The sequence below is a fragment of the Mercenaria mercenaria genome, chromosome 14, assembly GCF_021730395.1.
Source record: "Mercenaria mercenaria strain notata chromosome 14, MADL_Memer_1, whole genome shotgun sequence".
In the NCBI taxonomy this organism is placed as follows: domain Eukaryota; kingdom Metazoa; phylum Mollusca; class Bivalvia; order Venerida; family Veneridae; genus Mercenaria; species Mercenaria mercenaria.
This window is the reverse complement of record NC_069374.1, coordinates 44,683,227-45,762,515: the sequence shown is the minus strand read 5'-3', so window position 1 is coordinate 45,762,515 and position 1,079,289 is coordinate 44,683,227. Positions and strand designations below refer to the sequence as shown.

General features: G+C 34.9%; 21 protein-coding genes, 1 long non-coding RNA gene, 1 other non-coding gene and 2 pseudogenes across 35 annotated transcripts; 13 read left to right on the top strand and 12 right to left on the bottom strand.

The window, feature by feature from the left end:
- The first annotated feature begins 110,912 nt into the window (after positions 1-110,912).
- Positions 110,913-116,380, top strand: LOC123527468 (uncharacterized). The gene is made up of 8 exons (XM_045306935.2): positions 110,913-111,063; positions 111,369-111,521; positions 112,184-112,263; positions 113,252-113,323; positions 113,575-113,812; positions 114,324-114,484; positions 114,610-114,882; positions 115,997-116,380. The coding sequence occupies exons 1-7, from the start codon at positions 111,015-111,017 to the stop codon at positions 114,784-114,786; spliced, it is 930 nt and encodes a 309-aa protein (XP_045162870.2). The 5' UTR covers positions 110,913-111,014; the 3' UTR covers positions 114,787-114,882; positions 115,997-116,380.
- A 5,921-nt stretch (positions 116,381-122,301) lies between these two features.
- On the top strand, positions 122,302-128,993 carry LOC123527467 (collagen alpha-1(XII) chain-like). Its single transcript, XM_053523407.1, has 8 exons — positions 122,302-122,431; positions 123,524-123,676; positions 124,281-124,360; positions 124,678-124,749; positions 125,264-125,501; positions 125,932-126,092; positions 126,211-126,484; positions 128,829-128,993. Exons 1-8 carry the CDS (start codon positions 122,404-122,406, stop codon positions 128,948-128,950), a joined length of 1,128 nt encoding a protein of 375 aa, XP_053379382.1. The 5' UTR covers positions 122,302-122,403; the 3' UTR covers positions 128,951-128,993.
- Positions 128,994-153,164: 24,171 nt separating this feature from the next.
- LOC128548281 (collagen alpha-1(XIV) chain-like) lies at positions 153,165-154,796 on the top strand. The gene is made up of 3 exons (XM_053522763.1): positions 153,165-153,239; positions 153,358-153,631; positions 154,492-154,796. Exons 1-3 carry the CDS (start codon positions 153,213-153,215, stop codon positions 154,611-154,613), a joined length of 423 nt encoding a protein of 140 aa, XP_053378738.1. The 5' UTR covers positions 153,165-153,212; the 3' UTR covers positions 154,614-154,796.
- Positions 154,797-159,183: 4,387 nt separating this feature from the next.
- LOC128548477 (glyoxylate reductase/hydroxypyruvate reductase-like) lies at positions 159,184-166,881 on the top strand. The gene is made up of 3 exons (XM_053523384.1): positions 159,184-159,771; positions 164,765-164,935; positions 165,574-166,881. The coding sequence occupies exons 1-3, from the start codon at positions 159,567-159,569 to the stop codon at positions 166,167-166,169; spliced, it is 972 nt and encodes a 323-aa protein (XP_053379359.1). The 5' UTR covers positions 159,184-159,566; the 3' UTR covers positions 166,170-166,881.
- A 26,986-nt stretch (positions 166,882-193,867) lies between these two features.
- Positions 193,868-200,848, bottom strand: LOC123527471 (uncharacterized). 2 transcript variants are annotated; one of them, XM_045306938.2, is made up of 7 exons: positions 200,590-200,848; positions 199,075-199,198; positions 198,328-198,462; positions 196,637-196,889; positions 195,589-196,052; positions 194,777-194,916; positions 193,868-194,549 (listed from the first exon to the last, which is right to left on the bottom strand). In XM_045306938.2, the coding sequence occupies exons 2-7, from the start codon at positions 199,178-199,180 to the stop codon at positions 194,037-194,039; spliced, it is 1,611 nt and encodes a 536-aa protein (XP_045162873.2). In that variant the 5' UTR covers positions 199,181-199,198; positions 200,590-200,848; the 3' UTR covers positions 193,868-194,036. The 2 variants fall into 2 exon arrangements, with proteins under 2 accessions (XP_045162873.2, XP_053379358.1); XM_053523383.1 differs by having other exon boundaries at positions 200,673-200,848.
- Positions 200,849-206,619: 5,771 nt separating this feature from the next.
- On the top strand, positions 206,620-206,692 carry Trnav-aac (transfer RNA valine (anticodon AAC)). The gene has a single exon. It is a non-coding gene; the product is annotated as a tRNA-Val (tRNA).
- Positions 206,693-207,419: 727 nt separating this feature from the next.
- Positions 207,420-277,317, top strand: LOC123526841 (uncharacterized). 3 transcript variants are annotated; one of them, XM_053523380.1, is made up of 16 exons: positions 207,420-207,558; positions 222,973-223,942; positions 231,958-233,636; positions 253,177-253,316; positions 254,450-254,590; positions 256,577-256,637; positions 256,976-257,060; positions 257,532-257,637; positions 259,811-259,871; positions 260,146-260,400; positions 261,390-261,453; positions 262,041-262,103; positions 265,192-265,249; positions 265,911-265,966; positions 266,877-266,990; positions 267,712-277,317. In XM_053523380.1, the coding sequence occupies exons 1-16, from the start codon at positions 207,481-207,483 to the stop codon at positions 267,804-267,806; spliced, it is 4,026 nt and encodes a 1,341-aa protein (XP_053379355.1). In that variant the 5' UTR covers positions 207,420-207,480; the 3' UTR covers positions 267,807-277,317. The 3 variants fall into 3 exon arrangements, with proteins under 3 accessions (XP_053379355.1, XP_053379356.1, XP_053379357.1); XM_053523381.1 differs by having other exon boundaries at positions 207,446-207,665; XM_053523382.1 differs by lacking the exon at positions 207,420-207,558 and adding an exon at positions 210,778-211,012.
- A 1,528-nt stretch (positions 277,318-278,845) lies between these two features.
- On the bottom strand, positions 278,846-306,161 carry LOC128548476 (uncharacterized). Its single transcript, XM_053523379.1, has 3 exons — positions 302,514-306,161; positions 294,957-295,160; positions 278,846-289,947 (listed from the first exon to the last, which is right to left on the bottom strand). Exon 1 carries the CDS (start codon positions 305,262-305,264, stop codon positions 302,754-302,756), a length of 2,511 nt encoding a protein of 836 aa, XP_053379354.1. The 5' UTR covers positions 305,265-306,161; the 3' UTR covers positions 278,846-289,947; positions 294,957-295,160; positions 302,514-302,753.
- A 32,035-nt stretch (positions 306,162-338,196) lies between these two features.
- On the top strand, positions 338,197-362,741 carry LOC123527472 (tRNA pseudouridine(38/39) synthase-like). The gene is given in 13 exon segments (XM_053523378.1): positions 338,197-338,331; positions 341,740-341,800; positions 342,896-342,980; positions 343,503-343,608; positions 349,798-349,858; positions 350,133-350,163; positions 350,166-350,386; positions 351,387-351,450; positions 352,058-352,120; positions 353,688-353,745; positions 354,854-354,909; positions 355,816-355,929; positions 357,742-362,741. Coding segments are annotated over 13 exon segments (1,125 nt in total). The 5' UTR covers positions 338,197-338,221; the 3' UTR covers positions 357,837-362,741.
- Positions 362,742-377,333: 14,592 nt separating this feature from the next.
- Positions 377,334-394,386, bottom strand: LOC123538925 (uncharacterized). The gene is made up of 3 exons (XM_053522610.1): positions 392,343-394,386; positions 384,480-384,683; positions 377,334-378,180 (listed from the first exon to the last, which is right to left on the bottom strand). The coding sequence occupies exon 1, from the start codon at positions 394,384-394,386 to the stop codon at positions 392,581-392,583; it is 1,806 nt and encodes a 601-aa protein (XP_053378585.1). The 3' UTR covers positions 377,334-378,180; positions 384,480-384,683; positions 392,343-392,580.
- Positions 394,292-971,728, bottom strand: LOC123527475 (uncharacterized). Of its 10 annotated transcripts, none has more exons than XM_053523375.1 (8): positions 971,659-971,710; positions 961,133-961,174; positions 774,392-774,433; positions 416,532-417,128; positions 412,096-412,254; positions 407,647-408,160; positions 406,693-406,764; positions 394,292-395,235 (listed from the first exon to the last, which is right to left on the bottom strand). In XM_053523375.1, the coding sequence occupies exons 4-8, from the start codon at positions 417,111-417,113 to the stop codon at positions 394,643-394,645; spliced, it is 1,920 nt and encodes a 639-aa protein (XP_053379350.1). In that variant the 5' UTR covers positions 417,114-417,128; positions 774,392-774,433; positions 961,133-961,174; positions 971,659-971,710; the 3' UTR covers positions 394,292-394,642. The 10 variants fall into 10 exon arrangements, with proteins under 10 accessions (XP_053379350.1, XP_053379351.1, XP_053379348.1 ...); XM_053523376.1 differs by lacking the exons at positions 961,133-961,174; positions 971,659-971,710 and adding exons at positions 783,739-783,780; positions 793,452-793,646; XM_053523373.1 differs by lacking the exons at positions 961,133-961,174; positions 971,659-971,710 and adding an exon at positions 793,452-793,646.
- On the top strand, positions 457,204-465,174 carry LOC123561196 (uncharacterized). The gene is made up of 5 exons (XM_053523964.1): positions 457,204-459,724; positions 460,855-460,967; positions 461,149-461,259; positions 461,889-462,010; positions 463,873-465,174. Exon 1 carries the CDS (start codon positions 457,204-457,206, stop codon positions 458,995-458,997), a length of 1,794 nt encoding a protein of 597 aa, XP_053379939.1. The 3' UTR covers positions 458,998-459,724; positions 460,855-460,967; positions 461,149-461,259; positions 461,889-462,010; positions 463,873-465,174.
- Positions 467,957-468,664, top strand: LOC123533474 (putative nuclease HARBI1). The gene has a single exon (XM_053522609.1). The coding sequence runs from the start codon at positions 467,957-467,959 to the stop codon at positions 468,662-468,664; it is 708 nt and encodes a 235-aa protein (XP_053378584.1).
- Positions 505,300-506,304, bottom strand: LOC128548310 (glyoxylate reductase/hydroxypyruvate reductase-like; the record flags this gene model as incomplete). The annotated part of the gene is made up of 1 exon (XM_053522794.1): positions 505,300-506,304. A coding segment is annotated over one exon (627 nt), but the record flags the coding sequence as incomplete, so codon positions are not given.
- LOC123528265 (uncharacterized) lies at positions 563,863-567,424 on the top strand. Its single transcript, XR_008367072.1, has 4 exons — positions 563,863-564,395; positions 564,916-565,059; positions 565,434-565,530; positions 565,977-567,424. It is a non-coding gene; the product is annotated as an uncharacterized LOC123528265 (long non-coding RNA).
- On the top strand, positions 680,349-694,569 carry LOC128548177 (uncharacterized). The gene is made up of 6 exons (XM_053522608.1): positions 680,349-680,418; positions 685,281-685,343; positions 686,555-686,612; positions 688,008-688,063; positions 691,346-691,459; positions 692,319-694,569. The coding sequence occupies exons 1-6, from the start codon at positions 680,349-680,351 to the stop codon at positions 692,411-692,413; spliced, it is 456 nt and encodes a 151-aa protein (XP_053378583.1). The 3' UTR covers positions 692,414-694,569.
- Positions 807,367-808,639, bottom strand: LOC128548176 (glyoxylate reductase/hydroxypyruvate reductase-like; annotated as a pseudogene).
- On the top strand, positions 843,299-884,884 carry LOC123526844 (tRNA pseudouridine(38/39) synthase-like; annotated as a pseudogene).
- On the bottom strand, positions 917,049-951,885 carry LOC123527943 (uncharacterized). Its single transcript, XM_053523366.1, has 5 exons — positions 951,820-951,885; positions 936,527-937,118; positions 933,943-934,101; positions 930,223-931,306; positions 917,049-924,369 (listed from the first exon to the last, which is right to left on the bottom strand). The coding sequence occupies exons 2-5, from the start codon at positions 937,103-937,105 to the stop codon at positions 921,743-921,745; spliced, it is 4,449 nt and encodes a 1,482-aa protein (XP_053379341.1). The 5' UTR covers positions 937,106-937,118; positions 951,820-951,885; the 3' UTR covers positions 917,049-921,742.
- A 7,513-nt stretch (positions 971,729-979,241) lies between the features above and the next one.
- On the top strand, positions 979,242-980,777 carry LOC123527479 (uncharacterized). The gene has a single exon (XM_045306955.2). It carries the CDS (start codon positions 979,242-979,244, stop codon positions 980,355-980,357), a length of 1,116 nt encoding a protein of 371 aa, XP_045162890.2. The 3' UTR covers positions 980,358-980,777.
- Positions 980,778-981,057: 280 nt separating this feature from the next.
- On the bottom strand, positions 981,058-989,757 carry LOC128548475 (glyoxylate reductase/hydroxypyruvate reductase-like). The gene is made up of 3 exons (XM_053523365.1): positions 989,321-989,757; positions 982,401-982,571; positions 981,058-981,671 (listed from the first exon to the last, which is right to left on the bottom strand). Exons 1-3 carry the CDS (start codon positions 989,523-989,525, stop codon positions 981,076-981,078), a joined length of 972 nt encoding a protein of 323 aa, XP_053379340.1. The 5' UTR covers positions 989,526-989,757; the 3' UTR covers positions 981,058-981,075.
- A 3,544-nt stretch (positions 989,758-993,301) lies between these two features.
- LOC123526822 (collagen alpha-1(XII) chain-like) lies at positions 993,302-1,001,464 on the bottom strand. The gene is made up of 8 exons (XM_045306072.2): positions 1,001,251-1,001,464; positions 998,808-998,960; positions 997,958-998,037; positions 997,452-997,523; positions 996,286-996,493; positions 994,486-994,646; positions 994,093-994,366; positions 993,302-993,472 (listed from the first exon to the last, which is right to left on the bottom strand). Exons 1-8 carry the CDS (start codon positions 1,001,276-1,001,278, stop codon positions 993,351-993,353), a joined length of 1,098 nt encoding a protein of 365 aa, XP_045162007.2. The 5' UTR covers positions 1,001,279-1,001,464; the 3' UTR covers positions 993,302-993,350.
- Positions 1,001,465-1,003,173: 1,709 nt separating this feature from the next.
- On the bottom strand, positions 1,003,174-1,031,536 carry LOC123527436 (contactin-3-like). Its single transcript, XM_053523364.1, has 27 exons — positions 1,031,349-1,031,536; positions 1,027,314-1,027,408; positions 1,025,526-1,025,611; positions 1,023,094-1,023,242; positions 1,022,610-1,022,723; positions 1,021,198-1,021,384; positions 1,020,266-1,020,396; positions 1,019,518-1,019,613; positions 1,018,920-1,019,153; positions 1,018,375-1,018,474; positions 1,017,197-1,017,405; positions 1,016,725-1,016,865; positions 1,015,593-1,015,724; positions 1,015,229-1,015,335; positions 1,014,237-1,014,423; positions 1,013,613-1,013,779; positions 1,012,948-1,013,074; positions 1,012,273-1,012,446; positions 1,011,692-1,011,853; positions 1,011,303-1,011,397; positions 1,010,758-1,010,856; positions 1,008,840-1,008,987; positions 1,007,705-1,007,826; positions 1,007,232-1,007,442; positions 1,006,550-1,006,665; positions 1,004,797-1,004,977; positions 1,003,174-1,004,072 (listed from the first exon to the last, which is right to left on the bottom strand). Exons 1-27 carry the CDS (start codon positions 1,031,422-1,031,424, stop codon positions 1,003,918-1,003,920), a joined length of 3,801 nt encoding a protein of 1,266 aa, XP_053379339.1. The 5' UTR covers positions 1,031,425-1,031,536; the 3' UTR covers positions 1,003,174-1,003,917.
- Positions 1,031,537-1,039,132: 7,596 nt separating this feature from the next.
- On the bottom strand, positions 1,039,133-1,041,813 carry LOC123527435 (acetylcholinesterase-like). The gene is made up of 2 exons (XM_045306886.2): positions 1,040,113-1,041,813; positions 1,039,133-1,039,507 (listed from the first exon to the last, which is right to left on the bottom strand). Exons 1-2 carry the CDS (start codon positions 1,041,663-1,041,665, stop codon positions 1,039,228-1,039,230), a joined length of 1,833 nt encoding a protein of 610 aa, XP_045162821.2. The 5' UTR covers positions 1,041,666-1,041,813; the 3' UTR covers positions 1,039,133-1,039,227.
- Positions 1,041,814-1,051,302: 9,489 nt separating this feature from the next.
- LOC123527434 (acetylcholinesterase-like) lies at positions 1,051,303-1,054,323 on the bottom strand. The gene is made up of 2 exons (XM_045306885.2): positions 1,052,650-1,054,323; positions 1,051,303-1,052,002 (listed from the first exon to the last, which is right to left on the bottom strand). The coding sequence occupies exons 1-2, from the start codon at positions 1,054,200-1,054,202 to the stop codon at positions 1,051,723-1,051,725; spliced, it is 1,833 nt and encodes a 610-aa protein (XP_045162820.2). The 5' UTR covers positions 1,054,203-1,054,323; the 3' UTR covers positions 1,051,303-1,051,722.
- Positions 1,054,324-1,079,289: the final 24,966 nt, after the last annotated feature.

Below are 1,079,289 nucleotides of genomic sequence, written 5' to 3'. Positions count from 1 at the left end.
TATTTGATACTGACAATGGGTTCATTGACAAGTCTCATTTCTTGAAGATATATTGGATCATAACATATCTACAAAAAGAATTACATCAAATGTTTCACCTTGGAAAAAATCTGACAGCTGGAATTGTTCACTGTGCAAAAAACACAACAGGGAAAACTGTGGCGTTATTAGTAATGAAAACAAACCAATAGACGTTAGGAGAATAACACTGAGAATTGTGTACACATTGTTCTTGTTTTGTTGTTGTTGTACTTGTTATCATTATTATCATAATTATTACATAGAATAGTTCCTATTTCTCCTACTTCAATATTTAATAGTTGTGTAGATTCGTACATCTTCATGAATCTGTTGAACAGAAACGGACAATTGTATATCAAATGACGCTTTTTATGTCTACCATAAAAACTGCAAGATATCTCCTGTCTTGGCTTAATTAAGAATCAGTCAGAACAAAGTCCACTGCGGTTCATTTTATCAGCTTTTGCAGATTTTATTTAATTTATTTTGTCGTCATGAATCTAGTTTAACACGTGTTTTTGATTACTCAGATGCATTTTGCATTTTAAAAGATAAATTTATGAGACTTAAAATTTTGCACGTGTTTTATAGCAAGGTGGCTGAGCAAATGAACTTAATGAAAATGTATGGGAACAGTTAACATTTTCACGTTGATTAATCAGTAGCAAAGTTGTTGATAAACCATTACGAAAAATCAAATGCATCGGTACTGAAAATAATATTTCATACAAAACTTTTATTAATATCTGCATTTATTCAGTTTTGAATATGTAAAATTTATGTGCAAAGCAAATACGATACATTTGATCAGTAAGCTCAATAACTAAACGAAATAAAATGAAAACAAGCAAAAAAAAAAAAAAAAAAAAAAAAAAAAAAAAAAAAAAAACCCCAAAAAACAACAACAACAAACAAACAAAAAAAAACAAAAAAAAACAAAAAAAAAAACAACACACACACACACACACACACACCAAAAATCTTACTGTTTAGCTTCTTGACAAATCCAACTTAAAATATGAGTTTTTATATCACAGAAGAGTAGAATAACAACTTCTTCACTTTTTCTTAGAATCTCTCACACAATATAAATGTATTTATCTTGGAATTTCCGTAACTGTTCAATCACAACAGAAAGAATCAATTCTGTGTAGGATTACCTTGCGTTTGTCGTCTACCGCCACTCATTTAACATTTCCTACATTTGTCAGTGATTTATACCATTTTTTTTTTTAGTTGAAAGATGGTCCTATAATATGTTGATCTATTAAGGTTAAGAAAAGCAATCTTCAAATGTCTTTAAACAAGTGCGTTTTACGAAGGATAATTTCCAAATTTCTATATGCTCAATAGCTCAAGTAGCTGCGCATTATCAATACATTCTATAAAATTTGCCTCAAAACCATTGGATACATATAAATCCAATCATGCAGAGGAGATATACAAATGCTGCAACACATAAAGCCAATCATAAGTTTCGATGTTTAAACAGTGATTATTTTCAAGATTATTAATTCATTAAAATGAAGCAGTGATCAGTTTCAGAAAGATAGTTATCATGCTATTTTCACCAACGTAGCGTAACTCTTTTACAAGAAAACATATTCACTTCCAGAACCATTAAAACTGTTTCTACTTCATAGAAATGGAAGTTGATTGATGTAATTTGCTTCATACAGTGTATTTCTTTCACAAAAATATGCATCTAATAACAAAAAGAGAAGGCATGTGTGTAAAACAGATATTTAATAGGTATCGGCGACTGCTAAAATAGTTTTGAAAATTGTGTTGCTTCTAAAACACGCCTGTACAAACAGTGTGACTGGCCTTTTAGTTCAGAATCAATGTCTGCACATTTTTTCGTACAATAGGTGAAGAAATGCCATGGTAGTCTGTTCAGATTTGATAAACGACCACATGAAATGACTACACTTCTGAGATTTGTGACAAGTAGCTCAACCAAGAACAAAAAGAAAAATGAAATGTAGAGCACCACCAAACATACATTAGGCATGTCTTGGCGAGTAATCGCATAATTCAAAATATGTTTGTTTTGTATTTATATATTTTAGTATATATAATATAAAGAATCTACAAGACAATATTGTTAAGACAATATCATCGTAATCCTTAATACTGACAATATTTCTAAATACTACAAATAACAATATAATAAAGTATGTCATTGTGAAATCCCTTGGAAGCATAGAAGAACGCAACCAAGGCAAAGAATAGTAGACTCAAGTTCAATGAGTCTGTTCATGTGAGGTTATGAAATATACAACACCCCTTGAGACATCGAACACTTTTCATCATAGAAAAACAGAAGGATCAGCAAATATTAGTACACCAAATACTGGGAGCCATTTACAGACACTTCACGGCACGTAAAGGTTGCTGTTATAATAGTCACATTCGAACAAATGGTATAACTTACATACAAATTTAAATAGTTTTAAAAATAATTCATCGAAAGCATTGAAACAGTCTGAAATTATCACAAACAGTCTTTATAGTTCCAATCATTAATACTCCTTTATGTACAGACATAATATCCCCAGTGATAAATGAATATGCATCATTTCAATCATTTCATAAAAGATAAAAGATTGCCTCCGTGAGGCATTTTCTGTTCTGTAGCGGTTTGAGATATCTATCGTAAGTTTTAACTACGCATTACAGTTTATTCATGCGAACGCTTCATAGGCCATTTCAAAAAGGAACGTTAGTTTTGATACATTATTAAACATTGATTATTAATTTATTAAACATTTATTATTAATTTATTAAACATTTATTATTAATTTATTAAACATTGTACGACTTCTTCAAATAGTCTGACTGGATGGTTTCACACCTATACCAGGAAAGGATAATTTCAGCTTGCAAATGTCAATGCATCATTTATTGGGCAGTATATTGTTAATTTAATAAGCATTTATCTAACCAACATAATTTATTGAGCAGTATATTGTTAACCAAATAACATTCACTGAACAGTAAATTGTTAACCAAATAGCATTTATTGAACAGTATATTGGGAATCAAATTGCATTTATTGAATCAAACATAATTTATTATGTAGTATATTTGAGCAGTATATTGTTAACCAAATGACATTCACTGAACATTATTATTGCGAATCAAACTGCATTTATTGAAACAAACAGAATTTATTGAGCAGTATATTGTTAACCATAGCATTTACTGGACAGTATATTGTGAATTAACTGGACAGTATATTGTGAATCAAACTATTATTATTATTATTTATTTATTTAATATCCTCCACAATGTGAAGATTACATATATAATAAGTACACAAATGTATAACAAGACAAGAAACAGTACAAAATATAAACTTCAAGTCATATCAACGCATATAAATCAAATATATTAATAAACGATCATTCTGCAAACAAATGTAGATATAAATATACACAATATAAAAAGAGTCCGTACAAGAGGATCAAAAATGACTTATACTGACATAAAGCTATACTGAACTAAACCTAAACATGAACACGTATGTGATTTAGGATGCGAGTATTCCAATAAAAGTAGGTAAGAAGCCAACAAAATACTTTCAGATATGCCCGCACAACAAATTTTAACATCATTATGTCTACATGATTGTTTCAGCAAACCTGTAAAATTCTCATTGCAGCTCTATTCTTTATGCTAAAAAATAAATCTAATAAGACATACAGTCATGTATACCCAAAATTTATATATAAAGAGAACTATTGTTCCTTTGATTATCAGAACAGAACAGAACAGAACAGAAATTTTATTTAAGACTTGTACATAGTACATCGTCATACAAATAGTTCATAAATATAAATATATTGTATCACGTGATGATGTGGTTGTTGCAAAAAAACACAAAACATTTTTATACAGTAAAACAAAGTTAAAGGTACAAAGAATAGAGGATGAACAACAGTATCAATTATTTAACAGTGAAAGTCTTACAGACATAGCAGCTTTAACATATTTTGCTAAGTTTTTTATAACAGCATGTTTAGTGTTTGTAAACAATTGTATCATTTTAAACATACTAGGCCTTTGGTAAAAATATCTTTTAATATATTTCTTCCGTAAGTTTTCATAAGACGGGCATTTAAATAAAAAGTGAAACTCGTCCTCTAAATCTATCAAATTACAGTGTAAGCAGTATCTTTCATTTCTAGGTATTCTGTTACGTGAATAACGACCAGTCTGTATTCTAAGAGAATGTGCAGATAACCGTAATCGTGTGTAGTACATTCTAAGATCAAATGGTAATATATCCAATTATGATTCATAAGATAAATCTTGCTTAAAATGTTTGTAATGATCAAGTACTGCACTGTTTGCTACAGCAGCATTCCATTCTTGAGTATAACAATCAATGACACGTTGCTTAAAGATAATTGGAAACAGTTTTACATCTACTATATTAGACTTTAAAAATACATCTGCAAATCCAAATTCACTAAGTAACTTTTTTACATTTGAAACCCAGTTAGTATGGCCATTTTTACAATCTCTTAAACCTTGTTCATACGTTTTTTGCAATATGATATTATCTGAGTGTAATAATTTACACCAGTATTTGATTATTTTTACATATCTTGTTATATATAGAGGATATCTCCCTAGCTCGCCGTAAACACCTAGGCTGCATGTTGAAGTTCTAACATTTAAAATACGTTTACAAAATTTTAGATGAATTCTTTCAATTACTTTCGATTTTGTATAACCCCATATTTCTGACGAGTAGTTTAGTATAGCACCAACAAAAGCATCAAATAGCTGGCATAAAATTCTAGGTTTTAACTTTAACTTATTACATTTTATTAAGAGTACATTTAAGGCTTTTAAGGCTTTCCCTGACAAATGTTCTTGATTCAATGCAAAAGTGCCAGTATAGTTAAACACTGTTCCCAGATAATTAAAGTCATTTACATTTTCAATGTTATGGCCATTGTAGGTCCAACGCTCATTTGATAATACACGTCCTCGCTTTCTAAACACTATGATTTTTGTTTTATCTGAGTTAACCTTAACCGACACATTTATATCATACTTAACTGAGAAGCATACTTGAACTTAATTAAAAAAGCAACTTGTATGTAGCATTACCATTTAACCACTTGCCGAAACAAAACACAAGAGGCCAGAATGCCAAACAAGTTCTTCTCCTATCAATGCTGCGACCTTCATCTTAAATCCTCTAAAACCTTATGCAAGACTTTCGGTAATCAAACAGCATTTATTAAACAGTTGATCAAATCAGTTATTTTTTTGTCAAACAAATTGTCAAGAATTGACACAGATAATTCAATTCTAACGTTCGTTGTCTAGTTACATTTCAAATTAAATACAAACAGTTTTAATTTCAGGTTTAGGTTTGGAAATAAAAGGCAAAAGTAATTAGACGATAGCCGCAAAAAGTCTTGGGACTTTCTGAGATTTGTAAGTGTAATCCACTGCAGAACGACATTATTGTGAAGTGAATAACTTGTTTGAAACATGATTATATTTTGTCAATAACAATTCTTTTATTATGTTATGTTTACGGTAGGTTTACTTTCCGAAAATGACACAATAATGTTTTACACAAGATCCAGAAATTACGTCTGAATGATGCCGGATATGAATAGCCTGTAAATCGCTGTACTTGTCATTCAGTGCTGATTCTTACTAAAATTCATATATTCAATTTTGCTTAAAATCAAAACGGCACCTTACTTATCGAACCAACAAAAAGGTTTTCTAACACGTGTTTCAAATTATTCTGAAGTAGTTCGAAAGTCTGCTAGGGATAAGTGTCTAAAATGTTCCTTACGAGAGTAGAGAATGCACCGCTTGCTGCATGTGTTTGACACAAATGTCTGAAATAAGTATTTTATTCAAATTGAAAGCACTGAGATAATACACCAATTCATATAAAAATTATGGAGTAGAAGCAATTTTACTTGACCTTCACTAGTGACCTTGACCTTTGACCTACAAGCAGATATGCATCATTTCAATCATTCCATAAAATATGAAAGAATGCCTCCGTGAGGCCCTTATTGCTATTTTTTAGTGATTTGTGATATGCCGCGCTATTTAGCAAAGTTTTCTATTACAATTTATTCATGTAGGCGCATTATAAGCCATTTCAGAAAGACGACTTCTTCAAATGGCCTGATTGTGTCACTCCTAAAAGGTTCAATATTCATTTGTCTACCTGCATTTATTGAACTGTATATTGTTAATCAAACTGCATTTGTTGAACAGTATTGTTAATCAAACAAGAATTGACACGGACGCTCAAACAAGTTCTTATGTTCGTTGTCTACTTTCATTTAAAACTAAAGAGATAGGTGTGGGAATAAAAGACAAAAGGTATTAGACGTATAGCCTCAGATTTGATTTCTAAAACTCCATTGTAACATTAAAACAGCAATAACGACAAGCAGGCTTTTGCATGATAATCTAATCTATTGATGAACGACTTCAGGCAAATTGAATAACTTGTTTGAAACATGATATAGTTTGTCAATAACAATTCTGATAGTATTATGTCATAATTATGGAATGTTTACTCTGCTCTCTGTAATTCCGAGAGTGAAACGATAATGTTCCACACAGGATCAAGGAATTACGTTTGAACGGTGCTGTATAACAAGAATGTTTTTTGTTAGATATGAATACTTGTAGATCTCTTCACTTGTCATTCATTTAATCAATTTTGCCTCAAAACAAAAAGGCAGCTTTCTTATCTAACCAACATAAAGGTTTTTGAACACGTGTTTCAAATAATTCAGAAGTATCTCGAAAGTCTGCTAAGAGATAAGTATCTAAAATGTTCGTTACGAGAGTAGAGAATGCACCGCAGGCTGTATGTGTTTGACATACATTTATGATATCAACATTTTTATCTTAATTGCAAGCTAGAATATTAATTATGTAACGTGGGAAAAAAACGATAGAATTACAATGAAAGGCCATTGGTGTCGTAGAATTTTTAAGTGCTAAATTTTTAAGTTGTATATGTATGAACTTTTTTTCTATAAACACAATGCACTCGTTTGAAAATAAGACTGAAATTTCTTTTAAAGTATTTCATAAAATCATAAATATTTGTTACGATCCACTAAAGTGTCATTAAGAAGGTTTCACATTTATTGGCGAATCAGTTGTACATCTACAAAATACCTCTACAATGGCATTAATAAAGACCAAAGATATTATCTGTTGCTGAGAGCTTTTAAAAGAAGCAATTTATGATTTGCTTACCTTTTTCATCAAATTTAATTTTGATATCTTTACAGAATATCGTACACAGAAGTAATTTTGCATCATCGACTCTGATTGCAATAGGCTTTGAAAGCGAACAGCATGGATCCTGACTGCAGATGCACAGGCTGGTCTGGATCTATGCTGGTCGCAATAGCACTATGTTGGTTTTCTCATGGCGCGGCTGAAAAATTTATTTGATGTTATATTCATTTAGAAAGCATGACGTAAATTATGATTTTTTTTTTTTCAAAATAGACCCGCTTATCTTAGAAATAAAAATATGACTAATAATGTAGATAATAGAAGGCTTACTGCCTTCATCAAACTATCCTTCAAGATGTTTTTTAACCCTTTCAGTCCAAATGATTGAAACAATTTCGTCAGATTTCTGAGAAGCTCATATTGTCAAATTAAATTCAGAAGATCTTTAAATTGCTCATTAATAGTTGTAAGGGAAAACTTGCAGGAGAATTTATATCATTAAAATTTCTCATTCAATCAGTTAAAATGTCATCTCCCATTTAGCTCTGTTTATCCTTGGATTTTTTATGCTGTTTCCTTTTGTATCAGAAAATACTTGTTTCTGTGACAACAGTTTATATCAATACAGTGTGGTTCGTGATTTTATGGTGACATTTTGCAGTAGCATTAATCAAACATTTACATTTGTATTTGTTCTATTACATAAATTTCAAAACAGAAAGTGGTGTAACACAGCTCTTATAAAGCCAGTTTCTACATATATATTTAGTAACTGGTTCTATGCAGAATCAATGCACTGAATGGGCACGTAGACAAATGATGCATCTAATAAGCCTATCAATGCTCCTTCGCCAAAACGAACACATTTCGTCTGCAGTTGCAGTTCTAAGAAAATTTCCTGTCTGAACGGAAGTTTCTGACAAACATTTATAATTAAACAAAACCTGCTATATGAATCTTCAAGGCGCACAACAGACCAACAAATAAAATATTTTATTTCTGACTTTCATCTGCAAATGAATTGCTACAAAATGCGCCATGACTAGGTATTGAGTCTAGTACTAACAATAAACATGTATATATTTATGAATACATACGTTAAAAGACATTCACTTATCATATAAAGGTTTTAGTATAGATTAATATAGATTAATAGACGCTTTTGTTAAAGAGTGGTGAGTTTGTGTTACAGTTTTCGTATCTATGAATCTACTTGGTGTATCTATTACAAGTCAAAGAACCGAACGGCTTACAATTAAATCTGATTAGTGCCATTTTGCGTCACACTGTGTATTTCTTTTAGAGGAAAACGCACCTATCTGCGGAAAGAGGAACCATGTGTTTAGTTCTAAAAAATATGCCAATTATGTATTATTCAGATCAAAGGAATTCTCAAAAATTAGTTAAGAAAATCAAATAAACGTGCACATTATGAGCTTCATATAAATATCCATTAGATATGGAATAGTCTTTTATGTAAGACATTAGAAAATATAATAATTTGAGCCGCGCCATGAGAAAACCAACATAGTGGCTTTGCGACCAGTATGGATCCAGACCAGCCTGCGCATCCGCGCAGTCTGGTCAGGATCCATGCTGTTCGCTTTTAAAGCCTATTGGGATTGGAGAAACTATTAGCGAACAGCATGGATCCTGACCAGACTGCGCGGATGCGCAGGCTGGTCTGGATCCATGCTGGTCGCAAAGCCACTATGTTGGTTTTCCCATGGCACGGCTCAAATGGTTAAGTACTGAGACTTGTGAAGCATTTTTTTCGCAGAGATTTGATATAGTATCGCTTAACATAGTATTGGCTTGTATAGAACATTGTCAGCGCTTTATTCAAGAATTTCTTTGTATTTCACAATAAAATGAATATGACGAATGAGAAAAGAGATATTTCTGAGACGGTTGCGACACCAAATCATAAACCTATCGTTTCAACTCATAAGTCTAAACAAACGACTCGTATCTGTTTTGTTTGAAAGAAAAATTAATATATTCTTGGATGTAGCAAAACGTGCTACATGGAGTTAAAACGGGATCCCTTTGTAAAAGCCTTTACAACCTACCGTTATTGAGGCCATACATTTATTTTTTTTCGATTAAAATAGTCACGAAAAGTAATTCTGTTTTCCTCGCATTTCAATAGATAAAAAGTGAGTAGAATTAGATTGACAAAAATGACTGTTTTGAAAGACCAATGAAAATGTCTGAATCTTTCAAATATAAAATCCAAATATCAATTCTATTTCATGTACAGACATCATTAATACGCAGTATGCTTCCATCCACCATGTTAGTCTTTTCATGGAATATTAAGACCGGCTACATGTTGCCCTTATAACCGTTTTTGTCAAGTTCTTTGAATTTCTAATTATAAAATTTCTATTACTCAGGATTTATGTGCATATTAGTTGCATTTAACATACAGGGGAAATTTTTATCAACACATATTGAATGGCCGCTATAAACGTGACACACCTTAGAGATGCAGAAGACTATCTGTCTTTGGTGCCCAAGCAGTATTAAATCATAAGTTAATTCTTAAAGAAATCAATATTTTAACGTGTAATCTTACATTTACTAACAGCGACATCCACGCAACATATTTTAATTGAAAGCAGGCTATTGTATTTATTATGTATTTGTTAATGTATGACAGCGTGGATGGCTTCTTGACTTACTTGTATGAAACAAAAATATATTTGTATGATTTGCCAGTAACAAATCTAGAGGCATTGCATAACTGTAATGGACGGCTTTATTTGGCATCGATTTTCAGATTCTCCGCAATCCCGAAGTGACACGATAACAGTTCCATTAAGGACGGATTATCATGGAATTACGTTTGAATAATGCAGTGTAAAACAATCGTAAATTAGTTTCTTTTCCATATAATGTAATGGCATTAAATGTGAATACTATGCATAATAATTACGGACCTGAACTGGCACTAAAACTGACCAAATTTGACTGTGAAAAAGAAACAGACCCAACTTGAATGTGGCACAACAAAAACCACACTTGAACCATGCTGAAATTAGCCTGAGTTGAATGTCCCTATTACCCGTACATGTAAGGGCATATATGCACGTAAGCCCGTGAATACAACTTGCAAGTTTCCTTTAAAGGACAGAAGTTTATTTATAGTTTATATAGAAAAGTTGGAATAATAAAATAACCACTATTCGGGCATGATTCTGACAATGCTTTAGAAAATACTGTCAAGAGAAATCTAGATGACAGTTTTACATTCTGTTGGGTCATAACAAATGAATAAGATCACAGCAAACATTCCAATACATGACATAATCTCTAAGAAATCTGACAGCAAGAAATGTTGATATAGCTAAAACTCATACCGCTGGAATGTAAGAGACTTTAGGAACTACCTGCGTTCCGCCATGGGTGACAGTTCTAACTTTGCAGTTAAGCGTATTTTGTGATAAAGTGAATTAATCAAAATCCCCACACCATGTCTTCTTCGCTTTAAATAATTCCTTTCCACGATAAGAATTTTCAAACTTATGTAAAAGGTTCACAAACATCTATTTAAAGGTATACTCATACCATACAGAAATATATATATCATACGACCTCAACTTACTAAATTTCACAGCTGTAAAGTCTCAAATTTAAAGTTAAAAAAACAAAAACAAATTTAAACAAAACATATTTACAATCTGAATGGTGCACTCTTCTGATATCGCACGCAATTCGGACAGAAAAAGTTAAAAAAAAAAGGACAGAAAATATTTTCTTTGTTTATTTTATTATTATTTTTGTTTTTGCAAAATGTTTTTGGCACTTCGTGTGGAAGTTTTATTCGTTAGTTAGTTTTGATCCCTACGGAGGTTTTAAATTAGTTCTGCCCTAAAACAAGAATGCAAGTAAGTGGTTTCACAATTTCCTTATTATCAAACCAGTATGCATATTGTTCAGCACATGTTTAAAATTATTCTGATACATTTTGAGCGTCTGCTAGAGATAACCATCGGCAATGGTAGCAAAGTATATAGGAGGCAGTAAACAGTTTTCTGAGCTTCTCGGCCTAGAGTCGCCTACCTAACTTTCAAAACCTCACACAAAAGTCTGTAACCACACACCTGAAATAAAGATATTGCAACATTAACATCACTGTATGTCTATCGTTACAAAGCATCTGCAATACATCTCTAATATCTAGTTTTCTGCTTACAAGACCTGAATTTTGTGCTCTCCCGGTCACGGAAACTGATGATGAAAAAAGCTAAATTTGCCAATTTTTCAATCGCTGCAGAAAATTCTCTGCTAACGATAGCCCCAATTGCTACACTGTTCCATACTCCTGTAACACTGTAAAATCTGAAAATAAGCTGAAATATATGTGCCATCCGTACCGTTTTTTCACTATTCCACTTTTCCTGAGGCCCCTGCTAAAATGACAACCCCACTTTAAGCTACCTCAGAGGAAGCATGTATACGCTCCTGCAAGTCATTACGTCATACTTTCAAGATCAAGGCTACTCAACTGATTTTCTTTATATAAGTGAAACTCAATTCTAGCCGCTGAAACTTCAATTCTAGCAATTATTATTATTTAGAAGGTCAAATATGCACTTCATTCCGTACATTGCCTCTTATTTGTAAATTTCACCCCGGCCAATTCGACACTAACAGCTCAAAACTGTTTACTGCCTCCATAGGTTCTATGTGTCTGTCACAAAAATAAAATAATTAATATATGCAGTATTATGGTATTTTTAAAGCATTTCGCCTATGGTGTAGAACAAAGAAGGACTTACACTTTGCTAATTTAAAAAAGCAAAAATCAGTTAGCTAATAAAATAATTTTAAACGAAACTAAAAGTTGATCCCGCCCGCTTATCTCAGTAGGGAGAGCATTGGTCTACGGATCGCGGGGTCGCGAGTTCGATCCCCGGGCGGGACTAATGTTCTCCGTGACGATTTGATAAAAGACATTGTGTCTGAAATCATTCGTCCTCCACCTCTGATAATTCATGCTGGGAAGTTGGCAATTTCTTGCGGAGAACAGGTTTGTACTGGTACAGAATCCAGGAACACTAGTTAGGTTAACTGCCCGCCGTTACATGACTGAAATACTGTTGAAAAATGGCGTTAAACCTAAAACAAACAAACAAACAAAACTGAAGGTTGAATTGATTTCCCTCAGCCTACTCTACTATATAATTTTTATAAATCTTTCTGTCGCAAATGATTAAACTTACAACTTTATCAGGTTTCTTGGAAGTTCACATTGTCAGATAAATCCTGAAGATTCTTCAACTGCTCATTAATAGCTAAATAACAAGTGTTGCTTGCGGAATAAACACATCGTGCTAATTATCATTTTATCACATGCCATGTCATCTCTCATTTCTAACGTTTTGTATTTTCTAGGATTTCATATTTCTTATAAAAATATTGTTTTTTAGGATTTTTTTACATGTTTAAAGGCTGGTCTGTGAATTCTGTCACATGTTGTGCACATTTTAAAATATTTTCCATATTTAGCTACATAAATTTAAACAAGAGGGCCATGAAGGCCCTGTATCGCTCACCTGACCTATTGACCTAAAGATCATCAAGATCAACATTCTGACCAAGTTTCATTAAGATATGGTCATAAATGTAGCCTCTAAAGTGTTAACTAGCTTTTCCTTTGATTTGACCCGGTGACCAAGTTTTTGCCCCCACATGACCCAGATTTAAACTTGACCTAAAGATCATCAAGATTAACATTCTGATTAAGTTTCATGAAGATACAGTCATAAATCTGGCCTCTAGAGTCTTAACAAGCTTTTCCTTTGATTTGACCTAGTGACCTAGTTTTTAACACACCTGACCCAGATTTAAACTTGACCTATAGATCATCAAGATTAACATTCTGACCAAGTTTCATTAAGATATGGTCATAAATGTGGCCTCTAAAGTGTTAACTAGCTATTCCTTCTATTTGACCCCCGTGACCTAGTTTTTGACCCGACATGACCCAGATTCGAACCTGACCTAAAGACCATCAAGTTTAACATTCTGACTAAGTTTCATGAAGATATAGTCATAAATGTGGCCTCTAGAGTGTTAACAAGCTTTTCCTTGATATGACCTAGTGACCTAGTTTTTGACTCCATCTGACCCAGATTTAAACTTGACCTAAAGATCATCAAGATTAACATTTGGACCAAGTTTCATTAAGATATGGTCATAAATGTGGCCTCTACAGTGTTAATTAGCTTTTCCTTTGATTTGACCTGGTGACCTAGTTTTTGACCCGACATGACCCAGATTCAAAATTGCCCTAAAGATCATCAAGTTAACATTCTGACTAAGTTTCATGCAGATATAGTCATAAATGTGGCCTCTAGAGTGTTAACAAGCTTTTCCTTTGATATGACCTAGTGACCTAGTTTTTGACCCCACCTAACCCTGATTTGAACTTGAGCTATAGATCATCAAGATTAACATTTTGACCAAGTTTCATTAAGGTATGGTCATAAATGTGGCCTCTACAGTGTAAACTAGCTTTTCATTTGATTTGGTTCGGTGACCTAGTTTTTATCCTACATGACCCAGATTCAAACTGGACCTTAAGATCATCAATATTAACAACCTGACCAAGTTTCATGAAGATACAGTCATAAATGCGGCTTCTACAGTGTTAACAAGCTTTTCCTTTGATTTGACATGGTGACCTAGTTTATGAACCCAGATAACCAAATATCGAACTCGTCCAAGATTTTATTAAGGGTAAACATTCTGACCAAGTTTCATTAAGATTGGGCCAAAAATGTGACCTCTAGAGTGTTAACAAGCTTTTTCTTGATTTGACCTGGTGACATAGTTTTTGACCCCAGATGACCCAATATCGAACTCGTCCAAGATTTTATTGAGGGTAACATCCTGACTAAGTTTCATTAAGATTGGGCCAAAATTGTGACCTCTAGAGTGTTAACAAGCTTTTCCTTTGATTTGACCTGATGACCTAGTTTTTGACCCCAGATGACCCAATATCGAACTCGTCCAAGATTTTATTGAGGGTAACATTCTGACCAAGTTTCATTAAGATTGGGCCAAAAATGTGACCTCTAGAGTGTTAACAAGCTTTTCCTTTGATTTGACCTGATGACCTAGTTTTTGATCCCAGATGACCCAATATCGAACTCGTCCAAGATTTTATTGAGGGTAACATTCTGACCAAGTTTCATTAAGATTGGGTCAAAAATGTGACCTCTAGAGTGTTAACAGTCAAATTGTTGACGACGGACGGACGGACGGACGGACGACGGACGACGACGGACGCCGGACACAGGGTGATCACTAAAGCTCACCTTTGAGCACTTCGTGCTCAGGTGAGCTAAAAAGGCAACAAATCTGCACTAAAATCAGTTTAGGGTAAGCGTTCTATGCAGAATCAATGAATATTTTAAGCAAAAAGAAGTATGTTTTATCTAATATTCAAAGTGTCTTTAAATGAAACAGGAAGTGGGGTTTACCAAATGTTCTTAGTACCGAAACAGTTACATGACTCGAAACAATTCAGTTTCTATATATATTGGGTACCAAATTATATGCAGAATCAATCACTTATTCTAGGCACGGAGAAATATGTTGTATATAATATTCCTCATGAAAAACCTTTCTCGACTTCAGCAGTAATTCCAAGCAATTTACCTGTCTGAAAGAAAGTCTCTAAACAAATATCTAATTTCAATATGCTCTATGAATTTTAGTGCGTTGTATTGTTTACACCTTCAGTAAAACCACACGATTTAAGAGGCGATGTCGTTCGAAGAAAGTGTGGATAGATGATCACAAGAGCTCACCCCAAGCACATTTTGCTCGCTGTTGTCATTTCTTTTCTTTTTAAATTTCCGAACTTAGGGTCACTCTCGTTCGTAAATCTTTTTTTCGCCTGAAGAAAAGAAATCTTGAAGTTATAACCATACGCCAGTGAGTTGGTTGGCGAATCGACACAAAATGTTATTATCTTTGCATCAGGAAATATGCACTCGTTCTTAGCGGAGGAATAATGCGCTCCTAAAGTCGCGCAATATTTTCCCATATAAAGCTAATAACCTATAAATATCCATGCAAAACTGACACTTTTTACTTCACATTCACACAATCAGCAATCTCTCAACCGATTTCACGTTACATGGTAGACATCTGACAACAAGAACTGGTTTTGTTTTTTGGAATTGTTGATGGTATAAACTTGTCTACGCTATAAAGTACAAAAATAAACACTCAAAAGAAAGAAGAATTACACCTTGAATCTTTATATATGTGAAATATATTGTGATTACTATTGACCTTCAAGATTGTTTTGGGTTTAAATAGGACGATATTTCGAATGGAGTAGTTTCAGTTGTAGTTTCAAACAAAAGGTAGTGGGTTTTCTCTTATAAATATCAACATTATAATGTTGCAAAGCTCCTTAATGTTACACGATGTTGTCTCAAGATATTATTTTCGCCAATTCACATTAAAAGTAGAATATAAGATTCTTTCACTGGTTATAGGTGCAGATTGGAAATTCTGGCCTCGAGGGTAACTGTTTAGGCGGTAACGAGGTTCCTACCGAGTTACCGCCTAAACAGTTACCCGAGAGCCGGATATTCCCATCTGCACCTATAACCAGTGAAAGAATCTTTTTCTTGCATACCGATATCAAGATATAATAATAAAAATAAAATCAGTCGAACGGCTTTCTTTTTAGAACTATTTCTTATAGCAGCGTATTTAAAAAAAAGCGCGGAAAATCAACGTCCGTAAACAGGAAAGACGTCATGACGTTTCAAAGACAAATAACAATGTTTAGTTCCGGTTTTGTTTTATCAGTTCCAGCGTAACGTTATAAATTTTTGATAAAAAAACGTGTTTTGAATCGAGAAATATACTATCAGGAACAAAGAGGAACTGTCAAGGTATTGGATTTTTATTCCGTTTTTCGAAATAAAATATAAATAACTACATAAATCTTCTACATATATGTAGTTCGTAATACGTCATTTAAAGCACGAGAGTCATCTTACACCCCGGGGTGTAAGATGGACTTTTCTTGCCTACCTAGCGGGGAAAGTATACATTTATCCGAGCACGCGCCGGGGATAGATATTCCTGTCTTTCCCTAGGGAAAAACCTTGTCTAAAATAGCGTGCACTAAGGTGACGTCACATAGTAGTGGTACCATTGTGACGTCATAAACTTTATAAATAATGTCAGGGAATACCCAAACCTATTTGTCCCCACTATTTTGATCTATTTTGAACATGATAGGCAAGAAAAATTATCTAACATGTCTGCCTGTGTAAGACAGCTGTTTTCCCTACCCTCGGGACAGCATGGATAAAAAACCTCGCTAACGCTCGGTTTTCCATTCCACACTGTCCCTCGGGTAGGGAAAACCCCGTCTTACACAGGCAGGCATGTAAGTTCCTAATATTCCAGCACCGGTAAAAATACCGGAAATCCCCATCTGGTATGCAAGAAGATATTTTTTTTTGTGAGCCATCAATGAAAAATAATCCAAGAGCAAACTGGTGAAAAATGCGTTAAATAAAAGTAAAAATATGCACAGGAAAAACATGAAAACTGAAAAATTCTAAAACCAAATATGTTAACATAAAAGAAACGAATATTTTCGTTTTCTTTATTGAAAAAAAAAATACGATAATAAAATTGCATTCTAGCCTCAATTCCAAAGTCCAAAGTGATCCAGGAATTAGGCCTGTTTACCGCAGAAATAAAAATGACTAATAATGTATATATTAAAAATAGAAGACTTTCTGCTTTTCTCGACCTACCCTTCAAGATATAATTTTAACCCTTTCTGTAAAAAGGAATTAAAACAACAATTTCATCAGGTTTCTGAGAAGCTCGTACTGTTAAATAAATCATGGAGATCTTTAAATTGCTCAACAAGAGTTGCTAGAGAAATACCATTATTGTTGGAGCTGTTTGTAATTGGATCAGTTAAATGTCAACACTTATTTAGAATGTTCTGTTTGTCCTTGGCTTTTCATACTGTTTCCTTTTGTACCAGAAAATACATGTTTCTGTGAGAGCAGTTTATATCAATACAGTCTGATTAGCGATTTTATGGTGACATTTTGCAGTATCGTTGACCAAACATTTATATTTGTTAAAGTTCTGTTACATAAATTTCAAAACAGAAAGTGCGGTAATTTAAAAGCAGATCTAATGAAGTCACTTTCTACTGATTCTATGAAGATTCAATGCACTGTATGGGCATGTAGAAAAATGATGCATTTGATAAACCTATCAATACGAACACATTTCGTCTACAGTTGCAGTTCCAAGAAAATTGCCTGTCAGAAACAGAAGTCTGACAAACAGTTAAACAAAACCTACTATATGAATCTCACAACCCGACAAATATATATTTCTTATTTTCATCTGCAAATGAATTGCTACAAAATACATCATTCTGACAAAAGTATTGAGTCTAGTACTAACAATATATGAGGCACACCATGAGAAAACCAACATAGTGCATTTTCGACCAGCATGGATCTAGACCAGTCTGTGCATACGCGAAGTCTAGTCAGGATCCATGCTGTTCGCTAACGGTTTCTCTAATTGCAATAGGCCTTGGATCCATGCCGTTCGCTAACGGTTTCTCTAATTGCAATAAGCTTTGAAAGCGAACAACATGGATCCTGACCAGACTGCGCATATGCACACACTGGTCTGGATCCATGCTGGCCGCAAATGCACTATGATGTTTTTTCTCATGGTGCGGCTATATATTTATGATAGTATAGATTAATAGACGTTTTTGTTAAAGAAGGTAAGTTTGTGTTACAGTTTTCCGTATCTATGCATCTACTTGGTATATCTTTTACAAATAAATATATTATCTTCCAGAACCGTACATACTGTTTCCACTGCTTGCAATTAAACCTGATTGATGGCATTTTGCGTCATACTGTGTATTTCTTTTAGAGGAAAATGCATCTAACAGCGAAAAGATGAACCATGTGTTAAGATCTGTAAAATTATACCAATTCCGTATTATTTACATCAAAGGAATTCTCAGAAAGTAGTTCAGAAATAAAATAAACGTGTACATGTAAGAGCTTCCTATAAATATCCATCATGTATGGAATAAAGTCTTTTATGTAAGACATTAAGAATTATAATTTGTGAAACACTTTGTCTCAAAATGATTTGCAGTACTGAGATTTGTGATGAAACCGCTCAAATCTTAAACGAGGCTGACCCGAGGGTTGGGATTTTCGATCTTCACCGAACACCAATGATGGATTCTATTTCTCACTTACCACAACAGAAACAATGAAAACAAGTACGAAAATATGGAACTATCTAAAACGCGGGAAATTGACGTTCGTAAGCAGAAGTGACGTCATGACATTTCAGTGACGCATAAATAACAAAGTTCCGCTTTAGTTTTTATCGTTTGTAGCGTAACGGTACGTGCTTATTTTAAAGTAACGAATTTTGAATCGAGAAAAACACTATAAGGAACGGAGAGAAAAGATAAAGGTACCTGATTTTTAATTATTTTACATAAATAATATGTATATTCAGTGCATGAAATAGTCCGTCACAGGAGTGTGGGATAACCCATGTGAGATAAGATTTTCCAGCATTTCTAAAATTTGCTTAGAACACAAGAAATGCAGAAAAAGTTCAAAAAAATATTTTTGTGTTTTTATTTATTTTATTATTAATACTTACTTGTGAACTTAGTAAATCATTTTTCTACAAATAATGTCATTTTGTTTATCAGTTTCGAGCAGTTTTTGATAACTTTCTTTTTAGTGAAATTACACATAGAGCTCTATTATTTGTTTTCTAAATTTAATTAGAAAACTGTTTTTTATATTATGATTGAAAGAAAAGGGTAGAATGAATGAAATTTTATTCATTTGATTAAAATGTAGTATAATTATTGCTGACAATCATATACTGGTTCGAGTCGTAAATTCGGCCACTTTTTGCAGTTTTTCATAAATATTTCTTTCGTTTTACATTTGATTTGTACAAAATTTCTACCATATGTGCTTTAATACAAGCAACATTGATTGTTATCATTAATGGCCGTTTACAGCATGGTAAAAGATACAACCGCACTCAAAATAACAGACAGGTTTAGCCTTCATACTTTACCTTCTAGAGGTTGTAAATATTTGGCCACTTTTTAAACATTAAGTTGGATGTATTTTCAACATTTTCTTGGAAATAAATCCATGCTACAGCCAAAATTGTTATTTTTTCAACAAACTGCAAATCAATTTTCAATAGCATACCTCGTGGGAAATATTTGCCAACAGAGATTTAAATAGCGCCTGTCATCCTTCTCGCAACAATATGACGTAGTTCAATTTTTACGTCACTGTTTATCACATATGCTAGCATAAAACTGCTGTTCTTGTCACTTTTCGGGGATGTTTAAACAGGAGAGTAAAGAGAATCTCTCGCTCACGTGCTATTATAACACCTTTTATCTCTGCGCGTTTCATGGCAAAGCATAAACGACTTACGGCCTCAAACGGATAATTCAAAAGGAAATGACGTCCACGTGAAAAAAAACAACGTAGATCTAGACATGGAAATTCAATAATTTTGAGGAACAATATATTCATTTTCTTGGTTTTAACGCGTTTTATGCTAATTAGCGCATGTTCTTTTTCTGTTATAAAGTTTAGATTTGAATTAACCCTTGCCGGGCCTCAGCACAAACGAGCGCGTGCAATGACGTCACGCGACCCGTGAGACAAAATAGTTGCTATTTAGAGTACACAACTTTATCGAAGGACAAGTTTTTTTCTACTCACCTCAACTTGTTGTTTTTTTGCCGACTTTGTTGCTAACACAAGTGCTTTTGATGACACAGATGCATCTTGCTCGAGAAAAAGCTTTCTAGCGGGTGGCCGAATATTTACGACCTGGCCGAATTTACGACTCGAACCAGTAGTTTGTTTATTATGATAAATAAAGTTGATTTTCAAACCACTAGCTTCTTTATTACTGGTAGCTGGTTATACATTGGACTGGTAGATATCAGAGCCAATACACTGAGACCTGGGTATCATACAGAAAAATGAAGTCCATACACTGTGACTGTACAATCATACATACATTGAAAAGGCTTGATGAAATGATTAAAAAATAGACTTTTCCTTAATTATATAATACATTCATGCATCCTTAAAGGTGTTTCAGGTAGCAGGAAAATGCATCTTTTCATGTACCATATTAAAAAATTTTCGACATCGGAATTTTTGGGAATTTTTCCCAAACCCACCCCAGGTTGTCCCCCCCCCCCCCGCCCCCAGCAAAAAAATCCTGGACACGGGCCTGAAAAAATAGAGATTTTTCTATCCGATAAGTGAGAAAAGACTATGACGAATGAGAAGAGATATTTCTGAAACGTTTGCGACAATATATCGTAAAACTGGCATTTTTAAGTCATAATGCTAAAATTTTAAATGTTTCAAAATAAATAGAATACATTCAAGGAAGCAGCATAATCTGCTACTTCGAGGTTTTGAGGCATCTTAAAATGAATCTTTATAGAAGTCTTTACAACAAACCTTTATTACTATGACCACTTTAGGACTCGATAGTGATATATGAAGAAAAATAACAGTCAAGAAAAGTAATTATCTTTTCTTGTATTTCATTTAAATATACATTTTTTGTACTGGTCAAAAACTGGTTGTTTTAAAGGCCTTAATCTTTCACATATAATATCAATTTCATTTCATGTGCAGTCATCATTAACTCGCAATATGCTTTCAACCAGACGTTAATCTATTCATTGAAGATATAGACTGTCTATGTATTGCCCTTATAACTTTTTTGTCAATGTCTTTGAAACACTAGTTATCAAAGTTTCTATTTCACAGGATATGGGTACATATTACTGTATTATACAGATGTTATAAATGACATGACTGTGGGATGTCACACATACCTTAGAGCCGGAAGTGGATTCTTTCTGTCTTGGGTGCCCAAGCAAGTAGCAGTAAATTCTATGTTTATTCTTTATGAAATCATACGTTCACATTACACATATAAATTTTATCCTGTATTCTGACGATATCTATATGCCTTTAAAAACGCAACATATTTTCATCGAAAGCAGGCTACTGTCATTGCAACGTACTTGAAAATGATAGCATGAATGGCTTCTTGAATGACTTGTATTAAACATGATACATTTGTATAATTCGCCAATAACAAATCTCGGGCATTGCATAACTGTAATGGACGGCTTTATTTGCCATCGATTTTCAGATTCTCTGCAATCCCGAAGTGTCACGATAATATTTCAGTCAAGGACGGATTATCATGGAATTACGTTTGAATAATGCAGTGTAAAACGAATGTAAACTAGTTCCTTTCCCGTGTAACAGCATTAAATATGAATAATATTCGTAATGATTATGAACCTAAATTGGCACCAAGAATGAACCAACTTGAATAAGGAAAAGCTGAAAAACTGACTCAATTTGAATGTGGCACAATAATGACCCAACCTGAATCAGGCTTAAATGAGCACGAGTTTCATTTCCTTATTACCCGCACACGCAAGGTCATAACCCTAACCCTAACCCTAAGCCCACCAATACAAATTGCAAGTCTTTAACCTTTAGCATGCTAGATAAATAGTCGTCTGCTGGAAATGTCGTCTGCTAAAATTGTAAAGTTCATTCAATTTGCTCCAAAATTGGAAGAAATATTGTCAGAGTAGCAAACAGCTTGGAACCTGATCAGACGCCGATTTAATCGGCGTCTGATCTGGTTCCATGCTGTTTGCAAAGGCTGTTAAATTCGCCTGCAGCAGGCTAAGGGTTAAAGAACATAAGTTTATTTTATAGTTTTATAATATATTACAGTTGTGAAAATAACCACTATTCGGGCAAGATTCTGACAATCCTTTAGCAAATACTGTCAAGTGAAATCGAGATGACAGTTTTACATTCTGTTGGGAAACAACAAATGTACAAGATCACAGCAAACATTTAAAGATTACATTATCTGGAAGAGATCTGACAGCAAGAAATGTTCATGCAGCTAAAATCTCATACCACTGGAAACTGTCAGGGATACATAACATAAATGTAACGGATATAGGAGAATTACATACAAGAACTATCTGCGTTCCGCCATTAGTGACAGTTCTCACTAACTTTGCAGTTAAGGATATATTCTTGCATAAAACCTTTGTTTTTTGCCGACTTCGGGCATGCACAAACAGGGAAAAAACGTGTACAACAAAGAGATTCTCGTGAGCACGCGCTGTTGGTGAACGTTTTGAATATGCTGTTGCGGGTCCAACGTTAGCAAATTATGGATCCCGAATCAGTTTTGGCCGAAGTCGAAAGGTCCGAGATTTATGAAATCTTTTCATATGAATTTTTATTGAAAATATCATTTTTCAACCTAACTTTACTTTAACTTGTAATAAGTGCTGCCTCTCTTGATACGCGACTGCAATGACGTTCCTTATTATTGTATTATTACGCGTATTTGACTCAAAGTAAGTTTACACGCCGCGATTTAATCCCTGAAAATGATAGGCAAACAACATATACAAAAACACAATTCCGTTTTCCAAATTAATTTGAGTCGAGAAAGTTGACATGCTAACTTTAAATCTTACACTAAAACTTAAAAAAAATGTTTGTGCCTACTTTACACATCTATGCAGTCTACTGATGTAATGATGGTGTGTAATGTAAAGCATAAACATGACGAAGCGTTAAGTTTGAAGGATTTTTCCATAGTTAATGAACATTTGATGAACAGAAGGTATTTATTATGTATTTTTCAATTTATTTGTAGATCTCACCAACCATGTTTGAGTTAATTAATCCAATCTAAGTTGATTATATCGATGTTGGAAAAATTCAAATTGTTGTGTTTATCAAACTTTGATCGCGATGGGGTGGGGTGCAAAGCAAAATTTTCTACGTTATAGGCCTAGAGATTTCATTTTTAACGATATGAAGAATATAGGTCTCGATACCAATTTCTATTAAACGATAATATTTACATTTAAAAAGCGTAAGGTACAGACTATTAATTTAAACCAAGCAGATTTGTGTTCTGTCGGCACCTCACCTGCAAATTGTGTAAAGACAGGATGCCGTATATGCCCTTTTCTCATAATTCCGAGCCTCTAAAGCTAAAGTTCCTACCGATATATCGGAAAAAGGGGGAGTCATACCTATTTTACACATATATAGTAATAAAGAAATTACCACATCAAGAATGTCCGTTCCACATGTATAAAATATGCACTGTTTCTGTAGGCCCTGAAAATGCATAAATAAAACATGTGTCCATAACAACCTGAAACGGCCGACTTCGATCGGCTAATGTCAGCTGAATAGTCTTGTTTTTTTTTCGATATTTATGAGGCACACCATGAGAAAACCAACATAGTGCATTTTCGACCAGCATGGATCTAGACCAGTCTGTGCATACGCGCAGTCTAGTCAGGATCCATGCTGTTCGCTAACGGTTTCTCTAATTGCAATAGGCCTTGGATCCATGCCGTTCGCTAACGGTTTCTCTAATTGCAATAAGCTTTGAAAGCGAACAACATGGATCCTGACCAGACTGCGCATATGCACACACTGGTCTGGATCCATGCTGGCCGCAAATGCACTATGATGTTTTTTCTCATGGTGCGGCTATATATTTATGATAGTATAGATTAATAGACGTTTTTGTTAAAGAAGGTAAGTTTGTGTTACAGTTTTCCGTATCTATGCATCTACTTGGTATATCTTTTACAAATAAATATATTATCTTCCAGAACCGTACATACTGTTTCCACTGCTTGCAATTAAACCTGATTGATGGCATTTTGCGTCATACTGTGTATTTCTTTTAGAGGAAAATGCATCTAACAGCGAAAAGATGAACCATGTGTTAAGATCTGTAAAATTATACCAATTCCGTATTATTTACATCAAAGGAATTCTCAGAAAGTAGTTCAGAAATAAAATAAACGTGTACATGTAAGAGCTTCCTATAAATATCCATCATGTATGGAATAAAGTCTTTTATGTAAGACATTAAGAATTATAATTTGTGAAACACTTTGTCTCAAAATGATTTGCAGTACTGAGATTTGTGATGAAACCGCTCAAATCTTAAACGAGGCTGACCCGAGGGTTGGGATTTTCGATCTTCACCGAACACCAATGATGGATTCTATTTCTCACTTACCACAACAGAAACAATGAAAACAAGTACGAAAATATGGAACTATCTAAAACGCGGGAAATTGACGTTCGTAAGCAGAAGTGACGTCATGACATTTCAGTGACGCATAAATAACAAAGTTCCGCTTTAGTTTTATCGTTTGTAGCGTAACGGTACGTGCTTATTTTAAAGTAACGAATTTTGAATCGAGAAAAACACTATAAGGAACGGAGAGAAAAGATAAAGGTACCTGATTTTTAATTATTTTACATAAATAATATGTATATTCAGTGCATGAAATAGTCCGTCACAGGAGTGTGGGATAACCCATGTGAGATAAGATTTTCCAGCATTTCTAAAATTTGCTTAGAACACAAGAAATGCAGAAAAAGTTCAAAAAAATATTTTTGTGTTTTTATTTATTTTATTATTAATACTTACTTGTGAACTTAGTAAATCATTTTTCTACAAATAATGTCATTTTGTTTATCAGTTTCGAGCAGTTTTTGATAACTTTCTTTTTAGTGAAATTACACATAGAGCTCTATTATTTGTTTTCTAAATTTAATTAGAAAACTGTTTTTTATATTATGATTGAAAGAAAAGGGTAGAATGAATGAAATTTTATTCATTTGATTAAAATGTAGTATAATTATTGCTGACAATCATATACTGGTTCGAGTCGTAAATTCGGCCACTTTTTGCAGTTTTTCATAAATATTTCTTTCGTTTTACATTTGATTTGTACAAAATTTCTACCATATGTGCTTTAATACAAGCAACATTGATTGTTATCATTAATGGCCGTTTACAGCATGGTAAAAGATACAACCGCACTCAAAATAACAGACAGGTTTAGCCTTCATATTTTACCTTCTAGAGGTTGTAAATATTTGGCCACTTTTTAAACATTAAGTTGGATGTATTTTCAACATTTTCTTGGAAATAAATCCATGCTACAGCCAAAATTGTTATTTTTTCAACAAACTGCAAATCAATTTTCAATAGCATACCTCGTGGGAAATATTTGCCAACAGAGATTTAAATAGCGCCTGTCATCCTTCTCGCAACAATATGACGTAGTTCAATTTTTACGTCACTGTTTATCACATATGCTAGCATAAAACTGCTGTTCTTGTCACTTTTCGGGATGTTTAAACAGGAGAGTAAAGAGAATCTCTCGCTCACGTGCTATTATAACACCTTTTATCTCTGCGCGTTTCATGGCAAAGCATAAACGACTTACGGCCTCAAACGGATAATTCAAAAGGAAATGACGTCCACGTGAAAAAAAACAACGTAGATCTAGACATGGAAATTCAATAATTTTGAGGAACAATATATTCATTTTCTTGGTTTTAACGCGTTTTATGCTAATTAGCGCATGTTCTTTTTCTGTTATAAAGTTTAGATTTGAATTAACCCTTGCCGGGCCTCAGCACAAACGAGCGCGTGCAATGACGTCACGCGACCCGTGAGACAAAATAGTTGCTATTTAGAGTACACAACTTTATCGAAGGACAAGTTTTTTTCTATTCACCTCAACTTGTTGTTTTTTGCCGACTTTGTTGCTAACACAAGTGCTTTTGATGACACAGATGCATCTTGCTCGAGAAAAAGCTTTCTAGCGGGTGGCCGAATATTTACGACCTGGCCGAATTTACGACTCGAACCAGTAGTTTGTTTATTATGATAAATAAAGTTGATTTTCAAACCACTAGCTTCTTTATTACTGGTAGCTGGTTATACATTGGACTGGTAGATATCAGAGCCAATACACTGAGACCTGGGTATCATACAGAAAAATGAAGTCCATACACTGTGACTGTACAATCATACATACATTGAAAAGGCTTGATGAAATGATTAAAAAATAGACTTTTCCTTAATTATATAATACATTCATGCATCCTTAAAGGTGTTTCAGGTAGCAGGAAAATGCATCTTTTCATGTACCATATTAAAAAATTTTCGACATCGGAATTTTTGGGAATTTTTCCCAAACCCACCCCAGGTTGCCCCCCCCCCCCCGCCCCCAGCAAAAAAATCCTGGACACGGGCCTGAAAAAATAGAGATTTTTCTATCCGATAAGTGAGAAAAGACTATGACGAATGAGAAGAGATATTTCTGAAACGTTTGCGACAATATATCGTAAAACTGGCATTTTTAAGTCATAATGCTAAAATTTTAAAATGTTTCAAAATAAATAGAATACATTCAAGGAAGCAGCATAATCTGCTACTTCGAGGTTTTGAGGCATCTTAAAATGAATCTTTATAGAAGTCTTTACAACAAACCTTTATTACTATGACCACTTTAGGACTCGATAGTGATATATGAAGAAAAATAACAGTCAAGAAAAGTAATTATCTTTTCTTGTATTTCATTTAAATATACATTTTTTGTACTGGTCAAAAACTGGTTGTTTTAAAGGCCTTAATCTTTCACATATAATATCAATTTTATTTCATGTGCAGTCATCATTAACTCGCACTATGCTTTCAACCAGACGTTAATCTATTCATTGAAGATATAGACTGTCTATGTATTGCCCTTATAACTTTTTTGTCAATGTCTTTGAAACACTAGTTATCAAAGTTTCTATTTCACAGGATATGGGTACATATTACTGTATTATACAGATGTTATAAATGACATGACTGTGGGATGTCACACATACCTTAGAGCCGGAAGTGGATTCTTTCTGTCTTGGGTGCCCAAGCAAGTAGCAGTAAATTCTATGTTTATTCTTTATGAAATCATACGTTCACATTACACATATAAATTTTATCCTGTATTCTGACGATATCTATATGCCTTAAAAACGCAACATATTTTCATCGAAAGCAGGCTACTGTCATTGCAACGTACTTGAAAATGATAGCATGAATGGCTTCTTGAATGACTTGTATTAAACATGATACATTTGTATAATTCGCCAATAACAAATCTCGGGCATTGCATAACTGTAATGGACGGCTTTATTTGCCATCGATTTTCAGATTCTCTGCAATCCCGAAGTGTCACGATAATATTTCAGTCAAGGACGGATTATCATGGAATTACGTTTGAATAATGCAGTGTAAAACGAATGTAAACTAGTTCCTTTCCCGTGTAACAGCATTAAATATGAATAATATTCGTAATGATTATGAACCTAAATTGGCACCAAGAATGAACCAACTTGAATAAGGAAAAGCTGAAAAACTGACTCAATTTGAATGTGGCACAATATGACCCAACCTGAATCAGGCTTAAATGAGCACGAGTTTCATTTCCTTATTACCCGCACACGCAAGGTCATAACCCTAACCCTAACCCTAAGCCCACCAATACAAATTGCAAGTCTTTAACCTTTAGCATGCTAGATAAATAGTCGTCTGCTGGAAATGTCGTCTGCTAAAATTGTAAAGTTCATTCAATTTGCTCCAAAATTGGAAGAAATATTGTCAGAGTAGCAAACAGCTTGGAACCTGATCAGACGCCGATTTAATCGGCGTCTGATCTGGTTCCATGCTGTTTGCAAAGGCTGTTAAAATTCGCCTGCAGCAGGCTAAGGGTTAAAGAACATAAGTTTATTTATAGTTTTATAATATATTACAGTTGTGAAAATAACCACTATTCGGGCAAGATTCTGACAATCCTTTAGCAAATACTGTCAAGTGAAATCGAGATGACAGTTTTACATTCTGTTGGGAAACAACAAATGTACAAGATCACAGCAAACATTTAAAGATTACATTATCTGGAAGAGATCTGACAGCAAGAAATGTTCATGCAGCTAAAATCTCATACCACTGGAAACTGTCAGGGATACATAACATAAATGTAACGGATATAGGAGAATTACATACAAGAACTATCTGCGTTCCGCCATTAGTGACAGTTCTCACTAACTTTGCAGTTAAGGATATATTCTTGCATAAAACCTTTGTTTTTTGCCGATTTCGGGCATGCACAAACAGGGAAAAAACGTGTACAAACAAAGAGATTCTCGTGAGCACGCGCTGTTGGTGAACGTTTTGAATATGCTGTTGCGGGTCCAACGTTAGCAAATTATGGATCCCGAATCAGTTTTGGCCGAAGTCGAAAGGTCCGAGATTTATGAAATCTTTTCATATGAATTTTTATTGAAAATATCATTTTTCAACCTAACTTTACTTTAACTTGTAATAAGTGCTGCCTCTCTTGATACGCGACTGCAATGACGTTCCTTATTATTGTATTATTACGCGTATTTGACTCAAAGTAAGTTTACACGCCGCGATTTAATCCCTGAAAATGATAGGCAAACAACATATACAAAAACACAATTCCGTTTTCCAAATTAATTTGAGTCGAGAAAGTTGACATGCTAACTTTAAATCTTACACTAAAACTTAAAAAAATGTTTGTGCCTACTTTACACATCTATGCAGTCTACTGATGTAATGATGGTGTGTAATGTAAAGCATAAACATGACGAAGCGTTAAGTTTGAAGGATTTTTCCATAGTTAATGAACATTTGATGAACAGAAGGTATTTATTATGTATTTTTCAATTTATTTGTAGATCTCACCAACCATGTTTGAGTTAATTAATCCAATCTAAGTTGATTATATCGATGTTGGAAAAATTCAAATTGTTGTGTTTATCAAACTTTGATCGCGATGGGGTGGGGTGCAAAGCAAAATTTTCTACGTTATAGGCCTAGAGATTTCATTTTTAACGATATGAAGAATATAGGTCTCGATACCAATTTCTATTAAACGATAATATTTACATTTAAAAAGCGTAAGGTACAGACTATTAATTTAAACCAAGCAGATTTGTGTTCTGTCGGCACCTCACCTGCAAATTGTGTAAAGACAGGATGCCGTATATGCCCTTTTCTCATAATTCCGAGCCTCTAAAGCTAAAGTTCCTACCGATATATCGGAAAAAGGGGGAGTCATACCTATTTTACACATATATAGTAATAAAGAAATTACCACATCAAGAATGTCCGTTCCACATGTATAAAATATGCACTGTTTCTGTAGGCCCTGAAAATGCATAAATAAAACATGTGTCCATAACAACCTGAAACGGCCGACTTCGATCGGCTAATGTCAGCTGAATAGTCTTGTTTTTTTTCGATATTTCCAGCACTTTAGTTGTGTTTTATGCAAGAATAGCGATAACACACGTTTGTTTCGTGAAACAACATTTGCAGAATCCCTCGGGCTATGTTGGTGCACCCGCCCTACGGGCTCGTGCACCAACCAATCCCTTGGGATTCTGCAGATGTTGTTACACAAAAAACGTGCATTAACCCTACATTCTGTGACAAAGTGAGTTAATCAAAGTCCCCAAAATATGTCTATTTCGCTTCCAATAATTTACCAACGTTTAAAGAATGTTCAGACATAAGTAAAAGGTACAGTGTCCATATACAGACATAAACATGTATCTGAATGTATGATAGTAACATACAGAAATATCTATCATACGATATTGATTTATTAAATTTCAAAGCTGTAAAGTCTAAATTTAAAGTTAAAAACATATTTACAACGCACGCAATTTGGACAGAACAAGTAAACAAGACAGAAAAGGTTGTCTTATATATATTTGCAAAATGAATGAAAATGATGTTTTCACTTTGTTGGGAAGGTTTATTCGTTTGTTAGTTCTGATCCCTACTGAGGTTGTAAATTAGCTTTGCCTTAAAACTAAAATGCTAGTAAGTGGTTTAGCAATTTTCTTTTTATCAAACCAACATGCATATTGTTCAGCACGTGTTTAAAATTATTCCGCTGCATTCTGAACGTCTGCTGGTGGTATAATCGGGAATTTTCATTGTGATAGTAAAGTATATACGGTCCATGTGTTTGACACAGCAATAAACAATATGAGCAATGTTATAGCTATTTTAAAGCATTTTAACCATGGTACAGCCACATATACTTGGAGTTTGAACCAGCTACGACCCTGCAGTGGTCTAAAATTCGGTCAAATGCAGCAAAGACCATTGAACAACATCATTATATCAAAAATAACAATTTAATCAAAATTAATCCACTTTTTATAAAATTATAGAAATAGATCTATCCACTGATCTCTAATTTCTATAAAACAATTTAATCAAAATTAATCCACATTTTTTTAATCACAGCAACAACCTTTATTCAAAATTAATCCACATTTTTTAAAATCATAGCAATACCCACTGATCTCTAATTTCTATAGAACAGGTGCAGTATCGAGGTCAGCACTTCTACTCTAAAACATAAAAACCTGATTTTCATCGACTTATCCTACTATGTAATATTTTAATAATCCTTTCTGTCACAAATAATCAAACTAACAACTTTATCGTGTTTCTTAGAAACTAACATTGTCAGACAAACTCTGGAGAATATTTAACTGCTCATTAATAGCTATAAGACCAGTGTTGCGGAAGGAAAATATCTTGTTAATTATCGTTTAATCTCATGAAATGCCTTCACTCATTTAGAATGTTCTGTACTTCATTGGGTTTTCACAATCTTTCTGTTTGTATCAGAAAAATTCGTTTTACAAGAGAACGTTTCTATATCTATATAGTCTGGTTTGTGAACTTTGTCACAAGTTGAGCAAACTTTCATTTTTACGCAAGTTTTACTACAACAATTTCTAAAGAGAAAATGCACTAACGCTGCGTTAAAAAGTTATTTTACGGTAACCAGTTATATGCAGAATAACAGAATCAGTAGAAATTCCAAACAAATTTCCTGTCTGAACGAAATTCTCGAACAAATATTGAAACAAAATCTGCTATACGAATCTTCAATGCGCGCAATAATCATTGCCAATGAATGACTGCATCTTGTGCCATTATAAATAAATAAACGGATGAATGCGTAAAAATCTGATTGCTGAAAAAAAAATTATTGAAAGAAATTTTAGGTCCCTAGCTAGACGTTAAAAAATAGTGAAACTGTTACAGAAAATACTAATTATCTGTTCGGTAAAATCTCTCATAAGTTCTTGTGGTTTATGTTCTCACGCCGTTGTTTTGATACCTTGCTGTAACCACAAGTATCAGAAATATAAAAAGAAATACCAAGTTAAAGTATATAAAAGAACAACGGAAAGGCCAAGTTCCCTGGATACAAGACATTACAAGATTAACATTTATCATCGACGATATATGATTAATTCTTCTTCTCTGTTCGAAGCTAGACAAAATATAAAAATACAGTTCTAAGACTTTTTGTTCTAATTTCTTCTAGTATTTTCATATGTATGAAACTGTTGTCACTTGAAGTCACATGTACGTTCCATAACGAAGCATGATGTCAAAAGCAACCATCCTCATGATAAAATTTAATATTGGTCTGATATTTTTGATATGACTTGTCATAGTTAGTGATATTTGGGTATCTAAAGCTTTTAAAGTGTCCTTCACATTTGTAATAGGCGGTTGTATGGTACTTGCTATTTTAGGAAGTAGTATACGATAATGTGTGAGAATTTACGACAGAATTTATGACAAACTAAATGTGTTTGTACAATCAATAACTTTGACAATTATATTAACCGGTTTCCACTTTGATTGTAAATGGTTTAATGTTGTCAAAATAATAAATGAAGTACCGAAGGAACACTATGAAAGAATTGTGTACTCATTAAAAATAGGTATTCATAATTCTTAAGATGAATTACAGTATGAGCCGTGCCATGGGAAAACCAACATAGTGGCTTTGCGACCAGCATGGATCCAGACCAGCCTGCGCATCCGCGCAGTCTGGTCAGGATCCATGCTGTTCGCTAACAGTTTCTCTAAATGCAGTAGGCTTTAAAAGCGAACAGCATGGATCCTGACCAGACTGCGCGGATGCGCAGTCTGGTCTGGATCCATGCTGGTCGCAAAGCCACTATGTTGGTTTTCTCGTGGCACGGCTCATATGTTCCATTCTTACAGCAATTTAGCATCAGTGAAGCAGATTCCTGTGGCTCGTTTAATCATGTGAGCAGTTTTCTAAACATCCTATCTACATTTTACCCAATATATCTTATACAACACGTGCTTTAGATTATTATCATGCAATTCCCAAGTTTGTCAAGAGATAAGTATCAACAATTTCGATTAGAAAAGAATTTACTGTTATGTATGTTTTAACACAAAGGCATTTCATCACATCAGCGTAAAAAGCGGTTAATCGTTTCTGGATGTTAATACAGTTAACTGTTTCTCTCTCACAATTTAGTTAACTGTTTCTTGATAACAATGTAGTTAACTGTTTCTATATGACAATGCAGTGAACTGTTTCTTTATAAAAATACAGTTAACTTCTTCTATATGACAATGTAGTTAACTGCTTTTTACGTCAATAAAGTAAACTGCTTTTTATGTCAATACAGTTAACTGCTTCTTAATGACAATGTAATTAACTATTTCTTTATGATAATGTTGTTAACTGCTTTTATGTCAATACAGTTTACTGCTTCTTTATGTCAATACAGTTACTAACTGTTTCTTTGTGTCACTGTAGTCAATACAGTTAGACAGACCGGACCAGTGCCCGGGCACAATTCACCCTACTTTGCTATATCGTGAAAAAATCTGCCGCAGTTTAGATCATCTGGTTTTGTTGACAGTTCAGGTAGGCCCTTCTTGAAAATTTTATGGGAAGTTGCACATGTGAACAACGTACTGCACATGCGCTGCCTTGCTTCGCACGCGCTACCATCACGGCCAAAATCATCTGCACATTTTTACCAGTACGCGGACAGCCGATAAAACCTCAAAAAGGTGAGTCAAGGTGAGTCAAATTAAACAATTCCTTTTCTAAATAAGTCTTTGAGGATTTGTTTCCTGAAATTGGACAGGCAACAAGTTAAAAAAAGTCGACTGATGCAGGTATTTATAGTAAATTTACCTCAATATATTGGCAAACAAGTTTGTTTTCGTCTGCTTAATATCCGGTTAATCCGGATGTGTTATTATACATGTACATTACCGGAAGAATGAATATACACAATGACATTTACGTTATTTTTGTCATACAACAGATGGTAAGAACATATAAGTGTCCGCGTACTGGTAGCGTCCGTGTACTTGTCTGGGCTGTCTAACTATTCCTTTTCTTTATCTCAATGTAATTAAGTGCTTCCTTATGTCAATGTAGTTAACCGCTTATGTCAATGTAGTTAACCGCTTATGTACCGAGGGGCTGATTCTTGTTATTGATAATGAGCTGTCTGGTTGGGACCGTGAAGGGAACCAAAGTTAAGGAGCAGTCAGCTCTGTTACGTACAGTCAGTCCGTTTTGATGAAATCTAAAAGACAAGAGCCTTATAAAGAGAACCACTGTGCTGAAAGCAGCCGAGTAAAGAAATATTCCCGTTTCAATTCTATAGTTTTTTTATATAACACAGTAGGTAACTCAGCAATTACTCTAAGCAATAAACACTTTCATTTAGAAACGCTGCAGCAGAATTACAAACAATAATTCAAAGACTCAAAGACTTCAAATTCAGCTTCATAATAAATTAAGACGATATAAATTTTCTATACAAGATTACCATATATTTAACGAATAAGCCAAATTACTACATGGAATAAAAAATGAATTCACTTACTGATTTGCTCCACTATCCAAGACGATGTTGTTTCAAATTACATGACATGACATTATAAAGAATGATAACAACAAACTCCAAAAGATGTCAAATCCAATCCTGACGATTCGTAAATTATGCAATAATAGCCGAAAAACAAGTGCCATAGGGGTAATATCTCGTGTGTATAAGTCATTCCATTATATGAAATAGCATCGCTCATTTAGCATTTTCGTTTTTTCCGCTGATTTTCATACATGTTCCATTTTAATGGTATTTATTTCAAAGACATTCCTTATCAACTTGGTATGTGGGTCTGTTCATTTCTGTGTTGAACGAATGATTATTTTTTTATTTTCTTTTTGTTCTTCTAAAGAAAAAATGCCATTCCTTAAACAGTGACGCAATCGAGACGTTCTTGCGAATCTAAAATACTAGATTAAAAATAACTGTAGCCATGCATCGCATACATATGTATTCCAAGAACCGTTCGAATATTTCGTTTAAATCATTACACTAAATTCATTTTCAATAGTTACTTCAAGCAAATGTCCGTATCTACCGAAAGCAATGATAAGTGTCAATCATAAAATATTTCTTCAGAATGTTTTCTTTGCATTAAATCCCTTTTATTACCCATCAACTCAAAGTTTGCAATGAATTAGTTACACTGAATTACACTGAATTACACTGAATATCCCACAAACAGTCTTTTGCAAGTACCGATTCTTAGAAATAGGAAGTATTTGATATTAATGTTTCAGCACAAAGCTTCTATATTAAAAAACATTGATGTTCCGCTTGAAACTATCAAATAGATAGGTCAATATTGTTGTGCTCAATGCATCCGCGAAGCGCGTCTTTTGCAAGAATATATACTAACTTCCAGAATTTTACATACACAATCCATAATAAACAAATGGAAATTGATTGTAAATTTGCGTCAAACTGCGCGCTTCTTTCAAGTAAAAATGTAGCCAACAGCGAAAAGAGGAACCATGTGCACAACTGGAATCTGTGGCGACTGTAACATTCCTGGAAATAACATTAAATTTGTATGTATACAAGCAAAACCATGATGAAAACTTAGAAATATACAAACAATTTGTTCCATGAAAATTAACTGAAATTGAGATAGGGCTTCCTATTACCGTGTCTGTTTAACTGATTTAATCACTTCTTAGATCAGGCTTTGCAAGTAATGTTGAACGGAGTCTAACAGACATTTTTTACATGAGAATACATTGGAGCATAAAACATGCACCAGATCGCAGCAAAGATTTCACTTTATCTTGGAGAAATCTGACAGAAGAAATAATTGGAGTAGCAAAAAATAAATCAAATCACGAGAACCTGAAGCCACAAACCTATAAATATTGTAAAACTTCACCAACAACTGAAAGTGCACTGCAATATGTTTGAGAGTATTTTGTTACAAAGCATTTTGGTCATGCAATGTTTAATGTGATAGGATGTTTAATTTCATTCACATTTTATAGTATTTCTCCCCTAGTATATGGGACCACAAGGTGTCATAATGGTCACACAAGGAGACGTTTTTATTATTATATATTTTGTAGTTATACGACATATAACAGTGTTTTGTTTTATTTAAGCCACAGTTTTTAGTTCCTACCCCGTACGTAATTTGATTGTAAAATATGAAGCTAAGTTTTAACTGTGGGTATTTTTCGTCAGTTATTAATCCTACCATTATTGATTTTGTATTTAAAATACACGCATATATGTATCTCAATCCCCTTGTATATTTTATAGAACAACACGTGCTAAAAAATTATAATGACGCGTTTTGTAACCATGTCTTACTAGAGAGATAAGTGTCAAAAAGAATTAAGAACTTTTGTTAGTTTTAGTTTACAAATGAATCCTCTCTAAAACAAAGTGAGCCACGCCATGAGAAAACTAACATAATGGCTTTGCTGACCAGCATGGATCCAGACCAGCCTGCGCATCCGTGCAGTCTGGTCAGGATCAATGCTGTTCGCTTTTAAAGCTTATTGGAATTGGTGAAACTGTTAGCGAACAGCATGGATCCTGACCAGACTGCGCGGATGCGCAGGCTGGTCTGGATCCATGCTGGTCGCAAAGCCACTATGTTGATTTTCCCATGGCACGGCTCAAGTAATCTATTGCAAAAATTAAAATATCAGCATTACTGTTTTATCCGACTGACTCTTCTGGATATTGTATGATTTTTGATATTACAAAACTTTATCAAATTTCAAAAAGTATTACATTATTCTTAAATCAAGGCCTTGAAATTTATTAATTGTCAAATACCCAAGAGCCTGACCCTAACCTTTAGTCAGCATATTATACACACAATACGTACGTACATTCAATAGGGGAGATTTAATGTTGGCGTAAGTTATCCAAGACTCTATCATCATCACCTGCGATTCATGCTGAAAAGTTCTCATTTACATTCTAGGAACACTGTTTAAGTTAACTGTCTGCCTTTACATAGTTGTACCATTGTTGGAAAAAAGGCATTACACCCGAAACAAAATAATTTTTTAATAATAGCAGAAAAACAGGTATAGCGAGAGAAATGTTTGGTGTATGTCTTCTTCTTTAGAAGTGGCAAAGCATGACTGTTATTGCTATACGTGTGTATAAAAAGAAATAAATTACCAGGTTTCAAAATTTGTTCAGTTCACCAAAGAAATCTTCGTAACGTTCGTAAAAATATATCTGCAGCCTAAACTAACATATAAAAGCTTTTACAAAACACAGAGACTATGTATAAAGTGAAGAAACTAAACAAAACAAAAGTGTTAGTAGTGTTAAAATATAAGAACAGTCTTGTATTATTAAAGGGATGGTATTCAATGTAGCAGGCCTGGTTTAAAAGGACAGTGTCCTTGCTGTTTTCTTGAAACAGTTGTGAGTTCAACTTAACGATAGTGTGATTAATTTCAGTGCGACCTGGAATACGGAGAGAAGGAAATGTCTAGATGTTCGTGTGTAATACGTCACATAAGCAGAGAGAATAATGTCCACAAACCCGTAATATCCAATAGAAAAGTATGAGACAGATTCTTTCGAGTGAATTCCCATTTCAGTTTGTCAAGAATAGCACTCATTGTTCCTGATATCTTAGAGTAGACTATATGTTTACAAATATTCTTGCAACAAAGTCATATTTTCTATGTGAATCATTTGGCGACGCACCAGCTGAAATAACACTATCTATAAACCAATCATACCATTTCAAACAATTATCTGCAAGTGGTACATATGCAAACATATTAATAGTCTGTAATTCTGCATTGATTTTCAGCAAAGCGGATATCCTATAATATTTCCCTGGCCGATAATTAACAAACGGTGTCTAAATGGAGCTCATAAACAAAACCAGTAAAATAGCTTCTGGAAGAGTAATTATTTAGAGTACAGCATTCACCTATATCGTTTCTCTAACCTTACTTTTGATGTCTTGATAATATGATATTTATATGGTTCATTCACAATTTGCCAAGAAAAAGTCATTTTAGAACTTTTTCCTTTCCTCTTCTGAAATAGTGAAAGCTGACCAAACCAAATGTGTCGTGTCAACCATTTCACACATAGACGCCACAGGAAAGTACATCAGCAGGCACGCACGCAAAAACACATATACGCACAACGACAATTAAAAAAAAAAACTGCGGATATTCAAAATGAATTCTAAGAATGCTATAACGATAGACATAAAGACAGACAGAATACTCACAATACTCAAAGACATAAAGCGTATAGTTACTTTTGATGGTCAATGCTGCGTCTTCAACAAAACAACAACAAATAAAGGAAACAAAAAATGTTCAATATGTGTCAAAATAAAATCCAAAGTCAAAATTTTATAATTGCCTAAATTTATTGAATGTGCTGACTGGTTTAAGAAATCAATAACAAAATCTTCGCATTTTCCATTTACAACATAGATGCTGTGCTCTCTGCTACATATGTTATACTGTAGGGATAACGCATGTTTTTTCGTGTTATAACATAACACAAAATGAACATGCGATAACGCTATTCTAGCATAAAAGGCGTAAAAACTGATAAATGAATACAATGTCACTCAACGTCATTAACTTTCCACGAAATGCGCGGGAATGTCTGAGTTGTTTTTTTACGTTGACGTCATTTCGTTTTGAATTATCCGTTTTGGGGCCGAATGACGTTTACGCTTTGCCACGGAACGCGCATATATAAAAAGGTGTTATAACAGCACGCGAGCGCGAGAATCTCTCTGTTAACACACGTTTTCTCTCCTGTTAAAACACCCCTGAAAAGTGACAAGAACAGCAGTTTTATGCTAGAATGTTACTGTATTGTAATGTAATCTTGTCATTTGGTTACAATTCATGCATACTGACAATAATTAACTATGTTTGAAATCAATCTGAAGGTTTATATAATAGACAGTTAATATCTGCTTCCGGAATAAAAGAGGATCTTCCAGTCTGTCCCCCTTTTTTGCCGCTATATGGAGTTTTTACCGGTGAAAATCACAGCAAAAATTGAAGAAACCGCAGACCACACCAACAGAAAATCAAAATTTGTTCGTACGTACGAACAAAATTCCAAATAAAATTTACAAATTCTTGTTCATTTCTCACATTTTTAAATGCAATTTGGAATTTTGTTCGTACGTACGAACAAATCCTGGCTGTTCGTACGTATGAACAATAATCCATATTCCGTATTATTTTTCAGTTCTGACATGCTGTTCAAACAGCTCAAATTTGTTCGTACGTCCGAACAAAATTCCAAAATAGCTTTAAAATTTATTTTTCATTTCTCACTATCATTTGTTCGTACGCATGAACAGCCTGGATTTGTTCGTACGTACGAACAAATGAGAGAACTGAAAAAGAATTTATTCTTAAAAAAATGCAATTTGGAATTTTGTTCGTACGTACGAACAAAATTGTTCATATTATTTTTCAATTCTGGTATTCTGTTCAAACAGCCCAGATTTGTTCGTACGTACGAACAAATCCTGTCCATATTTTTTTTCAATTCTGATATTCTGTTCAAACAGCCCAGATTTGTTCGGACGTACGAACAAAATTCCAAGCTGCTTTAAAAATTCTTTTTCATTTCTCACTATCATTTGTTCGTACGTACGAACAGCCTGGATTTGTTCGTACGTACGAACAAATGAGAGAACTGAAAAAGAATTTATTCTTAAAAAAAAATGCAATTTGGAATTTTGTTCGGACGTACGAACAAATCCTGTCCATATTATTTTTCAATTCGGATATTCTGTTCGAACAAATCCTGTCCATATTATTTTTCAATTCTGATATTCTGTTCGAACAGCCCAGATTTGTTCGGACGTACGAACAAAATTCCAAACTGCTTTAAAAATTCCTTTTCATTTCTCACTATCATTTGTTCGTACGTACGAACAGTCTGGATTTGTTCGTACGTACGAACAAATGAGAGAACAGAAAAAGAATTTATTCTTAAAAAATTGCAATTTGGAATTTTGTTCGTACGTACGAACAAATCCTGTCCATATTTTTTTTCAATTCTGATATTCTGTTCAAACAGCCCAGATTTGTTCGGACGTACGAACAAAATTCCAAACTGCTTTAAAAATTCTTTTTCATTTCTCACTATCATTTGTTCATACGTACGAACAAATGAGAGAACTGAAAAAGAATTTAAATGTACTCTAAAAGATTAGCATGTATAGTATAACATCATACATTTCCCTATTTACTGAACAGTTAATTCTAGATTTCTGGTGGTTCTGCCTTCGAACATCACCATCAAAAACCATTCTCACCCTCAGATAGATGAAATACATTAAACTGGTAACATAAATGTACATCTGCAGGGATAATTACCAAGAAAATGAGGCCAAAATATAACGGGCACCTGCGGCAAGTTATCATCGCGGAATGGCGGATTACCTCCCGTAGCAAAAGTTACTCGGTCTAAAAAATGATAAAATACGTATATGTACGAGCAATTATAACAGTATTTAGCGCACTCTTTACGTTAAACGATAATTTTCCTGCAGATAAATACCAGTTTGATCAGTGTATATGGCGTTTTTGATAGAAAAATCTGGGAATGAATTTTTTCTTCGGTCTTTTTTTTCAAGAATTTCCCGAACATTATATGTTAAACACGCCATATACGTAATCATGTTCTGATCTTTAGACTAAAGAATCGGGCACATGTTCAGTTTGGGAAATGCCGTACTTTTCCAGAATAAGCGCGTTTCTATTGGCTCTATAGTGAGGTCGGATTTCTAGAAAAAGTAAAAAAAAATATCTCCCCTGATTTGCGGTGGCGTGGTGGTTGCTATTGAAATTACTGCATGCCCGCAAGATTCTGATGCCATAACTTTTGACAACATCTCCATGTATACAAACATTCCCTAGATGACATGTATATTCAGGATGATCTCTCCAATTCACAGGGCATATCCATATCGACGGACTCTGCGAAATCTGCTATATCGGCGGTTTCTTTGCGTCGGCACCGGTTATTCTTTGCTATAAACAGTGCCCAGGCTGGTATGGGAAGCGAAAAATGATCATAGGTATGCTGCTAAAAAATAAGTAGAGCAAGGAACATCAGAATGTCTTTTCTATGTTTTGTAGTGTTTACTTTTTAATTATCAGCGGTTTTTCTCGCAAACTCGATGAAATTTGTTGATGGTGTACTGACATGGAACACAAGCCCGACTTTATCCACAGTCTTTAACCAGTTTTTGCTTTGATATCATACATATCAAGCGCACTATTTGTATTCATTTATTAATATTCTTCCAAATAATAAAGACAAATAGGCCGAAATGTAAATGGAATTTTTCAAAATCCCTTACTTTCGGTTTTGTCGGGGCACCGGCGGTCTCTCTGCATACTACCAGTTTTTTATGCACAGGCAGGCTTTCTGCATTACACACAGAGAGGCTCTATGCTAATGACTATCTGGAAACATTATAGCTTAATTAATTTGGTGTGTATATCTGACTTTTTATAACTGCCAACCAGTTTATAGCAAAGAATCGCCGGTGCAGGCGCAAGAAACCGCTGATAAAGCATATTTCGCAAAGAGTCCGCCGATATGGATATGCACCGTGCAATTGTGTATTAAATTTTAGTAACTATTTGAAATTCAATTCAATTTTATGCAACATGTGTGGACAAGACATTTTGATTAACGGTTTACAGCTGATTTCGAGATCAAAATATATAATTATACATAATATACAATCACGAATAAGGACGGTCCGACCAAGTACATAAATATGCCTTTAAGCTTTAAAATGTTCTTAATAGTTGGTTTCAAACAGAAGTAATCTGTTCATAGTTGATTTTACGAATTCAAACAATGAGAGAAAAAAAATCTATTGCCGATTATTAGATTAGATAATATGATAATTATAAAAGATCAAACTGTCAAATTAATCCCCCCTCCCCACGAACCAAATAAGTCATAAATTCAAGCTGACGAATAAGTAATGAATTTTTTTACCTATTCTATTTCAAGTAAAACACTGTATTTTATTTCATTTTATTATTTTTTTTTTATATAATATTATTTTTTTATAAATAACATATCTCTTGAAAATATTTTCTTAGACATGCGAAAAGTATTTCATTTCAGCACTGTATTTTCTGAATTAATATTTTAGAAATAACATCTGCACGGAAAAGATATTGGATTTCAGAAAAGGTCACATGATCAAAACAAGTGTCGGTTTCAGAATCGATCACGTGATCAAACCAAGCGTCTTTGAAAGATTGAAAGCCGGTTTGTTAAATCTGGGGACACTGTCCCCAACACTGCCAACTGCCCCCCAACACTGCCCCAACACTGCCCCCAAAAATCTGAAAAAAGAAAACAACAAATCAAAACCTGACATTTCCTTAATTGCCCAGTATTAAAATGACTGAATTACAAGGTTTGTGGGAAGAAATGACGTGTGTATAATCAATCCATCATATCGCAATGTCATCACTCATACAACATTTTCCTATATTTAGAAGCATTTTCCAACTTTGTCCTTTATATATGAAAAGTTAAATTGTCTGTAAATCTTTGATGCCCTTATAATTATAGATAAAACAATATTTCAAGCAGATGACGTTTTTATAGCGAAACCTGAATGTTTCTTTAATTGACATGAACATGGAATTCCACCTTTTCTATGTTGTCTTTACAATCTACGTTTTACATTAATAATATGATATAATTTTCTAATAGAACTAAATCCGCAATATTCCTTCTGTCTTCGCGCACAATATAGTTCCAGTCTTTCACATATAATTGTGTTTTTCTTTTAGTTGCACTTTGCCACACTATAACATCATTATCGGCCTTACATGCAATGCCAACGAATAGTGTTGAGGTAATGGAGACAAAGAATTTGTAATGATTTATGTTTGAAGACGTTATAGGCTGAACACCACTAAATCCAGCTCTTCTTTATTTCATATAAAATTCACTTACTTCATAACGGTTTTTCGACATTTTCTAGCATATCAGATTTTCAGAGACTTATATATTCCCATAAAGAACTAGATCTCTACTTTACAAAAAGAAAAAGAAAAGGGGGTGTTAACTTTTATATAAGAAAACTACAGTTCGGTAAATACAACCTGCTGAATTTACTACTTTTCGCTTCTTTCAATTTCTCTTTTCGAGACATTAATTCTTACGCCGCCATTTTTACCCAGCATGCGATAGGAACATGCCGATTTCAACAGAATGCAAAGTGATACATACTGAAACACGGTAGGGTAAAAGTAAGCACGTTGCTGTCGAGAAAATGCACTATGAAAGGAAAAAAGATTAGTACTATTTATATTTGGATTACTTGTGACTAGACCAGCGGAGGCTTACATTCTATTTGGTAGTGATCAGCCTATAAGAAAAATGTTTTGTTTGATTTTTCCATGAATTTGCATTCATTCTCAAGGTACACCTATTTTACAATGATTCTGCTTAGTTTTGTTGCAAAATACTGAGAAAATATAAAGAAATGACAATTCATTACAGGTCACCCCCATCCCCCAAAATAGGCGAAATTTAGCCCAGTGCAACCAAAATTTCAATTTATTTTACCTTATTTGTCGAATATTTATTCAAGATCCATTTAATCGTTACGATGTTTGTCCTTTTCATTCAGAAGCATGCTAATATCAATAATATTTAGACAATTGTAGTGCTAAAATGCAAGAAAAGACATTTACTAGGTCCTAAAATGGACCAAAATAGAGAAACCTGGTCGAAAATCCGATCTAAATTCCAAAATCACAAGAAATTTAAGAGTTTTCAGCCGTTTGTCACCGTTTTACATCATAAAGAATAGATAAATGGCACTTTCATTGATTTTCGAGGAGTTTGACAAAATATCATGTATTGCCCCTTATAAACACACAGCAAAATGTTGATTGAGCTAATGCGTAGGTAATATTATTTAAGCTTTTAGTTATTGATTAATGGTTCTTGTTCTTTGTGTATCGACAGATCGGTCTAGCAGTCAGAATATCTTAATAAAAAGTTAAAAATTGAAATTTACGGAATTTTGGCGTCATCCTTTGTTTTCCTTTCAAAGAAAATGGAGCCATGAACAGAAAGAGAAACGAAAAAAATGTTTATATTTGAGACTGAATAACCTAATTTACAAGAAGTCATAATATCCTTGGCTTTTTTTCTCAATACCACAATACGGGGTGTTAGAAACTGTTATTTAAAATTATTGCAAAGACCAGAGGTAACAAATGATTTTTGTTTTACAAGCAATATCAGTCTTAGATTGGTTTTAAGGAGTCTACGAAACTACTAAAATATGTTTTATTCAAATGGAGGGATGAATTAATACATACTAATTAACCATAGCAAAAACAGTTATGTAAGAAGACATAAAAAAATAAAATACTAAAGAAAATTTTACTGGGTAAAGAGATAAAGAGTCCATAGAAAAATCCATGCTTAACATTCGTTATATGGTACAGAAAAGATATGATTTATGATGGTTAGACGGTCGGACAGGCAGAGACCAGTACAGACAGACAGACAGACAGATTGCAAGGCGGAATAAGTTTACTCGCTGAAATGTTGCTTGCGGACACCAGTCAATAATATCTTTTTATATACAAAAAACATATTTAGCATACGCAATTCATTCTGTATTGGTCTCGTGTTTTTGAAGGTATGACCACTGCAGAGGGATGAATATTGATAGGTATTTCTGAACCAGTAATGCGAGGAATAATGCGCTGTCCGTGGCAACCAAGAGTACTATCTTAATATTCAAATAGGGTTCTGATTATACCACTGATCAATGGTATAACATCTGTTATGGTATTAGAACCACCTTTCCATATTAATATTGATATTGTCTATACGCTCCTCCAGTAAGCAATTTGCAATGCTTTGAAACTGTCAAAGATTTCTTCTAGCATTTTAGATATGCAGTACAGCTTTAATCAAACAGGCATTTGGTAAGTCCTTCTTTTCAACCGAAGTGGGCGTCCATATTCTAAACATTTCAAACGGGGGGAAATGAATTCGTAAATATGAACGTCCGCAATAATTGGCATGACTTTGGAAGTCACTTCGATACGCTAAAGATACAATATTATGATGCAATTATAATTGTTTCAAGATTTGACATAGTTTTATTTAGATAATCAATCGTGTGTTTAAGTGTATAGAAAAAAGGGGCTACATTCCTTATTTACCAACCGATATAATGATTTTATGATACGTGTTTTTAAATGTTCTCAATCTATTTTGCAAACCTGTCTAGAGGGTACACATCGGCAATGTTTCATTACTTTATGTTAACTCGAATGCAAGCACACAGTGTCTGCATTTAGCAAGGAATGATATATAGATTTTCTGTGAATCTCAATGCTATAGATTAACAAGAATAAAAATATTTCTGTCTAAATGTGTTGTTAATGTTTGCCCTATTGATGGTTTCAAACTCTCTCCACATTAAAGATGTTCAGTTTACCCATAAGAAGAGCAAACATGGATATTTACTAAACATATCACCACATAAAACAGAGATACCGGGTATGACTTTGAAGATGCAATCTCATTTTGGTTCGACTTATAATGAAGTCAGTTGTTCCTGTTTGGTGTATCTAAAGTTTAATTTCTGAAATTAAAATCAGTAAATCAACGTACCGAAAACAAGTCAAATTGGACTTGATATTTATCAGATATACACTAAAGTTTGAAGCTCTTGGCTGTATAAATATCAGTGTACAAATATATTATTATATAAAGCATGTCTTGTCGGCCAACTTAATTAAAATTTTAACAAAATAATATACAAGTTCTTACATTTGTACATGTACAGCATACGAAGAATGCACTTTGGCATGTCCTAGGCACCATTTTTAAAGCGTATAGTAAATGTTAGAAATTTGACTTTAATTTATTTTGATAAGTCGCTGGGAATTAAAAATGTCAACTTCAAAATTTAACAAATTTTAGAAACAAATATACAGCAACTTGTTTTAATAAGTCCTAGAAATAAAGCGATTGCAACTTGTTTTAACAACACACAGCTACTTGTTTTAACAACTCTTTAAAACAAAAATACATCTACGTGTTACAAAAACTCTGAGACACAAAATACTACATCTTTTTAACGACCTTAAGGAACACTTGTAAGAAGAAATGAAGAACAACATACTATTTTCATCCGTCCTTGAAATTTTACTGTTCATACAATGACAGAGTATCTCCTGAATTATTATAATGGCAGCAGTGTCAGGTTTCTTAGAGTTTGTTCCTCCTTCTTGAGGCAATTAATAAAATCCTAGCAATTCTTTATTTTCTCATTAATAACTGAAAGACAAATATTGTGGGAGGACATTATCGTCTGTAAAATGATAAATTCACAAACGTCTCATCGCTTCGAAGGCATCAGTGGTAGTTCATCTTTCAATTTGGACAGTACCATTAAGTGTTAAAAAGATACTGACTGGATGGCGAACAGTGCAGACCACTGGTCGCAAAGGCAGAGTGTCAGGATACTGGTTATATGACCCAGGGAAGTGCCTACGCATTTAGTATCTTGAACAATGGTTTGGGTCCAATCGCTAAGGTGACTATGTCTTAGACTAGCTGACAAACGATGTAGAATGTCCTTTGTTAAAACGTAAAGCTGGTGAGACCAAATATCTCAGATATAGAATTTTCCTCTGGCTACCTTGCCTAAATGATTCGTGTACCAATGATTCGTAAATGATTTCTATTATGAGCTAGACAATTTCAGGGATCAGGCAAATCACTAAATGTTTCAAACCAACAATTTTCAATCAGCTCAAACCCTTATAGGCTGGAGACTCTATACTTGACTGGTCTTTTTGTTGAAGTTCCCGTCAGACAATGTCTTTGAATCAACAACATACGAGTCCTATCGCATAGATGCTCGGCCTCTGTCTTCTCAACTCTATATGATTGCCCTGACTCCTGGATGCTCAGCGCCTATATGCTATCAACTAGCATTCAACTACCATATAGGTATATCCCTGATGCCTTGGCTGTACTTCGCCAATAATGCTGAACCTTCTATAAGCTGGAACTCTCCTACTATCTCAGTATATTACCAAACTCTGGGTCTCTGTCTCAGCTTCCCGATGCTCAGCCTATATATATGCTATCGTCTATAGCATTCAATTACCTTTAAGGTTAAACTCCTATGCGCTGGCCCTATAGCTCGAAACCTTATCGAAATTCTGCTACTCTTCTTTAGTCTAAGAACTTCCAAAGTCTTCTTTTTAATAATTTATCCGCCCTGACAGGGTGACTGCAATAGTCTCCTTCTCAAGGTACTGGGATAAATTATTAGTTGAATCCTCGATGTGTCTTCTTCAACTGCTGGATACCGAATGTCCTCTATCCATCTATTTATACCCCAGCAGACGTGCTATTTTTAGACGTGCTATTTTTAGAACTTGCCTCTGATTGGTCCAAATTTAAACACAACGTCTTACAACGAATACCTGCTCTATTAACTATCTGGTTCCCTTTTAACCTTTGTATATGATATAATGTGCGAAGCTGGGACCCAGCTATCCACATAATGAACCCAAATCAGCCATAAATGACCCAAATTCTATTATTAACAGCAATTCAACAATAATTATAGCAATGATAGCATGAAAAAGGAGTCAAGCACTATCTGTGCTTATGTGTTACGTTATCAATATATTAAATATACAAATTATTCTGACAATAGCCCCCTTCTCAAGAAAATACTTTTAGTTTTTCAAACACTTAAGGAATAATTTGTGTACAAAACAGAATCTCCTTTTCTTTTTACTATTTCTCGATTTTTACAAATCAGGTATCACTGCTATTATTAACATACATTCACTAATGTACTAATAAAATCAGTATCAAAGATCAAACATCTCTAAAAGACTCAACAAATAGTATATGATCTCAAGAATATCATACAACGTTAATCTCCTGACCTTTTAATTTCCTATCATCATTCTTCATGAATGATGTTCATTTGTTTCTCTGATTGTGAGAGTACTTGTCATCTTTTCTGTCGACATAATAATTGTTTTCACCAAAACCTCCTTTTACATGATAACTCCCGTCAGACCTACGTATAAACCCTTTTCTGAGTTCATTTCTCATGTCATTTTGTCTCCATGACTTCTTATGCTCAGATTTATTTGAGCCATAGACTTTATAACCCTTATCATCTCGTCTGTTATGATCTCTATCATATATATTCTTTCTGTTATGCCAACGTGATCCTCTGTTCGCGTACTTAATAGATGACTTCTCATGATACAGGTTGAATCCTTGATCATCAAAATTGTATGACTCTGGTCTGTCATCAGATTGTCTCCAGTTTCTTTCTGTTCTATGATGATGCTTATATTCTTGCAAACCATGTCTACCGTAACTGCTCTTTGATGTTAGGTCAGTCTTTACATTCTGGCATACATCACATGACCGGCAAAACCTTGTTACTTCATTTGTTATACCAGGCCAGTGAAAACTTGTGCGTATTTCATCCACTGTCTCTTTAGCTGATAAATGTCCCCTGACTTTTGACTTATAAGCTAATGTCATAACACTTCTCCTAAACTGTGTTGGGACTACTATTTGTTTAACAACTCTGCCCTTCTTCTTCTCGAAGATTCTATATAAAACGTTTTCCCTCACTTCATAATGAAACTTGAAACCTCTTTTTGTTTTCAGTTTCGCCTTATCTTTAGCATAAGTCCAAAGTTTCTGTAACGTCTCATCATCTTTCTGAGCAATTTTCATTTGCTCAACATTAAACGTTTGCTCTTTGACTTCGCAAACCTCAGATGAATTCGAAGTTACTATATTTATTGCATGCTGGGTTTCCGTCATCCCAGTTGCAGCAACATCTTCGCCGGATGAAAATTGTCTTTCAGCTCGGGTTTTCCAATTTATATCTGGCCTTTCTAAAACTCCTTTTATATTACCAATTATCAAATCACATATCATGTTCGGCACAACCATTGCCTTAATTTCACCTGTAAAATATGGTGTATCAACCTGTATCTTTGCTGCAGGAACTGTCCTAGAACGTCCATCAATCGCAACCATAAGATACGTCTTATCCAACATTTGATTCTCTGATACGAAATCTTTCTTGACAGCTGCCAGTTCACACCCTGTATCTCTCAAAACTTGAACTTCTTTATCAGCTATATAGCCTTTCTTCAATATCAAGTTCCTTTCACCGTTTGTTGAATCAATGGTACAGGTGCTTGCTATAATCGAAATGGATTTTCCATGTGCTAACATAAGTCGTCCATCTTCTATGCAGTCTTTTAACCGTTCGTCATCTAATGATATTGCTACAACTGAAGCTGCAACTTTTCTTTCATCCGACTGTCTGTTCTTCTGCGCTTGGCCTTCCTTTCTCCAGTCTTTAGGCGTAGACTCTTGCGTTCCATGCCTACTTCTCTGTCTTTCCTCATAGGATCCCCTACTAGCTAAAGCTGCACCGCTTACCTTCCTCTTGGATAGGTCTCTGCATTCTTGTGCTATATGACCTTCCTTATTACATATGAAACATATTGGCTTCTTAAAAGCTGGCTTTTCCCTTTGTGTAGGCTGGGACACTGCCTGAACCTCGGTCGAAGGCTGTGGCTCTTTGCTGCATGACAAATTACTTCTATTCAACCGGTTAGATGTGATAGAGCCACCATGAGCTTCAATATATTGTTCTGCCAACTGTGTAATCTCAGCTCTCGACTTTGCAACTCTTTCCTTTAAGAATAAAGCAAGGTCCTTGGAACAAGTTTGGATGAACTGTTCTCTGATCATAAGGTCTTTCAGCATTTCAAACGTATTATCAACTTCTGCCATCTCCGTCCATCGACTGAAATACCTGTCCAGCCTTGCCATAAACTGAAAAACAGTTTCACCACGCTCTGGCTTGCATTCCCTGAACTTCAATCTAAAACCTTCTTCTGTTAACTGATAACGCTTCAGAACTGCTTTCTTCAATGCCGTATAGTCATTGGCTTGGTCTGGAGGCATGCTTGTGTATACGTCCAGGCCTTTTCCTGTGAGTAATGAGCTGAGGCTTACAGCCCATGTCTCTTCTTTCCATCCTTGGCTTTTTGCAAACCGCTCAAATCGCTCGAGGTATGCATCCATATCATCCTTACTTTCCTCAAACTTCGGTAGCCTTGGCCGCAAGGTTTTACTGCTCAAGTGCTCGGTACCTTTATCAGCCCCTAAAGCTCCGGCTTCAGCCTTTAGTTTTAACATTTCAAACTCCTGCGCTTTCAAAACTCGTTCTTCCTCTTTTAAAGCTCGTTCCTTTTCTAAACGTTCCAACTCGAATAACCTTTTCTTCTCAGCCTGTTCAAGCTCGAACAGTCGTTTCTTCTCAGCCTCTTGAGCCTCAAACCTCCTTCTGTCCTCATCTCGTCTAAGCATACGTTCCTCACGTTCCGTATACTCCTTCTCTTTCCTATCCACAAACTCTATGAGCTCTGAACCTGAGAGACCCATACGTTCACCCATCTCAACCCATTTATCGTAGTTCATCTTTAAGCTTTAGGCTGGAACTAACTCTAAAATTCAACTATATGTGACTCAGACTACCTTCAGTCAAAGCACCTTCTGGTACACCAACAGAACGTTAAAACCACTAGTCTCTGTACCTCCTTGGATATAAATCCCGGACGAGCCCCCAAATTGTCAGGATACTGGTTATATGACCCAGGGAAGTGCCTACGCCTTTAGTATCTTGAACAATGGTTTGGGTCCAATCGCTAAGGTGACTATGTCTTAGACTAGCTGACAAACGATGTAGAATGTCCTTTGTTAAAACGTAAAGCTGGTGAGACCAAATATCTCAGATATAGAATTTTCCTCTGGCTACCTTGCCTAAACGATTCGTGTACCAATGATTCGTAAATGATTTCTATTATGAGCTAGACAATTTCAGGGATCAGGCAAATCACTAAATGTTTCAAACCAACAATTTTCAATCAGCTCAAACCCTTATAGGCTGGAGACTCTATACTTGACTGGTCTTTTTGTTGAAGTTCCCGTCAGACAATGTCTTTGAATCAACAACATACGAGTCCTATCGCATAGATGCTCGGCCTCTGTCTTCTCAACTCTATATGATTGCCCTGACTCCTGGATGCTCAGCGCCTATATGCTATCAACTAGCATTCAACTACCATATAGGTATATCCCTGATGCCTTGGCTGTACTTCGCCAATAATGCTGAACCTTCTATAAGCTGGAACTCTCCTACTACTCAGTATATTACCAAACTCTGGGTCTCTGTCTCAGCTTCCCGATGCTCAGCCTATATATATGCTATCGTCTATAGCATTCAATTACCTTTAAGGTTAAACTCCTATGCGCTGGCCCTATAGCTCGAAACCTTATCGAAATTCTGCTACTCTTCTTTAGTCTAAGAACTTCCAAAGTCTTCTTTTTAATAATTTATCCGCCCTGACAGGGTGACTGCAATAGTCTCCTTCTCAAGGTACTGGGATAAATTATTAGTTGAATCCTCGATGTGTCTTCTTCAACTGCTGGATACCGAATGTCCTCTATCCATCTATTTATACCCCAGCAGACGTGCTTTTTTTAGACGTGCTATTTTTAGAACTTGCCTCTGATTGGTCCAAATTTAAACACAACGTCTTACAACGAGTACCTGCTCTATTAACTATCTGGTTCCCTTTTAACCTTTGTATATGATATAATGTGCGAAGCTGGGACCCAGCTATCCACATAATGAACCCAAATCAGCCATAAATGACCCAAATTCTATTATTAACAGCAATTCAACAATAATTATAGCAATGATAGCATGAAAAAGGAGTCAAGCACTATCTGTGCTTATGTGTTACGTTATCAATATATTAAATATACAAATTATTCTGACACAGAGTCACTTGCCGCTAGCAGGCTAAGGGTTAAGCATTGCTGTTTTCCTGAAAATAAAAGACAGAAAAATCTGTCCGATAATTAGATTTCGTAGAAACCAGTCGTTTAGTTTATGAAATGTTAAAAAGTAGTTATTTCTGTCCAGAAACTTGTTAATACATTCGTGCTTTGTTTATGATAATTTATCTTTCCACAATTATCTATTCCAAGCCTAGCTTCGCAATTATCGATGAACTGAGAAAAATAAACAATATATTGAATTTTCTGTTTTTCATTGTATTAGAATATATTTGATCATACCATATTCACACGATCGCAGCAATCTGACAAAGCTTTAACAATACATGTATATTAGAGAAATCTGACGGCAGGAAAAAAACCCCAAACGAGTCATAGAAAACTGAAGTGTAGTTATCTACGCTACGAAGTATGAACACAACTCTACTGAATGTGGAAAACATAAATCAGAAAATGCCACTGTGTGTATATTATTTTATTTCCATTCTAAAGATTACGGTATACTGTACAGCATATTTGTGATATAACATATGTTATGTATCTACCATAACCTTTTGTATATGCTTTTTATAATTTATTCCAATAAGTCTTCAAATCACAACGGAAATCAGCTTTTATCAAAAGATTAACTTTTAGCTTGTTTGTAGCAAGTGATTCGGTCTTTATGACCAATGCAGACCAACTTGCACGTCCGAGTGGTACTGTCCTAATTGAAAGTGGAAACAGTCGTAGTACAATGTTGTTCCTCAAAATAACATTAAACAAACAACAGACAGCAGGATTATCTTAGACCAACATTTCAAAGTTGCAGACACAACTATTTCAAATGAAACCAAAACATGGGGCCATCAGGCATCGAAATTTTCCTATTTGTAGATTGGATACCTTAATAAAGACATATCTGTGATGTACAGTCTAATAATACACGCCAAAATTTTACAAGTTTCGCAATCTTATGTTTAAGCACTAAAATGACAAAATCATCAAAGTTAAAGATCATCTGGCAGCAGAGAACGCAACAAACGAAATTATAGCTGACGTGTTCTCGAGACAACATCTCTCATATTCTAAAATAACGGATAAAACTGAACTCTTTCACATAAATGAATTAAATATATCCACGATTAAACAGGACCATAAAATATAAGGAAAAAGAAATCTAATATAATAGCAGACTCATTTTGAATGAATATTTCCATAAGGGCAAATTAAATTTCAACACTTCTCACGCCAGTATCACTGGCTTAAGTGTATCTTCTGAAAGCAAAGAGTAGTGGGGGATACCTTTTGAATCATATATCAGGTACAATTAACGCATCATTTCGCGAATTTTGAAAAAATTACGATTTGAAATGCAGTTGCGCGATATGTTATAGGGTAAGACAAAATTTCTTTGAAAATAATGTTACAATAAAAGGGTGAACGTAATGTCTTACATAGAATAATAACAAGTAACATATAAAACTCACTGTTTTGCTCGACAAGTCCAAGGCGATGTTTTATAATCCTTTACATTGCGAATCATGCGCGCAACTCCATCATACTTCCGTGAATCTCCAATAAATTACTAATTAAATACTGGCCATTCCTTAATTGTCCAATAATAGCTAAAAGACAAATATTGCTTTAGTAATATCGCGTGTGTTTAATCATTCCATCACATGAACCACCATCAATCCTTCAGCGATTTCTGTATTTCCACTGAGTTTTATTTTATGTTTAATCCTAGACGTATTATATAGAATGGCGTTTGATAGAAAGTGGCTGCGATTCCTTGCTTAATGGCCTGGTGTAAGGATTTGTTCATGACTGTTTTTCCGTTGGAATAAACATTTTGTTTTTGTTTTATTTTTGCATATTTTGTTGTTTATCTTGAGAGAAAATATCTCAACCGGTGATGTTTACTGAACAGTTGATGCGACCATGCATCGATCCTGTAAGAGAAGAGATATGTTGCATTATATATTCCAATAACAATTCGAGTATTTCGCTGTAACCTTCGCAAGAACTTTTTTCTTTCAAACGTAATTCCAGGCGAATTGTTAAATATCTAGCGAAGGCAATATGTTTTGTGCACGTACTTTTAATGATGTGTAAATTATCAAATATAAGTTTTCCTTGCAATGGTCATCAATTCAAACCATTAAAACATATTAAAACCATTCCCTTTACCGTATACCTTTGAATGAAACTAAACATGACATACAAATCCAAAATCATTTTGCCATTTAGAGAGATAAAGCTTTTTTTATATTTCAAGTACCAAAAAGTAGTGGTTGGATAATAACAAGCAGTGATGTTCCGTTCAACACTATCACGTAGATTATCCTCATATAAATTATATAAGATGTAAGTTTTCGTACTTTATGCTTCAATAAAAACGTATCTTATTCCAATATAATAACCTTCTAAGTCTTCCTCACGCTCCGCAATATACAAATGGAAACTGACTTGTGTTATTTTGCATCATACTGGGAATTTCTTTGCCAAGAGCAAAAACAAAAAAGAGGAACCATGTGTATAACATGAATATTAAATTGGAATTGAAGTTGCTGACAATAACGTTAGTTCTGTATTATACAACTCGGTATTCTAGATATGAAAAGCATGATGAAAACGAAAAACACAATTCAATTATGATCTATGAAAACTAAATGAAAACATTCAGAACATTTAGAATGTGTTTTAGTACGCAGAAATCACAAATTTTAAACTAATATTCTCTGATGTAATTGTTTTAGAAGTTTTCGGCCGGGTTTTGCAGTAAATGTTGAATAGAGACATCTTTACAGGGAGATATATTTGAACATAACACATGCATGCACAAGATCGCAGGAAAGATTTCACATTATCTTGAAAGAAATCCGACAGGGGGAATAATTGCAGTAGCCAAACAGCAAATCACAAGCAAATGAAGATGACACTTTAACCTACACATTTTGGAGAAATACGTCAGAAACTGTCAGTGTACTACAGACCGTATCAGAATATCATTTAGATAAAACAAACCATTAAAGTGTAATGCTTTTCGGTATATGATACAGAGTTTGTGTAAGTTTTAGCTCTTTTTTAAAAAAAAAAGAGTTAATTCTCAGTTTTAGGCTTTTAGTCTTTCCTTCCAATTTAGGACGCTCCCGTAGTAACTATGTCAGTAACATTTTTAACAAGTTTGAAGAGTCTTCTTCATATAATTACCTAATCTGAATTTTTTTATGTTGCAAAATAGTTATCATTAGCTAGTGCATGGGAAAGAAAATGCAAGTTTGAAGTATCTAAAATGTCCTTTTTTGTTACTGTACAGCATATGTTTTAGATTTTTGTGATCCGTTTGGCAAGTATGTCTATAAATAGGTAAAGGAAATATTAATGACGGGAGTTACATGCACTGGCGCCAGATCAGAAAGAAAATGCCTCTGTACATGTTATACCCTACCCCTAGGTATTCTATAAGAACCATGGTCGTGAACGGGAAAATATACTAACCCATTTCAGTCGCGTATTTCATACCTAAAACACGCAGTTCAGTAAATGTGTACTACTGATATTAAACAAGTGGTAATTTATCTTCCGTTATGTACCAGTCACATTACTTCAATACTTCTTATCTTAGAAAAACAACGTGTAGTTTACAGTTTTTTTCAAAGGTACACAAAAAACTTGCTTGAACTTCCCTGGTGAAGTTCCGGTCTAGATTACAGACACACTCTCATTGGCTGATATGAAAATGTATGTCAGTCGTCATTTTACTACACGTGTACGCTAAAATGTTTATATGCAGCATAAATGTGCAAAATGAATTAAATAAACAGAATAGATGTATACCAATGTATGATTTCAAATTCAAAATCATATACAAGATGAATTTCATTCATCATTTCGAGTCTTATCGTAAAACTGTGAATATATTGCAATCTGTTTTTGTTTGTTTACATTTCGCTTAACATGTGCACACTGCCGTGACCTCTAGACCGGATGTTCATTAGGGGAGTTCACGCAAGTTTTTTCTGTGACGTTGACTAAAGCATAAAATATATGGAGCATCTCTGCAATATAGAATATTGAGACAATGTGACTGGTGCACGATGAAAGATAAATTATCGTTTGTTTAATATCAATAGTACACATTTACTGAACTGCGTGTTTTAGGTATGAAATACGCGATTGAAATGGGTTAGTATATTTTCCCGTTCATGACCATAGTTCTTATAGAATACCTAGGGGTAGGGTATAACATGTACAGAGGCATTTTCTTTCTGATCTGGCGCCAGTGGTTACATGTAAGTTAAGAGAGCTAAATTTGACACAATTACAAAAAAATAAAAACTGCATTTAATGTCATGGTGACATATTAGAGTGGTATACTGACTAGACAAGTATGCAGAGAAAATGTAGGCCATTTTATCTTTTAGTCAGTCTAAAATTGGTTTTGCTGTAGCAACACACAGTCTACATATTTACCACAATATTCCAATGTCATATAAATAGATTACTTTTACTGCTAGGAAATAGTCTTCTTTATTTTGAGCATTTACAACTTCACCATTGATATTTCATAGGAGTCTACTACGGTAGTGATCGCTACCCATCCTTATCTTACCTAAACTGTGAAATGAATTTGTAATCTGTTTTGCATATGCGATTTTTATTTTAAAGTTATTGATGGTTTTCATCTGAAAGCGTCATCAGGTGTCTAAGAATATCACATTAACCGTACATTTTAATTCTTGAGATTCCCTAATTATCCAATAATTGCGGAGACAGTAATTATTGTTGCGGGAGGAATATCACGTGTATACCCCCCTGCCATCAAATGAACACGTCATCAGGTTCCTAAGCATATCTCATTAACTATAAATAGATTCTAATCCTTGAGATTTCCTAATTATCCAGTAATTGCAGTAATTGCATAGACACTAACTGTAGTTGCGAGAGGAATATATCGTGTACATCATCCCGTCATCGTGCAATCATGTGACACGCAATCATACATTTAGTATTGACAATAATTCCACTGACTTTCATACGAAAATAGGACTTGGAATGGGATTTGCCTTTCCTTTGCAATGGTTTTTTGTTGTTTTTCCTCATGGTGATTATATGCAGTCCTTAAACCCGGACATAGCTCGTTATCGGAAATTAAATATTACTGAACCGTTTTAAAGCAATTTTATTTGTTCATACCAGATGAGATACCAGGTTTGTGAGAGGAAAGTCAAAATTTGAGAGAAAACACTTGAATATATGGTATCTAACATCAGTTACATCTATAAAAACAAAAAATGTAGTATACATATATTAAGATATTTACATCGTCTGATAAAGGGCTATTTTTTCAAATATCTTTTATTAACTATTACAAAATTACCCATTGCCTATCAGTGTGCCCCTTTCCACGTAATGTTACAGATTATAATCTATATATGAAACTGTCATTTTATAAAAGAAAATTTGCATTTTATTTTGGAACTGCTCAGACACGATTACTCCAACACGTATAGAACTAGATCTAGAACTACCACAATTACATAGGCATATCTAATAGAAAAATAGAGAAAAAAAAACAACTAGTTTACTCTAAAGAAACTCTGTTTATACATCTACATTTATAGGAAATTACAGGATTAATAAACCTAGAAATATTTTCAGCCTAGCTTTGCAAATAATGGTAAACAAACTGACATGTTTAATTTATGACAGAACGTTTCATATACACGAGATTTCACAATGTCTTGGAATGACATGACAACTCTTGGCGTAGAAAATGGCACAGTTTACGTTTATGCAATACAAAGCAACCCCGTTCTAACTTTAATGAAGCTAATTATATATTTACAATATATTACTCAGGTATATCCTTCTACTTTTTAGTAGTTAATTGCCTCGAATGTACTGAAATTTCTAATGCGAAAATCTGTATTTAAATCTCCTTAAGAGCCATTCTATATATAAAACAATTTAAACACAGATAACATTGGAACACGCCTAAAGGTGAAAGCTAATAAAATGAAGCCTCCTGGAACTTTCATTTGTCTTTGTATGTCATAATGAGCATGCGTAACAATTGCAACATTATCTATTTTGCCTCAAAACAAATGTAAATTTCGTGTTTTATCTTGTATTTCCTTTGTATCTCTACAAATGTTTGTGGTGCTGCTTTTTGAAAGTATGTTAAGAGATAAACAGAGACAATACTCCACATGGGACTTTTAAATTGTAGCAAACATAATCATTGGGTAATTTGGCGTTCAACTTGGCGTTCTGCAACGAAATTGTATAAAAAGAATGTGATAACATGACAGAAAAGACAAACATACATTTTGTGCAGTGCAAATCTCAGTCAGTTTTTATAAATTTAGTGTTTGTTTTTTATTTTATATATATATATATATATAAACATAGATGTTGAAGTTACCTACATTAAACATTATAAATGTAGAAAAATTGTTGAAATTAACTTTATATATCAAAGACGTGTCTTCCGTCCAAAATAAAACAAAAACGTCAATTTCAGTATATGATAAATTGAATGACTATGTTTCAAATTCCGAAAAAAAAATTCAATTATTAAGAAGGTTTTTTTAAACGGTTCCTGTGTGATTCTCTTTTTTTGCGACTACATGATTTGACTGTAAGTCAGCATGCTAAATTCCATAGACACTGGCAATACTTGTCTAAATTCTAAAACATTCACTACAGGTCTGCAGTTTAAATGATAAACCAACCATTTATTTATTTTAGTATACATGCTAGCCATAACACATATCAATGAAAAACCCTCCATTGACACTCAATGAACCAACTTGTTTATTCTGAAACATTTAATAGATATAGATTTTTGATATACTCTAAACTTGTATTTTTAAACAAGGAGGCTGTAAAATATCTCTGCTAAGTACATTTAATTATATATATTTACTTGATGTAATGAATCAAATACAATAAAAAAATCCCACTTCTTATACTTGACATATTTAATTAAGTATTTTTTTTATTCATCTAAACTGTGACTAAATATTGTAAATTAAATCCATTCTTATCATTTTGCTATTCCCAAAGTGTGATAGGAAAAACAACCTCCTTACAATCATATAGATTGTAAATTGACTACTTTGTACTCATTCTGCATTTCCTTAAGTGTCAGAGAAGCAAATGATTAGAATAACAGGCTTGGTGTATTCCTAGGAATCTAATGTAATCAAATCTCTACAATTCCTGAAGTATACCACTGTCGAAGACAATTTGAAGGACAATTGTCGTGTGACAAGATTTTCGTGTGTATAAGCCTTCCATCGCATGACATGCCATCACCCATTTAGCTCTATCTATACTTACATTGATTTCCGAAGTCTCACGTTATGTAAGAGAACATTCCAACTAAATTTCCTGTCGCATATTTCTGTGAAGTTCACGAACACGTAATGCAACTTTTTCCTTTTATAGTTTCCTGTCCACGCTCTGATTAGACAATACTATTCTAAAAATTATGCCCGTCTCATTTATCTGTCTGTTATGTTCCTTTTATGGATAATTTATATTTGTGATATTTTCCACTGAATGACCGACTCCATAATGCGCCAATAACGTTTCCTCGTTACCCGCAAGACTTGAAAAAGAACTCGTTCATCATGCACCCATATAAACACTTTTGCACAAGAAAATATATTTTCAAGAACCGTATCTACACTTTCCGCTACAAACGAAAATTGATTGGTGTTATTTCATGTCATGCTTTCGTATTTCTTTCAAAGGAGACTGCACCTAGCAGCGGAAAGAGAAACCGCATGAATCTCATATAGATATTTAATTGACATCGGCGACCACTCAATCATTCCTGAGAAATACGTTGATTTTATATATCAGTGACCTTACTCCCAATATCATCAACAAAAAAGAGTGGATATTTCCTTTTAGAAATTGCTGCTCTGTGTATCAGAACTTGTTTTTTGCCCTTCCCGTAAATAGGAAGCGCAGCTCTCCAGTCTTATCACGCTGTTCTGATGATGGACACTTCCGAATAATATCTAACCTGGGTAAAAAACCAACTGAACAGGCATACTTTATCAAATCTATTTACGTAAATTTCACTCCTTCCATTAATTCACTAATACAAGACCTTTTGTTACTCTGTCATGATAGGAACTGCTAACTATTTCAGACTTAGGTCTTGAAAATGTACACTTTCATCTGTTACTTTCTCTAACTGGTGTAATACCATTATGACTTTGACGTCGCTTTAAGTATAGAAGGCGTTGGTCGAACTGGCTTTGTGAAAGAAGGAAGAGGTTCCAGTGTTTCAGACTAAAACCTATTATGAGATACGAACATTGGTACAGTCGTGCCACACGTTGAACCCGCTTGATAAAACAGTGCTAGACGGAGCCTCACAATTTGTTCTCTTATTTAACAGTTTTAATACGGCACTCATGTAATATCTTCTACATAAATATTACACAATGGTTCGTTACTTTATAAAGGCAGTAGGGCTATTTTTTCCATGTTGTACGCAAATATTTGATATAGAGAGATGGCGCCGGGTTATGCTAAACGAGTTATGAATATTAATAGATATTTCAATACGACAATCACGGACGTTCTTCATAGTAATATTACTTTCTATATTTATCTATTCCCTTAATAATCTCTATCTAAGTAAGTTTTTACAAGTCAGTTTAGGTGAAACAGGTTCCTTCCATACTTTTGAAGGAATGCTATTTTATTTCAATATTTTAGTTAACTAGATAACAAAACCGTAGTTGGACAATTGAAGAAACTAACCCTAGTTTAGGCGAAACGTAAGTTCTTTCAACATCCCATCAATCCATAAAAAGTGGGTACTCTGAGAGTGGCTAGTGGGACAAACTTATTGAGATGTTTGCAAGATATTCTTATTGATAACTAATTGCCAAAATTGTGCAGAATGCAGTAAACCGTTGCAACGCTTTTGAAAGAATGCAGAAAATTTTCATTCTTCTTGCCTTTTCAGCAATATCTATCGTATCTTTTATTTTCACCCACTTTAACATTTTCCAGTGTTAAATATTAATTCTATGCCAAACTTGGTGGAACGTGGAAATGAACGTGTTGAAAAAACTCTCTCAAACTGCGGGTGAGCAACTTTAAAAGGACAGGAACTCCTGGTTAAATCCCGGTTCAAACATTTTGCTCATATAAACCATGTAAGTTTACAAAATCTATAAATGTTTAATATATCGTCTGTTTTTAGTTAACCTGAAATTCTGTGTGCCAGAAAATAGTCTCAATTGCCGTCTGATGACCCGGGAATTACGTTTGAACGGTGCGATAATATCACTAGCATGTTCGTTCTTTATTCCCTTTTTTTATTTCTAGTTACATATCATTAACCTCCGAAACGTGTTCTATCTTTTCTTACCTATATAAAAATGTTCAGAAGTGTTCTACTGTACTATGCAATGTAATGCAACAAAGTGTGAAAGATGCATACCCGTATTAGCAATGTAATTATTCTATGAACTAAGATTTTGCGCATTACTGACTCTGCCTAAATACTGCACCATTCTAGCTACTTTACAGTGATTAAGAAAGTTGGTACATTTCACCATCAAAACACATAAACACGCAGTTACACCTACTTATATAGTCGTATAAAGTTTATGGGTAAATTCAAAACAGGTTTAGTCTGATCCAGAAATTACAGGAATAGAACTCCATGATTAAGGCATATATTGGTGAATAAAATCACACTGACATTTTTACATCAATAGACTTAGGATATGTGGGAACGTAAGACACGCACAAGATGTCAGGAAGCCGTCCATTATATATTACATTATATATCAATATGCTGACTGCGGTGTATTTTTACATGTAACAATGGTACAGAGATCCAGATATAGCCACTTTCAAAGGACGCAGCCCCCAACAGAACGCTATGTTTGGACCCAACAGAATACTATGTTTGGATCCAAAAGAACGGTATGTCTGGACTCAACAGAACGCTATATTTGGGCCCAACAGAACGGTATGTTTGGATCCAAAAGAACGGTATGTATGAACCCAACATAACGGTATGTATGGACCCAACAGAACGGTATGTATGGACCCAAAAGAACACTATGTTTGGATCCAAAAGAACGGTATGTCTGGACTCAACAGAACGGTATGTATGGACCCAACATAACGGCATGTATGAACTCAACAGAACGGTATGTATGGACCCAACAGAACTGTATGTATGGACTCAACAGAACGGTACGTTTGGATGTACATGTAATAGACATGTACACACAAAAATCGTAACAAAGTAAAACCAAAAGACAATGAGGACAAACATGTTAAGATTGGCATAGGAAATAAGATATCATGTTTAAATTCTAGCGAACTCTTTAGTGATTTCCTCTTAACGTTTGGGCAATCTAATGTACGCAACAAGTTTATCGGCTAAGTATCGGAAATGTTCATAACCTAGAATTAATTCATATTTATATCTAAAATAAACATCAGGTTTGTGGCATGGTTAATCACGTCTCTATTATTGTTGGAATGCACAGTGATGGGCAAGGAAATTTGGTAGATAACTACATACATTAAAAACAACTACTAATATACGAAGAGTCCCCTCACAGGTCTTTGCAAAGTTCAAAATGTTTGTACATTTTGGAATAAAATGTATGTATAAAGATATCGTAAAACAGCGTTAAGCGATTTCTAAAGTAAACTTATTTCAAATTAAAATCGGAAAAGAAGTCGACCCATTTATGTCGTTCTTTATTCGACTTAACAATTCCTTTAACATTTAATAACAAGATCAGCCTGCAAGGAAATCATGGTCTGCACTGTTGGCTATTCAGTCAGTAAATTCTCAGTGAACACCCCTTCGAATACTACTGCTGAGAATGAAAGATGGACTAGTCCAGTTTAGAAATTTAGCGGGGTGAATCTGAATATTGTTTCTGTGTACTTTAATGCAGTTAGCAAGCAACACATATATGTAAAATTGATAGTGCTTATTTGAAGTTTGTACTTTTAGTTCCAGTGCCTACATTTTCCGTCATCAGTTGATGCTATTTTTTGTGTTCTTTGACTCTTCATAGCGGAGAATTTTATATAGATATTTAATTGGCATCGACGAAGATCGAGGGATTCCTGAAATTCCACTCAAATTATCCTCAGTACAAAAGACTGACATTTATTTCAGTCCATATGACAATTTCATTAAAGATAGATGCAGACATTAATCAGATTGAATTTGAAATAGGGAGTACAATTCAATTAAGCTCCTTGATCTATTCTTGAGATAAAGCAGTTGCATTCTGATACATTAACAAAACATACTTGGAACTGTTTATTACATCAGACGATATGTTAGAATTGAATACTCGTTCATCCCCGCGGAATTTTAAATAGGTTGCTGTTCGTAATAGAAATTTATTGCTAAATTTTGGTCTGTAACGTGCATCGAACTAATTGTGTTGATGGCATTGCCAATAAGTATGGCTGAAATGTGCACACGCTGTTTCCTATAAATGATACGCAATTCAGAGGTTATAAAGGTTAAAATAAAGCAAAAGTATTATTAGTTAGTGTAGATATTGTATAGACATTCTAACTGCTTCACGTAGGTACTGAATTTTTTTTTATTTGAAAAGTTGCCACTGTCTTTTTTTCAAAATATGTCATTGAAATTACGCTGTATTCATCCGCAAATAGGTTAAGTGGAAACATACTTTAGGAGCGAGGCTTGCACTCATGACCCCTGGTGTTATCGTCATACAGTGTTAATACTGGACAACTACGTCCATTCTCATCAGTTAAACGTAAAGTGGTAATGAAATTCAATAATGTCCATTAGGGTTGTTTATAACTGGAATTTCTGTTTATTACAACAAGAATCAACTTAAAACTTACCCTGCGAAATTCCTATAATGAACTGGACATTACCATCAAGTGTTAAAAGGGGTGCTTATTAAAAAGACACTGACTGAATGGGGAATAGTGGACGGATGTGCAAGCTGATCAACATCTACTCTGGTCGCAAAGGCAGAATCAATCATGTCCAGCATGGTAAGAGTTAAACCTCCCATTTGTGGTAGGCCTAATTGTGCATATTCAATGAAAAGCGCTCATAAAAAAATGAACATGACAATACGCTCTATTTACACCAACAGCTCTACTTTACTGTTTGAGTAAATTGCTTTTTAAAGCTTGATAGATAACACAAATAAAACGACTTTTCAAATGATTTTGCAGGTTATGTAAAATATGTAACATCAGGTCGATGTGTCCCGAGCACATGTCCGTCCTGCTTACTATTTGTCTCCTACACTAAACGTTCAGAAAGATCGCTGAGCAATTATATTATCTATACAAGTTTAACAGGTATTTTTTCAATACTAGATTTCCTTGAAGACCGGAGATATATGCAAGGATATGTCTTTTTTTAATTATCTAAAGTCTTTTTCTTGTACTTTAGTATCCGTATGCGCCATATCCAGATGTCATTCATGGCTGAATGTGGAAATGAGAAAAATATTTATTCCAGGTATTTCATTTTACTAAGACTGTAATACTAGACATTTGTATTAAAAGGTTTAACTATACTAAACTAAATAACTTCAAGGAACAGCTTCAACAGAAGTACCCCTACAGCACTAAACATGTTAACACAATATTAGGTTATGAAAACAAATTTCCTTGAAAACAGCCTGAACATTATATTTGAAAATGGAACTATTACCAACAAATGTGCATCCATTTCAATAAGTGTAATAAAATGTGTAACTATCTTGGCCAATGTGTTCAATACAATTTTACATATATGAATATCAAAATCTTACTTTTTTATCAAAAAGTCCAAATGAATACATCCACTGTACTAGAATTCCTGCAGGAACCTGTATATATTCAAAACATATGTAAAAGAAAAATATTTAAAAAAAACAACTTCCACTACACTTTCCATCATTTAAAAATACAAACTGATTGATGTTAGTTGAAGCATTTTCTGAAAGAAAACGAGTCTTGCAAAAAAAGAAAAGAAAAAAAAGGAGGAACTTTTGTATAAAGCAGACTCTTAATCAGCATCGGCTGCAACACAATCATTCCTGGAAATGAGATGAATTTTGTATTCCACTGAAATTAGTTTCTAGATTCTAATAACAGAATAAAATAATATTTACGTCAGTAATTACAGTGTATGAGACCTTTCAAGTCAGAGACAATGTCTGCTGTCTCCAGAAACATAATTATTTCGCTGTACTTTAAGCAGCGGTATTGTTTAACATACCTGTATATTACAACGAAATATTTCAAGACAGGAAGCCGATGCTCGAAACAAAAAATGATGAGATTTTATATTACCAGGAAGCAGCTTGCTTATTATGTTTCTTTATAAAGACGTGTTGCAGGAGCATTTTAGTAGTAACAAGCGGGTATGTGAATCTCGAAACTAGACAGTGTGAACATTATGACTGTGCGCATGACACGGTATTTTTCCACAGTCAAAAGATATGGAAATCAGGTTTGTTACACAATCGTGATCGGGTTGATATTTTCAAAAATCATACGGAATATCAATATTACTGATTGATAACACAAAAACACACTACATTGTAAATAAGGATACCTTCAATTGCTTTTATCTAAAATGATTTCTATCCTTCTATTTTGTCTCTTTAACAAAAGTATTTCAAACCTCGCTCAAATATTCATTTAATATTTTTCACTCGACATTCATTAATCCTTTGACTGTATTTCTCACTCTGTATCTTGAAGAAAAAAATCCCCAATAGCAATCAGGGCGATAAATTCAGATTTCTTCTTGCATTTCCTCGTATATAAAAGTTGTGGATTACGCCAGACAGATCATGAATATTGATGGCATATACAGGACCAATTGAGCAGGCAATAAAAAGCTGTAACAGTTACCATCAACAATATATGGTTCCTGTTATTAAACTCGGATCAACCTTGGCTTCCGTTTAAGCAGCATAAACTTACATTAGCTCATCTCAATATTGAATAACATTTGAATAAAAATGAGGCTAAATATGTTTTGTGTTTTAATTTAATTTAGTGTTCCAAGTCACACTGACACAATAAATACCATAATTAAGTTTTACTGGATTGTGATCTTGAAGTATAATTGCACTCTTGGCAACTGCCATTGGTAGAAAAGCAAAAGCTAGCCGTATAGCTTCTTCACCTCCTGGTATGGTACGAACTCTTAGCACACTTTGCCAGACATTGAAAATATAAAGTATGATATAAAAATTAAAGGAATGTATGATATTTGAAAGTAATTTCTTTTATTGTCTGTTTCTGTGTTATCTCATGACCGTTCCATTTTATATGGAAATGCGCTAAAATGAAAAATGAAATATCATCTTCAATTTTTTTTGTTTAACGTTGCACAAACACAATTATAGGACATATGGCGACTTTCATTTTTTCTGTGTGCCCTAATGGCACTTCCCTTTTAGATGCATATGTGCTTAAATAAAACAAATGAAATGTTAACTTTTATTTATTTATTTATTTATTTCGTTTAACGTCGCATCGACACAATTATAGGAAATATGGCGACTTTCAAGCTTTGATGGTGGAAGAAGTTCCCGTTGCCCATTACTTGCATTATTTAAGCACGAGCTGGCACCTGGGTAGAACCACCGACCTTCCGTTAGACAGCTTGATGACTTCCTAAGATGGTAATACCATCTATTGTCCCACGACTCAATTCACATAGTGTTGGAAGAGGTGAGCATTGGCTTCCCAATAACAACACGCTCTTGAATATAGGCCCTTTAAGTGAGTCAAAGTGGAACGTAGTCGCACAGCCTTTCAGGACCTTTTCCAGCATTGATTCCATCTATGCAGCATCAACAGAATTAGGTCAATTCAATATTGAATAATCTTTTGAATGAAATCTTAAGATCCCTTACGATGGAGCATCGAGGTCTAATGCGCTATGTTAAGGCCTGTTAAGCTGCACTACGCTCTACTACGATTTCCACGTGATCACGCTCTCTCAAGATTTCACGAAAATCGGGATAATCGTGGAAAAAATTTTGACCGTCAAAAATTTTGTTACGATCCTTACGTGGACATCGTGGCTAAGTGTAAACGCAGCATTACTGGACCGTTTTAAATCAATTTTATTTGTTCATACCAGATGAGATACCAGGTTTTTCAGATGAAAATCAAATTTGAGAGGAAGAACTTGACTATATGGTATCTAACATCAGAACAATCTATAAAAAAATGTAGTATACATATATTAAGATATTCATCGATGTGCTGAGCGTGGCATAATATTATCTACCACACCGTCTGATAAACAGCAAGTATTTTTTCAAATATATACCATTTACTTTTAGAAAAGGTACTAATTTGCTATCAGTGTGCCTCTTTCCACGTAGTTACAGAATTTTATAACATGTTGAACCTCCTTTAATAATCAGCGCAAGACACTGACATTTTAAAAAAGAGAACTTGTATTTTGTTTTGGAAGTACTCAGACACGATTACTTCTACACGATCACATATACACGTTTAGAACTAGATCATCTAGAACTTCCACTATTACAGAGGCATATCTAATGGAAAAATAGAAAAAAGCTAGTTTAATATAAAGAAACTCTGTTTATACATTTATAGGAAATTACAGGATTAATAGTCCTAAATATCTAGAAATAGTTTCAGCCTAGCTTTGCAAATAATGGTAAACACAGTCAAAGTGACAGAATATATTACAACGTTCCACATGTACGAGATTTCACACTGTCTTAGAATTACATGACAATTCTTGGTTTAGAAAATGGCACATTTTACATTTATGCAATAGAAGGCAACCTCGTTCTTACTTAAATGAAGCTAATAATATATTGCACAATACATTTCTCTGGTATACTTGAGGCTTTGAATTCCTTTTACTTTTCGGTAGTTAATTGCCTCGAATGTACTGAAATTTCTATGCGAAAGTCTCTATTTCATTTCCCTTAAAAGCCATACTATATATCAAACAATTTAAACACAAGAACATTTGAACCTGTCTAAAGGTGAAACCTAATAAAATGAAGCCTCCTGACACTTTCATTTCTCGTTGTTTGTCAAAATGAGCATGCGTAACAATTGCAACCTTATCTATTTTGCCTCAAAACAAATGCATCGCCATGTAAATTTCGTGTTTTATCTTGAATTTCATTTGTATCTCTACAAATGTTTGTGGTGCTCCTATTTGAAAGTATGTTAAGAGATAAACAGAGACAATGTTCCACCTGGGACATTTGTAATCTCTCTTGTGAATTGTAACAAACATAATTATGCACTGGGTAACTTGGCGTTCAGCTCGGCGTTCAGCAACGAAGTTGTATCCAAGAATGCGATAACATGGCAGAAAAGACAAAAAAATATAGACACCGGCAATACTCGTTTAAATTCTAAAACATTTACCACAGTACCGCAGTTTAAATGATAAACCAACCATTTATTTATTCTTAGTATACATGCTAGCCATCAATGAAAAAACCCTCCATTGAGACTCAATGAACCAAATGTTTATTCTGAAACATTTAATAGATTTAGATTTTTGATATACTCTGAATTTATATTTGTAAACAAAGAGGCTGTAAAATATCTCTGCTAAGTACTTTTAATTATATATACTTACTTGATGTAATGAATCAAATACAAGTAAAAAAAAGTAAAAAAAGAAGGAAGGAAGAAAATCCACATTTTTTACTTGACAAATTTAATTAAATGCTTTTTTTATCCGTCTAATTACAAATAATAGCAACAACAATTTCACTGTATACCTTAGGATCAATATTATAAATTAAATCCATTCTAATCATTTTGCTTTTCCCCAAGTATGATACAAAGAACAACCTCAATGCATTCCTTACAATCACCTAGATTGTAACTTTACTCTTTTGTACTCATTCTGCATTTCCTTAAGTGTCAGAGAAGCAAATGATTAGAATAACAGGCTCGTTGTATTCCTAGGAATCTAATGTAATCAAATCTCTACAATTCCTGAAGTATACCATTGTCGAAGACAATTTGAAGGACAACTGTCGTGTGTCAAGATTTTCGTGTGTATAAGCCTTCCATCGCATGACATGCCATCACCCATTTAGCTCTATCTATACTTACATTGATTTCCGAAGTCTCACGTTATGTAAGAGAATATTTCAACCACATTTCCCGTCTTAAGTAATACAGCCGCATATTTCTGTGAAGATCACGAACATGTAATGCAACTTTTTCCTTTTAGAGTTTCCTGTCCACGCTCTGATTAGACAATTAATAATATTCTAAAAATCATGCCCGTTTCATTCATCTGTCTGTTCCTTATTATGGATAATTCATATTTGTGATATTTTCCACTGAATGACCGACTTCATAATGCGCCAATGACGTTTCCTCGTTATCTGCAAGTACTGAAATAGGTATAGGTAACGAATTGTGTTTTGTAATGTTCAATACATATAGAAACAGTTTAATCAAAATCCCTATCTGGGATTATCTACGCTTTTCTCGTTCATCATGCACCCATATAAACACTCTTGCACAAGAAAATATATTTTCAAGAACCGTATCTACACTTTCCGCTACAAACGAAAATTGATTGGTGTTATTTCATGTCATGCTTTCGTATTTCTTTCAAAGGAGACTGCACCTAGCAGCGGAAAGAGAAACCGCATGAATCTCATACAGATATTTAATTGACATCGGCGGCCACTCAATCACTCCGGAGAAATACGTTGATTTTATATACCAGTGACCTTATTCCCAATATCATCAACAAAAAAGAGTGGATATTTCCTTTTAGTAGTTGCTGCTCTGTGTATCAGAACTTGTTCTTTGCCCTTCCCGTAAATAGAAAACAATCCGCGCAGCTCTCCAGTCTTATCACGCTGTTCTGATGATGGACACTTCCGAATAATATCTAACCTGGGTAAAAACCAACTGAACAGGCATACTTTATCAAATCTATTTACGTAAATTTCACTCCTTCCAATAATTCACTAATACAAGACCTTTTGTTACTCTGTCATGATAGGAACTGCTAACTATTTCAGACTTAGGTCTTGAAAATATACACTTTCATCTGTTACTTTCTCTAACTGGTGTAATACCATTATGACTTTGACGTCGTTTTAAGTATAGAAGGCGTTGGTCGAACTGGCTTTGTGAAAGAAGGAAGAGGTTCCAGTGTTTCAGACTAAAAGCTATTATGAGATACGAACATTGGTACAGTCGTGCCACACGTTGAACCCGCTTGATAAAACAGTGCTAGACGGAGCCTCACAATTTTTTCTCTTATTTAACAGTTTTAATACGACACTCATGTAATATCTTCTACATAAATATTACACAATGGTTCGTTATTTTATAAAGGCAGTAGGACTATTTTTTCCATGTTGTACGCAAATATTTGATATAGAGAGATGGCGCCGGGTTATGCTAAACGAGTTATGAATATTAATAGATATTTCAATACGACAATCACGGACGTTCTTCATAGTAATATAACTTTCTATATTTATCTATTCCCTTAATCATCTCTATCTAAGTAAGTTGTTACAAGTCAGTTTAGGTGAAACAGGTTCCTTCCATACTTTTGAAGGAATGCTATTTTATTTCGATATTTTAGTTAACTAGATAACAAAACCGTAGTTGGAGAATTGAAGAAACTAACCCTAGTTTAGGCGAAACATAAGTTCTTTCAACATCCCATCAATCCATAAAAAGTGGGTACTCTGAGAGTGGCTAGTGGGACAAACTTATTGAGATGTTTGCAAGATATTCTTATTGATAACCAATTGCCCAAATTGTGCAGAATGCAGTAAACCGTTGCAACGCTTTTGAAAGAATGCAGAAAATTTTCATTCTTCTTGCCTTTTCAGCAATATCTATCATATCTTTTATTTTCACCCACTTTAACATTTTCCAGTGTTAAATATTAATTCTATGCCAAACTTGGTGGAACGTGGAAATGAACATGTTGAAAAAACTCTCTCAAACTGCGGGTGAGCAACTTTAAAAGGACAGGAACTCCTGGTTAAATCCCGGTTCAAACATTTTGCTCATATAAACCATGTAAGTTTATAAAATCTATAAATGTTTAATATATCGTCTGTTTTTAGTCAACCTGAAATTCTGTGTGCCAGAAAATAGTCTCAACTGCCGTCTGATGACCCGGGAATTACGTTTGAACGGTGCGATAATATCACTAGCATGTTCGTTCTTTATTCCCCTTCTTTTATTTCTAGTTACATATCATTAACCTCCGAAACGTGTTCCATCTTTTCTTACCTATATAAAAATGTTCAGAAGTGTTCTACTGTACTATGTAATGTAATGCAACAAAGTGTGAAAGATGCATACCCGTATTAGCAATGTAATTATTCTATGAACTAAGATTTTGCGCATTATTGACTCTGCCTAAATACTGCACCATTCTAGCTACTTTACAGTGATTAAGAAAGTTGGTATATTTCACCATCAAAACACAGAAACACGCAGCTACACCTACTTATATAGTCGTATAAAGTTTATGGGTAAATTCAAAACAGGCTTAGTCTGATCCAGAAATTACAGGAATAGAACTCCATGCTTTAGGCATATATTTGTGAATAAAATCACACTGACATTTTTACATCAATAGACTTAGGATATGTGGGAACGTAAGACACGCACAAGATGTCAGGAAGCCGTCCATTATATATTACATTATATATCAATTTGCTGACTGCGGTGTATTTTTTACATGTAAGAATGGGACAGAGATCCAGATATAGCCACTTTCAAAGGACGCAGCCCCCAACAGAACGCTATGTTTGGACCCAACAGAATACTATGTTTGGATCCAAAAGAACGGTATGTCTGGACTCAACAGAACGCTATATTTGGGCCCAACATAACGGTATGTATGGAATCAACAGAACGGTATGTTTGGATCCAAATGAACGGTATGTATGGACCCAACATAACGGTATGTATGAACCCAACAGAACGGTATGTATGGACCCAACAGAACTGTATGTATGGACCCAACAGAACGGTATGTTTGGATGTACATGTAATAGACATGTTCACACAAAAATCGTAACAAAGTAAAACCAAAAGACAATGAGGACAAACATGTTAAGATTGGAATAGGAAATAAGATATCATGTTTAAATTCTAGCGAACTCTTTAGTGATTTCCTCTTAACGTTTGGGCAATCTAATGTACGCAACAAGTTTATCGGCTAAGTATCGGAAATGTTCATAACCTAGAATTAATTCATATTTATATTTAAAATAAACATCAGGTTTTTGGCATGGTTAATCACGTCTCTGTTATTGTTGGAATGCACAGTGATGGGCAAGGAAATTTGGTAGATAACTACATACATTAAATACAACTACTAATATACGAAGAGTCCCCTCACAGGTCTTTGCAAAGTTCAAAATGTTTGCACATTTTGGAATAAAATGTATGTATAAAGATATCGTAAAACAGCGTTAAGCGATTTCTAAAGTAAACTTATTTCAAATTAAAATCGGAAAAGAAGTCGACCCATTTATGTTGTTCTTTACTCGGCTTAACAATTCCTTTAACATTTAATAACAAGATCAGCCTGCAAGGAAATCATGGTCTGCACTGTTGGCTATTCAGTCAGTAAATTCTCAGTGAACACCCCTTCGAATACTACTGCTGAGAATGAAAGATGGACTAGTCCAGTTTAGAAATTTAGCGGGGTGAATCTGAACATTGTTTCTGTGTACTTTAATGCAGTTAGCAAGCAACACATATATGTATAATTGATAATGCTTACTTGAAGTTTGTATTTTTAGTTCCAGTGCCTACACTTTCCGTCATCAGTTGATGTTATTTTTTTGTGTTCTTTGACAGGAAAATACGTCTCATAGCGGAGAATTTTTTTTACAGACATTTAATTGGCATCGACGAAGATCGAGGGATTCCTGAAATTCCACTCAAATTATCCTCAGTACAAAAGACTGACATTTATTTCAGTCCATATGACAATTTCATTAAAGATAGATGCAGACATTAATCAGATTGAATTTGAAATAGGGAGTACAATTCAATTAAGCTCCTTGATCTATTCTTGAGATAAAGCAGTTGCATTCTGATACATTAACAAAACATGTTTATTACATCAGACGATATGTTAGAATTGAATACTCGTTCATCCCCGCGGAATTTAAAATAGGTTGCTGTTCGTAATAGAAATTCATTGCTAAATTTTGGTCTGTAACGTGCATCGAACTAACTGTGTTGATGACATCGCCAATAAGTCGGCTGGCTGAAATGTGCACACGCTGTATGATACGCAATTCAGAATAAAGGTATTATTAGTCAGTATAGATATTGTATAGACATTCTAACTACTTCATTAAGTTACTGATTTTTTTTCAAAAAGTTGTCATTGTTTTCTTTTTTAAATATGTCATTGAAATTACGCTGTATTCATCCGCAAATAGGTTAAGTGGAAACAAACTTTCGGAGCGAGGCTAGAACTCATGACCCCTGGTGTTATCGTCATACAGTGTTAATACTGGACAACTACGTCCGTTCTCAACAGTTAAAGGTAAAGTGGTAATGGTAATAAAATTTAATAATGTCCACTAGTGTTGTTTATAACTGGAATTTCTGTTTATATTACAACAAGAATCAACTTAACCCTTACCCTACGAAATTCTTATAATAAACATCACCATTAAGTGTTAAAAGGGCAGCTTACCAAAAAGATACTGACTGAATGACGGATGTGCAGGTTGATCAAGATCTACACATGCCGCAAAGGCTGAATCAATCATGTCCAGCATGATAAGAGTTCAACCTTCCATTTGTGGTAATTGTGCATATTCAATGAAAAGCGCTCATAAAAAATGAACATGACAATACGCTCTAATTACACCAACAGCTTCAACAGAAGTACCCCTACAGCACAAAACATGTAAACACAATATTAGGATCTGAAAACAAATTTCTTTGAAAACAGCCTGAACATTATATTTGAAAATGAAACTATTACCAACAAATGTGCATCCATTTCAATAAGTGTAATAAAATGTGTAACTTTATTGGCCAATGTGTTCAATACACTATTACATATATGAATATCAAAATTTTACTTTTTCATCAAAACGTCCAAATGAATACATCCGCTTGTACTAGAATTCCTGCAGGAACCTGTATATTTTCAAAATATATGTAAAAGAAAGACATATAAAAACAACTTCCACTACACTTTCCACCATTTACAAATACAAACTAATTGATGTTATCTGAAGCATTTTCTGAAAGAAAACGCGTCTTGCAAAAAAAGAAAGAAAAAAAATGAGGAACTTTTGTATAAAGCAAACTCTTAATCAGCATCGGCTGCAATCATTCCTGGAAATGAGATGAATTTTGTATTCCACTGAAATTAGTTTTTAGATTCTAATAACAGAATAAGATAGTATTTACGTCAGTAATTACAGTGTATGAGACCTTTCTAGTCAGAGGCAATGTCTGCACTCTCCAGAAACATAATTATTTCGCTGTACTTTAGCAGAAGTATTTTAACATACCTGTATATTACAACGAAATATTTCAAAACAGGAAGCCGATGCTCAAAACAAAAAATGATATTTTATATTACCCGGAAGCAGCTTGCTTATTATGTTTTTTTTTTATAAAGACGTGTTGCAGCAGCATTTTAGTAGTAACAAGCGGGTATGTGAATCTCGAAACTAGACAGTGTGAACATTATGACTGTGCGTATGACACGGTATTTCTCCACAGTCAAAAGATATGGAAATCAGGTTTGTTACACAATCGTGATTGGGTTGATATTTTCATAAAATTATTCCGAATATCAAAATTACTGATTGATGACACAAAAACACACTACATTGTAAATAATGACGGTAATATTTATAATCTAAAGGAGTAGCTCTTTCGAGTTAAAAAGTTAATTTGTATCACTATAATAATTATAACTTTTACCTTCTATTGCTTTTATCTAAACTGATTTCTATCCTTGTATTTTCTCTCTTTAACAAAACTCTTTTAAACCTCGCCCAAATATTCACTTAGTATTTTTCACTCGACATTCATGAATCCTTAGTCAGTATCTAGAAAAGACAAACCAAAGGCAATCACGGTGATAAATTCAGATTTCTTCTTGCATTTCTTCCTATATGAAAACTGTGGATAATGTCAGACAGGTCATGAATATTGATGGCATTGAGCAGGCAATAAAAAGCTGTTACAGTTATTATCAACAATGGGAGCATTCTTAATCTTTCATACGGGTTCCTGCTATTAATCTTGGATCGACCTTGACTTCCGTTTAAGTAGCATAAACTGAGATTAGATCATCTCAGTATTGGATAACATTTGAATAAAAATGGGGCTAAATATGTTTTGTGTTTTAATTAGTGTAACAAGTCACACTGACACGATAAACACCATATTCAAGTTTTACTGGATTTTGATCTTGAAGAATAATTGCACTTCTGGCAACTGCCATGTGTAGAAAAGCAAAATCTCGCTGTATAGCTTCTTCGCCTCCTGGTATGGTACGAACTCGTAGAACACTTTGCCAGACAGGGAAAATATAAAGTATGATATAAAAATTAAAGGAATGTATGATATTTGAAAGTATTTTCTTTTATTGTCTGTTTCTGTATGTGTGATCTCATGACCGTTCCATTGTATATGGAAATGCGCTAAAATGAAAAATGAAATATCATCTTCCATCTTTTTTTCTTTAACGTCGCACAAACACAATTATAGGACATAATTATGGCGACTTTCTTTTTTACAGTGTGCCCTAATGACAGTTCCGTTTTATATGCATATGCGCTTAAATGAAACAAATGAAATGTTAACTTTTATTTATTTCGTTTAACGTCGCATCGAGGACATATGGCGGCTTCCAAGCTTTGATGGTGGAAGAAGATCCCAAATGACCATTACTTGCATTATGTAAGCACGAGCTGGCACCTGGGTAGAACCACCGACCTTCCGTAAACCAGCTTGATGACTACCTCAGATGGTAATGCCATCGTCTATCCACAGACGCTTGGGGTCAGGTGAGCAGCTCTGGCTCGCAATAATCTCTTGCCTTTCCAATATTTTTTTTTGCAAATTACCATACCATAAGTACTGCAAACAACTATCAAAACGATTAAAATAGTATTTGACGGCGTTTTAAAAATGCCACCAAATACCATCAAAGCACTAAATACTACAAGATGACAAACCATTCGCCATTGTTTACATGTAAAACCCTTATTCTTACCTGGTTTATGATCCCAATACGAAACACACACATATAATTCTGGTGTTGATAAATTCAGAAGCGTGTAATCGTTCTATTGCAATGCATGCCGAAATCCCGTTCTGTCCACAACCTTCATATTTCTTCGATAACTTACACCCGTATCGGTACTGTCAACGAAAAAGCATCAACTTTCGACTCTACAAACCGTTCCACAGTCAAGGTCGTCCTGCTTAGAATTTTAACCGGAAAATATGAATGAATTGCGGCCAAAAATTTGACCAATATTGTGATACAACTGTAGCGTGCGGATGCTATTTCATTCAGCTCGATTTAAATTATCAAGTTTATATAAATTTATAAATGCAATAAAGCGCATACTATTTTCCCACGTGTAAACAGAAGGAAATATAAAACAGAGTAAGTTACAAGTTATTTCAAAATTCTGAAATTTCTATCATGCTTAGTCGTGATCAAGGGGTATTTTTTTCTACAGCACTGAATGGTCATAACGTTATCCTCACTGGTCAAGGTGGCAGCGGTAAGACGCATGTTCTAAAATTATTAGCTAAAGAACTTTTATCACGTGAAAAGAATGTCTCGGTTACTTGTAGCACCGGTATTGCAGCAACGCAATATGAAAATGGGCAAACTTTACACAGGTGGTGCGGTATAGGAGAGGGTGGTATTCCCAAGTCTGAACTGAGCCAGTTAATTGTTAACGACGAAAGATATAAGGAAACAAGGGAACGTATAAAATCCTGTAATGTTTTGTTCATTGATGAATGCTCAATGGTCAGCCAGAAAATGTTTGAAACCGTTGATTTTCTGTGTAGATCTGTGCGGGCAAATGATAGGTATTTTGGGGGTATCCAAATTATTCTTTCTGGTGATTTTTATCAGCTCCCTCCAGTACCTGACGACTTGTATGGTGAAACAGGGAAGTACTGTTTTGAGTCAAAATACTTTTTTGATGCTGTTCCTCATATAGTTTGTCTAAAGACAATTTTTCGCCAGGAAGATTCAGATTTAATATGCTGCGTAAATGAAATTGAAAAGGGGACTCCTTCAAATAAAACGCTTGCATACCTGAAGAATTTTGAAAGGGATATAACTGTCACTGAAAAAACTATTCATCTTTTCTCAACAAATTTCAAAACAAAATTATTCAATCACGATAAACTAAAATCAATGCCAGGGCCAGTCAAACTATATTATTCAAAAGATGAAGGTGACTCTTACTACCTAAACAGATTTCAAGCCCCTGCTATTCTAGGTCTTAAAATAGATTGCCCGGTTATGCTTGTTGTCAACCTCAGTGAAAGTCTTGTGAATGGTAGTACTGGCAAAGTCAAGGAACTTACTGATGATCATGTCACCGTACATTTTAACAAATGTGATAAAATTGTAAAGTTAAATCGTCATTTGTTTACAAAAATTGATCCAGTATCAAGGCGTACACTTTCAAAAAGATTACAGTTCCCTCTCGTGTTATCATTTGGTATTACCATCCATAAATCACAAGGTATGACTTTAGAATCAGTTGTTGTAGATTGCGAAAATGCATCTATACCAGGTCAGATAAGTGTTGCACTTGGGCGTGCAATGTCTCCAGAAAACTTGCAGGTTAAAAACTTCAAAGTTTGCTTGGTAACCGAACATTCTCCTCAAGTAAATAAATTTTAGAAAACAGAAACGAAAAAATTGTGTGCTGACTTAAGTTGTTGCAGGGGTGTATACATTCCAATAGAAATTCAGAAAGATCTTTTCACTCCCTTTGATACAGAACTTCAAGACTCTCTGTTAAATGAGGAAAATCATGATGATGATGATGATGATGATAATAATTTTGATGATGGTTCTGATGATGATTACAATGATATTGATAGCGACAAAGAAACAGATTTCACCGAGCACTATGACCAAGAACATAAAGATGATGAAGAAATCCTGTTAAATCAAAGACCCGAACCTTTACCAGATTATGTTGATCATATGGAACTACTCAATAATATTTTTGATGAGTATAGAGGAAGTCCAATGGAAGAATCAATGGCCGAACTGTATCAAGAAATTCTGAAAAATTCCAGACCTTTATTTACATGGCTAGGTAGTCAATTTTTGAAGATAAATAAAATAGCTGATGATAACTTTCCTGATGCCGAACTTTCTCAGCAGAAAAATGTTACCAAATTTTGCTCAGATGTCAATATATTTTTGAAAAGTAATGAATATTTTGGTTTATGTAAAACATTCTATTGCAAATATGGTGACCGTTTCGAAAAAGTTGGTCAATTTTTTTGTACTTCAGTTATGTTTCGCCTTCAAGCTATCATCATTGAAAACAAATCTCAACGTATAACTGTTACCAATGTACAAGAAAGATTGATTCCATCTGATAAATGCGAAGAAGGGAAAGGGAATGTGCGGTACATAGGGGGTTACTGCATTAGTAAATTAAAGTACGGCTATCAAAAAAAAAGTCCAACGATCTCTCTATGACCCGAAGAAAGAATTACGTCTGCAGACTGCTAGGAAAAAAGTTTCCCTCCTTTCACAACTCACAATTCCATACTCCGAGTTGGTAGGTTCAACGAAATTTTCCGAAACACTAAAAGCAACAGCTAGAAAACAGAACATTAGGCAAGGATTAACTAACATAACTGATGCAGCATTTGTCTTTTTTCATTCCCTAAATCAGAAAGTTCGGAAACTGGTAACTTTTCAAAATTTACATAAGTATGGCCAAGAAGTTATTTCGAATATTAAGTCTACCCTTTTGAATGATACCGAAAATTTTCAGGTTTGGTTAGATTTATTTAAAGAAAAAGGTAATGATCTTCAAAATGAGACTGATGACGAAGATGCTGTTGCTGTTACTGTTTCTTACATATCGGAATTGTTCGATGAAATTGTTACAAAATTTGTTAAAGTCTCAGCATCGCATTTTAGAAAAGATTATCTATTGCACATAAAGCGAGAAAAGGGCAAAGCGCACAGGAAAAAGGTAATGGAGAAAAAAGAGGCCAAAAATGTAAAAAGAGTGCCCCTGATTGAAATATATAGTGATAATTCCACTGGAAAATTAGTTACACGCCTGAAATTGAAAGCGGGTGTTTTAGATGATGATCAGTACTTTCATGACAAATATTATTCTAAAAAAGACCTAATTAAGCTGTGTGAGTAGTACGAAATACCGACACTTTCGAAACATAATAAGCAATACATGAATGACCAGTTAGTTAATGTTATTAAACAATGTGATGTGATGTTAACACCACAGGTATTTATTTCGATTGATTCAAATGAAGATGCCTCTGAAAACGTGCCAAATATTTCTATCGGCGATGAACCAATGTTAGAAGTTAGTGAACCGGAAGAAAGTTCTAATAAGAAGGCTAAAGGGAAAGGTAAAGGGAAGAGAAAAGGTAAAAGTTCGACAATATCACAATCCAAGGGCAAGAAAAGTAAGAGACGAAAAGATGATGTTGAAGCGGAGAGTGAGGAGAGTAACTGTTGTTTAATTTGCTTTGAAACATTTGATGACTCACCCAATTGGATTTGTTGCGACAGGTGTAATAAATGGGTACATGGTCATTGCGTTGGCATACAAACAGAGGAACAGTGGGAAAACTACACAGATGAAACAGTTCAGTTTTATTGTCCATTTTGTGAATAATGCCATTGCATACATGTATATCTACTTTTAAACTTAATATAGAACAGTAGGTGCTTTGAAATTTCTATGTATCATTTTCTTTCCATTTTAGCTTGATTTTCGTACGTCTCACACAGTTAAAGTTTTGTCTTTTGTAAACACTTATTCATAATTTATTTTAAGGGTAATCATCTACAGGTCAGCAGAGTAGATACATTAGTCAGTTTTTGTTGCGCGTGTGGACTGGCCGTACCGCACAATTCTCTGGCGTTTACATATTTACTTTGCTGATTTTACTATAATTTTTCAAAGTGTATCATGGGATGTTCTCTTTATATACGCCTCTATAGTGTATTTCTGTACTTGTAACATGTATAAATGTTGAGTTTTGCAAAATATGGGGCTAGACGGATGTAAAGCTTGCATATTTACCACCGCCAACCTAATCTTGTCAATGAATCGTTTGATCAGATTGGTGCAGTTAGAATAAATTGTATTTGTGTATCTTACCGTTGCTTACCTTTGCCAGTGCCTTCGAAAGAAATGTACGTTATATCAAAGGTATTTTGGATGTGTAGAATAATTTCATCCAAATAAAGATTTGATCTGATTAATAAATTACGCTCAAAATGAGCTTTTTCAAATAAAGATTTACTCTAAACTGATTTCATTTGACACGGATGCTCGAATATGTGTGCCACACCTTGCGACAAACTGGCAGGCAGGCAGCAAGGCATGATTCTGCTGGTTGGTTGAATCACTTATTAATGACCGGACGGAAGTAGAGTTTTGCCATTGCAGGTGAGTTGTTTTATCTAATACTGTTTCGTAGTATTTGTGTAACGTAAAAACGTATTAGCGAGTCATGACCCTTTCACGCTTCCATATAGCCAACAATAATTTATTATTATACGAAAGACCTTTTGCAAATGACTGAACTGAAATTTCTAGGTCAGCAAACCTCAAATACAGAAATATATGCATCTGATTCATATATCGACAATTTCTGACAACATCAAAAAGGGCCTTTCCGATATTTTTTCATACATAAAAGCTGACATGTCAAGCTCAATCTCATATATTTTTTAAATCGTGAGAAAGCTCTAAAATGTTACTCCAAATAAGTAAAACAAACTTGACGTTTGTCCATATAACACTGTGGGCCTCATTCATGTCACTGTATGCATATTTTGGACTCTTGGTAAAATAGTATTTCAGATATAGAGAACAAATACTCGGACGGATGGACGGACGGATTGACTGTCTACAATGGCACATCTTATCATCCGCTCCGTTTACAAAACAAGCGCGGGGGCACAAAAATGTCAACACGCATTCTTTTATACATCAAGACCCCTGCGCGTGCACTCTGAATGTAGAGCAATACAAATGTAATTTTCGTTTTCAAGTTTGGCCGATGTACTGCCATTTTCATTACTTCCCAAAAACAAGAGGGCAATGATGGCCCTATATCGCTCACCTGAGCTGAGTTGTTTCCTTGAACAAATTTCCTAGCTAAAGCTTTAGAAATAAAAAAATAGGTGATTGGGTCATGGTATAGATTATTCAAGATTTCTTCTGACATATCTTAAAAAAAATATACAGGTGGCCCAAATGTGACTATAGCTTTAAACACAACAACGTATATCAGTAGGTCAGGGTTAAGAATACAGAAGATGAGTCTTGACATATGTATGTAACATTATACATGTTATCCAAATTTCTTTGCTTTACCTTCAAAAACAAGAAAGTAGGTCAGAAAGTCATGATTAAGACTATTCAAGATGAGTATTGAAATCTGTATCAAAAATTACACATATTGGTACTAAAATACTATGAAAGTAGGCCAGTAGGTAACATTCATGGTCAATGAGTCAGTATTAAGATCTGTGTGTAAAACTGTATATGGCATCCGAATTTCAAGGCTGTATCTTTAAAATGAAGGAAGTTTGTCAGTAGGTCAAGGTCACAGTCAAGTGACCCTTATGACTTGGGGCCATCAAGTAATCATAATTAAACAATCCAGGCAATATGATCAAATAATTTCGGAAGTAATGTTTTCTTTTTAACTCATATACAAATGACGGAGCCTGTTTTCACTCCTTAGGTATAATTTTAACAATCTTCATAGAAGACCAGTAGATGATATCACATGCCAAATATTAAAGTTCTATGTTTTGGGGTTTTGGGCAAAAAAAATTATTCTTAAGTTTTTTCCTTTCGGTTGCCATGGAATTAAATTATTTCAAAAAGTTTTAAAGAGTACAATTCAAGGAACACCCATATGAAGTTTCATAAAAATTGGCCAAGTGGTTTACCGGTATGAGGAGATGTTGTTTAAGGGAAAGTGTGGACGGACAACGGACGGACGCCGGATGGTGAGCGATCACAATAACTCGCCCGAGCATTTTGTGCTCAGGTGAGCTAAAACAGAAATTTGTCTGACGTCATCTTCTTTGCTGTCAAAAACATACATATGCTTTGTGACTACGTATATAAATGTACCCCCTGTCCTACGGATATAAAAGTAGAATTAAAAAAGAAACTATTTTCAGTTTCTACGAAATACTGTTGAAAAACAGCATCAAACCCAAAACAAACAAACAAACAAACAAATTAAAACGAAATCAGTAAACAAGTAAACATGAATCACAATTTGGATACATATTCTAAATCGGTTGTGCATATAAAAGGTAGAAATATGGTCTGTTCACAAGGAAGTTGTCCATGTATAGAAAAATTAACAAGACATAAAAAAAAAACAAAAAAAACAACAACAGGAAAGCAATTGATTCAAGCAGATTTCACAAGCGGTACGGCCAGTCCACACGCGCTTAGATCCCTCTGATGATCAGTTGCTAACATTAATGATAAAATCAGTAAAAGCCTGTCCTATTTAAAAAAAAGGTGTCTAGCGTCCCTTAAATTCCTACATTTTTCAATTTAGCTAAAATTCGTACAAAAATTAATTCAGAAAAATGCCCTACTCCCCACTTCCTAAATTCTTATACATTAATATAAAATTGAAGTTTTGGAACTACTTCATGCTAGATATGTTTGATTGAAGTTTAACTGCTTGCACTGAATAAGAAATAAAACTAGAGCTACTTTTGAGAAAAACGAATGTCTCCCACAACGGCCTAATCATCTAAATAGCAAGTCAGTCTTTATATACTGTTTACTCGCTACAATTCAAGGGCCAGAACTCCAAAATGCCTAGGCCGATTTGGCTCATTATCGAACTTGTCTGAGGTCTTATAGGCAAACACATTTTGTTCAAGTTTGGTGAAGTTCAGATGAGAAATGTTCGACTTAGAGTGCGGACAAGAGTAAAAAGGCTGATTTTTTTTTCGGTAATTCAAGGGCCGTAACTCAAAAATGCCTGAACCGATTCGTCTAGTTATTAAAGTTGGGCGAGGTCACATGGCCAAACACATTTTGTTCAAGTTTGGTGAAGATCGGATGAGAAATGTTTTACATAGAGTGTGGACAAGTGTAAAAAAGGACGATTTTTTCGGTAGGTGGTAACTCCGAAATGCCTGGACCGATTTGACTAGTTATCGAACTTGACCGAGGTCTCATAGTCAAACACATTTTGTTAAAGATTGGTGAAGATCGGATGAGAAATGTTTGATTTAGAGTGCGGACAAGAGTAAAAAGCCCGATTTTTGGTAATTCAAGGGTCATAACTCCAACATGCCTGGAACGATTTAACTAGTTATCGAACTTGGCCGAGATCTTATGGTCAAACACATTTTCTTCAACTTTGGTGAAAATCGGATGAGAAATGTTTGACTTAGAGTGCGGACAAGCTTTGTGACAGACAGACACACACACAGACACACGGACAAATAGAAACACAGACTGGAGTAAATCAATATGTCTCCCATACCACTGTGTGGTGGGAGACATAATTATCTGTAAAAAATCATTTGGAAGCATAGAATGCAACAAAGCAGAATAATGGCAGACTCGGTTTGATGGAGTCTGTACATGCCAAGTATTGAAATGTGCAAAACCTCTAAAACCTCCTAGTTCCAGCATAAGCGGATCTCTATTACACAAATACTGTATGGACTATACAACTAACATGCCTTATGATGAAGTAGTTCCTAAACTAAAATTTAATAAAAAAAAAAAATACAGGAAATTAGGAAGAAAAAAGTAGGGCAGTTTTAGTAATTTTCTTTGTTTTTCTATGAATTATAGTCATATTGAAAACAAAATTGGAATTTTAGGGACGCTTGACAGCCTGCTTTGTGTGACTAATCCAAAGTGTTTAAGTTCTCAAATATTTAAATCAGATAATGGCATTTTAGGATTTGCAGTCTCCTTCTTTGGTTTAATTGCCTTCTTAACATTAAAACAAAGTGGTTCACAGCCTCGATGCTCAGCATTTGAATTTTTTGACATAGCGTTTTGTCCAATGATAACGTTGTTCATACTTTTTACGTACTGAAAGAAAGTTGGATTTGTATTGTTTCCATTTATTATTCCTCGTTGCTGGCAGAATATATTTTCTATTACATCGCTGTTGACACGTGCAGGGACAATTGAGTGTCTGTCGTGTTGAAGGGTATCTTTACAAAGTTTATCAAATCCTACTATACAGGAATTCAAGTCTTCTCTCGTCTGAGCTGACATTAATCTTTTTTCTTTTTCAGCGGCTGTTAATTTGTCTGTTTCTTTAATGTGTTTTTCCCACTGATTGAACCATGCCAGTGCTTCCAACAATTTGTCAAGTCTTGCATCCTCTATGTCAGCTATCGGTCTCCGATCTCGAAATGTTTCGACAATGACGCTAGTGGCCCTAAGAAGGCAAATTGTGTCGTCAAGGATGTATCTATCTGCACCTAGAGACTTTTGGAAGCTTTCCATAAGATTTAACATCTCGCCGTTCATAACATCCTCAGCGAGCTTATTTCTCATTTTTGATTCTTGTGTGAGAAATAAATGGTCGTTAGTCAGCTTCCTGTGGATCGGAAAAGCATTTGTTTCGCGATCCCATCGGAAGGCATTAACCCAGTGTTCCCAGTAAATGTACTGGTTGAAACACAACTGACGAACGTAAGTTTTTCCTTCGCCGCTTTTGAGGATATTGTTTCGGACTCTTTTGATTACATGGGAATAGTCCATAATAAAAATGATGTCAGGGTCATCAGGCGACCAGATGTTTCTTGTAGAAAATTTTTGAGCTGATGGAGACGAGTCTGCGAAAAACATTTTCATAAAATCCCTATTTGTTTGTGCGCCGTCCATAGATACAAATGAAACTTTAAAATCATACATGTTCAAAAATTTAACAGCTTGCCAGAATAAAAAGTGAAGGTTACCGGCTTTTGTTTGTGTAACTGGAAAGCAGGCGAATGGGAACCTAAATCCGTTTAAACCTAGGTATAAAAATTGTAATACGTGTGTTGCCAGTAATCGTTTGTTTTTCCCTGTACAAAGAATATTCAAATGGTCTGCCTCCATACCCATGTCTACAAATCCTACAAGTGTCACCTCGCCGTTTGACTGGGTCATACATAGGTCCTCTTGGATGCTCATTTCGTCTATACAGACACCGCCAATGTGTTTACTATCTGAAGGCTTATATTTCTTTGCTTCTTGCTGCATCCATAGGAAGACATCTTTATTGAACCCTGCCTGTTGATTGACTACACTTTTATACAAACGTAAGGTCTCTCCTGATTGTAAAAGAAGAACATTGCTGTTACGAAGCTGCTCATAATTCTTTCTGCTCCTACACCACAGTGATAGGCAAAGGCTGATTGTTCTTTTGTCCCAGCGCCTTTGTGTTGGATTACGTGCCAAATTCTGTTTTTCATTTACCAGAAAATCTAACATTTCACCATTCGCTTCAGGAATAATCTTTTCCAGAATTTCCCTCATATCTTGATGGTTGTTTGCAGAAAGGTTGACTATGTCATCTGAGTCGGCTATGCTCTCGCTGCACGGATCAAATGCCACACTTTGTTCAGCTGCTTGGATTCTAGGTCTTTTGGATGGACCCTCAGTCTCAGCAGCATTTGTTTGAATGCCATTTTGGCACTTCCTGCACGTAAGCGAATAAGCTGTCAGAGGTATCAACCTTGCGCATGATACTGAGCGGTATGTTTCTATTTTCTCTTCCCCTATGTATTCTAAGATTACCTTCTTGTCATGTTTGACTTGCACGTTTTCTTTCTGTTTACCCTGGCATGTTTTTAATTTGGACACAATGGTACATATGTTGTGAATGGATGACCTGGTATTCTTGAAAGTGTCCTCGATCAAAAGATGCTCTAAATTGATCTTTGAATCACCTACGTACAGTTCCCACTTACCATTTGGGAAAAAAGAAATTTTTTTCATTAAATGGTTCCCATTCACCATGCCACAAAACAGACCATATTCTACCTTTTCAGCACCATTTTTGCAAACAAAAAACGGCCAGGGCACCCACTGGTTTATGACATTAAAATCATATACCATTTCTTCAAATAAACCGTCTTTTTCTTTCAATCCTTTGTACATTGTTGCCTCCTTTTTGTCTTCTGGAAACCACATCTTCTGACTTTTAACATTTGCAAATAATCCTTGAATATATTTTGCAAATGTTAACTTACTGAGGTCTCCACCTGCATTTACATATCTTGAATTTACCATTTTCAAACTTACCTCCTCCTTCTCATCTTCTTCAAAATGCTCTTGCAACCTGTCAACAAGGAACGATTTCTGTATCAGTTATTTTTCATACTTTTTTTTACTTCACAGTGTTGTTCTTAAAAGATTATAAAGTAGATAGTTTAATCAAGTATAAGGATATTTTTACTTTTTTACTACATTGCCTATTGCAATTTTACGTATCAAACACGCTTTATTTAAAAAAAATACTTTTCAAGTACAATGTATGAAGTGTATTTCATTACACGCTTTTCAGTGGACTAACGATATATCAGAATGAAATATATCTGATGTTTTCACAATGAAAGATCTTTCACTGGAAACTATTTAAAATTGGGTATTTTAGCCGAAACATGAAATAAAATGAAAATATGTTTGCTTAAATTTGTATGTTAGATCGAAATATAGTTCATTCATGAACACCATTTACATTTTCACGAAAGACACAGTAGTGCGTATGGTGTTCACTCCATGAAATGTTTTTGATCTTTCATATCCTTTATTTAGTTCTTATTCATATATAAATAAAGTACCCATCTTAAAAAAGTGAATTTTCCAAATATCACAGCTACCTCTGAGGGTTTTTTTTCGCTTTGCACTACTCAATCATGTGCAAACCCCTTAACATAGTCATTAAAATGTAACAATCACCAGATAGTAGGCTAAATTTAACACCATGGGAGTCCCCTCTCGTAATTCTTAAAATATTTGCAACAATCGGTCCATTCTTCGTTTTATTTTAGACAGGTTTGTATGATTTTTACCTAAGAAAATTGTCTTTCAAAAGTTTCAAATTATCCGCGAAGTAACATTTTTCTATGATATCTGGATTTATGACCGAATAAACCAGGTTACACATTACATGTGCAGCACAATCGGCACTAGAAATTGCAGCATAAACAATACCTTATGAATATAAATATGTCATACTACAAGTTTTAATTCAATTACAGTCTGAATCTTATGAAATTCTGATCACTTATGGTCTGGGCACCCACAAGCTATTTAATCGAGTTTGCGTGTTCAATACGACAACAACAACTTTGGTATTTGTTTTCCGTATTTCGCTGTTACACATGTTTTAAAATATACATATCAATAAAAATACTTACCAAGATGTACAAAATTGTGCTTTCCACATCCCTTTTCACTTTATTTTGGCTTCAATTCAGTAAAACTGATTTTTTTTTAGGTATTTGACACCGATGTAACTCATTGCAGACTTGGAGCGGTCTTCTGCGCATGCCCGAAAATGATTATCAATTGTAGCGCACGGCAAAAATATGCATATTTTTGCATGTCCGCATGCATTTAGTGTACAATATGCATAAAATACTGACTAAAGGTTAGGGTTAGTATCGCCATGGTTACAAAATATATACATTTAAGATATTTTCGTTCAAATTTAGTTAATCCGGTATGTACCGGAGTCTGTAATTTATACCGGCGCTCCAAGTCTGCATTGAGTCACAGTCATTTGACACGCAGCTTGAATTTTCTCCGCTTTTTGCGATATCATAGACTGGTTTACATTTTGCGCTACGAAACTGGGTATTCCCCTAATTGAGTCGAAAGTTGATGCTTTTTCGTTGACAGTATCGATACGGGTGTAAGTTATCGAAGAAATATGAAGGTTGTGGACAGAGCGGGATTTCGGCATGCATTGCAATAGAACGATTACACGCTTCTGAATTTATCAACACCAGAATTATATGTGTGTGTTTCGTATTGGGATCATAAACCAGGTAAGAATAAGGGTTTTACATGTAAACAATGGCGAATGGTTTGTCATCTTGTAGTATTTAGTGCTTTGATGGTATTTGGTGGCATTTTTAAAACGCCGTCAAATACTATTTTAATCGTTTTGATAGTTGTTTGCAGTACTTATGGTATGGTAATTTGCAAAAAAAAATATTGGAAAGGCAAGAGATTATTGCGAGCCAGAGCTGCTCACCTGACCCCAAGCGTCTGTGCGTCTATCGTCCCATGACTCAATTTACATAGTGGTGTATATCAGTCGGAAGAGGTGAGCAATGGCTTCCCAATAAAACCTCGCTCATGAATATAGGCCCTTCAAGTGAGTCAAAGCGGATCGTGACCGCACAGCCTTTTAAGACCTTTTCCAGCATTGATTTCGTCTATGCAGCATAAACAGAATTAGGTCATCTCAATATTGAATAATCCTTTGAATGAAATTTTGCTTAATATGTTTTATTTGTTTTAATTTAAATTTTATTTCACATCGAAACAGTAACCAGTATGTGCAAGGTTTAGCGATAGAAATTTTTAAACAATTTCCATACTATATTTTTAATACATATGTAAATCATAATATTTATATCTTCTGGGGAAACGAGCACTTTTTTAACCCGACGAAAGCCACTCCTATTTGACATTGTAAAGAATTATTTGATATTTGATATAAGGGATATTTGAACGTATAAAATTTCGTTATATAAAGTTTTTGTTACGGTGCTATTAAAACGGGAAACGGATAAAAATAAAGCACAGACAAGTCAACATAGCGCAAATAAAGTGGAAAAGAAAATATATTCTTACATAAAAACTACTTTTTTCACTGGATCCGCCCATGTATAAACGGGAGAAAAATCGTGTGCAGACAAGGCAATTCACGTGCTGTTAATACATGATTTTTATTTTTGAATGCTTTGCCAGGGACGTATGTATGTATTTCTGCGCAGACTGATATTTGGCATCTGCATCTTGTTTCTTCCATAATCGCCTCTTCTTGTAGCATTATAGATACAATGTAATCCATAGTATGTTTAGCTGTATCAGTTTCCAACCCCAAACGTACTGCCCCTATCAATGTACGCACTAGCTTCTCTTAGAGTTTACTCCCTTTGCCAAGCGTCTGTTCAATTATTGTAAATAACTGTGAATAAATAAGTATCGCGTGTAACTTGTGCTATTGCCCGTTTTTAGGTATTATATTAATAATTTTTTAGTCCGTTTGTTTTTACCTGATTTTTCGCAGAATTCATATAATATACCTTGAAAGCTAGTCACTAGCTTCGTATTCATCCGTACTCTAATTGTGTTCTTACTCAAAATAATTCGAATGTAAAGTTGTTATTCTTAAAATTGTGTTCCTGTTTATCAAATGTTTAAGTTATATGCAAAATTATGTGTAATGTAACGTTTGTAATAACTAAAAATAAAAATAAGACGCTCGAAAACCTCCAAATCACGCTTTTAGCAGTGTTGTTGTTATGTGTGCCCCGGTTATGGATATTTAAAACATGGTCACCGTTTCCAAGAACAACCGAATGGTAACTAAAAATGTACCGGAATCGTAAAGTCATCACATATTAAAACAATGCATTTAGTCGTCGTGTAATGTTTTTATGCAAGAATAGCGACAATACACGTTTGTTTTGTGTATTAACTCCTGCAGAAGCCCTTGGGATTTGTTTGTGACCTCGACCTTCGGGCATCGCGGCCAAGGGGTCAATATTATTTTCTTAGAATATCTTTTCCCTATCCAAGGAAGCCATACAACTTGCTTGTAGATGGATGGTTGTCAATTTCCAGGTGTGAATTCAAAGCAAACTTAATACTCTCATCTATTCTGTAAAGTTTTAAGATAATTAAGATCGGTGAAATACTATCCAGAATTGGCGTCATATTGATTATCTTAAAACAAAAAGAACACGACAATGTGTTTTAAATAATGCCATTAGCTCCACTTATATCGCCCCAATAAAAACGATTCATGTCTGCTAAGGACAATAGCTGACATTCTCGGATTACATGATTGTGTTAGCTATATCTAAGTTAAACAGAATCCTTTAAAATTGCATTCATCGCTTTATTCAACCAACATCTAAATCAATTTCAATATATCGTATAGTGATATCATCATTGGCACATTAATTTGGTGTCAAAATCCTTGTTTTTCTTTTTTTAGTCGCGTCTTTCAGATTTTTCAAAAAGGTATCGTACGATTATTGGTGGCGATATAAAGGGAAAATAATTTACTGCAACAATTCCAACCTTGATATAATCCGGTCAATTTGTTGTCCGCTAAAGGTTTTTTCCATTCATTATACTAATGTAAATACTGTAAATATCATTGCACTGAGAAATTCAAGGAAAAGATATTTTCAGTTTACCTAAGCTTGACATTTGCACTGAAGAAAATATGAGAACAAAGCAAATGCAGGAGATCACATCAATGTCACACATTTTCTTTGAGAAATCTGACAACAGGAATTGTTGATGTCGCAGAAATAAATATCAAGGGTAATGGAACTGAGTTTGTCTGCGATACATAATACGAACGAAATTGTTTTCGTCAATACAGGATAACTTTACAAAAGCTTTGTTTTTAATGTGTTAAAATCTATGACGAAAAACACATCAATGTTGGTATCATGCATTTAACATTTGAGTTAGCATTTCTGTTAAGCTCAGTCTAAATACAAGAAAAAAACTTTTAGAAAACTATTTTAATATTACATACACATATGTATTTGATATTTTTAAAGTTAAGCATCTAGGTCTGTACACTGATTTGACATACATTGTACTTTCTTAAAACTGTAATACTTTCATGCATTTTGCTTCTAAGAAATGAACTTTTCTATTCTATAAAGGGTAGAAAGGTTTATTTTACATATATTAGGAGAATAATTTGTCATACATATCATGAATACATTGTTGAATAAAGTAAATACAAATCGAATAAAGCTTACTTCTTTCAAAGATTGATCCTGGTGGAGATGTTGATTATTCTGTCTGTCACAAATACTACATGAGCTCCGTAAATTAGATATCATAGAGAAACTGTATTCCAAATCATTGTTATATTTTTACCCGAAAATAGGCGTTGCATAATATGTCCGGTACGTGGTGTAAGTCCTGCAACGCCATCACTTACTTACCTCTTACGTGTTTAAAGCACAACAGTTGTATAATGACATTTTATGCAGAACTATTTTATCTCCATGTCTTATAACTTAACCCATGATTGAGAGCTTGGGTCATGATCTTGTTTCACTTTTGTAGTGGTAATCAACAAGAAATTAACTTTATTAGAATTTTCTCCACATGATATCCCCCAAAACACACAATTTTCTATATCTCAGCTCTGAACAAGTCAGTTGTTGTATAGGTATTGGGTAATCGATTGTATCTAATGGAACTGATGCGGAAGCCGTGCATTTAGTATTACAGACAAAACCACTTTGTGTACTCATCTAAATTTATTTATATTCTTTTGTCATCGAAACAAGTGCATTTTTTCTTCAGTCAAATTAATGACCGCAGCCGTTAGTACAAGCACTTGTTTTGTTTCTAACGATTTTCTTGTATGTATATTAATCTATTAGTTCAAGTTTCAGTACTCAAATGTGCACAACAAATACAGTCCCCCTTTTTTAAATTGATCTGCATCTGAACAAAAACTGCATTATACGCATTTTGTTCACATAAAATCTTTGCAATATGATTCTGATGCCAAACGTATTATACTGAATTCATTTTGTAACGCCTTTCCAAACGGAACTGGTGAAATTAATTATGCATTCATTGGGATCGGTTTTACCTTTTACGTTTTCCGTGTTTACAAAAGCCCTGACATAGATATTGGTTGATGTTTTAGTCCTATTCTGGGTATGAAAGGAAAATGTATGTCAGAGTGAAACAAAAGGAATGATTTGCTTTGTTTGTGATCTTATAGTCATGCTGTGTTATTATGTTACTGAACTCTATAGACGGAATTTACGTAAGTATTAACGTTGTATGTAACGTTTACATTCAGAGGTAAGGTTCGCACGTTGTCGTTACATACGTTGCGTTAAAATCAACAATCACATTAAACAGCTTTACCTTCTGAAATATTATATAATGTATACTGCATAATACAGTCTTACACTGTTTTATTAGACTATGTGTTATGGCATAGATGGGAAGGTCCATACATTAAAGATTCCAGTTAATCGCTGCTCGGTACGGGGACTGGTCGTCATTGCATGATACTGATCACAAATTAATGATTACAGAAATTGTTTTATACGAATGAGGACAATAAAATAAGGTTACTATAAAATTGTCATTTTATCACAGAGACGTAATGCAGCAACTCTGTATAATTAACAGTTTCTAGACAATGAGTCATCTTAACTGTTGCGTGCATGACACGGCATTGTGACACGAATATATAGAAGACAGCAGCTCTCGTGACGTTCATTGCAAAAGTGACATTTGCCACTTGTAGTGACATTTTCACAATTCTGTTTTGAACTTGCAAATGGCGATATTCAGTAAACAACAAAACGCACAGAATATTGAATATATAACAATGTGGATATACCAAAAGCGTCTGTTCAAAAATTGAGAAAATGCGTCAAAGTCTTCACAGAGAGCAAATGACCGGTTTTGTAGAAGAAAACATTTAAATTTGAATAGTTAACTTTAATTTAAATTATTTTCGTTACAGTAAACATTAATCTGAATTTGAATGTTTCGCTTAAAATTCTTTACTACTAGGGCTCGGGTTAAAACATTTAAACAGCAAATTTTTCATTGTTGATCATTCATGTTATATTCACAGTTTGTATGAACACAAAATATCAAGAGACAGGCAAGGCCACTTCTTCAGATTTAACTCGTATTTTCATACAATTATAATTTCATAATATAATATTGACAGGTTGGACAGATTCAGTAGACGAGTAATAACCACATTTATCATAAATTAAAGCTTCGATTTATCATAATTATGAGCTCCTGATAGTAGTCAAATTCATAACCTAACATTGTTCATGGCTTCAGGAAGTGCTCAGAAAAAATAACACTAAAATCTATTGTCCTGTAACTTTGGAATATGATGAGGATAAATAGTAAGGATCTGCTTGAATTTAACTGGTTTAAGCTCCCAAGTGGCCTTTCTGACACTGACTGCTCAAAGGCGGTGACCCACTGTCTTTTTATCCCTGCTGTCTATATGATTTACTGTGTCTAATAAATAGTATGTTTTATATGTATGTATGTCATTTACAACACACATAAACTGCTATAGGAATTTTGTTTTTTTGTATTTTTTCAAAATTAAGTTTTCTCATTTTAATGGCTCAATATTAGCTGAAAGACAAATATTGTGAATAAAATATGTCAGTTGTAATATCATGCCGTCATATATCCTATTACTGAATGCATGTAATCTTTCATATTTTTATATCTCAGACTTTCACAGTCATTTGTATCTTTCTTCTTTTTCTACGATCTCTGCAATAATATATACATGTATCACAATTCTATAGAAACTTCAATTAAGTATGTCGACATGCAACGGCTCACACCATGATTATTATAGTGATCTGTACATGACTTTGTAATAAAATCAATTCTCTTGTTTTGTATCAATGCAAGAACTATCATAAACTTTTGTACTGACCGCCGTTTGCAGTTATAAGTTACCATGCGGATAGAACAGACGTTTAATTTGTATGTGAAGACCTTATCAATCCTGAAAACTTACTGGAATTCGGTAGTCCCTGGAAATATCCTAAATATCAGAGATGACATTTATTTCAATATAACTGACATTCTTATTCAACGCAGACGTCTACATAGCTTAATTATGGAATAACGAATCTATAGGAGAACAAGTGGTTAGTTTGAAAACTTAGAACGGGTTATAAAAATCATTGACTCTGTTCCCGCCATCAGGAATTAGTGAGCCTCGTTCAAAACTTGATGATGGGACAAAGCCATAGTATTCTTTTAAGTGATCTTTTTTTTTTCTTCCCTTAACTTTTATGCTCAGTTGTGTGTGATCTGTTTAGAAGTATAAAAGACCGTTCCTAAAATACATCAGTTTATATACATTTAAATATAATGAAAAAGGCCCAGATATTTGAATATTATAGGGGATAAAATTTTATAAATCGTGAACTATCAACACCTTAAACGGAAATCTGATTTACGTGTACATTGAATTAACTCCAAAACACTTAAAGTTTGTTGTTGTGATAGATAATAAAGTATAATAATATGATCCTTTGAAAGTATGAAATACAATGAAGCAATTTATATAGCAGAATTGGTTTGATTGAGACATTATCTAGACAATGAGACAGTCAAGACAATATTCAGATTGTTTTCTCATTTCCATATATATGGAACTATAGAGGGATGAAGTCGGATGAAGTTGACAAGACAATGCAAAAATATGGAAGTCAATACTAGTCTAAAACAGTTCGTGGGACCGTCTCAAATTTATTGTTCTGACATCTTGCCTGCCTTTAATTCATTTACACATATAAATATAACAACAATAGCATGATGTTCATAATTTTAATTGACTCATGGAACATGAATGATATACTATTTTTATTCTAAGTAAACTACATAACGCAGTATACAATTCAGCAAAAACCTAAAACGATTGCCTTTATTACGGACATATATTAAGGGGCCTCTGTGACCGAGTGTCTTCAATTCACCTGCCCCAACTCCCAACACAGCTACAGGTTCGAAACTTAGCTTGGGGTGCAGAATTCTTTCAGATTACAGAAAGTTGGTGTTTCTACCTACATGCCCGCCCGTGATGAAATAATTCCCAGAGAGGAACGAAGGGTCTTCCGACATCATCAAATGCTGGAAAGTCGCCATCTAGCCAATATCACGTGACAATAAAAGGAAGAATATTCACTTACATTAAATCGATAAAAAATCTTGCTTCTGATTTCATGTTTAAATCAAATTGAAAATAGCCGAATTTTGTTATTATTGTCGCGGTGTTCAGAGATACGGCAAGACAAATTAGTGTCTTTTTAAACAATAAAAATGTTTATTCACTGAATAAAAGAATAATCTTTAAGTAATAACATTTGTAATAAGATCATTTGGAAGCAAAGAATGCAGCCAAGAAGAAGAATAGCAGATTCGGTTTGACTGGGTCTGTTCATGAGAACATGCAACACCTCTCTCCTAGCACCGGCTTAAGTGGAACTCTATTACACATTAGTTGAATGGACTCCATGTTCCGAAAGGACCAGATAATATAACAACACTAAATCCAAGTAGGGGTAGACCTTTTACAAAACCTCATTTTGCAATGACGTCGTTTTTACCATTTGGCATTTCATATTTCCTTTGTGTATCAAAATTTGAAATATGCTTCTCTTGATATATATTACGTCTTTGCAAATCTTCTGTGTTATTTCTTCCGTACTAATTTAAGGTATACGATGAAGAGAGGATATGACAGCGACAAGTGATTTCCCCCAACCTTTCTATTAACAAATTGTAACGCAAGCAATCAGCAATCGGTATTTTGGTTTTGATCGCATGTAGACGGCTTTACGATATTTAACATCCTTTCTTTCCCGTTAACATGAGAATAAAAGACTAGTCATAGCAGATATTTTAACAAAAGAAAACATTCAAGCATGAAACGTGTAAATAGGTAAGGTAAGTTAGATAAATATAACATATTTATCAATAAGCGTTCATTACCTTTGCTTTAATCATACGTTATATGGCCATTATGCCTTTCCCTTGAACGTGCGTGTGTTCACATTTACTCTTCTTTGAAAGCAACCCCTAACAAGAAATATCTTTAAAAATGATTGTCGGCGAATTGTAATAAGGAAAGAAGTTTATGAATTTTTCATCTAACATTCATCTTTAATCTAACATTTTTCAAATTGCAAAACTAAACACCGCACTTTAACAATTTAAATGGTTCTCTTTTAATTTTTCGCAAAGGTTTCGTAGGGTTGCAATTTTGTTTCGTTTATCCTTAGACGAATAATTACAGCAGTAGTTTGATGAAGATTCATGAAGCGGTTCATGAGAAGAGGCCATTAAACGTGTTTATATTTTTAGCTAAATTGGTCCCTATCCCCATTTGTAACAAAATAGCAGGAGACCTTACGATATTGTTACACATCGAGTTTGATAAAAATCCATTACATTTTAGTGGTTAATGCGAAGAAAGGCATATCTACTTTTAGCTATAGCGGTCCCTAATAGGACCCAAGTTCCTATATAAATAAATTTGGAAGAGGACCTTATAATGATGCTCCAGACCAAGTATGACAAAGATCCACCAAGCTGTTCATGAGACGCTGAATAAAGGCATTTCTAGTTTTAGCTCTAGCAGCCCCTAAAAGGGATTAAATGTCCCAGCTGAACAAAGTTGGCTGCGGGCCTAATAAAGATGCTACAAATCAAGTTTGATTAGAATACATGAGAAAAAATCAATTAAAGGACTTTTTTATTTATTATTTTTATTTCTAAAATAGGCCAACTGATCCCGCTTTAACAAATGCATATTCGCTATTCATGAATCTTTGGACAATGACGTCACAGCTATAAAAAAGTGAAGGTCAAGCAAAACATACAATTGTAATTATTTCAATATTTCTGTTTCATAAGCAAAGTTTGACCGTAGTCCTATCACATAGATAAACTGTATGCAGCGTACCTTCATTTCAGTGTAATGAGATTCAGTCATTATATAGCATATATATATAATAAAACAGATTTCAACTAAGTTCAATATTTGCATACCATACTAAAGAAAAATATTCATATATAATAAATCAGTTAAATAATTTATAACAAATATATCAAAGCAAACAAGTACTCATTTTAATATGCAATCTGAATAAGTCACAAAAGCAAGAAACCTTTTCATATACAGACGACAATTGTAACAAGGAAAATCTTTTAAAAAGCACTTCTCTACATAAAAGACTCTTATCACACCCTTATTCATGTGATACGCAGACCGTATTCAGCTCTTTCTTTAATTTGATATATGTTGGTATTTGAACAGGTTTTTATCATATTTATTAAACTTACTTATCATTTTGAGATATATCAATATTATTGCTAAATACACTGAGCCAAAGTTAGCTTTAAAACTGTGAACAGCGTCATTTAGGATAAACGCTTTGTCTACATTTCACTCAGCGTAGCACAATCAACAGAGTGAAAGAAATTGACACTCTCGTCCAATCAGGCAGAGTGTTGCATAAATCTTCCATTTTGATAAATCTTCTATAATGCGTTATCAAGTAGTTTGATTTGCAAACTGAAGTCACGTGGCATAGGTAACGAAAACGAATTTAGACGGCGTCGCCGAAAAACGACATGCTAAAAATCATGACAACTGGGATTTAAGTCCAGTTCAACAGGAAGTCCTATATTAAAATCGCCTTAGTTAACCACCTTAAGACACTTTAACACATCAGTCGAAATGTTGCTGCACCACAAGATGCATAACACAGAATTTAAACATATGAATAAAAGTTCTGATTGTCCTCCTAGTTGATTAACATGTTTTATTGATGTCAGCAGCTAAACTTCATCGCTCAAGTAATTTGCTATGTTAATTGACAATGCTATTTCATGATAAAATCAAAGGCACTATCTGTACAGTATCAATTATAAGAATAGTTTTGCAACTATAATTATCGTTATTGTCTAATATCTAGATTTAACTTTATTGATTGGGTCATTTTGCGCTATTAACACAGAACACGTATATTTTGTTTTATCTTTTATCAAAAGTCCGTCTTTCATTCCAATCGACTAGGAGTTGTTGTATAACTTATTTTGTATTTCTTAAAGCCTGTACTTTGAATGTAATTTGTAGGCAATAACAAAAATACATATGAAGTACGAACACTGCATTGGCTTGCACAAAACAATTCTATGATTACGAGTTTTTTACAGTTATATAGACAATGCTTGACATTTTGATAGATTGGAAAAGCATGAGATCACAGCACGTAAGCACTACATCAGAGAGAATGTGACAGCAGTTATTGTTGATGCTTCAATAACATATATCTTGTGTCCGTCCTGTCTGCAATACAGAGTATGAAAACAAAGCTGACAACTGTAAAGCTTTTAATATTCTTAATCATTGCAGTTTTATTGTTTGTGGTTGATTTACATATTTAATGTAATCCAAAAACATCAATATCAATTCATCATGTTATATGGAAAACTTTTCAAACTGACATCTGAGGCATTCTTAAGGTATTGGACCCCTAAAAGTAATGTTTAAAAAATGGCATTTATTTGGTATATTCTTAACGTTGACCATGTTTCGCACAGTGTTGCAAATTTTAAACAACTTTTACCGTGCCATTTTTTGTAAATTTGTATAATTTATGGTATTTCCTCAAGCTCAAGTAGAGAGACAAATTTCAATGTGATGGTCACTATCTAAAACGTTTGCAGAGAATTCATTACAGCATTAATTTGATAAAAGAAACATCAAACTATTGTTAAACAATTATAAAATACAAAATAAAACTGTAAAATTATTTTTTCTAGGTGCCTCAAGTAACAGATTTAATGAGACAGAATTCTAACTCCAACATCGAAAAATTAAGGTCGAATCTGTGGGTCTGTTTTTAATTTTGCTCACTTCATTCAAAAATAACCTTGGGGCAGAAGTAAAACCTACATGCATTTCTTCCACAATATGTAATCTAAAGAATGAAGGCAAAATAGAGAACTTTTACCGCATGTAACTCAGTATTTTTAAAGATGTCTAACTCTACCCCTCCTGATTCAGAGGTAAATTTACTTTGAACAGCAAAAAATCGCTTATAAAATGAAAATTTTCCACTTTTGTACAATATAGTCTTGAAAGAAGTAAAAACTTACTAGAAAAAAAGGAAAATATGGAAAAAAAATTTTGGTCCCAGTGGGGCTTGAACCTACGCCCCTCTGAAAATTGCAGTCAAAGTAGGTTTATGGTAGGAATTGAATACTCTTCAAAAAGGAGGTACTCTATTACGGGTCCAATACCTTAATAAAAAGTACAGTTACCACTAGAGAGTGTTGTAAGGTTTGTATTTTATCCTGTGTGAGTGCATGTGGAAATTAGAAAAATGAAAGCTTCTTCTTAAAGATTGTATTACCTTTCTAATAGCTCATTTCACAACCTCTCATGGAACACCCTGCTGGTGTTTTTTTTTTTTGGTTGTCCTTTATGCTCTTATAGGTTTAAATGTACATTTATTTTCATTATCCATTATGTCAAATATGAAAAGTAAAATATATGGTGCTGAGTGATTACTTTGAGCTTTCACAAAACATATCCGTGTAGGATTCAACGTAAATGAGGACCTCACACGATATTAAAAGCCTTAGTAATTCGGGCTGCTATGACCTAAGATATATGTCACTGGTTAATTCTTTTCAGCCTTCCCAAAACGCATCGGTATACGAGTCAACGCAGGAACGAAAATCGCATTACAAAGGTGTTTTAATATCGGGCTACTGTTACTTATGTATTTGTCCCTTCCTGCCAGTAAAGGTATACCTTTGAAGGTAAGGTTCAGGTCTACAATTCGAGGAGTTACATTGCCGATTCAGCGTACTTGTTAAGGCAGTGTGACGATATCAAGTCGGAGTAAAACCATATATTTACAGAGCAAATGTTTTCTATACGTTGCAAATAAAAAATAAAAGATATGGTGATGGGTGAATATTTTGAGCTTTCATAAAACTTATCTGTGTAGAACTCAACGTAAATGAGGGCCTCAATCGATATCAAAAGCCTTAGTAATTCGGGCTCAATGTAATCACCCGGCACCATATTTTCTATTTTTCAAATGCAACGTATAGAAAACATTTGCTGTGTAAATATATGGTTTTACTGCGAATGGTTGCCGTCACCCTGTCCTAACCAGTGCATCGAATCGGCAATTGGAATTTAATTTTAGTAATATCCTAACAAAAAAAAAAGGAACAGATTAAATAATTGATATTTTTGAAGTACAGATTACATTGAATTGCGCGGTAATATTATGAACGATAGCCGTATACACAGCAACTGCTAGTACATTAGTATATTCTATGCCTATCAAAGGAAGTAAGGCTTTCAGCCATATATATGTACATTGTATAATTATTTCATCTCTAAATTGTCATTCAATACACTTTATACAATGAATTCAAAGAGAACAAAATACCTTACTCTTTTCTTTCACTGATTTTAATGGATATGTCTATACATCATAAAAGAATTACGACAACAGCTTCATCGTATTTCTAAACATTCTGCGAGAGACTATTAAATAATCCGTACAACTTCTTTTGTTCTCATTAATTACTTAACATGTGACATGGAAACAATCTATTGTGACTAATTTAATTTCTTCATGTCGTGACGAAATATTATCACTCACTTTGTACTTCCTGTTTTTCTAATGACTTTGATTCGTTTCCCGATTGATAAGAATACTACTGCTACAAAATTTATGTGTTCAGACACCATACCTGTACTATACTGTATGTGCTTCCTTGTCTTGTTTGAGATTATCGTTCACCTCACTTTTGCAATGGCGCTGTGCAAAAGATATGGTTTTGCTACTCTTAAAGAAAATGCATTTTCATTTAACTGTAATAAAGCACTATGGTTGACAGTTTGCTACCTGCGCTGTGTGATCTTTTATATTTGATTAAATTGTTGCAGGATCAGAGTACTTAGGTCAAAAAGCCTTATTCTATATCTTTGTGCCAATCAAATCATAAGCCTGACATCACATTCCAAAAAATGAGTAAGCATTTCTCTCGAGAGCTCGTCAATCAAATTATGCAATTACCGGTACAAGTATATGATATCGTTTTTATTAGAAGATATAAAGAAATAGTCACCAAATCCAACTATGATAACAAGCAAGGACAAATTCCACAATGTCATGTGCACAACAGATCCATTGTATATTAATAATGAATCAAAACATAAAAAATCCAAATTCCGTAATGCAGAGTATACAGACAGTAAGGATATAATCATTGCATGACGTCGAAAGACGGATGATAGAATAAGACAATTGGTAGAACGGACATGTGATCGAATACGACAAGTGATAGAATTGACATTTGATAGAAATGGTATTAGTGTCGACTTTCATCGAAAACTTTTTGAAATTACCTGTCCAAAACATCAAAGGTAAAGAATGAGTTATCTAAAGATTGCCGAATAGGTGGAAGAAACTTCTGAAGTTGAATTGTTCTTTTCATCAAATTTTCATTTGGTCAATAGCCCCTGAACTCTGATGGTAGGGATACCGTCAACTCTTTATTTAGAAGTCTGGCAGGACAATCATCTGAAGAAACTGCCGCCCTCTTAAGTCGGGCCATGACCTTCTGTTTCTCTATCTGTTGTCGAGTCCGTGGCTGTGAGTGATCACCCTCAAAACTCTATCGTTAGATCCGGTTATTAAACGTCCCATGCATGCTCTATGTTGACATTTCCAGAAAGTTTCACTTTTGTCCTTCCCATAAGCATAGCCTTCCAAAGTGAATTTTCTGGATCCTATTTAACTTGTAAAATAACTTACATTTTTCTCCATTTCTTTCACTTTCAACTAGCCATGTATTATATCACAAGAGAAATGAATTTAAAAACCTTGCAAAATCGACAGATATTTGCAATGTATTATAGTTCGCAGGCTAATACTGATTTTCGCTATCAGATATCATGTAGAAGGATGCATACCATGCGGCCAAGTAAAATAACAGCTGTCTCAGTATGTATATAAACAACTAGTATATCCTGCAGGAGGATGCATAGGACGCAGCCAAGTAAAATAACAGCTGTCTCAGTATGTATATAAACATTAAGTATATCCTGTAGGAGGATGCACAGAACGCAGCCAAGCAAAATAACAGCTGTCTCAGTATGTATATAAACATTAAGTATATCCTGTAGGAAAATGCATAGGACGCAGCCAAGCAAAATAACAGCTGTCTCAGGATGTATATAAACATTAAGTATATCCTGCAGGAGGATGCATAGGACGCAGCCAAGCAAAATAACAGCTGTCTCAGTATGTATATAAACATTAAATATATCCTGCAGGAGGATGCATAGGGCGCAGCCAAGCAAAATAACAGCTGTCTCAGTATGTATATAAACATTAAATATATCCTGCAGGAGGATGCATAGGGCGCAGCCAAGCAAAATAACAGCTGTCTCAGTATGTATATAAACATTAAGTATATCCTGTAGGAAAATGCATAGGACGCAGCCAAGCAAAATAACAGCTGTCTCAGTATGTATATAAACATTAAATATATCCTGCAGGAGGATGCATAGGACGCAGCCAAGCAAAATAACAGCTGTCTCAGTATGTATATAAACATTAAGTATATCCTGCAGGAGGATGCATAGGACGCAGCCAAGCAAAATAACAGCTGTCTCAGTATGTATATAAACATTAAGTATATCCTGCAGGAGGATGCATAGGACGCAGCCAAGTAAAATAACAGCTGTCTCAGTATGTATATAACATTAAGTATATCCTGCAGGAGGATGCATAGGACGCAGCCAAGTAAAATAAACAACTAGTCTCAGTAATGTATATAAACAAACTAGTATATCCTGGCAGGAGGATGCATAGGACGCAGCCAAGTAAAATAACAGCTGTCTCAGTATGTATATAAACAACTAGTATATCCTGCAGGAGGATGCATAGGACGCAGCCAAGTAAAATAACAGCTGTCTCAGTATGTATATAAACATTAAGTATATCCTGTAGGAGGATGCACAGGACGCAGCCAAGCAAAATAACAGCTGTCTCAGTATGTATATAAACATTAAGTATATCCTGTAGGAAAATGCATAGGACGCAGCCAAGCAAAATAACAGCTGTCTCAGTATGTCTATAAACATCCTGCAGGAGGATGCATAGGACGCAGCCAAGCAAAATAACAGCTGTCTCAGTATGTATATAAACATTAAATATATCCTGCAGGAGGATGCATAGGACGCAGCCAAGGAAAATAACAGCTGTCTCAGTATGTATATAAACATTAAGTATATCCTGTAGGAGGATGCACAGGACGCAGCCAAGCAAAATAACAGCTGTCTCAGTATGTATATAAACGATAAGGATATCCTGTAGGAGGATGCATAGGACGCAGCCAAGTAAAATAACAGCTGTCTCAGTATGTATATAAACATTAAGTATATCCTGTAGGAGGATGCATAGGACGCAGCCAAGCAAGGTAACAGCTGTCTCAGTTGGATTGAGTATGTTTGTGAGAAATAATGAAATGGGCAACACTCTCTGGAGACATACAGCAGACAATCGGGTCAATTTATGCAAATTGTTACTATTATTTCCATATTTTGTAAACTGTGGGGAGATGGAGCCAGATTATCTTAGACAAATATAATATTGAAAGGATATACAGAAGGAATGCAAACATATGGACTTTGCCAATATAGTTTTTTTTTTTGTTTTAACGACGGTTACAAGAGGACACAAAATGTTTGAATTAATAGCTCAAACACTAAACAGCCTAAAAGTTCTTGTGTTGTCGCTCCAGTTCACATGAGATTTGAAGGAAAGAAGACGCAACAAAGGTCTAGTGAAGCATAATAAAATATATATTATACAATGTAATGCTGCCGAATCAATGATTGTTGCCGCCAATTTATGGATCGGATACCTTATTTAGTCTGCATTGTAAAGAACGACATAGGCACAGTTATTATGAAATAATTTGTAGCAAAAGAGTGTTTTAACACTATTTATGCACGGTGGGCAGTTATACGTCGGGCGTAATAATTTTACGTGGGCGCAGCCCGAGTGCAATTATTTGTATGACATATTACCACACGAGTGTATAAATAACGTTAAAACACGGTTTTATTATAAATCATTTCGATTCTAATATGACCTTAATCTAAAACAGCAGATAAAATATAGTAGCGCTATTTCTTGGTCGCAACAAAACATAGACGTCAGCGCACTTTAACGTGACGTCATTCTAGCGTAAAATTGTTTTAACAGAGAAAGGCATATCAGAATAAGTATTTATCAACGTTTATCAATACCCCCACTATAATAATATCAATGATATTTTAAAGATTTGCTGACATATTCTGTAATGAACTATTTCTTGTTTTAATAATGGGATACAAACTTTGATTGTAATATAATTATTATTATGTGATCTCAAATGCATTTCTCAATTATGTAATTTTGTGCAATACTCATACTGAATATTTAATTATAACACGACTTTCTGTGTCATACCTCCAATATCAGGGACCACAATGGAAATAAGTGGAATCATTTCCTCTTTTTTTTGTTTTATCCCTGGTAATTGTGAGTGGCTTTTATTTTATATAGTTTATTTATGTCATGCCATACTTCTAGTCTGATGACGTTCACCAATGAGATATGTCATTTGTTTTAAATTGCCATGTTATGTACACTTGTTCCAAATAAAACTACTACTACTGCATTTTAACCCAGTTATTCGTATATTTGTACATACACTTTTATTTGATTTTTTTTTTTAAATCAAACTACTTTTAACTTCAATCCAACATTCGGACATATACGGTGATTTCGTTCAGTGAATGCAGAAACAATTCTTGGATTTTACCGGAACTCTGAAATTATCCTCTATACAAAAGCTGACATTTAGTTCAGTTTATTGAGTGCATGTGAATTTTTTATTCAAAGCGACATTCTACACGTTAATAAAAATAATTCAAAATTAGAGAACTATTTTTTAAACTACTTAGATGATTCTGAAATATGAATACAAGCAGATCAAGTAATTCCTTTAACATTTAAAAAGAGCAGACGATGCCTTGGATTTGAGAGGATGTGTACCTCTGCGGAAATATGTTTAAGAAAATATTAAAACCTATGGTTTCTTTAAATAATTGTACTAGTGAATAAAGTGGATCGTGAATAAGTGGATCGAATATAAGTAGATTGCAAATAAGTGCATCGCGAATAAGTGGATCACTAATAAGTGGGTCGCGAATAAGTGGATCGCGAATAAGTGGGTCGAATATAAGTGGATCGCGAATAAGTAGATCGTGAATAAGTGGATCGCGAATAAATGGGTCGAAATGTGTGAATATTACTAAGCACTAGTGTAGCAGTACGCATTACATTAGTACTAAAATACACTCATTTGATATTTCCTATTCAATAGTTTATATATATATATTCATTTCAAATCATGTTTAATAATGAAGTAAGCAAACTTCATCGTTTAGAAGTCAAGTTATAAAATAGATTCTATCAAAATTATTTTTAAGGGGGGACACTTTTTACAGTTTGGAATATGCAAATCGCTGAATTAAATATAAGTTGTTTTTATCTTGTGGTAATAGGTATATTGCATTACAAATTGTAAACAAAATGACAGCATCAACTGAAGCTGTGCTAAAAGAAATATATGAATCGTTTGTTTTGATAATTTCAATATCGGATATTCTGTGAAACGGTTATATCTGATCAAATTCCAACTGCCAGAAGGGTTTTACAATGTACTGGGTCCTTTTTTTCTCATTGACATACGTCTGAATAGCTTTTGATGTCTCCTTTGTATCAAGTAGTGATGGGCCGACAATCGGCGACAATCGAATAATCGTCGGCGTTGCATTCATGAGCGCGATCGCCGACTTCACTTTTCCCTGACCGATTAATTACTTGGCACCCCAAACGGATAATTTAGTTGTTTCTAACCTTTTTCTTTCTTGTATTTACGGTTCTTTAGGGCAATTACGCCAAGGGAAACTACTCTATGTAAAAATGGCTTCCTCCAAAGTCTCGAAAGAAATTGAGTTCATCTGTGATCACCCAGATTTTGGAAGATATATGGCTTTTACAAAATTAAGCTTGGAAAAGCATCAACCTAGAATCTTGACATTAGTATGGCAGTATGCATAGCATGCTGTAAGACTTACGCAAGCATATTAGCAAAAGTATTTTCAATTTTTGATTTTTTGGGATTGAAATCATTCCAGTCGTTATTAAGAATTAATAATTCGTTAATACTTTTTTGCTCCATATGATTTTAATTTAATAACATAATATATCACTGATTAAGAGTCTCTGGTGAAATTGAGACGAGTATCTAATTTGAAGTTTACTATCTTCACAAATATTTTACTTTTATGCTGTTAACTTACTTGTGTTTATGAAGGGATACGACAGAAATAGGATATTTGATATCTGTATGATTCATTTCTTAAGTAATGACATAAAACATACACTGTGAGGTGAACTTATAGATATGCAGCTAGAGTAACCGATTATCCGATTATATCCGATTAATCGAATCGGTTGGCTTGTCCGATTATGCCGATTAATCGGTTGGCAAATCTATAAACCGATTTGCCCATCACTAGTATCAAGACAAAATATACAGGAGACAGCCGAGACTGCCTATTCGCATTTCCATATATAGACTGCCTATTCGCATTTCCATATATATGAAAAATGTTTAGTCGGATTATTTTGGATAGTCATGAATATACATAGATTGTCAGGACCAAGAAAGAAATTAATTAAGAGGTGTCCTCAGCTGCCATGAGAACGAATATTGCCAATAAATCGGACAGGCCTATTGATATTTATCACAATACTGACATCGTTCATGTCTTGTACGAGCTTATAGTTTACTTACACTAAGATGAGTGCTCTGTCTTCAATTACTTTAAAATAACTGAAGAATTTGATTTTTTGTTTGCTTATTACATAGACTATATCATATATATGTTCTGCTCAGAAAATTTGCTTTTCTTGTGTTTTCTACTAATAACCTTGAAAAAGATAATGATCTGTCAGTTCTACCGTTCGTTCCATTGAAAAGTTTATTTACTGTAATGATTTCATCACAATAAGTAGTCTCCGAATCAAATAAACAGAAAAAGACACCAAGAGGAAACAACGAGGAGTTTGCAGATAATGCACTTAAACATAAGAAATCGATGCACAGATATCAACATTTATAAAACGGATGTATGGCAATTCATTTTTGTTTAGAAGAAAAGTCCTCCAGATCAAAGCCGTTGCAGTGACTCGCGAGAAAGCTTTACGATTTATATCTTGGTCAATATCATGGAAGAAGACACCACGGGGTATTTCACAACACACTGCCGTCTTGCGTCAAACAGGAAAATAACATTTAGTAAGACAGGAATAGAACTTGTTCTATAGCTACTTGGAACAGATAATAAATCCTCGTCAGAACTGTCAAACACATGTAAAAGGACATAATGCATAAAATAAAGGAACTGATTCAAATTAGACTGTCAGAGTAATGGAATAAAGACATTCCTGACAGTTGAGCTGATGTAACAAATTAAATTAAAGTCGATGCAGTCATCTTATTGATTACCTGTGATGGTAACACTTTTTGCTTTTATTACCTCGTATGACAGTTTACAACTTATAATATCGTTACCTCATTTTATTGCCTAAATTAAACACACACCTCCTGTTAGCACATAGAACATGTAGTTGGTATTTTCAGTCATTTGAACGATATTCTTTTTACTCCACGTTACAATTGTTTGGTAATACTGACTTTAATGACCCTGCTCGATCTTAACATTTTACATTTCTTTGATCCCAATGAGATAAACATAGTAGTTTTAATAGTTAAAATATATAGATATGTTTCATGGAAAACAACTTATTCTCCGCTGAACAGTTCTTAATATTTACTACTTTTACATTATATACACATACATATGAATGTTTCTGTCAAATTAACATTGATTCTCATGTTTGTCTGATAATCGAAAATGCTATCTTGAATTAGAACAGTTGTGAGCATTATATACAGTAGAGTGACTTGTACAACACCTTTCTACCACTCACAAGTGAAAATGTAGGTTCTAAGCTTTGCCTCATACATCATGGAGTATATTCAATATATATGTAATAGAGTTCTACTTATATCGGTGCTTGGGGAGGCGCGGGGGGGGGGGGGGGGGGGGTGCGTGAAGGGAATTGCATATTCCATTACCTCTCACGAACAGACCCAATTCAGTAGCGTCTATTACTTTACTTGGAAGTATATTGATCAGTCATTCTAACACGACCAGAAAATAACCTACATACATGTAGAGCAAACTCTATCTCGGGTTATTCTGCAATAAACCACTCGCGTGCAATGACGTCATCCAATCCAGGTGCGTAGCACGGTCGTAAAAAGTAGTTACCAATTTTCCTAACACTGTTGATACTAGTATGTCGTGTTAGAATCGAAATAATAAGTTCCCAAGTGTAATTTATCGTAGAATAACCCGAGGTTTTCATTCTTATGCGAAGCAATATATCACGAAGCCATCGTGATATATTCTTACGCATAAGAACTCAAAACACGGGTTATTTAAGAAATAATATATCTCATCGGTGATTTGTCGCTGAATAAATCACTGTTTGGAGTTCAGATGCGAAGGAATTATATCATGAGGGCGCAGCCCGAGTGATATAATTCTACGCATCTGAACGACAAACAGAGATTTATTCAAGAGCAAATCACTAAATGAGATATATTATTTCGATTCTAACACGTTACCAAGGACTTTAAAGTACATCCTTGTTGGCATTCATTAAATACTTGCCCATTTTCAATCGGTTTCTTTTCCAGCTCGCCGCTACGCCGTTTCACGCTATGACGTAATAATTGTGACGTCAGAACAATAGGAAAATGAATCGGATCGTGTTAGATTCTACGATAAACCACGATTGGGAACTTATTATTTCTTAAATTACACATACAGCGGCAGATTTTACAAATACTGTACCAGTAGAGGATGAATTTCGCGCCCTGAGTGGCTGTTTGCTATATGTGAAGCGCCTTTGAACGTATTCATCATGCCTATTCTGGCATGTTTTCTTACTTTTATATAAATATATTTTGGCATTGTCCGTCCAGCTGTTCGACCGTCCGAAATTGAAAATGTTTATAATTCAAAACGAATTTAAGCTAGAATCACCAAACCTCATATGATTATTAATTAGCGCATGATACTTGTTCACACATAGTACTATCCTTCTTGACTCAGGAAAAGCAGACATTTTTCTCATGCTTTAAAGAAAATGTAAATGCGTATAATTCTAAAGGTATTTCAGCCAGAATTACAAAAATACTTTTAAGTATTAATTAGCTAATGACTTTTGCTCACGCGTTGAATAAAAAAAAGCAGAGATTTTTCACTTGATTTAAAACAATGAAAATGCTTATATTCGAAAAGTGTTTAGCTAGAATAACAAAACATCACATTATCAATTCGCGCATGATCCTTGCTTACACATAGGATTGCCCCCTTTACACTGTATGTTAAAGCAGAGATTTTGCCCTTGATCTGGTAAAAAAGGGACTCTTGTCTTTATCTAAGTAACCTATCAATGGATCTTTATGAAACTTTACACAAATAAAGATCGCTATATGGCCTAGGTCCACTGCCAATTTCGCCAGGATCTCTTGATTAAGCGTGTTGATGCATGTGTCTCTTTCCTCGGAATGTCTTAAGAGGTTTGCACTTTAACTGTTTTTAAAATTAATACAGTAAATAACTCATTCATTGATCTTCATGAAACTTATAGTTCACTATAAAGCAGAGTTTTTCCCTTGATTTTGTTAAAAAAAGGAACCAACAAACCATTGCATCATATAAGATTCTTTCACTAGTTGGAATAGCTGGCTCGGGGGTAACTGTTTTTGGCGGTAACGAGGCTCGGTCGTGAAACCACTAGAAATCCCAGTATGGGGGATACATACTTACTTAATTTGCTTGTTAATCTTAATCGGAAAAAGGTGTAGATCTTGCGTTTTCAGAAATATTATACAATTAGCATTACTTAAAATTAGATATATACATTGAGCAACACTTAATATACTATAAAAAGCTAAATATTTTAAATGTGATTGAAAGTTGCTTCGTAAAAATGTATTGATGAAAACTGTTTGTGTCAGAATGATTGAAGTACTGTAGTAAAGCAACCTTTATGTGTGTGTGTGTGTGTGTGCGTGTGCGCGTGTGCGCGTATGCGTGTGCGTGTGCGTGTGCGTGTGCGTGTTCTGAGAGTGAGTTAATAAATATGCGTTGTCACTTTTAACCTGTACATAACTAGTGTGCATCTTATCTTTTTAACGAGAGTTATAAATAGAATAATAAATAAAATGATAAAGATATTCACCTTTAAACGCTTATTTCAGTAAACATTTCAAAAACTTATTCAGTGTTCTTATATAATTTCTGGTCCTTTTGGAACATGGATTCTGTTCAATGGATGTATGATCGAGTTCCGCTTAAGCCGGTGCTTGGGTGTTTGAAAGGTGTTGCTCATCTCGTTTTCTTCCATGAACAGACTCAATAAAACCGAGTCGGCTATTATTTCACTTGGCTGCATGGATTATTTTACAGATCTTATTCTTCTCCAAGATACACTACTGTATCACTTAAAATGGTTATACAAAAGCATTTATCTCCCTTGTTCTGATTTTCAGCGGCAAACTAACTCTACATTGAAGTTTGTTAACCCTAGTTTTGACAATCTACCCAGCCAATAAAATAAAAATCAATTTGTTTACTAAAAGTACATCAAAACTGTAACACGTTATACATGTACAACCTCTGGTTTAAATCTTCAGTTAAATCCCCAGATAATTTTACATCTTATAATCTTGGTCACGCTGTCTACAAAATGAATGCATAAGTACAAGTATATACAGTACAGTATTAAAGAGAAAATAACAGAAAAAAATTTTCCTACAACTTTTCTTGGTCTACTTTTTCTGTCAGCATAAGTTATTAACTCAAACTTTTTTTCTTTTTGTTTTAATTTGCTTTGTTTTTACTTTGTGCTTTTATACGTGCCCCCGTCTTTTAAAGTTTGAAAAATAAAGGTTAAAAAAATACATTGCAGTTTGAGTGCTAAGAAATAAACCACATAAGATATAAATAAATTTGAATTACTCTCTTTAAATCATTTAATGTCAACTAGTCCATTTAGGTCAAAAGGCCATGGAGTAATCTTTAGACTTCTAAATACAGAGATAAAAACTGCAATGTGTCTCTATAATAATCTCTTTTCTTGATCTGTTATAAGACAGATATAGTTAATTTTAACGTCACTCTATGTTGACGGAATCAAGAAAAATGTTTATAATTTCATTGCTAGCTCTAGGTATGTCTTATTTTTTCTCTATCGTTGTTTACCACTTGATTAATTTCAGATTGTTCTTGTGTGGTAACTTTAAGGTGAAAGACTAGGATGCACACTTGGACTTAACTGCTTTGATATATGTTGCCTGTTTCTACGACAAAATGTAATAGGAACAAAAAATCGATCGGAAACCTACGAGAATTGAGTTATAAATTGTCATTTTAAAAAGCGAAATAGTGTTTTATTTTTTGGTTTTGTTTTCAAAACCTACACAGTATTTTACATGAGAGAACTTACAGTATAAATAAGGCATTTTTATATTACAGGCGTATTAGCGGGAATATCTGATGGCCAGCCAGTAAGCAATTGCACCGATCTTGATACCAACGCCTGCATACTGTTCCATAAAGCAAAACCTAACTTGTGCTCGATCCAAACTTACTCAGCTGACTCATGCAAGAGATTCTGTGGCAACTGTCGTAAGTTTGTAAGCGTTAATTGAGCTACAACTCTCTGACAATCTCCCTCAGTTCGGAAAAGGTACATGTATATCTTGAGATGCAGATCTTGAAAGATGATTTACAAATTACCTATTAATAGTACATACGGTATCACTAAATCAATTCATCAGGAAACTATAAAGAAGCTTCCTGAAAAGCGGTGATTCTTCACAGGTGCACACGCTACTCTGTCCCAAAATTCCCTTCCGCGAGGTGCCATAAATAATGCCCGGAAGACAGCTGAAGTTTTCTCCCCTACGAAAAACTTGGGGAGTGACGTTAAACTCAACAAAACATTATTAAATCATTTCATACTAGTTTACAATTCAGCATGCACATATTTTGCACATATTTTCTTTTTTGTTTGGTTTAACATTACATCACAAGCAAGTATTCGAACACACAGCGGTAAGGGCTTTGAAGTCAACTATATTAACTACTCGGTAACGGAGGCCCCTTAGCGTACTCAATGACTTAGTTGTTATAAAACTTTTGTAACAACATTGACAGTTTTTAAAACGGACCTTAAATTAATATGACATTTAATATATTCACGTTTCAATATTGTTAACAACGTGAAATCACATTAGTTTTGAGACGTATGTATAAATTCTAACAGATGTATGTACATTTCTATTCAGCTCTACAATGTTATATGTGTCCAACACCTGTTCTTGATCCTAACGACTGTAATACGACAACATCTTGTGCCACTGGAGAGGTTTGTATATCAATATTTGCAATTATAAGATATTATACAGAGGATTTTTGTTTGTTCCGGTGTAAGATTGACTTTATTTTACCGAGTGAACAGCTTATGTAATATTAAATGATGGTGTCCATGAGTGTACAAATGTAGTGTATTTCGATCTAACGTACAAAACAATCACATTTTCTTTTTATTTTATGATTTTCAATGGGCATATACCTATTTTACCCGAACAAAGTCACATAGATTGCGTCATGAAATGAAGTCATGATATCTGATATCTATGTTGAAAAATGTCAAATGACTTTTCCAGATCTGTTTTATGTTGGAATGTACGTCTTTATGTTCGTGTAGGTATTTATATGATTATACATCTCTATTTGTATTGCTTTTGTCTTTTCATTGATATATTCCAATATTTCAGTGTAAATATGCTTTTAATTTCCGCTTAAAGACGTATTACACTTCTTTTTTTCCGAGGGGAAAACTCTTTTCTGTTTTCCCAGTTGTCAGTATAATAGCGGTCTGATCGGAGATCAGCCCGCCTTCTAAACGTTCAATATAGTAACATTTTCAAAAGTTTTTATATATATATCTAGTAAAAAGCATCCAGTTTCAATGACTTGTAAGATATTGTTTCAAATACGAGTATGTACAAAGAACTTTTAAATGGATCTAAAACATTTAATACTATGGAAAAGACAGAAAACAGGAACTTAAAGGAAATCTCATGTGGCTTTAAATGATCGTGATGTAACTATCACGTGTTGCGATTATAGAAGAAATGGTTTATAATATACGTTAGAGTTTGTGCAGTTAGCGCATCGGGAATTAAAGTTCAATAATGTGTTTTCATATGAAAGACTATTTAAACATACTTAATTCTAACTACAATATGGATAATATCAGTCTATAAGCAGTCCATAAGAACCATTGATAATTGAATGAAATATTACTGTACAAGCTTATTAGGTATGTACATGTATTAATTTATCTATAGAAATGTTTGACAAAACATTTGATGGCACCAGATGGACACCACGAGTACATCATGACGTGTGGATCTGCGGATGTAAGATTATCATTTTGTTTCATCTGTAAATCATAGAACCGTTTTTGTATTCCTAAGCACACTAAACAGATATTCCAGCGCTACAGAATATATTTCAATTCAGGAACATCGGTTGATCAGTCTAAATACAAGCTGATTATTTAAACTATATAAGTTTTATTTATTAATAAGATAAGGTATTTTAATTTTAAGCCTATAACTACATCTAAACGAATAGGGTTGTAACACACTCTGTTGTATGACTATGATAGATTTGTCAAGGAACTTCACTAGGATTTCAAAGTAGTGTTATCGGCAAACGAGCGATGGCTGATGAACCTGATAACAATTCACATCAACGATATGAACGGGACATATTAATATCTTGTTGCGATACTGATTTCTGCAACATGCCGACGACGGCAACAACATATATCCCAACTCCGCCCGCATCTAGCATGCCGACGACGCCAACAACATATCTAACTCCGCCCGGATCTCTCCCTAATGGTATGTACTTTAATAATACTAGCTAACCTATACGGAGTAATCTAAGTAAGTTGTTTTATATTCTCCCTGACACTTCATTGACAGTGTCCAATTTCATAAAAATAAGAACATTTTCTATATTATATTTAGAATGTTCTAAATTTAGAATACGAGCAACGTAACGTAAACGTCAGATTCAAGTCATTTATTTATGAACATCTGATATTTTTGTCTTTGAAGGAATGGGTTATGTATCGCTTAGATTTAAAGGTATATGAAAGTAACTCTAAAATTATAGTCAAACTTACTTACTTGCCTTATTTGGAATTGTTAAACCAGTCAATTTATATTTCAACATAGTTAAATAGGTTTTGAGATTGTGAGTATTGCTTTATATATATTCAGTTTGGTTTGTTTTATATATAATACGCTGACTGTAATAAAATCTTGAAATCTTGAATATCACCTCGCATTCAGAAAGTGTTCAAATGTTTCACTCAGAAAACATGTTAAATGTGCTATTTTGTTAAAGGTTGTAATCGTGACATTGTGTTTGTTTTGGATTCCTCCGGCAGCGTTGGTTCCTCGAACTTCGGGCGTGTCCTTAACTTCGTGAAGGATATCGTGCGCCAACTTAATATTGGACCAACAAAGGCACAAGTCGCCATGGCTACATTCAGCTCTCAAACAACTGTAAATTAAATTTTGTTTCAAATGATTTATGTTCTTAATACCGATTGTATGAGTTTTCCCTTACAAAAGCATTACACCTAAAGAATAAGTTTCAGTGTAACTTTTAGGAGCATTGTACATTTCAGGTAAACTGGTATCTGAACAGACATACGTCTAAACAGGACTTGTTAACTGCAGTGGGCAATGTCTCATACCATTCGGGCGGAACACAAACAAGCAATGCGCTGAAAACTATACGCGAAAAAGTATTCACTCAGGCGCATGGGGACAGGCAATTGGCTAAGAATTTGTCATTGTTCTAACTGATGGCAGGTCAAACAATAGACTTGAAACAATCAAAGAGGCCCAGACACTACATTTGATCAGCGACGACGTCATAAGTATTGGCATTGGATCAGGTACTTTAATACGTATCACTTTAATGAGGAACGAAAGCTTAAATTATCTCCTAAAAACATATAAGTTCACAATCACCGCAAAGGGTAACCGTTTTTGTATCTTATATCAAATCCAGATGTATAACTGTCTTATATCAGTTCAAAAGATTGAATTACCTTCTATCAAATCAAAAGACATTTATATCAAGTCAAAGATACATGTTTATAAAAATCAGAGACGTACATTGTATGTTTTTATATTGTCAGTAATTTACATAAACCTTTACACTGCATCTATCTAGCATCGATGTCATAACCAATTTAGCCTATAGTTTTCCTGTCAAAATCCCAAGATCCTGAGAAAAAGACTATGCAAAATCACAATTTTAAAGGATTACGATCAATAGAATAATTGAATCTCCGGATAGTTTTCATTTGATTCATTTTTTTTCTGGTTGGAAATATTAAAATTGTTCTACTTATTCGGAATGTTCATGTTTTTTAACACCGATAACTTAAAGAAGCATAGTTTCTTGGTGACCTGATATAAAGTGTTTACTGTAGATTCAGATGAAAATACCCGGTTCAAAGTTAGCTGTTCTCTGTTGACAATTATTTACCAGGCATACTAGGACCGTACTTTAAAAATAATGGAATAAATAAAACAGTAACACGTTTGAACAAATTGCAAGAAAAAGATCATGAAATTAGCCGCTCCATGCGAACCAGTATAGTACATTTGCCACGAGAATAGAGTTAGAACAGCCTGCGCATCAGTGCAGTCTTGTCAGGATCTAAACTGTTCGCTTTCAAACCCTATTGTAATTGGAGAAACCGTTAGCGAACAGTATGGTTCCTGACTGGATTTGCAGGCTGGCCTGGATCCTTGCTAGTCGCAAATGCACTATGTTAGTTTTCTCATGGTGCGGCTCAATTAATTTAACCCTCCTGATTGATATTTAATTCCGTGCATGCTGATGTGTTGAGATAAATAACGTATAATGAAGCTATGGAAAATTGCTAAACCGAAACGACCTTTCATGGGTAAGCACTTGACAACTAACTTGCAAAAAGGTTGTAGAAGGTGACATAAAATTCCATAACTGAAGATGTTTTTGTATTTTTGTATGTTCAGGTATCGATATGAAGGAGATTCAAACCATTGCCACAGACAATCATCACGTGTTCGACCTGCATAGCTACAGCGCCTTGCATACCATATCCAGTGACCTGATGCGGATCATTTGTAATGCTTGAAATGGTGTTACTCTGATAACCGACCGTACTACACGATAGAAAAATATTATATTACTTATACTCTTTATCTTAAAAATGTGAATGATAAAAATTTTCAAAGTTCCAATTTCATATGATCCGATGCTATATAACCAAATACTTTTGCAGTTTGAAAGTCGTTTTTTTTGTGTTTAACATCAGTCTATGCGGTGCAGGTGCTAGTTTCCTTACAGGGTTTTGCCATTTAAAATTGAAATTTAAATAAATGATAATTGGAAAGTTATACGAATGACTCCTTTATTATCCTGCAAAGTTTTATTGAAAACTATCAGACCGTTTCAGAGATATTTAATTTTGTATAAGTTGTAGTCATATAGGCTATGTAAAGTACATGCAGTCATGAAAAGGGAAAACAAATCTGAAACAGGAGCGAAGATGAAAGTACATTATTAATTAGAAATTCCTGCAAGGGAAATCTGCAGGTTCAGATATAACTGTTCACATGTTGCAAAGTGAATTTACGAATAGTATGGTTCCAAGTCCTTAAAAACAGGTTCGTTCTGACAGTACCATCAAAGTAAATGGTGTTTATTTTTGCATGTCAACGGGTAGAACTCGTGCTATTCTCGCCTAGCACTTGGGTTTATGAAGGTACTTTCCCGATGGGTGCCTATCTCACTGACACTAGCCTAGAATGAAAATGTCACTGTACATGTTATACCCTATCCCTAGTTATTCTTATTTCATATTGCATAGATACTCCACATAATGTATGTTTTCATCAACGTTACAGAAAAAAACGCGTGAAATTCTCTTATGAACATCCGGTCTACAGTCATGTGTGCAGCAGTTTGCACATGTTAGGCGAAATGTAAAAATTAAAAACAGAATGCAAAATATTCAAAGTTTATACAAAAAAACTAAAAATGATAAAAATTCAACTCAAAATGATTTTGAATTTGAAGTCATACATTGGTATACATCTGTACTGTTTAATTAATTAACATTACACATTTACGCTTCATATACACATTATGGCGTGCACTTGTTATTAAACGACGAATAGCATACAGGTTCACATCAGCTAATCAGAATAGTTTTGTAATCTAGAACGCAAATTTACAAGGGAAGTTTTTTTTTCTGCAGATTTGATGAAACTATAAACTATGCACCGTTTCTCTAAGATTAAAGATATTAAAGAAATGTGACGGTACACAATGGAAGATAAATTACCATTTGTTCAACATCCATAGTACACATTTAACTGCGCATTTGACGATTGCAATGGGTTATTCAAAACCATGGTCTTATACTTTGGTAGGGTAAAACATGTACAGAGGCATTTTCTGTTTGGCCGGAGCCAGTGGCCAACCCCCACTTAGGAATGAAATGGGCGATAGGGACAAATGTGCTAAAAACGCTGAAAAAAGTTCACTATTGTGGAAAGTTAAACATAGGCAATAAATTGCAAAAAGAGCTTAAAGTGGTAATAAAGTTTTGTATTCCATCATCTTTGACTCAAGGGGTACTACTGTTCAAACTCCTACAACGTCAGGAAACTCAGACTCTAGAAAGTTTACAGAGACAAAGTACTGAAAGTTGTTAGTAGAAAATGCAAAAACAATGCGTCTGAGGACTGGTCGTCATGGTCTTTGTTTTGTCAATGACAACGTCGTGGCTCACAGAAGTGCCGCCGTTCAAAAGTTTCGAGAAGTTAAAAATAATTTAAATCAATCAGTCCGCTTATTTACCAACCCTTCGTCCTTGGGGCCTTTTCCTTTTTGCAAGACTGTAAAAACTGCTGACAGGGCGCAAAAAGCATCAAATATAGCATTTGGGAGTTCAGGTCATACCAAGAGGAGACTTCTTTGCATCGTTTACTCTTTGATTTCTCGAGTGCGGATGTGCATGGATGTCAAGGGCAAGTACTTTGAATGGATAATCAAGATTTAAATGTGTACCATATGCACGAGTGTCATAACTTTTAGAATAGCACTCAAAATGAATTCTGTCTAAAAGAAGTATATCACGCGAAATGTTTTCAAGTAAAGCGCTGGAAACACGCCTTGAAGTTGTACATGGACGTGATAACGTCGAATTCCGCTTCACGCTATCTATTATTCTTCAGAACGTTTTTTGAATTCAAAAATGTACTATCAGAAACAGAAGAGGAAAAATGAAGTTTATTTTATTTCATCGCACGAATGTTTTACGTAAGACGTTATTCAAAGCAAGAAAACCACATACACCTCGGGGGCGTTAATCAGGGTGTTCCAGCCCCTTTACTGAAGCATATAAGATTGATTTGAAGTGAATACTTTAATGCCTTCGGTCATCAATACTATAGTAATAAGATCTACATATATATTCCTTTGTGTTGCGGTGCATATTTACTATAAAACAAAAATATTATTGATCAAATAGATTGAAATGCAATATAAGTCTAACGTAATTCATATTGTGCGGTCATGTCTTTTTGCCCATTTTGCTCTCTGAAAAAGATTCTACTGAGTACCTATCTCGGCATTACAAATCAAACTGCCAGTTTTTTTTTATTTGAAAATATCCGTATCAAGTAACCTTTCCCCCAACTATATTCCAAATAACATTAGTTACCATCATTTCGCATAACATTTCAATATGGCTACATAAAATAAGCAAAATTTTGATTTTTATTCAGAGCGAAAGACTAATGAAAATATTTCAGCAAAGTAAAAAATGCACAGAATGACATCCACTACCTTTCGGAGACTATAGGTTTGCTCGATGTCCGCCTCCGCCCTTTTAATGTTTTTATGTAAATCATTATGCTCCTCCCCCCCCCCCCCTCTAAAATATGCTCCGCCCTTACTTTTGTTTTTCAATTCATCTTTCATTGTAGTAAAAAAAATGCAGTACTGCAACCAACGCGCAACATCCAACCCCACCACACCGCTAAAAAAAACACAAAAAAAACAACAACAAAAAAAACAACGCTCCATCGTTTTCTTTTTTAATTTGTTTTTCATGATGTAAAATATAAATAACTTCAACTTGCGACACTGGCTTTAAAAGACTGGTTTGGTGCAGGCCTTCCTTTTCCACGTTATCTTGATCGCCTTGCAAGCTTTCTGTCCATCTCATTACTTCACGCCATCAGACATAGGCTGTAATCGAACCCGTTTAGGTCCCTCGAAATGAAATGGGGACCCAAAAGCGTCTGGGCGATTTTGTCATTGAAAAAAGGACTTTGTCCGACTCCAGTCAGAGTTCAATTCAGGGCATAGGAATCCCTCATCAATGTCTCTCAAATGTAGTTTTGCGGGACAAACAAGTCCATTTTGTGTACTTAGTTAATCTTCAAAACGTATAACTAGCAAAAATGTACCTCAGTATTTTTCACCTTATTAATAGGCACCTCTGTTCCAGCGAGTGAGTAGTCTTCATTATCTTCATTATCATTATCTTCATTAATATGCATACCTCAGTATGTTAGTCAAAATGCAAGACCACTAGATCTACTTTTTTATTTATCACTTTTATTGGATTACACTATCTATATATGTACGGGATACTGATTTCCAACTTTCAGTTCAATATCTCCATTATAACGTTTTTCCTCCGGTATTACACAGTTATGATATAAACCAGTGTGTATGCGTGTGTGCGTGTGTGTGCGTGCGTGTGCGTGTATCACGTTAAACCTGTACATATCTAGCGTGCATCTTATCTTTTTAACGAGAGTTATAATCAAACGTAAATAAAATGATAACAAAAAATATTCACATTTAAACGCTTATTCCGATAAACATTTCAAAAAATTATTCATAGTTGTTATATATTTTTGAGTCCTTTGGGATCAATGAGTCCGTTCCTTTAAAATGATAATACAAAAGCATTTACCTCCCTTGATCTGATTTTCACTACATTAAAGGTAGCAGGGTACACTTAGATTATTATTATTAAAACGGAATGGGGGCCCATCCAGCTCGTTTTTTCACAAAACAGCGAAAATGTTCCCCGAGTATCAATGAACAAGCACAGAACCCTTCCGTGATTTTCCGCGAAAAGATGTCTCATTGATTCATACAAAGCTACCAGCAGTTAGTTTTACAACTGACATCAGAATTTTACATGTATCGGCTGTATAAATATTCTAAAGAAGTTATAATCATTATCTCTCACCTTAATTTACAGACATCCAAAATCACGAAGTTCAATTTATTACAAATATTGACGGGGGCCAAAATTGTACCCTGCTGCCTTAAGATTTTTCAGTTGATGAACAAAAGAGGGTTTTACTAATTCTGAAGTTTTATATGTCTTTTGCAAATTGAACCAAATAAAAATGTTTTCAATAGCATGACAAGAAGTTTGTATGAGAGAGTCTAAACTTGCCCACCCCTAATACGCAAAGTTTTGCCAAAATTTACAAATTATCGCTACGAGACAAAGAACGTACAATACATCCATTTTTACAATTTTCTGACATGATTTAACGTATTTTGTCATTAGGAATGATATAAGGGCAATTCTGCACCATTTTGCGAAAATAAAATGTCCCACCTCCTATTTTCCTATTTAATGGGGTCCCCACCGTCCAAACATCCCCCTGGTTGACGAAATGCATAGCTGGTGGGCCAAATATGCGCTGTGTGGGTTAATAATGATAAAAATGATGTTTTTACTGTACCAAAACCCTGTTACTTGAGCTAGAATTTAAAAAAAGTCGTATGCGTGTATATTAACTTTTATGTTTTTATGTCTCCACCGTAACACTTTTGAGCTGCTGTGCCTTCAGGTAGCGTTTTATGTCCCCAGAAAGTTTGAATATTGAAGAAGAGGTTCTTAACTATGTGAAACCGCACAAATTTAAGAGCTCTTTCAAAATTTAATTTTGGCAGATTTCCCTTAGGGTACACCTAGGTTCGAAAATTTTGGGCCCGGACAGTCTTACATGTAGCGAGTCGCAATATTGCACTTCCCTTATGAGCAGAATCAGAGTGGCCATTTCATAAATTGCGTGCATGTTTTGTGCTTTTAGTTAGTGGCAAGATCAGGATTCTCATACAAGAATAAAGAAAATTATCAAAACGAAAAGGGGGGGGGGGGGGGGGGCATCCATCATTTTGTTTTTCACAAAATAGTGAAAATGTTCCTGAGTATCAATGAACAAGCACAGAACCCTTCCGTGATTTGATTTTTTCCGCGAAAAGATGTCTCATTGATTCATACAAAGCTACCAGCAGTTAGTTTTACAACTGACATCAGAATTTTACATGTATCGGCTGTATTTTCTAAAGAATTTATAATCACTGTTGTGTATATATATATATATATATATATATATATATATAAAAAATGTAAAAGTTTGTACCGGATCAAGTATATTATAAAGAAAAAATAAACAACATTACATGAGTAACATTATATTTGCCTACCGGTTTCGTTTATACTCATCAGGGCAAAAAAAAAAAAAAAAAAAAAAAAAAAAAAAAAAAAAAAAAAAAAAAAAAAAAAAAATGATGAGTATAAACGAAACCGGTAGGCAAATATAATGTTACTCATGTAATGTTGTTTATTTTTTCTTTATATATATATATATATATATATATATATATATGTAAACTGCCTGAAGATATGTGTATTGAAAGCGCTTGCAGTGAAGAATTAAAATAATTGTAAAACACAGAAGTCTGCTGCTGTTTATTCCTTACAATTTGAACTTTTATTTATATATATGATTTTTTTTACTGCAATTTCATCGTCCTTATTGGGAAACTGTCTGTTACAATGTATTTTAACAGTTGCATTTTACAATCACTGAATATTTCGCTCGTTGAAAATCCGGACCCATGCAAGTGATTTGCGTTTTACATGATTTAAAATCATAGCGTCCGCTGAAATAGTTCTAGCATTAAACGCTAAATCACCACGTTTTTGTATGTTTACTAAAAATGATAACTATTATATTGATCAGGTAAGTTTGTAAAGAAACAGAATGTCAGATACAGGATATTATGTGTATCAATTTGAATAAAATGTATGAACTTGTCAAAAGTGAGAAGATCCCGTCTTTTCAAGTTTGAAAAATAAAGAATATTTTTAAAAATACGTTGCAGTTGGAGTGGGAACAAATAAGCCTTATAAAATGTAAATAAATTTGAATCACTTATCTCATCAAATCGTTTAAAGTAAACTGATCTATTTCATTTAAATATTCTACAGAGATAAAAACTTCTATTGTCTCTATAATAATCTCTTTTCTCGACCTATTTTAGATAAAGTTAATCTTAATGTCACCATATGTTGACGAAATAAGGAAAAATGTTTCCAATTTCATTACTGGCTTTAGGTATGTCTTATTTTTTCTCTATCACTGCTAACCACATGTTTAACTCAGGACTTTTCTAAGGTGAACGACTCCATTTGGACTTAGCTGGTTTGATACCTGATGAATATTTCTTCTCCTGGACAGTTATGGCGTTTATCTTGATGTTGTGTCTTCTCTATGTTATAATCGCTTTATACAGACTCTTTGTGTTCGAGCTATTGTTCTGCCTTTAGATTATTTTGCATGTGTTAGGGATTCGCGTTTCGTCGGTGACTTTTAATACACAATAGAAATTTGACTTTCTGTTAAAGATTAGTTATATTTTAAGAGGTGATTGTTATACAAATTCTTGATGAGCTGAGCGACATGTACCCTCATGTTGCATACCTCGGACTGCAAGATCATTTTAAAAACATATGTCATACGAAATCATGAGTAATTGTTACACGGACATTTTTGAAGAAGAATAGCTAATAATCTAAATACTATTACACCATTTTGATTCATTCCCTTATCTTGTTCATAGTAGAAATATATGGCCTGTCTATTGGCATAGATTCTACTTGCATTATCGCATTGAACTTGTAATAATTTCACTTTAAGGTACAGAATGATGTAAATGCTCTCATGACGTTTTTTTAAAATCATAGTTAAGAAACTTTTAGAAAGAAAATAAAACTTAAGTATTTGAAAATGATTTTTAAGTTAAATTACAGCATATTTTGAAAATATGAATAACAACAACATTTAAAGCTGACGCGAGACAGGAAAAGGAAATGCGTGTGTGATACCTGTAGAAATGTGATATTTTAACTAATGAAAGAAGCTACACAATCCATTTTTTTTTCAAATTGCACTTATAAAAAGCATATACAAAATGAGTCAACTGACAGTGTTTGATATATTTTTCAGGTTTATGATAGATAAGTTCGGATTAAAGGACTTCGAATTTTCTACAACACCATATGTAATAGGAACATAATATTCGGAAAACCTACGAGAATTTATAAATTGTCATTTTAAACGACGAACTAAATCTTTTTTTTCAAAACCTAACCAGCATCTTGCATCAGCGTACTTGCAGTGTAATTTAAGCACTTTTTTATATTACAGGCGTATTAGTGGGAATATCTGATGGCCAGCTAGTTAGCAACTGCACGGATCTTGATACCAACGCCTGCATTCTGTTCCATAAAGCAAAACCTAACTTGTGCTCAATCCAAACCTACTCAGCTGACTCATGCAAGAGATTCTGTGGCAATTGTCGTAAGTTTGTTATCGTTAAATGAGACAATCTCTCTCAATTCTGAAAAGTTGTATCTTGAGAGCATACGGATCTTGAAAAGTTACACATGCGTAATTCGTAAGTGTATGGCCTTTTTAAGATTAACAAGCTACTTGTATAGTAAATATCACTGGTTCTACACAGCTGCACCCAACCCCTCTTCCACGAGGTGCCTGGAGCACAGCTAAGTTCTTTTCCCTGCGAAAAGCTAAAGAAGTGACGTTAAACTATTTTCAGTGCGGGTATCGATTTGCTATAATACCTGCACATATTTTCTTTCTGTTTTGTTGGGTTTGACATTACATTCCAAACGAGGTTTCAAACTCACAGTGGTACGGGAATAATGATTTGAAGTCAACTACAATAACCTCTCGGTCACGGACCCCCACCCCCTTAGCATGTATACATACAGTCAATGACTTGCAGTTGTATAACTTTTGTGGAAAAATACTTGAAGGGTGTAAAACGGACCTTATATAATATGAGGTTTATTATATTCATGTTTCAGTATTGCTAACAAAATGAAATCGTATTAATTTTGAGACGTATGTATAAATTTTAACAGATGTATGCATTTCCCTTAAGCTCTACAATGTTATGCGTGCCCAACACCTGTTCTGGATCCTAACGACTGTAATACGACAACATCTTGTGGCACTGGAGAGGTTTGTATATCAATGTTTGCAATTAAAATATTATACATATAGAGGATGTTTATTTGTTTCGGTGTTTACAAAATAACTTTATTTCATTTAGTAAACAAATACTTTTTACCATACATGTGAGTTTTTGCAGTTAAGCGCTGTAGCAATTCAAATTCTTTTCATACGAAAGACTATTTAAACATACTTATTTTTAACTGGAATAAAGATTACGACTATTTATTGTATATTTGTAAATACTAGTAGTCCATAACAACCATTAATAATTGAATAAAATATTACAGTACAAGCCTATTTAGTCTGTATTAACTTATCCATAGAAATGTTTGACAAAACATCTGATGGCACCAGATGGGCACCACGAGTACATCATGATGTGTGGAACTGCGGATGTAAGATTATCAGTTTGTTTTTAGGGGCGGGTTTTCTCACTACCTGAGTTATAAGTGTACATCTGTCATAGAACCGTTTCTAAATTCCTAAGCACACCAAGCAGGTACTCCTGTGCTACAGAATATAGTTCAATTCATCGGTTGATCAGTCTGCCTACAAGCTGATCATATAGATTAAATAAGTTTAATAAAGGTAAGGTAGTCCGGCTCATGGTTACATAACTAATAGCATTCCAACTAAACAGTTATATCACATGAGTTCCTGATATAAAATTATTTCATACCGGGACGTAACTCAGCTCACTAATGTAATGTCAGTGATCGAATGAAATAATTCTCGGAAGAGTTTTTGGAGAATCCCGTCTCCATAAAAGCTAGCAAGTTGCCATATGACCTAGAATTGTGTCGGTACGATCTTAATACAAAACTTAGATTAATTATTAACATTTCTCTTTACTGCTGAAATCATTCTTAATTTCAAGCTGTAATACGTTCTGTTGTATGAATATGATAGATTTGTCAAGGAACTTCACTAGGATTTCAAAGTAGTATTTTTGGCAAAAGAGCATTGGTTGATGAACCTGATAACAATTCACATCAACGATATGAACGGGACATATTAATATCATGTTGCGATACTGATTTCTGCAACATGCCGACGGTGGCAACAACATTTCTTCCAACTCCGCCCGCACCTAGCATGCCGACGACGGCAACAACATATCTAACTCCGCTCGGACCTCTTTCTCATGGTATGTACTTTAATAAATACTAGCTAACCTGCTGAGTAATCTAAGGAAGTTGTCTTCCGTTCTCCACGAGAAATAAGAACATTTTCTATATTTAGAATGTTCTAAATTTAGAATACAAGACCGGTACTAGCAACGTAACGTAAACGTCAGACCCAAGTCATTTATTTATGAACATCTGATATTTTTGCCTTTGATGAGTTTATGTAGCGCTGAGATTTTAAGGTTGAAACAGCTATATAAGAATTATGTTCTCTAAAATTATATTTTAACTTATTACTATTTGGCATTGTTAAACCAGCTGCAGTCAACTTATATTTCAACGTAGTTAAATAGTTTTTATGAGTACTAGTATTGCTTTCTATATGCTCAATTTGGTTTGTTTTCAAATATTTCCCTAAGAAAACGTGTTAAATGTGCTATTTTGTTAAAGGTTGTAATCGTGACATTGTGTTTGTTTTGGATGCCTCCGGCAGCGTTGGTTCCTCGAACTTTCGACGTGCCCTTAACTTCGTGAAGGACATTGTACGCCAACTTGATATTGGACCAGCAAAGGCACAAGTCGCCATGGCTACATTCAGCACTCAAACAGATGTAAATTCAATTTTGTTTCAAATATTTTGTGTGTATAATTTTTTATGTTCTTTATTGATATCGAACACATGAGTGTTCCGTTTCAGAATTTGATTTTGAGGAGCATTGTACATTTCAGATACACTGGTATCTGAACAGACATATGTCCAAACAGGATTTGTTGGCTGCAGTGGGCAATGTCCCCTACCATTCGGGCAGTACACATACAGGCGATGCGCTGAAAGCTATACGCGAACAAGTGTTCACTCAGTCACATGGGGACCGGCAATTGGCTAAGAATGTTGTCATTGTTCTAACTGATGGCAAGTCGAACAATAGACTTGAAACAATCAAAGAGGCCCAGACGCTACATTTGATCAGCGACGACGTCATCAGTATTGGTGTTGGAGCAGGTACTTTAATACGTATCACTTTAATGAGAAACGAAGGATTAAAATATGCTGAAAACAAGTATCATTACGATTTTATCTTCACAATCACAGCAAAGAGTTAAAGTTTTTGTATCTTATATCAGATATAACTGTCATAAGATATACTTATCTTCTATCAAATTCAAAGACACTTTTACATCAAGTCAAAGATATCCTATATCAAAATCAGAGATATACAATGTTATATGTTTTTATGTTGTCAATAACTTACATAAACCTTTACAGTGCATCTATCTAGCATTAATGTCATAACCATTTTAGCCTATATTTTTCCCGTCAAAATCCCCAAATTCTGAGAAAAAGACTATGCAAAACCCCATATGTTTTACAAAACTACGATCAATACAATAATTAAATTTCTGGGTCGTTTTCATTTGATTTCTTTTCATTTTGGTTGGTTATACTAAATTTGTTCTACATATTCGGCATTTTTATGTTTTATGGTAACCGGATACAAGGTGTTTATTGTAGATTCAGATGAGAATATCCGGTTCAGAGTAGCTGTTTTTTCCGTAACTAGACTCTGCTGATTATCATTTTTCTTGCATACTAGTACCGTATTTAAACAAGAGGACCATGATGGTCCTGAATCGCTCACCTGTTCCCACATGACCCAGTTTTGAACTGAGTATGACGTTGTTTTTTTTTATTATTTGACATAGTGACCTAGTTTTTGAGCTCATGTGACCCAGTTTTGAACCTGACCTAGATATCATCAAGATAAAAATTCTGACCAATTTTCATGAAGATCCATTGAAAAATATGGCCTCTAGAGAGGTCACAAGGTTTTTTATTATTTGACCTACTGACCTAGTTATTGACTGCACATGACCCAGTTTCGAATTTGACCTAGATATCATCAAGGTGAACATTCTGACCAATTTTCATGAAGATCCATTTGAAAATATGGCCTCTAGAGAGGTTACAAGGATTTTCTATTTCTAGACCTACTGACCAAGTTTTTGACCGCAGTTGACCCAGTTTCAAACTTGACCTAGATATCATCAAGATAAACATTCAGACCAACTTTCATACAGATCCCATGAAAAATATGGCCTCTAGAGAGGTCACAAGGTTTTTTATATTATTTGACCTAATGACCTAGTTATTGACCGCACATGACCCAATTTCAAACTTGACCTAGATATCATCAAGGCGAACATTCTGACCAATTTTCATGAAGATCCATTTGAAAGAATGGCCTCTAGAGAGGTCACAAGGTTTTTCTATTTTTAGAACTACTGACCTAGATTTTGACCACAGTTGACCCAGTTTCGAACTTGATCTAGATATCAACAAGATGAACATTCAGACCAACTTTCATACAGATCCCATGAAAAATACAGCCTCTAGAGAGGTCACAAGGTTTTCTTATTATTTGACCTACTGACCTAGTTATTGACCGCACGTGTCCCAGTTTCGAACCTGACCTAGATATCATCAAGTTGAACATTCTGACCAATTTTCATGAAGATCCATTCAAAAGTATGGTCTCTAGAGAGGTCACAAGGTTTTTCTATTTTTAGACCTACTGACCTAGTTTTTGACCGCACGTAATCCAGTTTCAAACTCGACCTAGATATCATCAAGGTGAACATCCAGACCAATTTTCATACAGATACCATGAAAAATATGGCCTCTAGAGAGGTCACAAGGTTTTTCTATTATTTGACCTGCTGACCTAGTTTTTGACGGCACGTGACCCAGTTTCAAACTTGACCTAGATATCATCAAGTTAAAGATTCTGACCAATTTTCATGAAGATCTTCTGAAAAATATGGCCTCTAGAGAGGTCACAAGGTTTTTCTATTTTTAAACCTACTGACCTAGTTTTTGACCGCACATGACCCAGTTTCGAACTTGACCTAGATATCATCAAGGTGAACATTCTGACAAATTTTCATAAAGACCCCATGAAAAATGTGACCTCTAGAGTGGTCACAAGCAAAAGTTTACGGACGGACGGACTGACGGACGGACGCACGGACGACGGACGACGGACGCTGCGCGATCACAAAAGCTCACCTTGTCACTTTGTGACAGGTGAGCTAAAAATAATATAATAAGTAAAACAGTAACACGTTTAAACAAAATGCAAGAAAAAAATGAAATAATTTAAGCCTCCTGATTGATATTTACTTCCGTACTTGCTGATAATTGGACATAAATAACGTATAAAGAATATATGGAAAAATACTTAACTGAAATGATCTATCATGGGTAAGCACATGACAAATGCGAAAAGGTTTTAGAAGGTAACATAAAACTCGATCACTGAGAAAATTTCTTACTTTTGTACGTTCAGGTATTGATATGAAGGAGATTCAAACCATAGCCACAGACAATCATCACGTGTTCGACTTGCAAAGCTACAGTGCCTTGCATACTATATCCAGTGACCTGATGCGGATTATTTGTAATGCTTGAAATGATGTTAGTCTGAAAACCGACCGTACTACATGATAGAAAATGCTTCTTTATCATTAGAATGTGAATGGTGAATATTTCCGCATTTCCCACTTCAGATGATTCTGTGTTTATAACTTAACGATCTCTCACCCTAGGTATCAAGTAAGTTAGGACTTCCGTGGTGAGAGGTGCAGTAAGTGGAAGGACCAAACTCCCAGAACGCTAGAATTTCCGGACACATGAATAGCGACGTAAAGTTCAAGTCATTTTATTAATACCCAAGTGGTAGGAGGTTAAAGGAATGGTCTCCGTCCGTCCGTCCGTCCGTGCCCGCGAAATGATGGTTAAGTGACTGCATAACGGTACTTTCTCTTTGATGTCATTCATTCCGTTCTGTTTATGTGACTATTTTTCTTTTTATGTGACTGTTAGAACAATAGAGAGAACAATGGGGGTGTCACATAAAGACCGTTTCGTTAGAACGTCCGTCCGTCTGTCCGTAACACTTTCGTGTCCGCTCCTTATCTCATACAATCCTCGAAGGATTTTCATGAAACTTGGGTCAAATGATCACCTCATCTAGACGATGTGCAGAACTTATGAGTCAGCCTCGTCGGCTCAAGGTCAAGGTCAAGGTTACAACTCAAGGTCAAAGGTTTGAACCTTCCATTTTGTGTCCGCTCTATATCTCCTAAACCCCTTGAAGGAATTTTATAAAACTTGGGTCAAATGATCGCCTCATCAAGATGATATGCAGAGCTAACGAGTCAGCCTTGTCGGCTCAAGGTCAAAGGTTTGAGCCTTCCATTTTGTGTCCGCTCTATATCTCCTAAACCCCTTGAAGGAATTTTATAAAACTTGGGTCAAATTATAACCTCATCAAGATGATGTGCAGAACTTATTAGTCAGCCATGCCGGCTCAAGGTCAAGGTCACAACTCAAGGTCAAAGTTTTGAGCATTCCATTTTGTGTCTGCTCTATATCTCCTAAACCCCTTGAAGGATTCATATAAAACTTGGGTCATATGATCACCTTATCAAGACGATATGCAGAACTTATGAGTCAGCCATGCCGGCTCAAGGTCAAAGTCACAACTCAAGGTCAAAGTTTTGAGCATTCCATTTTGTGTCCGCTCTATATCTCCTAAACCCCTTGAAGGATTCATATAAAACTTGGGTCATAAGATCACCTTATTAAGACAATATGCAGAACTTATGAGTCAGCCATGCCGGCTCAAGGTCAAGGTCACAACGTAGGGTCAAATGTTTGAACCTTCAATTTTGTGTCCGCTTTGTATCTCCTAAACCCCTTGAATGAACTTTATAAAACTTGGGTCAAATGGTTACCTCATCAAGGCGATGTGCAGAACTCATGAGTCAGCCATGCCGGCTCAAGGTCAAGGTCACAACTAAGGGTCAAAAGCTTGAGCCTTCCATTTTGTGTCCGCTCTATATCTCCTAAACCCCTTGAAGGATTTTCATTAAACTTGGGTCAAATGATCACCTCATCAAGGCGAAGTGCAGAACTTTTAAGTCAGCCATGCCAGCTCAAGGTCAAGGTCACAACTGAAGGTCAAAGGTTTGAGCCTTCCATTTCGTGTCCGCCCTGTATCTTCTTATCCCCATGAAGGATTCGTATGAAACTTGGGTCAAATGATCACCTCATCAACTCATGAGTCTGCTATGCCAGCTTAAGGTCAAGGTCAAAACTCAATGTCAAAGGTTTTAGCCATCCATTTCGTGTCCGCTCTATATCTCCTAAACCTCTTGAAGGATTTTCATGAAGCTTGGGTCAAATGATCACCTCACCAAAACGATGTGCAGAACTTATAAATCAGTCATGCTGGCTCAAGGTTAAGATCACAACTTAGGGTCAAAGGTTTGAGCCTTCCATTTTGTGTCCACTCTGTACCTCCTAAACTCCTTGAAGGATTTTCATCAAACTTTGGTCAAATGATCACCTCATCAAGAACTCATGAGTCAGCCATGTTAACGTCACAACTCAAGGTCAAAGGCTTGAGCTCTGTATCTCTTAAACCCATTGAAGTATTATCAATTATGAATTGTCAAATTGTCACCTCATCAAGACATTGTGCAGAATTCATGAGTGAGCCATGTCAGTTCAAGGTCAAAGTCACAGCTAAAGGTCAAAGGTTTACCCTTCCACTATCCGTAAGAGTGGCGGGGGATTTAGCTGTTTTTCAGACTGCCTTGTTCAATTTACATCCAAATCGAAATGTCTTAGTCTATATAGAATTTATCGGTATACCAATTGTCTATATGATTTAATATAAAAACTAGTAATTTAAAACAAACACAACGTTTGTCAATTCAACATATCTAAAGTCAAGTTGAAAACAATTTAATTTTTTAATTTTCCGGCTCTTTGTTCAGTGACTCCGTCAGGATTTTTGCCAATACTTCTGAGCACGGGAAACTTCCATTGCACAAGCTTCACCGAACTCTGAAATGTGTGAATAACTACGGCAGTAAAGGGTATACTTATCTAACTGTATGATATGGTACTTTCTTCATAACACTAATAGAACACTATGTATCACAATTGTCTTTGAATCAATAAACTAGTATATAAATGTTTGGATAAAAAGCTCTGTTAAGGATCACTCACCGTAGGTATCCAGTAACGTAGGACTTTTCTAGTGAGAGGTGCAATAAATGGAAGGATAAAAATCCCAGAACGCTAGAACTTCCGTCACAATCAATTTACTTACATGAAAAATAGCCGCCAAGTTCCAGTCCAGATAATATTTAAGCCGTCTCTTAGAGAATCTAAATACGTTTCTAACCCGACTTCTGATAAATGTACCCTGTCTCCCCGATGCAAAATCAATTTGTGTGTCTAATGCTCGACCAAGAGATCTTGTTGTTAAGGCTTTACAACCATAACCATAAACCCGTCGACGCTAATTTCCCATTGCAACATTTACTTTATATCAGCCGCCCAGATTTCGACGCTGTAATATGTCTTACCAGATAACCGTTGTATCAGGGAACACTCATACAAATACTCTATTTCTTTGGTAATAAATCTTTTAAGTTTATATAAACCCGAGTACGTGAATCGTTCCCACCTAGATGGAGTACAATTGCTTTCGGCGGAGTACAGGATAGTTACATAGTGGAAACCCTGCCACCTCATTGCCCGAATAATGAGCCACCTAACCGTCTTGTCACCAAGGAGTCACAAGTTCTCCCGACCCCTATGCTTGGCCCGTTCACTTGCCCAATGTATAATAGGATATCCATTACAATGCAAAACCATCATTATATTTTATTTGAATAAACTGATACCAAACCTACAGACGGCTGGCATTAGATCTACACGTACTTAAACGTTTTATAGTATCCATTGATATTCCGTTTAAAGTAAGTTGTGTCGCTCTACCTATGCGGAAGCTATGCGACCAGAAGTGACAATTTACAAAATCATACACGCGGACTGCCTTGGACAATACATATGAAAATTGTGCTACATTAAGTGGCTTGCCATTTTTATGAATGAACATAAAACTTCGAATTTCAGGACGAACCATAAGATAACTTTGAGCGTACACACTGTTCACAAGTCCGAATCAGTCTCGCAATCGGTATGGCAATCGTAACACAGCTGGTGGGCCAGTTTCACTAGTTTTTGAGAACCTTATAGGTTTTTTTTTTACGATTGAATTATTAGTTAAGAACGACACTTCTGTATCTTGCAATGGCCTCATTGGCTGCGTCACAGCTGTTAAAACTAACTCGCTAACTCGAAAAACCCCAAAAATAAGCTAAAATAAACGCTGCCTTGAAGAAGAGTAGCCTCAAATTCATTAAAACACGACTGGTAATAGTGAGTACACGCTTTTAAGCCGAGACAACGTAAAATGTGTTCTAATATAAGAATTATGTCTAAGCCTACGACAACCCTCAAATAACATTTTAACGATGAATAATACTTCAGGGTCTTACCAATTATTTATCTTATAAAATAGCCGATGCCGGATATATAAGTACTTATGGTAGATGATGAATGGCCCCTGTCGGAAAAATATGTAATAAAAAGTATCTCTTGTTGCATTGCCGGTCAGTTATTGGAGAAACCATTCATTGACCAATATGATCTAAAGGCTGTGAGTGCTTTTCATAAGTATTCGATGTGTTTTTTGCTAGATTGTGTTCTAAAAAGTTTGAAACCCTGGTTCAAAGATACTCCATAGTTGGGAAGATATTAGTTCTGGCACAGACTTCGGTTCCGGTGCGAGCCTTCGAAATGTGTCTTCAGACGAGACAAAGCGTCACAAATTAATTATGCGACCTGCGACATGGGTCACCTTAACAGCAATATTAAAATTCAAACAAAGCATTGTTGCCTCGCGCACTAAAATCATTACATGTTCCGATTTTGAAGAAAGTGTATTAAGGATATATACAGCAGCCTAGTTATTACAGTGAAACATGATTCTTTTATTACGCAACTCTGTTACCCAGATGTACAGTGCAACAATTACAGAAAAAAGTTTTGATATAGTGATGTCCTTGGTAATACCGCAGGGCCGTAGGATCAGTAGGGGCCAGGGAGTGGGGGTGGCCATCCCCTCAATAATTTGACCGACTATGGTAATTACCTTAGCAATGTTTTGACCTCAAGTAAATTTTAGCTGATTTCCAATATGTGTGCCCCAACCACCACCCCTCCCCAATCTGAAAACGGAAGTATGCCATGCCAATGGCCATTCTGCACAACAACACTTTCGAAACAACAAAAGAAACATACACTGGCAGCAGCATCTGAATATAATTGATCATCCTCGTTTGAAACCCAAAGGCGATCATGAAATACGGATATCCCATAGTATTTATGAAAAAATTGTAACCACATGTTTAAGTCAGCCTTAATGGCTTTGCTTAGCCGAAGATGGTGAAATAACTTTGTAAGTCCGCATGTAGCGTTTATTAAACGTCGACAAAATGGCCGACCCGGGAAATAACTTTGGTCTCTTGAATGTAACCTTTCTTTAGACAAAGTCAATTTTGCTTTTTTCACTATTAACTCGATTTTGTCACTGGGCATGCGCACTACCATTCTGTCCGAGTCAAGTTCGAGACCAAGGAAGCAAGAACTGTAACCAGTCCTACCGATTATTTCGTCGGCAATAGGCACCCTCATTTCCTCAAGGAAAGCAACGATTTTTTTCACAATCAGTGGAGATGACGTCAGAATAATTTTTATGTTTAATATATTGATAATGTTACACATAAGCACAGATAGTGCTTGACTCCCTTTTCATGTTGTCATTGCTATAATTATTGTTGAATTGCTGTAAACAATAGAATTTGGGTCATTTGTGGCTGATTTGGGTTCATTATGTGGATAGCTGGATCCCAGCATCACACATTATGTCATATATAAAAGTTAAAGGGAACCAGATATTTGATAGAGCAAGTACTCGTTGTAAAACCCTATGTTTCAATTTGGACCAGTCAGAAACAAGTTCTACAAAAAGCACGTCTGCTAGGGTAAAATAGGTAGATGGATGACAGAGAGGGTATTCGGTATCCAGCGGTAGAAGAAGACACATCGAGGATTCAACTAATAATTTATCCCAGTACCTTGATAAGGAGGTTATTGCAACTACCCTATCAGGGCGGATAAATTATTAAAAAAGAAGACTTTAGAAGTTCATAGACTAAAGAAGAGTAGCAAAATTTCAATAAGGTTTCAAGCTATAGGGCCAGCGCATAGGAGTTTTACCTTAGAGGTAATTGAATGCTATAGACGATAGCAAATATAGGCTGAGTATCGAAAAGCTGAGACAGGGACCTAGAGTTTAATAAGCTACTGAGATAGTAGGTGATTTCCAGCTTATAGACGGTTCAGCATTATTGGAGAAGTACAGCCAATGCATCGGGAATATACCAAGGATAGTATATAGGCGCTGAACAGGCAATTTGTTCGTATAATGATAAGTTCTCGATACGATGTATTAAATTAAGATTGTGCAATATTTCAAACAATATAATACTAAAACGATATCTAGTTCATTGTTGTTTTCATGCACATTTAGTTTATACATTTCACTACAAATACATATAGAAATATCAACAATTTGTCCCATGGCTCTCTATCAGCGAGTTATAAAGACATCAAACTAAACTGGTAGAAATCATTCTTTGATTCTTATAAATATATTCCGTTACCTGGGTTTGTCTTAACAGGATACAAATTAGAGTTCATATTAAAATATTTAAAAAAAAGAAGAAAAAAAAAGAAAAAAAAAACACACAAAAAATACAAGTTATTTCCAATATGTTCAGGGGCCGTACTCATAACGCATCTTAATTAATATGTTTAACTTAAGATTTTTATGGTGTTGTGATAAGACTAACACGGGTCCTAATACATCTTAAACTTAAGAAACGTAAGAAATAGCTGAGTAGAGTCAATCTTTCTTCTTAAAGATTGTCACATTGCACCCTTACTTAACCTTTCAGAAATTTCTTAAATCAGAAAACAAGACGGCTTCATATGTATATTAAACCGTTGCCTGCCAAATAACGCCACTTCAAACATAACTGTGAACATTATATTTTGTCTGAAATTAATGTTCTTCTTGTTTTCTCCCACGATGAAAGCTATTTATAGAAACTCAGCCAAGGGAAATAGCTTGTTTCAAATGTCAAAGTTGTGTATAGAAACATTTCTTTGCTATATTTGTTTAAACTATCAATACTTCGTTGCCTAAAAAGGTGACGGAGTTTTAAAATATATGTTGTTCGTATACAATCACTGTAGATACATGCTTATCAATATCAAAATGGTATGTAACTTTTTTTCGTGATATGCATAGCTTCTACCGAGGGGTTAAAACTAAGTACGGCACGTCGTTCAATTCTAAATTGTAATAGATGTCTATCAAAAATAATTTTAGTAACGCTCAGTACCGTTTTTGTAAAAGCATTGCTGAAGTTTTCAATTGCTTTTGTACAGCCCTTTGAACTCTGTGTCTGATCAAAATATTCAAACTGAAACAAAATGTAGACTATAGATAACATGACCGAATTAAGGATTATTCAAGCATGACTTTCACAGCTTTGCACTACCAATAGTAAGTATACTCGTATTTTTATTTCTTACGAAATGAAAATGGAATACACATGTTTCAGTTTTGATTCACATGCGGTTTTGACGGTACCGTCCGGTTACGCATTTGCTTGTCCCCACAGCTCTGAGTAAGTCTATCTAGTTACCATTCGCTGGCAAAGGGACAACCCATATTGTCTCGCAAGATAAATTTGTACAAACTTTGGGCAGTTTGGTAGAGATACACAACAAGTCAGGTTTATTTTCTGAACATCCCACACAAAAATATTTTACATTTTCTTGAAGCTCACTTGGCCGGCTGATGCCGGAACATTTGTTTAGAAATCGGAGGACGTCTGTTTGTTACAAGAATTGCATGAATTTTGTTCATGCAACTAAAGAAGCCGGGAAGTGCCGGGGGGGGGGGGGGGGGGGGGGGGGGGGATTAAATGAAGTAGCCATATGTCCTCAAGACCGGTAGGTGTAAACGCACTCCTTTACTTTTTTTAACATGATCATAGAAAAGCACTTAAAAACACAAATTACCACCTTTTCATACTATTTCAAGCCCTCGACGCAAAACATTTGTATCTTTCAAGAGCACTTGACTTATTAAAATCATTATGACAAGCGATTAACTTCCTACATGTATTTGGGGAGTGCGACCTATTATTTTGATCGCCCAACTTGTAAGCTCAGAACATAAGAACATATCTCGAGCACTTAAGATAACATGCCGTGCGTCAGAGATGAAGTGTCAAGCAGGTTTATGACAAACAATTAGGGTTAGAAATTTTTGGCTAAATCAGCGCTAGCTGTAATGGGCACTCACCAGCAGTTTACAGCGCTTTCCTCTAAACGACATATAAATATCCCTTCGAAACATTTGATGAACATTTATGTAACTTTACATACTTTAATGTACTACACAATTATTCAACAACGTCTCGAGCACTAAACACATTAACTGAAGACATCTCAAATACTCAAAAATGAGTTTTAGTGCCAGAATTACTATCTTAAGCACAACATCTTATCTCGAGTGCATCATGAATGATAACATACCATCTCGAGTGCTCAGTTTGATATCTTACGGCTCACAAGACATACCATGTTAAAAATATCTATCACTTTGATCGCTCAACATAGTATTATGAGTGCTCAGGTTATTATTTCAACAGCTTGATATCATTTTAAGCAAACAGCAGTTTATTACGAGTGCATGATATGTCTTATACGCTCGAGTAACTCTGTGGAGCACATAACATCTGAAGACATCTTTTCTTCAGCACTCGACATCCTTTACTGGCCAACATTTCATCTCAGTTGTTTGAATTTAACTATAAAGATCTTGAGTGTTTGCAATATAATAACTGAACCTTGTGCATCTATATTGTGTTGATGCATATCCGACGCGGTAGCTTTTTCATCTGTCATGATTTGGATTCTTTCGCCAGTGTTCGCACTGACAATTAGCTTGTTTGCCAAAAATATATCAAAGTGCAGCAACACGCCAGGGCGACATACACCGAGAGTATGGCGTCGTTCGGATTGGGAGTAAGCAACGTTTAAACTAAGTGAGTATATCTGTTTGTAATACATGTGATGTCGTCAATTCTCGCACTGATAATCAGGAAGTTGTTCAGTCATGTACTACTAGAAATTTTGGCGAACAGCAACTGAAATTCATAAACTTATGAAAGAGATACCACAATAATGTTCGTTAATCTGTGTCGTCCAAATGATCCAGATTGCTTAAAGACAGCGAAGGCGGAGAGAGAATACAAAAAAGGTAATTCAACGTTAACGTTAACGTATGACGTCTTGGATTGCAGACTAAATACTCATGTTTAAGATACTTGGCATAAGTGTTAATACTTTTCGAAGTATTCTATCCAAACAACTTATCATAATTAAGGTATTTTTCATTAAAATAAATAAAGAAACTTTAAAGAATAAATTAATGCAAACTTAATTAAAGCATCTCGGTCAAGATACGACGTCGCTGTATGTTCAAAATCACGCCAAACTTGCAGTGCAGTAAGACTATGAATCTTGATTGTATATTCATTAGTACGTTTCATTGAAGTGTACAAAAGTTAGCGGCAAAGTTTACATTACTTTTAAACAACCCTTGTAGAACTTAGATTCTTGCGGATGAGTAATTGATGTGTAAAATAAATAAATGCTTGAATCGATTTTCCTAGCTCCATGTAGACGGCCGGTGTAATGAAGTATTTCGACCCCCATAGAATAATGAACCCCCCCGGTCATTATTCTATAGAAAAAGTGACCCCCGGTCATAGTATTATGACCTCTAGATCATAGTACTATGACTCCCCCACGTGAAGTAAACTGAACCTCACGAAGAATATTGACTCCCATAAAAAAAATCGACCCCCGGTCATTTGGTCAAATTTAGTGATAACTCATGTATCTAAGGCCTAATTGCAGCATTTTATGCCCCCACCCGGAGGAGGGCATATATATATATAGATTTGCCCTTGTCCGTCCGTCTGTCCTTCCGTTTCACCATTAGCCCCAGATACCATCACTTGACACAGAAATCAGAGCATTCCGCAACGGGAAAAGGGATTCTATTTCTAGACGCTGTATCTTGGTGTATACATTTTTTTCAGGAAAATAACAATTCACAATACGTTCACAAAACACACCAGTGTCAATAATTCCTGCAAATTTCGGTATGAAGTAATTCTTCAGAAGAAAACTGCACAAGAAACTGCTAGCATAGAACTTAGTATTAATAGAAGTTGCAATACTTAGCAGTGGCAGTAAAGTACGGTAGCGGCAACAATAGAAAGTAGTACTACTACTTGTAGTAGTAGTAGTAGTATTAGTAGTGGCAGTGGTAGTGGCAGTTGCAGTAGCAGCAGCAGCAGCAGCAGCAGAGGAATAAGTGACAGCAACAACAGCAGCAGGAGAAGAAGAGGTAGATGTACAAGACGTATTAGTTGAAGCAGGTATATTAGTATCAGTAGTAGCAGTTGTAGTAGTAGTAGTAGAAGAAGTAGTAGTAGTAGTAGAAGAAGAAGAAGAAGTACATGTAGTAATATCATTAGAAGTAGCGGCACCAGTAGTAGTAGTACAATCAAAATGTTAACTATTGGCAATGGAGGGTATTAGAGTTGTAGATCTAGTAAAATTGTCCGTTAGGTTTGGTGGGGATCACTTTTTAATAGATATTATCGTCGAAAGTCTTTTTAGGAGCCGGTGTTTTACACGGAAAGAGTAACTTTTTTAAATAGAATAATGTTCGGGAATCGATATTGTATGAGAGTTCTAATGTAGTAATTTCGGCAGTGAGTATTTTACATGGAAGGAGTCACTTTTTCTATAGAATAATAACCGGGGTCGTTATTCTATGAGATTCGAAGGGAGTCATCTTTAGGGAGTCAGTATTTTACTTGGAGGGGTCAGTTTTTCTATAGAATAATGACCGGGGATCGTTATTCTATAGAGTTTTCAAAGGGAGTCAGTTTTTTATAAGGGTAGTCAATATTTTACAGGAAAGGAGTCACATTTTCTATAGAATAATGACCGGGGGTCGTTATTCTATGGGGGTCGAAATACTTCATTACACCTGGTCTAAAATCTTAAGAAAGTCAGACGAAATAGATACGGCCATTCATCCATCTAGATTCAGCTTATATTTGCTGTAACAGTAGACAACTATGAGACATTTTTTCTTACCACCAGTGTTTTGTTTGGTCACATGCTTTAAAATATACATGTGTTTTAGGCCATTCATTTGCAGATTAAACGGTACAGCTAGCGCAACATACATGTATGCATTCTCGGCCATTTTTGCCTCAAAATTTAATGTCCTGAAACCGGAGGTTTATCATAGAAAAAACGGAATCGGCTCAAAATCCCAAATTGTGAAATGCTTATAGTATACATGTATGCAATACATCCGCTCTACATAGACACTTTTGCTACATATGATTATCATAATTTAAGGCGCAAATGGTGCACTAGGTATGATTCTATGTTCTTAATTTCCCTCGAAACTTTATACTGTAATAATATCCGGAAGATCAATGACATATTTTAAAAATATAGAGGTGCAGGCGGAAATGGGCAGTTAAGAGGATATCTTTTCGACCTCCGAACAAGCACCATGTACTTCAAAGTGTGCAGTCTGACGTGTTATCCACTAAATTTTAGTTCACTTTCTTAGTTCCTATTCCTCTTTAAAGTTGTTGTAAGAGAAGGTTTTGTACAATCAATGAAATATATCTGGCAGTGAACCCTCCCCCTACTAAGTTATAGACCCTTTTGACTTACTAAAAGTCTAATTCTAAACGAGTTTATGTCATGGTGAGTTCATTGCTTAAGTAAGAAGTCTTTTTTTCCAAGCTTGTTACTAATAATAAGGAGTAACTTAAATTGACGAAAAGACTGATAGTTATGTTAGAGGGAGGACAATGCAAGTTACAGAAGACGCTTAAATTCCAGAAGCTTCCTTGATTTTTTCCAACTGTAATCCCAAATTTAAAAATTTATAGTTGGGCGAGTTGGGGCTCAATCTCACAATCCCTGGTTTCGTCGTCAGACACTGTAACAAATCTAATTTTCTGTTGCAACTGTTTCTTACAGTCTTGTTTTCCTTTTTAGTGACATCACTATATCTATGTTAAAAACTGACAAATAGTTCTATGAAGTTTTCCAATTTCTGTTACATTTTATTACATCATGATAGTGTAGGTATTTATATACATATTTAGGCCTATCTTTTTGATGAATTTTAGAATATTCATAATTCATATTCTTTCTCATTCTAGATAAGTCCGTAACAGTGCCACTTCCATTCCATTTTCAAGTGAAAATTTCGATTTTATTTCATTGATGCATTCAAGTATTTTATTAAAAAACATAACTTAAATAAGCTTAATTTATTTTTCATAAAAACTTATGTGAAGTACAATTATGTTGTGGACTATGCTACACTGCTAAAACATGTTTATTTGATTTTTAATCGCGAACATGGAAAGAAAAGTGCCATGCTCTGCTCACAGTGTTAACACTTGATATAAGTGCAAAGAAAACTAAGACAAGCAAAATACACTGAAATCATTGCAAGTGCCTGTTCTGGATCCTTATGACTGTAATTCGACAACATCTTGTAGCGCGGGAGAGGTCTGGATATCAATGTTTCCAATTATAGAATTTAGTATAGAGGATTTTTGATTGACTTATGCAATATTAGATAATGCTGTTCATGACTAAAGTATATTTCGAATATAATAGAATAACATTGCATGGGAAAAAACAGCATAAAATACATTGATATAGAATTAAATGTGTACTTGTGAATGTTACTTTTCTAAATGTAGATACCGAGTCTGACATGAAGAATTCAAATGTTCTCATATAATTTTTCTGCTTGAAAGTTGCAGGTATTGTTATCTAAAAAAGATATAAGATCATGTCCATTTCCCAATATTTTATTTCAACAAGACTTATAACTACAAAATTTCACAGGCTCTGATGCCTGCGGACAGTGGGAATGGACATTTATTGCAATAGGATTGTATCTTTCGGTCAATCTACAGCCAATCATTAAAGCGTATTCACTGAGTTACCAGGGTAACCTGACCCTACTTTGGATTATTTGGCAAATCACAGACTTCGGGTGGAACAGAAACAGACCTTCATGACCTTAGCAGGCGGCATTCCTTATCTTACGTAACCTCAGCAATTAAAGCGGACTGTTAATTCAAAATACGATAAGATGACATCTGTTATATCTATGTCACATGTATGTCCCTAATAAAGGTGTCAGATTATACTGGCTAAGATTATCATTAAGCCTGCAGAAGTGGGATTAACATAATTTATAAGTCTGTAAAAGGCGATAAGAATCTGACATGTAGACTGAATAAGATACGTATCCGAGCGACAGGCAAGCTGTTCGCGTACCTCCTTTGTTTAATAATTCTGCATCTTATTTTCTTTCTTTTACTATTATTTTTATTTTTTTTATACAAAAATAAGCTTCAAGTTTCAAAGTTATTAAAATCATCATATTCATTTATTTCTAAAAATAGTTTCAAAATCAATCGGTAACTCTTTAAATTTATCAATCAAACATAAAATTTATTTACAACAATTTACACTAAAAATGCCGCATGGCATAATGTTAAATATATATCTACCTTTAAAGTTCTAGTAATAATGAATACTCAACAGTAATGATTATCAAGGAACTGTTCATGTCTAAAGACCCTTGAAATATAAGGTACGTAACTGTGAGACGTAATGTCTGGCCTGAGAAATCTCTCTAGAACTAAATGATTACTCTTGTGTAAATCACAGTCAAAAAGTCAAATGTGCGTTTAATATTCGAATACTGCTACAAGCCATCAGCAATAACTGTCAAGAAACTTGAAATGTCTGTAAAGGTGAGTGGGAGGGAATAAACAAATAATCAAAAAACATGTACTTGTTATGCTGTCAAATATTCAAACTCGAGTGAAGAATTATCAGTTATTGCACAATAACAATCACGTATAATTATAGTGCACTGAAAACATGAGAAAATCGTGAATTAAAAACAGAAAACGCGGTAAAATAACTACAAATACCAGGAACTGGAGACAAAAATAGTTAGCAGACGATGAGAAACTTGAATAATTTAATGTACATCTTTATGTTCGTGTAGGTATTTATATATACATCTTTTCTTTTATTGATTTGTTTTTCATCGATATATTCAAGTATTTCACTGTAATTATGCTTTTCCTTTTATTCAAAATCCCGGGGTTTAAAAGTAAAATACTTCTTTTTTTCTGATAAGTAAACTCTTTTTCCCCCCAGTTACCAGTATCATAGCGGTCGGAGAGCCATCCAGATTTAGTAACATTTTGAAACGTTATATACATAGTAAATAGCATTAGGTTTTAATAATTTGTAAGGTGTAATTTCAAATATGTAGAATTTACATAGAGTTTTAAAAGGGTCTCAAACATTTAACATTGAGATTGAGGAAAAGACAGAAAACAGCTCGCAAAAGGAATTTGAAGGACAACTTATTCCGCCGCCCGTACGTTCATGAGATCATTTGGCTTTAAAACGAACGCGATGTACTTCAATCACGTGTTGCGATTATAAAAGAAAATGATATATACTATATATTTGCGTTTGTGCAGATAGCGCTGTTACAACTTGTTTTGTATATAACATATCTAACTCCGCTCGGACCTCTTCCTCATGGTATGTACTTTAATAATACTAGCTAACCTGCTGAGTAATCTAAGGAAGTTGTCTTCCGTTCTCCCTGTCAGTGTCCAATTTCATGAGAATAGAACATTTTCTATATTTAGAATGTTCTAAATTTAGAATACAAGGCCGGTAATAGCAAGGTAACGTAACGATCCAAGTAAGTTACAAGGAAATTCATTGATGCAAGCATCAAAGACGCCGCCAAGTGTTGTGTCTGAAGTACATTTATTGCAATATGAGAAATCACCTAATCATTACTTTATTAGTCTGACTGGCTACAAGTTATCAACATTAGCACATAAAACAATATATTTTATAAACTGTTTAAAACATGAAGAATAAACATGATAGAAAAGTTTTACCATGCAATACAAATTCTCTACCTGCAATGACATTAACATTGCGAGTAGGTGGTCCCTTTACATACAAAATTAAAGTAATTATTTCACTAACTAAGGTCATCTCCTGTGAAAAGTTCTTATATGCAGGAGCGTGTGTATGAAGTTTCACAGAAATGCAGTTTGTTGGGAAATGATGAAATGTTGAAATTATTTCAAAGTTGTGGTTCACAGAAACCATTATTTTATTATCATGTAATGTAATGTAATGAGTGTTTTCTATTTACTGAAGTTTTAAGGACCTTAGTCACCTACATTATAGATTTCAGAATGCAGATTATACACAGCAATTTACTCCTTTCCCTTGCCAAAAACAACCAAAAATTTTGTCCAAGAAAAGAATGATATAACATAAATAATCTCTATATTGCCTCTATTCACAAAGCATGAATTTTTCTTATATACTTTTGAATATCATAGAAAAAAAGAAGCAAGTAACAAGATATAATAAAACCAGAGCAACTGACTAGTCATATAAGATCAATGAACATATAAATTCAACAAGGAATTCTACTTTAAAGTCACTGATGCTTTGATAAGTTATGGTCCCATGGCTTTTGATATTCCGATCTAACCTCATTTAAAGAAGTATTAACTTGTCACTGACAAATTCAGCCAAATGCTCTTTGGCCTATTGCACACCTTAGTTGACAGTGTATATCTGTAAACAATGAGTAGATCTATATGACACATAAGCAAAAAAAAAAAAAGAAAGAAAAAAACAAAACAAATAGAAGTAGGAATTTGCAAAAGTGTGCGCATTCTGAAATTACATCACTGTACCTATCAACAAAGAAAAAAAAGACAAAAAGGTTAAAAATAAGTTAACAGCGGCACTTCCTTCGTTCATTTCAACATATCTATGCTTATTGATTCCTTTATTTACTCTGTAAATACGTTTTTTTTCCAAGGAATTTTTATGCAGGGAAATTGTAATTTTCCATATTTTTTTTTTTTTTAATATTCTCTTCGAAGTTGTAAAATACACGAACGCTCCCTTGTCCAGGCGATTCACGCGTTACAGTATGGTATATCTGCGGTGTGTTCTATTTATAGAAAATTAGATAGGTAAGTAGGTCATGCTAAGAATAGAAATAGAAAACTTGACTTACAGCGTAACCTCCCTTATCAATAAATCGGATCAACATTTTTGACGAAATTGTAAATAAAAAAAATATGTTCTGCTCTACAAATAAGGAGAGGAAATACAGATAGCATGGTTTTAAATCACAAAATAAGTTGCATTACATACATTTTTTATGTTTTCTTTTTGCCATTTTTTGTTTATTCACTAAAATGTATTGTGCAATATCGTTGATCCTTTTACAAACTATTCACTGTGTTCAGTTTATCTCTCCGAAACTATTCATTACCGTCTTTACAGGGTCCGAAATAAAAGTGTATCCCATATACTCGACACAGGGCGGCGTCGAATAAATGAGGTTATGTAGCGCTGAGTTTTTAAGGTTGAAACATCTATGAAAAAATTATGTTCTCTAAAATTATATTTTAACTTACTAGTATTTGGTATTGTTAACCAGCTGCAGTCAGCTTATATTTCAACGTAGTTAAGTAGTTTTTGATAGTATGAGTATTGCTTTCTCTATGTTCCATTTGGTATATTATGGAAGCGTCCTGGTGCCAGCAGAGAGATTTAAATTTGTCTTACGTACGACTTACTATCTCCTACATAGGAGTTAGTATCTCCTACGTAGGACTTAATATCTCCTACGTAGGACTTAGTATCTCCTACGTAGGACATAGTATCTCCTACGTAATACTTAATATCTCCTACGTAGGACATAGTATCTCCTACGTAGGACTTAGTATCTCCTACGTAGGACTTAATATCTCCTACGTAGGACTTAGTATCTCCTACGTAGGACATAGTATCTCCTACGTAGTACTTAATATCTCCTACGTAGGACATAGTATCTCCTACGTAGGACTTAGTGTCTCCTACGTAGGACATAGTATCTCCTACGTAGGAGATATTAAGTACTACGTAGGAGTTATTATCTCCTACGTAGGACTTAGTATCTCCTACGTAGTACTTAATATCTCCTACGTAGGACATAGTTTCTCCTACGTAGGACTTAGTATCTCCTACGTAGGACATAGTATCTCCTACGTAGGACTTAGTAACTCATACGTAAGGGTTCTTATTTTGGGGCGCTACAGCGTTCTGTGGTCCTACTCGCGTTTCTGGTACATGTGTTAATTGAACATTGCTGGTTGACTTTTTAATTGCGTGCTGATAAATGGCATTTATTGCAATATTTGATTTATTTTCTGCTTGACATGATTATCAATGTTCTATAACATTTCGTTGGTTTCAACTAGTCAATTATTCTTTTATCTAGTCACTCTGATCAAACAAAGTTGTAAATGTTATTTCGCATGAAATTAGCTCTTATATTAAAAAAAAAATAGCCTCTACTGTGAAGAGCGATAAAGGGGAATAAATCATGTTTACCAAGTTACTCGTTCTTAATTTCTTCTCTCTAGGCATACACTTAACAAAACAAAGGATAACCAGATTTAAAGACTGAAACCTACAAATTCCGTGATATTCGGTAATTAAAAGATTTTACTGTCAAAAAATGCTTCACTTTATTTAAATACTATTCTATTCTTCCTCTTTTTCACAACATATACATTATACAGAAGATACACACACCATGTAAAAGAAAGCAAAACCGTCGGACCACAAGTTGATTTGACATTAGTTTTTCGGAACACTATAGATTCGCATCAGTCGTTAGAGTCATTAAATGTAAATCACTTTCCTCTCTGATTTCCACTTTCTGAAAAAAAAAATTAATACCTCTTACCTCTGACTCTAACGACTGGACAAATGCGATCTGAGCTAGGCAGTTTTCATCCCAGCTATAATAATTACCATCTCATTAGAGATCATTGCAAATGTGTTCATGATGTAACATAACCCTTGATTGACTCCAGTGCCCTGGATCATAGAATATCCTTTATTACCTTCACAGTCTGTATAATGAAGAGCTTGCCAATGAGTACCTTTTATTACCAGATGAATGGGAGAGGTGTTAATGAACTCTATACCTTAATAAACTTCATAAATGTATCATCTTTAATATGCAAATAAAGTAGAAATGAGTGTTTGAAACAAAAAAGTATCAATAGTTTATTATCATGTTAAATCATGCTTTAGATGCAGTTACAGTAATTTCCTGTAACTAGTTTATGCTTGACCTGAATGTAGAAAAAGACAATTGAGCCGTGCCATGAGAAAACCAACATAGTGGCTTTGTGACCAACATGGATCCAGACCAGCCTGTGCATCCGCACAGTCTGGTCAGGATCCATGCTGTTCACTAATGGTCTCTCTAATTGCAATAGGCTTTAAAAGCGAACACCGTGGATCCTGACCAGACTGCGCGGATGCTCAGGCTGGTCTGGATCCATGCTGGTCGCAAAGTCACTATGTTGGTTTTCTCATGGCGCAGCTCAAATGATGATAACACCTAATAAATATTGATTATTAAAGGCACTGTCCTTGAGATCATACGACAACAGAAAAAAAAAGAAATTTTAGGTACCAGTATCAAGTAATTAATGCTAATACCGCTTAAGAAAGCTTTGAATAAATTACTGACAGATTATATGTTATTGAAACACATGAGAACTAGTTGTCTTAACTATCTTTTACACTGGAAATTGAAAAGCGTTTGTAACGTTTTACTGAGGTAAACTGCCTAATTATTAAATATCTACATTCAAGGGTCATTGTATACATATTCCTCCGTGGTGTATATTGTTAAAGACAGCACGAAAATTTTCATTGCCGTGGCGGCCCGGGTTCGGTTCCTAGCTCTGGCATCTTTTTTCCTTGATTGAGTAGATTAAGGATAGTTTAGAAATAAAAACTCGAATTTTAATGTCCATAGTATGTATGACCGAACTTCAGTTTTAAAGAAAGACCATTTTTAGCCAAAATTTGTAGGTCAGTGCCTTTATTGAGAGAAAGTTTTTAATCAAATCACACAATCGGTCAAAACAATAACTTGCGGTAATTATATTTAGTAACTTTCATGATATACTTTAATCATACTTTTGAACTCTCTACATAATTTCAAGAGAGGCCTCCATAGCCGAATGGTAAAGGTTCGAAACCTCACATGACATGTTTCAATTCTTCATGCTCATATACTGCCCAGTTGGCTTATGGAATGTCGGCGGTTGTAACCTGATGTCTGCCCATGCCTGGAGCAATGCCTAGAAGTGCACCTTGTTGGTAGCGCAGTGTGACTATACCCAAACTATATAGTCCCCCCAAAAATACAAAAAAAAAACAAAAAAAAACAAAAAAAAAACAAGAAACAACAACAACAAAATAAAATGTTCAAAAATATCTATTAAAACAAATTTATTGACTACTTCATCTGTCAAATTCAGAACTTGGTCAAATGTGTCTTTAATTCATACTTACGAAGTTTGTGTGAGACATTGAAAGAAGGGAGATGTTTAATTATTTACAAATATGTAATCTACCGGTATCAGATAATCAGATAATCCTTACTAAATAATAGTACACGCGTGTATATTGTTCCACTGCGCATGCTTGAGAGTCTTTTAGTCAGTGACATACGTACGAGTTACTATCTCCTACGTAGGAGATACTAAGTACTACGTAGGATATATTAACTCCTACGTAGGAGATACTAAGTCCTACGTAGGAGATAATATGTCCTACGTAGGAGATACTAAGTCCTACGTAGGAGATACTAACTCCTACGTAGTACTTAATAAGTCCTACGTAGGAGATACTATGTCCTACGTAGGAGATATTAAGTACTACGTAGGAGATACTATGTCCTACGTAGGAGATAGGAGATACTATGTCCTACGTAGGAGATATTATGTCCTACGTAGGAGATAGTAAGTCCTACGTAGGAGATACTATATCCTACGTAGGAGATATTAAGTCCTACGTTGGAGATACTAACTCCTACGTAGGAGATTCTAACTCCTACGTAGGAGATAGTAAGTCGTACGTATGACAAATTTAAATCTCTCAGCTGGCACCAGGACGCTTACATAGTATATATATATATATATATATTATATCTGTCAGCAAAAATTCTTACCTGTAACTTTTTATATTTATAAGTTGCCTTTTTACATTTTTAATGAAAATTTTATCATTAAACTAATTCTTACTTTTTTATGCGATTCTTTACTGCACTTTCATCGCCCTTATTGGGAAACTGTCTGTTACAATGTATTTTAACAGTTGCATTTTACAATCACTGAATATTTCGCTTGTTGAAATTCATGGATATTATAAAGAACTTAACAACATATCTAAATTCACAAGTATTGAATGTTCCAAATCCGGACCCTGGCAAGTGATTTGCGTTTTACATTATCTAAAATCATAGCGTCCGCTGAAATAGTTCTAGCATTAAACGCTAAATCACCTCCACGTTTTTGTATGTTTACTAAAAACGATAACTATGATATTGATCAGGTCAGTTTGTAAAGAAACAGAATGTCAGATACAGGATATTATGTGTATCAATTTGAATAAAATGTATGAACTTGTCAAAAGTTTGAAGAGCCCGTCTTTTCAAGTTTGAAAAATAAAGAATATTTTTGAAAATACGTTGCAGTTGGAGTGCGAACAAATAAGCCTAATAAAATGTAAATAAATTTGAATCACTTATCTCATCAAATCGTTTAAAGTAAACTTTTTTATTTAAATATTCTACAGAGATAAAAACTGCTGTTGTCTCTATAATAATCTCTTTTCTCGACCTATTTTAGACAGATAAAGTTAATTTTAAAGTCACCATCTGTTGACGGAATAAGGAAAAATGTTTCCAATTTCATTACTGGCTCTAGGTATGTCTTATTTTTTCTCTACCGCTGCTTACCACATGTTTAATTCAGGACTTTTCTAAGGTGAAAGACTCCATTTGGACTTAGCTGGTTTGATACCTGTTGAATATTTCTTCTCCGGGACAGTTATGGCGTTTATCTTGATGTTGTGTCTTCTCTATGTTATAATCGCTTTATACAGATTTTTTGTGTTCGAAGCTATGGTTCTGCATTTAGCTTATTTTGCAGTGTTAGTGATTCGCGTTTCGCGGTGACTTTTAAATACACAATAGAAATGTGACTTTCTGTTAAAGATTACTTTTATTTTAAGAGGTGATTATTATACAGATTCTTGATGAGCTGAGCGACATGTACCATCATGTTGCATACCTCGGACTGCAAGATCATTTTAAAAACATATTCATACGAAATCTATGATTAATTGTTTACAACGGACATTTTTGAAGAAAGAATAGCTAATAATCTAAATACTATTACACAATTGTTGATTCATTCCCTTATCTTGTTCATAGAAAATATAGGGCCTGTTTTTTTCATGCATAGATCTACTTCTATTATCGCATGAACTTGTAATAATTTCACTTTAAGGACAGAATGATGTAAATGCTCTCATGACGTTTTTTTTTTAAAATCATAGTTAATGAAACTTTTAGAAAAGAAAATAACACTTAAGTATTTGAAAATGATTTTAAGTTAAATACAGCATATTTTGAAAATATGATAACACAACATTTAAAGCTGACGCGAGACAGGAAAAGGAAATGCGTGTGTGATACCTGTAGAAATGTGATTTTTAACTAATTGAAAGAAGCTACACAATCCATTTTTTTTTCAAATTGCCTATAAAAAGCATATACAAAATGAGGTTCCAACTGACAGTGTTTGATAATTTTTCAGGTTTAGATAGATAGTTCGATTAAAGGACTTCGAATTTCTACAACACCATATGTAATAGGAACAAATATTCGGAAACCTACGAGAATTTATAAATTGTCATTTTAAACGACGAACTAAATCTTTTTTTCAAAACCTAACCCAAAAAAAGCATCCTTGCATCACGACTGCATGTATTTAAGCACGTTTTTATTTACAGCGTATAGTGATATCTGATGCCAGCTAGTTTAGCAACTGCACGGATCGATACACAGCCTGCATTTCTGGTCCATAAAGCAAAACCTAACTTGTGCTCAATCCAAACCTACTCTCTGACTCATTGCAAGAATTCTGTGGCAATTTAGTCGTAAGTTGTTTATCGTTAAATGAGACAATCTCTCTCAATTCTGAAATGTTGTATCTTGAGAGCATACGGACTTGAAAAGTTACACATCGTAAATTCGTAAGTGTATGGCCTTTTAAGATTATCAAGCTACTTGTATAGTAATTACACACTGGTTCTACACAGCTGCCAACCCCACCCCCTCTTCCACGAGTGCCTGGAGCACAGCCTAAGTTCTGGGGGGTTTGTTGTTTTTTTTTTTTTTTTTTGGGGGGGTTTTTTTTTTTTTTTTTTTTTTCTTTCCCTGCGAAAAGCTAAAGAAGTGGACCCGTTAACCTATTTCAGATGCGGGAATCGATTTGCTATAATACCTGGCCACATATTTTCTTTCTGTTTTGTTTGGTTTGAACATTACATTCCAAACGAGTTTCAAACTCACAGTGTACGGAATTATGAAATTTTGAAGTCCAACTACAATAACTATCGGCCATGGACCCCACCCCCTTTAGTCACGTATACATACAGCAAGACTTGCAGTGAATCCTTTTGTGGAAAAATACTTTGAAGGGTGTAAAACCGACCTTATATAATATGAGGTATATTATATTTCAATGTTCAGTATTGCTAAACAAAATAAATCGTCTTAAATGTTGAGACGTAATGGTTAAATTTAACAGATGTATGCATTTTCCCTAAGCGCTACAATGTTATCGTGCCCAACACCTGTTCTGGATCCTAACGACTGTATTACGACAACATCGTGTGGAACTGGAGAGTTGTTATCAATGTGCAATTAAAATATTTTACTAAGAGGAATGTTTATTTGTTTCGGTGTTTACAAAATAACTTTATTTCATTTAGTAAACTAATACTTTTTACCATACATGAGAGTTTTTTGCAGTTAAGCGCTGGAGCAAGTCAAATTCTTTTCATAACGAAGACTATTTAAACATACTTAGTTTTAACTGGATAAAGATAACGACTATTATTGAATATTTGTAAATACGATTAGCCATAACAACCATCAAATTGAATATAATGGACAGTACAAGCCCATTTAGTCGTATTAACTATCCATAGAATTGTTTGACAAAACATCTGATGGCAAACCAATGGCACCACGATACATCCATGATGTGTGGAACTGCGGATGTAAGAATTATCAGTTTTTTGTTTTTTAGGGCGGTTTTCTCACTACCTGAGTTATAATGTACATCTTCATAGAACGTTTCTAAATTCCTAAGCACACCAAGCAGGTACTCCTGTGCACAGATATATATTCATGTCATCCGGTTATCAGTCAGCCTACAAGCTGAATTCATATAGATTAAATAATTTAATAAAGGTAAGGTAGTCCGGCCATGGTGACATACTAATAGCATTTCCAACTTAACAGTATATCACATGAGTTCCTGGATATAAAATTATTCATACCGGGACGTAACTCAGCTCACTAATGTAATGTCAGTGATCGCATGAAATAATGCTCGGAAGAGTTTTTGGAGAATCCCGTCTCCATAAAAGCTAGCCAAGTTGCCATATGACCTAAATTGTGTCCGGTAAGCTATCTAATACAAAACTTAGATAATTTATTTAACATTTCTCTGTACTGCTGAATCATTCTTAATTTCAAGCTGTAATACGTTCTGTTGTATAAATATGATAGATTTGTCAAGGAACTTCAACTAGGATTTCAAAGTAGTAAATTTTGGCAAAAGAGCATTGGTTGATGAACTGAGAACAATCACATCAACGAATGGAACGGGACATATTTAAATATCATGGGCGAGACGGAGTTTCTGCAACATGCCGACGGTGGCAACAACATTCTTCCAACTCCGCCCGCCACCGAGCATGCCTAAGACGCAAACAACATATCTAACTCGCTCGGACCTCCTTCTCATGGTATGTACTTTAATAAATACTAGCTAACCTGCTGAGTAATCAAAGGAAGTTGTCTTCCGTTCTTTCACGAGAAATAAGAACTTTTCTATATTTAGAATGTTCCAAATTTAAATACTTAGACCGTACAGCCACGTAAAACGTAAACGTCAGACCAAGTCCTTTATTTAGATCATCTATATTTTTGCCCTTTGATGAGTTTTAGTAGCGCTGAGATGTAAGTGATCAGCTATATAAGAATTATGTCTCTAAAATTATAGTTTAACTTATTATAATTGGCATTGTTATACCATCTGCAAGTCCACTTATATTTCCAACGTAGTTAAATAGTGTTTTGATAGTATGAGTACTAGATTGCTTTCTATATGCCCAATTTGGTTTGTTTTCAAATATGCCCTAAGAACACCTGTAAATTACGATTTTGTTAAAGGTTGTATTCGGACATTGTGTTTGTTTTGGAGGCCCCGGCAGCGTTGGTTTCCTCGAACCTTTCGACGTCCCTTAATTTGTGAAGGACATTGTACGCCAACTTGATAGTGGACCAGCAAAGGCACAAGTCGCCATGGCTACATTCAGCACTCAAACAGATGTAAATTCAAGTTTGTTTCAAATATTTTGTGTGTATAATTTTTTATGTTCTTTATTGATATCGAATACATGGGTGTTCCGTTTCAGAATTTGATTTTGAGGAGCATTTTACATTTCAGATACACTGGTATCTGAACAGACATATGTCCAAACAGGATTTGTTGGCTGCAGTGGGCAATGTCCCCTACCATTCGGGCAGTACACATACAGGCGATGCGCTGAAAGCTATACGCGAACAAGTGTTCACTCAGTCACATGGGGACCGGCAATTGGCTAAGAATGTTGTCATTGTTCTAACTGATGGCAAGTCGAACAATAGACTTGAAACAATCAAAGAGGCCCAGACGCTACATTTGATCAGCGATGACGTCATCAGTATTGGTGTTGGAGCAGGTACTTTAATATGTATCACTTTAATGAGAAACGAAGGATTAAAATATGCTGAAAACAAGTATCATTACGATTTTATCTTCACAATCACAGCAAAGAGTTAACGTTTTTGTATCTTATATCAGATATAACTGTCATAAGATATACCTATCTTCTATCAAATTCAAAGACACTTTTCCATCAAGTCAAAGATATCCTATATCAAAATCAGAGATGTACAATGTTATATGTTTATATGTTGTCAATAACTTACATAAACCTTTACAGTGCATCTATCTAGCATTAATGTCATAACCATTTTGGCCTATATTTTTCCCGTCAAAATCTCCAAATTCTTAGAAAAAGACTATGCAAAACTCCATATGTTTTACAAAACTACGATCAATACAATAATTAAATTTCTGGGTTGTTTTCATTTGATTTCTTTTCATTTTGGTTGGTTATACTAAATTTGTTCTACATATTCGGCATTTTTATGTTTTATGGTGACCGGATACAATGTGTTTATTGTAGATTCAGATGAGAATATCCGGTTTAGAGGTAGCTGGTGTGTCCGTAACTAGACTTTGTTGATTACCATTTTTCTTGCATACTAGTACCGTATTTAAAAAATAATATAATAAGTAAAACAGTAACACGTTTAAACAAAATGCAAGAAAAAAAATGAAATAATTTAAGCCTCCTGATTGATATTTACTTCCGTACTTGCTGGTTATTGGACATAAATAACGTATAAGGAATATATGGAAAAATACTTAACTGAAACGATCTATCACGGGTAAGCACATGACAAATGCGAAAAGGTTTTAGAAGGTAACATAAAACTCGATCACTGAGAAAAATTCTTATTTTTGTACATTCAGGTATTGATATGAAGGAGATTCAAACCATTGCCACGGACAATCACCACGTGTTCGACTTGCAAAGCTACAGCGCCTTGCATACCATATCCAGTGACCTGATGCGGATTATTTGTAATGCTTGAAATGATGTTAGTCTGAAAACCGACCGTACTACATGATAGAAAACGCTTCTTTATCATTAGAATGTGAATGGTGACTATTTCCGCATTTCCCACTTCAGATGATTCGTTGCTACAAAACCACACATTTTTGTCATTTGAAAGTCAAACTTTTGTGTATAACACCAGTTTATGCGATACAGGTGCTGGTTTCCTTATAGGTCTTTGCCATCTAAATTGAAAATTAGATTAAAGATAACTGACAAGTTACATGAATGACTCCTTTACAATCCTGCAAAGCTTTATTTAAAACTATCCTACCGTTTCGGTATCATATACACTAAGCAAAATGCATGCGCATAAATTAAAGTATGTTATTCTTGCAACGCATTTACCCAATGAACTGCATACTTCATATGGAAAGTCTGCAGTATCAGAAAACAAGAGGATCATGATGACCCTGGATCGCTCACCTGAGTAATATGAACTTAGTCTACGTGTTTCAAATGTAAAACTGACGCTAAAATGTAAGAAAGTAGGTTAGTATGTTACATTCATGGTCACTGAAAGTCAGTTTTAAGATCCGTGTACAAAACAGTATATGTCATTCAAATTTGAAGGCTGTATCTTACGAAACAAGAAAGTAGGTCAGTAGGTCAAGGTCACAGTAAACAGATCCTTTTTTACTTGGATTCATCAGATAATTATAATTAAAGAGTCTAGGAAATATGATCAGATAATTTTTGAAGTATTTTTTCCTATTTAACACATATAAAAACTAAATGACCCTCGGTCGGGGCCTCTTTTCACCAAAGGGGCATAATTTGAACAATCTTGGTAGAGGACCATAAGGCAATGTTACATACCAAATATCAAAAGCCGAGGCCTTAAACTTTCAGTCAAGAGGATTATTAATTGTTTTCCTATGTAAGTCTATGTAAAACTTGGGATCCCAAGGGCATGGCCTCTTTTTACCCCTGGGCAAAATTTGAACAAACTTGGTAGAGGACCACCAGGTTATGAACATACCAAATATCAAAAGACATAGAGGATATTTGTTTGTTTTGAGTGAATATGGAATATATCTCACTGAGAAGTGAGAAAATTTCAAATATTTTCACGAGCGCGTAGCGCGAGTGAAAATGTGAAAATTTTCTCACTTCGAGGTGAGATATAGAGCTATTCAATATTCACGAAAAACAAAACAAATTTTCTTTTTATTTTATGCTCAATTACGTTGAGATGTGCATTTTGCAACTGTTTTAATCTCAGCGCGGGAAACAGACGCGCGTAAACAGACATGACGTCAGACGTGCTGTGACGTCATAAAGACGCATGCAACATAAAGTTCCATTTTGTTTTATCTTTTGCTGCATAACGGTTTGAAATTCTTTTTAAGTAAAATAATTTGAATCGAGAAATATACTATAAAGAACAAAGTGCGACTACAGTTTTCATCCTGTTTTAAGCAAATAATTTAAAATTCATACACAGTGTAATGAGGGGGCGGAGCTATATCTCTCACAGTGTGAAAATATAGATTTCATATTTTCACAGTATGAGTGATGAGATATGAAAATATTTAACTGATATAATACAGTATTTCATTAGTTAGCATAAAATAATAGGCCTTCTTGCAGTTTCAGAAAAGAAGATTTTAAAATATTTTCCTATATTTGTCTATGTAAAACTTTGGACACCCGGAGCGGGCCCTCCTTTTGCCCCAGAGACATAATTTGACCAATCTTGGCAGGACCCTACAAGGCAATGCTACATACCAATTATCAAAGGCCTAAGTCTTTTAGTGTCGGACAAGAAGACTTTTTAAGATTTTTCCTATATAAATCTATATGAGCCTTGGGACCCCTGGGGCGGGGCCTCTTTTCACCCCAGAGGCATAATTTGAACAATCTTTATAGAGGATTATTAGATGTTATCACACGCTAAATATTGAGGCTCTACGTCTTGTGGTTTCGGACAAAAAGATTTTCAAGGGTTTACCTGTGTAAGTATATGTAAGCCATGTGGCCCCAAGGGCGTAGTCAAATTTAACCCTAGGGGTAAAATTTGAAGAGTCTTGGTAGAAGACCTTGAGATGATGCTACATTTCAAATATAAAAGCCCTATGACCTGTGATCAAGAAGATTTTTTAAACCTTTCCCTTTCGGTTGCCGTGGCAACTAGTTCTGCATGGAATTCAATTCTTTGTTCAATTTTGAAAGGGGAGCTTCCACGGATCATTCCTGTGAGGTTTGGTGTAATTCTGCGCAGTGGTGTCCAAGAAGATTTTTTTATATAAAATGTTGCTAGCGGGTCAGTTTTAAAAATGATCAGGCAGTCCTTAAAGACAGGCTTGTCCTGGTGGGCCCGAAACAGCATTAACGTCAAAAAAACACGGTGTCCGAGATAGCGTCTTTTATTTGCGTGTCTCAACGCGGGAACTCATGAGATTCCCGCAAAGCACTTTGGTTTATGAAAGGTTTTTGCCCGACCGTTGCCTACCTCACATGTTAACCGAGGAACAAAAAGGCCAATAGAGTCATACGTGCTAAAGATACGCTGAAAATGTTTTCAAATGCGAAAAGATAACAGTTGTCCAGAAATTGCAAAAAGAACTAAAAGTGGTCATAAGGTGTTTTACTCCATCTTCTTTAACTCAAAGGGTATTTTTGCACAAATTTCTACACCGCCAGGAAAGTCAGTCACTGGAAAGTTTTATAGAGACGAAGTTTTGAAAGCTGTAAATAGTAAATACAAAAAAAAGCTTCCAAGGCCTGGTCTTTGCGGTCTCCGGCTGATGTATGACAACACTGTTGCTCACAAAGGTCTTGTCTTCGCGGTCTCCGGCTGATGTATGGTAACACTGTGGCTCACTAAAGTTTCTGAGAGATAAAAAAGTGGTACAAATCAGTCATATCTCTTGTCCACCAGATATGCATATTGAACTTACATTTTTCCGATAATCGGTAGTATCGGTTTTTTGAAACACTAAATAAAGAATCATAAATTCGATTTATTTGAAAAAATAATATCTTTTTAATTGTTTGCTTCGGCGGCCAAAAGCTGTTTTAGTTTCCTCTAAATAATGATATAACTTCAGAAACTGTAAGTTTATTATTTCACTTACCCTTTGAACCTTTTAAACGACCACCGTTGTTTTCCATTGTAGTCAATATTAAAAGATTTATTTCGGGCAAAATTTACTCCTGCGGACGTATGTGGAAGTCAAGGGAAATACTTTAGGGGATAATCTAAATTTTAAGTCTGTACACAGACTGTGAATCATATTCTAGCATGATTGGCATTATGTCTAGAATGGTCCTCATAATAAAGTCTCTCCAATAGAAGTAAATGATGCGTAATGTCTTTAAATAAAGCGTTGGAAACACGTCTTGAAGTTCTGCAAGGTCGCGACAACGTCGAGTTCCGCTTCAGAGGGTAAAATTATATATCATTCGTAAAATTCAAAATTCAGAAATATACTTTTAGAAACAAATGAGGAAATATAAAAGGTTTTTGATTTTAATCAGAATTATGTAAACGAAAATCTTAATGCACGAATTTACTACTAACATAAATGTAGTCCGTTAGACGTCATTCATGATCACAGCACGAAAGTCATCTTGCACTCCGACTCTTTCAAGTACTGTCTGACATCTTCTGAAAAATAGTCAATTCAAGTTTTTCACTTTCCTAAAGCAGTGTAAAAGCCTCAACGTACACGAGCATCGTACTTGGCTCATTAGAATGCTTTTTAGCTCATTATAGTGTGAGACTTGACAAGGGTGAATTTTATTAACCGAACAAAATTGATAGAATACACATTTTAAGAGTATATGAGACAAAACACACGTGATATTTCAAACGTATTCGAACTGAAGAGAAAAAAAAACTGTAAAGATTTCTTTAACATTGAATATTTTCCATCTTCCATATTAGGTAGGAAAATCGAACCAAATCCGTTTCCCCTTTATGAGAACATTCCATTATCAAAGTGAGCATATTATTTGTTCAACTCTATATTTTCGCTTTAATAAATATTAACACATTTGTTTTCATACTGGTGTATAGAAGATAATAAAATCAAGTCCGCTATGCTATTAAGTCATACATTGTGGCTGAAATACTAGTTATAATTAAGCAACTCTCTTTAACAATTCGATTAGCAGGCCTATACAGCTGGTCTTTTTATCACATATTTTGCGAAGTGGGTGTGTACAGTACGTTACGGCTTGTGAATATCCAATAGTAAAGCTTTTTTTTCTCTCCAGACAAAATCAATCGATTGCAGCTCACGCAAGGTCACCTTGAGTGCGGTTTTCAATGTGATAACACCTTGAAACGTCATTGTGGTAGTTTATGTGTAGGTTGAGGTTGAACAAGGGCTTGATCATTGCAAATAACATCCTGAAAAGAAATTTAAAACATTCTTAAACTTAAACCGGTATAAACTTACAAAACGCATAAATAAACCACTGTAAAAATAACGTAACGATTGTAAGTTCAAGGTAGGCTAAAAATGCGTTTTGATTTTATTTTTAGAATTTATATAATAGAATTACTAGTACATGGTCATGCAATTAGAACATGTTCTCTAATGTGGACCGTGCAAGAATTTACATGGTTGTAATCAATAACAATAAAGAGAAACAATGTGTGTATATATCTTTTACAGATTCGGAAAATGCTTTTTGCCGATTGATCCACTGTGCTTAAAGAGAGTTCACTAATATCGATCGATTAATTTAGCAATACGGAAGGAATCTTTCACCAGTTAGTTTCAAGAGACGGTGGTTTTAGTCACGTCTTAGAAATTCGTGTGGTATATTTCATCACGGTCATCAGGAGTGGAACTATATAATAGATATTAATTTACACTATCGATATTAACGTTTAAAGGAAAACATACTTGACGTTCACGCCTATGTGAATAAAAAATATTTTTATTCTCTGGATATTTTTTTTTTCGAAATTAACATGTGTATTCAAAGAAAAGTGTTCGTTACACGGAGGGTTCCGCAACCCGGAATCGAACTTCTGGAAGGGGCTGGATGTAAGGTTGAATTCTGGGACAGCGATGAGGCGATTCCAAGGGAAGAGCTTATACGGGGGATATCCGGTGCCCACGCTCTGTTCTGTATGTTGACGGACACGATTGATGGCGAGGTGTTGGATGCTGCAGGTATGCACCAGACTTAGTTTAATATGTCGTCGATTGGGTATGCGGGAGTTTACCAGACCTTATTATTTAATTAATTTTGATTAAAAAGCAAGAAAATAATTAGTATGATTTTTGTATATCATTTCATTTCTATATATTATAAGATCTTAATAACATATCTGCATTTATCATGGCAGATCCTGGTTTGTAAGGAACGACGTAATTAAATTTAATACTATAGAAATGATTTCGACGAGCCATGAGACAAGTGGTTTTCAGCTATCAGGTAACTAAGTTAAAAAATCTCGTACCCCATCTGATCCCTAGTTGCCGATCATCATCTCTCAAATCAAATACGAAGGAAAACTATTTATAATGGGTGTATTTATCCGTATGATGATTTTTAATGCATTCATGAAGATAGAAAAAGTAGTTTCTCTATTTGTTCTAATGAAAAATAAAAGTAAGACAAATAACGTAATGAAGAAATAGGGGTACACCTCGAATTGGGCCTGTCTTTTTGTTTTATATACAGTTGAGAATTTGATGTCTTAAAATTTTTCAAGGAATGGGTCTGTCTCCTTTTACAAGTTCAATTTAGAGTGTATGAAATTTATCAACCATTCATGTGTATAACTCCCAGAGTACTAACCGTTCAACTATGTTTAACCCTTACCCTGCTATATTTCTATAATGGACAGGTCTTTCATTCAATTTGGACAACATATTTTATCTTGGGTTTTTTCTTCAGATGTTGAAAATCCCCATCAAATATCCATTTTTATGTAAAATATTAGTTACACTGCTTGCCGAGCCTGGTATGGATTTTCGAGGCAGCGTATATCCCGTATCCTGACGATTTTATCTTGACGACTACCTTTTACATCTTCGCTGTTATTGACTAAATTACAGAGCAGACTGGAATCCTGGAATCTTCTCTGGTCTATGGCGTACCATTTGGGTCGAAAGTTTCCAGGTACAACAGGTAGTAATAAAATTATACCTGCGGGTATAAAAATTATACCCACGGGTATAAATTGGAATTGTACCCGCGGGTGTAAAATTATACCCGCGGGTATAAAAATATACCTGCAGGTACAAAAATATACCCGCGGGTATATAAATATACCTGCGGGTACAAAAATATACCTGCGGGTATAATTTTACACCCGCGGGTACAATTTTTATACCCGTAGGTATAATTTTTATACCCGCGGGTATAAAAATTGTACCCGCAAGTATATTTTTGTACCCGCAGGTATATTTTTATACCTGCGAAAATAATTTTACACCCGCGGGTACAATTTTATACCCGTAGGTATAATTTTATACCCGTAGGTATAATTTTTATACCCGCGGGTATAAAAATTGTACCCGCAGGTATATTTTTGTACCCGCAGGTATATTTTTATACCTGCGGGTATAATTTTACACCCGCGGGTACAATTTTATACCCGTAGGTATAATTTTATACCCGCGGGTATAATTTTTATACCCGCGGGTACAATTTTATACCCGTAGGTATAATTTTATACCCGCAGGTATAAAAATTGTACCCGCGGGTATAATTTTACACCCGCAGGTAACCTAACCCTATAAAATTATACCTACGGGTATAAAAATTGTACCCACGGGTGTAAAATTATACCCGCAGGTATAAAAATATACCTGCGGGTACAAAAATATACCTGCGGGTACAATTTTTATACCCGCGGGTATAAAAATTATACCTACGGGTATAAAATTGTACCCGCGGGTGTAAAATTATACCCGCAGGTATATTTTTGTACCCGCAGGTATATTTTTATACCCGCGGGTATAATTTTATACCCGCGGGTATATTTTTGTACCCGCAGGTATATTTTTATACCCGCGGGTATAAAAATTGTACCCGCGGGTATAATTTTACACCCGCGGGTACAATTCCAATTTATACCCGTAGGTATAATTTTTATACCCGCAGGTATAAATTTATACCTGCAGGTATAATTTTATTACTACCTGTTGTACCTGGAAACTTTCGACCCAAATGGTACGCCATACGGGTATAAAATTGTACCCGCGGGTATAAAAATTGTACCCACGGGTGTAAAATTATACCCGCAGGTATAAAAATATACCTGCGGGTACAAAAATATACCTGCGGGTACAATTTTTATACCCGCGGGTATAAAAATTATACCTACGGGTATAAAATTGTACCCGCGGGTGTAAAATTATACCCGCAGGTATATTTTTGTACCCGCAGGTATATTTTTATACCCGCGGGTATAATTTTATACCCGCGGGTATATTTTTGTACCCGCAGGTATATTTTTATACCCGCGGGTATAAAAATTGTACCCGCGGGTATAATTTTACACCCGCGGGTACAATTCCAATTTATACCCGTAGGTATAATTTTTATACCCGCAGGTATAAATTTATACCTGCAGGTATAATTTTATTACTACCTGTTGTACCTGGAAACTTTCGACCCAAATGGTACGCCATACGGGTATAAAATTGTACCCGCGGGTATAAAAATTGTACCCACGGGTGTAAAATTATACCCGCAGGTATAAAAATATACCTGCGGGTACAAAAATATACCTGCGGGTACAATTTTTATACCCGCGGGTATAAAAATTATACCTACGGGTATAAAATTGTACCCGCGGGTGTAAAATTATACCCGCAGGTATATTTTTGTACCCGCAGGTATATTTTTATACCCGCGGGTATAATTTTATACCCGCGGGTATATTTTTGTACCCGCAGGTATATTTTTATACCCGCGGGTATAAAAATTGTACCCGCGGGTATAATTTTACACCCGCGGGTACAATTCCAATTTATACCCGTAGGTATAATTTTTATACCCGCAGGTATAAATTTATACCTGCAGGTATAATTTTATTACTACCTGTTGTACCTGGAAACTTTCGACCCAAATGGTACGCCATACTGGTCATCATGCTTTGATTATAGTTGAATGAGTGGATTAACACCAGCCATAAAGTGTAAAATTAATTGTATTTTGACTGAATCACAAAACACAGAAGCTCATTTAAACAGGTTATGAACTTTGATGTTCCATCCTTTCGAAAAATAATCAGATTACACGATGTCAGAAATGTCTTAAAATTTCGGCTTTCGTTAGATAGGAGATCAAAGCATTGTACATACTGGGGCGGGGGGCGGATTGTCTTGAAATTTATTGTTTCTGTCAGGTCCGAGATCAGCAATGCCCTTTTTCTGTTGCGAGTGTTGAACTAGTAAATGTCTTTTTTCGGTTGTTTTCACAACAGTGTAACCATTTCCTTGCAAAATTTCTATGTTCATTGTGAATTTAATGACTAGATATGAACAATGCAGACTATCATTATCAGACTGCACAGATGTGCATGTAGACACATACACACAATTTCAAAACAATCATACATTTTGTAATGACTATTGGGCAAATATACATTAAACTATAATAACATAGGGAACAGAACTGAAACACATTCTTTTAAGGTCACTTATTATAGCAGGGACGATCAGACTTTTAAGAAATACACATATAACTAATAACCGTGTTACAAATTAAAATAGACTGTAATAGTGGGCATGAAATATTTTGATTTTGATCTAAAAATAGGAATACTTTTACAGATTTACCGACAGTCAAGTAATATGTATTCAGCAATAAAATAGATTCCTTTCCCTAAAAATTTCCAAGTATCATAAATCATTGAAAAAGTCTTTTATTTCTTTTGATTATCAAAAGCATCTATCAAAGTTCTATTATTCTATTTCACTGCTTTGTGTTGATTAAAAATAACAAATATCCGAGGTTTTACTTCCCCTAAATTCTGAATGTTTAGTACAGCTAATTTATTTGTGAATTCCATTATGAAAAGTCCGTCATCCAGCTATTATAAGAACACTGTCTAGTATATAAAGCGTGCTTAGTTTATTGGTCGGCGGACACATCGTCTGCTCGTCAACACTAATCCTCTACATTCAATTAAAGCGCGCAGTGAAGCGTGGTGATTTCAGTTGTTCTATATATGTGCTGCCATTTGAGAACTATTTTCTTTTGTCTTTCGAAATTCGTATAGGTATTATTGTGGTTCACTGGACGGAATTGTCTTTGACAAAAAAAAACACTGAATCTCGGAAAGCTGGAGCTTATAATCTGACTTAATTCAATTACGCTAAGGATGCGGCAGCCATTTTGTTTTTAATCAAAATTCATATCTGAAATGTAATAGCATGATATGAAATATATCCTGTCTCTACGTCACGTCTCTTGACCAATAGAAATGCAAGAATCTTGTAGGAGGAAAGATAAATTGTATATATAGAGCTACATTCATAATTAAATGTTTAACTTTAATGGTAGTACACATTCATACTGTGTGTAGCTATACTTGACTGTATTCATTGTGTCCTATTTTAAATCTAATGTATAGTATTGGTAATACATATAAACTTTGTTAATTTCGTGTTTATAAAAACTGTAACTTGTAACTATCGGAATCTTCAAATACGGAGGTTTGGTCTAGCATACGTTTGAAATGTCGATCAATAGGAAATATTTAAATCCTGTACCCGTATGATTAATTAAGATGATTGAAAAATGCTATTATTAAATAAAACTATTAGTATTACTTAACGTTGAATCGTGATTGCGTTTGCAGTAAATTTCAAGTAAGAGGGATACAAGACAAGAAGAAGTATCTTGTGTCTATATATAGTTTTGTTGAATGAAAGAGGACCATTGTTAACAACTCTATCGTTCAAATAGTTCAATACAATACATAGGCGATAGTTTTATGTATCTGTTTTTGAGTATTCCCTTTTTGTTCAGTGTCATAATTCATGCTCAGGTGACTTCATATGACAGCGTGGTGTTCTTCCCGTTCCAAATAACGAGATGTCGTTAGTATTGGAGAACAAACTTTTTCAGTATTTCAAACCTGTGAGAGAAACATACATGTTAACGAATGTATAATAGTAAACGACTGTTTTCATTTATTTTCAGGACCAAATTTACAGGTTGTAGGCACGATGTCTGTAGGATATGAACACATTGATCTAGAAGCATGTCGTGCACGAGATGTTCGTGTTTGTAACACTCCGAACGTGTCCACAGACAGTGTGGCTGAGTTAACAGTGGCACTGCTGTTGCTCACTGCTCGACGATTACTGGAAGGTAGGTGTCTGTGCTTCGTTGATTGGCTTATGCATTTTATTTTATTGTTGGCTTTAACGTCGCACCGAGACAGTTATATGTCATATAGTGATTTTTTAGCTTTGATGGTGGAGGAAGACCGCAGATGCCCTTCTGTGTATTATTTCATCAAGGGCAGGTACCTGGGTAGAATTGTCAACCTTCTGTTAAGTCAGCGACCTTAACCACTCGGCCACGGCAGCCCCTGTAGTGTTCTTGGATTCATTACTAATACTTAGTACCGACTTGAATGCAGCAAGTAAGGTTAGGTAGGTCCCTACTGAACCTCTTTCAAACAACACTTCTGAATTTTCTCTTTGTAATTTATCCCTTTACTTGGTCCTTATGTTTAAATTTGATGCTTTTTGCTCGGTTTCTATGTTAGAACGATATGCTCCAAGAATTAACAGAGTGCTAGGTTTGTAATAGTCCCTGCGTATCATAAATGTAAATAAGATATCTTCTTTTGGACAAGGGCGTGTGATTGTCAGGTATTCTATAAAAATGATAAATTTCGTCTTAGGAGTTAAAGCATTAATTTGCAAACTAATGTTTAATGTAAATGTAAAATATTTTAATTCTCTGTTGTAAACTAAATTTTCCTTCCATGTGTTTGTCAGGGGTTCAAGCCGTTAAAGATGGACAATGGGGGAAATGGAAGCCTATGTGGTTGTGTGGTATGGAGCTGCCGCAGAAAACAGTTGGAATACTAGGACTCGGACGCATAGGGTATGGCGTTGCTAGGCGACTGAAGCCATTCGGAGTCAAAAACATTGTGTACCACGACGTTTGCAGGGTAGGTTACGCAGACGATATCGGGGCTAGTTTCGTAGAATTCGATAAACTCTTGGCTGAATCAGATGTTATTTGCATTTGTTGTAATCTTACACCACAGACAAAACATAGATTCAATAAATCTGCTTTCAAAAAGATGAAAAGCCACGCCATATTGGTAAACAGCGGAAGAGGCGGGGTGATAAAACACGATGATCTGTTAGAAGCATTAACTTCCGGAGAAATTGCTGCGGCCGGATTGGACGTTACTGAACCAGAACCACTTCCGGCGGATCACCCGCTTGTACATCAACCGAATTGTATTGTTCTTCCGCACATGGGAAGTAACACTTGGGACTCTAGGAATAGTATGTCGGAAACAACCGCAAATAATATATTATCAGTATTTAATGACCAAACTGCCACTGGTTTGGTGCAGTAGAAATTGATTTTGAACTGTTTTTACTTCCATGGTATTTTTGTAGTTAATATAAAAAATACTGTTGTTTCTAAAACAAATACTAGATTCATTTCCAGTAGAACTGTTTCTAATAATTATATTAGATTCGTCAATTTAAGAAAATGGACCCGTAATTAATTTCGACGAATTTCGGTGTGAAACCAGAAAAATGCCGTAGCCGTATTAGAAGATTACGTTATCTGCCGGTTGTTATTTCGGGTTCACTACCTTAACATGCATTCACTGATGTGTTATTCATAATTAAGAATTGCCAATCAATTAATGAAATACGTCGAATACGATTGTTTTACACAAAACTATTATAGCTGGTAGATTTGCCAGCTGTCAGCGAAAAAGTGTAGAATTTTGCTATATTTAAAACATCATGCTGGTATAGGGCTTAAATGTATTCATGTAATATATAATTCCCACACCAAACTGTCATCCATATGTTTCAGAGACTATAAATGTTTTACTTTATGTCTATGATAGACCATATGAAGTTTCATAAAATTGCATTGTCAGATGGAAAAGTATTCTGTATACAAAAATCGTGAAAGTAAAGTACATTGCAACAAATCAAAAGGAAGATAATTTTTGAATTAATTCAAGTTGTGGCTATGTTATTTATGCTATTTACTTCCTCCTTGTAAATTATTATTACATGAAGTGAAACTAAATTATCTTTAGTGAAGTCATCGTTATTTTCTCAATGTTCTAAATATGACTAAAAGGCCATGATTGTCCCATATCGCTCATCTCAATGACATTGCTGCTCAGTAATTACAAGTAGAAATTCAAGGTGCGAGTCTCATATCAAATAAATCACACTCAAACAACGAGATATCAATTCACAAACCTAATTTGATTATAGCGTACGTGTGATGTAATATAAGATTAAGATCCCGTTAAGCTACTTGGCAATAATTTCTCACTAAAAAATTAATCATCTGCCTTAACCAAACGTCTGCAAATTTCACATTCTCATCTGGGATCATCCTGACGTTGACTGCAAGCAAAACGTCCGTGTTCAGAATACATGTCGAAAACCGCCTGTTTCTACATACTTACGGTACGTTAGAAATATCTGTTGGCACTAAAATGTTTAAGTGTACTGCTGTTCACCTTAATGTCACATTTCAAAACGCTGAGTGTCATTTGAAAGTACGTGTGCCAAGCTACAACAAGATTCATTTCATTTGTATTTCTGAAAGAGGTTGGGCACTTGGGTGGGGCTTCATAGCTAAGTGATTGCAAGTTTATTTTGTTTTTTAAGGAGTGGTAAAAATAAATGTGCAAGAGTGTAAACGTGGTAAGTTATGTCACATCCTCAGCAATCAAGAGCATGTAGGTCTGACTAACTAATCACTCAGTACGCATTCTTGAAATGAAAGAGACCTTATTGATACACACATTTTCTTAATTAATATGATTAAAACCGATGAAAACGCTATGATGCCAGTAGGGCAAAAATAATAATCTCGTGGCCAGTTTGAAATACCTGTACCAACTGTACTATCAAGATGGCGGACAAATGGTTCGTATTTTTGAACCACATACACCACCAAATCCAAGATAGCGGACTTTTAACGGTATGTTTTTTTTTTCAGGCGTATTAAGTTGACAGACATTAGCTCGCTTTTTAGCTCACCTGAGTGCTCAATTTGAGCTTTTATGATCGCTCTGTGTCCGTCGTTCGTCGTAGTCCGTCGTCAGTCGTCCGTCGTCAACAATTTATTATTTTACACCAGACTCTGTAAAGGTAGTACTAAACAGTATCATTTTACACTGACGTGGTGAACCCTAAAATGAATCTATAGAAAAAAAATGTATTAAGCCCTATACCCTTGTTATCCAATGTTTTCATTTTGAAATAGATTTACAAAATAAAATAATTAAGAAATAATGCACGTTAATAATAAATGGATACTTGATTTTATATCAAGTTAATATTAAACCCCATTGTTTAAAAATGAATAGAAATTAAATCTGATTGTTAAGTGAATCGTTCGAAATTGATTGGGGTACGGCTCCCTATTGTTAGATAATCGTCTGCTACATAGAATATCGATTTTTCAAAAATTGACTCCACAAAAAAATGGCGGTTTATATAGATAAAGAAGGAAACTGAACGGCTATAGAGACGGGGTTCACTATTAAACATGATGAGGCATTCTGTGTAAATGATATGACTGATTGTAAAATAAATAGCACCGGAGTTAACAATGGCATTTTTCTAAATCAACTGCACTATAGACAAACTGGTCTGATATTAACATTAGTCAAATTTGTCCGAAATATGACGAGGGTGCTGGAGAAAGGAAGATAATAGACCTTATACAGTGTTAGTAATCATAGACGATATTGTTTGACTAATGACCCGATCATGTGCATTTCCAATAATCAACTAAGCCACCAGAAATTTTTCGTCAGAGACATTGTGTTCAAGACTGATTTTAAAGACAAGCCATAATTATTTAAGGTAGAACGCGACACTTTGCGAACTTTCGAGTAACGTCTTGAAATTTTGCCTGTGTAAAATTGACCATATTTCAAACAAGATGCAGTTTATTTTATACCAATAGAGCCGACCAGTTTTTGTACACGAGACATCAAAGTTGACCATCAAAGCCCGTTTTTGAAACTGACGTTGCCGCGTATCCTTGGCAACTGCTACGGGTACTGCAACGGCACCAGCCAACAAATTTTCTTAAATTATACATTATTCGACGGGAATTAGTTTTTCCTTTATGATGATGTAAAAGTCATTGTTTTACACCGACAAATATTTGAAAAATGGAAAGAAAATCGCCGTTTTTGACTAAAAATTGACGTTCAGTTTCGCAGCATTTTTCGGCTTTAAATCAGCATATTACAAAATCCCTGAATTAAATTTTTGATTTTTTTTTTCAATAAACGGTGTTTAAAATGTATACCGAATCCAAATGACAAATAAAACTGGGGGGTCACCGACTTAGGTTTTTCGGTACATGTGATTTTATTTCCCCCACCCCCATGCGTAAATTTTGTACCATAATTCGACGTCTGCAGATACGTTTGAGACATCATGATTTGGCCATTGTGTTTAGCTTATCAGCTGCACCATTTAGTGTTTTACTGGTTCTTAAAGACCTTTATACAAAACAAAAACAAACATTTTGTTTCATGGCAAGACGTTTATATATTAACAATGATGAAAACGTATTAAAAAGTGAAATCTTAGTACATTTCAATATGTTATATAACGTGCCACTGGTGCAAAAAAAAAAATCCGAAGCGTTTGGTATCTTTAAATGCGTCAAGTGGACACAATTTGCTATAAGTAAGGAGGAATGCGTCTAAATTCAGAAGTTATTGGGTTCCGTTTCGACATTTTGTTTAATTTAAAATCCAGCATATTCCTCATATAATGCGTATTTTACATTTTTGATATTACTGTAACTTTTTTTCTCCGCAAACCTTAGACGTCCATTTTTGATGAACCGTGATTTCTCGTCCGTCGGACTGTTTTCGTAAATCGTTCTGTTCAGTCAACAAATATCTGCATTCAAAATGGTATATAATTTGTGGTGATCACTTAACCTTATTAGACCCGATATAAAGTTACGTCAGAGCGACAAATATGACGTTGAGTTTTGAATAAAAAATATGCTTTAATCTTGTCTAATGTAAAGCCAAACAATATAACTTGACTAAAAAGTAATATGATGATGAAAACTTTATTTAATTGCAATGAGTATTTGTTTCAGTAAATCTTCATTTGAAGATAAACTCTACTTTTAGATCAAAATAGCCTTTAAAACTCGGTTACCGTTGGCGAAATTATTACGCTGAATTATATATTACTTTACCCTACCCTAGATACAAATACGTAATTAAACGGGTTCTCTTGTGATGTCTTGTGATCAATTTTTAACCTATTTTAAGAAGAATTTAGTCAACAGAGTCCTTTACAACTTTGCAAGAATTTCTTGAATTTCCTCTTAAGTTCATGATTATACATAATTGATACACACATTGCAAACATTTACAACAATAATAAGAAAAAATAAAAGCCCTAATATCGTTGGAATAAACATCACAAATTTATTTAACTTTATTATAAATTTTACGTTTTGAAAATATTTCGATTGTTTTGAGAGTAGTTAGACACCCCGATTTCAAATAAAGTTCAGCCACGGGGAAACATAATTTATATTCATTGTACGGAGGCTGTTGTTCTGAAAAGGGTAATTTATTAAGAACGCTAGATAGAAACACTATCCTTTACAAAGAGGTTTTAGCTCTCCAGAGATGTGTTTAAAGAAAGGTTATCTTTGCATTCATAGACACATAATAGAAACATATTCCATATATAATATTTTTCCTAATATTAGAGACCTATCAGACATAACAAGTACGAGTACATACTCTGCTAAAAATGATAAATATTCCATAAAATAAAAAAATAAGGAAACTGTTTGTTTTAGGTTTTACACACAACATGTTCTCCGTCCACATATTGACATCCAATCTGACCATGAGAGACATTTTCTTAAAATATATTTCATGAACAAAGGTATTGACTTCATCGATGTACCTAGTATATTTCGGGATAAACGTGTCATTGATTCTGTGCCTAAATATTTCAGAAACTCCGAAGTTCCTATTATCTGTTATAAATATAAAACACCTGTAAGAAATGTTATTTTCAATTACAATAAAATTGTTTCCGACTTAGATGTTCAAACAAATACTCCTTCTTACTGCGAATGTAAAAACTCAAAATTTTGCTATTCAGATGCAGGTCATGTTATCACTGGTAATTTTGATATTATTAAAGACAAACGTATTCGTAATTTATTTTTTAAAGGACCTAAATATAGAATTTCTTCAACTATTGATTTTAATGCTTGTCGTGGTCACATTGCAGAATCCATTGAAACCTTTTGTGTTAAATGGTGTCGTCGTGAGAACGCTGATCCCAATGCATTAACGTCTTGGAAACGAAATATTTTTAACATTGTTGATTCTCGAATAAAATTTTATCAAACTAATGTACACCTACTTCCACCAAAACCCAAGTTTACTTTAAGACATTTGAAAAAGGAAATCCAAGAATTTCATTCTAAGTATGTCTTAGTTCCAGCAGACAAGGCGGCCAACAATATTATCATCATTTGACGCCTGCATTATTTTAATGTTTTACAAAACGAACTAAATAGCACTAAAACTTATACATTGAGTCCTTCTGTTGAAAACAAATTGGTTACTGATCACATCACTGAAGTTTCTAATTTAAAAGTTCGTATAGACGATCAACAAATTAAACTACCGACCATGTACTGGATTCCTAAATTGCATAAACAACCATATAAAGCTCGCTTTATCGCTAATTCAAGCTCTTGTACAACTACAAATATTTCAAAACTATTAACATCATGTCTAACTGCTGTGAAAGCCCACGTGGAAAGATACTGCGATAAAGTATACGAAAACTCTGGTAAACACTTATTTTGGTCGATTAAAATTCTGGCGAATCCTGGATAAGCTGAAAATTAATAATTACAAGGTATCTACAGTCAGTACATACGATTTTTCTACTTTGTATACCACTTTACCACATAACTTAATAAATGACAAATTAACTGCCCTTATTCAAAAGACTTTTGCCAGAGAGAATGCTACATTTATCGCTTGCAATTTTGATAAAGCTTTTTTACTAGCAATATTATTAAACATCATACTATGTGGACCTGTGACGAAGTTTGTAAAGCCCTTTCCTTTTTATTGAACAACATTTACATCAAGTTTGGGAATGCAGTTTTTAGACAAGTTGTTGGTATTCCCATGGGAACAAATTGTGCACCCCTTGTCGCAGATTTGTTTTTATATTGTTATGAAAGAGACTTTATGTTGAGCCTTTCTCCAGATACGCAAGCAGATATTATAACTGCATTTAATAATACATCACGCTATCTGGATGATATTCTTAATATGGATAATCCGTTTTTTGGTCATTTGGTGGGTACTATTTATCCTAGGGAGCTTCAGTTAATTAAAAGTAACAATTCGGATACTGATGCTTCATTTTCAGATTTACATCTCTCTATTTATGACAATATTATACATACCAAAATTTATGACAAGAGGGATGATTTTAATTTTAGTATTGTAAATTTTCCCCATTTGGATGGGGATGTACCTCAGGCTACATCTTATGGGTTTATATTTCTCAATTAATTCGGTTTGCCAGAGCGTGTAGTCATGTCAAGCATTTCAATGAACGTAATCAATATATTACAAGTAAAACTTCTTCAGCAAGGCTACCGTTATTACAAATTGCGTAAATATTTTACTAAATTTTATTATCGTAATTCTGATTTAGTTTTAAAATTCAATAGTAATTTAAAGACACTTCTGCGAGAAGGTATTTCTAAGCCCGTTTTTTATGGGGATGTGGTTTACAAACTTCGTAAGATCTTGGGTCATGGTAATTTTCCAAATGTATTTGAAAAGATTATCAAACGTTTTATTAAAAGAGGTTACGACCCAACTGTTTTGAGACATACCGCATGTTTAGTGTTCAACCCGTTTACAGTTGGACACTACGCTTCCCTCTTTGATTGCGTCTGACGGAAGAGGGGGAGGACTCTATGATGAGCAGTTTTTAAATCCTACCAGGCCTGAACTGTTTTGATATCTGTCTTCTGGCCTGTTTCGTCGGGCCCTTAAGGGTGTTTCTCTTGTTGTTCTGTCTTCTGAAAAGGCATTGAGTACATACGTTTTTGGTTCTTAATGTTTGCTTTTTATATATTTATACACGAGCATTTTTGTGTTTTACATGCCATGCCTTTTTGTTTCCATTACGTGTGTTAGAGATTCACCTGGAGGGGATTACTTTTATTTACACTGTCCCATGTCTTTGGAACATGGTGGGGGTAAGAGTGAGGTTGGGTGCGCACCATAAACCGGTTTAAGCTCCCCAGTGGTTTTTTTGCCACTGACCGTTCCAAGGCGGTGCCCCACTGTGTTCCTTTGTTTGTTCGTTTTGTCCTTGTGTGTTGACTTTGTGTGCGCGCGTGTGTGTATGCTTATTGTTCGTCTTGTCCTTATGTGTTGGCTTTGAGTGTGTGTGTGTGTGTTGTTCGTTTTGTCCTGATGTGTAAGCTTTGAGTGTGTGTGTGTGTGTGTGGTGCACGCGTTTGCGTGCTGGGGGGTTCGTTTTGAGGAGGCTGCGCTTTTGGTGCGTGGCATTCCCTGTTTGATATTTTTCTTTGTTTTTAGCGCTGTTTCTGTTACGATAGGCGGTTAACCTAACCAGTGTTCCTCAACAAGTAACTTTCAACTTCACCACATAAATGAATGATTTCGGACAAATACCTTCTACCAAATTGTCATGCCCTACCCAGGAATCGGAAAAGCGATTCATAGAACTGAGCTAAGCGGATGAGGTAAAAGAAAGAAACACAGAAAACAGTGGTTGTGATAGAAACTCGCTGTAACTCATCAGCGGTTAAACATGTATAATTCTATGTTGTAATTATCTATATGAGCGACTCAAGAATCGTAACATTGTACATAGGACCGACGGCTCAAACTTCCTGGTCTTGGTTTCGTATTTACGAGGTACTAGGATTTGTACCAGTATATGTATATGTGTAAGATTTTATAATTTATTTATTTTTATTTTAATAAGCGTCTGAGATTTCAACATTCAGAATGTAACAATTTTCAAACAATTTAGCAGTTCACTCATCAGAATTTTATAAAGCTACGCTTATGCGTTAATGTAACTTTAGGATGGTATTCAAAGCGATACTTCTTATTTAGCCGTGCCATGGGAAAACTAACATAGTGCATTTACGACCAGCATATATGACATTGGGATGTGCGGGCGTGCGTGCGTGTGTGCTTATTGAGGAAAAGGGATAATATCAAGAAAAACTTTACTCTCGTGGAGGGCAAACTTAAAACTATATGAAACTACTGTACAATTCTGATCTATGATATTTTACAATAATTATGCTTTAACATTTGTTTCAAATGTGAAATCTCCGAACTATCTACACAATTGCATATGTATGAATTCTTCATTTTAGCAGTGTATTACAACGGAAAACTTGTTAATTTGGTACTTTGAATAAGAAAAAGATTTTTAAAAATCATTATTATATAGAAAATATATTAAAAGCGATTTTCAAAATGACTGAATTATGATGTCTCGAACGTATCTGCAGACGTCGAATTATGGTACAAAATTTACGCATGGGGGTGGTGGAAATAAAATCACATGCACCGAAAAATCTAAGTCGGTGACCCCCCAGTTTTATTTGTCATTTGGACTTGGTATACATTTTAAACACCGTTTATTAAATAAAATCAAAAATTTAATTCAGGGCTTTTGTAATATGCTGATTTAAAGCCAAAAAATGCTGCGAAACTGAACGTCAATTTTTAGTCAAAAACGGCGATTTTCTTTCCATTTTTCAAATATTTGTCGGTGTAAAACAATGATTTTTACATCACCATAAAGGAAAAACCAATTCCCGTCGAATAATGTATAATTTAAGAAAATTTGTTGACTGGTGCCGTTGCAGTACCCGTAAAAGTTGCCAAGGATACGCGGCAACGTCAGTTTCAAAAACGGGCTTTGATGGTCAACTTTGACGTCTCGTGTACAAAAACTGGTCGGCTCTATTGGTATAAAATAAACTGTATCTTGTTTGAAATATGGTCAACTTTACACATGCAAAATTTCAAGACGTTACTCGAAAGTTCGCAAAGTGTCGCGTTCTACCTTAAGAGGGAAATATCTTGCACTCTTCATTTCTCCCTGTCTGCTATAAATATTGCCTAAAACTGACACACCTGTGATAACTTGAGTACAAAAGGGGAAAATAATTTATCACTATTTAAGACCATTTTTTAGGTTTTAAATTCCCTCTAGTGAGGATGGGAAATTATTCTTTTAAACATGAAACTACATGTATCAATATTACGTACGAAACAGCAGGTAAAGGAACACTATTCCAGATAGAGTTATGACTTTTGGTCCCTACGCTTGCTCTTGCCCTCAACCAATTAGTCAATTAACATAAGTTCCCTTCAGTTGAATAAATAAAGTGTCTTAAAATGTTTCAGAACGGAAGGATGAGGGATGGATGGACAGACGGACTGTCTCTCCGTCCGTAATCCCTTCTTCCGTTCGTTTCGAAACAATTCAAGGCAATATATACCTTCAAATAACTGAAAAATAAAGTTAACATGACACATTGGTAACAAGGGTACGGTACTATACATCTATAATATTAAAGTCAGTCACAATTATGACATTGTTAAAACCTATGGATACACACTTTATTGTCAAAGGGTTACTTTTCACGGCGAATTGTTGGTGAAGTCTCCGCCTCGAATGAATGGAAAGACTTTCCAGTTAAGCTTACGACAGTTGTTACATTTACTTCTCTAACATGTATTCTAGGTCGAAACGTTACCAGTTGTGAGTAAATTAGAAGCACTGAACGCTAGTCGTGATAATAGCCATGACCCGTTTTAACCAAAAGCATCGGTATCGCTTTTCTCTTCCTGTGATATATCTAAAGGCATTAACAAAAATATACAAAAAGACGGTATTCTTTTAGATTTTACAAAGGCGTTTGATAAGGTCAGTTATCAACACTCCATACAGCAGCTGGATCACGGGTATTATTAATTCTTGTATCGCCAATTTCCTATGTTGTCACACACAACAATTAGTCACTGATGCTGCTAGTTCAGCCTCCCGTGTCTCATCCGGTGTCCCACATGACATTATTCTTGACCTTGACGCTATTCTTTCCTTAAGGATAACATGGTATAATAGCCATATTTCATATCTTGCAAGTTTATGGTAATATTTTAATGAAATTTGGTCACTTTAAAGACATTCAAAATTAAAAACGTTTCACCGAGAGATTTTTCAAATTTCATCATTTTTGGGGGAGATAATCGGTATTGAAGTTAACATTGATGCCTATGGGAAATATATAATTTCTTTGATTATGAGAATCTGAACTTGAGTTTCGAGAAAATTTTGCGGTAGAAAGTTGCGTTATATGATTCTGATACAAATATCAAAAAGAAATCTAAAATTCACCGTGGGGAAAAGGAGAAAACTATTTTTTTCTAGTTTTCAGGGGAGATAACTCATGAAAAACTAAAATTATCAGGGGAGGTAATCTAAAGGAAATTTTTGAGAACTTCTGTCACTATATAACTTGTCAATATGCATCTTATTTCTATCGTTTGACATTTTCAAAGCTTACATTATCAAGTTGTATGTACGCTTTTGGAGAAATTGAGGCCTATTATGGGTAGTCATCCTTAACGTAAATAAACGACCATCAACGACCTGCCTTCGAGCGTCAGTTCAACAGTCCGCCTTTTCACAAATGATAGTCTAATGTACAGACAAATCAGAAACCAAGAAGACGTCAGACAACTCGATTTTGTTTGTATGCAAGACTTCGAACGTGAGTGGTGAGTGGCTCACAAATGTGAAGTTATCCACATAACAAACTAGCGAAATCCACTTGACCACATACACCATCCATGGCATCCGGCTGAAACCTACAGACGACGTTAAATAACTGAGGGTCACCAGTACATCCGATCTCTCTTAGAAAACCCATACAAATAACATTAGAAAAATGGCACTCATCAGCAGGAACATCTGCCGAAATCCAGTGCCATTGCCATCACAACAGCCTACAAGACATATGTCCGTCACACGGTGGACTACGCTTCCTATGGTCCCTTATGATGACCGCAACTTCAGCCGTTTGGTGATGATTCAACGAAGAGCTAGAAAGTACATCGAAAACGACTTAAACCGAACATGCTAAGTTCCAAATATGCTCCATGAACTCGAGTCGGCCACATTTCAGCACAGACGCAACATGTCAGAATATCCATCTGTACAAAAATTGGCTAAATCTTGTTGATATGTTTCCAAATCCTCCTATACGGCAATCAAGATCAGTCAGAATCCAAAACCTACAGCCACTTTCCTTCTACAGTTGTTCTTTGGAGCCAATTGTCTCGAAATGCCGTAAATCAGTCTACGCTTATACAGAGATTTGTATGTGACTTCTTTCCGCTGCAAGTAAGATATAACACTCTTCAGTAATAAGATACAAACCGTAAAAGGCGCCTACGGAGAAGAATTCCTTAAGACATGTCTTTCATTCTACTCTTTTCCATAATATTATGTTAATGCCTATGCTACTTTGACAGTGTAAAATTCCTATGTAAAACTGAAATTGTCGTAACAACACGAGAAATGCACGGGGATGTCAAGAGAAACTAATAATAATGAAAAAAAATGTATCTCCAAGTAAATTATAAAGTATCAATGACACTCAAAAGCATGTCCCAACAGTGTACTAGAAGAAAATGCATAGAAATTTTCGGTGCAAGTATTTGATACCGTAAGTCTCTCATATTTATACAATGTATATATTAATCAAGCAAGGACATGTCAGTGTAAATGAGCTGAGCGTTAGTTTTCTAAGAAATCGTCGTAAAACTGTGTTACACAAATCACACATGCATCGCTTCTTTACAAAAATATGTCCGCCATGTTTTCTTCAGTGAATGAAATAAAAGTAGTTTTTTACCTTGGATTTCCTCATTGTATAGTACGATTCACTTTCTAACTAAATAAAGCATCACTTTTTCATAACATCCCACCGTCCGATCTTTCCGATCACTCACAATTATAAAATAAATCCAACGTGTCATCAAAATTATCACTTTACACGGCTTCATGGACATCACGACCTACTAACATTAAATTTGTAATCATGAGCCAACCAAACAAATGATGAAAGATTGGGACTTTTTCAAAGAAATATTTTATTTTCTGATATTCTAACCTTTAAACAATCGAATAGTATGCACAGAAATAACGAGGAATTTATGCAATATAGCTTTCAGTTTAAAATTTGTAATCATGAGCCAACCAAACAAATGATGAAAGATTGGGACTTTTTCAAAGAAATATTTTATTTTCTGATATTCTAACCTTTAAACAATCGAATAGTATGCACAGAAATAACGAGGAATTTATGCAATATAGCTTTCAGTTTAAATTTTGGACCTATCTTTTTCCAGCCCAACAACAGACACGTATATGTCACAAACCCGGCTTGTCCTCGAGTAAAATGTCAAAGGTTACTAGAACATAAATACAATAAATAAACAATCGCTTACAATGTTTTTGTAAGTCCTGTAAGATGGAACGGCTCATGTTTATACATTCATATATATTCCGTATCGGGAACATTGACAATCACAGTTCGATTTTTTTCTCACTGAAACATGAAAACAGTAATTTTTATTCCTTTGTTTACATTTCAAACATGACGATTCACATATACGTTCAAGAACGTAAATTTCGTGCTTTCCGACCCACATGATGTGTAAACTTTTGTTATTAAAAAGTATTGTGTATTCGGCAAACCATTTGTAATTTCTGACCGTAAATATCATTTTGAGTATCATTTATGTTCACGAAATTTAATTGAATATTGAAGTTTTATACTTGCAAAAGAAAAAAAAACAACAAACAAACAAAAAACGTGATGGTCATTGTCGCTGGCTTCGAATTCCCCGCCCATTACCGACGTGGGATGGAACCCTCACTTGATGTGTAAAACTTTTCACGTAAGGAAGCCATCTAGCTGAGGTTAGTGTCTCGATCTAGGTACTAGTCTAAGCCCCAAAACATGTCTGGAGGGGCACTTGGAGTCTTTCCCCACCAACAAAACCTGGGAAAAGTTCATTGTGTCGTTTCGGTGTTACTCTCATCATACAAAATAAAAATTGTCACCGTTTTGGTTTGTTTGTTTGTTTGTTTATATTTTTATATAAATGAATATGTAAAAGTGCATTTGTTTGTTTCAGTGTAATGTGAAAATATATAATTACCATTATATATCAACAGTGAACGTCACATGCATTATATTTTCACGAGGGTTAATGCTTTGATCTCACATGTAAAACAAACATATTCCTCATGTATAAAAGGTAAAAGTAAAGGTCTTGTTTATTAGAGTGCCACTTTTATTGAAAGGGTCAGCCACTTTGGCTTATGAGACACCGTTATTGTGCTTTCCAATTACCTCCCAACTTCTACCACTATGCCATGCGCCATGCGGATGGAAGTCGGTAACCATTCATTCAGCTCGCAGCTCAAGAGCCGGCTTTATCGGATCGAATCCTATGGTCCGAGAGCTCACGGACTTTTATTGCAACAATTGAGGCCAAAAGAAGTTTATACATTTTTGAAAACAATATTTCATATCCTGCATGAAAACCCATTTCTTAAGTGTCAAAGCCGTGCCTATCTATATTTTGTTCACTTATGTTTGTGATAGGGGAGGTAAAACTCACTTGTAAAAATATTAGGGGGTAGGGTAAAGTTTTCGCCTACTAGTTTTTTCACTGATTAATTACAGTAACTATTTGATTGTCAGTAAATGTATATATGTCCAACAATGACAGCAATAAGAAATTCATCAAAAAGGACTGAAGGGCAAACTGGATATTCAAGGTCAAAGGTCAGATTTATGTAAAAATCACAAAAATTGGCATATTTGAAATTCATTTTTATTCTTAATAAATAGTTTGCAATCATAAGTCACTCATCTTTATTTATGTAATGTGTGTATATCAGCCAAAATTAGAAATGCAAATTTTATTGCAAAAAGTCAAGGTCAACCCTGATAATTGAAGGTCAAAGTTCATTTTAATGCAAAAATGTGAAAATTATTACCTTAACTTTTTCTAATCTGTTTAATATTTTTTCACTTTGTTAGTCAGTGAAGTTAATTCGTTTTAATGTCTGTATGTCAGGCAAAGTCAGCAGTGCAAATGTAACCCTAAAATGCCAAGAGTAAAGCTAATATCAAGGGTCAAAGGTCAAATTTGTGTGAAAAATCGCATGAATAGCTTCCTGTTTGTAAAACAACAGATATGTATTAATCATTATAAGTAATTGCTCGTGATTTATTTAAATGTATATATGTCTCACAATATCAGTAATACAGATATCGTCTAAAATCAGACAAGTTCAAATGTAATATTAAGGGTCAAAGGTCATTTTCAAGTAAAAGAATGAAAAAATAGCTCTTTAACTTTTCTCTTTTTAACAATATCTTGTCGATATCAGTCAATGATATCAGTTCTTTTTAATGTATAAATGTATAAATATAATTTCAAAACATTCAAGTTCAATCATAATATGAAAGGTCAAAGGTCAAAAAGTGAGTAAAATGTTGCAAAAATATCACCTATTTGTATATATTTTTATTGTTTAAAAGTATTTGTTTTGTCATTTCAGTAACTGATCGTTGTTCATTTTACAGTATATATGTCAGACGATGTCATAAAGGAGACAATAAGTCAAGGTCAAACTTGGTATTAAGGGCAGGGGTCATTTTTTGTGTAAAAGATCAAAATGTAGCATACTTACTCATTACTTCGTTAAAAAATAGCTTGTTGTTATTATTCACTGTTAGAAATTTATTTTAATGTATACATGCCAAGCAAGGTCAGCAATGTAGGTTTTATCCTAATAAGTCAAAGCCAGCCCTTTTTATCCAAGGTCAAAGGTCAAATTTGTGTGAAAATTCACAAAAATAGCATTTTTGCAATGATTTTTCTTTATTGTTTTAGGGTATTTTTGTCAACACTAGTAACTGATCATTATTCATTTTCAAGTATATATATTAGGTGATATCATTCTTCCTTAATTATGAAAAATCAGTCATTGTCAAACCTGACATTAAAGGTCAAAGGAGAGGGTCTTCAAGAAACTTGCCATTATGAAAAAATGGCTTGAACAAGATGGAGAGCAAATGAAAAAATCCTACGGCAAGTCTACACAGGCACCGTTCGGCCCATAGCAGAGTACGCATACACCTCATGGGTAACTGCTTCCAAAACCAGTACAGATAAACTGGACGAGGTTCAAAATTCAGGCCTGAAGATAATTCTCGGAGCAATGAAAACAACTCCAATAAAAGAATTGTAAAAGACATCCAACTTTGAGCCATTAGAGACAAGACGAGAGTACAAAGCTCTTGTGCAGGCATAGAAGGCAAAGAGACTTCCTTCACACCCACTCCTTTCAAAGCTCGAGAGCAGAACTGAAAAAACATACTGAAACGACAGAATCTCAACGATATCGTCAAAGAACTGCAGAAATGAAAAACAGAAGCACTGGACACAGAGGCAGAGCCGCTTGTGCCCGATGAATGGGTTCCTAGACAATGTGCTCCAAAGATCAGATTGGAGATACCAGGAGTAGAAGAAAAGGGAGAACAACATCAGGCCCACCAACAATCTTTTACGCTAGAAATGATCAATGACCGCTATCCAGCACACTCTTGGATCCAAGCATATACCGATGGATCAGCGGAAAAAGCAGTTCAGAATGCTGGAAGTGGTGCATACATCAAATTTTCTCTCACTCTCTCATCCAGTCGGCAAGAGATTCTCAGACTTTAGAGCCGAGACGCAAGCCCCCACTTCGGCCACACCCCAACTGTATGAGCGAGGAGAAGATGGACAAAATATTGTTTTCCTGACAGACTCCAAGTGAGCTCTTCAGACTCTCAGCAGGTCCATCAGACATCTTAACGAGACAGCTGCTGGAAATGTAGGCATAGCCGGAGATGAAGCTGCGGACAAACTTGCAAAGGAAGCAACCAAGGAAATACAGTTCCAAACCTCCAACTTCATACAGAGAATCTCAGATTCTGCAGAAAAACAGATTTTCGTAAGAATAGAAGAACATAAATGATGGAGGCTACCTGCCAAATCATGACAGTCTGCACAAGCTAATCAGGCACAGCCAAACAACTATCCTCCGTCAGCGCACTTGACACTGTGGCCTGAGAAAACATATGAAGAAGCGGGGTGATGCAAAGACACCAAAATGCCAGTGCGAATCAAAGGAACAAATACCATTCCACATCCTGCAGAGCGGTTTCTATCTGGAAGAAGTACGCCAGGCTGTTTAGCCCATAGACATCCAAAATGAGACCAAGCTGTGGGGAGATGCCAGCGACATGCAGAAGCGGTGAAATTCACTGCCGCATCTAGTGGCAAAGCAATGCCTATCTATATTTTGTTCTGGAATTTTGATGTAGGCACCACTTGCAGCATTATGAACTGCTTTTTCCACTGTTCCATCGGTATATGCTTGGATCCAAGAGTGTGCTGGATAGCGGTCATCGATCATTTCTAGCGTAAAAGATTGTTGGTGGGCCTGATGTTGTTTTCCCTTTTCTTCTACTCCTGGTACCTCCAGTCTGATCTTTGGAGCGCATTGTCTAGGAACCCATTCATCGGGTACAAGCCTCTGTGTCTAGTGCTGCTGCCTTTCCTTTCTGCAGTTTTTTGACGATATCGTTGAGACTCTGTCGTTTCAGTATGTTCTTAGTTCTGCTCTGGAGTTTTGAGTGGAGTGGGCATGATGGTAGTCTCTTTGCTTTCTTTGCCTGCACAAGGGCTTTGTACTCTCGTCTTATCTCTAATGGCTCAAGGTTGGCTGTCTTTTCCATTTTTTCTATTGGAGTTGTTTTCATTGCTTTGAGAATTATCCTCAGACCTGAATTTTGAACCTTGTCCAGTTTATCTGTACTGGTTTTGGAAGAAGTTACTCATGAGGTGGATTCGTACTATGCTATGGGCCGTACGGTGCCTGTGTAGACTTAACGTAGGATCTATTCATTTGCTCCCCAACTTGTTAAAACCTTTTTTTCATAATGGCGAGTTTCTTGAAGACCCTCTCCTTTGACCTTTAGTGTCAGGTTTGACCTTGACTAATTTTTCATAATCAAGGAAGAATGATATCATCTGTTATATATACTTGAAAATGAATAATGATCAGTTACTAGTGTTGACAAAAATACCCTAAAACAATAAAGAAAAATCATTGCAAAATGCTGTTTTTTTTGCGAATTTTCACACAAATTTGACCTTTGACCTTGGATAAAAAGGGCTGGCTTTGACTTATTAGGATAAAATCTACATTGCTGACCTTGGTTGACATGTATACATTAAAACAAATTGTTAAAGTGAATAATAACAACAAGCTATTTTTTAACAAAGTAATGAGTAAGTATGCTACATTTTGATCTTTTACACAAAAATGACCCCTGATCTTTAATACCAGGTTTGACCTTGACATATTTTCTCTTCCATGACATTGTCTGACATATATACAGTAAAATGAACAACGATCAGTTACTGAAATGACAAAATAAATACTTTTAAACAATAAAAATATATTACAAATAGGTGATATTATTGCAACATTTTACTCACTTTTTGACTTTTGACCTTTCATATTATGATTGAACTTGAATGTTTTGAAATTATATGTGCAAACCAGACATGGCCTAACATTCATACATTAAAATAAACTGATACCATTGACTAATATCGACAAGATATTGTTAACAAAGAGAAAAGTTAAAGAGCTATGTTTTTTTCATTCTTTATTGAAAATGACCTTTGACCCTTAATATTACATTTGAACTTGTCTGATTTTAGACGATATCTTTATTACTGACATTGTGAGACATATATACATTTAAATAAATCACGAGCAATTACTTATAATGATTAATACATATCTGTTATTTTTCAAACAGGAAGCTATTCATGCGATTTTTCACACAAATTTGACCTTTGACCCTTGATATTAGCTTTACTCTTGGCATTTTTAGGGTTACATAGGCACTGCTGTCTTTGCCTGACATACAAACATCAAAACGAATTAACTTCAGTGACTAATAATGTGAAAACATACTAAACAGAATAGAAAAAGTTAAGGTAATAATTTTCACATTTTTGCATTAAAATGAACTTTGACCTTCAATTATCAGGGGTGACCTTGACTTTTTGCAATAAAATTTGCATTTCTAATTTTGGCTGATATACACACATTACATAAATAAAGATGAGTGACTTATGATAACAAACTATTTTTCAAGAATAAAAATGAATTTCAAATATGCCAATTTTTGTGATTTTTACATAAATCTGACCTTTGACCTTGAATATCCAGTTTGCCCTTCAGTCCTTTTTGATGAATTTCTTATTTCTGTCATTGTTAGACATATATACATTTACTGACAATCAAATAGTTACTGTAATTAATCAATGAAAAAACTGGTAGACATTAACTTTACCCTACCCCCTAATATTTTTACAAGTGAGTTTTACCTCCCCTATCACAAACATAAGTGAACAAAATATAGATAGGCACGGCTTTGACACTTAAGAAATGGGTTTTCATGCAGGATATGAAATATTGTTTTCAAAAATGTATAAACTTCTTTTGGCCTCAATTGTTGCAATAAAAGTCCGTGAGCTCTCGGACCACTATGACAAACACCCCCATTTATATGTATATGAGTATGTACTCGTGAAATTATATGTTAAGACTAAATAGTATGTATTCACAGTGCAAATCATCCATGCTAATTAATACGTACGATATGTTTGCTTTCTTGCTGTCTACATGTCTGAAATGATCTATTCTATTTTTATCGTAGAGTTCTAGTTTAATTTTCACCTTAAATTAAAGCTAACGTGTTCAATATAATTTTAAACTTTGAAGTTTAGTAGGTTGTAGCATTCTCTAGATCAAGGGTATTTTTATTACCTTCTGTAGTCAGTTATTTATTATAAAAATGCTTTTTTAACCAAAGTGGAAAATATCAAGTACTAAATGCAGCTTTCTGAAAGGTCAGTAAGAATTCTCGATGTCATTTGTCAGACATACCGTGTAAATAAATAATATTATTACATGATTAATACTGATATTTCTTTTGTTGCACTTTGCGGACTTATGATAAAGTTATATACAATGTATATCTGTCTGAGCAGTACAATCTCTGTAAATGCACACAACGTAAGCGCTCGGGCCCTTCCGCACACCATACCTATAGTTCGGACTTCTTTAATGTGTAAAGGCAAGTGCACAAAAATGCCAAATTTCGCCAACACATGGTAAATTGTAATGTGTTTTTTTAGAAAAGAAATAAATGGAAATAGAAAAATAGCTCTCAGCTCATTTACACGGATAGTTCAGCTTTATTATGTATGTTATAGTTTTTACGCAGTTATGCAAGCTGACATAGAATACTGTCACCGAAAATTGTGACATGAACATACTGATCACTTTTCCAACTTTAGTCTTTAAATTTAAGTAAGAGTTCAGCACTTCATGGTTTTAATGTATTGTCAAATTGGAAAAAAAAAATGTTTTACAGTAACTTCGAAATTCCTCAGAAATCATATCATGTACCCAACCCACCTAATTCATAATTTCAAAATAGCATAGTTCTTAACCTTTAGCCTGCTGGTGGCAATTGATTCTGCCTTTGCGACCAGTGTAGACCATGATCAGCCTGCACATCCGTGCAGTCTGATCATGGTCTGCACTGTTCGCTATTCAGTCAATAAATTTTCAGTGAAAACCCCTTCAAATAATAAATGGTATTACCCAAATTGAATGATGGACCAGTCCATTCTAGAAATTTAGCAGGGTAAGGGTTAACTTGTTGTTCTTATTGTATTAATCTATGTTAGGAATGAAAATTAATATATTTACATTTACTGGGAGTGACAGTGTAAACGTCTTTTTTATTCTAACTACATTTTGAAATATATCTAAAATAGTGTACATGTAACATATTACCCACAGAAAACTGGAAAATATGTTCCATAAACTATGTACTGCTTCGTTTTTCATGGATCATTATTTCAAATTTCATTGCAAGTTTACTGTGGACAAAAATGAAGGTAAAGTAGATTTTACACAACCCAGATAATTTTGTATTTATTAAAGCAGTGGTTAATTATCATGGATATGCTCCTCAGTGACACTTCCTCTTTGCAATCTATCATTGCATGAAGCAAAACTAATTTATTTTCAATAAATAGGGAAAGTGGAAAACCAAAAGTCGCATAACACTACATAAACGAAAATGTTGCAAGTCGTGATGGGCATGATTGACCTTTATTCCTTATCTTAATAACATTGCTCTTAATGACCAGTAAAAGGTCAAGGTAAATGGCCCAGGGGCCAAAATTGAGAACACTACACACAAAACTCTAAATATAAACATTTGATGTAATATATGATTTACCGTCCATTAAGCTACATGAAAACTATTGCTCAATAACCAATCAATAATCTGGCCTGACAAAAAAAACCCTACAAATATCACATTCTCATCTGGGACCATCTAAGCGTTGATTGCAAACAAACATTTGAATTCTGAAATCGGGTTAAAAACCGGTACTTCCTATATATACGTATGTATATATTTATGTATAAGAAAGCTCCGTTCCTTGGCACTATGTTTGGGGTAAAGCTACTCACTCATTCAATGTCACATTTCAAAAGGCCTGGTGTTGTTGGAAAGTGCATATGCTAAGCTACAAGAACTTACCTTTCACTTTGAAATTTACTAATCACAAGGCTCAGGAGAAGCGTGTGTGGGTATAGAAATAATCAAGCACGGACAACATTTAACCGAAGAGCATTGACAACTGAAGGTACAGTTCTTTATACTGTTTGATCAAGTGAGTACATTTTAGAATTATTGGCATTGGTTAAAAATGGATGTGAAAAGTGTAAATATAGTAAAATATGTCACTTTTTGGCCGGTATTAATTCTCCGGGATTGAGGGTACGCACACATTGTATGTACACTGGTATACCTATATTAAACCTCGTTAGTCGTTATATTGTACAATCAATACGCGCTACCTCCAGTAACGTTTACATGGATGACGAACACATATCTCTGATCAAGTAATCAGACCGTACGCACACTTAAACTTGAAAGAGATCTTATTGATATATTTTCTATGATTATAACCGCCGAAAACATGATGATGTTTTCTATGTAAATGATATGATTGATTGTAAAAGAAATAGCACCGGAGTAAACAATGGCATATTTGCTAAATCAATGGCACTAAACAATAGACAAACTGGTTGATTTCAACATAAATCAAACTTGACTGATATATTAAGGTTATAAATAATTTTTGAAAGACGAGATTGCTGGAGAAAAAAGATCATAGACTATATACATGGTTTAATATGAGTTTTTTATTAATCAATGGCAATACCGCTTGACTGATGACCAATAATCAAACTAAACTACCAGAAAACTATCGCCAGAGACATTGTGTCCAAAACTGATCTGATAAAACACCATAACCATACACGAAGGAATTATAGGTCTTGCGCTCTTCATTTTCCCCCTGTCTACTGAAAATATTACCTTAAACAGACACAAACGTGATAGATTAAATACAAAAGGGGAGATTATTATATCATATTTAAGACCGAATTATAGGTATTACGCTTTAAATTCCCTTCAATGGATGGGAAGTTATTCCTTTAAATATAGAAATACCAAACATTAAAGCAGCATGTTAAGGAACACTATTCCGGATAGAGTAATGACTCTTCGCTTCCTGTTGCGACATTCAATCAGTGTATAAGTTAACTTTAAATTCCCTTCAGTTGAATAAATATAGAGTCTTAAAATGTTTCAGAACGAACGGAGAGATAGGTTATGGGTGGACGGCCATTCCGCCCATACACCCTCCTTCCGTTTGTTTCGAAACATTTAAAGACAAGATATTTATTCGAGTAACTGGAAAACTGATAACTGACACATTGACTACTAGGACATCAAGAGAAAACCATCTCTTTAGTTGGGTACAATTTTCTTGGATGGAGATGAAACTACATAATAATTATATTCAAAAACAGTCATAATTATTACACTTTGCAAACATGAAATGTTCATCGTTAGAAGGTGTCTTGTTTAGTGGTAGTTGCCGTCGAAAGTCCCCATCCGGAATGGACAGAACGACTTATGTCAAGTCGAGCCTACAGTAGGTTTCAGGTGTATTGACCTCCCCGGCATCAATTCTAGGTCGAAAGTGTACCAATTTTAACTAAATCACCAAGCACTAGACACTAGTCGGGATATCAGCCACGGCCTGTTTTAACTGAAATTATTGATATATCTTTTTTCGTTCCCGTGATCTAGCTAAAGTTGGCGACAAAAATATACAGATGACCGCTATTCTTCTAGACTGTAATAAGACATTTGATAAGGTAAGTCATCAACTCTTCCTACAGCTGCTGGGTCACGAAGGAGTCAGTGGCAGTATTAATACTTATTCTTGGATCGCAATTTCCTGCGTTGTCGCGCACAACAAGTAGTCCTTGATGGTGACAGATCAAAAGTCTCTGTCTCATTTGGTGTGCTAGAGGGCAGTGTTCTTGACAGTCTCTTTTTATTTTCTTACGTTAAACTGCGACTGGCCTTCGAGAGTCACATCAAAAGTCAGCCTTTTCGCGAATGATTGAGTAATGTACAGACAAATAAGGTGCCAGGAAGACGTCAGACAACTCGAACTTGATTATTTGTAAGACTGGGAACGTGCATATCCTGTCTACCACATACACTATCAATGGTACCCGGCTGAAACCTACAGAAGGCACTTAATATCTCAAGGTCTTCATCCGATCTCTCTTAGAAAACCCATATAAATAACATGATCAAGATAGTCTACTCAACTTATCCGAAGGAATATCCACCCAAGACCTCTTAGTGCCAACGCAGCCTAAGACATATGTCCATCAGACGTTAGTATGCTTTGACTGTGTGGTCAAACTACTATGCTTACCACGCTGTATAAGCAGCTTGGTGATCATTCACCGAAGAGCAGCAATGTTCGTCAAAAACGACTACCAATGAACAGGCTCAGTTTCAAATATGCTCCATGAACTCCGGTGGGCCACATTTAAGCACAGACGCAACATGTCAGAATAACCATGCTGTTCAATATTAGGCACAGTCTTGTTGATATTATTGCACATCCTCCTCTACGGCAATCAGAATCATCCAGAACCCACAATCAGTAGTACAGCAGCTTCTTTCCTATGTAACCGCCTGCCTCAATATGCCTTAAATCAGTGTGCGCTGGCGGACTTAATGCAGTTCTACGAAGCATCAACACATTCTTAACAGCAGACTTTAAGTTTTTAAACAGTATACAGGTGTAAAAAGGTGTCCCTTATTGCCCCTTATAGCACAGTACAATATCTTGTAATAATCAAATTGCAACATACTCTTTTAGGGTGTGGCGATTACTGAAAACATGGAAAATGATAATGAAGGCTCTATTGCTAGAAAAGACGGTCTACTTCGCATCAGTATCAGTCTATCTTAAGGCGATGTATTTGACTAATTCTTTCTCTTACTACTTTGTTTGATTTCGTTTCAGCTGGAAGAAATATATCCGTTAGTACAAACAAAGAAACTGTCGCAATAATCAACAGTATTCCGATTGATCCAAAAGCTTTTGACACTTTACGATCATCAGAAGAACTGTTCAGTCTCCGATGGTAAGAAGCTGTAGATCTTCGATATATAGTCTTTTAACTAGCTCCTTTACAATGTCACTACATGCCTTAAGAGTTTCTTCCTTTGCGTCAATTTTACAAGGACAATATTACGGTGGCACTTCATCAATTCCACAATCAGGGATACCTGAAATTTTGTTTGATTCAGAGACATTAGTCGTATTTGACATGAATTCAACCATGCAACCTGTTTTAGCATAATGTGTTACGTTTGATGAACTTGACCTGTTAATAGTGTAGGAAATGAACCAGCATATCATGCTTATTTTGGGGGTCAACTGGTCTACGTCTGTAAACAGTAACTTTTATATACCAAAATGTTTGTCAGGGTCTGCAAAATACGAAACAAAATTTCATTTCAATCAAAATGGTCGGATAATCCAGAAATTCAAGATGGCGTCCAAGATGGCCGCCAAAATATGAGGAAAGTAGTCAAATATACGTGTTGTAACTGGTTATTTATTTGTCTAATTATTGTAAATGAATTTGTTTTAAATGTGTGTATATCGAACATCACTTGACAATCGTATCCATACATATAAAAAATATTCAAGGTCAAGGTCAATTTCAAGGTCAAAGGTCACCTTTATGTCAAAAATATTATTAAAAACGTGTAATATCTGCAATTTAATCCTCTTTTTTCGATTTTTCGCCCTATAAAAACTTTTGATTGAAAGAAAACAATAATGTCAATATTAAACATCAATAAGGTTGTCCACTGCTGGTAGGGGGATACAGATATGGTAAATTCGAAGTGGTATCCACCAACCTGCGAGGTCACGAAAATCAACATGTACGTTAATTAGATATGTTTACTTTACGTCACAGCCACAGACAACAGTTACTACAGTGCATTTACAAATTAAACTGAAATATGTCGAGGTTGTATACCTAGAATATTTCGAAATACTGGTCATAAAACATACATTTAAGATTTTAATTATTAGCTAGAAGGTTACACGCCACTAAATTTGTATTAGGGGTACATGATGATAAATTTTACACGTGACTATTTTAGTTAGCAAATTGACATAAACTAACTAAGAACTCATCTTATTACCATTATTCTTTTCAACATTTTAATTTTCAAATTTAGTGGAGAATCAATGAAATGTTGATTATCAGCCCGAAAATAGCTTATTGCATTTCGAAAAATTTACCCGGTATCTATTGTAGAGTAAAAACATTTGATATGTGTATTACAATTCATGTACATAAAATAGAAACAAAACATCACATACTAAATTCTGTATTGTGTTGGTAAATTTGAACTAAACGATAGAAAGAAATTTAAAATCACTAACTTATTCTCACTTTTAATGTTTTGCAACTTTACAACATTTCAACATTTCAGAAGTGTTAAACGATGCTTTATGTACATATCATTAAGGATAATGTGACAGCCACGTCATTCATTATATTCTCGTTTTGACAAAATTTTAATGCTAGAGTTAGGTTGTAGCTGGATATACATTGTATGACATAAATACATTATACAATGGATATGCAGAATGTTTTATTACTTAAATTTCACTATAAAACAAGTAAATAAGTAAATATTGCGTTACGTGACTGCCGCATTATCCTTAATAAACTGTAGCTGATTACATAAAATTATCATGAAACTGTGAACAAGTATGTATTTACCAACACATTAAATATTAGAATTTATTGTAGTACATGTCCAAACACACTTTATAAGGTACTGAATTACCTAATTAGGTCTCTGATTATACATTTTTTTGGTTCTGACCTTGTATACCTAGTCTACATCTGAGCTTTGGTCCTCAAATTTAACTAAAAGCATTCATCGCGTTTCTTTCTTAACAAACGCACTTTCCGATTAGCAGTTACTGTAGAGCACATCATTTGCTGTCTTACAAAATGAAAACATAAAATTTATAATAAATACTAAGATGGTGCTACTCAAGAGCTTCTTATTAAACAATTGGTATAAATGTGGTTATTTTTTGCTACAGACATGTGGTCCGTCATCTAGGATATCTCCATAGAAACTAAAATGTGTGCATTACTAATACATTTTTTGTAAACAGCATACTTCAGTCTACATTTTAGTGTAAATTTTCTCCAATTTAGCATGGAAGCTTTCGCATAAAAAAGAAAATACCCAGATCACAGTCGCATATTTTCCCAAAAATTAAGTTTGACCTTGAATTTGACCTTGACCTTGGAACTATAACTAATATCTTTATACATCAAAATAAAGGGCATATAGTGACAATGTACAGAAAAGAAGATTGGTACTTCTATCTTTTAATCTGTGAGAGATATCAATGAAAGATATATATTAAAGCCTTGTCTCAAAACTGGCGGCCATCTTGGACGCCATCTTGGATTTCTGGAGACTCCGACCATTTTGGCCAAAATGAATTTCAGATTAATATACTACAATCCTTGACGGATATGTTGGTGTATAAAAGTCACTGTTTACTGACGTAGACTGGTTGGGTCCAACTAACCGGTCTTCGTTTCCTACACTATAATGGTATAGTTTAGGATATCATAATCACTTCGTTTTTTATACAACGTGCAACCGCTTGAAACGTTAGAGTAAGAAAATGAATTACAAAGTGAGTTATAGTAACATTAGTATGTCAATTATATTTGCTCCCAGTGGAGTCTCGGTCACATCAAATCCTGCCAAGAAATAATTACAACCAAGATATACATTGCACACGTCCGGAAAACGTTTATTACAATCCTCAACATATATGCTTTCTTGAAATCTATCCGATTTATTTCTTTGGATTACGGCGCATTTTCCATCATTGTGGTCTCCTGGGGGAATCATATGCCAGTTTGTTTTCTTGGCAAATGAATACCATTTCCGTATTATGCAGATGTGGCCGGAAAACGCCAAACCCAAACATACAGTTAAGGTTCTTATAGTTGATCTCTTTAAGGTATTTTCTTACATCACAAGCAGGCAATGCATCATTGACTGCAGAAAACTCAGTCATACTACAACTTTCCATAGCTTGAGGACATGACAGCTTTTGGTCAACAGTTCTGTTGTGTATCTTGTTTGATCTGCCGCATGTCATGATGCTTATTGCAGTTGTGTTAGCCGGTATATTATATAGTTTAATAGTTTCGCAACTATTGGCAGACAAAATAGTGTCGAAAATTTGATAAATTACGCTTGTTTGAAAAAAAATACTACTGCATATAGATGTACGTAGATTTTGTATTCCATGTTGTTTGGAATGTTTATATTCTCTTTGCTGTGGGGTTTTTCTTTAGGATTCAAACGTAATATCTCTGGACTGTTTCCATATCGTTTCGAATAGCCTTTAACATTGTGATTACTCTCCCACGCGTCCGTCGAATATTACAATACATTTCCATACTCAACGCTGGTAAAGGAACGTATAACATAGTAAGAACAATATAGATATGCGTTGCATATTTCACAAAAACATGAACAAGAAAGGTTAAATACAGTCTCAGAAAATCAAACCTATAAATCAACAAGATTTTTAAATCATAGTGTGAAACAACAAGCAAAATGATAAAAGTCAACCTCCGCGCAGGAATATTGTCAAACAAGATACTGTACCAATAAGGGGAGGTAACACTGTGTTGGAGTTTAGCTTAAATAAGTCTAATCACGGGAGGTAGTAACATGAGTAACATCCCACGAGTAGCAACGGAACAGATGTAAAACCTCACTCAGTCGAATTTATAGACAGCCACCAGACTGCTGTTACATCAATAATTCAAATCTTCAAGATGATCCTTTAGAAGCACAACACTCGACCAGGAATATTAAAATCAGATTATGACCATTCATAAGTAAGATACTGAAAAACAGTATCCTCATATGTGTATCCAGAATTGTAAGGATGTAGAATTATATCTAGTGAAACATTTGAGCCGTGCCATGGGCAAACCAACATAGTGGGTTTGCGACCAGCACGGATCAAGACCAGCCTGCGCATCCGCGCAGTCTGGTCAGGATCCATGATGTTCGCTAAAAGTTTCTCTAATTGCAGTAAGCTTTAAAGGCTGGTCTGGATCCATGCTGGTCGCAAAGCTACTATGTTGGTTTTCTCATGGCATGGCTCATTTTAATTTTCAAGGAATTTGATAAGTATTAAATAAAATAGATTATCATATAAGAGTCTTTTATTTCCATCTTCAAGTACATGTTTCAGACTAAAACAAAGGCAGAGCTATATTATATGACGGGAAAATGATTTAGCCTACATCAACATCTACGTGAGCTTCATAATCTATGTCTTAGTTTTAGTTTCATTTAATGTAATTTGAGACAGTTACGATCATTCTTTGTGTTCCATAAAAATGTCAAATTTTAAGTAATTTTAGAATGAAGGTCTCCACTTTTCAGGTAAATCAAAGTAAACTCTTGACGTTTCTGCCTGTTGTTTTACGAAGTCCATATCACTCCTTGTTACATTGTCCGTAAGCGAGGTCCACACCGTTAGCGAATAACTGCGTGATTGTTTTAACAACCATTCGAATTCGTTCCACGAATCAACAAGTTGTTCTGCTCGCACCGGAAATGTGACCGGCTGCTTTAATACCTTACAAATGTTGTGCATTTCTTGAACCATCGCCATTGAATACTTGAGTTTATAGTCAGTTCCTTTAGCCACAGTCGTCCAGCCAAGAGACAGCGTTGCTTCAGGGAACTCTTTGATAGCATCTAGAAAATCAGTTGCAGGAATCCTTGTCTCCCTAGCTTTCGGACCTTTGAGAATGTCAGCGTTTAACCAAATCGGGCCTTTTATTTTATTCCGTTTCTTACTTGCTATTTTGAGAGCTGGTCTCACAGCATCCAATGTTTTGAAGTCAAACTTCATTCCCTTGTCAACCTTTTGAAAAAGAAAGAAAAACTATAAATGTTATAAGTTGGTGAGGCAAACGTTAATTTGATGTACAGTTTTAATAATCTTTCATTTAAGAATAAAAAACATTGGTCCAAATATAAACTGCAATATTTACAATAATCTTTCCTTCTGAAAATTCTCGCACACATTATACCCGGCGATATCGTTTTTATAACGTTTTCTGTCGCTGCACTGTTCAAAATGTAACTAACCTTTATAATTTCGTCTAACCATTGTTCAAATGTGATATTATTGAAATCGCCTATGTCATGTGCCATGATGGGTATGTTTGTCTGATTAGGTGTGTCTTGATCAAGTAGCATTATATCACCTTCTATCATCATAACATCACCTAAAATTTCAAAATACGCATAGTGTAAACTTAACGTTGTGTTTGTCATACATTATATCAACACGACATGCTTGTCAAACTTCGACATCCTTGTCAAACTAACCTATCTTACGGGAAAATTATTATGAAGCCGCCGTCAGTGTCCTAGAGTTTTGGATCGCGAGTTCTTGTAATTCACAAAACAGAAAAATATAGTCTTGACACAAAATCATTTATTTATTTTGTTAGGTTTAACGTCGCACCGACACAGTTTTTGGTCATATGGAGACTTTCTAGCTTTGATGGCGAAGAAAGACCCAAGGCTCCTTGCATTTTGTAATCACGGGCGGGTACCTGGGTAGAACCGCCGGCCTTCCTTAAGCCAGCTGGATGCCTTCTAGTAGGCAAAAATAGTTGTAATACTTCAAAACTAGTTATCTCCGCGTCTGCTCAAGAGGCGGTGTCCATTAATTAAAATGACATAGGCAAAAGTTTACTACTATTCAAAACCCCCTAATAAGGAATAGAGTTTTTTTAAAATCGCAACGACACGCTCTTTTTGTGCTTTCTAGTTAACAAAGACCCAAGGTGTCTCTCTGGGAATACTCTGAGGCACAATCGGGCACGTGCGTATAACCTCGAATACCCTGCATGTAACCTGGAAAAACTTTTCACACATGAAAAAATATTTACCACTTGTAGCTTTATCCAGTTGGTCCCAAGTGTCAGTATTGTGACTCCAAACTATTTTACCGGCGTCTCGCGGATTAATATCAAAGTAGAGCAAAGGACTTCCAGCAGTTGACGCAAGGTGTCGAAATTCAGTACGTACTACGTCTTCTATATTGTAGACAACTTTGTTCTTATCTATGTCATTTCTAACAGTAAGTATATCATAAACTGTATCATTGTTAATAGGCGAATTTGCTGATATGATAAGCACTAAATGTTCATTTTTAGACAACAGCCATCTAACATTTTCCCACGAAAAAGGAAGATTTCCAACATCAACTTCAACGAATGAGTTTGATTTAACTTGATTATACAATAAGTCAACATATTCAACAGTTCCTCTGCCGATCCCAGTGTCACAACAATCCGCAGTCAGATCAAAATTTATCATGATGTCATTTTTACCACCTTCGTCTGACAAGAACCTGAAAAGGAAAGTTAGTCATATAAAAACCGTTTATTTTGAGGTTTATTATTTCGTACAAACTTCAATTCGATTATCAAACGTTAGACAATACTGTTTCATAAACTATTTAATCGGTCTATAACGCATTAAAATCTGTAAGAAGTTCCTTTAGAAGCAAGGGACACTTCCAAGCAAAATAAAAGCTGTCTAGGTTTGATAGAGTACTAGTATGTTAATGGCAGGAAATGAAACGCACAACACACATCGCGTCCCTTAACACTGGTTAAAGTTTCCGGAAATCTGTCACAGTAAAACTGAATGGACTTCATGATAACAAAGAATCAGAAAATATAACAATACTGAATCCATGTATGGGGAGTCATCAATCTGCACACTAGGTTACTATATTGAGCGTGACCTAAATATACAATGGAATACCGCTTACAAAAAATAGCGTGCAATCTGTTTTATAGTCAGTGTACGTGAAATTCGTGCAAAAGATAATAGGCTTTATGGATTTTAGGTGTGTATTACTGAGATAATAAGTTCTCAGGATTTTCCTATGCTCTTGAAAATAGTACTCGTACATAATGTAAAACTTACTGTGACCAGTTAAATGTTCTTGAAAACACTGGCAGAGTGATAATCACGGGATTGTTGAATTCACGATCACGTGTTTCCTGAATGATCTCTTTAGCATTTGTTACAGTTTCAATACTTGTTTCCAGCTTGATCTTCATCCCTGTCTCTGTGGATTTAAGACTTTGGAGAATGTGAGTCAGAGTTAGTTCCTCACCACGGTTGTAGAGTGCACTACCAACTTTTACTACTTCAATGTCAAGCAGTTGAACTCCTTCTGCAAATCAGAAAAATAGGCAAAATCGAGAAACAATGCAGTATTTGATAAAAAGTACACTTCATATTAAGTTATAAGAATTATGAATATAACTCGGGTAGAGGTTTACCAAGAATTACAGGGGGCTGTCCGATACTGGCAAAACATGCCTTTTATTGCTCTCTGTATTTCTGTCAATCAGAATTAGATATAAAATTTTGTTTTAGAAGTATCGTGTATTGAATCAAATATTAAACATGGATTTTTAGTATTTTTCTTAAGTAAAATGTGTACATGCCCTTTTTATTTCTACATAGAAAATTTGGCCGCTGTAGATTATTGGCCGAAGGAATATTCTTCCGAAAATGATACCAAATATATTTAGATGTTATATAAAAGAGTAAATTCTGTATAGAAATATCATGCCCGGTTCATTCATATCGAATAGACCTGTTATATTAAAGTGCTCAAAGCTAAGTCTTAATAGACAGCGTGAGTGCACTGAGTGATGTATAGCCGTTGGCTTTACTACTATCGTATCGCTGGTAAAGCCTGTTAGCTTGACTGATGAAACCACGATCTTGACTATTTTATCACGTATAAGTAATGGCACTATTTTATGCAACGCAAGATCTTAGATGTTGATTATAGTACTAAGCACCGATTTTCAGAAGTACACGCGGGTAAACGCACCTCCAACAGCCGCCTGTAAGGGCAACGGTGGTTCTTGTTTGCAGGATGTCTCTTCAAACGTATGATACTTGATTGTTTTTGTAGCCAAACTGGAAGTGTTGGTCTCTCAGTGCAGACTTTATGATTGTGTGTGCGGATTTTTTTTATATTTATTTGGAAGTAGTCGTATATTCAGATTTTATACATAGCTGACTGCATTGTGCATATATACACTATATGCAAAAGAGGCTTATTACATAGGCAATGTGCACAAACACTCTATCATTTTTATAACTAGAATTTTGTGACAAAATTTACCCGCAGCTTTTATTGACCCTCAATTTTAAGATATGTTTCATTCAAGTTGATACTGGGTTAGGTTTTATCAAAATCATATAGTTAGCAGATTTCAAATAGGCGCACAACTTGCTTTAAATATGTGATCGGTGTCTAATCAAAGTTTAAAGACTGTATCTATAGGTAAATATTTTGTCAAAAAACCCATACTTTAGAAGTATACAAATCCGATAACATTGACGTTTAGTGGAAATAAACTGTATTGTAAAACATTGTGATTATACACTACACCTTTGAGTATCAAAAGACTCAAAACGCAATCTTTATTTGCAAATAGTCCTGATAATATACGGGTTAAAACACATCTTATATCGGAAATGAAACTAATAGTTAGGTGTACTTTATCGCGGTTTGACTGTAGCATGTGAATATCAATTCAGGACCATACAGTATTCTATCACAGAAACACCAACTATTGTTGAATTTGAACCTTTAAGAGCTTTGGTTATATCTGCCTGGTCCGTGGCGTTCGGGAACCACTTGATATCTAGGCCATCAGTCACACCATACACCTGGAGAAGACTCGGTAGCTTAGGTGGTACTTGTTGATGTCCCTGATTCGATTCTGCAACATACAGTCCATAAAATAAACAAACGTGTTTGTAAACATGGGCGGATCCAAACGGAAGGATAAGAAGCATTTTATAGAAACATTTCGATGACAAAATACAATACATATCGTAGCCCTGACCAACCTATAAACCGGGCCAGTCTATCTTATAAGTACAACAACACGGTTGAACCATTTGAACGAGTTGTAGTTAGCAATATTATATATATATATACTATATATTGCAAAAATGTGCTTAGTTTTTTTCTGTTTTTAAAACGAGAGTTGTTGACTGTTCAGTTTAATATCTAAGAAATCTTTCGAACTAAAGAAATAGTTCCAAACTAATATAAAGACTTGTTCTGTATAATATGTCAAAAGTGTAAGAATAAGGTACTAATATAATTATGTTTCCAAAACAAATATGTTAAACCCGATAAATTTATGCACACGAGCACACCCACACGCACACACATACACACGCTCACACGTTGGCGCGTCTGAATTCTGTATTTGCACTGTTCTCTCATTTACCTAGAGGAGTCGCAAATATTGGTTACCGGTGGCGACTATGAGTAAAGTTTACAAACAAACAAACAAACAAACTAACTAACAAACAAACATTACCTTTATCTTTTTGACTGGCAAGTACGATGACAGCTATTAACAGTCCGAGAATGACCAGGACACAAAGCACAGCCAGTATGATCAAGCGTCTGTTTATCTGGGCCATTCTTTAGTCAAGCTGATACTGAAACAAGAGTTCAAGTCTTTGATTAATTATTTATTATTTAACAGAGGTCTGTCCAGTGTTCTTGTATTCCCTAACGCTCCTAAAGCGCGTTCCAGTAACTTCCTAGCATACGTTTAAGGTCAGTGACGTGTTGGATGACCTCCTATCAGGACGTTCACCTTTGACCTGGCAGTCAGATCTGTGCACACTTATGTACCAGACATTCAGTGGGCTCGATTCATATAACACCGAGCAGTCCGGATAACGTGAGCGGTACACAGAAATGCGTCTTTGTGTTCTGATCAGGCTGTTCATTGATTTCATCATATGCGCGCAACAAGCCCGATTGACACCAGTACAAATCGGGTGAGCGAAACAGGAGAACACAATCGAGCCCACGATTTTTCACAGGTTTAATAAGGTCCTTGCAATTTCTTTTTTGACATTTTTGCCGTGAGTCAACAGCTTGTAGAAAGAAAACTAAATGGTCAGCAGACTTGAAACGATAGGCATGTTCAAGTATGGTGAAAACTTTATATTAAAATCATCATAGTTTATATATGGGCCGACGTATACCACTGTTGTAACTAAGCAACCTCGTCTTACCTGCCATAAGATTCCAGCATTTTCATTGGTTGAAAGGTGGTCACGTTGTGACCCCGTATAGTTCTGTAGAGGGTCAGAAATTGTCATGTCGTTCTGAGGTTAAAAGTAAGTGGTCGATAAAACATATCAGCTATAGGGTTTATTAATGGCCTTCCATGGAAATATGTGGGGTCAATATGGTAAATATTAGGACTCGGCTAACGTCTCGCCCCCAACCCTATCCGCATTTATCAAACTGACCCCACATATTTCCTTGGAGAGTCGCTTACAAACCTAGTAATTAATATGTCAAGCATTCTGATTTCAAACATTGGCTTGACGTCTGTATCTCATACAAATCACAGTAGTATAAGATACATTTAATTCAAAGCTGTTAGCGCAAATACATAGTAGAGCTACTGAAAGTATTACATTTTATGCAAATATTAAGTTGTTTGCTAAATAATTGAGCTGCGCCATGGGAAAACCACATAGTGGCTTTGCGACCAGCATCCGCGCAGTCTGGTCTTGATCCATGCTGTTCGCTAACAGTTTCTCTAATTGCAATAGGATTTGATAGCGAACAGCATGGGTCCTGACCAGACTGCGCGGATGTGCAGGCTGTTCTACATCCATGCCGGTCGCAAAGCCACTATGTTGGTTTTCCTATGGCGTGGCTCAATCCATCTTCACACCATATATACACTGTAATTATGAAAGTTTACATTTTATATTGTTGTCTGTCCCAAACATTTTGTGTACATGTATATCATGGTTGCCAGAGAAACCATATGCACAGTTCAAAGAAAAAATAAAGCTATTACCTTTCTTTCGAAGAAAAGGGAAAACAATATCCTTGTTTTTTATATATCCGCCATATAAGCAAGTTTTGCACATTAAAACTTACCAGTTCTCCATATATTGTCTGTCTTTGTTTTTGCCTAAATCACTTTAGAAAGACTTTAATGTTTAATCAAATGGTAGAAAAAAAAATCTTGACAGTTAATATTTCATTAACAAGTCATATGAACATTGGCGCTAAAGATAAATGTGTTGGCGGTCGATTATGATACGGCATGTTTACTGTCGGTTTTTAACAAGATAAGGTAACTACCTGCCCAGGGGCGTAGCAAGCATTTTGGACAGTTCGTGGTGGTGGCGGGGGTTCAGAAAAGTAAAATCAATCTTGGACGCATTTTTTATTTTTTTATGAATAATACCACATACTTTCAATACATGTTATATTCTCGAGTCCTGTTTTGATAGCTTGTGCTGAAATTCATTATGAATGAAAATACATGTTTATACATGTATATATGGTATTCAAATGGTATGTATGATTAATTAAAACATGTGTTACATATTGTAATTCATATTCTGTTTTAATTATTTCCAACATGCAGTAGGCTTGAAACAAGAGGATGTAATTTCGTCAATCCAGATTTGTCTTTTCGTTGATGTTTAAGTTTAGCGCCATTTAGTAACAGTAATTCGGGTATGTATCGGCGGGCATATTAATTGTATCTTCGCCATTACTAACCAGTCATGTTCTCAGCAAGTAAATGTCAACTTCTCCACATAAATCAGACAATGTCTTTTATCAAATAGTTACAAATAACATACGTTTTGTCATGGAATCGCACTCGAACCGTAGAGTTAAACGGACGACATTTCTTTTCATAATTTATATGAGCCGCACCATGAGAAAACCAACATAGTGCGTCTGCGACCAGCATGGATCCAGACCAGCCTGCGCATCCGTGCAGTCTGGTCACTGGATTCATGCTGTTCGCTTTCAAAGTCTATTGCAATTAGAGAAACCATTAGCGAAAAGCATGGATCCTGACCAGACTGCGCGGATGCGCAGGCTGGTCTGGATCCATGCTGGTCGCAAACGCACTATGTCGGTTTTCTCATGGCGCGGCTCATATTCTGGTTTATTGTTGGGATGCTACTGTATTGGTTTATTTTTTATTTTCGCTGAAGATTATTGATTTATAATTATAGTCTCTATTCACTTTATACATAAATTGTCATCATTGGGGACTTTAGAGAGTTGGTTATCTACATACATTTACACGTCTTTGACAAACGAACAGACCCAGGTTACAAAGGTAACAGACATCATAGCTCATAATGTATCCTAATGTATGCTTTGTCCATGTCTCTGTATTAAATACACCTCTAAATTGACGCTGATTAGTACCAACTGGCATTGGTTGAGTACCTGGTATTATCAATAGCTATTGTCAAATGTCCGAAAGAAAAGTTAAATATTGTAACACTGCATTCCCAAGCTAGTTTACACATACAAAAAAAAATTGGAAACATGACTGTGTGTTATTTAAACATGATTCATTTCACATACTTAATACGTTTTAACTATTAAAATTTTCTATTTCACTGTACATGTATCATATAAAGTTACAGTTATAAATAAAGTGCGAAATTACACATGACATGTGTCAATTTAAAACTCTTAGGTAACACTAAATCTGTCCAAAATTAAATTAATCTTGTTTCAATACTTTTACTCCAGTTTAACCATACACCATAGTATCAGGACTCTAAAATGTATTTCAAAAATTTAAGCTGGGGCCGTATTCATAAAGCATCTTAAGTATAAGTATAAGAAATTGATTATTTACTTAAGTATTACTTAAGAAATTGATTTTACTTAAGTATATTTGTTATTCATAAAACAACTTAATAAGTAATTCTTGGCTTTTATTGTGGACGAAAACATTAAAAAACAACATTAATTTCAGACAGATACAACACGCACAATTATGTTTAAAGTGCTTTTATCTGAAAAACAACACTTTAATCGTACTCACGATGCCATTATTTTTTTTTTCTGACTTAAGTCATTTCTTACGTATCTTAAGTTTAAGCTGTTTTATGAATAAGACTTAAGTTTTTTACTTAGACTTGAGCTGAAATCACCACAAACTTAAGTAAAATCTTCAACTTAAGTCAAAACATATACTTAAGATGCTTTATGAATACGGCCACTGGACTCATTGTATGGTATCTATGTTTTCATCTCCCCAAATTACTGAATATTTTAATATATTATTTAAACGTCATTAGGGTTACAAAAACACAACAACAACAATCAAGCATATTTAAGTTTAAATGATGATCAAAAGTCAAGTTTGGTCACTAAGTAGTATAAACCTCTGTCTAAATCAGTTTTTGAACGTTTCGCATCCTTAAGAATTTCCTTCGCAGTTTTGTGTTTTAAAGATCTTACCCGCAGTTTTCTAGAGAACACATCAATAGCGAAAAGCAGCTTCTAGAAAGAGTATTCTATCATTTTCTTTAGATAAATTATTACCCTTGCTAAGCAGATCGATATCCCACATTTCATTTATACGACTCACACGAACTTGTGCCCTCTTGATTTGATGATGAACTTTTTTCTGAAGAGAGTAAGAGTCCTGCTTCTCCAACCAGTCTTTGATAAACTGAAAACTGACTTCACCATGGCATACTATGAGATGGTGGGTTTTTCGCATAGTAATATTTCTTTTATATATCCTCTTTTTCTATTGCATCCATAATAAAGATCCATGCTGTTCGCTAACAGTTTCTCCAATTCCAACAGGCTTTGAAAGCGAACAGCATGGATCCTGGCCAGACTGCGCGGATGCGCAGGCTGGTCTGGATCCATGCTGGTCGCAAACCCACTATGTTGGTTTTCCCATGACACACGGCTCATATATATATTTGCCCGCTTTATTAGCCGTGTTGTCTTGACTTCTTCACATCGGCTCAAAAACACAAAAATACCTTAATTATTTGTCAAGTTTTCGTGTTTTCGTCTCACCAACACGAAAACACGAAAATACTTTCCAGCCAGCTCTTAAAACGTAGAGTTAGAGAAGCCAGTGGCAGAGGATTTGAGAAGCATTTCAATATCATTTTAAGAATACGAAGTGTATACGTATAACATACCCGGATCAAGAAATATTTCAATATTCGGGGACGGGGATACCAGTTAAGAATGAATGCGGCATCAACGAGCCGAGTGATGGTAGGTATGAAAGGAGGTAACCCCTCCTGTTAAGTCCGCCTGGAAATGTTTGAACTAATAGTTTAAAATGATGGCCCCTGCTGCAATTTTTTTTTAGTCTAAATTTTGTCCTGACAGTGGGGTCACAGGGTCTTTCCCTGGTAATTTTTATATATATATATAGGTATGAAATTGAGGCCCTTGTTGCATTTTTAGAAGAAAAAATGAGGCACGGGAGGGGTTTATGCCCTCCTTTTTGTGGAGTCCGAGGGTATCACCACGGAAAGTATGAAATTGTGGCCTCTTGTGCATTTTTCAAAATAGTTGGGTGCAACGTTGATGAGTACAGGTCATTTCTCAGCCGGCCGACTGGGGGCGGGGCTGCGGTCATGGGTCCGCAAGGCCCGGCCCTGGATCCGAGCCTGTATAATTAGAAAAATAATTACGTTCACGCGAGGACCTCAGTGGAATTTAACTTTTTCAAATGAGTCCCCTTGCTAAGTAAGGGTCTTGATTTTTTTTATTCTGATAAAGTATGACAGAGCACAAGCTTATCATAAATATTTCTTCGCTGGGTACACATACAATGAGATAATTTTAATTCTGCATTGTCGTCATGTCAGTTATCAGTTTTATCGAATATTTATCCTGCAATATTATAACAATTGTCTAATTTCTATCTTTGTATCGGGAAATATGCACGAGTTCTTCAGCGGAAATATTGCGCGACTTTAGGATATTCCACCGCTGAAGAACGAGCGCATATTTCCCGGTGCAAATATAATAACCTTTTTATTACATACGCATCTACACGTATAAATATATAATGTAAATATCATAAATTTATTCAATAGCATGAATAAAATTGACAATACTGAACTAAAAAGGAAAAAAAAAATAGTGCAACAAAACACACTGATTTACGTCACGCACCCGATATGAAATTCAGGCGTCAATGTATGGAAAAATATTGACGTTTCCGGTACAAGTGTAACTTAACGGGGAAAAGAAATGAGTATGTAATTATTATAGGTTATTAGCTTTGTATCGGGAAATATGCACGAGTTCTTTAGCGGAAATACTGCGCGACATTAGGAGCGCAATATTCTTCCGCTTAAGAACGAGTGCATATTTTTCGATGCAAAGATAATAACCTTTTTATTACATACGCATCTACAAGTATAAATATAATGTTCCTATTACGAATTAGTTCAATAGCCTGAATAGGATTGACAATACTGAACTAAATAGAAAAAAGTGCAACAACACAAACTAAATTACGTCACGCACCCGATATGAAAGTCAGCCGTCAGTGTATGGAAAAATATTGACGTTTCCGGTACAAGTGTAACTTAACGGGGAAAAGAAATGAGTATGTAATTAAAACACTAATATACTACTCTAAATAGCCACTTGTAAATAGTTATTAACTTGAAATTCAGTTTTAAATACGCTATTTAAATAGAAATGACATATGAGTCGCGCCATGAGAAAACCAACATAGTGGGTTTGAGACCAGGCTGGTCAGGATCCGTGCTGTTCGCTAAAAGTCCAAGTCAATACGCTTTAAAAGCGAACAGCATGGATGCGCAGGCTGGTCTGGATCAATGCTGGTCGCAAAGCCACTAGGTTTGATTTCTCATGACACGGCTCAATTATTAGATTTCATAATCAAATTCAGCTAAGACTGAAAAACTTGAAAGTTTGAATTTTTCGCGATATCCTTTTTTTCTTGAAAGTTTATACGATTTTCATGATATAGAAAAACAACAACAACATTTTTTCAAGCTTGCACGGTTTCGCAAAAAGTTTTATTATTTCATCGCACAATCGTGAACTTTAAGCAGATAGTGTTCGCGAAAATTTGTAAAGTTTTCATGAAAATTTAAAAACCTTTCATGAAAAGAAACCATGCTTGTTTTCGTGAAAAATGAATTATCTTGAAAAAAAAAATGTTCTTTATCTTTCTGTATAGATCTATCTAGATCTATGGTAATCTTGAAAATCTTACAAACTTTCAAGAAAAAAGTATAGATATAGATCTATCATATTTTCACGAAAACTTAGGTTCTACAGGAAGACTTTACGCGGAAATCATCTGCTTTTAATTAAAAGTGTACTGGGTACAGTACTGATGATAAACTCGAACAGATGAAGTCGACCACCTTCAAATTATTCAGTTGCAATTGTTTTTTATATATTATATAATTGAACATGCCGTCTAATAGCAACCACTTAAAACACCAACTGGTGTAAACAAAAACAAAATTGGTAAATATTCTGCATAGATCTAAATAAATGACTTACATTTTGTCTGTTAATTTTAAAAACATATTAGATCTATAGATAATCTATCCAAAAATGATGTTTTTTGCGCATGCTCACTGTTGACAGTCAACACATGAAGGCCTGACATTGGGTCACTTTTCATTACTTGATCCGGAATGACTGTTGCAGCATTTTTCGGATGGAGATTTAAGAACAAAAATGACAAAGAAGATGTCTACCAGTATGCAGAAATTTTCGCGAAACTTTCTTCTTTCACGGAAACAGTAGTTGTCTTTATGCCTCGATAACAATATAATATTCTCACGAATTCACGAAAGTTTTATTCAATTTTTCGAGAAGTTTTTTTTTTTCTCGAAATCTCATAAATCATGAAAGTCGTATGTAGAATATACCGCCATAAACCATACAGTTGTGATAATTAGTACAATCTATGATGCTAAGGGAATAAACTATGTTAATACTAAAATAGTTTCTTCAAACAAGTTTTGTCCCTTTAAATAAAAGCAAATAGGATTTTATATTATATTAATGTTCCACATTTTCAACTGATCTCGTGGTGTAGTGGTTATCACATCCGCTTAACACGCGGAAGGTCCTGAGTTCAATCCTCAGCGGGATCAGAATTTTTTTCATTTATTTTTCTTCTTTTTTTTTTTGGATGATGCACAGCGGATGATACTGTTTACAAGTATGGAGTCAATGCTAGTCATTGTCTGAAACAATGAAGTTTTGCTGCACTGTGTCTGTGTGCGATGAGGGTCTGGAGGACCTAAAATTAGACCGCAACCAAACTTATCATAATAGTCCCAAAATATTCATTTTCGCTGAAAAAAAACGACTTGCGACAGTACTGTAGGTATCTTTTACAAAAAAATGATCTAACTGTGGGAAGGATGCCCCCGCCCTCCCATTTGCCACCTCAACGCGCTTAACTTTAAAGTGGATACTGGCAATTGTTTTTTCGTCTGACATGGATCCAGTGACCCCTATTTCTTATAATTCAGTAAATAAAAATCACGTATTTTTAACGCACTTCCCCTAAATGTCCCCCTTGATTTAATGATGGAAAACACGTGTCTTTGGGAAATGTAAACATTTTCAAACCGAAAGTAGAATTATTCAGCGCTATTAAAATCATTATTGATGAAAATAAACTTTAAGTTAATTTTCAAAGTCGAAAAGAATAATCAAACATTATTATCTGCATTTCTTAACCGAAGTTAAAATAACTGAATTAACAAATTATTTATTTTCCTTATTTGGGTTCAATTGAAACTACCCACTTGTACCCCGAATGAGCAGCATCCGAGACGTAACCACTATTTACTAAGGGGTATTTATCCTGCCTACCCTACTCGAGAACGACAGATGTCGCACACTTGATTAATGGACTTGACTGAAAACAAATATGGCTGCACCCGGAGTACACGAATTACCACACGGGAAGAGAAAGGCACCCTTAGAACTTGACAGCCTTTCGCGAGAGGTTAGTTGTTAATTAGAACAGATGTAAAATACATTTATGGATATATGGTTGCTTTTGGGCGCACAAATATGAGAAGGAAACAGAGAAAACCGGGAAAATCTATCGGGGTATGGTGAATTTTTATCGCATGCTATGTTGAAAATGGGAAAATGTATAGTTATGCCTGCATGACATTTCTCGCTGTGTTATCCGTTAAATTAGATGATTGTTGGATGAGATATGTTGCATGATATATATTTGCTTTGTTTTTTATTAAGATATTTAAACGTAATAGCTTTGGATAAAAATATTTAAACACCATTACGTTAATTGGTGTTAATTGGATAACGGTGAAGTCGGGAGTAATCCGACTAAATTACTATATACCGTAAGAAACTTGTTAACTAGTCTTTCCAATAAGTTAACTGATTTATTGTCAATTAAGGGACACTTATAATTGTTTTTAGATGAAATGTGACTTTATAAAAGTGTATAAATTAAACTATACAAATTAATTATATGCTGAACATATTCTTATAACATGAAAATTTTGTTTCAGTTAATGAAATTAATGATTTTTTTTATTTAAAAAAAATCAAACCTAAAAGAACAATGAATCAGAAACTTGTATAAATTTAAAAGTCTAAGGCATTATTTTGTTAAAGCATTCCTTGTACAAAGGCTGTTTTCCACGAAGCTGGGATCCTGTTTCAGAACAGCATGTATTTTCATCATGATTAAGTACTAAGTAGTGATTTCCTGTGTAGCAGGGTTGAGTTAAGTGGTTTATTAAAACTGTATGTTACTTTGTACATGTGTACCCCTATCTGGCGTTCAGGATGGAAATTGTAACTTGATACCAACTTCATCAACATCTTGATACAAGCTTAGCTGAATTGTAAATACTGGCATAGCATAGAGGATGTAGCCTGATGTTTCAGGGTAATTGTATCCTGGTACACGATAAAAGTGCCTGTCAAAAAGTCTATTTTGGTTGATTAAATATTAGTCAGTTGAGAAAATACTAGAATCCAATTAAATAACTCTACATTACATCTTTTTATGGAATAGTATCTTTTAGATATTTCCTGGAATTAACCCCCAATTTTTTTCTCATTCAACATCTCTCTCAAAGACTCCCTTTTATCTCTCAGCATCACGTCTCTCTGTACAGACTTTTACATACTATTTCTCAAGTTTTCACACTCTATACATGTCCCTTCATTTCTCTCTCCATCTTTCAATCCCTATCCATTCATCCTTCATTTCTCATAATTAAATGATATTTTAATAGTACTACATGTATATACATACAGGTACCATTGAAGTTCCATAATTACTAGTTGACTTTTCTTCTATACAAAAGAAAGCAGTTGTACCTGTATAAATTTCAACTTCATAAAAACTGAATTTAGTCTTTAGACAAATATACAATTGTAAACGCTTAAATAACGCAATCAAATCAGGCTTATTATATATAAATTTTTGTTATTATAAGTGCGCAATATGCCCCATTATTTCATATTTAAACTTCATGCATGCATCCGGTGTACATGGTTTTGGTGACATTTTCCAGTTATTTCCTTGTCATAAATTCTTGATATGTACACAAATTAACTACCATGTATTATAGGTAGGTAAATTAATTACGCTTTAAAATTAAGGTAGACTGTGTATTACGAGGTAGAACATCGTCAGATTTGAAGTATCGTGCAGTTACAACAATGTACCTCGGTGTGAACATGTCTTTTGTTTTAGGATACATAACAAATGTCATCGGTTAAACTCATGTAGAAATAGGGTAATGTCATGATCAGATGTTTTATTGTGTTTTTGAGTGTGTGCCGGATATATGTCATCCCGTTAGGAACACTTTTAGGCCGTAGCAATATCATTGATAGGTTCTCATTATACATTGGAAGTAAATTTATTTAACATTTTGTTTTCTGAACTTGTTTGCAGTTTTTTCTTACGTTCTTTGTGATATGTAGAGTTGATCTGATATTAATACAATATTTCTATGGCTATTGTTATTAGCCTGACAGAGACAGATAGGAAAGATACGAGTTTTAATACATGACTGTAGGTTTTCCTCAAAAGCCGAAAAGTTCAGTTTCAGGAGGCTGACTTAAACTTTTTTATTTTAATTGAAGGTTACTTAGCCTTTAATGGACCTGTCCATCATTCGGTTTGGGCAGTAACACTTATTATTCAAAATGGTACTGTTCACTAAAAGTTTACTGACTGAATAGCGAACACAGTATTCCAAGAAATGCCCAAATAGGGGTTTTTCACCCCCAGAATGGTACTTTGCATTTCCAGTTTTGGAGAAAGCTGTCTCTTAGTGAGGGGGTGCAAGAGTGCAAGAAAAACTCAGTTTCACACCCAACTTTAAATGCAAGTGATCCGTACAGGCACTGGTTGCAAAGTCAACATATCTAATGCCACCAGCCGGCTATAGGTCAATGGATTTTATGTCACTTTTACAGCCTGCTATTACCGCAGAGCACACACCTGCTGACTCAACCCCCCCTCATCCTTCACCTCCCAACTCAGACACAACCCCATCCCTAACATACTTACAATTACATAACTGTGCCAGTCCTCCAACAGATATACTTCATTTTTTTAAAAAAGTAGAAATTTAAGACCCAGGAATTGGAGATACGAATACAGAGATCTTTTGAACTCACCAGAGAAAATTGCATGTTGAAAAATCACATAATGAAAATCGTTTTTGTCTTATTTTAAAGCTTATAAATTGTCTTTTGTTTTAGATGGTATGGTTAGGAATGCACTAAGCCTGACATGTCTGATTTCAAAATGTGAAAAAAGGGGGAATTTTTGTCTAAAATAAGAGAAAAAACAAACTTTTTGGAGAGGGTAGTGGGAATAGAAAAGAACAAAACAGCCGCAAAAACAACTTTGAACAGTCTGTTTTAAGTTTTTTTATATCTTTATACTCTGTTGAAGTCTTGAAGATAAAATATGTGCTGTAATATCAGTTTATTTTCCTTCTCAACAAAATAAAGATAAGAATTTGATCAAACTTCTAACATCGAGGTACATGTACCAGTGTTAGCTTATAAATTAGGAAACCCAAGTCAAGACCTTTGTTGATAAGGAGCACGTCAACCGGTGGTAGAATGGTACCCATCTGGACATATTCCCAGAGTTCACAATGATAATATGTGGGGTACGCTGATAATGGATCCCATATAAGGCAAAAACAGAACATTTTACAATGTTTTCCGTAGTGCAAGGTTATGAAAAGATTGGTTTTTCTTTCAAATTGATATTGTTTATATTTTGTTTGTTTGGAATCCTGTTAGACGTTTTTTTTGTGAAATAAGAAACAAAACAGACTGACAACACCACTGTAATATAAATATTTGATCATAATTTTGGATGCTGGTAAACAATGGATCTTAGTATAAAGGGTGAAGCTTTTGGAAAAGAAGATGGAATTTTCAAAGTGAGTTGTTTTTATTTTTGTTTCATATGGCTCTGGGTTTAGGGATGAATGTGGTCTATTTTTGTCAGCATTCACTGTATATTGCATCAGCTGTGTTAGGACAAATTCTTATTTAATGGTTACTGTGCTTAATATTTATATTTGGTTAAATTGGTCTTAAATCTTCTGTTTTAATATTTTTTTGACTTGGAACTTTACTTTTTGTAATTTTTTTAACACCAATTTTTTTTTAACCTTTGATTTGGCATTTCACAGTTTGATGTATCTTGGGATTCCTCCGGGTCTGCGAGTGGACCTGGCTTTGCTACCTATAATCCTGGCCTGGACCACAGCTAACGCAGTTTTTTTTTTTTTTTTTTTTTTTTGTTTGATTGGATTTAACATCGCACCGACACATGGTAAGTCATATGTGTTGGTGCGACGTTAAATCCAACCAAAAAAACCCCCAAAAAAACTGCGTCAGCTGTGGTACAGTTGGTAATGATTAAGTGGTTGTGGGTTCAGTACCTTGGTGAAGCAGTACGTGTTTTAGTCATAATTTTTCGGAAGACTGTTTTAATGTATTCTACCTCTTGATTCATGTCTAAGTTACTTTTGGAGAATAAGATACTCGGGTTGGGAATTTGTCTTAGTTTATACAATAATGGAGAATAATTACTGACGGGGAATCTGTCTGGATTACTTGTGGAGAATAAATTACTGGTGGAGAAACTGAGTTACATGTACTTCTCAAGAAAAAGATAATGATGGGGAACCAGCTGTCTTCATTACTTGTGGGGATTAAGTAACTGGTGGGGAAGCTGTTTGAGTTACTAATGGAGATAAAGTTATTGGTGGGGAAACTGTCTGTGTGACTTGTGGAGAATATGTTACTGGTGGAGAAGTTCAGTTTAGTTACTAATGGAGATAAAGTTAACGGTGGGGAAACTGTCTGTGTGAGAATATGTTACTGGTGGGGAAGCTGTTTAGTTACTAGAGAATAAGATACTGGTGGAGAAGAAAGCTGTTTGAGTTACTTTTAGAGAATAAGTCACTGAATCCAGGCTAGATTCATTTAAACTAGTTTGTTTCATTAACTTAAATATTGTTGAAAAGCTGTTCTATTTTAGATGAGTTCTAGTTTTCAGTTCTTCATAATAACAGAAATTTATAAAAACAACTTTTTTAGGCTGTGCAAATAATTTGTTCAAAGCCCTGATGAGCCATTCTATTATTGATTTTTCATCATTAATCAACAAAAAGTTAGTTTAGGTTCGCTGCTTTGCAATCGCCTTAGCTGATATTTAAATGAGATTTCGTATATTATTTAGACAGTTAATTTAGTAATAGTCGATATTTTAATTTGATTATCTAATTAGAAATTAATAATAAAAACAGATTGTTTATCTTATCATAACAAAATCAAGGCATTAATGTGCGCTTATCATTGAAATATGTTAGAAGTTCAGTGTACTTTGAGACCAATTTAGCGCATCAGTAATTTGCCCGAGGCAGGTTGATCCATCACCGGCTGTCAGCAGTATGACTGGATATAACGGTTTTACTGTGTCGTACCCCAATACACAGAGACATCACCAGGGTTGTTTTAATATAATACGATAAACATTATCATATCAAAATGCCTGACACATTTTCTTCATTGTTTGGTGTTACAGCTGACAAGCCTGCAAAAGTTTGAGGGAAGTACCCGTTAACCCTAATTGTTACAGTTTAATGTGACAAGCTTTGAACAGCAGTTCAGGTGAAGTCAAACGATATCCTTAGAAAGTCTATCTTTATTATAGGTTCACATAAAAATACACCTTTTGAAGCAGTTCCTACACCCAAAAGTAAACATTTTTAAAAATTGGATTATCTCCCTTTTATATAATATTGGTTGCACAACATAATGGATTGATGACAGTTAGTCATAAGACAGACAAGAAGATAGAAAGTTTCCTTTTTGTGTAGATAAATGAAATAAACATAATTCTTTCAGGTTGAAATATATTCAAATTAAAGGAAAACCAGCTCAAAGGGAGGTAATTGCAAAAATTAATGAAAAATTATACTTTCCTGGCAGAAATGCATGTCTATGCAACCAGTCATTGTTATCAACCAAAAAACTGAAGCCTTATTTCAGACAGTCTGAAAGTTTCTTGCACTACAGAAAAAGAAGATTGATTTTTTTGTCAGTAGACATTCAGATTCTCTTTTTAAAAAAATACTGCAATCGGAAGGATGTGGATGTGTAAGTGCAGTATAAACTCTGTAGAAATGCACCAGTGTGGTTTGCAAAAATATCTTTACATTTAAGGCAGAAATTTTTTTTCTAAGCAACTAGACCAACTTCTTTGGAAATGACTCTCCATTAAACAACAGTCTAGGCAACTGTATTTCAGTTTTCCCAATGTTGTTCCTTATCAAAGCTTTCACTGTAACTCAGTGTTGGTTCATTAACCTTCCCCTCAGCTGGCCGCAAGTGATTCTGCCTTTGTAACCAGTGCAGACCAAGATCAGCCTGCACATCTGTGCAGTCTGATCTTGTTCTGCGCTGTTGATTACTCAGTCAGTATCTTTTTTTGGTAAACACCCCTTTTAACAGTTAATGGTACTGTCCAAATTGAAAGATGGACAAGTTCATTATATAAAGCAGGGTAAGTGTTAATGCGTATACACTGAATGACAATTACATCTGTTACAGTCCACCCAGAAACGAAAATGTGAATAAAATCTAGCATACTTTGTAACATATGTTAGGGCTATGTGTTTTGGTACTGCTGTAAGTTTAGTGTTTTAGTATGTGAGGTTTACTGCAGCCATAGTTTCTCTCTTGATGACAGTAATATAGTGGTTGCTGTCCTCTGTTTCTTGTTGATGGCAGTCATAATAATATTATAGTGGTTGCTTTCCTGTTTTTTCTTCATGGCAGTTTAAGTAATGGGACTCATTTGAATTTTTAATATTGTCAGTAGTTGGACTGAGACAATCATGGTAGATATGAACTGATTTTATGTCAAATTACCTCCCTTTATTTCAAATAAAATGGGTAGATCTGAGACCCTAACTAATGAAGATACTGATCTGAAATTTCAGTTATGCCATCAGGTAGACTTAGACAATCAGTGTAGATACATATTGACTGAATTTATGACAGATTACCTCCCTTTATTTTTATTGTAAAGAATGTAACTTAGTAGCTTCTAATGAGATTGGTTTGAACATTATTTATGTCTTCCAAGGTAAGAGATAGTCATGTTAGATAACTCTTGATTGAAGGTTTATCAGTATGAATACTTTTCTACTAATATTGTTGTAAAGGCTTGTACTCAGCATCTTCTTCATGCGTATACCAATACATGATTCCCTCCCCTGATTTTAATAAAAAATGGATTTATCTCAGTAAGTACTTATAGGATTCATTTGAAATTTCATTATTGTCATTAGTTGGACTGAGATAATCATGGTAGATAACTATGGACTGATTTTATGTCAAATTACCTCCCTTTGTTTCAAATTTAAATGGGTGTGTCTCGGTAACCAATGAAGATATTGATTTGAAATTTCATTTATGCCATCAGATGGACTTAGACAATCAGGGAAGATAACTTTTGACTGAATTTATGACAAATTACCACCCTTTATTTTATGTAAATGAATATACCTCAGCAGCATCTAATTAGATTGGTTTTAAATGTTATTCATGTCTTCCAGGGTAAGGAATGGTTATGCTAGTACAAAAATGCAGCATTTGAGCCTACATGTAGGGCCTTCAAACTTGGTACGGAGGTTGGCCCTGACTAGTATGTGATCCATAGGTCAAAAGGGACTGTTACACATTAAAACAAGAAAATATTCATCCTGATGATATTTAATATGTGTGCCTATGTGATCTGTGTCAAAACTTGATCTTTTCATTAAGAGCAATGGTACTCAGGTGAGCGATATAAGGCCATCATGGCCATCTTTTCTATTAATGACAGTAATATAGTGGTTGCTGTCCAGTTTTCTCTCTTCATGACTGTAATGTAGCTGTTAGTGTCTTAAAGATGTTCTGTCTAACTGCCAGGGAAATAGTGGTTGCTGTCCTATTGTTCTCAGTCTTTATGCCTGTAATATAGTGGTTAAAGTGTCCTAATGATATTTTCTCTAAACGCCAGTGATATAGTGGTTGCTGCACTATTGTTCTCTCTTTATGTCTGTAATAAGTGGTTAATTTATTAGTGTCCTTATAAAACTCTTTCTTAATGCCAGTGATTTAGTGGTTGCTGTCCTATGTTCTCTCTTTATGACAGTAATGTAGTGGTTAAAGTGTCCTAATGATATATGTAGTGGCAGTGATAGTGGTTGCTGTTCTAATATTGTTCTCTCTTTATGCCTGTAATATAGTGGTTAAAGTGTCCTAATGATATTCTCTCTAAGTGCCAGTGATAGTGGTTGCTGTCCTATGTTCTTTATGACAGTAATATAATGGTTAAAGTGTCAGATATTCTCTCTGATATAGTGGTTGCTGTCCTATGTTCTCTCTTTATGACAGCTAGTAATATAGTGGTTAAAGTGTTCTAATGATGATTCTCTCTAAGTGCCAGTGATATAGGGATTGCTGTCCTATGTTCTCTCTTTATGACAGTAATATAGTGGTTAAATATGACAGTAATATAGTGGTTAAAGTGTCCTCATGATATTCTCTCTAAAGTGCCAGTGATATAGTGGTTGCTGTCCTGTGTTGCAGCTTAAAATAAGCAGTTATGATAGATTTAGTTTAAATCCTGATTTTTTCTGTGGCTTAGGACCTTGCTATTATTGGTCACAAGTCAGTTTTCAGTCTCCTTCAGTTGCAATCAGGACTACTTTATTCTCGCCTCTTCCCTAATAAATACACCCCTGAGTCACCGCTATTTATTCATCACTAAAACAATCATTTTCTTACATTAAATAATTCATTTCAAAGGTGAATGTTTACTATATACCAGCAAGATGCTAGTGTTATGATTGCTTAAAGATGGATAATTATTCTAAGTAATGAAAATTAAAAAGGAAATGCCTGGGTATAACTTAATGCCCCACTCCTTACTAAGTGCATTGTCCCTTTTGACACATATAATTGATTAAAATTACAGTCATTTGAACTTGTAAGATTAAAAACTAAAACAATCAAAAATGAAAAGTAAAAACATATTCATTGAAAAAACGTAATGTATACTAAAAACAGGTCTTTATAATGAATTTAAATGGTGTTGCTTGCAGGGTATGATGAGGTTGTAAGATATTACTGGGTACATTGTTTTATTCATTAGGGTAACATAAAGATATGATCTTTTCATCCACCCTGAATTATATTATTCATTTCTCTTTGCTTAAAGCATAACTAGTTTGACTATCTCCATTTCCTACCCTTTCAACTTTTGAACAATTCATTTTATTATCTCCTTGGGGCATTATGTTTTAACATTAAAATGAATTAGAAAGAGACATTTGAGCCGTGCCATGGGAAAACCAACATAGTGGGTATATGACCAGCATGGATCCAGACCAGCCTGCACATCCGCGCAGTCTGGTCAGGATCCATGCTGTTCGCTTTTAAAGCCTATTGGAATTGGAGACACTATTAGCGAACAGCATGGATCCTGACCAGACTGCGCGGATGCTGGTCGCATACCCACTATGTTGGTTTTCTCATGGCACGGCTCATTTATATTATTTATTTCAAGAGGGTATTATCATTGAATATCACTGAATAATAATTACCAGCACTAAGAAATAAAATGTTTTTCTTAAACATGTTAAACTTTGCTTGTTTAGCCTTACTTCAGAAAGTGTACTACTAGTTATTTACTAATATCCTGCCGGGTCATTTACAAGTCCAAGACTGGATGAATCAAGAGGTCCTGGAGGTTTGATCCGTGAGCAAAATCAGGTCATTATCTATGAGGATTTTATAGATGGCGATGTGTCTTGCAGTCATTCTTTCTCCACCTTTGATTGATATTATGGGGAAAACAGGATAGCAGCTGTATGGCTTGGGCACCAGGACTACTGATTGAGTTAATTTAAATGCACTTCCTTCCATAATTCAGAAATAGTGTTGAAAAGTGAAACTACATGTATAAGGCAGCATAAGACACATTTAAGACTTAATTAATAGTAGTTGTTACAGTTTCTTCCATGCTGCTGAGCGCGACTTTTCCGCATTTTGACTGTCTTACCCTTGCAGTTTTGTTCATGAAATGCCATCATCATGTGACCATAGCCATAATTATGTATGTAAGTGCTAGGGACAACTTGCCTGCTTCTTGGATTTATTTTTGAACATGTAAGCCTGCAGTATTCCTGGTACCTGAGTTTTTAAAATAAATTTATCAGCGGAGTATTTAATCTTGCAGTCTTACGAAATTTACTAGAGTTAAGTTTTAAAATAGTATAAAGTACTGCCGAATAATGATCAATATTATATTTATAATTTGAATTAATGAGGAAGAAATTTCTAACATTAACGACATTTAGTGTTGTGTATTTTTTCACATGTACATTCAGACCATCATTAACTTGGGACAGTGTCAGCAACAGTAACTGTAGGGTAAATTTAAACACTCAGACTATGAATAAATTATAAGGGTATGTATTCTGGATGATGGATCGGGTATAATAAAAGTTGTGCTAATGTGGCGTCACGCTATTGTTTTAATGGATGGCACAGTGAATATAATTACCAGCATGTGTTAACATATTGCGCTTGGATAGCGAAAAAACAGAGAATTTTTTTTGTGTACAGGCAAAGCTGCTTATATCATTGTTTTAGATCACTGGCTCTGAATCGTAACTTTAAGTATTAATATATGCCGGTCTTGATTATTTATATCTGTTGGCTAAAAGCAGGTTCCAACATCCTTACACGTACTATCTTTAGCCTGCAAAATTTCTAAAATGGACTGGTCCATCATTCAATTTGGGTTAAGCACCGCTATTCAAAGGGTTTTTCATTGAAAATATACTGACGTGCATGCTGATCTTGCCAGGTCTGTGTTCCGTCTCAGTCTAATAAGTCAAACTGTTTGGCTACTGTGTGAAGAAAAGTCACTTATAATTTTTATTATTATTAGTATCAAATACATATATTATTGTAATACATGTAAAAACATCTACAACTTCACTTTATTATGCATCCAAGTGACAGATCTTTACCAAACTTGGTCTGTGACGTACATTCGGTTTGTAATCAGATGGAATTTTCTCAAATTTAGTCAAATTCTTCCTTCTTCAAAAATTGGCCATGCATACGGAGTCAAAACAAACAAAACATGCTTAACAGCTTCTTCTCAAAGAGTTGGTCAGTAGTTTCTACAGAATGGACTTGATTAAAAATATGACTGCAGGTTTTGTCCTATTACCAAACTACGGGTTGCTACAGCTTTAAACATAAAAGTCTTTAAATTTTGAACATCTAGGGAAATGCTTTCTGGATTTTCAGAATGTTTTGCCAGTACTGACAGTGAGGACATTCATGAAAGAACAAAATTTAATGGTCATGTTTCCCAGTGCTGAGGGTGTAGTACAGAGGTTAGGAGCTATAATTATATTAAAAGTTAACAAAAATTGAAACATTTTACTTCCTCTCATGAACTGCTTAATTGTTTGTTCATCAGAAGTCATGCTTTATTACAGAAATATGCAAAATGTTCTGGTCAGGTTTGCTCAATCTGACTAAAGTACATCTCCTATTACGCTACGCATAGGATCTGAGAACGACCTATTCATAGCCTGGTTCTGACGACCCTTTCGCTAGCCAATCAGAGCTTAACTTACAAAATTTTGCAAATCTACCTGTAGCCTTGACTTTTGATATTTACAATTCTTATGTCATAATGTGTCAGATAGCCGGTTAGCTCAGTCGGTAGGCCACTTGCTTTGTAAGCGAGGGGTCCCGTGTTCGAGCCCTGGAATGACTGCACATTTTTCTTACTCTTTGACATTCGAACAAGTCACCTGATTGGTTAAAATAAAAATAGCAATACTGGAAATCCAAAATATACAGAACACGTATGTGAATGGGTCGTTCTCAGATCTTCGTTTAAAAGATCAAGTACTTAAGTCAGATTGAGGTTTGCTCAGATGGGTTAGAATTGTTTCAAACTTACATTGTAGGTGAGATTGTTTAGGGCCAACACATCACATAGTCAGATATTTAAAGAAAATAGAGCAATTTCTTCATATTTCACTGTAAATTAAAATGGCCTTAAATATTACACTCTATTTCATAACATTTTCAATATAAATTGAAGTTGAGCCATTTTTTGTATTTCCGTGTTCACTATAGCCATTATTTTGTTGAGAGCAAATGGTAAAAAAGGAATTATCCTTAATCTTATTACAATTTAAACTCTGGGGATTCTCTTCCTTTTTTACCAATTAAATATAGCAATGCTTTCTAAAAGGATGGATTTTCTCAGTGAATTCCATTAAACTGGAGCTTCAAATTGTTCACTACCCAGGGTTACCATGGTAACAGTTTTATTTAGTTACAGTTGGTATGGATTTTTGCATCATTTAAGCTTCCCCAGATTTCAGGATAAAAGCAATGAAAAAGTCACAGGCGTCCATTTGCTGTAACAAGCCTCACTCAATATCCTGTATCTGAATTCAGTCTTCCACCCCATTATTCTGTTTAAAGAAAATCCTCCAAGAATCTTGGAATCGTTGCCACGGCAATGGAGAAAAATATTGAGATATTGATCCAGAAGTCTGTACTCAGGGTTTGCATTTTCCTGGTATTTGCTAATTTAGCTTTGAGATGGGATTTAGGCAAAGTATTGATCCCACATACCCGCAGATACTTAGCGAGTCCAAGTGCTTCGGAATTACCAGAATTACCATAAAACGAGGACAAAATTATTTCTAGAAAAATAATCAACCAATAATGATTGATCGAAAAGTTTTCTTCACATTAAATGTGAATTTTGTTGTCAATCATTCTCGCGGCTTTTTTCCCTCACAAACAATTGAATTATAAAGTGACGTTGTCCGAGAATTTGATTTTTGCAGGGTATTTAACTTTAAGCCTTAATGATGGGAATTTTAAATCACTTTAATTTTTTCAAAACAATTTTGTTTTCTGACTTTGATTAAATATAGAATTATGAGAATACATATTAAAGCTCCATATGACACAATGATTTTATAAGTGTTACAGATTAATTTGTTTATAATCTGAAAAGATCATTTTCATGATTACTCTGTCTGAAAACTGCTTCTTTCAAATTTATAAATGACTGTACAAAAATATGCCTATCAAAGGGAGGTAATCCAAAATGTCAGATTCAATAAAACTAATTCCTGTATTCTGTGTTCAATAGTATCGGTTACTTTCACTTGGTCTATATAAAAAAATGGACAAATGACAAGAGATCATTCCTGTATTTTGTGTCGGACAGTGTTCTATGTCAAGAGATCAGGTCTTACAGTCATCTGGCTTCTTATCGATTGAGTCAAAGTTCAGTGCAGTCCTGACCTGACTCTGACCAATGGTTTGACTGTATTCATGGACACGTGGCTAAGTAACAAACATTTCTGTTTTTTTTGTTGTTGTTTTTTTTTGAAGGAAAGTAAAGCTGACAGATTAAAACTATTGCAATTTTTAATGCACATTTTTCATGATTTCCACATTTTGCGTGTCACATTCACAAATATTGGAGCCGTGCATGGGAAAACCAACATTATTTGGGTTTGCGACCAGCATGAAATTCCATGACACAGCTGGCATCGGCAGTTACTGGTCAGGCTCCATGCTGTTTCCTTTTTTCATAAGCCTATTGGAATGGAGAATATTAGCGAACAGCATGGATCCTGACCAGACTGCGCGGATGCGCAGGCTGGTCTGGATCCATGCTGGTCGCAAAGCCACTATGTTGGTTTTCCCATGGCACGGCTCAAATGTACTTTGGGGGAATTTAGCAATTTAACATGCAAACAGGACATGTTGTCTTTGTTAAAATATAATTGTTGTTAGTTTTTCCCATTATTGAAATGAATTGCCTTTCCTGTTACACACAGTGTTTTACATGAAAGTTACAATAAATGTTTAACATACAGTGTCATGGTGTAATGGACGAATTGAGCTATTTACATGTATAAGAATGTTCAAGCTTTCTGCATGACTTTTTATCCTGTAGTTTTTCCATAAATCTGGAAACAGTTTTTTTTCCCATCAATCTGGAAACTGAGAATTTTAATATAATATGACCTTGTATTCCATCGATCTTGAAATTATTTGAAATGTGGTAGTGGCCATTTTATTTTCTAATAAGTGCATCTAAAAATTCTCTATTAAGCTGTACGTGATATTCTGAGCTGTGCCATGAGAAAACCAACGTAGTGGCTTTGCGACCAGCTTGGATCCAGACCAGCCTGCACATCCACGCAGTCTGGTCAGGATCCATGCTGTTTGCTTTCAAAGCCTATTGCAATTAGAGAAACCATTAGTGAACAGCATGAATCCTGACCAGACTGCGCAGATGCACAAGGTGGTCTGGATCCATGCTGGTCGCAAAGCCACTATGTTGGTTTTCTCATGGCGCGGCTCATATGTATTTCATATTGTGGCAATGAAGTTTTTCCAGATTTAATAGCTGAAGCATTTTGCAGAATGAGAGCATGGAATATACATGTTAGCTTTAGAGCAGGGTAAAACTGTCCTGTGTTGTGGTCTCACGGTGACTGAGATTACCTGAAAAATTGCTTGCATCTTGTACTCCTTAAAAAGAGGGCTGACACACAAGTTCTAAAACACATATTTATATATCAGCAATAATGTGATGAAAAAATACAGATTTTGATTAATATTAATTAACTAATTTTCAGATGTTTCAAACAAAAAATGCAAAAGAGGAGATAGAAAGAAATTTTTTAATGAACTGAAAAATAATGAATAAATATCGAAGGTAGGACTTGTAGGTCGGCCCTCACTGACTTGTATCCCGGGTATAGTTTGTATACAGATATGGAATGTGGTCATGAATTAATTGAGAATGCGGGATGTATTTTATCGACAAGATGCCAGAGTTACAATAGTGGTCATTAAATTCTGAATGTGTCGCCACGCATTGTTGCTCTGTATCTTTGAGAGTTTTTTTCAAAACCGTATTTGACCAAATAATGCACTGCATTGCTTATTATATGTTTTTAAAGTGCACTATTATCAATTAGGAAGAATACGGTTTGGTTTATGGGTGGTGTAAAGAATGCTTGTAAAAATGTATGTTTCTATTTTGTCTTATTATATGAATGAAATAAAAAGATTCTTATACTTTATCCATGGTGATTTGTGTTTCTATCATTTTGTTTAAACCCATCAAACTTTATTTTATAAATTTTCCTCCAGTTTTCAAATTAAAATGAAACTTGAATTGATTATTGTTATGTGTTAAAAAAAGAATTCAAATTTTAGCAGTCACCCAGAAGATTGCGTTTATTAAAAATCACACTTTGAATATAATCAGTTACCTTATATGGAAGTCTTTACCCTTAAGAGAGCTTTACATAAAAACATCAGTGATTGCTTCGAAATTGATTAGAGTTTAATGGTTTGATGGCGAATGTTTTATACCCGATTAATGCATGCTTTTTACCCAGTTACGACTTTTGGTTTAATGTTACCACAATGCCTACTCTATTATGGTGCTCTTGTGCTTTTTACAGTGATATTTTAATGAAAACGGTAAAGTAAGATTAGAAAATTCTTTTAGTTTGAGATTTTCGTAGTGAAACATGTTCAACTGAGATAAGAAATTAATTTTTTTTTTATAAAATAAACATTTAAGTGCATAATTATTTATGTGCAAATTATCAGTCTTCTTTTAGCATGCATTTTGATTGATTTCTAATGAGGCAATTTTTTTCATTAAATGTTTATGATTTAATTAATAAAATCTTATTACAAAGGATTCTTATTAGAAATTATTAAACAAAAATCCTCTGGTTTTACTCAGGAGCCATTTCCAGTAAAATCTTCCAGGAAAAATAATGTCCTTGTAAAGGAATCCAGTATGGATACCGGTGATAATTCTGATACAGATCTTAAAATGGACACAGATGAGAAAACTTACACTGAGGACAATAACAATGATGTAACAGATCTAGATATAGAAACTAAGATTGGAAAGGTTGTAGATGGCAAGGGAGGTAACTTACCAGCTGTCTCAATCATGGGTGGAATTGATCAAAGTGAGGAAGAATCGGACATCATTGAAGAGAACTCTGAGAATATGAAAACCGCAATAAATGATTCAGATGTGGAAAATGACTTCCAGAATAGGGGTCTTCTTGAAAAGTTGATAATTAATTCACCTGGAATTGAGGATAATGAAAAACTTGAAGTTCCAAAATGTACACTTGTGTCTGTTATCAATGAGACGGGAAGCAGTGAAAAGGTTCCAAGTGTCCAAGAATCTGTAGATTTCAGTCTTCCAGCTAACAAAGAAGATCTATGTGTGCCAGATGCTTTAAATATCAAACTTCCAGTTATATCTGAAATTCTTGACAGTGCAGCAGTATCTGGTCTAAGTAATTCTTCCCAGGACAGTCGAACGACCACGCCAAGTAATAGTCTTGTAACTCCAGTAACTGTTGAGAAACCGAAAGCTCCTTATAAGGGAACCATGGTGCCATGTGGCAGCCTAAAGGACTATTTAGATTCTTTACCAACTTTTAACAGGAAGTGCATGCTGCGGAAAGGGAGGGAGGTACATAAGATTTACGTTGATATGACTAAAGGAGAGACCTTTCTCGATGACCAGTTTGCTTATACAGAATTCGGAAGAATGGTTTTGACAAATGGTAGTATACGAGCTGGGCGAGCTAAGAATGCGAAGCAAATTGTGGTTGCCAGGGAGACACTGTATTGTAGTGGTACTGCAGCATGTAAAAGAGCTTGTGGGGGTTACGGAATTTGTCTTCCAGGTGAGATATATTTTTCATTTCATTTGAAGGGGCTTAGGCCATAATTAAAAGATTGTTTGTTTGCAGTGACACTACCCAAAGTTTTTTTTTTGTGTGGGTAGGTAGGTAAGGGTTTCTTTTGTATATAATCGTATATGGAAAAATGACTTACTGGCTAGAAAAAAACATTGGTCGTATTGATTTTCACAGGTAGGTCTGTGTCATCGCAAACAAATTTTGTCGGCAAGTAATTCTGCCTTTGTACTGCACTGTTTGCTATTCAGTTAGTTAATTTTCAGTGAACACCCCTTTGAATAAGAAATGGTATTGCCCCAACTGAATGATGGACCACTCCATTTTAGAAATTTAGCAGGGTAAAAGGTTAACAAAACAGCAGCTACAAGCGCGAAGTTATAAAGCTGAAATTATCTGACATTCTTCGAAATAAAGTATTTTGTATTATTGAAAGTGGAAAAGTTAAATATATCCAATTTTTTATATATATATACAGGATATGAAAAAAAAACTCGGCAGTTGAAGTTCATCAAGAAAATGCCACCATTATATAAACCTATAAAAACTGGAAGGAAATAGGGTGAATTTATGATACAAAGACTAATAAATAAAACAATACAGAGATTCATTTAAATATTTAACATGGGTAAAACTTGCCTGCGGCTAAAATTTAATGATAAAACAATGCTGTCACTTGAATTTGGTGTAAACAAGTCATGTTTTTTGTTAATGCTTTATTAACCGTATATGCTGAAGTTAAGCTATGATAAGGAAAATTATGTTAAAGCAGCTTTGTCATAAGTAAAGTTCTTTAACTCTTAGCTAATGAACTTGTCCATCTTTCAGTTTGGCCAGTACCATTAACTGTTAAAAGGGGGGCATACCAAAAAGATACTGACTGAATGGCAACGGTGCAGTGTAGATCATGATCAGACTGCACTAGTTGCAAAGGCAGAATCAATCGTCCAGCATGGTAATTTTAAGGGTTAACATCTGTTGAGCTGTTTAAAGTTACTTAAGTATATAATCTGATGCCCCTTATTTCATGTTAAAAGAATCCTTTATCAACATTTTTAGCTTGACTATTCGAAGGATAAATAGAGCTATCCTACTCACCACGGCGTCGGCGTCACACCTTGGTTCAGTTTTTCGTACCAGTCCACATTTTAACAAAGTCTTTTGAGATAAAGCTTTGAAACTTTCAACACTTGTTTACCATCACCATGTCCTGGGTTATAGGCAAGAGTATATAACTCCATCAAGGATTTTGGCTGAATTATGGCCCCTTTTGACTTAGAAATCTTGGTTAAGTTTTTCGTACCAGTTCATATTTTGACAAAGTCTTTTGAGATAAAGCTTTGAAACTTTCAGCTCTTGTTTTCCATCACCATGTCCTGGGTTATAGGCAAGAGTATATAACTCCATCAAGGATTTTGGCTAAATTATGACCCCTTTTGACTTTGAAATCTTGGTTAAGTTTTTCGTACCACAGTTCATATTTTGTGTAAAGTGTTTGACATATAGCTTTGAAACTTTTATCACTTGTTCAGTATTAGTCTCTATCTGTAGGCAAGAGTACATAACTCTGTCATCTATTTTGGCTGAATTATGGCCCTTTTTGGACTTAGAAATTGGTTCTGTTTTTGTACAAGTCCACGTTTTGTCAAAATTATTTGACATATGGCTTTTAAACTTTGAACACTTATGTTTTTAATCATGATTTCCATCTGTAGGCAAGAGTGCATAATTCTGAAAACTATTTTGACTGAATCATGTCCGTTTTTGGACTTGGAAATCAGTTAAACTTTTCATACCATTTCATATTTTGATTAAACTGTTTGACTTTGAAACTTTGAACACTTCATTACCATCATGGTCACACATTGCCATTTAGTGCAAGACAAAATCCACAAATACAGGAACATGGTTTGACTTATCTAGTTAATTTTTGTTTCTTTTGTCTGAAAATCTGTGGTAATATTTTGACCCCATTCATCAATCAGTTCTTCGAATAGTCGAGCGCGCTGTCATCCAACAGCTCTTGTTCTTTAAACATCTTATGAAAAAATTTATGGATTTTCACCAAACTTCGTTCGACTAATCCCGGCATGGTTGTTTCTTTCAAGCTTAAAATTTTTCAAATGGTTCCATTTGATGGAATTTTGACCACCACGGCTGAAAATAGATAAATCTTTAAATAACCTCCTCATGAACCACTTAATGGATGTTCATCAAACTTGAATAAAAGCATCCTTGCATAATAGCCTTACACAAGTTTGCCGGAAGGATTTTTATGCCCCGAAAGGAGGCATATTAGATTTCAACTGTCCGTCCGTTCTTTTGTTCGTTCGTTAGTTCGTTCGTCACAACGTTAACTTTTTGCATGAAGGCACTTTACTCGCGAACCACTGCACCCAGGACCTTCAAACTTCACATGCTGATAGTACTTATTGAGTACATGACCCCTACTGACTTTGGGGTCAACAGGTCAAAGGTCAAGGTCACCAGGTCAAAGGTCAAGGCGCTGCGAGGGTGGGGGTGTGCATTTGTCACCATTAGTGACAGCTCTTGTTATTTAACTAGTATCAGTTGTTTATCTCATTAAGATGATTTACAGAACACACATCCCATGTCATCAGGTCAAAGGTTAAGGCCTCACTGGGAGGTCAAAATTCAAACAGATTTATTTGCAGACATGCAAATTTATTTTCAGATAACAACAGTTACACAAAAATATTCACAAACATTGTAATACAATAAGAACCTTAAAGTTGATTGATCCAGGTTTTAGGATCCAAGGTCAAGGTCACATGTAGTGGCCACATGTCAAGTACATTCACATGACTGTGTGCTTTAAGTCTTGAAAACTGCTGGAAGGCTTTTCATGAAACTAGTATCAATTGTATAACTTTTAGAAATAATTTGCAAATCATACCATGCATTTGGGTCAAAGGACAATGTCACACTCGGAGGCCAGAGGTCATATTTTGTTATTTCAGACTTGTTTTTCATTTTGGTCTTCTAAACTATAGTGCATTAAAAGTGCACACTTTCTGGACAGTGGTTCTCTTGTTTTTAGCAAAGAGCTATAAAAAACAAATAGATCGGCAACTTGAAAGGCATATAGAGCAAATCTCGTAAACATCTTGTGGCAACTGAATGAGATCTTGTAGTAAGCATCCGTTAATTTGATCACAATTGATCAAGTCAGCAAACGCTTTGAAATAAGATGACTTTCTATCAGATCTTTTTTATATAATGATAATGGTGCTTTTTAGCTCACCAGAGCACAAAGTGCTCAGGGTGAGCTATTGTGATTGCTCACCATCCGGCATCTGTCCGTCCATCCGTCGTCCGTATGTCTGCCCGTCCGTCCGTCCACACTTTCCTTTAAACAACATCTCCTAAACCAACAGGCCAACTTTGATGAAACTTCACAGGGATGTTTCTTGGATGGTCTTCTTTAAAAATATTGTTCAAAGAATTGAATTCCATGCAAAACTCTGGTTGCCATGACAACAGAAAGAAAAAACTTTAAAAATCTTCTTCTCAAAAACCAGAAGACCTAGAGCTTAGATATTTGGTGTGAAGCATTGCCTAGTGGACCTCTACCAGATTTGTTCAAATCATGACCCTGGGGTCAAAATTGACCCCGCCCCAGGGCTCACTTGATTTTACATAGGAAAATCTTAAAAAATCTTCTTCTCAAAAACCAGAAGCCCTAGAGCTTAGATATTTGACATGTAGCATTGCCTAGAGGACCTCTACTAAAATTGTTCAAATAATGACCCCGGGGTCAAAATTGACCCCGCCCCAGGGGTCATTTGATTTTACATAGGAAAATCTTCAAAAATTTTCTAAAAATAAACAGAAGGCCTAGAGCTTAGATATTTGACATGTAGCATTGCCTAGAGGACCTCTACTAAAATTGTTCAAATCATGACCCCGGGGTCAAAATTGACCCAGCCCCAGGGGTCACTTGATTTTACATAGGAAAATCTTCAAAATTTTTCTAAAAATAAACCAGAAGGCCTAGATCTTAGATATTTGACATGTAGCATTGCCTAGTAGACTTCTACAATTTTTTTTTTTCAAATCTGGACCCCCCAGGGTCAAATTTACCCAGCCCCAGGGGTTACTTGATTGTATATAGGGAAATCTTCATAAATTTGCTAAAAATAAACCAGAAGGCCTAGATCTTAGATATTTGATATGTTACATTGCCTAGGTAGACTTCTACAAACTTTGTTCCATTCATGACCCACGGGGTAAACTTGGCCCTGCCCCAGGGGTTACTTGATTGTACATCAGAAAATCTTCCAAAAAAATTCTAAAAATCATCAGTTTGACATTTGAAACATGTAGCTCATATTACTCTGGTGAGCGATCCAGGGTCATCATGACCCTCTTGTTTAATGTTAGTATTTTCCACACAGGGAAGGAATGAGTTTGTGACGCAAGATTATCTCCAGTTGCCATTTTGTGTATTTTATAAGTTCTTTGTTTTAAGTTAAGTAGAATAGAAAAAATATTTACTATAATAACTAAAAAGGTGTAATGATATCTTAGTAAAATACAGCAAAAAGGATACCAATTGTGGTTACTTAAGATAAGAAGTATATACTGCCTCTCAATAAAGGATGTGAAAAGTTGTGGTCCCTTTTCTCAAGTGGACCCTTAATTTAATCCTTGACAAGATCTCTTTGTCTATCATCAATAACTTCCTGCAGATTTAAAGTGTCTTCTTCCCCTTTAAGTTATATTAGTGAGCAGTAAAATTAATGGGATTCTGGGAGTTGATGTAGGGAGTAGTTACTTGTAAAAGCACTATAATATATTAAATAATGTATAAAATCTCCTTACTGTAATAGTCATGCACTGAAAATTTATTGTTATGTATAAGGAACTAAGCTGTACTTTGTACATGTGCGTAGCGACGCAAAAGCACAGAATTTAGTCTGAGTTTCAAGACTTAGACCAGCACATCTGTTTTATTTTTGCAACTTCAGATGTCACAAAAACGCAGGAATTTGCATGTATATTTATGTCTCCCCCAGCAGACATATTGTTTTTGCCCTGTCCGTCCGTCCGTCCGTACGTCACACTTTATTTCCGAGCAATAACTGGAGAACCATTTGACCTAGAACCTTCAAACTTCATAAGGTTGTAGGGCTGCTGGATTAGACGACCCCTATTGATTTTGGGGTCACTCCGTCAAAGGTCAAGGTCACAGGGGCCTGAACATTGAAAACCATTTCCGATCAATAACTAGAGAACCACTTGACCCAGAATGTTGAAACTTCATAGGATGATTGGTCATGAAGAGTAGATGACCCCTATTGATTTTGGGGTCACTCCGTCAAAGGTCAAGGTCACAGGGGCCTGAACATTGAAAACCATTTCCAATCAATAACTAGAGAACCACCTGACCCAGAATGTTGAAACTTGATAGGATGATTGGTCATAAAAAGTAGACGACCCTTATTGTTTTTGGGGTGACTCCGTCAAAGGTCAAGGTCACAGGGGCCTGAACATTGAAAACCATTGCTGATCAATAACTAGAGAACCACTTGACCCAGAATGTTGAAACTTCATAGGATGATTGTACATGCAAAGTAGATGACCCCTATCGATTTTGGGGTCACTCCATTAAAGGTCAAGGTCACAGGGGCCTGAACATTGAAAACCATTTCCGGTCAGTAACTTGAGAACCACTTGACCCAGAATGTTGAAACTTAATAGGATGATTGGTCATAAAGAGTAGATGACCCCTAACGATTTTGGGGTCACTCTGTGAAAGGTCAAGGTCACAGGGGCCCGAACATTGAAAACCATTTCCGGTCAGTAACTTGAGAACCACTTGACCCAGAATGATGAAACTTCGTAGGATGATTGGTCATGCAGAGTAGATGAACCCTAACGATTTTAGGGTCACTCTGTTAAAGGTCAAGGCCACAGGGGCCTGAACATGGAAAACCATTTCCAGTCAATAACTTGAGAACCTCTCGACCCAGAATGTTGAAACTTCATAGGATGATTGTTCATGCAGAGTAAATAACCCTTATTGTTTTTGGGGTCACTCCGTTAAAGGTCAAGGTCAAGGTCACAGGGGCCTGAACATTGATAACCAGTTCCGATCAATAACTTGAGAACCACTTGACCCAGAATGTTGAAACTTAATAGGATGATTGAACATGCAGAGTAGATGACCCCTATTGATTTTGGGGTCAGCCTAATAAAGGTCAAGGTCACAGTGGCCTGTTCATGTAAAATCATTTTTTGGAAATAACTTGAGAACCACTTGACCTACAATGTTGAAACTTAATAGGATGATTGGACATGCAGAGTAGATGACCCCTATTTATTTTGATGTCACTTGATCAAAGAACAAGGTCACAGGAGCCTGAACAGTGACTTGAGAACCACTAGGCCACTAGTGTTGAAATTTAGCAGGATGACTGGACATGCCAAGTAGATGATCCCTATTGCAGCCAACCATCAGTGTCTCTTTGACTTTCGCTCCTGACCCCTATTGACTTCGTGCCTATAGGACTTTGCATTGGGGGAGACATGCGCTTTTTTACAAAAGCATTTTCTAGTAGAAAATCAGTCCCTGAAGCATGCCTCCAAACCACCTTTGCTTTAAAAATACTAGTACTGTCACCTTCAGTATCAGTTCAAACCTAGCTACCCATCTCTTTTTATAATACCAGCCCCACTTGCTTAGTTCGATAGGGAGAGTGCAGATCTATAACTCTCAGTGTCCTCAGAGTACATTCCTTGGAGGAGGGGTATATGTTGTCTGAGATGATTTGATAAAAGACATTGTTTCTGTAGAAATTTGTACTTTACCTCTGATTCATATGGAGAACAGGTTAATTAGATCTAAGAATCTAGGAACACTGACTAGGACAATTGCCGCGTCCTTTACATAACTGAAATACTGTTGTAAAACATGGCTAAACCTAAATTGAAACAAACTCTTATAATACGTATACAGTATCAGCTTTACCTTATACTTAGCCCGCCCGCTTAGCTCAATAGGTAAGAGCGTTTGTCTACGGATCTTGGGGTCACGAGTTCGATCCTCGGGCGGGGCGTATGTTCTCTGTGACTATCTGATAAAGGACATTGTGTCTGATATCATTAGTCCTCCACCTCTGATTCATGTGGGGAAGTTGGCAGTTACTTGCGGAGAACAGGTTTGTACTGGACCAGGTACAGAATCCAGGAACACTGGTTAGGTTAACTGCTCGCCGTTACATGACTGAAATACTGTTGAAAAACGGCATTAAACCCAAAACAAACAAACAAAACAAATTACCTTATACTTACTTTATAATGTTGATAGTTCTAAAGACGTTGCTATCTTTTCTTAGATGTAAATGTGATGTGCATCTTAAGGCAATTGTTCCTACAGATATTTACTCTATTTCTTCTTGTACCATTGTTTAGTTATGGCACTACATTGATTCACCTTAAGCTCGAGCAATGTATGTGGTCCCAGATGGTTTTCCTTACTGTATATACTTGCGTATTAGGCATATGGCTTATAAGACAGGGTCCCGAGTTTGCGCCAAAATTATAAAAATATTTCCTAAGACTCTCTTATAAGACGGGTTAAGTTTTTATTGAAATTTGTGGGAACAAGACTCATCAGAAATTACTAGGCCAGATTTTATTGAAGAATGACTTCATCATTATTTGATTTTATATGTTTGGATCACTTTAAACCCCGGATAAATACTGAGCCTCTTGCTCCTTGAGTGATTTGTATATTTCCTGTATAGCTTACACAATGAACTGAGATGCATTTGATTCGTTAACCACTCTGTGATATTAAATTGCAGCACAATATTCCATGATTGTCTCGATTATAAAATTTATGAATTTAATTTAAAGATACTTCCGGAATAGTACATATTATATTACATTTGACTTTTTGCAATCTATTATAACTGATTGAATCTTTGCTTTTAGAAACAACATATCAAGTTGTGGTAACAAACTTTACATTTCAGGCTGTGATAAGACAAAAATGCGTGGTCATCGCTGCTCATATCGCATCAAACTTACACAGAGGCTTGGATTTGTGAATTTTTGGTTTGTTGAGGAGCTTGGAAGCCATGATCAACTAAATGGTAAAGATTGTGACTTCAAGGTCAACTCACAGCTTGCTGCAAATGCCGCATCAACGGGAAACAAAGATAATGCTGTTATGGATCTCTCCTCCGGCTTCAAGTTTCGCGCCGCTAACATTCCACGTACACCAAAAAAATTAGCCCCTAAGTCGACCACGCCCTCCCCAGACAGATCTCACAGTCAGCTGAATGGAGGAGCAAATCAGTCTGTCTCAGATAACAGTAACAGTGACATTCACACTAACTATCATTATGTGCTTGGCACAATGCCAACTTCTTCACCGTCGAGGGATTCTCCCTCAAAGACTTTGTCCTGCGTAGACAGTGATTCTAGTCAGTCTTCTAGTCAACAGCATAGTGCCATAAATATACACACAGATACTTCTTCCATTCAGCCGAGTAACTTGGCAGCGGTCACTGTTACCGGGGCAACCTCCATACAACAGGATGTTGCATCTCAGTTATTTCAAGCAAATTTTATCAATTATATGTCTACTATGACAAATTTAGGGATTGGTGCTGCCTTGCAAGGTGCTATTAACCCACTTCTAGTCAATATAAAACAAGAACCTCAAGATAATCTTCAAGGTCAACTTGCAGTTAACCAAGGTCAAGTTGCAATTAGTCAGGGTCAAGGCCAACTAGCTGTTGGGTACCCGGGCATAGTGACCTTGCCATCTCAAATACAGCTTTCTACTAGTCAAATAACAGACCCTAGTCAGAGTTTGAAAAGTCATAGTCCTTCACCTTCAAGAGGTCAAGGACACAGTCCATCACCCTCAAGAGGTCAAGGATACAGAGATAGGTCACCACTTGTACGGGAGCAAGGTCAGAGTTCAAGTGTGCAAAAAGGACTTGAAATTGAAGCAAAAATTAAGAATGAATCTAGTCGCAAAATGCAAGCCCAGCAGGAAGTACTCGGACAGGTACATAATCGCATCATGGAGCGTGCAAAATGCAGAAAGAGTGCACACACAATGCGAGTACCACAGAAAAGTGACTGTCAAATACTGGATTTTAGTAAAAGAAGTCCAGAAAACGACAGCAAGCAGGTGTTGTTAGAGAATCTCAACATTCCAAATGTGCCATCATCATCATCATCATCATCATCATCATCACTTGTTGGAGGTGTTCCACAAAACAGCCATATTTCTAGTGTAGCATTTCAGCGCTTCCAAACATTGAATCGTGTGTTGCAGAGTGACGCATTTCAAGCGGCTAAAAATCAGCTTGAAAAGAAGAAAACTCTTGTAAAGAATGGTGATAGTCAGGATGACACTTCTAGTCCACTAAATTTAATCGTGAAGCCGCCCAAACCAGAAAACAGTAATCTTAGTAATGAGAGTCACCAACAGTATTTTCGTCTTGCTGAAGAGTGGAAAAAAGGGGAACAACTCCCCACCAGTTGGATTAAAGGGGAACAACTCGTTTCAGAATGGACCAAAGGGGAACAATTGAATGAAAAAGAATTGAATGGGGAACAGCTTTTAAATGGTCACAGTGACATTCTGGATTGTAAAGCCATCCTTGAGACTGACAAACTTACAGATAATGAAAAGGTAATGTATAGTAAAATGTTATGTATCTATTGTTTATTGTTTGTTACATGTACATAATATATATATAGTACACTTGATCCATAATTATGACTTATCATTATTATGAATGTTATATTTCATTGTTGGGGTTTAGTTTGGTAAGTGAATACTTAAATCCTGGCATTTTCTTCAGTTTACAATGAAGGTGGCTGAATGTTGGTTTCCTATGTTCACTGTTCATCCCATTCTCATCCATCAGATGTTCGTCAAAATCCCGAGACGAACCTCTGATTTATTTCTGTCGTTTATTTGGTGAGCATGCGCACTCGTAATTACTACCGGGAGAAGTTTCAGCCAATCAATGTTCGCCACTATTTGGCACGCCGAATTGAAATTTCAAACTATATGTAAGCAAGGTAGTTGCTAACGATGGATAAAGACGATATTCCATGATTGCGATTAATAAAGATTTATTTCTGTTATTTGATGTTAAGAAATTTACCTGAAGAAATAATAATATTCCTCGTAAGTCGGCATCGATATGAAAGGACGCGGTCACGCTTTTCACGGACGATTTTGATTGGTTCGCTACATTTTGTCGCGAAACGACGCTGATTGGCTGAAACGTTTTACCTGTAATGTAAGCAAACCACAAATATCGGCGAAATGTGCCAGAGGTTCATCCGGGGAACCACGGTAGACCTCTGGTATGCGTTCATCCGGGGAACCACGGTAGACCTCTGGTATGCGTTCATCCGGGGAACCACGGTAGACCTCTGGTATGCGAGAATGTGTTCATCCTTAAGGACAGTTATAACAAGGTGCAAGCAATCTGTATGTTTGAGTTCTTTGATATGCTTATGTGCAATTTTGATGATCCATTTTCGTCATGTTTCTAGCAGAACTTTACTTCCTGCTAACATAATACTAACAAAAAGTGATCATATGACATTGGAGTCTCTCTTCAAAGAAAGAGTGACCTGTACATCTGTTTCACTCAGGTTGATCATTTCAGTTAGACCAGTTTTGGATCAATAACTTGAGAGAAATTTGGCCTGTGCCTGCTGACCAACAGTTGATGGTTGCTTGTAGTCAGAAGGTGACCTTACTGTTTAGGAGTCAGTATATAAAAGGTCAAGGTGATAATGATCTTAAGATAGATTATTGATATGAGAAGACTTGGATCTACAGCAGTCAAAATCCATAGTGCGTTATCCTGATTTATGGTTTTAGGGTCATAAGGTCAAAGATCAAGGCGGCAAAATACTTTAAGCAGAAAGTTACCTATCAGATTTCCCTTTAAAGTATTTGGGAGGGTGGGACATATTTGTATTATAAACGGCTCTTGTTTCTTATTTTGTGTTGTTAAAACAAAGTGTGTTGCTTGTCTATATTCAGTTAACTTTGGCATTACACTGGAAGGTACAAAATTGATTTATTCATTTTACTCAGCCAGTCTGTCATTCAATCTGTCAGTCAAAAGAATGTCTGTACAGTTATCTAAAACTATATACCAGTATACTGTATATGAAACTTACAAGACAGTATCAGTAAGCATAATTCTAAGTTATGTTTTCTAATCGAATGATTTTTGCATTTAAAAATTTGTTGCTTTGTTTGTTTGTCCCATTTTTTTATGAAGAGAAGGTAATGTTGTTTTGATCCTGTCTGTTGCGGAGTCTGTCTACTTTGGTTTGTGTACAACAAGTGCTTTGGCCTATACTAAAACTTCATTTGCTGATTGTGTATGGTTGCTAAATGACCCCTTTAGCTTTTATGGTCAACAGGTCAAAGGTCAAGGTCAAATTGACATATAGACTGAAAATGGTTTTCAATCGATAACTGGAGACTGGCCTAGGATTATCAGATTTCATAAGATGATTACCTTTAATCAGTAGATAAGTCCTGTTGGTTTTAAATCCAGTATATCAAAGGTCAAGGCCACAGTAACTTCAAAACTGAAGATGGTTTCTGATCAATAGGCAGAGAATGCTTTGGCTTAGGATAGTCAGATTTCATTAGAAGATTACCTATGGTTAGTAGATGATCACTATAGATTTTAGGGTCAGTAGGTTAAAGGTCAAGGTCACATTGATGTTGAGACATGGGGCAACTTATGTATTTTATTATTATCTGTTGTTGTAATTTAAGTAAACTATGTACAATTTTATTCTCTTTTAAATTGTTGCTAGTTAGCTCAGTCAACTTCCAATCATTATCTGGCAAGTCATACATAATTTTCTCTGATGATTATCTGAAGTACTATTGGTACAGGCTGATCTTGGTCTGCACTGTTTGCAAAGGCAAAGTCACTAGTTGGCAGCAGGCTAAAGGTTAAATGGCATTACATTTAGTGCCTCACTGTACATTGTCCTCAACATCTCTAGAACATATTATCAAGTATTACAACATTCATTCCTTTTGTATTACCTCCCTTTATGGCTATGACAGTTCATGTACTGGTTTATGTGCAACATTGAAAGTAATGCTTTTTATGCCCCCAGCATCTACTAATGCGGGAGGCATATAGTGATTTTCCTGTCCGTTTGTCCGTCCGTACAAGGTTAACCAAATGGGACCGTTTCATCTAGCATCAATACCCTTAACTAGAATGACTTGATACTAATGCAGATGTAACCTGTGACCATTCCTAATCTTCAGACATCACCTGACCTCAGTTTGACCTTGACCTTGAAGTTGATCTCGTTTTGGACTTAGGTTGCTTTGTATCAACAAGGATGCCACCGGGGGCATCAAGCGTTTATTGAACGCAGCTCCTTGTCTAACCATGTCAGTTACGCATATTTTCAGTTTTCTGTTGTTGTTTTTTCTCCTAAAAATGAAAGGTATAGGTTAAAAAGATGTTTTAACAACCATCAATATTTTTTTCTATTTAGTAAGCTTAATATTGTTATTTACTATATAAATTAAAAAATATCAAAAATAAAATGCAGTTGTATGCGGTTAACGCTACAGTGCTTTATGGTAGTAAACAATCATAATAATTATTATAATTAGGTATTAATTATTTCCTGTAAACAGACTGAAAATGTTTGAGTTGGGTTGGTAGACAAGATTGTCACAGTTAAATTTTACCCTTTCTTTGTGGGATATTTAAGGTTATAATCTGTCATTATGTGACATACAGTTTGTGATTGATGCCCGAATGTTTTCGTTCGTTAACATCGTAATGGGTATAAAAACCGTTTAATTACCACTATATATAAACGTAATACAAGGTACATTTTATCCAAGGTACATATAAGGTATAAATAAACGTTTGCGTTTCTCTTCAGGCCACAAAATATTACCTTTAGTTTTTACTGCACTTCCTTTTCCATGTTTAGAGACTTTCTTTATTATGTAAATCCATGGCTATTAAATTTTGCAAACTGTTTATGTTGCATTACGACATAGGTGTCATGGTAGTTTTAAGTATTTATTATACTTTCATATTTTGCAGAGGGGAGGGGAATGAGTCAAGGTTACTATATCAAGTGGTGTTTATTCTTACATTCTCTAGGTTCACAGCAGCTGCTGCTGTATTTGGGTTACCAGTAAAGACTGATATTTTCAGTGGCATGTTATATTATACGGTTTCTGGAAAGTCCTGTGGTCTCACATAAAAGTCCAGTTGTAGACAGATTTAAACTCACATTTTCCACAAGTCATGACTTTGTGTTAGAATGTAACTTGTTATTTTCAGAGTGTTATTTTCTTGTTATTCAGATAGAGGTATGTCCAAGCTTGTAGGTTTATACTAAGTAAGGTATAACCATTGTAATACAGTTAAGCAGTAAGTGAAGGGGCCTCCATGGCCGAGTGGTTAAGGAAAGTCGCCATATGACCTATCATGTGTCGGTGCGACGTTAAATCCAACAAAAAAAAAAAAAATAAAATAATAATAATAAGTGAAGAGAGCCTGGCATTCTTTAAGTGAAACGAGCCTGGCATTCTTTAAGTGAAGAGAGCCCGGCATTCTTTAAGAGAAGAGATCCCGGCATTCTTTAAGTGAAGAGAGCCTGGCATTCTTTAAGTGAAGAGAGTCAAGGCATTCTTCAAATATGACTTTATTGTATAAGGTCTTTCGCGAAATATGTAGCAGAAGTATATTTTTATGGGGAGATTGCAAATTTAGTTCACCCACCTGGACCCTCTCAAGAGGATGGGTAAGCAGGTTTACAAGGATTCTTTCACTAAGTAAACATGTAAGCATGAATTTAAAAAAAGAAAGGTCCTAGTTGAAACCGTGCAAACCATGATCAGTCTGCACTGGTCGCAAAGGCAGAATCACTTGCCGCCATCAGGCTAAAGGTTATAACCCAGAATACAATAGATTCCCAGTAACATTTATGCTACTCCTATATAACTACCAGACATTATTTAAGGGTTTCAAGATAAATGTTGTTGTGCCATATCATCTCCTGTTAACCAGATATGCTGAACTTATGATAATAGTTTGAAGATCCTTTTTACAGACTGTTGTCTGATATTTTTTCCTGTTTCTTTAAAACTTTGATGAGAAAGTTTGTTTTTCATATGGTTTGTGTCTCTTTCAGGCACTAAATAGGAAAAGGGCACGAAAAAAATGGTAGTCACAGTAATGGCAGAATCAAATCCTGACATTAGTTTTTTTTTTGTTTTTTTTTTGCTCTGTAGGGCTATTTTCCTTACTTTCTTAATTTTTCATTTTTTTGCTGAAATCACGTGACAGATCTATGCTTGAATGTAGGTAGCAGTTCCATAATGAAATAATAACATGACAGAGTTTGTCATGGATACTTACATCATACACCACCTCTACAATTTGTAGTCTCTTTGTTTATCTGATTTTGTAGTTTGTATCTTTGGTTGAAAATATTTTTCTTGCATCAAACATGACCCACACTTTTCATTTGATTTTTATTCAGCACTGACAATATTGTTCAAGAAATGCCTTGTTACAGACATTTAAAATGGGTCATAGTGTGTGCTTTCCCATGCAAAGTTCTTGAACACATTGTTTCCTCATCAATTGTTAAGCACTTCACCAACCATGGTATCCTGTATGACCTACAGCATGGATTTAGGGAAAAAAGGTCATGCGTTACTCAGTTAGTAATGTTAGTAAATGATCTGGTCACCTCAGTCTACAATAAGAAACAAGTAGATCTTATACTTCTAGATTTTAGTAAGGCTTTCGACAAGGTTAGCCATGAGAAAGTCCTACTAAAGATGCATGAATATGGAGTCAGAGGTAACACACTAAGATGGGTCAAAGGCTTCTTAGATAATAGGATCCAATCAGTAGTCCTAAATGGCACTACCTCTGATGCCATCCCAGTATCATCAGGTGTCCCGCAGGGGTCTGTACTTGGTCTCCTGCTCTTCCAAGCTTACATAAATGACCTCCCACAAAACATCAGTTCCAAAGTCTGTCTGTTTGCAGATGACACGGCAATATATCTAACATTGTCATCTGCAGACCAATCTGTCACTCTCCAAAATGACCTAAAACTTCTAGAAAAGTGGGAGTTGGAGTGGGATATGGAGTTCAACCCCTCCAAGTGTCAAGTGATCCACGCCACTAGAAGGAAACATCCTATCCCTACCTAGTATTACCTACATGGAGTCCAACTTGAATCGGTCAGCTCCGCTAAATACCTAGGCGTGGATATCTCAAATGACCTATCATGGGACAATCACATAGATAGGTCAACCAAAAAAGCTAACCAAACACTAGGGTTCTTACGAAGAAACATTAAGGTCAAATCCCAACCCATTAAGACCATTGCTTACCAGACTCTAGTCCGCCCTCAGCTTGAATATGCCTCCGAGGTATGGTCGCCCCACACCCAAACCCAGATAGACCAAATTGAAAGCGTCCAAAGGGAGCCGCCCGTTGGATCAAGACTGACTACGGCCGTACTTCTAGTGTAACAGATATGCTACACTCCCTAAACCTTGGATTTAAGGAGTATAGATTCTAGGTTATCACTCTTCTATAAGATTCATCATGATCTGGTTGTTATCCCAATCATAGATTACCTTACCCCAATGACCCGATGTGTCCGCTATGGCCGTTCCCTAAGTTATAGGTTAATTACTGCAACCACTGACTATTACAAGTTTTCTTATTTTCCGAGAACGGTGTACCATTGGAACCAACTTCCCCCCCAGTGTCGCCCACCTCCCTACCCTAGAGCAGTTCAGTGCCGCAGTTTGCAGCCTTGAAAATGTCTCGCCCTAGTTATCCTTCTAACTCAAGTTTTAACCTTTTATTTCACCAAAGTTATTTTTGTGCCCCCCCATGAGTGGTGGGGGCATATAGATTTGCTCTTGTCCGTGCGTCCGTCCGTCCGTCCGAAGTTCGTGACGCGCCTAGCTTGAAAAGTATTTGATATAAATTGATGAAACCTTGCATGAGTCTTTATCATGATATGAACTTGCGCACCTCCTATTTTTCGTCTGGCTCCACCCCCTATTTTCAGAGTTATGGCCCCTGAAATAGTCAAAAATGCACATTTTGACCTTGTGACACGCCTAGCTCAAAAAGTATTTGATATAGATTCATGAAACCTTGCATGAGTCTTAATCATGATATGAACTTGCGCACCTCCTATTTTTCATCTGGCTCCGCCCTCTATTTTCAGTGTTATGGCCCCTGAAATAGTCAAAAATGCACATTTTCACCTTGTGACATGCCTAGCTCAAAAAGTATTTGATATAGATTCATGAAACCTTGCATGAGTCTTAATCATGATATGAACTTGTGCACCTCCTATTTTTCATCTGGCTCTACCCCCTATTTTCAGAGTTATGGCCCCTGAAATAGTCAAAAATACACATTTTCACCTTGTGACACGCCTAGCTCAAAAAGTATTTGATATAGATTCATGAAACCTTGCATGAGTCTTAATCATGATATGAACATGCGCACCTCCTATTTTTCATTTGGGTCTGCTCCCAATTTCAGAGTTATGGCCCCTGAAGTAGTCAAAAATGCACATTTTCACCTTGTGACATGCCTAGCTCAAAAAGTATTTGATATAGATTCATGAAACCTTGCATGAGTCTTAATCATGATATGAACTTGTGCACCTCCTATTTTTCATTTTGGTCCGCCCCCTATTTTTAGAGTTATGGCCCCTGAAATAGTCAAAAATGTACATTTTCACCTTGTGACACACCTAGCTCAAAAAGTATTTAATATAAATGGTTGAAAACTCGCATAAGTCTTTATCATGATATAAACTTGCACACCTCTAATTTTTTGTCTGGCTCCACCCCTTATTTTTAAAGTTATGGCCCCTGAAATAGTAAAAAAATGCACTTTTTCACCTAATTATATATCTAGCTGAAAAAGTATTTGATGTAAATTCAGGAAACCTTGCTGGAGTCTTTATCGTGATGTGACCTTGCACACTTAGCATTCTTCTTGAGAACCTTAGCTCTTATTACAGAGTTATGGCCCTTGAAATAGCCAAAATAGTGGATTTTTTGTTTGTGATGTTCATAGCTCAAAAAGTATAGCGCCTAGAATAATGAATCCTTTTCATAAAATGTTTGTTGAGGCTATACGCCATTAAGACTGCAAACATTTGAATTATTGCCACTTATTTGTGACAAATGTACCAGTGGGGGGCACACCCTGTGTCCTACAGACACATTCTAGTTTTAGTTTCTTCCACTCTAAATTTTTATCACTATATATTCTTTCTCTTTATGATTTTGACGCGCAAAACGTCTACGTCCCCGCAAGGGGTTCGACGGTTATGGAAGATAGATAGATAGATAGTGCTGCAGCCATTGGAAATACTGCAGCCATTGGAAATACGCCAATTTTATAGAGAATAAAGAAAAACAGCTTTTTAGTGTGTTGTAACCTTCAACACAGATAATATGAAATTTAGTAGCATTTACCCTGAAAAATGAGGATTGTTACTTTTACAAGAATGTCATTCTCACAGATCACACTGAGGAAGAATTTGGCATGTTATCGTGCTGGGCAATTATGCATTTTATTAACAAAGTATGTTGATTTGGACCGTAATCTGCTGATAGTGACATTACTTTACAATGTTTCTTCTGTCTAATCAGTTGTCAGAGCTTAAATCACGCAGAATCTTTTACAGGAGCATTTGTAATAGTGTATGCATATCTGGATTGACCAAAAATTTCGGATGATTTTTATAGCACTTAATATTACAGAAATATTTCAGTTTTAAAAAGGCAGTAGTAAAGATAAAGTCATTGAATAGCCCTTAATTAATTCTTACACTCATTTTGGAACAAAACGGTCAAGGACTCAGAAGCTATTAAAGTTGAAATGAAAGTGATGAGAGCAGCTCGGCAACACAGGGGTCTGGCTTAGTCCTAAATATACAGGTAGAGCACACACAGTAATTAACAGATCATATATAAATCAGTATATCATCTGTAAATTTATATATCAACATATCTTTTAATCAATATATTAGTAAGTAAAATTGTTTTTAAAAAAATTCACAGTCAAATCCGCACCGTAAAACGCACATCCGGGGTTTATTTTTATTTTCACCAGCACATTCGTGAAGATAATTTCAACTTTGAGTGCTGCGAATTTTGTTTTTGGAGACATATTTTCAAAGAACTATACAAGTGAAGGACTTCAGGATTATAATATACCCCAGAAAATGGAAAAATAAGTCGACAATTCTTTTCTCTGTCTCTTAATTCACCGGAAGCATTTTGATGTTGACTGGTACTTTTCCATCATTTATTTTAACAAGCGCCGTGATTGATGCTGACAAAGAGATGCTATTCATTACTAAGAAGCTGCTGAAGAAACTGAATGACGATGTTGTAAACCAGTCAATCGTGACCTTCACCTCGGAAAAGAAAGAAGAAATTGACATTATTTATTGAATAAGTTATATTTTGACAAATTTATAGCATTTGAAACTGTTAAACATGCGTATGTGGTTTAATACAGATATGCTAATGCAGTTTATTTTATAAACGCATCATGACAAACATTTTTTTTTATCATAAAATGAAAATTTTCAGTTTTTGTTCCGTCTCCATCGTTGAAGTCTTTGCGGAAATGATTTGCATTAGAAAATAATGGTTAAGAAGTGACCGATATATTGATTAAAACATGTGTTGATATATGAATTTACAGGTGATATATTGATTCATATATGATCTGTTAATTACTGTGTGTGCTCTACCTGATATAAGACCTGACATAACTCATATCACGTTATAAGTTCATTTTAATTGATATTTTACATTTTTTATTTTCCATGTTATGTCAGGTCTTAACGTTGAACTGAAATAACTTATAGCACAAAAATTGCTTCAGATCTGAGTTTTGATCTGAAGGTTTTTTAACGACTTTCTGGCAAAAATGACTGAAAGCGTCATTTCGTGGATAATAATGGATTGTAAATCATTTTAAACCTTGCGGAATTGAAGCAAAGGTATTTTTGTTCCATCTAGGTACAAAGTTTACCGACTTTAAAATGTTTTAGATAATTGAATTTATGCTACACTTTCTTTCATACTTAGCATTTTTCTTTTCAAGAGACTTAACGGAAAAGGACTTGATATTAAAAATGTAAATTCAGAAAATTGAATGTTGAACGTCAAATGACAACTTTTTCACGTCTAATTATTTGGACTAGGGTCCGGCTCATACCTAGGTCCAGGCCGTACCCTATAAGTTTTTTTATAGGGTAGGGCCTGGACCTAGGCATGAGCCGAGCCTCTATGCTCAGAAGCTAGGTTGACATCTATGACAAATAAAAGTTATGTGAAAAAAATCCTGGGAAAAGTCGTTTCCCTTTCTGCTTCTTTATTAGTGCGACATAATTATCATGAACACAACTTTAAATCATTGAAAAGTTTAGCATTGGCTATGTTAGCTGATTTCAAATCAACCCATTGGTAAGGCATTGGAGTTGTTGCCTACCTTTTAAGCAGGAATGTCATCATATCAACTGAACCAAACACAAAATAAGGAGATGTATATCAATTAGTGTTTAGATATTACATTTGATGAACTGCCTGAAAACATGGCAGGACCAAAAGTATATTGTCTTTATTTGTTGGATTATAGACAAATATCTTCTATGATCTTTTTATGTCTCCCCCATGTTCTTGCAGGTGTCCGTCCATCCATCATTCTGTCTGTCACACTCCATTTCAGATCAATAACTGGAGAATGATTTGACTTAGAACATTCAAACTTCATAGGATGGCAGGGCATATGGAGTAGACGACCACTAATGTTTTTGGGTCACTCCATCAAAGGTCATAGGGGCCTGAATATTGAAAACCATTTCCGATCAATAATTAGGGAACCGCTTGACCCAGAATGTTGAAACTTCATAAGAGAGTGGACATGCAGAGTAGACGACCGTTATTAATTTTGGGGTCACTCTGCTTAAGGTTAAGGTCACGGGCCAGAACATGGAAAACCATTTCCGATTAATAACTTGAGAACAACTTGACCCGGAATGTTGAAACTTCATCTATAGGATGATTGGACATGCAGAGTAGATGACCCCTATTGATTTTCTGTTCACTCTATTAAAGGTCAGGGTTACGTGGGCCAGAGCATGGAAATCAATTTCTGATCAGTAACTTGAGAACTTTTGGCCTAGAACCTTCAAACTTCATAGGGTATTATGACTTACAGAGTAGATGATTTTTATCTTTTTTGGGGTCACTCCATGAAAGGTCAAGGTCGCAGGGGCCATATCCTCATCACACTTCATTTAAGGTCAATAACTGGAGAACCGTTGACCTAGAACATTCAAACTTCATGGGGTGATAGGGCTTACAGAGTGGATGACCCCTATTATTTGTTGGCTACTAGATCAAAGGTCAAGGTCACAGGGCAGGGGCCATGCCTTCGTCACACTTCATTTTAGGTCAATAACTGGAGAACCATTTAACACGGACCATTTAAACTTCATAGGGTGATAGGGCTTACTGAGTAGATGACCCCTATTATTTGTTGGCTACTAGAAGGTCACAGGGGCTTTAACATGGAGAACTATTTGACCCATAATATTTTAAACTTCACAGGATGATTAGACATGTAAGGTAGTTGACCCCTATTGATTTTTAGGTCACTTGATCAAAGTTCAAGGTCAGAAGAACCAAAACATTGAAAATGTTTTCTGATCAATATCTTGTGAACCATTAGACACAAAACCTTGAAACATCATAAGATGATAGGACTTACAGAGTAGATGAGCCTGATTGTTTTTGGGGTCACTTCGATAAAGGTCAGTGTTACAGGGGCCTGAACATAGAAAACTTTTTTCAATCAATAACTTGAGAACCACTTTACCCAGAATGTTGAAACTTCATAGGATGATTGGACATGCAGATTAGATGACCTCTAGTGATTTGGGGTACTCTGCTAAAGGTCAAGGTCACGGCAGACGTAAACCTTTCCAGCCTTAACGAGACCACACCAGAAAGTTGAACTTTGTATGATGATGTCATGCGTGTAGATGATCTCATTTGCAGCCAACCAGCTATGTGTCTTTGACTTTTGCACCTGTCCCCTATTGACTCAGCTATGCATTGGGGTAGACATGCAATTTTCTACAAAAGCAACTCTTCTAGTTAAGTTTCTATCAAAATGTGCAATTAACACATGAAAAGTTCCCCATTTGAAAGACCAAGGCCATCTTCCCAATTGCCAGAATGACGATTTGATTTAAAAATAATCTGGCACAAATGACCATTATTATAAAGAGACATGAGGCACATTCTTTTTGATCATAAGGGGTTTTCACTGACAAATACTGACTAGTAAAATAGTACTGTTCAACCTACTTACTGCCTAAGTTATAAAAATGTGTGATTTAGTAGGACAGGAACCAGTGTAGCACAGAAGTTGGTTCCCAACACCAGTTACAAGACTAATAACAGCATTTAGAGACCATACCATAGCTCTTCGCATTCTTCGATTTTTCAAAAAAAGTGGTTTTTACAAGAGCACCGGTTACGATTAAAAATGTAAACAACGGACTCTGTCTATAAATTATTTTAATGAATGAATGATCATTGATCTTAGTCATTATATTGATTGGCAGTGAATGCTAATGACTCCTTGTGTTGCAGAAAGGTATTAAGTTTGTAACTGTAATTTCCTATCAATTGATATCCTCTCGAAACTGGTAAAGTAATTGCTTATATTTGGACAAAGCCCACTGTCTTTGCAATTCGCCAGCTGCTAAAAAGGCAAATATATAAGATTCAGTGTAAGTTATATTTCACTGGTACTACCAGTTATTAAGTTCATACTCTAAAAAACACGTCAGAGAAATTTGGGCAGTTTTGACCGATTAAAACGTTTACAGCATTAGATTACTAGTATATTTTTTCTTTACATGAAAATTGCCGTTAGGTAACAAAGCAAATACGCTGATAATCCGGAGTACGCCGATTATGTGTTATTGTCACAAAACCGTTCCAGTTCACGTAATGTAATCGGTGCACTTAAACTGCCTTTGCTATAGCAACTGCTGTTATAGGGAAGTGGTAGAGTGTCTGCTTCAGGTGTGAGAGGTCCTGGGTTCGAGTCCCAGTTACAGCTTAACAATTTTCATTCTGCTACAGCATCTTTTTGCTGTTAAAGGACTGTTCCAGTTGTTCTGTATTTTTAGCACACAGTATCATGGATCATTATTTAGAAATCCAGATCACAGCTGAATGTTACATCAAATGCACCCAAGAAGAAAATATTTGCTATATTCTCCAGGTTCAAGAAGGGTTACATTTCCTTGATCACAAAATTTTCTTTTACATGAAAATATTAAATGCTCATAACTCTACATTTCTGGTTAGAATATTGTCAATATCCATTTTTGAGAAATATATGGACATTTGTCTTCATTTCAAAGCTTTTTAACTTCATGCCTATGATTTGAAAAACTTAGGTACTATCTCTGCAGCATTGACTGATAACCAGTGGTTTGTTTGTCATTGTGTGGTATTTATTATACAAGCATGATTTACAAACTGATGGGTATGAAAACCTTTGAAAACAGTAGCTACATAACCGAAGGTATTTAAAGAGATAAATATTGAGTCATGAACAAATATGCACTTGTAACAGCAAGATATAGAACAGTTTCTAAAGTGCAATAGAAAAGAGTTGAGAGGCGTAAAAATTAGTTACTCTCACCAAAGAAGTGGCTTATTTATGTATGTTCTCTCAAGAATAGTATTTTGAAAGTAAATAGTGGTAAATAGCGTATTTTAGATTTATTTTGAAGGTAGGTGAAACAACAGCAGTGTTCATTCCAGACTTTTTTAAACTCATTGATTTTTGAAAAAAAAGATGAGTATTGTCAAACACTTGAGGGTTGTCGGGTGGGGGGCGTTGCCTGGTTAAGTTTAAAGTTTTGGGTCAGCTTTTCTCCTAAACTATCAAATATATGCTTTGAACTTGGAATACTTTCACCATCATAAGCTGACCCTGTATAGCAAGAAAATAATCGTTTGTTTTTGCCTGATTTATGGCCCCTTTTGTACTTAGAAATATCAGATTTCTTGGTTAAGTTTATTTTTAGGTCAACTTTTTCCTCTTCGCTGCTTGATAACTTGAAATTTTTTACCATGAATAAAATGTCTCAAGAACTCTACTTTCTGGTTAATTTTGTCAATTATGCCCTTTTGTTGAGAAATCATTGTACTTTTTGTTTCAGGTCAAAGCTTTTTAAACTTCATGCCTATTGTTTAAAAACTTGACTTTTCACCATCATCTGCGTAAGCATGACTGATAACCATCTGGTTTTTGCATTTATGGCTTTTATTAACAAGCATATACAGATTTCTTGGTATAACTTTTGTAGGAAACGTGCTACATAACCGAAAGTATGTTTAAAAGTGACAACACTTGTCACAACAAATAATGACCTGTAACAGCAACATAAACCAGTTTCTAAATGCAATAAATATTGTTGAGACTTAAAAATTATTACTTCCTTGGCTTGATTTATTATGTTCTTCAAGAATAGTTTTAAACGTAAAATATTGCTTTAAATGCAACAGTATTTCAACTTAATTGGAAAGGTAGTAGAAACAAACATTCATCCAGACTTTTTTGCAAAATGTGGCTCCTTTTGGATTGAAAATCTGGAGGACAATTTAAAAAAAAAAACAAAGGAGCCCCGCAAAGTTAATGGGGCAAAGTTCTTGCAAATGAAAAAAAAGGGCAGAATGATTTTATAAAGGCATTACACTTTTCTTACATGGAGTTACACAACTTTTGCTGTTCTTAAAACATAATTACAAGTCATAATATTTTTATCGTTGCCAAAACCTAACTACGGAAAGTCTGACAGCCATTTACTACAGAATGAATGTTTGTCGCCTGATCCTAGCTTAGTGGGTATGCTAGTGGGTGATTTAGCGGTCTCGGACATGTCATCTTTCTTTGGAAATTTGTTCTCTGTCGTCTGCTGTTTTTGGATATTTAGAGAAAAAAGTAAAATTGGATTTTTTTTCTCCGAATCACGACTGTATTCTGTCCACCATTGCATAGCAACATTGAAAGCTGTCTGTTGTTAGGCATAGCGTGTTACGTCATTGGAAGAGTCGTATTCGATTCACAATTTCTGGAAGTCGGCTCATACGGCTAATCAGATTAAATATATTGTTTTGTGAAAAAGTGTGCGCCCATTGGGCGCAATAGGGCAAACATTTATGGGCCGAAACAGGGGGGGTGGGGGGGGGGGGTTAAAATATGTGCTAATGGCCCCATAGTGTGGCCTAAAATGAAGACTGCAACAGCAACCATATATCCATGTACTAATACACACAATAATATAATATTGTCTGATACTGTGAAATAAGTATAGTTTGTGGATATGAAATTTAATTTTCGTAGTTAAAAATTGGTCAAAATGGCTGTTCATATGGCAATAGTTGGTGGATTTCAACTTTTGCAAATAAAAAAACCCCAAACATTTTGTTTGATTGTTTGTCTCCATCTGAAATCCATGAAAATTTAAACCCCCACAAAGACTTACCCCCACAAGTTATATTGATTTCACAGTAGCTGGTGCGATTGATTTTCAGCTCACCTGAATTTGTTCAGGGTGAGCTATTAGTATAGGTGGATGGTCAACAGTTTAACAAAACATCTTCGCTGAAACTATCAGCAGGGATCATCCTACAAGGCGATTTGAGCGATATCCTCGCTGTAAAGTCGCCAACTTCGCCTGATTATTACCTTCGGGCGAAATCCGCATTGCCGAGTTTTCAGTGTTGTAATCTGTTAACTTAAAGTTGTAAAACTTGATGCTATATTATTCTAGATCAGCTTTGCAAATTCACGTGCACTTAAATATTTCCATGAGCTGATAACAATTTTACACGCTTTAAAAATTTCGCCTGATACTGAAATCATGTAACTAGCGTCAACTTCTAGCGTTAACATCCCACCAGTTGTAGTTAATCAATAATATTGTAAGCCACCGCAATTTTGAAAATTTTCAATCGGCGGTAAAAAGCCGATAAACTTTTGGAGTTTTTCGACGTGTAAAATTCAGATAAAAATTCAAGAGCGACTTTTTCATAGCTCAGTTTGTACTTTATTTAGAAATTCATGGCAATAATAATGCAATATTCAATTTCCTTAAATAATTACTGTTTATAAGTTTAATAGCAAGACCCATAGAAAGTGGATATATAGGCGGGAAAATGAATACTATACCAAATCTAATTCTTCTCCTTAAATTTCTCGATTTCTCCTTAAATTCTGTGGAGAAAACTTCTCCCTACAATTTTGACCTAGGATGATCCCTGATTGGTCAGTAGCATCCTGGCATTGACCTCTTGTCAAGTATTTTTAATTGGTTAACCTTTGACCCTTCTAGTGGCTGTCAGAGCTAAAATTAGGAAAACCTTTTAAGTTCAAATAACTTCTCATGTACCAGTTGATTGATCTTAATCAAACTTGGTCTGTGCATGATTATAAAGTCTTCTCACAATTTCATTCAAATGGGGGCAGTCAGCTCCTTCTAGGGGCTGCTCAGGGCTAAAGATAAAATACCTTTTAACAATTTCTTCTCTTGAACTGCTAAATAGATCTTCATCAAACTTGGTGTGTAGTATCATAATAAGCTCCTAAGTTTGTTCAAATAGGGGTCGTCGGCCCTTTTAGTGGCCACTAGAGCTGAAAACAGAAATACTTAAAATGTCTTCTTCCCCTGAACTCGAATTGAACTAGGTCAAACTTGGTTGTAATCATAATCCCAAGTTTGTTCAAATACCTTTAAATTACTTCTTCTCATGAACTGCTTGGTGGATCTTCATCAAACTTTGATTGTGTAGTTCACTCCAAATTTTATACGATTGGGGATACTTGGTCCCTTTCAGGGGCCATTAGAGCTAAAATAAGAATTTCCTTTAAATGACTTAATGAACTGATTGATGGATTCTCATCAGACGTGCTCTGTAACATCATTTCTAGGTCCTCTGACTGTCAGTTCTGTTCAAGTGGGGAAAGTTGAGCTGCTAGGGCTAAAAATGTAATTGAACAACTTCTTATTACCCATAACTGCTTGATGAATCATCATTATGTCTCCCACCACACAGTGGTGTGGGAAACATATTGATTTACTCCAGTCTGTGTGTGTGTGTGTGTGTGTCTGTGTGTCACAAAGCTTGTCTGCACTCCAAGTCGAACACTACTCATCCTATCTTCACCAAACTTCAACAAAATGTGTCTGCCAATAAGTGCTAGGCCAAGTTCGATAATTGGCCAAATTGGCCTAGGCACTTTAGAATAATGGCCCTTGATTTACCAAAAACACTTAGATTTCTTGCGCAGTTTTACCCCTAAACCGGTGCCAATACTACTAGTAGAATAGGCGTCCTTTTGGTGTCAGGAAAGCGCATGCACATGTTAGGGCTGTCATCGATAGAAACAATATCAATGTATCAACGATATTTTTTTGTCGATCGATTATCGATTCCCATTTTCAAAAATCTATATTTTACAGAGAGGAAAAACTATCCAGATAAACACTCAGACTCTCAAAAACTATTAAGTTCACAAAGTTGTAAATTTGGATAAATGCAAAAGAGAAGTGAAGGCAAAATAAAAATGAAAGATTTTATTAATTTTTATTTATTTATTTTATCATAAATGACAAATACAACACAATCAAACTAATATGAAAGTGCAATAAAACTAAAATAGCTTACAGGAAGGTATACAGTATGCATACGAACAAATAGATTGTAATCCTAACTTAATATCTTATCATGTACATCGATTTTGTTACTGATATATCGGTATGTCGTATGCTAAGACCCAATCAATGACAGCCCTAACATGTGCATTAAGTAAACGTATATAAAAGACTTGACTTGCTATTAGGCATGGGATGATTGTTATGCCTCAAAAGCATCTCTGGTTATACTTGGTTTGGCCCTCTCCCAAAATTGTTCATTGGTGGTGTTCAGCCATTTTAGATTTGAAAATATTAAAAAGTCTTTAAATGGTCTCTTCTGATGAACAGCTGCTGGCCTGTAGTGTCATTGTAAGGTCCCTTTCCAAAGTTTTTTCAAATCGGGGCACCTTGCCTCTTTTAGGGCCATTAGAGCTTAAAATGAGAATAACTATAAGTGATTCTTCATGAACAGCTGTAGACTCTGCACAAACTTGGTATGAAGTATCATTTTATGGTTCTGATTGTCCCTTTGGAACCAGAGCTAAACCACGAAAAGAAACCAGCACAACTTTGTGGCAGAAGTTTGTTTTATGGTTGCGCAATTTTGCAGCCACTGCAAATAAAGAAAAAAAACCTTTTAAAATTATCTTCAATGCATACTTAAAGGATAGTAAGAAGCAAGTCAGGTGTTCATATTCCTTTCAGATGGGTGATAAGGCCATTGGGCTTTGATTCAAGGAATGATGATTCGTTGCAACTTTATTTGATTGCGTTAGTAACTTTCATAGACAGCGGTTGATATTAATTTATCAGAAGTAACAAAGATTTCGTTTGTGTGTTATAGGCAATGCTTAACGTATGTAAAAGTTCTTTGATCTTCTTTTGGAAGCTGAGTCTTTAGATTGGCAAAAGTTTTTATTTTCATGGCTATGCAGAAACCAATCTGTAGAAATACAGTGAGCACCAATATGTCTCACGGCTACAGCATCCTGGCATTTCAAATACATGTATTTACTAATATTTGGATGGTGTAATCCAGGATAACTCGATAATTTGCCTATCCACGCTCAACGAGAATCTGAATTTTACGTAAAAAAACTTTGGTCTTTTTCGTATATCATGACGTAATTTTAAAATAAAAACCAAAAGTAATATGAAAAGTAGGCAAAAAACAAAAATGCATTTTCAGGAAGTTACAGTAGCATACGAAAAAAAATTGTTAAACTAACTTTTTAATCGATATATCGATGTATCATCGATTTTTTCTTCTATATCGGTATCTCGATATGCCCAAGACCCAATCAATGACAGCCCAGCCAAAGGCATTAAGTAACATATATAAAGACTGACTTACTATTTAGATGATTAGGGAGTTGGGAGACATGCGCTTTTTTTCAAAAGCAAACTCGGTTTACTTGGTTTTTGGGCCCTCCCCAAAATTGTTCATTGGGGTTCAGCCATTTTTGATTTGAAAATATTTAAAAAATCTTAAATGATCTCTTCTGATGAACACTCTGGCCTGTATGCATTGTAAGTCCCTTTTTCCCAAAATTTTTTTTAAAATCGGGGCACCCTTTCCTCTTTTAGCGCCATTAGAGCTTAAAAAAAGAAAATAAATTTAAATATTTCTTTCCATGAACAGCTTGATAATCGCATCAAACGGGGATGAAGTATCATTGTTTGGTTCATTGGTCCCTTTTGGGCACCAAGCAAAACCAAAAAAAAAAAAACCCACAACAACTTTGTGGGTGAAGTTTTTTTTTTTATGGGTTTCGCAATTTTTTGGCACCACTGCAAAATATAGAAAAAAAACCTTTTAATAATTTTTTTCAATGCATTACTTAAAGGATAGTAAGAAGCAAGGTCAGGTGGTCAGATCCTCTTCAGATGGGTGACTAAGGCCCATTTGGGCCTCTTGTTCAAGAATGAATGATTCGTTTCAACTTTATTTGATTGGTTAAAGTAACCTTTCATAGACAGCGGTTGATATTAATTTATCAGAAGTAAACAAAGATTTCTGTTTTGTGTGTTATAGGCAATCTTGCTTAACTGTATGGTAAAAAGTTCTCTCTGGATTCTTTTCTTTTGGAAGCTGAGTCCTATGAGAGTTGGCAAAAGTTTTTTTTTTACATGGCATATGCAGAAACAATCTGTAGAAATACAGTGAGCACCAATAGCTCTAGCACCGGGGCTCACAAGCAGTCCCTGGGCATTTTCAACGTACATGTATTTACTATATATTTGGATTGGTGTAAATCCAGGATAACTCGATAATTTTGCTTATCCCCACTTGACTTCGAGAGATCTGTATTTTACTGTACAAAGTAGTTATATATATTTGGTACTAAATTTTGAAAAAAATCATTTTCATGAACACATTTTTTGATCAGGAGTTGATGTGTCGGGTTCGTCAATTGGAGTCGCACGTGAAGCAACTGCAGAACATCGTCATCAGAAAGGATGTGTCAACTTCTCAACCAGTCGCCGGACGAAGGAAATCAAAACCTCTGCGAGAAATTGATTTCAATAAGTAAGATTTGTATTCAGATAATGCATGACGGTATTCTTCTAGTTTTCTTCTCATGAAATGGAATCATGTCCAGAGCTCCAGATAAGCTTTTGGCGGAATTGTGTATTTACCCATTACTTTTTGTCTGAATTGGGTATTGGAAATCTGAATTGGGTATTGGAAATCTGAATTGGTAAAAAATAATATTATTACCAAGGCTTTTCAAAAGTAATTGGGTATTTGTTTAAACCAATTGGGTATTTCACCAATCTCACACTAACAACAGTTACTGAGTGTTGTTTTTCTTGTGGCTAAATTGTACAGGATGAAACATGCATTTATCATTAACCAGGTTTGGCTACTTTTCTACATGCCTGTAAGGAAGGTAAAAATGGTCCTGTCCCCTATTGACTTTTTGCCTATATGACACAGACTATAAAGTAAAATTTAAAATGCTGCGAGTATTTGATGAAGTGTTTATTAAAAATTGTGTCATCCTGCAGGACAAGGTGCTAAGAATTTACACAGTCATACACTGTTGTAGTTTGTACTTTTCCTGCTATTTGTTACAAAAAAGCCTATTGTACTTTATTAGGCCTACTCAAAATGCATCTTAATTTCTAAGTCTGGTGAAAACACACCAATGCAGTACATACCTGAAACGTGTAGGGCAAATTTGACTATTGAGGGTCTGGCTAATGCGATCGTATTGTGGTACTCGCTGTAATGGAATGAAACATTATCTAGAGTTTTAGACAAGAAATCAGCTTTTGGTTTTGATAGCTCAAATGTCCAGACTTTACTGTTGCTCCGTTTTCATTGAAATTTGGGTCAAAAATGGTAACTTGTCCTGCAGGATGGTTATTTCACTTACTGAGAACCAATGTCTGTATCTAAGAGTTAAGTGGATTGGACTAGACTACAATGTTATAAGTCAGACTGTCCAAAACAAGTTTAATCATTGTCTCAAGCATCTGATGTTTGTTTTGTGGATACCAGGATAAATTGACCAATGACAAGCTTCTAATTTCAGGCTGGTCTCCAGACTTTCTTAACCATGGAACTAGGACCATAGCATCATTATATAGAGCCATATGTTTTTCTTTTGAGCTGCAAACATGTAATGAATGAAAACAAATATGCAAATATTTCAGGTACAACACGCGTCATGTTGCATTGAAGGTGATGTATCTAGGGTATGGTTACCAAGGTTACGCAAGTCAAGAAGATTCTGACAAAACAATTGAACATGCCTTGTTTGAAGCCTTGAAGAAGACTAGACTGATTGAGTCCAGGTAAAAAATCTGTGCATTATATTGCGTTTTTGCATCTTTGTGGATAGAAGGAAAGACATGCTTTTTATACGCCTGTCTCTGAAAGAGGGGGACATATTGTGTGAACACCCATGGTGGCGGGCGGCCAGCATCCAAAAACATGTCTGCTTTTTAAATCAAAGAGTTTTCATCAGATCAAACTTGGTGACAATGTTTATGGGCATAATATCTTGGCCAAGTTCGATATCCAGCAAAATCTGCACAGGCACTCTTGAGTTATGGCTCTTGAATTACTCAAAATCTGCAAATTTAGCCTTGCCCGCTATTGAAAGCTACACACAGTTTTCATCCGAACTTCACCAAACTTGATGACAATGTTTATATGCATAATGACATGGCCAAGTTCGATAACCAGCAAAATCTCCACAGGCACTCTTGAGTTATGGCCCTTTAATTACTCTAAAATCTGCAAATTTATCCTTGTCCACCCTTTTAGTCAAACAGTTTTCATCCGATCTTCACCAAACTTGTTGACAATATTTATGGGCATAATATCTTGGCCAAGATCGATAACCAGCAAAATCTCCCCAGGCACTCTTGAGTTATGGCCCTCGAATTACTCAAAATCTGCAAATGTAGCCTTGCCCCTTAAGTCAAACAGTTTTCATCCGATCATCAAACTTGCTGACAATGTTTATTGGCAAAATACCTTGGCCAAGTTCGATAACCAGCCACTCCTGAATTATGGCCCCTGAATAAGGCCAAATTCGATGACAGGCGTATCATAACAGTGTGCCACTCTTTTTAGGTTTAAGACATGTTTGATAAGTCGATAATTTCGGAAAAAAACTATTCTTATATCAGTTGTGGAACTGGGAAGTTGTAACCACAAAGGGGTCTGGACTCATTGCCAACACCTTAAGAGCTGGCCCACTGCATCCCCTATTAGAGAAACCTTTCAGTAACTGTTACCCATTTTTACTGCTTGTACTTTCCATGACAACTCTATTTTATTCGTACTTGACAAATATTTAACATTTGTACAGTCAACTTCATGTCTGAAGGAAGTCTGGTAATTTGTTAGGGTAGCTGATAAACAATTTTCAGGTAGTACTTGATTGTGATTTCTTCAATATCTAGCACTTTGACCCACATCACGAAATTAGTAATAAAGCTCGCATTTCTATCCATCACTAGTATTAGTACCAGTTTACAAAACTTCTTAACCATTCATATAATTTACACAGCTGCATTCATGACTGGATAATTCCCATTCTAAGACTCAGAGATTTTTTATTAATTTCAAACCTTACTGAATTACAAAGTACTGTTAAAACTTCTGAGTACCATCCGTTTATGGTATGGTGTATGTATTTTCTTTTGAAGGATTTGGTTTTCTTAACTCAAGCCTGCTGAATTTCTTAAATGGACTGGTCCATCATTCAGGTTTGGCAAAACCATTATTCGAAAAGGATGTTCACAGAAATTTACTGACTAAATAGCAAACAGTGCAGATCAGATTGCAATGATAGGCATGTTGCAAAGGCAGAATCACTTGCCGCCATTGAGAAGGCTAACGCTTAATTCTGGTATCGTATAAGCCGTGCTGTAACTTCTGTTGCACTTGAGTTATAAGTTACCCTTATGTTTTAAAAACAGCATGTAGACATGCAGTGAATTTGTTTAACAAAAGAAAAAGTGTGTTTTCGTCCAATATCATGCAGAGGAGAATCTTTGGTTATATAGTTCAGGAGCAAGATTCTATAGCACCTAAATCATGTTTCTGTTTATTTATCGCGCAAGACAGTACTAAGACAATAACACAAAATTAAAATAAATCCATTATATAAAATTTACTGTATTTAAATTATTACACACGTTTTTATAACTTACTCAGGGACAGTGTATGTTATAGTTGTGCTGGTAGAACAGATAGAGGTGTGAGAGTTTTTAGTCTAGGTTAGTATTTTTGTTTATAATAACCCATGGTTTTATTTCTGTTTTAAGGGAGACGTCGTGTTACCACCGATGTGGACGCACAGATAAAGGTGTCAGTGCCTTCAGTCAGGTATGGTTTTATAAAACTTTCAACTAGTGAGAAATTTCTTTCTTCTATGTCATATTCTTTAATTAATAGAAGAAATAAATTAAAACAAAATGCTTTTCTTTTGAGCACAATTTTATTACAGTAGCTTATGAATTTTGGCATTCAGTCAAATTGTAACACGCAAGTCAAGCACCAGCAAAAACACAGGAATATCCTATCTGGCATGCAAAAAAAGTTTTTCTTATGAATGTTATATTTGATATTAATCAGTATATGATATCTACATGTTCTAATCAGCTATTGAAAGACATACCTAAATAGGGAAGAAGAAAGTTACTATAAGTATTTTGTAATTGCAGGTGATTTCACTGGATCTTCGAACCAATCTACTCTCAGGTGTAGGGGTGAAGGTCAGAGAGGGTGGAACAGCTGCTGAAAGACCAGGTACACACCAGTCAAATTGTAACAAATGCTTCCTTTGTATGAAATTTTGAGTGCTTTTTTCTGAGGACAGTTTGACATATTTTGGCAGTGCCACAACTTACACTTCTTCAGCTTGTCTGATGAATATTAATTTATGTGATAGTAACCTCATAATCTCTATCATTCTGTCCCTTGACTTCTTTTGATCAGTCTGATTTTCCTTAATATTGGAAGATTTTTTTACAAGGGGTATCAAAAAATAAAATAGTAGTATTAACTTCCTTTTCTGTAGCACAAAAAAACACTATAAATATGTTTAATGTAAAGTTATAAATAAATTTTCATAACAACGAAAGATCAAGCTTTCATTTTCTGAAATAAATGAAAAAATAACAAAGGGTGCATTTAAAAGAAAACACATTTGTAAATGCAAATTACTTCGAACCACCCATGACATAACGAACAAGTAAACATGACAATTTTCTGTTCTAGGGGACAAGACCACTGAGATTCAATACTGTCACATTCTCAACAAAAATCTACCTCCAGAAATCCGAGCACTAGCTTGGGCACCTGTCGATCCAGAATTTAGCTCCAGGTAAGTCACAGTCCAGTCAGATTGCTGTTGTAAATTTGATGTGACTATTTCATTGCTATAAATAGAGCTCTCATTGTTTATGGAGGTACTGATGTATGGTTGACATGGATAAGGCATTGATATATCAATCAAAAATCTCGAAATATTGATACTTAAAAACATTGTTGACACTGGGGAAAAAGAAATGTTTTATCTTAAAATTATAACAAAGTTGTAAAGAGGGGTATACTGGGTTCAGGTTGTCTGTCTGTCTGTCTGTTCGTTTAATTGTACCCCCTGACAACAAAGTTGTAAAGTGGGGTATACTGGTTTCAGGTTGTCAGTCTGTCTGTCTGTCCATCTGTAGACACAGTCTTGTGTGCACCATCTCTCCTCATCCCCTTGACACAATTTAATGAAACTTCACACAAGTGTTCAGTAACAACAGTAGTTGTGCATGGGGCATGTTAGGTTCTTTCAGAAAAAACATTGCAGAGTTACGAGACTTTGTGTTTTGTTACTATACTATATTCATAGACACAATCTTGTGCGCACCATCTCTCTTCATCCCCTTGACACAATTTAATGAAACTTCACACAAGTGATCAGTAACAACAGTAGTTGTGCATGGGGCATGATAGGTTCTTTCAGAAAAAACATTGCAGAGTTACGAGACTTTGTGTTTTGTTACTATACTATATTCATAGACACAATCTTGTGCGCACCATCTCTCCTCATCCCCTTGACACAGTTAAATGAAACTTCACTTAAGTGATCAGTAACAACAGTAGTTGTGCATGGGGCATGTTAGGTTCTTTCAGAAAAAATATTTGTAGAGTTACTGGACTTTGTTTTTTGTTAACATACTATGTACATACAGTCTGCATATGTAATCTTGTGCTCGCCTAATCTTCCGAACCCTTGCACACAATTTAATGAAACTTCACACAAGTGATCATTAACAACAGTAGTTGTGCATGGGGCATGTTAGGTTCTTTCAGAAAAAACATTGCAGAGTTACGAGACTTTGTGTTTTGTTACTATACTATATTCATAGACACAATCTTGTGCGCACCATCTCTCCTCATCCCCTTGACACAGTTAAATGAAACTTCACTTAAGTGATCAATAACAACAGTAGTTGTGCATGGGGCATGTTAGGTTCTTTCAGAAAAAATATTTGCAGAGTTACGGGACTTCGTTTTTTGTTAACATACTATGTACATACAGTCTGCATATGCAATCTTGTGCGCGCCTAATCTTCCGAACCCTTGCACACAATTTAATGAAACTTCATACAAGTGATTAGTACCAACCCTAATTGTGCATGGGACATGTTACATTCTTTTAGATAAATATTCTGCATAGTTATGGGACTTTGTTTTTTTTGTTACTATACTGTATACATACAGTCTATATACATACAGTCCACATAATTATGCAATCTTGTGTGCGTCAAATTGCAGTGTACTGTGTCAGTGCATGTGGGGGGTACATTCATCACCTTCAGTGATAGCTCCACTTATGCAGATTTATGTTTACAACTGTTTCAAATTTCCAAGTAGCTGTGTTCCAAGATATTATTGGAGAGTGAAAACCTCTGTATTTGTCAGTTGATTTCATAGTTTAATAAATCCACAAAATTTAATCCAAACAAAAATACCTTGATTTCCCCTTTCTTTTCAGTTTATGTTTTGAAATCCATAAAACTATATTTTATCGAGAAAGCCATTTACATCGAAACCACAAAATGTCATTCCCAAGAAATTAAAAAGATTTCTAATATTTTCCAGTCTATAGTATTTTGTATAGGGAGCCTCCGTGGCCGAGTGGTTAAGGTCTCTGACTTAAAATCACTTGCCCCTCATCGATGTGGGTTCGAGCCTCACTCGGGGTGTTGAATTCTTCATGTGAGGAAGCCATCCAGCTGGCTTACGGAAGGTCGATGGTTCTACCCAGGTGCCCGCTCGTGATGAAATAATGCACGGAGGGGCACCTGGGGTCTTCCTCCACCATTAAAGCTGGAAAGTCGCCCTATGACCTATCATGTGACGTTAAATCCAACCAAAAAAAAAAAAAAAGTATTTGGTATAAAAACATATCAAGCAACTTCAAATCTGGTAAACGTCTTCCAACTTTCAAACAGTTTATCCAATGATTTGTTATTTGAAGTGTTAATTCTTTTCCTTTCTAGATTCAGTTGTAAGAAGAGGACATACAAGTATTTCTTCCCGAAGGGCAGTTTGAATATTGAGGTTTGTATGAATTTTGTGACTTAGAAAATTAGAAAATGGTGAAATTGGTATTTAAGTGCGACCTAACGAAATAAACACCTTTTAGAAGACTGAAATGTTTTTTGAACAGATGCTGAGGCTCTATAGAGTATTTTTATATGGGAAAGAAAGCATCTGCTCGTTTGGGAGAGTATTGGCTCTTTTTCAGTCTCATAAACAGAGGTTTTACTGTTGTTTTCCATCCTGCAAAAAATGCTAAATTTTTTCATTACTTTTATGTATCTGCCCTTTGTAGATAATGGACCAAGCAGCAAAGAAATTGATAGGGGAACACGACTTTAGGAACTTGTGCAAACAGGACATAGCAGGTGGTGTGACAAACTTCGTACGTAAAATTTTGAGTGCGGAGATCAAGGTTCTGGATGAGACAGATCAAGGTGGCTACACGATGTGTGAACTGACGATAGTTGGCACAGCTTTTTTGTATCATCAGATACGATGTATAGTTTCTGTACTCTTCCTAGTTGGAAAAGAACAAGAATCACCCGAGGTATGTTAAATTTGTACGTTTGATCAGTACAGCCATATTCAGTAAAACCTGTACAATTGTCATAATGATCATTCTTAGAAATGCTAAAATTGCATTATAGGTAGTTTTTATCACAGGTTGAAACAGATTGCCTGAGATTTGTTTAGAGAAACTTCAAAATTGTTGTTTGATCTAAAGAAAATTTGTTTGAAAGCCGTTTTCAGAATTCATGAAAAAAGCATTTACTGTCTACTGCAAAGCATATACAGTCAAGAATTCTTGCGGGTACTACTCCCTGAATTCCATTATTTTTCTTTCATTTGGAGAGTAGATTATTTTGTTCATTGTAACAAGCACACTTTCTCTTTCAGAGATTCCTAGCAGAAAGTGTGTACCCTTAAAGTACTTTAGCAATATTATTATAGAAATAAATTCTTACATTTGATGCTAAACAGTAACTGACAATTCAAAACATCAGTTATATATTTTTGTACAAGGGAAACTACTCTGTAGGACACCCACAGAGAAAGCAAAAATTCTGCAGTGATCAGTATGTAAACACAAAACTGCCAGTGGCAGTTTGCGAGTTCAGTACTCTGACATGGGGAATAATCTGCATGGCAGTTTAGCAGCAGACAATATGTCTCATTTAATTAGTCCTTCACTTCTGATTCATGTGGAGAAGTTGTCATTTACTCCTGCTTAATCCATGAACACAGATTAAGTTTACTGATCGCCATTTCAGTTGGAAAAGGGTTATGAACTTACACAAAACAAACAAACAGATTTTAAGACCAATTTCGTGTGAGCTGAGCAAGTTATTTGGACCATGACAATGAACAGCTAAATGTGTAACATGGAATCCCCAATAGTCCAAGGGAAATAATCAGGACTTATAAAAGTACACAAATACAATGAGTTATCTATAAAAATAAAAAAAATCCCTTAAATTCAGCTCTTCTATACCACACTTAAGGGAAGTTTGAATGGTATTATATTTGTATTTTCAGGTAATAGATGAATTGCTCAATGTTGAAAAGAACCCTAAAAAACCTCAGTTCAATATGTCCTCAGGTAAGCAGAGTTACAAATAAGATTCATTGACTATCCTTAATTGCTGTATGTTAATATTTGGCATAATTTCCAAGGAACCAGAATCAAGAAGCTTGCAAAAGATTTTTAGACATGCTAGCCCAAAATTAACTTTAACTGAGCAGGATGAGTACGTCACCAAGATCTTTTCATTGATTTTATTAACTTATTCAGTGGTAGTCTTTGTGTGCTGTGTAACGACTGTAAAATGTCTCTGTCATACTTGGACTCAGTGTTGTTATATTTTCTGGTCTTTTGGGATCATGGAGAACATTTAGTTTTACCTATGATAAAATTCTGCTTAAGTTGGTGCTAGGGGAGAGGGGGGCATGAGGGGTGTTGCACATTTCATTACCTCCCTTGAACAGACTCAGTTGAACGGAGTCTGCTATTACCTCCCTTGAACAGACTCAGTTGAACGGAGTCTGCTATTATGTAGCTTTGTTGTTTTCTGTGCTTCCAAATGATCTTTTTTTCACAGATTTTATTATTGTTATGGTAACAACTGATGTATTGTGTCTAGCAGCTTTGTCACAAATTTTCAGATTGAGTTTATTTTCATATTTCAGATATTCCATTATGTCTGTATGATGCCAACTTTGGTGATGAATTTGAGTGGATACATGAAGCATGTAAGTACGGTGTTAAGTTAAACTGTGTCCAGTGTTTACTTTGATTAATTTATTGAACAAGTAACTTCATCTAGGATATAAGAAAAGAGGGGATTTATGAACCTGTGCTGTATGTTATCCTTATTATCAGTAGAAAATGAACTTTCTTTTAACCTTTACTGGTAGCAAGTGATTCTGCCTTTGCAAACAGAGCAGACCAAGATCAGCCTGCACTGTTTGCTACTGTCAGTAAATTTTCTGTAAACACCCCTTTGAATAATAAGTGACGCTGCGTAAATTGAATGATGGACCAGTCCATTTTAAAAATTTAGCAGGATAAAGGTTAAACATAAACATTCAGTTGTTTTTTAGCTCACCTGTCACAAAGTGACAAGGTGAGCTTTTGTGATCGCGCGGTGTCCGTCGTCCGTCCGTGCGTCCGTAAACTTTTGCTTGTGACCACTCTAGAGGTCACATTTTTCATGGGATCTTTATGAAAATTGGTCAGAATGTTCATCTTGATGATATCTAGGTCAAGTTCGAAACTGGGTCACGTGCCATCAAAAACTAGGTCAGTAGGTCTAAAAATAGAAAAACCTTGTGACCTCTCTAGAGGCCATATATTACACAAGATCTTCATGAAAATTGGTCAGAGTATTCATCTTGATGATATCTAGGTCAAGTTCGAAACTGGGTCACGTGCGGTCAAAAACTAGGTCAGTAGGTCTAAAAATAGAAAAACCTTGTGACCTCTCTAGAGGCCATATATTTCACAAGATCTTCATGAAAATTGGTCAGAACGTTCACCTTGATGATATCTAGGTCAAGTTCGAAACTGGGTCACGTGCCTTCAAAAACTAGGTCAGTAGGTCAAATAATAGAAAAACCTTGTGACCTCTCTAAAGGCCATATTTTTCATGGGATCTGTATGAAAGTTGGTCTGAATGTTCATCTTGATGATATCTAGGTCAGTTTCGAAACTGGGTCACGTGCGGTCAAAAACTAGGTCAGTAGGTCTAAAAATAGAAAAACCTTGTGACCTCTCTAAAGGCCATATGTTTCATGAGATCTTCATGAAAATTAGTCAGAGTGTTCACCTTGATGATATCTAGGTAAAATTCGAAAATGGGTCACGTGCCATCAAAAACTAGGTCAGTAGGTCAAATAATAGAAAAACCTTGTGACCTCTCTAGAGGCCATATTTTTCATGGGATCTGTATGAAAGTTGGTCTGAGTGTTCATCTTGATGATATCTAGGTCAAGTTTGAAAGTGGGTCACGTGCCATCAAAAACTAGGTCAGTAGGTCAGATAATAGAAAAACCTTGTGACCTCTCTAAAGGCCATATTTTTCATGGGATCTGTATGAAAATTGGTCTGAATGTTCATCTTGATGATATCTAGGTCAAGTTCGAAACAGGGTCATGTGCGGTCAAAAACTAGGTCAATAGATCTAAAAATAGAAAAACCTTGTGACCTCTCTAGAGGCCATACTTATGAATGGATCTCCATAAAAATTGGTCAGAATGTTCACCTTGATGATATCTAAATCAAGTTTGAAACTGGGTCACGTGCCTTAAAAAACTAGGTCAGTAGGTTAAATAATAAAAAGACCTTGTGACCTCTCTAGAGGCCATATTTTTCAATGGATCTTCATGAAAATTGATCTGAATGTTCACCTTGATGAAATCTAGGTCAGTTTCGAAACTGGGTCACGTGCGGTCAAAAACTAGGCCAGTAGTTATAAAAATAGAAAAACCTTGTGACCTCTCTAGAGGCCATATTTTTCATGAGATCTTCATGAAAATTAGTGAGAATGTTCACCTTGATGATATCTAGGTAAAGTTCAAAACAGGGTCACGTACCTTCGAAAACTAGGTCAATAGGTCAAATAATAGAAAAACCTTGTGACCTCTCTAGAGACCATATTTTTCAATGGATCTTCATGAAAATTGGTCAGAATTTTTATCTTGATAATATCTAGATCAAGTTCAAAACTGGGTCACATGAGCTCAAAAACTAGGTCACTATGTCAAATAATAGAAAAAAACAACGTCATACTCAAAACTGGGTCATGTGGGAAGAGGTGAGCGATTCAGGACCATCATGGTCCTCTTGTTTATGTAATGTACCGAAATGTTAGATTTTTTGCCCCTACACATAAAGGGAGAAAACTGCTAATTACTGTCATTTTACCAGTACTCAGTATTTTCCCTTTATTGATTTTGTCATTAGAGCAACAGATGAATTGCACAGTTGCATAAATATTCAGTTGAATTTTCAAAATACACAATAGAATTATCTTTTAAAGCATATCAAAGCTGGTGTAGAACCAAATTATACCCAAGTCTCACCCTGATGCATGCGTATTATCATAAATGGCCCAAAAAATTTAAAGGGTTCACTTGTAGTCATGGACAGTCTGAAAATATTCAAATTTATTGATCTTCATCAAGAACTCTGGAAAAAAAATGCGTTTATATCCACTATGATGTCAGAACATGGAAGAAAGAAAAATCATGAAGATTTTAAGCAAACGTGTTATTACCAGCTACTGCCATAGTAGTAGTGGTCTCGTTGTCCTCGGTTCAGTAGTATTTTGAATGAGAATTTACTGAGATTTACAGAGCATCTTTTGCAGGAAAAATGTAGATGGAGTTTGCACACTCTTGCAGTCATATCAATAAGAATTTTAACTAAATGTTATAGATTAGGTTGATGAAACAGGAAGTGCCTGCTGGTATTCATTTATGAGATACAGTTTAGTAGAACCTTGGTTACGCTATGTTCAGTGCTTGCTGTTATTCATTTATTATGTATATTTCAGTAGAGCCTTGGTTTTACCTTTGTTCAGTTTATGTTCCAATTTCATTATGTTATGTTAAATTTTAAAGAGAAGCGGCAAAATGGAAATAATTTGAAAGGAAATACAGCATTTGATTACCAAAATAGATCTGGTGTGCACCAATAGGGGTCATAAATGTGTTTTGGAAGAATTACTAAAAAGGGAAGTGGGGACTATTTGAAAAGTATACTTGAAATTAGTCTTGGATGTAATGTATGGGTGTAAAGTTACAGTTAATATGCTAAGACATGTTGAATATTTTACAGACTGGCATGAGGATAATATCAAGACATTACAGCAGCTTTGGGCAGAGCATTCTATCAAGTGAGTTTGTAATATGACAACAATATAACTATTTCTGTGTTGAAAATCAATTTACAAGGCATGTAAAATGAGTTTCCTTGAAATGTATAATTATGCATTTACAATAATTGTGGTAGGTAGTCAAAAAGTAAGGTAAACACAGTTTTGCTAACACGACCAACCTATGTCCTGAAAATGGCTGTAAAATGTAGTTTAGAATTTCTGTTACGATTTTACTAATTTTCACCACTTAAAAAACAAATAACTATGTTTTGATGGTCAAGATTCTTGACAAGTTGATTTGCCACAGGTTTCATTCATAGTGATTCTCTTAACACGATTTCGATTTGTGAAGTGGTCTCGAATGAAAGGTACTTACTTTCGGGAAGTTGTTTTCTGTATCGTCTTTATTTCTGAAAATCAGTTGTGTTTTCCCAGTTTGCATTAAAATATAGATTTTGTTATTTTGGAAATAGTATTTTATTCTAAGAGCACAACTTCACTTGAAGGGGCATGCTGGTAACGATAGTAGAAAGGACTAATTCAGAAAAAAATATTAGCTTATGTAGAGACTCCAAACTGTAAAGGTATTAATGTAAAGATGGAGTATTTTTGAAATTGTTATGCTAAAGATAATTTATGTGTATACTTTTTCAAGTATGTTCTCTTTGAAATATTGTAGGGCCACAATGCTGAAGAAAATGTTGGAAGATCTAGACAAAGCTAAGGTTGAAACAGGTGAGGGAAATGTATGTTATTTTCTGTAGGGTATTAAATGATTAAAAATTTCAAAGTACATTGTACACTGTAAATAGTTGAAGCTAGAAAGTTTCATTTCTTTACCATCAGACTGCTTATGTTTACTGGCAAAATGTGTTTGTAAGTTTATTTATATTGATAAATCGCCACCATTAATCCAAATAAGCGACTCCTGTTGAAGACTGTTACTATTGTTAGTAGGAGGATAATGAAAGATCTCTAAAGTCTTTCAAGGATTTTCATGATACTTGAGTCAAACGATCACCTCATCAAGACCATGTGTAGAAATCATGATTCAGCCATGTTGGCACAATGTCACAATTCGAGGTCAACAGTTTGTGTTTTCTCCTAAACCCTTTGAATGATTTTCATGATACTTGGGTCAAATTATCACCTCATTAAGACAGAACTCACAAGCCATGTTCACTCAAGATCAAGGTCACAATTCAGGCCAAATGTTTGAACCTTCCATTTTGTACGCTATTATCTCCTTAATCCCTTGAAGAATTTTCAGATTTCTTGATGTAGACATTACATGGACTATAAACTATAATTAACAACATCAGTGTTTCCACCCAATGCCAAACCTTTTCACTATCCAGAACAGTAATGGGGATAAAGCTGTCTTTAAGACTGCCTTGTTAATGCAGCAAGCACTTTTAACTGTGTCTTTTGTACTGTTAGGGTCAAACGACAACTTCAATCTTGGATCTGAACTGCATTTGAGACACAGTAGGTTGAAAACTGCATATTGTGGCACAACATTAGAATGTTTAGCATTCAGAAAAAAATCCTCTTTAGTTGTGATATTTGAAAAATGAGATGTTTGTGTAAATAATTTACATGTATGGTGCAATGCTTTTTGCATTATCAAAGTTTCTGTTTATAGAGTGTGATATAGCACCATGGTCTGACTTGAGTCCACCAGTTCTGCACCAGGCAGATTGGATATTCCCAGATAAAAGTAGAGTATATAGACCCCTACTGGAACGGGAAAAGGGAGGTAAGTCCGTCATAATCTATATACTTGTACTGCAGCTTGGATGATACTTTTCAGTTATATTTGCATATTTATGAATATTCATCAGCAGTATGCCTAAAATATATTACTTTGAAATTACAAGTTTTAAATTTTTTAAAGCATGAAAAAGGCAGCCTGATTATGATAAGGCAGAATAAAATGGATGCTTAAAATACTTGATCTATGGTTTTGAAAAATTAACTGTTTGTATGTTTTGGATTTAACACGTTTTTCAACAGTAAGTCATGTAACGGCGGGCAGTTAACCTAACCAGTGTTTCTGGATTCTGTACCAGTACAAACCTGTTCTCCGCAAGTAACTGCCAACTTCCCCACATGAATCAGAGGTAGAGGACTAATGATTTTAGACACAATGTCGTTTATCAAATAGTCACGGAGAACATACGCCCCACCCGAGGATCAAACTCACGACCCCGCGATCTGTAGACCAACGCTCAACCTACTGAGCTAAGCGGGCGGGTGATAAAAAAAACCCAATAAGTTGTTGTTAAACTTTTGTGAATGAATATAAACAGAGTGGTTAGATGTTTTTAAATCATATCTAATGAAAACATGTTAACACTAGTTTGTTGTTGTGAAATCCAGGTATATTATGTACAGGCTTATAGACTATCTTCATTTGAATAACGAAATCTAAAAAATTATTGAGATCCATACAGACAAATTATAATTTCTACCAACAGCATTTACAGTGGAAGAAAAAATCGAGAATTTTGCGAAGAAACGTAAACTGAACCCTGATAGCGAGAAAGATTCTACCGACAAAGAAGGGGAATGATGGAAGTTTTTTTCTAGGGAAGTACCATCAGCAACAGTACTGCAGCGTGTTTGGTTTCTCTCCGCTCGAGTCGAGTTACCTGAGTGTATTGGCTGAGAAGATATCTTGGGGGACAACTGTAAACAAGATTGTAAAAGGTCCAAAAATGGAAATAAATGAGAAATTGTCAAAGCTGACAGACATTAAAAGCAATAAACTGCCATCATTGAAACAGCTAAAGAAATAAACTGCCATCATTGACAAAAGTTGCACGAGATTGTGTATTTTGTCTAGTCTTTGGTTTACTGGCGCACAAAGGTGTGCCAGGCACACATGGCCAGAAGCAGGCAGTATCATTAGAACACTTATCCAACATTGAATCTACACATTTGGCTCAGATAAAATTTCCATCATTGACATAATTCTATATTCAAATGCTAGTTTTTACTGTCTGGAGTCGAGGTGATTTAAATAATGCATGTGGAAAAACCAGAGGTGTGCTTGTAATTTTTCCATTTAGATAATTTTTTTAAATTGAGTGCCATCTGTAGTTTTCAGCTATTGATGGGCTTCCATTATATACTGCATTACTTTTTCTTTATTCGAGATCGAAGCTTATTTATATATTAAATTTATATTTCACTGACCTCTCTCTTACCTACTTAAGAACTGAATAATATATAACAAAGTTTTAAAAATGAGACCAGTCATAACTTTATTTAACTATTGGTCAGGTTTAGGATTTTGTTCTGAAACAACCAATCAGAAGTTAGATTTTGTTGACTGGTTTTCAAACTTGGCTTTATAACTGTGGAACCAGGAATCAGTCAGATGCTAGATTTTGTAGACTGGTCTTCAAACTTGGCTTTATAAATATGGAACCAGGAATCAGTCAGATGCTAGATTTTGTAGACTGGTCTTCAAACTTGGCTTTATAACTGTGGAACCAGGAATCAGTCAGATGCTAGATTTTTAGACTGGTCTTCAAACTTGGCTTTATAACTGTGGAACCAGGAATCAGTCAGATGCTAGATTTTGTGGACTGGTCTTCAAACTTGGCTTTATAAATATGGAACCAGGAATCAGTCAGATGCTAGATTTTTAGACTGGTCTTCAAACTTGCTTTATAACTCACTGTCAGTGTAGTAACCGTTAGATTGCTTTTATATTATCATTAGATGACAGATATTTAACTAGTAACCCTTAAGAAGTGGGTAATCAACAAGAATATTTCCTAAGGCAATGAGAACAGTATTTCTGAGAGAATATTAGGTGTCAGATGTAGATATAAAATAATAAGATATATTTTGTATAAATATGTATAGATATGTATAAAAGTGTGTGCTTATATTTTGATATGGGCGAGCAATATTGTCTCATGTTGTTTTCCTTAAAATATTCTCGAAGTAAATAATGCAGTTTATATATTAATCTAGTCAGTGGTATTTTGTTAAAGTGCTATTGTTTTTAATTCTTCTGATGTAATTATTTACCATTAATAATGACTTTTTGTTGCCATTTAGATAAAGGTGTAATTTTGGTTAAATATTTAGTTTTAAATCTAAATCTTTTGAATTTCTTGCAGCATTTTCAAAGATAATGAAGATATGATTTTTTTTTCCAAACAATTCATTTTTTTTGAGCCAGGAAGTATGTTTAAGTGTAAAAATAAAGTTTTAGATTACTTATGCCCCACTGTCCTTTCTGACATTTGTTGCAAAGTTGACTTCACTTGATACTTTTTTTCTTAACTGCATGGTAATACATTCCAAGCTTCCATCACTTATATATGTTAGAGGGTAATAATTTTGAATTTATTTTGACAAATGTAAGTGTTAAATTTATTTTGACACTTGTAAGAGGATGGTAGTTTATGGTAGTTTTGTATTTATTTTGACACATAAGCTGTAAGATGTTGATATTTTTCTTCTGTTATACTGTGAGATTGTGATAGTTCTGGATTTGTTTTTGACATACACAGCTGCAGGAGGGAGGGTGATAGTTAAGCACGTGTTTCTACACGCGGCAGAGAGAGGGTGATATTTTTGGATTTATTTCAACACATATAGCTGTAGGAGGGTGAAAGTTTGGGACTTAATTTTGACAGTAAAGCTACAAGAGGGTGATAGTTTTCATTGCAATAATTTTGACTGTAAATAAAGAGAAGATATAATATTGTACAGGAGAGTAACCACAAAAAAATTCACAGTCGTATTTATTGATTAAGATACTCAGAAATGCTCCATGTTGGTGCAAGTTCCTTTATGTGTCAAATTATAATAAATTGTCAGCATTTTATTATTGTAATCATTTAGTATCAGATATTATTAGGTGTATATATATTTGTTGAACTGTTGTCTCTTAATGAGTGCTTATCTGATGAAACACAGATTTCCATAGATTGAAGTAACAAAAATTCCGTGAAAAAAATGTACTAAGACTGTATACTCATTATATGCAGTGATGTCAACCATTAGCCTGCTGGCGGCAATTGATTATGATTTTGCAACCAATGCAGACCAAAATCAACTTGTATAGGCAGGTTGTTCTGCACTGTTCGCTATTCAATCAGTATATTCTCAGTAAACACCTCTGAATGAAAAATGGCACTGTCTAAATTGAATGATGGACCAGTCCATTTTAGAAATTTTGCAGAGTATAGGTTAAAGACTTAAAATGCACTTTTATGTAACATTTTGATATTTGTTTATAATTTGATAACTTAATAAAAAATGGATTACAGATTGTTTTCAAAGTGCATCTTCCATTAATAATTAGAATGGGGAGATAATTTATATAAAAGTTTGTATGTCGAGTTATGTATAAATAGGGGTGTATACGTGAACTAATCAATACACATTCAGTACAGTCAAACCTGCAAATAACTACCTGTTGACAGAGAACACTAAATACAAGTTTCTTATTTGCAGTGTACTTAACCTGTTAATAAAGACAACAAAAAATTCTTTGTTTCATATTAAGTCAATTCTGATCCATTCTCAAATATTGTTTCTAGACATTCACTCAGTCATAGACCTACTTTCGGCAAGGCATCAATACATTTGCTTCAAGAAAATGAAAAGAAAAAGTGAAGTTGAATAGTATGCAGTTAATGCATGTCCACTGAGACCGGGTACACTCATATTTTAAGTAAACATCCTGAAGACAAGCAAGTATAGGCATGAAAAATGTCTGGTTTTATTAATAAAAGAATTCCCCAACTTTGGCCCCACAGTTGAGGAGCAAATACGCAAAAATGGAAAAAAATATGATCTGTTTATTTGGGACTTTCTTTGACTACAACATGGAAGCATATTTTTGACCAAATTGCTGCTATATTGCTTTTGACACTTTCATGCCTGGTTTTTATGTTTGGGTTTGACTGTATTTGAATCATTATAGAAAATAGAGAGAACATTTATGTCTTATTGACTAACTTACATTTATTTTGATATGGTGCTGTTATATATTGTAAGTACATCTTGTGCCAAATATTTTAGAGAGATTTTAGCATTATTTGACGACCTCGGACTTCCCTAAGTCACTGTTCAGATATAGTTTATTGTTTTAAGCATTCTATAGAAGGTATTTATAGTAATACAATACAGGTATAGTAAAATATTGATAGTGTGAGTTCTTAATGGGATGAGTAAAATGCTTGAGATATCGAGGGCTTTGAGCGATCCAGTCACAGAATGGCTCAGGACCACATGAACAACTGGTATGAGCATATATGCTGGAGTAATTCATGCAAAAGTGACATTGATGCTGATGGCAGCTGGATGCTCAAGTCTTTGGTGTCCATGTGAGCATGGATGCTCAAGTCTTTGGTGTGCATGTGAGCATGGATGCTTAAGTCTTTGGTGTGCATGTGAGCATGGGTGCTAGAGTTATTGATGTTCAAGTGTGCATTGATGCTCGGGGGAGACGTATTTCACTGTACATTATTGGATTTTTTTGTACGATAGAATAAATTGTCGATTAAGACTGTGTGAAATATAGTTGAGATTTGTAATTGGTATTTTTACGTTTCCATCTTCGTGATCTTCCATACTCCTCGTATTTGATAGCATTATATGTACAGTTTGAGCATAGACATCTTTTATCTTCCTTGTTTGATTGGTCATGATTTTTGAATATGGTATATGAGCCAGTGCATGATAAAATCTAATTGTCAATAATTATGCCAATGTGTCAGAAAATGGCATCAAGAGTAAATGTCATTACACGGATGTAGTGTAAAGACAGTACAGTTGGTTAATGATTAATTCTCAAGTGTGTTACTTTTAAATTTGCTTGTTATATATCGGTCTTGTTTCTTTAAAGGACTGAAACTTGAAAACTATGCCAAAATTATGTGGGTTTCTTTCAATGCACTGGCTCAATTTCTATGTAAACTGTTATGACTCCGTTGTTATAGAGATGAATAAATGTATGTGCTGTACTGTTTTAGTTTGACTGTTGTTAACAGTGTTTTCATATGTTTATCGGCAAGCTATCCATGTAAGTTCCAGTAATAACAGTTCTGAACTAGTGAAAAACATCCATTTTGATTATTTCTGAACAATGTAAATATAAAGATGGTTAGTCTTATTTGAGCAACATTTTATGACATTTTTCAGTATTCGTATATCTTTTACGAGATTTATTTCAACTACCTGAAACAAAAATCAAGTTTTAAAACAGCATGTAGCTTCAGAATTCATCTATTTTCAGTTTATGTTGGTTGCGCAACTGAGATAGTCAAAGGGAGGTAATAATAATTTTATAAACTTGCATTTCTAATTAATGTTGGCAAAGCAAGTACGTTTCGATGCAAATCTTTGACAACTGTAATTCTATAGTGCTTATACCATTCCTTAGGTAAAATACGTTTATTGAATTTGTACTTGTGCTAAAACAACGCTATCTTGGTTGGGCAACAAGTTCAGGAAAATCAAATTTCAAAAGTACTTCCATTGAAAATCTAACATGTATGAAAACTTATGTGAACACAAATAAGTGCAAATGATCAGTTGGTTAAGTTTTGAACAAATCCATCTGTTGACCAAAATCTCATTAACCATCATTAATGTGCTAAATGACATTTTGAATCTTTTTGAAAAAAAAGATTGTTCATGAATTTAATAGTTTATTTGAGGCATTTATGTAAAGCTTACTTAGGAAACTTAATTGCTGTTCTATTTCATACACTTACACTTGTGAATTTTGATGTACATGTAAATAACTATTGCTGTTGAAAAGGAATAGACTTTTCTTTTAGTTTTATGGGTACCTTAAACTTAAAAAGTCCTTAAAATATCTTTATGAAGGGTTCATTTTACTTGCCAGAAATTTAAAATCTTGTTTTGAAGACAGAAATGCATTGTGCTGCATGTATGTGCTGGTATATGTCACTGTAATATGTTTTTTGTTTTCGCTTGGTCCAAGGGTAATTCTATTGTAATATATAATTATATTGTATGAGTTGTACAGTCATAGGTAAAAGTGTGTCCAAGTAGAATACATTGTTAAGATATGAGGAACTATGATTAGCTAATTAAGATAGTGGATCCATAACATCAGTCTGCAATTTCCCTTTCATTCCTTATTCTTCCTAGGGGGCCTCCGTGGCCGAGTGGTTAAGGTCGCTGACTTCAAATCACTTGCCCCTCATCGATGTGGGTTCGAGCCTCACTCAGGGCGTTGAATTCTTCATGTGAGGAAGCCATCCAGCTGGCTTACCGACGGTCGGTGGTTCTACCCAGGTGCCCGCTCGTGATGAAATAATGCACGGAGGGGCACCTGGGGTCTTCCTCCACCATCAAAGCTGGAAAGTCGCCATATGACCTATAATTGTGTCGGTGCGACGTTAAACCCAACAAAATAAATAAAATAAATTATTCTTCCTATGTTATTTCTACTCGCCTTCCTGGTATGGAGAACCAATCGGTTATCATCAAAGAATGTGGACATAGGGAAGAAGAACATGTAATATCATAGAAATTGCAAAATACTGTTATAGATCCACTACTTTAGTGTCCTGTTTTCAGCTAACCTGAGCAATGCTCAGGTGAGTTTTTGTGATTGCTCGATGTCCGGCATCCGTCGTCTGTCAACATTTAGCTTGTGTATGTGATAGCGGCTATATTTTTCAGCTAATCTTCATGAATTTAAGTCAGAAGGATTACCTTGATGAAATCTAGGGCAAGTAAGAAACTTGGTCATCTAGGGTCAAAAACTAGGTCACTAGGTCAAATAAAAACAACATTGTGTATGGAATAGAGACTGTATTTTTCAATTAAACTTCATGAAATTAGGTCAGAATGATTGCCTTGATAAAATCTAGGCCAGGTTTGAAAATGAGCTATCTTGGTTCAAAAATAAGGTCACTAGGTCAAATCAAAGAAAAACATTGTGTATCTGAGTGAGGCTGTATTTTTCAATTGATCTTCATGAAATATGGTCAGATTGGTTACCTTGATAAAGTCTAGGCCATGCTCGAAAATGGTTCATCTGGTGTTAAAAACTAGGTCATTAGGTCAAATCAAAGAAAAACCTTTTGCATGTGATAGAGGCAGTATTTTTCAGTTGATCTTCATGAATGTTGGTCAGAATGATTGCCTTGATGAAATCTAGGCCAAGTTTGAAAATGGGTTATCTGGGGTAAAAATCTAGGTCACTAGGTCAAATCAAAGAGAGACTTTGTGTATGCAATAGAGGCTGTATTTTTCAATTGATCCTCATGAATATTGGTCAGAATGATTGCCTTGATAAAATCTAGGTTAAGTTCAAATATTAGTCATCTGGGGTCAAAAACTAGGTCATTAGGTCAAATCAAAGAAAAACCTTGTGTATGCAATAGCGGCTGTATTTTTCAATTGATCTTTATGAATTTTGGTCACAATGATTGCCCTGATAAAATTTAGGTCAAGTTCAACTGTAAATTGACAGCCTGGGGAAACCTGTTTTCCGACCGCAACGCCACCTATATTACACTCAAAATATATGGGTGTGTGATAAAGAATGATAACTTCTGAAAGAAATAATCCATTGCTAAAAGACCTATCAAAATCATATACTTACGAAGGTTTCTGCACATTCCTGGGCCATAGACAATGACAAGTTTGTACCGCCCATAGCTTTTCCAGGATGTTGTAACAACTTTTAAATATATCATAATAAACTTAAATGTGTGTCATAGCTATCAAGTTGTGAAGTGATATATTAATGCAGACCTAGTGATCTACAAAATTTTGCTGAATTTTCGGCAGCATTCCCTCGTTTTTGTTTCAGGCAAGCACAAACATGATCACATGTTAATTAGGCTATTTTTAAATAATCGATAATCAGAAGTGACATGGAAACTCCTTTAGATTTCCCCAGGCATTGATAATATCAGAAACTCGGTGAATGCCAGCTGACACTAATTAGCGAAAATTAAGTGGGATCTTTAATGCATAGCTTCTAACAAAGCACAAATATTATCAACGGCTTTCCAGTATAGGTTACAAGTTGCAACACTGTTAAACATTTATCCATTTTATAAATTGAGATTGAAATAATAGGCTGTTAATTGAGAAAAAGTCTATAAATTTTGGCTTAAAAGACTGCTGTTGTGTTAGTATACAAATGTCTTGTAGTCAAAACTCAATACAAATGTAATTTGTTGGATTTGTTTTTTGAGACACAACATCTGCTAAAATCATAGTAGACATACCAGTGAAAGTGACCATACCTTTTATAATTATATACAGTGCTTGTGAAGTAAGAGTAAAAGGATTTTATCGATAATGTGTGTTCAGTGTTGTTGAAGTATTTAACTGGGTAAAATCAAAATGTTGTGTATCATCCGTACTTTGGTATATAATTTTTCAACTGTTGAGATCTTAATTTACACATGCATTTTACATTATGCGCAATCACATTTTGAACAGGAAAATTTGAATCTTTAGCTCAAAGTAGTTACTTACTATCCAAATCTACACCACGAGAAACAATCGCCATAACTCTTATTTGAATATTGGACAGAGTTATGCCCCTTTTTATACCTCCCTTCAAAGAAGGTGAGGTATATTGTTTTGCAGATGTTAGTCGGTATGTCAGTAGGTCAGTAGACAAATTCGTTTCTGTATGTAACGCAAGAACACTTTGGCCTAGGATCATGAAAGTTAATAGGGAGGTTGGCAATGACTAGCATATGAGCCTTATAGATTTTGAGGTCAGTTGCTTGAAAGTCAAGGTAACAGTGACCGGGAACAGTTTCCGGATGATAACTCAAGAACGCTTAGCCTAGAACCATGAAAGTTGATAGAGAGGTTGGTCATGACCATAAGAAGACCCGTACTGATTTTGAGGTCAGTAGGTCAGAGGTCAAGGTCACAGTGACCTGGATCAGATAAACGGTTTCCGGATGGTACTTAAGAACGCTTAGGCCTAAGATCCTGAAAGTTAATATGGAGGTTAGCCATGACCAGCAGATGACCCCTATTGATCTTGAGGCCAGTAGGTCAAAGGTCAAGGACACAGTGACGCGGAACAATTAAACAGGTCCCGGGCTATAACTTGAGAACGATTGGGCCTAGGATCATGAAACTTAATAGGGATGTTGATCATCACCAGTGGAAGACCCCTATTGATTTTGAGGTCAAAGGTCAAGGACACAGTAACCCGGAACACTTAAACGGTTTCTGGATGATAACTCCAGAACACTTGGGCCTAGGATTTTTAAAGTTGATAGTCGTCATGACCAGCAGATGACGCCTATTGATTTTGAGGTCAGTATGGCAAAGGTCTAGATCACATTGACCCAGAACCAGTATAAATTTTTTGTGCCAAATAACTGGAAAATAATTTGATCTAAGATCAGATTTGATACAGAGTTTACTTATGATTGGTAAATGACCCAAATTTATTGATTTGAGGTCAGTACATCAAATATGCAGTGCACAGTGACCAAAAAGTTTCTGTTCCGTGTGCAATTATTGAATGCATCAGTAGGGCATTTTGTGTTCTACAAGCTCTTGTAAACTTTGATTTTTTTTTTGTTATTAAGTTTTTACTGGCAAAGATCCAATTTATAGCCAAGTACCGAGAAAAAGCAAGGGCTTTCATCAGACAGGTCTTGTTTGGTAATTGTATGGGACATTCCACTTATACTAATGTAACTTAATATATACTTCACTTATAGTCCTGCCAAGGAAACTATGAAATGATTTTTATGTGGAATAAACTTACTTTTCAAATACTGACTCATTGAATAACTAGTCCGTCATGCATTTTTTTGTCACATGCAAGTTGCACATACACCCATTTACAAATTATTGAAATAAGCTTACTTTATACATGAACTTACTTTACAAACACTCTGACAATGTGTTCTTTTAAGTCTATATAGATGTACGTGTATTTAAGTATGGTAAAATATTTGTATATGTTGTTTTGTATGTGAATGAAAATAGTTTGTTTTAAAAAGGTTTTATCTTCCGGAAATGGTAAATTTAAGTATTTGTTACAAGTATATGAAGAATAAATCTATGATCTAAAGTTTGAATATTGTTACATTTTTATTAGCTTGCTTGAGCCAAAGGCTCAGGGTGAGCTATTGTGATCACTCACCGTCCGTCCGTAAACTTTTACTTTAAACAATATCTCCTCATAAACAGCTAGGCCAATTTCATCCAAACTTCACAGGAATGTTCCTTCAAGTTGAGTAAAGCTCTTCAAAAATTGTGCAAAGAATTGAATTCCATGCAGAACTCTGGTTGCCATGGCATACGAAAGGATAAGCTTAAAAAATCTTATTCTCAAAAACCAGAGCCCTAGAGCTTAGATATTTGGTGTGAAGCCTTCCCTAGTGGACCTCTACCAATTTTCTTCAAATTATGACCCTTGGGTTTGAATTGACCCCGCCCAAGGGGTCATAATTATGATTTTACATAGGAAAATCTTAAAAAATCTTCTTCTCAAAAACCAGAAGCCCTAGAGCTTAGCTATTTGGCATGTAGCATTGCCTTATAGACCTCTACTGAAGTTGTTCAAATCATGACCCTGGGGTCAAAATTGACCCCACCCCAGGGATCACTTGATTCTACATAGCCTAGATCTTAGATATTTGATATGTAACATTGCCTAGTAGACTTCTACAAACTTTGTTCAAATCATGACCCCCGGGATAAAATTGACCCCGCCCCAGCGTTAACTTAGAAAATATCAGATCTATTGGATATGTTTTATGTTTAGGTAAACTTTTCTCCTAAACTGTCCAAGCTATTGCTTTGAAACTTGCAACAGTTGTTCACCATCATAAGCTGACCCTGTACAGGAATAAATATAACTCCATCCTGCGTTTTGCAAGAATTATGGTCCTTTTTGGACTTAGAAAGTTATGGTTAGGACAATATTTCTTTTATTCAGAGACAAAACACTCAGATGAGCATTTTTGCACCCGTAATGTGGTGCTCTTGTTTTTAATTTTCAAGTTACATCAGTTGATTGCACTTGTATATATGTTGTTTTTTGTGACTGAAGATTTGAACATATTTTTCAAAATGTTGTGTTGTATTGCACTTATGGGCGTACCATTACCACCACAACGTCTGTTCAAATATGAAACAACGGAATAAAGCAACCCTATCCAGACGTGCAATACATGTATGAAGAGCAAGCAAAGCAATTTCTTTACTCCGTTTCTAAGTACATGTACCTCAGTTTAAGAATGGGACCGAAACCAGTTCAGACTAGATCTACTTATCTATATGAAATGTTGAAGTCAGTAAAACTGGAATGATCAATAACTCGCTCATCCCCCTGCTTAGCTCAATAGGAAGAGCGCAGATCTAAGGATCTCGAGGTCGTGAGTTCGAGCCCTGGGCTTATGTTCTCTGGACAATTTGATATAAGACATTGTGTCTAAAATTATTCGTCCTCCAGATCTGATTCATATAGGGAAATTGGCTGTTGCTTGCGGTACTGGTACAGAATCCATGAACACTGGTTAGGTTAACTGCCCGCTGTTACATAACTGAAATACTGTTGAAAAACGGCGCTTAACCCAAAACAAACAATAACACACTCAAATATAACTTTAATAGTTACTTTTTAATTCAACACATTCTCAATAGTACAATACTTCATGTATATTATTAACATAGAACTATAATCAGTAAAATATGTTTTGCACATATTTTGGTATGTTCATACATTGAAAATATTAAAAACATTTGAAAACGAGATAATATGAGCATATGAAAAGACAAAATTATTGTTCCTGGATCATGAAAACCCGGCTCATGCAACATTACACTGGATATGTATAGGCAAATCCATGTTTCCTGGGTCATGAAAACACATTGTATAGGCAAAAGTATGGTTCCTGGTTGCAAACCCAGTAGATGAAACATCAAACTGAAGATGTGTAGACCTTATTATTGTTTCTGGCTCATGAAAACACGATATCAAACATGAAAGATGTATAGGGACAATTATAGTTTCCGGCTCATAAAAACACTGTTCATGAAACATTAAACTGAAGCTGTAGTGGCAAAATCATGGTTCCTGACTCATACAATTACAATTCATGAAATAGTTAATTAAATTGTGTAATTTAATATTTTGTTCAAAGTATATTTGATTTTGTTCACCTTATCAATATAGCTCAAAAACACCCATATAAAATGCAAAAACTAGCTGGGAGGGAGACATACATATATGTACACAGAACTTAGTAGCTAAATTGTGAACAGGGCCCATATTCATAAAGAATCTTAGATAGAAATATATCTTAGAAGTCATCATTTTCTAAGTATTTCTCATTTTTGACTTAAAATGTGTCTTAGAAACATTTTTGCCTAAGAATTGTTCTAAGAACGAAATCTGGCTTAGAAATTATCTTAAGTAGGTGATTTTTCTCTTAAAATTTAAGACGGGTAGCCACTTATCTTAACTTTTAAGAATTATCTTAGAAAAGTAAAAATAAAATGGACGCCAATGACCGCAGTTAACAGTTTTTCATGAATTGCATCTTTACTGTATAGACTTTATTAAGCTTAATTTAACTTGTGACGGGCTTTCCGCGTCATAGGTAGCACCTAATTTCATATTAAATGTAGACATAGAAATGAAACTAAGAAAAACATTTTCTTATACTTTTTTCGCTAAGATTTTTCTAAGTCGCTTTATGAATAAGAACTTAAGAATTTCTCTTAGCTAAGTCTAAAAAAATAAGATAAGAAATATTTTAGATTGATTTGGTTGATTCTAAGATTCTTTATGAATAGGAGCCCAGGTCTTTAGATTAACCAGCTTTCAAAGACAACAACACAAATACATGTACTGTTTTCAAAATTATAAATTGTATTAAAGTTATCCAGTGTCTAAGTGTATCTCTTAAGTACTAAAGACATAACTGTGACACAAAGTTTTATAGTAATCATTTCAATAAACATAAGTTCAATAGTACAGAGTTTACAACCAAATATAAAACTTCATAATGTTTATATACATATTTTTAAGGTAGCCAATTAAAATGATTAACTTGCAAGAAAGCAGCAACAACATACTTGTAGATGTTCATCAATACCTGGGTAGAGTTTAAAGTCAGAACCACACAATCATAGGTCGTAAGACAAATTCTCTGCTTTTGATGGGGAAGACCCAAAGTGCTACTCCAGGCACTATTTTAGGCATGTACTGGTGCCCAAGTAAAACCATCAACATCTCGTAAGCAAGCTAGATTGCTTCATTGGTTTCGAACACAAAGCAGTAAAAGGTGGGTAAGTTAGTGACCTAACAGCTTGTCCATGGAGGTCCCATTCATTTTGTTATCATAAGACCATTTACCATACTGTACAATAAAAACATATTATAGTTATGCAACATGTTATATACAAAATACGTACAAGCAAATTACAAGTATACGGAATGTAATAAAACAGCAACAGTCAAAATTGTTATATAAATGACTAAATACTTTCCCACATCAGAATAAAGAAGCACATTTATGGTTTATGGAAATAAAATCAACAATCTTTTAACAAATAAGTAGCTGACAAAGGGTATTTAGATTAACCTAATATCTACTAATCAATTGCTGAAAACAGTAAGAAATGGAAAAGTAGAGGAGTATATCATATCAGCTGAATACATAATTATGGTATGTATTTTTGCATCAGATAAAAAAAAACATCTTAAGGCCATAAAAAACAAGAGCTGTCGGAGGACAGCAACGCTGGACTATTCAACAGCCTTGTCAGTGACAAGTGTGTGAAGTTTAAATCCATTCCAATTAGTGGATACTGAGATATCAGAGTTATGGAACCTGTGCAATGTAGGTCAGTTCATCACAGTGAATAAGTGTGTGAAGTTTCAATCCATTCCCACAAGTGGTTACTGAGTTACCAGCTTACATACAAAACCTTAACCAAAAATTTCTAAGTAGAAAAAGGGGCATAATTTTGTAAAAAAGCAAAATAGAGTTATGGAACCTGTGCAATGTAAGTCAGTTCATCACAGTGAATAAGTGTGTGAAGTTTCAATCCATTCTCACAAGTGGTTACTGAGTTACCAGCTTACATACAAAACCTTAACCAAAAATTTCTAAGTAGAAAAAGGGGCATAATTTTGTAAAAAAGCAAAGCAGAGTTATGGAACCTGTGCAATGTAAGTCAGTTTGTCACAGTGAATAAGTGTGTGAAGTTTCAATCCATTCCCACAAGTGGTTACTGAGATACCAGCTTACATACAAAACCTTAACCAAAATCGGGTCGCAGACACGGACGCCGACGCCGACGCATGGGCGAGTCCAATAGCTCACTATTCTATGAATAGTCGAGCTAAAAATTATGCTTAAATTCCTTTACATACGAAATGGGTGTTGCTTTTGAGAAAAGCGCATGTCTCCCACAGCTACCTAATCACCTAAATAATAAGTCAGTCCTTATACACTGTTTACACACTACAAATATTCCTTTGAAGAGTAAAAAGGCTGATTTCGGGTAATTCAATGGCCATAATTCTGAAGTGGCAATGTTATTGAACTAAGCCGAGGACTTCTGGTCAAAAATATTGGTTCAAGTTTGGTGAAGATCGGATGAGAACTGCTCGACTTGGAGCTTAGACAAGAGTAAACAGGCTGATTTTCAGTAATTCAAGGGCCATAATTGCAAAGTGCCTGGGTTGATTTCGCTGGTTATCGAACTTGGCTGAGGACTTATTTTTTTAAGTTTGGTGAAGAATGGATGAGAATAGTTCAGCGCAAACAAGAGTGAAAAGGCCAATTTTCGGTAATTTAAGTGCCATAATACCAAAATGCATGTGTCGATTAGGCTAGTTCAAACCTGGGTAAGGACTTAGAGTCAAACACATTTGGTCATGTTTCGTGAAAATTTGATGAGAACTATTTTGATTCGGAGCTTGGACAATAGTAAAAATGCTGATTTTTGGTAATCAAGAGCCTTAATTCCGAAGTGCCTGGGCCGATTTGGTTCGCTATCAAACTTGTCTTGAGGACTTCTGGTCAAACATATTTTCTTCATGTTTAGTGAAATTAGGGTGAGAACTCCGACTTAGAGTCAAAACAAGATTGTGACAGACAGATGCACACAAACACCGACAGGTGTAAATCAATATGTCTGCCACCACACTACTGTGACACAACATTAGAATTTCTTTAAACTTTGTAGATTGAAAGATAATTATCTAAATTATCTAAACAAACAAAAATATGCAATAAGATTAATATGTCACTGGAATGGAAAAAGAGTTATCCATCTTTGAAAACAACATTGGGAAATAAAGGGCAGATAACTCATTTTCAATACCAGTGAATTCTAGCGTACGCCTTGAAAGCTGTGAAAAGATCCTTCGGAAGCAGAGAACGCAACTAAGCTTCAATTTGATTAAAACGATTATAATGGCCAAGTTCTTTAGTATGACTTAATTTGTATTATTTTTTTTAATTCTATATTCTATTTCTATATAATGTAAAACATGAGACATTTCTAGAATGTGAATGTCAAAGGAAATTGATTGTTTGTACTATGTAATCTTTAAACTTCACTTGTATGGTAAAACAAAACAAGAGGGCCATGAAAGCCCTATATCGCTCACCAGAGTTTATCAGGCCTACTGACCCTAAATGACCAAGTTTCGAATTTGACCTAAAGATCATCAAGATAAACCTTCTAACCAAGTTTCATATAGATTGGGTCACATATGATGCTATTAGAGTGTTCACAAACTTTTCCTTTGATTTGACAATGTGACCTAGTTTTTGACTCTATTACCTACATTAACACTGGACCTAGAGATCATCAAGACAAACATTCTGACCAAGTTTCATAAAGATTTGGTAACAAATGTGGCCTTTAGAGTGTTCACAAGCTTTTCCTTTGATCTGGCTTACTGACCTACTTTCTGATCCAACATGACCAAGATTCAAATCTGACCTAGAGTTCATCAAGTCAAACATTCTGACAAACTTTCATAAAGATTGAGTTACAACAGTGGCCTCTAGAGTGTCAAAAAGCTTTTCATTTGATCTGGCCTACTGATGACGTAGCTTTTAACCCAGATTCAAACTAGACCCAAAGATGATTAAGACAAACATTCTGACCAAGTATCATAAAGATTGAGTCAAAATTGTGGCCTCTAGAGTGTTTACAAGCTTTTTTAAAAAATTTACCAGGTGACCTAGTTTTTGACCCCAAATGACCCAGATTCAAACCTCACCTAGAAATCATCAAGACAATCATTCTGACCAAGTTTCATAAATATTGGGTCACAACTGTGGCCCCTAGAAAGTCAAAAAACTTTTCATTTGATCTGGCCCAAATGACCCAGATTCAGACTTGACCTAGAAATCACAAAGACAAAACATTCTGACCAACCATCATAAAGATTGTGTGAAAATTGTGGTCTCTATAGTATTCACAAGGTTTTCCTTTGATTTGACCTATGGACTAGTTTTTGACCCCACATGACTTAGATTCAGACTTGACCTAGAAATCATCAAGATAATCATTCTGACCAAGTTTCATAGATATTGTGTCATAACTTTGGTCACTAAAGTGTTTACAAGATTTTCTTTTGATATGACCTACTGACATATTTCTTTTTTATCCCACGTAACCCTGTCGAACATGATCATCAAGACTAACATTCTGCCCAAATATCATAAAGATTGAGTCAAAACTGTGGCCTCTAGAGTGTTCACAAGGATTCCCTCTGATTCGACCGGGTGACCTAGTCTTTGACCTCACATGACCCAGATTGAAACTTGGCCTAGAAGTTATCAATACAACAATTCTGAGCAAATTTCATAAATAATGGGTCACAACTGTGGCCTCTAGAGTGTTTACAAGCTTTTCCTTTGATCTGGCCTTCTGACCTAGTTTTTACCCCCATAACCCAGTTTCGAACTTGACCTGGAGATCATCAAGATAAACATTCAGACTGTGTTTCATAAAGACTGGCTCACAAATATATCCTCTAGAGTGTTCACAAGGCAAATGTTGACGGACGACATATGACAAAATTTGCATATCTGACCAAATGTTCGTATGAAATATACCAAGACAGCAAGTGTACATGTACATCGCTGTTACGAATCAGTGTGCTACAATAATAATGCAAATCTCTATAACCTGACTATAAGTACCGCACAGTATTATGGCGTTTTTATTTTTAGCAACATGTAAAGAATTATAAACAATCAATACTTAGCAATCTCTTCTAAAACAAAAAATATTGGAAGTAAGATCAATAACTGGCTTGATGGCACAGTAGACTTGGTAGATATACATAATTTATTACGTAGTGATAGATTTTAATGGTTCAAACTTTGCATCCGTCATTTTCTTTATTTTGTATTTAATTTATATTATATATAACTTTGTGCAAGTTTGTTTTTCTTTGGCTTCTAATTTATTTACAAAAGCCTAAAACATTAGATCATATTAAAGGTGAAGCATATTTAAACATGTTTACATGTTAACAGTGACCTATATAAATTAGTGAACAAGTTAGTACTAGATTAACAAACTTGTCCGGTCATCATTGAATCGTATTGAAAAAAATAAACAAGAGGGCCATGATGGCCCTATATCGCTCACCTGTTATCATTGCACTTGAGGACAAGAAGGTCCTCAGAAAAAATATCTAAGTCCACAAAGGACAGGAACAACAAAGAGAAGAAATTTAACCAAAAAGAAAAAAAATTCTTACAAGGTACAGATATGTCAAAATACACCTAAAAATTGGAGGTACCATCCATGTTGTACCACAGAAAAGTGGTCTCGGTTTTTCCCTACGGCCAATAATAAAAAAGTTACTAAAAATAAGCTATTTATAGTAACGTAAAAGGGAAGTAATTAAAAAAAAATTATTGTAAATGAACAAAAGAAGGATCTGCCAAATAAACCTGTTGACATAAATGAAATTTCAGATCAGTATCTTCATTAGTTACGGAGATATACCCATTCTAATTTGAAATAAAGGGAGGTAATTTGATATAAAATCAGTCCATAGTTATCTACCCTCATTGGCTCAGTCCAACTAATGACAATAATGAAATTTCAAATAAGTCCTATAAGTACTTACTGATATAAATCCATTTTGATTACTATCAGGGGAGGTAATCAGATATAAAATAACTCTGGAACCTACGATTGGATCTGATTTGTCATGGAATCCAAGATTCATTGTTGTTGAAGATATTTTGGAAGTTTGTATCAAATAAAACCATAAATGAAGTATCTATATGGCTGCAAAAGCCAAAACAGCCAATTTTAGACCTTTAAGGGGCCATAACTCTGGAACCCATGATGGAATCTGGCCAGTTCAAGAAAGGAACCAAGATCTTGTGGTAATACAAGTTGTATGCAAGTTTGGTTAAAATCAAATCATAAATGAAGCTGCTATTGTGCAGACAAGGTCAAAACAGCAAATTTTCGCCCTTTCAGGGGCCATAACTCTGGAACCCATTAAGGGATCTGGCCGGTTTAAAAAAGGAACCGAGATCTTATGGTGACACAAGTTTTGTGCAAGTTTGATTAAATTCAAATCATAAATGAAGCTGCTATTGTGCAGACAAGGTCAAAATAGCTAATTCTGGCCCTTTCAGGGGCCATAACTCTGGAACCCATAATGGAATTTCACCAGTTCAGGAAAGGAACCAAGATCTTATAGTGATACAAGTTGTGTGCAAGTTTGGTTAAAATAAAATCATAAATGAAGCTGCTATTGTGCAGACAAGGTTAAAATAGCTAATTTTGGCCCTTTCAGGGGCCATAACTCTGGAACCCATAATGGGATCTGGCTGGTTCAAAAAAGGAACCAAGATCTTATGGTGACACAAGTTTTGTGTAAGTTTTTTTGATTAAGTTCAAATCATAAATGAAGCTGCTATTGTGCAGACAAGGTCAAAATAGCTAATTTTGGCCCTTTCAGGGGCCATAACTCTGGAACCCATAATGGGATCTAGCCAGTTCAAGAAAGGAACCGAGATCTCATGGTGATACAAGTTGTGTGCAAGTTTGGTTAAAATAAAATCATAAATGAAACCACTATCGTGCAGACACGAAATTGTTGACGCACGGACGGACGGACTGACGACGGACGAAGGGTGATCACAAAAGCTCACCTTGTCACTATGTGACAGGTGAGCTAAAAATTAATACTTTTTATATGGGTTTGGGAATCAAACTCCCAACGATAAAGTATAAGACGGATACCAACACCGCTCGGTCAACGAGGAATTTACTATTTGCAGCGTAAACGTTGTGTATTGAATTAAATTTTAGCTATTGTTTTGTTTGTTCATGTTTCAAAGTGCCTTATTACTGTGCGATACCTTAGACATCCACAAACACGCTACATACATGTATAGGCAATCTACTTGTATTTAAATCAAACAATATTTATTTATGTACAAAAAAATGTGTGAAAAGTATTTAAATCGCAATAAAGAAATAAAAAGCTAAAAACCTAACTGATAAATGGAAGGCCAAAAACATATTTATACACTTCTGATAGCACAATTTCTTATCAAAACCTCAAGTTGTGCCATGAATCAAAACAAGATCATAATACAACAAAAGTGTTTTCCCTGAGTATTAAAAGAAAGTATTAGGAAACATTAAAAGGCATAACAAATAGACAGTATACCAGTTTATCAAAGGATACTCTTGTCTGAGTATGTACAAAATAAAATATGTAAATGATATTCTATGTACAGTATAATACTAAATCTGACTTCTCTGGGTACTATTAGTCCTGATCGTGAACACAATTTAGGCAGTACATAAATTGATGAAGCGGTGGAAAAACTACTTTTTTACACCTAGGTCATTTCGTCTAAATTTGATAATGTCAGTATAAGACCTCTGGAGTTTGAACAGTTGACACACGACGTCGGATACAGGTTGTTTATGATAATAAGCTCGCATTGTGCACTTGGTTCTGACGTGAACTTAAATATGCGTCACATGTTAAAATTGTCTGAAACAAGAGGACCATGATGGTCCTGAATCGCTCACCTCTTCCCACATGACCCAGTTTTGAGTATGATGTCATTATTTGACATAGTGACCTAGTTTTTGAGCTCATGTGACCCAGTTTTGAACTTGACCTAGATATTATCAAGATAAAAATTCTGACCAATTTTCATAAAGATCCATTGAAAAATATGGTCACTACAGAGGTCACAAGGTTTTTCTATTATTTGACCTATTGACCTAGTTTTCGAAGGTACGTGACCCTGTTTTGAACTTTACCTAGATATCATCAAGGTGAACATTCTCACTAATTTTCATGAAGATCTCATGAAAAATATGGCCTCTAGAGAGGTCACAAGGTTTTTCTATTTTTATACCTACTGGCCTAGTTTTTGACCGCATGTGACCCAGTTTCGAAACTGACCTAGATATCATCAAGGTGAACATTCAGATCAATTTTCATGAAGATCCATTGAAAAATATGGCCTCTAGAGAGGTCAAAAGATTTTAATAATTTTAGACCTATTGACCTAGTTTTTGACCGCAGTTGACCCAGTTTCAAACTTGACCTAGATATCATCAAGATGAACATTCAGACCAACTTTCATACAGATCCCATGAAAAATATGGCCTCTAGAGAGGTCACAAGGTTTTTTTATTATTTGACCTACTGACCTAGTTTTTTAAGGCACGTGACCCAGTTTCAAACTTGACCTAGATATCATCAAGGTGAACATTCTGACCAATTTTAATGGAAATCCATTCACAAGTATGGCCTCTAGAGAGGTCACAAGGTTTTTCTATTTTTAGACCTAATGACCTAGTTTTTGTCCGCACATGACCCTGTTTCGAACTTGACCTAGATATCATCAAGATGAACATTCATACCAATTTTCATACAGATCCCATGAAAAATATGGCCTTTAGAGAGGTCACAAGGTTTTTCTATTATTTGACCTACTGACCTAGTTTTTGATGGCACGTGATCCACTTTCGACCTTGACCTAGATATCATCAAGATGAACATTCAGACCAACTTTCATACAGATCCCATGAAAAATATGGCCTCTAGAGAGGTCACAAGGTTTTTCTATTATTTGACCTACTGACCTAGTTTTTGAAGACACGTGACCCACTTTCGAACTTGACCTAGATATCATCAAGGTGAACATTCTGACCAATTTTCATGAAGATCTCATGAAATATATGGCCTCTAGAGAGGTCACAAGGTTTTTCTATTTTTAGACCTACTGACCTAGTTTTTGACCGCACGTGACCCAGTTTCAAACTTGACCTAGATATCATCAAGATGAACATTCAGACCAACTTTCATACAGATCCCATGAAAAATATGGCCTTTAGAGAGGTCACAAGGTTTTTCTATTATTTGACCTACTGACCTAGTTTTTGATGGCACGTGACCCAGTTTCGAACTTGACCTAGATATCATCAAGGTGAACGTTCTGACCAATTTTCATGAAGATCTTGTGAAATATATGGCCTCTAGAGAGGTCACAAGGTTTTTCTACTTTTAGACCTACTGACCTAGTTTTTGACCGTATGTGACCCAGTTTCGAAGATGACCTAGATATCATCAAGATGAACATTCTGACCAACTTTCATACAGATCCCATGAAAAATATGGCCTTTATAGAGGTCACAAGGTTTTTCTATTATTTGACCTACTGACCTAGTTTTTGATGGCACGTGACCCAGTTTCAAACTTGACCTAGATATCATCAAGGTGAATGTTCTGACCAATTTTCATGAAGATCTTGTGAAATATATGGCCTCTAGAGAGGTCACAAGGTTTTTCTATTTTTAGCCCTACTGACCTAGTTTTTGATGGCAAGTGACCCAGTTTCCAACTTGATCTAGATATCATCAAGGTGAACATTCTGACCAATTTTCATGAAGATCTTGTGAAATATATGGCCTCTAGAGAGGTCACAAGGTTATCTATTTTTAGACCTACTGACCTAGTTTTTGAAGGCACGTGACCCAGTTTCGAACTTGACCTAGATATCATCAAGGTGAACATTCTGACCAACTTTCATAAAGATCCAATGAAAAATGTGACCTCTAGAGTGGTCACAAGCAAAAGTTTACGGACGCACGCACGCACGCACGCACGGACAACAGACGACGGACACCGCGCGATCACAAAAGCTCACCTTGTCACTTTGTGACAGGTGAGCTAAAAATCTGACTGCTTCCACCCTTGGCTCAAATTTAAAATCATAAACATTTCTTTTTGGATGTCACTGATCACTACAGGTGATTTTACATGTACTGGTTTTTAAATCTCAAGTTCTTATATAATATAGAATTTCTCTGCAAGCCTATCACTTTTGAATAAGATAATTATCGTTGTACTGAAAAGTCTTCTTTTGAACATTACACAGTATGGCAATGGAGCTGGTCTCCAAGCTCAATTATTTCTCAGTGAAGTTGGGATCCAGTTTGTTATATACATCTGATTGTCTATATAGATATAGGTTAGTACTTTCATAAAGGTGTGATACAGTTCAAAAGTCAAATTGAGCCAACTGTCTGTATAAACTGAATTACTGTTACGTTGAACAAGGATCCATGTACTAATTTACGATCGCTGCCGCCTGAGACAGATCATTGTAGTAAACCTTGCTCTTTAGTACAGCAGAATCTCCATACTAATCGCAACCTGTGGTCTGAAAAGAAATCAGCAAAACATTTCGTGAGTATATAACATTTGTAGTTTAAGTACTGGTATTGAAGTTGTTTCCGGACACAAGTATTTTTCTGGACCTTTTGCTGTATACTCATGACTTAACGAAGTGCAATATGTTAACCCTGTGTTTTAAACAACAAATACTGTCATTTAAACCATTTTTTTTATAACACTGTACTAGTTTAGTGAAGGTTACTAGACAGTGAAGGTTGTTAAACACTGGGTTAACACATTGCACTTCTTTAAAAACACTCTTTTGATTGTATGCTGTTTGAAAATGAACAGTGTTGGAGTATTAACTTGAATACTTGAACGACAAAACCAATTTATAAGCATCTGCAAAATTGAGCTTAAACGGTAACAGTGAAAATATCGACTTTTAACAATTATTTTTCCTATCAAATAGTGACAGATTGATTAAATACTTATACATATCATATTATTACACATAATCTTAATGTCAAGGAATGTACTTCTTACTAATTATATTAATACATGAAATGATATGTGATAATCTGAAAATTGTGTCCCTTACTTACAAAGTATCTTGCGCATATTATCTGCAATGTTCATGTTCAGTGATTTATAGCAGAGTAATGGCTCTTTATTTGGTAAATTTTATGATATTTTTGAAATTTCTCAAAACACACAACTGGGCAAATTTCCTCAAAACCTTACATGAATTATCATTGGCAAGTCTGGGTAATATCTACGACATACCTGCCCTTCATTGATTTTCAGTGGAGTTATGACCCTTGATTTGATATGATTTAGCTTGTCTGGGCACAAGTACGCTTTGAACACACTAATTAACATGTGAGGTTTGGTGAAATTCAGCCTAACTGTATACAACAAGAAGTGTAAACACTAAATCAACGACCAGTATCTGCAGAAAATCAATGAAGGAAAGATATACATGTCGTAGACATCTATATCCAGCCACTAATAATTCAGGTAAGAATTGGTGGAACCATGGCGAATGGTTTATTTTGAGAAATTACCTAAGTATCATAAAATTTGACAAATAAAAAGCCATTATTCTGCTGAAAATCACTGAGCCTGAACATGCCAATAATGTGCATATGGTTCGGACAATATCCATCCAATCATATCAGAGGAGTGTCAGAACATCATAAGATTTGACAAATCAAGAGTCATAAATCTGCTGAAAAACACAGAAGCAGTATGCATGTCAAGCAGGCTTGGCAATGATCAAATTTGTAAAGTTTTGTGTAATATTTCTCCAGGTGGTATAACAGCAGATACCCAGACAAGCTAAATTATAACACATCAAAGGCAATAATTCCAAAGAAAATAAGTGAACCAGAACATGCCACCTGTAACGTTTGGTGGAAATCTTCCCACTAATATGAGCAGTGGCCATAATAAATATTCTTGTGCATCAAGGGCCATAACTCCACCGAAAAAACATAAAACTGGAAAATGCAGATGATATTCTAACCTGATTATACTAAAGGAACCAGCGTGGGAGCCATCTGGTCTAGTCGCGTAATGGCTGCCAGGTATCTGAACACTAATTGTTCACTTGGTACGGCAACAGAGTCTAAATTGAGGCTAGTTTCTGTTTAAATTTCATTGTGGATACATGTATTTTTGACATTTTGGTAGGAAAAATGGGAGAGCAGGACTGGTTGTATTTGGTGAAGTCAAGCTCAATTTTAGTATGAGTAGTACTTCCAGGTCACAGCAGTGTGATTTTGATGTCAGTTTACAGTAAGCAAATGTGACCAGAGAAATCTCTCTTAGAAGATACATGACCCCTACTTTTCTCTTCATTTTATATCAGATTCACACTGGATAACCGGCTATCCTGACGCCCGCTGGAAATGTAACCCAGCTGGAAATGTAACCCAGCTGTAAATCAGTAGGTAAAGTTTTTCATTTATTTCTATTAAAACGAAGCCAATTCTTGCAAATCAACTTGACAGTTTTGTCAAGGAATGAACATGGCTTACATTTACCATTTCTGGGCCAAATTCGATCCTTATGTTTTGAGATATTCGCTAACAATTTCTTCAGTTTGAAAAATCGAGCTAAAATCCAAAGTTTTGCGCCAATTGTTTTGTTTATGAACAACCTGTGACAATTTTTATCATCTGGTTTAACAGATGTGTCCTTTCGGAACACCTGTGTGAAGTTTCCGGGTTTTACGTTATTCCTGAAAAAGTATATTAGCCGTTAAATAGGCATGGTCGGGAAAAAAAGACTGTCGAAAACGGCCGCTAGTGCTGTCGTTGAACTCGGATGTTAACATTTATAGACTATCCATTAACTCCGATGATTTTGAATACTTTTGTATGTAAAAAGTATTACTGGCAGTGATTTGACGGAAACGTAATTATTTTTAAAAATGGCACTTTCATTTCAAGAGACTTTAGGACTATATTCCTTCACACCCGGGCTGAATTTTAACCTAGTTCACGCGTTCTTGCCATTTTTCCGCCATGCGAAAGCCAACCATATATTTTTTGCAGTTACACCGAAGCAATATAGTACATATTGCCATTCTGCCAGCTTTTGATGGTGGAGGAAAACCACTACAGGTGCCTCCGGGCTACTACAGAAAGTAATTTCACCTCAGGTTTTGCAAGTGCAAACGATTGCTTCTGGTCGTCAGTCCTTTGAATTACGTTTGAAGAATTCAGTATCATTAATGAATCTCAAATGCCCGTTCTTGTTATGAAAAGTGTTCTTAGTGTGGTGCTAGATAGGTGTATAATCTTATTTGCTCATACATAATTATTTAATTGCTCCTAATGCAATTCTGCTATTTTGTTTTATTCATAAATACCTTTTTAACAAATACCAGTTTATTCATGGTCTAAGTCTGCAAGTTGTTGATGTTTCGGGGCAAACGATTGGAAACTATTGTTTCAAATCTAAATAAGCAGAACTTTGCAAAATCTCACATGACTGTTAATCAGTTATTTCTTAACATGGCAGCCACATTAGCTTTAATCAACATATAACAAGGTAGATCACATGAGTTATCCCCCTTTTGTGCACTTTACACATTTGCTCTTTCTGTCTTACACTGTTATTTTGTTCAACGCTAGGTATTGTACATTAGTACATGTATGATTCATAAACAATATAACATTGTATTGATTTTGAAATTATATATCATGTATTATGCGAAAACAAGAAATAAACCCATTATATCATTGCCTAGCAAATGTAAACCAGCTATTTCATCCAGAATATGTTTTTATTGAAGAAAAGTAATGAAAAGGACATATTAAAACAAGTGAAATTACCCTGCAATACACAGTCAGCTATCAAATAAAACCGCATGAAAATAAAAGTTCTACTATACGACACAATATATTTGAAATTTTGTCTATGCATGTAGAAATTGCCAGTCTGACACAAAATACTTATATATAGCTCTGTGTTAAAGATTTTTTTGTTATAATGACTTTGGAGGTGGTCATTAATGAATGGGTCTCACTAATACTTGTATAATTGGTAACACATGTTTGAAGTTTAAAAATCAATACTTAAAAATCAGTCATTGCATGTAGAATCAGAGCCCGGACAAGACACTGCAGACGGACGAAAGGAACAAAGCAGGTTTTAGACCCTAAACCAAAAGGACAATGATAATGAAATCAACCAGAATTACTCGACATGGCAATAAGGACCATACATACATAAGTATATACAAACTGTTTACTGACTACAAGTATACAAATTTTACACAAATGGAAGACGAAAGAAATCGCAAAAACACAGACTTAACAGATACAAAATATACATAAAGAAGAGACACTACGGGGCATATAACATGTCTACAAGACAGTTTTTTTTTACTTTTATACAGCTGTATTCTCGATAGCCGACAGCTGACTTCAACGACTGCCTATTTCAAATACAGCGGCCGTTTTCGACAGTCTTTTTTTCTCGGCCATGCCTATTTAACGGCTAATATACTTTTTCAGGAATAACGTAGAACCCGGAAACTTCACACAGGTGTTTCGAAAAGACACATCTGTTAAACCAGATGATAAAAGTTTTCACAGGTTGTTCATAAACAAAACAATTGGCGCAAAACTTTGGATTTTTGCTCGATTTTTCAAACTGAAGAAATTGTTAGCGAATATCTCAAAACATAACGATTGTTTTTGGCCCAGAAATGGTAAATGTAAGCCATGGTCATTCCTTGACAAACCTGTCAAGTTGATTTGCAAGAATTGGCTTCGTTTTAATAGAAATAAATGAAAAACTTTACCTACCGATTTACAGCTGGGTTACATTTCCAGCTGGCGTCAGGATTGCCGGTTATCCAGTGTGAGATTTATCATAACTCTTTAAAATTAGGTAAGGATTTGTTCTCTGAAATGGGTCTAGCTATAATTGGTAGCTTTTTGAAAACAGGTCAGTTTTATATAGAATATATAGGGACAACTATTTAGGCTTTTGTGACCTTCTACATGTAACAAGGATTGGTAATGATCGCACTGACAGTGAGATTTCATGTAAATCTACCAAGCGGTTTCAAATATATTGAGTGGACAAACATTCTGACAGACGGACGGACGGAATAAAAGATGGATGGATAGTATTTAGCAATGTCATTAATTATCAAAAATACAAGATTCCTTATATAGATCACTGTTTTCATAGTAAAACAAAATGTGCTATATGAATGGTCTGTCTTATTACGCATGCTTAATTGGGTAATAAGTCAACATAGTAAAATAAAATTGTGAAAGATAATTTTTTAAGACACAAACCTTACAACACTAAGTCTTATTGAAAGTTTTGACAGTAAATAGTCAAAACTATTAGCCCTCGCACTTTCAGACCTTTGGCTAATGAGTAACTACTGACCTGCCACCCATTCAATAAGGGTATTTATAATATTATCATGCGTCAACATTTCCTCAATCACTCATTTTTCCTCATTCTACCTTAGCACTTAGAATTTAAGTAATTATGCTATAAAATTTTATCTATAACCATTACCGTCTTTCCTGTGCACCATGAAGACACAGCCAGAATCACACAACCCACATCTCCTGTGACGACTGTCCACACAACTGCTCTTCAAAAGAGTATAACGAGCATCATAGAGCTAATTAAAGTCGTCTCATCCGCTGTCATACGACTAAACAGTTCCTGTAACTCTGTCATCATTGTCTCTTTTGATTGGTCAATTCCACAGCAATCCTGTGAATAAAGGTGAGCCTGGATATTGTGTAAAGTTAGATAACATGGACAAAGTAAGACTGGAAACTGTAACAATATATATAATGGATAAAGTATAATGAAGCCTAGAAAAGGGCTATAAAATATACAAGATTTGGAATGGGTGATAGATAAAGTAGATCTGAAAATTGGTAATAATAGATAGCATGGATAAAGTAGGCCTAGAAATGGGTAATAATATTGGTAATAATAAAGAAACATGGATAAAGTAGGTCTGGAAATGAGTAATAACTGATAGCATGGATACATTAGCAACAACAGATAGCATGGATAAAGTAGCAACAACAGATAGCATGGTAATGTAGGTCTTAAAACAGGTAATAATAGATAGCATGGATAAATTAGCAACAACAGATAGCATAGATAAAGTAGCAACAACAGTTATCGCATAGTACGGCAATTTTCCTTTGATCTTTGCAGCATGTTATACATAGTAACACACATTATTACTACAAAACTGTGCTGATATCTTACAAAACTGTTGCGATATATATCAACACGGAAATCTCTATGGAGTTTCATAAGAAAAAAAGTGTTCCGATATATATCAGCACAGTAAAACTGTTCCGATATATATCGGAACACTTTTTCTCTATTGAGGTCCTATCAAGGGAGTATAATTTTTTCCTTTCAAAGAAAAGATGATTTTAGCTCCAATTTACAGTTCACAGAGAAAGAATTGTCACAAACACCTACATTTATAAAGTAAAAGAATAAATAAACTAGAATATTTCAAAAACTTGATAGTTATTGCCAAATTCAGAAATATATGAAATTCTGAGATTTCTCAAATGTTTCTTTTTCTTTGATTTTTTTTTACAAACAAAACAAGTTTTACAATATGTCTGGTCAATGACATGCAAAGATTTAAAACCAATGCAGAAATTTGTTGGGTACTTTTAACTGGGGAACACATTTTCTAAAACAGAAGTTTTAGTGTTTCAGTCAGCGAGGCGCAGAAAGGGAATCAAAATAGTAAAAATAATAATAAACAAATTTAAATGAAAATAATATATAAATTTTAATGATAAACTATGCGATAAAACAGTTATAATATGTAGTGCTCGTGTGTTACCAGGATATATCAGAGCTAGGGGTACATCTCGTTATTTTTCTCTTCACATATCTGTCTCGGCCTACCGGCCTCGACGATATGTGCAGAGAAAAATACCATCGATGTTAGGGGTGACTATTGAGGCCAATTTTGACTATTGCAATACTATTGATATTGCTTAAAAACTATTGCGATACTATTCTATTGCAGGTTACTATTGCGATACTATTGCAATAGTTATCGGCCATCATATTTTATACAGTAAAGCTACCAACTGGCATTGTTACACAGTATAAGAGACGGCACTGTTTATAATTGCTGTTAACACACATTGAGATGTTTGTGTAACTGAAACGGACAGAAATAATTCTAACATTAAATATTTCTTGCCTTCCTTGGCTTCGGAAAAATAAGTAAACCAATAAACCTATGCAAGGTATACTCAAACGAATCGGCCATTTTGTTGCGAATGTCAACATGTTTAATAACCCAAAGCATCAAAAAAGACGAAAATTAACGGATCGGATTAAGGTGTACCAGCACTAAATGAAGGGCCCTACCGAACAGTTTGCTGTATAATACAAGTATATAGCCTTCTTTCTCCATGTCCATAGTACATTTTCTCATCTAAAATTAACAGGTTATTTAAATATATTTAATCAAAGTTTCTAAGAAACTAAATTTATTAATTATCTCACAGACTTCTCAGTCCTTTATGGTAGTTTAATTCCGTGAGGGTAATTATTGTAATGGAGACGTTAAGCTGGCTCTGTTTCTTGGTTTATAAATTATAAATTATTTCTGTATTTACAAAAATTTCAAAACTATCGAAACTATCGATTGTTGAAGGAACTATCGGCGATTGTTATTGGATCGTGACTTTTCCATCGATGCATGCTATCGGGACACTTAGTATCGCAATGCATCGATAGTTCGATGTATCGTTACACCCCTAATCGATGTACCCCTAGCTCTGATATATCCTGGTAACACACTCTCACACATACTATAACTATTACATAGCATGGTAATGTAGGTCTGGAAATGGGTAATAATCAATAGCATGGGTAAATTAGCAAGAACAGATAGCATGGTAATGTAGGTCTGGAAATTGGTAATAACAGATAGCATGAATAAAGTAGCAACAACAGATAGCATAGATAAAGTAGCAACAACAGATAGCATGGGTAAATTAGCAAGAACAGATAGCATGGTAATGTAGGTCTGGAAATGGGTAATAATAGACAGCATGGATAAATTAGCAAGAACAGATAGCATGGTAATGTAAGTCTGGAAATGGGTAATAATCAATAGCATGGATAAATTAGCAAGAACAGATAGCATGGTAATGTAGGTCTGGAAATTGGTAATAATAGATAGCATGGGTAAATTAGCAAGAACAGATAGCATGGTAATGTTGGTCTGGAAATTGGTAATAATAGATAGCATGGATAAAGTAGCAACAACAGAAAGCATGGTAATGTAGGTCTGGAAATGGGTAATAATAGATAGCATGGATAAAGTAGCAACAACAGAAAGCATGGTAATGTAGGTCTGGAAATTGGTAATAAAAGATAGCATGGATGAATTAGCAACAACAGACAGCATGGTAATGTAAGTCTGGAAATGGGTAATAACAGATAGCATGGATAAAGAAGCAACAACAGATATCATGGTAATGTAAGTCTGGAAATGGGTAATATCAGATAGCATGGATAAAGTAGCAACAACAGATATCATGGTAATGTAGGTTTGGAAATGGGTAATAACAGATAGCATTGATAAATTAGCAACAACAGATGGCATGGATAAAGTAGCAACAACAGATAGCATGGTAATGTAGGTCTGGAAATGGGTAATAATAGACAGCATGGATAAATTAGCAACAACAGATAGCATGGTAATGTAGGTCTGGAAATGGGTAATAATAGACAGCATGGATAAATTAGCAACAACAGACAGCATGGTAATGTAAGTCTGGAAATGGGTAATAACAGATAGCATGGATAAAGTAGAAACAACAGATATCATGGTAATGTAAGTTTGGAAATGGGTAATAACAGATAGCATGGATAAATTAGCAACAACAGATGGCATGGATAAAGTAGCAACAACAGATAGCATGGTAATGTAGGTCTGGAAATGGGTAATAATAGACAGCATGGATAAATTAGGCCTGGAAACAGGTAATGATAGATAATTATGGATAAAGTAGCAACAATAAATAGCATGGATTAAGTATGTCACTCTGGAAATGTGTAATATTAAGATAGTATCGATAAAGTAGCCTCGAAATAGAATAAAAACAGATAGCATGGTAAAGTAGAAAAATAGAAAATAAATTTCAAATATATAATTATGCCTTTAAGTAATAGCTGTATGTACTTGCACACAAAACTTTAACCAGGATTTTCTAAGTCCAAAAAGGGCATAATTTGGCCAAAATGTAGGTCAAAGTTTTGGGACTTGATGCTATCAGTTAGTTTTATAACCCCGAAGACACATGTGAAATTTCAAGTCAATATCTGCATTAATTTGAGATAGTAACTTGCATGTAAAACTTTAACACAATTTGTCCAAAATAAATGTCAGAGTTATGGGAATTGACCCTGAGTGAAGTTGGTAATTGATCTAGAAAAATAAAGAGAAAAGTTTCAAATCTATATGCCTTTTAGTAATAGCTGTGTATATTTGCACGCAAAACTTTAACCTGGAGAGGGCATAATTTGGCAAATATGCAGGTCAGAGATATGAGACTTGATGCTATCTACTCATTTTATAACCCAAAAGACACATATGAAGTTTAAATTCAACATCTGCATTAGTTTTGGTGATAGTAACTTGCATCATCAGTTAACTTTTAACGTGGATTTTCTTTGTCCAGAAAGGGTATTATTTGCTCAAAATAAATGTCAGAGTTCTGGAACTTGACCCAGTGAGGTGGGTAATTGACCCCTAGAAAAAGAAAATTAAGTTTCAAAGCTATATTTTAATTGATAGCTGTATGTTCTTGCATGCAAAACTTTAACCAAGGTGTGATGCCGGCGCCGACGCCAGGGTGAGTAGAATAGCTGGACTATTCTTCAAACAGTCGAGCTAAAAATGATGGGGCTGGGGCCGGAGGGCGGAGCCAGAAGGATTGCATTTTATTTTATTGCAGTCTGCATCAACACCTGCCTTTATTCCAAGTTTCCAAGTTTCAAGTAGGGGCCTCCGTGGCCGAGTGGTTAAGGTCACTGACTTCCAATCACTTGCCCCTCATCGATGTGGGTTCGAGCCTCACTCGATGCGTTGAATTCTTCATGTGAGGAAGCCATCTAGCTGGCATACGGAAGGCCGGTGGTTCTACCCAGGTGCCTGCTCGTTTTGAAATAATGCACGGAGGGGCACCTGGGGTCTTCCTCCACCATTAAAGCTGGAAAGTCACCATATGACCTATCATCTGTCGGTTCAACGTTAAATCCAACAAAAAAAGGAAAACTAGAAATGTATCCATGGGACACAAATGCCCCCGCTACATGACAAAGGACACAGATCAACTAACTCATTTCTCTTCGTAATAACTGTAGGTAAAATATTTTCGGAGCTACGTGTGACAAAACATTAAAAACACAATTTTTTCCTAGGTCAGGGGCCATAACTCCTACAATACTGACTGAATCTGGACACAAAACCCCAGGTGCACAACTGCACATGCTGACCAACATTCCTGTAAACTTTGGTGACCCTAGGTCAAATACTTTTGGAGCTTGTAACGCATGGCACAACATTAAAATGACCAATTTTTAAGGATAACATGGTGTAATAGCCATATTTCATATCTTGTGACTGGATGGTAATATTTAAATGAAATTTAGTCACTTTAAAGACATATAAAATTAAAAATGTTTCACCGAGAGTTTTCGAATTTTATCATTTTTGGGGGGAGATAATCGGTATTGAAGTTAACATTGATGCCTATGGGAAACATATAATTTCTTTGATTATGAGAATCTGAGCTTGAGTTTCGAGAAACTTTTGCGGTAGAAAGCTGCATTTTATGATTCTGATACAAATATCAAAAAGAAATCTGTCACTATATGATTTGTCAATATGCACCTTTTTTCTATCGTTTGACATTTTCAAAGCTTACATTTACAAGTTGAGTTGTATGTATGCTTTTGGTGAAATTGAGGCCTATTACGGGTAGTCATCCTTAACAAAATCAGGGGCTGTAACTCCTACACGCCTGAATGATTCCGGACGCGAAACCCCAGGTGCACAACTGCACATGCTGACCAAATGATTCCTGTAAGCTTTGGTGACTCTAGGTCAAATACTTTTGGAGCTACACCTGACACAACATTAAAATGACCAATTTCAACTAAGTCAGGGGCCATAACTCTTACACGACTGAATGAATCTGGACGCAAAACCCCAGGTGCACAACTGAACATGCTGACAAACATTCCTGTAAACATTGGTGACTCTAGGTCAAATAATTTTGAAGCTACGCGCGACACAACATTAAAATGTCCAATTTTCAACAAAGCCAGGGGCTGTAACTCCTACACGACTCAATGAACCTAGATGCGAAACCCCAGATGCACAACTACACATGATGACCAACATTCCTGTAAAGGTTGGTGACTCTACGTCAAATACTTTTGGAGCTAGGCGCAACACAACACTAAAATGACCAATTTTTACAAAGTCAGGGGCCATAACTCATACAGGACTGAATGAATCCGGATGCGAAACCCCATGTGCACAACTACACATACTGACCAACATTCCTGTAAAGTTTTGTGACTACAGTACATCAAATACTTTTGGAGCTAGACGTGACACAACATTCTCCGAAGGATGGACAGACGGAGGACAGACGGACGGACGAACAAGGGCAAACGCTCCCATCCCTCCACCCCCTAAAGTGGGATTTTTCGAATTTTATCATTTTTTGGGGGAGATAATCGGTACTGAAGTTAACATTGATGCCTATGGGAAACATATAATATATTTGATTATGAGAATCTGAGCTTGAGTTTCGAGAAACTTTTGCGGTAGAAAGCTGCATTTTATGATTCTGATACAAATATCAAAAAGAAATCTGTCACTATATGATCTGTCAATATGCACCTTTTTTCTATCGTTTGACATTTTCAAAGCTTACATTTACAAGGTGAAATTGAGGCCTATTACGGGTAGTCATCCTTAACAAAATCAGGGGCTGTAACTCCTACACGACTGAATGATTCCGGACGCGAAACCCCAGGGGCACAACTGCACATGCTGACCAACATTCCTGTAAGCTTTGGTGACTCTAGGTCAAATACTTTTGGAGCTACACCTGACACAACATTAAATGACCAATTTCAACTAAGTCAGGTGCCATAACTCCTACACGACTGAATGAATCTGGACGCAAAACCCCAGGTGCACAACTGAACATGCTGACCAACATTCCTGTAAACATTGGTGACTCTAGGTCAAATACTTTTGAAGCTACGCGCGACACAACATTAAAATGTCCAATTTTCAACAAAGTCAGGGGCTGTAACTCCTACACGACTCAATGAATCTGGATGCGAAACCCCAGATGCACAACTACACATGATGACCAACATTCCTGTAAAGGTTGGTGACTCTATGTCAAATACTTTTGGAGCTAGGCGCGACACAACACTAAAATGACCAATTTTTACAAAGTCAGGGGCCATAACTCATACAGGACTGAATGAATCCGGATGCGAAACCCCAAGTGCACAACTACACATACAGACCAACATTCCTGTAAAGTTTTGTGACTACAGTACATCAAATACTTTTGGAGCTAGACGTGACACAACATTCTCCGAAGGACGGACAGACGGAGGACAGACGGACGGATGAACAAGGGCAAATCTATATGCCCCCCACCCTTCACCCCCTAAAGTGGGGGCATAAAAATGTTTTAAGTAAATATCTTGATTTAACAGTTATAAGGTTTGAAGTCTATACCTAAAATGGCGAAAAAGTTTTGCTTCTGACACTAATCATGACGGACGGACGGACGGATGGAAAAACGCACACGTCATTAGTCAAGCAATATATATAGACTTTGATTACATACTGACAGGTGTTGGGTCTTTTTTATGTACTGTATAGACTTGTGGTGGCTTACGGCTTTCATGGCCAAAATCCAAATAAACAATAAAACAAAACGTGTTTCAATTCTGTAAAACTTTATCAAAAATAGTAAATTTATTATTTACTTTGATAAAACAAATAAAATAACTTACTTGTGTTATAAATCCATGCAGATATGAGAACGCCCATCCTCTTCATGATCTATGCACAACTATTTTAACTCCTTTTCCTAGAATTGATTTTCAAGTCTATTTCACTCGCAAGCGTGGCTATTTTTAAATCTGTACATACATGTCATATGTAATGTCAATGTGTTATGTTTTATGTTGCATATATTCAATGAGTAATGTTTATAAAATATTTACACTATCAGTCCAAGTTCCCTGGTTAACTTAATCTACTCGACTTCCAGCTTCAGTTGTTTGAAACTCAAACAGGTACTTGTTGTCGTACCGATTGATTCCATCAAACGTGACCACGAAATTCTCCGATGTTTTTATATATTTTTTAACGTCTGCAAATTCTGTTTCCGGTGTTATATTACAATCTCGCATTATTACTGTCACTGAGTGTGGAAGTTTCTCTACTACCTTAACTAGATTACGTAATGATGAACCAGACATTGTTACCTTCTCCAAGTAAACAAGCTGTATATTCACCATTTCCGGTGACAGAGACAGTGACCTTTCACCTAGGTTGATACTCCCCAACCTAACTTCTTTCACTGGAACTAACAATGGTAATGTCTGCAGCAATGTTTCAATGTCACCGGAAGATTTTAGAGAACTACAACTAAATCTGTGTAGTTTACTGGCTGCTGGCAGCTCTCTCAGCAATGACGTGGACAGACCGGGTTTAGATAAATGTCCTACATGACATTCCTCTAACGACGATACATTCACTTTTAATTGTGACACAGGTATACCGCCCAATGCTAACGTCCTTAGATCTGAATGCTGGGAAAAGTCCAAATTCATTCCTCCGCAGGAAATATCGTGTGTGACACAGTGTAAGTTGAACAAACTAATCTCCGCCATTGATTTTCTGTTTATAATATAATTCAGAAACTCCTTCAGCACATCGTGCTCCATCTTGAAACAATCGATATTAATTGCTCGTAACTGAGAAATATTCTGAAATGTTTTAGACAGTTCACTGGAACAAGAACTAAGTTTGGCTATAAAGTTATTACCTTGCCATGTAGCTGATAGAACAGTTACACATTCCAACGACTTGTTTGTCAACAACCGAATAATTTCCGCTTCCTTAGTACATTCCCCAGTGTAGAATATTTTCTTGACACCGTGCAGGTCATCAAGTTCACACTGATCGATAAGTTCACGTAAACAACGAATGCCTTCTATTCTGATACTTAATGACATAATATTACTTTTATTGTGTATCACCAGATGTTTTAAATTCAAGAAGTGATTTTCTTGTTGACATTTTTTATCGATGATAAAATCCTGAAAACAAAGAGAAGTGTTGTCCGTGTTTTCTTTCAAACAAGAAATGTACATGTTTTGTATGTCTATCAGAGGATTAACGTACCTGTAATCGTAACCTGCCATAGATCTGTATGTTCTCGTTATTTGATCTTCACTGATTACAGACATTAATTCGCGTGATATTGAAGACATGATTTCTGCATTCATTCCACTGATAAAAATAAACACTGTCGACATATCAAGAATATTTTGTACACTGCTGAATTTTTCGACATCAATTTCACTTTGGCAGCAAATGTACAGTGCACAGAAATATTCCTGTACTGTTTTGTGGGAAAACGAAACTTTATAACTTTCACTGGTTAATTTCACTTCCTTACTTTGTGTTAATATTCCTGAGAGAAGACATAACTTCAAATCGTCTTTGTTTAAATATCTTTCAGTGACTGACTGACTAAATACTAGCGTGCTTTCACGTTGTTTACTGAATAATGTTTCAAACGCCAATTGTCCTAACGCTTTTAGAAGCGCGTAATATTTCTTACAATTTACGTGTTTACTCCAGAATTGTGGGATATCACTCTGGGATGATTCGCTCGTTATTTCTAGTTCTGGGTATATGCTAACTGTTCTTGAGAGCAGGAGTTCAATAATGTTTGTATATAGTTCACTCTTTGACTTTCCTAGAGGAAGATCGTCACACCATAAACAAATGAGATACATCAAAAGGAGGGGAACGGATTCCAGATTCTCAAGTTTCTTCTCGTTTATTTCTGTACTAAAGGCTTTTGCCAAGCGTTTTGCATCAGAAACATCTAGCTTTTTTATTTTTGAAATTGCCCTTTCCTTCAACACTTGTGCTGACTGCGAGGTTAGTTTTACTAACTCTACTTTCTTATCTATTTGACTGGTTTTAAGATTAATGACACTTAATTTCCAAGGCCTCGTCGTTGTCAGGATTGTGCACTTTTCACGTGCATTACGATGAGGGATTGTTTTTGGTACTTTTACACATTTTTCTCCAGGATGGGTCCACTCGTCGAGTGCATCTAAGATTACTAAACATCTTTCACGATGTAGGATCTCCTGTAGGGAACTTACTGTCATAGTGCATGAGAGAGATAAATTTTGCACAATTTGATTTACTATCAAATTATCAATACTGCAACCCTCAGAAGAATCCCGTAACAACACCAGAAATAAAAAGTCGAATTCGCGCATTACATCTATTGCATCTTCTGGGAAATATTTTTCAAATTCCTTTTCTGGACGATGAGCCTGGCACCACGTTACAGCAAGGTATTTCGAAAATGCAGTTTTCCCCAAACCGGCTTCAGCAATTAAATATATTTCACGACTCCATTTGTTTCCCGACTTGAACATGTCTGACAATTTGACTGGAGTTTTAATCTCTCCCCCTTCCGAAAACAAGTTCTGCACTTCAATGGAATTCATTTGTGGCAAAACGTAAAAATCTACCAGTGGAGTGTCGTGCTCTTCAAACAGCGGTGAAAGTGGTATAGAACTGTGCGTGTCTTTGTAGAATGTTACCAAATCGTCTCTCAGGTCTGAAATATAAAGAAGAAAATGTCAAATACTGTATTGCAATCCTTAGAGGAAGTTGCATTTCATTAAAATTACAATTTTGCACAGTACACAGGCACGTGTCCAGGTGGGGGGGCGCCCCCCCCCCCCCCCCCCCCCCCAGCTGGCTGGCTAGTTACGATTTTTATTACTATGGGCCCCTCAATTAACAAATTTATACACCAGCGCAACTGGCTTGATTTGACAGCAATACACAGGCTAAAGAGCCATAAAACGGTGTCCAGTAGTGGAAATTAGCCCCAGGCATGTCACAGGTAAAAGTTTATCTGTGCATGCTTCATTGATCGCTTGATCGGTACTTGATTGGGTAGTGGAGAAACTATTATGTTTTTTACTCTTTGGAAGTGTTATAAAATGATCATTACATTGTTGGTTTTGTTAAGTAAATCTTAAAATGAATCTGAAAATTGAAACATTATGATGGTTGTATTTTGTTTTTACATTAAGGCACATTCCCCAAATTTATTAAATTGATAGATATTTATCCTATCTTTTTATTTTACAACAATTATGAATCTGAAACTACTGTATCAATTTTACTCTTTTGGGTCCAATAACCTTACTTAAAAACTCTCATAGTTTTAAAAGTAGTTTCTCAGTAAATCTTACAAACGCATCTAAAACTCGTTACTTATGAGGGGTTTTATACATAAAAATATCATTTAATATGTGCTGTGATGTTATAGTTTGTACAGTCAAAGAAGTATAAAATACACATCTATTTATTTTTATAGATCTTTGGTACAGTTGAGTTCATTGTCATTTGAAATCTGTGATATAAATAGTAATTGTCATAATACTTCGTTTGTTTTGTTGGAAATCTAAAAACATTTTGCCATTTGCAAATAGGATACCCTTAATAATTAGACTAGCCACTAGACTGATAATTACGATATTTCTATGATTTTTTTTCTTTTTTATGTTCATAGAGACAAAAGCCAGTCTATTCTAGAGTTTTTCTAAGAGGACTGATGTTAAAATTGTAATATTGGACATAGTATATAGACTGGCTCAGTTCACTACATGAAATCATAAAAATGTGAAAAAAAAATCATCATAGTCTAGGAGATAGTCTACTTAATAATCATCTTAAAACTTCAACATTTTTTTCAACTGGGTATCATACAGAAAAATAATTCCATACACTGTGACTGTACAATCATACATACATTGAAAAGGCTTGATGAAATGATTAAAAAGTATAATACATTCGTGCATCCTTAAAGGTGTTTCAGGTAGCAGGAAAATGCATCTATTCATGTGCCATATTAAAAAAAAAACCCACCCCAGGTTGGGCCCCCACCAGCAAACAAATCCTGCACACGGGCCTGGTACATCGTTCTCCTATTTACGGTAATAGTTTAATACTCATGCGCGGATCCAGAGTGGGGGAGCGGGGGTCCGGACACCCTCTGGAAAATCCTTAAAAAAGGAAAGAAGAGAAGAAGGAAAGAAAATGTGTTTTTTGAAAAAGGCAATATCAGGACCAAATTCAAAGTATATACGGCTGCTGCTTGTTACGACCCCGACATAATTCATATTTATATTACTTATCTAAAACAAACTAGGAATTCCCCAAATTTAACTGTTAGCACATAAAACTGTGAAAATAAGGGGTATATTGTATATAAAATTGCAGTAGAAAGGTGTTCTTAAATGCTCCTTAAACGCCCCAGAATGCAGATAATGAAGCGCTAAACTTCAAAATGTTTCCGAGCAGACGGTGGTGGATGGGATGGGACCCCCTCTGAGAAAATAAGCTGGATCCGCGCATGATACTATTGCGGACGGGTAAAATGAATACCAGTGCTACTATCACTACTTATACAACTACCACTGCTACCTCTATTAATACTACCAGTGTTATTGTTACCACTTCATCTGTACCTGTTGCCACTACCGCTGTAACTGTTACCGCAACGACTGTTACTGTAACTGCTACCACTGTTAATCTCACCACTACCACTGTTTTGTTACCACTTCATTTGTTAAGTACTGTTTAAGCTGCCGCTGCCGCTATAACTGTAAACAATAACACTATTTCTACTACAACTGTTACCACTTCACTGTTACAACTACCACTGTTATTGTTACTACAACCACTGCCACTGTTGCCACAGACACTGTTACTGTTACCACTACTCCTGTTTCTACTACTGTGACTGTTACTATTAAAACTGAAAATTGTAACCATTGCCACTGTTACTGTTACCATAACCACTGTTACTATTTCCACAACTACTGTTACCACTTCCACTGTTACAGCTACCACTGTTACTACTACCACTGCAACTGCTGCTACAACCACTGATACCGTTACAACTACTACTACTGAAATTATAACAACCACTTCCACTGAAACGTTTACCAATACCACTGTTACTGTTACCACCTCTTCTGTTCCCTCAAACAATGTTACTTTAACCAATAAAATTGTTGCCATTACCATTCTTATTGTTACTACTACCAATGTAACTGTAACCAGTATGGCTGCTACTATTATCACTACCACTGTTGCCACAACGGCTGTTATTGTAACCAATACCACTGTTACTGTGACCACTGCCGCTGTAACTGTTACCACTTCCTATGTTACCACTACCGCTGTTATTGTTACTGTTGTCTCACTGCTACGACAGTTCTGTACCACTACCACTGTTACTGTTGCCAGGAATACTCTTACTGTTACCACTGCCACTGTTTATATTGCCACGACTACTGTTACCAATACAACAGTTACTGTTGCCACGACTACTGTTATTGTTTCCACGACCACAGTTACTGCTGTCACGACTACTGTTGCAACGACTACAGTTATTGTAACCACTTCCAATGTTACTGTTACTACCACTACCACTGAAAATGTACCCACTACCGCTGATACCGAGTCCAATACTACTATCACTCTTACCACTGCATTTGTTCTGTTATATATATATATGAAGGAATGCTAGGAATAATGTCTCTTAACTATTGTGTATTTAATAATTTCTTTGAAATTGATCACAAATAAATAGATAAATAAAGTTAATCATTCGATCGATTTCACATAGGCCTATAAGTGATTTTCAAGAAATTTATATATATAACTAAAAATTGTCAAAGGGAACATCCACCCAGAAGAAAATGTAGCCACACAGATAGTTCGAAATGAATAAAAACAACGGCCGGATCGTGGGAACAGGGGGTGGGGGGGGGGGGGGGGGAATGGGGCCGGACCCCTATTTTCGACAGCTAGTCCATTTTAGCTGATTTTCAATGTGTGCACCACTCCCCTCCCCCAATCTGAAATGCTTCCAACGGTCCTGTGTTAAAATAAACACTTTTATTTTAGTTTCTAAATTGTATCCATTTCGTGATGTAGCAGCCGACATATCAATGACACTGATTAGCCCCAAGTCAAGACCCTGTATTTTCGTATTCGTGACCGTTAAACCGTGAAACAGCATTTCTCTAAATTTATACTTGCCTTAAAGTACAAATTTACTCCTTTCAAGCCATTTGAATAAATTTGTTTTTATTTGACTCTAAACTGTAGACCGACAGCGTCAAATGAAATATACAGCTTGTTTATAAATAGCATCGATTGGTATGTGTCAAAATCTATGGAAGGCCGGGCCAGACTTAGACTGCGGAGTTCGATTTATGCATACACGCGACGTTAGATTGTAACATTATTTTATCTCTACGTGTAGCAAAATTTCGTCTCAGTCGTATGACTTTAAAGATGTACAGTATACGCAGATGTTCGATCGCTTGACAGTAGGACAATATGGTAGACTCCTGTTCTAAAATAGTGGGATTTATGACTACGACTCCAGTGGTTATGAGTTTGATCCCCGGGTTGGACAACTAAAAATACTAGAATTTAAATACTTTTAAAAGAAACTTTACATCTGGTATTTCCTAAAGTTGATCCTCCATGAAAGACCAGGGTAAGCATTGAATATTGATATATTATCTCAACAATTTTTAATGTTAATCTGCGATCTGAACATTTTCGAAAGTTGACCTGCAATCTTAATATTTTCGAAGATCTTTGGTCTTAGATAATTTGACTATTTACTGCGATCAGAACATATTTGATATCTGATTTACGCTGTGGACATTTTCAATGAACCAATACTTTTTCTTATTGCAAATTCAGTGCAGACCGGTTCTATATTGAATGATGATCTATATTTGACCAAATGGCGAAATTGTACAGATCGCAAGTCCACATTTAAAAATATCCAAAATCGTTGACTAACAATCTTGAAACACTGCCATTGCGTATCACCATTTAAAGCTGATAATGATAATTTGTTTATACTGCGAACATGAAATACATAATTTGCTTTAAGACTTATTTTCGATAGTTGTTTACTTATATTATTGTCAAAGGTTTGAAAATTGGTTAACATACAAACTTAAGATAACTGGAGATTTTGTTTCTCGATTGTTATGCCGAAAACGTAACAAACGTTATATCATAAATCTTATCGTAAATTCAGTTCCCCTCTCGGCTTCCTTACAATAACTACTTCGTTAAAAGACTATACTTTTTTTAAGCATTGTGCGAGAATATTTGTTTCAGAGTCAATGGTCAGTTTCTTTTGTAAAAAATAATAAAAATGAAAATAAAACCCTTTATTATTTATAAATAAAGCAATACTACATGTACATTGACATTGAATATATTCGTGATACAACACAACAGATATTTTCTGCAACATGAACTGTTTTCTTTATTGTTGGTTTGTAAACAATCGATTTTGTTTTCATTTTACTTCAAATTCTCATCGAGCATTTTTCAATTTTTGTATATATATATATAATACCAGAAAACTGCGAGCCGATTGCCCAATCCCTAATTCCTACTTACATATTTTTTTCATCCTTCTCCCTAATCTAATTTGATTATTTGTTTTTAGAGGGAGAGGGAGTGGTAGTCATCATAATAATGCAATCAGAAAGGAGTCTCCACACACACACTCACTGACTTTACTTTTCAGTGTTATTATATTTTCTGGTCCTTCGGGGTCATTGATTTAAACTCATTCAGATTTGAAGATTGAATACTGCTTAAGCCGGTGCTAAGGGGCGTGGGCAGTGTTGCACTTTCCATTACTGCTCATGAACATGACACAATCAAACCGAGTCTGCAATTTTCACTGTTTGCTTTGTACTCGGTGCTTTCGAGGGATCAACTTTCCAGATTATATTTCCTGATTTATACTATGCGTTTTCACTGGTATAAATGAAAAAAAAATGTACATAATACAGATCAAAAACTGAATATTCAGATAAACTAAACTCTGCAGAATCGCGTGAATGAAAAACACTTTCATATGCATAAGATATATCTAAAACATTCTGGGTGCTTACTTATATGATCTTATAATGCTTCTATACAAATCCTACTATTACAGCTAAATATAAAACTAAGACGTGTCAGAATATCTATGCATGCTTTTCTCTAACACTGTAAACAACCTGGATGTTTTATGTAGTAATTTAAAATAACTCTATAAAGAAAACTCTTTGGAACTGAATGCTCCACTTGCGCAGGTCTTTCCTACATGAGGTCGATATCATATCGACAATGATATCGTCATTTCTTTTCAAAATGCCCGGCGGTTACGATTTTGAAAATTTTTTATCGCAGACATTAAAGTTTCACAATGAAAGTGAAAACAGACAGATTTTTCTGACACAGAATACAAACATGTAAGGAATTACCGCAACTTTTATAAATGTTTATTCATAGAAATTATGGTGTCATAATTGTTCTCGTACTTTAGTATATATAGGAAAAGTACTGGAAATAGCATACATGTAGACCGGGAAAGTACATGTATATTACCAAGTAAATATTACCTGAAAGATATATGCAGTATATTAATCAATTGAAAACAGTACTCAGATATCGTTAGACAGCATGAAACCTCAGAAAAGTAAACATTACTTTCATTTATACACATTTTGGTCAAAAGACACCAAAACATATTACCAAGACTGTTTAAATAAGTACGCCCACGGGCAGAATACCAGCTGTCAAGTGTGACCTTGATCTTAGACCTTAGAGCTGGTTCTTGCGCATGACACTCCGTCTCATAATGGTGAATATTCATGCCAAGTTGAATGAAAATCCCACCATGCAGGAAGAAGAAATGCTCTGGACAAACTTAAATTTGACCTTTGACCTGTAAATGTGACATTGACCGTAGGCATATGGACCTGGTTCATGCGCATGACACTCCGTCTCATAATTGTGAACATTCATGCCAAGATACACGAACATCCCAACTTGCATGAAGAAGAAATGAACTGAACAAACTTCAGTTTGACTTTTCACCTCCAAATGTGACCTTGACTTTTGAGATAAAAACATAACGTTTGTTAATGACACGCCTTCTCATTGAGGTTAACCTGCATGCCAAAAAAAAAAAAAGAAAAAAAAAGAAAGAAAAAAAAGATTTGTCCTTTCATGTCAAAGTTACTGTAAGTGTATTAATATTAGCGGAGTACTAATTTTCGCGCTATTAGCGGGATCGGGCATGCATGTCTAGCGCTAATATTAAACTGAAATGAAATTCTCTCCTAAAAAAGTAACATTTATCGTCTTGAAAATACCGTTATTACAATACAACAGAACACAGAGAAATACATTTTTATTGTGTAAATATGACAATAACTGCATTCCTGTTATTCTGCGGAAAGTTTTTGAAAAAAAAAAATTAAACCTGTTTCAACATAACTGCAAAAGTCAGCTACTTTTGTAGATTAAGTTGCATTTTTTTTAAATCTTCGCCATTGTCCGTAAACATCGTATATAACACCTGTCACAATAACATTTTTTTCTGCTTTGAAAACCAAGTGTTAATTTGAAAACAAACAATACACCATCCTGCACTGTATACATGTACAAACTGTAAACAAAAAAAAATGTAGATACATGTAATAACATTTATCTGATACTAATAAGAATTTTTTCCACATTAAGAGAAGAAACAAAAAAGAAAACAGATCGACATGCATAATATATATAATTATTGCTTTTATTTAAAAAAAGTTAATACATATGCAAATTTTATTAAGTAATATTTTGACCTCATGTAGGAAATTAGTGTTTTCAGATACCGCCAGTTGGCTATTTTAGCGCTGTTGATACTGCGCTAATACATGTACGCGCTAATAAGTCGAAACTAGTCAATTTAAGGCGTTTGCGCTAAAATTTAGCTGCGCTTATATAAGTACACTTAAGTATACTTTGGACAAAATCGAACGCACGCACGCACGCACATACACCTAACCGCCAAAAGTGGCGACTAGGTCGAGCTTTTCGCAATCGGAATCGGCAAAAAGTAAGCGTCCATGAAAAAAAAACTGAAAAAAAACTTGATTTAAGTTGACAAAGGTCACACAAATTTCGTCCTCGTCGATTTGACTAGAAAATGTAAGATGTACAATTAGAACCATATCGTATCCACTATGAACGATACCGAGTAACATGTATTGTTATTGAAAACATTTAATGAAACTCTTTAATTATATTATTACAAAATGAGGCCGATATCTAAGTGGGTTAGAACTTGTATAGAAATTTTTTAACATGTCGAAATTTGCAGGTTCTCAATCTGCAAGGAATCCATACAGAAACATAAAATAGTACATGTATTCTTACCAAAATTAGATACGAATATAATTTAAGATAATTTTTCACGGTACTGTATATATACGATATATTCATATCGTGCTATGATTCTTTATGAATTGTGAAATCTTAACGGCCAAAATCATGTCATGACAGAAATGATAATAACGTATGTGATGAATTTATTTTAGAGAAGTTCTTGCTGATCAGAAAACAAATATTCTTTTCAATACTAGAAGATGCTGTAGACGTAAGCGATATGCTTGAACCTGGTGGTGCTGCGATATGCTTGAACCTGGTGGTGCTGCGATATGCTTGAACCTGGTGGTGCTGCGATATGCTTGAACCTGGTGGTGCTGCCCAAATTGGCGCACAAAGAAGACCTCCTGATACAAGAGTACCAACATAGTGGCTTTGCGACCAGCATGGTTCCAGACTAGCCTGCGCATCTGCGCAGTCTGGTCAGGATCCATGCTGTTCGCTTTCAAAGCCTAACGGAATTAGACCAACAGTTAGCGAACAGCATGGATCCAGACTAGTCTGCGCAGATCTGCTGGTCGCAATTGCACTATGTTGGTTTTCTCATGGCACGGCTCATTTGGCTTAAACATGTAATAAAAATGTATCCAGGTCGCTGCATAAGAAATCAACCTGAAACTCGGCTGGACCTTTTAGTTTGTTTTCGTGTCTAGCCGTATTTATATATGCCATCTGTTAGTTTTCCCATGGCGCGGCTCAAATGTTATCTGTGTCACTGGTACTTATCGCAAACAAGAACCAACCCTACGGCCTTGATAAGATGACTGCCTTTTCTTAGTATTAATGTTATGCAGCACACAACTTAGACTTACACAGTCTGTTGAGATTAAACATTTCCCATTTTATTTTATTTTTTTTAAAAATATATATCAAATTTTCTGTAGCTCCCTTTTACTGTGGCTTATCTCAACAGACTTATAAAATGCGATTTCGGCTTACATAACCTCGATGAGGATTCATCAGTGTCCTAACAGTACAAAGATTTATTGCCCAATGAACAAGTCAGTGTTATGCCATTACCACTGACCACAAGGTAATAAATGAGGCATAAAACTCCAGCCAGATGTTGAGCTGAGAGAAAATAAACTCTGCTGCTCCATAAACAAGATACAAGTTTTATGTGAGTATTAAACTAGATTGTGTTTCCTTTAAGAAATGTGCAAAAATGGAGAATAAAATGTATAGGTAATTCATATATAAGTTGCAATTTTATTAACAAGATCAACATGAAAGTGTATTTACATATTTCCTATCATTGTTTCTGAAACATTATTATGGAATTTGACTGCCTAAGATAGTAAGGTAACAAAAATGGAATTTAAAACACCGACCAAACCGGTATCAAGAATTCAGTTGACACCTACAAGTAAGAAAACACTGTGTATCATGTGTGGGAAAATAATTAAAGATCCATCGGACAGACTGCGACTATTCCATAAAACAGGGAAAACTTCTCACTGCTTACTAATTGAAAAGCTTCTTTGTGTTGAAATAAGTGACACATACAGTTTTGCTGACCATGCTTGCAAATGTTGTATGCGAAAGGTAGTTTCTGCAGAGAACAAGTTAATTAAAATGAAAGAATTATTCATGCAAACACAGTCAAATTTAAAAGAATCTCATGGAACTGTATCACAAGTTTTCCATAAAGTGGCCTGAATGCTGGCTGTTTTGTTGCTGATGACATTTGACCACTGAAATAAAAAAAAATCATTAGCAAGACTTAAACATTTGGTGGTTGTACATTTTTATGTATGTTATTTGATCGAGGATAAATTACATATCTATTGTACATTATTCGTCTGTCTGTAATGTGTTTTAACATATTTTATGAATCTCATGAAATGTCGTTAAAACATGATCATTTATAACCTAATTAATTATTGACCAAGTTATTTTAACCGATTAATTTTCCTTTATTTCTGTCAAAAATTGAGCTTAATTTCATAAAAAATATTACTTATCAATACTGTAGAAATGATTATTTTTGATAGGAAATATTTTACCCGAATTGCAGAATGTGACCGAGGCGATAGCAATATTGCACTCCTCTAGTGAATATCACATCATATCCAGTGGCTCAAGAGTCAATAACTGTTTTATTATATGGGTTCAGGCTTATGAATAAATAAATATTTGTTGCAACATATTAAAAGCAGCATACAGATCGTTCAACAAAAAATTTTTTTTTAGATATCTTGAAATAAAAGCTAAATTTCTTAAGAAGGCTTTAAAACTTAATTACTGACAAACTATGTTACGGAAACGCATGAGAATTTGCTGCTTTTACTACTTTTTGCGATGAAAATCGAAAAGCGTGTGCTTTTAAACTGTCTCCATTATAAATATCTATATTTCGAAGTCATTATTCACTACTTCAGTTATAGCGCTATTGGTTACGACGACAGGAAAATTTATTTATTGCCACGGCGGTCCGGGGTTCGATTCCCGACGCGGTCATCTTTTTTTTTCTTGATTTGGAACTTTTAAAATATTTTAGAAACAAAAATTCATATTCTAGTATTCATAATATGACCAAGCTTCAATTTGAAAGAAAAATTATTTTTAGCCAAGTCTGGAGGCATGCTGCTTTAATGTTTGAAAGTAACAATAGATCTAACTGTATGAAAACTTATGAAAATTTAAATGAAGACATGAATCATTGTGTATACAGTTTTATTGTAACAAGAGCTACAAGTCAGTCTATTTTTAGAAAGTTATGTTTATTGGGAAAAAACCCACTAGCCATTAAACATGAAATATGTTTTGAAAGATGATGAACGATTTCCGTCAAAGAAATTTGGATATAATAAAATAAAATATTTGTGAATATTATATATAATTGAGCCGTGCCATAGGAAAACCAACATAGTGGGTTTGCGACCGCATGGATCCAGACCAGCCTGCGCATCCGCACAGTCTGGTCAGGATCCATGCTGTTCGCTAACAGTTTCTCCAAATTCATTAGGCTTTAAAAGCGGGGGGGGGGGGGGGGGTAATGGAATGAACATTAATAATTGACAAGGTGCCATTTTTAACAGACAATTAATAATTATACCAAGTACTTCTTAAAATATTTCATCTGCATCCTATATTTTTTACTGTGAGGCAATAGATTCACAGTAGGTTTTGTGTTAACTTAACCACTGATGTTGCGAAATGTTCTTGGTACAAAATATCTGGTACAAATATTTCTACATTGAAAAATTACTATTATACATTATATTAATTCAGTTACATTGTTCTCTTAAAACATCTCGATTTACATCAGGAAAAATAAGCATTATAAGAATGTTTATGCTTTGTGTATGTTAATACTTTGCATGTTCCCCGACCGGAAGTACCATTTTCATCATTATTTAAAAACCGACCCCACGAATACTTTGAGCGTTTGGAAAAATAGACAGTATAACTTTACTAACTTGAAAAATGTAGCTTATTACATTTTTTTAATCAGTGCAAGAAAAATGAAACTAGAATATATTTTTAAAGGTTTTCACATTTTTATCTCGTCTTGTAAAGATTGAAAAAAAAGTTTTTTTGAATATTAAAGGTGAGGTAAGTGTATGAAAATTCTGTGGATATTTGCATTTTTCATATATTTTTGTATAAAATGGTAGGGTTTATGCTACTTCCATATTTTGATATTTGTTTTACATTTACATCAGTTGAATAATTATTGTACAAATGGTTTATAAAAATGTAAGAAGAAATGTTTAGTTTCTTTCAAAATATAAAAAATTAGGAATTTGTGTGTATTGACTTGTTTTTTTTTGTTTTAAATTCAAAAAAAAAAATTTAAACCAAATTATGTGCAGTATTATGTCAGATATCGCAGTAATATGAATACTTTTCTCTTTACTTTTCTATTTGGGAAAAACACGCCCTTTATAATTCATTGTTTTACTTAAAAAAAAATTATTAAAATGATATGATTTAAAAATTATATACTTACTTTTCTTATGAATGGCTTCATCATTAAAACTGAACAAGTAGATTTTTTCTTTGCAAGTTCGATACAATATTTCTATAATGTCCCAAATGCTCTCAATGCTGGTAAAATGCTGTACTGTCCCTTCGACCCATCCAAAGGGGGACCTGATGGTTAGGGGTTTTTGAATCAGGAGATAGAAGAGGCCTTTTTTCCCCTCGGACAGAAGATTTTTCTCCTGCGCTTCTTTAAAGAACAAGGGGTGCCCCACAACAATGCAACTTTTTTCAGGCAGAATTTTTACTATCCCGTTGGACTTTGCCAAAAAATGGTGCAATTTCGAATTTTATGATTTCCGCTGCCATTTGGGGGGAACAAAAAAAACCCTTTTCCAAAAAATACCCTTCTCTACTTTTTTCTGTTTTTCACGAATATTGTATATCCTAGGTTGTAGTCCATTGCTATTGCTTCTTCCATTTACATACAAATCTTCATAAAAAATTTTTAAATCAACCAAAAACCCATTTTAAATTTTATCATTAAATAGGCTTAATTTTGCTATGATCAAAAAAAACAATTTGACAATAAATTTTAGTTGAATGTTTTCTGAAGTTGCCAACTACATGTACATGTCTATTATATTAGAATTATTGTGGTCGTTTTCAAGCCAATTTTACTTTTTGTTACTTAGCCCGGGTGCCAGCAGTTTTCATTTTTGTATCTAAACAGAAATAATTGATGTAATACATTGCACCATCCCGTTGCAGGACCACAAAAGTCTAATTAAAAAAGAATCTGCAATCAGATTGAAATTACAGGGACTATAGTAAAAAATAATTTTTTGTGTTTATAGCAGATTTTAAAATCTATCCTCTTATAAAATTAATAAAAAGTCTTAGAAGGTATATTTAATAAAAGTTTTTAAAAAAAATTCACAAAATGATTGAAGGTTCTTTAAAAAAAATTTAAATGTTTTTTTCTTTCAAATTTTTAAAACTCTTCCCTCATTTTTTTTTCAAGGATTAAAAAAAAATCATAAACAGTTAAATTGATACCTTTTTTATAAATACTTTTTCTATATTTTCAAAATTTAAATTTTATTTTTATACATTACTGGGATATTTTTCAATTAGTGAAAAATTGATCCCTCTCTGGTTATTTCCCCAAACATAAAGCAAAACCCCTGTTTATGAACCCTTGGGGGATCGGGGCCCAAAAGGTTTTCATTAAACAAAAGGTCTACAATGAAATTTTTAAAAGTAGTGATTATTGGGGTATGAAATTTGTCCGGTCGGATCGCTTTTTTCCAGTCGTTAGGCAGAGGCTAGGATATTGTAAATTTTTGGAAGTGGTTTCAGAGGGATTTTATGCCAAGTGTTTTTCAGGTAATGACCCAACACTGATGCCCGTTTTAACAACCTATCTCCATACTTATAAAAAACTATCCGGTGTACATGTACTTAATAAATACCTGAACCCCTGTAATAAAATGTCCTCACTTATACATAATACCTATTACACATGTAAGCATCAATAACTTTACTAGAACAATGTAAGAAAAATCAAGTACAGGTGTTTGCAAAAAAAATCGTTCTATTTTTTTATTTATTTTAGGGTTTTAATCTTAAAATGTTATTTTTTCCTTAAAAAAAATGATTTTGTCACTTTTCGCTGGAATTTATATATTAAAAATTCCGTTAAAATGATGACATTAATTTACGGAAATTTAAACATTTTATTTTTCCCAAAAAAAATTACCCCGGCGAGATAAAATAGAAAAACACTTGATAGGAACAAATACAAACCAGTTTCGCTGTAATAAGTTTAAATAAAAACATTGGTTTATCATGGGCTGAAACGTTTGGGTATTTTTTAAAAAAATTAATGGAAATTTTGCCTTCTAAAGTGGCTAAAGCAATTATAGTGTCGAAGTCCTTGGAATCAAAATTAAAAATAGATTTTTTTTTACTTTTTTTTTTTTCATTTAAAATGTTGAAAGCAAAGCCCCGGGGTTTGGGTAGCGGAAAGGGTCCCCAAAATGTGTTTTACACTTAGTTAACACTTGTCTAAATGTACATATATAAAACCGTTGTGTAGGTATTGATAACCCTATACAGGTAGGTATTGGTTTTATCGTGCCCCACGTGGATATCGAGCTAGTGGACAATAAGCAATTCATATCGAACTCTCCTCGTATACTGAAAACAAAACAAAAATACACTTCCTAAAATCTAATACTAATAAACTTTGATAATGTGGCAGTTGAGTCCAATAAGTACAGGGGTATTCAATGACAATCCGTCATAGATCTATTGTAAAGCAAGTATTGGATTTACCTGTATTGGAAATTAAACAGTGTCGATTGTACATGTATTTAGGTCAACTGCCACATTATCAAAGTTTATTAGTACACGAGCATTTTAGTTTGAGTCGATGAAGATGCATTTTCAAAATAATTTACTGAATAATCTTATTAAGTTTGATTTTGCAAAAGTCTTCACAAAGTGGTAATCATAATTACTTTGACGAGTATTAAATGTATGGAAGTATAAAATATATAGAAGAGTCAAATATTGTCTAGTGTAAAGTAATAAAAACTGTAACTGTATCATCTTTATTAAGATGGTTATCTGTTTGTAAAAATCATTTGCTTCATACCTAAAGAGGAAAATGTTTGTTTGTTTGGACGCCCCATTGTTTCAAGTAAATTGTTAAAATTGAAAATATGGAAGCTGATATTATCTCCGTTATGAAATGATTTGCAAATCATATCATGGATTCAATTCTATGATTTGTTTTCTTTTTTCCTGTAGCTGGATGCCATGTAAGTTATTTTATTTGGGATCAGGAAGTCCATCCAATATGTCTCTGCTTCTAAATGCAAATGTTTGGGCGGGAGTGTTATTGGATGTTATAAATGTCTCAAGAACAAACACGATCCAGTCGATTTATCTATTTCCAAAGGATGCTTGATACATTTTTTTTTTATTTGCATCCATGTTTATGCTGAATTTTATTCTAGTTTTATATTAAATCTCATAATTTGTGCCTAATCGCATTCCTGTTGGACAATTTAATTGTACCGATCGATGTTCATATTTATAGGAGTCCTTTGAAAACCATTTAAATATATCATCCAAGACACCAAGCTTGAGCTGTTCTTTGCTTTATGCCTGCATTTCAACGACCAACCAATAGCAGTTCTATGCTGGCAATTTTCAACGAAGAGCATTCCAGATGTCTCTTCACTTATTGGCTAGATTTATAATCTTACATATCGTCAAACGCAAGCTTCATCAGGTAATACTACATGAATCTAAAATGAAAGAGCATGTTCCTGGAAACTGTATAAAATTGTGCAGTTTGGTACTGCGATACCTGGTTATTTCTGGAACAGATTTGCATAGGTGTTGTGATGTATCAAGAAAGGTGACGGTGATGCTGGGAGTCTATAATTTATTAAGCTTGATTTATTTGCTGTAAGAGTTATTCTATATCGATATTCGAATTGTTCCAAAGCAATAGCAATATTTAAATTGCTAATAAATGAGCTGATTACTCCATTTGAATACATTGATAACAGAACATTACCTTTTCATGACAATTTATGGTAAAATGTGCCTTAATTGTTTCCTTAAGAGTTCGTTTAATGTTTTCAATTATTGCTGCTATACTTATATATTTACTTACGTATAGGTATCAATATTGTTTACATTTACATGTATTTTTTTCATTATAACACATTTAAAGTAGTACATGTGACGTCCGTCACATTTTTACCGTCGTCTGTTTCCCGCTATTGTAGCGTAACGTAACGTATGACGTTGTTTATTATTATTGTTATTCTCTGAAGAAGGCATGTAGCTGAAACGTTTGAACTAGAGAATTATAGTAAATTTTGAAACTGACAGCGTGTTTGGCCTTTATCTAGATAATGCAAATGCAATAATGCAGCGTACTGTAAGTTATCATTGGATCAGATACAAATTTTCCTACAATTTATTTTTCAATTATATACCGCATCTTGACATACAGCTATACAGACATACGACTGAAGAATATTAAAAGTATTAGAGGAATGGATACCAGAATTTCCTTGACGATCTATTGTTCAAGGGGCATGCGTAAAAGACGACAACAGAAGTGCACTGTAAATATCAGCGTTCAACTTGACTGAAAATTTGTCTTCATCTACATGAAACAAATGCAGTTGCATAACTAATTTCTGTCATGCCAAAGTGTTACATTTGAAATTAAACGACCGGCAATCTTTATGTATTGCTAAAGAAAGCGTTACCAGAGAGGTTGTGAGTGTACTTGTTGTTCATTTGTACTGGTAAAACCTAGACTGGGACATTGCAAAATTTAATCAATTGCGCTAGTGTAAATATAATTTAATCCTTGTAAAACATTCTTTGCTATAAAGGTGGTTGCTATTCGTGATAATAAAAAAAATCTCAATAAGTATAGGAGTATTAATCTTTGTAAAATAGCCAAAATAACCACCCACGTTGAATTGTAATTCGCCTTTGATAACAATACAATTATGTATAGATTATCACGTAGACAACCCTAAAATAAGTTTTCGAATTTATTTGAATGTTCTTTGTGAATTTTATGTGTTGCTTTTAAAAGATGATATTTATAGAAAATACGTGTTTGTAAAAGTTTGTTTTCAATACAATGGTGAATCTGGAAAAAATGTATATTTCTATGTATTTATATGTTATATGTTCGCGGAAAATCAGACTTCTTTTCCGAATGTATGTTTCAATATGTTTAAATAAATGTATATGTAACGTGTGTAAGGAAATACAAGCTGTCAGATGTAGCAAAAAAAACAAAAAACAATTGCAAAGTTTGAAAATTTTGCAAGCTTAAAATGATCGTAGAACAGTTTAACTGTAAACAATGCAAAATGCTTAAAAAGGGTAAAAATTCCTGTGAGATTAGATGTGTTTATTCAAATCTAATCGGTCCTTGAAACACCCGATTCACGAGTTCATTGAAATACTTTGCTTGCTAGTCATACATGGATGTCTTGCGTGATCATCATATGTTGTGTTTGACATGTGTCACATATTTGCCTTCATCTTGCTGTTCAAAGTTTAGTTATTGTTTACTTTAGCAATCTTGAGTTTTACACAAATCAATACACAAAATATCAGAGCTACTTAGTGGGATCTTATATATTCATTTAATCAGGAGCTGGTAAATGTGATGTATTAAGTTCAAGAAATATGTATATTCAGTTTTTGCAGAATAATTAAAACTCATGTACCAGTCCAGAGTAACTGTTTTAAGGACAACACTCCGTGCATCCATCTATTCCTATCTATCCAAACAGGTAAATAATCTAAAAAATCAAGTAAATGCTTTCGGGAAAATTGTTCAAACGAAGGCCTATTTTAGCGAGATTCTCTTACTGTTAAGCATTGTTTAAGACAGCTGATATTATGAAATGCTCAAAACCGACCCACCAAGACTTAGGAAAGTCCAAGTGTGCCACTCTTGATTAACTATTGAACGGAATGGCACTTTGGGTCTTCCTCCAACGTCAAAGCTGGAAAATGTGTCGATGGGAAGTTAAACCCAAAAAAATAAATGATTTTTAAACAACATTTAGAAACACTAAATGGGTCCTTCAGGTAGCTTTTAAAACTATTTTCTTCAATGTAATCTGCTCTGCGACCCCTGTTTTCAGTGGAGCGAACCTTTTAGACGGACTTGGATAGATCCTGTACAAAGGCGCTTATAACAATTTTAGTGGAGATATTTCAACCAGTTTATGAGAAGTGATTGCCTAATCCTCTTTGTTGTTATATATAGGGCATTTATTATCTCAGTTTTAGCAGAGTCATATCAGTTATACAGGTATAAGACAGGTCAATCCAGTGAAAACTACTTTGTCAAACGTTCATGAAAATAAATTCATTTAATAAATCAAGCTCTTACCACTATGACCTTAGCAACAATACCTCATATTTAAAGGTCTAAAGCTGTGTTATTTGTACAACTCGTTCAGCTATATAAACCATACTTACATTGAGCTTTTAAAAATTACAGCTTATCAATTAATGTAATAGATGGTAAAATCCTAAAATGGAGAACATATTTTTTCACCTAATTCCGTTAACGATTTTTGTGATAAGATATGTGATTAACTAGGACCAAGTTCTCTGTAATGTGCTTTTGCAACAAAGGAGCTTCATGGTATTTAATTCATGTATCCAAAAACTTTCTTTACATAAACGATTCCTCATTGACAATGTCAAATGGTACAAAGATCGTCAATTGTATGTGATGGGTCATTGAAATGCGAAGACAAATGAGAAGCTTTTAAATATCATACGTTTCTATACATTTTGATTTCTCTGCCCAACATATTGTTTCTGACACATTAGATATGCGCCGCGCCATGAGAAAACCAACATAGTGGTTTTGCGACCAGCATGGATCCAGACCAGCCTGCGCGGATCCAGACCAGCCTTCGCATCTGCGCAGTCTGGTCAGGATCCATGCTGTTCGCTTTCAAAGTCTATTGCACTTAGAAAAATTGTTAGCGAAAAACATGGATCCTAACCAGACTGCGCAGATGCGAAAACTGGTCTGGATCCGCACAGTCTGGTATGGAACCATGCTGGTTGCAAAGCCACTGTGTTATTGTTGTTTTTTTTTTTCGTTTTTTTTTTTTTGTTTTGTTTTTTTTTTCTCGTGGAGCGGCTCATATATCTTTTATGTTCTGCGAACGCTTGAACGCAACAATTAGCTTGCATAAATGCAAATTTTTGACACTTTTTGTGTTCGATGATTTTGGCAAGTCCCAGTAGTTATATAATATACCACATATGTTGGCAATGATGGATTGTAACACAGAGTAAACGGAATCACAACGCTTTCATGTTTTTTACTCTGGTTTAGCGCATCTGTTTGTGACATTGTGGAAACTTTGTTGAACAAAGTATAACGTACTGTTGTACGTCAGGACTCTCCTATATCTACTCTTACAACTTTCCAAGACAATTTGTTAAATGCTTTTCCTCAGTGTATTAATATGTGATCTTGTTTACTTGTATCGAGTCCAGAGTCATGATCCTTTCATTTTGTGCAAAATTTAAATATAATGCCCAGTACAAATCACGGCAATCGAAGAACATCATTTTACGATTTTCAAGTGAACTGCCTTAATTTATAGTAACTGATTTTCTTTATCATGAAGTTACCTTTTCTGTTGCTGTCTCTTGCTTTTATTGTGTGTTACGTGCGTGCATGAGTGCATGCGTGCGTATATGTAGATGTTTTGGTATTGTTTGTGTCATTGCGTAAATTGTAGTCTGGGGAGGATTTGTTTTGTTTTTTTCAGCCAGTCGTTCGTATTCGGGTATTCATTCTTGTCTCCATCTTTCCTCTACACCTTCAATCCTTTCTACCCCATCCCCATTTTTTTTTATTTTGCATATAAATCATGTACTTGGTATTTGAGTTTTGAAGCAATCCGTCTGCTATATATTTCCTGTACATTTTCTATTCATGAGAGGCTTATATTGTAAAGTATATTGTAAAGTAAATCTTCGGCTATGTTTGCTGTACCTTGTGCTTCTGGGAAATCTACTCTGACATTTCAATTTTTACTTGCATCATGTTTTATACCGACTTTATTGGTAAACATTGCTAAACGCACATAACTAAACTTGAATTGAAAGCGTTCAATTGGAAATACATGGACTAGATAAAAGAAAAGAATACAGTACTAAAATGTCATACGTTTCACTCGCCGAGTATTTACTTTAATTTGTTTCTTTATCTTTTCAAATAAAAACCGTGATATTAACTGAACCCATATAAATTTTGCATGTGGCGTGACACTCGATAACGTCTAGTGACACTAAAATGTTAAACTAGTTTATATCTTATCAGAAACTATGTCAATAAGCGGACCAAAAAAGACCTGTCATTTGCAAAATGAAGTAGTGATTCATACAAAGTGCGCGTAATAGGAACTCAAAATTGAGACATGTTAAACGAAATGTCGACAGAGAAATTCTAAATTACTCGACTTGCCTCAATTTGCGCAAAAGGACTTCGGACACTTTCTATATGAATTTGCCTACTCCAAGAGTGAAAAATAAACCACTGAGAAATAAGTATTTAATTACATATACCATCAAAATACATATTTGAGATTATTTCTTAAAGTCAAATTTTTCAATATTTGTTTCATAAAATGGTAATTTTTGCTCTAAATAGAATTACGTACCCTGTTATATACATATAAAAGCTATTTTGTTTTAAACAACATTGTTCCCCCCCGTGCATCAAAACCATATTTGGCCAGCATATGTAGATATTAATTATACACATTTTCTGTGACTATTGTGTTGATGCAAGGGGTGGAGCAGTACTTTTAAACAAAAAATATAACTACAGGGTGTTCCCAAATGTAAAGTAACCAATACTTTTTATATTCATTTTTAATAATTTGATAGTCACATATTTTTACATCTATTCGTAACTCAAATACTATACAAATGTTTGAAAGGGCACATATAGGCATGTTATACATGTATAGTAGTGAGAGAAGCAAATACAAAATGTACTGTGAATTCATTATTATTCGTTGGGTTAAATTTTCATTGGCTTCTCCTGGTTGTTTGTTGCAGTAGATTGCCAAATGTGTGCTGTCAAATACTAGCAACACACCAGGTAATCTTCTGCGTGTCCTCCTCGCAACGCGCACGCCACTAAAGATGAAGATGTAATTTGTTTTCCATTTTGTTTTTATTATTTTTTGTATTTTTTTATGTATTTTTCATTTCTTTATTTCTTCATCTTCTTCTGTGCATTTATATTTATTTCTTTTAGACACATACTAAATGTCACACGCATTCATTACTTCATGTTCTTCCTTCTGTGAAAACTGAATTGAAGATTGTCCTTTGCGGCGGACTAGGCCTAAACACAACAAAAAAAGAGGCAATATGTGCACAGCAGTTAATCTGATCCTGACTATAGTCTATCCAACAGAAATAACGCTTGACATGGATATGCCTGTCATGCATAGGTCAAGAACAGTAGCTTCTTGGCAGGTCATATTGGTGATGGTTTCACATTCAGTGTGATGCCACGAAAGTGATGTGTCGAGTCGCTTTCCATGCATATGGCATATACAAATACGGCTAGACGCGAAAACGAACTATACGGTCCAGCCGAGTTTCAGGTGGAATTTTTATGCAGAGACCTGCTTTTACTTTAGCCCTGCAGATGACACATTTCGAATATGTTTTGCCCACAAACTCAGCCCTGAATAGACAACATTATCTATAGATGGGTTGTTGTCAGACTTACTCCGATTTAACTTTTTTTCCGATCCAGCTTCCTTAGGCAAGCCTCGGAAAGAACTGTCATTTCGGATACATTTTTTATTACATGTTTAAGCGAAATGAGCCGTGCCATGAGAAAAACAATATAGTGGCTTTGCAACCAGCATGGATCCAGACCAGCCTGAGCATCTGCGCAGTCTGGTCAGGATCCATGCTGTTCGTTTTCAAAGTCTATTGGAATTAGACGAACCGTTAGCGAACAGCATGGATCCTGACTAGACTGCGCAGATGCACAGGCTGGTCTGGATTCATGCTGGTCGCAAAGCCACTATATTGTTTTTCTCATGGCACGGCTCATTTCGCTTAAACATGTAATAAAAATGTATCCGAAATGACAGTTCTTTCCGAGGCTTGCCTAAGGAAGCTGGATCGGAAAAAAGTTAAATCGGAGTAAGTCTGACAACAACCCATCCAGAGATAATGTTGTCTGTTCAGGGTTGAGTTTGTGGGCAAAACATATTCGAAATGTGTCATCTGTAGGGCTAAAGTAGAAGCAGGTCTCTACATAAAAATTCCAACTGAAACTCGCAATTGCGGTATGTTGGTTTTCTCATGGCGCGGCTCAAATATTATCTGTGCCACTGGTACTTATCCCAAGCAAACCCACCCTACGGCCTTGATAAGGTTACTGCCTTTTCTTAGTATTAATGTTATACAGCACACAAATATCTGCCATCACTTATAACAGAGCTATACAGACATGTACATGTACTTAAATAACTACCTGAACCACTGTAACTGACCGGTCACTTATACATGTATACCTATTCACACATGTAATGCATCAATAACTTTACATTACGAACAGTGTATAGATAAATCATGTACAGGTTGTTTGCAAAAATATCGTTCTCTTTTTTATTTATTTATAGGATTTTAATCTTAAAATGTCATTTTTTCCTTAAATAAGCAAATTTTGTCACCTTTTTCGACTGGAATTCATATATTTAAAACTTCCGTAAAGTGATGACATTATATTTTTACGGAAATTAAACATTTTATTTTTTCAAGAAAATATATCCTGGCCCACATAAAATAAGAAAAACATCTTGATAGGAACAGATACAAATCAGTTTCTGCTGTAATAAATTAACTAATACATTGGTTTATCATTGACTTGAAACAATTTGGGTATTGTTCAAATACTTAATGAAAAATTTGCATTTAAAATGTAGGCTAGAAGCATACGATAGTGTCCGAAGTCCTTTGAGAGCCGCAACTGCTGTCATAGTCAAACATTATTATTGATAAACACATCACTTGGAAGTCATTTCATTAACATATGCATAGTTTTACAAATCCATTATGGTACCAAGCAAATAAGGCCTTGAACATATACTACCACAAATTGCTGATTGCGCATGTGTATCAGGAACGAAATAAAACGATGGTGAGAAGTTGGATGTACGATGTGAAAAAGTTAAAACTACGATGTTGGAAAGTCTAAAGAACGAAACCACATGGTGAAAAGTCGAAAGTAAAGTGATAATAGTTCGACAAAGTCACTACAATTTTACCAATGTGGTTTTGTTGCTGACGTTTCATCAACGTTGTTTCGATATTTCACCATCGTAATATCGCTCTGTTGTTGTCGTAAGTCCGCAATATACGGCGATGGCTTTAACATGACACTCCACTGATAAGTAGTGATGGGCCGACAGTCGGCGACAATCGAATAATCGTCGGCGTTGTATGCATGAGCGCGATCGCCGACTTCACTTTTCCCTGACCGATTAATTACTTGGCACCCTAAACGGATAATTTAGTTGTTTCTGACCTTTTTCTTTCTGGTTTTTACGGTTCTTTGGAACAATCACGCCAAGGGAAACTACTCTACGTAAAAATGGCTTCCTCCAAGTCTCGAAAGAAACTGCGATTACCTGTGATCACCCAGATTTTGGAAGGTATATGGCTTTTGCAGAATCAAGCCGGGAGAAAACTAATATGAAATAAGGCAAAGCCTCAAAGCGAGATCAAAGAAATCGGATTTAGCTAAAAATATTATGCATCATTTATTTGTCATAAAGAAACTATTCACTAGTCACAAGAATTCGGGAGAACCTATTCACTTGAAAAATTCTACATTTAGTGTCACCATACCTGTAACAGTGAATATCATACGTTGCAAAATTTATGGGAAGCCTGTGTTACGGTGACGTCATTACCGCGTTCCCGTTTCTTTCTGCTTATTAATGACATTTTTTCCATTTTCTGGCCGATGCTTGATCCTTTAAATGAAAACAATATTTTTTTCAAACAATTGGAAATCATTCTTTCATTATTGTTGAGTGATGAATATTTTTTAGCAATTGAATGAAGTTCTGTATTCACTCCGGAAAGAAGTACTTCCTGTGAGCACCTATCCGCTAGGGTGCGCTTTTTAAAAACTTCCGACGAAACTTTTCAAATCCATCACAAAGTGTGCTTGTATACTTGCGTTACCGTAAAGCTCGATTCTCGAGCAGGCCCTTCGGGCATGCTCTTCGAGCTCGCTAATATGAAATAAGGTAAAGCCTCAAAGCGAGCTCAAAGAAATCGGATTTAGCTAAAAATATTATGCATCATTTATTTGTCACAAAGAAACTATTCCCTACTCACAAGAATTCAGGAGAACCCATTCACTTGAAAAAGTCTACAATTAGTGGCACCATACCTGTAACAGTGAATATCATACGTTGCAAAAATTATGGGAAGCCGGTGTCACGGTGACGTCATTACCGCGTTCCCGTTTCTTTCTGCTTATTAATGATATTTTTTCCCATTTTCTGGCCGATGCTTGATCTTTTAAATGAAAATAATATTTTTTTCAAACAACTGGAAAGCATTCTTTCATTATTGTTGAGTGATTAATATTTTTTAGCAATTGAATGAAGTTCTGTATTCACTCCGGAAAGAAGTACTTCTTGTGAGCACCTATCCGTTAGGGTGCGCTTTCTAAGAACTTCCGACGAAACTTTTCAATCCATCACCAAGTGTGGAAGTATACTTGCGTTACCGTAAAGCTCGATTCTCGAGCAGGCCCTTCGGGCCTGCTCTTCGAGCTCGCTATCAACCTAAATTCTTGATATACTAATTTAGTATGGCGGTAGAATGCCGAAAAACTTAGGCAAGCATATTAGCCAAGTTATTTCCAGTTTTTGATTTTGTGGGATTGAACAGTTGAAATCATTCCAGTTGTTAACTAAGAATTAGATCTAATAAATCGTCATGCAAACAACTGTTAACCCCTGTAAATAAACCAGTCATACCCAAGGTCAACATATCTCAGGAAGGTGTAGAAAAGCTCCTTAAAAGTCTGGATCCAAGTAAAGCCTCTGGCCCAGATGAACTGCCACCTAGGTTATTGAAGGAACTGTACTTAGAAATAGCCCCTGTCCTTACCTACTTATTCCAAATCTCAATACTGGTATTGTCCCCAATGACTGGAAGCATGCAGTCATTGCCCCTGCATATAAAAAAGGCCTCAAATTACCGCCCCATATCCCTCACATGTATTGCCTCTAAGTTAATGGAACACATTCTTGTTTCCAACATCATGTCCTTCTATGATCAGTTTAACATTCTCAGTCCCTACCAACATGGTTTCAGGTCAAAACACAGCTGTGAAACCCAGCTAATAAGTTTTTCCCAAGAAGTCAGTGACAGCTTAGAACAAGGTCAACAAACAGATATCATAGTCATGGACTTCAGCAAAGCTTTCGATAAGGTAGATCATCACAAACTAGTCATCAAGTTACAAAGACTAGGTGTCAATCCACAGGTCACTTTTTGGGTCAAGTCCTTCCTCCAGGGTCGCACTCAGCAGGTTGTCGTCGAAGGTCACAATTCAGACAATCTCCCCGTCCTCTCTGGTGTCCCACAAGGCTCGGTCCTTGGACCTTGCCTCTTCCTCTCGTACATAAATGATCTGCCTGAAAGTGTTAAAGGCAAGGTGAGGCTGTTCGCAGATGATACAATAGTCTATGTTACGGTCAAATCAAACAGTGATGCCCAAGCCCTACAGCAAGACCTTTTCAGTCTCGAAACCTGGGAGTCTGATTGGTCCATGGAATTCAATCCAGATAAGTGCGAAGTCCTAAGAATCAGTCGCAAAAGAAACCCTGTAATATTCCCTTATAAGCTGCATGACATCGAGTTAAAATCGGCTGATTCTGCCAAATATTTAGGCGTAACCATTAGTAAAGACCTATCATGGACCAATCATATCAATAATATAACATCAAAAGCAAAAAATTCCCTAAGATTCCTCAAACGTAATGTCAAAACCCCAAATAAAAGAGTCAAAGAGGTTGCATATAAAACCTATGTTAGACCCCAGTTAGAGTACTGTTCCACCATATGGCATCCATGGCAAAAATACCTAACCCATAAAATTGAGCAAGTTCAAAGATCTGCAGCAAGATATGTCTATAACGACTACAATTACACCATTAGTGTCTCCAAAATGATAAATGAACTAAACTGGCAAACCCTAGAACAACGCCGTAAGATCAGCTCAGTTACTATGTTATACAAGATCCAACAACACCTTGTTTTTGTTGACCACAGTCACCTTAGACCTACCAGAAACTTGAACTACTTGATACCGTATTCAAAGACACATTATCATGCAAACTCCTTTTTTTCCCAGAAGCATACGTCTGTGGAACAGTCTCCCCGTGTCTTTGCAAGCTAGTCCCAACTTAGAAGTATTTGTTGGGCAGCTACCACCCTTCTATCAGTTCTAATGCAACTTCCTGCTTTTACTTTTTAACCTGACCTGTAAAATAGTTCTTTTACTTTTTCTTTGAGATGCACATAATCTCTATATTCTTATTCTTTTTAACAGCTATCCCTGACAAAGCGCCTGCTAGTTATAATCGATAACGATTGTTAAGCAGTATAACATAGACATCGACATCGTTAATATTTTTTTTTGCTCCAAATAATTTTAATTTAATAACACAATATCACTAGATAATTTAAGTCCCTGTTGAAACTAAGACGAGTACCTGATTTGAAGTTTACTATCTACACAAATATTTTACTTTTATGCTGTTAACTTGCCCGTTTTTATGGATACAATAGAAATAGAACATTTGATATCTGTGTGGTTTATTTCTTAAGTAATGACATAAAACATACACTGTGAGGTGAACTGATAGATATGCAACTAGACTAACTGATTATCCGATTATATATATCCGATTAATTGAATCGGTTGGCTTGTCCGATTATGCCGATTAATCGATTGGCAAATCTAATCGATTTGCCCATCACTACTGATAAGTCACATTGTACTGCTGTTTATTTTTAGACTTTATATTGTTTGTAAACCTGCGTTGTGACAATTATTAATGTTAAAAAAGGATTTAAACGATGTTGTGTTGTCCAGTTTCAGCCATACGATCACCCATTCATGTTAACCGTTGCCTTTAGGAGAAACTTACATAGCCGTGAATATTTTACCATCATGCGTATTTGTCATGAACTATTTTTACTATGAATTTATGTTAGATGTTATGTAACAAATGAAGTTACGGCATAGCCAAGATAAAGGGTACCCCTGATGTTGCACATATGATGAATTTTAAACTCAATCAAAATTTCATATCTTATCATGTGATTTCAAGGTACATGTACATCCTTTGAGCACAAGAATCTATCAGGGTTTTCTTCAGTTATGCGAAATAAAAAAGTTACGGATGCTCAAGGAACCACACCTCTTAGGGCCTACAGACTCTACATGCCAAAGCATAACATACCTAGATAACACAGAAAAAGTTATTCATGGTGTTGAAAATAAGTTAAATAGTTGCATTAAGATGTTTTCAATATTGCTTTATGGAATATAAAGTTGATTTTATGAATTTCATAATATATCCAGAGCTGGATATCGAAGTACCATCAAATGAGACAATATGCACTGCCTTCCAATTTACATTCTGAACAGAAAACTAAGAAGAGTATGGCAAGCTTCCTTGAAACCTATTAAGAAATATGTATATAAATTGAACTAAAGGTTTCAGATAATAACTTTAAACACTTTTCTGATACAGAACCCAATACAAATTGATATCAAGGCCTACGGACTCTACATCCATGTATGTAACTAGTAAAATAGTTGCTGCAGTATAATATTTCATTGTCAGTTTCCAGAATTAGTGGTATTTTCTGACAGTCTTATAATTCTTAGATCATTTAAGAGCATTATTAACTAACAATTTTATTTTATTTCTTTTTTTTTTTTGCATTTTGATTATTTAAACTTTGTAATGACACAAGTGAACAAACTGTTTCATCATAAGAAGAACATGAACAAATCATTGAAATGTGTCAGTGTACCTCACTTTTGGTTTTAACAGGAAGATTAATCACATTCTAATATGACTAACAATGCTTTAATCATCACAACGATATTATGTTGACGTCTCGTCAATGTGATATTTAGCGCCGTGTACCCATCAAGAAATAGCACTTTCAAATGTCATGAAATATTTAATTTAATAATATGTTTTAAGCAAAATGTCACATTGCACAAATGTGTTGATTAATTTACAAACATACTTAGTTATTCGCTTTGCTGAATAATTCACAATAATTTTCATCCGAATTGAACTCTACCGCAAGACTTATTACCATTTCCGGTCCTGGCGTGTATAAACAAACACCTACTTTTGGCGCCATGCTTGCACGAAGAAACAGTCCCATTATGATTATATTTGATATAATTTTTACAATAAAGAAATTATTAGAATCGAAATAATTTATAGCAAAACAGTGCTTTATCAATATCACTATTTATGCACTCGGGCGGTTATACGTCGTCCGAAATAATTTCACTTGGGCTGTGCCCTCGTAAAATTAATATGTTTGACCTATAACCGCCCATCTTGTATAAATAGTGATAAAGCACTGTTTTGCTATAAATATTTCTTAAATAAAACATGTTTAAACCTAGAAAAGAAGTTCTTGAATTCAAATATAGAATGGTTGCATATTTAAAATATAGACTAATATAGGGCTACGGACTCTACACAATATGTTTCATCCCTTCTTCAGTCAACAGTACACAAAATTATGCAAAAAATTGCTTTCTTCAGCTATTTGGTTCCTTGTTACAGGTCTCATGTTTGATATGTTTGTTTCTTTACATTGTCTGGAAATAGACTGATAAATGTAACAGAAACGGGACTTGTTATGGAAGTGTAGAGTCCGTAGGCCCCTTGTATAACATTTTAACTTCTATTTATTATCAATATATAAATACTTTGTTAATACAATTTTTGTTATAAGTCTGATACAGTGTATCCTTAACCGTACTTCATGATACTAAACAAACATCAATATGCATTAGATCTGTAAGATAAGTGTTGGAAATTGGCAAAAATGTAATTAATTTATTACAATTATCTTTTTTCCCATTATACTGTTTACTATCAACATCTTAGATGTTTGAAAGAATGGAGCTCTTTTGTTATATCATAAATGAGACAAAATATTAGTATTAGATATGATTATTGCATAAAAAATTCTGAATTAGTTGCATGAATATGGTGGGGCTACGGACTCTACAGGGCTACGGACAACCATTTTTTGTTCAAAACTTTTTTCTGCTTCTTCTCTGAAGAAATGTCTTTTCTGTAGTTAGTATGTGGGATAACCCGAAAATAATCAAAGGTTCATTTTTATATTGCTCTTGTTTTTGTGCAAGTGGTACACTGTTGAAAATGGGGCTACGGACTCTACATAAAAATGTCAAGATTCAGCTATCATTTTTCAGAAAATAATGTAGTGCAAATCAATATCTTGCTTTTAGATGCTGGCAAATGTTTTTCTTTTTCATGATTATAATGATTACATCTGCCAGTTAAAGAATAACTTTGGTATTCCCTTTGTAGAAATAGAGCAAGTAAAAACCATCATTGCATAACGAAGTGATGGATTTAGTTACTTACAAATATCTTGAATATTTTCGGACCAATTACAAATCTGTAAAAAATATGTCTTACCTGAATGTCAGTTGAAGTTTCAAAACTTGAAATAAAAACTGTAACAAACTAAAATAGTAATTAAATAAATGGTCAAAAAGTAATGAATTTTTCGTGCAACAGCATAACGACTAAAAATGACCCATTTTTCGACTCTCCAACCCTTGTAAATAAAAAATACTGAACAAAAGTATGATAAACCATACATCACCAGAAAGCCCTTATAAATATCTTTTTAAAAAAGAATAAGATGATATTGTATTCCTTAAATGTTGTCAGAAATCAACATATAACACAGGGGAATATGAAAGTGCCCATTTATCTTGGCTTTGCCGTTAATTTAAAACACACGGCAGAACATTTGTTGGTGTCATTTGATCAGTAAGATATTATAAAAGATTTTCTAAAGTGCAAAAGCTTAGGTGTGTAAAAATTAGTTACACTTGCACACGTAAAACTGCCTTCTTTATGTTTGTTCTCTCAAGAATAGTACTTTAAATAGTGGCGGTAAATAGAGTACATGTATAAGGGATATAGATTAATTTTGAAGGAAGGTGAAACAACAACAACTATATATCCACTTACAAATACACACAATAATATATCTGATACTGTGAAATAATTTTATTTTGTGGATATGAAATTGTGTAGTTAGGGCTGGGATGGGGAGGGTGGAGGGTGTACCGTGTTGGAGATGAAGGGAGAATGTAGAACAAGGATGATTACACAAAGGGACTGCTACGCTCTTTAATCATAATGATGAAAACATTTTTTTGTTCAGATTTTATTTTGTGGTTTGAATTTCGCAAAGAAACATTTTCACGTGCACATTTTTTTCACTCAGGAGTTGATGTGTCGGGTTCGTCAATTGGAGTCGCACGTGATGCAACTGCAGAATATCGTCATCAGAAAAGATGTGTCAACTTCTCAACCAGTCGCCGGACGAAGGAAATCAAAACCGCTGCGGGAAATTGATTTCAATAAGTAAGATTTGTATTCAGATAATGCATGACGGTATTCTTTTAATTTTCTTCTCATGAATGGAATCATGTCCAATGCTCCTGATAAGCTTTTGTAGGTATTGGGTATTTTCCCATCACTTTGTCTGAATTGGATATTTAAAATCTGAATCAGGTAAAACTAATATTATAAACAAGGCTTTTTTTAAAAAGTAATTGGGTATTTGTTTAAACCAATTGGGTATTTCACCAATCTCGCACTAACAACAGTTACTGAGTGTTGTTTTTCTTGTGGCTACCTGTAAATTTTACAGGATGAAACATGCATTTTTCAATAACCGGGATTGACTATTTTTCTACATGCCTGTAAGGAAGGTAAAATGTGTATTTAATTTATAGTTCTTATATGTTTAATTTTAATCAATGATATTTTTCTGGGAAACTTTTGTTACATCATATTTTCGGCACATCTCGAACGATGTATTCTCTGCAATATGTGCCCTCCTGTAAGATGTTGGCCAGTATCGATGGCACTTTATTATCACAAACAGATAAACTGTCTTTGCTGAACAACAAAATACCCTTTTATTTTGTTTGTTTATGCTGCAACAATGCTGTCTGTGAAGTGGTCAGTTTAACGACGTGCTTCTTTTGTTTACAGTGTCAACCCTGATGAGACTGAATGGTCCTGCTTTTTATGATAAATGGATAACTGTTTTGCCATAGTTTAACCAGTCGGTCATCTAGCGTTAAAGTTTTGTACCCATTCTATAATATGTAAAATGAGATATGCAAGTGATTTTTAATGAATGGGGTATTAAGGACTCTAACTGCATTTCAGTATGCACACTATATAAATGCAGTTGGGTTTTCTGCAACTTTGCAAAACTGCGTAAATATGCAAAAAGCAGCTTATCTGAAGCTCTGTGTGTCTCCCACCCACTGGGGGAGACTGTTTATTCTGCATCGTCTGTCCTTCCGTTCGTAACACTTCTTTTTGATCAATAACTAGAACCTTTAGACTTAACAGGGTGGCAGGGCTTATGCAGTAAACGACTACTATTGTTCTTGGGATCACTTCATCAAAGATCAAGGTCACAGGGGTCTGAACATGGAAAACCATTTCCGATCAAATTAACTTTAGAACCATTTGAAACTTAATAGGATGATTAGATATGCAGAGTACCGTATATGACTCCTATTAATTTTGGGGTCACACTGTTAAAGGTCAAGGTCACTGGGGCCTGAACATGAAAACCATTTCGGATCATTAACTTGAGAACCACTTGACCCAGAATGTTGAAATTTCATAATATGGTTGGTCATGCAGAGTAGATGATCCCTAATGATTTTGGGGTCATTCTGCTAAAGGTCAAGGTTACAGTGGACAGAACATGAAAATTCATTTCCAGTCAATTACTTGAGAACCATTTGGCATAGAACCTTCAGACTTCAAAGGGTGTCAGGGCTTATGGAGTAGATGACCCCTATTGTTTTGGGGCCACTCCATCAAAGGTCCAGATCACAGTGGTCTGAACATTGAAATTAATTTCCAATCAATAACTTGAGAACAACTTGACCCAGAATGTTGAAACTTCATAGGATGAGTGGACATGCAGAGTAGATGACCCCTATTGATTTTGGGGGTCACGCTATTTAAGGTCAAGGTCACAGTGGACAGAACATTGAAATCCATTTCCGGTCAATAACTTGAGAAGCATTTGACTTAGAACATTCAAAATTCGAAGGGTGGCAGGGCTTAAAAGGAAAGCTTAGAAGGAATTATGGAGCAGACCCATAATTGGAGTCACTCCATCAAAGGTCAAGGACACAGGGCGCTAAAACATATTAAAATCAGTAACTTTAGAACGGCTTGACCCAGAATGTTGAAACTTATTATGACGATTGGACATGCAGAGTAGGTGACCCATACTGATTTTGGGGTCACCATATCAAAGTTCAAAGCCAAAGGGGCTTGAACATGATAAACTATTTACAATTCATAACTTAAGAACTGCTAGGCACCAATGTTGAAACTTAGTGGGCTGATTGGACATGCCAAGTAGGTGATCCCTATTGCAGCCAACCATCAGTGTCTCTGTGACTTTCTCTCCTGTCCCCTATTGACTTCTTGCCTATATGACTACACAGACTATAAAGTAAAATTTAAAATGCTGTGAGTATTTGATGAAGTGTTATTAAAAATTGTGTCATCCTGCGGGACAAGTTTCACATACCCTGTTGCAGTTTGTACTTTCCTTGCTATTTGCTACAAAAAATGCCTATTGTACTTTATTAGGTCTACTCAAAATGCATCTTAATTTCTAAGTTTGGTGAAAACACACTAAAGCAGTACATACCTGAAACGTGTAGGGCAAATTTGACTATTGAGGGTCTAGCTAATGCGATCGTATTGTGGTACTCGCTGTAATGGAATGAAACATTATTTAGAGTGTTAGACAAGAAATCAGCTTTTGGTTTTGATAGCTCAAATGTCCAGACTTTACTGTTGCTCCATTTTCATTGAAATTTGGGTCAAAAATCTTAACTTGTCCTGCAGGATGGTTATTTCACTTACTGAGAACCAATGTCTGTATCTAAGAGTTAAAGAGTGGATTGGACTAGACTACAATATTATCAGTCAGACTGTCCAAAACAAGTTTAATCATTGTCTCAAGCATCTGATGGTTGTTAAGTGGATACCAGGATAAATTGACCAATGACAAGCTTCTAATTTCAGGCTGGTCTCCAGACTTTCTTAACCATGGAACTAGGACCATTGCATCATTATATAGAGCCATATGTTTTTCTTTTGAGCTGCAAACATGTAATGAATGAAAACAAATATGCAAATATTTCAGGTACAACACGCGTCATGTTGCATTGAAGGTGATGTATCTAGGGTATGGTTACCAAGGTTACGCAAGTCAAGAAGATTCTGACAAAACAATTGAACATGCCTTGTTTGAAGCCTTGAAGAAGACTAGGCTGATTGAGTCCAGGTAAAAAATCTGTGCATTATATTGCGTTTTTGCATCTTTGTGGATAGAATGAAAGACATGCTTTTTGTACGCCGGTCTCTGAAAGAGCGGGACTTATTATGTGAACACCCATGGTGACGGGCGGCCGGCATCCAAAGAGTTTTCATCGGATCAAACTTGGTGACAATATTTATGGGCATAATATCTTTAACTCAAAATCTGCAAATTTAGCCTTGCCCACTATTGAAAGCTACACACAGTTTTCATCCGAACTTCACCAAACTTGATAACAATGTTTATATGCATAATGACATGGCCAAGTTCGATAACCAGCAAAATCTCCCCAGGCACTCTTGGTTTATGGCCCTTTAATTACTCTAAAATCTGCAAATTTATCCTTATCCGCCCTTTTAGTCAAACAGTTTTCATCCGATCTTCACCAAACTTGTTGACAATATTTATGGGCATAATATCTTGCCCAAGTTCGATAAACAGCAAAATCTCCCCAGGCACTCTTGAGTTATGGCCCTTTAATTATTCTAAAATCTGCAAATTTATCCTTATCCGCCCTTTTAGTCAAACAGTTTTCATCCGATCTTCACCAAACTTGTTGGCAATATTTATGGGCATAATATCTTGCCCAAGTTCGATAACCAGCAAAATCTGCCCAGGCACTCTTGAGTTATGGCCCTTAAATTACTCTAAAATCTGCAAATTTATCCTTATCCGCCCTTTTAGTCAAACAGTTTTCATCCGATCTTCACCAAACTTGTTGACAATATTTATGGGCATAATATCTTGCCCAAGTTCGATAAACAGCAAAATCTCCCCAGGCACTCTTGAGTTATGGCCCTTTAATTACTCTAAAATCTGCAAATTTATCCTTATCCGCCCTTTTAGTCAAACAGTTTTCATCCGATCTTCACCAAACTTGTTGACGATATTTATGGGCATAATATCTTGCCCAAGTTCGATAACCCGCAAAATCTCCCCAGGCACTCTTGAGTTATGGCCCTTTAATTACTCTAAAATCTGCAAATTTATCCTTATCCGCCCTTTTAGTCAAACAGTTTTCATCCGATCTTCACCAAACGTGTTGACAATATTTATGGGCATAATATCTTGCCCAAGTTCGATAACCAGCATAATCACCCCAGGCACTCTTGAGTTATGGCCCTTTAATTACTCTAAAATCTGCAAATTTATCCTTATCCACCCTTTTAGTCAAACAGTTTTCATCCGATCTTCACCAAACTTGTTGACAATATTTATGGGCATAATATCTTGGCCAAGTTCGATAACCAGCAAAATCTCCTCAGGCACTCTTGAGTTATAGCCCTTTAATTACTCTAAAATATGCAAATTTATCCTTATCCACCCTTTTAGTCAAACAGTTTTCATCCGATCTTCACCAAACTTGTTGACAATATTTATGGGCATAATATCTTGGCCAAGATCGATAACCAGCAAAATCTGCCAAGGCACTCTTGAGTTATGGCCCTCGAATTACTCAAAATCTGCAAATGTAGCCTTGCCCGCTCTCTTAAGTCAAACAGTTTTCATCCGATCTTCATCATACTTGTTGACAGTGTTTATTACCACAGGCAGTCTTGGATTATGGTCCTTGAATTGCTTGAAATATTGTGAATTCAGCCTTGTCTGCTCTCTAAGTCAAACAATTTTCATCTGATCTTTCACAAACTTGCAGATAATGTTTGTTGCCCTAATATCTCAGCCAAGTTCGATAACCAGCGAAATTGATCCAGGCACTCTTGGATTATGGCCCTTGAATCACTCGAAATATGCTACGAATTTATCCTTGTCTGCTCCCTGAGTCGAACAATTTTCATCCACTCGTCACCAAACTTACTGACAATGTTTATTGGCAAAATATCTTGGCCAAGTTCGATAAGCAGTCACTCCTGAATTACGGCCCCTGAATAAGGCCAAATTCAATGACAGGCGTATTATGACAGTCTGCCACTCTTGTTAGGTTTTAGACATGTTTAATTTTTAAGTCGATAATTTCGGAAAAGATACCTACTCTTATATCAGTTGTAGAACTGGGAAGTTGTAACCACAAAAGGGTCTGGACTCAAACACTCTAGGGTCAGTTGCCAACACCTTAAGAGCTGGACCACTGCATCCCCAATTAGAGAAACCTTTCAGTAACTGTTACCCATTTTTACTGTTTGTACTTTCCATGACAACTCTATTTTATTCGTACTTGACAAATATTTATCATTTGTACAGTTCAGCTTCATGTCTGAAGGAAGTCTGGTAATTTGTCAGTGTAGCTGATAAACAATTTTTAGATAGAACTTGATTGAGATTTCTTCAATATCTAGCACTATGACCCACATTAAGAAATTAGTGAAAAAGCTCGCATTTCTATCCATCACTATTAGTACCAGTTCACAAACTTCTAAACCATTCATAATAAATTACACAGCTGCATTCATGATCGGATAATTCCCATTCTAAGACTCAGAGATTTTTATTGATTTCAAACCTTACTGAATCACGAAGTACTGTTAAAACTTCTGAGTACCATCCGTTTATGGTATGGTGTATGTATTTTCTTTTGAAGGATTTGGTTTTCTTAACTCAGGCCTGCTGAATTTTTTAAATGGACTGGTCCATCATTCAATTTTGGCAATACCATTTAATATTCGAAAGGATGTTCACAGAAATTTACTGACTAAATAGCAAACAGTGCAGATCATGATCAGACTGCAATGATAGGCAAGTTGCAAAGGCAGAATCACTTGCCACCAGTGAGCAGGCTAACGCTTAATTCTGGTATCATATAAGCCGCGCTGTAACTTCTGTTGCTCTGAGTTATAAGTTACCCTTATATTTGAAAAACAGCATGTAGACATGCAATGAATTTGTTTTAACAAAAAAAAAGTGTGTTTTCGTCAAATATCATGCAGATGAGAATCTTCGGTAATATAGTTCAGGAGCAAGATTCTATAGCACCTACTGTGAATCATTTTTATTCGCATAGGACGAATTTTCGCGTATTTCGCGATAGGACTGATGTGCGAATTTAAGACCTCACTATTATTATTATTAATTTTATTTTTTCATTTCTAAATTTGAAAACGCGCAAATTAAAGCCGGCGCGAAACAGTCCTTTTTCACATTTGCGCGGAATTTCATGCCAGCGAATTTAAATGATTTCACAGTAAATCATGTTTCTGTTTATTTATCGCGCAAGACAGTACTAAGACAATAACACAAAATTAAAATGAATCCATTATATAAAATTTACTGTATTTTAATTATTACATACGTTTTTATAACTTACTCAGGGACAGTATATGTTTATAGTTGTGCTGGTAGAACAGATAGAGGTGTAAGAGTTTTCAGTCTAGGTTAGTTTTTTTGTTTGTAATAACCTTTGTTTTTTATTTCTGTTTTAAGGGAGACGTCGTGTTACCACCGGTGTGGACGCACAGACAAAGGTGTCAGTGCCTTCAGTCAGGTATGGTTTTATAAGTAATTCTTTTTGGAAATATGCATAGATTTTAACTACTCAGAAGGGTATGTAAATTCATGTTATTTCTTGTACGTTTTAGTGCAAAAAAAAGGCTACTTTGCGCGAATAAAAATTAATGGTATGTAAATTCATTGAATTTCATGGGCATGATATTTTCTGGGTATATAAATTAATGTATTTTGATGTTTGAACATAAAAGGAATGGGAATTTTACCGGTTCATTTACACTGAATTTTGTGGATTTGCTCAACAACAAAACCCACAAAATTTAGGCCCCCCATTAAAAAATTATGTTTTCACAGTAAAAAAGTAAATGTGCTATATGAACCATATATTTGAGCCATGGTCAGTCCAGAAAGCAGTTCCTTCTGGATGGATGGGGGAGAAGTGGGGTTTGTTAGAAACATTTGCTACAATGAGAAATGCTGCAAATATTTAGGAGAAAATCAATAAATGACACCACTTTCACTTTCAAACTATCTTCTTTAAATTTTGTTGACCACTCTGTCTGACAGCTTTTGCAGGACAGACTGTGAAACATGCATCAAATGCATGTTAATTCATAAAACTTAATCCATTTGTAGCGAAAATTGAAAAATATCAAACTATGGTTCATGTGCAAAACTAAATGACTTTTGTCTATGGTTTAAGCATATAAGAATCTTTCACAGGCTGAAGTTGCAGATTGAAATATCTGGCTTGAGGATAACTTTTTAGACGGAACGGAGGCTTTGCAGAGTTCTGCAAAATAGCTACCAGAGAGCAATATATTTCCATCCGCACCTTCAACTAGTGATAGATTTCTTTCTTCCATGTCATATTCTTTAATTAATAGAAGAAATAAAGTCTTTTGAGCACTATTTAATTATAGTAGCTTATGAATTTTCGCATTCATTCATAAATTGTAACACGCAAGTCAAGCACCAGCAAAAACACAGGAATATCTTATCTGGCATGCAAAAAAAGTTTTTCTTATGAATGTTATATTTGATATATGAAATGTACATGTTCTAATCAGCTATTGAAAGACATACCTAAATAGAGAAGAAGAAAGGTACTATAAGTATTTTGTAATTGCAGGTGATTTCACTGGATCTTCGAACCAATCTACTCTCAGGTGTAGGGGTGAAGGTCAGAGAGGGTGGAACAGCTGCTGAAAGACCAGGTACACCAGTTGTTAACATAGTCAAATTGTAACAAATGTTTCCTTTGTATGCTAAATAATGGGTTAATCTTGTTGGCATGAAATTTTGAGTGTTTTTTTTCTGAGGAAAATTTGACATATTTTGGCAGTGCCACAACTTACATTTCTTCAACTTGTCTATGAATATTGATTTATGTGATAGTAACCTCATAATCTCTATCATTCTGTCGAGCCCTTGACTTCTTTTGATCAGTCTGATTTTCCTTAATATTGGAAGATTTTTTTACAAGGGGTATCAAAAAATAAAATAGTATTAACTTCCTTTTCTGTAGCACAAAAAAACACACTATAAATATGTTTAATGTAAAGTTATAAATAAATTTTCATATCAACGAAAGATCATGCTTTCATTTTCTGAAATGTATGAAAAAATAACTAAGGGTGCATTTAAAAGAAAATACATTTATAAATGCAAATTACTTCGTAACAAACAAACCGCCCATGACTTAACAAACAACTAAACATAACAATTTTCTGTTTTAGGGGACAAGACCACTGAGATTCAATACTGTCACATTCTCAACAAAAATCTACCTCCAGAAATCCGAGCACTAGCTTGGGCACCTGTCGATCCAGAATTTAGCTCCAGGTAAGTCACAGTCCAGTCAGATTGCTGTTGTAAATTTGATGTGACTATTTCATTGCTATAAATAGAGCTCTCATTGTTTATGGAGGTACTGATGTATGGCTGACATGGATAAAGCATTGATATATCAATCAAAAATCTCGAAATATTGATACTTAAAAACATTGTTGACACTGGGGAAAAAGAAATGTTTTATCTTAAAATTATAACAAAGTTGTAAAGTGGGGTATACTGGGTTCAGGTTGTCTGTCTGTCTGTCTGTCTGTCTGTTTGTTTAATTGTACCCCCTGACAACAAAGTTGTAAAGTGGGGTATACTGGTTTCAGGTTGTCTGTCTGTCTGTCTGTCTGTCCATCTGTAGACACAATCTTGTGTGCACCATCTCTCCTCATCCCCTTGACACAATTTAATGAAACTTCACACAAGTGATCAGTAACAACAGTAGTTGTGCATGGGGCATGTTAGGTTCTTTCAGAAAAAACATTGCAGAGTTACGAGACTTTGTGTTTTGTTACTATACTATATTCATAGACACAATCTTGTGCGCACCATCTCTCTTCATCCCCTTGACACAATTTAATGAAACTTCACACAAGTGATCAGTAACAACAGTAGTTGTGCATGGGGCATGATAGGTTCTTTCAGAAAAAACATTGCAGAGTTACGAGACTTTGTGTTTTGTTACTATACTATATTCATAGACACAATCTTGTGCGCACCATCTCTCCTCATCCCATTGACACAGTTAAATGAAACTTCACTTAAGTGATCAGTAACAACAGTAGTTCGTCACCTCAACGCAACAAAGTCGTAACTCAGTTTCTGTAAACTTTTCAGTACAGACAAAAAACATCTTATTTTAAAGAAAAATGATAATTACTAAGTAACGTTTTGAAATTTATTTTGCAACAGAAAAATAAATAAAGCAAGTACTTCAGTATAATTGAAACATAATTCAGGAATGCAATTTTGTGAATATTTTGAGTTACGACCTTGTTGCACTAAAACTGTGTATAATTTATGATATTTTTTTGTGCAACAAGGTCGTAAGTCATTACATTTCATTAGATGTTTAGATATTTTAACGTCAATAAAACATATTTAACAAAAATATCTGCAAAATATCCTGGTGACTTACACATCAGAAATAATTGTATTAAAAAAAGCCACTTTATTATAATAATAAAATATCTATATTCAAATTCTTTCAAAATTACACTTTTGTGTTTCAAAATCTTTAATAAAATTACATAACATTATAATTATGCACATCTTCAGAGAATTTTTTTTAAATAAATCAAACTTTCTTTAGATAAAACATTTTGTTTGTTTTTTCAAACAGGTATTGAAATATCTTTGCCCAATACAGGTATGCACAAGGTAAGACAGGTAATAAAAACTTTTTAAGTCTAGCAATAATTATTATTCAGTTATTGGGGTTATTAAGTTTCTTACTTGTCATGACAAATTTGATAAAACTTGAATGTTTTCAAAAACAATCTATATCATGAATTAATAATTCAAAATTGTAACAATATACTGAACTGTACATTTACTGAGGTTTACATCTGATAAACCAAGACCTGTAATGCATACAAAAAACAGAATTTTGGTTAGAAATTCCATTACTTTTCCTCATGTGAAAGGAACAAGTAAAATGTATGGTGCATACTTGGAATGATGTTTTTTCTACATAAAGTAACCAAGTCCACATACTTCTGCCATGGAATTTTTATGAATTCTGAACGCAACTGCTAAAGTTGTAAACTGCAAGGATTTTAGGTGTTGGAATTTCCCTCAAACGTAAATTCTGAACAAACTCACATAATGTGTCTCACCTGAATTGATAACAGTTGACATGCTTTTAAAATCAAAGAAATCCGTCTAAGATATTTCTTTAACAATGTATGGGTGTTTAATGTGTGCCATGTGCACAGTAGCAGACCACTCTGGAGTGGAGTAAATTGGTTTTCTATCAGAGGTAGCTCTTTCTATGGTGTAATGAATTGAGTCCCCTTCACTCTGAGTACCAGTATGCCCATTTCCTAAGTATTTATGGGTATGGGTATTTACTTTTTCCCTCCTACACTTACCAAAACGATCAACATAACTTTTCCCCTCATTTTTACGGGGTTTTTTTTTTTTGCAATGTTTCTTTTCCAATTATCGGGATTTCTTGTTCTTTTTCGGTCCTTACTTGGTTTTTCATTCCCTTACGAAAATGAAATATGGAAACAAGCTGTCAATGATCTGGTAACAGTCTGTCAAAAAAAGGTAACTGGAAATAATCCGACTCCTACAGGGAAACAAACTTCCAAGAAGAAAAGTCAAGCTGAAAATAACATGGACACTATTTCCATATTATTTCCAGTTTCTGGGAATAACCTGCAAACTATATGACAATAAAATGGCTCATAACAATCAGCATGTAAACACACTGACAATATTGTCAGCTTGTTTCCAGTGTCTGGAAGAAATCTGGCAGGAAAATGGCAAGAAACATAATTTCTATAATCAAACTGATATGGCAACACACTGGAATTGTAAACAAGAGCTGTTGGAGGACAGCAATGCCTCAACAGCCTTGTCATTTGAATGAAGACGAAAGTCGGAAAAGGGGAATAATCTTGTAAAAATGCAAAACAGGATTATGGACCTGCACAGTGCATATCAGCTTATGAAGTGGACAAGTGTGTGAAGTTTCAATCCATTTCTATTAGTGAGTACTGAGATACCAGCTTACATACAAAAACTTAAGCAAAAAAATGCTATGTGGAAAAAGGGGCATAATTTTTTGAAAAAAAAAGTTATGGAACCTGCCTAGTGCATGTCAGATCATGACAGTGAACAAGCGTGTAATTAGTTTCAATTCATTCCCATAAGTGAGTACTGAGATACCAGCTTACATACAAAACCTTAACCTTCTAAGTTGAAAAAAGGCCATAATTTTTTATCAAAATGTAGGTCATTAATTTGGTCTTGGTAGATCTATGTCTTTAAAAAATAATCCCGTAAAAACAGACATTCATGAAATAATAAAAGATCACTGAATATCAAACATTTCTGAGTGAAATATCCGCTTAAAATATTGTGGACGAACTTTTCATCAAATGGTGTTAATTATTATTTCAAAGTCAGGATAAAGTCGCTACCATCTGAATAGCAATGAACTGCCTTCAGTTCATCTTTCAGTGCGTGTATACTGGCATTAGGCACAAAGATCTACTGACTGGGTTAAAAGATCTTTCTTTGAATTTAAAGTTTGGTCATATTATTAAGATTTTTATACGATTTTGTGTTCGTAAACCATCTAAAATGCCAAATAAAGAAGAAAAATAGGGGGCGGGGAAGGTGACCGCGTCGGGAGTGGAAACCGGGCCGCCGCGGCAATGTATAATACCGATTGCGCCATGGAAGAGTATATATACATGCTTATTTAAATTTAGATATTTATAATTAGAACAATTTACCTTGAGTAAAGCATACTAAACGAAATAAGTTTTGTAAAGTTAGTAAAAACAAATCATTCGCATGTCAATAATCTGTCAATCAGTAATCAAGTTTCAAATCTAAAATTCTTTAAAAATAGATCTACACTCCATATCTATTCTGAAATTTGTAAACAAAACGAATTAATTAAACCATTCTAATGTTTAATTATGTATTTAGATCTAGATTGGTAGAAGTAGATCTATACACTAAAACACATTTTATGACATTCGGTACTTTCATCTTATACTAAAATGTTTTTACCAGGAGAACTAAGAGTCAGAGTAGGGTACATGATTGATTTAGGCTGTAAGTACATGTTTATTTGTAGAAATTCTAGAATACGTGACAATACCTGCTTGGGAATGTGTATTTGTGTGCAGATTCCGATTTTGTTGTCAACATATGAGTTTTCACTCCATCGTTCTTTTCAACGCCCGGATCAAAAATGTCTTAGTATTGAGGATCATTAGCGTTCGTCATTTTGAATTTCGTGGCATGTAAACATTCCATTCGGATACTTATTATGGACTGCGAATCTATTTTTTAAATAGAGCGCGAAGACAATGTTATGCAGAAGTGTACATGACTGAATTACGAACATGGGGTGTTTCAATTTGTATACAACTTCAACTGAAGTTTCTAATAAAAAAAAAAAAAGCAATAACACTAATGTAGACCTAGTGAATGCTTAACCCCCCTTAGCCTTTAATTTTTATTGTCTTTTTTTTTTTGAAAAATTAGCTTTTTTCGTTTTTTGGTTTTTTAAATAAATTTTAAAGTTTACTCAAGTGAGTAATTGAGTATGTCACGCTACGCGCCTGGTAGTATTTCAAAAGCTTCTATAGAATATATATTATATATATTCTGCAGGCAAAAATTGTATGACCAAAATTTCTATGACATCATGATAACGATTACATCATAGATAAGTGATGTCATAATACAAAAGTCATGACTATAATACATGTATTTAATACCAGGCTCATAAGCAATCTATATTTAGACAACTATTTATAAACATAATTTGAGTTACAACCTTTTTGCATAAAACAAAGTGCTTACTATTATAGATTATTTTTGTGCAATAAGGTCGTAACTTGAGATACTACCTTTTTGCGCTGAAAGAATATATAATATTTGAGATACGACAATTTGACAAATATCTTTTTTTCCTATGTTTATCAGGTATTTAATTTTGATATTTTGACACAATATGTATTTATACCTAAAAACACCAAATAAGCTAAAAAGTGATTTTTGCAAAAAAACTGAGTTACGACTTTGTTGCGTTGAGGTGACGAGTTGTGCATGGGGCATGTTAGGTTCTTTCAGAAAAAATATTTGCAGAGTTACTGGACTTTGTTTTTTGTTAACATACTATGTACATACAGTCTGCATATGCAATCTTGTGCTCGCCTAATCTTCCGAACCCTTGCACACAATTTAATGAAACTTCACACAAGGGATCAGTAACAACAGTAGTTGTGCATGGGGCATGTTAGGTTCTTTCAGAAAAAACATTGCAGAGTTACGAGACTTTGTGTTTTGTTACTATACTATATTCATAGACACAATCTTGTGCGCACCATCTCTCCTCATCCCCTTGACACAGTTAAATGAAACTTCACTTAAGTGATCAATAACAACAGTAGTTGTGCATGGGGCATGTAAGGTTCTTTCAGAAAAAATATTTGCAGAGTTACGGGACTTCGTTTTTTGTTAACATACTATGTACATACAGTCTGCATATGCAATCTTGTGCGCGCCTAATCTTCCGAACCCTTGCACACAATTTAATGAAACTTCATACAAGTGATTAGTACCAACCCTAGTTGTGCATGGGACATGCTACGTTCTTTTAGATAAATATTCTGCATAGTTATGGGACTTTGTTTTTTTGTTACTATACTGTATACATACAGTCTATATACATACAGTCCACATAATTATGCAATCTTGTGTGCGTCAAATTGCAGTATACTGTGTCAGTGCATGTGGGGGGTACATTCATCACCTTCAGTGATAGCTCTACTTATGCAGATTTATGTTTACAACTGTTTCAAATTTCCAAGTAGCTGTGTTCCAAGATATTATTGGTGAGTGAAAACCTCTGTATTTGTCAGTTGATTTCATAGTTTAATAAATCCACAAAATTTAATCTAAACAAAAATACCTTGATTTCCCCTTTCTTTTCAGTTTATGTTTTGAAATCCATAAAACTATATTTTATCGAGAAAGCCATTTACATCGAAACCACAAAATGTCATTCCCAAGAAATTAAAAAGATTTCTAATATTTTCCAGTCTATAGTATTTTGTATAGGGGGCCTCCGTGGCCGAGTGGTTAAGGTCTCTGACTTAAAATCACTTGCCCCTCATCGATGTGGGTTCGAGCCTCACTCGGGGTGTTGAATTTTTCATGTGAGGAAGCCATCCAGCTGGCTTACGGAAGGTCGATGGTTCTACCCAGGTGCCCGCTCGTGATGAAATAATGCACCGAGGGGCACCTGGGGTCTTCCTCCACCATTAAAGCTGGAAAGTCGCCATATGACCTATCATGTGACGTTAAATCCAACCAAAAAAAAAAAGTATTTGGTATAAAAACATATCAAGCAACTTCAAATCTGGTAAACGTCTTCCAACTTTCAAACAGTTTATCCAATGATTTGTTATTTGAAGTGTTAATTCTTTTCCTTTCCAGATTCAGTTGTAAGAAGAGGACATACAAGTATTTCTTCCTGAGGGGCAGTTTGAATATTGAGGTTTGTATGAATTTTGTGACTTAGAAAATTAGAAAATGGTGAAATTGGTATTTAAGTGCGACCTAACGAAATAAACACCTTTTAGAAGACTGATATGTTTTTTGAACAGATGCTGAGGCTCTATAGAGTATTTTTATACGGGAAAGAAAGCATCTGCTCGTTTGGGAGAGTATTGGCTCTTTTTCAGTCTCATAAACAGAGGTTTTACTGTTGTTTTCCATCCTGCAAAAAATGCTAAATTTTTTCATTACTTTTATGTATCTGCCCTTTGTAGATAATGGACCAAGCAGCAAAGAAATTGATAGGGAACACGACTTTAGGAACTTGTGCAAACAGGACATAGCAGGTGGTGTGACAAACTTCGTACGTAAAATTTTGAGTGCGGAGATCAAGGTTCTGGATGAGACAGATCAAGGTGGCTACACGATGTGTGAACTGACGATAGTTGGCACAGCTTTTTTGTATCATCAGATACGATGTATAGTTTCTGTACTCTTCCTAGTTGGAAAAGAACAAGAGTCACCCGAGGTATGTTAAATTTGTACGTTTGATCAGTACAGCCATATTCAGTAAAACCTGTACAATTGTCATAATGATCATTCTTAGAAATGCTAAAATTGCATTATAGGTAGTTTTTATCACAGGTTGAAACAGATTGCCTGAGATTTGTTTAGAGAAACTTCAAAATTATTGTTTGATCTAAAGAAAATTTGTTTGAAAGCCGTTTTCAGAATTCATGAAAAAAGCATTTACTGTCTACCGCAAAGCATATACAGTCAAGAATTCTTGCGGGTACTACTCCCTGAATTCCATTATTTTTCTTTCATTTGGAGAGTAGATTATTTTGTTCATTGTAACAAGCACACTTTCTCTTCCAGAGATTCCTAGCAGAAAGTGTGTACCCTTAAAGTACTTTAGCAATATTATTATAGAAATAAATTCTTACATTTGATGCTAAACAGTAACTGGCAATTCAAAACATCAGTTATACATTTTTGTACAAGGGAAACTACTCTGTAGGACACCCACAGAGAAAGCAAAAATTCTGCAGTGATCAGGTTGGCTCAGTATGTAAACACAAAACTGCCAGTGGCAGTTTGCGAGTTCAGTACTCTGACATGGGGAATAATCTGCATGGCAGTTAAGCAGGAGACACTATGTCTCATTTAATTAGTCCTTCACTTCTGATTCATGTGGAGAAGTTGTCATTTACTCCTGCTTAATCCATGTACACAGATTAAGTTTACTGATCGCCATTTCTGTTGGAAAAGGGTTATGAACTTACACAAAACAAACAAACAGATTTTAAGACCAATTTCGTGTGAGCTGAGCAAGTTATTTGGACCATGACAATGAACAGCTAAATGTGTAACATGGAATCCCCAATAGTCCAAGGGAAATAATCAGGACTTATAAAAGTACACAAATACAATGAGTTATCTATAAAAATAAAAAAAAAATCCTTAAATTCAGCTCTTCTATACCACACTTAAGGGAAGTTTGAATGGTATTATATTTGTATTTTCAGGTAATAGATGAATTGCTCAATGTTGAAAAGAACCCTAAAAAACCTCAGTTCAATATGTCCTCAGGTAAGCAGAGTTACTAATAAGATTCATTGACTATCCTTAATTGCTGTATGTTAATATTTGGCATAATTTCCAAGAAACCAGAATCAAGAAGCTTGCAAAAGATTTTTAGACATGCTAGCCCAAAATTAACTTTAACTGAGCTTAGCGCTAAATTTGATGGCTGGATGAGTACGTCACCAAGATCTTTTCATTGATTTTATTAACTTATTCAGTAGTAGTCTTTGTGTGCTGTGTAGCGACTGTAAAATGTCTCTGCCATACTTGGATTCAGTGTTGTTATATTTTCTGGTCTTTTGGGATCATGGAGAACATTTAGTTTTACCTATGATAAAATTCTGCTTAAGTTGGTGCTAGGGGAGAAGGGGGGCATGAGGGGTGTTGCACATTTCATTACCTCCCTTGAACAGACTCAGTTGAACGGAGTCTGCTATTACCTCCTTTGAACAGACTCAGTTGAACGGAGTCTGCTATTATGTAGCTTGGTTGTTTTCTGTGCTTCCAAATGATCTTTTTTCACAGATTTTATTATTGTTATGGTAACAACTGATGTATTGTGTCTAGCAGCTTTGTCACAAATTTTCAGATTGAGTTTATTTTCATATTTCAGATATTCCATTATGTCTGTATGATGCCAACTTTGGTGATGAATTTGAGTGGATACATGAAGCATGTAAGTACAGTGTTAAATTAAACTGTGTCCAGTGTTTACTTTGATACATTATTTGAACAAGTAACTTCATCTAGGATATAAGAAAAGAGAGGATTTATGAATTTGTGCTGTATGTTATCCTAAGTATCAGTAGAAAATGAACTTTCTTTTAACCTTTACCCAGCTAGTAACAAGTGATTCTGCCTTTGCAAACAGAGCAGACCAAGATCAGCCTGCACTGTTTGCTACTGTCAGTAAATTTTCTGTAAACACCCTTTTGAATAATAAGTGACACTGCCTAAATTGAATGATGGACCAGTCCATTTCAAAAAATTAGCAGGATAAAGGTTAAACATAAACAGTCAGGTTATTTTTTTATCGTATTACACTCTGTAATGTACTGAAATGTTAGATTTTTGCCCCTGCAGATTAAGGGAGAAAACTGCTAATTACTGTCATTGTACCAGTACTCAGTATTTCCCTTTATTGATTTTGTCATGTTCTTATTGGTCATACAGCAACAGAATGAATTGAATAGTTGCATAAATATTCAGTTGAATTATTTTTAAAGCATATCAAAACTGGTGTAGAACCAAATTATACCCAAGTCTCACCCTGATGCATGCATATTTATTATCAAATGGCCCAAAGAATTTAAAGGGTTCACTTGTAGTCATGGACAGTCTGAAAATACTCAAATTCATTGATCTTCATCAAGAACGCTGAAAAAAAAATGCGTTTATATCCACTATGATGTCAGAACATGGAAGAAAGAAAAAGCAGGAAGATTTTAAGCAAACATGTTATTACCAGCTACTACCATAGTAGTAGTGGTCTCTGTTGTCCTCGGTTCAGGAATTTTTTGAATGAGAATTTATTGAGATTTACAGAGTATTTTTTGCAGGAAGAATGTTGATGGAGTTTGCACACTCTTGCAGTCATATTAATAAGAATTTTAGCTAAATGTTACAGATTAGGTTGATGAAACAGGAATTGCTTGCTGGTACTCATTTATGAGATACAGTTTAGTAGAACCTTGGTTTTGCTATGTTCGGTGCTTGCTGTTACTCATTTATTATGCACATTTCTGTAGAGCCTTGGTTTTACCTTTGTTCAGTTTATGTTCCAGTTTCATTATGTTAAAAGTTGTACATTGAAATAGAGCTGGAAGGTAATGGTTTGCACAGACCTTGAAAAGTCCTGAATTTTGAAAGTTGTCCTTAAATATCACTTGGTCATTACTGTTTAGTATTAAAGTGTGAAAAAGTATTTGAAGTTTGAGCAAAAAGATGTTTGAATCTCCAGAAACACCTTGGAAATTATTTTGTGAGCAATTTTCTGTTGGGAAAAATAAATTTTAGAAAGAAGCAGAAAAAATGGAGATAATCTGAAAGAAAATGCAGCATTTGGTTACCAAAATAGATCTGGTATGCACCAGAAGGGGTCATAAATGTGTTTCAGAAAAACATCTCTGAATAGGGGAAGGGGGTAATATTTGAAAGTATACTTGAATTTAGTCTTGGATGTAATGTATGAATGTTATGTTATGTTACAGTTAATATGCTGAGACATGTTGAATATTTTACAGACTGGCATGAGGATAATATCAAGACATTACAGCAGCTTTGGGCAGAGCATTCTATCAAGTGAGTTTGTAATATGACAACAATATAACTATTTCTGTGTTGAAAATCAATTTACGAGGCGTGTAAAATGAGTTTCCTGGAAAGGTATAATTATACTAGGGCTGTGAATCGTCAGACAAGTGGCGATCCGATCTGATCCGCGAGTCAAGGCTGACGATTCACAGATCGAACCATGGATCACCAGCAACAACTTATAATGATACAAAAATGCAAGCCTGTTATATAAGTACAGTTTTCTTTAGGAAATCTAAACTTTGCAGTTCTCATAGTGCTCAGTTTAATAGTTTTGACTTATGTTTAATGTTTTGCCCATTAATTAAAGTCAGGTTTCGCGGGTGGACTTTTGTAATGTTTGGCCGTTCTTGCAGATGAACGATATGAAGTCAGTCATTAAAATCACAATATTAAGTAACAGTTTTGCATTTTTGATAAGAAAATTCTATTTGTTGGAAAGAAATTTCGTATTTAACATTTTATTGAATTGAATTGAATTACTTCAATGATAAATGTTTATTCACTGTTTGACAGATTTCATATTAATTTTAGTTCGAATATAAGATCGATGCAAACTCTACCTAAGACATTTGTTTACATCCGGTTTTGAATCTGACAACGTGTAATCGTCTGCAGGTGTAAAATATAGCTTCGCATTTCTGTTATGAATTTACTAATTTTTACCACTGAAAAACCAAGTAACTATGGTTTGATGGTCAGATTCTTGACAAGTCGATTTGCCACAGGTTTCATTTACAGTGATTCTCTTAACATGATTCCATTTAGTGAAGTGGTCTTGAATGAAAGGTACTTACTTTGGAGAAGTTGTTTTCTGTATCATCTTTATTTCTGGAAGTCAGTTGTGTTCTCCCAGTTTGCATTAAAATATAGATTTTGTTATTTTGGAAATAGTATTTTATTCTAAGAGCACAACATCACTTGAAGGGGTATGCTGGTAATGATAGTAGAAGGAACTAATTCAGAAAAAAAGTATTAGCTTATTAAAGGTTCTCATTCAGTAAAGATATTAAAGATGAAGTATTTTTGAAATTGTTTTGCTAAAGATAATTTATATGTAGACTTTTTCAAGTATGTTCACTTTGAAATATTGTAGGGCCACAATGCTGAAGAAAATGTTGGAAGATCTAGACAAAGCTAAGGTTGAAACAGGTGAGGGAAATGTATGTTATTTTCTGCAGGGTATTAAATGATTAAAAATTTTAAAGTACACTGTAAATAGTTAAAGCTAGAAAGTTTCATTTCTTTACCATCAGACTGCTTTTGTTTTCTGGCAAAATGTGTTTGTAAATTTATTTATATTGATAAATCGCCACTATTAATCCAAATAAGCGACTCCTGTAGAAGACTGTTACTATTGTTAGTAGGAGGATAATGAAAGATCTCTAAAGTCTTTCAAGGATTTTCATGATACTTGAGTCAAACGATCACCTCACCAAGACCATGTGTAGAACTCTTGATTCAGCCATGTTGGCACAAGGTCACAACTCGAGGTCAACAGTTTGTGTTTTCTCCTAAACCCTTTGAATGATTTTCATGATACTTGGGTCAAATTATCACCACATTAAGACAATGTGCAGAACTCAAAAGCCATGTCCACTCAAGGTCAAGGTCACAATTCAGGCCAAAGGTTTCCATTTTGTGTACGCTATATATCTCCTTAATCCCTTGGAGAATTTTCAAATTTCTTGATTTAGACATTACATGGACTATAAAATATAATTAACAACATCAGTGTTTCCACCCAATGCCAAACCTTTTCACTATCTAGAACAGTAATGGGGATAAAGCTGTCTTTAAGACTGCCTTGTTAATGCAGCAAGCACTTTTAACTGTGTCTTTTGTACTATTAGGGTCAAACGACAACTTCAGTCTTGGATCTGAACTGCATTTGAGACACAGTAGGTTGAAAACTGCATATTGTGGCACAACATTAGAATGTTTAGCATTCAGAAAAAAATCCTCTTTAGTTGTGATATTTGAAAGTTGAGATGTTTGTGTAAATAATTTACATGTATGGTGCAATGCTTTTTGCATTATCAAAGTTTCTGTTTATAGAGTGTGATATAGCACCATGGTCTGACTTGAGTCCACCAGTTCTGCACCAGGCAGATTGGATATTCCCAGATAAAAGTAGAGTATATAGACCTCTAATGGAACGGGAAAAGGGAGGTAAGTTCATCATAATCTATATGACAAGGTGAGCTTTTGTGATCGCGCAGCATCCATCGTCCGTGCGTCCGTCCGTAAACTTTCGCTTGTGACCACTCTAGAGGACACATTTTTCATGAGATCTTTATGAAAATTGGTCAGAATGTTCACCTTGATGATATCTAGGTCAAGTTCGAAACTGGGTCACGTGCGATCAAAAACTAGGTCAGTAGGTCTAAAAATAGAAAAACTTTGTGACCTCTCTAGAGGCCATATATTTCACGAGATCTTCATGAAAATTAGTCAGAATGTTCACCTTGATGATATCTAGGTCAAGAACGAAAGTGGGTCACATGCCATCAAAAACTAGGTCAATAGGTCAAATAATAGAAAAACCTTGTGACCTCTCTAGATGCCATATTTTTCATGGGATCTGCATGAAAGTTGGTCTGAATGTTTATATTGATGATATCTAGGTCAGCTTTGAAAGTGGGTTACGTGCCATCAAAAACTGGGTCAGTAGGTCAAATAATAGAGAAACCATGTGACCTCTCTAAAGGCCATATTTTTTAAGGGATCTGTATGAAAGTTGGTCTGAATGTTTATCCTGATGGTATCTAGGTCAAGTTCGAAACAGGGTCATGTGCGGTCAAAAACTAGGTCAGTAGGTCTAAGAAAAACCTTGTGACCTCTCTAGAGGCCATACTTGTGAATGGATCTCCATAAAATTGGTCAGAATGTTCATATTGATGATATCTAGGTCAAATTTGAAAGTGAGTCACGTGCCATCAAAAAGTAGGTCAGTAGGTCGAATAATGAAAAAACGTTGTGACCTCTCAAGAGGCCATATTTTTCATGGGATCTGTATGAAAGTTGGTCTGAATGTTTATCTTGATGATATCTAGATCAAATTTGAAACTGGGTCAACTTCGGTCAAAAACTAGGCCAGTGGGTATAAAATAGAAAAACCTCGTGACCTCTCTAGAGGCCATATTTTTCATGAGATCTTCATGAAAGTTAGTGAGAATGTTTACCTTGATGATATCTAGGTAAACTTCAAAACAGGGTCACATACCTTTGAAAACTAGGTCAATAGGTCAAATAATAGAAAACCTTGTGACCTCTCTAGAGGCCATATTTTTCAATAGATCTTCATGGAAATTGGTCAGAATTTTTGTCTTGATAATATCTAGATCAAGTTCAAAACTGGGTCACATGAGCTCAAAAACTAGGTCACTTTGTCAAATAATAGAAAAAAAATGACGTCGTACTCAAAACTGGTTTATGTGGGAACAGGTGAGCGATTCAGGACCATCATAGTCCTCTTGTTAAAGCATGAAAAAGGCTGCCTGATTATTACGAGGCAGATTAAAATGAATGCTTAAAATACTTGATCTATGGTTTTGAAAAAAAAAACAAATTGTTTTTTTGTTTCGGATTTAACGTCATTTTTCAACAGTACGGTACAGTTTAAATGTTTTATGATATTTACTGGATGTTAGCAGAAATGAAAAGGTAATACGAAAATTTTGAGATTTTATTCTTTTTCATTAATTTTGTTGACGAAGTATGCATTATCTCTTGTATTCCTCTGTTTCACAAAAGCAGATATGAAAAGGAAGGCAGAACATGGATTTATTAATGTTGTTGACAGGATGCAGTATCTTCTAGCTCTTGTTTTCCTATCCACCTGTATCATATAGGTAACACTAGTTTGTTTTGTTGTGAAATCCAGGTATATTATCTTCAAGCTTATAAGGCTATCTTCATTTAAATAAGAAGTGTAAACAATTATTGAGATCCATACAGACAAATTATAATTTCTACCTACAGCATTTACAGTGGAGGAAAAAATCGAGAATTTTGCGAAGAAACGTAAACTGAACCCTGACAGCGAGAAAGATTCTACTGACAAGGAAGGGGAATGATGGAAGGTTTTTCCTAGGAAAGTACCATCAGCAGCAGTACTGCAGCGTGTTTGGTTTCTCTCCGCTGGAGTCGAATTACCTGAGCGTATTGGCTGAGAAGATATCTTGGGGGACAACTGTAAACAAGATTGTAAAAGGTCCAAAAATGGAAATAAATGAGAAATTGTCAAAGCTGACAAACATCTAAAGCAATAAACTGCCATCTTTGAAACAGCTAAAGAAATAAACTGCCATCATTGACATAAGTTGCACGAGATTGTGTATTTTGTCTAGTCTTTGGTTTACTGGAACACAAAGGTGTGCCAAGCACACATGGCCAGAAGCAGGCAGTATCATTGGGACACTTATCCAACATTGAATCTACACATTTGGCTCAGATAGAATTTCCGTCATTGACATAATTCTATATTCAAATGCTAGTTTTTTCTGTCTGGAATCCAGGTGCTTTAAATAATGCATGTGGTAAACCAGAGGTGTGCTTGTAATTTTTCAATTTAGATGATTTTTTTTTTAATTTGAGTGCCATCTGCAGTTTTCAGCCATTGATGGGCTTCCATTATATACTGCATTACATTTTTTATTGAAGATTGAAGCTTATTTATATATTAAACTTATATTTCACTGACCTCTCTCTTACCTACTTAAGAACTAAATAATATATAAGAAAGTTTTAAAAATGAGACCAGTCTTATAAGTTTATTTGGTCAGTTTTAGGATTTTGTTCTGAAACAACCAATCAGAAGTTAGATTTTGTAGACTGGTCTTCAAACTTGCTTTATAACTGTGGAACAAGGAATCAGTCAGATGCTAGATTTTGTAGACTGGTCTTCAAACTTGCTTTATAACTGTGGAACTAGGAATCAGTTAGATGCTAGATTTTGTAGACTGGTCTTCAAACTTGGCGTTATAACTGTGGAACCAGGAATCAGTCAGATGCTAGATTTTGTAGACTGGTCTTCAAATATGGCTTTATAACTGTGGAACTAGGAATCAGTCAGATGCTAGATTTTCAAACTTGCTTTATAAGTGTGGAACCAGGAATCGGTCAGATGCTAGATTTTGTAGACTGGTCTTCAAACTTTGCCTTATAAATGTGGTACCAGGAATCAGTCAGATGCTAGATTTTGTAGACTGGCCTTCAAACTTGGCTTTATAAATGTGGAACCAGAAATCAGTCAGATGCTAGATTTTGTAGACTGGTCTTCAAACTTGGCTTTATAACTCACTGTCAGTGTAGTTAAACTTAGATTGCTTTTATATTATCATTAGATGACCGATATTTAACTAGAAACCCTTGAGAAGTGGGTAATCAACAAGAATATTTCTGAGAGAATATTAGGTGTCAGATGTAGATATAAAATAATAAGATATATTTTGTATAAATATGTATAGATTTGTATAAAGGATTGTGCTTATATTTTGATATGGGCGAGCAATATTGTCTCGTGTTGCTTTCCTTTAAATATTCTCGAAGTAAATAATGCAGTTTATATATAAATCTAGTCAGTGGTATTTTGTAAAAGTGCTATTGTTTTTAATTCTTCCGATGTTATTATTTACCATTGATAATGACTTTTTGTTGCCATTTAAATAAAGATGTAATTTTGGTTAAATATTTAGTTTTAAATCTAAATCTTTTAAATTTCTTGCAGCATTTTCAAAGATAATGAAGATATGATTTTTTTTGCCGGACAACACAATTTTTTTTTGAGCCAGGAAGTATGTTTAAGTGTAAAATAAAGTTTTAGATTATTTATGCCCCACTCTCCTTGCTGACATTTCTTACAAAGTTTACTTCAGTTGATACTTTTTTTCTTAACTGTATGGTAATACATTCCAAGCTCCCATCACTTATATATGTTAGAGGGTAATAATTTTGAATTTATTTTGACACATGTAAGTGTAAGATTTATTTTGACACTTGTAAGGAGGGCGGTAGATTATGGTAGTTTTGCATTTATTTTGACATGTAAGATGTTGAAATTATTCTTCTGTTGTGCTATGAGATTGTGATAGTTCTGGATTTGTTTTTGACATACGCAGCTGTGGGAGGGAGGGTGATAGTTAAGCACATATTTCTACACGTGGCAGAGAGAGGGTGATATTTTTGGATTTATTTCAACATATACAGCTGTAAGAGGGTGAAAGTTTGGGACTTAATTTTGACAGTAAAGCTACAAGAGGGTGATAGTTTTCATTGCAATAGTTTTGACTGTAAATAAAGAGAAGATATAATATTGTACAGAAGAGTACCGCAAAAAAATTCATAGTCGTATTTATTGATTAAGATACTCAGAAATGCTCCATGTTGGTGCAAGTTCCTTTATGTGTCAAATTATAATAAATTGTCAGCATTTTATTATTGTAATCATTTAGTATCAGATATTATTAGGTGTATATATATTTGTTAAACTGTTGCCTCTTAATGAGTGCTTATCTGATGAAACGCAGATTTCCATAGATTGAAATAACAAAAATTCCGTGAACCATTAGCCTGCTGGCGGCAATTGATTGTGATTTTGCAACCAGTGCAGACCAAGATCAACTTGCATAGCGGATTGTTCTGCACTGTTCACTATTCAGTCAGTAAATTCTCGGTAAACACTTCTTTGAATAAAATATGGCACTGCCCAAATTGAATGATTGACCAGTCCATTTTAGAAATTTTGCAGAGTATAGGTTAAAGACTTAAAATGCACTTTTATAAGACATTTTGATATTTGTTTATAATTTGATAACTTAAAAAAAAAAATGGATTACAGCTTTTTTTTGAAGTGCATCTTCCATTAATTATTAGAATGGGGAGGTAATTTATGTAAAAGTTTGTATGTCGGGTTATGTATAAATAGGGGTGTATACGTGAACTAATCCATTCACATTCAGTACAGTCAAACCTGTGAATAACTACCTGTTGACAGAGAACACTTAATACAAGTTTCTTATTTGCAGTGTACTTAACCTGTTAATAAAGACCACAAGAAATTCTTTGTTTCATATTAAGTCAATTCTGATCCATTGTCAAATATTTTTTCTGGACTTTCACTCAGTCATAGACCTACTTTCGGCAAGGCATCAATACATTTGCTTCAAGAAAATGAGAAGAAAAAGTGAAATTGAATAGTATGCAGTTAATGCATGTCCACTGAGACCGGGTACACTCATATTTTAAGTAAACATCCTGAAGACAAGCAAGTATAAGCATGAAAAATGTCTGGTTTTATTAATAAAAGAATTCCCCAACTTTGGCCCCACAGTTGAGGAACAAATACGTAAAAATGGAAAAAAAATAGGATCTGTTTATTTGGGACTTTCTTTGACTACAACATGGAAGCATATTTTTGACCAAATTGCTGCTGTATTGCTTTTGACACTTTCATGCCTGGTTTTTATGTTCGGGTTTGACTGTATTTGAATCATTATAGAAAATAGAGAGAACATGTATGTCTTATTGATTAACTTACATTTATTTTGATATGGTGCTGTTATATATTGTAAGTACATCTTGTGCCAAATATTTTAGAGAGATTTTAGCATTATTTGACGACCTCGGACTTCCCTAAGTCACTGTTCAGATATAGTTTATTGTTTTAAGCATTCTATAGAAGGTATTTATAGTAATACAATACAGGTATAGTGAAATATTGATAGAGTGAGTTCTTAATGGGATGAATAATATGCTTGAGATATCGAGGGCTTTGAGCGATCCAATCACAGAATGGCTCAGGACCACATGAATAACTGGTATGAGCTTATATGCTTGAGTAATTCATGCACAAGTGACATTGATGCTGATGGCAGCATAGATGCTTAAGTCTTTGGTGTTCGTGTGAGCATGGATGCTTGAGTCATTGATGTTCATATGAGCATGGGTGCTTGAGTTATTGATGTTCAAGTGTGCATTGATGCACGAGGGAGACGTATTTCACTGTACATAATTGGATTTTTTTGTACGATAGAATAAATTGTCGATTAAGACTGTGTGAAATATAGTTGAGATTTGTAATTTGTATTTTTACGTTTCCATCTTCCGTGATCTTCCATACTCCTCGTATTTGATAGCATTATATGTACAGTTTGAGCATAGACATCTTTTATCTTCCTTGTTTGATTGGTCATGATTTTTTAATATGGTATATGAGCCAGTGCATGATAAAATCTAATTGTCAATTATGCCAAGGTGTCAGAAAATGGCATCAAGACAATTCAAGAGTAAATGTCATTACACCTATGTAGTGTAAAGACAGTACAGTTGGTTAATGATTAATCCTCAAGTGTGTTACTTCTAAGTTTGTTTGTTATATATCAGTCTTGTTGCTTTAAAGAACTGAAACTTGAAAATTATGCCAAAATTATGTGTGTGTATTTTTCGATGCACTGGCTCAATTTCTATGTAAACTGTTATGACTCTGTTGTTATAGAGATGAATACATGTATGTGCTGTACTATTTTAGTTTGAATGTTGTTAACAGTGTTTTCATATGTTTATCGGCAAGCTATCCATGAAGTTCCAGAAATAACAGTTCTGAACTAGCGAAAAACATCCATTTTAATTATTTCTGAACAATGTAAATATAAAGATGGTTAGTCTCATTTGAGCAACATTTTATGACATTTTTCAGTATTCGTATATCTTTTACGAGATTTATTTCAACTACCTGAAACAAAAATCAAGTTTTAAAACAGCGTGTAACTTCAGAATTCATCTATTTTCAATTTATGTTGGTTGCGCAACCGAGATAGTCAAAGGGAGGTAATAATAATTCTGTAAACTTGCATTTCTAATTAATGTTGGCAAAGCAAGTACATTTCGATGCAAATCTTTGACAACTGTAATTCTATAGTGCTTATACCATTCCTTAGGTAAAATACGTTTATTGAATTTGTACTTATGATAAAACAACGCTTGGTTGGGCAATTAGTTTAGGAAAATCAGATTTCAAAAGTACATCCATTGAAAATCTAACATATATGAAAAATTATGAGAACACAAATAAGTGCAAATGATCAGTTGGTCAAGTTTTGAACAAATCCATCTGTTGACCAAAATCTCATTAACCATCATTAATGTGCTAAATGACATTTTGAATCTTTTTGAAAAAAAAAGATTGTTCATCAATTTAATAGTTTATTTGAGGCATTTATGTAAAGCTTACTTAGGAAACTTAAATGCCGTTCTATTTCATACACTTACACTTGTGAATTTTGATGTACATGTAAATAACTATTGCTGTTGAAAAGGACTGAGACTTTTCTTTAGTTTTATGGCTACCTACAAATGTAAACGTAAAAAGTCCTTAAAATATCTTTATGAAGGGTTCATTTTACTTGCCAGAATTTAAAATCTCAGAAATGCATTATGCTGTATGTATGTGCTGGTACAAAAAAAATGTATATGTCACTGTAATATGTTTTTTGTTTTTGCTTGGTCCAAGGGTAATTCTATTGTAATATATAATTATATTGTACGAGTTGTACAGTCAAAGGTAAAAGTGTGTCCAAGTGTATAATAGAATACATTGTTAAGATATGAGTAATTATGATTAGATAATTAAGATAGTGGACCCATAACATCAGTCAGCAATTCCCTTTCATTCCTTATTCTTCCTATGTTATTTCCGCTTGCTTCCTGGTACGGATAACCATGCGGTTTTATTAATTACATTTATCATCAAAGATTGTGGAAATAGGGAAGAAGAACATGTAATATCCTAGAAATTGCAAAATACTGTTATAGATCCACTACTTTAGTGTCCTGTTCTAAGCTAACCTGAGCAATGCTCAGGTGAGTTTTTGTGATTGCTCGATGTCCGGCATCCGTCGTCTGTCAACATTTAGCTTGTGTATGTGATAGTGGCTATATTTTTCAGCTAATCTTCATGAAATTCAGTCAGAATGATTACCTTGATGAAATCTAGGGCAAGTAAGAAAATGGGTCATCTAGGGTCAAAAACTAGGTGACTTGGTCAAATAAAAAAACAACCTTGTGTATGGGATAGAGACTGTATTTTTCAATTGATCTTCATGAAATTAGGTCAGAATGATTGCCTTGATGAAATCTAGGCCAAGTTTGAAAATGAGCTATCTTGGTTCAGAAACAAGGTCACTAGGTCAAATCAAAGAAAAACATTGTGTATGTGAGTGAGGCTGTATTTTTCTACTGATCTTCATGAAATATGGTCAGATTGGTTACCTTGATAAAGTCTAGGCCATGCTCGAAAATGGGTCATCTGGTTTCAAAAACTAGGTCATTAGGTCAAATCAAAGAAAAACCTTGTGTATGTGATAGAGGCAGTATTTTTCAATTGATCTTCATGAATATTGGTCAGAATGATTTCCTTGATAAAATCTAGGCCAAGTTTGAAAATGGGTCATCTGGGGATAAAAATCTAGGTCACTAGGTCAAATCAAAGAGAAACTTTGTGTATGCGATAGAGGCTGTATTTTTCAATTGATCCTCATGAGTATTGGTCAGAATGATTGCATTGATAAAATCTAGGTTAAGTTCAAATATTGGTTATCTAGGGTCAAAAACTAGGTCACTAGGTCAAATCAAAGAAAAACCTTGTGTATGCGATAGCGGCTGTATTTTTCAATTGATCTTTATGAATTTTGGTCACAATGATTGCCCTGATAAAATTTAGGTCAAGTTCAACTGCAAATTGACAGCCTGGGGAAACCTGTTTTCCGACCGCAGTGCCACCTATATTACACTCGAAATATACGGGTGTGTGATAAAGAATGATAACTTCTGAAAGAAATAATCCATTGCTGAAAGACAGATCAAAATTGTGTACTTTCGAAGGTTTCTGCACATTTCCGGGCCATAGACAATAACCAATTTGTACCCATAGCTTTTCCAGGATGTTGTAACAATTTTTAAATATATCAGAATAAACTTAAATGTGCGTCATAGCTATCAAGTTGTAAAGTGATATATTAATGCAGACCTAGTGATATACAAAATTTGCTGAATTTTCGGCAGCATTCCCTCGTTTTTGTTTAAGGCAAGCACAAATATGATCACAAGTTAATTAGGCTATTTTTAAATAATCGATAATCAGAAGTGACATGGAAACTCCTTTAGATTTCCCCAGGCGTTGATGATATCAGAAACTCGATGAATGCCAATTGACACTAATTAGCGCAAATTAAGTGGGATCTTTAATGCATAGCTTCTGACAAAGCACAAATATTATCAACGGCTTTCCAGTATAGGTTACAAGTTGCAACACTGTTAAACATTGATCAATTTTCTATAAATTGAGATTGAAATAATAGGCTGTTAATTGAGAAAAAGTCTATAAATTTTGGCTTAAAAGACTGCTGTTGTGTTAGTATACAAATGTCTTGTAGTCAAAACTCAATACAAATGCAATTTGTTGGATTTGTTTTTAGCTTACATGTCACAAAGTGACAATGTGAGCTTTTGTGATCACGCAGCGTCCGTCGTCCGTGCGTGCGTCCGTGTGTGCGTAAACTTTTGCTTGTGACCACTCTAGAGGTCACATTTTTCATGGGATCTTTATGAAAGTTGGTCAGAATGTTTATCTTGATGATATCTAGGAAAAGTTCGAAACTGGGTCAACTGCAATCAAAAAATAGGTCAGTAGGTCAAATAATAAAAAAAACATTGTGACCTCTCTAGAGGCCAGATTTTTCATGGGATCTGTATGAACGTTGGTCAGAATGTTCATCTTGATGATATCTAGGTCAAGTTTGAAACTGGGTCAACTGCGTTCAAAAAGTAGGTCAGTAGGTCAAATAATATAAAAACCTTGTGACCTCTCTAGAGGCCATATTTTTCATGGGATCTTCATGAAAGTTATTCAGAATGTTCATCTTGATGATATCTAGGTCAAGTTTGAAACTGGGTTACGTGCGATCAAAAAAAAGGTCAGTAGGTCAAATAATAAAAAAACTTTGTGACCTCTCTAGAGGCCATATTTTTCATGGGATCTGTATGAAAATTAGTCAGAATGTTCACCTTGATAATATCTAGGTCAAGTTTGAAACTGGGTCAACTGCGGTCAAAAACTAGGTCAGTAGGTCTAAAAATATAAAAACATTGTGACCTCTCTAGAGGCCATACTTGTGAATGGATCTTCATGAAAATTGGTCAGAATGTTCACCTTGATGATATCTAGGTCAAGTTCGAAACTGGGTCACATGCCATCAATAACTAGGTCAGTAGGTCAAATAACAAAAAAACATTGTGACCTCTCTAGAGGCCATATTTTTCATGGGATCTGTATGAAAATTGGTCAGAATTTTTATCTTGATGATATCTAGGTCAAGTTCGAAACTTGTTCAACTGCGGTCAAAAACTAGGTCAGTTGGTCTAAAAATAGAAAAACCTTGTGACCTCACTAGAGGCCATACTTTTCAATGGATCTTGAAGAAAGTAAGTCAGAATGTTCACCTTGATGATATCTAGGTCTTGTTCGAAACTTGGTCACGTGTTTTTAATAACTAGGTCAGTAGGTCAAATAACAAAAAGCCTTGTGACCTCTCTAGAGGCCATATTTTTCATGGGAACTATATGAAAATTGGTCTGAATGTTAATCTTGATGATATCTAGGTCAGGTTTGAAACTGGGTCAACTGCGGTCAAAATCTAGGTCAGTAGGTCTAAAAATAGAAAAACCTTGTGACCTCTCTAGAGGCCATCCTTTTGAATGGATCTTCATGAAAATTGGTCAGAATGTTCACCTTGATGATATCTAGGTCTGTTTCAGAACTGGGTCACGTGCCTTCAATAACTAGGTCAGTAGGTCAAATAATAAAAAATCTTGTGACCTCTCTAGAGGCCATATTTTTTAGTGGATCTTCAAGAAAATTGGTTAGAATTTTTATCTTGATGATATCTAGATCAGATTCAACGCTGGGTCACATGAGCTCAAAAACTAGGACACAATGTCAAATAATAGAAAAAAACGACAACATACTCGGTTTAAAACTGGGTCATGTGGGGACAGGTGAGCGATTCAGGACCATCATGGTCCTATTGTTTGAGACACAATATCTGCTAAAATCATAGTAGACATACTAGTGAAAGTGACCATACCTTTTATAATTATATACAGTGCTTATGAAATAAGAGTAAAAGGATTTTATCGATAACGTGTGTTCATTGTTGTTGTAGTATAATTTAACTGGGTAAAATCAAAATGTTGTGTATCATCCGTACTTTGGTATTAAGTTTTTCAACTGTTGAGATCTTAATTTACACATGCATTTTACATTATGCGCAATCACCTTTTGAACATGAAAATTTGAAATTTTAGCTCGAAATAGTTGCATACTGTCAAAATCTACACCACAAGAAACAGTTCCCATAACTCTTATTTGAATATTGGACACAGTTATGCCCCTTTTTATACCTCCCTTCAAAGAAGGTGAGGTATATTGTTTTGCAGATGTTATTCGGTATGTCAGTAGGTCAGTAGACAAATTCGTTTCTGTATGTAACGCAAGAACATTTGGCCTAGGATCATGAAAGGTAATAGGGAGGGTGGCAAAGACTAGGATTTGACCCCTATAGATTTTGAGGTCAGTTGCTTGAAAGTCAAGGTCACAGTGACCCGGAACAGTTTCCGGATGATAACTCAAGAACGCTTGGGCCTAGAACATTGAAAATTGACAGAGAGGTTGGTCATGATCATAAGATGACTCATTCTGATTTTAAGGTCAGTAGGTCAAAGGTCAAGGTCACAGTGACCTGGATCAGATAAACAGTTTCCTGATGGTACTTAAGAACGCTTAGGCCTAAGATCCTGAAAGTTAATAGGGAGGTTGGCCATGACCAGCAGATGACCTGTATTGATTTTGAGGCCAGTAGGTCAAAGGTCAAGGACACAGTGACGCGGAACAATTAAACAGGTCCCGAGCTATAACTTGAGAACGCTTGGGCATAGGATCACGAAACTTAATAGGGATGTTGATCATCACCGGTAGAAGACCCCTATTGATTTTCAGGTCAAAGGTCAAGGACACAGTAACCCGGAACAGTTAAACGGTTTCTGGATGATAACTCCAGAGCACTTTGGCCTAGGATTTTTAAAGTTGATAGGAAGGTTTGTCATGACCAGCAGATGACGACTATTGATTTTGAGGTCAGTAGGGCAAAGGTCCAGATCACATTGACCCAGAACAGTATAACTTTTTTGTGCCAGATAACTGGAGAATACTTTGATCTAAGATCACATTTGATACAGAGCTTACTTATGATTGGTAAATGTCCAAAATTTATTGATTTGAGGTCAGTACATCAAATATGCAGTGCACAGTGACCAAACAATTTCTGTTCCTTATGCAATTATTGAATGCATCAGTGGGGCATTTTGTGTTCTACAAGCTCTTGTTAACTTTGACTTTTTTGTTATTAAGTTTTTACTGGTAAAGATCCAATTTATAGCCAAGTACCGAGAAAAAGCATGGGTTGTCATCAGACAGGTCTTGTTTTGTAATTGTATGGGACATTCCACTTATACTAATGTAACTTAATATATACTTCACTTATAGTCCTGCCAAGGAAACTATGAAATGATTTTTATGTGGAATAAACTTACTTTTCAAATACTGACTCATTGAATAACTAGTCCGTCATGCATTTTTTTGTCACATGCAAGTTACACATACACCCATTTACAAATTATTGAAATAAGCTTACTTTATACATGAACTTACTTTACAAACACTCTGACAATGTGTTCTTTTAAGTCTATATAGATGTACGTGTATTTAAGTATGGTAAAATATTTGTATATGTTGTTTTGTATGTGAATGAAAATAGTTTGTTTTAAAAAGGTTTTATCTTCCGGAAATGGTAAATTTAAGTATTTGTTACAAGTATATGAAGAATAAATCTATGATCTAAAGTTTGAATATTGTTACATTTTTATTAGCTTGCTTGAGCCAAAGGCTCAGGGTGAGCTATTGTGATCACTCACCGTCCGTCCGTAAACTTTTACTTTAAACAATATCTCCTCATAAACAGCTAGGCCAATTTCATCCAAACTGCACAGGAATGTTCGTTCAAGTTGAGTAAAGCTCTTCAAAAATTGTTCAAAGAATTAATTTCCATGCAGAACTCTGGTTGCCATGGGATACGAAAGGAAAAACTTAAAAAATCTTATTCTCAAAAACCAGAAGCCCTAGAGCTTAGATATTTGGTGTGAAGCATTCCCTAGTGGACCCTTACCAATTTTTTTCAAATCATGACCCTTGGATTAGAATTGACCCCGCCCGAGGGGTCATATGATTTTACATAGGAAAATCTTAAAAAATCTTCTTCTCAAAATCCAGAAGCCCTAGAGCTTAGCTATTTGACGTGTAGCATTGCCTTGTAGACCTCTTCTGAAGTTGTTCAAATCATGACCCTGGGGTCAAAAATGACCCCGCCCCAGGGATCACTTAATTCTACATAGCCTAGATCTTAGATATTTGATATGTAACATTGCCTAGTAGACTTCTACAAACTTTGTACAAATCATGACCCCCGGGTTAATATTGACCCCGCCCCAGCGTTAACTTGGAAAATATCAGATTTATTGGTTATGTTTTATATTTAGGTAAACTTCTGTCCTAAACTGTCAAAGCTGTTGCTTTGAAACTTGCAACAGTTGTTCACCATCATAAGCTGACCCTGTACAGGAATAAACATAACTCCATCCTGCTTTTTGCAAGAATTATGGCCCTTTTTGGACTTAGAAAGTTACGGCTAGGACAAGATTTCTTTTATACAGAGACAAAAAACTCAGATGAGCATTTTGCACCCATAATGCGGTGCTTTTTTTTTTAATTTTCAAGTTACATCAGTTGATTGCTCTTGTATATATGTTGTTTGTTTTTTTGTGACTGAAAATTTGAACATATTGTTCAAAATGTTGCGTGTTGTTGTATTGCACTGATGGGCGTACCATTACCACCACAACGTCTGTTCAAATATGAAACAACGGAATACAGCAACCCTATCCAGATGTGCAATATATGTATGAAGAGCAAGCAAAGCCATTTCTTTACTCCGTTTCTAAGTACATATACCTCAGTTCAAGAATGGGATCAAAACCAGTTCAGACTACTTACCTATATGAAACGTTAAAAGTCAGTAAAACTGGAATGATCAATCTCACTCATTCCCCTGCTTAGCTCAATAGGAAGAGCGCAGATCTATTGATCTCGAGGTCGTGAGTTAGAGCCCTGGGCTTTAGACATTGTGTCTTAAAATTATTCGTCCTCCAGATCTGATTCATATGGGGAAGTTGGCAGTTACTTGCGGTACTGGTACAGAATCCAGGAACACTGGTTAGGTTAAGTGCCCGCTGTTACATAACTGAAATACTGTTGCAAAATGGCGCTTAACCTAAAACAAACAATAACACACTCAAATATAACTTTCATAGTTACTTTTTAATTCAACACAATCTCAATAGTACAATACTTCATTTATATTATTAACATAGAATTATAATCAGTAAAATATGTTTTGCACATATTTTGGTATGTTCATACATTGAAAATATTAAAAAACATTTGTAAAACAAGATATGAGCATATGAAAAGGCAAAATTATTGTTCCTGGATCATGAGAACACGGCTCATGCAACATTAAACTGGATATGTTTAGGCAAATCCATGTTTCCTGCGTCATGAAAACACATTGTATAGGCAAAATTATGGTTCCTGGTTGCTCATGCATACCCAGTAGATGAAACATTAAACTGAAGATGTGTAGGCCTTATTATGGTTTTTGGCACATGAAAACGTGATATCAAACATGAAAGATGTATAGGGCAAAATTATGCTCATGCAAACCTAGTAGATGAAACATCAAACTGAAGATGTGTAGGCCTTATTATGGTTTCTGGCTCATGAAAACGTGATATCAAACATGAAAGATGTATAGGGACTATTATGGTTTCCGGCTCATAAAAACACTGTTCATGAAACATTAAACTGAAGCTGTAGGGGCAATATCATGGTTCCTGACTCATACAATTACAATTCATGAAATAGTTAACTAAATTATGCAATATAATATTTTGTTCAAACTATATCTGATTTTGTTCACCTTATCAATATAGCTCCAAAACACCCATATAAAATGCAAAAACTAGCTGGGAGGAAGACATATGTACACAGCATTTAGTAGCTAAATTGTGAACATATCTTCAGGTTAACCAGCTTTCAAAGACAACAACACAAATACATGTATTATTTTCCAAATTATAACTGGAAAGCAATATTTCTCTGATATTTTGAAGTTACTCTGTGTCTAAGTGTACATGTATCTCTTAAATACTAAAGACATAACTGTAACACAAAGTTTTATGGTAGACATTTCAGTAAACATGAGTTACATATTAAAAACAACAGTTTAAACACTACTGCCCTCTCAAATTCAAAAGTACAGAGTTTACAACCAAATTTAAAACTTCATAATGTTTATATACATATTTTTAAGGTTGCCAATTGAAATGATCAACTTGCAAGAAGGCAGCAACAACATAATTGTAGATGTTCATCAATATTTGTGTAGAGTTTAAAGTAAGAACTACACAATCATAGGTCGTAAGACAAATTCTCTGCTTTTGAAGGGGAGACCCAAAGTGCTACTTCAGGCACTATTTTAGGCATGTACTGGTGCCCAAGTAGAACCATCAACCTCTCGTAAGCAAGCTAGATTGCTTCATTGGTTTCGAACCCAAAGCGGTAAGAGGTAGGTCACTCAAAGTCAGCGACCTATCAACTTATCCATGGAGGTCTCATTAATTTTGTTATAATAAATACCATTTACCATACTGTACACTAAAACATATTACAGTTATTCAACATGTTATATGCAAAATACGTAAAAGCAAATTATGAAAAGTATACGGAACGTAATAAAACACCCAACAGTCAAAATTGTTATGTAAATGACTAAATACTTCTCCACATCAGAATAAAAAAATATCAGTAATTATTTAAGGAGGTAGGTTACCTTCATATTTGTATGTGCGCATGTCCAACCGGAAGCTAATGTGACGATTTACGACGACGTTTACGACAAACTAAATGTGTTTGTATATTCATTCTTCTGAAAACAAATCATGAACTTGTCTTCGATCTGATGCTTTATGGTTTAATAATGCAGAAATAATGAATACATTGCCGCAGAAACGCTTCAAAACAATGTTGCCTTAAAACGACGTCATTGACGTCATGACGTTACGTGTCAGTTACCGCGCAAAATTAATAGCCTTTTTCTTGAAAGTACGTAATTCTGTACATTTTCTTTATTTTAACTATTTTCAAATAACCATTATTTGCTGAAATATTTTTTATGAGTCTTTTGCTCTGAATAATAATCAATATTTTGCTTCTTTTATGCAGTTATATTGAAATGTTATGCGGAATGTAAGAAAATGGATGATGGCAACCAATGTTATTTGGAATATAGTTGGGTGAAAGGTTACTTGTTACGGCCATTTTCAAATAAAAAAGTCTAGCAGTTTGATTTGTAATACCTATTTTTCAGGTTCCATTGATAATTTGTTACTTACATACTGAAACTAAGATCTAAAATTGTTCAAATATCAGTAGAAAATTGTGGTTTCTTGAATTGAATTGATGTTACCATGGAAACGAAGCCCGTGACCTATGTATCTAAATGTAAAATCCAAAAGCGTTGACACTGGTCTATTTAAGAAACACAGCTTCGGCTTTTTATTTTCATTTCAACACTATCCATGAGAATAATAGCAGCACGCTGAAAGGTTTTTCCATGAAAAATGACAGACGAGGGGTACTGCTGTACGTATTCTAAGCTGTGAAATTTGTTTGAATAAATGCAAATAACACGAAAATGTAACCTACGTTAGAAATAATATGTTTTAAAGCTACATCAACTAGAAAGATAATCTTATTCAATATTTTTTTAAAGAAATTACGACAAACAGCAGGATATAAGCTATTTTAAACATCTCTGTTGCCATGGTTACTTTAAAATTTAAGAAAAATAGGGTACCATGTAAAGTGCTTGGTATTTTGCTAATAATATTACCCAAATATTTCATGTTGGTCATAAACAGAATGGCACTGAAGCCGTCGAAAACTCCTATTTTTATACATAGTTGTTTAAAAATGAGAGAAAATGCGTTACCATGGAAACACGAGCCCCGCGACATATACATTTTAAGCTTATATTAGAAAGATAACGTGCATACCAGTAAAATTGTCAATTATGCAGACCTCTACGGATATCAATGAAACTAAAATACACTGAAAAGTGTTAAATATCCGTATTTTCCTTCTTCTTTCAATATGAAAATACCTTTGGAGGGTCATGCTCTTCAAACCTGGATAAAAATTGAACTTGAAGGGACAGAGACAAACGAAATTGAGATTGTAGCAGTTAAAACTTCATATTACACGAAATACAAAAACCTGCTGCGATTCAACTAATTTGAATTTACCCTTGTAACAAGGTATCCTACCTCCTTAACATATAAGTATCAGACTGGAGGCTTTAAGATTAAGCTTATCTCTACTAATCTATTGGTGAAAACAGTAAATAATGGAAAAGTAGAATACATAATTATTGTATGTATTTTTGAATCAGATAAAAAAAAACATCTGAAGGCCATATGCTAAAATTCCTTTACATACGAAATGGGTGTTGCTTTTGAGAAAAGCGCATGTCTCCCAAAACTAACTAATCACCTAAATATTAAGTCAGTCCTTATACATTGTTTACACACTACAAATATTCCGTTGAAGAGTAGAAAGGCTGATTTCATGTAATTCAAGGGCCATAATTCTGAAGTGGTGATGTAGCTACTTATTGAACCAAGCCGAGGAATTATGGTAAAAAATATTTGGTTCAAGTTTGGTGAAGATCGGAGGAGAACTGCTTGACTTGGAGCTAAGACAAGAGTGAACAGGCCGATTTTCAGTAATTCAAGGGCCATTAAATTCCGAAGTGCCCCGGCTGATTTCGCTGGTTATCGAACTTGGCTGAGGACTTACTTTTTTCAAGTTTGGTGAAGAATGGATGAGAATAGTTCAACTTCGGGCGCAGACAAGGGTGAAAAGGCCAATTTTTGGTAATGCAAGTGCCATAATTCCGAAATGCATGAGTCGATTCGGCTAGTTATCAAACCTGGGTAAGGACTTTTAGTCAAACAGTCATTTGGTCATGTTTGGTGAAAAATTGATGAGAACTATTTTGATTCAGAGCTTGGAAATAGTAAAAATGCTGATTTTTGGTAATCAAGCGCCATAATTTTGAAGTGCCTGGGCCGATTTGGTTCGCTATCAAACTTGGCTGAGGACTTATGGTCAAACATATTTTCTTCAAGTTTAGTAAAATTAGGGTGAGAACTCTTCGACTAGAGTCAAAGCAAGATTGTGACAGACAGACGCATACAAACACACACAGGTGTAAATCAATATGTCTCCCGCCACACTCTTGTGACACAACATTAGAATTTCTTCAAACTTTGTAGATCAAAAGATAATTATCTAAGAAACAAAAATATGCAATAAGATTAATATGTCACCGGAATGGAAAAAGAATTATCTGCCCTTGAAAACAACACTGGGAAATAAAGGGCAGATAACTCATTTTCAATACCAGTGAATTCTGGCGTATGCCTTGAAAGCTGTGAAAAGATCCTTTGGAAGCAGAGAATGCAACTAAGCTTCAATTTGATTAAACGATTATAATGTCCAAGTTCTTTAGTATGACTTAATTTTGTATTATTTTTTTTTTACTTCTACATTCTATTTCTACATAATGTAAAACATGAGACATTTCTAGAATGTGAATGTCAAAGGAAATTGATTGTTTGTACTATGTAACCTTTAAACTTCATCTGAACGGCAAAACAAAACAAGAGGGCCATGAAAGCCCTATGTCGCTCACCAGAGTTTATCAGACCTACTGACCCTAAATGACCAAGTTTCGAATTTGACTTAAAGATCATCAAGATAAACCTTTTAACCAAGTTTCATATACATTGAGTCACATATGATGCTATTAGAGTGTTCACAAACTGTTCCTTTGATTTGACAATGTGACCTAGTTTTTGACTCTATTACCTACATTAACACTGGACCTAGAGATCATCAAGACAAACATTCTGACCAAGTTTCATAAAGATTTGGTAAAACTGTGGCCTTTAGAGTGTTCACAAGCTTTTCCTTTGATCTGGCCTACTGACCTACTTTCTAATCCTACATGACCAAGATTCAAATCTGACCTAGAGATCAACAAGTCAAACATTCTGACAAACTCTCATAAAGATTGAGTTACAACTGTGGCCTCTAGAGTGTCAAAAAGCTTTTCATTTGATCTGGCCTACTGACGTAGCTTTTAACCCAGATTCAAACTAGACCTAAAGATGATCAAGACAAACATTCTGACCAAGTATCATAAAAACGTAGTCAAAATTGTGGCCTCTAGAGCGTTCACAATCTTTTCTTTTGATTTTACCAGGTGACCTAGTTTTTGACCCCAAATGACCCAGATTCAAACCTGACCTAGAAGTCATCAAGACAATCATTCTGACCAAGTTTCATAAATATTGGGTCACATCTGTGGCCTCTGGACTGTTCACAAGTTTTTCCTTTGATCTGGCCTATTGACCTAGTTTTTGACCCTACATGACTGTTTCAAACTTGACCTAGAAATTACAAAGACAAAACATTCTGACCAAGCATCATAAAGATTGAGTCAAAATTGTGGTCTCTAAAGTATTCACAAGGTTTTCCTTTGATTTGACCGATGAACTAGTCTTTGACCCCACATGACCTAGATTCAGACTTGACCTAGAAATCATCAAGATTAATCATTCTGACCAAGTTTCATAGATATTGGGTCATAACTTTGGTCATTAAAGTGTTTACAAGATTTTCCTTTGATATGGCCTACTGACCTAGTTTTTAATCCCACATAACTCTGTCGAACATGATCATCAAGACTAACATAAATATCATAAAGATTGAGTCAAAATTGTGTTCTCTAGAGTGTTCACAAGAACTTCCTTTGATTCGACTGGGTGACCTAGTCTTTGACCTCACATGACCCACATTCAAACTTGGCCTAGAAGTTATCAATACAACGATTCTAAGCAAGTTTCATAAATATTGGGTCACAACTGTGGCCTCTAGAGTGTTTACAAGCTTTTCCTTTGATCTGGCCTTCTGACCTTGTTTTTTATCCCCATAACCCAGTTTCAATCTTGACCTAGAGAGCATCAAGATAAACATTCAGACTGTGTTTCATAAAGATTGGCTCACAAATATATCCTCTAGAGTGTTCACAAGGCAAATGTTGACGGACGACACATGACGGCCGACGGCAGACGCCGGACAAGGACCAGTCACAACAGCTCACCTTGAGCACTTTGTGCTCTAGTTAGATAAGAAAAAGTTTACAAGATCTTAAGAATAACAAAGTCTTTCGCAAAATTTGCATATAATGACCAAAATGTTCATACGAAACATATCAAGACAGCAAGTGTACATCGCAGTTGCAAATCAATGTGCTACAATAATAATGCAAATCTCTATAACCTGACTATATTATTAAGTACCGCACAGTATTATGGCGTTTTTATTTTTAGCAACATGTAAAGAATTATAAACAATCAATACTTAGCAATCTCTCTTAAAACAAAAAATATTGGAAGTAAGATCAATAGCTGGCTTGATGGCACAGTAGACTGAGTGGATATACATAATTTTAATACGTAGTGATAGGTTTTAATGGTTCAAACCTTGCATTCGTCATTTTCTTTATTTTGTATTTAATTTATATTATATATAACTTTGTGTAAGTTTGTTTTTCTTTGGCTTCTAATTTATTTACGAAAGCCTAAAAACATTAGATCATATTAAAGGTGAAGCATATTTAAACATGATTACATGTTTATGTGTTAACAGTGACCTATATAAATTAGTGAACAAGTTAGTACTAGATTAACAAACTTGTCCTGTCTTCATTGAATCGTATTGAAAAAAAAAATTATTACTTTTTATACGGGTTCGGGAATCAAACTCCCAACGATAAAGTATAAGACGAATACCAACACCGCTCGGTCAACGAGGAATTTACTATTTGCAGCATAAACATTGTGTATTGAATTAAATTTTAGCTATTGTTTTGTTTGTTCACGTTTCAAAGTGCCTTATTACTGTGCGATACCTTAGACATCCACAAACATGCTATATACATGTATAGGCAATCTACTTGTATTTAAATCAAACAATATTTATTTATGTACAAAAAAAATGTGTGAAAAGTATTTAAATCGCAATAAAGAAATAAAAAGCTAAAAACCTAACTGATAAATACCAGGTGGAAGGACAAAAACATATTTATACACTTCTGACAGCACAATTTCTTATCAAAACCTCAGTTGTGCCATGAATCAAAACAAGATCATAATACAACAAAAGTGTATTCCCTGACTATTATAATGAAGTATAATGAAACAATAAAAGGCATAACAAATAGACAGTATACCAGTTTATCAAAGGATACTTGTCTGTGTATGTACAAAATAAAATATGTAAATGATATTCTATGTACAGTATATACTAAACCTGACTTCTCTGGGTACTATTAGTCCTGGTCGTGAACACAATTTAGGCAGTATATAAATTGACGAAGCGGCGGAAAAAACTACTTTTTTACACCTAGATCATTTCGTCTAAATTTGATAATGTCAGTATAAGACCTCTGGAGTTTTAACAGTTGACACATGACGTCGGATACAGGTTGTTTGTGATAATAAGCTCGCACTGTGCACTTGGTTCTGACGTGAGCTTAAATATGCCTCACATGTTAACATTGTCTTAAAAAATCTGACTGCTTCCACCCTTGGCTCAAATTTAAAATCATAAAAATTTCTTTTTGGATGTCACTAATCACTACAGGCGATTTTACATGTACTGGTTTTTAAATCTCAAGTTCTTAAATATTATAGAGTTTCTCTGCAAGTCTATCACTTTTGAATAAGATTATTATGGTTGTACTGAAAAGCCTTCTTTTGAACATTACACAGTATGGCAATGGAGCTGGTCTCCAAGCTCAGTTATTTCTCAGTGAAGTTGGGATCCAGTTTGTGGTAACAGCTGATTGCCTAGATAGGTTAGTACATTCATAAAGGTGTGATACAGTACTAAAGTCAAAATGAACCAACTGTCTGTATAAACTGAATTACTGTTAAGTTGAACAGAGATCCATGTACTAATTTACAATCGCTGCCGCCTGGGACAGTTTCAGTAGAAAAGGGATCATTGTAGTAAACCTTGCTCTTTAGTACAGCAGAATCTCGGTACTAATCGCAACCTGTGGTCTGAAAAGAAAACATCAAAAAATTTCGTAAGTATATAACATTTGTAGTTTAACCCTTAGACTGCTAAATTTCTAAAATGGACTGGTCCATCATTCAATATGGGCAATACCATTTATTATTTGAAGGGATGTTCACTGAAAATTTACTGACTGAATAGCGAACAGTGCAGACCATGATCAGCCTGCACGGATGTGCAGGATGATTTTGGTCTGCACTGGTCGCAAAGGCAGAATCACTCGCCGCCAGCAGGCTAAAGGTTAAGTACTGGTTTCCCAGTTGTTTCCGGACCCAAGTATTTTTCCGGACCGTTTACATTTCGTGCTGTATAGACTTAACGAAGTGCAATATGTTAACCCAGTGTTTTAAACAACAATCACTGTCGTTTAAACCATTTTTTCATAACACTGTACTGGTTTAAATGGCAGTGAAGGTTGTTAAACACTGGGTTAACATACTGCACTTTTTAAAAAACACTCTTTTGATTGTATGCTGTTTGAAAACGAACAGCGCTTGGAGTATTAACACTTTAACGACAAACGTAAACTCTCTTCATGCAAAATTGTTACTTAAAGCATACAAAGAAAGCATCTGCAAAACTGGCAACAGGTAACAGTGAAAATATCGACTTTTAACAAGCAAATTCGATGAATTGGTATCTCCCGCCGAAAGGGCTTGAAGTGAGGAATGGCAAAAAAATATTTCTGGCAAAAAGTTGAGGATGTTACTAAGAAGCAAATAATTTCATTAGTCGAAATCATTTTAACAGAAAATGAATGGTGTGTTTTGTGGGGCAGCGGTTTGGGCAGTGGTGGAGACCGGGTTAGGGTACAAAATTTCACCTGTTGATTATAAATACTGATGGAAAATTAAAAATGAAAAAAAAAAAACTGGGTGGGGAATGGTGACGCATGATCGGGTGGTGTGCAAGACCGAGAGGAGAGTGAGGTGGGGGAATGGTACGATTCTGCATGCTAATAAAATGAGAAACAATATAATAAAAAGGATTTTTTTGGGGGAGTGGGGGGGGGGGGGGGGGGAGAGGGGGGGGGTGTGTGACAAAAGCAAGGTGGTGACCAGGTGTGGGTACAAAACTTCACATGTTTATACTAAATGTTCATGGAAAAGAATGGAAAAAGTTCAATGAAATTCCACCAATGGGTTGGTTTGTTATGTACAAATCTGTAGATTTTTAAACAATTAAAGGGCAATAACTCTAAGGAAAACTGACCAATTGGATAAAAAAATGACTGGCATCATCAAAGTATGTTGGTTCATATTTATTTCTAGTTTCATGAAATTCTACCAGCTTGTTACTGAGAAATGGCTGCAGATGTAGATTTTTCATTAAATCAAGAGCAATAACTCTAAGGGAAATAGACCAATCTGATAAAAAATTTGACGGGCATGAAATTCTACCTGATAGTTACTGAGAAATGGCAGCGGATGGACATTTTTCATTAAATCAAGGGCAATAACTCTAAGGGAAACTGACCAATCCGAAACAAACCTTGACGGGCATCATCGCAGTATGTTGGTTCATGTTTATTTCAAGTTTCATGAAATTCTACATGTTAGTTGCTGAGAAATGGCAATGGACAGACGGACAACGCCATTTCAATACCCCCCTCCCGATTTCATCGGCGGGGGATAACAATTATTTTTCCTATCAAATAGTAACAGATTGAGTATATACTTATACATATTATATCATTACACAAAATCTTTCCAATTATTGTCAAAGAATGTACTTCTTATTAATTATATTAATACACGAAATGATATGTGATAATCTGAAATTTGTGTCTCTTATTTGAAAGTAATAATTATACATTTTATAGGTCTTAAAATTGTAAAGCAGAATTTTCTACTATGTTTATAAATATTTACCTTAGACAAATACTGAGCAAAAAAGTGTTCATCAGGAAATTAATATATTTTATCTTCATAACAAAACACTCCTCTGATATGATTGGGCAGATATTGTCCAAACCTTACAGAAGAGATCAGTACCAAATCTTATGCATATTATCGGCATGTTCAGGTTCAGTGATTTATAGCAGAGTAATGGCTTTATTTGGTAAATTTTATGATACTTTTGAAATTTCACAAAGTACATCACTGGGCAAATTTTGTTAAAACCTTACATGAGTTATCATTACACACCAGGGATATAAATTAGCAGGGGCCCAGTAGCCCATGGCCCCTGGATTTTGGGCTGGGCCCCTAAATTGTGGCAGAAAATGCCCATATACCTAATGTTAAACATTTATTTTTGACAGTCTGGGCCCCTAAATAGAAAAAGCTAGTTTATATCCCTGCACACTAATTAACTTGTAAGGTTTGGTGAAATTCAGCCTAACTGTATACAACAAGAGTGTGTAAACACTAAATCAACGACCAGTATCTGCAGAAAATCAATAAAGGAAAGGCAGACATGTCGTAGACATCTATATCCAGCCACTTATAATTCAGGTAAGATTTAGTGGAAACCTGCCGAATGGTGTACTTTGAGAAATTACAAAAGTATCATAAAATTTGACAAATAAAAAGCCATTACTCTATTGAAAATCACTGAGCCTGAACATGCCGATAATGTGCATAAAATTTTGACAATATCCACCCAATCATATCAGAGGAGTGTCAAAACATCATAAGATTTGACAAATCAAGAGTCATAAATCTGCTGAAAAACAGGGAAGCAGTATGCATGTCAAGCAGGCTTGGCAATGATCAAATTTGTAAAGTTTTGTGTAATATTTCTCCAGGTTGTATAGCAGCAGATGCCCAGACAAGCTAAATTATAATAAATCAAAGACAATAACTCCAAAGAAAACAAGAGCTCCGCCAAGCGGGGCAATATACGCCCGAAGGATTACATCATAGGATGGGAGCAAAATTTAAAGAACTTGACTGTTGTAGCCCAAAGGAGTGGAATAACAAGAGAGCCATGATGGCCCTATATCGCTCACCTGAGTACCACTTGCTTTAACCAAAAACAAAAAGAAAAAATTCTTACAAGGTACAGATATGTCAAAATACACCTAAAAATTGGAGGTACCATCCATGTTGTACCACAGAAAAGTGGTCTCAGTTTTTCCCTGCGGCCAATAATAAAAAAGTTACTAAATAAGCTATTTATAGTAACATAAAAGGGAAGTAATAAAAAAATATTGTAAGCGAACAAAAGAAGGATCTGCCAAATAAAAACAAGAGCACTGCAATGCAACGCAAATGCAGAGCAATATTCACATAAAACAAAGTCATATGACCTTTGACACCTAAGTGTGACCTTGACATTGAATTTTGCCATCCGAAACAGGCGCTCTGCACATCCTTTCAATGAGTGAACATTTGTGCCAGGTTTCTCTGAATTCCATCAAGGGGTTCAAAAGTTACAGAGCGGAAGGGAAATTGCTAACCAACACACAGACAGACAGACGGACACAGAGTCGATAACATAATACGTCCTTGCGGTTGTATAAAACAGAATCGAGATCTTATGGTGATACAAGTTGTGTGCAACTTTGGTTAAAATCAAATCATAAATGAAGCTGCTATTGTGCAGACAAGGTCAAAATAGCCAGTTTTGGCCCTTTCAGGTGCCATAACTCTGGAACCCATTATGGGATCTGGCCGGTTCAAGAACGGAACCAAGATCTTTTGGAGACACAAGTTTTGTGAAAGGTTGATTAAATTCAAATCATAAATGAAGCTGCTATTGTGCAGACAATGTCAAAATAGCTTATTCCGGCCCTATCAGGGGCCATAACTCTGGAACCCATTATGGGATCTGGCCGGTTCAAAAAACGAACCAAGATCTTATCGTGACACAAGTTTTGTGCAAGTTTGGTTAAAATTAAATCATAAATAAAGCTGCTATTGTGCAGACAAGGTCAAAATAGCTAATTTTGGGCCTTTGAGGGGCCATAACTCTGGAACCCATCATGGAATCTGGCCAGTTCTAGAAAGAAACCAAGATCTTATGGCGATACAAGTTGTGTGCAAGTTTGGTAAAAATCAAATCATAAATAAAGCTGCTATTGTGCAGACAAGGTCAAAATAGCTAATTTTGGCCCTTTCAGGGGCCATAACTCTGGAACCCATAATGGGATCTGGCCAGTTCAAGAAAGGAACCGAGATCTTATGGTAATACCAGTTGTGTGCAAGTTTGGTTAAAATAAGATCATAAATGAAACCATTATCGTGCAGACAAGAAATTGTTGACAGACGGACGGACGGACGCATGGACTGACGACGGACGACAAACATAGGGTGATCACAAAAGCTCACCTTGTCACTATGTGACAGGTGAGCTAACAAAAGGAAAACTTCAAAAAACAAATATAAGTCCACAAAAAAATATTCAAAGTCCACAAAAAAAAATCCTTATCAGGTATAGGTATGTAAAAATACACCTAAAAATTAGAGGGCTGGTACCATCCATGTTGTACTACAGAAAAGTGGTCTCGGTTTTTCCCTACGGCCAATAATAAAAAAAGTTTCAAAATAAGCTATTCATAGTAACATAAAAGGGAAGTAATCAAAAAAAAAATTATTGTAAGTGAACAAAAAAGAGATCTGCCAAATAAAAACAAGAGTATGCAATGCAGAGCAATATACACAAAGCAAAGTCATATATGACCTTTGACCCTTAAGTGTGACCTTGACCTTGAAGCAAGTCATCCGGAACATGCGCTCTGCACATCGTCTCAGTGTGGTGAACATTTCTGCCAAGTTTCTTTGAAATCCTTTCAGCAGTTCAAGAGTTACAGAGCGGACTCGAAACAAACTGATATGACTTTTGACCCCTAATTGTGACCTTGACCTTGAAGCGAGTCGTCCGGAACATGCGCTCTGCATGTTGCTTTGGTGTGGTGAACATTTGTGTCAAGTTTCTTTGAAATCCTTCAAGGGGTTCAAGAGTTACAGAGTGGACACGAAACAAACTGATATGACCTTTGACTCCTAAGTGTGACCTTGACCTTGAAGCGAGACATCCAAAATATGCGTCTCCGTGTGGTGAACATGTGTGTCAAGTTTCCTTGAAATCTTTCAAGGGATTCAAGAGTTACAGAGCGGACACGAAGTTGCTAACGGACAGACGGACACAAGCATCATAACATAATACGTCCCTTCGGGCGTATAATAAGTGAACCAGAACATGCCACCTGTAACGTTTGGTGGAAATCCTCCCACTAATATGAGAAGTGGCCAAAATATATATTCTTGTGCATCAAGGGCCATAACTCCATCGAAAAAAACCCATAAAACTGGAAAATGCAGATGATATTCTGGCCTAACTATACTAAAGGAACCAGCGTGGGAGCCATCTGGTCTAGTCGCGTAATGGCTGCTAGGTATTTGATAACTAATTTTTCACTTGGCATGGCAACAGAGGTCTAAATTGAGGCTAGTTTCTATTTAAATGGATGTATTTATGACATTTTGGTAGGAAAAATGGGAGAGCAGGTTGTATTTGGTGAAGTCAAGCTCAATTTTAGTATGAGTAGTACTTCCGGGTCACAGCAGTGTGATTTTGATGTCAGTTTACAGTAAGCAAATGTGACCAGAGAAATCTCTCTTAGAAGATACATGACCCCTACTTTTCTCTTCATTTTGTATCAGTTTTATCGTAACTCTTTAAAATGAGGTTAGGATTTGTTCTCTGAAATAGGTCTAGCTATGTTTGGTAGCTTTTTGAAACAGGTCAGTTTTATATAGAATACATAGGGAAAACTATTTAGGCTATTGTGACCTTCTACATGTAACAAGGATTGGTAATGATCACACTGACAGTGAGATTTCATGTAAATCTACCAAGCAGTTTCAAACATATCGAGTGGACAAACATTCTGACAGACGGACGGACGGAATAAAAGATGGATGGATAGTATTAAGCAATGTCATTAATTATCAAAATACAAGATTCCTTACATAGATCACTGTTTCCAGTATAGTAAAACAAAATATGCTATATAAATGGCCTGTCTTATTACGCATGCTTAATTGGGTAATAAGTCAACATAGTAAAATAAAACTGTGAAAGATAATTTTTTAAGACACAAAACTTACAACACTAAGTCTTATTGAAAGTTTTGACAGTAAATAGTCAAAACTATTAGCCCTCGCACTTTCAGACCTTTGGCTACTGAGTAACTACTGACCTGCCACCCATTCAATAAGGGTATTTATAATATTATCACGCGTCAACATTTCCTCAATCACTCATTGTTCCTCATTCAACCTTAGCACTTAGAATTTAAGTAATTATGCTATAAAATTTTATCTATAACCATTACCGTCTTTCCTGTGCACCATGAAGCCACAGCCAGAATCACACAACCCACATCTCCTGTGACGACTGTCCACACAACTGCTCTTCAAAAGAGTATAACGAGCATCATAGAGCTAATTAAAGTCGTCTCATCTGCTGTCATACGACTAAACAGTTCCTGTAACTCTGTCAGCATTGTCTCTTTTGATTGGTCAATTCCACAGCAATCCTGTGAATAAAGGTGAGCCTGGATATTGTGTAAAGTTAGATAACATGGACAAAGTAAGACTGGAAACTGTAACAATAAATATAATGGATAAAGTATAATGAAGCCTAGAAAAGGGCTAAAAATATACAAGATTGGGAATGGGTGATAGATAAAGTAGGTCTGAAAATTGGTAATAATAGGTAGCATGGATAAAGTAGGCCTAGAAATGGGTAATAATATTAATATTGGTAATAATAAAGAAACATGGATAAAGTAGGTCTGGAAATGAGTAATAACTGATAGCATGGATACATTAGCAACAACAGATAGCATGGATAAAGTAGCAACAACAGATAGCATGGAAATGTAGGTCTTAAAACAGGTAATAATAGATAGCATGGATAAATTAGCAACAACAGATAGCATAGATAAAGTAGCAACAACAGATTGCATGGTAATGTAGGTCTGGAAATGGGTAATAATCAATAGCATGGGTAAATTAGCAAGAACAGATAGCATGGTAATGTAAGTCTGGAAATTGGTAATAATAGATAGCATGAATAAAGTAGCAACAACAGATAGCATAGATAAAGTAGCAACAACAGATAGCATGGTAATGTAGGTCTGGAAATGGGTAATAATAGACAGCATGGATAAATTAGCAAGAACAGATAGCATGGTAATGTAAGTCTGGAAATGGGTTATAATCAACAGCATGGATAAATTAGCAAGAACAGATAGCATGGTAATATAGGTCTGGAAATTGGTAATAATAGATAGCATGGGTAAATTAGCAAGAACAGATAGCATGGTAATGTTGGTCTGGAAATTGGTAATAATAGATAGCATGGATAAAGAAGCAACAACAGAAAGCATGGTAATGTAGGTCTGGAAATGGGTAATAATAGATAGCATGGATAAAGTAGCAACAACAGAAAGCATGGTAATGTAGGTCTGGAAATTGGTAATAAAAGATAGCATGGATGAATTAGCAACATCAGACAGCATGGTAGTGTAAGTCTGGAAATGGGTAATAACAGATAGCATGGATAAAGTAGCAACAACAGATATCATGGTAATGTAGGTTTGGAAACGGGTAATAACAGATAGCATTGATAAATTAGTAACAACAGATGGCATGGATAAAGTAGCAACAACAGATAGCATGGTAATGTAGGTCAGGAAATGGGTAATAATAGACAGCATGGATAAATTAGCAACAACAGACAGCATGGTAATGTAAGTCTGGAAATGGGTATAATAACAGATAGCATGGATAAAGTAGCAACAACAGATATCATGGTAATGTAAGTATGGAAATGGGTAATAACAGATAGCATGGATAAATTAGCAACAACAGACAGCATGGTAATGTAAGTCTGGAAATGGGTAATATCAGATAGCATGGATAAAGTAGCAACAACAGATATCATGGTAATGTAGGTTTGGAAACGGGTAATAACAGATAGCATTGATAAATTAGCAACAACAGATGACATGGATAAAGTAGCAACAACAGATAGCATGGTAATGTAGGTCTGGAAATGGGTAATAATAGACAGCATGGATAAATTAGGCCTGGAAACAGGTAATAATAGATAGTATGGATAAAGTAGCAACAATAGATAGCATGGATTAAGTATGTCACTCTGGAAATGTGTAATAATAAGATAGTATCGATAAAGTAGCCTCGAAATAGAACAAAACAGATAGCATGGTAAAGTAGAAAAATAGAAAATAAATTTCAAATATATCTTTAATTATTCCTTTAAGTAACAGCTGTATGTACTTGTACACAAAACTTTAACCAGGATTTTCTAAGCCCAAAAAGGGCATAATTTGGCCAAAATGTAGGTCAAAGTTTTGGGACTTGATGCTATCAGTTAGTTTTATAACCCCGAAGACACATGTAAAATTTCAAGTCAATATCTGCATTAATTTGAGATAGTAACTTGCATGTAAAACTTTAACACAATTTGTCCAAAATAAATGTCAGAGTTATGGGAATTGACCCTGAGTGAAGTTGGTAATTGATCTAGAAAAATAAAGAGAAAAGTTTCAAATCTATATGCCTTTTAGTAATAGCTGTGTATATTTGCACGCAAAACTTTAACCTGGAGAGGGCATAATTTGGCAAATATGCAGGTCAGAGATGTGACGGTCACACATTAAACCGGAATCCACCTAAAAACCGGAATACAGCGGAATACACTTTACATAACCGGAATACACCTGTATTTTTTAAGTTAAAGGTATTTTTGAAGGGTTTTTGATATAATTCAATCATATATATCACAAATAATTAACATACGAAAGGAAAATAAAATACGTTTACGCAAAATGATTTTATACGAGAATGAAGTTCGGCGACCGCGCGGGAAATTTCCATAACCGAAATACACCCGTATTTTATTAATAAATGGTATTTTTGTAGGGTTTATTGCAGAAATCATTCGTGTATAATATAAATAATAAGTTTACAAAAGGAAAATAAAATACTTTAACACAAAACGATTTTATATGAGATTTGGATTTGGCGAGCTCACGGGAAGTTTCCATAAGATAAATGCACTCGTCCTTTTTTAAAAAATAAATAGTATTCTCTTAAATAAACACTTTTTATAATTTTTTGTAAGTTGTAGAACCATGTTCAATCAGATTAAATATGAATGAATATTTGAGAGAAGTTTATTAAAAGTTAATTCTGTATACGAGATTATAACTTTACGATCTTACGGAAATGTTTTACGCTTACGTCGCTATGACTAGATACCGGAATGTTGATTATTAAAATTTATTTAATTGTTTCTTCAAATAATAAGAAAACAATTTAAGACAAAAAATATCAATATTCGATTTTAAATGAATCATAAACAAAATACGGGTCCCGACATAAACCGCGCGGATTGGAAAGGGCTTAACATGATCGGAAAGGGCATGTCACATGTTTATTATTGAAACTTATTTAATTGTTTCTTCTTATTTCATTTAACAAATAAAAAAGAAAATAAACTATGAATGATAAAATAGCATTTTTTGATTTTTAAATGAATTATAGACAAAATACGAGTGGCATAAACCGCGCTGATCGGAAAGGACATAACAATGTTTTAATCTTTTATTTTTAACATGATCGGAAAGGGCATGTCACATGTTTATAATTGGAAATTACTTAATTGTTTCTTCATATTTCGCATTTCGTTTAACAATTAAAAAAGAAAATTAATTAAGAAAAAATATCAATATTCAATATTTAAATGAATTATACACAAAACACATGTCAGTGCATAAACCGCGCTGATCGGAAAGAACTGGCCGTATGTTTATTATTGGAACTAATTGAATTATTTCTTCATGTTTAATTTGATAATTTAAGAAGAAAATAAATTACAAAAAATCAGTTTTCAAAAGAATTATATTATGTTTAATATATAAATATAAAAACGTTTACTGCGCTTATTTCTAAAGCACAACTAAGATCCTATGAATATATGCAGCGTAACAAACACGTGCCTCTGATTAGTCCTGATAGAGTTTGATTGGATTATCACACCTATTGATTATATCAATTAATCAGTATATTTGTAAGCACACATATGCGACATGTGACAAATAATGTCTGACAAGGTAAGTGCAGTTAAATATGATAAGCTTTTGTTTAATTTCATACTTGTCGTTATAATTGCAAATTGAAAAATTGAAGAAAAACAGGTACATTCAGTATATTTTTTTATTTTTCATGTACTTTAACGTGTCAATACTAATTCAATGTTTTGCTAAAACAGCGATGTATTGTAGATTTAAACATTTTCATTCCTCCTTCCTTCTCTCCAGGATGCACTAAGTCTCGATCATAATGTCTCGGGTATCCTAGTCGTTTTCTTGTATCAACATAGTCTTCCTTTAAATACTTTTTCAGTGTTTCATTTACAGAATTCCTTATATTTTTTAAATCAGTTTTATTAATTCCAGTCCATTCCGGAAATTTAGGAAAAGTGTTTTTACGTCGTAACTTTATCAAAATTCAGAAATTACATCGTGAAAAACGTCAACAAAATTATTATTTGGATTGACTGGAATTTACCCGGGAATCGTAAAGATACAAAACATCATGCCGGTAACTTTCCATTCGACGAGCACGTGCGACCTATCGTAATATCTAATTTACATCGCTCGACGTTACTTTTGTTAATCAACACGTACAAAAAACACGCGTAGTGTATTCATTTTTTAATATTATCGCTTCAAGTTTTCAGCACCGCTTAAGAAGTAATACAGTTTGAATTCTGTAACGATTTTAATAAGATATCGACAGCAATGTAGGGAAAATTCTATAAAAACGGTCGAATTTTCACATAATTATTTGTAAAACTTCGAACAGCGCGATCTTAATTACTTATTTCTTTCTAAAAGTAAATAAATGGTATATACTATGGCCATAAAATTCAGACTTTTGAACAGAAAGTACAAAGAACAGAATAAAAAAATCTTAAATAATGAAAAAGCGGCAGCAATTTAAATAAATGAACGTAAATAGAAATGTGGTTTTAAATAAAGCAATACGATGTCGTTGCGGATTTAAATGCATCTTTGTACATGTATATTTTTGTAAATTAATTATTTATTTTAGATATAATTGATTTCTATCATAAACCCTAAAAATACGATTTATTTAAAAAATACGGGTGTACATTAGAGAATTTTAGGGCATGGAAATTCATTTACGAATACGCAAATTTCCAGTGCCGTCGCCGATTTTCAATCATATACAAAACGTAATGCGCAAAAGTATTTTAATTTCATTTTGAAAATTAATTATTTATGATATATATTTTTGAATTCAGTCATAAACCACTTCAAAAATAGCATTTGTTGAAGAAATACGGTTGTATTTCGGTTATGGTAATTTCCCGCGCGGTCGCCGAATTTCAATCTCTTATAAAATCGTTTTGCGTGAACGTATTGTATTTTCCTTTGGTATGTTGATTATTTATGATACATATGATTGAATTATATCAGAGAACCTTCAAAAATACCTTTAATTAAAAAATACAGGTGTATTCCGGTTATAGAAAGTGTATTCCGGTGTATTCCGGTTTTTAGGTGGATTCCGGTTTAATGTGTGACCCAGATGTGAGACTTGATGCTATCTACTCATTTTATAACCCAAAAGACACATATGAAGTTTCAATTCAATATCTGCATTAGTTTTGGTGATAGTAACTTGCATCATCAGTTCACTTTTAACGTGGATTTTCTTTGTCCAGAAAGGGTATTATTTGCTCAAAATAAATGTCAGAGTTCTGGAACTTGACCCAGTGAGGTGGGTAATTGACCCCTAGAAAAAGAAAAATAAGTTTCAAAGCTATATTTCAATTGATAGCTGTATGTTCTTGCATGTAAAACTTTAACCAAGGTGTGATGCCGGCGCCGACGCCAGGGTGAGTAGAATAGCTGGACTATTCTTCAAACAGTCGAGCTAAAAATGATAGGGCTGGGGCCGGAGGGCGGAGCCAGAAGGATTGCATTTTATTTTATTGCAGTCTGCATCAACACCTGCCTTTATTCCAAGTTTCAAGTAGGGCCTCCGTGACCGTGTGGTTAATGCCGTTGACTTCCAATCACTTGCCCCTCATCGATGTGGGTTCGAGCCTCACTCGATGCGTTGAATTCCTCATGTGAGGAAGCCATCTAGCTGGCTTACGGAAGGCCGGTGGTTCTACCCAGGTGCCTGCTCGGGTGAAATAATGCACGGAGGGGCACCTGGGGTCTTCCTCCACCATTAAAGCTGGAAAGTCACCATATGACCTATCATCTGTCGGTTCAACGTTAAATCCAACAAAAAAAGGAAAACTAGAAGTGTATCCACGGGACACAAATGCCCCTGCTACATGACAAAGGACACAGATCATCTAACTCATTTCTCTTCGTAATAACTGTAGGTAAAATATTTTCGGAGCTACGTGTGACAAAACATTAAAATGACAATTTTTTCCTAGGTCAGGGGCCATAACTCCTACAATACTGACTGAATCTGTACACAAAACCCCAGGTGCACAACTGCACATGCTGACCAACATTCCTGTAAACTTTGGTGACCCTAGGTCAAATACTTTTGGAGCTTGTAACGCATGGCACAACATTAAAATGACCAATTTTTAAGGATAACATGGTGTAATAGCCATATTTCATATCTTGTAACTGGATGGTAATATTTAAATGAAATTTAGTCACTTTAAAGACATATAAAATTAAAAATGTTTCACCGAGAGATTTTTCGAATTTTATCATTTTTTGGGGGAGATAATCGGTATTGAAGTTAACATTGATGCCTATGGGAAACATATAATTTCTTTGATTATGAGAATCTGAGCTTGAGTTTCGAGAAACTTTTGGGGTAGAAAGCTGCATTTTATGATTATGATACAAATATCAAAAAGAAATCTGTCACAATATGATTTGTCAATATGCACCTTTTTTCTATCGTTTGACATTTTCAAAGCTTACATTTACAAGTTGAGTTGTATGTACGCTTTTGGTGAAATTGAGGCCTATTACGGGTAGTCATCCTTAACAAAATCAGGGGCTGTAACTCTTACACGACTGAATGATTTCGGACGCGAAACCTCAGGTGCACAACTGCACATGCTGACCAACATTCCTGTAAGCTTTGGTGACTCTAGGTCAAATACTTTTGGAGCTATACCTGACACAACATTAAAATGATCAATTTCAACTAAGTCAGGGGCCATAACTCCTACACGACTGAATGAATCTGGACGGAAAACCCCAGGTGCACAACTAAACATGCTGACCAACATTCCTGTAAACATTGGTGACTCTAGGTCAAATACTTTTGGAGCTACGCGCGACACAACATTAAAATGTCCAATTTTCAACAAAGTCAGGGGCTGTAACTCCTACATGACTCAAAGAATCTGGATGCGAAACCCCAGATGCACAACTACACATGGTGACCAACATTCCTGTAAAGGTTGGTGACTCTACGTTAAATACTTTTGGAGCTAGGCGCGACACAACACTAAAATGACCAATTTTTACAAAGTCAGGGGCCATAACTCCTACAGGACTGAATGAATCCGGATGCGAAACCCCAAGTGCACAACTACACATACTGACCAACATTCCTGTAAAGTTTTGTGACTACAGTACATCAAATACTTTTGGAGCTAGACGTGACACAACATTCTCCGAAGGATGGACAGACGGAGGACAGACGGACGGACGAACAAGGTCAAATCTATATGCCCCCACCCTCCACCTAAGGTGGGGGCATAAAAATGTTTTAAGTAAATACCTTGATTTAACAGTTATAAATAAATGCTCTATATTAAGGTTTGAAGTCAATACCTCAAATGGCTAAAAAGTTTTGCTTCTGACACTAATCATGACGGACGGGCGGACGGATGGAAAAACGCACACGTCATTAGTCAATCAATATATATAGACTTTGATTACATACTGACAGGTGTTGGGTCTTTTTTATGTACTGTATAGACTTGTGGTGGCTTACGGATTAGAATTATGAAACCTCTTTCACTAACTTTCATGGCCAAAATCCAAATAAACAATAAAACAAAACGTGTTTCAATTCTGTAAAACTTTATCAAAAATAGTAAATTTATTATTTACTTTGATAAAACAAATAAAATAACTTACTTGTGTTATAAATCCATGCAGATATGAGAACGCCCATCCTCTTCATGATCTATGCACAACTATTTTAACTCCTTTTCCTAGAATTGATTTTCGTGTCTATTTCACTCGCAAGCACGGCTATTTTTAACTCTGTACATACATGTCATGTCATGTCAATGTGTTATGTTTTATGTTACATATATTCAATGAGTAATGTTTATAAAATATTTAAACTATCAGTTCAAGTTCCCTGGTTAACTTAATGTACTCGACTTCCAGCTTCAGTTGTTTGAAACAAAAACACGTACTTGTACATGCCGTACTGAGTGATTCCATCAAACGTGACCACGAAATTCTCCGATGTTTTTATATATTTTTTAACGTCTGCAAATTCTGTTTCCGGTGTTATATTACAAGCTAGCATTTCTACTGTCACTGAGTGTAGAAGTTTCTCTACTACCTTAACTAGATTACGTAATGATGAACCAGACATTGTTACCTTAGACAAGAAAACAAGCTGTAGATTCACCATTTCCGGTGAAAGGGACAGTGACCTTTCACCTACGTTGATATCCACCAACCAAACTTCTTTCACTGGAACTAACAATGGTAATGTCTGCAACAATGTTTCAATGTCACCGGAAGATTTTAGAGCATTACACCTAAATGTGTGTAGTTTACTGGCTGCTGGCAGCTCTCTCAGCAATAACGTGAACAGACCGAGTTTAGATAAATATCCAACAGCACATTCCTCTAACGACGATACATTCACTTTTAATTGTGACACAGGTATATCGCTCAATCCTAACGTCCTTAGATCTGAATGCTGGGAAAAGTCCAAATTCATTTCTCCGCAGGAAATATCGTGTGTGACACAGTGTAATCTGTACAATCTAATCTCCGCCATTGATTTTCTGTTTATAATATAATTCACAAACTCCTTCAGCACATCGTGCTCCATCTTGAAAGAATTGATATAAATTGCTCGTAACTGAGAAATATTCTGAAATGTTTTAGACAGTTCACTGGAACAAGAACTACGTTTGACTATAAAGTATTTACCTTGCCATGTACTTGATACAACAGTTACACATTCCAACGACTTGTTTGTCAACAACCGAATAATTTCCGCTTCCTTAGTACATTCTCCTCGGTAGTATATTTTCTTGACACTGTGCAGGTCATCAAGTTCACACTGATCGATAAGTTCACGTAAACAACGAATGCCTTCTATTTTGATACTTAATGACATAATATTACTTTTATTGTGTATCACCAGCTGTTTTAAATTCAAGAAGTGATTTTCTTGTTGACATTCTTTATCGATGATAAAATCCTGGAAACAAAGAGAAGTGTTGTCCGTGTTTTCTTTCAAACAAGAAATGTACATGTTTTGTATGTCTTTCAGAGGATTAACGTACCTGGAATCGTAGTATGTCATTGATCTGTATGTTCTCGTTATTTGATCTTCACTGATTACAGACATTAATTCGCGTGATATCGAAGACATGATTTCTGCATTCATTCCACTGATAAAAATAAACACTGTCGACATATCAAGAATATTTTGTACACTCTTGAATCTATGTAACACAAATTTTTCGACATCAATTTCACTTTGGCAGCAAATGTACAGTGCACAGAAATATTCCTGTACTGTTTTGTGGGAAAACGAAACTTTATAACTTTCACTGGTTAATTTCACTTCCTTACTTTTTGTTAATATTCCTGAGAGAAGACATAGATCTAACTTCAAATCGTCTTTGTTTAAAAACCTTTCAGTGACTGACTGACTAAATACTAGCGTGCTTTCACGTTGTTTACTGAATAATGTTTCAAATGCCAATTGTCCTAAAGCTTTTAGAAGCGCGTAATATTTCTTACAATGTACGTGTTTACTCCAGAATTGTGGGATATCACTCTGGGATGATTCGCTCGTTATTTCTAGTCCTAGGTGTAATTTTCTAACTGTTCTTGAGAGCAGGAGTTCAATAATGTTTGTATATAGTTCACTCTTTGACTTTCCTAGAGGAAGATCGTCACACCATAAACAAATGAGATACATCAAAAGGAGGGGAACGGATTCCAGATTCTCAAGTTTCTTCTCGTTTATTTCTGTACTAAAGGCTTTTGCCAAGCGTTTTGCATCAGAAACATTTAGCTTTTTTATTTTTGAAATTGCCCTTTCCTTCAACACTTGTGCTGACTGCGAGGTTAGTTTTACTAACTCTACTTTCTTATCTATTTGACTGGTTTTAAGGTTAATGACACTTAATTTCCAAGGTCTCGTCGTTGTCAGGATTGTGCACTTTTCATGTGCATTACGATGAGGGATTGTTTTTGGTAGGTACTTTTACACATTTTTCTCCAGGATGGGTCCACTCGTCGAGTGCATCTAAGATTACTAAACATCTTTCACGATGTAGGATCTCCTGTAGGGAACTTACTGTCATAGTGCATGAGAGAGATAAATTTTGCACAATTTGATTTACTATCAAATTATCAATACTGCAACCCTCAGAAGAATCCCGTAAAAACACCAGAAATAAAAAGTCGAATTCGCGCATTACATCTATTGCATCTTCTGGGAAATATTTTTCAAATTCCTTTTCTGGACGATGAGCCTGGCACCACGTTACAGCAAGGTATTTCGAAAATGCAGTTTTCCCCAAACCGGCTTCAGCAATTAAATATATTTCACGACTCCATTTGTTTCCCGACTTGAACATGTCGGACAATTTGACTGGAGTTTTGATCTCTCTCCCTTCCGGAAACAAGTTCTGCACTTCAATGGAATTCATTTGTGGCAAAACGTAAAAATCTACCAGGGGAGTGTCGTGCTCTTCAAACAGCGGTGAAAGTGGTATAGAACTGTGCGTGTCTTTGTAGAATGTTACCAAATCGTCTCTCAGGTCTGAAATATAAAGAAGAAAATGTCAAATACTGTATTGCAATCCTTAGAGGAAGTTGCATTTCATTAAAATTACAATTTTGCACAGTAGATCGTTCTCCTATTTACGGTAATAGTTTAATACTCATGCGCGGATCCAGAGTGGGGGAGCGGGGGTCCGGACACCCTCTGGGAAATCCTTAAAAAAGGAAAGAAGGGAAGAAGGAAAGAAAATGTGTTTTTTGAAAAAGGCAATATCAGGACCAAATTCAAAGTATATACGGCTGCTGCTTGTTACGACCCCGACATAATTCATATTTATATTACTTATCTAAAACAAACTAGGAATTCCCAAAATTTAACTGTTAGCACATAAAACTGTGAAAATAAGGGGTATATTGTATATAAAATTGCAGTAGAAAGGTGTTCTTAAATGCTCCTTAAACGCCCCAGAATGCAGATAATGAAGCGCTAAACTTCAAAATGTTTCCGAGCGGAGGGTGGTGGATGAGATGGGACCCCCTCCGAGAAAATAAGCTGGATCCGCGCATGATACTATTGCGGACAGGTAAAATGAATACCAGTGCTACTATCACTACTTATACAACTACCACTGCTACCGCTATTACTACTACCAGTGTTATTGTTACCACTTCATCTGTACCTGTTGCCACTACCGCTGTAACTGTTACCGCAACGACTGTTACTGTAACTGCTACCACTGTTAATCTCACCATTACCACTGTTTTGTTACCACTTCATTTGTTAAGTACTGATGAAGCTGCCGCTGCCGCTATAACTGTAAACAATAACACTATTACTACTACCACTGTTACCACTTCACTGTTACAACTACCACTGTTATTGTTACCACAACCACTGCCACTGTTGCCACAATCATTGATACTTTTACCATTACTGTTACTGAAAACTGTAACCACTACCACTGTTACTGTCACCACTGCCACTGTTATTTTTATCATAACCACCGTTACTGTTTCTACAACCACTGTTACAGCTACCACTGTTACTACTACCACTGCAATTGCTGCTACAACCACTGATACTGTTACAGCAACTACTACTGAAATTATAACAACCACTTCCACTGAAACGTTTACCAATACCACTGTTACTGTTACCACCTCTTCTGTTCCCTCAAACAATGATACTTTAACCAATAAAACTGTTGCCATTACCATTCTTTTTGTTACTACTACCAATGTAACTGTAACCAGTATGGCTGCTACTTTTATCACTACCACTGTTGCCACAACGGCTGTTATTGTAACCAATATCACTGTAGCTATTATTACTGTGACCACTGCCGCTGGAACTGTTACCACTTCCTATGTTACCACTACCACTGTTATTGTTGCCAGGAATACGCTTACTGTTACCACTGCCACTGTTTATGTTGCCACGACTACTGTTACTGTTACCAGTACAACAGTTACTGTTGTCACGACTACTGTTATTGTTACTACGACTACAGTTGCAACGCCTACAGTTATTGTAACCACTTCCAATGTTACTGTTACTATTACATTACCACTGAAAATGTACCCACTACCGCTGATACCGAGTCCAATACTACTATCACTCTTACCACTACCATTTACATACATATATGAAGGAATGCTAGGAATAATGTCTCTAAACTATTGTGTATTTAATTTTTTTGAAACTGATCACAAATAAATAGATAAATAAAGTTAATCATTCGATCGGTTTCACATACTGGTTGGGAAGCATTTTCCGGACAGGAAGACACATGTAATATCCGCTTTATTTCGTTGTAATTCATGTAATTGTTTCATCTAGATCATTTAGATGTTTGTTTTTCATGTCTACAACAAACCACTATTTTATAAGGCTGTATAATGTTTGGGTTTTTGATGATAACTCACCTGCGTTTAAAAAACAACTTTCTGTCTTAACGGGACATGAAGATAGCATTGCGCATGCGCAGTAGTTCACACATGCCGAGGTATCAGGTGGGGAAGAAATAATCAAACTACATAATGATTGTCTGCTGATAACATGTTCTACTTTTAATTTCACGCTAAAAGTTACGTAAGATGCAGGGCTGTCGATTTTTGCACTAATTTTATTCTATATCTATTGGAATTATCAAAATTTCGTATAAGACGAAATTCGAGTTTTTTATAGTCAACCTCGGTTTGCTTCCGTAGCTGCTATTGAACGTCGGGTTATATTTCTGTGCAATTTTGAAGAGATGAATGATAAAGAAATGTGTAGAAATAGTTTAATTACCTATTTTGATATCAAATTAACAACAAAACACCGTCAAAATATTTGTCCGGATACTGGTTTACCTGACGGGAAAAATTACTTATTTTAGTGACCCCATTTGAGGCCCCATAGAACCCATATTTTACGTCACAACGCGATGCTGATTACAACATCGGATGTGGAAGGAGCTGAAGTTTGTGCAATGTGGGCTTCATTTATGACAAATATTCTTTTTAGGGAATAATGGAGCCGAAATATGAAAATGTGTCCGGAAAATGGTTCCCAACCAGTAGGCCTATAAGTGATTTTCAAGAAATTTATATATATAACTAAAAATTGTCAAAGGGAACATCCACCCAGAAGAAAATGTAGCCACGCAGATAGTTTGAAATGAATAAAAACGGCAGGATCGTGGGAACGGGGGGGGGGGGGGGGGGGGGGAAGGGGCCGGGCCCTTATTTTCGACAGCTTGTCCATTTTAGCTGATTTTCAATGTGTGCACCACTCCCCTCCCCCAATCTGAAAATGCTTCCAACGGTCCTGAGTTAAAATAAACACTTTTGTTTGAGTTTCTAAATTGTATCCATTTCGTCATGTAGCAGCCGACATATCAATGACACTGATTAGCCCCAAGTCAAGACCCTGTATTTTCGTATTCGTGACCGTTAAACCGTGAAACAGCATTTCTCTAAATTTATACTTGCCTTAAAGTACAAATTTACTCCTTTCAAGCCATTTAAATAAATTTGTTTTTAATTGACTCTAAACTGTAGACCGTCAGCGTCAAATGAAATATTGAAATAATGAAAAACAGCTTGTTTATAAATAGCATCGATTGGTATGTGTCAAAATCTATGGAAGGCCGGGCCAGACTTAGACTGCGGAGTTCGATTTATGCATACACGCGACGTTAGATTGTACTCTATGTGTAGCAAAATTTCGTCTCAGTCGTATGACTTTAAAGATGTACAGTATAAGCAGATGTTCGATAGTTTGACAGTAGGACAATATGGTAGACTCCTGTTCTAAAATAGTGGGATTTATGACTACGACTCCAGTGGTTATGAGTTTGATCCCCGGGTTGGACAACTAAAAATACTAGAATTTATATTAAATACTTTTAAAAGAAACTTTACATCTGGTATTTCCTAAAGTTGATCCTCCATGAAAGACCAGGGTAAGCATTGAATATTGATATATTATCTCAACAATTTTTAATGTTAATCTGCGATCTGAACATTTTCGAAAGTTGACCTGCAATCTTAATATTTTCGAAGATCTTTGGTCTCAGATAATTTGACTATTTACTGCGATCAGAACATATTTGATATCTGATTTACGCTGTGGACATTTTCAATGAACCAATACTTTTTCTTATTGCAAATTCAGTGCAGACCGGTTCTATATTGAATGATGATCTATATTTGACCAAATGGCGAAATTGTACAGATCGCAAGTCCACATTTAAAAATATCCAAAATCGTTGACTAACAATCTTGAAACACTGCCATTGCGTATCACCATTTAAAGCTGATAATGATAATTTGTTTATACTGCGAACATGAAATACATAATTTGCTTTAAGACTTATTTTCGATAGTTGTTTACTTATATTATTGTCAAAGGTTTGAAAATTGGTTAACATACAAACTTAAGATAACTGGAGATTTTGTTTCTCGATTGTTATGCCGAAAACGTAACAAACGTTATATCATAAATCTTATCGTAAATTCAGTTCCCCTCTCGGCTTCCTTACAATAACTACTTCGTTAAAAGACTATACTCTTTTAAGCATTGTGCGAGAATATTTGTTTCAGAGTCAATGATCAGTTTCTTTTGTAAAAAATAATAAAAATGAAAATAAAACCCTTTATTATTTATAAATAAAGCAATACTACATGTACATTGACATTGAATATAATCGTGATACAACACAACAGATATTTTCTGCAACATGAACTGTTTTCTTTATTGTTGGTTTGTAAACAATCGATTTTGTTTTCATTTTACTTCAAATTCTCATCGAGCATTTTTCAATTTTTGTATATATATATATATATATATATATATATAATACCGGAAAACTGCGAGCCGATTGCCCAATCCCTAATTCCTACTTACATATTTTTTTCATCCTTCTCCCTAATCTAATTTGATTATTTGTTTTTAGAGGGAGAGGGAGTGGTAGTCATCATAATAATGCAATCAGAAAGGAGTCTCCACACACACACTCACTGACTTTACTTTTCAGTGTTATTATATTTTCTGGTCCTTCGGGGTCATTGATTTAAACTCATTCAGATTTGAAGATTGAATACTGCTTAAGCCGGTGCTAAGGGGCGTGGGCAGTGTTGCACTTTCCATTACTGCTCATGAACATGACACAGTCAAACCGAGTCTGCAATTTTCACTGTTCGCTTTGTACTCGGTGCTTTCGAGGGATCAACTTTCCAGATTATATTTCCTGATTTATACTATGCGTTTCACTGGTATAAATGAAAAAAAATATGTACATAATACAGATCAAAAACTGAATATTCAGATAAACTAAACTCTGCAGAATCGCGTGAATGAAAAACACTTTCATATGCATAAGATATATCTAAAACATTCTGGGTGCTTACTTATATGATCTTATAATGCTTCTATACAAATCCTACTATTACAGCTAAATATAAAACTAAGACGTGTCAAAATAACAACCTGGATGTTTTATGTAGTAATTTAAAATAACTCTATAAAGAAAACTCTTTGGAACTGAATGCTCCACTTGCGCAGGTCTTTCCTACATGAGGTCGATATCCGACTTACATATCGACAATGATATCGTCATTTCTTTTCAAAATGCCCGGCGGTTACGATTTTGACAAAATTTTATCGCAGACATTAAAGTTTCACAATGAAAGTGAAAACAGACAGATTTTTCTGACACAGAATACATACATGTAAGGAATTACCGCAACTTTTATAAATGTTTATTCATAGAAATTATGGTGTCATAATTGTTCTCGTACTTTAGTATATATAGGAAAAGTACTGGAAATAGCATACATGTAGACCGGGAAAGTACATGTATATTACCAAGTAAATATTACCTGAAAGATATATACAGTATATTAATCAATTGAAAACAGTACTCAGATATCGTTAGACAGCATGAAACCTCAGAAAAGTAAACATTACTTTCATTTATACACATTTTGGTCAAAAGACACCAAAACATATTACCAAGACTGTTTAAACAAGTACGCCCACGGGCAGAATACCAGCTGTCAAGGGTGACCTTGATCTTAGACCTTAGAGCTGGTTCTTGCGCATGACACTCCGTCTCATAATGGTGAATATTCATGCCAAGTTGAATGAAATTCCCACCATGCATGAAGAAGAAATGCTCTGGACAAACTTAAATTTGACCTTTGACCTGTAAATGTGACATTGACCGTAGGCATATGGACCTGGTTCATGCGCATGACACTCCGTCTCATAATTGTGAACATTCATGCCAAGATACACGAAAATCCCAACTTGCATGAAGAAGAAATGAACTGAACAAACTTCAGTTTGACTTTTCACCTCCAAATGTGACCTTGACTTTTGAGATAAAAACATAACGTTTGTTAATGACACGCCTTCTCATTGAGGTTAACCTGCATGCCAAAAATTTAAAGAAAAAAAAAAAAAGAAAGAAAAAAAAGATTTGTCCTTTCATGTCAAAGTTACTGTAAGTGTATTAATATTAGCGCAGTACTAATTTTCGCGCTATTAGCGGGATCGGGCATGCGCTAATTCATGTCTAGCGCTAATATTAGACTGAAATGAAAAGCTCTCCTAAAAAAGTAACATTTATCGTCTTGAAAATACCGTTATTACAATACAACAGAACACAGAGAAATACATTTTTATTGTGTAAATATGACAATAACTGCAGTCCTGTTATTCTGCAGAAAGTTTTGGAAAAAAAAAATAATTAAACCTGTTTCAACATAACGGCAAAAGTCAGCTACTTTTGTAGATTAAGTTGCATTTTTTTTAAAATCTTCGCCATTGTCCGTAAACATCGTATATAACACCTGTCACCATAACATTTTTTCTGCTTTGAAAACCAAGTGTTAATTTGAAAACAAACAATACACCATTCTGCACTGTATACATGTACAAAGTGTAAACAAAAAAAATGTAGATACATGTAATAACATTTATCTGATACTAATAAGAAATTTTTCCAAATTAAGAGAAGAAAGAAAAAGAAAACAGATCGACATGCATAATATATATAATTATTGCTTTTATTTAAAAAAAGTTAATACATATGCAAATTTTATTAAGTAATATTTTGACCTCATGTAGGAAATTAGTGTTTTCAGATACCGCCAGTTGGCTATTTTAGCGCTGTTGATACTGCGCTAATACATGTACGCGCTAATAAGTCGAAACTAGTCAATTTAAGGCGTTTGCGCTAAAATTTAGCTGCGCTTATATAAGTACACTTAAGTACATTTTGGAAAAAATCGAACGCACGCACGCACGCACATACACCTAACCGCCAAAATTGGCGACTAGGTCGAGCTCTTCGCAAGCGGAATCGGCAAAAAGTAAGCGTCCATGAAAAAAAAAACTGAAAAAAAAAACTTGATTTAAGTTGACAAAGGTCACACAAATTTCGTCCTCGTCGATTTGACTAGAAAATGTAAGACGTACAATTAGAACCATATCGTATCCACTATGAACGATACCGAGTAACATGTATTGTTATTGAAAACATTTAATGAAACTCTTTAATTATATTATTACAAAATGAGGCCGATATCTAAGTGGGTTAGAACTTGTATAGAAATTTTTTAACATGTCGAAATTTGCAGGTTCTCAATCTGCAAGGAATCCATACAGAAATATAAAATAGTACATGTATTCTTACCAAAATTAGATACGAATATAATTTTAAGATAATTTTTCACGGCACTGTATATATACGATATATTCATATCGTGCTATGATTCTTTATGAATTGTGAAATCTTAACGGCCAAAATCATGTCATGACAGAAATGATAATAACGTATGTGATGAATTTATTTCAGAGAAGTTCTTGCAGATCAGAAAACAAATATTCTTTTCAATACTAGAAGATGCTGTAGACGTAAGCGATATGCTTGAACCGGGTGGTGCCGCGATATGCTTGAACCTGGTGGTGCTGCGATATGCTTGAACCTGGTGGTGCTGCGATATGCTTGAACCTGGTGGTGCTGCCAAAATTGGCGCACAAAGAAGACCTCCTGATACAAGAGTACCAACATAGTGGCTTTGCGACCAGCATGGTTCCAGACTAGCCTGCGCATCTGCGCAGTCTGGTCAGGATCCATGCTGTTCGCTTTCAAAGCCTAACGGAATTAGACCAACAGTTAGCGAACAGCATGGATCCAGACTAGTCTGCGCAGATGCGCAGGCTGGTCTGGATCCATGCTGGTCGCAATTGCACTATGTTGGTTTTCTCATGGCACGGCTCATTTGGCTTAAACATGTAATAAAAATGTATCCAGGTCGCTGCATAAGAAATCAACCTGAAACTCGGCTGGACCTTTTAGTTTGTTTTCGTGTCTAGCCGTATTTATATAAGCCATCTGTTAGTTTTCCTATGGCGCGGCTCAAATGTTATCTGTGTCACTGGTACTTATCCCAAACAAGAACCAACCCTACGGCCTTGATAAGATGACTGCCTTTTCTTAGTATTAATGTTATGCAGCACACAACTATCTGCCATCACTTATAACAGAACTATACAGACATGTACATGTACTTAAATAACTACCTGAACCACTGTAATAAAACTGTCCGGTCACTTATACATGAATACCTATTCACACATGTAATGCATCAATAACTTTACATTACGAACAATGTATAGATAAATCAAGTACAGGTTGTTTGCAAAAATATCGTTCTATTTTTTATTTATTTATAGGATTTTAATCTTAAAATGTTATTTTTTTCCTTAAATAAAATGATTTTGTCACTTTATTCGACTGGAATTCATATATTTAAAACTTCCGTAAAGTGATGACATTATATTTTTACGGAAATTAAACATTTTATTTTTCCAAGAAAATATACCCTGGCGTAGATAAAATAAGAAAAACATCTTGATAGGAACAAATACAAACCAGTTTCTGCTGTAATAAGTTAACTAACACATTGGTTTATCATTGACTCGAAACGATTTGGGTATTGTTTAAATACTTAATGGAAATTTTGCCTTCTAAATGTAGGCTAGAAGCATATGATAGTGTCCGAAGTCCTTGGAATCCAAATTAAATATAGATTTTTTTCACTTCTTTTTTTTTCACTTTTAAAATGTTGAAAGCAAAGCTCCGGTTGGCTAGCGGAAGGATCGACTGAACATGACCCTCTATAGCTTGTCTTCAGATCCATTGCAACATTAACATGCCATTGAGATGATTTCAATCAGATTAAGAAAACCTCATCTTACAACCTAGGGTGTAAAATGACTAATGTTCTTAATTTGTGAATGAATGCGAAAACCGATACGCTACTATAATAAAACAGTTCTTAAAAGATCATTTATTTAATTTCTTGTATCAACTAAAGAATACAGTATCCAAAAAGAATCTACGACTATTTGCAGATAAGTACAAATTGAAAAATCTGACTTTCGAGTAACTGTTTAGAACAGTAGTAGTAACCCTCCAGGCAGAAATTTCCACCTGCACCTAAAACCAGTAAAAGTTCCTGTAATATTCGGAGAAACAAAAAAATATCAACTTTTGTAAAATCAGATTGCCTCAACTGTGTTATATCAGTAGTAAGCAGTTAGCCAGCGAACATTTCCATATTGCTTCTCGGGCTTCTTTCGTAGTTTGTTTGCAATTTTAGGAAAAGAGAGTCATGATGGCCAAAATTCAGTAGATCGCTCTGCAAGAAAATTGTCTGTGAAATAATTTCGAAATAATGACGGTGTTTTCAGACAAGAAAATTTTAAAAGTTTCAACTAAATGGAACGGACAGGTAATATGTAAGTTTGTGTAATGGAGGCAGGGAGGTGGGATGGAAGGTGGGGTAAGAGGTCGTATATACTGAGAAATAATATCAAACAGTTCAACAAATCTTTGTAACATTAATATAACTATTAGGCGCCATTGCGAACGTAAACGTAACCTGGGGGTAATATAAGAAGTAAAAATTGACTTAGGTATTGTTTACATCTGCAAGATAGCGCAACATAAGCACCTACACAAAAATAAAATATTTTGTCACATTAACCAAAATGCACCAGGCGGAAAGGAGTGCCCGCCAAGAAGTACCTGTTGCGCCCACACTAAGTTTGCGATGTTGTATTTTATTAGTCTATATGAACCTAAAATGACAATACACTCGTACATGTTGGTTTAGAATTTATTGCATTGCATTATTAAAGTTTTGATGTGTTAGATTTTAAAACGAACCTTACAAAGAAGGTAAATGAAAATTTGATATCAATGCGTATTGTATCACTTCAATGATAATGCATTCCATAAGCCGGATGACGGAAGTAAACATAGTTGCACCCACCCAAAACCCGATACGGCATGTGAATCAAATTGCTCGCAAATATTGCTCGATAGCAGAATGTGACATTGCCGCTAATGCCAAACAATGTTTTGTTTGGTCACCTGACCGTTCCTATATTGAGCATTGATATTGTGTTTTCATTGTGAAAACTCTAAACACATGTATTTGTTTGTTTTCGCCCAAACCATTTATACAAAATCTTTTAGCTTATATTCTATCAATTTCTCTTCAGTTACTGCTTAAGTTAGTTCTGCACGTTTGGTAAACTGGAAGTGATGGCGTAAAATATTTTAAAACCAGCTTGAAATGTATGGATCATTTTAATCATGGTTAAATATCTCGAAAACTACCGCACGGATATATACATGAATTTCACCAATTACAGATCATATGTTTATTTACAACTGTGAGAAGTTTTATAAAAATCTACATTATAGAGAAAGCATCCTATGTGAGGCCCCATTTTTTTCACATCAGTTTTGCAAAAAATCAAGCACACGACCCTATCTTTTTTATTTGCTGAATTTCTTAGTATATTTTTATCCAAATGTGCAAAACTACCTTAATGTTTGTAATTATTACAAGAATATATGAATTGCCAGTCCATACTTGATGCTATATTACCGGTCTATTTTCAACACAAACTTTTTCAGGGCATCAGTTTTGACAATTTACCAGCAGGACACTTAAGGCTCGTCTACACTATTCAAGAAAACTTGCACAAGATATAAACCACAGCAACTTGTATAGTGTAGACAGTACATTGTGTCCCCCATTAGTGTCTTTTTGAGTGGCAGTTTCCAGATAATTTTCGGCTACAAGATCTTGTAGTGTTTAGAACTCATCCTATTTTTCTTGCATGGTAGTGCTGTCAAATGCTCTGATAAAGGGTTTTTGATGAAGAGCACCTGCCCAGTGTGGTATTTTGTTTACATTTTTTCATTAAATGTGTATTGAGATCTAATAAAATCATCATTGAATGTTTGGCTTTGATGATTTAACAATAAACATGGCAGTGTGGACAGCAGAAAAAAATGATGTTTTAATTGAATGAAATGCTCAAAAGCCAAGTTTATATAATTCAATAATAAAATTATATCTAGTACTCCAGTGGCAGAGTAACATCAGCAAGTTCGGTGTTCTCAAAAAGTATTTTTACATTATCAATGATGTTTCTCACAAGGTTGCATATTAACAAAATATGACTGTTTTATCATATTTCCTGACATGATTAATATCTTTTAAGTAGCTTTGTTCTTCAACTGGATATGTATCACTTCAACTAGAGTTTTTGCTCAATCAATGTTTTCACCAATGATTCATTTTTTAAAATTTACAAATATTTGACCTTTATAAACACTTTGTACAGGTATCATTTCGGCCATCTTTCTTATTTACCTGTCATGATTTCCCTCCATTTAAAATTAATGTGTCTTCCAAGTTCAAGAAATATTGCAAAGCACTAATTGCTTGTACAAGATATAAATTATCTAGTGATTTATGGGCCCTACAAGATTTTCTAGAATAGTGTAGACGAGCCTTTACAGGTGGTGTGTATACTTAATAACCTCACACAACTGGCTAAGAAGCTACAATTTAATGGCAGAAAAGTTTCTCATTTGCAGGATGTAAAAGGAGTTATCATAATATTAATACTGATTACCTGTTTTCCGTTTAAGATACGCATCTTCCGCTGCTGATAAATGTGGAGTTAATCCAGTACTTGTCTCTGCGCCTTCAAAAAAGAAAGGATATCTGATAAACATGCTTGTGTAATTAAACGTCAGTGAAATCATACCCGAATAAGTTGTAACATAATAATACACGTAGTTGCTTAGATGTTTGCGTCAGTATCTTTTTACAGCTGAATGTAATGCCCCTTGGCTTCCTTAATGGGGTTGTTTTGTCATAACAGAGATATAACAGATGTATTCGAACTAACAAACTATGTATAAGACTATAGTTCCATAGTTCATTTTTCTGAGCTAAAGACAAAAACTTCAAAGCGATATAAATATGAACATCATGTAATGAAACACTAGAATGGCTTGGCAAATAATCAAAACTATTGACATTTGGTCATACGGACATCGAGCAATAGTTTTGACTGCAAACCGGTATGCAATTTAAAACGTAAATGTAATATGATGTTGTTGTTTTTGCTTGCTTGAATTTCAGATAAAAAAGTGATGTCAGTAAATAAATTTCCAAGCCTGCTTCGTTGCAAAAATAACTTTTGCGGGGTTTCAATCTTTTAGTCTTACCCAAGCTTTAACATGCTTACGTTGAGTAGTTTTGAAAGGCTGTATCTACTGTTTGCAAATATCAAGTACATTTCGTAGATTTTTTTCTACGGACAGACTTTATTTCAAATTTAAAATGAATCTTCTTCAATATGTTACTTTGTGATTTACAACAATCCTAATGATAGATCGCCTTGTCCATTTTTGTATGTGTTGGACAGGAGGTAGGTGCATATTAACATATAAATAAATTTCATCACAAAATAGTTTAATTTTCTTAATTTTTCACTTCAGTACATATATTTTATCACGTAATTTAGGCTTATAACTGTCAACAGCTGTCATTCAAATGAAAATAACAAAACATTTTTAACCTTTTCGTGCTCCTTCCAATTCAGACAATGACACTTTTGTGCATTCTTGAACACTTTTCTTTGCTTCTTCTAATTCAGACAAGGCATCCTTTGTAATTTTTTTGACATCCTGTGCAGCCCCTTTCCTTGCCTGTTCTAATTCAGACATGGCAGCTTTCGTTCTTTCATTAACGTCCTGTTCAGCTCCCTTCTTTGCTTGTTCTATATCTGACAAGGCACTCACTTTCTCCACTATAAAGTTGAGTGTAGCTCTAATTTCAGTCTTTTCAATCTCGCACAGTCTCTCTGCTTTCCTTTTCCCTAATTCAGACAAAGCAGCTTTTGTTTTATCCCTTATGTTCAGTTCCGCTACTCTATTTGCTTCTTCTAATTTAGTCTTTGCAGCTACAATTCTTTCGTCAATTTCGCGTAGTCCCTCTGCTGTCATTTCCTTTAGTTCAGACAAGGCCTCTTTCCGATTTTGTACAAGTCTTGTTTCATCCTTCAGGCTTATATTGATCTGATGATTTTTCAGCTGCAATTATTAAGGGTAAGACAGAAATTTTACCAGTTTTCACATTAAACAAACCGACCAAGTGCTTGAAGATGTCCTTCGAATGTTCATGTAAAAAATGGAAAAAATGAGCGTTTTCCGAATAATCGTTTTATGTCTGTTTTTGTTCATGAAAAAAATATACAGTGCAACCTCTGTAGAGCAACACCCTTTAGAAGATACAAATACTGACTGTTATGTAGAGGTTATTGTTCTGTAGAGGTGAATTTGATAGTATATTTCAGGTTATAAAAATTATGATGATGTTTTTAAAGAGAACTTTTACTTAAGAGAGGGCCGCTCTGGAGAGGTTTTACTGTAGTGTATAAAAATGAAAAAATAGAACAGCTATCGAATTTTGGACGTGATTTGATCGTATGAATAGAACCCAAAGTCTATCAAAAATAAAATGCGCCCTACATTCCATATGTACAGTTACATGCTTTCCTGCAATAGACTAATTTCGAAACGAATCTTGTGTATTTCGATGGCTTGAACAATAGCACATTGCATAGCGTCACATTTAAAAAAGTGTTTTGCTTCTAAAAATATCAATGTATAATAACAAGAGCTCGTCGAACACGAAATGCCCCTCTTGATGCATTCAGTAATTGCACAAGGAACAGAAATTATATGCTCACTGTAAACAAAAGTTCTACCATTCTGGTTTAATCTGACCTTGACCTTTAACCTATTAACCTAACAAGAGATTGCAGATTGATCTTGGCGCCATCCACTTAGCCATTTTTGAATGTTCCAAATTTCAAGACTAGCTCAAGGTCAAAATCAAGGTCAAATTTCATTTAGATATAAAACAATGTGTATGTGGTCCAAAATTGAAAGCGGTGGCTTGAGAAATGGGAAAGCAGGTCACTAGATCAATTTCAAGGTAAAGTTCATTTCGGTAGACAGAACTATGCGTGTGCTTCAAATTTGGAGGCTCTAGCTTGACAAATGTGAAAGTAGGTCACTAGGTCAAAATCAAGGTCAAATTCCATTTCGGAACACAAAACTATGCAAGTGGTCCAAAATTTGAAGCCTGTACCTTCAGAAATGTGAAAGTAGGTCACTAGGTTAATCTCAAGATCAAAGTTCATTTCAGTACACAAAACTATGCTTGTGGTTCAAATTTGAAGGCTGTAGCTTGAGAAATGTGAAAGTAGGTCACTAGGTCAAAATCAAGGTCAAATTTTGTTTTGGAACAAAAAACTATGCATGTGGTCCAAATTTGAAGCCTGTACCTTCAAAAATGTGAAAGTAGGTCACTAGGTCAATAACAAGGTCAAAGTTTTTTTCAGTACACAAACCTATGCATGTGATCCAAATTTGAAGGCTGTAGGTACAGAAATGTGAAAGTAAGTCACTAGGTCAAGATCAAGGTCAACTCATGTCAAGGTTCATCTTGCCACTCAAAACTATAAATGTGGTCCAAATTTGAATGTTGTAAGTTATGGACATGAAGATTCTAAGTTTTTCCCTGTATAAGTCTATATGAACCATATGACCTCTGGGGCGGGGCCATATTTGACCCGAGAGGGATAACTTGAACAAACTTGGTAGAGAACCACTAAATGATGCTACATTACAAATTACCAAAGCCATAGTCTTTGTGGTTTGGACAAGAAGATTTTCAAAGTTTTTCCCTATATAAGTATATGTAAACCATGTGACCCCCAGGGCACAGCCATATTTGACCCTAGGGTAATAATTTGAATAATCTTAGTAGAAGACCACTAGATGATGTCATATACAAAATATCAAAGCCCTAGGCCCTGTTGTTTTGGACAAGAGGTTTTTCAAAGTTTTTTCCTATATAAGCCTATATAAATCATGTGACCCTAGGGGTGGGGCCATATTTGACCCCAGGGAAATAATCTGAACAATCTTGGTAGAGGACCACTAGATTTTGCTACATACCAAATATCAAAGCCCTAGGCCCTATGGTTTTGGACAAGAAGATCAGAAACCATTTAACTGTTCCTGGCCAATGTAACCTTGACCTTTGACCTAATGACCTCAAAATCAATAGTGGTCATCTGCTGGTCATGGCCAACCAAACTATCAATTTTCCTGACACTAGGCCCAAGCGTTCTTGAGTTATTGCCTGGAAACCATTTTACTGTTCCTGGTCACTGTGACCTTGACCTTTGACATACTGACCTCAAAATCAATAGGAGTCATCTGTTGGTCATTACCAACCTCCTTATCAACTTTCATGATCCTAGGCCCAAGCGTTCTTGAGTTATAATCCGGAAACCGTTTTAATATTCAGGGTCACTGTGACCTTTACCTTTAACATACTGACCTCAAAATCAATAGGGGTCATCTGCTGGTCATTACCAACCTCCCTATCAACTTTCATGATCCTAGGCCCAAGTGTTCTTGAGTTATCATCCGGAAACCGTTTTACTATTCAGGGTCACTGTGACCTTGACCTTTGTCATACTTTATTTATTTATTTTGTTGGGTTGAACGTCGCGCCGACACAATTTTAGGTCATATGGCGACTTTCCAGCTTTACTGATGGAGGAAGACCCCAGGTGCCCCTCCGTGCATTATTTCATCACGTGCGGGCACCTGGGTAGAACCACCGACCTTCCGTAAGCCAGCTGGATAGCTTCCTCACATGAAGAATTCAACGCCCCGAGTGAGGCTCGAACCCACATCGATGAGGGGCAAGTGATTTGAAGTCAGCGACCTTAACCACTCGGCCACGGAGGCCCCCCTTTGTAATACAGACCTCAAAATCAATAGGGGTCATCTGCTGGTGATGTCCAACCTCCCTATCAGCTTTCATGATCCTAGGCCCAAGCGTTCTTGAGTTATCATCCGGAAACGGATTGGTCTACATTCCGACCGACCGACAGACCGACCGACCGACCGACATCTGCAAAACAATATTCCCCTCCTTTTTCAAAGGGGGCATAATTAATACATGAATCGAATACATTTTTCTGATGCTAGACCTCAACATATTTTATGCTAACTCCCCTGTTCTGCCTGTAAATCACAAAACCTTTACAGTGTCATACACTTCAATTCGCCTTCAACACATTGATTCCAAATGAATATACCTACATGTTAAGTAATTGATATAAGTATGTCAACTTGAGCGAAGACATTTAAATATGGGTCTGACCCAGTACAGGAGGCCACCGGACCGGTGCGCCTTTCGACTTCAACTTTTGAAACAGTCATCAAGGAAGTTGTAGATATAGTGTGTGTGTTCGGGTTTAGCGTGTTTCCAACACACCACTAGGGTCCGGAACACCAAAGATATTTTAAAAATGTATGCAAAATTGTACGAAACAAGGAGATGAAATGCGGATTCACTGTTTCCAGCCAATTCTTAAAGTAACACAAAATTTGTGCAAAGAAAGTTTATCGTTGGCCAAGCATTACTAAAATGGACCATCAGTGTGAAGAAAGTAAAGTATGTGACATTTTGTAATGTACATAGCATAGTTATTCAATAGCATTACTCATGGAAATATATGTAAGTGGGGTATATTACAGAAATCACTTGCCACAAAATCTGATAAATAATACTTTGTTAAGCGCAGTCTCCGTCGAGGCATTAAAAACATTTCTCTGTTGCAACGCCTTTCCTGCAAGTACATTGACTTTTTGAAAAAGGATACGAACGTTATCCCACATGCACGTATGACACGAGACTATTTTCTTTTTCAAAGCCGTTGTTTGCCACTATATGTTGGGTATACCTAAATCTGACTATGAAAATGCATTCAAAAATCGATAAACGACTAAATCATTGTACAAAGAAGCAAATGGAAAACTTAGGTATGAAATAAAAACATTGACAATTTTATCAACACTACGTTTTTTTTATCAAATAACAATACATATTAAACAGTCCCTCGTATATCTCAAAATGATTAAAACATTCTGAATAATACCTGTAACAGTTTATCAACAGCTTGTTTTGATCCATTGTAGTTTAGTAGACATTTTGCATCTTGAAGGACTGTCATGAATGTATCTAGATAATAGCCTAAAACTGGTTCATCAAGTTCGAGTTTTGAACTATGCATAATTGCATTACGAATGTCTCTTGCCTGGAAAAGTATAAATATAAAAATAAATACGTTTAGAAAACGTGCAAACAGAGCACAATATGTTTAAACAAGGCGACTGCAGAAATTCTCCTTACATAAAGTGCAGATACAATCTCTACAAGCATATCTATATATAATAACAAGAGCTCCGTCAAGCGGGCAATATACACCGAAAAGGCTATATCAGTGGAGGACGGAAGCAAAATGTAAAGAAACACAAAATTAAAGGATTAACTTTGTTTTTGCTGGGAGGTGCGTGTGTACAGTGTGGGGTGTATTTATGTGTACGTAAGATTTTAAAAGGCAAGAAACTTTATAATTTTCTGGGTAGGAGTGTTGGCTTATGGAGGGGGTGTAATGTAGACTGCTGCAGTCTGTACATTGTCTCATCACTGTAATTCTAAATTCCAAGTTTCAACTCAATACCTTTAATAAATTTATGTTATGCTCTGGACAAGAAATGTAATGGGCACATTTGACCTTGGTGTGACCTTGACTTTTGACTTAACACTCTGTACATCGCCTCATCACCACTTTCATATAGATATATCCAAACTTTGGAGTCAAGACCATGAATCATGGTTAACAAAGTATGCCCTGAACACTAAGTATAATAGACAGACTTATTCTTTGAGTTCCGTTTGTGACCTTGACCTTAGACCTACAGACACGATAATGTTCTCTGCACATTGCTTTATAACTACCTACCTACCTACAAGTTTAAAGTTATTACATGTACCTTTAATGGTTAAAAAGTTATGCTCCTGACACAAAATATGACGGACAGTTTTGATATTTGAGCTCAACTTGTAACTTTGACATATGACCTACAGAGCTGGTTTTATTGCTCTACTCATCGGTTTATCGCCATTAATCTATATCCCAAGTTTATTTTTTTTATTATTGTGCCCCCCCCCCCCCCATGAGTGGTTGAGTGGTGGGAGCATATAAATTTGCTCTTGTCCGTGCATCTGTCCGTGCGTCCGTGCATCCGTCCGAAGTTCGTTACACGCCTAGCTCAAAAAACACTTGATATAATTAATGAAACCTTGCATGAGTCTTTATCATGATATGAACTTGCGCACCTTCTATTTTTGGTCTGGCTTTACCCCCTAATTTTAGAGTTATGGCCCCTGAAATAGTCAAAAATGCACATTTTCACCTTGTGACATGCCTAGCTAAAAGTATTTGATTTAGATCATGAAACCTTCCATGAGTCTTAATCATGATATGAACTTGCGCATCTCTCATTTTTCATCTGGGCCAGCCCCCTATTTCTAGAGTTATGGCCCCTGAAATAGTCAAAATTGCACATTTTCACCTTGTGACACGCCTAGCTCAAAAAGTATTTGATATAAATTGATGAAACCTTGCGTGAGTCTTTATCATGATATGAACTTGCGCACCTTCTATTTTTCATCTCAGTCTGCCCCCTATTTCTAGAGTTATTGGCCCTGAAATAGTCAAAAATGCACATTTTCACCTAATTGTGTGCCTCACGCAGAAAGTATTTAATATAAATTCATGAAACCTTGCTCGAGTCTTTATCATAATGTGTCCTTGCAATGTCGGCATTCTTCTTGAGAATATTATCGTTTATGACAGGGTTATGGCCCTTAAAATAGCCAAAATAGTGGATTTTTTGTTTGTGATGCTCATAGCGCATTTCAAAAGTTTTTTTAGGCTATACCCCATTAAGATTGCAAACATTTGAATGATTTCCCCTTATTTGTGACAAATGTACCAGTGGGGGCACACCCTGTGTCCTAAAGACACATTCTAGTTTTTTTTTAATTTAACGTCGCACCGACACATGATAGAATATGTTGACTTTCCAGCTTTAATAGTAGAGGAAGACCCCAGGAGCCCCTCTATGCATTATTTCATCACGAGCGGGCACCTCAGGGTAGAACCACCGACCTTCCGTAAGCCAGCTGGATGGCTTCCTTACATGGTTATACCTTCAGTGGTTATGAATAAGAATTATGATGGACGGACGAAAGAAGAACTCACGCGCCACCACATTATACGTCCTATGTTTCTTAAATGGGCGTATAATAAACAAAGTTGTGGTAGAAACTCGATAGACTTATATAAAGTGCAGACAGGAATACGGTATGCTTTAACAAAGTGATGACAGAAACTCAAGATGTTTGAAAAAAAAGTGCAGACAGAAACTCTGTCTGCTAAATAATAAACAAAATAATGGCAGAAGAGTGGTAAGTTTAAACAAATTGCAGAAAGAACATCGGTAAGCTTAAACAAATTTATCTTAGAAACTCGCTGTGTTTAAATAAAGTACTACAGATACCCGATATGCTTCAACAAAGTAGAAAGACGCTATTTTTAAATACCTTGAATACAGAAACATAGTATGTTTAAACAATCAGATGCCAGAAAATCGCTGTGCGTAATTAATGTGAATACAGAAACTCGGTATGCTAAAAAGTAGTGGTGCTTAAATAAGTAAAGACAGTTCCTAAACTCGATATCCCTGAGCAAAGTCCACAAGTAACTCTTTGCCAGGTAGAGATAAGTTAAAAAAACACCTAAAAATTAGATATAACTTGCGTGTTGTACCACAGGAAAGTGGTCTCAATTTTTCCCTATAGCCTGTAATAAAAGTTACAACATAAGCTATTTATAGTAAAAACAAAGGGAAGTAACTCTAAAAACAAGTGTGACTTATGGTGGTGAATACTAGTGCCAAGTTACATCACAATCCCTCCATGCATGAAGAAGAAATGCTCCGGACGAAGTCATTCTTGAATTTGACTTTTGTCCTTTAAGTGTGACCATGACCTTAGACCTAGGGACATGGTTCTTGCGCGTGACATTCTGTCTCATGGTGGTGAACATTTTTGCCAAGTAATATTAAAATCCCTTTAAGGTAGTTCTGCACGTTTGGGTCGAAATTTTTTCTACAATGTTTGATTAAAGGTTGATTTTTCGAAACTTCACAATATCCCTAGAAAATTAAGCAAATAAAAAGGATAGGGTCGTGTGCTTGATTTTTTGCTAGACTGACTTGAAAATTTTGGATCTCTTGCAATTTTTCATTAGGTGATTCTATGGGAAAAAAGCAATTTTCATAACCTGTTTTGCATGACAAAGTTATAGATCGGACAAAAAATGACCTTTTTTCACCAAGTGTGTGACCTTCATAAAGCTAGGGTTCTGGGTGTTGCACATGACACGTCATCTCATCATACGGAACATTTATGCCAAGTAATATTGTAATCCCTTGATGGATGACAGAGTAATTGACCGGACAGGACAAAAACCATGTTGACCTTTGACCTCCAATTGTGACCTTGACCTTTGAGCCAGGGGTCCGGTTCTTGACACGGTTCTTGACACGTCGTCCCATCATGGGAAACATTTATGCCACGAAATATCGTAATCCCTTCATTGGTGAAAGAGTTATTGACCGGACAGGGAAAATACCCTATTGACCTTTGATCTCCAGCTGCGACCTTGACCTTTAAGCTAGGGGTCCGAGTTATCACGGGAAATATTTGGGTCAAGTAATATCAAAATCCCTTCATGAATGACAGAGTTATGAACCGGACACGAAACAGACCCTGTTCATGCCATGTAAACATTTGACTGCAAAGCGTGACATTGACCTTTGAGCTAGAAGTCTGAAACTGTGCAAGACACATCGTCTTATTATGAAGTATATTTGTGCCAAGTAATATTAAAGTCCCTTTATGAATGACAGAGTTATGGACCGGACTGGAAAAAAGCCCTGTTGACCTTTGACCTCCAATTGTGACCTTGACCTTTGAGCTAGGGTTCCATGTCTTGTGCATGACACGTAGTCTAATCATAGAGAAAATTTGTGCATGAATTATGGATCGGACACAAAATTACGGACGGACGGAAAAACTTATGGAATGACGAAATGACGGACGGAAAAGTGCATTCTTATAATCCCCGAAACTGGTTTTTAACCAGTAGAGACTAATAAAATGATGGCAGAAACCATATGCTTAAAAATGTTCAAACAGAATCTCGAAATGCTGAAATAAAGTCCAGTTAGAATTGGAGTATTAGAATATGTCTTTGAAACATGTAGTCACGTCATGACCGGCGATACTTTTAAAATTCTTCAAGTTCTGAAAACATTGATAAACTGTTCAGAAATATGTTCTCCGAAATGGGGACAATTATTGCAGTTGATGACAATTTAAGATAATAGAAAATTATCAGATAAATTCATTGTAGATGATGACCGATTAATAACTATACCAAGACTGGAATATTTAACTTACCCTGTTAAAAGGGCACGTTATTTTTGAAGACATGTCATTGCACGCCAGCCAGTTGTTCTGTATCGTTGTGTTATTGATAAGAATGCTAAGGAGTCCGGCAGCATCTGTTGTGCATGCTGATGAACCCGACCCTGTTGTTGTTTGGAAACATTTTCCGAAGCTCCATCCGAGAGGATCTGAACACCACGTACTTGGATCTGTGTTCTTCCACAGCGGATCTCTCGAGGAATGGTCAAGTACGATTTCATCATATAATTTACTGCATATTTTTTTCTTACATTTTCTACGATCCTTTGGTTTACTACCAAAGCAGTTATATGGGATATTTTCTGTGCATGTGTTTCTGTTACAGGCGTTCTTCTTTTTCGCGTGTTCAGGCAAAAGATTTTGAGACGTACACTGATTGCACTGACGCACCGATCCTGTCGGCAAGCCATTTATTATTTTTTGTAAGGATTGGTTACGACAAAGCTGCACTTTATCTCCAACAAAGTCTTGAAGTCCTTCCTGTAAGTACTCCAAACCCTTTGCACCGCGGACCCAATTTTTATACAGATCCTTTTCCATGTCTTCCGAGGCCATTGCATGTTTGGAAATCTAGAAAATATACAACATTGTTTGGGAAACATTTATCAAGTAAATGAATAATTTAGGTCTACTTTACAATCATTTAATATATGGGCAAATTTCTTTTACTAATATTGCAGTATACACCATTCCATTTGTTCAAAGGCATATGTCTTCCATTTTTTGTTGCAACCTAAAAAGCGTGAATCGCTCATCTCACCTAAGTCGTCTGGTGATCATTAGTATAAGGAACTTTCAGACTGAATCCATTAAACACTGAAAATGAAGTTCGCACTGCCATCACCTCCCATTTACATATAAATACAAGTGTTCATATTTGGTTCAAGTCCTAGGGTACCTAATTCTCAATTATTCTGCAATCGTTAGGATCGTGGTTATCAAATGCAATAAGTTTCGTTTGAGTGGCCTTTACTAAACTGTGGAAGATATTTGATCCAGTTCGATATATCAAGTGTACAAATATTTTATCTAAGGCCAATGGTGCAAAACTCTCAAGTGCGTGGACTGACTCTGAAATAACATTTAACGCATACCTACACTTCATTGAGATCCTGTGTGAAATCCATTAAAATTTATGCCAGAAAATGTTTCAATAGACAAATACAGCAACAGACCTACATTTAAGTACATTTGTACCCCTTTGTGATTAGTTATACTGCATTGCTAAACATTCAAATATATATAAGAATTATGGAAATATAAAACACAACTAAGTAAAATAATAGAAAATTCGATTCGATGGTCTGTTCATAAGGGGTAATGAACTGCGCATCACTTATCTACTCACGGCCAAAAGTACCACCTTAAACAGATTTTTAAAGTAAACTTGATTTCACTACATGGCCACAAGCAATGAAATAATGACACTACTAATCCCAAGTACAGGGAGACTTTTTCCAGCTGCTAGATGACACTTAAAGATCGCTTTGGAACAAAGTACAAAGTTCTGCATTAAATAGTAGCAAAATCGATGTGACTTGGAATATACATAAGAGGTTATGAAGATTGCAACACGCTCACACTCATTAAAATCGGTTTAAGTAGCGGAATTCTACCTAAGTACGATTAATTGACTTCAATAATCACATTCATAGAACAAGAGGGTCACTGACCTAAAGCGCGCACCTGTGTACAAGGCCTCAAGGGTGTTTGTATAACGAAATGATACAAGTAAAGTTTCTTCTATGTTAGCCTATATTATATATATGTCGCACACATTTTTACCTAGATCATTATTTAAACAATTACAGTTGACAGTACAACTCTGATATCATACGCAAAATATCAAGGCTCTAGCTATTATTTATTCATAGAAGAAGATTTTCAAAGTTTCTTATTTTAAGCCTATAGTAAGTACATGTCACACACTGAGCGGCATGGTAATTTTAACCTTAAGGCAATAATTATGTCAGTTATGGTATAGAGTCAAATTCTTATATCACATGCCAAATATTAAAGCTCAAGAGAAAGTGTGATAACTGAAAACTGTTTTCAACCAAACAGATCCATATGTTCAATGAAATTGGACTTTGGAGCAACTTTGAAAGAAGGCTACCCAGAGATAATTTGAGTAAAGTTTCATCAAAATCCACGAAGCGGTTTTAGAGAAGATGTTGACGACGTATATCTTGACGGACGGACACACGGACGCATGGACGACGGACAATACATGATCACAACACCCCACTTAATGCTCAGGTGAGCTAATTGAAGTGACTTAGAGAAATTTGTGCTTAAAGTCACCCTTGCAATTTATAAAAGCAAAATGGTATTAAGGGGACGCATACTTTGAAATTAGAAAAAAGTGGGTGGGGTATGATAAAATTTACCTGCAAAAAGTACAAGGTTTTGGTACATGAAATGGATACTTTTTCAACTGTTATAAGTACACAAAGGATTGCTTACTAAAATAACAAGAGGACCATGATGGTCCTGAATCGCTCACCTCTTCCCACATGACCCAGTTTTGAGTATGACGTCGTTTTTTCTATTATTTGACATAGTGACCTAGTTTTTGAGCTCATGTGACCTAGTTTTGAACTTGACCTAGATATTATCAAGATAAAAATTCTGAACAATTTTCATGAAGATCCATTGAAAAATATGGTCTCTAGAGAGGTCACAAGGTTTTTTCTATTATTTGATCTATTGACCTAGTTCTCGAAGTTACGTGACCCTGTTTTGAACTTTACCTAGATATCATCAAGATAAACATTCTCACTAACTTTCATGAAGATCTCTTGAAAAATATGGCCTCTAGAGAGGTCACAAGGTTTTTCTATTTGTATACCTACTGGCCTAGTTTTTTGAGCGAACGTGACCCAGTTTCGAAACTGACCTAGATATCATCAAGGTGAACATTCCGATCAATTTTCATGAAGATCCATTGAAAAATATGGCCTCTAGAGAGGTCAAAAGATTTTTCTAATTTTAAACCTACTGACCTAGTTTTTGACCGCAGTTGACCCAGTTTCAAACTTGACCTAGATATCATCAAGATGAACATTAATACCAACTTTCATACAGATCCCATGAAAGATATGGCCTCTAGAGGTCACAAGTTTTGTTTATTATTTGACCTACTGACCTAGTTTTTTACAGCACGTGACCCAGTTTCAAACTTGACCTAGATACCATCAAGGTGAACATTCTGACCAATTTTCATGAAGATCCATTCAAGGGTATGGCCTCTAGAGAGGTCACAAGGTTTTTCTATTTCAAGACCTACTGACCTAGTTTTTGATCGCAGTTGACCCAGTTTCAAACTTGACCTTTATATCATCAAGAACAACATTCAGACCAACTTTCATACAGATCCCATGGAAAATATGGCCTTTAGAGAGGTCACAACTTTTTTTCATTATTTGACCTACTGACCTACTTTTTGAGGCACGTGACCCACTTTCGAAATAGAACTAGATGTCGTCAAGATGAACATTCTGACCAATATTTATGGAGATCCATTCACAAGTATGGCCTCTAGAGAGGTCAGAAGGTTTTTCTATTTTTAGACCTCCTGACCTAGTTTTTGATCGCACATGACCCTGTTTCGAACTTGACCTAGAAATCATCAAAATGAACATTCAGTCCAACTTTCATGAAGATCCCATGAAAAATATGACCTTTAGGGAGGTCACAAAGTTTTTCTATTATTTGACCTACTGACCTAGTTTTTGACGGCACGTAACCCATTTTCGAACTTGATCTAGATATCATCAAGATGAACATACGGTCCAACTTTCATACAGATCCCATGAAAAATATGGCCTCCAGAGAGGTCACAAGGTTTTTCTATTATTTGACCTATTGACCTAGTTTTTGATGGCACGTGACCCAGTTTCGAACTTGACCTAGATTTAATCAAGGTGAACATTCTGACCAATTTTCATGAAGATCTTGTGAAATATATGGCCTCAAGAGAGGTCACAATGTTTTTCTATTTTTAGACCTACTGACCTAGTTTTTGAGGCACGTGACCCATTTTCGAGCTTGGTCTAGATATCATCAAGATGAACACTTAGGCCAACTTTCATACAGATCCAATGCAAAATATGGCCTCTAGAGAGGTCACAAAGTTTTTCTATTATTTGACCTACTGACCTAGTTTTTAACGGCACGTGACCCAGTTTCGAACTTGACCTAGATATCATCAAGGTGAACATTCTGACCAATTTTCTTGAAGATCTCCTGAAATATATGGCCTCAAGAGAGGATACAATGTTTTTTCTATTTTTAGACCTACTGACCTAGTTTTTGACGGCACGTGACCCATTTTCAAATTTTTCCTAGATATCATCAAGATGAACATTCAGACCAACTTTCATACAGATCCCATGAAAAGTATGACCTTTAGAGAGGTCACAAGGTTTTTCTATTTTTTGACCTACTGACCTAGTTTTTGTCGGCACGTAGCCTTGTTTCGAACTTGACCTAGATATCATCAAGTTGAACATTCTGACCAATTTTCATGAAGATCTTTTGAAATATATAGCCTCTAGAGAGGTCACAATGTTTTTCTATTTTGAGACCTACTGACCTAGTTTTTGAAGGCAAGTGACCCAGTTTCGAACTTGACCTAGATATCATCAAGGTGAACATTCTGACCAATTTTCATGAAGACTTTTTGAAATGTTTGGCCTCTAGCGAGGTCACATTGTTTTTTCGTTTTTTAGACCTACTGACCTAGTTTTTGAAGGCACGTGACCCAATTTCGAACTTGACCTAGATATTATCAAGATGAACATTCTGACCAACTTTCATAAAGAGTCCACAAAAAGTGTGACCAGTAGAGTGGTCACAAGCAAAAGTTTACGGACGGACGGACGGACGTTCTAACGAAACGGTCTTTATGTGACTCCCCCATTGTTCTCTCTATTGTTCTAACAGTCACATAAAAAGAAAAATAGTCACATAAACAGAACGGAATGAATGACATCAAAGAGAAAGTACCGTTATGCAGTCACTTAACCATCATTTCGCGGGCACGGACGCACGCACGCACGGACGACGGACGACGGACGCCGCGCGATCACAAAAGCTCACCTTGGTGAGCTAAAAATGAGAAAAACTGAAACAAGAAAGTTATTGTTGAATTACATAAGACTTATTGTGTACATTCAAAGTCAACAATTAATACTTTTTATGCGAAAATATTAGTGCTTCACCTTGTCCAAACATTTATCAATCTCCTACAGATTCTAATTTAAAGAAAAAAAGTGAAATAAGTTAACTGTTAAGTCCGAAAGTAAGTTTTCGTGAGCTGTTTTCAAAGGCCCTTTCGGCAAAATTGTCCATTTTGTACTCAAATCTCGTATAATAAACAACAATTGAATTTAAAAGGTCCGAAGTTAATTGGACGGATTTAACAAAAAGAGAATATCTATGATAATACAGTCAATAAGTTTCGATTTCAAGATATTTATGAAACGTTGTTCTTTCTCTTCTCTGAAACTGTCACTGTTTGTGGCTATTATATTTGCAACTGGCACACATATATATATTTTATATACATGTTGATCAGATTATACATATCGGACGCACTACCGGTAATCGTCTTTTTGTGTCTATTCATCCCTTGTATACAGAACAATAGAGATGCGAAACAACTGGACTAATTTCACGGTTTGTCTTTTGTTATAAAATACACGCCGAAATCGTGGTAATTTTACCGAAATGTTTATAATTTTTGAGATTTAGAGTCCGTTGATAAAAGCAAATATCATTTTGAAAATAACTCTCAATTGACGATCACTTTTAATTATTTCTAAGGTTGATGAGAAATGTGTTCGTCGCTGGAAACAAGAAAAAGACAAACTTGGGTGTCTCCCTGAAATCGTAAGAAGAATTTCAACAGCTTTAAAATTGCAAGTGAAAAATCAAAACTATTGTATAGGCCCATGAAATGCCCATTTAGAAAATGTCTCATATACAGAATTCTCGGATCTCATACTGAGAATTTGTAATAGTGAAATAATATTTCTGGTTAAAATTGCATTTATTTTGTGCTCAGAAATAAGTGGGGCACCTGAGTCTCGTATGTATAGGTTTTTCGTAATGTTTCGTTGAACGATATGCTAACAAACGTATTGATATTGTTACCAGATTTAAATCATACATATTGTTTTATCAATTGAATTCTTATCTACGGTATATGACAAATCAAATCAACACATTTTAAACCTAAAATCGGCGATTTATTTTTTATCATATTTTGGTAATCTATTTTTGAATGTTACAGTAAGAATTGATTCGGGAAAAAAAAAACAAAACAAAACTAATTCCTTCTAAGTCACATCTATATAAATATATAACGATCATCTTGTAAAATTTTGGTTGCAATGTCTCTTTTAAATATTGGTCATATTAAATTCCACTTTCTGTTGAGTGAATACGGCAAATAAGAAAACACTGGCCATACCCAATGGCCCGGTAGGTCCATATAGTGTACCATTCGATGAGTGAAATAGGGGGGTCGCAATGGGGTTTGATCATGCATTCGAAAGTAAAGACATATGCTAACCTTTGTGACAAGTATTATTTTTGGCATTTTCAACAAAGCATTTTTTCATCCTCGGGTGTAGTAATATGTAATCCGCAGAACGCGTTTAGCCAGAAGGTCGCCTGAATCACGAAAGAATAATGTTAACGTTAGAGATTATTTCTAAGGTCACAGAGCTTGATTGCCAGCCTGTAATGACAACAGCTTTCGAGTTCAGTTGATCCGTTACGTGTGACTCAAGAGAAGGAACAATAAAAAGAAGTCAGCACACTTAGTACGTGTACGATGCAGTCAGTGATTTCCCGTTGACCTAGTGCGGTTACGGTATTCATTTTATTTCATTTTATACTTTTTCCTCATGAGTTAGGTTCACAGACCCGTTAAATTTTGTCTTTCATTTTCTCTTTACTACAATTGTATGAAGACAAAACGAGTTAGTAAAATTTAATCTAGTTCTAACATGTTCACTAAAATAGTATATCACAATTGACAAGTATTTATGTCTTTTACACTCTAGCTTTCATATGATCTATTGTTTTTTAAGCTTCTCTGTGATATTTTTAACCTGTACAAGCTAGTTGTTTAACTTTTATAACAATCTTACACTTTACTTTAATAAAAGCATTGCCCGGCCTGACAATAAAAACATTGCCAGCCCATAATTTAGGATGAATTGATTTACATATACTACCAATTTGATACAAAAATAAGAAATAAAACAATCAATTAGAAACCAGAGAAAAACAAACTTAAGTAATTCTGGAAACTATAATTTGGCCAACCATTATGTTTAATGTGAATATATGAAACAGTGGCGGCATTTTGCATTTCGGTGATAATTTTTTTAAAAATTACAATTCACAATGTGCGGGTTAGTCGCTTAAATAATTAGAGAGAAATATATCTGATAGCTTTCAGCTTTAAACTACACTCTGTGTACATAATTGTTCTTTTGTCTTTACAATGCCTCCATATACCGGGAATAAAGATAGGACACCCATATATATTTTATTGAATATGTGCATGGCTTGCTTACAATCTTGTTTAAAATTCATTCCCTTTTATGATATATTTATACATGTAAATTTGATTCAAGGTACACCCTTTGTGTTCTTAAATCATATCGCAGGTATATTTCGGACATTATCAGTTGTGTGTCTTTGTTATATTAACAAATACTAGTAGTGAATAAAATAAGGTTGCGGGCATTATTTGGCCCCACCTGGCTCCTTGACCCCTTCTAAAAAATTCAACACCGACCAATTCAAATTTAAAAATTCCAAAACCAACCAGTCTTTAAGAGAAACAGAGTTTCTATCTTAAAATACTAACTCAATGTATTTGTACCCTGAAAATCTTTAATGAACGTAAGGTTGAAGGGTCAACCCGATCTTATTTAACCTGTAACCCTTAACCAGCCCAGACAAATACCGGACAATTAAACAAACCACAGGTTTAAACCCAATTAAAAGTTTTAAATACATATGATATAGATGAGTTTACAAAATAAAATATATTGTTTGAAAGAAAGAAGATTTACTGATAATATAAACCCCCATTATGTTACAACAAAAAACGGGAAAAGAATGATAATGGCTACCTGTTCATCTTGTGGAAGAATGAAATCAAAGTTTGTTAAAAGTACTATCAAAGCAGGTAATTTAGATATCCATAAAACAGTGTTACCTTTATTACCTAAAAAAGGGTTAACACTTCCAGGATATAACTATTGTGGACCAGGAAATGCTTTAGATAATGGACCTCCTATCAACGAACTGGACGCAGTATGTAAGACCCACGACTTTTGCTATGACAGCGGTGTAAAAAAGAGTATATGCGACAAAAAAATCCTTTCCAACTTAAATAACACTAAATCAAAAACATTTGGAGAAAAGATTACAAAACATTTAGTTGTAAAACCCGCAATCAAAACGAAATACAAACTTGGTCTCGGACAAAAACGAAAGTCAAAAAACGGGAAAAGTGGGTATACTCTACCCCCGAAATAAATTGGAGTGATGAATTAGCAGAAGAATTACACAAACCAATTAAAAGAAAATTTAGGAAACGAAGAGTGATTGTCAATGATATTGATTATACTTGGTCTGCCGATTTAGTTGATATACAAGCTTTTTCAAAATATAATAAAGGAGTAAAGTACTTGTTAACCGTTATTGATATATTCAGTAAATATGCTTGGGTTATTCCATTAAAGAATAAAACCGGAGAATCTGTTACTGAAGCATTTGAAAAAATAATTTTAGAAGGACGATTACCAGTAAATTTATGGGTGGATGAAGGAAAAAAATTTTATAATAAAAAGTTTGAATCATTTTTGAATAAATATAAAATTAACATGTACCATACATTTAATGAAGGTAAGGCTGTAGTAATCGAAAGATTTAATAGAAGTTTAAAAAGAATAATGTGGAAATATTTTACAGCAAATAATACTTATCCTTATTTAGATAATTTGCAGGAAATGGTTGATAAATATAACAAAACAAAACATTCTAGTATAAAAATGACACCAACCAAAGCCAGTAAAAACGTAAATAAAGGTACTGTTTACTTTAACTTATATGGTAATTTAAAGATACCAAAGAGTAAAGCAAAATTTAAAATTGGTGATCGTGTTCGCTTAAGCAAACTGAAAAGACATTTTGGAAAAGGATATACACCAAACTGGACAGAGGAGATATTTATAATTCATGGAATTAATAATACAAATCCCAGAACATACACTATAAAAGATTTAAATGATGAAATAATTCAGGGTTCATTTTACGAACAAGAACTTTTACCTACTACACAAGAAGTTTTTAGAATAGAAAAAGTTATCAGACGAGACTATAAGAAAAAACAAACTTTAGTAAAATGGAAAGGTTACAATGAAAAATTTAATAGTTGGGTTCCATTTAGTGAATTGGAAGAAATTTAAATTGAAAAATATATTATATAAATGAGTAATAAAAATTTAATTTCTAATAATGGAATAGGAACAATAGATCAATTAATTATTCACCTAACTAAACTAGCTGCTGCTTACAGAAAAAGTTATAAATTTTGTGGGAGAGTAAGTACTGGGTTATATATTACAACAAATATCTTTAGTTGTTCAGCTGCATTAGCACTTGTTCCAGCTATTCCTATATTTGTAGCAGCTGTTGGTGTTGTTCCATCAGTAATTACCATATTTATTAATAGACTAAAACTTAACGACAAGAAAGCTATTTTAAAATTACATCACCACAAAATAAAACAACTAATAACAAAAGCACGGATTGCGGCTTTAGCTGTTCATAATCCTAATGATCCTAGAAAAGAAGAAGAGAAAAAAGTTATTCAAAATATTTTTTCAATACTGTTAGAAATGCAGAAAGAAAATAACTATTTAATGCCCTTTGAAAGATATATGAAGGAATTTAAACTTAACGGATATAAAAGTAAAAAAGAAGAAGAGTAGTATTAAATTTTACGTGTGTATTTTAAAGATTTTTTTCTATAAGTATATTATATATAGATGGTTAATAGAAAGGTAGATAGAATGATTATGCCAAAATTATCTAGCACTTTAGGAGAAATAATGAACCCAGACAAAAATTCATATAAAAAAGTTCTTAAAAGAAGCAATGTTATTAAATCAAAACTTAATCAAATAGTTAGCGATGAATATAAAAATCATGTCATTGATAAATTACAAAATGTTATAGATCCTTATCTATTAGAAAGGAATTTATTTGAATGGGAATGTGGTTGTCTATTAACTGAAGAAGAAAATACTGAAAGGTTATGTGATTGTCCCAGACCAAATAATTATCGAAACAATCCTATAAAAGTTATTGTAACCGATTGTGATACTAATGAAGAAAAAACATATAAAAGCACTTACAAAGCATCCAAAGAATTTGGTATTAATGCTGGGTTAATAAAAATGTGTTGTGAAGGGACAAACCGAGTAAAATGTGGAATATCAAACGTTAATGGAAAAAGATATAAATTTAAATATTTTATATCTTCTTAAACTTTATTTATTTTATTATTTTTTTAATCCTTTTTTTGCTTGAAGATTTATTTTCTAAATATAATATATAGATGGAAATTGAGAGATCACAAAATCAATATTATAAGAAATTTGAAATTAAAGTTACATATAGACAAGATCCAAAGAATCAATTATATTTAACTATAAACGACTCTTATGAAATACTTAAATCTGAACTTAAAGCTTTAAAAGGTATAAAAATAAACGTTGTTTTAAAAATAACTTTTGCAAAAATGGATAAAACTGATACAATATATAAATCAGCCTTTTTTCAATCAAAAGCTTTAGAAATTATTAACACAAACGAAATAAAAAAACACTTTACATCAAGCCTTTGATGAAATAATAAATAGAATTGGTAACTGGATTTCAGAAGGAAGTGGTTGGAGAATAGAGTCAGTTGATGCTTATTATATAAATAGATATAAATATACACCACTGGCTGCTTCAAGTTATTTAGAATTACCAAAACCATTACAAAATTCAATGAAAGGATTGATAAATATAAAGAATGATGATAATGAATGTTTTAGATGGTGTCATTTAGCTTACAAATTTCCTGTTGAAAAAAATCCTCAAAAAATTTCAAAATATAAAAAACATATAAACGATCTTAATTATAAAGGAATAAAGTTTCCTGTTACATTAAATCAAATACCTAAAATAGAAGTTTTAAATGAAATATCATTTAATATATTTGGTTATGAAGAACCTACGGGAATTTATCCATTGTACATATCAAAATATCAATACGAAGAACACTGTGATATGTTATTAATTAATAATAACGAAATAACACAACAACAACATTATGTTTGGATAAAAGACTTTAATAGATTAATGTTTAAAAAAACAAAATGTAAAAATAAAAAACATTTTTGCAAATCATGCTTACAAAATTTTTCACAAGAAAGAATATTAAAAGAACATGTTGAAAATTGTTTAGCTATTAATGGTACCCAAGGTGTTAAAATGCCACCAGAAGGTAGTAAAGTAGAACTTAAAAACTACCACAAACAATTAAAAGTACCCTTTGTTATTTATGCTGATTTTGAAGCAATAACTAAAAAAGTTTCAAGTGCCCAGCCAAATCCAGAATCTTCATTTACCGAAGAATATCAAAAACATATAGACTGCGGCTATGGTTATAAAGTTGTTTGTTGTTATGACGACAAATATACTAAACCAACTCAGATTTACAGAGGTCCTAATGCAGTTTATAAATTTATTGAAAAAATGCTCGAGGAAGAGGAATATTGTAAAGAAATATTTAATGAAAACTTTAAGAAAGATTTGAAAATGTCTAAAAAAGATGAAGCTTTATTTAAAAAGCAAACATCTTGCCATATCTGTGGAAAAGAATATAAGAAAAATGAAACACCAGTAAGAGACCATTGTCATATAACTGGAAAATTTAGAGGAAGCGCCCACTCAGAGTGTAATATTAATTTTAGACTAACGCATAAAATTCCTGTTGTTTTTCATAATTTAAGAGGTTATGACAGCCATTTTATTATGCAGCAAATAGGAAAATTCAAAAAAGAAATTAACGTCATTCCAAACAATATGGAAAAATACATGGCGTTTATGATTTCTGATTTAATTTTTATTGACAGTTTCCAATTTATGTCGCAGTCATTGGATAACTTAGTAAAAAACATCCCAGATTTTAAATATTTATCCCAAGAATTTCCTAAAAATAAACTTAATTTATTAAAAACAAAAGGTGTTTATCCATATGATTACATGGATTCATTCAAAAAATTCAAAGAAACTAAATTACCACCAAAAGAAGAATTTTATTCAGTGTTAAATGAAACTAATATTTCTGATAATGAATACGAACATGCTAAAAATATCTGGAAAAAATTTAAAATAAAAACAATGGGAGATTACCATGATCTCTACCTAAAAACTGACGTACTGCTTCTAGCAGACGTATTTGAAAATTTTAGAAGGTTGTGTTTATCATATTATAAATTAGATCCGTGCCATTATTTTAGTAGTCCTGGGTTAGCCTGGGATGCAATGCTTAAAATGACCGGAATTCAGTTAGATTTAATAACTGATATCGATATGTATTTATTTATTGAAAAGGGCCTTAGAGGTGGAATTAGCTATATTTCGAACAGATATAGCAAAGCAAATAATAAATATATGAAAGATTACAATCCAAAAGAAAAAAGTAAATACATTATGTATCTCGACGCCAACAACCTTTACGGCTGGGCCATGTCGCGACCTTTGCCCTCTGGGAACTTTAAATTCATATCCGAAAAACAATATAAGAAATTAATTACAAAAGGTAAAACTAATTTTATAATTGAATGTGATTTGGAATATCCAAAAGAATTACATTCTGCTCACAGCGATTATCCTTTAGCTCCAGAAAAAATTAAAATACCAGATGAATGGTTATCTAATTACAGTAAAAATATTAAAGAAAAATTTGAAATAGGAAAAAGCAATGTAAAGAAGTTGGTTCCGACTTTGAAGAAAAAGAAGAATTATGTAGTTCATTATAGAAATCTTGAACTGTATACACAACTCGGTTTAAAAGTAACCAAAATACATAGAGTATTAACTTTTGATGAAAGTCCCTGGTTAAAAGAATATATTGACTTTAATACACAGAAAAGATCTGAAGCAAAAAATTCATTTGAAAAGGACTTTTTTAAGTTGATGAACAACTCTGTATTCGGTAAGACTATGGAAATATTAATATTAAGCTGACCCATGATGAAAACCTTTTATTGAAGTATATAGCAAAACCTTCATTTGTTAGTTCAACGATGTTTAACAAGAATTTATTTGGTATTCATAGAATAAAAGAAAGTTTATTATTAAATAGACCTTGTTACGTTGGAATGTGCATTTTAGATTTATCAAAATATTTAATGTATGATTTCCATTATAATTACATCAAAGAAAAGTACGAGGATTCAGCAAAGTTATTATTTACTGATACAGATTCATTATGTTATGAAATTAAAACTAAAGACGTGTATAAAAACTTTTATAAAGATAAAGAATTATTTGATAATAGTGATTACGAAAGTAATTCAAAATTTTACTTCGGTAATAATAAACAAGAGGACCATGATGGTCCTGAATCGCTCACCTCTTCCCACATGACCCAGTTTTGAGTATGACGTCGTTTTTTCTATTATTTGACATAGTGACCTAGTTTTTGAGCTCATGTGACCCAGTTTTGAACTTGACCTAGATATTATCAAGATAAAAATTCTGACCAATTTTCATGAAGATCCATTGAAAAATATGGTCTCTAGAGAGGTCACAAGGTTTTTCTATTATTTGACCTATTGGCCTAGTTTTCGAAGATACGTGACCCTGTTTTGAACTTTACCTAGATATCATCAAGGTGAACATTCTAACTAATTTTCATGAAGATCTCATGAAAAATATGGCCTCTAGAGGTCGCAAGGTTTTTCTATTTTTGTACCTACTGGCCTAGTTTTTGACCACACGTGACCCAGTTTCGAAACTGACCTAGATATCATCAAGGTGAACATTCTCACCAATTTTCATGAAGATCCATTGAAAAATATGGCCTCTAGAGAGGTCAAAAGATTTTTCTAATTTTAGACCTACTGACCTAGTTTTTGACCGCAGTTGACCCAGTTTCAAACTTGACCTAGATATCATCAAAATGAACATTTAGACCAACTTTCATACAGATCCCATGAAAAGTATGGTCTCTAGAGAGGTCACAACGTTTTTTCATTATTTGACCTACTGACATAGTTTTTTACGGCAGGTGACCCAGTTTCAAAATTGACCTAGATATCATCAAGGTGAACATTCTGACCAATTTTCATGAAGATCCATTCAAGGATATGGCCTCTAGAGAGGTCACAAGGTTTTTCTATTTCAAGACCTACTGACCTAGTTTTTGATCGCAGTTGACCCAGTTTCAAACTTGACCTATATATCATCAAGGTAAACATTCAGACCAACTTTCATACAGATCCCATGAAAAATATGGCCTCTAGAGAGGTCACAACGTTTTTTCATTATTTGACCTACTGACCTACTTTTAGATGGCACGTGACCCACTTTCGAACTTGACCTAGATATCATCAAGATGAACATTCTGACCAATTTTTATGGAGATCCATTCACAAGTATGGCCTCTAGAGAGGTCACAAGGTTTTTCTATTTTTAGACCTACTGACCTAGTTTTTGACCACACATGACCCTGTTTCGAACTTGACCTAGATATCATCAAGATGAACATTCAGACCAACTTTCATACAGATCCCATGAAAAATATGGCCTTTAGAGAGGTCACAAGGTTTTTCTATTATTTGACCTACTGACCTAGTTTTTGATGGCACGTGACCCACTTTCGAACTTGACCTAGATATCATCAAGATGAACATTCAGACCAACTTTCATACAGGTGCCATGAAAAATATGGCCTCTAGAGAGGTCACAAGGTTTTTCTATTATTTGACCTACTGACCTAGTTTTTGAAGGCACATGACCCATTTTCAAACTGGACCTAGATATCATCAAGGTGAACATCCTGACCAATTTTCATGAAGATCTCATGAAATATATGGCCTCTAGAGAGGTCACAAGGTTTTTCTATTTTTAGACCTACTGACCTAGTTTTTGACCGCACTTGACCCAGTTTTGAACTTAACCTAGATATCATCAAGATGAACATTCAGACCAACTTTCATACAGATCCCATGAAAAATATGGCCGTTAGAGAGGTCACAAGGTTTTCCTATTATTTGACCTACTGACCTAGTTTTTGAAGATACGTGACCCAGTTTCGAACTTGGCCTAGATATCATCAAGGTGAACGTTCTGACCAATTTTCATGAAGATCTTGTGAAATATATGGCCTCTAGAGAGGTCACAAGGTTTTTCTATTTTTAGACCTACTGACCTAGTTTTTGAAGGCACGTGACCCAGTTTCGAACTTGACCTAGATATCATCAAGATGAACATTCTTACCAACTTTCATAAAGATCCCATGAAAAATGTGACCTCTAGAGTGGTCACAAGCAAAAGTTTACGCACGCACGCACGGACGGACGGACTGACGGACGGACGACGGACGACGGACGCTGCGCGATCACAAAAGCTCACCTTGTCACTTTGTGACAGGTGAGCTAAAAAGTAATAGGAAAATTTAAAGATGAAGCTGCCGGCATTCCAATAGTTGAGTTTGTTGGATTACGTAGTAAAATGTATTCATATTTATTAGAAAATTCATGTGGGCATAAAGCTCAGATTAATATTAAAAAATGTAAAGGAATAAAAAAGAGTGTTGTCAAGAAGACAATAGTTCATAAAGATTACAAAGATACTTTGTTTAACTCAACACAAAGTATGCATAAATTTAAAGTTATAAGATCGAAAAAGCATAATGTTTCTAGTTATGTTATAAATAAAACGTCGTTATCATGTTATGACGATAAAAGATTTATTCTTAAGGATGGGATTACTACCCAAGCCTACAAATAAAAAAAAGATTTATACATCATTACGATGTAATTTTATAAGCATCTTCATGATGTGATTTTAGAAAGAACATAGTTTCTTATTTTTTAAAACATCTTTATGATGTGATTTTAGAAAGAACATAGTTTCTTATTTTTTAAAACATCTTTATGATGTGATTTTTTTATTTTTTAAGCATCTTTATGATTTAATTTTAATTTTAGAAAGAACATAGTTTCTTATTTTTAAAACATCTTTATGATGTGATTTTTTATAATTGTTTTAGGAGAAACATAAGTTTCTACTTAAATAATAGAACCATAAATTGTTAATTAAATGCTTTTAACGATTAAAGAATTAATATAAATAACATCATTCATGTTAAATTTATTAGCATAATTAATAGAAATAGATTCATTTTTTCTCTTTGTGTTTGCATTGTAACTTTGAAGAATTATGTTTTCTTTATTTTTTAGTTGTAATTTAGTTTCTCCTTTATCTAATTTAATTGCATCAATAAGAATAATTAAAATACAATTAAAATTAATTGTTACATTATAACCATTTTGAACTAAACCAGGACTAGCATTATCAACTTTCCATTGAAATAATCCACTATCAGTATCTTGTGTTGCAGAAGTTAAAAACAATGGAGGTTTTCTTATTATTTGTTGTCGTATTTTACTTACTTTTTCATTTATATTATTAAATATTCCCATTATATTAAAAACGAATTAATTAATCCAAAAGGGTATTTTCATGTCGTACATGTTCATCCAACAGATAGAATCTTACATAACTCTTCAGGCTGATAACAAACCTTACACTTGAATATGATGAATCGTCATAAGGATGAATGTTAAACATTGTTCCTTTCGTTAGATTAATTTTAATTTTTTCTTATAAGTAACTACATCGTCCTTGATCTCGGACATTATATCCACAATATTATTGGGAAAATCACGGTCAAAAATACCATACTGCCACCACCAGAAAACAAGACGTGATGATGGGGGAGCCACCAAGAATATATAATTGATTTCTATTATATAAATTCCTTCTTGTTCCACTAAAAACGCACCTTTTTTCCGCGGCGCGCCTGGTAAGGCTACGACATATTCTTGGTTTGTTTTTATAAAATCTTTATAATCTACAACTTTGCTAGATATTAAAACAAACATAGCAAAAATGTTGTTGGTTTTCTCAAGTCCTCTTTCGGCACCGCCAAAATCATATTCTGAATATACCCAGTTACTATGACGATCAAAATATTTTGTCATTATTACCATTATTACGGTATCGGTTATTTTAAAATCATCGGAATATCCAAAAAGAAATACTTCACGTCTTACTGTTTCTAGTTCTTCTTTCATTGTTTTATATTTATTTTCATGTTCAAGAATTACTCCAGCTAAATCATCAAGTCGTTTTGTTGTAGCAACTTCAAAAGCAGTTAGATTGTCAACAGTATTCTTTGTTTTAGCTAATTGTGTTTCTTGTTTTAAGAAAGCATTTTTTACTTTTGTAATTTCTTGGGTATTAGCAATAATTGATTCTCCTTGTTTAACTGATATTTCAACTACAGGGTCCAGATCATTTATTATTTTTTTAATTTTATCATTAAATTAATTAATATCTTTTTGTAATATTTCTGTAAGTGTACTTAATTCCGCGTACTTTAAATTATGACGTGTGTCAACAGTACTAATCAAGATCCGGAGTTGTTTCTTAAAATTTTCTAGCCGATCATTAATTATATTAATTGCTTCTCCTTGTTTAACTGATTTTTCAACTACAAGGTCCAGTTCATTTTTATGTTCTTCAACTTTAGCATTAAATTCATTAATATCTTCTTGTAATTTTTTTGTAATATTACTTAAGTCTGCATACTTTAAATTGTGATGGTTGTCAACAGTACTAATCCAAATTCGAATTTGTGTTTTAAACTCATCTATTTTAGAATTAAGCTCTTCTTTAAGGTTATCTAATGTTGTGTCGTGATCATCACCTCTTTGTGAAGCTGCCTTTTCCAGTTCAGATTTATATTCTGCAAGTTTATTTGAAATTAATTCTAATAAATCTTTATGCTTATTTTCAGTTTCAGTATTTAGCTTATTTATTTCTGTTCTGATTTCTAACTGATACATATTTTGTAACTTTTTCTCAGCTTCAATAATCTTGTCTTTTAGTTCTTCATGTTTAATCATACTATCTTTTAATTCTTGAACTTGAGTGTATAACTTTTCAAAATTTGTTTTAAATACTTCTTTTATGTTTTCGTCTGTCAAATCAGATTTCTCTTCAAGTTCTTTAATAGAATCAACCATAGCTTTCATTTCTTTTTCAATTTTATCTTGTAATTCAACTATTAATAACGAATTCTTTTTAAAATCTTTTGTTAATTCTTCAATATTCTTTACTTCTGCTTCTAGTGTTTGTTTTATACTTTTAACATCTTCAAGATCATAGTCATCTATTACACTTTGAACTTTTTTAAACACAAATCTTCTTGAAACTGCATCGTTGGGTTTATCTGGATCTCCTAGATTGATTATTCATTACCTCCCATATCTAATGCTCTATTCATTGGTTTATCAAGTTCCTTATTTCTGTGAAGATATGATTCCGATTCTTTTTTAAGTTTTTTTGAATTGTTTTTTTAGTAGCATAATCACTTAATCAATATCACAATTTAACTTTACTTATACTGTCAGTTTATTAATTTGTTTTACATCATTAAAAACTCCCATCTATATTTTACCAGTAAAGTTTTTTCTTAAAAACTTCCTTGGTTTGTCAATATATAAGAAATCATATTTTTGATTTGTTGCATTAGCAAAAGAGTTAGGGTTAATATTTTGTTCATTACAAATCATATCATTTTCTCGTTTACTTGGACTTTCAAATAAAATATAATGTGAACAGTTAATTCGAATATCATTTGGTGTTTTATAGTAAGACTGACTTAAATAAATAACACAACAGTTTTTGTGGCGTCCTTGAATGAAGTATTTTGTTATTTCATTCTGAACCTTTTTATCTTCACATACAAAATCATCAAATATTACTACTTTTTGTTTTTCTGATTCAAGATTCTCACAAGGTTCAATTTGGCTGGGATCAGCTGAATACTCAAGTATTTCATTTGGATTTATTTTATTTTTTTCTGCAATTCCATTTAAAAGTTTAATTAAATCCTGATATTTAGATTGTTCTAGGTTTTTAGCATACAAGTATAATTTATCATAATATATAAGAGGTTTTCGAAGTATATGCATTAGTGTATTTGTTTTTCCAGATCCAGAAGACCCACATATTAACATTCTAAAACATGAATCCGGCATAAAAGGATAATGTTGTTTAAAGTTATTGGATTTATTAGTTTTTGTATCATAATTTGGAATTTCCATTTATATATAAATTAAAGAATAATATTACATTATCTTACATTATCTTACATTATTATATAAATGCAATCAAAACTTAATGAAATGAGAATAAGAAAAAACTTAGTCGGGCAAAAGATGAGGGCTCTTAGAGAAGAAATAATGAGAGAAAAAAATTAGAAAAGCTACAAATCGGGACATGTATACTGAAATTTATAAACCAATTACTGAAGGAATAGAAAGTCAAAAAGAAAAATTATCAAGTCAGTTAAAAGCATTACCTGGAATTAAGGAACAGTTAGCGTTATTAGGTGATGAAATGAAAGACATACAAACATATCAAGGTTTACCACGGCTATTCCAAGAACCGCTACCATCATTACAGGACTCCTCTGAACGTGTTAAAAATCTTGAAAACATATTGGCAGATTATGAAAATCAAATAAGAGAAGAACAAGCAAAAGAAGATACTGAAGAAGAAACTACTAAAGAAGAAGAATTGGGAGCAAGACCAAAAGAATTTACAGTTGATCTTCATAAAGACATTAATTTATAACTTTTAGATAAAGAAAAATATAACACACCACAAGAAGTGTTTGACTTTTTTCACAGTAAATCTAAAGACCCCAATAAAAAAATGACTAAAGAAGAAGTAGAGAATATCATAGAAGAGGCAACGGGGGATATAAAAATTTTCAATGCTCAGGCGGTGTCAAAAAGAAACATAAAAAATCCCACAGAGGAAGACAAAAAGGAGGCAACAGTTTTAAGACAAAAAGTAAATAATCTCAAAAAATATAGAGGTGTGCTCAATGATATTCTAAAACAAGGAAAATATACGGGACAAGGAATAAGATATCATAATTCATATAAAGTTTCACCAAATGGACATTATGGTAATTTAATTATTGATCTTAATAAACTTTATAGTCAAAACAAATTAATTGCTAAGGATAGAATAACTGGAAAAGAAGTAATTAACACTAAGGTAGATAATGATTTGATTGATCTTATTAATAAAAGATATAATAATAATAAAAAACATTCAATTCATGCTAGAAAAATATTTAAAGAATTAACAGAAAAATCAGGATTACCTATCAATAAAAGATCTATGAAATTTAAAAAAGTAATTAGGGGACAGGGTTATGATGTTTGTCCATGTAATCCAGAAGAATTGGTTAATGACTTGGAGTTAATTTGTGGTTCGATTGATGCAGGAAATAATAATGAAGAACTAAAAAATGAAGGTATTAGGGTAGTAGATCAATTATTAAAAATGAATTCACTCTTACCAGAACAACATGAAATGTTATATAAAAAATATTTTTCTTGAATATATAAATGGAACAAAAAATAGTTTTAAGTTCTGAAACAGTTAAAGATGATAATAAAAATACTCCGAGTGATTTTACAATCAGATTTGGTCGTTCTTTAATTTTAGATAAAAATAAAACTTATGCTGTTGGTTTGGATAGTATTAACACTATGACTTATTCTTGGCATAACATTAGTGATGAATATGATAATAAAAGAATTCGTTATAATAATGGTAAGGATTGGAAAGATATTATATTTACAAATGGTTCTTACAGTTACACTGATATTAATAATTACATAAGGGAAACTTTAATAAGTAATGATGATTATGAATTTGATAAATCAGATATTGCTCCAATAAGTCTGGAATTTGATTTCAGTAGTTTTAAGATTTTGATTTCAATTAAAGATAATTTTATGTTGGATTTAAGAATGTCAAATTTTCATACATTGCTTGGATTTGAGAAAAAAGCATTGAGAAATACTGAATGGGGAACTACAACGCCAAATATAACTAACTCTGTGGGTACAATTTATATTCATTGTGATCTTATTGATAATTCACTTGTTGATGGTAATTTCAGTGATATTATCTATGCTTTAAGTACTGCAGATTTAACAAGAGCTTATCCGTTTACAAAAGAACCACAAAGAGTTGGATATTCTGAAATTAATAAAAATATTATAAATTCAATAAGAATATATATTACAGATATATTTGGTAGAATAATTAATTTTAATGAGGTTGAAACAAGTTTTACATTAATATTAAAAGAAATTAATTAAAATTTAGTTTTATATAATGTACAAGAAAGTTTATGATAAAAATAAAGGAATATTTATTTATGTTGATGCTCACACGGGAAAAGAAATCATACACGGCACAGGTATCTTTGACACTTTAACGAAATTGTTTTCAAGTGGAGTTGCATCTTCAATTAGCACAGCTGGAAAAAAAAGCTCTGGAAACAGCAGGAAAAGCCGCGCTAGAAAGTGGAACAAAAAAGGTTGGAATGGAAGTTGGAAATTTAGCTGCTAATAAAATTGTTGAAAAATTTAAAAAGAAACCTGCTCCGGCAGTTGGTAATTTAATTGCCAAGGAATTACAAGAAAAGAATAACAGTAAAAATAATAAGAAGGAGGATATTAATATGAGAATAAATAGAATATTGTCAGGATCTGGGACTTTAGCTCGACAAAAACGTATAAACAGATTAATTTATAAAAAATAAAATAATATATAATATATACATGTTTAGAACAAAACAATATTGTGAAAGGTACGAACTAACTCCTATTCAATAAGATACAGCCTTAATATCTGTCTTGGGAAATAATGTTAAGCAACAAAAAAACGGATATCACTTTACAATTAATGATAGAAGCTCATATTTTGATTGGTTTAATGGTTATTTTGAAGTAAGTTTTAAAGTAAATAAGCTTGCTAATGGTAATAATTATGGTGCTGATGGAGATGATAATCAAATTGCTCTAATTAATAATGCAGCTTCATTAATTGATCAGTTAGTGGTTAAACAAAATGGAAAAAATGTTTATGATTGTAACAATTTATATAAGGTAGTAAATGTAAAGAATCTGGTTGAATTGTCTAAAGATTATGCAGACTCAACTGGAACAAATGAATTTATCTCTTTAGATACTTCTGCTGTTGCTGAGAGTAGGGATAATCAAGCTGGATATAATAAAGGTTTTGCCACTAGGAAGTTATTGATCCAAGGTGGTAATGAGATAATGTTAAAATTCCATTAAATAATTATTCATTTTTTCAGGGTTTAGAAACTAATATATTACCTCCAAGTCAAATTCAAATAACACTGCAGCTGACAGATGATGATGAATTAATTTTTAGAGCTAATGCTGCTAATGCTGGTAGAGTAATTGTAACAAAATTAATTCTATGGGTTCCGCGTTTAATTTTTAATGAATTTGGACTAATCTAATTTCTGAAAGATTTACAAAAGCAAGATGGTCATACCTTCGTGAAATGGTAACACAATCAACTGATACACAACAAAGTAATATAACCTTTAGAATAACAGCTGGTATAACAAAACCACAACATGTATTTGTTTATTTACAACGACCTGATAAAAGTAATTCACAGGAACATAATCCACATTTGTTAGATACATTTAAAATTAATGCAGCAAATGAAAATTGCACTTTGGGCTCTTGTCGTCTTGAAGTTGGTAATGGTGTTTTTATCCAGAAACAGAATACACAAGTATATCAAGAATATATGACGATGTAATTGATTATTATTATAAACAAAATAATAAGACTACTGGAAGTCTGCTAAATAGATCAAACTTTTTTAGTTTATTTGGATTTGTTCATTTTAACTTGGAATATAAAAAGGAAGTAATAACAGAAGATCCTAAGCATATTACATTAACAGCTAAATTAAATATTCCACCAGCAGCTAATATTCGTGTTTACGCAATTGTATTATATGACGAAACAGTTGAAATTAATACTATCGGAAATGAACATGTTATTGTTTAAATAAAATAAATTTTAAATATATAATGGTATCAAATTATATTGAATATAAAGTTAACCTTACAGATGGACAAAAGAAAAATTTAGCACAAGCTTATAATAATAAAACTCCATATAATTTTAGATTAAAACATGAACAATTACGTGGAAACTTTTTTTACTTTTAACAAAAACACAAATTAATCAGATTAAAAAGTCTATTAGAAATAATAAGGGATTAGAAATAACAATTTCAAAAAAAACAAATGTCAAGCCAAGGTCAAAATGGTGGATTTTTAGGAGCTTTGGCTGGTTTGTTAGGAAAAACAATTCTTCCAATGGCAGCAAAAATAGCTCCAAAAATATTAGCCCCTCTAGGCATCGGAGCCCTCTCTGGGTGGCCAGTACCGGTGTTAGTAAGTTACTTGGGAATGGTATGATTTCGGTAGCTAATGATAAGAGAAATATGATATCACCATATCTTACACCTAATCAAAAAAAGCAACTAGTAGGATCTGGGGTGATTAAATTAACACAAAAACAGAGACAAAATGGCGGCTTTTTGGGTATGCTTGCTGCTAGTCTAGGAATACCTTTGATTACATCTTTGTTAAGTGGGAAAGGATTACAGATTGATTCCCAACGGTGGTCGTACAGACGAATTCCTATAGTAAAAAAAAAATGAAATTTATAAACAAACCAATTTCTAACTTTGAAATTGAACAATGGGTTAAAAAATTAAAAATTAAAAATTTTAGGGGTGTATTTAGTAGAAATAATTTACCAAGAGTGAAACTCTCGGAGACCACAGGTTAACCAAAATCAAAGTTGAATAATGAATGTGGAATTATAAATTTGGACGACTCTGTTGGACCTGGAACACATTGGGTTTGTTACTTAAATACTTTGTACTTTGATCCATTTGGACTTCCTCCGCCGAAGGAGGTAACTGAATATATACCCGGAGTTAAGTATAACAACATACAATATCAAGACAAAACAAGTACGCTCTGTGGTTACTATTGTTTATTTTTCCTAAAAATGATACAAGATGGTATAAATATTTATGATTTATTGTATAAAACACTGAGAGTAAACAATGTAAAACATAATGAACAAACAATAAAATATTATTTCAATAATAAAAGTTAATTGTTCCAATATAAGACTATCAACTCTCATTATTATGATGTTCAATCAAGCGTGTGCTTATGCCATAAGCATACGGTTTAGTGATTCTTGCAATATGAAATTATTATGTTCAGTCATGCGTGTGCTTATGGCATAAGCATACGGTTTAGTGATTCTGGCAATATGAAATTATTATGTTCAGTCATGCGTGTGCTTATGGCATAAGCATACGGTTTAGTGATTCTGACAATATGAAATTGTTATGTTCAGTCATGCGTGTGCTTATGGCATAAGCATATGGTTTAGTGATTTTTACAGCTAACGCACAGTTAAAGCAACTATTGGAAAACTAGTGTGATCTCAAGGTGTCGTCTGCTACTTGGATACATGTAAATCAATACAAACGCTGTACTGTATTCGTTGGGCTTGTTTGTATTGGTTTACCATTTTAATTCTTGGAATACTTTTTTAATGGTTGTGAAATTTTTGGAAATATAATCAATGGATAAAGCACATTTTAAAATGTTGTTATGGTCGTTTGCAAATTCGTAAAAACGAATCAAAAAGTCGCAGTGCGACAGTGTATACTTAAAACCGTGTTTTTCTAGTGTATTTATAAATCCTTTTTTTATCTTTTTTTGATAATATTTTCAATTGTTTTAAGACGTGTCCTTTGTGGCATGAGTTCAAAATTATGTTTTTCTTGTGTGAGTTTATTAAACTGTCAAGTGCTTTCAGTTGCCCAATACATTCGTCTTCGGTTGATTCTTCTTTTGGCGTATATCCTTGGGTTAGTCTTCTTTCTTTCGAATATGATTGTTGAAGGACTGTTTTTATTTTATTGTATTTTAGTGCTGTTGTTTCGGGTGATTTTGTTGTTTTTTTCGGTGTGCTCTGTTTAGATTCATCATTTTGTTTTTGGAGTTTTGTTAGTTGTTTTTGTAAATTCAATATATTTTGTTTTAATCTATTGTTCTCTTTTTGAAGTTTTTTATATTCCTGTCGATATTTACTTAAGTCCCAGGCAAGTTTGGAGAATTCTGGAACTAGTCCTCCAATAATTTGCTGTTGTTGTTGCTGTTCTGGTTGTTGTTGCTGTTGCAGTTGTTGCTGTGGTTGTTGTTGTAGTTGTTGTTGCTGTTGTTGTTGTTGTAGTTCCAAGTATTCGTCACTTTTTAAAAGAATTTCATGATGTTGTTTCATTTCTTCTATTTTGGTTACAGATATAGTTTTACCATTGTTTTTCTTTATTTAAGAAAGAAGTTTGTCGATATATTCGAAAGTCTTAAAAGGAAAGTTTCTATAATCCTTCTCTGTTATAATATCCTTTTCTTTCGATGCAACAACACCTTCCAAATACTCAGTGTACGGAAGCAAATGTTGGTAAATATCCCTGAAAATAGAAAAAATAAATAGATTGTTTGCAGGGTTCATACGTGTCAGGGAAATGACAGGGAATTGTTAGGGAATTTTACAAAATGCCAGGGGAAATGTCAGGGATTTTTATCTCAAAGAATGTGTACGAACTATGGTTTACTCCAATTTCAAAATATTCAAGCATTGAACACAAATATTTTTCTAAAGTTAGTTAAAAATAGCAAAATAAAACTTACATTTTAATCGTTTTGAATTTTCCTTCCTTCTGTTTTGGGTTTAACGTCGTTTTTCAACAGTATTTCAATCGTTGTTTGTGTTGTGTTATATGACAACAGCTTGCTTCTGCGCAGCTTTTTTTACTAACAAAGAATGTTCTAGCAAAGAAAGTTCCAGTGTGTCGTCTGATATGATATTGCTGTAGTGTTCTTATAAGTCCTTTCTTTAATTATTTAACTTTATAAAACATATCCCTTGTCATAACTATTCAAAATAGCATTCTATTCCTTTATCTAAGTTGATAAATGTCCGATGTGTAATACAACACTATATTGAAAAGAATAATCTAGCATATCGATTGTCACTTCGTGCGGTAAACTCTCTCGATTGGATAAATTTGTATGGGGATTTAGAAACTGTCTTATTTACAGTTATTTACTACGTTTTATGAATGAATAAACGTAGTAAAAATCTAATGCGTTGTGTTTTACCAATAAGGACATTACTTTTGAAAATTGTTTCTCGGTGTTTTAAATGAATTTAAACTTGTGGGTTTTTTTAATTGTGTGGTACATTTTCAGGGTACAAATACATTGAGTTAGTATTTTAAGATAGAAACTCTGTTTCTCTTAAAGACTGGTTGGTTTTGGAATTTTTAAATTTGAATTGGTTGGTGTTGAATTTTTTAGAAGGGGTCAAGGAGCCAGGTGGGGCCAAATAATGCCCGAAACCTTATTTTATTCACTATTAATACTCGCATACCAGAGGTATTCTTAAGTAAACTAAAAAAGTAGTATTATGTCAAACACTTCAATTATAGACTGAACATATATATGAGCCAAATCAGGTTTGTTTAATGGGCATTAATTCCTACACTCTGCTTCAAAGGAATTTATGTCTTCGCTACTTGCAACATGAATAATATCAAGATAAACATGATTATAATACTAGACCTTCGACTCGGTAACATGACTTAAGTTTAAAAAAATATGATATGTAAATTCTTTTTTCTTTCTCTTGCTCATAAACTTTAAATATTAGCACTGAAATATTTGCACTGTATATCAAGCGTATATGGTTAGATTTACTTGTGAGTTACCAAATTTTCGATATCAAATCTTTTACATTATTGAAATCTCCTAGCTAAACAGTAATATTTATCCATGTAAACCCATTGTCATTATAGTTTATTTATGTTATATGTAAAGAATTTTTCTACCAATCTGACAACAAAATGCAAGCAATCTAAAATATTGTAATGTTTTACTGAAATCTGTTTACTGAATATACAATTCAAAGTTACGACAATAAACACTTACATTATAAGATAAGATGACAGATTATCAGTATCTGTCTTTCTTTATATCTTAACATAAATCAAAATCCTTAAAACAGACTGAACTGGGTATAATGGCAGAAAAGATACAAGAATGGAACGATGAATTATACTGAAGACTGTTCATGGCTACTGGTTTATTTTCATGGTCACTAAAATCATTTCAGATACATTTAAATATACTGTTATACAGTCCTCTTTCAATTCTCATCAGTTGTTTAGCGCAAACATGATGTGAACTAAATTTTAGTAAACACTTGTGTTTCATCTGCACACCAGCGTACTTACTTTAACACAAGGCGTTCCATCATCACACACTAGCGTTCCAGTTTGAAACAGGTGTGCAGTAAACAGTCACATGCGTTTAACAATTGCACATTATGGGAACACCACCGTTTTATAAATGAACACATTTGAAACGCGTCACGTGTAACCATTTTTTACAGTGTAGGCTGGTTGTGACTTTACTCTGGATTTGAAATAATGAACACTACTTAATGAAAAGTCCGTCTACAAATTTTAAACTGAACTGTCAAATGTTTGATACTTGTTGATCTTTAATCATTTGATGAATGTCTATTTGTATGGGATGGATTTTAATAACTCATCACGACATAATAACCTACATTTTATCCCAAAATCATTAAGATATTAAAGCTTTACTTCAGAAATGACAGGTTGACAATTTAAGATTTTTATAAATTTTACTTTTTATTTTGTCAGTATATTTTCATTGCATTTGGAAAGTTTTAGAAATAGAGCTAATTAAATGTACACTGTAATACTAAGTGTGGTTTAAACTTCAAACTTAAGCTAAAATACACCATGGACTGTTCAGATCCAGTGTAAAGTAAACAAGACCACCCGCTCTCATCGGATATAGTTCCTCCAGGAGTTGCATTCGGAGCCTTCAGGAGTTGCATTCGTATAAATCTCTCATGGTGAAATGAAAGCTATACACGAAATACATGTAGGCTGTAGCTCTTTCCCGCATATAGCTCATTTCTCAATTTGCAGTATAGAACAAGTACAGATATCGAGAGCGACTTGAAGTATAGAATAGCCCTGATCCGCATTCTACTTTCAGTAATGTGTATAAAGTTGGCCCTTTGACTGACTATCGGCAGTTACATTTATATAGTGATCAAACGAATGGTGAGGAGCGACATTGCGACATCCGATTTTACAAAGCTAAGCAATATAATATTCAAAGCTGGAATATCGAGATCGAATATTCTACATTTGATATTTTAAAGCAATAAAGGAGCTAAAATGCAGAGATCGGTTACCCTTTTAAGTTAGGGGTCATACTCAATTTTCCTAAAGATAGCATTTACAGAGATCAAGAGACCGGTTAGAAAGATCGTAAATATATTATCGCGCGTACTCGGTCACTTTACAGTCCTTTAAAAGAAGGTGTATTTTTCCAAAAAAAAAAAAAAAAAAAAAACATAAAATCGATTTTTCCTTTCCTTCGTAATACAAAATCGATATTTCTTCTAATTTAAGACTACATAATAATAATGATTTATTTCAAATTTTATGACTGTACAGCAACGACCAGTTTATGTAATGTTATTTCTTAAGGACCGAAACACTATCACATTTTGCTAATCAGTTATTCGTGGGCTTAGCGTGAAACCTTCGTTAACTATAGAAATAATGAACACGATACAATAGCTTCGCGTTCAGCCCTCGACTTCTAAACCATTTTTTTTTTTTGGTCTTAGTAGCAATTCCTTCATTTCGTCATGGGTTATAATTATACAGTTGAACTAGAATCGTCACTTACACATAATCAACATTTCTTTCGAATTTAGTGACCCTTTCAAATAGTTCGGAAGATGAATGCCTCTAATAGTATGATCAAGTAAGTATTTAGACTAGCTGTCTGACCAGATATAATCCTAATCATTAAAACCCAAGTAAATACGGTAACACATGTTGTCAGTTACCATTCACTTTAAAGTTGGGTGACTTATCAATCAAATGGTACTCATTATCTACGTTGTTTCTCTTTGTTGCTCATTTGTACGCACGGACGAAAAAGAGCTAAGATTAAAGGGCGCGGGGGATACAATGATATGTGCTCTGACACATATTTATATTAATTGTACTCTTACATTACTGTTATGCCAGTTTCTTCCGTGAACATGGAGACATATTTGGGGTTACATATGCTTGTTTGTATACAGCTCCTCATTATGGGGAGGATGGGGAAGCCTTTTTATGAAAACGTGCCCGAATATAGCTACATGTACATCTGAAGGGAGCCATATAGGGTGTGGTATAGCTCGCTTGGGAGGGGCGACTTGGCAATGCGTAGTTGTCTAATCATTAGCCTGCCGTCGGCAAATGATTCTGCCTTTGTGACCAGTGCACACCAGGATCAGCCTGCACATACATGCAGTCTGATCATGGTCTGCACTGTTCTCTAGTAATAAATGGTACTGTCCAATTTGTACGATAGACCAGTCCGTTATAGAAATTTAGAAAGCTAAAGGTTAAAGGCGTACCTGTTGTACTAGGTATTTTGAATGTGTCAGGAACATTGCATGCATGTAGATTTACCAAACTAATTGTGAACACAAACGCATGCATATTATTCAAAACAATGATATGCTTGCTGCACCATGCAAACCATGCAAACCATGCAAAACTTAAACATATTACACTTATCAACGTTAAAAATTGAAGATTGAAGAAAAATGAATTACTTTCATTTTGATACTAATTCACTAATGGAGGCGTTCACGCTTAAACAAGGTAAGTTTGTTTAATGATACCTTACAATAACGCACCATTAGATTTCTAGGCAATATTGTTAAAATCAAAATTTTGACTCTCTGTCATTTAGCATCCATTTCATAAAAGTTATGGTCATATAAATCTGTAAATGTTAGTAAAACGTATTTTCAATTATTCAATGTCTCGCTGTATGGTTAAGTGTGGCGCATTATAATTTCTAGTGTGCACAATATGTTGGTTTAAACATATTTATTAGCGAAATACATTGTTTACAATTGTATACAATTAAACAAATACAAAAATACGCTAAGGATAGGATCGAAAGCCAATGGCTTATATAGACCTTTTCCTGTAGTAAACAGTTACACATTCAGGGTAGTATATAAAATTATCAATGTCAATTTTGCATAAATGACATGAAGTACAATTATTAGTTAAGGATGAAGAAAAGTGAAAATAATAAGAGAGTGATATACAAAGACTTGACGAGAATGGGCAGGTGGTTGATATAAAGTATTATTCAAAGCGTTTGGAAGACTCGATGAACTTATAGACTAATTTAAATATTGTAGTGTTCATATCATCTGTTAGGTAGGGATTGCCAAAGAGTAATAAATCAGTAGTGATATCAATATGCGAATCAACTGAATTTAAGCCCTCCAGTAGAATATTTCTCTCATCAATGTAGAACGGACATGAGAACAGATAATGAAAATTTGTTTCCTCACTTCCGCATTGGCATTGTGGTGAATTCACAATATTCCTAACAAACAGATGCGCGTTCAATGCGCTACATTCGGTACGCAAACGGGTATGTAGAATTTGAATATTTCTTGGTCCGAGTAAAAAGTATGAGGGGATTTTTGGTGGCTGATATATATTACTTAAAAGGTTCTTGAATATATACAGGGACGGGGCATTTCTTAATTCGTCAGATAATAAGTTCCAGGCTCTAATGGTAGACGGAAAGAAAGAGTTATAATACAATGTAGTTTTACTTGCTATGGTGGGAATGCAGTCTGGATTGCGTAAGTTATATCTGGGTTCACTCATTCTTTTAGGGATAAGCGAGTTTAAGTAGTCAGGGACCAGGGAATGCTGAATCTTGTAGAACAATATTAATTTATGAATGTAACGACTATTTTCGAGAGTTTGCCAGCCTGTTTCAAAATAAAGCTTTTCAAGTGAAACTAATCTGGTTGTACCTGTCACTATTCTTGCGGCTTCAGTCTGAATTTTATCTAATTCTTGTTTTTCATATAAATAGCAGTTGTCAAATACAACATCGCTGTATTCAATAAGAGGTCTTATGAAAGAAAAGTAAATTGTTTCTAATGATTTTCTATCCAGTTTAAATTTGAGTGACCTCATGATGTTAACTCTACCCCATGCCTTGTCCAAGATATAACTAAAATGTGAGTGCCATGTACAATCATTAGAAAGAAACAGTCCTAAATGTTTATGTTCAGATACTTCAGCAATTTGTTGATCTTTCATGACTATCGGCGGATGAACTGGTTTGTTATTTTTCCGAGATATAATCATAGAATTTGTCTTTTTGGCATTAAAAGTAACCAACCACGTTTTGGCCCACAATTCAATTTTCTGTAAATCGCTATTAAGAATATTTCCTGCTTGAGTAGGATTGTTGACTAGTATCGAAAGGCTGGTATCATCAGCAAAAAGTCTTATATTTGCTTGAATATCGCGAACAATGTCATTAATATAAATTAAGAATAGAATTGGACCTAAAATAGAACCCTGAGGAACTCCCGCTTCTATTTTCACCGACCTTGATGATTTACTATTAAGTTGCACTTGCTGATGTCTATTCGACAAATAATTTTCAAACCAGGAAAGAACTTTATTTGTCAGTCCAATAGCTTTGAGTTTCAGAAGTAGTCCTTTGTGCCATACTTTATCAAAGGCTTTGCTGATATCACAGAATACAACGCGTAGTTCTTTACCAGAGTCAATAGCTTCGCAAAATTTATGATATAAATATGTCAACTGGTTTGTTGTCGAATCGCGAGGTAAGAATCCAGACTGGTACTCTGTAAGAATATCATTATCAAGTAGATGGTTAAAAACGTGTTTATACATAACTCGTTCAAAAACTTTACTCAAAGTACAAAGAAGGGAAATAGGTCTATAATTTGAAACAAGCGATGGGTCATCCGTTTTATAAACAGGACATACATTAGCTAATTTCCACTGAGTGGGAAAAATACCTTCCTCGAGAGACTTATTGAAAATGCAGCTTAAAGGAACACTTAATTGAACAGCTCCTTCCCTTAAAATACGGTTATTTATAAGGTCAGGGCCATTGGCTTTTCCAAGTGGTAACGACTGTAGAATTGGAATAATTTCATCAGGTTCAAAATGTATATTAGATAGTTGTGTTCTAACATTATAGTGAGGTGGTTGGGGATCAACTTGAGGGTCAGCGTTAAGTTTTGTTTGAGCAACAAAAAAGTCATTGAATGCATTGGCCTTTTCAGCATCATCATACAATGCATCTGAATTAACTTGTAAGGGTGGTATGGAATTAGTATAGCTTGGTGACATAAATGATTTAATGACTAACCTATGATTTATTACCATGATTGCACAATATGTTGTCAAAAACCATTTCCAAATACTTCATAATGTCAAATATAATTTAAAAACGATTTTAAATGTTTATCATCAAATTTGTCTTTTTGCAATGAAGTTGAGCATTCGAACCAGGTTTTATGTTTTGATGATTTAGGCAAGAACATTTTCAAAATGACTCTTAAATAAGGCTGCGTAAAACAAGTAACATATCCTTCGACCCCACAGAAATTGTTAGAGTAAGATCTCCGTCTAGCGGTTTTGGAGGAAATTTTGTATTCAAGTTTCTACAGTTTGTATCGCAACCAGAAGTTTCACTGAATGGATTTCTCTGTACAATTTTTGTAACACGAAAACACTCCTATATTACAGTCAGGTCTCAATGTAAAATGAGTCGTTTGAATCGTGATCGTCAGATACCTGTAACCGGTCTCATGACTCATTCATAAGTTATTTAAATATTATTTTGCAATTTAAGTTTGCATTGTTCGTAAGTATGGACCTGGCACTAATTAATTTTCGCCAATATTTTCGGACGTTTTCGTCAATTTACGCAATATGTGTATTCTGAATATCTGTATTACTAAAGTAACAGGTACAGTTAACCGATGTCACGGTGGCGTAGTGGTAAGTTGTTTGACTTCCACGCATGTTACCACGGGTTCGAAATCACATTAGATATTTTTTTATTTAATGTAATGTTATCGATGCCTGTTTTATTTTTACATTACTGCATACATATTATATGTTATGAATTTTAGTTGTTTCTCTTCTACCATTTATTTTCTGGATACGCTGATGACAAATACTTTATATATTTTTATATAAGATACTTCTAACACTATTTAAATCCACCTTGTCTACAACGGTTAAATATGATAACATTCAGTTATTTGTAGACCATAAAAACACGATACGTTTGATTCGATAGGTGCTTAGTTTGTATATAAAACTTTTAAAAAATGATGCGGTTAGACCTAGGACTAGAACACACAATCTACAGATTGGAAGTTAAACGCTTTGTCCGCACAGCTACCTGCACATGTGACATTACGTTAATAAGGAGTTATATATATGTTATAGTTATATCGCCATTCATGTTCAGACACCGAGAATTAATTTACGGAAATAAACGGAATATTCATGAGTGCCAGGTCAATACTTACGGACAATATCAAATACACACATTTCATTAGTCATGAACATGATGATGTGATGCGGAGTTTTTATCCAGTCATAACGATTGTTCCTTAAAACATCTTTATACCTCTGTTTTACTCATGATGCTCGTGAATATACAGATTGGCATTAATCAAGTTGATTTCATTATATAGTTGTATAGCGCAAGTTGAGGCACTGTACGGCATATGTATTTATTCATTACAGTTCTTCTCAGTTAAAACCGGCAGAAAAAGCCTAGCATGATCGCCGGATAAAACTTCGAACCCTTGACTGCACAGATAACTTTATTGATGGATATGCGTAAAACAGGACAGGTACATGTACAGTGTTTTGTTGCATGTCAATTGGTCCAATGGAACTTTTGTAAACTACCAATATCTTAAATGGTCATAATGCCTTTGTTCAAATGTTTCTGACCCATTTTTATTTTGTTGTGAACATAAAATGTATCATTCTCTTGTTAAATAGCTTTTCAGTTACTGTTTTGGATGAACACATAAGTAAATAAAACTAGCAAATCGCCTTAAATAAGAATGATTAAAGTGAATACTATATTGCTTCACACGTGCCAATTGAAAAATAGTCACTCCATTACAATTATTCATTTATTTCATAGGCTTAGCAGTAAGATATTTAAAGCAATAGTCATCTAAACACTTTAAAACAGTAAATGCAGCGCAGTGAAAAACATTGAAACTTCCGTGTTTAGGTTTCAGATGAATCCAAAATCATTATTTAGGAGGATTATATTTAAACAGAATATATAACATGTACTTATTTGTATACTAGTCATTTACATCTCGTGAACAATAATAAGTAGTGAAGTGAATTAGTATTTACCTAAATATGCCGTGTTATATTCCAGTGCTCATTTCGATCAAATTTATTTTTGGGTAAACACGTAACATTTACGCATGAGTTGATGTTTTACTGCGCATGTCAATATCAAAATGCAAATGGTATTATAGGGAAAATAAAAAAAAAATAACCACGCGTGTATTTAGATCTTTAAACATTTTAGATATCTATGTCAAGGGTACATAACATTCCAATGAGCGATATCCGATAACCGTATGCTAGTACAAGGGACTACACTGTAGGACAAATCACATATTAAAGTAATCAAGTTGTCTCCCGTAGTCGTAGCTATATTCATTTTTAGTCAATAATGATGCAAGGGTGCAAGAGATTGCGGGAAGGGGGATCCCATCCTGCAACATTGTGGTACTTTAAACCCTAAATTATTCATTCTGTTGAATTGTAAGAGAAGTAGATTTCAGTCAAGTGTTATGCGTTCTTTTTTTTTGGCAAGAAGAATAGGAGTTGTTTTTGTTTAACTGTATTGAGAACCTTAATTACAGCCTTGATACCTCTGTTCTTCTGTACAGTTTATTATCTAAACATCGGTGGCAATACTGTTCTTTCTTATAAATGTAGAAAAAAGTGTTATGCAATGGCATATACTTACTAATCTTGTACTCATAAAAGCAATCCAAAAGCAAATAATATGGCATTCGGAGCATTGGAACTTTTTTTTCAAAACTTTGATCTTGAGCCAGATATTATTTCAGTAATATAGGAGTCAGAATTTGTAACAACATTAAAATTTTAATTTAGCAGTCTCGTATTTATGTTAGACGATATATTTCTTTATTTCCTCCATTGACGAAGAGCATATGAATCATACAATACAAACAAATAAGAAAACAATATATACAAAATATATGTACATGAGAACAACAAATCGAGGGCTTGGTGCAAAACTATTGTAAGAGCATATAAATAAAGAACAAGATACAATAGTTTTGCGCCAAGCCCTCGAAATGCATTTGAGATATAATTTCCATTACATGCTGAAAAAGATCTATATATAACAATTTGGTCAGCAAAATTAAGTTTCTTATTCACTTAGATTATGAAATTGAGCATACATGAATGGAAAGAAAAAACATCTTGTAGAATGGAGAAGACATGTAAGTATTAAACTACTAGAACGATATTGATATATAAATCTATTTTGATGTAAACAACTTGAGCGATCAATCTCAGCTGAAAATATAACACACCATATCAAAAGCCTTAATCGAAACGAAACCATTAAGACTTTTACGATGTGCAAATACCTTGGCGATATTATTATTATTGTTTATTTTGCTGATCTATTATGAATTCAAGTAGGCAATTGCTGAACTCACATAGACATATTTTACAACCAGTTCATCAGATGTGCACACTTTACAAAAGCTTTAAAGCTCTACACCCTGGCCTCGTCGCTCAAACAAAATGATGAGAAGCCATGAAACATTTCAATTATTTGTAAGTCAGGAGAAATTGTACATAGTGTTTGAAAGTTTTTTATACCCAAGCTTTTAGACAGTGTAACCCATAACAAGGATCTCTTCGCTTCATTTGAATGACAAAACAACAAAATATGTTTACTCAGGTCATTCGTTACTTGCTTACACTTCGTGCAATGCGTTTGATATTTTCTAGTAAAAAAGTTGACCAAATAACAATAATTTCCTTTTGTCTTATCAAATTGGCAATTGGATGAATTCCAATACAACCCAGGGCAATATCTGTCCTAGTACTTGTTGGTATTGACTGTATGCGTTTAATACACTGGTTACGGAGTTTTCTTAGGGGCAGTAACTGTGTATCAGTAACGCTAGTCCACAGCTGGCTTCCATATAAGGCTTTGGGCAGCACAACTGTCATGTATACTTTTTTGCATGTTAGGGGATGGATACCATTTCTATAAATACCGCAATCTACGATGCTAAAAATGTTTTACGTAATTTGTCGCAACTTAATGCTATATTTTCTTTTAAATCAAGAGTTTTATAACATAGGACACCTAAATGAAGGTAGCTTTCCATTTCGAGTATTGTTTCATCCCCTAATTAATTAAGCTTTCTGTTTTACGATTAACCGAATGGAACGTCAAAAAAATAATAACAACTCAATGGCGGTATAATATTAATTGTCCAGTTTAATAAAGTGTTATTAATGTATTATTAAGCTTATAAACAATGATATAAATAGGAAATGTAACACGCTTGATCAGTAGCAGTGGCTTAAGCGAAATAATAATACTACGCAGTGACATTGAGCAGACACAATGATTCCAAAGTACTAATTTAACACAAAACCATTGTTATCATCAAACACACGCTATTTTAGCCATTTACGTAACGTCATTTAAACGTTTTGACGCTAAATTCGATTTTGGACGTCACAAGATCGTATAAAATAAAGCTATAACACCCCCCCCACCACCACCAACACCATCACCAGAAAGAAAAGAAAGAAAGCTGATTGGAACATGCTATTGAAGCTCTTAGTGCATTTATCTTTCAATGCACCATTTGTACGTCCATTATATATTTCAAATCGCAAAATTGAAATAAACCATAAAATATTATCAGTGTGACAGCTTTGGCATATGAGAATTAAATTTATATACACAGCTATGTTGATCAGGAAGGAGAACCAAATGCATCTAATTATAGATCTACGCATGCGTAAATACCGTCACGAGCAAATCTTACAGATGGCGGGAGTTAGAGGAAGGTAACTACTGATGCAAAATAAAACGCAGACTGATGCATTCAATTTATAAATCGAAATAATCTTGCCTGTGAGAAAAGGCTAAAACTTGTCGAAGCTTTTTTTCCAGTATCTCCGTTTTTCTCTATTTTTATTTATAAGTGGTCTCATGTGTTCGGGATAAATACATTTTCAACAACTAAATCATAAAAATGAATGTACAACCATATGAAAAACAATGAAAAAATAGAAAAACAAGCAGATTTTTACATTTACATGTACAATTTTGTCTGTATACAGGTCATATTTGCCGACAAGGAATATGATACAGTATAATGCATCATCACATACATACAAAATACATCCATTTTACAAAATTGTTTTGTTTATAAATTGTGCAACTCTATAACTAAATACCAAAACATGTTGATATTACCTAAGTAATTATGTTGCATATCATAGTGAAAATGATTTACAAAATAAGCTATTTGCATAAAAATATAATTTATACACGAAGCAGAACTGGGTTAGAGGCTTACATGCCACCCACCAAAAGTTTAGTTTTCACAAAAAATGTTATACAATAAAAAAACAAAACAATAGCAACAACAACATCAACAACGGGTTAGCGGGCTTCCACACCATACACCACACACACCATTTTTAAAGTCTTATTTGATATGCTCGCTTGGTTCACAATTCCAGGAAACATACAGAACTTCAAGAATGATAACTTGTAAGCAGATATTAGTAGAATTGAGACCTTAATTCAAGTGTCGTTTCTTCCATAGGTCAGTTATACCATTGTATACACAGTTCTCATAATCTTGGACAGTACATGAAGGAGAATAGCAGGATACTTTCCATACTAAAAGATACCTGTATTATCAGACACTGAGCGTATGCAGTGTATTGTTTTCTTTTTCATCTTTCACCTTTAACGTATACCTTTGTCTGTCTATTTTGCTGTCCTCAACATAGAAAAACAACTGCTTATTTAGTTTTGTTTCCTTGTTTCTAGGTTGATGGATTACAAAAGTATTTATCTAAATACAAATACAAATATTTTGCATTGTGAATTTCGCATTCTGAAAGAATTACATACATATGTGCTTTGGTATTGACGTGGCTACCCGCGTCGCCCTGTTTACCTTTACTATGGGACGTTTTTAAGTAGTTCCTTTGTGTTCGACAGTTGAAATCTGACTTTAAGAAGCTGACATCACGCATACAAAATTTAGACTTATGTTGCTGACTACAGCCGTCGGTAAATTCATGTACAAACTTTAAATCGTACTTCAACTGGTCTTTCAGGTAAGATTCAATCAAAAGTTATGCGAATATGGTGCATTGTATCTCTGAAATGAGTACTGCTTTCAAAAATTACAAAAGCATAAGTTCTTTTACAATGTTTGGTACATACATTGAGCTTGATTCAGTATTTTCTGTTTCATGGCGGTATAATACACTTACATGTATAGATACTTCATTTCGTGAAAAAAGTCAAATTGAACCTTACCCTGAAGTTCACACTTGAAGTCTTCCGAGTAATCATGTACCATGATAACATGTCCTTCCGGTAAATTGTCCAGTACTATAGTTGGAAATTGAAAAGTGAGTTTCTGATGTAATCCCACATTTCTTTCTTTGTGGAAGTAAATTTTAAAAACTGTTGCTTTTTAATATCTCTTCCGTGTCTGTCATTCTTACCTGTAAATACATACTCATACTTGTTCCAGGTTACAATAATGTAATTTTACTTACACCGTATGTTGTACAATTACGTTTTAATCAGGACATTCTAAACATTTTTCATCATTAATTACTACAGGCAGGCACAGTCTTTCTTCAGTAATATCAGACAAAGTTTCCCATAAAACATGATCATCTTTTAGATCTGGGGCCGTATTTCAGTAGCATCTAAGATTTGGAAATAATCTTAAGTTCATATAATTTCCTTAAGTTTTGATTATTTTTCCTTAAATCTAAGATTTTTTTTTAAGTGTGATTTCAGAAATTTTTTATCTTAAGTAAAATCTTAAGATATGTATTTTTTGTCCTTAAATCTAAGGAAGCACCTCACCTTCCTTATCTTTCTAAGAAAATTCTTAGTTCACAAATATCAGTAAAAAGACAGGCTATATTTGCTGTATTTTCTGCATTTTAATATCTTATATTGGATTTTTCAGGAAGACAGGTGAGCCATTGTATTGTTAGTAACCCGGTAAATTACGGCGCTGTCGTTTATTAGATGCAGTTCGTTAGAAGAAAGACAACTCGGTTGGGATTGTACGAACGCTCACGGAAGTAATAAAGAACAACTGTACAATAAGTTGTGAAAAATATAAGCATGCAAAAAATCAATTTACACGAAGACGAGATCAAGCAAATGAGGAAAGGCTAATGAATATTAAACAACTTTTCTACAATGAATTGAACAAGGCAAAGAAAAATCATATGAATGAGCTTGTGAAAAAACTAAACCCTAAGGTTCCAGGAGTCTTTTGGAAGGTAATAAACAATGTCAGAAAAAGTGAAAGTAAAATCACAGTTCAACCAATACTGAGAGAAGACCAGACACTAGCAGTGACAGATCAAAAAATTTTGTTGGAAATGATAAAAAAGTATGGAAAAGAAGAACTGGATGTTAAATCATTAAATCCAAGATGGTACCAGGATGTAGAAAATGATGTTAAAAAGATTGAAAAATTAGAATTCAAAAAACTGTCATCAAAAAAACTACATGGAAAACTGTGAAAGTGAGAACATTGACATTTCTACTGCAGAAGTTGAAATGGCTGTAAAGGAAACTGTAACAAACAGTGCCCCTAGTCCAGAGGAAAAAGTGTTTGGAATTATGCCACAAAGAGGAGGTGATGCTGTTATTGAGGGCTTAAAGTATATCTTTCAAAAATGTTGGTCAAGTAGAATTTTACCAAATGGTTTCAGGATGGATCCGAAAGTTATGGTCCCCAAGCCCGGTAAATCAGATTATAATTCTGCAAAATCATACAGACCTATTACACTGGAGAGTGTAATAGGTAAAGTTATGGAAAGAATAGTTAAAAATAGACTAACTTGGAAATTAGAAGTTGAAGGTGGAATTTCCAAACATCAGTATGCATACAGAAAAAAACAAATCATGTACACAAGCAGTTCTTAGAGTGGTAAACTCGCTACAGGCAGCCAACAATTCAGGTCTGACAACAATTTTGGTAGTAATGGACTATGAATCATGCTTTGAAAGAATCTGGAGGGCAGGATTACTAAGAAAAGCTGCAGCAAATGGCATTAATGGAAGACTCTGGATGTACTTGAGAAGCTACCTGAATGACAGACATTATTACATCAAAGTAAACAATATGAAATCAGAAACAATGACATCTACTGTTGGAATTCCTCAAGGATCTGTACTAAGCCCTACACTGTGTAACCTGTATACCAGTGATTCCATGGAAGCTGTTACAGGTAGGCATACAGAATATGCTGATGATGCAGGTCTCTGGAACAGTGACCATAGTGTTGAAACAGCAGTACTCAAAACTAACCTAGACTTAGAAAAAATAACAAGATGGTGTGATCAGTGGAATATGAGAATTGCTCCAGAAAAGACTGAAGTCCTTGTTTTTGGAAAGAATAGAGATAACCTTGATCAGACAAATACACACATTTTCCTGAAAAACAAAGAAATCACTGTTAGTAAAAGTAAAAAGGTTTTAGGGATAATCATTGATGATAACCTTAAATTTGAGCAACATATCAAGGAGAAAACAGCTGCTGGTTTTGGCGCTTTAAAAAGTATAGACATGTTTGTAACGCAAAACTCTGGATGTACTCAGTCTACCTATATGAAACTATATAAATCCCTTGTCCAGCCAGTTTTTACCTATAGGGTGGCAGTGATTCCTACAGCTTCAAGTGACTACAATAAATGCTTCGGATCAATTCCGAGAAGTGCCATGGTAAAGGCGTCAGGTTGCCTGTCTAGTACAAGTACAGAGGCACTAGAGATCCTCATAAACTGTATACCATTGGACCTGCAGATAAAATTGATACAGGCACAAGAGGTCATCAGAATTGCAGAAAAGAGAGAGACAGACCCTTTAAAGGAGGAATTTAACAATTGGCTATCTGACACTAATAGTTACAAAGGGAAACCAACTACCTTCCAACTGCTCATGACAATATTTAATGAACTGAGGGGCACTTTGAAGCTTGAAAATATAGAAAGAGAATTTGAATATAGCAGAGAACATTATGGTTTGTCAAGAAGAAGGGAACATGTGCATACAGATAATTTCAAAGTAGACAAAGATATGCAAGTAGACAATATCAGAGAGATAATAGATTCTTGTGATGACAACACGGTTTTAGCATTTACAGATGGTTCAGCACTTGGCAACCCAGGTCCCACTGGAGCGGGCGCTGCAGTTTACTTGGAAGGCTACTCTTCTATACCCATCCTGCTCAACAGGGGAGTAAGCAAAAATAGTAACAACTACTCAGGGGAAATAGTGGGAATAGAGATAGCACTGGAATTTCTGGCTGATATAAATACAATCACTGGTAGAAAGATCCATATATTTACAGACTGCCAAGCTGCAATCATGTCTGCTTTTTGCAAGGAAATCCCCACCAACAAAATTGAGGCCATCTCAAACATCAAGAAATATTTAGCTGCAATTGAAGAGAGACAAAATCATACAGAGGTTCACTGGATTCCTGGACACAAAAATTTGACTGGAAATGAGCTGGCTGACAAACAAGCAAAATTGGCTGCAACAGAAATGAGCATGGCAGAAACAGAAGAGAAAGGGATGTTAGATGCTAGAGAAGCTGTGACTGCTATGAAAAGTAAGGCTGTTAAAAAATGGAACAACAAATACTTATTATCAGATAAAACAGATACCATACAAGAAATTTTCAGCAGGGCAGGATCAAGGAACTGTACAGGAGAAGAAGACAGAAAGAAAAAACTTTTCAATATTAAACCAACTGCTGTGTGGTCACAGTAAATTAAGAAATCATTGGTCTAAAATTGATAAGGACTTATCCAAGTATTGTGAACAATGCCAAATTCCAGAAACAGTTGATCACTACATTTTCAAATGTTTAAGATTCTCTTCACAAAGAGATACACTTGAAAGGACAGTTGAGGACATACTATACAGGAATAGCATAGACTGCAGCACCATTTCCATGTCTACACTGGCAGGAGAAATAGAGGATGTGACAGTCACTGCAAAAGAAGAACTTGTCAAAGCTTTTGCAGCATTTATAGAATCATCAGGCAGATTTTATTAAATGACATTGAAACAACTTCCCTCAAATTTAATACAATATTTTCATATTAATAAAGTAGCAAAAGTGAAAAAGCACATTGTGTAAGCAACCTGTGATGACAACGATAATGCACATAGTGGTCAACGCTACAACAAAAGCGGAAACGATCTACACACACACAAACTGTATATTTATACTTTTAATGAATTTTTCTCAATTATGAATGGATAATTTGGATAAAACACAACCACTAAACTCGAAAATGGTCGTCCATATGCACTGGAAACAGATTATTGTGATATAAAGGACTGTCTTTTTTTCAACTTCGTGATGCAATTCGGATAGGTACCCAATGTCGGATTCCCTGAGAATGCCTCATTACCACAGAGTTATTGCGTTGAACAGTCGTCCTTGATCATTAGTCGATGGATAGTGGGTCACAAGAAATGGATATAAACGGTATGTAGATATAATGTTTATTGATTCATGTAATTCAGCACTATATAAAATCATTACTTAATTTTTGAGATTGTTTATTACGCAGTCTTTTTTTTTGTTGATTTTCATTTGTAGATACCTAATATAGCTCTACTATCTATTGTTTTTTATAACATCACTCTGTGATGAACTGTTATTAAAGTTACTGATGTTACATTTGACACTATAGTTTGATACATGTGTTAACGAAAGTATGTAAACAGGTTAAAAGTGGAATTATGGGCATTTTTTCAAGTCAAAATTCAGCTGAAATAGATGTGTGTGTAAAAATGGTGGATGGAATTATAGCTTTTAACCCAATATACCAAACTCTTCCTGTTACCTGTACGAAATAATAAATTTCCAAATTCATTTTTTGTATGACTTTTCTTATTTTGACTGGGGCAGTCTTTTTAAGAATTGTCAAACTGCATGCAGGAGTTGTTTCCTTTCAACTGGAGAAATCTCTACCTATAGGTAAGGGAGATCACTGCGTAGAAGATGGAAGAAAAGAACTATTATTTTATTAGTCTGATTTCTTTATTTCTAAAGCATCAACTTCAAACACTTATGCGGCATTATTGTAAATTTAACACATTTAAATGCACAGCAACCGAAAATTGCTTTTATACAACATTCACCAAAAACACACTATGTGCAGTAAGATGCGCATAATGCCACTAATACAGAATGAATTTAAGAAATAATTTATAGCAAAAAGAGTGCTTTATCAATATTTATGCACGATGGGTGGTTATAAGCTGGGTGTAATAATTTCACGAGGGCGCATCCCAAGTGAAATTATTTGAACGACGTATTATCACCCAAGTGTATAAATACTGTTAAAGCACACTTTTGCTATAAATTATTTCAATTCTTATATGCCCTTAATCTCAAACAATAGATAAATTATAGAATCGCTTTTTCTTGATCGCAATAAGAACTTTGACGTAATCGCATGTTAACGTGACGTCATTCCAGCACGAGTGTTTTAACAGAGACAAGCGTATTAGAATTTGAGTTAAAATTCATTTTCAGACTTAGTTGGTTCTTTCTGCAAATGATAACATTATTATAAAGAATTAATAAAAATATCATTATTCTTTTTTCAGACTGAATCTGGTAAAATAACCAGGTGACCAACATGACCAAGTGACTGCCAAGCTTTGAAAATGCCTCTTTTGTAAATGCAGCAATTGACGTTCAAGTAACAGGATAACACCTGGTATATATGTAATTTCTTTTTTTTTAAGGTATTTTATAAATAATGGATTATGATACTAAGAACAAGCAATTTATCTATTTACAATTTTAAGGTTAACCTGAGAAATTGTTGAAAGATGAATGATATGATGTCTTTTTTTCTTTTTTTTTAAATTGCAATGATGAGTCTTGAACTATTTCAGACTGCCGTATGTCTTAGTTCAAAGAAGCAGAAGAATGGTTTAATTTGTAAATGCTAATGATGTAAAAACTACACTCAAGAGACAGACCTGGTGACAGTATTGCAGGTTCAGGTAATAAAATCATATTCACTGTAAATATTTAAAGATGCATTGTGCACCAATGATTTCATTATATATGTAGAGAGTAATATGTGCTGTGTGTCTGTTTTGTTTAGAGTAAGAACTTTATAAAAATTATTACCCATCTTATTTTAATTGTAACCATGATAATGATATAGTACGGACAGGCCTATTGGGTAAGGTGCTGGCCACTGAATCAAGCTTTTTTGGTTTATGCACCACTAGGGTCTCTACTACGCCTTCTCATATGACACCATTAATGGTTTTTACAGGATGTATATTTGAGAGATACTAATTTACATGAGACAAATGTTCAATATTGAGACCCTTCATGACTGGTTAACTTGTAAAATATTTTGGTATGTGTCCAATTATATGAGCCGCGCCATGAGAAAATCAACACAGTGGCTTTACAGTCTGGTCAGGATTCATGCTGTTCGCTTTCAAAGCCTATTGCAATTAGAGAAACTGTTAGCGAACAGCATGGATCCTGACCAGACTGAGCGGTGGTCATAAAGCCACTGTTTTGATTTTCTCATGGCAAGGCTCAATTATATTATATCGATCCATGTGAAATCTATGATTTGTTTTTTATGATGATATAAAATTTATGATTGTAGGAAGTTGTTCATACAGTTCAATATAAACCTCTTGAGGGAATCAGTTGAGGAGACTAACCGTCCAGTGTGTTGGTTTATAACATGTTTAAACACAGATAATAATGAGATATTGGTACACTCAGGTAAATGTTTACACTTGTAATTCACTGCGGGGAATCACATGATCAAAATAATCTCTAAACCAAAATAAATTTAGAAATAATATGGGATAATATTGAAGAATCTTTTGCTAAAAATCTAAAATATAGCCTATCATATGCCAACACACATGTATCCTAAAACTACAACGATTTCAATCACAATCACCTTCTGATTATCTGGAACACTTCAAGAAACTGATACTTATTATTTTCCTTAGTGTTTGTAATGACAGGATATCTATCATTATCGTCAACTACATGATAATTTAACAATTTTCATTAGTCACATGATAGGCTATGTTTAAATTTCATATCTTATCATGACAGGAAATTTTATTCATGTTCTTCAAAATATAACTTTGGTTTAGAGATTATTTTGATCATGTGATTCCCCACAGTGTAATTTATCATAATAAATTCCAAAAAGAAAAATTCTAATATGCTTGTCTCTGTTAAAACACTCTTACGCTAGAATGACGTCACGTTAACGTGCGGTGACGTCAAAGTTTTTGTTGCGACCAAGAAAGAGCGCTTCTATATTTTATCTAGTGTTTGAGATTTAGGGCATATTAGAATCGGAATAATTTATAGCACAAGCATGCTTTAACACTATTTATACACTCGGGTGGTAATACGTCGTTCAAATAATTTCACTCGGGATGCGCCCTCGTGAAATTATTACGCCAGAAGTATAACCACCCAACGTGCATAAATATTGTTAAACCACTCTTTTGCTATAAATTATTTCTTAAATCACTGCATAGGTCAATTAATGTTTGTAATGTCAATGAGAGGCTTGTGTAGTTGATTTCAAAGAACTTCAAGTCCAACTGTCAAGTATGTATTGAACTTTACACATGCAGTTATAAATGATGCATTACCCAACAGTAATTGACTCACACTGTTATTGTTTTAGCCCGACTACAGAAGAAAAAGTAGAGCTATTGCACTCGCCTCGGCGTTGTCAGCGCCGTTGGTTAAAGTTGAGAAGGTGTATATTGTTTTGCAGATGTTGGTCAGTGTGTCAGTATTTATACCAATTGATAACATTTCCCTAATATTTGCCTAATTTAATATTTATTCCACTCACAATGTCCTTGTGTGACCTTATACAAATGTTGTTAATGAATTTCAGATTTTTCAAAAAGCATGGCCGCCAGAGGGCATGGGCATGGTCATTTTGCTTCTGTGATTTTTTAAATAACATATGCCAAAATCACTTAATGGATTTTGATGAAACTTTACAGAAATTTTACCCTAGGTAATCATCATATGAAGTTTGACGCGTGTATGCCTAAAGGTTCTGCATTGATCAATAGTAAATTCTAACATGGCTCGATTTTATTTACAGTCAAAAAAGAAGGAAATAAAGTTCTGTATATTCTGTGATAAACAACAGTTGACGCGCAGACTGGTAAGGAAGCATTATGACGTCAAATTGCCACATGATGTCCGATACATTACTTCTCCGGTAAATTAGTTCCAGCAAAATATTTATTTAAATACGTCAGTCATGGTCAGTGAGCATGTCAGAATGAAAACAATCAAGGCCTTGTTGTGATTTATCTTTAATTTACCACAGTTCATCGTTATGCTTCAGTATTTGACCACTCAGGCTAGCGCCCTCTTGGTTCAATTCCTACGCATCTGAACTCTGACCGTGGTATATTAGACGATAAACCACTCGAAGGCCTTGATTATTTGTTAATTAAACATTCTGACAGATTGAATGACAGGCAGCCCAACTAATATGCCTCCCCATTGGGTGGCCAGAAAAAGATATTAAGGCACTTCATAAGTAGGTGTGATTTCAGTTTGACAGTATAATTTATTTATGTCTTCAGAATCAACGTGGAAACTGTTGGTGAGATGTGTACATCATTCAGCTTTGGAATCCTGGAACTCATGAAGTGCAATGTTCAAATAGCACTCAGTTCAATGTTTGAAGAACGTTCAATGGTATTTCTGTTTTGCTTGAACAGAACAGTACCGACTCCCATTACAGTTGTAGAATTAAGTGACGTGGAAGGCACTGTAGCTCAGCCTAATTATTAATTGTACAAGAATGTAGCCTGTACATATACATGTTGTATCAAGAGGAAGTGAAATTATTTATATGCATGTCCAGAAGTGACTAGCTGTGTACATGGATGTCTTTGTAGAAAACTCATTATTGTTAAGTTTTAAACCTTTGCTTTAGTTGCTATAAAATTTTATTGTAAAACTGATGAAATAATCAGCATCTTTTAATATTCTTAAGGATCACTTATTCATATGATGGATTATTTCTATTGCAATGTACTGCTAACTCACATTGTTGTCACTGTTATGATATGTCACTTAAGGTATTTCTGCACGTTTGAAAAACCGGAAGTGATTGCATAACGTCACTTATCTGGAAAACGTAGAATAATGCCCTGATTCGGCGTACGGAAACAAAAATCAGTTTATGAATTAAGGACAACCTGTGAATAAATATATTAAAATGGCACTGTTACTATCTTTCTAAAGTTAAAATATGATATTAAAACATCTTACACGTTAAATAATCTAAAATAATGTCTTAAAATTAGCTTGAAATAGGCAGTTCACTTTAATCATAGCCAAATATCTCAAAAATAAGCACATGGACCTATACATTATTATTTCGTCGTATTATAGGCCATATGTCTGTTTATGACTCTGAGAAGTTTCATTAAAATCTACATTGCAGAAATATTTCTATTTGCGAAAATGTTTTGAAAATTGCGTTTTTCCCATAGACTCCCATTATGAAAACTTGCGTTAGGTCGAAATTTTTCAAATCAGTCTAGCAAAAAATCAAGCACACAACCCTATCTTTCTTATTTTCTGAATTTTCTTAGAATATTCCGAAATTTTGAAAAATCAGAGTTTAATCAAATTCTACATTGTAGAAAAAATTTCCGGTCCTGAAGTGCAGAACTACCTTAACAGAATGCGATGCCATGTATTTATGATTTACTTCACATTTTTGTATTTCATCAATAAAACATTATTATCATTATAAATTTATAATATATAAATTGAGAGGAATAAATATGTTAGGAAACAGTAAAGATTTTGCTTACTAATTGTAATACATAGATTTTCCCTGTTTTCCTTGTATATAGGTACCAGTAATTGTACTGTGAACACAAAAATGGACAAAAATGTATGAGTCACCAGGCTAAATTGTAAGTTAAGACCACTTGAATACCACACCTGTTCGGACGAAAAATACCACAAACCAAAATGAAGGTCAGAGTTATGGGACTTGGTGCCATCAATTTGTTTTATAACCCCGAAGACACGTGAAATTTCAAATCAATATCTGCATTAGTTTTGGAGATAGTAGCTTGCATGTAAAAACTTTAACCAGATTTTTCTAAGTCCAAAAGGGGGCACAATTTGCTCAAAATACATGTCAGAGTTCTGGAACTTGACCCAGTGAGGTTGGTAATTGACCTAGAAAAAATAAGTTTCAAAGCTATATGCCTTTAAATGATAGCTGTATGTACTTGCATGCAAAAACTTAACCCAGGTGTTTGATGCCGACACCGAGCCAGGGTAAGTAGAATAGCTAGACTATTCTTCAAATAGTCTATCTAATAAAATGGAATGTCTAAACACAGACAGAAATGGCAAGCTGCATGATACTTGTCAGCATGATACATGTCAAACAGCATAAACAGGTATCAACATTTGATCACTGATAAAACTATTAAAAATTGTTACTTTATTCATGATATATGAGCTGCGCAATGAGAAAACCAACATAATGGCATTGCGACCAACAGCCTGCCCATCCCGGCAGTCTGGTCAGGATCCATGCTGTTCGCTAACAGATTCTCTAATTGCAATAGGCAGAAAATGGCGCCAAAAAAGGTAGTAGCATAGAAAAATGGCGCAAAAAAAAGGTAGTAGCATAATGGCGGAGAGAAATAGTTCTTTGTTTTTTTTGCTCTGTAGAGTTATTTGCCTTAGTTTCTTTGCATTTTATTTGCTTAAATCACATGACAGATCTATGCTTGACATGTAAGGTCACTATGTTGGTTTTCCCATGGCACAGCTCATATCATACTTTAGACTGTCTGTCAAAAGTTTCAACAAATGTTGACTTCACTTCAATTTTCCATAGATAGTGTCGGCTGCACAGAAAGATGTACATACAAAACTATAATACTTAATAAATAGTCCAAACGTTGAATGAAAATGGAGTTAGCCTTGTAATTCTCCTGTTCTCTGCATACAAAACTATAGGAATTCCCTTTAAAGACTATTTAAAAAATACATGAAATAAGTCTATTTAATTGTAGTTTTTCACTTTATTAGTCTCATTTATGTACAATACAATTGGCAAAAAACAGAAATAAAATACAGCTCTGTACATAGCCATACTCAGAATAGAACTAGAGCTGCTTTTGAGAAAAGGGTATGTGTCCCACAACTGCCTAATCATCTAGATAGTAAGTCAGTATATATACATGTATATTGGTTACTTAGAGCACATAAAAGACCCCAAAAGGACACCTATACTACTAGAGCGTATGTGCATTTTTTGTCACTAAAAGTACCCCTATACTACTTATACAAGGCAGTCTGAAAGACAGCTAAATCCCCCGCCACTGCTATGGATAGTGAAAGGGTAAAACCTTTGATTTTAGCTGTGACCTTGACCTTGAACTGACACGGCTGACTCATGAATTCTGCACAACGTCTTGATGAGGTGATCATTTGACCAAAGTTTCATGAAAATCCTTCAAGGGGTTTAGGAGATACAGAGCTGAAACCTTTGACCTTCAGTTGTGACCTTGACCTTGAGTTGACATGGCTGACTCATGAGTTCTTGATGAGGTGATCATTTGACCAAAGTTTGATGAAAATCCTTCAAGGGGTTAAGGAGATACAGAGTGGACACCAAATGGAAGGCTCAAACCTTTGACCCTTAGTTGTGACCTTGACCTTGAGCTGGCATGGTTGACTCATAATTTCTGCACATCGTCTTGATGAGGTAATCATTTGACCCATGTTTTATAAAATTTCTTCAAGGGGTTTAGGAGATATAGAGTGGACACGAAATGGAAGGCTCAAACCTGAGTATCCAAAAATACTGTTTACAATGTTAGTGTGTTCAAAACAATTACCTTGTTTCTTCTAAATAGGAAAGTACATGTGCTTAACATTCTATAGCTTTTGAACATAAAGGGCATATTATATCACAGTCAGGTATATTTTCATAATGCCCATAACCTAATCAGTCTATTTAACAATACCGTCTTAAAGAATACATCTACGACAAATACATAGTTACATTTGATTTTAACTTTAGAAAATTAACCATTATTAAAAACCTTTCTGTGGGTTTTTATATATGCCAAAAAGGAAAGTTTAAACTAGCCGAGAGAATTTTCATAAACTCTGCATGATCATAGAGCATCATATTATAAACAAATATATTTAAAAAAAAAAAAAAAAAAAAAAAAAAGGAGGGTCCCAGTGCTACTTTTTGAGTTATCTCCATCTGAAGGTGGGATATGTTATAAAGTCAATAGGAAAGCCTCCACTTAGTAACTTATTATTAACGTTAAAGTTCTATGTGAAAGTTTTGCTGCATTTTACAGCCTGCAACCCACCTGCCTAACAAGTTTAATGAACATAAGCATATCTAAAAATGGTTTTGGAAAATAGGGATAACCTTTTTTTTTTGGGAGGTGGTGGTGGGGGGGGGGGGGGGGGGGGGCGTAATCATTGTGGGAGAATTATACTGACCACTATCAAGTTTGAGGGTATTTTTTTTTTTTTGCAAAATTTTCTTTGGAAAAAATGTTTGAATATTTTTATGATGTTGTATCTTGACCTTAAGTCTGGTACACAGATCATTTCTTGAATGAAAAATTTTTTACATAATGTTAGATGTATTTCTTAGGTATGGCAGCGAGACCAAATATGTTGGACAACCTGACAGACCTTGAAATCATCCAGAGATACAGGTTTGACCGTAGAGGTATAGAGTACCTTGAGGACCTGTTGCGACCATACCTTCAGCCAAGAACAGCCAGACATCAAAGTCTCTCTGTGAGAGAGAAGATTTTAATTGCTTTGAGATATTTTGCAACTGGGGGTGTGCACTTGAATGATGGGGATATCCACCATGTTTCTCAATCAACCGTTTCAAAAGCTGTGAACGAGGTGGTAACAGCTCTATGTACACCTGCTTTAATTCAGCAGTTTGTTTCCTTCCCAACACAAGTGGCAGACCTTGACAAGCAGGCCCAACAATTTTACGGAACAGCAAGGTTTCCGAAGGTTGTTGGAGTAATTGACGGGACCCACATTAAGATACTGGCTCCATCAGAGGAGGAGGATATATTTGTGAACCGGAAGGGCTATCACAGCATAAATGTGCAGGTGGTGTTTGATGCCTTTGACAGGATCGAGGATATTGTTGCACGTTGGCCTGGTTCTACACATGACAGCAGGATACTTCACAACAGTGGGCTGAGACAGCTTTTTGAAAAAGGCATTGTCCATGGTGGTTATCATCTGTTGGGGGACAGTGGCTACCCGTGCCGTAGATGGCTGCTGACCCCCTACCTCAACCCTCAACCTGGGGCACAGAGTGCTTACAACAGGTAAATATATCAACTTCAATCTTGCATAACATACCCTAGTGTTACAACTAGTATAATTTCGACTTTGCAATGATTTCTCTGTTAAGTTAAAAATCTTTATGTAGTAGTAAGTTCAAAAATTCATACAGAGGATTTCGAAATCAGTCAAACCAGTAACAGGAAAACTAAAAGTAGTTTATGATTAAAATATATGAGACTGTACAATTACAAGTTTGAAAGCATAAAATAAAATAACTATACAGCATTCAAACTTGTTTTTGCATGTATAGAATAATCAAATCTTTCGCATGTTTTATCATCTGGTAAACAATAGATCAGCATTAACTCAAGCGGTTCGATATGTCAATCTTTGTGCTACTTGCAATACACTAAAGTTGAAGCACAAACCTGTGAGAGAACACTTTTATGTGAAATAGCACCCTGACGTCCTGTCAATGGCTACCAAGTTTAACAAATTTAACAACTTTTATCCTCAAGTTACAACAAACATGTTACAATCAGAATAGACCATGCCAATTTCAGGCTAATTGTCTGATTTATCAGGATTCAGTAGCCCAATGCTAAGATATTTAATAATCTGTGCTTACACTCCTGGATCAATTCCTACACATCTAAACTGAGCTGTTGTACCTGTTGAAACTTAAACCAATAACGAAGTGATTATTTCATACGTATACGAAAAATGAACCATGTTAAGGTTTCGATGGAGGCCTTGAGAAATAAAAATCAAACAACACTAAATCATAGAAAGAAAGAGTTGTTTGACATGAAAATTGAACAGCATGTAAAACATGTATATTACTTTACGAAACAAGTGTCAGTATACTGATATAAACATTGAATTCCGGAAAAGGGCTGCCTAAAGGGGCTCCACTTCCGGACAGTTAAACGCCTTTAAAAACTCACCATTTTCAAAGAACAGTTACACATGTTCGTTTTGATGCATTTGCAATAGCGTGCGAGTGGTGAAATTTCGCATAACAAGGTGGAACACAGTTTTCAGCAATTGTTTATCTTTATTTCTTTACAAATGGCATTCATTTTCAAAGGGAGACAACTGTTCCCGATTATTTTAAGTACAAATGGCATTCATTTTCAAAGGGAAACAACTTTTTCCGATTATTTTAAGTAATCTCTGAGAAAAAGTTGTCTCCCTTTGAAAACGAATGCCATTTGTAAAGAAAAAAAGATAAACAATTGCTGAAAACTATGTTCCACCTTGTTACGTGAAATTTCACCACTCGCACGCTATTGCAAATGCATCAAAACAAACATGTGTAACAGTTCTTTGAAAATGGTGAGTTTTTAAAGGCGTTTAACTGTCCGGAAGTGGAGCCCCTTTAGGCAGCCCTTTTCCGGAATTCAATGTTTATATCAGTATACTGACACTTGTTTCGTAAAGTAATATACATGTTTTACATGCTGTTCAATTTTCATGTCAAACAACTCTTTCTTTCTATGATTTAGTGTTGTTTGATTTTTGTTTCTCAAGGCCTCCATCGAAACCTTAAATCAAAACGAGAAGGCTTAATTAGTGTTTTAATGTGCACTGAAATTTTAAGAATACATGTAATTATAGATTTCATCCATAGTAATTCCCTATTTCATCTACTGATTATTAGAAACTAATTATTATAAGCCAAAAATATGTTTAGCAGATCTTGCAAGTCTAGATCTCAATAATACAAATTGTTTATATGCCGCATGTTTAATTTAATTGGGCTATGCCAAAGTGATATAGATCCGAACACGTATAATCTCTTCTCATTTGGTTTCAAATATTAAAACATGGGTCTGAAATGTATTACTTCTTATTATAACACGATCCGATTCATTTTCCTATTTTAAAAACAAAGAAGGCAGAAAACAGTGAATTATTATACAACAAATCACTGTTCTGACGTCACAATTATTTTGTCATTGCGTCAAATGGCATAGCGGCGCGCTAAAAAAGAAAAGGATAGAAAACGGGCAAATATTTAATGAATGACGTCAAGGTTGTACTTAAAAATCCTTGGTAACGTGTTAGAATCGAAATAATATATCTCATTTAGTGATTTGCTCTTGAATAAATCATTGACGTTCAGATGCTTATTATTATGTCACTCCAGCTGCAACCTCGTGATATAATTCCTTCGCATCTGAACTCCAAACAATGATTTATTCAACGACAAATCACTGGATGAGATATATTATTTCTTAAATAAAAATGCAACATATGATTATAAAAATATACTATATAACAGAGCCCACAAAATCACAAGAAGTAAAGTTGAGAGAGGAATTGGGCAACTGAAGAGAAGGTTTGGGATATTGCATGGAGAAATTAGAATGAAACCAGAGAAAGCCTGCAGGTTGAGTAGTTAACTTTTTTCCCTTTTAAAACACTATTGTTCAAAGTTTAGTTACATCGGTCTTTCAATCTGTGTCATGAACATCATTCGGAAGTTTTAAGAAATATTGAGTTATGCTAGTAACCGAACACTGTATGATAGCCAAGGGTATCACTATTTCAAGACTTGATTTATTTGAAACCGAAAGCAAAAATAATGGGCCATAACTCATAGAGAATTGTTCACACGACATGCATGTAAATTTTTTTGTTGCATCTAAATCTAGATTAAAGATGAATTATTAACTGCCTTTCATTTCATATCCTAAATGAATTAATAGTGAAAAAAGGTATATATTATTCAGAGTTATCACTGCATGCGCAGTACTGCACAACATTTGCAAGCAGAGAGACATTCCATTGCCTGATGTGGACAATGATGACCAAGATGACCAGCCACAAAATGCAATTGACCCAAATGCTCCACAAGTGGGACTGAGATATAGAGATTACATTGCAAACACTTATTTTTGAACAATTAGGTAAACATCTATCAAATAATATTTCTGTTAGACATAAGGATAATGATGTTGAACAATTGTTTAAGTTTGAATCAGATCCATTCAGTAATAACAGAGATAGAGTGAAAGTGCATAAAACTTTAAGCTGAAATTCTAAGTAAAAAGGGGAATAATTCATGACAAATTGTGCCAGAGTTATGCATTTTGTGTCATATGATGTGGGTGATGATGCTGAACAACTATTTTAAGTTTTGTCCAAAATCGACTTTTTTGCACTCTTTTGCTTTTTGAAATAAGCTAGAAGCTTCCACATGTTGTTTACATAAACAGGTAATTAGAGATTCGTTCACTTATTTAATATTAGGATCTTCCTTAACAAAATTTAAATAGATACTTGATTGTGTTGCTGTTAAGATGTGTTTTGGATTTTCTGTGTATGTTTTCGGACCAATGCGTTCTCTTATAACCTTTCTTTTATTATTGAGAGGTTTATTGTTTTGACCCAGTATTCAGCTATTTTATTACGGACACCTTCGCTCAATTTGTCTTTACTTGTTTTGCGCGCGTATGGTACATTTACAGTTTCGCCACTGATTATCTTTTAATTAAGTTTCAAACCTTTTTCACCAGTCCCCTGTTTAAATTGGAATTATAAGCTAGGGCACTTTGTAGTTTAATAGTTTCAATACTGTTGCCTACTAAACATGAGACGACTCCCTGACTTTTTGTTCTGCATTCCGTTGAGAATACATAATGAAGCTTGTACGTCAGACAAAACAGCATCTGCGAGTTTATTTCACCTTCTCCTTTTATTACTTCTTTCAAATTCAAGGCACCGTCTTGTTTTTAAGGAGTTAGGGCTGTTTGCCGGTAGTATAGCAGATATATTTTCAGATCTTTTCTCAGGTGTATACTATCTTATAGTATATTTTACGCATTTCACTATCTTGTTCTTTTGCATTCTGTTTTGAAATGGCTTAGTGGTTTTTATGCTGCCTTCTGTTTCAGTGGATGGTTTGTCCGGACTTTTCTTACTCTTTCCTTTGTTAGTTGTCTGATGTGTTCTTTCTTTTGCTGAATTTTGTTTAGTTTCTTTGGATACTTTATGTATTTCTTATTCATTGGTGTCTTTCTCTCTGACTGAGGCAAAGAGCTTCTATGTTTATTGACAGCTTGTCTATTTTTTTTTCTTTTTATTTTTATACCACTGTATTTTTTTGCCGGGGAAAGATCTGTAGGAGGATCACCTGAAAATTAATTGCACGTGTTTATGCGTTTATGCATTTTCACCACGTTTCTCCATCCCAAAATTAGGTACGAGATAGATCAAAACTTGGACGTATACACGTATTTGAACGTCAGGCGAAAATTATGTATTTTTAGCATACAACTATGATGTTTTATATAATTTTTTATCATCTTTTACAACAATAGGAAATTATGACTTTGTACATTTGTTTAGAGGTAAACTCGTTTCAGGGATCAGAGCGCAAAAAAAACAACATTATTTTTGTTCAGGTATAATACCCTTTAAATAAATATGAAAAAAATACGTCTGAAAATTTCTAGTTGTTTTAAATGTCAAATCGATTTTATACTTCCTTCTACAGTTTATCTGTTTGTAATATGTACTCAAACAATGTACACATGTTTATTAAGAAGTAAACAGATTAAAACAAGATAAACGTGTTCTAGCTGTATCGGAGGCGTTGAACTACGATGAACTACCGTTGTTTACATGAAATGAAGCAAACAACGTCTCTGACGTGATTATAACGTCGTATTTACGTGCTAAATTCGGAACACGTCGGTGCAAAAATTAACAAAGGATTTCTACGAATAAATAATTGCTGTGTCATATAAAATTGCTTGAATAATTTGTCCCAAGCAATTTAAAGGTGCACAGATGAAAACTATTCAGTTAAACAAGTGATATTTTATACAAGCACGGCTAAACACAAGTGAGAACAGCACAGAATATTACAAGCCTTAGTGATATCGGCGCACTGCAACACAACTTTGTATTGCTCTGTTGCAAAGAAAATAAAGCTTCTGTATTAAAACTATGAACTAAACTAAACTTTTAGGGGAGCTGCAGCCAAATCGATTAAGAAGTTTAGCCTGGATGATTTCAGTTACGGCTAGTTTCTCCGTCATTTACAAAATTACAATCATCAGTTTACGGCCATAACTTTGAAAGGGATATACTCATAAGCCTGTCCTGGTCTTTCTCGTTTGCCTTTTGACAAATCAAATGTATTTCCGTTAAGCTTATTTTATGTTCTTTACAACGACACCCTTTGCGTTAAAATACACATATGCGTTTGTGGGCCACATCATGTTGAATATAGCAAATTATGGCTCTGGTGCGTTTTCTGAATAGGAGAGATAGGTATTTACATATATGCATTTGCATTCAGTTTGTTGTTTATTATGTTTATAGAACTAAGGTTTTAGAATAAATAATAACTGTGTAATATAATTATTGCTTAAATATCTTTCCCTAGATCCTTAAATGTGCAGAGCTGTAAAAATATAATGAAACGTGATATTTTATAAAAGCACGGTTCAACGTTAGTAAGAACAGCAGAGGATAGTACCCGCCTTAGTTATATCGGTGCACTACAACACCTTGTAGCTCTGTTGCAAGGAAAATAAAGCTTCTGTATCTAGATTCTCAACAAAACTAAAGGGCTGGATGACGATTTCTATTTAAACTAATTCCTCCATCATTTACAAAATTACAAATTAAAAGTATCTCCGTATACTCTTTCTAACGACACCTTTTACTTTCGAATGCACATTTGCATTTTAAATATAGCAAATTATGGTCAGTCTGCGTCTTCTGAATAGGAGAGATTGGTACTTACATAATTATAATGCATTTGCATTCAATCTGGCCGTTCAATGTTATTTCCATTACTTGTCTTTTCTGATCACGCTGCTAATTCAATGAAATTGTCATTTCTGAACATTTCGAATCACGCAGTGCATTCAATGTTATTATCATTTCTGGTCCTTTCGGATCACGCAGTTCTTTCAATATTACCATCATTACTGGTCCTTTCGGATTACACAGTCCATTCAATGTTATTATAATAACTGGTCCTTCTCAGGTCATGCAGAGCGTTTAATATGGTTAACATTACTAGTCCTTCCGGACCACACAGTCCATTCAATAATATTTTAATTACTGGTTCTCTTGCGGATCACACAGTCTATCAAACGATATACCAGAAGGACTTGCAAGGGGGTTTGTCGGGTTTTGTACATTACAATTCAGGAAAGACTCAACCAAACCGAGTCTGCTATTATTTAACTGGGATTTGTGTATGTTTCTAAATAATCTCCTTACTAGTATAATAATACTTGATCAGACTAATTCCTGTTCCAAATGCAAATATCAGCCGAATTTACTTTTTGCAGATATATATAAGTTCCATTAACTAAATATACTGTTTTATTCCTTGATGTTATTAATGATTACCAAGTCAATATAGAAACAAAGACTTTTGTTGAAGTCGTCATTAGCAGACGACATGCATTGTCTTTATAGACAAAAGCTATTTAATCGGTATTGACAACTCCTCGTTTTTAGTAAAACAATATAGGCCAGGTTCTTTACTTAATGGAAATCCGTAGACAAATCAATAATTTGTGACATGCAAATTGATTTGAAACATAATGCATGCAAGCAAGCTTTTGTACCTAGTGAGGGAGCTTCATAACCAGTTGTCTTATCAGGACAAATTTAATGCTTTATCATACTTAGAGGGATTTTTACTGAAAGTGCTATGTTTTCATTTACGTTTCAAGTTAACCGACATATATTATGATGTAGGGGCATGTTACATGTATTATATCGGATTCTGCTTATCAAATGTATTTCGGTTTTCATATAACATGTCATGTTAATGGACAAGTAGAAGGACATTGTAGTGAACAAATATATATTAACTATATATTTCGAATACACACACAATTCAAAGAGAGTGTGGTCTATAAAAAGCAATTGAGTTTTAAGAATTTAATAATTTAAGCCATCGTAATGTATCACGTTTTTGACGCTGCTTTGTTTGCAAATAGCTGCGGTGACGTGAAACTATATGATATACCGGCTAACACTACTGCAATAAACATCACAGCATGCAGCGGAATTAAAAAGATACAGAACAGAATTGTTGATCAAGCACTATCATGGTCTCAAGCTGTGGAGAGTTGCAAAACGATGAAACTGGGTGCCGTTAGCGATACATTACCTAACTGGGTCAGTGGAACTGACATAAGAAAAAATTTAGAAGATATAATCTACAAAAACCTAAACTACACGTTTTGGTTTGGTATATTTCGGACGCATCTACATGTACGGAAGTGGTATTTTTTCCGAGGCGCGTGCAAAGAATACACGTACACAAATCCCTCAGGTGATCCTAACAATGGACAATGTGCTGTAATCCGGAGTGAATTGAAACATTTCATGAAAGCATACATGTTGATGATTGTAATGAACGTTATCCATATGTGTGCAACAGGTACCATGGTTGTAACTATTTCTTGGCACATAAAGTGTTTGATGTAATAAAGTCCCCATTAGGAGCAAATAGAATTGACATGCCGAATGTTTCACTTAATGTGCACAAAGCGGAGTGTTATGACAGCACGTTTTGTAATTCGTTTTCTTATTCTGATGATTCAAGCGGTTGTACATTGTATGCAAGACGCAAAGGATATGCCGCTCTGAACTATACCGTGGATATGTCAAGTTCGTCAAATGTAACGCATTACGCGAAATCAGGCTGCGTTGTATAATTTATGACAGATACGACTCATATCTCTGAGTCAAACGAAGTTCTAAATCTTCCTGATTGTGGAGTTGACGAAGTGCCGCCGACATACACATGTATTGTCCTTGTAAGAGCTATGCGCCCGACGAAAATGTCACGGTGACTCGTGATATTGTAAATGAGATAGTTAGAAACTTGACCGTAGATCGAAAATATACAAGTTCCTATTAGAGAAGATTGAACAGTTCTACTGATGATCGTAAAGTGTCAAAAGCGTTTGGAACACTAGGAATACTTTTAGTTATTGGGACGCTTTCTTTGTTTGTGTTAGCGGATATATTCCTTCCCACAAAAATGAAGTCAAACAAAAGTAAAAAAGTAGTACGAAACGGTACTGCGTCAAGTAATATTAACGAGGTAAAACTATTTTTCAAACAAATGGGGTAGAATGGTAAAGAGCTAACGGATGTCAGACGGACAAAGCACCATCGCAATAGCATGTAATCTATATTTTCTTGCGACAGCACTTCCATTATTTCTTTCTTTCGGATGAAAGGGGTATATCCAGTCTTGCATGTTTACGCACAAATAAATAAGTTTCCGACGCCTAAACCTGGAGAGTCGTCGACAATAAAGCCCACTCAAACTCTCTATTAATTATCCTAATTGTAAACTGGTATAATTGTCAGTGATTAACAAGTCTTTCCCATATGTCTATTTACGTCATTTAACGTAAGTGTTTAATATTGTTATATTACATACTATACTACATGCAGCCACAGGAAAACACTGCAGAAACTACAAGGCAGAGACTGAAGCACTCATGAAGGCCGTCTCAATGGTTGAAGACTCGGCAGAAGAAAGCTCCTCAGTCGTCTTTTTCACAGATGCACTGTCTGTCATGGAAGCTTTGATCAAGAATAAAGCTCCGCAACTAGCCAGAAGAATGCAGAGCCTGAGTATAACCTGCAAAGAAGCACTTCAGTGGATTCCATCCCATTGTGGACTTGCAGGCAATGAAGAGGCAGACAAACTGGCTAAGCTAGGAGCTCAGTCAGAACAACCAACAGAACCTGTGAGTTACAAGGAGAAAGTCACCATCATCAAGGCACTAACGAGACCAAGGATGGTTGAAGACGCTTTTCATCTCCTTGATCGGTTTGAGCAAGTGATGATGGTCAGGCTCCGCTCAGGGCACAACAAGCTCAATGCTCACATGTACAAGAAATACAGACTGACATCATCGCCAACTTGTCCATGTGGTGAAGAAGATCAGACTGCGGAGCATATACTTCAGAGATGTAAAAAGCACGACCAGAAGCGAGCTGCGACTTGGCCGATAGATACCTCAATCCACCAGAAACTGTATGGAGGCATTGAGGATCTTAGGCAAACCACAAGTTTCATCGAGGCTACTGGTCTGAAAGAGTAGATGCGAACGACAAGAAGAAGAAGTTATATTGTTTAACCATGTATTCATTTTACAAAATAAAGTCTGGTGTTTGTGCCCAATGTCTGTATAATATTTTATGACGTACTAATTAAAAAAAAATGGTTTCTACTTTAAATGAAATGAACTGAAACCTGAAATCCTAAAAGAGGAGTCTTTCTAAAAGTAGACGTAATTTAAAAAGATCAAGGCAAATAAATGATCAGTATTTCTTCAATATCTCTTACAGGAAGGAAACAAAAGTAATACTAGTTTGTTTTTCAATAGTAGTAATGTTAGCCTTTTGATATGATTTACAAATACTAATAATCATAGAAAAATAATTCACGAAGTAAAGACAGTCGAGGAAGCATTTCAGCACTCATTCTATTGCACCAAAGTGTTAATTCCCATGTGCGGAAGAACAATACAGTTCGGTTATGAACAAGAGGGTGATCCGCCGGAAGTGGTTCTGGTTCAGTAACGTCTAGTCCCGCCGCAGCAATTTCACCAGAAATCAATGCCCCGAGTAGATCATCGTGTTGTATTACCCCGCCTCTTCCGCCATTCACCAATAGGGCGTTCTTTTTCATCATTTTGAAAGCAGACTTGTTGAATTTGTGCCTTGTTTGTGGCGTAAGATTACATCCAATACAAATTACATCTGATTCAATCAAGAGCTTATCAAATTTTACGAAACTAGCCCCGAAGTCATCTGCGTAACATACTCTGCAAATGTCGTGTTACAAAAGTGTTTTAACTTCGAATGGCTTCAGTCGCCTAGCAATGCCACATCCGATGCGCCCGAGTCCTAGTATTCCAATTGTTTTATTGGGCAGCTCCATATGTCATAGAGTGTGTTGTATTCATCACCTTTGCTTAATAATTAATATATAACTATTTTTTATAAGAATTTGGTTTGTTTAGTTAGAGCTAAATAGAAAGATTTTAGTCTTTATACTTAGTCGAAAACACCTTATACAGTTCCGTTAGTTAATATAGTAGTTGTAGTCAGTAGTCCAAAATAGTCGTATTTACGTAGAATTTACTACCTTTAGACCTTTAATCTCAAATTTATGTTCGATTAATCTTCTACTTAACATTCATTTGCATGAATCAATAACCAATCACAACCACACCGCCATATTCAAAGTGTTAACAAGTCATAGCCATTTTGTGCACAAATATTTCCCCATCTATTGTCTATATACATTCATATATATACAGGTAATTGTCTGTTTCAATTTATAAACATGTATTTATTGTAATTATCGATTGTGTGCATTCATCAATTGTTCCAATACTCGTAATTATAGTTTTCCATTGGTACAATCGAATGTTTATGTTATAGTTGCAAGATAGTATCTGTCGTCAAATACATTATCAAACGAACCCCAGACTTGAGTTGTTATTACTAAATCTACCGGCTGGCGAAGTCGGCGACACATACAAAACAACGATATAGGTTTCCACTTCCACCTCTTACCATCTTCGACAGCTTTCAATATCGTGTGAGGTCCTCATTTACGTTGAGTCCTATGTGGCTTAATCACCCAGGACAATATCTTTTAGTTTTCATATGCAACATATAGAAAACATTTGCACTGTAAATATATGATTTTACGCCGTGTTGATACCGTAACCCTGCCCTAACCAGTGCACCGAATCGGGCATATAACCCCTCAAATTGTAAATCAGAACATTAACTTCAAAGTATACCTTCAATATTAGGGAGGGACCAAAACATAAGCCATTGTAGCCCGATATTGAAACAAACTTGTAATGCGATTTTCGTTCCTGCCTTGACTCGTATACCGACGCGCTTTAGGAAGGCTGAAAAGAATTGACCACTGACATACATCTCAAGTCATAACCAGTGCACCGAATCGGCCGTGTAACCTCTCAAATTGTAGATCAGACCATTAACTTCAAAGGTATACCTTCAATATTAGGGAGGGACAAACACATAAGCCATTGTAGCCCGATATTAAAACACACTTGTAATGCGATTTTCGTTCCTGCCTTGACTCGTATACCGATGCGCTTTGGGAAGGCTGAAAAGAACTGACAACTGACATATATCTAAGGTCATAGCAGCAGCCCGAATTACTAAGGCGTTCAGTATCTTGTGAGGAGATCATTTACGCTGAGTCCGATGCGAATAAGATTTGTGAAAGCTCTAAGTAATCACCCAGCACCATATCTTTTAGTTATCATAGGCAACGTATAGAAAACATTTGCTCTGTAAATATATGATTTTACGTCGAGTTGATACCGTCACCCTGCCCTAAACAGTGCACCGAATCGGCCATGTAACCCCTTAAATTCTAGACCAGAACATTAACTTCAGAGGTATACCTTCGATATTAGGGAGGAACAAACACATAAGCCACTGTATCCTAATATTAAAACACACTTGTAATGCGATTTTTGTTCCTGCCTTGACTCGTATACCGATGAACTTTGGGAAGGCTAAAAAGAACAGACCACTGACACATTTTCCTGGTCATAGCAGCAGCCCGAATTACTAAACCTTTCAGTATCGTGTGAGGAGTTCATTTACGTTGAGTCCGATGCGGATAAGATTTGTGAAAGCTCTAAGTAATCACCCAGCACCATATCTTTTAGTTTTCATATGCAACGTAGAGAAAACATTAGCTCTGCAAATATATGATTTTACGCTGAGTTGATACCGTCACCCTGCCTTAACCAGTGCACCGAATCGGCCATCCCCTCAAATTCTAGACCAGAACATTAACTTCAAAGGTATACCTTCAATATTAGGGAGGGTCAAACACATACGCCACTGTAGCCCGATATTAAAACACACTTGTAATGCGATTTTCGTTCCTGCCTTAACTCGTATACCGATCCGCTTTGGGGAAGGCTGAAAAGAACTGTCCACTGACATATATCTCAGGTCATAGCAGCAGCCCGAATTACTAAAGCTTGAAGCCTCGTGTGAGGTGATCATTTACGTTGAGTCCTATGCTGATAAGCTTTGTGAAAGATCTAAGTAATCACCCAGCAACATATATTTTAGTTTTCATATGCAACGTATAGAAAACATTTGCTCTGTAAATATATTATGTTACCCCGAACTGATACCGTCACTCTGCCCAAACCAGTGCACCGAATCAGACATGTGACCCTTCAAACTGTAGACCAGAACATAAACTTTAAAGGTATACCTTCAATATTAGGGAGGAACGAACACAAAGGCCACTGTATCCCGATATTAAAACACAATTGTAATGCGATTTACGTTCCTGCCTTGGCTCGTATACCGATGCGCTTTGGGAAGGCTGAGAAGAACTGACCACTGGCATATATCTCAGGTCATAGTAGCAGCCCGAATTACTACGGCTATCAGCATCTTGTGAGGTGCTCATTTACGTTGAGTCCAATGCGGCAAGCTTTGTGAAAGCTCTAAGTAATAACCCAGCGCCATATCTTTTAGTTTTCATATGCAAAGTTTAGGAAACCTTTGCTCTGTAAATATATGATTATACCCGAATTGATACCGTCACCCTGCCCTAACCAGAGCACCGAATCGGCCATGTAACCTCTCAAATTGTCAAATTGTAGATCAGAACATTATCTTCAAAAGGTATACCTTCAATATTAGGGAGGGACAAAACAAAGGCCACTGTATCCCGATATTAAAACACACTTGTAATGCGATTTTCTTTCCTGCCTTGTCACGTATACCGATGCGCTTTGTGAAGGCTGAAAAGAACTGGCCACTGGCATATATCTCAGTCATACCAGCAGCCCGAATTACTAATTCTATCTGACATCGGTAAGGTGCACATTTACGTTGAGTCCTATCGGATAAGCTTTGTGAAAGCTCTAAGTAATCCACCCTAGCACCATATCTTATTAGTTTTCTTATGCAACGTATAGAAAACATTTTCTCTGTCAATATATGATTTTACCCCGAATGATACCGTCACCCGGGCCTACCATCGAATCGGCCATGTAACCTCTGAAATTGTCAAATTGTAGATCAGAACATTATCTTCAAAAGGTATACCTTCAATATTAGGGAGGGACAAACACAAAGGCCACTGTATCCATATATTAAAACACAATTGTAATGCGATTTTCGTTCCTGCCTTGAGTCGTATACCGATGCGCTTTTGGAAGGCTGAAAAGATCTGACCACTGACATATATCTCAGGTGACAGCAGCAGCCCGAATTACTAAGGCTTTCAGTATCGTGTGAGGTGCTCATTTACGTTAAGTCCTATGCGAATTTGCCTTTGTGAAATCTCTAAGTAAACACCCAGCACCATATCTTTTAGTTTTCCTATGCAACGTATAGAAAACATTTTTTCAGTAAATATATATATTCACCCCAAATTGATACCGTCACCCTGCCAACCAGTGCACCGAATAGGCCATGTAACCTCTCAAATTGTAGATCGGAACGTTATCTTCAAAGGTATACCTTCGATATTAGGGAGGGAAAAACACAAAAGCCACTGTATCCCGACATTAAAACACAATTGCAATGCGATTTTCGTTCCTGCCTTGACACGTATACCGATGCGCTTTGTGAAGGCTGAAAGAACTGACCACTGGCATATATCTCAGGTCATAGTAGCAGCCCAAATTTACTACGGCTATCAGCATCGTGTGAGGTGATCATTTACGTTGAGTCCTATGCGGGCAAGCTTTGTGAAAGCTCTAAGTAATACCCAGCCCATAATCTTTTAGTTTTCATATGCAAAGTTTAGAAAACTTTGCCTGTAAATATATGATTATAACCCGAATTGATACCGTCACCCTGCCCTAACCAGAGCACCAAATCGGCCATGTAACCTTTCAAATTGTCAAATTGTAGATCAGAACATTATCTTCAAAAGGTATACCTTCAATATTAGGGAGGGACAAACACAAAAGGCCACTGTATCCCGATATTAAAACACAATTGTAATGCGATTTTCGTTCCTGCCTTGAGTCGTATACCGATGCGCTTTTGGAAGGCTGAAAAGAACTGACCACTGACATATATCTCAGGTGACAGCAGCAGCCCGAATTACTAAGGCTTTCAGTATCGTGTGAGGTGCTCATTTGCGTTAAGTCCTATGCGAATTTCCTTTGTGAAATCTCTAAGTAAACACCCAGCACCATATCTTTTAGTTTTCCTATGCAACGTATAGAAAACATTTTTTCAGTAAATATATGATTTCACCCCAAATTGATACCGTCACCCTGTCCTAACCAGTGCACCGAATAGGCCATGTAACCTCTCAAATTGTAGATCGGAACGTTATCTTCAAAGGTATACCTTCGATATTAGGGAGGGAAAAACACAAAAGCCACTGTATCCCGACATTAAAACACAATTGAAATGCGATTTTCGTTCCTGCCTTGACACGTATACCGATGCGCTTTGTGAAGGCTGAGAAGAACTGACCACTGGCATATATCTCAGGTCATAGTAGCAGCCCGAATTACTACGGCTATCAGCATCTTGTGAGGTGCTCATTTACGTTGAGTCCAATGCGGGCAAGCTTTGTGAAAGCTCTAAGTAATAACCCAGCGCCATATCTTTTAGTTTTCATATGCAAAGTTTAGGAAACCTTTGCTCTGTAAATATATGATTATAACCCGAATTGATACCGTCACCCTGCCCTAACCAGAGCACCAAATCGGCCATGTAACCTCTCAAATTGTCAAATTGTAGATCAGAACATTATCTTCAAAAGGTATACCTTCAATATTAGGGAGGGACAAACACAAAGGCCACTGTATCCCGATATTAAAACACACTTGTAATGCGATTTTCTTTCCTGCCTTGTCACGTATACCGATGCGCTTTGTGAAGGCTGAAAAGAACTGGCCACTGGCATATATCTCAGGTCATAGCAGAAGCCCGAATTACTACAGCTATCAGCATCGTGTAAGGTGCTCATTTACTTTGAGTCCTACTCGGACAAGCTTTGTGAAAGCTCTAAGTAATAACCCAGCACCATACCTATTAGTTTTCTTATGCAACTTATAGAAAACATTTTTTTAGTAAATATATGATTTTACCCCGAATCGATACCGTCACCCTGGCCTAGCCAGTGCACCGAATTGGCCATGTAACCTCTCAAATTGTAGATCAGGACGTTATCTCTAAAGGTATACCTTCAATATTAGGGAGGGACAAGCACAAAGGCCACTGTATCACGATATTAAAACACTCTTGTAATGGGATTTTCGTTCCTGCCTTGACTCGTATAACGATGCGCTTTGGGAAGGCTGAAAAGAACTGTCCACTGACATATATCTCAGGTCATAGCAGCAGCCCGAATTACTAAAGCTTGAAACCTCGTGTGAGGTGATCATTTACGTTGAGTCCTATGTGGATAAGCTTTGTGAAAGATCTAAGTAATCACCCAGCAACATATATTTTAGTTTTCATATGCAACGTATAGAAAACATTTGCCATGTAAATATATTATATTACCCCGAACTGATACCGTCACTCTGCCCAAACCAGTGCACCGAATCAGACATGTGACCCTTCAAACTGTAGACCAGAACATAAACTTTAAAGGTATACCTTCCATATTAGGGAGGAACGAACACAAAGGCCACTGTATCCCGATATTAAAACACAATTGTAATGCGATTTACGTTCCTGCCTTGACTCGTATACCGATGCGCTTTGGGAAGGCTGAAAAGAACTGACCACTGACATATATCTCAGGTGACAGCAGAAGCCCGAATAACTAAGGCTTTCAGTATCGTGTGAGGTGATCATTTACGTTGAGTCCTATGCGAATAAACTTCGTGAAAGCTCTAAGAAATCACCCAGCACCATAACTTTTAGTTTTCATATGCAACGTATAGAAAACATTTGCCATGTAAATATATGATTTCACCCCAAATTGATACCGTCACCCTGCCCTAACCAGTGCACCGAATCGGCCATGTAACCTCTCAAATTCTAGATCAGGACATTAACTTCAAAGGTATACATCCAATATTTGTGAGGGACAAACACATAAGCCACTGTATTACGATATTAAAACACACTTGTAAGGCGATTTTCGTTCCTGCCTTGACTCGTATACCAATGCACTTTGGGAAGGCTGAAAAGAACTGACCACTGACATATATCTCAGGCCATAACAGCAGCCCGAATTACTACGGCTTTCAGCATCCTGTGAGGTGCTCATTTACGTTGAGTCTGATGCGGATAAGCTTTGTGAATGCTCTAATTAATAACCCTGCATCATATCTTTTAGTTTTCATATGCAACGTATAGAAAACATTCGCTCTGTAAATAAATGATTTTACCCCGAATTGATACCGTCACCCTGCCCTAACCAGTGCACCGAATCGGCCATGTATCCCCTCAAATTGTAGATCAGAACATTACCTTCAAAGGTATGCCTTCAATATTAGGGAATGACAAAACATAAGCCACTGTAGTCCTATAATTAAACACACTTGTAAGGCGATTTTCGTTCATGCCTTGACTCGTATACCTATGCGCTATGGGAAGGCTGAAAAGAACTGACCACTGACATATATCTCAGGTTTCAGCAGCAGCCCAAATTACTAAGGCTTTCAGTATCATGTGAGGTGCTCATTTACGTTGAGTCCTATGCGGATAAGCTTTGTGAAAGCTCTAAGTAATAACCCAGCACTATATATTTAATTTTATATGCAACGTATAGAAAACATTTGCTGTGTAAATATATAATTTCACCCCGAATTGATACCGTAACCCTGCCCCAACCAGTGCACCGAATCGGCCATGTAACCCCTCAAATTGTAGATCTGGTCATTAACGTCAAAGGTATACCTTCAATATTTGTGAGTGACAAACACATAAGCCATTGTATTACGATATTAAAACACACTTGTAATGCGATGTTCGTTCCTGCCTTCACTCGTATACCGATGCACTTTGGGAAGGCTGAAAAGAATTGACCACTGAGATATATCTCATGTCATAGCAGCAGCCCGAATTACAAAGGTTTTCAGTATCGTGTGATGTGCTCATTTACGTTGAGTCCTATGAGGATAATCTTTACGAAAGCTCTAAGTAATCACCAAGCAGTATATCTTTTAGTTTTCATATGCAACGTATAGAAAACATTTGCTCTGTAAATATATGATTTCAACCCGAATTGATACCGTCACCATGCCCTAACCAGTGCACCGTATCGGCCATTTAACCCTCAAATTGTAGATCAGAACATTAACTTCAAATATATATCTTCAATATTAGGGAGGGACATACACATAAGACACTGTAGGGCGATATTAAAACACACTTGTAATGCGATTTTCGTTCCTGCCTTTACTCGTTTACCGATACGTGTTGGGAAGGCTGAAAAGAACTGACCACTGACATATATCTCAGGTCATAGCAGCAGCCCGAATTACTAAGGCTTTCAGTATCGTGTGAGGTGCTCATTTACGTTGAGTCCTATGAGGATAATCTTTACGAAACCTCTAAGTAATCACTAAGCACTATATCTTTTAGTTTTCATATGCAACGTATAGAAAACATTTGCACTGTAAATATATGATTTTACCCCGAAATGATACCGTCACTCTGTCCTAACCAGTGCACCGAATTTGCCATCTAACCCCTCAAATAGTAGAACCGAACATTGACTTTAACGGTATACCTTCAATATTAGAGAGAAACAAACACATAAGCCACTGTAGCCCGATATTAAAACACACTTGTAATACGATTTTCGTTCCTGCCTTGAGTCTTATACCAATGCGCTTTGGGAAGGCTGAAAAGAAATGACCACTGACATATATCTCAGGTAATAGCAGCAGCCCGAATTACTAAGGCTTTCAGTATCGTGTGAGGTGCTCATTTACGTTGAGTCCTATGCGGATAAGCTTTTTGAAAGCTCTATGTAATCACCCAGCACCATATCCTTACGTTTTCACATGCAACGTATAGAAAAAACTTGTTCTGTAAATATATTCTATCCCGAATTGATACCGTCACCCTGCCCTAACCAGTGCACCGAATCGGCCATGTAACTCCTCAAACTGTAGATGAGAACAATAACTTCAAATGTATTCCTTCAATATTAGGGAGGGACAAACACATAAGACACTGTAGCGTGATATTGAAACACACTTGTTATGCGATTTTCGTTTCTGCCTTGACTCGTATACCGATGCGCTTTGGGAAGGCTGAAAATAACTGACCACTGACATATATCTCAGGTCATAGCAGCAGCCCGAATTACTACGGCTTTCAGTATCGTGTGAGGTGCTCATTTACGTTGAGTCCTATGCGGATAAGCTTTGTGAAATTTCTAAGTAAAAACCCAGCACCATATCTTTTAGTTTTCATACGCATCGTATAGAAAACACTTGCTCTGTCATTATATGATTTTACCCCGAAATGATACTGTCACCCTGCCCTAACCAGTGCACCGAATCGGCCATGTAACCCCTCAAATTGTAGACCAGAGCATTAACTTCAAGGATATACCTTCGATATTAGGGAGTGACAAACAGATAAGCCACTGTAACCCGATATTAAAACACACTTGTAATTCGATTTTTGTTCCTGCCTTGACTCGTATACCGATGCGCTTTGGGAAAGCTGAAAAGAAATGACCATTGTCATATATATCATGTAAGAGCAGCAGCCCGAATTACTAAGGCTTTCAGTATCGTGTGAGGTGCTCATTTACGTTGAGTCCTATCCGGATAAGCTTTTTGAAAGCTCTATGTAATCACCCAGCACCATATATTTTTGTTTTCAAATGCAACATATAGAAAACACTTGCTCTGTAAATATATTTTATCCCAAATTGATACCGTCACCCTGCCCTAACCAGTGCACCGAATCGGCCATATAACCCCTCAAATTGTAGATCAGAACAATAACTTCAAATGTATTCCTTCAGTATTAGGGAGGGACAAACAAATAAGACACTGTAGCCCGATATTAAAACACACTTGTAATGCGATTTTCGTTCCTGCCTTGACTCGTATACCGATGCGCTTTGGAAAGGCTGAAAAGAACTGACCACTGACATATATCTCAGGTCATAGCAGCAGCCCGAATTACTAAGACTTTCAGTATCGTGTGAGGTGCTCATTTACGTTGAGTCCTATGCGGATAAGCTTTGTGAAATCTCTAAGTAAAAACCCAGCACCATATCTTTTAGTTTTCATATGCAACGTATAGAAAACACTTGCTCTGTCAATATATGATTTTACCCCGAAATGATACCGTCACCCTGGCCTAACCAGTGCACCGAATCGGCCATGTAACCCCTCAAATTGTAGACCAGAGCATTAACTTTAAAGGTATACGTTCAATTTTAGGAAGATGCAAACACATAAGCCACTGCAACCCGATATTAAAACACACTTGTAATGCGATTTTCGTTTCTGCCTTGACTCGTATACCAATGCGCTTTGGGAAGGCTGAAAAGAATTGACCACTGAGATATATCTCATGTCATAGCAGCAGGCCGAATTACTAAGGTTTTCAGTATCGTGTGAGACGCTCATTTACGTTGAGTCCTATGCGGATAAGCTTTGTGAAATCTCTAAGTAATAACCCAGCACCATATCTTTTAGTTTTCATATGCAACGTATAGAAAACATTTGCTCTGTCAATATATGATTTTACCCCGAAATGATACCGTCACCCTGGCCTAACCAGTGCACCGAATCGGCCATGTAACCCCTCAAATTCTAGATTTGAACATTATCTTCAAAGGTACACCTTCAATATGATGGGGGAACAAGCACATAAGCAGCTGTATCCCGATATAAGAACATACTTGTAATGCGATTTTCGTTCCTGCCTTGACTCGTATACCGATGCGCTTTGGGAAGGCTGAAAAGAACTGCCCACTGACATATTTCTCAGGTCATAGCAGCAGCCCGAATTACTAAGGCTTTCAGTATCGTGTGAGGTGCTCATTTACGTTTAGTCCTATGCGGATAAGCTTTGCGAAAGCTCTAAGTAATCACCCAGCCCCATATCTTTTAGTTTTCATATGCAACGTATAGTAAACATTTGCTCTGTAAATATATGATTTTACCCCAAATTGATACCGTCACCCTGCCATAACCAGTGCACCGAATCGGCCATGTAATCCCTTAAATTGTAGATCAGAACACTAACTTCCAATGTATTCCTTCAATATTAGGGAGGGACAAACACATAAGACACTGTAGCCCGATATTGAAACACACTTGTAATGCGATTTTCGTTTCTGCCTTGACTCGTATACCGATGAGCTTTGGGAAGGCTGAAAAGAACTGACCACTGACATATATCTCAGGTCATAGCAGCAGCCCGAACTACTAAGGCTTTCAGTATCGTGTGAGGTGCTCATTTACGTTGAGTCCTATGCGGATAAGCTTTGTTAAAGCTCTAAGTAATCACCCAGCACCATATCTTTTAGTTTTCATATGCAACGTATAGAAACCCTGCCCTAACCAGTGTATGTAACCAAATATATCTACAAATATAATGATTCTTTATATTATTCGGTATAGCTGAATGTAATGTACAGAATGTATTGTGCAGAAATCATCATAAGATACCGATAGTGATATGTTACAAAAGAGATAGGTAAATGTTTAACAATTTTTTTTTCTGTAATATATCCGGCCAATTTAATAGTTACAATAAATTTGAAAATCCCACAAGGCTGCGCTCATTCCAGAGGGAAGAAAATAAAAAAAACAACAACATTTTTTTGTGAAATTCTAGGGTTCTAGGGAACTAATGAGATATATTTAGCTCTTCATTATTTGACATTTTCAGTTTGCCGTTTCCGTTTTTTTTTTTTTTTTTTTTTTGTATGATAAAAACGAGTAAAACTCCGTTTTCAGGACACTAAATCTTGAGGCAAAAAAGGCTCAAAAATGCCCAAATTGTGCGACCTGCACTGTATCATCTGTTTACTTTTTCCGCAGATTTGAGCTGAATCTGGATGGCTGGCTGGCTGGCTGGAATGATGGATGGATGACAGTTTCCGTTTCGTCTGACTGCCGTTACCTCAGGTAAGATTTTAGACACGGTCGTCTACACAGAGCTAGGAATATATTTATATTACACTATAGTAACTCGTACGCAGTTATCCTTAGTTCCTTAAACATTGTAAATAACCAGTTTGATATCAATGCCATTAAAGTACGTCTATATATTTTTAATAGTTAAAAAACGTATCCGGGCCAAATGCGAAACTAACTGACTCCTGCCACTTAAGATTTTATGGTACAAGATCACAGTTATTTGCTCTTGGTTGACCACAATACGAAAGTGGTTACGCGGAAAATAGTTTCTATGTTTGATGGTGAATATTGGTGAATTGTGGAGTGAAAGACCTGCAATAAATGGCATGATTTAATAAGGAAGATATGAAATGGTAGGTACATGTACAATTTGACAGAATGAGAATGTCAGAATATGCATAACATGACTTTTTGATAGGGCCAGTTTTGCTTGTTTGCGGCCATCTAGAGAGTATTCTTTATACGCATGTGATTTAGTTCAAAATGGTGGAAAAAAAGAGCCGGCCAGCCCGGTTTACTGTGGTTGGAATTTTTTCTCTTGAATAGTTCTTTTGAGTTCAGATTGGGGCTGGAATGCATGCAAAATTGCAACAGTGTCCAGAGCCTATATAGAACATATAGTAGAAATAACTGTGGTCTTAGGCCTGATATAATGGAAAATGTCAGAAAGTAAATTGTCAATATTTTTGTTATTTTTCAATCTACAGGAATGGGTGGTAGGCATAGAAATTTCGTAAATATTTAGATTAATCATTACATTTGCTGAAATTGCTTCAGTTTGAGTTAAAAGTATACATGCACTTGAAAAATGTGAAAAAATCCTACGTTCAGTTTACATATATCTGGATTTTGTCACGAATGTGGAATAGTAGGTCAATGTACAATTTGACAAAATGAGAATGTCAGAATATGCATAACATGACTTTTTGATAGGGCCTGTTTTGCCTGTTTGCGGCCATCTAGAGAGTAGTCTTCATACGCATGTGATTTGGTTCAAAATGGTGGAAAAAAGAGCAGGTCAGCCCAATGTTTACTGTGACTGGAATTTTTATGTTCAGGTATTTTTATGGGGGTTGGAATGCATACAAAATTGCCCGGAGTGTCCAGAACCTATATTCAACATACAGTAGAAATAACTGTGGTCATAGGCCTTATTCATCCACAACGACATATATACATTCACAATGTCATTTATTCATCCACAGTGTCATGTATATGCATGTACACATTTACAAAGTCACGAATACATCCACTATGTCATTCAGTTATCCACAATGTCGTGTATACATTCACTATGTCATGCATACAGCCACACTGAAAACTATGATACAACTCACATATACATATGTAATGAAAATAACCATGGTCCGTCTAGTCCGGAAACGGCGCGGGACTTACGTATTCTATCGTCATTCCTTTATGGGTTATCATAAAAGTCTGATAGCAAATTGTTTCTCCGAGTTCGTCCAGAATTATAGCTTATCTCTGTAGTTTTCAGTGCAAGTTTAATATAATTAGGTGATTGTTTTTGTTTTCTTTTGTATGTAAAGTTCCGTATGCTGCTTTATAACACAATACAATAAAAAATACAACGTCTGAGTATAGTAAGTATAATCTGAAGGGTATAAAATTGAAGAGGGGATCCTCAAACCTCTTATGAATCATTCAAGAAGGTAGTACAAATAACGAAGTACGTTGAATTCAATGAAATCTTGCAACATACATCTTGAAGTGCATTTTGGTAGTCATTACCAAACGTTGGCTGAATTTTGGTAGTGAATGAAAAATTGTAATGCGACCATTAGTTTGTGCCGTAACAGCGCCTCGATCGGAATCCGAATCTGCGGGCTTATATGTAAATGCATGGTTTTATAATAAACAAGCAGATCCTTTGGAAACATGGCATGCAACAAATCAAGATAAAAAACAAACATGATTTGGTTGAGTCTGTTTGTGATGGGCAAGTAATAAGTATACGGTTTATCTCTATTAATAAATTTATGACTGAATACCGAATCATTTTATTTCTAAAATATTGCAAGCATAAATCTAGTAGCTAAAATCTGGTTTTAAGATTTTATTTACTTGTCCTTAAAGATAATGTACAAAGATGCCAAACCCATATCCACCATTAATCATGTCATATTATAAATTCGTACAAAAATGGTGACTGTTCTGTTGGTTGCAGTTCTCAACAAACAAATGGATTACTACAACACAATCTGCACATATTTTACTATTTTGGTAGCACTGAAACGGACAAGTTCTACAACAGGTCAACCAGATAACACAACACCAGCACACAAATACCCATCTACAGTCCACTCTCAGCAACAGTGTGTCTGCACGCAGCACAACGATTTGCCAATATACGAGCGCCCCAGCATTCACTCCATCCCGATCGGAAACGTACCATGGGGATTGCAAACTGTATTTAATTTACCAGCAGCAGTACCACACCGCTGCGTTTCTACCAGTTCTGCATTATCACCAGGTATTAACGTCAAATAAGACACAATGGTTTAAAAAGTTGCATACGTGTAACTAAATAATTGAAACCTTTTACTTTCGGAATGTTGTCGCAAAGTGAAGGGTATTGGAAGTGACACAAGAGCATTCAGGTTTATACATGAGTACGCCATTACCATTTTCTTTGAAAAACTATGAAGATAGTATGTTCATACGTTCTAAGGCAATCTCCGCGCAGGAATATTGTCAAACAAACATCACTGCCTCCAAACAAATCACATGACGATAGTGCAATCATGTGATTCTAACATGGCGAAACGTTAACTACTGAGATGAAAACTTTGTACAACATAAAATGATGAAAATAAAATTCAGCTGACTTTATACGTGGTGGCAGTGTCCACTGTACCGGTAAAGAAGTTGGTGTTTAGTTGTTTGGTAGACATTCGCGAAATTCTATGGCGTTTTGAGATATATCAATCTTCAAATAGCCCCAGCGTTAAAAAAATATAGGTAAACGAGGTCCAGTTCTCAAATGGTCAACGAAAGAACAATGTATTTTGTCAGTATTTTGTGACAATTTTTTCTTATGAAAACGTGCTGAATTTAGATATTTACAATTCTTTAGTTATAACAACGACTGCACGACCATCCCAATGCAACAAACTTGCCCTTTTCACTGACATTGCATACAAGAAAAACGTTGGTATACACAGCTCCTTGAAATGTCCAGGCAACGTGAACCACGACGCTGATGCCGCTGTGATGGCCTTTTGTTCCGCACCAGATCCGGCTTTATGGTTGAGAGGGATCAAAGTAAGTTGATAATTAGCCGCGCCATGAGAAAACAAACATAGTGGCTTTGCGACCAGCATGGATCCAGACCAGCCTGCGCTGGTTTTCAATCACATAAAATATTTGATAATTTTATAATTTCTTACATGAATGCTTTGTAACAGACCAGATTTATATCATTATAATAAGAAGACGTGGTAAAAAGTAGTATTTTTGTCAAATTTTGACGGTCACAAACCAATTTATTTGGCAATTAAAGCTTTATATAGAACAAGAAGTGTTTTCCTTACAAATGAGCCCTGTGACCTATCACTATTTTCAGCTTTCATATTGTATTGTTTTACCATTTTTGTGTTTCTATTTTTGTCAAATCTGCTTTAATCTTTAGATAAGAGCTCCTTTAAGCATCTCACAGAAAGTTAGGAGAAATTTTTCTAAGGAGATTAGATATTGTTCATACCTTTGACAGTTTTGCATTTGAAAAAATAGAGCCTACATTGATTTGAAAACTAAAGATGATATATACTTCTTACAAGTTTTTAATTCATTTGTACAACTCATGAAATAAGAAAAATCTATGAAGAAATCTGTACTGTCAGATGTGTTTTTAATAAAACTCTTATTACACATACGCATTATATATTAGGCAGATGTGTTTATCGTTAATGCCATGTATAATACGTAGTCAACCTACCAACATGCAGCCGGTATCTTACTCACATGTAATCAACAGGTTATACATGTGAGTATTTTTAATCTTTCTACAACTACATAGAAACAAGTATGTCCATGGGTAGAATGACGAGCCAGCTAACTGTCAAGTGTGACCTTGACCTTGGATCTTTGGACCTGGTTCTTGCGCATGACATTCCGTCTCATAATGGTGAACACTTATGCCAAGTTACATCAAAATCCCACCATGCCTGAAGAAGAAATGCTCTGGACAAACTTTAATTTGACCTTTGACCTCCAACAGTGACATTGACCTTTGTGATACGATCATTGAGTTTTCGCATGAAACGCCTTTTCGTTGAGTTAAACATTCATGCCAAATATAAACAAGATTGGTCCATGCATGTCAAAATTATAGTCCGGACAAAATCGGACGGACGCACGCATACACCGAAAGTGGCGACTATATCGAACTCACCGCAAGCGGGCTCGACTAAAATGGCAGTAACTTTATTTTGTGAAATACAGACATAGTAAGCTTTGAAATAAACACAAAACGCTTGCGACAGGACCCCGGTACTGGCGCTAAATCAAAAATGAATGATGAAACTGTTGCTCCTGCCAAATTGCATCTAGTTTATTCATTTCCGTCGGGGTCTAATGTTTGCAACTTTAAGAATTCCCCCTAGTCCATTTATTTGAAAAAACAGATAGGTTTATCTGTAGTCTTGGCTTGGTTTGTGATGTTCTGAATCACACGAGCCAAATTAACTGAAAAACAATATCCCAGTTGAGAAAGTGAATCCGTAATCTCTGCGGGTTTTTGAACATGGACATACGGACATCACACACTTGTGTACTGTTCCCGTTTTCTTAATACATATTTCTTTTGTTACTATTACTTTTTGCTTGCGTTAGGGTCTTAAGTTATAAAACGGTGTTTAGAGACGATTGTCGTCTTGTCCTTGCCCATTTCAAGATTTTGCTCAGAAGCACTCGAGGGTTTAGACAGGTCTTCGAAATAAGCCTGATGAAACAGCTGTACGTCTTGCCAAGATCTAGCAAGATATTTACTGTAATAAAGTGTTGTATTTTCTATCTGTCACAGACTGCCACGCAGAATTGTACAGGTGGTCTACATATAACAGAGGTTACCACGTCCAACAAACCTTTATAGTATCACGTGGTAGAGTGGCCATAGATACCACATAGCTACACAAAAATGAGTAGTTTGTTTTCAAATGTGTATACTTCAAACTGATAATAGTGTTTGTATAACCCAAGAGAGTATCATAACATGTAGCAGCTCATTTATTATAAACATACATTGGTATAAAGCGTCTACAAGTTGTTTTATTTCGAATGCGTCCTGTGTATGAACAGAGAGATCTTCAATATATCTTCTGTTGTTGTTGTTTTTTTTTTTGGTGTTTTTTTTAAATATTTAAAAGATATATCCACTCACACATCATAAAAAAAGAAAATATTTGCAGCTTTATCAACGATATTATAATGCAGGCAAGCATGAGCATTTTGTACAGAACTTATCAATGAATTTTGTCTTTTGTAATCATATCGCCGTTTATCCTACATCCGAGAGTAGAACTGCATACTGAAAAATCACGTTTTCTTTGTCTGTGATTTTCATAATTTGAAATAGTCTGAATAGTTTCTGTAATCATGCGCCATTTTGTGTAGCTTCCTGTCTCGCTTCCAGAATGAGGCTTGCTATTTCCGGTACACCGACCATGTACTTTGCCTCTGCAAATATCGTAGGACCATCTTGTCGCATAACTTTTTGCATCTCTATCCATCACCTTGAATAAAAATTCAGAGTCACAGATTCAGGTTGACGGGAATGCTTGAATCGTCAATAATATTCAGTTATAGATTTTGTGAAATTAACATCGATTCACCTAGAGTTTACCTGAGAAATTAATTAAGGTGAAGAAGGTGTAATGAGTGGGATTTTCAAAAACAAGTTACATCCTTGATAGCATACGTAGATAACAGCAAAAGTTGATCTTCACCCGATGTACAATTATTGAAAAGATCAAATGCACACTTTTACGCAAATGACGTCGAAAATTCACCTTTAAGCCTAGTCGGAAATAGTTGTGACGTTGCCGTTTTCCTGGCGATTAATTTAGTCTCGGGGCAGTTATTTTATTTAAAAAGTATTTTTGTTCCATTTTATATAATGTGCTAGTCGAAACCTACACGGTGATGTAATTTTCAAATACATACTCCCGCTATTCGCTGAAGAAATGCTTATTTTATGCAAAAATCATGCCGAAATCTTTCTATGAAATTATTATTTTCGTGCTGAATGACTAAGTAGTGTTCAAAAACTGGTCCATAGATTTTTTTAAAGAACTAATATTATCTTATAAATTTATTTTACTGTAAAATGAGCAAATAAAAATCAGGGGTCACCGACTTCGTTTTCGCAGTATTGTCATAAATTTTACCCTACCCCCATTTTCTCGTGCATTTTTTAAACATAAAAAATCATAAGAAAATCATTAGATAAATCAATGAAATACACGTCTACTAGATAAATGTTAGCCCGCAGCGACACTGACTTGTTAAGTGATAAGTTTGAGGCTGACTCTTTCCGATTAATTAAGTTGTAACCATAAATCTTAGCATGTGTTGTTCCAAAATCTGACCTCTACGGAAATGACGTTTCTTGTATAAATTGGGAGCATGCATTTACCGGTCCATAGATTTTTTTTTTTAAATTTACACAATTATTTTAAAGGCATTTCTCAGCAAAATAACGAAAAAAAAAAAGTCCTTGACTACCGACTTCGTTTTCGAGCTACGAAGTCGCAAAAAATGATAAAGTCTCAAATGGCGCTATGGGCGGCGTTTGGTGTTGCGCATTTTCCCGCTTTTTTCTGACGTTACGCAAACGTCTTATTACTAAAACTGTGTATGCTGTTTGCAAATAAATATTTAGCCATTCCGTTTTAACAAACCTAATATTTTCTAAAACATACTTTCATTCTTGTATTTCCAAATCATTATATTTCATAGTTGTCGATATCACGTGAACATATGTGTTAATTTTCAAGTTACCTACTTAGATTGTACAATTGCGAGACAAAACACAATTAAGCCAGTGTATATATACGTACATATACAAATATTCGGTCGGAAATAATCTGAATTTTCATTGTATTCCGTGGTGAAAAGAAAGCCGTACATTTTTTTTCGCATGAAATGTTAGGACATATTTCAAGTAGTGTTTTAAGTATAATATATGGTGCAACTGGTGGTAAATTTCTTTGCATAGAGAATGTAACAATATGAAATATATATTTTTATGTGTCCTATCCAAGTTATGTTTGGTCGGGGCAATTAGTGTTCCCCTCGCCCATCCGTCCGTCAGTCCGTCCGAAATAGTGTCTGACATATCTAAGAAAGTATAGACCCAGAGTAATCAAACCTTACAGGATTGTTATCAGTATTACCATTTGAGTATATAATGTTTTAATTTGATCTCACACAGTCAGACCGGTGTTATGGCCCAGAGTAATCAAACCTCACAGGATTGTTATCAGTATTACCATTTGAGTATATAATGTTTTAATTTGATCTCACACAGTCAGACCGGTGTTATGGCCCTTGACGTAGTCGAAAATATACATAAAATTGTGTCGCATGCATCTCATTAAGTGCTTCAAGATTTTTGTTACATTTATTTTAAAAAATGATAGGGACATGAAACCATGTAGGAATAATATGCAGCATGCAAAGTTGTAACACATTCGGGACTGAGCGACCGCCAATTTACTTGCTTTTGCTATAATTTATCTTTTGGAACTACTGCATCTAAACAAACCTGCTACAGAGATGTTGTCAGTAACAAATGTTGAGCAAGTAGATACCGTTAGGAAGTTTGGAAACAATAACAGTTAAATTGTCGGTAAATCATTTCTACCTACAATACGAAACAAAACACAAACCTCAACTTTTAAAGGTTTTCATAATTTTTCATTTTTATTATGACAATGCGCTTGATAACTGCTATGGCTGTATGTTATACAGCAATGATATAAAATGTCTGATTGATAAATAAAATTTACACACATCAGCAGTCTTCAAAATATATAAGAATTTTGCCTTTCATAATTCTCAAGCCTGTACCCATTATCATATAGAAGAGACATTTAAGTATGTTTTCCGACTGCTTGCGAACCCGTCGCGAATCTTCGTTTTTTCCCCGGAAGAATGCTCCGAAACGAGGCCATAATTTATGAATAGATGCAAACGCCAACGATAATGTTTACAAACATAGGGAATTCAACATTTTTTAACTCACAAAAACTTCATGAAAATCATTCTTATAATACAGGTAATAAACAGCTACACTACAAGTTTTCGGGGGGACAATTTAGGCCCTTCCGGAAAAAATGTTTTCAAAACTTCATACGCAAATGTATTCAGTTAATCTTTTTTCAGCATAGTATTAAGAATATAGATCTTCTATATGACACTGTCAATTTGAAACTAAAAATCTTGTATATCTCATATTTTTCATGCAAATCAAGTATAACTACCATCAAGAAAATACAAAAAATAAAGTTATTTTGTGCAAGTGGTGCGTCTTTAAACGGGATATTCGTTTGAATGAATTTTAAAATCACGTGATCCCCGATTACGGAAAAGCGATAAACACGAAAGTAGGACAAAAAGCCACCCATGTCAGCCAAAGAAAATATAAAAATGTCGTTTTTCTGCACATGTTTGACTTCAAACGAATTTTGCACGGCTTTTGTAATGTTTAGTAGTATATTTCAAAATGTGTAGCTTTTTTAAAGATTTATTTTTTTATTGGTCTTTATTTGGTACCTTTAACCACCAAGATTATCCAGTCGAGAATGAAAAAAAAAACAAAAAAAAAAAACGTCCGGTGTATCGCCCTCCCGCATCGCTCGGTGCCATTTTGTTTCTTAATAGAACGTAATGACGCGACGTTGCGAAGCGTAACGTTTGGCGTTCCGCCAGACGTCGCTGAATTACACCTTCTTCACCTTAAAGCAAAATGTCTAAAGTATTACCCACTGAATATATCTGCAAATGTCTGCATGGACGTTATTCGTAGACAAACAAACGGATGTATATTAAAAAATTGCTGCCCTACGTATAGACAATATATTAATCAATTTAAATAAGCTTTTACAACAGTTCGTCTTTTTCAATACAATAATTAAAAAATTCAGAGATAGTATGAATAACGTTTGTAGTTCATAAGCTGATTTTGTAAATACTCTTTTTGCAATGTTGTCTCACTATAAAAATTGTAACGCTAGAAATTCATAACTGTAAGACTAAAAGAGATAACGACCTGTGTTACAGTATGGTAAAAATTAACAATCTTTATAAGTATGAAATCAAATACTGCTTTGAGTTTCAAACTTTGATGACAAACATACCAAACTGAAAGACATTCTCTCCACTCGTGAGCAATGAACTTCGTAGGTTAACGACCTGTAAGATGTTAAAACCGTAAAGATGTTTACTGATAGTGTAGAATTGTAATTCAAAAACAATGTTGTCTTTTTATTTTCAAAGGGGTCGGAATAGGTAGTATAGATCTTTAACAATAAATAATCTGTCAAGGAATGTTTGTTCCCCGTGATTTGCGTCCCAGGTTTTGTATGTAAGGATGTTACGGAATGTGTGAATGTCACGGCTCTGCGCAGCTTAAATGCAATTTAACCGTCTGTCCTAGTCTAGTCTGAAGTTGACATTCAGGTCAAATGGACAGGACAGAAAGTTCATTTAAAATAGTTTCTTACGTTTGAAACAATAATAAATCTTAAAACATTAACACAAGATGAACTGTTTACTCAAGGATTCGACATAACCTAAACGCCCTGATATATGGATACTGGTCATGGCTGTCCAATGAAAATTGCAGGTCGCTCATATCATTAAAAAGTTAAGTACATGCAAAAAGTCGATCAACAATCGCAGCGGCTACAGTTCAACATACAGGATTTCTAGGACAATGATTAAAGTCTGCACACATCATAACCCTCTTAATCTCATTTTACTTTTGCCAGGCACAAAAGGTAATCATTCGCCTTTATGGCTACAAAACAATGCAGTCGGATTATTCAACTGTTTTCTAAAATATGCTAAAAGCTCTTGTTTTGAAATTCGCCTTTAGACCTTGGATCAAAGTAATACTTGCCCACCTGTAAGTCCGCTCCTACAGCCTCAGCAAGGTCGGTTTTGTTTATCACCAACATATCACTCTGTGTTATACCGGGTCCGCATTTCCGTGGTACTTTATCGCCACCTTTAAAATAAACCATTCCGGAAATTTATCATATAAGGCAGCTTATTTAAATGGATGAAATAAACAGAAACAAAATAGGTAAAATTTATTTACAACTTTATAACAAGATTGAAAGACCTTATCAGAATCAGATGAAAAAGAAATAAGTGTTTCTCAAAAAAAAATTTTATTTCTCTTTGCATCAACGCAATTACGACATCAAAAATAACATGCAAAATGACGACCAGAGAAACCATATACAATGTACTGTGTACACGACAACGTGACACATCTTAATACATGTATTGGCATACTTTATACATTTCCATAAAATGAAAGTGACAGTATACTCTTTTAAAATGTCACATCTTTAAACATTAAATAAAATGGAAAAATTTTTTTTTAATCAATCCACTATGATACAGCTAAACTATAATCTTCTGGTGGCAAGTGATCCTGCCATTGCGACCAGTACAGATCATGATCAGGCTGCACGTTCGTTATTCAGTCAGTCAATATTCAGCGAACACCCTTTCGGATGATAGACGGTATTGCCCAAAATGAATGATGGACTAGTCCATTTTAGAAACTTAGCAGGCTAAAGGCTAACTTCGCCAGGCCAGCTTAGCTCAGTAGGTAAGAGCGTCGGTCTACAGATCGCGGGGTCGCGAGTTCGATCTTCGGACGGGGCGCATGTTCTCCGTGGCTATTTGATAAACGACATTGTGTCTGAAATCATTAGTCTCCCACCTCTGATTCATGTGGGGAAGTTGGCAGTTACTTGCCGAGAACAGGTTTGTACTGGTACAGAATCCAGGAACACCGGTTAGGTTAACTACCCGTCGTTGCATGACTGAAATACTGTTGAAAAACGGCGTTAAACCCAAGACAAACAAATCGCCAGGCAGTTTTCCAGCAACATCGATGACGTATATTATGTAATCAGCCAGCTCTCGACTGAAATTAGCTGCTAGATTATCTCCTCCAGATTCTGTGATCACGAGATCTGGATGGAACTCTTGTGTCAACTCTTTCACCTCTTCTAGATTTAGCGAAAAATCCTAAAAAAGAAACAAATTCATTGTGTAGTAATTTAAATCAATATGAAAAAGCGCCAATCAATTCTAACTTATAAATGCCAAATTCTTCATGCTAAATGCCAAATATGTTACACTAAATGTTTAATACAAAGAGCTGATCGCCAATTATTTTATGCTAAATGTCAATGACCACAAGCCATTCAGCAAGTATCCTATCCCTTCATCAGGTGTTAATTACGTCATGAAAGTCTTTGCGGACAGGTTTACCTTTTTCCCTCTAACAAAATAGAAAAGTATTTTGCAATGTTGTTGTTTAACTTCTAATAAAAGTGTTGTGTTAGATATACAACCTGTTATATCTACTGACTTTCTGTCACAAATACAGAATATACTAGTATTTTATTCAACGAATACAAAACCCTGTATTTATAACTCCCATCGGATACAGAAAAAATCTTTCAGCAATGGCGTAATAAAGGCGTCTCGCTGTTCCATGAGTCAAAATGTTGATCGTTTCAAACGAGTTTTCACTTTAATTTTCTTTATCTAAAATTATAGGCCTCGCAAAACCAACTCGAGCCGTATACAATATTGCAGACGAAAGTATTGTTATGATAACCCATTATATTTCTCAATTATTTACAGAGGAAGGTCCAACAGTGCCAGATAAAATAACACATGTCTTTAAAGTTGTAAATCCAGTGCAAATGCAAGCCAGCTTTTGCCATTTAATCTTGTTTTAGAATGGAAATAATCTTAATTAGTTTAATTACTGTACACCAGTCCTTGCCCAGTGTTTACAAAACATTTTTCGGTCTCAGTTGAGTTTGAGTTTGAAATATTAAAATCAATTAGGTTAAATTCCAACTGAGACTGAACATCAATACTGAATAGTAGTTTGAAAATAGTTATTAGCTGAAAATTCAATTTCTGCAAATGTTTTGTATACAGGGGGCCAGATATGGACGGATAGCTCAGTGGTTTGCACACTGGCCTTCCAATCCTGAGGTCGGGGTTCGATCCCCGGCAGCTACTCTGGAATTTTCAGAAACGCTTTTCAGTGTTTCCCACCCAGCTAGAGGTGTACTGGTCAGGAACCCAGGCAATCCTTGCGTGTATCAGTGCTATACACTGGGCACGTTAAAGAACCAGGCTGTCTGTTCGCAACGAGCTAGGCTAAGTTAGCCGGACAAGCCTGTATCTGATTTCTGATCTCTCTGTGGGGGCTTTGTCTCACTCTGTCCCTCTGGTCAGATCGCTCTGTGTCTGTACTAGTAGAGGATGATTTCGCGCCCTGTGTGGCTGCAGTTACTGTAAAGCGCCTTTGAACGTGTTTATCATGAAAAGGGCGCTATATAAATCTGGTATAATAATAATAATAATAATATGACTTTCCAGTTCTCTTTCCTCGAATGACCTACCTCGCGGATGACTGCGTGAGGACAACCGCCCGTTTCCACTGCGCGCATGCGCTCTTCTGGCAAAGCTTTGTTTCTCACCTTGTCTTTCTCTTTTGCCTTGCGACAAATCAAATGTATTTCCGTTAAGCTTATTTTATGTTCTTTCCAACGACACCCTTTGCATTAAAATACACATATGCGTTTGTGAGCAACATCATGTTGAATATAGCAAATATGGCTCTGGTGCGTTTTCTGAATAGGAAAGTAAGTGTTTACATATATGCATTTGCATTCAATTTGTTGTTTATTATGTTTATAGAACTAAGGTTTTCTACGAATAAATAATAACTGTGTAATATAGATATAGCTTAAATATCTTTCCCTAGATCCTTAAATATGCAGAGCTGTAAAAATATAATGAAACATGTGATATTTTGTATAAGCACAGTTCAACGTAAGAAAGAGCAGCAGAGGATGGGATAGTACACGCCTTATAGTTATATCGATGCGATACAAACAAGTGTTTGTTTCTCTGTTGCAAAGAAAATATAGTTTCTGTATTAAGACTCTTAACTAAACTAAAGGGCTGGAAGACGATTTCCATTTTAACTAATTCCTCCATCATTTACAAAATTACAAATCGGAAGTATCTCCGTATACTCTTTCTAACGACACCTTTTACTTTAGAATGCACACTTTAAAATTTTAAATATAGCAAATTGTGGTCAGTGTGCGTTTTCTGAATAGGAGAGATCGGTGCTTACATAATTATATGCATTTGTATTCAATCTAATATTTATTAAGTTATTAAACTACGTATTTCTACAAATAAATCATTTTTGAGTATTATAAAAAGGCCTTATGGATCTTTGCGGATCAGGCACTTGCCGGTTCTTCCGAATCACTCAGTCCATTCATGTTATCATAATTATCGGACCTTTCGGATAATACATTTCGTTCAATATTATTATCCAAAAAACAAATGTACTGGTCCTTTCAGATCATACAGTCCGTTCAATGAAATTATTATTTCTGGTCCTTTGCTACCACGCTGTCCATTCAATGTCATTATAATCATTGGACCTATCAGATCATGCTGTTCATTCATTGTTATCATTATTACTGATCCTTTTGGATCATGCACGTCATTTGATGTTATAATCACTTCTGGTCTTTTCGAATCTCGCAGTTCATTTTAATTTATTTTCATTACTGGTCCTCTGGAATCACGCACTCTATCTAATGTGAACATAATTAAGGGTTCTTTCGAATCATACAGGTCATTTATAGGTATTTATAATTACTGATCTTTTTGGATCATTTTGTCCGTTTAATGTTATTTTCATTACTTGTCTTTTCTGACCACGCTGCTAATTCAATGAAATTGTCATTACTGAACCTTTCGAATCACGCAGTGCATTCAATGTTATTATCGTTACTGGTCGGTCCGTTCGGATCACGCGGTTCTTTCAATATTACCATTATAACTGGTCCTTTCGGACCACGCGGTTCTTTCAATATTACCATCATTACTGGTCCTTTCGGATCACGCGGTTCTTTCAATATTACCATCATTACAGATCCTTTCGGATTACGCAGTCCATTCAATGTTATTATAATAACTGGTCCTTCTCAGATCATGCAGAGCATTCAATGTGGTTACCATTACTGGTCCTTTCGGATTACGCAGTCCATTCAATGTTATTATAATAACTGGTCCTTCTCAGATCATGCAGAGCATTCAATGTGGTTACCATTACTGGTCCTTCCGAACCACACAGTCCATCAATAATATTTTAATTACTGGTTCTCTTGCGGATCACGCAGTCTATTGAACGATATACCAGAAGGACTTGCAAGGGGGTTTGTCGGGTTTTGTTCATTACAATTCAGGAAAGACTCAACCAAACCGAGTCTGCTATTATTTAACTGGGATTTGTCTACGTTTCTAAATAATCTCCTTACTAGTATAATAATACTTGATCAGACCAATTCCTGTTCCAAATGCAAATATCAGCTTTTTGCAGATATATATAAGTTCCATTAACTAAATATATTGTTTTATTTCTTGATGTTATTAATGATTACCAAGTCAATAAAGAAACAAAGACTCTTGTTGAAGTCGTCATTAGCAGACGACATGCATTGTCTTTATAGACAAAAGCTATTTAATCGGTATTGACAACTCATCGTTTTTAGTAAAACAATATAGACCAGGTTCTTTACTTAATGGAAATCCGTAGACAAATCAATAATTTGTGACATGCAAATTGATTTGAAACATAATACATGCAAGCAAGCTTTTGTACCTAATGAGGGAGCTTCATAACCAGTTGTCTTATCAGGACAAATTTAATGTTTTAACATACTTAGAGGGATTTTTACTGAAAGTGCTATGTTTTCATTTACGTTTCAAGCTTTTGGAACACTCGGAATACTTGTAATAATTGGGACACTTTCTTTGCTTGTGTTAGCGGATATATTCCTTCCGTTAAAAACGAAGTCAAACAAAAATAAGAAAAAGTAGTACAAAACGCTACTGCATTAAGTCAAACTAACGAGGTAGACCTATTTTTTCAAGCAAATTGAGGTAGAATGGTCAAGAACTAACGGATGTCAGACGGACAAAGCACCATCGCAATAGTAGAGAATCTATACTTTTATGCGACAGAACTTTCATAATTTCATTCTTTGGGATGCGAGGGATATATCCAGTCGTTCATAGTATATGCACAATTAAATCTGTTTCCAATGCCTAAACCTGGGGAGTCGTCGACAATAAATCACATTTATACTCTCTATTAATTAGCCTAAGTGTAAATTGGTATAATTGTCAATGATTAATATTTTTTCTATATGACTATTTACGTCATTTATCACAATTGTTTAATATCGTTATATTGTTTAACCATATATTCATTTTACAAATTAAAGCCTGGCGTTTGTTCCCAGTGTCTATATATTATTTTATGATCTAGTAATTCAAAAATGGTTTCTACTTTAAATGAAATGAGCTGAAACCTAAAATCCTAAATAGTAAGTCTTTCTGAAAGTAGACGTAATTTATAAAGATATAGGCAAATAAATGTTCAGTATTTCTTCAATATCTCCATACTGGTAACGAAATTAATACTAGTATTTCAATAGTAGTAATATTAGCCTTTTGATATGATTTACAAAAACTAATAATTATAGAAAAAACACAGAAGTATCTACAGACAGTTGAGGAGAAGTTTCAGCACTCATTCTACTGCACCAAACCCACTGCATTTTGATTATCAAGTACTGCTAAAATGTTCTTTGCTGTTGTTTCCGACATACTGTTTCTAGAGTCCCAAGTGTTACTTCCCATGTGCGGAAGAACAATACAGTTCGGTTGACAAACAAGCGGGTGATCCGCCGGAAGTGGTTCTGGTTCAGTAACGTCCAGTCCCGCCGCAGCAATTTCACCAGAAATCAATGCCTCGAGTAGATCATCGTGTTGTATCACTCCGCCTCTTCCGCTATTCACCAATATGGCGTGCCTTTTCATCTTTTTGAAAGCAGATTTGTTGAATTTGTGCTTTGTTTGTGGCGTAAGATTACAGCAAATACAAATAACATCTGATTCAATCAAGAGCTTATCAAATTCTACGAAACTGGCCCCGAAGTCGTCTGCGTAACCTACTCTGCAAACGTCGTGGTACAAAATTGTTTTGACTCCGAATGGCTTCAGTCGCCTAGCAACGCCAAACCCAATCCGCCCGAGTCCAAGTATCCCAACTGTTTTCTGTGCCAGCTCCATACCACACAACCACATAGGCTTCCACTTCCCCCATTGGCCATCTTTAACAGCATGGACCCCTAATATAATATGAATAAAAAGTTTCGTAAGAAGACAAAATCATTGTACATATTATGTTCATCCTTTTTCATACGTGTATAAAAGAATTGCCATTTTGTAAAATTTACATTTAGAAGCATTATACCTGGCAGACTATGATTATATTTTATAGCAATCACAACTAGGGAAACGGACGGCAAAACTGAGTGTATTGAAAACACGAAAAAGCATTTTTGGTAGTCTTTCAGTAGATCTACATACGAAGATAATAAAGTTGTAAAGCAATTGAGCAAGGGCGTATGCAAAGCTAAACCCTTATGAAAACATTAAAAAGGACTATCAGTGTAGACAAAAACTGCAAAATACAAGAGATACAGGTAAGAAAAACTAAACTGTTTAATGTACATTTTTTATTATTCAACGATACAATATTGGATACGTTTAGATAAGTTTTACATGCCATATGAAACAGATTAAGATTTTGAGCTGTGCAACGCTTAAAACTCCGCCATGTTGTGACGTCATGTTTCCGAAAAATGGAGAGTAAGTTTCGCTCCGTGTCGCTAGCCGGACGTGTCTCTACTCTAGTGTTTGCAAGACAAATCTAGTTAAAAACAGTAAACACTAAACAATTTCTGATGGGAAAGTGTTGCTTTAATTTAAAAGAAAATTTTGTGTTCAACAGTGTATTTCAAGTTAAATTTTAATGCTTAGAAACACAATGTTTATGCATACAAAGATCTGTTTATGCATCATATGCATAATACTATTTGATAAAGCTAAATGGTAATTTATTAACTTTAGTAACTTCATTCATTCCTATGTTACACATTGTATGGATAATTAAATTTTTTGTCAAGTATTATATATGAAATTCTAGTCAATTATTGTTTCATTTTGTTTTTGAGTAACAATTAACTAGTCTAAGCCATATCTGATTAACATTTGTAATTTCTTCATACATGTGTTGTGTTTATCCGAACTGTAATACATTTGTGAAGTTAAATGAGGTGTTGTTTATTTAAAGCATGGACAATTGTCAATACTGTAGTCACAAAACATGGGACTCAATCATATTTGGCTGTGACTTAACATTTTTGCGAGGTCTGAGTCCCACGGACTTTCAGAAAAAGCGAACACTGCTAGCCGGCAGGGCATAGGCATTTGATTAAACTTTGTCTCCAAAATGTCGATTTGCAAGTACTGCAGTCAAACATGTGTTAAAAACCACCTTCGAATAACGTCCATCCTGCGAATAAAGACCAGAAGGGAAAAAAACAGTGCAATGTTCATTTATGGTTGATAACAACGATAACATGACTCTATTCACCCAGGTATTTGAATATACGAAATGTTTTTTTAACAATATCAACATAATAATATATCAGACGTTCCGTTACAAGGTTAAACAATATAATTTTTTAACCTAGAAACAGTATAGCTAAAAAAAATAAAAATGATAATGAAGAATAATACAAATACGATTTGATTTTGAAAAAGTGCATAACCCAGTAGGATAATATTTCAATAATAAGCAACTACCCTTCGATTCTTATTCATATATTGTGCATATAAATTATTGTTCTAATTTGATTCATAGCATCTTGCCGGATTCAGATGAAACTTTCCATCAGCGATTAGCATCAGGCCTAACTGTGCATATTCTGTGCACGTTCCGCTCCGGGTTATTTTTCTTGAAATAAGTTTGTTCCGACTTCCTCTACAACCTCAAAGCATGGGTTTATAACTGCTATTTAATATGTAGCCAATTTCTTGTGGTGATTGATTGCGGGGGCGTGGGGGGTACATTGCACTGCAAAGGTCACACATGGAACTGAACCTTAAAAGTGGTTTCCGCCTAATAACATGAGAACCACTCAATCCAGAAAATGTAAGCGTGACAGCATGATTGGGCGTATAAAGTAGATATCTCCTATTGTTCTGGGGAACAATAGTTCACAGACCTAGGTCACAGAGGCCTGAACTTTGAAAACGGTTCCGTTCAATAACTTGAGAACAACTAAACCTAGATCCTTCAAACTTAAAAATTTGATTGGGCTTATAAAGTTGAGGACCACTGTTGCTTTTGGAAGACCAAGACCCTTAAAACTTGATCGCATTATGGGCTTAATTAAGAAAGTTGAAGTTGCCCCTATTGTTCTTGTTGTAAGTAAGACTAAGGTCAAGATCTCAGGAGCCTGAACCTTGACAACCAGTGACTTGAGAGACACTTGACTCAGAATCTTCAAGCATTATTAGGCTTGCGAAGTTGAAAACCCCTAATCTTGGTGCTTTATACGGAGTGCACGTACACTAATTTCGCATAAAGTTTCAATTTGTATATGCGGATGAAATAGAGTTGTAGTAATAAACAAGTCTGACCAAATCTCATACAATACGACCCTCAAAAACAATGGTACTGGGAACACTTTATAGGGCAAATAAGGGACCATAACTTCAAACTGACGTAGACAATTTTGTTAGTTAATAAATTATTTGACCGAGATATTATATCTGCACATTCTGACAAATTTTGATGAAGATCGGATTAAGGATTCGGTAGCAGTTCTGGGTAATATCGGGAACCTGCTTTTTCCTCAGAAAATGAAATAATACCTGTTTCCTTAGTTTGATTAAAGTGCTTTTCTGCAATGAAAACATTACTGTGTTTTATACCTTTTGAACTGCAATAAGAGGTGAAGCGCTGCCAAATCGTTAATTATTAAGGGCAGAATGATGGTATTAATCTGGACAAAAATGACATTTTACCCAGTAAATAGTCAGAACCGCACATGATATTACAAGCCTTAGTAATATTGGGCCACTTTGACCCTTGTGTTTTAACAGTTGCAATAACTATTTACGTAACTTGTGAATTGCAATAAGATGTAGTGGGCAGTCGAATTATTTCAGATACAATTTGGACCAAAAATGAAAAGTTACATAAGACAAATAACCTCACACGATATTATACACATTACTAATGTTGTGTCACTACGACTTAAATGTCTGTTCGTTAATTTCAATGAAATAATGACTGTATATTTTGACTGTGAACTGCATTCAGAAGATTCGTTCAGTATTTAAATCACGATGATGGTCTCAGTTTGGAAACACAGTGAAGTTGGACACGATTTTACAAGCCTTAGTGATATCGGGCTACGGTCACTAAAGTGTTTTTGCTCAGTTAGAAACTTTAGTAATACACTGCAGTTGGGCCTTGTGTTCTCTTCTCAATTGCATTAAAAACAAAACCGTGTATTTAGATTGTGAACTGCAATAAGAGTTGCTGCGCTGCTAATTTCTTTCGGTAGTTATCTTATATCCCAGTCACACATACGGCGGTATAACTACGTCTAGCCACGGATAGAAACGGTGTAATCCGTATCGATCCGTACCTGAGCCGTACCTTAAAGTAGTGTAATAGCTGGAAATCTGATAACCGAACTTTCATGTATCCGGATATCATTCACTTTACGAACCAGTACTCACCATGTGTAAAATACAGATTTTACTCCAGTTTCCTTTAATGTATGTTTAATACTGACATAACACTTTGATTTCATTAGAGAATCTTTGCTTGTTATAAATCACTTTTGTTAATATTTCGATTTCCAGCATTCCTGCATGATGTATTTACAAGTTGAATATGTCCGCCATTTTTGTTATGAATGTTTGCGCATGAATTTTGGTAATTTTGCAGGGAATGCTTAAATGACTGATTTATATTGCCATAGAATACTGTTTTGTTAACTTTGATTGTTTTAAAAGTAAATCTTTTTCGGAAGCAAATATGTAATTAGCAAACTTCAGGAATATTCTGGAACGCTCCGTGTAACTATCTGTCTGCTTTGAACGCGCAATGCTGGAAAATGCTGGAACGCTATATTTTCGTCTCTATTTTGGTTTATCGGAGACAATTATATCAGTTCCCCTTTTTAAATCAATTCTTTGTATCTGCCCGTACCTTTTAATTCCTTTATAGCATCACAGTTTACGTTAATTCCATATTATTTAATGTTTACTGTGACTTGACCTGATTACACTGACAGCGCGCTTTTTGTGTCAAGGATTTTGATTGGTCCCCAGCATTCCAGCATCCCTTCCAGCATTGCGTCACTTATAAAAGGACGCACGTTCCAGCAATCTGGGTCAGTTGCAACAATAACAATAATATTGATCTACTTTTAAAGTTCGATCTTCAACAACTTTCAAAAATGCAGTCAAGCTCTGAAGCTTTAGGTACAAGCGGTTTACCAAATTTCCTTTACTATACTATCGCTATATTCTAGAATTGTGAATTATATCGTAGATCTCTATATTATAAAATATGGTTTTAGTAGAACTTTGATAAAAACTAAATGGCTGAAAGTAGTTCTTTGCAACTGGTCCATTGCTGTGTCTGCCTTTAATCTCCTACGTGTTTATCATTTTTATTGTAAGAAGCATATTTTGTCGTTAATATATTGAATACGTTATCGTTAAATTAAATAACATATAAAACTCTGAACTTCATTACTGTTATCATTTAAAGTGTATTTATAGGATCAGTTCCTCCACCATAGCCCGATCCATATCTACAACAAACCATTTTATAGAAATGGTTTCTTCGTAATCCGTGCTCTTAGTCACAAACAACTTTCTCACCACTGGCTCAACTTTCGCACTCAGCTTTCTCCACCAAAACTGATCATCTGAAACAACGTAGATCTTCCACTCGACAAGACTGACACAGCAATGATGCGATTTACTCAGCGAATATGATAAGAGTGATTAAGAGTGCAGATTAAATATTCCTAGTCCATCCTGTATACATATTTGTCAGAAACACAAAAGCCTGGGTGCTTACAATTTTTGGTGTCAGAAGCGCGGTCTGTAAGTGCCTAATAAAACAGACCGAGTGATCGAACTGAAACACCTAGATCTGCATGTATTTATAAGCTTTATTCATTCATATATTTCTATGCAATAAATAAACAAATACATAGGCAAAAAGATTGTCAACTTATTTTTTCAATAAACATATCAAAATGGCTACACCTGACCCTGAGATTTCATTTGATCGGCCTGATGCACGTGATATTTCATCCGAAACGCAGACGATAGACGCAACTGATAATTCAGAAATGTTAATCAATTTCAACAATGATGAAAGTACTGGATCTAGACATGATATCTCACAAAATAACACAAACTCTGCTCCGCAACATAATGATGCGATGAGACACATGCGAAATGATTGTCATAATCCAACACCGCGAACATTCCGTGTTCCCGACAGAATGAATTACATCAATGAGAACAGGACCCCTCTGTATGAACCTGCATATCATTTTGATTCAGATCGTGGGGACAATTTATACCACAGTCCCCTACGTGCTACACCCCAGCATACAATGATTAAACCCGACACGTATGACGGATCGAATAGTTTTGAACAGTATGTATCTCATTTCGAAGACTGTTCCGAGCTGTCTCTATGGGACAATAGAACGAAAGTTTTAATGCTTGCTACAAGTTTACGCGGTCCGGCAAGAAATTTTTACATGAGTCTAACAGAGCATGAACGACGTGATTATCGGCTTTTGTCCGTCCGTCTGTCTGAGCGCTTCGGTAGCAGCAGTAAACATCAATGTTTATGGTTAAGCAAGTTAGAAAATAGGCGTCGTCTAAAGGGGGAGAGCATTGCATCACTGGCAGATGATCTCCGGCAGCTCTCCCAAAAGGCTTATTCGGATCTTGATCATCATTCACAAGAAAAACTAGCATTGAATCAGCTATACAAACTAGTTTCTATTGAAATGAAATGTAGGTGCATGGATCACAACTGCTCTACTATCTACGATGCTGTAGCGGTAATCGAGCGTTACGAGTCCATTCTCGGGACTCCTGTGTCAAATGTTCGAGCTTGCGATTCGCGCAATACGACTTCAGACATTGAATTGTCCCTCAAACGCATCGAGTCTAGACTTGATAAAATAGAATCATCACGAAATGTTCACAGATCCGCGTCGCAACCGAGAAGTGTTAAAACATGTTTTGGTTGTAATTCAACCGATCACATGTGGGCATCATGTCCGAATAATCTCAATGTCAGGCATAACCACACAAACAGAAATAGGCAAAATGCATTCGGACATCCCCAGCAACATAATGTACATCACAATATTCAAAGAAATACTGATGTGCGACATTTCAGCAACAATACCACTGATATTAAGGCAAACTCCTCTCCTGCACCGAGGCAGGAAAACTAATTTGCGCTGACTCTGAAGGTCAAGGGTCAGCGACAATGTCAACAAATAGGCCTACATTACAAAATACACAACACGAAGTTCACTCAGCTCGTTCAGGTTCGAATTTCAATAAATATGACAATGGTTTTTATGTAACATGTCAAGTAGGGTCTGCATCAATAAATTTTCTAATAGACTGTGGTGCAACTACTTAACTACTTTCTGAGAAAACGTTACGTGAAATCGGAACTGAACGCACTTTTCAACTTCGTCCTATGTCTAAGGTTCTTAAGACCATAAATGGGGACTCCATGGCTGTTACAGGAAGTGCTGATCTCCTGATTGAAATGGCCAATGAACGTTTTGATCTATCTTTTGTCGTCTGCAGCATGGAAACAGACGGTATTTTAGGTGAAGATTTTTTGCGCCAACATGTTGATAGCATTAATTACAGAAAGTCTTGCCTTGTAATAGGTCAGAATTTTGTCCCACTTTGGACAGGTGGTCAAGCTAATCAGATTTGTAGAGTTGAACTTCAAGAGACCGTGAAACTTCCGTCCCATACTCGCAAGATGGTCTCTATTAAAATACCACAAAAAGAACACTTGACGCAGCAGGGTTTTGTAGAGCCTTCAATTGAACTCATGGCAAAAAGTGAAGTTTGCATCATGGGCGGCATTGTTGATGTGACCTCTAAAAATCTCATAATGAATGTAATGAACTATGGTCAGTCTGATATAACATTATATAAGAAAACTACTTTAGGTACATGTGAGTCTTACTTTGAACCAGAAATTCAACAGGAGAGAATTGCCTCAGTACTAGAACCTACAGAAAACACTCCTTTCCCTGACCACCTTTTAGATCTCCTTGAACGTAGCTCTACGCATCTAACTGAACTCGAAAAACAAAGTCTTGCTCAACTACTGCATAAATATCAGGGCGTCTTTTCAAAAAATGCTGAGGACATAGGTCGCACTGATATTGTTCAACATGCTATCGACACTAAAGATGCTCACCCTATTCGTCAACCTCCCAGGCGTTTGCCCCTCGGTAAGCGTCAAATCGAAAAAGATGAAGTTAATAAAATGCTAAAAAGAGGTATCATTGAGCCTTCTAAAAGTGCTTGGGCATCACCTGTAGTATTAGTTACTAAAAAGGACGGCACCCCTAGATTTTGTTTAGATTATAGAAAATTAAATGATCTCACAGTAAAGGATGCCTACCCTCTTCCCCGTGTGGACGACTGCATTGACGCACTGTCTGGGTCTAAGTATTTCAGTTCTCTAGACCTGAACAGTGGCTACTGGCAAGTTGGTATGAGAGAAGAAGATAAAGAGAAAACAGCATTTGCTACAACTATGGGTTTATATCAATTTTCAGTAATGAGTTTTGGTCTCGCTAATGCGCCATCGACATTTGAAAGACTGATGGAAAATGTTCTCCGTGGCCTACAATGGATTGAATGTCTTTTATATATGGACGACATCATTGTGCCATGTACAACAGTAACTGAGGGCCTTGAACGCCTAGAACATATTTTCGAACGCTTACAGCACGCCTGTCTGACATGTAAACCATCAAAATGCATCTTCTTTCAAAAGCAAGTTAAATTCTTAGGACATTTAGTTTAGATCCTGAAAAAATCAAAGCGGTTCGCGACTGGCCCATACCCCACAATGCAAAAACAACAAAATCTTTTCTCGGACTTTGTTCGTATTACAGACGTTTTGTACATGGCTATGCCAAAATAGCTCGCCCATTGCACAAGCTTTGTGAGAAAAGTAACAAATTTCTATGGACAGAAGATTGCGCAAATGCCTTTGATCAACTTAAACAAGCTTTGACGTCAGCCCCAATACTAGGTTATCCAAGACCAGACGCGAAATTCATACTTGACACGGATGCGAGCCATTTTGCTACTGGAGCAGTACTCTCGCAATTGCAAGACAATAGAGAAGTTGTTATCGCATACTACAGTAAAAGCTTAAATCAACATGAGAAAAGCTATTGTGTAACACGAAAAGAACTCCTGGCGGTCGTCCATGCACTCAAGGCATTTCACCATTATTTGTATGGGCAACCCATCTTATTGAGAACTGATAATGCTGCGGTCTCATGGATGAGGAACCTTAAACAGCCTTCTGGTCAAGTCGCAAGATGGCTTGAAGTACTGGGCACATATGACTTAAATGTGACCCATCGCCCAGGCACCCAACATCGAAATGCAGATGCCCTCTCTAGATCACCTTGCACAAAATGTACTAAGCAACAAAATGCAAGTGATAATGTGACCAATGAAATTAATGTAGACAATGAATCAGACGATACACATTTGCAGCAACATAATTGCGATTCAGACCCTTCTGCCCTCTTGCCCTCTTCTGACAATCCGGATTCACATGTTGCACGGGCATCAACACGAAGTCAGACTGATTCTTTTTCTGTTTTTAAACACACATCTTTTGTAATTCCAAACTGGTCTTCTAAAGAAATTAGAGATCAGCAGCTTGGTGATTCCTCTATTCATTTCATCATTAATGCACTAGAGATTTCAGACAACAGACCCACTTGGCAACAAGTTGCTGGTACAAACAATACTACTAAAGTACTGTGGCGTATGTGGGACCGGCTATCACTACATGATGGTTGTCTGTTTCGCACCTGGTATGATGACAGTGATCATCACTATTGCCAACTGGTGGTACCTATACAGCGAAGAGCTGACGTGCTTCATTGCATGCATGATATTCCTTCGTCAGCCCACTTAGGCTTGGATAAGACACTAGAGAAAATCAGACAAACCTTTTACTGGCCTGGTATTAAGGGTGATGTTGAAAAGTTCTGCATGAAATGCCACATGTGCGCAGCACGTAAACCCTCTAAACCCCCTAAATCACCTATGGGTCTGACGCAAGTACTTGAACCACAGGAAAAGTGTGCACTGGACATATTTGGTCCCCTTCCAAAGACTGACCGACAGAATGTTTATATTTTAGTTATATGTGACTGTTTCACACGTTGGACAGAGGCCATACCCTTGCCAAATCAGCTCTCCGAAACGATAGCGAAAGCATTTGTTAATGAATATGTCTGCAGATTTGGTGTACCCATGCAAATCCACACAGATCAAGGTACAAACTTTGTCTCTAATTTAATTGAAGCCATCTGTAAGCAGCTGCAAATACATCACACCCGATCTACGCCCTTCCACCCGCAAGCGAATGGAAATGTAGAGCGCTTCAATAGATCACTTAAAACTATGCTGAGCATGTATTGCAACACAAACCAGCGTGCATGGGACCAGTACTTACCACAGGTTATGATGGCCTATCGGTCTTCAGTTCATGCCAGCACAGGTCAAACTCCAAATAAAATGGTGTTTGGGAGAGAGAATGTCCTTCCTCTGCAAGCCTATATAGGTTTACCCCCACAAAGTAGTACAACTGACACACCAGAAACCTATGTAGAACACCTCCAACAGCAGCTAGAAAGTGTTCATGAAATTGCACGAAAAACCCTTCACACCAAAAGCCAGTATCGCAAGCGGCATTATGACCTGTATGCCAAGAAGCGAGCTTTCAACCCAGGAGATCCCGTATGGTTGCATGACACATCTAGACGCCATGGTGTTTGCAGTAAGTTGTCCGCACAATGGAAAGGTCCCTACATAGTTACGAAGAAAATAGATGACCTAGTATACCTAGTCAAACGTTCACAAAGTGTTCCAGCAAAAGCAATACATATAGACAGACTTACTTTGTACAAATGCTCACATATACCTGAATGGCTGATTTCTATTAGAAAGGCATTGTCCAATGCACTTCAGTAATACTTCCCCAGGTTCACTACCCATAACAGTTCCAGTCATCAGTACCTATACTTATATGAGTTAACAAAGTCAACATTCAACAAGAAAATCTGCCCCCCCCCCCCACCCACCACACACCTAGATAATTATTTTGCCATCACAATTATAATTCAAATAAACTCAACCGGCTGAGATGTGCATATAAAAAAAACAACTGCTGTCTGATTCAATTCAAAAATATTTCTTGTGTAGAAGTGATATCAGTGAGACAGTGGTCTCCACCAAAGCGTGCACGTATATATACTTTTTTTTTTTGAGCGCTCAACCTGAGTAATGAAGGAGGACTGATCACCCACCTGCGATTTGCTCAGTATTTGTGTTTAATTTTACATCCGGATATAGTATCCAACTTGATATAGATGTGAAGTCAACAAGAATATTTTTTTGTGAATTGTGAATCGACTGGTAGACACAGCAAGAGTTGCACTAAATCAGCCAATAAAGTTCCGAATATGTTAGGATAAGTCGATGTGATGTAATTTGCTGAATTGTGAAATTATTCAAGATGATATTTACTTGATAACTAAACTAAAGTATATTGTACATTCCAGTTGGTAAATCATCGGGCAGTGCAACGTTCCCTTGTGACAAGTGTCCGTCAGTATTTAATAACCAGAGGGATCTTTCAAATCATAACATCAAGGCAAACCATACTTCTGCCAGAGTTGTCTGTGCATGGTGTGTGGAACAGAAGGTACGTGAATTTCGTCATCCGCAAGATCTTAAACGGCATGTACGGGATCACCACACGATCATATATCAGGATTTTCCTGAAAGAGCACTGTCCCTGGAGAACTGTTTCTTCTTTGCCAGGAATCCCGAGTCATTTATACAGACTTACCATAAGCAGCCAAATTACGACTCCGAAGAGGCCAAGTTTGCTCGTGAAGCCATCACCAGATGGTCAACTGGGCGTGTCCCCGGAATTACAGGCTGGCGAGAGGGCTGGCGGACAGCAAGGTCAAAGGCTGCCAACCCTAAGAAGGCAAACAAAAGACAGCATGGTCCAATGTTTACTCTTAAGCAAATTAACATGTCTAATCAAGATACAGTGGTCATTTTTCTAAACACCAATAACGAAGTCATCAAGGCACAGATACAAGATGCCGGTTTAAGGGATCCAGCCGTCACAACACCCCTCATCCACAAAATGATGTCGCTGGATCCCAGCTTCACTCCACCGACAGGTCCCTGGAGGTTTCATCCAGATTCAACTTCAGTCAAGTCAGAACTAGCAACTATCCTTGGGATTGACGTTAAATTTCTAACTTCTGTGTGGTTGAAGACTGATGTCCCAGCCAAAGTAGCAAAAACAACATCTCAACCAGTGACCTGCACCAGTGCGATAACTACAACACTAACAGCAACCTGTACCGATAGAACAACAACAACAACAACTTCTTCAGCAGTGACCAGCACCCTTGTAAACACAACAACAACAACAACAACAACATCTCAGACAGCGACCCGCACCAATACATCAACGACAGCAACAACAACAACTTCTTCAGCAGTGACCAGCACCAACGCAATACCAACAACTACTACAGCAACAACACTTCTCACAACAAACACCGTCACGACAGCACCAGTGTTAACAACGACAATCTTCTCGCCAAAACAAGCTGACTACGAAGATGATCTAGACTCACTTCACACACCGACACCTATCTCTTTTGGTACTGACTGTCCACAAAGCTCACCAGATCACCACTCAAATGTATCATCACCAAGGCCTCCACCACTTTTTAACTCAGCACCAACACCATCATATGAGCCAACGACACCAATCATGAAGCAAGCAGCATCAGCATCAACACCATCATTCAGACCAACAACAACCACCCAGAATACAACAGCACCAACACCACCATACCAACCAACGACCATCATGAATCCGACACCACCAGCACCAGCAACATCATTTAGACTAACAACTACCACCCAGAATCCAGCAGCACCAGCACATTTGTATGAACCAACAACCCCCACACAGAATCCAGCAGCAGCACCGATATATAGACCAACACCAATACACATCACTCCATCTGTATTAGCAAAAGCACTTCTGATGAGCGGCAGTATGCCAATTCTTCCACCCGGAAGAAGAGAGTGGAGCGCTGTACCAGAAGGAAGCATTTCAATTACACCTACTCTCTTTTGGCCACCAAATGACTGGACCTACTTCACACATGACCAGAAAGCTTTGGCAGTTGAATTTGCGGCAATGTCCCTGGAATACCAAAACAACATTAACTTCAAACATCTGGACCGAACCACACTACTTTTTAAATACAATTACTTAGTCTTACCTGGAACCAAACTGCACCACACTGGACCAACAACAAAAATGCTAGAATACAACTATGAGGTCATCAAGAACATCGCTGTAGGAAAAGATACCAGCTCAACAGAAAATCAGATAGCAATAATCCCGTCATTCTCACCAACTCCACCTTCCACTCTTCTTCAAAGTATGAAACACATTCCACTAAGATTAACCATCGAGGGGCGACCACAAACATCATCCTGAAAGCCAGGACCACATCTTAACACATCTGAGGAATCTACACCCTGGAATACATAATACTGATTAATATATATATATACATACATACATTGGTAATTTTTCATTAACGTAATGAACTGTAAACTATTTTCCGCGCAAGGACTGTGGATTATTTTTAAGTATTATAACTGGTGAACTTATTACCACATTAAGAACTCTGAACTGTTTGGAGTATTACAAACTGTGAAGGACCATGAACTATTCAAGTACTATGGACATTCTTTTTAAGTATAATAGTGAATCTATTACAAACTGTGAAGGACCATGAACTATTCAAGTACTATGGACATTCTGTTTAGGTATAATAGTGAATTTATCACAACTGTTTTAAGTATTACAGACCGTGAAGTGACCATGAACTATTCAAGTACTATGGACATTCTGTTTAGGTATAATAGTGAATTTATCACAACTGTTTTAAGTATTACAGACCGTGAAGTGACCATGAACTATTCAAGTACTATGGACAGTCTGTTTAGGTATAATAGTGAATTTATCACAACTGTTTTAAGTATTACAGACCGTGAAGTGACCATGAACTATTTAAGTACTATGGACTGTGAAATAATCATGAACTTTTAAAATATTATACGCGAAGCATTCATGGACTTTCTTTAGTATAATGAACAATGAAGTGATCATTAACTTTTACGTACTGCAAACAGCGAAGTTATCACAAACTTTCAAAGTATTACATGTGAAATGTTCATGAACTATTTGCGCATTATGAACTATGAAGTGCTGATGAACTATTTAAATATGACGTATCTTTGAATGAGGAGCGTTAAGTAAAAGCATTATGAACAGTGAAGTTTTAAGTATAATGCTATGAACTGTGAAGTATTAGAAGGTATTTCTGTATGAACTGTGAAAAGACTTAAAGATGCACCATTATGAACTATGAAGTGTAGAAGAAATGTACTTAGTTATGAACTGTGAAATGGTTCAGTTAAAATTTTGATAGAGAATCTAACGGAGATGTTTCATATTAAAACTGTACCAAAGATTATATTTTAATTATCAATAATGTGCATTATTTATAAATTGATTATTAACTGTGCATGTTCATAATCATATAATTGCTCATTGATGTTTATTGTATGGTGTCAACTTCAGGAGAAGTTCACATATTAAGGTGGGGAGAGTGTAATAGCTGGAAATCTGATAACCGAACTTTCATGTATCCGGATATCATTAACTTTACGAACCAGTGCTCACCATGTGTAAAATACAGATTTTACTCCAGTTTCCTTTAATGTATGTTTAATACTGACATAACACTTTGATTTCATCAGAGAATCTTTGCTTGTTATAAATCACTTTTGTTAATATTTCGATTTCCAGCATTCCTGCATGATGTATTTACAAGTTGAATATGTCCGCCATTTTTGTTATGAATGTTTGCGCATGAATTTTGGTAATTTTGCAGGGAATGCTTAAATGACTGATTTATATTGCCATAGAATACTGTTTTGTTAACTTTGATTGTTTTAAAAGTAAATCTTTTTCGGAAGCAAATATGTTATTAGCAAACTTCAGGAATATTCTGGAACGCTCCGTGTAACTATTTGTCTGCTTTGAACGCGCAATGCTGGAAAATGCTGGAACGCTATATTTTCGTCTCTATTTTGGTTTATCGGAGACAATTATATCAGTTCCCCTTTTTAAATCAATTCTTTGTATCTGCCCTTACCTTTTAATCCCTTTATAGCAGCACAGTTTACGTTAATTCCATATTATTTAATGTTTACTGTGACTTGACCTGATTACACTGACAGCGCGCTTTTTGTGTCAAGGATTTTGATTGGTCCCCAGCATTCCAGCATCCCTTCCAGCATTGCGTCACTTATAAAAGGACGCACGTTCCAGCAATCTGGGTCAGTTGCAACAATAACAATAACATTGATCTACTTTTAAAGTTCGATCTTCAACAACTTTCAAAAATGCAGTCAAGCTCTGAAGCTTTAGGTACAAGCGGTTTACCAAATTTCCTTTACTATACTATCGCTATATTCTAGAATTGTGAATTATATCGTAGATCTCTATATTATAAAATATGGTTTTAGTAGAACTTTGATAAAAACTAAATGGCTGAAAGTAGTTCTTTGCAACTGGTCCATTGCTGTGTCTGCCTTTAATCTCCTACGTGTTTATCATTTTTATTGTAAGAAGCATATTTTGTCGTTAATATATTGAATACGTTATCGTTAAATTAAATAACATATAAAACTCTGAACTTCATTACTGTTATCATTTAAAGTGTATTTATAGGATCAGTTCCTCCACCATAGCCCGATTCATATCTACAACAAACCATTTTATAGAAATGGTTTCTTCGTAATCCGTGCTCTTAGTCACAAACAACTTTCTCACCACTGGCTCAACTTTCGCACTCAGCTTTCTCCACCAAAACTGATCATCTGAAACAACGTAGATCTTCCACTCGACAAGACTGACACAGCAATGATGCGATTTACTCAGCGAATATGATAAGAGTGATTAAGAGTGCAGATTAAATATTCCTAGTCCATCCTGTATACATATTTGTCAGAAACACAAAAGCCAGGGTGCTTACAGTAGTAACCCGTATCAATCCGTACGGTTCAGGTACGGATAGGTACGAATTACTACGTTTCTATCCGTAGGTAAACGTAGCTATCCGCGCCGTATGTGTGACTGTGGTATTAAGATGTTCGTCTAAAATAATAGAACTTAACACTGGGCAAATTGATAACCGCGTACCATATTACAAGCCTAAGTAATATCGGGCAACTGTACCTAAAGTGTTTTCACTAAATAAAAATGAAAAAGTATCTGGATTTTGAAGCTTGTGAACTGCAAATGGAGGTTCTGCGCTACCGACTTCTTTAAGGTTTAGCAGTATATCACAAAACAACATTTTTTTTTAGTAAATGAACAACATCTTGACAAACAACTTATCTGTCCAATACATGTTTTACTGTTCTGTCGGATACTTAAAATGTTCTTAATGAGTTGTCCCCCTTTAAATAAGAATGACAAAGAAATAAATGTAAACAATTGTCAAAAACCATGTTTTACCTGGTTGTGTAAAGTTTAAACACTCGCACGATGTTGCAAATGCATCAAAACGAAAACATGTTATAGCTTTTATAAAATGGTGAGTTTTTAAAGCCGCTGAACTGTCCAGAAGTGTTGCCCCTTCATGCAGTCCCTTTCCGGAATTCAACATATATATAAGTAAATTGGCAATGGTTTTGTAGAATAATATAAATGTTTTGTAGGCTGTTCAATTTTCATGTAAAACAATGCGTTCTTTTTATGATTTGATCACGTTCGAACTTTTTTCTCCGAAACATGGATCTATACCTTAAGTAACTAAGGGAAGATGACGGTGACTATTTGGACGAAACATGAAACTTTACAGCGGACAAACTGAGAAGCAGATACGACATAACAAGCCTTTAAAATATCGTACAACTGTGCCTAAAATGTATTTTGCTCAGTTGCAATGAAAGAGTAACTGTTTATTGTTCTTGTTAACTGTAATAATGGAAGCTGCTGCGTTGCCGAATACATTCAATAATAAGGGCAGGATGACAGTCTCAATTTTAACGATTATTACAATTTTATACCGGGCTAAGTTCTAACTGCACAGGGTACAACAAATTATACCGTATTTTCCGGACAATAGGCCGCGGCCTATACGTTAAAAAAGTGAAATTTTCAGGGGTGCAGCCTATACGTCGAAGCCGCCTATACGTCATTTTATTTTTTTCTAAATGGGCCTTTCATATGGCCTATAAATAATGTACATATTATACCTCGGTATGGGAAATAGATTTTAACACGAAATCAATATGTTTTATGTTCATAATTCAAAGAATTCCCATCTTTGTAAAATCTCCATGATTTCAGCGTGTATTTGAAAACAAAAGACAAACTGTGAAATTAACCCAGTTGTTTCGCATCTTTATTGTTCTGTAGACAAATGACGAACGGACGCAAACAGACGATTTCCGGTACTGCTTCAAATATGTGTAGTCTGATTACAATGTTTATAAAAATTGTTATGCAGAAATTTTAAATAAACAACGGATTTTCATCTTGGCATATTATATATAAATTAAACAATTTTCTGTTTCTCGTCGATGTAGCCATATTCTGCTTATCCGATCTAATTAAGTTAAGTGTACAGAATGGACAATTTTGTCTAGAGGGCCTTTGAAATACAACCGACTTCAATGACTATTTATCGGAACAGCTAGTCTTTATACAACATTGTCAAATTCGCCGCTTTGCGGAGTATAGGCCGCGGCCAATATGCCGGAGCGGCCTTTACCGTCAATTTTATTTCTGACATAGTTAAAACATACGCAGTGGCAGTGGCCTATTGTCCGAAAATACGGTAAGTAATAATGGGTAAATTTGACTAAAATTCTTTTGTTTAATTATGTCTCCCACAACACAGTGGTGTGGGAGACATATTGATTTACTCCAGTCTGTGTGTGTGTGTGTGTCTGTGTCTGTGTGTCTGTCACAAAGCTTGTCCGCACTCTAAGTCAAACAATTCTCATCCGATTTCAAAACTTAAACAAAATGTGTCTGACAATAAGACCTCAGCCAAGTTTGATAACTAGCTAAATCGGTCCGTGCGTATTGGAGTTATGGCCCTTGGATTACCAAAAATCGGCCTTTTTACTCTTGTCCGCACTCTAAGTCAAATATTTCTCATCCGATCTCCACCAAAAATGAACAAAATGTGTTTGACTATGAGACCTCGGCCAAGTTTAATAACTAGTTAAATCTCCATTCGGGCAAGGTATTGAATTTAACACCGGATAAAGTCAGAACCGCATACGATATTACACGCCTTAGTAATATTGTATAATGGTCAAAATCTGTAAAATAATTGCAAATTATAAGGGTTGTAAAATGGTCAAAATCTGGACCAAAATTGAAATATATCAACAAACAAAGTTACAAACACTATATTACAAACCCTATCTTTATCTGTAAACTGCGACAAAAGTCTTTTTCGCTCCAATGCAATGGAATGGTATCTGTTCTGCTTGCTTGTTATCTGATTAATGTGCTATTTTCCAAAGAAGAATTACTATGTATTAAATGTTTGTACATTTATGTACTGCAATAAGAGGTTCAGAGCTGCCGAAATCGTTAAGTAGTTAAGAAAGGATGCAGATCTTAATTTTGACAAAAACTGAAATTTTATTCCGGGCAAACTGAGAACGGCACAAGATATCACAAAGTTTTAACCCTAGTGATATCGGGCCACTGTGACTGGGGTGCTTTTCCCTGAATTGAAAAATCAATTATGTATTCAGCTTGTAAACTATTGCAATGAAACTATTTATTGTACTTATTGACTGCAAATAAAGTTGAAGTTATTAGTAATGTCGGTCCACTATGACTTTAGTGTTTTTCAGTCAATTGCAATGAAGAAAAGAAACTGTTCATTGTGCTTGTGAACCGTAATAAGAAGTGCCGTCGTTCAGTACTTAACGCAGGGTGAATGTGAGAGGTGTTGCGCTGCTGAATTCGTTCAGTAGTTAGGACTGGTTGCCGGTCTCAATTTGGACAAAGTTTGAAATTTTACAACGGACAAAGAGAGAACCGCAATTGATATTATGAGCCTAAGTTATACTGCTTCGCTGTAATCCAAATGTTCGTTAGTAAGTTGCAATCAAACAAAAACAGATTACAGATTATTAATGAAATGTACTGTAATAAAAGGTTCAGCGCTGCCGAATACTTTTAATAATAAGGACAGTTCTTAGGGCTGGGTGACGGTTTCAATTTGGACAAAAATCAAAATAAAACACCGGAAAAGTGAGAACCGCACATGAAATTATATATTGTGCCTGTGAATTGTAACTTGAGGAGCTGCGCAGCCGAATATTAATTAGTTTGAGAAAGATGACGGTCTCAAGTTGGACAAAGAATTAAATTGAATACAGGACAAAGTCAGAACCATCTATATTAAAAGCATTTAAAAGTGTTATCGGACTACTTTGAGTAAAGTGTTCTTTTCTAAATTGCGATGAAAAAGAAACTTCTTTTTGTGCTCCTGGACTACAATATGAGGAGCTGCGCTGGTAAATTCGTTGGATTGTTCGAGTTGAATGACGGTGTCATATTTTGCTCCGGACAAAGTGAGCACTGTAGACGATATTAAAAACCTGATTTATACTGGTTTGTGACTGATGTGTTTTAAGTCAATTGCAATAAAAAATAACTGTTTATTAAGCTGATGAGCTTAAATAAGTTCTAATGTGTTCTAGAATATGCTCAATAATTAAGGCAGGATGACGGTCAAAATTTCGACAAATATTGAAATTAAAACTGCACACTCATGTATTACACAATTTAGTAATACTTGGCTAGTGTGAGTAAAGCGACCTTTTTCAATGAAACAAAAATTGTGTATTAAACTTGTGTATTGCAATAACAGGTTCGGTACTGCCGAACTCGTGAAGTAGTTAGGGCAGGATGAAGTGAATATGGCTCACGAATTTACAAACCCTAGTGATATTGTACCGCAATGACTAAAGTTTTTCCCCGAATTGCATTGACAAAATGGTTATGTATTAAGCTTGTAAACTATACCTGAAGATTTACTCCATAGCATTGAAACAATAACTGTTCATTTAGCTCTAGAAATACAATAACGGGTGCTGTGTTGTCGAATTCAATATTTAGGGCAGGATAGCGGCCTCAAAAATTGAAATTTTACACCGGACATAGTAAGGACCTCATTCGATTTTACAAGTCTTAGTAATTTCGGGCTTCTGAGACTTAAGTAGTTTTTTCAATTGCAAGGATATAATAAATGCGTATTTAGCCTGTGAAGTGGTGATCGTTCAGTAGTTACGTTATAGTGACGGTTTGAATTTGGACAAAAGTAATATTTTACATAGGGCTTAGTAAAAAAATACCATATTGCAATTCCTTTTATAATATCTGGCCGCTTTGATTAAGTGTTTTTCTTGCAGTAGCAGTGAAAAGATAACCTAGTATAGAAACCTGACATGAACTGTTTGGAGCGTTTGTTTTTATGAATTATCATAAACATGTATTGCATTAACGGCAGGAATATTTTGGTGGATTATGTATTTGAGACAGAATAGAGCTCCTCTCCTTATAAGACACACTTAGGAGCAACGTACTTTTAATCCCAAAAACGCTCCCCACTCCATGTAGATCTTTATACGGTGAGTATAATACTCAGTTCGCACAAAGCTTCGTTATATAAATATGAAAAAAGTCGGAATAATAAACGAGAGTGACTAACACCACGCCCGTCAAAACAATGGTACTGAAAACAATTAATAGGACAAATTATGTTTGTACACATTCTGACCAAGTTTGAGGAAGATCGGATAAAGGCTTTTAACTCATAGTTAGGGAGCGTACAATGCTAATTTAGCCACATTTAGCAATTAAAAGGCCAGGACATCAGAATCTCTATCATTAACAGTCTCCGGATTTAGTTTGAAAATCCGGAATTTTCGCAAACTCAGCTACCTTTGTCTTTGAATTTTCTTTGAGATTTTGACACTAAGCGATAGTTCAGGCCTCACAGATCGATATTGACTGTTTCCGTCTGTATATATTAAAAATGAATTCATGGGTAGTTTAATTAATTAAAAATAAATATTGTGAAATTTTGACAGAATTACTAAATGAATTTGATTCAAACCTAAAACAGTTGTTCAACAACATCACCAATATCATATAGCACAAATGCCATAACTCTTGCTCCAATAGTTCATAAATAATGCTCCCGTTTTACTGAGAATTTCAGGTTAAACTTTTGATTCATTATCACTCTATCCTAGTTATTACTAAATGGATTTTATTCAGACTTAAAATAAACGTTTGATACAATTCATCTGTACATGTACCTCTCTTATTATTTAATAACTTTTGACACAGACTCAAGCTACTGTGCAGTATTCATCCACTATTTTAGTCATTAAACACTAAAGTGACAGTTCCAGTTTTTTAAGATTTGCCCATTTTTACTATCCTCCATCGACAAAGTCGAGCGCGATTTTTCATGTGACAGCTCTTGTTTTACGTTGTTAAAGCCTCTTTTCAACTTAAAATTTGTCAAACTTATGGTTCCTGGATAGTAACTCATGAAAGGTTTGACAGATTTAAATGATTTTGGTACACAAGTATAACATCATAAAATACAGGTAATTTTCGACTTTGAATACAAACCACCAGTTTTTCGTTTATAATTGTAATTATAGCCCCTTTCCAACTTAAAATTTGCCAAACTCATGACTGCCGGACAATAAATCACGAAAGGCTTGAGGTGGCGTGGGCAGTGTTGCATTTTCCATTACTGCTCATGAATAGACTCAATCAAACCGAGTCTGCAATTTCCACCTTTTGCTTTGTTTTCGGTGTTTCCGAGGGATCTACTTTTCAGATTTTATTTTATTGATATATTTAGATAAATTTTGGTACACAAGTGTAACATCATAAAATACGGGTCAAGTTCGATTTAAATTGCACCTTCTTGTTGCCATGTCTTTCTCATGGTTGCCATTCTTCTTTGGCAAGACCATGTAGTGGAAGTATTCGTCACTCATGTGACACTTCTAGTTTTACCTCACTCGTTTGTCATATGGCTTTGATACTTAACCACTTGGTAACCATGTAGGCAAGACTACATAAATAGCATATGGGCTTTAACTCAGTTGTGGCCCATTTTTTGACAGAGAAATTAGTTCAGATTCCCATACCATTCTAGATTTTGTCTAAACTGTTTAATATATGGCTTTTAAACTTTGAACACTTGCCTATCATCATGGTCACATATTGCCATAAAGCGCAAAATCCACACAAAAAATAATGCAAGTACAATTTTTGTCTTATCTATTCTTTTTCTATTGTCTGAAAAACTCTTGTATTAATATGACCTCGAACTTCCATCTATTCTTGGAGTAGTTGAGCGCACCTTCAACAGACAGCTCTTGTTACTCTTTTTATATTTTCTTGATATCCTATGTCATCATTTATTTGCAATTTCTTTACTCAGTATCTCGGTTTCCGGGCATTTAAATTTCTCAGTATGTCAGTATCTCCGTTTAAGAATCGAACCGAATCCAGTTCAAACACTACATGTCTACTTGTATGAAAAGTTCATGTCATTAAAACTTTAATGATCAATAACTCACTCAAATATAATTTTCATAGTTATTTTTTCATTCAACACATTCTTATCAGTATAATACTTCATTTATAGTACTATCTTGGAATTATAATCAGTAAAATATGTTTTACATATATTTTGGTAGAATGTTTATACACATATTTTGATACCAAGTTCATACATTTAAAATTATATTAAAAACATTTGAAAACAAGATAAATATAAACACATAAGGCAAAGTCAAGGTTTCTGGATCATGAAAACACGATTCATGAAACATTAAACTTAATAAATATGCATTAACAAAATCATGGTTCCTGGCGGCTCATGAAAACACCATTTATAAAACATTAAACTAAAAATGTATAAGGACAATTATGGTTTCCGGCTCACGAAGACACGGTTCAAGAAACATTTAACTGAAGCTGTATAGGCAAAATCATGGTTCCTGGCTAATTATAATACAGTTCAGGAAACAATAAGCTTAATATATTATGTTTAATATTCTATACAAGTATATTTAGATTTTGGTCACCTTTTCAGTACAATCCTTATATTAAATGGCAAGCCTACTTTTTGTCCGTTTAGCTTTGACTTTTTCTGAGTAAGAAATGATCCTGCTTCTTCATTCAGAAATGGTCACAATGCACACGTGATCAAATGATGAGAAATTTATTTCATTACATGCTTTCGAATGAAGAAGTAATTAAAGTAGTTTAGACAGGCTTGTACTGTGGAAAGATATTTAGAAATCTATCTAATGGAACAAAACCTATATTCCTCAGCGGATGTTTCTTTGATGTGTTTTAATAATTGTTTGACCATATGCGTTTACCATATATTTAAAATGGAATTTAATTTTTCTATTCCCTTTGAAATACTTGGACTAAATATCAAACACTAAGCAGCATGCAATTTCTGACAAAATCATAAAAAAATGATTTATAATACTCCGTAATAAAGTATGATTATGTACCAAATATATATGTACACACAAAAGGTAGAAACTACAGCTTTCAGTTCAACCTGTTTTAATAGACAACAAAGCAGATACATGTATTATTTGCAAATTACAGTTCTAATTACAAAATTAGAAAGTAATAGTTCTTTGATAGCGTTCTGTGTTTAAGTGTGTCTCTAAAAAACTAAAGACATAACTGTTAAAAAGTTTATACATGAAATAAAATGTCAGGTTCTTTCACTGAAGACAAACGTATCAATGTACATAAACAATAGCTAACAAAGCTTCTTGCTCAAATTTAATAGTATAGAGTTTACAACCGAATACAAGTCTTTATAATGTTTAAATTCATATTTTTGATGTTGCCAATAAAATATGTTCAAGGTATGTTGAAATGATTTACATGCCAGAACGCAGCAACAACATATAGATGTTCATCAATTTTTTGGTTGAGTTCAACGTCACACCGATACAATCATACGTCATATGACGACTTTCCAGCTTTTAATACGGAAAACCAAAGGTGACAAGTGACCCTCTGGGCACTATTTCATACATTGACTGCTACCTGGGTAGAATCACCGACCTTCCGTAGGAAAGGTGGATGAGTTCATCGGTTTCGAACACAGAGCGTTAAGTGGCACATGGCTAGAAGTCACCGACCTATCAACATGTCCCTTGAGGTCCAATTATTGATCATAAGGACCATTTGATACATAGTATACCAACATTAAAACATGAAAGAAATTTGTTATATGCAAAATATGTAAAATTTTCAATCATTGCATAACTATCTAAAATATTGCATGGTCAGTTATACAACACGTTTAAACAAGTAGAAACTAAGCCCTTTAAAACAATAAGCCTTAGGTAAAACGATTAAATATTTTATAATGTCGAGATCAAAGAAAATTGCTAAAATTTGCACAATGTGCTCTCTAAGCATCATTTGTAAGACAAAACAAAAACATATTTTAGTTTTAACCATTAATAAATCTCAAGTTTTTGGAAAATTTCATATATGACCACAATGTTGAAATGAAACATCAAGACAGCAAGTATACATGGAAGTTACGATTCAGTGTGCTACAATAATAGTGAAAATCTTTACTGCCTGTCTATTCAAACACATGATTGTATAGACTAATGTTCATTAAAATGAACAATATTTGTTTATGTACGAAACAAAATGTGTGAAATTTATTTAAATCTTAGTAAAGAAATAAAACTAAAACTCTAATTAGTAGAATGATGTGAAATCATTTATACTCAATGGGGGACAAATTTTCGTGGATTTTGTGGTTGAGTCAGTCAACGAAATTTAATCCCAACAAACAGGCCAAATTCCCATTTGTTTTATGTTTAAAAGTTAAAATCTACGATTTCATATCCCCACGAAATTGCCGTTTTGACCCAAAAAACACGAAATTTTATGTCCTAGAAATTAAGTGATATACCGGGTAGAAGGACAAAACATCTACACTTCTGATAGCACAATTTCTTATCAAAACCTCAAGTTGTGCTGTAAATAAAAACAACATATAATAATACCATAAAAGTGTATTACCTGAGGATTATAAAATATTAGGCATCAATGAAATGCGTAACAAAGAGACAGTATACCAATAAACAAAGTTATTGTCTTTGTATGTACAATGTTCGTGAAAATGAAAGTTTTATGTGTTATACGTGAAGTATATGATATAAGTAGTTCATTGATGCCAATAGTCACAATTCTAAGGTCAAATTAAGGTCAAGAAGTTAGGTCAAAGGTCATTAAGTGCAGTTTTTACTAATTTCACTTATATAGCATCATATCTTCGCCATTTTGATGAAATAAGTGAGCAAAAATGGTAGTTAATTGAAACCAATGTATTTAACTATGAAAATAAATCGCTATATGCAAATTAACACATTTGCATATTAACTAATATTAATGAAAATGACAAAATCGAACAAAATTGCGATACAAATTGGCATGTATATACAGCTGTACAATATTTATTGTTTTATATATAATTTTTATGATTTGAAAAACTGAAAGGTAACAAAGGATATGTGTGACACTCATTTCTTGATAAACGCAACTGTTTATATCGCCATCAAAAGTGTTTTATGTGTAGATACTGCTAGAAGTAGGTGGGTTGAGTTGACTTCTGGCCTACAGTTATCTTTAGCATAATTGTGTAGTTTTTTTTCACAAAAGCAAGGCAATTCTTTTGTATTAGGTACATATCTGCCGGCTATTTCAAACTGTGAACCTATGTCACACAGCCAGTATGGCTGCCATTTTTTCAGGTAAGTATATTCAAAAGTATGCATATATATGAGCGTTTACATAAGTTTTAATGTAATTTATTGCAATATTAAGATTGATAAATACAACTAATAATGAGACCATACGCCATGTACTAGTAGGCAACCTCAGATAACCAAAATGGCGATCATTTTTTTCAAAATGGCTGCCAAATGTCAATATGTTAAGGTTTCTTTGCACACATTATAGAGTTTACATAGTTGTTTTGTGTAGTTTAACACAGTATTGTGATTAAAAAACATTACTATTTTAAATTAGGTTGATACCATCTCAGACAACCAATAAGACAGACACTTTTCACAATGACCGTCAAGAAGTCAGTATGTTCAGTTTTTTTAATATCTACTGGAGAATGTACAAAAGGTTTTATGTAAGTTTTTGAAGTATTTTGACGGATAATTAAACAATTTACTATTTAAAACATATATTGGGTTTACAGCCAGGGTAGCCTAACTTGATTGGTATCAATAGTATACTTGGTATAACGACTGGGCACTAAACGTATCTAGTGGTATAGAGAAGGCAAATATGTATCTTTGGCATATCGGCAGGCAAGCTTGGCTTTTCATACATGCCACTATGACTATTTTTAGGATACAGACAGGTAAACTGTGTAGAAGTGATATATAGTCAGGCCATTTTTGGTATCATTTGTTTACAGACACGCCATCCGAGCTAAATATTGATGCCACTATCGGTATCGAGGGTATACAGACATGCCACTCTGGGTATCCTGTGTATGCAGACTGGCCCTACTTGCTAAACATACAGACATCTAGGGAAAATCTGGCTATACATATAGACAACAATAGGTAGTCTTGATACAGAGACAGATAAAATGGGTATCTTAGTTATACAGGAAAATTATCCTGGGTATACATACATGTATATTCCACTATAGGTATCTTAGTTATACAATCATTCACTCTGTGTGTTTTGTGCATACATGTATAGCCACCCTGGCCATACATACAGTCCACTTTGGGTACCTTGGCAATGAATACAGGTCATGGGTATACAGAAAGGCCTATCTGGGTATCCTGTGTATACAGACAGGTCATATTGGCTACACATGTATACATACTGACAAATACTGGTATACTGAATACACAGACAGGCAATTCTGGGTATTCTGGACATACGGAAGGGCAAACCGAGTTTCCTTGCAACTCTGGATATTCTGGGTATACAGGCATGTCATCCTGGCTTTACAGTTGTATATAAAGGCTACTAAGGGTATCTTCGATTTACATACACACCATTCTTGGTATCTTGGGTATATAGACACGCCATCACGGCTATACATTCAGGTCACCTTGGATGGCATTGGTATACAGACAGGTTACCTATGTATCCACGGTATAAAAACCATACCAGTCTGTGTAGCCTGGATATACAAACATGTCATCGTGGCCATATATACTGGCCATTATGGATATCCCGGTTTTCCATAATAAGCCTTTCTGGGTAAAAAAACTGGGCATACAGACAGACCATCGTTGCTATATACTAGGTTAGTATATGTGTTGAGTATGCCTGGTATATAGATAGGTCACCTGAGTGCATCCTAGGTAGGCCACCTTAAGTATCCTGGATATACAAAAATCCTGACCGTTTACAAAGGCAGGTCTATCTGGGCATCCTTGGTATACTGTCAGGTCTTCTTGGCTATAAATACAAACCACTATTTGCTCCTAGGTACTGCTATTTGTAAACTTCTACACATAAAGACCACTCTGGGTATACTGGGTATATAGGTCTTCCTGGCTATATATACAGAAAACTATGGGTATCCTAGGTGTACAAACAGGCCTTTCGTGGTAGCCATTGTATACATACAGGATATCTGGGCTATATCTGTATGCCAATATGGATATCCTTGATATACATAAAAACCGGCAATGAATCCAAAGTAGACAGGTCACTCTGGGTACGTAACATGGATAAACATACAGGTCAGGTTAGTGATACATACAAATACACTTTGAGTGGCTGCGGCATAAAAAGGCAACTGTCGGTACCTTAGGTATAGATGCAGGACATTTTGGGTATCTGGGTTATACAGACTGACAACATGTGTATCCTGTTTATACAGACAGACCATCATAGCTATACATATATGCCAGTTATATACATACTAATTACGCTTCACAACTTTGCATCGATAGCGTAAAATAATGGACCTAAGTTTGCATGCATACAAAGGATACCACGGGTGACATGTATGACTGTATTCCTATAATACCCAACGTAACATATCATATACTAATGTGGATTGCAAGACGAAATGTGGCAGATAAATGTGCAACTGCTACCGATCCAACCAGGTTTATATGTTTGAATGTGCATGCGAGGCTATTTATATACCAACTGTAGAAATGTACATGGCAACAAGGACAATAAAGTTGTGACATTTTTAAAACAAAGTCCTATGGTATTGTGTATAAAGAAAAGACTATGAGCAAGATTGAATTATGTAAACTACGTTGTGCAGTATTTGTATAAGTGTTAAATACTAATAATGTATATTCTTAATGTATGGAATATTTACAAGCTTTACTTGGACATTTATAAAACTGATAAGATTCTTATCAATGGTTAAGAACAGATATATGTGTACTAAATGAACGTTTTAAATGCATATTTGATACATTTCAATTAATACTCATGAGTATGCAAATGAGCTGAAAAGCTCTTAATTAATATTTATGAAAAACATTTTTCCAAAATCGAAATATGTTACTGTCTCAAAATATGGTTTATATTTGAGAAATGTAAATATTGTCAGTTTTTTTTAATATTTGTTTTTTCATAATTAATATACCCCACCCACTTTTGACAGTAATTACTCTTGCAAACAATAAATAATGATACAAACAGATATATATTTATTTAAAGTAATGTTTCAAATGTAATATTGCTTAATTTTGTCCATTTATAAACACAAATAGTGAAGATTATATCTTTGTATTATTTAATAATAACATTTTTAACGAATTATCTGCCCGTTTTTCAAGTTTTCATGAATATTCATAAGTATGTACATGAGAAAATATTTGATTAAGTGTTTGCAAATGAAGGTACAAAGCCTTCGCTTCATTTTGATACCATTGTTGTTATTCTACACCAATAAATGACCAAGATACAAGGTATTTTATGTGACACACATGAAAATATGCACCGAATGACCTTTGACCTCGTTTATTTCACTATAAAGGGCATCTCAAGCGTGTCTACCGGGCAAGTCTTTCTTGTGGCACCTAGTAGATAACATTTAACATGGTAGTCGTCCATCTTCAGAGAATGCCTACGCAAGTCACAATTTTGAAAATTCTAGGTATACTATAAAGGCCAAATTCATAATTAAATGTAAAATGTGCCCATCCATAATTTCCTTGGGTACATTGTTGATATCTAACTTTTCAACCCATTTGACACAGTTTTTACTAAAGATAATTGATTTTATATAAAAAAAATATCTGGAAGCAAATTTTAGAAAATGGAAATTATGTTTTTAGTTTGTTCGTCAAAGCTTTCAATAAAGGTTAAATGAATGCAATAAATTTCACAAGTTAATGATGATTAAGTGCTGTGATAGCCTACAGTGAGATAGAATGCCAAAAATGAAGTTTCTTGATTTCCAGATTAATGAATAATTAATTGCATTATCAAATCTGTTGAATCATTAATTGCATTGTCAAATCTGTAAAAGTTAAAAACTATAAATTCAGTTATATATGCCTATATTTCTGTCGTCTAAACAAATGGTTATATAGAAAATAATCAAATGTAATCATGATTACTTGAGTGCAAGTAATGTAATGTAATCAGTTACTGACACAAATTTAGAGTAATCAAATATAATTGTAATTAGAAAATATCAAAGTAATTATAATGTAATCAATTACTGACACATGTAATCAGCCCCAAGCCTGAATATGAAATCATCCGACAAAATCTGATACCATGCAGCTCAATGTGAAGCCGTTTAACACAACATGAGTACATGCAGTGTAAAATGAAATTATTTATTACAACTTGACACCGTCTAATGCATATTGAAACAGTTTGTGTAATTAAGAGCGGTGTATAAAAACTTGACGCCATGCAGTCCAATGTGAAACCGTTTAACGCAACATGAGTTCGTGCAGTGTAAAATGAAACGATTCATCAAAGCTTGGCGCCGTCTAATGTATACTGAAATAGTGTTGTGTGATTGAGAGCAGCGTATCAAAATTTGAAGCCATGTCCGAGCAGTGGGGCACCGGTTCCCATCCAGAAGTCAACCGATCGGGGTTCCCGAGGCGACTGCCTTGTGGGATGGACAACGGGACAAGCGATTCCGGTTTAAAGTTTAATAAATCATTTCATTACACTGCATGTTTCAAAATACGATGCGTTGAATGCAAATATATTGGACGGGATAGAGTGTTAGACTAGACGACGTTTAAATGCACTGCACTAACTCAATTCTTTATAAATGGATTGTATATTTACTAATTTTGGCGGTTAACGCCGCCCTTAGGTCATGTACAAAATACCCAACATGTTGTTATTACAGTTTTTATGTACTTTGCATTTGTGACCTAGTTTTTAATGCTAGATATATCAGTTTCGATCTGACATTTTTTTTTTCAAAAGAACATGTGCCGACCAGGATTTATGTAGACCAAGTTGAAAATGTTCCTTGAACAATGTTTCAATGTTTATTTTACATTGGTCTTACCCAGTGACCATATTGTTAACAAAATATGACCCAAACATGAATAAGTTTGATAATGTCAATATAAGACCTCTGGAACGTTAACAGTTCAATTGCTGACATCACACGATGTCTGATACAGGTTGATCTGACTGCTTTCACACTAGGTTCTGATTTAAAATCATAGATATTTCATTATAGATGTCATTACAATATAATCACTACAGGTGATTCTACATGTACCGGTATTTAAATTTCAACTTCTTAAATAATACAGAATTTCAATGCGAGGCTAATAATTCTAAATAAGTTTAATATTGTTGTGCTGAAAAGCCATCTTTTAAAAATTACAAAGTATGTCAACGGAGGTTGCCTCCAGGCTCCGTTATTTCTCCAGTTTGTTATATACAGCTGATTGTCTAAAAAGTGGCTTACTTGATAATTTTTTAGAGGACCTTACAATGATACAGACCAGGCATGTTGAAGATCTGCATGGAGACATTTAATATATATTTTTTAATTAACACAACAAATTTCATTTACATCTGAATGGCAATGACAAGCTCTCAGTCCAGATGTTTATACTTAATTCAACATAATGTATATATTCCATGTAAAATACACTGATATTATGTAATCAGCACAGTTTTCAAACAAAATTTTGACCTTATTGTAGAATAAAATTCTGAAAAGCTATAAAAGCTTCTCTGAATGTATTATCTCTTTTATTACAAGAACTGCTCATAAGATAGCGCGCTCGACTTTCCTTATTTCTCAGCTTTTGACTCTTAATTAGAGCTTTGCCAGTAACTATTTAAAAAAAATTCTAAATTAAAAAGGAGCATAACTCTGTCAAAAATTCAAATCCGAGTTATGGGAATTGTTTCTTCTGGTGTAGACTTTGATAGTAAATAAGTATTTTAAGTTTCAAATCATTTGCTTGATAGTAACAGAGATATTCAAATTATCAAAAATTTATCAAAAAAAAAATCTAAGTTAAAAAGCGGCATTACTCTGTCAAAATTCAAATCGAAGTATTGATTGTTCTATTTGAATCGCCTAAAAATTGGTTTTGAAAGAAACATGGCCGCTAAATAGAGTCAAATACGACGGTCGGGAGACAATTTCCGTGGCCCCTGACCTGACCGCAGATGGGAGGTGACCGCTGAATAAAGTGATAAAATAGAGGAAAATACGTCGAAGGCGTCATAAAATGACCGCTGAACGGAGGTGACCGTTAGTACAGGTTAGACTGTAAATAAGTGTTTAAAGTTTCAACTCAATAGCTTTGATAGTAACAGAGATATTTGATTTTATCAAAAAACTTTAACCCACGGCGACTCCGACGCCGACGTTTGGGTGAGTGCAATAGCTCTACTTTTTTTTGCCTGATATAGTTGCTAAACTCACAATCTATCCTTGCATACAATTTATTTCTATTTAAGGCAAAGAGAGGCAACATTTCTTTCAATTACAAATAATACGTTGTTTTTCACAAAGAAGTGTATGTCTCCAGCCACTTACTATGCATCAATTGTAAAATGCAAGAAATAAAGGGCCATACTCAAGGGAAAAATCAGTTAGCGGTTACATTCCATCGAAATAGGCAACCAGGCTTGGTAGGGATGACTCTTGTGATGTTTGGTGCAATTTCAATCACTAGGATTGGAGAAGAAGCACAGACCGTCATCTCGCTTGAAAGTAATTTAATCGGACTATAACGTGCACAACTACGCTTTGAAAACACTTATTATTTATTTGTGAGGTTTAGTGCTATTCTGCCTAACTATATACAACAAGTGTCAACACTTAATGAAGGCCAATAACTCTGCTGAAAAATTAATAAACCGGAACATGCCGATGATAATTATTACCAGACTTGCTACTGATAATTCATGTAACGTTTGATGGAATATGCCGTATGGTGTAAGAGAAACAGCAAACAAATATATAATAAAATTGGTGAAATAAAGAGCCATAACTCTGCTAAAAATCAATGAACCTGAACATGCCGATAATATGCAAAAAGTAGTACCGATCATTTCTGTAAGGTTATGACGAAATCCGTCCTATTATATCAGAGAAGTGGCTAAAACAAAATAAAATTTGACAAACCAAGAGTCATAACTCTGCTGTAAAACACAGATTAAACCTGATCATATCCATGATATGTGCAACAGGCTAGGCAATTTTCTTTGAATATTGTAAAGTTTAGTATAATACCTCCTGATGGTATCGGAGTAGTTTCCTTGACAACAAAATGAAGGAAATAGGGTCATAACTCCACAGGAAATCACTGAACCAGAACATGCAGCCTGTAACGTTTGGTTGAAATCCTCCAAATGATATAAAAAGCGGACAAAATATATAGTTTGGTGAATAAAGGCCCAGTAAAATGCAGTAGATATGCCAAGAAGGATTGGCAATGATCGCTCTGGAGAAGTTCCGTGTAAATCTACACAGTGAAATAAGGGGAGTTGAGGGGACAAACTTTGTGACAGAGACGGACAGACAGACAAATGGACAGATATAATTAAACTATATCATTAGCAAAACTACAAGATTCCTTGTATAGATCACTGGCTCTATAGTAAAACAAAATGTGCTCCATGACTTGTCTACCTTTACGCATGTTTAATTGGCTGATAAGCCAACATAGTAAAATAAAACTGTGAAAATTATTTTTTAAGACACAAAACTTACAACACTAAGTGAAAAGTCACAACTGTTACACCTCGGACTTTCGGACCTTTGGCTATAGTTTTGACTATTGATCTGCAAGCCATTCAATAAGTGCATAATATTATCAAGGGTCAACTTTTCCTCAATTACTCATTGTTCTTCATCCTATCTTATCTATCTTAATTTTAGGTAATTATGTGATAACATTTTATTTATAGCCAGACCTTCAGAGACAGAATTGCACAACAGCGGCGATACCGAAGAACATCTCGTATAACGACTGTCCACACAACTGCTCTTCACAAGAGTATAACTAGTTGATTATAGAGCAGGACAATTAAAGTTGTCTCATCTGCTGTCATACGACACAACAGTTCCTGTAACTTTATCGACATTGTCTTTTTTGATTGATCAGCTCAGCAGCCATCCAGAGAAAACAGGTGGGCCTCGAAAGTAGTAAAAAAATATATACAGATAAAGTAAGATAAAGTAAGCCTTGAAATGTGTAAAGTTAGATACAGTGGAGATCGCGATAAATTTCCGTGCGTTCTCTTTTGCTAATGCCGGAGACACGCATCTCCAACGGTACATTTTTCACGATCGGTTAACCTTGTATCCAATCGAAATTCATCAAAATGAGAAACGTGTCCAATCGGAAGACTTCTTCAGGAGGCCGACTGCAATGTATTTTCAAGAACGTCGTGCAGACGCTTATCTGGTACCTAGCTCCCTGGCTAAGGTAACATCACATTTTAATTTGACTCCTTGTACACTGGTGAGCATAGTATATAATTAATCTATCAACTAATAAATCAGGCGAACATGTTAGACAAATATCGAGTTTCCCGTTGACCCACCCATTTGACATGTTTCAATCAAATGTTGATTCCAACTCGCCTAAGCGAGATTTCCTATTTCTGTATACCATAACTAAAAAAGGTCTTATAAATACTGACGAGTACATGATAGTAATACTCATGATCATCGTCAAGGCCTTCGACTAAGGATTTTAAGAAAAGATTAGAAAAGAAAATTAAAATGTACAACAAACAATGGCCATTATATTTTGTCAAAAATGTTTGCCATATAATAGTAGCCTTATTCATTTGGCTAATCGGGACGGCTTATATTATGATCTGATATTTTTCAGTTGTCATCCCTGTAAGCCTTATCCGTATCTGCATTTTACAGTTAGGAAAACGAAGACATTAAAAAATCCAAAAAATGTCATAACATACTGGTGTTGACGGTGGAGGACGTGTTTTGTGTACAAGAATTTTAGTTTTACCTGTTTTATTTTGGTTTTATTGTGTTTTAGTGAACAGCAAACGACTTTTTACTTTTACCTGATAAATCTACTGAAGACTGGAGTCCATACGAATGGAACAAGAATTGTGTAAACGATAAAAAGTCAAAGTTGTAATTGTTCAAACAATAGGCCGCCATATTGGATTTTGACTGAACTTTTGTGAATTTTGTCATAATTACCCTTCCCAGTGCCCGTTCATCCTGCCTCTGGCTGCTGTTTATGTGGCTCATTGTATTTAACTACAGTTCTGCGATTTATATGATACGAAATTGTGTGGGTGGGAGGCGTCAACTTACGAAGCAAAGTGCTCGACATATTAAAATCGAACGCCAGACAGTGTTTAGTTGTCAATCAATAACGTTTTACCTGCTTTTAATCACAAGAAATGTTATTGAATTTTTTATTCTTAAAGTGAGAAGATTGATAATGAACTATTTTTAATGTACTGGAATAGTAGACGGCGGCTGATTTTTTATTTTTATACCTTGCTTTTATCACTCTTTATTGTTGTTGAACTGTACATGCATTATCTGCCGGAACATGGCTGAACTAGTGTCAAAGCGTTTCCCTGGACACCGAGTAGATGTCTGTGAAACTAGTCCTTATGTCTTGAATATAAATAAAAGTTTAGTAAAGAAACTGCGAGCCGAATTGAACATCAAAGATGGAGGTATCGTTATTGAACTAGATGCGGCCTGATTCGAACTTCATATAGCGCAGTGTTACGGTAATATTCGGCAGATTCCAATTCTAGAAAGGCAGTTATAACAGAAAAAACAGACTCTAAGGGTTTAAATCTGGTAGAATATACTATAAGGGTCCAAGTTTAGGCACTACAATGTGGTTATACTATAAATCTACATACTACCAGGAGCTTTGTGAACGGGAGGGGAGGTGGAGTGGGGGGAGGGGGGGGGGACACACTTTCTGAAAAATGACCTGAAAGATATACAGAATCTCCTTGAACATGCAAAGTCTGAATGTGGGTACAGTATTGAACATATTAACAAGTTATTAGAGGCTCAGATAGTGAAGGCTTTAGACTGTGAGGGTTGCGCCGAGGCGGTATCACATGAGAGCTGCCCAGATTGCGGTCGAACATGTAAAAGTAAGAGCACATACTGTACTTACGATAAACACTTGATTCACTATACATGTGAAAAATTGAGCAACGAAAAGATTTTGAGGAATGAAATGAAAAGTGGGAAATCTGATGAGTATAAATGTAAACGTTGTAGTAATACTTTTGCGGCCATCGAAGTTCCGCCTCGGAGGGTCGGTATTTTAGCGCAGGACATTTTGAATGAAGAGGTTCTTGATATATGTCCGTACTGCAATAAGAATATTCTTGAAAATAGTGAATAATGTGATAGTTGTCAAGCAGAGTGTACATCGCGAGATTCCACACAAGTTATTTGCTATACATGCAAGGCAAATGGACAGCAGGCTGAATTATCTTCAGGGTTGGCTGCCAATGATTTACGTGACAATCAATCTAATTTTTTACCCTTTGTTGTTCCATTCCTTCAGACTTCAACAGTAAAGTTCTTTAAATTTTTCTCCCATCCTCTGATTAACACTCCGGGCGAATATTGCCCGCTTGGCTGTACTCTTCTTTCTAGTTTGTTTTATATTGATGTACAGAATATGGTTTTCTTGCTCTTGTTCCGTTTATGTTTATGAACATAAAATAATATATTACACTGTTTTTTGATCGCATAAAATCACATAGCATTATCAGGAGACGCATTTTCATTGAATTAAAAAAGTATGAAATACCATTTATCATTTAAGGAGGTAGGTTACCTTAATAGTTGTATGTGCGCATGCCCAACCGGAAGCTAACGTGACGATTTACGACGACGTTACCACAAACTAAATGTGTTTGTATATCCATCCTTCTAGAAAAAAAATGAAACTGTCTCCGATGTGATGCTTCATGGTTTAAGAATGCAAAAATGATGAATAAATTGCCACAGAAACGCTTCAAAACATGTTGCTTTAAAACGACGTCATTGACGTCATGACGTTACGTGTCAGTTACCGCGAAAAATTTATAGCTTTTATTTTGAAAAGTACGTAATTCTGTGTATTTTCTTTATTTGAACTATTTTCAGACAGCCATTATTTGCTGAAATATTCTTTATGAGTATTTCGCTTTGAATAATGATTAATATTTTGCTTTTTTATGTAGTTATATTAAAATGTTATGCGGAATGTAAGAAAATGGATGATGGTAACTGTTATTATTTGGAATAAAGCTGGATGAAAGGTTACAGTTTACAGCCATTTTCAAATAAAAATAAGGCAGTTTCATTTGAAATACCTATTTTTCGATTTCCGTTGATAATTTTGTTACATATATATACTAAAGCTAAGCTCTAAACTTGTTCAAATTTCAGAAGGAAATTATGGTTTCTTGAATTAAATTGATGTTTCCACGGAAACGAAGCCCGTGACCTATCTATCTAAATGTAAAATTCAAAAGCGTTGACATTGGTCTAGCTACGGAACACAGCTTCGGCTTTTTATTTTCATTTCAACAATATCCATAAGAATTAAAGAAGCACGCAGAACGATTTTTCCATAAGAAATGTCAAACGAATGTACTGCTGTAAGTATTTTAAGCTATGAAATTTGTTTAATAAAATGCAAATAATACGAAAATATTACTTACGCTAGAAATAAAATGTTTTAAAACTAAATTTACAAGAAAGATAATTTTATTTAATACTTTTATAAGAAAATTACGACAACAAGCACGATATCAGCTATTTTAAACATCTCTGTTGCCATGGTTACTTTAAACATTAAGAAAAATAGGGTACCATGTAAAGTGCTTGGTATTTTGCTAATAATATTACCACCAATATCCCATGTTGGTCATTAACAGAATGGCACCGAAGCCGTCGAAAAAAAGCCGTTTCCATACATAATTGTTTAAAAATGAGAGAAAATGCGTTACCATGGAAACACGAGCCTCGCGGCATATACATTTAAAGCTTAAATTAGAAAGCTAACGCGCACATTAGTAAAAATATCAATTATGTCGACTTCTACGGATAACAATGAAACCAAAATACACCAACAAGTATTAAATATCCGTAATTTCTTCTTCTTTCAATACAAAATACCTTTTGATCGACATACCTTTCAAACCTGGATGAAATTATTACTTGAAGGGACAACGATAAACGAAATTGAGATTGTAGCAGTTAAAACATTACATTACACGAAATTAAAACATTGCTGCAGTTCAACTAATTTGAATTTACCCTGGTAACAAGGTAACCTACCTCCTTAATGCAGCTGAACTTCCATTTTGTCTTCTATTTCCAAACATGCTTTATTTTGTTTTATTTATGTATATATATGCACCATGTTAAAAAATGTTGAAATATGAAGTAAATGAATTGAATAAAGATATATGATTTGAGTACCCCTTTTTCTAGCCCAATCATTGTAGTCGTGTTAGACAGCCATAAAGCATTTCCTTGTATTTGGATTCTTTGGTGGTATTATGCATGGCCTATTGTTATTAATGAATTGGTACCCTAGTAATCTGACTTTAACATACCCACCTCCATACTTAATCTATAGTGATTTTAAGTTCCATTATGTTCCTGATAAAATGGTTGAAAAAGCTTTCTAAATAGATGTTATGCATAAATACATATTGCTATGTATAAATACATATTGTTATGTATAGATATTTTTTTCATTTTTTCCCTTAGGCAAAACATTGTTTACTGACCTTGTTTTAAAACATTATTCAGTATTTACTATAACATTCTCCTTTAAGGGGACGCATATTGCTACATTCACAGTTCATACAGAAATGAGGAAGGGGTGCATATTCAAGAAATCGATGGTGGGAAGATAAAAAACATATTCCTAAACCGATATAATACTGATGGTCACCTGTAATATTCAGTACTGGATAAGGATTTGGTACTATGAATGTAATGGGAAAACAGAGGTCTTTGTGAAAGTACATTCAACACAAAATATTAAGCTTTTGTATAAGGAAAAAAAACAGGTTTTTTACAATAACAATGTTACAAATAATGTTGAAGGGATGAAATTTTCTTTCTAACACACCAGGTTTGCTTAAACATGTATAAATTTAACGCCACGTCATTTCAGCTCGGGATGGACGCCATATTTCTCACTGATAAAAAATGTAAACAAAAAAAACATCAGAGTGGGATTAGCATTGCAAGGGCATAACATGACATTCTACACAATGAGTACCTTAGAACAGATATCTAAGATGCTACACAGGTCAGGCGGGTTAAATGCATAATGTCGATCACTTGAAATTCATCTTGAAAAAGTTGTAAATTTTTGTTTATTTACATGGTTTTTAATTTTCCCACGACTTCTCGGCGATCACTGCAAAAGTATTACTGCGCTGGACGAAAGGTAACTCTAATAAACAACGGGAGACAACTTAGGTGTCAGCACGTGTATGATTTTTAAAAAAACATGTCGATGATTATAATTTCTTATCAAATAATGAATCCTATTCAGATATTCGTCTTTAATATTAGAAAATTATTAATTTCTTTGGACATTTATCAAAAAATATTACTTACAGTGGACTACTTTGCGCATCAAACTGGTTTCCGCTTCAGTTGTGAGGCACTTCCGTTATACTTTTTGACAACAATAACAAAACACAAAATAAATCAATTAAGTCACTTATAAACCGACTGCTACTTACATCAGTGTAAGTATAGTTGTTGTTACAATATTATACTTGTTCATTACGTTATGAGATAAAGTTTATCTTGAACTGTATAATCCATTAATTACGTTTAGATGATATTGCATTTACAACTTCTCTGACCCCGTTTTTTTACGTGAATGACAGCATCCTCGTGTAACTCGTGCAAACAGAGTTATGAAAAGTATGGTGGAGAATTCAAGGACAAATTATAAATGACATTGAAGTGAGGATAACTGTATACTGGTCCAGTTTTGATCATTGACATTCCTGCTGTGTATTAGTAAGTTTTGTGAACAAGATTAGAATGTTACTTTTGCACATATACACATTGATTGGACCTCTCAACCAAATTTCATACCTTATTTTAGGGATTTTTAAGACAATACATTTTCAAAAGTTTGTTGAATGTGTTTTGATATTTAAGTGCATTGTAGTTCATGAATATCAAGTTGAAAATTAATAATGGCAACATTTCTAGGCCCTTATTGTAAGCCACTCGACTTCTGTAACGATTAATGTTTAATGTATTAAGGGGAATATACTCTTTTAGTTTTGGAATGTGGCATTCCTTGACCACCGTATCTTTTCTTATGCACTACTTTGTAAACAAACTAAATAATGTGTTTAGCTTACATATACAAAATGAAAAGCAAGACAGTGAACTTATTTCACTTTGTTTCTTGAAATTAGAATCTGTTACAGTAGGAGATTGATAAATGTTTGGACAAGGTGAAGCACTATTATTTTCGCACAAAAAAGTATTAATTGTTGACTTTGAATGTACACAATATGTCTTATGTAATTCAACAATAACTTTCTTGTTTCAGTTTTTATCATTTTTATTTTAGTGAGCAATCCTTTTTGTACTTATAACAGTTGAAACAGTATCCATTTTATTTACCAAAACCTTGTAGTTTTTTTGCAGGTAAATTGTATCATAACTCACCCACCTTTTTCTAATTTCAAAGTATGCGTCTCCTTAATCTAGAAAATTCTATCAGTAATGTATCAATTATTTATAAACAGTGTATGTCAGTTATTTTTAGAAAAGACGGTCCGGAAAGTTCTTTTTATTCTTATTGTTACCTGAAAATTCTGGAACCTTCATTGATACAATATAACAATATATAGTCAGATGTTTTAGATAAAGAACAAAACCTAAGAACTTAAGAACCTTAGAAGCTAATCTGTAGATTTTGATGAAACTTTCCTGTATTTCTTAAAAACATATTGTTGCAAGTTTGGATATTTAATATTTGGAAATATTATTTGAAGGATTTATGTTAAAAATTTCTAGATTTAAAAAGTTATCTTTGAAGAGAGGAATTGTAAATTTTGGATATTACTTTTGGACTGTGTGAAACATTGTGGAATTTATTGTGACTGGGTTTAAATTGACCTGGACAGGGTATGGACTATTTTCAACTCATTAGATTGGATTTACAGCTTTTTTCTCATTTTCAAAGGTCTTTGGATTTTTTCTAACATTCATGAATAAAATTTTGTTATTGTTATAGTTGCTGGTTTGTCTTTCTGTTACTTTTATTTACTGTGACAAGAAATTGTTACCATCTGACCTAACAGAAATTAGGGGCTCGTCCGGGATCAACCATTGCTACATTTTTGAATCTGATAGTTTGAATGAAGTATCTTGAAACTTTTCAGCTACATTTTACAGATTATGTTGTATTGGAAAACTTCTTTGACATTTTTTGGTACATTATATATACCAGAAGCTATCAAAATGTAATTTGATTTTGATAAGTTTGTAGCTGAGCCATCCCAGGAGATGTTCAAGTTAGCTAAGAAATCTTCTTTACTTATGCTTGCCAAGCATTATAAAAAGTCTGAAGTAAAATCTTCCATGCTTAGACAAGAAATTAATAATATTATTGTCCAGTATTTCATGGAGGAAGACATTTTTGATTCATCTGCTGAGTCACTCATTGTTGAAACTCAGTCAGATTTAAGATCAAAAGAAATGCAATTATAGATGGAATTTCAGTTAGAAGAGAAAAAGTTAGAAAGGGAGAGGGAGAGAGAAAGGGGTAGAAAGAGGGAAAGAGAAAGGGAAGAAAGAGAGAGAGAGAGGAAAGAATACGGTTAGTAGAGAAAACGTTAGAAATGGAGAGGGAAGAAAAAAAGAGGGAGAGAGAAAGAGAAGAAAAACGATTGCAATGTAATTTGAAATGAAAAAGTTAGAATTGGCAAGTAGAAGTGCAGAACCTCCAAGTCCTTCTCACTTTGGTGTCACCAAACACATTAAGTTAGTTCCACCTTTTCAAGTAAAACAAGTTGATAAATATTCCATGCATGTTGAGAAAAATTTAAAAAGTGTGTTGGCACCGAGATCAAAACTTTCATGGATAAAAAACAGGTTGAAAATTTAGAAGAGGCTTCTAGATTGGCTGATAATTATACTTTAACTCATGACATTTCCTTCAACGAACCAAATTATTTGAACAATAAACCATATTTTCCACAAAATAATTCTAGGTTCTCGTCTGGTAACAATTCTAATACAGAAAGTTCTCAAAAGTCAAAATGTTCAGGTAATACACCTGCTGGAAATTCAGGTTATAAATCTGCTGAAAAACCCTTGTCTCTACCTACTTGCAGTTATTGCAGAAAATCTGGACACATAATCTCTCAATGTTTTGCTTTTAAGAGGTAGCAGGGAAGATATGATGCAAGACCTACTGGCCTTACCTCTCTTAAGTTTACACCCCAGCCTTGTTCTGATATTAAAATTATTACAGGGGTCAAGGACATCAAGTCTGATTCTATTATGGAGGTTTATGAGCCATTCATATCGGATTGTTCTATATCACTTATCGGTGATTCTACTCAGTCTACTCCTATTAAAATCCTAAAGGAATCTGAAGTTTCTCAATCTCTTATTCGTGCAGATGTACTTATTCAAGGGATGGAGTGTGGTTTTGTTTCTGTACTCATCCATAATGTTTATTTAACCTCAGTTTTGGTTACTGGCCCTGTGACTGTATGTGTTAGACCTGACTTACCTTTCAAAGGTGCCCATTTATTGTTAGGAAATGACCTAACTGGAGAAAAGGTTGTTGTAAATCCACTTGTAACTGACACACCTTGTTTGGATCAAAAACCTGATCCAGTTGAGTAGGAAATTCCTGATCTTTACCCTTCTTGTGCAGTTACACATTCTATGGCTAAGAAAGCCATTGAGAGTGATCTTGTGTCAGACATTGATTTATCTGATACTTTTATCAATGAAACATTTAATTCTGAGACAGATAATGCTGTTTCTTCAAATCTGTCTGTTCAACAAACAGACTCTAACAACTTCTCTGATAATTCTCTTTTTAATGACCAAGGTCATAACGCGCTGTCAAGGTCACAGCTTATTCAGAAACAGAACAATGATCCTGAAATTTCGATATTATTTCAAAAGGCTGTTAGTGAAGAAGAAGCTTCACTGGTCCCTTTCTGCTATTTTGTTAAACATGGGATTTGATGAGAAAATGGCGGCCACCAGATGTCCCTGCTGACGATGAATAGACAGTTAATTACCAGATTGTGGTCCCAAAATTTTAACGTCAGGAAATTCTTTCTCTGGCTCATGAAACGCCCATGTCAGGTCATTGCGGTGTAAGTAAAACATACCAAAAGATCTCGAATCATTTGTATTGGCCTAATTTGAAATATGATGTGTCTCAGTTGTGTAGGTCTTGTCATGCATGTCAAATGGTAGATAAACCCAATCAAAAATACCTAAGGCATATCTTTAGCCAATACCCGCATTTGATGAACCTTTCAGTAGAATAACAGTAGACTGTGTTGGTTCCTTGCCTAAAACCAAATCAGGGAACAAGTACCTTTTGACAATTATGTGTCCTTCAACAAGATTTCCTGAAGCAATTCCTTTAAGAAACATTAAAGTTAAATACATTGTGAAGGCTTTAACTAAATTTTTCACATTTATTGGTCTACCAAAATCTTTACAGTCTGACCAAGGTTCTAATAATATGTCTAACATATTTCAACAAGTATTACATAGCTTAGGCATAGAACAATACAAATCTACAGCCTTTCACCTAGAAAGTCAAGGTGCTTAGAATGATTTCATCAAACCTTGAAAAATATTATTAGAACTTATTGTTTTGATACAGAAAAAGACTGGGATGAAGGTATTCATTTTTTGTTATTTGTGGTCAGAGATGCTGTACAAGAATCACTTGGCTTTAGTCCATTTGTGTTCGGTCACACTGTACGTGGACATTTAAAATTACTTAAAGAAAAATTTCTTTCAGAAGATGACAGTTCTTTAAATTTGCTTCAATATGTTTCTGGCTTCAGAACTAAATTGGCAAAAGCTTGTGAATTGGCACGTTCAAATTCGCAATCTGCTCAAAACAAAATGAAATCAAGGTATGATCAATGTGTTGAAGAAAGCACTTTTAAACCAGGTGATAGAGTTTTGGCACTTCTACCTATCCCTGGTAAACCATTACAAGCTAGATATTATGGTCCTTATTCTGTTGATAGGAAGTCAAGTGATCTCAATTACATCATTAACACTTCTGGGAGGCGCAAGCAAAAGCAGCTTTGTCTTATAAATATGTTAACAGAATACATTGATAGAGATAACTCTGTCCCACATCCTATTAGTATTAGTGTACCTGTTTGTGCGAAAATTGATAATTCAACTGAATTTGAACAAAATAACAGCACTGTCCATGGTCAAACAAAACTTCAAAATTCAGACATTCTTCAACACCTGGATAAAAACTTTCATATTTGGAAGCGCAACACACAGAACAGCTGAAACAACTTATCCATAAATATGAGCATTTATTTCCGGATGTACCTTCTAGAACTGACAAACTTTTTCATGACATTGAACTTACAGATTCGATTAAACAACATCCATATAGAATGAACCCAACTAAACAGAATCACTTAAATGAAGAAATTCAATATTTGTTGGAAAATGATTTAATTGAAGTCAGTAACAGTGAATGGAGTTCTCCATGTATTCTTGTTTCCAAATCTGATAAATCTAATCGCCTATGTACAGATTACTGGAAAGTTAACAGTGTCACAAAAACAGATTCATTTCCAATACCTAGAATTGATGACTGTATAGATAAAATTGGACAGGCAAAATATGTAACAAAATTTGATTTGTTCAAAGGATTTCGGCAAGTTTCTCTCACAGAAAAATCTAAACAAGTAACAGCCTTGGTTACACCATTTGGATTGTTTCATTACAAAGTCATGCCATTCGGTATGAAACATATCTCCTGTTACATTTCAACTACTTGTAAATTCAATCATTTCTGGACTTATAGGATGTGATTGATACATTGACGATGTCATCAATCACCACGACACTTGGGAAAGTCATCTACAGACAATCAGGGATTTCTTCATTAAAGTCAGTGAAGCAAAGTTGACAATCAATCTATCAAAAAGTGAATTTTGTAAAGCTTGTGTTACTTTTTAGGTCATGTTGAGGGACAGGGTCAAGTAAAACCTTTTGATGCTAAGGTTGAATCAATCTCTGATTTTCCAGTTCCATCCATTAAAAGACAACTTATGCGTTTTCTCGGTATGGCTGGATATTACAGAAAATTTTGTCCAAATTTTTCTTCTATTGATAAAACTTTAACCAATTTACTATTTAAAAAGTCAACATTTTTCTGGAATGATAAATGTCAAAAATCATTTGAAAATTTGAAGGCCATACTCAAGAGTGAACCAGTTCTTTTTGCACCATATTTTGACAAACCTTTTAAGTTAGCAGTAGATGCTAGTGATATTGATGCTGGAGGGATATTGCTACAAAAAGATAACTTTGAGATTAATCATCCTGTTTGTTATTTCTCAAAGAAGATTAATAAACATCAGAGGAATTACTCTACTATTGAAAAAGAGTGTCTAGATCTTTTTTATATATTCAGCACTTTGATGTGTATTTAAATGCGGCCACATATCCTATTGTTGTCTTTAGTGACCACAATCCCCTAATTTTTATTAACAAAATAAAAAACAAAAATCAGAGATTGCTTAGATGGAGTCTTTTACTGTATAACTTAGATATTCAGCACATCAAGGGCAAAGAAAATCTTATAGCAGATGCCCTATCCAGGATTTGAACCAAGGGTTCTATATGACATTGTTATAAAGGATGTTATTTATTATATGTGCTATAACTGTAAAAATGTTATATTAATTATATGTGTTATAATTGTAAAAATGATATATTTAGTACATGTGTGATAAATGAAAAACTGAAATATTTCTTTTACATGCATAATGTATGTTTCATTTGTATGAAACGTTGTAAAATTCAAAGAAAGGTTTATCAAACTTTCTTTTTCTTTAGGTGGGGAAGTGTCATGTCTATATATATATTTTTTCATTTTTTCCCTTAGGCAAAACATTGTTTACTGACCTTGTTTTAAGACATTATTTAGTATTTACTATAACATTCTCCTTTAATCTAGAAAATTCTATCAGTAATGTATCAATTATTGGTAAACAGTGTATGTCAGTTGTTTTTAGAAAAGACGGTCCGGAAAGTTCTTTTTATTCTTATTGTTACCTGAAAATTCTGGAACCTTCCATGATACGATATATAGTCAGATGTTAGATAAAGAACAAAACCTAAGAACTTAAGAACCTTAGAAGCTAAACTGTAGATTGTGATGAAACGTTCCTGTATTTCTTAAAAACACACTATTACCAGTTTGGATATTTAATATTTGGAAGGATTATTTGAAGGATTTATGTTAAAAATTTCTAGATTTAAAAAGTTATCTTTGAAGAGAGGAATTGTAAGTTTTGGATATTACTTTTGGACTGTGTGAAACATTGTGGAATTTATTGTGACTGGACTTAATTTTGACTTGGACAGGATTTGGACTATTTTAACTCATTAGATTGGATTTACGGCTTTTGGTCATTTTCAAAGGTATTTGGATTTTTACTAAAATTCATTAATAAAATTTTGTTATTGTTATAGTTGCTGGTTTGTCTTTCTGTTACTTCTATTTACTGTGAAGAAATTGTTACCCTCTGACGTAACAATATACTGAACAGCAAAAGATACTATCAAGATGTGTAACTTTGTTATTTTTAAATAAAAAATGATGTGTTTTCTTCATACAACTTGAATGTGTTCACTTTTTCAATCTAAAAAAAAACAAAAACAATAAACCATGAAGTCAGTAGTCCCACAATAACCATTTTGCACGTGTGCGAGTAATTAACGAGTTTCTTTGTAAAATTATATTGTCATTTGAAACTGTTGATCCTCTCAATAAAGTGCCAAATTTAAAAAAAAAACAACATTGTTATCAAGTGCGCGATTGGAATATTAAAATGCAACAGATGCTCAAAAGATACAATTAAAATTTTGTACAAAACTACTTCAAAGTCGATCCATTTTTAAATTTAACATGTAAAGTTCTTCAGTTGTAATGTGGTGTGAGATGATAAGTCAAATTCATGAATTTATTTTTTTTTTCATTAAAAAAATCCCATTTATACAGATGGATAGTTTTTGCGGTTCAGCATTGTAAGAAAACCTCTACCTGCACATGATAAGTTTGGGCCATAAAGGGGGTAATAATACACATTTAATTCAATATAAACTGTCTACGATTTTCAAAATTTAAACCTTTGACAAAAGATAAAGAAATTTTCTGACATGTCTCTGTTTGATATCCAGTTAAACGAAAAAAGCTCTGCATATCTGGTGAAAAACAACAGTTGAACGGCACTGATTAACTCATTAAGGATGCAGATCGTATTTATGCGTTCATTTTAACTCTTATGGAGTACCGCATGTCGTATTTGTACGTCAAGAGATAACAGGCGGGTATGCCGAGAATCGCATAAATGCGCTATCCGGCTGATAGTACTGCATGCCGCGTGACGTGATTTTACGTTTGTAAGAGTACAAACAACTGGATTGCTGTCAAAGTCAAACAATGACAATATTTTACTCAAAAGATTTATAAAACCCGGAAGCAATCGAAACAATCAAAATATTTATTATTTAAGCATGTAATTTTAATATACTCATGACTAAATATCGGAATTAGAAAGTTATTTCTAGGTATTGCCTGTTTTATCTTCTTATTCTATTATGCTGCAGAATCTTTCTTTTTTATTCAGTATTTTTATTTTTATTAAATAAAGGATTTTTTTTTCTCTCATAATGTCATGTGCTTTAAAGTTTAGCAATAGATGATAATTGAATAAATATAAAATAATCAAATAATGGCTGTTTAATCTTTCTTGAATATTGAAGTTTTCCATATTCATGTTACTTCAGTTGGCCTGTAAAACAGTTTTGCAAATCAAAGTAATAGTAAATTTTAAATGATTGAATATATCATAAATTGTAGTATCAGTTGTGAATGCGTTGGTGCGTTGGGTTTTACGGTGAATCGACACAAAATGGTCATATATCGCAGAGGTATCAGTATCAGTTGTGAAAATTTCAGTTTTGTTCATCTTTTATAAACAGATTTTGTCGCTATTATTGATCAAAGGATGCCTAGATATTATCGATTATTGATTATCAGTGAAAATCCACAGGCCTACAAAGCAGGTAAATTGATAAGTGGCTCAGGAATGAATCGGAAAATTGATACCAGTAATTAAGCAGCGATAAGGCTGCATGTATTAATGAGTTAAGAGAACATGATATCAAATTGCCACATGAAGTTTATTACAATAGTCCTTATTACAGCATAATATTTGATAGAATATGTCAATAAGCATGTCAACATTTTGTGATATATCATCTAATTTACCACAGTTCATCGTTCAGGTGCTTCAGTATTCAACCACTTAGACTTACATCCTTGTGGTTTCGTTCAACGCATCCGAACTGTTAACTGGGGTAAATTAGACGATAAACCACTTGAATGGCTTGATTATTTGTTAAATTATAATAGGACATAACAAGAAATTAATGTATTTCATGTTCATTTCTGGAAATGTAACAGCTACATTTTAAGTAAAGGCATTCATGAGCCATAAAAATTCTGTCTGGCTTTTGATTTAATTTGAAAAAATAAAAACAACTATGAATTAAGATTAAATGCATAATCACTACTTGATATTATTCTGTTAAAGCAGTAAAGGGAAGTAATCAAGAAAGATAGGTTAAAGTATATTTTTCACTAAGTTTATTAACAACTGCATCAAAAAACACACACAAAAGAAAGAACAATTGTTGAAAAAGGAATGGCACAATTAAGTCATAGTAAAAAAAAATGAGGCAGACGCATTATAAGCAAAGCATTATGGTCCTTTATTTATAAGTCAGTATGTTGAAAGTCGCTCGAATATCAAGCCCCAGGCACCAATTATGACACATTACCCAAAGAAATACCACCATTAATTACATTTCAATAAACCTTGTGACCTAGATTCCAAGAAGATTAACTTCTGAAATTAATTTGAAAATGTGGCATCTTGAGTTTCAAAATGGCTCTTGTAATATTAAACCTTGTAAACATATTTAACCCTCATCATGCTGGACATGACTGATTCTGCCTTTTCTATCTCTTCAGTCTGATCATGATCTGCACTCTTCGCAATGCAGTTAGTATTTTTTGGAAAACACCCCTTTAAACAGTTAATAATACTATTTAAATTGAAAGATTGACAAGTTAATTATAGTAATTTAGCATTATAAGGATTTATGCCTTCACATTTATATGAAGGGCATAATCATAGTTTTGCTGCTATCTGTGTGATCGCATGTCCAGAAATCTGGTATCCACACTAAGTATCTTAAAACAATGCTTGGGGTTTCATTAAAATTTGTTGAAAATGTCTTCTATATCACTTGTGATAAGCTGTTTACAACAGTGAAGGGGATCAAATATGAAATAAACATCTGCCAAAATAATCACTGTATAAGTAGACTACAATGATTCTCACTGCATTAAAACAAAATCATACTTATTTACAAAATTTAATTTTTGTACATGCTTACGAGAACTCATTTAGTCAACAGAACTAGAGTCAGATGTCTAAATTGCTCAAACAAAATTTAGCTTTTTTTTTACTTCTGACCCATGATAGTACAAATCCATACAGCAAAATCTAAATAAGCTGGTCAACATCATTTAAATAGTTATATGCAGATTTTACAGTTTCTGACTATAATTGTCTACTGAAAGACCAAAATATGTCTTTCCAGACTCTAAAAGTGTGGTTTCAAAGCAATACAACAAGAGGGTCATTGACCCTTAAGCGCTCACTTGTGTACAAGGCTTCAAGTGTGATTGTATAAGTATAGAGTTAAGGTTCTCCTAAGTTAGCCTATATCATTTACATGTCGCACACACTATTGACTCTTTGGCAATAATTTGAACAATTTCGGTAGACGTTACAAATCTGATATCGAACGCCAATATCAAGACTCTAGCTAAGTTTCTAATATAAACGCCTATAATAGTCCATTGCTCAGGCGAGCTAAAATGTATATGGAAACTACTTTTATTCAAACTAATTAAGACTTTTATGAAAGTTTTATGTATCAGCATTTTAGAATACATTCGTATCAATGTCTTAAATCTTCATTATATCAAGGAAAGGCCTTGTCATACAATGTAGACAAGGCAGCCCGAAAGACATCTACATTCCCTACCACTGTTATGGATAGTAAAAGGGTTTATTGTATTGGGTGGAACCGTTAAACATTTGAGTTGTGACATTGACCTTAAGTTGGCAATGGTGAGTTTTGAATTCTGCATATTGTTTGATAAGGGGAATAGTACAGTCAAGTCGTATTAAAATCCTTAAAATCTGCCTGGTCCTTAATTAAATGTACATAGAAATTCATCTAACTGGAAAAAGAGTGTTGGAATGACTGATAATAGTTAATACAGTAGGGTCATCATGAAACCCTCATACATAATCTGTCTATGTTTTAACCCAATTAACATTATGACTTGAGTCCTTGTTAAACAGTGTTTTTTCCTAGCCAATTTGGGGCCGAAATTTGGCCCCAATCCCAATGGCAAATAGTGTGTTTTTCCCCATTCAAAGCGAAATTCCCAAAGTTATATTTATTTTCTATTTTTGTTTTCAAACCAATCAAGACGGAAGTCTTAAACATTTGAAAAAAGACAGTTTGATAAATTTATGCATAGTGATAAATTATGGTCATTTCTCTTCTTAAATGTGACATTTTAATAGAAGTTATAACAATTCCAAATTTGGGCATTTTCTCAAATTGTAAAGGCCCAGCCCCATTCCAAAATAGGTGGGAAAAACACTGTAATATTTCACCATGTGACCTAGCTTTGATCAGAAATGAAACAGCACCAATTTTACTTAAAGAGTTCAAACATTCTGAAACAATTTCATCAGACAAGTAGATACATTTGTACAGTAAACACTAGTGTTTTTCGAATACATCTAAAAATCTATGACCTATTCCATTTCAGACCTTCTGCACTTTGAAATAAAACAAACAATCTGACGAAGATAGCAAATAAAGACTTTGAGTGTTTCATTTTTTTAACAGTTTTTGATACCAGATACAGTAAAGATTAAACCAAGTGTCTTGAGTATGGTCAAGCAACATTTTCCACTAAAGTTTATTTTTAAATTTATAAAACTATCAAATTCAAACCCATTGTCACAGAAACAATAACGAATAATACCCTTTTGAACAAAATACTGAACACTGGACTGCAGACCATACAATAATGATTCACTAGTACTGCGTTGCTGCTCCCTCATTCAAACAACTTCTGGCAAAACTTTATGGACACTACCTATACATTCTCAATAGGATTCATATCTGGTGTAGAGGCAGGGGTTGTGATAGTTTGGACATTATTTTCCTCTAGACATTCTGTTGTTTCCTTACTTCTGTGCTTGCTGTCATTGGCCTAGAATAAGTAAAAACCTGAATATGCTTCTTTTACATTTTTTTTCCATTTACACACTAAAATTGTGAATAGGTCAGGTGGGTCAAATTTGAAAATTGTGAACAGATCCAATATTCGGTACCACCTGAATAAGGAAAAAAACGCGCGAATTTACAGAGATGCCTTAAAATACATCTAAAATTTGAAAGTAACATAACTGTGCTGTACCTCAGAAAAGTGGACCGAGTTTGTCCCTACTCCCTACGGTCAATTGTAAAAAAGGTTACAATATAAGTTATTTATAGTAACAATTAAGGGAGGTTAATCTTTAAAAAAAAATCCCACCCCCCAAATTGTAAGTCCACAAAAACATCCTTACCAGGTAGAAATAGGTCAAAATACACCTCGAAATTGAATATAACATGCATATTGTACTACAGGAAAGTGGTCTCGATTTTTCCCTACGACTAGTAATGGAAAAGTTACAATATAAGCATTTATATTTAAACAAAGGGAAATAATTCTAAAGAAGGGACCTGTGCATGACACACTGTCTCATGATGCTGTACAATTGTGCCATCAACATTCTTCCATGCATGAAGAAGAAATGTTCCGGAGAAAGTTTTCTTGTATCCTTTGACCTCGTGTATTACCTTGACCTTGACCTTAGACCTAGGGACTTGGTTCTTTCACATGACACTCCGTTTCGTGGAGGTGAACATTTGTGTCAAGTTATATCAAAATCCTTCCATGCATGAAGAGGAAATGCTCCAGATAAAGATTTCATTCTTGTATCCTTTGACCTCTAAGTATGATCTTGATCTTAGACCTAGGGATCTGGTTCTTGCGCATGACACTCTGTTTTATAATGGCCAACAATTGTGCCAGGTTTGATTAAAATCCCTCCATGCATAAAGAAAATATTCTCCGGACAAAGTCTGTGGACGAAGCCCGCCCAACCGCCTGCCCGGCTAAAAGCCCGCCCGCTCGGAGCGTTCCTATAATACGTCCCGTTTTTCATACGTTTTTAACTAAACATCAAAATCCCTCCATGTATGAAAAAGATATGCTTCAGACAAAGTTATTCTTGAATTTGATATTTGACCTCTATGTGTGACCTTGACCTTGGAACTAGGGACCTGGTTCTTGCGCGTGACACGCCGTCACATGATGGTGAACAATTATGCCAGGTTTGATTAAAATCCCTTTATGCATAAAGATTATACTCCGGACAAAGTCTGTGGACGACGCCCGCCCAACCGCCTGCCCGGCTAAAAGCCCTACCGCTCGGGGCGTTCCTATAATACGTCCCGTTTTTCATACGTTTTTAACTAAAATTGTCAGAGTTAAAAAGGGGCATAACACCATCAAAATTCAATCAGAGTTATGGGGATTGTTTCTCCTGGTGCAAACCTTAATAGAAAACAACTGTTTTAAGTTTCAGGTCAATAGCTTTGATAGTAAAATAGATATTTGACTTTATCAAAAGCTTTAACCAAAAATTCTAAGTCAAAGAGGGGCATACCTCAATCAAAATTCAAATCAGAGTAATGGGGATTATTTCTCCTGATGCAGACTTTAATAGTTAACAACTATTTGAAGTTTCAAAAATCAATAGCTTTGATAGTAACAGAGATATTTGACTTTATAAAAAACTTTAACCAATAGCGACGCCGACGCCGTGGCTACTGCAATAGCTCTACTTTTTCTTTCAAAATCAAAAGTCGAGCTAAAAATGGCGATTTCCGGTATAAGCCACCAATAATTTTTCGTTTCCAGTATCCCGACTTCAGGTAAGTTGCTGATAAGTAGTTGAGTACATTGGTGTAATTATACTTTAGATTTATCTTAATTTTATGTTTTACTTTATTAAACATTTATTTTTGCACTAATGTTAGAGCCTTTCTCAGCAGAGATTTTATTTACATAGTGTTGTCTAACTTGTTGAAAATAGGGTAAGTGCGAGGTTGACATGCCCTAAACGCGTTTAAACCACCAGTTTCCTTTATATGGGTTACTGACCGTTCCAAGGCGGTGTCCCTTTTTTCAACTGGTTTTAATCAGTCTTGTATTGTCTCTTGCTTATGTTTTCTTGTTTGTTGCAAGCGTTGTCTTGTTTGTTGTAATCATTTTATCCCCGCTCCACCTCCCTCCCTTTTGCCCTCTCCTTTTCCTTGCATTTACGCTACTTTTTTCATCTCCTCCCCTTTATTTTAGTAAGTGTTTGTGGCTCCTCTTTGTTTTTGGTAGCCGAATCGCAAGACGGTCCTTGATTGATTTTTTCCTACTTGTGTGGGTGCGTTTGTAAGCGTGTGAATCTATAACGGTGCCCTACTGTTTTCTTATGAGTTGCTTGTTCGTTTTTGAGTTTATCGTCGTTGTGTGTTTATGTTTGGTATCTGAGTGTCTGCGCTATTGTGGTTTACGTTGTAGTGCGACTATTTTTAGAGAACATGGCATTTCCTTGTATATTCGTCCTTGTTCAACTTTTCCCTTCGGATTCCTCCCCTACCCCCCGACCACATTTCGCCCCTTGCCATTTCCTTCCCCTTTATCAATATTTAGCTTATATTAATATGTACTTGTTGGATGTTTGAAGCAACCCGTCTAAAATATTTTTCCATTACAGCTTCTTTTTGTTGTGAGCCTACTATGTAAATGCGTGGATCTGTGGCTGTGGTTGTGGTGCTCTGTGCTTCCGAGAAATCTACCCTTACCTTTTATCTTTTCTTGTTTGTACTAAGCGTGTCTTTCCTTCTTACTCCCCTATTGCCCACTTCTTCCTTTACCCTTGCAATTACGCTCTCATTTTTTTTTGCTGCCCGAATCCTAAGATGGTACACTTTCTGTCTTTTCCTATTTGTGTAGGTGCATTTGTATGCTTGTGAGTAAAAAACGGTGCCCTACTGTTTTAATGGGTTGCTTGTTCGTTTTGCTATGTTATTTAGTTGGGTGTGGTTGTGTGTCCATCTTTGGTACATGTGTGTTTGCGATATTGTGGTTACGTTGTAGTTTGATTGTTATTAAGGAACGTAGTTTTCCCTTTAGTTATGCATCCTTGTTTAACTTTCCTTCCCCACCCCGCCCCGGCCCATTCTTTTCCCCTCCTTCTATATTTTGCATTTAACATAAATAAATATGTACTTGTTGGATGTTTGAAGCAACTCGTCTGAAATATTTTTCAATTACATCTTCTTTTTGTTGTGTGGCATACTTTGCGGATGCGTGGCTCTGGTGCTGTGTGTCTAGTTCTCTGTGCTTCCGAGAAGTCTAACCTTACATTTTATCTTTTTATTGCTTTCAACTAGTTTTATATCCCCGAAGACACATGTGAAGATTCAATGCAATATCTGAATTAGTTTTGGAGATAGAAACTTGTATGTGAAACTTTAAGCAGGATTTTCTAGGTCCAAAAGGGGGAATAATTTGCCCAAAATGCATGTAAGAGCTTTGGGTAAAGACCAAATTAGATTTCAAATCTATATGCATTTCAGTAAAATCTGTATGTTCTAGCACACAAACCTTTAACCAGAATTTTCCGAAAGAGGGCATAGTTTTGCCAAAATACAAGTCAGAGTTATGGGACTTGATGCTATCAACTAGTTTGATAACCCTGAAAACACATGTGAAGTTTCAATTCAATATCTGCATTTGTTTCGGAGATGAAGAGGGGACATGATTTGCTAAAAATATGTATCAGAGTTATGGAACTTGACCAATGAGGTTTGTCATTGATGTAGAAAAAGAAAAAAATAAGTTTCAAAGATATATTGTTTTAAACGATAGCCAAATGTACTTGCATGCAAAACTTTAACCAAGATCTGAAGTCGACGCCGACGCCAGTTTGAGTAATATAGCTAGACTATACGAATAATTTCGAATAGTTAAGCTAAAACTGATGTGGGCGGGGCGAGGCCTGAGCCAGAGAAGTTGCAATGTAGTTTGTTGCAGACTACAGCAACAACTGCCTATATTCAAAACTTCAAGTCAATATATTTAACAGTTATTAATAAATGCTAAAAACATAATGTAGCATGTATAAATTTCACCTTGCTAGAGCCTTTGAGCTTTTGACTTTTTCCCTACCACCGTAATCATCTCATCACATCAATCTTACATAAATATTATCAAGTTTGATGTTAATACCTTGAACGATAAATATGGTATGCTCTCGACATGAACAAATTACAGACACACTTGATATTTTTACCTTAAATTATGACATTGACCTTGTGACCCTATTTATGTACAGTATAAATTGTCTATACGCTACCTACGTAAAAGTCAATGCTTGGAGTCGATTCCTTTTGTGGGTATTCAGTTATGCTTCAGATATGAAATTTAATGTTTATGCTCAATTTGCGACCTTGATCTTTGACCTAACGAACCAGGTGAAGCGCTTTACACATCGTCACATTGCCATCTACCTATTTGCAATGTTTAAACTCAATAGATTTAATGGCTAAAAAGTAATACAACGGACATGACTAATGACGGACAGACGGACCCATGCGCCATCCCATAATACATAACAAACTTATGAAAGGGGAATACTTTTTTTAACAAAGTAGCTAACAGTTAGTTACGTAAATTGTCATGATGTCATTTTAAATAGTTAATAAGTTATGCTACAGACATGAAATATGACGGACAAATTTCACCTCTGAGCTAAATTATTGACCTTTACATTTGACCTACAGGTCCGGTTAAAAAGTTTTGCACATCATCTTTTTCTAACCTACCTAGGCTACATGCCAAGTTTGAAGTCAATGTCTTTTATGGTTATTTAGTTATGCATCTGGAAACAAAATATGACGAACATTTGTGACCTTTTACCTCAATTTGAGAGCCCGTTCAAATGCTATGCACAGCGTTCCATCGCCATCTACATATGTTTTAAGTTAGAAGTCGATACATTAAATGGTTATAAAGTTATGCTCCGGACAAGAATTATGACGGACGGACGGACAGGTGGAAAACGTACGCGCCATCCCATATACCGATAGATATTTTTTTAAAGAGAACTTTTTATTACAATTTACATACTGACAGATGGCGAGTTTTTTTATAAATATACTTGTTGCTTGTGAAGGCGTATGTATTAACAAATTCTCTTCTAAAAAGAGTCAAATTAAACATAACAGGTTTAAATTAAATCAAACTGTTGAAAACAGGAAATTAAATTTTAGTGTAATAAAAACAAACGAATTACTGTAGAATCTGGTAAATAAGCGTATACGCTTATAATAATTTTTGTGACACTTTTATGCTCCTATTTTTGACATGCGCTTATACTTAAGCCAAATAATATGTGCTTATTTTTAATATGCGCTTATAGACAAGACATATGCGTTTATTTTTGATATATTTGGGAAATTGACAGTGCTTACCTCGGCTTATCGATTTGGTGATTAGGATGAGCCGTTTTGCTGCACTCATTTCGTTGTTGACGTAGAGCGATAAATTGATATGCATGTGTCGATTCTGTAACTCCTCGAGTTTCTGTTTCATAGTACCGAAAACGGATACATCAAGTGGCTGAAGCAAGGAAGTACACCCGGGTGGAATTAATGCCATAATTGTATTTAATCGTAGCGTCGCTTTCTTGACGACATCCGTTTTTAACATGTCGGTTTGTATAGGTGGTTCAACCAAAATAGCGTCTCCGCTCCATCTACCCAGGCATTTTGCTGGAAGCGAACAACTACACGCCTGTCATAAGAATCCTTCTCTTTCTGTGGAATACGCAACCCCTTCCTTCTGAACACGACCATATGTTTTATTCTTGAGACACCATCGGCGAAGATCGCAACATAAAAAAAATACATAAAAATGAAAAAGTAGCAAATCCTGCGATTTAAATGCATTATTCAAGAATATTACATATGCGAAAGGGCTTGGTTCACTAATGTACGTAAATGGCACCGAATTTAGCCATATTATACATTACTTATTCTACATTGATACAATGCTGTTCGTAACAAGTAAACACAATGCTTCATATATAAGTAATAAACTTTGAAAAATAATGTGTTGTTGTGTTTATATATTACTCCAAACATGCCCCACTTTCCAAAAAAATGTGAATTTTCCATGAAATTTGAGACTTTATTTATGATTTTCGCCTTGGCGGCATCCTTTACCAGTCTTAATATTTTAACCACTACTTCGTACATGAAAAACCAACAAAAAGTGCAAATATCATCGCTGGTGAGCAATGCCGCCATATTCAAAAACGAAAAAAACGTCCGTCTCAGAGACACATTTTTATCCGAAATTACACAAGCCTCGATTTCGGTAAAATGACGTTGAAGTTGACGTCACTTAGTTAGATATTTGTTTTCATTAATTTGTTGTCCAAGCAACAGCCATTAGAGCTAGTGTTAAAATCAATAATATCGGACGAAGATTTTTAAGTTTAAACGTTTTAACATTTAGTGAAATATCACAAACCTAATGAGTGAATTAGCGAATTGTTTCCCTTTGAAATCAACACGCCATTATCGGTGGATATATGTCTGAAACTGTGTCAGAGAATACATGCAGTTATCTATTGCTCTGAATATACGCGGATATTTAAAGTGCATGGCGGATTTAATAATTATTATGGTAAGTGTTAATTTTCATTATAAATTTATTCGTAATTGGAGGCAAAACAAAATGGACAGACCGCTTCGTTTGTTGACTTATCGAAGATACAACTAGCAGTGTTGACATTTCGATTCCACTGTCTGCTGTCAAATAGATCTACTTTTAATATCTTTCCTGTGTATTTGTAAGTTTTCATGATGGCAGAATATACTTGTAGCCAAGACAGTAGGGCATCTACTGTGTTAAGTAGGCCTAAATTCTGTATGAAACTTTCTATCTATAATTTGTAAAGAGGTAAATGAACTGATGAACAGGAATGGGCTATTCCAGAAAATATCCCCCCCCCCCGCACTGTGGAAGCAGTTTTTTCGGAGAAAATTCCCCCCCCCCCCCCTCCTGAAAACATTTTACCCCCCTCTCCCCCTTCCACACCCCGGTTACCTGAAAATACCCCTCCCCTTCCTCCCAATAGGATCCCTCCAAATACCCTCCCCCCCCCTCCCCTCCTTTTGGGTTATTTCAGAAGATATCCCCCCTCCCCCTTCCACACCCCGGTTACCTCAAATACCCCCCTCCCCTTCCTCCCAATAGGATCCCTCCAAATACCACCCCCCCCTCCCCTCCTCTCAGGTTGTACCAAAAAAACTGCTTCCACAGGGAGGGGGTGGATATTTTCTGGAATAGCCCAATATTACAAGATATTGTACATTGTTTAAACTGTCACAGATGTGAACAATTTAATAATTACATGGTCATTATGCACAGTGGAATCTATGAAAATTGAAAATTATAGTACAATAACACAGGAAAAGTGGTGTTTTAAATTGTCACTTTTTGTTGTAATTATAGCAACTAAAATAGACCTCCTGAAAATTTCTTAAAAATTCTACATGCAAATTACAATAAAAACTACTTTTTACATTCTCACTACTGCCATTACTGGTAGACCGCATGCTGGTAGGCTACTAAATAAATGAGAAATTCTTTTTTTATATTTTTCAGGATAACCTCCAGCAGTAAGAAATATAAGGGCTCACTGCAGTTTTGAGTGCTCAACAAGTATTGACCCCATACTATGCTCAGCAAGTAGGGCCCTTGTATTTCTGTGAATCCTCATGCAGGTATAAGATTTTGAAGTTAGTTTTTACGTTCATATCAGTGTCAGTATCCTCAAATGGACTTTTTCAATATCAATTTTAACTATGAAATTCCATATATCACTAAATTAAATTCCATAGTCTTCAAACAAATCATGACTCTATGAATAAAAGCTTCAGGCCTGCAGTGCACATTTTACATTGGAATTATAGTGACACCTTTGCAGAAATTGTGTCAAGTAAAATTATCTAAAGGAAGTTATGTTTTGTTAAGACTTGATATTACTAATTTCTATGGGGTTTTATTTCACTGAACTTTCTGTAAATCCCTGAAATTGGGTTGAAAATACTGCATTGCTTTATAATAAAGATGCTATATCATAAGCACTGTGAATTGGAATTCAATTAAATTTTGATAAATACAAGTTAATGTTAAGCAATATCTATAAGAAAGGATGAACTGTTTGGTCAGTGTTGATTCACTCCATTTTTGATGAGAATTTAATACATTTCTTATAAACTGTTCTTGTTTTTGTATGAAAAGTACAGTACTGCTGTTGGAAGAGGAGCAAACAGTGTGGTATCTATGGTCCACCATCACTTCAAGCATCATGGTTATGGAAAAAAGAATGTTTCATTTACATATGGACAATTATAGTGGACAAAATAAGAAAAGTGTTGTAATAAGGTAAGAATTCCCAATAAATAAAGAAATATTTATTAAGCACACAGAATTTGATGTTGAAATATTTAATTTTACAGTGTGTTCATACACTTCAGTTTGGAAAGTCACTAGTTTCCAGTTTATATATATAATGTGCATAATTTTATCTAAATGAAAAATAATATCTCCACTGATAAACATTGAATTACAATTTGAATATTGCATACTTACACAACATACTGTATTAAGACTTAGGTGTGTATGTAAGAAAATAAACTGTGTAACTGGCATTTATTTGTTTTAATAAAGTGATGCTATGTTATATTCTAAGGACTCACTATTGCTACTTAGAAGTTTTTGTTTAAGAATTCATTGTTTAAATATACCCGTTATTTTAGCTATGGAATGTGGCTCGTTATGATGGGTCTACATGATGACTTGGAGTACAACCTGATTGAGGCCCGGCATACAGAATTCAGTCCTGAACATGTTTAGGTATATTTGGCTTGAGCCTCTTTAATCAATTATGTTTTTATTAATAATCAAGTATTGATAAAACTTGCTGCAGAGATCATGTCTGTAAAGAGGCCGCTTACATTAAAATACCACAGTTTCTGTTTATTTTTGTGTTGTTAAAGAGTGTCTAGCTCACTGCAAGCAAGTTAATCAGAAATAACATAATTCTAATAAAGTAACTGTTTTTTCTTAACCAGGTTAAAGAACTATTTGTTAAAATGAGATCAAAATCATGGCCTTTACTTTATGTAGAATATGTGCGATGGTTGATTTTTTTCATGAAAAGAAGTTATTACTGTAATAAAATTCTAAAATGTTATTTAATGTAATTATGTGTGGGATGTCTTTTGGAATGCTGTTGTTCAGGATTGATGAAAAGGTTATGCGTTCTTTGTCTTTAATGTTTGATACATTTATCATTACAGAATGTCTTCTGCATGACCTGGTTAAGATAGTATTCTTGAAGGATTATAACTTCAACACAGAGACGGAGATTAATATTTTTAGGCAGGGGGTTGGCATGACAGGCAAATTCACCAACCATATTACCATTCCTGAGCTGGATGCCAGTCGACAGTGGTACCTGTATAATGAAATAGCGCCCCTTTGCAGCAACAGCAATGTATGCTCAAAACCAGCAGTGTCAAAGCCATTAAAATTGATAATTCAAGTCATTTAAAACGAAGAATGAATTGAAAAAGTGTTTAACATTTAAAGTAATACAGACAAAGAGCTCTGAAATTTTGATTAATTTGAAAGTGTTTTTGATTTTTTGAAGATGTACTAGACCCAAATTCCATATATTTGAAAAAGAACAAATGATACATATAGTTTACGTAAACATTGAATTAACAACTTTATGGTGTCAACAGTACTATGCATTTGTTAAATATTGACTCACTATATACATGTAAGGCTGAACACAGTATAAATGTGAAATTCCTCTAAAATACGGGAAGATTTTTCAACAATAATTGTAACATATATGGTAGTAATGTTACTAATGTACTTTTTCATTACGACAGTTGGATTATATAGATCTACGAATATTTTCTGCTGTATTCAAACTGCATGTAATCATTTCTGTCGACAGTATCATGTTTATTTTCCCTTTTCATGAACAATTAATTTAACCTGTCTTGAAAGCACAATATATGTATAATTTGTAAAACATAAATTGGGTTATTGTGGAAACAATTTAGTTTTTGTATGCCTTATTATATATTATTGCCGTTAGTATTATCTAACTCTTTTAATATGATCAAGACATTTAATAAGGCATTTTTCTTAAACTATTACTGTGTGTTAAATGAGATTATGTAGTATTATGTTTACGGAATTAACTGCGTAACCATGGAAACATTTTTCTGTTGTTCTATATTATGTCTTGAAAAAAACATTGTTTGAAGAACACTTTTCAGTGGTGCATTTTTTTTTATTTTTACATGTAATGGTAAATGCTGAAAGTGTTGTACAATAACTTAGCAAAAACGTCATTGTTGTCTCATTGAAGCATATACTGCAACTCTATTGTAACCATAGCAACAGAAATATATTGTATTATTTATGAATAATGATCTTCACAAACAAATTACATATGTATTTTTTCTTAAAGAATGACCTAAATTTGTTTTATTCCATAAAAAACAGACATAGCAAATATTCTCATTTTTATCTCCGTTTCCATGGCAACCATATAATTTTTTGCCTCAAATTATAGGCTTTGCTTAGGGTTATATCTTAGCATATCTGAATGTTAATTATACGTTCTGATGTAATTGTTATAAGAGATTTTCGTGTTTCCATAAAGAAAATCAATCGGTTGCCATGGCAACAGCACAATTTCAAATGAATTAAAATATGAGATTTTGCATTCTGAGTTGTTGATCATTCATTATAATAATATTTCAACAACATTTGATGTTGTGCCATTTTAACCTATAAGTGAACCAAGCCCTTTGCAACTTGAAACAAATTTATATAACAAAATGTGCAACCCGTTACAGGACTCGAACCTACGACCTTCTGCTTGCAAGTCAGATGCTCTACCGACTGAGCTAAGCAGACAATCGATATCAAAGTCAAATTATATACAAAGTAATGACAGGACAGGGATTCAATCTATATAGAAAAATGGCAGACAGAAATGTGTGTAAGCATAGGTACCTGTAAAGTACATTGTCTTTTATCAAGACCTGAACCAGTACCTCGAACCCATACAGTTTCGTCTCCTTTATTTGCATACGTCTTCCCAGCCAGGAATGCAAACGGTAACGGAGACTGGACCCTGTTGCAGATATCAGCCACTTTGAATTGACCAACGTCGCCATCCTGTTCGCCCTTAAGAGCTTGCTTTCTCACAAGTCTATGGAAGCTAATAATCTTCGAACGTTTATTTGAAGTGCTGCTTTCATGACAATTTGTCTGGATCTATAGGACACCTTGAATCTTTGAAACCAATAAACCAAGCGTTTGTGAAACGGAAAGATTTGGTAGGATAAAGTTCAGCACATAACTGCTCTGATCTTGTGCGAAACCACCAGTGTTTTTCACGCAGTTCTTTAGTCCTTTTTCTCCATTAAAAAATCAGAACGGCGTTCTACCACTACCATTTTTTCTAGTTCCTTTCGGCGACTCAAGAATCTTGGACTCCGATTTCGCCATTCTCATTAATGTTTTAGTGTTTAGATTATATTCCTTGCATGTGCAGTATTGATTTCCACATTTTTTATAAAAGTCAACAATTTCTAATTTCTTTTCCCTAGAATAGGATTTCCGTTTAAGAGGCGTTTTATCCATATTGTTTTAACTGATTTACACAAAATGACAAACTTTAATGACAACGCAAACAACTTTTCTGGTATTCAAACTTTTATTTTCACTTACTTAGAGCATTTACTATTCAAAAAGCATGTATATCGTAAATGATTAACGTTTCACATGACAGTAGACTTTATAATCTTTTACCACCCCCGGCTATCTAACAGGTAATAACACTTGTCACCTGTATTTCATGATAAACAATTATCACGGTATAATACCTATAATTACGAGTTTTTTTGCATACTAGTATGCTGTTTGATTACCAATAATTGGATATGCGCCTACTTTCGAGACAAAATTATGGTAAGGGAATGATATACGCTTATTATCCCATACGGAATAACGGTAAGGCCGCATGCGCTTATTTTTTATATGCGCTTATATTCGAATATGCGCTTATTTACCAGATTCTACAGTAACTCACTTGTGTAATATATCCGGCTGACATAAGTCCATGAACATAAGCACCTCTATCCTCTTCATCTAGGAAAAAATATCTAACTCTTTTCGTGTCTATTTCAAGCGTTATATGTCATATGTCACTGTGTTATGTTTTATGTTTATGGAATATTTACACAATCAGCCCAAGGCCACGCGTTAACTTAATGAATTCGGCTTCCGTTGTGTCCGTAAAAAGCAATACATAGCTTACGTTAACTTGTTGAAATCTCTCCGACAATAAATAACTTCCGATTTGATTTGATTTGATTTGGTCTGACTTCTGTCTTCAACTGTTTGAAACTCAAATGCATACTGTTTGAACTGAGTGTTTCCATCAAGCGTGACTGCGAAATTCTCTGATGTTTTTATATATTTTTTCAGGTCTGCAAATTTTCTTTTAGGTTTTATATTACAAACCTGCAATCTTACTGTCACTGACTGTTCTCGAAGTTTCTCTACGTCCTTAACTAAATTATGTAACGATAAACAAGACATTTTTACACTCTCCAACCAAACAAGCTGTATATTTACCAGTTCGGGTGACAGAGACAGTGACCTTTCACCAAGGCGGATACCATACAAATAAATTTCTTTCACTGGACCTAATAATGGTAATGTCTGCAGCAATGTTTCAATGTCATCTTAAGATTTTAAATAACTACAACTAAATGTGTGTAGTTTGCTGGCTGCTGGCAGTTCTCTCAGGAATGACGTCACCAGACCGGGCTTAGGTAAACGTCCTACATTGCATTCCTCTAACGATGATACATTCACTTTTAATTGTGACACAGATATAGTGGCCAATGCTAACTTCCTTAGATCCGAATGCTGGGAAAAGTCCAAATTCATTTCACTGCAGGAAATATCGTGTGTGACACAGTGTATGTTGACCAATCTAATCTCCGCCATTGATTTTCTATTAATAATATAATTCACAAACTCCTTCAGCACATCGTACTCCATCTTGAAATAATTAATATGAATTGCTCGTAACTCAGAAATGTTCTGAAATGTTTTAGCTAGTTCACTGGAACAATAACTAAGTTCCCCATTAAAGTAAATACCTTGCCATGTACTTGATATAATAGTTACACATTCCAGCGACTTGTTTGTCAACAACCGAATGATTTCCGCTTCCTTACATTCTCCTTTGTAGTAAATTTTCTTGACGCTGTACAAGTCATCAAGTTCGTACTGATCAATAAGTTCACGTAAACTATGAACACCTGTTTTGATTAATATTGTCTGTATATTGCTTTTATTACTTTTCCCCAGCCATTTTAAGTCCAAGAAGTGATTTTCTTTTTGATAGTCACGGTCGATGATAACATCCTCGAAACAAAGAGAAGTATTATCCGTGTTTTCTTTCAAACAAGAAATGTACATGTTTTGTATGTCTTTCAGAGGATTAACGTACGTCTTATCGTAAAGTGACATAGATCTGTATGTTCTCGTTATTTGATCCTGATTGACCACTGACATTAACTGGCGTGATATTAAAGACATGCTTTCAGTATTCATTCCACTAATAAAAACAAACACTTTCGATATATCCAGTATCTTTTGTAAACTGTTGACATTTTGTTGGACAATATTTTTGATATCACTTTCATTTTGGCAGCTAATATGCAGTGCACAGAAATATTCATGTATAGTTTTGTGTGAAAACGAAACTTTAGAACTTTGTCTGGTTACTTTTTCTTGTACTGTATTTTGTGATAATATTCCTGATCGAAGACTTAAATCTAAATAACTTTGGTTTAGAAAGTTTTCAGTAACTGACTTGGGAAAAACCAGCGTGCTTTCACGTTTTTCATCGAATAAAGTTTCAAAAGCTAATTGTCCTAAAGCTTTTAGGAGTTTGAAGTCTTTCAAACAACGTACATGTTCACTGAGAAAGTGTGGAATATTAGTTTCAGATGATGCACTCGTTGTTTCTAGTTCCGGGTACTTGCTAACTGTTCTTGATAGCAGGAGTTCAATTATGTTTGTATATAGCTCACTCTTTGTCCGTCCTAGAGGAAGATCATCACACCATAAACAAACGAGATACATCAAAAGAAGGGGGACGGATTCCAGATTCTCAAGTTGTTTCTCCTTTATTTCTGTATTCAAGGATTCTGCAAAGGCTTTCGCTTCAGAAACATCTAGATCTTTTATTTTTGATATTGCCCTTTCCTTTAACGTCTGTGCAGAATTTGAGGTTAGTTTTACTAATTCTACTTTCTTATCTATTTGACTAGTCTTAAGTTTAAGGACACTTAATTTCCAAGGTCTCGTCGTTGTCAGGACTGTGCATTTTTTACGTGCATTACGATGAGGGATTGTTTCTGGTACTTTCACGCATTTCTTCTCGGGATGGGTCCATTCATCTAGTCCGTCTAGGATTACTAAACATCTTTCACGATGCAGGATCTCATAAAGAGAATCTATTGTCATAGTGCAAGAGATAGACAAATGTCGCATAATTTGATTTACAATTAAATCATCTATGCTGCAATCCTCAGAAGAATCTCGTAATAACACCAGAAATAAAAAGTCAAATTCACGCATGGCATTTATTGCATCTTCTGGGAAATAATGCCTAAATTTCTCTTCCGGACGATGAGCTTGGCACCACGTGACAGCCAGATATTTTGAAAATGCCGTTTTCCCCAATCCAGCATCGGCGATTAGATATATTTCACGACAGTATTTGCTTCCCGACTTGAACATGTCCGACAACTTGACTGGAGTATTACTTTCCTCCTCACCTGAAAACATCTTCTGAACTTCAATGGAATTAATTTGTGGCAAAACATAAAAATCTACCAATGGTGTGTCGTGCTCCTCAAATAGCGGTACAAGTGGAATAGAACTGTGCCTGTCTTTGTAGAATGTTACTAAATCGTCTCTCAGGTCTGAAATATAGAGAAGCGAATGTCAAATATTGTAATTCTTACAGAAAGTAACATTGTACAAAATTTTTTAACTTTGTACAGTGCAACATTCTTTTATCTAAGGTAGTAGTTTTATACTATTGTGGACACACGCATTAGTATTAGCACACTAGTATGTGCTCACGTAAGGACACGTAATGAAATATACCACCGTTACTGTTACAACTGCCGATGCTGTCACTGATACAATTACAACTACTTCTATTATCGTTACCACTACAAACTGCTGACACTGTTACTCTTTCTTTACCGCTGGTTGTTATCACTGCCTCTGTAACTGTTACCACTACCACTGTTATTTTTACCACTTCCACTGTTACTGTTACCATTACCATATGTACTGATACCACTGCCAGTGTTATTGTTTTCACTGCTACTGTAACTGTTACCTTTGCTGCTGTTACTGTTACCACGGTTAACCCATTCTGCCCGCGCGACGCATTAAAGCGTCGGCCGATTGTTATCTGTATACAGCGTGCTGCTTCTAGGCGGTGTTTTTATCTACATCAGGAAACCGCACGCTTTCAGTCGTCACATTTCATTGGTCTTAAATAAACTCTTTTAGTTCTTTCTAACAATTTGGACCTATCAAATGTTTTGATGCATAACATTTTTAAAACATTTATAAAAATGGATGTTGTGAAAAAAATGAATGCTTTCGCTGAAGAAAGCTGTAAAAGCTGGCGTCGTTCAAGATATAATTCGTGATTTCTTTAAACCCTAAAATTACTGATGATTCTTTATATGATCGAAAAGAATAAGTAAAATGATGAATAAATAAATAAATAAATAAATAAACACTAACAAAGATTCTCTGAGCGATGACAATTGAAATAACGCAACCCAAAAATATAAACTTTGTCGTTCGTCGCTACACGGCAAATAATTCCATCTGCGGGATCTTCAGATCTGTCAAAACTTAGCAGAGATAACAATAAGAACCCAACTATGCAGCTAGAAAAGGCGTTGAGGATATTCTTTATAAGTACGGATCTAAAAATTCGAGTGTGGAAAAAAATGTAAATAACTGGATATCGTTATAAAGATACACTTCAATAAAGACAGACGTTCATACTTACCGCACAAAAAAAAATGTGTACGCATCATACCGAAATGCAAAACAAAATCTCATAAAATTATTTTACATTTTCATTCCGCATAGTTTCATCGTGACGATGCACACAACACATCCTGGACAAAATTGGTAGAATTGTGGATTATATCATAATGAAAAGAAAAGAACTAAAATATTTTCTTTTACATGTAAGATTAAGCTAACTTCCACTCCTGCACATGAGACCTTTCATCTTAACTTACGCGATATGACAATGCTCATGTGTGTATGAAAAAATAAAATCATCTTCGTGGGTATATGGTTATTTATTTATTTATCTATTTATTTATTTGGTGTTAATCTTGATCTAAAAATAACTGTTAATAATAACTCAATCATTTTGACACTTTAGAAACTCTACAAAATTGTTTCAAAACTCATATTTTCGTATATGGAAATTAGTCCAAAATAATCCCATTTTCAAACTTATGGTTTCTGTCTAAGATAATTGAAATATTCACTTATTTTCATTTTATTACATCTTCATATTTAATACATACATTATTCTTTATGAGAAATAACTTTATTTTGATGCGTTCTGATTGCCTGTAACATTGCATATAACTGAGTAAAATCAGTTTTAGAAAATGACAATAATATTTATTTTAAAATTATTTTTTAGAATTGTTCTTATTTGTTGTTTAGATCAGTGCATGATAAAATTTAAAATTTTATAAATGTTGTCTAGCTGAAACAAAATCTGATGAGAGATTATGGTCATTTGTTTTGTGTCTTTAATGCAACAGACTGGTGAAATGATTGTACTACACAGCTGCATGAAATTAGCTTTGTTGTGTAGCTACTTTTATTTACTTACAATACAGAGAGTGCAAATTCCATACTAATCAACACATATCTGATGTCATATGTCACTAATTAATAACAATATCCTAAGCAAAAAACTGCAAGATCAATGTTATCTCTCTTTAAACATCTCTATGTATTCAGGCCTAGATTGGCTTATCAACCTCCTATGTGGCTGAAAGATAAATATCAGCAGAGTAAAGTAGAGATAACGCTTTAGGGTAGAATGAGTTAGGGTTACCACTAACACTGTAACTGTTACCAGTGCTCAATTTATTGTTAACAGTGTCACTATTCCAGTTAACTATACCGCTTTACTACTGCCTCTATTACCATTCCCACTACCGCCGTAAAACTCTTATACACTTGTTATTCCTATTACCTATTTTATGGTGACCACTACAGCTGCAATTTTTACTACTGACGCAGTTACCGTTACTGTTACACTAGTCTAGTCTTATCCCGCCCGCTGAGCTCAATAGGAAGAGCACAGATTTACGGATCTCGGGGTCGCGAGTTCAAGTCCTGGGCGAGGCATATGTTTTCCGTGACAATTTGATGAAAGATACTGTGTCTGGAACCATTTGTTCTCCACCTCTGATTCATGTGGAAAAGTTGGTAGTGACTGTTACCACTACCACCTAACTACTGCCAATACCTCTGTTAATGTTACTGCTACAGCTGTTAATGTAACAACTACCAATTTACTGTACCACTACCACTGTCTTTGTGGAACAACTACCAATTTACTGTTATCACCACCACTGTTGCTGTGACCACTACAGCTGTCATTTTAGCTATTACCACAGCCAATGTTTTTGTTACCACTACCAATGTTAAAGGAATCACAGCCAAACGTACTGTAACCATTTCCACTGTTATTATAACCACTGTTACCACTACCAATATACAGTAACTATTACCAGTTTACTGTTACCACTGCTACTGTTACTGTTTCAATTAGAGCTGTATCTGTTAACATTGCCACTGTTACAGTGACAACTACAAATCTTACTGTTACCAATACCAGTGAACTGTTACCATTACCATTGGTGCTGTAACCACTACTATTTTACAGTAACCACAATCATAGCTACTGTTATCACTGCCGCTGTATCTAAAACCACTTCCACTGTTACTGTAATCACTTCCACCGTTGCTATAACCACTACCACTGTTACTGTAATCACTACACCTTTATTGTTACCACTACCACTATTAGCACTGCCACTATAACTGTTTCATTACCGCTCTATATGTTACCTCTGCCGCTGTTCGTTGTGCCAGTATCACTGTTTCTGTGACCACTACCACTGAATCTGTTACTGCTACCACTGTTACTATTATCACTACTTATTTACTACTACCACTACCTCTGTCATGGTTACCATTACCACCTCCACTGTTACCACAATCAATTTACTGTTACCACTTCAACTGTTAATGTTATCACTCACAATAAACTGCTACCACTACCACAATTAATGTTACTTCTATCGCTGTTATTTTACCTCTACCACTGTAACTGTATCCATTTACATTTTACTGTTACCACAACCACTGTTATTGTTATCGCTCTCAATTAACTGCCACTACTACCACTGTTACTGTTACCACTACCACTGTTATTGTATCCACCTTCAATTTATTGTTACCACTACCACTGTCACTGTTACCACTACCACTGTTATTGGAACCATTACCGTTTAACTGTTATCACTACCACTGTAACCGTATCCACTATCACTTTACTGTTACCACTACCACTGTTACTGTACCATTACCACTTTTATTGTAACCACTACCAATTTACTGTTACCACTACCACTTTTACTTTGGTAACTACCAATTTACTGTTAACATTTTCACTGTAACTTTGATCGCTACAGCTGGCATTATAGCTACAACCTCAGTCACTGTCACTATTGACTTTTCCACTGTTGCTGTTATCACAGTCGTTGTTGCTGTAACGACTATCACTTTTACTACTTCCACTATTACTGTTAACACTGTCACTGTAACCATAACCAAGTTACTGTTTCCTCTTCCACTGTTACTGTGTCCACTACTGCTGAATCTTTTACCTCTGCCGCTGTTACCTAAACCACTACCAGTCTTACTATAACCATAACTTGTTACCACTACCACTGCTGCTGTTACTGAAACCATTACAAATTTACTGTAACCAATTTCACTGCTACTGATATCATATACGCTTTTACTATAAACACAACAACTCGTACCACTATCACTGTTACTGTAACCACTTCCACTGTTATTATAACCAATACCACTGTTAATATAACCTCTACCTACCAGTATGATGTTATCATTACTATGGTAACCTTAACCACTACAAATTTACTGTTACCACTGCAGCTTTTACTTTTTCAAGTACCGATGAATCTGTCACCTCAGAAGTTGTTGCTTTTACCACTACTTATGTTGCTCTAACGTCTACCAATCTATTGTCACCACTGTAACTGCAACTGTAACCACTATCACTGCCGCTGTTACGAAAACCACTAGCAATGTTACCACCACCACTGTTACTTGTACTATTACCACTGTCACTATGACCACTTCTACTGTTACTACTTATAACCACTACCACTTACTTTTACTACTACTACTACTGCTACTACTAATATAACTATTAATATTAATACTACTACTGCTGCTGCTGCTGCTGCTGCTGCTGCTACTGATAGTGCTGCTGCTGCTGCTGTCCTGCTGCTGCTACTACTACTACTTCTAACTACTACTACTATTGCTGCTACTACTACCACTACTACTACTACTACTACTACAACTATTATTATTACTACTACTGCTGTTACTATTACTACTACTACTACTACTACTACTACTATTACTACTTCTTCTTCATCTTTCACTTTTACCAATTATGAATGGTTCTGTTACCACCCCGCTGTTAAATGCAATATAATCACTGCCACTGTTTATTGTTAGAGGGACGGGTTTGGAGAGAGAGTAGGGGTTATAAGTAATTTAAATAAACTTTTCAAAGGGAACACACACCCCGAAGAGAACGTCGCAACGCAAAATCAGACTTTAAATCAGATGTTTTCTAGTTTTGATCTACGATTGCAGACCCAGGTAAACATTGAATTTTGATGAAGCATCTGAACAATTTTCATTTCAAACTGAAATATTTTTGCTAATCTTCGATTTGAACATCTTTAGATGTGTTCACCTGGGCCTTTGATCTGCAATTATATTTAATGTTGCTCTGCGATCGGCCTGAGATCTGAAAATTTTTGATGATCTATGGCCTTAGATATTTTGACTACTGGTCTGCGATCAAGACATACTTGAATGCTGATTTACGACATTTTAAATAGACTAAGACATTTTGTTTTATTGTAAATGCAATGCAGACCGGGTCTTTACTGAAAGTTGATCTATATTTGATCAAATTTCGAAGATGTTCAGATCACAAGTTAGCATCTAAAAATGTTCAAATCGTGGATCAACACTTAGCACTGCTATTTTATATCGCCATTATAGACTAATAATGACAACTTGTAAGTAATGTGAACATGAAATAGATTTATTTTTAAGTCTTATTTCGAAAATTGTTTCCTTATATAATTGTCAAAGGTTTGAATATTGTTTAACATGCCAACTGAAAATCACTGAAGGATTTTCCTCGACTGTCACGCCGACTAACGGTATATCATAAATCTTTTCGTAACTTCAGTTCCCCTCTCGGCTTCCTTCCCAGTGGGCATTCGACGTCGTAACGACGTTGATACGACGTAGGATACGGACGTCGATTCGACGTTGTGTTTTGGTTGAAAATGTAAGATTTTAGACGTCGAAACCGCGACGTCGAAACAACGTCGACACCCGACGTCGATTCAACGTCGGGTTTACGTGTAAACAACCTATTTTTCATAACGGTTTTCTTCTAGAAGCTATAATTAAGCGTCGATATCGAATTTTTTTTAAATCAGGACTTTTATGTGAAACTTCCTTTGATTCCAATTTCTCTAGTGATAACTTTGTTGGATTTAGAAAGTATAATTGTTGACTCGTTTCTCGTTGTTTACAACCGGAAATGAATATAGCACGTGGGTTATAGTAAAGAAAGTTTTTTTTCATATTTTTAAAGTTTCTGTGATTCATTTAAGTTTAATTCATGATAAAAATGAGTTTAAAAATATCTAATTTAAAAAAGATGAAAAAGTACAACCCAGCAGGCATGCGACGTCGAAACGACGTCGGTTCTAAGTTGTTATAAGGTCGCGACGTCGACAACCAAAATACAACGTCTTCCCGACGTCGAAAGTGCGACATCGGTACGACGTCAGGTTTCGACGTTGTATCGACGTTGAATTTTGGTCGAAATTGTAATTGTTGCAAGTCGACCTGGTTAACGTTTTACAATAAAATTTAGTCATTTTCTTAATTAATAAATTAATCGGAAATGGATAAAAGATGCATCGCAATTTCTCCTGGAACTGCATTCACTAGTTTACCTCCCTTGATAAAGTATGAGTCACCGCTAGGAGACGATTATTCTGAAATAAACATTATACTTTTTTTCAGAAAAATCGTCTCCTAGCGGTGACTCCTTCCTCGGGAAGACATTGTATTTTGGTTATCGACGTCGCGACCTAATAACAACTTAGAACCGACGTCGTTTCGATGTCGCATGCCCGCTGGGTTACAATATCTCATTCATTAAAAGACTGAACACTTCTATCTTTGTTTACACTGAGCATCCGAATATTGCTGCATCCAGGTACTATTCACATGTGTGTGTCCTGTGCGTGAATAATTCATTCAGCGTCAACGGGCAGTTATTTTACTTTCTTTTTTCTTACAAATTTTGCAATACTACATTGACATTGAGCCCAGCCGCTTAACTGAAGAGGTAGATCGTCGGTCTACGGATCACGGGGTCTTTAGTTCGATCCTCGGGCGGGGCGTATGTTCTCAGTGATTATTTGATAAACGACATTGTGCCTGAAATCATTAGTCCTCCACCTCTGAATCATGTGGGGAAGTTGGCAGTTACATGCGGAGAAGAGATATGAACTGATACAGAATCCACTGGTTAGGTTAACTGCCCACCGTTACGTGACTGAAATACTGTTAAAAACGGTGTTAAACCCACAACTAACAAACAAACAAACAAACAGATATTGACACTGAATATACTCGTGACAACACAACACGTAAATTCTTAAACATCAACTGTTTTCTTTGTTGTAAATCATCGAGTTTTTACGTATAATTCTGCTTTAAATTCCCATCGAGTCTTCATTTTTGCGACAAAAATATTTACACAAGTTGGCCCTGAGTGTATCGCTCACCTGACCTATCGACCTAGAGATCAGATCATCACGATTAACAATCTGACCAAGTTTCATTAAGATATGGTCAAAGATGTGGTCTCTAAAGTGTTAACAAGCTGATCGTTTTATTCGACATAGTGACCTAGTTTCTGACCCCATAAGTGTTAATAAGCTTTTCCTTTGATTTTTTAAATATGTCTCCCTAGTTTTTGTCCAAACTTGACTTGGGGCATGGACAAGGCTATCAATATAGCGGCTAGAATTTCCGACTCACCTTGCCTAAATGATGTTATGAGGCAGATGATTCTGATATATTCTCATTATATTGATATACTTTTTTGAACTTTTATATTTGAAATTTTCATAAGTGTGAAAGGCCTACTTTTCATTCTTCTTCTTTTTATGCTTCTGAAATTTGTTTGCCTCAGTGTGGCTACGGCGCTGATGTCATTTTTGTAGTATAATTACTGCCTCTTTTACTGTTAGAGGGAAGATATTAGAAAGGAGTAAGGGGTGATATATATAAAATTTGTCAAGGGGAACATAAACAGGGAAGAAAATGTAACGACCCAAACAGTTCGAAAGTAATAAAATAAAAAAGACAGCAAATAAAAAAAAACACTTTAAGTCCAGTCAATCTGTAGCAAAATGACCTTTGACATTCAACTTATTGTTTTTGTTTTGTATCCATTTAGTAATGTAGCAGCCGACAAACCAATGTCACTGATTAGCCCCAAGTCAAGACCCTGTATTTCTAACTCGTCACCGTTAAACAGCGAAACGGCGATAGATCAGACGTAGAAATGCTTTTCCCTAAATATACATACCTTAAAATACAAATTTACTCTTTTCATGTCATCTGAATAAATTTGTTTTTATGTTGACTCTAAACCGCAGACGGACAGCGTCAATTGAAATAATCAAATGTTTATAAAAAGCATCGATTGTCATGTGTCAAAATCGATGGACAATCATGCACACATGCGTATAACATTTTTCGTCTCTACGCAGTGTAGCACGATTTCATCTCAAGCGTATATGTTCGATCGCTTGACACTAGGACAATTTGCTAGACTCCTGTTCTAAATTGGCGGGATTTAAGTTCACCATTCAAAGAGCAGACTTGTAGAGCACTAACAAGCCGGACTACGAAACCATTGGTAATGATTTCGATCCCTGGGTCGGACAACTAAAATTACCTGAATTTATATTAAATATTTCTAAATGCGACTTTAAATCTGGTCTTTTCTAACGGCGATCTGGCATGACAGATCAAGGGTTAGCATTGAATGTTGATATATTATCTCGACAATTCTTAATGTTGATCTCCGATATGAACATTTTCAGAAGTTGGTCTGCAATCTGAATATTTTCGATGATATATGGCCCTAGATATTTTGACTATTTACCTGCGATCAGAACATATTTGAATGCTAATTTACGCTGTGGACATTTTCGAATGAACCAGTATTTTTCTATTTGTAAATTCAATGCAGACTGGGCCTATATTGAATGTTGATCTATATATTCGATCAAATGGCTGAGATGTTCAGATCGCAAGTCTACATTTAAAAAATGTTCAGATTGTAGATTAATACTCAACACTGCCATTGCATATCACCATCAAAGCTTGGTGATAGTTTGTTTACACTACGAACATGAAATAAAATTATTTGTTTTAAGTCATATTTTCAAAATAGCTTTGTAATTGTAAAATGTTTAAAAATTGGTTAACATACCAACTTTAAATCCTTTTAGTTTTTTCCTCGATTGTTATGCCAACAACTTAAAAAACGGGTAAATGTTATCGTAAATTCAGTTACCCTCCTGGCTTCCTTACAATAACTACTTTATTAAAAGACTAAACACTTTTGTGCATTGTGCGTGAATAGTTTATTCAGAGTGAAGTGTCAGTTTGCATTTTTGTTTTGTTTTTTTTTTAAGAAAAAACTTTATAAAATTAATTTTGCAATGTTACATTGACTTTGACATTGGTATTGAATATACTCGAGATACAACACAACAGTTATTTGTTCAACATCATTTGTTCTCTTTGCTGTTTGTTTGTAAACGATCGATTTTTGTTACGTATCATTTCACGTGAAATCCTCACCGATCGAGCATTTTTAAATTTTTGTGTATATAAAACACTAAACAATTGCGAGCCGTCTGCCCAATCCCTAATTCCTACTGATATATCTTTTTCACCATTCACCAAAAACTTTTGATTACTTGTTTAATAAAGCGGGAGAGGGAGTGGTAGTAATATCCAAATGTTGCAGTCAGAAAGGTGTCTCCATCTACAAACTCACTGACTTCCTTGATTTATAGTATGCGTTTCTCTGGTATAAAAGAAACAAGAACACCGCCTTGCAGGTGCAGACATTCATCTGATGTTTTTGTCTCAGTATAACAGAAATATTGACCTATCCATGATTTTCTAAGTACCAAAGAATCCATATTTTTTTTGCAAAAAGCAGGATGGAGTTATGTTTCTTGCTGTACAGAGTCAACCTTTGATGGTGAACGAGTGTTACAAGTTTTAAAGCAATAGCGTTTATAGTTCAGAAGAAAAGTTGGCATAAACATGAAACGTAACTAACAAATCTGATACGGTCTAAGTTCAAAAGGGGCCATAATTCTTGCAAAAAGCAGGATGGAGTTATGTTTCTTGCTGTACAGAGTCAGCTTTCAACGGTAAATAAGTGTTGCAAGTCTTAAAGCAATAGCTTTGATACTTTAGAAGAATAATTGATCTAAACATAAAACTTAACCTGGCAACGCTGACGCCGACGCTGACATCGATTTTCAGCAACTCAGATGAGCTAATACTGTGTATAATACAGGCCATTAAATAAATGAAATATTCAGATAAACTAAAATCTGCTGAGTTGTGTGAATGAAATGTATACGTATGCATAATATATATCTAAAAAAATTCTGGGTGCTTGCTTATTTGCACTTTGCTTCTATCTGAAATACATTTCCCACATTTATAACAAAAGTAAAGAACAAACCAAAAGGGCCAAGATACCCCTAGGTCGCTTACCTGAGAAACACACCATAACGGAGTAAAAAAAATGACCTTGTGATTTCATATAAACAAATATTCTGAACAATTGTTACTAAGATTGGACCAAACATCTTGAGTTTAAAAAAAGCATGTTCTTTGATTTTACCTAGAGGCCTAGTTTTTGCCCCAGATTACTCACATTTGTCTAGTTGCCCAGTTTTTAACCCAATATGACCTTGATTTGTGCTTGTCTAAGATTCCAAAAAACAAACATTCTGACAAAGTTTCAGGAAGAATAAAGCAGAAAAGTTACCTCTGGCATGTATTCAAGCTTTTCCCCTGATTTGACCTAGTGACCTTGTTTTTGAACCAAAGTGACTCACGTTCGAAATCATCCAAGACTTTATGATAAAAAACATTCTGACCAAGTTTTATGAAAACAATGTGGCCACAAGAGTGAAAGCAAGATTGTACTTTAATTTGTCTGGTGACCTTATTTTTAACCCCACGTGACCTAGATTAAAACTTTTTTTGATATTTCACAAAGACAAACATTCTGACAAAGTTTCATGCACTTAAAATTAGAAATGCAGCCCGTATTGCATACACAAGTTTATTTCTTTTTTTAACAGGTGACCTAGCTTTTGACCCCAGATAACCCTGATTCGAAATTGGGCCAAAGATCATCAATATAAACATTTGACCAAATTTCGTAAAGATATAGTCATAAACGTGGCCTCTTATGTGTTATCAAGCTTTTCCTTTGACTTGACCGGTTGACCTAGTTTTTCATCCAAGATGAACAAGATTCAAACCTGACCTAGAGGTCATCAAGACCAAAACTGTGACCAAAATTAATTAAGATTCAGTGAAAAATGCAGTTCCTATTGCATGCACATTTTTTTTCTTTGATTTGAACTTGCGAATTTGTTTTGGACCATAGATAACTAATATTCAAACAGCCATTCTGACTGAATATCCAACGTAAAATGCAGCCCCTGTTGCGTACAAAGGTTTTTTTTTATTTGATCATGTGACCTAGTTTTTGACCCAGAGAACCCATATTCGAACTTTCTCTAGAATACATCCAAACATTCGGATAAAATTTTGATAAGATCCGGTGTACAATGCAGTCCATGTTGCTTACACAGGATCAACGAGGATCAATTGAAAAATACAGTCTCTATCGCATACACAATATTTTAGTATTATTTGTTCTAGTGACTTAGAGGTCATCCAGACAAACACTGCGATCTATTTCATGAAGATTGAGTGTAAATGCAGTTACAAAGATTTTCTTTGATTTGACCTTGTGACCTATCTTTGAACCCAGATGATCCATATTCGAACTTCATCAAAGTAAACATTATGACCAAATTTTACAATTGTTCAGTGTAAAACGTAGCCCCTATTGCGTACACAAAGTTTTCATTCGATTGACCGGGTGACTTAGTTTTTGATTCTAAATGACTAATATTCAAACTAAACCTCGATTGGATCCAGACAAACATTCTGTTCAAATTTCATGAAGATCCGGTGTAAAATGCAGTCCCCATTGCATACACAAGGTTTTTCTTTCATTTAATCTAATAACGTAGTTTTTGATTCCACATGACCAATATTCGAACTTGACCTGTAATTGATTAAGGCAATCATTCTGACAAAATTTTATGAAAATCAATTGAAAAAATGTCTCTATCACATATACAAGGCTTTTCTTTGATTTAACCTAGTGACCTAGTTATTAAACCAAAATGACCTATATTCAAACATGTTCTAGATATTATCAAAGCAACCATTCTGACTAAATTTCATGAAGATCAGTTGAAAAATACAGACTTCATCGTATACACAAGGTTTTTTATTTGACATAGTGACATAGTTCTTTCACCTCAAATTACCCATATTGGTAATTGACATGTATTTTATCAAGGCAAACATTGTGATTAAATTTTAGGAGAGTATAGTGTAAAATGCAGCCCCTATTGTAGAGATGGTACCTACCCAAATAAATCAAAGGGGGCAACTCTGAATTGATCAATAAACTGAAGCCAACATTAAACATTGATCAAAAGTGAAAGAAAAATCAGATAGGTCCTTTTTCAAACAACTTATCAGGCAGACAAAATATGACCTACATTTGTTTAAATCCCTTTGTATTCAATACTCAATATGCACGCTTTTCTCATGACTTACATTGACAGTTATTTTGTAAGTTGTAGTGAGGCCCTGATAGAAAGTTTAGTAATGCATGAAGATTATATAGAATAATGCATACATTCCTTTGAAGAAAATTAATGACATTAAGAAACGTTATTAAGTTATGATCTTTTAGCCAAAGTTGTTTATTTATTGTTCTCAATGGTGATACATTGGTTTACACAACATTTATATATCAAAATGTAAAATGTATATATCCAACAATGAGAAATAACAAAAAAAGTTAAATTGGTAACACAAAAATTCATTGTCGTCAAATATAATTACAATGTTTTAAGGTAGTGGTTGTAATTACTACATGTTAAGGTAGCTGACAGGTAATGACTCTATTCAATGTATTTTAAGCAATTCTCAGTTTAAACATTCTCTGGAGGGAACTAGCATGATCATTTGCTTTCCTTGAAAAACGAATAAATGCTGAAAAAGCATATGAAGATTACTCTATTTGATGATTTTCGTTACAGGTAATAGTTAAACAAACTAAAAGGTGTTTTATTTATTGTTAAAAACAAAGTAATCACATAATTTCAGATATCAACATTAATTTTAAACATATACTGTTTACACAACTTGAAAAAAGGTTTTTGTTGGGGCCTCTCATTTACAAATATATCAACAATTATCACCTGAATTGAGTGCATTCATGAGTGGAAAATATTGATGGTAAAATGGTGTAGGGGTTTGTTTACAATATAAATTCTTTAATAACTTCTTTAAGGTACATTTTTGGTATGGTCTTGGTAAGCTTATAATAAAGGGCATGTCATTCTCTTTCACTCAGAATTTTTTCAAGCGTTTTAGACTCTTGGCTAGTCTTGGAATTTGACTTTATTAAAAGACAAAAGGAAGTTCAGTATAGGCTCTTTCAAAATGTTGAAAGTAGAGTAAACTTACCTTATACTGTATTGAATTTATTTAGCTGTGGGAGCTTTTGATATAGACTATAATTGGGGAAGTCCTAAAATCTTTGAAAAACGGTCAATACAAGAGTTGTCCATTTTGCTTCAGATATTTTGAGAAGGTCATTTTTTGAATATCAAATATTTCTATTTTTGACATGGAGAAGACGAAAACCATAAATATATTTAGGAAATTGGTGCACTTAGCTATCATTTCACTCTGAAAAAAAACCTATAAAGATAAATTTGATTTTTTTAGGTACCATCTCTACCTATTGCACACACAAGTCTTTTCCTTCATTTAACCTAGTAACCTATATTTTGACCATTTTAACTTGACCGAAATTTTATTTAGATAAACATTCTGATCATATTTCATGAAGATCAAGTGTACAATGCTGTCCTTATTACATACATTGTTTTTCATTGACTTGACCAAGATTTTGATAATTCATATTCGAACTTGATATAGATTTAGGGCTACAATTCTGACCAAACTTCATCATTGAAAACAAAAAAAAAGAAACAGTCTGTGTAACATATGCAAGGTTTTTCTTTCATTTGACCTAGTGACCTAGTTTTCGATCCAAGATGACCTATATTCAAACATGTTCTATATTTAATAAAAGCAACCATTCTGACTAAATTTCATGAAGATCAGTTGAAAAATACAGCCTACATTGCATACATATGTTCACAGATAAAAGCCAGATAGACGGCAGACTCTGGGCTTCTCCTGGGCAACTCAAGGTCAAAGGTTTGAGTCTTCTATTTTGTGTCCGCTCTTTATCTCCTAAACCCCTTGAAGGATTTCCATCAAACTTGGATCAAATGATCACCTCGTCAAGACGATGTGCAGAACCCATGAGTCAGCCATGCCAGATCAAGGTCACAACTCAAGGTCAAAGGTTTGAGCCTTCCATTTTGTGTCCGCTCAATATCTCCTTAACCCCTTGAAAGATTTTCATCAAACTTGGGTCAAATGATCACCTCATCAAGGCGATGTGCAAAACTCATGAGTCAGCCATGCCGGCTGAAGGTCAAGGTCAGAACTCAGGTCAAAGGTTTTAGTCTTCCATTTCGTGTCTGCTCTATATCTCCTAAACCCCCTTCAAGGAATTTTATAAAACATGGGTCAAATGATCACCTTATCAAATTGATGTGCAGAACTTACGATTCAGCCAAGCTGGCTCAAGGTCAAGGTCACAACTTAGGGTCAAAGGTTTGAGCCTTCCATTTTGTGTCCACTCTGTATCTCCTAAACCCTTAAAGGATTTTCATCAAACTTGGGTTAAATGATCATCTCATCAAGAGCTCATGAGTCAACCATGTCAACTCAAGGTCAAGGTCACAACTCAAGGTCAAAGGTTTGAGCTCTGTTACTTTTATATATATGAATATAGCATAAAGCCAAGCCCTTTGCTATTCAAAATCTAATGTTGAAAATTCAGTAATTATCCGCTATACGGTGTAAAGCGTATAACTGCAGGACATTTATCCTAGTCGTTACACACCAAGAAGACATGAATACTTCGTAATTTTTTAAATGGTATTGATTCAATTAATCTTGTTTTGTAACAGCTTACATTAATTAGGCGAAATTATCCAATGCAAGGTCATTACAAATCTGAAGATATTTGTTCTTAATATTTTCGTATTTTTGTTAGACGACATTTTCATGTATGTTTGCCAAAAATAACCTGGCAAACAATATTAAATGTTAAGAAGGTTTCAGACGATGAAAGTAACTTTCATTTAAATAGTTAGCCATGTATTAATACGCTTTTGTAATCATTACGAATAACATTTAGAACATATATGAGTTTAAATATATTTAAAACTGGAAATCATATGTATATGCATATTACATTATTATATCAGACTTTTATAGCGCATTTTCTTGATAAACACGTTCAAAGACGCTTAATTTTATAACGTAGCACCAAGACAACCTCTGCATGCATCTAATTCATCCTTTGCTAGTACAGAACAAAGCGGTCTGACCAGAGGAACAGAGCGAGACAAAGCCACGAGAACAGAGAGAAGTCGATCTTTTTACTAGGCAGTCTGGTTCTTAAACAAGACCAGTGCATACCACCGATAAACGGTTAGCAGTATTTCCTGGGAAGAACCAGTACAGAAAATTGCGTAGGGAGTCCTTTTCACGCCAAGTAGGACCTGTTGCAAAATAATTGCGCCTACATTATGTTCGCGAGAGTGTATTCTTCGTCATGTAAACCTAAAATTAATATGCAGCCGTGTATATTGGTTTAGAATTTCTTTGTTTGCATTAAGATTTGATGTATTAGTTTTAAAAAGAACTTTACAAAGAAAGAAAGGGGAATTTTATATCAATACGTGTTTATTCATTCCATTGATGATGAATTTCATAAGCCGAATAGCAGAAGTAAATATACTTGCATGGCATGTGGTCAAATTGCGCATGCGCAAATATTGCTCGAGAGCAAAATGTTACATTGCCTCGAAAGCCAAACAATTTTCTGGTCCCCGACCGACCCTATATTGAGCATTGAAATTGTGTTTCATGGTAAAAACTAAAACAAAATATCGCTGATTACCTGTTTTCCGTCTAAGATACGAATCTTCTTTCCGATTTTGGACAAGTTTTGTTTCATCTATCTGGCTTATATTGAACTGTTGGTTTTTCAACTGTAAATATTAAAAGATAGAAAAATAAACCCTTTACTATTAGTTTTTACATTAGACTAACCGGCCAATGCTAAAACATGTCCTACAGATGATCATACTGAAAAATAATTTGAATAAGCGTTTCCCAATTTATCGCTTGATATTTGTCCTTGTTCATCTACAAAATATGGTGTATAAAATCGACAGCTGTCGGAGGATAGCAACGCTCGACTATTCAACAGCCTCGTCAAATGAATGAATACAAAACTACAAAAAGGGGCATAATTTTGTACCAGTGTGAAACTGGGTTATGGAACATACACATTGCTTATCAGCTGATGACAGTGGACAAGTGTACGAGTGTAGTGGGTGAAGTTTCAATCCATTCCCAGTAGAGGGTACTGAGATACCAGCTTTCATATGAACCCTTAAACAAAACCTGCTCAGTCGAAATTTAAATGACATACTTTTGTAAAAAATGCTATGAAACATGTGCAATGTCAGTGTATAACATCAGATAACTGTGTGGAGTTTCAATCCATTCCCATGTGGTAACTGATAAAAAACATAAACAAATCGGATCTCTGACGCCGACTCCAACGCTGACGCACGTGGGAGTCCAATAGCATTACCTATTCTTTGAATAGTTGAGCTGATATACATTACAATAGATCCCTAATGTGGGACGTGATTTGATCGTATAAGTAGAACTCAATATATTAAAAAAAATGTACCCTACATGCGTATAATTATATTTGTTTAACTTGGCTTTAATAGACTAATTTCGATACTTTCTCGTATACTTCGATGTCCTTTACTAAAGCACATTGCAAATTAAACAGTCACATTTAAAATAGAATGATTGAATGTGCGGTAAGTGATAAGTGAATCATACAATTTTCTGATGCTATAGTTCGTCATATTTATGAATCAATTACCCCCTTACTCCCCTGTAATGCAACATTTACTTCTATTCCTCTTCGTCAAATTGATCAACAAATGCATATGTAAACATGTGCGATAGCTTTCTGAAATCTTACAGAATACACATGTAGTATTTGATATTAATGAGGGCAAAGACATTTAACTATGGGTGATATCCGATACCAGTAGCCACCGAATCATGGTGCCCTTAAATTTTAACGTTAGAAACTATCATCAAGGAAGTTGATGAAGTGTGTATGTTCAGGTATTAAAAATAGGACAAAAAACTTGCGATGAAACCTGGATTCCCTTTTTCTAGTAAAAGTAAATTTCTAAACGTAGGTAACGAAATTTTGTCGTTGACCAAACATTATCCAAATGTTTGGCCTGTTGTTTAATAGTAACACGTTTGACTGTCAGTCCAGATGTCTTGGGTTCAAATCCAGGTCTAGGCGCTGGAAATTTCTGAGACACTCAGTAGTGTCTAGGCTTGTTCTGGTTCTTCCCAGGAAAGACGGCTTCGCGTGTATCGGTGCTACACATGGGGCACATTAAAGAACCAGACTGTCTATTCGCAAAGTACTAGGCTTAGTTAACCAGACAATCCTGTATCTGAATAATTTCTTCCTATCTGTTCTGTGGGCTTTATCTCACTCTGTCCTTCTTTTCAGATCACTGTGTCTGTACTTGTAAAAGATAAAATTCCCGCCCTGTGTGGATGCGTTTATGTAAATCGCATTTGAACTGCACGGAATTACGTGCCAAAGCTGATTAAAATACTAAGTTAAGCAAAGTCCAAGCTCTGGCATTAAGAACATTTTCTGTTTCAACGACCTTCCTGCAAGCAGGCTGAGTTTGCTTTGAAAGCGGAAACGACGAATGCACCTTATTCGTCATACCTGGCATGCGACATATTTTTCGTTTATACATGTATATCACAAGCAGTTGGAATTGTTGTTTACCACTGTATGATGGTTATGCATATTTATCTGAATATGAAAATGCATTCAAAAATCGAAAAAAGTACCAAAGAAATCTGAAAAACAAAAGGAATACTTCGAAGGTATGAAATGAAAACAGTGGCAATTGTATCAATATTGCGTTTTTTTTATCAGATATCATTATTTATGAAACAACCCTCGTATATCTCAGCTTGATTAAAACAGTCCAATTATTACCTGTAATAGCTTCTCAACAGCTTTTTTCGATCCATTGCAGTTAAGTAGACATTTTGCATCTTGAAGGACTGTTATGAATGTATTTAAATAGTAGCCTAAAGTTGGTTCATCAAGTTCGAGTTTTGAAATATGTAAAATTGCATTACGGATATCTCTCGCCTGGAAATGTACAAAGATAACAAGAGGGGCATGAAGGCCCTGTATCGCTCACCTGACCTATTAACCTAAAGAACATCAAGATTAACATTCGGACCAAGTTTCATTAAATATGGTCATAAATGTGACTTCTAGATTATTAACAAACTTTACTTTTGATTTGACCTGATGACCTAGTATTTTACTCCACCTGACCAAGATTGGGACTAACCTTATGATCATTAAGATTAACAATCCGTCCAACTTTCATAAAGATATATTTATATATTTGTTTGGTCTCTAGAGTGTTCACTACCCTTTCTTTTGATATGACCTAGTGACCTAGTCTTTCATTCCACATTACCCAGATTCCAACCTAGCATAAACCTCATCAAAGTTTATGTTCATAAGTTTCATGAAGACACAGTCATAAACTGGATCTCTCGATTGTTAACAAGCTTTACTATTGATTTGACATGGTAACCTAGTTTTTGACCCCACATAAAACAGATTCAAAATTGACATAAAAGTCATCAAAACAAACATCATGACAATTTCCACGAGTTTCAAACTCAAAATTAGGTATCTAGTGTGCTAACAAGCCTTACATTTGATTTGACCTGGTGACCTAGTATTTGACCTCATCTGACCCAAATTTTAACTTATCCTAACGAGCTTCAAGATTAGCATTTTCATTAAGCTATGGTCATAATTAATTAATGTGGTCTCTAGAATGTTAACTAGCTTTTCCTTTGACTAGAAGTGATAACCTAGTTTTTTGACATCACATAACCCGATTCAAACTTGACCTTAAAATCATCAAGGTTAATATTCTGATTAAGTTTCCCGAAGATACGGTCAATAATGTGGCTTAAATTGTGTTAACTAGCCTTTCCTTTGATGTGGCCTGGTGACCTAGTTTTTATCTTACTTGGTCCAGATTTTAACTTGACCTAAAAACATCAAGATTAATATTCTGACCAAGTTTCATGAAGTTACAGTCAGAAATATCTAGAGTGTTAGCAAGCTTTTCCTTGACGTTTTAATCCTGACATATATTTGAACTTGAGATCATCAAGAGTAACATTCTGACAAAGTTTCATAGAAATGTTATCATACAATGTAATTGTGGCATGTAGACTGTTAACATGCTTTACATTTTATTTAACCTCGTTACCTAATTTTTGTCCCCACCTAATCCAGATTTCAACTTGAACTAAAGATTATCATTATTAGAACTTTGACCAAGTTTCATTAAGATATGGCCATGAATATAGCCCATAGAGTTTAAACTAGTTCTGATCTAGTGACCAGAAATCATTAAGATTTTCAGTCTGACCAAGTTTAATGAAGATACAGTCATAAAAGTGGCCACTAAAGTGTAAACAAGCTTTTCCTTTGATTTGACCTAGTGATCTAGTTTTTGACCACTGATGACCTAGTATCGAACTATTCCTATTTTTACTGAGGGTAACATTCTGAACAAGTTTTATTGAGACTGGGACAAAACTGTGACCAACAGAGAATTAATAGTGAAACTGTTGACGACGAAGAAAGAACGGACGACAGACTACGACGGACGACGGATACAGGGCGACCACAAAAGCTCACCTTGAACACTTCGTGCTCAGGTGAGCTGAAAAACAATACGTTAAGACAAGTGCAAACAGAAATATAATGTGTTTAAACAAGGAGATGACACAAATTTTATCTTCTTAGATAAAGTGCAGATTTATTTCTACATGCATAGTTAAATATTATAACAGAGCTCAGTTTAGTTGGGCAATATGAGCCAAATATATATATTACAAGAAAACGGATTAAAAATTTAAAGAAAATGAAATATGTAAGGTTTCTTCTGGGTGTGAGTATGTACTGACAGAATACTAAAGGACAAGAAACTTAGTGATTTTTAGGGAGGAGGGGCAGGTGTAATGTAAACTGTTTCGGTCTGCACATCGTCCCATCACCACTTTCCTACATCGAAGTTTAAAGTTAACCTCTTATTGTTACTAAGTTAAGTTCTGAACACTAAATATGACTGACATATTTGATATTTGTGCTCAGTTTGTAACTATGACCTTAGACCTAAAGATTTGATAATGTTTTATGAACATTGCCTTATCACTACCTACTTCCATGCCAAGTCAGTACCTTGAACGCTTAAGACGTTATGCTCAAGACACGAAATACGACGAAGAAGTTAGGCCGGGGATCGGGTGGGAGCTCTTGACCTTGACATTTGACCTACAAAGGTATTTCAATAACTTTGCTCATTTTCTTTCTACCATCTACATATAAGCCAAAGAAAAATTAATTACCTTAAACGGTTATAAAGTTATGCTCCTGAAACAAACTATGACCAACGAAAGGACGGACGGGCTCACGCGCCACCGCATATAACGAGCAGGTGATGACTGAAACTCTATGTTTAAACAAAGTGACCACAGAAACTGGATATGCCTGAATAAATTGATGGCAGAAACTCGATTTGTTTAAATATAATGATGGCAGAAACGCGATATGCTTAGACACGTGAAATCAGAATGCTGAATACATGCCATCATCAACGATGCTTTGACTAAAATTCTTCACGGGAAAAAATTATATGTAGTTCAAATATTTGGATCATCTCAAATAAGGAATATGTGCCCCGAAATGAGTAAAATTATTGCAGTTAATGAAATGTTAAGTTAACTTAACAGAAAATTTTCGATACGTATTAAACTTACCCTGTTAAAAGGGCACGTTGTTTTTGAAGACATGTCATTGCACGCTAGCCAGGCGTTCTGTAGCGTTATGTTATTGATAAGAATGCTAAGGAGTCCGGCAGCATCAGTTGTGCTAGCTGAAATACCAGGGCCTGATGTTGTTTGGAAACATTTTCCATAGCTCCACCCAAGCGGATCTGAACACCACGTACTTGGGTCTGTATTCTTCCAAAGCGGATCTCTCGAGGAATGTTCAAGTATAATTTTATCATATAATTGACTGCATATTCCATTCGGGCATTTTCTACGACCATTTGGTTTACTACCAAAGCAGTTATTTGGGGATGTTTCTAGGCACGTGCTTCTATTACAGGCTTTCTTCTTTTTCGCGTGTTCAGGCAAAAGATTTTCAGCCGTACATTCATTGCATTGATGTGCAGATTCTGTGGGCAAGACATCTGTTATATTTTGCAAGGATTGGTTACGACACTGTTGCACTTTATCTCCAACAAAGTCTTGAAGTCCTTCTTGTAAGTACTCTAAACCTTTGGCACCACGGACCCAATTTTTATACAGGTCCTTGTCAAAGTCTTCATCGGCCATTACATGTTTGGAAATCTAGGAAATAAATAACATTGTTTGGTAAACCATTTATCAAGTTAATGAATACTTTATACTAACTCTGAAACATCACTTTATGGACACATTAATTTTACTATCTAGAAGATTCTCTTGTAGAAAAGCGCAAGTCTCCTCCAACACATAGTGGTAATAGTCAAGAAGTCGATAAGGGACAGGAACGAAAGTCAAAGAGGTTGATTAATGGCTGCAATAGGGATCACCCACTTAGCAAATTCAATAATCCCACTAAGTTTCAACATTCTGAGCCTAGTTGGTCTCAAGGTATGAATAGAAAACGGCTTTGCATGTTCAGGGCTCTACGACCTTGACCTTTGGCCGAGTAACAAAAATTCAAAAAGGGTCATCTACTTTGCTTACCCAATCATACTATAAAGTTTCAATATTCTTGGTCAAGAGCTTTTCAAGTACTGTTGTTGTTCGGAAAATATTTTCATGTTGAGGCCACTGTGACCTTAAGGCCTAAATCTTTGCAGTGGACCGAGGGATTTCTGTCTTCACCAGCACATTTGGGTGCTTATGACTATCACAGTATGGTTCCTATAAACAAGAGTCTTTATTTATTGGAGAGTCAATCTTCGTTACAAGTGTATCATTTAGTGAGAAGGGAAACAGTGTAATTTAATTAATTTAATTAATAAATATTGATAGCTTTTAAAGTTATACCTATTTTTCGGGCTTTTATATGTAAAGAAAAATATTTGTTCTTCAAACACAATAATGAAATAAGAAGAAACTTACTTTCACAATAATAGAATAATGAGAAACTTACTTTAGGAAATAATACTTTAGGAAATAAGGTAGATTTTATTTTTTTTCAAATTCCTTCAGGAGAATTGTGATATTTCAGAAAAATACGACTTTAACTCATCTAAAGCTTGCAGAATACTGTAAACAACATTTGTCCAGAACTGAAAACCAAATGTGCATTTCAGTGTTACAAAGTAAAGCATGAAAAAAGTACACATTTGACAACCTACTGAAATTAAAAGAACGGTGATTGCATGAATATGAGAAAATCTTTTTCCAGTTCTTTTTGTAAGTATTCTATATAACTATAATGGAAGGATCAATGTTTAGCAATGTGTCCTTAATGTTTTTCATAATTATTACTTGTAGGATATCGGAAAATATTGTTTGTTAACACAAAGAACTAATTGAGTTTTCACTAATTATAGTTACTATTATTATTATAATTATTATTATTATTATTATTATAATTATTATCATCATCATCATCATCATTATTGTAACCATGTAACCTTGATCTTTAAATTGTTTAATAGTTCTTAGGTGACTGAACGAAAATGGATTTCCATGTTATTCTGCATGTCCGATCATCATTGAACTTTCAACATTCTGGGTCAAATGGTTTGCAATTTACTAATGGGAAATGGTTTTTCTTGTTCAGGCACTAGTGACAAGACCTTTAAAATGTAACCACAAAATAAACTATGCATGTCTCTGGTCCAAGTGGTCCTAAAGTTACTGACATGAAATAGTTTTTTTAATATTTAGGTCCCTGTGACACTGACCTTTGATGGAGTAACCCTAAGCAAGAGATCACAGAGTGATCTTAGCGCCCACCACTGAACCATTTTTGAATGTTCCAAATTTCAAGACTATAGATCAAGGTCAAAATCAAGGTGAAAGTTCATTTTGGTACACAAAACTATGCATGTGGTCCATGCATGTTGTATAAATTTGAAGCTGTAGCTAAAGAAATGTGAATGTAGGATCAATTTCGAGATTTCTGTACACAAAACTATGCATATGCTTCAAATTTGAAGGCTGTAGCTTGAGAATGTTGGTATTAAATAAAAATCAAGGTCAAATTTCAATTCAGAACACAAAACTATGCAATTGGTCCAAATTTGAAGCCTGTAGCTTGTTGAAAAATGTGAAAATATGTCACTAGGTCAATCTAAAGGTCAAAGTTCATTTTGGTACACAAAACTATGCATGTGTTCCAAATATGACGGCTGTAGCTTAAGAATTGTGAAAGTAGGTCACTAGGTAAAAATTAAAGTCAAATTTCAGTTTGGAACACAGAATTATACATGTTGTCCAAATTTGAAGCCTGTACCTAAAAACGTGAAAGTAGGTCACTAGGTCAATGTCAAGGTCAAAGTTTATTTCTGTACACAAGCCTATGCATGTGGTCCAAATTTGAAGGCTGTAGCTTGAGAAATGTGAAAGTAGGTCACAGGTCAAAATCAAGACCAAATTTCATTTGGAACACAAAACTATGCATGTGGTCCACATAAAATGTAAAAGTAGGTCATTAGGTCAATGTCAAGGTCAAAAATTTTTCGATACGAAAACCTATGCAAGTGGTCCAAATTTGAAGGATTTGGCTACAGAAACGTGAAAGTAGGTCACTAGGTCAAGATCAAGGTCAACTCATGTCAAGGTTCATCTAGCAAATCAAAGCTATACATAAGGTCCAAGTTTGAATGTTGTAGGTTATGACAAGAAGATTTTTAAAGTTTTTCCCTATATAAGTCTATATAATTAAACCATGTGACCCACGGGGCGGGGCCATATTTGACCCTATCATCTTGGTAGATGACCGCTAGATGATGCTACATACCAAATATCAGAGTCGTAGGCTTTGTGGTTTTGTATATTATTAAGAAGATTTTCAAAATTGTTCCCTATATAAATCTATGTTAATTATGAAAATAAACAAAAGGCCATAACTCAATAAAAAATTGTTAAACCAGTCTGATTTTCAGGAGAACACAACTAGGGTACTAATACATCATTCTGACAAAGTTTGGTCAAAATCCACCCAGTAGTTTCTGAGGAGATGAGATAACGAGAAATTGTTAACGGACGGAAGGACAGACGGAAGCTTAAGGACGACGGACCACGGACGAAGAATGATTTGAATAGTCCACCATCTTATGATGTTGGGCTATAAATGATTCATTTACTGCTAAGTAAAGTCATCCTTTGAAGTTTAAACGTTCTTGATCAAAAAGTGACTGACCAGAAATGGAAAGTGATCCCAAAATCAGTAGGTGTCATTTACTCTGCATAATCCAATATGTCCATCCTTTAAAGTTTCAACATTCTTGGTCAAGTGATTCTCAAGTTATTGAATCGAAATGGTTTTCCATGTTCAGGCATTTGTGAGCTTGACCTTTAAAAATGACACAAAAACCAGTAACCAGTAAGTGTCGTCTACTCCATATTAAAGCCCTGTCACTCTTATGAAGTTTGAAGGTTTCAGATCAAATGAGTTTCCAGTTATTGATCGGAAATGAAGTGTGACGGACGGACGGCCAGAGCAAAAACAATATGTCTTTCCTAATGCTAGTGTTCATATTTGGTCCAAATCCTGGAGTACCTAATTCAAAATAATTCTGCAATGCTTAGGCTTACCCTTAAATACGCCACGTATAAATACATGTCATGGCTATCTTACGTAAGAAGTTTCATTTGAATGACTTATACAACGCTGCGAAAATCATTTCATCCTTTTCGAAAAATCCGTAAAACACTCCTTTGGAATCATAGCATGCAACTAATTTAAATAATCGCAAACTCGGTTTGATTGAGAATGTTAACGACAGGTTATTGAATGTGCAGCACTCTAACATCCACTGGTATCGGTTTAAGTAGTGAAATTCTACTAAAGGGAAATCAATTGGACACCAATGATCACATCCATAAAAGTGATTTAAAGATGTTTAAGTCACCCTTGCACTTTATTAAAGCGATACCAAACGAACTGTAAACACAACTGACCACATTTATTTGAAAATAGATGTTAGTCGTTGAAACTTTTGTCCATACCAAAATTGTTAGCTCGACCTAACGAAATATGGAGAACTGTCCTACTCGACCCAGAGTCGGCGTCGGTAAAACCTCGTCCTCAGTTTGGGTAAAGTTTTGATGCACTTTCATTTTATCTCTGTAATTTCGTGATGGATTTGTTGTAAACTAATTTTTTTTTTATTCTTCATCATCACCTTCATTATATGGCACAAGAGCCATAACTCACTCTTGCATCAATATTTCATGGATTACCATCCCTTTTCAGAAAACTTAGGTTAAAGTTTTGATGCACTTTTGCTATTTCTCAGTTATTACTGAATGGATCTGATTTAAACTTAAAATGTTTGTTCCACCTTTTTACCCCCATCATATGACACAAGGTCTATGACTCTTGTACTAGTTCTTGATTTATGCCCCTAACCCCTTTCAGTAATGTAAGCTGAATGTCTTCCTCACATGAAAAATTCCACATCGCCGGCGGGGTTTTGAGCCCGACTAAATAGCAGATTTGAAGTCAGCGACTAAGCTAAGATGGCCCCACTCAAGTTAAGATTTCAGTCTTACAGTTTTCATAGGTATAGGTATTTTCATCATTTTATTGAACATTATGCTAGAACCTATAAAAATTATTATACAATTTTGAATCATACAGATTGTTGCACTACTTAAATTATAACTTTCAATATATTATATTATCACAAATTCAAATCTTTACATTTCAAATCCAAAATCATCAAGTTTTTATGACTTTTAGGTAGCCTATAAATGATATAAACTTACAATAAAAGACACAATGTTAGTAGAAAACTTGCTTAACTGTAAACAATAGTTTAAAGTTTGAAACTTAAGATGATTTCCTGAATTAAAATTTGATTTGATTTTGTGAATGTTAAATACATTACTATATAACAATGTCATATTATCTGTTGATTTTTCGTATATTTTGTAACAAGAGTCATATTTCTTTCTTTAAATTTGTCTCCGACATTTTGTATCAGTACAAATAATACTGGTTAAGTTGCAAATAATAAAGTAAATTGGCAACTTATACTTGGAAGTGTAAAATTATATATTTGGAAACATGTTTCATGAACCAATATCAGAAGATAAAATCTATGAGAACCAGACCCAAGCAAAGTAATAGCAGCCTGGGTTTGTGCGTGGTAAAGACGCGTTGTTGGATTTTGACTTTTTGTTATTATTAGTAAAAATAAGTGTCATTTAAATAGTACACAAGTTATAAATTGTATCAATAAGAAATCAAAGAATCACTTGTGCTGCTTAAATGGACTCATATAAAAATGGATATGCAAAAATGTCCTTAAATCAAATAAACGTCATGTAAAATATAATAAAAAAGGGTACAAAAGAACCTATTTTAGTAAAATAACTTTATTTATGCATGTTTATTCATGTTGAATGACAAACTGTAATCTTGAAAAGATACAACTTGAATAAATCAATTTTCCAAAAGTGGCCCTTGTTTAAGTTAAATCGTCGCGTAAGATACAATATGTGTAAGATGTTCATCTCATTCATTGCTTTTCAATAGGTACTGTCTTTTTCACAAATCGTAACAAAGCAAACGTTAGCTACACGTATAAATGAAGATTTTGAACTTTTAAATGTAACTGAGATCGAAAAACCTGTACTTGATCAAACATGTTTCTACAAAATATCTATCATTATATTGAATTTATTGTTAATGCATTTTATGTAAATTATAACTATGGAGTATAATCTATATCATTATCTTTGTTTTAGTATATAAACTATAAACATTTAATATAGATCACACTTGTTTCTAAAATGATGAACTAAGACAACATTGAATAAACAAAATGTTTATTTGTTTCATTAATAAATATCTCGTTTATCGTATTAATATAAAGGTGATAATGATGTTATCTTTAGCAAAAGTATATTCGTGTAATATAACAAAGAATATCCCTATAAATAAACAGTTTACACAATAATCTGCTTCCGGAATAAAAAGTTTATCTTCCGGTCTGTCCCTCTTTTTTGCCGCTATATGGAGCTTTTACCGGTGAAAATCACAGCAAAAATTGAAGAATTCGCAGACCACAGCAACAGAAAATCAAAATGTGTTTGTACGAACGGACAAAATTCCAAACCAAATTTAAAAATTCTTGTTCATTTCTCACATTTTTAAATGCAATTTGGAATTTTTATATTCCGTATTATTTTTCAGTTCTGACATTCTGTTCAAACAGCTCAGATTTGTTCGTACGTTTACACAATTATATTATAGAAAAAATAAAGTTTTTGAATATACACTCAGAAGCGACGTCCGTTTTAAAAGTAGCACAACTGGTAGTGGACCATTTCGCCTTGTACATGCTAGAAACAGATAAGCTCGCATGGAAAACCCATTTTCCGCTTTTCCTCGAAATAAAGGTCTTGCATAGCGATGAATTCCTCCGAGTACTGCCTCATTCTGACTCAGAGTATAGATTGTTATAGTTTTATTACTTCAGAGGAATTTCGTCGAGTCACTTCTCAAAATTACTTGACGAAATTTACAGGTAACACTATAATGATTTCCGGTATTTCTTTGCAACTTCACGCGACTACGAGTCTGTAATAACCGTTATGGGCCTGCTTTTTTGCATTAGCCGCTGGCGTATCGGGGTAAGCCGGTCACATGACCGGCGAATGCCTATAGGATGAGCGAATCGAGCAATCCAGTTACGAACAAATGTGGCGTCTAATGCTGTGACAGCTGTCTGTAGTTACAGAGTTAATAGGTGATACAAGATTTAGCTTACCAAAAATTTCTTTCTAGCGCATATTCAATATTCTTTTAAAGGGTCCTGTTACAGATGTTAAATAAAACAATTATGAAAAAAGTGTTTTGTTAGTTTACGTGCGTTCCTATCTTTTTTAAGTATTTAAATTTATTTTACACAAACATTTTTTTCAATTATAATAATAATCACTCTGTAAAATTCCGTTACGAGGGGTTTTCAGCCAAATTCGTCTACACCTCGGCGCATCTCGCCGCATTTTGTGAACCGGCGCAATTGGCGTACACCGGAGGCGCAAACGAGAGAAATGAATCAGAGGTGGAGAACTAATGATTTTAGACAAAATGTCGTTTATCAAATAGTCACGGAGAACATACGCCCTGCCCGAGGATCGAACTTACGACCCCACGATCCGTAGACCAACGCTCTACCTACTGAGCTAAGCGGGTGGGCTTGATATTGAAATAATGTCTTACTTTGTGAACTAAATTTAGAAATAAAGTTATGTGAAATGCACTAAATTAAGCATAATTCATGATTAGATAAGCTGTAAAATAGCACCCGCTAAAAAGTAAATTGTTAAGTGTCATGATATTTAAATACTTTCTGACTATACTCTTTAAACAAGAAATAAATTATGTAAAATGGACAAAATTTAAGAATAATAGTAAACTGAACAAACTTTGAAATAACTGGCGTTAAAGATTAGTGATTTGTTAAATATCATGTTAAAATAAGTTTTAACAGTGCAAATTAAATTCAGACACACATTTATGTAAACTGAACTTAACTAAGAACGATACAAAACAAGATAAACTTAAGCCGGTGCTAGGGGGGCGTGAGCAGTGTTGCATTTTCCATTACTGCTCATGAACAGACTCAATAAAACCGAGTCTGCAATTTTCACTGTTTGCTTTGTTCTCGGTGCTTTCGAGGGATCTATTTTCCAGATTTTATTTACTTTACAACAGCGGGTGTTAAGTGCTGTGTGGCGGCAGTAAAAAGTCGCCCCGACTTCATCTCAGTGTTGTTATATTTTCTGGTCCATCGGGATCATTGATTTCAACTCATTTAGATTTGAAAATTGAATACTGCTTAAGCCGGTGCTAGGGGGCGTGAGCAGTGTTGCATTTTCCATTACTGCTCATGAACAGACTCAATAAAACCGAGTCTGCAATTTTCACTGTTTGCTTTGTTCTCGGTGCTTTCAAGGGATCTATTTTCCAGATTTTATTTACTTCACAACAGCGGTGTTAAGTGCTGTGTGGCGGCCGTAAAAAGTCGCCCCGACTTCATCTCAGTGTTGTTATATTTTCTGGTCCTTCGGGATCATTGATTTCAACTCATTTAGATTTGAAAATTGAATACTGCTTAAGCCGGTGCTAGGGGGCGTGAGCAGTGTTGCATTTTCTATTACTGCTCATGAACAGACTCAATAAAACCGAGTCTGCAATTTTCATTGTTTGCTTTGTTCTCGTGCTTTCGAGGGATCTATTTTCCAGATTTTATTTACTTCACAACAGCGGGAGTTAAGTGCTGTGTGGCGGCCGTAAAAAGTCGCCCCGACTTCATCTCAGTGTTGTTATATTTTCTGGTCCATCGGGATCATTGATTTCAAATCATTTAGATTTGAAAATTGAATACTGCTTAAGCCGGTGCTAGGGGGCGTGAGCAGTGTTGCATTTTCCATTACTGCTCATGAACAGACTCAATAAAACCGAGTCTGCAATTTTCACTGTTTGCTTTGTTCTCGGTGCTTTTGAGGGATCTATTTTCCAGACTTTATTTAAGACAATGTTAAAAAATAGTTATTTATTTATTGGAAATTATGGGAAAATGAATAATTTTCACTCTTTTATTTTTATTCATTTGGAAGGAAAAAAAGTTATAAATGTTATAAGTGAACAGAAAAAGCTGGTCTATTTTAATTCAAAATAGAAAGATATTATCATAATTATTCATACATTGGTTTTTTTCGCGTATCACTACGTAAAATATAGTTATCTTGCTCCATGTAATCTGAAATCTGTCATCGAAAGTACTCGAAGAACAAATTAAATTTGTATAGGTAATAATTATTTATTGGTTTCGAAGTCATTCGAAGGAATTCTGTCAAGTGACTCGGGAACAAAAGAATTCAATACAGGTTTGTATTCCGCTAATTGGATTTCATCTCGAGTCACTCGGATGATTTCCTTCGTGTTACTTCGCATAATTCCTTAGTAAGACAGTGAAATTCCTAGACGGAAACTGACCGACTCGAAGAAATTTCGAGTCGGAGCCTAGGTACTCGTTTTGGCCATTCTCCGGGGAACAAATAGTCTAAGAATGGGTTTGCCGCGTAAGCTGATATGTATCTAAGATCAGAAAGGACTTTATATGATCGATTTTGTTTCAGAGCCTTGGTACTCGTTTTGGCCATCCTCCGAGGACCGAATAGTATGGGTTTGCCGCGTAAGCTGATATGTATCTAAGATCAGAAAGGACTTTATGATCAATTTTGTTATAGGACCACTACACATTCCTACATGTCAAGTATCTAAGCTCAGGGCATTATGTTTTTTTAAGATTTTCCTATATTTATAAGACACTGTTAAATAAGTGAACACCAGGACGTGGCAAATTTTGATTCACATGATTATGATTTGAATATACATGTATAGGACCACTACTCAATTCTTCCTGCCAAATATCTAAGCTCAGTGGATTACATTTTTAGTAAGACAGAAGGATTTAGCATTTTTCTGTAATTAAGAGACAAATATAGACAACTATAAACTTGGTTGCACCACGCAGTATCTAGATGCAAGCCATTACGGTTCTAGAAAGGAAAGAATCTAGAATATTTTCCTATATAAATCTCTTTTAATTGATTGAATTACAGGGCGAGTTAACTTTTGACCACAGGTGATTTATTTAACAAATGTGGTAGATAACTAAAACACAATGCTGCATACCAAATATCTTAACTTTCCGAAGTGCATATTAAGACAAGGACATTTGTAGTTTTAATTCTAATGGCATCCTCAGGCCGGGTCAGTTTTACCCCAGAGGCATGATTTACATAAATTTATTGGAGGACAAATACACACTGTTTCATGCCAAATACTAAAGTACAGGCCATTGAAGTTTAAGAACAGAACAGAACAGATAGTTTAATATGACTTGTACAAAGTACATCGTCGACAATACATACATAGCATATTTATAATTCAAACCATCTCATGATCAATGACTAGTTAATGTATTTGACAAGTTATATGCCAGTAGCAATAAACAAAAGAAAAGAACAATTTAGGATGAACAGTATGTAACTAATTTGCAATAGTATTCAAAATAGAACTTTACAAACTTTATGCGAAAAAAAATGATACTAAATAGTCAAATTATGCATAACAATGTACCATTTTACCAAAAGATTATACTTTATGCGTAAAAATCACTTTTGCCTTTATATATATTTTTATATCTCATCACTCAGACTGTGAAAATATTAAATCTATATTTGAGAGATATAGCTCCGCCCCTTTTTATATTGTGTATGAATTTTAAATTATTTGTTTAAAACAGGATGAAAATTGTAGTCGCACTTTGTTCTTTGTAGTATATTTCTCGATTCAAAATATTTTACTTAATGAGAATTTCATAACGTTTTGATATTTATAGTATAGATCTATTTTTTACATAATGTGAATTTCATAACTTTTTGATATTTATAGTAAAGATCTATTTCACGATTCAAATTATTTTACTTAATGAGAATTTCAGAACGTTATAACGCAGCAAAAATAAAATTAAATGTAATATGATATTAATAAATTCTTTATATAAAGAGGGTAAAACTCAACAAGTTTCATACATAACATATAAATGTTATTTTCAATTGGACCTTCTAACAAAAACAAATTATGTACACAAATAAATAAACATGTCACAGTCATTCCATAAAGCAGACTTGTAAATGAAGGTAAAACATTTTACAATAGTGAATATTTATACTGTATTAGTGAAAACTAAGTTTTTGAAATTACTGTGCCTGCATATTTAATTTATTAGGTACGAGTAAGTTTTCACATATTTCTACAGCCATAAAAGAAAATGAACGTTTAAGAAAATTAATTTAGGTGATTAGTTAAAAAGCATTTTAAACAATGAACAGACAAACCGGTAGCAACGCAAGAAAACCACAATAACAAATGTGATAAATGCATGTCTGATTCTTTCCATATTTTTTCTCTATCCAAAGAAGTAATTAACATACTGAATTACTACTTTGAAACATGATTATATGAGTATAACTCATCATATTTTTTCCAACTTAAATGACACTGTCACGTCGAAACAATAATCGTTGAACAATGTTAAAATAGCAGCAAAATCAAATAATGCAAATCACGATGATTCGCTCACATTTCATGGTAAATGGCAGTTATCTAAATATCTGTTTCAAATTGCACTTTTGAAGGCAACATAAGAAATACTTATTGGAAAAAAAACGTTTACCATTTGATTCAGTTAGATAGTTAGATAGTTCGAGAGTGGGATTACTCATCCTAACACACTTTTGAAAGGATGAATAAGAATGCACTTTTCTGGTATTTTTATCCAACATCGGGGATACTATAAACATAGATTATACGTAGATTTTAACAAAATCAATCGAATGTGTTTGATGATTATCATAGAGTAGATAATTACGTTTCTAAAATGTATTACTGTACATGTACGTTGTATTAATTGTTTATTTTTTGATCAAATTATATACTTGGTAAATAAATTCAATACGTTTATGTCTTTTCGATTTTATAAGAGACTATGGGAACGTAAATTGAGTAACACCATAATTTTAATGGTATTGAATTATTTCATTAGAAGTTCATTAGGATATTATAGTTGTCGATACGTGGGGCCTCCGTGACTAAGTGGTTAATGCCGCTGACTTCAAATCACTTGTCCCTCATTAATATTGGTTCGAGTCTCACTGGAAGCGTTGAATTCTTAATGTGAGGAAGCCATCCGGCTGGATAACGGAAGGTCGGTTGTTCTAACCAGATAAAATAATGCACGGAGGGGCACCTGGCGTCTTCCTCCACTATCAAAGCTGGAAAGTCGCCATATGACCTATATTTGTGTCGGTGCGACGTAAAACCAAATCAAACAAAGATATTTGTCGATACAATTATTGTCTACACTGTAGTGAAATGCAGTTTAAATTACATATATATATACACGGTCGTTAGATATAACAAAAATCGATTGTGAAATAAAAACATAATTGATTATGACACGCTCTTATGTTACTCGCTTTGTTAGTGAACTAAATATAAAAGTTCAGGTTTTTTTATTTATTTATTTTTGTTGGGTACACATTCGAATCGACACAATTCAACTGAGTACAAGCTTAATAGCATATGTATTAAGTATTTCCAGTAAAGTTCGCTGCAGAGAGATTGTACTGAAAATAAAAGTTCCCTCACACAAACGTAGAACGGAAAAATTGTAAAAGCAATGAATCTTTTTTGCAAGATCGGTCTGGTCTTTGTTTATCTTCACCGGGTAGAGTTTTGGCTGTCTGTACAAAAAGAAACAATTTTTTAGAAAAGGTTGAAATGATTAGTAAATAAAGTATTTACTCTTTCACATCTGGCTTTTTAGACATTTAGACAGAAATCGTTTTGCTGTAGCTTCCAAAACAAGAAAGTAGGTCGGTAGGTCAGGGTAATTTATTTATTTACTAGTATTCATTTGGGTTGTATGGCGCACCACATCTCATTTACCTCGAAATAGAAACATGAGGTATTGAATCAAAATTTGCATACCTGCTGGAATCACTGAGTTACTGCAAAACCATGTGTTAAGACCCTATTAGTCGCCTATTACGATCAAGCAAGGATAAGGCAGTGGTTCTTTTCATACACAGATCATCCCAGAACCACATGGGGCAGGGCAGGGTAAAGAATATAAAAGATGAGCATTGAAATCTGTATCAAAAGGTAAACATGTTGTGACTGGTCCAAATTTCAATGCTGTAACTTCAAAAACAAAGACGGAGGTCATAGTTCAAGATTAAGGCTACTCAAGATGAGTGTCGAAAGCTTATAAAACATATACATAAGGTCCAAATTTAGGTCAGTAGCTCATGATAAAGACAATTCAAGATGAGGATTTAAATCTATATCACACATTATACAGGTGGTCTAAATATCTTTGCTGTAGCTTCAAAAATAAGAAAATAGGTCATTGGTCAAGGGGTAAGAATATTATAGACGAGTATTGAAACCTGCATCAAAAGTTATGGTTTCCAAATTTCTATGCTGTACCTTCAAAAACAAGGAAGTAGGTCAGTATGTCGTGATAAAGACTAATCAATATGAAAATATAAATTTGTAAAAAAAATATGGATGTTGTCAAAATTTCTATACTGTAAGTTTAAAAACGAAAAAGTAGGTAAGTATGTCAGTAGACCCCAGGGTCATGATTTGAACTTGAAGGTAACACTAGACAATACTAAATAGATATTAGGTCTGGGCCTTATATTTCTGCACAAGATGATTTTTTAACTATTTTTCCTTTATAAGTCAATATAAAAACAGCACACCCCATGCGTGACATACATTGATCCCATTGTCATGATTTGAACAATATTGGTAGAGAACCACTATAGCATACCATTAGCTCTGCGCATTATATTTAAGACAAGATTTTTAAAAAAAAGTTGTTCTTCCCTTTACAAGTCTATTTAAACCATGTGCCCTCGCATCCATATCCCCGCGTGGCGGGGCCACTTTTAGTTCCAGTGGGACAATTTGAACAATCTTGATAAAAGGCTTCTCGATGCTTCCGAGGGATCTACTTTTCAGATTTTATTTTCTATTACATGCTTAATTCTAAATATCAAAGCCATTGGCCATGTGGTTTTGTACAAGAAGATTTTCGAATGTCTTGTCTATATAAGTCTATATACACCGTGCGACTCCCAAGGCGGTCCACATTTGGCCCTGAGGGATAATTTGAACCGTCCCTGTAGAGGATTACTAGATGATGCTACATACAAAATATCAAAGCCCTACGCCCTCTTTTTTTGGCCAAGAAGATTTTCAAAGTTTTCTCTATATAAGTCTATATAAACCATATGACCCCCATGTTTGAGTCATAATTGACCCTAAGGAGATAATTTAAACAACCCCTTTGTAGAGGATCACTAGATGATGCTACATACCAAATACCAAAACCCTATGACCTGTGGGTTTGGACAAGAAGACTTTTTAAAAATGCTTTCGGTTGCCATGGCAACCAGAGTTCTGTATGGAATTCAAGTTTTTAAACGTCTGTACGAGGGGCGTTAAATATGTAATGTTACTCCGTATGTAGTTCCGTAACCGCTTATCATTTTTAGATCCGGTTTATAAAATAAACAATTAATACAATGTAAAGCAATTTATCGGGAACAAAATGCTATATAAATTATAACAATCGGCATGTTCAAAGTAAAAATATAATCATTTTAGTGAGGTGTGCTCAGGTATACTGGATCATAATTATAATTTAGGCTTTTCCTGGGCATCTAGAGTCTGAGAAAAATAGAATAATTTGTAAAATCACAATATTCTATCATTTTTCTACGAGGTACAGCAATTTGTGATGAGTTTGCTTTTGTTTTAAACTATTTATTGTATTTCTAATTTTACAACACAACTAAAAAATCTAAACTCGAGGCTGATTCCATCTAGAACAGGTGTTAAGAGCGATTAATCAAAGTTGTAAGAACTAGTTTCGCAATCGAGAATTAAGATACTAGTATCAACTTAAGATACAAGATTTTTTTAAACGATGATTATCACGCCTGACAAAATTGCAGAGGCTTATTGTACTCACCTTATCATTTTTCGAGTAAAAATGTGCACACACAATTTTAAACTGTTATAAACTTTTTAATTTTAGTTTTCATATGTTTTTGTGAAGATCATGATTTGTTTTATCTGTTTAAACTGAAAATTGAACTACAGTTCTAGTTGTTGAATAGTATAATCAAGGATTTGCATATTACAATCTCAATATTTTGGACATAAAATTGCCTAGTATTCCCGAGTATACCTCACTGAAATGATTATATTTTTACTTCGAATCTACCGATTTTCATAATTTATACAGCATTGTGTTGCCAATAAATTGCTGTATAATATGCCGGAAACCGCATCTAAAAATAATAAGCGGTTATGGAACTACATACGGAGTAACATTACATATTGAACGCCCCTCGTATGAAAAGACCATCCAAGAAACATCCCTTTAAAGTTAAGACAAAATTGACCTAGTGGTTTAGGAGAAGATGTTGTTTAAATGACGGATGGATGGACGGCGTACGGTGAGCGATTACAATAGCTCAACATAAGCACTTTGTGCTCATGTGAGATAAAACGTCAGCAGCAATTTGTTCTTTATAAATAATGCATGTACAAATGTATTTATTACATAGTTTCAGTACGAGTGGTGTCTCGAATAGTTGCCGTACGACCCGGGTCTCAAATAGCTTAAGTACGACCGGGGTCTCAAATATTTTCAGTACGACCGCGGTCAGAAATAGTTTCATAGGTTGCTCTACGCAAATGCATGTTGATTCCTATCGTAATTCCCAAACGGACATTACATTATTTTTCCTTCATTCATGATATAGATTTAAAGAGAAACGACCAACAAAGTACGCCAACCCTAACCCCGCACACTCCGAAAAAGAAGAATAATTATATTATATTGTGTATAAACACACTTGCAAACTCGTTTTACCGTACACAAAAAGCTCTTTTGGCCTTTAAGTTAGTTCTGCACGTTTGAAAAACCGGCAGTGATGGCGTAACGTCATTTATCCGGGAAAAGTAGAATAAAGCCTGGATTCGGTGTATGGAAGTGAAAATCAATTTATGAATTAATCGAAACCTGTGAGTAAGGTTGTTATAATGGCACTGTTGCCATATTTCTTAAGTGAAAATATGATATTAAAATATATGGCACGGAAAATGTCCAAATAATGCTTTAAAATTAACATGAAATGTCCGGTTCCCTTTAAACATGGTCACATATCTCAAAAATAAGCACACGGACCTATACATTTTATTTCACCAATTTATAGGCAAATTATTTATTTACAACTGTGATAAGTTTTTTTTTATCAAAATCTACATTGTAGAGAAAATTCTGTTCGCGAAAATGTTATGAAAATTATGATTTGCCCGTACACTCCCATTATGAAATATTGCGTGAGGTCCAATTTTTCCAAACCAGCCTAGCAAAAAATCAAGCATACGACCCTATTTTTTATTTGCTGAATTTTCTAGGTATATTCTGAAGTTTTGAAAATTTGGAGTTTAATCAAATTCTACATTATAGAAAAAATTTCGATCCATACGTGCAGAACGACCTTAACTAGTTTAAGGTCAAGCGTGTAACAAAGTACAAAACAATACAGAAAATGTAATTGTTATAATTATACTGTGTGACGAAAAAGTATTATAGGTTTAACACTTCGATATCAGATTTTCAATGTGCGTATTTGAAATTACGAGATTTATTTTTGAAAATTTACTATTAGTAAATATACGTCGAATCTTTCAAACTGGGTTGCTGATTTAAAAAAACGGTTTATTTTTTAGACAGTTTAAGATTTAGTTTGTATTTACCCTTTAAAGAAACTTCCCCAAAATTAATTTTTATTTTTTTCATTCCGTCAAGCGTCCGCTTTTTTAGTTCAAAATGTCTTTTTAAATAAAGTTACAAACTGTTTTTTTTTTAAAAAAAAGGAAATAATGAACATGATCGAAAACGTATATCTTTCGGAGTTATCAGTTAAATTTTCACCTTTATTTTGCTAAATATATAAAATACAAATTAAAAAAAAAGAAGTAAACTTAAGTTTCTGTTTATTTAGCCCTTTATCAATCCGTAATTCCAAACACAAAAAACAAAAATTGGAAATGTAGACTTACGTTTTGGGGGGAAATGAGTTTAAATTTCTTGGAATAGTTCCGGTCGACAAAACATTATATTTATAGGTTTTCTGAAAAATATTTAGTTACAACGATATTTGGGTTTCAATTTAATTTTTGGTACTGGATGTATTAAACGATTATCCTTGGGGAATGGGCTTGTTATGTTGTATGACGTTAGCATTTAAAAAGTTTTAATTACCACTTTACTTTTGACTGTTTATATTGTGAGAAATATGCAGGTGCGAAACGGTTTTGTTTGGGGGGCGTAAAGTATTTGTAGTAGAGTAATACCCTTTCCCGAAATAGTCAAAAAGCTGCAAACATGCGCGAACATGCTGCGAACTTCCCGCGAAATCCCTATTCACGGGAGTATTCGGGGAATATTCGCTGCTACCCGTCATCCCGCGATGGTTTGATACTTTTGGGGCGGGTATTCGCGGAGCCAATGATCGCGCCATGTTCGCGAGAAAAAACTTGGAAGATTAAGAATTTGCCCCCGTTGTAAAAGTGCTAAAATTTTTCCCATTAAAAACCAAATTTTAATTAAAGATTGGTCATATAAATGGTAATTTTGCGCAGCTGGTCAGGATCCATGCTGTTCGTTTTTTAAACCCTTTTGAATTAGGAAAATTTTGGCGAACAGCGGACCCTGACCAACTGAGGGGTGCGAGGCTGGTCTGGACCCTGCTGGTCGCAAAGCACTTCGTTTGTTTCCTTGGGCACGGTATATATAACTTTGAAAGATTACGTTGCTGTTGTAATGTAGTTATCGCGATTGCGTTAATTCATAATAATTTTCATTTCCGTACGCCGAACCCAGTTTTTTCTAGTTACCCGTAAAAATGACTTTTGGGGGGGTAAAAATTTTTAATGAATTTTTTTGTTATGTCGATATTTTTTAGTTTTCATTATGTTATGTCGATAATATGTCCGTGACCTAGTTTTTCCAAAATGTAATCAAATGTCTACATTTTCCCATACCTGACTTTTTAAACACTGCTTCTATATTTATTTCAATCACTATATTTTTCCTTTCCTTTTTATTGTTTTTTAGTTTACAAAAATACTAAGGTTTTTAAATTTTTCCAAAGAAACGCATGGACAGTACCGGAATTAGTTTTGAATGTTTACAGGTTTTAAAACATAAACAAATATATAAAATTGTCGCGTATTGGTGAAAAATATTTATAAAAAACCCTACATCTAAAATTTAAAATCCATAGAAATTTTTTTGACTGAATAAATTAAGTTTTTAAAAAACTAGCAAATCGCTTTGATTAAGAATTAAAAACTTTTTAAATACTGCTTCACACGAATTACCAAATGAAATATAGTCACTTCTTCATTATGTTTTTATTTCATAGGGTTGCGTAAATATTTGTGTAATAGTCATCTTTAGAACATTTATTAACATTATCAAAAATGCAGTGTAAATGACTTTAAAAAATAAACATTAAAATTCAGTTTGGGTTTTCAGAGATACAAGAATATTTAAAGAAGGCTTTAACTAAAAATTATTCTTGTTTGAATACTATTCTAACCGATCCGATTTCTTTTCCTATTAAACAAAGAAGGCTGGAAACAGAAAATTATTAAAAAAAAATTCATGTTTGACGTACGACTATTACTCATGCGTAAAGCGGCGCGCTGGAAAAAACCCGTTTGAAAACGGGGCAAATATTTAATGATCCCCGCAAGGGGTGTTACAAAAAGTCCTTGAAAAGTTTAGAATCAAAATAAATATCTCATTTAGTGATTTGCTCTTGATAAACATGTTTGTGTTCGATGGTAGCTTATTTCATTGGGCTGCGCCCTCGTGTTTTATTCCTTGCATCTGAACCCCAAACAGTGATTTATCACGCAAATCCCCGATGAGATTTTATTTTTCAGTACTTTATTGGGGTAAACAAGTAGTGAAATTAATTAGTAATTACCTAAATATTCTGAGTTATATTCCAGTACTCATTTGGGTTATATTCCAGGGCTCATTTCGGTTAAAGCCGTGCAAATTTTAATCAAGTTTATTTTGGGGGGAAAACACGAATATAACTTCATTTTTAAAAAGAGTAGTGTTTTACTGCGATGCAAATATCAAAATGAAAAATGGTTTTATAGGGAAAACAAAAAAAAACAACAACAAAAAAAAAACATGCGATATTCTGATTTTTAAAATTTTTAAATTTTCTAGTAAAGGGTAATAAAATACCGTAACCGGGGGAAAGTAAAAGGATCAGCGTTGGTACGTTGTTGGCGAACATCGGACATTTTTCAGTTTGGGTTTCACTTCAGTTTCATGAAATTAATTTTAGAAATACGGTTGTTTTCTTCTTATATCAAAAGAAAGGGAAAATTAGAAAAAAATTTTAAATTAACATAGAATCTAGAAAAAACCCCAAAAACGCCAGTAAGATATAACGATTTCCCATTATTTAAGGTTTTTGGTAAATTCATAAATTATTTTTCGGAAAAAAGCAGACTCGGGACGTGACGTTAACTTATTTGACTCTTTGCAGTTTTTGTTTTTCATTTCCTCCTGTAAAAAACGAAAGCAAAAAACAGACCCAAACTTAAAACGGAGATTTAAGTCTTTCTTCGACAGAATTTTTTTAAATTCTGTTTTTTTTTAACATTGCTGCTTTCATAATTTTCATTTTGACAAAAAGTACAAAAATCTGCTTTTAAATTTTGAAAGTTTTGTGTATTTTGACTTTGAAAATGGCGTTTAATAATTATATTTTAATCTAGCCGCGATGTAAGTGCAAAAAATGCAAAAAAAAAAAAAAAAATAAATAAATAAAATAAAAAAAAATAAAAAATAAAATGCGAATTGTTACGTGCGGAAATTTTTAAAGTAAAAATTTATGTTTTTGTTTAAAAAAACAGCGATACTTTTGGGAAAGTCATCAATTGTCGGGAAAATTGAATGCATAAGCCCTACGTTAAATATGAATTTAACAATGAAATTGAAAAATCTACCCGAGATGTCCAGCCCGTGAAATTAATGTAAGTCGCGTTACGTTGAAAACAAAATTTATGTATAAGTTTTAAAAATTGTATAGAACACCCAAAAAAATTTCACTGTCTGATAAATAATTTGATTAAAATTGATATTATTGTACTCTATATAAAATTTTTCCTTAAATATCAAAAAGAAGACTTATGAAAATGTGCCCAACCATCCAAGAATCCCTGTAACGTTTTTTTCGGCTTTTAAAAACGACAAAAACGTGTTGCGTAAGGTAGGGAAAACAATGGAAAAACGTTACACTTAGGAAAATTCCATTTTTTTTTAAAAATTTGTCTCCCGCGGTCGTAGCTATAGTTTTTGTTGTTTTTTTTGCCATAATGTTTAAAGGGACCCAAATATTCGAGGGGGACTTCCCATCCTGCAACTTTGGGGCCCTTTTTTAAGCCCCAATTCGCATTCTGCTGATTTTTTTAGAGAAGTAAATTTCAGCGCAAGGTTTTGGGTTGTTTTTTACTAGAAGAAGAGTTTTTTTTTGTCTATTTTTGGGTTTATGGCCTTAGCCCTAAAACATTGATTAATCCCAACTATTTATGACGTTTAAATTTTTTGTTCTTTTTTGTGTGTAAAAAAGTGTTATGAAATGGTATACGTCTATCTTGTAATTTAAAAGCAATTCAAAACCCCAAAACCATGGCTTTAAAAGTACCTTTTTTTTAAATTTTTGACGTGGTTAAAATATTTTCGTAATTTGGTAGCCAAAAAATTTTCTTTTGTTGAAGTATTTTTTTTCAAAAACCGGGCCCCCATCCTTTTTATAAATGGCCCCCCTTTTAAAAAAAAATTATTTTGAAAACGTTACAAAATTAAATTTTAAAGCGTCTCTTTTTAAAGTTAGAGAAAAAATATGCTAGCTTTTTTGTTTTCGTTTGTTGATGGAAACGAAGATACAATGAAAACTTAATGCGGCTTAATTTTTAATTATTATTTTAAATCATTTTTTATCAAGTGTTTTTAGGCATATGATTTTGATGAAATTTAAAAAAGTAGCACACTTGATGTGCAGTGGCGATGTAATTTTTTAATCGGAGCAGTGACTTAACAGCACAATGATTCCAAAGTAATGATTTAACAAAAAACCTTGTTATCATCAAACGGGTTTGGGAAACATACTATTAAAGCGCTATGTGCATTTGCCTACAATGTATTTTTTGTACGTCCTTTAAACATTTTCAAATCACAAAAATTTAAAATAAAAATATGAATTGTAAGTGTAGCAGTTTTGGGCGTGTGAAAATTTTTAAATTTATTTTTTATTTAGATTAAAACCATTGCCTTTAAAACTGAAAAACTTTACCTAAATTTTTTAAAAATTTTAAATTACATCGCGCATCGAAATAAAAACTACATGTATAAATATCTCTCGTTTGTACATGTATCTTGATTCCTTTACGGGTATTAGCTATTTTGCATAGGAATGGGAACCAAAATTTGATCTAATTTTGACTCGCATGCGTAAATACCGCCGAGCAGACGGAGGTAACTATGTTCAAATAAAAAACGCGATTGGCATTAAATTTTAAAACGCATTTTAAACAACGCGCAACAAAAACAAGGTTTTTACCCGTTCACGCCCCCAACGACAATTACCAAAACAAGGTCTTTTGTCCTATAAAAAATGTAAAATATTCATGAAATGGAGAAATGTAGTATGAGGGTTAGTATTTCCACGTCCACACCAGAAAAATTTTATACATGGCCATTAAAGACAGGGTTCAAAAAACTGCTTTTTAGTTAAAAATGTTTTTTTCTAATTATCTTTACCGTTTCTGCCCTTTTTTCTTTTTACCTGTAAAAAAAAAAGTTCCCTGTCCAGGTTATAAAATAGTTATCACCCAAATTTTGTTCCATCACTTAATCTTACTTACACTACAATTTGTACAATCACGATTAAAACGGATATTAAAAAAATTTTTTTTTTCATAACATTCAAAACATTTTTCGTCTTTTAATTAAAAGGCGGGGCCAACTTTTTCTTCAGAAATATCAGACAAAGTTTAAATTTTAAACATAATTCTCTTTAGATTGTTTTTTTTCCCAAAATCGCTTGAGCCTCTTTCCTTTTTTTTTTTAAAAAAGCTTTTTTGTTTACACAAGAGGTAATTTTATTTTTTCTTTTGCAGGTTTAAGTATTTGGGGTTTTAGACACTAAAGATTTGTTGACATGCTTAAATGTTTGCGCCAGGTGATTTTGTCAATAGCTTTAAAAAAGGTTTGCAATGTTTGAATTTAAAGTATTTACTTTTTCCTTTTGTTTTTAGCGAAAAAAATCTCTTTGCGTAGTTTCCCTAAAATAAAAATGGGAAAGGGTAGATTTCTGGGAAAATTTCAGAACACCAAAACGCCCCCCCCAGAGCCAGCTTTTCAAAGGGCCCCAAACAAAAGAAGTTGTAAAAAAGGGAAAAATTTTACAGAGGGGTTGCTTAAAAATTTTAGCAATACTATTAATTTTGCCAAAAGGGGGTGGGGAGGGAGGGTTACGGGTTAATGGGGGGGGGGTAAAAGAATTGAAGGGGAAAGTAGATATACATGAATTAAAAGGGGATGCTAATCCTTAATCGCAGTTCCGTCAACATAAAACAAATTTAGCGAAGAAATCTTTACCCAGATAAATCCCAAACAACCCAACAAAATAACATAAAAAAAAACAAACAAATTGAGATACAAGAACACGGTGGTCACCGTAAAGTCTCACAAGCACAAAAAAGCAGGTAAAAAGCGTCGTGTACTGCCTAAGGACTCTGGCAGCCAAAATATAGAGAAAACAAGGAAAAAGGTCAGGTTAAAAAAGATAAAAGAGGAGTACTAAAATTTTTTTCAACATATACAGGGTGGTTATATTGCATACTGTACCTTAAAAAAAAATTTAGGAGGTCTTTTTAAGACTACCCCAAATGAGGTTGAAATCTTATGATATTTAAGAAAGGGGTACAATTTTTTGCTGCATACAAAAACAGACAATAGGTCGTGGCCTGTAAAGAAAATTAAAGCGGGGATTTAAATCTTATCAAACTTTTTAATGGGGTTTAAATTTTCCCTTTGATTGACGGTGACCTTTTTTTGCCCCCACAGGGCCCCCCAGATTAAAACTTGCCCCTAGAAATCATAAAGCTAATTTTCTAAGTTCATAAAAATTAAATCACAACTGGGGCCTCTAGAGTTTTCCCAAAAACTTTTTACTGCCCTGTTTTGACCCAAACAAAACCCCAGATTCAAATCTGAATAGAGATCTTTGACTAATTTTTCGACCCGTGTCTAAGGATTAAGAAAAAAATATGGTCTCTGAGTGTTAACAAGCTTTTCCCTGATCTGACCTCAGCCCTATTTTTGGGACTCAACATTCACTGATTAAAATTTGACCTGAGATCCAATCTAACATCCTGATAAAGTTTATAAAGAAGCATCCTAATATGGTCTCCAGGGTGCAAAAAACTATTTTTTTTGTTTTTGGTGAAAATGACCTGTTTTTAACTCCACAAACCTGTTTTTTCACTTGTCTGAGATCAAAAACAAACATTTTGAAAAGTTTCGTAAAGATTAGGTCACAAGTGGTCTCTGTTGTTCACAAGTTTTCCTTTGATTGACCTCTGATCTGGTTTTGACCCCACAAAATCCTGTTTATACTTGCCCTAGGATCATTAAGACAAATTTTGACCTTGTTTCATAAAGGGGTCCAAATTGGTCTCTATGTGTTAAAAAGCTTTCCCTTTTGATCGACCTACTTTAGTTTTGGATCCAAGAACCATTTTCGAACCTGACCTAGAGATCATTTAAAAATAAATTCTGACCCAGGCCTAAAGATTAGTAAAAAATGGGGTCCTAGGTGTTCAGAATTTTCCTTTGATTGACCTACTGACCTTTTTTTTAATCCCAAAAAACCTTTTTTCCCCCCCCCCAAATTTGCCCCTGAGATTTCAAGAAAACATTTGCCAAGTTTCTTTAAAGTTTGGGCCCAAAACATGTAGTCGCTAGAGTGTTCCATGCGTTCCCACTGATCTAACCTTGCCCTAGTTTTAAACCCCCCAATGACCCATTTTCAAACTGAATCATCAAGACTAACGTTGCCCAAGCTTCATAAAGAGTGGGAAAAAACTTTTGGGTCTCTAGAGTGTTCAATGCTTTTTTCCATGTTAACCCTTGACCTATTTTTTTGCCCCCAATGACCCAGTTTAAAATAAAATCATCAAGCCTAATTTTTTGACCAAGTTTTAAAATTGGGTCAAAAATGCGGTCCTGATTGTTACAAAGCAAATTTTTAAAGTTTAAAGGACGATGCACGACGCAGTTGCGGGCGCGGACAAGACCTTTCACTTTTTCTCTGGTAAGCTTAAAACAATACTTTTTGGGTCTGGGCTAAACGCTGTCGTTGTTTTCAGAATTCACAGATTCTTTTGGGAATTTGTTTCAATGAAAAGAAAAACCTGGTAAGTTATTGCGTTTTTTTTGGCCCAAAAAAAATGGCACCGGTTCGTACGTTTAGGTTTTTGAAAAAATTTTGCTAAAACCCTTTTAAAAGTTATCGATTTTTTTCTAAGATTGTTTTATTAAAAGAATTCTGATATGCGAAGTACAAAAATTAAACAACACTTTTAAACCTAAAATCAGCGATTTATTTTTTTCTATTTTTGGGAAATATTTTTTGAGTTTTGGAGAATGGGTTTTGGGAAAAAAGGTTTAGTGCAGTCTTGCTTCAAAGTAAAATACTTTTAAAATTTAGAAGCAAATGTATTCTAAAACATGTTTAAATTTTTAGATTTGATTAGGCGAATGTCAAAATACATTTTTTTTAAAAAATATTCTCTTTGGGTTTTTTGCCTTTTTTCTAAAAGAAAAACATTTTTAGCCGTGTTGGTAGGTTTTTCCTTCAACTGTCAATTTCAACCCCGCGTTTGTTTTCAAATTAAAAAAGAAAGCAATTTTTTTAGTGTTTTTAATGCTTGTAAAGTCTGTTTATCCTAATTCTAAAAAAATTATATTATAATATATATTTATTTTTTATATATATATATAGTTTTTAGTCTATTATTTACAGCATTTGAAATTTTCATATAAACCCAAACAATTGGAAATGACCCTTCTAAAAAGAACTACAAGACAATATCGATTTTTGATTAAAAATACCATTTAACTTTCAAATTTTAATAAGGTTATTTTTTAAAAACAGTGTACAATTCCATGCCTTTGGATAAAATTTAAAAGGGATCAAAAAAGGTTTTGAAAGGTTGGCAGTGACCCAAAAAAGTACTTGGTACATGGCAAATTTTTGGGAGTACATGAATGTAAGAAGTTTGTGCTGACAGAGTGGTACATAAATGTCGAATTTGAGTAAATGACCGAGTGGTCACGAGTTCGGATGTTGGGGATTGGGGCCCGGGGAAGTACAGAGTGACGGATGTCGGTATTGACCAAGTGAGTACATGACCCGGTTTAGTACTGAGTGTCCCTATGTCCGTATGTAACAGAATAAGTACATGAATGTACGAAAGTTTAATAATGACCAAGTAAGTTTGAATGTGCGAATGTTGTTAACTGACTAAGTACATGGGGTAAAATGTAAAATGCCCAGTAAGTACTCAAAACATGTATTTTTGTTTGGTTGATGATAAAAGTGAGAATGTTGAGTAACTGAACAAGTAAATACATGAATGTATGAATGTTTCGTAACAGACAAGTACTTTCATGTAGGGTGTTGCGTAGGTGTGTTTTGTACATGAACGACGGATGCTTGTAAGTGATCGAGTGGTTCATGATGTACGGTTGAGTAATTTACTTTGGATACTGAGTGTATCAAATGGTTAAACGAAGTATATATTTTTTTGTTTAATTTAATTTTATGATAACACTATAATCTGCTTTCCTTCCAAAATAAGCCATTTCCATGTATAATAAAATATTACTACCGTGCCCAAATTTAAAAGAAAACAGATTGGACCAAAAAATCGTACAAAAAGTTAGGGGATCATCCTTTACTTTTTTTTATTAGTAGCATCGAATCTATTTCATGTATCAAAAATTTTGTTATCCACATCATGGGAATTTTTCCAGAAAAAAAAACCGTCTCGCGACCTGATTGCATTTACTCTATTAACTTTTTTAAATATTTAATTTAAAACTTTTGGGAAAATCTGTTAACAAAGCAACAAAAAACCATGGAGTTGTCTAAAAAAACTTTCTAAAACGTTTAAAATAAAAAATGATATTGTCGTTGGTGTACAAAAAGTACTCCAAGAGAAAAAGTTGTAAAAAAATAAGTTTCTTTCCGTTAAAACAGAAAAGGGAGAACAGATTTTTAAATACCCCAGAAAAGGATTTTTTTAGGTTTTAAACAGTTAATACAGCTGTACTAATTAAAAACAACAATGATTCTAAAAATTTTGAAAAATCATAAGGACGCAGATGCATTTATGGTTCATTTTAATCTTATCGAGTACCGATGTGTATTTATCGTCAAAAAATAAAGGGTGTATGCGAGGATCGCATAAATGCGCTATTGCCTGTAGTCTGTATGCCCCCGGGGAGTGATTTTCGTTTTTAAGAGTACTTAAAGATTGGACTATGTCAAAGTTAAAAAATGAAATGTTTTACATTAAAGATTTATGAAACCGGAAGCGATCGAAACAAACAAAATATTTATTTTTAAGCATGTATTTTCTATATATCACTAAAAAACAAAATACAAGTTATTTTCTAGGTAATGCCCGTTTTTTTTCTCATTCTATTATATGCAGAGTCTTTTTTTTGTTCAGTATTTTTTTAATTTATTAAAATAAAGCATAATTCTGTCTTTTTTAATGTCTTTGCTTTTTAAAATTTAGCAATAAATGTTTTGAAAAAATATAAAATAAGGCTGTTTTTTTTTGTCAATCTTTCTTGAATATTGCAGTTTTCCCTATTCCTGTTAATTCGGTAGGTCTGTGATACAAATTTTTCAAAATTTAAAATAATAGTAAAAAAAAAAATTATTAATAGATCATAGATTTGTATCGATGTCAATTTTTGTTTTATTTATTTTATAAACGATGTTTATTCTAATATTTATCAAAGGTTTCCTGTTTTTTGTTATTTATTACGTAAAAAAACCACAGGCATAAAAAGCAGATAAATTTTAAGTGGTCGGAATGTATCGGAAAAATTTTGCCGGTATTTTAAACGGGGATGTGGCTGCAGGATTTTAAAGAGTTAAAGTTTTTCTCAAAAGGTTTAAAACTTGTTAATTCGGACATGACTATGCTAATATTTTTTTAAAAACAACAAATTATTCTAAATTTTAAAATTTTTAAAAAAAGGGTTTTGGCTAATCTTTCAATTTGGGTGGTTAAACAAGTATTTTAGTTTTTCAGCTCGTTTGACTACTAAAATTCTGATATAACACATTCACCCTTGGTTAGCTGTTGCCCTTTCCCGGTTATAACAGGAAGTAAGCAATACATGCTTTCATTTTTTAAATGCACCAACACAGAACGGCAGACCCGCTCATGCTCAGGTGTATTAGTTAAAAACCCCCGTTTTATCTTCAAGGGGGTACGCCAATCTAAATTTAGCTAAGATGAAAATTTAAAAGTCTATGTATAACAATGAATGGGTCATTTTTTTTTCCCGATGGGGTGAATTGAACTTACCCCATCTGTTTATTTTTTCATTGTTCTCTGCGGGTTAATAACAAAAAAGAATACCTACAAAAACCCTACTGCGCTCGTGCACAGGTTCTACCATCTGAGCACGTGAAAGGAATGTTAGTAAGTTTAAACTGTAAAGTTTATTTTATCCCTGTTTTTGTCCCTTCGTAGACCTGACACTCAAGGGTATTCCCTATATTTTCCCCCAAAAATTAAATTCCGGTGTTGAGTTTGGAAATTTTAAAAAATATTGCGTATATATTTCTTTATAATTATCATAATGTCACATGTGCAAATAGCTGTCCCCACAAAAGTTTAACTGCTGAACGCATTTTTTGGGCAATCCGGGTTTTCCTTTTCCCCCAAAAAATTTTTCGGGAGAAATTTTGCCTTTCTTTCTGATAAAAATTTGGTTTATAAACGTTATGTTAATTAAAACTTTTTAAAAGTATCTTACATAAAAAAAAAAATTTTTCACCAGCGTTTCCCGAAAATGACCTAGACCTACAGGAAAAAAACAGATTTTGTGTAAATGTTACACAGAATTTTAAGGTAAAAAATAACATCAATAACAAAATTTCATTGAATTTAAAAAAAAAAAAAGGTCTTAGGGTTTTTAAAATCGTGGGATCGTGCTTTGCGTCGATAATACCCCTATGCCAGGTTTCCCTTGGTTATTTATATTGGTTATTTCGGATAATTATTTGTAAAATAAAAGGAACCCCCGAAAATATGGTGAAGAAAAATGGTCCGGTCAAAACTTACGGAAAAAAGAATTTTCAAATGTTTCTTTTTTTTTTAAAATTGTTATTTTGACGTTTTTTAAAATTTCGATCGTGGTTTTAATCTAAGATACATTCACGGCTTAGTTTAACAAGGAGGAGTAGTGAAGAAGATAATCATTTTTAATTTTTTTGTTAGATGATTTGATGGTGTGAGTGATGACATCCACGACCCCGGGGAAATCGTACACGAGCCCCAAACTAAATTAATTTAAAAATTTGTTTTTAACCAATTTGGGGGGGGTTGGGGGTTAAAATAAAAAGTTTTATTGGAATTGGAATTTCTTTTTTTTTTTTTGTTTTTTTTTTTTTTTTAAAATTGGGTTTTTTTTTGGTGGGGGGGGGCTTTTTTTTTTTTTGGTTTGGGTGGTGTTTTTGTTCTTTTTGGGTTGGGGTTATTTGGGTTTGGGGTAATGGGGTCGGTGTTTGCCAGGGGGTTTTTTTTTTTTTTGGTTGTAACCTTTTGGGGGGGTTTTTTTTTTGGGTTTTTTTTGTTTTGTTGGGGTTGTTTTTTTTTTTTGGGTTTTGGTTTTTGGTGGTTTTTGGTTTTTTTTGGGGGGTTTTGGTTTGTTTTTTTTTAAAAAAATACAATAATTTTTTTATTTTAAAAAATTTTTTCCCCAAACCAAAAAGGGTAAAGAAAAAATTTGAAAATTTTTTTAATTGTTGGATTTTTGTGTTTTTTTTTCTGCAAAAAAATTAAGAAGGGGGGGGGCCCCCAAATGGGTTTTAAGGACTTTTTTTGTAACTTGTGAATTTTTCCCCCACAATTTGTTTTTTGTGGTTTTTTTTTGGGTTTGGTTTGTTTTGTTTTGTGAGGTGATTAAGTTTTCATTTGTTGTTTTGTTTGTTGTTGGTTTTTGGGGTTTTTTTTTTTGTTTTTTTTAAAATCCTGGGTTTCAAAAAATTGTGTGAAAAAAAGGAGGGGGGTGGGGGGGTGTTCCCCTTTTTGTCCCTTTTATTTTGGGGGTTGTTGTGTTGTTTTAAAAAAAATTTTTGTTGGTTTTTTGGGGTGTTTTGTTTTAATTTTTTTTTTTTCCTGTTTTTCTTCTTTTTTTTTTGTGTTTTTGTTTGTTTTTTTTGTTAAAAAAATGGGATTCTTTTGTTTGTTTTTTTGTTGTTTTGTATGGTTTTAAAATTGGGGGCCTTGTATTTTTGTTTGTATTTGTGTGAAAAAATTTGGGTGCCGAGTTTTTGTTTTTGGGTTTTTTAAAGTTTTTTTTTTTAGAAGTAAAAGTATGATTTTTTTATTTTATAGAGTGTTTTTAAAAATTTTTTATTTTAAAACAAGATTTTTGTTTTGGTTTTGTTTAAAGTTTAAAAGGGGGGAATGTTACCGTGGCTTTTTTTTAAATTACTGTTTTTATGGCAATTCATTAAAAAGCCAGATGGGGGAAATGTGCTTTATTTTTCCCTTTGGGTTTTTGAAAATTCAAAAAAGGAAAATTAAATTGTTATTAAAATTACCGAAAAAGGTTTCCAAAAAACCAGTGTAAAAGGGGGCGCGGGGGGGTTGGGGCCAAAGCCCTGTTTTAAAATGGGTTTTTAACAAAGTTTTTGGATTTTCTGGTGGCCGGGTTGTTGAAGTTGGTTTTTTAATTTTTGTTTTATTGAAGTTTCAAAAACCAAACAAAAATTTACTTAAAAATAAATTAAAGAAATTATTTTTTTATCTTGTTTTAAACAAAATTAAATTTAAAATTTAAATTTGGGGAGAAAAAAGGGAAAAAGGAAAAAAAAGCAGAAAACAAAATTTTTTTAAAAAAATTTTAAAAAAAAAAAAAAAAAAAAAAAGGGAAAAAAAAGGGGGAAAAAATTTTAAAAAAAGAAAAAAAAAACTTTTTAAAAAAAAAAAAAAAAAAAAAAAAAAAGAGGGGAATAAAAAAAAATTTTTTAAAAAAAAAAGAAAAAATGAAAAAATTAAAGGGGAAAAGGGCCAAAAAGAAAGAAAAAAAGAAAAAAAAACCCCAAAGGGGGAAAAAAAAAAAAAAAAGAGGAAAAAAAAAAAAAAAATTTTTTTTAAAAAAAAAAGGGGAAAAAAAAGAAACCCATTTCAATTATTTTTTATTTTGATATTTATTTAAAAAAAAAATTAATGTATTTTTTTTTAATTTTAGCAAAAAAAAATAATAAAAATAAAAAAAAAAATATGGGGTTTTTTAATCTTTGTTTTAAAAATTTAAATTATATTTAAATTTAAATTTTTAAAAAAATAATTATTTATATTTTTGGTATTTAATAAGAATTTTTTAAGCTTAAATTTTTTTAATTTTTTAAATTTAACCTTGGGGAAAATTAAAAAATTAAAAAAAAAAAAAAAAGTGGAAAAAAATAAAAATAAAAATTTTTTTTGGGAAATTGACAACTTTTAAAATTTTTAATATTTGTATTGAAAAATTTTTTTAAAGGGAAAAAGGGCCAAAAAATTAAAAATATTGGAGATATTTTAATTTACACCCATATATGGTGATGTTTTGTTTGACTGGGGTGTCACATGTTCGACTTTGTACCTCAATAAAGTTTATGTTTTGTTTGCGTTAGCAATTATAAATCATTTCACTTAAGTCGTATAAGATACCTTTGATCATACAGATAAGACAACTTTTACTCGTTCAAATCAGAACTTGATATACAACGTAATTCTACTGAACATTTAAAGTACAGGGAGAAGTGTAGTGTAAATACCTTCTTAGATATTTGTAAATATATGTGGAGCATTCATTATTTCTGCAGCAGTCCAGGACTTTTCGATAAACATAATTTAACCGCATAATTAAAACCATGTATCATTGTGTAAAGTTATAATCTTAAGAAACGTAGTTCATGCATTATCGTCCTTGGGAGTTCATACATTATCGTCCTTTTGCAAAATTGAATATGTAAAGTGATACCAAAACAAGAGACCAGTTCATCACAAAATATAGTTGCCTTCCAGAAAACATTTGTTAGTGTTATATCCTCCCATTTTACAGCGGGGATTTCTTCTGGGTTTACGTTTCAAACCCAGGTATATATAACGGCACCTTACGGAATTAATAGAATTGCTTTCAAGCATACCAGGTACATAGCTGGCAACCTAGTTGTAACCATCGAACTTCTGCAGACCAGCTGCTTTTCAATTTGATGATGTGAATATATTTCATGTTATCCTATTCGAATGAAGCAGACACATTCCATGCTCTCGTCGATGTCAATACAAAAGTCATTCTTCAGGAAGGTTTCACTACTCTATGTAGAGCATACTTTGAGAAAAAAATGCGAAATAAATTCTTATGCATTTAAGTGCATGTTTTTCATTATGTCAAGGGCTATTACTCTGTCTTGCAGAGTGAAATAAAACACATACAAAAACAACAGCTCATGTGCATAAATTCAAATGGTAAATAATATTCTTACATAGTTACATGACTCTAGGTGAAAATATATTTAAATATATGCAACACAAACTTTTAGGGAGTTTATGTATGCTTTTCACTATGTGAGATATCAAAACGCTCTTAAACAAATGCATTTTGAGGTATATGTGACACAAACTCGTAATACCTTTAATTTGACTTAATCAAAGGGAATAGTTCTACTGTTAGACCAACATATACCCCGCAAAAAAAATCCAGAGGCACAAACAAGCTCCGCGTGGGATTATTGTAAAAATATCCATGTATTTAAGCAAATCGCGTGAAGACGGTAAAACAGTGTGATCCTTATATGTCGACATGCTTAGCATCAGAAATGCTTGAAATAATCTACAGTCAAATTGACATTTATGCCAAAACATTTAAAAATATAAAAAAACATCAAATTTAATGTATCTATATTTTGCTGTATGCGATTCGACAAACACTGTCTACACTAAAAATAATATCATTGTTTAAATTTTAGCAGGTGCACATCACAACACCAGAGACCACTGGATTAAATGTAAATTTTATTTATTGTATCTTTGTGAAATAATTAACATAAGCTCCGCAATGGGAGTAGCCAGGATGCAAGCCAGGGGCATTCGGCTGAATAGGAAAGCGTTTTAGCCCTCTTTCATTGGGAAATCGAAATTCCAATCATTATTAATACTGATTAAATATTTGGCGTAAATTATAAAATGAAGTCCTTGCGTTTCCCTTTATCGCATTGCCGCCCGGTGTTAGAGGTTATTTCTTAATATCACCATTAATGGCGTTTTCGTGAAGGCAAAACATGTCAACGAAAATTGCTTTGAAATTGCGGGGTAAAAATAAAAAAGAATTATTCGAATTATGTAGGAAGAATTATAACAATGAAGTTTTCCGGAAATCAAACGCCAAGTGACAACTCGATAATTGGTAAATATTGTGATATTATTATTCCATGTATTGATATTACAAATTACTTTTTTTAGGTATCAGTAGTTCATTTATTGACAGCAATATCCTAATTCTCTCTCTAGACCATCCCTATCTTTATATATTGCAAATAATTAAAATGTACTTGTTAGATTTTTGAAGCAATACGTCTGCTATATCTTTCCACTACAATTTCTCTTTATATAGCGTTTATATTTTGTTTCTTGCTATGTTTGATTTGCTGTGTGCTTCAGAAAATATCTGCCCTTACCCTTTAATTTCAATTGTTTCATATTATATATCGACTATATTGGTATGTACAATCCTAAACGAATGTTTGCACAAAACTTGTATATTTACTAAAAGCGTTCAAGAGGCAATAAATAATAAAATAAGTTACAAAGCTTTTGAAATACCAGTCAGTTTGATTGTCAAGTAGTAGTGAAAAAAATTTTTTGAAGTAGCATGATACTCAATAAATGTTGAATAACACTAAAACAGTTTTATATATCTTATCTTAAACTATAAGTAAGCGCACAAAGTAAAGACCTGTCATCTACAATACAAAAATACTGATTCTGTCACGTGCGCGTTCTTTAATAATTCAATGTTACATTTAAGTAACTCGAAACTTCTAGATTGGTTACTGAAAATGTCGAGTTTGTTGTTAAAGAAGTTTCCTAAATAAAGAGCACTATAGATTTTAATATAATACTAATACTAATACTAATACAAATTATGTGTATTATCAATCCGAATGATCCAAAGCGGCACCAAAAACCCATCTCTTCGGGCAAGCACAAGTTGAGAACTAGATCTTACATTTTGAAGCCTGACACATGTGGTGTTGTAATTTCAAGTGTTCGCAGTTTAATAAGTAGAAACCAATTAACAGTGGTATTTCAAACAAGAAATATCTTTAAAAATGATGGTCGGCGAAATAAGGAAAGAAGTTTATGAATGTTTCATCTAACATTCATCTTTCATCTAACATTTTTCAAATTGCAAAACTAAACACCGCACTTTAACAATTTAAATGGTTCTCTTTTAGTTTTTCGCAAAGGTTTCGTAGGGTTGTAATTTTGTTTTGTTTATCCTTAGACGAATAATTACAGCAGTAGTTTGATGAAGATTCATGAAGCGGTTCATCAGAAGAGGTCATTAAACGTGTTTATAGTTTAGCTAAATTGGTCCCTATCCCCATTTGTAACAAAATAGCAGGAGACCTTACGATATTGTTACACATCGAGTTTGATAAAAATCCATTACATTTTAGTGGTGAATGCGAAGAAAGGCATATCTACTTTTAGCTATAGTGGTCCCTAATAGGGCCCAAGTTCCTATATAAATAAATTTGGAAGAAGACCTTATAATGATGCTCCAGACCAAGTATGACAAAGATCCACCAAGCTGTTCGTGAGACGCTGTATAAATGTGAAGGTCAAGTAAAACGTACAATTGTAATTATTTCAATATTTCTGTTTCATAAGCAAAGTTTGACCGTAGTCATATCACATAGATAAACTGTATGCAGCGTACCTTCATTTCAGTGTAATGAGATTCAGTCATTATATAGCATATATATAATAAAACAGATTTCAACTGAGTTCAATTTTTGCATACCATACTAAAGAAACATATTCATATATAATAAATCAGTTAAAGAATTTATAACAAATATATCAAAGCAAACAAGTACTCATTTTAATATGCAATCTGAATAAGTCACAAAAGCAAGAAACCTTTTCATATACAGACGACAATTGTAACAAGGAAAATCGTTTAAAAAGCACTTCTCTACATAAAAGACTCTTATCACACCCTTATTCATGTGATACGCAGACCGTATTCAGCTCTTCCTTTAATTTGATATATGTTGGTTTCTGAACAGGTTTTTATCATATTTATTAAACTTACTTATCATTTTGAGATATATCAATATTCTTGCTAAATATACTGAGCCAAAGTTAGCTTTAAAACTGTGAACAGCGTCGTTTATGATAAACGCTTTGTCTACATTTCACTCAGCGTAGCACAATCAACAGAGTGAAAGAAATTTACACTCTCGTCCAATCAGGAAGAGTGTTGTATAAATCTTCCATTTTGATAAATAATCTATAATGCGTTATCAAGTAGTTAGATTTGCAAACTGAAGTCACGTGGCATACGTAACGAAAACGAATTTAGACGGCGCTCGCTGAAAAACAGACTGAGATCAGTATGTATTGAAAAGTCATTCAATTATATAACTGTTGCAGTAAGTATTTTAAAATCGACTGATAACAGACATAAAACAGGTTTCTATTTTTCGGCGAACGCCGTCTAAGAACGAATTCGTTACCTATGCCACGTGACTTCAGTTTGCAAATCAAACTACTTGATAACGCATTATAGAAAATTTATCAAAATGGAAGATTTATACAACACTCTGCCTGATTGGACGAGAGTGTCAATTTCTTTCACTCTGTTGATTGTGCTACGCTGAGTGAAATGTAGACAAAGCGTTATCCTAAACAACGCTGTTCACAGTTTTTAAGCTAACTTTGGCTCAGTATATTTAGCAAGAATATTGCTATATCTCAAAATGATGAGTAAGTTTTATAAATATGATAAAAACCTGTTCAAATACCAACATATATAAAATTAAAGAAAGAGCTGAATACGGTCTGCGTATCACATGAATAAGGGTGTGATAAGAGTCTTTTATGTAGAGAGGTGTTTTTTTTTAAAAAATTCCTTGTTACAATTGTCGTCTGTATATGAAAAGGTTTCTTGCTTTTGTGACTTATTCAGATTGCATATTAAAATGAGTACTTGTTATAAATTATTTAACTGATTTATCATATATGAATATTTTTCTTTAGTATGGTATGCAAATATTGAACTCAGTTGAAATCTGTTTTATTGTGTATATGCTATATAATGACTGAATCTCATTACACTGAAATGAAGGTACGCTGCATACAGTTTATCTATGTGATATGACTACGGTCAAACTTTGCTTATGAAACAGAAATATTGAAATAATTACAATTGTATGTTTTGCTTGACCTTCACTTTTTTTATAGGTGTGACGTCATTGTCCAAAGATTCATGAATAGCGATTATGCATTTGTTAAAGCGGGATCATCAGTTGGCCTATTTTAGAAATAAATAAAAATAATAAATAAAAAAATCTTTTAATTGATTTTTTCTCATGTATTCTAATCAAACTTGATTTGTAGCATCTTTATAAGGCCCGCAGCAAACTTTGTTCAGCTGGGACATTTGACCCCTTTCATGGGCTGCTAGAGCTAAAACTAGAAATGCCTTTATACAGCGTCTCACGAACAGCTTGGTGGATCTTTGTCATACTTGGTCTGGAGCATCATTATATGGTCCTCTTCCAAATTTATTTATATAGGAACTTGGGCCCTATTATGGACCACTATAGCTAAAAGTAGATATGCCTTTCTTCGCATTCACCACTAAAATGTAATGGATTTTTATCAAACTCGATGTGTAACAATATCGTAAGGTCTCCTGCTATTTTGTTACAAATGGGAATAGGGACGAATTTAGCTTAAATTATAAACACGTTTAATGACCTCTTCTCATGAACCGCTTCATGAATCTTCATCAAACTGCTGCTGTAATTGTTCATCTAAGGATAAACGAAACAAAATTACAACCCTACGAAACCTTTGCGAAAAATTAAAAGAGAACTATTTAAATTGTTAAAGTGCGGTGTTTAGTTTTGCAATTTGAAAAATGTTAGATGAAAGATGAATGTTAGATGAAAAATTCATAAACTTCTTTCCTTATTACAATTCGCCGACTATCATTTTTAGAAATATTTGTTGTTTAATATTCATATCAATGCACCATATTATTCAGTCATTTTTGGATATGAAGATAGAGTAATTTATTTGGCAGTGGATCCGGCTACCTAGACCAAATGTTCAGGCTACTTAGACCAAAGGTCTACGAAGCTGGTTCTGGACTAGACAAACACACCCAGTCTGGTAATATTTTGCAGTTCTTGACATAAAGTAGATCGGACTGATTATATAATGTATATGAATATTTCATGTTAAAGTTGTCAATAAATTTAAGGGGTGTAAATCATTTATTGGAAACTGCTAGGCCTGCCTTAATAAAGGTCAGTGCAATTACGTTGAGATAACCTCCGTACTATGATAGTTGTCCGCTGTCCACTAACGTGCTCGTCATAATTTGTACAAGTCTAATAAGGGTATTAAAGAGCTAGCTGTCATCTAATCTTGCTATAAAAGACGAAAGCGTAATGAGCAACTGCATCAGGTACTTAACACCATGCGGTGTGTCTTAAATCAATATCGTCACAGCCTCTTGCAATAAAACGTTTTTGTTAACGGCTTTTTTAAAGCAACAATAGATGTCTTCTTTAAGGTGCAAACATTACAATAAAAATGATATTTGTTCAGTTATAAGTCTTCATTCAATTCTGTAATGACGAAATTTACGTGTATGTTTGTTGCTTTCGAGGGATCTATTTTCCAGACTTTATTTACTTCACAACAGCAGGTGTTAAGTGTTGTGTGGCGGCCGTAAAAAGTCGCCCCGACTTAATCTCAGTGTTGTTATATTTTCTGGTCCTTCGGGATCATTGATTTCAACTCATTTAGATTTAAAAATTGAATACTGCTTAAGCCGGTGCTAGGGGGCGTGAGCAGTGTTGCATTTTCCATTACTGCTCATGAACAGACTCAATAAAACCGAGTCTGCAATTTTCACTGTTTGCTTTGTTCTCGACGCTTTCGATGGATCTATTTTCCAGATTTTATTTACATAGCCAATTTCGCCACATATGATTCTCATATGAAAGGATTATATTAATCATACCGTTATACGATCATATGCTTTTCATATGTAATATTTCATATGATTTTCATATGAAGGTTTTCATATGCTACTCATATGGAAGAATTAATATAATGGAAATCATACGAAATATTGTCCATATGAGAACCATATGTTTTTGTTATGAAAACCTACATAGGCCTACATATTTTATTGTATTATGAAAACAAAATGCCGGAGACAATGACGGTCTGTAAAACATACTCCTTAGGGAAATGTTCAGAACTAGAGCTACATGTGATTTTGCGCGTTTCGGCCTTTTTTAGATGGAATGGCCTACCACCAAAATTATGAAAATGACTGATAAATCAATGTTCAAAAATATATGCAGCGCGGGTCATAAATCATGAGGGTGGAGTTTGGGGATCTCCATTATAAAGATTTTGTAATTTTAACTTCAATGTAATGAGTTTAAGATGCGATTCTCAGCCCCTTTAAATGTTAAAACGTTATTTTTCGGACAAGCAGTAAAATGTACAAACAGACAAAGCGGTTGGTGCTTGGGCTTTGGCAAATTGATCAGAGGAATCAGACATTAGGGGATTACAACATTTTTAAGGCGCAAATCGTGCACTTTGATGAGTTCTCGGTATAACTCTATGTTCTGTTTTCCTTGAAATTTGATACTGTAACAAAAACAAAAATCTGACGAGTTTGCGACCTCCATCCCCATTCCCTCACCCCCCCCCCCGCCCCCCACACACACACATCGCCGAAGTTGCAGGCTACGCTATGTACTGCTAAAAGATCTTCTTTTGCATCTAATCACTACAGAATAGTTCACATTTTGAGAATATTACCGGCCTTTGATCTATGACCTCGACCCCTAACTGACCGGGTTCGAACCCGACTGAACCTGTTTTCTTTAGGGACTGGCTTGCCTTTTGCAATAATGTATCATTTATTAAAATCAGACATCAGGTTATAAACATATGACTCCTCTGACAAGGCTCACCCCTCTGTTCTCTAATATAATTATAAAGAATGCATATTTTCACGAATTGATACATTTTAACACGGCCCCACGACGAAACTGTCGGCGGTAAAAATATACAAATTATATATCTCTTAACACAATGTATTAGATTTAATCATAAAAGTTATTTCATAAACATATCTTCTTATCGGAACATTCTACAATTATTTAAAGTTAATGAAATACAGCGTTTATCCAAAATTATGTACAGACGGACGAACATTTGTTGTTTGTTCTTGTCACAAACTTTCAGATTTTGTCATTTTCTATCAAAAGTATTTACTCCTTGCGTGTATTAGTGCTATACACTGGGCACGTTAACGAACCAGGCTGTCTATTCGCAACGAGCTAAGCTAAGTTAGCCGGATAAGCCTGTATCTGATTTCTGATCTCTCTGTTGTGGGGGCTTTGTCTCACTCTTTCCCTCTGGTCAGATCGCTCTGTGTCTGTACTAGTAGAGGATGAATTATGCGCCCTGCAAATGTGGCTGCATTTGACTTATGTAAAGCGCCTTTGAACGTGAAATTGATCATGAAAAGGGCGCTATATAAATCGGGTATAATAATAATAATTTACTTTCAGTTATTTACCCAAAATAAATATTTTATACGCAGTTTTTCCTTATTTTACGGCTAATATTTTAAATCAAAAAGGTTAAAGTTCATGCAGGAAATGTTCCCGGCGTGTCCGTCGAAAACGAAAATTGTTTTTCATATTCGTTTAAACAATATTTCCAACTACTTACTTATTAAAAGAATTTCAGTTTTATAACGTATTCCTAACGGTTTTGATAATAAAACGAAATTTTCGAAAATATGCGACCAGAATTAGCGTTAATAATTGGTCCCTATCGCCAGTCTACAGATCGCACAGACAGACAAAACTTACTGAAATTATTTGTTTTTAATAGAAATAATTTATATACAACAAAGCGTGTTACTTCAGAGCCTTAGTTGATGTAATTTTTTTTTTAAAAACAATACGGTGTATTGTCGTGCATTCTTTGATTTTTGATATGGCACCCATATTCGAGCCCGTACGACTCTTATGTTCGGGTTTGAGCCTTTATGAAATAGTTCGTGAATAGTTCTACAAATGCATGTAATATTTATTAATACATCTGTATTACTTTTGTCGTAAAATCTGATTGAAAGTGACCAATTTTGAAAGCAAAAGATTAACAACATTTGATCTAAATAACCTCGACATGCGATATTTGAGCGATAGACTGTCGTATGTCGTTGCTCGTTGTCGTTTGTCGCGTTGAATGTCTTGTGTCGGGGTTAAGCATTTTATGTCGACAGTCGACAATTACACGACATGATATAATGTCGAGTGTCGTTGTACATTGCCGTATCGAATTTAATGAAACAGTCCAATATTTTTCATAGCGTCAGTACTATCTAGATCTAGATTTGTAAAGAGAATTAAGACAAGCATAATACACTTAAACCGTTATAAAATGGAATCTTTAAAAACCGCAGACTCATCCAATTTTGAGACATTGTCGCAATTGAAAAACATCCATGTTAACTCATGAAGTTGTACAGCTATTAGACATTTACGGATTAAGTCTACGTGGACTGTGGACACCTAAGGCGATAGATTTTTCAAGGGGACCGGCTCAACATAGTTTAATTACATTATGCGCGATATGAAAAAGAGTTTATAACGGCAATAGGGTTTGAGTTATTATATCATCACTATGCGGTAGGTGATATAAATTTGGATGCCTGTTTTTAGCTCGACTTTTCGAAGAAAAAGTAGAGCTATTGCACTCGCTCCGGCATCGGCTTCGGCGTCTCCGTTGGGTAAAATTTTTTGATAAACTCAAATATCTCTGTTACTGTCAAAGCTATTGACTTGAAACTTAAAATACTTATTTACTATCAAAGTCTACACAAGGAAGAACAATCCCCATAACTCTGATTGAATTTTTACATAATTATGCCCCTTTTTAATTTAGCATTTTTGGTTAAAGTTTTTGATAAAGGCAAATATCTTTGTTACTATCGAAGCTATTGGCTTGACACTTAAAATAGTTATTTACCATCAAAGGCTTCACCAGGAGAAACTATCCGCATAACTCTGATTTAATTTTGATAGAATTATGCCCCTTTTTAACTTAGAATTATTGGTTAAAGTTTGTGATAAAGTCAAATATCTCTGTTACTAACAAAGCTATTGACTTGAAACTTAAAATAGTTATTTACTATCGAAATCTACACCAAGAAAAGCAATCCCCATACCTCTGTTCGGATTTTGACAGAATTATGCCCCTTTTTAATTAAATATACTAAATTGAACAAATATATATGTCATTACAGAATAACTGTAGAACATTCAATCGCAGAATTGAAGTGTTACAAGAGCGTAAGCTCTGTATGGAGGCACTCACGACAACGACTTTCAAGAACCGTACATGTCTGTGCATCCCTTGTGTGTAGAAGAAAACATGTCGGATTGATTGTATAAACTGATAACTGTCAACAAGAAATGAATTTCATTTCATTCATGTTTATGCCATCATACAATATAAATGGGAAGATGTTTTTATTTTGATTATTTTCCTATCTTCTGTTCATTTATCTAGTAAAAAAGCTGTCCATCTCTTCGTCCATCCACTACTGACAAATTAAAACAATTAAGTTATACAAATACAAAGTATTTAATGCTAATACAGAAATAACAAGTGCTCCGCCAAGCGGGGCAATATACGCCTGAAGGATTATATCAGGGGATGGGAGCAAAATTTAAAGAACTTTACTGTTGAAGCCCAAACGAAAAGGACAACAAAAGGAAGAAATTCCCCGAAAAACTCTAAGTCCATTAAAATCATTACCAGGTACAGATATGTCACAATACACCTTAACTTTGCAGGTACCATCCATGTTGTACCACAAAAAAGTGGTATCGTTTCTTTTTCCCTACGGCCAGTAATAAAAATGTTATAAAATAACCTATTTATGGTAATATAAAAGGGAAGTAATTCAATAAAAAAAATATTGTAAGTGAACAAAAAATGGATATGCCAAATAAAACCAAGAGCACCGCAATGCAAAGCAACATAAACAAAAAACAAAGTCATGTGACCTTTGACCCCTAAGTGTGACCTTGACCTTGAAGCGAGCCATGCGCTCTGCACGTCGTCTCAATGTGGTAAACATTTGTGCCAAGTTTCTTTAAAATCCTTCAAGCAGTTCAACAGTTACACATCGCACTCGAAACAAAGTTATATGACCTTTGACCCCTTAGTGTGACCTTGACCTTGTATCTAGCCATCCAAAACATGCGCTCTGCACGTCGACTCGATGTGGTGGACATTTGTGCAATGTTTCTTTAAAATCCCTCATACAGATCAAAAGTTACGGAGCGGATACGAAACACAGTCATATGACCTTGACCCCTAAGTGTGACCTTGGCCTTAAAGCAAGCCACCTGATAAGGCGCTCTGCACGTCCTCTTGATGTGGATAACATTTGTTTCAAGTTTGTTTAAAATCCTTCAAATTGTTAACAGACAGACGGACAGACAGACAAACAGACAGACAGCCAGCCAGATGAACACCTGTGGTATCCCAAAATACCTCCCTTTGGGCGTATAATAACAACAAAAGAATGGAGACGCAAGATATTACGTTTTCTACAGTTTTCACAATGTTTTACCTGCTGACCTACATTTTGATCCCAACTGACCCAGTTTAGATTTTTTCATGTTGGACGACGACGACGATGGAATACGGATACATTGCGATCAGACTAGCTCATCTTTCAAACTTTGTCGCAGATGCGCAACTTATAATATTGAAGAACATTTCAGGAAAGTGTTATGACGCTAGATCAAATACTTTTGCGATATGTATAACAAAACATTTCTCTGGCGAACAAACGGACGGACAGACAAATCCAAATATTATCCTGTGCAGTGACATATTAAGCCAGATCTTACCATCATTATAGGAATGTTTTCCTACCAAACATAAATCAAAATTATCACGTTGAGACGGTCCCCTTGAAAAATCGATCGTCTTAGGTGTTCACAGTCCACGTAGACTTAATCTAATAGGCCGCTACCCCGCGTGAAAAGTGAACGACCTTAAAGGCAGTCCGACTGTTAATTTGCACTTACCGTTACCATGATTGCATGCTTAATTCAATCTTTAGGAAGGCATAGGACATAAATCTGGTAAATTAAAGATAAGTAACTCAATAGGATTAGATACGAAACAGAGATTTATCAGGTTTCCATGTAATTGTATTAAATATTTTGTTAACTTATGTAGCAATTATTCTCATTAGAAAACCACTTTAAACGTAAACAAATTTCCGCATTGAACTTTAAAGAAATTAACTTTTATGTGATAGCTGTTCTTTAAGAAAGGTTCACATATACTGCCACACTGTGAAAAGAACAACACGAACGGATATGAGTAAGTTTGAAAATACAGCACTAATTGCAAACAGAATACAAATGTCAAAATATTTATCATATGACGACCGACTACAACGTAAGTTACAAAGAAAAAAAAAACACGTTTGGTAACATAGGCTTATTAAAAAGTTCAGTTTGTTATCTAGCAATGACAGCGGTTTGGTGTACATACAGTGTCTTTAATAAAAGTTGTGACACATAAAAACCTATTTTTTTACCATGTATAGATGTACATTAAAATATACTATTTTCCGAACACCGCATCCGGTACAGGTACGGCACTGAAACTAAACATCGGATGGAAACCGAGTTGTTCCGAATTGAGCGTTTGTTTACAAATGGATGACATACACGCGAAATTACATCCATAACAACTGACACATTACTGACAAGAAAGGCAAATGGCAGGTCAGCTCAAAGGCTACGCACAGACTGAATCAAGGGCAGTCATGATAGATCTATGCGATACCATACTGATCCGGTAAAGTCAGAAAAGGCAGAGCAGGAAGCGCCGCGGATGAAGTTGTCAACTTTTTTTTAAAAAAGACTTTTAGCTGTTTAGCCTATGTTTAGAAGAATGTTTCATTATGTAAAATCTACAAGGGCACGTCAAGATAAAGTAATGTGGTGGTGGAAATTGTGTCTTTCGGTTTAACAACCTTTCAAGATGTGCGTATCCAGGTGACATTATTTTAGTTGCTGGCCCAATGAAAATGATGGGTACAGATAATGTTGTTTTTACGCTCTTTGCACAGTAACGATTAACTAATCTAATGGAACTTAGCAATGTGTCCTCACTACCTGGCTGCTGGACAAACCAGGAATATCTTCATCCACTTTTGATCAAGATGTTGATATGAGCGGACGTTCCACAGACTGAGGCAAAAACTGGTGACCACCAACTCTCAGCCTTTTGCAAATTATAGTATGAAGTAATTATCATAGTGCAGTGCAACCTAGCAGAATCTGCCTGTCATGTCAAGCTTAACACTGAATGAATGAAAAAAATAAGTTTCTCATTTATACTAGATACGTGAGCTCTATTGTGATGAAAACTTAACACTTATTTGAATCACTCCCATGTCCACTTCATGGAAAAAACCAATACTGGTCGCAGTGGTGTCGTATGTGAGAAGGCATGGTCGTGACCCTACAGTCAGGTGCTCAAACTCACAACCTCTGGATTGAAGTTTTGAGGTCATAAAGTTGTGTGTGGTTTATATAGGCACAAGCTAAAATGCTGACGCGCTGTGCTGAAAATATACACAAAGAAGGAAAATGCTGACGATATGTATATAGAGGCGATTAAGAAAATGCTGACGATATAGAAATAGAAGGTTTTTAGGAAACACTGACAACAAAGAATTATTATTATTGTTGTCTTTCAATAATTAATAAAACAGTATTAATTGGAAATGATTTGTAAAATAGCGCAAAATTGACATAATTTTGACAGAAATACGTTGGGTTGATTTTATATATCTCAAATATTCATTAAAAAGAAAGTATTTGAGTGTTTAATGTATTTAATTCGTTAAAGATAAGAAATTAATAAAAGCATTTATAAATTCAAGTTGTATTAGTATTAATAATGTGAAATAATAATGAAATTGTAATTAATCTACTTTATAATTAAGCACCGATGTTTTTTTATTTTAAATTATGCGTGCATTACATTAGTCAGACGTTATATAAATTACTTGCAAAGGTAAACTGCGTATATATTATTTATATAAAAGAGTATTTAACTTATTTAAATGAAATACAATCTCTGGATCTAAAGTTTCTTTTTTAGCATTATTAATCATAGACAACAATTAAGTGAGCGAGGCAATCATACGGACAAGTAATGCGCTTCATATTTTAAAAATGGTAAAATAAGAATACACCATAATTATTTGTTTGTTTCATACAAAAATTATAATTATCTTCTATACAAGGGAATGAAACGAAAAATGTTTGTGGTTTATTGTTAGAAAGCGCACCATTTTTAATCTTCCCCGTCCGTTTTCACACAATGATTAAATCATTTTCTTTGTTCCCACCTTTTTATAAAATGGTTATCCTGTAATTATGATATCCTTTAATCTGCTACTGACAGTCACAGTTATTTAAGTTAATCAAAAATGTATACAAAAAAAATTCAAACGTTTATTGGCATAAATATCGGCAAAACTTTGCCTTTGGCCATTTACATAAAATATATACACACGGAATAAAGCAAAGACAGTATACATATAAAAGTTACAAAACATACAAACAACAAGAGAATATAGGCAACGAAACATACAAATCTTGACAAACATGTAGGTTCACGAAATAATAGATATAAACTTATCAAAATTATTACGAAACAGTTAAAGATTTCAGAGTATTTTCACGCAGAGTAGTTGCGTCCCTAACAAAGATTGCAAGTTTGTTCAGTAGCTTAGTTTTACAAGAAGATAACAGGGCTACAAGTTTATCTAAAGACGGCCATGAAATATTTCCTAAGTGTTTCCTACGTAATTCAAAATATTAAGGACAGCACAATAAGAAATGGTATTCAGACTCAATGCAGTTATAATAAGATAACACATTTTACAAAGCCGATTATTTATACATGTGTTATTGATCATTCGAGTTCAACCGTTAAATTGTAATGAATGAGTAATTACACGAAAGAGTAATTATCAATTTCAATTTTCAATTTTCGATTTATTGCACAAAGCATGTAAATACAATGCCTATAGCAAATACAAACATAATATAATATTGAGTACATATATAATTATTTTCAGAAGAGATAATAAACTAATAAGTCAAACAATTTGTCACAATTTTATCACAAAACTTATATAATATAGTATTTTCACTTTAATATCAAACAATTAAACCTGTGTTCAGGGGTATATACACCCTATATATACCTATACTGTAAATCAAATAAATTATGAGTTTCTCCCTTCCATTGCCAGGTAAATGAATTTTGCTAAATCATTTAAGATTTTACTAGAAGTTGAAGAAATAAGACTTTCGGATTTGTTAGTGTTTGGCCAATGACAAACATATGGTTTTAAACAATTTCACTATAAAATGGACAAACAAGTAGAAAATGATATTTACTTTCAATTTTACTCATATTGCAAAAAGTGCATATTCTATCTTCTCTTAATACGTCTTCATACCTTTCTGTTTCAATAAGGAGTTTATGTGATGAAGTTTGAAATTTACACAGTGCATTTCTATATTTACCTTCAGAAACAACCCTTAAATAATTTCTCTAATTCAAAGTCATGTTAAAACAATGCATACGCCCGCATTCTACCGGAGATATTTATATCAGAATACCAGTTTTGTTTTTAACTCTTTGCTTAATAATTTCATATGGGATATCTATAAAATCTTGATCAATCCACACTTGAGAGAATCCATGAGAATCTAAAAATGTTTAAGTTGATACGCTCAATTAGTGTTATTATAATTTCTGTTTAAATCCGCATCTTGCCTAAGTAAGAAATATGCCTGTTTTACTAGTGAAGTGTTATTTTGGCTTAATATTTTCATCCAATATCGCAGCATTATCATCTTTCTTAGTACTTCAAATGGAAACCGTCCTGTTTCACCATACAGTGCCGACAAGTTTGTTGACTTCTTAACGCCAAGTATACTTCTTATAAATTTTGTGTGTATTAATCCTACCTCTTTTGCTGTATGAAAACCCCATATTTCAGCTCCAAAATTTAAAACTGATGCAACTATGATGTCAAATAGCTTAAATTTCTGTGACACAGGTAATTCTATATTTCTGAATACTTTCAATAAATTGTACAATGCAAATGATGCATGCTGAGCAATACTTTTCTGGGTTCTGGACCAGTAACCATTTCTAAACAGGGTGATTCCCAAGTATTTAAATTAATTCACTATCTCTTTTTTTGAATTATATATGTAAAAATCAAATGTTGTATGTCGCCCTTTCTAGAATATCATTGCTTTGGTATTCATTGTATTTATTTTAAGACCCCAAGCATTACAAAACATTTCAACATCTGTAAGCATGAGTTGTAGCGTTTCTGGTGACTTCGCAAAAAGTGCTTGGTCATCAGCATATAACAGAAGGAAAAAAAAACTTTATTTCATTATAAGTGAATATATCATCTAGATCAGAATTAATATTATCTGAGATATCGTTCACGAATAGCATGAAGAGTAGAGGAGAACTCGGATCTCCATGTTTTAAGCCTATTTCGGACGCGAAGAATTTGGAATATTCTAAATTATACCGGACACATGATTTTACCATGACATACATTGACTTAATTACTTGAACTAGTTTGCTACTAATATTTTCATTTATGAGTTTCTGTCAAAGAAATTTATCAACTCTTCTAGAACATTGCTGATAATCAATAAAAATGCAGTATACCTTTGGCCAGAGGCGAGCACTTTTGATATATCAGAATGAAGAATAAAAATACAGTCGACAATAGATTTACCCTTTTGGAAACCAAACTGGTTATTAGGTATTTTCTCATATACCTATTTCGTTAATCTGTTCAATAAAAGTTGCGAATATATTTTAGCAAGAACATTAATTAATGTGACTCCTCTGTAGCTAGCTACTTGCATCGTTTGGATCTCCCTTTTTAAAGATTGGCGATATGATACCTTGACCCCATGTACGAGGATAATCTCCCGTTGAAAAAATACGATTGTATAAATGCAATAGTAATGGGGATATAATTTCAAAAGAACTTTTAATTATTTCTGCTGAGATGTCATCAATGCCAGGACTTTTATTGTTTTTCTGTGAAAAGATTGCCGCTCTAATTTCTTGCTCAGAAAAATCCTCATCTAGATCTATATTTGTAACATTTGGCATATCTTCATATGTATGCGTATCATCATTTCGTGATTCCCCAGATAAAGTTTTAAAATGCTGCAATATATCATTTATTAAGAGTAAATCAGGTTTACTTCCTGTTTCCTTTTACATGTAAGGACTTTTTAATATTTTTCCAAAACATGCGTAGGTTTGATGCCGCCATATCATTTATATGTTCCCCTCTTCCCTTTTGTATTTTCTTTTCAAATTTTTCTTCGTTCTGTTTTAATTTGTACGAGATGAAATAAAATTTTCTAGCGAAAGTGCGTCCTTATTTCTACTAAAACTATTACGCGCGCGTTTAAATTGGCGTTTAGTCGAACCATTTTTTATTCGGCCTTTTCTGTCCGTTGCTTTGGCTATTTTTACTATAACTGGTTTTACCGAAAATCTCATTTGCCACTGAATACAATAGTTTCGAAAATCCGGTAACTATATCGGTAGTTAACTGTTGTAGTTGCTCATTATTATTCATGAGTTTGTTTTTATAATCAAAAACTTTATCACTATCCCAAATCTGCATTCTTTCCTTATTTACCGGTGTATTAGCGTATGATATGTCAGAATGGGATTTTTTTTTGTTTTTCTTGGCAAAGTAAACGATATAGGGACATGAAATTTAATCAATTAAAAGGGCATTCCTAAGTGTTCACAATTAACACCTTTCCAACAGCGAGATCTATTTATCAAACGTGTGATAGCCTGTCTGGCACTATATATTCAATATGTCAGCATTTTCCAATAGCCCTATACATTTAACTTGCCAGCATTTTCCTTCTTTATGTATATCGTCAGCAAAACGCGTCAGCAAATTAGACCCTCAGTCTCACAAAATTTTGCTGGTGCTCACTTAAATGGAATCGACTGCATATATCATTTCTTTGACTGTCTGTTTCGATCTGCTGTAAATATGTATTGCTTTACATGGTACGCACAATTGATGATGTTTTTACATAGTGTGCGGCCTGGCAGGGGTGGCGAAATCTGATTTTGACTTGCTTATCCGTTTTTGCCAATAGCTATTTTTTACTTGTCCGTATGATAGTTATAAATATAGTAAATTTTGGTCAAATTTCTCTTGTCCGTACAAGCTTTGGGACAACCTGGGCAATACAGACAGTTGAATTTGCCACCCCATTCTGGTAACAGTGGTTACAACGTGTCTGCATGTGTATTGTGGCATAAGACGGTAAGTATGGAGTATTTCTATAACTATATTGTGGAGTAAGTAAGTATGAAGTGTGACTGCAGTTGTGTTGTAGAGCAAGTATATTAAAGATTTATTAAAGTAGATCTATGGTAATTATCATGAATACATTGTCATTGATTAAGTACGAAGTCCGTTCACAATTGTGTCATGGAGTACTTTTGAAGTACAGCCACATTTATATCATAGAATAAGTATGAGGTATGTCTATACAGTATGTTGTATTGTGAAGTATAAAGTATGTCCACAGATATGTGGCGGAGTAAGTATGAAGTATATCTACAGATGTATGGTGGAATACGTATGAAGTATGTCTACAGATGTATCATGGAGTAAGTATGAAGTTTATTTACAGATGTATGGTGGGATAAGTATGAAATTTCTATACAGATCATGTGTCATGGAGTAAGTATGAAGTATGTCTACAGATGTATGGTGGGATAAGTATGAAGTTTGACTATAGTCGTATTGTGTAGTATTTATAAAGTATGGTAACAGAACTTTGTGTCATGGAGTAAGTGACAGTATGAAATATGTCTATGTAGCTATCTAGTTGGGTATGCAAGAGGTATGCCAGCAGTAGTATTTTGGAGTAAGTATCAAGTACCTCCACAGTTTTATACTTCAAGAGTAAGTATGAAGTAATTCCATGGCTGCGTCATGGAGTAAGTATAAGTATGAAGTGCATCTACAGTTGTGTCATTGAGTAAGTATACAGTACATTCACAACAGTGTCATGGATTTAGTATAGAGTGTTTTTTTACAGTTGTAATTTGTTGACCAAGTATGAAAAGTTATAATGACTGTTTAAAGTTGTATTATGTATAATATGGAATAAGTATGAATTATGTCCTCAGTTGTATTGTGTATCAAACATTAAATTTGTCTACACATTATGTTATGAATATTTTATACTCGCTAAAAAAGACTTGCATTCTAACCCTGACATGCACATTTATAGTACATATAAGCTGTGGCGGTTTTACTAAATTTAGCTTTTTGGTGGGCATTAGTATCATGTATAAATTTGTTACAGATGATAAATTTTGCAGATGACCACATCATGTACTGTTAATTCCTGATTCATCAATGCCATGATTGAACAGCAATTCACTAGTAAACGTTTCACTATATATGGAAACAAGCAAGTTCTCAGTCTTTTAAATTTCTTCTGAAAAGTAAATTTCGATCTTAAAATTGTATGATACCGTTTAGTATTTTCCTTTTTGGGACGGCTACCAATTAGATAATCTTAAAAAGTCACATATATTTTGACCTTATAGTCTTGGCTTCATTAACCATTAACAGTATTTTGAGAAGAAAATGGATATAATTACGCAAAATTTTAATAGCCTTAGGAGTTAATATCAGGGTCTGAACACAGACTAATGTTTACTTATCTGTTTTAGATAAATTGTTCTTCAACAAACAATAATTACATTTTGATTTTGACATAGCTTTACTGTTTAACCTTGTTAGATTTTGTACGCCACTATAAACACACTTATTATTTTAAGAATCCTTGTTAAAGAGATTTGAAACGATTTTTTTACAGTGTAATAGTAAGATGATATAGATATACTTTGACCTTCAAAAATGACCTTTGGGCGAGTTCATTAACTAAGGTAGATCTGGTTTTCGGATAATGTCGGCTGATGATTTACCTAAGAAATAGGTATGTAATGTAAGCACTTAACCGAGTTGCAATCAAAGACTGCTCAGCGTATTGGAAAGTGCGGTTGCCCTTGATACATGACATGCACACAACCTGTGGGTTCGAACCCCAACAGAAATTCTTTTTATTGTATTATGAATCAGAATTCAAAACGTACGTAACAATTTATTGCCTGGACTTCAATATTTACTGTTTTGAATTATTTTTCTTCATTTTTCCCATTCGTGCCCGTCCGCTTAGCGCAGTAGGGAGAGCGTTTGTCTACGGATCGCGGGGTCGCGAGCTTAATCCTCGGGTGGGGTGTATGTTCTCCGTGACGACTTGATAAAAGACATTGTATCTGAAATCATTCGTCCTCCACCTCTGATAATTCATGTGGGGAAATTGGCAGTTTCTTCCGGAGAACATTTTTTTACAGGTATAAAATCCTCGAACACTGGCTAGGTTAACTGCCCGCCGTTACATGACTCAAATACTGTTGATAAACGGCGTTTAATTAAACCCAAAACAAATAAATCAGTTTTCACAATTCGTTTTCTGTTACTTTTTCTCTCTCTAAAAATCCATTTCATATCAGAAAAAAGTCTTATTTCTTATCACGTAATTCAAATAAACAAGGTTATATAATCCTCAGATCCGCTGGTAGTGTCTGTTTTTGAATCGTTCATTGAATTATCAAGGTTAAAAACGACTTTCGTGGGAAAAAAAGTTGGACATAGTTATCAAAAAAAAATATGTGTTACTTTTCCGGGATTCGAACCCACACCTACACCTAATACATTGTATGCGACGTCCTCTCTAACTTATTGCGCCAACGTGACAAGTTTAGTACGTCCGATTGGTCTGGTGCCTTTTATGTATAAAATATGTATTCAGTAATCTATAGCACCCCTTTACTTGGATTAGTTTAATATTAAAAGTACATTTACGCCCGAATGCACAACGTATATCTATATCTATATATATACAGTCTGATTTATTACTATACACCACAGTCATTGGGTTATAATTACATGTATTGTCTAAATATATCATATCGGGTCATTTTTTGGTTAATCTTGAGAAATATGCACATGTTGTGCTGCAGAAATGTTGCTTAACTTTTTTAGTGCAGCATTACTATGCAAAAAGAACAGAAACAAAACATATTGTGCAATCAATGATTCAGTTTTCATCAAACAATTTTATTTCTCCAAAGAAACAGTATACTAAATCTTCAAAGATCATTAAGTTGCATTTCAATACTATTTTCAAAATAATGTATTTTCTGTTGTGAATAAGAAGTTGTTGAGAATATTTTTGTGATTGCTTCTTCTATTTACTAAGGCTCCCATGTTAACATGTTTAAATGAGTCCTTGTCATGATTGACTGGTAAATATTTACAAAATTTCTATCCGGTTAAACAAAACGATCATCATTAGAACAACCATGTCTTTCTGATTGAAACACGTTTTCTGTCTATTAAAGATACTAGATTCGTCTTTTGCATTAAATAGGGAGTCGCCGTTTTGCCCACTTGTTCGGTTCAAAAATTGATTAATTTAAAGAATAGATTGCTCCATTTTGGAATACATTTGCATCAAACAGTGCAATTCTTAGTGCGAAAATGTCAAGATAGCTTGTAAAATTGCGAGAATATTACAAAAAATGAATTTGTGATATTTTTTCTCGTTTATAATTTGAAAAAAAAAACAACGCATTTACGATGTGGGCCCCTGTTATAGATAGGGAATGCCATCCAAAATTGTGACTAAAGGAAGTAATTGAAGGCAATTTAAACAAAATCATATTGTGTTTAAAAGGTGTAAACATAAATTTACAAATTTCTGTAAATGTGGGAGCCTTGCTATTTACTGAATAGAGAAAATGTTCCTGAATTATTTTCTTTTAGCTCACCTGGGCCAATGGCTCAAGATGAGCTTTTGTGTCCGCTCAATGTCTGTTGTGCGTTGTGTTTCAATAATGTCTTAAAATCTTTCTTAAAACCGCTGGGCAGATTTACACCAAACTTCACAGGAATGATCCTTTCAGGCAAGAACATTTTTAAAGTTTTTCCCTTGACCATTGACCTCAAAACCAATAAGTGCCATCGACCTCCTTATCAACCTTCATGATCCTAGGCACAAGTGTTCTTGAGTTATCATCGGGAAACCGTTTAAATGATCTGGGTCACTGTGACCTTGACCTTTGACCAACTAATCTCAGAATCAATAGGGATCATCTGCTGGTTATGACCAACTATCATATCAACTTTCATGATCTTATGCCTAAGCGTTCTTTAGTTATCTGCTGGACATGACCAACCTCCCTATCAACTTTCATGATCCTAGGCCCAAGTGTTCTTGAGTTATCATCGGGAAACTGTTTAAATGATCTGGGTCAGAGTAGTATAAGAAATGCCGCTTCTGGGCCACTTTTTTCAATTTTAATTAGCCACCCTCTTTTTAAAAATCCAAGGTCGACCAATTAAAAACAAAAAATAAACAAGTTTTCATAGTACTATATGAAAACCTATAGTAAATTATGATTAAACACCTCTGCCAAATTTTTGCCAAAATCCTGCCACGAAGGCAGCAATGTGACAGCCGCTGCCAACTTGGCAAACATTTGGCAGAACGTTGGCAAAGTTATTTAATGTACTTAAATTTGATAAAACACAAATTCAACCAATCAAAAGCCTGCCATTTTTCTGCCACGAAAACAGCAATATGACAGTCACTGCCACAATGGCAAAACTTTGGCAGATTATTTTAATTGATAAAATGTAAAGGTATTTAAACTTATACTAAAAAGTAACTTATAATTGTTTGTTCATTATTTCTTTGATTATTAACTTTTAGTATTTTATACAGTAAATTATACAACGGTACTTTGTCTTGTAACATTTTAATGGAAAATAAACAATAATAACCACAGAGTATACTTGTTTTGTTTTGATATTGTATGATTAAAATTTAAATACATATAATATAGATATGAGTTTACAAAATAAAATATATTGTTTGAAAGGAAGAAGATTTAATGATAATATAAATCCTCATTATGTTACAGCAAAAAACGGGAAAAGAATGTTAATGGGTACCTGTTCATCTTGTGGAAGAATGAAATCAAAATTTGTTAAAAGTACTATCACAGCAGGTAATTTAGACATCCATAAAGCAATGTTACCTTTATTACCTTAAAAAGGTTTAACACTTTTAGGATATAACTATTGTGGTCCAGGAAATCCTTTAGATAATGGACCTCCTGTCAACAAACTGGATGCAGTATGCAAGACCCATGACTTTTGCTATAACAGCGGTGTGAAAAAAGTGCATGTGATATGTGACAAACAAATGCTTTCCAACTTAAATAACACTAAATCAAAAACATTTGGAGAAAAGATTGCAAACCATTTAGTTGTAAAACCTGCAATTAAAACGAAATCTAAACTTGGTCTGGGACATAAGTCAAAAACGGGAGAAGGGGGTAGAGTATACCCCCGAAATCACATGGAGTGATGAATTAGCAGAAGAATTACACAAAGAAATTAAACGAAAATTTAGGAAACGAAGAGTGATTGTCCATGACATTGATGATACTTGGTCAGCTGATTTAGTTGATATGCAAGCCTTTTCAAAATATAATAAAGGTGTAAAAAGCCAGTAAAAACTTAAAAAAAGGTACTGTTTACTTTAACTTATATGGTAATTTAAAGATACCAAAGAGTAAAGCAAAATTTAAAATTGGTGATCGAATTTGCTTAAGCAAACTTAAAAGACATTTTGAAAAAGGATATACACCAAACTGGACAGAGGAGATATTTATAATTCATGGAATTAATAATACAAATCCCAGAACGTACACTATTAAAAATTTAAATGATGAAATAATTCAGGGTTCATTTTATGAACAAGAACTTTTACCCACTACACAAGACGAGTCTATAAGAAAAAACAAGCTTTAGTAAAATGAAAAGGTTACGATGAAAAATTTAATAGTTGGGTTCCGTTTAGTGAATTGGAAGATATTTAAATTGAAAATATATTATATAAATGAGTAATAAAAATCTAATTTCTAATAATGGAATAGAAACAATAGATCTATTAATTATTCACTTAACTAAACTAGCTGCTGCTTACAGGAAAAGCTATAAGTTTTGTGGAAGAGTAAATACAGGATTACAGATTACAGCAGGTATCTTTGGTTGCTCAGCTGCATTAGCACTTGTTCCAGCTATTCCTATATTTGTAGCAGTTGCTGGTGCTGTTCCATCAATAATTACTATATTTATTAATAGACTAAATGTTGAAGACAAAAAGCTATTTTAAAATTGCATCACCACAAAATAAAACAACTTATTACAAAGAGGAAAAGAAAATAAAGAAGAGAAAAAAAGTTATTCAGGATATTTTTACAATACTGTTAGAAATGCAGAAAGAAAGAAATTATTCAATGCCTTTTGAAACATACATGAATGAATTTAAACTTAACGGATATAAAAGTAAAAAAGAAGAAAAGTTATATTAAAGATTTTTTCTATAAGTATTTTATATAAATGAGAAAAATTATATCAGTTGAAGGTAAGAATATAATCCTAATTTTAATATAATTCCAGAACCAATTCATGAATGGCAAAATGTTATGGACCCAAGCGGAAATTCATATAATCTTTTTGAACTTGCTGCTCAAGAACCTTCCAAATATTTATTTCCTTTTCAGCTTACATTTTTAAACAGTCATATAAAAATGTTATCTTCTGCCAAACAGTTTAATGGTGTTTCTGTTTTTTGAACGTTGTTATTTAACTAACAGTAACGTTTTTACAAAACAACATCACGACAACGGTGTTATAATTGACCCCGAGTGGGCAGTATACAATCTTTTCTTAACTAATCATAATATAAAAACATACGGAAAAAACCCAATTGATGGATTTGTTTATCTTAAAACCGACCCAGAAATATGTCTTAAAAGACTTCAAAGAAGAAACAGAACGGAAAAAAATAGAGTTGGTTTAGATTATTTAGAAAAACTACACAAATTACACGAAGAATGGTTAAACAGAATGTCTCAAGAAGGTATTAAAATTTTAACAGTTGATAACAATTTAGAAAAAATAACTTTAAAATCTTATTAAAAAGATATAGATAATATTACATATTTTTAAATGTTCTTTAGGTGCATTTTTAAAGAATATAAAAAAGTACTAAAAAGAAGAAACGTTATTAAATCAAAACTTGATCAAAACGTTAGCGATGAATATAAAAATCATGTCATTGATAAATTACAAAATGTTATAGATCCTTATCTATTACATAATTAGAAAGGAATTTATTTGAATGGGACTGTGGTTGTTCAATGTTAGAAGAGGAAAATACCGAAAGGCTATGTGATTGTCCTAAACCGAATAATCACCGAAATAATTAGTTATTGCAACCGATTGTGATACTAATGAAGAAAAAATATATATAGGCACTTACGCAACATTTTAAGACCTTGATATTAATTCAGGATTAATAAAAATGTGCTGTGAAGGGAAAAACAGAGTAAAAAGTGGAACATAAAAAACTAACGGAAAAAGATATGAATTTAAATATTTTATTTCTTCTTAAACTTTATTTTTTAACCCTTTTTTGCATAACGATTTTTTTTCTAAATATAATAAATAGATGGAAATTGAGAGATCAAAAAATCAATATATTAAGAAATTTAAAATTAAGATTGAATATAGACAAGATCCAAAAAAATCAATTATATTTAACTATAAACGACTGTTATGAAATACTTAAATCTGAACTTAAAGCTTTAAAAGGGATAAAAATAAACGTTGTTTTAAACATAACTTTTGTAATAATGAATGCAACAGATACAATATATAATTCAACCTTTTTTCAATCAAAGGCTTTAATTATTATTAATACAAATGAAATAACAACACTTTACGTGAAGTCTTTGATGAAGTAATAAATAGAATTGGCAACTGGATTTCAGAAGGAAGTGGCTGGAGAATAGAATCAGTTGATGCTCATTATATAAATAGATATAAGTATAGTCCATTGGCTGCTTCAAGTTATTTAGAATTACCAAAACCATTACAAAATTCAATGAAAGGATTAATAAATATAAAGAATGATGATAACGAATGTTTTAGATGGTGTCATTTAGCTTATAAATTTCCTGTAACAAAACACTCTGAAAGAGTTTCAAATTATAAAAAAAAACATATAGATAAACTTAATTATAAAGGAATAAAGTTTCCTGTTTCATTAACTCAAATACCTAAAATTGAAACTCAAAATGAAATATCATATAATATATTTATCCATTATACATATCAAAATATCAATACGAAGAACACTGTGACATGTTGTTAATTAATAATAACGAAATAACACAGCGACAACATTATGTTCAAATAAAAGACTTTAATAGATGAATGTTTGATAAAACAAAATAATCAACATAAACAACATTTCTGTAAAACATGCTTACAATGTTTTACTCAAAAAAGAATATTAAATGAACATATTCCAAATTGTTTAGCTATTAATGTTGTTCAAGCTGTAAAAATGCCAAAAGAGGGAAGTAAAGTACAATTTAAAAATTATCATAAGGGTTTAGCAGTACCGTTTGTAATTTATGCTGATTTTGAATCAATAACTAAGAAAGTTTTAACTGCTTTACCATTACCTGAATCTTCATTTACTGAACCATATCAAAATCATATAGATTGTGGTTACGGTTATAAAGTTGTTTGTTGTTATGACGATAAATACACTAAACCAACACAAGTTTATAGAGGCCCTAATGCAGTTTATAAGTTTATTGAAAAAAATGCTTGAGGAAGAGGAATATTGTAAAGAAATATTTAAAGAGCACTTCAACAACGAATTAAAAATGTCTAAAAAGATGAAAATGAATTTAAAAAACAAAAGTGTTGCCATATCTGTGAAAAAGAATATAAGGAAAATGAAAATGGACCAAAGGTCCGTGACCACTGTCATATAACAGGAAAATTCAGAGGAAGTGCGCACTCAGAATGTAATATTATTTTTAGACTAACACACAAAATTCCTGTTATTTTTCATAATTTAAGAGGTTATGACGGTCATTTTATTATGCAACAAATAGGAAAATTCAAAAAAGAAATTAATGTTATTCCTAACAATATGGAAAGATATATGGCATTTATGATTTCCGACTTGGTCTTTATTGATTCATTCCAATTTATGTCTCAACCACTGGATAACTTAGTAACAAATATTCCAGAATTTAAATACACTTTAACTGAATTTAATTGTGAAAGTGTTGAATTATTAAAAACAAAAGGTGTTTATCCATATGATTACATGGATTCATTTAAAAAATTCAAAGAAACAAAATTACCTTCTAAAAAAGAGTTTTGTTCAATTTTAAATGAAACACACATATGTAATGAAGAATCTGAACATGCTAAAAATGTTTGGAATAAATTTAAAATTAAAGCAATGGGAGAATATCATGATCTATATTTAAAAACTGACGTATTACTTTTAGCTGATACATTCGAAAATTTTAGAAAACTATGTTTAGAGTACTACAAATTAGACCCTTGTCATTATTTTAGTAGTCCTGGTTTAGCTTGGGATGCAATGTTAAAATGACTTGAATTCAATTAGATTTAATAACTGATATTGATATGTATCTTTTTATTGAAAAGGGACTGCGAGGAGGAATAAGTTATATTTCAAACAGATACAGTAAAGCAAGCAATAAATATATGAAAGATTATGATCCTAAATTAGAATCTAAATACATTATGTACCTCGACGCCAATAATCTTTACGGTTGGGCCATGTGTCAACCTTTGCCCTCTGGAAACTTCAAATTTATATCCGAAAAACAATTCAAGAAATTAATTGCAAAAGGTAAAACTAACTTTATAGTTGAATGTGATCTTGAATATCCAAAAGAATTACATGCTGTTCACAGCGATTATCCTTTGGCTCCTCCAAAAATCAAAATACCAGACGAATGGCTTTCAAATTATAGTAAGGCTATTAAAAAAGAATTTGAAATAGGGAAAAAATAATGTAAAAAAATTAGTTCCAACTTTAATGAAAAAACAAAATTATGTGGTTCATAATAAAAATCTTGAACTATATACACAATTAGGGTTAAAAGTAACAAACATACACAAAATATTAACTTTTGACGAAAATCCTTGGTTAAAATACTCAAAAAAGATCTAAAGCAAAACATTCATCTGAAAAAGACTTTATTAAGTTGATGAACAAATCTGTATTCGTTAAGACGATGGAGAATTTACGCAAGAGGGTTAATATTAAATTAACTCATGTTGAAAACCTTTTATTGAAGTATATAGCAAAACCTTCATTTGTTAGTTCAACGATGTTTAACAAGAATTTATTTGATATTCATAGAATAAAAGAAAGTTTGTTATTAAACAGACCTTGTTATGTTGGAATGTGCATTCTAGATTTATCAAAATATTTAATGTATGATTTTCATTATAATTACATTAAAGAAAAGTATAATAACTCAGCAAAGCTTTTATTCACTGACACTGATTCATTATGTTATGAAATAAAAACCAAAATTGCATATAAGGATTTTTATAAGGACAAAGATTTGTTTGAATCTTGTGATTACGATAGTAATTCAAAATTTTATTTCGACAATAATAAAAAAGTAATTGGAAAATTTAAAGATGAAGCTCCCGGCATTCCCATTGTTGAAACTGTCGGATCAAGAAGTAAAATATATTCATATTTATTAGAAAACGAAGTTAACGTTAAAAAATGTAAAGGAATTAAAACACATGTTGTTAAGAAAACAATAGTTCATAAAAATTACAAAGATATTTTGTTTAATTCAACCCAAAGTAATCACACCTTTAAAGTTATTCGTTCTGATAAGCATAATCTTTCCAGTTATGTTATAAATAAAACATCTTTATCATTTTATGACGATAAAAGATATATTCTTGATAATGGTATTAATACATTAGCTTTTTTTTAAATTATAGAACCATAAATTGCTAACTGAATATTTGTAACGTTTAAAGAATTAATATAAATAACATCGTTCATTTTAAATTCATTAGCATAATTAATAGAAATAGATTCGTTTTTTCTGTTATTTTTTGCATTGTAACTTTGAAGAATTTTATTTTCTTTGTTTTTTAGTTGTAATTTAGCTTCTCCTTTATCTAATTTAATTGCATCAACAAGAATAATTAAAATGCAATTAAAATTAATTCTTACATTATTACCATTTTGAACTAAACCAGGACTAGCATTTACAACTTTCCATTGAAATAATCCACTATCGGTATCTTGGGTAAAACATGTTAAAAACAAAGGAGGTTTTCTTATTAATTGTCTTTCTATTTTACTTACGTTTTCGTTTATATTATTGAATATTCCCATTATATAAAAAACAAATGGAAATTTATCAATTAACTGAATTAACCAGATAGAATCTTATATAACTTTCTGGTTCTATAGTAAATTCCGTGTCTCTGTCTATATCTGGCCGAATTTCAAAATGTGTTCCTCCGCTTAAATTAACCTCAACTCTTTTCTTAAAAACCAGTGTTGTATATTTTAACCCCAGGTCTTATAGGCTCACGTCCGCTTGTGAGACAGCCCCACCATCCAAAACTAAACGAAAATATATTATATATAAGACTATATAAGACTATATATTACAGATGTATTTGGTAGAATAATTAATTTTAATGGGGTTGAAACAAGTTTTACACTAATATTAAAAGAAATATGAAATTATAAGTTTTAGTTTTATATAATGTACAAGAAAGTTTATGACAAAAATAAAGGAATATTTATTTATTTTGATGCTCACACGGGAGAAGAAAAGAATAACAGTAAAAATAATGAGGAGGATATTGATATGAGAATAAATAAAATATTGTCAGGATCTGGAGCTTCAGCTCAGCATAAACGTATTAACAGATTAATTTATAAAAAATAAAATAATATATAATATATACATGTTTAGAACAAAACAATATTGTGAAAGATACGAAGTAACTCCTATTCAATTAGATACAGCTTTAATATCTGTCTTGGGAAATAATGTTAAGCAACAAAATAAAAACGGATATCACTTTACAATTAATGATAGAAGCTCATATTTTGATTGGTTTAATGGTTATTTTGAAGTAAGTTTTAAAGTAAATAAGCTTGCTAATGGTAATAATTATGCTGATGGAGATCAAATTGCTCTAATTAATAATGCAGCTTCATTAATTGATCAATTAGTGGTTAAACAAAATGGAAAAAATTGTATATGATTGTAATAATTTATACAAAGTAATAAATGTAAAAGATTTAATTGAACTATCTGATGATCATGTTAAATCCACTGGAACAAATGAATTTATCTTTTTAGATACTTCTGCTGTTGCTGAGAGTAAGGAAGGTCAAGTCGGATATAATAAAGGTTTTGCAATTAGAAAGAAAGAAATCCAAGGTGGTAAAGAAATAAATGCTAAGATTCCGTTAAATAATTATTCATTTTTTTCAGGGTTTAGAAACTAATATTTACCTCCAAGTCAAATTCAAATAACACTGCAGCTGACGGATGATGATGAATTAATTTTTAGAGCTAATGCTGCTGATGCTGGTAGAGTAATTGTAACAAAATTAATTATATGGGTTCCACGTTTGATTTTTAATGAATTTGGACTTAATCTAATTGCTGAAAGATTTACAAAAGCAATATGGTCATACCTTCGGGAAATGGTGACACAATCGACAGATACACAACAAAATAATATAACCTTTAGAATAACAGCTGGTATAACAAAACCACAACATGTATTTGTTTATTCACAACGACCTGACAAAAGTAATTCACAAGAACATAACCCACATTTATTAGATACATTTAAAGTTAATGCAGCAAATAATAATTGCACTTTGAGCTTCTGTCGTCTTGAAGTTGGTAATGGTGTTTTTTATCCAGAAACAGAACACACAAGTATATCAAGAATATATGATGATGTAATTAATTATTATTATAAACAAAACAATAAGACTACTGGAAGTCTTCTAAATAGAACAAACTTTTCTAAGTTATTTGGATTTGTTCATTTTAACTTAGAATATAAAAAGGAAGTAATAACAGAAGATCCTAAGCATATTACATTAACAGCTAAATTAAATATTCCACCAGCAGCTAATATTCGTGTTTACGCAATTGTATTGTATGAAGAAACAGTTAAAATAAATACTATTGGAAATGAACTTGTTATTGTTTAAATAAAATTAAATTAAAATAAAGTAAAAAATAAAATAAATATAAAGTATATAATGTCATCAAATTATATTGAATATAAAATTAACCTTACAGATGGCCAGAAAAAATTAGCACAAACTTATAATAATAAAATTCCATATACTTTTAGATTAAAACATGAACAATTACGTGGAAACTTCCCTTTACTTTTAACAAAAACACAAATTAATCATATTGAAAGTCTATTAGAAATAATAAGGGATTAGAAATTACAATTTCCAAAAAAAGAACAAATGTCCAGTCAAGGTCAAAATGGTGGATTTTTAGGAGCTTTGGCTGGTTTGTTAGGCCGGACAGTAGATCTACTTCCGGTAGCTGCAAAATTAGCTCCAAAAATATTAGTGTCGTTAGGGGTTGGTGCCCTTTCTGGTCTTGCTAGTACTGGTGTTAGTAAAATACTTGGAAATGGTATGATTTCGGTAGCTAATGATAAGAGAAATATAATATCACCATATCTTACACCTAATCAAAGAAAGCCACTAGTAGGATATTGAATGATTAAATTAACACAAAAACAGAGACAAAATGGCGGCTTTCTGGGTATGCTGGTTGCTAGTCTAGGGATACCTTTGATTACATCTTTGTTAAGTGGTAAGGGACATGGTCAGGGTATACAGATTGACTCTCAAAAAAGTCCTTACAGACGAATTCCTATAGTAAAAAAAAATTAAAAAACAAGAGCTGTCTCCATAGGATGACATATGCCCCCGATGGCACTTTGAATGAGTAGTTATGGCCGATGTTAGAGTTTAGGACCTTTGACCTACGGAGCTGGGTCTTGCGCGCGACACGTCGTCTTACTGTGTCACACATTCATGCGTAGTTATTTTAAAATCCATGCATGAATGACAAAGATATGGACCGGACACGCCCATCAATGCACTATCATGAAAAATGACCTTTAACGTCTAAGTGTGACCTTGACCTTTGAGCTACGGACCTGGGTCTTGCGCGCGACACGTCGTCTTACTGTGGTACACATTCATGCCAAGTTATTTGAAAATCCATCCATGGTTGACAAAGATATGGACCGGACACGCCCATCAATGCACTATCCTTTAATGTCTAAGTGTGACCTTGACCTTTGAGCTACGGACCTGGGTCTTGCGCGCGACACGTCGTCTTACTGTGGTACACATTCATGCCAAGTTATTTGAAAATCCATCCATCGATGACAAAGATATGGACCGGACACGCCCATCAATGCACTATCGTTTAATGTCTAAGTGTGACCTTGACCTTTGAGCTACGGACCTGGGTCTTGCGCGCGACACGTCGTCTTACTGTGGTACACATTCATGTCAAGTTATTTGAAAATCCATCCATCGATGACAAAGATATGGACCGGACACGCCCATCAATGCACTCTCCTTTAATGTCTAAGTGTGACCTTGACCTTTGAGCTACGGACCTGGGTCTTGCGCGCGACACGTCGTCTTACTGTGGTACACATTCATATCAAGTTATTTGAAAATCCATCCATCGATGACAAAGATATGGACCGGCACGAAAATTGCGGACAGACTGACAGACCGACAGACTGACAGACGGACAGACGGTTCAAAAACTATATGCCTCCCTTCGGGGGCATAAAAAACAAACCAATTTCTAACTTTGAAATTGAACAATGGGTTAAACAACTCGATATTAAAACCTTTAGGGGTGTATTTAGTAGAAATAATTTACCAAAACAAAAGCAAAGGACGAGTGCGGAATTATAAATTTGGACGACTCTGTGCCTGGAACACATTGTGTTTGTTACTTTAATACTTTGTACTTTGATCCATTTGGACTTCCTCCGCCGAAATAAGTTATTAAATATATACCCGGAGTCAAGTATACCAACATACAATATCAAGACAAAACAGGTATACTCTGTGGTTATTATTGTTTGTTTTTCATTAAAATGTTACAAGACAAAGTACCGTTGTATAATTTACTGTATAAAATACTAAAAGTTAATAATCAAAGAAATAATGAACAAACAGTTATAAGTTACTTTTCAGTATAAGTTTAAAGACCAGAGGCTTTGCCTCCGGGGATCGTAGACCCACCTTTACATTTTATCAATTAAAATAATCTGCCAAATTTCTGCCAAAGTTTTGCCATTGTGGCAGTGACTGTCACATTGCTTTTTTCGTGGCAGAAAAATGGCAGGCTTTTGATTGGTTGAACTTGTGTTTTATCAAATTTAAGTACATTAAATAACTTTGCCAACGTTTATTTTTTGTTTTTAATTGGTCGGTCTTGGATTTTTAAAAAGAGGGTGGCTAATTAAAATTGAAAAAGTGGTCCAGAAGCGACATTTCTTATACTACTGGTCACTGTGACCTTGACCTTTGACCAACTGATCTCAGAATCAATAGGGGTCATCTGCTGGTTATGACCAACTATCATAATTTCATTTAACCCTGTTTCTTTTCAACCTAAGAAATTCAGTTATTAAAGATTGTGTGCTTGATTTATTGTACGACCGATTTGGCATTAATTTCTTTTTAAAGTGCCACTTAAAAAGGTTCGAAAATTTCCAATGGTATGGTAATCAGTAGATTGAGCCAACTTCTCAAGAAAAAATGGTGTAATATCTTTGATATTGATAATGCCATATTTATAGCTGGGTTTATATGACGTGTAATGATACATATTTACAATGGTTACAAACTAGAATTTCTCATAGAATATTAGGTACCAATGTTATGTTATTCGAAACAAACAAGACTATAACCGAATATTGTACATTTTGTAAACGTGAAAAGGAAACTCTATTTCATTTATTTTGGAAATGTGGTCATGTAAAACACTTGATCACAGAAATTGAAAAACTTTCCAAGACTTATGATGATAAGTTGAATGGGTAGAATAACAATTTTTTTTGTAATCAGTAATGAAGAATCGAACAGTAATATTTATATCAAATTGTTAAATTGTTATTAATCTATCAAAGTTATTTTGTCTATTTTATCAACTCTGTTTTAAATCTTCTTTTGTCAAAATGATTCATTCTGTTTAAATTTTATAGTAAGTAGTGACACCAATGATTTATGGTATTGAAAAAGCCATAGAGCTTGTATGTAATATATGAATTGAATTTTTCGGAATAAAAGTATACCCCAGAAAAAAAAAGATTGTCAGTTTTCAGTTAAAACATAAGTGTGTTTGTTGCTTTGTTTTGAGCTATACACCGTTTTTCAAAGAGTATTCCAGTTATAGTCAAGTCAAGTCAATACTTTTATTCAGAGTCACAGTTTACATGGTGTAAATACATGTGAACAAATAAATACACATAACTGATAAAGTTCATACGGGAGTGGTAATTTCTGAAGGGGAAGTGATCAAATCAAGAAGACACTTTAAATAGAAAAAATTGATACTATACGATGAAAAATATCAATAACATAATGTCAGATTTAAATAACAAGTAGAAATAAGAGACAAAAGCAAAAATAGAAGTTGAAAAATAAAACAACAAAAAACAAACATTGCTTTCAAATTATATGGCACGTTATTTTTGTTGTGTAATATAGAAGTAGCTAGGTTTGCATATACTCTGTTTTGATTGGACGAGTTCGCAGGGCGCGCGAAGATCACGGAATCCACGTGTACAGTTTATGAATGGAGGCTACTATCGAGAGTTTATCTTAAATTGTAATAACAAAATAAGTCCGAAAGTACATTTTCCTTATGCTGATATCAAAATGGATTAAGATTTCGGAATGCGTGGACTTACACGAAGGTACTTTATTTTCTTTCTTGACTGAAATACAAACGAACAAGAATTCGTAATGCATGGACTTACACTGGTTTGTTAAATCTTATTAAATCATTTGGTACATAGTAAACACTGTTTAAGAAAGGTGTGTATACAGATAGGAAATTACTTAAATTCTCGCAATACATGTTTAACAAATAAGCATAAATTATGAATAATTGTTTCATTTTTGCACGTCATCAGTTCTTTGTATTTCAGGATATTTGGTCTATGGGAAAATCTATGAGGAATATATTTATTCCTAAGAGCTGTAAAGAAAGGACAAATTAAGAGGTAATGCATTTCATCCCCAATATCGTTAAGTGGGCACCGTGGGCACTTTCTCTCCTCATGTGCAACGTGAGATTGTCGCCAGCGCCCGGTTTCAACCGGAAGTCGATGGTTTCCTGTTCTGAAATGCAGGAGACTTAGTCGGAGCGAGCAAGGCAACGACAACAAATAGCTTTCCATCTGAAGGTTATCTTTAAATAGGCTATAGCCTGTACCTTTTGATGATCCAGTTAGGGAAGTTGACCACTGCTGGTTAAATTGGTCTGTTAGAACCCTTTTAACCAAAATATCAATACCTTTACAATTTAATGTCGCCTGATTAAGCCAGTAACAGGAATAGCCAGTATTGTCTAGAATGCTCTTAATACAAGATGACCATTTAAAAGCGTGTACAGACTGTATCATGTTCTGATAACAAATATAAACAATTTTAGAATGCTTGGATAAGATTATTTTATTCCAAAACTTTATCATTCTAGCTTTAATGATAATTTCAATTGGGTATCGCCCAAATTCTGCATACAGCATATACCTAGGGGTACTGCTCCTACATTTTCCTATTTTACGTAAAAAAGTACAATGGACATTTTCTATCATGTCTAGATTACTATAGCCCCACACTTCGCATCCGTAAGTTAGTATTGGTAAGATGGTGTGATCAAACAGCTTTAACTGAAGATCCACGGGAAGATCTAGATTATTTATTCTTGAAAAAAGTGCAAACATTGCCTTATTTGCTTGTGAAACAATATTCTTTTGGCATTGTAAGAAACTACCCGATGATGCGAACAGCACTCCTAGATATTTATATGTTTTTACGACATCAACCACTTGTTCACCTAACAGAAAATTATAATTCTGTGGCTTATTAGTTCCGAAAACAATAATTTTGGACTTTGTAAAATTTATATTGAGCTTCCAAGCGCGGCAATACGAAGCAAAATCATTTAGGCTGTTTTGGAAATCTTTTTCGTTATCGCTAATAACAATAGTATCATCTGCGTAAAGTAAAACCAGTAGTTGTAGAAATACGACTGCGTTGTCAATTTCAGCATTTAAATTTATTCCTGCATTTTTCGTGGATAAAAAATCTTCTAAATCATTTAAATACAATGAAAACATAACTGGAGACAAATTCTCGCCCTGTCGAACCCCGCAATGACTTTCAAATAGATCAGAGTTCTGTCCATTTGCCGAGACACAAGACTTAATATTTTGGTACATGTTGGTTATAACATTGAATATTTTACCACGTATCCCACTTTTAAAAATTTTACTCCATAAACCTGATCTCCAAACTAGATCAAAGGCGGAAGAAAAATCAATAAAACAACAAAATAACTTTTTCTTACTTGATCTTAACTTCTCTATTAAACAATTTAGTGTAAATATATGGTCTATCGTAGAGTAATCAGCTCTAAAACCAGCCTGATTTTCATGTAACAAAGTGTTATCATTCAAAAATAGTTTAATTCTGTCATCTAGTATCGAAGTAAAAAGTTTACCTAAACAGCTTAAAATAGTTATGGGCCTATAGTTACTGGGTGATAGTGGGCTACCTTTGTTTTTGAATATAGGTTGAATAGAACCGATTAGCCATATATCGGGTAAGATACCTGTGTCAAGGATTTTGTTAAATAACAAACAGTAAATGGGAAGCATCAATTCGGTCGTACTTTTTAAGTATTCGTTCGATATTTTGTCAAAGGACGACGTCGCTTTATTTCTCTTACATTTTGAAATCATTTTTCTGATTTCGTCCGCTGTAATTGGTCTATTTAGCGAATCTAAATTATGTATGTTTGGAACAAACGAGTCATCATAAGGTTCATTAAAATTTTCGTGCCGGGTTTCATTTACCGTTTTATAATAGTCATAAAAAGACTCGATGTTAGGCATTGTTTCTGTTTTCTTTTTATTAATACTATTAAGAAGACGCCAGTAATCTCGCGGTCTATGTGAGCTCATGTTGCGTAACTTTTTCTCATGACTATGATTATGCTTACTCAGGTAGGTATTGATTGTTTGTTTATACGCTCGGCTGGTCGCATTTAGTCTGTGTTTATTTAACATCGACCTATTTAACTGATAATCTTTTCTCGCCCTGTTATATTTATTCCTTGCGCGTTTGCAGTGCGGCCCAAACCATGGTTTGTTAGATTTATTTTTACTAAAATGTTTCGCATTGGAAAAAGTGCAATCCGCTGAGGTTAGAAAAAGACGAGATATATTTTCGGTAGCTTGATTAATAAGTAATTTAGAATTTTCAGTATTATCATTCCGTAACATTGTGTCTATTTCATCTAAAAGTGACGTATTTAAATTATTAAAAAAATCGTTTTGTTTTCTGTTATCCCATTTCGGAGGGCGAATTGAATTCGGTGTGTCACAAGCTGTTTTCTCTTTTGTTGCGTTAGCCTGAGTACAATTCATACTCAAACAAATCTCTAAAAGACAGTGACCATCTGAGAATATTGGATCTGTTTCTAAAACCTTAAAGTCCTCAATCATGGGCAGAACCGGAAGTGACGAAATAGAATAATCAATAACCGATAGATTACGGAATGTAAATGCCCCATCGCGATCAGAGCCTATTCTTCCGTTATGGATGAATAAATTGTTATATCTGCATATGTCTAACAACTTATGTCCAAGCCTATCAACTTTGGTACACATGGATGACCTATCAAGTCGGATATTAAAATCGCTTAGTAATCGATATTGGTTAAAAACATTTTCATCTAAATCAAAATGGTTAATTAAAAAATAATCAAACTCTGCATAGTCAGGTAGCGAGCCCGTATGCCCATTTGTGTCACCTAATAATAAGACGTTCTGAAATTCTATACATTTGCTTGCAATATCATTTTCAAACAGAAAATATTCATCCTCATTTAAAAAACGCGACTGCTCAGGCGGTACATACATAGCCCCTATTACAAAATGTAACTCATCTGTTTTAATCTTGAGCCAGTAAATGTAGTCACTGTCACTTGACAGTATTTCAATATTATCTAAAAGAGAATTTTTAACGAAAAACCCTATTCCGCCAGATTTCCTTATCACATTTTTTGTCCTTGGTTTTGAAAAAAAAGTATAATTAGGAATGTCAATAATATCATACATATCTAGTTTTGTCTCTACCATGCATAAAATAGAATACTGAGAGATCATATCAAGGAATTCTGGAATGTTAAGCCTGGCTTTAAGGCCGCACACATTCAGCGAGCCTATCTTAAGTTTTTCATTACCTGCTGGGCTACAGTTATTTGATACAGAATTTACCATGGATAAATTACAAGTTAAAACGTTTTCATGACTGAGTGTGGCACTTTCAAAGTTAGTGGAAGTATTTTCACAAGCTTCATTTGACTTACGATTTTCACAGTTGCTGATGAATGCATTTTCACAGTTTTTGTTTAAATCCAAATTGACAAATAATTCCTCATTTCCAGTTTTGACTGTTTTAGATCCAAGAGTTAAAGAATTAATTCCACTTTTATATTTTTCAGAAAGATGAATACAAAACAGTTGGTTGGAGGAACACGGCAAGTTTACACATTTGTCACAGAAGTAGGTCACGTTCCCCACGTGATCCTAGGCTTTGTTGTCGATGTTTGAATCTTCATTGTCAGAGGGTTCCAGAGGTACAGATTGCTGGATGGGTGGGTGGACTCCAAGTAAATAGCCAGGAGCAGTGTTAATTTCTACGGGAACCTGAGAAGGTTCCCCTAAGGTTACCGGTTCGTCATCTGAAGATTCAGAAGATTCGGACATCTGAATATTAGTGTTTTCTGGCTGACGGGAGGGTGGCGCACTCTGCTCATCCCTGGTTAATGGAGAAGAGATTCGAGTTGAACGTTGATAACTCTCCTCCACCCGGGCCCTGACATTGGAATTACGCGAACCACGTAGAATGGCGTGCCAGCCGGGAAATAAGTCGCGTTTCACAGTCCCATTTACAAGTATAGCAGCCGGGAACACGAATCTGGCGTTGCGGAAACCATGTTGATCTCTGGCTCTTTTGAACTCAGGCCAAAGTTCCTTGCGCGCTTCCCTTATCTCCAGCGGATAGTCATGAGAAATTCCAAATTTGGAGCCTTTCAAGACTCTGACGTTAGACATGATAGTTTCAATATCGCGCAAATCACAGAATGTTACAAGAATAGCTCTGCTACGTGGGCTACCATTACCAAACCCACGTGCAACTTTCCTTTTTCCAATACGATAGGCGTCGGCGATGGCAACACTGTCAAGACCAAATTTGTCCTTCAGGAATTCAGAGACCATATCACGACATCTCTCATCGATATTCGACTCGGGGAAACCGTTAAATATGAGATTGCTCCGTAAGAGCCTGGTTTCTAAGTCCAACGACTTGTATTCTAATAGCCTAATACGGGCCTCACTGACTTCATTCCCTGCGTGTTGTGCATACGAAAAATTGTTCAACATTTCAAGTTTTTGATTACACTGGCCAAAGTCAAGCATCATTTCAAACATAGCAGACATTTTATTGTCCATATCCATATCGGCAAATTGTGATTTGGAAGGAAAACGATGTGTTGAAGATGGCGACTGACCTGCCGACGTGGCACCTGTAGAGTGTCGTTTCCGTTTCTTTTCTCTAACGACGGACGTAAACCCTTCATCTAAAGCAGCATATCTACCTTTATAGTCAGATGTCATATTTCCAGAACTTTGAATGACAAATATATGTCCAAAAACGTTCTAAAACACTTAAAATTGTAAATATTTCTGACGCGTGTGAAAACGTGTCAACCATTACCACGTCCCGTAACTCTCTATATAATTACGGAAAGTTAACCTAACAGGTGTTCTCCGCAAGTACTTGTCGGTCAAAAGCTATACACAGCTTATGTTTATAATGCTATTTTATCTACCGACAATGAATAAATATTGACTTGACTTTACTTGCCAACTTCCCCACATAAATCAGAGGTGGAGGACAATGATTTCAGGTACAATGCATTTTATCAGATCGTCACAAAGAACACACACCTCGCCCGGCAATCGAACTCACGACCCCGCGATACCTAGATCGGCGATCTCCCTATTGAGCGGGCGGAACAAATAAATAGCTCTGGATTTTAAAAGTTGTTTCATTGTCGCAGCTAGATACACTGAATGACCAATATTACTGCACAGGACAAATACTAGTTGTTTTTTTCTGTCACTGATAAACGCACCATCGGCTGTAGAAGCTATTTATTACGAAAATGATACTGATGTTTTAAAACTAATTCATTACGTAATCACATGTCGTATTTAAAAGATATTATAAGATTCTTTCACTGGTTGTAGGTGCAGATGGGAATATCCGGCCTCGAGGGTAACTGTGTAGGCGGTAACGAGGCTCCATGCCGAGTTACCGCCTAAACAGTTACCCGAGAGCCGGGTATTTCCATTTGCACCAGTGACAGAATCTTTTTCTTGCATACCGATTTCAAGAAATAATAATTAAAATAAAATCAATCGAACGGCTTTCTCTTAAGAACTATTTTTTATAGCAGTGTATTCAACAAAGCGCGGGAAACCAACGCCAGTAAACAGGAAAGACGTCATAACGTTTCAAAACAATGAACAATGTTTAGGTTCCGGTTTTCTTTTATCAGTTGCAGCATAACGTTATGGATTTTTGATAAAATAACGTGATTTGATTCGAGAAATATACTATCAGGAACCAATAGGAACTATTAATTACAGCATGAGAGTCATCTTACACCCCCCGGGGTGTAAGATGGATTTTTCTCACTTATCGGACAGAAAAATCTCTATTTTTAGAAGTGCTGGAAAATCTTATCTCACATGGGTTATCCCACACTCCTGTGACGGACTACCTCATGCACTGAATACACATATTATTCTTGTAAAATAATTAAAAATCAGGTATTTCTCGATTCAAAATTCATTACTTTATAATAAGAACATACCGTTACGCTACAAAAACTAAAGCGGAACTTTGTTATTGTGCGTCACTGAAATGTTACGACGTCACTTCTGCTTACGGACGTCAATTTCCCGCGTCACTAAAATAGTTTCATATTTTTATGCTTGTTTTATTGTTTCTGTTGTGGTAAGTGAGAAATCATCATTGGTGTTCAGTGAAGATCGGAAACCCCAACCCTCGAGCGGACCGCTCAAGTCTTAAACTCGGCTCAGCCTCGTTTAAGACTTGAGCGTTGCGCCCTCGGGTTCGGATTTTCTGATCTTAACCGAAGACCAATGATGGATTCTCTATTTCCAGCACCGGTAAAACTACCGGAAACCCTCGTCTGGTATGCAAGAAAAATGTAGCTGTTCTGGTTTTATTTTAATTGTTACTGTGTTCTGTACCGATATAATATATTTGAGCCGCGACCTGAGAAAATCAACATAGTGAGTTTTCGACCAGCATTGATCAAGACCAGCCTGCGCATCCGCATCCGCGCATTCTGGTCAGGATCCATGCTGTTCCCTTTCAAAGCCTATATCAATTAGAGAAACTGTTAGCGAACAGCATCGACCCTGACCAGACTGCGCGGAAGCGCAGGCTGGTCTGTATCCATGCTGGTCGCAAACCCACTATGTTTGTTTTCCCATGGCACGGCTCATTTTATGATACCATTAAAGTTGAATATTTCATGTTGAGATATCGCTTTGTCTGTCTGTCTATTTTACCTTCTGCCACATTTTCCATGCCTTAAGTAAAAAATCTAATGGTACAGCTGACATTTCATTGAAACTTAAAATGCATCTATATATGTTGCTGAGATGAAGTGCATCATATAAGAACCTGACGTATATTTTGCAGTATTCAAATCATTTTCATTTGAGCCAATATTTTTGTTCAAAAATACTAAGAACATCTCTGAAAATGTAACTTATATGAGATAGAGAGCAGTATAGAAGGACAGTAACTATGTTGAATGCATTTAAAATATCTCCCTTTTGTACTTAATTATTCCCGGTCCAATGCGTATTTAAAAAAATGCCAGGAAGTTGAAAATCATGATGTACATTGTATAGCAAGGAGAGAAGTAAATTTCATGAGCATCTTTACTCAGTTAAGGACATTTCACAATAGTTTCCTTTTTATCCTCTGCCAAAAGCGGAATCATATGGTTTTTGCGTTGCCCATCCAGATGTCCATCTGGGTGCTTATAATGCGGAGTGTATTTAAACTTGAATCTTCACATTTTACAGTTAAAATTTGCAGACATATCACGTATTATCCACCGACTCGGTAAATGGAGAGTTGTTGCCCTTGATTTGTTCAATAAACATGAAAATGCTTAAATTGCAAATAGTCACAAGAAGTCATATAATGATAATTTAGCATAGTGCAACTAGACTTTTGAGGATCCATGATGTGTGCAGGTAGGGACGTCGCTGAATTAGAATCAATTGCCTCTTCCCGACGTCGGTTCGAGCTTCACTCGGGGCGTTAAATAACTCATGCTAGGAAGTCATCGAGCTTAAGCTTACTGCGGTTCTACCAGGTACCCGCCCAAAATGAAATATTGCACAGAGGTAAAACTGGGATCTTCCTCAACATTCAAAGCTGAAAAGTCGCCATATGACCTAAAATTGTGTCGCGCGGCGTTAAACCCAACAAAAAATGATGCCTGTGCTAAGTTGGGAGTCACGATTTCTAGGTTCTTTCTGGGGTACGCCCCTTCGGAAAGAGATTAATATATCTCAAGTGGTGCAACCCGACGTACATGTATATGAGGTAGCCTTCTATTTTGTCACAGTATCATCTTTGAAGACTGAACATTTTAATCCAAGCTCAAAGGAAAATGAAAGATATACTATTTAACCTCTATCACTGGAGAAATTCCCCAGGTTCTGCAGCCAAAAAGCATAGAAAACTTAATAAATAGAAATTTACTCTTCCATAAACAACAGTTTGACCCACATGATTGTAAGAACATAATAAGTAAATATATTCAGCAGTGTGTCCTCAGCATAATATCAGCTGAATATTTTAACAAGAGCTGTCTCCATAGGATGACACATGCCCCCGATGGCACTTTGAATGAATATATAGTTATGGCCGATGTTAGAGTTTAGGACCTTTGACCTATGGAACTGGGTCTTGCGCGCGACACGTCGTCTTACTGTGTCACACATTCATGCGTAGTTATTTTAAAATCCATGCATGAATGACAAAGATATGGACCGGACACGCCTATCAATGCACTATCATGAAAAATGACCTTTAACGTCTAAGTGTGACCTTGACCTTTGAGCTACGGACCTTGGTCGTGCGTGCGACATGTCGTCTTACTGTGGTACACATTCATGCCAAGTTATTTGAAAATCCATCCATGGATGACAAAGATATGGACCGGACACGCCCATCAATGCACTATCCTTTAATGTCTAAGTGTGACCTTGACCTTTGAGCTACGGACCTGGGTCTTGAGCGCGACACGTCGTCTTACTGTGGTACACATTCAAGCAAAGTTATTTGAAAATCCATCCATGGATGACAAAGATATGGACCGGACACGCCCATCAATGCACTATCCTTTAATGTCTAAGTGTGACCTTGACCTTTGAGCTACGGACCTGGGTCTTGCGTGCGACACGTCGTCTGACTGTGGTACACATTTATGCCAAGTTATTTGAAAATCCATCCATCGATGACAAAGATATGGACCGGACACGCCCATCAATGCACTATCCTTTAATGTCTAAGTGTGACCTTGACCTTTGAGCTACGGACCTGGGTCTTGCGCGCGACACGTCGTCTTACTGTGGTACACATTCATGCCAAGTTATTTGAAAATCCATCCATCGATGACAAAGATATGGACCGGACACGAAAATTGCGGACAGACTGACAGACCGACAGACAGACTGACAGACCGACAGACGGTTCAAAAACTATATGCCTCCCTTCGGGGGCATAAAAATGGATTCGGCTTCCATTAAAGGGATTAGATGTTACAAAACTTGCACATTTGTTACTGTGATAATTTTGACCTTTTAATAGATGAAGAATATTTTTGTGTGAGAATAGAAGCGGTATGTGTGCGACCTTTGCAAAATAGGCATCGATTTATCAGATTTTAACGGCAGTTTTTAACTCTGCACATAGCTGCAAAGCCCTAATATTCCACCGAAGTTTTAGTTGAAATTAGCAGAAGATGGTATTAAAGTACTTTAGTGATTTAAAATCTTTATACAATCAAGTTATAGTTCACATTTCAAGACGTCTGAAAAATCTTTTCACGTAACAGTAACTGTTATCATAGTTACTATTTCGTTTCAATGATGCAGTGGTATAAATTTACATATTGTTACAAATGCTATTGCTAGTAGCTGCTGCCCTGTGCACATGCGGTTTTAAAACATATCTCAGGTTGAAATTAAAATATTTCTTATACAGAAAGAGTTAAATGAAGTAACTTCTTAACAGAAAATAAATATTATACCATATCAAATTGAAGAAACAATATGTGCAATATACTATACATGCATTTTATGATGTGTTTTGAATATTGTATTAAAATTTTCTAGTTTGTAAATTTCTTAATCATTCAGATTTGGTCAGTTTTAAGGGGCAAAAACACACTGTAAAATATGTTATTATCATTGATTTTAACTGGTTTGCAGGCGCTTTCTGCCTTGAAAAGGAAACTTATTGGAAACGATTTTTTCCTTTTTCCAGATGTTCTCTCTGATAGGTGTTTACCTTTTTCATAAATGTTGTACATAATAAAGCAAAGAGAACCGAGAAAGAGAAATTCAAATCAAACTACAAATGTATTTGCAGATCATGCTTTTTATTTCAAAAGGAAAGAAGGTTTAAAAGAAAATTTATTTTTAAAATATAATAATGACTTTAAAACAGATCATTGATAGGCAGATATAGTTTTCAGTTGTTTCATAAAACACCCAAATCATTGTTTTTGTTACCAGAACGTCAGTTTTTACCTGTCCCTTGGGAGCGGTTTCACTTCATCCAACATTATACATGAATTCTGTTTTGTAGGACTTCAGGTGTTAGTTATATTCTTAAAAATCTTTTTTCATTACGTTATAAATTTTAGCAATTAAAACATGAATTATTATACAGAATCAATCATCTGTACAACATCTTATTTTAATAAATCATTCAAACTAAAAAGCAGAATACATAATATATAAAAGGTATAAATAACACCATTAATCCACTATGTATCAATTATTCATTAGGTATTCATCCTAGTTTAATATTTTTACCAAAGTGCTCCCCTTAATCTACAGACCAAGAGGTTGTTTATAAACATGTGTGAATGGCAATAAATATCCAAAAACCACCAGGCCATGTAACACGATCATTTTAGCTGTAATAGTTTGACCTCCGATAAAGGTCGATCTCCAGGATTCAGGAGAGCTCAATCCGCATTTGCACAGACCGTATGTTTTGAGTAGAAAAGGGACATAATTATACAAAATTTGGATAGCCTCAGGAGTTATCTCCTATGAAGAAAGCATACGGTTTGAACACAGATTATGGCCTTTAGTGCATTGTCTTATCTGTAAAGTATCGGTAGGGTACTCATATCACTTTAGTGGGGTCAGGGTGCTCTCTGCCTGGGAAATTCTGAAATATGTCTCTGATGGTTTCTGGTTGCGTTTTGGGTCTAAAGTTTGAAAAGATATCATTTTAAAATAGGTGGTGCAACTTTGACAAACATATGCCACTTCTCAACCAACTTTGGTGTGGGGTTTGGTGGCTCGGTCCGGGCCACGATCCGGGCCTGTTAAACAACATGATGCTCAACAGTGCGATGCTCGACACACACACAATACGATGGGTGACACTACGACGCGACATCGTAACATCAATGTCGCGCGTCGTGTCGCACTGTCGTGTGTCATGTCATACCGTCATGCTTCGTGTCGCATCTCGATAACAAGAGCACAGCAATGCGCAGCAATATACGCCCGAAGGTATGATCGTTTACCCCTAAGTGTGGCCTTGACCGTAAAGTGAGCGGTCAAAAACATGCGCTCTGCACGTCGTCTTCATGTGGTGAACATTTGTGCCAAGTTTCTTTACGATCCTTCAAGCAGTTGAAATGTTACAGAGCGGAAATGAAATAAAAAAAGTCATACGACCTTCTACCCTAATTGTGACATTGCCCTTGAAGCGAAACGTAACAAAACATGCGCTGTACGTGTCGTCTTGATGTTGTAAATATTTGTTCTAAGTTTCTTTAAAATCAAGCAGTTCAAGCGTCCACGAAACAAAGTCATATGACCTTTGACCCCTAAGTGTGACCTTTACCTTGGTGCAAGCCATCCTAAACCGTGCTCTGCACGTCATCTTGATATGGTTGACATGTTTGTCAAGTTCCTTCAAAATCCTTCAAGAGGCTCAAGACTTACATGAGTGTACATGAAATTACTATCGGAAGGACGGACAGACGGACGGACGGACCCCGAGGTCATAACATAATACGCCCCTTTAGGCGTATAATAAACGAGTGGATTCTATCAAAATATATAATTCTTTTTCTTTGTTGGAGGTTTAAAGTCATAGGGCGACTATACAGCTTCCGTAGCTGAGAAACATCCTATGTGTCCCTCTGTACATTATTTCAGGTACGAACGGGCAGTTTGATTTTTCTCTTTTAGTTTCTGAAAATTTTCTGTCTTAGTCTCATTCCCTTGCCCTCATTATCCTCCTTTTTGCGCAACCCCACCCCAACTCATAAACCCTTTCCGTCTTCAAAAATTGTAAAAATGTAAATACATTTTCAATTGTTTTAGTATTTTTGTCTTAGATTACCGTGCCATCATTCAACCCATTTCCCATTCATATTCAACCCCGGAAAACATACATCGCCATTTCCAAATCGTACTTAGTAAGTAGAAACTTCAAAATACTTTTGTTCTAAAACACTTGCCCTATTACAAAATACTTTCATAGATATTTTTTTTGCGTGACTGTTCAAGCAAGGTGTGGAACTTAGGAGCGCGATATAGGGCCACCGAGGCCCTATTGTTTCTATTCGTAAGAACACTTATTATTAAGATAATTTTTGTACAACATAAACACGTTAATACTTCTTCCCTCGAAAAAGTATTCAAGAATCGAATTATTTTTATTTATTTTCGAGGATTAACGTTAATTACGTAAACTACCATTTTGAAATATACACACAAGGAATTGTTTATTATATGTCATAGAGTAAAATATAAAGTGCGACATTTAGCGTCGACGTTGGATATTTAACGGTTGGCAAACTTTTGCGACATTTAACGTTAAAGGTGCGGCTTTAGTGGCAGATGATTTTGCGATATTTAAGCGGTGGTTGCGACACTTAATGTCAACCTTGCGACATTTAACGGTGGTTGTGACATTTATCGGCGGAGAGAGATTCAGTACAGTATAAAGTTTTGGAGTGTATGATTAAAAGTGAATGAACAATTTTATACTAGTTATACCATCCCATATCAGGCTTCCGTCTAAAATCTATAGCTAGTTGTTACACCGCCCTGGGGCGCTCCGTCGTCAAACTCGTATAATGTATTTATTTAAAATTTATCCCATTTGAAAGCGGATGCATTTGTGTACATTTATACCGAAAACCGTCACAATCTGAAATGAAATTGAAATTTGAGAGGAAAGTAGCGAGCCACGTTAATTAGATATGTTATGACAGCTATAGGTAAAGTTAAACAAGAATGCCCTCATTTCGTATGATAACATTCAAAAAGATGAAGGTCATTGGAAGGGAAATGTATACAATTTAGTAGGCCGATGTACCATGCTAATAACAAAATACTACATGACAAATATATAATGCTAAATGCGATTCCCTAATGCTAAAAGCTAGGTAATTGAGACAAACTGCTACAAATCAAATGCTATGTGCCATGCACAGTGTGACTTACATGTAATGCTAAATGCTAATACGAAGTAGCTAATTCTTATTGTCACATCCTAAATGCTTATCGTCAAATTCTTTAATTTCGTGAATAGAAACTCTTTTTTCTCTTATAACGAATGTAACTTTTGGTTATTTGAAAAAATCTTTAATGTTCTACAAGTCTGATTTGAAGCAATCGCATGTACTTTCGGCAATGGGAACATGAACAAAATAATTTAACCTAAAACGTTTAAGAAAGTGATTTTAAACGAAACAAAGTTATGCAATGAAGGCAAGCTACAAGCTACAACTGTCACATGAGTGACGAATAATGTCCCACAGTACGACCTTGTCACAAAAGTATGGCAGAATTCAAATTGGAAAGGGGCTATAACTGAGTCAAAAAGTTGTGGTTTGTAGCCAAATTGAAACTTGACCTGTATTGTATAATGTTACAACTGTGTGACACAGTTATTAAAATCTGTCCAGCCTTTCCTGATTTATTGTAATAGAAACAATGAGATTGACAATTTTGAGTTTTAAGGGGTTGCAACCACGTTTTTCTAGCCGAAGTCGAACTTTATATGTATGTTATGATGTTACACATTTTTCGCAAAATTTTATTTAAATTTGTCAAGTTTTTCTTGAGTTATTGCCCCGAAACTATGAAAACCAACAGTCCGGCCGACCGACCGACCAACAGACAAGCTAGCTACTAAACACAGACAGTCCTAAATACTGACAATATGTTCAGTTCTTTATTTGAATCTAATCTGTAATATAAAGATTTGGCAATATCATTTAGTGTTCCAATGAACAGTAAGCATTTATTATCTGACAATTCTGCTTTCGTTTAAGAATTATTTATTTGTATATAAAAAGAAAATATGAATAATGAAATTCTCTTGACTCGAAAGAAATCGCGTAACTGATTTGAAATCGGCTAATATGGAAAACCTGTGCCCATTGCTAATTAGCAAATGTTAAAACAAATTTCAAATGCTAAATGCCAATTACTTGGTACTAAATGACAAATGCTTTATACTAGATATACTAACTGCTTTATGCCATTACTTAATGCTAAATGCCAAATGCTAAATGTAAGGCTAAGTCTTACGCTACATTGACCAAACTTAAAATTTCGAAAGCCACATCAATGGAATTTATTTCAAGAAAACAAAAAGTTGAGCAGGATGTTTCATATGGTCCGGTGCCGCATACCTGGCCTGTCCATAACCAAAGCGTCTGTGAATACATCGTCATACATTCATACAAATAGAAAATAATACGATGTAGTCACGTAATTAAGTAAGTAAATCGACATGAACATATGCCCATGTGTATATGAGTCTAATTGATGGAATTGCAGCAAATGTTACCTTAGTTATGTCTGCATATTCCTGTTGATTTCTTCAGTGCCACCACAATTGAAATGAACAATCCAATTCCATTATTCATTTGTTTAAGAAATTAGTTCAGGTGTTTATGAATATAAAAAACAAATAGACAAACAACAACAAAAAATGAGACTTTCCTCGCATTAACACAGTTTATAGCTGAAAACAAGTTTATCAAGTTATATAATTAAACTTGTTACTTTTTCTGCTAAAATAGTTCTAGTTATGAAAACGTTTCTTCTGCTTTACAATAAGCACATTTAAACTGAAGATTACCGGGTATACACAAACGTTATCTATCATTTGATCCGTTACCATGTGCAATATACTATTTAAAGATCCACTTTAACCTAGCGGCCTACTAATTCATTCCGATCAGCTATACTTCAACATATCAGTTTGACAATTTAGGCCATCCCTGAATAAATGTTGTTTCACAAACTATTCTGCTAGCCTAATCAGTCACTCACTTTTAAGTCTTTTTACACGGTAGAAACAAAGTGTGTTCTAAACTAATGAATAACTGTGTATACATTCACAATCAGTTAGCACCTAAATACTTTAATTGCTACTTTTAAATGCAAATCATGAATAGTTACCACCATGGAGATACAAAATAATAAAGTTATTCTTTGACGCGTCTTTAAGGTGATCAATCGCATTTTATAACATTTTCAATTTTCATTACATTTTCTGTTAGAGATATTTTGTGGAACAAAAATACCAACTACTTCTGGAAATGTATATTTTATTACGATGTAAGAAATTTTGAATTTACCTCCCATTAACTATAAAAGTATTTAAAAACTTGCCTAATTCCTTTAATATCTTTATTATTTCAAGTTTCACATTTGCATTTAATAATTACTAGGCAAGTACTTCTGTGAGTGAAAATGTTGTATGGAAATTTTTGTGTTTGCGTGCATACAGTAGCAGGCCGAAAGTATCTTGCAGAAGTATACGAGTACTGAAAACAAAACAAAAATACACTTCCTAAAATCTAATACACGAGCATTTTAGTTTGAATCGATGAAGATGCATTTTCAAAATAATTTACTAAATAATCTTATCAAGTTTGATTTTGCAAAAGTCTTCACAAAGTGGTAATCATAATTACTTTGACGAGTATTAAATGTATGGAAGTATAAAATATATAGAAGAGTCAAATATTGTCTAGTGTAAAGTAATAAAAACAATGTAACTGTATCATCTTTATTAAGATGGTTATCTGTTTGTAAAAATCATTTGCTTCATACCTAAACAGGAAAATGTTTGTTTGTTTAGACGCCCCATTGTTTCAAGTAAATTGTTAAAATTGAAAATATGGAAGCTGATATTATCTCTTTTATGAAATGATTTGCAAATCATATCATGGATTCATTTCTATGATTTGTTTTCTTTTTTTCCTGTAGCTGGATGCCATGTAAGTTATTTTATTTGGGATCAGGAAGTCCATCCAGTATGTCTCTGCTTCTAAATGCAAATGTTTGGGCGGGGATGTTATTGGATGTTATATATGTCTCATGAACAAACACGATCCAGTCGAATCCGGCGATTTATCTGTTTCCAAAGGATACTTGATACATTTTTTTTATTTGCATCCATAGATATTTTACTAAAATATAATTATTGTGGTTTGTAATAATATGAAAACTTTAAGTTACTGTATAAAACTCATATAGGTGTTGGGTTGTTCAACATACCATAATGTGCAACAGAAAATAATACGATGAAATTAAGTCAAATGTTTATGCTGAATATTATTCTAGTTTTATAATAAATCTCATAATTTTTGCCTAATCGCATTCATGTTGGACAATTTAATTGTACTGATCGATTTTCATATTTATGGAAGTCCCTTGAAAACTATTTAAATATATCATCCAAGACACCAAGCTTGAGCTGTTGTTTGCTTTATGCCTGCATTTCAACGACCAACCAATAGCAGTTCTATGCTGGCAATTTTCAACGAAGTGCATTCCAGATGTCTCTTCAGTTATTGGCTAGATTTATAATCTTACATATCGTCAAATGCAAGCTTCATCAGGTAATACTACATGAATCTAAAATGAAAGAGCATGTTCCTGGAAACTGTATAAAATTGTGCAGTTTGGTACTGCGATACCTGGTTATTTCTGGAACAGATTTGCATAGGTGTTGTGATGTATCAAGAAAGGTGACGGTGATGTTGGGAGTCTAAAATTCATTAAGCTTGATTCATTTGCTGTAAGAGTTATTCTATACCGATATTCGAATTGTTCCAAAGCAACAGCAATATTTAAATTCCTATTAAATGAGCTGATTACTCCATTTGAATACACTGATAACAGAACATTACCTTTTCATGACAATTTATGGTAAAATGTGCCTTAATTGTTTCCTTAAGAGCTCGTTTAATATGTTTTCAATTATTGCTGCTATACTTATATATTTACTTACGTATAGGTATCAATATTATTTACATTTACATGTATTTTTTTTTTTCATTATAACACATTTAAAGTAGTACATGTGACGTCCGTCACATTTTTACCGTCGTCTGTTTCCCGCTATTGTAGCGTAACGTAATGTATGACGTTGTTTATTATTATTGTTATTCTCTGAAGAAGGCATGTAGCTGAAACGTTTGAACTAGAGAATTATAGTAAATTTTGAAACTGACAGTGTGTTTGGCCTTTATCTAGATAATGCAATGCAATAATGCAGCGTACTATAAGTTATCATTGGATCAGATACAAATTTTCCTACAATTTATTTTTCAATTATATACCGCATCTTGACATACAGCTATACAGACATACGACTGAAGAATATTAAAAGTATTAGAGGAATGGATACCAGAATTTCCTTGACGATCTATTGTTCAAGGGGAATGCGTAAAAGACGACAACAGAAGTGCACTGTAAATATCAGCGTTCGACTTGACTGAAAATTTGTCTTCATCTACATGAAACAAATGCAGTTGCATAACTAATTTCTGTCATGCCAAAGTGTTACATTTGAACTTAAACGACCGGCAATCTTTATGTATTGCTAAAGAAAGCGTTACCAGAGAGGTTGTGAGTGTACTTGTTGTTCATTTGTACTGGTAAAACCTAGACTGGGACATTGCAAAATTTAATCAATTGCGCTAGTGTAAATATAATTTAATCCTTGTAAAACATTCTTTGCTATAAAGGTGGTTGCTATTCATGATAATAAAAAAAATCTCAATAAGTATAGGAGTATTAATCTTTGTAAAATAGCCAAAATAACCACCCACGTTGAATTGTAATTCTCCTTTGATAACAATACAATTATGTATAGATTATCACGTAGACAACCCTAAAATAAGTTTTCTAATTTATTTGAATGTTCTTTGTGAATTTTATGTGTTGCTTTTAAAAGATGATATTTATAGAAAATACGTGTTTGTAAAAGTTTGTTTTCAATACAATGGTGAATCTGGAAAAAATGTATATTTCTATGTATTTATATGTTATATGTTCGCGGAAAATCAGACTTCTTTTCCGAATGTATGTTTCAATATGTTTAAATAAATGTATATGTAACGTGTGTAAGGAAATACAAGCTGTCAAATGTAGCAAAAAAAACAACAACAAAAAACTTTGCTTGCTAGTCATATATGGATGTCTTGCGTGATCATCACATGTTGTGTTTGACATGTGTCACATAATTTGCCTTCATCTTGCTGTTCAAAGTTTAGTTATTGTTTACTTTAGCAATCTTGAGTTTTACACAAATCAATACACAAAATATCAGAGCTACTTAGTGGGATCTTATATATTCATTTAATCAGGAGCTGGTAAATGTGATGTATTAAGTTCAAGAAATATGTATATTCAGTTTTTGCAGAATAATTAAAACTCATGTACCAGTCCAGAGTAACTGTTTTAAGGACAACACTCCGTGCATCCATCTATTCCTATCTATCCAAACAGGTAAATAATTTAAAAAATCAAGTAAATGCTTTCGGGAAAATTGTTCAAACGAAGGCATATTTTAGCGAGATTCTCTTACTGTTAAGCATTGTTTAAGACAGCTGATATTATGAAATGCTCAAAACCGACCCACCAAGACTTAGGAAAGTCCAATTGTGCCCACTCTTGATTAACTATTGAACGGAATGGCACTTTGGGTCTTCCTCCAACGTCAAAGCTGGAAAATGTGTCGATGGGAAGTTAAACCCAAAAAAATAAATGATTTTTAAACAACATTTAGAAACACTAAATGGGTCCTTCAGGTAGCTTTTAAAACTATTTTCTTCAATGTAATCTGCTCTGCGACCCCTGTTTTCAGTGGAGCGAACCTTTTAGACGGACTTGGATAGATCCTGTACAAAGGCGCTAATAACAATTTTGATGGAGATATTTCAACCAGTTTATGAGAAGTGATTGCCTAATCCTCTTTGTTGTTATATATAGGGCATTTATTATCTCAGTTTTAGCAGAGTCATATCAGTTATACAGGTATAAGACAGGTCAATCCAGTGAAAAAACTACTTTGTCAAACGTTCATGAAAATAAATTCATTTAATAAATCAAGCTCTTACCACTATGACCTTAGCAACAATACCTCATATTTAAAGGTCTAAAGCTAAGTTATTTGTACAACTCGTTCAGCTGTATAAACCATACTTACATTGAGCTTTTAAAAATTACAGCTTATCAATTAATGTAATAGATGGTAAAATCCTAAAATGGAGAACATATTTTTTAACCTAATTCCGTTAACGATTTTTGTGATAAGATATGTGATTAACTAGGACAAAGTTCTCTGTAATGTGATTTTGCAACAAAGGAGCTTCATGGTATTTAATTCATGTATCCAAAAACTTTCTTTACATAAACGATTCCTCATTGACAATGTCAAATGGTACAAAGATCGTCAATTGTATGTGATGGGTCATTGAAATGCGAAGACAAATGAGAAGCTTTCAAATATCATACGTTTCTATACATTTTGATTTCTCTGCCCAACATATTGTTTCTGACACATTAGATATGCGCCGCGCCATGAGAAAACCAACATAGTGGTTTTGCGACCAGCATGGATCCAGACCAGCCTGCGCGGATCCAGACCAGCCTTCGCATCTGCGCAGTCTGGTCAGGATCCATGCTGTTCGCTTTCAAAGTCTATTGCACTTAGAAAAATTGTTAGCGAAAAACATGAATCCTAACCAGACTGCGCAGATGCGAAAACTGCTCTGGATCCGCACAGTCTGGTCTGGATCCATGCTGGTTGCAAAGCCACTGTGTTGTTTTTTTTTTTCGTTTTTTTTTTTTTTTTTTTTTTCTGCTCGTGGAGCGGCTCATATATTTTTTATGTTCTGCGAACGCTTGAACGCAACAATTAACTTGCATAAATGCAAATTTTTGACACTTTTTGTGTTCGATGATTTTGGCAAGTCCCAGTAGTTATATAATATACCACATATGTTGGCAATGATGGATTGTAACACAGAGTAAACGAATCGCAACGCTTTCGTGTTTTTAACTCTGGTTTAGCGCATCTGTTTGTGACATTGTGGAAACTTTGTTGAACAAAGTATAACGTACTGTTGTACGTCAGAACTCTCCTATATCTACTCTTACAACTTTCCAAGACAATTTGTTAAATGCTTTTCCTCAGTGTATTAATACGTGATCTTGTTTACTTGTATCGAGTCCAGAGTCATGATCCTTTCATTTTGTGCAAAATTTAAATATAATGCCCAGTGTTCTGGGACTTGGATCAACTCAGTGACTAAACGAGAGATGCGCCTTTACTCTTTTATTTCTTTTACTCATCAATTTGCGCAAAATTTGAGAGCCGCAACTGCTGTCATAGTCAAACACTATTATTGATAAACACATCACTTGGAAGTCATTTCATTAACATATGCATACAAATCCATTATGATACCAAGCAAATAAGGCCTTGAACATATACTACCACAAATTGCTGATTGCGCATGTGTATCAGGAACGAAATAAAACGATGGTGAGAAGTCAGATGTACGATGGGAAAAAGTTAAAACTACGATGTTGGAAAGTCTAAAGAACGAAACCACATGATGAAAAGTCGAAAGTAAAGTGATAATAGTTCGACAAAGTCACTACAATTTTACCAATGTGGTTTTGTTGCTGACGTTTCATCAACGTGGTTTCGATATTTCACCATCGTAATATCGCTCTGTTGTTGTCGTAAGTCCGCAATATACGGCGATGGCTTTAACATGACACTCGACTGATAAGTCACATTGTACTGCTGTTTATTTTTAGACTTTATATTGTTAGTAAACCTGCGTTGTGACAATTATTAATGTTAAAAAAGGATTTAAACGATGTTGTGTTGTCCAGTTTCAGCCATACGATCACCCATTCATGTTAACCGTTGCCTTTAGGAGAAACTTACATAGCCGTGAATATTTTACCATCATGCGTATTTGTCATGAACTATTTTTACTATAAATTTATGTTAGATATTATGTAACAAATGAAGTTAATTTAAAACACACGGCAGAACATTTGTTGGTGTCATTTGATCAGTAAGATATAAAAGATTTTCTAAAGTGCAAAAGCTTAGGTGTGTAAAAATTAGTTACACTTGCACACGTAAAACTGCCTTCTTTATGTTTGTTCTCTCAAGAATAGTACTTTAAATAGTGGCGGCAAATAGAGTATAAGGGATTTAGATTAATTTTGAAGGAAGGTGAAACAACAACAACTATATATCCACTTACAAATACACACAATAATATATCTGATACTGTGAAATAATTTTATTTTGTGGATATGAAATTTTGTAGTTAGGGCTGGGATGGGGAGGGTGGGGGGTGGCGGGGAGATGAAGGGGAATGTAGAACAAGGATTATTACACAAAGGGACTGCTACGCTCCTTAATCATAATGATGAAAACATTTTTTTTGTTCAAATTTTATTTTGTGGTTTGAATTTTGCAAAGAAACATTTTCACGTGCACATTTTTTTTCATTCAGGAGTTGATGTGTCGGGTTCGTCAATTGGAGTCACACGTGAAGCAACAGCAGAATATCGTCATCAGAAAAGATGTGTCAACTTCTCAACCAGTCGCCGGACGAAGAAAATCAAAACCTCTGCGGGAAATTGATTTCAATAAGTAAGATTTGTATTCAGATAATACAGTGAGGGTATTCTTCTAGTTGTGTTCTCATAGAAAGCAATAATGACTGTCGCCTGAGTCTTTTAGAACTTAAGTTTGTATTAAAAGTCCAGTAAAATCGTGAATAAATACTTCCGAAAAATGGGAAAAGCACAAAATTTTAACAAAACTACTTTTTAAAAAGAAAAAACAAAACAAAACGAGCATGCATGAGACCCACTCCAAAAATCAAGTATGGCCGAAAATTCCATGATGGCCATCATACATGTATATGATTTTAGGAAATACCTAATATTACCTATAATACTTAGTTAAAAAGTTCGAGCATTACTTTAATTAATGATAATCATCTGTTTAAATAAATTCAAACATTTTTTGTTATTCAAATACTATACTTATAACAAAAGTGAAAAAAGTTGTCTCCCCTCGATATAAATTAGCGATTATGATACGCAGAAAAAAATCAGAATTCATGTATGTGTGCCAGAATTACATAAACAATGCGACATGATACCACACTTGGTCACATTATACTGACATCGAGCTGACCAGTCCTGATGCTTAGAAAGCTACTAGTACCATTTTATACGTCTTTGGTATCACACGGCTAGGGTTCGAACTTCATAGTTTCATTTCATTAGCATATAATATGTGTACAGTCACTAATTTAGAAGCAGTATCTATCAATTCTACGAGGGCGCTCAAAATTCGAAGAAATGTACAGTAATGTGCAGTTATAACTATATTCTTGTTGCGAATCGATCGGACTATAAGAACATTGCGTTAAATTGATATACATGTAAGTGAACTTTAACTTTAAAACAAACTTTAAAATTTTGTCAATGTGAGTATTTGACAAAGTCTTTAGATCTAAATAGAAATTATGTCATCCTGCAGGACAAGATGCTTAGAATTTACTCATACCCTGCTGCAGTTTGCATTTTTCCTGCTCTGCTACAAAAAAGTCTATTATACTTGATTAAACCTACTTGTAACGCATCTTAATTGATTTCTAATTCTGGTGAAAACACACAAAAGATGTACATTCTTGAAACTTTTAGGGAAAGTTTTGACTATGATAATAATTGACAGTCGAGCTGATTGTATCGTATTGTGGTACCTGCAGTAATGGAATGAGACATAGTGTAGAGTTTTAGACAAGAAATCAGCTTGTGTGTGTGTTTTTATTTTTTTATTTATTTATTTTTTTGATAGCTCAAATGCACTGTTGCTCCATTTTCATTAAAATTGATGCATATTACATTTTTGGTCAAAATCGTAACTTGTCATGCAGGATGGGTGTTTCACTTACCGAGAACCGTAGTATGTGTGTATCTAAGAGTGGATTGGAATAGACTACAATGTTGTAAGTCCGAAACAAGTTTATTCATTGTATGGTTTGAGGTTATGAGTCTGAAGTTTGAGACCATTCTCAAGCATCTGATTGGTTGTTTCTGAACATCAGTTTGAAATTGACCAGTGCCAAGTTTGTATTTTCAGACTGGTCTCCAGATTGTCTTAACCATGGAACCACGACCATTGCATCATTATAGAGAGCCATATGATTTTTATATGAGCTGCAAATATGTAAAGAATGAAAAATATTGGACATATTTCAGGTACAACACGCTTCATGTTGCATTGAAGCTGATGGATCTAGGGCATGGTTACCAATGTTACGCAAATCAATAAGATGCCGACAAAACAATTGAATTTACCTTGTTTGAAGCCTTGAAAAAGACTAGACTAATCCAGGTAAAAAATCTGTGCACTTTATTATGTTTTTGTGACTATGTGGATAGAATGGAAGACGTGCTTTTTAATCCCCCGCCACGAGTGGTGGGGTCATAGGATTGACATCTGTCCGTCCTTCCGTCCGTCCTTCCGTCCGTCCGTCTGTCCATAACACTTTCTAGTCCGCTCCATATCTCCTAAACCCCTTGACGGATTTTCATGAAACTTAAATCCAATAATCACCTCATCAAGACGATGTGCACATAAGTCAGCCTTGTTAGCTCAAAATCAAAGTCACAACTCAAGGTCAAATAGTTTAGCCTTCCATTTTGTGTCGGACTCCGCTCTATACCGCCTAAACCCTTTGAAGAATTTGATAAAACTTAGGTCAAATGATCACCTCATCAGGACAATATGCAGAATCCATGAGTCAGCCATGCCGGCTTAAGGTCAATGTCACAACTTAGGGTCAAAGGTTTTAGCCTTCCATTTTGTGTCCGATCTGTATCGCCTAAAACCTTTAAAGGATTTACATCAGACTTGGTTATGTGGTCATCTCATCAAGGCGATGTGCAGAACTTATGAGTCAGCTATGTTAACTAAAAGTCATGTTCACAACTCGGGGTCAAAGGTTTGAGCCTTCCGTTTTTGTCTGCTCTGTTTCTCCTAATCCTCTTGAAGGATTCATATGAAACCTAGGTCAAATAATCACCTATCCGAGACGATGCGCAGAACGTACAAGTCAGCCATGTCGGTCCAAGGTCAATGTCACAACTCAAGGTCAAATGTTTTAGCCTTCCATTTCGTGTCCGCTTTATATCCCCTAAACTTCTTAAAGAAATTTTATAATTTTTTGGCCAAATGATCACCTCATCAAGACAATGTGCAGAACATATTGGCCACGGCGGCTCAAGGTCAAGGCCACAACTCAAGTTTTAAGCCTTCCATTTTGTGTCCACTCTGTGTCTCCCAAACGCCTTGAAGATTTACATCAAGTATGGGTCAAATGATCAGCTCATCAAGAACTAATGAGTCAGCCATTTCAACTCAAGGTCAAGATCACAACAGTTCAAAGGTTTGAGCTCTGTTTCTCCTAAACCCCTAGAAGCATTTTCATGAAACTTGGGTCAAATTATCACCTCATCAAGACTATGAGCAAAATTTATGAGTCAGCCATGTTAGTTCAAGGTTAAGGTCACAGCTCTAGGTCAAAGATTTACCCTTTCACTATCCATAACTGTTTTACAGACTGCCTTATTAGTTTGATCAAGATTTTCAAGTCACTTTCCTGGAAAAAAGTCCTATTTTGATATCAGTTGTGGAAGGGAAGTTCTAACCACAAAATGGTCTCGACTCATGCATTCTAGGATAAGCTGCCAATAACTTCAGAGCTGTACTACTGCATCCTTGTTAGAAAAACTTTTCAGTATCTGTTACCCATTTTTGCTGTTTGTACTTTCCATGACAACTATATTTTATATAAGATTTAATAAGAGTTAAGGTGGTTAAGTGGTTTGCACACTAGCCTTCCAATCCTGAGGTAGGGGGTTCGATCCCCGGCAGCCTTTCGAGAATTTTCAGAAACGCTTTTCAGTGTTTCCCACCCAACTAGAGGTGTACTTAGACTGGGTACGTTAAAGTTTTTAGGCTGTCTATTCGCAACGAGTAAGGCTAAATTAGCCGGACAAGCCTGTATCTGATTTCTGATCTCTAGCTGTCGTGTGGACTTTGTCTGACTCTGTCTGACTCTGTCCCTCTGGTCAGATCGCCCTGTATCGGATGAATTATGCGCCCTGTGTGGCTGCATTTGAACTATGTAAAGCGCCTTTGAACGTGAAATTGATCACGGAAAGGGCGCTATATTATATAACTCCGGTATAATGATAATGATAATGATAATAATAATAATAATAATAAGATCTGCTTTATGAAAAATATTTTATCAGGTCTGAAGGAAGTCTGATGATTTGTTAAACAATTTTGAATGAACTAAATTGTGGTTTCCTTAATATCTAGCGCTATGACCCGTATCATTAATTGAGTGAAAAAGCTCGCATTTCTATCCATTGCTATTAGTACCAGTTCACAAATATCTGAATCACTCATATAAATGACACAGCTGCATTCATGATTAGATAATTCCTCCTTTAAGACTCAGAGATTTTATTGATTTCAAACCTTATATGAATCATTAAAGAAATCACAAAGTACTGTTAAAACTTCTGAATAACATTCACTTATGGTATAGTGTATTATTTCCTTTCGAAAGATTTGGTTTCATAACTCTTAGCCTGCAAAATTTATGAAACGGACTTGCCCATCATTTAGTTTGGGAATACAATAAATTTAATATTTTGGTGTTCACAAAAAATTTACTGGCTGAATAGCAACCAGTGCAGACCATGATCAGACTGCACATGCAATAATTTGTTTAACAAAACGTCTGTGTGTTTCCATCAAATACCATGCAAAGAATCTTTGCCAATGTAGTTCAGAAGCAAGACGCTTTAAATAGCACCTAAATCTTCTTTATAAGACAAAATCACCTGTCATATAGTGACAGGGTGAGCTGTTGTGATAACCCTTCGCCCGTCATCCGTCCACAATTTCCGTGTGAACATGACAGAGATCACATTTTTATTTGACTTTATACATACTTGCACTCAACTTGTATGGGCATACTAAAGTTTAGAACTGAGTTTCGGAGTAAGGTTATTCTGAAAGATTAATCTTTTGCCGAAAAGGCGGCCAATCATTGATAAGGAAATATTGTTTTGAAAAAAAATACGGACCTAGAAGCAATGTAGGTGTCAAACTGTTCATATCTACCTTTATCATGGCTCATTGTCACAGGAGCAAAATTTTGTTTTTCAAAATAGATTTTTTGTATTTTTTTCCCTAAGAAAACATTATAATTGTAGTAAATGTAAGTGCATATGGCTCATGGACCCATACTGTATCTTAGGTACGTTACTGCCACTTGTGCTATTATGTAGCTTGGTTGTGTTCTGTGCTTCCAAATGATCTTTTTTCACAGATTTTATTATTGTTATGGTAATAACTGATGTATTGTGTCTAGCAGCTTTGTCACAGATTTTCAGATTGAGTTTATTTTCATATTTCAGATATTCCATTATGTCTGTATGATGCCAACTTTGGTGATGAATTTGAGTGGATACATGAAGCATGTAAGTACGGTGTTAAGTTAAACTGTGTCCAGTGTTTACTTTGATTAATTGATTGAACAAGTAACTTCATCTAGGATATAAGAAAAGAGGAGATTTATGAACTTGTGCTGTATGTTATCCTAATTATCAGTAGAAAATGAACTTTCTTTTAACCTTAACCAGCTAGTAGCAAGTGATTCTGCCTTTGCAAACAGAGCAGACCAAGATCAGCCTGCACTGTTTGCTACTGTCAGGAAATTTTCTGTAAATACCCCTTTGAACAATAAGTGGCACTGCCCAAATTGAATGATGGACCAGTCCATTTTAAAAATTTAGCAGGATAAAGGTTTTAAAAAAACATAAATAATCGGGTTTTGTTTTATCGTATTGCACCTTGTAATGTACTGAAATGTTAGATTTTTGCCCCTAAAGATAAAGGGAGAAAACTGCTAATTACTGTCATTGTACCAGTACTGAGTATTTTCCCTTTATTGATTTTGTCATGTTCTTATAGGTCATTGAGCAACAGATGAATTGGATATTTGCATAAATATTCAGTTGAATTTTCAAAATACACAATAGATTTTTTTTTGAAGCATATCAAAACTGGTGTAGAACCAAATTATACCAAAGTCTCACCCTGATGCATGCGTATTTATTATCATAAATGGCCCAAAGAATTTAAAGGGTTCACTTGTAGTCATGGTCAGTCTGAAAATATTCAAATTTATTGATCTTCATCAAGAACGCTGAAAAAAAGCGTCTATTTGCACTATGATGTCAGAACATGGAAGAAAGAAAAAATCACAAAGATTTTAAGCAAACATGTTATTGCCAGCTACTACCATAGTAGTAGTGGTCTCTGTTGTCCTCGGTTCAGGAGTATTTTGAATGAGAATTTATTGAGATTTACAGAGTATTTTTTGCAGGAAGAATGTTGATGGAGTTTGCACACTCTTGCAATCGTATCAATAAGAATTTTAACTAAATGTTATAGATTAGGTTGATGAAACAGGAAGTGCTTGCTGGTACTCACTTATGAGAAACGCAGTTTACTAGAACCTTGGTTTCGCTATGTTCGGTGCTTGCTGTTATTAATTTATTATGCACATTTCAGTAGAGCCTTGGTTTTATCTTTGTTCAGTTTATGTTCCAATTTCAGTATGTTAAAAGTTGTAGTTGTAGGGGGGAATATTTGAAAAGTATGCTGAGACATGTTGAATATTTTACAGACTGGCATGAGGATAATATCAAGACATTACAGCAGCTTTGGGCAGAGCATTCCATCAAGTGAGTTTGTAATATATCAACAATATAACTATTTCTATGTTGAAAATCAGTTTACAAGGCATGTAAAATGAGTTTCCTGGAAAGGTATAATTATACTAGGGCTGTGGATCGTCAGACAAGTGGCGATCCAATCCGATCCACGAGTCAAGACTGACGATTCACAGATCGAACCACGGATCACCAGCAACAACTTATAATGATAGAAAAATGCAAGCCTGTTATATAAGTACAGTTTTCTTTTGGAAATCTAAACTTTGCAGTTCTCATAGTGCTCAGTTTAATAGTTTTGACTCGTGTTTAATGTTTAGCCCATTAGGGGGCCTCCGGGGCCGAGTGGTTAAGGTCGCTGACTTCAAATCACTTGCCCCTCATCGATGTGGGTTCGAGCCTCACTCGGGGCGTTGAATTCTTCATGTGAGGAAGCCATCCAGCTGTCTTACGGAAGGTCGGTGGTTCTTCCCAGGTGCCCGCTCGTGATGAAATAATGCACGGAGGGGCACCTGGGGTCTTCCTCCACCATCAAAGCTGGAAAGTCGCCATATGACCTAAATTGTGTCGGTGCGAGTTAAACCCAGCAAAATAAAATAAATAAAATGTTTTGCCCATTAATTAAATTCAGGTTTCGCGGGTGGACTTTTGTAATGTTCGGCCATTCTTGCAGATGAACGATATGAAGTCGGTCATTAAAATCACAATATTAAGTAACAGTTTTGCATTTTTGATAAGAAAATTCTATTTGTTGGAAAAAAATTTCGTATTTAACATTTTATTGAATTGAATTGAATTACTTCAATGATAAATGTTTATTCACTGTTTGACAGATTTCATATTTTAGTTCGAATATAAGACCGATGCTAACTCTACCTAAGACATTTGTTTACATACGGTTTTGAATCTGACAACGCGTAATCGTCTGCAGGTGTACAATATAGCTTCGCATTTCTGTTATGATTTTACTAATTTTTACCACTAAAAAAACCAAGTAACTATGGTTTGATGGTCAGATTCTTGACAAGTCGATTTGCCACAGGTTTCATTCACAGTGATTCTCTTAACATGATTCCATTTGGTGAAGTCTTGAATGAAAGGTACTTACTTTGGAGAAGTTGTTTTCTGTATCGTCTTTATTTCTGGAAGTCAGTTGTGTTCTCCCAGTTTGCATTAAAATATAGATTTTGTTATTTTGGAAATAGTATTTTATTCTAAGAGCACAACATCACTTGAAGGGGCATGTTGGTAATGATAGTAGAAGGAGCTAATTCAGAAAAAAAGTATTAGCTTATTAATGGTCCTCATTCAGTAAAGGTATTAAAGATGGAGTATTTTTGAAATTGTTATGCTAAAGATAATTTATGTGTAGACTTTTTCAAGTATGTTCACTTTGAAATATTGTAGGGCTACAATGCTGAAGAAAATGTTGGAAGATCTAGACAAAGCTAAGGTTGAAACAGGTGAGGGAAATGTATGTTATTTTCTGCAGGGTATTAAATGATTAAAAATTTTAAAGTACACTGTAAATAGTTAAAGCTAGAAAGTTTCATTTCTTTACCATCAGACTGCTTATGTTTACTGGCAATATGTGTTTGTAAATTTATTTATATTGATAAATCGCCACCGTTAATCCAAACAAGCAAATTCGATGAATTGGTATCCCCCGCCGAAAGGGTTTGTGGTGAGGAATGGCAAAAAAATATATCCGGCAAAAAGTTAAGGATGTTAATAAGAAGCAAATAATTTCATTAGTCAAAATCAATTTAACAGAAAACAAATGTTTAATTAAAGAGTACATAATAAATGTATGATACTTTGATCCTGACTAAAGAATTTATTTTGAATGGGATATGCTTACTGTAATAAGCTTAGCTTTTAAAATTAAATGCAGTTAATTGAAATATGAGCTTGAAGTTTAATTGGAACGGAATATTGTCTTTGAGTGGTTTGGCACCAGGTGTTGTTGTTTAACATGTACATTTGAACTTAAAAAAACAGATGTCCTTATGAGAACACTGGTAAGATATCTTGAACATGACTGAGGGTAAGGCTTGTGCAGTCACAACTTAACATGTTGAAGGTTTGAACATTTAAAAAAAAAAAAAAAAAGGAATGGAAATATATATATGTATATATATTTATTTTTTAAGGGTGTGGGGGTGCGGGGGAATGGGAGAGGAAACAAAATTTCACATGTTGATTATAAATATTGATGGAAAATTAAAAATGAAAAAACAAGAGGGTCATGATGACCCTGGATCGCTCACCAGAGTAATATGAGCTACATGTTTCTAATGTCAAACTGATGATTTTTAGAAATTTTTTGGACAATCATGTAACCCCTGGGGCGGGGCCAATTTTACCCCGGGGGTCATGATTTGAACAAAGTTTGTAGAAGTCTACTAGGAAATGTTACATATCAAATATCTAAGATCTAGGCCTTTTGGTTTATTTTTAGCAAATTTATGAAGATTTCCCTATGTACAATCAAGTAACCCCTGGGGCTCGGTCAATTTGACCCTGGGGGGTCAAGATTTGAACCAATTTTGTAGAGGTCCACTAGGCAATGCTATATGTCAAATATCTAAGCTCTAGGCCTTCTGGTTTATTTTCAGAAAATTTTGAAGTTTTTTCTATGTACAATCAAGTAACCCCATGGGGCGGGGTCAATTTGACCCCGGGGGTCATGATTTGAACAAAGTTTGTAGAAGTCTACTAGGCAATGCTACATGTCAAATATCTAAGATCTAGGCCTTCTATTTTATTTTTAGAGATTTTTTGAAGATTTTCCTATGTAAAATCAAGTGACCCCTGGGCGGGGTCAATTTTGACCCAGGGGTCGTGATTGAACAAATTTTGTAGAGGTCCACTAGGCAATGCTACATGTGAAATATCTAAGCTGTAGGCCTTCTGGTTTATTTTAAGAAAATTTTTAATAATTTTCCTAAGTAAAATAAAATGACCCCTGGAGCGGGGTCAATTTTGTCCCCAGGGGTCATGTTTGAACAAATTTTGTAGAGGTCCACTAGGCAATGCTACATGTGAAATATCTAAGCTCTAGGCCTTCTGGTTTATTTTTAGAAAATTTTTGAAGATTTTCCTATGTAAAATCAAGTGACCCCTGGGGCAGGGTCAATTGTAAACCTGGGGTCATGATTTGAACAAATTTTGTAGAGGTCTACTAGGCAATGCTACATGTGAAATATCTAAGCTCTAGGCCTTCTGGTTTATTTTTAGAAACATTTTGAAGATTTTCCTATGTAAAATCAAGTGACCCATTGGGCGGGGTCAATTTTGACCCCGGGGTGATGATTTGAAAAACTTTAGTAGAGGTCCACTAGGCAATGCTACAAGTCAAATATCTAAGCTCTAAGGCTTCTGGTTTTTGAGAAGAAGATTTTATAAGATTTTCCTATGTAAAATCAAGTGACCCATGGGGCGGGGTCAATTTTGACCCAGGGGTCACCCCGGTGACCAAGGCAAGTGGGCGACCAGGTGTGGGTGCGCAACTTCACATGTTTATAATAAATGTTCACAGAAAAGAATGAAAGAAATTTAATGAAATTCTGCCAAATGGCAAGTTTCTTATGTACAAATATGTGGATTTTTAGACAATTAAAGGGCAATAACTCTGCAGTTACAAAAGAAATCCATACGAAATTGTGTGTGCACAACCACATTATAGTGCTCTAAATTCTGTTAAAGTTTCATAGTTCAAGGTCAAATATATCAAAAGTTATGATGCAGAAATTGCCATATTTATAGTACCCTATATAGTTAACACTAGAAACTTCTAAGGGCCATAACTCTGGTGTTACTTGGGCAATCTGACTGAAACTTGACGGGCCGCAAGAACTCATAGTGGTGAATACGTATATGAAGTTTTAAATAAATATTCCCAACCATTTCCTAGATATGGCTCCGGACGGACGGACGGAAGGACGGATGGACGGACGGAAAGACGGACGGAAGGACGGACGGACGGACGGACAACGCCTAAACTATATCCCTCCGACTTTCGTCGGGGGATAATAAGCGACTCCTCTAGAAGACTGTTACTATTGTTAGTAGGAGGATAATGAAAGATCTTCTAAACCCTTTCAAGGATTTTCATGATACTTGAGTCAAACGATTACCTCATCAAGACCGTATGTAGAACATGTTGGCTCAAGATCACAACTCGAGGTCAAAGGTTTGTGTTTTCTCCTAAACCCCTTAAATGATTTTCATGATACTTGGCTCATTAAGACAATGTGCAGAACTCACAAGCCATGTTCACTCAAGGTCAAGGTCACAACTCATGCCGAAGGTTTGAGCCTTCCATTGTGTATGCTATGTATCTCCTTAATCCCTTGAAGAATTTTCAAATTCTTTGATATAGACATACATGGACTATAAAATAGAATTAACAACATCAGTGTTCCCACCCAATGCCAAACCTTTACACTATCTAGAACAGTAATGGGGATATAGCTGTCTTTAAGACTGCCTTGTTAATGCAGCAAGCACTTTTAACTGTGTCTTTTGTACTGTTAGGCTCAAACCACAACTTCAATCTTGGATCTCAACTGCATTTGAGACACAGTAAGTTGAAAACTGCATATTGTGACACAACATTAGAATGTTTAGCGTTCAGAAAAAAGATCATCTTTAGTTGCGATATTTGAAAGTTGAGATGTTAGTGTAAATAATTTACATGTATGGAGCAACTCTTTTTGTATTATCAAAGTTTCTGTTTATAGAGTGTGATATAGCACCATGGTCTGACTTGAGTCCCCCAGTTCTGCACCAGGCAGATTGGATTTTCCCAGATAAAAGTAGAGTATATAGACCCCTAATGGAACGGGAAAAGGGAGGTAAGTCCGTCATAATCTATATACTTTTACTGCAGCTTGGATGATACTTTTCAGTTATATTTGCGTATTTATGAATATTTATCAGCAGTATGCCTAAAATATATTACTTTGAAATTACAAATTTTGAATTTTTTAAAGCATGAAAAAGGCTGCCTGATTATGATAAGGCAGAATAAAATGGATGCTTAAAATACTTGATCTATGGTTTTGAAAAATAAACTGTTTGCTTGTTTGTATGTTTTGGATTTAACACGTTTTTCAACAGTAAGTCATGTAACGGCGGTCAGTTAACCTAACCAGTGTTCCTGGATTCTGTACCAGTACAAACCTGTTCTCCGCAAGTAACTGCCAACTTCCCCACATGAATCAGAGGTAGAGGACTAATGATTTCAGACACAATGTTGTTTATCAAATAGTCACGGAGAACATTTGGCCCACCCGAGGATCGAACTCACGACCCCGTGATCCATAGACCAACATTCTACCTGAGCTAAGCGGGCGGGTAAAAAAACAACAACAACAAAAAAAGAACAAAGCAAAAATAAGCTGTTGTTAAACCTTTGTGAAAAAATAAAGTTTTCATTAATTTTGTTCACATATAAAGTTTGCATTATCTCTTGTTTTCCTCTGTTTCATAAAAGCAGATATGAAAAGGCAGAACATGGATTTATTAATTTTGTTGACAGGATGCAGTATCTTCTAGCTCTTGTTTTCCTATCCACCTGTATCATGTAGGTAACACTAGTTTGTTTTGTTATGAAATCCAGGTATACTATCTTCAAGCTTATATCTTCATTTAAAAAAGAAGTGTAAAAAGTTATTGAGATCCATACAGACAAATTATAATTTCTACTTACAGCATTTACAGTGGAAGAAAAAATCGAGAACTTTGCAAAGAAACGTAAACTGAACCCTGACAGCGAGAAAGATTCTACTGACAAGGAAGGGGAATGATGGAAGGTTTTTCCTAGGGAAGTACCATCAGCAACAGTACTGCAGCGTGTTTGGTTTCTCTCCGCTGGAGTCGAGTTACCTGAGCGTATTGGCTGAGAAGATATCATGGGGGACAACTGTAAACAAGATTGTAAAAGGTTAAAAACTGCCATTATTGACAAAGTTGCACAATATTTTGTGTTTTGTCTAGTCTTTTGTTTACTGGAGCACAAAGGTGTGCCAAGCACACATGGTCAGAAGCAGGCAGTATCATTGGAACACTTATCCAACATTAAATCTACACATTTGGCTCAGATAGAATTTCCATTATTGACATAATTCTATATTCAAATGCTAGTTTTTACTGTCTGGAGTCGAGGTGATTTAAATAATGCATGTGGTAAACCAGAGGTGTGCTTGTAGTTTTCAATTTAGATATTTGTTTTATTAATTGAGTGCCATCCGTAGTTTTCAGCCATTGATGGGCTTCCATTATGTACTGCATTCAACTTTTGTGTAGGTCATTGCCATGTTATTGGAGACTGATGCTTACTTATATATTAAAAAATTTCACGGACCTCTCTCTTACATAAGAACTAAATAATATATGACAGAGTTTTGAAAATGAGTTTTGAGACCAGTCTTATAAGTTTATTTAACTATTGGTCAGTTTTAGGATGTTATTCTGAAACAACCAATCAGAAGTTAGATTTTGTAGACTGGTTTTCAAACTTGGCTTTATTACTGTGGAACCAGGAAGCAGCCTTATGCTAGATTATGTAGACTTGTCTTCAAACTTGGCTTTATTACTGTAGAACAAGGAAGAATTCTTATGCTAGATTAAGTAGACTGGTCTTCAAACTTGCTTTATTACTGTGGAACCAGGAAGCAGTCTTATGCTAGATTTTGTAGACTGGTCTTCAAACTTGCTTTATTACTGTAGAACAAGGAAGCAGTCTTATGCTAGATTATGTAGACTGGTCTTCAAATTTGCTTTATTACTGTGGAACCGGGAAGCAGTCTTATGCTAGATTTTGTAGACTGGTCTTCAGACTTGCTTTATAACTGTGGAACCGGGAAGCAGTCTTATGCTAGATTTTGTAGACTGGTCTTCAGACTTGCTTTATTACTGTGGAACCGGGAAGCAGTCTTATGCTAGATTTTGTAGACTGGTCTTCAAACTTGCTTTATTACTGTGGAACCGGGAAGCAGTCTTATGCTAGATTTTGTAGACTGGTCTTCAGACCTGCTTTATAACTGTGGAACCAGGAAGCAGTCTTATCACACATTAATACTGTACAAAATGTTGCTGTTGCTTGATCATTTTTGGAATTCAGCAAGTTTCGTCATGATAATAAATTCATTTTGATCTGCCTTATTTTTAATGGAAAAAATGGAAAATACACAAATGTTCTAGATCATTCTATAAAAAACGTATTTTATAATGTTATTATTTTATCACATATCTTGCTGTCAGTGTAGTTAACCTTAGATTGCTTTTATATTATCATTAGATGACATATATTTAACTAGTAACCCTTAATTAGTGGGTAATCGACAAGAATATTTCCTAAGGCAATGAGAACAGTATTTCTGAGAGAATATTAGGTGTCAGATGTAGATATAAAATAATAAGATATATTTTGTATAAATATGTATAGATATGTATAAAGGATTGTGCTTATATTTTGATATGGGCGAGCAATATTGTCTCATGTTGTTTTCCTTTAAATATTCTCGAAGTAAATAATGCAGTTTATATATTAATCTAGTCAGTGGTATTTTGTAAAAGTGCTATTGTTTTTAATTCTTCCGATGTAATTATTTACCATTAATAATGACTTTTTGTTGCCATTTAGATAAAGGTGTAATTTTGGTTAAATATTAAGTTTTAAATCTAAATCTTTTGAATTTCTTGCAGCATTTTCAAAGATAATGAAAATATGATTTTTTCTGAACAATACATTTTTTTGGAGCCAGGAAGTATGTTTAAGTGTAAAAATAAAGTTTTAGATTATTTGTGCCCCACTGTCCTTGCTGAATTTTGTTACAAAGTTTACTTCAGTTGATACTTTTTTTCTTAACTGTATGGTAATACATTCCAAGCTTCCATCACTTATATATGTAAGAGGGTAGCAATTTTGAATTTATTTTGACACATGTAAGTGTAAGATTTATTTTGACACTTGTAAGTGTAAGATTTATTTTGACACTTGTAAGTGTAAGATTTATTTTGACACATGTAAGTGTAAAATTTATTTTGACACTTGTAAGAGGATGGTAGTTTTGCATTTATTTTGACACATAAGCTGTAAGATGTTGATATTTTTCTTCTGTTATGCTGTGAGATTGTGATAGTTCTGGATTTGTTTTTGACATACACAGCTGTGGGAGGGAGGGTGATAATAGTTAAGCACATATTTCTACACGTGGCAGAGAGAGGGTGATATTTTTGGATTTATTTCAACACATATAGCTGTAAGAGGATGAAAGTTTGGGACTTAATTTTGACAGTAAAGCTACAAGAGGGTGATAGTTTTCATTGCAATAATTTTGACTGTAAATAAATAGAAGATATAATATTGTACAGGAGAGTACCGCAAAAAAATTCACAGTCGTATTTATTGATTAAGATACTCAGAAATGCTCCATGTTGGTGCAAGTTCCTTTATGTGTCAAATTATAATAAATTGTCAGCATTTTATTATTGTAATCATTTAGTATCAGATATTATTAGGTGTATATATAATTGTTGAACTGTTGTCTCTTAATGAGTGCTTATCTGATGAAACGCAGATTTCCATAGTTTGAAGTAACAAAATTCCGTGAAAAAAATGTACTAAAACTGTATATTCATTATATGCAGTGATGTCAACCATTGGCGCCTGCTGGCGGCAATTGATTATGATTTTGCAGCCAATGCAGACCAAGATCAACTTGCATAGCGGATTGTTCTGCACTGTTCGCTATTCAGTCAGTAAATTCTCGGTAAACACTTCTTTGAATAAAAAATGGCACTGCCCAAATTGAATGATGGATCAGTCCATTTTAGAAATTTTGCAGAGTATAGGTTAAAGACTTAAAATGCACTTTTATGTTGCATTTTGATATTTGTTTATAATTTGATAACTTAATAAAAAATAGATTACAGCTTTTTTTCGAAATGCATCTTCCATTAATTATTAGAATGGGGAGATAATTTATGTAAAAGTTTGTATGTCGAGTTATGTATAAATAGGGGTGTATACGTGAACTAATCCATTCACATTCAGTACAGTCAAACCTGTGAATAACTACCTGTTGACGGAGAACACTAAATACAAGTTTCTTATTTGCAGTGTACTTAACCTGTTAATAAAGACAACAAGAAATTCTTTGTTTCATATTAAGTCAATTCTGTTCCATTCTCAGATATTGTTTCTAGACTTTTACTCAGTCATAGACCTACTTTCGGCAAGGCATCAGTACATTTGCTTCAAGAAAATAAGAAGAAAAAGTGAAATTGAATAGTATGCAGTTAATGCATGTCCACTGAGACCGGGTACACTCATATTTTAAGTAAACATCCTGAAGACAAGCAAGTATAGGCATGAAAAATGTCTGGTTTTATTAATAAAAGAATTCCCCAACTTTGGCCCCACAGTTGAGGAGCAAATACGTAAAAATGGAAAAAAATAGGATCTGTTTATTTGGGACTTTGACTACAACATGGAAGCATATTTTTGACCAAATTGCTGCTATATTGCTTTTGACACTTTCATGCCTGGTTTTTGTACCTCCCGACAACAAAGTTGTAATGGGGGGTATACTGGTTTCAGGATGTCTGTCTGTCCGTCTGTCCGTAGACGCAATCTTGTGCGCACCATCTCTCCTTATCCCCTTGACAGAATTTAATGAAACTTCACACAAGTGATCAGTACCAACAGTAGTTGTGCATGGGGCATGTTAGGTTCTTTTAGAAAAAAAAATTGCAGAGTTATGGGACTTTGTTTTTTTGTTACTATACTATATACATAGACACAATCTTGTGCGCACCATCTCTCCTCATCCCCTTGACACAATTTAATGAAACTTCACACAAGTGATCAGTACCAACAGTAGTTGTGCATGGGGTGTGTTAGGTTCTTTTAGAAAAAAAAATTGCAGAGTTATGGGACTTTGTTTTTTTGTTACTATACTATATACATAGACACAATCTTGTGCGCACCATCTCTCTTCATCCCCTTGACACAATTTAATGAAACTTCACACAAGTGATCAGTAACAACAGTAGTTGTGCATGGGGTATGTTAGCTTCTTTCAGAAAAAAAATTTGCAGGGTACAGTCTGCATATGCAATCTTGTGCGTGACTAATCTATCAAACCCTTACACACAATTTAATGAAACTTCACACAAGTGATTTGTACCAACCCTAGTTGTGCATGGTGCATGTTACATTCTTTTAGATAAATGTTCTGCATAGTTATGGGACTTTGTTTTTAGTTACTATACTGTATACATACAGTCTATATACATACAGTCCACAAATTATGCAATCTTGTGTGCGTCAAATTGCAATGTACTGTGTCAGTGCATGCGGGGGGTACATCCATCACCTTTAGTGATAGCTCTAGTTATGTTCGGGTTTGACTGTATTTGAATCATTATAGAAAATAGAGAGAACATGTATGTCTTATTGATTAACTTACATTTATTTTGATATGGTGCTGTTATATATTGTAAGTACATCTTGTGCCAAATATTTTAGAGAGATTTTAGCATTAATTGACGACCTCGGACTTCCCTAAGTCACTGTTCAGATATAGTTTACTGTTTTAAGCATTCTATAGAAGGTATTTATAGTAATACAATACAGGTATAGTGAAATATTGATAGAGTGAGTTCTTAATTGGATGAATAAAATTCTTGAGATATCGAGGGCTTTGAGCGATCCAATCACAGAATGGCTCAGGACCACATGAATAACTGGTATGAGCTTATATGCTTGAGAAATTCATGCACAAGTGACATCGATGCTGATGGCAGCTGTATGGTCACGTCTTTGGTGTTCATGTGGGCATGGATGCTCAAGTCTTTAGTGTGCATGTGAGCATGGATGCTTGAGTCATTGATGTTCATATGAGCATGGGTGCTTGAGTTATTGATGTTCAAGTGTGCATTGATGCACGGGGGAGACGTATTTCACTGTGCATAATTGGATTTTTTGTACGATAGAATAAATTGTCGATTAAGACTGTGTGAAATATAGTTGAGATTTGTAATTGGTATTTTTACGTTTCCATCTTCCGTGATCTTCCATACTCCTCGTATTTGATAGCATTATATGTACAGTTTGAGCATAGACATCTTTTATCTTCCTTGTTTGATTGGTCATGATTTTTGAATATGGTATATGAGCCAGTGCATGATAAAATCTAATTGTCAATTATGCCAAGGTGTCAGAAAATGGCATCAAGACAATTCAAGAGTAAATGTCATTATACCTATGTAGTGTAAAGACAGTACAGTTGGTTAATGATTAATCCTCATGTGTGTTACTTCTAAGTTTGCATGTTATATATCAGTCTTGTTGCTTTAAAGAACTGAAACTTGAAAATTATGCCAAAATTATGTGTGTGTATTTTTCGATGCACTGGCTCAATTTCTATGTAAACTGTTATGACTCTGTTGTTATAGAGATGAATACATGTATGTGCTGTACTATTTTAGTTTGAATGTTGTTAACAGTGTTTTCATATGTTTATCGGCAAGCTATCCATGAAGTTCCAGAAATAACAGTTCTGAACTAGCGGAAAACATCCATTTTAATTATTTCTGAACAATGTAGCAACATTTTATGACATTTTTCAGTATTTGTATATCTTTTACGAGATTTATTTCAACTACCTGAAACAAAAATCAAGTTTTAAAACAGCGTGTAGCTTCAGAATTCATCTATTTTCAATTTATGTTGGTTGCGCTACCGAGATAGTCAAAGGGAGGTAATTATAATTCTGTAAACTTGCATTTCTAATTAATGTTGGCAAAGCAAGTACGTTTCGATGCAAATCTTTGACAACTGTAATTCTATAGTGCTTATACCATTCCTTAGGTAAAATACGTTTATTGAATTTGTACTTATGCTAAAACAACGCTATCTTGGTTGGGCAATTAGTTTAGGAAAATCAGATTTCAAAAGTACTTCCATTGAAAATCTAACATGTATGAAAACTTATGTGAACACAAATAAGTGCAAATGATCAGTTGGTTAAGTTTTGAACAAATCCATCTGTTGACCAAAATCTCATTAACCATCATTAATGTGCTAAATGACATTTTGAATCTTTTTGAAAAAAAAAGATTGTTCATGAATTTAATAGTTTATTTGAGGCATTTATGTAAAGCTTACTTAGGAAACTTAATTGCTGTTTTATTTTATACACTTACACTTGTGAATTTTGATGTACATGTAACTTACTGTTGCTGTTGAAAAGGATTAAGACTTTTCTTTTGGTTTTATGGCTATCTACAAATGTAAACTTAAAAAGACCTTAAAATATCTTTATGAAGGTTTCATTTGCTTGCCAGAATTTAAAATCTTGTTTTGAAGACAGAAATGCATTGATGGTAAAAATGCATTTTTTAAAAACACGCTGAAATGTTACAAAATGCGTTTTATGATCGTCACCTATGCTCAATACATGGTAAAATGCTAAAATATATTGGCTAAACTTAACCATGGGCGTAGGAGAATGGGGTGTGTGGAGGTCCGAACCCCAAGTGTCTGTGTGTTTTTGTGATTGCTCGATGTCCGGCATCCGTCGTCTGTCAACATTTAGCTTGTGTATGTGATAGCGGCTATATTTTTCAGCTAATCTTCATGAAATTCAGTCAGAATGATTACCTTGATGAAGTCTAGGGCAAGTTAGAAAATGGGACATCTAGGGTCAAAAACTAGGTCACTAGGTCAAATAAAAAAAACCCTTGTGTATGCGATAGAGACTGTATTTTTCAATTTATCTTCATGAAATTAGGTCAGAATGATTGCCTTGATGAAATCTAGGCTAAGTTTGAAAATGAGCTATCTTGGTTCAAAAACAAGGTCACTAGGTCAAATCAAAGAAAACCATTGTGCATGTGAGTGAGGCTGTATTTTTCTACTGATCTTCATGAAATATGGTCAGATTGGTTACCTTGATAAAGTCTAGGCCATGCTCGAAAATGAGTCATCTGGTTTCAAAAACTAGGTCATTAGGTCAAATCAAAGAAAAACCTTGTGTATGTGATAGAGGCAGTATTTTTCAATTGATCCTCATGAATATTGGTCAGAATGATTTCTTTGATAAAATCTAGGCCAAGTTTGAAAATGGGTCATCTGGGGATAAAAATCTAGGTCACTAGGTCAAATCAAAGAGAAACTTTGTGTATGCGATAGAGGCTGTATTTTTCAATTGATCCTCATGAATATTGGTCAGAATGATTGCATTGATAAAATCTAGGTTAAGTTCAAATATTGGTCATCTAGGGTCAAAAACTAGGTCACTAGGTTAAATCAAAGAAAAACCTTGTGTATGCGATAGCGGCTGTATTTTTCAATTGATCTTTATGAATTTTGGTCACAATGATTGCCCTGATAAAATTTAGGTCAAGTTCAACTGCAAATTGACAGCCTGGGGAAACTTGTTTTCCGACCGCAGCGCCACCTATATTACACCAGAAATATACGGGTGTGTGATAAAGAAATAATCCATTGCTAAAAGACAGATCGAAATTGTGTACTTTCGAAGGTTTCTGCACATTTCCGTGTCATAGACAATAACCAATTTGTACCCATAGCTTTTCCAGGATGTTGTAACAAATTTTAAATATATCAGAATAAACTTAAATGTGCGTCATAGCTATCAAGTTGTAAAGTTGTAAAAATATTAATGCAGACCTAGTGATATACAAAATTTGCTGAATTTTCGGCAGCATTCCCTCGTTTTTGTTTCAGGCAAGCACAAATATGATCACATGTTAATTAGGCTATTTTTAAATAATCGATAATCAGAAGTGACATGGAAACTCCTTTAGATTTCCCCAGGCGTTGATAATATCAGAAACTCGATGAATGCCAACTGACACTAATTAGTGCAAATTAAGTGGGATCTTTAATGCATAGCTTCTGACAAAGCACAAATATTATCAACGGCTTTCCAGTATAGGTTACAAGTTGCAACACTGTTAAACATTTATCCATTTTCTATAAATTGAGATTGAAATAATAGGCTGTTAATTGAGAAAAAGTCTATAAATTTTGGCTTAAAAGACTGCTGTTGTGTTAGTATACAAATGTCTTGTAGTCAAAACTCAATACAAATGTAATTTGTTGGATTTGTTTTTTGAGACACAATATCTGCTAAAATCATAGTAGACATACCAGTGAAAGTGACCATACCTTTTATAATTATATACAGTGCTTATGAAATAAGAGTAAAAGGATTTTATCGATAATGTATGTTCATTGTTGTTGTAGTATAATTTAACTGGGTAAAATCAAAATGTTGTGTATCATCCGTACTTTGGTATAAAGTTTTTCAACTGTTGAGATCTTAATTTACACATGCATTTTACATTATGCGCAATCACCTTTTAAACATGAAAATTTTAATTTTTAGCTCGAAATAGTTACATACTATCAAAATCTACACCACGAGAAACAATCCCCATGACCTTTATTTGAATATTGGACAGAGTTATGCCCCTTTTTATACCTCCCTTCAAAGAAGGTGAGGTATATTGTTTTGCAGATGTTATTCGGTATGTCAGTAGGTCAGTAGACAAATTCGTTTCTGTATGTAACGCAAGAACTCTTTGGCCTAGGATCATGAAAGTTAATAGGGAGGTTGGCAATGACTAGCATATGACCCCTATAGATTTTGAGGTCAGTTGCTTGAAAGTCAATGTCACAGTGACCCGGAACAGTTTCCGGATGATAACTCAAGAACGCTTGGGCCTAGAACCATGAAAATTGACAGAGAGGTTGGTCATGACCATAAGATGACTCGTTCTGATTTTAAGGTCAGTAGGTCAAAGGTCAAGGTCACAGTGACCTGGATCAGATAAACAGTTTCCTGATGGTACTTAAGAACGCTTAGGCCTAAGATTCTGAAAGTTAATAGGGAGGTTGGCCATGACCAGCAGATGACCCCTATTGATTTTGAGGCCAGTAGGTCAAAGGTCAAGGACACAGTGACGCGGAACAATTAAACAGGTCTCGAGCTATAACTTGAGAACGCTTGGGCATAGGATCACGAAACTTAATAGGGATGTTGATCATCACCGGTAGAAGACCCCTATTGATTTTCAGGTCAAAGGTCAAGGACACAGTAACCCGGAACAGTTAAACGGTTTCTGGATGATAACTCCAGAGCACTTTGGCATAGGATTTTTAAAGTTGATAGGAAGGTTCGTCATGACCAGCAGATGACGCCTATTGATTTTGAGGTCAATAGGGCAAAGGTCCAGGTCACATTGATCCAGAACAGTATAACTTTTTTGTGCCAGATAACTGGAGAATACTTTGATCTAAGATCACATTTGATACAGAGTTTACTTATGATTGGTAAATGGCCCAAATTTATTGATTTGAGGTCAGTACATCAAATATGCAGTGCACAGTGACCAAAAAATTTCTGTTCCTTGTGCAATTATTGAATGCATCAGTGGGACATTTTGTGTTCTACAAGCTCTTGTTAACTTTGAATTTTTTTTGTTATTAAGTTTTTACTGGCAAAGATCCAATTTATAGCCAAGTACCGAGAAAAAGCATGGGTTGTCATCAGACAGGTCTTGTTTTGTAATTGTATGGGACATTCCACTTATACTAATGTAACTTAATATATACTTCACTTATAGTCCTGCCAAGGAAACTATGAAATGATTTTTATGTGGAATAAACTTACTTTTCAAATACTGACTCATTGAATAACTAGCCCGTCATGCATTTTTTTGTCACATGCAAGTTACACATACACCCATTTACAAATTATTGAAATAAGCTTACTTTATACATGAACTTACTTTACAAACACTCTGACAATGTGTTCTTTTAAGTCTATATAGATGTACGTGTATTTAAGTATGGTAAAATATTTGTATATGTTGTTTTGTATGTGAATGAAAATAGTTTGTTTTAAAAAGGATTTATCTTCCGGAAATGGTAAATTTAAGTATTTGTTACAAGTATATGAAGAATAAATCTATGATCTAAAGTTTGAATATTGTTACATTTTTATTAGCTTGCTTGAGCCAAAGGCTCAGGGTGAGCTATTGTGATCACTCACCGTCCGTCCGTAAACTTTTACTTTAAACAATATCTCCTCATAAACAGCTAGGCCAATTTCATCCAAACTTCACAGGAATGTTCGTTCAAGTCGAGTAAAGCTCTTCAAAAAGTGTTCAAAGAATTGATTTCCATGCAGAACTCTGGTTGCCATGGGATACGAAAGGAAAAACTTGAAAAATCTTATTCTCAAAAACCAGAAGCCCTAGAGCTTAGATATTTGGTGTGAAGCATTCCCTAGTGGACCCTTACCAATTTTTTTTCAAATCATGACCCTTGGGTTAGAATTGACCCCGCCCGAGGGGTCACTTGATTTTACATAGGAAAATCTTAAAAAATCTTCTTCTCAAAAACCAGAAGCCCTAGAGCTTAGCTATTTGACGTGTAGCATTGCCTTGTAGACCTCTTCTGAAGTTGTTCAAATCATGACCCTGGGGTCAAAATTGACCCCGCCCAAGGGATCACTTAATTCTACATAGCCTAGATCTTAGATATTTGATATGTAACATTGCCTAGTAGACTTCTACAAACTTTGTACAAATCATGACCCCCGGGTTAAAATTGACCCCGCCCAGCGTTAACTTGGAAAATATCAGATTTATTGGTTATGTTTTATGTTTAGGTAAACTTCTCTCCTAAACTGTCAAAGCTGTTGCTTTGAAACTTGCAACAGTTGTTCACCATCATAAGCTGACCCTGTACAGGAATAAACATAACTCCATCCTGCTTTTTGCAAGAATTATGGCCCTTTTTGGACTTAGAAAGTTACGGCTAGGACAAGATTTCTTTTATACAGAGACAAAAAACTCAGATGAGCATTTTGCACCCATAATGCGGTGCTTTTTTTAAAAAAATTTTAAGTTACATCAGTTGATTGCTCTTGTATATATGTTGTTTTTTTTGTGACTGAAGATTTGAACATATTTTTCAGAATGTTGCGTGTTGTTGTATTGCACTGATGGGCGTACTATTACCACCACAACGTCTGTTCAAATATGAAACAACGGAATAGAGCAACCCTATCCAGATGTGCAATACATGTATGAAGAGCAAGCAAAGCAATTTCTTTACTCCGTTTCTAGGTACATGTACCTCAGTTCAAGAATGGGATCAAAACCAGTTCAGACTACTTATCTATATGAAACGTTAAAAGTCAGTAAAACTGGAATGATCAATAACTCACTCATCCCCCTGCTTAGCTCAATAGGAAGAGCGCAGATCTATGGATCTCGAGGTCGTGAGTTAGAGCCCTCGGCTTTAGACATTGTGTCTTAAAATTATTCGTCCTCCAGATCTGATTCATATGGGGAAGTTGGCAGTTACTTGCGGTACTGGTACAGAATCCAGAAACACGGGTTAGGTTAAGTTCCCGCTGTTACATAACTGAAATACTGTTGAAAAATGGCGCTTAACCTAAAACAAACAATAACACACTCAAATATAACTTTCATAGTTACTTTTTAATTCAACACATTCTCAAAAGTACAATACTTCATTTATATTATTAACATAGAATTATAATCAGTAAAATATGTTTTGCACATATTTTGGTATGTTCATACATTGAAAATATTAAAAAACATTTGTAAAACAAGATATGAGCATATGAAAAGGCAAAATTATTGTTCCTGGATCATGAAAACACGGCTCATGCAACATTAAACTGGATATGTTTAGGCAAATCCATGTTTCCTGCGTCATGAAAACACATTGTATAGGCAAAATTATGGTTCCTGGTTGCTCAAGCATACCCAGTAGATGAAACATTAAACTGAAGATGTGTAGGCCTTATTATGGTTTTTGGCACATGAAAACGTGATATCAAACATGAAAGATGTATAGGGCAAAATTATGCTCATGCAAACCCAGTAGATGAAACATCAAACTGAAGATGTGTAGGCCTTATTATGGTTTCTGGCTCATGGAAACGTGATATCAAACATGAAAGATGTATAGGGACTACTCTGTTTCCGGCTCATAAAAACACTGTTCATGAAACATCAAACTGAAGCTGTAGGGGCAGTATCATGGTTCCTGACTCATACAATTGCAATTCATGAAATAGTTAACTAAATTATGCAATATAATATTTTGTTCAAACTATATCTGATTTTGTTCACCTTATCAATATAGCTCCAAAACACCCATATAAAATGCAAAAACTAGCTGGGAGGAAGACGTATGTACAGAGCATTTAGTAGCTAAATTGTGAACAGATCTTCAGGTTAACCAGCTTTCAAAGACAACAACACAAATACATGTATTATTTTCCAAATTATAACTGGAAAGCAATATTTCTCTGATATTTTGAAGTTACTCTGTGTCTAAGTGTATCTCTTAAATACTAAAGACATAACTGTAACACAAAGTTTTATGGTAGACATTTCAATAAACATGAGTTACATATTGAAAACAACAGTTTAAACACTACTGCCCTCTCAAATTCAAAAGTACAGAGTTTACAACCAAATTTAAAACTTCATAATGTTTATATACATATTTTTAAGGTTGCCAGTTGAAATGATCAACTTGCAAGAAGGCAGCAACAACATAATTGTAGATGTTCTTCAATATTTGTGTAGAGTTTAAAGTAAGAACTACACAATCATAGGTCGTAAGCCAAATTCTCAGCTTTTGATGAGGCAGACCCAAAGTGCTACACCAGGCACTATTTTAGGCATGTACTGGTGCCTAAGTAGAACCATCAACCTCTCGTAAGCAGGCTAGATTGCTTCATTGGTTTCGAACCCAAAGCAGTAAGGGATAGGTCACTCAAAGTCAGCGACCTATCAACTTATCCATGGAGGTCTCATTAATTTTGTTATAATAATACCATTTTCCACACTGTACATTAAAACATATTACAGTTATGCAACATGTTATATGCAAAATACGTACAAACAAATGAAAAGTATACGGAACGTAATAAAACACCAACAGTCAAAATTGTTATGTAAATGACTAAATACTTCTCCACAACAGAATAAAGAAGCACATTTATGGTTTATAGAAATGAAAAAAAAATATCAACAATTATTTAACATATAAGTAGCAGACTGGAGGTATTTAGATTAAGCTTATCTCTACTAATCTATTGGTGAAAACAGTAAATAATGGAAAAGTAGAGGAGTATATCATATCCGCAGAATACATAATTATTGTATTATTTTTTGCATCAGATAAAAAACCATTTTAAGGGCATATGCTAGAATTCCTTTACATATGAAATGGGTGTTGCTTTTGAGAAAAGCGCATGTCTCCCACAACTACCTAATCACCTAAATAATAAGTCAGTCCTTATACACTGTTTACACACTACAAATATTCCTTTGAAGAGTAAAAAGGCTGATTTCGGGTAATTCAAGGGCCATAATTCTGAAGTGGTGATGTGGCTAGTTATTGAGGTAAGCCGAGGACTTATTTTCATTTCATTTATTTGGGTTTTACGGCGCACCAACACAGTATAGGTTATATGGCGCCAAACAGGACTACAAATTTTGGTTCCACATCTCATTTACATCGAAATAAAAACATGAGGTATGGAATCAAAATTTGCATACCTGCTGGAATCACAGAGTTACTGCAAAACCAAGTGTGAAGACCCTATTAGTCGCCTCTTATGATCATGCAAGGGTAAGGCAGTGGACTTATGGTCAAAACTATATGGTTCAAGTTTGGTGAAGATAGGATGAGAACTGCTCGACTTGGAGCTTAAACAGGAGTAAACAGGCCGATTTTCAGTAATACAAGGGCCATAATTCCGAAGTGCCCGGGTTGATTTCGCTGGTTATCGAACTTGGCTGAGGACTTTTTTTTCAAGTTTGGTGAAGAATGGATGAGAATAGTTCAGCTTCGAGCGCGCAGACAAGGGTGAAAAGGCCAATTTTCAGTAATTCAGGTGCCATAATTCCGAAATGCATGTGTCGATTCGGCTAGTTATCAAACCTGGGTAAGGACTTATAGTCACACATTTGGTCATGTTTCGTGAAAATTTGATGAGAACTATCTTGATTCGGAACTTAAACAATAGTAAAAATGCTGATTTTTGGTAATCAAGGGCCATAATTCCGAAGTGCCTGGGCCAATTTGGTTCGCTATCAAACTTGTCTGAGGACTTCTGGTCAAACATATTTTCTTCAAGTTTAGTGAAATTAGGGTGAGAACTGTTCGACTTAGAGTCAGAACAAGATTGTGACAGACAGATGCACACAAACACTGACAGGTGTAAATCAAGATGTCTTCCACCACACTACTGTGACACAACATTAGAATTTCTTCAAACTTTATATACTAAAAGATAATTATCTAAGAAACAAAAATATGCAATAAGATTAATATGTCACCGGAATGGAAAAAGAGTTATTTGCCCTTGAAAACAACATTGGGAAATAAAGGGCAGATAACTCATTTTCAATACCAGTGAATTCTAGCGTACGCCTTGAAAGCTGTGAAAAGATCCTTTGGAAGCAGAGAATGCAACTAAGCTTCAATTTGGTTAAAACAATTATGATGGCCAAGTTCTTTAGTATGACTTAATTTTGTATTATTTTTTTTTTTTTACTTCTACATTCTATTTCTATATAATGTAAAACATGAGACATTATTAGAATGTGAATGTCAAAGGAAATTGATTGTTTGTACTATGTAATCTTTTAAACTTCATTTGAATGGCAAAACAAAACAAGAGGGCCATGAAAGCCCTATATCACTCACCAGAGTTTATCAGGCCTACTGACCCTAAATGACCAAGTTTCGAATTTGACCTAAAGATCATCAAGATAAACATTCTAACCAAGTTTCATATAGATTGAGTCACATCTGATGCTTTTAGAGTGTTCACAAACTTTTCCTTTGATTTGACAATGTGACCTAGTTTTTGACTAAATTACCTTACATTAACATTGGACCTAGAGATCATCAAGACAAACATTCTGACCAAGTTTCATAAAGATTTGGTAACAAATGTGGCCTTTAGAGTGTTCACAAGCTTTTCCTTTGATCTGGCCTACTGACCTACTTTCTGATCCAACATGACCAAGATTCAAATCTGACCTAGAGATCATCAAGTCAAACATTGACCTAGAAATCATTAAGGCAATCATTCTGACCAAGTTTCATAAATATTGGGTCACAACTGTGGCCTCTGGACTGTTCACAAGTTTTCCTTTGATCTGGCCTATTGACCTAGTTTTTGAGCCTACATGACTCTGTTTCAAACTTTACCTAGAAATCACAAAGACAAAACATTCTGACCAAGCATCATAAAGATTGAGTCAAAATTGTGGTCTCTAAAGTATTCACGAGGTTTTCCTTTGATTTGACGATGGACTAGTCTTTGACCCCACATGACCTAGATTCAGACTTGACCTAGAAATCATCAAGATAATCATTCTGACCAAGTTTCATAGATATTGGGCCATAACTTTGGTCACTAAAGTGTTTACAAGATTTTCTTTTGATATGGCCTACTGACCTAGTTTTTAATCCCACATAACCCTGTCGAACATTGTCATCAAGACTAACATTCTGCCCAAATATCATAAAGATTGAGTCAAAATTGTGGCCTCTAGAGTGTTCACAAGAATTTCCTTCGATTCGACCGGGTGACCTAGTCTTTGACCTCACATGACCCAGATTCAAACTTGGCCTTGAAGTTATCAATACAACCATTCTGAGCAAGTTTCATAAATATTGGGTCACAACTGTGGCCTCTAGAGTTTTTACAAGCTTTTCCTTTGATCTGGCCTTCTGACCTAGTTTTTTACCCCCATAACCCAGTTTCGAACTTGACCTAGAGATCATCAAGATAAACATTCAGACTGTGTTTCATAAAGATTGGCTCACAAATATATCCTCTAGAGTGTTCACAAGGCAAATGTTGACGGACGACTCATGACGGCCGACGGCGGACAAGGAGCGGTCACAATTGCTCACCTTGAGCACTTTGTGCTCTAGTGAGCTAAGAAAAAGTTTACAAGATCTTAAGAATAACAAAGTCTTTCGCAAAATTTGCATATATGACCAAAATGTTCATATGAAACATATCAAGACAGCAGTTACGAATCACTGTGCCACAATAATAATGCAAATCTCTATAACCTGACTATAAGTACCGCACAGTATTATGGCGTTTTTATTTTTAGCAACATGTAAAGAATTATAAACAATCCGTACTTAGCAATCTCTTTTAAAACAAAAAAATAGTGGAAGTAAGATCAATAGCTGGCTTGATGACACAGTAGACTGAGTGGATATACATAATTTATTACGTAGTGATAGGTTTTAATGGTTCAAACCCTGCATCCGTCATTTTCTTTATTCTGTATTTAATTTATATTATATATAACTTTGTGTAAGTTTGTTTTTCTTTGGCTTCTAATTTATTTACGAAAGCCTAAAAACATTAGATCATATTAAAGGTGAAGCATATTTAAACATGATTACATGTTTACGTGTTAACAGTGCCCTATATAAATTAGTGAACAAGTTAGTACTAGATTAACAAACTTGTCCTGTCTTCGTTGAATCGTATTGAAAAAAAAATAATAATACGGGTTCGGGAATCAAACTCCCAACGATAAAGTATAAGACGAATACCAACACCGCTCGGTCAACGAGGAATTTACTATTTGCAGCGTAAACGTTGTGTATTGAATTAAATTTTAGCTATTGTTTTGTTTGTTCACGTTTCAAAGTGCCTTATTACTGTGCGATACCTTAGACATCCGCAAACATGCTATATACATGTATGGCAATCTACTTGTATTTAAATCAAACAATATTTATTTATGTACAAAAAAATGTGTGAAAAGTATTTAAATCGTAATAAAGAAATAAAAAGCTAAAAACCTAACTGACAAGGCAGTCTGAAAGACAGCTAAATCCCCCGCCACTGCTATGGATAGTGAAAGGGTAAAACCTTTGATTTTAGCTGTGACCTTGACCTTGAACTGACATGGCTGACTCATGAATTCTGCACAACGTCTTGATGAGGTGATCATTTGACCAAAGTTTCATGAAAATCCTTCAAGGGGTTTAGGAGATACAGAGCTGAAACCTTTGACCTTCAGTTGTGACCTTGACCTTGAGTTGACATGGCTGACTCATGAGTTCTTGATGAGGTGATCATTTGACCCAAGTTTGATGAAAATCCTTCAAGGGGTTAAGGAGATACAGAGCAGACACCAAATGGAAGGCTCAAACCTTCGACCCTTAGTTGTAACCTTGACCTTGAGCTGGCATGGTTGACTCATAATTTCTGCACATCGTTCTGATGAGGTAATCATTTGACCCAAGTTTTATAAAATTCCTTCAAGGGGTTTAGGAGATATAAAGCGGACACGAAATGGAAGGCTCAAACCTTTGACCTTCAGTTGTGACCTTGACCTTGAGCAGACATGGCTGACTCATGGGTTCTGCACATCATCTTGATGAGGTGATTGTTTGACCCAAGTTTGATGAAAATCCTTAAAGGGGTTTAGGAGATATAGAGCGGACACAAAATGGAAGGTTCAAACCTTTGACCCTAAGTTGTGACCTTGACCTTGAGCCGGCATGACTTACTCATGGGTTCTGCACATCGTCTTGATGAGGTGATCATTTGACCCAAGTTTTATAAAATTCCTTCAAGGGGTTTAAGAGATATAGAGCGGACACAAAATGGAAGGCTCAAACCTTTGACCTTGAGTTGTGACCTTGACCTTGAGCCGGCATGGCTGACTCATGGGTTCTGCACATCGTCTTGATGAGGTGATCATTTGACCCAAGTTTTATAAAATTCCTTCAAGGGGTTTAGGAGATATAGAGCGGACACAAAATGGCAGGCTCAAACCTTTGACCTTGAGTTGTGACCTTGACCTTGAACCGACAAGGCTGACTCATGGGTTCTGCACATCGTCTTGATGAGGTGATCATTTGACCCAAGTTTCATGAAAATCCTTCAAGGGGTTTAGGAGATATGGACCGGACACGATTTTGTTACGGACGGAAGCACGGAAGGACGGACGGAAGGACGGACGGAAAGACGGACGGACGCAGACCATTCCTATAATTCCTCCGCCACGGCGGGGGATTAATAAATACCAGGTGGAAGGACAAAAACATATTTATACACTTCTGAGCACAATTTCTTATCAAAACTTCAAGTTGTGCCATGAATCAAAACAAGATCATAATACGACAAAAGTGTATTCCCTGAGTATTATAACGAAGTATTAGGAAACAATAAAGGGCATAACAAAAAGACAGTATACTGTATACCAGTTTATCAAAGGATACTTGTCTGTGTATGTACAAAATAAAATATGTAAATAGTATTCTATGTACTAAATCTGACTTCTCTGGGTACTATTAATCCTGGTCGTGAACACACTTTAGGCAGTACATAAAATGATGAAGCGGTGGAAAAACTACTTTTTTACATCTAGATCATTTCGTCTAAATTTGATAATGTCAGTATAAGACCTCTGGAGTTTTAACAGTTGATACACGACGTCGGATACACGGGCTGCTTGTGATAATAAGCTTGCATTGTGCACTTGGTTCTGACGCGAGCTTAAATATGCGTCACATGTTAACATTGTCTGGAAAAATCTGACTGCTTCCACCCTTGGCTCAAATTTAAAATCATAAACATTTCTTTTTGGATGTCACTAATCACTACAGGTGATTTTACATGCACTGGTTTTTAAATCTCAAGTTCTTAAATAATATAGAACTTTCCTGCAAGCCTACCGCTTTTGAATAAGATAATTATCGCTGTACTGAAAAGTCTTCTTTTGAACATTACACAGTATGGCAATGGAGCTGGTCTCCAAGCTCAGTTATTTCTCAGTGAAGTTGGGATCCAGTTTGTTATATACAGCTGATTGTCCATAGATATAGGTTAGTACTTTCATAAAGGTGTGATACAGTTCTAAAGTCAAAGTGAGCCAACTGTCTGTATATACTGAATTACTGTTAAGTTGAACAGAGATCTATGTACTAATTTACAATCGCTGCCGCCTGGGACAGTTTCAGTAGAAAAGGGATCATTGTAGTAAACCTTGCTCTTTAGTACAGCAGAATCTCCATACTAATCGCAACCTGTGGTCTGAAAAGAAATCATCAAAACATTTCGTAAGTATATAACATTTGTAGTTTAAGTACTGGTATTGAAGTTTTTTCCGGTCAAAAGTCTTTTTCTAGACCTTTTGCTGTATACACATGACTTAACGAAGTGCAATATGTTAACCCAGTGTTTTAAACAACAATCACTGTCGTTTAAACCATTTTTTCATAACACTGTACTGGTTTAAATGGCAGTGAAGGTTGTTAAACACTGGGTTAACATACTGCACTTCTTTAAAAACACTCTTTTTGATTGTATGCTGTTTGAAAATGAACAGTGCTTGGAGTACTAACACTTTAACGACAAACGTAAACTCTCTTCATGTAAAATGGTTACTGTAAGCATACAAAGAAAGCATCTGCAAAATTGAGCTTAAACGGTAACAGTGAAAATATCAACTTTAACAATTATATTTCCTATCAAACAGTGACAGATTGATTATATACTTATACATATTATATTATTACACATAATCTTTCCAATTAATGTCAAGGAATGTACTTCTTACTAATTATATTAATACATGAAATGATATGTGATAATCTGAAAATTGTGTCCCTTACTTGAAAAGTATTTTGTGCATATTATCTGCAATGTTCATGTTCAGTGATTTATAGCTGAGTAATGGCTCTTTATTTGGTAAATTTTATGATATTTTTGAAATTTCTCAAAATACACAACTGGGCAAATTTCCTCAAAACCGTACATGAATTATCATTGGCAAGTCTGGGTAATATCTACGACATACCTGCCCTTCATTGATTTTCAGTGGAGTTATGACCTTTGATTTGTTATGATTTAGCTTGTCCGGGCACAAGTACGCTTTGAACACACTAATTAACATGTGAGGTTTGGTGAAATTCAGCCTAACTGTATACAACAAGAAGTGTAAACACTAAATCAACGACCAGTATCTGCAGAAAATCAATGAAGGAAAGGTATACATGTCATAGACATCTATATCCAGCCACTAATAATTCAGGTAAGATTTGGTGGAAACATGGCGAATGGTGTATTTTGAGAAATTACCTAAGTATCATAAATTTGACAAATAAAGAGCCATTACTCTGCTGAAAATCACTGAGCCTGAACATGCCAATAATGTGCATAAGGTCTGGACAATATTCACCCAGTCATATCAGAGGAGTGTCAAAACATCATACGATTTGACAAATCAAGAGTCATAAATCTGCTGAAAAACACAGAAGCAGTATGCATGTCAAGCAGGCTTGGCAATGATCAAGTTTGTAAAGTTTTGTGTAATATTTCTCCAGGTGGTATAGCAGCAGATGCCCAGACAAGCTAAATTATAACAAATCAAAGGCAATAACTCCAAAGAAAATAAGTGAACCAGAACATGCCACCTGTAACATTTGGTGGAAATCCTCCCACTAATATGAGAAGTGGCCAAAATATATATTCGTGTGCATCAAATGCCATAACTCCACCGAAAACAAGAGCTGTCCGTAAGACAGCCAAGCTCGACTATTCGAAATATTGTCCCAGAAGCAGGAAAATATTACCAAAAAAGGTTAAATATCAAAAGAGTTATAAGTTCAAAAGGGGACATAATTTGACCAAAATGCATATCAGTTATAGGACTTGCTGCTATCAACTAGTATTATAACCTCGAAGACACATGTGAAGTTTCAATTCAATATCTGCATTAGTTTTGGAAATAGAAACTTGCATGTAAAACTTTATTAAACCAGAATTTCCTAAGTCCCAAAAGGGGAAAATTTTGCTCCAAATACATGTCAGAGTTATGGGACTTGATCCAGTGAGGTTGGTAATTGATCTAGAAAAAGAAAACATAAGTTTCAAATTTATATGCCTTTTAGTAATAGCTGTATGTACTTGCACGCAAAACTTTAACCAGAATTTTCTAAGTCCAAAAGGGGGCATAATTTGGCCAAAATGAAGGTCAGAGTTGTGAGACATGCTGCTATCGACTAGTTTTATAACCCCGAAGACACATGTGAAGTTTCAATTCAATATTTGCATTAGTTTTGGAGATAGTAACTTGCATGTAAAACTTTAACCAGAATTTTCTAAGTCCAAAAGGGGGCATAATTTGCTCAAAATACATGTCAGAGTTTTGGGACTTGACCCAGTGAGGTTGGTAATTGATCTAGAAAAAGAAAAAATAAGTTTCAAAACTATATGCCTTTTAGAAATAGCTGTATGTACTTGCACGCAAAACTTTAACCAGAATTTTCTAAGTCCAAAAGGGGGCATAATTTGGCCAAAAAAAAGGTCAGAGCTATGGGACTTGCTGCTATCAACTAGTTTTATAACCCCGAAGACACATGTGAAGTTTCAATTCAATATCTGCATTAGTTTTGGAGATAGTAACTTGCATGTAAAACTTTAACCAGAATTTTCTAAGTCCAAAAGGGGGCATAATTTGCTAAAAATACATGTCAGAGTTATGGGACTTGACCCAGAGAGGTTGGTAATTGACCTAGAAGAAGAAAAAATAACTTTCAAAGCTATATGCCTTTAACTAATGGCTGTATGTACTTGCATGCAAAAACTTAACCAAGGTGTGACGCCGACGCCGACGCCAGGGTGAGTAGAATAGCTAGACTATTCTTCGAATAGTCGAGCTAAAACATAAAACTGGAAAATGCAGATGATATTCTGGCCTAACTATACTAAAGGAACCAGCGTGGGAGCCATCTGGTCTAGTTGCGTAATGGCTGCCAGGTATTTGAACACTAATTTTTCACTTGGCATGGCAACAGAGGTTTAAATTGAGGCTAGTAGTTTCTGTTTAAATTCCATTGTGGATGTATTTTTGACATTTTGGTAGGAAAAATGGGAGAGCAGGACTGGTTGTATTTGTTGAAGTCAAGCTCAATTTTAGTATGAGTAGTACTTCAAGGTCACAGTAGTATGATTTTGATGTCAGTATACAGTAAGCAAATGTGACCAGAGAAATCTCTTTTAGAAGATACATGACCCCTAATTTTCTCTTCATTTTATATCAGTTTTATCATAACTCTTTAAAATGAGGTAAGGATTTGTTCTCTGAAATGGGTCTAGCTATGTTTGGTAGCTCTTTGAAACAGGTCAGTTTTATATAGAATATATAGGGAAAACGATTTAGGCTATTGGGACCTTCTACATGTAACAAGGATTGGTAATGATCACACTGGCAGTGAGATTTTATGTAAATCTACCAAGCGGTTTCAAATATATTGAGTGGACAAACATTCTGACAGACGGACGGACGGAATAAAAGGTGGATGGATAGTATTAAGCAATGTCATTAATTATCAAAAATACAATATATAGATCACTGTTTTCATAGTAAAACAAAATGTGCTATATGAATGGTCTATCTTATAACGCATGCTTAATTGGGTAATAAGTCAACATAGTAAAATAAAACTGTGAAAGATCATTTTTAAGACACAAAACTTACAACACTAAGTCTTATTGAAAGTTTTGACAGTAAATAGACAAAACTATTAGCCCTCGCACTTTCAGACCTTTGGCTACTGAGTAACTACTGACCTGCAACCCATTCAATAAGGGTATTTACCTACCGGCTTCTTTGTTCCGATGAGGTCTATAAACACCTTATAGACCGCTTATGAGGTCTATATAAGAATTTCAGACCTGCCCTATTTCTAGTGACAACACAAACATCTCAAGTGCCTGTAGCGGAATTGAACCCGAGTCACTCCGATGCTTGTCAAATGCTCTAACCACTGAGCTAAATTGTCGACACGATTACGTTCTTGTCAGAGATTAAATTTAAAAATATGCGTAAGCGACCCAAACAATGCAGTAGAATCATGAGAAATCCGTGAATGACATTTAAGGTGAACGCATGATTGTCTCCGTAAATATAGTACCAAATGTTTTAAAAAAAAAACAACAAGAAACTGAAAAAATTCTGAGCAGTTTTACATATCTTGAAAATTGATCTAAACATAACATTACTGTAAAGTTTTAACGTTCAATGTCTGAAAAGAAAGAGAAAAACTGCACAAATTTCCTCCATGTTAATTAATAGTCTGCTAAAGAAAATTGTGACGATTTTCTGTACAATTAACATGGAACATAAGTAACGAAGTTTTATTTTTTATTTTATTTTATTTTATTTTGTTTCGATAACCCAGTAAAATTATCGTGATACATTCCGAGCATGTCTGAAATAAGACTGACAGGGTAATTGGTGGGAAACTGGTTAAAGTACATTTCTTGTTTTCTGAAAAATGTTCTAATTTTGCTGAATGTCATTAATTCATATTGAACTAACAGTTGACATTTTTATGCCTTTAGATATAATTAGATATTTTGCACTGTATAAGGTTTCATTGATCTATATTTGTTTTGACATCCACAAGTATATGACAACTTCTTCACGTGGAGAACCAAAACTGCATTTAACTTTATAACGTGTACTCAAATTGTTGCCATGTTCATCAAAACAGATGCCTCTAACAAAAAACCTCTTAATTAGTTGTACTTATTACTTTCATTATCAAGAAAACTGATTTTTTGTATCTTCTCAATGGTGTCCGCGTAATTTTTAGCACATTTTGTTGTGTCTTCTTGCCAAATCAGGGTATATTATGATACGCAATTTATGTGATAATGTAATGATAAATCTATATCAATACTTTTTCTATACGGCAATGTATATTTAAGTTTCAAATTAAAGAGCTAAATAAAGTTAATTCATTTTTAAATAATTATGAAACAAAAACAACATAAAATACTACTCGCGTAAAATTCTGACTAACTGAATAGACGCACTCTGATGATTTCAGAGACTATTTCCCAAATGTGCACGGAAATGTCATGTCCTAATTGCTGACATATATTTACAGGTTCGTAGCAAGTTGGGCAGTTTGCTATTTTAATAGTATGAAATAAATTGTGACACATGTTGTCTTGTTCTTTCTTCTATTTTTATCATACATGTATACACGTTACAAACGTTCTTCAAATACGGAACCAATCTGGACTATGTAAAACAAAAAAGCATGTAGGTAAGTCAGTTATTATTCTCGGAATATGTCTGCATTGTGTTTATAGACCTGTGAGGAGATTTGAAAACCTCGCTCGCTTCGCTCGCTCGGTTCACAAATCCCTCACAGGTCTATAAACACAATGAAGACATATTCCTCGAACAATAACTAGATTACTTATAATATTATCACGCGTCAACATTTCCTCAATCACTCATTTTTCCTCATTCAACCTTAGCACTTTGAATTTAAGTAATTATGCTATAAAATTTTATCTATAACCATTACCGTCTTTCCTGTGCACCATGAAGCCACGGCCAGAATCACACAACCCACATCTCCTGTGACGACTGTCCACACAACTGCTCTTCAAAAGAGTATAACGAGCATCATAGAGCTAATTAAAGTCGTCTCATCTGCTGTCATACGACTAAACAGTTCCTGTAACTCTGTCAGCATTGTCTCTTTTGATCGGTCAATTCAACAGCAATCCTGTGAATAAAGGTGAGTCTGGATATTGTGTAAAGTTAGATAACATGGACAAAGTAAGACTTAAAACACTAACAATATATATAATGGATAAAGTATAATGAAGCCTAGAAAAGGGCAAGATTGGGAATGGGTGATAGATAAAGTAGGTCTGAAAATTGGTAATAAAAGATAGCATGAATAAAGTAGGCCTAGAAATGGGTAATAATATTGGTAATAATAAAGAAACATGGATAAAGTAAGTCTGGAAATGAGTAATAACTGATAGCATGGATACATTAGCAACAACATATAGCATGAATAAACAAGTGAATGAAGTATTGCCATGCAATACAAAGTCCCCTACTGGAAGGCACCTAATTTTCTCTACTGCACTATAACATAATGAACTGATATCTGTGAATCATGATGTATAAACAATATTGTACTATATATACTGTATAATTATATAGTACAATATTGTTTATACATCATTACAGGGTTCATAATACAATATGTTATAACAACACACTTGGATTAAAATGTGCATATATAAAAACCCGCAGTTGTTTTTATATTGAAATGTTTTTGCCGATTATAAAAAAATTATCATATAAGTTATTTATAGTAGATCTACCAACAAAGGGAAATTAATCTTAAAAAAAATAAAAATCTGTATAATATAAGTCCACAAGAAACTCTTTACCAGGTAGAGATAGGTCAAAATACACCTAAATATTGGATGTAGCATGCATGTTGTACCACAGAAAAGTGATCTCGATTTTTCTCTACGGCCAATAATAAAAAAGTTACAATAGAATCTATTTATAGTAAAACAAAGGGACGTAATTCTCAAAACAAGGGTGCCTCATGGTGGTGAACATCTGGTCCAAGTTATACCAAAATCCCTCAATGCATGAAGAAGAAATGCTCCGGACAAAGTCATTCTTGAATGTGACCTTTGACCTCAAAATATGACCTTGACCTTAGACCTAGGGACCTGGTTCTAGCGCATGACAATCCGTCTTATGTTGGTAAACATTTGTGCCAAGTTACATCAAAATCCCTCCATGCATGAAGAAGAAATGCTCCAGACAAAGTAATTCTTCTGTCTGACCTTTGGTCTCTAGTGTGACCTTGACATTAGACCCTGGGCTTGGGTTTTGCGCATAACATGTTGTCTCATCCAGGGGAATATTTGTGCCAACTGATATCTAAATCCTGTTTTGCATGACAAAGTTATAGACTGGACAGGAAAAAAATCCTACTGACCTTTGATCTCAAAGTGTGACCTTGACCTTTAAGCCTGGGTGTTGCGCATGACATGTCATCTCATCATGGGGAACATTTATGCCAAGCAATATTGTAATCCTTTGATGGATGACAGAGTTCTGGATCGGACAGGAAAAAAAACATATTGGCCTTTGACCTTAGATTGTGACCTTGACCTTTGAGCTAAGGGCCCGGGATTTGCACCTGACACGTCGTCTCATCATGGGGAACATTTGTGCCAAGTAATATTAAAATCACTTGATGAATGTCAGAGTTATGGACCGGACACAAAACAGACCCTGTTCATGCTATGTTAACATTTGACTGCTAAGTATGACCTTGACCTTTGAGCTAGGGGTTTGAAAGTTGTCTATGACACATTGTCCTATTATGAGGTACATTTGTGCTAAGTAATATTAAAATCCCTTCATGGACGGCAGAGTTATGGACCGGACACGAAAAAAGCCCTGTTGATCTTTGACCTCCAATTGTGACTTTGAAATTTAAACCAGGGGTCTAGGTTTTGCGCATGACACGTCGTCTCATCATGGGGAACATTTGTGCCAAGTAATATTAAAATCCCTTCATGGATGGGAGAGTTATGGACCGGACAGGAAAAAAGCCCTGTTGACCTTTGACCTCCAATTGTGACCTTGACCTTTGAGCTATGGGTCCTGGTTTTGCGCATGACACGTCGTCTCATCATGTGAAACATTTGTGCCAAGTAATATTAAAATCCCTTCATGGATGGGAGAGTTATGGACCGGACAGGAAAAAAGCCCTGTTGACCTTTGACCTCCAACTGTGACCTTGACCTTTGAGCCAGGGGTCCGGGTATTGTGCATGACACATCGTCTCATCATGGAGAACATTTGTGCCAAGTAATATTAAAATCCCTTCATGGATGGGAGAGTTATGGACCGGACACGAAATTGCGGACGGACAGACAGACGGACGGACAGACGGACGGATGGATGGAATGACGGAAAAGCGCATTCCTATAGTCCCCAAAACTGGTTTTCAACCAGTAGGGGACTAATAAGCAACAACTGATAGCATGGATAAAGTAGCAACAACAGATAGCATGGTAATGTAGGTCTTAAAACAGGTAATAATAGATAGCATGTATAAATTAGCAACAACAGACAGCATAGATAAAGTAGCAACAACAGATAGCATGGTAATGTAGGTCTGGAAATGGGTAATAATCAATAGCATGGATAAATTAGCAAGAACAGATAGCATGGTAATGTAGGTCTGGAAATTGGTAATAATTAAATAGATAGCACGGATAAAGTAGCAACAACAGATAGCATGGTAATGTAGGTCTGGAAATGGGTAATAACAGATAGCATGGATAAATTAGCAACAACAGACAGCATGGTAATGTAAATCTGGAAATGGGTAATAACAGATAGCATGGATAAAGTAGCAACAACAGATATCATGGTAATGTATGTTTGGAAATGGGTAATAACAGATAGCATTGATAAATTAGCAACAACAGATGGCATGGATAAAGTAGCCACAACAGACAGCATGGTAATGAAAGTCTGGAAATGGGTAATAACAGATAGCATGGATAAAGTAGCAACAACAGATATCATGGTAATGTAGGTTTGAAAATGGGTAATAACAGATAGCATGGATAAATTAGCAACAACAGATGGCATGGATAAAGTAGCAACAACAGATAGCATGGTAATGTAGGTCTGGCAAGGAATTTTTTTTAAAAAAAAGCACTTCTCTACATAAAAGACTCTTATCACACCCTTATTCATGTGATACGCAGACCGTATTCAGCTCTTTCTTTAATTTGATATATGTTAGTATTTGAACAGGTTTTTATCATATTTATTAAACTTACTTATCATTTTGAGATATATCAATATTCTTGCTAAATATACTGAGCCAAAGCTTTAGAACTCTGAACAGCGTCGTTTAGGATAAACGCTTTGTCTACATTTCACTCAGCGTAGCACAATCAACAGAGTGAAAGAAATTGACGCTCTCGTCCAATCAGGCAGATTGTTGCATAAATCTTCCATTTTGATAAATTATCTATATTGCGCTATCAAGTAGTTTGATTTGCAAACTGAAGTCACGTGGCATAGGTAACGAATTAGTTCTTAGACGGCGTTCGCCGAAAATTAGAAATCTGTTTTATGTCTGTTATCAGTCACTTTTAAAACACTTACTGCAATAGTTATATAATTGAATGACTTTTCAATACATAATGATCTCAGTCTGTTTTTTGAAATACCCCTGTTAATTGGTCTCTACTTAATATGAAATTAGGCGCTGCCTATCTGACGGGAAAACCTAGTGATACGGATTCTTTCTTTTTTTCTGCATTAAATTGTTCTTTCTGATATTTTCTGTTTGGCTTTCAGTTTTGACAGTAAGCCTGATGGTTTTGCTATTGTTATAAAAATAAGAAGGGGAAATGTTTTAAAAAGTTTTGTTTAAATGATTATAGATCACTCTAATCATTTCTTCAAATATATCAAGACTAGACAGACAATGGAAAATAGTGTTCATGAGTTAAAGATAATACTAAAGTGATATTTGGGTGCACCGAATCTAGTCCCAAAATGCACCATTAGTTGTACTGATGATAAAATAGAGAAAAGTGGAAACTTCACATGTCGCTCAACACGACAAAAACGAAACTGTTGCATAAACCCGGACAGATAACGGGGGATTTTTGACCTGTCACTTTTTTATTTCTGCAAATTGTTATCATTTATTGGTATCAAAATAATGCTTTTGCTGAAAACTTTACATAATTCAAATTTATATCTAGTAAGCAATTTTTAACTCATACGAAGTGAGCGCCAGAAAGGGGTATGTAAAATGGGGGCTGTACGAACATTGATAAATTCGAACACTTTGTCATTTACAAAATTTTCCTCATAGTATTATATATGGTGCAACAGTCATTCAAAAGTGACCCAATATCAGGCCTTCATGTGTTGTCAGTGAGCATGCTTAAAACACACTCTTCCTCAGTAGTTTTGGATAAATATTTTATTATATACAGATAAATGCAAGTCATTTATTTATACATAATATTACCAATTTTGTTTCTGTTTACAACGATCATGCCTTTGCTATCAATTTGTTTCTCTAATATAAATTTCTGAATCCGGAAATGCACATATTCTTTTCAGTTCATTTGTTACAAACAAATAGTTTCTAAAAACGACAAAACAATCCAAAAAATAAAACACAACAATTTACACATTATGCCTGCGTAACATCACATTCAATATCATCTTGTTCTGATATTCTTTTGTAGTATAGATACCGGAACTTACATAATCCTGTTATTCTAAACACGGACTATTTTAATTCTTTTAAATGCCATTATTGTCAAATGACACTCTTTTAGGACAAATTGTGTTCCACTAATACAGCTATGGTAAAACTCGTGTATGTGAGAATGACAAACAACCATTTACATGTGAAATTCTTATTTCAAATTCATTGTAAAAAGTTCTTGACCAGAATTTTATATATAACACAAACACTCGAAGATCTTGGTCGAAATTCAATTTAATTTACCTAACTGCTAACAGTCTGGGACCTTTTTTTTGAATATGATTAAAGTTAATTTCTTAGCTTGATAGTGATCGTAGTGAGCCTCTCAAGTTTATAGCCAACATTTTTTTCCAAGTGTAACTTTACTAAAACTCTAGTCAATGAATTGACTTTTAGAAAGTAGTTGCAATGTATGTGAAAGATTGTGGAAGGGAGGGGAGATGAGCAATATCGATATATGCTCTTCCATGCCTTCGAATATTTTGTTCAAAATTTACAGACAGAACATTGGTTAACTATAATTATTATTGATTTGTGTTCCAGTAATTGAAAAAAGTGTGATAAATATAAAGAAAAAAATTAAATTGGGCCTAAGCTAAAAAAAAAAAAACAACATTCAAGCGCCTTACGAGATTCGAACTCGGACCTCGCACATGGAATATATGTGCGCTAACCACTGGACCACAGTGACTTGTTACATAAATATGTGATAAAATTATGTATATAAATAAATTTTGTTAGGACAGCGTGTCTATATTCGTTTTACATTGACATTTTTGAAATTATTGGCTTTTCTACATTCAAAGAAATAAATAAACAATGGTTTTGTTATTCAAACAGTGCAGTAATGTAGCTTACATCATAATTCATTATTGGAAACAAAAAGCGGGACGCTTGAATCATCCATAAACTCGTTCATGAAGAAACTCGAATAACACCGACTTCTATTGATACCGCGAATTTTCAACTGGATAGAATACTTTGTTTTAATAATGCGGCGCCCGATCGTTCATAAGAAATTTTATTTTATCAAATGTCGTCCCGAAAATTATTTATTGCGCAAGCACGGCAGCAGGTCCGGTAGAATTATGGGAGAACAACAACAACAAAACCGGTAAAGGTATAGAACATATTCCCAAGTTGAACGGTATACAGGTTTACTTTGACATATATACACGTACACATTATCTATAGACGGAAAAACCTTCGGTTTTCCCGTATAAAACTGCGAACACTTGAAATTACAACACCACATGTGTCAGGCTTCAAAATATAAGATCTAGTTCTCAACTTGGTCTTGCCCGAAGAGCTGGGGTTTTTTTTGTGCCGCTTTAGATCATTCGGATTGATAATACACATAATATGTATTAGTATTAGTATTAGTATTAAAATCTATAGTGCTCTTTATTTAGAAAACTTCTTTAACAACAAACTCGACATTTTCAGTAACCAATCTAGAAGTTTCGAGTTACTTAAATGTAACATTGGGTTATTAAAGAACTCGCACGTGACAGAATCAGTATTTTGTATTGTAGATGACAGGTCTTTATTTTGTGCGCTTACTGACATAGTTTAAGATAAGATATATAAAACTGTTTAAGTGTTATTCAACATTTATTGAGTATCATGCTACTTCAAAATTTTATTATCACTACTACTTGACAATCAAACTGACTGGCATTTCAAATGCTTTGTAATTTATATTATTATTTATTGCCTCTTGAAAGCTTTTAGTAAATATACAAGTTTTGTGGGATTGTACATACCAATATAGTCGATATATAATATGATTACAATTGAAAACTAAAGGGTAAGGGCAGATTTTTCTGAAGCACACAGCCAATCAAACATAGCAAGAAACAAAATATAAACGCTATATAAAGAGAAATTGTAGTGGAAAGATATAGCAGACGTATTGCTTCAAAAATCCAACAAGTACATTTTAATTATTTGCAACATACAAAAATAGGGATGGGCTAAAGAGAGAATTAGGATGTTGGTGTCCATAAATGAACTATTGATATCTAAAAAAAGTAATTTGTAATATCAATACATGGAATAATAATATCACAATATTAAGCAATTATCGAGTTGTCACTTGGCTTTTGATTTCCGGAAAACTTCATTGTTATAATTCTTCCTACATAATTCGTATAATTTTTTTTTATTTTTACACCGCAAGTTCAAAGCAATTTTCGTTGACATGTTTTGCCTTTTTAACGATGTACACGAAATCGCCATTAATGGTGATATTATTAGTTACACTGCTTGTTGGTGACAGGATACGGGATATACGCTGTTGAGGAATATGGATTTTCGAGACAGCGTATATCCCGTATCCTGTCACCAACAAGCAGTGTAACGATTTTATCTTGGCGACTACCTTTTATATGCTATACTGATTGGCACAATCTTTATATTAATTTATATTAATAAAGCTACTTACAGTGCAGACTGAAATCCTGAAATCTTCCCTGGTCTTCATGCTTTGATTATAGTTGATTAACACCAGCCATAAAATGAAAAATGAACTGTATTTTGACAGAATCAGAAAACACAGAAGCTCATTTATACAGGTTATGAACTGGTTTTGAAAAACTTTTACGTTCCATCCTTTCGAAAAATCATCAGATTTTAGACAATGTCAGAAATGTCTTAAACTTCCGCTTTAGTCCCGTTTCCTGTTAATTCCTTTATCTTGCAGGTAGATTAAATGTTCCTACAACAAACTGCTGTCTTACAAATATGTTAATTCCTTTGCTTTACGATGATTTTACTAAAAACAACATTTCAACCTGTCAACGGTCAAGGTCAATCGCGGCCGTACCATACAGAGTTACTGTTCTTCTATATAATTTCCACTCACTTCACGAACCTTAATTAGGTAGGAAAATTAAGTGCGGTAAGAAAACACTATTTTTTTTTTATCTCGGAAATGATATCTATAGTTTGGGCTTATAATCTGACTTGTTTTAATTACCCTAGCGATGCGGCAGCCATTTTGTTTTTAATCAAAATTCATATCTGTAATGTACTAGCAGGATATGGAATATATCCTGTCTCCACGTAACGTCTTTTGACCAATAGAAATGCAAGAATCTTGTAGGAGGCGAGATAATAAGAAATAACCTCTAACACCGGGCGACAATGCGATAACGGGAAACGCAAGGCTTTCATTTCATAATTTACGCAAAATATTTAATCATTATTAATAATTATTGTAATTTCGATTTCCCAATGAAAGAGGGCTAAAACGCTTTCCTATTCAGCCGAAGGCCCCTGGCTTGAATCCTGGCTACTCCCATTGCGGTGTGTCCTTTGGCAAGGCACTTTATCACAACTGTCTTAGTCGACCCAGCTGTAAATGGGTACCAGCAAATTGCTTGGGGTAAGGTATAATTGGTTTTAATTGTTCTTAATATAAGGTCGCTAAAAGCTCTACAGAGCTTATGTTAATTATTTCACAAAGAGACAATAAATAAAATTTACATTTAATCCAATGGTCTCTGGTGTTGTGATGTGCACCTGCTAAAATTTAAACAATGATATTACTTTTAGTGTAGACAGTGTTTGTCGAATCGCATACTGCAAAATATAGATACATTAAATTTGAAGTTTTTTTTATATTTTTAAATGTTGTGGCATAAATGTCAATTTGACTGTAGATTATTTCAAGCATTTCTGATGCTAAGCATGTCGACATATAAGGATCACACTGTTTTACCATCTTCATGCTTAAATACAGGGATATTTTTACAATAATCCCACGCGGAGCTTGTTTGTGCCTCTGGATTTTTTTTTTGTGGGGTATATGTTGGTCTAACAGAAGAAATATTCCCTTTGATTAAGTCAAATTAAAGGTATTACGAGTTTGTGTCACATATATCTCAAAATGTATTTGTTTAAGAGTGTTATGATATATCACATAGTGAAAAGTACACATAAACTTCCTAAAAGTTTGTGTTGCATATATTTAAATATATTTTCACCTAGAGTCATGTAACTATGTAAGAATATTATTTACCATTTGAATTTATGCACATGAGCTGTTGTTTTTGTATGTGCTTTTTTTCACTCTGCAAGATAGAGTAATAGCCCTTGACATAATGAAAAACATGCACTTAAATGCATAAGAATTTGTATCGCATTTTTCTCAAAATATGCTCTACATAGAGTAGTGAAACCTTCCTGAAGAATGACTTTTGCATTTACACCGACGAGAGCATGGAATATGTCTGCTTCATTCGAATAGGATAACATGGAATATATTCACATCCTCAAATTGAAAGGCAGCTGGTCTGCAGAAGTTTGATGGTTACAACTAGGTTGCCAGCTATGTACCTGGTATGTTTGAAAGCAATTATATTAATTCCGTAAGGTGCCGTTATATATACCTGGGTTTGAAACGTAAACCCAAACGAAAACCCCGCTGTAAAATGGGAGGATATAACACTTACAATTGTTTTCTGGAAGGTAACTATATTTTTTGATGAACTATTCTCTTGTTTTGGTATCACTTAAATAGATAAGCTGCATATGTATAATCAACTCGAATGTATACATGTGATTGTCGGCGTGATTGCATAGGTGACAATTTCTAATTGTTAACGACGGATTACGTAGTGTTTGGAATAACTCCGATTGTTTTCTCACGTACTAATTACCAGGCAGTTTTAAAGAACTTTTTTAGAAGAAGTGATAATTAGGAATGAATGTCCGAGTAATTTTAAGATGCTGTCGATGCCAGTCTTAGTAACATGATTATTTTTCTGCAAAACCGATGATGTTACTGAAGAAGCATTTATTAATATGTTGATCATAGACATACCGTATTTTCCCGTATAAAGGCCCCCGGGGGCGTTACATTTTCGAAAGAGAGGGCGTTTATTTGAGGTAAAAAAATAAAAAAATAAATCTTTTACAAAACTTAAAAACATCGTTCAAACTAGCTGTAAAGTGTTTCTGTGTTGTTTAATCCCCCCAAAACGTAATTATTTGGCATCCAATTTAAAGCAGTGTGTCTTTTATGCATTTAAATACGGTACCTCATGTATTCCAAGTCTGGCTTTTTGACACGCTCGCGACACTACACATTACGTCATGACCCAAACAGCTGTGTACTCCGATAACATTTTCCTTAGACTTAGTACATGCGGGTAGCTAATAGCGCAATACACAATGTCAATGGTTTGACACGCTGCTGTGCCTACTTTTGAATTAAAAGTTCTTAAAACTGCCGAAGAAAAGGGTATATCGTTAACACATTGCTGCAAGTTTGTTTAAGGTCGGCAGGAAGCGTGTGCGTGAGTGGTGTAAAAACAAATCAAAAATTTATTTACCGTTTAATTTTCTGTTTGATGATTGGATACGTACCGTACTTGGTACAAATGTTTTGGACTTACGGTACATGGACTGTTTAAAAGTGTGTTTAATTTTTAATACATTGGACTTTAGTACTGTAAATTATTTATTATATGGACTTATAAAAATGAGGTAGGTGATTTTTCTCCCGTTCTTGACTTTTTTTCCCCTCCAAAATGGGTGGGGGGGCCTTAATTCGGGAAAATACGGTACTGTGCATTCTTAATGTATTTTAGACCGAATGTTTTAACTTTAATAAGTATTAAAATAAAAGCAGTAATTGTTCATGTATTTTCTTTTCACTGTATGTCTATATACGTTTCCATTTTGAAATAAAAAGGTAAAGATAAAATTATCACCAGGAATTTTGTCTAACTTGATATTTTTACAAGGGGAATTTTGTCCACCTTGATCAGTTGATAATTTCACATGGGGATTTTGTCCAGGAAGATCAGAAACAGCAGGGATGGGGCGGGTGGGAGGGGGTGGGTGTTGTGCAGGGGTGTTTTGTCTTACTTAATTTTTGACTACATTTTACCTATTTTACCTTTCCTTTTGATAAAATAGGTGAAAATATTACAGAATTTTGTCTAACTTGATATTTATACAAGGGATTTTGTCCTGATATTGATAATTTCAATGGGATTTTGTCCAGAGATAGAGCGATGCGTGGGTGTTGTGCAGGGGTGATTTTGTCTTACATTAATTTTTGACTACATTTTACCTATTTTACCTTTACCTTTTCATCGCACCTTAACAATATTTGGGTGAAGAATTGTGATTACAAAATGTCTGTCGGTCTACACTTAATTTGACAGTACAATAGAGGCCTGTGTTTTGACGAAACATTTAAGTCTGTCCGTCAGTCTAGTCAGTAGTTGGGACTGCAACTTTTTCAGCTTTGGGAGTCCCAGGACTGCAACTTGAAATTGGTAGTGAGAACCCTGACTTTATATATTCAATCTTGCAAAAGGACGATAATGTATGAACTACATTTCTTAAGATTATAACTCTACATACTGATACATGGTTTTAATTATGCTCTTAAATTATGTTTATTGAAATGTCCTGGACTGCTGCAGAAATAATGAATGCTCCACTATCTAAGAAGGTATTTACACTACACTTCTCCCTGTACTGATTTGAACGAGTAAAAGTTGTCTTATCTGTAAGATGGATAAAAGATATACATAAATAATTATAATGTAATAATGTAATATTTTAAAGTTAACTTTAAACCTAGTAATCCATCAATGCATTTTATACAGTAAGATTTAAAACCGGCAGTGAGGATTTCATTTTTATTATTACATGACTGTATTCTATTGCTTCTCTGATTGGCTGAAAACGGTTCGAAAAGTAATGAGTACATATCATATCAATTTATCTTGGGTTATAAATAGTACGAAAATAAAAATAGATGGAAGTACATGCTTGGAAAACCAATATCAACCTGATTTGGTCTAAATTTTATCCTTATTTCTTTATTAAAGATACATTTGTAATAACAAGACTGACTATACTTCGGCTCGGTGAATATAACTTTTCGGGTTGACAAATCCCGATATCAACCTATGAAAAAATCGACAATTGTATAATGTCAAACAGTTCTATGCAATTAGTCCTGCTGAAAATTCATAATCACCTTCAACTTTTACCCTGCTATATTTTTAAATGGACTGGTCTATCAATCAGTTCGGGCAGTACCAGTTATTTTTCGAAAGGAGTTCACTGCAAATTTACTGATTGAATAGTGGACAGTGCAAACCATAATTAGCAGGCTAATCTTAGTCTGCATTGGTTGTACTTGCACCCAGTAGTCTAAAGTTTAAAGATTTTAAATTTCAAATTTGACACATATAAAAAGATAATTTAAAATTATAATGTTATTTTTAAGATAAATTATTCGTTTGGTTTTGGGGAAAGCATTCAATCTATATACGAAGAATGTAAACAAGACGACATACTGTGCATTTTTAGTCAACCTTCGTTGCCATCCAGAATATCCACATTTTCATTGTCTAATTGTTGACCCCAGTTTTATATCATTTTGTGTACATCTGTTTGACCCAGACCCACCACCGCGCCCCTCTTACACTGTGTATTTTTGTTTTAAATAACCATCATTTTCGGTAGTATTTATTTTAATAGATCGAATCTGTAGTTTTCTGTTATTTGTATACTTTCTGTGGTACAATTTTTTTATTACGAGATATAAGCATCTTTCCCCAAACACCTGTGCTTTTTTATGAAATTGTTACGCCATAAATAACAGTATATTTAAATAGAATATGCGCACGGTAACATTCACAAATTGTTAACGTATGTGATTTAACAAGTAATCTTAAACAGTGAAATGCTTGTTTTAAAGTAGGAAACGCTAGAGTTTTCTTAAACTATTCTGCTGATAGAAATAGTAAATTCATACATTTGCGCATTTATATATATAAAATACATGTGTTTAATTATAAACTTGTCCAGATAAAACTAAACAGCTCGGCGACACTTCAAACTTTTTCGACTACATGAATACTTGAAGACATTTATGGAACATATTCCCAACGGACTGGGGATTTTGGAATTATGGCGGCATACAAGAAGAACGAGAGTTGACAAACATAGCAAAGGTAACTTCCGTTGCATTTGCATTGTATATCAATAAAATTAACATTTACATGTTGATATCATGTTGCAATAGTGTAGAAATAGTATAGTAAAATGTCTTATTGCGAAAGTGTATTTTAGTGATAAATTATATGAACTATTTATCACGCTCCATGTTCGAGTCCTATGACAAAAATGTGTTTTGTACGTTTATATTTCAGGAGCATTTCTTTAACATACCCCGTCATTAAAATGGGAGGGGGCATAAAGTGATATCACTGTCCGCGTGTGCATGCGTGCGTGTTTGTGCGTGCCTGCGTGCGTGCGTGTGTGTGTGCACACAATTTTGTACGGCTGCATTGTTTGATTTTAAAATAAATGGCAATGAAAAAAAATGACGTGTCGCGTGCAAGTCCAGATCAACAAACTAAAGAGCAAACGAGGTGAAATACTTGAATCATCTTTCATGCTAGCTAAATAACTTATGATTAACTTTACGCATGCATCGATATTTAAATAACTTGTCACAAATAATCATTGTGAGATGGACATGTTGACATCATAGTTATTTACATCATAGTTATTTCAAACGATAAGTACCAGTTGAACGACGATGTTTGTTGTTGTTGTTGTTGTCGAACGTATGCTTATATCATTTTGCAGAAAAAAGTAAATGTCTTTACAAGTATCCAACAAGCTTCAACAAATTTCATTTAACAGTTTTTTTCATTATCAGTGTTGTGCCATTTTATGAGTTCTTTGGGAATTTTTTCATATTATTAAATCATTACAAAAAGTTCTAATTGATTGATACTTGTTATTGTATTTACAATTATTTCAATATTTCCAAATTTCCAATTCTGTTTCATATAAATATAATCCTTAAATACCTACTGCGATATGAAAGCCAAAATATTGCTCTGGGTTGTTTTGTTTTTTTCATTATATAAAGTTTGAATATCAGAGAGCCCTTTTTCAACATTTTAAATCAATAATTTGTTAAGACCTGAGATATAGTATTGTGTTTATCCAGTATGTGTAGGTTACTAACCGAGTAGGAGGTGTTCATGAAATGAAAATACCCGCGCTCGTGCGAATCGTGACACCGCGTAGCGCTCGAGGTGTTACCGCAAGAGCGCGGGTATTTTTATTTCATGAACACCGAACTAAGAGGTAAGTAACTGACTTACACAACGTCATTTTAACTTCTTAGTTTTTATTTATTTATTTATTTATTTATTTATTTGTTTATAAGTCTTTCCTTCTCCCAGTCAGAAAATAAATTATTTTCGGAATTACTTCAGCAGGTAAATGGAAAAACGTAAAATGATATTAAAAAGTTTATGAAAGTTCTGCTAATTCGCCAATGTAAACTGTTTGTTGGGAGTTTTTTTTTATCTTTTAATGCACAACTTCACACTTCGGTTGCATGTTTATAAAACATTTTTCATGATAAACTTAGTTTCGGGCTCTGCATGTACGATTTCGTCGTGGTCGTGGATGTCATCATCATCATCAGCATCAACATCATCTAACAATAATAATTAAAATGATTATCTTCTTCATCTACTCCTCCTTGTTAAGTACTGAGCCGTGAATGTATCTTGTAGATTAAAACACGACGATCGTAATTTAAACGTCAAAATATACAATATTTAAAAAAAAGTATACATTTGAAAATTCTACTTTCCGTAAGTATTGACCTGGCACTCATTTTTCTTCACCAGTATTTTCGGGGGGTTCCATTATTTTACGAAATATATGTATCCTGAAATAACCAATATAAATAACCAATGGCACGGTGGCATAGTGGTAGTTATCTGACTGCTAAGCACGATACCACGAGTTCAAAACACCTCAGACCATTTTTTTCTTAATTCAATGTAATGTTGTTATTGATGTTACTTTTACCTTTAAAATATCTGTGTAACATATTACACAAAATCTGATTGTTTTCTCTTGTAGGTCTAGTATCCATTTTCAGGAAACGCTGGTGAAAAATATTTTTTTTTATGTAAGATACTTTTAAAAATGTATTAATTAACATAACGTTTATAAACCATAAGGTTTGATCAGATAAGTATGGCAATATTTCTACCGATAAAATTTGGGGGAAAATGGTCAATACGCTGGAGTTGAACCAAAAAATGCAGTTCAGCAGTTAAACGTTTTGTAGGCACAGCTATTTGCACATGTGACATTATGATAATTATAAAGAAATATATACGCAATATTTATATCGCTATTTAACTTCAGACACCGGGAATTAATTTACGGAAAATATACGGAATATTCTTGAGTGTCAGGTCAGTACGAAGGGAAATAACATGGCATAAAATAAACATTACAGTTTAAACTTATCTAACATTCCTTTCACGTGCTCAGGTATGGTATGATACCTGTGCACGAGCGCAGGTATGGTTTGTAGGTATTCTTTTTTGTTATTAACCCGCAGAGAACAAGAGAACAATAGAACAGATGTGTAAGTTCAATTCATCCCCATCGGGTAAAAAATGATCCCATTCATTTGTTATACATAGACATTTATATTATTCTTTTTAGGATGTAGGATCAATCAGTATTTTACAAGCATTAATATCACTAACAAATTGCTTTCATTTTTAATTGAAAACGACGCGAGGTTGAAACTTGACAGTTGAAGGAGAACTCTAGCCAACACTGGCTAAAAATGTGTCTTCTATTAGTAAAAAGTGCAAAAAAAAATCAACAGAGAATCACTTTTTAGACATTTGCCTAATCAAATCTAAATTTACATATATATAGATATACTTATTTACTTCTAAAGTTTAAAGTATTGTTTACATTGAAGCAAGATCTGCACTAACACCATTTTTCCCGAAACCATTCTTACTGTAACTCAAAAATATGTTACCAAAATATGACAAAAATAAATCGCTGATTTTAGGTTTAAAATGTGTTGGTTTGAATTTGTGATCTATCGCATATCAGAATTCATTTAATAAAACAATCTGTATGACTCAAATCTGATAACTATTTAGATAGGTTTGTTAGCATATTGTTCAATAAAACAAGATGAAAAACCTAAACGTACGAGACTCGGGTGTCCCATTTTTTTTGGCACAAAAACGCAATAATCTTACCAGGAATTTCATTTCATTGTAACAAATTCTCAGTATGAGATCTGTGAATTCTGAAAACGAGACGACAGCGTTTAGCCCATGATTCCAAAGTATTGTTTTAGCTTACCAGAGAACAAAGTGTGACAGGTCATTGTCCGGCGTCCGTCAACGTGCGTCGTGCATCGTCCGTTAACATTAAAATTTGCTTTGTGAACAATCTAGAGACCGCATTTTTGACCCAATCTTTATAAAACTTGGTCAAAATATTAGTCTTGATGATTTCTAGGTTTTAAACTGGGTCATGTGGGGTCAAAAACTAGGTCAGTAGGTTAGATCAGTGGAAAAGCATGTGAACACTCTAGAGACCAAATGTTTGACCCACTCTTTATGAAGCTTGGTCAGACTGTTAGTCTTGATGATTTCTAGGTTTGAAACTGGGTCATGTGGGGTTAAAAACTAGGTCAGTAGGTTAGATCAGTGGGAACGCATGTGAACACTCTAGCGACCACATGTTTGACCCAATCTTTATGAAACTTGGTCAGAATGTTTGTCTTGATGATCTCTAGGTCAGATTTGAAACTGAGTTATGTGGGATTAAAAACTAGGTCAGTAGGTCAGATCAAAGGAAAGGTTCGTGAACACTCTAGAGACCCCATTTTTTACCTAATCTTTATGGCACTGGGTCAGAATGTTATTCTTAATGATCTCTAGGTCAGGTTCGAAACTGGGTTCTGTGGAGTCAAAACCTAGATGAGTAGGTCAGATCAAAGGCAAAGCTTTTGAACACTCTAGAGACCACATTTGTGATCCAATCTTTATGAAACATGGTCAGAATATTAGTCTTAATGATCTCTAGGTCAAGTATGAAACAGGATTATGTGGGATCAAAACCTAGATCAGTAGGTCAGATCAATGGAAAAGCTTGTGAACAATCTAGAGACCACATTTGTGACCTAATCTTTACGAAACTTTGTCAAAATGTTTGTTTTGATGATCTCTAGGACAAGTGAAAAACAGGGTTATGTGGAGTTAAAAACTAGGTCAGTACACCAGATCAAAGAAATAGTTTTTGCACACTCTGGAGACCATATTAGTGATGCTTTCTTTATGAAACTTGATCAGGATGTTAGTATTGATGATTTCAAGGTCAAATTTGAATCTGGGTAATGTTGAGTCAAAACTAGGTCAGCAGGTCAGATCAGTGGAAAAGCTCGTGAACACTTTAGAGACCATATTTTTTACTTAATCCTTATGACACTGGGTCAGAATATTAGTCTAAATGATCTCTAGTTCAGATTTGAATCTGGGTTATGTTGGATCAAAAACTAGGTCAGTAGAAAAGTTTGTGAACACTCTAGAGGCCACAGTTGTGATTCAATATTTATGTAACTTAGAAAGTTTAGCTTGATGATTTCTAGGTCAAGTTTTAATCTGGGCCATGTGGGGTCAAAAACTAGGTCACCTGGTCAAATCAAAGGAGACTTAGACCACATGTAAAACGTTTGATATAGATTTAAATCTCCAGCTTATTGTCTTTATCATGGCCTACAGACCTATTGTCTTGTTTTTGTATGTACAGCAAAGAAAGTTGTACCACTTGCTTATATATCATAAGATTTCAACACTCAGTTTGAGTAGTCTTAAATATGACCTCCTACTTTGTTTTTTAAGGTACAGTACTGCAATATAGACCACCACGTGTATATATGTTGATAAAGATTTCAGTACTCCTCTTTTATCTTCTTTAACCTGACCTTTTTTCTTGTTTTCTCTATATTTTGGCTGCCAGAATCCTTAGGCAGTACACGACGCTTTGTACCTGCTTATTTTTGTGCTTGTGAGACTTCAGCGGTGACCTACCGTGTTCTTGTATCTCAATTTGTTTGTTTTTTCATGTTATTTAGTTGGGGTTGGTTGTGTATTTATCTGTGGTAATGATTGTCTTCGCTATTTTGTTTTATGTTGACGTGTAACTGCGATTAAGGGATGTAGCATTCCCCTTGTATATTCATGTATGATCTACTTTCCCGTTCAACTTCTTCACTCCCTCCCCATTTTACCCTGTACCACTCCCTCCCCATCCCCTTTGGCATAAATTAATATGTACTTGCTAGAATTTTGAAGCAACCCGTCTGTAATATTTTTCCCTTACAACTTCTTTTTGTTGTGGGCCTACTTTGAAAATGCGTGGCTCTGAGTCTGTGGTTTTGGTGTTCTGAATTTCCGAGAAATCTACCCTTACCCATTATATTTTAGGAAGCTACAGCAAAGAGATTTATTTCTGTCTAAAATCATAAGTGAAAAAGTAAATACTTTAATTCTAAACACTGCAATCTTTTCTAAAAACTGTTCGTACAAAATCTACCTGGCGACGCTCTTTGAGTTGTCTAAAACCATACTACATTAAACCTGCTAAAAGAAAAGATAGAATTACCTCTTTTGTAAACAACAGAAGCTTTTTTAAAAAAGAAAGGAAAAGAGTGCATCAAGTCGATTTTTGACAAAACAACAAATCTTAAAGAGAATTATGTTTTATGTGAAACTTTGTCTGATATTACTGAAGAAAGAGTGTGCCCGCCTGTATTAATTAATGACGAAAAATGTTCAGAATGTTATCATGTTTTGAATGTCCTGTTTTAATCGTGATTGTACAAATTGTAGTGTAAGTAAGATTAAGTTGATGGAACAAGAATTGGATGATAGTACTAGTTTTATAACCTGGGACAGGTATGACTTTGTTTTTACAGGTAAAAGAAACGGACAGAAACGGTAAAGATAATTATGAAAAAGAAACAGTTTTTAAGCTAAAAAGCAGTTGTTAGAACTACTCTGTCTTGAATGGCCATGTATAAAATTGTTCTGGTGTGAGACGTGGAAATAGCTAACCCTCATAGCTATCATTCTCCTATTTACAGTGAGTAGTATTTTACATTTTTGAGTAGGACATAGAGACCTTGTTTTGGTATATTGTCGTGTGTGGCGTGGAAGCGGCTAACTCTTGTTCTTGTTGCTGCTGTTGTTAACTTGCGATTGATAAATTTAATGCATCAATCTGCGTTTTATTTTGAATCAGTAGTTACCTCCGTCTGCTCGTGTCGGTATTTACGCATGCGTAGATCTATAATTAGATGCATTTGGTTCCCGTTCCTGTGCAACATAGCTACATACCCGGTAAAGGAATCAAGAGTACATGTACACAGCGGAGAGATATTTATACATGTAGTTTTATTTCGATGTTAGCGATGTAATTATACTTTTAAAACTATTTAGGTAATGTTATTCATGTTTTTCAATAGGCTATAGTGGTTTTTATCTAAATAAGGATAAATTTAATTCTCATACGTCAAAGCTGCTACAAAAATAATATTTTACTGTTTATTTAAATTTTTGTGATTTGAAATATATAATGGACGTACAAAAGATACATTGTAAGGCAAATGCACTGAGCGCTTTAATAGTATGTTCCAACCAGTTTTTCTTTCTTACTATGGGGAGGGCTGGGTTATGGGTATATTGTATACGATCTTGTGCTGTCCAAAATCGTAATTTAGCATCAAAACGTTTAAATGACATTAGTTAAATGGGCAAAATAGCGTGCGTTTGATGATAACAATGGTTTTGTGTTAAATCATTACTTTGGAATCATTGTGTCTGCTCAATGTCACTGCTCAGTATTAAAATTTCACATACGCCACTGCTACTGATCAAGTGTGCTACTTTTCAAATTTACATCATTATTCATATGCCTAATAACACATTGATAACAACTGATTAAACTAGACAATTAAAAATTATACCGTCATTAAGTTGTCATTGTATCTTTCGTTCCATTCAATCAATCGTAAAACAAAAAGCTATGCATATTTCTTCGTCTAACTTAAAACGAGACTGCTTTTATTTTAATTTTGTTACGTTTTCAAAATAATTTTCTAAAGGGCGGACCATTTGATAATTAAGGGATGGGGCACAGGGATTTTTGAAAAAAAATACTTCAACATAAAAGAAAAGTTCTGGCTACCAAATTACTGTAAAATATTTGAATCCACGTCAAATTTAAAAAAAAAGTACTTTGAAAGCCATGTTTTCGGCTTTTGAATTGCTTTTATAATTACAAGATTAGTACGTATATGCCATTGCATAACACTTTTATACATCATCAAGAAAGAACAATATATTAAACTGTACATAAATAGTTGGGAGATTAATCGAATGTGTTAGGGCTGTAAGGTTCTCAACAAAGATAGACAAAAACAACTCTTTCTTCTAGTAAAAAACGCAAAGCACTTGCTGACTGAAATTTACTTCTCTTAAAACTTAGCAGAATTTAGGGTTTAAAGTGCCACAATGTTGCTGGATGAGATGCCCCCTCCCGCAATCTTTTGCATCCTTACAACATTAGTGGCAAAAACAACAACAAAAAGCTATAGCTACGGCCGCGGCAGAGGTGTTCAGATACAATTGTAATACATATACATTATTTAGTTTTCAAACCTAACGTCGACGTTACATTAATTTCACGGCTGTGACATCTCGGCTAGATTTTGCAATTTTCATGTGTTAAATTTAATTCAACGTAAGACTTATGCATATCAATTTGCAGACAATTGTATGTACTTTCAGACTGTAGTCGCTGTTTTGTAAACAAATACATACTTCTTTAAATATTTCAGCACGTAACAACTTCGCAATTTTATTTTATTTATTTTTTTTTTGTATTTTTTGACACGTGTGACATCGCGGTTAGATTAAAATATACATATATTAAACGCCATTATCAAAGTCAAAATACGACAAAAACTTACAAATTCAAAAGTAGATTTATGTACTTTTTGTCAAAATTAATATTATAGAAAGCATACAATAGTTAAAGAAAATACAGAAATTTTAACAAATCCTGTCGAAGAAAAACATTAAATCTTACGTATTAAGTTGGATCTGTGTTTTGCTTCCTGTTTGTTACAGGAAGTATTGAATAGCAAAAGACTGCAATTACGTCAAATACAGTTAACGTCACGTCACCGAGTCTGCTTCTTTTGACGGAAAAAATAATTTTATTAATTTACCAAGCCGTTAAATAATGCACACTGGTGAATTCTGTTGCATCTTACATGGCGTTTTTATGTTGTTTTCTATGATTCTATGTTGAATTAAATTTTTTACTAATTGTCCCTTTCTTGTGATATAAGAAGATAAACAACCGTATTTCTAAAATTAATTTCATGAAACATTGAAGTGAACGAAACTGAAAAATGTCCGATGTCCGCCAACAACGTACGCAACGACTGTAGTCCCTTGTACTTGCCTACGGTTATTGGATATGTTATGTACCCTTGGCATAGATTATTTAAAATGTTTAAAGATCTGAATATACACATGGTTGTTTTTTTTTAATTTTCCCTTTAATTCCATTTACATTTTGATATTGGCATGCGCAGTAAAACATCTACTCATGTAAAAATGAAGTTATACCAAAATAAACTTGATCAAAATTAGCACTGGAATTTAACCGAAATGAGCACTGGAATATAACCCAAATGAATACTGGAATATAACACAGAATATTTAGGTAATTACTAATTAATTTCACTACTTGTTTACGTGATATAAGTAACTAGTATACAATCAAGTAATACAGTGCAACCTCTCTACAGCAACACTCTTTGGGAGACGCAGATATTGACCTCTGTTGAGAGGTTGTTGCTCTATAGAGGTTAAATTAATAGTAAATTTCAGCTTTGGAAAATTTTGATGATGCTGTTGTGGAGAGGTTTTTGCTGTAGAAAGGGCCGCTCTGTAGAGGTTGCACTGTAGATTATATTTAGTTAAAAACCTTCTTTATATGATTTTTGTATCTTCTGAAACCTAAACACTGAAGTTTCAATGTTTTATTTTATGTCATTTATCACTGCATTTACTTTGATGATGTTAAAGTAAATGTTTCTAAAGATGACTATTACATCAAATATCTTACTGCTAAGCCTATGAAATTAATACATAATTGTAATGAAGTGACTATATTTCATTTGGTAGATTCGTGTGAAGCAGTATACTATATTCAGTTTAATTCTTAATCAAAGCGATTTGCTAGTTTTAAAGACTTTATTCAGTCAAAACAGTTCTATGGATATATTAAATTTCAGATGTAGGCTTTATATTATAAGATATCTTTTCACCAATACGCTGACACGTGTCATATTTTTGTTTATGTTTTAATCCTGTAAATCATTCATATCTAATTCCGTGTACTGTCCATGCCGTTACTTTGGTAAGGTGTAAAGCCTTAGTATGTTAGTAGAACTAAAAATCAGATAAAAGGAATGGAAACTATATTAGTGATTAAAATATAGAAGCAGTCTTGAAAATGTCAGGAAATGGAAGATATTGTAGACATTTGCTTACATTTAGGTATATACATGTATCTAGGTCACGGACATATTATGGACATAACATAATGTAAAACTAGATAAAATATGCGGCATAACAAACAAATTCATTAAATTTGTATCCCCGCCCACTGGCACCAGATCAGAAAGAAAATGCCTCCGTACTTGTTATACCCTACCCCTAGGTATTCTATAAGAACCATGGACATGAACGGGAAAGTTCACTAACCCGTTTCAATCATACATTTCTCAACTTAAACGCGCAGGTCGGTGAATGGGTACCTAGTATATTGAACAGGTGATAATTTATCTTCCATCGTGCACCAGTCACATTGTCTCAATATTCCATATTGCTGAGGTATCAACATAATTTTATGCTTTCGTCAACGTTACAGAAAAACTTGCTTGAACTTCCCTAATGAACATCCGGTCTAGAGGTCACGACAGTGCGCAGATGTTTGGCGAAACGTAAACAAACAAAAACCGATTTTTAAAAAAAATCACAATTTTACACTAAAACTCGAAATGATGAATGAAATTCATGTTGTATATGATCTTTAATTTGAAACCGTACATTGGTCTGCATCTGTTCTGTATATTTTATTCTTTTAGCACATTTTGCTGCATTTTCACATTTTAGCGGACACGTAGTAAAATGACGATTGACATACATTTTTACAACAGCCAATCAAAATTGTTTTGTAATCTAGAACGGAACTTCACCAGGGAAGTTCAAGCAAGTTTTTGTGTAATGTTGAAATTACTATAAACTACGCGTTGTTTTTCTAAGATAAGATGTATTGAAAAAATGTGACCGGTACACAATGGAAGATAAATTACCACTTGTTTGATATCCATAGTACACATTTACCCCACTGTGTATTTTAGGTATGAAATGCGCGATTGAAACGGGTTAGTATATTTCCCCGTTCACGACCATGGTTCTTATAGAATACCTAGGGGTAGGGTATAGCACGAACGGATGCATTTTCTTTCTGATCTGGTGCCAGTGTCCCAGCCGAAATGCTGGCGTAACGTCATTTATACGGATAACGTAGAATAAAACTTGGATTCGGCCTACGGAAATGAAAATTATTTTATGAATTAACGGCAATCGGTGAGTAACTACATTACAACAGCAACGTTATTCCCTTTCTAAAGTTATGATATGAGCCGTGCCATAGGAAAACCAACATAGTGGCTCTGCGACCAGCATGGATCCAGACCAGCCTGCGCATCCATGCAGTCTGGTCAGGATCCATGCTGTTCGCCAACAGTTTCTCTAATTCTAATAGGCTTTAAAAGCGAACAGCATGGATCCTGACCAGACTGCGCATATTACGCATTTATATGACCATATCTTTAATTAAATTGGTTTTAATGGAAAATTATGAGCACTTTGACAACGGCCGCGTCAAATTTCTTAATATTCCAAGTTCTTCTTGGGAACATATCGCGATCATTGGTCTTCCTGCGAATATCCCGCAAACTAGTATCAAACCAATCGCAGCATGATCGCGGTAGCAGCGAATATTCCTCAGCGAATAGGTATGTTCGCGGCAAGTTCGTAGCATGTTCGCGGCATGTTCTCAGCTTTTTCGTAAGGGTAGTTCCTCTACTACAAATACTTTACGCCTCCTCCAACACAAAATCCTGTGTCCGTACCTGCATATTTCTTCACAATATAAACAGTCAATAGTGGTATATTAAAACGTTTATAAATGCTAACGATCAATACTATCATAACAAGCCTCATTCCACAAGGTTAATCGTTCAATACTATCCAGTTCCTATAAATAGTTAACTGTGAAACCAAATATGGTTGTCCTATTTTTTTTTTCAGAATACCTATAAATAATAATGTTTTGTGCGACCGGGTAACTATAGATATACGTTGTGCATTCGGGCGTAAATGTACTTTTAATATTGAATTAATCCAAATAAAGGGGTGCTATAGTTTACTGAATACATATTTTATACATAAAAGGCACCAACCAGTCCTAACGTACTAAACTTGTCACGTTGGCGCAGTAGGTTAGAGAGAACGTCGCATACAATGTATTAGGTATAGGTGTGGGATCGAATCCCGGAAAAGTAAGACTATTTATTTTTGATAGCTATGCCCAACTGTTTTCACGGAAGTCATTTTTAACGTTGATGATTCAATGAACGATTCAAAAACAGACACTGCCACCGAATCTGAGGATTAACCTTGTTTATTTGTAAATTGAAATAATACTTTTTTCTGATATGAAATGAATTTTTAAAGAAAAAAGTAACAGAAAACGAATGGGAAAACTGATTTGTTTGTTTTGGGTTTAACGCCGTTTTTCAGCAGTATTTTAGTCATGTAACGGCGGGCAGTTAACCTAGCCAGTATTCCAGGATTCTATACCAGTAAAAACCTGTTCTCCGCAAGTAACTGCCAACTTCCCCACATGAATTATCAGAGGTGGAGGACGAATGATTTCAGACACAATGTATTTCATCAAATCGTCACGGAGAACATACACCCGACCACGCGATCCGTAGACAAACGATCTCCCTACAGAGCAAAGCGGGCGGGGACGAATGGGAAAAAAAGAAGAAAAATAATTCAAAACAGTAAATATTGAAGTCCAGGCAATAAAATATGTTACGTACTTTTTGAATTCTAATTCATACAATAAAAAGAAATTCTGTTGCGGTTCGAACCCACAGGTAGTGTGCATGCCACGTATCAGGGGCAATCGCACTTACCAATACACTGAGCAGTTTTTGACCGCAACTAGGTTCATTTCTTACATTCACATTGCATACCTATTTCTTACGTAAATCATCAGCCGACATTATCCGAAAACCAGATCCACCTTAGTAAATGAACTCGCCCAAAGGTCATTTTTGAAGGTCAAAGTATATCTATACAGTAATCGAACGATAATTTGATATTTGTAAACAAACGCAGTCGACCTTATTATTTACCAGTTTAGGTAAATCACGCATAGTCGATATTGATTAGTTTCTCAAACTGAGACTTGATGAACGAAGTACTGTATTAGCGCAATGGGTTACGCCGCTAGGTATGACACCCAAGGTCTGGAGTTCGACACTGGGTTTGAAGTATACTTTTTACCTTTTTCAGCATAGATTCAATACCGGTTTTTCAACTGGCTTTAAAAATAATTCGGTAATACAGGATACACGGGTTCTTTGTGAACGTCCAATTTTTACCGATGGAATGTAAGTACATTACCCCAACATTATACACTAACATACCATTCCATAGGTCGAAATAACGAACATTGAAAAAAGCTTCTGATGAGCGATTCAATTATTCTGAAATTCTGAAACGGAGAAAACTGACGATTCGGCAACAGATACAGCGGACGAGCCAGGAATGAAATGAATATTACTAATTAAAATTTCATAGATATTAAAACAATTTAAAACAAAAGAGAAAAAAAATAGAAAAAAAGAAATAAACGTAATGAGATAAAAAGAAAAAAAGAGAAGACAAACTGAAAATTAAACTGAAATAAAACAAACATAAAGCAGGGCTACATAAAACTTTTCCTTAGAAAATAAGCCTCTTGCGAGTTTCGAACTCCTGCGCTATTTTCGCACTGCATTTGAAAACCGACAGCTTAGCCACCGGAGTTATTTTGCAAATCAAGTAAATATTGATTTCTATTTGGCAAGTATCGTACGAATTCCTATCTAATTTAACGTGACATCTGACCAACCTAAATTATCTGTCTTAGACTCGCCTGACATTTTCGCGCCATTTTTATTATCGTCCGCCAACTGTACTATGCCCCAACGATAACTTGATATTTACAAACATGACTATAAATAGATTAAAATGGAACATAGGGAATTCAACATTTTTCTAACATGTTACAATCTAAATATTTCTAGATTTTGTACCAATTGCAAATTAGCTCAGTGGTAAAGCATACAGTCTATGTTAAACAGATATTTTGCCGTGTGGGTTCGAAACTCAGCATTGACATTATTTTTTTTTTCTCATAAACATTTAGATTCCTTCATGAACTATGTGACAACACAACAGAGAAGTATCTTATGCCGATATGACAGATCAGAAAAGTTTACCATTATACCAAAGGTGATATTGACTAAATACATGCATTTAAGCCATGCAAATAATAAACATACTGTTGTTTTATATAAAGGCATACATATAAATACAAACCATCAAAGAAAGAAACAAAAATACGAGAATAAAAATGAAAACGAAAAGAAAAAAGACAAAAAATGAAAAAAATCCCTCACGGAGATTCGAACCCTCAAAATGATTTGCTTATAATATTCAAAAGTTATAGGCGGCTTACCCGACTGAGCTATGTTTCTATATAATAATAGTAGATTTAAGATGAAAGAAATACTAATATTTATTTAGAAGGTAATGTGTAAGCATTGTGGATTGTTATTTCATCGGTTATAACAATTATATTTACTGTATTGTTTTGTACTTTGTTACACGCTTTACCTTATACTAGTTACGGTCGTTCCGCACGTTTTGGATCGAAATATTTTCTACAATGTAGAATTTGATTAAACTCCAATTTTTCAAAACTTCAGAATATATCTAGAAAATTCAGCAAATAAAAATATAGGGTAGTGTGCTTGATTTTTTGCTAGGCTGGTTTCAAAAAATAGAACCTCACGCAATATTTCATAATGGGAGTGTACGGAAAAATCATAATTTTCATAACATTTTCGCGAACAGAATTTTCTCTACAATGAAGATTTTGATACAAAAAAAAACAACTTATCACAGTTGTAAATAAATAATTGGCCTATAAATTGGTGAAATAAAATGTATAGGCCCATGTGCTTATTTTTGAGATATTTGACCATGTTTAAAGGGAACCGGACATTTCAAGTTAATTTTAAAGCATTATTTGGACTTTTTACGTGCCATATATTTTAATATCATATTTCCACTTAAGAAATATGGCAACAGTGCCGTTATAACAAATTTACTCACAGGACGATTAATTCATCAATTGATTTTCATTTCCATACACCGAATCCAGGCTTTATTCTACTTTTCCCGGATAAATGATGTTACGCCAACACTGCCGGTTTTTCAAACGTGCAGATCTAACTTAAAGGCCAAAAGAGCTTTTTGTGTACAGTAAAACGAGTTTGCAAGTGTGTTTATACACCATATAGGGCAGATTATTCTTCTTTTTCGGAGTGTGCGGGGTCAGGGTTGGCGAACTTTGTTGGTCATTTCTCTTTAAATCTATATCATGAATGAAGGAAAAATAATGTAATGTCCATTTGGAAATACGATGTTAGGAAATTACGATAGGAATCAACATGCATTTGCGTAAAGCAACCTATGAAACTATTTCTGACTGCGGTCGTACTGAAAATATTTGAGACCCCGGTCGTACTGAAGCTATTTGAGACCCCGGTCGTACGGCAACTATTCGAGACACCATACGTACTGAAACTATGTAATAAATACATTTGTACCTGTATTATTTATAAAGAACAAAATTGCTGCTGACTTTTTTTAGCTCACATGAGCACAAAGTGCTTAGGTTGAGCTATTGTAATCGCTCACCGTCCGCCGCCCATCCATTCGTCATTGAAACAACATCTTCTCCTAAACCACTAGGTCAATTTTGTCTAAACTTTAAAGGGATGTTTCTTGGATGGTCTTTTTATACGATCGACGTTCAATATGTAATGTTACTCCGTATGTAGTTCCATAACGGCTTATTATTTTTAGATGCGGTTTTCGGCATATTATACAGCAATTTATTGGCAACACAATACTATATAAATTATAAAAATCGTTGGATTCAAAGTAAAAATATAATCATTTCAGTGAGGTATACTCGGGTATACTAGGCAATTTTATGTACAAATTATTGAGATTGTAATATGCAAATCCTTGATTATACTATTCAACAACTAGAACTATCACTGCGAAAAATATGTGCATATACGGGAGTATACGGTCCCGTATATGTCTAATATACGAATATCATATAAGAGGTATCTTTCCTGAAAGTATGATCAAATCCTACGCCTTAAACATACGTTTGGACCTTGACAATCCCTAACTTTGAATACTGACATAAACTGTTGAAACCTATTTATGCTAAGTATGAATGAACGGATCCGTGTGAGAAAAAACATGAATGTCCAATTAAAGAATACGGGATTCCCGTATATGGAATGTTCCATATACGGGAAAAATGTTTCCGTATACGCCCGTTTATTAAAGTACTGTGAAATCATTTAAATTCGCTGGCATGAAATTTCGCGCAAACGTGAAAAAGGACTGTTTCGCGCGGGCTTTAATTCGCGCATTTTCAATTTATAAATGAAAAAATAAATCAAAAAATAATAATAGCGCGGTCTTAAATTCGCGCATCGGTTCTAGCGCGAAATACGCGAAAATTTGTCCTACTTACAGTATACGGAATGCGTACACTCCCGTATACGGAACCATTCCGCAGTGTATAATTCAATTTTCAGTTTAAACAGATAAAACAAATCATGATCTTCACAAAGACATATGAAAACTAAACTTAAAAAAGTTTATAACAGTTTAAAATTGTGTGTACAATTTAACTCGAAAAATGATAAGGTGAGTACAATAAGCCTCTGCAATTTTGTCAGGCGCGGTAATCATCGTTTAAAAAACTCTTGTATCTTAAGTTGATACTAGTATCTTAATTCTCGATTGCGAAACTAGTTCTTACAATTTTGATTAATCGCCCTCAACTCCCATTCTAGATTGTATCAGCCTCGAGTTTAGATTTTTAGTTGTGTTGTAAAATTAGAAATGCAATAAAAGTTTAAAACAAATGCAAACTCATCACAAATTGCTGTACCTCGTAGAAAAATGATAGAATATTGTGATTTTACAAGTTATTCTATTTTTCTTAGACTCTAGATGCCCTGGAAAAGCCTAAATTATAATTATGATCCAGTATACCTGAGCACACCTAACTAAAATGATTAAATTTTTAATTTGAACATGCCGATTGATAAAGCATTTTGTTCCCGATAAATTGCTTAACAATGTGCCGAAAACCGCATCTAAACTACATACGGAGTAACATTACATATTGAACGCCCCTCGTACAGACGTTTAAAAACTTGAATTCCATATAGAACTCTGGTTGCCATGGCAACCGAAAGGATTTTTAAAAAAGTCTTCTTGTCCAAAACCACAGGTCATAAGGCTTTGGTATTTGGTATGTAGCATCATCTAGTGGTCCTCTACAAAGGGGTTGTTTAAATTACCCACTTAGGGTCAATTATGACTCAAATCTGGGGGTCATCTGGTTTATATAAACTTATATATGGAAAACTTTGAAAATCTTCTTGGCCAAAACGACATCTCGTAGGGCTTTGATATTTTGTATGTAGCATCATCTAGTAGTCCTTTACCGGAACGGTTCAAATTATCCCCCAGGGCCAAATGTGGCCCGCCTTGGCAGTCGCACGGTTTATATAGACTTATATAGACAAGACATTTGAAAATCTCCTTATACAAAACCACATGGCCAATGGCTTTGATATTTAGAATTAAGCATGTAATAGTAGCCTTTTACCAAAGTGTCCCACTGGGATTAAAAGCGGCCCGCCACGCGGGGATGGGGATGCGGGGGCACATTGTTTAAATAGACCTGTAAAGGGAAGAAAAACTTTTTTCAAAAATCTTGTCTTAAACTATAATGCGCAGAGCTATAATGGTTATCTACCAATATTGTTCAAATCATGACAATGGGATCAATGTATGCCACGCATGGGTGTCCTTGTTTTATATTGACTTATATACTTCACAACAGCGGGTGTTAAGTGCTGTGTGGCGGCCGTAAAAAGTCGCCCCGACTTCATCTCAGTGTTGTTATATTTTCTGGTCCTTCGGAATCATTGATTTCAACTCATTTAGATTTGAAGATTGAATACTGCTTAAGCCCGTGCTAGGGGGCGTGGGCAGTGTTGCATTTTCCATTACTGCCCACGAACAGACTCAATAAAACCGAGTCTGCAATTTTCACTGTTTGCTTTGTTCTCGATGCTTCCGAGGGATCTAATTTCCAGATTTTATAAAGGAAAAATAGTTAAAAATCTTCTTGTGCAGAAATGTAAGGCCCAGACCTAATATCTATTTAGCATTGTCAAGTTCAAATCATGACCCTGGGGTCTACTGTCATACTTACCTACTTTTTCGTTTTTAAACTTACAGTATAGACATTTTGACAACATCCATATTTTTTTTACAAATTTATATAATTATATATTCATTTTGATTAGTCTTTATCATGACATACTGACCTACTTCCTGGTTTTAGAAGGTACAGCATAGAAATTTGGAAACCATAACTTTTGATACAGATTTCAATACTCTTCTATAATATTCTTACCCATTGACCAATTACCTTCTTTCTTATTTTTGAAGCTACAGCAAAGATATTTAGACCACCTGTATAATGTTTGATATAGATTTAAATCCTCATCTTGAATTGTCTTTATCGTGACCTACTGACCTACTATCTTGTTTTACTTTAATTAGAGCAAAGAAATTTGAACCTTATGTATATGCTTTATAAGATTTCAACACTCATCTTGAGTAGTCTTAATCTTGACCTACTGACCTCCGTCTTTGTTTTTGAAGGCACAGCATTGAAATTTGGACCAGTCACAACATGTATACCTTTTGATACAGATTTCAATGCTCATCTTTTATATTCTTTACCCTGTCCTGCCCCATGTGGTTCTGGGACGATCCGTGTATGAAAAGAACCACTGCCTTACCCTTGTATTATCGTAATAGGCGATTTATAGGGCTTAACACATGGTTTTGCAGTAATTCTGTGACTCCAGCAGGTATGCAGATTTTGATTCCATACCTCGTGTTTCTATTTCGATGTAAATGAGATGTGGTGCGCCATGAAACGCAAATAAATACTAGTAAATAAATAAATTACCCTGACCTACCGACCTACTTTCTTGTTTTGGAAGCTAGAGCAAAGAGATTTCTGTCTAAAAAAAGCCATAATTGAAAGAGTAAATACTTTATTTCTAAACATTTCAACCTTTTCTAAAAAGTTGTTTCTTTTTGTACAAACAGCCAAAACTCTACCCGGTGACGATAAACATAGACCAGACCGATCTTGCAAAAAAGATTCATTGCTTTTACATTTTTTCCGTTCTACATTTGTGTGAGAGAACTTTTATTTTCAGTACAATCTCTCTGCAGTGAACTTTACTGGAAATACTTAATACATATATTGTTGCTATTAAGCTTGTACACAGTTGAATTGTGTCGATGCGAATTTGTAACCAACAAAAATGTGAGCTTGAAATACATTAATTTCTAACACAAATAAGGATAGAAAAACACCTGTCACTGCAGTCGTTTTTATCTAATATGGCATGTTCTTCGCCCACTGTTTAAGTATTTCTAAAATTAAATGAAATTGAAGAAATGGGGAATATCCCACTTAATGTCATAGGGATTTCAGGTGTTACATGTTACTATGAATACTAAGTGGTATCAGTATAAATATATATAAAAGCATAAATGTCAGTAAGAAATCTATTTCATTTAACATGTTGACATAAATACCCCATCAATAAAAAAAAGTATTTAAATCTACAACAAAAAATCAGCTGCTGAGCTGTCTCCCTCCATCCAAATAAAACAACATATACGTTAACTGGTACCGGTTTTTGACTATGCATCAATTATATATTGAGAAACTGCTATTAAGGCATTATAGAAAAAGTCATTAAAATTCAAAAAAGAATAGCCCGACTTATATTGATAGCATTTTATTTAATTTCCACACATCATCCAGTACTCCCTTCTGTGGAATTAAATAGCTTACCTTCCAAAACAGGATTAAATACAATTTTGGTGTTTTGGTTTTAAATGAAAAGCGTTAAACAAGTTTGCATCATTTTACATTTGCGACACAAACGAAATACTATAGCCTTCTTTTTAATACGAAGGGTGATCTATATCACCTAAATTAATTCTCTTCAACGTTCGTTTTCTTTTATGGCTGTAGAAATATATGAAATGAAAACTTACCTAGTATTTCATAAGTTAGCATAATATATATATATCAATGGCCTGTACTTTAGTATTTGGCATGGAACAGTGTGTATTTGTCCTCCAACAAATTTATGTAAATCATGCCTCTTGGGTAAACCTGACCCGGCCTGAGGATGCCATTAGTATAAAAAATACAAATGTCCTTGTCTGAATATGCACTACGGAAAGTTAAGATATTTGGTATGCAGCATTTCTAGAACCGTAATGGCTTGCATCTAGATACTGCGTCGTGCAACCAAGTTTATAGCGGTCTATATTTGTCTTTTAGTTACAAAAAGAAACCTCTAAATCCTTCTGTCTAACTAAAAATGTAATCCACTGAGCTTAGATGTTTGGCAGGAAGCATTGAGTAGTGGTCCTACACATGTATATTCAAATCATTAAAATTTGCCACGTCCTGGACCCAGTTGTTCGAAACTTTAACCGGCTGTTAAACTAACTGCCTGTTAAATTTTGATTCGAAATATTAGTCTTGGCAGGAAACATTCGTATGGAGTTTTTATTTTACTGTAAAGACTTTTAAGTGGTCATAATATTTAACTCATATATTTCTTATTCTAAATCCTCTAAGATGTTGAAATATAACTCTAGAAATTAATCAGCCGTTAGCTTAATCGCCTGCTAAAGTTTCGAACAACTGGGCCCTGGTGTTCACTTATTTAACATTGCCTTGTAAATATAGTAAAACTTAAAAAAACATAATGCCCTGAGCTTAGATACTTGACATGTAGGGGTGTGTAGTGGTCCTATAACAAGTTTGATCATATGAAGTCCTTTCTGTTCTTAAATACATATCAGCTCACGCGGCGGCAAACCCATTCTATTCGATCCTCGGAGGACTGCCAAAACGAGTACCAAGGCCCCGACTCAAATTTTCTTTGAGTCAGTCTGTCAGTTTCCGTCTAGAAATTTCACTGTCTTACTGAGAAAGTATGCGAAGTAACACAAAGAAAATCCTCAGAATGACTCTAGATGAAATCCAATTAGCGGAATACAAACCTGTATTGGATTCTTTTGTTCCCGAGTCACTTGACGGAATTCCTTCGAGTGACTTCGAAACCAATAAATAATTATTACCTATACAAATTTAATTTGGTCTTCCAGTACTTTCGATGACAGATTTCAGATTACATGGAGCAAGATAACTATATTCTACGTAGTGATACGCGAAAGATGTAATTTATGAATAATTACGGTAATATCTTTCTATTTTGAGTCAAAATAAACCAGCTTGTTTTGATTACTTATAACATTTATGACTTTTTTCCTTCCAAATGTAAAGAAAGAATGAAAATTAATCATTTTCCCATAGTTTTTAGTAAATAGATCACTATACTTTAACACTGTTTTAAAGTTTATCTTGTTTTATATTGTTCTTAAGTTCAATTTACATAAACGTGTGTCTGAATTTAATTTGCACCAGTCTGTTAAAAAGTATTTCAATATGATATTTAAGAAATCACTATTCTTTAACGCCAGTTATTTCAAAGTTTGTTTAGTTTAGTATTATTCTTAAATTTTGTCCATTTTACATAATTTATTTCTTGTTTAAAGAGTATAGTCAGAAAGTATTTAAATATCATGATACTTAACAATTAACTTTTTAGCAGGTGTTAATTTACAGTTTATCTAATCATGAATTATGCTTAATTTAGTGCATTTCACATAACTTTTTTTTTCTAAATTTAGTTCACAAAGTAAGACATTATTTCAATATCAAAATTTAACAAATCACTTTTCTTTAACAGCGGTCATTTGAAAAGTTTATTTAACATACATGATTAAGGATTTAACCCATATTACATTAATATGCTGTTTAATCTGGTTCGTATTGTCAGAAACTGTTTCAATATAAAAATTCACACACAGAGAAAAACATCACAAAATTTCAAACAGTAAAAGGAACAAGCTAATTAAATAAATATTCCATCAAGGTTAAAGTGCAAACTGCCTCGATTTTTCCTGAAATCATATCACGTTACTTAAAATGACCGATTAGTTGGTGGAACTTGTTTTGCAAAGCGGTGTACGGCGTTTTACGCCGATTTCAACTTCCGGAACCGGCGAAGCCACTTTATTTCTCTCGTTTGCGCCTCCGGTGTACGCCGATTGCGCCGGTTCACAAAATGCGGCGAGATGCGCCGAGGTGTAGACACATTTGGCTAAAAACCCCTCGTAACGGAATTTTACAGAATGATTATTATTATAATTGAAAAAAAAATGTTTGTGTAAAATAACAGATAGGAACGCACGTAAACTAACAAAACACTTTTTTCATAATTGTTTTATTTAACATCTGTAACAGAACCCTTTAAAAGAATATTTAATATATTTAGAAGGAACCTTTTGGTTAGCTAAATCTTGCATCACCTATTAATTCTGTAACTAAAGACAGCTGTCACAGCATTAGCCGCCACATTTGTTCATAACTGGATTGCTCGATTTGCTCATCCTAGATGCTTTCGCCGGTCATTTGACCGGCTTACCCCGATATGCCAGCGGCGAATGCAAATCAAGCAGGCCCGTAACGATTATTACAGAATCGGAGTCTCGTGGAGTTGCCATGAAATACCGGAAATCATTATAGTGTTACCTGTAAATTTTGTCAAGTAATTTTACGAAGTGACTCGACGAAATTCCACTGAATAAAACTCTAACAATCTGTACTCTGAGTCAGAATGAGGCAGTACTTCGAGGAGTTCATCGCTGTGCAAGACTTTTACTTCGAGGAAAAGCGGAAAATGGGTTTTCCACGCAAGCTTATCTGTATCTAGCATGTACACGGCGGAGTGGTCCACTGTTAGTTGTGCTACTTTTAGAAGGGATGTCGCTTCTGAGTGAATATTCAAAAACTTTATTTTTCTATAATATAATTGTGTAAACGTACGAACAAATCTGAGCTGTTTGAACCGAATGTCAGAACTGAAAAATAATACGGAATATAAAAATTCCAAATTGCATTTTAAAAATATGAGAAATGAACAAGAATTTGTAAATTTCATTTGGAATTTTGTCCGTACGTACGAACAAATTTTGATTTTCTATTGCTGTGGTCTGCGAACTGTGATTTTCACCGGTAAAAACTCCATATAGCGGCAAAAAAGAGGGACAGACCGGAAGATAAACTTTTTTATTCCGGAAGCAGATTATTGTGTAAACTGTTTATTTATAGGGATATTTTTTGTTATATTACACGAATATACTTTTGCTAAAGATAACATCATTATCCCCTTTATATTAATAAGATAAACGAGATATTTATTAATGAAACAAATAAACATTTTGTTTATTCAATGTTGTCTTCGTTCATCATTTTAGAAACAAGTGTGATCTATATTAAATGTTTATAGTTCGTATACTAAAACAAAGATAAAGATATAGATTATACTCCATAGTTATAATTTACATAAAAATCATTAACAATAAATTCAATATAATGATAGATATTTTGTAGAAACATGTTTGATCAAGTACACGTTTTTCGATCTCAGTTACATTTAAAAGTTCAAAATCTTCATATATACGTGTAGAAAACGTTTGCTTTGTTACGATTTGTGAAAAAAAACAGTACCTATTGAAAAGCAATGAATGAGATAAACATCTTACACATATTGTATCTTACGCGACGATTTAATTTAAACAAGGGCCACTTTTGGAATATTGATTTATTCAAGTTGTATCTTTTCAAGATAACAGTTTATCATTCAACATGAATAAACATGCATGAATAAAGTTATTTTACTAAAATCACTCCGGGAGAACTACGTTCCAACGTAAGTCATGTCTCAACGATATCATGTGACATATCTCAACGACTTCTGGTTACGGTATCGCTCAATATGACACGGCTTATTTTATTTTCATATATAGCAATTACTTTTATGATATTTACTTATGTCTTGACTTGAACATGTATTCAGATTCTAAAAGTAATCGCATAAATTTATCAAAACATTTAAATTTTAAAAACAGTTGTCTGTTATTTAGAAAATAGAAGCATTTTGCTATTTTCCAGAATAAAACAAATATACTACATTTTTTCAACAGCAATACGTACTGACAGTCAATGATCGATTAAAGGCATTGCCAGTTATAGTCTTAGAAATATATTACTGTAACTGCTTTACCATAAACAGGCAATATTTGTTTAATATCATGTTCCTCATTCTAACCGATGATGCTACTAACTCTAAACACGACATAGGTAAGCGTTACTGACACTCATCGAAGTCTTGCGGCTAAACATTACTTATATTCGAGTGAAATGTACCAGCAAGTCTGTGACTGAAAATCAGATTTTGTTCAAAGTATGTACATATGTACTAGTATTTTATATCCGTTTCTTTTATTATCATTTGACGGTTTCCCCAAGACATCTTACTAGCAATATATACGGGGTAGCGCGGAGTTAACCTATACTATTGCATGCGCACACCTTAATTATTAGTTTGTAAAAAGATTCTTTTGAAGCACAGGACGCAACTAAGAAACCTGAAGTGAGCATGTAATCGTAGGTTATTAGATTTGTATCTAGATATACGCACACGTTCTGCAGCGAAAATAAAGAAATATTGCGCGACTTTATGAAGAATAAATGCTTATTTATCGATGCAAATCTAAAAATCTTTCTATAATTACCACGTGTGTATTATTCATTATATCAATGATAAAAAAGGTTCTTTAACCCAAGTGGAACTGAAAATGTCCTAGTTAAAAAACTTAAAAACGTGACGACATCCATGAAACTGACGTCACAATTGACGACATGTACCCGAAATAAAACTAAAACGTCAATATTTATAGGTTATTGACTTTGTATGTGGATAAAATGCACTTGTTCTGCAGCAGTAATATTGCGCGACTTTAGGAGCGCAATATTATATGCGAAAGAACGAGTGCATATATCCACATACAAAATTGATAACGTTTTTATTGCATACCTACTATCAAGTAATTACTTTATGTCTAAATTTTCATTCTGGTACGAAAAACAAGAAAAATACTGGAAGAAAAATCTAATAAACAAATCAAGCTGACGCGCATATATATTTTCCGCAAGTTGAAACGTCAAATTGATGTCGCAACGTGCGCGTGGACGTCATGGACATCACGCGATTCTTTCCATTTAAAAGTTTAGAAAACATTACTCTCCGATATGAAAGCGTTGTCCGCAATATGTGCAGTTTAATATATGTGAGATTTGATGCCTTTGAGTAATACTGGCCCTGCCAAGGTGATAATAGCCCGAGGGCCATTGTCACTAAAAGACACCGTTCTCCCATCTATTTACCTGTTTATTACACGTGTACCTATAATCTTGTAAGAAAAGTTTAAAGTGCGTTTTTCATTTGTTCAAGCGTTTACTGGGGTTTTTCAGTTTCTATACCATTTGGATAAGAGGCTACATGTATAAAATCAAATGCCTTGATAGTTGTACTTTCTTACATAAAGCATAATTTAGGGTTGAAAAGAAAATCATTTCATGAAGAATTGCTACGAAGTTAATATACTACTGGGTTGTGCTTTCTTGCCATAATGGCACGTCTAGTGTTATAATCGCCCGAGGGCTTTATTCCGAGAACCATTATGAAACTGGGTGTGCCATTGCGGCTAGAAGGCACAACCAGCCGTTTATTGACTATTTTATCATATACGTTCACTTCATATTTATCTTGGTATTTTCATTTTGTATATTTTCCAAACACCTAAAAGAATTATTTGTTTCGCTTTTTTATCAACACTGCCATCAATATTTGACAATCGATCTGATTCCGCGACCTTTCAATCGCCATAAATAAGGTTGCTTCAAGACGTCAACATCAGAACGCGCTGACGTTCTGGTTACCCGGGGCCGTTATGGTTATTGCGCCAGAGGCGCACTGCGCCATTATGGATACATAAACAGAAGCCGTAATGACCGTTTTAAACGGCTTTTTGTTACTATTTATAGTAACGTATATAATAAGGAAAAATATTGCACGATCACAGTCCATTAAAACTCAATTGAAATAATTTTCGATACGAAATAAGGAAATAGAGAATCTGTCATTGGTCTTCGGTTAAGATCAGAAAATCCCAACCCGAGGGCGCATCGCTCAAGTCTTAAACGAGGCTGTGCCGAGTTTAAGACTTGAGCGGTGCGCCCGAGGGTTGGGATTTCCGATCTTCACCGAACACCAATGATGGATTCTATTTCTCACTTACCACAACAGAAATAATAAAAACAAGCATGAAAATATGAAACTATTTAAAACGCGGTAAATTGACGTCCGTTAGCAGAAGTGACGTCATGACATTTCAGTGACGCACAATAACAAAGTTCTGCTTTAGTTTTGTCGTTTGTAGCGTAACGGTACGTTTTTATCATAAAGTAATGAATTTTGAATCGAGAAATACACTATAAGGAACGGAGAGAAAAGATAAAGGTACCTGATTTTTAATTAATTTACATAAATAAAATGTACATGTATATTCAGTGCATGAAGTAGTCCGTCACAGGAGTGTGGGATAACCCATGTGAGATAAGATTTTCCAGCATTTCTAAAAATAGAGATTTTTCTGTCCAATAAGTGAGAAAAATATTTCTTGCACACCGGACTGGCCTTTCCGTCCACTTTACCAATTCCTGCAAAACCCATCTGGCACCCCATGCGATGGCTCTCGTGCTGGTTATGACAACTTGTGCTGCTTTGATATTATATGGTATTGTATTTGTGAACTTAGACAATATCATGTACCTTGAGACTTTCTCTTCGTCTATTTACATGTAGTATTTTTGTCGGTCTAAAATACGTTATTTTACGGAAAGAACTTACCGTTACGCTTTAAACGATAAAACTAAAGTGGAACTTTGTTATTGTGCTTAAATTTCCGTTGTTATTTGTAAAATACGGCATGCAACAAAAGTGATCTGTCAGAATGAAATGCTAATTTTTCAACGATATGCAAGAAAAAATTCAGTTATGTGTTTACGATCTCGACAGAAATATCCGTCCTGAGGGCACTTGCGCCTTATATGGGTACGAGTTATGATGTCTCAGGTTCCTAATACATTTGCACGGCATGATAATAAATATTATATGCGGACAAAATGAGCAATACGCCTGCACATGGTGTCGAAAACATTTGTTACGAAATAGCTAATTTATGTGGAAAGTTCTTGAAGTAATGCTTTACGATCCTGATTATCTATACAGTATTGATTACCGACAGACGCATGTACGTACTTTCTAATAAGTGTAATTTACTATAAGTTCAAATGGTAATTATGATGCTGAGACTTTGCAACACTGTATGTGAGACGTTGTCACATAATGTATGTTATCGTTGCGGCCTTGCAACAAGTGTATTTGTAACTAGTTTGTTGTATCTTGCAAAATGCTGCAAATAGCCAATATATCTTCTACACATCAAACTTATCTTTTCAGTTATGAAAACGTAAAATATATGCTTAATTACACATAATAAGTGAATCAACAAGGTCATTCGAAGCGATACCGTGGCTTCGTCGTTGAGGTATATCACATGATATCGATGAGACTTGACTTACGTTGGAACGTAGTTCTCCTGGAGTGAAAATAGGTTCTTTTGTACCTTTTTTATTATATTTTACATGAAGTTTTTTTGATTTAAGGACATTTTTGCATATCCATTTTTGTATGAGTCCATTTAAGCAACACAGTGATTCTTTGATTTCTTATAGATACAATTTATAACTTGTGTACTATTTAAATTTAAATGACATTTATTTTTATTAAAAATAACATAAAGTCAAAATCCAACAACGCGTCTTTACCACGCACAAACCCAGGCTGCTATTACTTTGCTTGGTTCTGGTTCTCCTAGATTTTATCTTCTGATATTGGTTCATGAAACATGTTTCCAAATATATAATTTTACACTTCCAAATATAAGTTGCCAATTTACTTTATTATTTCCAACTTAGCCAGTATTATTTGTACTGATACAAAATGTCGGAGACAAATTTAAAGAAAGAAATATGTCTCTTGTTACAAAATATACGAAAAATCAACAGATAATATGACATTGTTATAGAGTAATGTATTTAACATTCACAAAATCAAATTTTAATTCAGGAAATCATCTTAAGTTTCAAACTTTAAACTATTGTTTACAGTTAAGCAAGATTTTTACTAACATTGTGTCTTTTATTGTAAGTTTATATCATTTATAGGCTACCTAAAAGTCATAAAAACTTGATGATTTTAGATTTGAAATGTAAAGATTTGAATTTGTGATAATATAATATATTGAAAGTTATAATTTAAGTAGTGCAACAATCTGTATGATTCAAATTGTATAATAATTTTTATAGGTTCTAGCATAATGTTCAATAAAATGATGAAAATACCTATACCTATGAAAACTGTAAGACTGAAATCTTAACTTGAGTGGGGCCTTCTTAGCTTAGTCGCTGACTTCAAATCTGTTATTTAGTCGGGCTCAAAACCCCGCCGGCGATGTGGAATTTTTCATGTGAGGAAGACATTCAGCTTACATTACTGAAAGGGGTTAGGGGCATAAATCAAGAACTAGTACAAGAGTCATAGACCTTGTGTCATATGATGGGGGTAAAAAGGTGGAACAAACATTTTAAGTTTAAATCAGATCCATTCAGTAATAACTGAGAAATAGTAAAAGTGCATCAAAACTTTAACCTAAGTTTTCTGAAAAGGGATGGTAATCCATGAAATATTGGTGCAAGAGTGAGTTATAGCTCTTGTGTCATATAATGTGGGTGATGATGAAGAATAAAAAAAGATTAAGTTTACAACAAATCCATCACGAAATTACAGAGATAAAATGAAAGTGCATCAAAACTTTACCCAAACTGAGGACGAGGTTTTACCGACGCCGACTCTGGGTCGAGTAGGACAGTTCTCCTTATTTCGTTAGGTCGAGCTAACAATTTTGGTATGGACAAAGGTTTCAACAACGGACATCTATTTTCAAATAAATGTGGTCAGTTGTGTTTACCGCTTTAATAAAGTGCAAGGGTGACTTAAACATCTCTAAATCACTTTTATGGATGTGATCATTGGTGTCCAATTGATTTCCCTTTAGTAGAATTTCACTACTTAAACCGATACCAGTGGATGTTATAGTGTTGCAAATTCAATAACCTCTCGTTAACATTCTCAAACAAACCGAGTTTGCGATTATTTAAATTAGTTGCATGCTATGATTCCAAAGGAGTGTTTTACGGATTTTTCGAAAAGGATGAAATGATTTTCGCAGCGTTGTATAAGTCATTCAAATGAAACTTCTTACGTAAGATAGCCATGACATGTATTTATACGTGGCGTATTTAAGGGTAAGCCTAAGCATTGCAGAATTATTTTGAATTAGGTACTCCGGGATTTGGACCAAATATGAATACTAGCATTAGGATAGACATATTGTTTTTGCTCTGGCCGTCCGTCCGTCCCACTTCATTTCCGATCAATAACTGGAAACTCATTTGATCTGAAACCTTCAAACTTCATAAGAGTGACAGGGCTTTAATATGGAGTAGACGACACTTACTGGTTACTGGTTTTGGGGTCATTTTTAAGGGTCAAGCTCACAAATGTCTGAACATGGAAAACCATTTCGATTCAATAGAGAGTTTGAGATTTCAAACTTCGCCTTCCCCTTACACGTCTCTCATATATATTTTGGGTAAAGCATCACCGATATGCGTGTATTTTATTTATATCTCACGTTGCTACTAAAGTTTTCCATGTAATATCACGTAAGCCTAAGACTTCTCCTTATTACTATGCGAAATAAAAAACTTAGTTTCAGGATTTCTGCTTATTAAGTTATTTGATTATCCATATATATAATTAGACTAAATTTGATGCGAAACACTATCAATAGATATAAGAATAATGAAGTTTTTTATGGCTAATGATTTTAACTAAATACACTGAATTGAACCTGGAAGTATGAAGTTATCAACTGATTTTGAGAAACTTTGATATTTAGTTCCAACTTTAACTTCTACGGCATATTTGTGTCCCCACGCGGTATCGATTATAATAGATGGGCCTTTTTGTCGTATGAAGTGAGGTTTTGAATGTCCGAAGATGTGATATCACGAAAGTCGAAACTTCATTCTTTTAACATCTACTCTGTCCACATCAAAGACTGAAATCTGGATGGAGGCACATGGCATGACAGTCATTTTACTTGAAAAATAAATAATTACGCGCGATTATCATTTGGTGGAACATTTTATTTTCACATCCAAATAAAATCAATCTGTTTCTGTCGGACACTTAATTCGACAATTGCGTTTTAATCATAAACATAAAATGGTACTAGTAAGACGAAAATTCTTCTAAAGTATCAAACAATTTCAGATATATGATATCATGATGAGAGACGTTTCCTGTTAGCCGTATGGGATAACTCCATTCTTTAAATGCACGGAACCAGAGCCTGGCAGAGGGACATTGTGGGTTAATTCCCCCTTTGTTTCTTACATTTTACAAAGAGAGTAGGTCTTGAAACTCGGTGAGACCCTACCCTATCCCTACCCGTTCCGCCCACCCATCCCTGGAATGGTAGACCCCCTCTTTAATGTTGGTGTCCCTCTAACCAACATTCCTGGATCCGCAGATGCTTAACTTATAAAATAGTATATTAAAATCATATTATGCTGTCTGAGAGTTTGGCATTACATGTATACAGAGTCATATAGAATGTCATTATCACTTAGATACGATCATTATAGGTTATTAACTTTGTATGTAGATATATGCTCGAGTTCTGCAGCGGTAATATTGCGCGAGTTTAGGAGCGCAATATTGTCTGCGAAAGAACGAGTTATTAACAATTAACAAATCAAACTGATGCGCATTAATATTTTCCGCGAAAATGACGTCAACTTGTTGTCGCAACGTGCGCGTGGACGCCATGGACGTCACTCGATTCTTTCCATTACAACGTTAAGAAACCATTCCACTTCCTATATTAGTCCAACTCATGACGTAATTATTTCTTTCATTTCATTTCAGTCTGATAAATTACTATATGCCAGTATCTAATAGGTCAGATTAATGAAAGTGTAAAAGTAAACAAAATGTTGCATAAATTACAAATTAAACAAACACACAATAGCAACAAAAAATCTAAAGAAACGAGATCCGCAATGGATGCACCGTCAGGGGAGGTAACTAGAGTCACGGATTGGGACTAGTCCGATATGAAAGCGTTCAACGTCATTATATGGAAAAATATTGCACGATCGCTGTCCATTGAAACCGAATGGAAAATAATTTTAGGTATGTAATAATCATTTTTATTTCCTCTCATGTATGATTTACAGTCGTGCATTGTATACTGACTATACTGACATAAGTTTATATAAAACCTAAATGTTTGGAGCAACACTAACGGATTTTTACATTGTTCACATTGTTTTATCGTCTGATTTTTTTTTTGTAATCGCTCTTATATCCAAGCGATGATAATATTAATTGAAATGTTTTTTATTTTATTTTATTTTTTTTTCATTCCTAAAGCCGCTTGTAAAATCCCTGCCCTTTCGGACAATTGGTATCAAAATGCACGAAAAGAAACGATCATAATTACGGATAAATTGAATGGGCGGATTAAAAGAAGTAAGGTTTATTCTAATGTTTGAAATCTCAAGGAATTTTAATCGAACTTCAACTTTATACGTTAACTTCGCAAGAGACGTTGAAGGGGAAGGCGAAGGTTGAAATCTCAAACTCTCTATTAACTTGAGAATCACTTGACCAAGAATGTTGAAACTTTAAAGGATGGACATATTGGATATGCAGAGTAAATGACCCCTACTGATTTTGGGATCACTTTCCATTTCTGGTCAGTCACTATTTGATCAAGAACGTTTAAACTTCAAAGGATGACTTTACTTAGCAGTAAATGAATCATTTATAGCCCATCATCAGATGGTGGGCTATTCAAATCACTCTTCGTCCGTGGTCCGTCGTCCTTAAGCTTCCGTCTGTCCTTCCGTCCGTTAACAATTTCTCGTTATCTCATCTCCTCAGAAACTACTGGGTGGATTTTGACCAAACTTTGTCAGAATGATGTATTAGTACCCTAGTTGTGTTCCCCTGAAAATCAGATTGGTTTAACAATTTTTTATTGAGTTATGGCCTTTTGTTTATTTTCATAATTAACATAGATTTATATAGGGAAACATTTTGAAAATCTTCTTAATAATATACAAAACCACAAAGCCTACGACTTTGATATTCGGTATGTAGCATTATCTAGCGGTCATCTACCAAGACTGTCCAAATTATTTCCCTAGGGTCAAATATGGCCACGCTCCGTGGGTCACATGGTTTAATTATATAGACTTATATAGGGAAAAACTTTAAAAATCTTCTTGTCATAACCTACAACATTCAAACTTGGACCTTATGTATAGCTTTGATTTGCTAGATGAACCTTGACATGAGTTGACCTTGATCTTGACCTAGTGACCTACTTTCACATTTTTCAACAAGCTACAGGCTTCAAATTTGGACCAATTGCATAGTTTTGTGTTCTGAATTGAAATTTGACCTTGATTTTTATCTATTACCAACATTTCTCAAGCTACAGCCTTCAAAATTGAAGCATATGCATAGTTTTGTGTACAGAAATTAACTTTTACCTCGATCCTACATTCACATTTCTTTAGCTACAGCTTCAAATTTGTACAACATGCATGGACCACATGCATAGTTTTGTGTACCAAAATGAACTTTCACCTTGATTTTGACCTTGATCTATAGTCTTGAAATTTGGTTCAGTAGTGGGCGCTAAGATCACTCTGTGATCTCTTGCTTAGTGTTACTCCATCAAAGGTCAGTGTCACAGGGACCTAAATATTAAAAAACTATTTCATGTCAGTAACTTTAGGACCACTTGGACCAGAGACATGCATAGTTTATTTTGTGGTTACATTTTAAAGGTCTTGTCACAAGTGCCTGAACAAGGAAAACAATTTCCCATCAATAACTTGCAAACCATTTGACCCACAATGTTGAAACTTCAACGATGATCGGACATGCAGAATAACATGGAAATCCATTTTCGTTCAGTCACCTAAGAACTATTAAACAATTTAAAGATCAAGGTTACATGGTTCATCCTTAGCTATAATGATGATGATGATGATGATGATAATGATAATAATAATAATAATAATAATAATAATAACTATAATTAGTGAAAACTCAATTAGTTCTTTGAGTTAAGAAACAATATTTTCCGATATACTAATAATTATGAAAACTAATTAAGGTCACATTGCTAAACATTGATCCTTCCATTATAGTTATATAGAATACTTACAAAAAGAATTGGAAAAAGATTTTCTCATATTCATGCAATCACCGTTCTTTTAATTTCAGTGAGTTGCCAAATGTGTACTTTTTTCATGCTTTACTTTGTAACACTGAAATGCACATTTGGTTTTCAATTCTGGACAAATGTTATTTACAGTATTCTGCAAGCTTTAGATGAGTGAAAGTCGTATTTTTCTGAAATATCACAATTCTCCAGAAAGAATTTGAAAAAATAAAATCTTCCTTATTTCCTAAAGTATTATTTCCTAAAGTAAGTTTCTCATTATTCTATTATTGTGAAAGTAAGTTTCTTATTATTTCATTATTGTGTTTGATGAACAAAATTTAATATTTTTCTTTACATATAAATGCCAAAAAAATAGGTATAACTTTAAAAGTTATCAATATTTATTAATTAAATTAATTAAATTACACTGTTTCCCTTCTCACTAAATGATACATTTGTAACGAAGATTGACTCTCCAATAAATAAGGACCCTTGTTTATAGGACCCATACTGTGATAGTCATAAGCACCCAACTGTGCTGGTGAAGACAGAAATCCCTTGGCCCACTGCAAAGATCTAGGCCTTAAGGTCACAGTGGCCTCAACATGGAAACTATTTTCCGAACAACAACTTGAAAAGCTCTTGACCAAGAATATTGAAACTTTATAGTATGATTGGGTAAGCAAAGTAGATGACCCCTTTTGAATTTTTGTTACTCGGCCAAAGGTCAATGTCGTAGAGCTCTGAGCATGCAAAGCCGTTTTCAATTCATACCTTGAGACGAACTAGGCTCAGAATGTTGAAACTTAGTGGGATTATTGAATTTGCTAAGTGGGTGATCCCTATTGCAGCCATTAATCAACCTCTTTGACTTTCGTTCCTGTCCCTTATCGACTTCTTGACTATTACCACTATGTGTTGGAGGAGACTTGCGCTTTTCTACAAGAGCATCTTCTAGATAGTAAAATTAATGTGTCCATAAAGTGATGTTTCAGAGTTAGTATAAAGTATTCATTAACTTGATAAATGGTTTACCAAACAATGTTATTTATTTCCTAGATTTCCAAACATGTAATGGCCGATGAAGACTTTGACAAGGACCTGTATAAAAATTGGGTCCGTGGTGCCAAAGGTTTAGAGTACTTACAAGAAGGACTTCAAAATTTTGTTGGAGATAAAGTGCAACAGTGTCGTAACCAATCCTTGCAAAATATAACAGATGCCTTGCCGACAGGATCTGCACATCAATGCAATGAATGTACGACTGAAAATCTTTTGCCTGAACACGCGAAAAAGAAGAAAGCCTGTAATAGAAGCACGTGCCTAGAAACATCCCCAAATAACTGCTTTGGTAGTAAACCAAATGGTCGTAGAAAATGCCCGAATGGAATATGCAGTCAATTATATGATAAAATTATACTTGAACATTCCTCGAGAGCTCCGCTTTGGAAGAATACAGATCCAAGTACGTGGTATTCAGATCCGCTTGGGTGGAGCTATGGAAAATGTTTCCAAACAACATCAGGCCCTGGTATGTCAGCTAGCACAACCGATGCTGCCGGACTCCTAAGCATTCTTATCAATAACCTAACGATACATGACGAATGGCTGGCGTGCAATGACATGTCTTCAAAAACAACGTGCCCTTTTAACAGGGTAAGTTTAACACGTATCGAAAATTTTCTATTAAGTTAACTTAACATTTCATTCACTGCAATAATTTTACTCATTTCGGGACACATATTCCTTATTTGAGATGATCCAAATATTTGAACTACATATATTTTTTTCCCGTGAAGAATTTTAGTCAAAGCATCGTTGATGATGGCATGTATTCAGCATTCTGATTTCACATGTCTAAGCATATTGCGTTTCTGCCATCATTATATTTAAACAAATCGAGTTTCTGCCATCAATTTATTCAGGCATATCCAGTTTCTGTGGTCACTTTGTTTAAACATAGAGTTTCAGTCTTCACCTGCTCGTTATATGCGGTGGCGCGTGAGCCCGTCCGTCCTTTCGTTGGTCATAGTTTGTTTCAGGAGCATAACTTTATAACCGTTTAAGGTAATTAATTTTTCTTTGGCTTATATGTAGATGGTAGAAAGAAAATGAGCATAGTTATTGAAATACCTTTGTAGGTCAAATGTCAAGGTCAAGAGCTTCCACCCGATCCCCGGCCTAACTTCTTCGTCGTATTTCGTGTCTTGAGCATAACGTCTTAAGCGTTCAAGGTACTGACTTGGCATGAAAGTAGGTAGTGATAAGGCAATGTTCATAAAACATTATCAAATCTTTAGGTCTAAAGTCATAGTTACAAACTGAGCACAAATATCAAATATGTCAGTCATATTTAGTGTTCAGAACTTAACTTAGTAACAACAAGGTGTTGACTTTAAACGTCGGATGTAGGAAAGTGGTGATGGGACGATGTGCGGACCGAAACAGTTTACATTACACCTGCCCCTCCTCCCTAAAAATCACCTAGATTTTTGTCCTTTAGTATTCTGTCACTACCTACTCACACCCAGAAGAATCCTTACATATTTCATTTTCTTTAAATTTTTAATCCGTTTTCTTGTAATATATATATTTGGCTCATATTGCCCAACTAAACTGAGCTCTGTTATAATATTTAACTATGCATGTAGAAATCAATCTGCACTTTATCTAAGAAGATCGAATTTGTGTCATCTCCTTGTTTAAACACATTATATTTCTGTTTGCACTTGTCTTAACGTATTGTTTTTCAGCTCACCTGAGCACGAAGTGTTCAAGGTGAGCTTTTGTGGTCGCCCTGTATCCGTCGTCCGTCGTAGTCTGTCGTCCGTTCTTTCTTCGTCGTCAACAGGTTCACTATTAATTCTCTATTGGTCACAGTTTTGTCCCGGTCTCAATAAAACTTGTTCAAAATGTTACCCTCAGTAAAAATAGGAATAGTTCGATACTAGGTCAGCAGTGGTCAAAAACTAGATCACTAGGTCAAATCAAAGGAAAAGCTTGTTTACACTTTAGTGGCCACTTTAATGACTGTATCTTCATTAAACTTGGTCAGACTGAAAATCTTTATGATTTCTGGTCACTAGATCAAATCAAAGGAAAACCTAGTTTAAACTCTATGGGCTATATTCATGGCCATATCTTAATGAAACTTGGTCAAAGTTCTAATAATGATAATCTTTAGTTCAAGTTGAAACCTGGATTAGGTGGGGACAAAAATTAGGTAACGAGGTTACATCAAATGTAAAGCATGTTAACAGTCTACATGCCACAATTACATTGTATGATAACATTTCTATGAAACTTTGTCAGAATGTTACTCTTGATGATCTCAAGTTCAAATATGTCAGGATTAAAACGTCAAGGAAAAGCTTGCTAACACTCTAGATATTTCTGACTGTAACTTCATGAAACTTGGTCAGAATATTAATCTTGATGTTTTTAGGTCAAGTTAAAATCTGGACCAAGTAAGATAAAAACTAGGTCACCAGGCCACATCAAAGGGAAGGCTAGTTAACACAATTTAAGCCACATTATTGATCTTATCTTCGGGGAACTTAATCAGAATATTAACCTTGATGATTTTAAGGTCAAGTTTGAATCGGGTTATGTGATGTCAAAAAACTAGGTTATCACTTCTAGTCAAAAGGAAAGCTAGTTAACATTCTAGAGACCACATTAATTAATTATGACCATAGCTTAATGAAAATGCTAATCTTGAAGCTCGTTAGGATAAGTTAAAATTTGGGTCAGATGAGGTCAAATACTAGGTCACCAGGTCAAATCAAATGTAAGGCTTGTTAGCACACTAGATACCTAATTTTGAGAGTGAAACTCGTGGAAATTGTCATAATGTTTGTTTAGATGACTTTTATGTCAATTTTGAATCTGTTTTATGTGGGGTCAAAAACTAGGTTACCATGTCAAATCAATAGTAAAGCTTGTTAACAATCGAGAGATCCAGTCTATGACTTCATGAAACTTATGAATATTAACTTTGATGAGGATTATGCTAGGTTGGAATCTGGGTAATGTGGAATGAAAGACTAGGTCACTAGGTCATATCAAAAGAAAGGGTAGTGAAAACTCTAGAGACCAAAAAAATATATAAATATATCTTTAAGAAAGTTGGACGGATTATTAATCTTAATGATCATAAGGTGAGTCCCAATCTTGGTCAGGTGGGGTAAAAAACTAGGTCATCAGGTCAAATCAAAAGTAAAGCTTGTTAATAATCTAGAAGTCACATTTATGACCATATTTAATGAAACTTCGTCCGAATTTTAATCTTGATGTTCTTTAGGTTAATAGGTCAGGTGAGCGATACAGGTCCTTCATGCCCCTCTTGTTATCTTTGTACATTTCCAGGCGAGAGACATTCGTAATGCAATTTTACATAGTTCAAAACTCGAACTTGATGAACCGACTTTAGGATACTATTTAAATACATTCATAACAGTCCTTCAAGATGCAAAATGTCTACTTAACTGCAATGGATCGAAACAAATTATTTTACTTAATGAGAATTTCATAATGTTTTGATATTTATAGTATAGATCTATTTCTCGATTCAAATTATTTTACTTAATGAGAATTTCATAACGTTTTGATATTTATAGTATAGATCTATTTCTCGATTCAAATTATTTTACTTAATGAGAATTTCAGAACGTTATAACGCAGCAAAAATAAAATTAAATGTAATATGATATTAATAAATTCTTTATACAAAGAGGGTAAAACTCAGTAAGTTTCATACATAACATACAAATGTTATTTTCAATGGGACCCTCTAACAAAAACAAATTATGTACACATGTAAATAAACATATCACAGTCAATCCACAAAGCAGACTTGTAAATGAAGGTAAACATTTTACCATAGTGAATATTTATACTGTGTTAGTGAAAACTAAGTTTTTGAACTTACTGTGCTTGCATATTTAATTTATTAGGTAAGTTTTCACATATCTCTACTGCCATAAAAGAAAACGAACGTTTAAGAAAAATAATTTTGGTTATGTAAAATGACTGTGACATGTCTAGTTATATGAGTATATAATTTGTTTTTGTTAGAGGGTCCCATTGAAAATAACAATTGTATGTTAGGTATGGAACTTGTTTTTTGCTCTTTATTTTTTCAACTTAGCAATTTTTGGTTCAGTTTTTGTATGTGAGCTTTATGTCAGTACCCACTGATGGGAACGGATTAAAACTTCAAACACTTGTTCAATGTGATTATTTAGCATGCAATGCACATGTTTCATTACTCTACATTTTTACAAAACTATTTCCCTTTTTTCGACTTAGCAATTTTTGGTTAAGATTTTTTTTGTAAGTTGGTATCTTAGTACCAACAAATGAGAATGGATCGAAACTACTGTGATATGTCGACTTCCACTTTACAAGTCTATGCAAAGAAAAATCAAGTTTGCCCAGTGTCATCAACTTCGACTGAATGATTTCATGGGAGATGTCGTTTGAATGAAGGACAGGGGGACAGACGACAGTGATCACAACAGTTCACCCCTCGGACTTCGTGCTCAGGTAATACTAAAACTAAAAAGCATTTCAAACAATGAACCGGTAGCAACTCAAGAAAACCACAATAACAAATGTGATAAATGCATGTCTGATTCTTTCCATATTTTTTCTCTATCCAAAGAAGTAATTAACATACTGAATTACTACTTTGAAACATGATTATATGAGTATAACTCATAAAAAAATTTTTAAGCTTAAATGACACTGTCACGTCAAGGAAATAATCGTTGAACAATGTTAAAATAGCAGCAAAATCAAATAATGCAAATCACAATGATTCGCTCACATTTCATGGTAAATGGCAGTTATCTAAATATCTGTTTCAAATTGCACTTTTTAAGGCAACATAAGAAATACTTATTGGAACAAAAACGTTTACAATTTGACTCTGTTAAGATAGTTCGAGAGTGGGATTACTCATCCTAACACACTTTTGAAAGGATGAATAAGACCGCACTTTTCTGGTATTTTATCCAACATCGGGGATACTATAAACATAGATTATACGCAGATTTTAACAAAATCAATCGAATGTGTTTGATGATTATCATAGAGTAGATAATTACGTTTCTAAAAATGTATTACTGTACATGTACGTTGTATTAATTGTTTATTTTTTGTTCAAATTATATACTTGGTAAATGAATTCAATACGTTTATGTCTTTTTTGACTTTATAAGAGAGTATGGGGACGTAAATTGAGTAACACCATAATTATAATGGCATTGAATTATTTCATTAGAAGTTCATTATGATATCATATTTGTCGATACGTGGGGCCTCCGTGGCCAAGTGGTTAATGCCACTGACTTCAAAACACTTGCCCCTCATTGATTATTGGTTCGAGTCTCACTGTCGGCGTTCAATTCTTCATGTGAGGAAGCCATCCGGCTGGCTTACGGAAGGTCTGTGGTTCTAACCAGGTGCCCGTTCGTGATAAAATAATGCACGGAGGGGCACCTGGCGTCTTCCTCCACCATCAAAGCTAGAAAGCGCCTTATGACGTATATTTGTGTCGGTGCGACGTAAAACCAAACCAAATAAAAAAGACATTTGTCGATACAATTATTGTCTAACTGAAGTGAAATGCAGTTTAAATTACAAATATATCTACACTCTGGTTAGGTATAACAAAATCGATTGTGAAATAAAAACGTAATTAATTATGATACGCTTTTAGGTTACTCGATTCGTTATTGAACTAAATATGGAAGTTCAGGTTTTATATATTTTTCATTTATTTATTATTGTTGTGGGTACAAATTCGAATCGACACAATTCAACTGAGTACAAGCTTCTGAAATGAATTCCATGGAAATGTTAAATGACCTATATGACCGCATCGTATATCTATTAACTGAGGTAATTAATGAATAACATGTTTCGAAAAAGGGTCATAATTGCTTTAGTTAAAATGATGTGTGTCATGAATATGAATAATGTATTGTTATTCGCTACTTTCTGTCATTGATTTGTGTTATATTTGTAATATGTTGAATATCTGCTAAAATGATAGAAAGTATTACTTGTTCCATTATTTTTGCACAGCCCTTTACGACTTTGACGTTTTAAGTTCAAGCATTGAAAATTGTGTTTTTCTGACAAATTATCTGCCTTGAAAACTGCTATATCTGTTTAAACATAAAATTTAATGTACTTTGGAACTCGTATGAAAATAAACAGCTTTCTATTCAAAATTTATTTGAATACAGCAGATCAACGTTTTCATATCAAACCAGTAAGTTTAGACAGATCCAGTAGACAAGTCTTGAGAAAACACCCCTTTATGCGGGCGGATATGTTATTTAACTCTTAATAGCAACAACCATATATATTAAGTATTTCCAGTAAAGTTCGCTGCAGAGAGATTGTACTGAAAATAATAGTTGCGCCACACAAATGTAGAACGGAAAAATTGTAAAAGCAATGAATCTTTTTTGCAAGATCGGTCTGGTCTATGTTTATCGTCACCGGGTAGATGTTTGGCTGTTTGTACAAAAAGAAACAAATTTTTAGAAAATGTTGAAATGTTTAGAAACAAATTATTTACTCTTTCACTTCTGGCTTTTTTAGACATAAATCTCTATGCTGTAGCTTCCAAAACAAGAAAGTACTTCGGAAGGTCAGGGTAATTTATTTATTTACTAGTATTTATTTGGGTTTTATGGCGCACCACATCTCATTTATATCGAAATAGAAACATGAGGTATGGAATCAAAATTTGCATACCTGCTGGAATCACAGAGTTACCGCAAAACCAAGTATTAAGACTCTATTAGTCGCCTCTTACGATCATGCAAGGGTAAGGCTGTGGTTTTTTTCTTACACAGATCGTCCCAGAACCACATGGGACAGGTCAGGGTAAAGAATATAATAGATGAACATTGAAATCTGTATCAAAAGGTAAACATTTTGTGCTTGGTCCAAATTGCAATGCTGTACCTTCAAAAACAAAGACGTAGGTCAGTAGGTCATGATTAAGACTACTCAAGATGAGTGTTGAAAGCTTATAAAACATATACATAAGGTCCAAATTTCTTTGCTCTAATTCACAAAACAGGATAGTTGGTCAGAAGACTATTCAAGATGAGGATTTAAATCTATATCAAACATTATACAGGTGGTCTAAATATCTTTGCTGTAGCTTCAAAAATAAGAAAGTAGGTCATTGGTCAAGGGGTAAGAATATTATAGACGAGTATTGAAATCTGCATCAAAAGTTATAAATGTTTTCCAAATTTCTATGCTGTACCTTCAAAAACAAGAAAGTAGGTCAGTAGGTCATGATAAAGACTAATCAATATGAATATATAAGTTTGTAAAAAATATATGGATGTTGTCAAATTTTCTATACTGTAAGTTTAAAAACGAAAAAGTAGGTAAGTATGTCAGTAGACCCCAGGGTCATGATTTGAACTTGAAAGTAACACTAGACAATACTAAATATCAGATATCTTAGGTCTGGGGCTTACATTTCTGCACAAGAATTTTTTTTAACTATTTTCCTTTATAAGTCAATAAAAAAACAACGACACCCCAAGCGAGGCATACATTGATCCCATGGTCATGATTTGAACAATATTGGTAGAGAACCACTATAGCATACCATTAGCTCTGCGCATTATAGTTTAAGACAAGATTTTTAAAAAAGTTTTTCTTCCCTTTACAAGTCTATTTAAACCATGTGTCCTCGCATCCACATCCCCGCCTGGCGGGGCCACTTTTAATCCCAGTGGGACAATTTCAACAATCTTGGTATAAGACAACTATTACATGCTTAATTCTAAATACCAAAGCCATTGGCCACGTGGTTTTGTACAAGGAGATTTTCAAACGTCTTGTCTATATAAGTCTATATAAACCGTGCGACCCCCAGGGCGGGCCACATTTGGCCCTGGGGGATAATTTGAACCGTCCCGATAGAGGACTACTAAATGATGCTACATACAAAATATCAAAGCCCTAGACCCTTTGGTTTTGGACAAGAAGTTTTTTGAAGTTCTTCCTATATGACGTTGCGTACGTTGTTGGCGAACATCGGAAATTTTTCAGTTTCGTTCACTTCAATGTTTCATGAAATTCGTTTTAGAAATACGGTTGTTTATCTTCTTATATCACAAGAAAGGCAAAACAATCTCCCTGTTAGTAAATATGATCGCATTTACGTTTAACAATTAGTAAAAATTTAATTCGACATAGAATCATAGAAAATAACACTAAAACGTCATGTAAGATGTAACAGAATTCACAAATGCGCATTATTTAACGGCTTGGTAAATTCATAAAATTATTTTTTTCCGTCAAATAAGAAGACTCGGTGACGTGACTTTAACTATATTTGACGTCATTGCAGTCATTTGCTGTTCAATACTTCCTGTAACAAACAGGAAGCAAAAGACAGATCCAACTTAAAACGTAAGATTTAATGTCTTCCCTCGACAGGATTTGTTAAAATTTCTGTATTTTCTTTAACTATTGTATGCTTTCTATAATATTTATTTTGACAAAAAGTACATAAATTCTACTTTTGAATTAGTAAGTTTTTGTCGTATATTGACTTTGATAATGGCGTTTAATATATGTATACTTTAATCTAGCCGCGATGTCACACGTGTCAAAAAATGCAAAAAATAAAATTACGAAGTTGTTAGGTGCCGAAATATTTAAAGAAATATGTATTTGTTTTCAAAACAGCGACTACAGTCTGAAAGTACATACAATTGTCTGCAAATTGATATGCATAAGTGTTACGTTGAATATGAATTAAATTTAACACATGAAAATTGCAAAATCTAGCCGAGATGTCACAGCCGTGAAATTAATGTAACGTCGACGTTACGTTTGAAAACTAAATAATGTATATGTATTACAATTGTATCTGAACACCGCAATATAATTCACTGTCTGATAAATAATTATATTGAATAAATATTATATAGTACATCTATATCAAATATTTCCTTAAATATCGAAACGACATGATTTATGAAAACTGTAGTCCAACCACCTCAAATAATCCCTTTAACGTCTAAACGGCTAAAAACGACGATAACGTCAGTTACGCTAATGTACGCCAACAATGAGCGTAACGTCTCATATGTAACCCGCCAGGGTTGGACCATACTTGGCCCTAGGGATATAATTTGAACAATCTTGGTAGAGGACTATTAGATAACGCTACATACAAAATATCAAAGCCCAATCCCCTGTTGTTTTGGCCAAGACATTTTTCAAAGTTTTCCCTATATAAGTCTATATAAACCATATGACCCCCAGGTTTGAGTCATAATTGACCCTAAGGAGATAATGTAAACAACCCCATTGTAGAGGTCCACTAGATGATGCTACATACCAAATACTAAAGCCCTATGACCTGTGGTGTTTTTTTTAATCCTTTCGGTTGCCATGGCGACCAGAGTTCTGTATGGAATTCAAGTTTTTAAACGACTGTATAAAAAGACCATCCAAGAAACATCCCTTTAAAGTTTAGACAAAATTGACCTAGCGGTTGAGGAGATGATGTTGTTTAAATGACGGATGGATGGACGGCGGACGGCGGACGGTGAGCGATTACAATAGCTCAACCGAAGCACTTTGTGCTCAGGTGAGCTAAAAAGTCAGCAGCAATTTGTTCTTTATAAATTTGTTATAACGGCACTGTTGCTATATTTCTTAAGTGAAAATATGGTATTAAAACATATGGCACGTAAAAAGTCCAAATAATGCCTTAAAATTAACATGAAATGTCCGGTTCCCTTTAATCATGGTCAAATATCTCAAAAATAAGCACACGGACCTATACATCTTATTTCACCAATTTATAGGCCAATTGTTTATTTACAACTGTGATAAGCTTTAACAAAATCTACATTGTAGAGAAAATTCTGTTCACGAAAATGTTATGAAAATTATGATTTGCCCGTACACTCCCATTATGAAATATTGCGTGAGGTCCAATTTTTCCAAACCAGCCTAGCAAAAAATCAAGCACATGACCCTACTTTTTATTTGCTGAATTTTCTATGTATATTCTGAAGTTTTGAAAAATTGGAGTTTAATCAAATTCTACATTATAGAAGAAAGTTCGATCCATACGTGCAGAACGACCTTAACTAGTATAAGGTCAAGCGTGTAACAAAGTACAAAACAATACAGAAAATATAATTGTTATGATTATACTGTGTCACGCAAAAGTAACATAGGTTAACACTTCGATATCAGATTTTCAATGTGCGTATTTGAAATTACGAGATTTATTTTTGAAAATTTACTATTAGTAATTATACGTCGAATCTTTCAAACTGGGTTGCTGATTTAAAAACGCAGTTTATTTTTCTCATACAGATTAAGATATATTTTGTATTTACCCTTGCAAGAAATCTCGCCCGAATTAATATTTATTCAATTTCATTCACGTCAAGCGTCCGCTTTTATTTAGATTCTATATGTCTTTTTTAAATAAAGTTCACAAACTATATTTTAAGCAAAGGTAATAATGAACATGATCAAAACGTATATCATTCGGAGTTAACAGTTGAATTTCACTTTTTATTTTGCTGAATATATATTAATACAAATTAAAAAAGAAGAAGTAAACTTACATGTTTTCTGTTTACTTTAGTCCATTATCAATCCAGAGAATTCTAAAACACAGAAACACAGAAAATTAGGAAATGTAGACTATACCGCTTTGGGCGGAAATGACGTTTCAATTTCGTTGGCAATAGTTACCCGGTCGCACAAAACATTACTATTTATAGGTTTTCTGAAAACAATATTTTAGGACAACGATATTTGGTTTCACAGTTAACTATTTATAGGTACTGGATAGTATTGAACGATTATCCTTGTGGAATGAGGCTTGTTATGGTTGTATTGATCGTTAGCATTTATAAACGTTTTAATATACCACTTTAATATTGACTATTTATATTGTGAAGAAATATGCAGGTGCGGACACAGGATTTTGTGTTGGAGGAGGCGTAAAGTATTTGTAGTAGAGTAACTACCCTTACGAAACAGTCAAAAAGCTGAGAACATGCCGCGAACATGCTGCGAACTTGCCGCGAACATACCTATTCGCAGGAAGTATTCGCGGAATATTCGCTGCTACCGCGATCATGCCGCGATTGGTTTGATACTAGTTCGCGGGATATTCGCAGGAAGACCAATGATCGCGCCATGTTCGCAAGAAGAACTTGGAAGATTAAGAAATTTGACGCGGCCGTTGTCAAAGTGCTCATAATCTTTCATTAACACCAATTCAATTAAAGATATGGTCATATAAATGCGTAATATGCGCAGTCTGGTCAGGTTCCATGCTGTTCGCTTTCAAAGCCTATTGGAATTAGAGAACAGCATGGATCCTGACCAGACTGTGTGGATGCGCAGGCTGGTCTGGATCCATGCTGGTCGCAAAGCCACTATGTTGGTTTTCCTATGGGCACGGCTCATGTCATAACTTTAGAAAGATAGTAACGTTGCTGTTGTAATGTAGTTACTCACCGATTGCCGTTAATTCATAAAATAATTTTCATTTCCGTACGCCGAATCCAAGTTTTATTCTACGTTATCCGTATAAATGACGTTACGCCAGCACTTCGGCGGGGATACAAATTTAATGAATTTGTTTGTTATGCCGCATATTTTATCTAGTTTTACATTATGTTATGTCGATAACATGTCCGTGACCTAGATATATACCTAAATGTAATCAAATGTCTACAGTATCTTCCATTACCTGACGTTTCAACACTGCTTCTATATTTTAATCACTAATATAGTTTCCATTCCTTTTATCTGATTTTTAGTTCTACTAACATACTACGGTTTTACACTCGCGAAAGTATCCAGACCAAAGTAACGGCATGGACAGTACACGGAATTAGATATGAATGATTTACCGGATTAAAACATAACAAAATATGACAATTGTCAGCGTATTAGTGAAAATATATCTTATATAAAACCTATATCTGAAATTAAATTTATCCATAGAAGTGTTTTGACTGAATAAAGTCTTTAAAACTAGCAAATCGCTTTGATTAAGAATTAAACTGAATATAGTATACTGCTTCACACGAAGCTATCAAATGAAATATAGTCACTTCATTACAATTATGTATTAATTTCATAGGCTTAGCAGTAAGATATTTGAAGTAATAGTCATTTTTAGAAACATTTACTTTAACATCATCAAAGTAAATGCAGCGATAAATGACATAAAATAAAACATTGAAACTTCAGTGTTTAGGTTTCAGAAGATACAAGAATCATTATACAGAAGGTTTTTAACTAAATATAATCTATTACTTGATTGTATACTAGTTACTTATATCACGTAAACAAGTATTGAAATTAATTAGTTATTACCTAAAAATTCAGTGTTATATTCCAGTATTCATTTTGGGTAATATTCCAGTGCTCATTTCGGTTAAATTCCAGTGCTAATTTTGATCAAGTTTATTTTGGGTAAACACGAAATATAACTTCATTTTTACATGAGTAGATGTTTTACTGCGCATGCCAATATCAAAATGTAAATGGTATTATAGGGAAAATTAAAAAAAAAAGCAATCATGGTATATTCAGATCTTTAAACATTTTAAATAATCTATGCCAAGAGTACATAACATACCCGATAACCGTAGGCAAGTACAAGAGACTACAGTCGTTGCGTACGTTGTTGGCGTTCATTTTAGAAATACGGTTGTTTATCTTCTTATATCACAAGAAAGGGACAATTAGTAAAAAATTTAATTCAACATAGAATCATAGAAAACAACACAAAAACGCCATGTAAGCTGTAACAGAATTCACCAGTGTACATTATTTAACGGCTTGGTAAATTCATAAAATTATTTTTTCCGTCAAATAAGCAGACTCGGTGACGTGACGTTAACTATATTTGACGTCATTGCAGTCTTTTGCTATTCAATACCTCCTGTAACAAACAGGAAGCAAAAAACAGATCCAACTTAAAACGTGAGATTTAATGTCTTTCTTCGACAGGATTTGTTAAAATTTCTGTATTTTCATTAACTATTGTATGCTTTCTATAATATTCATTTTGACAAAAAGTACATAAATCTGCTTTTGAATTTGTAAGTTTTTGTCGTATTTTGACTTTGATAATGGCGTTTAATATATGTATATTTTAATCTAACCGCGATGTCACACGTGTCAAAAAATGCAAAAAAAAAAATAAATAAATAAAATAAAATTGCGAAGTTGTTACGTGCTGAAATATTTAAAGAAGTATGTATTTGTATACAAAACAGCGACTATAGTCTGAAAGTATATACAATAAGTCTTACGTTGAACTAAATTTAACACATGAAATTGCAAAATCTAGCCGAGATGTCACAGCCGTGAAATTAATGTAACATCGACGTTAGGTTTGAAAACTAAATAATGTATATGTATTACAATTGTATCTGAACACCTCTGCCGCGGCCGTAGCTATAGCTTTTTGTTGTTGTTTTTGCCACTAATGATGTAAGGATGCAAAAGATTGCGAGAGGGGGCATCCCATCCTGCAACATTGTGGCACTTTAAGCCCTCAATTCTGCATTCTGCTGAGTTTTAAGAGAGGTAAATTTCAGTCAGCAAGTGCTTTGCGTTTTTTACTAGAAGAAAGAGTTGTTTTTGTCTATCTTTGTTGAGAACTTTACAGCCCTAACTCCCAACTATTTATGTACAGTTTAATATATTCTTCTTTCTTGATGATGTATAAAAGTGTTATGCAATGGCATAATCTTGTAATTATAAAAGAAATTCAAAAACCGGAAACATGACTTTCAAAGTTTTGGATTTTTTTCTTTTTTTAAAAAATTGGACGTGGATACAAATATTTTACAGTAATTTGGCAGCCAGAACTTTTCTTTTATGTTGAAGTATTTTTTTCAAAAATCTCTGTGCCCCCATCCCTTAATTATCAAAATTTAATGGTCCGCCCTTTAGAAAATGTTTTTGAAAACGTAACAAAATCAAAATAAAAGCAGTCTCGTTTTTAAGTTAGACGAAGAAATATACATAGCTTTTTGTTTTACGATTGATTGAATGGAACGAAAGATACAATGACAACTTAATGACGGCATAATTTTTAAGTGTCTAGTTTAATTAGTTGTTATCAATGTGTTATTAGGCATATGAATAAGAAACACACTTGATCAGTACCAGTGGCGTATGTGAAAATTTCATACTGAGCTGTGACATTGAGCAGACACAATGATTTAAAAATAATGATTTAACACAAAACCATTGTTATCAACAAACTGGTTGGAACATACTATTAAAGCGCTATGTGCATTTGCCTTACAATGTATCTTTTGTACGTCCATTTTATACATTTCAAATCACAAAAATTTAAATAAATAGTAAAGTATTGTAAGTGTAGCAGCTTTGACGTGTGAGAATTAAATTTATCCTTATTTAGATAAAAACCACTATAGCCTATTTAAACCATGAATAACATTACCTAAATAGTTTTAGAAGTATAACAACATCTCTGACCTCGAAATAAAACTATAAATATCTCTCCGCTGTGTACATGTACTCTTGATTCCTTTACCGGGTATGTAGCTATGTTGCACAGGAACGGGAACCAAATGCATCTAATTATAGATCTACGCATGCGTAAATACCGACACGAGCAGACGGAGGTACATGTAACTACTGATTCAAAATAAAACACAGATTACTGCATTAAATTTATAAATTGAAATAAGCTTATCCGTGAAAACTTGTCTCAGTTTTTTTCCCATTATCTCCTTGGTTCTCAAATTTTATTGATAAGTGGTCTCGTGTGTTCCCGATCAATACTTTTTTCAACAACTTACTCCTGAAATGAATGTACAATCATATGAAAAACGAAGAGAAATAGAAACACAAGCAGATTTTTACTTTTACATGTACAACTTTGTCTGTATATAGGTCATATTTATCGACAACGAATATGATACTAGTACAGTATAATGCATCATCACACACATACAAAATACACACATTCTGCAAAATTGTTTTGTTTATAAAGTGTGCAACTCTATAAATTAATATCAAAACATGTTGATATTCCCTAAATACTGACTTTAGCATAATTATGTTGCATATCATAGTGAAAATAATTTACACACTAAGCTATTTGCACAAGAATGAAACTTACACATGAAGCAGAACTTGGTTAGAGGCTTACATGCCACGCGCCAAAAAGCTTAGGTTTTGCAAAAATACGTTTTACAAATTAAAAAAATCACAAAAAGAATTGCAACAGCAACAACAAGAGTTAGCCGCTTCCACGCCACACACGACAATATACCAAAACAAGAGGTCCTATGTCCAAAAATTGTAAATTACTACTCACTGTAAATAGGAAAAAGATAGCTATGAGGGTTAGCTGTTTCAACGTCTCACACCAGAACATTTTTTATACATGGTCATTCAAGACAGAGTAGTTCTAACAACTTTTTTTTGTATTTTAAAAACTTTTTTTTTATATCTTTACCGTTTCTGTCCATTTCTTTTATCTGTTAAAACATAGTCCTACCTGTTCTAGGTTACATTATACAAAACCAGTACTATCATCCAATTCTTGTGCTATCAACTTAATCTTACTTACACTTCATTTTGTACAATCACGGTTGAAAAAGGACATTCTGAACATGTTTCATAATTAATTGATACAGGCGGGCAACCTATTTCTTCAGCAATATCAGTCAGTTTCACATAAAACATAATTCTGTTTAAAATTTGTTGTTTCGTCAAAAATCGACTTACAGCACTCTTTTGCTTTTTACAAAAATAAATAAAATAAATAAGCTAGCAGCTTGTATGTGATGTTTATACAATAGGTAATTATATTTTTTATTTTTGCAGGTTTGATGTAGTATGGTTTTAGAAAATCAAAGAGTTTTTGACATATGCTAATCAATGTTTAGCGTCGCTAGGTAGATTTTGTACAAAAAGGTTTTAGAAAAAGGTTGCAGTGTTTAGAAATATGGTATTTACTTTTTCATTTATGATTTTTAGACAGATATCTCTTTGCTGTAGCTTCTAAAATATAATAGGTAATAGTAGATTTCTCGGAAACACAGAACACCAAAACCACAGCCTCGGAGCACTGGCACCAGACCAGAAAGAAAATGCCTCTGTACATGCTATACCCTACCCCTAGGAATTCTAAAAGAACAATGGTCATGGACGGGAAAGTGCACTTATCCAATTCAATCGTACATTTCTCATATAAAACGCGCAGTTCGGTGAATGGGTACCTAGTATATTGAACAAGCGATAATTTATCTTCCATCGTGCACCAATTACATTATCTCAATATTCCATATTGCAGAGGAGCTCCACATATTTATGCCTTCTTCAACGCTACAGTAAAGAACTTGCGTGAACTCCCTTAATGAACATCAGTATTAGAGGTCACGGCAGTGTGCACATGTTAGACGAAATGTAAACAAACAAAAACAGAATGCAAATTATTTACAGTTTTACGATAAAACTCGAAATGATGAATGAAATTCATCTTGGATATGATTTTGAATTTGAAATTATACATCGGTACACATCTGTTCTGTTTATTTAATTCATTTTACACATTTATGCTGCATATACACATTTTACCGTACACGTGTTGTAAAATGACGACTGACATACATTTTCACATCAGCCAGACAGAATGATTTTGTAATCTACACCGGAACTTCATCAGGGAAGTTCAAGCAAGGTTTTTGTGTAACGATGAAAAAACTATAAACTACGCAAAATAAGCGGCATTATTTTTCTAAGATAAAAAGTATTGAAGGAATGTTTAATATCCATAGAATACATTTACCAAACTGCATGCTTTAGGCATGAAATGCGCGACTGAAATGGGTTAGTATATTTTCCCGTTCATGAACATGGTTCCTAAAGAACATCTAGGGGTAGAGTATAACATGTACAGAGGCATTTTCGTTCTGGTCTGGTGCCAGTGCCTCAGAGCCAAGCACTTTTTAAGTAGGCCCACGACAAAAAAGACGTTTTAATGGAAAAATATTACAGACGGGTTGCTTCAAAATTCTAGCAAGTACATATTAATTTATGCCAAATATAGATAGAGGTGGAGGATGGGGAGGGAGTGGTAAAGGGTAAAATGGGGAGGGGGAGGAAGTTGAAGGTGAAAGTAGAACAAGGATGCATATACAAAGGGGATGCAACATTCCTTAATCACAGAACCATGTCAACATAAAACAAAACAGCGAAAACAATCATGTACCACAGATAAATACACAACCAACCCCAGCTAAATAACATGAAAAACAAACAAATTGAAATACAAGAACACGGTAGGTCACCGCTGTTATCTAACAATCACAAAAAATAAGCAGGTAAAAACCATCGTGTACTGCCTTAGGATTCTGGCAGCCAAAATATGGAGAAAACAAAAAGAAGGTCAGGTTAAAGAATATAAAAGAGGAGTATTGAAATCTGTATCAAAAGATATACATGTGGTGGTCTATATTGCAGTGCTGTATCTTAAATTAAAACAAAGTAGGAGGTCATTATTAAGACTACTCAAAATGAGTGTTGAAATCTTATAAGATATATACAAGTGGTCCAAATGTCTTTGCTGTAAATTCAAAAATAAAATATGTGGTGGTCTGTATTGCAGTGCTGTACCTTCAACAAAAATATCAACAACAAAATGTAGGCGGTCATTATTAAGACTACTTAAATATGAGTGTTGAATTCTTATAAGATATATACAAGTAGTTCAAATTGCTTTGCTGTAAATTCAGAAATAAGATAATAGGTCAGTAAGTCACGATAAAGACTATTCAAAACAAGGATTTAAATCTATATCAAACATTATACATGCGGTCTAAGTCTCTTTGATGGAGCTTCAAAAATAAGAAAGTAGGTCAGTAAGTCAGGGGATTAGTGGATAAAATATTAAAAATGAGTATTGAAAATTGTATCAAAAGCTATAAACGTTGTCCAAATTTCTATATGTTGTACCTTAAAAACAAGAAAGTAGGACAGTTGACCACTAGACAATACTAAATACTTGATATCTTAAGTCTAGGCCTTTTATTTCTGCACAAAAAAGATTTTTAACCATTTATCCTTTGTAAGTCAGTTCAAAGCAAGAACACCCCGGGGACACATATTGATCCCAAGGTCATGTTTTGAACAATACCTTTTAAACCAAGTCACCCTCCTCTCCCGGGGGCGGGTCCTGTTTTAACCCCAGGGAGATAATTTAAACAATCTTGGTAAAAGACTACCATTAAATGCTACGTTCCAAATATTAAAGCCATTGGTCAAGTAGTTTTGTTCAAGAATATCTACATGATTCTATATAAACCATATGACCCCAAGGGCGAGGCCACATTTGGCACTAATGAGAATGTAAACCGTCTTGACAGTAGACCATAAGATGATGCAACATTCAAAATATCAATGTACTTGACCGTTTGGTTTCAAAATGAGTTTCAAAGTTCTACCATAAACCATGTCAACCCTAGGGTTAAGAAATTTTTGACCCTAAGGGTACAATTTGATTTTGGTAGAGGACCGCTAGATGATGCTACATACTAAATAGACCATACGGTTTTGAAGAAGAAGATTTTCAAAATTTTCCCTATATATGTAATCCGAAAGAGTAACCATACTTGGCCCAATGGGTATAATTTTAACAATCTTAATAGAGGACTACTAAATGGTGCTACCTACAAAATGTCAAAGCTCTACGCCCTGATGTTTTGGACAAAAGGAATTTTAAAGTGTTCACTGTATAGGTCTATATAAACCATTGGGTCGTGTTTGACCCTAGGGAGATAAGTTAAACAATCTTGGTAGTGGACAACTAGATGATGCTATCTACCAAAATGCCAAAGCCCTCTGACCTGTGGTTTTTGACAAAGCATAGCAACTAGAGTTTTGTATAAAATTCAATGTTTTGACTCGTTTTTAAGATGACCATCTCAGAAACATCCCCTTTAAAGTTTCAACAAATTGACCAATTGATTTAGAAGAAGATGTTGGACGGACGGAGGGCGGGCGGTGAGCGATTACAATTACACCTTGTGCTCAGGTGAGATAAAACGGCAGCAGCAACTTGTTCTTTATAGACAATGCATTTACAAATGTATTTATTTCATAGTTTCAGTACGAGTGGTGTCTTGAATATTTTCGGTACGACCGGATTCTCAAATAGTTTCAGAACGACTAGGGTCTCGAATAGCTTCAATATAGCTTCAGTACGACCGGGGTCTCGAATAGTTTCAGTACGACCGAGGTCTCAAATATTTGCAGTATGGCCGTGGTCAGAATAGTTTCATAGGTGGCTCTACGCAGATGCATATTGATTCCTATCGTAATTCTAACACGGGCATTACATTATTTTGTCTTCATTCATAATATAGATTAAAAGAGAAACGACCACCAATGCATGCCAACCCAGACCCCACACACACCGAAAAGAACAAAATACAGAACATACAGGATATAATAGTTATAATGACATGTGTCACGCAGAGATACTATAGATCTAGGTTTAACATTTTGATATCAGATATGCAAAATGCGTATTTAAAATTAATATATATTTTTTTTTTTTAATTTACTTTTAGTAATTATACTTGGGTTGCTGATTTATAAAGGCAGTTTATTTTTCTCATAAAGATAAAGGTATATTTTGTATTAACCCTTGCAAGAAATATGGCCCAAATTAATATTTATTCAATTTCATGAAGATCTTACGTCACAAGTTTCCACTTTTCATTAAACATTATGCATATGTCTTTTCAAATAAAGTTCCCCTACTATATATTTTAAGTAAAGGTAAAAATGAACATGATCAGAACGTATTTATATAATCATTCAGAGTTAATTGTTCACTTTTTTTTTGCTTAAAGAAAGAAAACGTATAAATACAAATTAACAAAAGGAGTAAACTTACATGCTTTCTGTTTACTTTAGTCCATTATCAATCCGGAGAATTCTAAAACACAGAAACACAGAAAATATATTAATGAATGTATGTTATATCGCCTTGGGCGGAAATGACGTTTCAATATCGTTGACAATAGTTACCATGTTGTACGAAAACATTACTATTTATAGATTTTCGGAAAATAAATATTTTAGGACAACGGTATTATTTGGTTTCACAGTTAATTATTTATAGATATTGGAAAAACACTGATAGATATTATTGAATGATTTTGTTATTATATTTAAATGTGATTAACCTTGTGGAACGAGGCTTGTCATGACTGTACTTAATAAACATTTTAGTATACCACTTTACTATTGATTGTTTATACTGGGAAGAAATATGCATGCACATGTGTTTCAAAGCAATTCCTCTCGCTTTGTCCTTTAACTCCATTATTTCCTTTTCTCCTGGATCAAACTTGTAATGATATTAATATTTTGATAACTTTTATATGATTAGAAATACTTGGTGACAGGTACTTGAAGCAATCCGGCCACCATATCTTTATACTACAGTTTCAATAAATACGGATATGTCCGTGCGTTGAGGTACGGTGCGGATAGGATTAGTCTGTGGGAGTATAACTACGGGGCAGTACGTCTTAGTACGGGGAAAACGGTGAGAAACAGGAAACAAACAAAACAATACAGGACGCGAATAAGTACGGACAGGCACGACGTACTACGTTGAATTACGTTTTACTGCGCCTTGCAACTTGCCCAACGCACGGACGGGTTTGCGGTAAACTACGTTGAACTATGCTTAAGTACGTGCAGCCTCGGATAACTACGCTCAGCTGCGGCGAGATACATAACAGCACGGATAACTACGTTTAAGTACGTTTAACTACGAATATGTTTCAGCCAAGTTGGACTAAAGTCACACACAAATGGCTACGGTTCGCTCAAACTTTTGTGCATGTTCAAAAGTTGGAGAAACTTGCAAGTTTGGAATAAGTTTGAATACGTTTTGACCACGTTTTGGTACGGATTAGTACGAATGACTACTCTGAGGTACGGCTCGGGTACGGATCGATACGGATTACTACGTTCCTATCCGCGCCGTATGTGTGACTGGGGTATTACATAATTTGGTCACTTTGCGATGTGTGAATCTTGCTGTTTGTTATTGGATCTTTCAAAAAATTTAATTCTACCTTTTATATTTATATAAATCTCATAAATTTTGTGATTTTATTTTTTCTTCTTTCCTTCTTATCCAGAATTTCTGTTTGTTTATCGTGTGTTTATTCCTACTTGTTGCGTGTTTTCCAGTGAAGTATTTAGAGCGACTTACCCACACGTCGTTGTGTAACATTAAATAATAAAAAAATACTTCTGATATATTTATCTATATGCTGCATATTCGATGTTCTTTTATTGTATTTTTCATCATATTCTGTTGATAATCGTTGTTTTCATAATAATTTTAAGATTAAAATTTCGTCTACAATTTTTGATAAGTGTTACGCGGTTTATAAAAATCAGAACACATCACCTGATTATCAACTGAGCGCACACGTATAGGTATCGTTAAGGTGTGACGTTTTGAAAAAAAAAAAAAAAAAAAAAAAAAACAATAACAAAAGTTAATGCGTATCAAAAGTTCCTTCTTGCGCACATCAATATAAATATATGACGATCATCTTGTAGAATTTTGGTTGCAATGTCTGTTTAAAATATAGGTGATCAGTGCGAAGAACCCCAGAATCTGACATAAGGACAAGACCATTCTACCTTATAGATATTGCATATCCCCCGTTTAAGTGCTTACATTGTTTAATCCAACAAAAAAGTAAATCCGTTCCCACTTTCAGTTAAGTAAATATGGCAATTAAAAAACATTGGCATTACACATTGGCCCGGTCAGTCCATGTAGTGTTCCATTCGATGAGTGAAATTGTTGCGCACAATTAGATGGTCGCAATGGGGTTCGACCATGCATTCGAAGGTACATGTAACGACGTATGTTAACCATTGTGACAGATACGGTTATTGGCATGTTTCATTAAAACCATTTTTCCATCCCCGGGTTTAATAACATGTAATCCGCAGAGCGCGTTAAGCCAGAAGGTCGCCTGAATCACGAAAGAATAGATTATTTCTAAGGTCAAGGAGTTTGATGGCCAGCCTGTAATGACAATAGCTTTAGAGGTCAGTTGCTCAGTTAAGTTTGACTCAAGAGAAGGAACAATGAAAAGAAGTCAGTACACTTAGTACGTGTACGATGCAATCAGTGATTTCCCGTTGGCCTAGGGCGGATACGGTATTCATTTTATACTTTACGCCATGAGTTAGATTCAAAGACCAGTTAAATTTTGTCATTTTTTTTCTTTACTAGCATTTAATGAAGACAAAACGAGTTAGTAAGATTTAATCTAGGTCTAACATGTTCACTACAATACAATACAATACAATGCAATGCAATGCAATGCAATGCAATGCAATGCAAATGCAAATGCAATGCAATGCAGTGCAATACAATATAATACAATACAATACATTATTCTATACCTATTTTATCTATCCAATCGCGAACGTTCATTTGCAACACGTGACCGTACATTATATTACGGTATTTGGATGCACGTGCCTACAAAAATCCTGTATTTTCTGTATTTGGACGCACGCGCGTACAAAAATCCTGTATTTTCTGTATTTAGACGCACGCGCGTACAAAAATTCCTGTATTTTCTGTATTTGGACGGTTCAACGGCCAATGTTAAACATACGATAAAGCCCGAAACGCGTGAAAATGTTCCGAATGTAAATCGGATGAGGTAGGCTCCAGGTACAGAATTTGATTTTGAGTCTGGATATCTTGATTTAATTTGAGATTTTTGTTGTTGTTTTTTTGTTTACAACACACAAAAACGAATCAAGGGATAGCAATGCTATCTGATTTAGATATTGAAACGTTTGTTAATGATCAAAAACTTAAAAAATACAATAAAAAAGATCATCAGATGTTTGAAAAGTCGCTAAAAGATTCCGTTCCGGACGAAACATAGAAATTAGTATCAGCCCTGACAGTCTAAATAGCTACATCAGCAGTTTTCATTTAACGGTTAAGAAACAAAATGGAGAAGATTATGAATGACAACGGACGGGCGGTCAGCATCCAAAACATGTCTGCTCTATAATTCACTTTTCGTCGGATCTTCACCAAACTTGCTGACAATGTTTGTAGGCATATCTCAGCCAAGTATTATTACCATCCAAATCGCCAAATGGCTGTTGTCATATACTATTTTTAATGATGATACGCAGAAAAAATACATTCAATGAATTACGCATATTACGTATGAAATGAAATAAATATAGAATAAAAAGGTTATTTAAGGTCTAACATTGTTCTGTATAATATATATTTGCACTCATACCAAGCTGGGAAAAACTAGAAAAGGCAGGAATACAATATTCAGTGAAACATTTTTAATTCAAACTATTATTATGATAAGATAAAGTAGATATAGAATAAAAAGGTTATTTAACATTGTACTGTACAATACGAGATATATTAGGACTCGTACCCAGCTCAGAAAACCATATTGAACTCGCCTAGCGGCTCGTCCAATATGGTTTTCTCAGCTGGTTACTCGTCCAAATATATCACCGTATTGTACAGAACAATGTTAAATAACCTAATAATATAATACAATACAATACAATATAATACAATACATCTTTATTTCGTCAAGGTTACATAACAGTTACTACAGACAATGTAAAAATATAACAGATTGAACACATGTGGTAACAAAAATATTGTGACAAGAAGTAAATTTCACTGTATTGCAATAACATGAATTTTATTTTAATTGTAAACAACAAGGAAACAAGTATTTAATTTTTCTATCCTAAGACGTTTGTTTGAATTTTGGGACAGCGATACCAATTTTTCGCCACAATTGACACGTATTTATGTCTTAATAACTCTAACTTTCATATGATCTATTGCTTTTTTTAAGCTTTCCTGAGATATTTTTGACCTGTACAAGCTAGTTTTATAACAATTTACACCTAACTTTAATAAAAACTTGCCCGGCCAGACAATTAAAGCATTGCCAGGCCATAATTTAAGGATTAATTGATTTATAGATACAGTACATCTTCTCCAGAGCGGCCCTCTCTTAAGCAGAAATCTCTTCATAACAACATCATCACAATTTCCTTAAGCTGAAATCTACTATAAATTTTACCTCTTTGAAACAACAACCTCTACATAACACTCAATAATTGTATCTTTCAAAGGGTGTTGCTCTACAATGGTTACGCTGTACTACAAATTTTATACAAAATAAGAAATAAAACAATAAATCAGGTAAACAAATTACACAGAATATGTAATGCAAACTGAAAAAGATTTAACTCCCGACAAAAAGATATAATACAAATACAGTAACCGCTCGGCCGACGAGGAATCGCTGAGTATTGACTTAATTTTATGTTATTGCGTTTTTTTCACTTCTAAAGGCCATAATACTGTGCGCTACCTATAGTTCGGTTTTGCGGTGAGCGATGTTTGTGTGCTTTTAAAAATGGAACAGTCCATATCTAAGGTAGTGGTTTTCGGTTCTTTAGTGGTACTTACCTAAATAGGGCAAAATAAATCACGCTGGCTTCCCTAATCGGTACTAGACGAGCATATGAATTGACCAATCAAACTACATGGCATTGCGCACTTTTGGTTTGCCGCGTCTCGTTCTATATTTATCATGTTTTTTTACAAAATAATTCGTTGTAACGGTTTATAAAAGTTCATGAGAAAAACTGCAAAAGTTCGAGTGTTCCCGTAATTCTGGAAACTATGAATTTGTCAACCATTATGGTTAATGTAAATATATGAAACAGTGGCGGCACTTTACCTTCCGGTGATAAATTACTTTAAAAATTACAATTCACACTTCATGGGTTAGTCGCTTTAATAATTAGAGTGAAACAGATCTGATAACTTTCAGCTTTAAACTACACACTGTGTAGATAATTGTTCCTTTGTCTTTACAATGTCTATATATATTGAGAATACAGCGAGGAAACCCGTTTATATTTTTACTGAATATGTGCATGACTTGCTTGCAATCTTGTTTAAGATTCATTCCGTTTTGTTATGTTCATACATGTAACAAAGTCTAAATTTGATTCAAATTACACCCTTTGTGTTCTAAAATCATATCGCAGGTAAATTTCTGACATTATCAGATTTGTGTCTTTGTTGTATTAACAAATACTCGCATACCAGAGGTATTCTTAAATATACTTAAGAAGTAGTATCATGTCAAATACGTAAATGGTAGACTAAACAGATATATGAACCAATTCAGGTTTGTTAAATGGGCATTAATTCATTCAGTTTACTTCAAACTGATTTATGTATTCGCTACTTGCAACATAAATAATATCAATATTAACATGTTTATAATACTAGATCTTCTGCTTTAAATAATAGCACTGTATTTTTTGTACTGTATATCAAGCGTGTATGGTTAGATTCAAATGTGAGTTACCAAATTATCGATTACATTATAGAAATCCCCTTGCTAAACGGCAATATTCATCTATGTAAACCCACTGTCATTATTTAAATAGTTTATTTATGTTATATGTAAAGAATATTTTTCTACCAATCTGACAACAAAATGCAAACAATCTGAAATATTGTAATGTTTTACTGAAATCCGTTTACTGAATATTCAATTCAAAGTTACGACAATAAACACTTACATTATAAGATAAGATGACAAATTATCAGTATCTGTCTGTCTTTATATCTTAACATAAATCAAAATCCTTAAAACGGACAGAACCTTCGGTCTCGGTCACAAGCAATCCCGCAGACTTCCGCAGATGTTAATACACAAAAAACGTGTATCATACCTACATTTGAGACAACATAAAAACAAATAAATGATTTATTTCAAATTTGATGACTGTACAGCAACGACCAGTTTATGTAACGTTAATTTTGTAAGGACCGAAACACTATCGCATTTTCCTAATCAGTTATTCGCGGGCTAAGCGTGACACTTTTGTAACTATATAAATAATGAACAGGTTACAATAGCTTCGCGTTCAGTGTTCTAAACAGTTTTCGTTTTGGTCTTAGTAGCAATTTCTTCTTTTCCTCATGTGTTAAAATTATACAGTTGAACTAAAGTCGTCACTTACACCTAATCAACATTTCTTTCATATAGTTTGGAAGATGAATGACTCTAATAGTATGATAAAGTAAGTATTTAGACTAGCTGTCTGACCAGATATAATCATTAAAACCCAAGTAAATACGGTAACACATGTTGTCAGTTACCATTCACTTTAAAGTTGGGTGATTATCAATCAAATGCTATTCATTATCTACGTACACTTCCTTTCTTGCTCATTTGTACGCGCAGACGAAAAAGAGCTAAGACTAAAGGGCGCGGGGGATAAAATGATATGTGCTCTGACACATACTTATATTAATTGTACTCTTACATTACTGTTATGCCAGTTTCTTCCGTGAACATAGAGACATATTTTGGGTTACATATGCTGGTGTTTGTATATAGCTCCTCATTATGGGGAGGCTGGGGAAGCCTTGTTTTGAAAACGTGCCCGAATATAGCTACATGTATATCCGAAGGGAGCCATATTGGATGTGATATAACTCGCTTGGGAGAGGCAGCTTGGCAATGCGTAGTTGTTTAATCTTTAGACTGCCGTCAGCAAATGATCCTGCCTTTGTGACCAGTGCACACCAGGATCAGCCTGCACATCCGTGTAGTCTGATCATGGTCTGCACTGTTCACTATTCAGCCAGTTCATTTTCAGTGAACACCCCTTTAAGTAATAAATGGCACTGTCCAGTTTGTACGATAGACCAGTTATAGAAATTTAGCAGGCTAAAGGTTAAAGGCGTGCCTGTTGTACTAGATATTTTGAATGTTTATAAGAATTGTGTTGGAAGATAATGTCATAAGAAAATTTTGATTTATTGTTTAAAACTCACCAGCGACAACCATGTGTTTATTTAGAGATTTTCTCTGCTCATGTCCCCAGACCTCCACCTTGATCTTCCGGAATAATAAATCCTACCCAGCTTGAGCAACGCCAATTTTACTAACGCTACATCCATGAAACTTGTATCAAGTCATATCATCGATGTTTAAAACATTACACAATAAATTATAGCTTACACGTAACGTTTCATATTACTGTCCACACAGAGGTATTTGTTCTTTATGAAACGCATATACTCATAATTGTTTGTCATTGTGATCTTGTTCTTTATGTGTTTGTTGTAATTGCACGCCGCTGATAGAAAAATACCCTCAGTATAATATTTTTAGGAAAAATGTTCTTGCTCAAGCATGTTTAGATATTCAGTCCCTTTTTAATCACATTAATGTTACTTCCTTTTACAGGGGAAACTGGTCAGCTTAACTTAAATTCTATTGCGAAGTATTAGTCATTATCCTCGTTAGTGTTTAACATACAAGTATGTTTAAACAATGTAAAAATATATCCGGTTGCTCAGACATGCAATTATGCAATTGTATCAATCGACACAAACATTATGTCAGGACTTAGCTAAAGACGGGTATTTCGTTTCTCGGGACTAAATTATTCCTTTCAGGTCTCTGTTCTTACAGTTTTAACTGTACAATTAAGTTTTACTTGCTTAACACTTAAGACTCACCAATGCTTACCCTCTAGATACATAGATTTGTTTTTAATTGATGTCAATCAGAATAGAATTAATGCTACACTTAATGTCTGAATATTTTGTATATATCAGGAACATTACATGCATGTAGATCTACCAAATTTATTGCTAACATAAACGCATGCATATTTTTCAAAACAATGATATGCTTGCTGCACCATGCAAAACTTAAACATATTACACTTATCGAAGTTAAAGATCGAAGATTGAAGAAAAACAGATTACTTTCATTTTGATACTAAATTACTAATACAGAGGCGTTCATTTTAATACAAGGTAAGTCTGTTTACTGATACCTTATAAAAATAACGCTCCATTAGATATTTAGGCAATATCGATAAAATCAAACTTTTACGCTGTGTCATTAGCATCCATTTCACGAAAGATATGGTCGTATAAATATGTAAATGTTAGTTAAACGTATTTTTCAATTATTCAATGTTTCGCTTTATGGTTAGGAGTGGCGCATTATAGTTTCTAGTGTGTACGTAATGTTGTCAAAACCATTTCCAAATACCCAATAATGCCAAATATAATTTAAAAACTATTTTAAATGTTTATCATTAATTTTATTTTTGCAATGAAGTTAAGCATTCGAACCAAGTTTTATGTCTTGATGTTTTAGGCAAGAAGATTTTCAAAATGATTCTTAAATTAGGCTATGTAAAACAAGTAACCAATGCTCTGACCCCTCAGAAATTGGTAGAGTAAGATCTCCGTCTTGCGGTTTTGGAGGAAATTTTGCAATTAAATTGCTACAGTTTGTATGGCAACCAGAAGTTTCATTGAATGGATTTCTTTTCACAATTTTTGTAGAAGACCATTGATTGGACAAAAAAATTGTGGAAGAATGGACGACAACATCTAACGATTCTAAAAGCTCAACACGAGCTTAGGTGAGCTAAAACTGTATTCGGTAGAAATGGCACTTCACAGAAACTAACTACACGAAAACAATCCTATATTACATTCAGGTCTCAGTGTAAAATGCGACGTATGAATCGTGATCGTCAGATACCCATTTCCGGTCTCATGTCTCATTTCGTCACACATAGATTATTTAATTATTATTTCGCAATTTTAGTGTGTATCAAATACAGACATTTCATGAGTCATGATCATGATGATTTGATGCGTATTTTTGTTTATTCAGTTAAAACGATCTTACCTTAAAACATAGTTATACCTTTTTTACGCATGATGCTCGTGAATATAAAGATTGGCTTAATTAAGTTAAATTCATTGTATAGTTGTATAGTGCAAGTTGAGACCCTGTTCGGCATATTTATTTATTCATTACAGTTCTTCTCGATTAAAACCGGTAGAAAAAGTCTAGCATGATCGCCGGATAAAACTACGAACCCTTGACTGCATAAATTATTTTATTAGTGGATATGCGTAAAGTAGGACAGGTACAGTGCTTTGTTGCATATCATTTGGTCCAATGGAACTTTTGTAAACTACCAATATCTTAACGGGTCATAATGCCTTTGTTCAAACGTGGCTGTCGCATTTATATTTTGTTATGAACATAAACTATATCATTCTCTTGTTAACCCATTGTTCAGTTCCTGTTTTGACTGAACAATTAAGTTAATAAAACTATCAAATCGCCTTAAATAAGCATGATTAATATAAACATACTACAATGTACATTGTTTCAAACGAGGCTGCCAAATGAAATATAGTCACTCCATTACAATTATTCATTTATTTCATAGGCTTTTAGCAACAAGATATTTGAAGCAATAGTCATCTAAACACTTTAAAAAAGTAAATGCAATCCGTAAAAAATACACAAAAAACAAACAACAAAACATTGAAACGTACGTGTTTCGGTTTCAGATACCACAATCATTATTTAGTAGGTTTGCTTTCTAAAAAGAATGCATAACATATACTTATTTAATGTATATTTGTTATTTACATCTCGTGAACATTTATAAGTAGTGAAGTTAATTAGCATTTACCTAAATATGCCATGTTATATTCCAGTGTTCATTCTGATTAAGATTATTTTGGGTAAACACAAAATATCACTTCCTTTACGCATGAGTTGATGTTTTACTGCGCATGTCAATATTAAAATGTCAATGGTATTATAGGGAAAATAGAAAATTAACCACGTTTAAACATTTTAAATAATCTATGTCAAGGGCACATAACATTCCAATGAGAGATATCCGATAACCGAATGCCAGTACAAGGGACTACACTGTAGGACAAGTCACATATTAAATTAATCAAGTTGTCTGCCTTGGTATTTTTGTTGTTGTTGTTTGTTTTTTGTCAATAATGATGCAATGGAATAGGTTGTTGGAAAGGGGTATCCAATCCTACAACATTATGGTACTTTTACAAGAAGAATACGAGTCGTTCTGTTTAACTGTATTGAGAACCTTACAGCCTTAATACTTTAAATCAAATACAAAGTTCTCCTGTACAGTTTATTATCTAAACATCGGTGGTGGCAATGTTGTTCTTTCTTATAAATGTAGAAAAAAGGTGTTATGCAATGGCATATACTTATTAATCTTGAAATCATAAAAGCAATTCAAAAGCAAATAATATGACATTCGGGGCATTTGAACTTGCTTGATCTGGAGCCAGATATTATTTCAGAAATATAGGAGTCAGAATTAATTTATGTTAAAGCACTTTTCCCACATCAAATGATCCATCATTTAGATGAAAAAAAAAACAGTCTCGTATTTATGTTACACGATGAAATATTCTGTTTTACTTTTTTTTGAATGAAATGACAAGAAACAATAACAACTCAATAACAGTATAATATTATTTGTCTAGTTTGAGAAGTTGTTATTAATGTATTATTAAGCATATAAACAAATTATATAAATAGGAAAAGTAACACGCTTGATCAGTAGCAGTGGCGTAAGCGAAATTTTGAAACTGCGCAGTGACATTGATCAGACACAATGATTCAAAAGTACTGATTTAACGCAAAACCATAGTTATCGTCAGATGATAACTATGGTTTTGCGTTAAATCAGTACTTTTGAATCTTTGTGTCTGATCAATTTCACTGCGCAGTTTCAAAGTTTCGCTTACGCCAATGCTACTGATCAAGCGTGTTACTTTTCCTATTTAGTTATCACCAAACGACGCAAGCTATTTTGCCCATTTACGTATCGTCATGTTAAAGCGTTGACGCTTAATTCGATTTTGGACGTCAAATTATTAACTTTTACACATAATAATTATTTATATAATCTTGAATGATAGTAAAAAGTGCAAAAAATATTGTTTTTAATTTTTGTTACATATATAAATTTGTAACATTTGTTCTGACAGATTCTACTAGTTTTTTTTTCTTTATTGTTTGTTGCAGCATTATTATCATTTTAGTCCTATTTAGGCGCTTTGTATCATGAGTCTCTGAAGTAATGTAAACTGTCATACAACTTCCCCACAATATTTGGATCGAGAACAAATTACTTTTGATTTACTCTCTCTCTCTAGTCAAATTGTCACTGAAATCAAACATTCAATATCTGGATTGGTCACATTGAGTTGGCTAAAATACTGATTATGTTTTAGTTTAAACAAAAAAAAATTTCTTCTTTTATTCATGATCTCCCCACTCTGGTTCTCAAAGAAAAGGGAAAATTGTTTTATACTGACAGATCACATTATGTAACTTTCATATTAATATGTATTTTTTATTGATATAGATTTCAGTCTAATATTAAGGCTTCAATAACAGATGGTTTATTTTCCTATCGGTGTCGTCTGTTGTTTACATTCACCAATGATAGAGAGCTAATACAGAACAATATGTGATTTGATTTTATGATAATCTTAGTTAAAACCAATTTTTAATGTTATTTATTATTCATCAAGATTTTTTTCTGAATTATTATTTGTTTAATGTAACTAATGTCATAGCTCTCATGCAGTATAGTCAATCTAATTAAATGTCAACACTATTAAGATATACTAGTAATCTAATTTGGTGTGAAAACAGTTTACTGCATATTTTAAATGTTTCTGTAATTCAGTCAACATAGTTCTAGTATATGTCTGTATCCATTTAAGTTCTTAAACAGAAAAAATAATGTGTAAAACAATATTCAACCATCATATAACATTTATTAGGTCTATATAAATAACACCATTTCTCTGAATGTTTGTCCGAATCATAAAACCACAAACCTGGGTTTTATCAGGCCATTCTAAAAATTACACAGGAGCTGATAAGAGAATGTGCTATACAGGTCATATTTGCCGACAAGGAAAATAATACAGTATAATGCATCATCACATACATAGAAAATACATATATTTTACAAAATGTTTTGTATATAAAATGTGCAACTCTATAACTAATTATCAGAATATCAAAACATGTTGACATTCCCTAAGTACTGACATAAGCATAATTATGCTGCATATCATAGTGTAAATAATTTACAAAATAAGATATTTGCACAAGAATGAAATTTTTACACGAAGCAGAACTGGGTTGAGGCTTACATGCCACAACGATTAGGTTTCACAAAAATATATTTTACAAATAAAAAACAACAACAATAGCAACAACAACATCAATAACTAGTTAGCGGCTTCCACGACAAACAACACAATATACCAAAACAAGAGGTCCTTATGTTCTACCCCTAAATCGTAATTTACTACAACTAGCTGTAATTACGAGAATACTAACACACCATAATATAACAGGAAATCTCTGTGTAAACTTAAATTTTTAAAAACTTGTAATCCATTTATATATACGACCGTTCAAGACAGAATAGTTCTAACAACACTTTGTGTTCTAAAACAGAGATTTTAGAACCTGTCGTTAATCGTCAAGCATGTATAACAGGTGTAGTAGTAGTAGTAGTCGGTTTATTTATCCTCGCCACCGGAGAAACTCCATCTGGGCGAGCATTCAACACATATTGTTCTAATACGCAGAATTATTATCGTCTGAAGTTACGTCTCACATCATTATCTTCTGTAATTATCGTCTCAGGTTGCTGTAGTCTCATGTCATCTCACGGCATAAACATTGGTTGCTCCGGCTTTTGATGACGTCATTATGTCAACTGTATTTATATCTTCTAACTTAGGTGATGTACTCCGTCTTCTGTTTTCTAACGTTATTATATTGACTCTTCATTTCGGACTTCTAAAGTTGTTATGATGACCCAATTTCCACCGTCTTTCTAACTTATAGTGTAGAGCTGCACCTTCTGATTGCCCATGTTATGTTGCCTCGCCGCTGTTTACTTCTATAACGCGTTGACCGAAGTGCCTCCATGCCGTCGTAGACGCCTCTGCTGTCATTTCATTCCGCTCACGTTGACCCTGGCGATCGTCTATATGTCCCGCCATCTTCCCTTTGTGTGCCACTACCGAGGACCCGGAATGTTGGCGTCTGTCCTCGTCTATGAGCCAGCTGAAGACCAAGAAACCTATGCCATATCCTCAGAGAGGGGCGCGGATCAGGGTACATGAACGCCCGTCGAGCTTCACGTCGTAGGTCCATGGTGTAAACGACGCCGCCACGTCACATCAGGTCCATGCCAGTACACCCGTCCTCACACTCCCACATCCAGGCCGTTTCTAACAATATACTGGAGTACGACTGTTGATGTCTGGTAGCTGAATGTAGAGTCAACAGTGATGTCTCGGTGGCATGTAGTCACTTCAGCTGCTGGTTCCTTCTTTAAGGCCACTACCGCCGATATCAGTCATGTGTCGCTAACTAGGTCATGTGACAATATACAGACAATGTACATGTTGACCCAGTAAGCGACATATGTTCCCTCACCACGACGTGAACGTCTCGGTGGTCCAGGAGAAGTATAACAGGTGTAAAATGGCCACTGCTATTTAAATTCCGATGCAGCGTTTAAGGTATTAGGCCCATAATAGAGTACCTTCTTTTTGAAGATTATTCAATTCTCACCATAAACCTACCTTGACTGCAATTTTCAGGGGAGCGTAGGTTCAAACCCCACTGGGACCAAATTTTTTCCCCTTATTTTCCTTTGTTTCTAGTAAGTTTTCACTTCTTTCAAAATTTGTTAATGATTTCTTGCATACAAATAGGAAAAAATCATTTGATAAGCAATTTCTTGCTGTTCAAAGTGAATTTACCTCTGCAACAGAAGGGGTAGAGTTAGTCATCTGAAAAAATACTGAGTTACATACGGTAAAAGTTCTTTATTTTGCCTTCAATCTTTAGATTACATATTGTGGAAGAAATGTAGGTTGGTTTTACTTCTGCCCCAAGGTTATTTTTGAATGAAGCGAGCAAAATTCAAAACAGACTCACAGCATTCGACCTTAATTTTTCAATGTTGGAGTTAGAGTTCTGTCACATTAAACCTGTAAAAAAGATTGTATTGACAGGTTTCTTTCATAAAAAATAATGGTAAAATGAATCCTCTGTAAACGTTTTAGATAAAAGCCGTCACTTTGAAATTTGTCCCCACTTGAGCTTGAGGAAATACCATTAATTATACAAAATTTATAAAAAACGGCACGGTAAAAGTTTTTCAAAATTTGCAACACAATGTAAAACACGGTCAACTGTAAGAATATACCAAGCAAATGCCATTTCTTAAACATTACTATTAGGGGCCTAATACCTTAAACATAATAGGCCTGTCAAACTGCAAATATGTTACGCTAACAATTGTCATAGACCTTATGAATGAAATAACATGGTATTGAATAAAGAGCATCATTTGCACTGTGCAATCAAACTACGAGACAAAATTCATTGAAATATTCAAGACAACGAGAGCAAAATAGCAGGCATTGTATTGTTAAAAAATACAATTAAAGTACAATTGAATAATCTTATAGATAAAATTTTATAGATTTTTTTTTTATATTAGAAGGTCTATATAACTAGATTTTAAAGTCTTATTTGATAAGCTCACTTGGTTTACAATACTAAGAACCATAAGACCTTCAAGAATGATAACTTGTAAACAGATATCTGTAGAACTGTAACCTTAATTCAAGTGTCGTTTCTCCAATAGGTCAGTTATATCGTTGTATACACAGTTGTCATATTCTTGGTCAGTACATGAGGGAACGTAGCAGGATACTTTCCATACATAATACCTGGATTACCGGACACTGAGCGTATGCAGTGTAATTTTGTGTTTTCCTTTATATCTTCACCTTTAACGCGTACCTTTGTCTGCCTATTTTGCTGTCCTCAACATAGAAAAACAACTGCGTTTTTAGTTTTGTATTCTCGCTCCTAGGTTGATGGATTACGAATGTATTTATCTAAATACAAATACAAATATTTTACGTTGTGAATGTCGCATTCTCTAAGAATTACATACATATGTGCCTTGGTTTTGACACGGCTACCCGCGGCGACCTGTTCACCTTTACCATGGAACGTTTCAAAGAAGTTCCTTTGTGTTGGACAGATAAAATCTGACTCTGAGAAGCTGACATAACGCATACACAATTTAAACTAATGTTGCTGACTACAGTCACCTGTAAATTCATGTACAAACTTTAAACCGTACTTCAACTAGTTTTTCTGATAAGGTTCAATCAAAAGTTTGCGAACAAGGTACATTGTATCTCTGTCATGAGTATTGGTTTTTTTTAAATACAAAAACATAAGTTCTTTTAAAATGTTTGGTACATACGCTGAGCCTGATTCAGTAGTTTCTATTTCATGGCGTTATAATACAGTTACATGTATAGATACTTCATTTCGTGAAAAAATAATCAGATTGAATCTCGTCCTGAAATACACACTTGTAGTCCTCCGAGTAAACATGTACCATGACAACATGCCCGTCCGGTAATTTATCTACAATACTATAGGTCCTCCGAGTAAACATGCACCATGACAACATGCCCTTCCGGTAATTTATCTACAATACTATAGGTCCTCCGAGTAAACATGTACCATGACAACATGCCCTTCCGGTAATTTATCTACAATGCTATAGGTCCTCCGAGTAAACATGTACCATGACAACATGCCCTTCCGGTAATTTATCTACAATGCTATAGGTCCTCCGAGTAAACATGTACCATGACAACATGCCCTTCCGGTAATTTATCTACAATACTATAGCTGGAAATTGAAAAGTGAGTTTTTGATATATTCCTACATTTCTTTCATTTTAGAAGTAACATTTTAAAACTGTTGCTTTTTAATATCTTTACCGTTTCTGTTTTACTTACCTGTAAATACATAATGAGGTAGATAAAGACCAAACACGCTGTCAATTTCAAAATTTACTGTAGTTTCAACGTTTCAGATACATGCCTTTTTCAGGGAATAATAATAACAATAAACATACTCATATTTGTTCCAGGTTACAAAACTAGTACTATCATCCAAATATTTGTGCCATCAACCTAATTTTACTTGCATCATATATGTTGTACATACAATCACGTTTTAAACAGGACATTCTAAACATCTTTTATCATTAATTAAAAGAGGCGGGCTAAGTCTTTCTTCAGTAATATCATAAAAAATTTCCATAAATCACCTTTAAGATTTGGTCTTTTAGAGTTGTCTGCACTCTTTTGCTTTTTTGTAATAAGCGTGTTGTTTACATAAACAGATAATTATATATTTTTAATGCAGCATGGTTTTAGATATTCAAAGAGTCGTTGAACTATTTCAGTATCATGATTTTCCTTCACAAAATGTAGATAGATATACCTAATTCTCGATATTCCGTGGTTTCTCGTTCATTCCCTGGCTCTCAAAATTACACTTGTGCTGCTGCCGTGCGGGCATATGCAAGTTTCCCAGAAAAGTAAACAAATATTTGTGAGCATCCAAAAATGCGCAATAAACAGGTTAGTATAGCTTAAAAATATGGAAATGTTGAAAATAACTTTTCAGTGCTAATGAAAAAGATGGTGGCATACTTGCTGTGTTTTGGATTTTCTCTGTATGCTTTTAAAACAATGAGTTTTCTAATAAACTTTCTTTTATTATTGAGAGGTTTTAGACCCAGTATTTTGATATTTCATTACGGGCGCATTCGCATAATTTGTCTTTTCTTGTCTTACCCGCGTATGTAGGTTTACAGCTTCGCCACTGATTATGTTTCTTTTTGTTAAGTTTCAAACCTTTGTTCACCAGTCGCCTGTTTAAACTGGAATGATTAGCTAGGACACTTTGTAGTTTATTAGTTTCAAGACTGTTCCTACTAAACTTGAGACAACTTTCTGAGTTTTTGTTCTGCATTCTGTTGATACACATTTGAGAATACATAACGAAGTATGTACGTCAGACAAAACAGCATCTGCGAACTTTTCTCGTTTTTGTTTTTCACCTTCACCCTTTTTTACTTTTTCAAATTCAAGGCGCCGTCTTGTTTTAAGGCGGTAGTGTTGTTTGTCGGTATTAACATCCCAGTTACACACAACCATCGGTGATTGATCGGGTTTTTTTTAGGAATGAACCGATGACAACGTATTTAACATCGATATCACCGTTTGGTCACCTGTTTTCCACCTATCAACTGCTATTGGGAAAAGATAAGTTATATCGGCGAAAAAATACCATTTGGAATTTTTAAACATGTTTAAAATTCTCGATCGGTGAAATTATTTTACAAATTGCCGATTGACAACCTGTCTACAACCGATATCACCGATGAGCCACCGATAGGCAACCGATCAACAAATACTTACCACCGATAAAAGAAAGATGAAAATCAAAATGCGACATTTCGTCGGTTTTGATCGGTGGTTAATAGGGATTCAATCTGTGATCAATCGATTGCCGCCATCGTGTCATCGGTGGGTTTAATTTGTAAGTGGCCAATCGGTATTCATACGTACTCATCGGCTGTTGATCGGTTGCCGGACGCTTTTGATCGGTGACCAGTCATATTTTGTGAGTGGTTAATCGGTGGCTAGTAGGAGACAGGGCGGCGTTCGATTGGTGATGTAGGGTGTTGCCCGGTATTATATAGGCCGTCGCCAGTAGTATTGGGGATAGGGATGACCTCTTCGCTGTATGATTGTACTATAGCCTCGCAGACTTCTGGGATAAAGAGGGAAATTGTTGTCCTAGCCACCATGAAATCATAAGAGAGGGAAGAGTATGAATCCCCTGCTGCTAGGTGCCGTAGTGTTACCGCCAGCTTCAATCCGGGATCTAGGGCTTTTCTCCAGTGGGTGTCCGACTTCTGAAGTCTGGGCGCGAGGCGTTGCAGAAGCTCGTCGAACATTTCCGGTGTCATCCTCATATAGTTCTTGAAGGAGCTGGTGTCCCCTTCCCGCAACTCTACAAGAATGGTGCTATACTGTCCAAATTGAAGCATTCTCTCCTGGGTTAACCAGGGCCTGGTCCACCATCTCCTTTGTCTCCTTCGGCGGCGTCTATGAACAGCTATGGGCTGCTGAACGAGTTGAATAGCATGTCTGACATTGAGAATTGCCTGCTGCTGCAACATGACACCAAATTGCTGGATGGGTCTGCCATTCTCCATGATGTTATTCGGTCAAGTCACTTAAACTTGTTGTTTTAATAAAAGAACCGACAGCAACCTATATCAAGAGATTTGCAAGCTATTAATTACCGATATCGCCGATCGTACAAAGATAACCACATATGAATCACCGGCCATATCAGATGGAAAGTGTTTAAACACTGATGACTAGCTATCAAACACCGATTAATCAGCGGTACGACCGATTTAGGTCAGATTAGCTCCGATTTACAAACGATAAAAACCGATAGTATTTTAGCATTTTTATCGATGAAAACATTCTTATCACCGATCCAACACCGTTTGAGTAGCTTTCGGCCTACTACCAGCAACACATGAAACGTTTTTTAACAGATTGGACAGTTGTCCATCACCGATGGCCGATTACACAGAAAACCAGAACTAAACTCACGCATGACAACCGATCAAAACAGCGAGTAAAATGACCGATTGGGGACCGACCTTGTGTGTAACTGGGCCATAAAGCAGATATAATTTCAGATCTTTTCTCAAGTGTATAATCTGTAATAGTGTATTTCACACATTTCAGACCCCTGCTCTTTTGCATTCCGTTTTTAAATGGCTAAGTGGCTGTTATGCTGCCTGTTTCAGTGCACGCTTTTGTCCGAATTTTTCTTACTCTTTCTATTGTTAACTGGCTGATATATTCTTTCTTTTTGGTGAAGTTTGACTGGTTTCTCTAGATACTTTATGTATTTTTTATTTGTTGGTGTCTTTCTCTCAGACTTAATTACACATGTTTATGCATTTTCACCACGTATCTCCATCCCAAAAAAGTGCGAGATAGATCAGAACTTTAGCGTATGTACGCATTTGAACATCAGGCAAAAATTGTGTATTTTTTAAAAATATAACTTTGATGTTTTATCGTAAATTTTATCATGTTTTAAACCAAAAGGAAAATATTACTTTGCACGTTTGTTTAAAAGTAAACACGTTTCAGGGATCAGAGCACAAAAAACATTATTATTTGTTCATACCCTTTGAATAAATATGTAAAAATACGACGTCTGAAAATTTCTAATTATTTCAAATGTCAAATCGATTTTATACTCTCTTAAAATTGTTTGAATCCTTTTCCTCTACCTCCTTAAAGGTGCACAGATGTAAACATTTCAGTTAAATAAGTGATATTTTATTTTATCACGGCTGAACACAAGTGAGAATAGCGCAGGATATTGCAAGCCTTAGTAATATTGGCGCACTGCAACACATCTGTGTTGCTCTGTTGCAAAGAAAATAAAGCTGTATTAAAACTATGACTTGAACTAAACTTTGAGGGGAGCTGCAGCCAGATCGATTAAGAAGTTTAGCCTGGATGACGATTTAAGTTAAGGCTAGATTCTCCGTCATTTACAAAATTACAATCATCAATTTACGGCCATGATTATGAAACGGATATACTCATAAGCCTGTCCTGGTCTTTCTCTTTTGCCTTGGGACAAATCAAATGCTTATTTTATGTTCTTTACAACGACACCCTTTGCATTAAAATACACATATACATTTGTGAGTAACATCATGTTGAATATAGCAAATTATGGCTCTGGTGCGTTTTCTGAATAGGAGAGGTAGGTGTTTACATATAGGCATTTGCATTCAATTTATTGTTTATTATGTTTATAGAACTATGGTTTTCTAGTATAAATCATTACTGTGTAATATAAATATTGCTTAAATATCTTTCCCTAGATCCTTAAATGCACAATGCTGTAAAAATATAATGAAACAAGTGCGATTTTATATTAGCATGGTTTCAACGTAAGTAAGAACAGCAGAGGATACTACACGCCTTAGTTATATAGCTGCACTACAACACATTGTAGCTCTGATGCAAGGAAAATAAAGCTTCTGCATTTAGATTCTGAACTAAACTAAAGGGCTGGGTGACGATTTCTATTTAAACTAATTCCTCCATCATTTACAAAATTACAAATCAAAAGTATCTCCGTATACTCTTTCTAAAGACACCTTTTACTTTAGAATGCACACTTGCATTTTAAATATAGCAAATTATGGTCAGTCTGCGTTTTCTGAATATGAGAGATTGGTGCTTACATAATTATATGCATTTGCATTCAATCTGTCCGTTCAATGTTATTTTCATTACTTGTCTTTTCTGATCACGCTACTAATTCAATGAAATTGTCATTTCTGAACCTTTCGAATCAAACAGTGCATTCAATGTTATTATCATTACTGGTCCTTTCGGATCACGCGGCTCTTTCAATATTACCATCATTACTGGTCGTAATGTCCTTTCGGATCACGCAGTCCATTCAATGTTATTATAATAACTGGTCCTTCTCAGATCATGCAGAGCATTCAATGTGGTTACCATTACTGGTCCTTCCGGATCACGCAGTCCATTCAATGTTATTATAATAACTGGTCCTTCTCAGATCATGCAGAGCATTCAGTGTGGTTGACATTACTGGTCCTTTCGGATCACGCAGTCCATTCAATGTTATTATAATAACTGGTCCTTCTCAGATCATGCAGAGCATTCAATGTGGTTACTTACCATTACTGGACCTTTCGGATTACGCAGTCCATTCAGTGTTATTATAATAACTGGTCCTTCTCAGATCATGCAGAGCATTCAATGTGGTTACCATTACTGGTCCTTTCGGATCACGCAGTCCATTCAATGTTATTATAATAACTGGTCCTTCTCAGATCATGCAGAGCATTCAATGTGGTTACCATTACTGGTCCTTTCGGATCACGCAGTCCATTCAATGTTATTATAATAACTGGTCCTTCTCAGATCATGCAGAGCATTCAGTGTGGTTACCATTACTGGTCCTTCCGGACCACACAGTCCCTTCGGTAATGTTTTAATTACTGGTTCTCTTGCGGATCACGCAGTCTATTGAACGATATAACAGAAGGACTTGCAAGGGGGTTTGTCGGGTTTTGTTCATAACAATTCAGGAAAGACTCAACCAAACCGAGTCTGTTGTTATTTAACTGGGATTTGTCTAAGTTTCTAAATAATCTCCTTACTAGTATGATAATACTTGATCAGACCAATTCCTGTTCCAAATGCAAATATCAGCTTTTTGCAGATATATACAAGTTCCATTAACTAAATATATTGTTTTATTTCTTGATGTTATTAATGATTACCAAGTCAATATAGAAACAAAGACTCTTGTTGAAGTCGTCATTAGCAGACGACATGCATTGTCTTTATAGACAAAAGCTATTTAATCGGTATTGACAACTCATCGTTTTTAGTAAAACAATATAGACCAGGTTCTTTACTTAATGGAAATCCGTAGACAAATCAATAATTTGTGACATACAAATTGATTTGAAACATAATACATGCAAGCAAGCTTTTGTACCTAGTGAGGGAGTTCCATAACCAGTTGACTTATCAGGACAAATTTAATGTTTAACATACTTAGAGGGATTTTTACTGAAAGGGCTATGTTTTCATTTACGTTTCAAGTTAACCCATATAAATTATGATGTAGGGACTATTACATGTATTATATCGGATTCTGCTTATCAAATGTATTTCGGTTATCATATAACATGTCATGTTAATGGACAAGCAGAAGGACATTATAGTGAAAAAAAAAATATTAACTATATATTTCGAATACACGCACAATTCAAAGAGAGTGTGGTCATACAAAACAAGATGAAGCAATTGAGTTTTAAGAATCTAATAATTCAAGCCATCGTAATGTATCACGCTTTTGACGCTGCTTTGTTTGCAAATAGCTGCGGTGACGTGAAACTGTATGATATACCGGCTAACACTACTGCAATAAACATCACGGCATGCAGCGGAACTAAAAAGATACAGAACAGAATTGTTGATCAAGCGCTATCATGGTCTCAAGCTGTGGAGAGTTGCAAAACGATGAAACTGGGTGCCGTTAGCGATACATTGCCTAACTGGGTCAGTGGAACTGACATAAGAAAATATTTAGAAGATATAAACTACAAAAACCTAAACTACACGTTTTGGTTTGGTATATTTCGGCCGCATCTACATGTACGGAAGTGGTATTCTTTCCGAGGCGCGTGCAAAGAATACACGTACACAAATCCCTCAGGTGATCCTAACAATGGACAATGTGCTGTAATCCGGAGAAATGAATTGGAAACATTTCATGAAAGCATACATGTTGAGGATTGTAATGAACATTATCCATATGTGTGCAACAGGTACCATGGTTGTAACTTTATTCTTGGCATATAAAGGGTTTGATGTAATAGAGTCTCCATTAGGAGAAAATAAAGTTGACATGCCGAATGTTTCACTTAATGTGTGCAAGTCGGAGTGTTATGACCACTGGCACCAGATCAGAACGAAAATGCCCCCGTACGTGTTATACCCTACCCCTAGGTATTCTATAAGAACCGTGGTCGTGAACGGGAAAATATACTAACCCATTTCAATCGCGTATTTCATACCTAAAACACGTAGTTCAGTAAATGTGTACTATTGAGACCTTCGATGTGTAGTTATAGTCCTTGATTTGATAAACATCTTACGAATTTAGATTTTTTTACACTTTCATCGTTTTAAAGGACATGTCCTTTAAAGTTCCAAAGTATATTCTTATAGATTTTGAAATATTAGATATCACGTGAAATGTTTATTATTTATTGATTCACAAAACATCTCCGCCACGTGACATATTAATCTGAGAGCGTTCTTTGAATAAATGGCATTGATGACCGAAGGTATTAATGTATATCCCATCAAAGCCATCTTATTTGCTTCAGTAACTTTTATGGTCCGCTCTAATTAGGAGACACTCTCGAACTTACGGTCTTGATTACCCAGGTGACCTATGTTTTATAGTTACGCAATGATTTCCGGTATATCACTTAAAACAGCAACAGCGACCCCAAAGTATGTAGATGTCATTTAAGGCGGAGAAAAATATATATAACAACTATTTGAAGTTGTGGAAAAAATACATATAATGAAAAAATATGAATTTTTTAAATATAAGGAACAAGTTTTATATTTGTATGATGTCTGGAAGACTGGAAATGCTTGTTCTGTTCTGACGAACATAAGAATTAAGCAGGCTTTTCAGGTAACATATGATTAATCAACATACTTGTCTTTAATCAAAGTATACTGTATAATAAATTACTTGACTGAAATTATCTTTATAATGGTAAAATAATTCGTAATATGATGATAATTTTATGTAGGTTTTCTTATTGTTGAGACTTCTTTTGCCATACGTAAAGAGCGCATGCGCAATAAAATCAAAACATCCGCGGATTAGCCTAGCAACCAATAACTTGTGTAAAAACCTCTATACCACTTTTTTCAATAGTAGTAATAATAGCATTTTGATATGATTTACAACACTATTAATCATAGAAAAAAATCAGCGTTTCAGCACTCATTCTACTGCACTAAACCCATTGCATTTTGGTTATTAAATACTGCTAAAATGTTCTTTGCTATTGTTTCCGACATACTAGTACTGTTTCTAGAGTCCCAAGTGTTACTCCCCATGTGCGGAAGAACAATACAGTTCGGTTGATGAACAAGCGGATGATCCTCCGGAAGTGGTTCTGGTTCAGTAAGGTCTAGTTCCGCTGCAGCAATTTCACCAATTGCCTCGAGTTGATTATCGAGTTGTAACACTCCACCTCTTCCGCTGTTCACCAATATGGCGTTCTTTTTCATCATGTTGAAAGCAGATTAGTTGCATTTGTGCCTTGATTGCGGCGTAAGATTACAGCACTTACAAATAACATCTGATTCAAAAAAGAGCTTATCAAATTCTACGAAATTAGCACCAATGTCGTCTGCGTAACCTACTCTACAAATGTCGTAGTACAAAATTGTTTTAACTCTGAATGGCTTCAGTCGCCTAGCAATGCCACATCCGATGCGCCCGAGTACTAGTATTCCGACTGTTTTCTGCGGTAGCTCCATACAAAACAACGACATAGGCTTCCACTTCCCCCTCTGACCATCTTTGACAGCTTTCAATATCGTGTGAGGTCCTCATTTACGTTGAGTCATATGCGGATAAGATTTGTGAAAGCACTAAGAAATCACCCAGCACCATAACTTTTAGTTTTCATATGCAAAGTATAGAAAACATTTGCTCTGTAAATATATCATTATCCCCGTCACCCTGTCCTAACCAGTGCACCGAATTGGCCATGTAACCCTTCAAATTGTAGATCAGAACATTAACTTCAAAGGTATACCTTCAATATTAGGGAGCGACAAACACATAAGCCACTGTAGTCCGACATTAAAATACACTTGTAATGCGATTTTCGTTCCTGCCTTGACTCGTATACCGATGCGCTTTGGGAAGGCTGAAAAGAACTGACAACTGATATATATCTCAGGTCATAGCAGCAGCCCGAATTACTAAGGCTTTCAGTATCGTGTGAGGTGCTTATTTACGTTGAGTCCTATGCAGAGAAGCTTTGTGACAGCTCTAAGTAATCACCCAGCACCATATCTTTTAGTTTTCATATGAAACGTATAGAAACCATTTGCTCTGTAAATATATGATTTTACCCCAAATTGATACCGTCACCCTGCCCTAACCAGTGCACCGAATTGGCCATGTAACCACACAAATTGTAGATCGGAACATTATCTTCAAAGGTATACCTTCAATATTAGGGAGCGAGAAATACATTAGCCACTGTAGCCCGATATTAAAACACACTTGTAATGCGATGATTTTCGTTCCTGCTTTGACTCGTATACCGATGCGCTTTGGGAAGGATGAAAAGAACTGACCACTGACATATATCACAGGTCATAGCAGCAGCCCGAATTACTAAGGCTTTCAGTATCGTGTGAGGTGCTCATTTACGTTACGTCCTATGCGGATAAGCTTTGTGAAAGCTCTAAGTAATCACCCATCACCATATCGTTTAGTTTTCATATGCAACGTATAGAAAACATTTGTTCTGTAAATATATGATTTTACCCCGAATTGATACCGTCACCCTGCCCTAACCAGTGCACTGAATCGGCCAAGTAACCACTCCAATTGTAGATCAGAACATTAACTTCAAAGGTAAACCTTCAATATTAGGGAGCGAGAAAGATATAAGCCACTGTAGCCCGATATTAAAACACACTTGTAATGCGATTTTCTTTCCTGTCTTGACTCGTATACTGATGCGCTTTGGGAAGGCTGTAAAGAAGTGACCACTGACATATATCTCAGGTCATCGCAGCAGCCCGAATTACTAAGGCTTTCAGTATTGTGTGAGGTGCTCATCTACGTTGAGTCTTATGCGGATAAGCTTTGTGAAAGCTCTAAGTAATCACCCAGCACAATATCTTTTAGTTTTCATATGCAACGTATAGAAACCATTTGCTCTGTAAATATATGATTTTACCCCAAATTGATACCGTCACCCTGCCCTAACCATTGCACCGAATCGGCCATGTAACCACTCAAATTGTAGATCGTAACATTATCTTCAAAGGTATACCTTCAATATTAGGGAGCGACAAACACATAAGCCGCTGTAGCCCGATATTAAAACATACTTGTAATGCGATGATTTTCGTTCCTGCCTTGACTCGTATACCGATGCGCTTTGGGAAGGCTGAAAAGAACTGGCCACTGATATATATATCAGGTCATAGCAGCAGCCCGAATTACTAAGGCTTTCAGTAAGGTGTGAGGTGCTCATTTACGTTGAGTCCTATGCGAATAAGCTTTGTGACAGCTCTAAGTAATCACCCAGCACCATATCTTTTAGATTTCATATGCAACGTATAGAAACCATTTGCTCTGTAAATATATGATTTTACCCCAAATTGATACCGTCACCCTGCCCTAATCAGTGCACCGAATTGGCCATGTAACCACTCAAATTGTAGATCGGAAAATTATTTTCAAAGGTATACCTTCAATATTAGGGAGCGAGAAACACACTAGCCACTGTAGCCCGATATTAAAACACACTTGTAATGCGATGATTTTCGTTCCTGCCTTAACTCGTATACCGATGCGCATTGGGAAGGCTGAAAAGATCTGACCACTGACATATATCACAGGTCATAGCAGCAGCCCGAATTACTAAGGCTTTCAGTATCGTGTGAGGTGCTCATTTACGTTGAGTCTTATGCGGATAATCTTTGTGACAGCTCTAAGTAATCACCCAGCACCATATCTTTTAGTTTTCATATGCAACATATAGAAAACATATGCTCTGTAAATATATGATTTTACTCCGAATTGATACCGTCACCCTGCCCTAACCAGTGCACCAAATTGGCCATGTAACCACTCAAATTGTAGATCAGAAAAGTTTCTTTAAAGGTATACCTTCAAATTTAGGGAGCGAGAAAAACATTAGCCACTGTAGCCCGATATTAAAACAAACTTGTAATGCGATGATTTTCGTTCCTGCCTTGACTCGAATACCGATGAGCTTTGGAAAGGCTGAACAAAACTGACCACTGACATATATCTCAGGTCATAGCAGCAGCCTGAATTACTAAGGCTTTCAGTATCGTGTGAGGTGCCCATTTACGTTGAGTCCTATGCGGATAAGCTTTGTGAAAGCTCTAAGTAATCACCCAGCACAATATCTTTTACTTTTCATATGCAACGTATAGAAACCATTTGCTCTGTAAATATATGATTTTACCCTGAATTGATACCGTCACCCTGTCCTAACCAGTGCACCGAATTGGCCATGTAACCACTCAAATTGTAGATCGGAACATTATTTTCAAAGGTATACGTTCAATATTAGGGAGCGAGAAACACATTAGCCACTGCAGACTGATATTAAAACACACTTGTAATGCGATGATTTTCGTTCCTGCCTTGACTCGTATACCGATGCGCTTTGGGAAGGCTGAAAAGAACTGACCACTGACATATATCACAGGTCATAGCAGCAGCCCGAATTACTAAGGCTTTCAGTATCGTGTGAGGTGCTCATTTACGTTGAGTCTTATGCGGATAATCTTTGTGACAGCTCTAAGTAATCACCCAGCACCATATCTTTTAGTTTTCATATACAACATATAGAAAATATATGTTCTGTAAATATATGATTTTACCACGAATTGATACCGTCACCCTGCCCTAACCAGTGCCCCGAATCGGCCATGTAACCCCTCAAATTGTAGATGAGAACATTAACTTCAAATGTATACCTTCAATATTAGGAAGCAACAAACACATAAGCCACGGTAGCCCGCTTTGGAAAGGCTGCAAAGAACTGACCACTGACATATATCTCAGGTCATAGCAGCAGCCCGAATTACTAAGGCTTTCAGTATCGTGTGAGGTGCTCATTTACGTTGAGTCCTATGCGGATAAGCTTTGTGAAAACACTAAGTAATCACCCAGCACCATATCGTTTAGTTTTCATATGCAACGTATAGAAACCATTTGCTCGGTAAATATATGATTTTACCCTGAATTGATACCGTCACCCTGCCCTAACCAGTGCACCAAATTGTCATGTGGACGGATAGCTCAGTGGTTTGCACACTGGCCTTCCAATCCTGAGGTCGGGGGTTCGATCCCCGGCAGCTACTAGGGAATTTTCAGAAACGCTTTTCAGTGTTTCCCACCAAGCTAGAGGTGTACTGGTCAGGAACCCAGGCAATCCTTGCGTGTATCAGTGCTATATACTGGGCACGTTAAAGAACCAGGCTGTCTATTCGCAACGAGCTAGGCTAAGTTAGCCGGACAAGCCTGTATCTGATTTCTGATCTCTCTGTGGGGGCTTTGTCTCACTCTGTCCCTCTGGTCAGATCGCTCTGTGTCTGTACTAGTAGAGGATGATTTCGCGCCCTGTGTGGCTGCAGTTGCTGTAAAGAACCTTTGAACGTGTTTATCATGAAAAGGGCGCTATATAAATCTGGTATAATATATAATATGATATATGTAACCACTCAAATTGTAGATCAGAACATTATCTTCAAAGGTATACCTTCAATATTAGGGAGCGAGAAACACATGTAGCCACTGTAGCCCGATATTAAAACACACTTGTAATGCGATGATTTTCGTTCCTGCCTTGACTCGTATACCGATGCGCTTTGGAAAGGCTGAAAAGAACTGACCACTGACATATATCTCAGGTTATAGCAGTAGCCCGAATTACTAAGGCTTTCAGTATAGTGTGAGGCGCTCATGTACGTTGAGTACTATGCGGATAAGCTTTGTTAAAGCTCTAAGTAATCACCCAGCATCATATCTTTTAGTCTTCAAATGCAACGTATAGAAAACATTTGCTCTGTAAACATATGATTTTACCCCGAATTGTTACCGTCACCTTGCCCTAACCAGTGCACCGAATTGGCCATGTAACCCCTGAAATTGTAGATCGGAACATTATCTTTAAATGTTTACCTTCAATATTAGGGAGCAACAAACACATAAGACACTGTAGCCCGATATTAGAACACACTTGTAATGCGATTTTCGTTCCTGCCTTGACTCGTATACCGATGCGCTTTGGGGAGGCTGAAAAGAACTGACCACTGACATTTATATCAGGTCATAGCAGTAGCCCGAATTACTAAGGCTTTCAGTATAGTGTGAGGCGCTCATTTACGTTGAGTACTATGCGGATAAGCTTTGTTAAAGCTCTAAGTAATCACCCAGCATCATATCTTTTAGTCTTCAAATGCAACGTATAGAAAACATTTGCTCTGTAAACATATGATTTTACCCCGAATTGTTACCGTCACCTTGCCCTAACCAGTGCACCGAATTGGCCATGTAACCCCTGAAATTGTAGATCGGAACATTAACTGCAAAGGTGTACCTTTAATATTAGGGAGGAACAAACACATAAGCCATTGTAGCCCGATATTAAAACACTCTTGTAATGCGATTTTCGTTCCTGCCTTGACTCGTATACCGATGCGCTTTGGAAAGGCTGAAAAGAACTGACTACTGACATATATATCAGGTCATAATAGCAGCCCGAATTACTAAGGCTTTCAGTATCGTGTGAGGTGCTCATTTACATTGAGTCCTATGCGGATAAGCTTTGTGAAAGCTCTAAGTAATCACCCAGGACCATATCTTTTAGTTTTCAAATGCAACGTATAGAAAACCTTTGTTCTGTAAATATATGATTTTATCCCGAATTTTTACCGTCACCCCGCCCTAACCAGTGCACAGAATCGGCCATGTAACCACTAAAATTGTAGATCGGAACATTAACTTCAAAGGTATGCATTTGATATTAGGGAGGGACAAACACATAAGCCACGGTAGCACGATATTAAAACACACTTGTAATGCGATTTTCTTTCCTGCCTTGACTTGTATACCGATGCGCTTTGGGAAGGCTGAAAAGAACTGACTACTGACATATATCTCAGGTCATAGCAGCAGTCCGAATTACTAAGGCTTTCAGTATCGTGTGAGGTGCTCATTTACGTTGAGTCCTATGCGGATAAGGTATGTGAAAGCTCTAAGTAACCACCCAGCACCATATCTTTTAGTTTTCATGTGCAACGTATAGAAACAATTTGCTCTGTAAATATATGATTTTACCCTGAATTGATACCGTCACCCTGCCCTAACCAGTGCACCGAATTGGCCATGTAACCACGTAAATTGTAGATCGGAACATTATCTTCAAAGGTATACCTTCAATATTAGGGAGCGAGAAACACATTAGCCACTGTAGCCCGATATTAAAACAAACCTGTAATGCGATGATTTTCGTTCCTGCCTTGACTCGTATACCGATGCGTTTTGGGAAGGCTGAAAAGAACTGACCACTGACATATATCACAGGTCATAACAGCAGCCCGAATTACTAAGGCTTTCAGGATCATGTGAGGTGCTCATTTACGTTGAGTCCTATGCGGATAAGCTTTTTCAAAGCTCTAAGTAATCACCCAGCACAATATCTTTTACTTTTCATATGCAACGTATAGAAACCATTTGCTCTGTAAATATATGATTTTACCCTGAATTGATACCGTCACCCTGTCCTAACCAGTGCACCGAATTGGCCATGTAACCACTCAAATTGTAGATCGGAACATTATTTTCAAAGGTATACGTTCAATATTAGGGAGCGAGAAACACATTAGCCACTGTAGCCCGATATTAAAACACACTTGTAATGCGATGATTTTCGTTCCTGCCTTGACTCGTATACCGATGCGCTTTGGGAAGGCTGAAAAGAACTGTCCACTGACATATATCACAGGTCATAGCAGCAGCCCGAATTACTAAGGCTTTCAGTATCGTGTGAGGTGCTCATTTACGTTGAGTCTTATGCGGATAATCTTTGTGACAGCTCTAAGTAATCACCCAGCACCATATCTTTTAGTTTTCATATACAACATATAGAAAATGTATGTTCTGTAAATATATGATTCTACCACGAATTGATACCGTCACCCTGCCCTAACCAGTGCCCCGAATCGGCCATGTAACCCCTCCAATTGTAGATGAGAACATTAGCTTCAAATGTATACCTTCAATATTAGGAAGCGACAAACACATAAGCCACGGTAGCCCGCTTTGGAAAGGCTGAAAAGAACTGACCACTGACATATATCTCAGGTCATAGCAGCAGCCCGAATTACTAAGGCTTTCAGTATCGTGTGAGGTGCTCATTTACGTTGAGTCCTATGCGGATAAGCTTTGTGAAAACACTAAGTAATCACCCAGCACCATATCGTTTAGTTTTCATATGCAACGTATAGAAACCATTTGCTCGGTAAATATATGATTTTACCCTGAATTGATACCGTCACCCTGCCCTAACCAGTGCACCAAATTGTCATGTGGACGGATAGCTCAGTGGTTTGCACACTGGCCTTCCAATCCTGAGGTCGGGGGTTCGATCCCCGGCAGCTACTCGGGAATTTTCAGAAACGCTTTTCAGTGTTTCCCACCAAGCTAGAGGTGTACTGGTCAGGAACCCAGGCAATCCTTGCGTGTATCAGTGCTATATACTGGGCACGTTAAAGAACCAGGCTGTCTATTCGCAACGAGCTAGGCTAAGTTAGCCGGACAAGCCTGTATCTGATTTCTGATCTCTCTGTGGGGGCTTTGTCTCACTCTGTCCCTCTGGTCAGATCGCTCTGTGTCTGTACTAGTAGAGGATGATTTCGCGCCCTGTGTGGCTGCAGTTGCTGTAAAGAACCTTTGAACGTGTTTATCATGAAAAGGGCGCTATATAAATCTGGTATAATATATAATATGATATATGTAACCACTCAAATTGTAGATCAGAACATTATCTTCAAAGGTATACCTTCAATATTAGGGAGCGAGAAACACATGTAGCCACTGTAGCCCGATATTAAAACAAACTTGTAATGCGATGATTTTCGTTCCTGCCTTGACTCGTATACCGATGCGCTTTGGGGAGGCTGAAAAGAACTGACCACTGACATTTATATCAGGTCATAGCAGTAGCCCGAATTACTAAGGCTTTCAGTATCGTGTGAGGTGCTCATTTACATTGAGTCCTATGCGGATAAGCTTTGTGAAAGCTCTAAGTAATCACCCAGGACCATATCTTTTAGTTTTCAAATGCAACGTATAGAAAACCTTTGCTCTGTAAATATATGATTTTACCCCGAATTTTTACCGTCACCCCGCCCTAACCAGTGCACCGAATCGGCCATGTAACCACTAAAATTGTAGATCGGAACATTAACTTCAAAGGTATGCATTTGATATTAGGGAGGGACAAACACATAAGCCACGGTAGCCCGATATTAAAACACACTTGTAATGCGATTTTCTTTCCTGCCTTGACTCGTATACCGATGCGCTTTGGGAAGGCTGAAAAGAACTGACTACTGACATATATCTCAGGTCATAGCAGCAGTCCGAATTACTAAGGCTTTCAGTATCGTGTGAGGTGCTCATTTACGTTGAGTCCTATGCGGATAAGGTATGTGAAAGCTCTAAGTAACCACCCAGCACCATATCTTTTAGTTTTCATGTGCAACGTATAGAAACCATTTGCTCTGTAAATATATGATTTTACCCTGAATTGATACCGTCACCCTGCCCTAACCAGTGCACCGAATTGGCCATGTAACCACGTAAATTGTAGATCGGAACATTATCTTCAAAGGTATACCTTCAATATTAGGGAGCGAGAAACACATTAGCCACTGTAGCCCGATATTAAAACAAACCTGTAATGCGATGATTTTCGTTCCTGCCTTGACTCGTATACCGACGCGTTTTGGGAAGGCTGAAAAGAACTGACCACTGACATATATCACAGGTCATAGCAGCAACCCGAATTACTAAGGCTTTCAGTATCGTGTGAGGTGCTCATTTACGTTGAGTCCTATGCGGATAAGCTTTTTGAAAGCTCTAAGTAATCACCCAGCACCATATATTTTAGTTTTCATATGCAACGTATAGAAAACATTTGCTCTGTAAATATATGATTTTATCCCGAATTGATACCGTCACCCTGCCCTAACCAGTGCACCGAATCGGCCAGGTAACCACTCAAATTGTAGTTCAGAACATTAACTTCAAAGGTATACCTTCACTATTAGTGAGCGAGAAAGACATAAGCCACTGTAGCCCGATATTAAAACACACTTGTAATGCGATGATTTTCTTTCCTGCCTTGACTCGTATACCGATGCGCTTTTGGAAGGCTGAAAAGAACTGACCACTGACATATATCACAGGTCATAGCAGCAGCCCGAATTACTGAGGCTTTCAGTATCGTGTGAGGTGCTCATTTACGTTGAGTCCTATGCGGATAAGCTTTGTGACAGCTCTAAGTAATCACCCAGCACCATATCTTTTAGTTTTCATATGCAACGTATAGAAAACATTTGCTCTGTAAATATATGATTTTACCCCGAATTGATACCGTCACCCTGCCCTAACCAGTGCACCGAATCGGCCATGTAACATCTCAAATTGTAGATCAGAACATTAACTTCAAAGGTATACCTTCAATATTAGGGAGCGACAAACACATAAGCCACTGTAGCCCGATATTAAAACACACTTGTAATACGATGATTTTCTTTCCTGCCTTGACTTGTATACCGATGCGCTTTGGAAAGGCTGAAAAGAACTGACCACTGACATATATCTCAGGTCATAGCAGCAGCCCGAATTACTAAGGCTTTCAGTATTGTGTGAGGTGCTCATTTACGTTGAGTCCTATGCGGATAAGCTTTGTGAAAGCTCTAAGTAATCACCCAGCACCATATCTTTTAGTTTTCATATGCAACGTATAGAAAACGTATGCTCTGTAAATATATGATTTTACCCCGAATTGATACCATCACCCTGCCCTAACCAGTGCACCGAATCGGCCATGTGACCACTCAAATTGTAGATCAGAACATTATCTTTAAATGTGTACCTTCAATATTAGTGAGCGACAAACACATTAGACACTGTAGCCCGATATTAAAACAAACTTGTAATGTGATTTTCGTTCCTGCCTTGACTCGTATACCGATGCGCTTTGGGGAGGCTAAAAAGAACTGACCACTGACATATATATCAGGTCATAGCAGCAGCCCGAATTACTAAGGCTTTCAGTATAGTGTGAGGCACTCATTTACGTTGAGTACTATGCGGATAAGCTTTGTGAAAGCTCTAAGTAATCACCCAGCACCATATCTTTTAGTTTTCATATGCAACGTATAGAAAACCTTTGCTCTGTAAATATATGATTTTACCCCGAATTGTTACCGTCACCCTGCCCTAACCAGTGCACCGAATCGGCCATGTATCCCCTAAAATTGTAGATCAGAACATTAACTTCAAAGGTATACATTTAACATTAGGGAAGGACAAACACATAAGCCACTGTAGCCCGATATTAAAACACTCTTGTAATGCGATTTTCTTTCCTGCCTTGACTCGTATACCGATGCGCTTTGGGAAGGCTGAAAAGAACTGACCACTGACATATATCACAGGTCATAGCAGCAGCCCGAATTACTAAGGCTTTCAGTATCGTGTGAGGTGCTCATTTACTTTGAGTCCTATGCGGGTAATGGTATGTGAAAGCTCTAAGTAATCACCCAGCACCATATCTTTTAGTTTTCATATGCAACGTATAGAAACGATTTGCTCTGTAAATACAGTGTAACTTCCGAAAACCGGACCTTCTGAAAACCGGAAACCTTTGAAAACCGCACGAAACTCAAGGTCCCGTTTTTTTCTGTTCTTATTTCCATATATTTTTAACCTCTGAAAAGCGGAACTTCCGAATTCTGAAAACCGGACGATTTTTGAAGCACCGTTTATATTTTAACACTAAAATTGACTTCTGAAAACCGAGCAGCAAAATATTTGCTGGATTAAAAGTGTCACCTGATCATCCAGAAACTCTGTCAACATGTTCGTTTGTTTATTAGCGGTGCGCGTTTATTTTGACACTTTGACACGCTATATAATCACAATGATCATTTGATGCAAAAGTAAGGAAGTACTTAGCGATTATCTTCATTTGTATTCAGTTTATGAAAACGTGATGAATTAAATATCTTATGTGTTTAAAACTTTCTTAATATTTGAATGAAAGAAAGATAGATGATTTAAATGATTTAGTTACACCGATTAAACTATGCATTATCAACATTACTTAAAATTTAATGTTGACGAACTCGGGACTCCAAAGATGGTAAAATGTAAGTGGAAAATGTTTGCGTAAATGCCATTATTAAAGTTTTGTTGTTTCTTTTTATATTTGTTATTTATGTATTTATTATCCTTAATGTTTGTAATAATTTAATTAATTAATCAATTAATTAATTAATATGAAATTGTAAAATTAAAAAGGATAAAAATCTCCTTCATCCTACGTGTAAGAAAACATAACTCTTGTGCACCACGTCCACTTTGCCTACAAACTTTCAAACTTCTGAATTCCGGAAACTTCCAAAAACCGAACTTTAAGGCTGGTCCGGAGGTCGTTCGGTTTTCTGAAGTTACACTGTATATGATTTTACCCCGAATTGATACCGTCACCCTGTCCTAACCAGTGCACCGAATCGGCCATACATGTAACCCCTTAAATTGTAGATCAGAACAAATGTATACCTTCAATATTAGGGAGCGACAAACACATAAGCCACTGTAGTCCGATATTAAAACACACTTGTAATGCGATTTTCGTTCCTGCCTTGACTCGTATACCGATGCGCTTTGGGAAGGCTGAAAAGAACTGACCACTGACATATATCTCGGGTCATAGCAGCAGCACGAATTACTAAGGCTTTCAGCATGTGAGCTACAAATATAATGATTCTTTATATTTTTCGGTATAGCTGAATGTAATGTACAGAATGTATTGTGCAGAAATCATCGTAAGATAGCGATAGTGATATGTTACATAAGAGATATGTAAAAGAAAGTCTATAATATGTCCGGCCAATTTAATAGTTACAATAAATTTGAAAATCCCACAAGACTGCGCTGATTCCAGTGGGAAATGGAACTGGTGAGATATATTTAGCTCTTGATTATTTTATATTTTCTGTTTTGCCATTTCCGTTGATTTTTTTTTTTTTGTTTGATAAAAACGAGTAAAACTAAGGTTTCAGGACACTAAATCTTGAGGCAAAAAAGGCTCAAAAATGATCCCCTTGTGCGACCTGCACTGTATCATCTGCAAGTGACTGGCCTAATACATATGTACATGTATATTGTTAAAGCATGTGGCCAGACGAAAATAATGAGAAGAAAAGTGTCTCATGACTGTTTACTTTTTCCGCAAATTTGAGCTGAATCTGAATGGCTGGCTGGCTGGCTGGCTGGCTGGATTGATAAATGGATGACAGTTTCCGTTTTATCTGTCTGCCGTTACCTCAGGTAAGATTTTAGACCCGGTCGTCTACACAGAGCTAGGAAACTCGATTCAAGCATATATTTATATTACACTGTAGTAACTCGTACGAAGTTATCCTTAATTCCCTAAACATTGTAAATAACCAGTTTGATACCAATGCCATTAAAGTACGTCTAGATATTTTAATATATATTACACGGAAAATAGTTCCTCTGTTTGATGGTGAATATTTGTAAATTTTTGAGTGAAAGACCTGCAATAAATGGTATGGTTTAATAGAGAAGATATGAAATAGTAGGTACATGTACAATTTGACAGAATGAGAAAGTCAGAATATGCATAACATGACTTTTTGATAGGGCCAGTTTTACCTGTTTGCGGCCATCTAGAGGGTATTCTTCATACGCATGTGATTTGGTTCTAAATGGTGGAAAAATGAGCCGGTCTGCCCAATGTTTACTGTGGTTGGATTTTTTTTCTCTTGAATACTTCTGTTGTGTTCAGATATTTTATAGGGGTTGGAATGCATGCAAAATTGCAACAGTGTCCAGAGCCTATATAGAACATATAGTAAAAGTAACTGTGGTCTTAGGCCTTATGTAATGGAAAATGTCAGAAAGTAAATTGTCAATATTTTTGTTATTTTTCAATCTACAGTGAATGGCTGGTAGGCATAGAAATTTGGTAAATATTTAGATTAATCATTACATTTGCTGAAATTGCTTCAGTTTGAGTTAAAAGTATACATGCACTTGAAAAATGTAAAAAAAAATCCTACTTTCAGTTTACATATTTCTGGATTTTGTCACGAATATGAAATAGTAGGTCGATGTACAACTTGACAAAATGAGAATGTCAGGATATGCATAACATGACTTTTTGATATGGCCTGTTTTGCCTGTTTGCGGCCATCTAGAGAGTATTCTTCATACGCATGTGATTTGGATCAAAATGGTGGAAAAAAGAGCCGGTCAGCCCAATGTTTACTGTGGCTGGAATTTTTTCTCTTGAATAGTTCTGTTGAATTCAAGTATTTTTATGGGGTTGGAATGCATACATATTGTAACAGTGTCCAGAACCTATATTCAACATATAGTAAAAATAACTGTGGTCATAGGCCTTATTCATCCACAATGACATATATACATCCACTATGTCATTCATTCATCCACAATGTCGTGTATACATTCACTACGTCATGCATACAGCCACACTGAAAACAATTGTACAACTCACATACATATGTAATGAAAATAACCATGTTCCGACTTGTCCGGAAGCCGCGCTGGTCTTGTGTTTACTATCGTCATTCCTTTATAGGTTGTCATTTAGTCTGATAGCAAATTGTTTCTCCGAGTTCGTCCAAAATTATAGCTTATCTCTGTAGTTTTCAGTGCAAGGTTAATTTAATTAGGTGAGTGGTTTTGTTTTCATTTGTATGTAAAGTTCCATATGCTGCTTTATAACACAATACAATAAAAAATACAACGTCTGAGTATAGTTAGTATAGTCTGAAGGGTATAAAATTGAAGAGGGGATCCTCAAACCTCTTATGAATAATTCAAGAAGGTAGTACAACTAACGAAGTACGCTGAATTCAATGAAATCTTGCAACATACGTCTTGAAGTGCATTTTGGTAGTCATTACCAAACGTTGGCTGAATTTTGGTAGTCAATGAAAAATTGTAATGCGACCATTAGTTTGTGCCGTAACAGCGCCCCGATCGAAATTCGAATCTGCAGGCTTATATGTAAATGCATCATGGTTTAATAATAAACAAGCAGATCCTTTGGAAACATGGAATGCAACAAATCAAGATAAAAAACACATGATTTGGTTGAGTCTGTTGTGATGGGCAAGTAATAAGTATATGGTTTATCTCTATTAATAAATTGATGACTGAATACCGAATCATTTTATTTCTAAAATATTGCAAGCATAAATCTAGTAGCTAAAATCTGGTTTTAAGATTTTATCTATTCGTCCTTAAAGATAATGTAAAAAGATGCCAACACAATCTGTAAATATCTTACAATTCTGGTAGCACTGAAACGGACAAGTTCTACAACAGGTCAACTAGATAACACAACACCGGCACACAAATACCCATCTACAGTCCACTCTCAGCAACAGTGTGTCTGCACGATTTGCCAATGTACGAGCGCCCCAACACTCACTCCATCCCGATCGGAAACGTACCATGGGAATTGCAAACTGTTTACCAGCAACAGTACCACACCGCTGCCTTTCTACCAGTTCTGCATTATCACCAGGTTTTAACGTCAAATTAGACACAACGGTTTAAAAGGTTACATACGTGTAACTAAATAACTGCAAAATGTACACGGTTTATTTCTTTGACATAAATGAAAGTTTTTCTCTCTTTTTGTTTACAGAATTAGCACAATAAGACCACAGTTAGGGTTAAAATAAAGAATTCAAAATGAAGTCTAATGCAGTGCGTGCCATTATTCATCTTTTTAAATGATCAAAGACGTTTACTGCAGTATGTTAGGTTATTTCATAGCGAATACAGTGCACAAGTATACTAGTAATATTATCTAATTTACTTATGTAGAACTACTGATTGGGACTTTTTACAGAATTAACAAAATTATCACAATAACGGCAATTATATACAAGATAACTTAATTGTTTTGTGAATATGGGCCCAGAGTTCTATAGAGTACGAACCCTTAATTCGGTTAGATGGATTTATTTAAGCATTAACCAGTACTGTAAACAGTGCGTGAGAGAATAGTTAACATGCATGTTTGAATTGTTTTTGCTATCCATTAAACAATGTTCTATTTTCTTATCATTTCGACAGGTTGGTTACGTAATTAACGATTCAAACACCAATGTAAATCTATGTCCAAATTTCGTCACCGAGAAGGAAGACAAACGTATGTACCGTTTCTTTAATAATTGTATGGTCCAAAGTTCGATTGTACAGATCAAAGATCGATTATTGTATGATCCAAAGTTTGATTGTATGGTCAGATTATATGGTTTAAAGTTTGATTGTATGGTCACATTGTATGGTCCAAGTTCGATTGTATTGTCAGATTGTATGGTCCCAAGTTCGATTGTTTGGTCCAAAGTTCGACTTACGTCACAGATAAAATCAACATCTGACTAAGAAAATGCGTCTTAAAAGCTATTTGAAACCTTTTACTTTCGGAATGTTATGGATTATATTGTAAGTGACACAAGAGCATTCAGGTTGATACATGTGTACACCATTACCATTTTCATGGCAAAACTATGAAGATAGTATGTTCATACGTTCTTAGGCAATCTCCGCGCAGGAATATTGTCAAACAAACATCACTGCCTCCAAACAAATCACATGACGATAGTACAACCATGTAATTCTAACATGGTGAAACGTCAACTACTGGGATGAAAACTTTGTACAACATAAAATGATGAAAATAAAATTCAGCTGACTTTATACGTGGTGGCAGTGTCCTGTGTACCGGTAAGGAAGTTGAAGTTTGGTAGACATTCGCGAAAATCTATGGCTTTTTTTAGATATATCAATCTTCAAACAGCCGCAGCGTTAAAAATGTAGGTACACGAGGTCCAGTACTTAAATGGTCAACGAAAGATTTGTCAGTATGTTGTGACAAAAGTTTTTTGTGAAAACGTGCCTGAATTTAGATATTTACAATTCTTTAGTTATAACAACGACTGCACGACCATCCCAATGCAACAAACTTGCACTTTTCACTGACATTACTTACAAGAAAAACGTTGGTATACAAAGCTCCTTGAAATGTCCAGGCAACGTGAACCACGACGCTGATGCTGCTGTGATGGCCTTTTGTTCCGCACCAGATCCGGCTTTATGGTTGAGAGGGATCAAAGTAAGTTGATAATGAGCCGCGCCATGAGAAAACAAACATAGTGGCTTTGCGACCAGCATGGATCCAGACCAGCCTGCGCTGGTTTTCAACCACATAAAAGAATTGATAATTTTATAATTTCTTAAATGAATGCTTTGTAACAGACCAGATTTATATCATTATAATAAGAAGAAGACGTGGTAAAAAGTAGTATTTTTGTCAAATTTTGACGGTCACAAACCAATTTATTTGGCAATTAAAACTTTATATAGAACAAAAACTGTTTTCCTTACATAGGAGCCCTGTGACCTATCACTATTTTCAGCTTTCATATTGTATTGTTTTACCATTTTTATGTTTCTATTTTTGTCAGATCTGCTTTAATCTTTAGATAAGAGATCCTGTAAGCATCTCACAGAAAGTTAGGAGAAAATTTTCTAAGGAGATTAGAAATTGTTCATACCTTTGACAGTTTTGCATTTGAAAAAAAATAGAGCCTGCATTGATTTGAAAACTAACGATGATCTATACTTCTTACAAGTTTTTTATTCATTTGTACAACTAATGAAATGAGAAAAATCTATGAAGAAACTGTACTGTCAGATGTGTTTTTAATAAAAATCTGATTACACATACGCATTATATATTAAGCAGATACCTTTAACGTGAATGCCATGTACAATACGTAGGTAACGGAGAACTGCAATCAGTTAGCGCAGTACATACCTGTAGCTGTGTTTGACCACCAGTCAACATACCAACAGGCAGCCGGTATCTTACTCGCATGTTATCTACAGGTTATACATGTGAGTATTTTTAATCTTTCTACAGCTACATAGAAACAAGTATGTCCATGGGCAGAATGTCGAGCCCGCCAGCTGTCAAGTGTGACATTGACCTTGGATCTTTGGACTGGTTCTTGCGCATGACATTCCGTCTCATAATGGTGAACATTTATGCCAAATTACATCAAAATCCCACCATACATGAAGAAGAAATGCTCCGGACAATCTTCAATTTGACCTTTGACCTCCAATAGTGACACTGACCTCTGTGATAGGATCATTGAGTTTTCGCATGACACGCCTTTTCATTGAGTTAAACATTCATGCCAAATATAAACACGATTGGTCCATGCATGTCAAAGTTATAGTCCGGACGAAATCGGACGGACGCAAGCATATACACCGAAAGTGGCGACTATATCGAACTCACCGCAAGCGGGCCCGACACTTAATTTTGTGAAATACATACGTAGTAACCTAGGTAATAAACACAAACGCTTGCGACAGGACCCCGGTACTGGCGCTAAATCAAACATTAATGATCAAACAGCTGCTCCTGCCAAATTGCTTAAGTTTATTCATTTTCGTCGGGGTCTTATTTTTGCAACTTTAAGAATTCCCCCTAGTCCATTTATTTGGGAAAAAAAAGGTTTATCTGTAGTCTTGGCTTGGTTTGTGATGTTCTGAATCACACGAGCCAAATTAACTGAAAAACAATATCCCGGTTGAGAAATTGAATTCGCAACCTCTGCGGACTTTGAACATGGACATACGGACAACACACCCTTGTGTACTGCTCCCGTTTTCTTAATACATATTTCTTTTGCTACTTTTACTTTTAGCTTGCGTTAGGGTCTTAAGTTATAAAACGATTTGTCGTCTTGCCCTTGCCATTTCAAGATTTTGCTCAGAAACACTCGAGGTTTTAGACAGGTCTTCGGAATAAGCCTGATGAAACAGCTGTATGTCTTGCCAAGATGTAGCAAGATATTTACTGTAGTATAGTGTTGTATTTTCTATCCGTCACAGACTGGCTCGCAGAATTGTACAGGTGGTCTACATATAATAGAGGTTACCACATCCGACAAACCTACAAGTTTAGAGTATCACGTGGTAGAGTGGCCATAGATACAACATAGCTACACAAAAATGAGTAGTTTGTTTTCAAATGTGTATATTTCAAACTGATAATAGTGTTTGTATAACCCAAGAGAGTATCATATTATGTAGCAGCACATTTATTATAAACATACATTGATATAAAGCGTCTACAAGTTGTTTTTAATTCCGAATGCGTCCTGTGTATGAATAGAGATCTTCAATATAATCTGGGTTTTTTGTTTTGTTTTTTGTTGTTGTTTTTTTAAATATTAAAAAGATATATAAAAGAAAATATTTGCAGTTTTATCAACGATATCGTTATGCAGGCAAGCATGTGCATATTGTACAAAACTTAATCAATGAATTTTGTCTTTTGTAATCATATCGCCGTTTATCCTACATCCGAGGGTAGAACTGCATACTGAAAAATCACGTTTTCTATGTCCGTGATTTTCATAATTTGAAGTAGTCTGAACAGTTTCTGTAATCATGCGCCATTTTGTGTAGCTTCCTGTCTCGCTTCTAGAACGAGGCTTGCTATTTCCGGTACACCGACCATGTGCTTTGCGTGTGCAAATATCATAGGAACATCTTGTCGCATAAATTTTGCATCTCTATCCATCACCTTGAATAAAAATTCAGAGTCACAGATTCAGGTTCACGGGAATGCTTGAATCGTCAATAATATTCAGTTATAGATTTTGTGAAATTAACATCGATTCACCTAGAGTTTACCTGAGAAATTAATTAAAGCAAAATGTCTAAAGTATTACCCACTGAATATAATTATCTGCAAATGTCTGCATGGACGTTATTCGTAGACATACAAACAGATGTATATTCAAAAATTGCTGCGCTACGTATAGACAATATATTAATCAATTTAAATAAGCTTTTACAATAGTCCGTCTTTTTCAATACAATAATTAAAAATTTCAGAGATAGTTTGAATAACGTTTGTAATTCATAAGCTGATTTTGTAAATACTCTTTTTGCAATGTTGTCTCACTATAAAAATTGTAACGCTAGAAATTTATAACTGTAAGACTAAAAGAGATAACGACCTGTGTTACAGTATGGTAAAAAATAACAATCTTTATAAGTATGAAATAAAATAATGCTTTGAGTTTCAAACTTTGATGACAAAGATACCAAAGACATTCTCTCCACTCGTGAGCAAGTAGCTTCGTAGGTTAACGACCTATAAGATGTTAAAACCTTAAAGATGTTTACTGATAGTGTACAACTGTAATTCAAAAGCAATGTTGTCTTTTTATTTTCAAAGGGGTCCGGGAATAGATAGTATAGATCTTTAACAATAAATAATCTGTCACAGAATGTTTTTTCCCCGAGATTTGCGTCCCAGTTTTTGTATGTCAGGATGTTACGGCTCTGTGCAGCTTAAATGCAATTTAACCGTCTGTCCTAGTCTAGTCTGAATTTGACATTCAGGTCAAATGGACAGGACAAAAAGTTCATTTAAAATAGTTTCTTACGTTTTAAACAATAATAAAGTGTGTGAAGTTGGCGAGAAGTTCGACATTCGACATTGAACATTGGATAAGAGAACAACATTGAATATTTGAAGCGTGAAGTTGGCAATAAGTTAAACTTTCGACATTGAACATTCGACTCAGAACGACATTGGGGATTGGAACTGAAAAGGACATTAGACATTCAATTTCAAAAAGACATTAGACATTCGATACCAGAAGGACATTGGACATTCAATTTAAGAACAACATTGGACATTCAATTTAAGAACGACATTGGACGTTCAATAAAGGAACGACATTGGACATTCATTTACAGAACGACATTGGACATTCGATTATAGAACGACATTGGACATTCGAATCCAGAACAACATTGGACATTTGATACCAGAACGACATTGGACATTCAATTTCAGAACAACATTGGACATTCGATACCAGAACGACATTGGACATTCGATTTCAGAACGACATTGTACATTCGTTTTCAGAACGACATTCGACATTCAATTTCAGAACAACATTGGACATTCGATACCAGAACGACATTGGACATTCTATTTCAGAACGACATTCGACATTCGATACCAGAACGACATTGGACATTCTATTTCAGAACGACATTGGACATTTGATACCAGAACGACATTGGACATTTGATACCAGAACGACTTTGGACATTCGATACCAGAACGACATTCGACATTCGATACCAGAACGACACTGGACATTCAATTTAAGAACGACATTGGACGTTCAATAAAGGAACGACATTGGACATTCATTTACAGAACGACATTGGACATTCGATTATAGAACGACATTGGACATTCGAATCCAGAACAACATTGGACATTTGATACCAGAACGACATTGGACATTCGATTTCAGAACAACATTGGACATTCGATACCAGAACGACATTGGACATTCGATTTCAGAACGACATTGTACATTCGTTTTCAGAACGACATTCGACATTCAATTTCAGAACAACATTGGACATTCGATACCAGAACGACATTGGACATTCTATTTCAGAACGACATTGGACATTCGATACCAGAACGACATTGGACATTCTATTTCAGAACGACATTGGACATTTGATACCAGAACGACATTGGACATTTGATACCAGAACGACTTTGGACATTCGATACCAGAACGACATTGGACATTCGATTTCAGAATGACATTGGACATTTGATACCACAACGACATTGGACATTCAATTTCAGAACGACATTGGACATTCGATACCAGAACGACATTGGACATTCGATACCAGAACGACATTGGACATTCGAATCAAGAACGACATTGGACATTCGATACCAGAACGACATTGGACATTCAATTTCAAAACGACATTGGACATTCGATACCAGAATGACATTGGACATTCGATTTCAGAACGACATTGGACATTCGATATCAGAACGACATTGGACATTCGATACCAGAACGACATTGGACATACGATTTCAGAACAACATTGGACATTCGATACCAGAACGACATTGGACATTCGATATCAGAACGACATTGGACATTCGATTTCAGAATGTCCAATGTCGTTCTGGTATCGAATGTCCAATGTCGTTCTGGTATCGAATGTCCAATGTCGTTCTGAAATCGAATGTCCTATGTCGTTCTGGTATCAAATGTCCAATGTCGTTCTGAAATCGAATGTTCAATGTCGTTCTGGTATGGAATGTCCAATGTTGTTCTAAAAATGAATGTCCAATGTCGTTCTGAAATCGAATGTCCAATGTCGTTCTGGTATCGAATGTCCAGTGTCGTTCTGAAATGGAATGTCCAATGTCGTTCTGAAAGCGAATGTCCAATGTCGTTCTGGTATCAAATGTCCAATGTCGTTCTAAACTCGAATGTCCAAAGTCGTTCTTGATTCGAATGTCCAATGTCGTTCTGAAATCGAATGTCCAATGTCGTTCTGGTATCGAATGTCCAATGTCGTTCTGAAATCGAATGTCCAGTGTCGTTCTGGTATCGAATGTCCAATGTCGTTCTGGATTCAAATGTCCAATGTCGTTCTTGATTTGAATGTCTAATGTCGTTCTAAAATTGAATGTTCAATGTCTTTCCAAAATCGAATGTCCAATGTCGTCCTAGTATCGAATGTCCAATGTCGTTCTTGTATCGAATGTCCAATGTCGTTCTTAAATTGAATGTCCAACGTCCTTCTGGTATCGAATGTCCAATGTCATTTTGAAATTGAATGTCCAATGTCTTTTTCAGTTCCAATGTCCAATGTCGTTCTGAGATCGAATGTTCAATGTCGAAAGTTTAACTTATTGCCAACTTCACGCTTCAAATGTTCAATGTTGTTCTCATATCCAATGTTCAATGTCGAATGTCAAACTTCTCGCCAACTTCACACACTTACAATAATAAATCTTAAAACATTAAGACAAGATGAACAGATGGTTTCAAGTTACATACAACGTGTCAAAATAAGACTGTTTACTTAAAGATTCGACATAACCTTAACGCCCTGATACTAGTATATGGATACTGGTCATGGCTGTCCAATGAAGTTGTAGGTCGCTCATATCATTAAAAAGTTGATAAATACATGAAAAACGTCGATCAACAATCGCTACAGTTCAATATACAGGATTTCTAGGACAATGATTAATGTCTGCACACATCATACCCCTCTTAATCTCATTTTACTTTTGCCAGGCACAAAAGGTAATCATTCGCCTTTATGGCTACAAAAAAATGCAGTCGGATTATTCAGCTGTTTTCTAAAATATGCTAAAAGCTCTCGTTTTGAAATTCGCCTTTAGACCTTGAATCAAATTAATACTTGCCCACCTGTAAGTCCGCTCCTACAGCCTCAGCAAGGTCGGTTTTGTTTGTCACCAACATATCACTCTGTGTTATACCGGGTCCGCCTTTCCGTGGTACTTTATCGCCACCTTTAAAATAAACCATTCCGGAAATTTATCATATAAGGCAGCTGCTTAAAATGGATGAAATAAACAGAAACAAAATAGGTAAAATTTATTGATAACTTTATAACAAGATTGAAATACCTTATCAGAATCAGATGAAAAAGAAATATTAAGTGTATCTCAAAAAAACATATTTCATTTCTCTTTGCATCAACGCAATGACGACATCAAAAATAACATGCAAAATGACGACCAGAGAAACCATATACAATGTACTGTGTACGCGACAACGTGATACTTCTTAATACATGTATTGGCATACTTTATACATTTCCATAAAATGAAACTCACAGTACACTCTTTTGAAATGTCACATCTTTAAACATTAAATAAAATGGCAAAAATAAATATTTTAATCAATCAACTATGTTACAGCTAACCTATAATCTGCTGGTGGCAACTGATTCTGCCATTGCGACCAGTACAGATGATGATCAGGCTGCACGTTCGTTATTCAGTCAGTCAATATTCAGCAACATCTGAATAAATCTGATGTCATGCAATAAAACAATTATTGAATGTCTTATCGGCCAATAGTCAGAACTTTTGACCACAAGCCATTCAGCAAGTATCCTATCCCTTCATCAGGTGTTAATTACGTCATGAAAGTCTTTGCGGAGAGGTTTACCTTTTTTCCTCTAACAAAATAGAAAAGTCTTTTGCAATGTTGTTGTTTAACTTCTAATAAAAGTGTTGTGTTACGAATACAACCTGTTATATCTACTGGCTTTCTGTCACAAATACAGTATATATTTCATTCAACGAATACAAAACCCTGTATTTAACTCCCATCGGATACGGAAAAAAATCTTTTAGCAATTGCGTAATAAAGGCGTCTCGCTGTTCCATGAGTCAAAATGTTGACCGTTTCAAACGAGTTATTACTTTTTATTTATCTAAAATTATAGGTATCGCAAAACCAACTCGAGCCGTATACAATATTGCAGACGAAAGTATTGTTATGATAACCCCATTATATTTCACAATTATTTACAGAGGAAGGTCCAACAATGCCAGATAAAATAACACATGTCTTTAAAGTTGTAAATCCAGTACAAATCATATGCAAGCCAGCTTTTGCCATTTAATTTTGTTTTAGAATGGAAATAATCTTAATTAGTTTAATTACTGTACACCAGTCCTTGGCCAGTGTTTACAAATCATTTTTCGGTCTCAGCTGAGTTTGAGTTTGAAATTTTAAAATCAATTTTACTAAATTTTTAAGGTTTAAATTCCAACTGAGACTGAACATCAATACTGAGTAGTAGTTTGAAAATAGTTATTAGCTGAAAATTTAATTTCTGCAAATGTTTTGTGTACAGGGAGCCTGATATGACTTTTCAGTTCTCTTTCCTCGAATGACCTACCTCGCGGATGGCTGCGTGAGGACAACCGCCCGTTTCCACTGCGCGCATGCGCTCTTCTGGCAAAGCTTTGTTTCTCACTAGAAATTCCTAATCTTCTCTGGAATGTAGACAAACATGTCCTATATTCTGCACAGTCATTAAAATTACTTTCACGGGTGTGGTTAGTTCTATCCTAAACCCAATGAACCGTGTCTACCTTGGTGCTCGCACAATACCATCATACGGATGTCACCGGAAGAAGCATATCTTTGTCTTTGCGGTTTGATGACAGGAGTTCAGTCTTGCGTAAATCATCAACTTTATCATTGTTATGCTGGAAACGATATGTTATGTAAAGTAATAATGGATTCTAATATTTTAAAGCGATTGAGTTTCTTGAAAATATTCATATGTATATCGACAATTAATCAAACCCACACTGGATATACAGACGGGATGGTTCTTTGGTGTTTCGTCTGTGAGGAGTATACACTAAGAAGCCATTTACAAAAGGGAGAATAAACTTACCTTGTGAATATATCATTGGTAACCACACAGACACTGTGCATATCTCGAAGATGTTTACAAAGGGCCAGAACCAGGACTGTTTTTTCCAGACCCTTCAGGACCACCGATACCAACCGTGTATGTCCTCTGAAAAGAAAGAGATGTACCAAAGCCGTTTTAGTATAGTAGTGGCTGGATAGTTTAAATCTGTCACGTGATGTAGAATAATTGATACTGCGTCAGCCACGCAGCAGAACGGCGATGTACGTAGAGCTTTTGACATTAGAAATCAATATGACTGAACCTCTTTTTTCCTAACCCTGTACATTTTATGTAATATGTATGAAAGAATATGTGTATTATAGTTTTTTACGGTATATAACAGTTCTAGCATTATTATGACAGTGATATTTAGAATATGTACTAACAACTGATACTTTACATCTGTCACCTTATTGGCATATACATTGTATATATCTATATTTGCAAGCATGCTCAAGGACCTATGGTCCAATGCATATATTGATAAACTCTATAATTAATAAACTCTATAATTAATAAACTCTATAATTAATAAACTCTATAATTAATAAACCCTATATAATTGGAGTAAGATTAATCAGTTTATCCTTTTAAACAAATGCTACTTTCCGAAAATGTGCATCTCTATGTAAACATATCGCATAATGTTTACCGCCTTTTAACTTTTCTCTTTTTTACAAGTCGGGGCAATTTAATTTTACAAGTGTGTGTGTGTGTGGGGGGGGGGGGGGGGGGGGGGGATTGTCACATCAATAAAGGTTTGGACTCCACCGCCCCCACCCCCACCCGCCAAAAATCGAAGGTCATACTGGGGTTCAGGTCATTTAATTACCTGTTTCCAGTCAGATCTGAAGACAGATCTGTCGTGTGTTGTGTATTTGCCCGGGTTATCAAGGACTCCATGTGTGTGTCCGTGTTCGTGTGTATGTCCACTCTCTGTGTCCAGGACCGTTTGTTTTGATCGTACCTGCTGAAATACAAACACGATAATATCACTGAATGACTTGGTTAGTATTTGACAGAAAAGTTGGTAAGATAGCTGCTGCGGTTTGTACCAAAGAGCTAAAAAATAAATAGATCGTGTATTTAATACTTCTTTGTTTGTATTAACACTTTTGCGCAATTCGAATGATTTCTTTCTTGTGGATTTGTATGTATCTTGAAATTATACATTGCTTATCAGCATCTACTGTTTAATCCACCATATCTGCAAAAATATTTAATCGCAAATTTTGGCTTTGTTTTAGTTTTTAATCCAGATACAGCGTACACAGTGACACCTACAACATAATTAAGCTTTCCAGGAGAAGTTGTATAAAGAAAGTTTCCTGGAAATGCCAGTACTGGTTGTGGTCTTGACCCCAGTGGGACTCGAACCCACAAGCTCTGGTTTGAACGGACGACACTTTATTAATAGCAGAATGCTTCGAAAACATGCTTGCTGGTATATCTTTAAAGTTTATACTAATACACTAACAAATAAAGCAATAAAATGAAATAGTGGAACTTTTCTTTGTCTAAATATCTGAAATCATCATTTGAAAATACCCTATCAGAATAGCTTTATGACCGTAAATTAAAACAATATCTTTACACCTCCTATTTCATCGTTACAACTGTTAGAGTTCTAGTTTTTTAATTGGGAGAAAACTAAGCAAACCATGGACTAGTTCAAACATTTTGAATGACTATACTAAGTTTTAATTGCGATTAATCATCTATACCACATACATCAACGCCGCCAAGATACACTATTTTTATATGCAGGCCTAAAAGCTGATATGCTACATTTATAGAAACTGTACCCTATTGTACATTAAATGAATAGCCATGTTTTTTCTAGTTACTGTAGCTTGGTGAACGGGCGACTTTAAAGACCCACCACGACATACTGACCTACCAGTCTGCCAGCCAGTCATAATCGCTAGACGATTATTCGTCAGTATACAGTTAAAGTTGAAGTACTTTTTCATTCTAAAACATTTTATGAAAGTCATTATTATAATACTGGTAATAAACAGCTATTCTACAATTATTCAGATGGACAATTTAGGCCCTTCCTGGATAAATGTGTTTTCACAACTTCATCTGCAAACTTATTCAGTCAATCTCTTTTCAGTTTACATGTCACGAGTTTCAAAAATGTAGATGAATAACTATATCTTATACTGTAGAAACAAAATGTGATTGAACTTAAACTAAATACACTGATTTCTGTACATATTGCTACAGTTATTCAATAAGATGTAAAGACTTTACACACATTGTCTTGGCCTAATATATGTCACTAAATTCTTGTCTATCTCATTGTTTATGCAAATCTTGCATAATTACCATCATGGAAATACCCTTCCCCCCCCCCCCCCCCCCCCCCCAAAAAAAAAAAACAGAAAAAAAACAACACTTATTTTGTGGTGCGTCTTTAAACTTAGCAGCTACCACGGCGCTTCGGCCTTCCATACTGGTTAACCGTCACATTTTTTTAATTTTGTTGGGTTTAATGTCGCACCGACACAATTTAGGTCATATGGCGACATTCCAGCTTTGATGGTGGAGGAAGACCCCAGGTGCCCCTCCGTGCATTATTTCATCACGAGCGGGCACCTGGGTAGAACCACCGACCTTCCGTAAGCCAGCTGGATGGCTTCCTCACATGAAGAATTCGACGCCCCGAGTGAGGCTCGAACCCACATCGGTTAACCGTCACAATATATATATATATATATATATATATATATATATATATATATATATATATATATATATATTTATAATGCATAAAACCACATTTTCAATTTTTCACACATTTCAGATGAATAATGGATTCACTAAACTTGTATAAATGTGCAGTTATCTAAATATCCGTGTTCATGCTTATCTCCATTATGTGTTAATATAGTGCATACACACGTGAAAATAAATGTATACAAATTTAAATATTCTTAGACTCACATGTATAAACATAAATGAAAAGTTTGTTAAACCGTGTTAAACTTAAACGTCTTAAATCCAGAAATGTTATTTAGATAAACCAAGGTTATTGATGCGTCTAAAAGAATATTATTGTCCGTAGGTATTGACCTGGCACTTATGAATATTCCGTATGTTTTCGTAAATTAATTTTCGGTGTCCGAACCTATAACTATTTAAAAGTCAATAATATACCATGATGTATCATATCCGTACCTCTAGACAAGCCTGTTAGAGGTTTTCTAGGGGTACGGACCTCCTTTTTCTAGACATTTATGGTTATTTACATCTTGAATTTTGTTGAAAATGAAATAACAAATACGACTTAACCAGGGTTCACTTAAAAATTGGATCTAAATGGTTTACAGGTACCAGCGTTCACCTGATTGTTCACCTCTTTTTTCAAACCCTAAATAACCGAGGCACTCCAAATGAAGGGCGCCAAATGAATACACTGTTCCATGCCAATTAATTAGTTTATTGTAAAACAAACTGCTGATAACAGATTAATGAGAAAATCTAACCCTTAAATAAAATATATTTGAAATTGAACGGAAAAAATTATGAATCGATTCATTTTATTATTTACTAGTAACAAGATATAATGATAATCTGCACGGAACTGACTGTTTAACAAGTTAAAGCATAGCAAAAGTTCCTTCTAGGGCACATCTATATACATTTATAATGATCATCTTGTAAAATTTGGTTTGCAATGTCTGTTTAAAATATTGGTCATCAGTGTGCGGAACCCTAGAATCGGACACAAGGACAAGACTATTCTACCATATTGACATTCCGTATCCCCCGTTTAATCAGGGAGTCAATGGCGCAGTGGTTAGCAGTTTGGACTACGCCAGCGTTCCGCGTTCGATTACAGGACCCAGATCGATTCCCGGTTGCAGCTGATATCTCGACTAGTGTTCAGTACTGGGTGATTTACTTTAATTTGGTACTGTTTCCAGCAGTATCGGTGTAGACTGGATACTAGGGAGGTAAATGACGCCTGTAGTGAGCTCGGCTGGAAATAATGAGGACTTTCGTCAAGAAGAAACTTTACTTACTTTTAAGCGCACCTGGGGGCGTTACATTTTGCACCAAGAGTGCGTTTATTTCTGTTCCAAAATACAAAAAAAAACAAAAACACTAAATTAAAGAAAAAAAACTATGTTGTTTTATACTGCCTAAAAATGTCAAATAGGTATATATCCTTTCGGCTACCATTGCAGACTAATACGTACCATAAAAACGGCGGTCGCTATTACCGCTATCATACACCGACTGACTACCGCAGACGCCTGAAACGTACCATCAAAACGAGGGTCCAGATTACCGACATCGTACAGCGTAGGACTACCGGAATTTTTTAATTTTTCTTTGTATCTGTGGGGAATTTGAATGCTTTTTATTTATTGCAGAATTTAATCTGAAGTGTTAACTTTCATTTATGTTATTAACAAAACGGTATAGAATCAGTTAAACTAATAAGTTAAATCATTCATATGACATACTAAATAATATTACGCAACAAATTACAGGTCTCCATAAAATTTAAAAACAAAACCAAACGTCTCGTGCGCAATAATGTTCTAAAATCATTGTTATCGCAATTTGTTGATAAGAAAATCCTTTTCAGACAATTAAGGGATCATTACTCTCCAAAAATACCCATTAGTTTTGATGGTTGCTCGTCGCGGTAATTACCGAACTCAGTTTTTAAAACTTAATTAATTACTCATTTCTACGCTACGGTATTTAAAGCTATTTTACTACGTCTGCATTATGCGGCTCCGGCATTCTAGAAGTCTGAAAACCACGGGTCTGCCACTGATGCGTTTTGTAGACTTTTCACCAGTTACTTTCACTGTGGCACTACGGTAGTTCTGAACTTTTTTCCATGAAATACAAAATTTCACTGTGGTAATCAGAAATAGTGTACATTTATACACTACGGCAGTAACATGGAACATACATATATACACTGTGGTAATTCTCTACAGAACGCTTCATCGTTTTTACGCCGCAACGGTAATACATATGCACACATCGCTTCTTCCAATTGCATACTAGACGTGTGTAAATTTATCCACTATGGAAGTATTGTACTTTTCAAATTTAAAACTCAAACCTTAGGTAAGAATGCATTTAAATTATCCCAAAGTACACAATGGTAATTTTGACTTTGAGCTCCATGCATTATGCATTATAATGCATGGATACTCTGGAATGCTTTATAAATGGTACAGTATTCAGTATTTCACATGTGCCTTTGTATACTCGTTATATTAATTTATAGTCCGGGTCCGTAATGTAGGAGATACATTCGTGCACTTGTAATCTCTGAATCCTCTCACTGACGGAGGGTCGCAGGTTCGAGCTGTGCTACCGACTAGAATTTTTTTATGTGAGAAAGTAGGCAGTTGCTTACGGACTTTGGCGTCTAGTACTGGTCTTTCCCAGGAACGATGGTTAGTTGAACTGGCTGCCTGATATAACTGGAATAATGTTGAAAATGGCCGTACATTCAAACAAAAACAGACTCTAAAATTATCTGTTTCCAAAACCGTACATGAATGTGCTTTCGGTGAAATGAGATCTTACAATTCTTCATTATATGATTAAACAATTGATACCTTAATTTGGACTTTAAAGAAAAGTATCAACGGAATACAGCTCGCAACTGGGATACTCTCTAATTTAGATATAATGCTATTAATAAATTCAGTTATTTTAAAATCTGTTTGAAAGTCAGTAAGGCATAACAAACTTAGAAAAATACACTTTTAGCTACTATTATAAGTTTTACCACGAAGTGTCATTCGACATTTTTGAGTTTTGTTTTGGCACTTGCATCGTATACACCACAAAGACAGATTATGAATATGAATAAATTTAAATGAACGTTCATAACGTATAGTTGACGCGTTTACATGGTCCGATCCGCTGACATAACTGGTAGGTGACTAAAAGTAAAATGCAACAAAAACATTTTTATAACAGAAAATATAAGATAAAATAATAAAATTAACAGCTTAACTGAATGAAAACACTACAGTACAGGCAATCTCCTATGAACGGGTATGAGTAAGAAGAATCATATATCAAATGCTACACAACCTGAACAACGTATTTTGGAATAAATTTCATGATAGACAGTCTACTTATAGTCCGATCCGGAGAAACGGGTAGGAGACTAAAAGTAAAACATTAAAAGCAAACAAAAACATTTGACAGAAAATAAAAAAAATATATTTAAACGAAAGCAAGTTGTAAAAGCTATAACAGATGAGGATCATTCATTACTTACAAATCATCGCAAAAGGTAACATAGAGCGTATGTAATGTTACACAAAAAGTTCACTGAAAGTCATGAAATAATTATTGTTTTTTGTTGAATTTGTACTGTAGTCCGTTTAAACTGAGTAAGAATGAAACAATTTTGCCAACAACTTACGACAATAACCGTTAATCTATATATACATGTATTTTTTGAATAGCCGTCTAAAGGCAAGGGGGTGGGTCGGGGGGGGGGGGGGGGGGGGGGGGGGGGTTAGGGTAATTAGCATTGTTAATGACGCATAGAAAGATAAAATGTCCAAAATTCACTGTGATAAACATGTCATCGGTAGAACTGTTTAATAAGTTAGTTATGTGTCTATATTTAATATGCCCGGTTGTATGATTATTATTTCTATACCATATTACAATGTATCAAAATTCACAAGAAGCAAAACTTTATGAAACATGTTTTTCTTGAATTTCAAAACTTTAACTCTAAACACCTTTTCCCTTGAGACAGCTCATATTAGAAAAGTATATTGCATGTGAAAATTAATTATCAAAAGATGAATCAATCAAACTTTCTCATTCGTACTAAAAACATGACGTACGTATACACACGACACATAGTAAAAATGTGTACACCATATAATGTTGTCTATAATCTTAGACACTGTCTGTTTCTTTCTCCAGTTTGTGCTTAGTGTCCGCTAGTCGGATAGTCATTTCTTTTTCGTCGATTTCCAAAATAATTTTGTTGGCATTTTACGGGGTGTTTCTATTTTAATATGTACCTTCCTGGGTGATTTTTTGCAACCGTTATGTAGCTAAATTGAAGGAAGGGATTTTTTTATTAAAATGTAGTAATAATGAGCAATAATAAAACGTATCAAATTATAACATTTAGTGATTTGCAATGGTTATATATACTAAAATCGATTTTCTGGAGTTTCCAGTTTTGCTCTTGTTGCCATAAGTTTTACGGACATTTTCGGATTGGAGGTCTGTATGGACTTTTCTTTAGTTAGCCAATCCCAGTTCTGGACGCATGATACGAAAGAAAGCATTCCCTGAAAGTATTATTTAAAAGATCACGGGGATTAACCATGAAAACAGATGACAAATATTTTATGTAAGCAAGACATTTTGATTTTCAACTACAATTATTGCACAACTTCTCTGCAACTGGCTTTTGTACTTAAGGGTGGATTTCTCGAAACATTTTATCCTGTACTAAGAAGATTAACCTGTTAAGAGCAGTCGTATGTATAATGCAATAACAGACTTTTCCTCTTCTGACATGCTTAAATATTTCGAGAAATTTGACCCAGAGCGATAATTTGAGTACATTTTTGGATTTGAGCAACTTGTTGACTCAGACCCAATTTATATACATGGAGTAAAAGAAAGTACGTTCACGTAACATAGCAATGACTCAATAATACCATGAAATCTTTAGAACTACTCATTAGATCAATATAACTTTTGAATAAGAAGAGTATTGTTATACCTGTGTAAATTGTCTTTACACTGCTTACAACCAAATGATGACGTTGGTGTTCGGAGACCACCGGCGGTCTTTAGTTTCTTCGTACTGCAAAACTGACAAGCATTTGTTCGCCCCGACATTGAGATAATTTCATGTGAGTCTGCAAACTCTCGGTCAATGGTATCAACTACCCGCGTTTGTTTGGGTTTCATAATTCCTGAACGGTAACCTTCCATACTCTAGCTACCATGTTTCCATCTTTGATTTGACGTGTCTTATGCTGTCCTTTGTTCATTGTACTAACCGAAACTAGGAATTATAATGTATTACATGTATTACATTATTCCTGCCGAAACATCCTTCTGTCGGACTAATTTCTGTGGTTTCAAATCATATGGCAAGAATTTTCGCCCTTATTAAAAGACCCACAAAGATGGGTTGAGCTGGCAAGGAACGCCTGTGCCAAAGGGATGAGTCTAGAAGCACTATACGGTTCAACCAGATGTTCAACAACCTTCCTCGTTAGTTCTACTTCTTTTTTCCCCCTCTAAATAAACTTTAAACTTCCAAAGATATGCAGAAACTGCATCTGCTAAAACGAATATTTTAAAGCCTCTCTTTAATACATACTATTAACTAAATGTTTATCTATTTATCTTTTTATACTGCATCACTCCTCTTTACGAGTATTACGTGCAGCTGCGCGCCTGTACAGGAATTTTAAAAGTAGAATGGACAGGAGAATAAAAGTATAAAAGTAATACTCGATGTGTATTGCAAGCATGAATACAGTTGATAGTGTTAAAAACCAGAAGGACTTACAGATAAAAGCAGTTTAAAGAAACAGGTCTATCCTGTTAAGCATTGTGTGCAAGTTTGGTTACACCCTGCCTAAACTGGTTCAGGGTTGGGGCTTGCACAAGTTGTACTGGAAGGGAATTCCAAAGCACTATGGTGCCTGGAAAAATGAGTACTTATAGTAATTACAGGGAGTGAGGATCTAGGTATAGGAGTGGGGATGCATATGTCTTGTTAGACGGGATTGGGGAGGGGTAGGGGCTGACATAGGGAGGAAGTGGTACAGCAATCAAACAACTCTGCAAATAATTACCATAGTATAGACGTTTTCAGGAAGAATGAATTTCAATGTAGTACCGCAGTGTAGTTTTACTCGTCCTGTTACTAAGAACTATAGTAGACTTTTGTGAGAAACTTGAATTTTAAGGCAGCGCTATAGTGTAGTTATACATATTAAATGAAATTAAGTGCACTTCCACAGTGCTGAGAAAGTTACCCTGCGAAAGGATTATACTAGTAATCAAAACTTATCCTGTAGGCATTATTCATCCCCCCGATTACCACAGTAGTTTAATGCAGGGCATGCGGAACCAAAGAGAGTGCCGCAGCGTATTAATACATATTCACACAAAATAGCATGTACTGCCGCAGTGATGCAGCGGCCGTTTAAATATGTGACTTTTAATAAATAACATTAACTGTTTGTTTTATCTGCATATAAATACCATAGTAGACTATTGCAGGAAACAAGAAACTATAAGTTGTGCCACAGTGTAGTTATACCAATAACCACACAATGGACATAACTACCATAGTGTAGCAACCGTTTTACATAAAAATAACCGCAGCATAAAAATGTAGTATATTTTTGTTAATTCCTTCTATTTTCAATTGCGAAAATATACAATTTTTACCCAAATACTGCATTATACGCTATGGAAATGAGCACCCCCATTTTTCTGGTACGTATTAGTCGTCTGCGGTAGCCCGTCTGCAAAACAGTAGCGGTAATGGAGAACCCCAAAAATATAGTCTGCATTTGGCGTCTCAGGTAGTGCGTCGGTGTACGATAGCGGTAGTCGAAAGGATATGTAGACAAGCTTACTGTCGCTGAGTAGCTGCTTTTTAATTTTTGACTTTTGCAGCCGCCGCAGTTTGACCGTCACAATATAAAACAAACTGTATACGTCGGATTAGTTCGACTAGTATTTATGCTAACATAACTTATTAAATACAGCAGTAAGAATACACAGGCTATACACATTTGACCCGGTCAAACCAATTCCACATGTTGCGTGAATTTGTTACATATAATTAGAGGGTCGCAGTGGGATTTGTTTTCACATATCGCGGACCACGTATTCGAAGGAAACGACAATATTTATTTTGTTGTTAACATGTAAATTTTCTGATATATGTCTGTCTGTTTGTACACATGTAATGCTCTTCAAGAATGGGGGAAATAAAAGAATCAATTAATCATCCTATGTTATCCGTGGAACGCGTTCAGTCAGAGTCGCCTCAATTAGGAAATAATATGTTTAACGTCAGAGAATATTTCTAAGGTCACGGAGTTTGATTGGTCAGCTCATAATGACAACCGATTTCGGGGTTACTTGCTCAGTCAAGTGTGACTTACCGGCCCTATGTATTCCTTCTCAAGAGAAGGAACAATAAGAACAGATTAGGTGAAAGAAACTGTTCGTAAAAATGTCCCTTGAATCTCGTAATGGCTACCAAAACGTGTGGAAAACATAAATACCCTATGGGTTAATCATTATTTAAAAATAGTTTTGTTTTTTTTGCGACATGTTTTATCTGTTTTGCTTGTTTAATCTTTAATGTTCAAATCCTCGTGATTTATTTGGTTTTCCTCGGTTATTTACGTTGAAAGAAAATGTAATCAGTCGGGTGAACATTGGCATCTGTAAACCATTTAGAGTATAAGGTGAATACTGATAAAGTCTTATTTGTTAATTCATTTTCAACAAAATTTGAAATGTAATACCGACCCTTAATCTCTAGAAAAACAGAGGTCCACATTCCTTTCTTAAACATGTCATTGCATATTGTAGTTATGTTCCTATTTGGTAGACTGTTTATTATTTTTCTTTCTTCTTTTATGATAATGGCCTCGTTCAATACTGATACATTTTGGCCATGTGTGTGTGTGTGTGTGGGGTTGGGGGGGGAAGGGTAAAAATATGAAAGACTATCAGGTTTCCCAAGCTACTCAGTCCACCTAGTAAACGCCCTGACAGTTGGTGATAACAAAGTGCAAAAGCCTAACACCTTACAGCCCTAAGTGTAAGACATGTACATACATAAGCTGTTGTGCAGGAAAAGAGAAATATCAGTAGGATTAAAAACAGGATAAAAAAACAAGTATATATAATATTTATGGTTGGAACATCGATGCAGCCAGTGCTGATTTGAATCCGAAGATTGTTTCAGCATTGACTACAAGAGAATGAGTAGGCTATTTGTAGTAGTCAGCTGTGGTAGAAGGTATCTGTAGAGCTAAGTGATGGTAATGTCTAGATTGTCTAGTAATTGGAGCGAGATATTGTTTCAGATCAACATCAACATGATTATGAACCATTTTATAAAATAAAACCAACCTACTATACTTCTTTCTGGATTGGACGGAATGAACACCCAAGTTTAAGGTGATTAATGTGGTTCCAAGAACCTCATTGTCAACGTGTGCTCAGTTTGTTTAAAAAAACGAAATTATATTGACTGACGGAGGTCAGGGACGGCCTGGAAGGGGTGCTGATCCCCAAGTGTCTGTGTAGTCCTAGTGCCTGCGTACGCTCTGGTACGGTCTACAGGTCAATAGCCTGAACCCGGTACACAGCAAGAGTGATTTCCCTTGACGCGGGCAGCATGAAAGCACAGGAGAAGACAAGTGTACATCACATTTATAAAGGTTTTTGAGTGGTCTGGGGTAAAGTAACGCCTCATTATAGACAAGGGATCCAGCTGTCTAAATGTTACGTTAAAATACCAGCTGATACTCCCTCACACTGCTTATATATAAGCATCTCCCGGGTATGTTGAAATGCCTTTAAATGATTTCCTCTCATGAACTGCTTAATGGATCTTCATCAACTTTGTCTGGAGCATCATGGTATAGTTCACTCCAAAATGTATACGGTTGGGGATACATGAGGTAAAATCAGAAATTCCTTTAAATGACTTATTAGCTCGACTATACGAAGTATAAGGAGAGCTATCCTACTAGACCCTGTGTCGGCGTCTTTCTGCGTCCCCACCTTGGTTAAAGTTTTTTAACACTTTCTCTTTTTTTCCAACTTATCTCTGTAATTACTTGATGGATTTGATTCAAACTTGAAATACTTATTCCTCATCATCATCCACATCATCTGACATAAGGGCCATAACTCTGGCGCTAATATTTTATGAATTATCTGCCCTTTTCACTTAGATTTCCAGGTTAAAGTTTTGATGCACACTCACTCTATCTCTGTTATTACTGAATGGATTTGATTCAAACTTAAAATAGTTGTCAACATCAACACACACATCATATGACACAAGGTGTATAACTCTGGCACCATTTTTTCATGAATTATTCCCCCGTTTTGCTTAGAATTCAATTTCAGTTTTTTTGGTGCACTTCCACTCTACCACTGTTATTATTGAATGGATTTGATTCAAACTTAAAATAGTTGTCAACATCAACACACACATCATATGACACAAGGTGTATAACTCTGGCACCATTTTTTCATGAATTATTCCCCCGTTTTGCTTAGAATTCAATTTCAGTTTTTTTGGTGCACTTCCACTCTACCACTGTTATTATTGAATGGATTTGATTCAAACTTAAAATAGTTGTCAACATCAACACACACATCATATGACACAAGTTGCATAACTCTGGCACCATTTTTTCATGAATTATTCCCCCGTTTTGCTTAGAATTTCAGTTTTTTTGGTGCACTTCCACTCTACCTCTGTTATTATTGAATGGATTTGATTCAGACTTAAAATAGTTGTTAGCATCATCACCCACATCATATGACACAAGGTGTATAACTCTGGCACAATTTTTCATGAATTATTCCCCTTTTTGCTTAGATTTTCAGGTTAAAGTTTTATAAATGCACTTCCACTCTATCTCTGTTATTACTGAATGGATCTGATTCAAACTTAAAACAGTTGTTAACATCATTATCCTTATCATATGACACAAGGTGCATAACTCTGGCACAATTTTTCATGAATTATTCCCCCGTTTTGCTTAGATTTTCAGGTTAAAGTTTTATAAATGCACTTCCACTCTATCTCTGTTATTACTGAATGGATCTGATTCAAACTTAAACAGTTGTTAACATCATTATCCTTATCATATGACACAAGGTGCATGAATTATTCCCCCTTTTTACTTAGAATTTTAGGTTAAAGTTTTGATGCACTTTCTCTCTATTTCTGTTATTACTGAATGGATTTGATTCAAACTTAAAATCGTTGTTCAACATCATCACCGACACCATATGATGCAAGGTGCATAACTCTAGCACCAATGTTTAATGAATTATGCCACTTGAAAGCAAAAAATTCCCAATTCAAAGCAAAAAAATCCAAGAAAAATTGATCCGTTTTACCGAGAAAAACAGCAAATATGTCTTTACTCCCGCAAACTTGATATGTAAAAAGTCGCCCGCTATCTTGAAATTTGAAAAAATACATCGGTATGAAAATAACCGATAATTTAGCGATAAAGTTATAAAAACTTCTCGAGTTTACAATGAATCAATTATAAATGCAATGCCCTAGTTATGTTTTCATAAATAATTTGTCAAAATGTTTTTACAAGGCCGAAATTTGAGTTGAAAGTGCCTGGCCGCAAGCGACACTTTACTCCGAAATTTCGAGTTGAAATTTAGACACACAAACGTTCGTTCAGCTTAAATGATATTATTTATTTTGCATTAAGGGGTTGTATTTGTCTGGCATTGAATTAAGAGAATTAAAAGGAAGAGAATTAAGTTTAAATTACCAAACTTTTCGAGTTATGTTGGAAAAACCACTGACAGCGACGCTCGCGGGCACCTGTTATAACTCAGAATTCGGATAACATCTTTTCGGATACGAACGTTCAAGCATACTTTATCCTGTTATGTGTGATGGCGTTTTAGCATTTAATTTTCATTTTGAAGTTTAATGGTGAAATGTTATGCAATCATCGCCTTCTGTAGCACAGTGAAATATTCTGGTGACTTCTGTCAGCAGATAAAAATTGCTGGGAAAAAATGTTGAAAAATGATTGACTCAACTTCTTCCAGTTTTTTTACAGTCATTAAAACATTCAACTTTATATATTTGTGTAAGATGACTTTCTCTTCGAATTATTATAGTGGAGCTTATGTAACCGGGTTGAATTTATTACATTTATATTTATTAACTTTCGGTTAATACTTAATCATGTTCCTTTCCGATTAATCCCTGCTTGTCGTCGCTCTACTTTTACTTTCGGTTTTGTAGTTATTTTGGGAGTGTGTATAATCCGGCCATCCCCGGCCATCCGGATAGATTTTGACGGAAAATCCGGCCACTCCTATTTATTTCTTCATATAACAATAATTTATACATCATTGTAAAGCTGACGTGATGCAGTTTAAGAATATGTAAAGAAGTTAATAATCCGACCTTAAACGAATTTAAAATATTATTTTGAAATTTAGTTTTCTTTTTTACTGTAATCAAAATAGAATTCAGAAAGTGATAAAATACGGCCATCCCTACATTTTTTCTAATTACGTTATATTTTGCAATGAAATATATGTATTTTGAAAGCTGACATTATGCAGATTACAAATATGTAATGATTTAGAGCATCCGACTGCAAATGACTTGTTAATACCGATTTGAAAATAGCTGATTTTTTCCCGTTGTTACCATCACTTTCCGTAAGTCGGAAAACACGGCCATCCTTGTTATTTTCCTCATAACTTTAAATTTGACAATTATCTATTCATGATTTGAAAGATTAAATTCTGTAGTTTATAAATATGTAAAGATATGATATATCATATCTCTAATGCCTTTGTAATACTCATTTAATTTTTTCACAAATGAGTTGGAATGGCAGTATCAATTTCTCACGGTTATGCATAGCCCTATTTTACAACTGCGATTATCAATATATAACTTTCAAACATATGAACCATCTTATATTTTCTTAAGCAGTTTACCAACATTTTAAGACTTGTCTGCAGGCCCACTGATGTGTGGCAGTGAATATTGTTCATTGTGCGTCAGTTTAATCGCACGACTTTGTTAAACTAAACTGCGGGCTGTAGGCAATTATAATTTAATGTTTCTGATATGTGTACCTTATGGATTCCTTTGATATTATAAATAGCACTGGATAGTTTTCTATGAGAACTGGCAATTTACCAATAGTTGCATGAATTATGCAGTTCCATTATGTTTTATAAATTAAATAAATATTTGAAAAATACATTACTTTTTTAACAAGTACAAGTACAGGTAACATCTGCGGCATAACATGGTGCATAATTCAATTATTTAATCACTAATTAAAAAAAGAAGAACTTATTTTAAATCCGATCATTTCATTATACGTAGCTATTATTATGTGACTGGAACAGTATTATGATGTATCATGATTGGGTGATAATCCAATCAACTAAACACGTGCCGACAGCCGCTCTGATGAACGGTGATTAATAAACACCTAATCAAGGGTGCTAACAAGTTTATAGGATTTGGGTATTTCATATCAGAAAAATTAATCAGTTTAACAAATATTAAGAACGGTTTCTTTGATATATCATTGTCAATGTGTTCTATGCTTAACTTTTTTTAATTGGTCAATCAGAAAAATATGCGTTTTATCAGTTATTAGATTTTCACCACTTATTACAAAATAAATTAATATTTTAAATAAGACACTTACCGAAAAATACTGTGCCACTTCATATATGTAGTCCTTGACCATGAACTCTTGTGTTTTATCTCCCGGATACACAAACACGGAATAAGTCTCTGGCCACAAGTACTCACTCATATACTTGATCTGGCTATGTCCTATCACGAGAGCCATAATAACGTTTATTCAGCACAAGCACAACAGCACAAACACAACAGCACAAACACAACACAATTCTTTATGAACAATTTTTTTCACGCAATTAATATCAAGGAAATTAACACTAGCACAATAGATTATATCCAACAAAATATTCGAAATCACAATTTATGGCAATAAGCAAAGTTATAGAAGATACATGTATGGAATGAGATACAGGAACAGAATTTACAGATTTATATATAAAATATTACCTGATTGTAACAAGTTTTTCTTGTTCACAAACAAAGTTTTTCACGACGATACCTTTTGATCTTTATTAACAACTGCTTCCATTTTAAAGCATGTTGTTTGATATATTGATAGTCAGTATGTTAAAGACAGATAATTATACAGAGATAATTGCCGGTATTTCCAAACATCATGTGATAATACTGTATAAGACACAATTAAAAGAGCTTAGATCTATAACAATTATTGTAATGATACTTTTACAGAACACTGTTATTTAAAATGATGTTCAAACAGTTTAACTGCGAGTAAAATTACGTTAATTATATACGGTGATTATTGTATTACCTTGATTCTTCTTAGTCTTCTATATATTATTTACATTTTATTTTGTTCTACCTATTATTTACAATACTTCTCACTTTGTTTCTCCTATTATAAAGAACTACAGCACTTCAAATTTTCAATAAATGAAAACACTAGAACAGATTGTTTTTTTTAACAGAACAGAACTTTATTTATAATAATATGACTTAAACATAAGACGTTCCTTGCCATCGTAGCTATATACAGCATGCAGTAATAATGCTGGCGAAAAAAACATATATCTTTGAACAAGTATATCTTCTGTTGAAATTAGTCGATTTCCACAAACTTAACACTTTTAGAAACTTCGTAACATACTCTTTCATGTGCCATCAAAATAAATAAGGTTTATAAAGAATTAGAAGTTTATAAAGTATGGCCGTATTTTTGTTTTTTTGTACTGCGGACTAGAGTCAGTTGTAATATTTATAAAAGTTTGACGTCGCACAACTTAATTAATATTTGCAATACTAACATTCAAATGCACATATGTAAAGTAAAGAAGGTATTCTTTCAAATGATGTTACATTTATTGCGATATATATCTTATTTGGAGAAATAAATAGGACGGCCGTAGTTTTCATTCTAAAAAAATGAAAGCGTATGGCTAGAAAATGAGTCGATATTGTATGTAATTCTCCGTACTAACTCAGCATAAAAAATTATTTTAAGTTTTATATCTAGCAAGTACATAACCTAAGCTTTCATTTGATACCAATTTTATTAAATTTGATCAAGAAATAAAGAAATAAATGGGTACTGCAGCATGGCCGGATTTTTCAATAAATTCTTTACTGGATAGAAAGGACGGCCGGATTTTACACTGTGCCGTTATTTTTAGTTCCCGCGCTTTGGTCATGTGATTAGTCATATGGTAGTTTTATACCTGTTGTACGTCATTCTTTTGCTATAACTGACAGAGGTCAGACATGTTTTATAGAGAGTAGTGAAAGGTTCGTGTCTTGAGTTTTCTAAACTCGGCTTGCAGTGTGAGGTGTAGCATTTTATCCTTTTTGTAAAGTAGATACAGGTAATTTGTAATGACTGGAATGCTTTGTTTATGGTCTCGTATTTATAATTTCGGCTTCGAAACATATTTCCATTGTTTTGAAAATGGCGGTCGATTATCTATTCTTCTGTCATTGCACATAACCCAGCATGTATTTAATATGTTACGTTTGTTCGCAGTAACCGGAGCACAGACAGAGAGACGTGGTGTGTGTCATGTATTGTTACAGAAAAGGTTTGATCCCATCAGATCAGTAAGTGTTTAAAATGTCCATTGATGTGTATATTTTTAAACTCATATTGATCAGCTGTTTTTAACCAGGTTTTCAACGAAAACCTGAGTTATTAGATTCGGGTATGTCGTTGGTCGGGCGGGCGGATGGGCGGGCGGCGGCGGCGGCGGCGGCGTCAAACTGGTGTTTCCGGTCAATAACTTTTGTTTCGGTAAAGATATTTGAATAAAACTTGGTATGTATGTAGCTTGTATCAAGACAAAGGCTGGGATTGATTTTTGGGTTTCTGGGGTCAAGGTCAAGGTCACTGTTACTTAAAATAGAAAAAAGGTTTCCGGTCAATAACTTAACTTAGGAATGAACTATCATGATGAAACTTGGTGTATAGAAAACTTGTATAAAGTTGTAGCTTGGGATTGATTTTGGGTTTTCTGGGATCAAGGTCAAGGTCATTGTTACTAAAAATAGGGTTAGGGTTAGGGTTGTGCTTTAAACTGGTGCACTGTGATTCAGTATACTTTTTTATTCTTATGTTGTAGCTTGGGATTGGTTTTGGGGTTTCTGGGATCAAGGTCAAGGTCATTGTTACTAAAAATAGGGTTAGGGTTAGGGTTGTGCTTTAAACTGGTGCACTGTGATTCAGTATACTTTTTTATTCTTATGTTGTAGCTTGGGATTGATTTTGGGGTTTCTGGGATCAAGGTCAAGGTCATTGTTACTAAAAATAGCGTTAGGGTTAGGGTTAGGGTTGTGCTTTAAAGTTAGGGTTAGGGTTAGGGTTAGGGTAAGGGTTGTGCTTTAAAGTGGTGCACTGTGATTCAGTATACTTTTTTATTCTTGTGAAAAGTGTTGAAAACCTGGTTTTGCCACGTTTCTTGTATCTACATGTATATTTTAAGGTTTCAGACCACTACACTGTGCATTTAATATGTTTTACTGTTTTATGAAATATATGTAATACTTGAATGAATAGATTTTAATGTAATTGACTAAGGACAGAATTATTAATAGGTTTGATGAATTACCGTATTTGTTCTAATTAATTACCGTATTTGTTAAGGTATTTGGTAATTGTATTAGGATATGTTTGGTATGTTTATTTTCAGACCTGAAAGGTTTTGGTATCTGTCCATAAGAGGGAATTGTATTTAGAAGAGTGCTGGTATTAACTGTTATCAACTCGTATTAAATACAATAAAGTATAACAGATCGAACAAGTCTTCTTGGATGTGTTTGGCCATAGTATATAGTCACAGATCCCAAGATTACAAATGGAGCCCACAGTGATAAACCAGTGAGGATACCAGTGATACACTATGACAATGGCAGTGACACACAAATACTTCGGGGATATTCTGTGAGTTAAAACATTATTGTCAGTGCTGAGTAAAAAAAAAAAAAGAAAGTGTTTACATACAACACGGTTCTTCAAGAAATCTGTTGAACTCCAGTGAACTTCAACACTAGTGTTTTGAGGGTCTTCATCTTCTAGATTGGTGCTTTTTTATAGAACAACAGTGACAGAGTGACAGTGATTTTACAAGTTCAACTCAATACTATGGTTGTAGATCTACAGTGGTACCTTATGTTTTTACACTTAAATATATGACTTGTGTATTTTATTTTTTGAAACTTACCTTTAGAGGTCATCTACTGAGGACAGTATTTCTTTGGCTGGAGGAGAAGACATTTAGTGTGTGTGTGTGTGTTTCAAGTAAAGACATTCAACAAGTGTTTGTGAATAGTATAGTGGTCACAGTTTACAGTATTTAAAGCCATATATACCAGGTTTGGTGAGTCATTTTATATTGAACACTTTAGTCGCTCGAGCAGAATTGTCTGGAAAATTACAAGTTATCTTGTTTTAGAAGTTATACGGTAAAGTTCTGCCAGAGTGAATTCAGTGTCAGAACCAGAATGATATTGTAAAAGTATGTGAGAAATTTCACTGCACAATTGATTTTTGGTGTTAGTAGGGATTTAATCAGTTGCATGATTCATTAATTCTTCTTTCTATTTCCTGAAAATCTCTTATTTTAACCTCATAACTTATAAAGACCGTTATTTTTAAAGCAAACAAAAAATTATTAAAATAACATATTGACCAGTGACAAAATACATTCCAGTCTTCAAGTAAGGTAGACACATATTTTCATAAATACGGTAGTATAGTTCTGTGATTTTGACAGATTGAAGGTGTCGCTTGGTTCTAGAGTTTTGTTGATTGATTGGTTTTTTGTGGTTTAGTCCTTGAACATCCTTAGGCTTAGCCTATATATATTTAATAGTATATTTAAGGTACTAATTCTTTATTTTAGAAGTAAGAATTTTAGAAATGCATGTATTATTTCAGCAATATTGATACTTTTGTATCGGTCAATATTATTATGCTAGGATAGCTAACAAGATTTTTTACAGCAAAACAAGAACTGGACAGGTAGAAAAGTAAAGACGCAGAAACACAGATTACAACATCCAGATATTACAGTTTACAGATTATAGTCAAGTCACAGCTAACTATTACAGTCAAGTCACCGGTATTTTTCAGGTACACAACAGAAAATTGTTTGACCAGCAGCTTAGCAGACATCATATAGAGAATTTCATCATTGAAATTATTTATGAGGGTGATTGAAATCTATATTTCATTCATCACTGTTAGAAAATATTGTGATTTTTGTCCGTGATTGTAATCATTTTTTGTCTGTCAGGGTGTTTGAAATGAAATATTTCTGACATCATTACAAAATAATTGTGACCTTTGTCCGTTATTGTGATCAAGCTTTGTTTGTACTTGAAAAAGAAGCCTCAAGCTTCATAAAAGGAAATGCACAGAATTGAAATTGTAAGAAGCCTCAAGCTTCATAGAGTGTGTTGAGCTTTGTTCAGTTATAACATAAAGAAGTCTCAAACTTCACAGATAGAAAGCCTCAAGCTTTATACATATTAACGTAAAAAAGTTGAAGAAAAGCCTCAAGCTTGTAAACTTTGTGAAAGTAAAAGAAGTTTAATAGTGAAAGTTGAATTACAGCCTAGGAAAACAATTAAGGCTAGCAGACACTTTGAAACCAAACTGTGAAATAATTAAGGTACCCAGACACCTGAAATTTAAATTTGAAATAGTTAAGGTATATAGACACCTTAAGTAACAAGTGAAAGTATAATTCAGGTACACGGATATCTGAATGATAGTTTTGAATACTTAAGGTATGTGGACACCAATAAAGACACTTGAAATAAATTAAGGTATTTGTACACAAATGACACTTAATTAAGCTTATGGAAGTGAAAAAATTCAGCAAATTGAAAAGAAATACAGACTGTAGTTAGTTGAATTGTGAATTGCAACATACAGAGTGAAATATAAGCAAACTGCTGAAAGTGAACCAAGAGAATTGTCAACTTGAAATAGTGTAAAGTAATTGAATTTGAAAGTGAAATTTTGTCGACAAGTTGAATTTGAAAGTGAATTTTTGTAGAAAAGTTGAAAGTGAAAGTTAAGTTTACGTCAACGTAGTTGAATACGGATTGAATTGGATTTGAAAGAAATACATAAAGAGATTAGAAGTAATTTGTGAATCAGGAAGAAAATTGTGATCAGTGCTAAATAAATAATAATTTTAGCACTGGGAACTGCTTACACAATAAAAAGTTTTGCATAGCAATACAATAATTATTCATTATTGAAATTGTATTGAAATGAGCACATTGAAGATACACACAGGAATTTGTGAAATTGAATGAAACTTGTGATTAGTGCTAATTAGTGAAATATTTAGCACTAAAGACTGCTTACACAAATTGAATCGACATAAAAAAGTGATTGAATTCATATTGAAATAAAAGTGAAGCACATTTGAAATACATTCAGTAAAACATGATGTATTGAAATTTGGAATGGAACAGAATAGAACCGACAAGAATAATTTTGAAAAAATATTCAATTGAAATTGAACTTTAAGAAAAAGTCGACTACGAATTACATAGTCAGAAGAAGTCGAACGCTAGACAGAAAGGTGAATCGCAAACTTAACAGAATTTGAAAGAGAAGTTCGGATAAGAATAAGGGTGGACCCAAAACACTTGAGTTGAACTGAAGTCCTGATAAAAGTATATCTATATACTAAGTAGAGCGAAAGAAGATAAAGACACTTGTGAGTTAATCAGAGTTTAAAACGAGACAGACACAACATAGTTATACAAACTTGTGACGATAATAAGAAGATAGATAGACTTTGTAAATTCAAAGACAGAACACAGGAGAAATAGTGTTTGAATTTACTGTCAGAATAATTGAATTAGTGTTTTCATATACAAGTGAAAGATTTCGGAGGTATCAGAACAAGACAATAAGTTGCTTGCAGCCTTTAAAGCTCTACACAATCCACCAGTAATAGATACACCAGATGATTTAGTGTCTTACATGAAACATTTTCATGAAGAAGATACTGGGACAGGAACTGTCAAAGAGGAGAAAGAAACTACATCTACAGATGATAAAGGAGCAATTTCTAAATTCATCAACTTAAAGAACCAGTTCCCACGTATTTCATTGTTTTACGGAGAAAGTGGAAAAGGAGAAGTCACATATCGACATGGAAATATGAGGTTGAATGTTTAATTGAGGAGAAAAGCTACAATGAAGAATAAATATTACTAGGTATACTACGGTCAGTGAAACGAGAAGCGGCAAATATCTTAAGAAGGTTGGGTCAGAAATCTAATCTTCACGACATTCTATGCAAGTTTCACAGCACCTTTGGCGACATTGAAACAAAAGAATCAATCTTAAAGAAACTGTATGCAAGAACAATCTGAGTCATTCTTAAGCTATTCATCCAGACTTGAAGAACTATTTGCACAAGCATGTGAAATTGATGCTGTAACAGCAGGGCAAGAACAAATTCTGAAAAATGTGCTCTGTCAAGGACTGAAACAGCCGTTAAAACAGATGGCAAATTACAAATTTGAAACTATTACAGACTATGATAGATTTAAAATGGAAGTACGCAAAATGGAGAGTGAATTAAAACCAACAGAGAAGAAAACTGAAGGCCACTCCATGAATCAAAAGCAAGATAAATCTGAATGGAGCGAGGTTAAAGAATTATTACTGAAAATGGGAAAAAGTTAGAATTAGAAAAATTATGATTGCCGTTACGTTCTGTAAAAGATCGAACGGTTTAATTTTCTTTCAAACAAAATTAATTTCATATAAAGTTGGAAGTATTTTGATTAAAGACACATTAATAAAACTGTGAACAACAAAATTGACAGAGGTGACACGCTAATTGCTGGTAATTACTGGTTATTATTTGATCATAACAAAAAGACCTTTTCACACCTTTTGTTATTGTTTGAACTGAGAAGCTCATGTCATTTTGAAAGATACCATTCTGAAATATTGAATCAGCTGTTAGTTATTTCTTCAAAATAGTTAATTAAAAAAAGGTAAAACAACAATTATTCTAACATGCTTGCCTGTGTTTCCTAAAGAAAAATGTATCCAAGTCCTGTGATTTTGTCTCAGAATAGACCACCCTTAAAAGTGATAAATCAGTATTAGTAATAAAGTTCATATTACATTACTATAATGGTCTTGTATTCTGTTATTATTCTGTTCGAAAATATCATATGATATATCGAGTATCGATCATTTTGTATCGATACAAATATCGTATCGATCATTTTGACCGATACGCACCCCTACCAGGTATGTCCGCAGATGTTGAACAGTGGACTAGTGAATGTGATAGATGTTTGAGAAGAAAAAGTCCGACAAATAAAAGAGCACCACTCGTCAATGTAGTAACAACATACCCGCTTGAACTTGTGTGTATGGACTTTTTAACTTTAGAGCCATCAAAAGGAGGAATAGGAAACATTCTTGTAATTACAGATCACGTCACAAAATTTGCACTTTGCCATCTTAAGTGTATGCCTATAACTGTACTAAGCATGAGACAACTAAAGTGTCGCCGTTTGAACTGATGTTCGGTAGACGTCCGAAATTACCAGTAGATTTATTGTTTGAAACGCCAGTTACACAGTCGACAAGTCAAACAACACAATCTTACATAGAAGATCTAAAACAAAGAATGAAAACAACACAAGAGATTGTAAAGAGAGTAACAGAAAAGGCAAGAATAAAAATGAAAACGGGGTACGATAAAAAGGCAAAGGCTGTGAAAATTAATGTTAGTGACAAAGTATTAGTAAAGATATTAGCCTATGACGGTAAACACAAAATTGCAGACAAATTTGAAAAAGACTCTTATACGGTGATAAGTCAGCCAAATAAAGACATTCCAGTGTTTGAAGTAAGGTCTCCAGATGGTAGTGTGAAGAAATTACACAGAAATCACCTTTTTCCTTTAGGGTTCATTGACAGTGAAACAGGAAAGGAAAAAGATGCAATTGATATAGACAAGGAAAAACCTGTTCCAAAGCCCAGAAAGACATTGGAAAAGTTAGAAACAGAGAAAGGTGCAAATTCTAACAAAGAGGACAAAGTGATAGATATAAATAATAGTGACGTCACTGAGAAAGATAGAATTGATCAGATTGATGAAGATAGTGATGATAGTTCAGGATACGGATATGTAGAACTTACATATACTTCCGCGGACGCCCGAACTCCTGATGTTGAGGATTCTGATAAAGAACAGATTACATTAGTAAAGGAAATAGAAGATGAAGTTGTCTTAGATCACGATATTGAAGGCATAGATGATACTCCAGATGATAGAAGTCACACAGACAACCTATCTGAGTCAGAAGATGAAACAACTTCAAAAGATGTAATAGAGACACCAGTAGAGATAGAATGGAGACAAGAGGAGATAAACACAAACACAGGAACAAAAGAGATAGAAAATATCCAAGGAACAGGAGAGATTGAAGAGAGCAAAGGTGCTTAAGGTCAACATAAAACAAGGAAGAAACAAATAGGAAAGCCAGTACCAGAGATCAGGAAATCCATTAGACAGACTAAAAAACCTGAATGGCAGAGAGATTACCATCTATATCAACTTACCAACAGACCAGTCGATAGCAGACTCGAAGCTTTGGATAAGCTGATTAACTCTGGAATTTTAGATACATTAAATTCAGACATTACACATAGGATTTTAGAAGCTGTGATGAAGTAAAGATAACATGGAATATAAAGAATAAGACGAAAGACAGTTTTTAAAGTTTTAATATGTAAATATTACCTGAAAGAGAAGTCATTCATATACATGTACTTCAAGAAGGAAGTTAAATGTTATAACAAGTGAAATTTGATATCAACTACAGATGAATGCTGTGTTTAACTTGAAATGAAACACAATAGTATATGTATAAATTCTGAGTTATAGAAAGAAGCAAAAATCAGCTGTAGAATTTAGTATAAAAAGAAAAATATGAGGTATATTACTTCATATACAATAACTTGGTGAGCTAACAAGGAAGGAGCAATTTAATAAAACTTAGGTGAGCTTCATTAACTTCTTGATAGCTAAAATATCTGTGTTATTATAGTGTAATATTTTTATCATATTTTTAGGTTATTATATGCTTGTTTTTATTACAAATTGTGGGGACGCAATTTTCAGAGAGGGCGACAACAGTTGTTTATTGAGTAATTTTTTTCGTTGTATATAGAAATCAATTTCAGTTGCAGAAAATGGACCTGGAGTGGAAATATTTTTGTTTGTTTTGGTTTGTGACATACAAATTAAGATATTGATAAGTTATACTTAGTTTATACTTAGTATAATAATCTAGTTAGAATTAGATTATGAACTTTAGTTTATTTAAGTATTAATACTTAAAGTATTAATGATGAACGTTTTGCAGATGTTAGATAAATAACGGGACGTCATTTTCCGGACCGAGGGAGTGTGTAACCGGGTTGAATTTATTACATTTATATTTATTAACTCTCGGTTAATACTTAATCATGTTCCTTTCCGATTAATCCCTGCTTGTCGTCTCTCTACTTTTACTTTCGGTTTTGTAGTTATTTTTAGTTCCCGCGCTTTGGTCATGTGATTAGTCATGTGGTAGTTTTATACCTGTTGTACGTCATTCTTTTGCTATAACTGACAGAGGACAGACATGTTTTATAGAGAGTAGTGAAACTGAAAGGTTAGTGTCTTGAGTTTTCTAAACTCGGCTTGCAGTGTGAGGTGTAGCATTTTATCCTTTTTGTAAAGTAAATACAGGTAATTTGTAATGACTGGAATGCTTTGTTTATGGTCTCGTATTTATAATTTCGGCTTCGAAACATATTTCCATTGTTTTGAAAATGGCGGTCGATTATCTATTCTTCTGTCATTGCACATAACCCAGCATGTATTTAATATGTTACGTTTGTTCGCAGTAACCGGAGCACAGACAGAGAGACGTGGTGTGTGTCATGTATTGTTACAGAAAGGGTTTGATCCCATCAGATCAGTAAGTGTTTAAAATGTCCATTGATGTGTATATTTAAACTCATATTGATCAGCTGTTTTATCTACATGTATATTTTAAGGTTTCAGACCACTATACTGTGCATTTAATATGTTTTACTGTTTTATGAAATATATGTAATACTTGAATGAATAGATTTTAATGTAATTGACTAAGGACAGAATTATTGATAGGTTTGATGAATTACCGTATTTGTTCTAATTAATTACCATATTTGTTAAGGTATTTGGTAATTGTATTAGGATATGTTTGGTATGTTTATTTTCAGACCTGAAAGGTTTTGGTATCTGTCCGTAAGAGGGAATTGTATTTAGAAGAGTGCTGGTATTAACTGTTATCAACTGGTATTAAATACAATAAAGTATAACAGATCGAACAAGTCTTCTTGGATGTGTTTGGCCATAGTATATAGTCACAGATCCCAAGATTACACTTAATTCTGTGATTGTTTTTAAAAATCTGTTATAGGACAATCTGATCCATCATTTCTTAATCCCCCGCTGTGTCGGAGGGATTATAGGAATGATCTGCGTCCGTCTGTCCGTCTTTCCGTCCGTAACAAAATCGTGTCCGGTCCATATCTCCTAAACCCCTTGAAGGATTTTCATGAAACTTGGGTCAAATGATCACCTCATCAAGACAATGTGCAGAACCCATGAGTCAGCCTTGTCGGTTCAAGGTCAAGGTCACAACTCAAGGTCAAATGTTTAAGCCTGCCATTTTGTGTCCGCTCTATATCTCCTAAACCCCTTGAAGGAATTTTATAAAACTTGGGTCAAATAATCACCTCATCAAGACGATGTGCAGAACCCATGTGTCAGCCATGCCGGCTCAAGGTCAAGGTCACAACTTGGGGTCAAAATTTTGAGCCTTTCATTTTGTGTCCGCTCTATATCTCCTAAACCCCTTGAAGGATTTTCATCAAACTTGGAACAAACGATCACCTCATCAGAACGATGTGCAGAAATTATGAGTCAACCGTGCCAGCTCAAGGTCAAGGTCACAACTAAGGGTCGAAAGTTTGAACCTTCCATTTGGTGTCCACTCTGTATCTCCTTAACCCCTTGAAGGATTTTCATCAAACTTGGGTCAAATGATCACCTCATCAAGAACTCATGAGTCAGCCATGTCAACTCAAGGTCAAGGTCACAACTGAAGGTCAAAGGTTTCAGCTCTGTATCTTCTAAACCCCTTGAAGGATTTTCATGAAACTTTGGTCAAATGATCACCTCATCAAGACCTTGTGCAGAATTCATGAGTCAGCCATGTCAGTTCAAGGTCAAGGTCACAGCTAAAATCAAAGGTTTACCCTTTCACTATCCATAGCAGTGGCGGGGGATTTAGCTATCTTTCAGACTGCCTTGTTATCCCCCGACGAAAGTCGGAGGGATATAGTTTTGGCGTTGTCCGTCCGTCCGTCCGTCCTTCCGTCCGTCTTTCCGTCCGGAGCCATATCTAGAAAATGGTTGGGAATATTTATTTGAAACTTCATATAAATGTTCACCACTATGAGTTCTTGCGGCCCGTCAAGTTTCAGTCAGATTGCCCAAGTAACACCAGAGTTATGGCCCTTAGAAATTTGTAGCGTTAACTATATAGGGTACTATAAATGTGGCAATTTCTGCATCATAATTTTTTATATATTTGACCTAGAACTATGAAACTTAAAAATAATTTAGATCACCATAATGTAGTTGTGTACACACAATTTCATTCGGATTTATTTGTAAATTAAGAGTTATTGCCCTTTAATTGTATAAAAATCCACATATTTGTACATAACAAACTTACCATTTGGTAGAATTTCATTAAATTTCTTTCATTTTTTTCCATGAATTTATTGTAAACATGTGAAGTTGTGTACCCACACCTGTCACCCCCTTACCTTGATTACATCCCTCCCTATCCCCCGACCCCACCCCCACCCCAACGTCCCCGCCCCCCCCAAAAAAAATTCCTTATTTAAATTTTTTTAAACAAACTTCATATACATGTTCACCACTATGAGGTTATGGGGCCCATCAAGTTTCAGACAGATTGCTCAAGTAATGCCAGAGTTATGGCCCTTAGAAGTTTCCAGTGTTAACTATATAGGGTACTATAGATCTATAGATATGGCAATTTCTGCATCATAACTTTTGATATATTTGAATTTGAACTATGAAACTTTAACAAAATTTAGAGCACTATAATGTGGTTGTGAACACACAATTTTGAACGGGTTTCTTTTGTAACTTTAGAGTTATTGCCCTTTAATTTTCTAAAAATCCACATATTTGTACATAACAAATTTACCATTAGGCAGAATTTCATTAAATTTCTTTCATTCTTTTCTGTGAACATTTATTATAAACATGTGAAGTTGTGCACCCACACCTGGTCACCCACTTGCCTTGGTCACACACCCTCCCCCTCCCAACCCCGCCCACCCCCCTCCAAAAATGATAATTTTTTTCTTCATTTCTTAGATTTTTTTCAAACCTTCCATGATTATTTATCAACGCAAGTTGTACCATTCCCCCACCTCACTCCTCCACCCAGTCATGCCCACCATTGATCATGCATCCTCTGCCCCCCCCCCCCCCCCACCCCAACTTCACCCTTTTACCTTTTTTTTTAATTTTTAATTTTCCATCAATATTTATAATCAACATGTGAAATTTTGTTTCCTCTCCAGTTCCCCCGCACCCCCACCCCCTACAAAAATAAATATATTAAGTTGTGACTGCACAAACCTTGTCCTCAGCCATGTTCAAGATATCTTACCCGTGTTCTCTTAAGAACATCTGTTCTTTTAAGTTGTACATGTTAAACAGCAACACCTGGTGCCAAACCACTCAAAGACAATATTTCGTTCCAGTTAAACTTCAAGCTCACATTTCAATTAACTGCATTTAATTTTAAAAGCTAAGCTTACTACAGTAAGCATATCCCATTCAAAATAAATTCTTTAGTCAGGATCAAAGTATCATACATTTATTATGTACTCTTTTATTTTGTTTTCTGTTAAATAGATTTTGACTAATGAAATTGTTTGTTTCTTATTAACATCCTTAACTTTTTGCCGGATATATTTTCTTGCCATTCCTCACCACAAACCCTTTCGACGGGGGATACCAATTCATCGAATTTACTTGTTTTTTATTTAATTCTAAAAGCTTAATTATTAATCATTATCAAAAACTTGTAAGTGTTAGTTTGACGAAGAACCTATGTGTGGCTGCACAAAGTCGACTTAGCCAAGAGTCACTGGTCAGTCCGATGAGAATATGTATCCACAAAGTCATCAGTCGCTTTCACCAGCACATTACTTACCAGGGTTGACTTGTTGACTGTTTCAAGAATATGAAAGTCTGTGAAATTGATCTGTAGATCTTATCACACTGAGTTACAGTTAATTAAACATAAAAATCAGTAATTGTGTTCATTTTGGCTTTAACAAGAATGGATATTGAAATTTGTACTATTTCCCAATTTGACAAAAATGCCGCGAAAATTCCCAATCCCAGGGGTATGGGTCATGTTCCCAAAATGGTGAGAAAAAACCCTGTTTTTGCTTCTAAAGGATATACTTATATAGTATTTTGATACATTTTATCTTTACCTCTCTTATTACTTTAAGTTGACATTTTTGACATAGACTCAGGCTATAGATGCAATATATTGATCCACAATTGGAGTCATTAAACACTCCAGTGACAGTTCTAGTTTCCTCAGATGTGCCCTGTTTCACTATCCAGCATCGAAATAGTCGAGCGCGCTGTCTCCAGTGACAGCTCTTGTTTTAATGAACTGCTTGATTGATTCTCATCAAACATGCTCTGTAACATCATTTCTAGGCCCTCTCTCAGTTCTGTTCAAGAGGGAAAGGTTGGGCTGCAGGGGCTAAAAATGTAATTGAACAACTTCTCATTAACTGCTTGATGGATCATCATTGTACTTGGTTTGGCCATCACTTAAAATTGTTCATTGGTGGTGTTTAGGCCTTTTAGATTTGAAAATATAAAATAATAAAATCTGGAAAATAGATCCCTCGAAAGCACCGAGAACAAAGCAAACAGTGGAAATTGCAGACTCGGTTTGATTGAGTCTGTTCATGAGCAGTAATGGAAAGTGCAACACTGCCCACACCCCCTAGCACCGGCTTAAGCAGTATTCAAGTTTTTAAATGACCTTTTCTGATGAACAGCTGTTTTTATGCCCCCGAAGGGAGGCATATAGTTTTTGAACCGTCTGTCTGTCGGTCTGTCCGCAATTTTCGTGTCCGGTCCATATCTTTGTCATCGATGGATGGATTTTCAAATAACTTGGCATGAATGTGTACCACAGTAAGACGACGTGTCACGCGCAAGACCCAGGTCCGTAGCTCAAAGGTCAAGGTCACACTTAGACGTTAAAGGATAGTGCATTGAGGGGCGTGTCCGGTCCATATCTTTGTCATCGATGGATGGATTTTCAAATAACTTGGCATGAATGTGTACCACAGTAAGACGACATGTCGCGCGCAAGACCCACGTCCATAGCTCAAAGGTCAAGGTCACACTTAGACATTAAAGGATAGTGCATTGAGGGGCGTGTCCGGTCCATATCTTTGTCATCGATGGATGGATTTTCAAATAACTTGGCATGAATGTGCACCACAGTAAGACGACGTGTCGCGCGCAAGACCCACGTCCATAGCTCAAAGGTCAAGGTCACACTTAGACATTAAAGGATAGTGCATTGATGGGCGTGTCCGGTCCATATCATTGTTATCGATGGATGGATTTTCAAATAACCTGGCATGAATGTGTACCACAGTAAGAATACGTGTCGCGCGCAAGACCCAGGTCCGTAGCTCAAAGGTCAAGGTCACACTTAGACATTAAAGGATAGTGCATTGAGGGGCGTGTCCGGTCCATATCTTTGTCATCGATGGATGGATTTTCAAATAACTTGGCATGAATGTGTACCACAGTAAGACGACGTGTCGCGCGCAAGACCCACGTCCATAGCTCAAAGGTCAAGGTCACACTTAGACATTAAAGGATAGTGCATTGATGGGCGTGTCCGGTCCATATCTTTGTCATCGATGGATGGATGTTCAAATAACTTGGCATGAATGTGTACCACAGTATGACGACGTGTCGCGCGCAAGACCCAGGTCCATAGCTCAAAGGACAAGGTCAAACTTAGACATTAAATGATAGTGCATTGATGGGCGTGTCCGGTCCATATCTTTGTCACCGATGGATGGATTTTCAAATAACCTGGCATGAATATGTACCACAGTAAGACGACGTGTCGCGCGCAAGACCCAGGTCCGTAGCTCAAAGGTCAAGGTCACACTTAGACATTAAAGGATAGTGCATTGAGGGGCGTGTCCGGTCCATATCTTTGTCATCGATGGATGGATTTTCAAATAAATTTGCATGAATGTGTACCACAGTAAGACGACGTGTCGCGCGCAAGACCCAGGTCCGTAGCTCAAAGGTCAAGGTCACACTTAGACGTTAAAGGATAGTGCATTGATGGGCGTGTCCGGCCCATATCTTTGTCATCGATGGATGGATTTTCAAATAACTTTGCATGAATGTGTACCACAGTAAGACGACGTGTCGTGCGCAAGACCCAGGTTCGTAGCTCAAAGGTCAAGGTCACACTTAGACGTTAAAGGATAGGGCATTGATGGGCGTGTCCGGTCCATATCTTTGTCATCGGTGGATGGATTTTCAAATAACTTGGCATGAATGTGTACCACAGTAAGACGACGTGTCACACGCAAAACCCAGGTCCGTAGCTCAAAGGTCAAGGTCACACTTAGACGTTAAAGGTCATTTTTCATGATAGTGCATTGATGGGCATGTCCGGTCCATATCTTTGTCATTCATGCATGGATTTTAAAATAACTATGCATGAATGTGTGACACAGTAAGACGACGTGTCGCGCGCAAGATCCAGCTCCGTAGGTCAAAGGTCCTAAACTCTAACATCGGCCATAACTATTCATTCAAAGTGCCATCGGGGGCATGTGTCATCCTATGGAGACAGCTCTTGTTTTCATCAGAATTGGCTTGTAGTTTCATTGTAAGGTCCCTTTCCAAAGATAGTTCAAATCAAGGCACTTTGCCTTTTTTTGTTGGATTTAACGTCAGACCGACACATGATGGGTCATATGGTGACTTTCCAGCTTTAATGGTGGAGGAGGACCCCAGGTGCCCTTCCGCAATCCAGCGGCCATTAGAGCTTCTAAAGAATAAAATAACTATTAAGTGACTTCTTCTCATGAACAACTTGATAAATCTGCATCAAACTTGGTCATTGTAATGGTTCTGATTGGTCTCTTTTGGACACCAGTCATCAGAGCTAAAACCACGGGAAAAAGTCAACAACTTTGTGGAAGTTTGCTTTTTATGGTTACACAATTTTGGGGCATCATTGCAAGATATAGAAAAAAAACAAAAAACTTTCAATAACTTCTTTCAATGCACTACTTAAAGGATGGTTAGAAGCAATGTCAGGTGGTCAGAATCCTCTTTAGATGGGAGTTTAAGGCCCATTTGGGCCTCTTGTTCAAGAATGAATGATTAGATTCAGGTTTATTATGATTGGTTAAAGTAACCTTATATAGATAGGGGTTGATAAATATTTATCAGAAGTAGACAAAGATTTTCGTTCTGTGTGTGATGGACAATCTTACTTAACTGTATAGTAAAAAGTTCTCTCTGGATTCTTTTCTTGCGGAAGCTGAGTCCTATGAGAGTTGGCAACAGCTGCTTTCTTACATGGTATATGCAGAAACAATCTGTAGAAATGCAGTGTAACATAGCTAACGTGAGCACCAGTAGCTCTAGCACCGGGGCTCACAAACAGTTCCTTGTCATTTTCATTGCACATGTATGTTACTATATTTGGACTGGTGTAAATCCAGGATAACTTGATAATTTTGCTTATCCCATGTGACTAACTGTATTTTACTGTACAAAGTTGTTATATATATTTTGTATTAAATTTTGCAAAAAATCATTTTCATGTGCACATTTTTTATCAGGAGTTGATGTGTCGGGTTCGTCAGTTGGAGTCGCACGTGAAGCAACTGCAGAATATCGTCATCAGAAAAGATGTGTCAACTTCTCAACCAGTCGCCGGACGAAGGAAATCAAAACCTCTGCGGGAAATTGATTTCAATAAGTAAGATTTGTATTCAGATAATGCATGACGGTATTCTTTTAATTTTTTTCTCATGAAATGGAATCATGTCCAGAGCTCTGGATAAGCTTTGGTGGAATTGGGTATTTAGCCATTACTTTTTGTTTGCATTGGGTATTGGAAATCTGAATCAGGTAAAACTAATATTATTACCAAGGCTGAGTGTTGCTTTTCTTGTGGCTACATGTACATTGTACAGGATGAAACATGCATTTATCAATAACCAGGTTTGACTATTTTTCTACATGTCTGTAAGGAAGGTAAAAATGTGTATTTAATTTATAGTTCTTATATGTTTAATTTTAATCAATGATATTTTTCTGGGAAACTTTTGTTACATCATATTTTCGGCACATCTCGAACGATGTATTCTCTGCAATATGTGCCCTCCTGTAAGATGTCGGCCAGTATCGATGGCACTTTATTATCACAAACAGATAAACTGTCTTTGCTGAACAACAAAATACCCTTTTGTTTTGTTTGTTTATGCTGCAACAATGCTGTCTGTGAAGTGATCAGTTTATCGCGTGCTTCTTTTGTTTACAGAGTGTCAACACTGATCAGACTGGATGGTCCTCTGCTTTTTCTGATAAATGGATAACAGTCACAGTGGACAGAACATGAAAATTCATTTCCAGTCAATTACTTGAGAACCATTTGGCATAGAACCTTCAGACTTCAAAGGGTGTCAGGGCTTATGAAGTAGATGACCCCTATTGTTTTGGGGCCACTCCATCAAAGGTCCAGATCACAGGGGTCTGAACATTGAAATTAATTTCCAATCAATAACTTGAGAACAACTTGACCCAGAATGTTGAAACTTCATAGGATGAGTGGACATGCAGAGTAGATGACCCCTATTGATTTTGGTGGTCACGCTCATTAAGGTCAAGGTCACAGTGGACAGAACATTGAAATCCATTTCCGGTCAATAACTTGAGAAGCATTTGACTTAGAACATTCAAACTTCGAAGGGTGGCAGGGCTTAAAAGGAAAGCTTAAAAGGAATTGTGGAGCAGATGACCCATAATTGGAGTCACTCCATCAAAGGTCAAGGACACAGGGCGCTAAACATAGTAAAATCAGTAACTTTAGAACGGCTTGACCCAGAATGATGAAACTTATTATGACGATTGGACATGCAGAGTAGGTGACCCATACTGATTTTGGGGTCACCATATCAAAGTTCGAAGCCAAAGGGGCTTGAACATGATAAACTATTTACAATTCATAACTTAAGAACTGCTAGGCACCAATGTTGAAACTTAGTGGGCTGATTGGACATGCCAAGTAGGTGATCCCTATTGCAGCCAACCATCAGTGTCTCTGTGACTTTCTCTCCTGTCCCCTATTGACTTCTTGCCTGTATGACTACACAGACTATAAAGTAAAATTTAAAATGCTGTGAGTATTTGATGAAGTGTTTATTAAAAATTGTGTCATCCTGCAGGACAAGTTTCACATACCCTGTTGCAGTTTGTACTTTCCTTGCTATTTGCTACAAAAAATGCCTATTGTACTTTATTAGGTATTAAGTTTGGTGAAAACACACTAAAGCAGTACATACCTGAAACGTGTAGGGCAAATTTGACTATTGAGGGTCTACTAATGCGATCGTATTGTGGTACTCGCTGTAATGGAATGAAACATTATTTAGAGTTTTAGACAAGAAATCAGCTTTTGGTTTTGATAGCTCAAGCATCTGATGGTTGTTAAGTGGATACCAGGATAAATTGACCAATGACAAGCTTCTAATTTCAGGCTGGTCTCCAGACTTTCTTAACCGTGGAACTAGGACCATTGCATCATTATATAGCAAACATGTAATGAATGAAAACAAATATGCATATATTTCAGGTACAACACACGTCATGTTGCATTGAAGGTGATGTATCTAGGGTATGGTTACCAAGGTTACGCAAGTCAAGAAGATTCTGACAAAACAGTTGAACATGCCTTTTTTGAAGCCTTGAAAAAGACTAGACTGATTGAGTCCAGGTAAAAAATCTGTGCCTTTTATTACGTTTTTGCATCTTTGTGGATAGAATGAAAGACATGCTTTTTATACACCTGTCTCTGAAAGAGCGGGACATATTTAGCTCACCTGTCACGAAGTGACAAGGTGTGCTTTTGTGATCGCGCGCCGTCCGTCGTCCATGCGTCCGTCCGTAAACTTTTCCTTGTGACATCTCTAGAGGTCACAGTTTTCATGGGATCTTTATGAAAGTTGGTAAGAATGTTCACCTTGGTAAATTCTAGGTCAAGTTTGAAACTGGGTCACGTGCCATCAAAAACTAGGTCAGTAGGTCTAAAAATAGAAAAACCTTGTGACCTCTCTAGAGGCCATATTTTTCACAAGATCTTCATGAAAATCGGTCAGAATATTCACCTTGATGATATCTAGGTCAAATTCGAAACTGGGTCAAGTGCAGTCAAAAACTAGGTCAGTAGGTCTAAAAATACAAAAACATTATGACCTCTCTAGAGGCCATATATTTCAAAAGATCTTCATGAAAATTGGTCAGAACGTTCACCTTGATGATATGTAGGTTAAGTTCGAAACTGGGTTACGTGCCATCAAAAACTAGGTCAGTAGGTCAAATAATAGAAAAACCTTGTGACCTCTCTAAAGGCCATATTTTTCATGGGATCTGTATGAAAGTTGGTCTGAATGTTCATCTTGATGATATCTAGGTCAAGTTTGAAAGTGGGTTACGTGCCATCAAAAACTAGATCAGCAGGTCAAATAATATAAAAACCTTGTGACCTCTCTAGAGGCCGTATTTTTCAATGAATCTTCATGAAAGTTGGTCTGAATGTTCATCTTGATGATATCTAGGTTATGTTTGAAACAGGATCATGTGCGGTCAAAAACTAGGTCAGTAGGTCTAAAAATAGAAAAACCTTGTGACCTCTCTAGAGGCCATACTTGTGAATGGATCTCCATAAAAATTGGTCAGAATGTTCATCTTGATGATATATAGGTCAACTTCGAAAGTAGGTCATGTGCCATCAAAAAGTAGGTCAGTAGGTCAAATAATGTAAAAACGTTGTGACCTCTCTAGAGGCCATATTTTTCATGGGATCTGTATGAAAGTTGGTTTGAATGTTTATCTTGATGATATCTAGGTCAAATTTGAAACTGGGTCAACTGCGATCAAAAACTAGGTCAGTAGGTCTTGAAATAGAAAACCTTGTGACCTCTCTAGAGGCCATACCCTTGAATGGATCTTCATGAAAATTGGTCAGAATGTTTACCTTGATGATATCTAGGTCAGGTTTGAAACTGGGTCACGTGCCTTAAAAAACTAGGTCAATAGGTCAAATAATAGAAAAACCTTGTGCCCTCTCTAGAGACCATATTTTTCAATGGATCTTCATGAAAATTGGTCAGAATTTTTATCTTGATAATATCTAGGTCAAGTTCAAAACTGGGTCACATGAGCTCAAAAACTAGGTCACTATGTCAAATAATAGAAAAAACGACGTCATACCCAAAACTGGATCATGTGGGAAGAGGTGAGCGATTCAGGACCATCATGGTCCTCTTGTATGTGAACACCCATGGTGGCGGGCGGCCGTTATCCAAAAATATGTCCGCTCTTTAAATCAAAGAGTTTTCATCGGATCAAACTTGGTGACAATGTTTATGGGCATAATATCTTGGCCAGGCACTCTTGAGTTATGACCCTTTAATTACTCTAAAATCTGCAAATTTATCCTTGTCCACCCTTTTAGTCAAACAGTTTTCATCCGATCTTCACCAAACTTGTTGACAATATTTATGGGCATAATAGCCCTGTTGCCGGTAATATGGCGCACTTAAGAATTAACTTAACTCTGTTACACAAAATATGCAAACAGTAATTTTTATACATCTCTTACAACAAAGAACATCTTTTATTTCATATGTCTGCACATTTGCAAAGAAAAATGCCTCCAGTCTTTTTTGTAAAAACGTCTGGGAACACACCACCCTCCGGCCTGCATCTATGTTTACTTTGCCGGTAATATGGCGCATATGACACCACTGTGTGAAGTAATCATCTGATTTTGCTATTGACGCGTGTACGGGTATTTTAAGTTTCCACATGCAATAGTGGGACCCCGTTATGCAGTGATGATTCAATTGAATTAACATGTATACATATCGAGTATTGTGTATAATATGTAAAAATTACATCTAACTTCTGGAATAGAAAACAGTGAAAATTATAATTATTTTCCCACAATATGTCTAGGCCTATTGCTTTTATACGCGGTTCAAAAACAACCAGTGAGAGTATTGATAGAAGTTTGACATGTATGACGTGGAAACATTTCGTCATTTGTTGTGTACATGCATAAATATGGCCGATATCGGAGAAAGGTACTGGATTTCTGCAGTTTAAATGACCGATAGTGCAACAAATACTTACGAAGGAATATTGTTTTATAGTTAATATCTTTTCTAAAATTGTTATACACGTTGTGCAAGGTTAGTTGATTTTTTTCATGACTTCTCGCCTGCGCTGTTAGACTTGTTTACATAGCTGAGCGTGTTTTTGTTCAACAGGTGCGTTGAAAACGACAACGTCGCGTGTATTTTACATGTATTTTTAACGGCGACGTCATTTGCGCCATTTTACCGGCCAAGTTTGGTAACCAGCAAAATCTCCCCAGGCACTCTTGAGTTATGGCCCTGGAATTACTCAAAATCTGCAAATGTAGCCTTGCCCGCCCTATTAAGTCAAACAGTTTTCATCCGATCTTCATCATACTTGTTGACAGTATTTATTACCACAGGCAGTCTTGGATTATGGCTCTTGAATTACTTGAAATATTGTAAATTTAGCCTTGTCTGCTCTCTAAGTCAAACAATTTTCATCTGATCTTTCACAAACTTGTAGATAATGTTTGTTGGCATAATATCTCGGCCAAGTTCGATAACCAGCGAAATCAACCTAAGCACTCTTGGATTATGGCCCTTGAATCACTCGAAATATACTGCGAATTTAACCTTGTCCGCACCCTGAGTCGAACAATTTTCATCCACTTGTCACCAAACTTACTGACAATGTTTATTGGCAAAATATCTTGGCCAAATTCGATAACCAGCCACTCCTGAATTATGGCCCCTGAATAAGGCCAAATTCGATGACAGGCATATTATGACAGTCTGCCACTCTTGTTAGGTTATAGACATGTTTAATTTTTAAGTCTATAATTTCGGAAAAAAAACCTACTCTTATATCAGTTGTGGAACTGGGAAGTTGTAACCACAAAAGGGTCTGGACTCAAACACTCTAGGATCAGTTGCCAACACCTTAAGAGCTGGACCACTGCACCACTAATTAGAGAAACCCTTCCGTAACTGTTACCCATTTTTACTGCTTGTACTTTCCATGACAACTCTATTTTATTCGTACCCGCCCGCTTAGCTCAGTAAGTAGAGCGTTAGTTTATGGATCGCGGGGTCATGAGTTCTATCCCGGGGCGGGGCGTATGTTCTCCTTGACTATTTGATAAATGACATTGTGTCTGAAATCATTAGTCCCCCACCTCTGATTCATATTGGGAAGTTGGCAGTTACTTGCAGAGAACAGGTTTGTACTGGTACAGAATCCAGGAAAACTGGTTATGATAACTGCCCGCCGTTACATGACTGAAAAAATACTGTTGATAAACGGCGTTAAACCCAAAACAAACAAACAAACAAACTATTTTATTCGTACTTGACAAATATTTATCATTTGTACAGTTCAACTTCTAAACCATTCATATAATTTACACAGCTGCATTCATGATTGGATAATTCCCACTCTAAGAGCTGGACCACTGCACCACTAATTAGAGAAACGCTTCGGTAACTGTTACCCATTTTTACTGCTTGTACTTTCCATGACAACTCTATTTTATTCGTACCCGCCCGCTTAGCTCAGTAAGTAGAGCGTTAGTTTATGGATCGCGGGGTCATGAGTTCTATCCCGGGGCGGGGCGTATGTTCTCCTTGACTATTTGATAAATGACATTGTGTCTGAAATCATTAGTCCCCCACCTCTGATTCATATTGGGAAGTTCGCAGTTACTTGCAGAGAACAGGTTTGTACTGGTACAGAATCCAGGAAAACTGGTTATGATAACTGCCCGCCGTTACATGACTGAAAAAATACTGTTGATAAACGGCGTTAAACCCAAAACAAACAAACAAACAAACTATTTTATTCATACTTGACAAATATTTATCATTTGTACAGTTCAACTTCTAAACCATTCATATAATTTACACAGCCGCATTCATGATTGGATAATTCCCACTCTAAGACTCAGAGATTTTTATTGATTTCAAACCTTATTGAATCATTAAAGAAAATCGCAAAGTACTGTTAAAACTTCTGAGTATGTTTATGGTATGGTGGATGTATTTTTTTTGAAGGATTTGGTTTCATAACTCTAAGCCTGCTGAATTTCTGAAATGGACTGGTCCATCATTCAGTTTTGGCAAAACCATTTAATATTCGAAAGGATGTTTACAGAAATTTACCGACTAAATAGCAAACAGTACAGATCATGATCAGACTGCAATGATAGGCATGTTGCAAAGGCAGAATCACCTGCCGCCAGTGAGCAGGCTAACGCTTAATTCTGGTATCGTATAAGCCGTGCTGTAACTTTTGTTGCACATGAGTTATAAGTTACCCTTATATTTGAAAAACAGCATGTAGACATGCAATGACTTTTTTAACAAAAAAAGTGTGTTTTCGGCAAATATCATGCAGAGGAGAATCTTTGGTAATGTGTTATTGGTCTAGGTTAGTATTTTTGTTTGTAATAACCTGTGTTGTTATTTCTGTTTTAAGGGAGACGTCATGTTACCACCGGTGTGGACGCACAGATAAAGGTGTCAGTGCCTTCAGTCAGGTATGGTTTTATAAATAATTCTTTTTGGAAATATTGCCTAGATTTTAACTACTCAGAATAGTATGTAAATTCATGTTATTTCTTCTTTGTACATGAAATTTCATGGTTTTAGCGCAAAAAAGGCTATTTTGTGCATATATAAATTAATGGTATGTAAATTCATTGAATTTCATGGGTATGACATTTTCTGGGTATATAAATTAATGTATTTTGATGTTTGAACATATAATAAAAGAAATGGAAATTTTACCAGTTCATTTGGACTGAATTTTGTTGATTTGCTCAACAACAAAACCCACAAAATTTAGTGCCCCCATTAAAAATTATGTTTTCATAGTAAAACGTAAATGTGCTATATGAACCATATATTTGAGTCATGGTCAGTCCAGAAAGCAGTTCCTTCCGGAAGGATTGGGGAGAAGTGGGGTTTGTTAGAAACATGTGCTACAATGAGTAATGCTGCAAATATTTAGGAGAAAATCAATAAATGACACCACTTTCAGTTTCAAACTATCTTCTTTAAATTTTGTTGACCACTCGGTCTGACAGCTTTTGCAGGACAAACTGTAAAACATCCATCAAATGCATGTTAATTCATTAAACTTAATCCATTTTATAGTGAAAATTGAAAAGTATCAAACTATGATTCTGGTGCAAAACTAAATGACATTTATTTATGGTGTAAGCATATAAGAATCTTTCACAGACTGAAGTTGCAGATTTAAATATCTGGCTTGAGGGTAACTTTTTAGACGGAAAGGAGGCCCTGCAGAGTTCTGCAAAATAGCTACCCGAGAGCCAGATAATTCCATACACACCTTCAACTAATGATATATTTCTTTCTTCCATGTCATATTCTTTAATTAATAGAAGAAATAAAATAAAACAAAATGCTTTTCTTTTGAGCACTATTTTATTACAGTAGCTTATGAATTTTCACATTTAGTCATAATTAGTAACACAAAAGTCAAGCGCCAGCAAAAATATATTAATCAGTATACGATATGTACATGTTCTAATCAGCTATTGAAAGACACACCTAAATAGGGAAGAAGATAGTTACTATAAGTATTTTGTAATTGCAGGTGATTTCACTGGATCTTTGGACCAATCTACTCTCTGGTGTAGGGTGAAGGTCAGAGAAGGTGGAACAGCTGCTGAAAGACCAGGTACATCAGTTGTTAACATAGTCAAATTGTAACAAATGCTTCCTTTGTATGCTGAATAATGGGTTAATCTTGTTGGCATGAAATTTGGAGTGCTTTTGATGCCCCCAAAGGGAGGCATATAGTTTTTGAACCGTCTGTCTCTCTGTCGGTCTGTCCGCAATTTTCGTGTCTGGTTCATATCTTTGTCATGCATGGATGGATTTTCAAATAACTTGGCATGAATGTGTACCACAGTAGGACGATGTGTCGCGCGCAAGACCCAGATCTGTAGCTCAAAGGTCAAGGTCACACTTGGACGTTAAAGGTCATATTTCATGATAGTGCATTGATGGGCGTGTCTGGTCCATATCTTTGTCATTCATGCATGGATTTTAAAATTATTGGGCATGAATGTGTACCACAGTAAGGCGAAATGTCACGGGCAAGACCCTGGTCTGGAGCTTAAAGGTCAAGGTCACACTTAGACGTTAAAGGTTATATTTCTTGATAGTGCATTGGCGTGTCCGGTCCATATCTTTGTCATTCATGCATGAATTTAAAATAACTACGCATCAATGTGTGGCACAGTAAGACGAAGTGTCGCGCGCAAGACCCAGGTCCGTAGGTCAAAGGTCCTAAACTCTAACATTGGTCATATCTATTCATTCAAAGTGCCATAGGGGGCATGTGTCATCCTATGGAGACAGCTTTTGTTTTTATGACAATTTGACATATTTTGGCAGTGCCACAACTTATACTTCTTCAACTTGTCTGATGAATATTCATTTATATGATAGTTACCTCATAATCTCTATCATTGTGTTGAGCCCTTGACTTCTTTTGATCAGTCTGATTTTCCTGAATATTGGAAGATTCTTTTACAAGGGGTATCAAAAAAAATAATAGTATTAACTTCCTTTTCTGTAGCACAAAAACCCACTATAAATATGATTAATGTAAAGTTATAAATAAATTTTCATATCAACGAAAGATCATGCTTTCATTTTCTGAAATGTATGAAAACATAACAAAGGGTGCATTTAAAAGAAAATACATTTGTAAATGCAAATTACTTCGTAACAAACAAGTCACCATGGCTTAACAAACAAATAAACATAACAATTTTCTGTGTTAGGGGACAAGACCACTGAGATTCAATACTGTCACATTCTCAACAAAAATCTACCTCCAGAAATCCGAGCACTAGCTTGGGCACCTGTCGATCCAGAATTAAGCTCCAGGTAAGTCACAGTCCAATCACATTGTTGTTGTAAATTTGAGGTGACTATTTCATTGCTATAAATAGAGCTGTCATTGTTTATCGAGGTACTGATGTATGGCTGACATGTATAATGCATTGATATGTCAGTCAAAAACCTTGAAGTATTGATACTCAAAAACATTGTTGACACTGGGGAAAAAGAAATGTTTTATCTTAAAATTATAGCTGTAAGTCAATATATCCCTTAAAATTTTTATGGAGAGAAAACTATTTCACATGTTTGTAGTCTTGGTGTTTCATTCGGTACTTCTGTTATTGGAAACATGTACGAATGTGAGCCATAGATCACATGGTATGAGTGTGCTTAAGAGCCAGATCACTCGTTCACTTATTTATGTTTGAATATGACTGTCCGTACGAGGTTAAACAAATGGGACTGTTTCGTCTGGCATCAATACCCCTAACTAGAATAACTTGATACTAATGCAGATGTAACCTGTGGCCATTCCACATCTTCAGACATCACCTGACCACACTTTGACCTTGACCTCGTTTTGGACTTGGGATTCTTTCAACATTTGCATGGGCCATCTCTTTGTAAACCAAATGGGACCGTTCCGTCTAGCATCAATACCCCTTACTAGAATGACTTGATACTAATGCAGATGTAACCTGTGATCATTCCCCATCTTCAAACATCACCTGACCTCAGTTTGACCTTGACCTCATTTTGGACTTAGGTTGCTTTGTATGGGCCATCTCTTGGTTAACCAAATGGGACTGTTTCCTCTAGCATCAATACCCCTTACTAGAACGACTTGATACTAATGCAGATGTAACCTGTGGCCATCAAACATCACTTGACCGCTTTTTGGACTTAGGTTGCTTTGTATCGACAAGGATGCCACCGGGGGCATCAAGCGTTTATTGAACGCAGCTTCTTGTTGACCTTATATTTTAGCCAAAAATATTCATGAAATTATTGAATAGAGTGCTCTTTTCTGTAGATTTTTTGTAACACATTTTATTTTGTGATGAGAAAGGTCACCATACTTGTGTTGTTACAAACTTGTGCTTCATATCTTGTTTAATTTCAGTAGCTAATACAGGTTTATGTTTACAACTGTTCCAAATTTCCAAGTAGGTGTGTTCCAAGATATTATTGGAGAATGAAAACCCCTTTGAATACTGGGTATTTGTCAGTGGATTTCATAGTTTAATAAATCCACAGAATTTAATCCAAACTAAAAAACCTTGATTTCCCCTTTCTTTTCAGTTTATGTTTTGAAATCCATAAAACTATATTTTATCGAGAAAGCCATTTATATCGAAACCATAAAATGTCTTTCCCAAGAAATTAAAAAGATTTCTAATATTTTCCAGTCTATAGTATTTTGTATAAAAAATCTACATCAAATCTGGTAAACGTCTCCAACTTTCAAACAGTTTATCCAATGATTTGTTATTTGAAGTGTTAATTCTTTTCCTTTCCTGATTCAGTTGTAAGAAGAGGACATACAAGTATTTCCTCCCAAGGGACAGTTTGAATATTGAGGTTTGTATTAATTTTGTAACTAAGAAAATTAGAAAATGGTGAAATTGGTATTTAAGTGCGACTTAACGAAATAAACACCTCTTAGAAGACTGAAATGTTTTTTAACAGATGCTGAGGCTCTATAGAGCATTTTTATACGGGAAAGAAAGCATCTGCTCCTTTGGGAGAGTATTGGCTCTTTTTCAGTGTCATAAACAGAGGTTTTACTGTTGTTTTCCATCCTGCAAAAAATGCTAAACTTTTCCATTACTTTTATGTATCTGCCCTTTGTAGATAATGGACCAAGCAGCAAAGAAATTGATAGGGGAACACGACTTTAGGAACTTGTGCAAACAGGACATAGCAGGTGGTGTGACAAACTTCGTACGTAAAATTTTGAGTGCCGAGATCAAGGTTCTGGATGAGACAGATCAAGGTGGCTACACGATGTGTGAACTGTCGATAGTTGGCACAGTTTTTTTTTTGTATCATCAGATATGATGTATAGTTTCTGTACTCTTCCTAGTTGGAAAAGAACAAGAATCACCCGAGGTATGTTAAATTTGTATGTTTGATCAGTACAGCCATATTCAGTGAAACCTGTACAATTGCCATGATCATTCTTAGAAATGCTAAAATTGCATTATATGTAGTTTTTATCATAGGTTGAAACAGATTGCCTGAGATTTGTTTAGAGAAACTTTCAAATTATTGTTTGATCTAAAGAAAATTTGTTTGAAAGCAGTTTTCAGAATTCATGAAAAAAGCATTTACAGTCTACCCCTTACCATATTCGGTCAAGAATTCTTGCGGGTACTACTTCCTGAATTCCATTATTTTTCTTTCGTTTGGAGAGTAGATTATTTTGTTCATTGTAACAAGCACACTTTCTCTTTCAGAAACTCCTAGCAGAAAGTATGTACCCTTAAAGTACTTTGGCAACATTATTATAGAAATAAATTATCACATTTGATTCTAAACAGCAACTGACTATTCAAAACATCAGATATACTTTTTGTCAAGGGAAACTACTCTGCACAAGGGTAACTACTCTGTAGGACACCCAGTCTTGAACATTTCAATAACTTACCAAACCTGCTAAAAACTTGCCTTACATTTCATGCAGGCAGGCAACCTTTTTGAAGCCCAATGAAGCCCACTGTACATGTTCAAGGTAAATTGGAAAATAAAACAAATGCTCCTTTAGGTCAGTTGTTGATCCTTTGCACAGATTTGAAATCATTTTGCTGGATTCAGAACAAAAAAAAAGCCAAACCAGATGGCTGTGATAAAAGGACTCCGGTTTAGTAAGGAAAATTTAGAAAAAAAAGGATGTGAATTCCACAATACTCCAAGTAATGATGTTGCAGACATAGAATAAAAGAACATTGGAATAATTGTGTCACAATTTTATACTATTAAAGTAAAAATTACTACAGACAAAGCAAAAATTCTGCCTTGTTTAGGTTGGCTCAGTAGGTAAACACAAAACAGCCACTGGCAGTTTGTGAATTCAGTACTCTGACATGGGGAATAATCTGCATGGCAGTTAAGCAGGAGACAATATATTTCATTTAATTAGTCCTCCACTTCTGATACATGCAGAGAAGTTGTCATTTACTTCTACATAATCCATGTACACAGATTAAGTTTACTGATTGCCATTTCTGTTGGAAAGTTTTATTATGAATTTACACAAAACAAACAAACAGATTTTAAGACCAACATCATGTGAGTTATTTGTAACCTGACAATGAACAGCTTAACTTTGTAACTTGGAATCCTTAGTATAGTCCAAGGGAAATAACTTAAAAAGTACACATAGACAAATACTATTGAGTTATCTATAAAAGTGTAAAACAACCTTAAATTCAGCTCTTTTACACCACAATTTGAAGAAGTGTGAATTGTATTATACTTATATTTTCAGGTAATAGATGAATTGCTCAATGCTGAAAAGAACCCTAAAAAACCTCAGTTCAATATGTCAGAAATATGATTAGCAGACTATATCCTGAATTGCTGTATATGTATATTAATATATGGCATGATTTCCAGCAAACCAGTCTACAAGGCTTGCAAATTGTAAAGATTTTTAGAAATGCTAGCCCATAATTAACTTTAACTGGGCTTAGCGCTAAATTTTATGGCTGGATGAGTACGTCACCATGATTTTTTCATAGATTTTATTAACTTATTCAGTGGTAGCCATTGTGTGTCGTGTTGCGACTGTAAAAAGTCTCTGTCATACTTGGACTCAGTGTTGTTATATTTTCTGGTCTTTTGGGATCATTGAGAACATTTAGTTTTATCTATGATAAAATTCTGCTGAAGCTTGTGCAAGAGGTGGGGATGGGGGAGGCATAAGGGGTGTTGCAGATTTCATTACGTCTCTTGAACAGACTCGGTTAAACGGAGTCTGCTATTGTGTAGCTTGGTTGTGTTATGTGCTTCCAAATGATCTTTTTTTCACAGATTTTATTATTGTTATGGTAACAACTGATGTATTGTGTCCAGCAGTTTTGTCACAAATTTTCAGATTGAGTTTATTTTCGTATTTTAGATATTCCATTATGTCTGTATGATGCCAACTTTGGTGATGAATTTGAGTATTTACATGAAGCATGTAAGTTTGGTGTTAAATTAAACTGTGTCCAGTGTTTACTTACATTAATTGAACAAGTACTTTCATCTAGGATATAAGAAAAGAGGGGATTTATGAACTTGTGCTGTATGTTATCCTAATTATCAGTAGAAAATGAACTTTCTTTAAACCTTTACCCAGCTGGTACATGTAGCAAGTGATTCTGCCTTTGCAAACAGAGCAGACCAAGATTAGCCTGCTACTGTCAGTAAATTTTCTGTAAACATCCCTTTGAATAATAAGTAGCACTGCCGAAATTGAATGATGGACCAGTCCATTTTAAAAATTTAGCAGGATAAAGGTTAATCATAAACAGTCAGGATTTTTTATCGTATTGCACCTTGTTATGTACTGAAATGATTTTGCCCCAACAGATAAAGGGAGAAAACTGCTAATTACTGTCATTGTACCAGTACTCAGTATTTTCCTTTTATTGATTTTGTCATGTTATTATTGGTCATTGAGCAACAGATGAATTGCAAAGTTGCATAAATATTCAGTTGAATTTTCAAAATACACGATAGAATTTTTTTAAAGCATATCAAAACTGGTGTAGAACCAAATTATACCCAAGTCTCACCCAGATGCATGCGTATTTATTGTCATAAATGGCCCAAAGAATTTAAAGGGTTCACTTGTAGTCATGGACAGTCTGAAAATATTCAAATTTATTGATCTTCATCAAGAACGCTTAAAAAAATGCATTTATATCCACTATGATATCAGAACATGGAAGAAAGAAAAATCAGGAAGATTTTAAGCAAACATGTTATTACCAGCTACTACCATAGTAGTAGTGGTTTCTGTTGTCCTCGGTTCTGTAGTATTTTGAATGAGAATTTATTGAGATTTACAGAGTATTTTTTGCAGGAAGAATGTTGATGGAGTTTGCACACTCTTGCAGTCATATCAATAAGAATTTTAACTATACTAGTATTTTATAGATTAGGTTGATGAAACAGTAAGTGCTTTCTGGTACTCATTTATGAGATACAGCTTAGTAGAACCTTGGTTACACTATGTTCGGTGTTTGCTGGTACTCCTTTATGAGATACAGTTTAGTAGAACATTGGTTTCGCTATGTTCGATGCTTGCTGTTATTCATTTATTATGCACATTTCAGTAGAGCCTTGGTTTTACCTTTGTTCAGTTTATGTTCCAGTTTCATTATGTTAAAAGTTGTAAATGGAAATAGAGCTGGGAGGTAATGGTTTGCACACACCTTGAAATGTCCTGAATTTTGAAAGTTGTCCTTAAATATTACTTGGTCATTATTGTTCAATATGAAAGTGTGAAAACGTGTTTTAAGGTTGAGCAAAAAGATGTTTGAATCTCCAGAAACACTTTGGAAATTACTTTGTGAGCAATTTTCTGTTGGGAGAAATAAATTATAGAAAGAAGCAGAAAAAATGGAGATAATCTGAAAGAAAATGCAGCATTTGATTACCAAAATAGATATGGTATGCACCAGAAGGGGTCATAAATGTGTTTCAGAAAAAAAATCTCTGAATAGGGGAAGGGGGGGAATATTGCTTGAATTTAGTCTTGAATGTAATGTTACAGTTAATATGCTGAGACATGAATATTTTATAGATTGGCATGAGGATAACATCGAGACATTACAGCAGCTTTGGGCAGAGCATTCTCTCAAGTGAGTTTGTAATATGACAACAATATAACTATTTCTGTGTTGAAAATCAATTTTCAAGGCATGTAAAATGAGTTTCCTTGAAAGGTATAATTATACATTAGGAATAAACGTGATTAGTCAAAAAATAACTTCCTACTTTAACGATACGCATGCAAGGTTAACGCAGTTTTGCTAACCCGACCAACCTATGTCCTGAAAATGCTGTAAAATATAGTTTCGCATTTCTGTTACGATTTTACTAATTTTAACCACTTAAAAACCGAGTAACCATGCTTTGATGGTCAGATTCTTGACAAGTCGATTTGCCACAGGTTTCAGGAGATCATTCACAGTGATTCTCTAAACGGGATTTCGTTGGTGAAGTGGTCTCCAATGAAAGGTACTTACCTTGGGGAATTTGTTTTCCATATCATCTTTATTTCTGGAAGTCAGTTGTGTTCTCCCAGTTTGCATTAAAATATAGATTTTGTTATTTTGGAAAAAGTATTTTATTCTAAGAGCACAACATCACTTGAAGGGGCATGCTGGTAGCGATAGTAGAAGGGACTAATTCAGAAAAAAATATGAGCTTATGTATGGACTTCAAACTGTAAAGGTATTAATTTAAAGTTGGAGTATTTCTATGCCCCCGAAGGGAGGCATATAGTTTTTGAACCGTCTGTCGGTCTGTCCGCAATTTTCGTGTCCGGTCCATATCTTTGTCTTCCATATCTTTGTCATCCATGGATGAATTTTCAAATAATCTTGCAAGAATGTGTACCGCAGTAAGACGACGTGTCGTGTGCAAGACCCAGGTTCATAGCTCAAAGGTCAAGGTCACAATTAGACGTTAAAGGTCATTTTTCATGATAGTGCATTGATGGGCGTGTCCGGTCCATATCTTTGTCATCCATGGATGGATTTTCAAGTAAATACGCATAAATATGTGGCACAGTAAGACGACGTGTCGCGCGCAAGACCCAGGTCTGTAGCTCAAAGGTCAAGGTCACACTTAGACGTTAAAGGTCATATTTCATGATAGTGCATTGATGGGCGTGTCCGGTCCATATCTTTGTCATTCATGCATGGATTTTAAAATTATTGGGCATGAATGTGTACCACAGTAAGACGACGTGTCGCGCGCAAGACTCAGGTCCGTAGCTCAAAAGTCAAGGCAATGTGGGCAATGATGGGCGTGTCCGGTCCATATCTTTGTCATTCATGCATAGATTTAAAATAACTATGCATGAATGTGTGGCACAGTAAGACAACGTGTCGCGCACAAGACCCAGGTTCGTAGGTCAAAGGTCCTAAACTCTAACATCGGTCATACCTATTCATTCAAAGTGCCATCGGAGGCATGTGTCATCCTATGGAGACAGCTCTTGTTTAAATTGTTATGCTAAAGATAATTTATGTGTAGAACTTTTTCAATGTTCACTTTGAAATATTGTAGGGCCACAATGCTGAAGAAAATGTTGGAAGATCTAGACAAAGCTAAGGTTGAAACAGGTGAGGGAAATGTATGTTATTTTCTGCAGGGTATTAAATGATTAAAAATTACACTGTAAATAGTTAAAGCTAAAAAGTTTCATTTCTTTACCATCAGACTGCTTATGTTTACTGGCAAAATGTGTTTGTAAATTTATTTATATTGGTAAATCGCCACCATTAATCCAAGCGACTCCTGTAGAAGACTGTTACTATTGTTAGTAGGAGGATAATGAAAGATCTCTAAAGTCTTTCAAGGATTTTCATGTTACTTGAGTCAAACGATCACCTCATCAAGACCATGTGTAGAACTCATGATACAGCCATGTTGGCTCAAGGTCACAACTCGAGGTCAAAGGTTTGTGTTTTCTCCTTTTCTCCTAAACCCCTTAAATGGTTTTCTTGATACTTTGGTCAAATTATCACCGCATTCAGACAATGTGCGGAACTCACAAGCCATGTTCACTCAAGGTCAAGGTCACAATTCAGGCCAAAGGTTTGAGCCTTCCATTTTATACACTATGTATCTCCTTTATCCCTTGAAGAATTTTCAAATTTCTTGATGTAGACATACATGGACTATAAAATATAATTAACAACATCAGTGTTTCCACCCAATGCCAAACCTTTTCACTATCTAGAACAGTTATGGGATATAGCTGTCTTTAAGACTGCCTTGTTAATGCAGCAAACACTTTTAACTGTGTCTTATGTACTGTTAGGGTCAAACGACATCTTAAATCGTGGATCTGAACTGCATTTGAGACACAGAAGGTTGAAAACTGCATATTGTGACACAACATCAGAATGTTTAGTGTTCAGAAAAAAAAAACATCACCTTTAGTTGCGGTATTTGAAAGTTGAGATGTTAGTGTAAATAATTTACATGTATGGTGCAATGCTTTTTGCATTATCAAAGTTTCTGTTTGTAGAGTGTGATATAGCACCATGGTCTGACTTGAGTCCCCCAGTTCTGCACCAGGCAGATTGGATTTTTCCAGATAAAAGTAGAGTATATAGACCCCTAATGGAACGGGAAAAGGGAGGTAAGTCTGTCATAATGTATATACTTGTACTGCAGCTTTAATGATACTTTTTATCCCCCGCCGATGAAATCGGGAGGGGGGTATTGAAATGGCGCTGTCCGTCCGTCAGTCAGTCCGTCCGTCCGTCCGCAGCCACTTCTCAGTAACTACTTGGTAGAATTTCATGAAACTTGAAATAAACATGAACCAATATACTGCGATGATGCCCGTCAAGTTTTTTTTTTTGATTGGTCAATTTCCCTCAGAGTTATTGCCCTTGATTTAATATAAAATGTCTGTCTGTAGCCATTTCTCAGTAACTAACAGGTAGAATTTCATCGAATTTGATATAGACATGAACCAAGATACTGCGCTGATGCCCGTCAATTTTTGTTTTTGATAGGTCAATTTCTCTCAGAGTTATTGCCCTTGATTTAATGAAAAATGTCCGTCTGCAGCCATTTCTCAGTAACTAGCAGGTAGAATTTCATCAAACTTGAAATAGACATGAACCAAGATACTGCGACGATGCCCTTCAAGTTTTTTCGATTGGTCAATTTTCCATATAGTTATTGCCCTTTAATTGTTTAAAAATCCACAGATCTGTACGTAACAAACCAACCGATTGGAAGAATTTCATTAAACTTCTTTCATTCTTTTCCATGAACATTTATCATAAACATGTGATGTTGTGTACCTACACCTGGTCACCACCTTACCTTGGTCACCCCCTCCCCCTCACCCCCCCCCCAATTTGTTTTTTTTCATTTTTCGTTTTCTATCAATATTTATAATCAACATGTAAACTGTTGTGTCCTCACCCCCCCCCCACCCCCCTACCGAAACAAACCATTCATTTTCTTTTAATTTGATTTTGACTAATGAAATTATTTGCTTCTTGGTAACATTCTTAACTTTTTGCTGGATATATTTTTTTGCCGATCCTCAACTCTGACCCTTTCGGCGGGGGATTCCAATTCATCAAATTTGCTTGTTAGTTACATTTGCATATTTATGAATATTTATCAGCAGTACGCCTAAAATATATTACTTTGAAATTACAAGTTTTGAATTTTTAAAAGCATGAAAAAGGCTGCCTGATTATTACGAGGCAGATTAAAATGGATGCTTAAAATACTTGATCTATGGTTTTGAAAATTAAACTGTTTGCTTGTTTGTATATTTTGGATTGAACACGTTTTTCAACAGTAAGTCATGTAACGGCGGGCAGTTAACCTAACCAGTGTTCCTGGATTCTGTACCAGTACAAACCTGTTCTCCACAAGTAACTGCCAACTTCCCCACATGAATCAGAGGTAGAGGATTTCAGACACAATGTCGTTTATCAAATAGTCACGGAGAACATTCGGCCTGCCCGAGGATCGAACTCACGACCCCGCGATTCGTAGACCAACATTCTACCTGAGCTAAGCGGGCAGGTAAAAAAACAACAACAACAAAAAAAAAAGATCAAAAATAAGCTGTTGTTAAACGTTTGTGAATAAATAAAGTTTTCGTTAATTGTGTTCACATATAAAGTTTGCATTATCTCTTGTTTTCCTCTATTTCATAAAAGCAGATATGAAAAGTCAGAACATGGATTTATTAATTGTGTTGACGGGATGCTGTATCTTCTAGCTCTTGTTTTCCTATCCACCTGTATCATATAGGTAACACTAGTTTGTTTTGTTATGAAATCCACGTATATTATCTTTAAGCTTATATCTTCATTTAAATAAGAAGTGTGAAAATTTATTGAGATTCATACAGACAAATTATAATTTCTACTTACAGCATTTACAGCGGAAGAAAAAATCGAGAATTTTGCAAAGAAACGTAAACTGAACCCTGACAGCGAAAAAGATTCTACCGACAAGGAAGGGGAATGAATGAAGGTTTTTCCTAGGGGAGTACTATCAGCAACAGTACTGCAGCGTGTTTGGTTTCTCTCCGCTCGAGTCGAGTTAACTGAGCGTATTGGCTGAGAAGATATCTTGGGGGACAACTGTAAATAAGATTGTAAAAGATCACAAAATGGAAATAAATGAGAAATTGTCAAAGCTGACAAACATCTAAAGCAATAAACTGCTATCATTGACAAAGTTGCACGAGATTTTGTATTTTGTGTAGTCTTTGGTTAACTCAAGCACAGAGATGTGCCAAGCACACATGACCAGAAGCAGGCAGTATCATTTGGGCAACATTGAATCTACACATTTGGTAGAATTTCCGTCTTTGACATAATTCTATATTTAAATGCTAGTTTTTTACTGTCTGGAGTCAAGGTGCGTTAAATAATGCATGTGGAAAAACCAGAGGTGTGCTTGTAATTTTTCAATTTAGATGATTTTTTTAAATTGAGTGCCATCTGTAGTTTTCAGCCATTGATGGTCTTCCATTAGATACTGCATTACATTTTTAGCTTATCTGATTTTTTTGAAAAAAAATTATGAGTTATTGTCATCACTTGAGCGGTTGTCGGCGTCGGTGTTGCCTGGTTAAGTTTTATGTTTAGGTCAGTTTTTCTCCTAAACTAGCAAAGTTATTGCTTTGAAACTTGGAATACTTGTTCACCATCATAAGCTGACCCTTTATAGAAAAAAAAACTCCATCTTGCTTTTTGCAAGAATTATTGCCCCTTTTGGACTTAGAAAATCAGATTTCTTGGTTAAGTTTCAAGTTTAGGTCAGCTTTTATCCTAGGCTAAACTATCAAAGCTATTGCTTTAAAACTTGCAACACTTGTTCACCATCATAAGCTGACCCTGTACAGCAAGAAACATAACTCCATCCTGCTTTTTGCAAGATTTATGGCCCCTTTTGGACTTAGAAAATATCAGATTTCTTGGTTAAGTTTTATGTTTAGGTCAACTTTTTCTCTTACTCTATCAAAGCTATTGCTTTGAAACTTGCAACACTTGTTCACCATCATAAGCTGACCCTGTACAGCAAGCAACATAACTCCATCCTGCTTTTTGCAAGATTTATGGCCCCTTTTGGACTTAGAAAATATCAGATTTCTTGGTTGAGTTTTATGTTTAGGTCAACTTTTTCTCTTAAACTATCAGAGCTATTGCTTTGAAACTTGCAACACTTGTTCACCATCATAAGCTGACCCTGTACAGCAAGCAATATAACTCTATCCTGCTTCTTGCAATAATTATTGCCCCATTGGACTAAGAAAATATCAGATTTCTTGGTTAAATTTTATGTTTAGGTCAACTTTTTCTCTTAAATTATCAAAGCTATTGCTTTGAAACTTGCAACACTTGTTCACCATCATAAGCTGACCCTGGACAGCAAGCAACTTAACTCCATCCTGCTTTTTGCAAGATTTATGGCCCCTTTTGGACTTAGAAAATCATTTTCTTGGTTAAGTATTATGTTTAAGTCAACTTTTCTCATATATATTTAAACTTGCAACAGTTTTTCACCATCATAAGTGGACACTGTACATCAAGAAACATAACTCTATCCTGCTTTTTGCAAGAATGATGGCCTTTTTAAGACTTAGAAAATCATGGGTAGGACAATATTTCTATTATACAAAAAAAAAATCAGATGAGCGTCAGCACCCGCAAGGCGGTGCTCTTGTTTTTATTTGAGATTGAAGCTTATTTATATATTAAATATATATTTCACTGACCTCTCTCTTACCTACTTAAGAACTGAATAATACATAACAAAGTTTTAAAAATGAAACTAGTCATAACTTTATTTAACTATTGGTCAGTTTTAGGATTTTGTTCTGAAACAACCAGTCAGAAGTTAGATTTTGTAGACTGGTTTTCAAACTTGGCTTTATAACTGTTGAACCAGGAATCAGTCAGATGCTATATTTTGTAGACTGGTTTTCAAACTTGGCTTTATAACTATGGAACCAGGAATCAGTCAGATACTATATTTTGTAGACTGGTTTTCAAACTTGGCTTTATAACTATGGAACCAGGAATCAGTCAGAGGCTATATTTTGTAGACTGGTTTTCAAACTTGGCTTTATAACTATTGAACCAGGAATCAGTTAGAGGCTATATTTTGTAGACTAGTTTTCAAACTTGGCTTTATAACTATGGAACCAGGAATCAGTCAGATGCTAGATTTTTAGACTGGTCTTCAAGCTTGGCTTTATAACTCAGTCAGTGTAGTTAACCTTAGATTGCTTTTATATTATCATTAGATGACAGATATTTAACTAGTAACCCTTAAGAAGTGGGTAATCGACAAGAATATTTCCTAAGACAATGAGAACGGTATTTCTGAGACAATATTAGGTGTCAGATGTAGGTATAAGATAATAAGATATATTTTGTATAAATATGTATAGATATGTATAAAGGATCATGCTTATATTTTGATATGGGCAAGCAATATTGTCTCATGTTGGTTTCCTTTAAATATTCTCGAAGTAAATAATGCAGTTTACATATAAATCTAGTCAGTGGTATTATGTAAAAGTGCTAGTGTTTTTAATTCTTTCGATGTTATTATTTACCATTGATAATGACTTTTTGTTGCCATTTAGATAAAGGTGAAATTTTGGTTAAATATTTAGTTTTAAATCTAAATCTTTTTAATTTCTTGCAGCATTTTCAAAGATAATGAAGATATGATTTTATTTTAATTTTCCGAACAATACATTTTGTTGAGTTAGGAAGTATCTTTAAGTGTAGAAATAGAGTTTTGAATTATTTGTGCACCACTTTCCTTGCTGACTTTTGTTACAAAGTTGACTTCAGTTGATTCTTTTTTCTTAACTGTATGGTAAGACATTCCAAGCTTCCATCACTTATATATGTTAGAGGGTAATAATTTTGAATTTATTTTGACGCATGTGAGTGTAAGATTTATTTTGACACTTGTAAGAGGGCGGTAGATTATGGTAGTTTTGCAATTATTTTGACACATAAGTTGTAAGATGTTGATATTTTTCTTCTGTAGTGCTGTGAGATTGTAATAATTCTGGATTTGTTTTTGACATACACAGCTGTGGGAGGGAGGGTGATAGTTAAGCACGTATTTCTACACGTGGCAGTGAAAGGGTGATATTTTTGGATTTATTTCAACACATATAGCTGAAAGAGGGTGAAAGTTTGGGACTTAATTTTGACAGTAAAGCTACATGAGGGTGATAATTTTCATTGCAATAATTTTGACTGTAAATAAATAAAAGATATAATGTTGTACAGGTGAGTACGGAAAAAAAATCACAGTCGTATTTATTGATTAAGATACTCAGAAATGTGCCATGTTGGTGCAAGTTCCTTTATGTGTCAAATTATAATAAATTTTCAGCATTTTATTATTGTAATCATTTAGTATCAGATATTATTAGGTGTATATGTATTTGTTGAACTGTTGTCTCTTAATAAGTGCTTATCTGATGAAACGCAGATTTCCATAGATTGGAGTAACAAAAATTCCATGAAAAAAATGTACTAAAACTGTATATTCATTATATACAGTGATCTTAACCATTAGCCTGTTGGCTGCAATTGATTATGATTTTGCAACCAATGCAGACCAAGATCAACTTGCATAGCAGATTGTTCTGCACTGTTCGCTATTCAGTCAGTAAATTATCGGTAAACACTTCTTTGAATAAAAAATGGCACTGCCCAAATTGAATTATGGATCAGTCCATTTTAGAAATTTTGCAGAGTATAGGTTAAAGACTTAAAATGCACTTTTATATAGCATTTTGATATTTGTTTATAATTTAATATCTTAATAAAAAATAGATTACAGCTTTTTTTCGAAATGCATCTTCCATTAATTATTAGAATGGGGAGATAATTTATGTAAAAGTTTGTATGTCGAGCTATGTATAAATAGGGGTGTATACGTGAACTAATCCATTCACATTCAGTACAGTCAAACCTGCGAATAACTACCTGTTGACAGAGAACACTAAATACAAGTTTCTTATTTGCAGTGTACTTAACCTGTTAATAAAGACAACAAGAAATTCTTTGTTTCATATTAAGTCAATTCTGATCCATTCTCAAATATTGTTTCTAGACTTTTACTCAGTCATAGACTTACTTTCGGCAAGGCATCAGTACATTTGCTTCAAGAAAATGAAAAGAAAAGTGAAATTGAATAGTATGCAGTTAATGCATGTCCACTGAGACCGGGTCCACTCATATTTTAAGTAAACATCCTGAAGACAAGCAAATATAGACACGAAAATGTCTTCTTTTATTTAAAACGAATTCCCCAAATTTGGCCCCACAGTTGAGGAGCAAATACGTAAAAATGGGAAAAAAATAGGATCTATTTATTTTGGACTTCCTTTGACTACAACATGGAAGCATATTTTGACCAAATTGCTTCTATATTAATTTTGACACTTTCATGCATGGTTTTTATGTTTGGGTTTGACTGTATTTGAATCATTATAGAAAATAGAGAGAACATGTATGTCTTATTGATTAACTTACATTTATTTTGATATGGTGCTGTTATATATTGTAAGTACATCTTATTCCAAATATTTTAGAGAGATTATAGCATTATTTGACGACCTCGGACTTCCCTTAGTCACTGTTCAGATATAGTTTGTTTTAAACATTCAGTAGAAGGTATTTATAGAAATACAATACAGGATAGTGAAATAGTGAAATATTGATAGTGTGAGTTCTTAATGGGATGAATAAAATGCTTGAGATATCCAGGGCTTTGAGCGATCCAATCACAGAATGACTCAGGACCACATGAATTACTGGTATGAGCATATATGCTGGAGTAATTCATACACAAGTGACATTGATGCTGATGGCAGCATGGATGCTTAAGTCTTTGTTGATCATGTGAGCATGAATGCTCAAGTCTTTGGTGTTCATGTGAGCATGGATGCTTGAGTCATTGATGTTCATATGAGCATGGGTGCTTGATTTATTGATGTTCAAGTGTGCATTGATGCTCAGGGGAGACATGTTTCACTGTACATAATTGGATGTTTTTTTGTACGATAGAATAAATTGTCGATTAAGACTGTGTGAAATATAGTTGAGATTTGTAATTGGTATTTTTACGTTTCCATCTTCCGTGATCTTCCATACTCCTCGTATTTGATAGCATTATATGTACAGTTTGAGCATAGACATCTTTTATCTTCCTTGTTTGATTGGTCATGATTTTTGAATATGGTATATGAGCCAGTGCATGACAAAATCTAATTGTCAGTTATGCCAAGGTGTCAGAAAATGCCATCAAGAGTAAATATCATTACACCGATGTCATGTAAAGACAGTACAGTTGGTTAATGATTAATCCTCAAGTGTGTTACTTCTAAATTTGCTTGTTTTATATCAGTCTTGTTTCTTTAAAGAACTGAAACTTGAAAATTATGCCAAAATTATGTGTTTTTTTTCCATGCACTGGCTCAATTTCTATGTAAACTGCTATGACTCCGTTGTTATAGAGATGAATACATGTATGTGCTGTACTATTTTAGTTTGAATATTGTTAACAGTGTTTTGATATGTTTATCGGCAAGCTATCCATGTAAGTTCCAGAAATAACAGTTCTGAACTAGTAAAAAACATCCATTTTAGTTATTTCTGAACAATGTAAATATAAAGGTGGTCTGTCAAATTTGAGCAACATTTTATGACATTTTTCAGTATTCATATATCTGTTAGAGATTTATTTCAACTATCTGAAACAAAAGTCAAGTTTTAAAACAGCGTGTAGCTTCAGAATTCATCTGTTTTCAATTTATGTTGGTTGCGCAACCGAGATAGTCAAAGGGAGGTAATAATAATTTTATAAACTTGCATTTCTAATTAATGTTGGCAAAGCAAGAGTACGTTTCGATGCAAATCTTTGACAACTGTAATTCTATAGTGCTTATACCATTCCTTAGGTAAAATATGTTTATTGAATTTGTACTTATGCTAAAACAACGCTATCTTGGTTGGGCTACAAGTTTAGGAAAATCAAATTTCAAAAGTACTTGAAAAGTTATGTGAACACAAATAAGTGCAAATGATCAGTTGGTTAAGTTTTGAACATATCCATTTGTTGACCAAAATCTCATTAACCATCATTAATGTGCAAAATGACATTTTGAATCTTTTTGAAAAAAAAGATTGTTTATGAATTTAATAGTTTAATTGAGGCATTTATGTAAAGCTTACTTAGGAAACTTGATTGCTGTTCTATTTCATACACCTACACTTTTGAATTTTGATGTACATGTAACTTACTGATGCTGTTGAAAAGAAATAAGACTTTTCTTTTAGATTTATGGCTATCTACAAATGTAAACTTATAAAGTCCTTAAAATATCTTTATAAAGGTTTCATTTACTTGCCAGAATTTAAAATCTTGTTTTGAAGACAGAAATGCATTGTGCTGCATTTATGTGCTGGTATAAGTCACTATAATATGTTTTTTGTTTTTGCTTGGTCCAAGGGTAATTCTATCGTAATATATAATTATATTGTATGAGTTGTACAGTCATAGGTAAAAGTGTGTCCAAGTAGAATACATTGTTAAGATATGAGGAACTATGATTAGCTAATTAAGATAGTGGACCCATAACATCAGTCAGCAATTCCCTTTTATTCCGTATTCTTCCTATGTTATTTCGGCTCGCCTTCCTGGTACGGAGAACCATGCGGTTTTATTAATTACATTTATCTTTAAAGAATGTGGAAATAGGAAAGAAGAACATGACGATTGTAATATCCTAGAAATTGCAAAATACTGTTATAGATCCACTACTTTAGTGTCCTTTTTTTTTAGCTCACCTGAGCAATTGTGATTGCTCGATGTTCGGCGTCTGTCGTCTGTCAACATTTAGCTTGTGTATGCGATAGAGGCTGTATTTTTCAGCGGATCTTCATGAAATTCAGTCAGAATGATAACCTTGATGAAATCTAGGGCTAGTTTGAAAATGGCTCATCTTGGGTCAAAAACTAGGTCACTAGGTCAAATCAAAGAGAAACCTTGTGTATGCGATAGAGGCTGTATTTTTCAATTGACATTCGTGAATATTGGTCAAAATGATTGCCTTGATGAAATCTAGGCCGAGTTTGAAAATTGGTCATCTGGGGTCAAAAACTAGGTCACTAGGTCAAATCAAAGAGAAACCTTTTGTATGTGATAGAGGCTGTATTTTTCAATTGATCTTTTAATTAATATTGGTTAGAATGATTGCCTTGATGAAATCTAGGGCAAGTTTGAAAATGGGTCCTCTGGGGTCAAAAACCAGGTCACTTGGTCAAATCAAAGAGAGACATTGTGTATGCGATAGAGGCTGTATTTTTCAATTGATCTTCATGAATATTGTCAGAATGATTGCCTTGATGGAATCTAGGTCAAGTTTGAAAATGGGTCATCTGGGATCAAAAACTAGGTCACTAGGTCAAAGAAAAACCTTCTTTATGTGATAGAAACTGTATTTTTCAATTGATCTTCATAAATATTGGTCAGAATGATTGCCTTAAGAAAATCTAGGCCAAGTTTAAATATGGGTCATCTGGGTTCCAAAACTAGGTCACTAGGTCAAATCAAAGAAAAACCTTGTGTATGCAATAGGGGCTGTCTTTTTCAATTGATCTTTATGAATTTTGGTCAGAATTATTGCCTTGATAAAATTTAGGTCAAGTTCGAATATGGTTCATCTGGGGTCAAAAACTAGGTCACTAGGACAAATCAAAGAAAAATGTTTCATATGTGATAGAGGCTGTATTTTTCAATTGAGGTGCATGAATTTGGTCAAAATGATTGCCTTGATCAAATCTAGGTCAAGTTCGAATGTAAGTTACCTTGGCTCAAAAACTAGGTCACTAGGTCAAATGGAAGAAAATACTTGTTTACACATTTTTGGTCCAATCTTAATGAAAATTGGTCAGAATATTTGTTTCCATAAAATCACTAGGTCAAACATGTTTACACTGTTATGGTGTGTTTCTCAGGTGAGCGACTTCTTATTTAGAACGTTAACCTGCAGTATAGGTTACAAGTAGCCTGGGAATCCAATCTTAACAATTTCTAACTTTTTTCTACTTGCAAATTGACAGCCTTGGGAAACTTGTTTTCCGACCACAGCGCCACCTATATTACACCCGAAATATACAGGGGTGTGATAAAGACTGATTACTTCTGAAAGAAATAATCCATTGCTAAAAGACAGATCAAAATCGTGTACTTACGAAGGTTTCCGAACATTTCTGGGCCATAGACAATAACCAGTTTGTACCGTCCATAGCTTTTCCAGCATGTTGTAACAACTTTTAAATATATCAGATTAAACTTAAATGAGCGTCATAGCTATCAAGTTGTAAAATTATATACTAATGCAGACCTAGTGATCTACGACATTTGCTGAATTTTCGGCAGCATTGCCTCGTTTTCGTTTCAGGCAAGCACAAATATGATCACATGTTAATTAGGCTATTTATAATCGATAATCAGTAGTGACATGGAAACTCCTTCAGATTCCCCCAGGCGTTGGTAATATCAGAAACTCGATGAATGCCAATTGACACTAATTAGCGCACATTAAGTGGGATCTTTATTGCATAACTTCTGACAAAGCACAAATATTATCAACAGCTTCCAAGTATAGGTTACAAGTTGCAACCAACACTGTTAAACATTTACCCATTTTATAAATTGAGATTGAAATGAATAGGCTGTTAATTGAGAAGAATTCCTTAAATTTTGGCTTAAAAGACTGCTGTTGTGATAGAATACAAATATCTTGTAGTCAAAACTCAATAAGTTGTTGGGGTGTTTTTAGACACAATATCTGCAAAAATCATAGTAGACATACCAGTGAAAGTGACCATACCTTTTATTATTATGTCTCCCCCCCCCCCCCCTATCCCCACCTCTGGGGGAGACATATTGTTTTTGCCCTGTCCGTATGTCACACTTCATTTCCGAGCAATAACTGGAGAACCATTTGACCTAGAACCTTCAAACTTCTAAGGTTGGTATGGCTTATGGAGGAGACGACCCCTATTGTTTTTGGGATCACTCCGTCAAAGGTCAAGGTAACAGGGGCCTGAAAATGGAAAAACATTTCCGATCAATAACTTAAGAACAACTTGACCCAGAATATTGAAACTTCATAGGATGATTGGTCATGCACAGTAGATGACCCCTATTGATTTTGGGGTCACTCCGTCGAAGGTCATGGTCACAGGGGCCTGAACATGGAAAACAATTTCCGATCAATAACTTGAGAACGACTTGACCCAGAATGTTGAAACTTCAAGGGATGATTGGTCATGCGGAGTAGATAACTCCTTTTGATTTTGGGGTCACTCCGTCGAAGGTCATGGTCACAGGGGCCTGAACATGGAAAACAATTTCCGGTCAATAACTTGAGAACGACTTGACTCAGAATGTTGAAACTTCATAGGATCATTGGTCATGCACAGTAGATGACCCCTATTGATTTTGAGGTCACTCCGTCGAAGGTCATGGTCACAGGGGCCTGAACATTGAAAACCATTTCCGATCAATACCTTGAGAACGACTTGACCCAGAATGTTGAAACTTCAAGGGATGATTGGTCATGCGCAGTAGATAACCCCTTTTGATTTTGGGGTCACTCCGTCGAAGGTCATGGTCACAGGGGCCTGAACATGGAAAACAATTTCCGGTCAATAACTTGAGAACGACTTGACCCAGAATGTTGAAACTTCATAGGATCATTGGTCATGCACAGTAGATGACCCCTATTGATTTTGGGGTCACCCCGTCGAAGGTCATGGTCACAGGGGCCTGAACATTGAAAACCATTTCCGGTCAATAACTTGAGAACCACTTGATCCAGAATGTTGAAACTTAAGGTATTGGACCCCTAATAGTAATGTTTTAAAACTGGCATTTGCTTGGAATATTCTTAAAGTTGACCATGTTTCGCACTGTGTTGCAAATTTTAAACAACTTTTATCGTGCCGTTTTTTGTAAATTTTGTATAATTCATGGAATTTCCTCAAGCTCAAATAGAGACAAATTTCAATGTTATGGCCACTATCAAAAATGTTTGCAGAGAATTCATTACAGCATTAATTTTGATGAAAAAAAGATCAAACTATTGTTAAACAATTATAAAACACAAATAAAACTGTAAATATCATTTTTTTCTAGGGTGCCTCAAGTAAACAGATTTAATGAGACATAATTCTAACTCCAACATTGAAAAATTAAAGTCGATTCCTGTAGGTCTGTTTTGAATTTTGCTCACTTCATTCAAAAATAACCTTGGGTCAGAAGTAAAACCTACCTGCATTTCTTCCACAATATGTAATTTAAAGAATGAAGGCAAAATAGAGAACTGTTACCGCAGGTAACTCAGTATTTTTAAAGATGTCTAACTCTATCCCTTCTGATTCAAAGGTAAATTCACTTTGAACAGCAAGAAATCGCTTATAAAATGAAAATTTTCCACTTTTGTACAAAATATCCATAATAAGTGTTAAAAGAAGTAAAAACGTACTAGAAATAAAGGAAAATATGGGAAAAAAAATTGGGTCCCAGTGGGGCTTGAACCTACGCACCCCTGAAAATTGCAGTCAAAGTAGGTTTATGGTAGGAATTGAATACTCTTCAAAAAGGAGGTACTCTATTACGTGTCCAATACCTTAATAGGATGATTTGTCATGCAGAGTAGATGACCCCTATCGATTTTGGGGTCATTCTGTTAAAGGTCAAGGTCACAGGGGCCTGAACATCGAAAACTGTTTCCGATCAATAACTTGAGGACCTCTCGACCCAGAATGTTGAAACTTTATAGGATGATTGTTCCTGCAGAGTAAATGACCCCTATTTGTTTTTGGGGTTACTCCATTAAAGGTCAAGGTCACAGGGGCCTGAACAATGATAACAGTTTCCGATCAATAACTTAAGAACCTCTTGACCCAGAATGTTGAAACTTCATAGGATTATTGAACATGCATAGTAGATGATCCTCATCGATTTTGGGGTCACTCTGTTAAAGGTCAAGGTCACAGGAGCCTGAACATGGAAAACAATTTCCGATCAATAACTTGAGAACCACTTGACCCAGAATGTTGAAACTTCATAAGATGATTGAACATGCAGAGTAGATGACCCCTATTGATTTTTGGGTCAGTCTGTTAAAGGTAAACGTCACAGGGGCCTGGTCATGTAAAAGCATTTCCGGAAAATAACTTGAGAAGCACTTGATCTAGAATGTTGAAACATAATAGGATGAGTGAACATGCAGAGTAGATGACCCCTATTAATTTTGGGGTCACTTGATCACTTAGGCCAAGGTCAAAGGAGCCTGAACAGTGACTTGAGAACCACTAGGCCAAGAGTGTTGAAATTTAGCGGGATGACTGGACATGCCAAGTAGATGATCCCTATTGCAGCCAACCATCAGTGTCTCTTTGACTTTCGCTCCTGACCCCTATTGACTTCTTGCCTATAGGACTTTGCATTGGGGGAGACATGCGCTTTTTAACAAATGCAATTTCTAGTTATATACAGTGCTTATAAAATAAGAGTAAAAGGATTTTATCGATAATGTGTGTTCAGTGTTGTTGAAGTATAATTTAACTGGGTAAAATCAAAATGTTGTGTATCGTCCGTACTTTGGTATAAAGTTTTTCAACTGTTGAGATCTTAATTTACATGTATTTTACATTTTGCGCAATCACTTTTTGAACAGGAAAATTCGAAATTTTTAGCTCGAAATAGTTATATACTATCAAAGTCTACACCAGGAGAAACAATCCCCATAACTCTTATTTGAATATTGGACACTAGTTATGCCCCTTTTTATGCCCCCCCCCCCTTCTTTCCGTATGTAACGCAAGAACACTTTGGCCTATGATCATGAAAGTTAATAAGGAGGTTGGCAATGACTAGCAAATGACCCCTATAGATTTTGAGGTCAGTTGCTTGAAAGTCAAGGTCACAGTGACCCGGAACAGTTTCCGGATAATAACTCAAGAATGCTTGTGCCCAGAATCATGAAACTTGATTGAGAGGTTGGTCATGACCATAAGATGACTGAATTTGAGGTCAGTAGGTCAAAGGTCAAGGTCACAGTGACCCGGAACGGATAAACGGTTTCCGGATGATACTTAAGAACGCTTAGGCCTCAGGTCCTGAAAGTTAATAGGGAGGTTGGCCATGACCAGCAGATGACTCCTATTGATTTTGAGGCCAGTAGGTCAAAGGACAAGGACACAGTGACGCGGAACAATTAAACAGGTCCCGGGCTATAACTTGAGAATGCTTGGGGTTTGGATCACGAAACTTAATAGGGATGTTGATCATCACCAGTAAAAGACCCCTATTGATTTTGAGGTCAAAGGTCAAGGACACAATAACCCGGAATAGTTAAACAGTTTCTGGATGATAACTCCAGGACACTTTGGCTTAGGATTTGTAAAGTTGATAGGAAGGTTCATCATGACCAGCAGATGATGCCTGTTGATTTTGAGGGCAGTAGGTCAAAGGTCCAGATCACATTGACCCAGAAGAGTATAACTTTTTTTTGCCAAGTAACTGGAGAATACTTTGATCTAAGATCACATTTGATACAGAGTTTACTTATGATTGGTAAATGACAAAAAATAATTGATTTGAGGTCAGTACGTCAAATATCCAGTGCACAGTGACCAAACAATTTATGTTCCTTGTGCAATTATTGAATGCATCAAAGGGAGCATTCCATGTTCCACGAGCTCTTGTTAACTTTGAATTTTTTTGTTAATATAAAGTCTTTACTGGCAAAGATCAAATTTATAGCCAGGTACCGAGAAAAAGCAAGGACTGTCATCAGACAGCTCTTGTTTGGTAATTGTATGGGACATTCCACTCGTACTAATGTAACTTAATATATACTTCACACATAGCCCTGCCAAGGAGACTATTGATTTTTATGTTGAATAAACTTACTTTTCAAATACTGACTCATTGTATAACTAGTCTGTCATGCAATTTTTTTTTGTCACATGCAAGTTACACATACACTCATTTACAAATTATTTAATTAAGCTTACTTTATACATGAACTTACCTTACTAACACTCTGACAATGTGTTCCTTTAAGTCTATATAGATGTACGTGTATTTAAGTATGGTAAAATATGTGTATATGTTGTTTTGTATGTGAATGAAAATAGTTTGTTTTAAAAAGGTTTTATCTTTCGGAAATGGTAAATTTAAGTATTTGTTACAAGTATATGAAGAATAAATCTATGATCTAAAATTTGAATATTGTTACATTTTTATTAGCTCACTTAAGCCAAAGGCTCAGGGATCGCTCGCCGTCCGTCGTCCGTCCGTAAACTTTTACTTTAAACAATATCTCCTCATAAACCGCTAGGCCAATTTCATCCATATTTCACAGGAATGTTCCTTCAAGTTGGGTGAAGCTCTAAAAAAATTGTTCAAAGAATTGAATTCCATGCAGAACTCTGGTTGCCATGGCATACGAAAGGAAAATTTTAAAAATTTTCTCCTCAAAAACCAGAAGCCCTAGAGCTTAAATATTTGGTGTGAAGCATTCTCTAGTGGACCTCTACCAATTTTCTTCAAATCATGACCCCGGGGTCAAAATTGACCCCGCCCGAGGGGTCATATGATTTTACGTAGGAAAATCTTCAAAAATCTTCTCAAAAACCAGAAGCCCTAGAGCTTAGCTATTTGACATGTAGCATTGCCTAGTAGACCTCTACTAAAGTTGTTCAAATCATGACCCTGGGGTCAAAATTGACCCCGCTCCAGGGATCACTTGATTCTACATAGCCTAGATCTTAGATATTTGATATGTAACATTGCCTAGTAGACTTCTACAAACTTTGTTCAAATCATGACCCCCGGGGAAAAATTTACCCCGCCACAGAGGTAACTTAGAAAATATCAGATTCATTGGTTAAGTTTTATGTTTAGGTAAACTTTTCTCCTAAACTGTCAAAGCTATTGCTTTGAAACTTGCAACAGTTGTTCACCATCATAAGCTGACCCTGTACAGGAATAAACATAACTCCATCCTGCTTTTTGCGATAATTATGGCCCTTTTTGGACTTAGAAAATCATGGGTAGGACAATATTTCTTTTATACAGAGACAAAAAACTCAGATGAGCGTCTGCACCCGCAAGGCGGTGCTCTTGTTTTCAATTTTCAAGTTACATCAATTGGTTGCACTTGTATATATGTTGTTTTTTTTGTGACTGAAGATTTGAACATATTTTCCAAAATGTTGGGCATTGTTGTATTGCACTGATGGGCGTACCATTACCAACACAACGTCTGTTCAAATATGAAACAACGGAATAAAGCAACCCTATCGAGACGTGCAATACATGTATGAAGAGCAAGCAAAGCAATTTCTTTACTCCGTTTCTAAGTACATATACCTCAGTTTAAGAATGGGACCGAAACCAGTTCAGACTACTTATCTATATGAAACGTTAAAGTCAGTAAAACTGGAATGATCAATAACTCACTCACCCCCCTGCTTAGCTCAATAGGAAGAGCGCAGATCTGTGGATCTCGAGGTCGTGAGTTCGAGCCCTGGGCTTTAGACATTGGGTCTAAAATTATTCGTCCTCCAGATCTGATTCATATGGGACGATTGGCAGTTACTTGCGGTACTGGTACAGAATCCAGGAACACTGGTAAGGTTAACTGCTCGCTGTTACATAACTGAGATACTGTTGAAAAACGGCGCTTAACCCAAAACAAACAACACACTCAAATATAACTTTCATAGTTACAGTTTAATTCAACACATTCTCAATAGTACAATACTTCATTTATATTATTAACATAGAATTATAATCAGTAAAATATGTTTTGCACAAAAACATTTGAAAACAAGATAATATGAGCATATGAGAAGGCAAAATTATTGTATACAATGCGTTTTCATGATCATGAAAACACGGCTCATGCAACATTACACTGGATATGTATAGGCAAATCCATGTTTCCTGGATCATGAAAACGCATTGTATAGGCAAAATTATGGTTCCTGGTGGCTCATTCAAACCCAGTAGATGAAAAATTAAACTGAAGATGTGTAGGTCTTATTATGGTTTCTGGCTCATGAAAACACGATATCAAACATGAAAGATGTATAGGGACAATTATGGTTGTTTCCGGCTCAAAAACATGGTTTATGAAACATTAAACTGAAGCTGTAGAGGCAAAATCATGGTTCCCGACTCATAAAATTACAATTTATGAAATAGTTAATTAAATTATGTATTTTAATATTTTGTTCAAAGTATATTTGATTTTGTTCACCTTATCAATATAGCTCAAAAACACCCATATAAAAAGCAAAACTAGCTGGGAGGGAGACATACATATATGTACACAGAAATTAGTAGCTAAATTGTGAACAGGTCTTCAGATTAACCAGCTTTCAAAGACAACAACACAAATACATGTACTATTTTCCAAATTATAAATGGAAAGTAATATTTCTCTGATATTTTGATGGTATTGTATTAAAAGTTATCCAGTGTCTAAGTGTATCTCTTAAGTACTAAAGACATAACTGTGACACAAAGTTTTATAGTAATCATTTCAATAAATATAAGTTACATATTGAAAACAACAGTTTAAACACTACTGCCCTCTCAAATTCAATAGTACAAAGTTTACTACCAAATTTAAAACTTCATAATGTTGATATACATATTTTTAAGGTTGCAAACTGATCAACTTGCAAGAAGGCAGCAACAACATAATTGTAGATGTTCATCAATATTTGGGTAGAGTTTAACGTCAGAACAACACAATCATAGGTCGTAAGACGACTTCTCAGCTTTTGATGGGGTAGACCCAAAGTGCTACTCCAGGCACTATTTTAGGCATGTACTTGTGCCTAAGTAGAACCATCAACATCTCGTAAGCAAGCTAGATTGTTTCACTGGTTTCAAACCCAAAGCAGTAAGGGGTAGGTCACTCAAAGTCAGCGGCCTATCAGCTTATCCATGGAGGTCCCATTAATTTTGTTATAATAAATACCATTTACAATACTGTACATTAAAACATATTACAGTTATGCAACATGTTATATACAAAATACGTACAAGCAAATGAAAAGTATACGGAACGTAATAAAACACCAACAGTCAAAATTGTTATGTAAATGACTAAATACTTCTCCACATCAGAATAAAGAAGCACATTTATAGTTTATGGAAATATAAAAAATATCAATAATTATTTAACATATAAGTAGCAGACTGGAGGTATTTAGATTAAGCTTATATCTACTAATCTATTGGTGAAAACAGTAAATAATGGGAAAGGAAAGGAGTATATCATATCAGCAGAATACATAATAATTGTCTTTTTTTTGCATCAGATAAAAAAAACTATCTTAAGGGCGTATGCTAGAATTCCTTTACATACGAACTGGGTGTTGCTTTTGAGAAAAGCGCATATCTCCCACAACTACCTAATCACCTAAATAATATCAGTCCTTATACACTGTTTACACACTACAAATATTCCTTTGAAGAGTAAAAAGGCTGATTTCGGGTAATTCAAGAGCCATAATTCTGAAGTGGTGATGTGGCTAGTTATTGAAATAAGCCGAGGACTTATGGTCAAAAATATTTGTTTCAAGTTTGGTGAAGATCGGATGAGAACTGCTCGACTTGGAGCTTAGACAAGAGTAAACAGGCCGATTTTCAGTAATTCAAGGGCGATAATTCCGAAGTGCCCGGGTTGATTTCGCTGGTTATCGAACTTGGCTGAAGACTTATTTTTTTCAAGTTTGGTGAAGAATGGATGAGAATAGTTCAACTTCGAGCGCAGACAAGGTTGAAAAGGCCAATTTTCGGTAATTCAAGTGCCATAATTCCGAAATGCATGGGTCGATTCGGCTAGTTATCAAACCTGGGTAAGGACTTACAGTCAAACACATTTGTTCATTTTTCGTGAAAATTTGATGAGAACTATTTTGATTCGGAGCTTGGACAATGGTAAAAATGCTGATTTTTGGTAATCATGGGCCATAATTCCGAAGTGCCTTGGCCGAATTGGTCCGCTATCGAACTTGGCTGAGGACTTATGGTTAATCATATTTTCTTCAAGTTTAGTGAAATTAGGGTGAGAACTCTTCGACTTAGAGTCAAAACAAGATTGTGACAGACAGACGCACACAAACACACACGCACTGACAGGTGTAAATCAATATGTCTCCCACCACACTACTGTGACACAACATTAAAATGTCTTCAAACTTTGTAGACTGAAAGATAATTATCTAAGAAACAAAAATATGCAATAAGATAAATATGTCACCGGAATGGAAAATGAGTTATCTGCCCTTGAAAACAACATCGGGAAATAAAGGGCAGATAACACTTTTTCAATACCAGTGAATTCTAGCGTACACCTTGAAAGCTGTGAAAAGATGCTTTGGAAGCAGAGAACGCAACTAAAATTCAATTTGATTAAAACGATTATAATGGCCAAGTTCTTTAGTATGACTTGTTTCTGTATCATTTATTTTACTTCTACATTCTATTTCTATATAATGAAAAACATGAGACATTTCTAGAATGTGAATGTCAAAGGAAATTGATTGTCTGTACTATGTAATCTTTAAACTTCATTTGAACGGCAAAACAAAACAAGAGGGCCATGAAAGCCCTATATCGCTCACCCGAGTTTATCAGGCCTACTGACCCTAATTGACCAAGTTTCGAATTTGACCTAAAGATCATCAAGATAAACATTCTAACCAAGTTTCATATAGATTGAGTCACATCTGATGCTTTTAGAGTGTTCACAAACTTTTCCTTTGATTTGACAATGTGACCTAGATTTTGACTCTAAATTACCTTCATTAACACTGGACCTAGAGATCATCAAGACGAACATTCTGACCATGTTTCATAAAGATTTGGTAACAAATGTGGCCTTTAGAGTGTTCACAAGCTTTTCCTTTGATCTGGCCTACTGACCTACTTTCTGATCCAACATGACCAAGATTCAAATCTGACCTAGAGATCATCAAGTCAAACATTCTGACAAACTCTCATAAAGATTGAGTTACAACTGTGGCCTCTAGAGTGTCAAAAGGCTTTTCATTTGATCTTGCTTACTGACGTAGCTTTTAACCCAGATTCAAACTAGACCTACATATGATCGAGACAAACATTCTGACCAAGTATCATAAAGATTGAGTCAAAATTGTGGCCTCTAGAGCATTCACAAGCTTTTCTTTTGATTTTACCAGGTGACCTAGTTTTTGACCCCAAATGACCCAGATTCAAACCTGACCTAGAACTCATCAAGACAATCATTCTGACCAAGTTTCATAAATATTGGGTCACAACTGTGGCCTCTGTACTGTTCACAAGCCTTTCCTTTCATCTGGCCTATTGACCTAGTTTTTGACCCTACATGACTGTTTAAAACTTGACCTAGAGATCACAAAGACAAAACATTCTGACCAAGCATCATAAATATTGAGTCAAAATTGTGGTCTCTAAAGTATTCACAAGGTTTTCCTTTGATTTGACCGATGGCCTAGTTTTTGAACCCACATGACCTAGATTCAGACTTGACCTAGAAGTCATCAAGATAATCCTTCTGACCAAGTTTCATAGATATTGGGTCATAACTTTGGTCACTAAAGTGTTTACAAGATTTTCTTTTGATATGGCCTACTGACCTAGTTTTTAATCTCACATGACCCTGTCAAACATGACCTAGAGATCATCAAGACTAACATTCTGCTCAAATATCATAAAGATTGAGTCAAAATTGTGGCCTCTAGAGTGTTCACAAGAATTTCCTTTGATTCAACCGGGTGACCTAGTCTTTGACCTAGATTCAAACTTGGCCTAGAAGTTATCAATACAATCATTCTGAGCAAGTTTCATAAATACTGGGTCACAACTGTGGCCTCTAGAGTGTTTACAAGCTTTTCCTTTGATCTGGCCTACTGACCTAGTTTTTTACCCCCATAACCCAGTTTCGAACTTGACCTAGATATCATCAAGATAAACATTCAGACTGTGTTTCATAAAGATTGGGTCACAAATATATCCTCTAGAGTGTTCACAAGGCAAATGTTGACGGACGACGCATGACGGACGCCGGCGGACGCCGGACAAGGACCGGTCACAATAGCTCACCTTGAGCACTTTGTGTTCTAGTGAGCTAAGAAAAAGTTTACAAGATCTTGAGAATAACAAAGTCTTTTTCAAAATTTGCATATATGACCAAACTGTTCATACGAAACATATCAAGACAGCAGTACATAACATTGTGCTACAATAATAAGGCATATCTTTATAACCTGACTATAAGTACCGCACAGTATTATGGCATTTTTATTTTTAGCAACATGTTAAGAATTATAAACAATCAGTACTTAGCAATCTCTTAAAACAAAAAAATATTTGAAGTAAGATCAATAGCTGGCTTGATGGCACAGTAGATTGAGTGGATATACATAATTTATTATAATCATTTTGTAGTCATAGGTTTTGATGGTTCAAAACTTGCATCCATCATTTTCTTTATTTTGTATTTAATTTATATTATATATAACTTTGTGTAAGTTTGTTTTTCTTTGGCTTCTAATTTATTTACGAAAGCCTAAAAACATTAGATCATATTAAAGGTGAAGCATATTTAAACATGATTACATGTGTACGTGTTAACAGTGACCTATATAAATTGGTGAACAAGTTAGTACTAGATTAACAAACTTGTCCTGTCTTCATTGAATCGTATTGAAAAAAAATCAAAATACTTTTTATACGGGTTCGGGAATCAAACTCCCAACGATAAAGTATAAGACGGATACCAACACGTTTCAAAGTGCCTTATTACTGTGCGATACCTATATCCACAAACATGCTATATACATGTATAGTCAATCTACTTGTATTTAAATCAAACAATATTTATTTATGTACAAAAAAAATGTGTGAAAAGTACTTAAATCTCAATAAAGAAATAAAAAGCTAAAAACCTAATTGATAAATACCAGGTGGAAGGACAAAAACATATTTACACACTTCTGACAGCACAATTTCTTATCAAAACCTCAGTTGTGCCATGAATGAAGACAAGATCATGATACAACAAAAGTGTATTCCCTGAGTATTATAACAAAGTATTAGGAAACAATAAAGGGCATAACAAATAGACCGTATACCAGTTTATCAAAGGATACTTGTCTGTGTATGTACAAAATAAAATATGTAAATGATATTCTATGTACAGTATAATACTAAATCTGACTTCTCTGGGTACTATTAGTCTTGGTCGTGAACACACTTTAGGCAGTACATAAATTGATGAAGCGGTGGAAAAACTAATTGTTTACACCTAGATCATTTCGTCTAAATTTGATAATGTCAGTATAAGACCTCTGGAGTTTAACAGTTGACACACGACGTCGGATACAGGTTGTTTGTGATAATAAGCTCGCATTGTGCAATTGGTTCTGACGTGAGCTTAAATAATTGCGTCACATGTTAACATTGTCTGAAAAAATCTGACTGCTTCCACCCTTGGCTCAAATTTAAAATCATAAACATTTCTTTTTGGATGTCACTAATTACTACAGGTGATTTTACATGTACTGGTTTTTAAATCTCAAGTTCTTAAATAATATAGAATTTCTCTGCAAGCCTATCACTTTTGAATAAGATAATTATCGTTGTACTGAAAAGCCTTCTTCTGAACACTACACAGTATGGCAATGGAGCTGGTCTCCAATCTCAGTTATTTCTCAGTGAAGTTGGGATCCAGTTTGTTATATACAGCTGATTGTCTAGATAGGTTAGTACTTTCATAAAGGTGTGATACAGTTTTAAAGTCAATTAAAGTTAATCAACTGTCTGTATAAACTGAATTACTGTTAAGTTAAACAGAGATCCATGAACGCCTGGGACTGTTTTAATAGAAAAAGGATCATTGTAGTAAGCCTTGCTCTTTAGTACAGCAGAATCTCTATACTAATCGCAACCTGTGGTCTGAAAAGAAAACATCAAAACATTTCGTAAGTATATAACATTTGTAGTTTAAGTACTGCTTTCCTAGTTGTTTCCGGACCCAAGTATTTTTCTGGACCTTTCACATTTCGTGCTGTATAGACTTAACGAAGTGCAATATGTTAACCCAGTGTTTAAACAACAATCACTGTCATTTAAACCATTTCTTTTCATAACACTGTACTGGTTTAAAAGAAAGTAAAGGTTGTTAAACACTGGGTCAACATATTGCATTTCTTTAAATCTCTTTTGATTGTATGCTGTTTGAAAACGAAAACCGCTTGGAGTATTAACACTTAAACGACAAATGTAAACTCTCTTCATGCAAAATTGTTACTTTAAGCATACAAAGAACAGAAGAAAGCATCTGAAAAATTAAGCTTAAAGGGTAACAGTGAAAATATCGACATTTCACAATTATTTTTCCTATCAAATAGTAACATATCGATTATATACTTATATATATTATATTATTACACATAATCTTTCCAATTATTGTCAAAGAATGTATTTCTTACTAATTATATTACACGAAATGATATGTGATAATCTGAAAATTGTGTCTCTTATTTGAAAGTAATAATACATTTTATAGGTCTTAAGTTGTAAGGTAGAATGTTCTATTATGTTTATAAATATTACCAAATTAGACAAATACTGGGCAAAATAGTGTTTATCAGGAAATAAATGGGGCATTCCATGAGAAAACAGGTTTTGTCACAGGCATTTTATCTACACCCCTCTTTATTTTTATGATGCATGGGTGCTTCGGAATTTCCGTTGCCATGACAACAGAAACAATATTTATTTGAAAAATATGGTAGAATTTGAGTTGTCTTAGATGACAGAATTACAACGTATTAGTTTCTAGTTTCTGGAACAACATAAGAAAAACAACGATTTTCCAGTATTTTAAACTACTAATTATGCAATAATTATATCATGTCACTAATACAGGTTTTCTCAAGGAACGGCCCAAATATATTTTATATTCATAACAAAACACTCCTCTGATATGATTGGGCAGATTTTGTCCAAACTTTACAGAAGAGATCAGTACCAAATCTTATGCATATTATCGGCAGGTTCAGGTTCAATGATTTTCAGCAGAGTAATGGCTCTTTATTTGTCAATTTTATGATATTTTTGTAATTTCTCAAGATACACCATTGGGCAGATTTCTTCCAAACCTTACATGAATTATCAATGGCAAGTCTGGTTATAAATATCTACGACGTACCTTCCCTTCATAGATTTTCTCTGGAGTTATGGCCCTTGATTTTGTAACGTTTTAGTGCCATGTACTGGCATCCACACGGACAGACACACAAAAATCCAGTCGGTGAAAAGCTAGCTCATCACCAAAGGTGATTTATTGCGCCTATATACTGTCATCTTACTCCAATGACAATTGACAGGTTTACAAATTTGCATATTAATGGAATCACTTCCCTTTATGCATTCAGTAATCGTTACAGTTTGTTATATCTTAGCTTGTCGGGCACAACTACGCTTTGAACACACTAATTAACTTGTGAGGTTTGGTTAAATTAAGGCTAACTGTATACAACAAGAAGTGTAAACACTAATTCAAAAACCAGTATCTGCAGAAAATCAATGAAGGGAAGGTATGTCGTAGATATTTATACCCAGACTTGCCACTGATAATTCATGTAAGATTTGGTGGAAATCTGCCGAGTGGTGTATTTTGAGAAATTACAACAAGACGGCCATGATGGCCCTATATCGCTCACCTGAGTACCATTGCTCTTAATGATAAGATCAAGCTTTGACATAGATCACATAGGCATACACTTTAAATATCATCAGGATAAATATTTTCTTGTAACAGTCCCTTTTGACCTATGTGTCACATACTAGTCGGGCCAATCTGATTCTCCATACCAAGTTTGAGGGTCCTAGGCTGAAATGCTGCATTTTTGTACTAGCATGACTATTCCTTGCCCTGGAAACTTAAATAACATTTAAAACCAATCTCATTAGATGCTGCGGAGGTATATTCATTTACATAAAATAAAGGGAGATAATTTGTCATAAATTCAGTCAAAAGTTATCTACCCTGATTGTCCGAGTCCATCTGATGGCATAAGTGACATTTTCAATCAGTATCTTCATTGGTTACTGAAATATATCCATTTTAATTTGAAACAAAGGGAGGTAATTTTACATAAAATCAGTCCATAGTTATCTACTCTGATTGTCTCAGTCCAACTAATGACAATAATGAAAATTTCAAATGAGTCCTATAAATACTTACTGAGATAAATCCATTTTTATTCAAATCAGGGGAGGTAATCATTCATTGATATATGCATGTAGAAGATACAGAGTACAAGCCTTTACAACAATACATTACAAAAGTAAGTAAAAGTAGAAATTTCTTACCATGGAAGACATAAATAACGTTTCAAACCAATCTCATTAGAAGCTGCTAGGTATATTCATTTACATAAAAAATAAAGGGAGGTAATTTGTCATAAATTCAGTCAATATATATCTTCACTGATTGTTCAAGTCCATCTGATGGCATTAATGAAATTTCAGATCAGTATCTTCATTAGTTACGGAGATATACACATTTTAATTTGAAATAAAGGGAGGTAATTTGACATAAAATCAGTCCATAGTTATCTACCCTGATATTCTGAGTCCAACTAATGACAATAATGAAATTTCAGATGAGTCCTATAAGGGCTTACTGATAAAAATCCATTTTGATTAAAATCAGGGAAGGTAATCATATATAAAATAACTCCAGAACCTATGATTGGATCTGACAGATTCATCATAGAATCGTAAATTTATTGTTGTTGAAGATATTTTGCAAGTTTGTATCAAATCAAACCATAAATGAAGTCTCTATATGGCTGCAAAAGCAACTCTGGAACCCATGATGGGATCTGGCCAGTTTTCGAAAGGAACCAAGATATTATACCAATACAAGTTGTATGCAAGTTTGATTTAAGTTGATTGCAAAACGTGGTCCCTATCATGTTCAGAAGCCAAAAATGGCAACTTTTGGCCCTTTAAGGGACCATAACTCTTGAACCCGTGATGGGATCTCGCCAGTTTTCGAAAGGCACAGAGATATTATGCCAATACAAGTTGAGTGCAAGTGTGATTAAAATCAAATACAAAATGTGGTCTCTATATCGTGTACACAAGGAAACTGTGGACGGACGGACGGAGGGACGACGTACGAAGGTGATCACAAAAGTTCACCCTGTCACTATGTGACAGGTGAGTTAAAAATATCATAATATTTGACAAATAAAGAGCCATTACTCTGCTGAAAATCACTGAGCCTGAACATGCCGATAATATGCATAAGGTTTGGACAAATCAAGAGTCATAAATCTGCTGAAAAACACAGAAGCGGTATGCATGTCAAGCAAGCTTGGCAATGACTAAGTTTGTAAAGTTTGGTGTAATTCCTCCTGGTGGTATCGCAGCAGTTGCCCAGACAAGCTAAAATATAACAAATCAAGGGCCATAACTCCAAAGAAAATCAATGAACCAGAACATGCCACCAGTAACGTTTGGTGAAAACCCTCCCAATAATATGAGACGTTGGCACAATATATATTATTGTGTATCAAGGGCCATAACTCCACTGAAAAAAACATAAAACTGGAGAATGCAGACAATATTCTAAATGTAACAAGGATTGGCAATGATCACACTGACAGTGAAGTTTCGTGTAAATCTACCCAGTGGTTTCAGAGGTATTGAGTGGACAAACTTTCTGACAGACAGATGGAAAAAAGATGGATGGATAGTATTAAGCAATATTATAAATTATCGAAACTACAAGATTCCTTCTATAGATCACCGTTTCTATAGTAAACAAAATGTGCTATATGAATGGTCTATCTTAACGCATGCTTAATTAGGTAATAAGTAAACATAGTAAAATAAAACTGTGAAAGATCGTTTTTTTTCAGACACAAAACTTACAACACTAAGTCTTATTAAAAGTTATGACAGTTAATAGTCAAAACTATTAGACCTCACACTTTCAGACCTTTGGCTACAGTTTTGACTATCGACTTGCAACCCATTCAGTAAGTGTATTTAAAATAATATTACAAAGGGTCAACATTTCCTCACTCACTCATTGTTCCTCATTCAATCTTATCACTTAGAATTTAAGTATAATTATGTTATTAAATTTTATCTCTAACCATACCTTCTTGCGGATGCACCACGGAGACAGAATCGCACAACTATGGCGATATCAAAGCACATCTCCTCTGACGACTGTCCACACAACTGCTCTTCACAAGAGTATAACTGTATCATTGAGCAGGACAATTAAAGTTGTCTCTTTTGCTGTCATACGACCTAACAGTTCCTGTAACTCTATCAACACAGTTTTGATTGGTCAACTCAGCAGCAATCCAGTGAATATAGGTGTGCCTGGAAATGAGTAACAATAGACAATATAGATAAAGTAAGCCTGTAAATGGGTTATGTTAGAAAACATGGACAAAGTAATGGGTACAATATGTAACACTGATAAGTAAGCCTGGAAATAGTTAACAAAGGACAACATGGATAAAGTAAGCCTTGAAATAGGCTAAAATACATAAGATTGACAACGTAAGCCTGGATATGGGTATTAATACATCGATAAAGTAGCCTGGAAATAGGTAACAAAGGATATCACAGATAAAGTAGCCTGCAAATGGATATTAATACATAGCATGGTAAAGTAGCCTGGAAATATGTAACAAAAGATAGCATCGATATAGTAGTCTGCAAATGGGTATTAATACATAGCATGGATAAAGTAGGCCTGCAAAAATAGGTACATTGTAACAATATATAGAATGAATAAAGTAGGCCTGCAAATGGGTAACAATAGACAGCATGGATGAAGTTGCCTCTAAATGGTTAACATTAGATAGCATGGATGAAGTGGGTAATAGATAGCATGAATGATGTGGCAACAATATAGCATAAATAAGTGGCTAGGCCTGGAAATGTGTAACAATTAAGTAATATGGATAACGAAACAGGTATCAGAATTTTTTCCCGAAACAACTTAACCTGCACCATGCACAACTACTGCCCCTGCAAAAAATTGAGACCATCAGTTCATGAAATAATTCTTGAACTGGAATTCATGAATCAATAACTAAGTTCATGAACAATCCCATGAACAGCAAATAGCTGCACCATAAATTTTGGTTCATGAACAATTGATGAACTGATCAGAAACCAAAGTTCATCATTTGTTCATGAACCAAAGTTCATAAATGATATACTTTGGTTCATGAATATTCTCATGAACAGCAAATGGCCACTGGGGTTCATGAACATTTGATGAACTCCCCTGTGAGAAAGGTTCATGATCTTTTCATGAATTTATTCATGAACAAGTCAAGGTAACCTGGTAAGATTGTAACGCTATGAAACCCGAGAGATCTGCATATAATGGAATTCTTTGAACAATATCGGTAGAACTTGACCTAAGACAAATTCCTGTAGATTAAAATGTTGCCCAGTTAGTGGCCACTGACTGTTCTTTTAGTCTCTGCTGAGTCACTGTCACAATCACATTTTCCACCCTCGACAAATGACATGTTGAGTAAAACAGTGAACTAGAGTGAGATTGGGAGCATATTAAGAAGTAAACAGTTGCTGTATAATAAAATAAAACTTAAATTAAACAATGCATATTTTTTTTAAACTCAAGATTTAAATTCAGATACTAGCTTTGCTTCAGGGTCGTGAAAACTTGTGACATTTTAAACGGATTTTATATTTTTTAAAATGAACGATTGATGACAACACGGTAATTACTTATTTGATATTCAGTATACTCATGTTCCTTTTAAACCATTCCTAACTGTAGTATGATAAATATTTCCTTCTTATTTGCTGCACAAACTTCTCAAAAATTGCTGAATCACATGTGCAAAAAAATTCCCAGCATGCAACAAAATAATGGAAACTGATCATGTGACATCATGAATTTATTGTTCATGAACAGTTCATGAACTTATTCATATATTGTAAAAAGTAAACCTAAGTTTTAAGTTTCATAAATGAACAGTTCAGAAACTTACAATTGGGTTCAAGAACTGGTACTGAACTAGAAAAAGGTTTTGAATTTTAGTACTTTTAATGAACCTGTGTTCATGAACAATTTTTGTTCTTAAGGTTTTAGTCTAGACCAACAGTAACTGTTCAGGAACTTGTAAAGCTCTATAAGTTCTTGAACTTTTGCAATTTTTGAACCAATGTTCAAGAACCATCATTGTTTTAGAACCAAATTCTAAGAACTGTTATGCAGGTTCAAGAACAGTTTTTTAAGTTCTTCTGAAGTTCTTGAATGTTAAAGAACTTAATACTAGTTCTACAACAGTTTTACAGGGCATTATCCTGAAGTTCCTGAATCGCAATTTCAGTAATTATCTGAATTTCATTTTCAAGTTCATGAATTTCTTAAATTATTTAATGGATTTTCTGAAATGTTTTTGAACAGCATTTACAAGTTCATGAAATGAAAGTAATATTCTTGAACTTGAGAGTTCATGAATTTAAGTTAGTGAACTTTGCCTTGTAGATCATGAACTTTTGTGATAATTCATGAATAAATTCATGAACTTCATGAACCTATTTCACAGGGGTGATCACTTGTGCGAAGTTTCATTAAATTGGGTGCATTCGGTCAGGAGACAGAGCGCGCACAAGACTGCATATGCAGACTCAGTCTATGCATTAAGTATAGCAACAAAAACAAAGTCCCTTAGCTCTGCAATGTTTCTTCTGAAAGAACCTTACATGCACTATGCACAACTATAGTACTGTTGTTACTGATCACTTGTTTGATTTAGTTTCATTTAATTGTTTTGTCATGGGGATGAGGAGAGTTTGAGCACACAAGACTGTGTCTACAGACAGACAGACAGACAGACGGACATACGGACGGACAACTTGAAACCAGCATACCCCTGAATAGAGAACTGTTTGTTCAGATAACAACCCAGAAATCACTAAGTAGTAAAGGTAGGCATTTTTTTAATATGGTATAACATATGATATGCTAGAATTACCAGCCTTACACTTATGCACTGGGTGTTGATGTTCAGGTGTGATAAAATACTAAATTAAGAATTAGCAAATATAATTTACTGGATTCTATCTACTTTTCAATAATTTCAAACCCCTCACGGAGATGTTGAGGTATGGCACATCAAACTTCAAAGAATATCTATAGACTAGCTGATGTGTCAGAAGAGTGTTTTAAGACTGAACCAATCGTTTTGTTTACAGACATTTTAAGGTTGGATTGATTTGCAGCAATTCAAAACGTTCTCATGACTGACAGTTTATTTCATCTGCTCATTTTAATCAGTCTTTTAAAATTTATCAGTGTAATTTAAAGGAAGTACAGGGCAGGCTAGTGGTTCGGCGTCCGGCGGCCTCTAGAGTGTTAACAAGTTTTTCTTTTGATTTGAACTGGTGACCAATATATTAGAACTTGACCTCAAGACCATCAAGATTAATATTCTGACCAAGTTTAAGGAAGATACAGTCATAAATGTGGCCTCTAGATTCTAACAAGCTTTACGTTTGATTTGATCTGGTGACCTAGTTTTTGACTCAACCTAACCAAGATAAAAATCTGACCTTGACATCATTAAGAATAACTTTCTAGCCAAGTTTCATGGCCGTACATGTGGTCTTAAGAGTGTTAAGTAGCTTTTAATTTAAATTGATGACCTTGTTTTTAACCCCACATAACCCAGATTCCAACTTGACCTTAGAAAGATCATCAATATTAACAATTAGGTTCAGGAACATATATAGTCATAAATGTAACATCTAGTGTGTTTACAAGCTAATTTAACCTTAAAAACATAAATGCGTGTTCTTAACATACCAATGTACAATCCAGATAAATGACATGCCATAATTATATAAATTATTTTGTTTATTTTACTTCCTGTTTCTCTTAAAATGGAAATCCTCATAATAGTTCAACATTTTTATTCACACCTTCTCAAGGCAAGTTGTTTAATGTAGGCAGTACTGTAACTGAAAATACAAACTTCAAGAAGGAACTATATATCTATATTAAATATATGTCTAGTTAACTGCATCGAAACACAAGGACTGAAAAAAGTATTAAAATATCATTTACTGAAAAAGAGTTATTTGAGCTGAAAAAAAATGATCCCGAATGAAATATTTGGAAAATATGGAGACAACTCCGCAAAGACTTTATGATATGCTTAGGTGACTATTGACCTAGAACCTCAAGCAAACTATGCACTTTTTACCTCTAATCATGAAAACAGCATGCATACTTGCCACATGGATTAGCAACCTGAATACAAATTTAAGCTATGTAAAGATCAAATGATTGATTTCCTAGGGGAAAGTAGGACATCTTTTTGTGACAAACAGATGATTTTTTTAAAAAGTCAAAACCCACAGAATTTCACAAGGTGAAATGTTGAAAAGGCTACTGCTGGAAAGAGAACAATCTCAACTACCCATGTACATATACGTCAAAGTATGAGAAAAATATCTAGAAATATGAGAAAATCGAAGAAATCAATTTAAAGACAGTTACATGCATAACTGTGTCATCATACATGGCATTTATCATAGGCCCAATTCGTTTCACTCAACCCGGAGCACGCCGGTCACGTGGGCCGCTAGAAAAAATAATCACGCCGGTTTATTAATAAACGAACATTTCGGCGTATTTCCAATTAATTATGATTTCCTCTTGTGGCCTGTTCTACATAACTTAGCAAGTAGTTCTTGCAGTATGTTTTGCCGCTTTGCCTATCTCGCAAGACCGGCACACTTTGGCGTACGCCGGATAGACACTTGAAATGCCGGCAAGCCAAATGAACGCCTAGCCGGTTGCACGTGGCAAAACGGCGTACACCGCAAAAGTGAAACGAATTGGTCAATATTAATAAAAAGGTTACTTTTCCTTTGCACTGATATAACATGGGCAGGATTAGGATTAAGAAACAGTGTTCACTCAACAATTCCGCTAGATAAACTGATTGTTTCCCTTGTGTAAAGAAGGCTTAGGGTAAGTCTCTATTTAATGACAGCTTGCTCAACTATTTGTAGAGAATCTCTGAAACCATCTGATCCAGTCTGGTGAAGATCAGATGACTTAGAGAACGGACAACGCTAAAAAAGCAGTTTTTCGAGAAATTCAGAGGCTACAGTATAATCCAATAGTGCCTAGGACAATTTGTCTAGTTATAGAACTTGGTCAAGATATTTTGCCCACAAACATTACCAGCATTTGGAGAAGATCGGATGAAAAACTGTTTGACTGAGAGACCGGACAAGGCTTAATTTTCTGTTTTTTGAGTAAGTCAAGGGCCTTAAACCAAGAGTGCCTGGAGCAATTTGGCTGGTAATCGATCTTGGCCGAGATATTATGCTCATAAACATTGTCAGTAAGTTTATTCCAAAGATCCAATGAAAATTGTTTCATTAACGAGAGCAGTCAAGTATCTCCAGGGTCATAATCCATGCATGCCATGCCATGGCAAATTGGGCTTGTTATCGAACTTCGTTGCGATAATAATTATAATGCCCACTAACATTGTCAGCTGAGCAGGTTTCTCCTTTTGGTGAAGATTCGATAAAAACTGTTCTACTTAAAGAGCAGACATGCTTTGGATGCCACCCGCCCGTCGGTCGTCCGCCACTTGTGTTCACATTATATGTCCGCTCTTTCAGAGATGGGCATATAACAATACCTGTCTGTAAGTCAGCTAATGCTTGACTATTCGAATCCATATTGTCCCAGTCTCAAGCAAGAAATTTTTTCCTTAATGTTAAAATATCTATAGAGTTTCAATCCAGTATCTGCATTAGTTTTGGAGATAGTAACTTGCATGCAAAACGTGTTTACCAGAAATCTTAATTTCAATAGGGGACATTATTTGACCAAAATGCATGTCAGAGTAATGGGACTTGATGCAATCAACTAGTTTTATTACACCGAAAGCACATGTGAAGTTTCAATTTAATATCTGCATTGGTTCTGCTATAGTAATTGCAAACCAAACTGTAACCAGAATTTTCTAAGTCAAAAAGCGGGCATAATTTGCCCATAATACATGTCAGAGTTGTGGGACTTGACCCATTGTGGTTGGTAATTGATCTAGAAAAAGAAGTTTCAATTCAATATCTGCATTAGTTTTGGAGATGTTATATACTTGCATGTAAAACTTTAACCATAATTTTCTAAGTCCAAAAGGGGGTATAATTTCCCCCAAATACATGTCAGAGTTATAGGACTTGACCCAGTATCAAGCTGGTATTTGATCTAGAAAAAAAAGTTTCAAACCTTTTAGTAATAGCTGTATGTACTTGCACGCAAAACTATATAACCAGGATTTTCTAATTTTAAAAGGGGGCATAATTTTGCCAAAATGCAGGTCAGAGTTATGGGAATTGATGCTATCAACTCGTTTTATGACCCTAAAGAACATAAAAATGAATTTCAAATATATATGTCTTTTAGTAATAGCTGTATGCACTTGCACACAAAACTTTAACCATAGTCCAAACGGGGGCATAATTTGCCCAAAATACATGTCAGAGTTATAGGACTTGACCCAGTGAAGTTGGTATTTGATCCAGAAAAAAAAGTAAGTTTCAAATCTATGATGCCTTTTAGTAATAGCTATATGTACTTGCATGCAAAACTTTAACCTTTAGACTTGATGTTATCAGCTAGTTTTATAAACTTGAAGACACATGCGAAGTTTCAATTCAATGCCTGCATTAGTTTTGGAGATAGTAAATTTTACTTGCACATGTTGCATGTAAAACATTAACCAGGATTTTCTTAATCCAAAAGAGGGCATAATTTGCTCAAAATACATGTCAGAGGTATGGAACTTGACCAAGTGAGGTTGGCAATTGACCTAGAAAAAGAACAAACAAGAGGGCCAAGATGGCCCTAGGTCGCTCACCTGAGAAACACACCATAACACACCAGTGTAAACATGTTTGACCGAGTGATTTCATGGAAAAAAAAATATTCTGACCAATTATCATTTAAATTGGAGCAAAAATCTTAAGTATTACAATAATAAACAAGTATTTTTTATTTGACCTAGTAACCTAGTTTTTGACCCAGATGACCCATATTCGAACTTGACCTGGATTTCATCATGGCTATCATTCTGACCAAATTTCATGAAGATCAATTGACAAATACAGCCTCTATCGCATATACAAGGTTTTTCTTTAATTTGACCTAGTGACCTAGTTTTTGACCCCAGACTACTAGTGTTTCATAATCGGATCCAAAGTGCTATCGATTATCAAATCGAATCGGAAGGATACAATCGATTGATTATTAATCGAAACACTCCTTTATATTATACATGGTAATTTTAAATTGGTTTCACCACCGTCTACACTCAAAAACAGTAATGACAATATATTGTTCTTTAATTTATTTCAGTTGAAATGTATACAAAATGTACATGTAATGACAATAATAACATTCAAAACAACAAGAATCAATATTTGTCTGTAAAATTGTATTGTCACACGTTTCAAACTAACAATTTTCTCCAACCTTGGTGTATTGATGTTATTTCCTCAGGATAATAATTAAAATGGAAATATAAAATAAAATACATTGGTCACAATTCTTGAAAATAGCCAAAATCAACAAAATATCTAAAAAAAAAACATCTTTAAGAGGAGATTTTTCCAAAACAAAAATAGTGATTTTGTGATCTTTATTTCATACTTTTATTTCCTATTTCTATTAAGTGTTTGTACACACATACAAAACAAAAAATATTTACAGTAATATAAACAAACAAACAAAGAGAGAGAGAAAAAAAAAAGAAAAACACACTAGCTGTTGGCACATATTATCTCCAGGAATTATATTTCTGCTTGTAAAAACCAACGAGACCACTATATCTTTTTTAAATCACACCACGAGTGACCTACAGAGATATCGAAAGAATAGTGCATCACATCAGCAGTTCATTCATGTCAAAGATCAAAGCTGTATTCTGTTTGAAGTTTAAGAATTTTGATTGACAGGTAGAAGTGGTTACAACTGGGTGTGATGTAACACTGTGTATTGCAAATATTAGAATCTTATGAATTTCTTGACTTTCTTTCGCCAGTTAGGGTTATTGGATTAATAGGATGTTTTAACTTTCATAAATTTTTAGGGTAAGAAAATTTTGTTTGTGTAATAGTTTGACACGTTTATTTGACTTGTGAAATATCAGTGTAGTTTTATCCTCGTGGCAGATTGAAAAGATTATGCAGTGAAAAAAGATTGAAACTGAAATTAATATTTGTTTGTATAATTATTTGAGAAATTATGATTGTAATAAATTCACGATTGTTACATATACGCAATTGACAGAATGATAGCATATTACGATCAGTCAAACTACCTTTTGTGACGTGTGTCAAATCCATTTGAACAAGAATATAATTATATTTTCCCACGATTTTTCTCACTTTCTTGTTAATAAACAATTGCTTCACATACTATCCGAACTTACAGAAACAGAAAATTATCCAAGTTCCCGGTATTTAAATACAAACGAGTGCTCTTCCTTGACCAACAAATTTGGTAAAATGGCGGAACAACTCCCGTCGTCGGAATCGGGTCCTGAATGCGTGTAGCCCTATTCAGCAAGTTTAGTAAGTTAATACATGGAAAATAGATCAATTATTACCCGACAATCGATTGCATCTCACACAATCGATTGTCACCGACCTGGAAAAATTAACGACGATTATTCGATTGGCCTATTTGATTGTCGGCGACAATCAGGAAATCACTACGAGACTACCCATATTCGCACCTGACCTAGACTTCATCAAGGCAATTATTGATTTTATTCTGATTAAATTTTATGAAAATCCAGTGTAAAATGCAGCCCCTATTGCATACACAAGGATTTTCCTTGACTTGACCTAGTGACCTAGTTTTTGAACCCAGATGACCCATATTCAAACTTGACCTACATTTAATCAAGGCTATCATTCTGCAGCCTCTATCGCATACAGAGGTTTTTCTTTGATTTTAGCTGGTGACCTACTTTTTGACCCCAGATGCCCCATATTCTAATTCTATCTAGATGTTATCAAGGCAATTTCAGGAAGATCAACTGAAAAATACAGCCTTTATTGCATACAAAAGGTTTTCCTTCGATTTGACCTAGTGACCTACTTTTTCATCCCATATGACTTATATTTGCATGTTACCTAGATTTCATCAATGCAATCATTCTGACCAAATTTCATGAAGATAAACTGAACAAGAGCTGTCAGTGGACAGCGCGCTCGACTATTCTCAGTGATTGATAGTATAATATAAGCTATGAGTAAAACTTTAACATTACAATAAGCATATTCTAAGTCGAAAAGGGGCCATAATTCAGTCAAAATGCTTGATAAAGTTGCCTCCTCCTTTTTACAGACTGGGGTCATGATGGTAAACATGTAGTATGCAAAATATCAAAGCAATATCTCAATGGACTTTGAAAATATTTGGGGTGGTACGCAAACTTTAACATTTATTCTTAGTCGAAAAGGGGCCATAATTCAGTCAAAATGCTTGACAGAGTTGCCTCCTCCTTTTTACAGACTGGGGTCATGATGGTAAACAAGTATGCCAAATGTGAAAGCAATATCTCAATGGACTTTGAAAATATTTGGGGTGGTACACAAACTTTAACATTTGTGTGACGCTCACGCTAACGCTAACGCTCACGGCGACGCCGGGGCGAGTAGGATAGCTCCCCTATTCTTCGAATAGTCGAGCTAAAAATACAGCCTCTATCATAATTCCAAGGTTTTTCTTTGATTTGACCTAGTTTTTGACTCCAGATGACCCATTTTCAAACTCGGCCTAAATTTTATTTAGGTTATCATTCTGACTTAATTTCAGGAAAATCAATTGAAAAATACAGCCTCTATGGCATACACAAGGTTTTCCTTTGATTTGACCTAGTGACCTAGTTTTTGACCCAAGATGACCCATGTTCGAACTCTGCCTAAATTTTATCAAAGTAATCATTCTGACCATAATTCATGAAGATTAATTGAAAAATACAGCCTCTATCACATACACAAGGTTTTTCTTTGATTTAACCTAGTGACCTAGTGTTTGACCCCAGATGACCCGTTTTCAAACTCGGCCTAGATTTCATCAAGGTAATCATTCTGACCAAATTTCATAAAGATCAGTTGAAAAATACAGCCTCTATCGCATACAGAAGCTAAATGTTGACAGACAGACGACAGACAGACAAACGACGGACGCCGGACATCGAGCGATTACACAAACTCACCTGAGCATTACTCAGGTCAGCTAAAAATAAGTTTTAAATCTTTATGCCTTTAAATGATAGCTGAATGTACTTGCATGCAAATCATAAACTTTAACCAAGGTGTGATGCCAGGGTGAGTAGAATAGCTAAATGATGGGGGCGACACCGGGTGTGACGGGTTGCAATGTCGTTTATTGCAGTCTGCATCAACAACTGCCTTTATTCCAAGTTTCAAGACAATGCCTTTAACAGTTATAAATAAATGCTCTAGATATAATATATAATATGATGTGTAAATTTCACCTTGCTCTGAGCGTGAGCTTTTGACTTTTGACCTACCTCCCTGGTTCATGCTCTCTGTATATCATCTCATCACATCCTACCTACATATCAAGTTTGATGTCAATACCTTGAATGATTAATAAGCTATATTCCAGACATAAATAAAACAGACACATTTGATATTAGAGTTAAAATTGTGACCTTGACATTTGACCTACATACCCGATATGTTCTCTTTAAACATTGTCTATACACCATCTTCCTACAAGTTTGAAGTCAATTCCTTTCATGGTTATTTAGCTATGCTCTAAACATAAAATATGATGGCCAATTTTGACCTTTTAGCACAATTTGAGACCTTGACCTTTGACCTACAACACCAGTTGAAGAACTTTGCACATTGCCACATTGCCATCTACCTGTATGTCATGTTTAAAGTCAATAACTTTAATAGATTTAAAGTAATGCACTGGACAGGAATAATGACAGACAGACAGACGCACGCGTTCACGCACCATCACATAATGCATAAAGGGCTTATAGATAGGGGCAAATATTTTTGGCAAAGTATTTTAGTAACAACTAGTGTTATGTAACTTGTCTTCAGGTCGTCTTGAACGGTTAATGGGTTATGCTCCCGACATGAAATTGGCCTATGATGGACAGATTTGACCTCTGAGCTCAATTTGTGACCTTGACCTTTGACCTACAGATCCGGTTCATAAGCTATACACATGACATCTTATCGTCACCTGCCTACCTACATGCCAATTTGAAGTCAACATCTTTCATTGTTATTCAGTTATGCATCTGGACACAAAATATAATGAACATAATATTCTAATTGTGATCTTTCAGCACATTTTGTGACCTTGACCTTTGACCTACAGAGCCCTTTCAAACGCTCAGCACATCGTCACATCGCCATCTACCTATGTATTAAGTTTGAAGTCAATACCTCAAATGACTAAAGGGTTATGCTTCTGACACTAATCATGACGGACGGACGGACAGGTGGAAAAACGCACGCGCAATTTTTTTTAAGAGATGTCTTCATTATATACTAATAGGTGTTGGGTCTTTATTATATAGCTCTACAGACTTGTGGTGGATTATGGATTAGAATTTTAAACAAATTCTTTTCTCAAATTATGAAACCTCTTTCACTGTTTCACTGTTTAACTGTTTCACGGCCAGAATCCTAATAAACATAACGTGTTTCAATTGTATGTAACTTTATCAAAAATAGTGAATTTATTATTTAGTAGATTATAATAAATAAAAATAAAATAACTTATTTGTGTAATAAATCCATTTAGATATGAGAATGTCCATCCTTTCCATCTATGCACTAACTACTTTAACTCCTTTTCAGTACATCTGTAAATTAGAATTGATTTCCGTGTCTATTTCACTCGCGAGCGTGGCTATTTTTAACTCTGTACATACATGTCATGGATTCATATGTCAATGTGTTATGTTTTTTGTTACATATATTCAATGAGTAATGTTTATAAAATATTTACACTATCAGTCCAAGTTCAATGGTTAACTTAATGTACTCGACTTCCAGCTTCAGTTGTTTGAAACACAAACTCGTACCAGTCGTACCGATCGATTCCATCAAACGTGACCACGAAATTCTCCGATGTTTTTATATATTTTTTAACGTCTGCAAACTCTGTTTCCGGTGTTATATTACAATCTAGCATTCTTACTGTCACTGAGTGTGGAAGTTTCTCTACTACCTTAACTAGATTACGTAATGATGAACCAGACATTGTTACCTTATACAAGTAAACATCTTGTATATTCACCATTTCCGGTGACAGAGACAGTGACCTTTCACCTAGGTTGATAAACCCCAACTTAACTTCTTTCACTGGAACTAACAATGGTAATGTCTGCAGCAATGTTTCAATGTCAACGGAAGATTTTAGACCACCACACCTAAAACTGTGTAGTTTACTTGCTGCTGTCAGCTCTCTCAGGAATGACGTGGACAGACCGGGTTTAGATAAATATCCTACATTACAATCCTCTAACGACGATACATTCACTTTTAATTGCGACACAGGTATATAGCTCAATCCTAACGTCCTTAGATCTGAATGCTGGGAAAAGTCCAAATTCATTTCTCCGCAGGAAATATCGTGTGTGACACAGTGTAAGTTCTGCAATCTAATATCCGCCATTGATTTTCTGTTTATAATATAATTCAGAAACTCCTTCAGCACATCGTGCTCCATCTTGAAACAATCGATATCAATTGCTCGTAACTGAGAAATATTCTGTAATGTTTTAGACAGTTCACTGGAACAAGAACTAAGTTTGGGTATAAAGTTATTACCTTGCCATGTACTTGAGTAAACAGTTACACATTCCAACGACTTGTTTGTCAACAACCGAATAATTTCCGCTTCCTTACAGTCCCCTACGTAGTAAATTTTCTTGACGCTGTGCAGGTCATCAAGTTCACACTGATCGATAAGTTCACGTAAACAACGAATGCCTTCTATCCTTAATGATATAATAGTTCTTTTATTGTGTATCACCAGCTGTTTTAAATTCAAAAAGTGATTTTGTTGTTGACATTCTTTATCGATGATAAAATCCTGGAAGCAAAGAGAAGTGTTGTCCGTGTTTTCTTTCAAACAAGAAATGTACATGTTTTGTATGTCTTCCAGAGGATCAGCGTACCTGTAATCGCAACGTGCCATAGATCTGTATGTTCTCGTTATTTGATCTTCACTGATTACAGACATTAATTCGCGTGATATTGAAGACATGATTTTTGCTTCCATTCCGCTGATGAAAATAAACACTGTCGACATATCAAGAATATTTTGTACACTGTTGAATCTATGTAACACAAATTTTTCGACATCAATTTCACTTTGGCAGCAAATGTTCTGTGCACAGAAATATTCCTGTACTGTTTTGTGGGAAAACGAAACTTTATAACTTTCACTGGTTAATTTTACTTCCTTACTTTGTGTTAATATTCCTGAGAGAAGACATAACTTCAAATCGTCTTTGTTTAAATACTTCACAGTGACTGACTGATTAAATACTAGCGTGCTTCCACGTTGTTTACTGAATAATGTTTCAAATGCCAGTTGTCCTAAAGCTTTCAGAAGCGCGTAATATTTCTTACAATGTACGTGTTCACTCCAGAATTGTAGGATATCACTCTGGGATGATTCGCTCGTTATTTCTAGTTCCGGGTACTTGTTAACTGTTCTTGACAGCAGGAGTTCAATAATGTTTGTATATAGTTCACCCTTTGACTTTCCTAGAGGAAGATCGTCACACCATAAACAAATGAGATACATCAAAAGGAGGGGAACGGATTCCAGATTATCGAGTTGCTTCTCCTTGATTTTTGTACTCAAAGCCTTTGCCAAGCGTTTGGCTTCAGCAACATTTAGATTTTTTATTTTTGAAATTGCCCTTTCCTTCAACGTTTGTGCTGTTCGTGAGGTTAGTTTTTCTAACTCTACTTTCTTATCTATCTGACTAGTCTTAAGATTAATGGCACTTAATTTCCAAGGTCTTGTCGTTGTCAGGACTGTACACTTTTCCCGTGCATTACGATGAGGTATAGTTTTTGGTAGTTTTACACATTTTTTCCCAGGATGGATCCACTCATCGTGTCCGTCAAGAATTACTAAACATCTTTCACGATGTAGGATCTCATGTAGGGAACTTATTGTCATAGTGCATGAGAGTGATAAATTTTGCACAATTTGATTTACTATCAAATCATCAATACTGCAACCCTCAGAAGAATCCCGTAACAACACCAGAAATAGAAAGTCGAATTCTCGCATTGCATCTATTGCATCTTCTGAGAAATATTTTTCAAATTTCTTTTCTGGACGATGAGCCTGGCACCACGTTACAGCAAGGTATTTTGAAAATGCAGTTTTCCCAAAACCGGCGTCAGCAATTAAATATATTTCACGACTCCGTTTGTTTCCCGACTTGAACATGTCCGACAACTTGACTGGAGTTTTAATTTCTCCCACTACCGAAAACATGCTCTGCACTTCAATGGAATTCATTTGTGGCAAAACGTAAAAATCTACCAATGGAGTGTCGTGCTCCTCAAACAGCGGTGAAAGTGGTATAGAACTGTGCGTGTCTCTGTAGAATATTACCAAATCGTCTCTCAGGTCTGAAATATAAAGAAGAAAATGTCAAATACTGTATTGCAATCCTTAGAGGAAGTTACATTGCATTAAAATTATAAATTTGCACAGTACAACGTTCTCCTATTTACGGTAATAGTTTTATACTATTGCCGACATGTAAAAGAAATACCAATGCTACTATCACTACTTATACAACTACCACTGCTACCGCTATTACTACTACCAGTGTTATTGTTACCACTTCATCTGTACCTGTTGCCACTACCGCTGTAACTGTTACCGCAACCACTGTTACTGTAACTGCTACCACTGTTAATCTCACCATTACCATTGTATTGTTACCACTTCATCTGTTAAGTACTGTTGAAGCTGCCGCTGTCGCTATAACTGTAAACAATAACACTATTACTACTACCACTGTTACCACTTCACTGTTACAACTACCATCTTTATTGTTACCACAACCACTGCCACTGTTGCCACAATCACTGATACTGTTACCATTACTGTGACTGTTACTACTAACTGAAAATTGTAACCACTACCACTGTTACTGTCACCACTGCCACTGTTATTTTTATCATAACCACCGTTACTGTTTCTACAACCACTGTTACCACTTCCACTGTTACAGCTACCACTGTTACTACTACCACTGCAATTGCTGCTACAACCACTGATACTGTTACAGCAACTACTTCCACTGAAACGTTTACCAATACCACTGTTACTGTTACCACATCTTCTGTTCCCTCAAACAATAATACTTTAACCAATAAAATTGTTGCCATTACCATTCTTTTTGTTACTACTACCAATGTAACTGTAACCAGTATGGCTGCTACTATTATCACTACCACTGTTGCCACAACGGCTGTTATTGTAACCAATACCACTGTTACTGTGACCACTGCCGCTGTAACTGTTACCACTTCCTATGTTACCACTACCGCTGTTATTGTTACTGTTGTCTCACTGCTACGACAGTTCTGTACCACTACCACTGTTACTGTTGCCAGGAATACTCTTACTGTTACCACTGCCACTGTTTATGTTGCCACGACTACTGTTACCAGTACAACAGTTACTGTTGCCACGACTACTGTTATTGTTACCACGACCACAGTTACTGCTGTCACGACTACTGTTGCAACGACTACAGTTATTGTAACCACTTCCAATGTTACTGTTACTACCACTACCACTGAAAATGTACCCACTACCGCTGATACCGAGTCCAATACTACTATCACTCTTACCACTGCATTTGTTCTGTTATATATATATGAAGGAATGCTAGGAATAATGTCTCTTAACTATTGTGTAGTATATATATAATTTCTTTGAAATTGATCACAAATAAATAGATAAATAAAGACAATCATTCGATCGATTTCACATAGGCCTATAAGTGATTTTCAAGAAATTTATATATATAACTAAAAATTTGTCAAAGGGAACATCCACCCAGAAGAAAATGTAGCCATACAGATAGTTCGAAATGAATAAAAACAACGGCAGGATCGTGGGAACAGGGGGAGGGGGTGGGGGGAGGGGAAGGGGGCCAGGCCCCTATTTTCGACAGCTAGTCCATTTTAGCTGATTTTCAATGTGTGCACCACTCCCCTCCCCCAATCTGAAATGCTTCCAACGGTCCTGTGTTAAAATAAACACTTTTGTTTTAGTTTCTAAATTGTATCCATTTCGTGATGTAGCAGCCGACATATCAATGACACTGATTAGCCCCAAGTCAAGACCCTGTATTCTCGTATTCGTGACCGTTAAACCGTGAAACAGCATTTGTCTAAATTTATACTTGCCTTAAAGTACAAATTTACTCCTTTCAAGCCATTTGAATAAATTTGTTTTTATTTGACTCTAAACTGTAGACCGACAGCGTCAAATGAAATATACAGCTTGTTTATAAATAGCATCGATTGGTATGTGTCAAAATCTATGGAAGGCCGGGCCAGACTCAGACTGCAGAGTTCGATTTATGCATACACGCGACGTTAGATTGTAACATTATTTTATCTCTACGTGTAGCAAAATTTCGTCTCAGTCGTATGACTTTAAAGATGTACAGTATATGCATATGTTCGATCGCTTGACAGTAGGACAATATGGTAGACTCCTGTTCTAAAATAGTGGGATTTATGACTACGACTTCAGTGGTTATGAGTTTGATCCCCGGGTTGGACAACTAAAAATACTAGAATTTAAAAATACTTTTAAAAGAAACTTTACATCTGGTCTTTTCTAAAGTTGATCCTCCATGAAAGACCAGGGTAAGCATTAAATGTTGATATATTACATCGACAATTATTAATGTTGATCTGCGATCTCAACATTTTCGAAAGTTGGTCTGCAATGCGATATATGACCATTTTGTGTCGACTCGCCGTAAAACCCAACTCACTCACTGGTCTGCAATCTGAATATTTTCGATGATCTATGGCCTTAGATGTTTTGACTATTTACCTGCGATCAGAACATGTTTGAATGCTGATTAACGCTGTGGATATTTCAGAATGAACAAATACTTTTTCTTTTTGCAAATTCAAAGCAGACCTGGTCTATATTGAATGTTGATCTATGGCAAAGATGTCCAGGTCTACATTTTTAAATGTTCAGATCGTAGATTAACACTCAACACTGTCATTGCATATCACCACTAAAGGCTGATGTTAATGATAATTTGTTTATAACACGAACATGAAATACATTAATTTGCTTTAATTCCTATTTTCGAAAATTGTTATATAATTGTAAAAGGTTTTAAATGGGTTAAAGAGAATTCCTATAGTTTTTTTCCTTTCATAGATTTTTTTTTAATTCACATATATGATAGGAAAATTTGTGCTGAAAACAATGAACAAATAAAAACAATAGGTCACCAGGCTTGTTTTTGTGAAAAATTGTTTTGAACACACCCACTGTTGCTGAAACTGCCAGCGATTTTTCAACATTTTCATAATTTTCTGCTTTTTTATAAATACCAACCAAAATATACATCCAGGCAGCACAATACGGTTTTTTCTTTTTACAGATTTTATTATATACTTATTTGATATCATAGTCATATTTGTAATACTCTATCCTTACAATAATGGGTACAAATGAAAAAAATATTGTTCCATATTTACTTTTGTGAACTTTTTTCAATGAAAAATACCCATAGTGAAGAATATTTTTTTTAAATTTTGAAAAAACTCTTTCATAGAATTTTTTCTTTTTCTTCTTGTGTATAGATAATTGTATTGTGAGCATAAAACTGGCTAAAATGTAAGGGTCACCAGGCTAAATTTCATGTTAAGACTGCTAGAATACAACACCTGTTCGGACGGAAATGGCGCGAACCTGGCCAAATTGATTACATGTATGTCTGCTAAAAGTTAAAAAAAAAAGTTTTGAAAATTCTTAATTCTTTCTATAATTGAATACTAAATACTCTGAAAGGTGATATTGTCTTATCAGTACTAAGTCAATTATCTTACATTATATGAACAACACTGTCTTTGTACTAAAATGCGATGTGAAAACACAACCACAAAAATAGCAAGATACCTGTCAGGCATGTTACTTGTCAATACAACATAAACCAGTATCAACATTTGATTACTGATATAACTTATCAAAAATGTTATTTCATTCAAAATTCCTCATATTTAAGATTGTCTGTAACATGTTTCAACAAATGTTGACTTCAGTTCAGTTTTCCATAGAAAGTGTCGGCTGCGCAGAAAGATGCGCATAAAAACTATAGGAAGTCCCTTTAAAATACCAACTTAAGATCATTTTAAGACAAACGGTATAATCTTATCGTAAATTTAGCTCCCCTCCCGGCTTCTTTACAATAACTACTTCATTAAAAGATTAAACACTTTTGTGCAATGTGCATGAATAATCTATTCAGAGTCAAGGATCAGTTTCTTTTGTAAAAAAAAAAAAAAAAAAAAAAAAAAAATTTACAAATTTTGCAATACTACATTGACATTAAACATACTCGTGATACAACGCAACAGTTATTTTCTTCAACATCAACTGTTCTCTGTGCTGTTAGTTTGTAAACGATCGATTTTTAAAAACTCTTCCATATCATTTTACTTAAAATTCTAATCGAGCATTTTTAAATTTTTGTATATATAAAACACTGGAAAACTGCGAGCCGACCGCCAAATCCCTAATTACATATCTTTTTCACCCTTCACCAAATTCTTTTGATTATTTGTTTAAGTTCAGAGGGAGAGGGTGTCTCCATTCACACACTCACTGATTCCTTGATTTATATTATGCGTTTCTCTGGTATAAATGAAACAAGAGCACCGCCCTGCGGGTGCAGACTCTCATCTGAATTTTGTGTCTCAGTATAACAGAAATATTGGCCTACCCATGATTTTCTAAGTCCAAAAGGGGCTATAATTCTTGCAAAAAGCAGGATAGAGTTATGTTTCTAGCTGTACAGAGTCAGCTTTTGATGGTGAACAAGTGTTGCAAGTTTTGAAGCAACAGCTTTGATAGTTTAGGAGAAAAGCTGACCTAAACACTAAAAGACTGAACCAGGCAACGCCGACGCCGACGCCGATTTTCAAAAAAACTCAGATGTCAGATAACCCAATATTTAAACTTGACCTAAAATTCATCTAGAGAAACATTTTGATCAAATTTCATGAATATCCAATGTAAAATGCATTCCCCATTGCTTACACAAGGTATTTCTTTGATTTATCCAAGTGACATAGTTTTCATCTGAGATGATCTATATTTAAATTTCACCTAGATTTGATCAAGGCAATCACTCAGACCAAATTTCATTAAGATCTATTGAAAAATACAGTCTCTATCGCATACACAACGTTTTTCTTTGATTTGACCTAGTGACCTAGGTTTTTAACCCATATGACCCATATTCGAACTTTACCTTGATTCGATCATTATAACTAAATTTTATGAATATTCGGTGTACAACACAGCCCCTATTGCGTACACACAATTTTTCTTTAATTTGACCGGGTGACTTAGTTTTTTACTCTAAATGACTCATATTCAAACTTGACCTAGATTCCATTTTATCTCTCTACAACTGGACAGTCTGGTTTTTTATGTGTCCGGTGCATATCATTGATAAACGCGAAGTAGTCTTTCCTGGGAAGAACCGGATTGAAAATTGCGTAGGTGGTGTTTTTTTCAGGCCAAGTAGGACCTCTTAAAATGAGCATTTGCTCCTATGCAAAGTTTGCGAATGTGTATTTTTGGTCAAGTAAACCTAAAATAAAAATGCACTCGTGCATATTGGTTTATAATTTATTTCTTTGCATCCGTATTATATTAAAATAAAGAAACATTACAAAGACAGAAAGGGAACTTTAATATCAATACGTCTTTAATCATTTCATAAGCCGAATGGCGGAAGTAAACGTACTTACTGTCTTGCATGGAATGTAATCAAATTGCGCATGCGCAAATATTGCTCAAAGGCAGAACGTTACATTGTCTCCAAGGCAATTTTCTGGTTAACCGACAGACGTTATACTGAGCATAGAAGTTGTGTTTTCATGGTGAAAACTCAAAACAATTGAAAATCAATTTGTCTGTTTTAAGTCATAAATACTAAAATCAGTTCAGACAAAGCATATTTTGATGCTGTATGACCGGACTAGTTTCAACATTTACTTTAGCTGAATATTAATTTTGACTTTTGACCAGCAAGCCATACATAATATCGAAAGTGTTGTGTTGGAAGGTGGGTGTTGTGTATTTTATAACTTTTCACACTATTTGCTTAGTATAGTTACAGTTTAACAGCGGAAGGATTTCTCAAAAAGTGAGCATGTTTGTATTGTAAAAAGATTAATTACAATACCATTGCTTATTACCTGTTTTCCGTCTAAGATAGGCATCTTGAACCGCTGCTGATAGATGTGGAGTTAATCCAGCACTTGTCGCCGCACCATTGACCGTAGTTTCAGTCTTTTCTATATCAGACACAGCAGTTTTAATTCTGTTATCAACACTTCTGTTGAAAATAGATAGAGCAGTTGCAGTTTTGTCGTCAATTTTGTGCAGTCCGTCTGCTGTCCTTTCCTCTAATTCAGATACAGAAGCTTTCGTTTTATCCTTAATGTTCTGTTCTGCTACCCGCCTTGTCTCTTCTAAATCAGACTTTGTAGTTGCAGTTTTGTCGTCAATTTTGTGCAGTCCGTCTGCTGTCCTTTCCTCTAATTCAGATACAGAAGCTTTCGTTTTATCCGTAATGTTTTGTTCTGCTACTCGCCTTGTCTCTTCTAAATCAGACTTTACAGTTGCAGTTTTGTCGTCAATTTTGTGCAGTCCTTCTGCTGTCCTTCCCTCTAATTCAGATACAGAAGCTTTCGTTTTATCCTTAATGTTCTGTTCTGCTACTCGCCTTGTCTCTTCTAAATCAGACTTTACAGTTGCAGTTTTGTCGTCAATTTTGTGCAGTCCGTCTGCTGTCCTTTCCTCTAATTCAGATACAGAAGCTTTCGTTTTATCCGTAATGTTTTGTTCTGCTACTCGCCTTGTCTTTTCTAAATCAGACCTTACAGTTGCAGTTTTGTTGTCAATTTTGTGCAGTCCGTCTGCTGTCCTTTCCTCTAATTCAGATACAGAAGCTTTCGTTTTATCCGTAATGTTTTGTTCTGCTACTCGCCTTGTCTCTTCTAAATCAGACTTTACAGTTGCAGTTTTGTCGTCAATTTTGTGCAGTCTGTCTGCTGTCCTTCCCTCTAATTCAGATACAGAAGCTTTCGTTTTATCCCCAATTTTCTGTTCTGCTACTCGCCTTGTCTCTTCTAAATCAGAGTTTGCAGTTGCAGTTGCTTCTTTAATTTTGCGCAGTCCCTCTGCCGTCCTCTCCTCTAGTTCAGACAAGGCTTCTTTCCGACTTTGTATTAGTCTTGTTTCATCCTTTTGGCTAATATTGATTTGATGATTTTTCAACTGTAATAATGGAAGGACAATTATTTTATCTGAATTCAAATTTTACTCACCGATAAAGTGCTGGAAGATGTCCTACAAGTGTTCATATCAGATAATGGTCTAAGTAAACCTTCACCGAATTGTAGTTTCTGTCTATGTTCATATTATAATTATAGCGTATAAAAATATAAAGTATAACAACAACGGAAAACCTCGCTAACTCCAATGTTTTGCTTGCAAAGCACAAAACCTTTACACTATAAACGTCAACATCAATATCGAATGCATGTAATAATAATAATAATAATAACTTGATTTTAAGAAGGTGACATATTAAGAGTACATAGTATACAAACAATTTATTTCAAATATGGCCTTCTACATAAATGTTAAAACACAGTATCTACAATAATAAGAGTATCAGTAGCACAATTTTAACGACAAACACTTTAAAAACAAACTCGATTTGAAATGATTTTACCAGGAGAATAAATCACTGTAATTCATTTTGCATACATGTACATTCATCCATCAATATCATAAAGTTTAAAAGCTACCCTATTTGGCACAAAATGCATGATAATTGATGAAGATTCGAGAAAACGAATAAATAAATAAATAAATAAATAAAATCTCAGTATTAGTAACGTTCTTGTAATAAATAATCCTTAATTTTTCGTTTAAACGTTGACAGATTATCTTGAAGTTTGATGTTTGATGGAATGGAATTCCATAAATGTGTGGCTTTGTATGGGAATGTTTGTTTCAAGTAGTTTGTTCGGGGCTTTAACAAAGAAAGATCTTTACGAGTCGAGGAACGAAGATTATATCTATCGTTATGAGCAAAAGATAATTATTCAGACATATATTTTGGTACAAGGTTATGGTCACATTTAAAAACCAGTACAGCCATGTTGTAATTGCATCCGTTTTCAAAAGTGAGCAGATTCAGATTTTTAAACACGCTACCTGCGATACGATTTTTTGTTATTACACGAATTGCCCTCTTTTGTATATTATATATTTTATCAGTATCTGATTTACGGGCAAGCCTCCATACAGTACTGCAATAGTCCATGGTTGATATAATATATGCATTATAATACAACATCTTCATTTCATCGGTCAAAGAGTACGAAATTCTTTTTAAAAGTGCAACCTTTGAGTTAAGTTTATTCACAACATTGCAAACTTGTGCATGCCAAGTTATATTATTATCTATACAGATTCCAAGAATATTTTGACTTGTTACATTTTCAATTATCGTTCCATTGATAAACAGTTCAAGATTCCTTGCTTGTTTCGTTTTATAATTTGTACTTAGAAGCATACATTTTGTTTTTTCCGGATGTAATGACATATTATTAATTTTGCACCATGTGTTAATGAGGCTAAGATTACTTTGGAGCTCTCTATAACTGAAATGTCAGTGTCGGATTTATGCACAGTGGAATCGTCAGCATACATGTCAAAATTAATAGTGTCTGAAATAAGTGTCATATCATTTATATATAATATAAATAGTAAGGGTCCTAAAATCTGGAACTCCAGACTTTACAAACAGTTTCTTAGAATACAAATTTCTAATTTTAACTAGGTGAGTTCCTTTCGACAGATATGAATCAAATAATTTCAGTGAGTTATCTGTAAAGTGATAAAGCTTTAGTTTATGCAGTAATATTTCATGGTCGACAAGATCGAATGCTTTTCGAAGATCAAGGAATACGGACCCTACATATTTACCACTGTCAACATCTTTCAACCAAGTATCAATTAAAAGTGTTAAATCAGTGTGGCATGAATGTGTAGGACGAAAACCTGATTGTTTTGTGTGTAATATATTTGTCTTTTTGAAATACAATTGCAATGTGCATACATTGTGTGATGGCTTTCTCCATCTTAAAGAGTACGCATTTCATAATTGATATTTATATGTCAAGTTGAGCAAAGACATTTAAATGTGGGTCTGACCAAGCACAGAAGGCCCCCGAATCATGGCGCCCTCCCACTTCAACGTTTGTAACAATAACAAAGGTAATTGTTGATATAGTGCATATGTTCTGGTTGATCGTATTTCCAACACAATAGGGTCCAGACCATCAAACAATCATTGAAAAATTACGCAAAAAATAAGATAAAATGAAGAGTCCCTGTTTCTAGCAAAGTCAAAAAGTCAACAACAAAATCTGGGCAAAGAAAGTTTATCGTTGGCCAAGTATTCCAGAAATGAACCATCAGTGTGAAGAAAGTAATGTATGTGACATTTTTCAGCGTACATAGACCAATTATTCAAAGAGTGATATCCATGGGAATGTCTGTAAGTTGAAACTTTACAGGAAACACCTGCTACTATAATTAAGAATGTTTCGCTAAACGCAGTCCACGTTGAGGCATTAAGAACATTTTCATGTTGCAACTCCCATTTCTTCTAGTATATTAATTGTTTGAAAGAGGAAACTATCCGCGTTGTCCCATATGTACCTTATTAATCAGACCTGGTGATATACTACTATTTTCAAAGAGGAATATTTTCAAAGGTATAAATGAAAACAGTGATAGTTTTATCAACATTACGTATGTTTCGGATCAGATAACATTACATATGAAACATTCCTCTAGTATCTCTCAAATTGGTAATAAAATATTTTTGTTAATACCTGTGATAGTTTATCAACAGCTTGTTTCGATCCATTGTAGTTGAGTAGACATTTTGCATCTTGAAGGACTGTTATGAACGTATCTAAATAATAACCTAACGTCGGTTCATCAAGTTCGAGTTTTGAACTGTGTAAAATTGCATTACGGATGTCTCTCGCCTGGAAATGTATAAAGATAACAAGAGGGCCATTAAGGCCCTGTATTGCTCACCTGATCTATTAACATAAGAACATCAAGATTAACATTCTGACCAGGTTTCATTAAATATGGTCATAAATGTGACTTCTATATTGTTAAAAAGCTTTACTTTTGATTTGACATGATGACCTAGTTTTTTACCTCACCTGACCAAGATTGGGACTAACCTTATCATCATTAAGATTAACAATTCGTACAACTTTCATAAAGATATATTTATATATTTTTTGGTCTCTAGAGTATTCACTACTCTTTCCTTTGATATGACCTGGTGACCTAGTCTTTCATTCCACATTACCCTAGATTCCAACTTAGCATAAACCTAATCAAAGTTAATATTCTGATTTTCATAAAGACACAGTCATAGACTGGATCTCTGGATTGTTAACAAGCTTTACTTTACTTTTGATTTCACCTGGTAACCCAGTTTTTGACTCCACATGAAACAGATTCAAAATTGACCTAAAAGGCATCAAAACAAACATTATGATCAATTTCCATGAGTTTCAAACTCAAAATTAGGTATCTAGTGTGTTAACAAGCCTTACATTTGATTTGATCTGGTGACCTAGTATTTGACCTCATCTGACCAAAAATTTAACTTATCCTAACGATCTTCAGGATTAGCATTCTGACCAGTTCTCATTAAGATATGGTCACAAATGTGGCCTCTAGAATGTTAACTAGCTTTGACTTGAAGTGATGACCTAGTTTATTGACATCACATAACCTGATTCAAACTTGACCTTATAATTAACAAGGTTAATATTCTGATTCATGAAGATACGGTCAATAATATGGCTTGCATAGTGTTAACTAGTCTTTCCTTTGATGTGGCCTGGTGACCTAGTTTTATCTTACTTTGTCTAGATTTTAACTTGACCTAAAAAACATCAAGATTAACATTCTGACCAAGTTTCATGAAGATAATAGTCATTTGTTGAGGGTAACATTTTGACGAAGTTCCATTGAGACTGGGACAAAATTGTGACATGTAAAGAATTAATAGTGAAACTGTTGACAACGAAGAACGGACGACAGACTACGATGGACGACGGACACTGTGGGTGACCACAAAAGCTCACCTTGAACACTTCGTGCTCAGGTGAGTTAAAAAAAAGTTAAGACAAAGTGCAAACAGAAACACAATGTGTTTAAACAAGCAGACGACAGAAATTCGATCCACTTAGATAAAGTGCAGATAGAATTTCTACATGCATAGTTAAATATTATAACAGAGCTTAGTTCAGTTGGCCAATATGAGCCAAAATGGATATATCACAGGAGAACAGAGGAAAATTTAAAGAAAATGAAATATGTATGGATTCTTCTGGGTGTGAGTATGTAGTGACAGAATACTAAAGGGACTTTTAGGAAGGAGGGGCGGATGTAATGTAAACTATTTCGGTCTGCACATCGTCTCATCACCACTTTCCTACATCCGAAGTTTAAAGCCAAGACCTTATGGTTACTAAGTGGAGCTCTGGACACAGAATATGACGGACAGATTTGACATTTGAGCTCAATTTGTAACCATGACCTTAGACGTAAAGATATGGTGAAATGTTTTATGAACATTGCCTTATCACTAACTACTTTCATGCCAAGTATGAAGTACCTTGAACGGTTAGGACGTAATGCTTAAGACACGAAATACGGCGGACAAGTTTGGCCGGGGATCGGGGTGTGGGCTCTTTTTGTGAATTTGACTTTTGACAAACACAGATATTTCAATAATATATGCTCATTTTCTTATTACCATCTACATATAATAAAATCTGTAAAGTAGATCCCTCGGAAGCATCGAGAACAAGGCAAACTGTGAAAATTGCAGACTCGGTTTGATTGAGTCTGTTCATGAGCAGTAATGGAAAATGCAACACTGCCCACGCCCCCTAGCACCGGCTTAAGCAGTATTCAATCTTCAAATCTAAATGAGTTGAAATCAATGATAAGCCAAAGTTAAATTAATTACCATAAAGGTTATAAATTTATGCTCCTGAAACAAGCTATGACCAATGGAAGGACGGACAGACTCACGCGCCACCGCATATAACAATCATGGGATGACTGAAACTCTATATGTTTAAACAAAGTGACCATATACACTCGATATGCCTAAATAAATTGATGGCAGAAGCTCGATTTGTTTAAATAAAATGATGGCAGAAAGGCGACATGCTTAAACATGTGAAATCAGAATACTGAACACATGCAATCACCTACGATGCTTTGATTAAAATTCACCAAACTCCGAAAAAATTATATGTAGTTCAAATATTTGGATAATCTCAAATAAGAAATATATTTCTCGAAATGAGTAAAGTTATTGCAGTTAATGAAATGTTAGGCAAATAGAAAATTATCGATAAGTATTAAACTTACCCTGTTAAAAGGACACGTTTCTTTTGACATATCATTGCACGCAAGCCAGTCGTTCTGTAGCGTTATGTTATTGATAAGAATGCTAAGGAGTCCGGCAGCATCAGTTGTGCTAGCTGAAATACCAGGGCCTGATGTTGTTTGGAAACATTTTCCATAGCTCCACCCAAGCGGATCTGAACACCACGTACTTGGGTCTGTATTCTTCCAAAGCGGATCTCTCGAGGAATGTTCAAGTATAATTTTATCATATAATTGACTGCATATTCCATTCGGGCATTTTCTACGACCATTTGGTTTACTACCAAAGCAGTTATTTGGGGATTTTTCTAGACACGTGCTTCTATTACAGGCTTTCTTCTTTTTCGTGTGTTCAGGCAAAAGATTTTCAGTCGTACATTCATTGCATTGATGTGCAGATTCTGTGGGCAAGACATCTGTTATATTTTGCAAGGATTGGTTACGACACTGTTGCACTTTATCTCCAACAAAGTTTTGAAGTCCTTCTTGTAAGTACTCTAAACCTTTGGCACCACGGACCCAATTTTTATACAGGTCCTTGTCAAAGTCTTCATCGGCCATTACATTTGGAAATCTAGGAAATGAACAACAATGTTTGGTAAACCATATATCAAGTTAAGGAATACTTTATACTAACTTTGAAACATCACTTTATGGACACATTAATTTTACTATCTAGAAGATGCTCTTATAGAAAAGCGAAAATCTCCTCCAACATATAGTGGTAATAGTCAAGAAGTCTACAGGAGCGAAAGTCAAAGAGGTTGATTAATGGCTGCAATAGGGATCAGCCACTTAGCAAATTCAGTAATCCCACTAAGTTTCAACATTCTGAGCATAGTTCGCCTCATGGTATGAACTGAAAACGGCTTTGCATGCTCAGGGCTCTATGACATTGATCTTTGGCCGAGTAACAAAAATTTAAAAGGGGTCATCTACTCTGCTTACCCAAGTGGTTCTAAAGTTACTGACATGAAATAGTTTTTTAATATTTAGTTCCCTGTGACACTGACCTTTGATGGAGTAACCCTAAGCAAGAGATCACAGAGTGATCTTAGCGCCCACCACTGAACCATTTTTGATTTTCCAAACTTCAAGACTATAGATCAAGGTCAAAATCAAGGTGAAAGTTCATTTTGGTACACAAAACTATGCATGTGGTCCATGCATGTGGTACAAATTTGAAGCTGTAGCTAAAGAAAATGTGAATGTAGGATCAATTTCGAGGTCAAAGTTAATATCTGTACACAAAACTATGCATATGCTTCAAATTTGAAGGCTGTAGCTTGAGAAATGTTGGTAATAGATACAAATCAAGGTCAAATTTCAATTCAGAACACAAAACTATGCAATTGGTCCAAATTTGAAGCCTGTAGCTTGCTGAAAAATGTGAAAGTAGGTCACTAGGTCATTCTAAAGGTCAAAGTTCATTTTGGTACACAAAACTATGCATGTGTTCCAAATTTGACGGCTGTAGCTTAAGAATTGTGAAAATAGGTCACTAGGTCAAAATTAATTTATTTTGTTGGGTTTAACGTCGCACCGACACAAATTTAGGTCATATGGCGACTTTCCAGCTTTAATGGTGGAGGAAGACCCCAGGTGCGCCTCCGTGCACTATTTCATTACGAGCGGGCACCTGGGTAGAACCACCGACCTTCCGTAAGCCAGCTGGATGGCTTCCTCACGTGAAGAAATCATATTCCTCAAATGAGGTTTCGAACCTACATCGATGAGGGGCAAGTGGTTTGAAGTCAACGACTCTAACCGCTCGGCCACGGAGGCCCCTTGGTCAAAATTTTAAAGTCAAATTTCAGTTTGGAACACAGAATTATACATGTTGTCCAAATTTGAAGCATGTACCTAAAAATGTGAAAGTAGATCACTAGGTCAATGTCAAGGTCAAAGTTTTTTCTGCATGTGGTCAAAATTTGAAGTTTGTAGCTTGAGAAATGTGAAAGTAGGCCACAGGTTAAAATCAAGATCAAATTTCATTTGGAACACAAAACGATGCATGTGGTCCACATAAAATGTAAAAGTAGGTCATTAGGTCAATGTCAAGGTCAAAAATTATTTCGATACGAAAACCGATGCAAGTGGTCCAAATTCGAAGGATGTGGCTACAGAAACGTGATAGTAGGTCACTAGGGCAAGATCAAGGTCAACTCATGTCAAGGTTCATCTAGCAAATCAAAACTATACATAAGGTCTAAGTTTGAATGTTGTAGGTTATGACAAGAAGATTTTTAAAGTTTTTCCCTATATAAGTCTATATAATTAAACAATGTGATCCACGGGGCGGGGCCATATTTGACCCTAGGGAAATAATTTGGACAATCTTGGTAGATGACCGCTAGATGATGCTACATACCAAATATCAAAGTCGTACGCTTTGTGGTTTTGTATAAGAAGATTTTCAAAAATGTTCCCTGTATAAATCTATGTTAATTATGAAAATAAACGAAGGGCCGTAACTCACTAAAATTGTTAAACCAATCTGATTTTCAGGGGAACACAACTAGGGTACTAATACATCATTCTGACAAAGTTTGGTCAAAATCCTCCTGGTAGTTTCTGAGGAGATGAGATAACGAGAAATTGTTAACGGACGGAAGGACAGACGGAAGCTTAAGGACGAGGGACCACGGACGCAGAGAGATTTGAATAGCCCACCATCTGATGATGGTGAGCTATAAATGATTCATTTGCTGCTAAGTAAAGTCATCCTTTAAAGTTTAAACGTTCTTGATCAAATAGTGACTGACCAGAAATGGAAAGTGATACCAAAATCAGTAGGGGTCATTTACTCTGCATATCCAATATGTCCATCCTTTAAAGTTTCAACATTCTTGGTCAAGTGATTCTCAAGTTATTGAATCGAAATGGTTTTCCATGTTCAGGCACTTGTGTGCTTGGCCTTTACAAATTACCCTAAAACCAGTAAGTGTCGTCTACTCTATAAGACCTGTCACTCTTATGAAGTTTGAAGGTTCCAGATCAAATGAGTTTCCAGTTATTGATCGGAAATGATGTGTGACGGACGGACGGCCAGCGCAAAAGCAATATGTCTATCCTAATGCTAGTATTCATATTTGGTCCAAATCCTGGAGTACCCAATTCAAAATAATTCTGCAATGCTTTGGCTTACCCTTAAATACGCCACGTATAAATACATGTCATGGCTATCTTACGTAAGAAATTTCATTTGAATGACTTATACAACGCTGCGAAAATCATTTCATCCTTTTCGAAAAATCCGTAAAACACTCATTTGGAATCATAGCATGCAACTTATGTAAATAATCGCAAACTCGGTTTGTTTGAGAATGTTAACGAGAGGTTATTGAATGTGCAGCACTCTTACATCCACTGGCATAGGCTTAAGAAGTGAAAGTCTACTAAAGGAAAATCAATTGGACACCAATGATCACATCCATAAAAGTGATTTAGAGATGTTTAAGTCACCCTTGCACTTTATTAAAGCGATACCAAACGAACTGTAAAACACCACTCTCCAAATTTATTTGAAAATAGATGTTAGTTGTTGAACTTTGTCCATACCAAAATTGTTAGCTCGACCTAACGAAATGTGGAGAACTGTCCTACTCGACCCAGAGTCGGCGTCGGTAAACAACCGCGTCCTCACTTTGGGTAAATGAAATCTGTAAAAAGATCCTTTGGAAGCAAAGAATGCAACCAAGAAGAATAATAGCAGACTCGGTTTGATTGAGTCTGTTCATGAGAGGTAATGAAATGTGCAACACCTCTCACGCCCCCTAGCACCGGCTTAAGCGGAACTCTATTACACATATGGTTTTGATGCACTTTCATTTTATCTCTGTAATTTGTGATGGATTTGTTGTAAACTTAGAGTTTTTATTCTTCATCATCACCCACATCATATCGCTCTAGAGCCATAACTCACTCTTGCACCAATATTTCATGGATTATCATCCCTTTTCAGAAAATTTAGGTTAACGTTTTGACGCACTTTTACTATTTCTCAGTTATTACTGAATAGATCTGATTTAAACTTAAATATTTGTTCCACCTTTTCACCCCCATCATATGACACAAGTTCTATGTCTCTTGTACTAGTTCTTGATTTATGCCCCCACCCCTTTTCAGTAAAGTAAGCTGAATGTCTTCCTCATATGAAAAGTTCCACATCGCCGGCGGGGTTTTGGGCCCGACTAAATAACAAATTTGAAGTCAACGACTTTAACCGCTGAGCTAAGAAGGCCCCACTCAGGTTAAGATTTCAGTCTTACAGTTTTCATAGGTACAGATATTTTCATCATTTTATTGAACATTATGCTAAACGCTATAAAATTATTATACAATTTGAAACATACAGATTGTTGCACTACTTAAATTAAAACTTTCAATATATTATATTATCACAAATTGACTTCTAGGTAGCATATAAATGATATAAAGTTACAATAAAAGACACGATGTTAGTGAAAATCTTGCTTAACTGTAAACAATAGTTTAAAGTATGAAACTTCAGATGATTATCTGAATTAAATATGTACATACACAAATTTAAATTTGATTTGGTAAATGTTGAATACATTACTCTACAAAAATGTCATATTCTCTATTGATTTTTCGTACATTTTGTAACAAGAGACGTATTTCTGTCTTTAAATTTGTCTCAGACAGTTTGTATCAGAACAAATAATAAAGTAAATTGGTAAATGATACTTGGAAGTGTAAAATTATGTATATTTTGGAAACATGTTTCATCATCGACATAAACCAATATCAGAATTTAAAATCTATATATGAGAAATAGAACCAAGCAAAGTAATAGCAGCCTGGGTTTGGCGTGGTGATTTCGACTTCATGTTATTATTTATACAAATAAATGTCGTTTAAATGTAAATAGTACACAAATTATAAATTGTATCTATAAAAAATCAAAGAATCACTTGTGTTGCTTAAATGAGCTCATACAAAAAATGAATATGCAAAAATCTCCGCATTTCTTAAATCAAATAAACGTCATGTAAAATATAATAAAAGAAGTACAAACGAATTTGTTTTAGTAAAATAACTTTATTCGTGTTTATTCATGTTGAATGATAAACTGTAATCTTGAAAAATACAACCTGAATAAATCAATATTCCAAAAGTGGCCCTTGTTAAAGTTAAATCGTCGCGTATAATACAAGAGGTGTAAGATGTTTATCTCATTTATTGCTTTTCCAATAGGCACTATCTGATAACATTTTTTTTCACAAATCGTAAGAAAGCAAACGTTAGCTACACGTATAAATGAAGCTTTTGAACTTATAAATGTAACTGAGATCGAAAAACGTGTAATTGATCAAACATGTTTCTGCAAAATATCTATCATTATATTGAATTTATTGCTTTTTGTTATTTTGTGACTTATTTCTTTCATATTTCCTTCTGATAATTTAATTTCTGTACGTACACAAGCTATCTTAAAGTGCTTAAATTGCATTTAAAGTGTTCAAGCAATGCTGGCAAATGTAATATTACACATTTTGCTAATGCATTTTATGTAAGTTATAACTATGGAGTATAACCTATATCATTATCTTTGTTTTAGTACATAAACTATAAACATTTAATATAGATCACACTTGTTTCTGAAAAAATGAACGAAGACAACATTGAATAGGCAAAATATGTTTATTTGTTTCATTAATAAATATCTCGTTTATCGTGTTAATATAAAGGTGATAAAGATGTTATCTTTAGCAAAAGTATATTCGTGTAATATAACAAAGAATATTCCTATAAATAAACAGTTTACACAATAATCTGCTTCCGGAAAAAAGAGTATCTTCCGGTCTGTCCCTCTTTTTTGCCGCTATATGGAGCTTTTACCGGTGAAAATCACAGCAAAAATTGAAGAGTTCGCAGACCACAGCAATAGAAAATCAAAATTTGTTCGTACGTACGGACAAAATTCCAAATGAAATTTACAAATTCTTGTTCATTTCTCACATTTTTAAAATGCAATTTGGAATTTTTATATTCCGTATTATTTTTCAGTTCTGACATTCGGTTCAAACAGCTCAAATTTGTTCGTACGTTTGCACAATTATATTATAGAAAAATAAAGTTTTTGAATATTCACTCAGAAGCGATATCCCTTCTAAAGGTAGCACAACTAATATTGGACTACTCCGCCGTGTACATGCTAGATACAGATAAGCTTGCGTGGAAAACCCATTTTCCGCTTGAAAACCCATTTTCCGCTTTTCCTCGAAGTAAAAGTCTTGTACAGCGATGAACTCCTCCGAGTACTGCCTCATTCTGACTCAGAGTACAGATTGTTGGAGTTTTATTCAGTGGAATTTCGTCGAGCCACTTCGTAAAATTACTTGACAAAATTTACAGGTAACACTATAATGATTTCCGGTATTTCATGGCAACTCCACGAGACTCCGATTCTGTAATAATCGTTACGGGCTTGCTTGATTTGCATTCGCCACTGGCATCCCGGGGTAAGCCGGTCACATGACCGGCGAACGCATCTAGGATGAGCAAATCGAGCAATCCAGTTATGAACAAATGTGGCGGCTAATGCTGAAAGCTGTCTTTAGTTACAGAATTAATAGGTGATACAAGATTTAGCTAACCAAAAGGTTCCTTCTAGCACATATTAAATATTCTTTAAAAGGTCCTGTTACAGATGTTAAATAAAACAATTATGAAAAAAGTGTTTTGTTAGTTTACGTGCGTTCCTATCTGTTATTTTACACAAACATTTTTTTTTCAATTATAATAATAATTACTCTGTAAAATTCAGTTACGAGGGGTTTTTAGCCAAGTGTGTCTACACCTCGGCGCATCTCGCGGCATTTTGTGAACCGGCGCAATCGGCGTACACTGGAGGCGTAAACGAGAGAAATAAAGTGGCTTCGCCGGTTCCGGAAGTTGAAATCGGCGTAAAACGCCGTACACCGCTTTGCAAAAAACAAGTTCCACCAACTAATCGGTCATTTTAAGTAACGTGATATGATTTCACGAAACCTCGAGGCAGTTTGCACTTTAACCTGAAACTGAAACTGAAACTGCTTTATTTGATTTAACGCCTAATTTTACACATAGTATATTCACTGGCGTTGTACATTAAATTAAAAACGAAAAATCATGATAAATTATATATAAATTGGTATCAAACAATGAAACACGACATATTTGACAAAATTTCTGTACAACAAAATTACAACATTGCGTATAAAGCATACACGATCACACTACTTAGTAGAGTATACTCAGCGTCTCTACCATATTCAGTCCACCAACAGAGAAACGATCAGAACCATGATTCAAACCTTTTAAAAAACAGTGTTTTGAGCTTTTTCTTAAAAATGTCTACCGGATCAGAATTTTTTACGTCTACTGGTAGTTGGTTCCATAGTTTCGGCCCTACAGTACGAAAACTTCTGTCGCCAAATGTCAACCTTTAACAGAGTCTGAAGACCTTAAACTACGTTTTGGTGCTTGTTCCGATAATGATTCAGTCAAGTAAGACGGAGCTTGGCCGATTGAACAATTAAACATGACAGTTAAAATCTTAAATTCAATTCGAGCTTTGATAGGAAGCCAATGTAGTCGGAACAAAGCTTGTTTTGAACTTACTGTCATACTTGCTGAGTCTTAAAACGAGTTTGACACACATGTTCTGTATCCTTTGCATTTTCTGAATTTCACAGTGAGGAATGCCATACAATATTGCATTGCAATAATCTATATGTGAAATGACCAGTGATAATACTAGAATTTCAGTAGCCTCTTTAGTAAGGTATTTTCTAATATTTTTGATTCTAAGATAATTAACCCTTGCGGTCTGACATTTTCTATTGACATGATCCTTAAAACTAAGATTTTCATCTAAGAACGCCCCTAGGTACCTTATACAATGTACTGATTTGATTCTGTCTACTACAGAATAAGATGAATTCGGTTTTTGACGTATTCATTTTAAGCTTGTTTTGTTTCATCCAGGTATCAATGGTGAATGCGCAGTTTTCAAGTTCTTGAATAGCCTGTTTCTCATTTTCAATTGAAGTTGGTCGAAATCGTTTGTTGGCAATATGGTCATCAGCAAACCCATACACTGATATTGAGTTCCTGCTTAAGTGAGATAGAGCCAGGGGCCTAAACAGCTACCCTGGGGAACGCTACATTGTAATGGGCGTGGAGTTGAAACAGCAGTTTCTACACTTAAACTACAACTGCGTGGCGTAAGATAAGAGTCAATCCAGTTGAGAGCTGTACCACATAGCCCAATACTGAGAGTGTAACACTTGCACTAAAATATCGTGGTCAACAGTATCAAAGGCGGCACTCTGATCCAGTGCAATTAGGGCACTGACCTCTTGAATTTCCAAGCCTTCTAACAAGTCACTTGTTAATCGGAGTAAAGCCGTTTCGCATGAGTGAAAGCGTCTATACGCAGACTTATTCTTGGGAAGAAGATTGTATTCACTAGCGTGTTTATTTAATAAGAAAAGAGCTGTCTTCTCTATAAGTTTCGATAGAAATGGCAAATTGCTCACAGGGCGATGATTGGTTAGCACAAGTTCGAGTCCGACCTTCTTCAACAAAGGCCTGACTATCGCATGTTTCAACTTCGATGGAAAAATCCCTTGACGTAATGACAAATTAACCAAGTCAGTTATTAAAGGGACCAATTCATTGAGATGCATCTTTAATATTTTTGTGGGTAGTTTATCAAGCTCACAGGATTTGGTTTGAAGTTCATTTATCAATGTTTTCACTTAGATCTCTGAAAACCTCAAAACGTGAAACATCCCTTTTTTCTGGTACGTAACTTTCATAATTTTCAAGAGATTCACGGATCTTTTCATTTTTGCTCAAAAGAAATCTGCAAATTTCTCTGCCAATGTAATGTTACTTTCTTCAGCGGGCATTGGATTTTCAGACTTTGTTCCGGTGAGTTCTGACACTAACCTGTACAAGTTTTATTTGAATCGCCTTTTGAACTTACCACTTTCTCACTAAGAACTGATCATTTTTCTTTACGAATTTCATAATGATACTTGAGACGTAGCTTTTTTACAGTGTCAAGTTGGTAAGGTTCTCGGTATTTTCTCCATACTCGTTCAGCTTTACGTAATGACCTTTTAAGTTGAAGTAAGTCGACGCTAAACCATGGTTTAGGTGACCGACAGATCTTAGTTTTCTGTGTCAGTGGTGCATGTTTATCAATAACTGACTCTATTTCTGTTTCAAACCGATCGGCAAAAGAATCGACGTCTTCACTAATTACCGATATATATGCAAGGTCTTTTGAAAATTCTTCATGATTGATCCGTTTAAGATTTCGAAATTCCACTGTTTTGCTTGTTAAACTTTCTTTTTGTATATTTAGAACACATTTTACAACACAGTGGTCAGATACAAATAAACCAGGTTCACAAGATAAAATGTTAACACCATTTGCAGCTTCAGTAATTACCAGGTCCAGACTTTGACCAGCTGTATGAGTAGTAAAGTTAACATGTCGCTCTATACCCATAGCACATAACGAATTTTTGAATTCTGAAATTGTGCTGCTGTTTTCATCTATATGTAGGTTGAAGTCACCCATTACAAAGATATTTGTAAACTTTGGGAGTGTGTCTTCCATTAACTGAAAGAAATCTGGGACAAATTGAGCAGGAGTCGACACTGATGGAGATCTATAAATGCCGACCAAATGAACAGTAATGTTTTAAGAATAAGTTGCCAGACGCCAAATTCAAAAGTCTGTGTTGTTCCCATGGACAGTCTACGCATATTCACTCCTGTACGGCACGTGACTGTAATACCACCCCGACTCTGTTCTTTCTGTTCGCTACACTGATTGTATAGCCGTTTTGATTTAAGTCAGAAGTTTTGAATTGATGTTGTTTGTTATCTGAAAACCATGTTTCCGTGAGCAGTGCAAAATCAATTTTCTCTTCTCTAAGAATCTGCCCAAGAAGATCGCCTTTATTTACAAGGGATCTGCAGTTTAATGATAAGCATATGACTTTTTCATTCTTGTTATTTAATAACAATGTATGATCTTGTTTAAAATGAATTATATTTTTCATATGAACACCAGCTTTGCTTTTTGTCCTAGGGCGACCCGCTCGTTTACCTCTCTATTTTAAAAGATTAAATTCTTTCAATAATGATAATGTCTCTCCATTTGGTATTGTATATCTTCTGGGTACACGGCTATAATCCAGTAATTGTTCTCTACTGTATTGTAATTTCATTGTGTTTAGATTATCATTAATTCCGGGTGAGATTTTGTTCACCAAATCTGATGAAATCCGCATTAATAGGTGTTCACTCATCATTGCAGAAGGTAAAATGCACATGTATAAAATGTCACAATATATACAACTTTACTAAGTCTAAAATTCTCAAAAAGCACAAAATGAATCCAAGAAATAAACACAAAAAACAATCCTAGCTATCTTCTGCACATAACTGCAAAAATTCAATATTCTACATAAAGCAGAAACTTGAATACAGTCAAAACTTAGGAGCTCAAAAATATGCAGCCTACACCTGGCGCAATACCATAACGGTAAAGTAGGTAAGTATGACAGTAGACCCCAGGGTCATGATTTGAACTTGACAATGCCAAATAGATATTAGGTCTGGGCCTTACATTTCTGCACAAGAAGATTTTTAACTATTTTTCCATTATAAAATCTGGAAATTAGATCCCTCGGAAGCATCGAGAACAAAGCAAACAGTGAAAATTGCAGACTCGGTTTGACTGAGTCTATTCATGGGCAGTAATGGAAAATGCAACACTGCCCACGCCCCCTAGCACGGGCTAAAGCAGTATTCAATCTTCAAATCTAAATGAGTTGAAATCAATGATTCCGACGGATCAGAAAATACAACAACACTGAGATGAAGTCAGGGGCGACTTTTACGGCCGCCACACAGCACTTAACACCCGCTGTTGTGAAGTATATAAGTCAATATAAAACAAGGTCACCCCATGCGTGGCATACATTGTTCTCATTGTCATGAATTGAACAATATTGGTAGATAACCACTATAGCATACCATTAGCTCTGCGCATTACAGTTTAAGAAAATATTTTTAAAAAAAGTTTTTCTTCCCTTTACAATAAACAATGTGCCCTCGCATCCCCATACCCGCGTGACGGGGCCACTTTTAATCCCAGTGGTACAATTTGGTAAAAGGCTACTATTACATGCTTAATTCTAAATATCAAAGCCATTGGCCATGCGGTTTTTCAAATGTCTTGTCTATATAAGTCTATATAAACCGTGCGACCGCCAAGGCGGGCCACATTTGGCCCTGGGGGATAATTTAAACCGTTCCGGCAAAGGACTACTAGATGATACTACATACAAAATACCAAAGCCCTAAGCCCTGTTGTTCTGGCCAAGAAGATTTTCAAAGTTTTCCATATATAAGTCTATATAAACCATATGACCCCCAGATTTGAGTCATAATTGACCCTAAGGAGGTAATTTAAACAACCCCTTTGTAGAGGACCACTAAATAATGCTACATACCAAATACCAAAGCCTTATGACCTGTAATTTTGGACAAGAAGACTTTTTCAAAAATCCTTTCGGTTGCCATGGCAACCAGAGTTCTATGTGGAATTCAAGTTTTTAAACGTCTGTACGAGGGGCGTTCAATATGTAATGTTACTCCGTATGTAGTTTAGATGCGGTTTTCGGCACATTGTAAAGCAATTTATCGGGAACAAAATGCTATATCAATCGGTAAGTTCAAATTAAAAATATAATCATTTTAGTGAGGTGTGCTCAGGTATACTGGATCATAATTATAATTTAGGCTCTTCCAGGGCATCTAGAGTCTAGAAAAATAGAATAACTTGTAAAATCACAATATTCTATCATTTTTCTACGAGGTACAGCAATTTGTGATGAGTTTGCATTTGTTTTCAACTATTTATTGCATTTCTGATTTTACAATACAACTAAAAATCTAAACTCGAGGCTGATACCATCTAGAATGGGAGTTTAGGACGATTAATCAAAGTTGTAAGAACTAGTTTCGCAATCGAGAATTAAGATACTAGTATCAACTTAAGATACAAGATTTTTTTAAACGATGATTACCGCGCCTGACAAAATTGCAGAGGCTTATTGTACTCACCTTATCATTTTTCGAGTAAAATTGTACACACTCAATTTTAAACTGTTATAAACTTTTTAAGTTTAGTTTTCATATGTTTTTGTGAAGATCATAATTTGTTTTATCTGTTTAAACTGAATTATAGTTCTAGCTGTTGAATAGTATAATCAAGGATTTGCATATTACAATCTCAATATTTTGTTGTTTAAAGGAGTTCATCACAATATTTTGTGCGCAGCTCAATCGCGCAGCAAGCGATAACCACTGTAAAGTTCAGGATTCGCCGCCTAAAGTGCATAATTGTCGGATATGCAGTGCACTCGCGCAAAAAATATCGTATGTACTGACAATATAGGTCGTGCATCCATATTTTACCTTTAAAAGAGATGGTGTTTTATTGGAGGAGTAGTCGTAGGAAGTGCTCGAATCAAATACATTGTGGACAGCCAATTTGAAAGTAAACTATTTCGGCCAGTAATGATGCAGCCGACTCCAAGTCAAATAAAAATCCAGAAAATTTTAACGTAGATCTATCTCCTTCAAGTTCAAATGTGACTTCCTAAAAATGTTGTTATACTTTTTGTGCCCCATCCCGCATTTCACGTAGTAAGACCAGAGTTATGGCCCTTGTCAGTCAAATTGTACATAAACGGTCTAAACATTTGTGTCGCATATACCTCAAAAGTATATGCGCCAAGAGTCATGAAACCATACAAGAATTAAATTCAGCATGCGAAGTTGTGCAACAGTGCTTTTATTTGAGGTTTCACTAAGTAAAAACAGATTTATGTCCCTTGACGTGGTCAAATATATACGTAAATGGTATGTGAAAGCTTGTGTAGCATGTATCTCAAAAAGTATTTGACCTAGAGGCATGTAACCTTAAAGGAGCATTATTTCGTATGTGAGTAAGAAAACTGGTTAAGAAACTGATAATAACATTGTGCAGTTTGTTTTGTAAGAAAAAAAAATGTAAATAATTTTTAGGTGGGTGGGGTAATGAAAAAATAATGTTGTGGGTGGAGTGAATATTTTTTAATTTTTCTTGAAAACAAGCACGGGTTGATATTATTTTTTTGGTTTAGATTTTTTTGTCTTAGTTCTAGCTTACATAATATAAAATTTAGTAAAATTCTGTCCGCTAGATTTTTCATATCATTAAGAAATACTTCGTGTTTTTCTCAGATTCAGATACTTTCGACATCTGTCAAGAGTTATTTTTCTGAGTTAATATATCTATATGTTGACATTTTATGCATAGTTATAGTGGTTTGATTAATTGTGATGCATAAATAGTAACATCAGAGTGAAACTTTGAATAAATAGTTGTTTGCAGTAGTTTTATTATGACATGTATGTATTGTTTCTTCAGACACAAATACTGATTTGGTGTTCTGAATAAACTTTGAATATTGAAAAAAGAAGCACGGGTACCTATCATTTTTATTTTTTATTTTAACTTGTCATATATCAATCTATAAATATGCAAAGTTACAAAAAATTCTGTCCGCTAGAAATAATTGTGAAAAACATCTTTAAATGACGGATGGATGGGCGGCGGACGGTGAGCGATTACAATAGCTCAACCTAAGCATTTTGTGCTCATGTGAGCTAATAAAGTCAGCAGCAATTTTGTTCTTTATAAATAATACAGGTACAAATGTATTTATTACATAGTTTCAGTAAGTGTGGTGTCTCGAATAGTTGCCCTACGACCGGGGTCTCAAATAGCTTCAGTACGACCGGGGTCTCAAATATTTTCAGTACGACCGCGGTCACAAATAGTATCATAGGTTGCTCTACGCAAATGCATGTCGATTCCTATCGTAATTCCCTAACATCGTATTTCCAAATGGACATTACATTATTTTTCCTTCATTCTTGATATAGATTTAAAGAGAAACGCCCAACAAAATACGCCAACCCTGACCCCGCACACTCCGAAAAAGAAAAATAATCTGCCCTATATGGTGTATAAACACACTTGCAAACTCGTTTTACTGTGCACAAAAAAGCTCTTTTGGCCTTTAAGTTAGTTCTGCACGTTTGAAAAACCGGCAGTGATGGCGTAACGTCATTTATCCGGGAAAAGTAGAATAAAGCCTGGATTCGGCGTATGGAAATGAAAATCAACTTATGAATTAATCGAAACCTGCGAGTAAATTTGTTTTAACGGCACTGTTGCCATATTTCTTAAGTGAAAATATGTTATTAAAATATTTGGCACGTAAAAATCCAAATAATGCCTTAAAATTAACATGAAATGTCCGGTTTCCTTTAATCATGGTCAAATATCTCAAAAATAAGCACACGGACCTGTATACATTTTATTTCACCAATTTATAGGCCAGTTATTTATTTACAGCTGTGATAGGTTGTTTTTTTTTATCAAAATCTACATTGTACAGAAAATTCTGTTCGCGAAAATGTTATGAAAATTATGATTTGCCCGTACACTCCCATTATGAAATATCAAGTGAGGTCCAATTTTTCCAAACCACCCTAGCAAAACATCAAGCACAAGACCCTATTTTTTTGCTAAATTTTCTAGATATATTCTGAAGTTTTGAAAAATTGGAGTTTAATCAAATTCTACATTATAGAAAAAATTTCGATCCATACGTGCAGAACGACCTTAACTAGTTTAAGGTCAATCGTGTAACAAAGTACAAAACAATACAGAAAATATAAATGTTATAATTACACTGTGTCACGCAAAAGTATTTTAGGTTTAACACTTCGATATCAGATTTTCAATGTGCGTATTTGAAATTACGAGATTTATTTTTGAAAATTTACTATTAGTAATTATACGTCGAATCTTTCAAACTGGGTTGCTGATTTAAAAACGCAGTTTATTTTTCTCAGACAGATTAAGATATATTTTGTATTTACCCTTGCAAGAAATCTTGCCGAAATTAATATTTATTCAATTTCATTCACGTCAAGCGTCCGCTTTTATTTAGATTCTATATGTCTTTTTTTTTAAATAAAGTTCACAAACTATACTTTAAGCACAGGTAATAATGAACATGATCGAAACGTATATCATTCGGAGTTAACAGTTTAATTTCACTTTTTATTTTCTTGAATATATATTAATACAAATTAAAAAAAAGAAGAAGTAAACTTACAGTTTCTGTTTACTTTAGTCCATTATCAATCCACAGAATTCTAAAACACAGAAGCACAGAAAATTAGGAAATGTAGACTATACCGCTTTGGGCGGAAATGACGTTTCAATTTCGTTGGCAATAGTTACCCGGTCGCACTAAACATTGCTATTTATAGGTTTTCTGAAAAAATTATTTTAGGACAACGATATTTGGTTTCACAGCTAACTATTTATAGGTACTGGATAGTATTGAACGATTAGGCTTGTTATGATTGTATTGATCGTTAGCATTTATAAACGTTTTAATATACCACTTTACTATTGACTGTTTATATTGTGAAGAATAATGCAGGACCTAGATATATACCTAAATGTAATCAAATGTCTACAATATCTTCCATTACCTGACATTTTCAACACTGCTTCTATATTTCAATCATTAATATAGTTTCCATTCCTTTTATCTGAGTTTTAGTTCTACTAACATACGTATTAGTGAAAAGATATCTAATATAAAACCTATTTTTGAAATTAAATATATCCATAGAAATTTTTTGACTGAATAAAGTCTTTAAAACTAGCAAATCGCTTTGATTAAGAATTAAACTGAATATAGTATACTGCTTCACACGAAGCTATCAAATGAAAAATAGTCACTTCATTACAATTATGTATTAACTTCATAGGCTTAGCAGTAAAATATTTGAAGTAATAGTCATCTTTAGAAACATTTTCTTTAACATCATCAAAGTAATAAATGACAAATGACATAAAATAAAACATTGAAACTTCAGTGTTTAGGTTTCAGAAGATACCGGAATCATTATAAAGAAGGTTTTTAACTAAATATAATCTATTACTTGATTGTATACTAGTTACTTATATCTCGTAAACAAGTAGTGAAGTTAATTAGTATTTACCTAAATATTCTGTGTTATATTTCAGTGCTCATTTCGGTTAAATTCCAGTGCTCATTTCGGTTAAAATCCAGTGCTCATTTCAATCAAGTTAATTCTAGGTAAACACGAAATATAACTTCTTTTTTACATGAGTAGGTGTTTTAATGTGTATGTCAATATCAAAATGTAAATGGTATCATAGGGAAAATAAAAACAAACAACCATGCGTATATTCAGATCTTTAAACATTTTAAATAATCTATGTCAAGGGTACATAACATATCCGATAACCGTATGCAAGTACAAGGGACTACACTGTAGGACAATTCACATTTTATTTATAAAGTTGTCTGCCGTGGCCGTAGCTATATCTTTTTGTTGTTGTTGTTTTTGCCACTATTGATGCAACGGTGCAAAAGATTGCGGCAGTGGGAACCCCATCCTGCAACACTGTGGCACTTTAAACCCTAAATTCTTCATTCTGCTGAGTTTTAAGAGAAGTAAATTTCAGTCATCAAGTGTTTTGTGGCTTTTACTAGAAGAATAAGTGTTGTTTTTGTCTATCTGTGTTGAGAACCTTACAGCCCTAACACTTTCGATTAATCTCCCAACTACAGTACTACTGTACAGTTTAATATATTGTTCTTTCAAGATAATGTATAAAAAGTGTTATATAATGACATATACGTACTAATCTTGTAATTATAAAAGCAATTCAAAAGCCGACAATATGGCTTTCAGTGTATTGGATTTTTTTCTTTTTAAAATCTTGACCTGGGGCCAGATTTATTTTTCAGTAATTTGGTAGTCAGAACCTTCCTTTTATATTGAAGTATTTTTTTTCCAAAATCTCTGTCCCCACATCCCTTAATTGTCAAATGGTCCGCCCTTTAGAAGATTATTTTCAAAACGTAACAAAAGTAAAATAAAAGCAGACTCGTTTTAAGTTAGACGAAGAAATATGCACATGCAATTTGTTTTACGATTGATTGAATGAAAGGAGAGATACAACGACAACCTAATGCCGGTATAATTATTAATTGTCTAGTTTAATCAGTTGTTATCAATGTGTTATTAGGCATATGAACAATGATATAAATTGGAAAAGTAACACACTTGATCAGTAGCAATGGCGTAGGTGAAATTTTGATACTGAGCAGTGACATTAAGCAGACACAATGATTCCAAAGTAATGATTTAACACAAAACCTTTGTTATCATCAAACCAACGCTATTTTGCCCATTTAACTAATGTCATTTAAACGTTTTGATGCTAAATTACGATTTTGGACAACACAAGATCGTATACAATATACCCATAACCCAGCCCTCCCCATAGTTAGAAAGAAAAACTGGTTGGAACATACTATTTAAGCGGTCAGTGCATTTGCGGCAAATGCATTTGCCTTACAATGTATCTTTTGTACGTCCGTTATATATTTCAAATCACAGAATTTAAATAAACAGTAAAATATTATTAGTGTAGCAGCTTTAACGTGTGAGAATTAAATTTATCCTTATTTAGATAAAAACCACTATAGCCTATTGAAAAACATGAATAACATTACCTAAATAGTTTTAAAAGTATAATAACATCGCTGACCTCGAAATAAAACTATAAATATCTCTCCGCTGTGTACATGCACTCTTGATTCCTTTACCGGGTATGTAGCTATGTTGCACAGGAACGGGAACCAAATGCATCTAATTATAGATCTACGCATGCGTAAATACCGACACGAGCAGACGGAGGTACATGTAACTACTGATTCAAAATAAAACGCAGATTAATGCATTAAATTTATAAATTGGGATAACCTTATCCGTGAGAACTTGTCTCAGTTTTTTTCCCAGTATCTCCGTTGTTCTCTAATTTTATTTATAAGTGGTCTCATGTGTTCCCGATCAATACTTTTTTCAACAACTTACTCCTAAAATAAATGTACAACCATATGAAAAACGAAGAGAAATGGAAACACAAGCAGATTTTACTTTTACATGTACAACTTTGTCTGTATATAGGTCATATTTATCGACAACGAATATTATACTAGTACAGTATAATGCATCATCACACACATACAAAATACACACATTCTGCAAAATTGTTTTGTTTATAAAGTGTGCAATCTATAACTAAATATCAAAACATGTTGATATTCCCTAAATACTGACATTAGCATAATTATGTTGCATATCATAGTGAAAATAATTTACACACTCAGCTATTTGCACAAGAATAAAACTTACACATGAAGCAGAACCGGGTTAGAGGCTTACATGCCACGCGCCAAAAAGCTTAGGTTTTGCAAAAATACGTTTTACAAATAAAAAAATCACAAAAAGAATACAACAGCAACAACAAGAGTTAGCCGCTTCCACGCCACACACGACAATATACCAAAACAAGAGGTCCTACCCAAAAATTGTAAATTACTACTCACAGTAAATAGGAGAAAGATAGCTATGAGTATTAGCTGTTTCAACGTCTCACACCAGAACATTTTTTATACATGGCCATTCAAGACAGAGTAGTTCTAAAAACTTTTTTTTGTATTTTAAAAACTGTTTTTTTTATCTTTACCGTTTCTGTCGATTTCTTTTATCTGTTAAAACATAGTCCTACCTGTTCTAGGTTACATTATACAAAACTAGTACTATCATCCAATTCTTGTGCTATCAACTTAATCTTACTTACACTACATTTTGTACAATCACGGTTAAAAAAGGACATTCTGAACATTTATTTCATAATTAATTAATACAGGCGGGCAATCTATTTCTTCAGCAATATCAGTCAGTTTCACATAAAACATAATTCTCTTTAAAATTTGTTGTTTTGTCAAAAATCGACTTACAGCACTCTTTTGCTTTTTACAAAAAAAATAAATAAATAAATAAGCTAGCAGCTTGTTTGTGTTGTTTACACAAAAGGTAATTATATCTTTTATTTTAGCAGGTTTAATGTAGTATGGTTTTAGAAACTCAAAGAGTTGTTGACCTATGCTAATCAATGTTTAGCGTCGCCAGGTAGATTTTGTACAAAAAGTTTTTAGAAAAAGGTTGCAATGTTTAGAAATAAAGTATTTACTTTTTCACTTATGATTTTTAGACATATATCTCTTTGCTGTAGCTTCTAAAATATAATAGGTAAGAGTAGATTTCTCGGAAGCACAGAGCACCAAAACCACAGCCTCAGAGCACTGGCACCAGACCAGAAAGAAAATGCCTCTGTACATGCTATACCCTACCCCTAGGAATTCTATAAGAACAATGGTCATGGACGGGAAAATGCACTTATCCAATTCAATCGTACAATTCTCATATAAAACGCGCAGTTCGGTGAATTGGTACCTAGTATATTGAACAAGCGATAATTTATCTTCCATCGTGCACCAGTTCCATTATCTCAATATTCCATATTGCAGAGGAACTCCACATATTTATGCCTTCTTCAACGCTACAGTAAAGAACTTGCGCGAACTCTTAATGAACATCCGGTCTAGAGGTCACGGCAGTGTGCACATGTTAGGCGAAATGTAAAGAAACAAAAACAGAATGCACATTTTTTACAGTTTTACGATAAAACTCGAAATGATGAATGAAATACATTTTGGATATGATTTTGAGTTTGAAATTATACATTGGTATACGAGGGGTGTTCCAAAAGTAATGTCACTTGCATCGGTTCTCCTATACTGCAGATGTTCTGATCATTTTAACTTGCTCTGCCCTTCAAAATACTCTCCGTCAGCCTGAATACACCTTTTGAGCCGGTCAATCCTCTTTTGGAAGCATTGTTCATACTCTTCTATGGTAACACCCATCAGATACTGATAAACAGCAGATCCAAGGGCATTTCTCGATTTGTATCTCTTTCCAGACAGATGATATTTAAGTTTGGGAAACAGAAAATAGTCGCAGGGGGGCCAGGTCTGGCGAAAACGGAGGACGTGGAAGGACGGTAACCTCTGACTCCAAAAACTCGGACACAATGCGTGCCTTGTGAGCGGGTGCATTATCATGCAAAAGTCGGAGGTACTTAAGTCCTGTTTTGGGGCGGCGACTTTTTTAGTAGTTCTTCAATTTTCTTAGAACAACTGTTTTTATAGAATTTTCCTATGACCGTACTGCCTTTTGGTACCGGAATTTGAATGATTGGACCCTTATGAGTGAAAAAAAATACATACAAAACCTTCTTCACCGTTCGTATTCGTTTGGCAATACTTGGGCGTCTCGCATTTTTGGTGACCCAAATTCGGTTGGAATACTTCCGCATTGGTTCAAAATAATAAACCCAGGTTCCATTACCAGTAACTATATTATCAAAAACCTTTTTGCTGTATTTTAGGTACATGTTCAGAAGTTTTTTTTTGCCATTGTTACACGGGTCCTCTTTTGTTCATCTGTTAACAAATGAGGTATCCATCTTGCATTTATTTTTCTAAGTTTTAGGTTTTTCTTCAAAATTCCATGAACTCGTGCTAACGACAAGTTTGTCAGTCGGGCTAATTGCCTTACGGTGAATCGGGCATCCTTTTTTAGCAAATTGAGGATTTTTTCGATGTTACCTTTCAACGTAGTTGTTGCAGGACGATCTGTGCGAGCAGCATCTTTGAGTTGCTGCTGTCCGGTCCTAAATTTAGCTACCCACCTACAAATAGTCCTATGAGACATTTGACCTTCCCCATAAATTACGCACACCTCACGGTGAATATCTACAAGCTTCATGCCGAGTAGCGACCTACCTTTTATGTAGGCCCTAATTTCAAGCACATTTTCAGCTCTTTTCCCAGTCATTTTGTGTAAAGTGTAATGAATACGCTATAAATCAATGTACACTGTACCAAAGTCAGTGAACGTGTGAGCGCGATATTTACCTATGTTACGATTCAGTGATCGTTCTATCGACACGAGGTGGTTTTGTGTACACATGACACGATTTCCGCGAAATAAAACACAAATGACATTATTTTTGTAATTTGAAATCATACATTGGTATACATCTATTCTGTTTATTTAATTCATTTTGCACATTTATGCTGCATATACACATTTTACAGTACACGTGTTGTAAAATGACGACTGACATACATTTTCACGTCAGCCAGACATAATGATTTTGTAATCTGCACCGGAACTTCACCAGGGATGTTCAAGCAAGGTTTTTGTGTAACGATGAAAAAACTATAAACTACGCAAAATAAGCGGCATTATTATTCTAAGATGAAAAGTATTGAAGGAATGTGACCGGTACACAATGGTAGATTAATTACCACTTGTTTAATATCCATAGAATACATTTACCAAACGTGTTTTAGGCATGAAATGCGCGATTGAAGTGGGTTAGTATATTTTCCCGTTCATGAACATGGTTCTTATAGAATATCTAGGGGTAGAGTATAACATCTACAGAGGCATTTTCGTTCTGGTCTGGTGCCAGTGCCTCAGAGCCACGCACTTTTTAAGTAGGCCCACAACAAAAAAGACGTTTTAATGGAAAAATATTACAGACGGGTTGCTTCAAAATTCTAGCAAGTACATATTAATTTATGTCAAATATAGATAGAGGGATGGGGAGGGAGTGGTAAAGGGTAAAATGGGGAGGGGGGGAGTTGAAGGTGGAAGTAGAACAAGGATGCATATACAATGGGAATGAAGCTACATTCCTTAATCACAGTACCACGTCAACATAAAACAAAACAGCGAAGACAATCATGTACCACAGATAAATACACAACCAACCCCAACTAAATAACATGAAAAACAAACAAATTGAAATACAAGAACACGGTAAGTCACCGCTGTTATCTCACAATCACACAGATAAGCAGGCACAAATCATCGTGTACTGCCTTAGGATTCTGGCAGCCAAAATATGGAAAAAACAAAATGAAGGTCAGGTTAAAGAACATAAAAGAGGCGTATTGAAATATGTATCAAAAGATATGCATGTGGTGGTCTATATTGCAGTACTGTACCTTCAACAACAAAAAATCAAAAACAAAAAGTAGGAGGTCATTATTAAGACTACTCAAAATGGGTGTTGAATTCTTATAAGATATATATAAGAGGTCCAAATGTCTTTGCTGTAAATTCAAAAATAAGATATGTGGTGGTCTATATTGCAGTGCTGTACCTTCAACAAAAATATCAACAACAAAAAGTAGGAGGTCATTATTAAGACTACCTAAATATGAGTGTTGAATTCTTATAAGATATATACAAGTAGTTCAAATTGCTTTGCTGTAAATTCAGAAATAAGATAATAGGTCAGTAAGTCACGATAAAGACTATTCAAAACAAGGATTTAAATCTATATCAAACATTATACATGCGGTCTAAGTCTCTTTGATGGAGCTTCAAAAATAAGAAAGTAGGTCAGTAAGTCAGGGGATTAGTGGATAAAATATTAAAAATGAGTATTGAAAATTGTATCAAAAGCTATAAACGTTGTCCAAATTTCTATATGTTGTACCTTAAAAACATAAAAGTAAAACAGTTGACCACTAGATAATACTTAATACTTGATATCCTAAGTCTGGGCTTTTTATTTCTGCACAAAAAAAGATTTTTAACCATTTATCCTTTGTAAGTCAGTTCAAAGCAAGAACACCCCGGGGACATATATTGATCCCAAGGTCATGTTTTGAACAATACCTTTAAAACCATGTCACCCTCCTCTCCCGGGGGCGGGTCCTGTTTTAACCCCAGGGAGATAATTTAAACAATCTTGGTAAAAGACTACCATTAAATGCTACGTTCCAAATATTAAAGCCATTGGTCAAGTGGTTTTGTACAAGAATATTTACAATGATCTTCCCTACATGAGTCTATATAAACCATATGACCCCAAGGGCGAGGCCACATTTGGCACTAGGGAGAATGTAAACCGTCTTGACAGTAGACCATAAGATGATGCAACATTCAAAATATCAATGTACTTGACCGTTTGGTTTCAAAATGAGTTTCAAAGTTCTACCATAAACCATGTCAACCCTAGGGTTAAGAAATTTTTGACCCTAAGGGTACAATTTGATTTTGGTAGAGGACCGCTAGATGATGCTACATACTAAATAGACCATACGGTTTTGAAGAAGAAGATTTTCATAATTTTCCCTATATATGTAATCCGAAAGAGTAACCATACTTGGCCCAATGGGTATAATTTTAACAATCTTAGTAGAGGACTACTAAATGATGCTGCATACAAAATGTCAAAGCCCTACGCCCTGTTGTTTTGGACAAAAAGACTTTTAAAGTGTTCCCTGTATAGGTCTATATAAACCATTGGGTCGTGTTTGACCCTAGGGAGATAAGTTAAACAATCTTGGTAGTGGACAACTAGACGATGCTATCTACCAAAATGCCAAAGCCTTATGACCTGTGGTTTTTGACAAAGCATAGCAACCAGAGTTTTGTATAAAATTCAATGTTTTGACTCGTTTTTAAGATGACCATCTCAGAAACATCCCCTTTAAAGTTTCAACAAATTGACCAATTGATTTAGAAGAAGATGTTGGACGGACGGAGGGCGGGCGGTGAGCGATTACAATTACACCTTGTGCTCAGGTGAGATAAAACGGCAGCAGCAACTTGTTCTTTATAGACAATGCATTTACAAATGTATTTATTTCATAGTTTCAGTACGAGTGGTGTCTTGAATATTTTCAGTACGACCGGATTCTCAAATAGTTTCAGAACGACTAGGGTCTCGAATAGCTTCAGTATAGCTTCAGTACGACCGGGGTCTCTAATAGTTTCAGTACGACCGAGGTCTCAAATATTTGCAGTATGGCCGTGGTCAGAATAGTTTCATAGGTGGCTCTACGCAGATGCATATTGATTCCTATCGTAATTCTAACACGGGCATTACATTATTTTTCTTTCATTCATTAAAAGAGAAACGACCAACAGTACACGTTAACCCTGACCCCACACACACCGAAAAGAACAAAATACAGAATATACAGGATATAATAGTTATAATGACATGTGTCTAGATCTAGGTTTAACATTTTGATATCAGATATGCAAAATGCGTATTTAAAATAAATATATATATATATATATATATATATTTTTTAAATTTACTTTTAGTAATTATACTTGGGTTGCTGATTTATAAAAGCAGTTTATTTTTCTCATAAAGATAAAGGTATATTTTGTATTAACCCTTGCAAGAATTTGGCCCAAATTAAATATTTATTCAATTTCATGAAGATCTTACGTCACAAGTTTCCACTTCTCATTAAACATTATGCATATACCTTTTCAAATAAAGTTTCCTACTATATATTTTAAGTAAAGGTAAAAATGAACATGATCAGAACGTATTTATATAATCATTCGGAGTTAATTGTTCAATTTCACTTTTTTTTGCTTAAAGAAAGAAAACGTATAAATACAAATTAACAAAAGGAGTAAACTTACATGTTTTCTGTTTACTTTAGTCCATTATCAATCCAGAGAATTCTAAAACACAGAAACACAGAAAATTAGTAAATGTAGGTTATATCGCTTTGGGCGGAAATGACGTTTCAATATCGTTGACAATAGTTACCCTGTTGTACAAAGACATTACTATTTATAGATTTTCGGAAACAACGATATTTGGTTTCACAGTTAATTATTTATAGATATTGGGAAAACACTGATAGATATTATTGAATGATTTTGTTATTATATTTAAATGTGATTAACCTTGTGGAACGAGGCTTGTCATGACTGTACTTAATAAACATTTTAGTATACCACTTTACTATTGATTGTTTATACTGGGAAGAAATATGCATGCATATGTGTTTCAAAGCAATTCCTCGCGCTTTGTCCTTTAACTCCATTATTTCCTTTTCTCCTGGATCAAACTTGTAATGATATTAATATTTTGATAACTTTTATATGATTAGAAATACTTGGTGACAGGTACTTGATGCAATCCGGCCACCATATCTTTATACTACAGTTTCGATAAATACGGATATGTCCGTGCGTTGAGGTACGGTGCGGATAGGATTAGTCTGTGGGAGTATAACTACGGGGCAGTACGTCTTAGTACGGGGAAAACGGTGAGAAACAGGAAACAAACAAAACAATACAGGACGCGAATAAGTACGGACAGGCACGAGGTACTACGTTGAATTACGTTTTACTGCGCCTTGCAACTTGCCCAACGCACGGATGGGTTTGCGGTAAACTCTTTATACCACAGTCACATATACGGCGCGGATAGCTACGTTTAGCTACGGATAGAAACGTAGTAATCCGTATCGATCCGTACCTGAGCCGTACGGACTGGTACGGATTGATACGGGTTACTACTTTAAGGTACGGCTCAAGTACGGATCGATACGGATCGATACGGATTACTACGTTTCTATCCGTGGCTAGACGTAGCTATCCGCGCCGTATGTGTGACTGGGGTATAAGTGCGAGCAGCCTCGGATAACTACGCTCAGCTGCGGCGAGATACATAACAGCACGGATAACTACGTTTAAGTACGTTTAACTACGAATAAGTTTCAGCCAAGTTGGACTAAAGTCACACACAAATGGCTACGGTTCGCTCAAACTTTTGTGCATGTTCAAAAGTTGGAGAAACTTGCAAGTTTGGAATAAGTTTTGAATACGTTTTGACCACGTTTTGGTACGGATTAGTACGAATGACTACTCTGAGGTACGGCTCAGGTACGGATCGATACGGATTACTACGTTTCTATCCGCGCCGTATGTGTGACTGGGGTATTACATAATTTTGTCACTTTGCGATGTGTGAATCTTGCTGTTTGTTATTGGATCTTTCAAAAAGTTTAATTCTACCTTTTATATTTATAATAATCTCATAAATTTTGTGATTTTATTTTTTCTTCTTTCCTTCTTATCCAGAATTTCTGTTTGTTTATCATGTGTTTATTCCTACTTGTTGCGTGTTTTCCAGTGAAGTATTTAGAGCGACTTACCCACACATCGTTGTGTAACATTAAATAATAAAAAAATACTTCTGATATATTTATCTATATGCTGCATATTCGATGTTCTTTTATTGTATTTTTTCATCATATTCTGTTGATAATCGTTGTTTTCATAATAATTTTAAGATTAAAATTTCGTCTACAATTTTTGATAAGGGTTACCCGGTTTATAAACAATCAGCACACATCACCTGATTATCAACTGAGCGCATACGTATAGGTATCGGTAAGGCGTGACGTTTTGAAATAAAAACAAAACAAAACAATAACAAAAGTTAATGCGTATCAAAAGTTCCTTCTTGCGCACATCAATATAAATATATGACGATCATCTTGTAGAATTTTGGTTGCAATGTCTGTTTAAAATATAGGTGATCAGTGCGTAGGACCCCAGAATCTGACATAAGAACAAGACCATTCTACCTTATAGATATTGCATATCCCCCGTTTAAGCGCTTACATTGTTTAATCCAACAAAAAAGTAAATCCGTTCCCATCCCACTTTCAGTTAAGTAAATATGGCAATTAAAAAAACATTGGCATTACATCTTGACCCGGTCAGTCTATGCAGTGTTCCATTCGGTGAGTGAAATTGTTGCGCACAACTAGAGGGTCGCAATGGGGTTTGACCATGCATTCGAAGAATACGACGTATGTTAACCATTGTGCAAAATAAGATTATTGGCATGTTTCAATAAAAGCATTTTTCCATCCCTGGGTTTAGTAATATGTAATCCGCAGAGCGTAATTAGCCAGAAGGTCGCCTGAATCACGAAAGAATAGATTATTTCTAAGGTCAAGGAGTTTGATGGCCAGCCTGTAATGACAATAGCTTTAGAGGTCAGTTGCTCAGTTAAGTTTGACTCAAGAGAAGGAACAATGAAAAGAAGTCAGTACACTTAGTACGTGTACGATGCAATCAGTGATTTCCCGTTGGCCTAGGGTGGATACGGTATTCATTTTATACTTTACGCCATGAGTTAGATTCAAAGACCAGTTAAATTTTGTCATTTTTTTTCTTTACTAGCATTTAATGAAGACAAAACGAGTTAGTAAGATTTAATCTAGGTCTAACATGTTCACTACAAGACAATACAATACAATACAATACAATACAATACAATGCAATGCAATGCAATGCAATGCAAATGCAAATGCAATGCAATGCAATGCAATACAATACAATACAATACAATACAATACAATATTCTATACCTATTTTATCTATCCAATCGCGAACGTTCATTTGCAACACGTGACCGTACATTATATTACGGTATTTGGATGCACGTGCGTACAAAAATCCTGTATTTTCTGTATTTGGACGCACGCGCGTACAAAAATCTTGTACTTTCTGTATTTGGACGCACGCGCGTACAAAAATTCCTGTATTTTCTGTATTTGGACGGTTCAACAGGTCAATGTTAAACATACGATAAAGCCCGAAACGCGTGAAAATGTTCCGAATGTAAATCGGATGAGGTAGGCTCCAGGTACAGAATTTGATTTTGAGTCTGGATATCTTGATTTAATTTGAGTTTTTTGTTGTTGTTTTTTTGTTTACAACACACAAAAACGAATCAAGGGGTAGCAATGCTATCTGATTTAGATATTGAAATGTTCGTTAATGATCAAAAACTTAAAAAATACAATAAAAAAGATCATCAGATGTTTGAAAAGTCGCTAAAAGAATCCGTTCCGGACGAAACATAGAAATTAGTATCAGCCCTGACAGTCTAAATAGCTACATCAGCAGTTTTCATTTAACGGTTAAGAAACAAAATGGAGAAGATTATGAATGACAACGGACGGGCGGTCAGCATAAAAAACATGTCTGCTCTATAATTCACTTTTCGTCGGATCTTCACCAAACTTGCTGACAATGTTTGTAGGCATATCTCAGCCAAGTATTATTACCATCCAAATCGCCAAATGGCTGTTGTCATATACTTTTTTTAATGATGATACGCAGAAAAAATACATTCAATGAATTACGCATATTACGTATGAAATGAAATAAATATAGAATAAAAAGGTTATTTAAGGTCTAACATTGTTCTGTATAATATATATTTGCACTCATACCAAGCTGGGAAAAACTAGAAAAGGCAGGAATACAATATTCAGTGAAACATTTTTAATTCAAACTATTATTATGATAAGATAAAATAGATATAGAATAAAAAGGTTATTTAACATTGTACTGTACAATACGAGATATATTTGGACTCGTACCCAGCTAGCGGCTCGTCCAATATGGTTTTCTCAGCTGGTTACTCGTCCAAATATATCACCGTATTGTACAGAACAATGTTAAATAACCTAATAATATAATACAATACAATACAATATAATACAATACATCTTTATTTCGTCAAGGTTACATAACAGTTACTACAGACAATATAAAAATATAACAGATTGAACACATGTGGGTAACAAAAATATTGTGACAAAAAGTAAATTACACTGTATTACCATAACATGAATTATATTTTAATTGTAAACAACAAGGAAACAAGTATCGAATTTTTCTATCCTAAGATGTTTGTTTGAGTTTGGGGACAGCGATACTCAATTTATCGGTTTTCGCCACAATTGACACGTATTTATGTCTTAATACACTCTAACTTTCATATGATCTATTGTTTTTTTAAGCTTTCCTGTGATATTTTTAACCTGTACGAGCTAGTTTTATAACAATTTACACTTAACTTTAATAAAAACTTTGCCCGGCCAGACAATTAAAGCATTGCCAGGCCATAATTTAAGGATTAATTGATTTATAGATACAGTACATCTTCTCCAGAGCGGCCCTCTCTTAAGCAGAAATCTCTTCATAACAACATCATCACAATTTCCTTAAGCTGAAATCTACTATAAATTTTACCTCTTTGAAACAACAACCTGTACATAACACTCAATAATTGTATCTTTCAAAGGGTGTTGCTCTACAATGGTTACGCTGTACTACCAATTTTATACAAAATAAGAAATAAAACAATAAATCAGGTAAACAAATTACACAAAATATGTAATGCAAACTGAAAAAGATTTAACTCCCGACAAAAAGGTATAATACAAATACAGTAACCGCTCGGCCGACGAGGAATCGCTGACTGAGTATTGACTTAATTTTATGTTATTGCTTTTTTTCACTTCTAAAGGCCATAATACTGTGCGCTACCTATAGTTCGGTTTTGCGGTGAGCGATGTTTGTGTGCTTTTAAAAATGGAACAGTCCATATCTAAGGTAGTGGTTTTCGGTTCGATAGTGGTACTTACCTAATTAAGGCAAAGTAAATCATGCTGGCTTCCCTAATCGTTACTAGACGAGTATATAAATTGACCAATCAAACTACATGCGCACGTTTGGTTTGCCGCGTCTCGTTCTATATTTATCATTTTTTACAAAATAAATTGTTGTAACGGTTTATAAAAGTTCGAGTGTTCCCGTAATTCTGGAAACTATGAATTTGTCAACCATTATGGTTAATGTAAATATATGAAACAGTGGCGGCACTTTACCTTCTGGTGATAAATTACTTTAAAAATTACAATTCACACTTCATGGGTAAGTCGCTTTAACAATTAGAGCGAAATAGATCTGATAACTTTCAGTTTTAAACTACACACTGTGTAGATAATTGTTCCTTTGTCTTTACAATGTCTATATATATTGAGAATGCAGCGAGGAAACCCGTTTGTATTTTTACTGAATATGTGCATGACTTGCTTGCAATCTTGTTTAAGATTCATTCCCTTTTATGTTATGTTTATACAAGTAACGAAGTCTAAATTTGATTCAAATTACACCCTTTGTGTTCTAAAATCATATCGCAGGTAAATTTCTGACATTATCAGATTTGTGTCTTTGTTGTATTAACAAATACTCGCATACCAGAGGTATTCTTAAATATACTGAAGAAGTAGTATCATGTCAAACACTTAAATTATAGACTGAACAGATATATGAACCAATTCAGGTTTGTTAATTGGGCATTAATTCATTCAGTTTACTTCAAACTGATTTATGTATTCGCTACTTGCAACATAAATAATATCAAGGTTAACATGTTTATAATACTAGATCTTCTGCTCGATAACATGACCTAAGTTTATAAATAGTATGATATGTAAATTCTCCTTTCTTTTCTCTTGCTCATCAACTTTAAATAACAGTATTGAATTCTTTGCACTGTATATCAAGCGTATACGGTTAGATTCACTTGTGAGTTACCAAATTTTCGATATAAAATCTTTTACATTATTAAACGGTAATATTCATCTATGTAAACTCACTGTCATTATAAATAGTTTATTTATATTTTCTGTAAAGAATATTTCTACCAGTCTGACAACAAAATGCAAGCAATTTGAAATATTGTAAGGTTTTACTGAAATCTGTTTACTGAATATTCAATTCAAAGTTACGACAAAAAAAAACAACAACAAAAACCCACTTATAATACATTATAAGATGACAGATTATCAGTATCTGTCTTTCTTTATATCTTAACATAAATCAAAATCCTTAAAACGGACAGAACCTTCCGTCTCGGTCACAAGCAATCCCGCGGGCTTCTGCAGATGTTAATACACAAAAAATGTGTATCATACCTACATTTGAGACTACATAATAATAATGATTTATTTCAAAATTGATGACTGTCTAGCAACGACCAGTTTATGTAACGTTATTTCGTAAGGACCTAAACACTATCGCATTTTCTTAATCAGTTATTCGCGGGCTAAGCGTGACACTTTTGTATTGTACTATTTAATTGACCTGTCAAAAAGTGTTCCCGGCTTTCATTGTTAATCTTATATAGGCTCGAACATAATATAATGAAAGCCGGGTCCATTTTTTGACAAGTCAAATAAATTGGACAATAACTATATAAATAATGAACAAGATACAATAGCTTCGCGTTCTGCCCTCGACTTCTAAAACAATTTTTGTTTTGGTCTTAGTAACAATTCCTTCGTTTCCTCAAGTAAATAACACATGTTGTCAGTTACCATTCACTTTAAAATTGGGTGATTATCAATCAAATGGTACTCATTATCTACGTACGCTCCCTTCCGTGCTCATTTGTACGCGTGGACGAAAAAGAGCTAAGATAAAATGATATGTGCTTTGACACATACTTATATTAATTGTACTCTTACATTACTGTTATGCCAGTTTCTTCCGTGAACATGGAGACATATTTGGGTTTACATATGCTGGTGTTTGCATACAGCTCCCTCATTATGGGGAGGCTGGGGAAGGAAGCCTTTTTATGAAAACGTGCCCGAATATAGTTACATGTATATCCAAAGAGAGCCATATAGGGTGTGATATAGCTCACTTGGGAGAGGCAGCTTGACAATGCGTACTTGTTTAATCTTTAGCCTACCGTCAGCAAATGATCCTACCTTTGTGACCAGTGCACACCAGGATCAGCCTGCACATCCGTGTAGTCTGATCATGGTCGCACTGTTCACTATCTAGCCAGTTCATTTACAGTGAACACCCCTTAAGTAATAAATGGCACTGTCCAGTTTGTACGATAGACCAGTCCGTTATAGAAATTTAGCAGGCTAAAGGTTAAAGGCGTACCTGTTGTACCAGATATTTTGAATGTTTATAAGAATTGTGTTGGAATATATGTCTTCAGAAAATTTTGATTTATTGTTTAAAACTCACCATGTGTTTATTTAGAGATTTTCTCGGGGCATGCCCGTTGATCTTCCGGCATAATAAACCCTACCCAACTTGAGCAACGCCAATTTTACTAACGCTACATCCATGAAATTTGTATCAAGTCATATCATCGATGTTTAAAGCATATCACAATAAATCCATTTACACGTAACGTTTCATATTACTATCCACACAGAGGTATTTGTTCTTTATGAAACGCATATACTCATAATTGTTTGTTATTGCGATCTTGTTCTTTATGTGTTTGTTGTAATTGCACGCCGCTGATAGAAAAATACCCTCGGTATAATATTTTTAGGAAATTTTCTCTTGCTCAAGCATGTTTCGATATTCGGTCCCTTTTTAATCAAATTAATGTTACTTCCTTTCACAGGGGAAACCGGTCAGCTTAACTTAAATTCTATTGCGAGTATGTTTGAACAATGTAAAAATATATCTGGTTGCTCAGACATGCAATTATGCAATTGTATTAATCGACACAAACATTCTGTCAGGACTTAGCTAAAGACCGGTATTTCGTTTCTCGGGACTTAATCATTCCTATAAAGTCTCTGTTCTTACCGTTTTAACTGTACAGTTAAATATTACTTGCTTAACACTTAAGACTCACCAAGTTTAAGAATGCTTAACCTCTAAATACATAGATTTGTTTTAATTGATATCAATCAGAATAGAATTAATGCTACACTTAATGTCTGAATATTTTGTATATATCAGGAACATTAATGTATGTAGATCTACCAAACTTATTGCTAACACAAACGCATGCATATTTTTCAAACAATGATATGCTTACTGCACCATGCAAAACTTAAACATATTACACTTATCGAAGTTAAAGATCGAACATTGAAGAAAAATAGATTACTTTCATTTTGATACTAAATTACTAATACAGAGGCGTTCACGTTAATACAAGTCTGTTTACTGATACCTTACAAATATAACGCACCATTAGATGTTTAGGCAATATCGATAAAATCAAAATTTTGACGCTCTGTCATTAGCATCCATTTCATGAAAGATATGGTCGTATAAATATGTAAATGTTAGTAAAACGTATTTTTAATTATTCAATGTTTCGCTATATGGTTAGGAGTGGCGCATTATAATTTCTAGTGTGTACATAATTTTGTCAAAACCATGTCCAAATACCCAGTAATGTCAAATATAATTAAAAAACGATTTTAAAATTTTATTATCAAATTAGTTTTTTTTTGCAATAAAGTTGAGCATTCGAACCAAGTTTTATGTCGTGATGTTTTAGGCAAGAAGATTTTCAAAATGATTCTTAAATTAGGCTATGTAAAACAAATAACCAATGCTTTGACCCCACAGGAATTGGTAGAGTAAGATCTCCATCTTGCGGGTTTGGAGGACATTTTGCATTTAAGTTGCTACAATTTGTATGGTAACCAGAAGTTTCATAGAATGGATTTCTCTTTAAAATTTTTGTAGAAGACCATTGATGGGACAAGAAATTGTGAACGGATGGGCAACAACATCTAACGATTCTAAAAGCTCAACACGAGCTCATGTGAGCTAAAACTGTATTCGGTAGAAATGGGACTAACACAGAAACTAACTACTCGAAAACAATCCTATATTACATTCAGGTCTCAATGTAAAATGCGACGTATGAATCGTTATCTTTAGAATGATACCTATTACCGGTCTCATATCTCATTTCGTCACACATAGGTTATCTAATTATTATTTCGCAATTTTAGTGTGTATCAAATACAGACATTTCATTAGTCATGATCATGATGATTTGATGCGTATTTTTTATTCAGTCAAAACGATCTTACCTTAAAACATCTTTTATACCTCTGTTTTACGCATGATGCTCGTGAATATACAGAAGTTTATTCAGATATATTCCACTGGGCTATAAGCCCACGGTGGCACACATATACATAATATAAACGAACAGTGGTGATATACAATATATATGGGGAAAGTAAGACAAACATAATTTTTCACAAATATATAAAAACGTTACAAAACAGAAAGTTGTATACCAAAAAACAAATCTATGACATCATATAGAGAAATGCATAAAACACTGGCCGTATTATGTTTGATATCCCAAATTGATCAGTTAGATCTATCAATTTAATGAATTCCATATACATAATTATTTACAACTCAAATATAATTATAATTATTTACCACATTTCATGAACATATCTAAATTTTATTACTACCATAATCTTACCGAAACGAAAAGTAAGATTGATGGACAAAATGTAATAGCAAATATAATTCAGTTGATTTCAATGATTTTCAACCAATGGATATCAACCTTACCGGAAAACGAATTGTAAGATTGATCACGGTCTCTGGTGTTAAATATAATTCACATTCTACAACTAGAAAACATTATATCAAGCTTTGTATAAGAGACCTGATAATAAAGTAAATTTATAAAGAAATGGGAAATCCTTCCTTAAATATATCCATCTAGATAATTAAATGTTATTTGTACCATAAACTATTTCATTTCTTAAAGCAAAAGCATAGTATGTATATTTTCCAAGATTTCTAATCTGACTTACGCTTTACTAACCCTATACAGATTGGCTTAATTAAGTTAAATTCATTGTATAGTTGTATAGCGCAAGTTGAGACCCTGTTCGGCATATTTATTTATTCATTACAGTTCTTCTCGATTAAAAAAGGTAGAAAAAGTCTAGCATGATCGCCGGATAAAACTACGAACCCTTGACTGCATAAATTATTTTATTAGTAGATATGCGTAAAGCAGGACAGGTACAGTGCTTTGTTGCATATCAATTGGTCCAATGGAACTTTTGTAAACTACCAATATCTTAACGGGTCAGAATGCCTTTGTTCAAATGTGGCTGTACATTTATATTTCGTTTTGGACGTAAACTATATAAATCTCTTGTTAACACATTTTTCAGTTCCTGTTTTGACTGAACAATTAAGTCAATAAAACTAGCAAATCGCCTTAAATAAGAATGATTAATATGAACATACTATATTGTTTCACACGAGGCTGCCAACTGAAATATAGTCACTCCATTACAATTATTCATTTATTTCATAGGCTTTTAGCAGCAAGATATTTGAAGCAATAGTCATCTAAACACTTTAAAAACGTACGTGCAGTGCCGTAAAAAAAGACATTGAAATGTACGTGTTTAGGTTTCAGATGATACCAAAATCATTATTTAGTACCAAAATCATTATTTAGTAGGTTATTTGCATCTCGTGAACATTTATAAGTAGTGAAGTTAATTAGTATTTACCTAAATATGCCGTGTTATATTCCAGTGCTCATTCCGATCAAGTTTATTTTGGGTAAACACAAAATATCACTTCTTTTACGCATGAGCTGATGTTTTACTGCGCATGTCATATCAAAATGTAAATGGTATTATAGGGAAAATAAAAAATTAACCACGGGTGTATTCAGATCTTTAAAACATCTTAAATAATCTATGTCAAGGGTACATAACATTCCAATGAGCGATATCCGATAACCGTATATGCCAGTACAAGGGACTACACTGTTGAACAAATCACATATTAAATTAATCAAGTTGTCTGCCTTGGTCGTAGCTATAGTTTTTTGTCAATAATGATGCAGTGCAACAGATTACGGGAAGTGGAATCCCATCCTGCAACATTGTGGTACTTTAAACCCTACATTATTCATTTTGCTGAGTTTTAGAGAAGTGAATTTCAGTCATCAAGTATTGCGTATGCGTTTTTAAATCAAAGTCAAAGTTCTCCTGTACAGTTTATTATCTAAACATCGGTGGCAATGTTGTTCTTTCAAAGGTGTTATGCAATGGCATATACTTGTAATCATAAAAGCAATTCAAAAGCAAATAATATGGCATTCAGAGCATTTGAACTTGCTTGATCTGGAGCCAGATATTATTTCAGAACTATAGGAGTCAGAATTTGTTTATGTTAAAGCATTTTCCCACATCAAATGAGATAAAAAAAAAAAAAAAAGCAGTCTCGTATTTATGTGAGACGATGAAATATGCAATTAAGCTTTCTGTTTTACGATTTTTTGAATGAAACGACAAAATATAATAACATCTCAATGACAGTATAATATTATTTGTCTAGTTTAATAAATTGTTATTAATGTATTATTCAGCATATAAACAATTATATAAATAGGAAAAGTAACACGCTTGATCAGTAGCAGTGGCGTAAGCGAAATTTTGATACTGCGCAGTGACATTGATCAGACACAATGATTCAAAAGTACTGATTTAACGCAAAACCATAGTTATCATCAAACGACGCAAGCTATTTTGCCCATTTACGTATCGTCATTTTAAAGTGTTGACGCTAAATTCGATTTTGGACGTCACAAGATCGTATAAAATAACCCATAACCCGCCCCACCCTAGAAAGAAAGAAAGCTGGTTGGAACATGCTACTGAAGTGTTTAGTGCATTTGCCTTTCAATGCATCATTTGTACGTTCATTATATATTTCAAATCGCAAAAATTGAAATAAAACGTAAAATATTATCAGTGTGACAGCTTTGGCGTATGAGAATTAAATTTATCCTTATTTAGATAAAAACCTCTATATCCTATTGAATAACATGAATAACATTACCTAAATAATTTTAAAAGTACAATAACATCGCTGACCTCGAAATCAAACTACATGTATAATACCTCTCCGCTGTGTACATGTACTCATGATTCCTCTACCGGGTACGCGTTATCAGTTATGTTGATTAGGGACGGGAACCAAATGCATCTAAATTATAAATCTACGCATGCGTCAATACCGATACGAGCAGATCTTACAGATGGCGGCAGTTAGAGGAAGGTAAGTACTGATGCAAAATAAAACGCAGACTGATGCATTCAATTTATAAATCGAAATAAACTTGCCCGGGAGAAAAGGCTAAAACTTGTCTAAGCTTTTTTCCACTATCTCCGTTTTTCTCTACTTTTATTTATAAATGGTCTCGTGTGTTCGGGATAAATACTTTTTCAACAACTTACTCATAAAAATGAATGTACAATCATATGAAAAACAAAGAAAAAAAATTGCGAATACAAGCAGATGTTTACTTTTACATGTACAACTTTGTCTGTATACAGGTCATATTTACCGACAACGAAAATAATACAGCATAATGCATCATCACATACATACAAAATACATATATTTTACAAAATGTTTTGCATATAAAATGTGCAACTCTATAACTAATTATCAAAACATGTTGACATTCCCTAAGTTCTGACATAAGCATAATTATGTTGCATATCATAGTGAAAATAATTTACAAAATAAGATATTTGCACAAAAATGAAATTTATACACGAAGCAGAACTGGGTTAGAGGCTTACATGCCGCCCACCACAACGTTTAGGTTTCACAAAAATATATTATACAAATAAAAAACAACAACAATAGCAACAACAACATCAACAACTGGTTAGCGGATTCCACGCCAAACACCACAATATACCAAAACAAGAGGTCTCTATGTTCTACCCCTAAATCGTAATTTACTACAACTAGCTGTAATTACGAGAATACTAACACACCATAATATAACAGGAAAACTCTGTGTAAATTAAATTTTTTAAAAACTTGTAATCCATTTTTATATATGACCGTTCAAGACAGAGTAGTTTGATAACTCTTTCTGTTCTAAAACAGAGTTTTTAGAACCTGTCGTTAACCGTCAAGCATGTATAACAGGTGTAAAATGGCCGCTGCTATTTAAATTCCGATGAAGTGTTTAAACATAATAGGCCTCTCAAACTGCAATTTTTTTACGCTAATAATTGTCATAGACCTTATGAATGAGACATAATTCAATGAAATATTCAAGACAACAAGAGCAAAATATCAGGCATTGTATTGTTAAAAAGTGCAACTGAATATTCTTATAGATTAAATATTATAGATTCTGTATATTAGAAAGTCTTTATAACTAGATTTTAAAGTCTTATCTGATAAGCTCGCTTGGTTCACAATACCAGCAAACATATGATAACTTGTAAACAGATATCAGTAGAACTGTAACCTTGATTCAAGTGTCGTTTCTCCCATAGGTCAGTTATATCATTGTACACACAGTTCTCATAATCTTGGTCAGTACACGAGGGAAAATAGCAGGATACTTTCCATACATAAATGATACCTGGATTACCGGACACTGAGCGTATGCAGTGTAATTTTGTGTTTTCTTTTACATCTTCACCTTGTACGCGTACCTTTGTCTGCCTATTTTGCTGTCCTCAACATAGAAAAACAACTGCGTTTTTAGTTTTGTATCCTCTCTTCTAGGTTGATGGATTATGAAAGTATTTATCTAAATACAAATACAAATATTTTACGTTGTGAATTTCGCATTCTCTATAAGAATTACATACATATGTGACTTGGTTTTGACATGGCTACCCGCGGCAACCTGTTCACCTTTACCAAGGGACGTTTCAAAAAAGTTCCTTTGTGTTGGACAGTTGAAATCGGACTCTGAGAAGCTGACATCACGCATACACAATTTAGACTAATGTCGCTGACTACAGTCATCTGTAAATTCATGTACAAACTTTAAATCGTACTTCAACTAGTCTTTCTGCTAAGGTTAAATCAAAAGTTTGCGAATAAGGTGCATTGTATCTCTGTCATGAGTATTGTTTTTTAAAAAATACAAAAGCATATTAAAGTTCTTTTAAAATGTTTGGTACATACGTTGAGCTTGATTCAGTATTTTCTATTCCATTGCGATATAATACAGTTACATGCATAGATACTTCATTACGTGAAAACATAATCAGATTGAATCTCGTCCAGAAGTACACACTTGAAGTCCTCCGAGTAAACACGTACCATGACAACATGCCCTTCCGGTAATTTATCTACAATACTATAGCTGGAAATTGGAAAGTGAGTTTTTGATATAATCCTACATTTCTTTCATTGTGGAAGTAACATTTTAAAACTGTTGCTTTTTAATATCTTTACCGTTTCTGTTCTTCTTACCTGTAAATACATAACGAAGTAGATAAAGACCAAACACGCTGTCAATTTTTAAAATTTACTATAGTTCCAACGTTTCAGATACATGCCTTCTTCAGGGAATAATAATAACAATAAACATACTCATACTTGTTCCAGGTTACAAAACTAGTTCTATCATCCAAATATTTTTGCCATCAACATAATTTTACTTACACCATATGTTGTACATACAATCCCGTTTTAAAAAGGACATTCTAAACATCTTTTATCATTAATTAAAAGAGGCGGGCTAAGTCTTTCTTCAGTAATATCATACAAAATTTTCCATAAAACATAATCACCTTTAAGATTTGGTCTTTTGTCCAAAATCGAGTTTTCTGCACTCTTTTGATTTTTGTAATAAGCGTGTTGTTTACATAAACAGATAATTCTGTATTTTTAATGCAGCATGGTTTTAGATATTCAAAGAGTCGTTGACCTATTTCATGATTTTCCTTCACAAAATTTAGATAGATACTTAATGTGTTTTAGATTTTCTCTGTATGCTTTTACGACAACGAGTTTTCTAATAAACTTTCTTTTATTATTGAGAGGTTTACGATTTTAGACCCAGTATTTCGCTATTTCATTACGGGCGCCTTCGCACAATTTGTCCTTTCTTGTCTTACCCGCGTATGGTAGGTTTACAGCTTCGCCACTGATTATCATTTTTTTTTTGTTAAGTTTCAAACCTTTGTTCACCAGTCGCCTGTTTAAACTGGAATGATTAGCTAGGGCACTTTGTAGTTTAGTAGTTTCAAGACTGTTGCCTACTAAACTTGTAAACTTGAGACAACTTCCTGAGTTTTTGTTCTGCTTTCTGTTGATACACATTTGAGAATACATAACGAAGTATGTACGTCAGACAGAACAGCATCTGCCAACTTTTCCCCATTTTTTCACCTTCACTCTTCATTACTTTTTCAAATTCAAGGCGCCGTCTTGTTATTAAGGCGGTAGGGTTGTTTGTTAGATAGAATTTCAGATCTTTTCTCAAGTGTATAATCTCTAATAGTATATTTTACACATTTCTCACCCCTGCTCTTTGGCATTCCGTTTTTGCACGCTTTTGTCCGAATTTTTCTTACTCTTTCTATTGTTAACTGGCTGATATATTCTTTCTTTTAGTGAAGTTTGTTTAGTTTCTCTAGATATTTTATGTATTTTTTATTTGTTGGTGTCTTTCTCTCAGACTGAGGCAAAGAGCTTCTATGTTTAGTGACAGCTTGTCTGTTTTCTTTTCTTTTTATTTTTATACCACTGTAATATTTTTGCCTAGAAAGATCTGTAGGAGGATTATCCTTTATCAGAAAATTAATTACACGTCTTTATACATTTTCACTACGTATCTCCATCCCAAAATTAGGTAAAAGATAGATCAGAACTTTAACGTATCATGTTTTAAACCAAAAGGAAAATATTACTTTGCACGTTTGTTTAAAAGTAAACTCGTTTCAGGGATCAGAGCGAGCATAAAAACATTATTATTTGTTCATACCCTTTGAATAAATATGTAAAACTACGACGTCTGAAAATTTCTAATTATTTCAAATATCAAATCGATTTTATACTCTCTTAAAATTGTTTGAATCCTTTTCCTCTACCTTCTTAAAGGTGAACAGATGTAAACATTTCAGTTAAATAAGTGATATTTTATTTTATCACGGCTGAACACATGTGAGAATAGCGCAGGATATTGCAAGCCTTAGTAATATTGGTGCACTGCAACACAACTGTGTTGCTCTGTTGCAAAGAAAATAAAGCTGTATTAAAACTATGACTTGAACTAAACTTTGAGAGGAGCTGCAGCCAGATCGATTAAGAAGTTTAGCCTTGATGACAATTTAAGTTAAGGCTAGTTTCTGAAAGGATTATGAAAGGGATATACTCATAAGCCTGTCCTGGTCTTTCTCTTTTGCCTTGCGACAAATCAAATGTATTTCCGTTAAACTTATTTTATGTTCTTTACAACGACACCCTTTGCATTAAAATACATATACATTTGTGAGTAACATCATGTTGAATATAGCAAATTATGGCTCTGATGCGTTTTCTGAATAGGAGAGATAGGTGTTTACATATATGCATTTGCATTCAATTTGTTGTTTATTATGTCTATAGAACTAAGGTTTTCTACGAATAATAATTATTGTGTAATATAAATATTGCTTAAATATCTTTCCCTAGATCCTTAAATGCACAATGCTGTAAAAATATAATGAAACAAGTGCGATTTTATATTAGCACGGTTTCAACGTAAGTAAGAACAGCAGAGGATAGTACACGCCTTCGTTATATGGCTGCACTACAACACCATGTAGATCTGTTGCAAGGGAAATAAAGCTTCTGTATTTAGATTCTGAACTAAACTAAAGGGCTGGATGACGATTTCTATTTAAACTAATTCCTCCATCATTTACAAAATTACAAATCGAAAGTATCTCCGTATACTCGTTCTAACTTCTAACGACGCCTTTTACTTTAGAATGCACACTTGCATTTTAAATATAGCAAATTATGGTCAGTCTGCGTTTTCTGAATAGGAGAGATTGGTGCTTACATAATTATATGCATTAGCATTCAATCTGGCCGTTCAATGTTATTTTCATTACTTGTCTTTTCTGATCACGCTGCTAATTCAATGAAATTGTCATTTCTGAACATTTCGAATCACGCAGTGATTCAATGTTATTATCATTACTGGTCCTTTCGGATCACGCGGTTCTTTTAATATTACCATCATTACTGGTCCTTTCGGATCACGCAGTCCATTCAATGTTATTATAATAACTGGTCCTTCTCAGATCATGCAGAGCATTCAATGTGGTTACCATTACTGGTCCTTTCGGATCACGCAGTCCATTCAATGTTATTATAATAACTGTTCCTTCTCAGATCATGCAGAGCATTCAATGTGGTTAACATTACTGGTCCTTCCGAACCACACAGTCCATCAATAATATTTTAATTACTGGTTCTCTTGCGGATCACGCAGTCTATTGAACGATATACCAGAAGGACTTGCAAGGGGGTTTGTCGGGTTTTGTTCATTACAATTCAGGAAAGACTCAACCAAACCGAGTCTGCTATTATTAAACTGGGATTTGTCTACGTTTCTAAATAATCTCCTTACTAGTATAATAATACTTGATCAGACCAATTCCTGTTCCAAATGCAAATATCAGCTTTTTGCAGATATATATAAGTTCCATTAACTAAATATATTGTTTTATTTCTTGATGTTATTAATGATTACCAAGTCAATATAGAAAACAAAGACTCTTGTTGAAGTCGTCATTAGCAGACGACATGCATTGTCATTTATAGACAAAAGCATTTAATCGGTATTGACAACTCATCGTTTTTAGTAAAACAATATAGACCAGGTTCTTTACTTAATGGAAATCCGTAGACAAATCAATAATTTGTGACATGCAATTGATTTGAAACATAATACATGCAAGCAAGCTTTTGTACCTAGTGAGGGAGCTTCATAACCAGTTGTCTTATCAGGACAAATTTAATGTTTTAACATACTTAGAGGGATTTTTACTGAAAGTGCTATGTTTTCATTTACGTTTCAAGTTAACCGATATAAATTATGATGTAGAGGCTATTACATATATTTTATCGGATTCTGCTTATCAAATGTATTTCGGTGATCATGTAACATGTCATGTTAATGGACAAGTAGAAGGACATTGCAGTGAAAAAAATATATTAACTATATATTTCGAACACACACACACACAATTCAAAGAGAGTGTGGTCTATACAAAGCAAGATGAAGCAATTGAGTTTTAAGAATCTAATAATTCAAGCCATCGTAATGTATCACGTTTTTGACGTTGCTTTGTTTGCAAATAGCTGCGGTGACGTAAAACTATATGATATACCGGCTAACACTACTGCAATAAACATCACGGCATGCAGCGGAACTAAAAAGATACAGAACAGAATTGCTGATCAAGCGCTATCATGGTCTCAAGCTGTGGAGAGTTGCAAAACGATGAAACTGGGTGCCGTTAGCGATACATTGCCTAACTGGGTCAGTGGAACTGACATAAGAAAATATTTAGAAGATATAAACTACAAAAACCTAAACTACACGTTTTGGTTTGGTATATTTCGGCCGCATCTACATGTACGGAAATGGTATTCTTTCCGAGGCGCGTGCAAAGAATACACGTACACAAATCCCTCAGGTGATCCTAACAATGGACAATGTGCTATAATCCGGAGAAATGAATTGGAAACATTTCATGAAAGCATACATGTTGAGGATTGTAATGAACATTATCCATATGTGTGCAACAGGTACCATGGTTGTAACTATTTCTTGGCATATAAAGGGTTTGATGTAATAGAGTCTCCATTAGGAGCAAATAGAATTGACATGCCGGATGTTTCACTTAATGTGTGCAAGGCGGAGTGTTATGACAGCTCGTTTTGTAATTCGTTTTCTTATTCTGATGATTTAAGCGTTTGCACATTGTATGAAAGACGCAAAGGATATGCCGCTCTGAACTATACCGTGAATATGTCAAGTTCGTCAAATGTAACGCATTACGCGAAAACAGGTTGCGTTGTTGAATTTATGTCAAACACAACTCATGTCTCTGAGTCATACGAAATTCTAAATCTTCCTGATTGTGGAGTTGACGAAGTGCCGCCGACATATTGTCCTTGTAAGAGCTATGAGCCCGACGAAAATGTCACGGTGACTGGTGATATTGTAAATGACATAATTAGAAACTTGACCATAGATCGAAAATCCACAGCTTCTTACCAGCGGAGATTGAAAAGTTCTACGGATGATCGTAAAGCGTCAAAAGCTTTTGGAACACTCGGAATACTTGTAATAATTGGGACACTTTCTTTGCTTGTGTTAGCGGATATATTCCTTCCGTTAAAAACGAAGTCAAACAAAAATAAGAAAAAGTAGTAAAAAACGCTACTGCATTAAGTCAAACTAACGAGGTAGACCTATTTTTTCAAGCAAATTGAGGTAGAATGGTCAAGAACTAACGGATGTCAGACGGACACAGCACCATCGCAATAGTAGAGAATCTATACTTTTATGCGACAGAACTTTCATAATTTCATTATTTCGGATGCGAGGGATATATCCAGTCATTCATAGTATATGCACAATTAAATCTGTTTCCAATGCCTAAACCTGGGGAGTCGTCGACAATAAATCACATTTATACTCTCTATTAATTAGCCTAAGTGTAAATTGGTATAATTGTCAATGATTAATATTTTTTCTATATGACTATTTACGTCATTTATCACAATTGTTTAATATCGTTATATTGTTTAACCATATATTCATTTTACAAATTAAAGCCTGGCGTTTGTTCCCAGTGTCTATATATTATTTTATGATCTAGTAATTCAAAAATGGTTTCTACTTTAAATGAAATGAGCTGAAACCTAAAATCCTAAATAGTAAGTCTTTCTGAAAGTAGATGTAATTTATAAAGATATAGGCAATAAATGTTCAGTATTTCTTCAATATCTCCATACTGGTAACGAAATTAATACTAGTATTTCAATAGTAGTATATTAGCCTTTTGATATGATTTACAAAAAACTAATAATTATAGAAAAAACACAGAAGTTCTACAGGACAGTGAGGAGAAGTTTCAGCACTCATTCTACTGCACCAAACCCACTGCATTTTGATTATCAAGTACTGCTAAAATGTTCTTTGCTGTTGTTTCCGACATACTGTTTCTAGAGTCCCAAGTGTTACTTCCCATGTGCGGAAGAACAATACAGTTCGGTTGACAAACAAGCGGGTGATCCGCCGGAAGTGGTTCTGGTTCAGTAACGTCCAGTCCCGCCGCAGCAATTTCACCAGAAATCAATGCCTCGAGTAGATCATCGTGTTGTATCACTCCGCCTCTTCCGCTATTCACCAATATGGCGTGCCTTTTCATCTTTTTGAAAGCAGATTTGTTGAATTTGTGCTTTGTTTGTGGCGTAAGATTACAGCAAATACAAATAACATCTGATTCAATCAAGAGCTTATCAAATTCTACGAAACTGGCCCCGAAGTCGTCTGCGTAACCTACTCTGCAAACGTCGTGGTACAAAATTGTTTTGACTCCGAATGGCTTCAGTCGCCTAGCAACGCCAAACCCAATCCGCCCGAGTCCAAGTATCCCAACTGTTTTCTGTGCCAGCTCCATACCACACAACCACATAGGCTTCCACTTCCCCCATTGGCCATCTTTAACAGCATGGACCCCTAATATAATATGAATAAAAAGTTTCGTAAGAAGACAAAATCATTGTACATATTATGTTCATCCTTTTTCATACGTGTATAAAAGAATTGCCATTTTGTAAAATTTACATTTAGAAGCATATATACCTGGCAGACTATGATTATATTTTATAGCAATCACAACTAGGGAAACGGACGGCAAAACTGAGTGTATTGAAAACACGAAAAAGCATTTTTGGTAGTCTTTCAGTAGATCTACATACGAAGATACATAAAGTTGTAAAGCAATTGAGCAAGGGCGTATGCAAAGCTAAACCCTTATGAAAACATTAAAAAGGACTATCAGTGTAGACAAAAACTGCAAAATACAAGAGATACAGGTAAGAAAAACTAAACTGTTTAATGTACATTTTTTATTATTCAACGATACAATATTGGATACGTTTAGATAAGTTTTACATGCCATATGAAACAGATTAAGATTTTGAGCTGTGCAACGCTTAAAACTCCGCCATGTTGTGACGTCATGTTTCCGAAAAATGGAGAGTAAGTTTCGCTCCGTGTCGCTAGCCGGACGTGTCTCTACTCTAGTGTTTGCAAGACAAATCTAGTCTTAAAATCAGCTTTTTTGCAAAATAAAATCAGGTTAATAGTTAAGTAATGAATCAAGGACTACTCATGAGATAAACTGACTGTCGTATATAAAATCGTAAAATAAAACCAGCCTATGAAACTAACAATTACACCTACCTTCTAGCAATCGCCGAGCAGTGAGCAACAGCAATGCCACTGTTAACTCAGCCACACTGTCTGTGGACACGTTAGGTGTGTTACAAACACGAATATCTCGTTCACGGCATGCTTCTAGATCAATGTGTTCATATCCAACAGACATTGTGGCTACAACCTGTAAATTTGGTCCTGAAAATAATTGAAAACTTTATTGTAGCTCATTATTATTAACAAACCAGTAGTATGCTTGTCCGACAGGCTTAAAATTAAGGTAAATCTTGTTTTTTCTGTAAGTTGCCTATAGGCCAAATTTAATTTCAATACATCAATGCAAACTAAATTTATTGAGCGGAAGCCATTTTTTGTATTTTTGACCTTGACCTTGAGCCAAATGACCCCAAAGGCAATCCCGACCTTTTTTTCTTTATCATTTATCTACAGACCAAGTTTGGTGTTTATAGCTTGTTCCAAACTAAAGTTATTGTGTGTAAACCAAGTTTTACGCGAGCCTGCCCGCCCGTCCGACGACATATCCCAATCCAATAACCGGTTTTCTACGAAAAAAAACCCGGCTTTCATCCGATATGAACGATAAATCTGAATAGCAAGGTAATTAGTCAAACTTTGTATAGAATGATCGTATTGTGCTATTGGAACGGGAGTGATATTCACTATCGTTAACAAAGACACAAAAACGAGTACATACAAGATAAAATATTCACATTTTCACTTCTGACCTAGTGAGCTGTGTCGTTCACTCTGCATTTAGTCTTGATGTGGTAAGCAAATGACGCTAATTTTATGAAAACCGGTCCAGTGGTTAGGAACATACCGAGGGGTGAATGCGAAAGAGTTCTAAGTGCATATAAATAAAGAAGCACTTCTTCGCATTCACCCCTCGATACGGAGCCAGCACAAAACTTGAGCTTTTTAATCTTTGACCTCTCAGTGTTACTTCGACTTTAATGTAGTGACCTGGGGTATGCAATTGCATGTCGGCTTGATCAGTTGATACTAATTTTATGAAAATTGTTCCAGAATTTACTTATGGTAAAAACAGCTTTTAACATGCCGTTGATAAAATGAAAAACAAGTAAGTACTTTATAATAAAGATAATACAGTCTTGCTGGTATCGAACAGGTTTTGTAATACAGGAAATATTTCTCTATATTTCCAATAAATTCCTATATTTCCTACGTAAAGTAACAACGCAACCTTTCCTATTTTTCGATATGTATTCGTGCAGGTTTTGTCCGAAGATATGATCTCTAGTTTAATTGTAGTTAATCAGATTTTGGTCAATTCATGAACTTGTTCAAAACTTTAACAACTAATCAGTTACACAAACTTGTGCTCACTGAGTTCTTAATATTAATGTTAGATTTTCACTTGTTTTAGAATTTGATATTCCTATCCTGGTTGCCCAACCAAGACGTTATTTTAGCATAAACATCAATTCAATAAACATTTTGTTCCTAAAGAACAATACTAATATAAGCACTATTGTATTATAGTTGCATCGAAAAGTATATAGTTTGCCAAAATTCATTAGAAATACAAGTTTATAAAAGTATCATTTAATTACTGTCCTCTGCCTATCTTGGTTGCGCAACCAAAATACAGTCAAACTCGCTTTATACGAACTCTTCGGGACCTGGGAAATGTGCTCGTATCAAACGAAATTCGTATTAACGAATGTATGACTACCGGGTAATTTGCACGAGCAAGTTGGGCAGTAACACCGGTATCGCCGGTGAATAGCTTCCGATAAATAAAATACAGTAGTGAATATATGCTCATTTAGTAGTTTTAACTGATTAAGTGAGTGTGTTCAGTTTACAATGAAATAACTCGTACTTAAGCACGTAAAAATGTATGAAAAATAAATTTTAATGTACAATTGTATTGAATCACCAAGTGTTTATAGCACATATCGATCTAGCACATATAGATACACAGGAATGCAGTAACGTGTATATGTCAATGCATTTTTGCAACAGGTACTTTACACATGGTATTTCAAACATTAACTTGAAAAAAAACTGTTAATTTTTTGTTGTATTTTTGATACTAAAAGTACACTATATAGCCCTAAAACGTACAATGAAATTGTATTTTCATGGAGAGGTGTACAAATGAAAGTAATTATCGCTGAATTGCTAAAGACATTATTACTTGGACTCGATTGTAATGAATAAAATAACTGCATACATTAATCTCATTATTATGTATTTATCGAATACATGTGATAATCACTTCGACTAAATATCAGCACTGTAGAGATTCAAACTGTTAAAAGATCAAGCGTAGCAAAAAAAAAGACCGCCGACTTCTAAAATTAGTTCGTATCAAAAAATGGAAACTTATAACATTTTAGCTCATTGGGACTTCCAAAACGTGTTCGTATCTCCCGAAAATTCGTATGAAGCGAGTTCGCTATTACCGAAATAATTTTACAAAGAAATAGAAGGACTCAGCCGGGGAATCCGGATTTTGTTCGTTATAGCCGAAAATTCGTATCAAGCGAGTTCGTATTAAGTGGACTCGACTGTAGATTGAAAATTGATGCATTTCAAAGGTACATGCATTTTGTTTCAGGTAGTTGAACTATCCCAATATTTACCAAATGCAATTGTAAAACAAGAGGGCCAAGATGGCCTTAGGTCGCTCACCTGAGAAACACACCATAACAGTGTAAACAAGTTTGACCTAGTGATTTCATGGAAACAAATATTCTGGCAAATTTTCATTAGGATTGGACCCAAAATGTGGTCTCTTGAGTTTAAACAAGTATTTTCTTTGATATGACCTCGTGACCTAGTTTTTTTACCCCAGATTACCCATATTCAAACATGGCCTAGATTTCATCAAGGCAATTATTCTGACCAAAGTTCATGAAGATCAATTCACAAATACAGCCTCTATAGCATACACTAGTTTTTTCTTTGATTTGACCTAGTGACCCCAGATGACCCATATTCCAACTCGACCTAGATTTCATCAAGGCAATTATTCTGACCCAATATCATGAAGATCAATTGAAAAATACAGCTTCTATCGCATACACAAGGTTTTCCTTTGATTTGTCCTAGTGACCTACTTTTTGATCCAAGATGACCCATATTCAGCTGCAACCTAGATTACATCAAGGCAATCATTCTGACTTAATTTTATAAAGATCAATTGAAAAATACAGCCTCTATTGCATACACAAGGTGTTTTTTTTATTTGACCTAGTGACCTACTTTTTGACCCCAGATGACCCATATTCAAATTCAATCTAGAATTTATCAAGGCAATCATTCTGACCAAATTTTATGAAGATCAATTGAAAAATACAGCTTCAATTGCATACACAAGGTTTTTCCTTGATTTGACCTAATGACCTAGTTTTTGTTCCTAAATGACCCATATTCAAAATCGACCTAGATTTGATCAAGGTAATCATTCTGACTAAATACCATGAAGATCAATTGAAAAATACAGCCTCTATCGCATAAACAAAGTTTTTCTTTGATTTGACCTAGTGACCTAGTTTTTGATCTAAGATGACCCATTTTCAAACACGGCCTAGATTTTATCAAGGCAATCGTTCTGACCAAATTTCACGAAGACCAATTGAAAAATTCAGCCTCTATCGCATACACAAGGTTTTTCTTTGATTTGACCTAGTGACCTAGTTTCTGATCCCAGATGATCCATATTCAGTCTAAACCTAAATTTTATCAAGGCAATCATTCTGACCAAATTTCATGAAGATCAACTGAAAAATACAGCTTCTATCGCATACACAAGGTTTTTCTTTGATTTGACCTAGTGACCTACTTTTTGATCTAAGATAACCGATTTTCAAACCTCTGCCTAGATTTTATCAAGGCAATCATTCTGACCAATTTTCATAAAGATCAGTTGAAAAATACAGCCTCTATTGCATACACAAGTTTTTTCTTTGATTTGACCTAGTGACCTAGTTTTTGACGAGATGACCCATTTTCGAACTTAGTCTAGATTTCATCATGGTTATCATTCTGACAAAATTTCATGAACATCAGTTGAAAAATACAGCCTCTATTGCATACACAAGGTTTTTCTATGATTTGACCTAGTGACCTAGTTTTTGATCCCAGATGACCCATTTTCATACTTGGCCTAGATTTCATTAGGGTAATCATTCTGACAAAATTTCATGAAGATCAAATGAAAAATACAGCCTCTATCGCATACACAAGCTAAATGTTGACGGACAGATGACAGACAGACAGACAGACGACAGACGACGGACATCGAGCGATCACAAAAACTCACCTGAGCTAACAAGAAATTATATTGAAATACAAAGAAATGGTCCGCCTTTTTAAATACTTTTGTATTAAAGGGAGGTAAATACAAGATTTCATGAAAAGTAATAAAATATACATTTCTAGCAGGAATCTCTCTCTGTATAATGGGTCTTTATGTTCCTTAAAATATATGAAAATTGCAAAATGTCATAAAATATTGCTCAACTGTAATACTATACATCTTTTGCATAAATGTCATACAGCTTCAACAGAACAGCGGGTATTTACTTTAATTAAGGACCTGCCTAGCAGAAAATATTAAATTATTATGTTATTGCATGGCGGCAAATAATTTATGCATAAACAACATCGACTGCATAGTAGAAAATAATTATTGTATATTATTAATTAGTGTCGACTACAAAAAAGAACAATATTGTTTTGCCTCAGTTATAAACGCTATGTCTGAAATACATGTATATTAGACTTGAATTTGTAATGTGTCTTATCCAAACCTGAACCAAACAACAGCTTCTATGAAAAGTTATATCTTCAAACTTTTAGATTCTTAAAGGAAGGGATTCATTCCATCTTCTTGAATTCACATATTTCTTACATAATGTTGATTTTTTTTTTCAGAGCAAAAATAAACAAAGAAACAAACCTAGGTCCCCAATTTTACAGGTAAAACGTCCAATCTGCCTAAAATGATATTTCTTTACCAGTTTAACTCGATATGACATCTTTTAAAATTATATCTTTATTGCGTGATCATTTTTATACATTTGATATTGAGCTCTGACCTTTGTCGTTTTAAACAAGTTTTTATTTAATCATACAACTTTGATATACTGAGTAATATGTGGAATAATAGAACATAGTTTTACTCCAAAAGTAATTAAATAAACCTTTTAGATGTTACAGTCAATATTTTCGTTCACTATCTAAGCCCTCATCGCTATATTTAAACTTAATGATTATAACATTTCGAGGAAAGATGTTTATCAATTTTATCAAACCCTAATGATGTGTTATTATGATTTAATGAAACATTATCAATTAACAAACCCTAAAATAGACTAGTGCTGTAAGTTTGTTAATTTACTGATTTAAATGTAAACAACCATTTATGCAATTAATGCAAGAGGCGTATCACTTGAAAATTTACGAGCCTTTAGAGTATATTACTTTTGCTTTGTTAAAATAACTGAGGATCTTGGCTTTCATTTTTCCGAAAGGCAGAGAGTGTAATAAGCATTTCAAATATATAGTGCATGTGTCAAAGACTCTATGAATTGTTTTCTTGACTTTGTGATCCAAGGGTAGTTTGTTATTTGCAAACACAAAATTTAATGTTTTAAGAATTCAGTGAGTAACCTTAAAAAGAACAGATTCCATCTTAGTTTTATCAAATACAATTCTATCTTTCAAATATCTTGACAAACCCGAGATTAAATCGGTTTGTGCATACAGTTTTATAGACTTCAAAGTTAAAACAAAATTATTTAATCTTTTATAAAAATTAATCATGTATGATTTTAATAATATCCATTGACTTTCCGAAACAAAATGAACAATCGTATCCGCCGCCAAAGGAAGTTTGTGGTGAAGAATGGCAACTGAAGAATATACCGCATAGGAATGAAAATACTTTGGGGGAGGGTGGCCAAACAAGGGTTCCAAAACTTCACAAGTTGATGGAAAAAAACGAAAAAATTGTTGGTGGTGCATATCGGGTGGATGACGTGAGAGCGAGGTTGGGAGTAGTACATCTTTGCATGTTGATAAATATTCGGATGAAATTTAAAGATTTAAAAAGATAAAATGGAAACAAATAAAAATGTCATGGATGTTTGGGTGGATCTGAGAGAGGGAGTGGGGGGGGGGGGAAGGTGTGGGTACAACACTTCACATGTTGATAATAAATGTTTATGGAAAAAAATGAAAGAAGTTTAATGAAATTCTTCCAATTAGATAGTTTGTTATGTATAAATATGTGGATTTTTAAACAATAAAAGGGCAATAACTCTGAAAGTACTAAAGAAATCCTGACGAACTTGTGAGCGCACTACCACATTATCTTGATCTGAATTAAATTAAGTTTCATAGTTCTAGGTCATATATGTCACAAGTTATGAAACAGAAATTGCCATATTTATGCAAATTTAGTACACTATTTATTTAACACTAGAAACTACTAAGGGCCATAACTCTGGTATTACTTGGGCAATCTGACTGAAACTAGACATGCCACGTTTCCATATATATTATGGTGAACATGTATATGAAGTTTTATTTAAGTATTTAAACCACTTCCTAGATATGGCTCTGGACAGACGGACGGACGGAAAGATGGACGAAAGGGTTCCTACATTACCCGATTTATGTCGCTACTCTTTTGTTCTCTCTATTGTTCTTTTAGCCACGTAAAAGTAAAAATAGCGACATAAAAGCTTACGGAATGAATGACATCAAAGTAAAAGTACAGTTGTTCCTATAGTTACCTAAGTATGAAAATGTGGGCTCGGACGGACGGACGGACAACGCCAAAAATATATCCCTCCGCCTTCTGCGAGGGATAATAAAAAGGTCAGGAAATATGAAATGCTTAATACCCATATGGGCCTATCAGCAACAAGGCAAATTCGTATACATACCAGCAGCATCCAGCACCTCGCCATCAATCGTATCCGTCAACATACAGAACAGAGCGTGGGCACCGGATATCCCCCGTATAAGCTCCTCCTTTGGAATCGCTTCATCGCTGTCCCAGAATTCCACATTACATCCAGCCTCTTCCAAAAGTTCGACTCCGGCTTGCGGAACTTTCCGTGTGACGAAAACTTTTCTTTGAATACCCATGGTAAATTTGAACAATGGTGTGTGTACAGTAGCACGAACGCTAACTATATTTTCCTTTAAATATTAAATACAGCGTTTATCGGAGATACTAAGTTCAATACTGTATCAGAAACCTGTTTTATTTGGTGTGATGAAACATGCTGCACGAATTTCTAAGACGTACTAAAGCCAGAGTTCTAGGCACTCCTTATATAAATACGATGTCTGGAAACGATCTGCTGCAAACTTCTTTCAACATTGCGAATCTCTATAGTAATTAATCGGATTTGGGTTTAATGTATCCTTGGTGAAAATTGACAAGCACAGTGGATCAATCAGCGGCAAGATTTGTAAGAGAAACATTTTAAAGGTTGCAAAATAATTGCGATGAAATAGAAGCTTTTTCACACAAAAATGTAGCTGTCACGATGTGTCGCAATTTTCCGTCATTAATGTGCTTTGAATTTTCTAAATGTTTAGCTAAGAATTAAATCGATCGTCTTTTAAATTTAGTACAAAAAAAAAACGTTTACGCCAGCTAAACAGCTGATATTCTTCAACTGAATATTACTATCCATTAGAATTGGTCCCAGTGTTAACAATTATATTTGATTATACAAAATACTTCCATCCTTACAAAAATATGTGTTACCTCACCAAAGTTTTATAATCCATCCCTTGTTCACCCCATAAAACCTACCACAAGGACACTTCAGAGTGTCATCACGAAGAATTCGCATTCAAGGTGACCTTGCATGTGCTGTAATCGATTGATTTTGTCTGGCGAGAGAACGGGCTGTATTATCGGAATCAGGAATGTTCACGCACCGGAATACACTGTACGCAGACTAGCTGTAAATTTGCGATTATTGGGCGAAAATTATTCCAGCATTTCATTTTCTGTATAATTTTTGTCACACTCTTTAAATTTTGTAAACGTGAAAGATAATCGCTGAAAAAAAAATGTGGTCTTGAGGTATTAATTTCAATAAACGAATTCTTTTCTGACTTTCTTCTCTTCAATGCGTTAATGTACAAATGTATATTACATTCTTTCTGAATAAGATAGATATCTACTAGCTAATAGTAGTTTATTTGAGCATTATTTTTCATAATTCATAATTTTTCTTATTTTCGAATATCGTTTATCATATTTGCAGTTATCGTTTATCTATTTTTTACGATTATCGTTCAGTTCTTAAAAAAGATAGATAAACGATAACTGCAAATATGATAAACGATATTCGAAAATAAGAAAAATTATGAATTATGAAAAATAATGCTCAAATAAACTACTATTATAAAACATTGTCCACTATATACATGCGCACCATGCAAAAAAGCATAGACATTGAACATGACATGTAGACAAACAAAATTAACCCTAAAAGCTCAAAGTTTTTAACAAAAGGTTTTACCTGAGGCAGTATATTTTGAGAAAAGGTTTAAATTGAGATTAAATTTTCTGCATTTGCAATTTCAATGTAGTTTAGAATATACATGAATATAGGTCTTTGACAGTCTCTTTCAGGTAGCCTAATAGTTTTAATATTCTATCTGGTTTGTCTGTAGCAGCATAAAATATACAGTACAGGCACTGCTGTCAGTGGTCATTTACCTGCATGTACATAACACATTGGTCATTAATTTCTAGGCAGAAACATAAATCTGCACCAAGCTTCAAGTACTTTTGTTCTATGAAGGACGAAATACTTATACAAGTCATTGCATTAAATTTTGTACTTTGACACTGTTAGTTCCAACATTTTGTATAAAAGATTCTTTATTCTAGGCCATATACATTTTGAGCTATGAGTATCACAAACAAAGCATCAACTATTTTGGCTATTTTATGGGCCATAACTCTGTAATAAGCAATAAGATTCTCAAGAAGAATGCCAAGTGTGCAAGGTCAGATCAAACGGCAGCATGTCAGTACATGCGATAAGCTGTTTAGACGGAATAGAGGCTATGACTAGGGGTTGTGTGTGTGTGTTGGGGGCTGTTTTGGCGGGGGTAAGATTGAGAATAGTGAGCAATTTCCTGTGGAACCACTTCAATAGAGACTATAAAAAGTTCCATAACTATTTTAATCTTACTACCTTTTATTTCCAATTCAGTCATTACTATCGTGTCATTCCGGAAGGGGAAAAGAGGAAATTTGTCGGGGCGAAGTGCGGCAGGTCGGCGTTTGTCGGGATGACGTTCGGCGGGCACCACAACGACGTTCGGCGGGACGGCATTACGACGTGTCTTGCTGTGTCGCTTCGATAGAACGAAATATCACGGAAATAATCAAACGTCTGTTTCTTTCCTTTGAAATTGATTATACTTAATTTCGAAAGGGTAATTTGTTTTCCGTTCCTTATAGTGTATTTCTCGACTTTACAGTAAGAACATACCGTTATGCTACAAACCATAAAACTAAAGTGGAAATTTGCTATTGTCATGGTTGGCATACGGACGTTAATTTCCCGCGCTTTGTGTACATACTCTACTATAAGAGTGCTACAAAGAAAGTATTTTTGTTTGCTTTATTTATTCTATTATTTGTAAAATACGATATGCAAGAAAAATAATTCGCCAGAATAAAAAGCTTATGATATTCAAGAAAACATATTAGACTATGGTGGCTGATTTCTGCCATCTCGTTCTGGCGTGTTGGCGCGTTTGCAGGGCGCCAGGATGCCAGGACGACAATTATACGCGCCAAGACGACAAACAAGGCATTTGTCGTTCTGGCGGGGGCGCCAACACGCTAAATTGGGAAGTTGTCGTCATGGCGTTCTGGCGTCTTGGCGCGTTTGCAGGGCGCCAACACGCCAACACGCCAGGACGACAAATTATACGCGCCAAGACGACAAAATTCATACTTGTCGTTTTGACGCGTTCATTTGTCGTCTTGGCGTGAACGCGCCAAAACGACAAGTATGAATTTTGTCGTCTTGGCGCGTATAATTTGTCGTCCCGGCATGTTTGCGTGTTGGCGCCCTGCAAACGCGCCAAGACGCCAGAACGCCATGACGACAACTTCCCAATTAAGCGTGTTGGCGCCCCCGCCAGAACGACAAATGCCTTGTTTGTCGTCTTGGCGCGTATAATTGGCGTCCTGGCGTTCTGGCGCCCTGCAAACGCGCCAACACGCCAGAACGAGATGGCAGAAATCAGCCACCATATTAGACTGATATTATTAATCTGAAATATTGGACGGTAACGAGGCGTGTCTTATTAACTATAATATTTTATATACATCAAAATATTGTCAAATTCAAAGATCCTTAAAATAGCAACTTTCATTGATGAGTTTCCCACTCATACTTATATTGATGCAAAACAGTTATTTATTAGGTCGTACCGATTTCATGTATCTTAGGAGTGAGATGGACAACTGGATTGAATGTTTTGCAAATTACGTACATGTAACTATGTGTACCTCTTTTCAAAGGATTCCGAACAAACTTTTAAATAAAAAGTAACACCGTGTCCGATGATGACTATTCTCCACTAACGCTTGAAATAAAAAAAAATTATGATATATAGCATTATTGGAGCCCGTCCGCTTAGCTTAACAGGGAGAGTGCGGATTTACGGATTCGATACCCGGGCGGGGCGTCTAGATTATGTCTGAAATCATTCGTCCTCCGCCTCTGTTTTATGTGGGGAAGTTGGTATTACTAGCGGAGAACAGGTTTGTACTTGTATAGAATCCAGGAACACTGGTTAGGTAAACTGCCCGCCGTTACATAACTGAAACACTGCTGAAGAAAGGCGTTTTAAACTCAAAATTAACAAAGAAACAAAAACATTAGTTTATTCCTTGGTGTCATCCTGTACATTTGGTCAAGTTCATGCATTGCAAATGATCTGCATCAAGTTACTGAAGATTGTGTTTAAGGCACTGTAGCTGCGCAGGTCGAACACGTGATGGTTGTCTGTGGCAATGGCTTGTATCTCCTGGGCGTTGATACCTGAACATAAACAAACTAAATTCCTTGCTTTGATCTTGTTACATCTTCTGGAGTTATAGCATATATTGTGCAGCCCAATGTATAATATCAACGACTGCTATCATAAGCAATTTAATTGTATTTATCGTAGTCTCTAGAGAAAATGATGATTTTAAAAAACGATTTTCAAGATTAATATTTGTGGGGTCGATATCTTCAAAAGTGATTTTGTTAATCTAGAAATGATCATATGTGTGTCATTAACATCATTTTTTTCATAATTGTCTATTGTGCAAATTTTCGTCAGTAATGAGGAACTTGTCGTTCAATTTGGACTGAAAATGGAAGTTTTAGTCATTCGGTTAATACCCCAGTCACACATACGGCGCGGATAACTACGTCTAGCCACGGATAGAAACGTAGCAATCCGTATCGAACCGTATCGACCCGTACCTGAGCCGTACCTAAAAGTAGTAACCCGTATCAATTCGTACCAATCCGTACAGCTCAGGTACGGATCGATACGGATTACTACTTTTCTGTCCGTAGCTAGGCGTAGCTATCCGCGCCGTATGTGTGACTGGGGTATTACAGGAAGTATTTCAATCATCGCCACAAGAGTGAATATAGTATTTATGTACCTGAGCCTATGGCAATACTGATGACGTCATCACTGACTGAATGTAGTGTCTGTGCCTCTTTTATCGTATCGAGCTTATCATTTGACTGGCCATCTGTAAGTACAATGACAACGTTCTTAGCCATCTGCCGGTCACCATGTGCATACGTGAGTACTTGTTCGCGTACTACTTTCAGTGCTGCGTTTGTATGCGTTACACCACCATGGTAGCTTGCACTGCCTACTGCAGCCAACAGGTCCTGTTTCGTCGAATATCTGTTCAGATACCAGCTTATCTGAAATAGACGCAAATAAATATTTGCTGCTTCATCAAACATAAATCAGAAGGAAATAATCATATTGGTGGATGGAGAACATCAACACTTATACTCTTAAACATTGGTAATGATTTTACCTCTGTTCGAGTGCTGAATGTGAGCATGGCGACCTGCGCCTTTGTCGGTCCTATATCAAGCTGGCGTACAATTTCTTTGACGAAGTCAAGGGCATGCCTGAAGTTCGTGGAGCCAACGCTGCCGGAGTCATCCAAAACAAACACAATGTCTCGGTTGCAACCTAGTACGATAAAAACTATGTATTGCACTGTTTAGTTGAATTGTATAGCGAAACAAAAAAAAATAATATTCAAAGTGCGCATGAGTAAATTTTTTTCACACCTTAAGAACTCAAAGAAAAATTACATATTTTGTAATAGTTATAGTATGTGTGAGAGTGTGTTACCAGGATATATCAGAGCTAGGGGTACATCGAGGGTATTTTTCTCTGCACATATCGTCGAGGCCGGTAGGCCGAGACAGATATGTGAAGAGAAAAATAACAAGATGTACCCCTAGCTCTGATATATCCTGGTAACACACGAGCATTACATATTATAACTGTTTTATCGCATAGTTTATCATTAAAATTTATATATTATTTTCATTTAAATTTGTTTATTATTATTTTTACTATTTTGATTCCCTTTCTGCGCCTCGCTGACTGAAACACTAAAACTTCTGTTTTAGAAAATGTGTTCCCCAGATAAAAGTACCCAACAAATTTCTGCATTGGTTTTAAATCTTTGCATTTCATTGGCCAGACATATTGTAAAACTTGTTGTTTTGTTTGTAAAAAAAATCAAAGAAAAAGAAACATCTGAGAAATCTCAGAATTTCATATATTTCATGTATTTCTGAATTTGGCAATAACTATCAAGTTTTTGAAATATTCTAGTTTATTTATTCTTTGACTTTATAAATGTAGGTGTTTGTGACAATTCTTTCTCTGTGAACTGTAAATTGGAGCTAAAATCATCTTTTCTTTGAAAGGAAAAAATTATACTCCCTTGATAGGACCTCAATAGAGAAAAAGTGTTCCGATATATATCGGAACAGTTTTACTGTGCTGATATATATCGGAACACTTTTTTTCTTATGAAACTCCATAGAGATTTCCGTGTTGATATATATCGCAACAGTTTTGTAAGATATCAGCACAGTTTTGTAGTAATAATGTGTGTTACTATGTATAACATGCTGCAAAGATCAAAGGAAAATTGCCTCACTATGCGATAAAAGTGTCTACTGAATGTCAGAAAAGAGTAAAATACTAGTATCAGGTTGGCAGAAATGAATGGTTTCGATCTGAAGTTAACGTAAAATTGCTAGTACCGTTACAATATATTCTAAATTTAGAGCCGTCTCTATATAGGACATGTTCTTTTTTTACGAAATTAGACACAGTCCACGAACATAAAAAGACAGAAGAACAGTATTTAAAACTTTTTTTCATATATATTTACAAACACTGTGCTAAAAATTTACATGAATCATAATTATAAATATATTTATAATATTGGCATAATATGTTATGAGAAAAAAATATGTGCAGGTGATGTGTGTAGATTTATTTTTTGCCTGCGTGCGTGTGTGTGTGTGTGTGTGTATGTGTGTGTGTGCGTGTGTGTAATCGTGAGTGAATATTTGCGTGTGTGCATATGTATTAGTGCTGTGCGTGCGTGCGTGTGAATGGCTATGGTGCCGGTGGATTTGAAAAATATGTCTCTCCAGATAAAGAACTGGCCCCATTTGAAAACAGAAGAATATGTCCTTAGATTAATAATTGAGTTGTCAAACAAATAGCTCGAATCAGAGTGTAAGAGTCGTACATGTACCGACCGGGGCAAGTTGGATGTGACGTTTGTAAAAATACATACCATAAGGGAAAGGTCCGGGCGAAGTTGGTGGTGATGTTGTTGTCGTCATCGGCAAGTTGCAGAAATCAGTATCGCAACAAGATATCGATACATCGCGCTCATACCGTTGAAGTGAATCGGTATCGGGCTCAGTCATCTTCGATCGTTTGCCGATGATACTGTTAATAACGTTGGGACTTTGAAATCCTAGCGAAGCACCTTCGCAGATCTATGATAGTCATATGGAGATTACTTAAAAAGCTAATGTGAACATGAAGTTAACAAGCTTATGTGTATTAACAGTGTATTCATTAGGTTTGAAATAAAACAAACTCATTAACTGTATACTTTAGAAGCTTTAGTTAACAATCAACTTTTACTGCATGAAGTTTAATTATGAATGTAGTTCAAAATAAACAATTAGTTTATGTATTACGCATTATTAAAATACACTTGACAAGTTTCTTATGTTACATTTGAAGTAAAAATATCTTAAGATATCATATTTTAGTGAAAGATGACCATTGGATATCTTTAAACAATTTAAAAGTGATTTCATCGACATAGAAGAAGCCTTGTATGATAATAACATATCATTCCATCTATTATCATTTATATATATCACATATTAGAACATTAATTAAGACATTGTGTATATTCCCCCGTTTTCTTTTGTCGCATCGAAACAATTTAATATAATAATATGAAATAAATAATTATGGCGACTTTTCAGCTTTTATGGTAGCGAAATATTAATCGAATTATTCTAGGCAAGCGCTTGTTCCTGAGTTGAGCCTCCCACATTTCGTAAGCCAGTTTAATGGTTTCTTGTATGAAAATATCCTACATCCAAACATGTTTCAGAACTACAGACGTGAGACGCGATCTTAGCCCACCCGACAATAAAGGCATTAGAGCACTATTGGAGGAGTTATATATTTCATACTTTGCTTGATACTGTCATTAAACCATGAATTGCAAATTAGTATGCAAGATGTATGAAATTCCAATATACGACAGTTTATCACTTGTAACAAACAACTTAATCATCAATTTATACCATTTATCAATTGTATACATCAAACAACTTAATCATGGGATCTGAATTTAATCTCTGGACACAATCCTTAAAGTATAAGATGATCAGTTTGGTGTAACATAAAGGAAAATCAAAATGATTGCCTTACATCCTTTTCACCACACATCATGATGTACTCGTGGTGCCCATCTTGTGACGTCAGGTGTTTTATCATGCATGTCTATAGAGTAGAGATATAACATTTTCCAGTTTTTATCATTTACAGACGTACCATTTGCAGACAGTAACAATCGCATCTACAGATTAACATTTTTCTCGAGGTAGACAAGGTACCAGGGTTATAAAACTTTGGAACATCGGTTTAAAATGCTGTTTTGCCATTGGTCAGATAAAAGAATTAGTTCATTACAGACCAATTAGACGTAAGGGTGCCAAAAACTGGTATCCCAAATCAGCTACGTAACATACAACCAGGTAATCGTTGCAAAATGTATCACTGAATTTTAACACGAACACCCGACATACCTAGGAAATGTTTTGAAATAAGCTTCACATTAATAATAAGGTGTAAGACCGTAATTGAATTAGATCAGTAATGTGGACTTTAAATATTTAATACATATGATCTTGTGTTAGCAACCATTACAGAAATACCTGTCCAACGCCACAAGATGCTGTCGTATTACAAACGTTTGGATCTAGAACAGGTGTTGGACACATATAACATTCAAGCGCTGTAAAGAAATTTACATGAATTCGGTTAAAATTACTTCATACGACTCAACACTAAGGTGCTTTTATCGACTTCCCTAAGCTATTGATTAAACATTGCTTGCCCCATGACTGACGTATAAATCCCAGAGATATCTTGTAGTTTTGTTTAATCATAAATCATAATATCTTTATGTGCATTAGAGTTGCAGGAGGAGCTTGGGAGGTATTGCATGTTCCATAACATCTTGTGAGCAAACCGAGTCTGCTATTATTTATGTATTCTGTGCTTTCAAAGGATCTTCTGATAGATTTTATTTATTTTCTGTAATAATTATAATATTACAATAGTTTTGTAACAGCAACTAAATATGGCAACATTTTTATAACAGCAATTAAATATGGCAACATTTTTATAACAGCAATTAAATATGGCAATATTTTTTGAAACAGCAATTGAATATGGCAATATTTTTTGTAACAGCAAATAAAGTTGGCAATAGTTTAATATTGTTTAACAACAGCAACTTACAGCGCAGCTTATTGATATTTGATAACTGATATTTGCAATATAAATTTACCACTTAGGTGGCAGCTAACATCCTATTATTTCTGAAGGAAATAACGTGCATCTATGACTACTCGAATCTCAGTATTCTCTTGCAATTGTTCAGTGCCGTTTTAAAGTATGATAATCACAATGACCCCGGCCAAAAAGGCATGATTCAAACAATGAAAGAAACAGAAAACCAAGACGATTATTTGGCAGTTTTATTTACGCAAATGTACTCACGGCAGTTGCCACAAAATCTCTTGCATGCACCAAAGGAGAAGGCCTGGTCCGAGCACAGGTTAGGATTTGCTTTTTGAAACAGTATGCAGGCGTTAGGCTCGAGATCATGGCAACTGCTTGCAAGTTGTCCATCAGAAATTCCAGCTAAAATGCCTGTAGAATTATTTATAAATATAACACTATAATATTATGCAAGGTGATAGGTACAGTGCAGATTTTGGAAATCATTAACAAAATCTGACGGTGTCTTTATAGACATAATTCTGCAATACTAGATTAACATAAGTTTAATGAAAAACTGTTTGGATAACATATAGCATCCAAGAAAAAAAAGAATAATTTGATAATTCCAATATATACTTTTTGGCAGCCATAAAACTCTTTGTAAATTTTCATTTGCTAAAATCTTCAACGTTTTAAAATTTTATCAAAATGAATGAAATATATTAACGTATATTTCTTTGTAAATATCTTATACATCTTCAGACAGAAGAAACAAAGCCAAGTACAGCCGTATGATCACTAGTCATTGAGGCTTATAGTTTGGAGTGACCTCCCTTTATCAAAATGTATTATTGCATTTTATACAATATTCATCGTGTAAAAGAAGTATTTTATGCTCTTTTGTGCAGAGTGACACAGTTTATAAGTTGAATCTGTAAGTATAGTATTTGCAAACTATCTCTGTCTGGCAACAATTTTAGAGACACAAGCGTAGGTGACAATCATGCAATTATGCAAACCTTTCTGCAAGACAAGTTTTTACCTATTTGCTCATAACAAGTCGTTTGCAAAAAAAAAACGTTTTAGCTTCTTCTAAAATAGTATTCACTGTATCATAAAAACACAAAAATTCACATAAATCTACTCATTAATCATCATATAGAACTGCGAGTAAATCATTTTAAATTGCATTTATTACAAGTTAAGATAAAGAAAAAAAAGATAAATAGAGCATAGGCGAATTGTACGCACGGAGATAAGAACTTGCACTAAAATAACATTTCATGTTTATTAAGGTTTGTACTTTTCATATTTAGCATAGTAAATAATCCTATAAGTTTTGGAATGACCTTTCAAATTTTAAAACGGATAAAACAAAAATAGTCAAATAACCAATGACTGCAAAAATATATAGGTCACTAAAGGGAATATATTGTATTTCCCAACATCAACTTTTAAAGTTCCTTAAGGCTTTTAATTTTATGTTAAAAACAGAAAATGCTGAGGTCCAAATAGAGACTTCACATAATAGAATAGTCAGAAAAACACTACATTCGATATTACGCATTAAATTATGAAGTCAATGTAATAAAGGGAGATAATCAAAATAGTACATTTCATAGTACTTTCTGTTGCGTTAATCTTATAGTGAAACCTCTTACAAATACATGAGAAAACAATTATCAAAAATTGAATTGAACAAGAAAATGATATATTTTGTGTTCTTAACAAAAAATGTGGCAGCCACATTTTAATCAAACGCATTATGACCCTTTAACAGTGCTTATAGGTAGGGGCAGTCTGTATATCTAGAAGGAGTTATTGCATTTTATACAGTATTCCCTACTTAATTTTTATACCATTTTATGGCTAACGGGAGTTAACAATGTTTCACATCTATCAAACACCCCACGTCAAAATGATTAAAAACGAAGATAACGTCAGTTACGCTAATGTACGCCAACAACGAGCGTAACGTCATAAAAGACAGATATAAAACTCAGTGACACCGTCCCCTAAAACTGGGTATACTATTTAATACGAAGTAAAACGTTAGGGTATAAGTGGTTATCCTCATAAGCCTTGGTAAAAATTGGTTTGAACGTGTATTTCCTTCAGTGACATACGTTTTTATTGTCGCCAGGACTATTGTCCGTTCTATTTCACCAGAGATTTAACCCTTTCCAAACATGTAAAGGTTTATATACTTTCTAAGTATAATAAGATGCAACCCTTGGAAGATTTAGCGAATAGAATGTTTTTTAAATTTTATACATCACCCGATAATGTTGCTTACGTAAATTATTTACGTAAAAAAATAAACTTACCATTAATCTCTATGAAACACTGTAAATAAACTTTTTTTGTAATGGCAGCCACTTGAATATGGGCTTCAGTTCGAGGGCCGTTGGCACAAGTTTTATTATATGAACAGTTTTTAACCAAACACATGACAATAAAATAATCTTACTAGCTTCGAAACAATTTAGCAAGGGTTGGTATTCCTGCTGGTATTTTCTAGTGCCGTAAAACCGCACCGTGAATATTTAAAGTTCATAACGCCCTTGTACAGAAAAAAACGTAAACTGTCCCAGAAAATACAGATCTGTCAAAATAGTCACGGACAAGAAAGACTAACATAGGGCTGATATAATGTAATCATGTTAAAAACGGTAAGAACAGGTCATGTACAAACATAATTAAATAAGAAAATGCATACCTATAGCAAACAGCAAAAGTTTCAACATTTTTTCCTTATTCCGTACATATAAATTATTATCTCACTGTGAGCAGACGAATAAGTCTTATTGAACTTCTGTCCTTCTTATCACTTACACAGAACAAAAACAATAGGATAATGAAGTAATCTAAAAATAATTTTTCCTTAAGAAGGATATTTTTTCAAATACTAACTCCACACTTAATAAAGTTCAGATGGCTTTTTGATTTACGAAATAAAACAAGCTTATGCATTATAGTTTAACTTAGTAAATAATTATAATTCAATTTTTTTTTATTTACTAAAATGTACATGATGTGTAAAGATAAGTATAATGGGGCTTATCTTTAATGTTTGGGAATGAAAAACGTCGATCGCGATATTTTAACTTATTCATGATTTTTTTCCGTTTGTACGAATAACATCCTGCATCCGCCTTTCATACTTACAGACTGACACTTTATTTTATCTTCTCTGGAACCATAGTTTTATGTGTTATCAAACAGTTGTGAATGCATACATACAAAACATGACATACTGACACTTAGATGCTATGATTGTTATAATATATTTCTAATTTTGAAGGATTCATATCTGTGAGCTTGTTTCTGTTCCCGAGTGTTCTGTTCATAGACTTAAAGACATAGTTTAAACAATAATTATATAGATTTTCAGAAATCAAATTTGGAACCGTTCATATAATTATGCAATTTTGAATATGTTGCTGGGGGTTTCGTCCGTAAAATGCCTCCACGTACTTGGATTCAATGTTGTTATATTTTCTGGTCCTTTGAGGTCATGAAGTCTATTCAATATTTATATAACAGAATTCCGCTTAAGCCAGTGTTAAGGGGTTTGTGTGGTGTTGTACTCTCCATTACCTCTCATGAACAGACTAAGCCATGTGCAGTACATATCCGATCGACTCAGTGAACAAGAATTCACAGTCTAAATCTATTTCTACAGTTATAGTTACCGAGATACCACCTTACATACAGAAAGATAACCAAAATTGCTCACTCGAAAAAGGGGCAGAAAATAGAGTTATGAAACCAATGTAGTGCATGCCAGATTAGCATGATGTTGTTCACTGTGATTTTTCAACCTATTTCCATCAGTGGTTAGCGATACGAGGTACCAGCCTACATACTAAAACTTAATTAACTTAAATGCCGTGACTCGAATCGTTAAACTAAAATCATATCGATTTTCAGACTCCAAATTTTGCAAAAAAATCGTACTTGCGATTTTGGGTCTGTTGCTTAGTTTCTCTGTTCAACGACCTAAAGACACGGTTTAATCTTTACCCTGCTAAATTTCTAAAATCGACTGGTCTATCATTCAGTTTGAGCAGTACCACTTCTTATTCAAAAAGGTTTTCACTGAAAATTTACAGACTGAATAGCGAACAGTGCAGCTAGGCCATGATGGTCGCAAAGGCAAAGACACTTGCAGCTAGAAGACTAAAGGTTAAACAAAATAGTTATATCGATTTTCAGACTCCAGGTTAAGAACGATTCGTGCGATTTTGTATAATTTATGTTCCAGAGTTTCTCTGTCCGACGACCTAAAGATATGACATTTAAAAAATATCATATCGATTTCCAGACCTCAAGTTCTGAACAATATATAGGCCTACTTGCAATTTTGAGTCTGCAGAAGAGTTCTTCCGTGTGAAATCATATCCATTTTCAGACTTAGATTTAGAACGATCTGGTGTGTTGTTCAGATTTTTTATTTTATCCGACGACCTAAAGACGCGGTGCACCAAATGCCACGAGAAATGTCCGATGATAAAAATATATTGTTGAAACGTATTACATTCGCAAACAAATATTGTTATGAGTTCTTACAACCTCGCACTGCAATGATACAAGGGTAAGTCCAGCCCTGGCTTTAAAGTTAAACAAAATAAGCATGTACTTATTTTTTTTCTTTTTAATATCAAACTTAAATAAATACAAAAATCAGCAAATATAAAAAACACATACAATTTAGTTACAAAGCTACATTTTATTGAAATGACCATTGCAAGTAAAAATCATTGCTAAAAATCTTTGTCTCGTTTCTGTATACTTATGGACTGCAAGTCAATTAGATTAGTTGTACCACTGTTGTAACACTATTATATTTGCAAAAGTTATATTTTTTTCCTAATTCGTCGAAGAAATGACACTTTGCCAGAGGACCGCTCTCCTGTTGTTGCCACGTTTGTTTAATACAGTCTTTTTAACAAATTATTCATTCATACAAACTGACAACTAAGCATATGATCTATAGTAGGAAATGACTAACAATAAAAATGAAAACGTTTTCAATACATGGTTCAGATCTTAAAATTACAAACCAGAAGTAGGTTTTAAAATAAAATCATATTGATTTCATGCATGCTACATATCGTTATTCATCTCGCAGCTGCTTATTAATTACATATGATATGTAAATAATTTTAAACATTACAGTCGCTTTGCAGTCATATTCATTGACTGATTGTTAGAAGAGCAACAAAGAAAAAACAGAAATGGAAGAGGTTGTAATAAGCCATGTGGTAAGTTTTTAACATTCGGTTTTAGAAGCATGTATAACATTGCCGTCAGAATGTTGTCACTGACTGACTAAAATACTCCTTTACAAGAAGCAACAAGAAATGCAAAACTAGACAAAACATCATAGTGAGTGTCTGTCAACTAAAATTGTGTACAGAAAAACAAATACAGTGATGATATAGGATGAGTAACAGGCTCTAAAGCTTTCAGTAGATGAACACGTGACCCCTTCATAACAGAACTGTGTAGTTGATGGATCTATCTGTATCATTCCGCCTGAAAACAATAGAATACTTGCATTTTCTATACTAAGTGAAAAACATTAAAACGCCTCTGTTCACACTTTCAAAATTATTTGATTGCAAAAAAAGTCTCTGGTATTACCCCTAATTTTCGAGGAAGTAAAGTATTTTTAGTATTTTATGAAATAATCATTATTGTCAACAACCTTCATGGTTTTTCATAACTACAGTCAAACCTGTGTTAAAGACCACCTCTGAACAGAGACTGCCTGGCTCTAAAGAACACATGTTTTGTTTCCCATTTTATCATTTACAGTGTATTTTAACATGTGAATAAATACCACCTAACAATAAAGACCACATGTTGGCTCTCCCAAGGGTGGTCTTCATAGACAGGTTTGACTGTAATTGGTAACTTCTCTTCCCTTGCTGTTTCTTTATATTTTTCAGTCATTTAAAATAAACCCTGCAAATTGAATATTTATATATTTTTTCCTACCTTTAATACGAACTACAAAAGCAAGTCATATTCCTTCAGCTTTCTTCTTAAGTTATTAGAAATTTCAATGAGTAAGTGTACTTAACAATTGAATTTAATAAGGGAAAAGTTTTCGACCGTGTTTCATCAAATATAATTTTAGCAGATTCTAAATCTTTCCTAATTTTATCAAAGCAAAAAAGAAAGAACAAATTCATTGCGTAGCATTAACAGATGAATGCAATGAAACAGCTTGACATAACCGTAGATATAAAACTACCTTCAATGGTAAAGAAGACTGGACTACTCATCTGACCATCACCTCCTGCACTGACTCCTTGAACACGTAACTGATACACGGTCTTCCTCTGTAGACCATGTACAACTACAGTGTTTTGTAATAGATCTGATAGGGTCTCATTGGCATTTCGTATATCAGACTGCACCTCCCACCATTTCACCTGAAATATTTAAGGTTATGTGTATTATAGTCAATCTGATAGGGTCTCATTGGCATTACATATACCAAATTGCACCTCCTACCATTTTATCTGAAATATTTAAGGTTATGTGTATTATAGTCAATCTGATAGGGTCTCATTGGCATTACATATACCAAATTGCACCTCCTACCATTTTATCTGAAATACTTAAGGTTATGTGCAATATAGTCTATCTTATAGAGTATATATATCAGACTGCACCTTCTACCATTTCACCTGAAATATTTATCATGGTCAATCTGATAGGTTCTCATTGGCATTATATATATCCGATATCACTGCCAAACATTTTACCTGAAATAAATTAATAACTATGTTCTACAGTCAATCTGATAGGGTCTAATTTGCACAACGTATAAAAGATTGCACATCCCACTATTTCACCTGAAATATTGAAGACCATTTGTTCTACAGTCAATCTGACGGGCTCTCGTTAACGTTGCATAGGCAAGCTTCCAACTATATAACATTGAATAATAAATAGTGTTTATTTTTGACATTGCATAAATAGACATAATGTGATAGTGTAACATACGTAAAGTAATAGAAAGAGTAGGGATTTACGAGGATAACCTCATTATTCGAGTGGCCCGTACGCTTTCTGTTTTGTATCATGCTCCACCAGTATGAAAAACTAATTTTGATTGACAAGTTAACATTCCATTTTAAGCGTTGGTACTATCACGTGACAAGCTTACTCTAACAGAAATAGAGAACGGTTTCAGAAAGTTCAACATTTCCCTACAGTATTCTATATGTAGGCGGGACCTAAGACATGTTCTCTAACTTAGTTAGATTACGGCTTATATCCACGCCTCTACCTCAGTTGAAGAATATTACAGATTAAAGTAAACAGTTCTAATGACACTGCATGTCAACCATGATACAAATCATATTGCTGCAAACGAAACTTCACCGCCATTTCAGATTATAACTATATATTATGATTAAAAATGAATTATTTATGTTTGTATTTTAGCTGGACATTGCCATTGAAATGTCCAAGGTGGTTCATAGTTTAAGTATTTCTTCAGTTTATTCATCGCTTCCAATGTACATAAGTACCTCCAATTGTTTTAGTATGCAAAACATTTGAAAAGCCTAATTGATTCTGCCTTTGCGACCAGTGCAGACAAAGATGATCTTGATCTGCCCTGCAGGCTCATCTTGATCTACACTGTTCGCTATTCAGTCAGTAAATTTTCAGTCAATACCACTTCGAATAATAAATGGTACTACACAAACTGAACGATAGACCAGTTCATTTTAGAAATTTAGCAGGGTAAAGGGTATATAACAAGTCTGTAAATTAAACCACAGATTTAGTAGAAAGTAAATCGCAACGAGGTCGGAAAAGTACTTATAAATTAAATGTAAATAGAATAAAAACTGCATGAAAATGAATACAGGAAAGCTTTGGTCACATAATTTCCATAAAATATATGTATGTTTGGTATCAAAGGGATCTCATGACTCTCAGACTATTAATATATAATATTTCTTTGTTATATTAATATCCAAATCATTAACCTTGTAACCAGTAATTATTTCTTCATTCACTGTAGTCATAACGCCTTGCCAAGACACGGATACGCTGTGAGGCCCGTGCGACGTAATGGTTACAAACCGTGGGTAATTTAACGGTGCTGAAACAAAAATAACAGGACTAGTCTAGAGTTATTCATAACAAATATTTCATTCTAAAAACACATCTTTTTTCTTCTTTTTTTAAACTACTTTAAAATCGCATTCTCCAGTATTCTAATAATTTTAGATACATCAATTCAATAATTATATTTACTATAATTATAACAAAAGAACAGAACAATACCTGTATAATCGTCTGCATGTATGTGAATGATAAGAACCTTTAAAGTAATTATTCTGACGATATTTTGGTCACTTTGATGATGCCCGCATTTAGCGTAGAAAATATATATACCGCTTCCAAGTGAGTAAATTGAAAGACAAGGCACGTTAAGGTAGTGGACCCGTAGTGACAATAATCGGCAATTTCCGTGTAATTACGTATACTCAATATGCAATATCGGCATCGTTCGGCAGTATCAAAAAATATTTTTCATTTCAACCGGGGAATGCCGAAATTGTAGAAGAAGAATACGTGAACTTACGGAAATTGCCGATTCGTCATTAAGAATCCATTACTTTGAAATAATTTATGATCATATGATATAAGACTGAAAGTTCAAACCCCATGTTGCCGTTTCTCCACGCCTCCATTCACCCTTTGGTCCTCTTCCAGCAGAGTTAAACACTTGAAGTCTAAAGAAGAATTCGGAGTTCATTTCAAGGTCAATGAGCATGACCTCACTGGCTTGACCCCAGATATTCCTATTACGGAGATTGGTAACTTCACATCCCGTCATCGGGTTGCATCCTTGGTCATTCCAATAATACTGAATCTGAATTAATAACAGTTGAAACAGTTTAATTCAAGCAAAGAATACATTTTATAAAAGAGATAAATTTAACACTCCAGAATGAAGACAGAGAAACGTTATTCAAGAAAACTGCAAAATCTAACATAATAAAATTCGGATTGCAGTTATGCAATAACCAGAAATAGTATCAAAATGGGATAGAAACTTAACGGATTCATTATCAACTTTTAAATTTTCAACTTTTGAATAAGGTCTGTAAATGATAAACGGAATTTCTACATACTGTGTAGCCTCCTATACGCCCTTTAACATGTTCCCGATCATCTGGTATTGGATCCCAGTACACTATAATTGTTGATATGTTTACACCACTTGATCCGGTTATCATGGGCACAATCGAGGGAACTACGAAATCAAGCAGTTTCAGTAAGCATTAATAAAGGATAGGAGCAAAACTCGAGAAAGAATTGAAAAAAAAGGTTTACAGGAAAAGACTGGTATTTTTAAAACTGATCTGATTCTGTATTCAATAACACACTGACTATTTTGCAGAGCGCGTATGTACAATACACCAACCAGCGCGCCAGGTCGTAAAGTTATGAGCAAAATGCTGGAATTATCCGGGACTTCGAGCCATCTAAACATAAGAAATACAAAGAAAACGTTCGCAGATTATATTAGTTGCTCGTGCGCTCAAGTCGTTGATACTCGATCGAACGATGTTTAACTGTATGTAACATTACAAATAAAATACATTTTAGGTAGCGATAACTCTATATTGATTAAACATACAAAGTTTTATTATTTATGTAAGTATTCATTTAAGAAATAATTTATAGTAAAACTGTCTTTTAACACTATTCATATACAATTGCCGGTTATAAGTTGGGCGTAATAATTTCACGAGCATGCAGCCCGAGTAAAATTATTTCGAACCGAGTGTATAAGTAGTGTTCAAACACGGTTTTGCTATAAACTATTTCGATTCTAACATGTCTTTTATTGTAAAATTTAAATGAAATATAATAGGACTGTTTCTTCGCGCATGCATGGCGCCAAATGGTAGGTCGTCACGCTCCTTTGTTTATACACTCCATGACAGGAAATAGTAATACGTCTTGCGGAAGAGTTATCTGGGCGAAAAAGACGGCGAATTATTCTCCAAAGCGGTTAACCAACTCAAAATGTGTGTACATTAATCAAGACAGTTGTGCAATGGGACATTTTGTTTTAAACACGTTATTAAGTAAGATATTTTGTCAAATTTGAGACAGCTTTTTCTAAATGCGTACATGACACTAAATATCACGTCGACGAGACGTAACATAATAATAATATCGTGATGATGGTTTAAGCATTGCTAGTCATATTAGAATTTGTTCTAAACTATGGAAATTATTTTCGCAATAATGTCTTACTTCCCATGGCAGAATAAACGACTTGAACTGTTGTGTTCGGTCCATCACCAAGGTCATTGAACGCTTGAACTTTGACCTCATACGGCAGGTAATAATTTTCAACACCCACCATAGCTGTGTATTCTCCCAAGTTTCCATTAATCACCTCCTGCAGTGGTGTATTATAACAAATTTCATTTTAAGTAAAACTTATGTCTAACCATCTTTTTGTATTTCAAGCAAAAACATAATGTTTTACAATCTTTTTTAATGTGTGCGTTCTGAAAAAGTAGAAAGTCAGAAAACGAGGCTATTATAAAAAATCCCTAATGTTTTAAGGATTTATAGAATAACAGATGTTTCTTTTGTAAACATTCCCAAACTCTCGATAGCCTAGTGGTAGAGTTCCCTCTCCGAGAGTGCATAGTCGGTGTTTCGCTCCCTGGCCGCGTCATACAAAGACGTATTCTTGCATAAAAACTACTTTTTCACTGGATCCACCCATGTATTAACGGGAGAAAAATCGTGTGCAAACAAGGCAATTCACGTGCTGTTAATACCCGATTTTCATTTTTGAAATGCTTTCCAAGGGACGTATATGTAATTCTGCGCAGATTGACATCTGGTATCTGCGTCTTGTTTCATTCATAAAAACCTCTTCTTGAAGCATTAAAGATGCCATCTAAACCATAGAATGTTTTACTGTATCAGTAACTAACGCCAAATGCGCTGCCCCCAACATTGTTCGTACTCGTTCCTTCCCTTGTTTACTCCCCTTTTAGAACTCTGCGTCAATTCAGATTTTGTAGACAACCGTGAATGTTAAAAAGTCGCGTGTTTACCTGTGCGATTCTTTGTTTTTAGGTATCATATTTATGATTTTGGTAAGTATCAGTCGATATGTTTTTATCTAATTTCTCGAAGAATTTATATAAACAGCTTGGAAACTTGACACTACGTTCGTACTCATCCGTACTCCAACTGCGTGTCCGTACTCAATGTAACTCGAATGTAAAGTTATTATTCTTGAAATTGTGACCGAGTCCACCAAATTGTGAAATGATATGAACAGTTGTTGGTAAGTTTATGTTTGTAATAATGAGAGATAAAAAAAAATCGGTTAAAAACCTCCAGGATGTGCTTTTGATAGTGTTGTTTATTTCCGGGCCCTGGATACGGATATTTAAAACATGTTTACCGTTTCCAAGAACAACAGGAATGGTAAATAAAAATGTACCGGAATCGCCAAGTCATCACATATGAAAACAATACATAAATCGTCGTGAAATATTTTTTATGCAAGAATAGCGACAATACACGTTTGTTTTGTGTATTAACGTCTGCAGAAGCCCTTGGGATATCCCGCGGGCTTCTGCAGACGTTAATACACAAAAAACGTGTATTATCCGTACAGAAATGGTACTAGTAGCTTCCTCGCTTTGCGTTCAGCATTAAGAGGGTAGTGCTAGGACTGGTCAGCCCAATGTCAGAATAATGTGGAAGGGTGGGGTATTATGTCTCGTATTCTACGGTTTGGATATTCTAGAGGCAACTCTACAAAGTTGGGCTCATTGCTACAAGCAATCATCGTCGTTTATATAACTAAAAATCGTTAAAAAAAATTAAACCCTTACACACGCACAAACTGTCAAGAGTCAAGTTAACTGCAATATAACATAATCATCTGAGCCCACCATGAGAAAATCGTGTCTGGTCAGGATCCATGCTGTTCGCTAACGGTTTCTCTAATTGCAATAGGCTTTGAAAGCGAACAGCATGGATCCTGATCAGACTGTGCGGATGCGCAGGCTAGTCTGGATCCATGCTGGTCGCAAACGCACTATGTTGGTTTTCTCATGGTGCGGCTCAAATTTTGTCTTTGAAGTTGTACACATTTTCTGATTGGACAGCAATATATCAGACAAAACAGAAATAGCACCTCTTTCCAGCTTTGCCCAAATACTGTTTGATTTTCTTTTGGTTTCCAGTAAACTCTGTATCCTATACCCGGACCGCAATGTTCTGAGGGAGGCAGTGGCTAGAAAACAACATACAGGTAAAAGCTATAAAACATAACACATACACCATTCACTTCCTTACTTTGAAAGATACAATATGTTTTATTTCTTATAAATAATATATACAATTACAGTGTTCTCAAGGAAAGAAACGTGTTAAATCATTTATGAAGATCGTAAATAATTTATTAGCTGCCTTATTCAAAATTGCGATTATTGAAAATTTCATTCTAATATAGTAATACTGAAAATAAAAACAAAACTACATATTTCGAAACAAAGTGGATATTGAGTTGTCTCTGGACAGATCACTCTTTGCCTGAACTTATAGAGCATGAATTTGGCACCGTGAGTGGCTGCCTTCGTTTGAAAACAATTTTGTACGCTCCGAGTGTAAAGTATTTCTGAACGTGTTTATCCTGATAAAATGCTACATTAATCTTGTATAATATATAAAATTTGTTACCGTCCAAGATATATAAAGCGTTCCTTCTGAACCATCTCCTCCTCCAAGATTGTCAGGCGCTCTGTAAGGGGCTGTAGCTGGCGTTTTTATCCGCACTGAAACGTTGCATTTTACTTATAAATTTTAAATCACATACAGTTCGTTACATGCTTTATATGTATAATTTTTGAAAACAGACAGTGAACAATAGTTTGATTCATTATAGAAGTTTTCACAACATTATTTTGATCTTATATTCTTGCTTAATATTGTATGAATACAGTATGTTTAGAATTTAATGTACACTAGTAAGAGTGTCTGCTTCGAACTACTAAAACTAAAACGCCATTTAATCCATACTGATATTACACGGCTGATTGGTAACAATCACTTTTAATTCATTTTTTTACCTGAAGGCCTGCTAGCGTCCTTTCCTCTGCCATGCTGATTCACTGCACGGACCCTAAACCTATAGCTTGTGTTGGGAATCAAATTCTTGATTTCTACCGATCGCTGGTCAGGTCTGTGTCCATTGTCTGTGGCTAGTTGCACTGCCTGATAGTCAGGTATATCTACAAAATTTCATTTCAGGTAAAACATTACAATTTCATACCTTCGGGGCTTTGTGGTTCATGTTGACGTCTTCCAAAAATCTCATGACCACTGGTCGGTCCGATCGTCAACTTAACCCTACTTATTTTATATAGGCAATCATTTAATTGACCTGCAGAAAGACATGCCAATGCATGAAGTAGTATCTGAAGGTGCACTAGCGGTTAGTCTCTATGCGACACGAGAGTCCAGTCCGACTTAACACAAAGCTAAACAAACGACAAAAAAAAATACTGTGTAAAACCTAGTACTAAATTCTAACCTTACAAGTTAAATCTTAAGGATCTGCATTCCGGTGTCCCGGTTTCCAAGAAACACATGTCTAATCTTTCTAAACTTTACTAAAATACGCTAAATGCGTCAAGATGTATTTTCGTACCAGAGGCTACAATTGTCCAGTTGCCTGGATCATAGTTGGTGTCGGCTTCGACGTCAAACCCTGTAACAGGTGATCCGTGGTCACTTTCCTCTCCCCAGGTCCACACAACAAGTGCGCTATATGACGTCACAGAATCTGTGTCCAAGTACACACCAGCCGGTTGACCTGGAGGTCCTGTTTATATTTAGCATGATAATTAAGGTCATCAATAAAACTTGAATAATCCAATTTATAAATACCAAGAAACAATTAAGAGTGACCGACATTATCTTTTATATCAAGAACGGGTCGAACGATAAATTGGGTTAACTACACCAAAGGAGAGCGATGGCGTTCCATACTCCTGCCCAATATCGCTGACTACACCGTCCAAGTTATCTTGATTATTTATTCAAATCAGGTGTGTGGAAATTAACTCATATCTACTGAATAAAAAGAAACAATGGGAAATGTATAACGTTTCACGTTCCATTTACTTAAACAAATGCTGATTTAGAATTACATACAATTTATTTACACAAATGCTGATTTAGAATTACATACAATTTATTTACACAAATGCTGATTTAGAAAGCATACCATTTATTTACACAAATGCTGATTTAGAAAATTATACAAATGCTGATTTACAAAACATACCATTTATTTACACAAATGCTGATTTAGAAAACATACCATTTACTAACACCAATGCAGATTTTGAATCAGAGTGTAATGGTGTTTTCACAACACATGTATATAAGCCTGCGTTGCCGTACTGTGCTTCTCGAATATATATACCGGATAAACCATTTTTATTTCCCTGCAGTAAGTAATGAATATAAAAACATGTAAAACCATTTTATTTCCCTGTAACAAGGAATGAATATATAAACGGGTTAAACCATTTCTAAAGCGATGATAAAGGAATATTCTGCAAATGATTTTTCATTAATCTAAGCAGTGACTCGGTAAAATAATTCATTTTATTATGTTAAATCTAAACAGACTATATTGGACAGATAAACGTTCTGGAAAAAAAGACCTTAATACAATACAAGAAGTCAATGCATACTGTGCAATATATTTGGCATCACTGAAATGCAAAAAAAAAAAAAATGTAGACAATAATAGTGTAGGTCTCTTGTCTATTATATGAAGTAATGATAACAACAGAGTTTCACAGTCTGCTAGTACTTGTTCAAAACATCAGCTCACAAGCACAAAACCCAATGCAGATTTACATTTTGTCACCTCAGTGCAAGAAGTGGATAACTCCATTGACTTAAAGAAGGACTTATTCACTTTTTGCACCAAGGTGACGATTTATAAGCATAATAAACGAGAGCTGTCTTTGATACCTGTATGAGATGTGGATTATGTTTAAAGATAATAGGATGTCCATTAAACAGCCACTGATATGTCACATCTAGGAACTTCCCAGGATGCGAGGCAGCGCAGTACAGAAATTCTGTTCTATTGAGAACCGCAGTCATCGGCAAAGGCGGCTTGTCTATGACAACACCCTCTGAAAAAAAGTATTTGTATTAACGTATTTCGGTCTGTAATGTACCATAATTTTGAGTGTTGCTACATATTACAAAGCACTATACAACGAGATCCTTTGGACGCATAGAACACAACGAAGCAAATGGTTTTAATTAGTCTGTCCATGAGAGGTAATGAAATGTGCAACATTCCCCTCATGCACCTGGCACGCGCGTACGGTTAAAGTGAAGGACTGAAATGAGATTAAATATGTGCAGTTCTTGCATGATTGGGTTATATGCACGTAAATCATTTAAACCAAATTACAAGTGATCCACGTAATTATATCTACAAGAAAACGTTTTTATAACCTACGCGTATTATGTTGGTTTTACACCATGTCACATCTAATATTTTCTGACTAGGAAGCATGATTGATATTAGACCCATTACCTATTGCATCATAGCACCAAAAAATTAAGTTACATTTTACGTACGGACAACGGAAACATATGAAGAGTTTGTTGCTTCTCCATTCACATTGACAGCCTTGCAGATATATATTCCCTGATCATTCATCTGTATCTTAGTAATGACAAGGTCATTCTTCAAGGTCATGCCAATCCTGTCAGTCAGCAAGCCTGCCATTACGTTCAAAGGACCGCCATTCTTTAACCATTGTATCTGCAGTGATCAAAATGAACACACATTTCTATAGTACTTTTTTGTAAGGTTTAACAGTCATAGGTCAAAAGGCAACTGACATGCTTTGGATGGCGAAGTAAAACCCCAGGTGCCAGGCTGGGCATTACTGCTGGCTGGCATCAAACTGTCGTATGCTGGATGGCTTCCTTGCAGAATTCAAAGCCCGAAGCCACGCTCGAGCCCACATTGATGAGATGCGGGTGATTTGAAGCCAGACACCTTAACCACTTGGTCTCTGTGGCTTCTCTTTTAATTTTTAAGTGCGGTGAGAGATCAGTGTTCGCTTCATAGTGTTGATATGTCAGTTTTGATGAAACGGTGTGTGATATTTACGAAAAAAGCTGAGAACGTACAAACAAAAGTATGACTTTAAGCAGATTGCGCTTTAGAATCTCCTTTATGTATCTTCTTTTATATATAGTTGTTACTGTTATTACTTTAGAGTATTGATAACAATGATAATGATATAAATGATTAAGAACTGAAAGTCACAATTATTGCCTTTTAGTGATGTCCATATGAGGATTTACCGACCGAACCAAGAAGGCAACCTTTATTCTATCATTAAATCCCAAAAGCTTGCAGATGACGCAAGGAAAGAGTATCAAATCTAAGCTTTTGCAAAAGGATGGTCATTTTTCCAGTATTTTGGTCTTAAATTGTCTATGACGTTATTACTATTATTTTCATCGTCATCATCATCATCATCATTTATTATTATTATTATTATTATTATTATTATTATTATTATTATTACCATTATTATTATTACTTCAATACTTACATCAGGTATAGGAGCGCCCTCTGCTCTGCATGGTATAGTGAGGTTACCACCGACAGGGGCCATGAAGGAATCCTTCATCGGAAATCGGTCGAAATTGGGTTTAAATGCTGAAATATATTTATTTATATTTCTTTCCATCATTGCTACATATACTGAACAAAGCAGCTAACCCGCCATTAGTCCTTTTGCCAGTAATTTCTAAAACGGGCTTTGGTAGTAATATGACTAAAATTATACTCTGCGTAATTTAATACTTAGTCTATAGAATTTTCTATCATTTCCGAGTTATATTGTGTACCTCATTCAAAATTTGAACGGCTTAAGGTTAATAAGCTTCTGTGTAAAGGGTAAAAATTATACTTACATAACACTTTAAGTTCTCCAGAGCTGAAGGAAGTCCCATGCTGATTTGTGGCTGAACATTGATACATGCCTTCGTCCTCACCTTCCTTTATCTGATTTATTGTCAGTGTATTGCCATGTGCTTCTATTTTACCTTAAAACAATAGGAACACTCAGTATTTTATATGATTCATTTTCAGAGAATTACCATTCTTTGTTTTATAGGTATAGCTATTATATGAAAGTATACCACTCATATCTTCGTTTGATTTGTCAGTGAAGTGCCACTTGCTTCTACTTAACAAACAGTATTCAAAAAAATGTTGTCTGTTATCTATCAGATTCCTGTGCACTCCTCTTTTACCTATCATGTTCCATTAATAGGGAATCGATCTTGGCGACGAAAACCTGGATCGATCTCTCTACTGTAACATGCGATATACCGAATGAGATATAGCCTATTGAATTAAAAAATGTGATTCCTGTACACTCCTCTTTTACCTGTCATGTTCCATTAATAATACCCATTCCTTTATCTGACGTATTCCCAATGTATTGCCATATTCTTCTTTTTTCCTTATATAATTTACTAAAAGAATACAATTACTCGGTTCTTCATTTGTTGTATTATATCGTCATCGAATTACAATGTTTCTATCTTATCAAATATATACCAAATGACAGATCCCAATCATCTGATGGCATATTTCTAAATGCCGCTAAATAAAATTTACCATTTGAATAAAAATTACGCAATACCGAGGTTTACTCTCTTGAAGATTCATTTAATTGGTTATACTTAGAATATCAAAGATACAATAATTTAAAACATCAATTACCTTATGAATTAACCATAAATTACAAGAAAACAGCAGATGTTTAACCTTTAGCCTGCTGCCGGCAAGTGATTCTGCCTTTGCGAACAGTGCAGACCAAGATCAGCCTGCACATCCGTGCAGTCTGATCATGGTCTGCAATGTTCGCTATTCAGTCAGTAAAATTTTAGTGGATGATGGACACGTCCATTTTAGACATTTAGCAGGGTAAAATTCAAACTGCGTATCGAGTGTAGAATTAATCATAAATTACAAGCAAACAGCAGATGTTTATGACGTACATTCTAAAAAATTCTCTTAATGAAATACGTGTCATACCAGGAACATTTTGGATGAGCTGTCCGTTTTTGTACCATGAATACGTTGCTTGGGGCCTTGCTACAGACTTGCATCTCCATGTTATATCTTGATTGGGGTCAACAAGCATGTTTCCAATGGGATCAGCAAAATATGGCTTTGCTGCAATATATAACGTTTTCTGTAACATTTTCAAATGTTTATCAAATTACTGCAGACGTCAATTCCTTTAACTGAATACCCAAAACTGCAGAAATGGTAAAGATATTTGAATTATATTATTATATGCGATGCCAGAATTTAGTAACACACAAAACTTCAAAGGAAAATGCCGCAGTCATGCGATAATGCTTGATATCCTGTAATAGGATGGAATTAATACATTTCAAACAGTGATTTTATCGTTTAAAAAAGTCATAGTTTAGATATCAGATACGAAGGACTAAATAGCACTTATAAGAAAATAGAGACAATAAGTAAAGTACTTGCTTACTTTCCAGTAGTAATGTTATCACTGCTGATTTTACTGCCCCAGGTCGTGAAGACGATGCTGGCCGGGTCACTGTGCAAATATAGTTTCCTTCAGCTTCCATAGGGGCGTTGGGTATGGTCAGAACTCGGTTTCTGTCACTTAGAGTCGTCCCTTTGATAAATGGCTGGCCGTCCTGGCGGTGCCATTTATATTTCAAATTTTGTGGTGAACTTTACAAGAAAAAGAAATATTTGAGTTCGAGGTTACAAATATAAAATTTTAAGAATTTGTTACAGTCACATAGATCATGCCACGTTTAAGGCTAATACAACTCTTCAAAACATGAGCAATTTGTCATGTTGGTACCTAGTAAATGCATATTTGGAAAGTAACTTGTTTAACAAAGGTTTTGGTTTGTTTGTTTTGGGTTTAACGCCACTTTTCAACAGTAGTTCAGTTATGTAATGGCGGGCAGTTAGCCTAACCAGTGTTCCTGGATTCTGTACCAGTCCAGTACAAACCTGTTCTCTGCAAGTAACTGCCAACTTCCCCACATGAATCAGAGGTGGAGGACGAATGATTTCAGACACAATGTCTTTTATCAAATCGTAACGAAGAACATAGGCCTCGTATAATGCTCGAACTCACGAACCCGCGATCCGTAGATCTGCGCTCTCCCCACTGAGCTAAGCGGGCGGGCTTTTTAACAAAGGTTTACTTCGTAAACAAATTATGCATTGCATTTGGTAAAAACAGTGCAGTTTGATAGATTCTGTTCACTGTTTATTCATAACAAACAATCATGCATCTTGTAAACTATATGGAAAACAATGTCTACTGTAATAGCAACGTTGAAAAGGGTAATGGTGATATAGAATAGCTGAAAATTAGCTGTGCGTCATATTTTTCTTCCAAAATATTGTTTTAGGATTTATTGAACTAGTCCCGTTATGGCATTTAACAATATATTTGTTTGATTTCGTATTCTCGTAAACTCTTATTTTGATAGTCATCGATCGTAAGGCCATGGTTTCCATAACAACCGAAGAATGCCGAAATTGATTACGGAGCGAACGTAATCACCCAGGAATAACCGATTGTCATTTCGGATCCACTGTCTAAATAAAAAGCACAAGGCGAAAGAGACTGCATTATCTTCTTTGTGTAGTACTGTAAATGAATAAAAATTCCCAACTTACGAGGCATAGGCGACACATTCTAGACGAACTAGACTGCCTTTCAGAGCTGGAGTCGGGAACGCGTGCGTGTGGATAATAGGCCCGTAGTTGTTGTCGGTTTCTGAAAGTAAAATGAAGATGGTTAGATGCATCTTTCATATTCCAGAAATATCAACAAATGAACATTATTCAATACATACTAATACACTTTTACAAACTGTTTTATTTTCTCTGTGAGATTGCATAACTATTTGGTTTTTGCCTCTCAAACAAAACGATCGGAAGTTTTAACCTTTTCCTGTCAAGTATCAATGATCCATAAGCAATATCTATTTTACAATTCGAGTATAAATACATATTTTGATATGTATCTACTGCGTCGGTCACACAGTAACAAGTTGATAGAAATTATATAGTCGTACTTCCGATGATTAAATATCAGTTAAATTAGTATTGAGTTTTGAGACTTGATACAATATAAACACGTAACGTTTGCTGTCTGCTAAATATGCTAATTTGGGCACATTCCCCTTCAAAACATTACAGTGGTAACGAAAACAACATACTTCCATCCCTGATGATTAGTTTCGTACCAAGACCGACTCTGCTTGGTGCCATAGATGTATCAGCTACGAAGTCTGCCGTGGTTACCAAGGTAACAATACAGAAGTATGTCCGGTCATCGGTGTACTGAACCTCGGAGAAATACAGGTAGCCAGACTGGGATACAAAGTGGACAGGATGTCCAGGGAATATGTAATTGTGCGTGTTATGGTTTTTGAACCAGCCATATCTCACAGCTATAAGAGAAAAGTTAGAAAGATCTAGGTCATTTGTAATACATCAACAGCCTTGATGGTGCTATGTACATAGTTGCTCCTGTCAGCAGTATTTTACAGTTGTAACAAGGAAACAAGACATACCGAGTTTGACAACAAATCCCCACTTTTAAATCTTTATAGAGCATTCAAATCCGGTACCGGTGTAGTGCACATAAAGGAAATTGTTGATTTACAAATTACTTTGTTAAATACTACACTACAATAACTTTTGTATAAAGTATAAGACCAGAACAAGTCGCGGAATGTTATATAGACTAAGTACTGAAATGGCGAACTATGTAATTTCTATGACAACAAAAACACATAATATTATTTGACTTACCAGGTTTGTACGCTGGTGTATTACAACTAACTCGAACTCCCTCAAATGCCGTCCCAACTTGATCGTTTGGTTTAACAGGCGAGAAAGCATGTAGATCTGGCAGATGGATAAAGATATGTTGATAAGATAAACACATTGTATGATATAAAGAATAATACGTAGTTTGGATTGAAATTTTGTTAAGTCGCATTTCTGTTAGTAACGTTATAAGATGCTGTTAGTTTTGCACAGTATTGGATAAACATGATAGATATAGTCAATATAAGATCTTAATAAGACAGTTGCAATAAAACATAAAGACATTTGATTTGAAGGACAGTAGACAGAAACAGCATAAGATATGAATCTAATAAACATTTTAATAATGATTTTCCTCTTATAATTATAAGATGTTTTGATTGTTTGTTTCTTTTTTGTAAGGTTTTACGTCACACCGACACATTTACAAGCGCCTTTCCATCTTCTCATGTTAAAAAAGAGGTCTGAGGTGCACCTCCGAGCATTATTTCCGGCAGCGATGGGCACCTGGTTAGAACCACTGTCCTTCTCCAAGCCAGCTGGGTGGTTTGCTCACATGAAAGTTTGCTATACCCATACGAGGTTTCAAACCCACAACAGTGACAGGCATGTGATTTGAAGCCAGCGACCTTAACCACTCGACCACGGATTCCCCTTATAAGATTTAATCATATTAAGCGAAATGGTAAAAGATGTAAATACGACATAGACATTATAACGCATTGCTTACACCCAAATGTAATTTGAGCAACAGAACTGAGTATAGTTCCTATATCGTTTACAGCACTGCACTGATAGTACCCAGCATCCTCCTCCTCATTGGGTGAAGCTATTGTGAGACGACCCCCGCTTAAGGTATACCTGAAATTATAAATATTAACAACAATTACTGTTGGTTGAAACTACTGTGAGACGACCCCCACTTAATGTATATCTGAAATTATAAATATTAGCAACATTAATGTTACTGTTGGTTGAAACTACTGTGAGACGACCCCCACTTAATGTATATCTGAAATTATAAATATTAGCAACAGTTACTGTTAGTTGAAACTACTGTGAGGCGACCCCTACTTAATGTAAATCTGAAATTTAAAACAGAACTAAGTTTTAGTTTCAAAATCATTTTCAGCACAGCCCTGAGATCCTCTTTGAGTGAAGCTTTAGTGAGACAGCCCCTTTTAATCACAAAGAATAATAAGTAAAAGAAGAGGCTGTTGTGAGACGATACCTAACTTAATGTATATGTCAAATCACATTGAAAAACAATCATTGGGTAAATCTGTTATATATTGTGAGGCGATTCTTTGCTTTTCTAATTTTCTGCCATATGAATGACAGAAAACTCGGATAGGCATTCGCAGTTTTTAAATGTATGTGTTTTCAGTTGATATCTGTTTAATCAAACGGCAACCCCAAAGCAACGTATATATAGATGTGTACATAATTTAACACAACAACAGACAGTAAGAAAAATGTTTTAACGTATAGACAGTGAAGACAAAACGAACAAACAAAGAGACATAAAAACACAAATGGGGAGTTAAAACCATTTTATTGACTTGTCTTTTTAATGAGACCCAGTACGGTAAGCCCGTTTGATGTCCCCTCCATAGGTGAAATATGGTCGGGAATCTATGCAGAGATGAGATATAAAGTCACCTTGTAGATGATATAATAACGGTGTCCTGTCGTTTCCAGATGTATTTAGACTGAGGTCTGCTGGAAGCGGAACATTCCAGGTATATAGTGATACCTCCGTCCCCAAGTATAAGCACGTTTTTAGGTTCTGTGATCATCTGAGGGCCGTGAGGTAGGCTGTTCTTATCAGCAAATCCAAGACCATAATCTGTGGTTGTAATGTTCAATATTGTAACATATGCAAACTGCAAGACCATAATCTGTGGTTGTAATGTTCAATATTGTTACATTATACAAAATCCAAGACCATAATCTGTGGTTGTAATGTTCAATATTGTTACATGTTCAAATTGCAAAAAAAAAAAAATAATTTGTGGTTCTAATGTTCAATATTGTTACATATGCAAACTGCAAGACCATAATCTGTGGTTGTAATGTTCAATATTGCTACATGTTAAAAATGCAAAAACAAAATAATTTGTGGTTGCAAGGTTCAATATTGTTACATTATGCAAACTGCAAGACCATAATCTGTGGTTGTAATGTTCACTATTGTTATATGTTCAAATTGCAAAACCATACTCTGTGGCTGAAATGTTTAGTAGTTTTACATATCTGTAGGCTTGCTTATTTTAGCGGTGTACTAATAACAGCGCTTTTAGCGCCATCGCACGTGCGCTAATTCATGTCCGCGCATTAATTTGTCCAAGCATTTCCTGCTGATATTTTAACGTCCATATGATATTATACTTTATATATGCGAATTGGATAAGTACAGAGAAAACAATACTGTGCTTTTCTAAGTAATTATCTATATTATTAAAATGCGAAATGGGTTCTGTATTATCACAAGTGTGAATCCAGTAAACGAAACGGTCGAAAGAGCTCTTTAGAAATATATTTTGATAGACCTTTTCAAGAGCCGAATCATCTCCTCTAACAAAAGCTTCCTCTTGTTAGAACCACCAACCGTTCAAAAGTTAGCTTAGCTGTATAACTTCCTCACAAGAATTATTTTTACTGCTCAACCGGGGCGGTAAGGGACAATTGTTCTAAGCCGCTCGGCAAAGGATGGCTCGTTATAATATGTAGCTGAATACATTTCTTTCTGGATACATCTTGATACCAGCATGCTGTCATGGACATGACTCAGTGTTGTCAACATGGATCGTGCCAAAATTTCCTACACGATGCACTTTACCCGAACCTGGCTCTTAAAACTGTGTTTTGTTTTAAAGATTATTTTACCTTATTATTAAACATAGTTTACATTATCATTCCTTAAATTTCAGTGAAAAAATAAACGAGTGGATCATAAACACCAAGTATATTATTTGTTTCATGCCTCTTTTCCAGAGAATATATAACGTATCAAATATTCAATATCTAAAGATACTATATAGTTCTTTCGCAAATAAAAAGCTATACCGTACCGTAGTCCCTGTCGCGGACACTGTTTAGTTTGACATCTGATTTTGATATTTCACATATGAAGTTTGCAGGACGACTGCCTGATACAAGCGACCATCCGTATCCTTTGTTATGATCTGTTAATAAATAAATAAATAAGAAAGTAAATTAAATAAAAAATAGATAAATAAATAAATAATTTAACAAATTGATAAAGAAAGAAAGAACGAAAGAAAGAAAGAAAAACACATATATACATACGTAGGTACATATATACATAACGAACAAATAAACGAACGAAACTATCGGCCAGCAAACCATACAACAAAATAGCAATCAATTGATAATTCCCAATTTCATATAATATTTATTCTGAACAATGTTTTGCATAATCGATTAGTGAGTATTAGCAAAACTGCCTGGCTAAATTTTGTTGCGCTAAGTATCATTTTGATTAATTTTCACAATCCGGGATAATTTATGTTAATTTTAAAAAGAGTAACTTACCGCCAATTTTGTAAGCTAACCGATTATACACGCGCGATGCAGACTGCTGTTGCACGTTCCAGTAATTCCCAGCATCATTAATGACCTCATCTGTGCCCCAAACAATGGCGTCGTTGGCATAATATCCACCCGTAAACCAGGTAGACCGACTAAAAGACAAAATTGTGCATTTAGTGGCTACATTGATTAATTAATTAGAGAAATCATAACGTAAAAGGACACAACTCCGTTTATAATTTACAAATTACCAATTCATGATTATCTTTCTTGTTCTTTTACCTTCATAATTTGGATTTTCTGTACAATAAATAAATAAAAATAAATAAAATCATCAAAGTTCATATAAAAGACAGAGCTTATTTATAAACCCACCCACCCTTCTCTATATTTGATCTACTTCTTTCTGTCTATTTCAACAGACAACAGATTCATGTGTATACAATCACAATGTCACTGCTGTTTGTTTGTTTGTTTGTTTCGGGTTTAACGCCGTTTTTCATCAGTATTTCAGTCATGTAACGGCGGGCAGTTAACCTAACCAGTATTCCTGGATTCTGTACCAGTACAAACCTGTTCTCCGCAAGTAACAGCCAACTTCCACACATGAATCAGAGGTGGAGTACAACATCTGCGAATCCTGCTTTGGTATGGAAACTTAAATCCATTGCTGGTTTTACTAAGTTTTAATTTGTGTATGAACTAACTGTAATATTACTGAGCGCTTTTTTAATCTGGTGTAAATACACCTATACTAGCCCTAATTTGAGCTTCGATTTACTTTGACTTTACAAAATTACAAAAAAAAAAAATGTTTGTTTCTGGTAACATGCTAAAAAAATTAGGGTAGGTAGGTCGGTAAATTTTTTGGGGTGTTTTTTTTTATTAAGCATGTTAAGTGGGACTTTTAGCAAATTATTTTTGCGTCAAAAAAAAAATGAATACAATTAAGGGGGTTATGCCTTTAGAGCATCGGTAAGTTGATATCTAACATCAAGATCATGTTTAAAGCATAGAAAGTGCAGTTTTGCAACTTTTTGTTAAAATGTTGAAAAAAAAATTATCCAAGGCCATAAAAATATTTAGGATCGGGCCAAAAATTAGTGTAGGTTGGGATACCGGAAACAAACATTTTTTAGGCCTTAGCCATTTTCAAGTACGTTGCAAGTACGTTGTCTGTTTTACACAGTACATGTGAAAGCATTATACTTCCGATATCGTGGTAGTGAATAGTTCTTTATTAAAAATGCTTCCTAATTTCATATTTGTATTTCATATTTGTATACTATTTCCGATACTTCCGGAATCCTAAGATGTCAATATTTCCTATTCTCCGGAATAACATACATTTATTAGCTGACACACATGTGGTTATTGGTACTATAGACAAGTTATTGTATTAACACATGTGTTACAAAAGTTATGTTACATTCCCTGATGTAAAATATAAGCGATATTCAATAAGTAAATATATCACATAAATTTTATTGAAATAGCACATGCACCGCATAGTTCATATTCCGTTAACACGTGTGCCGCATATCTCAACTTAGTTGTCATAATATTGTATTAACAAAATAATGTACTACATATGTTATATTCTATTATCGCATGTACCACAGAGATTATGCATAAATACATTTACTGCATTGTAAAAATATTGCAATAACAGATGTGCCACATTGGTTATATTGCATTAACGCATCTATCACATATATTAACTGGCTTAACGCATCTATCACATATATTAACTGGCAAATGTACCACGTAGGTTACATTTATAGGTCGGGAAATATGCAAAAATACTGCGCGACTTTAGGAGCGCAATATTCTTCCGCTAAAGAACGAGTGCTTATTTCCCGATGCAGAGATAATAACCTTTTTATTACATACGTATCTACAGGTATAAATGTAATGTTAAGGAAATTATGAATTTGTTCCTCAGCCTGAAAAAGACTGACAATACTGAACTAAATAAAAGAATTTATGAAACGACACATTAAATTATGTCACGCACCCGATATGAAATTCAGGCGTCAGTGTATGGAAAGATATTTACCTTTTCGGTTCCATTGTAACTTTAAGGGAAATAGAAACGAGTATGTAATAATTAATTAAAATGTACGTTTTGCATACACATAGTGACATAATGCTTCATTTTGACTACATTGCATTAATTAATGAACCATAAAGGCTTTATTGCAGGAACATACTGCAATAATCCAAAGCATAAATATATGCATTCAAATAACAAGTTGCATTAACACATATACCACAAAGGTTGTATTGAATACACACATTACATTAACAAATGAAGCACTTGCGTTATATTGCATTAACACATGCGACATAAGAACTACAAACAGGTTGTATGCATTACGAATTACGACCCATTTTTATGGGAAATAGACGACAGAATTATCCCAAATACTTACAATAAGATGTCATTTTGTTGCAGCCAGTCTGCAATAAACACGTGTTCCGCGTAACTGTTGATGACTAAAAGTTTTGCGCCGTACACCTGTAAGAAAAAGTGAAAAATAGTAACAGAGAAACTTCTTGTATCTTAAACGTTTGAACAGAAAATAGTTTGTTAATAATTTTTGACGAAAGAAACTTTTTTACATATGTGACGATCGGGGTTGCATTATACATTTTCAATAAGCTTTTGCTTGCGTCAAAATGCAGTAACCATTATTTAAACGCATTTTAATACAATTTAAAACACGAGCAGTTGATTTAGTTATTCCGGCGAACAATAAGGGCATTTCCGACGGGAAAAAAAATATCATTCATAATTTTATCGTGGCTGACTACACAACTATCTCGTTTGAATCATGTAGGAATCATAGTTGTAGGATATAGTGAGTAAAATATTTTACATAGTTGAATAACATTGTTGATAACGAGATATTTAAGATGTTTACATTTAGTGTGTTACTGTTAAGTACACTCAGTATTTGACTTTGGTCGAAAAATAGTTGTTCAGGCTTGGCCGCTGCCACGTTTGATCTTCCTATTGTTGTTAAATGTTTGTGTATTGCGAAATTCGTGTCATATCTGAAGTTTTCATTTTATGGTTTTCAAGAGAAGAAATATTTCATGCATTTTAATTGTGGTTTAAGGTTTAGGAGTATATCACCAAAACACAGAAATATTTTATAAACGAACAACATTGTTACTAATATTTTACCTGACCATTACATGTTCTGTCGTACTGTCCCGTATTGAAAATATTCTGAAAAAGTTGTCCCCCTTTGAAAATGAATGCCATTTGTAAAGAAATAAAAATAAACAATTGCTGAAAACTGTGTTCCACCTAGGTATGTGAAATTTCAACACTCGCACGCTAATGCAAATGCATCAAAACAAACATGTGTAACAGTTCCTTGAAAATGGTGGGTTTTTAAAGATATTTTTGACTGTCTGGAAGTGGGGCCCCTTTAGGCTGTCCTTTTCCGGAATTCAATGTTTATATCAGTATACTGACACTTGTTTTGTAGAGTAATATACACGCTATCATTACAAAAGCTACAAAACAAGTGTCAGTATACTAATATAAACATTGAATTCCGGAAAAGGACTGCCTAAATGGGCCCCACTTCCGGACAGTCAAACACCTTTAAAAACTCACCATTTTCAAAGAACTGTTACACATGTTTGTTTGATGCATTTGCAATAGCGTGCGAGTGTTGACGATGACGACGACGACGATGATGATGATGATGACGATGATGATGATAAAATGATATATCTGCCCCTCCAAATGATGATGATGATAATGATGATGACGACGACGACGGCGATGGTGACGATGACGATGACGACGACGATGATGCTGCTGATGATGATAACATGGTGTCATAGACACGTTTCAACACTAAAAGCCATGGGCAGAATCCGTCTGAAAGATGTGATTTTGGACGAACATATACGTAACATATGGAAGCCTTATTCTCCACAGGTGTGTGAAAAATATGAGCTGGTATTATAAAACCCGGGTGTGATAAATGATTTTTAAAATCTTGTGCACGAGGCAATAAGTCTTGCGCGAGATAGCATGTTGTATGCACGAGAGAGTAAATCATGCGCAGAAGATGTACAAGTCACACACACGAGATAGTATGTAATGATCTAACGTGTCACCAACAGGCTGTCGAAGTAAATGTATAAATTTTGACATGCGCATTTGAATAGTATTTGAATGCATATGAATTACTTACCCAACAATATGAGTCTGCCTCCTCTATAATCAGTGGGTTATTGGCCACGAAGCTGTAACATTGTGCGGCATTGCTAATCCAGCCCTCGGAACATCCTTTAGTAATATACAATACCATAATATCATAAATAAATTCTTTTATGGTTATTCGAATCCATACATTGATGTTAAGAAATGTGTTTTTAAAATGACTTTCTGACAGATTCGAGGTCGGTCGTATTAGCTGAGACCACAGGTGCCCGTCCAGTCTTGGTGCCCATATGGGTGCCGCCCCCTCCAAAAAAAAAAAAAAAAAAAAAAAAAAAAATTAAAAACACTGTTTTAAGCCTAAAACGAAAAAAAAATTTTTTTTGAATTTTTTTTCCCCCCCCTATATATACTCTTATATGGAAAAAGGTGCATGTGTTGCCGTAACGCTATGGAGGTTTACTAGGACACGCTGTGGAACAACCAAAATGTCCAGTTCAGTACCAATGCAAGCTACCCTGCTGCAATTTACACATCATGCATTTATAACATAGTAAACAATCCTATTCTACCTAGTAAACAGCCTTAAATAACTTACATTTAAATTCTAAGACGCAAACAACGGAAAAGGTTTTCTACTTTCGTTTTGAAACAAAATGGCCGATCGTCACTGTTATTTTGCAAGTGTCTAGACAATTTGGCTTGTTTGAATTTAAATGTAAGTTATTTAAGGCTGTTTACTAGGTAGAATAGGATTGTTTACTATTTTATAAATGCATGATGTGTAAATTGCAGCAGGGTAGCTTGCATTGGTACTGAACTGGACATTTTGGTTGTTCCACAGCGTTACGGCAACACAGGCACCTTTTCCATATAAGAGTATATATAGGGGGAAAAAAAATTCAAAAAAAATTTTTTTTTTCGTTTTAGGCTTAAAACAGTGTTTTTAAATTTTTTTTTTTTTTTTTTTTTTTTTTTTTTTTTTTTTTTTTTTTGGAGGGGGCGGCACCCATATGGGCACCAAGACTGGACGGGCACCTGTGGCTGAGACCGCAGACAAATACGAGTAGAATCCCGGTAATTCCGTAATGCCCATTCATTATGAAAACTATGGTAGCATATTTCTGCCACGAGATTGCCATACTTAAAGATGTTGTATTGATAAAATTAAGTTTTCTGAAAAGATTATCTCGGTAGTCGATAGTTTAATGAAAATATTATTGCGATAATTTACATACCATTATTCATTTATCTCGATACGTTTTGCGTTAAAGTGTCCGCAGTTGCTACCTATTATAGCTAGATAGCTATCTCGATACTTTCAAAAAAATATCTTGATACAATGTATTTCGAACTTTTTCTAAAAAGTTTATATCAAAAGCCTAGAGCTTCCTGGAAATAAAATGCATATCTAGAAAAAATATATTATTGCGATAGTATTCAGGAAAATGTAGAAAATTTGCTTGAACGTTTACAATATTTTCGTGAAACATGGTTTCGTGGCAGTTTCGAGCATTAATGCGAAATTGTGTGCTAAAATATTTTCAGGAAATAAAGAAATATCTAGAAAATATCATTTATTGCTGTAAGATTTTCAGAAAATAAAAACATTTTTGAATATTATCTTATCTTATTTGTTTCTACTTTCAGAGTGATTTTTGAAGGTTTGTAATCATGGCAGGACTGATCGATTACAATTCTATTAAACATTATAAAAGGACTACTTAAATGCCACAAAATTATTAGGGGAACTTTACACGAAAAGGCTTCATTAAATATAACTACAATTAAGTAATAAACTAAGATAACTATTCGAGAGACAACATTCATCCGAAGCCAATGTTCAAGTAAGTTTTGCCTGCAGTAAACGTATAACCACCGTACATTCAAATTTAAGATGACCCATCAAAACAATAAAAATTAAATTAACCGTCACAGTGTACGCCAACAAAGGTCAGTTACCCCTTGGCAAGATTGACGCAGTTGTATTTATATATCGGCGTTGACCGTCATGTAACAACTTTTCATTTTCTTCTGTTATCGCAATGTCCACTCAATCTTTATCCTACTTTTGATAACGAGCATTAAGATTTGATAACCTATTACAGTTGTCATTGCTTTGGACACACATATTTATGACATTTTTCACTGAGGTTACACCGACCTATTTGAAAACTCGACGAAAATATCTTTAGAAGAGACCAGAACTTAAGATGTGTACCAAGAAGGTACTTTTATCCGATTTTGAGGTTCCAAAACCCATATCATTGGCGGTTACATGTATGACAATTTTAGCGAAAATTTTAATAAAAAATCATTTTTTTTGCCAAAATTATGTCGATGACATATCAGTAAAACAATTAGAAAATAAATACATAAAATACGTTCTCACTGACGATGGAATGAAATAATCTTTAATCTACTTCTGGTCTTACTTACAAGTGTGGTCTATTCTTCCTCGGTAGTGAAAACCATTCTATTAGCAAAAGTAATTAAATAAATATAAATTTCAAACCAACAAAATAATGTTTCACGGACATTTATGCGTATTTTAAAATCTTTACACAATTTGGCATCTTTGCATTATTTTAATTTAGAAAATTTAATAGATTTAGACCAAACTCAATGGCATATATTCTAACAGTTATCATGAATAAGTTGGCTAAGGTCTATAGGAAAATTCAGAAAAGAAGTTCAAACCTACAATATCAGGATTTAAGTTTCAACAAGTATACTGCATTTTTATAAGGTATGTTTTTACGTTAATGTCGTTTTGAATCTAACAAAAATTTACTTGCAATACATATTAATTCTAAATATCTAAAATCCGAAAGACAGTATGTTGATCCGAATGCAATCTAATCATGCTTTCAAAATGTATCTCTTTATCTTGGTACGCATTGAGTTCCTCAGTTTGACAGTTTTCTTTTTTTTTTTTTTTTTTTTTTTTATTGATTTCTCTAATATATAATAAGGCCCGTCTGTTACTAAGTAAACATATTCCAATATAACGACTGTTACTGAATAACTGCGCTTATTTCGATAAAAATACTCTTACTGAATAACTGCGCTTATTTAAATAAAACGACTGTTACTGAATAACTGCGCTTATTTCAATATAAAGACTGTTTCTGAATAACTGCGCTTATTTCAATATAATGAATTTTACTGTGGCACTGAATAACTGGTCTTATTCCGATATATCGACTGTAATACTGTGTTACTGCATAACTAAGCTTATTCTAACAAAACGACTGATACTGAAAAACTGTACTTATTCTAAAATTACGATTGTTACTGTGTTACTGAGTAACTGCGCTTGTTCCAGTATTAGGATGTTCATTTGTTACTGCGCTTTGTTACTGAAAAACTGCGCTTATTCTAAAATTAAGATTGTTGCACTGAATAGCTGCGCTTATTTCAATATAACGATTGTTGCTTTGTTACTGAGTAACCGCGCTTATTCCAGTATAATGACTGTTACCGTGTTACTAAGTAACTGTGCTTTTTCTAATATGACGAATGTTGCTTTGTTACTGCGTTCAATATAACAACTGTTACTGTTACTGTACAACTGCGCTTATTCCATTATAACAACCGAGTCACTGCGCTTATTCCGATATAACGACTGCTGCTGTGTTAATCAAAATTTGTGCTTATTTTAATATAACGACTAGGCCTACAACTATGTTACTGAATAATTGCCGCGGTTTATTCCAGTATAACAGGAGACGTCTTCAAATTGTAAAATATTGGAACTGCATTTGAAAATTATATCGAGGAGACGTGTTCTCTTTGACTTGTGAAGTAAATGTTGGCCATCTGTACTGTACTTAAATTGTTTAATGGCCAAAGGTATTGTATTTATGCCGATTTGCCAATAAACTTTGAAACTTGAAACTTGATTTTAGCGGCTAAATGTTACAAAGTTGAAACATAATTTGCTTGCATCCAATTTGCTTGTGAAGTATTACTTTTTTATTAATAGTTTGATTAACTATTCGACCAGCGTTTTCTCTCGCTCAGTTAATAGTCTGAAAGTCTGCTGCCCAAACAGAGAAGTACTTACCGTTAAGAGAAAACTGTCCATAACCGTAATTAGTAAGTACTCCAAATATAAATAAAATAATTCCAAATGTATTCATAGCCGATTTTTTTCTTCAAACGTATTAAATGGTCACATAGCTAGTTAGTAAATTTTACTGCACCTAGGATGCACTAGAGGGGGCAATATTAATATTGGGTATTAGATAAGGAGGAAAGTACGGGATATAATGTTACGCACTACGTTTCTTCGTTGCCCGAGATGTCAGAGGTCAAACGATAATATAGTAACGATAGTATTTCAAGCAGTTTTAAGGAATGGTTGATACCATAGTCATCATATCTAAACATCGTTGTTTTGTTTATTTTATATTACTTGTGTATAGGTGAAACTCACTTATTTTATTTGATCCCGTTATGTTGTATTCCAATTAACAGAGATTGTACGTTCATGATGAAATCATTTTACCCATTTTTGTTAGTACTGTATAAAGATAAAAAGGTAAGATTACTCATTCTTGCATAAAAACTACTTTTTTCGCTGGATCCGCCCATGTATAAACGGGAGAAAAATCGTGTGCAAACAAGGCAATTCACGTGCTGTTAATACATGATTTTTATTTTTGAAATGCTTTGCCAGGGACGTATGTTTGTATTTCTGCGCAGACTGATATTTGGCATCTGCATCTTGTTTCTTCCATAATAACCTCTTCTTGTAGCATTATAGATACAATGTAATCCATAGTATGTTCAGCTGTATCAGATTCCAACCCCAAACGTACTGCCCCACATCAATGTACGCACTAGCTTCTCTTAGAGTTTACTCCCTTTACAAAGCGTCTGTTCAGTTATTGTAAATAAAAGTGAATAAATAAGTGTCGCGTGTAACTTGTGCTATTGCCCGTTTTTAGGTATTATATTAATGATTTTTGTTAGTATCAGTCGGTTTGTTTTTACCTGATTATTCGCAGAATTCATATAATAAACCTCGAAAGCTAGTCACTAGCTTCGTACTCATCCGTACTCTGTTTGTTCGTACTCAAAATAATTCGAATGTAAAGTTGTTATTCTTAAAATAATTGTGTTCCTGTTTATCAAATTTTTAAGTTATATGCAACATTATGTGTAATGTAACGTTTGTAATAACTAAAAATAAAAATAAGATGCTCAAAAACCTTCAATTCACGCTTTTAGTAGTGTTGTTGTTATGTGTGCCCCGGTTATGGATATTTAAAACATGTTTACCGTTTCCAAGAACAACAAGAATGGTAAATAAAAAATGTACCGGAATCGTCAAGTCATCACATATGAAAACAATGCATTTAGTCGTTGTGTAATGTTTTTTATGCAAGAATAGCGACAATACACGTTTGTTTTGTGTATTAACGCCTGCAGAAGCCCTTGGGATATGTTTGTGACCTCGACCTTCGGTCTCGGTCACAAACAATCCCGCGGGCTTCTGCAGACGTTAATACACAAAAAAACGTGTATTATCCCTATATTGGTATGGCGTTTTTCACAAGTACGTTAATGGCAGAAATTGTTTGTCAATGATAAAATCAAGCTAGATATCTATCAAGTCTTCAATACACAATGTTGTTTTGCATCAAAATATTATTGTTTACAAAACAGGTAAAATTATGGTGGCTGATTTTTGCCATCAGTTTGTTCTGGCCACTGGCGCCAGACCAGAAAGAAAAATGCCTCTGTACATGTTATACCCTACCCCTAGGTATTTTATAAGAACCATGGTCATGAAGGAGAAAATATACTAACCCGTTTCAATCGCGCATTTCATACCTAAAGCACGCAGTTCGGTAAATGTGTACTATGGATATCAAACAAGTGGTAATTTATCTTCCACTGTGTACCAGTCACATTTCTTCAATACTTCTTATCTTACAAAGACAACGCGTAGTTTATAGTTTTTTCAACGTTACACAAAAAACTTGCATGACCTTCCCTGGTGAAGTTCCGTTCTAGATTACAAAACCGTTCTGACTGGCTGTTGTGAATATGTATGTCAATCGTCATTTTACTACACGTGTTCGCAGATATGTGAAAATAAATAAATGTGCAAAATGAATAAAATAAACAGAACAGATGTAGACCAATGTACGATTTCAAATTAAAAAGCATATACAAGATGTGATTTTTTAAATTCTGTTTTTGTTTGTTTACGTTTCGCCTAACATGTGCACTGCCGTGACCTCTAGACCGGATGTTCATTAGGGAAGGTCACGCAAGTTTTTTCTGTAACGTTGACGAAAGCATAAAATATGTTGATAATCTCAGCAATACGGAATATTGAGACAATGTGACTGGTGCACGTTGGAATTGTTCAATATACTAGGTACCCATTCACCGAACTGTGCGTTTGAGAAATGTACGATTGAAACGGGTTAGTATATTTTCCCGTTCATGACCATGGTTCTTATAGAATACCTAGGGGTAGGGTATAACATGTACAGAGGCATTTTCTTTCTGGTCTGGCGCCAGTGGTTCTGGCGTGCTGCGACAACACGCCAACCTGGCTAAACGACAAACTAGCGCGCAAAAACCGCGTTTGTCGTATCGCCGCGCTTATTTATCGTTCTATCGTTTGAAGAGCGCCAACTAGTAGAAATCAGTTGCCATATAAAATCGCTTGTACGGTACGCTCTTTTAGTTAAACTGACAAGAACATAGCCCGTTTATTAAAAACACCTGGGAAGGGCTTAATGTAATGTTGTTAGAACTTGTTGCCCAACCCATTTGCTTTTGTATTTTTGTAATTCTATGTATCTACTTGTATGTATATATGAGCAATAAAATATGATTAAATCTAAATTAAAAACACAAATGTGAACAAAACAAATAACAAAATAGATTCAAATATATTGAAAAACGGTGCTGAGCCTAAGCAAATTAATTTTCTGAGAAGTGAAAAAAGTTTATTATCAAATACATTTATCATATAAAGCTAAAATATTTATCACTAAAACTGATAAAAATACAAGGTATGAGGATGAATAATTTCTATTCCAACATTTGTCCAAAATATGACTTGAACATACGCTCGTCTGTGTCATGTTCTGCCCTTTCTTACAATTAGCACCGGCCGTTCGTTATGAGCCGATTGGAACTAGAGAAATGTATTAGTGTACCTGTTATCTGTTAGAATTTTAATCCGGACATTGTGGCGGTAGCATCTAGCGCTGAAATATATGAGATGGAATCCATGTTCTTTCGCATACTAAAAGGGTTGTGTATAGAATCCTTACATCAATGCCTTTTACTCCGGCAACCATTATTTACAGGATCAATTTAAGCAGGGTTTGGTAAAGGGGAAGTGCCATTGCACAGCTAGTAGCTTCAGAGTTACTGTAGTTCAGTGCTAGTTAATAACGTTGTTGCCTTCTGCCTAACACACCAGGTTTCTTGAAGCTCATGTATGTTCACATTACTGCAGGAGCCGTATTTTGTGCATGTTTGCGATGACTTTCTTGTCTCCTTATTGACTTCTAGCTGCATACAAGGGCTTATGAAGACAGCTCGAGTACTTCTGTTCATAGTTGTACGTTTCAAATTTTCCGACGACAGTAGCGAAAGTGTCTGGCACAGTAATAGTTGTGACGTTACGTTGATAAAAGGAAGAAAAATGTAAACAAATATCTTCTGTCCTATGTGTTATATATTTAAAATGCTGACTCTCATAACCATTGGTAGTAACAACAGCTTTCCTAGCTGACATTTTTACCAATGTCACTGTCTTTAACTCACTTAAATTCTGGAAAGTTGCATTTTCATATTTTCATACAAGAACGCCTGTCAAAAGCAGAGAACAAATGCCACGTACAATAAATTCTATGACTGGAATTACCTAATGGAATCTGCGTAAGATATAATGTAAATCAGATGGTACCGATGTAGAACATTGCCTGTCTGATAAAGTAACAGGCCGCACGCAAAATTTTGTTAGCTTCATTTTTCCTACAGGTTGCAGCGGAGCAAGTTTTTCCAAAATTTGAAGCACGTCCTGGATACCCATAGGTTTCCGTATTCTTTCAATCAGATAAAAAGTAGCAGCACTTGAGCTTTATTTTTTAATATGGCAGTAATGTGTGCTTCAAAATGACACTATTGATTTAGACCTATGGGATCATCTCTAAAATAAGTAGGAATTTAAACCTACCACCGTCCCGTCTTAAAATCAAGGAAATTTGGGCATATTTTCCTTATTTCCCACACATGTCATACACTTTTTTGTGTACTTTTAATATAATTTGATTTTGTTTTCATATAGATCAGCACGTAGGTTGAAAGCCCTCCCTGCTGAGAAAAGTGTTTGTAATTCAGTGAGTATTGGGAGAAAAGCAGGCCAAAGAAACTGTCGTTTTGCTACAGAAAACACACTGCTTCGTTTAAATCTGCGTCCAGAAATATTAACTCACAAAATTTATGAATCAAAGTGTAGCCAAATATTCGCATCTGCTACATGCATGTACACATTGATTCCTATGAGAATTTACTTTCAGTAATAAAAAAATAATACTAATACGCTTTGAACAAAGGTTCCCATTTTTTTTGCCGGAGCCATAATTCGAATGTCCTCCCCTGCCACCTAAATGCATGTCGCAGCTTTATGATATTTTCACTATTACTTGAACTTGAAGTTATAGTGCAGGAGTACCGGAGAACGAAAACTGTATGTATTATTATTCAAAGTAATACATAATTCAGCGCTTGCATAAATACTTCATGTAGCGAAGTAAACAACTTTCTAGTCGTGACTGTATGGTAGCCGAGGACGATTTTCTTTGCTTTAAACTGGTTAAGGGACGTATTTGAGCCCTTACAGCTGCCTTGATATAGTATTGTTCCGCCGGCACACATACCTAGGTCCGGGAACAGTACTGTTGCTGAGGATTTAGGGATCAAACACAGAATGATCACAATCCAGGCTTATCTACTACAAAGAGACAAAGGCTGTAACCCAGTCTACATATTTATGTTCATGTCAGGATTAAGCAATATTATAAAACAGCATGTAAAGCAAATGTAGAACAATATCTTCACTAAGTTTGGAAGCCGAGGGAGTCAGGTTATATAATATAGGTAGTTCTAGGTAAGCTCTCTAGATGACCATTATAAAGACAGTGGAATAGGGTACCTTTTCAGTTTTCCTTCTTTTACAAAAAATGTAGACATGTAAAATCAGTTAGTGGAGCTCAGTGGAGCTGTATTTGGCAGTTACGAGTTGACAGCGTTCTATCTGTAACTTTGGTGGAGACGACTGATAAAAAATTATGGCCAAATCTCTGGGTATATATAGTCTTGGAATGTGTTCCACTGATGTCACCACTAGAGCGCTCCTCTTCGTTCGATTAAACTCAGAACAAAGAATCGGTAAAGTCCGTCGCCGTATGCGCTTACGGAAGTTATCGAAGTAACAGAAAGTGGGAAACCAAAACACGAGGAGCTGAAATTGAGAAGTAGGATTGACCAAAATACTGAATTATTATGGGCTTATATGGAAGAATTTGGGTGGAGCATCGGAGCAGTTGGATAACATGAAGGTAGATCTTTCTATTGAGACCGGGTTTCCTAAATGTCATGGGAAAATAAAGTGTAGAGCGATGATCAACATAATCTGATTCCTCGGCATTCTCAGACACAATAAACACTGACAAATGATATATGCAGTTTAAAAATAAATAAATAGCATTTCAAATTCTGACGAGACGAGCGGCCTAGCATTATATCTGCTGTCTTCGCATAGTATGCACCGGTGTTTACATTAAATACTGACCCCGTTGAAAGTAGACCACATGAGTCCTTTTTCAACGTTGAGAAATGACCCCGCCAACATTTCACCATTAAATTTTGATCAAAAGGTACTTATTCAACGTTGAGAATTGACCCCGCCAACATTTCAACATTAAATTTTCCTCAATGGGATCAATATTCAACGTGGTCAATATTTAATGTTACACCGGCTGTCTTGAAATAGTTTGTCAAATACCCTGACGGAGTATCTTGACGTAGAAGTCGCAATAAGCACAAAGGGACTCGTTTTAGGAAAACAAGAAATATTTTTAAAACATTCGGCGTTGGTGGGGATTTAATGTTTAAAAAATGTTAGATTGCTGTATAGCCCGCGCGTTGTTTACATAAGAAATGCTTATCCTCTTGACAAATTATGACGCTTTACAAAAGAGTTCGAATATTCCTGTGCAATTTCATTTTCAAATAAATACTGCATTTCTGACACTTTTCGGTAGATATACCAGCAAACTTGCGACATTTGAAATTCAAAGTCATATCAAACACTTGAATTTATGACTATAATTGTGTACTAGTAAGCCGAGCTCACCGCGACCGTCAACTACACTTTACATAAATAGTTACACAAATTTTGAGTTCCAAGATTCCTTTGCTAAAACCAGTTATCATTCAGGTAAAACTCTAATATCACGTGTAAAAATACCTAGCTCCTGTCTACTTGTTAGTAATTTACTGTGCTTCTCCGATAGGCGTCATTAGCGACAATATCTACAGCATCTACGTAACCACGTGTGGTAAGCGCGCAATCCAATTCCCGCCGGGAATACGCTTAAAATGGGTTGCGCAACGTCCGGTGCTGGTGTTGCGCGTAAAAAAAGACGAAATTGAGGTATGTGAAGTTATGATTTTGCTTAGTAAGGGACAAGAATAATTTTTCTCGAAAAAAGCAAAATGCTATTCGACACAAATATGATAATACATCATATATGTAAAATATCTGGTTTGTAATTTACGATTCGGCTCTATTATCACAAAAACTCGGGTGACACGAAGCGTGAAAAAAGTATGAAATCAACAAAAATGGAAGTTCCTGACCTCATATGCCTAATCTGAGGACATCTGATGCTTTTTATGATAACTCAACAGATATAATGTAACGAATATCAAAAATATTTGCTTCGAATCCTGCTTACGGAGACATAATAGACAAAAAAATAATCGGGAATGGGGTTGCACACCGGGCATGGAGTTGCTCGTATACATCATAATGTATATAATGTATACGCGCAACTCCATTCCCGGGGCGCAACCCCATTCCCGATTATTTTTTGCCAATCTTTCCCCCAAAAGCAACAGTTCATTCAAGTGTATGTAATATTCATGGCTGTTTTACACGCGTTTGATCATTAGAAGCGTCACATTTCCAGAAAGAAGGCATAAGAGTTAGCAAATTTGCATTTTTCATGATTCCATGCTTTTTTGACAGCTCGAGCCAGCAGAGTTTTCGTGATAACAGGGCTGATTCTTAAATTAATAAGTTGGTATTTCACACATATGATCTTTATTCATTTTTGTGTCGAATAGCATTTTGCTTTTTTTCGAAAGCACTTTTAAATGTGTCATTATTTACAAAAACAAAAACCCACCTACCTCGATTTTGTATATATTGATGCGCAACACCAGCACCGGAAGCCGCGCAACCCATTTTTAACGTATTCCCAGTGGGAATTGGATTGCGCGTTTACCACCCGTGGTAACGCTCTGTTGAAATGTAACGAAACTTTTTGTGAAACAGTATATTAATTTCAGCCAATTAAAAGTATGCATGTATTCATTTCTGTCACTCCTGCTGTTTTTATCAGCTGAAGAATTATTATAAATTTACGGCTTTTATAGCTTGTTTAAGTAGGTCAAAAATTGGATTAGACAGCTACGCCAAAAAACGTTGTACGAATAAAATGTTTAACTTAGTATTTGTAACCAATGCAGTCGTCTGGGTGTATTCATTATGTGATACGAGTGATGACAAAAACAACAACAACAAAAAATTAACACCTTCTTTTAATTACATTGTTATTTTTGTGAAATATTTCCGTTTACAGTATTCGCTTTGCTAACAACAGATCAGCACAGTTTAGTCATGGACTAATTTTACTAAAATAGAAGGAAACCATTATCAATATTATAAGCCGTAATTTAGAGGCAAAGAAGTCACTATTTGAGCCAGAAGAGGCACCACACTCCATTAATAACGGAAAAATATTTTCCCAGTATGCAACACTAGAAGATACGAAATGATCCTTCACTGAATCTGATGTTGTATTATATGACAGCTCCAGATACATCTGTTTGTCACTGGTATATGGCGGCCATGTTGGAAAATATTCGTGAGAATCAGAAGTCATCAAGTTTGGGTCCCTGGAAAAAGATACGATCTGCAACTTTAACTCATAAAAAAATCTATAGTAAAGAACTTTTCCAAGTGAGATTGTTATACTTCTTAAGAAGGCATTGAAACTTAGCTACTGACAGGTTATAAATTATGGAAACGCTTGTAACGTGGTACCGGAGGTAAACTGCCTTAATTATCAAGCTTTATATTTAACGAACGCTAAGTATGTATTCCTCAATGGTGTATTGGTGAAGACAGTGCTCAGGAAAAAGTTGCGACCAGGGTCAGAATCCCGACTCGGGATGGTTTGTGTTTTTTTTGACTTGACATTCTTAAAATAGTTTAGAAACAAAAATTCATGTTCTAAAGTTCATAATTTGACCAAGCTTCAATTCTAAAGAAAGTTCATTATTAGCCAAAATCTGTAGATTAATGCCTTAAAAAGAAGAAGTACAGAAATGCATAGCTTCACCAGTAGAATTCACCGAAAGGTCTAATCTGTTTAAAGCCAGTGAAATAAAAGATAAGTGAATACAAATATAGAGCTCTTCTGATAGCAAAAATGCAGTTTTATTGGTCATGAAATTACACTGCATCTAATTAATACTGTATTTTTGACAGGGGCTCTTACCCAGTTTTGGCAAAATTTGTCCAAATCCTCATCATTAGCTTTGATAATTCAATGTCTCTTTCAGAAACTGTAAATGGCTCCGGTACTAAATAATCTTCACTCAACTGCACAATAAGCTCCTTTGCTAAACCCAATACATATGGCATTTCCATAAAATGTGTCGCCCCTTTTAACCAATCTGGCTTTGGAGCAAAGTCAGGTTTTGGTGTGAATACATAGAAATAACTGTTGTTTGAGCCTCCGGTTAATTGCAACTTTGAATGGGCATTAGATACTTGAATAGCAGGAACAAAGAATGTTATATCAGACTCTAACTCAATCATTTTGTCTCCTCTTACCAAATCGTCGTATTTACGGAACCAGTCTGTGTACTGATATATTACAGATTCGATCAGTATGGATGGGATTCTCTTATATTTTCTTCCCAGTGCACGGTTTAGTAATCTGTGAACAGAATTATTAAAAGAACTACTGGATAATCCATTCTGCAGATCCCAGTGCAACCATGCGTACACGCCGTCGTAACTTGCAACTCCGCTTAATAAATCCAGTCCAGAAAAGAAATTCATGGCAGTCTTGCCTTTGTCACTTTGTCCTTGGCTTAAAGTGACGGGGTCCTCTAGGAGAAAGTCTTTGTCAACTGACGGCACAAATTTATATACATATCTGTCAGCTTTTTCTTTTATAAACTCCATATCTTTGCTGCGAAGGCAGTGCATGATATCTGAATGTTCGCTGCGTTTGCAGCCTACATCGCTTATGAAACTTTCAAAATTTTGTGCCGGGTTGTTTTGTATCGCCCAGAAACCAAAACAACTGCCACTTTGGGAAATAATTCTTTGAAATAAACCCTTATTAGCGGGATTTATCGCCTGGTATTGAACAGCTGCACCACCGGCAGAATTTCCAAATAGAGTAACTTTAGAAGCATCCCCGCTAAATTCATGTATATTATCATGAACCCATTGAATAGCTAATTTCATGTCCCAAAGTCCGTAATTGCCAGAAGAGTCTTCGCCAGTGCTTAAAAAGCCAAAAACAGTGAGGCGGTAATTTATAGTAACAACAATAACATCGTTAAATGAACTAAGTATATCCCCAGAGTAAACTTCAGCACCGCCTGCAAAAAATCCACCTCCATGTATATAGATCATCACAGGATATATTTTTGAAACAGGAACACGCAAATTACCCGGAATGTAGATATTTAGATACAAACAGTCTTCGCTTTTCCGGATGTTTCTAAGATACCTGTAACCATATGCTTGGATACAAGGCGGTCTGTGATAGGTAGCGTTGTATGGCGCTTTAAAATCTCCGTAAGGTTCGGGCCGAGAGAATCTTCTTTCGCGAACTGGAGGCTTGGCATAAGGAATTCCCAAAAATCGCGTGACGTAGTTTTCAACGCCGTCAAAGGTTATCGGTTCAAATTGTCCAATTAATATCCCTTTTCCTGTTTTGAACTCTATATCTTCCTTTTCTCCAAGGCATGTGTTTGTAATGATGGAATTAAATAGAAATGTATTTACTACAATTAACTGAAGTAATTTCATAACTGGTTTCAGCGTTTAAACATTAACATACACAAATTGTGAATTTCCAATATAGCATAGCTTAATCCTTACTTATGTTAACATTTCTCCAGAGACATCTCAGATATTCTGGTTTAGATATCAACGTGTAGATAACCTGTAATTCATGCTAGTGTACATATATTCTGGGAGTATGCTACTGGTATTGCAAAAACACTGACAGCAGTGAAAATAAGTGGGTTAAGAATGTAGGTAATAAATCTAACTGGAACTGGAACAGAAATAAAAAAAATGTGTCTCAAATGAAACACATTACTGTTGAGAAAAATGAAAATAAGAATGTGTGCGTTGTTTTACAGCTGTTACAGCGATTTATAGTACTGACAGATACTTATCGAGTTGAAGTTGTGTATACTGTGACCAGTTCGCCGTTTTACAAACATTATAAAAAAAGTCCTGTTTTCCAATTACTATCATTTTTGCAATGTACTTTGTGTGTTCAAAAGCAAAAAAGAATATTGAATATAATAATGTCCAAAAATTGAAAGATATGGCCTGCTTCATCGGTAGATTTTTTTCCAGATTGACCAAAATCTGGGTAGCAGATACGACGGTCTTATTTATGAAATGTCAATTTTTCATCAATAAACAGGGACGCGTATGCATGACTTTAAGTTACAGTTATGGCCCTTAGAATGCATATTCCGAAGTTTTGTAAGTCAGAATCATAGGTCGTAAGTTTTTATAATTTTTATTTCTTGGGGTCGATGTATAAGTGTCTTATCATTATTCATGTCGTATTTTCTCTTTTTCGTACCAGTTTATATCTCACACCAAGAAAGGACTTTGTTTCAGTGTATGATCGAATTATACTAGTATCCTCCGGAAATTTTTAGAACTCTATTAGTCCGAAACGAAAATCACGACATCGGCGCTACCCCACCCACCGTATTACCAATATACCATATTTGTAAAACGTGATAGAATAAAGAAATAAGTATGACATGCATTAAAAGTAATTTACCGGTCACCGTGAGTTACCATACAATGTAAACAGTCATTCAGTGTTATATTTGATCGTTACTTTGTTTAAATTTCGATGTTTTTTCCGAGAAAATACTTGCAAGGATAAAATTGCCGAGGCATTGTTTTCTTGACACCGTGTACCTAACTAGTCTAAAAGCCAACGCACGTGACTTCGGTACCGTATACACGGCAGATACTTTGTGATGTTTCCACATTACTTGACGGAATTTTATTAAATACAATGCGTCAAAGTGATTTACTGGACACAAAGTCTCTGCCAAACATCCTCAGTATTTTAGAGTATTCTGCCGCGGACCAAATGTGTACGTTATGTGAACGCTGAGAACGAATTTCCCGTGTGTATGATACCTAAAGGTCACGTGGGTTGGCCGTGGATATTTCATTTCATAGGCGTTGTACAGTAAGCAAACTGCGTTTTATAAAGTTATATGTTCTCCAATGATGTAAACAAAATTTCATTTTGAAACGTTTTTAAGACCGATTTGATAAGCTGGCCGGGTCCGCCACTCCGGTTTTCATTATCATTCGGGTTTGCAGATCCATTTTTTTTGTACAGTCGGGTTGCAAAGACGATTTTCTGTACTTGTTTCAGCTGGACTGCCAAATGAATCATACAGTTTTTACAAATCAAGTAATTATAAAAGAATTTTTTTTTTTGGTTTTCCGTGATGTCTCATTAAATGCAATGACCATTTGTTTCTTTTTACCCATGTTCAAAATAAAGCAATCCGTCGGCTAATGATCTAAATAGAAGAAGTGGGTCCCCGTCAAAAGCATTTGGATCCAGTCAGAAGTATGGAAGCCGACGGCTTCCATAGAGAAGCATTTGGAAACCAGTCTAAAATGTTTAACACGTTGCAGTCGGCTGCCTGCAAACATTAAAGGGTGTGCCACGCGAGCACTGTTGTGTCACCGATTACCAAAGTGACACTCAGACCATTTGACAAGTTTATTGATAATCTGAGGGTGCGACCAACAATTTCCTGCTTGGCAGGTGATCATGTATTGAGATTTCAGACCGAAATTCATACTTTTTCTCCATTTTTACGGGACCGATTTTTTTCGTTTTTTCACTTTATGAATCGGTCTGAAAAGTCAAAAATCGGTCAAAAACCGACAAACCTGCAAATTTTCGGAGCCCTTATTCCTACTAAGAGCGCAGCGCATCAGTAGCAATGTTATTCACGAATGTCGTAGGCCTGAATCAAAATTGAATGTAATATGAACACGCTTGAAATATATTTTGACGTGACATGTAAAAGAAACGCATTTTCTTTTTATTTCATGTTTTTTCGATTGTTATACCTAAATTGGTTTACAGTATAGATCCGTTCTTTTACAGCCATTGTGAAATGTCCATATAGGTTTGACATTGACAGTGTATTTCAAAAATCATCAGTTAATGCAAAATATCAAATGACGTCTGCTTTTGAATGCGTTCGTGCGCTGGGAAAGGTTTTGATGCCCACAATGTTTACAAATATTATTTTTCTATCGCTTGAATACATATAGACGACAAGAGGAAACTGAGTAGTTCACAATATTGAAAACATGTTAAATTGATATCATCAGGATTTTCCCTGAGGAGAATTTGTTTTCGGATTTATTGCACCTTTAAGCCAATCAATACCATCCGCACTTAATCTAATAGAGAAATAAATCATGACGTATTCTACAGCAGCAGACAAATGTTGACAACGGAAGGGCAGTGCATAATGTTAAAATGTCAGTATACATAAGATGTTGACACATAATAACTATACAATGTATTATATATTTAACATCTATGTCAGCATGTAATGTCCAAAGTACTACAAATTGATAAGAACAATATTATTTATCGACAGAGGCGAGGATTGCAAGACTGAGGCTGATGCCGCTCTTTATGTGGTATACCAGGCCGTGCCTGTACTGTCCCGAAAAAATCATATTGTTTTGCCATAGGGTGTCAATGAATTTGTTACTAACAATATAAGATTTCTAGATTTTGTGAGATGTCGGTGATCTACAAAACCAAGACGGTTTTCAATTTATATGGATTAATGTTGAATTTATACGTCTTTGTTCTAAAGTTTTCCAATTTAACAGTCATATGAAGTTATAGTTCTGCCACCCACAGACCGGATATGGATAAACACTGGACACGGGTATATGTTAATCACAGAACCAGCAAATAGTTCATACATGCTCCTTTATTTAATACATTCTATGATAGGGTGCGATGCAATACGATCTGGTCATTTCAATTTTCTAACAATTACTATTTGATACATGAATTAACATGATGATGATGATGATGATGATGATGATAATAATAATAATAATAACAAGATTAAGCTTACCAAAAGGTTCCTTCTAGCGCATATTAAATATTTTTAAGGGTCATGTTACAGATGTTGATACAATTATGAAACTGTGTTTTGTTAGTTTACGTGCATTCTTATTTCAATTTATAATAACTATCACTCACCTTTTGATAATCGATAGCCCCATGTGGTTCTGGGACGATCTGTGTATGAAAAGAACTGGAACCACTGCCTTACCCTTGCATGATCGTAAGAGGCGACTAATAGGGTCTTAACACTTGGTTTTGCAGTAACTCTGTGATTCCAGCAAATTTTGATTCCATACCTTATGTTTTTATTTCGACGTAAATAAGATGTTGAACCAAAATTTGTAGTCCTGTTTGGCGCCATATAACCTATACTGTGTTGGTGCGCCGTAAAACCCAAATAAATAAATAAATGATAATCGATACTACCAAAATACTATCATCGGGCAAGAAATAGTATTGACCATCGTTCTATAAAATTTTCGGAATATACGGCCGTCTAGGACCTTAAAATAAAGCTAGAAGAACAAGGGCGTATATATACATTGTAAGTAAGAAACCAACACTCTAGTGGTTTTGAAAAAAAAAATGCGTACAAAAAGTTCACAGCTTGAATCTTACAAAACAACTTATAAAAAGGCATTCAATTAAGTTCCAAACATTTTATAGCTCAATAAAAGTGAAAATAAAATGCGTTATACAACTCTGTATACAAACAAGGGAAGCAACTGAAATGACGGTGCGTAGCGACAGACAAGCGAAAAAATCTCGAATTACTTTATAAGTACAGCATAATTTGATGGTAATACTTAACGTCAAAATAATATAATAGTTGATATGAAATAAAATCTGTAAAAGATCCTTTGAAAGCAAAGAATTGCAACCAAGAAGAATAATTTTAGGGTGGGTGTCTATTTTCAGATCATGCATATTCATTTGATTAATCTCTATTCTACATTATGACATGTTAGATTTAGGAGGTTTATGACTCAAACTTTATTATCGTTTCTTGTAGGTCTGTTATTACGTAGTTGTATTTCACTATTAAAGATTGACTTAAAGATGCGTAAACACAAATTGTCAAAGAGGCTATTTTTAATGAATATGCATGAGTCCAAGATGGCGGCGCCCTACTGGAATTCGGATACCGTTGTAAGAGCTGAAATAAGACTTTTCTCGAAACACATCGCAATTAGTCTTAATAGTCATAAATTGGTCGTATATGATATAAAATGGTGTTTCCAATGCAAAATAATCATGAAATTTGATTTTTTTTTTATTTTGAGTAGATGCGCCTATTTCTGCAGCGATTTCTGGGATTAGAAAGCTAATATCTTGTCTCCAGAATGTCAGAAAATGCACATAATGCATCCTTCTTGATCTTATTCATGACGGAATGAATGATATTTCAGAATCCCAGTGAAAAATAATGCAAACAAGTGAAACTTTTACCAAAATTTACAATAAAGCGACCATAGGGCCAAAATTTAACCCAATAATTTGGTAAGGGGTGGCTTCAATTAAATGTCTATATCTCTCTAAAATCTCGAAATTTCACACTTAAACTTGGCAGTATGTTTTGTATTATATCTTTCTTGAAAATAGAAAATTATGAAAATGGTATGAAATTTGATAAGAAACATTTCTTGTATATATTACCTGCTCAGTCAAGTGTGACATGTTCACCATAAGTGTTCCATCTCTTGAGAAGGAACAATAATAATAATAGAAATAATAATAAATGTCACTAAAACATAGAGAAAAATAAGTTAATTTAACAATAGTCAGATACATTAATCTATACACTCATGCTGTTATTAAAATCTGATTAATCTCACACGCAAACACACTCTCGGGATTGCTATTTAGACACTGTTCCTTTAATTTACAGAGATCTGATACAGTGGCAGGGGCCCGTTTCGTATTGTAGCCCGGGTATGTTATTTTTTTGATAAAATAGGTAGCTGTATTTTAAAGGCCTGTACATTAAACTGGTTATTTATGATGATTATAGAACTAAGCATTCCTGCAGACGAGTAATTTTTGTGTAAAATAAATGAATACTTGAATCAATTTTCCTAGATCCGTGTAGACGGTCGGGTCTAAAATCTTACATGAGGTAACAGAAGTCGGACGAAACTGAAACGGTCATCCACCCATCTAGATTCAACTCAGATTTTCGAATGAGACACGTTTCTTTCCACCATTATTTTCGTCTTGTTACATGCTTTAAAAATATATATATGTTTTAGGCCATTCCTTTGCAGATAATACGGGACGGGTCGCCTAAGATGTGCATTTTGGGCCAATTTTGCCACAAAATATCGTGTCCTAAAACCCGAGTTTTATTACTCATTTTAACCATAAAACCAACGGAACTGACAGGCTTAAAATGCCGCATGATGAAGTGCTAATTATATACAGTACAGTCGCTCTACTCTTTCCTGACATTTCTCAAAATTGTCATTGTTATGCTTATTCTCGCACAGGTATCAACGCAATTAGTGAAGTCCCCTGCCGCCATATAGATCTCGGATACGATGTCATTTCCGTGATGACGATGATTTATGCCTGTATACTGATCAGAAAGAACTAACCGGCATTTGTTGTTTTTTTTCCAATACATTATGATTTACTGAAAGTCAATTTTTAAAAAAAAATAGCATACGCTTAGAACAAATAAGTTGTTGATAACTTTCAGCAAAGTCAAACAATTATATTAAATTACTAGTAATCGTTTTACGACTTCAACATTGTTTTTTGAAAAGTCCAAAAATGACACTAATTTTCTAGAAATTACAAAGTAGCGAAAACCATTTTGAGGGAAGAAAAACACAAAAAGTCAAAATGGCGGCGTTGTTGTGCTTGATGTAGAAACAGCATTTCACATTTTTTGTGATTTTTAATCATTTTCTAGAAAAAACGTCAAAATCTGCACCTCTGCATTTTTATAAAACTTATATATTAATGTTATTCAGTCGTTTTCAAAAACTCAACTTTTGTGTATATGTGAGTGCGAGAGATAAATGAATAAAATTATACCTGTGGTTAATTTCAAATTTTTAAAATTTTGAACAGTTATTACAAAATATTGTTCTAAATGTGTGCTTAGTTTGGTAGTCTGAATATATTGCCAAATAGCAAATGGCGAGTTGTCTGTTTCGTTCAGTATAATTTTATTACGTGTTTGTATGTGCGAACAAATGTATTTTGGCTTTCTACTGCGTATTGACTGAATTTTATCCGATAAATTCAGTAAGTTTTTAAAATAAGTACCTGCAATTACTTAAACAATGAAATTTGAGTTTTAATAAGCACTGGTTTTGTCAGAACAAAGAAAACATTGGTAATCGGACAACATCGACTTACAGGCGCGCAGTTAAAATTTGTATTAAATAATATAATAACAATAATGTGCGGTTCTCACCTTGTCTTGTATACAATTTCATCCTGCCTAAATACTGATCGAGTTCGGCAGCGCTGCACCTCTAATTGCAGTACAAAAGTTTTAATAGAGAGCTTTTTGCTTGTTTGCAATAAAGCACGTTAGTCACAGTGACATGATATTATTTAGTCTTGTAATATTCTGTGCCGATCTCAATTAGTCCGGTGAAGAATTTTTTATTCAAACTGAGACCGTCATCTTGCTCTAATTACTGAACGTATTCGGCAACGCAGCACGTTTTATTGCAGTTAACAAGCTAAATGAAAAGTTATCGTTCCATTGCAATTGATTTAAAACACTTAAGTCACTGTGGACCGGTGTTACTAAGGCTTAAAATATTGTGTGCGGTTCTCACTTTGTCATTCTTTGTCCAAATGGAGACCGTCAGCCTGCCGTTACTAAACGAAAACGGCAGTGCGGCACCTCTAACTGCAGTTCACAAGCTAAATAAACAGTTACTATTCATTCCTATTGAGCGAAAAACACTTTAGGCACAGTTGTCCGATATTATTAAGGTTTTTGATATCGTGTGCGGTTCTTACTTTGCCCGGTGTAAAATTTCATTCATTGTCCATTTATTAAAACCGCTATCCTGTCCTAACTACTTAACGAAATCGGCAGTGCAGCACCTCTAATTGCAGTTCACAAGCTAAATACACCGCACTTCAGTCACAATGAGAGGATATCACTAAGGCTTTGATCTTGTTGATCTGTAATGATGTTAATTAATTTTTTCATACTGACACTGATATTTTCTCAGAAAACCATATTCCCTCTAGGCTCAGCTCAACACGTTAGAGGCAGAGATAAGTGATATTGTAAATTTGTCAAGAAAGTGCTATTAAAGAGGATTTTATGGTAGAGATATTTGTTTTGAAAGACTCTAACGACTGATGCCAGTCTATTATACGGTTCCCAAAATATTTTAATGAAAATTGGCCAGAGCCATTATTCGAAACTACTCCCCTGCCACTTTATTGTATGTCGAAGCTTTATGAAATTTTCACAATGACTTGAATTTGAAATTGTAATGTAGTACCAAAACTGTATGTATTATTCAAAGTAATTTGCATAAATACGTGAAGTAGTGAAGTAAGCAACTTTCTAGTAGTGACTGTATGATAGTCGAGGACAATTGATATAGTATTGTTCCGCCGGCACAGCTACCTAGGTCCCGAAACAAAGTTGTTGAGGATTTAGGGTCCGAACACAGAATGATCACAATCCATGCTTATCTACTTACAAAGAGACAAAGGCTGTAACCCAGTCTGCATATTTATTTTCATGTCAGGATTAAGCAATATAATAAAAACAGCAAGTAAAGCAAATGTAGAACAATATCTTCACAAAGTTTGGAAGCTGAGGGAGTCAGGTTATCTAATATAGGTAGTTCTAGGAAAGCTCTCCAAATGACCATTATAAATACAGCGGCGTAGGGTACCTCTCCAGTTTTTCTTCATTTAGACATGTAAAATCAGTAAGTGGAGCTCAGTGGAGCTGTATTTGTCAGTTACACGTTGACAGCGTTCTATCTGTTCAATTGGTGGAGACGACTGATAAAAAAATATGGCCAAATTTCGGGGTATATATAGTCATGAAATGTGTTCCATTGATGTAACCACCTGAGCGCTCCTCTTTATTTGATTAAACTCAGAACAAAGAATCGGTAAAGTTCGTCGCCGTACGCGCTTACGGAAGTTATCGAAGTAACAGAAAGTGGGAAACCAAAACACGTGGAGCTGAAATTGAAAAGTAGGATTGACCAAAATATTGAATTATTATGGGCTTATATGGAAGAATTTGGATGGAGCATCGGAGCAGTTGGGTAATATGAAGGTAGATCTTTCGATTGAGACCGGGTTTCCTAAATGTCATGGGAAAATAAAGGGTAGAGCGATGATAAACATAATCTGATTCCTCGGCATTCTCAGACACAATAAACACTGACAAATGATACATGCAGTTTAAAAATAAATAAGTAGCATTTCAAATTCTGACGAGACGAGCGGCCTAACATTATATCTGTTGTCTTCGCATAGTATGCCGGTGTTACATTAAATACTGACCCCGTTGAAAGTAGACTACAGGAGTCCTTTTTCAATGTTGAGAATTGACCCCGTAAAGATTTCAACATTAAATTTTGATCAAAAGGTCCTTTTTCAACCTTGAGAAATGACCCCGCCAACATTTCACCATTAAATTATGATCAAAAGGTACTTATTCAACGTTGAGAATTGACCCCACCAACATTTCAACATTAAATTTTCCTCAATGGGATCAATTTTTAACGTGGTCAATATTTAATGTTACACCGGCTGTTTTGAAATAGTTTGTCAAATACCCTGATGGAGTATCTTGACGTAGAAGTCGCAATAAGCACAAAGGGACTCGTTTTAGGAAAACAAGAAATATCTTTAAAACATTCGGCGTTGGTGGGGATTTAATGTTTTAAAAATGTTAGATTGCTGTATAGCCCGCGCGTTGTTTACATAAGAAATGCATATCCTCTTGACAAATTATGACGCTTTACAAAAGAGTTCGAATATTCCTGTGCAATTTCATTTTCAAATAAATACTGCATTTCTGACACTTTTCGGTAGATATACCAGCAAACTTGCGACATTTGAAATTCAAAGTCATATCAAACACTTGAATTTATGACTAATTGTTTACTAGTAAGCCGAGCTCACCGCGACCGTCAACTACACTTTACATAAATAGTTACACAAATTTTGAGTTCCAAGATTCCTTTGCTAAAACCAGTTATCATTCAGGTAAAACTCTAATATCACGTGTAAAAATACCTAGCTCCTGTTTACTGTGCTTCTCTCCGATAGGCGTCATTAGCGACACTATCTACAGCATCGATGTAACGCTCTGTTGAAATGTAACGAAACTTTTTGTGAAACAGTATATTAATTTCAGCCAATTAAAAGTATGCATGTATTCATTTCTGTCACTCCCGCTGTTTTTATTAGCTGAAGAATTATTATAAATTTACGACTTTTATAGCTTGTTTAAGTAGGTAAAAAATTGGATTAGACAGCTACGCCAAAAAATGTTGTACGAATAAAATGTTTAACTTAGTATTTGTAACCAATGCAGTCGTCTGGGTGTATTCATTATGTGATACGAGTGATGACAAAAACAACAACAACAAAAAATTAACACCTTCTTTTAATTACATTGTTATTTTTGTGAAATATTTCCGTTTACAGTATTCGCTTTGCTAACTACAGATCAGCACAGTTTAGTCATGAACTAATTTTACTAAAATAGAAGGAAACCATTATCAATATTATAAGCCATAGTTTAGAGGCAAGGAATTCACTATTTGAGCCAGAAGATGCACCACACTCCATTAATAACGGAAAAATATTTTCCCAGTATGCAACACTAGAAGATGCAAAATGATCCTTCACTGAATCTGATGTTGTATTATATGACAGCTCCAGATACATCTGTTTGTCACCGGTATATGGCGGCCATGATGGGAAATATTCGTGGGAATCAGAAGTCATCAAGTTTGGGTCCCTGGAAGAAGATACGATCTGTAACTTTAACTCATAAAAAAATCTATAGTAAAGAACTTTTCCAGGTGAGATTGTTATAATTCTTAAGAAGGCATTGAAACTTAGCTACTGACAGGTTATATGTTATGGAAATACATATAAGAATTACCCGGTAATTGCTTTACTAATTTTTCCGTTCAAAATAGCGCTTGTAACGTGGTACCGGAGGTAAACTGCCGTAATTATCAAGCTTTATATTTAACGAACGCTAAGTATGTATTCCTCAATGGTGTATTGGTGAAGACAGTGCTCAGGAAAAAGTTGCGACCAGGGTCCGAATCCCGACTCGGGATGGGTTTTTTTCTTGACTTGACATTCTTGAAATAGTTTAGAAACAAAAATTCATGTTCTAAAGTTCATAATTTGACCAAGCTTCAAATCTAAAGAAAGTTCATTTTTAGCCAAAATCTGTAGATTAATGCCTTAAAAAGAAGAAGTACAGAAATGCATAGATTCACCAGTAGAATTCACCGAAAGGGCTAATCTGTTTAAAGCCAGTGAAATAAAAGATAAGTGAATACAGATATAGAGCTCTTCTGATAGCAAAAATGCAGGTCATGAAATTACACTGCATCTAATTAATACTGTATTTTTAACAGGGGCTCTTACCCAGTTTTGGCAAAATTTGTCCAAATCCTCATCATTAGCTTTGATAATTCAATGTCTCTTTCAGAAACTGTAAATGGCTCCGGTACTAAATAATCTTCACTCAACTGCACAATTAGCTCCTTTGCTAAGCCCAATACATATGGCATTTCCATAAAATGTGTCGCCCCTTTTAACCAATCTGGCTTTGGAGCAAAGTCAGGTTTTGGTGTGAATACATAGAAATAACTGTTGTTTGAGTCGACGGTTATTTGCGACTTTGAATGGGCATTAGATACTTGAATAGCAGGAACAAAGAATGTTATATCAGACTCTAACTCAATCATTTTCTCTGCTCTTACCAAGTCGTCGTATTTACGGAACCAGTCTGTGTACTGATGCATTACAGATTCGATCAGTATGGATGGGATTCTCTTATATTTTCTTCCCAGTGCACGGTTTAGTAATCTGTGTACAGATTTATTAAAAGAACTACTGGATAATCCATTCTGCAGATCCCAGTGCAACCATGCGAACACGCCGTCGTAACTTGCAACTCCGCTTAATAAATCCAATCCAGAAAAGAAATTCATGGCAGTCTTGCCTTTGTCCCTTTGTCCTTGGCTTAAAGTGACAGGGTCCTCTAGGAGAAAGTCTTTGTCAACTGACGGCACAAATTTATATACATATCTGTCAGCTTTTTCTTTTATTAACTCCATATCTTTGCTGCGAAGGCAGTGCATGATATCTGAATGTTCGCTGCGTTTGCAGCCTACATCGCTTATGAAACTTTCAAAATTTTGTGCCGGGTTGTTTTGTATCGCCCAGTAGGCGAAACAACTGCCACTTTGGGAAATAATTCTTTGAAATAAACCCTTATTAGCGGGATTTATTGCCTGGTATTGAACAGCTGCTCCACCAGCAGAATTTCCAAATAGAGTGACTTTAGTAGCATCCCCGCTAAACTCATGTATATTATCATGAACCCATTGAATAGCTAATTTCATGTCCCAAAGACCGTAATTGCCAGAAGAGTCTTCGCCAGTGCTTAAAAAGCCAAAGACAGTGAGGCGGTAATTTATAGTTACAACAATAACATCGTTGAATGAACTAAGTATATTCCCAGAGTAAACTTCGGCACCTCCCGCAAAAAATCCACCTCCATGTATATAGAGCATCACAGGATATCTTTTTGAAACAGGAACACGCAAATTACCCGGAATGTAGATATTTAGATACAAACAGTCTTCGCTTTTCCGGATGTTTCTAAGATACCTGTAACCATATGCTTGGATACAAGGCGGTCTGTGATAGGTAGCGTTGTATGGCACTTTAAAGTCTCCGTAAGGTTCGGGCCGAGAGAATCTTCTTTCACGAACTGGTGGCTTGGCATAAGGAATCCCCAAAAATCGCGTGACGTAATTTTCAACGCCGTCAAACACTACTGGTTCAAATTGTCCAATTAATATCCCTTTTCCTGTTTTGAACTCTATATCTTCCTTTTCTCCAAGACAAGTGTTTGTGATGATTGAAATAAACAGAAATGTATTTACTACAATTAACTGAAGTAATTTCATAGCTGGTTTCAGTGTTTAAACTTTAACATTACACAAATATTTACTATGTGAATTTCCAATATAGCATATATAATCCTTTCTCATCGAGGCATCTTAGAAGTTCTGGTTTAGATATCAACGTGCAGATAACCTGTATTTAGTGCTAGTGTACATATATTATGGGAGTAGGCTATTGGTATTGCAAAAACACTGACAGCAGTGAAAATATGTGGGTTAAATGAAACATTGAATGATACATAACTGAACGATACATTTAACTAAATAATAAGAATGTAGGTAATAAAGCTAACTGGAACTGGAACAGAAATAAAATTTCTCAAATGAAAAACATTACTGTTCAGAAAAATGAAAATAAGAATGTTAGTGTTGTTTTACAGCTGTTACAGTGATTTGGCAACTTCACAGCTAATGATTTATAGTACTGGCAGATATTTATCGAGTTGAAGTTGTGTATACCAGTTCGCGTTTTTACAAACATTATGAAGAATAGTCCCGTTTTCCAATTACTATCATTTTTGAAATGTATTTTGTGTGTTTAAAAGCAAAAAATATGGAATATAATAATGCCACAGAATGGAAGATATGACATGATTCATCAGTAGAATTTTTTCCAGATTGACCAAAAACTGGGTCGTAAGTAACAGATACGACCTTCTGCTTTATGAAATGTGAATTTTGTATCAATAAACTGGGACGCGTGTGCATGATTTTAAATTACAGTTATGGCCCTTAGAATGCAGATTTCGAAGATTGCTAATTTAGTGCGTACATTGTCAACACACGAAATGCATGATGATTAGCTTCTGCATAAAGTTGTCCTATAAATCTTATATAGCTAGTAAATCAGCATTACTGTTTAAAACTTCAGATTTTATATTCACAATTGCATTTGAACGTGCTCGTACAATGATAAGTCACAGCGACACTGATATTTGTACAAAGTACATTTCATTTACCGGTACGTTCAAACAAACTGGCCGTGTCCTCAACGCAAAGTAATTATAGCATCATTATATTCAGATTTGATTTTACAAGTGTAATACGTAGTGTAAACAAGTTTCAGAGCCACTGCCACTTAAGTTGGCGTCTTAAAAAATACAGGTAACCCTTGCTTTTAAAAAGATAATTTCAAGTATTACATTTTCTCTAACTGAATTTATTTATTTTGTAGAAAAAGTAGCACATGCCGATCCTAAGAAAATATAGCCCGCCCGCTTAGGTCAATAGTGAGAGTGCAGATCTATTGATCATGGACTTTGAGTCTGATGTTCCTGACTATTTTACAGTGTGTCTGAACTCTTTTGTCTTCCATCTATGACACAATGATTAAAATGGAGAAGTTGATAGTCACTTGCTGAAAACAAGTTAGTACTGGTGCTGAATCAAGAAGTTCTGGTTAAAACGGCACTAAATACAAAACAAGTAAAATAAATATAAGAAAATATAAAGCAATATGTATTATACAAATGCTGTATAAATATAAAAGCGTGATAACTGAATTGTATCTCGTAACTGGACATAACTACTTTCCTGTTACATTCAAAACTGCTCAAAACTGTTAATGCAACACAGTGCTATCTCCTTGGCGACATGACTATCTCCTTCACGACAGAGCTGTCTCTCACAATAAAAAGTGAATATTTTTACTCCCAAACCATTTTCGGTACATTTTTTATTTCCAAATGCATTGTATACTTTACAGCTATCTCACGCCTACTCTGTTTGCTTCTGAATATCAGTTAAAATGCAAATATTTGACAATGAAAGTGCTTTCATGACGAAACGGCCAAAATCAGCTTGCTGGTAAACACCGCCACGATCACAAATCAAGAACAAATTAGCAAACTTTAAGTTCTCTGTAAAGTTAAATCATATCTACATCTCCTATCATTCCCCGATTTTTGATATTCGATACAATGCTTGTAAAAATGCAAAAAAAATATGATGACACCCACCTTTGTTGACGTTCTTTTATCGCGACATGCACTAGCTCGGAAGTTGCGACAGAGCGATTTAGCGTATACCTCTGAAAGAGGTAGCTCTGTTGTTTGCCAGGCGTGTATAAAGAGTGCAGCGCACCAGAAGCAATGTTGTTTTATGAATGTCGTAGGCCTGAGCCAAAATTTATGTATTATGAACACGCCTGAAATATATTTTGATGTGACATGTAAAAGAGACACACTTTCTTTTTATTTCATGTCTTTTCGATTGCTAAACCTAAATTGATTTACAGTATAAATCCGTACTTTAACAGCCATTGTGAAACGTTCTTCTTCTTCTTCCGGTGATGTACATAAATCCCACTCTGGGGCATTGTCGTTCAGTGATATGTACAAAGCTGAGTGAGGCGCGCATGTATGTACAATTGCAGGTAAAAACGATTTCAAAAACTGCGATCCCGTGACTACGGCGTGGCATCCAAACATCTCTTGAAGGCCTCAACGCTGTCGACAATGGGTTTGACTGTGTATTTAAAAAATCAACAGTTACTGCAAAATATCAAATGAAGTCTGCTTTTTAACCCGGTTTATAAATCCTAAAATATGATCGAACCTTGCAAACTTTAGTAGAGACTTAAGATAATACATTTCTTAAAGAACAATACCAGAAGATAATTTCTGGATATGGAACACTCGAATCAGTCAACCATGAAAGCCTGGGCAAACTGTTTTATGACGTCACCATTAGGACATTTGAATTCGTAAAATTAATTCGATCATGTTCAGCAACGTATAAAATTTTATTGCCCTCTTCTAAATTTCTAATAATCTGGTGACAAAACAATTGGGCTATGTAGAGCTTCTCAAAATTACATTATTCTAAGAAATATTAAAGAAAGATTACTTTGTGAATAATTTTTATGAAAAGGGATAGATTATCTAAAACGACGTATCACAAATCGTAAACTTCACTTTTTTAGATTACACTGGGCATTAGTCATAAGGCCCTTTCATGATGATGCATGCTAGTATAAATAAATGCCGTAATTGAAAAGTTTATCGTTAAAAATACGTTAAAGAAATGCAAAACTGAATCAATGTAAACAATGTTAAAGAAAGACCAAATAAAAATGAATTTATATGATATAAATAGCGGTTTAGCAGTTTACATTTTCGTATATACTACATGCGTGCGTTTGAAATGCGCACCCCTAAATACTTAAAACAGGTAAAAAAAATATACTCAAATGAACAGTACTAAGTCGCGATTTATTTCTTAAGTTAATCAAACTGTGTTTATATCTGACAAATGAATATTTTTAGATTGAAAGAAAACTGACATTAGAACATGATTTAATCACACAAAGCATGACAAAGTCTTACAGAGTAATTATTGACCTATCATCCCAAAGGTCTATGACCATAGTGTAAATAAAAATCAGCTCAGAAAAAACATATTCGGTCACAATCTGTGTTGGCTTATAGTTTGATTTGTTATCTGAATATAAATCTTTTATTACGTTAGTTTGCAAAAATAAACAGAATGATACACACATCATGACGTTACAAAAAGTAAAACAGCTTTGTTAAATTTATAGATACATTTCACTTAAAATTTCACACCCATGTCTTTAATATATAAATCACATTGTTAAAAATATCGCATATTAGTAAGATAATTAATATATTAAAAACATTTTGGTTGAATTCCTGTGCATCTGAGCTCTGAACCGTGATAAATCAGTTGAAAAACCACTCGACGGCCTTATTTATTTTTATTCTTACATGGTCATTGAAATGTTTTGATAAAATTTTACTGGGCTTTATTTACCCAAGTAGTAATAAACCGGACGTCATGCGACCATTTGACCTCATAATGGACTTCATAATGTTCTCTCACCGGCCCGCGCCTCAACCGTTAACAAATCGCAGACTCTAACACGACCCAATTCATCCTTAGCTAAATATTGTGTATTATTATACAACAATACATTTTCCTGACGTCACAATTATCATGTCAAAACGTTAGACGGCATACAGTCGCGCAGAAAAAGAAATCAACAGAAAATAGGCAAATACGAGTATTTGATTGATGTCGTCAAGGATGTACTTAAAAGACCTTCGTTAGAATCGAGATAATATATCTCATTTAGTGATTTGCTCTTGAATAAAATCATTGTTTGTCGTTCTGATGCGTATTATTATATCACTCGAGCTACGCCCCCGTGATATTATTCTTTATTTCTTAAATATACAGAGATTGGCTACTTTCTTCTATGTTTAAAACTGGCAACCAAATCCAGCTATGTTAGCATGTGCAATTTATTTAATGGTAAATCGCACAATTTTTTTATGAGATCGATTTATTAACTGCAACTAGTGATGTTCCGATTGTCGCCGATGTTCGATTAATCATCGCCAAAGTTTTCAAGTCGGCGACATCGATTCTGACCATAAGGAATCGATTCTAGTCGCTGATTTTGTTAAAAAATTAAAATCCCGCTTTCAGGACTTTTTCAGATACTTCTCGCTGTTTAGCTTAAATACTTCTGCTCTTTTATAATCTTTGGGTTAGTATTTCAAAATATATGCTCTTTAAATTGGAGAACGCTGTCAGAGCAGCTGTCACGATCGTAACAATAATAATTTTTTGTTGCCCTGGTAGTAAAACATCAGACGCCTTGAAATATTTTGGGTTCTGCATGAAGCCTGAATGCCGGGTGTTGGCACCTTTTAAGGAAAACTTTGATATTACTAGAGCTATTTGCAAAATATGCTTTAAAGAGTACATTAACGAAGGTACCCCACCCACTTTTTTCTAATTGGAAATAATTTTCAGATTCTATTTGACAAGCTTTTATTTTTCCTTCAATACAAAATAGTGGATTAACTTAATAAAAGATGATAAACTAATTTCAGACCTGCCAGCAATGTCCCCAGCATATATTTCATGTCAAATTTGGCAGTGCATCTAGCATGACTTGAATCCCAGGCCTTGAGTCATAGAGAAAAGATGAATTCTAGTTACTTTTGCATTTGGTCCAATAGTTCCTCCCAGATCGCAGTTTGGACTTATTTGTTCGAACCTTTGAACAGCCGGTTAAGCTATCGGTTGCTTATCTTTTAATGCTATATGTCGACATTTTAGAAGAATTTGAAAAAAACAAATCTTTTAGTTAAGGACTGCCTTTATAGTGAAATAAAAAAGATCCCATCAAGACAAATATTTTGAATCAAGATCTAACCAGCAGACAGGTTAACAGCCGGTTAAATATTCGAACAACTGGGCCATAATTGCGCAACAGTTGCTAAAGGCTGTACAGTATAGCAGCTGTGTCATAGAATTCTTCATAAAAAGTAATAAAAGTAGTCATACAATAATCTAAAAGTCTTGAGAAAGGTTTGCTGTCACTACCATATTGCCACATTACAAAAGTCTGTATTGATCTTTCGGTTCCGATTCTTTCGATTAATCGAATCGGAGAGAGCTCAGAATCGGACCGATTAATCGATTCTGCTTCAGCTGTCCGATTCTCATCACTAACTGCAACTAACTAAGTTAAGACTTTGTGAAAACATGAACGATATAATAATGTTTGTATTTTTCTATGAATGATTCCGCTCAATTATTCTTTTTGTGTTTTTTAATCTAAAGTGCCTGGATACTTGTAATTAACCAATATAATAACACATTAATCACAGTAATGCGACAAATATGCACAATCTATTTCCATGTACCGATTACCTCCCTTTTAATTGCGTTAACTGATGTTTTTTTCTTCAGAAAAATGATATAATCATAATCATAATCATAAAAGTGTAATACGTGTTGTCTTAATGGTTTTGTATTGAAAAATGAATATTATATTATACACATTTTATGGTAATTTTGATAAAAAAAGGAAGGATCAATAGCTGTATATAAACCACAATGAATATCTTTTTCTGAAATATATTATTTATTTATATTATTTCAATTTTGCATTCCTATAAAGATAAATTATATAACAATTTTGTCAGGTTTTATTGAAAAATATAACTACTAAGAACATTTTTATCAAAATAACGGAAGTCGTTGTGCATGAATCAACTTGAGAGCAAACCTGCTTTTGTTACTATAAATAGAAAGATATTAACAGACGGCACTACCGGATGGAACATGGAAGTTGACCTCGGAAGGAGACTTGTATTCCCAGATATCGTCCAGACGGCTTTGAGACCAGATATCGTCCTGTGGTCCAAGTCGGGGAAGAAGCTCATCATCATAGAGCTTACAGTACCATGGGAGACAAGATGCCTACAAGAGGAAGAAGGCAAAGTGCACAGAGCTTCTGAACCTTTTCAGGCAACAAGGTTGGTGTACTTGGCTGTTTCCTGTTGAAGTAGGCGTGAGAGGGTTTTGTTCACAGTCCGTATGCCGACTGATGGCAGCAATTTGAACTACTGGCAGAGAGAGAGACGGAAGGCCATCCAGAGACTTAGCCAATCTGCTGAACGTGCATCTAGCTGGTTGTGGCTGAGACGGGAGGAGAAGAGCTGGAAGCAATCAACCAACGCGCAGTGACTGATCACCACTGTGGGCCCACCCGCCACGAGAGTGTTCATGGATTTTTTAGAGTCGAAACACCCGATGATGGCGGACTCCATGCTGATGATGTTGGTTGAGGAGCAGTCTACAGTCCATAACAGGTACTACGACCGGTCTCTACACACACAAAACCCTTAAATTTTAAAAATCTTAAAATTGTATTAAAAATGAGTGAAATATGACGACGATTTAAAAAGAAATTTGCTGAAAATATCCTTTATATGAGTTGTCTGTCCCTGACAAGAGAAGGTGCGAAAAGTCAGTGTTCCATACCCAGATTTCTATTTGACATAAACTTCAATCATTTTATGTTCATGGCTTGTCTCTACTAAAAAGTGCAAGATCAAATGACTTATAAGCTTAGCTATTTGTAGTGCGCTTGGAAAGGTTTTGATGTTCACAATGGTTAGAAACGCTTGAATACATACAGACGACAAGTGGTAACTGAGAAGTTGTTCACAATATTAAAAACATGTTAAATTGATATCGTCAGGATTTTCCCTGAGGAGAATTCATTTTCGGTTTTGATGCACCTTTAAGCCAATCAATACCATCCGCACTTAGTCTAATAGAGCAGTGAAATGTTGACAACGGAAGGGCAGTGTATAATGTTTTAATGTCAGTATACATAGGATGTTGATACATAATTGATATTGTGCTGTCTCATCTACTGTGATACCTCTGTGTGGTATCACTCACCGCCGCATCTCTTTTCGGTACTTTTCGCTTCAATTTGGTTTTTACTTTTCTGCTGTTTCCGTGTTTTCCTCGTGGTATGATTTCATGGCGGCAGAAATATTTTCTCGCTACATTTCAATCCTTTTAAACCCTTTATGCCCTCACATTCTGTAAGTTATCGGGTATATCAGTTTATATACATGATTTGTATTGAGTATATGTACATTATATCGCTTTGCATTGCTCAGTATGCATTTTTTGGTGTTTTTGAAATGGATTCGTTCTTAAATATATTCGAACCATGGATGCATTTTGTATTGGTTAAATTATTACTAGTAGGTTTGCTATAATAATTGAATGCTGACATCTGCAGTTAAACATTGTTAAGGCTATATATAAAGTATAAATGGTTAAATGTAAGATTTAAGGTCAAATGTAACACGTATATACATGTATGGTCATTTGTTATAAAACAACTTATATGTCTATTTTCAGGCTTTTACCGCCTACTTGTCTACTTGATACACCATCACGGCCTACGAGTAAATGGTTAAACTAGCGGTCTGACAGCATAGTAAAAGCAGCATTTGAGCATCAAGAGCTGATACGATTTTTCACATTTTGTAAATCTGCATGACGACACGCAAATTACGAACACTCACTTTTAAAGCCATGGAGTCGTTCAAGAATAGGGTTACTGATTTTGAGAAGAGACTGTCAGTACAGGAAGAAAAAGATTTCTTCTGCCTTGTGTCAGGATTTCTCATCAGAGAGTGTTGCACAACTGCAAAAGTTGGTCGATAATTTGAACTCTGATTTATCATCTTATGAAGCTACTGGTGTAACTTACATTAATTTTCTCACTGCAACCAAAACAGAAGAAAGTGATCATCTAAAAGGATTGTTTCAATCGCACTTTTCAAAGGTTCAGAGTGATGTTGCTCAGTTTCGCGACAGAATAGAAAAACGACGTCAAGGGATTTTGGAAGACGTCATAGAAGGTGTATTTTCTAAATCAAAGCATTCATCTAAATGTGGTTCATCTGAAATGAAAACGAAACTCAGTAAAATGAAAGCTGCTCAAAGAAGTGTAGAATTTGCACAAAAGGAGGCAGAACTCATAAAAGAAAAAGCCAGATTGGAACAGAAAAACAAAGAAATTGAAGCCGATTTATTAATTCTCCAAAAGGAAAAGGCTGCGGAAGGGTTGAAAACTGAAGTTGAGATTTTGGAAAACGAAGGAAGTGCTGATGATATTAGTGAAAAGAAAGATTCGGTAAAACTTAAACTTCCGGAAATGGACAAAGATGAGAAAATCAAGAAATTCTTTGATAGTAATACCTGCCCAGTGCAAAGTTCCACAGTCGAAGATTTTACAAACTATATTCTGAAGAAAGAACTTATATTCTCGAGAATTACGAATTTCAATGATAACCCAGCAAACTATCAAGTGTGGAAAACCAGTTTCCAACAAGTGACCTCAGATATGAATATCAATGCTTCAGAAGAGGTTGATCTGCTCATCAAGTATCTTGGACCAGATTCTCGAAAGCATGCAATAAATCTGAAAACAGTGTATAGTAAGGATCAGTGTTTGGGTCTTTCCAAAGATTTGGGAGCGTCTCGACGAACGATATGGTGCACCAGAAATAGTACACAAGTTAATACAGAAACGCGTTGAACAATTCTCGCGATTGACTCTCTCGGACACGACAAAGTGGTATGAGCTTGATGATCTTTTGTCAGAAATTTTATCACTTAAAGAAGATAGTGCATACGCTATCCCTCTCGCTTATTATGACTCGTCGGTTGGGCTTTCTTCAATTACTTGCAAGCTGCCGGGATCAGTCCAGGAAAAATGGGCTACAAGAGCGAATCGTTATAAGCGGGAGAAGAATGTGTTTTTCCCGCCACTGAAAGAATTTGTTAACTTTATTCATGAACAGGCAAAGATAAGGAATGACCCGAGTGTAACTACTGTTGCTGAACGTCTGAAATTTAACACTGCTTCCTCAAAGCAAGTTCCTGTTGTGACCAGCAGAAAAACTGAAGTTTCTAACCAGATCCAGAATAGGAAATCTACTAGATTCTGCCCGCTTCACCAGTTATCCCACAGTTTAAATAAGTGTAGGGCATTTAGATTGAAAAGTTTAAGTGAAAGAAAGCAGTTTCTGAAAGATAATAATATTTGTTTCAAATGCTGTGAATTCAATAATCACAAAGCAAATGAATGTAAAGTGTCAATAAAGTGTTGTGTTTGTGGCAATGTCAACCATCCAGGTGCATTGCATGTAGATCCATCACCTCAACCTTCTGTAAATCCTTATGGCGGGGAGGATGGCAACAGAGATGGAGCGAACCAGAGAGCTGATTACCCGAGAGATTCTGTGTCAAACAGTTGTGCTCAGATATGTGGTGCTTCACAAATTTCAAAATCATGTGCTAAACTTTTTAGTAAATGTTGTTAATTCAAAATATCCTGAAAATATTGTACAATGTTATGCCATGTTCGATGAACAAAGTAATAAGTCATTGGCGAGACCCAAATTGTTTGATTTGTTACAAAATTGATAGTCCAGATTTTGAGTACACTATAAATTCATGTGTCGGCACTCATATTGCACATGGGCGCCATGCTAGTGATTGCATTGTTTCGTCTGTCAATGGAAGCGTGAGTTATTCATTACCAACCCTCATAGAATGTCCTGACATTCCTAATAACAGGAATGAGATTTGCTCCCCTCGAGACGTAAGTTGTCATCCCCATCTTTCACACATAGCTGGTCTTATACCTGAGATCAATGATCAGGCAGAGATATTGCTTCTTATTGGTAGAGATCTTGCTGAGGCTCATCACATTACAGACCAAATCTTGGGACCCCCAGGTGCTCCCTTTGCGCAACATGTAGGTCTTGGATGGGTCGTCATAGGAGAGATGTGTCTAGGTAAGACACACACTCCAGATGTGGTCAATGTTAGCAAGATTCATGTGTTAAACAATGGTCGCCCTACATTGTTCGAACCCTGCACCAGTCAGTTTTATGTGGAAGACAAGGTCAATGGTATGTATGACCCCTTATTTGTGAGACATATTGATGATGATAAACCTTCTCTTTCAATTGAAGATAGAGAGAGTTTTAGGTGAAGATGAAGAGTGTTGGATCCTGCCTATCTTTGGGGTATATAACCCGAAGAAACCCGGTCAAGTTAGATCTGTGTTTGACTCATCGTCAACATTTAAGGGAGTGTCTTTGAATTAAGTATTATTGACTGGTCCCGATCTTACAAATAGTCTTCTGGGTTTTCTCATGAGATTTCGCAGAGAATCTGTAACAATCTCTGCAGACATAGAACAAATGTTTTACTGCTTTGAGGTTGATGAAGTACATAGGAACTTTTTAAGGTTCTTCTGGTATGAAGATAATGATGTAGAAAAACCTTTGATCGAGTATCGCATGACAAGACATGTATTTGGCAACAGCCCGTCCCCTGCCATTGCGACATACGGGCTTCGTAGATCTGTTGAAGAATGTAATGAAGACATTAAGGTTTTTGTACACAATGATTTCTATGTAGATGATGGTTTGACTTCTTTTCCATGTGCTCAAGAAGCTGTGGATTTATTGAAGCGCACTCAAGTAGCTCTAGGTCAAAGTTCTTTGCGTCTTCACAAGATCGCGTCCAATGATAAGAACGTTATGAGGTCTTTTCCCACAGACGACCTTGCCAAAGACTTGAAAAGTCTAGACTTTGGAGAAAGGTTACCGACACAGCGTAGTCTTGGCCTTGGATGGGATCTGAATGCAGATTGTTTTGTTTTTAATGTCATACTACCTGCCCAAGTCACCTCTCGGAGCAAAATTTTATCCACGGTCAACTCTGTGTTTGATCCTCTAGGTTTTCTTGCCCTTTTTACTATAGTAGGCAAGCTCATACTCAGGGACATAATTTTGGAGCAGTGCAACTGGGATGATCCTATACCCCTTAGCATTGAGGTCAAATTGCATAAGTGGGAAACCCTACAACATGAGCTTAGTTCATTTAAGGTTCCCAGGAGCTACCTTGATGTGTCTCTGAGTGATACATCTAGTGTAGAGTTACATGTTTTCTGTGACGCATCAGAAATTGCTGTCTCAGCAGTGGCATACCTTGTGTGTCAAACAAGTAATCACGAGGTTCGTGTAGGTTTTGTTTTAGGGAAGTCCAAGGTAGCACCCAAAAAAGGGCACACAATCCCTCGCCTTGAACTCTGTGGTGCAGTGCTGGCAGTTGAAATTGCTCAAACTGCTGTTGATCAGTTACAGGTGAAGTTACATGAGATCAGATTTTACACAGATAGTAAGATCGTGTTGGGTTACATTAATAACCATACTAGGCGTTTCTACACATATGTGGTCAATCGTGTTGAGAAGGTTAGGCGTTTTAGTCTACCTAAACAGTGGAATTATATTCCTTCTGCCTTGAACCCTGCTGATGTAGGAAGTAGAGGTGTTAGTCATTCAGAGTTACAAAGTAGCACTTGGTTGTCTGGTCCCGACTACTTATCAAACAGGTCAGTCCCAATACCAGAGTTTTTCCCATTATTGATCCTGATCAGGTCAAAGAGATCCGTCCCCAAGTTAATGTTAGCGCGACAAGTGTTCAAGATTTTGATCAGCTGGGTAGCCACAGATTTGACAAGTTTTCTTCTTGGTCAAAACTTGTAACGGCTATTTCCATCCTCAGACATTTGGCAATTTCTTATGGTAAGCATAAATCATGCGCTGGCTACCATACTTGTTCACAAGCTAGGAGTCCTGATTTTCAGAAGTTGTCTGAATCTCTCATCTTGAGGGTTGTTCAAACTGAATTCTACAAGGAAGAGGTCAGTTGTTTGAAAGGTCAACATAATATTCCTAAAAACTCGCCCATTTTGACCCTTGATCCTATTTAGATGAAAATGGTGTCATGCGTGTTGGTGGTCGATTAAGTAAGAGTAACCTTGACCTTGATCAGAAACATCCGGTTATAGTCCCTGGGAAACATTATGTTGCCAGACTTTTGGTTAATCACTTTCACACTCTTGTTAAGCATCAAGGACGGCAGCTTACAGAAGGGGCGGTCCGAGATGCAGGATATTGGATTACAGGTGGAAAACGGTTAGTCAACTCCCTGATATATCATTGTGTGACATGTAAAAAGCTCAGAGGCAAATTCTTAAGTCAAAAAATGTCGGAATTTCCCGTTGATAGGGTTCAACAATCTGCACCTTTTACTTACGTAGATGTTGACGTATTTGGCCCTTGGTCAGTTGTATCCAGACGCACTCGTGGCGGCCAAGCAAGTTCTAAAAGATGGGCAGTATTGTTCACGTGCCTCACTATCAGGGCCGTGCATATTGAGGTCATTGATGAAATGTCTTCGTCAGCTTTCATTAATGCTCTGCGTAGGTTTGTTTCTCTGAGAGGAGCAGTGAAACAGTTTCGATCTAGTTTAGTTTAAACATATTTATTCCATATATATGTACATATAGTTACATAAGCATATATTACATCTGTATGGACAGGATTAGAACGAAAGACAATGTCTTATAGAGTTCTTCTCCTATGTCTGGTATATTTGTACTTTATTATTTCTACTGCCCTGAGCTTTAAGATTAACGAAATATGGAATATCTGATTGAGAAAAAAATGAAAATGACCAAAACTCTAACGAAAGAAATTCTTTGCAAAATGTATGAAAGTGACTGAAAGTGGAAAGGAAAGAAAGGAAGAAAAGAGGAAGGGAAAAGCAATGCCTCATTTCCGGTGAGTTGGATATGTTTGAATCAGTTGAGAAATCTCTTGCTGCTTGATATATAAGATTGTACTAATGTAAAAATGAGAGAATTATCTTGATCTGAAAGAGCTGGGTCCCCAAATAATAGTGTATCCAGGTTAATATTAAAATTTTGAAGACTGCCAAGCAGAATTGTACGAATGTCATTATAAAACCTGCAGTCGAAGAAAAAGTGAATGTTTGTCTCAATTTTACCACAGTTGCACAAAGGTGTAGGGGATACGTTTTTCAGAAACAGATGATAGTTGAGAGAACTACATTTTGTACGAAGACGTGTGTGAAGGACCTGAAGTCTTCTAGTACCTACATAGTAGTAGGATGGGACTTTGTTTTTGTCTTTGTTCAGGTAACTTTTAAATGAAGAAAGTGATGCAGATTGTCGAACATTTAGAGGCAGTAAATTCCAGTCCCGAATTACCGAAGGTAAAAATGAATTAAAATAAAGTGTGGTACGAGCTTGAACACCGCGGACATCTTCCGAGTTTCTAAGGTTATACCGGGGTTCATTTGAGTGGGGAACAAGAGAAGAGAGGTAGTCGGGTGTCTGATTATTAACCATTTTATAAAAGAGAATTAGTTTATGCTTATACCTTCTTTCTGCAAGGGATTCCCATTTTGTTTCGTTCTTTAAGTTTTCTAAAGAGACAAGTTTTGTAGCTCCAGTCGAGATGCGGGCGCATTCGTTCTGAATTTTGTCAAGTTGGTCCATTTCATATAGAGTACAATTACTCCAGACAACATCAGCATATTCAAGAATTGGCCTTATAAAAGAGGTATATATGACCTCGAGTGATCTACGATCCAGAGAGAACTTTAGTTTACGCATAATATTGACTCTCTTCCATGCCTTACTCGTGATGTAGTCGATATGAGAATGCCAACTGCAATCATTTGAAAGGAAGATACCAAGATGTTTATGTTCAGGTACCTCGAGAATCTGCTGACCATACATAAACAGGGCAGGGTGTTGTTGTTGGCTGATTTTACGGGAGATAAGGACAGACTCCGATTTGGAAGGGTTGAATGTTACTAACCATTTTTCCGCCCAGGATGAAATTTTGTGAATGTCACTTTGAAGAAGATTGGCAGCCACATTTGGATTATCAACGACAATATACAGACTAGTATCGTCAGCAAATAAGTTAACTGATGAATCAATCTCAACAACAATATCATTTATAAACACGAGAAAGAGAAGAGGACCCAAGATGGATCCTTGAGGAACACCTGCTCTCACAAACACCCAAGAAGATAAAGTGCCAGGAAGTACAACGCGTTGACGTCGGTTTGAAAGATAATCCGATATCCATGACAGAAGAGAGCCACTTATACGTGCGTGTACGGGTTTTGATAGAAGACCCTTGTGCCATACTTTGTCAAGGGCTTTACTTATGTCAAAAATACAGTACGTATTTCAAGTCCATCATCCAGTGCTTTAGAAAATGTGTTATTTATGTAGGTTAATTGATTCACAGTGGAGTCACCCGGTATAAAACCAGACTGGGCAGGTGTGAGGTATTGAATATCTCTCAAATGATTGAAAATATATTTAAGATAAGACGTTCAAAAACCTTTTCGATAGTATTCAAAAGAGAAATAGGACGGTAGTTACTTGGTAGTGAAGCATCACCTTTTTTGTAAACAGCACAGACATGAGCTTCTTTCCATTTATTTGGGACTTTGCTACTTTGTAAAGATGCATTGAAAAGATCACAAAGAGGACGTGAAAGCTCATAAGATGCTTCATGAAGTGATGAATCAATCTCAACAACAATATCATTTATAAACACGAGAAAGAGAAGAGGACCCAAGTTTCGATCTGACCGTGGCACTAATTTTGTAGGTGCCACAGAACTTCTTGGTATTGATACTATATATGTAGAGGATCGTCCAGTTAAGAATTTCTTACAGTCACATGGTTGTCAGTGGGTTTTCAATCCTCCACATTCCTCAAACATGGGTGGTTCTTGGGAGAGAATGATTGGAATAGCTAGGAGAATTTTGGAATCTATGCTAAGGCCTGTTACAACACTTACACATGATGTATTAGTCACATTGATGGCTGAGGTCACTGCCATAATAAATTCCCGACCCATTGTCCCAGTTTCAAATGACCCGGACAATCCTGAAGTTTTAAGTCCATCCATGTTACTTACATCTAAGTCTGTATGTGACAACACAAATGTGAGCAATTTAGATGTTAAGTCTTTATATGGTGCACAGTGGAAACGGGTACAATACCTTGCAGAGCAATTCTGGAGTAAATGGATAAGAGAGTTTTTAAATACTCTGCAAACTCGTAGAAAATGGAACTATGAACAAGAACCATTAGGCGTGGGTGATGTTGTTCTACTTAAAGACAAAGAAGTGTGTAGGAATTTTTGGCCTTTGGCCAGGGTAACAAGAGTGTTTCTCAGTAATGACAAGAAACTTCGAACAGTTGAAATTATTGTGTTCGAAGATGAAAAATTAAGTACTTATATAAGACCTGTTCATGAACTTGTTCTTCTTGTGAAATCAGAAAAGTAATTCATAACATTTAGTATGCTTGAACTTTGATATTGTTATAACTGTTGTTAAAACTTAATTTATGTGTGTTTACTGTACCATATATTCTCATTGATAAGACGCACCTTTAGCAATGGAGTTGTTCTAAGAACTTTTATTGTGCCATCACTCCTGCGCTCTAGTGCAGGTAGCATTGCCTTTGGCTCTTTTCATATGATTACTCAGCTTTTCTCTTGATTACTGTATATTATAGGAACATTTTGAAAAAGTTTTTTGGTCAAAGTTAACATTATTTTTGTTAACTAGTAATTAAAAGGTATATCTATATCAATCCTAAAGCACAGGTTTTTTAATTCCAGAGCTGCATTTGGATTTTGTCTGAAGGGCCCCAGATAATTTTTATGTGCAGAACTCTGAATAGAATTCATATTTTGTAATTTTTGAAAAATCAATTCAAGTACAAATATAATTAACATATTTATTCTTGGCATTTAAGTTGTACTTTGTATGTCGTGAATATGAACTGATATAGTGATATCTTGTGTGAGATATCAGGCGGGGAGTGTGCTGTCTCATCTACTGTGATACCTCTGTGTGGTATCACTCACCGCCGCATCTCTTTTCGGCACTTTTCGCTTCAATTTGGTTTTTACTTTTCTGCTGTTTCCGTGTTTTTCCTCGTGGTATGATTTCATGGCGGCAGAAATATTTTCTCGCTACATTCCAATCCTTTTAAACCCTTTATGCCCCCACATGCTGTAAGTTATCGGGTATATCAGTTTATATACATAATTTGTATTGAGTATATGTACATTATATCGCTTTGCATTGCTCAGTATGCATTTTTTGGTGTTTTTGAAATAGATTCGTTCTTAAATATATTCGAACCATGGGTGCATTTTGTATTGGTTAAATTATTACTAGTAGGTTTGCTATAGTAATTGAATGCTGACATCTGCAGTTAAACATTGTTAAGGCTATATATAAAGTATAAATGGTTAAATGTAAGATTTAAGGTCAAATGTAACACGTATATACATGTATGGTCATTTGTTATAAAACAACTTATATGTCTATTTTCAGGCTTTTACCGCCTACTTGTCTACTTGATACACCATCACGACCTACGAGTAAATGGTTAAACTAGCTGTATGACTTGTTATTCTTTGTTTCAACGGTCTGACAGCATAGATATATTTAACACATATGACAGCATGGAATGTTCAAAGAACTACAAATTAATAAGAACAATATTATTTGTCGGCAGAAGTCAGGAATGCATTGTGCCGCTCTTTAAGTGGCATACCAGGTCGTTCCTGTACTGTCCCGAAAAATCATTTTGTCATACAGGATCCATGAATTCGATCCCAACTAACCATTCCTGCAGACGAGCAATTTTTGTGTAAAATAAATGAATATTTGAATCAATTTTCCTAGTTCCGTGTGGACGGTCGGGTCTAAAATCTTACCTGAGATAACACAAGTCGGACGAAACGGAAACCGTCTTCTACCCATCTAGATTTAGCAAAGTAATTGGTTATAGGGCACTTTTCTTACCACCATTATTCTTGTCTGGTTACATCATACATGTTTTAAAAGTATACATATGTTTTAGGCCAATCCTTTGCAGATAACACCGGACAGGTTGCGCAAGGTGTGCATTTCGGGCCATTTATGCCACAAATTTAAGTGTCCTAAAATCATACTTTTACTCATTTTAATCATAAAAACAACGGAATCGGCAGCCTAAAATGTCACATGGTGAAGTACTAAGTATACACAGAATATTCGTTCTACACTTTCCTGACATTACTCAAAATTGTATTGCTGTGTTTTTTCTCGCACTGGTATCAAAGGCATTTGTAGAATTTTCAAATTTATTGTCCCCTGCCCCATAAAGATCTTGAATACGAGGTCATTTTTCAAACCCAGTTCTGTATTAAGAATGCATCTTTATCCGATGTTAATGACTCTATACTGATTTGAACTAACCGGATATACTGAAAGTCACTTTTTAAGAAAACGCGTACGCTTATAACAATAAATTGTTGAAACTTTCAGCACAGTCAACCTATGCCATCATATTAAGTTTCTCCTTTTACAACTTCAACATTTTTTCTATGAATAGTCAAACAAATGGCACGAATTGACTAGAATTTAAAAAAAAAATAGCTATAAAAATATTTTGAGGAAAGAAAAACAAAACAAAATCAAAATAACGCCGTTGATGTTCTATATTTAGAAAGAGCATTAAATTATTTTCCCATTTTTGTGATTTTTTTATCATTTTCTAGAAAAAAAAGCACCTCTGTATTGTTATAAAACTTATTCACGAATGATATCCAGTCATTTTAAAAAACAATTTGAGAAATTTCTAACACGGGTAAAATCTAGCACACAATTTCTAAAACAATGAAGTGTACGTAAACTAGAAACTACTTGACAATGTGCCCACTTTGGTAATGCCTTAATTTCATATGCAGAGGTCGATAGATTACACTTGTTTCACCGTCAATGAAGTAACACGAGCTGTCTGAGGACAGCAACGCTCGTCTATTCAACACCCTTATCAACTGCATGAATATAAGTGGAAAAAGGGACATAACTTTGTTAAAATGAAAAACAGACTTGTAGAACCTGTACAGTGCATGTCAGTTCATCAAATTGCACAGGCATGTGAAGTTTCAATTCATTCCCATTTATGAGTACTGAGATACCAGCTTACATGCAAATACTATTGCTTTTTAGCTCACCTGTCACGTAGTGACAGGGTGAGCTTTTGTGATCGTCCGTCGTCCGTCGTCCGTCCACAATTTCTTGTCTGCACGATAGTGGTTTCATTTATGATTTTATTTTAACCAAACTTGCATACAACTTGTATCACCGTAAGATCTCGGTTTCGTTCTTGAACTGGCCAGATTCAATTATGGGTTCCAAAGTTATGGCCCCTGAAAGGGCCAGAATTAGCTATTTTGACCTTGTCTGCACAATAGCAGCTTCATTTATGATTTTATTTTAACCAAACCTGCACACAACTTGTATCACTATAAGATCTTGGTTCCTTTCTTGAACTGGCTAGATTCCATTATGAGTTCCAGAGTTATGGCCCCTGAAAGAGCCAGAATTAGCTATTTTGACCTTGTCTGCACAATAGCAACTTCATTTATGACTTGAATTTAATCAAACTGGCACAAAAGTTGTGTTGCCATAAGATCTCAGTTCCTTTGTTGAACTGGCCAGATCCCATAATGGGTTCCAGAGTTATGGCCACTGAAAGGGTCAAAATTAGCTATTTGGCCTTGTCTGCACAATAGCAACTTCATTTCTGATTTGATTTTAACCAAACTTGCACACAAGTTGTATCACCACAAGATCTTGGTTCCTTTCTTGAACTGGCCAGACTCCTTCATGGGTTCAAGAGTTATGGCCCCTTAAAGGTCCAAAATTGGCTATTTTGGCTTTTGCTGCCATATAGAGACTTCATTTATGGTTTTATTTGATACAAACTTCCAAAATGTCTTTCTTCTTCTTCTTCTTGTCGTTCGCATCTACACTTTCAGACCAGTAACCTCGATGAAACATGTGGTTTGCCTAAGATCCTCAATGCCTCCATACAGTTTCTGGTGGATTGAGGTATCTACTGGCCAAGTCGCAGCTCGCTCCTGGTCGTGCCTTTTGCATCTCTGAAGTATATGCTCCGCAGTCTGATCTTCTTCACCACATGGACAAGTTGGCGATGATGTCAGTCTGTATTTCTTGTACATGTGAGCATTGAGCTTGTTGTACCCTGAGCGGAGCCTGACCATCATCACTCTTGTTCAGACCGATCAAGGAGATGAAAAGCATCTTCCTCCATCCTTGGTCTCGTTAGTGCCTTGATGATGATGACTTTCTCCTTGTAACTCACAGGTACTGTTGGTTGTTCTGACTGAGCTCCTAGCTTAGCCAGTTTGTCTGCCTCTTCATTGCCTGCAAGTCCACAATGGGATGGAATCCACTAAAGTGCTACTTTGCAGGTCATACTCAGGCTCTGCATTCTCCTGGCTTGCTGCGGAGCTTTATTGTTGATCAGAGCTTCCATGACAGACAGTGCATCTGTAAAAAAGACGACTGAGGAGCTTTCTTCTGCCGAGTCTTCAACCATTGAGACGGCCTTCATGAATGCTTCAGTCTCTGCCTTATAGTTGCTGCAGTGTTTTCCTGTGGCTGCATGTAGTGTTTCTCTCTTGCCAGATGGGTGCTGAATGAAAACTCCTGCTCCTCCATCTTTGACGGCGCATGTGGCTGATCCGTCTGTATAGACATGAGTCCATAATTCCGGAGGATAGTCTTTATTGATCATAGCAAGTGTGAGGCTCTTCCGAATGCCTTCATCCTCTTGCTTCCCGCGGTCAAGACGAGGAACAGCAAGTCTCACAGTCACTGAGGACAGATCATTCGCTAGTGGGTTTATGATGTCTTCACTACCTAAGGGAGTCGTTGGAATGCTCAGCTCAGTTTTGAACTCTCGGTTGAGTTTCTTTGCCTCAAAATGTCTTTCAACAACAATAAATCTTGGATTCCATGACAAATCAGATCCAATCGTAGGTTCCAGAGTTATTTTATATCTGATTACCTCCCCTGATTGTAGTCAAAATGGATTTATATCAGTAAGTACTTATAGGACTTATTTGAATTTTCATTATTGTCATTAGTTGGACTGAGCCAATCAGGGTAGATAACTATGGACTGATTTTATGTCAAATTACCTCCCTTTATTTCAAATTAAAATGGGTATATCTCCGTAACTAATGAAGATACTGATCTGAAATTTCATTTATGTCAACAGATTTATTTGGTAGATCCTTCTTTTGTTCACTTACAATAATTTTCTTTTTAATTACTTCCCTTTTACGTTACTATAAATAGCTTATTTTTAGTAACTTTTTTATTATTGGCCATAGGGAAAAACCAAGACCACTTTTCTGTGGTACAACATGGATGGTACCTCCAATTTTAAGGTGTATTTAAACATACCTGTACCTTGTAAGAATTTTTTTTTCTTTTTGGTTAAATTTCTTTCCTTTGTTGTTCCTGTCCTTTGGACTTCGATATTTTTTCTGAGGACCTTCTTATCCTCAAGTGCAATGATAACAGGTGAGCGATATAGGGCCATCATGGCCCTCTTGTTTATTGTTACATTTGTTTTATCAGTTAACACGAGTCCAATCGAAGATGCAATGTAGACAGAGGGTACTGGCTCGGATGAACATCGTGCGATGTTTATGAAACTTAAATACGACTCCTTGAACATAGCAAGTATCTAATACCTTAGATGTGAAGCCGTTGATCCCATCTTATTTGAAAATACACTTTATGTGGTTATTTTCATCATGTTTCCTTAGAAAGGCCCTACTTTCTATTTTGTTAATGCGCGGGATCCGTCTCAGTCGTGGTTATTTTGCCTCACAGGATCCCTCTTGACTCTCTGCACCCGGGACGGGAACCCTCTTTAACAAAATTTTCTATCGGCACCGGCACCCTAAACTTCAGTTTTCACTTTGTCCGGTGTAAAATATTATTATTTTTGTCCAAACTGAGACCGTCCTCCTTCCCTAACTACTGCCCTAATTATTGAAAGTATTCGGCAGCGCTAAACCTCTTATTACAGCTCATTACATAAATAAACCTAACTACTGAACGAGTACTGAAGCGCAGAACATTTTATTTTGTTTGTTTGTTTTGGGTTTAACGCCGTTTTTCAGCAGTATTTCAGTCATGTAACGGCGGGCAGTTAACCTAACCAATGTTCCTGGATTCTGTACCAGTACAAACCTGTTCTCCGCAAGTAACTGCTAACTTCCCCACATGAATCAGAGGTGGAGGACTAATGATTTCAGACACAATGTCGTATATCAAATAGTCACGAAGAACATACGCCCCGCCCGAGGATCGAACTCGCGACCCCGCGATCCGTAGACCAACGCTCTTACCTACTTAGCTAAGCGGGCGGGCTTGCAGAACATCTTAATGCACTTCGCAAGCTAAATACGCAGTAATTATTTCCTTGCAATTGAAAGTAAATACTGAAGTCTCAGGAGCCCGAAATTACTAAAACTAATATCTTGTGAGGTTCTTACTTCGTCCGTTGTAAAATTTCATTTTTTTTTCTAAAGTGTGGCCGTCATCCTGCCCTAAATACTGAACGAATTCGACAGCACAGCACTTCTTATCGTATTTCTAAAGCTAAATGAACATATATTGTTACATTGTTATAGAGCAAAGAACACTTTCATCACAGTAGCCCGAAGTTACTAAAGCTTGTAATATCATGTGCATGAGGTTCTCACTTTGTCCGCTGTAAAATTTCAATATTTGTCCATATGGAGACCATTATCCTGTCCTAACTACTTAACTAAATCGGCAGCGCAGCACTCTTCCAATTGCAGCTCACAAGCATAATAAACTGTTAGTGTTTTCATTGCAACTGACTTAAAAACTTTAGTCATAGTGGACCGATATTACTAAGGCCGTTATTGCCATGGAATAAAGAACGCTTGTAATATCGTAATATCGTGTGTTGTAAATAAATAACGAAATCTTGTATATACCCTGTGCAGTTCTGACTTAGCCCAGTGTATAATTTCAATATTTTTCGAAAGTGAGACCGTCGTTCTGTCTTAATTTTTGAACGTATTCGGCAGCGCAGCAACTCATCTTGCAGCTAATGAGGTAAATAAACAGTTACTGTTTCACTGCAATTAAATTAAAACTACTCTAATCACATTGAACCAATATAACTAAGGCTTATAATATCTTGTGCAGTTCTCACTTTGTCCGGGGTAAAATTTCATTCTTTGTCCACATTGAGGCCGGTATTCGGCAACGCAGACCCTCTATTGTAATTCACAAGCACAGTTAACTGTTACTTTGTCATTGCTATTGAGCAAACCAACACTTTAGATACATTATTGCAGCTCATAAGCTTAATAAACAGCTATTGTCTCGTTGCAATTGACTTAAAAACACATCAGTCACAATGAACTAATTTTACTCAGGCTTGTAATATCGTGTGCAGTTCTCACTTTGTCCTGAGCAAAATATCATTCTTTGTCCAAATTGACACCGTCATTCAGCTCTAACTACTTAACGAAATTGCCAGCGCAACACATCTAATTGCAGTCCAGGAGCACAACAAACAGTTTCTTTTTCATGGCAATTCAGCAAAGAACACTTTAGTCAGAGTGGCCCGATAACACTTTTAAATGCTTGTAATATAGAGTGCGGTTCTGACTTTGTCCCGTGTTAAATTCAATTCATTGTCCAAATTGAGACCGTCATTTTACTCAAACTACTTTATATAATTGGTTGAGCAGCCCGTTTTAATTGCAATTCACAAACACAATAAACAGTTTTTTTCATTGCAATTAAGCGAAAAACACTTTTCGCTCAGCTAACCGATATTACTAAGGGTTGTAATTTCGTATGCGGTTCTCACTTTGTCCGGTGTTTTATTTCAATTTTGTCCAAATTGAGACCGTCCTCCTTCCCTAACTACTGCCCTAACTATTGAAAGTATTCGGTAGCGCTGAATCTCTTATTACAGCTCATTACATAGATAAACTGTTTTTGCTTAACTGCAACTTACTTACAAACACTTGAATCACAGTGAAGCAGTATCACTAGTACTTATGCCTATAATATCATGTGCGGTTCTCTCTTTGTCCTGTGTAAATTTTCATTCTTTGACCAAATTGAGACCGGCATCCAGCTCTAACTATTGAACGAATTCGGCAACGCAGCACCTCTCATTGTAGATCATTAAGTTAAATAAACAGTTACAATTTCATTGCATTTGAGAGAGAAAAAACTATGGCACAGTTGCCCAATAATACTAAGGCTTGTACTATTACCAGCGTTACACCACTACTTGCAGGATACACATTTAAAACACAACTGTTTTTCATTGCAAAAAAGCACTTATTTCACAGCGACTTGGTATTACTAAGTCTTGTAAAACCATGTACAGTTCTCACTTTGTCCGGCGCTGAATTTCATTTTTATCCAAATTTAGATGGTTATCTTTCGCTAAGTACTAAACGACTTCGGTAACACAGCAGCTCTTATTACAGTTCAGAAGCACAATGATCATTTTCTTTTTTTTATTGCAATTGACTGAAAACCACGTTAGTAATAGTGGACCAATGTTACTAATGCTTGTAATATCGTATGCAGTTCACTTTGTCCGGTGTAAAATTTCATTTTTTTGTCCAAATTGATACCGTCATCCTTACTCATCAGCAGCGCAGGACCCCTAACTTCAGCTCTTTTTGCAGTTAACAAGTATAGTTAACAGTTACGTTTTCATTGCTATTTAGCGAAAACATTTAAGCAACGTTGCCTGCTTGTAATATCGTGTGCGGTTCGTACTTTGTCCGTAGTTATATGTCAATTTTTGTCCAAATTAAGACCATCATCCTTCCCTTACTACTTGACGAATTCGGCAGTAGAGCACCTCCATAGTTCACAAGATGAATACATTATTATTCTTTTTCATTTTTCAATTTGGAGAAAAGCACTTCAGTTACAGTGGCCCTATATCACTAGGGTTTGTAATATCTTGTGCCGTTCTCAGTTTGCCCGGAATAAAATTTCAGTTTTTCTCCAAATCAAGATCTTCATCCTGTCTTTACTACTTAACGAGTTCGGCAGCTCTGAACCTCTTATTGCAGTACAAACGTTTAATACATAGTAATTTTTCATTGGTAAATGGCACATTAGTCAGTTCACAAGCACGAAAAACAGTTACCATTTCATTGTATTTGAGCGAAAAACACTTTTGCCACAGTTGACAGATAAAACTAAGGTTTGTAATATCGTGTGCGGTTCTAACTCTGTTTGTTGATATATATTTGATTTTGGTCCAAATTTTAACCGCTGTACAGCCCTCACAATTGAACGAATTCTTCAGCTCTGAACCACTAATTGCAGTACAAAACATTGTAGTCACATTGAACCGATATTACTAAGGCATGTAATATCGTATGCGGTTCTGACTTTATCCGGTGTTAAATTCAATAACTTGCCCAAATGGAGACCGTCATCCTAACCAACATGCTTCATTAAAACGGCAGCGCAGCAGCTCTGTTTGCAGTAAATAATCGGGTACGTTTTCATTGTAATTGAGCGCATAAAACCTTTCGCAAAGTTGTCCGATATTACTAAGGCTTATAATTTCATGTGCTGTTCTCACTTTCTACGCTGTTATATTTCAATTTTTGTCGAAATTAGACCATCCTCCTTCCCTAACTACTGAACGAATTCGGCAGCTCTTAATATCTAATTGAATTACACAAGTTTGATACACAGCAATGTTTTCATTGGAGAACAGCAATTGAGTAGTCAAATTTAACCAATATTACTGAATTTAGTCTGGTGTTAAATTTCATAATTTGACCGCCGCCCTGCCCAGATTTATCAAAGTATTCGGCAGCGCAGCTCCTCTTATTACTCCTAAATATACAGTTATTGTTTCATTCAACACTTTAATCATAAGTTAGAGACTTACCCTAAGCCC

Excerpts from the sequence above, each read along its gene's own strand:
- LOC123527475 (XM_053523370.1), bottom strand. The coding sequence starts at position 593,331 with ATGGCCGATGAAGACTTTGACAAGGACCTGTATAAAAATTGGGTCCGT. Across the intron at positions 587,802-589,882 it reads CTGTTGAGAAGCTATTACAG|TTGAAAAACCAACAGTTCAA; the intron begins GTAATAATTGGA and ends TAATATTTACAG. Across the intron at positions 571,716-587,710 it reads GTATCTTAGACGGAAAACAG|ACCTGAGAGACGATTTAGTA; the intron begins GTAATCAGCGAT and ends TCTATATTTCAG.
- LOC123561196 (XM_053523964.1), top strand. The coding sequence starts at position 457,204 with ATGGACTATGAATCATGCTTTGAAAGAATCTGGAGGGCAGGATTACTA.
- LOC123527435 (XM_045306886.2), bottom strand. The coding sequence starts at position 1,041,665 with ATGAAATTACTTCAGTTAATTGTAGTAAATACATTTCTATTTAATTCC. Across the intron at positions 1,039,508-1,040,112 it reads ACAAATTTTGCCAAAACTGG|GGACCCAAACTTGATGACTT; the intron begins GTAAGAGCCCCT and ends ATCTTTTTCCAG.
- LOC123527479 (XM_045306955.2), top strand. The coding sequence starts at position 979,242 with ATGTATCACGTTTTTGACGTTGCTTTGTTTGCAAATAGCTGCGGTGAC.
- LOC123538925 (XM_053522610.1), bottom strand. The coding sequence starts at position 394,386 with ATGTATCTCATTTGTTTATGGTGTGACGATCTTCCTCTAGGAAAGTCA.
- LOC128548475 (XM_053523365.1), bottom strand. The coding sequence starts at position 989,525 with ATGGGTATTCAAAGAAAAGTTTTCGTCACACGGAAAGTTCCGCAAGCC. Across the intron at positions 982,572-989,320 it reads CGAGGTGCTGGATGCTGCTG|GACCAAATTTACAGGTTGTA; the intron begins GTATGTATACGA and ends AATTATTTTCAG. Across the intron at positions 981,672-982,400 it reads TGCTCGGCGATTGCTAGAAG|GGGTCCATGCTGTTAAAGAT; the intron begins GTAGGTGTAATT and ends ATATTATATTAG.
- LOC123526822 (XM_045306072.2), bottom strand. The coding sequence starts at position 1,001,278 with ATGTTGAAACTTTTGCTGTTTGCTATAG. Across the intron at positions 998,961-1,001,250 it reads ACTTTTGCTGTTTGCTATAG|GCATTTTAGCTGGAATTTCT; the intron begins GTATGCATTTTC and ends ATAATTCTACAG. Across the intron at positions 998,038-998,807 it reads GAGATTTTGTGGCAACTGCC|CGCTTGAATGTTATATGTGT; the intron begins GTGAGTACATTT and ends ATTTCTTTACAG.
- LOC123527434 (XM_045306885.2), bottom strand. The coding sequence starts at position 1,054,202 with ATGAAATTACTTCAGTTAATTGTAGTAAATACATTTCTGTTTATTTCA. Across the intron at positions 1,052,003-1,052,649 it reads ACAAATTTTGCCAAAACTGG|GGACCCAAACTTGATGACTT; the intron begins GTAAGAGCCCCT and ends ATCTTCTTCCAG.
- LOC123527943 (XM_053523366.1), bottom strand. The coding sequence starts at position 937,105 with ATGGCCGATGAAGACTTTGACAAGGACCTGTATAAAAATTGGGTCCGT. Across the intron at positions 934,102-936,526 it reads AAACGTGTCCTTTTAACAGG|GCGAGAGACATCCGTAATGC; the intron begins GTAAGTTTAATA and ends ATACATTTCCAG. Across the intron at positions 924,370-930,222 it reads CTATCTTAGACGGAAAACAG|ACCTGAGAGACGATTTGGTA; the intron begins GTAATAAGCAAT and ends TTTATATTTCAG.
- LOC123527468 (XM_045306935.2), top strand. The coding sequence starts at position 111,015 with ATGTTGACGGAATCAAGAAAAATGTTTATAATTTCATTGCTAGCTCTA. Across the intron at positions 111,522-112,183 it reads GAGATTCTGTGGCAACTGTC|CTCTACAATGTTATATGTGT; the intron begins GTAAGTTTGTAA and ends ATTTCTATTCAG. Across the intron at positions 114,485-114,609 it reads CATTCAGCTCTCAAACAACT|GTAAACTGGTATCTGAACAG; the intron begins GTAAATTAAATT and ends TGTACATTTCAG.
- LOC123533474 (XM_053522609.1), top strand. The coding sequence starts at position 467,957 with ATGGCAGCGAGACCAAATATGTTGGACAACCTGACAGACCTTGAAATC.
- LOC128548476 (XM_053523379.1), bottom strand. The coding sequence starts at position 305,264 with ATGAATTCCATTGAAGTGCAGAACTTGTTTTCGGAAGGGGGAGAGATT.
- LOC128548177 (XM_053522608.1), top strand. The coding sequence starts at position 680,349 with ATGTGTCAACTTCTCAACCAGTCGCCGGACGAAGAAAATCAAAACCTC. Across the intron at positions 686,613-688,007 it reads TGGGCAGAGCATTCCATCAA|GGCTACAATGCTGAAGAAAA; the intron begins GTGAGTTTGTAA and ends GAAATATTGTAG. Across the intron at positions 688,064-691,345 it reads CAAAGCTAAGGTTGAAACAG|AGTGTGATATAGCACCATGG; the intron begins GTGAGGGAAATG and ends TTCTGTTTATAG.
- LOC123527467 (XM_053523407.1), top strand. The coding sequence starts at position 122,404 with ATGTTTCCAATTTCATTACTGGCTTTAG. Across the intron at positions 124,750-125,263 it reads TGATGTGTGGAACTGCGGAT|ATTTGTCAAGGAACTTCACT; the intron begins GTAAGATTATCA and ends TGAATATGATAG. Across the intron at positions 126,093-126,210 it reads CATTCAGCACTCAAACAGAT|ATACACTGGTATCTGAACAG; the intron begins GTAAATTCAATT and ends TGTACATTTCAG.
- LOC123526841 (XM_053523380.1), top strand. The coding sequence starts at position 207,481 with ATGGCTGCACCCGGAGTACACGAATTACCACACGGGAAGAGAAAGGCA. Across the intron at positions 254,591-256,576 it reads ACTAGACTGATTGAGTCCAG|GGAGACGTCGTGTTACCACC; the intron begins GTAAAAAATCTG and ends TTCTGTTTTAAG. Across the intron at positions 261,454-262,040 it reads TCAGTTCAATATGTCCTCAG|ATATTCCATTATGTCTGTAT; the intron begins GTAAGCAGAGTT and ends TTCATATTTCAG.
- LOC123527436 (XM_053523364.1), bottom strand. The coding sequence starts at position 1,031,424 with ATGAATACATTTGGAATTATTTTATTTATATTTGGAGTACTTACTAAT. Across the intron at positions 1,019,614-1,020,265 it reads TGCTCAAATTACATTTGGGT|ATCTACATGCTTTCTCGCCT; the intron begins GTAAGCAATGCG and ends TCCATCTGCCAG. Across the intron at positions 1,013,075-1,013,612 it reads ATAATCCACATCTCATACAG|GGAAATAAAAATGGTTTATC; the intron begins GTATCAAAGACA and ends TACTTACTGCAG.
- LOC128548281 (XM_053522763.1), top strand. The coding sequence starts at position 153,213 with ATGGCTACATTCAGCACTCAAACAGAT. Across the intron at positions 153,240-153,357 it reads CATTCAGCACTCAAACAGAT|ATACACTGGTATCTGAACAG; the intron begins GTAAATTCAAGT and ends TTTACATTTCAG. Across the intron at positions 153,632-154,491 it reads CAGTATTGGTGTTGGAGCAG|GTATTGATATGAAGGAGATT; the intron begins GTACTTTAATAT and ends TTGTACATTCAG.
- LOC123527471 (XM_045306938.2), bottom strand. The coding sequence starts at position 199,180 with ATGGCCCAGATAAACAGACGCTTGATCATACTGGCTGTGCTTTGTGTC. Across the intron at positions 196,053-196,636 it reads AGAACATTTAACTGGTCACA|GTTCTTGTCAGACGAAGGTG; the intron begins GTAAGTTTTACA and ends TTTCCTTTTCAG. Across the intron at positions 194,550-194,776 it reads GGTTAGACGAAATTATAAAG|GTTGACAAGGGAATGAAGTT; the intron begins GTTAGTTACATT and ends CTTTTTCAAAAG.
- LOC128548477 (XM_053523384.1), top strand. The coding sequence starts at position 159,567 with ATGTGTATTCAAAGAAAAGTGTTCGTTACACGGAGGGTTCCGCAACCC. Across the intron at positions 159,772-164,764 it reads CGAGGTGTTGGATGCTGCAG|GACCAAATTTACAGGTTGTA; the intron begins GTATGCACCAGA and ends ATTTATTTTCAG. Across the intron at positions 164,936-165,573 it reads TGCTCGACGATTACTGGAAG|GGGTTCAAGCCGTTAAAGAT; the intron begins GTAGGTGTCTGT and ends TGTGTTTGTCAG.